This window comes from Alligator mississippiensis, chromosome 10, assembly GCF_030867095.1.
Source record: "Alligator mississippiensis isolate rAllMis1 chromosome 10, rAllMis1, whole genome shotgun sequence".
Taxonomy (NCBI): Eukaryota; Metazoa; Chordata; order Crocodylia; family Alligatoridae; genus Alligator; species Alligator mississippiensis.
In genome coordinates, this window is record NC_081833.1 from 13,242,833 (window position 1) to 14,396,265 (window position 1,153,433).

General features: G+C 43.6%; 10 protein-coding genes, 1 long non-coding RNA gene and 1 other non-coding gene across 48 annotated transcripts; 5 read left to right on the forward strand and 7 right to left on the reverse strand.

The window, feature by feature from the left end:
- Window positions 1-211: 211 nt before the first annotated feature.
- Window positions 212-193,017, reverse strand: ZDHHC8 (zinc finger DHHC-type palmitoyltransferase 8). 3 transcript variants are annotated; one of them, XR_009455133.1, is made up of 12 exons: window positions 192,771-193,017; window positions 44,727-44,848; window positions 40,453-40,610; window positions 36,585-36,757; window positions 33,209-33,311; window positions 29,976-30,067; window positions 27,213-27,345; window positions 26,348-26,465; window positions 25,393-25,502; window positions 20,303-21,339; window positions 11,357-12,259; window positions 212-10,406 (listed from the first exon to the last, which is right to left on the reverse strand). XR_009455133.1 is itself a non-coding variant. In XM_014598419.3 (11 exons), exons 1-11 carry the CDS (start codon window positions 192,872-192,874, stop codon window positions 12,076-12,078), a joined length of 2,334 nt encoding a protein of 777 aa, XP_014453905.1. In that variant the 5' UTR covers window positions 192,875-193,017; the 3' UTR covers window positions 212-12,075. The 3 variants fall into 3 exon arrangements, 2 of the variants coding, with proteins under 2 accessions (XP_014453905.1, XP_019342166.1); XM_014598419.3 differs by having other exon boundaries at window positions 212-12,259; XM_019486621.2 differs by lacking the exon at window positions 192,771-193,017 and adding an exon at window positions 57,088-57,255 and having other exon boundaries at window positions 212-12,259.
- An 8,773-nt stretch (window positions 193,018-201,790) lies between these two features.
- Window positions 201,791-217,324, reverse strand: RANBP1 (RAN binding protein 1). Its single transcript, XM_006270917.3, has 6 exons — window positions 217,218-217,324; window positions 215,004-215,140; window positions 212,665-212,822; window positions 209,594-209,722; window positions 207,777-207,842; window positions 201,791-205,203 (listed from the first exon to the last, which is right to left on the reverse strand). Exons 1-6 carry the CDS (start codon window positions 217,230-217,232, stop codon window positions 205,079-205,081), a joined length of 630 nt encoding a protein of 209 aa, XP_006270979.1. The 5' UTR covers window positions 217,233-217,324; the 3' UTR covers window positions 201,791-205,078.
- LOC132243651 (small nucleolar RNA SNORA77) lies at window positions 207,502-207,633 on the reverse strand. Its single transcript, XR_009455378.1, has one exon. It is a non-coding gene; the product is annotated as a small nucleolar RNA SNORA77 (small nucleolar RNA).
- A 142-nt stretch (window positions 217,325-217,466) lies between the features above and the next one.
- TRMT2A (tRNA methyltransferase 2 homolog A) lies at window positions 217,467-229,728 on the forward strand. The gene is made up of 12 exons (XM_006270930.4): window positions 217,467-217,808; window positions 217,965-218,508; window positions 220,072-220,180; window positions 220,454-220,635; window positions 221,712-221,826; window positions 222,538-222,653; window positions 222,759-222,870; window positions 224,449-224,571; window positions 225,457-225,532; window positions 226,146-226,262; window positions 226,504-226,600; window positions 226,956-229,728. Exons 1-12 carry the CDS (start codon window positions 217,550-217,552, stop codon window positions 227,170-227,172), a joined length of 2,067 nt encoding a protein of 688 aa, XP_006270992.2. The 5' UTR covers window positions 217,467-217,549; the 3' UTR covers window positions 227,173-229,728.
- On the reverse strand, window positions 229,114-256,406 carry DGCR8 (DGCR8 microprocessor complex subunit). The gene is made up of 14 exons (XM_006270918.4): window positions 256,320-256,406; window positions 250,493-251,500; window positions 249,822-249,984; window positions 249,201-249,343; window positions 247,870-248,152; window positions 246,058-246,255; window positions 242,936-243,037; window positions 242,179-242,277; window positions 240,639-240,721; window positions 238,840-238,940; window positions 238,211-238,317; window positions 237,379-237,506; window positions 236,843-236,956; window positions 229,114-232,892 (listed from the first exon to the last, which is right to left on the reverse strand). Exons 2-14 carry the CDS (start codon window positions 251,213-251,215, stop codon window positions 232,809-232,811), a joined length of 2,328 nt encoding a protein of 775 aa, XP_006270980.1. The 5' UTR covers window positions 251,216-251,500; window positions 256,320-256,406; the 3' UTR covers window positions 229,114-232,808.
- Window positions 256,407-277,325: 20,919 nt separating this feature from the next.
- TANGO2 (transport and golgi organization 2 homolog) lies at window positions 277,326-354,486 on the reverse strand. Of its 2 annotated transcripts, XM_006270919.4 has the most exons (10): window positions 354,411-354,486; window positions 340,033-340,161; window positions 331,960-332,080; window positions 318,963-319,051; window positions 316,571-316,690; window positions 314,184-314,298; window positions 291,516-291,586; window positions 287,254-287,407; window positions 285,061-285,165; window positions 277,326-280,934 (listed from the first exon to the last, which is right to left on the reverse strand). In XM_006270919.4, the coding sequence occupies exons 3-10, from the start codon at window positions 332,013-332,015 to the stop codon at window positions 280,814-280,816; spliced, it is 831 nt and encodes a 276-aa protein (XP_006270981.1). In that variant the 5' UTR covers window positions 332,016-332,080; window positions 340,033-340,161; window positions 354,411-354,486; the 3' UTR covers window positions 277,326-280,813. The 2 variants fall into 2 exon arrangements, with proteins under 2 accessions (XP_006270981.1, XP_059569445.1); XM_059713462.1 differs by lacking the exons at window positions 314,184-314,298; window positions 316,571-316,690; window positions 318,963-319,051.
- An 8,603-nt stretch (window positions 354,487-363,089) lies between these two features.
- Window positions 363,090-810,758, forward strand: ARVCF (ARVCF delta catenin family member). Of its 13 annotated transcripts, none has more exons than XM_059713468.1 (23): window positions 363,090-363,346; window positions 364,139-364,401; window positions 399,935-400,006; window positions 481,911-481,997; window positions 545,487-545,576; window positions 558,732-558,831; window positions 563,098-563,342; window positions 673,054-673,212; window positions 688,834-689,441; window positions 703,451-703,950; window positions 716,956-717,139; window positions 740,620-740,737; window positions 742,442-742,613; window positions 744,927-744,944; window positions 750,017-750,088; window positions 783,953-784,080; window positions 785,528-785,678; window positions 786,930-787,122; window positions 788,355-788,466; window positions 789,394-789,484; window positions 790,716-790,769; window positions 799,305-799,396; window positions 801,671-802,267. In XM_059713468.1, exons 7-23 carry the CDS (start codon window positions 563,127-563,129, stop codon window positions 801,869-801,871), a joined length of 3,069 nt encoding a protein of 1,022 aa, XP_059569451.1. In that variant the 5' UTR covers window positions 363,090-363,346; window positions 364,139-364,401; window positions 399,935-400,006; window positions 481,911-481,997; window positions 545,487-545,576; window positions 558,732-558,831; window positions 563,098-563,126; the 3' UTR covers window positions 801,872-802,267. The 13 variants fall into 13 exon arrangements, with proteins under 13 accessions (XP_059569451.1, XP_019342152.1, XP_059569452.1 ...); XM_019486611.2 differs by lacking the exons at window positions 364,139-364,401; window positions 801,671-802,267 and adding exons at window positions 802,274-802,387; window positions 805,241-810,758 and having other exon boundaries at window positions 363,091-363,346; XM_019486607.2 differs by lacking the exon at window positions 364,139-364,401.
- Window positions 810,759-814,725: 3,967 nt separating this feature from the next.
- Window positions 814,726-854,260, reverse strand: COMT (catechol-O-methyltransferase). 8 transcript variants are annotated; one of them, XM_014598494.2, is made up of 6 exons: window positions 841,468-841,737; window positions 834,542-834,627; window positions 827,433-827,715; window positions 821,946-822,139; window positions 818,941-819,072; window positions 814,726-816,004 (listed from the first exon to the last, which is right to left on the reverse strand). In XM_014598494.2, exons 3-6 carry the CDS (start codon window positions 827,713-827,715, stop codon window positions 815,825-815,827), a joined length of 789 nt encoding a protein of 262 aa, XP_014453980.1. In that variant the 5' UTR covers window positions 834,542-834,627; window positions 841,468-841,737; the 3' UTR covers window positions 814,726-815,824. The 8 variants fall into 8 exon arrangements, with proteins under 8 accessions (XP_014453980.1, XP_019342150.1, XP_059569455.1 ...); XM_019486605.2 differs by lacking the exons at window positions 834,542-834,627; window positions 841,468-841,737 and adding an exon at window positions 854,183-854,260; XM_059713472.1 differs by lacking the exons at window positions 834,542-834,627; window positions 841,468-841,737 and adding an exon at window positions 854,193-854,214.
- Window positions 854,261-854,274: 14 nt separating this feature from the next.
- On the forward strand, window positions 854,275-895,981 carry TXNRD2 (thioredoxin reductase 2). Its single transcript, XM_006270923.4, has 17 exons — window positions 854,275-854,429; window positions 856,702-856,767; window positions 857,342-857,398; window positions 857,950-858,094; window positions 858,432-858,506; window positions 859,587-859,665; window positions 860,776-860,838; window positions 861,480-861,550; window positions 866,651-866,670; window positions 867,101-867,192; window positions 869,762-869,936; window positions 880,590-880,726; window positions 886,514-886,609; window positions 886,890-886,982; window positions 888,523-888,594; window positions 890,385-890,482; window positions 892,599-895,981. The coding sequence occupies exons 1-17, from the start codon at window positions 854,354-854,356 to the stop codon at window positions 892,720-892,722; spliced, it is 1,539 nt and encodes a 512-aa protein (XP_006270985.1). The 5' UTR covers window positions 854,275-854,353; the 3' UTR covers window positions 892,723-895,981.
- A 26,327-nt stretch (window positions 895,982-922,308) lies between these two features.
- Window positions 922,309-980,599, forward strand: GNB1L (G protein subunit beta 1 like). Of its 12 annotated transcripts, none has more exons than XR_009455136.1 (11): window positions 922,312-922,440; window positions 929,059-929,175; window positions 945,781-945,885; window positions 948,507-948,658; window positions 949,882-950,019; window positions 950,280-950,405; window positions 952,297-952,459; window positions 959,046-959,144; window positions 964,209-964,424; window positions 971,362-975,243; window positions 976,735-980,599. XR_009455136.1 is itself a non-coding variant. In XM_019486596.2 (11 exons), the coding sequence occupies exons 5-11, from the start codon at window positions 948,573-948,575 to the stop codon at window positions 971,626-971,628; spliced, it is 1,095 nt and encodes a 364-aa protein (XP_019342141.1). In that variant the 5' UTR covers window positions 922,312-922,440; window positions 929,059-929,175; window positions 932,948-933,146; window positions 945,781-945,885; window positions 948,507-948,572; the 3' UTR covers window positions 971,629-980,599. The 12 variants fall into 12 exon arrangements, 10 of the variants coding, with proteins under 10 accessions (XP_019342148.1, XP_019342141.1, XP_059569449.1 ...); XR_002089979.2 differs by having other exon boundaries at window positions 971,362-972,018; XM_019486596.2 differs by adding an exon at window positions 932,948-933,146 and having other exon boundaries at window positions 971,362-980,599.
- An 11,249-nt stretch (window positions 980,600-991,848) lies between these two features.
- Window positions 991,849-1,001,400, reverse strand: TBX1 (T-box transcription factor 1). Of its 3 annotated transcripts, XM_059713464.1 has the most exons (9): window positions 1,001,314-1,001,400; window positions 999,003-999,122; window positions 997,961-998,375; window positions 996,570-996,671; window positions 995,189-995,360; window positions 994,610-994,742; window positions 994,199-994,266; window positions 994,020-994,120; window positions 991,849-993,932 (listed from the first exon to the last, which is right to left on the reverse strand). In XM_059713464.1, exons 2-9 carry the CDS (start codon window positions 999,034-999,036, stop codon window positions 993,239-993,241), a joined length of 1,719 nt encoding a protein of 572 aa, XP_059569447.1. In that variant the 5' UTR covers window positions 999,037-999,122; window positions 1,001,314-1,001,400; the 3' UTR covers window positions 991,849-993,238. The 3 variants fall into 3 exon arrangements, with proteins under 3 accessions (XP_059569447.1, XP_059569446.1, XP_059569448.1); XM_059713463.1 differs by lacking the exon at window positions 1,001,314-1,001,400 and having other exon boundaries at window positions 999,003-999,210; XM_059713465.1 differs by lacking the exon at window positions 1,001,314-1,001,400 and having other exon boundaries at window positions 993,411-993,932; window positions 994,610-994,765; window positions 999,003-999,210.
- A 7,395-nt stretch (window positions 1,001,401-1,008,795) lies between these two features.
- Window positions 1,008,796-1,016,584, forward strand: LOC109282960 (uncharacterized). Of its 2 annotated transcripts, none has more exons than XR_009455137.1 (2): window positions 1,008,796-1,010,912; window positions 1,014,199-1,016,584. It is a non-coding gene; the product is annotated as an uncharacterized LOC109282960 (long non-coding RNA). The 2 variants fall into 2 exon arrangements; XR_002089978.2 differs by having other exon boundaries at window positions 1,014,793-1,016,584.
- Window positions 1,016,585-1,153,433: the final 136,849 nt, after the last annotated feature.

Here is a 1,153,433-nt window from a genome sequence, read left to right on the forward strand (position 1 = left end):
GCAGGAGCTATCACTTGCTTTTCCGCTTCCCTGACCAGTCTGTATCCAGTTTTCCATGTTGTCTTTGCAAATACATCCACAAAAACTCCACCTGCTTAATAAAGCTCTTTCTCCAACACAGAACACAAAACAAGTGTGTGACTCTGCAACTTCAAGGCCTTTAGATATGTATAGAGGCAGCCCGTATAGATATCTAAAGAATTCATATAGATAAAACATGAGAAAAAATTTATTTTGGAAATTAAATGAAAAGTAAAATACCCATATAGAACAGCATTATAAATTCTGTAAAAAATGAAGGAGAAATACAGTAAATTACCATGGTATATTTTCTTACTTAGGGTTACAAGGTTTGAAAAAATGTAGCCATTCTGTGCTTTAATACAAGTGAAAATAAATATATTTATTTTTCCTTTACAGTTAAATAAACTCATGCAACTTGTATTTACACACACGCTCACACACACACTAACCACTACCCTTTAAAAGCAGGTGTGTTTACATGTCTTAACCATCCCAATGAGTTATTATTTCTAACCCTCCCTACTCCCTTCATATTACATTTAGGACCAACAGGGCTCTGGATGAAAGAACATCTTAGCAAAGGAAATTTTTGTGCACCAATATACAAGTTTATTCCTTCTTTGATATCCTTCATGTGCTATGAATACTGTGTAGCAGATAAATATATATTTATAGGTATTTCTGTACAACATTAACATGGACACAAGAAGACAAGGAGTAATCATTGTTTTGTCATGGCAACATAGCAGCTTATTCTTAGCTCTCCAGAAAAAAATTAAAAGGTTGTATTTCCTCAGCAACCCACACCATGGCCATGTCTATAAAACTCCAAGATCACTGTGCTACGTACCCATAGCCCACTATGATGGGGTGTCCTCTTTTGAAGGCCACTCAATCTACTGCCATTTGAATGTATTTCTGGTCAATGTTTTATTTAAAAAATCTATATACAACTGTCCCAATAAGCAGGCAACGGAGAGCTGAATTACTTAAGGCAGTCATGCATATGCCCTTTTGGAATTAAGAGATCATGTATAGCAGGGAGTCTTGGCAGGGGGCAAACATTATAAGGAAATATGCAAGAGGTCAAGGAAAGATCAAGGCAGAAACTTGTTTCAGATCTGTAGTAAACGTGATATTCAAAGTCAGTATTAAAGACCCAGCTTGCCATATAGAATGTGTATCAGACAGTCACCCTCCAAGTTCCATCAGTAAGCAAGTAAGTTAAAATGATGCTGAAGGCTTGAGAATGAAGTAGGAAAATGCTGAAATCTGCAGATTTGATACCTAGATGCCTGTGAGAAGGATCTGTCTAGATCTGCATCTTGTCCCCACACCATAGGGTCAAAGCAGCTCTCAGGCATTCACAATGCCCTTGTGAGGATTCCCATTTGACACAGAGAACTGAGGCACAGAGAGATTAAATGACTTGTCCAAAGTCAAACAGGAAATCTGAGATAGAGCCAGGAATTGAAGCCTATCCCAGTGCCTGGGCCAGGAGACCTTCCTTTCCCTTGTACATGAAACAAGTGTGTCTGCTTGCTGCAAATTGTGACCCTTAATGCTGGGCAATTGCCAATATGCTGCGTGTGCTAAGTAGGCCTGCTCTATTATCTGAAGAGCATCAGCTTGTGACCAACACCATGGAAGTCATCTGCCTGACTGCATGTGTGATAAGGATGCTCTGAAAAAATTACTCATCGCCATAACCATCTATTTATAAGCCTCAGTTTTCCTGTTTTTAAATCTATAATGTTAGCCATCTTCCATGTTAAGGCCTGATCTGGCAGCCAACAGGACTGGCTGTGCATAGGCTGCAGGTCTGGGCCCTCAGTGCTACTCATGGGATTTACTCAGATGTTGGGGTAGCTGCAGTGGGAGCATTGCCTAAGTAAAGGCTGCATTCATTCATGTCCATGACACATCTCCTCATGCCACATGCCTTTTCCAGAGCTCTAGAGCAACGAAACAAAAACAGAAGGCAGGGCTATTTGGAAAGATTATTGGCAATGTCATAGTCATTTAACACGTAACTTCACATGAGGAAAAGCAGGATAGTGAGGGTGGCATGCTACAAAAAGGGTGATCAGATTACACTGTGGTCCTCTAGCATCTCTTCATCCAGAGTCCCAAAAGCACAGTCATTAATTCAGGTCTGTCTGCTGTCACTCCTGTCCTAGCTGGGGAAAGAGGCTTTTAACACACTACGCAGGGGTGCTTTTCACCCCCATGCACACAGCATCTCTACAGCAGTGCAGTCTGGAGCCTGGTATGGGATTTGACCAGTTGTCAGCTACAGCCCCTTGAAGTACAGGTAAAAGAACAGCTGTGCATTACATTTCTTCCTGATTACCACACAATTAGGCAATGTAAGAAGGATTCTTTCCTCATCCCAGCCCCTGTATAAAGCCCACTGATGTAGGCTTTGGGTGGCAAGGGCAACAGAAGCAGCAGCAGCAATAGAAGTGGGGATATATTTATGAAGATTTTCTACAAAGAAGGTTGTCCCTTTGGTTTTGAAAAATTCTGAAGTTTATCTTGAACAGATCTAGAAGGCAAAAATAACTCTGTTCTAACATTAATTAACTATGACCTGTAGGCATCATGGAAGAAATTCACATTGGTTGAAATTGTGGCTCTATTAAAATTAAAGCTGAAATTCACAGGGCCATGATTTTACCCACTTTATTGCAAACAAAGCACACTAGCTTAATGCACTGGCTTTAATGCATGGTCCTATGTCTCTTTGGAAATACTCTTCTCATGCAGAAGAGTTCCTTCCTTATCACAAAGGTTCAGGGGCTGTGGTTTTGATACTGAAAACCCTAGCCTCAGTCCACACCATCAACCACGTGTGTTCACAAATGTCTCAGTGAATACACCTCTGGGCATACTTTGATCCTAAAAGAGAGAAGATAATTAAAGAGTGATGCATTAGATGGGAACTTGCCCTTTCCCTTATAGGGTACTCAGGCATCTCCTGTTATATGGCAAACTAGGTATATTCTCTCAGTTTTTTTCCCTAAATTATCATTGATATGCATGAGTTTTCCTGGCAGGGGGCAGTCTAGGTAACAGCACTGAAGGCATGCACAGTTGTATTCTAATCTGACGTGGGGAAAACAAGAATACAAGAGCCCATTCTGGTTGGAATGGGAAGAGAATAGGGTTGCCACCTTTGTTAGTTTTTACTGAATTTAAATTTTAGCCAAAACATTCCTAAAGGGCTAAATAGTCAGTTTACACTATTTAGCTTTAAATGCCCTAACTTGAGACCTACTCTAGCCCTGTGGTATCTTCTGATGTTTTCTTAGTGATCTCCTTTGCCTTAACCCTGGCAGGCAGAAAAGCAACTGTAGCATGAACATATGTTTTAGACGAACAGGTGCCACAGAACTGCCAAAGGATTGCACCGAGAATTTTGCTTGCTTCAAAATGTAGAAGGCAATGGGGCAATGCTATTTCAGCTGTACATTGGTATTACCAGTAGCATCTCACTGCCGGGGGGGGAGTGATGAGCAAGACCTTGTGAGCAGCTTCTATGTAAATACAGCTGCCATTAGGTGCACGTTAGAAAATTACAGAAATATTGCCGACTCCTGGGATTTCATGACAAATCTTGCAGTTGTTAATAAACCAGCTCTTGGAGTCATGATTACTATTGTATGATCCTCATGGCTGTAATGGGAAACTGGAAAATATGTCCAAAGTTGACCGAACTGCACCTTGAAGACTCAACGTGTGAAATGCAGGTACAAATAATCCAGTGTTTCTTTTCTTTAACTCTTAGGATTTTTGAACATTTGTGGTTGGCCACACTTCTTTCCCCTTGAAGTTTCCGAGATGCTCCTGAACTATTGAAAACCACAGGAATTGGCCCCTCTGTCATAAAGTACCTTCTGCTATCAGGCTGGACCACAGAATCTCCACTTAATGGTCTATGCTCAAGAAGTCAGGTGCAGCTTAGTTTAATAGGGAATGGATAACAAAAATATCTTAAACTGGTCTGCTCACGCTGCCCAGGCAGCCCATACTGTTCTTTTCAGACCAGATACATACTCCTGGGAGACAATGTGCATACTAGATCTAACACAATAAGGACAGTTAGTGTTACTCCTCTTCGCTCGTGCCCTTTACACAGACAATTAGTGTGCCTCAGGTGTTGGAGGACTCCACCAAAAAGCAAACAAACCAGAGTGTGAAAAAAGGAAATAGGATAGTTACCTAGTATAAGATAGTGTGTATGCAAGAGGGGGAGAAAATGGAGGGGCAAGATAAGAGAGTCCAAGAGTCACTTATCCTCTGTGATACAAGAGCTAACCTCCAAAGCTTTGCAGAAGTTGCCAGGGCTGTTTGGTGACTGGGCAGGAAATTGTTTAGGGTGGTCCTTTTGTCCGTGGGGCAGGATGAATGCTACCAAGGTGAAGGAGACCCGTGGTATCTCCCTGCTGCATACATATACCAGATTTCCTATGATAGCTTTGAGACAATTACGTTTTCTCTTCTCTTAGACTCATGTGAAAATGCAGCCAGCCCTTCCCCACCCCCTCTATCCCATAGAGCAGTGGTTTTCAACTTTTTTAAATTTGTGGACCCCGAAACATTTCAAATGGCGATACATACCCCTTTGAACTATAAGTGTGGATATTCAGTATTCACATACTTTTGATTGATCATAGTCATCTTTCGCAGACCCATTAGACATAATCTGCAGACCCCCAGGGATCCACAAACTACAGGTTAAAAACCACTGCCTTAGAGCACTGGTCTTTGTATATCCAATTCCAGGCCAAATATAGATAGGCACCATTTACTAACAGGGCACATCTACACATGCGAATACTCGGGGGTGGGTTTACTCTAGAGTAATTTAGTCCAGAGTAACCCCACCCCAGGCAAGTCTCTACACTTGTGGAGAAGTGGGAGCAAACTTGCTGCTCACAGCAGCAGTCTTCTCCCGCCCCTGCTGGCCCTGCACCAGTCACCTGCAGCAGCCAGGGGTAGCTCTAGGCTCCCTCGAGTGCTAGCCCAGGGGCTGGCAGGGAGCACAGGACCAGGAGACAGCTGTCTCCTGGTGGGGGCTGGGAGATTGCTCCCATCCCTGTCCCAGGACCTGCCTGTGGCCGGGCAGGCTCCGCTATTGGAGCCCAGGCAGGGACAATGTCCTCCTGCCCCGGCAGCAGAGAACTCCCAGCCCCTGCTCTGCAACTGCTTGCAGTGCAGGGGCTGGGAGATAATTATATCCAGCCCTTGCTCCACAATTATAGAGTAGGGGTTGGGAGTAAGAATCCTCCAGCCCCCGCTCCATGATCACCTCTGTGGGCAGGGTGACATTGTCCCCACCCGGGCTCCAGCAGTGGAGCCCGCCCCAGCAGCTCCTGGGGACAGGGAGCAATCTCCTGCTCCCTGCTGCCTGGGTGCACATTTGCTCCTGGTCAGCCATCTACACATGCTGTACTGCATAGTAATTACTCCCGAGTAAATTTGCTACTTGTATTTATAGGTAGCAAATTTACTCGTGATTAGAGCAAATTACTGCACAGTAAGCATCTGCACATGTAGATGGTGACTGTGCAATACTTCTGCGCAGTAATTTGCTCTAATCTCAAGTAAAGCATTTTACGTAGACGCGCCCACAGTGTACCTGACTACACAGGACTAATTACAGCAAGTCAGACCACTTGGTTCATCAGATCCCTTCTTTTCCCTTCTACTGTGGCTGGGAAGAAGTGATGTGAAGAAGGTGGCAAATGTGTAAGATATAGGGCAATAGAAGCTATAGGAATAAATATACAAAATAAAGAAGGGAAAGGTCTAAAATAACCATACTGATATGTTCCAGGCCTTTGTAATTCTGTTTACTTCTTTCTGAATGGCTCTTAAAGCAGTCCTAAACTGATCTGCTGCTAACTTTTCTTTCACCAGCATAAGAAATCCCCTGGCAGAGGTACTGCCTTCGATCATTCTTTCTTGTGTTTGCCTGTACTTTCACAATCACATTTGATATTTTGCCACTGACACAGCCCCTACTTTTGTTTCTATAAGCAAAGATCAGTTGCATTTAAAATACACCAGAAAAGCAGACCTGTAACTAGCTTTACTAGAATATATATACATATATATATATATATATACATATACACACATATATATACATATACATATATATATCTACACACATATAGATATACATATACACACACACACACACACACATACATACATATGCATATTATATATATTTATAAGGCACTATAAAATGTACCATCAGTTCTTGAGGAATTTTTTTAAATCTGTAGAAGTAGATCATATTTCCCCATACCATTTGAAATGTCTAGCCAAGACATTTTTAAATGTCTCTGTGATACAGGTACACCAGCTGTAAAATAATTCTTTTTTATCAACTCCAGTTATTGTGATAAGATGAACAAAAGTTATTTTGACAGTAATTCTAATACATTTAAGATATAATTGCTCTTCCCTTAAAAGCTATTTTCACCTGCATAAATAGTTCCTAGCTGTGTCTCTCCTTGTTCAAATATTATGTTCCTGAATGTGAAAAGAAACTTGGCCCACAGAATTAAAAAAGAAAGCAGATAAATTAATGGCAACTCAGGTAATTCTCCGTGTCTTATACAGAACATCTTCATAAACCAGGGTGTCTTTAGAGAATGTCGAGCCAAATCATGGATTGGTGTCACTCTTGCAGACTCCATGGCAGTTGGGGGAGCTGTGCTGTTTACACCAGCTGAGCATTTAGTCCTTCTATATATAGGCTAGTCTTTATCATTTAAAGACACTACAAGCATACAAGCATGACAGGCATTTACAAAGAACATTCTTGAATGAATCCTCTCTCAATGTAATTAGTCTACATCATGCATATTCCAGCCTCTGAGCTTCCACAGCAGCTGCTGTTGAGGGTTTGGCAACTGTATAAACTATGAATCAGTATCCCACATCTAACAGGCATAATTTCACACACTAGAAACAGAGATGAGTAGAACTGGTTAGACAGCCTGGCATTTTGATACTTTGAAGATGTACAGATCTAGATGTCACGGGTAGGACACTTTAATAGCAATGCCTGTGCTCTGCAGCAATTACCTTAACACTAATCTTATTTTCTACCCTCTTTAAAGAGCCTTGAAGGAGGTATGTAAGATGCAATTAATTCCTTTTGTGTTTTATCACATGGAGCTTTGCATTTGGATTGACCTTCTTTGTCCCATGCTAGATTACCATATTTTACAGACTTCTACGTTTTGCACATAAGTAGAAGTCAGACCATGAAAGGCGCCAAGAATTTGCAGTACTCATTGCAGACAGCAGCAGCTGAAGAAGCACCATGCCGCTTGGTTTGGTCCATGGACCGGGATGCAATCGGTAGGACATTAACAAGGCCTCAAAAAGAGGGTAGAACATCACGAATCCAGACCATATTGGGACAAGAGTCTGATGCATACACGCCAGGAAAACTGGACACCTTAAAATACCGAAGTGACTCAAGAGTTTAAAAAATATATATGTATTACGAGAGCCACAACAATTATTACAGACAGAGCTCCACAAAGCCTGCACAGATACATTCCAACAATTCAAGATGGCAAAACAGGTGAAATACAGACCATATAAACATGTCAACATAAACTTCCCATACTGTCTATGTGACAACAACAGTGAATGCCCCCCCTTGCCTCACCAAAAGGCTATATAGTTCAAAACAAACCACATTCCAATTTCCACATTATTTAAGCTTTTTAGGAGTACAGCCATCATCCAAGGAGCCTCCCTCTTCCCCCTGCCCCAGATACAATTGTCTTCAGCAAAGTTTGTGTAACCCTTGGTTTGTGTTTTTGAAATAACAACATAAAGAAAAACGTTTGCCACACATCCGATTTTAGCCCCTGAAGCAGAGGTCTGAGCCACTTTTACTGCTGAGGTCAACCAAAATAACTTGATTTTTTTTTTAATTTAAAAGGAAAATGCAAACTTGTGATAGTTGTATGCTTCTTGTTATCAATTCCCTTGATAATGCAAGACTTAGAGATTTCTTTAATACAAATTCTTATAGGGTGATGCATCTCAAATGTTGTTAGCCATCTGCATGAAAATAATCAGTCCCAAGAATTTTTGCTTCTGAGAATATAAAAACTTTGCTCATTCCTAATTTATTTCTGCATCTAGTTTTTGACATACAGGGCCAAATGCCACCTATAAGCCAGAGCAGAATTTGGCCTGGCATTTGAAATTCATTGCTATTACAGCTTTCCTATTAAGTCAACACACAAAGAAATAAAATAGGAAAATATTAAGGCTTCAAGTAAAAACATCTCCTCTCTCACCCACCCATGGAGTAAGGTATATTTAATTTCATATTCATCTATATATTGTACAATTAATTGTATCGACATCTGACTCTTTCAAGACAGACTGTACTAATATGAAACTGAGTATTACATGAAAGTGAACAAACAGTGAAGCGATGCTAATAATCATCTGATATACAATGAAAACTGACGCATAAACTAAATGAAAACCACTGGTGTTTTTTTAAATAACTAATAGGCTTAATATACAACTCATAGCTAAAAATAAAAACCTAATCAAAAGATTTAAGACTTTTGAAATATGTGTTAAGCAAGAAAAAAAAAAGAGCTACTTTACAAAATGTTAAACCTGCACCAGAGTTTTCTGTTAGGACTGAATGGACTGGATCCTTAGCTGCAGGAAATTGGTGTGGGCCGAATCAATGTAAACAAAGCAGCACCAATTTACATCAGCAGAGGATATGGCCCTTAGTGCTAATAAAAATAGAAAAATAGTGGATAAAAGCAGTAATTTCTTGATAATGCAGAGGCTGCCTGAAGGACATTAACTGTGGCAATCTTGTAAAGGTGACAGGGGGCTAGATCCTGCCACTGGAACATGCAAGCCAGCGCTGGAGCTCCTGCGGATTCACCTGGGGGACCAGAGCCTTAGATGGGAACAGGTGCCCTGCAATCCCAGGGTAACTGTTCTGCATAGATTCCTGTTTCCAGGAAGACTGGAATAATTTGCTCTAGCCTCCAGGCCATTTGTGCTACTCTTAGTCTTTATGCAAGCCTCAAAGAAGAATTTTGGTACTATCATTAGCCTATGAATATGCCGGATGAGTTTCAATTCTGCTTTTCACAAAACTTATGTAGAATTTGCATCTGAATCTAATTATCCCATGTATTTATTTTTTCTTCATCTTCCTGCCTGAGATATACCAAAATAACACTGGCTGCAAGGGCTTTAAAAGGTTTATACAGAGAGTGCTATGTTTAGTTTTATTGGACAATCCTTGCCCGTGAGCTTATATAGCAATTTCAAAGGCCCTTTTGCCCTTCAGCTCTTCCATGGACTTTTCTACTTTTCACTGTAATTGTACAAATGTCACAGAGATGCAGATTTTTAATGCTAATGGGTACAATATTAAAGGTTTGCTTGCATAGCTTGCTTTATAACCCTACAGAGTGAAATTTGTCCCAATACAGATTAGCAACACAATGTACGTGCCATTTAGCTCCTACATTGAGGGCTTCAGTGTGAGTAAATATGCCTGTAGAGATATGTAAAGCCTTGTACTAATCCTGTGCGCAGGATTGATTTTCACCACACGTGGAGTGGAGTTACATTCAGATTGGAATCGAAGATTAGTAGAAACTGAAGGTGGAAGGAAGCTCTCAGGTTATCTGGTCCAGCCCCGTGCCAGTGCAAGATTGCAATTTATCAAAAACTTTCAACTGTTTTGACTAGTTCAGTTTTAAAAGTTCCAAGTGGTCATGCTTCCAATACCCTGCCTTGGAAGACTACTCCACAGCCCTTTCCCCTGTTAGTCATTTTTTTTCCCTTTTAACTTAACCCATTTACTACCAGTGATAACCCCATGTTTCACCTTTGGTTTTACATCCATTGAGTTAAAAATACGTAAACATATCAAACCCACTTCCCATAATCATTGCTTAATTAATGACACAGTCTAGCCCTTTTAATCTTCTTGTGAACCTGCCTCTCCAGTTCTGTTTATAGTTGCTGTTCCCATTTGAGCACGATCCAATTTGCCAGCATCTTTTTGGAAATAAAGTGCCTGTAACTAAAGGTGATATTCTAGACACGATTGTACCAAAGATGTTTAGAAGAGCAATTGCTTCTCTGCTCTGTGATGTCCCTGTTGTATGCCATTCAAAAAGTCACCAGGCCTCTTCTGTCGTATTGACTGCAAACCTGTATCTGGCTGTCTGTCCACTATCACAATACTGCTTTTCCAATTCCTCTCTTCAAATGATGCAGAAGCACGATTGATCCCACAATGCTTTCCATCTTCTCCACACGAGGGCTGATTGACCAAGGACAGACTAAGCAGATATTGTGGGAGGTATAAAGATTTATCAAATCAAGAGAGAAGTGTTAAGCAAGGCAAAGCCAACAACAAAATTTCTCAAGGAACAATAAATCTTGATGTTAATGAAAACAATTAGCTACATAGCTATATACATATGTATATGTATTTAGGGATAAACAAATTCTGAATATCAATATCTGGAAATCTTCCCTTTTTAAACATAAACTGCAAAGGAGGCATTATTAACACTCTGAAGGGAGATGAATTTAGATGTCCAGCAGAAACCTTTTACTGGAAAAAACAGCCAAGAAACAAAGATTTCATATGCTATCGGACTGGCTCAGAGGTAAGTAATCATTCCATCTGACTTCAGCTGCAGTCATTCAGGATATTCTTAATTGCATATATGATCTTCCCAGTTAACAGTGCTCCAGATCTCTGTATTACAAATCTCTAAAGGTGGTTAAAAATGGATTTTTTACAAAATTGGTTTACCCAGAACTTGTACACTAGCTTTTCTTTTGGTTCTTAAAATAATGTTGCTTTTAAACCTATTAAGGTAAGCAATGGTTTCTAGGGACAGAAGAAGGCCCCAGATAACTCAGTGGACTTTACTGATACTGAAAAATTCGGTTCAACACTGAGGGCTGGTGGGAACACACTAGTCATTAGGCAGGCAACAAACTTATAACCTCTAAGCATGTGCTTGGCTCCATCACACGCACTGGATATTCAACAGATCACGATAACCTTGCTGCAAGGCTTTATACACTGCACCAGTGCAAGACAATAAACCACATTACTGCCTAAATTCAATAGGCAAAAATGAGGGAGGGAGGCAGTCTCTGGCTATTCAAAATTTAGTTTTCCATTCAAACATTTCTTTCCTTATACACTTGGTTCTCTGAGTACAAGAACCATTAAAAACAGAGAGAACCACAGAGAAGAATAGAAAATCCTTACTTATGTGGCAGTCCTGTTCCACGAGACACAAACACGCGCACACAGGATTTCACACACAGGAAGGCGAATGACTGACAGTGAGAAGCTGTTGTTATCCTTTCTCTCCTCCTGAACCCAAGTCAGAGCAGAGAGACTTGAAAACACTACATAAGGTTTGAGGGCTGCTGCACTCCTGCCCTCTTCCACTGGAGGAGGAGTAATAACGCCGACATTAATGCTTGGAGGACAAATGGCAGTTCTCACACACGCAGACTGTGAAACTTGGGAAGCCTGGCTTCCATGTCCATAGGAAGAAGCAGTCAGGCCTCTAGCTCCAAAGAGACTCTGCTGGCCAGAAAAGTTGGGGGTATGGGTGGGGAAAATATAGTGACCCCATATTAAGTGTACTATATCACAGCACAACTTCTACACAACCGGTTTGTGTGACAGACAAGTGCACGATGGCTTTTTCGTTCTCTTTCATGAAAGAAATAATCTCTCTGGTTATGGTGCTAGGTGGTAGCCAGTTCCCGACCGTCAGTTTGAGAGTGTCTGATGGACTGTACAGTTCTGTTCCCTCCCCGCAGCTGGGTTTTGGCCAAAAAAAAAAAAAAAGAAAAAAAGATGAGGACAAAAATTAAAAGGACACTGGCAGCTGCTGCTCCTTTGCTGTTGTTGTTGAGTCTTCACAGTGCACCTAGCTTCATGGCTGGCTTAGTGGATGGCTCTTTTATTTTATTTTACACTGAAATTTCATAGGTTGTTCCACCAACTCCAGATACCTTCTTAACGTTTGAGTGTCTTGCAGGACTGACTGGGGTCCCTTGGGAACTAGATGTTGAACCCAGTCGACAATCTGCCCTGGAAATTCCTTTTGGCTGTCCATTTATTTTACTGTGAGGTGTCTTCATCTGCATGTCCTCCCTGCATCAAAATACATACAAAGAGATCTAGAGTTAGTGACCAAAGGAATGAAAGTCAGATACCGTTCTTCCGGACAACTAATGTCCTTGTTACCTTATGTCCTGATGTAGTGAGCAGTTAAGCTGACTCCACTGTGGTTAGTGGGCCCGATGTAAAATCCACTGGCATCGTCTCACCTTGGATCACTGGATCAGGCCCAGTGGAATTACTCACATGCCTAAAGTTAAGCACCAGCCAAAGTGCTTGGCTGAACCAGACTTTATTGCTTTTTTGAAAGCTCTCATTCTCCATTGCTGACCTTTGCCCAAACTACGTTTTGATTGTATTAAAAAATAAACACTCAGAGAAATCTCTCAGGGGAAGGCAGCAGCAAAACAGTCTCATTAAAAATACAGGATGCTGTTGTTCAGCCTTAAATGTCATAGTAAAGGTAAAGTATAAGCCTCTAGGCTCGGCTCGTTAGCGACTGAAGAAGCACTTGGAGTGCAAGGCAGAAATCGTAACTTAAAGTTCCTTGACCTGATGCTGTGTTAGCCAGAGCTTGCCTATGCACTTCATTTACTCTCTTATGGCAGGCTGAGGGGGGCTCTGACTTTGATGCAAGGGCTGCAAGGGCTTCAGGGAGCAACAAGTTATAACTAAGAGTCAGCACAGACTGAGGTGCCCCAGCCCTTTTCCACCACTTCTGGAACAGAGTTCCTCCATCAGCTCTACATCCAATATTCCCTTTGCAGGAGGAGGCCCCTCCTGAGCTGGGTTAAATCAATCAGGTTACAATAATGAGTGGTATAGACATGCAGATCACAGAAGCAGCTACGCAGAAGAATCTGGTGCAAAACAATTATGACAAATACAATCTTTATGAAAGAAATAACAGCACTGAAAAAGTTAAACTGTTTAAAGGACAGTGTAAATCCCTCATCCATCATAACCAGTTGCCTGCAGGTGAGACTGTAGTGGAGCATGGAGGGAATTTGCTGAAACAAACAAGGTTACTTTCTGCCCAGAGGCAGATTCTCTTATTTGATTGCTCCAAATGTCTGGCCCATCAATCTTGCAGCGCTACCTTTCAGATCGGGATTGCTTTACGGCAAGAGGAAGGCTTAGTCAATACAGCTGCAGTGTGCCTTTACATTTTAAGGAGAAAGCCAACTCATTTCAATGAGGAATGTCAGTTAAAAGAGTCAACGATATTAAATCATGATACTAAGGTAGTTTTTCCTGCCCCCATTTAGTGGCTAGTCTAGGAGAAGAGAGCCAACTGTCAGCCAGCTGCTTTGACTCGCGCAGAAAAGAGATGCAACTGGTACTAACTAGACTCCACTGGTGGCCTGTGGGTGAGGCTGTCTAACATGATCCTGTTTATACTTACAATCCTCCCTGTAAACCAAAATGGAGAAAGAGATTTGTTGCTTGGCTTTCATGAATGTGTTAATTTACAATATGATTTAAAGCCTGTTGATTCTAATGGGAGTTTCCCTATTGACTTCAGCAAGCACAAGAGCCTTCTTGGACTCTTTAGGTCCTATCTGCTTTGCAAAAATGAGCCATATTCTGAAGGTATTTTTAAAATTTGGAATCTTTAAAACCATTTCCTTTCATGCAACTTACTGTCAAGGTGGATGGAGCACAACCGTTCTAGACTAGGTTACAGCATAGTATTAAAATTTTAAAGGCCTGGCTAGACAAAGCCCTGGCTGGAATGATCTAGTTGGGGATGGTCCTGCTTTGAGCAGGGGGTTGGACTAGATGCAACCTCCTGAGGTCCCTTCCAACCCTCATTTTGTATGATTCTACTACCTCAATATGAAATCACTGGTATGCACTTATAGCGGCAGTAACTTTGTGTCAGGAAAGGTTTTAACAGGCATACTGGCAGACGATCTGCCAGCCCAGGCATTTTGCATTAGTTTAGAACATGGCTCCTTTTCAAAGAATCTGATGTTATAGATAGGATTTATTGCACTCAGCTGGTGAATTTTTGCTTTACCTTGCTGCTATATGTTCCCAAAACAGACTGTCCCCCAAAGGTATTACTCATCTCTCTACTTGCCCAAAGTGTCACTGGGATTTAGGAGCAGAGTTTTATTTAGCAACCAATATGACTGCTCTGCCCTGCAGCTGAAGAAGCAGTTCTAGTATCTCAGGCCAGCTGAACTTCTACTACACATTTAGGCTGCTCCTGCTCCAGAGAACTAAGCCATGCGTAACAGAACCAGCAAGATAGCATGGGGGTAAGCGTCCATGCTGATGAGTTTTGCCCTTCATTGACACTGCAGGCGGGCAGTTCAGTACTAGTCTCATTACCCCCCAGTCCCCATCTCTCAGGCCGCATCTATACATGTACTTTACTGTGAAGTAGATTAATTAGATGCAGAGTAAAGCATCACCGTCTACATATGCAATGGTACTAGGCTGCAGTAAACTAATTAACTAAACTAATGCTGCAGTAAGATAGAGACAGTACTATCTTAAGATAGAGACTTTATGGTGATTAGATGCATGTGTAGACGCTGACTGTGGGCAGCCCAGCCAGCCAGGGCTCAGACCCCTGCCTGCCAGCTAGGCACACAACTTTGCACTTTCTGTACCCTTGTGCCCCAGCCCTGCCACCTGACACTACCACCTGGAGCCTGGGGCTGACCCCGTGTTCCCTGCCAGCCTGGGCCTGCCCTGTTCCAGCTCAAACTCCTGCCGTCCTGGGCACACGTATTGATGCTGCACCTGGGAGTAGTTTACTCCAGCTCAAACTACTCCAGAGTGTATTGCTTTGCATTAATTGCACATGTAGAAGCATTCTCAGGTCCCCACAGCCCTGGCTAGTGAGAGATTTGGGAAGGCACTCGAGAACACTGGGAAATCATGAGAGGAGTCCCATAAAGTTGTTGGATACTCACCTTATTTTTTCTTTATTTTCACAAAGTGGAGACCAGGTAGAGCTCTTGGTCCTCACCTTTTTTCAGAAGCTCCTGAAGGAACACAGTCATGAACTGGCTGCAGCAAGGGTTGCCTTTCTATTTCTGCAGTCTATATCACTCGAGTTTCTGAGAGTCTGCACCACAATTAACTGTAGAGCAGTCAGGTATTTGAGGATGATATTCACTGGACACAGTGCTGTGTTGTGGGCTGGGCCATGAACACAGACAAGTGGAACAGAGTTTTTGGGATGAACAGTCATATTCTCTGGGGTAAACAGAGATTAAGTCCAGAGTCTGATCACGGATTTTCTGTGCTGATGCAGCTAAGGCAAGGGGTCTTGTCTGGCTGAAGTCAGACTTTCCATTCTTTATACCATGGTTTGAGAGTTGGGAACAAGAAAACTGGCTTCAGAAACAAGTTTCTGAGATGACTTAAAGCCCAACTTCCCTGATCTTTCAGTAAAAAGTGAATGAAAAAGACTTCTGTTCAGTAGAGGTCAGCAGTGGAACATAAAACCAGAGGAAATGAAACAGTTAAAGGGAAATAAAGGGAACACGTGTTCAGCTGCACATACTGAATAAGTTTATTATTTCCATGAGAATTTTGTTTCTCTGACCCGAGTTTCCTTGATGCACTTTAGCTCAGGATTTTACAGCTGTCCCCTTTTCCTCCACTGGCCTCTTTTTGTTGGTCTCTCCCTGTGAAACAATGGTGCATTAGAGGGAAGCCAGGTAAAGTAGAACGAGTCAGCTATTCCATTCTTCCTTTCCAGTGCACAACTGGATGCCATTTTTGCACCTCCATAATTCTGGCCCTGCCCTAGGCTTGCTCTAAAGTGGACTGACTTAAACTGATATTCTGGGGGACTTCTCAGTGGCAGAGCACAACAGGAGTGCAGTGCCTACCCTTTGCTCAGTGTCTAGCACAAAGGGGACCTATTGTAATAGTGAGAATCAAGGAAAGGCTCTGCCCAGAGCTGTCACTCCAGCCAGAGAACGTCTTTTCATGATGTGGGGTCTCTCTAGGTCAGCTACATGCTAAGGGGGAAAATAAGCAATGTTTCCAGCAATGTATGGTCCTTATAGTTGGTTGTTACCTTACCCCCTACACCCGTCGCTCCCTAAATTCTGAAGCCATCTACATTCAGTGCATACAATCCCAGCACCAAATTCTGCTTTGACTTATACCATGTTCCCTCTCACTCAAATCCAGTGGATTGCAAACAGCTGAAATCGCCAGCAGACGAGGCCTACATGGTCTAGTTTTTTCTCAGCATGTAGTGCCCGGAGTCTGGAGATCTTTTATGAAATAAGAGAAGGACATTGGGAGAAGGGGATGTCAGTTCTGTCTCCAGTGTTGCTCTCAGAATAACATCGGGTGGAAAGGGACTTACTAGCACAGACCTCCTCCACAAATGGAGCATTTCCCTTTGCAAGGCAGAAGTTTGAAACTTGCTGGTTTAGATGAATGGCTTTAGGCACTATGAAGCCACCTAAGGAAGTGGCTCATTTTCAGAGGTACTGCATTCTGTCAGATTTGTCTAATTTCAAATGGGTATCCAGGCCTTTTAGGGGAATAATACCATTTAAGTAGACTTTCACTTGCTTGAAAATTTCAAATATCTGAGCTGGAACAGATTTACAGACACCATCCTACCCCCTGCCAAGCTGGAAGTGGTAAGATCAACAAGATGACAGTGTTACCAAAAGGCAGACACCCAGAACACGCAAAATGCTTATCATGTTGGCATTGCTCTCCTTACTAACAACAATAACAGGAGCCAACATCTCCGGGGATCAAACTGAGGGCAGTCACGGAAGGGAAAACACACAGTTCTTTTGAATAAAATAAACCCCTTAGTTTAATATATGAGAAGAGAGGAAGACTTTCATGGGTGTCTCACTGAAGTTTGTCTGCTGGCAGAACAGCAAATTATGTTACCAGCTGCAATTCAAGCGTTGGAAAAATGTACACTATTTTTGTGCAGGCCCAATAAAGTCTTCAGTGTTTTAATAGCTTTCCTAATTTGTGAATTAAAACTGAACCGTGATACTTGGAGACTAACTGGAAAGGATGATAAAGTGGACAAAGTGCTGAGAAAACCTCACCTCCCCATTGAACAGCATAAGATCTCTCCAAGGTTTACACAGCTGAAGCAGCTGCAGTCTAGGCTGTGTAACATATTTGCAGGCCTTCAATATCAAGGCACGTATTTTCCCCAAAGAAGAGCGAGAACTACATGGTTCAGAAACCAGTGAGAAAGGATCTTCTACCAACTCCAAACCAAGGCTCTTTGTTCATCCATAGGTTGGGTCTGACAAGAGGAGTATTGGTGCTAGCTTCCCAAATGCTGCCCATCAATCGGTCTCTATCCTCTCCTACTGGGAACCACCTCCATAATGGAATTAATTCAGTCTGCATGTCCATTCAGTTCCTGGTCTATCTGCTGAAACTCTTCAAGAGGTGATGACTGTGGAGGGCTTAATGGTAAGTTTTATATATTTAAACTCCATCTACTTCGCATTTTTTAAATCCCACTTCATGTCCTATTCCTTGCCTTGTATTTCCCCTTTCTGAGAATTTTTTGCCTAACAGATTTACTGGAATGGATGTTTGTAGGAAGCTGATTTCCAAGTGGTGACAGCAAATATTCAAGGAAGCCAGTTTTTAAGTTCTCATGTGCAAATGTTTAAACAGTTAATCATTTAGGGAACAGACAAAAAATTTGACTCGTCTAACCCATCACATCAACACAGGTCTATCAAATACTCAATCCTTCACAGATAAGCCCTAGTTAATAAGAACACTCCAAAAAGTTTAAATTAAAAAAAAAAAATCAAAAGCTGAGCACTTCTGTTTTCTGCAGTTAATGGCACACAGTGGCACACGTATGGAGAAGCGCGCTGTAGCTGGGCACCTTTGATCCCTTAGCCTCCATGTCCAAGTCCCCAGTTAGATGTGGGGCTTTCAAACCAATTCTAAAACAAGGCTCAAATTCATACCTCTGCATCTGCAGCAAGATGCCTTAATTGCTCTGCCACCCTGCCCCTAAAATATTAAACCCTTTCAAATAGCTACGACTGAAGAAGCTACAGTCTATTCAGTACTATGCTAAAATCCACAAGAATTTTAATCCACGTATGAATTATTTGTTGCAAATGGTTATTAGTCCTAGAAAGGAAGAGCCAATGGAAATGGATCCATGTCAAACCTAAAGTGGAGAAGGGTAAGAAAATCAACACTTTAAGCAGTACCTCATGGCAGCAACGTAGAACAATCCAAAAATTGCTGCCCATGCAAGTCAGCTTTTGCAAATTGTTTTAGCTAACTGGCCGACCTGATTTGACTGATAATCGCAATGACTATAGAAGTGTAATATTACAGCCTAACCAACTCGAGCGCTTTTGCAAGCAATGCACTTGGGGAGACGAATGAAATTAAAGTAAATCATTTTTTTAAATAAAAAAGAATGGTTTTGGGAATGAGACACTTTCTTCGTTTACTGTTACCACAAATAATTTATGGGACGTAGTAAAATAACACATTTGTAACCTATCATGTGTCATAATACAAGTACGTTTTCACATTGCACTCTTCTCCTTCCCTATGAAAGACCTCAGCTAGCCACTGACAGGTTCCAAGTGGCCACCACTCTCGGTCATTGTACATTACCCTGCATCCAGCACAATCACACTACAAGCCTTACTTATACCAAGTAACACCTGAGGCTAGCCCTAGCCCTAGGTTAGAAAGTGGGGGCACATTCTGCCAGTCTCCCCAACACGGGTGACACTGGCAGAATAAGTCCCCAAACCTGTGCATGATTCATTCATTCTATTAAGCACTAGCTAGAGCCTAACTCCACCAGGACTTCACAACTTTGGTTGATTGATTTAAGGCAGGGCCAAACATGACCCGCATTTGGCCCGTGGGGCTCCCTACAGGTTGGGAAATTTGGCAGCGGGGGAACAGAGGCTACCCTCCGCCACTGCCAAATTCCCAGTCAGATTAGTCCCGGGCCACAACCCCTTCTCCCAGCACAGCGGGGTTTGGGCAGGCCATGCTCTCTTCCCCCTGCCCAGCTGAATCAAGGCTGGGCCACACTCCCTTACTCCTATGCAGCCAGGTTGGGGCTGGGCCATGCCCCTTCCACCTACAGGGCTGGCCTGGGGCTGGCCCATGCCCCCTTTCCTCCACCCAGCTGTATCAGGGCCAGGCCACACCACCTTATCCCATATGGCTGGATGAGGCTGCGCCACACACCCTTCCCCCTGTGAGGTTGGATCAGGTCAGTCTGCACCCAGACCCCCAGCACCGGATCAGGGCCATCAGCCACATCTGGCCTGCGGGCATCCTGGGCACTGCTCATCTGGGCCACCAAGGAAAAAGGTTGAGCACCACTGATTTAAGGTGTATGTATACTATGGGGAAAGAGTGCTCAGTCAAGCCCTGAGGAAATAAGCCCCCATCCACCTGCTTCCAAGAAATGATGCAGTGATGTGCTTGGAGGGTTTCCAGCATGCTCCAGAGCAGAGGCTTTGTGTGCCCCAAAGCACACTCAGTGCCTCATTTCTGGGGTTAAAATCCATGATCTGGGAGTGGTCGATTGGGGCTTTTTTTCAGAGCTGTGACTGTGTAGAGACTCACCCTTAACACCTTTCACATGGTAAAATTTAATTTCACTACCACTGAAGGGGGAAATCCACATCTTGTACCAAGCCAAAATCATGCATATAAAACTGTAAAGGGAAATTTAACTTCACTACCACTGAAGGGGGAAATCCACATCTTGTACCAAGCCAAAATCACGCATATAAAACTGTAAAGGGAATGCTCTACCATAATTGAAACACATTGCAAAAAAGAGGCAAATCCATACCACAGCATTTCATCATGTTAAAACTCCTTGGTCCAACTTATAGCCTAGGAAACGACAAACGAACACGTGTTTGATGATAATTAGGTTGTTATAAGACTCGGGACTTAAGAGCCACTCACACATAAATCATAATCCTTGTTATTCTCAAGCAAATAAGCAGACTGGGTTCTGCCAGTTAATAACTACTCTTGTACTCAACTGCAAGCAGGATCCTGTTGCTTAGAAGCCATTAAAGCAATCCATACCTTTGTGCTCCTACCGACTGCACCTCTGTAATTTCCACAGTGTTAACAAATGAGACGGCCTTCGGACCTCCATAAGAGGGCGATCTAGGCATCCCCGTAGGAGATGATGGGACCTGGTGGCCTGGTGACTTGTAGGAGCCATTGCTCACCCTGCCCTGTAGGGCCTGATGAGACTGGACATTGTTATTAGCTAAATCAGCTTGAAGGGAAGTTGTGGAAGTCCTTGGTGCCCTTGTCATTGCACTCGAAAGTGAAGACACCGAGGACTGCAGTAAAGGGTTCCTTGTGCTAAAACTGGTAGCAGATATCAGATTGTCTCTAGATCCATATCTCATTGCCATGCTGCGAGGGTCTTCAGACAGCATGCTGACTTGCTGAAGACTATAAGAGCTAGGGGTGTCATAGACACCAGAGTCTGCAAACACTGAATCTGGGTGCGAGTGGAGGAGCTTCTCCCTTTCTTCCATTTCTTTCCTCTCCTGGATGGAGGCCATGATGGTTTTCGAGAGGTTGTCATAGCGTACTGGAGAGGGGTCCCGCTGATGTGAAGCTGGGCTCCCAAGCACTGGGCTGAAGCTCTGTGGTGGCTGGCGCTGTAGCTCACTCCCCCGGAGATGGCACATTTTGGCTGACAGATATGGTGAATGGTACCCAACGGAGCCAACTGCAGAATGGGTGACGCATTTCCTTCCCGAGGGGGACATAGGATTTAGCAAGCTGTCATAAGAAAGGCTTCCATTTCTGTTGGACAGGGAATTGGGGGAAAAGATGCTTTTGTACGGAGTAGAAGCAGCCCCTTCTGAATTTATTGGGTGAAGGGGCACTTTATCTGTTCCTCTTCTGCTGGCAGACTTCAGGCTCAGGGATCGTGAATTGATGGCAAAGGAGTCTATCTGAATTGGTGAGGACTGATAAGTCTTGTGCAGGGAGCTCTTCCTGTAGTTAGGGATGTCCAGGTTGGGCTCTGATTGGTAATCAAGGCTCCTGCCATCCTCTTCTATCATAACACCTTGACTATGCCCCTCCTGCATGGTGATCTAAAAGAGAGAGGTAAAAGTGAGAAAGGAAAGGACATACTATATGCAGGGTGGTTTGTGTAGAATAAGAGTGCAGCAAGAACAGAGCTGGAAGTCAGGTTCTCTCAGCCCAGGTATGATGCAGAAACATTACAAGGGCTTGAAAGAGTCCCTTAACCTCTGTGCCTCAGAGTCCTCACCTTCAGCATGGGAATTATGTCAGAGATGAGGAGGATTAATATCTATTGGTTAAGTGTTGGTTGAGTAATATTGATTAAAGTAAATATGCTGAGACATGAGCACTGAATGACCTTTGAAAACAGAGATGACAGGACCCTCCAAATTGTACCCTTGTCAAGGTAGGCCAGATTCTGACCTGACAATAATAACCTTGGAAAACGTTGTCCCTGCAGCTTAGAGATAACGTTTTCCAAGACAAGCTTCTGATTTTTGGGCCCTCCATCCGTGGGTGCTTAGCCAGACCCACCTCAGGGTTACTTTCAGTGGTGCTGAACCTAGTTAGATTCGTGTCAACTTCAACTGGAATTCGTGTCTACTTCAACTAAATTCGTGTCAACTTCAACTTCAACCGCTCAATAGTTCTGACATTCAACTCAAAGCTTGGATTTTGAGCACCTGAATACAAAAGCTGCTTAAGTCAAAAGTAACTTTGGAAGATCTGAAGGTTATGGTCTTGATGCAGCAGTTGAGAAGTCTCTCTTTATTCACTACATGTTTTGAGTAGAATAAAATTCTACTCAAGAAATGTGAACCATATACTGTTTGTATATGCACCAAAACCAGGAAGAAGACCCCTTAATTGTACATGATCACTGTAAAGTGTATGAAAGATGAATTATAATTCTGCTCAGTCTTTAGTTAAAAGCTATTCCCTCCTAAGAAACTGATTTTTGCTTGTCCCATGAGACAGGTTTCACTGTAACTTAAAACGTGATCCCATGAATGCGTAATTGGAATAGCAATCAGGGCCATTTGCCTTTTTTCATTTTTTTAAGGAATGAGAAAAATATGAAAAAGCATAAATGACTACCTCTTTTTTTTGTTAATTTTTACCTCAAAGTTGCATCTTTGAACCGGAAGATAGAAAAATGTGTACAGGACCTCACTACCTTCAGCTGTGTGGAAACAGAGTTGCTTGTTTCAGGAAAAAAGGAATGATGGACTCAACGAGGAAGAATTGATGTAGTGCCTTGGCATACGCCTCTTCCCTGCAACATGTTCTGCTGTTTTCTTGCTGGTTGTTTTCACTGATTGGGAATGGTGCTAGATGGACAGGCTGAAAAATGGGGATTGCACAGGCAGAAGCAGCACCTCTGCACTTTATGTCTGAAGGGAGACAGCTGTCCCTCCCAACTAGGTGGGTATGGCTTGATAGCCATCTGCAGGCCTCTGAGCCTGCCAGTGGGTGCCCATTGTGTACCAGTTTTTATGATGTACACATTCGTTTTCTACCAAGTTACCCCAGATCATGCACCTCATTTAATAGAGATTGTTCAGCCTAAAATAAATTGTCATGCTAGGGTGGGATCAGTACCAGAAACATAGAGGTTAGAGTCTCTGTACTTCATTACCAATCCCTGGAACCTATAAGGTCTTTGGTGTGATTAGAGTGTCTCATGCTACACATCCTGAATGAATATAAGTTCGCCTTCGGAGGTTATGTTACATGCTGCACCAAGACCTGGATTACTGCCTGTGTTGCACTGTGCTGCTTGCACAGCTCAACACTGCAGGTAAGTGCTTGCTGACACCTGTAAATATGGTGTTTTGAAATGGCTAGCAAGTCATATGTCAGGTAATAAAGTGAAGATGATGAGATTTTTGGGTACAACCAGCCCTGTGCAGTATGCACGTACTGAAAAGCTCCCTTTCACAAGGCAATCTCTTCATCATTCAGTGGACAGATCCAGAAAGCAAGATTTATCAGTAATTACTGCAGCACAACCAAAACCTTCAGTTCTTAGCACTACTAAAGAATCACTGAGATGGAATTCCTGCTGTTGAGTGAGCAGGCACCACTTGCTTTTGCAACGTTAAAAGGACACTATTAAATTTTTCTCCATCATTTAACATATGCCTCTTTCCTCAATCTCCAACACTGATGTCTAAAATATGCTTTAATCTGCCTCTTGTTTCATATCTCGTGTACTATATTTTCCTTTTATTTTATTTTTTTAATTACTGCTGGCCCCTGGTTGCAGGATGATCTTGGAGGAGTTGCTGAAATTAATTGTAGGAAAACAGCACTGGGCTATTTGTTTCAGGAGAAATTTCTTTCCGTATATAAAAGGTATACATGGACTTTGCCATGGGCAATTTTTTAGTCCATTTTCCAGGAGAGTATGTCCTTTTAACTGTGTTGACATTATATATGTATAATGGAAAGAGATGGTGTAAACTGTGTTTAAAAAAAACCTTGAATCATAGAATCATAGAAAATTAGGGTCAGAAGGGACCTCAGGAAGTCATCGAGTCTAACCCCGTGCTCAAAATAGGACCATCCCCAACTAGATCATCCCAGCCAAGGCTTTGTCTAGCTGGGTCTTAAAAACCTCCAAGGATGGAGAATCCAAAACCTTCCTGACTAACCTGTTCCAGTACTTTATTACTCCCCTCATGAGAAAGTTTTTCCTAATATCTAACCTAATCTTCCCTTGCTGCAACTTGAGACCTTTTCTCCTTGCTTTGTCATCTCCCACCACTGAGAACAGTCCAGCTCCGTCCTCTTTAAAACCACCCTTCAAGTAGTTGAAGGCTGCTATTAAATCCCCCCTCAATCTTCTTTTCTCCAGACTAAACGAGCCCAGTTCCCTCAGCCTCTTGTCATAAGTAGGGACCTACCAAAATCGCAGTGGAAGTGCGCTGCACAGCTTTAATCTTGCTCATTCCCCCCCCCCCCCCCCCCATGCTGCTGATTGGCTGGGAGGCAAAAACCGCCTTTCTTATGACCTACTCATATGCCCCCCAGCCCCCTAACCATTTTTGTTGCCCTCTGCTGGCCTCTTTCCAGTTTGTCCACATCCTTTCTGTAGTGGGAGGTCCAATGCACTCCAGATGTGGCCTCACCAGTGCCAAATAGAGGGGAATAATCACTTCCCTCAATCTGCTGGCAATGCTTCTTCTAATGCAGCTTACACGCTGGTAGCCTGCTTCACAACAAGGGCACACTGTTGGTTCATATTCAGCTTATTGTCCACTGTAACCCCCAGGTCCTTTTCTGCAGAGCTGTCCCCAGCCTGAACCAGTGCATAGGATTGTTCCATCCTACGTGCACTTGTCCTTGAACCTCATGAAATTCCTTTTGGTCCAATCCTCCAATTTGTCTAGGTCTCTCTGAATCCTAGCTCTACCCTCTAGTCTATCTACTACTCTCCCCAGCTTGGTGTCATCTGCAAACTTGCTGAGGGTGCGCTCCATCCCATCTTCCAGATCACTGATATACTGAACACAACTGGCCCCAGCACTAACCCCTGGGGCACCAGCTGTCAACTAGACATCGAACCATCATAACCAAAAGTACTTGGAATAAAGGTTAGAGCAGTTTGAATTTATGCTCATATTCATTTCAACAATGAGACAATCCCCCTTGGAAATCCAAGTTCTTCCTGCTCAGTAAGCTTATATGTTAAGAAATCACTAGAGCTTGTTATTCATCAGCCTAAAGGGTCTGGTCTTGAGAAGTGCTAAGTACATATAACTTCCACTGAAGCACACAGGTTTGGGATCCATGTTAGCTGAAGTCAATGGGAATGAACAGTTCTCAGCTTCTCAGGATCAGGCCTCAAATTTAGTAAAGCAACAGGGCACATTTGTCAATAGGGCATCTTTTATCAATCCTGACAGTTACAGGAATATGGAAAAAGTAGATATGATTTCATGCCAGCTGCACTGTATATTCAGCCTGGGAAGTGCCATTCTGTCTAACTGCTAAATACCAGTATTTACTTCCAGATTGTAACATGCACAACAGTCTTGAGGTAAATTTATCATCATGTTGAAGTTGCCTAGTGCAAGTTGGGAACAAGTTTTTCTGGGCTTGTGCGGCATGCTCACCTGCTCAGCTGCAGCGTGGTAGTGGACTTTGGGATTGTTGCTGAACGCTGGTCGATACTTATACATGGCAGGAGTGGGGGGGCTGATCATTTTGGGTGAAAGACCACCCTCTGAAAAAACAAATGCCAACAGAGTGTATATTAACAGTGTGATGAGATTGGGGCATTCACCATTATTGGTATGCTACTCCATAAACATACATGGCACTTTTCAGATTTGGCCCAGTCCTGCAAAGAGATAAAAACCTTGCATGTATGTGCTCCTATGTGGAGTTCCACACGGCAGTAACTGTGCATTTCACTGTCTCTCTTTGCAGGACTGGATCCCTCTATTCCCTGGTCCAGAGCGCTTACAGTGTAAATAAAACAAGGGAAACACAAGATACCATAGCTGTACCCAGGCAACATTTTCTTCAATTGATATAGTAAGTTCACTGAAAATGGCCTTTCACAGACCAACATGGTTTGCAAATTAGGCTGAATCCTGCAAAAAGCTTTAGCTGAAAAAGGTGCAAGAGAAATTTTGAAAATGCTGAAACATTTAATTGAAACACTTTTGAAATTAGATGTCTCACTGCCCAAGCTCCATGGCCTCATTTGGAGGCGCTTCCAAACCACCCGTGCACACATTTCTGGCTCCTCTTGCCTCTTCCATGAAACAACCAGTGCTAAAACAACAGAAAGGGCTGCCATCCGAATATGGGAGACAGCAGGACCCAAACCTAAGACTCTGACCAGTGCACAACCCATGCAGGCAGGCCGAGCTGGTGCCTTGTCCTTGCTCTTTGAATCTCCTTCTCTGGGCTGGGGCAGAAGCACAAACTAAGATTTGAGAGCTACCTCCAGAATTCAAGGAACAGAGCCCATGACACTTGTGGAAGAATGGTGAACACCTATTTGGTAGACTAAAATATTTTCATTCCATCAAAAATAAAGTTTTGAACAGGTCACTGTACCTTCACTGGTCCCCAGTTGCCCTTTTAATTCTGAGTACTTGCTTGGATCTCCTTTGGGTGGCAGAGGTGGCTGCACATCCATGGTTTTATCCTCCAGACCCTCCAGGCTAATTTTAGACTGCAAATAACCATGGCATGAAAGAGCAATGTTAATGGCATTAAAGAGTGAGGGCTTACTAATGCAAGGGCATGTTATACCACATGTTAACTCAGCAGCTAATAGTCATTTAAAAACAAGAAGACTAAACCAGGAGTTTGCTAGAATAAGGCTGAAGAATAACTGCTAATGGCTATGACATTTAGCACCATAAATCCCACAATATCTAACAAAAGTGAAGACATCTTCATTATACACCAGATGAGACTGAGGCATGTAGAATGACATGCTGCTCTGTCACTGTCAATGGCACAGCTATGAAAGGTTCTCAGCTCTTCTGGTTCCCAGCCCAGTATGCTGACTACTGACTGCATGTTTGAACCTTAAGGCCTGTCTTTAGCAAATCTGGTGCAAGGATTTCTGACATCAGCACAGTGCAGATTGGATAAAAATAATCCGAAGACCAAGAAGTTAAAAGGACCCCTGCCAGAATTCACCCAACTTATCACAAAGGAAAAACATCTCCTTCTAAAAACACAACTGCTCTCCTGTTAGAGAATTACAAAAAGTAAACTTTCAGTGTCAACAGCCACTTGATATTATTGTTCCTGGTTTAATTTCAAAATTCAGTGTCTTGGGAGAGGACCTGTCTTCATGTTCTTCCAGAGGTGTATTTTCTCTGTGTTTCCAATGACCAGAGTTATTTTCAGCTGTAGGAAAGAATTTCAAGTCCTACTGCTAAACAGAGGGTACTGAGGGCTGTTTTACCTTGCTGCGGTTAAGATTGGCTTGGATCCCATTATCACTTATCTTCACTGTGATCTGTCGCTCGCATAGATCTGGTCTGAGGAAAGGAGGTTTCACACTCACAGCCTGCTTTTTCTTTGGCTCAGCAATGTACCTGATCAATCAATTCAATATCAATCATTTTTTTTAAAAAAGCATAGCATGCAGACAAGAAAATCTCATATGTGCAGTACAATTTAAGAGATTTGATAAAGTCTGTGCGAGGAAAAGATTTCTCTCAGTGGATGCCTGCACAGGTTATTTTAAAGCAGCAATACAATGGTTGGAGTGGATCTCAGGAGATAAATGGGAGAGGTAGCAATAAAGAAGCCCAGAAGTTTTGCACTGATCTTCAATACTCAAATGTAATTTGGGTGAGGAGCAGGAAGAAGACAGCAGACTGCCACCTCTCAATAAAGCATGGATTTCTGTAGAAGTATAGGTGACACAAGAAGATACGTGCAAGCCAAACTGGAGTTGGTGTCTCTGCAGTTAGAAGACATACAAACCTCTGGGGAGGCAGCAGTGGGTGTGGGAAAGTTAGATCCTTTCTAGGGAGGCTAACATCAGAACACACATTTCAGGAATGACATTGCCCCGCTGGACTTCACCTTACTTTCTACTTTCCTCAGCAACACTAGGACTTATTGTTAAAGTAGAATTTCTGGGAATTAGGTAAGAAGTGATGGGTTTGTTTCACTGCTGGGGGAGGGAGCAACTGTATTTTAATAGTGATGCTTGACCCTTCTGTATTTTCCATAGTGAAGTGAGTCACTATATTTAGTGGTTCCCATGTTAAAGGTCCTTATTCTGACAACAAAGAAAAGAAAAGAAAAGAAAAAGTTCATCAGCTGTGTATTACACTTCATGTAACTGAGGGCATCCCATCTGCTATTTCAACCACTACACCTGGGAGTTCCTATATACCAAAAATAACACAAGTTGTTCAGCTAGATAGTATGGTCTCAAAAATTGCACTAATGTGCCTTGTCAAATAGCCCTACAGGAGACTTCCACATTCCCAGATGAGAAGAGAAAGGAAGTGTGTTCTCCAGATTGTTAGATGTGCCCAATCTCTCAGAAAGCCCATTTACAAAATGCTTACAAAAATTGCCAGATCAAGCAAGAACTACTTAGCAAACCCCTTGCCATTATTATGGCTAATGAAAAGCTAACGATATTTTACACTCATCAAGAAAGCACTGATCCCCAGTTGAGCAAATTAACAGACTTTTGCAAAGCTGCACTTACAAGGATAACATATGTAGGGGAGACAAAGCTTACACATAGATGGAGGAAAACAAAGCAACACATTTAACGGAGACACCACCAGCATATGATCCAAGGGGGCATGAAAGCAAAATACCCATGGAAACTTCCTCTGATTTGGCTAGTGGACAGGACATTTCAGCAGTGGTGGTTTCTGGAGTGACTCCCATAAGTTTTTCAGGAAGAATATATCTGACAGTTTTGTGGGTCTTGGTAAAACCCTCAGAGTGTAAATTCTAAATTCTGTAAACTCTGAAAGGCCATCTGAGTATGGCAGTGGCTGTTAAAAAAAGATGACACTCCTCAGTACTTTATCTGGACAAGAAGACTACAAAAGAAAATTAAGAGTCCAGCATAGACACCAATCAGATTTTAACACTCTGCCAATTCAAATCCTGGTGAGTGCAGGCAATTGAGGCTTCAGTCCTCTCAGTTAACACCTTCGCAACACTCTCCTAAGATTTGCTTGCTGTCTAATCAGCAAAAAACACATGCTGCAAACAAAAGCATGTGTAGGTTGGGATAGCTCAGCATCTTGAAAAGCCCATATTCATCCCACTCATAGCATCATTAAAAGGATGTGTGTGCTGGACAACTCAGCACCTTTATAGAAAAGTGTGGCTGGAAGGGACCTCAGGAGGTCATCTAGTCCAGACCCCTGCTCAAGGCAGGATCAATCTCTGACTAAGCCATCCCAGTCAGTATCTGTCTAAAAACTTCCAAGGATGGAGATTCTACGCCTTCCGGGCAGCCTCTTCTGGAATCATCATTTTTTAACTCAGTCTATTCCAATACTTAACCACCCTAATCCTCAGAAAGGTCTTAAAATGTTCCTTGCTGCAATTTAAGACTGCTGCTTTTGGCTCGTCTCTGAAGCCACAGAGAATAATCTACCCCATCCTCTTTATAACCACCCTTCAGGTATTTGAATATGGTTATTTGTGAGGAAGAGCGAGCAACATAGAGAGTGAGCTGTGTTAGGAAGGTTATGGCCAACATGGATCTACCCAGTTACTGAATTTCACTGGATAAAACAACCTGAAGAATGAACATTAAGAATCAACATTATAGAAGGGCGGGACCGGTTATCAACCCATGAGGATCCTTCTGAACAAGGATGGATTGGCTGAAAAAATTAAAAAAAATCAAGAAGCTGCCAGTATCATTTAGCCTGTTTGTCACAAACATGCGTCTAGAGAATGAAAAAAGTGAATTACATTAAAGAAGAAACTGGCCAGATTGGCTAGAGCTGTCAAAGTAAAGGTGGCTCTCTGCAAGCTTCCCTAGAGCTCTGCCAATGCATCATGATGTGGCCTCCATGTCTCTCGGGCAGCTTTCAGGAATGAGGGATGCCAGACTCTGGATAGCCCAGAAGGCTAAATTGAATCCCTTTGGAACTCAGGTCTGATTTACATGCAGTATTTTTTGCCTCTGATCCCCCTTACCCAAACCCTACCTTAGACTGTTCCTCCTTACCTGGGAGCCAGAGGACTGCAGAGCACATGTTCCACATTTCCACAGCATCCTCGAGTGAAAGGGTTCACACCCCCACGGAACTTACCCGTCACCTGGAAAAACATTCAGTGCAGCGCTCGAGACCGGACGTACAAGAGGCACCAGCCAAACCTTAGCACTCCATGGGTGGGTGGGCCTGTCTTGGCTGTTCTGCACTTCTGCTGTCCTTGCACATCCTTTTCACTAAGTGCTTCGCCCTCCTTTTAACTGACCCATCCATGCATGACTTTCTACATCCACGTCTCCCTATAATTTTCCCATTGCACTTTCACTAACAGGAACTAATGCCACACTCACCAAAAGGGAGGGCAAACCCAGAAAAGCAGGGATGTGCAACTGCACCGTGACCATTGGCTCTCACGTGGAGAGCCCCACAAGGATCGGTTTTCTCTGCTCTAGCAATCTACGTGCAGCCATTAGGTGAGCTGGTTAAATGCGGACTCGGTTGCCACCAACAGGCAGATAACACAGCTCTACCTTTCCTTTACTAAATGTGACCATAACACTACCACCAAGGTTTAATAGCTGGTAGGGTCGGAAGGGACCTGAGATCATCTAGTCCGACCCCTTGCCGTGGCAGGAAAGAGTACTGGGGTCAAACGACCCCAGCCAGATGTTCGTTCAGCCTCCTTTTAAAGACCCCCAGGGTAGGAGCCAGCACCACTTCTTCTGGAAGTTGGTTCCAGGTCCTAGCCGCCCTGACAATGAAATAGCGCCTCCTAATGTCTAGCCTGAAACTACCCTCCGCTAGCTTGTGTCCATTGTTTCTTGTAACTCCCGGGATTGCTCGGGGGAAACAGGGACTCTCCCATTGCCTGCTGGTCCCCCTTGACTAGTTTATAGACAGCCACTAGATCCCCTCTCAGCCTTCTCTTCTGGAGGCTGAACAGGTTCAGGTCTTGTAGCCTCTCTTCATAGGGCCTGCCCTGCTGCCCCCTGATCATGTGGGTAGCCCTCCTTTGGACCCTCTCCATATTGGCCACATCCCTCCTGAAGTGCGGCACCCAGAACCGGACTCAGTACTCCAGCTGCGGCCTGACCAGTGTCGCATAAAGGGAGAGGATCACCTCCTTGGACCTGCTTGAGATGCATCTGTGGATGGACGACAAGGTATGGTTGGCCTTCTTGACCGCATCCCCACACTGTCGGCCCATGTTCATTGTAGCATCAATGATGACTCCAAGATCCTTTTCTGTCTCAACACTGGCAAGAAGGGAGTTCCCCAGCCAGTAGGTGTGCTGCTGGTTCTTCCTCCCCAGGTGCGCTACCCTGCACTTGTCAGTGTTGAATCCCATCCTGTTCTCTTCGGTCCACCCCTGTAACCTGTCTAGATCTGCTTGCAGCCTGTTCTGTCCTACTAGCGTACCCACTTCCCCCCACATCTTAGTGTCATCTGTGAACTTGAACAGGGTGCTTTCTACCCCCTCCTCTCCAAGGTGTTTGGAGAAGATTAAAGTAGAGATGAAGAACAGCTGGTAGACACTGAAACCAAACAAAACAGAGGAGATTCTGGCAGGTGGAGGAAAGTATTTTGAAGAGTCTACAGCCACAGGGTGTATTTTTTGATCAAAGGCACATATCCACCATGTCAGGTGATAGTTCAGGAGTGGTTCTGGATTGCTCACTGATTTTAAGCTCTCACCTAGCAGCATCTAGGGTAGTACTTGCCTCTCTGGTTGGCTAGGTGACCCCATCTCATCTTAGTGGGTGAAGACCTGGTCTGAGGCTATCACTTCCTGTCTGCACAATAGCAATGCACCGGCATAAAATCATCAGCCCTTTCGTTCAACTAGTACCGAATGGTTCAGTGTGATCCTAAGCAACAAGGCCTACTGTGAGCACATCAAACCTATCCTCTGCTATCAAACCTACCCTATATACTCATGTTCTATAGAAAAGAATCAAATTCATGGTCTTAGCCCTCATATGCATCATTACCAGGGCTCAGGATTGCTAAAAGATCACCTTAAGCTCTAGAATAAGGGTTGTGGCCAACGGCTCTACTCTTCAGGCACAATGGGACTGTCTATCCGATGGGGAAACCTCATCTGTGTAGAAAACGGCTTTCTTGACAACTGGTTTGATAGTGTAGACTCACAAAGGAGTTAAAGAGTATCACACTCTTCCCCATCTTTTGTTCCAAGGTGTGAGGTACAATTCTTCATCCTGGGTTCTCAAACACAGAGAATCCCCCAAACCAAATCTGGGACTACACACACTATTCTCCACACGGGGAGAGGAGGAGAAAGAGAACAGAGCACCTGTGCTAGACGCTAGTCACATCACTCAGCATACACTTGGAAGGCGGTAAGATATTGCAGTGATATTGGGATCACAACCTACACAGAGCTGGAGCTGCTCCCTCAGCTTCCTCCCCTGGAAAAGTATGGATGTGAAGAGTGTCCGTGGGCATGAGAGGAGAAGTCATTTGCAGAGCAACAAGGGGCAGATATGTGGGCACAGAGATGTTGTGGGGCAGAGGGAAATGTGAGTGGGACACAGAGTTGACTAGAGCAAGTTGCAGAGACGTGGTGCTGAGGTAGGGCAGCATTAACTAAATGGCATTTTGGGGAGGTGCTCTGCAGACCGGGCAGTGTACTATACACATTGGTTTAATTTTACAGAAATTAAAGTTCCACAGGCCTTTTGAGACAAGATGCTGGCAAGCATGTGATATGGAGAAGCAAAACAAGATAGGAGCGATGTGTGAGTGTGTGATAATGAGCTAGCTCATAACTGCTCATTGTCATGAACACTGTGGGTTGGCAGGAGGGCTCAAAAATCAGAAGGCAGAACAAAACCACGAGTTACGTTTTTTGGTTTTTTTTTAAATCTTATGATTCATTTGAGTTCAACTCATCATTTTTTAACTTTTGGGGTTGGCAGGGTGCCCCACTGAACTTTTATTTTGAAAGCTCCAGTGGGATTTCAGTGGTGCCTAGGCTTGTGCTGGTCCTCTACATAGGGACAGTTTTGCCCAAAATGAGTGAAGAAGAGATCTGAGAATAAAAGCCAACCAACTTCTGTAGAACTTCTGCAAAGCTTCATTTTGAGTGCTACTGTTAATGTTGCTTTACCCATGCTGACTTGCCCTTCTTTAAATGATGCATTTTCCCTTTTCCTCCCCAAGGACATGGTTCCTTTTCAACTCTTGCATCTCAGCCAGGTTTATGGAGGCAGAACTGTTTTCCTACCTGTTCGTTGGTTGTGCGCCCTCGGGCCACTAGGACGATGTGGAAACCTGTGAGACCAATGACTGGAATAAAGAACAGTCCAGCAACACACATGACAGCCATACTGCATCACAGAGTTAAGGAAATTGTAGCCAGTGAAGGGAAAAAGCAGGGGTGGGGAATGGAAGAATGGAAGAGAAAAAGATAACTTCTTGAACTGGAAACTTGGGGTAATCCTCACCCTTATCTAGTGTTTTTTCCTCACACATTCAAGTATATTGTGGAATTAAGAACTAGACATTTTGTAAAAGTTATTTCCCACTGGCGGTGCTGTTAGCGTCTCATTTGATGCGAGCCCTAATTCTGCCTGGTCTTTAGTGGCCAACGACATATTAAACAGTTGGAAACAAAGTACTCACACCTCTTTTACCACCATGTTTGTTGCATTTCTTCCTTTCTCTGGTTTCTAGTATATTCTCTAGTGCAAACGGCCCATTCCTTTGCAGTCACCTGGGAATGGCGGTCCCCAGAGCACCAAGGTGGAGGCATAGCAATGATCTCTGTTGCCTCTCTCTCCATGCAGTTCTCTCACTTTAAATTGCAGTCCAGACCTTACAGCATGTGTGTGGCACTGTGGAAAATATGCACGGCCAGGCAATTATGACTGCTTATTGGCTCGGGCCAAATTCATGCAAGGTCCAAGCTGGTGTAAATACATAGGTATCACCAAAGCGGCAAATTTATACCAGGTACGAATATAGCCTGTGGTGTATATTCATGAAACCGCAGGTGCTCAGATTATATTCCTCTCCACTGGGGAAGTGGCCCCCTCACTTAGCATTTTGAGATGCAGAGATTCATCTTGAAGTCCTTTTAGCAAGTCTAAATATTATGTCTTAGCCTTTACTTTACTAAGAAACCACTGGTGAGTGTTTTTAATATAATAAAACCATTTCCAAGCATGCTGTTAAAATCCCTGCATTGTGCAATATGCTGTCGACTGACTCAGCCAGTACAGAAAATTCTTCTGGAAACCTTGGCAAAATTCCTAGTTCAAGCTACTGGGTCAAAAGGAGCAAACAGGCATTGACAAGGAGTGTCTGGATTCCTAGACATGCAGAGCCAGAACACTAGGCTCTGGCAGGCCATGGAAAATTACCATGTCAGCCAGGTCAGTCAGCTCCACCTCCCAAATTACTGTGGCAGAAAACTCATAGGCTATTGTAGAAAAAGCACCCTTGGTATACTGGCCAGCATGCCTCTGTCTATGGGCCTGATCTTAAAGAGTTCTGAAAACACATAGCTTCCACTGACTGAAATGATCAGGTTATATTATCTCAGCCCAATAACTGGCTCCCTAAAATAGTCAGAGAAAGTAGGCACATCTACACGAGCCGCCCATTGCACAGTTGTTACTGTGCTGTCATTTAGTACTTGCTTATGCAAATTGTGGGGCCGAGCAGAGCACAGAGAGAGCTGACTGAGGCAAGTTGCAGAGACGTGGTGCAGAGGTAGGGCAGCATTGTGACTGTGCAGTAACTGCAGAACCGTTGCCGCACGGTTTTTGCCCAACACTACAGCGCAGTAGCAATGAACTAATACTACTGTGCAACTGCTCATTACTACTGTGCAGTATTGTCACCGCACGGTTACAGCCCAGAAATGCTACTGCACAGTAGCAATGAACTACAGCGCAGTCGCTTGTTGCTACTGCGCTATAGCATGACACTACTGCATAGTAGCAATGAGCTAATGCTACTGCTCGTTAGCTTATTACTACTGTGCAGTATTGTCATTGCACAGTTACAGCTCAGCAATGAAGCTACTGCGCCATACCGTCTTGTGTAGATACACCCAGTGCAAAACAAGCAGCTTAGACTCCCTGTTTTGAGTTGTGACCTTTTTATAAAGACTGCCTTGCACTTATAGTCAGTCAGAGTTGCTGGTAATCAACATTTCTAAAGATCTGATTTCACATGTGGTTAGAGAATACTGTGAATATTCTTCTGTCCTTTTCTGTCTTTCATTCATAATAATGTTATGTTGATAAGCCCTTTGTGGTAGGTCTGCACCACACCAGCATCCCTCCCCCATGTAACCCTGTTCCTTCCCTTCAACTCATAGAATGTAAAATAATTGATTGAATATTGATAACCTTCACTCTAGTGGAATGACCCTCCTCACAGAAAGACTGCCTAGATCCCACTTCCAATCCTAACCAACAGCCTGGACCAAACTGAAACACTGGGCCTGATTCCAAACCCATTAAAAGTTGATGGAAATATTTCTATCGACTTGAATGAACTTTGGATCTGGCCATTTACTTTTTGCCTTTAAAGATATTCCCATGGTCACTTACTCCGTGGAGGTAATGTGCATGTCTACGCATGTGTGTTTACAGTCTGGTTTCTGTAATTTGTCTGCGCCTGTGCCAAGGCCAGGCAGCTGGGAGCTGCACCCTTGCTGCCTCCACTTGACCCAGGCTCACTCTTCCCAGGCACAGCACAGGCACAGCTTCCAGCTGGTAGGAAGCTGTGCTGAAGCCAGGCAGGGGGGAGCTGCATCCACATTGCTGCTGCTGCATCCTCCAACTTCCTGCTCCCAGCTGCAGCACAACTCCCCACCACTGAGAAGCTGTGTCCATGCCACAGCCAGGGAGCAGAGGGACTAGAGGAAACAGCAGTGGTGCGGGATCTGTGCAGCCTGGCCTCAGGGCCCTTTATAAAAACTTATGTAGTACATAGGAATCATAGATTTCATAGACATTAGGGCTGGAAGGGACCTCGGAAGATCATCAAGTCCAGCCCCCTGCCCCAGGGGCAGGAAGTCAGCTAGGGTCAAAGGATCCCAGCAAGATAAGCATCCAACCGTATCTTAAAAGTGTTCAGAGTAGGTGATTGCACCACCTTTGGAAGCAGTCTGTTCCAAGCCTTGGGGACTCGGACAGTAAAGAGTTTTTCCTTATGTCCAGCCTGAAACGGTCTTGGAGGAGTTTAAGACCATTGGACCTTGTAAGCTACCACCCCAATGCAAGCAGCTCTGTGCATAACGCTCTGTAGCAACTCTTTTAAACACAGTAATATTACTCAACAGTATAGGCCAAGAAGAGTGGACCCCTATCCAACTATAAGTAAAGGAATTTCAGTGGGGGAGGGAGAATGCTACTCTCTGGTATGGTAGCACTGGATAACAGAGATACCTCCAAAATGGCAATCAGCCCTTTGAGTAACTGATGTTTTCACAGGTCAGGCAAACAGAGCGGGGAAGCTAGGCAGGTAGTTACAACAGAAGAATGGTAAGAATTGGAGATCTCAGTTCCTAAAAGGCAGGTGTGCAGATCCCTTTTCATAGTTTCCATAAAGCACCTTGACATCTTACAGTTCAAACAGAAGGATACGTAATGGTGGTGTGAGCTGCCCCCAGCTTTTCCACATGGTGTAAAACAAAGATCAACCCAAAAGTGAACACTCCAACCATGTGCGTGCTTAAGGACAGCAAGAAGAGAAAAAAATATCGGTAGTTCCTCCGTCCTATGCAATTGTTCACCCATGGGCAGTGATGATCAAAATCCTTGTAAAGAGAGAGAGAGGGGGAATAATATCCGAGTAAAAAACAAAACAAAACAGTGACTTAGAGATAAAAGTCTGAACCATAGTGCCGGAGCTATCCAAAACTTGTGAACTTCAAGTCAGATCACGTCAGGGTTGGAACTTCTTAACGTGCGCTGGTGTGCACATGTACTCTTGGCATACCCCCGTTTTGATGGGTTGTCCCAAGGACTCCACTCAGGTAGGCCACAATATATGGAGAAGAGAATTTACTTTCCTCTCTGGCACTGACAATGTTGCATTCTATAATTATAAACCATAAGTCGTCATAGTAAGATCACCATACGCCGTAATGTCTCAAGCCTGTACTACCCCTGCCAGCTGCAAAATCCTTTCCATTGTTTTGCATAAAAAGACAAAATGCATCCAGAGTTTTTTTAATGCAAGTTAATAGTCTCTTGAAAAAGTATCGTTGCCACATGGTTTTTGCCCAATGCTTCTGCGTGGTAGCAATGAGCTGATGCTACTGCCTGGTAGCTCGTTACCACTGTGCAGTATTGTCACCGCATGGTTACCGCCTGGCAATGCTACAGTTACTGCCCAGCTGCCAAAGACCAGTCAAAGAAGAGAAGCAAATCTGTAGGAAGCTCTGGATGACTTCACAATGCAAGTTCCCAATCTTAAATGCCCAATTTTTCCTGATCAATAGCTCAAGTGTGCCACCAAGTTGGACCCTCTTAAGGAGAGAAGTATAATGAGTATGAGTTGTACACCCATTTACAGCTCCTTTACACTGGGTTTTTATGGCACTAACTCCAGTGAGTCCAATGGGGTTGTGCCCCAACAGGGCAAGTCAGAGCACAGTTGGGCCTGCAGTGAGCAAATCTGTTCTGTTTTGCCTGTTTTGCAGCTGGGGTCATACACTCTTTACGCCTGTCAGTCGTGCCTTGGCTTTGCTGTGCAATGATACTGTATTTAAATCGATACTTTCTCCTGAAGACAAAGTGGTGTTTTTTCATTAAGTTGTAATTTTGCAGAAAGTACATTGTACAGGAGAGAAGAATGTTTTAGAGCTCTCTTAAAGCACAGCAGAAAAAAAAAAGGACAGGCAATTTAGCCAAGATTGTTCAGGCCCAGCATTTATAATTCAGAGCTGGTTATGTGCATCCCAAAATATCTGGAAATAAAGACCAATTTAAACCTCAGCTTCACGAACAAAAAGTCATGCTTATTTTTTTGCTGTCACAGATTCATTTGCAGATCCAGCTGGCCACATAAGATTTTACATGTCAATTGTTTTGCTTCATAAGTGACATGATGAAAAGGAGCATCTCTCTAAAAACCTGGACACTGCACATCTCTGAATCAGAATCAGTCCAAATTCTTTCAAAAGGGAACTCAAAAGATTTCTATCGAGGTCATAAACTTTTATTGCAAGTTACAACCTAAAAGTGAATTAAAAGAACCAAATTACTCTCTCTTCCTAAATGGGTCACATAATAGAAATACCAATAGACTCTTCACCATAACCCTCTCTAGGCACTGCTGGACTGCGCAGGCTCTTTGAGAAGTAAGCATCACAAGAATCAATATGCAACATAGCCTGAAACTGCAATTTATTGATTTGGGAGTCATTAATGCTTCTGTTTATACTTCTCTGTACACAACCATGTCTTAATTACACAGCAAGAGGCTTCCTGCCAGCCAACCAGAACGGCAACAAGACCATCACTAAAGCTCCTTAGGATGGAGGCAGAGGAGTCCTGCTTTCTCAATGGCTTTTGAGGCCAAGGCCATTTGCTTTGCAAGGGGAAGTTAATCTAGGATTCTCTCCCATTTGTCTCTCTCTCTTCCGAAAGAAGCTACAAAATTCATGCCACTGTAGACCTTAGAGCTGCGTGAAACTTTAAGTGTTTACACTAGTTTCAGGCAATCTGTGGCTACACTACGCCTATGGAAGATAAAATTTTTGCACAGAAATGTGGAAGAAAAAGGGATTTGACATTGAAGTTAAACATATAGCCTCACCTTGAAATACTTTGGTATTATACATTGTGAAACTTCACATTTTAATTCAAAATGATGAGCTTGTTGTCTAGTTTTCAAGTGAAAAATCTAGTTTTATCCAGCAGTCTACAGAGATCCAACAAGATAGATGTCATAGCTGCTGATATCTTTTCAATGACTCCAACTTCCTTCATTCCACATCCCCCCAGCTTCAGTGCCCTTCTGATGCTCACCATGATGGAGCACGAAAAGCTTGTCCCATCGTCTATTAATGGTTATTAGGCGCAGCCCAGCTATAAGTTAAAAGACTGCTCTGCTGGAAGTATAAAATGACTATGTAGACTAAGCCAGAATTGCCTTTCCTCACATGAACTGCTCTGCTGCTTTTATTGTGACTGTTCCTCTGATGTCCCTGAGGCAGGGAGGATTTGGCCCAATGTAAAGTACAGCGCATTTGGACTGACGAGAATATTCACTCAGTGAGCTTAGCCCGTTGCTGATTAAACATTCCCATAATTTTAACTGCAGGGGTGAATACATTTTTAAAGGTATTAAAGATTTAATCATTCTGTTAAAAAAAAGACTTTAGAGTAGAAATGAACCTTAAGCAGTGGAATGTGTAGCTTAGTGATAAAAATCTCCTGTGGTAATAAAAAAACCACCACGGAAACAGTCCTCTGTATTTATGAGCTTGGGAGATGTTTATGGCCCAATATCACACTCCACTACTTTGGGGTTATTGTTTAAATATCCTGTGTGCTCCATCAAAGTCCTCAGATTTATCAACATATGTCAAAGCCTCATAATTTAGAGGAATTAGAAGCATGAATGAGGTCATGGCCAGGGGACTCATAACTGTAGTTCAGAAGCAGGCAGGCAGTATTTTAATGGATTTGAGACACAAGAGTTTGGATTTCAGCCTTTCTAAAAATTAACTTGCTGCTAAATGTATTCTGATTTACAAGGAGAGGGAAAAAATGTTCCTTCTACTATTCAGGGCTGTATATTTAATTTGGAACAAATTGGTTCTCATGAAGGTGGGACTGATAAAAGTCGAAGGATCAGGAATGGTGGAGTTGGCTTCCCTCACTTCTTTGAACTTTGCCGCTCCACCACCACCTTTCCTGATACCATTTCCAGCTTCACATGTCTTCAGCACACCCAAGGCAGAGGTGCTCAGCCTTACCAAACTGCACTGAGTACGCTTTGAGAAATGTTACCCGTGATAAGGCTGATGATACCAAACTCCAGAGCCGACCCTAGAGGGGTGCAGGGCCCAGGGCAAATCAGCCTGTGCGGGGCCCCCTTAACACTGTGCGGGGCTGTGGTACCCCCGCAAGTGCGGGGGTCGGGGGGAGGTCTCCATGCTTCTTCTGCCGTGGGGGGCTGAGCCGCCAGCTCCAGGCGGGCCCCGCAGGACGGGCTGCAGCCACTCTGTCCAGCTCCGCGGGGCCTGGGATGGTTGCCCCAATTTGCCGCACCCTAGGGACATCTCTGCCAAACTGTTTCACTGGAGACTAATAAATCAGCATAGCTCCACTGGTGTCAATGGAGCTACAGCTGTTTACACCCTCTAAAAATCTGGCCCTTTGACACTTAAGTTTTCAGAAAAGGAAGCCTGGGGACATACCCCAGTTGAATCACTCAGCTGTTCAGAGCTCCACCATCCAAGCTCAAGCCAACAGACCAAGTAATCAAGGAGATTGTTACCTCAACACAGTTGTCGCAGACGCTGCAATGGGAGCAGCGTGGTGGGCGGTAGAAGTGGCAAGTGGCACACCATTTCATCCGTACTTGGATTCCTTTAATCTCCACGTTCTTGTAGAGCGGAGCTCGGAAATCATCGTCTTTATCCTCATCTTCATCTGCTGCTCAGTGCAAAAATAGAAGAAAATACCAAGAGTGCAGGTTACTGATAAAAGCTGGAAGATCCAATCCCATCAGTGTTAAATATACGGATTCAAATGGATGTTTTCAAATGCTTGTAAGAGACATAACGAGTTAGAGGATGGAAGCTCTGCCTGAAAAGCCTTCCCTGGTTGGAAAAGGATTAAGTGCTCTGGGCTTTAGTATCTGAGAGATTTGTCCAAAAGGCACTTTGCTCCTGGGAAGGATGAAACAACTGCCCTGTTATCTTCAAAGTAGGAACAGAGACCTGTAAATCATTTCAAGTACTTTGCTGTCTGAGGTGTGCTCTGTCCATTAGTAGACAAAATCAACTCTGTCCTCCACCAGCTTGGGCAATAAGCATTACGATGAAGGATGTTATGGGAAGATTGAATTAACTTAAAGACATTAAACCACACAAGATATCCCTGAATAACTGTATGCTGATTCAGGGCCGTGCCAGAAACCTGCTCCATTGAGGTAGCCCGAGATACCACTTAGATCCATGAAACCTTCCATGCGGAAACACTCACTGGTGCAATGGATAAACATTAGCAACAGTCCTGGGCAAATGCTCTTTCATTGTAAAATAGTCTGAATTTTCTTGCTTTAGCAAAATTGCATGACTGGAATGATTGCAGCCCCCCTGAAACAGCATGATCTAGTGATTCAAGCATCTTGCCTAGAGCTCCAGATCCTGGAATCACACTGAAACACGGAAATCTGAGTTTTTTTTATTTGTTTTGTCAAATGAAAAGTGTCTGACCCTCATGATTGTGCAGAAAAGCTTCCAAGTCTGATCCCCATAGGTTCAAAGCCTAGATAGCAAATAAACTCCACATTTATTGATTTTAATCTGGCTTTAAAAGTTTTTAGCTGTTGGACCTGACGGTTCTGGGGAGGAAGTTTTGCAGGGGACCCTGTGCCCACCACTACAGAGTCTAAAGTGATGTCCGTTCTGCTCTCTAAGGTGAGCCAACACATGAGGACTCTCCTTACTTTTCCCTTTGTTATCAGGCTGCTTCTTCCACACATCTGAACTACCCCATTGCTTTTGCCACCCTTGGCTTCCCTCCTCCCTTGTCTGAAGGGCAACTCTTCTGGCACCAGATCCTTTTGAGGTCCACATGAGTACACAGTACAGTGAGATAAGGCAAAAGGCCTTAAACCAGGAGAATGGGACAGAAGAATGGCAAGCTGGAGGAAGCTCCCCCCTTCCTGTTTTGCCCTTGGCTCCCTTATATGAAGGAAGCTGGCAAGGGTGAGAGGTGCCGAGAGTGTTTCCCACTTAAAAGTTTCCATTCAGTCTGTCTGTGCTTTTTTTAAATTGCAAAACAACAGAGATGAAAATAAAAAGACTGTGAATAAGTGGAAGTCGGTGCAGAGTAAGCTGGCGTGCAAACTGACAGCACACTGGCTGCTAGGGCCTTGTGCGAACACTCCTAGCGCAGGCTAAGAGCCAAGGCCTCGCTCACCTTTATGCACTTAAGTGGCGCTTAGGTTGCTGTGTAAGTGCAATTATTGGCACTTCTGCAGAAGTTAGATTCTGTTTCTGCTTGCACAGCTGCACTGGCCTCTGGAACACGCTCCAAATGCTGCACTCTGGCTTCAGAGATTCCCTCTCCCCCACCCTCGGCTTAGTTTCTGGCCATTAAACAGGTCTCTAGGCCATCGGGGAAACAGAATCTGCAGACGTAGCATTTACACATGCATTTAAGGGCCACTTAGGCCCATGTAGGTGAAACAGGGTTTGGCCCCAAGCGTGTGGTGGCTGCCTCCTCTTTGAGTAAAGCACCTTGCACAAAAGGTGCCTCTTATCCACCCAGGGAATTAAGGCAAAATGGTTAGTCTATTGTCACTTCACCCCTAAGTTTGCATGCACTGACTTCCATGTGCTGATGAGCCAAAGGTTCTCCCTAATGGAAGAAGAAAAGGGTGAAAGCAGTGTCAGAGACAGATGCAAACACAGGGGTCTTCTTCCCCACCAGAGCAGCTAGACAACATCCAGGAGACTCTGGTTGCCCCTGAGCACTAACAGGGCCTTGTGGCACCACCCAGCAACACCTCAATCCTAGTGCATGTGGCTAGTGCCACCTCCCAGGACAGCTGGAGGCAGGTCTGAGGAGCTTTCTCAGTTAGATCCCTCAGCCATCCTCAAGGCACTCCAGGATGCATAAGCAAACAGATGGCTTCAGGTGCCTTCATGCTTGGCCCACGCTATCCCTATCTACACCAAGAAGGAACTGGGGCAGGACCTGTGTCCCACTGGTTCTGCCATATCCCCTATATACTCCTTGTGGGTAGTCAGCAGTGATCAGCACCAATGCAGAGGAAAGGAAGCAGAGTTCATCTTAGCTCAAGCTGTTGCCTTCCTGCATCTTCCCACACCATGTCTACACCCTTTGCTTTTTTAGTTGGCCAGCATGCGTTTGCCCATGTAATCAAGGGGCAGGTGACCTAAGCTAGGACTGTATCCTCCAGGAAATCTGGTACAATATGGGCACTGTTGCAAGCTTCTTGCTTCCTCTAACAAAATGCCCTGAGAGTTGGTACAGAGCACCAGCACCAGGTGTTCTCCAATTCATGGTTGCTGTGAAAGTTAGGAATGCACAGCAAGCCTAAGCCCAAGTGAAGCAGCCCCCTCTATATGTAAAAAGGATAAAATAATGATTGGGTGTCCTAGGAAAAGACCCCAGGATTTCAAAGCACCTTGACAGAAAACTGATTATGCTGCATACTGCGCTGCATGTTGAACTCAGTCCTCCCACTGATTTCAAATGGGAACAGGATTAGACTTGTAGACTTGCATTTTCAGAAGTGCTTCCCAGTTGGCTCACTCTGAACTGACCCCACTGAAGCCAAAGGCCGAGTGCTTTTGAAAAAAAAAAAAAAATCACACAGCATGGCTCAAAAACTGGTGTAACCTTTGTCCTCCCTGCTAAGATAAGCAAGTGATGAGAGTCAGGAGCCTGGGATTTTATTTCTGGTCACCCTGCAGCCAGTCCAGCTAAGGTATTTAGGCACTTCAAGATGCAGAAAGAGCTTCATGAGATTTTCTGAAGAGCACAGGTGCCTAACTCATTAATTTAAATGGTTGATTTTGAAAATCATACTAGATGCTTGTGTGCATCTTTATATACTTAAATACCCATGACAATTTGGCCCCATGAAACCTTGGGCAAACTATTTAATTTCTAAGTGCTTTAGCGTTCCCTAAACATGTAGTAATATATATCTAAATGGGGTGTTGTTATGCTTAATCAATATTTGCAAAAGGTCCAAGATTCACAGTTGAAAGGAACTATAGAAATATAGTAGGCTCATCACTATGTTGTTCAGCTCAGACAAACGAGCCATGCAAAGAAAACGCTGAATGCTGTTTGGCCAGAGCAGGGATCAGCTGGTCCAGCGAACTTCCCCACAACAGGCTCTGCTGCACAGTAGGTGCACATGAGTAATGAAGAAGGGACACGGTGAGGTGGCGATTTCCTCATTTTGATGGTTCAAAACAGTCACAATCACTGTTCCCTGTATATAACAGACAGTGTTTATCCAATTAAATCAGCTGTGCCCCAATGTTAAATTAAACAGGCATCTATTTTTAAATGTAAGCTAAAGAAGTCTCTATTCTAACATAGGCAGCCCCCATCATTATCTCTAGTGTTCAGCATTAATGCATTTGACCTAAGCTTCGCTGGAATGAATATCTGCTTTAATGCCGCTGCTTTAGAAAGCTCAGGCTTCCACTACACAGTGCTCAGCCGCCAATTGTGAAGGCAGTGACTTAAATCCAATGTGCCAGTGTGACACAAGGGCTGCCAATCACAATCGCATCAGCCAGACTATTTTCTCAATGAGAGCTATGTTATCCAATGCCATGCCCCAGACTGCAAGTTTAAACAAGTACAAGGAGAAAAAAAACCCTTCCCATAACAGAAACTGATGGTGCCTATTCGCAGCTTAGCTTCAGCCCCACATTTACAGCCAGCTGAACACCAAAGACTGCAGAGGGCAGGAAGCAAAGAGCACATGTAGCTTTTGAACCCCCCACCTGCTTGCTTTAGCTTGTTTTTTCCCCCCCCGCCATCCCCTATTACCTCGTGGAAAAACTCCAGGGTCCATGAAAGTTGCCATGCTGAAGTTTGCGAGTACAAACAAGAACACGAGCCCATTGTACACGGGAATGGCTGGGGAGATGGCTCTTGTTAACCACGGGCACCTGCAGAGAGAAAGTCACAGATGAGGGTTCTTTAGGATGTAACAAGTGGCATCTTCCTGTACACAATGTGCAAGAAGACAAACGGTCTTGCCAACCCCCACGGGCCATAGAAAGGTTGAATTTGCTATTCAACAGTTGAAACAAAGATCATTGCTTATTAAAGTGTGCTTCATCTGCCCTCTGTAAAACAGCATTGTTCTGTAAGATAGAAAGGAGACCATTGTTTATGTGGCTCACAGGGCTCTTGTGCTATGCAATGATCCCGTTGTCTTTTTTTACGGCCTGGCATTTCACTTTTTTGTGTAAACGCTGCACCCTGCCATGACATGCCTGTTATCCCCGGGATGGACAGTTACAAGGGTGTAAAGCAGGGGTGGGCAAAATGCGGCCCGCGGGCCACATGTGGCCCACCAGGCCATTCTCTCCAGCCTGCGGGGTCCCTAAAAAATTAAAAAAAAATAAAAATAATAATAATAAAAAATATATATATATATCCCGGGGATATATAATGTCTTGCAGCCCTCGATAGCTTGCCAAACTCAGCAAGTGGCCCTCCACCCGAAATAACTGCCTGCCTCTGGTGTAAAGCCAGGTGACTTCCTGCCTTCAAGTCAGAGTTACTCCAGATCTTCACTGGTGTAAATCAGAGCCTGATTTTTAAACCATCAACCTCTGCAGCCCACGCAGACAGACACACATCATTTCCACCAGGCTTCATCCTCAGGCTCTCCTGTGAGAGCCTGCTGGTCTAAAATACCACTCAAGGTCACCACTGCAAAACCTCTTCCCATTAGGGAAGAAAAGGGTAAAAAGTTTCAGTCGTAAGTAGTGAGGTCAGGAAAATACAAGCAAAATACTTAAAATACTTTCCATAGCATCTATCCTGTAAACTGCTTTCCACAACATTTAAAAGGTGTGTCGCATTTCTGTCAGGCACTTGCACAGCTGGGGTATGAGGTAAAGGACAAGAGACAGGAGATCTGCAAAGCAGTGGAGAACCAAAGAGTTTCTTCCAGGACGCCTTCAAAAGAGACTGGCCTTGCGCTAAAGGGATGGGGGGGGGGGCACCAGGGCAGAACAGACTGCTTCCATAAAACTGAGATGACACTACAGGTAACTTTCCATTTTCAAGGCATGTGTTTATTCTTCCTACCACTTATTGCCTCTTAGAAACAGAACTCCAAAGCTGTACCATGTTCGATTGTATTGTGTGTACAGGCCTTTGTCCTTATTAGCTTGCTAGAAGGAAAAGCACACACTTTGGCTTTCTATACAGGAATAGAAAATTATAAAACAAAGAATTCTTCCCAAAAAGCATGAGTCCTCACAACTGACAGTGTACCTACAGTCCTGACAACCAGGCATTCCCCCAGCCCTGCTGTGGGCACAGCAGCTTAATAAATGCCTTCCTGCCATTAGTACCAATCAAACAGCTGCCTATATCCAAGGTTATATTTTTCCTATGTTATATCTATATTTGAGCCACATTGTCTGTAAGGCTGAGCTCTATCAAAATAGTAATAACCATAACCTAACCAGTCTTTCCCCAATCTAATTCAAACCATTCTGTGCAAGATGTGTCATTTATTTTAAATAGCTGAGAATGGTACTGTTGACCTTGGAGAATGAACACTGACCAGGCCGTCGTGCAGAATGACAGAGCCATTTTCACACTCGGTTCACTAGGGAATGGGGCAGTGCTCAGAGAAATTTTTACACTCCCCTTCCCTCTGCACCCACTAGAACAGAACCAGGCTCGCCCCATTTTATTCTATAGACTGTCTTTAAAATAGGCTGCTACCAACTAAGCTGCAAGGCTAGGGACAGACATTACACATAAACTGGTTTAAGTGATCAGAAACTGGTTTAAACCTGTAACACAACAGAAGCTCAGTACACATAAACTAGCTGCAAAATGGCTGAAACTGGTTTAAGATAAACCTAGTTGAATGTAGTATCAGACTTAAGAGATGTGAGTCAAGCCAGTTTATGAAACTTCTGTCCCAGACCCCTTCCTTGTTCAAGTTAAATCAGTCCCTCAGCATCCCAGCATGCTTTCCAGCCCAGGGCTTGGCTGAGCTGTCTGCTCCGGCAGAGAAGGGTTGAGGGGGAGGAAAGGGGAGGCAGGGACTGACCCCCAGTGTTTCCTTTAATCTGCGCGGTGTGCGCAACCATGCAGGTGCACTCATGCTGTGTTGCAAGGTGCACCTGAGCACCTGCGCACACTGTGCAACTTAGGGGGAACACTGCTGACCTCCTCCCCCCCTCCCCGGCAAACCCCAGCTGGGGCCAGGGGCAGAGGATGGGGCTTAAACCCACTTTTGCCCGAGTATAAAGTTGCCCTGCCCTGCTAAACTTACTGAAAGTTACTGCTGGCTGTGACTGTAGATTACAAATCCCAGAGGCACCAGGAAGCAGAAAGAGGAAGTGATGAGCAACCCTGCAGAGTCCGGTTTCTATGATTCTGGACTGCAAATCCCAGGGAACTTGGTGGCATCAAGGGGGAAGGGAGGTTTAACCCTCCTCCCTGGCCCCAGCCCCCAGCTGGGGTTTGCCTTGGTGGGGGCAGTTCCTGCCTCCCCCCCACAACCCTTCTCTGCTGGAGACAGCACAGCCCAGCTCAGGGCTGAAAAGCATGCTGTGATGCTGGAAGACTGTGATTTAACTTAAACCAGCAAGGGGTCTTGGACAGACATTGCATAAACTGGTTTGACCCAAATCAGTGAAGTCTGATACTACATTCAACCAGGTTTATCTCAAACTGGTTTCAGCCATTTTGAAACTGGTTTATGTGTACTGAACTTACATTCTGTTACAGGTTTAAACCAGTTTCTGATAACTTAAACTGGTTTATCTGTAACTTCTGTCCCTAGCCTTAGACAGTTTGCAACCCCCAGTGATCTGCAGACCACGGGTTGAAAGCAACTGCTCTAGTTCAATTATCCAAATATATAACTGGGTTTTCTTATTTATTCTCCACACCTTTTACTTTGAAGATATCTTCTCTTCAGTACATGCATTTCCAAGAGTAGTAGCACTAGGGTATGGGCCAAACCTAAATAAAATTCCCTTAAAAATGTTAGCAATTCAGGTAAATGGAATTTGGATTCAAGCCATACCCATCTTTATTTTGCAAAGCTAACATTTCAATGGAAGGCCTTAAAAAAACATCACCATGTCTGCTATCATTGAGGTTAGCTATATATTTTTTAAAGCACTTTACCAATATTAGATATTCTTCACAGTATCCCCAAATATTAACCCCAATTTAGAGACAGAAAAACTTGTATAAAGTAGCAATCTAGCTGTCCGAGGAAGCCAAGGAAGTGTCTCTCATTCCAAAATACTTCTGAAGCTTCCCAAGTATGTAGTATGTTTCTCCTGTGCCGCTTACCACCCTCTAAAACTTTCCCCATGGTTTGTAAAATGTATTATTATGCCCTGATTAACTCAGGTTGCTGCTGCAATGCCTTTGTGGTTTTCCTGCCCAATGGGAATGTCAAAAATGTCTGTCTGCAAGAGCTTTCAGCCATGCAGTATGCAGCATCACCTTCTGGAGCAGCTGGGTAGCATGGCAGAGCACTGCCTCAGTCCAACCCAAGGTGCTCCTAAGTGGTATAGATGTTTTCATGTGTTTTCATATGTATTGACTGACACACAACTGCTGTGCAGCAAGCCCCAACGAGAGACCACAATATGACCCCATACCATCCATGTTCACGCACTGTACACAATGGAATTATGTAAAGATGTGGCTAACACCAATGTTGTGAGATTAAAGACGTTATAGAGAACCAAGGGCAGCATCTAATCCTTTGGTGGAATTACAGTAAAGATTTGTTTTTGCAGAAAAAATGAAAGCCAAGCATTTCCAATGTGGATTTATAGCCAGACATAGAAATAAGGTTCAATGTGACACCTTTGTTTCCTGAACTCGAGTCAGTTTTCTACTAGAGTGAGCTCTGCCTCCTTATGTTCACAGAAGCACCTAAAAACAACTGCCTCTGGAAAAATGTTACATGATGAGAGGCAATGCCAAATGTGTTATGATTTGACTTGGTTTCTGTATAAAGTACCTGGATATGCCTCACTTGATCTGGCTATAATTTGTAAGAGTCCCAGCTCCTCACATCATGATAAAAAAAGAAAATTAAAGTCCACTGTGTTGGTTTCACTTTTATGGAAACGAAGGGCATCACAAGCCCCCTATTCCAAGTTCAACTTAAAATAGCTAACCAAAAAAGAAATCCTGAAGACTAATATTGTCTCAAGACTGGGGGTGCAAGCTCTACTAGAGGCAGAAACTAGCCAGGATGAGAATCCTTAGTTTACTGTAAAAATTAGAGCCAGCCCACACCACAAACACATATTGTAGATAATTATGGATCTCAAATTTTTCTCAGCTAAGCACACAATTACACAGGCAGCATTTTCTGTATAATTATACATCTTTGGCATAGAGCAATTCTGCACATAACCCTGTGCAGAATAATTCCGGATGATAGATTTAATCTCATTTATCCTATTTGCTTTCAAAAGTCTGTCACAATAAGATGGAAAGTTAAAAAGATTAAGAAATGGCATCACAAGTTGTGCGATATGTCAGATGAGCTTAAGCATCATTAAACAAGATCCTTTTCAAAATTCAAAAACAGATAATCCTGTTTGTTTTCTGCTTTGAAGTAGGATTTGTCTGTGTATAATCATTGTAGTTCACCAGTTAAGGAACTGAAAAGGTTGGGGTGGTGGGTTGTTTAATTTAAAATCCTCTGTACAGCAGCGTGTTGTTGCATCCTGGCCAGAGGCTCAAAAGGCCACGGTTTTCAGGCTCTGCCACTGACCTGTTGGGTCATCTTGGGTCACCTCTGTGTTTCCATTTCATCATCTGTAAAAGGGGTCTAGTGATACTGACCTCTTCCATAAAGAGCTTTAAAATCTAAAGACAAAAAAAAGCACTATACAAGACCTAGGGAGTATCATCGTGACAATCCTAGTGGTCCCTATGATTGCATCCGTGATCCTATGATGATCAGGGAAAGAAAATTAAAGGGTGAACATCCAAGATGGTGGATTTAATATAGACAATGGATTTGTAACACATTTCAACCTGCCTGACATCTGACACACCAGGTAGCTTGCCTTTAGCTGACCACCTGCAGTCCTTCACACTTTCCCTCCCTTCTCCCCTTCTCCTCCTATCTCTACCAAAATTGTCTTGTGTCCTATGTCTTCCAAACTTCCACTCATTTGCCTCTTCACAGACTTCTTGTTTACTTCAGCTTCTTTTCTACCTTGGAGAACTCGTAACAGCAGCAGAGTCTCCCAATGCCTGAAGAAGGGCATTTGTGTCCGAAAACTTGCAAAGAACTTTTTTCCAACTATGTAGTTGGTCTAACAAAAGATATCACATCTGCCCAAAGAACCTTTCCTGATGAACATCAAAGAAGCATTTTTAAACAGTGTAATCTAGTGTGATGGCTTCATAGCTCCACGTGGGAATCCTGGTCATCCTATGGAAGAGAGGGTAAATGTCTGTATTCCAGAGGCTGGGGACTCTGCAAGTGAGTAGCTTGAACTGAAACAAAAGGTACTAAGCAAAGGCCTGAGCCACAGATCTGGGAACCAAACCCAGCTTTACCATGAAAACTCTGTGGAAGAAATGCCAAACCCCAAATCATGTCAGAGCTAACTACTTTCAGATAAGCTCTCTCACTGTACAATAGTCAGGCAGACATGATCAGTAGAGTCAACAGTCCCTGGTGTGCCAGTGTGTGATTTATCTGGCACACCGAGGAAGAGGTTGTTTTACAGTGCACCTCGTGGGAAATGAGCATGTTCAGGTCTGCAGTCAAACTGGCTCAAAGTCCCGGTCGCTTGGATGCACAGACAGTGTTTAGAACCATTTTAAAGCTGCGAGTAATAACCCTGATGTTTCTGCAGGAACCAGAGTAAGGCTGTTCTGACACGAGATGCTTCTGCTGCTTTGTAGGACAGATCGAAGGAACAAGGAGAAAACAAGGGGACCCCAAAGAGTCAATAAGCATCCCGAATTTGAGCTGCTTGTTCGAACAGGGAAGTTCTGAAGTTTGCATATATACTGAAGAAGTACAGCTGTGCCTAATTCTGATATGAGATTAGCACAAAACCTTCCTCCCTGACTTAAACAGATAGCTGATGTGCACTGAAACCATTTATTTCTGTGCCCAACACAGGCACTGGCTTACAGCTCAGAGAAAGAAAGCATCTTTTAATTCAAATCAACTTCCCCCACTATTAGGGTAGTACCATCGTAATATGAAATAATTGGCTCAGTGCTGTTGTTCAGCTATGCAGTCATATGCAGTTCAGGAAAGAAGAGCCTAATTAAATAATAAGATGGGCCAGCAAGCAGACATAATCTGCCTACACATTACTGATGTAAACTTCATTAACAACCTTCATATTAGCTTGGTCTTAAACTGCACCAGCCTGTCGTTGTTCGATATATTCGAAGCCGTCATAGCCTCTTCATTAAACACAAGTACCTATTTGGGTAACGCATTCCATCGAAAATCTGTCTAGGTTAGGGACAACAAAACGTTACTGAACCCGAGCAGTGATTTGACAATCTTAATGTTACCCTAATGCCTTGTAACCACAACTAAGATTATGACTTTATTATCACAGGCGCTGAACAAGTAATCCCCATCTGGAAGATCTTAGAGTCTAAGACAAGACAAAGAATGGGAGGAGAAATAAGGACAAAGTGAGATGTAGGAGCTTGCCTGAATGAGCCAGAGGAGACAAGAATGGGCCCACTCTACCTCAGTTTACTCATTGGTAAGAACAGAAAAATGCAGTAGCTACCCCAGGCTAAGTACGGACATTCAAAAAGCCCAAGCTGTTTTATTCTAAGTGCCCAAGTCAGGTCGAGAGTGAACAGAACAGAGGTTTCCCTCTTGCCACCACTGACAGCCAGATGCTGGCAGGGGGGGCAGGGCTGGGGGCTGGTAAGCCAGGCCAGGCCAGGCCAGGCCAGGCATTGGGGGGAAGTGGGGAGCATAGGCCTCTGCCATGTGGCCCTCTCCAACTGTGCTGGCTTGGGTCTAGGGCAGCTGTCACTGGGGCAGGATATGGTGGAGGAGCAGGACAGGGGCTGCACCCAAGACATCAGTGACCCAAGACCAACCTTCCCTGGCCTGTCCCAGCCCAGAGGGCAGATCTGCCACATGCTGCTGAGGGCAGGGCATTGCAGGTATCTGAGCCCAGCTGCAGCCACATGTACTCCAGAGACATGCCAGGCAGAGCCCAGCACCAGGCAACTCCTGGGTCAGCAGAGGCACTGGGACAATCCAGACTGGAACAGGTATGGCTGCGAATCACAGCAAGCTGTGGGCATGCTGGGCAGGGGCTGTTACCAATCCACACCTCCAGGAGTAGAGGCAAAGCAAATGGACCTGGCTTTAAGGATGCCAAGGGACTTCATGCAAATAGGTGCTCTGCTGCTGCCCACCTCATAGCGCTGCCTGGGCAGCTGACTCTGCCTTGCTCTACCCTGCTCTGCCACTTGCCTAGTGAGGTGCCCCAATGCCAGGCCAGGGATGGTCCCTGCAGCGCAGGGGCTCTGGGTTCAGCACATTCCTCTCTGGGATCCCTATCCCAGCCGTGGCTTCCCTACCTGCCCCTCAGCACAGTCCTGCTGGCCCTGGACAGGGATGTGGGGCACAGGCCAGGGTTGGGGCCTTGAAAGGCAGAAACTGCCTCAGGGAGGTCCTCTGCCCCCAAGCTGCTGCCCTCTGTACTGGTGGCCCATGGAGTGGGTGAGCTCAGAGATGGCTGGGCGAGTGGAAGGGCAGCGCAGGATCTGCTGCCAGGTGATACCACGAGGCAGGTAGCAGCAAAATACTGTCCACATGGAGCGGCTCGGTGCAACTTGGAGACAGGTCCCATTGCTTTGCCCCCATCCATGGAGGTGTGTGTCGGTGACAGCCCCAGTCCTGCATGCCCACAGCCTGCTGCACCTCCCAGCCACATCTGCCTCTGTCCCCGGGACCTCTGCTGACCCAGGAGCTGCCTGGTGCCAGGTTCTACATGGCATGTCTCAGGGGCACCGGTGTGGCTGCAGCTGGGCTCGAACATCCCCCGTGCCCTCCCTCAGCAGCATGCAGCAGATCTGCCCACCAGGCCAGGCTGGGTCAGGAGGGTGGTCTCTGTTGACTGGTGCCTTGGCATCACCGGTGTCTTCGGTACAGCCCCTGTCCTGTCCCACCCACTCCCCTCACCCCCATGCAGACAGCTGTCCCAGGCCCAAGCCAGCACAGCTAGGGGCACCGAATGGTAAGGGCTGTCCCCTCTGCCCTGCCACCGTGACAGCAGAGCACAGCAGCCGAGCACGGACTGAGGCTACCACGCTGCCCCGTGAGGGGGTGCTAGAGGAGGGTCTGCAAAGCAGGCTAGGATTTCAGTGGACTGCAACATAACTTGCATCAGGAGGGGTCTGTACAGAAGTTTGTTAGACCGGTTTAGACTAAACTGATTAAGTCTGACACCACATCAATCCAGAACTATCTTAGACTGGCATCCGCCATTTTTAAACCAATCTATGTGCCCCACATTTCTGTATGGTTATGTGTTTAGACCAGTTTCTGATCACTTATACCAGTTTACATGTAATGTCTGTACCTGGTCCCAGTGTTGTACCAAGACTCTAAGGTAAATTAACTGCAAATATTGATAGATAGAAAGGGACAGAAATGCAGAGTGTAACAAATACTGTTGTTGCATAAAACCTGGGATGGGGAGAAGCCAGAAGGAAAGTAGAAATGAGAGAAATTTGCCATTTCAGTATTAAAACTGATGAAGGATAAATGGTGCATGGAAAGGCTGAACATGGCAATCTGAGGTCATCACAGAAGCGTCCACCCTGTGCTGCCATGTGTTTGGCATCACAAGAGTTTAACACCCCCCCCCCCCCCCCCAACAAAGTTAGCTTCATCAGCCTCTTCCTAATGAAATATAACCGAATGCTAGAGCCAGAGGTTCAAATTCATCTCTAGCTTAACTATGTTTAATTATTCAAAGGAAATGTGCTGGGTTGAAATTCACTGAGGTTTAACAAGAGCTGATGGGATTTCAGTGAACTTTCCATTACACTCTGGACTCATTCCAAAGGCTAGTGGTTCACGTCTGGTATAGCACAGATCAGAGGAGCCGAATCAATTAAAAAGTCAGCCTGAGATATAATGGCCCTTGGTGGAAAGTTTTATCTGGGCTATACATCACCACCACCAAGTAAAAAATGCTCAACAGCTTCTCATGCAGCCGCTTGACAGCTTCTAGAGCATATGTCCTTCCCTTTTTTAAATAGTTAACTTCAGTTTTTCTGTGGAAAGCAGCTATTCTCATACATACCACTGTATTTAAAGCAAGGGAATAACTATTCCTGGTTAGATTACAAATAAGCAATCTGAAGTGGAACCATCACAGACACAGAGTGCTCTGTAAAAAGCATAGAAAGCAGGAAAAGTCCTGTCCTTCTGTTACTATTTCCTTGTCAGTTTGCAATTTGTCTTGCTCCAATCTGACAAGAAATAAAACAAGACTGTATCTTCTATGCAGCAGCGCAGAATCATGGCCATTCTACATGGAGGCTTAAAGATAGCAGAAAGCACCTAATGGAGCCATATTAAAGCACGAGGAGAAAATCTTGCCTGGTGCAAGCTAGTGAACACCATGGTCTGTAATCTCTATGGGGTGGTGACTTTGCTTTGTTTGTAAAATATGTAGCACAAAATTGCTGCCATTAGAAGAATATTCTGTAAAAGTCTGTTTTGCTTTATTTCCTTTTCATATGTGAAGCTTTTCCCTTTCACCTAGTGCTGAAGATATACAGGCTACTCTGATGTGTACTGGACAGTGCATCTTGCCTAGTGAAACATCTTGTCACACTGCAACCTACTGCCTTTTGGGAAGGGTGATTTCCCTTGTTACAGAGGCTTTCTGCAAAAAGAATGAAATCCACGCTTAAATTGCCTCTTCCAAGAATGTTATGATTAAATTCTTGCAAGAGGGGATCATCCTAGTTCCTGTTAGGTAGATGTTTCTGGATTTCACATGGTATGTATAAGCACACAATTAATGCAACAGAAATGCTAAAGCAGTAACTCAAAACTATTGCTCCTTTCTTCCTTTTTGAAAATATTTCCATCTTCAGTCCTTTAGAAAGATCTACAAGGTCACCTGAACTTAAATCCCAAATCAAACCACCCTGGAAGAAAAAAGGTCAGAGGCTTTCAGAATCTCCCCAATTCTAATGCTTGAACCTTTTCGTTCTTAGTCCCCGTGTTGTTATCTGAATTGCAGTAGCACCTAAAGGCCCCAACTGATACCAGAGCTCCATTGTACGTGGCAGTGTTTCTTCCGAGTAAGGGACAGGCCCTCCACCAGACAGCTCATAGGCGAGATATACAAAGGAAGTATTATGAGAGCCTTGTGTGCGCCACAGCACAAAAGGACCAAATGTTAATGTATTCTATTCTCATCCTCCCACCCCTGCTAAAAATCACACACACGCAGCAGTGACTAATTTCATATTCAGGGATTGGTTTTAACAATGGGGTTTTTTCAGTGTGCTTTCCAGGTCAGTCCGCAGCTTCCACTACAAGGTCCAAGATGCCCAGTTCAGAACTTCCTTTCCCACATGGGTGCCAGAGAAGGGAAAGCCTGTCACTGCTAACGTCAGTGGCTCTTCTCCTCCTAGTTGCATGATACTTCATTGTTTCACTGTTCTTCAGGCAGATGAACAGGCCTCCTCCCCATCCCACATGCCAGTCTGCTTCCCCCACTCCCCGAGTGCAAGCTGGGCTAACGCTGTAACGCCCTGATTCATCACTCTCAGGCTACCTAGAATCATACCGGGAGTACACAAAGTAAGCCTTCTGGGAAGGCCCCAGCTACTTCTTGGAGGAAAATCTTGAGAAGAGGAAGAAGGTCCTAGCAGTAAAGGAAAACATGGAGTGCCTGGCATATATCACAGCCAAACAACTACGTTTCATAGTGAAACAGTATTATTATTATTTTTTGTACAGACACAGAACTGTACTCCATGGCTCTGCAAAGAGCTGTCAGTCAAGGCTCTCCACAAACCCTGGCCAGCCTGTTTTCACTGCTGTCTTTTAGAAGGTCACTTCACAATTCAGAAGGCCCCACAATATTTTTAAATAAATAGCCCCTGAGATTCTGGTGCAGCAACTTCCTGCAGCAAGAAGTGAATCCTGCAACAAATTCCAGGGCCACAATGTCCCTGGGCCTCTAACTATCACCAGTGACAGATATATAACAAAGTATAGGAGAGACTCAGGCAATGTTACACTAGAAAACTAACCCAGGAACTCGCACACAGTTCTCAAGTTCTAGTCCACACACCCATCCTCCCTCTTTTTTTAAATACCATGCTCAGCTTCCTGTGCTCAAAATCCCCTGAGAAGCCAGTCAGCCAACATGGCCAATTCAACTGCTCTGCTATGCAGTCACACACCTGGCCTACCTGAGTTTGTTCTGTAACATCTAAAGAAAACAGCAGGGAAGATGCTTCCAACCACTGCACCAGGTGTTAGTCAAGAGGCACAAATGCATAAGCCAGTGTAAAAAGGATTGTTTGCACAGAGGAGGAAAAATTAAGCCAGGTTCCTTCCTGAGTTTCAGAGAGGGGAACATTCAAGAGAGAAGTAACCAGGTGCACATGCCACTGAACACCAGAATCAAAAGTTGCTGGATAACACTGCAAGTATCTGTAGTAAGAGAAACAACAGGAGCTGTCCGCAGTAAATCCCGACGTATAGCAAGGCAGGCCCAGATTTCTATTTGTTTTACCTGTCCTAGCATGATGCTCCCAGATTTAATCCTTCCACGCTTCTCCGAGGGAAATGCCTTGATTTCCCTCCTCTTCCAGCTCTTCTGTCTCAACCCTCTACCCCTTCATCTGCTATAAACTTGTGCAGATTCTAAAGTCAAGGCAAGCGAGAGCTGGCTAGTGACAGACTCTAAATAAGAGGCGTTCCAAGCAAATGTATGGCTCTTTATCAGTATTTCACTACAAGATCGGAAGTCTAGACGATAGGCTCTGCTCTACAAACCCTGCAGAGTAGCTATGTATTAGAGGCGCTCACACAAATGGACAGCAGGAGGTAAGTGAGACCTCCTTTTGTGCCACAGTCATTTTAAAATCACCTGGATAGAAAGAGAGTAAACAGCTTCCTTACCATATACCTTAAGGCTGAGTGCAGTCAAAAAGCCTGAGGCTGAATTGATTCAATCTTTGCAGGTTAGTTTAAGCTTCAAAGTCTGAACCAATAAGCAAATGAACAGACATTCACTTCTGATTCAGGGAATGCAGACACATGCCTGCAGCACACAGACCAGAAGTCCAGAATGCTAAACCACAGCTCTTTGGCACAGCCAACATGGACTGTATGTTCATTTCCTCTCCCTGCTGCCCTTGAGATCTCTGGGATTTGTAGTACAGAATCACACCAGCAGGACTCTGTGGGGTTGCTCACCACTTCCTCTTCCTGCTTCCAGGTGCTTCTGGGATTTGTAGTCCACAGTCACAGCCAGCACTAAGTGGGCAGGGAAGTTTAACCCCCCCTCCCTGGCCCCAGACCCAGCAAGGGTTTGCTGGCTGGGCAGAGCCAGCCCTACCCAGGGCTGCAGGGCCAGCCCTGCTTTCTGGTGCAGACAGCCCAGTCCAGGGCTGCAAAATGCTGGGGGACTCTGATTTAAATTAAACCAGGAAGAGGTCTGGGACAGAAGTTTCACAAACTGGTCTGACCCAAATCAGTTAAGTCTGATACTACGTTCAACCAGGTTTATCTTAAACTGGTTTCAGCCATTTTCAAACTGGTTTATGTGCACTGAACTTCTGTTCTGTTACAGGTTTAAACCAGTTTCTGGTCACTTAACCTGGTTTATGTATAACTTCTGTCCCTAGCCTTACAGTTCAGTCTATGGCTGGCCACCAGCACCCCACAATACTACAGCTGTTGGGCCTCCTGGAATAACTTTAATTGGTTACGTTTCCAAAACTCACACTATAAGGAGCTGGCCACATGGAAAAAATGGAAAAGACATCCACTCAAAAGCCATGCACACTGACCATTCACAGCACAGCTAAGGTCTTTGTACCTGTGACTTTATTATCCTCCCAGACAGACTTCCTAGTTGCACCAGCTGCTACCAACAAGCGCAAAGGTCACAGTAATCAAAATCCAGCTGCCTGGAAAGGTGTTTAGAGAGTTAATATAATCTGAATTTTAACTCTGGTATTTGAGTTTCAGAGATATTTAAAATCAGCAGCTCAACAATGAGCAAAGCTACACCACCACAATCAGTGTGCCGGAGTGACTGGACAGATTTAGATTCCAGGCTCCCAAGGAAGACAGGAAGGCACGGAGTTACTTTAAAAGCATATTCATATGCCATATTGTGACAGTGTCAGACCTTATAAAAGAATGCTAATTCTATCCCATTGTTAGATAAGGTGCCACCACATCATCTCACCAGTGAAACGGATTAATTCCCACTCATCCAGGTGGTCAGCCAGCCATGAAAGACAGCACTGCATGCTGGATAATGTGCAACAGACTATGATACAAAAAACCACCTGAAAAACAAAGCTTAACTCTACAGGGACACTCACCTCATGATGAAATATGTTTTGCATGCTGTGATTTCTAACTGATCAAACAAAATGGGATTTTGCTCTTGACGCACCTGGTGCATGCAAGTTAGAGAGGCTTTATCTACCAATGTTCATATAGTTACTTTTTTACTGTTCTTATGTGCGGTACCCTTAAATGTTTATGAGGCTTGAGGAATTTCTCTGGAACATGTGTGACCCTTTTAAATATCGGCAGTGCAACAGCAGCCATTTCAATATTTTTCTCTTTTATGACACAAATCTATCATGACTGCACTTAGTGCTAAGATGAGTGTTTAATGGGAGACATTGTTACAAGGCCAAACGTCTTAAGCAGAATACTTTACCCGCAGGAGAGTAGGAAAAGAGTGAACAAAGCTAGACCGACCAACTCTTTGAACATGTGGACATTTATGAAACCAGCAGACACACAGAATTACATGGCATCTACTGCCCTGCAGGTGTCAATGATCAAAATACTTTTGGTGCCCCGAAGCTTTCCCTTAAAATTAAATGAATAAGACTTTACAAGCAGAAAAGCTGTTACTTGCATATAAAGCTTCCTTTTTCCCAGTTTAAAACATTTCAACCAGCTTCAGTGAGACAGTTTAGGAGCCAGCCTTGACCCTGGACACTATTTCCAGCATGCCTTGTGAAAAGGAAACTAGCTAACAGAACACCTTCCTCACACTTAGAAAAGAACAAGAACAAAAATGTGAAGAACCTGGTTTGTGCCCTGCTTTGAGCCAATTTTGGAGCTAAACACTAATTTACAAAGCCTCATTTCTGGGTGTGGAGGAAAAGGGGAAACCTGATAGTCCTCAGGATCTCAAAACCATAAGAACAATTGGGCAGAACAAGACTAGCTTCTAAGGAGAGCACAGATTTGTCTTTCTCCTCCTGCTGGCTTACTTAGTGACAATACAGAGTCAGCAGGGGAAATTTGCACATGTTCAAAAGATAAATCGAGCTCTAGGATCATGGCTAGTCTTGTGCTGTTTTAATTTCTAGAGCCTGGGTGCAGAGCAAAGCTCTGATTGTGTGTAGTATCTGGGAGTTGGACCCAGACCAAGGACCTGTCCTACCTTCTTCCAGATGGACACATCCTTTTCTTCTCCTGTCCTTTTTCTGTGCCAGGCCAATTCCTAAGGCAGCAGTAGGTAATGGAGAGTTTAGAGAAGGAACTGTGATTTTGGAAGGGTAATTCTATTCATGAAGGCAGAAACTGGGCCAAAAAACGGGGAGAGAAATAAGGGGGGGGGCAGTGTCAGGGACACTTTTGGGATGAAAGGGGAGAAACAGGAAATATGTTTACCTGAGTCAAAATATGTTTATCTACCTAAGCCATTTCTTGGCTTATAAAGAGGAATGGAGGCTTCTGCTGGTGTGTATGCCCTTACTGTCAATGCTGGATCATCTAGACTAACATCCTGTAACATCACTCTTTCACTAATGTAACTGCTCATTCTAGCTGAGCTAAAGGGGATAGCATAGGAAAGGTTTCCATCCTTCTTCTAAGAGAAATCCCAGAGAGCCTGTGGCTATCTTCTCACCTCCCCTGAGGCTTCTCTTATCCAATGCTCCATCTCATAACTCATCCTTGTAAATGTATGAAGCCACTGGGGAAAGAGAAATGGTTCAGGATGCAAAGCCATGAGAAGCATGGGGTCTGTGCTTTCCTACCGCATGGCTGAGATAGGAGGGTTTTTTTGAGAGCAAACTGGTTGAAACCTTATTCAGGTGAACTTGAGAGGATGCTAGTTACTGGTTGAAGAGTCTGGCAGATGGCAAGGCAAGGCAAGGCAAGTGTCTGATCTCATCTTGAAAGGGTTTGATAATGCTTTATTAAAAATGTTCACAATGCAAGGGGATCCCTGGCTCACAAGGGGTTCTGGAGACCAAGTGATTTCAGTGACCGTACATCTCCTCATTTGCTATGTCCACAACACAGGAACAACTTCTTGACTGGCTGAAATGTAGCCATCTACATCAATGAGGAATCAGACCCATTATGTTCTCAGAATATCCCTTAACCATATTTGAGGATAATTTATTTTAAGAACTATTGAGCTCTAATGACTCAAATTCATTATACAGTAGTAGTATGCTAGAAATAGAGTTTGTCATTAAAGCTGTGTGAAGAGAGGTATTAATAGGTAGAGAAGTGTTAGGAGAAAGGGGAAGGAAAAGGTGATATTTGGTTAAAAGATGCTGTATATACAAGCTACAGTGGAGAGAAATTCAATTCAGTAGAAGCCAACCCCCATTTAAGGCCAAGAGAAAAGAAATTAAACATCAAAGCAGTGGCTACTGGACAAAGATGCATGGCTTTCCAGTTCAGAGAGAAACGAGAACTTCTGAAACGCACAAAATTAGTTCAATATTAATTGTGTGTAAACAGGATCACAATGCATTAACTGGGTCTTCAGTATCATAAAGTGGTTTCAAAATTGAGGAGTAGGGGGAGAATAGAGAAGAGACTGGTACCACCAAACACAGCTGCTTGTTGTAACATTGTGGCAGTTGTATATGGAAAAAGAGACTGAAACAAAGCAGGAAAAGTCTTGGGAGACTGTGACAGCACTTAATTTTTCCTTTGACTTGAATGAGCTTTCCAAGAACTTTATGTCTAAATGAGAACAGAGATTCTTGCAGATTCATTGGAAGTTGCCTTTTAGATCTGGAAACAATACCTGTTCTCAACTCAATTTAACCGCTTCAGTGCTGCTATCTGAGATCTGATATCTGCATGGTAATGGGCCTGTGTGGGAAAATGAGACGGATCCTAACCCGAGCAGCAGTCCTTACAGCTCCTTTCCAAATATCTGAGGCATAATTTAGTAGCTGGCTCAGTTAGTTAGCATTATTTAACTATCCCAACCCCATTCCTCGCCAATCCTGTCAATGACGTGGGGTATTCCAGTTGCTAGGGAAGTTAAGTCTATTTGAAAAATGTATAAGAGGAAAGAGTTAAAATGTAATGTTTTAAGAGTCTGAGCTTAAATAATTTAAACGTAACTTTTTGGACAAGAGGAAAAGATTCCCGCCCCCCCCTCAAAAAAAGATCTAAGTCTATTCAAGGGGAAAAGTGTAAGCTATTGCAGAAAAAGTAGTAAATTATACCAGAACTAACCCATTACATAATAATGGTCAGTTTTGGTTACCTGTTCTGAAAGAGAAAAAAAAAAATACTACTGGGTTTTTGGTTGTAGCCGTGTTGGTCTAAGGACATAGGCAGGCAAGGTTCTTTGAGTAGATATGATATCTTTTATTAGACCAACAAAATACTACAACACTTTCAAGAGGCTTCCCTAGAAAATTAAACAGAAAAAAAATCAGGGAAGTTTAGCAAAGAAATGACTGAAGCAATGTGTTAAAGGTGCACTTGTAATATTAAATTGAGAAAGAGACCAGGAAAACATGACATCCATTCATTTTATAAATACAAAAACCTTTATTTAAATCCTATAATTAATCTCACTGTGGAATTTGCTGCTAGGAAGAGCTATGGAGGTTGAGATTCTGGCAGGTTTCAGAGAAGAATGAGATGTTTAGTGACCTGATTCTCACTTACCTTAAAACACCTTTCCACAATGTGCAAACAGCTCTCCATTTGCAAAAGGGAGTCAAGCCCTTATGGCTAAGGACAGACATTACACATAAACTGATTTACATGATCAGAAACTGGCTGAAACCTGTAACAGAACAGATGTTCAGTGCACATAAACCAGCTTGAAAATGGCCGAAACCAGTTTGAGATAAACCTGGTTGAATGTAGTGTCACACTTAACTGATTTGGCTCAAACCAAATGCAATGTCTGTCCCAGACCCCTTGCTAGTTTAAGATAAACCACCCCCCCAACATCCAAGCATGTTCTCTGGGCTGAGCTGTGCTCTCTGCTCCACAGCAGGGCTGGCCCCTCCTCTCTATTCCCTGGCTGAAACTCCAGCAGAGACTGTAGATACACCAGGGTGTACCTAACCTTCCCCTGCCCTACCCACCCTCACTCCTCAGTACTTAAGCAGGAATCCCCACCTCCCTCCTACCTCCTACAACACAGACCTCAGACCCCTAATGCTGCAAGGTGTCTCAGTGTGAGTCTCTCTTCAATTTCACTGGGACAGGCAGATAGAACAGCGACTGCTTAGGGCTATTTGGAGCTACTCAACAGGTCAGCTGGTAAGAAGAGTTTGAACTAATGGAGAGAGGCTATTGTTTTGCTGATGAGGTAATAATCACTGTTATCAGCTCCCTGCTGGCTTGCTTTCCTGTCAGTTTGCTGCAGACAGTATAAAGGAGTAGGAAGGGAGATTGAAAAGCTCCATATCATCAACAGATGCATGCACTGCACACCTTGCCTTGCCTCAGAGTGCTAGCAGGGGTCTGGTAACACTCCCACCCCTTGAGCAGCCAGCAGAGAAAAGCCTGGGACCTACAAGCAAACATCATTAATGAGAGAGTCCTGCCCATGCCTCCCTCAGCTCAGTGTTGTGCAAGGGAAGGGAGAGCTGCTCTAGAGACATGTGTCTGAATTTCTTCAGGCCAGAGAGAATGTCTGTCCAGTTACAAACTGGTTCAGCCTAGTCAGGTTAGACTAACCTGCAAAGACTGAATCAATTCAGGCTCAGGTTTTTTGAATGTCTGCCCCTAGCCTATATGAACAGCCACTATCATACTGGTCAGGATAAAAAAGAGATGAACCCTCATGCATCAAGGTGTAAAACAACTGCTAAGTGCTGAGGATTTGGGGGTAGAAAATTCTCCTGAATTTTGGTTATTTCATAGTTACCCATTATGAGGCTTCTTGCACCTGGTATTGGCCACTGTCCGAGGCTCATTATCTGATAAGAGGAACTATTGCTCCAATCTAGTTGGGCCATTGTTATTCAGTACTGGAATAGCTAAGGAGTTGGAGTAGCTATAAATATGTGGCCAGGGCAGGATTTCATGGTTGTTACAGGAACATAAGATTAGATGGGACTTTCTGGGTGACCAAGTCCAGATTCCTGCTATCCACAGACACCTAGGTCATAGAGTATCTTTCATAAACCAATTAGGCCCCATCATAAGATAGTTCTTTGTTTTGTCCCACTGCTCCTATTGGGACGATGCTCTTAAGCTGTACAACACGGCATGTGGAATTTCAGTGCCATCAGGGCTAGAAACCAGGCCCATCTGCTCCAAATGGCCTCAATCAGTGGAGTAAAAGGAAAAATTCCCTTTAGCTGGTAGGACAGAAGGACCAAGAGAAATAGGTAAGTAATCCTTATGCCTTCCAGCGGAGGGCTGCGTGACACAGAAGCTGGCAAGTGACAGCAGAACAGCACATCTCCTTGCCTTGATGTAAGCAGCCAGAAAACCAAGCGACAGCCAGAATGTTCCCCCCAAAATGTTAATATGTTTGCATTAGCGTTGTAAAATGAAGCAAAAACCATATCAAATGTTAGCTGTTTCTTGTTACCCTCGTTTTTCTCCTCTAATGTTATCTTCTGCCGCTGCTTCCCTGCACCCTTCCTGTGGAGCGCTGGGGAAGAGAGATGCAGTAAGAGCAGCACTCCTCTGTTTAGTATGCAAAGTGCGCTTCTCCCCGGGGAGCTTGTCTCCCTTACTGCCCTCCTGAGACGAAGCTATTAATTTTCCCTTTTTTTTTTTTAGCCTCCCAGAAAAATCTCCAAATGATTCTTGGTCTCTGCTCTGTTTTGTCACCATTTCCTGTCACCCAGTTACCAAGTTAACTCATTCAGCTGTCACATACATCTCCTTTTACTGCAGAACAATCCAGTGCTACTGTTGCTATAGGCTCAGCTCTGCCACAAACTGAAGGTGTTCTTGATTGTCTCCACGCAAGTTAGCAGCCTCTGGCTGACTTGTGACAAAATGTCTGAGGCTCAGAAGAAGAGATGTACAGCAGATTTATAGCCATTTGTGACACAACCTAAGCTTAAGGGCGCTTTCTAACAAATGCCCGAATGAGGCATCCAGGTGGAGGTTGGGACTCACAGTAGGTTCTCACATTGTTATAACAACTTCTGCCTCCTGGCCTAGATTATTTCCATTTTTAACTACAACAGCCAAACTTTGAGCCTTAAGCCTTCCATGTCTGCTCATGCAATAGGGAGAGGACAAGGTTCCAGTGCCGCCTTCTCCTGCAAGTGAAATCTTACCACTTTCTTTCAGGAAATTAAACCCTTGTTTAAAAGCAAAAGCACCTTCATCTGCAATGAGGGGAGAAGGGTGATAAAAGCACTCAAAACAGCAATGGATATTTTAATAGTAAAAATGATTATCATTTGTACTGACCCATGTTGCAATACCTTTGCACAATCAAAGTAAAATGGGAATTTTCTTGTGTTTCAATTTTGTTACACTTGTGAATACTCTGAGAGATAATATAATCCTAATTAAAATGACAGAGAATGGGATTCCACATGGCATATGTGACAATCCCACTTTGCAGCGTGACAATGTGGGGATTTTGGTGACAGATGTAAATGCAAGAGTGATAATAGAGAAAAGTGTAATTGTTTTATCTGTATATAATTTATACTCCTCCTACTCTATCATCTTGAAAAATATGTCAGGTGGAATAGATTATTTATATACTACAGTAAACCATAGTGTAGGGTTTCAATTGAATTAAACACCAGGATGTCCCAATATTCAGTGTAGGCCTGTGGGTTTTTTTGAAGGCAGCTAATGAGTTGTCAGGAGACCTACAATTTTGATCATAATCACAGCAGTGCTACAAGCCTCCTTGCTCTGCTTTCAGTGTTGTCATAATCTTAGATCTGATAGAAACAAGCAGATCTGTAATTTGGGATGGATTAGCAAATGCTGGTAGAACCCCAAACCAAAACGGGAGGTTTATCATCTCTAGTTCAGAAACACAAAGTTATGCAAATAGCATAACTGGCTAATTGACGCCAATTCATCATGTGGTGTTTTACAGCTGAGCCCAGGAGTTGAACCTACAGATTTTGCTTCTTATGACTGAAATTAAAATCTAAAGGTTTTCAGGAACAGTGCAACTTTACACGAACTGCCACAATGGAATAGAATCGATTACATCACTGGGTTTCCAAATCAAACAATCATCTCTGTTGCCTGGAAAATCTTATGCTGCTTGCAAATCTTCTTTGGACTGCATTTGAATTTTTTATAATTCTGAGATCACTGATCTTTCCCCATACTTATCTTCAGGTGAAACCTGGTGTCTACAGTGATGCTTAGGGACAGATGAGCAGGTGCAATGTAGATGGGATTTAGCTATGTGATGCCCCTAATGTTAACCGCTGGAAATGTACCCCTCAGATATAACACAGTTTGCACGAGTGAAGCTGTGCTCCTCTCCTCTGACTTGAACAAAAGAATAGAGTGTCTTATTTGCTCTACTGTGTTTCCTTAGCTGTTTATAATCTGTTATATAGCATAAACCGCTCCAGGTCTTTCCACCCTCATACATCAATGTCAATGATTTGCAGGGCTGTTGGGAAGTATAGGCACAAGGCTATAGTCTCCATTCACAATATGTAGAGAGGGAGGAACCTATTACTTTCTCCTTCAGTGTCTAGCTTGGAAATTCCCTGTTGGGAGGAGGATATTCAGGGAGAATAGCAGCACACTACTCAGCTTTGGAGAGGAGTCAAATGGGAAACTAACACATTTCCTGAAAAAGAAACCACAAAAAGCCACATTTTGCGTAAGGAACGTAATTAAATTAAGTTTCCAAAGCAAAAGAAAAAAGGTATTAAATTAACATTCGCTCCAATACAGACATCTGAAAGATAACTGCTTCTAAATGCTTACTTCAAATAAAAAAGCAGTTTGTGTGGTCAGTTGAGAAAGTGTAGGTTAGTAATTAAAGCAAGACGTAGGCAGGATGCCTCCATTATACTCCCAGCTTGGCTTTTTATCCTCTGACCTTCAGCTAGTTGTTTACTCTCTTTCTGCATCCCATGTGTAAAAGAAACTGCTTGCTTCTTTTATTTTTTTTTAAATAGTCTTTAGATAAATTAAATTGTAAATGCAAATAATACTCTTCACTGATCAACCAAACTGCAAGAATTAATAGCATAATTGGACAGCAAGACCCAGTGCTTTCAGAGGTTAAATAGAAATTAAGTTGCTCTTAAATAAGGTTGGAGAAAGAAAAGCAAATACTTTTTCTATTTGTGTTAACTGGAACATTAGCACTCAGCAAAATTCAACTTTCTGCTGTATTTTAAGTAATTCAGCAGACATAACACGATTAGAATGCCTTTATTTCCTTGAATCTTTTAAATCTTGGTTTGTATTTCTCAAGGGTTTCTGTGAATGTCTTGACAAATGGTTACGGACAAGCCTTAATCTTTGATTTTCTTAAATAATGGCATTGTATTGAGTTAACAACACGTACAGCTGACACATAGAGATGGGAGGGTTTAGTCTTGCTGAGTGTACTCAGTCTGGTTAGTAACAGATACCAGGAAAGTATTACATGGTCTCAAACTTTAAAATAATTAAATTCTTCACATTATGTTCTTGCAAATCTAGACCAACTTGCAAATACATTTACTGAGACACTTGCCATTTTTGTACAACTACTGTTTCAAAGCAGGGAAGCCATCACACTGAGTGCATTTACATGTGCAATTAATGTGCAGAAATGAACTCTGGCACACTTCATACCGGAGCCAACAGCTCCCAGGCACAGCGTCTGTATGTGTGCCCAGGACCGCAGCACTTTGAGCCAGAGCAGTCCCTGGGCTGGCAGAGGGTCTGGGGGGTCAGCCCTGGACTCCAGGTGGCCGTGTTGGAGGGCTGGCTGGGGCATGAGGGTGCTCAAGCGTGGTGCTAAGTGGCAGGCAGCCCACACACTTTAGCACCCTCGTGCCCTAGCCAGCCCCTATCACAATCTGCACGTGCATGTGATCACGTGTAACTGCTTCACTGTAAGATAATATTGTCCCCGACAGTACTACCTTATGGCAAAACTTAATTTACTGTGCCCTGATAGCGGCGTGTAAACTGTGACACTTTACTGTGGAGCTAATTAGTCTACAGTAAAGTGCACGTGTAGATGGACCCACTGAGTAAGGAATTAAACCATGCCCAAAGAATTTTAAGAACTACGGGTATTTTAAAAAAATGGTGTAAACAGACTGCTCCTGCCAAGGAGTGTAAAACACTTTTATGAACTTGCCTTCTTTCTTCCAGCCAGAAACACCAGGCCCAAAACTTCTTATCACTGCAAGTGTCACTGATAAACCAACAGACTGTCTGGAATTTGTATAGTTAAATTATTTTAATAAAGCTGCTTCCTTATTTCAAGACAAGCTGGGTGTTCACTTTTGGCAGAAAACTTTCTTGGCAGGGGTGGAGAGGAGCAGTCAAAGAGAAACAAACCTGCTTTCCACCACGGTTCTCTATTATATCATTTGTAAGACCTGGTTCATAGTGCTTCCCATGGAATGAAACAAATTAATGACCTGTTTAAAATAAGCAGTAAAAACTTTTATTGCTTATTTAGAACTGCACAGCCTGTGTTAAGGATAAGGATACATTAACACATTCATTTTAGTTCAAGCATCAAGAAAGAGTGTGGTGACTCACTGCTGTATCAGTCCTTTATTTTCCACCCTGCAGTACTATCTACCACATTGTTTGTAGCCAAGAGCAGTGTGTACAGTATTTGGTTATTATCTGTACTAAAGGCTAGTATCTGGCTAACCCTTCTGACATTACATTTAACCTTCCAAACATAATGCTCTAAAAACATGCATATCTTTATGTTCATGTGCAACTGTATTTACATAAATAAATCCATTGATTTCAATAGATACATGGCATAAATGTGCCTCAAACACGATTAGGTGATGGGCAGAGCCATACAGGCTTGATGATACACTGAAGGATGGGGTTTATAATCTCTAGTTTAGTGGCACATGTTTTATCCAGCCAGAGAACTATTTTTAAAAATCTGTTGTGTATAATTTATCAGTGTCATGATAGTTCCTCATAACTGTATTCCTTGCTTGTGAACAATATTGCATGAACATACTTCTTTGTTCTGGATGTTGTGTTATTTGAGACTGAGATCAGTGGAGCTATGTTGGAAAACATGGCCTTTTGTCAAGAATTGGTCTGTAAACATAGAGTAAAGCAGGGATAGGCAATGTTTTTTGGTAGGAGTGCCGAAACCCCCCACAATGCCTACCTTGGAAGGTGCTGGAGTGCTGGCATGCCAGAAAAACAAACTGAGGGCAGGGGGTACATGGCAGGATGCCCTCTGTGTGCCCCTTGCCCCTGACCCCCAGCCCCGCAGCCTGGGCTCTGTGGCTGGCAGCAGCTACCCAGAGCCGGGGCTGGCTGCAGCTGGGAGGCTGCAAACAGCTGCGCTGGGCTCTGGAGCCGTGGCATCAGCTCTGGCCTGTGCACCCGCATGTCAGGAGTGGGGCCTGAGGCAGCACAACTCCGGTCTCTGCCATGCTCCTGGCACAGAGCTGGTGAATGGGCTCCAGAGCCCAGCGCAGCTGTTTGCAGCCAGCCTGGCTCTGGGCAGCAAGCAGCGGGCAGGCTGCAAAGAGCTGCGCCAGGCTCCACATCTCTGGCATCAGCTCCATGCTGGCAGCAACTGCACAGGCACCTCGGGGCATGCCGGGGGTTGCCAACCCCTGGAGTAAAGAGTATGGGATAGTGGGGGAGAAACAGAAATTCTGATTCTTTCTTTTTTTCTACAATTACTTTTGTTATGGCATTTCCTGGGTTTTCAGGGGCTGTCTAGATGAAAAGTCTTTTTCTTCCATATTACTTGGACATTTTAGTACGTAATAAAGGCCACGTTTAAATATGTTTTTATGTCATAGTTCTTTACATATTCAATGAAAAGCAGACACACTTTCCAGTTATAATGTGCACTATCTTCCCTTTGATATTTTAGTTTCTGAAGTGTCAGTCATATATAACTGCTGTCTCGAATTACTTCCACATAGTGCTATACAACTTTAACCTCTTAGGGTCACTAACAAGTGGAGGCTAGATCCTGTTGTTCATCCTGAAGTACTTGATTCCTCAAACAGTCCCACAGATGTCAGCAGAACTACTCGAGCATTCTGCTGTAAATGAGTAAGGGAATATAATCCAGCACTGAATAGTGAGATCTACTGTATTAGAAAAATGTCACTAGCGTAACTAAATCTTACTGTTCTAAGTAGATCAGCGTTAGAGCCTGTTGTATAGGCACAAACTGATCTAAGCCTACTTGATAGCAGTTTAGCTCAACTTTAGAACTGCCCCAGGTTCTCTAATATTTTTCTGATATTCTAGTTTTTTTCTAATAGCAACATATAGACTAGGAATTAGGACAGGAGGCTGAGCACCAGGATTCCCAGGTTTTCCTTTTGAATCTGCTATGGTCTGACTTAGGCAAGCATCACTGTCCTGATGAGAAAACCTGTTTCAGACAACTGTACAAGGTTTGCAAATTGCTTTGCTTCTCAGAAGACGAGCTATTTAAATGGAAAACATTGCATTTCCTTTTAATAATATCCATTAGGCACCTCTGCCCCCAATAACACAACAATCTCAGGTATGATAATAACATGATGCAGCTGAAGGAGTTTAAAGAAGCTCCACCCCATAGGTTTTCAAATATTTGTGTGTTTCCTACTTGAGTGTGTCTGTGCCAATGCCACAATCCATACTGGCCTCCTGAAGTGTTTGGACCAGCTGCTGCAACCCTATTGTATACGGACTATTTCCTATTCACACACATATTCTGTGTTTTTGGTTGTAGCTGTGTCGGTCTAAGAACATAAGCAGGCAAGGTTCACACCTAACAGATCCAGACCAGGGGCGGGCAGTTACTTCAGGTGGAGGGCCGCTTTCTGAGTTTCGGCAAGCCATTGAGGGCCGCATGACAGGCAGCCCAGGGCATATTAATACTAATTTTATAAATTTTTTAGGGGCCCCACGGGCCAGATAGAATGGCTTGGTGGGCTACATCTGGCCCACGGGCTGCATTTTGCCCACCCCTGATCCAGACCATGCCAGGGCAAGAAATGCAAAACTTGCTAACACATCTCCACCACTCCAACAATTACTACACCCCACAACAGAGCCATCACCATTTCTGGATCTTACAGCTGCATCTCCAGAAATGTTATATATCTCATTCAGTGCACCAAATGCCCTGGTAGAAAACATGTAGGAGAAACCAAACAACAACTGTGCACCAAAATGAATGCACATCGAAAATCTATCAAAGACAAGAATACCCAATTGCCTGTGGGGGCACATTTCGCACAAGACAACCACTCCCTCTCCAATCTCTCAGTTCAAATCTTCAAAGGGAATTTACAAAACACCTTTCATAGACAAGCCTATGAACTTCACTTCATAAATCTACTGGATAAAAAACATCATGGACTCAATATAGACATTGGATTTATGACACCTGCCTGATATCTGACTCACCAGGCACCTGCCAGACCCGACCTCTTATATTTTTCTTTCCCCACCCCCTTCTCCCTTCCTCTACCCTACTTTTCAGCCTTTTGTCTTCCTAATTTCCTATTTCCTTTTTCACAGACAGACTCTTTTATACTTTGAATTACTACCACTGTAGAGTCCCCCTTACTCACCTTTGTCTTTTTCCCCCCTCCCTTCCCTGCTCTACCTTTTGTTTTCCTAATTTTTACCTATTTACATCCTCACTGACATCCTGTGACACTTTTAGCTTCTCTCATTCCTTGGAGTCTCAGAACAGCAGAGACTTCCTATGCCTGAAGAAGGATGATTGTGCCCAAAAGCTTGCTAAGAAATTTTCTCCAGCTACTCAGTTGGTCTAATAAAAGATATCACATCTACTCAAAGAACTTGCCTGAACCATAAATGCATGTTTCAAACAGACACTTGTACACTCTGGAGTTCAATCTGAATATAAAACACATGGACAGACATGGAACTCAGCTCACTGGAAAGGCAGCTCGTAATAGATGATCCTAATTCCAAGAGAAACAAAAAGCAGATGAACTTGATATTCCTGTTTTATAACCAAAGATATTACAGGCAAGGGTCCCATGTGTCTGGTGGAAGCAACAGTACAGGGAGCCCTGGGTGCAGGTTCTCTTCCCATGAAAAACACCACTGTATTTTAGAACATTCTCCTGACAAATGACCAGAGTAACTGGCCTACCTGAGTGTAGACTTCATTGACTGCTATTTATTTGTTTCATGAAAGCTTAGCTAAGTTAGGTAAAAAACAGATCAAACCATTGTTAGGAATGGGAGTAGCATCTGCATATAAGTAGCAAATGTCAAAAATAAGGGGCAAGATAATCCACTGTTTTATACAAAACAAGACTTAAAAGTTGTCAAGTGGTGGCTTTCTTCTCCAATTTCAGCCAGGTGTACAGAACCCAACAAAACTGCAAGCCAGTGGAAAAATGAGCCTGACAGCTACCAGTCCTCAGGGTTTATGCTATGTGCTGAGTACCAGTTGGACACAGAAAGGAATCCCTCCTGTCAACTGTATAGCAGAACAATAAATGCAAAACTCTAAAACACTTGGTTCAGAGATGAGATCTTTTATTAGACCAACTAAGAAATTGCAAGAAAAAAATCTTTCTTTGCAGAATGAGAGGCATTCAGCCTTGTATATATCTTCTACACATCCAAGGGGCATCGAGAGCTTGATCTAGCTAAATCATTGGTCTGTTGTAGTCTATTGAATTCTGTTAGGGGGTAAAGTAAATATTTCAAGTAGGATTTGGCTAGTTTAGAGGCCTGGTGAGAGATAGGTGGGTTTACACACTTTCTGGATGATCAATCAGAAGTTTGCTATAGATAGACTATTTGCTGTTGGTACAGGACATAGGAACTGAAAGTGAATCTTCTCCAGATGACAGTATTCTATATCGTTCAGCGTCTCCAGCTATACCTCGTCTCAGCACAGTTGTTCATTACGTATGCTGTATCAGGAATTTTACTCCTTCCTCAGACACTTTCTTTCCTCTCCAGCTTTCTCATAACCCTCTATGACTATCCAACTTGTGGCCCACAGGCCACATGTGGCCCACAAAGAGTTAAATTGTGGCCCCTGGGCTCCTGCCTAGCTACTACTGCCTCCATCAGTCCTACTGCAACAGCAGCTGGAGTCTCCAGACTCCTCTTTCTCTCCTCTGGCTTCTGTATTTCTGCGCCTGTCCAGGGGTGGAGTGGCACAGCACAGCACAGCACAGCGCAGGGAGCTTAGGGTGAGGCAGGTGCACATTGCAGTGGAAGGATGAGTCCACACAGGGTTGTCATAGCATTGCAGTGGGGGAGCATCTATGTGACATGCGGCCCAGGGATCCATGCAGCCTGCAAGGTGTGTGGCTCCCCTTATAAGTTGGACAGGCCTGCTGTATGACATTGGGTGTCACTATACATCCAGAACACTTCTTATGTTTGCTATACTTGCAAACTGTTGAATGAGAGATGTTATTTGCCTCTGTCTATCAGAAATGCAAAGAAGCCCCTGAATGGGCCTAAGTGGTAGTGGAGAAAAAGAGAGTGCAGTACTAGAGCAGTCTTGGGAGGACAGATTCTAGCCAGACGGTGGAGCAGATGCATGGAGTATGTACCAATGCCAAATTAAAATGAAAAACAGAATTGTTACTATCTACTCAATCTCTTATTTTTACGTCCTCCTCCCCTTGGTCTGTGGAAAGGGAATTAAAAAATTCCTTTCAGCCAACGCTACAGCCTAAGCCAATGCCCAAGGCAAAAAAAAAAGCCCTCTGGACAATAAGGCATTCTGTTCAGTGCTGTTGTCGTCACAAAACATGAAGTTTCCAAAACTTCCTCTTTGCAAATAACCTGCAGTTACAAAGTTCCAGCCATACTTTTATTTACATATGCAGGTGACCCTACTTTGTTAGTCCCCCATATCCAGGACTCAGCCCTTTATTTTGCAGTATTAGGAAAAAAGAGAAATTTAGCTGCTGAAAGATCAACATTGTTAAAAAAACAATCAAGCCACTTATTTAAGTAGTGCCACATGGAAGTAAGAGTCCTATTATGGGCAATGTCAACGTTAGCACCTCACAGGTACAGACAGCAAGCTCAAGTCCAGACTGCAATCTGAAACGCTTGCTTGCTTTCTAGGGAAGCCAGCCTGACACGTTGGCACTAACCTGTCTTCTACAGTACACAATCCTTCATGAGGGATGATAGTCCCGTTAGCTTTTAACAACTTGTTTGTACGGTAGGTAAATTGGCATGACCTTACTTTCTAATAATTATGGAAGGCTATTAAAATAAAGCCATAGCTCAAAATGGTATATATTGATCTATGCCATTAAGTGGAAGACATCACTGATGTCAGTTCAGCAAGCTAAGTATACAAGCCTGTCTCTGAATGGAAGAAATACCAAACTGAAACGACATTAGTATTCCTCACTGAACAGCAGGACTCTGTCATTCGTCTTTAGCAGCAGACTGTCCTAAGTATAACATATCTTAGACTCTGTGGGGGAATGTCAAGAACAAGGTTATTCCCATTTAAGGTTTAAAATGAATGTCAACTCATCAGAGCAGAGGCTTCTGGGATATCACCCAACTGGTTTTACTACTCAGTACAAAGTCTTTCAATGGGCAGGCTTGTGAAGTCATCATAATCTGTTCATGGAAGACCAGCCTCATTGAGCAGAGCCTTATCCGTTTGTTGTACATATACAAACTCTGCTAACCTTTCCTTTCTTCTTCTCAGAGAGGTCCCCTGAGTGAAGATTAATTGGCACTTTATTGGCAGACACTGCAGAGGGGGCATGGAGACTGGATTAGCCTCTTGCCTCCATGGAGACTGGCCTCTCTCCTAGCCAGATGGATGCACGTTGGCAAGGCAAGGTAGGGAAGTTTTCATACCCAGTGGCCATGTCTACATGAGACGCTGACTGCGCAGTAGCCCCATACAACTGCGCAGTAGTATTGCATGGCAATAACCGTGATGCAACACTGCTATGCAGTAGTATTAGGCTACTGCGCGTTAGCATCATGAAAAAGATGTTTGTCGGCGCTACTACACAGTAACTCGGCTTACTACACAGTCATTTAGTACTTGTTTATACAAGTACTAACTGACTACGTAGTAATGACATCGCAGTCAACATCTTGTGTAGATGCAGCCAGTGCTGCATAGCCTGTAGGGACAGGACTTCCCTCCTAGAACCGTCACTTTGCAAAGATAGTAAAATCAAATTTTTAATAGTGCAAATGAGAACCTCATCTGGTCATCCTGATGCATTCAGATAAATACAAAGCTTTAAAGCTACCTGCCTCTACTGCTTCACTCTGTTTTTAGAAATGGCTATAGAGCCACTCCAGAATAAAGCAAATAAATCTTAACCTGAGCCATAAAGATGATGGAAGTGTTGGATAGCCAAGCCCTCTTTGTGCACTGCTGACATCATGACACTGGTTTACTTCAACAAAACCCACAAAATACGGTTGACTGCAAAACCTTGTATTATTTTCAAGTAGCTAATTCTGCCAAGAAATGCAGAAAAAATAACATCTGCTAGATAAATTTAATTTCCAACCAAGCCCCATCTTGCTAATACTTATTACCAGACATAGTAATTGCTGCCACTGTGAAAGATGTAGTTTAACTTTGTGTCATTGCTCCTGCTACTCAACAAATCCTACAGTGGCTGATTTAGGTAAGTGTCTATATTCTGGAGCACACTTAGGGATGTAGTTGAGTGCTATCCTGAACCAGGACATAGGCCTGGCACTATGGTTCAGCCTGATGAAGCCCATTTGTGTAATGCATATTCCAGACAACTCCCAATCCTGCAACAAGCTCAGTGTGGGATGCTTGACGTGGCATCTGGAGCCCCACTCCAGTCAGACAGGACTCTGTCTCTAAGTTTAAACCCCTGGCATATAACATGCTATTCACATCACTACAGAGTTGAAGTCTCTATATAGGAAGTACATAAGCCCTGCTAGTGCACTTGTACCAAGGTGCATACTCCTTTTGCCTTCAGCACGCACATGGCAAATCCTTTCTTTGCACATTCATTGACAAGTCTATTTTCCTTGCCTGGTTTCCTGGGAGTCTGTATTGGCTGTGTGTCAAACCAAGTGTTCATTTTGCCATCTACATAGCCAGAGGGCTTAAATGATGCCAGCCAACTCGTGTTCAACTCGCATTACTGTTTTATAACATGTCATGCTTAGTGATATTGAAAGGAAAAGCCAATAAAAGGAAAAATAATCTTGTGATTAAACAATGCACTTTTGGTTGTCGGCTGCTGAAACTGGCACCATGCCCCTCTCTGTTATGGCAGAACAGAACCAGTCTGCTGACTTTACCAACCAAAGGATTTTAAGAAATAAGAGTCTCTTGCTATGAATGATCAAAGAGTGGTCTGGAAAGAAAAAGAGCGGCCTAGTTATTCATCAGTTCAAGCTTATTCGATCATGGAAGGACACTGACGCTGTCTATTTCAGACCCAGAGATGGACAGAATACAGTTTGGTTTTTTTGCAGGGCAAACAGCTTGCAGATACATTTAAGTATACGCTATTATTTATAGTGAATGAAATTTTTCCTCCTGTCTGAGAACCATCCAAAGTGTTCTTGAATTTAAAATTACTTGCAAGATATTTCAACAGCCAATTTTGAGATGGCAGATCACTTGCAGACTGAAAATGAGAAGGCCTGCTCAGCACTTGCAGCCTCAAAAAAAGGTGAACACATCATTTAAAGCTTTGTTCTGGCTCTCTGCCAAAGGATGAATTTTTTTTCCATTGTCAGTATGTGCTATGGGTGTTGCACTGGTTAGGGCAAGCAAAGGGGACCTGTTACAGCTCCCTGAGCTCAGGTAACTAACCACCAGGGTGAATTTTAAATGTTATGATTACAAAATTTGCTATTCCCTTCTGGTGAGTGTTAGGTCTTAAAATCGAACTCACAGGAGTGTTTCCTTTAGGTAAATTCAAGTGCTCAAATGTTTGTAGGAACCCAAAACTGAAAGGATAGTAAATGCAAACAGCAAATTCACTTTCAAATAAATGCTCTGTTTGCCCTTACCATCCACCCAGCTGTAATGCATGTCTGCCAGGTACCCCAAGGACCTGAAATAGAAACATTAAGTCCTACATCATTTCTAATGAAATCACTTATCTTGCCAGATCTGCTCCCTCTTTCCACCTAGGCAATGCAGCCTGTTTGAGGAGAAGGCTGAAGGTGTATAACTAATGACTCTTCTACCTTGTTCCCCACCACTAATGGGGTAGAAAGGGGGAATGGGACACGCAAGATAAGTGATTTAATTAGAAATGATGTAGGACTTCACTGGCTCTATTTCAGGTCCTTGGGGTACCGGGCAGACCTGCATTACAGCTGGGTGGATGGTAGGGGCAAACACGTCCTTTGTTTGTCACAAATTTCCTCTTAGCTGACTACAGAACCTGATCACCTTACATGCATAATATTTTCAGGTAGCCCAAGAGTGCCTCACAAGCACCCTTCCTGTGCCAAAGAGCTATCATCTAAGTCCTGCTGCATGTCGGTCTCATCTGAACAGCACCACCACCAAAAGGAATGTCAACAAGTATTTTGAAATGCTATATTCTCATCAGTGACTAAAATCCTCTTAATGCCTGACTTCAATAGATCTACTAATGATAGGTAGTAAGCACTTTTATATGCCGTGGTGTTTGCAGAATCAGACCATGGCACTGTGATGAAATACACCTTTCAAAATGGCTTTCTAAGAAATAGTTCTTCCTGGCAATATTACCAGGCTGTCTCCACACGAATCCAGCAGCATAGTTATTTCTGACTAGAAAATTCTAACAATAGCACCATTGCCCAGAACAAGCGATATTTAAATAGGAGCATCTCTGTTTTCACTTAAACTTGTGTTAAATTAATGGCCATTGCAAAAACCTGATTAGCAGGTTATAGTGATCTAAATCTTATCTTTCGGTCATAAGGGAGCTTTTTATTGAAGGTGAACACTAAAATTGTTTTTAAGATCCACATCTTAAAATATAAGCATATATTGCACTGGTGCTATGGCACACCTACATACTAGGCCTGTGCGACTCACCAGGTCATGCCGGGCAGGGGTGATCCCTGTTGCCCCCCACTGCCCCATGCTGCAAAGGGGGCTCTGCATGAGCCCCCTTAGCCCCCCACCCCATCCCAGCCCGCCCTGCCTGCCCCAGCTCCAGCCCTTTAAGGAAAGAAAAAACCGAGAAAAACCCCCAGACTCACCAGTTCCTGCTGGCGGGGGGCGATCCCCGCTGCCCTGTACTGCATGGTGGGCTCTGCACGAGACCACAGAAGCCCTGAGGCTGCCGCGGGAGCTGGTGAGTCCCAGGGCTTCTCTTGGGTTTTTTTCTTAAAGGGCCAGAGCTGGGGTGGGCAGGGCATCCATGGGGGGGGGGGAGGGGGGTTGGAAGAGCAAGGGTGGGGTGGGGGGTTCATGGCAGAACTCCCCATGCACCGTGGGGTAGTGGGGGGCAGCGGGGATTGCCCCCCCGCCCAGCAGCCATGGTGGGGGGGCTGTGGGAGCGGGTGGGTGTTGCGGGAGCAGGAAGGGACTGGGGGCTGGCTGGGGTTCTCCCCATGGTCCCTTCCCCTGTCCTCCGCCACCTACGTACCAGCTCCAAGTCTGGCTCCAGCTCCCTGCTGCAGCTGGTGGAGACTGTCCGAATCACCGAAGCGCTCCGAATCTTTTCCGAAGATTCGGAGAGCTTTGAATCGATTCAGACCTTTTTATTGGTCCTCTGATTCGATTCAGATTTGGAGATTCAGCCACTGAATCGGGTCAAATTTCCTCTGAATTCAGCCAGCAGCCAAAGCTTCGCACAGCCCTACTACATACAAAACTGGCTTCCATAAATGAATCATAGCATTTAAAGAGAATCCTACCTGGACGTCTGTACTTGTTTCCTCTACTGCATAAACTGTACCCGTTGTCTAGCTCACCAGGTAGTCACTGGCATGTGCTGATACAAAGGTCATGACTGTTACTGGATGCTGTGCATCTGTAGGTGATTGATAACCCTACTGTCCATGTTACGGTCAGATCATTAAGCATATTGAGGTGCCTCAAGAGCCTATAATTTGTTTAAAGGTGCCAAATTCTCTGTGCCCAGGCACTCCAGACAGACCTCCCATCATGACTAGTCACACCTCACATGGCCCAGTCACTCTGCTAATTTCCTTCCCTGTATTTAAAAATCCACAGGTTTCCATTCACTTTTCAGCTCAATCTCTCCTTTACACCAGGTATTGGAAACACTAGGTGTGTAAATATACTAGGAGGCTTGTTTTCTTTTTATCCATATAGCAAATTAACACCAATTAGATGGAAAGGTAATTGTCAGGTTCCTTTTCTGAGGAAATTCTTTCTTACTGTATTGGATGAATGTGTGCAAGCTATTTTTGCTACAACTGACAAGTGCCACATGTATATGCTTGTATGGGACAGCAGATTGGGTTTAAATTAATCCCAGAAAAGCCTGCTTTCTTAAATTAGTCCATTTGCCTGAAAAAATCAAACTATGAGAGTAGCTTTAAACATATTGCACAGTTTGAATTCTAAAAAAAAAAAAGGGTAGTTAATTGTCATACAGATCACAGGAATTAACTACCTTTTTTTTTGGGTACCCTAATGACTGCTCCCAATAGCTATGGAGCTTCTGATGTCCTCCAGTAGTGTTTGCAAGATCACCACAGACCCTTAATAGTGTGCACGGTTCATTTGTTGCCATGGGACAATTTATGTTTGTAACCATTCTGCCCAGAAGTGTTTCCATTACGAGGCCCAGAGCCTATCCCAAAGACATAGGTAAGACATCCCTTCATGTCATCCATACTGCTTCTGCCTTAGTGACTTAATGGGTGCACCTACATGTTCATTAATGCACTTTTGCTAGTGCACATTAAATTTAGTACCTTTTTTAGTGCAGTAGCCTAATTTTCCTGTGCATTAGCGTATTAGCACAGTTTTTGCCATGATGCTGTAATGTGCAGTAAAATAGGCTACTGCACATTAAAGCACACGTGTAGATAGATGCACCCAATCTGTATAACATATGTCATTTCCGGCAGCAAATTAGAGAGGACTGGAGAATCTCACATCAGAGAGGGCTAGGTACAAAGATTATAGGGTGGACAAAGGGATATTATTATTAACAACAATTACAAAGGGGCGGAGGAGTGTTTTGTGTTTCCTTAGTTAAGAGCATTTCTATTAGAAAAATCTTGTCCTTGGAGTTAATAAACCTGGCTATCAAAACTCGCTCTAGGCTAATTTTTGGCCTAGAGAGAAATGTAGTCTCTTTATACAAATGAAATTCCCAGTTACAGAAATAAATAAAGGGTAGATCCCCTGAAGCTTCAAAAAGGACGTTTAAAAATCAGCACCACAAAGGAAAATGCAAGCTTATTTTTGTGTCAGATGCTTGTTTTCTTGTAATTCAATAGCAGCCATGGGTTTTGTTAACACTACTTTGCAAATACTCCACAGCATAGACTGGTTGCTTTTTGATATTTATGAAACATTCAAGTGGTGAACTGACTGCACATGCTCTGTAACTTGTTTTTCAAGCCATTTGCCATATGCATCTGTATTAACAATGCAACAGCAGCTCCACAATGGAACAAATACCTCATAAATATGGATTTACACAAATGACTAAAATAACTCCTGTAATGAGGGCAGTTGAGAAGTATAGGCTCACAATAAGGCAGCATTTAAGGCAGACCTCAATTTTTGACCAAACATACGGTGCATGACTCAACTTGCTCAACCCCCTTATAAATCTGCAATATCACTTTAAACAAGTCAGCAGAGGATAAAATAAATGGAAGAAGATTAAAATGAATGCAAAGTTCACATAAATAAACTGAATATTTTATTGTTGCATTACATCGTCAAACTATATAAACAATTGTAAGGACATTCTGTGGTTATGCTAAGCCCTTGTGACAACTATGACCTTTACTGTGGCAGCAAAATGCCAAAAATCCCCTTAGATTTAGCAATATTTTGTGACATAACAGTCCTGCAGTTATTTCCACAAGCTATTAGACTAAAAGCTGAATTGATTGTAGTCAAAAGGGCTGTGCCAAGACAATGCAGCCTGTTTGAGGAGAAGGTTGAAGGTGTGTAACTAATGACTGATAAATGCCCAACACTTCTACCTTGTTCCCCACCACTACCACCTCCATATGTGTTACCAGTAAAAAATGACTGAAACAGAAACACAAGAGTGTATTCCAGCAGGGGTGCAAAAATTCACACCCAGCTATGTCCAATCGCCCTAGAAAGTAAACACATACTCTTAACGGGAAATATTAGTGATCCTGGAAGGTGCCAGATTGTTTAGCCCAGCACCATGGTTCCTCTTTCACAATCAGGATAGCAGCTGAGATGGACACACCGGAGCATCCTGCATTCAGGCCAACCAAAGCCAAGGAAGAATAGTGGTTAGGGGTGTAGGGGGATAACAAGTTACTGGAATTACAAAATATACAACTATGCAGAATCAGGCCATGGCTTCTATTAATGTCAAGCTAAAAGACTAGGCCAAAAGAGCAGTGAGGATGGTGGCAGGAATGATGCTGGCAAAAATCTCAGACATGCCTGGCTGGAGATGAATGTAAGGGATATGGATAGCTCACAAGTAAGCAATGGAGAGGGTGTGACAAAGTTTAATGACAGAGCATGAAGGAAAGTGAAGATGACTGAAAACATGGGAGAGAAATAGGACATGCAGGAAGAAGCAGCAACGGATGGAAGAAACACTGACCTCTGGTTCTAACAGTGACAGATGAACAACATGTCTGTACATATAAAGCAGTCAACTGCTTACATGTGGTATACGAGAGAAGGAAAGTGTCAAGGACAGGGAAAAGGGAAAGAGGAAGACAAGAGCTATGGAGGCAGTATAAAATGTTGCTAGTGGAGGTCTAGCATAGTGATGGGCTTATTTAAGGTTTAACGGGCTCTTTCCTGCCCATGGCAGGGGGTTGGACTCAATGACCTACGGAGGTCCCTTCCAACCCTAACATCTATGAAGCGATGAAAGGGAATACTGTTTATGTACAGGAGGGGTGCTTTAAAGATTTCCCTACCTCCAGAGGACTTTGTTCCCACAGGTTACTTTTGAACCATCCATGCCAGGAAAGACTTAGCCCTGCCTCAAAAATGCCACTGAAGCTTGGCAGTGGAATTAATTAGGTTGCTATCTATGGAGGGGCTTGGCATCACACACCAGTGGTTTCTAGAATGTAAAATGCTTCTTGGAAACGCCCCAAAACCAGAATTGGCATTGAGCCAAAAGCTAGCAAGCACCATGATCTGCAGCCCAGGCAGCTTCCTTACAATGACTCACCAATATTTCAGTAACTCGGGCCAGAGGGGTAGCTCAATTTCTCAGCAGTTCATGCAATCCGTGGCCCTTGCTGGTCATTCCTGGCAGAGGAGTCAATGGTTATGGTTAATGGTAAATTGTGATGTGGGTTTGTCCACTACAAACTGGGCTGGCTTCAAACAGTTGCCAGTTATAATGCTTGATCACTGCTGACCTCTGGTTCCATCAGTGACAGATGAACAACATGTCTGTACATAGAAAGCAGCCAACTGCTTACATGCAACATTGGAGATATTAAGACAGGAGAAACCAAGTTTCTCCTTGGCAAGCTGAAGGAGCAGATGCACTAACCCAGCACTGAAGGGAGCCAGTTCAGACAGACACAAGAGTCCATGAACATTTAAAATAGTTTCTTTGGGGGAGGGGAATTGCTCATTTTCATTAGTACAATGCCAAGACTTCCTGTCATGATCAAAATCACTTTCTGATCAGTAGCTGGACTTCCTGGCCTGGAGACTATACAAGACTACTCTTGTAAAACAGAATAAGAAGGCAAGTTTACCCAAGAGATTGCCAGAACTCAAACTCAATTGGCCTGAGCTATACCAGAAGCAACCAGCATGCAGAAATGACTCCTGCAACAAATGTAGATAATTTGTTTTGCCCTTCTATGATAATCACAAAAAACATATTATCAATTCTACCTACACCTGAGGTCTCTTGTTCCCATCTTGCTTTCAAAGGCTGGATGAAAAAGTTGCTTCACAAAATGGTCTTGTTGCACTCTACCAAGTCAGGCTTCCAAGCCAGCATGAATGCAGCCTCTGTTCACAAGGAGCTTACTGAAGGATTAGGGCCCCACTGTAGACAGCAGGCTAAATACTAATGCATGTGACTCATACTCCAACACTTAAAATGTGTCAGCTATGCATATGTATCATAGCAGTTATGCTAGAAAAAGGAGAGATAGGACTTTTACCCCAGGGAACATTTGGCTTTAGTCCATGGCAGGGCACTGTTGGTGCCTGCCACTTTAAGGGCTGAACCAAGCAGCCAGCAGGTGCTTGATTGTGATGACCATTTTAGATAGCCACAGATAGCGCCCCCTGGCATCAGGGTAAGAATAGGCAACCTCCTGCCTAATTAACAACATAACTGCATATCATCAAGGCATGGCAGGTGAGGAGGTGGGTGGCTGACCCAGAAACAGGTGGGCAGGCCAGTGGTAGACCGGCCCCAAGACTGCCCCCTGTTACACAGTCATGTGTCCAACACACAAACTAAAGAGTGAGTTCCATAAATTAATCTGCTGCTCACTGCTACTTCCCTTTAAACCTGAGATACTGCATCTCAGTGGACTTTACTTTGAGTGGAAACTTTTATATTCATTAGATGAACCTGAAGTTGATCCTTTTCCCTACTGTAAAGTAACAAAACTGATAACCTGTTTAATTCCACAAGTATGGGAGTTGGTGGATTTTGTGTCTAATGCATTATCGCACATCCCTTATTGTCAAAGGAGGAAAATATGATTTAAATGGAAGATCTAGTGCCAGATTTGTCAAACAATTACAGGCTTTTCTTGCCTGTCTGACTTAAAAGGATTGACAGATTAAATTTAAGACTTATCCAAACCACTACAATTTCCTCTACACACCATTTGCCTAAAGCAAAAGGACAAAGATGAGATCCAGATTTATGGTTCATAACACAAAAATATATAAATCTTGCAACTTAAAGTTAAGTGTTGAGTTTGAGATTTGTAGCTTCTGGTCCTTTAATACCGTATTTTCACGCATGCATCCCGTGAGTTATGCATGATTTTATAAAAAAAAAAAAAAAAAGGAAGGGTGCGGGCAATGCAAGGGTGCGGGCTATGCAGATGACTGCAAGCCAAGCGGCGCCTCCCTGCTGGGTCCAGGCAGGCTGGGCTGTGCTGGAGGCGGCAGTACAGGCAGGCTGGGGAGGGGGCCGCAGTGGGGCCTCGCCCTCCATCTCCTTCTTGCCCGGGGGTGCTGCTGCTGCCTGCCAGGGCATGTAGTGGGCACCCAGCAGCGCCTCTGGGGCCCAGCAGGGAGGCGCCGCTTGGCTTGGAGGCCTCGCCCTCCGTCTCCTCCTTGCCCAGGGGTGCCTCCTTGCCCAGGGGTGCGGGGAAATACAAGGGGGTGCGGGGAAGACATAGGTGCAAGCTATACATGGACTATTTTTTGAGAACGCAATTTTCCGCGGGTTATACATGGGTGCGGGTTACACCTGTGTGCGGGGTATATGCGCAAAAATACGGTAATTCATTACAGTGTACTGGGGTGGAAGCCACATTTACAGTTTCCTCACTTCAGAAATACTTTTCCTTCCAGCTTCTGCTAGCACCCTCAGCAAACAAGCACGTAGTTTAACTTACACAGCTGCTAACTTAACTGTGGAGTGTGACCTAGATTGGCTTCCATTCCTTCCATGTCCTGTCTGCAGTGGTCTCATCTACACTAGGGCTATGTTCAGAAATTACTCATAAACCAGCATAAATGATCAGAAACTGGTCTATAACAAAACAGAAGTTCAGTGCACATGGACTGACTTTAAAAATGGTGGAACCTGGTCTAAGATGGACCTAGATGGATATAGTATATCAGATTTAATCAGGTTTTTAGGTTAGCCTGGTCTAGCAAACTTCTGTTCCAGATCCCCTCTGGGTTCAAGTTAGGTCACAATCCCTTGGTATCCCAAGTGCCACTGTGGTTATCTCACTAATCCCCACCTTGCAAGGCAGATAGGCAGCTGGGGAAGAAGGCAGGAGAATAGAGTCCCTATCTTTCCCCCCCATCCCAACTGGAGTCTGCCCAGCTGGGGGTCCCCTGCGGTAAGGGCTTTTCCCTCTTTCCCTGCCCGCAACTGCCCCCTTCTCCCAGCTGCCCCTGCCCAGCTACCTTGCTTGGCTGGCCAGCAGGGTCAATCTCTACAGCCCCAACCCCCAAGTGCTGCTGCCAATCAGCAGTTGGGGGGCATGCAAGGGGGAGAATGGAGGCCCCTGCCCTGGCTCTGCCCCCTTCTCCCGTCTGGCCCCCCCAACTAAGAGGCAGCGGTTTGCAGGGGACAGGGCTGTGGAGACTAGCCCTCCTGGCTGGTTGAGTGAGGCAGCTGGGTAGGGGCAGCAGGGGGGAAGCCCCTGCCATGCAGTGCCCTCAGCTCATGGGGGGGGGGGTTGGGGGCTCTACTCCCATCCTTACTGCCCTCTGCTGAGAGGCAGCAGCTTTTGGTAGAGTGGGGCTGTGGAGACCAGCCCCACTGGGCAACAGCAGGGGCTTGGGGGGGTATGTGCCTGACAGTCGATTGGGGATGGCCACTGCTCAGCTGCCCTCTGCAATCTCCAGCACACTGGGAGGTGTGTGGGAGTGCCCCCCCATCTTCTGACTTCAGTCAATGCAGGCATCTGCCTGCCTCCCCCCTGTACCGAAGGGTGAACATATGTTCTGTTCACTCCTGATCCAATCTATGCAGCTTGGAGAAACCTGTGTAGATTGGAAGTATTCTGCCTTGGGCTCTTTGAATGTCTGTACATAACCCAGAACAGTGGTTTTCAGCCTGTGGTCCATGGACCCCCTGTGGGTCTGCAGACTATGTCCCAGGGGTCCACAAAAGATGACTATAATCAATCAACAGTATGTAAATACTGACACTTACAATTCAAAGAGGTTCACACCTCCATTCAAAATTGTTTTTAGGGGTTTGCAAATGACAAAAAGGTTGAAACCACTGGCTTAGATAGCTACACTACATGCCAACAGTGGCTTTCCCTACATCTTCAGGCCCCAAAAAGCACCCAGTTGCTGGCATTGTGACAATGAAGTGGAGCACTGTCTCAATCCTGCAACTGTGCAGTGCTAACGGTGAGTCAGCAACTAAGCTGTTTAACAGCAGCTGAGGAGAGGATCAGAGAGGGACACTTACATCATGTTTATGGGACCAGAGTGTGAAATAGTGGGTCTGAACATCTGCTGAACTGGTCTGATCCACTGCATGCCAGCTAAGTGTAATTCAGAACCTAAGACAGGTTTTTATTTTCAAAAAAGGGGTTGATGACATCGTGCCCAAAATGGTTGCAGTTAAAATGGCTTGCTTTAATCATCTGCTACAAACTGGTGTGTCTACAAATACATTTATGCTAGTTTAAATTTACGGCATGTAAATTACTGTGCAGTAAGCGAAAACAGACCGGCGTCCACACATGTAGGCATTAAAGCACATTAACGCTGTGTGTGGACTGATTTGGGACTAAAGTTAATCCCAAATCAGTCCACACACAGAGTGTTAATTTGCAATAAGATGTCTACACGTGCATTACTACTTAGTAACTAATTGGGTGTAAACTTCATACCAGTGTAATGCAGGTATCAAATTAATGCTCAAGTCAGCATAAATCACCATATTTACCATATTTACTGTGCAGTCTAGGTGTGCATGTGTAGACATGGACCTGTATTGCATAGTAATTTTAGTTACTGCTCAGTAAATATGCAGGTGGTAGATGCACCCTCTCTGTCATTCTATCAGACTGGTAGCACTTCATGTTAAAGTTGCTTGACACTTCTCAGTATAAAACCTATTCTTTTCAATTGCTTCTAACTTTGCCAAACTTCAAGGCTAAGTACAGACAGTCAAAAAGCCTGAGGTTCATTCTCAGCAGCTTCGTCTAAGGTGCAGAGACTGAATTGAAACAAGTGAACAGCCGTTCAGGAAATGCAGCCACATGCCTGTAGTAGCTCAGGCCAGAAGCCAGGGGGCACTAGAGCACAGCTCTCTGGCACATCTGGTATGGGCTGCATGCTTCTTGCTGCCCCTGAGGTCTCTAGGATTTGTAGTCCAAAATCACAACAGCAGGACTCTGCAGGTTTGCTCATCACTGTTTTCCTGCTTTCAGGTGCCACTGGGACTTGTAGTTTACAGTTGCAGCCAGCAGTAAGTTTGAGCAGGGGAAGGGGTGTTTAACGCCCCCTCCCTGGCCCCAGACCCTAGCTGGGGTTTGCCTGGGGGAGGGGGGTAGCACCCCCACCTTGCAGACTGGGTTGCATCCCCAGCCAGGCTTGTCCCTGCCCATTCCCTTGTCAGCCAGCTCTCACTGCTCCAGCTAGGGAGCAGAGGGGCAGGGCCAGCCCTGCTCTGTGGAGCAGACAGCACAGCCCAGCCCAGGCCTGCAAAACATGCTGGGGGACTCTGATTTTCCTTGAACTAGGGAGGGGTCTGAGACAGAAGTTTCATAACCTGGTTTGATCCAAATTAGTTAAATCTGATACTATAGTCAACCAGGCTAAACCAATTTCATCCATTTTTAAACTAGTTTGTGCGCACTGAGCTTCTGTTCTGTTACAGGTTTAAGCCAGTTTCTGATCACTTAAACCAGTTTATGTCTACCTTTTGTTCCTAGCCGTACTGTTTGGACTGAGGTTCTTCTTGTGTAGCGACAACCGTGTGCAGATGAACAGATTTATTTATTTTGAAAACTTCAACCAGTATAGTTCAGCCATTTCTAAGAATAAGGCTAGGGGCAACTTTTTTTGGTCCATGTTCTGGTAACATTTATTTGAGAAGTTAACCCTGCCATTCTTGGGAAACTGGACTTGAAATCAGCCTGGGTGTGGCTCATGTGTCACAGATCTACCTGTTGCTAAACCCTGTAAAAATCTGCCCTAGCAAACATTTGAAATGGTTTGCACGTGTGCAGAAGCTTGCTAGATCATTTCAAGTTTAGCCAGTAAGGGAGAAGGAAAAGTAGCTATTGGGGGAAGGCAAATAGTATCACAAAGAAAAACGTGGAAAATTTGATGGAATGAAAAATCAAAGCCATTTGAGGACCTAATGAAAGCCAGAAACAGAAGCCAGTCAAACCAAAACATGCCCTTCAAGTTAAACTCTCCTGCCCTGAATACAAATGGGGGCAGCTGAGGTGCTGTGTATGATCCTATAATGCCTCTCTGCAGCATAGAAAGTTAGGGTTGGAAGGGACCTCAGGAGGTCATCTAGTCCAACCCCCTGCTCAAAGCAGGATCATCCACAATTAGATCATCCCAGCCAAGGCTTTGTCTAGCCATGTCTTATAAACCTGGAGATTCCAACATCTCTTTGGGTAAGCTGTTCCAGTGCTCTACTACTCTCCTAGTGAGAGTATTTCCTAATATCTAATCTTAACTGTGTTTGCTGCACTAAAGGCCTTGTATATGGGTGAAGTGTTTGGAGCACTGCTGGGCTCGAGCACTTGGTCAGATCCTGCAGGGTTGGGTTTTCAGCAGGTCTGTGCCATGACGGCTTCTGCCCCAGCCCTGTGCCAGGACTTGCCCTTGAGAGCAGAGAACTGTCTCCAGTATAGGCGACCCTTGCCACTTGTGGGGGATACGTTCTCGTATCCACAAATAAGGCACTGTGTTCATGGGGGGGGGAGGGGGGCATGGCTGCTCTGGCAACTGCAGGAGTGTGGTTGCGGGAGCCCAGCGGCAACAACTGTAGAGCTCCCAAGGAGCTTCTTTAAGTGTATTTAAGAAGCAGATTCAGCATTTGCGAATAATTGAAACTGCAAATGCTGATCCTGTGAATAGTGAGGGTTTCCTGTAGTACAAATGGAGGCTGTCTTCTTGTTGGCAGAGTTCCTACCACATGGGGAATGATGCAGTCTCCCTCCTCACCCTCATGTGAAATGCTGCAACCATGCCTTGCTTACAAAGCAGCTTCCTTCTGATCCTTTTGCCACTACGTTTCTGGTATGTATGAAGCCTCCTTGCTGTGTCCATCTAAAGCCAGGCTCCTGCTTTTATCCAACTCTGCCAGGCTTAGAGACCTTTAAAAGTTATGCCCCCCCCCTTTTTTTTTTTTTGGTTGAGATCCTTTCCCAGAACGTAAGCACTTCATTTCTCAATCAAGTGCTCTCTGTCTGTCTTAGCAGTAATACAGACATAAGGGGAAAGCAGGGGCTACTGAAGTTTACTGACCTGCCAAGTGGATCAGGGAGTCTTGAGGAGGGTGAGGAAGGTACTGGATTGAGCATCTGATAGGGGAGACAGCTTCCAGAAAGATGGAAACGGGATGGGGCCCCCAGTAGTAGCACCAGGGTTTTTGGGTATAGCTTGCAAGATACAGAATTCAGAAATCCAGGGTCTCCAGATGGTACTCCACACCATTCTCATCAATAATTTTTTCAGCTTAAATGGTTAATCAATGTCAAGATGCAAGAGAAACCCTGTGTCGAACCAAGACCAGATGGCAAAGTGTTTCTCCATAAGCAACAAGGACTAATAAAGACTTCCAGAACCATATCAATTCAATCAGCATTCATGGAAAAGGCACGTGGAAACTGGAAGTGCTGAGCAAATGAAGTCAGATTGGCACTGAGAATTCACTATCTGGTTGGATGCGAAGAAAGTTTGCAGATAAACTTTATACATAGATTTCCTATTTTAATTTTTTGTTCAACATTGAGCATAACCATGTGCTCAAATTATAATTCTAGTATTCATTTTAGTAAGTCAAAGGTAAAATAAAGTTGGGGCCATAGTCTGGGTGATGGAGACAAAGAATTAGCTAAAAGAGTAAGAGTCTGTGCTTGGTGATTTAGATGATATCTTTTTGGATGGCAAGATGTATCACTGCAGAAAACCAGGATAAAACAAAATCCAAGTCTTCTGAAATCCACTTTATTTCATAGACATATGGATGAGTGAATTAGTATGCTGCAATAAAGTTCTTCATAGCTGGAAAAGGCTTACAAGGGAAACTGCCATCAGATCTATTTGAAACATGGACGGAAAGGAGTTTTAGGAAGAGGCTTTTGGTTTATTTAAGAAACTACTGAATGTGGAACCTGAAGAAGCTAAGAGGTGCACTTATGCCTTCTGGATCTAAAATCTACAGTCCTGAAAGATGAGAGGAACACTGTAATGTCTCGGAGTAGACTTGAATTTGAGATGTCAATATATTAAGTTAATTTGCAAAAATAATTACTTAACTAATTGACATTCCTTTAGGCTTCTGAGGTTCGCAAATCCATGTGTCTATCTTCAAAGCATGTCTGAGGCGGAAGGGAGGTAGAAAAAATCTACGGCTCAGATATTACATGCTAGGACTGTGCAAGGCTTCGGTCACTGATTCGATTCAGCGGAGATTTGGCCTGCTTCGGCAGCTGAATCTCTGAATTGAATTAGAAGACCCGTTAATCTCTCCGAATCGAATTGGAAGCCTCCAATTCAATTCGGAGAGATTCGATGATTCGGACATTGACACAGAACTTTATATGGTTTTTTTTCTACGTGCCTCAAGGTACTAGGCAACTCGTGAATGCTGAGTTGCTGGGGTGGATGGAGAGTCTCACGGGAGTGCAGGGGCATCCCCAGCGTGCTTGGCGGCGAACCCAGAAGTAGACCAGAAGCGCTTCTGGTCCACTTCCGGGTCCACTGCAAAGCATGTGGGGGACCCCCCCTCCCACCCCTGGCTCGGCAATTGGTGCCTCCTGGGTCTAGGGGTGCCCCCAAGGTCCCTCCACAGCAGATCACTGAGCCGGGGGGGTGTGCCTGTGGGATGCTCTATCTGCCCCACCGCTGCAGCGTTCATGAGCTGCACCTGGTACCTTGAGGTGTGTGTATATATAGAAAAAACATATAAAGCTGTGTCTATGGCCAAATTGCTGACTCTCTGAATCAGAATCAAATCTTCAGATTTCACTGAATCTAATCGGGACAGTGATGCGCATCAATGAATCAAATCACTGTCCCCTGAATAAGGCCAAATCCGAATCGAATACGGCCCGCTTCGCACACCCCTATTACATACCGATGTCAGAACCCCATGCCAAACGTAAGTGCTCAGTACAGATGGCCAGAAACTCCAAGGCTGAATTGATTCAATCTTCGCAGGTTAATCTAAGCTGCATAGATTGAACTGATAAGCAAGCGAACAGACATTCACTCTTGATTCTGGAAATGCAGTCACATGCCTGCAGTGGCTCAGACCAGATGCTGGGGGGTGCTACAGCATGCCTCCCTGCTAGGTTGGAGCAGATATCTTGAGCTAAGGCTAGCTCACCCACCCTGCAAGGAGGGGAGGGGGGAGTTGTGGGGGAGGTGCAAAGCATCCTGGGATGCTGGGGGACTGAGAATTAACTTGAATTAAGGGGATCTGGGACAGAAGTTCAATAAAACAATTCAACTTAAATCAGTTAAGTCTGATACTACATCCATCCAGGTTTATCTTAAACTAGTTTCAGCCATTTTGAAAGTGGTTTATGTGCACTGAACTTATGTTGTGTTACAGATTTTAATTGGTTTCCGATCACTTATGCTGACTTATGTGTAATGGCTATCCCTAGCCAAGGTACTTAGCTGCTGCTAGGGCTAAACTAGCCACAGCAGATTGAAGAATTTTTTTTTCCCCAGGGGGGACTTGATCCGTGTTCACTCCTGATAGTGGGCACACAAAAGGGGAAACGTCTAATGGTAACATCCAGTTATGTTGTATCTTTTTCCAGAATCTCCAGATTGGAGGATTTTATGTAGAATGGATTGCTAATTGATTCCTTCCACACAAACCTTGCATTTCTAGATGAAATATGTTCCTCCAGCGAAATTTTGCTTGCACTGGAGGGACGACCAAGATTTGCGGTACACTCCTGAGTTGTTCCTGCTGGCAGTGTTGTACGCTATTTTCTGTCTTTTGCATCAGCTGCTTTTGGGGGACAGCTTAGTTTGAAGTATAACTACAGAATGTGTTGTTTTGCTGTGGTGTACAGTTTACTTTTTACACAGTATGTCAAATTCAACAACAATGCACCCAAGCCACAAACTGGTATCATAAATATGCTAATTCTAGTGAACTGAGATGGCTACATATCAAAAGCCACAACAAGGAAGCAACACACTGTAAAATCAACTTACGCTTATTTGTATTTCAGCCGTGCTTTCTAATGTCATCTATGCGGTATTTGACTGAGTGGCTTGCTTTTTAAATCTTATAATAAGGAGCAGCAAACAATTCTGACAGGGTGTCTTGTTCCTACTGACACTTCTAGATTCTACCACTATGACACTGGGCCAAGTTCATTTCGGGCATAAATACTGACTTCAGTGAAGCTACATCAAGAGCTTATTTTAAAGCTTTGCCAAGAAACTGTTTATGGATGTCTGAAGATGTATCCTGTCTCTCCTACTGATAAGTTGCTGATGTTGTTTTAGATATTTAAGCAAAAATGCCATGCTTCATCTGCAGCAGTAATATGATTTTTTTTCGCAGTAGTAAAAATATTAACCAAGAAAACCTGTTAAGAGGTTCTAGAGGATTGGTCAGACTTCTGCTAAATGTCTGTAACTACAACTAAATCCCTATCTGACCTTACCAAGAAATTCCAATTGATTACTGAAAGCTAGGGGTGTGTAAAGTGGGCCCTATTTGATTCCGATTCAGCCCAAATTGGGAACAGTGATTCATTAGTTGGTTTGGATCACTGTCCCTGATTTGATTCAGCTGAATTCAAAACTGAAGACTTGATGCTGCTTTGGAAAATTGGCTATTTTTTTGCCATAGACACAGCTTTCAATGTTTTTTCTACATACCTTGAGGTACCAGGTGATGCTCGTGAATGCTGTGATGCTGGGGCAGATGAAGCATCCCACAGGAGTGCAAGAGTACTTCCAGAGTACTTCTGATCCACTTCCAGGTCTGCTGGGGAGTGTGTCAGGGGGCCCCCACATGCCCCCCGGCTCAGCAATCGGCTGTGGGGGGACCCCATTGCGTGTTTCCCCAGCGGACCCAGAAGTCAACTGGAAGTGCTTCTAGTCCACTTCTGGGTCTGCTGCTGAGCGTGCTGGGGAGCCCCCCTCTGCTTTTATGGGATACTTCATGCGCCCCAGCATTGTAGCACTCGTGATCCCCTGCTACCTAGAGGTATATAGAAAAAACATTTAAAGCTGTGTCCATGTCCAAATCTCTGAATCTCTCCAAATCGATTCAGAGGGTTTGGCTTCGATTTGGAGAGATTAAAGGGTCTCCTGATTCGATTTGGAGATTCAGCCACCAAATTGGGCCGAATCTCCACCGAATCGAACTGGGGACCGAAGATTTGCATAGTCCTACTGAAAGCCTTGGAGAACTCTAACTTTGCAGCCAATAAAAATGGCTTCCTTGGGGTAATATTTAATAGCATCTGTCCTAAAATATTTATTTAACTTGGTACTTGTGAAAGAAGTTGGTTTTTACCACCTTGGAAGACAAAGACTTCTATATTAGCAACATGGGAGATTAAAGAGAAACAGTGCATAACTTCTTACACTGATCTGCCAATGTGCTTTTGGCCTTTTAGGAGAATGAACAATCTCTCTTAAATTATGAGTTTAGCTCTGGGGATCAGTCAAAGGGTTGAAAAATACTTGTACTGACAGTACATTAAAATGTTTAAGTATACCTCTGTATGTCAGTATGATAGTAATGTGAAAACTGCAAGTAAGTTGTTTTGTTTTTGTTCCCCCCCCATGTTTAAATCTATCAAATTTGTACCAAAGCTGGGATTTTTTTTACTACATAAATTCTCCCCTGCAACTATCACGTACATATTTTTGAGTGGGCTTTATCTTTGGTGATCCTACAATGGAGGCTGAAATAAAGGTTTTACAGTTTAATTCCTATGATTGCTTATAGCAAACTAGATATTAGTGGAAGGTTATTTTATTGGTCAGTGTTTGTTCTTTTTTGCTGTTTTTGGGGGGGGGCGGTTTGGGAGGGGGGAGATTCAGATGAGAGAGCTGCCCCAAACAGCTTATTTTTTGCTATCACAGCCAAAAAACACGTGTACAAATTTTCTTCTAGAGGTCCTGTGAGGACTCCAGTACTAGGGCCTTCTTGGTAAGAATGAAGGGACCAGGAAGGCACTGCCACAACGTAAGTGTGCACATCCCAGATCTGTCTAGTCCCAGTTCTAGATTGTTTCCCTTAACACTGATACTTACAGATGGGGAAGGAAGGGATTAGAGGATCATATTGGCTTCTAAACCATGTATTAGTATGCCCCTCTAGTGAGTAACAGCCCATTAGCACAGCTTGCTAGATTTACCCTTTTATTTCCCACAATGAAAGTCTGCACTTTAGCACCAAAAAGCCAGGTGCAACCCTTTCTGACTATATGGGGCTCTCTGCAGAAGTTCTTTACTCATCACCTTAAAAGTGTAAGGGACTAGATCTAATCGTCTACTATAGTCATAAAAAATTCTATAAATAACATTCCTTTTCTGAAGTTAAAACTTTTTGAGTCCCACTTCCCACCCTACTAGTAAGCCCTTGAAGAAAGTGAGATCAGAAAGTCCAAGTCTGTTCTTGTTTGCATTGTTTTCCCTCCCACACAGCAAACATCCATCTATTCTTGAAAAAAATACTGTTGTATTTCCTCAAATGAAATATGATGCCTGTGCCTCTTCAATTCTTCTCATTTATGGAAAAAAGAAGGAAGTTTCCCAGTGTGAGAACTGAAGCTTAAACAGAAGGTAGAGAATGTGGTCTGTTCACAACTAATGATTGCTCCAGGCTTTCAGTGTTAGAAACCAAGCTGCATAGCACTGTCCAGGATAACTGCATGGACCAGTTCACTGTGTTAGTAGGTCCTGCACAAGTACATTACTTCAGTCTGTGGAAAGCTCATTCTTCTGCTCCAGTTTTGGTAATTTTAAGTGGCATGTTTCCAGCCAGTCAACAAGGAAATTGGACCTTAGGCAAAAATGGAGACACTAATTGTTGGAAACAGTAACATCAGCCTTTTGTCTGATCCAGGACTAAATGGAAATGAAACCAAGCTTTCAGAAGAGGAAAGACACCAAGAAGAAACATCACCAAATGGCTGGGTAGGACATGGGAGCTATCAGGGCACACATGTAAGAAACACACAGGACAATCAGAAAATTCTCGGTTTAATGTTTCCAATTCCCAATGTTTCTGTGCACTTTAACCCAGGTTGGGAAGGCACATGGGGCACAGTGTATTCCTGTGGTCCCTTTATGGATTAGAAACAGCCCTTTTCCCTATCAGCCTCATGGCCCTTTGACACTTATGACCATGAATGTTCTGCATTACCTTACTGTAATGCAGAACATAGGCCAGGTAGACTTGCACATGTAGGGATCCTCTTCCAATACTGGTCTCTCCTTTTCATTGTATTGAAGAATCACTCCTTCACAGTTACTTGCTATACCCTGCACAGTTCCCCTATACAAACTGGGTAGGTTGATGGGGCAGGTTGCTCTGTTCCTTGAGAACTTCTTTTTTAAAAGTCACTATATCCTCCGGCTGTCGTCTTCCTCGTCAGGAAAGTGCTCAGCTAGCCATGATGCTGGGGGCTGCCAGGACTAAGAATAGCAGGGGGATGTCCATGGTCTTCAAGGGGTCTACAAGATGTAGGGTAGCAGCACTGGGATACAGCTGGGTGCCCAGACCAGAGGGACAGCAGTGACTTCCAATCATGATTATGCAACCGCCAGTTTTTTTTCCTCCTGCCTCCCTCCCAAGTTGGCACCTAGTGTGATTGCCCCATTAACCCTGCCCTATTTATAGCCTTGATAGGGAGGCCAGACCCCTCACCTAGGATAATGCAGGGGCAAGTGAGTGAGGCAACCTTCAAATAAATTCCCTCGCAAGGAGTCCACTCTAAATTTTACCGCAGGCAGGGCAGATCTGAGCCACAGCATTTGCTACGTGCTACAGTCTAATCTACATCACTCCTCAGCCCCCCGGGGTAAAGTATGTAAAGGCTGAGCTGAGGCAGCTGTTACCACGCTAAGGAGGGGAACAAGTACGTGTCTCCAGCTGGGCTCATCTCCATTTGTTCCAGAGCATTGTTCCTCGGTATTGTTACATTTAGAGAGGTCTCCGAGTCACAACCATAGAAGACTGTGCCTGTTTGCATCTCTTTTTTGCCAAGAGGCACTAAACAATACTTCAGACTCTGCTCAGTATGCCAGCTTGTTCTGCTAAAGATCAATGAAGAAACTGGGTTTATCTGAGGAAACGGACAAGATCTTTGATTGCCGTGTGGACAGCCAGAGTCCAGCAGACACAAACACCTAGTGTAAGGATAACACCCATTAGCTGTTAAAGGTTTGAAGAACAAGAACTCAAATCTGTTCCCAATTCAGCCAACAGAAGCAGGACCAAATCTTTAGTATAGAGTCTCTAAGACTAAACACATTTAAACGAAGACAGCTGGCAACAGAACTACTGGTAACTCATCTTAACGTCCCATTTAACCACTAGATTGCTTTAGTAATCCATGACTAATCTGAAGACTAGAATGCCCCTGCCAAAACCCCACGTGGCCAGGCAGAATTCATAGAAGAAGCCAATAACCTAAGAGAGCAGGCCAACATGAACGCAAAAGCAGATTCCAGCAGATTTACTTGCTGGCCTTGCTCACCCTATTTAATTATAGATGCAGACTGACAGCATTTGCCTGACTGAACTACAGTTGTCTCTCTGACTGGCTGCCTGACTGTTCAGCATGCTGCTGTTAACCAAGCTGCCAATGCAAATTTAAGATCAACTTCCTGCTTCATCCCTTTTTCAGCTTTGTATCTGTAATCTAGAGAGATTCTCCCTTCATGTTGAGAAGGTATAATGGATTTGAGGGTTTGCTGTGTTTGGTTGGGTTTTTTTTTTTGTGAGATTCAGTTTTCAGATGAGCTGCAACAAGTCTTCAAATAGTCCCATTCTTGCTAACATCATTTTTTGGGTCTAGGATTTTGTTTAAAAAGAGGTACGGAAGATATGACAGCCCTGAATGTGTGTCGGGCCATGTTAGCACTTCCACACAGAAGGAAGCAAGAAAAGTTGGCAAAAAATCAAGGCACTGCAGGAAAAAAAAAAAATCAGGTACTTCTACCTTCCTGAAGACACTATAAACAATATAGCTGGAAGTCCAATGTTTCCCTCTTTCATGCTACCCTCTATGGAGACGGACAAAACCTGAAGCATATTTTTATTTTGTAAAACCTTAACTGCATCTTGGTTTTGTAGATAGGGGGCATGGAGGCAGCTGGCTCCATGTGCCCCATCCCACTCTTGTGCCGGTCCGCAACGTAAAAAAGGTTGGGAACCACTGCGCTAGACCAGTGACCCTCAAGAGGCAGTTCTACAGTTTCTAAATCACTAGTTGCATGTGTGGCTACTGAATCAGGCCCTCCACACTAGAACTGTACTGTGCTAATGGCCAAATCTTTTTTAAATACTGACTGTGCTAGCTATTCAGCATCCACCCCTGAGTAGATATACCAGGTAGCTATATTAAGCAGGCCTTCATCTAACCCACACCGTTAAGGTGTCCCTTCTTTCTCATCTGAATTTGCATGCACATTTTCAACAATGAGGGTAATTAGCCAACAATTTAGTTGGAGACACAGTGAGTTTCCAAGCCATTGAACTCTTTAAATCAAGAACTGGCTGCCTTTTAAAGGTATACAGTAGCTCAACCAGACATTATGGGCTTGAGGATGCCCATGTTGTGTAGTAAGCCACATTAGAAAATCATATTGTTTTCTTCTAATATTAGTCTGTGAATGTTGCTAATTTTCAGGATTCCATATCAATAGCCAAGCAGGAGCTGGTCCAAGAGCCTGAAGCACGCTGAGTAGTCCCGGTTGAGAAATTTGCTGGGAGTTTTCCATGCAAATAAAACTATGCAGTTGTGTTTTGACAGGGTCTAACTGTTGTGCTTTATTCGTGCTCAATATTTAATGTGTTTATTTTTCAGCATTAGCAAAATATTATGAAGTTTCCAAAAAGCAATTTTTCAGAATTTTCTTCCTGCAGTAAACTGTGAAATTTGACTTTTCAGTGTGAATCAATCTGAAAACAAATTTTGAAATACGAAGTTTCCCAGGGAACAGATATCCCACTTTCCAACTGACTCTTAATATTATGGAGGCTACAATGACAATACAAGCAGCATTATACTGTACCAGCCACTAGCCCATGTGAACTGTTTCTTTTCTCCCTTCCTTTACGTACTCCTTTTAAGCTGTTAGGAAACCTCTTGTGCAGAAGATTCTTATAGCCGCATAAATTTTAAGCCAGACAGGAAATAAGACAACATAGTCTCAGCCAGCATCACTCAAAAAGCCCCTCTGTTCACTCATGTAGGAACCCTTTCAAAAGGAAATATTGCCAAGTGATTTTATTGCTTACAAAATTAGTTGCAACCAGAGCATAGAAAAAAAAAAAAACCCCAAATGCACTTCTGTGAATGCTGTGAACTGCAGTTTCTCTACTAGTAGGGTTGCAATCTCGTGAAGCCTTTAAGTGCCCCAGGATTCACTGATCCCTTCTCTGAACTTCTGAACTGCATTTCTATTGGCTATTTAGGGCGAGGCAACTAAATGATACTTTTTGCTTGCACACAAGTCCAATATCTTCTTATGTTATTTAGAGCTTCATACTTGGTGATTTTTTTTTCTTTAGGCCCCAGTTCCTGGAATTATAATTACAGGAAAATCTCCATTTGTTATATGAGACTAAAATTTGTAGCACTTGTGATTTGCTGAATATTTGAGACCGGCAATATTGCAAGTTTCAGCATCCCAAACGCAAAGAGGAGCGCATACCTCTGTCATTGTGTCACTAATTTAAACATGATGCTCACTCAGTCTTGTGTCCTTCGTTCGGCAGGGGTGGAGGTTCACAAACAGTGCTCCCAGCTCAGATAACAAGGAGAAGAGCCATTGAAATCCCAGAACATGACTAACACCTGAGTCTCTCTTGTAGCTGGAAGTCCCAGGTTTCCCTTTTTCATGCTACCCTCTCTGGAGATGGACAAAACCCGAAGCATATTTTTATTTTGTAGAACTAACTGCATCTTGGTTTTGTAGATAGAGTATCCAAGCCAGGGGCAGGGATATCCAGTTCCTGTTCTCACAGCCCTCAGAGTCTGTGGGGAGTGGAAAGTATTCAGACAAAGGTTTGGTTGTAGCTCCTTTCTATACAAGCCCAAGCTTGTCTTCACTCTTGTCCATTTTACCCATTATTCCAAGGTTTATAATCCTTGGATAGTGTTGCTAATCACAGTGTGTAAAGAATAAACCACTCTCTGCAATTGCATCTACATTTGAAACTCTGCATCTACATTTGAAGTTCAGTACTTTATGAATAAGCACAGCTGAGCCCCTAAGAGTATCCAGCTGCCAGGAGATTACAGCCACACAAAGCCTTTTGAAGCAAGACTTTTGGGAGCTAAGTCTTTCCTCCAGGAATCCAAAGAACGCCTCTGAGATGGCAGTTATACCTGAGATGGCTTAAAAGGGAACACTGCTATGGAGCAACAAGACTTGGTTTTTTCCTTTGAGTATTTGGTGTATCATGGCCTGGAATGTATCCAGACAATGTAAAAAAAAAATCCAGAAATAAAACTAGAGAGAATGCAAGCAGCCCAGTAAATGGATAAAGAACCCCTCCATATTTTTTAAAAGAAAGTGCTGAAGAGCCTACAGCTTTGCATTGGCTCCAGCTTCTAGCCAGATCACTGCTGCAGTGACTCGCACTTCAACAGGAAAAATAGTCCAGGCTGAACATCCAGCAAGTGAGAAGGTTAAGCTTACTGCAATGGGGAAGGAAGGAAAACCCATTATTAGTACCTCGAAAGGAAACACATTTCAATAAGGGCCCTTTTGTCTTTATAAAAGGGAAATCAAACGTGAACACACATTCTCTTGTCTATGCAGTTGTGCTTATGTATGCTTCTTGCTTGGAAAAATCTTTAGTTTCTGGAAGAACTAGGCAGAGGAAGCAAAATTCTTAATCTTTAAGCAAAAAAACATGCCAGATACCAAAGGCAACTCAGATCTATCCTGGAAGAGGTTTAACTTAATACTTACTACTTTTGACTAATCAAGAATAGTTAAGAACTGAAGATGTACAGGTGATCAGGAGGGACAAACTAATTTTTAGAATTTTTACTTTGTTATGAATGCTTAAACATCAGCACCACTTATGTTTCATAGATGTTAGGGTCGGAAGTGACCTCAGTAGGTCATTGAGTCCGTCCCCCTGCCCTGGGCAGGAAAGAGCGCTGGTGTCAGACGACCCCAGCTAGGTGCTTGTCCAGTCTCCTCTTGAAGACCCCCAAGGATGGGACGAGTACCACCTCCCTTGGAAGTCCATTCCAGATTCTGGCAACCCTTACTGTGAAGAAGTTGTTATTTCTAATGTCCAACCTAAATCTGCTCTCCATCAATCTGTGGCCATTGTTCCTAGTTACTCCAGGGGGTGCCCTAGTAAATAGAGCATCTCTTATTCCCTGCTGCCCTCCCCTGATGAATTTATAGGCAGCCACAAGATCACCTCTCAGCCTTGTCATGAAGGTGAAGGGAACTTGGTCTCTCCCCGTAGGGCCTTGCCTGCGGGCCTCTGACCATACGAGTGGCCTCCTCCGAACCTTCAAAATTCTCCGCATCCCTCTTTAAGTGCAGTGCCCAAAACTGGGTGCAGTACTCTAGCTACAGCCGGACCAGTGTCACAGAGGGGAAGCATCACTTCCCTGGACATGTTTGTCATGCATCTGCTAACGCATGATGAAGTGCGGTTAGCTTTGTTGATGACTTAGTCACATTGACGACTCATGTTTATCTTGGAGTCAACTATGACTCCAAGATCCCTTTCCGCTGCTGAGAAGGTCCTCCCCCGGCCTGAAAGTGTGGTTCTTTTTGCCCAGGTGCAGCACTTTGCATTTGTCTTTTTTTTTTTTTTAACTGGATCCCATTTCATTCTGCTCATTTTTCCAACTTGTCCAGATCCACCTGGATCTGTTTCCTACCCTCTGGTGTGTTAACTTTGCCCCATAATTTGGTATCATCTGCGAACTTGGACAGGGTGTGCTCTACGTCCTTGTCCAAGCCATTGATGAAAACACTGAATTACACCGGTCCAAAGACTCAGCCTTGTGGGACCCCACTGCCCACATCTTTCCACGTCGATATTGACCCATCCACCACCACTCTCTGGGTGCGACCTATAAGCCAATTTGCCACCCATCTGACTGTGTAATCATCTACATCACAGCCTGCCAGTTTATTTACAAGAACAGAATGAGATCCTGTATCAAAGGCCTTCTTAAAGTCTAGGTAGATTGCATCTACCTCAACTCCCGTGTCTATGTATTTTATGACCTGGTCATAAAAAGAAACAAGATTAGTCAGGCATGATCTACCTGCAATGAACCCGTGCTGATTTCCTTTCAGCATTATTTCCCCTGCTGGGCTCCCACAAATGTGATCCTTACTGATTTTTTTTCCCCAGAGTTTTCCCAAGGATAGAGGTGAGGCTAACTGGCCTATAGTCTCCTGGATCCTCCATCCTCCCCTTCTTGTAAATAGGGACCACACTGGCCCTTTTCCAGTCCTCTGGGACCTGACCGGAACACCATGAATGCTCGAACAGCCATGCCAGTGGCTCTGCTTTGACACTGGCCAATTCCTTCAGCACCCTCGGATAAAGTTCATCCGGGCCCGCTGATTTGAACACATCCAGCCCCTCCAAGTGCCTCTTCACTAAGTCTGCACTAACAGTTGGTGGGCTGGTGTCCCTCCTCTGTCTATCTGTGATCCAATGGGAGATTGTGCTTAGCAACCTGGACAACTCTTTGACAGCCCCTCTAATTTGAGTGATACCAAATTTGCCTTACCATCTAACGACCTAGAACTATAGAAGAGAAAAAAATAAAAATTTCTCCATGATCAGACTTATAATATCATGATCAGATTTAAAATAGTCATGCATTATTTTTTTAAGTTTTATAAACCGTATCAAAGAAATCACTCTTCAGACAGGCTTTCATAGTACTGCATGAATACAATGTAGCCAAAGGAGATAAATTCATTTCAGTGTTTTGAGAATAAAACCCAGAGCAATCCCCTTTAGTATTTTGTGGTCTTTATCCCATCAGTAGGATCACTGAGAATTTTTTTTGGAGAGTATTTACTTGACCTCTGCATTAGTTACTTTCTCCCATCATGCTGACAAATGTAATTTGTGTGCAAACTATGGCTGAGGTCTGGTCTAAGCCATCTATGCAATGATTAGACTAAATCAGTTTAGAAATTGATTGTTAAATTGGAACAACCCCCCTGTGTAGGCACTTCTTTTGGATTAAGAGTGACTTTTATTGATCGAGGGCAAATCAGTGAAAAAATCAAACCCAACAGCTTTGATCAGTTTAAGTGGACCCGTGACCAGGCTCGTAAACTGCACACTGGAAAAAGCGAGATAGAGCTGCTTACAGCTGAGTCAATATTTTTTCTTTTCAAAGACAACTAACTGACAGCTTGTGGCTCAGTGCACTCTAGGGGATATAAAGACTGAGGACCATGTGGTAGAGGACAGTCTGGGTTGGGAAGCCTAAGGATAAAAAGGGGTTAGGTCCTGGTGAGGAAAGGTGTTCCGAGCAGGAAGCTGAACTAAAGGTGACAAGGTTTCAGCTAGTGACTAAGGAAGAATAAAACACCTCAGTACAGTGCACAGACACTGTGGATGCCAGACTTTAAGGAAAAATGGTCCAAGATTTTCTATGTGCTGTGAGAGGCGCTAGGTCTGGTGAGGCTGCCTTCAGGTTTTATAATGTCCTGGGCTGCAGGAAAGTGGGATTAGGTCACCTTACCTCCAGGTCCTTTGCTGAGAGGGTTATTGTCTCCTGGCAGCTGTAGTGACAGTGACTGTATTTGGAGAGAATCACAAGATCAGTACAGAAAGGACAATAGGACTCTAACAGCCTAGGCTAAGGGACCATGTGAGCAGCCTGGGAGACCAACCTGAAAGGAAGATTTCCTTATGATGTGGCTACTGAAACTGATACCAACAACTAGAATCCACTGAAGCGTATCCATCGAAGAGCGTGGCACCAATTTAACTTAAGCCTGGCCTATACACACTCTTGCACCTGTTTATTCCTTTTGATACAACCATACTAATACAAGGCACCAGTACACGGGTAAAGAAGCTGGAAAATCTAAACAAACAAAGCCGCTCTAGAAATAACCTAATTTTTCCCACTTGTGCATGCCTGTAAACACCCAGACCTCCTAGGCTAAATAACTAGGTATCTTATAATCATGTTCCTTTCTTCTCGTGTCCTTGTGACAAGGAATTTAGAAGAATTCACAGATTCACTGGAATCTGATACGGCTGCGCTGTGAGCGCTTCTGTTATGGCCTTAAACTTGTGACTTTAGCACCTGTGCCACCCCAGCCCTCATAAGCATGTTAGAGCAGTACAGGATTTGCAGCATCTTAGTTAATTTTTAACTAAGGCTCAACTATAGAAGTGTCCATCTTGGTCAATTGATTCAATATGAGAACCGGGTCCAAGCTGTGAGATTCTGAGGTTAGTTGGGACTACTTCAAAGTGCAAAGAGTTTGGAAACCAGTATTCATGGTTAGATCCATCTCTTTTACAAGTTGCATATTTTCCTTACATGTCCAAATCTAGCTTATTCCTTAAGCCACGCATACACTATTTTCTTGCCATTTTTGCAACTAACAACTGAACTTCCAGGCCTTCAAACATTTCTACAATATGGGACACTGTATTTATTCAATCTAGTCCAATATTTCAGCACCATTAACACCAAGAACTGTCCACTTCTAGCTTTGTCCTGTGACTGTTAGTCTAATTCTTTTGGACACTGTTCCACACACCTTTCACTGACTTCCTGCCTTCAAGAAACACAAACTCATTAAAACTTACCAGAGACATTAGTGTAAATCGCAACTCCAGCAAGAAGTAGTTAATAGCGTGACTAGAGAAAAACAGCAAGTGAAGACTAGTTATCTGTCTTTAATGAGACTGATTGGTTTCTTTCATAGTTTTAAGTGCCACTAAAAAGCTATCTGCTGGTATTATTTCTACTTTTCCTCCCTTCGCCATTAAATCTTCTCTTTGAGAATTTTCCAGTTGTAATGATTCAGAGCCAATCTACACTCTGTCTTGAATCCAGGTTTCTTCAGCTTCCCAGTGGGGTTCTCTGATAAACAGTGTCAAGCCACAAACCAAGAGGGTTTCTTCTACAGCCAGATGCTCCCTAGAAAATAATAGTGCAGCCTCACAACCCATTGGTTAGCATATTCTCCACAGATGGTCTGTGGGTATGAATGCACTGCAACGCAGAGCTGTGATCACAGCTCATGTAGACATCCTCAAACTAGCTTTAAAATAACCAGCTGGGATTGCTAACTGCTACATTATGTGGTTCAGGTTTGAAATAGCAATCCATTGGAGTATCCTTCTGCTGGTTTGAATCCTGTTGACCACAGATTCTAGCATGGGCCCTGCAAGCCCAGCCAGGCCCCGGGTAAGTACTTGGCAGCTGTAGCCTGTGCCACTTCGGCTACACTATCATCACCAGTACTCAAACAGCTAGCTCAGAAATGTCTGAGACCACAGCTCTGGATAGCAATACAGACATTCTTTATGTAATAGCACCGCACCCTAGACTCAACCTGAAGAGAGTGCATTTTGTTCCAGCCACTGTGCACTCCACCTGAAATGCGCAACGGCGTCTATTCACAATGCACATGACTCATTTAGGAGTCGAGATGAGGCTTCGAAATCTGAAATTCTCTATTTATAGGCAGGGCGTAGGACAAAAATATTAGACACACGTGAATATTAAGTTACTATTTTAAAATCCAGTCACTGCATTAATAAAATACATCAAGATACAATTTTAACAGGTCTCCAAACTCAATCTGATAGTACATTAAAATATGTCTACAGTGCCATCCCTCCACCTGTACTGAACATATTGTTAATGCTGTTATAGTAACAGTGCCTGGCTATATTTGCCAAAAAAATGTTTTAGAAACCAGCTCTGTTTCTAAATCTGTTTCCTGCTCCTGATTAGCACTCGGCAGCATTTGCAGCCTGGATTTGCTGCCTTAAAAGAGTTTCCTCCATTTGGGAGCACCTTCCTCAGCACATCACATAAGAGAAATAGCTACCTGTTACCATATCCTAGTTCTCCTTAGTCTGACAAAACTATGAACATCAGACAGATCTTCTCAGTCCCTAGTACACAAAAACCACAGTATTGGATTTTTCTCTCTGGGGAACACATGGCAGCAAAATGCTGAAGCTGACTGCTTGCTTCCTGGTTCACAAAGCATAGCACAACTCATTCAAGATTTTTTATGGTCTTTGTATACATGGTATACATGATTGTATACACAATAACTGCTGAGTCCATCATGTCTAGACTTGCCACAGAACAATTAATGCTTTGTTAGCCTTGCATTCTCTCTGTGCCTTCATCATTACTCAGAGTTTCAGCTGGGACTCAGAGCTTCCACTGAATTATCTTCCTGTCCTTCCCTAAATTTCTTGCTTTCCAGGAGACCTTTCTGATATGATACATTAAGAATGTAAAATATTGTAAGTGTCTATAGGGGATGATCCTACATTTTAGATGCTTGATTCAAACATACAAGGAAAGCAATAATCTAAAGGGTGCCTCAGTAAGGTACTGATGGATGCTACACGTTCATTGCCTATGTTTACCTTAGGCCCACTGGTACATAGCTGGTGTGACTTACGGGTTTTAGAGGGGTAGTTAGGCATGTTGATCTGCACCTTATAGACTAACTCATAATGGATCTTTTAGGGCATTGCCCAACACCTTCATCACAGTTGCTTTTGCTCTGTTGCGATTATGTATCAAGAAATGGCCCATCAGAATATAGATGACTAGTGCCTCCTAAAATTCTGATTTAAGACCACCTGGCACTCCAAAGGGAGGGGAAAGAGTTCACAGATCTCCAGGGTCCGTGCAGATGTTCAGGGAGGTTAGGGGATGTTTGAGTGAGTTAAAAATGGCCACCTGGTCCAACTTAGTTTGCCCAGGTGCAGCCCTTACACTTAGATCCCTAGCTAGGTCCAGCTAAAGTGCGAACTGTACAGATGTTCAGGTAGGCTGGATCAGCCTAGAAATGGCTGACCCAATCTAGGTTAACCATACCTCAGAGGTAGTCTAAGGGTGCAGACAGAAATGACCATTTTCATCTGATCTGGCTCCAGAAAGCAATCTTACAGCCATGACCAAATGGAAGTGTGGCTGCAGACTGCTTTAAAAAGGCCCGGTCCCACAAAAATCTCATTGAATGAACGTTTAGATGAACATGCTTCAAACTGGAACGTATTTTACAGCTTGTTTCTGCAGAGCTCCCAGCCTGTTGCTGTTTCCACAACACATCTCTGAATGGAGATACAGACTAAGCAGTATGTTAGAAGCAACAAGAGTTTTGTTGGGCTTGGTGGGCAATTAAGGCAATATTGGTTTGCAGTCTGTAGTTTATTAGTCATAAAACCAAAGTGTTAGCCATAAGTCTCTGAGGCTGACGTTTCTTGTCTACTGTTTTCCACCCAGACACAACACTCTCAGGAAGTAATTTTCTCTACAAAGCATCAAGATGCAAAACAGATTTCTTTAACATGCCCCTATTTCAAGCCATTTGCTTTAGACCACCTGAAGCTTTTAGCATTAGACCTCTATCTCCTGTCCTTGTCTTGGACTCTTTTCATTTAGGAGTAAGTGTATATAATAAGGTATTTCCTCTCAGCAACCAGCCAGGTAATGATTTGCCAACGTATTTCTCAGTTTCATTCCATCTAAAAAGTTTATTTTGTACTTCAAATATCCTGTTCATAGGCTTAATCCAAGATGATTGGGAAGATATTAGGTCAATGCAACCTCCTATATCATCTGTCAACTTCAGCAATTCTGAATGATTCAAATCTATACAGAGAAGGCAACAGTTTATTAGTATAGTCTTAAGAAAAATGAACTGAAGATATGGCTCGGATAGAATTTGTGCCACAATGCATAAAGCCTGCTTCAGAAGAGAGCTTAACAAAAGATATTTGTGAGATATTGAAATAAAGTGGGGCTGAATACTTAACATTTTAAAAAATGCAAGGGCTGTGACAAGCTGAGTAGAGGCACAGTCTGAACAAAACCTTTTTAGAGCAGGCTGAAGTAAGCCCACATGTCACCAACTAACGGCTTTCATGACATGTTTGAACTGAGGTTTGATTGTAACATGCAGACAAGGGTACTTTGCCAGAAAGCTGGAACACTGAAATACTCAAAAGCTTGGTGCCTTGATGCTGCAAGTGGGGATGGCAAGTTCATGAAAACCCTCAGTCCCATAAACATAAAAGAGGCTAAGAAGGAGAAGCAACAGCCTATAAAGCTGCCCATTGTCAAGATACACCACTGCCCTTTTGAAAGCAAGAAGTCTCAGCACAGCACTTAGTGTCCCTTGGTGGAGAGAGCTTATTTTGCTCTATTTTTGCTCAAAAGTTTAGTGAAAAAGGAATAGTTGTCTTATTCAATAATTCCCCACCAACTATGTTTATATTTGCCTATATATACCTATGTATGCCTATCATTCCTCTGCTATGCATCCATTACTACAAATGTTCCCTTTTCACTTGCACCTTCCTACCAAGAAACCCCCCCCAACAATGTGAACTAATTTCCCAAAATGCTTGCAATGAATACAGCTGAACCTGGAGGCACCCACTTAGGCACGACTTCATTTCATTACTGCTTGGTTTATAATCCCCCACTCTGTGAACAGCTTGATTTGGATGACAGCAAGGGATGAGGAATTAGTGAAATGGAAACCTGAGGAAAATGTGACTAATCCTGCTTGACAAGAGTAGGCCAAGGGTCATTTTGGTCTGTCTGGTTCTGGATGGATTTAAAGCTCAGCTTGTGACTGCATCTATCCCACAGCAGTGTCCTATATGTGCACACACTGAATACACATGCTGCCCACATCAAGTCATTTACAATCTTGGTGCCATTCAGCATCCCTCGAGGAGGTTGTTAGCAGTTCATTATGTTACAAAATCCATATGGAAGAAGAGATTCCTGAACGGGCCACCTCACGTCATGGCAAACAGTGCCTTCGAACAAGTGTTGTGGAGGAAAATTATTCACTGCTTGGGGAGTGGGTTTGAAGTTCTGCATTTTTAAATAAAAAACAATTTGTAGCTAGATTTTTAAGTCTCATCAGCTCCTGACATGGAACATGAACAGCATCTTGATAATTTTCTATCCAGGTTAAGTTATCAATACGAACAGATTATCAAAGACTTTTTAGACACAGCCCTGAAAATGTGTAAGGGTGGGATCAACAGGATGCATCTCCTAACTGTTCTTTGACCATACGAGGAGAGCAGACAGCTCTTGGACAAGGGCACGCTTTTCACAGAGGAAGAAACATGAGCGAGTGAGTGTCCATATGCTATAGAGGGTCTCATACTCATAGGCAGGGATCCTGGTTTTCTCTGATGATAAAATCCAAAATTCTCTCATTAAAACCCCCCAAATCCATGTTTTTCTACAGTTAAAATGAAATGCCACTATATATATGTATCAGTTCAACAGAACACACTGTTTTATTGATATATAATGCAATTTGGAAGCCTACCAGTGCCTCAATCATTATAATAAAATACATTCTAAATACCTATATATTTTGGCATTTGATTTTGATTTTTTAACATGAAAAACCAGAACTCCCCCTGCCCCCTTCACTCAACAGGATGCAGGTCCAGTTGCAGCTTCTCCCCCCAGGCTGCTTTGTGGTGCTGAGCAGCCCTGATATGCCAGTGCCCTGCCCCTGCCTATGCTGTTGCCCCTCACTCCCAAACCACAGCCCCTCAATGCTCCCCCCCCAGCTCTGCTTCTGCCCCTCACTTCTGACCCACAGCCCCCTAGCCCTGCCAGTGCCCCTTACACCTAACCCACAGTCCTCCACACCCCAGCCCTGCTGAAGCCCCTCAGTCCCGACCCACTGCTCCACACCCCCAGGCTCAGCCCCCTCCCCCCAGTGTGTGTGTGTGACAGGGTGTGAGGCAGGGGGTGTATGGGCATAGGTGACATATTAGGAGGGGATTGGGGGGCATGTGCCCCCCCAGATTTCTACACCCATATGTGGCTGCAGTCTGGCCAGACCAGCACCAGGCAGGAGCTGTAGTAGTAGACAGTCTTCCTGCTTCTTCCCAAGATCCAGAATGGCACAGGAGCCACCTCCACAGCCCAGCAGGTGGGACCCAGCATGCAAGGGAGCACTGAACCACCATGGCGAGGCAACGCCTGGCCACCCAGCAGCAGCAGGGGGACACAGCTCCATGCTGCCACTGCCAAGAGCCCCATCACAGCCAGGCCAAGGCGAGGCGCTGTGGTGGGGGCAGAGTTGTCCCTCCCAGCTGCTGCTGAGTGGGCAGGGGGTGCCTCACCTTGGTGGCCAGGGTGCTATGGCACTCCTGGCAGCAGTACTGACTGTCCCTACCCTACTCTGCCCTCCTGCACCAGGTCCTGCCCACTGGGCCACAGAGGCAGCTATGGCCCAGTGCTGGTCAGCCACACTGCAGCCCCAAGGCCTGCAGTGGGTGCAGAAATCTGGGAGGTATGTGTTCCCCCATATTCCCCGCACAAATTGCCTATGCCCCCCCACTGACTTATCTCCAGGGAGCTGCAGGAGCTGTTCTCCACCATGCTGCCTGGCTCTACTACCTGCCATGTGCATGTGTGCATGGGCACCTACCTGCACATGACACCCCCTGCCTCTGATCACCCTCCTCCTGCTCCCAAGCCAGCTTGCAAGGGGAAACCTGCAGTTTCCCAGGTTTTTCTCCTTAAAGGAGAAAATCTGCATTTTTTCCATGGGAAGCAGAAAACCTAGATCCCTGTTAATAAGGACATAGACATTCAAATTCCCCATCCCCTTGTTCACCCATTCCACTGCAGTCAGCTTCTGTTGTGTAGCTACCTCTTTCCAAATGCTGGCTATGCCTCTTTACAAAGCCTACCAACAAGATCAAAATGAATTTGACCTGTTGAAAATATTCAAAAGCAAGTAATTAAAAGCTCGGTGTTAGGCATCTGGGACCCAGGTAGTGCACTAGGGAATACTGAATATTACCTGGCTCCCAGTTATTGTGACCTGTCCCATTTGTAAATAAAATAAATAGTAGGCTGTAGTTTTTGGCTTCCCTCTGCCTCTAGGAACATTGGTTTCTCCAGGGAGCAGTGCATTATCAATAGGGCCTTTAAATTAAGAGGGTTTGTGCTGTGGTTGCTCGGAGTTTAGCATCCTTAAGTAATTGCTTCTTTTTTCTCTGCTAAGCCAAGTTGCATTCTGTCCATTGCAGGGCTTCTAGGTTCTTTCCCTCTTCAAAACTGGATGCCAGATCCTTGATGAGGACATCCAGGAATTTGTTGAATATACACTTAAGTCACATTTTACAGTTGAACAGCTATTAAATGTATATTGGTAACATTTTCAGGCTCTCAATGTCAGAGAGAAATCTTTTAGAATGGACAACTGAATAGTTCAGTGCTGAAGACCTCATACATTCGACTGCAGAACTGTATTTTTACCTTTAATTCTCACCTCTGCTGTTGTCAGCTAGTATACGACTTGCTGGTAGCATGGATTTAACCACTATCTGGTAGCTGATCTTGCTACATGAGACATATTACAGCTAAGACTAGCCAGGAGTCTCGATCTTTAAGTTGCAGCCTGAAAAGATGGAGTCTAAAAGTAGCTGAGGCAGGTTGTCAGAGCTGAAGTTATTCCTTAGGCTAGTTACTTGCACAGGTTATATTTTCATTTGCAATTTCCTGAGTGAACTGCCAAGCATCGTATATGAACCACAGCTCTCAGCAGGCTGGTACTATTAATTTATCAAACCATTGTGAGCTGCTATATCAAGAAGCAGGTTTGCTTATTGCTGGTTTTGTTTTTCAGATGTACAGATGATCAGGAGTAGATTAGCAACATACCAGTTTTAAACTCCAGTGTCTCATGGGACCACAATTTTCTTCGGTCAGATAAAAAAAGTCAGTTTAATTCTGAATAGTGTTTTTTTTTTTTTTTTTATATATATATATATATATATATATATATATATATATATATATATATATATATATATATATATATATATATATAAACACTGCAATCTTCCTGACAGAGTTTCTGGAAAGATACCGAGCATATGGGCTTCCAAACTAATGGAAGAGAACACTAAAGGATGGTGCTCTTATTTGTGATAATGTATTTCGTGTGGCTCATATAAAAGGACACAATTTTTCAACAGGACCCAGGCTAGCCTCTGAAACTGCACTGGCAATTAGCACACCTGCCAATGGCTTGCAGGTGTAAGTAATGGCCTAGACATGCACCTTCCAGATCTGTAGGAGCAATCAAATAGGTAGATGATGGCACCTGCAAGTGATTGCACTTGCAAAGTTCCAGGTGCAAACAATTAAGGATGCAATATTAGAAGCAGTTTCTTAAAAGGGTGTAAAGGAGCTTGATGTTTAAGTTATTCCAGCTCCTTGTAGACCATGGCCGTTTATTTTTATTCTGTCTTTGGGGATTACAATTGAATTACTTTGCTATATATTATCCCCAGCCCAAACATACAAGTTCACATTGACTACTCCTCTGCACAGGAAATAAACCAAACTACAAGAGTTCTAGTGACATTAAGGGGAAAAAAAACCCAAAATGTGCCAGCTCTGAATGTTGTTCTCTCACATCCCCTCCCCAACTTCATGCTGAGTAACTTCAATGTCAGTGTTATTGTATTTCAGCTAGACTCTGCCAAAGCCAACTTAAAAACCGAGCAGCAGAGATTAGAAATGAAGTGGCTCAAAACTACAGTTAAGCAAAACCTTTATGTATTTATCATAAAAGAATAGGCTTCGTAGTCCATCAGGATATTACTTGGAAAACAATCTGCTACTGTGATAAGTGTCCTTAAGCTTTTGCGGGCACAGGTCTGTACAAAAATGGGATTAACTCAAAACCTCCTTATCAGCAAAAATGCATATGGCCCATTTTATGGATTCTGCTTTACAGGGTTAAGTTTAAGCTATCCAGCACGCTACTGGAGAAAAGTCAGGGTCTTTTAACTGCACTTATGATCTTCAGAGTGTAATTCTTCCCTTGAGCAAGTCTGCTATTTCATTGTTAATAATGAAGTCTTAAAGGAAAAGTCAAACAGAACAAACAAAAAAAAAAGCAAAACTAGAGTTATTTTTGTACATAGCATTTCTTGCTGACATCCAGGATGTTAAATGAGAAAGATTTACCATCCTCCTGCCCCAAATAATCTTGGAAGTCATATCCTCTATGCAAGAGTTATAGAGGCTTTTTCCCTTGAAATGGAGATTTGACCCATTACAATTTATAGATATTCACTGTTAACACTCCCAAACTTCGTTTAGCTCCATCCTTCTCTTGGAGTAATACCAGGTACACAAGACAATACCCCATGCATGTGCGCATATTTCTGTAGAGGCCTGCAATGAAAAAAATCCTGTTCCCCTAGGATACATGGCTCTTCTATACCTTTCTATTAGATCAGGAGTTTTCAACCTTTTTTAGCAAGTGTACTCCTCCTGTTGGTGGCAGCTGGATGCGGAGGGGGCCCCCCACCACCCTAAATCCGGTCAGCCAGGCAGCACCTGTGTGGCCCGCAGAGGGGTGCTGCTGCCCTTGGTCCCCTGACCCTGCTCCTGGGAGGTTGGTGGTGCAGGGTGGTGGTGGCAGCCACCACATGGGAGTGCCCCCGCCCCACATCCATCCGCAGAGAGGTGCCTAGTCATTGGCTATTGGCCAAGGGCGGCGGCCTGGCAGTCAATCAGGAGAGCAAGCTGGGGTGGGGGGAGTGCCGTGCGGGGCCGATGGTGCCTGGTGTGCCTCTCCCCTGGATAAGAGATGATGTGTAGGAACACGCTGGGGGAGACACCGCCGTGCCCTGGGGCACGCTTCGTCCCTGCCCACCTGTGCATACCCGCTATGACCTTTCCAATTACCCCTGGGGGTATGTGTACCCCCAGTTGACAGTCTCTGTATTAGATCACCTTTCCTAAAATACAGATCATAGAAGAGCCAGGAGCACCCCAGGAGGGTGTTTAGAACATCAACTACTAAATGATACACATGGACTTTATTCATGTACAAGCTAACTAATTTAGTTAAACCACTGCAGACACTTGTGGTAAAAGTAAAGAGCAGGCTATTTCAGCTTCACTTAAGCCTTAGGGTATTCCAAGACATCTACAATGCTATTTATCGAAAAGGAAAACAAAGCAATTTGACTGTAATTAATTTTGCTTCTCCTCCCAAACTCCTGAGAACTAATGGTACTAACAAAAACCGTCCCTTCCCCAGAATATTCTGGCCTGAAATGTTGCTGCAACTATCCTGGTTGAAGAGCCAAACCGAAGGTGCCATAAATCAAACTGAAAACATCGGAAGAACTGCATGCTACCCTCCCACCTGAAAGTTTCACCTAGTCTAGGAGGTCGAGTATTTGCTACGCATAGGTTAAAATAAACTAGTCTGTAATAAAGAGATCTTTCTGGAAACTTTTATAAAAATCTCTCTCTGCTGAGGAAAGAGGTCCTAGCAGGAGCCAGAATTATAAAGCAAAATATAAACAATGAGATCAAGTACAAACATTGGCTTTCATGGAGAGAAGAGGTTGACCTCTGCCCAGCACTCAGGAGATGCGTTTTGCAGGACTTGCTGATGCCTAGCTGCAAGTCAACATTCAGGGAGATACTGTTCTGCTCACACAGCATGTATGTGGTATCATTTCCCCATTTAGAAGTTGTTATTAAGGGCAGACCCATACAAAGGATTTTGTTTCATCAGCTCCTACTACCTGTTAACTAGTGTAATTATAGGGTTTTGAAGGTAACTGGGACTCAAAGGATCTTCATTTATTTCTGGCTCTGTCAGATTTCATGGGATTCTAATTCCTTGATCTTCTGCCTCAGTTTCCTTCCTACTTCCCAAGTCTATGAGATCAGGATAACACTTGCATGCATCAAGAAGCTGTGTTGAGATGTTTTACCCTGGGGTGGGAACCACAGAGTTTCAGTTCCTATAAATCAGCCTAGGTCCACTGCACTTCTTTACAGTAGTTGCTTCTCTTGCCCACTTGTGTGCCATTGTGTTGGTGACCACAAGATGACAGAGTTCAGGATCCCAAGGAAAGGAAGAAGAGAGAGCAGCAGAGACTTCAGGAAAGAAGACTTGGCATACAAGTACCTTCCCTGACTCACTCAGAGAACTCATGGGCAGGATGCCCTGGGAAGCCAGTCTCAGGGGGAAGGGAGTCCAGGAGAGCTGGCTGTACTTCAAAAGGAGCCTTACTGAGAGTGCAGGAACAAACCATCTTGATGCACAGGAAGACTAGGAAGAGTGGCAGAAGATCACCTTGGCTTAGCAGGGAACTCTTCAGTAAACTATACCACAAAAAGGAAGCTTATAAGAAGTGGAAACTTGGACAAACAACTAGGGAGGAGTATAAGAGTATTGCTCAGGCATGCAGAGATGAGTCAGGAAGGCCAAAGTGCAACTGGAGTTGCAGCTAGCAAGGGACGTGAAAGGGAACAAGAAGGGTTTCTACAAGTATGTCAGAAACAAGAAAAAGATCAGGGACAGTGCAGGTCCCTTACTGAATGGGGGAGACAACTTGGTGATGGAGGATGCAGAAAAGGCTGAAGTATTTAATGTCTTTTTCACCTCTGTCTTTACAAGCAAGGTCAGCTCCAAGACTATTGCACCTGGCAGCACAGTTTGGCAAGGAGGTGTGCAGCCAACAGTGGTGAAAGAACAAGTTAGGGACTATTTAGAAAAGTTGGACATATATAAGTCCGTGGGGTTGGATCGGATGCACCTGAGGATGCTGAGGGAGTTGGCTAATGTGATTGCAGAGATGCTGGCCATCATCTTTGAAAACTCATGGCAATTGGGAGAGGTTCCAGGTGATTCGAAAAAGGCAAACAGCGTCCATACTTAAGAAAGGGGAAAAGGAGGATCCAGGGAACTACAGACCAGTCAGCCTCACCTCAGTTCCTGGAAAAATCATGGAGAAGATCCTCAAGCAGTCTATTTCTAAGCACTTGGTGGAGAAGAAGGTGATCAGGAACAGTCAGCATGGATTCACCAAGGGCAAGTCATGCCTGACCAATCTGATTGCCTTCTATGATGAGATGACTGGCTCTGTGGATATGGGGAGACCAGTGGATGTGGTATACCTTGATTTTAGCAAAACACAAAGCTTTTGAGTCAGAGGTGATCTCTTTTATTAGACCAGCTAAGAAGTAGCAAAAAAAATTCTTTTCCTTGCCAGCTTTTGGGCACATATACCCTTCCTCAGGCTGAGGAGAAGTCAAAGATTGTAAAAAGCCCTCCTAGGTAGAAAATAAATTCCATTTTGCACAGAGGCTGGAAGTGTATTACCCTGGGTATGTGAGAGTCCTTTTGTGAGAGTGTTTCTCTGTGATGTGCAGATTAGGTTGTCTTCCTCCCTGGAGGTGTCCAATATCAGAGGCAGCCACAGACATGAAAAAAAAATTCTTCCTTCTTGTTTATCAATGAAGTTTACTTTTTCCAAATGGTTAAAATACTATATCTTCCATGTTTCATTGCTCTATTTCACAGAGCAACACCTACCTCACTACAGAAGGGATGTGGACAAATTGGAGAGAGTCCAGCGGTTGGCAATGAAAATGGTTCAGGGGCTGGAGGACATGACTTATGAGGACAGGCTGAGGGAACTGGGTTGATTTAGTCAGGAGAAGAGAAGACTTAGAGGGGATTTAAATAGCAGCCTTCAACTACCTGAAGGGGGGCTCCAAAGAGGATGGAGCTGCACTGTTCTTAGTGGTGGCAGATGACAGAATAAGGAGCAATGATCTCAAGTTGCAGCAAGGAAAGTTTAGGTTAGATATTAGGAAGAATCTTCTCACTAGGAAGGTAGTAAAACACTGGAACAGGTTACCCAGAGAGATTGTGGACTCTTCCTCCTCGGAGGTTTTTAAGACCTGGCCAGACAAAGCCTTGACTGGGATGATCTAGCTGGGGATGGTCATGCATTGAGCAGGGCGTTGCACTAGATGACCTCCTGAGGTCCCTCCCAACCCTAAGTTTCTAATTCTATGAATGCTATGTGCTGGCAACACAACCAGGGCAGAGAGGAACTATGCTTGCATTGGACTCTAAGCTCTGAAGGTAGAAAACATGTCATCCAAGAAGACAATAAACCAGCTCTGCAAGAAGGCAAACGTACTCCAGATTTTCATGTCATAAGCAAACAATGCTGCAAACAGTGTATAGAGAAGAACTTCTCTAGCTACTAATATACCAGTGCTAAGAGAATAGGTAACAACCAAGAGGAACTGGAATTTCTCATCGAGGAGAAACAATCAAAAATATAGTTGGATCCCCACAGGATGATTTGATTGATTGGAATGTTAAAATCAGTCATTATAACTTGCTCGGGTATTGGGGGAGTGCCTACATTAAAGTCACTGTTACTTGTTCTACAGATACTGATAACCAAGAACCACAGGATCTTGAATGCTAGTGTGCTAGCAAAGCCCAGGTGGACAGGTGGGCATCTGGTCCAGATGACTGTATACAAAACAGGAACAAGATGCATCACTGCTTAAGCATTAGTCTAAAATGTGGGCAATGCTAGATAGACATGTTGGAGGTCTCATACATCAACATTTATGGTTTGTAAAAATGATAAAGAGCAACTGTCGTCTAACACAAAAGGTAATGCACCCCACGTGAAATAGTTTGGTTTTGAACTGCATCAGAATGGTAAAAAGATGGATTAATTACTAGACTGGAATTAAGGACCAGTGATCATGACCTGATCACATTCAAAGTGGGTAAAGAGGACAATTCCATCCCATATATATTAAATATTTTATACCTACAGGGATTTTCTCAGTGATTCAGGAGGACTCATTTCCCAAAGATGAGGAAAATTATAAGCATGAGAACTACATTTTCAAAGAAAAAGTCTAGACAAAAAATGATAGAAGGATGGGATTTTAAGAATAGTTTTAGATGGCCAAAAAACAGGCTTCTTTATCAAAAAGAGGACAACTTTGTGTAAAAGTCCGTCCTGGTTCAGTGGTAAGGTGAAAATAAAGATATAATGAACTGAAAAGGGGAAATGGATAGCAATCAATATAAAATGTAAGTTATAAAATGCAGAGAGATAAGGGAAGCTAAAGACAGCATTAAAATTATGGCTGCCATAGCTAAAGGCAACAAGAAGTTGGGGGTTTTTTTTGTTTTTTTTTTTTTAACATGGGTTAGAAGCAAAATAAAATTATTGGATGGTAGAAGCCCATTAATGGTAAAATTGTCATTAATGACAAAGAAAAAGACAGCAGTGTTTGATAAATATTTTTGTTGTATATTTGGCAAGAATCTAGATGACATATTTGTATCTCATGGAAATGATGAACTATTTTACAGACTACTAATATTCAACGAGGATAATAAACAACATCCATTAGGAACAAAAACATTTACATCATCCCTGAATTATCTGGACCCAAGGATTCCAAAACAGCTAGTGAAGAAATATCCATTCAGCTAGTTTTTGGCAAATTTTGCAACATCAGGGAAATTTCAGACTGGTAATGTTGTGTTAAACTGTATGGAAAGCAAGCAAGACATCCTGAGTAACTATGGGTTATAGTAACTACATGCTGTCATCCACACTGGGCAAATTAATAGGAAAAAATGAATATGGGATTTTATTAAAGGGCAAGAAGATAATTAATGCCATCCAACACAATTCTTTGGAAAACAGGTATTCAAGGAAATTTGATTTAATTTTTTGACAAGATTATAAGTTTGGTTGATAAAACTGACTGCAGAGATGTAATATTCTTTTTTTTTTTTTTTTAAAGAATTAATGTAGTATTGCATTCCTTATGACTAAAAAGTTGGCATGTGTCAATACAGAACACGTTACATGAATTCAAAACTGGCTGAATGCCAGACCTCAAAGTAGCTCTCAACGGGGAACTCTCACTGAATGGGGCTGTTTCCACTGAGGCTGCACAGTGATCAGAGCTAGCCAGATGCTTTCAGTGATTTCAAAGTAAATCTAAAAGTTATAGCTGATAAAATTTGCAGGTGATACAAAGATGGGTGAGACAAAAATGATGAGGACTGGGCATAATACAAAGCAATCTAGATGCTGATAAATTGAGGTTTATTCTAAATAATGTACTTTAACAGATCCAAATGCAGTCATACATCAAGCAACCTGGAATGCAGGCAATACATAGATTATGGGAGACTACTGGAAAACAAAGATTTTGAAAAGGATACAAGAGTTATAGCAGAAAAGCTACTCAATATGCCATGCTATGGCAAAAACTGTGAATTCAATCCTTGGATTTAATAAAATAGGGCAATAATGAGTGGGATGGTGATTTTACCTCTATGTACAGAATTGGAGAGAAGAATATTGAAGTATGGTGTCCACCTCTTCTGTCCATTTTCAAAAGCTTCAAAATTGTAGACGTTGCAAAAAAATGAACCACAAAATGGTTGTAGTGTAGAGAAAAATACTTCTGAGGGGCTTAAAGAGCTCAGTGCATTCAGCTAACTGAAAGATTAACATGAGAGTAGATTAGCATACAAGTAACTTCACTGGGAGACAAGACCAGTTACTAAAGAGCTCTTTATCTACTGGAGAAAGGCATAATGGGAAATCAGGTGAATAATACCGGTTAGAAAAAAAGCACAAATTTAAGAGTGGGGGTGGTTACTCTTTGAAATACAGCTATCTACAGAAGAAATGGAAAAAATTTTCCTCGAATTAAGGCTGAAGACCCTTCTGGAAAATTATTTTCTGTCAAATAGTTATTGGGTTCGATACAGAGGCAAGCAAGTATAATTGAATGGTCTATATTACATGAGCTATTGGTCCTTCTGATCTAACATTTATTATTCTATGAATTTAGTGAGCCCAGTCATGCAAATACTTCCACAAGTATATTCGGTGGCATGCTGGTCCACTGAAATCAATGAGAGCATAGAGGACTAAGCCATGTTTTTAGATGCTCAGGGAATAGTGACCTCAGTAAGTATTTAGTGCAGTTAGACTTAGGAAAAGCTAAGTTTGTCTGACTTAATAATGTCCCTCCCGTCCATGTTCTGAAGCTTTTCCAGCCTTTTTTTTTTTTTTTTTTTTTTAATATTATTGAACCAGCCCTGAAATGTGGTCCTTGGTCTCTCCTGACACTATCAAAAACAGGATGAAAGCTAGTTCCTCTTGTACAGGAAAGATTACTACTTATTTAATATGTTCCACCACTCATTTCAGTGTAGGGTATGATGTAGGTTCACTTATAGAATTAAGTGACCTTGTGTGTTGCAAAAAGCAACCAGATTTAACAGGCATTTTGGAAAACTTCATGCTCCGCATCTTCTTAATGAGCTTCCTAGTTTACTTACGTTGTGCTTAAAATTAAGTATTAAAATAATTAAAAATCCTATTTTATGCATAATAAAAACAAGAATAGAACCAAGAGTGATGAAAAAAAATGAAAATACTCCTCTTAAACAAAATGACCTGTAGTCATTCACAAATGGGACACATCCCTTGTGATATTTAACAAAGGGGTCACTTCAAATTTTGGCACTGGTGTGGGTGGGAGGGCGCTTACCTTCTTGCATAGGCTGCGTCTGATAGTGCCAGGAGTGACGGTGGCACAGGCTCCCTGGAGGGCTGCCATTCAGGCACCCCCTCTGAACTGGTGGCCCAGTTACACCCTTCAAGTTACATTACTGGCATTTGACCCAATGGCTTGGTATTTTGATTACCAACCTCAAATTTACTGTTTAGGAACCGACACAAGTATTTTAAGAATGATTTAATCTGTCTCACATCACCGCAATAAGAACAGCTGCAAAAGACATACATGTCATTCACAAGCTTTCAAATCCCATGTCAAGAAGAGAAAATTGTATACCCCTTCTAAGAGGCCTTGTGTGCTCCCAAAGAGGCTGGAATGGCTGAATTTAAAATCCAAATCAACCAAGATAGAAAACATGCCAAGAAGAAACTGAGGTTTCACCGAGAGATTATTCTACCCATAGCCGATTATCTAGTGCAGAGAGGACTATATGCTGGAATGTCTTCCTTTTTCCTCTGTAATCCAAAGATGATCAGCGATTTGGATGATGGGGTGAAAAGCAACCTGTTTAAATTTGCTGATGATACCAAAATTTGGGGTGAGGTGGGCACGCTAGTAGGGAGGGAAAGACTGCAACAAGACCTGGACAGGTTGCAGGGGTGGGCTAACAAAAACAGGATGCATTTCAATACGGACAAGTGCAGGATGCTGTACTTGGGCAGTAGTAACCAGCAGCACACTTATAAGATGGGAAACTCCCTTCTTGAGAGCACGGAGGCAGAAAGGGATCTTGGAGTCATCATTGACTCCAAGATGAACATGGGCTGACACTGCAAGGTCACGGGCGGCAGGGCCAACCGGACCCTATCGTGCATCCACAGGTGCATCTCAAGTAGGGCCAAGGAGGTGATCCTCCCCTTCTACACGACACTGGTCAGGCCACAGCTGGAGTACTGTGTCCAGTTCTGGGCACCCCACTTCAAGAGGGATGTAGACAACATTGAGAGGGTCCAGAGGAGGACCACCCGCATGATCCGGGGACAGCAGGGCAGACCCTACAACGAGAGGCTACAGGACCTGAACCTGTTCAGCCTTCACAAGAGAAGGCTGAGAGGGGACCTGGTGACCATCTATAAACTCTCTAGGGGGGACCAGAAGGGTTTGGGGGAGACCTTGTTTCCCCTAGCGCCCCCCGGGATAACAAGGAATAACGGCCACAAGTTGTTGGAGAGTAGGTTTAGATTAGACATCCGTAGGAACTACTTCACAGTCAGGGCGGCTAGGATCTGGAGCCAACTTCCAAGGGAAGTGGTGCTGGCTCCTACCCTGGGGGTCTTTAAGAAGAGGCTTGATGCCTACCTGGCTGGGATCATTTGAACCCAGTTTTCCTCCTGCTCAGGCAGGGGGTCGGACTTGAAGATCTACAAGGTCCCTTCCGACCCTACTTCTATGGATTTGTTATCTGGTTAAAAAAAATAAAAATAAAGAGAAATTAAAGTTTCTACTTATTTTAAGTATTGTTACTTCTAAAACTTTAATGCCAATTGCTCCATAGTTATAATGTCTTGCTCTGTAAATAAGAAGAGGGGAGACCAGCTAGCCAACCAGCTGCTTAGAACCGTCTCACATGAACCATATTCTTCGTGCAAACACTGCTGCATACAGGAAACTATTCAGAGCGATCTGCCCTTGATAAAGAAAAACAGAGCAGGCAAGCAGTCCCAGGGAACAAATTAATTTTGATATTGTAGGTATGGAAATACCTAAAAACTTTTTTGGTTATTGCCCTACTTTCAAAGACTCTCTTAAACACAGACTCTTTTGTCACATGAAATCTAGCAAGTCGGGATCCCTTTAGGGATGACATATGAATCGCCTATAGTCTTATACACTTACTGTGTACATGGTACATTTTAGTCCTGATCTAGCCCTATTCATATTTAACTGAAAAACTTGACCTAAAGCATCACAGATTGAAGAAACTTCTGAAGCTATTTTAAGACAGTCTATTTTGCAAAGTCTGAGAATAAAGCAAGGGTCTTATTTCAGGATTGTTCACCTTCAACCCCATTTGCCAGTATAGTTCCCAGTTCTCTTTCAAAATACAACTGTGGTTGATTAGTATCTCATTTCCATAGCTCTCTTTGATATATGAGCACAATGAAGGAAGAGAACATTTGCCAAAGCCAACTGCCCAAACAAGCAAAAGTGTAAATGCTGTGTAGCAGATAAAAACAATGTGAAATCAACCATCAAGCCTTTACTTAAGAGGGAGACTGTGTATGTTTTGCTTAGAAACTGCAATTTTCCTGCCTGGCACGTACTTAATGCTCTACTGGTCTGACTATGCTGGATTCAGTACCACATCTTTCATCATCCTCTGTTCCAGGGAGAGACAGGTGGGAGAGAAATAAGCCATGAAAAAAAACAAAACAAAACAAAACAAAAAAAATCTTAGCACGTCACTTACAGGAGGTTTCATGACCCGTAAGAGACAAAGTTAATAAGTCTGTTCTGTCATGTGGAATAAAATCCTTCCAATGATTTTGCTTTGAATGTTGAACTCTGGGGGCGCATCCAGGCAAGCACACACATGTAGTTTGTGGTAGGGCTATGCGAAGCTTCGGTCCTTGATTTGATTCAGAGGAGATTCGGCTTGATTCAGTAGCCGAATCTCCAAATCCGAATCGAATCAGAGGACCATTTAATCTCTCCAAATCGATTCAGAGAAATTCAGAAAGATTCAGAGATTCGGACACAGAGATAGCTTTAAATGTTTTTTCTACATACTTCTAGGTAGCAGGGACTCATGATCGCTGTGATGTTGGGGTGCATGGAGCATCCCACAGGAGTGCCAGGGGTCCCCAGCATGGTTGACAGCAGACCCAGAAGTGGACCAGAAGCACTTCCAGTCCACCTCCAGGTCTTCAGGGGAGTGTGCTAGGGGGGGCCCCCTGTAGCCCCCTGACTTGGCGACTGATGCCTCCTGGGTCTGGGGGGGGGGCACCTGGGGTCCCCCTGTGGCTGATCTCTGAGCAGGGGGGATGCGCCCCCCCCCGCAGACCCGGAATTGGACCAGAAGTACTTCCGGTCCACTTCTGGGTTTGCCACCAAGCACATGGAGGGCCCCCCTATGTGCTCCTGTGGGACTCTTCATGCACCCCAGCACTGCAGCAATCACGAACTGTGCCTGCTACCTCAAGGTACGTAGAAAACACTCTTAAAGCTGTGTCTGAATCAGCATCGAATCTTCAGATTCGGCCAAATTGAATCAGGGACAGTGATCCGAATCAAATCATTGTCCCCGATTTGGGCCGAATACAAATCCAAATTGTATAGTGCCCGTTTCGCACACCCCTAGTTTGTGGCACTGCAGACCCATCTGCAGCACCACAAACTGCACATAATTAGCGGTATGGTGGGGGTTTTTTTTGACACTGGGAGATCCCGGTGTCAAAAAAAAAAAAAACAACCAAAAAAAACGAAAAAAAAAGAAAAAAAAGCACCATATCAGGAAAAAGCAGGGTGGTGCATGTGGCAGCAGCATGCACTGCCCAAAACCAGAGCCTGGCTGGCAAGAGTCATCCTCTGGGTGCTGGTCAGACTCTATGCACCCAGATCACTGCCACTGGAGTCCCAGGAGGCCCCCAGGGCCCCAAGAAAGGGTGCTGGGGCCAGCCCATGTGCTGGCCCCAGCCTCCCCTAACCTACCTGGGGCAACCTGCAATGTGCCAGAACACAAGGACATGGCACTGCATTTCTTCAACACCAAAGAAGAACAACCCAGGTGTTGTAACTACATTGCAGATTAAATCTGATACAGACTTTTTCCATTTATTTCCCCATTGTTCCAAAATGAGGTGGTTTTTTTTTCCCCCCCCCCATAAAGCCACCCACATTGTTTTGGAACAATGGGGAAATAAATGGAAAAAGACCAAAACCTCAGCTATCTGTATAAAAGAGAACTACAAGAGCCTTATTTTCTAACCTAAAGAAAATTATAAAAGGGATCTTGAATGCTAGAGAGGACCCTTTCTGCATGTGTGCTGGGAAGGCCCTAAATATTTTGAAGGAAAATAAACAGACTTTTCAAAAATAAGTAAAGTGATTTACAAAGCAGTGAATGTGAAATACCTTGACTTTAGCAAGGCTTCTGATACCATCTCCCATAACATTCTCATTAACATGCTAGGAAAGTTCAGTGTACTGAAAGTACCGTAAGGCAGATACGTAATTAGTTGGATCATCATGCTCAACCAGTAGTCACTGTATTATTCAGTTGCAGAATACTGTGCCCCTGTACGGGCTTGTTCATCGCACTGTAGCATGCAGTTAGATGTCCACTAGTTTGCTGTGCATCTTGGGTCAGGCACATTGCACCCACTCCAGTCCCGCAGTTACCAGTCCTCAGTAACATTGCTCCCACTTTTGGTCTCCGCTGCACAAATGCTGAAGAAAACTTACTAGCCGAACTCCATGATAATCCTATGCTCCCAGTACACTGGGACATATTCCACCCACCAATAGCTTGGCTCCCCTCAAGACACCCAATATGGTCCATGCTTTCAAAATCATAGAAAATTAGGGTTGGAAGTTATCATGAGATTCCTTTTGGCCCAATCCTCCAATTTGTCTAGGTCACTCTGAATCCTAGCCCTACTATGCCCCCCAGCTTGGTGTCATCTGCAAACTTGCTGAGGATGCACTCTATGCTGTCTGTAACAGGAGGGATGTCAGGGTTGCCATGCTCTCCCCTGCCGCCTCCTTTACCGTGCCAAGCGGCTGTCTTGCACCCTCCGATTCTTGCCCACCACGTCTTTGATTTTATATATTTTATAGGGAGGCTACCTCCTGTCCTCTTGGTCACGGTTCTCTTGTCATGAGTGTCCCGTGCACCCAAGCCTTATGGGCTACGCGTGGCTCCTACCACCCCAATACCACGCCCCAAGCCTCGCAGACATAATGGACGTTGTTCTGTCCCTCTCTCCGTCTTCACGCCCTCTATAGCACTCGGGCTCTCTGCAGTCCCGTCTCTCTCTCTTTCCGTGCCCTTCTCTCGAGTCTATGCCGCCCTGTCTCTCGGGGCCTTCTCAGTATGCCGCCCTGTCTCTCGGGCTCACCACAAGGCTGCCCCCTTCTCTGGGGCTCACCACGCCCGCACTGGGGCTGCTCAACAACGCCCCCTTCTCTGGGGCTTCTCAACTGCCCCTCTCTGGGGCTGGGGTCTATGTACCCTGTATGCAGTGCCCTCTCTGACACTGGGGTCCCCACACTATTGTGAGCCCCCTATGAGGCCTCCTCCATCCCCTAATAGCCTCTCCCAAACCACCGGTGATAAACAAACAGTAACATAAACACAAGCCCCCGGGCTACAACGCAAACATAAGCCTCCAGACAAATCACGCTCAGGCCTACCAGGGATCTCTATCCCACCATGGTGACCAACGCTGCTCTGGCATCCTGGCTCGGCTTCTCTTTTCTTTCTGGCAGGGAGCTCCTTCTGCCTTGGCTGCTGGTAGGGAACTGCCACCTGGCCTCCTGCCTGTGGTTTATATAGGAGCCAGGCCCTGCCCCTTCCTGTCAGCTGGCTAGGCAGGTGCGGATCATTAGCGCCCTCTAGTTACCTCAGCGACCGGCACCTGAGGAGTCTTCCTGGCTCTCTCAGTAGCAGGCACCTTAGTGCCCTGCTACATTGTCTTCCAGGTCATTGATGAAGATATTGAACAAAACCGGCCCCAGGGCTGATCCCTGGGGCAGTCCGCTTGATACCGACAGCCAACCAGACCAAATCCTCTGACTTTTCCTTCCTTACTTGATGGCATGAAGAATGGTCAGTGGATTTAACTGGCCACACCATTATTGGGCACTTCTCAGTCGTTTTCAGACTAGACAGGGTCACTGTGCCTCAAACCTATCCAATGGAGCCTTTGCAATGACAACAAATGCCCTTGTGGACAAGTTCAAACCATGTCCCACACTGTTGACTCGTATCCATTTACAATGCTACCTGATGGCCTTCAAGCTCTTCACAGTGGTGATCACCTTAAGGTGGCTGAAACAACATGATGAAACCACACACATTAATAAATAGTGGTCATCAATGGCTCAATGTCTAGTTGGGAAGAGGTATCAAATGACATTCCCTGGGGTCTGTCCTGGGTCTGGTATTGTTCAACATCAGACAAGAAGTTGACTTAAATAAAAAATGTCAAGTTATTATAACAAGTGTTTATTAATGTCTATAAGGAAACGGGCAATATGCAAGTCTGAAGAAAGCACAGTGTCCAAGGTCAACCAGTTTTGGCCTTATCCTTTTTGTTTTTATCATGATTAAATCCCTGCTGCGCCAGTTTTTACAACCAAATGGCAGCTGCTGGACACATGAACTGACACTGGTGTTTAGTGATACTAGATATAGTTTTAAAAGACAGTTATCCAGTGCAAAGCCTTATATCCAGCCAAAAGGTTTGATTTTGGCTTAAAGCATTTTAAAGTTTCTTCAGGTTATGAGTACAGGCTCTGGAGGTCAAACATTTTGACATACCATAATTGGTCTGTTCTTTTTTTTCCAAAAACAATTTGCTGATCTGCAGAGTTACATGTAAAATGTATTTATGCAAAACACCCACAGCTTACAGTCCATTACTTTCTCCAGTGGGAAAGTAACATGGAACTGTAGCAGCTCTAGTCAAGATCCAGGATGCATCTCTCTTCAAGTGCAAAATAGAGCATCTCTAAGAAAACATATAGACTTGTGTAGGCTGTGACATTCCCTCACACTCCCTGCTCAGAAAGGCTGCTATGACAAACAGCCATGTGAACAGAAAGTCACTTATTCTAAAATTATTCTAAAAGTAAAATTCTAAAACTGAAGAAACGTGCTTCTTCTTTAACTTTGTCTTAATGGAAGAGGCAGCTACACAAGCTGCAACTGTATAACCAAACTGGTATTAGCCCCAACTATGTACTGTAAAGTCCGTCTAACCTGGATTGCCAGATATTATTAGCAGCTTGCCTCCATTACTCTTTCTGCATGCTAAATAAATGCATAGTGTTCTAAATGGTTCCCTTCTTGAAGGAAACTGTGCAAGGATATTAAAATTGATGTCTGTTGTAAGACTTTAATCTTTGCTGGTTTATCACTTTGGCAGATGCTATTTTCGTTCTCTTCACGGAGCTGGAAGGCACCAATGGAATATCTGATTAAGCCTGCACGGTCTTGAAATATAGCGTGGCTGGTGGTTAAAATCACAGGGCCTTGTTCTGGGGCTCACAGTGCAGAAGCCTGTTAGTGTTCTAGTTGTACAGAAGCATCAGAGACAATGGCAATTAACATCCATGGTGATGCACTAACAGAAATAGCAGTTCCAATCATTTGTTTAGACTATTCCTTAATCAGTGGTTAATCTTTTAATCCTTTTTTTTTCTTTTTTTGCAAAGAAGCATCCTGGGAGAGAAGTGACCACTGGAATATATCAGACATCTAAACTGTGCTCCAGCTTGCACTCAACTGACTTTGAGAGTGCAAGAAGGGAAATGAAGACAACATTTGGCTCCTTAAGTTAATGTATGTATGTATTTAACTGCAATGTGTGTGTGTGTCTTGTGATACTGAGATGTTTGGCACCCCCCAAGCAATTCTTTCCTACAGGGGGTGGGACTTCTAGTATCTACCCCCACACAGATACTGAACATGCAGTCACCTCTTTCCATTGGCCTTTGAAGTCTTTAAGTTAGGGACAGATTCAAAATGTGCCCAGAAGTTAGTATTATGCTAATTTTCACCAGTCTCACAAATGTGGTTCTTTGTTTTTTCTTCCATGGGGGAACAAGAACCAGTGGCCTAGAACAGCTTAGCATATTGGCCAAAGAAGTGACTCTAGATCAAAAAGGTTTGTCTACTGTTCTGCACTCAGACCACTCAGTTAAAATACATGCTCAATTTTACCTGATGGTACTGAGGTTGTAAGCCAAACACCAGCAGGTGTCAGGAATATACATGACAGTCCATGTAGGAAAGGGCAGCAGCTATATCCCCTTGATCTAGGCTACGTATATATGACTTTCTGGGCAGCAGCAAAGTTGATAAGCATAAACTGAGGCATTCACACCATATGAGCATCATTTTTGATAAAGCACTAGGCGGTGGTTCTAAGGCAGAATAATATTTAATAAGCTAGAAATGAGAGGAGAGGGACTCCATTATTAAGGATTTGTTCAGCTTCTTCCCCGCCCTCAAATCTCTACCTCAAGCATCAACACCAACTGTATTTTAAAACTCACATCAGCTGTTATGCAAAGAATTCAGGCTCTGCAGTCTCCTACCAGCATCCCTATAAATAGAATCCATTTAAAACATAATCCTCAATTTCAACCCCACCAAATCTGTCATGTGTTGAACTTCAAAAGCCAATATTATACACACTGTCCATGACAAAGATCCTCACTTCGTATTTAGTGACTGACAGATGCAAAAGCAGGTCTAGATTGCAAAGCAATAGTTTCATTAGTAAACTGAGCATTCCAGAAATTTAGGAGCGAGGTTTCAGTTTGGCCAGTTGTAAGTTAAGTGATCTCACAGGGGCTTATGTTACTGTCGGGGCCCTCAGAGTATGTCACTTTGTAGAGCAAGAGTGCTCCCAGCTTGAAAACAAACCCCTAATGCTAGTGTGTCATCTTTGGAATTAACATGTATATATATATATATATATATATATATATATATATATATATATATATATATATGTGTACTGACATGTTTTCAAACTTGTCAGCTCCCATCTGGAGAAGCACTCACTCACTGATCTCCACATTCAGGTTTTAAAAGAATGCTTTTCACAGTTTCATAAATGGAGTGGAAAGTATTAACAAGCACAATTCTGGGACACCCAGACTGGAACTGGGACACATTAAAAAGGCTGGTGATTAAGATTAAAAAGATGGTGACTGCAGTGGCATACAGTTCAGATACAGGTTTGTATTCAAGTTGAAATCAGGAGTGGGGCTTGGCCTCCAGCAGCATGGAACCAAAATCTTGTCATTTTTCTGCCCACAACTGAAGAAGTCTCGTGTGATCAATCTCATTAGTCCGTGTGAAACACATTTGACATTTCATATAGCATTTCCATAAGCTTCTTATAACTGACATCAGTTCAGTTCCTCTCCCAGAGTTGTATAACGTAGGAATAACTCACTGAATTACAGTGGTGTTCTGGTCTCAGTTTAACAGTTCTCGTTTTGCACGTGTCCAGTTCATGTAGCAAGGCTAGAAGCATTCCATTATACATCACCAGATGCCTTCACGGCTCTTTCATGAACATCACGGCTCTTCTCGGCTCTTTCGTGAACACTGAACCATGATTTTTCATCCCCTGATGCTACTGGGCAACCTATTTGTAATAGTTGTTCAAGAGAATGAAATTCTGGCTGTGGGATGCACTGTCATCCACCCCTCAGAGTCAGGGCTCTCCCCTCCTACTTTCCAGATATCACACTTCTTTTTAATTTTCTGCCCTTCTAGGATATTTGCTGGTAATACAGTACACATTTGTGTAACATGCTCTTTTTACCCTTATGTCAAGAATGGGTATTATTCCACATGAGCAAAGCTAAAAAAAAAAATAAAGTTTAGTAAGTTAGACAGGAACTGGGGAAAACAGTGAATATTGGCCAGTATTCAAAACATCTTGCCATTTCCTACTATTCTTGCCATCAGGGTTTCCCAGCTACTTGGAGGGGAACAGCTGGAATGAGATAATGAAGCACCAAAGACAAAGCCTCTTGTTCAGGATCTTCAAGGGAAGATCCAGAACTAGTTGCAGCGGATAAACCAACTCCAACAAGAACATAGCCTCAATGATGACAGCATCAAATAGAAGCACACTGGTCCTATATCTGGAGGACCTGATTGGCTGGGGCGGGGGGGCCTCCAGTAGTTAGACCTCCTAGGATTTGATCACAAATAACAGTTGATTTGCCCATCTCCAGCACAATCGTCCCCATTGTATTAGCTGCCAATAGTCAAACCCATGGTACTTGATTACTGAAGAATTTGTTCTTTAGGGCTAGGTACACACATGCAAAAAGCCTGAGGTGAAATCCATCTAAGTTATGTGGTTTTCTGTACGCGGTGTAGTTTAGATCGGTAGCAAACAGAACACACATTCGCCCTTTGGTGGGGAAGGAGGGCAAATCTTAAACTAGGTTCTGCCATTTTTAAACCAGTCTCTGTGTGCCAAATTTCTGTTCTGTTCTGAGTATAGACTGGTTTCCAATCACTTAAACCGGTAAAAGTGTAATGGTTGCACCTGGCCCAAAAGTCACTGGCCAATTTCATGCTCAAAACCAGCATTTCGTACCCTGTGGTGCAAGATGTGAGTAAAGAAAAGGCAGCACATTGAGCTGCACTTGACCTACCCCATCAGGTACCTCCTTTGTGGGAAACAAATTCAAAATGACCAAAAGGAAGAAATCAATTTGTATGCCTTGTGGTGGCCTATCTAGTTCCAGCAGCATTCGAGTCCTACTAGAAATTTGGAGGGTCTAAAAAAATGTCAAAGGTCACACAGTAAAGTAAAATCATGAGTCAGGCTATTTTCACAGCTGTGGCAGAAACTCAAAGGCAAGAGCTTAGCAGGAAGACCATTCTGTCCCTTCCCTGTGGATACAACATGCACTCAGTGATGAAAATCTTACAGCACTGTTAAAGAGCTAGACTTGAAACCAGGAGGAGAGAGAGACTGAGGCTAAAAACCAGTTTAATGAGGCTCTGATTGGTCCAGGATATGACTTCTATCAAAACACACAGGGCACAGTCATCTACACACAATACTTAAATGACAGTTGAATTAGCCACAGTTGTTCTGAGGCAAAGTATTAATTTGGATAATTCACAAGTACTTAGCATGGGACAATGGGCTAGTCTAGCTGTAAGTTCTGGGGTTTACTGCAAGGTAAGATGCTCCAATTCAAATCAAGGTATGCTTTTAGCCTGAAAAGGTCATCTGAAACCAAGACTGGAAGAAGAGGTGGCTGGGATACACATATCCCTCTGCTGAGTCTCACTGTCTTGGTTCAATTCCAACTGTGCGCTGTTTCTTCCCAGTCTTGGAAGTAGGCGTGCTCCAAAGCACAAGTGCTAAGGATTTCACAGGGGAGGTACACCCTTCTCAGCTTTATCACGCACTGAAACCATCACAGCGTGGCAGCTAAAAATGACAAGAGGAGTTTGCAGTACTGAAATGTCTCAGAGCTGCCTGTTACCTGAAGTCAAGTGTACTGAAGATGGTCATGACTCTCATTTCTGCAGCACGTGCTGTCTTTTATGTTTAAAAAGCTGCATGCCAGCAAAGTGCACTTACTGCTCTGTATATTATTTAACACTGTTTCTATTCTTGCTGCAAAAGAGGGACTTTTGCTTTGTGTATACTCTGCATTTGGTGCCTAGCTGAGTAAGAGCAATCATGTGATCAAAGCCTTGAAATCAGTCATTCCAAGAGCAATACACCCTCTGCCCACTACTTTCTCTAGCCCAAGCCCCTTCTCTTGTGCCACTTCTCCTAGCTGGCTTTTCATGCTCTCTCCTACACTTTCAGCAGCCTCCCAGTTAGTATACCCAAGCTCCCTCACTTGCTTCCTTCAAACACCCTTCTAAAAACCCAACTGTTACTCATGGTGTACCAGTGGTAACATGCTCATGCCCCTGTTCACTGCACTGTACCCTCCTGTGCCTTTTGACTCTTAAGTTCTTCAGGGCAGGGATCTTGTATTTGATTAGCATATTTTATCTGTTGTAAAGTGCAATATAAATAATAATGATGGTAAAAAGGGGTCATTGTCAAGATGAGCCCCCAAAAAGGTTACTTTAGCTTTAAAACATTTTTTAGAATCAAATGTAATATTTTAGGGTCACATTTGCTGTTCACCCTCTCTACAGCAAACTGCACCAAAATAACGTTTAAACGCAGCTCCTCAGGTTCATAGGGCACACAAAATATCTCTGGTTGTTGCCATGCAGGAATCAGGCTAGCTGATCATTAATGGTCCTTCCAGGCTCAAACATCCAGAAAAGAGTCCTCAAGGGCAATAGAATGTGGGTCATGGATCATAATAAATACTAAGTTAGTTGAATTTATTAGCTGTTTAATATTCATTCTTTGTGTATAAAAGAGACTGGTATTTTCAAAAGCCAATTTTCCATATTGTAAGCCACAAAATGTGTGCCCTAAAAATCTTGAACAGACCCTTTTGACTTTTTCACTTATGTCAGACATGACACCTGTGTTCTAGCATTAAAAACCCTTCTTGCTCTAAGAAAATGATAAAATGTAACTTGAGTCTAATGGCCATTTATACATATACCTTTTCATGCTGAGACGCACCGGGGGAGCAGACTGAATTAATCAAGTCTGCTCCGCACACAAGCTGACGCACCCGGCACTGCGTCACATACATTTGTGTAAATGGTGAAATGTGCATCAACACTGGGAAAATGGTGGCAGTGCGCTCTTAAACTAAAACACCTTTGATGTGTTTTAGTTCAAAAGCACACCGTCGCCTTTTTCTCAGTGCTGATGCACATTTTGCCACTTATACAAATGCGTGCGATGCAGTGCCGGGCGCTCTCAAAAGCACCCGGTGCTGTCTCGCATGCACATCTAAAAATGCCCAATGTAAGATCATGCTTAAACTGACAAAACATTTCAGTTTAAATGGAACATGGGTCATTTTTAGGTGCAAGTGCTAAATGGAATCCAATAAAGTACTACATTGCATTATTTACACAATTATATGTCTTAGAAAGGAAGGAAGAAAAGATTATTGAGGGGAAAAATACACCAGTGGAATCTATTCATCGTGCACTTCCAATGAAATGCACCACTTCATTTGAAATAGGGGATGAACTGCATTGCCACCACCCATATAGAATTCCTCTGCTTTTCAGCTTACTTCTGAGCCCAGGAAGTCCAAGTCCAGAGAGAGTGAAGTGGTAGTATTTATGCTAACAAGGAAATCTCAGTCTAGATAAAGCTAATCCAAACCTGACAGGGTTGACTTTTATCTTTGGTTCAAAAGATACTGTCAAGAGAAAATGTTTTATACGTGGGATGTACTTCATGTCTTATAAAAGAGGATTTGAGGTACATTGCTCCTGCAAGTCTGTACAAGGGGGTTTCTTTTCTTTCTTAAGGCGATAGTCTTGGACTCCAGGCACCTAAGTTAAATTATGAAGCACTAGTCTTCTCTTGAAATGCCCCGCTAAGGTCTAAACTAGGAGCTCTGTTGCTAGCCAAAGTATTTTGAGTATTTGCAACACCTGGTGCCAGCCCTAGTAAATCATATGCTTATTTCATGTATCAGTATTTCTTGGGATCTACTAAGTGGCTCAGCCCTAGCAAGCCTAGCAAGCAGTTTTAACATTTTTCCAAACCTGTCTCCAATTTATGGAAGAGGGAGCATGCTATTGAGTACAATGTCTGTCCTGCAAATTTTGCCCACTTGACTTGTTGCCAACTCCCTTTCCAGGCCTTTTTGGTCAAAGGCTGATTCTGCCTTTCAATTTTGGGCTTTAAGAGGTATAAAAATAGAAAGTAGCATTCAAGTGATGTTGTACCCATGATTGTCCAGGAAATATGCCAGAGGCAAGATCTTTTGTGGGTATTATCTTTTAATGGACCAAACTCCAGGGTTTAGGATATCACAGTACCCTTCCTTAGGTCTTGAGGGTAGGTGAGATCTGAGGAAGGATACTGTGATACCCAAAAGCCTATTCCAACCATGCAGTTGGTCCAATAAAATATATCACTCACAAAAAACTCTTGCCTCTCTAAAAACAGAAGAATGTTTCAGGACATCAGTAGTAAGTTACCAGAAGCTTTTTACTTTGAAAGTGACATGCTTGGTAACGGCTAATTTTACATTAAGCATAACCTACTTTATTAATAGCAAGATTCCATCATGATTTAAGAACTTTGGCTTTCAGCTAGGAAGCAGAGAGATGACTATTTTAAGAATCTCAATTCCAAAGACGCACTGAATTTCTAAACCTCTGAAAATGGTAAGTTTCTCTTCTTGCCAGTGTAAGAAAAAAATCAAGAAAGATACTGCAGCTTCTATTAGAGGGGCCAAGAACAACAAGTCTGTTACCCACTAATGGGTACATTAAGAGTCTAGGATAAGCTTCATTACCCAGTCTGGACAATTCTCATGTTATAATTTGATCTTCATAACCAAATTTGGTCCTTACTGAAATGCGCTTCTCTTTCGGAATCTATGTTAAGGGAGGGTCTGCCGAGTACATGAACAATAGTGACAATATTTTATTCTGGCATTCAGCAATTTAGGCTGCAAATTTTGTACCCCCTGGGCATGTTTCTTGGGAGGAGAGAAGGTAGAGGACAAAATCTAAACCACCATATATTTGTTCAGGGAAATATTTGGGCTAGGGACAGACATTACACATACACTGGTTTAAGTGATCAGAAGCTGGTTTAAACCTTCAACAGAACAGATGTTCAGTGAACATAAACCAGCCTGAAAATGGCTGAGAGCAGTATGAGTTAAAACTGGTTAAATGTAGTATCAGACTTAACTGATTTGGCTCAAACCAGTTTATGCAATGTCTGTCCCAGACCCCTTGCTTGTTTAAGATAAACCAGACTCCCCCAGTATCCCAGTAAAGAAGCAGGGAGGGAGACTGAAAAGCTTTGTATCATCAAGAGATAAATCCACTGCACCCCCCTCCCCCCTTGCCCTGAAGCGCTAGCAGGGGGTTGTGGTCTGGCAACACTCCTGCCCCTTGAGCTGCCATCGGGGAAAAGCCTGGGATGGTGCAGGCAGACCTCCCTAATCAGAGCATCCTGTTGGGGCCTGGCTACGCCCCCTCTCAACTCAGTTCTGTGCAAGGGAAGGGAGGGCTGCTCTAGCACCCCCCAGCTTCTAGCTTGAACCACTGCAGGCATGTGTCTGAATTTCCTCAGTCCAAAGAGAATGTCTGTCCAGTTACAAACCAGTTCAGCCTAGTGAGGTTAGGCTAACCTGCAAAGATTGAATCAATTCAGACTCAGGCTTTTTGAATGTCTGTCCCTACCCTTGGAGTTAGGGGAGAGTTGTGTGCTTAAGAAGCCAGGCAGATTTCAGATGACTAGGTATTTCCTACAAAACCATGCAACATTATTTTAAGAATGGCAAGTTTAAGAAAACAAAATCTGCCTTCACAGGAGGTAGTACACATTTTGAAAACATTGGGCTCTTCGGGTGCTTGTACATGTAACTATGTTACCGAGTGCACATGATGAAAATTTCCCTTTGTATGGCTTAATGGCATCGCACTTTACACGTACGCAAGTTTTGCGGGTTTTAAATGAGTTTCCATCATCACAAACTAAACCGCTGCCTGATGCAGTTGACTTTGCAACATTGCAACTTGGAATATTGCAGCCATTAATCTGTCAGCTCACCCCCTGACTGCAGAAGCGGTGGGTAGGCTCAGCCAAACAAGAGGATCGGACCCCTCACCACTTCTGCCTTCAGCAGGCACCCAAGGTCACCAGGACACTTGGGACCACCCAGGAACAGGCTGGCTTGCCCCTGGGGCAACACAGGGAGGCAGCAAGAGGGCAGCTGGGCATGCTGGCGACTGGAGAAGGTAGCGGGGATGGTGCACAGGGTGCTGGAAGCTCAGGAAGGCTCAAAGAAGAATTGGATCAGGTGCCTCCGAGCTGGGGAAGCACCTAGCCCACTAGCAGCCCACTTGGCTGGCCCTGGGAGGTGCCACCACCACCACTGAGGGAAGGACTGGTGGCCCCTGAAGCTCAGGGGCCACTCAGCCCACCGGCAGCTCCCCCTGGCTATGGGAAAGGTAGGCAGACTCTGCTGATAAAAAAAATAAAAAAGGATCAGGCCCTTCACCGCTTCTGGCTTCAGCAGGCACCTGTGGCCACCAGGGCAATAACATGCATACAGTGATGGAAAAATAAAACCTACCTTTTCCATTAAAAACTCACTGTTTCAATTTAGGGGACCACAGAATGCAACCCTGAAGGACTAAACTCCCGTGGCACGTACAGGCGCCCTTCAGCACTAAGTTACCTGATTTGTTCAGGCATATCACCCGAATTAGAGTATTCAGTTAAGCCTCTGATGAGTGCTCCATGTCAAAAAAGCAAGTATACGCACGTATTTTGTGGTTTTAGAGACAGAGGAGATGAAGTCTTTAGGAATGAAGCAATCCAATACATATTCTCACTGGAGAAACAGATGACTCTTCCACTTCCAAATTTTAGCAAATTAGTAGCAATTTCAGCGGAGACTATGTTTTAGTCTCGACTCTTGTAGTCTTCACAAGAGCGAAGCATGCTCCTGGGAAAGGAATGTAAGAGGTTTTCTTACTGGAACTGAAAGTCTGCTGGAGATTCTGAACAGATAATATTTATTTAGCCCTTTTCTAGTTATCCAGTCTTCAGACAACAAGAAAAGTCAAACAGTAATATACTGATTACTGAATAATACTGTGTATGTGGCCCTCTTCATACGAGGGAATTTTGGCCTTTAAGGACAGCCAGTTCTAACTAAAGATTTATTTTGGTCATGACAGATAAAGAAGATAATTTACATCTTTAGACTTATAGTCCCTGGCTGAAGTTAAGACTGAAACAATTACTTACTTAGCCTGAATAACCTCAGACGCTTTTATACTTTGGATTCCAGGAAACGCATGCAGAAAATGAAGTCAGAGCTTTTGGTCTCATACTGCAGTTGCAAAGCCATGGGGCTGGGGTGGCATGGGTGCCACGGCACATAGTTGATAGCTCAGAGGTTGCAAGTTTGAGGCATGGCACGACCTGTCAGATTCCAATGAATCTGTGAATTTTGCTAAATGCCTTGTCACAAAGTCACAAGAAAGAAAGCAAGGCCACTGCTGAAAGGCCCTGCACTCTAATGGCATGCATCCTCTGTCAGTTGTTTCCAGCTACCACACAGTTCTGAAAATGCTACTCTTTTGTAAAGAGCAGAGAGACTAAAGGTTAATACTCTCTCCAGAAGTTAAAGGAGAAAAATAAAATATGGAGTTTTTAACTGCTTTCAAGTGGTTGATAAACAAACTGGATAATAGCTTGGTACCCAAGAATCAGAATAACTAAGGTAAAAATGCTTATATTGTCTAGTGAGCACTGAATCCATTGAGAAACAACCAGCTATACCACAAAGACAGCAAATGGCAAAAGGCACTGTTCTGGGAAGGGATTGCCGTGGTACGCAATCTGTTCCAGGAAGTCTATAACTAACTACAACAGGAAAAGGTTCAACACACTTCCAGCATTACAACCAACACTAATATGACAAGTCCTGTCACTGAAATAACATGGCAAGATAGCTTTAGTGAATATACTAGCTATACTAGATATATCTGGAGATGGAATTTAACTTGCAAAGTAAACTTAGAAGTTAGCAATATACTTTCAGGCTGCAACATAGCCTAAGGGAATATATTTTAAGTACCTGATGCTACCAAAACTATTACCTTATGTAAAAGACTGTTCATAGGACAGGGTCCTCGCATCCTTCAGGTTATGTATTGATTATGCAATGGTTGCTTACATTGACCATACACTTGGATTTCTTTAAATACATACATGGTTTCCAAAGAACTAGATCAGAACAGCCAGACTCACCACAGACCTTCACACCAGTACACTTCACCTGCTCTTCTATATATCTGTCACCACACAAAACACAATGTAAACTACATTTATACTCTCTTAAATATGCTCCAAAGCACAGTCCAGCTCTTTTGCCAGTAATTTTCAAGCAGCATTACGAGTCACATTTTTCCCTTGTTATTCTTCAGACATACAGCAGCATAGAGTGCAACATTTTGCAAGAAGTCAGCAGAAAAGATGTTCCTAGACCAGCGGTTCTCAAACTTTTTAGGTACAGGGGACCCCTCAGAAAATGCTACCTCTTAGTTTCACTTGATTTTTTACTATAAAAACATAAAAAGAACAATTTTTCTGTTGCAAAGAACTCAGAAAGACCACAACAGAGCAGAGGGTTTTCAATGCTATGGATTCTTACTTTAAATCTTTGGGTTTATAGCTTGTGAATCCTATGTGCATTCCTAACTTTGTGCATAACCAATATTGTGTGGTACCTTGTGGTACTCTTGAAAGGAACTTAAGGCACCCTGGCTAAGAGTCACTGTCCTAGTACATGCGTTTCTTCTGACCAGAAGAGACAATCATATTAAGGTATTTGACAATGCTAGTCCATAATTCATCTGCCAAGGTATGTTTTAAACTTTGTACATCATAATTTCATTTCCCTTCTCTACAGTCCAACCCCTTTGTCTGCCTCATTTCCTAGCTAAAGTCATGGTCCATATAAGATCTGAGTTCTCTGTTAAGCTCTGAAGCTAGAGCCTCAATAAATTACAAGAATGACAATTTATCTGAAACTGCATAAGTCCAGTGAGCTGCTGCTACTATTTTGTGCCCTCCTCTGGCATTTATTCAGTTCCTAATTTAATTTATTCAGTTCCTAGTATCTTGATATTCAGGAGCCCAGACTTCAAAACAGGTGAGCACGTGCGTAACCTTTCGTGCATGCTTAAATTCCACTGACATCAATAGGGTTTCAATATAAGCCAGAGAACTCACTCCAGATCCCAATGAGCAAGGAGCCCAAGGGCTGTAGAAGCTGTACACCACAACACGGCCCTTTCTTGTGGTGGAAGGAGAAGCTGCCATCATTCAGCAGCAATCTGGGGTGCTAACTACATAACAGCCACGAGACTGAAGAATCCTGCCTCATCTTCTACACCTAAAAATAAAGGTTTCATTCAAACGGTGGGTGTTGAGGCCTTACAGCAAAACATTCTGATACAGCAGTAAAAGTGTTTGAGCCATAACCCACTTTGCACCTGGTTTCTCCGATTCCATTTCCACTTTTAATTGTCTAGGAATCAGTCTCAAAAAATACTATTTTAGCTATTGCTGGTAAAAATACTTTGATTAAGTTACAGAGTGTAAAATTAATTTCCCAAAAGGCCTGCCGTCCCTCATAACTTTGTTTAGTTTAATTCATTGTACTGCACAAGCACCTAAGAGTCTCCATCATTAACTAGGATCCTGTTAAGCTGGGCATTGTATGAACAAATACAAAATTGTAGTTTCTAGGGAATCACTGCAGACAACGTGAATCACAGCCAAGAAAGTTTGTCTGAAAAACTTCATTGCTTACTGGTAAGGAGAAACCAAGAGCTCAAGATGCTGCCATACAGGTATCTGGGGGGGTTTTAACACTAGCAGAATAAGTCTCAAAGCTCAGGTGTCTTCCCTCACTGGAATGAAAGCAAAAAAGAAAACCCTGCATATTGAAATGTGTTAAAGCCAGCTAGTGAGAGCAGGAGAAGAGGAGGTAGAGCTTTTTGCACAGCACACACAATGCAATTCATCTTGGTTTGCTTTACTGCCAAGATTTTATCATGACTCTGAGTTTGGGTTTTGTTTCCCCTTTCAAAGATAAGTGCCTGGACAGATGGACATGTGGCACATGTTTTGTTGCCAGAGAATAAATACTTAATATATTGTGCCCATCATCTGGTAATATAAATGGCTTCAAAGGCAGATCAGTATTTGGTCAAAGTGGAAGAGAGATCCACAGGTAGAGATGGGTTATGGATTTGTTAAGGGTCACAAAGTCTGCAATGAAACTTCCACCTTCCGGTTCTATGCTTTAACCAGCAGATAATGTCTGGTCCTAACAGAATATGGAAAGATAAATGCTTTTCCTTTTTGTCACTTGAGATCCATCCAGTCTCCCACAGAGATGTCTGTATGCTTTCTTTAACTCCCATCCCTAGAGGGTATTTTCCCTAAAGGAAATATTAATATGAAATGACCCTTGTATCTGCCAGATTTACAGCCTTTACTTAGCTTGCCTGAATTTGATGCTGAAAGCTGTTTTTATGCCAAGCCTCTTCAGTCTCAGCTTGCGGCACAAGATTCTGCAGTGCGTTATCAGTACAAAAATGCCTGCCCTAATTTAAATTGCCCCACCTATTTATTTTGCAGGTAATCTCATGTCTTAAAATTGCTCTTCTTCCAAGCATTCATAGAAGGTGCAAGAATAGCCTGAGTGACAAGTTTCTTTATCCCCAGTCGACCCCATTCTCTTACCATCAGTACCCGTCCAATCCGTATCTGCAGTTACCCCTAAAGAGATCTTTTTTACCTTTATTTGGATGATGGGGAAGGGGAAAGCACAAGGCAGGAGCCATAGCCATAGGGATGAGGGAACCTGACAGATGCCTTGAGAAGCTGTGCTTAAAAAAAATAAAACTGGACGCCCAAGGTCACCGAGGTTACACCGTGTCAACTGTGCTTCAGATCAGTTGGTTTCACCCTGCGCCACTGGGTAATCTCCCAGTGACTGCAAGGTCCAAGCCAGGCCTCTTACCCTGCAGACTCTCCACTGCTAGAAGACAAGTACTGTCTTTCTAAATTTAGGACGATTCTACAGCTTTTTCTGCCAGAAGCTGAAAAGATGTCGCTTCTTTGTCTGTGGGCAAGAGAAGGCCTATAGGTTAATGGAAATATTAGTATAGGAAGCCCAGGGCTTGTAGCATACTGACGAGCCCTGACTCAGACACTTTGTCACATAGATCTTCTAAATGAAAAAAAGACATAAGTCTTTAGGAAGGACACCAACCAAGAACAGAGTCAACGAGATGGCTCTATTCACATACCTAACAGAAGCTGGGAGGTTACAAACGGACAGGAAGTCTGGTTGGGAAAGGAAGATGCTGAGTTTCTTCAACAGAACATTTGCAGTGAGTTCAGGTTTCCTCACCATTGAGAGGCAGCTGGTCAATTAAATATAATAGTGCACGGTTTCCTTAGACCGACATGGCTACAACCAAAAACCTAGTTTCCTGAACTGATTTTCTACAGTGATGGTCCCTGAAAGCAACTGAACTCGGCGCTTTAAAAATCTGCCTGTTGCCCTTGGAATAGCTGCTGCAAGTGAGGGGTTTGCAAGCAGAATAAGTAGACAGTAGCGCTGTGCGAAGCTTCAGTCCCCGATTTGATTCGGTGGAGATGCAGCCCGATTCAGTGGCTGAATCTCCAAATCCGAATCGAATCAGAGGACCCTTTAATCTCTCCGAATCGATTCGCAGAGATTTGGAAAGATTCGGCGATTCGGACATAGACACAGCTTTAAATGTTTTTTCTACATACCTCTAGGTACCAGGCAGCTCGTGAGCGCTGCGATGCTGGGGTGCACGGAGTGCCTCGCAGAAGCGCGGGGGGCTCCCCAGCGTGCTCGGCAGCAGAGCCAGAAGTGGACCAGAAGCATTTCCTGTTCACTTCCATGTCTGCCAGGGAGTGCATGGGGGGGCCTCCCATACCCTCCCCCCCAACTCAGTGACTGGTGCTTCCTGGGTCTGGGGGGGCATCCGGGGTCCCCCTGCAGCTAATCATTGAGCTGGGAAGGCATGCAGCCGAGCACGTGGGCCCCCCCCGCATTCCTGTGGGATGCTCCAACCATCCCACCATCACAGTGATCACAAGCTGCACCTGGTTCCCCGAGGTATGTAGAAAAAAACCATTCAAAGCTGTGTCTATAGCCAAGTCGCTGATTCTCCGAATCAGAATTGAATCTTCAGATTTGGATTCAGCCAAATCGAATCAGGGACAGTGATCCGAATCAATGAATTGAATCACTGTCCCTGATTTGAACTGAATTCAAATCCAAATTGAATATGGCCCGTTTTGCACACCCCTAGAAGATAGTATTAACTTAGCTGCATAGCACTGTGGCTTAGTTGGAGCACTGCCAGGTCCAAGAGAGCAGAGTTTAGAGAAGGCACCAGGAAGTCAGTCTGGAGGTACAACACCTTGCTGCTGCATCTTGAAGCAGTTATTTTAATAAAGAGCCAATTTAGTTTTACAGGTCTTATAACCCAGCACACAGTACAATGAACAAAAGCCGCTACAGAACTGTCAGATTACAATTTGCAGCTGGCACCGAGCAGCAATACTAGGTGGGTATTGTAACGTTTGAGATGAATTACACATAGGCGTGGCAGGATTTAATTTTTATTGACAAACATCGATTTTCACATGTCACTCACAGACCGATGGAAAAATATTTCTGCCCATAATCATCAAAATTAATAGAAAGGGGGTGTAAAAAAAAAATTGAGATGGGGTTAAGGAAATCTGGGGAAGGCGAATCCAGTGCCACCGGCTGCTTACTCTGCCCAGGTCCCAGCTGGGGATCAAGCACCATAGTCCCAGAGAGTCTGGTCAGAGCTCACCAGGAGTTTTGCCCCTGCCCCGATCGTGCAGGGGCCGGGCCAAGCAGAAGCTCTGGGAACAGAGGGAGAGGCAGCAGCCGCCCAGCCCAGGTTGAGAAACAGCTCCCTGTTCCCTGCAGCCCCTTAGGGGCTGAGCCCCACCTTGTGGGCACCAGCAGAGTGGTGAGCACAGATCCACACAGGGGACTATATTTTGGTGCACGTCCCTCCCACAATGCACCGCACAAAACTGACGGTGGGCTTCCAACACACCAATCACATAAGAGTGAATTTACCTTGCATATAATGAATTTTTGGTTATCACATAAGACTGAATTCACACGTACAGAACCCACATAAAGCGAGGGAAACCTGTACTATGAATAACTTTTAAGCTCAAGCTGCTGAGTATAACTACTTGTGTTCCCAATACAGATTTCTCCCCTTGTTCTTATTCATAGATTCATAGATGTTAGGGTCGGAAGGGACCTCAATAGATCATCGAGTCCGACCCCCTGCATAAGCAGGAAAGAGTGCTGGGTCTAGATGACCCCAGCTAGATGCTCATCTAACCTCCTCTTGAAGACCCCAGGGTAGGGGAGAGCACCACCTCCCTTGGGAGCCCGTTCCAGACCTTGGCCACTCTAATTGTGAAGAAGTTCTTCCTAATGTCCAGTCTAAATCTGCTCTCTGCTAGCTTGTGGCCATTATTTCTTGTAACCCCCGGGGGCGCCTTGGTGAATAAATCCTCACCAATTCCCTTCTGTGCCCCCGTGATGAACTTATAGGCAGCCACAAGGTCGCCTCTCAACCTTCTCTTGCGGAGGCTGAAAAGGTCCAGTTTCTCTAGTCTCTCCTCGTAGGGCTTGGTCTGCAGGCCCTTGACCATACGAGTTGCCCTTCTCTGGACCCTCTCCAGGTTATCCGCATCCTTCTTGAAGTGCGGTGCCCAGAATTGCATGCAGTACTCCAACTGCGGTCTGACCAGCGCCCTATAGAGGGGAAGTATCACCTCCCTGGACCTATTCGTCATGCATCTGCTGATGCACGATAAAGTGCCATTGGCTTTTCTGATGGCTTCATCACACTGCCGGCTCATGTTCATCTTGGAGTCCACTAGGACTCCAAGATCCCTTTCCACCTCTGTGCCACCCAGCAGGTCATTCCCTAGGCTGTAGGTGTGCTGGACATTTTTCCTCCCTAGGTGCAGCACTTTGCATTTCTCCTTGTTGAACTGCATCCTGTTGTTTTCTGCCCACTTGTCCAACCTATCCAGGTCTGCCTGCAGCTGTTCCCTGCCCTCCGGCGTGTCCACTTCTCCCCATAGCTTTGTGTCATCTGCAAACTTGGACAGAGTACATTTCACTCCCTCGTCCAAGTCGCTGATGAAGACATTAAAGAGTATCGGTCCAAGGACCGAACCCTGCGGGACCCCACTGCCCACACCCTTCCAGGTCGAGACCGACCCATCTACCACGACTCTTTGGGTGCGACCCTCTAGCCAATTCGCCACCCACCGGACTGTGCAGTCATCCACATCACAGCCTCTTAACTTGTTCACCAGTATGGGGTGGGATACCGTATCGAAGGCCTTCCTGAAGTCTAAGTATACGACATCCACCCCTCCTCCTGTGTCCAGGCGTTTCGTAACCTGGTCATAGAAAGAGACTAGGTTGGTCAGGCACGATCTGCCCGCCACAAACCCGTGCTGGTTTCCCCTCAGCATAATTTGCCCTGCCGGGCTCTCACAGATGTGAGCCTTGATAATTTTTTCAAAGACTTTACCAAGGATGGAGGTGAGACTGGCTGGCCTATAGTTGCCTGGGTCCTCCTTCCTCCCCTTTTTGAAAATGGGGACCACATTAGCCCTTTTCCAGTCCTCCAGGACTTGGCCCGTGCGCCACGAGCGTTCGAATATTCCTGCCAGTGGCTCTGCAATGATGTCGGCCAGTGCCTTCAGCACCCTCGGATGGAGCTCATCCAGGCCTGCCGACTTAAAGGCATCCAGTTCTTCCAAGTGACTCTGCACCACCTCAGGATCTACGCATGGCAGTCTGGCGCCTTGCTGCTGCCTCTCTACAACCCCAGTGAGAGACTTGTCGTGCCCCTTGCTTAGGAACACTGAGGCAAAGAACTCGTTGAGGAGTTCAGTCTTGTCCCCCCTGTCTGTCACCAATTGTTTCTGCCCATTTAGCAGCGGTCCTATTCCTCCCTGGGCCTTCCTTTTACTCCCAATATATCTAAAAAACAATTTCTTGTTGTCTTTTACTTGGGTTGCCATCCTCAGCTCCATGGTAGCTTTGGCCCGCCTAACTGCCTCCCTAAAAGCACGAGCAGAGGAGGTATATTCATCTTTAGTGATCTCACCCTGTTTCCACTTTTTATGTGCTCCTACATATATTCAAATTAATTGTTATGTTGGGACCTTGTCAGAGGCAAGGATTTTTGTGGGTGATAGCTTTCGTTACAGCTGAACGCAGCTGAAGATGACCTGAAGAAGAATGTGTTGCATTCAAAAACTTGTCTAAGTCTATATCAACCATGCAGTTAGTCCAATAAAAGCTATCACCCACAGAAATCCATGCCCCTCACATTTCCTGAGCTATCATGGTTACAAAACCCCTCCAACACTACCACAATATATTGGGACGTTATTGCTTTTATGCTTTTCCCACTCACATATAAACACTTTCCTCTTTGATTTTCTTTCAGAGAGGATTTCTCAGTCCGCGTGGTGTGAGTGGACGGCACAGTCCGCGTCACCCCATCTCTTCAGGATGCAAGAGAAACAGCAGCCTTGCCTTGCCCTGCCTAACATTTCCAAATCCTGCCAGCAAACAGACTCAGCAGCCTTCCCTACCAGCTCGCTGGTTCTTACTTGCTGACAAACAAAATCCTGTTGTCTGTAACCAATATGATTTGGGTTTTGGGACCCAGCCCTCCCGCCAAACACATCTCTCAGTCCATAGGGCTGTCTTTAATTTTTCTTTAAAGCTGTTCCTCTTTGTGTTCTGATGGTCTCTGATCTTTGTGGGTAATTGGATGTGACCAGTTCTTTGTACTGTATTTTTACTGTGCTGAGGACAATGGGTTTCTGAGCTATGATTGTGGCTCCAAAGTACTAGGGGGGGATACAAGTAATTAGGACATGTATTCCAAATAGCTGACTTTAATACAGCTGAATCCTGATCCCATTAAAACCATCTGAACTTTGAATGACATTCCCATCATTTTAAGGAAAGACACCCAAAGAGAGACTTCATTAAATGTTTTAGCTTGAATGGCATCAATACAAGAAGCTTTGTACAGCTTATGGCTAGGAACCTACTTCAATTGCAATGAGAAAAAGGTTTTGCTGCATGCAGCCCACTTGCAGTGCACAGAGCTGATTTTGTGGGTATTTTAAAGCAGCCCTGCCCTTTGGCACTGAGTGCCTGAGAGCTCGTGGCAGGCCAAGGAGAGACAACGGGGCAGCTGCCAACTTGCCTCCTGTCTTTCGTGCTGCCACGCCAGCTAATGCCTTCTCCTCCTGGCAGTGAGGACTGCTGGCTCCCACTGGGGAGTCAACATTTTATTTTTATTTAGGTTTTTGTTGTTGATCTGGATTTCACCGACAATCCCAGATTTTGTGGTTTCCGCAAAATCCACGAAACCACAAAACTCCTACTTATGTCCCATTGAAACTAATGAGCCTAGCAGTCTTCTTTACAACCAAGAGTGTCAACAGTCACATGGACAGGCAGAAGAACTGTTAATTTCTTGGTGATACTGGGGAATATGGACTTGAGCCTCACCGGGAGGCATTTCAGGTGGACTTGTATTGATGTAGCAAGCCAGTGAAAATTTTGGACAGCTGTGAATTTTGTGATCCCTTTATATGTGGCACTTTGTGATATTTTCTTTCTTTTCCCCTTCTTCTCCTTGCCTTCCACCACACTATCACCTAAACAATGAATGCATCACAATGTCTAATTTGCATTCACTCTTCTCAACAGGTCTCTCAGGAGTTAGTGCAGTAATTCAAAAGTAGCAACATTTGGAGCTGTAAATCAGTATGAACAATCAATAGTTAATGGAACATTTTGCCTTCCAGGTCATTTCACAAACATCAGTACTCATCACAGTTTATGTCCAAAGCCTGGCAGATGAGGCATCTAAAGGTCTTGAATCTACCTATACTAGCTCTAACTCTTCAGTGCACTTTGAAAGAATCACATACATAAAATAGCTTAGTCACAAGGCTACACTAATATGTGGAGTAGAACTAGCAAAACTTACTGCAATTTTGCATATTCTTGGTCATATCAAGAAAGCCTGAAAAATATGCACTCTAAAACGTGTACCCATTTACTGTGTGTTTGGAAAAATCTGCATTTTACAAGAGTAGATGAGTAAACTGCATGTTTAAGTTCCCGATTGTGCAAGCAAATTCAGGGCTTTGGGTCTGCAAATGAATGCATTGTCAGTTCTGCAACTGTGCTTTTTGGTGACATTTTAAAAATTGTCACCCTCTGCCCTCCGCCATGTCAAAGCAAATGCTTATAGAGGCAGAGCCAGATATTACAAAATCTTTCACATGAAATTTAGGAAAATGTGTTTTAGAAAGTTTAACAATTACTCTATGTATTTTGAACAAACCATTTATAGTTTATGCGCTACAGGCTACAACACTGTTCTCCTTCCTACTTGCTGGTAGTTGGGGGGAAAAACAAGCTTGCACCACATAGGGTGGGACTGTTATAAAAATAAATACTTGAAGACTATAAGAGAATCCAGATGGGAGGCTGCTCAAAAGAACTGGCAAAAGTTTAAGTTCTGCCTTTGAATGTCTTTGGCCTCATTATCTGTTGTTAACAATCAGGGCCTGATCCAAAGACCACTGAAATCACTGGAAAAGCTACACAGTTCAACAAGAAGCTCCACAAGTTAGGGGAAGCTGTGCTCCCAGTGGTGTACCATGGGTCTCCGGAGAACTGGGGGCCAATACTTGCATTTGTGTGTCCCCCTGTCCACGGCAGATCGCTGGCGGGGGGAAGGCGCCCCAGTAGCCAATTGGAACTGGAAGCGCCTCCGGGGGACCGAGTACACCCTGGAGGGCCCAGCTGACCGGTGTCCCCCACCCAGAGGCATGCCCCCCACCCCCCCCACCTTGTTGGTACGCCACTGCGTGCTCCTTTTGTATATTATCTCTCTTATGCCAGAATTCATTCACCTGAAAAGTTAACAACTGAAGCAAGCTATTGACGTGTTCACCTGTCTCCAAGATGCAAGTTGAACACGTGACAGAGCATTTCTTACATTTTGCCTTAAGTATTATATATATTGGTTCCTTTTATAACGCAAAGTAAAATCTTATTTAAAAATCTTAAGAAAAGAAACAAATTGTAAAATGATATGTATACATTTTTTTTACTTGCCCTGTGCGACAATTGGAGCACAAACAAAGTGATAAGTTTGACAAGGGTCTCCTACTTTTATAAGTATTGTTATTTTTATTTGCTCATAATATTTTACAACAAAGGTCTGCAAGAATAATCTTGAAAAATGGCCTCCCTGTAATGAATATATTCACTGGATTTACAGTCCTATTAAAGTATGGCCTTTTTCCAGTATTACATTCTTTATACTAGACCATCAAAATAATGGCATATTATTTTAAATCATGCATGCCAAGGAAAAAGGAGCAATTTTTTTCACGCACAAAGTAGAGTGCCAATAGCTAGACACAAAACAAAACAAAATAAAACATACTAGGCTACTTGTGAACTTCCATGAGAATGTAGGACAAAAGCCTGTTGTGGAATGGTTGGCTTTGACGTATAGAGAATCACAGAAAATGAGGGTTGGAAGGGACCTCAGGAGGTCATCTAGTCCAACCCCCTGCTCAAAGCAGGACCAGTCCCAACTAGATCATCCCAGCCAAAGTTCTGTCTAGCCGGTAGGGCTGTGTGAAACAGCATCATTTTATTTTGACTTCCGTTTCACCATTTCGAAGGGACAGTGCTTCATTTTGTCATTTTGTTCCGAAGCACTGTTCCGTTTCATTTCGTCAAAGCTGTTTTGACGTGTTTCGATGTTTTGCCCATAGGCTGTAACAGAGAATCATGAAAATACCTAAAATTTTGTCATTTCTTGCCCGATTCAGATGAAAATTGCAGAGCTGGTAGCCCCTTCTGAGGGCATAAAGCCTGCCAAGTTTCAAGGAGATAGGTGCATAGGTCTCTGGGAAACTGCATCTCAAACTGTTCAAAGCAAAACTTGTGGTACTTGCCGGGAGTGGCAACCTCCTGTCATCCAGCGTGCAGATCTGGGGACCTGCACCCCTGGGAGGGCTGTGGGGCTGTGTCGGATCCTCCCAGGGGTGCAGGCCCCCAGATTCTCTTGACCTGGTGGAAGTGATCCACCCCTGCTAGGGTATAAGTGTACCACACTGCTAACTATACCTACATACACCTACCAATGCAACCCAGTATGCCATTAGCTTTCTTGGCAACAAGGGCACACTGCTGGCTCATAGGCACACTGCTGGCTTATATATTCTTACTGTTTATTAGGACAATAGCATCAGAGCTCTTATTCTTCTACCACTTTACCAGTAAGGAGTTAGGGTGAGCTCCTTACTGAAGCAAAGGGCCCAAGTTCCCATTGCTCTATGCAAGTGCTTACTCACTTCACAGAGGTATAACACTAAACTCTCCACACAATTATACTTGTGCAAAGTATGTGCAAGCACAAAAGAGATAAAATACTAATACCAATGTAAGAAATTCTAACTGTGGCAGATTAAGATTTATTGGGGCCCTGGGCAAACAGAAAATTGGAGGCCCTCCACCAGGCAAGGACAGGTTCCCTCTGTGCCTGCCAGGGGCTGCAGCTGGGCCTGCCCAGCCTGCTCGGCACGTCCGAGGCAAGCCAAGGGGTGCAAATGCCACTAGGGTGAAGGTGGCACTGGCACCAGCCCAGCCCCTCTGCCCAATGGGTGTCGCACAGCCAGGCTTGTGGTCCCCCAGTGCCATGGGCCAGGCTGGGTCCAGCTTGGGGAAGGGGGCACAAACTCCAACCCCGGCTGACCGCCCACCCTTCTGCCAGCCCAGGTGGGGCAGGACAGGGGTGTCCCATCCTGTTCCAGCAGTGCTGGTGCTGGCAGCTTCCTGCAGACAGCAGGGAGAGGGAATAGGAGTAGGGCTGCCCACGATGCCTCCTGGCAGCAGACGACCCTGGGAAGCCGCTGCCACCTGAGGAAGCCCTGTGCCTGCCCCTGGCCCTGGCTTGGCCAGAGGGGAGGAGGCGCAAACGCTGCCCACCCTGGATGCCTGTGGTCAGGATACCTGCCTGGGCTGTACTGCCCCAGGTGTCCCAGGGGGTCCCCAATTGGCAAGGGCCCCTCGGTCTGGGCCACGTGGGCCTGTGCATTAATCTGCCCTTGCTAAGGTATAAGTGTACCACACTGCTAACTCCACCAGTGCTCTCCTATGTGAGGGTAAGAGCATACTCCTGCTACTAATTAATGTCGTTATTTCTTTCATTCAAGTCACAGGGTCAGCATTAGCTAGGAGAATCTGCTTACTTTGATATAGAAGGCTTGTTCTACAATTAGCAAGCTGCTGATAGGTGGGTTTCCATCAAACCCTTTATTAGAAACATGTTTGGAAGGAGGGAAGGGAGATTGGCTGGGACATTGCTTTTGCTTCAGCCTCTAAACTGGTGGTTTTCAAACTTTTTAGGCTCAAGGCACTCTTACTAGACTCATAACATCCCTTGGATAATTCCAGGTCTTAGCTTTCACTCATTTTTTGACTGTGGAAAAACAACAGAACAAATCTTCTGTTGCAAAGAAATCAGAAAGACTACAAAAAGGTCAGAAAGGAATCTAGAGTATCAGAAACAATCTGAAACCTCTGGGTTTACCTGTGAATCATGTGAAGGTGCTTGCACACATAACAGTGCTAATATTGTGTGGCACCCTGTGACACCCTTAAAATGATCTCACAACATACCAGGGTGCCCTGAAACCCTGGTTGAGAATCACTATTCCAAGCAAATCTTTCAATGACTAAATTCAGGCATTTCTTCAGCTATCTGTCTGGGCAAACAGGTTAATAAAAAATGGGTCTCCATTTGCCTGCCCTGCTAAGGAGCCCGCTCACAAGTGAAAGGCAAGAAGTAGATGAGCCCCTATCTGCACACACTCATGCCTACAATAGCCTAAAAAGTTTGTTCTGCAGAGCAGAGACATTGAAGGATGTGGAAAGACAAGGCTATCAGAATAAAACCTGATAACAGATGTTCCTTGGGCTCTGCAATATTCCAGTTTAGCTACAGTAGAACAGCCACTTTTAAATAAAGAGAGAAGTGTTCACAAATTTTATGGCCACACCTGTGCATAGATTGATTAAAACCCATTTCCTGACTTACTATATGCAAGCACAGTAACACTACTGATTATTTTTATGGCTCTCAAGGGATATACTTACACTGATTAACAAATCAGGAGTAATGGAATACTTTTAAAGAATTCAGTCTCAAAACTTGAAATAAACCTAAATGCTGGAAGTTAAGCATGTCTACAATCTACAGTTATATGACATTAAAACATAAAGTGAAGAGACATTTGCCAAGAATTAGTTTCATCATCAATCTGCCTCAGGCAAGGCATACATTTCCCTAAGAGGATCTACAGTGTGGAAAAAAAGAGGCAGTCAGCCAAAGTATTACATAGCACCCATCAAGTATCAGATTTCAGATTTACACTAGCATCTTTTGTCTAATTAAGAATAGTCATTCAAGTCCCTGCAGTCCCTCCAGATTCTTAGAAAGTAAAGCCTTATGAACAGAATACTGAACAGGATCTAATGAATAAAACACCACCCCGACCCTTTTCTCATCTCTGGCACAGCGAGCTTTGCAAACCTGAACAACTGTGCCTCCGTTTCTTCAAGGGTATAAATGGAGATGGACTCATCCTCCTTTCTTAGTAAAATAGTAACTACTTAGAGATCAATGGAAGAGATCTACTGAAGACCTAAGTTTTACTAAGAACATGACTGTGATCCCAACATGGGAGCCTTAGTAGATTTGGGCCAAAAATCTAGGCTAATTATGTATGGTACAATTGTTTTAAAATTAGCCACTGGCTAGTTATTTCAGTGCACTCAAACCAGATACATGCACTGAGCCAGGAGTCTTTTTTTCTTGAAGACAATTATTAGATGTCGTATTTTTCCATATGCATCCCACTATGAAAAATGACTTTGATCATACCTAGTCACAAGAAAAGTCAAATGCTTTGAAGATAAAGCAAATCAAGCTTGCACAGCTGCTTGGCTTGGCTTCTGTACTCCATTTTATAGCTAAGGAATGAATAAATGGCACTGATTGCTAGGACTGTTATCAGTAATGTCACTGTTAATGTGCTCTTTCCATACAAGTGTCATGGGGACACAGTAGGATGGACATGATAAATGGCGGGAGCTCCAGAAATTACATTTTGGATATTATCAACTGAAATAGTTTTAGCTGCAGCAACAGGAGTACGGGAAGACCAGAAGAGTGTTGCAATGAGACCCACTTGCTGTTCACTAGATAGGAGTCAGGCTGTCAGCTACTCTTTACATGAGACTAAACTACAACAGTACCAAAGATATTGAAGAATTTATTCACAGAATTCACATGGTATCCCTGTAAATAATATCATTCAATTCCCTTCTTCTCTATACATATCTAAGAGAGTGAGTCTCAATCAGGATGCAAGGCCACCCTGGGTGCCAAAAGATCCTTTGAAGAGTGTTGCAGGACCTGTGAGAAGATAAAGCAAGGTGTAAGGAGATAAACAGATAAGGGCAGGCTTAGGCTTATCCCTGCCTGGGCGCAGCCTCAAACCTCATTGTCCCACCCCTCTGCAAGAAGGTAAGCACTGTAATAAATACATTAGTTTTTGAATTGGGGTACTGCTCAATTCACAAAGGTTATGGAGGGTACCTTGCATCTAAAAAGATTGAGAACTACTGATCTAGGAAAAATGGGAACATCCAGTTTAAAAAGCACATTTCTTTCCTAGATCTTAAACTAGCATGTAAAATCTAAATGGCAATTTGGCCAAGTTCTTATTTCCTATCCCAAGCTTCAACCTCAGTGAAGGCCAGAGATCTGGAAAACACTTCCAGCAGCAGGATTCAGTACATTATAGAACAGTTTCAAAAGAAAGGTGACGGAGTTCCTGTCACTGAGTCATTTTAAACTTGTTGGGACAATTTACTGACATCTCTGCTAAAAGAAAACCTCCCATGGGAGCAGCAGGATGGATGTCCTTTTTTCTGTGGAACTTCCAAGATTTATTATTTTTAAAAATTTGATCTGAGCCAGACTTGAACTGGATTTCTAAACCTTTTCCAGTTTATGGGAAAATAAAATGCTTTCAGCCGGATGGTATTAGCTAATTTCCCTGATTATAATCAAGGGAAATCATTTCAATTGTAGAACTGGCCTTGCAATAAAATGCTTTACATGATATCTTAATATGGTCCATCCCTTAGACTGTTCTGAAGGCGCCTGTCCTTCTAACACAACTATTTGAAACAGTTTCCCATTCCGCTGTCTCCACCAAGCTTGGCTACACTTTCAAGCATCTTAGCTGGAAGCTTGATTGTTCATCACCTGCACTTCTGGTATTTTGCAGAGTATAATTGTATTTCACTACTGCTTCCAGTTGAGCTGGAAGTTTCAGCTTGCAGCAGGCCAGAAAGTTCAGTGAAGCCCCCCTGGCTGGAAGAGCGCAGCAACTGCGGTCACCCTGCTGCAGGGACCCTTTGGTCCCCCTGCAGCTGAAAGCCTGGGTGCATCCTTGGGGCTGGGAGCCCCATAACCTGATCCAGGCTCCCAACTAGGGAGCTTATTTTTTGCCAGTGCAGAGGGAGCCTGGAATCAGGCTCCCACTGCACCGGCAATAAGGCATGATGGGATTTAACAGGTAAGCCACACAATCACGCTTCCTGCCATGCATGTGTGGCATGACAAAAGACGTGATTGTGTAGATCGTCCATTAGATCCCATCGTGATTTTACCAGCATGTGAATAGGGGCCTTATTAGAATGAGTTAGATGAGACTACACACCATGAAAACAGGGAAACTAAACTTTTTCATGCCAAGAATCTGCCAACAGAAAAGAAGAAAGGAATGTGAACCTTAATACTACATTAATTTTTTAATAAGCTAGTGCTAAGCATTAGAATTGCTTTAAAAAGTGGGTGGTCTGTTAGTAAATGGTTAGGGGAAGTAATATTGGTCTCTGTCGTGTGTGTGTGTGTAAAACATTTTAAATTTTAAGTTACTATTTGTTACCTCTTTCTCTAGAAAAGTAGCATTTCCTTTAAGAGAACCACTTTTTATTATAGTTATAAAACACCCCAGGGTGGGGTGAATAACTGTCAAATTATCACTACACCTACAGTGAAGGAAGTCCCTGTACCCTAGCACAGCATGTGTGTGGTCATATTAATCAGCACTGCTGATGCTGGCAATTAAAACCACTGCCATTTTTATAGGGCTGCATCCTGAAACAGCTTATTATGTGTCTAAACCACAATATACTCAAGGAGCAAAGGGAGAGAAAATGCAAGTGTGTCATTATATCCAAACATGTAAAATGTAAAAATAAGAGAGGATTGCTAAGAAGCAACTTGTTCTACTCTCCCCCTCCCTTCTGCCCCCGATATGCCAAATAATTCTCACTCTGGTAAGATTACCACAACACGTGCTGCTAGTGCTCATGGCATGATTCGCTGAAATATCAGTGCATACAACAGCTGAGTGATGGAATTAACTTATTATGTTAAGCTTGTTTTGGGTCTTGTAGAATAGCAGCCTCAATATCTATCATACCTAGACTTCTCATTTCAATAGATAGGAGTAATTTTGTTCACCACATTGAGCTTGACAACTCTGGAAGTACAGTTCTTATAAAACCACAGTCCTGGTGTTTTCCAGGAACTCTTATAGAGTATTCATTCAAGAAGGAAGGGGGTGTGGGTGGGGAGTTACTACAGTTGCATTTTTTTTTCTCTGTCTTTGCCTAGAAATTCCATTTTTTGGAGGACAGATTCTTGAGGGGAAAGAAATGTAGGCAAAAATAAAACATTGCACATATTCAGTGCTTTTTATTCACTCTCAAAAGTCCTTTACAAAAAAGGGAAAATGGAACCACTACCTAAATTATTTTTCTTAAAATTAAAGAAATAAAAAATAGTGGTTTATGGTAACAGGCATGATTGCTTCTGTACTACTACGACAGGGGTGGGCAAAACGTGGCCCGCCAGGCCATTCTATCCGGCCCACGGGGCCCCTAAAAAATTTAGAAAATGAATATTTATTTGTCCCTGGCTGCCTGTCATATGGCCCTCGATGGCTTGTCAAAACTCAGTAACCGGCCCCCTGCCCAAAATAATTGCCCACCTCTGTACTATGTTAGCAATGTTGTTATATTTTTCTTTAAGCATTTTTAACTTGTTAAATGTCTGGATAGTAAATTGACTTTCAAGACCCAATACCTTACCTGTTTAAAGTTGCACAGAGCAGGGCAACTGCTTCCCTTACATCTCTACCCCAGAGAGAGTGGTTGATTTTGGTTGACGACCAGCTATGTTTGCAAGAAAGAAATCCTAGCAACTGAAAGGGAAACTGCTAGGTTTGTAACTATTTCAAAAGAATGAAAATAGGTTGAGGAAGGAGTGATTCTTCCAAGTGATGACAGAAATCTGTTATGGGCTAAAATGTTAAAACCTAGTTTAAAAGCTGCCCAAGAATTTAAAGAAAATGGAGATTTGCACAAACTTCAGCACTTGTCTGTCCGTCTTTGTTCGCACTGCATGCACACTTCTTGGAATCCAAGGTACCCAGTCAGGTTAATTAAGTTAAGGGGTATTATCAGAAAGCTGTATGGTACTGTCCAATGCCAGATGAGTTGCATACTGTTATTGCTTGAGATGTTGAAGGGGATGGTTCAAGTCCTAGCTCAAGGTGTGACAAGAATAACAAGCAAGGCTTGGAATTCCATAATTCTGTCTTTTGAAAGAGCCAATATGCTCCTTTAATTGATCTTATTTTCAATTTATGGGAAATGAAAAACTTTGTGGAAAACAGTTGCATTTTTTTAACCCTCAATACTTGCATCACAGGCAGCTATTCTGAATACTGGTTTGAAACCAACATCAAAGCAAACACTATTCCTTTGAGTTTCCCAGTTTTTAGAAACCTCCCAGTTTCTCAAAAAGCAATTCCTCACCTCCTCCCCAAACCAGCAAGAGAAAAATAAAAAGCTCTCTTCAAAAAAGGTTGAGTGGTAACAAACTCAGGACGACTAATAGCATATAGAATATAAAGCCTGAAGGTAATATTTGCTTTTTCAAGGGGGAATGGGGGGAGGAAGAGTTCTTGTACCAGGTATATGGGCAAGCCCTCAGTACATACTCATAATTACTTAACTCCAGCACAAAGCACAAGGCTTTAAATAAATAAATAAATAAATAAATAAAAATCAATCACACACAGCACACCAAGCCAACCACAGGGCCGAGTCATAACTACGCAATTAAAACACAATTTAAAAAGAAAAACAATTGGCACAGAAAGCTAGTCCTGTGCCTGTGAAGTGTACAGGCTTGTTAAACAGCATTTGCACCTGTATGTACAATTTAGTTACCCATTTGCAGGCCTATGGAGAGCTTGCCCCTTCTTGAAGGGGATATTGCAAAGAGTGGCCCGTTATTTCTGGCAGTGCCTGTGAAATCCCCATGGGGTGGCTTGCCCTGGTTGGCTAGTGCACGGGCAGCCTGCTTTTGGGAGCAGGGCAGTGTAGGGTGGCCACTGACCTATCCCCAAAATACAGGACATCCATTTGGCCAGGTGAGGGGAACCACTGCCCACCCCCTCGGCCAAGCAGTGATGAGGGGTGGGGCCACTGCCTCCTCAGCCAATGAGCAGCAAAGGGTGGGACCACTGGGCCCCTTGGCCAATCAGCAGCAAGGAATGAGGCCCCAACAAAAAGGCCACCACCCTCCCTGGTTGGCTCAGATCCCTGCTCTTCCTGGCTGTGTACTACCCTACCTCTAGGCATAGCCAATTAAATTGTGAGGACAAATGATTGACATGATTGACCAAAGAACTGAAAAGCAGGACTTGCTGTCCACTCCTCATTTAGAAATGGACAGGGGACAAAGGGTTTAAAAACAGGACTGTCCAGTATAAAGCAGGACCAATGGCCACCCTAGGGCAGCATCCTTCCCCCCGTGCTGACTCAGCAAGCTGGGTCTCAGGAGAGGGCAGCCCTCCTAAACAAGCTAGCTGGAACTTGGGTGCCCCCCCTCATTTATGAGCTCTCCAACTTCCCAGGCCAGTGCCAAGGAATAAGGGGACCCTACTACCCCAGCTGGGAAGTTGGAGAAGTGCAGGTTCAAACCACCTTCAAGCGAGAAGGTGGTCTCCCACATCCTAGGCACATGCCCTCACCACTCAGCAACTGAAGCTGAAATGTGGGAGGAGGCCCCCTTCTTTCCCCTAGATTTGTGCCTAAGTACATGCGGACATAAATGGATACCTGCCTGGCCAGTGTGTAGCTTACCATGTATGCATGCTTGCATGTCCAGATGGAAGGAATAAGAAACACAGATTGTGCATAAGTGGCTGTTGTGCCACTCTTGCAGCTAGAAGTCTGCCATTTAGGTGCAGCAAGTGAAATAGGTATACAGGTTGTGGACATGTTGGTTTACAGGCAAAGGGAATCAGAACTCTTCCTTCTGCAAGCCTTACAAGGAGAGGCCGGGGGACACGGGACTCTTCAGCCTGGAGAAGAGAAGGCTCGGGGGGGAGGGGGTGCTTGGTGATGTTGGGATCAGAGCAGCCAGCCGGCAGCTGCTTTCTGAATCCCACCGGAGCAGTAAACCTTTCGCCTCAACAGGCGGGTGATTAATGGATGGGGTGAAATTAACCAGGCACAGACGCGTGTTGGTTACAGGAGATTGTTTACTTACGTCGCCCAGATAGTGACATGCGACGCAGGCTGAGCCTTTGTTCCGTTACCATTGCATCGATTACAGTCAAGCGTATAGGTTCGGGTTACAGCCAAATGAGGAACGTGGCGCCGGAGCGAGCTATCGTGCCTGCAGGGCTTTAATACGTCAAGATTTATGATGACGGGGAGTCGTTGACAGCTGATCAGACCGCCAAGTCACTCTGATGATGGGCTCAGGTTTCTCCTCAGAGATTCCCCAGAGTTCTCCGCCTGAGGCGGATGTTGCTAAACTATTTAAAGACAGAGGTGTCTGACGGGGGGTGTCCAATGATGGGCTGCTATGTGGAATCTTTAATTTTCTGGCAAGCAGCAGTTCTTTGTGCTCTCAGGTTGCTATCAGGTTACAAGGTAGTGGGTCAGGTTTCCTGTCCGTTACGTGAGAGGGGCCTAGCTCGTTTCTTGACCAATTGCAGGGATTTATGGCAGGGTTATCCCCTTTTACTCTGACCAATCATAAATCATGCTTAAGTTCCGTTTCTTGGTTGTGATGTGGGCATAAATTTAAGTCTCTGGCAAGGATTTCTTTTAACCCTTAGTTGATCAGATTATTGTGTGCGAAATGAGGATGGTATCTCTTGCTAGTGGCATGGGCACTGATTAATTGAGTTGTGACAGGTGACAGCCTATAAGTATAGAAGGGGGCATGCACCAGGATCTGGGAGAACAGTTGTTCACCAGGGCTCCCCAAGGGATAACTAGGTCTAACGCCCACAAACTTTTGGAAGGTCAATTTAGATTAGATACAAGAAAAAACTTCTTTACAGTCCGAGTGTCCGGGGTCTGGAACAGACTCCCTCCCCCCGAGGTGGTGCAAGCACCTACTCCGGACTCATTCAAAAAGCGACTGGATGCACATTTTGCTGGGATCACTTGACCCCCAACAGACTTCCTGCCTACGGCAGGCGGGGCCGGACTCAATGATCTTGTGAGATCCCTTCCAGCCCCTAATGTCTATGAAATCTTGGTAGAGGTGATCTCTTTTATTAAACCAGCTAGATATTTGCAAAAAAAATCTTTATTTGCAAGCTTTTGAACACAGATGCCATCCTCCAGGCATAGCAGAGTGCAAAGATTCTAAAATTTGTCTTAGGTGGAAATGAAAATTCATATTTTCAAGTGAAATAGAAACCTATCCAAGCTCTTCATCTCCACTGCTTCCATAACATACATGAAGTCAAAGCCCTATGTAAAAGTGGAGAGCGGCAGGGATCATAGTTCCAGTCTACCACTCAAGGAGACTGTCTTTATTGAGTGAAAAATGTAATATAAATATACAGTATTAAGTAGGGACACACAAGTTTATTTGCCCAGGGTCCACTAAAGGGTTAAAATCGAGCCCCGCTTACATGCCATCACTGCCAGTAGGTTTCCAGGAAAAAATAGGCTGTGATCAGATGGGTAACTTGCCCATCCACATCCACACAAGCTCTCTTGTCCATAAGTGAAAAGATAATGGTCTTTTATTTTATCCCCAAGGTAGTTCTATTCATATGTTGGCAGCCACTTCCAGTGCTTTGACCTTTACTTTCTTTCCTCTTCTGCAGGGACAGAAGCAACCATTTGCTGGTTTGTCCTGCAGACCTGCAGAAGCAGCTGCAAGTGTGTCAAGGCCAGCACTCTGCAACCTACTACCTATTCAAATTGCATGCAGGCACACTGAAAAGACTCCACCATTAGATATCATCTCTCCAGATGAAAAAGGGGCCAGCAAGAACAGAAATTAGGTCAGTGTGAACAATACCACTGCTTCAGACCTAGAGAGCAGCATGAGGTTCATTTCACCTGGATGACCAAGGAGGACACACAAACTGAACTGAAGCTTCACTTATAAACTAGAGTCCTAGATTACAGCTTCATGAAGCCAGAATTTATCCTTAGTATGCATTTTAAGCATCTAAAATAAACTTGTTCTGAGTCATCTCCCTGCAATCCTACCCTCACTTTCAGCAGGTGTCACTAGGAGAACAGCCATCTGGCTGTATGCATCAGAAAACCAGAGGCTCTCCAAATAACTTCACTTTTGTAGGAAGAGAGTTTAGAGAGGTAATATGGAAAATAAGTGGCAGACTATATGGCCAGACACTCTCAACATCATATAACCATGGTTCAGATTTTTGCTATACAAAAAGTGGGATGTCCAGAGTTTACAGCCTAAAGAAACAGCTGACGTATCTGTTATCAGGCTCACCTTGCGTGGGACTTGAGAGAACTCCAAATGTATTGACTGTGCAAACAAGGTTCTTTGGGTGAATCTGATATCTTTTATTAGACCACTGTTAACAGCTGGTTGAGATTACGGCTGTGCAAAGCTTTGGGTGGCGATTCAGTTCGGAGGAGATTTGGCCCGATTTGGTGGCCGAATCTCCAAATCCGAATGGGATCAGGGAACCAATTAAACCGTCCGAATCGATTCAAAGCTCTGTGAATCGTCGGAAAGGATTCGGAGAGCTTTGATGATTCAGGCAGTCCCCGGTGGCTGCAGCAGGGAGCTGCAGCTGACTCCAAGCTGGTAAGCAGGGGCGGGAAAGGGGACCATGGGGGGAACCCTGCCAGTCCTCCTGACTCCCCCGATCTCCTAGCCCCCCCCCATGGCTGCCCCCACCCGCCCCAGCTCAGTACTTTAAAGAAAAACCCTGCAGCTCACTGGGTGCTGACGGGTGTGGTGGGGAGCAATCCCTGCTGCCCCCCCACTGCCCCATGCTGCATTGGGGAGTTCTGCCATGAGCCCCCCAGCCCCCCACAGGTGCCCTGCCTGGGCCAGCTCCGGCCCTTTAAGAAAAAAGCCAAGAAAAGCCCCAGGACTCACCACTCCTGCAGCGGCCTCAGAGATTCGGGGGCTCGTGCAGAGCCCCCCATGCGGGGCGGGACACTGGGAGGCAGCAGGGATTGCCCCCCCACTGGCAGGAGTTGCGAGTCCAGGGGGAGGCTAGGGTTGTTTTTTTTTTCCTTAAAGGGCAGGAGCTGGCCTGGGCACAGCTCACGCAGAGCTGCCCCCCCACACAGCGTGGGCCAGCAGGGATCACCCCCCACCCAGCAGCACCCACTGAGTCAGGGCTTTTTGTTCCCAAAGAGCCAAGAGCTGGGGTGGGCAGGACAGCCATTGCCGGGCTGGGAGAGGGGCAGGGGATGGGCCTGGCTGATTCGGAGATTCGGCAGCAGCCTAATCTCCAAATCAGATTCAGTCAAATCAAATCAGGACAGTGATTCGAATCACTGAATTGAATCACTGTCCCCCAAATTGGCCAAGTTCAAATCTGAAGCAAATACTAGCCACTTCACACAGCCCTAGTTGAGATAGTCTCCCGATTATCAAGGGTTTCCTAAATCTGACTGAGGTCCAGTTTCCCATCCCTTGTTATAGTTTAATATTGCTCACAAAAGTGAGGAAGTTTGTCCACATTGGAACACTGAGGCAAAATTTAATTTCCCAGGTTTTTCAGTGGGGGCTCAAGCCAAGATAATCAATTTGTGTAAAACCCCTGAAAGGACCTTAGCCCCTTGTTACTGCCATCCTGTGTCCAGCAGGAAGCATTCCAGTTGCTTAACTTCAAGAGACTAGACAAAAAAAAAAAAAAATCAGAGTTCTTCAGTAAGTTATACCTGCAAAGCACAAATAGCCTATGCTCCAAAATGAGCCATATGCACAAAGCACTTACTAATACATTAGTCAGTTCTTCTTGTAGAAGATAACTGCACTCAGATCTGGCTTTAAAAACCAAGATATTCCTGGCAATAACCCATTTGATATACTAAATAGCATTTCCGTGGCCATACAGTATTGCTACATACCATTTTCCTTCTCTATATTGCCAATAAGAACACCTGAACACTTGTAAAATTACCTTAAAACTTTCAGTCAAAGTACCTTAAAAGTTCCACCGACTTTCAGGAGGACTGAAAAGCCAGATGCACAACTTTTTCCTTCTTGCCAGTGAGGGAGGGGAAGCGGAGCAGGGAGACCAGCATATTGCATTAAATGGTAACAGTCCTGATCGTTGACAAAAGGATAAAGACTTGCATTAACTTTTATTGTTTCTATTTTCCAGGCAGCTTTACTATTAAGGAAACACATTTTTCACCATTTTCCAATACTTTGAAGATCTCTTTCCTGTTCACGTGACAAATGATAGCTTGTTTACTAGGCACAGGGCAAAACTGTTTTGTCATGTTGTCAACAGGCAGGAGTTAAGGTAACCAAAGGAAAGAAAACTGGAGAACATCACTGTGAAGTTCTTCTGAACAGACACAAACATTTGGAATTAAAATTCTCCATCCTCTAGTTCAGTGCCCCAATGATGCAAACTACCTCATCATCAAACTGTCACTTAACCAAGATAAGCCTTCTGGACTGCGAATTTAAGCTGAGGTATTCTAGTTGGTGTCTCAGTACTAACCATGCTATTTCCATTTCATATGTTCACAGCTAGAATTAGACTGTTATAGAAATCTGGATATTTTTAATCCATTCCCAAAATAATAATCAGCTTAACTTAATAGGTTAAGCTACCTTGTGGCAGGAAGGTAATCTGTTGCCGCTAGGTAAACTTGTCCCCAACACACTGATAAAGCAGAAAGGAACTTCTACCGCTATTGGATTCCTAAAAACAGGTTGAACTGTAGCATATTTCTATGCTACAGAAATGCTACAGGTGGTTTGAACCTAGCTGCACATTGTACTCTCAAACCACTAGGATATCTCACCACTTTCATACATCTGTGTTTGTTATACCAAGTTGGGACCTGGCTGGATGGTGAGCTAATATGTTGGCAAGAATTCAAAACTGACCTGGAATCACTGTTTCAGAGCTAGGGACATGGAACTGAACCTGTTTTACATGAAGCCATTGAGTTTAAACCCAAATGACTTTTTTTAGTAACATTAATAATACAGTCCAAGTGCTGCTAATTATATCACGATGCATCTGACTGCTGTAAGTCTAAATGAGTCAGTAACTGGCACTATTATACCATATGCTTAAAAACAGAATTGCTTCTCAAATCCTTAGCTTAAGCAGTATGCAGTAGCTGCCTTCCTGGGGCATTAGTGGTTAATTCAAACCAGTGATGAGATAAACCTATTTAGAGAGCATCTGCTTTTTCTAGCCAGTCAAGTACAGTGAAATGTTACAGTAGAGTCTATGTTAGCTTATTAAAAGTGGAGTATGTTGTGAATGTTTTTAATTGGAGCATTGCATTGTACTGAAATATTGTCATTATAAAATGGTTCAACTTTATTTTTAGAGGACCCTGCAAGAGATGAGAAACTAATCTTTAATGCTTAATCACCATTATTATTAGTTTATTATGCATGTAGACAGCAAGAAAGTTTGTTTTTACTCTTTAAAAATATCATTAAAAGATACCCAGAAAGGCAGGTCCATTCTCCACTGGTTTGCTGAAGGATCTCCTGGAGTTATTGATTTTGTATTCATAAGTACGAGGTGTATTTAACAGATGCCCCCCGTCTCTCACTCTTCTCCTCTCTCTCTCTCCTGGTGTAGACTAGACAAGCTGTCGTCTGAGCGTGTTATTTGGCTGAAGTAAGTCTGAGGCAGACACCTTGTGCATCAGCTTTTCTGCCTCTACTGTACATTAGATCATTGTAAATCCAATCTGAGAGAGGAGGTTTTCCTATTTAACCTCCATTTTCCAATAGGTCGCAAACACTAACTGGCTGTTCAGACCTCAAGGTGACCAAATACCTTCCCTGCTATATTGCTCACTCCTCTTTTGGTATCACAATTTCAATGAGCTTCTACCCATGTTACAGCTCCTAACCCCAATTTGGTAATCTATCAGTGAGACAAGCTCAGGCTCTCATGAAAGCTTTCATCATCACATCAAGTTAACTTATCCACATCTACCTCCCTGCTTTTCAGTGTTTGGATCAGTGCATTCTGGAAGTCCTGCCAGCACTTGATAGTCTGCCTTCTCCACAGACATGAGAAGGAGATGTACACACAGTTCAGTACCAACAGCATGAAAAGCAATGCAAAGCTGCGTGGAAAGGAGCACCGTCAATACATTATGCTTAGGGGTTTTCATCACTGGGAAAATCCTAGATTGTCTAGCCAATTACAAGACAACCAGGGATTGCTTCCACCTCTGGCAAGAGCATTAGTTGCAGTTAATAACAAGAGTTTTAACAATGTTAATGTACAGGACTGAGACAGTTCACACTAGTCACACAAAAAAGTAGCAAGTAATACTTTATTGACTGTTGTAGTGGGGAGCAGAGCACTACTATGAACATCAGAGTAGAGAAGACTTTTTTTGTCTGAATTCAAAAAGGCAGAGGGAGCATGGAAACTAATTTTTTTAACCTTTACACATCACCACTGCCACAAGTCCACTGTTTTTCCAAACTTTTGGAGGAGCTGTCCAATTCTCCTCCATCTTCTTTCTAGCTAGATGCCCATCTGTGGTTCCTGCCAAAACATTGCTCCTTGCAGCAAAATAAGGCTGCTTTTAAGCAGTGAGAAACCCTTGTCTGGGAGAAAAGCATCTGAGAAGGGTTTGTTCACCAAGAAAGTTCCACTACACCTCCAAAACCTTCCCACCCTTTGCTGGTCTAGAGGCATGCCTTTCTGGAGCTACACAACTAGCAAATGTTTCCAGTGATGCAGGACAAACCTTCCAAAACAAGACTGCATTATGCAAGAAGCAAGATTTATTAGGAAATCCTTTTTTGTGTGGTTATTTTATGTTGGTACTTCCTTTCCGTAAAGCCCAGTTTGTGATCTCACCACTTGACTTGCTTTGGAATGAAGTTTAAGGTACTGGAAACCTAAGGTATGAACTCAAAATCAATTAGTCAATGCAGTTATACCAATCCAACTCCCTCTGTGAGGATACTCATACCCCTGTACACAAAAGTAGCTTTCTTGGTTTACCTTTAGTTTCTGTCCCTAAGAAAAGGGTTTAAGATATGGGTTTGTCTACATGTAGAGATCTTCTGGATAGCTGTTTAGCTGAATAATAAAGACAAGGTTATCAGTTATCATTGACTTCTCTGCCTGGAAACAAGTTTGAGAAGCTGCAATTTAAATATTTAAGTTCCAGAGTGCTAAATTCTCTACCTGCTCTTGCTCCTTTCACTGGCTATGAGGCATCTGCTCATTACAGGCTGGTGCTTAAAGAAGAAAGTAGAGTCCTAAGTGTCATTAAAAAAAAAACCCTACCTCAGGAAGTGGCAGCCTTGATGTTCTGGAACAAAAGTAACATAAACCATGATACCAGACAGCGCTCACTCTTCAAAACGCATGATTCAAATAGATGGCTTGCTAAAAAGACTTAAATTTTCATGAACTTAAAAAAAAAAAAAAAAAGGACGTTGCTCCTTCTTTACCCATTGCATTACCCTGTGTCAAGTGCAATCAGAATATTGCTCGTCAGCAAGGGCAACTTTTTCAGACTACTAAATGTATTTCACCCTTTTGTTCCCCCGGCAGTTCACTGAATGCAGTCCTCTCCTTTAGTAAATCCTCTTCCTCCCCATGCAGAAACAGATACTCTCAAGTACATCTGCTCCAAAGCTTGGAAATCCTTGAGCCAAGCCCAGCATTCAACAGTTACAAAAAAAACGCAGTCCTTCCCCAACGTTAACCAAAATGCCTGGATTTTTTAAATGGCAAGCAAGGCACCAGAATAAACGCCACTGGTGTTTTGAGGTTGAGAGCTACACATTCAGCCTGTACTGTGGTTAGGGAACATTTAAATCAGGGGTGTCCAGCCTTTTTGAATGTGGGGCCGGATCACAAACTTTTTAATCACCGAGTGGGCCGGCGAGCCATATTCAAAGACATCACAGGAAGTGGTATCACATCAGGAAGTCATGTCACGTGGCCTTTGACACCAATGAAGTTGCAGGAAGTGACAATGAAATGGGTCTGGAAACGTGGTTTAAAATCCAAAATAAAAACAATAAAAACAGTACCTGACTTGGACCCCCATGAGGCAGCAGGCATTCTGCCACCAGTCAAACAAGACCTTGGGAAGAAATTTCCAACAGCTTCTTGCCAATGGGAGGAGGTAGAAGTTAAAGAGAAAACCTCTTCCCCTTTTCTTTTTGTCCATGTGTTAACTGACAAGGCACAGAACAGAGCCGGAGAACCTCGCTGTACTTCCAGGACCAGCCCTCTGTTCACAGAGGTTAGGACAGCGAGGGAGCGGAGCAGACCGCCTAGGGAAGTTGTGGACTCTCCATCATCGGAGGTGTTCAAAGAGATGTTGGACAGCACTGGTCGGGCATGATCTAGGCCAGCGTTTCTCAAAACATGGGTCGCAATCCAAAAGTAGGTCTCAAGAATATATGAAAGGGTCACGAGCAAACTTTAAAAATGGGTTCTCCTTTAAAGGAGAAAAACATATAAGTGTGGCTTTTCTCTTGTGGGCTGGCAGACTTCCAGCCTGCAAGGGGCTACTTGGGGGGCCCCCCATGCCCCCCACACTGGGGCACTGGGGTCTGGAGGTAGGAGCAGTGAGGGACACTGGGTCGGGACTGACCGTGTTTACAAATGGGTCCTGGTACAAGAAAGGTTGAGAACCACTGATCTAGACCGGGGTGGGCAATTATTTGAGGCAGAGCAGAGCAACACGGGGCACAGCCCTTGCCCTCCTCCCTCCCCTGTGAAAGGCAGGGACCACCCCACACACACACACACAGGTGCTGGGAGCTCACAGTCACCGGCCCAGACCCGGGTGAGGAGACATCTTCCCGCCCCGACCCCAGCCCCACCTGCAGCGCCCTGGCTGGGCAGGAGGCGGCAGAGGCAGACAATGAGGTCGAGCCCGGCCACTGCGCCACCTCCGCGGGTCCGCATCACTGGAGCCGGGACCAGGCGGCACTTCGGGGCACAGCGAGCGCAGGCTCCACCCAAGCCCGGGGCCGCCCCACACGGCGTAGCCAATGCCGACAGCCCAGCAGGAGGAGGCACCTGCCTGCTCCGCCCCGCCAGCGACCCAGGGCCAGGGGGCCAAGCCGGGCTGCCTCTCACCTGCGGGTGGGGAACGGCAAGTCGCTCGGGCCGGAAAGCGGTGGCTTCCCCACGTGGTGCTGGGGACAGGAGGCGGCGGGATGGGTCTGCACTCTTCCCACATGCACCGCATCGGCAATGTCAAGCTGACGCGCAGCGTGTGGGAACCTTGTCCCTTCCCCAGCTCTTCAGCAGCCATTAGGAAGATGCTGAGGGGTTGGGGGAGGGACAAGGGGCATTTCCCGTCACAGCACTGCGGGCCACAGAAAATGCCTTGGCGGGCCGCATGTTGGACAAGCCCGATTTAGATGGTGAGAGACACCGTACCACAAGTGCGGGCCTGCAGACACGAGACCCACGATGGGAGAATTCCAGGATACCACGTTCGACCTCAGAGGAGGTTTCGGTAAGATGCTACATTTTGCCAGATGGTGTGGCTATCGAAACAAGTGCTGATGGAGGTTATGCTCTGCACTTTACTAACGCCGCCAGTTTAAACTGACATTTTCACAGCCATCAGAAGAGAGAGATTATTAAGGCACCTTCACAAATTACAAAATAGCAGCATGTCATTCGCAACTGAAAAATTTTAGGAATTAAGAAAAAGAAAAATCAAAACAAGTCATCACCGCTGCCATCACGTTCAAAACTTCCCTTGAACAGTGCTTATTAGGTTTCGGTTACCAAAAATAGCTTCCTTTCAAATACTGAACTGTGTAACAAGCCAGACCTTGCAGAAGAGTAGAGGTAAGGAATTTTAGATGACTTGCCATAAGCATTGACTAATACAATAAAAACACAGCCGTAAGATCAGTGTTTAAGGCTTACCCTGATCAAGAAGGCAATGAAAATAATGCGTCAGGAACCCAACCAGATCAGTTTTATAGCTCTCACTTTCAGTGCTCTTTGCCCATGAAAATAGCTACACAACTCCCGTTGACCTAAAGCAATGAGGCAAGTCCGTGTTTGCTTGTTTGTATCCTCCTAGACAAATGCCAAAGTTCATTGACCATTCCCTAAAACCCTCCTGGAAGTAATCCAGTCTGCTCACATGCAGGAAGGGGAAAGGGAAGCCCTGGTCTATCCTTGTTTTAGGGCTGTATGTGGAAACAAGAAGAACAAGTCTACTTTATAACAATCATGGTCTCTTCAAACCTCTTTCCTAATTGCAAGAGAATCTAGTTTGTCAGAGCCTCTTTTTCCTATACAGATGGCCCTTACTGCTATATAAACCTACTGTCAAATGATAAATAATTTACAAGTGTAACACCTTTCCATTTGAGAGACACTAAGCCTAAAACAAAACAAAAAAAATGACTGTTCTTGAATGTTCCTCAGTACTATGAACTCCATCTAAGTGGCTGTTTGGGCAGCAATCACTCTCTACATTTGTGTCTAGAAGGAAGCAGTAGTTTGCATGTGCTGAGAGGTGAGCTCAGAAGAGCAATTCACAAAATCTGGCTTCCACACGGGTTATAGCCCCAAACCCTGATTTTACAAGCTGGCCTGCATAGATGGATGCTGATGCTCAGGGGTCTGCCTGACTGAAACTATTCTAAAGAGTGAGCATTTACCTGTGAAGTCACTAGTTCAGTAATACAAGTATTGTGTATTTGCAAAGGTGCAGAGTTATATTTGCTGTCATCATTTTAACTTTGCATGTCCTTACTTTGCTATATTTAAGATGCCTATTATCATCATTTAATAACGTTAAGAACTGTGCAATGAATACACAAAGGGGTGGTCTAATATGTGAGGCATTAAAGGAAGCAGCGGTTTACAAACTTGACACTTGTAGATATTAAATGCAAAAGGAAAAAAAAAATCCACCCAGCACAGCCTGCCAGGTTTAGATAATCCTGAAAGTGCTCACAGGATTCATAATGATGATTTACAAACACTTGTATTTCCTTCCACAGTCTTTGCCAATCATCCACTAAAGTTACCAACTGCCTTGCTCAGAATTTTTTTTTTTTTTTTTTTTTTTAAGTGAGCTAAGGTAGTTTGTTTTAAAACAAATTTAATTTGTTTAACTGTATCATTGTTCAGGAAGTGTGGGGGAGGGGAGATTGAGAGGGGAAAAAAGCAAAACCTGGAATTCATTTTCAAGGCTGTTTACAGCACGTTAAAAGCTTTTTGACATGCCACTTACCGTGCAAGGAACTCCTTCAGAAAGAAGCAATGCATGTTGTTGACAGTAAATGAACAAAAAGTAAACTCAGAAATATTGCTGTACTTAAACAGCAGCAGGTTCCTATGGTAATCTGGGGATGCATCGTATGTTGTAGTAACATTTTAGATGATCATTTTCTGTCCCTGGCGCTGCTAAGACACTTTGTCAGTGTTAATTAAAAAAAAGAAATCAAATCAACCCTGTAAATTGGACAGACTTGTGATCTACAAATGGTCTCGTTAGACAACTTTAATTTGTGCAGCTGGGACTGGTCCAACTCCCAGTGCAGTCCATGCAGAGCTCTCATTGACAATGAATGATAGGTGCAGGATAAGGCTCTTGATGGGGAGGTGGAAGATAAGCATGGCAAAGGTAAGGAGGCTGAACCCGTGTCTAACATACAGACAGTCCTGCTTGTCACTTATGCTTAAGACTGCCCGAATCTTCCTCCTAAGTCTTTAGGACAAAGATACATTCACCATGTGGGGTTAAAAAGACTTGAGTTTAAAATGCACAACTTACTGGCTGCAATTGGAAAAGGGTTGGAGTGGGGATTTAGTATGGATTTGGGTTAAAGCCGCTGTGACATCACTGGAGAGAAAGGAAGATAGCCCTATTACTCCCATGGTAACCGTGGTGTATATAGCTTCAAAATTGTTTAAAACTTTAATACACAAGAAACGCAACAGTAAACTAGAAACAGAAAATGAAGCTAAGAATCTGTCTACCGGCACATTCCAATTTCAGACTTGCTGTAGTCTGTAAGAGGAGAAATGCACACAGTGCTTTTTCTTAGAGATGTGATGTTTTGCTTCTTGCTGGTTTTTCCTCATTCGGAAAGAGGTCATAGTGATTTCAATAACGATTGCTTTGTGTGTGTGGGGAAAAATGCAACAATACAACATGTAGAAACACCTGGGCTGATCCATGTCCTACTCCTAGGAGGAACTGTTTCCAGAATGCAGGATAAGCTACAGTGAACTAGATAACCTGGAGTCCATTTTTGAAGGGATCTTCCAGTTGAATGAAACCTAAGTAAGAAGAGAAGCAGCTAATCTGCATGCAGAACATTAAGAATAGACAGCTTAAAAATTCACTACAGACCCATCGACTTGCTAGCTCCTGCTTTCTAAAGATGGATTTCTTCAAGGTTACTATGCTGGAGAGCAACAACTGGCAGGTCAAATTACTTTGTGCATGTGTCAGTCTTGACATATCTTACCCATAACAGCCTTCAAGGTGTCAGAGGTGAAGGCAAGCAAATGGCAGCCAAGAAGGGATGGTAAAGTGCAAAAGTAGATATATTCATCAAGTCAGGGTGAGCATCAGCTTCCTTTGAAGTTTATCAAGACAGATTTGATTCATATTGGAGAAAACACTGACCTTGTACAGATTTAAGACTGTATATTAGGTTTCCTGATCTCTAGGGAGAGAGCAATTTGAGATACCTGACTTCCAGAGGGTGGAGCTCAGTGTATTTTGAAAAGTCAGAAGGCTTAAGATAGGAAGTGTTCCTTGGGAGAACATTGGGGTCCAAACTTTGCATCCAGAGGAACATGCACCCTCGTCCCTTAAATCAGAACCAGGGCCTATTGCAGTAAAACAAAATTACAGGACTGAACTCTTTATGAAGTTCTTGCAATCATATGCAATGCTTTTTTAATTGCTCCTCATTGCTAATCTCTGCTAGCCCCTAATTACTGGCCTTGCACAGCATTTCATCAGTTGAGACACCTGTCTTGAAACAGGAATGCTGAGCACTTCAATACAGTGAAAAATCCTCTGGCTTCATTAGAGCTTCTTCCAGACTAAATGCTCCAGCATCTTTGCACAAGTTGTGTAACTTCTTGTCTATGATGCATGGTGAAGAATAAATAAGCATTTCAGCATCTCCAGATGCAACAGACTTGCTCATTTTTACAGACAAGTCCTGAGTGGGACTTTCTTAACAATTTACAATCTAATAAACAAAGCTTGAAGTTGCTTCTATAGCAGCAGTGACATACCTAGACTCCTGGCAGCCCCAGACAAGCTTTTAGTATTGGCCCCTTTGCCAGAGATGATGATTTTTTGTTGCAAGTCTTTATCACATCTGTCATATCGATGTCTTTAAATAGTTCATTATCAGCTGAGAATATTAACAGTCCCGTATATGCGCAATATTAAACATTTTTTTGCATTTTAATTTTTTTTTCCATTTTCAGGCCCCCTTTCTGGCCAGGCCCTGGGCAGCCACCCAGTTTGCCCATGCCAGTGTCTGGATCTGCACAGCAGGCATAGCTAGCTATCTGCACGGTTCCATTTGCAGACTCAAGACCTTGCACATACCAGAGAGGTTGAGGGCAAGAATATATGGGAGAGAGGTAAAACCACCATGAAAGATCATGGGAATTTTATGGGGCTGTACTTTACTTCTAACTTATCTCAATCATATTGTAGGATATATTGGATGAGGAAAGGGAGACATAGGAGCACACTTTCAGCTGCTGAAGCATAATATTGTCATGGTAGGATGGATGAGAACGCCAATCCTTTCCCCTGACTTCAATGATAATCTGGGGAAATTTACCTACCTATGAATGTACAGCTTAAGAATTTGATTCATCGTGGCCAACTCTGTGCGTCTTTGTCCAACTGAAAACTTCATTTTGAATGTAGAGCTTATCTGTCTTCTCCTTTGTCTTCTACCTCCATGTTGTGCAAAATTTCAAAGGGCTGAACCATAGGCAGAAGCAGAAGTAAAGGCTGTGAAACCATAATGATTATTCACATAATAGCACTCTTGGATAAAGAGTGCCCAAAGCAAGCCAGCATGAACTACAGGAGGAAGTAACTAAGAAACAAATTACCTGGTTAGGGTATCTTTTCACCTGACACAGCTGATATAGGGTTCATTTGACAAAGCGGACTGAAGGCCAATTTTTAAAAGGATCCAAAACAGCTATTGAGAGGCTCTGGATGTAGATGGAGAAACATTATGTTCCAAACAAGAAACCCTGGGTAGGATGGTAGCAGAAAGGAAAATCCTGGATTCCTTAGAAGATTCTGACCAAGGCGTAAAGAACGTTGAAAACCAGAACGGAAACTGATGTGTTACGATTTTGTCTAGGTCCAGATATGTCCCATCTCCTGCCCAAGATCATGAGCCACTGGCTTCTGCAACCCTTACATGCTTGTTTCCTCCTTTCATGTGTACCAGAGGAGATGAACTGTGAAGAAGCTCCTTACAAGGTTGGATGCTCTGGGACAGTACGCTTAACTTCCCTTGGAGGTTGGAGTGTCAGCACTGGCCAGGTCCATAGGGCAGCGGGGTTGTTCGGTCCACTTTCTCTAGCATGCTAGCAGAAAAAGAGCTTATGCCCAGGAACTGTCAGCAAGGCCAAAGAGCCTCATTAGACCAAGGGAAGGTTATGAGCACATGGAGCCAGCACATGGCTCCCAAGTAGCAGCCTTGTTAGCAGACAGCAGCAGGAGCTCTACAGGAGTGTGACAAATCCAGATTCCTGCAACGTGGTGCCTTCTAGCGAAGACAAAAAGATAGTAAAGTGATTGAACAGTATCTGGTTAAGATAAAACACTTGAGAAAATAAGAAACACAGATAATTATAAATCAAACACAACAGCCTTGAGAAAGAATAATTAATTTTTTAGTTCTTCATCCACAGATATCATGTTTAGGTCTGCCCCACTAGCCGTGTAACACAGTGAAAGAAATAGGATTTTGCATGCAAGATCAGCTAATGCAGAGTGATATATAAATTAATGTTTAAAGACAACAGTGTTATAACATTAAACATTAAAAGGTAGTTGGTGAAACTTTAATGTGGGCATCTCTCCATTCATATATTCACGCAGACTTGCGTGTTAAAGAACAGCATGTCTGTGCTCTATCTGAAAGGTGTACTAAAAGCTCCTTTGCTCAGTCTCTAGTATAGAGTATATGGATGAGAGAGAGACATACACAGACAAAGACAGATTTTGGAATTAAAAAAACCCAAACTCTCAGAGGAGCTTCTTAGTTAGAAAGAACTATGGCCCAGCGGTTAGTTGGAGTACTAGACTAGGACAGGAAAGGTCTAGGTTCAACCTCTTGCTCTGTCCTGAGCTGACTGAATGCACAAGTCAATCAGTGTTTGTGCTCAAGTTCCTCACTGTAAGATGAGGATAGTACTTTGCAAGGGCATTGAGAAGTGCTCTGGTAGTATGATGGTGGGTCTATAGAAATGCCACAGACAGAGCTTTACAAAAGGTTTGGAAGCAGCCCACATCTTGTGCCTCAACTTATTATTACCATGGTAGAAGACAGTCACAGAAAGAATAAAACTTTGGGGGGGGGAACTTAACTCTAACAGGAAGGTTGGATTAAGTAACTTGCTTGAGGTAAAAGAATAAGGCACTGGAGCCTGGATGCTGTGATATACTGCTTAGGACCTTGTCAGAGAGACCCTTTATGGAAACAGATATGGTCATCAAGGCTAACTTTGCATTATTTCATCCAATTAAATTTCCAGAGAGTTTTGACTAAGTGCCAGTCATCACTGAAGCCACCCAAGGCAGAATTCTCACTCACTTTTCATACCCAAATGCCAGTTTTCTAGTCCCAAACTGGCATTTTTGAGCATATGCTGTAGGCTACGCACCAACCTGGTAGGTACAAGGCTACATACATGCGACATGGAAGCTGCCTGAAAGGCAGGAGGGTCCAGGGTTCTACCTTGGACCCTTAGCTCCCCATGAAGCAGAAACTTCTCCACTGATACGCATCCTCTTGAATGTGGATCAGGGCTAAAATGCAGGAAGATCCACCTCCTTTTTCAGGTACACTTCCCCACTGTACAGCTAAACAGAATCACTTGTGCTTAAGGGTAGCTGGAAACCTGCCATTTAGGCAAATCAAGAGCAATAGAATTCTGCCCTTAGTGTCAAGGACAGCGGTAGTATAAATGACTGCCTGCTGGAAACTGGATTGTGACCACCATAAAATTTCACAGCTAATGAATCATCTACTTCTAATTTAGACTGATGAACTAGAGAACCCACACTTTCAAGGGAATTTAAAAAAAAATTGCTTACAGTAAAAGACATCAATATCCAAACTAGTTATCTTAACTGAGCACATAAGCTGCATATCTTGACACAATGAAGTATAACTCCTGGAACAGATTTGCCCAAACCAACTTTTCTGATTTAAAAAAGCCAGCTCTTATAAAGTAACAGCAAAATCCCCATAACTGGGATGTCCCATTAGATGACTTGCTGTCCTGATTAAGTAACCACCCTGTGTTACACCCTGGTTCTCTAACAAGTACTATATAGCCAAACCCCCTTGGCTCCTGCTGCAGCAGATGAGGGTGCTTTAAATAATAATAAATCATTATTACTGCTATAACTTGTTGCAGCTGGGTGTCATTTCATTGCTGTTAAAACCTTGCATGAGTATCCAAGTGGAGTGCTTTTGGTCAGACTGGTGGAGGATTTTCCTCTCTGCCTATTCTATGCCCACCTCACACAAGCTCAGGAAAGGAGGTGGAGTGGGAGGGCAGGGAAATCAAGTCTGATGCCGAACAAGATGAGAGCTGCCCACTTCTACTTGCATTCCTCGCAACAAATGAAGCCCTCTCTTGCAGAAGCAGAGCTCTGCCAACTCTCTTCTACTTAATGTCTCACATTTGATACATCTCTTAAGCACGTAGCTCTGGAATGAGGGTTTATCTGGAGAGCCCACATTTTCATTTATAAACTTTCTAAGCCTCGTGGTTGCAAAGAGAAGTTTGGAAGTGTGACCTGAGGGTACCTTAGAGAATGAAAAGCTAGAAAGTAAAAAAAACTTCAAAGTTTATTTGTAAAACACTCAGATTTGGTAAAAATATTGTCACCCCCATCTCCTATTGAGAACAAAAGATCTGCTCTGGTGTCACACTGGCCACTGGGGGCAGAAGAGAAGTCAACTTCCCAAGGGGAAATAGCCTGTATGGAACTTTTTTTTTGGTTAGTTCTGCAGGTAGCTTCTTTTGCATGACCCAAGGGATAGAGACTCCCCACCCCTATTAGGACAATCCAAATTTACAGCTGCAGTCCAATTGGTTAGTGCTCTTCTACATGTCACTACTTGCCTCTGATAATCTAAATACTGGAAGATCATATTTTGGCAAAATGCTGAGGTGGTTAGGACACAGCAGGATGCTGCTCATGGCACTCTATGGTTAACCACTGACAAAGTGAATAGATCATAAAAAAGTTAGGGTACCAGTTTTAGACAAAAAGAAAAACATGCAAAGGGAATGACTCTTCCTATAATTAAAATAATTCCAAATAACTTTTAAACTGAATTGGGGGGGGGGGGGGGGGGGGGGGCAGGACAAAACTGCTCACCTCTTACCTGACAGGCATGGGGGAAGAAGGGGAGGGAATTAACAGACTGTTTGATGCTTCTCTACGGTAATGTCAAAGTTTAACTCCTAGTCTTAAGGTTGTACTTCAAAGCTAAGTATATACAGTCAAAAAGCCAGAGGCTGAATCGATTCAGTCTCTGCAGGTTATTCTTAAACTGCAGAGATTTAACTGAGAAGCAAGTGAATACACATCCACTTTTGATTCAGGAACTGCAGGCACATGCCTGCAGTGACTCAGGCCAGAAGCTGGGGGCACTACAGCACGCCTCCTAGGCTGCCAGCCACTGCCAAAGGGAAGGGACTGAACTTATCCCAAACAGTACCTCCAGCCTTGAACTTAAAACACTGTGGTCATCAGAAAAAAAGTTTCATTGCTGTGGGGGGTTCTTCAACTCCCTCAAGCCAGCTACATACAAAGTCAGTGTTTCTAATATTCCTGGCTTCACAGGATCTAACTTGCTCCATAATTCATTATCCCTCACACATCACATTAAAGGAAGAATCTTTTCTTATCACCCTGGGTTAACAGGTTGAGGCCAGGGAGTTACTTTAAACCTACCATGGCTCTCATGAGACTCCAGCCTGGGGCTGCCTGGGCACGGACAGTGCCTGCCAAGCTGCTGCCCCCCCCTCGAAAAATCACAGTGGCATTGAATTCATAAAAGCTTGAACAAGAATAGTCCTCTCTCAAGTTAGCATGTATTTTGTAATTTGCACACAACAAAGAACAAGATCAACCAAAAATCTTCACTTAAGCTAAGATACAGCCCAGTAAAACACAGTGTGAGCACACACAGCTTAATCTAACTTAAAATGGAACGTAATAAACCAAAAAGACAAGAGAAAGTCTTGCATAAGTCTTATGTAATCCTGAGAGCAAAGAGTCTCATAGATTTCATAGACATTAGGGCTGGAAGGGACCTTGGAAGATCATCAAGTCCAGGCCCCTGCACCAGGGGCAGGAAGTCAGCTGAGGTCATAGGATCCCAGCAAGAAAAACATCCAGGTTTCTCTTGAAGGCATTCAAAGTGGGTGCTTGAACCACCTCCGGCGGCCAGCCATTCCAGACCTTGGGGGCTCGCACAGTAAAGAAGTTCTTCCTTATGCCCAGCCTGAAACGGTTTTGCAGGAGTTTATAACCGTTCGACCTCGTCATCCCTTGGGATGCTCTGGTGAACAAACGTTCCCCCAGGCCCTGGTGAGCACCCCTTATAAACTTATAGGTGGCCATCAGGTCACCCCTGAGCCTGTGCTTTTCCAGGTTGAAAAGTCCCATGGCTCTCAGCCTCTTGTCATAAGGTCTGTTTTTCTGACCTCTGATCATGTGAGTGGCTCTCCTCTGGACTCTCTCAAGCCTCTCCACATCCTTCTTGAATGGCAGAGCCCAAAACTGGATGCAGTACTCCAGCTGTGGCCTCACCAAGGCTGAGTACAACGGGAGAATGACATCCCAGGATTTGCTTGAGAAGCATCTATGAATGCAAGCCAGCGTTTTGCTGGCTTTACTGGCTGCAGCATCACGCTGAAGGCTCATGTTCATCTTGTGGTCAATCCTGACCCCCAAGTCGCTCTCGTCCATAGTGTTAGTCAGCGTAGCACTGCCGAGCCCATAGACATGCTGCAGGTTTTTCTTCCCAAGGTGGAGAACCTTGCATTTTTGGTGTTAAACACCATCAGGTTCTCGTCCACCCATTTACTGAGCCTGTCAAAGTCAGCCTGGATTACTCCCCTGTCCTCGGGTGTGGGTGCTTTACCCCAAAGTTTGGTATCACTGGCGAACTTGGCCAGTCCGCTTCTGACTCCAATGTCCACATCCACAAGAGGTTGAACAAAATAGGTTCAAGGACAGAGCTTTGGGGGACCCCACTGGTCACAGGGCACCATGACGATTGACTTCCATCAACCACCACCCTCTGGGTCCGACCACGGAGCCAGTTCCCCAGCCACTGGATAGTAGTGGACCCAAGGCCACAGTTGGCCAGTTTTGCCAAAAGGTGATCATGGGATACCAGATCAAAGGCTTTTTTAAAGTTGAGATATATGACATCAATCTCTTCCCCCTTGTCCAGGTGATAGGTCACCTGGTCGTAAAAGGAAATGAGATTGGTCAAGCATGACCTACCCACAACAAACTTGTGCTGGCTATCCCTCAGGGTGTTGCCATCAGCCAGTCCGTTGAGGATGTCCTCCTTGATGATTTTTTCTAAGACCTTCCCCAGGATAGAGGTCAGGCCAATGGGCCTGTAGTTTGCCAGATCCGCTTTCCTCCTTTTCTTGAAGATAGGCACCACATTGGCCTTCTTCCAACCTTCGGGCACTTCACCAGAGCGCCAGGAGCTCTCGAAGATCTGTGCCAGGGGCTGAGCTATGATGCTTGCCAGCTCCTTGAGTACCCTGGGGTGTAAAGTGTCAGGGCCGGCTGACTTGAAGGTATCCAGCCTCTCAAGCTGTTTCTTCACAAGGTCAGCATTGATGGAGAGCAAGGAACCACCCTCGCTTAGGCGTCCTTGTCCCGTAACGGGCAGGGGCATCCCATGGGACTTGTGAAAGACTGACGCAAAGTACTCATTTAGCAAGTTGGCTTTTTCCTGGGCATTGGTTGTCAGTTCTCCCTTTTGGTCTCTTTGTAGCCAGTTATTCAGAAAGTCCTTCTTGGGGAATCAGCAGGTGCTAGAGTGGCAATCCCACAGGCCCCATCTCTACTTGGGTTTTTACAGGTGCACTTACATCCACTTCTCTCCCTTGGGTACCCTGATATTAGCATGCTTGTCACTTATAGCATCTTTGACAGGACTCTCATGCATTCAGTCTCTTTTATCCCTACGAAGGTATTCCACTCTCCCACCTTGTACAGGCTCTGCTTTATAAGGTAAATGTAGTTCTCTACTTTCTGGGACCCTCTCCTATTCCCTTAGCTCCGTCTCCAAGTCCTACAGTGATGATTGTGCCAGGTCTTTGTCAACGCCTCCCCCCTCTCAATCTGTCCCTGCAAGGCTTGACCCTGCACTCAAAGGTGGCAGGGGATGGGTCCCTCCAGCCCTGGTTCCCCAGCCTCTTCCCCCTCCCCCATGGCCTGGGGGAGCCAAGGGGAGTTACACCCCTTCCCCCTCCCCTTAACTGCTTGCCTGCCTCAGTCTCTACCAGAGGTGGGAGGGAGTGGAGTCTGCTGGTCTCCTGCCAGCCCCCCCCCATCTACTGTCAGTCCCTCTCAGGCTGTTCTCCCCAACTCCCACTACCCTGATCCTTGCCCCTCACCCCGAGCCTTGCCTCTCACCCCCTCCGTTCCAGCGTTGAGCAGGAACCTGGCAGAGGCTGCCACCCCCACCCAGGCAGACCCAGCTATGGTCCTCAGCCGGGTTTCCCATCCCCACACCATTGTCAGCCAGCCCTCACTGCTCCAGCTAGGGAACAGAGGGATGGGGCCAGCCCTGCTCTCTGCAGCAGACAGCACAGCCCAGCCCAAGGCTGCAAAGCATGCTGGGATGCTGGGGGACTGAGTTACCTTGAATCAGGAAGGGGAGGGGTCTGGGACAGAAGTTTCATAAACTGGTTTAACCTAAATCAGTTAAGTGATGCTACATGTTCAGCCAGGTTTTTCTTAAACCAGTTCAGCTGTTTTGAAACTGGTTTATGCGCACTGGGCTTCTGTTCTGTTACAAGTTTAAACCAGTTTCTGATCACTTAAATCTGTTTATGTGCAACTTCTGTCCCTAGTCCAAGTGTTTTGATTTGCAAATTACAGAGACCATTACCCTAAAAGACACGAAATGCCAATTTATGAACCACATTTTAAATCAACTGGTTTCTGGCCAAGGACATATACTGGTATTGAAGCAGTTTCAAGTTAGTTTCGTCAGGCTGCATTTTACCAAATAACTTGTTAACATGAGAATGCATTGCTTTAGGTATATAATCCTTGTGGTCCTTTTGGAGTATAACCATTTACAACAGACAAAATAAGAGAATTGTGCAGTTATTCCAAGCAGTACCTCCAGCCTCTAACTTGAAACTCTTGAAAAAAAATGTTTCATTGCTCTGGGAAATCTTCAACTCCTTCAAGCCAGCTACATAAAGTCGGTGTTTCTAATATTGCTGGCTTCATGAGATCTACCTTGCTCTATAATTTGTTATTCTTCATACACCACATTAAAAGGCAAAATATTTTCTTATTATCAGACACTCAACCATATTAAAATAATAGCAAAATAGTAGATATACCACTTGCATAGAAAACATCTGTTTTCACCTAGATGCACAGGACTCTGCATCTAAAACTGTTGGGAGGCTTTCTTCCTTTCTCCTCCTGCCTCTGGATAGGATCCAGGCAATGAGCAACTCCAGCACACCAGAGTAAAGCCCAGCTACGGAATAATGGTTTAATATCTGATAACAACAAATTCAGTATTTATGACTTTGCTATTGGCAAAAGGGTAGCCACACTAATGCAGAAATCTGGGTTAAAACAAGCTTTGTTTGATAATAGCTGCAACAAAAAGAAAAGAAGAAACAGAGCTCCCAGTTATATCCATACAAGAGGGATACGTGGGTGTGTATAAGTTATAGGTAAGGTCAAGCTATAAACAAATGCTCACCCCCCATAAACAGCGATAAACTATGACTTTAAAAATAAAAGCACAGGCCAGTTTGGCAGTAAGTGTTGCCATAGTCTATTAGCAATTATAGGACAGCAATCTGTGATTAATGAAATATACCATCTGGATCTAAAAACTGCAAACAGGGATTTATGTAATGTGCACAATGCTGAAATCTAGTTATCTTGAGTTCATTACCACCACCAAAGTCTGGAGGCACCCAAAATGCCTTTCCCATTGGCAAAGTAGGTTTGCTTTCAACTACATCTAAGCCGTCTTCAACATGTCTGAGGATCTATTAAGTGGTCAATTAGGCCACATGAAACAACAAGGTTTCTGTGGGAGAGGTAGAGCATGCATCTTGTCATTCCTCAGTTCAGTTCTGTGAAGCAGCTAAATTCACTCCAGGGGATTTTTCTTAGTGTAACGTGAATTACCTATGCTTGAGACTGACCCAAGGCTAGGCAATTAATTACAGTTTTACCTGGCATTGCTTGGAGGGAGAAATATAGGACAGACCTAGGAGCTGCATCACTCCTTTTCATTCCCTACTCTTGTTCGCTTTAACTGAATAAGCACTTCAAGCTTTCAGATGATCAACTAATTGTAGCTCCATAATAATGCTGCCAAATTAGAAGTGCCCTTCTCCCTGGCCTCGGGCTAGGCACACATCTATCAGCTCAGAGCAAAGAACAATAAATCCCAGCTCACCTCCACAATTTTGGCATTGGTTTCACTGGTGTAACATACCATTCCGATTTTTTGGCTTCTAAATTAGTTATATAGTTTAGTCATATATGCAATTCATGTTCTGCTGGTAGTTACTCTGGTCACAAAAGGAAGTAACCATCTAATACATGTCCCACAATTGTAGGGAGAAGGGTAGACTAGATGACCACAGAAGTCTGAAATGGCTGCAATTTCAGACCAACTTGTGTTTTGAATGGTGGCATCCCTAGAGGATAATATTATCCAGAGACCAAGTGAAATGGTATGCAGGGTGTTAGAAGCAATCTCTCTAAAATTGTTCAGATTTATAAAGGATGCATATACAGTATAGTTTTCAAAACATGGACAGCAGTTAAACTAACATTCTGTAAAGGATGTTAAGCAAATAAAACTGCTTTAGGATAGCCAAGCATAGATCAGATGAAGCCCAGTTTCTAATTCAGGCAGGATTTTTTTTGCTCCTTTTTTAATGCTCTGTCTGTATGTCCCAAATCCTTGAACTCTATGTTAGGGGAGGAGGGGAAAACCTGACTACCAATATCAACTGTCCATATGGATCATCCACAGATGCAGCCAGTGTGCAAGAGTAACTTTCATGAGATTAGTTGTTTTGACTTTTCAAGCTAGATCCATGATTAGCATTCAAATACCACAGTGAAAGTTGCATTAAAAATAGCTAGAGATGCGTTTATTTTACACACACACACTCTTAGTCCATATCTCCTAATGGTAAAGAGGAGAAAAATAAATTGCTCCAAAAATAAAAGGAAGTGATTGCTGAAACTATCAAAGATGGAAAGACATGCATTTTAAGGTTTCCCTAGTTTAAACCTCTGCATCCTAATTCCTCAGTCTGATTCCTGCTGTCTCTTTACAAAGTCATACCATTTATGGCAGTTTTTCCACCTATAAAATGGGTATAAATTTTACTTACAGAACTTTGGAGTTCAGCAATTGAACTTTGTCATCTATTACCCTTAGTAGAGTCTTTAAGAACTGAAACGTGCTGCAAAGTTTGTTCAACTGTGCTTAGATCTGTTACCCTCAGAGGCATAACCGGTAAGATTTGAGTGCTAGTTGCAAACCCCAGCAGAGTTAGAGTTATGGGAGATACCGCTGCTGTCGGACCAGTGCTGGCAGCACCTAGGGGAGTAATGCCCTTTACAGCTCTCCTCATGGCCCAGCGCTGCTAAATCCCATCACTACTGAACTAAATCCCAGGTGAATTTGGCAGCACCTAGCCTTGAGCTGACCCCAACTCCCAACCCTCCCCCCCCCCCCACATGCAACTAAACTCCCGTCACTAGCACCTCCTTTAACTCAGCACCTGGGGTTCATGCCCCAGTCGCCTACCACTAGTTACACTACAGAAGCCCCCGCATTTTATCCACTTCCCTCTCCCCGCCACGGAAAGGAATATTTATATATATATATATATATATATATATATATATATATATATATATATATTCTTCCATGCGAATGCATTCCAGTAGCTTCTCAAAAGAAAAGCAAAGTACACAGAACTTGTTAGTGCCTCACATGAGATAAGGGGACAACATCTGTCATTATTAGCTAAGATAATGCCAAGTTACATTCTAATATAAATCACCTTTCAGACTCTAGGTAGATAGATTTTACTGCAGAGGTTGACAGCCTTTGTATCTTATTAGCCAGTACTTGTCATGAGTCACTTTGCAGAAATTGTAAACCCAAAATAAAACCGCCACACTACTTTCCTGTCCTGAGAGACACTTCTCTAGAATGATAAAAATAAACACGTTTTCACAGCAACTGGCAGTGTGAAAACTGACACCTTGACTATTTTCATCTGGATGGCCTTGGCCAGAATCAGTCCATTTATCTTTCCAACTGAAAATGAAGAGGAAAAGCCTGCCATAGAGTGAAATTTTTCAGAAAATATAAACAAGACAGAGAGCTGTTCAAAATCTATTTGCAGCGGCGCGCGGTTGTCTTCAGCACCATCTCATATAGGCAGGCACTTTCAGTAGCTCAGTTCTAGAGCTGCAGTACTCCTCTCAACTCAGCTGCACATTGAACATTTTCATTTGGCATTTTTCAAAACCAGACTTTTCTTCCCAACAGAACTGCACCATTTTATAACCATCACCCTATTTTTCGGTAGTTAAATCCATGCAACTGCATTAGATACTTTTAAGCTTTTACTGTTACCAGCAATTTTAAAGAGGCAAGCTAAACTGATATACCTGCCTTTAAACCAATATAGGCTGTACCGTTAAAGGTGTGACTTTATGCAACCTTGATTTCACTTGATGCGACTATGTTCAAAATAAATATGTAGTGCAGGTTTGAGGCTACTTTCATGACAGCTGGCCAGCAACTTTGGCAGGACTGGTTTTAATCAGAAAATGCATTTGTTCAAACCTCAAATCATTACCAAATGATTTAAAATGCATTGTGCATGGTCCATATAACCCAAGGATAAGATACACTAATCTATCCTCCTATATCAGGGGTGGGCAAAATGCGGCCCAGGGGCCGGATGCGGCCCACCAGGCCATTCTATCCAGCCCATGGAGCCCCCCAAAATTAAGAAAATGAATATTTATCTGTCCCTGGCTGCCTGTCATGTGGCCCTTGATGGCTTGCCAAAACTCAGTAAGCGGCCCTCCATCCAAAATAATTGCCCACCCCGTCCTATATCCAAGGCCCAGATTGAGAGTTTTACAGCCCCAGCTAGAGACCAACTCTTGAGCTCACAGTGTATAGCAGTGCACTTGCAGCTCTAGATACCCCTTGGTTCCAGTTTTGGGTGGGACTAAAGGGCACACAAGGATTAAAGCACAATAAGGATCTATACTTCCCACCCCAAAAGGGATAAGAAGTTTAATGCTTAACATTTAAATAGTCTAGTCAGAAGTGTTACTTTAGATGCGGACACATGACATTTATCACAGAGTAAATTCATTTTACTCCATACCAGAAGTGGAGAGGACATGATGCACAGCCTTGCACCACTGTAAATCACTCCACTGACAAAGTTACCCCTCAGAAGGCAAACAAAACCCCCTACAAACCTAACGGTATGCAACTGTGCTCACTTCTCCACTCAATTTCATCCTGGGGCACACTTCTGCTCAGTGCAAACCCTCACCATGCAATAGCTGCCAGGCATAGTAACACTACCTGTACAGAGTAGCCAGCAGTTCTTTATAATAGACTAAATTTACACCAAAATAAAATTTAAGGTAAATTACTATTGCAATTGTCATGTGTCCGTATACTTTGTTTCAAGGTATGATAACTAGGGCAGAAATCAGAGATGAGGCCTTCCAAAGGGAAGCCATGTCATCAAGGCAAAATAAAAGGATACAATCAACATAATTGTTTTGAAACCAAAAACAGGTGAAACACATTTTTACACAGTCCTGGAATTTCAAGAGAAATCTTAAGTATAGACAGTCGAAAAGCCCCAGGGCTGAATCGATGCCATCTTCACAGGTTAGTCTAAGCTGTATAGATTGAACTGATAAGCAAGTGAACAGACATTTACTTTTGATTCTGGAAATGCAGCCACATGTCTGCAGTGGCCCAGGTCAGAAGCCAGGGGACGCTAGAGCACATCCCTGCTCCACTGGATCAGATAGCTTGGGCCAAGGCTAGCCTGCCCACCTGGCAAGGGGGAGGAGGGGTTGCAGAGAGGTGCAAAACATCCTGGGATGCTGGGGGACTGTGAGTTCGCTTGAATCTTGAGGGGATCTGGGACAGAAGTTCAATAAACCAATTTAACCTAAACCAGTTAAATCTGATACTACATTCATCACGGTTTATCTTGAACCAGTTTCAGCCATTTTGAAAGTGGTTTATCTGCACTGAACTTCTGTTGTGTTACAAATTTGAACCAGTTTCTGATCACTTACGCTGGTGTACGTGTAATTTCTGTCCCTAGCCAAAAGTAACTGGTTTAAGATAGTATGTTAGGCTTTGCTACACATGTACACAACATCCCTTCTCCTTCCTGCATCCTTGCTGCCTCTTCACTTTCAGCTTTACCATTTCTCTCTCATACACAAACAACTCTACTTGCTATTTAATAGCAACAGCTCCGAGTCTGGAGAACAGCGGGTGCACGAACAATTCCAGAGAAGTGCGCAAGATGAGAGGTGCCACTGACCAAGAACCGCGAGACCTCAGAACAAAGCACTATCAGGCACAGAGTAAATTGAATCAATTTCTCTCTTCTTTAATCTCTCTTATTTCAAGTAACCTGAAATGTGGCAAGGATGCTTGCTACCGCATTTTCCTACAGAATTTATCTTCACATTTGCAGTCTCTATTTAGTATTAACCTAACAACTTTGGCAGTATTAACTTTGATAGCATCCCCTCCAAGCAATTCAAAAGCTACTGATATTTTCCAGCTAAGACGTCACTGCAGACAAAGTACATTTATCTGAGGATGGCCAGATGGATACTAAGAAAGCACACAAGGATTAAAGCACATAAAAGTTATTTCTACACAGGGGAAGAATCTTGCCTTTTTGATAACAGGTACAATTAGAGAGCCGTCACTGTAGGGGACGCCACCCACCCGACTTTCACCACCAAATTTTCAAGACGTAAACCTTCTGATTAAGACAATGCTATTAGATTTTTTTTCTTTGTGGGGAGGGTGGGGAAAACATGGCAGGAGGGGGAACAAGGTGGAAGCAAAACCACTATTTAAACAGGAGGGAAGGGAGCATAAAGAGAGACCCTCCCTTCCCAAACGTCTTTGTTTAACGCTAGGAACAGTGATCAGAGGATAGGATTTTCCCTCATTATTTTGCTAGCTACTTTCACTGTGGCATCTCATCTCCCCCAGCATTTAAAGTCAGGGGAGCTATTACTACAGAGCCAAGAACAAGATCTTAAAATCAAAAGCTCCATAATACTGCACTAGGCTGTGCTTACCAGAGGTCTCTCTTCACATATACAAAAAAAGTTTCAACGTTTTAGCATCCCATTGCTAACGAAGCCAGTTCAAGTCAGCATGCTATTATTTAAATTACTTATCAAGATATATGCTGGGCCTCTCCTTGTCCAGTTAGAAAGCCAGAATTTAACTGCTTCATCTATAGGTGGACTACTATGCTTTAGCCTGTGATTAACAGCATTTTTAATAGACTTAGCCTAAACATGGATGCTACCCTAAAGACAGTAAATTAAACATGGAGCTTTTAAAGCTAATTCAATCAATATCCCTGGTGCTCTAAAAAGTACACGCTTAACAACATGCTGCTGAGACCAAGTGCTGAGAAGCTTTACTGGTCACAAAATAGCAAAATTTGAAGATTCAAGGCTGGTGGTTGATCTGGCTTGTAGCAACAGCAGCTCTTCACAAGAAAGAGCCAACTATTTAGAACAGGGACCCTTAGAGCTCATCTCAGCTGCGTTGTCATTCTGAGTTTTGTCATAGAAATAGCTTAGTTAAGGGTCACTTTAGACTTGAGCTAGCTATCTGGGCAGGGGGCAGGAAATGGAGCTCAAGCACCACTCATTCACGCTATGTATAAATTGGGGATGTAGTTACAACAACTCCCCTGCTAATCCAATCTCTATTTGTGCGCACTTCAGTGTCGTTGCACAAGTACTAGCATGCTAACTTGAGCCGATACCTGCTGCAATGAAGGCAGGTCCATCTGCCTCATCAGCAAAACCAATTTCTTAAGGAACACCAAAATGGCCCCAAAATATGCCAAACTTTTTTTGAGCCACCTCGAAGAATTCCTCAAGGACTGCACCATCAAACCTATACCCAAGATATATTGATGACATCTTCATCATTTGGACTGAAAATCTGCAATCTGATTCAGTTCCATCAGAAATTCAACAATCATCACCCCTCCATCAGACTCTTGAATACACCAACATCTCCTTTTTAGACATGATGATCACTATCCAGAATAGTAAAATACAGACCATAATATACAAGAAACCCACGGACCAACATACATATCTGCACAGAACCAGCAGTCACCCTAAACACACCAAGAAAGCTGTAATATACAGCCTTCAGATACCACCTTGCACTGAAGAGAAAACTCGTGACCGTCACCTCTCAAATCTCAAAAGGGTCTTCACTCAACAAAGACACTCCTCCAGAGAAATAGATCGCACTTTTGAAAGAGCCAGCTGGATACCACGTGAAGAATTGCTGCAGAAGGAAACTGTACAGAAGGAAACCCCCCATGAATCGCACACCACTGGTTATGGCATATTACCCCTCCCTGGAACAACTGCAACTCATACTAGAAGACAACCCAATTCTTAAAGGGATCTTCCCAGAACCACCCATCCTAGCCCTCAAACAAGCACTGAACCTCGCTAACCTCATCACCAGAAGCAAACTTTCTATGGCCCAAAACACACCAAATGGATCCAGCCCATGCCATGACAAGAAAGGTAAAACCTGCCAACACATCTCCACCACCCCCACTATTACCACACCCCACAACACAGCCATCAGCACTCCTGGCTCGTACAGCTGCACCTCCAGAAATGTTATACATCTCATCCAATGCACCAAATGCCCTGATGGAAAATATGTAGGAGAGACCAAACAACAACTGCGCACCAGAAATCTATCGAAGACAGGAATACCCAACGACCTGTGGGGGCACATTTCTCACAATAAAACCACTCTCTCTCCAATCTCTCAGTTCTAATCCTCAAAGGGAATTTACAAAAGAGCCTAGGAACTTTACTTCATCAGCCTACTGGATACAAGAAATCACGGACTAAACACAGACATTGGATTTATGACACATTATAACCTGCCTACCATCCGACTCCCAGGTACCTCTCCACTACTTACCAGCAACATTCATTCCCTTTCCGCCGCTCCTCCAACCTCTCTCTCACCCACTGACTCCTCAATACATCTTCACCAAGTGGCTTTCTTGCATGCAGACCAGCCTCTGCCCTCTTCACTATTCATTCCATCCAGGAAGAGGACAGACCAACTGCAGATGCTTCCTCAGCCTGACAAAGGGTATTTGTACCCAAAAGCTTGCAAAGAAGAATTTTTCCAACTATTTGAGTTGGTCTAATAAAAGATATCAGATTTACCCAAAGAACCTTGTCACACATACCCAAAGAAATTCTGGCAATAGTATTTATTTGGCCGTTGTTCACAGAGCGCTATCTATACATATGACAAGACACAAACACTTGAGAGAACTTCAATCCCAAGAAGTTCTCAAAGTGGAAAGGCAAGACAGCTCAGCAGTAGTTACTATTCCAAATGTTAGGAGCCTGCCTTTTCTTGGAGAGAAATTAAGTTATCTAAAAAAAGGGAGGGAATTGGTTCATGATCCACCAACATCAAATATGCCAGTGAAAGGGGAGAAATAACAGGGAACTGCTGGAGAGGACCAATTTTATTTTTAGATTTGTAAAAAATGCAACCTTTATTGTCTCAAGATATTTACAAAATAAAACCGATCACACCTTTTTGGTTTTTTAGACAAAGTGGATAAAAGTAGACAGCACTTTTATAAGAAGCTTCCACCCCTACCACACTAATCTGGGACTTTTCAGCACCGAAAAACCGCACACAAGCCATTTTCACCAGAGGCAAGAGAGAATATCCATTAACCCCTTTGGCTCTCTCTAGCAAGCTACGTGTCAAGGCCAAGCCATGAGAGAGAGTCATATGTGGAGCCAGAATTCATACAATCCAGCATTCTCTGATGATAAATAGTCAGAGGGAGTAAACTATTTTGTTTTTGTCAAGCAAAACTTTTTGGAAGATCAGTTCAGAAGCATGTAGGTCCCTCTCCATCAATTTTGCCATGGCAAGATAGGAACTGAATATTTACAGAATATTACACGTGCTTAAATGTTTGACAAAGTTTACTGCTACATTATTGTGATGGTGGTTCGACTCTAACAGACCAGCAGATGATAGAAGTAGGTTTCCTTAGAGACTAATGTTCTTGATCTTATTGATCAAGCCCCTCTATCCCCAAGGCCGCTACACAGCTGTAGCTTTCCAAGGTAAAGTTAATAAAGAAATAAAAATAAACCAGTTTTTAATCATATACCTAATCTGAAATTGTAATCCATTAATCATTTTAGGTAGATAAAAATATTCAAACAGCATGTTTCCTCCTGAAGTTTTAAAGGAAGCCAAATTACTGAAATGGTAGGATCGGAGTTTGTTGACATGCTAAACAAGCTTTGTATAATAATTGAAATCTCTTCTGCTGGTGCAGTTTATTTCATTTCAGTTTCTCAACTTTGAGCTAAGATAGTTGAATAAACTAAATTGGAAAAAAATTCCAGGGGGGAAAAGAGCGCATTTCCTCTTCCAATCTACAAATAAAAATGAGGTGTGAAAGGACGAGATCCATTAGCTCTGAAATCAAGTTCATTATGACCAGGAACAATCAACTACACATGAAAAATTTTAATATATCTGCTTGAAATGCCAGACGTGTTTCAATTAGAGATGCTGAATGTGCAAGGAAAAATAAAAGGTACTTATTTAAACTGAAGAAAGTTACAATGCCATTTTTGTGCATTTAATTGAATCCTAATTTCCATCCAAATACAGCTGGACACAGATCATGAGAAAAAAAAAATCAATTCAGTAATTAAATGGATTATTCAACTTTTTAATGGAATATAAAAAGGACCCTGTGTGCTGAAGGGTTGGCTTGCATATGCTAAACTGCATAATTGCTTAAATAACCAAAGGAGATACTGGATCCTCCTGTTAGCAAAATAATACCAAGACTATTGGTACAATTTTGAATCTACCTCTTTAGATAAAGAACTAATGCAAGAACAGATTAAAATGAAAGTTGCTTACATCAAAGTTTCCTGCCTGCTGAGATAAACAAACCCGTCAGCAAACTCTGCTTTCCAAAATCCCCTCCCCACCAACTCTCAGTCACTTTTTCTGTCTTCTTTTCATTCCTACCATGACCTCCTATTCCTTGGCACACCTATGTAGTCCTCAAGCCTAATTCCTGTAGGTTGATGATGTTAAGAGTTCCCCAGCACCACCACCTATATTTTAATTGCAACTCCCAAATGTCCATGGAATCTACTTACAACTGCATCCCAGTTACCTCCTTTGAATAGGAAACAACTTTGCTGTTTATTAAATGAATTCTCTTTCCCTGAAGAAAACGAGCGGCACACTTTATTTACCTAATTTAAGTAGTAGTATGCTCAAGTTTTATTGTATAAAATATTGCTGTGTCCCATGTCCTAATAACCACCATTTCTTCAATGTCTTCCCGGACATGCCTTAGAAGTGCTGGCTCTCAGCGTATTACCAGGAACAGAATATTGGCGATACCAGTTTTTTAGAATCGGAAATGTGATGAATACTATTCAGTGCAAGCTCCTCATACTCCCTGTATTAAGATGCACCTCACACTTTCAGCAAGTTGTGTTACTTGCAGTTGTGGAAGGTGTAGCTACCAGACAAAAGTCATTAAGTTCAAATTGCCCAATGCTAGAAACTGTTGTAAATGGCATAATTTACAATAAAAACCAGATAAGAAAACCATTCTATTGGCTACATCATCATAATTCACTGAATACGTTTGTGCGTAGAATATAGTTTAGTTGTTTAACATGGCTGTGCAACAGAGTTACTGGAACAAATCTGGTTCTGTTGATGAATACTCTTAGACTTGCATCCTCGATCAGTCTGTGGTCAGCTGCAAAACACCCCAACATTCATGAAAAATAATTAAGCTATATTCTCGAGAGCTAGAGAGGTGTTTTTGTTTTGTTTTGTTTTTTTAAATGATGGATAGAGTATGAAATTACTTATAAAACATTAGACCCCTTTTGGCAGGTTTCTGTTTATTTTAGTAAAACTACATATCAAAGAATTAAAGGAATACAGCAGCATTCCCAGGTAACAACCTTGATTACTAAATAATTTAACTCTCCAGCAGCGCTAAAAGGGGTTAAAAACCCCCACTAGTTCACAAATGATTAGCTGAAGAAAAAAAAAAATCCATAATGGAATCTGCCTGAATTAAAGCACAAAAGTACTACTGATGAACAGTACCATGAAATAAAGCTATTGCCAACATCCACATTGGTAGCAATTAAAGACCATTTGAAATCTAAACAATCTGTCATTTAGGAAAATTGTGGGGTGGGCAGGGGAGGAGGATAGGAGGAGGGGTTAAAAATAAAAGCAAATTACTACAAAGAATTACACTGGCCTTCATGTAAAAAAATTAATAAATAAATAAATAAAAAATCAAGAGTTCATCTAGTGGAACACATTCACTCATGACATGCCCTGAACCTGTGAGCGCTTACAGCCGTGAGTAATCCTTATTTGCATATACTGCGTTTTTCACGGAAGGTATTCAACAAGTGTTTGGAGGGCCCAGAGGAAAGCTGGGCCCTCCAGCCATTTTATTAAATATAAAATGATTTGATGTATAATAGATGGCATAGAATATGCTAATGTTCTGCATTTGACCAGTGTTCACTGTTCAGTTCTTAATGTTAAATGACTCAAGACCTGAGTATTAGTTTCCTCTGACTAGGGTAGTATACAATAATATTTCATATCTGGCATAAGCCACTAACTGAAGCTTACGTAGTGTGAATACCTACCTGAAGATCTGAAAGTTACAAATAAGAAAAAGAGATGAACATTTGAGGGAAGTGATTTAGAGCCAGTTCCTTAGCTGATGTTACTCAAAGTTCCACTGAAGTCAATGGAGCGATGCCAGCGTACACCTATGGAAGAACTACTCCATAAAAGCAACAACTTCAGCATGTAGCAATGTTACAAAAACTAACACAACACACTGCTTGAAAAAAAATCTTTTAAAAATAAAAATAGAAACATCGGCAAAAAGTAATTCATTAAAACTATCCTCATTTATCCAAGCCACTTGCTTGATTCCAAGGTAAATGTTAAAAGTGAGCTGAAGACAAAAATCAGCGATTAACACAAATCTGTCCGTACCCGAGTAATTGTTGTTCAGCAATGAGAAACCCGATGTCCTGTCCATTCAACCCGCTTGCTACTTTCGCTATCTTGGACTGGATGGAAAAGAATATGAAAGACGCATTTGAAGTATTTTCCAAACTGACAACTAGGCTGTTACAATTAAAGAGAGGTCGCTACTAACATGGCTCAAGTAACCAGGAGTTAATTTTAGGTGTGTAAAACCCAAATTAAAGCATTTCTATTCACTTTTTTTAAAGGGGGAAAAAAAAAAAGACGATTTTATTCTCCCATAGTAACAGATAAATAAAGATAAAAGATACTTCCTCTTAGCATGGACAATGAAGCAAAAAAAGTTAAATAAATATAGCATGTTTGACCAAAAAGTCTTCCTCCATCACTCAAAGTTCGTAGCATTGGATCTAAAGTCTAATGAAAGCAAAACTCTCAGACCAGTAGGGAGAGACTCCCTATGCCTGACGAAGGGTGACTGCACCTGAAAGCTTGCTAAGAACAACTTTTTTCCAACTACTCAGTTGGTTTAATAAAAGATATCACCTCTACCCAAAGAACCTTGCCTGCCTATGTCCTTAGATCAACACGGCTACAACTGAACACCCAGCACACTTAAAAAGTAATATTCATATTCCTGTATATACTTGTTTCTCATCACAGGGAAACAGGAGATGAGAGCATTATTTAAAAAGTTGTTTGGGTTTTTTTAATGTTCCCTGATTTTCACAGGACTGACAACAAGCTTTCCCATCCTAGACCCTCAAACCCAGCAAACTGATGTCAGAGACTGGAGTTAAGGAAGTTCAAAGAACTACAACAGACTTCTTCAGACAAGTCACATAAAGTTTAAATCTCAAATATATGAATCAAGTGTAACACGAGCCAACTTTTTGTCTCGTGTCAGTCTGTGCAAACCATCTATAAGCAGATGCCCAAGTGAAGAGTATTAAAAGTACCAGTATTAGAGACTGTATGCAATGTAAACATATATATAGGAGGTGTATATGCACTGTAAAGTGTATGTATAAATACATATATGTGTGTGTAAATACACACACCCTTTACATATATACTGTATAGTATACACATACATAGAGGAAGTTAAAGTAGGAAACCTGGCAACTTTTAATGAAAACCATTTATGAGACCAAATTCAAGCCAGATGCATTTACCAACAGCAGAAGTTCTTCCAAAAAAAAAAATTTAAAAGGCTGAAAGCTAGATAATACGCCAACATCTAAACCTTGTTCCACAATCCTACATGAAGATTACTCCAAAAGGCTACATGGCCTGATATTAAGCCTCATGCCAATCCAAGCAAGACACAAGTACAGACTCCCACTGCTGTCAGCAGCAGAATATTTAACTTTCCTGGGCTCCGTTTAAAGATTCAGCCATGGCAAGAAGAAAAACCAACCAGTAGACAGACAGGTCTCAAAATACAAGGCATTGTGAATACTACGACCCAGGTACCGGAGTATTCAGAGAACATTTTAAAAGACAAAAATCTCGCGTACACTTTTGAACACAGCAACTCAACCCCAGCACAGGTCACCCCTCTCCTGCAACACGCAGAGCCAGGTCCCCGCAACCAGCTTCCCAGGCGTGCAGCGAGCTGTCTAGGTAACTTGAGAGAGGAAACAAAGCTGGAAGCACGACCCCTCTCCCATGCTACCGGAGCTGCACGCCGCTATCTTCAGAGCATCATTTTGCATCGAATGGGGAAGGGGGAAAAGGGGGAGCACAGTTTGCCCCCCACCAAGCAAACTTCATCTTCGCTCCTGCAGCTCAGAAGAGCAGCTCTATCAAGAGAGGCACAAATCACCACCCCGCGCAGGGCCAGGGGGGCTGCCTTCCCCTTCATCCCATGCACAAGGCAGAACCCCACAAAAAAAGCCCCAATTCTCCCCCTAAACCAGCCGAGACTTGGGGGTAAAACAGGGATGCGGCAGGGCAGGGCTGCCTGATGCACACACTCCGGCGGAGGGGGCTGCTTTGCCGTGAAATGGTGGCTCCCACAATGGGAAGCGCTTGTGCAGAGCCCAGCCGGGGGGGAGGCAGGCAGGCAGGCAAGGAGCCGGACCAGCAGCGCCGGGCCTGCAGCCGCCCGGCCTCCCCCAGGCCCCGCGCCCCGCGCCGTACTTACGTGAAAACAAAAAATAAAGTAGTCGAGCCCACTAACAAGGCAGCTGCGGTGGAGACGGGGATGTATTTGGTAGGTTTAAACCTCTTTCCAGTGCTGCTGGGCATCCTGTGGCTTACACATCCCTGGGTAGGCGCGGCGCGGTGCGGTGCGAGAGGCGCGGCGCGGCGCGGCGGGGAGGGGACGCGGCGCCGCCACTGCAGAGGCGCGGCGGGGAGCGGAGCGGAGCGGAGCGGGGACGCGGCGCAGGGGAGCGGGAGAGGGATGGAGAACAGCTGACCTCCCGCACAGGAAATCCCACCCACACGGCCCGGCCCACTCGGCTGATGTCAACGAGCCCCTTAAGGTAGCGCCGGCGCTTGTTTCGCCCTCTCCCCCCACTGCATGAAAGCTCAGCCCCCCCCGTGCAAGCGCAGGGCGCGGGAAGCCCCCGCTCCCGCCGCGCGGCGCTCCGCCTGGGCCGGGGGTCGCGGCTCCGCGCGGGACCCCGGCGCCGCCTCCCCGCGAGTGCGGCTCGCTCTTCAGCCCGCGGGGCGGGAGGAGGTGTTGAAACAGCGGCTGGGGGCTCCCACACTGGTGGATTTGAACGAAGCCCAGGGTGCGGGAGCGGCGATGCTGGAGGGCTCCCACACTTTTGGTACAGTGTTTCTAGTAGGGCTGTTTCCTCCCGTCCGCTCACGGGACAGGAAGATGGGATTTAAGGTGCCAACACAAACAGTTTGCCCATCGGCTTTTTTTTTTCTCCCCCCAAAGCACCTTACCGACCAGAGAAAGCTGTGCTGGGAGTCGTACTGGGAAGGGGATGGAGGGGGTGGGAGAGAGACCTCCATGGGCTAAAGCAGGGGTGGGCAAAATGCAGCCCACGGGCCGGATGCGGCCCACCAGGCCATTTTATTCAGGCACTTAAGTATTAAATTTTCTAAATTTTTTTATCTGCCCCTGGCTGCCCGTCATGCGGCTTGCCAAAACTCAGGGCAGGGTGGGCAGCCGCTTACTAAAGCCATTTTTAATTTTAGAAGTTTAAACCCCCCCCCAAAACAAACCCCAACAGTTGAATTCTTGCCCCATTCCCAATAATCAGTTTGTGAAAGGGGCACCAGTGCAAACCACTTGTGTAGGCAAGAAAATTAATACCAAACCAAGCAAGTGAAACTAGCCCTAGAAAGTAAAAGGTCCAAGGCCTTGGTGGAGGGAGAAGTCACTCCAATCATTAAACTGAATAAAAACACTACTAACCTGGATGTTCGCTCCTTTGAGAGATTATTGCAAGGGTCACATTGCAGGGAAAATGTCAAGTGCTGGCAATATTTGCTTATTGTCAGGCTTTCTTTCTTTCTCCAGTTCCCAGAGACAAGTTACACAAGATGCTTGACTTCAATTAATTATGAATTTCTTGATTAGCTTCTGACCCTCAGAAAAACACGGGAGCAAGAGCTTGAGTCCGGAGGGCACAGAAAGAACGAACACGAGAACAGGATGGCAAGTCCTGCTTGTTATTTCTGAATGCTTATGTAACCGCACTGCACGCTCACTTTTGGTGTAGAACTCCTGGAAGAAATTAGGAGCCTCAATTCAAGCCTAAATTTTCCCCTCCTTCAGGTAAGATTCCTTGTGAGAAAAACTTGGAAGCTGCGAATATCATTTGAAACTCAGAGTGGCCTGGGCTGTTGGGCTATTTAAGCTCCAATATGTGGTAGCCACCAGGTAGGACACAAGCAGTTCGTGGGGGTGGTGGTGCTCTCTAATCCCAGACAGCATCAGACTGCCTCAGTCCCGTGTCATAGACCTCGTGCGGGGACCCAGTGACATTTCCCTCATGCCATAGGGCAGGTTGGGGAAGGAGGGAGCTACACTTCTCAAAATGGGTGGGAAAGCTCTTACCGTGGCAGCAGCAGGAGCGGGTATCCAGTGGGCTGGGTGCCCAGCATCAAATTCAGCAGGTGACAGACGACGGGTTTATGTCGAGTGTCCTGTTTGAAGGTGATGCCTCGCTGGAGTCAGGGTTGTGGGCTGGAGGCCAGGCTAAGCCAACACCATAGGATGGAGGACAGGGTAAGGTGCAGGGGCTCCCAATGGATGCAGCGGGATTTTACCCGACACCTTATAACTTTTTAGTCCCTGTACCCCTCCTTCCCCAACACCTCTCCTGACCTCTCTTACCTTTCAAGTGTTCATTCAGAGGCAGGCCCAGTCTCTTGCTGCTCTTCCTGCTCCTCACAACTTGCTCAGGAGCTCCTCCCTCCTGCCCTCAGAGGTGGTGACACAATGGAGCCCCCCTAGCTCCTCAGAGAGGACTGGTGGGGACTGGAGGCAGCTCAGAGCTCTCCTCCTCCAGGACAGTTCACTCCATCTCAGCAAGGGGCAGAGGAAAAAGACAAGCAAACATGGTCAGCACAGCACCAACAGAGCGCCAAGCATGACCAAGGGCACGTCTGTGCTTGAAACTCATGTCCCCACGACGGCGTGTCATGAACATGCATTAGCACTGCCCTGTTATGCAGTGGCTCAGGAGCCTTTGCTCTGCATTATTTCAGCCATGAAGCATCACAGCCTGGGAACAGATATGTCCTTGGACCAGTTGGGCCCATGTTTGTCCTGGAAGAGGAGAGCCCCAGGGTTGGCTCGTACACACATTGCTCTTCCAGTCGGGGTTTACTGCAGCAATTCTCAAGCAGGGTCCTGGTGCACCATGGGGTGCCACCATATCTTTTGAAAGGTGCTTTGAGATGAGCAGACAAATGCAGGGTTAAGCTTGTCCCTGCCTGGACAATCCCCCCATCCCCACTGCAAGAAAGTAAAAACTGTAAGCCATAAATTATTTTTTGAAGTTATGTGCAAAGCTACATGCTTTTGTGTGGGAGTCTGGAAATTAGGCTGGGAATCTGCAAGTTAGGGAGGAATCCCTTGAGTCCAAAAAGGTAGAGAACAACTAGTTTAGTGAGTAGCTGAAAGCACTGCTGCTTTTCTTTCAATGGAGTCAATGATGCAATCTCAGGATTACTCTTCAGAAGCACTTTGCAATATCCTGGGACAAACAGTTAGTGCTTCTTAACCCATGAACCTTTTTAGTTTTTTTTCCTGCAAAAACAGACATGGATACCTGAAAGATCACAGTGCCCAGGATAAAATGGTTTATCCAAGGACAAATGTGATATCTGAATGTGTTGCAAAATAAACAGAAGTCTTAGGCCTCCATAATATGCTGCAGCTACTCAGGCACAGCCAAGGGTGCACTTGTGCTCCCTACTTCCAAGCCACTTGGGAACAGTGCATGCACTTTTGTATGAGGTTTTAATCCAGACTTCCACACAAAAGAACGTAGCTTTGCACTTTGCAAAATACACTTACTGTGGGGTGTGGGGATTTTAATATTGAGCAGGAAAAACTGCAGACAATCTCTGACATTACACTAGGCCTTTCTCCCACAAGAAAGTAAAGGCTATTTTTAGATAAGAGGCAAACCAGGAAAATATGGTTTGTCACCATATGCCAGGGGGGTGCTCAGAGCTAACGAGTACCAAGAGCTGCAGTGCCATGCCAGGTCTGCGGAGTTAGAGTACTCTTTGGTTTACATTCCTGGTTTTGACGCTTGCAAAACCATGCACAACACACTGCATAATAGATCATTCTGCACCACTAGGATGGAAGGCAAATTACTCAAGTCCTTTAGAAAAACTTGTATAACATGAACTGGGCTGGATAAGAACTGAGGGCATTAAACAGGAAACCAAATCAATGATTGTGTTTCTACTTTTCTGTGTCTGCCACAAACATTGAAGTACCTTTCTTTAAGGCAGTCATATTGTGTTGCTGCTACCTTAGCTGGAAGGATGGGTGGAAAGTTGGGAGGTGGCCAGAGAGCATGACCCACCCAGAAAACCTTTAGTGGTTGTAGGTTTATGGCCCTAGAAGGATAAAAGTATTTACACTTTCCTCTACAGCCATCACTTTGAGCAAGTCTGGAAATCTTGAAATCTGGAATCACAAATAGCTGGTCCTGGCCTTTAAACCACAAGTTAAAAAAAGACGGGCTGATGTAGGTAGCCAGCAAAGCAGTATGGGAAACTAGGGGATGACTTTATAGGTGCGCAACAATTGCCTCATGGTGAAAACACAACCATACCCATTTGGTCACAGGTAGACTTGGCCTACATCTCAGGACTGCTTCCAACCCACTTCCAAAACGGTTTTAATAGTTCATTAAAGGACACCAGATGTTTCACTACAAAATCAGTCATGACACAAGTCTCAACTGCAAACTCACAGTAACAGCAACAAACAAAAAAGCTATCCCAGTTTTAAATCTTCTGCATTTATGCTAGTCAAAAGTAAGCACACATTTTGCAGTATTTTTAGTCTCTCACATGCAAGTATCCTCTCCTTAATGAATGTTTAGTGTACCACTAACTACGGAGAGAACTAATCAAGACTTCTGCCCAAGAACTGGTCTACACTGACATTAGTCATACTCAAAAATACTAGCCAACACACCTCTCTCGGGAAAGTCACACCATTACCAGATTCGCTAAATCCCCCAAGGGTAGAACAGTTATTTAGCAAGGAGTAGTGCTTTTGCTGGTATTTGTTAGTCAAGGAACTGGAACAAGGTGTAAGATGATATTTTCAAGGTTTTTTTAATGTTAAGGAAAGACCTGAGTCAGTGGCCAGATCTGAATATGCCAGAGTAGGCTAAAAAGTCTTGATAATTACATCTAAAACTCATTAGTGATGATTTTAGGAAGTCTGATGAATAGTTGCAAGTGTTAGTAAATCATAACTACCCAGGACTCCTAAAGCAAGCCATGCTGTTCTGGCTTCTGCACCACTAAATTATTGCCGACCCTAAAATGATTTCCTTTATATATTTTAAGTATACTGGCTACTGGTTTGACAGACTACCTGGCTTCATGGCACAAGACTGGTGATTAGAAGATGGATCTGAATTAGTCACTATTCTGAATACTTCAGATTTCTGTCCAGCTAAATAATTTTAAATTTTTAACATTCAAAATTTCATATCCATCCTAGTTCCACAACCAGTAACTAATGCTGCTTTCAACTGATTAAGTTGCAAAAGACTGCACAGCTCTTCCTCTATTTTAAATCCAAACAAGCTTTGATTTACCTTACATCAGTAATAGACAAACTAGATATGAATAAACCACCCTAAAACTAAAATAATGTCAAGCTGTAAGGGCCAGCATTAGTTGAATTAAACCTGGGCATATTTGAATGTAAACTAGGTCTCAGCATCCTGAGTAACACTGCCTTGAGACCATGATTTAGCTAATCAAAAATAAATGAATTAAACATCTTAAGCAGCTTAGATGTTTAGCTTGCCAGGAACATACTTGATTTCCCAGTAATCTCAAGAGCAGGACCCCAGAGACCTTTCGCTCAGGAGCTTGGCCCCAACTGCAAACAGGATACAACTGCTTAAATGTGAAGCAGGATTCAGAAGGATTCACCTGCTATCACCACCTGAAATGAGGAAGATTTCCCTTGAGCAAGCTTCTCCAAGATCTTTTTTAATCATTTGGCTAAATTAATGTTCCCCAAAACAGGAAAAAAAAAATGTAAATACCATGTGGGTCTCTTTACAAGGACTGACACAATCTATTACGGCAGTTTTTAAATACTATCCATCCTATTTATAGCTAGACTTGTGTGGTCAGATGGGTTTAATTCAAAACACTGTATGCCTTTCAGCATCAAATTAATTAGGCAGAGGGAAACTTTTAAACCAGGAGTCTACAACTCATCCTGCCTCTGGGCCAGGTTTCTAGGTCATGTTCCTGAATTCCCAGCCCCTTTACTAGCCTTGCAGGTGACATACAGCTTCAGCCCAGACCATAAGTCTGACACTCTTGCTTTAAGCAACATGCTTGCTGCATTAGGGCAGCCTGCAGAATAAGACTAGTGCGAGTGTCCTGCCCGTTGGAATAGAGCACTGCTACCCTCAGTCTCTATTTCACCTCTATTACTTGTAATTCAGCAATTCTTAGGGTAAAATTTGGGACTCTCAATATATTAACCAGCCACTAACTTTCAGACCTCTCAACTCTTTTAATGTTATCATTATCAAGTTAGTCCAAAAGCTTTGATACCATCTAGAGATAGTGATTGTTTTAGACTATCCAGTACTCTTCCTGTTTCATCACTTCTTCCTCAAAGATATCAGTGGACAAGCCCAAATGAAAAGTTCTAGACTATCTCCAGTTTCCACCTGGAGAGGCAATACCAGTAAAAAGGCAGTACCCATCTTCCAGGCAACTGCTGCAGTCTGAAATGAAGCAAGTTTGAAAATAAATAGTTGAGTAAGGAAAACATTTGAGCTCTACATTGCTTTTTACCTACTATTATCCAAACCCTACTTTAAAACTCACGCTCTGTAGTATGAAACTTGCCCTGGGGTGGAACAGACAGTATGGACCCTAATGACGCTGGATGACTCAGCCCTTTCTCCTTCCCCTCACCCAGAAATGGGGGAGGGAAGCCATGCCCCCCCACTCCTCAGTCTCCTGGCTATGGGAGAACCAATTAGATGTGGGGTGAGGGCTTAGCTCTTTGAGGGGAGCACATCCTACCTCTGGCCCAGGGGCCTGAATCACATCTCCTGGGGCCCTTGGAGCTGGCAGCATTGCATTATGGAGGCTGGGTTCACACCCACTGAGAGCAGGTGGTGGTGGGGGGGTGTTAGCTTAGGGCCAGTACCAGCCCTAGGACAGTAGAGTTTGAGGGTGGAAAGTTCGTCAAGGATGGAAGGGCTGAGAGCTGTGCATCCTGGGATGGTGGCTTACTACAAATTGGCCACTGGTAGACCAGCTCAGAGAAGCCTTGCCTGAAGTGGTGTAACTTTTAAGATTCCTAGAGGGTACTTGGCACAGCTTAAATACCCTTTAATGTGTGGATGCTCCTATTTTAAGGGTTTATGATAACCTGTAACACCACCCTCAGATCGCGTTCTTCCAAACACTGAATCATTTTCTGTTTTGGAAATGACTAGGGAATTTCAGATCTGTTGGAAACAGTACTTTGCTCTCCCCATACAGAAAATAGTTTGGCAATGGGTTGGCACACAAAGGAAGGGTTGATTCAAAAGCTGCTGGTCAAGTCACAAGACTCTTCTATCATATCAGCAACCACTATTCACATAGCAGAATGGACTGGTTGAAATAAACAGAATTTAAGATTAGATTTTTAAACAAGTAGTTATTTTAAAAGAACGCACGGACCCTGGAGAATCTGAAGAGCAACTCTCAACACAGGTTAAGTGACAAAAAGACAGGGTTTTGGTTTTTTTGATGGAGGAGACGGAAACCTTTTAAAATCCAGGACTCCATGCAATGCATTAATTGAGTTGCTGCCTTTTCATAAGGCTCTAGCCTATTCAATTCAGAGGAAATTCAACCAGATTCGTTGGCCAAATTTCTGAATCCGAATAGAATCAGGAGACCCATTAATCTCTCTATGGCTGAATTCGACAATTCAGCCATAGACACAACTTTACATGGACCAGGCGCGGCTCGTGAATGCTGAGATGGTGGGGTGAATCAAGTGTTCCACCGGGGTGGGGGGGAAGTACTTCTGGTCCACTTCCAGGTCCACTGCAGAGTACATGGGGGACATCCCCCCCTGCAACTGCTGCCTCCTGGGTCGTGCGGGGCGGGGGGGGGGAGCACCTGTGGTCCCCCCATGGACAATCACCAAGCTGGGGTGGGGGGGTGGGGGGTGTGTGTGTGTGTGTGTCCCCATTGCCTAGTATGTCCGGGCTCCTGTGGGACGCTTTATCTGCCCCAGCATCTCAGCATTTCTCTAGTACCTCAAGGTACATGGGGGGGGGGGGGGGGGGGGGAAATCATGTAAGGCTGTGTCTATGGCCAAATCAGAATCAAAATCGGGACAGTGATCCAAATCAGTGAATCAAGTCACTGTCCCCTGAATCGGGCTGAATCCGAATCACATACTGCCCGCTTCGCGCACCCCTACTCTACACACAGCCGGCTGTATCTACCATTGATAAAATAAACATCTTCTAAACATGGAACATTTAACAAATATGACCCTCTGGTACAAGAAATCCTGTCTATGAATGTAACCTGCAGAATCAAACAGAAGTTTACAACAGGCACCTATTTTTAAGCAAACAGATTTTAAACCATATGCACAAAAGAATTTCTGGCTTCAATAACCCACACAGTGGGTTGAGTAAGGTCTAAACTGGATGCAGGGTTATCATTAGAACTTAATTCACAGGGGCTGTGCCGAATTTTGCGGTCCAAGTGCAGCACTGATCACCATCTTCACAGTGGAGCTTGGTACCCCTCACCTGATTGGCTATGGGGCCCTAGAAGTGCCCCCCTCCCCACCCCCCAGCCAGGTGTGCCCCCACCCACTGCTGCACACTCTCTCCCCCCCCCCCCAACTGCTGCACACTCTCCCCCCCCCCCCCCCGCTTCAGGATGCCAGGGCTTCCCACCTGTTTTCAGCTCCCTCTCCCATGCTCTTGTGGAGGACCTACCAAATTTGCAGTTTCTGCAAAAATCATGAATTAGGTAGGTCCCTAGTTATCACTAACCCTGTATCTTAACTCTGTTCATTTCCCCAGTCAATCCCTGGCTCCAAAGAATGCTCTACTGATTTGCCTCATCTGCAAATGCAAGCACAAGCAGCTACATATTTCAAATATGACAGCACACTGTTGCTTCTAATGTATATTTAGAATTCAGTATTTAAGAATAATTTTGCTACAGTAAGGCACCATTACAAAGCTTTGACACTTTGGCTATGTTGACATATAAACTATCACTACAAGAGTCACTTGTGTTAAATACACTGAATATGGAGAAAGGCCTCCATCTCTCTCCAATTATGTGATGCCCAACTATTTCCTCATTATTTAGTCCACAAGCAAGCTGTAAATTAGGAAAGCTTAAAGTACCTCATAACACACAAAACTAAGTCTTATCCGTTCCTTCATTAGGAAATGAAAGCGTACGTAGAAGCTACTGAATTTACATCAATTGAACTTTAAAGAATTAGTTTATTGTTATTTTTGTTTCCATACCTGCAGTTCCTTAACCGGAAATCTGGTGTAACATTCATCCAGATAACTACAGTTAGCAGTGAGTTATTACTGCAGCATACCTGGCTGGCATATCAGAATTAACAATTATGCAAACAAATAATTTTATACTCTATGTAGACCTTAAGGCATTTCTAAACCAATTAAAATCAGAATACTGATTTATGCAAGTATCAATACTGCTTTTAAAAACATTCTGTGAATCTATCAAAACTGTAGTTTTGAGATGCTTAGGCCTAGTATATATTACAGACATCTTAATGAGTTACATCAAGAACCATCCCTTTCATCAAGGGACTGTTGCCTTTAACAGACCTGCAGAATATTCTGAGACTTGAATATAAAGGAAAAAAAAAGTTCCACCAGTAAAACTGGTGCCTTTTTAACAAACAAGACAGACACAGCAAAAGGAACAGCATTCACATAACTTTAAGCATCATTTATACACAATTAATTCAACACATACCTCATGAATGCATCAGGAACACATATAACCCTAAATGAAACCTCAGACTGCTACCTGTGCTGTCAGAGGACACATAAGAGGAAAAGAACTAAGAGAAACCAAACCCACACTTGAGTATTTCTTAGTAGCACGTCTCAAGTTTGACACAGAAAGCATACACTCTTCCTAAGTAAAAAAAAACCTGAATGACACAAGGAGCAGTTTATTGTGTTAATATACAGTTTTTAAAATACTTTTTTTTCTCCAAATATAGGGAAGCAATCTATATAGAATCTTTCCAAGTCAAAACATTGATTGGCAAAGCTTCAGTTTAGTTATAGACCAAGACAACTTCACTAGACTGCTTTTCTACATAAATTCTACTCAGAAATCAAGAAAGTGACAAGGAAATTAATAAGCCATGAGCACCAGGCAAAAGACTGGAGGCCAAATGCATCCCTAAGTCAGTCAATAACTATACTAGAGATGAAAATGACCCATTTAAACATGGATCACTATCTGAATAGAAAGACAAATATCAGGAAACAGTTACAATAAGCACACATGTAAAAGTTAAAAAGAAGCAATTCAATTGGAGTTAGTTGTCAATATCTAAATACCTTGATCCAAGTATTAATCCAAATACAATTTGCAGATTTTTCTTCTATGTCAGTCAACCTGAATTGCAAAACTGGAACAGCCCATCTTAATTTTCTCCTTTTTTCTACTTATTTTTCTACAGTAGGCAAAGGACACAAGCCTACTGCATTTACATTACCAACACAACAGTGAGCTTAAAAACAAACAAACAAAACCCCCAAATCATTTAATCAAAGTTTAAAGTTAAATTTATTTTGAAATTAGATACTTAAACTCCAGCCCCTGCTTGCCCAATTTAAAACACACTGCTTAACATTATCAATTTAGATCTACAGTGTTCTTCATGGATACAGTTTTGGCATTTACATTTAGATGGCAGGAAATTAAATATCTGAAAACAGCCTATAGACAATGCTATTTTAAAGAACGTGGAAATTCCAAGCATACCATTGACATCTTGAGGAGACAGTTGGAACATTCAGTTTACAATTTGTAAGTGTCCTAGGGAACAAAGCATTTGATCCTTCCCTTCTCAATTATGTCTGTGGACTAAAAAGGACAACTCCTGCACCAGATAATACGTGTGAAAAAGTCTGAAAAATCTAGTGAAGCAACTGGGAAAGAAAGTGAACTCTAACTACATCTAAGAGGTATTTACTATAAAGCAAAGCACCTTGTTTGTAGTTCCAGCTTAAAGAATAATTTACCAGAACCTAAAATCAGTGCTAGCATGAACAGAAGATAAGCGCTTAACCTCAGGGGTGTCAAACATGTGGCTAACAGGGCTCCTGGAAGGGCCAGGAGAATTGGGAGGGGGTGGATCCAGATCTGGCCCAGGGGGTCAAATAAATCTGATACCCCTGCTTTACAGTATAGTAGGTCCTTAAGAATATGAATGTATAAGTTAAGAAATCTAGGCAAAGAAAATCAGAAGGCTTTTCAGACCTCTTTGCCAAGATCAATTAATTACATTGTTGGATATTCTGTCACCACACTTCAAGTTGAAAAGTAAAATTCATCTAAACTTTGTACTTAGCTCCACTTCAAGGATAGGACACAATGTCAGCACAAAGAAAAGTTTAAGATACTGACTCAAATAGTATTCAAAGAGAATTTCTTTGATAGTAATGGCTGAGGTGCCCACTGCAGCTTATTTTCTAATTCTCAAGCAGGAAGTGAACACTGGATTCACTGCTATAAATGCTTCTAAGGGAGGAACTTTCACTAAAATACTTATTACCATTTTGGGGAGTGCCACAGAATCATGTCAAATGTGAACCACCATTAAGTTTCAGCTTGCATGTTTAATTTTTTTTTTTTTTTTTAATTTGCATTAGGACTTCCTCACTTTAAGGAAAACAGCTTTTACCAGGCATTTTATAATTCCACAACCCTTGGAATTTGTTAATGTGAGAGAAGTTCTGAATAGCTAAGAGATTAGTGTGAAATTCAGGAAGTGATAGCTGAAGTATATGATAACAAATAGGGCATATTCTAGCGAACTGCTAGAAAGATTTAGATTTATCCCTATCAATGTTAATATAAAAACTTGAGTGAAGAGACAGTACACCAACTTACAGTAGACTGGTAAAGGAAGAAAGGAAGAAGAACTTGCACTTTTAATACATAAAAAACTTCTGAAAGCCATTAGGCCTTTAAGATTAGTTTCCTAGTAATCTTTCATAAGGATAAGACGGGAAAGAAGAGAAGGAAGTCTGGTATAAGCAATTTGCTTAAGCTTGTTAGCAGTCATCATCCAAATACCATACAAGAACACCTATGTAATTTTAATCTTTTCAGTTGGTAAAATTCACTTAATCTAATTACATCATTTATGAAGATACAAGTTTCAAAACGTAACACCCAGTGTAAGAGTTGTAGTCATAAGCCTTTGAAGCGTATAGAAAACTCAGTTCTGTCCTTTAATGCTGTTTTCAAGTTTGTTTTATTAACTCTTTTGGATGACTATAAATAAGTGTTTCCACTATGGAAAAGAAAGTTAGCACAGTACATTTTCATGACTGGGAAATGGATTTTCTCAAAGCATCTTCAAAAGGGCAAAAGCTTAGAAAAAAAACAACTTGAATGTCAGAATTCAGTTCTTTATAAAGTCCCTTGTAAAAATAAAAATAAAAAAAATAAAGAAAAAGAAAGGGAAAAAACCGCAAGGCCCAAGATGATTTATTGCTTTTCTTCAGTTTTTTCCTTGGTCTCTTTCTTCTCAGCTGCTTTGCTCTCTTCCTTTACAGAAAGCTCTTCTAATTTCGCAGCAACTTTTTCAGCACTATTGTCTTTGTCTGTGCCTGCTAAAAGATTGTTTGAAGAACCATTAAAATACAAGCAAAGGTAGGACTTTGTTAACAGGGAAAATACAAAAGAAATACATATGCAGAAGAACAGTGTGCTAGCCTGTTTTTACATTGGAAGAGTTGTAATTGACTTTCAAAACAAGGATGCTGCATTTTGTAAACTCATTGAATTGTCCACCAGAGTTGACTGTGCCATCTTGCTAATTCCTCTTGTCCAAAATGGGCAGGTATCTTCCCTCTAATCTAAGTCAATACGTGACCTTTCAGCTATGCTAAGGGCTGTATGAATAGGAGGTGGGGGTACCAACCTGCAAACTATCAGGAGCAGCATGCCACATTAAAGGAGACTGGTTTTAAGGATGTTTACTGCTTGCACCTAGCTGCTGCCAAATTGTTGCTAGTGTCCTGGGCTTTGTAGGCCAGATAAAGGGGGGGAAATCCTTTGGCAGGTATAAGTCGCTGTTCCCCGTGCTACAGGATTGCTACTGATAAGGTGTAACCTCTGGATTTGGACATACTAATTTTACAGAACTTCAAGCACCTTAGGTAGCCTTACCAGTGTCAAGTACAACTTTCTACAACCTCATATCCCTTTCCACACCAACATCTTCGTCAAAAAGGAGCAAAACAGCCCCAAAAAACCCCAAACTAAAACAAATTTAGAAAGACAATACTAGGAATGAGTATCTAAACCAGAAGAGGCCCCCACACATTTCCTGAGCTGTTTGAACTGGAAACTGTTAAACAAATCTACACTGTATGAAACTGGAGAGGTTTGTTTAGCAAGCTTTTCTCTACTACTGTGAATTCTCTACTTCAGAAGTCATAGTGGCAACCCATTAAATGAAAAAGTAAAGCAACCAATTAACAAAGCAAACAAAGTTTAAAAAAAAAATCTTCCAAAGGATAGTTACTTGTGGGTGGAGGTACACCAATACATCAGTTGCCTACTGGACTGGTACCGATCAGAGGGAAATTTACATTATCAGCTACCGTTTTTTTTTGGCCATTGTAGCCAATTATGCTTACTGATAAATTTTGCCTTCTGGCCAGTGCCCTGGACATATGGGTTCCCTGTCCCCCCCGAGGCCAGGGGACCTAGATGCCTGCAGTATTCTAGCCTGTCCCAGCATTCTAGCCTGCAAGAGGTCCTGCTTGGAGCTGCTAGAAGCGAGACGCAGAGGGCGCCGTGTGTATGTGCGCTGTGGCATGCATGCACACGGCCAGGAATACAGCTGGGCAATGTGGAGAGCAGCTCCCTGCAGGTAAGTCTATGTAGGGGAAGGGGCATATGGGGGGTGGGGGGGAAGACTGAGGCCCCCACGGTGAGGGAGGGAGTGGGGCAGGGGATGCTGCCCAGTCAAGGCAGTGCATGGAACTTGGGACCAGGAGCAGGATAAAGCCACAGGCAGCTCAACCAGGGGGTTTTGGGGAGCAGCAGCTCCATGCTACTGTGCGCATCCCAAGGCAGGCATGTGCCCCCCAGATTTGTGCGCACAGTAGATGTGAGCCACCTGCTGTGGGCTCATGGCTCTCCACTGTTGCCTCTCTGTCAGGAGCCTCATGTTGACCACACGCCCCCTGCCCAGCCAGCAGCACTGGGGGCAGCTAGTTGTGCCTCCCACTGCTGGGCATGCAGCTGGTGCGGGGTTCCCAGGGCAAAGGCAGCAGGGCAGAGCACCCCGAGCCTGCAGCAAATTAACTTTAGTTCAAGTGCTGCCAATATCATTTCAAGCTTGGGGCAGTTTTAAGCAGAGCAGAGCTGAGCTGGACAAGGGCAGATGTGGGCTGCCTGCCACAGACTCAGGGCTCTCCTTTCCACTGTCTTTGTGCTCGGAGCCCTGTGTCAGCTGCGCAACCCTACCCGACCAGCAGCAGTGTGGGTAGGGAGCCGTGTCCCCCGCTGCCAGGTGGGCAGGGGGTGCGTGGCTGGTGTGTGGCTCCCAGGACAAAGGCACCAGAGTAGAGAGCCCCGAGCCTGCAGCAGGCAGCCCACATCTGCCCTGTGCACAAATCGGGGGGGGCACGCCCCCCCCGGAGAGGCACACAGCAGCCGAGAGCTGCCGCTCACTACCCCATGGACGAGTCAACTGTGGCATCATCCTGCTCCCTGCCCTGCCAATTTAACCGAAGTAAATCAGTTATCGGATTGGCACTGGCCGATACAGTTGGTTAATTGGTTATCGGTATCAGAAAATCTTTATCAGTGCACCCCTACTTGTGGGACATAGCAAGTCAGGACTGGTAAAGCATTTGTGGAAACCACAAACACACCATTCCATGACAGCTGTCCTAAAAACTGTATCAAGAGCAATTGCAACAGTCTTCTACAGGAAAAGAAGCGTTTTCAACACCCTGAACCGTTACTCTAGCAGACTGAAAAAGCACCTGGACTGAAGATTGCAGTCAGGCACAGAGTGAGTCTGCCAAAAACAGCAACAACAACACCCCCCCTCCACCCGGACACACACTAAAGCCTTGGGATAGGGGACTCAGCTAAGTTTAGATAAATTTAATTACTAACTTACATAGTAAGTATCTAAATTTCAAAGAAATATTAAACATCTTACCCTTCTTTGCCCTCTTATCTACTTCATTCCTGCATTCTTCAAATTTTGCCTTGAATTTCTGTGCGTCTGTACAAAGGAAATAAGAAATGCTTTATTTAGCTTGAGCTCCCTGCAAAATCTGAGTTCCCAAATACCATTTGATTTAAAATAAAGTCTAGTGCAAGTTTTGATATTTATTAAGTGCATATTTTTTGAACAACAGCAAATTAAATCAACTGAGGTTGAAAGCAGTGTTAAGTATTTAGGATTCTAGTCTCTCTCATTTATTTAAATACAGTGTCTAAAGAAAGAAAAAAAATTGCACTTGAGCGGTTTCTCAAGAATACTCACATTTTCAACTTCTGCCACTAATCAATGTTAAGCAATGTCCTATGAATTTGTTCCAAGTTGGGGCCTATGGTCCGAGTGCATCACACTTAGATTTTTCTCCGCCAAATTCAGTTAAGAAAGACCAGCAAATTTGCACTACAAATGCCTACACCACATATGAGAAGACTTTAGGCTGGGTTTTCAATCTTAAAAATTCTGATAAGCACAACATTTTTTTTTTTTTTAAAAGTGCCAGTCGCTACACAGGGCAAATGCAGCCAGCTTTAATTTTTCCAGGTAAGGCACAATTTATTTCCAAACTAACGTATTTCAGTATAAATGAAGTAAGTATATTTTTTCACAGTTCTATCTAGAAGAGTGGCGGTCATTATTACTTTACTTACTATTATCCCTCCAACTCAATCTGAGAAAAAGAAAACCAAAACAAAAATCAAGTCACTGCCAAATAGAGCTACAAAGATAGCTTGATATACTAAGTTACCTTGACTGACCACTTGAGGTCACTGTTGCCCCACTGGAAAAGACAGCACTTCCATAACCAGATATAAAATCATTTTAGAAACTCTTTGGAATGTGTGCCCTATCCACAAGTTTTTGGAAGAACTTCCTCTAAAGAGAATGCATTAGGCCAAAAGGAAACCCACCCACAGTGACATCACTCAGCCAGACTAGAAATTAAACTCTATATTTATGAGCTCTTAGAGAAAGAGTTCTATCACCAGTCAGCTTTGCCTGCAACAGTGGTTCTCAACCTTTTTAGGCCAAAGGCACCCCTCAGAAAATGTCTGCTTTTAGTTTTCACTCATTTTTTAACGATTAAAGAAAAAAACAAACAAACAACCAATATGGTCATTTTTCAACTGCAAAAATTCAGAAAGAGCACAACAGGTCACAACATTTTTTTTTTTTTTTTTAACACTATGGATTATTTGAAATTGCTTGGTTTATCTTGTGAATCATATTTGCATACCTAACAGTACTAACATTGTGTGGTACCCCACAGCAATCCCAAAAGGATCTCAAGGCACCCCAAGGTGTCACGGCACTGGTTGAGAATCACTGGCTTAGAAAGTTTCACAAACAAGCTGTTCACATTTATAATATATAGGTAGTAGAGATTTGATACAATTAAAACAAAAAGTGAGTATCATTTGGTACCTCTTTAGAGCAGCAGACAACCATACGCAATTCTAAGGGAAATGGGCCCGAATGGAAGACAACTTGTAATGCCAACATTCAAATCTCAATGAAAAAGGAATTATTTGAGGCAGGATAAATCCATTGATGAATATCTTTCAGGGATGTTCTGCATTAATGTTATTCTAGAACACCACAAGCCTCACTGGAAACAGAACATCAGTACACTTATCAAAAAATGCCTTTAGATACTAAATGCTGCATTGGCTATTACAGATGTCTAACAGCTACTGTTTCCCTATGTATTAAGAACATTGCTAACAGTTAACTACTTGCACCATGCCACTCACTTTCTGCATTTAAAAATCGGATTGCCAGGAGTTCAGGTTTAGGGCTTTCATCTGCAAAGTCAGCATGTGTATTCCAAACCCATGCCCTGTCACTTCCAGCATTAGGCTTCAACTCCATTAAAGGTGTAACTAGAAAAAAGAAAAAGACTGTTATGTACATGGAGAACTACTCTGAAATATTTTCCTCAGTAGCTTCACAAGTGAGCCAAATAAATTAACTCTTATAATATCCATTTACTTAGGCCTACTCTCATAGGGATTAGGGCAACAAGTTAGCTAACATGAATTTAAAATGTGACCACCACATACTGTCTGCCCAACGTCCCAGACCAGTTCTAATATTATAAAAGCCTAAGTCTGCCTGTCTGTCCGTAACGCTTTATACGCACTCTGATTAGCTGACAGAAACGGTCAGAGTACTCCAAACGTGGGGGAGCGTCGCCATGATTCCAAAGCTGCGAGCGGACAGAGGGTGGGGGAGTCGAGGCCAGCACCACTGGCCTCGGCTTCCCTGCCTCACTCCTTGCAAGAGGCAGAACAACGGCAATATGGGGCGTTAGGTGGTGGTACTCCATCCCAGCCCCTCTCCCTGTCATTCTTGATGGGCAATTGGCTAGTTTAACATAAAGCCAATAATTACAAGACTGCCAAGAACCCACTCTTCAAATACAAAAACAGTCAGTTTCTGTTCAGTTCTACTTTAGACTGCACTTACCATATTCAAAGACCAATAGCCAAAATGTATTTACTTTGATGCTTCAGAAAAAACACACCTAGAAGCACCCAAATAAGATAGCAAAGTGTTCTCCTTTCTCATGCTGGCAGTCTTGCATATTACAGCCCTTTCAGTTTCTACAGGTATAATAACTGCAAGGAAAAGTCAGCTAAACAATTCTGTCCCTCACAGCATCTTAAATCTGTTGCATTACCTTGCAGTGAAAGTTCTCAAGTTTACTATGAAGAGCACATTTCCTATTTTGAATTCCTTCACTACCCTTTGTTTAGCATTTCCTGCAACAACTGTACTAAATTAGGTATTTGTGCTGGTCAGACATGAGTTTGATGCAAAAGTTACTAAATGGAATTGTATGCTGTCTTTTATAGGTAGTTGGATTAAATTAACGGTACCTCCTAATTTTGATCTACAAGACTGGGTCACCTTGTTTCATATCTTAAAACGTTTCCTCGTACAGGTACCTCACCTATCGTTCCAGTGGTTTGGTTTTTTTTTTGCTTTATCTCTGGACCTCTTGCTTAGTTTATACAATATATATGTGGCTCACAAGCAAACTACAGTTGATTTATTTTAGAACACCAGAATGCTATTAGCACAGTAGTACCAGTATATAGTATTCCAAGACTGATAACTGAAGAGTTTTTGAGGGTACTTTGAGAGAATGGACAAATTTTCCTCATTCATTTACACACTTCCCCCCCCCCCCAAAAGGTTGGCTGTCAGAAGTAAATTAATCTTATAAGGACTAACTACTCAGCAGAGCCTTTTTTTCCACTCCCCTTTTTAATATTTAATGTGTTACTTCTTTCCCCTAATATTTTATGCAATTATATAGGTTTGCATTTATCCATACCATTTTTCAAACAAATCATAGACAAGTTAGCAATGGGCTTTCTATATTACTTTTTCATTTTAAATCTGCATCAAGCTGCATTTGGATGGAGGCTGGCAGTGAATTAATATATAGTAACAGCCTTTTGAAAATTAAAAAGGTACCTTAAATATGATCCGTGTGTTGGACAGAGATTAAGTTTTATCATAACATTTGATAAAATGCATTTGAGACTGATTAAACAAAGTATTCCCTATAGCTTGAATTGGACCACATGTTTCTAATCACCACATTCCTCAATTTTTTTATATTTTTGGGGGGGAGGGAGAGAGGGAGGGAAGGAAGGACCAGAAGAGGAGAATCTAAAGCTCATCCTTATTTTTATTCCTATATTGTTTCTCTCTCAAGCTTTCTTGCTTTTAAAAGTGCCAAATTATTTTTGAATATATAGTCAAATAAACTAAAATTAAAAAAAAAAAACAGACTTTCTGCACCTGCAGACATAGCTAATGCTGTCAGTCCAGTGGGTGGAGCTTAAACAACTGCTTCTAGCAGTTTGCTGGTTTGAATTCCTACAAAGCTTTGGCAGCTGGTATGTACTGCTTTATCAGATCATATCAAATGTAGACCCCAATTTCATACGGATTTCAAATTTTAGTTCTTTAAATAAAGCCCATTTACTAAACTTTGTTTTTTTTAAACTTACACTTCAATTTGATCATTAAAATGTATGAAGTCGGTTTGAAAATGGTAAAAATTACCATGCCAACTACTTTCTTGTGGTATGACCTACAAAGTGCTCCATGGAAGCTTCCTGCATGCTACTACCCTACAGTAAAATAAAAGCTAACCTGGTGTACTCAGCCAGTCACAGATTAGCTTAATTTTTCCATGGAATAAAAAGCTACTGTGTTGTACCTACCATGGTACACCCTCATAGAAAGATGCTAGTGTACCAGGCTTTTTTAATACTGTACCACATACACACTAAACTTTAAAACCCACTCTATGGGATGAACTTTCAAAATACTGCCACACACAAATTCGAAAGACATCTCCTTTTATTCAAGTTTTCTATGCTGGATCCAACCAAAGTGTTATAAACTGCCTTAGCCTCTTTTTTTTTTTTTTTTTAAACACCCCAAGTTTGTGATTTTAACTATCAGAACTTTCAAACTCCATACTGCTACATCTGACAGAAACTGCCCGCAAATCTCAAGGCTTCATTACATAGTCAAAAATTTTCAGATTATTTACCATATTGTAAATAAGTTAACTGCAGTATTATGAGGTTGTTCCCAACTACTAAATTTAGTGTCAAAATTTACCAAAACACTGACTTAATCACTGCTAAAAAGCCATTGGGTTGTTCTTCTAACCCTATTTATGAAAGCTTGAGGATAAACAAAATATGTATGAATTCTACAAAGTTGACAGTGATATTGCACATGAAGGGAAAAAGGCAAATGGAAGCTATTATGGGACATGGCATAACAAACATACTGTAATGATTTGCACAGATTTTTAGGGTTTTGTCTCTTCTCATGAGGAGGCGAATTGTTCCTTTCTCCTTGTGTTTCAGGAGCTTTACATCACCAGTTCCTCGTTCTTTCCACTCTGGAAGGTCATTTTCTGATGCGAATCGAAACAACTTTGCTCGCCTTAAGAAAGAAAGAAATGAGATCTGAGTTTGCAAGCAAGAAATCGTTAATTTAGATACCACAACAGATAAAGGATGCTGCTCTGTCCAACATAGCAGTTTGATTCATAGTTTCATAGTTGTTAGGGGGCAGGAAGGGACCTTACAGATCATCCATAGGACTTGAGATGCACAGAAAATGAACTACATCTTCACTGAAACATTTATTCTATGAAAACTTTCCAGACTGCATGCAAGTTAAAGTACAAAATAAGGGTTTGCATATGCAGCATGTCATCAGTGTTGATTTTTAATTTCAAAACAGAACCATATACTAACCATTAAAAACTTCAGCAGCCTACAACATGGGCAACGAAAGCACGTCTGCCTAAAAGCCTAAATAAGTGCATATCAGCACTAAATATTTTATCTTTTGCCATCAAAAGCTAATCCTTGTGCTTTTAAGATATCTAACATGTAACAGCAATAACTTTCCTAGAATTCAAGTTCTTCTGTATACTTGGAATACAATTAGTATATTGAAGTTACAACCAGCAACGCTTGTGTATTCAGTAAAGCAAGCACTGAAGCTCTTAAATCTACAGGACTTAAAGGCGAGCTACCCACTATCTCTCTAGGTTTGTTATTTTCTCAACAGGTATCCCATATACTATCAATAATTAGCTTATGAAAGATATTTTCCAGCATGAGAAAAATTTAAAAGCAGAGGTATTCAATCTTAGAATTCTTTCGTTTGAACCTTACTACTTGATTCCCTCAGTTTGCAAGATGGCCTCCCATAATGATTACAGGATCAATTTTCTAATTGGAAAGAAAAATCAGACTTGCTTACAAATATTAAAAAAAAAAAAAAAAAAAAAAGTACTGCTTTTTTATCTAGAAAGAGATTCCAAAATTTAGAGTATATCCTTTTTAAGATTACTGCTCATCTTAAAATTGGTGATTTTATTTAGAGAACTTCCTTTCTATATCAAACGATCTTCCTTCCAATGCTGAAAAACAGAAAAATGAGATAAAGTTTAAAAGCAAATGTATTTTTTGTGCATCAGAATAAGCTTTGTTACCCACCTGAGAAATAAAGGGTTATTTAACAATTGTGCTCATCTTTGCCATGCTCTAGGAGTCATGTCTAGCCATGCAACCAAGAACACTTAAGCAACATTTTGCTGTAAGTGGGATCTAGACAAGTCTTTTGATCCTAATGTTTTATCACGGAAGGGAGGTGACACTATTTTAACACCCTCAATTTGTTGTTCTCCCTCAAAAATCTCTATCTGTAGTTACATGCGTCACTGAACTGATGGTCCTCTGGCAGAGGGGCGAAAAATGTATGGCTCATGGGGCAAATCCACCTTTAGATCCGCCCCAGAGCTTGTCATTTCAGCTGCCAGAGCTATGCTGATGCAAGCCAGCACCCAGGGGATAAATGCTACCATCACTTCCTCCCAATTACTTGCTAGCAAATTTCTGGGTTTTGGTCACTGTTGGCCACTAAAATTAGCAGTAGTTGGCAAGAGGAAAAGGGCGGGGGTGGTGTTTAAAGCTGGGTACTGGCTGTGGCAACATAGGGGCTTCTGTAGCCATGGTGAGAAAGAAACCCTGTGGCCCAGATCTGGAGGTGGGGTGTTCACTCTAACAATGGCCCAAACCCTGGCTGTTGGCAGGGAATATGGCTCATTTGAGTTTGACACCCCTACTCTAGAGGGGAGAAACTCAAACGGCAGCTTGTTAAACAGTCTTATCCTTTTGGACAGCCTCAACTAGACATTGTTTGAATTTCCAGACAGGTGCTCAGGGAACAGCCCAACAACTTTCATTATCCTGCAAAGTAGCAAGTAACTGAAGTTATTGTAACCTCCTTTTTTGCAGTCTCTCTCATATTTTTGCACAATTCAAGTTAAAGGGTTTATTTTCCAAACTAAGCTTTCACTAATACCTAATTAGTGCTGGCAACCATGATTTCAATCACATTACACAAAGTCCCAATCTCGGCACTCCCATCATTCCCGGATAAACTGGCATTAATCACATGCGTAGCTATTTACCTGATCTCATACTATATATTACCCTAGATTACTGCTGCCCTCTGCATAGTGGCTTTTAACAAGCTAGCTTTATCGATTTGCTTAAAAAATATTCAGCAGCAACAAGTGACAAGCACATACAGTAACATATTACTTACATCTTAAACAGCTCTTCCTCATCCTCCTCAAGAGTCTTGATCTCTTGCTCAGGAAGAGAAACTATAGGCTCAAACTGAGGATCATGGTTGGAATCATCTGCATTTTCAGTTGAGGTGTCATGCTCCTCATGTGTATCCTGGTGAAAAAAATGTTCAGTTACAACAGTGCGATTTTGAGAACAAAACTATAAAATGTCAGCAAAAGTATAAGAGCAACTGCTATGCTTTGAGTATTTTATAGACTGACAAAGCCTAACTATTACACCATGAGTCTCAGTTCTGTCAATTAAAATTTTATTTGGCTTTTAAGGTAGGCAACATTAACATTTTCTCTTACAGAAAGTATTGCCTCCATTCCTAAGGGAAGGTAATGCAACTGTCTTAAAATTTTTATCCACACTTGATTCCTCATTCATTTCAACGGCAGGCACAGGAAAAGAAGAATAGGAATTTTAAAAAATGTAAACTATGTTGATATATCACGTAACTGCTGCTTCTGTACAGGCAAAAGCAACTCTTCGTGGCAAAGATCTACAGAGTAGGAGAAAGACTGCAGATTATTTAATTTTTTAAATAACTTATTTTCTATTTTTTATTTTGACATAAAAGATATTGCTTAGTTTTCCATGCACTCCATGTGACCAATCTTTACTAATCTTTTTCGTGATCCGCAGTTTCCATACTACTTCTCCCTATGATCTTGCAAATGGCATAAACGTGTAATTATTTTGTTTGTAAAAAAAATAAGGTGCCTGATTTACCATCTACAGAAAAAAAAAAACAATTAGGATGTGCTTGACTGTTACTAACCTCTGTTTTGAAACATCAAATATAATGAGTGCAGTATAGAACCTGGCATTAGCAAAACTGCCCAAGGCCATGAAAACCTGCTTCCCCATATTTAGTTTTGCATCACATGTTTCAGGTTGAAGTACTAACCTTCCTACTAAAGGTTGGATGAAGATATTGAAAACAAAGGCTTGAGGAACATTCATTACACACATTGCTATGGATGATAAGAAACAAAAACAAACTTTAAATGCTGCGGTTAGAGCCCAGGATCATCCGTGTTATAATTATTCAGGATCCAAGACAATTTAGGGGACATACTCATACATGTTTTTCATTGAAGTTTTTGATTTTCATTGAAGTCTGATTTTCAGACACTGTTAATGGTTTCAGTACTGAAAATTTGCATTAATATTCTGTACTTTAAGCAAGATGTGATGGTCACTTACGAAGAGAGTAAAAACTAGCGTTACAGAACACACATAATTCAGGGAAAACCCCCCGATTTTTAGCCATGCAACAAGGTTGGGTTCGGATGTGCAGGACTTGTACCAAATGCTTTTGAACTTATACACCTTTATGTCTGAAACGTAATACGGTGCCTTAGCATTAATAAGGGAAAAAAAAAAAAAAGACATGTTGGGTGCATCAACACGATCCTCGCCTGGGAGGCCAAATCTCCCGACTTTTCAAGTCACAGCCGACTGAACACCCAGAAAGGATGAACGTTTTTGAGCAGGGTCTAAACACACCAGAAGACAGCAAAAGAGTTTTAATGTGACCACCATTTGCTTTAGGATAGTCAGGACAGACTGCAACACGCCTACATTTAAAAAAAAAACAAACAACAAATAAATCAGGATTTCGGCATGACTTCTTAAATCTAGCAGTGTGAAGCAACTCCCAAATCCGCAGGTAGGATTAGTTTCTCTTGCTGAATATCAGGACTCGTGGTAGAGGCCATTTCTTGCATTATTAGACCCGCTGGATGTTTGCATCCTAACTTGATTTTGGCAAAACAGTAAAATAAACGGCTTTAATAAAAGACAAGACGACACCCACACGGCAGCTCCGATTAATTTTAAGTGAAAAAAGGAGCTTTTTTTTTTTTTCTTTAAGCGCCTCCCGGTGCTGGCGGGGCGGCGGGGGCTCTCCCGGCTCCGGCGCCCGCGGCCTGCTCGCCCCGCGCCCATCGCACGCGCGGAGCCGCCGCCGAGCAGCGGGCAGGCGACCCAGGGGAGGCCCGCAGGGCGCAGACACGAGGCCAGGCCCGCGTGGCCTGGAGGCCTCCGCTCCGGGCCCCAAAATGGGGGCTGCCTCGTCGGGCCTCCGGGACAGGCGCCGTCTCGCTGGGCCCGACTAGGCCCCGGCCAGCCCGCGGGTGCTGCCACCCCAACCCCGGCCTCAAACCCGGCCCGCACTCACCTTGGTGTCGGCCATGGGGCTGGCGCTGCTGCCGGCCGCGCTGCGCTCCGCTTCCTGCCGCGCTCGCGCTGCCCCGCCCCCGCCGCCGCCTCTACCTCATTCCCGCCGCCGCGAGGCCTTGTGGGAGCGCCCCTCCCCCCCGAGTGCGGCGCCGCGTGGCCGCCGCCCGCTTAACCCCTTCGTGCCGCGCCGCCTCCAGCCGCCCCCTCCTCTCCTCTCTTCTCCCCTCCCCCCCCCCCCCGCCGGCCCGTTCGGGGGCTGCGTGCGCCCCCTCCCCTCGGCCTCGCGTGTCTCCCGTCAGCCCTTGCGGCCACCGCGCGGCTCTCTCCAAAATGGCGGCCGCGCGGAGGGGGAGGGGGATTGTTCAACTAATCGCCACAGGATTCCCCCGGGCTGATGCGGCCGCGCCGGGGTCGAGATTCCGGGACGCGCGGGGGGTTAAAAAAAAAAAAAAAGTTTCCCCCACGCATTTTAACGGCCTTGCAGTGACGTTACCGCCCTTGCCCCGCCCCCCGCCCCCCCGCTTCGCGCGCGTGGCCCCGCCCACCCTGCGCCGGAGTGGCGGCGGGGGGGCGCTAGGCTGGGTGGGAGGTGAGTCTCCCTTGGGAAGGGCCGCGGGGAGGGGGAGGAGGGGACTGCGCCTGCGCGAGGTGTCCAGGGGTGGGCTGCTGCAGGGCCTGTGCACTGGGTTGGACACGTGGTCTGTGCTGTTGGGGGGGGTCTCTAACTGCCCCTTGCTGCCCGCAGGAGGGATGGAGGAGGAGGAGGGCGGCCCCGCTGCTGCCCCGGGGGCCGAGGGTCCCGCGGGGGACATGTACGGCTACATCAAGGAGGACCTGTTCACCTCGGAGATCTACAAGGTGGAGATCCAGAACCTGCCCAAGTACATCGGCTTCAACGACGTGAAGAAGTTCCTGGCCAAGTACGGGCTGGCCCCGCACAAGATCAAGCTGTTCGGCAAGCAGACCTTCGCCTTCGTCACCTTCAAGAGCGAGGAGGAGCGGGACCAGGCCCTGCGCGTCCTCCACGGGACCCTGTGGAAAAACCGCCCCTTGAGCGTGAGGCTGGCCAAGCCCAAAGCCGACCCCATAGCCAAGAAGAGGAAAAAGGAGGGCGAGGAGACGGACCAGGACCAGGCCAAGCGCCGGGCCGTGGCCAGCGACGACGGGGAGGAAGAGCCCCTGGGCAAGCGGATCGCGGATGTGGTGACCCCTCTGTGGAAACTGCCCTACGAGGAACAGCTGGTAAAGAAGAAACAAGAGTGTGAACAAGTGCTGCAGAAACTAACCAAGTAATTTCTCTCCCCCCCCATGTGTTACATTTATGGCGCAGTTTACGGGTTAATCGCGCAGTTCGGTTCAACCGGCTGCCTGCCCAAAGTAACTGCCCTGCCCTCAAAAGTTCCCTCCATGCAGCTGTATCGAGTTAGAGCTGGAAAATGTGCGCTGACTTTGTAGCTGGTTTCTCTTCACCCTCGATTTGCGTGTGTAGCAACTGTATTTAACTTTTAAAAAAACGTGACTGTGGGTGCATTACGAAGAGCCCCTCTGGATGTTCGGGTAAAGGCCTGATAGAGTCTGATGTTCAGTCTACATCGTGGCTTTACTTGAACGTCTAGAGGGGCCCTTTGTGATGCACTCCTAGTTCAATTTTCTTTACAGAGTTAAACACAACTTCATGTTAGCGTGGCTAAAATCCAGCTCGCTGCTTTTCTCCCTTCGTAGATATAACGCAGGGGTGTCAAACACATGGCCTGCGGAGCCGTACCATTCGTCCCACAGCAGTGCCTGCCACATGCAGCGTGTACTGGCTCCTGCCCCAGGCACTGCATGCTGTGCGCGGAGCTTGTCTGGCTTGAGCTGCACACAGCATGGGGCCAGTCTGGGGAGTGTGCTGCATGTGGTGTCCGCACCAGACCAGCCCTGCATGCTGGATCCTGAGCTGGTTTGGATTGGGTCTGTAGGCAGATATCCATGCTGGATCCAGCACACAGACGGTGTGGGTGCCACATGCAGTATTCACCACAGGCCAGTGCTATGTGTAACGTGTGCCCCAGATTGGCCCCACAGGCTGTGTGTGGCATGTGCCCTGGACTGGCCCCACGCATCTCATACCACAGTGGCATATGCTGCATACTATGCATGAGGCTGGAAGCAGTGCATGTGCTGTATGTGGTGCTTGTACAGGCCCAGCCCCGTGGGATGGATCTGGCATATGGGGCCAGTTTGTGGGCCTGATCCTGCCCCATACCCCTTATCTGGTGCATGGGGCTAGATGAGTTTGACACCCCTGGTGGTAATGGTTTAAGTTTCTTTTTTTAATATGAAAGAGCCTTTTTCTCTGTCATAGTAAATAAAATCCTCCAATCCTAGCTTCTGACAATCATGTTAGTCTCGAATTTGATATTCATAGTTCTGGATCAGCTAGCTTCAAAACATTCTGCCAAATAAAATATGTTGTTTTAAGGTCAGTTATTCCACTAAGCACTAAGGTGAGTCCTGAAAAGTTGGAATTACCAGCCTCTCGGAGAACTGAAAAATGAACTGTGGCAGGTGTAAAACTAATTATGTAATTTTGATTGCCTTCTGGCTTCTAATGCGCTCATTCTGTCATTTTTGTCTTACTTGGGCATTAAAATATTAGACCAGTGTAGGATAATATATAAAAGTAGAATGTTGGTTTTATTGATACTTTAATTCATTTACATGGCTGTCCCTGTAAGTAAAGCATGTGGCCGTCTTAGTTTTAGGCAGTCAAAAAAAAAAGCCAGGGGAGGGTGACATTTTAAATGTCTCTGTTGAAATGCCTGTACTCTGTACATCTCTCAAACTTTTGCCCTTTCTGTTTTGTGCAGGGAAATAGGAAACAACAACAAAGCACTGTTACCTTGGCTGTTTGTGCAGAAGCAGAAGTATAATAAAATCTGTTGCCCAGTAGAGGGAGTAAAAGCATCACCATTACAGGTAGTTAAATTTTAATTTGGGGCTTGAATAGGTTATACGTAGTACACTCTGCAAGTCACCTAGTGTTTTTGCCCTTCAGGGAAGGGGCACGTTACCACAGTAGAAAAAAATCTGGAACTTGATAAATACATATCTTAACTTCATGAATAGCCATTTGACAAATTAATAAATTCATTACATTAGCACTGTAAATTAATATTGGTTGAAATGAGATGTTTCTAGGCAGGAACAGTTAATAGTTTGTTTGTTTTTTTCCCCCATGTTTAAACTTAGACTGAGTACCGCAACAAATGTGAATTTTTGGTCGGCGTAGGTGTAAACCAAGAAGACAAAACTGTGGGCTGTCGCCTTGGCAAATACAAGGGTGGAACTTGTGCTGTAGTGGAACCATTTGACACTATTCACATTCCTGCTCTTGCCAAAAAGGTAGTGAAAGCCTTTCAAGACTACATAAGGTGAGATGTAGGTTAGACTTAAGGGTTGCTGTTAAAGGCTTTTGCTGTCTTAAATATTTTTAGGATTAAAAGTTTACCAGTACTTTTCTGCAGCATCTCCTCAGTACATGGTTGATTTGGACACGGCTCCTTTCATTTACTTTAGCAAGCTTCTTTAGTGTATTAATTGTAAGTGAAAAACGGAGCTTTTTTTTTTTTTTTCTTTAAGCGCCTTGCGGGGCGGCGGGGGCTCTCCCGGCTCCGGCGCCTGCGGCCTGCTCACCCCGCACCCATCGCACAGTGCCGTATGCAGTGGCTGTATGCAGAGCAAAGTATGGTTCTTGTCCTTTGATATTTACACTCAAGGCCAAATAGATGATACAAAGCAAATGCACAAAATGCCAGATGGCAAGGAATTAAATGGTTCAGTATCACGATAATAGAGGCTCTTTTTCCCCAATCTCCCCTCCCCTTTTTCTCATCCTTACTGTTGAAAATATGTGAAGAAATCTGTTCTAAAGAGGAGTTTGAATCATGAAGGTTGGTGACTTTGTTTTAACAGAAAGTGGGAGACTTCTTCATGCGTAAGAGTGGACTTGGGGGGAGTAGGAGGGGGGAATCACAAAGATGAAAGGTGGGATGGTTCTGAGTAAAGAACAGTTAAGCTCAGGAAGCAGGAAAAGTGAGATGATTTAAGATGTGGGCAGAACCCTAAAGATGAAAATGGCTCACTCATCAAGCCCCTGCTTCCTATGTGGAAACCAGTAAAGGGTTTATTAAGGACAGTGGCATTATTTGATCCTTGTGAAAAAGGATGGAGTGAAAGGGAGTATGGTACAAATCATGACAACTAGAAAAGGCAGCTGTTGCATTCGCCGAGATGTGTTCTATGCACTTATCTGAGTACTAGCCCAAAAGGATGTGTTTTGCAAATGCTGTATTATCCCTCTTTACAAGTCAGCCAAGACTTTCAGCTTTTTAAATGAACTGTTACTTTTCTCCTACCTCATATGGTAGACTCAGGCAGTTTAGCTGGATTATAAAGTATTATGTAGGGAACATTTCTGTTCAGTAATTGAGATTTTTTTAAATTGCAGGTCAACCCATTACTCAGTTTACAGCCCAGAAACCTATGAAGGTCACTGGAAGCAGCTCACAGTCCGTACCAGCAGGGATGGCCATATCATGGCAATAGCTTATTTCAATCCTCAGGTACTGAAGATGGCGTAGACATAAGCAGGGGGGTGGAGACCCTTAAATCTCACACTCTTTAAGGAGTTATTTGATTTCCTTAAGCATAGCTCTCTCATAAGACCACTACACTCCTATTTCATCTGACCAAGGACCACTATTAGTGGATTATCACCATTCTACCTCTGTTCCAATCCTGTTGTTCCCTTCAGCACATTTGTGGGTGCTTGAATTTGCCCCACAGAGCAGCTTGTAGGATTGTGGCCAGTGAATGCAGTCATGCTGCAGAGGCCCTTGGGAAAGATGCTGGAGAGGACTGCTCTAGATAACTGAATTTACGATGGAACAGCATGTTGAATAATCTATTCACTTGTCTTTGACTAGAAGGACAACGCATGGAGAGTGTACAGAGAGGGCTGCTTGTACTTGCAGAGATGCTGGAGTGAGGAGGTCCCTCACGTTTGTCACAGTCATAGCTTGCAGCCATGATACAGCTTTAGTTTCACAAAAGCTACATTTCAGCATTCCTTACTAAAGGCATACAATGATTGAAATGATGGCAGAGAATTTTTTGCTCCTAGACACTATTTCCCTACTTAAGTTGATTTGGCGCAGGCTTCTGAATACCCAGCCAAATGAATAAAGCTTAACAGGATACCTATTAAATCTGGATGCTGGAAAACAGTCAAGTATATGAAATAGTCGCATTTTCTTTTCATTTGGATTTTCTAGAAATTAAATAAAGAAGAGCTTGCTGAGTTGAAAGCATCTCTGGCAAAGTACTTTACAGAAGGGACCGGAAAGGACAGTGGGGTAACCTCTCTGTACTTTGTGGAGGAGGGTCAGAGGTAAGCCTTGTACCTGGAAAGGAAAGTTTAAGTGTTCTTTCTCCTGTAGTTAGACTCCTGTGGAAATAATGCTTCACCTAACATATTTTGCCTTTTTTCTTTCAGAAAATCTCCCAATCGTGAAGACTTGCCCTTAGATCACGTGGCTGGTGATAAGTACATATATGAAGAACTTCTTGGTCTAAAGTTTAGAATTTCTCCCCATGCATTTTTCCAAGTAATGTTGTCATCGAGTTGTATTTAAACTAAGTTGTAATTAGTGCAATAAGTACTAGTTCTTAACTGACTAGTTTGCTAAGAAACTGAAATGTCTAGTGTTATAGAAAATATACTTTTTTATAAAAAAGAAGAGGGTGCAGAACTATACAGAGATCTATTTTCTTTAATTACATACCTCTGATAACTAAATATTTTTAGCACGTGAATGACACTTTTATACTATAAACTTTCAGATTCAGCACTTGATCTAAACTAGTGAAAATATTTGAAAGCTCTTTGGTCAAGTTAGTATATGAAATTTACAGCTCAATAATGGCAATCAGGCCTTGTATGGAAGAGGAAGGTATAGCTTCCACCTCGGAAGTGTATTATGAATGTGGCATTTACAGTAGAAAGTATTTTTTCCTGGAATAATCAGTGTCACCATCATTCTACATAATCAAACACCACAGTATGAAGTGCTGAAAACTGTACTTTAATTACTGTACTGTCCACATATTAAAAACAAGAAATAGTACTGTGTAATGATTTAAAATCTCAAGTGCTAATTAACAAGCAATTCCCAGTTGTCTTGCCAACAAGCAAAACCCAACTGTGGCTGCTGGTTTCATTAATACAAAGCTTTTTGAAGAGTCTTACTTTCTGTTGTATTCCAAAAATAGCACTTTCCTCCAAACGCATACTTAGCTTTAGCAAGTAAACTGTTAAGTCTCTGAAAACAAACCAATAACATGAAAAATCCCTAAGTTTTTGGTTGAGGGGGGAAATTAAATGCAAAAGCTACAGTGTGCGCTCTTTACCTCAGTTTGCAGGTAACTTCTTTTTAGAGTTGAGCTATCACATGTACATTGTAGGGAATAATAGCCTGGCCTTTCTAATCTTCACTTTAGATCTTGGGCCACTACGTTTTTATTTCTTCATGTAGAGAATTTCCTAGGCTTGGAGATACTGGCCTGGAAAACTTGCTTCCTTATTCTGTATCTTCATACCTATAATATGTAGGTATAGGAAAGCCATCATTATCAGTTTTAGAGGGACAGGGTGATGCTAAATTGATTTTTTTTTACTGTGTTGATGTTATTTCATGAGTATGTCCTCCTGTTTCCGTATCTTTGTTATTCATTTCCTTTCCCTCAGTAGAAATTTTCACTTAGTAAAACATGTTTTCCCTTCCTTGCCTGCAGTTTAACTGTTACCTTGGGCATTTGCTCTGAATATTTAATTGAATCAAAAAAAATGTTACATGCCTTTAGTGGTGCATTACAGTTAGAATTGACATTCTTACAGTATACCAAGAGGTAGGCAGATTGCTTTGAATTTGGTCAGAACTCCCCTGGAACCCCTGAATATGCCCTCATCTGTTGAGCCAGTCCAACATTAAGCTGTTAAAGAGAAAGATTGATTTACTGTCTTCTGTCAGTAAAACGCTTTTTTAAACTACATGAAAAGCTGGTTTATGTTAATTATTTCATAGATGGGGAAGAACATTTTCATAAAAGGGATTAATGTTCCTTTCAGCCTGTACCTCTACTGTTTGAGAGGACGGGGAACCATGTGATGTGTTGGAACTCCACAGGTAAATACCCAGGCTGCAGAGGTTCTATATACAGCCATTAGAGACTGGGCTCAGCTGACCCAAGATAGCACTGTACTTGACATCTGCTGTGGAACAGGAACCATTGGACTTTCATTGGCAAAGGTGAGCCATTTCTGTGCGCTGCTGAATTAGTAGCAAGCCATTCATTGCAAACAATACTTGAATCAACAGTTACTGCACTTACCTATTGCTACTGCTTTTGAAAGTTGATTTAACTGAGGATATATAGCCAAGCTGCCTGAATGAAAATTTCCCTACGTATCCTGGCTGCATGTCTTTTGTTAAGTCTGAAGAAGTCCAATATAACTTACTTTCACTTGACTTCACAGCAGTTAAAATGAATCTTTCTTTGCTCATACATCTGTCAAAAGCAGAAGTGCAGTCGCATACTAAAAAGTGACTGTAAAAGGGGATCGCCTCAGTGAACAGACCTGGTCCCTGTATATAGTTAAAGGCAGATCCATTTTAGTGATTCATCAGTTCTTAGCCAATTAAAACACTGTGAAAATTCCAAAACCATTAAAATCTGTGGAAAACCAGGAAAGGCCATAACATTGCACCATGTGCTCAAGGGCCTGTTTTAGGCATGGGAATCTTTTTATTATTTAACGCTGTACAAGTTAAGAAACAACTCAGCTGGACTAAAACAGTGTTCACAGGATTAGCAATTAAAGAAGCAGGAGGGAGGGAATATCTGTAAGAGTAAATTAAACATGCTTGATTTACAGCTATAGAGATATCTGGGGAGGCAAAGAGGCTAGAAGGGAGTCTTTTCATCTCTTAACTATTCAACAGCCTCAAGGTATCATATCTCTCCGCCCTCTTTTCTGAACATCTGCAATGAACTGTTTTTTCTTTGATCAGGTAGGAAGTAGTGATGGCATGAAGGGTCTTTACTCTTTGCTTCTCTTCTGGTCTAGTGCCTGTTATGTCACCATATCTAAACTGGGCCCTGCTAGACCTAACCTGCTACCTTTGCTTCTGCAGAAAGTAAAGAAAGTGATTGGAATTGAGCTCTGTCAAGAAGCTGTGGAGGATGCCAAAGTGAATGCCCAGATTAATGGTTGGTAAAGCTAAATGCTGGGATGCCTGTTTCTAAGAACAGCTTTTGAGAGTTAGGCAAGTTAAATAGAAGTCTGGTGCTTAACTGAAAATCTCAGGTTAAAGTGATTGCTTGAACGCTGCTGACATCATTCTTGTGTGTATACCCCCCCAGAGAAATCCATGAAAACTGATCCACATCTCTCTTGCAATTTTAAAAGATACTATATTTGAATTCAGTTTGTTCAAGAAATTATATATAGTTCACTTAAAACACAGACCAAATTTCCTGTTGATAAATAATCACTCGGTATGAATTTCTTACTTCACAGCAGGGCCTAACACTACATACCAGACAGTATTAAAAACTAAAGAGGTACAAATCCCTGGTAACAAAGAACTTTGTTTCTTGATAACAATACTAAGTTACTGTTAGGATGATGCTTTCCAAATTTAGTATCTGTGTTCAAAATATTGGTGTTAAATGATCTGCATGAGCTATGTTTTTCAGTAAAGCTAAAGCTCAGATACAAAAACACTTGTCCCTAGCAACTAACAACTTATAGGTATTAATTGCTTTTTTTTATTAAAGTATTTTACTTGCTGGTTAACTTTTCATGTATTACCTTCCTCAGAACTGAGTAATGTTGAATTTCACTGTGGAAAGGCTGAAGACATTGTTCCTTCTTTAATTAACTTACTGGCTTCACAAAACCTGATTACAGTTGTGGATCCACCACGAGCTGGGCTACGTAAGTTTTGTTTACTTGGGTTTTGGCTTGTATTTAGTGAAATGGATTTAAGGGCAGAATTAAAATAGAAAGAAAACATCAGTTGATGGCTTTAAACATTACTCATTGCAGATTTTTACTACAATAGGACATTTGCTGCATGTTGGAATTTTAACTTGGAATTTTTCTGTATATCCACCGATATGGGTTAAAACTGGCAAGTGGAACTCACTCTCGCTGTGTCTCATTTTGGTCGTGTTAGATTCCAAGGTGATTCTTGCAATCCGGAGGGCTGAACACCTGAAGAAACTCATTTATGTATCCTGCAATCCTAGAGCTGCCATGAATAACTTTGTGGAGTAAGTTTTTTGAATTGATCAGGTACAATCTGGAAGGGGTCAGGGGCAGGCAACCAAAAACCACACTTCCCAAAGAAAAACAAAGCTAACTTATCTTCCATAAAACAAAAATTAAGCATATTTACCATGGGATACACTATTGGTAGTTTTTCCTGCTGGGGGAGGACCCACATTTGGTTGAGTTGTGGCAATCTTAATTTCTAATTCTGGGAGAGCCCTTTCCTTCTATAGTGCAATTAGTACGAGTGGTGAAAAGAATATCATCATCTTATGGGGAAGGGCTCTTGCTAGAAATATGGGTATCAGTGATTGAAGGAATTTTAATGTCTCCTCTCTCTCTCCCCCTGCCCCCAAGCCTTTGTCGAGCTCCCTCCAATCGTGTCAAAGGAAGCCCTTTCCGGCCCATTAAAGCAATGGCAGTAGACCTGTTTCCTCAGACTATGCATTGTGAACTGCTGATATTTTTTGAAAGAGTAGAATATTCAAATGGAAATTCTGCTGAACCTACTCCAGACTCAGCTCTCGTCAAAAACACAGGGGATGATTCTATGCAAAAGGACACCACTGAATAAACTGATGAGGAGAAACTACAAACTCTGCCTTCAGCTTAATGTTGTAGACAGTGTCTGCCTACATATATGTTATTCACAAAGACGGACAACTAACTTGACCTGTTGCTATCTGCATAAGTAACACTTCTCAGAAAAAGTGAAAGAATGCTGCTATTTAAAACACCTGCACTAGCCCTATAGGAATTAATTTTTCTGTACAGCATACCAGTCACCTAGCTTCCAAATAGATGAATGTTTAGATTGAATGCATCTTTAATTCAACAAATGAAGATGAATTTGATCTTCATAAGATACTAAAAAACCCTAGTTTTTGAGGAAATTAAGCTTATTACATAAATCATCTTTTTCTCTACCCCTCAGCCCCCCACTAATGAGAAAGTTGGCTTTGAGACAGTGGGACAGCCTGCAGGAGTGGAAGAAACTATCATGACTTCACCCTTAAAAGCATGCTGAAATATACAGTAGTAGGATTTTTAATTCTTAAGTTCTGTCCAATTTAATAATGAGGCCTTCTAATACATGGACACTTGCCAGAAACTCAGATTGAGTGAATGTTTTATTTTTCTAAAGCCACAGGAATGTTATAAGCTTGAAAATGTTATGGCCAGGGTAAGAGTGAACATCTATTAGCAATAAGCTAATTCTGTTAAACAAGACATGTTTTGGCTCATGGACTAACTTCAAATAAACTGCTCTAAATGTTAAAAAAACTTGCCCAGCTGTTTTACGATTACTAGCATCAGCAGTTGAACTGTAAGCTACCCATTGGCCCATGATACTTTAAGATTTGTTGGGGTGGGAGAGGATGGTGTTTGATTTAAATAAGGAAGCCAAATCTTCATCTGGGAAAGACCTGCCCTGCTCAATGAGAGAATTTTTGATGTCTCATGCTCTAATGCTAGGTAACTTAATTCATAACTTAGTTCTCTACTCTGAATAATTATTACAAAAGTTCATTATGGAATCCATTGCTTGTCCCTTTCCATTTAAGGAATACTATCTGTGATTAGTTACCAAGTATTACTTCATTTTCAAGTATGTTAAAGAGAAGGAATCAAATAAGAACTATGGAAGGGACTCCTGTGTAGGAGGGTACAATATTACTACTAACTGCAATTCATGCACTGACTCAGCCATCAAAGTTAGGGGGATGGGACTGAAAACAAAAGACTTTTGTCATGGCCATTTGTGATGCAGTCACCTTTAGCTTAGAGCACAATGGAAGGGTGCACTGTTCACTCATTGCCTTGTATGCAAAATGTCTGCTTTATGCAGGCTCTAAACCTTTTGCTCCACTGTCCAGTGACATCCAAAGACTTCAGGACTTATATACTTAATTCTTTCAACTCTGATTCAAAGCTATGAATCAGTCCTCTTCCAGAACAGGTACTTTACCAGACACATTGTTGCAGTGCTAGGAAACAGGTAGTGCCTCCCACCCATGAGCCAGTGGTTAGAGCACTGAGCTCTGCTTAATTTAGAACATGAACCTGATCACCTCTCATCTTCCATATACATTCCCTACCCCCTGCCCTGCAGCAGGTTCTGAAACATCTCACTCTCTCCTTAAAGCTGTTCCAATAATGCCCAGCAGTAGATATTTAGATACCTTTGTGGACTGGTGGATGCTAAATTGGGGGTTTGGATTTTTAGAGTTTTGGCTTCAGTACATCATTTTCTGTATGGATTAAAGAAGGCTTTTATAGGAAGAGGAATGCTTTCAGGGGACAATATGGACCTTGATTTGTTCTAGGATTTCAGTTCAGTTTATCATGTGAAAGTCTGTCAGGTGAAATGTTACATTGGCTAGTAGCTGGTAAAGTGTACAGATGGTTCTACTTTCATGGCAAAAAAAAAGTTAAGAGTATGGGACAGCTATAGTAGCAAGTGCCCATCCCATCCATTTCCTTGCAGCACCACACTATTAATCACACATCAGCATTTTTATAATATCAAACTTTATTGCTCAAAACTAATTGTCTGAAAAATACACATGTAGTACTCAAAAGACCAAACACATAGGCTTATATGATTGTGCAGAAAAAAAGCAAGCAGAGGCTCAGTGAAAATGAGGCTTTATAGTTGTACCAATTTAGCACTGGCATCAAGCAACTGCACTCAATACAATTCATACAGCAACCATTGTTATCTACTTGGGCATATAAAAATGCATTTATTTGCTTTTCCCTTCTCAAATACACATCAAAATACTGTAACTGATCACCTTTTATTTGGTTAAGAATGGCATGGCTTTTTGCACTTTCTTTCACGTTTATAATTTTTCCCACAGGAAGTCAGGAGATAGAAGGCTATTATTTTTCTGAACCTTAACCCCAGAACCAAAATATAGTCTAGAGTGGTTGTAGGCTGTAAATTAAGCTTTTAAATACTTAGATGTTATAAAGTATTCACTGTGTCTGTGTAAAGCCTGACATAGGGAAGCAGGAATTTACCCCAAACAGTACGCTTATGCATAATATTTGAGCTGTTTCAAGCGTCTGGGTATCTGATTATTTCATTGGTTTTGTTTAATAAATATTTAATAAAAAAGCTGAATGACTGGTGTTGTGTTTAAATAGGTAGCATCCAACTAGTTTGTTACAAGTCACAGTAATTTTCCATCTGTACCATAGAGATGTGAATGCACACTAATTTAACCCTTTAAGTAAATACACCACACTTCTTTCAAGAAGCACATAATATGCAAAGCAAAAACTGTCCAGTTCCCACAGGATGGAACAGTTCTGTAATTAATACACTCCATCCACATAAAAACACCCATCTTTCCTGGGGCAAGGGAGGGATAAAGAACAAAGACCAGTGACAAAAGCAGCACTTAGTTTTATGCATTCATACAATCAAGATCTAAACCTTTACAGCTGGTCACCTAGAAAACACACAAGAGATACAAGACGAATTTAAGATACATCTTGAATCACACCTTAAGTGTTCATGCAGAAGCTGAAGTTAATGCAATGATCTATCCTCTATCACAGCAGCTCGTGCTTATGTGCAAATGCAAGACTTACACTCCAAACAATAGTAAACATTAAAAACACAAGAATACTTCACAATGACAATAAAACAGCAGTTGTTTGTTCCAGCAGTTATTGCGCTTTATTTTCTGGACATCTCTCCAGTTAAAGGCTGCAGCAAGGTGTAATACCATCCTTTTTTAGAATGCATATTATGTACTAGGCTTTGGTTCACAATGAAATATCTGGCTGTTTTATTTAAGGGCAATGGTCACTTTCTTGCAATTCAGATAGTGGTGAACTGAGGTAATACAGAAATCCTCTTAGCAATAAAAGCAAAATTTGTAAGTGAGGCATCTATGGATACTCTGCAGGTGGCCTGCAAAACACTGACATTCTGCTTTTGGAAAAAATAAAAAGGTCCACAGGGGTGATGCGTCTTTTACAGTGTCATCCAAAGACTATTTTTTTCTGCTAGAAATACATAGACTGAATTAAAACCTACATAACACTGTAATACATTTAGGCATAGAAGATAAGCCCTGTCTTTGTGAAAGTCAGAAGCAAGCAGCAACTACTGCTTGTAAGTACTGCACCAATGTTACATACCTTTCAGAAGATTGAGATTTATTAAAGCTATGCTAAAACAAAATAAGCAGAGGCAGGTTTTTTTTTTGTTTTTTTGATAGGCCACTTAAAATAACGGTTTAGGTACAGTCATCCACCTACCCGTATCCTTTGCTGAAAACAGGATTACAATTTGCAGAACTCAAAAGCTGAATAATAAGCACGTTAGGTGACTTCATATTTGCAGAGACCTCTGAGCATACAACTTGAAATGTAAATATAGAAACAGATCAGACTGATCCTAAGTAGAATTACAAAACAGGAAAAAGGGGGAAAAAACATCCAACAAAGAACAGAATGTTAGCTTAGGATAAAAAAAAACTAAAGTCTCCCAATTTGCAAAACAGCAGGGATAATATTAAAAGGTGGTTTGAAAATACTGATGCCAAAACTTAAAATCCTGGAGGCACAACCATCTATTATACTGGAGCACACTGTGGTCAAATTTCACTAACAACTGTCCAGATAAGTCCCAGAGCTGCAACTTTAAGGATGAAGAACTGAAGCTTCTTCCTGCCAATAATTTGGGGATTGTAAAATACAGTAGTAGAAATACCAAGTCTTGGTTAAGTCACTGGACCCCTGCTATGAACTTGGTTTCTTGATTTTAAGCAAAAGTTTTCCTTCTAGTTTGAGAGATTTACTGACTTAGCCAATGAAGAATGAACTCCACATGAAGGGGAACAGCAGTGCTTCCATGACAGACAAAAGTATTTCTGTGTTTAACTAATGTATAAAATCCTCAGCAGATATGAGTACTGCCAGTTTTCTAAGATTGTATTTCATAAACATTTGCATATCCATGTACTGATTAAGATGGAAAAAAGAACAACTTAAGAGGTCTTTATTCTACTCCTTTATTCTATGCTGTATCCCATATCTACAGTCTAAGTTTCATTGCAAAAGTTATTCAAATACTAAAAATAATTAAAAAAAACAAAACAAGGAAGTAAAACACCTAGTTACAAACGTATTTAAGTGTAAAATTGCTGCAGTCAGTTATTTTAAGATTCTCAAAGGCCAGGCCACAAATGCAAAGCCATTTGAAAATTCTTTAAATTCGTAATTCAAGTTATCTAAGACAACTAAAAAGAAATATGGTGCAGCCTGACTCCAAAAACAAATGAAAGATTACTTAATAGCAGGGGGCGGGGTAAAGCATCTTTAAACAATGCACTGGCAAAATATTTTCAGATGACCTATCTTCAGTTACATTTATCTTTCAAGCTCCAAAACCAGCACTTGAAGTGGCAAAGTTACTTGCAGTTTTTATTTTAATCAAATAAAGAAGGCCATATATTTTCCCTTCCTATTAGTTTGTAAACAAACATAGCTTCTTTTCCTTTAAAAAAAAATCCCAGCAATTTGGGATATCCAACTTGTTGCTCTTAACACTGCCAGGTACACTTGTTCTTTTCAAGTAAAAACAAAAAAAAATCCCCCCAAGAAGTCTGCATACTGTGATCTCAAAAAAGCTAGCCTGGCAGGACACAAAATAAGAAAAACATTACTGGCCTAATCCTATGGCATTAGGAACATTGCTCATTTCTTTTCTTATATCTGTCACCAAAGTGTCATATCAGTGCATATTATTATGTGCTGAAATGCAACAAAACTTTTCACAAAAATAGTTTTAGGCATGTTCATACAAGAGGGTGTATATATATTTATATATTATATCAGCTTCAACCTGTACATAGATATTCTGAATTTGATCCTTAAAACACATCCATTCCAGACAACATGGATAACTTTCAAGGAAAAAGTGCTTGCTTAAAATTTATCCTGTGTGAACATGCCTTGTCTTCTGTGCATTTGCCCAAGTAGAGATCTTTATGATCAATCATTTAAACATACATATCCTGGAGGTAAAAAAAAGTAATATTGCCCTGACGATGCAAAAGAACAATGCATAACTGAAGCAGCTTGGATTTTAAAGTTATCTTGCATTCTGCAGCAAAACAGATTCTTAAATATTTTTTGAAAATTAGTTTCTCCACTTGTGTTATTGCTCCCCAATTGTAAGTTTTCTGGTCACACATCAACAGTACACAGAGGTTCACTACCAGGCTGAGCTGATTCTACTATTGTCATCTTAGGTTTCTTTCTAGTTTCCTCCTTTAAAAAAAGAAAATGGAACACAAGATTAAAATATGGTTTTAAGAAGCCTGAAGGATCTACAACAAGCTTAGCTTGCTCCAAGAGACTAATTGGTTCTAGTGCCAAAACTTAAATTTAGGAAACTGATAATGTTCATTCAGTACGTAACTGGAGTAAGAATCTCAGTAAGGAAACATTTGACTTTTGAGTGTCCAGCCTTTACATAAACCCTCTAGGAAAGATTCAGGTCAGTTGCTTTAACAAAATCAGTGTTCTGGTGCTAAAGTTAAAATATAGAGCCCCAAGGCCCGCCACCCCAAGGACCCTGCCCCGCTGGAGCTTTGCAACAGGTAGGAACCTCTTGCAGCCCCAGCAGAGCCTGCTGAGTTGCCAGCTCCCACAGGCAACACAGATGATATACTGTAGCTACCGCCCCCCCACCCCTGATCTCCCCAAGACCAAACGCAAAAAAGTGTTTGTTGTGGGAGACTCCATCCTGGAGGGGGACTGTGGGGGTATCTGCCGCCCCGACCCCTCAGCCCGGGAAGTCTGCTGCTTCCTGGAAGCCAGAATCCAAGACATTGCGGAGAAAATCCCTAAACTCCTCCAGCCCACCAACCACTACCCTATGCTCCTCATCCATGTGGGCACCAATGACACGGCTCAAAGCGCTCCCAGCTGGGTCATGAAGCACTACAGGGATTTGGGTGCAGGGCTTAAGGGTCTGGGAACGCAGGTGGTGTTTTCTTTGATCCTCCCGGTCTCGGGCTATGGGCTGAAGAGGATCCAGGTAGTGAACCAAAGACTGTGGTGCTGGTGTCATCGGGAAGGCTCTGGCTTCCATGACCACAGTCCGCTCTCTGGAGAGAGAGGCAGCAAGCTGCTGGGAAGGGACAGCCTCCACCTCTCTCCACTGGGGAGGAGGCTCTTCTCAGCCAGACTGGCTGACCTGCTCCGCTGGGCTTTAAACTAAGCCTGCCGGGGGATGGGGGGGGACTACTGCCACTGCTGGCCCACTGAGCAACCCTTGCAAAGCCAGCAGACCAACGTACTTAAGGGATCCCACCCCAGACCCAGCCCTGGAGCAAAATGTAGGCAAGGCAAGGGCCCCCAAGGGGACACTTGCATGCCTATACACAAATGCCAGGAGCTTGGGGAATAAACAGGAGGAACTTGTCCTCCTGCTTAACACAAATAACTATAATGTCATAGGGATAACGGAGACCTGGTGGGACTCCACCCATGACTTGTCCACTCAATCCCTCCTGTACAGGGTATAGCTGTTTATACCTGTGGTCCAAAGGGGCGGGGGTGTAGCTCTTTCTGTCAAGGAAAGCTACACATCCCTGCAAGCCGACATTGGCATTCACGGCAGACCACTTGAGACCCTCTGGGTTAAAATCCATGGGGAACATGGCACTGGGGACACTACGGTGGGAGTCTACTACAGACCCCCTACCCACGGTCAAGGCCTTGACCAGGAGTTCAGGGAATTGGCTGAGGCCACACACTCCTGCTGTATGGTTGCCACAGGAGACTAACTACCCAGACATCTTGTGGGAGAAGCGCTCGGCCAAATCCGAGCGGTTGCAAAGCTCTCGTGTGTGGATGACCTCTATCTGATGCAGGAAGTCTACGAGCCGACAAGCAGTAAAGCGCCGCTGGACCCGGTACTGGCAACCGGGGACGACCTAATCAGTGACCTAACAATCAAAGGGAAGCTAGGTGACAGTGACCATGAGCTGATCACCTTCACCATCTGCCATAAAGCTGGCAAGTCAGTCAGCAATACAGAAGTCCTCGACTTCAAGAAAGCTGGCCTTGATAAGCTAAAGAGGCTTGTCAGAGAGGCCCTAAAGGGCCACAACCCAAAGTGGGGTTCAGGACAAGTGGTTGCTCCTCAAGGGAGCATCCTGGATGCTCAAGCAAAGTCTATCCCATCTCAGAGGAAAGGCAGCAAAAGGGCACAGCAGCCCCCTTGGCTCTCCAGGGAACTGGCGGACCTCCTGCGTCTTAAGAGAAAGACCTACAAAGGGTGGAGGACTGGAACCACCACCAAGGAGGGATACTCTGCTCTGGTCCAGACCTGCAGAGAGCAAACCAGGAAAGCCAAGGCTGCGACTGAACTCCAGCTAGCTACAAATATCAAGGACAATAAAAAAAGTCCTTTTTTAGATATGTGGGCAGCTGGAGGAAAAGCAAGGGCAACATTGGATCCCTGCTAAACCAGATGGGACAACTGACAACCGACACCCAGGAAAAAGCGAACTTGCTAAATGGGTACTTTGCATCGGTCTTTCACCAGTCCCACGAGATGCCCCTGCCCACTATGGGTCAGGGTGGCCCAGGTGAGGAAGATTCCTTGCCCTCCATCAAACCTGACACCTTGACAGGCTGGATACTTTCAAGTCAGCCAGCCCTGATGGGTTATACCCCAGGGTACTCAAGGAGCTGGCAAGCATCGTAGCTCAGCCCCTGGCACGGATCTTTGAGAGCTCCTGGTGCTCTAGTGAAGTGCCCAAAGATTGGAAGAAGGCCAATATCGTGCCTATCTTCAAGCAAGGGAGGAAAGTGGATCTGGCAAACTACAGGCCCATCACCCTGACCTCTATCCCGGGGAAGGTCTTGGAAAAGATTATCAAAGAACCCATCCTTAACAGACTAGCTGACGGCAATATCCTGAGGGATGCACAGCATGGGTTTGTTGCGGGTAGGTCTTGCCTGACCAATCTCATTTCCTTTTATGACCAGGTGACCCATCACCTGGACAAGGGGGAAGAGATTGATGTCATATATCTTGACTTGGAAAAAAGCCTTTGATCTGGTATCCCATGATCACCTCTTGGCTAAACTGACTAACTGCGGCCTTGACATCACCAAAATCTGCTGACTGGGGAATTGGCTCCTCAGTAGGACCCAGAGGGTGGTGGTTGATGGAAGCCAATTGTTTTGGTACGCAGTCACCAGTGAGGTCCCTCAAGGCTCTGTCCTAGTGCCTATATTATTTAACATCTTCAATGATGTGGACATTGGTATCAGAAGCGGACTGGCCAAGTTTGCCAATGACACCAAACTCTGGGGTAAAGCATCCACACCTGAGAACAGGAGGGCGATCCAGGTGGATCTGAACAGACTCATGAAATGGGTGGACAAGAACCTGATGGTGTTTAACACCAAAAAATGCAAGTTTCCTCACCTTGGGAGGAAAAACCTGCAACATGCTTATAGGCTCAGCAGTGCTACGCTGGTTAGCACTACAGATGAAAGGGACTTTGGGGTCATGATTGACCACAAGATGAACATGAGCCTTCAATGTGATGCTGCAGTTAGCAAAGCGAGGAAAATGCTGGCTTGCATCCATAGATGCTTCTCCAGCAAATCCTGGGACGTCATTTCTCCCCTTGTACTCGGTCTTGGTGAGGCCGCAGCTGGAGTACTGCGTCCAGTTTTGGGCTCCACAATTAAAAAAGGATGTGGAGAAGCTTGAGAGGGTGCAGAGGAGAGCCATGCGCATGATCAGAGGTCAGGAAAACAGACCTTATGATAATAGGCTGAGAGCTATGGGACTCTTCAGCCTGGAAAAGCGCAGGCTCAGGGTAATCTGGTAGCCACCTATAAGTTTATCAGGGGTGCTCATCAGGATCTGGGAGAACGTCTGTTCACCAGAGCGCCCCAAGGGATGACAAGATCAAACGGCCACAAACTCCGCCATGACCGATTCAGGCTGGACATAAGAAAGAACTTCTTCACTGTCCAAGGTTTGGAATAGACTGCTGCCAGAGGCAGTTCAAGCACCTACTTTGAACGCCTTCAGGACATTTGGATGCTTATCTTATTGGGATCCTATGATCCCTGCTGACTTCCTGCCCCAGGGGCAGGGGGCTGGACTCAATGATCCTCCAGGGTCCCTTCCAGCCCAGATGTCTATGAAATCTATATTCATAAAAAATTACGCAGCATATACGCACCCTTTCTTGTGCCAATTTTTTCATTTCTTCCTGTAACTTGTTCAGGATGTGTAGATTTGGCTTGTTCTTTTTGGCATACTGCTGAAGTTCTATCACACTCTTATCAGAAGTCTCCTGTTCAAACAAGACCACAGGGAATATCAGAAAGGTAACCAAAAATTGCTCTCATATTTCATACACCATCACTGGTTACATTTCTTTAAAGAAAAAGTAACATGCAACTATTTCATCTGTGTATTAACTATTATAATTAGCCTGCAACAAATACACTTGAGAAAAAAAATTCTCCTCCAAAAAGGAAAGCACTGTTTTAGGTTCTGGAAATAGCAGGTAACAACATGGACTCTGAAAACAGCATGTCCCTTAAACATCAGTACGCACAATGATTAACACGGGAGAGTTAAATAGACAGCTAACAGCCACACCAAGGCTGGAACGCTCTGAATTTAATCAAGAGATGAGGGAAATGGTGCGGTATTTAAATGCAACTCCTCAGATGGCAAAATGCAAAATAAGTTACAAAACTGTTTTCTCACCTGTTTAACCATCTTGCTGCTTTCTCTGCCATACATACGCAACAAAGAGCCCCAGTTCTTCACATGTGGGTGCAGCAGCTGTAGGATTTTCTGAGAAGCTAGCTGTTTCCCTACTCTCTTATTCTTACCTGTATAGGCAAAACACCAAAACATACTTTTTACAGATGAAATATGTAAAGAATCAATTAATATAACCACTAAGACTGGTATAAGAAAGTTCAGCTACTTGAAGTTAAATACAAGTACAGGTAGTCCTCGACTTACAACGTTTTGAGTTACAACGTTTATAAATTGAAACCCTGTTTCAAACAAATCCGCTGCATCACTTGTCTCCCTGGAGAACATCTGTCCAAACTTCTTTGGACACTTTCTTTAAGAAAGCAGACAAGACCCCAGAAAAACCTGCAGCCAAGACTCCTGAGAAGACTCCAGCCAAGAACCCTTCAAGAAGTCCAGCAAAGTCACCTCAAAGAAGTCCTTCCAAATCAATACAATTGCTATTTATATTATAAATATATTAATGTAGCTATATTACTCATCTATAGTTGATACAGTACAAAATTCTGGGGTATTTCTGGTGGAAATAGGGTATTGGACCTTGGTTCAGGAACAAATCCCCCATTTATAACATTGTTTCTTACGAGAAAATTGGTTCCGAGTCACAACATTTCGACTTAAGACACAGTTTTCAGGAACCAACTGTGTCATAAGTCCGAGGACTGCCTGTACTTGCACACTAGACAGGTGCAATAAAGGGATTGGGGAAACAAGGAAGAAGGGAAAAAGGGAGAGTTAAGTAAGTACAGGAGTTCAAACTAAGTACAGTACTTACACCAGCCTCGTACTGTGTGCTTGCCACACGTCATGACGTATTCACTCTTCTGATTTTTACCAGGAATCACTTCAAACTTTATGGATGTGTCACCCATTCCATGGTTTCTTAAGCACAAGCAAACTCAATATGGTGAGGCTCAGTCAATAAGTTACAAGTAAAAGACTAAATTGAACCAATTAAGGCAAGGTCAACATTACTAAAACATCATTCAATTTAACTGGAATTTAGTATAATTAAATGAACTAACTGGGATAGACTTAGGTTTTTTGGACTAGTAACCCGATTGCACCAACCTGTCCAAATCAACATGACCTTCCTCCCCATCTTCAAGTGAAGTGAGAACTAGATCCTACCCTTACAACAGTGGGCACAACAATTCCCAACATGAAATGGAGTCAGGACACTGCAGTATATATAACACATGTGGACCTCAGGAGATCATCTGTCCTTGGGGCTACATTTAACAGGTAAACTGCTGATGCCAAAAATAGGAGTCGATGGAGGTTGGCTTGGAGGCAGCCTTGTACCCTACCTGATCACTAACACACCAAAACAGTTGCAGAACTTGCCTCTAAATTAGCTTTTTCTTAAAAAAAAAAAAAAAATCACTACGATGATTGCCTTACCTTTTAAGGCACTCATGGAGAATCTGATATGGAGACAAGAGTCCAGCTTTACTGGTCAGTTCATATACCCGTGAGTCCTCAATACTGATATGGTTAAAATACTACAAAAGAATTGAGAAGTGTTCTTCAGCTGCCGATCAAAATAGCACAAGACTGAATATATACTAATGCATATGATTCCCTCCTGTATTTTCATTAAATGAATTAAGTTTTAAAATTTCTCAGCACAAAGCATTTGGTATACATGATGGTATTAGGAATCCTCATTTTTTACACTATTGTGCTGTCTTTTAGCAAGCAAAGAGCTGTAGATAATTTCTTTACATGATTCAAACACAGAACAAGGTAAGTTCACTCATTTCTGTACCACAAAGATGGGGCTTCAGATAGGCCTTATTCTGTTAGGTTCTTCATTCTCACACCAGAAGAGGGCAGTTCCCTTTGTTTTATTTAGTGGAAGTTATTAAACAAATACAGTTGCCTTATATAACAAAACAGGAATCTGTGCCTATCTTTGGGCTTTCTCCCATAATAAGCAGTTTCCCGTGCTAGTTCTTCAAAATGTAGAGCCATCCATTTCTCAATCTCTCTCTCTAGGGAGCTCTACAGGTTTAGATTTTCAGCGTGAAATCAAAACGTCCAAAACTGGCTGCTGATTTAACTTCCGGTCTTGGTTTACAATCTGTTGGAGTAAAGGTTCTACAAGAGAGGCTAACAGTAAATAATAAAAATACTATGGCAGTTTTTCATGGCTCAGTTTAGACTACTTGCATGCCAATTTGGATTTCTTTTCTCAAATCAAAGCAGTCACTGATAGTACAGGTTAAAGACAAGTACTTGACACTTCATTCTGAAAAGAAGAGGGACTCTCCCCTCCATAATTATGACAGTGCTTTGTAATGGCAAAAGGAAAAAAAAAAAATCCAGAACATAAGCCTGTTTTGAGCCTAAGAAAAGCAGCTTTCCTGGACAAGAACTGGGGTTTATGTAATTGTAGAATTTAAAAACTTTTCATGGCAACAGAAATGACCAGTCAAATATTAAATGAATGTACATAAATTGAGTATAGTCTCTCAAACCCAACAAACAAATAACTCCAGTGTCTCTACTACCACGCAGCTTTGCTGGACATCATCAAGTGAAATTAACTATATTCAGAATTTCATGTCTTCTATTCAGAAGCTTGTGAACAACAGTAAAATTGCCTGGATTCGTGCCCAGCTTCAACTGTCAACTCAGGATCAGGGGCAGAGGCAAGCAGTAAAAGTTATTCATGGTGAAACAAAGACTTCTCAGAACAGATTAGGGCGGGGGAAAATGTAGTGAACACATGCCTCCTTTTGTAGCAACTGGGAGACTTTGGAGGAAAGGAAAATTTGTGTCTTCTTTTCACCAACTGAAGCAGGTGCTGGTGAATTTGAAAGTGTATTAGCTTCTGGCTAGCAGGCATCTAAAACAAAAATCTTTCTGTCCCACCAAACAGGTGCCACGGACAGTAACACAACAGAAATCCCAGCAAGCAATAGCTACATGAGAACTGGTCAAGGACCTAGAATTCTCTCCAGGATACTGAAGTTACTAAGGCCCCACCTTCATTCCTGTCACTTTTAGCCTGTATGTGGCTGTATATAATGTTTCAAGCCTTCCTTTAAAACTTTTAAAGTGTTTCATCTGAACAGCAGAATGGTTATAATAGTTGTGTAGTGAGTGTTTACTAGCCCTTCCCATTTTGGGAAAGTATAATGCTTTTTAAAACTGGGACTTCTGATATCAGCACCTGGGTTCAGATCAATTCATACCTCAAGTTCTTCACTGTCTTTGGGCTTCTCCTCAGAGGTCTGTTTAACAAAGTCAGGAATGAGGATTTCCAGTGTAGCTCGGGCTGTGGGAAGGCGATTTAATTTTAAAAAAAAGTTACACACATAGCATGCAGTGATTTTACAATGTTTATGACAGGCAAGCTTCATGTTTTTCTAAGAATATGATTCTCAAACAGTGCACTACTAGGTGAATTGCTTTCCACAGCAAAAATAGACGCAGTCTTTGAACAGTGAACGTTATTTAGGAAGTGATGCATTTAAGCTTGCTCAAATAAGTCAACCCTTAAAGGACATTAATACCCAGGGAGCAACCACTTCTCAAAAAGACCTATAAAGGAAAGACTAGATACAACTTTTCCCATGGCTAAAGTCCCATTTTCAAAAGTGATACAAGCCCTGGGGAGCCTTAACCTTTTGAGTTCAAGTGTAGACCTAGTCTAACCATTGCTTAAGGATTTGCTAATTTTATAATAGGAAGGATGGAAAGAAGGAAGGAGACCGATGCGAATCCTTCCTACAAAAACATGCTTTACTAGAAGCAGCAGCATGTTAATGCACCCTGGCTCTACAGTGTTTGCACAGATTGGGCGCTTCAGCAGGACTCTTTGACACTTAGCTGATTTAAGTCAACTTGAGATATTACAGGGATCAGCCACCCCCAGCATAAGTGCCACAGCATGGCATGTGAGGCCATTTTCTTTGGCACACCACAGCTGGCCTGAGCTCTGGGCAGCTGCCACTGGCTACAGAGCCCACACTGCTTTCAGCAAGAGGCTGGGAGACTGCAAGCCTTGCTGGAAGCTGCCAGGGCTTAGCAGCAGGCAGCACCTGCCCAGAGCCTGGGCTGGCTGCAGACAGGAGGCTGCAAACAGCTGCACAGGGCTCCTCAGCCCCAGCACTGGCTCTGTGGCTGCCATGGCTGTGCACAGGCCCCTAGGCACACGGCCAGGAAAGGGCCTGAAGCAGCATATCCCCCCTGACCATCTGCCCAGAGGCGCACATACAGCCACTGCCAGCAATAAGGAATGGGCCCCTTGCAGCTCTCCTGCCTCTGGCACACCAAGTCAAGACATGGGAGGAGTCTGGGATATTTTTGGCACTCTAGGCAAAATACACTGCTGACCCCTGAGCTATTACATTACATTATAGCCAATTATCCTTATAAAATTACATGGAAAATATAGAAAAAGATATTGTATTTGACTGAACCTTCTCGTCTAGAAAAGGCATTACATAACAGGTTATTAAAGATGAAATGGGTGACGCTTTTGTTACTGTCTGAAGTTTCCCTGCTGCTTCATTTGCTTACGATGAAGTTTTATTGTAAATAATTGAAGTATTTCCCAGAAATTACTGCTACCTGCTTCCACCAAAAAAAGTACACAAATCTGATTTACTCAATTTAAATGTAAATCATACTCATTGCTGCTAATAAGTTATTTTGCTGTCTCCAAACCAGAGACAAAAGGAGGCAAGCACAGATCTTCAACAGCTGGTATTCAGCAAGTATGTACATTACCAGCTTTATTCTTGGCAAGTTTTTTGCTGCTTGCAGTTCCTGCCCCGTAAGTCACGCCATCAATAATCACTGAGGCTCCAAAAGGCTCACTTGGGTTCTCTTAAAATGGGGGGGGAAAGAGAGAAGCTTTTTTCAAAACTCTAAACGTTTAAATATACAAAACCACACATTAAAATATTCATCAAGAATTTAAGAAAAAATGGCCCATGCTTGGAGATGCATTTTCTTCATTTCAGCTTCAAGAGATCTAGAAACTGTTTTCCTTTAATAAAACTAGTGTTCACTCATTTACATGCAGCCATTTACAGTTTTCATCAGCAGGAACATCCCACGTATCAAATCACCATCATTCTATCTCCTTGCCACTGTCACAGGACTATGTTGAGAACATCTTTTTGGAATCTGTCAGCATTCAGGCTTCTATCCCAGCTCATGTTTTGGCATCACCTATGCTGAGTTTTAACACAACAGCTTAATGTATCAAACCGGGATTTCTGAACAAGTCATAAAGCAAGGCATGCAATATAATCCCATTTTTAGTTAAATCACATCATCAAATATTTGTAGTCCATACCAAAATACAAATGCAAGTAATAAGATTATCACAGTGGGGTGAGAACAGGGAAGGCCTTGATTTCAACAGATGTGACACAGCCAACTAAATGCTTTGTTTGTGTGCATGCCACACTGCTTAAAAGATGAGTTCTCCCCCATAATGCATAAGAGCACGCTAACATCATAACTCATGCAGACTTACCACATTCAAAGAAGTTGTAAACAGGGCGAACCTTTAGGACTCGTTGCATATATTCATGCAGTATACAAACTTCAGACTTTCCATTAGGATTAATGACAAACTCTGTGAAAGATATTAAAAGTCAATCCTATACCTTTCATTTAAAAAAAGAAAGAAAAAAAAAGTCCAAGAAGTGCAAGCTACAGAATAAAAATCATGAATCACATTTTCACACTTATCAAATAAATGCTGCTTACCCATCAGACATGGAACACTATAATACCAGGGTCCATTTTTTCAAAGCTATTACACCAACGTGAAGCAGCAAAATAAAAGGCAAGTATGATCTTAGGATACATCAGGTGAGATACTTCCAGCAGAGAAATCAGTATTACTGCCATAGTACCAGGGCCTGGGGAGACCTCATCTAGAATTCAGTAGAAGTTTCCGGTCACCCATGTTCAAGATAAAAGAACTGAAACCAAAAGTGTGCAAAGAAGGTATACTATCAGGATGATCAGAAGAATGGAAAGCTGATTTTGTAAGAGGAACCAAAAATGATCTTGAGGTGTTTATCCCTAATGTGGCCAACCTGTGACAAGCATGTGGTAGGTGGCACAGAAAGCCTCCATGCATTGCACGTGGTAGATTAGGAAGTGGACAGGCAACACGGTAGCAGATGGGGAAGGAAGCAGAGCAGCAGAAGGGGGAAGGGGGGGGGGGGAAAAAAAAGTCAGTGGCACTTTGGGAGGGTGAGAAGCTATTTCTGGCATGCCTGCCAAAAGGGTTAGCCCCTTACTGGTTTAGCCTAACAAAATAAAAAACTGAAAAGGGGAAACAATCACTGTTAATATATTAGGGGCACAACACAAACAGAAGAGGCATTGTCCATTAGCTTAAATAAAAGCACAAGAACAGGTGCTTATAAACCGGCTACAAATATATTTAGTCCAAAAGTTAGATGGAAGCTCCCAACTGTGACGGCAATCAAGTTCTAAAATAGTCATGCAACTGGAGATATGGAACAGAAAAATGGAGCTCAATAATTTTGACAGATTATATGACATGGTCCCTACAACAACTTTAACATGGTACAGGTAATCATTTTTCCTCCCACCGTAGGGAAATGTACACTCCCCATGCACAGAGAGGGCAGGAAGCAGACAACAAATCGCTTCAGCACCTCAAAGAAAATGAACCTCCCTCCCGCAAAACAAAAAATCCTTTCACCCCAGACATGCTACACCCTAGCACTCCTCCCTGTTCCATGCTCCATGTTATACCTGGCACAGATTTCAAAGGGGGAGAAAAAGAACAAGCCATATTTCAGAGAAACTTGCCTCAAGATCTGCCAGGCCCAAGAGAAGGGCTGTGATTCTGTTCGTGAGAACGTAGCAAAGTATTTCTTCACACAGGAGAAGAACTCAATTTGCCAAGTACTGAAGTCAGAGAACATACTGTAATACCCCTGAACTTTTTCCCCCAATCAAAATCAAACAAACAAACAAAAAAATCTTTGGGGTATTTTTTTTAGTCTAGCCAAAATAGGATGCAAAGGAGCCATTTCATTTTTACCCACTGAAGCAAATAGGTTGGTTAATGTTATCAACATGAAAGTAATGTTTTTGTTTCAACTATTCAAAGCCAGAAAAAGGTTCTAATATTTTATTAAAAGTTGATTACAAAAAAAAAAAAAAAAAAAAAAAAATATTGTATGTCCTTGATCTGAACTTTTCAAAATCAAAACACTTGTTTTTTATCTAGCAAAGTGCCATGTGGAAGAGAGAGAGTTTCAAGATGCATTTTTGGAACTATAAATTTCTTCTGATGAACAAAGATTATTAAAATATGGCATTAACTGAATATAAACAGGTCAGAAGTCAAATTCAAAGCCTTTGGGCTTTACATGTGCTGGGGGGAAGGAGTATTAAAAATCGAGTCTGCTCCTACATGCTGCAATTGCAGCATGTCAGAGTAGACATCCTGCACATCTACAGGTACCCTTACAGCAAAAAAGATGGATATCGTAAGAAGGAATTCCAAATACCCACCCTTAAGGAAATCCGGTTTAACTCTTCATAGAAGAAGGAGTCATGTGTAGGAAAAAAGAACTTGAAGTAACCCTTTTGCACCAGACCTCCAATTAATTTCCACAGTAACATAAGAAAAACTTAAGTACCTAAGCCCACAGCAAATCAGCATAAATGCTATAATGTCCCATACTACAATCTGTCTGAAGTTGCTGGAGATTTTGCATGCATGATGATGATGATAATTTTTAGTTTGGCAAACCCCTGGTTTCTCACATCAAAGGAATTAAATATTCTTTTATGCTGTTAGAAATGTACATACTCGCATGAACAAGATCAACTGAACTGTTCTTTAGAATTTTCTATGCAGTAAAACAAACTGAAATTTGCAAAATAAATATTAAACCCAATATTATGAGGCCTCTCAACCTGGAATTGTGGAAAAAAATTGGCTGCTTGCAGACATTAAAAAAACCCCTGGCGTTTTACTTTAAAAACTCAGCACGCTCCCATGCTGAGCCCAGCACATGACCAGAAGAGGCTGTATAATGTCTGTATAGATAGGAAGTTTTTAGTGGGACATTTTATCTAATAGCCGATTGCATCAACTATTGGATAAAAGCACCAAAAAGCCCTGCTGAAGTGCCCAGTCTATACAAACTGCTGTGGAGCTGGGTCAAACTAATGTGTGGCTACTTCTTGTAAAGCCCTCCCCCCCACATCGTCTGCACGCAGCCATTAACTACAGCAAAAAAGATGGAGATCAGAAGGAAGAATTTCAAATACCCACCCTTAAGGAAATCCAATTAAAAAATCCCTGCCATGAACCAATTCAGTATAGAGCTTACAAGACAGACATTTAATCTTCACCTTGTAAGCAGAACATGTTCTTCATTACACTTTTTCATAAACGCCCATTTTAAACTCTTTTTCTGATTACCATGTAAACATGAAGTGAACAAGTAGAACCAAGCGCATAAAAACCCAAGATTTCCTACAATCAGATTGATAAAGCCTATATAGAAATCTACTTGCTACAACTTCTCACTGGCAAGTTTAAAACTACAAACAGGTCCTTTATATGTTTGTCATGTTTGAGTAGATGAAACTAACCTTTCTTTGTAGGTGCATCTTGCACAGACAAGGTAATGAGCTTCTGATTAGCTGGCAAAATAGGACGCTCAGACTCTGCCTGCTTCCGCTTCATTTCACGATTGAACTGCCTTCTCTCAGCCCAGGTTCTAAATTTTTTAACTGTAACTTGTTCAAAATCAAAACGCTTTTCAAGGTACTGTCTAAAATCCTCAAGGTCTAGGAAAAAAAAATGTTCAAATAAGGTTGTTAGTGATGCAAGAGTTACCCAAGGCCTTGCAATGGCATAACAAAACAAGCAGTATATAATTCATATACTCACTCGTTCCTTTCATTAGAAGAACAACAATTCATTTTTCAAAAAAGGACAATCCTCCCCCCCATACTGTAATACCCATTTTGTTCATTTCCCCCACTTAATGCAGTTCTGTTAGTTCCCACAGAAAAGAAGAGGTGGAAATGGAGCAACTGCATAGAGTTTAAGATGCTAATAACCTTTAAAGTATTAAAGGGTTAAGGCAAAAGAAAAAGTTAAGGCCTAGTCTTTCCTACATGAAATAGTTGCAGATGTAATGAGTGGGAAACGAGTTCACATCCCTGCCAGATTTAATAAGAGAGTAAGAGAAAATTGCTGGCAGAGCATATCCCTACGAGTTTTATGAAATGTACTTCCCCCAGAAATATACTACTGTCCTAACATGGTCTGCAAGATCCTAGATTTCTTTTTTAGCTTTCTGTCTTTTGAGGGAAAAATAGACTGCCCAAAAGGTAGTAAGGACTAATCATCATAAGAAGCATTATGGTAAACTTCATAAATCAGTCAAATCTTTAGACACACAGTCTTATATTTTAACATATATATACCTGAAGATAAAGATAGGTTATAAATTTAAAGCAAATACCAGCCATTGAACTATGCCAATATGTTGAGAGCATGGCTAGCTATTCCATGCAAGTCATTAAGTGATGGACTCATGAAGCTTGACTGGAAGCCTGGTAGGGAGGACAGGCTGCTCTACACAGTTTATGGACCAAAACTGTTCACGGGTACTGGTATACTTTAAAAAACAAAACAGAACAGTCAAAAGCACTACAACAAACCCTAGCATAAATACAGCAATACTGGTATAAGTTTATATTCCCTCTGCCTGACTGAAATGTGTGTAAATAAGCTATACTAGTTTAACCAATCTAAGCCTGGTTTAAGTGACCAGGTTTGTAATAGTTTAATCAGTACAAAAACTGTGCGTAGACAAGCCTTCAAAAATACAGACAGGAAAATATATGCTTTACAAAAAGGTAAGCCAAGAGATTTTTTTTTTTTAAACTGACTGTGTACTTTAAGTTTCCTTCAATCAGTTCTTAAAAGCATAAAAACCAAGAAAAAGTTTACAGTGAGGCCTCTGGCTTCTTTACTTTTCATTCCATCCAGGAAGAGCACATACCAACTGCTGAAACTTCCTTAGCCTGACGAAGGGTTTTTGAACCCGAAAGCTTGCTTAATAACTATTCTCCAACTATTTGGGTTGGTCTAATAAAAGATATTAAATTCACCCAAGGAACCTTGTCTGCCTACAGTGCTATATACACACACTCAATAATTCTCATTTTATAGACAGCAAAAAATTGCTTATTGGCCCTTGGAATCCTCAAAAAAAATACCCCACAACTTTTACCTGCTTTTCACCTGAAAATCAAAACTGCTTTTCCAAAAAAAACTGGGCGTGTATCTGACCATTTTGAAGCTAAGCAAGTTCTACTCTTTATTCTGCGTCAGTTCCTCAAGGTGAAGCAGTGAATCAACCAGTCAAAAGTACTGCATTCTGCACTTACCTACAGATTCATCTTTACACACTTCAACTTTGGCCTTGACCTGTCCTAAGGCTCCTTGTGCTGCATCTCCACTTGATGGGTCTCTGTCATCTAAAGACCCAGAATCAGCAGCAGTGGAGTCTGGTTCTTCTGCTTGACAGTCCAGTTCTGAAGTTTTGTCCACATGCTTTATAGGTGATACTTCTCCATTTGGGGTTATGTCATTGTTTTGTTCCCTTTCCTCATTTTCCTTCATTTTTTTGTAATGCAAACAGGGAATGCTACTCAAGGGAGGATCATGTTTCTATAAGTATAATAATCAGAATTTTAAAGGTTGGGTGCCACAGAATTGCAACAGAAAGATACAGTCAGTTTCAAGGTGAGCTATGAATAGTTTTAATATTGTTTTACACCCCACCCCTTTCTTCTTTTCCCCCAGACAGCTCTGAAAGCCTTATTTATTTTTAAGCTCCTCTCACTCCCACCCTCCAAAGCATGAGAAATATACAGTAATAAAAGTAGGAGGCAGGAAAAATAACAAAAACAATACCTATGAAATTCTGTCAAATGTATTTTTTGCCTTTTTCCCCCCCAGTTACAGCAGTCTTTTTCCATTCAGGGTCTTACAGCGCGCCCCATTACTATGATTATCCAAACCCCTTATCATTAACATTAGTCAAAGCTGGACCTTTTGAAAACCTAACAAGATCCCTTTCAATGAAAGCCCTGATTTTGGAGAGGGACTACTAAGAGTTTAGACTGAGAAATCAAGATTTTATTAAATAAAAATACCTATTTATAAAAACCACTCATGTAATTTAGTGAAACCCCTTTGTTCAGATGTAAGGAAGCAGTGTTAAGGCAAATACAGATTCTGTGCCCTCCCATTGTAACCCATGCATCTTCCGCTGTAGATCATGGGTAGCATTATATTTAAGTTTTGAAAATCCAGCCCTTAAACCCTAAGTATGATTTAACCCTCTTACAAGAATAAACTCAATAATCAGTTAGACTGAACTCTGCAGCACTAAAAAGACAAATTCTACAGCTTTATGCTAGAACAATGAAACTGCAAAGTAAGATTGACTAATTCCAACTTTAGTAAGGTAGGAGAGCAACACCCTAGGGTTAAGCCACCACATTTGAAATAAGCTTATTAGAAACAGCAAGAAGGAAGTTAGTTGGTTATATAAAACTTTGAAGAGCAAAGAGTCTTAACTACAAGATTTGAGAACAAAATTACCTTGAATATAATTCTAGGACTATTTTGACTATTTAAAAAAATATTCATTTCTAATAATCTTAAATAACTGAATAATATTAAAATTATAATAAATAATTCAGATCTCTACCCGTATGCTTCCTGTTCCCAAGAAATAAGGTCTGGACCAGGTAACAACTCTGGATTCTCTGTGCAGATATACAGGAATGCCCGAGTTATGGAATGTCATGATCCATCCATCAGGCAATGGCTCTGTTGGAGGGCGGCCTCGACCTTTAAAAGAGGAAAGGCACATACTTACATAGACACTTCCCCATTCTTGAATACAATCAGATTTTTTAATTAATTTCTGATTGCATCTAGGAAGATTCCTCCACTTAGAAACTGCAAACCATTGTATAACAAGACTAAGAACCTTTACAAGCAATTTTGCTTTACACAGAGTATTCCATTTATTTTACACTTAAATTAAACTTTGAGAGAAAGGTACACAGCCAAATTCAGTGATTTGTGCTGAACTATGGGTCCAAGTGACATTAATATAAACTTTAGCTTAATCTCGTCTTACTTTAAAAGCCAAACAGACTGCTGTTTTTGATTTTCAAGCAAGGTCTAAAAACTGGCTATAGGATGGAATTGTAATAATTGTTATTATTGTAAAATGTACGTGCATTTTTTCATTGACTTACCCAGAACTCCCTCCCGCCCCCCACAATAAAAAGGTATAAATATTTAAGTGAAAGTAATTTACTTTTAAGTACGGTTTTTATTTTGGTCATCATTGGCTGCACACTTGTCTCTCCATCAGACTGGTGGTCACTTTCACCTCCATATTTCTCATTTTCTACTCTCCTCTTTTTGGGTGCTTGAAGACCCTCTTCCAGCAGAGCATCCACATCGTTATCAAAATCATCCTAAAAGAGACATGGTCAGATACCATGCTCCTATAGGTACTACCCACCCCCACCTTCCCCTGTCAAAGAAAAGGGTAACATTTGGGTATATGCACATCCACTCATAGACAAACTAGAGACAAACACTTCCAGTAAGGAAACTGAAAAATAAGAAGGTAAGTTTCCTACACAGTCACTGGATTAGTAACTGCTGTTTTCATGACAGACTGAAAGAAATCTACATATACCAGCAGTCCTTTACAGGTCTATTATGATTGCACATCATATATCTGGCCCCCACAAAGCAATTTCTGATGTCTTCTTTACAGGATTCAAAATGTTTAATCTTCAAAATAACTTGAGTTATGCTCACAAGATATCATGTGTAATGGACAAATGTCAATGGTTTTATCTTAGGGATTTTTGTATTTGTGTCTTCAACAGTGCATATTTTTAAGACAGGCGGTGTTGGGAAGAATCTCTGCACACGTTTTTCTAACCATTTGAAAAAAAAAAAATATTTACATACCTCATAGGAGTAATTCATCGTTTCTTCATCCACTTTATCTCTCTGAACGATTGCTTTAGATGTGAACCCTCCTCCTTCTTCATCTATTTCCATCAAATTGTCAGTAAAATCTTCTAAGTCATCCAGAACTGCATATTCCACTCTCTTTTCCTGATCAATATCATTTTCATCATCTTTCTTGTCATCATTTTCACCCCCTACCCCTGCTGTTTTACCATTACTACCACCAAAAGGACAAGCATGCACATCCCCATTGACATTATTAACACTAAAATCTGTATCTGCTTTATAATCTTGCTCAGCTCCAGTGTACAGAACTTTCCTGTCTTTGCTTCTGCAGCTTTCTGTAAAGCTAACGCTAATTTTTACATCTTTAAGTAACTTAAGATCAGGGGTGAACTTCCGACCTGAAGGTGCATGACGAGCAGTTCTTGGGCTTTGGTCACTATTGCTAGGGTCTATTAGAAGACGACTTTTGTAGCAGGCAGATCCCTTTGTGAGAAGCTGTGTTCTGCAGATACTGTGCGCGTCCCCAGCAGGGGTATCTGACTGTCCATCACCACCAGAGCCAACGTCCATTACCTCTGCGTCACTGGACGTTTGCAGGGGAGGTGGTGGAGGCTGTTCATTAGGCGGCAAAGGTGGGGGACAAGTCTGGTTCTCCACATTCATTTCTCTTGCAGGTTCTTTAGGGAGGGGAGGCGCATTTTCATATTTCTCCATATTTAAAACTGTCAAACTACTGCTTTAAAAAACAAGACTTTAAATAAATGTATATAATCTCTATTCCTGACATGCACAAGTCCATCGAGACAAGCTTATGTTCTATTCAATATGCAACACTGATGATTCAGTTAAGCTGACTACATTGTTCTTTTCATTAATGTAGACAGCTTTCAGAATCACTGTCTCAATTATTGGAAATCACAATGCATTCAGCTTAAATAGCTGAAGACTAAGTAGACAGCATCTTCACTGGACAAGAAGGTCTCCTTTTCTTCTTTCAACCTACAAAAAGAAAAAGGTATTTGTCACAGAAAAGCCCAGAAAGCCAAGTGTCCCATCCATCAGAGGTAACAAAGTATTTTCAAGGTTTTGCTGGAAAGGACACATTTCTGTGTGAAGCCCCAACCAACTGTAATATTCTTACCAGCATGGAGAGAGATTTTTTCTACCATAGCAGAAGTATCTTTTTATTTTGAATTATGCCCAAATACAGTGACTTTCACTAATGCTTTGGGCATCAGCTTAACTCCAGTAACACCACTTGGCAACTACTGGTATGTGCTCATTGTTTTTAAAAAGAGAGACAAAAACAGGTTGGTTAGTTGTTTTAAATCTCCTAACCCAAACAAAGGATAAACACCACTCTGTTTTCATGTTCTGCATTAGGTTGCAGTGTAAAAGCAGGTCTTAAAAGGTACATTAGATCAGCGGTTCTCAGCCTTTTTCCTACTGGATCCCATTTGCAAAGGATCATGACCTGTCCCAACTCTGCCTAGCACTCCCCCTCCCCCCCCCCCCCCCCCCGCCCCCAACCCTGCTGGTGCATGACCTACAGTCCCCAGTTCCCTTCTGCCCCCACCCCAGGCCATGCTGGTGTCCCGCACTCCCGACCCACCACCCCTGTACCCCCAGCCCTGCCAGTGCCCCTCATTCCTGACCTGTACTCCCTACCCCCCCCCCACACACACACACTTCCCACCTCTGGCAGAGAGGCCCCCAGTTGCCCCTGTCCTGAAGCCGGTGCGCAGTGGCTGCAGCAGCTCTAGCTCATGTCAGTGGCAGAGAAGCGAGCTGAAGGGAGGAGGGGAGACCTGTGGCAGCCTGTGGGCTGGAGCTGCAGAGCTAGGCAAGCAGCTTGGTCACAACCTGTTCTGTCCGCCCCCTGAGCATGGTCTCCCAGCTGCCCCATCCCTGCGAGCACCCAGCCCAGCCTCGCAGCTCTCCCCCGCCCCCTTCCTCCAGCCACTCTGCCCTGCCACAGTCTTGGTGCTTTCCTGGGGTCAGTATTTCTCAACCTGTGGCTCGCAACCCTCCGAAATCTTCTTGCAATCCACTTTTGGATTGGGACTCATGGGTTGAGAAACACTGCACTAGATTATTCTCTTCAGAATTAAATTCATTATAATCTTCTGGTGGGCAGACTAACAGCATGAATTTATTTGTCAGGTAACAGTAGCAAAAAAATTACGAACTACTAGAAAGTCAAAAGAAGTTATTTCTGAAAGGGGGCAAGGGAGGCAGGAAAAGAGAAGAATGGGTGAGGGGTGGGAAATGCTAGCAATGTGTGACATTATACCATTAGCACAAGTCTCTTGAATTTCTTACATATGGCAGACAAAATCTATATCTAGTGTTAAACTGAAGTCTTGCAATCATTATTATTATTTTGAATAGCATCCACAAATTGAAGTATTACCAGCACTTTGGGCTGGCACACACATTCAATCTACTCTATGTAACGTTACAACTGTTACATCAAGTACACCTGCTATTATTTTGCTTTCTGTACAATTCTGATTGTTTTTAACATTTTAATTGGCTATGCAGGACCATGAGCACCCAGCAAACAGAAGAGGACACTCTTTCTTACCTGGTGATTTTGGTCTCTCCAAGTCCCTCTGTGCCACCCCAAACTGAGTGCAAGTCCTCCTACCAGTTGGGAATAAAGCAGTGTTACTCTGCTTAAAGAGGGAGTTGGCTGGATGAATTTGCTCCACTCAAAAAGTTTCCAGGCAGTAGAGAAATTCTACCCATTTCAGAAGAATAAACTTAGTTCCTAAAGCCATCCCTCAACATTTGGAGAAAAGAGGGCAAGATGTCTGGGCTGTCATAAGGAGACTTAGAGAAACCAATCAAAATTTTCTAACATGCCTTGTATGAACTTCAACAGCAGTACCCACAAACAGATAGTTAAAACAGTCAACATTTACAACACATCAATCCTATCCATCCCTCTGATGATAGATGAAAAAAATTGTAAGACATGTAGGAAACAAACCTTGTGTAACTTTTCAGCTAAGCCACAAATATGACTTAATTAATGGAAATTGAAATTTACAGTGTCAGAATGAAGCCCTATGAGACACACAAAGCAAAAAAATCTCTATTACCTGTTCTAAAATAATTCCATCTTCTCTGGATGGGAATCTATTTTGCTTCTGGAGAGAGGAACAACTGTTGCTTGGCCCCTCAAGGAGCTTCTAAGTGTTCACCCATCCCATCACAAAAAAGACACTAAGACGTTTATCACATTAGGTGATCCAGCCCCCTATTTTTTCAATATGCCCAACAAAAAGCTTGTACATGACAAGAAGCCCTACACATTTGAAGTTCTGTGGAATACAGCTTTTCTGAAAACCCCTTTCTTATCCAATAAGGGCCAGAACAAAAAACAGACTGAATCAGTGGCACCCAACCTTTTTGCCAAGAGATAAATTCTTGCAGAGAAAAACGAAGTTTGTGTCCGTCACCCTCTAGATTCCACAGAGATCCCTGACTGGTAACCTTACTTCTTTCCCCAACAGGACCATACTAACCAAATCTACATAAAGGTGATTGAAGTTCAGTGGAAAACACTATGGAACTGTTGTCAGATGGAAGCAAAGCACATTTTGACACCTGGATTAATAAACAGAAGCTATTTTGAATGAAATGGAAAGAATATGAGTGTGTAGCTAGGTGTTCTGTCGATCACCAAGATGCAGAATTCTGCTGAATGAACTGAATGAGACTGCCAGACCTCCCTCTGGAAGGGCAGCATTCAGGAAAAGGAATTCACTCTTGCTACAGGAAAACATGATAGAACATTAGTTAGAAATACAGCAAGGGCTTCACAATACACAAGGCTTTTAACTTAAGTTCACCTTTTTTTGGAGCACATCCTCTGAAGAAGAGAGATTCAGGTCACCGTATAAAGGCAAAATAAATTATTTGTCACCCAAATAAGCTATGGGTGACACCATGTAGGGGTCCTATCAAAAGCAACACTCTGGATGATCTCTACCAAGAGAATAATTGGGGGTAAGAGGAGAGAAAAATGTCTTATCCTGAAAACAGTTAGTCAGAGAAGGTAAAACAGAAACTGGAGGACAGGGCCGTCTCTTCTGAAGACTGTATAAAGAAACAGAAACCCCCAAATCAGACCCCTAATGTGCAGATTTACCTGAGCCCTGAAGAGAATCCCTTCACAAAGGAGTAGGTAAACAGCAATTGCACAACCAAATTCAACAGATGAATGACACAGCTACAAATATCCACCAGGCTACAACGAAACTAGTTGTGTGCACAAGCAAGTTTTAAATTCATAAAAAGGCATTACTGTGAAGAATAATTCCTTTCCAGGTCTGCCTCAGTCTTCATCAGTATCTGCACCACAACAACGAAATAACCACAGTAGGCATTTACGGCAGGACCTGCACTTTCTGGTCCATTTAGTCCTTATGGTGTGAAACCCGGTCAACTGAAATAATCTAACAAACAAACAGCACCTGCTGACATTTTGAAGCTACCAGAGTCCAGGAGAACCGTATCAGTTTTCCTTCAGAGCTACTGACATTTTAGCCTTCAGAAAATAAGTTCCTTGTTTGAAACTGCTCTAAATATACAAGCAGCTAAAAACAATTTCAACCCTGTCTTGTAACTATTCAGATTAGGACTCTACCAGACCTTTATCCCTTGCTTCAGAAAGCTACCTTTTAAAAATAAATTTCAGACCTCTTTACAGTTGATCTTTAAGGGGGAAAAAAACAACAACCCCGCAGTACAAATCCTACAGACCACATGCCTTCCACGACACATTCCTTGTTCTCCGCTATCTTCACGTCCTCCCTATCAGGCATGTCTACCTGAAGACACCGCCCTACAGAGAGACCTACCCGAAGCAATTACCAAGGGGAGGATGACAAAAAACACGCAACGCGAAGTTGCTGGGACGTCTCTAAAAACTAAGAAACCTGACCACAAAGAACGCGAGTCGGAGCCAAAAGACCGCACGGCCCCATCTTGTGCTCGTGGGAAGAGAGCGAAATAAAACTTTTTAAAAATTAAAGCCTGTACTCCATCTTGTGGGTCTAATAAAAGATATCATCTCTGCTACGAGCCCCGAATGCCTTTTCCTCCAGACCGAGACGGCTACAACCAGGATACCTGCACGCTCCAGACTTGCCTTTTTGAGAGGAATAGATGAGAACAGAAAATATGCTGGAAAAAATCGTTTAAAAACGTCTAGGTCTGTAGCCGGTTACACATGTCTAGGGGTCAGAGGCTGAACCAGAGCGGACCCCCGGCCGCCCCTTTGGGAGGGGACGATCCCGTCCCGGTCTCCGCCACAGGGCAGTAGGACCCAGGCCCGCTGCTCGCACTGGCAAAAAGGGGCCACAGAGCACGTTGGCCGGACATGTCTGTGACGTCATCACACTGCGACAGAAGCCGGGCGGCAAAGGCCGTTATTGGACCACGTACGAGACTCGGTCGCTCTCCAGCGGGGACGGAGGGCTCCGGGGGTGGCAGGGGGAAGGAAAGAGCGGGGACAGCCAGGGGCAACACGACTGCGGGTGGATCCGGTGAAAAATCCCGTTAGCCCCACGGCTGGGGGGAGGGGGGGGAGGGGCGGCAGGGAAGTCCTCTCCATGCAGTGAAACGGGAGTAGTTTCCGGAGGGGAGAGGGCGGATCTGGAGGGGCCTGCGCGACCACAGCCCGAAGGGAAGCGGGAGCCGGGCCCGGGCGAGGAGGGGACGGCAGGGCGGAGCACACGGGCCCACACCCCGCGGTGTCCCAGGGGATGTCTCGGGCAGGCCGCTCGCTCGCGCTCGGCACACCCACCTGGGCCATCCCCGGGCTGAGGGGCAGGGAGCGCAGCCGCCGCCGCCGCTGGCTCCTCACGGGAACCGCCTCCCCCAGGCCGCCGCCGCTGCCGCCGCCATCTTTAAACGCCTGCTCCGAGCGGCTCCTGCTGCCGCGGGCGGGGCTCGCCGCACGCGGAGCCAATGGCGGCGCCGCTCGCGCCTGTCAGTCGCCTCCCGCCTCGCGCGCGATGGGCCCATTCGTGGGCAAAGCCAGCCAATAGGGCGCCGGGCGGGATACGCCCTGAGGGAATGGGCCAATGGCAGAAGGGCGGAGGCGGGACGTCCTCATAGTCCTCCGGGGCGGCGCCCGCCAAGGCTTGCTGCTGCCTGTAGGGGCGGCCCCTGAGCTGCCCTCAGCCCGGGGGCCCTGCCTGGGGCAGTGAGCAGGGCCTGGCCAGGTGGGGCTGGGCCCCTGCACCTCTCCCGCCTCCAGCTTTGTAGGGAGGAAGTTCTGGTTCAGAGGCATCACAGTGGATACCCGTTTTCCCCCAAAATGTACTCCATCCTTCTTGAACCAGGGCTTCCCCCACGCCTGACCACAGCAAGACCCACCCCGGCATGACGTGGCGCAAATAAGAACAGCTTTGTGTTCATTTTAAACTTTCTCCCTGCTCATTTCATTCGGATGACCCCCTACTCCTCTTGTGCAAGACAATGGTGAAGGCCTAGGGACTCTCTCTTCACTGCCGGGTACTCTGTAAAACCGCAGCGTGCCCCCTCAAAAGTGTCATATAAAGTAACTGTTATCGCGCACCACGGACAGGATGTCTGCGTACCACTGGCAGTGCTCGTACCACAGCTTGGGAACTGCTGCCCTAGAGCGTAAGAAGTGCCACACCGAGCCAAAACAGCAGTTCATCCAGCCCGCTATCCCATCCATGGCAGTGGCAAAGGTAGATAGTAGAGGAAGACTATTGAATTGGATACATCTACAGTGATCTGTCCCTTGGCTATTATCCTCCACGGGATCCATCATTATTAGCGATTCCAGAGGGAACATCAACTCTACGGAGCAACAGCTTTGAATACATTTATCATCTTTTTGAAGCTGGTTGTGCTACCTGCCTCTACCTCCTCTTTGTGGCAAGGTTAACTACACTGTCACAGGAAGTGGTAGAGGCAACATTAACTACTCCTTCCACAAGTTAACTACACATTGCTTAAAAAAGAACTTTTTCTTGCTAGTTTTAAACCTGTGTCCTTCTAATTTCAGGAGGTGGCCCCTAGTTCTACTGTTCTGGGACTTTGTTTCCCATTGCTCCGCGGATCCTCTCGTATTGATGCTAAGCTGCGTTTACCAGTCTGTAGGATCCTCAGAGACCTGGAGCTTCTAGTACACATTTCATTCATCCATTATGTGTACCTTTACAAATTGACTTAATCTGCGTGCATAGCCGACATCCATTAATGCATGTTTAGTGTGTTGTTTTTTTAACCCTCCTCCACTACTTCAGCTCATTTCATCCATGGCTTTTGTCACATATTAGTAAATTAGATTATAAACTCTTTAGGCCAGGAGCTGTCTTTCAGACCTGTATTTGTCAGTCATCTGACACTTGAACCTGAACTTGACTGTGGCTTTTAGGCAATATTACATAAAAAAGTTGCCTCACACATTTGTTTTATGCAAATAATAATTAGATGCTAAATGAACACCGTTATGCTCCTTTCTTTATTATCGTTTTTAAATTGGGTACTGCATGTTTCTTCTCTCATTTGTTTGTATTCATTCTATCACCTTATAATAACTTTACCTTGAGACACTAAAAGCAGAGCTGCCATTTTTTTGATTTGTCACCACATCATAGTGATCTTACATCAGTTCCAGGATTAAACTTAATGTGATAACTGCATTCAGAGGTAATCACCCTGATGCAATCTGATGATGTGATGACAGTCCCATAAACAATTTTACAACCTGTGAACATCTCTCAAGCAACTCTCTCTCTCTCTCAGGATAGGTGTAAGGTTCCTAAAGATACTATTATGAATACTAAATTGTAACCCTCAATTAATCCTTCCTGTATTAAATTTTAAATTCCTGAATTTCTCTCTCTCGAGTGATATCTGGCATAGGCGGTGGGTAATTGGAGGAAGTTACTTATATGAAAATGTGAATGGGGGCTGAGATTTGGCAAAAGGTTTGCTTTTAAGGGTGACATGCAGGGAAGCAGGAGTGGGTGGGGTGGCATTTTCTATTTTTGGGGTGCCATTTAGGAAATTTACTGTTGTTTGTCATTTAGCGTAAACTGCTCTGAGCCTTTCTGGATAGAATAGAATATACATTAACAACAAAAGCAATAATCTAATGGTGTAGCAGTTATATAGACAAAAATATCCTGCTGCTACATTACGTTGTAATATTAATGTAATTACATGATGCAACATCTTTATATCGTGTCAAAACATTACCACATTGCAATGAACACATACACATAATGGCATTTTATGTAATGCACCAAAATTATTTCATGGTATTATGTATTTACCAAAGTATCGATGTCAGGATGAAATCAAGACATTAATGGAAATAGCCAAAGGAAGGCTTTCAGGGAAAGCTATGATTTGCTTTCTTTTCAAAGCCCATGATTAAGATGTGATGTTGCAACCCAGTATGCACTGAATCATGACTCGGATACCACAGCTTCCCACCAAAACTTGGGCATGCCCTGAAAACTTTTCTTCTCTCTTTTTTTTTTTGTGTTAAATGCTGACTTGGCTGTTTACAAGTTAAAAACAAAAAGAAAGAAACAAAAAGCACAATATTTTTTGAGAACTCACTTGACTCCCTGTGCAATTGTTATTGTGGAGTTCCCTGGTAGATGTGACACCCTGTTATTGGCATCCTTTTGAAGAGCAAAACAAACCTGAAAAAGGCAAAAAGTTTCATTGCACAGAACTCTCTTCTATACCTGGCTCTTGGGTGCATTTGATGCGACAGCGAAGTTACTAAAATTTGGTATAGTTTCAGGCTATCTTTTAAAACCAAAGCCAATTTTCAAAGCTGTTTATTCAGCACACTGTTTTTTTGCACACAAATGTGTTATCTTAGCATGGTTCTGATTCATAAGGGATAAGTATTATGAATATTACCAAATGCCCTGAAAAAAAGTATATTTAGAGACCTCCATTTTAAGAACTGGTTTCTGTTTCTGAGAGCCATATTTTGACTTTCAGCCTTTCAAACACACACAGTTGCGTTCTTTTGCACTACAAAACTTTGCACTACAACATTGTATAAGGATTATGATGTGTGTAATACATTTTAAGCTTAATAACCTTTTGAAAGAAATGAGTTCCTCATTATAGAGAGAGATCTGAATGGAATATACTTGCAGGCCAAGTGCCTTACCCAAGGTCATACATCAAGTCTGTGTCAGAACCAGGAAAAGTACTAAGGATTTCTGAGCCCAAACCTGTTCTCTAAACACTAGATTAATCATAGCCTTTTCAAAACAAATGATCAAACCTACCCAAGAAAGGAGGGAACATGAAACAGGATCCTTTATTACATTTGGCTTTTAAATGTGGCTAGTTCATTCTGTAGTTGCTTTTTCTATCTTTCTTATTTTCCAAGTCTATGTTATTGAATTTCTTGAGCTTTCAGCCTGACTAGATTAATGAAGGAAAACTAATAGTCTTCTATATTCAGATACAAAAGGCACAACATCTATCATGTCCTGGCATGGAGCTAAGTGTTACAAAGTCATAAACAAGCATTCAATACTCGCTGAGTTTACAGAACAAACCAGGCTGTGTACCATAATACAAGGAAGACAATCTTTACAATATAGCCTTCATAGTACACTCAAAATGGCACAGGAGGAATAAATTAATTTACTTTCAACAATGCTTGTTCTCACTCTCTGCATTAAATGCATACATCCTAAAGAGGAATTAAAAGGTTCCTTTCTCCTTCCTACCTGCCTTGCCTATAAAGGCAGTAACTACTATCAAAATACAAGGATGTTTGGCAGCAGCAACTTGACTTGGTCCATAAGGCAAACTCACAAAATGTACATCTGTCCATGTGGGGAGTGAGAAGCCTCCTAACACAACTTTTCTCTTGTCACTGATCCATTGGGTTTATTTGAGCGTTGTTATAAACTAAAATATTGGGAGGGGGAAAAAACCCAGAACATGAATTATCAAAATCCAGCACTGAGGAAACAAACTATTGGAAGCTAAACTACGATTACGCTTTTTGCCTCAGATACAAACTTTGGGCGACTTAACAAATCAAACTACAACTAAAAAGCTAAAATACAAGATCTGTTCATATTCATCTTATTTTCATGTAGAGAGGACTATCTCCTGTTGTGACTTCTGTAAGTATTCACAGAAGCCATCACATTTCCTAAGCAGTTCCAACAGAAGAGAGAAAAATATGTAGGACCGAGGCTGAGACTAGCCATTTACCTGCAAGAAGACTACTTGCTGCAACTCTGCAAGGCAACATTAACATAAATAAAATATCAGACATTATAGTATTTATCTTGACTCATCGTAAAGAGATCTGATCCACTCAAACTTACCACCTTAAATCTAAACCAGGTCAGAAATAACTGAAGAGTACAGCCATCTGATGATCGTGTGATAATAACCTAATTGAAGTGTGAATACACCTTTCTTTCAGCTCCCAGTGAAAAAGGATCTGCTTAAATATTACCATCATCACTGCTGTAACTGACAGCCTCAGAAGAGAGGTCTAGAATTAAGTGGGCTGTGCAAAGTGAACGACTGTTCTTACCTCTTCAGGGTAGCTGCTTAGATCCTACTACTTAACAGAGTGTGTGCGTCATTGGTTCAGAATTGAGGGCCCCATGATAAACCACTCTACCTCAGCAGTGAAACTAAAAGGAGGGCAAGCAGAGCACCAGACCCAAGCAATGGGCTGGGGGTTTTTTTGTTTGTTTTTTTTTGGGGGGGGGGGGGGGTTGGAAAGGGGGTGGAGGAGCTGGGGCACAAAAACAACAGTTGTGGCTGCCCTGTGAACTGCAGCTGCTCAAGGCACAACACTGTCCATCCCATCTACTCTGCTCTATGGCTTGGGGATTAGAAGATGTAGTTCTCCAGCACTGTTAATTTGTTACCTGTCAGGAATAGAAAATCCACAGGAAAATTTTAAAATGTTCATCTCTGACATAACAAAAAAATCCCCTTAAAAATAAAGCCTTCATCACCACAGCCTTGATCCTCCCAACTTCTCAGCTCAGGCACAGGGGATTCCACCTGAATACAGTGGTTGACAGGATTAGGGCCAAAGGATATAGCAAGAATTTTAATAAGCTATTAGCAATTAGAGCCTAATACCACAGGCTCCTCATATGCAAGATATAAGAAGGGTGAATAGAAGCAATCGCTCTTCCTCCCTCAATAAATCCCTAGAAGCCTAGCCTGCAAAGAAAACAATAAATACAAGTTACAAGTTTTCTAAAGAGTTAGCAAGACTGCATTTAATCAAGTATGAGAATTCGGTGGAGCCAGTGCCTTTATCAGCTCTACAGCTATGCGCTGTCAGAATGCAACAGCGTCATACCAGACGATGAAACCTGCCTCAACAGCCGATTTTGCTCAGTCAAGACCACATTATTTTCCCCTCTGGGTAAAAGTCTTGTCCTACTAAATGATAATCCACTTCCTGAAGTAACCAGATCCAATCAATCAATCCATTTGACTTCTTAACTTTTCAAAGTCGTGTAATATACTGACTTGAAGCTAACCACAGCTATAAAATAGGCTTAGCATATAGCATGCATAAGTGGCAAACATTTTACAGGGGTTTAGGTTGTAGCCGTGTTGGTCTAAGGACATAGGCAGACAAGGTTCCTTGGGTGAATTTGATATCTTTTATTAGACCAACCCAAATAGTTTTTTGGGTTTTTTGTTTTTTGGGTTTTTTTTTACTTTTTACAGCACTTTTTCTGTCAAGTTAAAAAAAAAAGCCTCAGCAAAATCACCTTTTGTATATACATTTAGTTCCATTAAAGCCCACAGAGTTGCTCCTGGAAAGGAACTGCCCTCCCCAAAAAATCTCCAACCCCCTCCCCCCCTCCCCACACACACACACACCCCCTACCCTTAAACTGTGTTACTGAAGTGCTGGAGAAGTCATGTTGTATATAAATTGTTGTATTTGGTGATATTACTGAAACAAAGGGTTTTTAAAAATTTAAGTTTTACTCTTCACATTGTTTGAAATGTATGGTGTTTGCATCCTATTGAGTTTGGAGACAAGGAGAGAGAGAAGGCCAGTTCCACACTCGTTTCTATTCAGATTCTCATGCACTGGCCCAAAAGGGCAATCTTTGAACTGCAAAAAAAGCAGGGAACCATTACCTCCAGAACCAGTATCAGAACATGCTGGAGGGGGCATGTCAGGGATAGGTGTGGGAGGGGATGGAGAACTCTGTATTCAAGGCGTCTTGGTATTTACCTCAGTAAAGTAAGGATGCTGTATCTGTGACTTCTCAATCATAGAAGATGACGCTTAGATGCAATTAAAAAATTATAATCCACAAACTATAAATTATACTTCACTTTTTGAAAAAGTCATTAAGAGTACCAGTAACTGCTGTACATTTGGCTAACTTATACTAGGTTGTATTTATATAGGAAAGTGATTAACCATTGCTTTGAGGACCCAAAATTCCTTGAAACAAGAACCCGTCCATTGACTTCAGTGGGCTTTTGAGATTTTTATTTGGAGCCTGATCAAGATAATTTTCACCAGGGAGCTTCGTGGACATAATACTCAGATTGTGAGTGCAGTTTCATGTTGGACCTTATCTTAACACAGTACATAAATCAACAATGCTAGCTTTCAAGGAGCAGAGAACAAGAAGGATTATGATGCTGGTCAACTTGAAAAGAAATTCGGTCCTACAGTGCTAAATTGGAAAATTTAAATTCCTATCTTTATTCTATGGAGCAGTCTTGCTTTTCAGACAAGCAGATCTCAGACATATATAGACAGCATGCATAAATCTTGAGTAAGAGAGGGAGGACTTATGTGAACTGAAATGCTCTGAAATGAGTCCTGTCTAATCTTTCTGCCAAAAGATTTGGAGGAAGTAGGGGACCTTCAGGCAAGAATGTTAAAGGGCCCTGGCAAAAATATATTTATTGTAGGCTTGTCTTTCAGTGCAGGCATTAGGGACAAACTGTATACACAGTCAGAAGTGCCAACCATAGCTTTGGAGGCATCTGCTGAAATGAGCTGTACTTAATATTTTAGTTAGAACTGGAAAATGTAAAAATAGAACTAGTTACCCAAGATAAAATCCTAGCCTCACTATCTAGGCCAGGACATCACCCCCTGGGTTCTAATTTGTTTGTAAGGAGACATTTACCAGAGAAATGTACATCCCCAATAGTGAAACAAAGAGCATAAGCATCACGCATGGAGAAATGGACACCATATCATTATGTTGTGAGCAAGAAGGCCTCAGAAGTCAAAAGCATTTTGGAAGAAGCAATAGAAGGCAAACTTCCTTTTAGGTCCTGAGATATTGGTTTGTGATTTAAGGCCCAAAATACAAGTGAGAAAAAATAAACAACTTAAAACATGTAGCTGCTTTCTCCATCTGACCTCTACACATAACCATGTCTGCCAATTTGAAAAGTCCATACCCCCATGGAAAAAATGTTAAGTTGACTCCAGGGGCATGTTCAGGTCAGTCTTCTAATGTCAGAGTTGCATGGCTGTTACAAAAGATACAAAGCAGAGCTATCCTTTGGCTCTGGGTACAAGAAAATCACTAATGCTACACTTGGCACCCAGTCAGATTTGAATTTTAGGACTACTTATGCCAGGGGCAATTATTTCAGGCGGAAGACCACTTGCTGAGTTTTGGCAAGCCATCGAGGGCCACATGATAGGCAGCCGGGGTCGGATAAATATTATTTTTCTAAATTTTTTCGGGGTCCTGCAGGCTGGATGGAATGGTCTGGCAGGCCACTTTTTGCCCACCCCTGACTTATGCTGTGTGTCCATGCTGCTCAGAAACTCTGAAGCCCTAGCAGATGATCATCTAACTTTTACAATTTCATTGGGAAATATCTTACCTATAACATGATTAAATACAATGCTTTAAAATATTTCAGTTAATTGAATGAAAAAAGAACAAAATCAAGCAAACAAAATCTACACATCATTCTTTATAGAGAAAGACGAACTGAATGACTGGGTAGTTCAAAAGACGATTAAAACTAGGGTTGGCAAGCCAGTCAATTGACCAGTCAAATATTGTCAGCTGAGCAGTCAATTGACTGCATTTTGTTTTTTACTGGTCAAAGATTATAATTATTTTACAAAACAAACAAAAACGCCCAAAACCTAATTTTTTTGTAGTTTTTTTGACAGAAATGTTTCTCTAAATTGTTTTTGACATTTCTTAATGGAAAATTTGTGCCTTTTCTTTGTATTATTTGGACCCATTGGCAATTTTTGACCAATATTTGACTGGTCAAATATCCAACCCTAATGAAAACAGCTGTACTCAAGTACAGTGTGCCTCAAATTAATATTAATTTACAAATTTTTGGGCAGGGGGAACATCTGGGTAGAAGAATGTTCTGGCAGCGAAAGCACTGGTATGTAGGGCTGTGCAAAATGGCTATGTTTCATTTTGGTTTTGGATTCGGCCATTTTGGAGGACAGTGATTCATTTTGGTGTTTCGGATCATTGTTCCATTTTGATCTGGCGGAACCTGTTTCAGAGTTTCAATGCTGTTTTGGAGATTCAGATCAGCCAGGAGAGGTGGGCACAGCCGGGCAGCTGCAGGTTCTTCTGCGGCTCCTCCGGCTGTGCCTGCCTCTGCCCCGGGAGGGGAGCTGCAAGAGAAGCCCCCATGGCTGCCCTGCCTGGCTCCACCCCAGCCTCCCAACACTTTAAAAGGAGGGCTGTGCAACATCCAAAATATTTTCAAAACATTTCAGGTGGTTTTGTTTCATTTCGGAGATGTATTGGAACCTTCAGTTTCGTGTCGGATGCTGAAATACCTCCGAAACAAAACATCTGCTGAAATTTTGTACAGCCCTACTGGTATGCAATTTGGAAGATCTGAATTCCTGGCTCAGTACATACTTCTTGTGTGACTACCTTGAGTCAGTCACTTATAAAGAAAAAATACCACAGTGAATTTATAGAAAATAGACCTTTGTCCAAGTTGATAGTTAAGAGAATGCGAGTTTGATAAATGTATTAATAAAGCTTCTCTAAAGTAGTTGGTAAGGTATAATACTGTGACTAAGAAATTAGAATCCTATAAATTTCAGCATGGGACAAATGCAACTAGCCAACTGATAGGTCTCAGAACATAATTATAAATTGGGAATTACCAACAAGAAGGTACATTTCTAGTGGGCTCCAGAAGAGATTAGCTCAATTCTACTTAGTACTGTTACTGCTGACCTAGAAGAGCATCATATTGTTACTGATAAAATAATAATTTGTTTACTACTCTCCCAGTCTCTCTCAGTCTCCCCCTCTCGACACGCACGCACGCTGGGAGAGTAGTAAACAAATCACAGATACAGAAGTCTGACAAAAATCGGCAAGCTGAAACAAGATGCATTTCAGTATGGCCAAAATGCAAGGTCATACATCTAAGAATGGAGATGAGAGATTATACAGTACAGTGGGGACTAAATTAAGCAATTCCAAGACGAATCCAGAGTCCTGGAGGTGTCCTGGTGACTAACCAGTTGAACACGAGCTCCCAGTGTCATGCTGTATCCAAAGGCTAATGCAAACCCTATGTCAAGTAAGAGACAAAGTCATAATACTCATGTATTTACAGGTGGTGCAACAGTTATTGGTATTCTCTGTCTACATTTCAAAAAGGATGCTGATAAATTACGGAGGATTCAACGAAGAGCCATGAGAATGATTGGATGACTGAAAAACAAAGTGAGAGATTAAAAATAGCTCAATCTATTTTGCTTATCAAAGAGAAGATTAAGAGATGGCTTGATCAGTCCATAAGCATATATGCAGACAGCTGGGATAGAAGACTGACAAGAAAAACCAAAATCAATAGCTGACAGTTTAAAGTAGACAACAACCAGATTCAAAATAGCACAGTAATTTTGTAAGCGATTAGCTATTAGAACAACTCACCACAGGCTGTGGAAGATTCTCCATCACTAGAATCTTTACAATAAAGGCGTAGATATTTTTCTAAAAGATAAGCTGTAGCTTAGCCACAGCTACTGGAACTGCAGTAGCATTTATTCAGGGAAGTCCTATGCCCCATGCTATGCAGAAAGTTGGTCTAAATTTTCATAGAGTTCCTTTGATGGCAGTGTAAACAGTCAGAATGCCCAACAGCTATTGGTTTGTATTTGCTTCCTACTGGTGCCCCTAACAAAACTTCCCTCAGTTGTTCAGATCTATTCCAATCCTTAAGGCTGCCAGTTCTTAAATCAGCGTAGAATCTGGGCTAGAAATAAATCACCTGCAAGCAGTAGTCCCTGCAAATTCAGGCTGAACCTATGGTGGTGCTGTTGTATAGCAGCTGAGGCTACCCTTGCTTGTACTTGATTTATAGAAAAATAGACTTCTTCTAGTGCTAGAATCCTGTACCTCTTCTAGACACCAAGTTCACTTGTGGGAATAAGAGAGAATTTAAACTATTTCCACATGGGAAAGAATACCAGTCTTAATAATACTTTGCTTTATATAGGTCCTTTCATCTGAAAAGATCAAAGCACTTTTCAAAAGGTGGATTAACATTATCTCTGTTTTTGCAGATGGATAAAATTCAAGCACAAGGGACAACGAAACTTCCTAGCTGGTCTCTGGGCTGCTTCATTTTCTAACATCACTGACCTCAAGTGTAAAAGGCAGACCTAATAATTAAAAACTAATTCCTTCTCACGGGTGAAAGCTGTAATCTTCCTTCCATTAACTACACACTGTTATGTTATCCAAGTTCAAGGACAGATCTACATTATAAACTTTTATGAGCATCGACATGTCAGTCAGGGTGTGGCGAGATGTGATGCGACTGACAGTCATGCTGGCTAAAGCCCAAGGACAGATGCAGTCCTACGAGCAAAACTCTAAAATAGCCAGTACAGCAGAATTGGAATAAGTTATACCAGCCAAAATTGAGTTGGGGGTGGGGGGGGGCGTGGAGGGGTACAGAATTGCTACTGGAGTGCTTTGCTAGCTTAGTGTACTGGTACAGATGATGGATGCTCACAGTCTTGAAAAAAATTCTCTCCATCACTACTAGAGGTTGAGCACTTCTTGTCCCACTGAAATACTTGATTCATGTTGCAGCAGGGGGCAGATCCAGAGGGTGCCATGGTGTGGTCATGCCCCACTTGGGCTGTGTGCTGTACACGGTGAGCTCTCAGAGCTCTCCAGCACACCAGTGGAGCTCCTGCTGGAGTCTCTGCTATCAAGCAGCTCCAGAGCCTGCTGCTGTTCTCTAATCCCTCCTCCACAAATTCAGCGGCAAGGGAAAGGAGGAGAGAGTACAAGGGGTGGCAACATCCAGCTCCTGCAGGAAAGTAGGGGCTGAGTATTGGTTCTGAGCCACTCCTCCCTCTCCCCTAAATTCAGCAGCAGGGGAGAGGACAGGAGAAGAGCAAACAGCAACAGGCTCTGGAGCTGCTTGAGAGCAGGGACTTTGAAGCAGCCAGGGTGTGGATGCCAGTGAGCTCATCACTGGTATCCACAATCACAATAAGGGACTATAGTCAAAACCCCTCATCGCCATCATCCTGGATCCACCCATTCATGGTAGGTATCCATTATGTATTCTTCCAACTCAAGTATTATGGGCCAAGTCTTGGTACACTTAAATGCTTGTAGATGCCAAGCTCTACAAGCATTTAAGGGACTATAATGCTTGTAGATGCCAAGCTCTACAAGCATTTAAGCTCTACAAGCATTTAAGGGACTATAGTCAAAACCCCTCATCGCCGTCATCCTGGATCCACCCATGCACGGTAGGTATCCATTATGTATTCTTTCAACTCAAGTATTATGGGCCAAGTCTTGGTACACTTAAATGCTTGTAGATGCCAAGCTCTCAGAAGCACACAGATATTCCTGGTCAGGCCCAAACTAGATTTATACAGAGACCAAGATTACTTCCCTTTCTAGTGGATATTGCTGTTCTTTCTCTTCTGTTACTACAAAGGGCAGGACGAAAATCCAGCTTAGTCAAGACCTGTACATCTTCATGAGGTCCTAAGCTCTGTTCTGTGTAGCAAAGGGTCAGTTTAGTTGCAACTTCAGCTTTGTGTGATGGGGTCTACTTCTGAGGATAGCAGGGATGAGGGAGACTTTCATGACAAGTGCAGAACTCAATTCAAAGAAACAAGATTTTGTCCAATGGGTAGGATGGAGTCTGTTGAGGTAGAAAAAAAAATCACTAGAGGAGGTAGGTTGGAATCTCTCACCATAGCAACTAGAAAGCTAATACTACAATGGTACTTGGATATTAAGAAGCTATTTACACTTAATGGAAACTTTTGGAAAAAAAGCTTTGTAGAAACAAAATGTCAGCACTCTTTGCTTAAACAAGGTGCATGAGCCCCACATGCAATCACAACCATCCGATCTACATGTTTAATCTCCCACTTGTCCTTGCCAATGCAGAATTTGTATGAACTAGAACTCCTAAAGATTATTGTGTAGAATGTGGCCTTTGAGACCCAGCTTCCCTATGCATTTGACCCCATTTTTGGGCCACATCCAATCCCTTTTGACGTTAATAGGATTTTTTGCTATCTGTATGAGAATTGGGATCAGATTTCTTTGCTACTAATCGTTTTGATTTTTTTTTTTTTGCATGGTAACAACATTAAACTGTTGTAAGAATTAACTTGGCTCCCAATTGCTTGCTCCATTTCTGAAATTTTCCTCCTCAGGATCCTGAAAATTACATTTAAAGCAATTAAGTTTAGTATTGTAAGTGCATAAATGGAAATTCATTCTTTTTTTCCACAGAGGGGAAGAGAGAATGGATACAGAGGGCCTGCATTGGAATTGGTGTGGCTCCACTGCAAACAGCAGAAGGGTGTTGACAGAAATCAAGGGTCCTGCATCAATGTGTGTATAACTTCAAAAGCTACGTATTTTTCAAGAACACCAATCTTGAGTGTTGCTCCAGCATTACTGCTGCTCTAGGAAGTTGCCAGCAAGATCTCCCATAAAACATGTAGCAAAAGGAAGCACAGCAATGACAAAACTCGTAACTGCAGGCTACAAAACCTAATGAAAGTAGTCAAGACACCACAGTTAAATGCCTAGATCTGAGCAGAATGGAAGCCTCATTAGGTATCTGAAGTATGAAGATAGAAAGAGGAGGACGACACTAAGTTGTAGAGAAAACAGGATGGTAATTGTCAAGTCCCTCCTTTGTCCCCTCCTTAAAATATAATCCTTACATCTGGCATTATTGTACCTACAGAACCTCAGTTCACAAAAATAAAAGCAGAAGGATGTGCTTTAAAAAGGATACTGGCAAATTCAATTATAGAATCATAGAAAGTTAGGGCTGGAAGGGACCTCGGGAGGTCATCTAGTCCAATCCCCTGCTCAAAGCAGGACCAGCCCCAACTATATCATCCCAGCCAAGGCTGTCTAGCTGGGTTTTGAAAACCTCCAAGGATGGAGTTTCCATCACTTCTCTGGATAACCTGTTCCAGTGTTTTCCTACCTTCCTGGTGAGAAAATTCCTCCTAATATCTAACCTGAACTTCCCTTGCTGCAACTTGAGACCATTGCTCCTTGTTCTGTCATCTGCTACCACTGAGAACAGTCCAGCTCCATCCTCTTTTGAACCCCCATTTAGGTAGCTGAAGGCTGCTATTAAGTCCCCTTTCTGTCTCCTCTCCTCTAGACTAAATAAGCCCAGTTCCCTTAGTCTTTCCTCATAAATCACATCCCCCAGCCCCACTACTTTTTTGTCACTCTCCACTGGACTCTCTCCAATTTACCCACATCCTTTCTGTAGTGGGGTACCTAAAACTGAACACAGTACTCCAGATGTGGCCTCACCAGGGCTCAATAGAGGGGAATAATCACTTCTTTTGATCTACTGGCAACACACCTACCAATACAGCGCACCTACCAATACATGCCGTTAGCCTTCTTGGCAACAAGGGCACACTGCTGGCTTATATTCAGCTTACTGTCCACTGTAACCCCCAGGTCCCTTTTTGCAGAGCTGCTGCTCAGCCAGTCAGCCCCCAGCCTGTACTAGTGCATGGGATTGCTCCCTCTTAAGTGCAGGACTTTGCACTTGTCCTTGTTGAAAACTCATGAGATTCCTTTTGGCCCAATCCTCCAATTTGTCTAGGTCACTCTGAATCCTAGCCCTACCCTCCAGTGTATCTACTTCTCCCCCCAGCTTGGTGTCATCTGCAAACTTGCTGAGGGTGCGCTCCATGCCATCTTCCAGGTTGCTGATGAAGGCATTGAGCAAAACCACCCCCCAGACCGACCGCTGGAGCACTTCATTTGATAATCATCGAGCCATTGATTACTACTCTCTGAGCCCGATGCCACAGCCAGTTTTCTATCCACCATACTGTCCATTCATCCAGCCCCTACTTGTAGAATTCCCATCCTGACTAAACGGTGCTAAAGAACCATTTTTAGAGGAGCCAAAATGTTTTTATATCAATAGGGGGAAAACAAGGGAAAAAGCTCAGAACATAGCATAGTTTTATCATTTCTCCTGCATCTCTGAGGTACCGACTGATGCTAGAAAGTCATCTGAAGGAGACAGAAATAAAGGGTTCCAAAAGGAAGAGACTGCGTTTCTGAAGGTGCTCTATAATGAAACCTAAAACAATAGAATAACTTTCCAAATCATTCCCAGAAGCATGTCAGGTATTCTGAGATAGTGGTGGTCTGCACCTTGAGAGGAGATGATAACACTTTTTCTGAATCAGTCTTTGAAAGGATGGCAATTTTTTCCTGAATGTTGGGCATTCAAATGGCAAATGCCAGGCACAGGGTGACAGGATGAACTTGGCTTTCCCCTTGAGTTTCTTATCCTGGGCAACAGTTTCATAGATTTCATAGACATTTGGGCTGGAAGGAACCCCAGAGGATCAAGTCCAGCCCCCTGCCCCAGGGGCAGGAAGTCAGCAGGGGTCATTGTATCCCAGCAAGATAAGCATCCAAATGCGTCTTGAAGGCATCCAAAGTGGGTGCTTGAACCGCCTCCGGCAGCAGTCTATTCCAAACCTTGGGGGCTCGGACAGAGAAGAAGTTCTTCCTTATGTTCAGCCTGAATCGGTCAGTGGAGTTTGTGACCGTTTGATCTTGTCATCCCTTGGGGGACTCTGGTAAACAGACGTTCCCCCAGATCCTGATGAGCACCCCTGATAAACTTATAGGTAGCCACCAGATCACCCCTGAGCATGCACTTTTCCAAGCTGAATAGTTCCATGGCTCTCAGCCTCTCATCATACGGTCTGTTTTCCTGACCTCTGATCATGCGCATGGCTCTCCTCTGCACCCTCTCAAGCTTCTCCACATCCTTTTTGAATTGTGGAGCCCAAAAGTGGATGCAGTACTCCAGCTGCGGCCTCACCAAGTTTCAGTTATTTTATGTTCATTATAGCACTGCATCACCAAACATGTCACTATTGGTACAGGTGGTACCAGAGATTCCCCAGCCCATCATCTAATTTATCTTAAATGAACAAGTGGAAGACCATTGTGGTTTCCTCTCCTGAACAGAAGCAATCAATTCATCTTTTATAATCTGATCAAGTTGCTGGCTCAGGGTTGGCTCCTGGCCTATAAAGGCTAACATGTCAGGTGAGATATCAATTAAAGCATTTCAGACAAGCTTCTCAGATTCAACCCTATCGAGGAGAGCATTTAAGAACCCACACACACCTCTTTAAGTACAGGTATACAGTCCCATTGATTTAACTGAAAGCTAACAGGATTTGGGTATGTACTTGAAGTTATACATGTGTTTACATGCATTTAAGCAAGTGTGCACTTGAATAGTGTGTTTTATACATGTACTTAAGTGCTTTCCTGAATTAAGATAAATATAAAGACTCCACAGTTGGTCCTTTGAAATACAGTAGTAAATACGCTATATTGCATACACTTAACAGTGAGTTTCACAGTGCAACTATTTTGGTGCAGCTAAGTGTGAAAATAAGCAACCAGAAGCACAGTTCAAATCACATACCTGTCTAGTCATTTTAATTTTAGTAGATTTAGTCTTATGTTTGCTAAGGGTGAATTTAACATGAAGCTTGAAGTCTAGCAGACTTCAAGGAACAGTTCTTCCCATAGATTTTATAATGTTTTAATCACAAAAGGAGATCCTCCTATTGGGACCCCAGGGCCCTGCATCAATAAAAAGAGCTAAAAGCTAAATAATAATTAATAAAACAGGGGAGTTTAGTTCGATGTTCTGTAAATAGAGAGACACAAGGCTACATGGAAGTCACAGAACAAATAAGCAAACAAAAAAAAGCATTACAGAAACAGTTACTGAGATCAAAAAGATATTGGTCACTATTTTTTAATCAGGGTACATATTGGAAATGGGGATTATGTGCTGAGAACAAAGGAAGTGGAGGATTTTAGTAGCAGCATTTTGGTTAGAGAAGGTAGGTGAAGAAGATCAGAGTTGAGATTTATTTTTAAAAGGAGTTAAGGTGAGTTACGCACCTTTGACTTCTAATGACTTTCAAATTTCAGGGGGAGAAAGGGGTGGTGTCAAAAAATAGTCTGTCATTTTGCCTGACCAACCTATTCCTATTTACTGTGGGGGGCAGTGGGGAAGGGAGGGGAGAGGAAAAAAAAAGAGATCCTTTGATGTACAAGTCTTACCTCTTGCTGTGTTCCTAGCATTGTGCCAAAGCATTCACGTTCTCTTCATGCATTGCACAATTCTTACCTCACTGTAAGGATCTTTTTGACATACTAGTTAGGAGTTCCAATTTTTATTGCAAGTATAAGTTGTAGTATTATGGCTCTTCCAGCCTAGATTAAAAACTATTTTGAGTCCTCAGGTCATTTCTGGCGGATGACAAGAACAGTCTTGTACATATGTTGCAAACATATACTGCTAGACAAATCAGGCTATGCTCAGATTCTCTTTGCTTACACAATACAATGAAGAAAGCACTTAAGTGCTAACAAACGTCCTGGCTCTTCACCAGACATCTTTGAGTCACTTTTTATCTTTTGTGCTTGTAATTTGGCTAGTGTATCTTTCTACTTGAGCTTCTGCAGAGTCTTCAAAGCATCTTTCAACTTGGTGGTTTTATTACATTTTTTCCCTTGTCAAAATCAGCTACATTCACCCTGCCGCCTCAGTCCTTAAACTACTAATTTTTGGTCGCATGATCATAATCTTTTCCATTTATCATGGCAGTACAAGGGTGTCAAAACCTTCACGTTAACCGGTATGAAGCTTGCTTTTTTCTTATTTTATATGATCTATTTTCTTCAATAGGTTCTAATTCTTGCCCTTTGATCTTGTGCTTTAAAAAGGGAGGAAGATATTTTAATACTTTAATCTGATCCTGCAGTTTTGATCACTTTAAGTTCTTCTCCAGGCAGGATGTTTCAAACAGATAGTATCTCCTTGTATAACTATGCTCAACTTTATCTCTTCACTCTCCTTGTCAAGCTTAAATATCATAGCTTGAGTAGCATAGATGGGTTGTGTGGTTCTTACAATTTGTTCTGCTGCTTCCTCTTCAGTTGATTAGAATACAGATTCTATTTTCAACAAGTCAAGAGCCTTTCATAGGTCCTCAAAAGCCATCAGCAAGATGCCTCTGTGGAAAATGAATCATATGAAGAATTATCCAATGTTCTATTATGCGAGTCTGAATGATGTGGAACTAATTCCTACTAGTTAATATTCTGTATAAATAGGGATGTTTGTTAAGCCAGAGGGGCAAGTTTTGTTGTCTGAATTCTTTGGCTAGAATTCAAGTTTAAAGATGCCTTTTTCTTTCCTATTTACAATCTAGATGTTTCAAGGACACTCATTTTGAGAAGACCTTGGTAAATATTGTTTATGTTTCCTCATAATGAGAGCTTAAGTCCATTTAGTACCTTGTCTTAGTATTCAGCCCGATGTGTTTAATTTGCAATAACAAATAGTTTAGAAAAACAATAGATGTGTTATACTCTACAGTCTACAGTAGAGACTGGCTAAAGTCTATATTGTTGCACCTTAAAAATTGATATTAAAATATAATTAAGTCTTCATTATAAATTTCCTTGGATACTGAAAATTAAAGAATACTGCCAGGTATGTAACACTGACTCAGTTCTAGGACACATTCAAGAGCAGCTGAAACTGCTCACATCCAAGAGGTAGAGGCTTGTCTTCAGCCTGTTTTTTAAACTTGTGTATTACTGCTTTTTCCTTCATGGTATCCTTCATGAACCCTTAATAGGGGTGCCAAGATCTTGGCATCCTCTTTTACTGCAGGACTTCAGATTCCAGCAAGCTTCCTCCCATATTAGTCCTCTGCAGGCTGAGGAGATGCAAACACACACAACCTGAGGAGCAAAACAAAGGACTGAGCAAGTCTACTTTGCAAAAGACTTTACTCAAACTTCTTTCATGGTAGCCTATGCTGAGATTGCAGGAACAGTGGACCTTGCCAAATCATTTCCCTCCATGTCTGGGGATGCAGGAGAGGTGGCAGCAGTGATCAGGGCAGCCATGGTAGCAGCTAATAAGTCTCCCTCAAGCACTCAAAAGTTATTGGAAGGGTCTCAACATTGGGTAAATACACTCTTGCATGCTAATCACAGGTCTGCCTTGGAATTCAGCATCTCTTAAAAACATACCATCATGCCAAGCAAGTATGGGACAATTTTGCCTTAACTGATGGTCTTCTTAAGGTCATTATCCACTAGTCTAGAAGAACGCTGAAAAGAATTACGACAAACTGCTGGATAGCTCCCCTCCATCCTAGAGGCAGGAGTATTCATATTTGTTATTTTTGGTCACCAGCTCCTACCCATTTAAGACCCTGCTTGATACATTCAAGTAAGTTTTCCTCCTGTGCCTTAGTTTCCTCTTCTCTACAATTATAATAAATGATACTGATCCCTCCTTTGCAAAATGCCTTTAAATCTCTCTATGTAAAGAGCTAGATAAAAGCTAGCAGTTTTTCCTCAAGCGTAGTCTCTCTCTTAGGTCCATAATTGAAGTCAGTGGAATTCAACTGATGTAAGAGATCAGAGAATCGGGTCTCAAGTCTGGACTATCATGCAAAGCCAGGTGTTGCATCTTGCCACCAATAGCAAGTTATCCTGCTTGAGTGATCAATGACAAGTTCACAGGTAGGACAGGAAGTTTCAGTACTCTGCATTTAGGATTCCATGAGGACAGAACCAGGAAAATTAAAGCCTCAAAAATGATCATGTAGACTAGTGGTACTCAACCTATCTGCCCCACAGGGTTGGTGCATGCAGTCCACAAGTGTAAGCAGGCATGCCCTCAATGTGCTGGATGTGACTACAGCACAACTCTGCACATTGCATCAATCTAGTACATGGAGCCATATCATCCAGACTGGGGCTCCCCACAGATCTGGTGATAGGGGAATGGGGCAGTATCAAGTGCCATGGGTGTCAGAGCAATAAACCCTGCTACTGCTCCCCTTTTCACTAAATTTCCAGATTCAGGGGAACCTATGGGCTAGATCAGGGGTTTTCAACCTTTTTTGGTCAGGGTACCCCTAGCAGCCAGTCGCGAAGTAGGGATTCCTCCAGTGGCCAGTCAACGAGTGTGGGGGAGGCGGGGATGTGGAAATGGAAGTGTCAGCAGCTTCTCCGTGCCACTGCTGCATACCCCCTGGGGCCTTCCAAAGTAACCCCAGGTTGAAAACCCCTGGGCTAGATAACAGCTCTGAAGGCTGAGAAACACTGATGCAGCCCATTGCAGCTGGCAAACACGGACCTATTTTGCAAGTCAGTTGTTCAGCCTAGATTACTTGGATCTCAGGCAAACTACCACGACTAAGAGGCACTTGATTAATATGCTCAGCACTGTGGCAAAATATTCAGTAGGCCTCTACACAGGCAGTGGGGATTCTCCACCTGTGCCCTAGTATTCCCGGTGGGAATGACGACTGCTACATGAAAATAAAAGTCTTGTATGCCAAAGCAGTCCTGAGAATCTAAGTGAAAATTATGGTGGAACTGATCCTAAGCATAATAGACATTCAGCTGGTCAAGTCCAGTTTCAAAAACCTCTCGTTCATACACAACTTTGGGGTTTTTGGAAGTTCTGTCACTTCAACTGCATAGAAGCACTCTTATACCACAAGTGTCAACAAAGGGAGTTATAGCAGGAAAATTATACTGGTATTACTAGGACAGTGAATTTCTTCCTGTGCTGACAAGTTGTATTGCAGGACATTTTACAAGAGTATTCAGTGTCAGCCTAACACTGCTCCAATTGACTTCAATACATTCAGTGCATGTGCTTACACTATCATTTTGCCCTCAGGTTAATTGACTGCCAATTAACTCGAGGTAGTTAATACATTTGTCAAACTAGCCTGAAGACTTCCCAGTTTGTAGTTTACCCTAGGCTGATTCCTAGATTAGCCTGGAACTACAATTTAGTGCCCAGGTGAACTTTTAAAAGCACATTTAATTACTCAAGGTAAAAGACTAGGTAACAGCAAGCTGTATTAGAAAAGGGGCAGGAAATCAAGCATCCTGGATATGCCTTGCTTAAAGACTCTTCCCCTCTTCATCCACCGAGGGAGAGGACTAGGTGGACCTGTGCTCTGATCAGCTATGGCATTTCTTATGTTCTTAAGCAGAGTGCAGTCAGGCCAACCCTGAATGGTTTTGAAAATGCCATCCTGAAAACAAAACAAGAATAATTTATTCGAAACAGTATTTTTCCTATACCTGGTGTTGCAGTTGTAGTCTTCCTAAGCAGTATTTTACCCTCCTCCTTTATGCAAACAGGCATAAACCACACACAATTTAAAGTGGAAAATATTTGGTCACCAAATTGAATTTATTCTGCCTCTGAATACAGATATGCAAATGACAATATATAAAATAAGTTTACAAAGCAAGAAAAATGGAATCAAGAAGTTATAAATAGTATTTTAAAATTCCTTGTTACCATTTCAGTGATAAAACAACTGATTAGGTAGAAGAAAAAGCTGCTGTAACTTTGACTTTAAAACTTACTCTATGTAAATTAAGGTACATAAAATGTTGTCGGATAACTGATTTATAGGTTTAATTCACAGTTTTCTCTTATTTTAAAATACCTTATAAAAATAAAATGCTTTCCCTGACAATTTTGTCTTTGATACTTAGCTACAGTTGACTATTTCCAGTGCATTCAATGAGACCAAAATGAACACTTAGCAGTGAACACCAGCTTATACAATCCATTATACCTGAACATCTCTGTATACAAGCTCCATTGCCAATATCAGCACAACTCAGAATAGTAAACCCCATCTTGTCCCCACTAAAGCCAACAGCAAAAATCCAATGGGCTTCAAAAGTAAAGTAGGGTTCACACTTCAGCTCTTCTGATGCGCTGATCAGAGGAACATTAGGCGTTTTCTTTAGAATTCAATTATATATAAATTGAATGTGTAATTTAATATAATTTTGGTTTTACCTTTCAGAAACTAGAAGTACAATACTTTCCACAAATACAAAACCAAAGAAATCAAGATTTCATGTAAGCTCAGGAAACAGTATTAGGGCCTCATGTGTTCACACCCCAGTTGACAAAGATTAAATCTGTTTTCCCTTCAAGACAGGGCTAATCCCTTCCCCAGTTCAAAAAGCTGCTGTGAAGGCTTGAGTTTGGAAACCATTTTGAGGATGAAAAGCAGTGAAAGTGATTTTTCTTTCTATTAAGAAACAAAAAAGTAGGTTGAGTTTTGGCCATACGTACCTCGGCAATATAATTTAAAAACATTTAAATAAGAGGGTGAATATGAATTGGAGTCCGACAGGTTTAGTAATAATAGAAATTCATTTGTTTTGAAAGCATACTTGGAGCATCAAAATTAAAAACAGTTGCTTAGTACATTGCATTGAGAAACTCTTGGAAGTTTAAGGCTCAGCCAAACATTTCCAGCACTAAATCAGGATCTTTGACACTTGGAAATGCCGGCTGGCCTGATTATCAAATGTGTTCCATTAGCAAATGTTTTTAGTGGTAGTGTTAAGTTATATAAAATGTCTCACATTGCTTATTGACTATTTTATTTGCTTATGTGGAAATATATCCGATTTTTATGTTATATATGTATACATATACCCCCTCCCCACCTCCAATAAAGTTAAAATCACTGGTATTAACAGCCAGGTAAAGATATGGGAAACTCCACCTACAGCATGCAAAAAGAGCATCTGGGAGTCTCCTACAGTGAAACTAAGTGCACTATCAATATGTCATGACACAGAAAGGTGCAGCTCCAATTGAGACGGTTATACGAACAGTCTTGTGCTTAAGGTTTGTCAGAAAATGCACTTAAACATGTGTCATACACAGTGTGGTCCTAAAACATCAAAGCACTTAAGCACATACTTAACTAAGCATGTGAGTAGTCCTGTTAGCCAGAAATACTTAAAGGCAAATATAAAAGGAAATAAATTAGCATGAATACTATTTTGGTACCTCCCAAGAATGGGGGTCCTCCTAGGAATGGCCTTTCACTGTTCTAACTCTAGCAACTCAGACCTTTAGGGCAAAATCTATGCTAAGAGGCTTTGATTTCCTATAAGCACTTGTGTGTGATGTTTAGGCCTAGAATACAGGAAACAATCGTTTCTTGTGGGTCAGAGGAAATGCTGCTACTTTGCAATTATGACTGTGATAATCAGAAAATTGTAGAAAAAATTATTTAATATGATTGGGAGTGGGGGGATGTGGGAAGACAAGGGTGATTGTGGGGCAGAGACATGGGTATATTATTAATTTAAGATCTGGCATTTGGAATAGGCTACAGTATGACCAAAACAGCAGCAAAAATAAATAATGTAGGATTTTAAAAATACCTTGATATTAGCAAAAGTCTCTCCTTCACCCACCTCTGGAATAGACTAACTGAAAGAAAACATGCATTTAAATAGCTTTATAGTTCACAGCTGTAAGGAACACAGGGAGTGTACTACAATACCTGATTTTTTTCTTTTCGGCAATAGAAAACTGCAATATAACCATAGAACAAGTGTTCTGTTTTACTGTGAGATCAGCAGCCGCACCCAAAAATAAGGCTAAAGCCATGTGCTTACAAAAAAAGTGTAAGTATATGTAAACTTCATATTCCTCTTTGCCAGCAAATGTATATCCTACTATTCAACTCCCTGCTGGGAAATAAAACAAGGGGACAAAAGATAGATGGTCAGACTGCAGGAACACAAGGTGCCACAAGAGAGAGCACAAGAACCCCTCACTCAGAGACAGAGCACATCATGCTCCGTGATGTTTTAGTTGCTCCTGAACAAAATAGCTAAATAGCACAGACCCAAACTCCAACTTCACGGCCCCCCCAAATAAGCATCAGATGCAACAAAAAAAGAGTACAGAATAAATCACTGTACTGTTGAAGGAAATGAAGAACAAAGCCCTTCTTCCCCTAGGCAGAGCACCACACCTCCGTTATGTGAGAAAGTTCATATGTTACTAGAACATATAATGCTGCAAACAACGCACACACTCACTGATACGCATACTCCAAGCTCAGGAAAACCCTAATGGCCTGTTGAAGGGACACCGATAGGTTTTGTAAAAACCTTGACTATATAGGAATTTTAAAGTCAACAGGAACAACACTTCCCCTTTTATAAATTCTTCTGCAGATTTTTTTTTTTTTTGGAATCAGATGAACACATTTCCAGGCACCGTTTCCAGCCATCCCCCTACACAGTTGTGCCAGTGCCCAGCGGGATGAGAAAAATCAACTACACAAGTTAGCTGACTTTCTCCATCTAAGCTGAGTGAAGTGCCTACAGTGCAAACAAGTTCAATTAGCAAAACTGCAAAACAAGTTAGATCTTGAAAACTGACTTTAATCATCTTGGACCTGATCTTCCAAGGTGATGCATACCATCAGTTTGGCCTTAAATCAAAGGCACACAAGTACTTCCCAGGACCAGGCAGAACAGATACCAACAGTGGTACTTTTCAATATGATTTTAGCCTGGCAATGTCCCTTTTAAGCTTAAAGTTAAAATAAAGAACTGCATAATAACAAATACATTCTTAATTCAGCTACAGTTTAGCATTAAAAAGTTGCCCCTTTTCCTGCCCCTTTTGGTTTTGTGCAAAAAGTTTTGAGTGGTTGCTAGGGTGTGCTACTGGTTTAAATAAACTTATGCTTTTTTTTTTTTTTTTGCTGTCTCTGGATTCTGGGGGCTGGTACAAAGCCTTTATTGGAGTTCAATGGCTTGTTCTCTTGTTTCTTTTATCAGGATCCATTCAAATGGAAAGTTGTTAGGTCTGCAGTTTGAATTGATAGGTGCTCGTTTTCCATTGGCTGATATCTGCATCAAGCATGGTGCGCTCTGTGAAAGTAACTTGTCCTTCTGCATCAACGAGGATGACTGTATTAGTCCTGAAATAAAAAAAGCGAGGGGAGAAAAAAAAAAAAGCCTTTGCTGTTGTTTAACCATTTACACAAATATTTCTTGGGTTTGTAATCTGGTCCATCAGGTTTCCTTTTGATCATGTCAACATCACAGAAATAGGTCAGAGATGAAAATTCAGATTGTAACGAGGAGGACTAATTCAGTTTTTCTTCCCCTTTCAATCCACTGAACCAAGCTCTGTAGTGTTTTGCTTCATTGCTGCACTTATTAACTCAACCAACATACAGGACTGCAGGCTGATGGATAAGGTGTATAATAAATAGAGAAGACTAATTACAAGCTTTTTAATTACCGAGAGTATTCAAGTCAGTTCTAAACCAAAAATAATTTTTACCTGGCAGCATTTTGTTGGCACACACATCATCAGATGCACATAGCCTTGATGTTTGTTTATACTTGCTTACCCCTTCCCTTTGATCTCAAATGCCTATACAAGCCTCTTCTGAGAATACCACTAATCAGTACCCAAGGACATTGGGTAAGGTCATAAAAACAACCTGTTTCCCACTTTAGGAACAATACTTCTCTGAACAATTCCTGTACCTGGAGATGAAACCCTTCTTCCAAAAGTTTTACACCAGTATAACTTCACTGGCTTCAGTCTAAAAAAACCGGTAGAGCATGTGAAAACCTGAGAAGAGTTTGCTCTGGCCTTGATTCTCCATCCTAATTGTACAGGCATAAAATCACAGGGGTGCCCAGGGACATAGGCATACTTGTCAATTGTCTCATATTTCACACCTAAATTAATCCTGTTTTTACACAAGTTAGCAATTGAATCTCCCAATTCAACTGGGGGAAGAGGCAGTCAGTGCTTTGGTTCCTTGTTTAGCTTTACCATTGGTTCTGTGACCATAGCCAGGTTCATTCATTGCTTGCTGTTAATGGTTTTAAAAGGGTACAGTGCCTTTATGTTTCATGACCTGTTTAAAAGGGGGCTTGGAGACTGTTGGATGAAGAGGGCCATGCTGTACAAAGCACAAAACAATATATTAAGAACAAAATGGAAAGCATAGCCATAAAAATAGTTGGACTAGTTCCACAGACACACTGTTAATGTTTCCTAAACTTCCCTCTGTCTCATTCTGAGCAAATAATTCTACAGATTTCTCCATTTGCCCTCCTTCAATCTCTTCCAGTCCCAGCGACCTCAAAATACATTGTGTTAGCAGCTCTTTTTCGTCAGGTCAATGGCAATTTCAGCAGAGGTACTTTTCATCAGTAGATCTCAAGATCCTTTTACAGAGGGGAAACTGAGGGACAGAAGGGGGAAGCATTTTGCCTGTGGCTGCCCAGCAGACTAATTCAGAGCCAGGAAAAGAATCCTGGTCTTCTAAGTCTCTGTCCAATTTGTAATTTGCTTAAGATGAGTTGTCAACTGTAAACCAGCTCCAAGTATCAGAGGGCAATGAGACTAACCAGAATGGATTTGGGGAAACAAAGTGACTGATGTACTGGGAATAAGTCAAAACTATTTCAAGATACTTCAGGACAATCTAGTGTTGTTTCTTCTTTCTGCAAAACAGGCAGAATTTAACCAGCAATACATAAAAACAGAAGATCTCTCTCTACATGCCACTTTAGGACTTGAGTGTCCCATAAAAGGAAGACAGGCAAAAGGCTGCATTTGCAATACATTTTGCACATATTTTATTCTACATCAAACCAGTGGCCTGCATTTTGCAATGGCTTTTCAGCCAGACCCCAATGCTATTTAGAGGTTATGAAGTTAGTCTTTAAAAAGCCCTCGCTGAAATGGGTGCAGGCTATTCTGGAGATACCCTTTTGCTCATCAATCCACTAAGACACCTAAACCATGGGAACATTATGGCTCACCAATCCAGAGATTGAACTGTCAACTGCCAGGCATTTTCAGTGGCAGCCTCTTAAACTGAGAAATTCCACACCACCAAGAATCAGGTTGACCCATAATCTCTCCACCCCCTCTTACTAACAGTGACAGAAGTGTCTACTGCAGTCTTACTAGATAGAAGGTGAGGATAGTGCATTAAAGAAAGCAGGACAAATGAGCTGAAGATGGAGATGAGGGTGTTTTTGAACAGGATTAATGGGTTTTTAATGCACAATTATGTCACCCAGATATTATGGTGATATGCCTATAATAAATCCCTAATATACCTAGCCACAAAGACTTCCCTCTCTCTCTCAGAAAGAACTCTATTATTCCAGTGGCTTAGACAGAGCCAGTAAGAAAGTGGTGGAAAAGCAAAGAAAAAAAAGAGAAGAAAAATAGTTTTCAATTTTCTATTGAACTGATTTATCTGCTGTGCCAGAAATGGAAGCCAGTTGGTATGACTTACAAAACTTTCCACGGAAAGCTCCTATAAAACTGAAGATGGCATATCAAGAGATCTGTTGCTTTGCAGCAAGCAATGCTGAAGCGAAAAGCTCAAGGGAATGGCTACACGGAAAACTTGACTACGACCAGTCACCTTTACTTCTACAAATGACTCCATGTTTTAAGTGCTTGGGCAGAGCGCAATTGAATAGCCCTAGATCTGTTTTTTCCCAATGTCTTTGGCCGTGTCTAGGTAGTTTCCCTCTGAACTCCAGGACTCCTCCCAACAAAATAAAAAACTTCCTATTTGCTCCCATTCTGGCAGAAAGACTGGCAGTTAGGTAGAAAAAAAAAAACAACACTTGGGAGCACCCCCAAAAGACCTCAATGTTATCTGCTTTCCCTCTTGCTTCCAAGATGTCGGGCCTGAATGTAACGCTGGGGTGTCCACTCAGGGCCTCTCAGAGCCTTCTTTGAGGCATCTGAATTGGTAGAGCTTGTCTGGTCAGCGATGGTCAGGAGGGAAACCATATAGCCAAGCCATTAGCAGAGAGGCAGCCTGGCAACAAGGCAAACTAAAGGTTGAGACAGATACAATGGCAGGAAAAATGGCAAAAAGGAAAGTGGGACAACAAAACATAACAAGATGGAACTTCAAACAGAAAAAAGGATGAGGGGCTGAGGATGAGGGGACACTCGTGGGGGCTTCAAAGAAAAAAAGTAGCTCCTTTTCCCGACTCTCTTTAAAATGTACGCAGGACAGGCAAAATATTCTTGCTCCTTCTTTATGGAAAACCAGTGCCTGAATTGGTAACCTTCAATATTCAGTGGTTTTCTCTGAAGAGGGGTAACTGAATGATGAAAGAGGACTTGAGGGGCTCGGAAGTACATAGGCATCATCTGTTTGTATTTATATGAAACTGCAGCGGTAAGTTTGTGTGTATGGGAGTGATGCCATCTGCAATTCTTCTAGACCAGGGAGGCTCAACCTTTTTCCTCAGGGGACTGGATAGGGAGTGCCTGGTCCATCTGCAGGCTGGATCCAGCTGCTGGTCCAATCCTGTACCCGGGATGGGCATGGCAGGGCTTCACCTGGCCATGCAGGATGTGGGAAGCCAGGAGCAGCCTGACCCCAACCCAACCTCATGGAGCAGGGGCTTGGGGGAGGAAGGGACCATAGCCCAGTGCCAATCTGGACATGCTGGGGGAAGGGGGTGTGGCCCAGCACTGACCTGCCACAGGGCTTGGGATTTGAGAATTTGGCAGCAAGGGAGGGTATCTGTATTACTTGCCACCTTTCCCCCATCACCACATTTCCCAACCTGTGGGGAGCCTTGCAGCCTGGATGCCATGTCTTCACGGGCTGCATTTGGCCAGCATGCCAGAGGTTGAGCAACCCTGTTCTAGACTACTGAACTGTGTTTTGCACAGTACTCCAAGCCTAATATACACAAAACACCATCTTGAGCTTACAGGAAAAGATTGGATAGCTTCAAACAAACAAACAAAAAATAAAACAGCTAATGTTATTAATAAGTGGTATGGCAAATCTTGAGTTAGGTACCAAAGGGTCAATGTCAAGCAAAAGCCACATCAGAAAACTGAGGAATAACAAAAATGATAATATAGGAAGATACTTTACTCAATTACATCTGATAAATATTTATACTTGACGTTTATAGGCAGTAAAGGAATGTGTTCCATGGTCCTGAATGTTAAGGTTTATGGCAGCGTTTGACTTCAGATATGGCTCAATACAGTAATATCGTTTTATTTTGCCTTATTTATTTCACCTTGTTCCATAGCCTGGGCCACGAACACACACAGCTGCATACTTGTTCAGTATAGGCCGTATGTAGTCCTTTCCTTGGTCCTCAATTGCAGGGTCTGGTAACTGACTGAAAAACAAACTGCATTTGTACTCACCCAGCATTACTAAAAACAGTTTCTCCAACACCGACTACCCATAATCAACCCATAGCTTGGAAATAACAATAAAACCAAGATTGTCAATGTGTTTATATAGAAACTGGAAAGCAAAGAACTGGAGATTAACATAGCTTGTGAGCTCTTTCACAGAGAGAATTTCTTGATGTCTTGAACTTTGTTTCATCAGCTTTCAACCTTTAAAAATATATTCCATATCTTGACAGTCCTCTCCCCATCATTACTATTCCTTTCTTTCTACACTCCTACTTTCTCCAGAAATCTATAATAAAACTTAAGGTCAAACAACTTGGAGGTGCATCACACAAACCAATATTATGCAGTTAGATAATAGGGGCCGTCTCTTGCCTCTTGAAGATGGCAGGCAGGTCTTACTGCAAGGATCTCGGGGGAGATTAGAAATGTCTACAGAAATACCCTCAATCAGATTTAACAAAAATGGAATTTGCAGAGGACTTCAGAGGACACAGCAAGACAAGCCTGGGTCCAACCATGAAACAACAAATACAACTCCATCGTAAAGTTTGGAAATGTTTAGAAAGAGGACCTAGGTGTAAACATTACGTTCTATGAACAGTAATTAATAATGCCTTTGGTGGGGTGTTGAGCAGTGTCTACGGTCAGATTGAACCTGTAGAAGAACTGGAAAGACATGCATGTCTCTTTCCTCCTGTCCATACCATTAGCACATTCCCTCAAATGTGAAGGAAAAATGTAGCTTGGCATTTCAATATTTCAGCATCCTAATCTGGAGAAGTTCAAATACAGCTCCCTGCACCCTATCATTTCATGTGGCGCACTGCTTTCTCCCACAGCTCAGGTTTCTGCCTTCCCCAGTGAACCAACTTGTGGCAGCTTCTATTAAAGAGAGAAATGCAAGTTCAACAACCGTTTGCCACATGAGAAACACGAGTGAAGAGGGTAGAAAGAAAAAGGACATGGATTAATTCAGCCCTGCCTCTCTAGCATCTTTTCCAGATGCACTGTGAGGTGATACTGTTTGACCTCCGCAGTAAAAAAGCTGCTTAACTGAGGTCACCCTCAGACTAGGCAGGAGAGAAGGGAAGAATACAAACTCAGGGTACTTACCTGAGCAGGAAAGGAGTTTCTAGGGTACCACCATTCACGGCACAAACAGGGGAAGTGGTGGTAAAGGGGGCTTGCTGTAGAAATTAAATTGCATCCAATATACCTTCACAATGCCTATACAATTAATGTATGTGAAACATCTTCATTATCATAGGCTGCTCTGGAAATTCTCAGCCATAGATTTATAATTTTGAACCTTAATGCTGCCTTAATAAATATCCATCTTACAACCAGAGACACTTAGATAATGAGGTTATTCTGATGAACAGAAACCTTGGGCGCACGTGTATTTTAAGTGTGGGTCTGGTGCAACTCACTGCTAAACAATGCACTATAGCAATTCCTTGAAGCATCCCAGTGTTTTTGATTTGTAGTACTGAATGCATGGCAAAATGGAGCTTAAAATATCTAAACAGATGCACTAATTAAAACTCATAGTTCATGTTTTCTAAAGCCCTTGTCTTAACCCAGGAGATTTATTTTGACTTAAGTTTGAAATACCACACACACACACACACACACACACACACACACACACACACACTAACATTTTGCATTTACTGGGTTTAAAATGACAAAGATTGGGGAACTTTGTGTCTATGTTTAAAAAACTGTTCCTGCTTAGTTGGTGGTCTGTATCAGCAAGTGTTACAGTCCTCTTATGCAGGAAGCAACAGAGCTGCATACAAACGCTCCTATGATACAACAGGCCAAATCCAGGCCACACAAGGGGCTGCTCAACACAAGAAAGTTATTGTGCAGTAAGGTAGGTGTGAATTTAGAGCATACTAACTGCTTGGCATTAAGTCCCAAAATGGACACACTTAATGTGCACTAAGCACACTAACTTTTCCACACAGTTAAGTCCTTATTGTACACATAAAAAAAACCTATGCGAGCTTTAAAATATCTGCACAGCATTGCTTGTAAACTGTAAGCAGTGTTCTTACGGCTCTTGGTTATTCATCACTTTAATGAGCTCCTTCACCAGGTCTTCTTTGGTAAGGTCCTGACTTTGCTTGATCACGTCTGTGAAAAGCTGCTTGCCATACTGAAGCTTTTTCCATGGAGTATCCAAGAGAGAATTACTCAGTCCGTAGACTCCTACATATTGAAACAAAAAATAAAATCTGGGGCAGGCAAAAGAGTGTTTGTAGTAAGTATTTCCACAGAGGGCAGAAAGTTTACATATAAGCATCATAGCTAAAAAACAAAAAAAAGCTACCACCATCTCATTCTTCATGGGTTGAAGGGGGATATAAATTAAGTCTTGTTGGCAAAATTCATCACGGACTTTATGTCATCTTGCTGGAATGATTTGCTTTCAACCATCCTCGACCCTTATTTTACCTCAAATACACTAATGGGCATTAACGGATGTGGTAAAAGAAAGTAGAGAATTGCAATAAAAAGTCAGTTAATATAAAGCCCGATTTCCAGAAGCTTAGCTCGTAATAAAACACCTAACCATTTCTCACTGTTTTGGGTCATAAAAATTTTAGTCTGACAGTTTTATTGGGCGTGGGAGGCGGGAGTGGGGGAGGGAGGAGAAATCTAGGCATCATTGTATTATGGGTACTAAATAGAAACTGAATGGTAGGTTTTTGCCACTGCTATTAATGAAGTATAGTCTGAGATGTAAAATCAAATGCAATAATCAAGAAGAGACTTTTCAGGAACAAAAACACTATAATAGAAATATTAGTACATTGTATAACCTAAATATGAAACAATCCTTATAATTGTGACACAGCAGATACTGTACAAAAAAATAAAACCACCAATGCCTCCAGCTTTAAATACCATAGAATAAATGGAACGTGGAATCACGATGAGGTTATGTGATAACAATTTAAAAAAAAAAAAGGAAAAAAAAAAAAGGTTCATGCATTCACAGAACCATTCTTGTGAATCCTTTTAGCTGCATTTAATCTGTATGCCTGCTAGCATATTTCCAGAAGAATAGGACCTTAGTTATAAAGGATTTGCTGGTGATTTACAGTTGTCAGATACAGATTCCACCACTTTTAATCTCATTCAAATGATTCCCCAGCTAATCTTTTTATCATTAGGTATGCTATAAAACGTATGCCCCGCTACTAGGGAGGAGATTGGAGCCCTCCTAAAGCACGTTAAGCTATGCTTATGTATTCCACTGTGTTAACATTAAGTGGTTTTATTTGCTTCTTCGTTTTATTCTAATCCACATTTGCAGCAATTACTGTAAACCGCTGGTCTGGTAATTTATAAAAAAAAGTATCCTTAGAATTACTTAGTGCATTTTGCAATCCAGTCTTTTCCAGTTTATCCCTTTTAATCATATCATTTATTTCTCTCTCAGATATGAGTCGTGAATACAACTGCAAAGCAACACTCAGTGGTGACAGCAGGGAGGTCTCTTCTCACTGGTGCCCTACATTTCTTGGCAACTGGCCAAGAGAATAAGCATTCACTGCACAATGTGAAGATACTCCAAAATTTAGCTCTCCCTTAGGAGGCTGCATCTATAGAGAACAAACTCTGTTGATGTATGGAGATCAGGGATGGCTCTGCTAGATTCTGCAGATATCCAGTTTTCATAATGCTTTTTCTTTTTATTCCACTGCAGCAGAAAAAGTCACTAGTCTTTGAGGACAGCATTAATATAAAAGTCACTATAAAACATATCTTCCTACGTTCTGTAAATGTCTGCGTGTCTCACATTTTGAATATTCCTTATAAAAAGAAATAAAGAAGTTTTTTAACCTAGGCCAATACCCTGGTTGCTTTCTTCCCACTCATTAAACTCTTTTACCTGTTAACAGCTGCCACCATGACAGCCATGTGTTCATTTAAAGCAGGAATGGGCAAAATGCAGCCCATGGGCTGGATCTGGCCTGTGGAGGGTCTTTTCTTGGCTGGCAGTGGGTCCTTTGGTCCTGCCTGGCCCAGGTGCTGCCCGGCTCATGGTGTATTGCACTGCCTCCTGGGCATTCAGCAGAGCTGACATGACTCTGCAGCTGGATTGCCTTTCTAGGGTGACAGCAGCTCCTTCTGGCTACCACTGGCCCCAGCCCCATGGTACTGGTGGGGACCTGTGCACACAGCCTCGACCCCGGCCTGCTCTGGACTCGGCCCAGCAGAGCAGACCAGTTGGAACTCGTGTGCCCAGCTCCAACCCGGCCCATCCTGCGCCTGCTCTGGACCGCCCATCCACGCTGGGCAGCAGCAGCAGGGCAGAAGGTGCTGTTCTGTGCAGGGCAAAAGTGACCCTTCCCCCTCACTACTGCCAGGGGCTTCTTGCTGCAGCCACCCAGAGCCCATGCCGCCTTGCAGCTCCTCTGCACTGCCACTGCTGCCTGGAAGTGGCAGCGACAGTGGTAGAGGACCAGCAAGGCAGCCTGGGTGCCAGCTGCGAGAATGGCCAGCAGCGGCAAGGGTGGGGGGTGCTTTTCCCTCGGGCCCACCAGCAGTTTCTGCCCGGCCGCTGCCACTGCTCAGCATGGGTGGGAGAGTCCAGAGTGGGCGCAGGGCAGGCTGGCTGTGCGTGTGGGTCCCTACCAGTACTACAGGGCTGGGGCCAGCGGCGGTGGCAGCCAGGAGTCACTGCTGCTGCCTAGAAAGGCGGGGCAGGCCGGGGCTGCTAGTGGTGGCACGTGGGCTCCAGGCTGTTGGAGGATGGGGGGAAAGTGCTGACTGGCCCGTGGCAGCTCCCCAGAACTGCCTATGTGGCCCATGGGTACATATAATTGCCCGCCCCGATTTAAAGAACATGTCAGACACTAGATTAGAGGGGAAACAGGCATATCAATCACTGGAGACTATGCATTCACCTCCAAAATGTGTTATATAGCCACTGTTTCAGGACTAAAAAAAAATGAAATTACAGGAGACCCTCACCATTCGCAGGGATACATTCTGGAAATCCCCAGAAATGGCAAAATCCACGAACACTGAACTGTGTTCATGAACGTCGTCTGTGTTCATGAATGGTGCATACCCCCAGCGGCAGGGGTGGGACACAGCTGCGCTAGCGGCAGCAGCAAGCGCGGAGCTCCTGCAGACGCCACCGGCGCTGTAACCAAGTGACGTCACGCTACATAGGGAATATTCGGCGCACTGCGAATATTTGAAACCACGAATGCCAAACTCACGAATAGCAAGGGTTTCCTGTCTAGGTTTTGTATCACAGCTATACCGCTGTTACACCAGCCATATACAGGAGCTGCATTACTGCTTTCTTACTACTACCACCACCAATTCTATTACTACCACTGCTGCATTTGCTGTTCCTGAAAGCAACAGCTTGACAGGGCAAATAGGCACTAAGCAAGCTCCTTCCGAATTTTTCCCTGCAACGTTTCCAATAATCCAGTTCTGGGCTTGTTCCAAGAGTATGCCAAACACTATTATATTGGATTAATTGGAAGCCATGTAGTGCGAAAGGTACAGATATAAACAGGTGGCCTTCAAGTTTGTATGTACAAATTTTCATTTAAAATGCTTAGGAACTACCAGCCTCATGCTTCTCGGCATTCATTTTAGCATTTTAAATATTATTTTAGTCTTTTTAACCACAAACATTATGAAAAGCAAAATATAAAGCCACCTACAGAACTCAGACCAACTGTGGCACAAAACATAGTTCAAATAAACAGTGGTTTTATTTGCTACAGAACGGTCTTAATGACATCAACTTGGGGAGAGCATAGAATGAATGTGAGAATTTGCAAATGTCTTGAAATTACTGCACCAGCATGAGAAATGTTCAAAAGAGCTCCACATTTGCATAACTTACTCCTAGAAGCAAATTTCTCTTAATGACTTCAAATGATCCCAATGGGAGTTTTACCATTATGTCAGTGTCAGCCAAGTTAGGCCAAGTATTTTTCTGAACATGCCACTGCTGGTCTTGCAATCACATCTCTATGGGTTGGGTCTAGTATCCCAAGGGGACTGCCCTGGGGATCCAGCTGTAGGGAGCCAGTGGCAGGACTGGGTGATTGCAAAAACCTCCTTAGGAAGTACTACATCATTGAGGGAATTGCCTCATATGGATTTAAAAACAATTTTAAAGCAAGAAGGTCTCAGAGCAATTCCAACTATTCAAACACCTAACCAGGAGTAATCTCCTGCAATTTTCCCTCTTCATAAATAAACATTTAGAGCACAGATACGTTTTGTGTTTCTCTATAAAGCAATATTATTTACAACCTTAAGAATATAAGCCTACCCGGATTCAGGAAGATAGGTTCTGGTTCTCCTTTGTTGCCGTAGTAGCAAATTACATCTCCCTTGGTGGTACTAAAAAAAAAAGAAAAAAGAAAGAAAAAAAAAGTTTCTCTTTGCAAAATGGCAACTTGCATCTTTGATTAAGTTCTAATTTCATGCAATCTTCTACAAAGCAAGACATTTTCTCCATTATTATTATTATTAATACAATTTGGCTCCATAGTCCTGAGATCAGCTGATGAGTTACACTGCCCTCCTTCCCTTCAGACTCCCATGCAAAGTACTCACACCAATCTCACAATTAAGTGTCATCCTAAAGGAATACTAATACAAGTACAAGCCTACTGCACAGAAAGCTTTGCAGCTTGGCTCAGGAGAAGTTTGAGTGCTCCAAATAAGTAGAGATTCAATTACGTGATAAGTGTTGCATTTTATTTCTTCCCCATCCATCTTCAAAAGAACAATCCATGGAGGTAAATAACACCATTTCTCTGTTGTTTCATTTAAATCTCTACTGTGCTCTGGAAAGCAGGTCATTGTCAGGCGTTTTACTTGACAAAGTCATTTTTAGATCCACTCAGAAAGACAATGGCAAGTACTTTAAAAAAAAAAAAAAAAAAGAAAAAGAAACATATACATCTTCAGATCACTTTCAATGAACTGTAGTTACCGGCTGAAAGCGCTATGTATTTCTAACACCACTAGAGGAACAGCTTAGCAAAAGGACCTTGGAACAGCATCCAGACAAGAAGTCTTGTTTAAGGGCAGCCCCACAACGCAGCCAACGATAACCCTTTCAGTCGGCAGAGCGGAGATCAGCAAATTTGCATGGAGTTCAGCTCACTGACTGAACAAAATTGAATTTTTAAATAATGTTGTAAGTGGTGGCAGCCTGTCAAATTCAAGTCAAGTATTAAGGAGGATGGGGGAAAATAAATCAGGCAAGTCAACAGTTCAAGACTTGTACCTCTTGTGGGAGGGGGAAGGGAAAATAAAAATTATAAAAAAAAAAATCATGAATTGCCATTAGATGGCTCACTCTCAACATCCTTCAATCCCGTCTGCTGACACAAAGGCAATTCCTCACCTTGCTGTCAGTTTATTGGCCTGGACACAGCTATGAGATCATATCATGCTGTATTCACTCCAGTGATTTACTTATTATTTACAACGGAAACAGGCATTGCTCTAGTCACCAACAAATAAATTACAAGTGTAGCAGAGGTTTTAATTTATTATATACAAGCCTCAAAGTCTAGCTAAGGAGACAGGTTCTTTTTTTGGACAAAAACCTGTAGTAAAATTGAATGTTGCATGAATAACAACACAGAAGGCAAACCATCTCCAGTCACTCATTTTTCTAGCAGGTAAAAGATTTTTTTTTTTTTTTTAAAGTGATGCGATGCAAACAAGAATCAGTTGGACAAAGCCTCGTTAACAAAACGTGATGTGCTGGAAGTAAAGTTGCTTGTGCATAAATTAACACCTGATACATGAATTCTAACAACAAAGGAATGGTTCTTTTATTCAGCTATTTATAATTCTTAAGCAGCTACAGTGCACAATATATAAAATTTCTTTCCCAAGATCATCAAAATGAAAAACAAAACAAAACACAATGTTCTACATAATTATACAAGGAAGAAAATATCAGGGGATGGAGACAAAAAGCAAAACCAAAAATCAGCTCTTTGATCCTACTAATGCCTTTTCTATTTTAGGTATCCAGTTAGCACGTGCACCAAGAAGGGGGCAGTTATCACTGACCCAACTTAAGTTCTGTTGGCGAAAGGACTCCTGATATTTCAGTTGTTAATCTAGCTAATGTTAGCGCTAAAATACCATCTGGACTTTTCCCATCCTTTGTCCTATTCTTAGATGTTTTATAAATATTTACTTTCAACACAACTCTACTGCAGATAGAGAAGGCTGACAGTTCAACTCCAATCCAGACTAATAAGAAGAGCTGATATCATCTCATGGCAGCTTGGCCATCGCCCCAGTTCTCAACAGACACGTTTCTGCATCAGAAGCATGACTACTAGCTTCAATGCTAGAAGCCTTGGCAGAAGCCTCCCTTACCTTATGAAAATGCTTTTACCACAAGGACTGCCCTATGCTCTATTAATCTCTATTTTTTCATGGAGCTGTACTACTTGCAGTGTATGCTAGATTAAAAAAATTTAAGTTCTTGTATTTCTTCTTCAAAATGTAAAAGCTTCATGCTTTAACCATTTCCCTATTTGATTTTATTTGTGTTTAAATAAGTGAGGCTGTTTTAACCATGCAGTTTTTACATACAGAGCCGCTGGTTTGGTGGGAGCAAGGTGAAATCAGACTCCTTCTACGCTTTTACTGTTTCTAGAACATATAAATAACATTCATTTTCTTGACAGGCAATAGTTATGGGTTACTACTTCCATCTTCATAACAGTCGTCTAGAACCGAACTCTGGCAAGTTTTAATTAAATTGAGGTGAAAACACTGTGTCCAAATGCGTTGGCATGACACTGTCCAACACTACTGGGGCCTCTGGATATTGCTGTAATAAGTTAATAAATAAAAAAGTTAGGAAGCCCTCAAGTTACGTTTGCTTCATTTTTACAAACGGCTTCAATACCAACCTTTGAGACATCTATACTGTTAAGCAATTTCAGTGGCATTCAAGAGATGTGATTCAACCGATTCCACTACTGTGCTCCTGGTGTTAATACAAAAATAACTACCAAGGTTTCAGGAAAGCCATTGGCCGGTCTGGAATACATGACACTGAAAAGTCAGCATCCAAAGACAACCAAGAAAGCGCAGTTCAGATAAATAGGGAATGCTTTACAAGGAAAAGCTTTAAGGCTGAACATGTTCAGCCTAAGAGGCCTGCAAGAGAATTTGAGTTATGTTTTTCCAACACCTGAACTGAAGTGGATCCCATAAGGAACCAGGCAGAAATCAGTTCACAGCAGGGGAAGTGAACTAGAACAAGTACAAGCTAGCTATCAAAAAAGGCTTTTTACACCCCCAAAACACCTTAAGTAACCTATATGGCACCCTGCCAGAGGTGCACAGGATGGATTATAGGCAGCTGTGATTCTTGCTACCTTTCTCTTTCTAGAATTAACTATTATACAACATAGAAGCAATGCTGTTCCATGCAGCTAGCATGCCTGAAAGACTTCACAGAAGAAAAAGAGTCAGTCACTTACATGTGTGGGCACCGACATTCACTACCACCTTTTATATGCCATTTGTGATCCTTCCCCCAATTAGTCTTGGCCCCTTCTTCTCTTACAATCTATCCCACCCTCCACCCAAACTTTGACTACTTTCCCAAGTCTTCTGGGAAACTTTATGGCTTTGTCCGCTGCCACGTGTACTGGCAACAGCACTCAGTTACCGTTTCTCCAAGCCTCATCCTCATTATCCCTTAAGAAACCTACAATCTTCAGTAGTCATGATTTTCTGTTCAGCACATTTTTTCATACATACCCATCTTACACAAGTAATGACAAGTATCTTGGGTCACAGGGTAAAATATTTGGTCACTGCTGCATTATTTTCTTAATAATCATCACTCAGCTAAGTCTGAAGTTGAATCTCAAGGGAAACAATTATTTGCACTTAAGTTTATGTTTTTAACCCAACAAAGCCAATGTTTTACAAATACTTGAGCACCCTTCTTCCCTATTTATAAACAAAGGAAATGGAGGCACCATTAATTCATGTAACTTGCCCAAGCAATTCTGGTAGCAGAGTTGGGACTAGAATCAAAAGCACCCAACTCCCAGTTCAGAATTTTAACCAAATACGTTCAATAAAAATTTAGAATGATTGTGTTCACAGATGCCTTGGAAACAGACACGCTCTTCCCTATCCCACATGAAGAATACCGAGCACAGAACCGAGGTCCTTTCCAGCCCTGATGTCTGTGAAACCTATGAGTAGAGGAGATGCATCCAAAACCAGACTGCCGTTAATTCAGGTTTTAATTAGCAGGAGAAAGCATTTTAAGTTTCATCTCTGGGATTTGCAACAGTCTCTCCTCTGATCAACCCAAATCCAAATTTGCTAATTCTCTTTAGAGCTGCACCAGTATATAGGGTCTATATTGCAACAGTACCGATAAAAGGGAAATGACATTATTGGCTATCAGCTTTTTTTTGGCTGATGTGGCCAAAAATGTCACCAATAAATGCCATGTGCGTGCGTGCAGCCACAGCATGCAGAGGGTCAGGAATGCAGCCCAGCAGACTGGAGAGCAGAGTGTGACTGGTAAGTCTTGGGGGGGAGGAAGGGGAGTGAAGGGGCAGATAGAGGTCCCACAGTGAGGGAGAGGAGCAGGGGCAGGCACTACCCAGCCAGGGTGGGGCAGGGTGGAGCCATAGGCAGCTCATCTGAGGAGTGCAGGGGGTGAGGGGGCAGCTCCCGCTGCTGCGTGCACCCCTGGGGGAGGCATATGCCCCCCGGATTTGTGCGCAGGGCAAGGGCAGGCTCCTCACTGCAGGCTTGGGAGCTATACTGGCCTCTTCCCAGCAGGGGGGGCTGGGCCGGGGCTACGCGTGGGGTGGCAGGGTTACAGGAGAGGGCACTGTAACTCACCCTGTAGCTCCCCTCCCAGTGCCATCCTGGCCCAGCCCCCCCACTCCAGAAAGAGGCCAGCACAGCCCCTGGCTCTAAGCCACAGCCCGCCTTCACCCTGTGCACAAATCTGGGTGGCACATGCCCCCATGACTCCTCCTGAGGGGTGCATGCAGCAGCAGGAGCCATCCCCCCCCCACCCAACCCCTGCATGAGCCACCTGTGGGGCTCCATCCTGTGCCCTGGCTGGGTGGCACCTGCCTCAGCCCCCTTCCTTCCCTCACCATGAGGGCTTTTATCTGCCCCCCCATGCTCCTTCCCTCCCCCACAGGCTTACCAGCTGGTTGCTGCTCTCCAAGCTGCCAGGCTGCATATCAGCAACTAGATGGGTATCAGTTGATATGGCTAGTTAATAATCAGCCATCAGTATCAGCCAAAGAAAAAAAAAAATCTTTAATTGGTGCACCCCAAATTCTCATATTGTGTTATGAAAACTTACTCACTCACTCCCAACAAGGATCCTTTGGCAATAATCACAAATGATGGGGGAGTTGCGCTTTGGGAAAGAGTTAATGTTCTGAATATTGATGTTTTTTAAATTAATATTTAAAAAATATGCCCAGACCTTGAAATTGGAGTGCTTCAAAAAGAAAAAAAGATGACAGCTTCATTTGATCCACAGCCCAAGATCTAGTTCAAGACTCCTCCTGTCTCACCTTCCTCCTTCCCCAGTATTTTTTCCTCTCTCTGACAATGCACTAAGACAAACAAGATCTGCCCCATCTCAATACATCAAGGTATGGCAGCAAGTTTAGTAAATATGTTCACATCCCTCAGTAAAGAAACCACACATTTCAAAAAAGGTCACAGTTTTCCTTTTCATCACTTGGAAGGCATGCATTAGGAATACTCAATCTGTAACAAAAGGGACTGAGTAAGAATAGATGGAAAAATGAGAGAGGAGAAAAATAAATAAAAAAAGTGTTCCACCAATTCACAATTTGAACGTTCAGGTTTTTTGTCCTGTCCCTCCCTTTTAACACAAGATATATCTTAGGAATTTAAACCTATTTATGGAATTTGGCGGATGTCTAACAGTTTTTCTTCTTTAGAGACAGTAGACAGAGTTGAGGAAACTTGTAAACTACCATAGAATCAACTTCTGCATGTATATGTATTTAGAAAAAAAATGTAATATTTCTTAGAAAAAAAGGGGCAACGTGGCATTTTTTTTTTTTTTAAGGTAGAGAAAACTGTTGTTAACTAGAGCTGGAAGAAGAATTCAGAATGAACAACTTATCATTCTCATCCATTTCCTACCTGACAACATTTTAATACTTGTTAATTTGAAGCTATAAAAGATGACAATTTTTGGTCTGCAATTTGCTTATGAGGAGTTAATGCAAGCACGCAAGATTCAAGCTATTTTGCCTGGACATATGAATGAAACAATCTCTATTTCCTGGTTGGAGGCACATAATTATTAGAATCTAGTTAACAGGGAAAACAAATCTGTAAAGATCACAAATACTCATTTACTTTGCTATTTCAGCAAACAACTTCTGCCCATTCATTTGATTACAGAAATAGTTACATAACGGGGAAACAAAGGAGACAAGAATAGAGGAGCAGACATATACATAGACACAGGAAACGACCATGTTCTCTTTAAGGCAATGAACAACAAGAAACTTTTACTCCCTTTTCTTGCTACTAGCACCTTAAGTCATTGCATGGCTAAGCCAGATGGATTCTGACAGATTCTCTAGGCATTCAGCTGAGTGCTATAGGCTTTCAGGTTTTTTCTGTTAGTTTTAGTTTGAAAAACAAACAAAGAAACTTAAAACCATCTGAGAGCCCGTAGCACTCATTCAATTTCTAGAATTCAGTGTTGAGACTTGGCTATTGTTTTATGGCTTCTTTGAAAGCCTGATTCACTGATTATATGGTTACACAAGTGAAACAGCATATTGGAATTGTCAGGAATTACGGGCATTACCAACACCACAGAAAATGAGAAGAATTTATTACATCAAGCAGTCTGTACTTAAAAGGAACTCTGACTTTAGTGACTAGCGTATTTGACTATTTCAAATCTTACCTGGCAGAAGGCATAGTTTCATAGTTGGTCGAGTCAGAAGGGACCTAAGCAGATCATCAAGTCTGACCCCCTGCCATGGCAGGAAAGGATGCTGGAGTCAAATGACCCTGGCTAGGTGGTTGTCTAGCCTCCTTTTGAAGACCCCCAGGGTAGGAGCGAGCACCACTTCCCTTGGAAGTTGGTTCCAGATCCTAGATGCCCTGACAGTGAAGTAGCGCCTCCTGATGTCTAGCCTGAATCTACTCTCAGTCAGCTTACGGCTGTTATTCCTTGTTACCCCTGGTAGTGCTCGGGGGAACAGGGACTCTCCCATTGCCTGCTGGTCCCCCTTGGCAAGTTTATAGACAGCCACCAGATCCCCCCTCAGCCTTCTCTTGTGGAGGCTGAACAGGTTCAGGTCCCGTAGCCTCTCCTCATAGGGCCTGCCCTGCTGCCCCCTGATCATGCGGGTGGCCCTCCTCTGGACCCTCTCCATGTTATCCACATTCCTCCTGAAGTGCGGTGCCCAGTACTGGACGCAGTACTCCAACTGCGGCCTGACCTATGTCGCATAGAGGGGGAGGATCACCTCCTTGGACCTGCTCGAGATGCATCTGTGGATGCATGACAAGGTGCGGTTGGCCCTACTGACCGCGTCCTCACATTGGCGGCCCACGTTCATCTTGGAATCAATGACGACTCCAAGATCCTTTTCTGCCTCTACACTGATGAGAAGGGAGTTCCCCACCTGTAGGTATGCTGCTGGTTCTTCCCTCCCAGGTGCAACACCTTGTACTTGTCTGTATTGAAACCCATCCTATTCTCATCTGCCCACCTCTGTAACCTGTCCAGGTCTAGTTGTAGCCTGTCCTTATCTTCTAGCGTGCTCACTTCTCCCCACATCTTAGCATCATCTGCAATTTTGAACAAGGTGCTTTTCACCCCCTTGTCCAAGTCGCCACTGAAGATATTGAATGGTGCAGGCCCAAGGACCCCACTGCCCACATCTCTCCAGGTCGAAAATGACCCATCCAACACCACTCTCTGGGTGTGGCCCTCCAGCCAATTTGTGACCTATCTGACTGTGTAGGCACCAACACCAGTCATCTAATTTTTTAATGAGAGACAGTGTCAAAGGCCTTCTTAGAGCCCAAAAAGACTATGTCCACTGCGACACCTGCATACAAGGCTTTTGTGACCTGGTCATAAAAGGCAACCAGGTTGGTCTGACAGGACCTGCCTCTAATGAATCCATGTTGACTGCCCCCAAGCATAATCTCGCCTGCTGGCCCCTTGCAGATGTGCTCCTGGATAAAATTTTCTCAAGGAGCTTCCCCAGGACCAAGGTAAGATTAACAGGCCTATAGTTTCCTGGGTCCTCTTTCCTCCCTTTTTTGAAAATGGGGGCCACACTGGCCCTTTTCCAGTCCTCTGGCACCTCACCAGAGCACCACGAGTGCTTGTAAAGCTGTGCCAGGGGTCCTGCAATGACCTCTGCCAATTCCCTAAACACTCTGGGGTCGAGATCGTCAGGACCTGCTGATTTGAACACGTCTAGTCCCTCCAGAAGTTCCCTGACCGGGGGGGGGGGGGGGGGGGGGGGGGAAGGGAGGGAGGATGTCCCTGCTCAGGAAAATGTAAGAAAAACGTAAGAAAAGAATCTGTTAAAGAGATTAGCTTTGTTGTCTGGTGCTACCACCAGATAACCAAGCACGTCCTGCAGAGGCCCCACATTACTTGGTACCTTCTTTTTACCCCCTATGTATTTAAAAAAGGACTTCTTGTTATCTTTGATCTGGGTTACTAGTCCCAGTTCCATCTCTGTAGGGGGGCTGTTAGGAAGGCTAAGGCAATCTCGACCCAAGGAGGTATAATCCTCCTTGGTGATGGCCCCTCCCTTCCATTGGGTATATGCCTCCTTTTTGGCTTTGAGACGTTCGTGGATGCTTTTGGTAAGCCATGGGGGTGGCTTTTGAGCACTTTTGCCCCCTTTGATCCGTATGGGGATGGTCACCCTTCGGGCTTGGAGACTGTCTTCTTAAGGAACGACCACTCTTCTTGGACTCCCAACTTCCCTCCCCTCCGGGACCTCAGTGCCTCCCTGACTAGTCTCCTTACCTCATTGAAATCCACCCTCCTGAAGTCCAGGGCTGCTGCCTTGCTGCAGGCTTTTGACACCCTGAGCTGGATGGTAAATTCCAGTAGGCAATGATCGCTATCGCCCAGGTGGTAGAGCACCCGCAACAGAGGTGGTGGTGGCCATTCAGCACCAGGTGCACTTGGACCTTCACAAAACCCTATGCAATTTCCAGCCTAGATTCCAGAACTTCGTCTTGAGGAGAAACTCTGCTGCTGCTCAAGATATTACATCCCTGCTAAGTTAGCTTTGATTAGGATCAGATGACCATTTTAGTCCATCTAAACCTCCCACCAACTTTTGATATAGTTGACCATAGTCACTGAAAGACTAGTTTAAGGAATATTGTGATGGGTTTGGATCTGCCCTGTAACTATACCTACAGCACTGACTCCTACTGGTAGCAATTAGGGAAAGTGTTTTTTATGGCATCCTATGGAACTTGCTCATTGCCCATATCACACGTGTCAACCCCATCCTGCTCTGTGAGCCAGATCCAAATGTGGTGGCAGCAGAAGTTAAAGCAGCTGTTGCTTACCCCCTGCTGCTGACATGTGCTGCCAGTGGGGCTCTGTGCCCAGACTTTTGGTGGTAGGCCCCATCCCCACTTGCCTTCTTCTCAAATCCCTGGCTCCTATGGGAGTCCCTACAGGTCAGCTGAGAGCGATCCATGAGCTGGATTCAGCTTGCAAGTCACATGCTTGGCACTTCTGGCCTAGGTTATTCAATCCACATATTAAAATCTTCTCTGGAAAATCCTGAGAACCAGATACGGTTTCTTACGAAATGTTGATATATAAACACTTCTTCTAGAGATACAGTATGTTTATTCACCTCTTGAGGAAATTCTTGGATAGTATTCCCAGGCCTCAAGCCTGAGGAAACAAACTTAATGCTTAGAAATTATAAGACTTCAGAGTCTTGCTTACTGAGGGGAATAAATGGATGCATTGGGTTCAGTTTCACGGTGTTGCTATCAATCACACTCTTCCTACAAAAATGTCAGACATCTGCTGAGCACTTTTAACCCAGTTGTGGAATATGCAAAGACTATACCCATATTTCTTTCAACTATAATATCTACCCTTATGACCATGGGGCCTGACTGCTCTAATAAGGTTCCCAGCAGTACTTCCTCATGATCTGGATCTCATTCAGGCTGCTGCAGCACATTTGCACATAGTGTCAAGTAACCGATCCTATTCCACCCACCTGAGGTTCTTTATACTAAGTTCCTGTAAGGGCAGAACATCGACTAGCTTAACACTGACCTTAGCAATGCAAGACCTGCCCATACTGTATTTTTGTGTTATGTTTATACTAATGGTACAACGATCTCCAACAACTACAACAAAGGACTGACGAGCTGAAGAGCAGGGATGGGCAAACTATGACCCATGGGCCACGTCCAGCCCACGAAGGGACTCTGTCTGGCCCATGGTGGGTCCCTTGGTCCCACCTGGCCCAGGTGCCATCTATCCTGTGGCACATCCTGCCACTCTCTGGGCATGCAGTGGGGCTGGGGCAGCTCTGCAGCTGGACTGCCCTTCTAGGCAGCCCAGGTGGTGTCATCTCTTTCCACAATAGTAGCGGGGACCTGCACGCACAGCCCCAACCGCAGCCCGCCCCACACCTGCTCCGGACCACCTGCCCATGCTGAGCAGCAGCAACAGCTATGGTAGGCAGGCAGAAGCTGCTGCTCAGTGTGGGGGAAAAGCCGCTCCTCACCCTCACCATTGCCAGGCCCTTCCTGCTGCAGCCGCCCAGAGCCTGTAACAACAACTGTACAAAGTAAGGGCAGGGCAGCCCAGGCACGGGCTCTGGGCAGCTGCAAGAAGCACCTGGCAGCAACAAGGAGGGGCTCCTTTTCCCCTGGGCCAAGCAGCAGTTTCTGCCCAGCCACCGCTGCTGCTGCTGTTCAGCATGGGCAGGCAAGTCCAAAACAGGTACAGGGTGGGTCAGGGCTGGGTGTGCAGGTTCCAGCCAGTCCGCTCCACCAGCCCAAGTCTGGAGAGGGCGTGGGGCAGGCCAGGGTTGAGGCTGTGCATGTGGGTCCCTGCCAGTACCATGGGGCTGGGGCCAGCAGTGGTGGCATCCAGAAGGAGCCACCACTGCCACCACCTGGGCTGCCTAGAAAGGTGGGGCAGGCCAGGTGTTGTTGGCAGTGGTGCACAGGCTCCGTGCTGTTGTGGAGGGGCAGGGGGGAAGAAGGGAAAGGGAAGGGGTGCTGACTGGCCTGCAACAGCTCCCCAGAACTGCCTATATGGCTGGTGGGCAAAAATAATTGCCCACCCCTGCTGAAGAGGCTACTCTTGCTTTCTTGGCTCCAGCCACGTGGCATTGGTCAATGTTACAAAAATCTGCAGACACAGAAAAGGATCCTGTGGCTCCTACCTAGGTGTTGCATCTCCCCTATGCAATGGTTTAGGGGGAAAAAAATGCAAACAAAGCAAGCACCAGAATGTATCCTTTTAGTTTAGGTCTCAGGTTTCTAAAGGTTTTATGGAAACCTCTGTTATGCTTGAGCTACTGGAGGTGGGGAGAGGTGGAAAAGAAATGCAACTAAAACCTACCAGACACTCTTACAGCTAGTTAAATATGGACAGAAAAGGCATCCAGGACAGAGATGGTGCAGCAAGTTTCCACTCGACAGAAGAGAAAACTATTCTAGATCTTAGAAAACATGCCAATTACTGTCCAAACCTCCATAGTATTCTGATCATGACTGCTTTTTCCAGCAATTTTTTTCCCCTTGCAGTGGCCTATTTTATCATTAAGGCAGATCTACCACCTGGAACCTGTCTTTTTTCATTTCTGAGTTTTCCCACCGTGAACTGCTTAGGTGGGCATGTGCTACTTTTGTCAGCGTGTGAAAAACAAAGCAGAAGCATTATGGGATGTTTTAATTTTAGGGAGGAGAAAAGAGAATTCCTGAATTCTGCATTTACAGCCCACCAACAGGGCCTATAACAGGCAATTAGAGATTCAATTATTTCAAAATATAGATGGCACAACCTGCATTAAATCTTAGGGCTGAAGAGTTTGAGGAACTTACCATTTACAGACATCATTTGGTAGCCAAGAAAATGAGAAGAAGAAATTTACTCTGAGCTACTCATTTTGCTTCTATGGGTGAAACACCCTTACATTTGACAGATGCAGCAATGAAACAAATGAATTTGATTATGCACATCCCACTTTGCATGGTGATACGCTTTGCTCCAGCTATTTATTTATACAAAACTGTAGCTATACCAACCATTCCTCAGAAACAAGTTCTGGGCATAGCAGCAGAACTAAAAAAACCAAACCAAGAAAAACAAAAAACCAAACCCACACGTGCACATCAAGCTGGAGGGACTGTAGTGCTCTCCTCTGAAACACAAAATCAATAAAATGCGGTGCTCAATAAAAAGGCAGAATCATTTGGATTATTTTACAACTCTTTGGAGATCTTTTTTAGTGGCTAGTGTATTGTTTTATACACTGTAAATATTTCATGGGCTAAGAGAATAAGAAAATTCGTTAGTAAAGATCACAGAAAGCATTACATTTTTTTAATGTACCAACAGCTTCAGTGGCTTTCATCAATGTATGAATACTCTATCTTTTTAGACTGCCAACCTTGGGGAAAAATAACAAAAAACCCCAAAAACTGTACTAGAGGGGCTTCCAAGAGACATCAGATGGTCCCATATTCCTGAAAGTCTCTAAGGGTACAAGCCCCCCCACATTTTAATTAGCAGGTAGGAGGGATTCAGAAGCCCACACTTACAGCTGTAAGTTACGCCTTACCATAAATGAGACCTCATGCCGAATAAGAAGTTACTACCAACTTCCTTTATTGATAGCCTTTAGTGTGAAAGGAATATTAACATCCACCATCTGTTTTGAGATTCTTGCAACCAGGTAATGCAGCAGTAAGATTCCCTAGAGTTTAACAAAAAAGATGAGGAGTACATACAAACCACAGGGTCACTAATTCAGGACATCTGTATCTTATTGTTTCTACATTCCACATTTTCCCAGACGTGCATTTTCTATTACACATACCTCAACCATAAAGCTGCTGCTGCCTTACAAGGGGAATTGTTTTGTCAAATAAAAATAGGGAAAGAGATTGAAATCTTTCAAGAGAGTTCTTAAATGGGGATGCTTCAAAAATTAAGCTCAATGTGCCAATCAGCTACTCCTTCTAATGTGCTAATCAGCTACCCCTTATATTTCTACTGTTTACAGCTACTTGGTGCTGAAGCCCAGTGGTGGAAGTCAGTATGAAACATCCCTGCTAACTTGATCACAGCAATATCCCCCCAGTCCTGGGCTAGCCTCCTGCAGGGCAGGAAGCCTCAAAGAGCTTTCATTTTCTCCTCCAGCTCTACACAGATACCAGTTTTGCTGGGGAAGCGATAAAGGTGAAATTATTGAAGTGATGGACAATAAACACAGGCCAGTACTTGCATTTCTTAAAATCCAGCTGTAATTGACAGCAGCAAGAAAAGAAAAATCAAGGTCTGCATAAAGATGTACTTTTAGAAGCCCTCCCTCCTTAAAATATAAGCAATAGTAAATATTCTGTGCAGCAAATCTTAGTGATACATGGCTTCATAGCAGCAATATGCTATTCAAAATTTATCATTCAGAATTAGTTCCCGACAAAGATGTAATCTAAGCAGAGATGTCCTTCGCACCTGCCATGCCTCTGCATTTTAAGACAATGCCTTGTTACAGTCAATAGTAATTTAACAGAAAGCAAAAGGTAATGACGCAATAAAGCACAAGAGGGTGTGGTTACCAGGAGATAATCATACCCCTGAGGCACCCTAAACTCTAATCCTGTAACACTGTGAATATTTTGCCAATAACCACAAAGCCTGGATTGTTTCACCGTTAATGTAAAATGTGTGTACATTTATTTTTTGTGCAATGAAAAAGATGAAGTTGGCAGTTTAAAACTGCTGAACAGCAGTTTCAGCTGAGCTGAAATGCAGATTAATCTACTTTTCCAGAATGCTCACGAGGTGATCAGAATACCCCCTTTTTGTTCAAAATCTCTTTAACAAATATTTTTCACACAGTACCCTAGGCACACCATACAGAAGACAGCTGACAATATTCTCAGCTATTTCTCAGAGCACAAAGCTGGCAATAGTTTTGCTGGCAAATATTTCTACCATGTCACTGTAGTGTTGCTCAATTTTTTAATTCTTTTTTTTTTTGTTTGTTTGTTTTTGTTTTTTTTAAGGAGCTGGTGGTCGTGGGAGGAAAGGGGGGGGGGAAGGGGGAAGAAACAGTGCTTCCATGTCTCATTTCAGAACATTTTCCCCCGACAGTAGTATGTGGGATGATCCATATATCACAAGATTCCCACTGGGCTGGGCACCGAAGCATTATCACAGAGCATTTAATGAAGGTGGCACTGCAGGGCCAGGCACAGGTATAGTCAGTCCCCTGTGCTCATGATTAAGCCATAGGGTGAGGCAGATTTGCCATAGTTAAGGTGGCACAGGAGGAGTAGTGCACATAGAAAGATGTTTAAATAAGCTGATGAAGAGCCAAGTATGATATCTGCCCCTGCTATATAACCAGCCCATACCAGCAATTTGACCCCATCCTACTTTCAAAACTCTCCAAGACTCTTCCACTCCAAACACCCTCAACCATACTCCGTAAACAGCTAGTAAAAATCCCATCCCTGTAGCCAGTGATCCTGCTCTGCACATTCAGATAGGTAATTCCAGGTTTCTAAACTCAGGTCACACTGTCCAAGATACTTTAAGGAATCCATAGCTTCTCTAGTAAATAGATGTACAAGTTACTTCCATTCTGTTGCCATTATCACTGCATCATAGTATAGTAATGGTGGCATGTGATGAAGTGACTAGACTTCAATGTAAATAGTATTTTTCAGCTATTTGCTGTTTCAGCAGCTGCAATGTTTCAACTGCAGTCCAGTCCCGCCTGTTACCAACTCAGGGTCAAAACCTACCTATTATTAAGCAAATGGGGGCACCAGGACAGCATGCCTACTTTTCATGTTTCCTATAGAGATACAACATTACTGTAACAGGAAACATTTATTCAAGAACTTTTTTTCCTGGCCTAACTTAATACTTGGTCGGTACCAGAAGATGAAACTTGTCCTCTTTGTGGAAAAAATGATTCTACAAGGACTTGGGTACGGACTAACTTTATAGTTTCCAGATATGGCATTTCTCAAATTCTCTAAGCAGGAAGCCAGAAAACAGGGTTCACACCTTCGGTTTGCCATCCAGAGCCATCTGTGTTGCACTCTTTGCCTTACAGAATGCCAGTGAAATGGTGACCTACCAGCCCAACGTTAATTTGGAGCTATCAATAGAACCACAGCCTAGGGAGAAAGATATAATAGGTTTTCTGAAGAAGGTAGTAAGGACTTGCACTGATGGTTGGCAACTCAGAGCTGGGCTTAACCCCAGTTTCCAGGTTTGCAAAATAAGTAATCACCCATTTTTGTAAAGAATGGATCCACAGATGAAAGCCACTATAAAAAGCGCTAATAAGTTGCTCTCTCACCTTCTCTATTTTCCCCTATTTCCCCATCTTCCATTCACAGCCACTGTAATTGGTACATTTACTGTACATAAAGCAACTGTGCCGAGGACAGAAATATTCTCCCCAACAGCTACAAGAAGGGCTTCATAGCCTTGTTGTGAAAGACATCTTCTTATTTCCACAAACAATTGTTGCTAAGCAGGGAAGCAGACCTGCAGTGAGCCTTGAATTTAGACACTTCCTGACAGAGGCCATCAATTCAGACTTAAATTATCTTGTTTCCCTTTCATCAGACTAGTTTGAGATAAAAACTGAAAAAAGCTTTGAATAGCCAAAGCTGCCTTCTGGGTAGACAAGATTACAGCCATTCAGGCTCCAAAAGACCCTATTTGATGTATACCATACCCTACTGGGCTACATGTGCTTTTTTCATAGGGAGAGCATCCTCCAAGTCAGTAGGTAATGATTCTTAAAATGCCACTCCTGAACAGCACGGAGAACCAGATGGAGAGGTGGAATACGAAGGAAAAAAACAAAAAAGTTACAGGGATTTTTCTTTTTCAGCTTGCCACACTGTCATTAAACTCAATAATGCTAAAAGGCACCAACACCTGCATGACATGGAACAATTGGATTACATGAGAAACATCAAAATAACTGGGGTTTTTATTAAATAGCCAAGCACATGGCTACAGAAGCTGACAAGTAATCTAGACTTTACAATACTCCTGGTGGTCTTTCAAGTCTTTCCCCTCATGCTGGTGTACCCAAGTCATCCAAACAGGCTGGTGGGATGCCAAAGCAAAGATCACATTCTCTTCCCCTTTCCCAAAACAGAAATCCATTCAAGCCATCAGAAAGTTGTAGAGCATCCTATAAACACATTTCCTATGGGTAGGTGTGTCACATGCTTGGATAGTTCCCTCTCACATTTCCTTTCTTTCCTGCACCTTTCACTAACAACGGCAGATAGAGAACTGGAAGTGCAAATGAAGCAAACTGCTATTTGTTACAGTGCAGAAAAAGCAGTACAGAAATAAATCTCTCTCTTAACTAGCTATTTTGCTGGGCTATATTACATCAACAGCAGTGATGATAACCATGTTTATCATTTACACACACACACCAGAACCCAGATTCTTCCGAAGGTTAGGTTCCTTACTTGCCTGTGAAGATGAGGACTTCTATGGAACTCCAGCTGTTTGCTGTGGCTTTTATGTCAAAAGGGCACTGCTTTCTCAATCAGCTACAACCACTGGTGAGCTCCAGCTGACCGGAGAAGTGGCATCCTTTGAAGTAAAAGTCGCAGCAAAGATGAGCAGCTTTTTCTTAATTCAGCTACCTGCTGCAAATTGTACAGAAAATCCAGGTTCTATTATTGTACATACATTCTCATACCTAACAGAAAATTGGTCTTCACCATTAGCGTGCTAACAATCTTATTTCAGTGTGCCCCAGGCTGAAGCAGTCTCATGAGAGATATCCGTCAGCACGTACAACTATTAGAGTGATAGACCCGTCCTCAAGCAATACTCCATATGGAGCAGAACATCTCAAAAAACAAATGGCTCTAACAAGCAGACTTTGTGCAATTCTTTGCATTTATCCTTCATGCTACCATTAGTTGAATAATTTCATTCCAGAATAGCCTAATGCAATTATGTTAACTGAGAAACACTCCCTGAAGTAAAATGTATCCAAGTTGGAGCAAACTAACTGTTGGTTATTTATGGCTTGCCAGGTCAACCATCTCATCTTTGTTTTGTTTAACAAACGGAAGTATTTGAGCTATCCCGTCTGATATCATTTGTCTGAGATAGTCTGGTCACATTCTTGGAGGTACTGAATGCTTTCAGGAACAATGAGTAGTGAGATCTGTGGTTCTTTAGTATGTATACAAAGAAAAAAAAAGAAAAGAAAAAAAGGTTTACCGCTTCTTTGCCTTTTGATTAGATGTTCTAGCAAGTCAGTCTCACAAAATGGGACCATGACAGTTGGCTAAAACAGTACCTGTTACTTGGTTGGTCAGGTCCATTCCCTCCTCTCCCCACAATGTATCACAGTGAAGCACAGGCAAGTAGTTTTTGTGGAAGGGCTGGAAAATTGTGATGAGTATTAAAAGACTCCAGGTTGCCTGTGGCTCCCGGATTTTTAACTCCTCTGAGGTTAATTTCTTTTTTGCATTTGCATTTTTTGCTAGTAAGCTTCCTCAGGAGAAAAGTATGTGCAACAGCTTTCTATGTGGGTGGAGGCAGAAGTTCTCACTTTCTCTACTTCACTGGAAGATAACAACACTGTTTTCCTTTTTCTTCTGTTTAAATATTATGGGCTGGCTGAACTCCCACAGCTTGCCTAAACTACCAAGCGCACCATTTTTGCAATGCAAGTGTCCCTGATTCTGCCAGCAATAGCTAAAATCCACTCTCACCATTAAGGCCTCCTTATCCTAATTGCCAGGTGGCAATGTGTGCAAACAGGCTTACAGGCTCTCTCTCATTTTATCTGTGCCTTGTTTTTATACTCTGGTCTGTGGTTCCAAGCATAACCAGGTAGAGAAGATTTTCCTCAAACTTTTCTTCTATATCTTTTGATGTAAAACAAGCACAAACCTAAAAGTTACTAAAACATCTAAGGAAGTCCTGCACATGCAGCTTCTTTTAGGGGCAGGTTTTTTTTATATAGGAAAAACTTTCCACACTTCATTCAAAGTTAGAAGAGAGGAGAGAAAAAATGTCTAAAAGATAGAACAAAGGGAAGCTTCAGAGTCTGTTCTCAAACAGCATGTAAAGTGGTGGCATGTTTAGCGCATAGCTGCACTAATAAATATAGTATAAAGTACCAAACCTTACAGTATTCTAGAAAGTTTTTAAATAAGAAGTTTGAGAGAAAATAAAAAGTCTGTTTGTACATCAGGTTTCTCTTTCACCTTGAGTAGTCCTCACTTCTGGAAGTGTCATTCAAAAAGTGCCAACTGCAACCTAGTACCTAGGGTTTCTCATGTCCATTCAGTATTCTTGGTGTAAGCTAGCAACAGATCTGATGAAGCCAGCTATTCTAGTGAAAGTTAGCCAAATGGCCACGAGCTAGGGGCAAGATGGAAAAAGTAATATATCTTTTAAATATATTAGAGTTAAATTAAGCAATAATAAAGGGTGGGGAAGCTCCACTGTGGGATAATTAACTTCACAAGGCAAAGAATATCAGTGATGAGAGATGAACAGTATTACAAGTGTCAAACCTGGTTGCTGTGTTAGCCTTTTGGGATCACATTCTTTGTACTGGCCCAGTCTCAGCTCTGCCAAAAATGACCAATTCCAGCGTTATTAAGCAATGAACAAACAACATTTGCCTTTACTGTTGATCTGCAGGTCCCCAACTGGCAGATTAGCCAAGTCCTTTTCTATAAAGTCCATTTATAAACCAATCAATTCAACTGAATGCAATGTTCATTTGGGAGTGAAAAGTCACTCTTGCCAAAATAGACTCATAGTGAAAGATAAGTCCCCCAGGTTTTGGCCAATTAGAACATTTAAAACCACCGCTTAGTTATTTTTTGTGCAAAACTGAAGATATCAGCAAACCATCAAAAGAGGCGACTTCTCCCATTCCAACTGAGATAGGGAACTTCCTGGTCCATGATCTACCCCCTGGAGACAGGGAGTAGGAAGAACTGCATGCCCAATTACTCCCCAGACCCAACTCGCTCTTGGGTACTCATTTGACAGCTGAAGTACTCACTTCTTCTTAATTCTGTTGCAGTTCTTAGAGACAAATTATTTATCCCTGAACAGGAGCAGCAAGTGCTGAAAGATGCTATTAGTATCTTCACAGCTGGAGTGTGCCTGCCTTTATAAAACATGTTTTCCCTTTTAGACTTCATCTATAAAAAAAAAAATCCATTTCCCCTCCCTGCCTCCACACAGCAATTTCTGAAATGAAAATAAATAACATGGCAAAAAGCTATGTTGTCGCATACCAAGATGATCCTAAAGGATTAGGAATAAAAAGCCGTCATCTAAAAATATGAGGGTAAAAGTGACTGATGAATAGGAAACACCAGAGTTCAGTCTAGAAGAGGAGAGGGTGATAAATGTAGCAGTGTCAAATTAGATAAGAGAGGATTCTAGACATCTATTGTCTTTAATGAAGGTAATTCCATCACCCAGTTCAGCAACTGCACATCATTTTCCAGAAGTGTACATAAAATGATTGGGAAAGGAATAGTCTGGCCTGCTGACGGTACAGTGTTTGAGGAATACAGCTAGAAGGCTTGGGGACGAGTTAAGACCGTGGTGCATTCCTGGTGGTAAATAGCTTGCACTTAAGTAGAGGACAAGGCATGTAACATTAGACACCTTAACCTTAGATTTCCTTTGTTTAACAATAAACCTGTTGCATTCACACACAATGTATCAGTTAAGGTTGCCTATTCAGGTAGCACCAAAAACCTCCCCCCAAAAAACAAACTTCAGTTAAGGTTCAGCACTTCAGACCCTATTTTCAGTGGCTTATAATTTGACGAAACAAACCACTCAGACTGTAGTTTCCACACTAGGTGTCTGCCTTATACTAATTTGGGGAATTTTCCAGTAAAAACTATTCAGTCATTTCCAAGAGGGAAACTATGAAACCTGGGCAAAATCTACAAAGGAAGTCAGTTTGTTAGTGAAACAGCTACAATGTCTCCAGGCTTTGGAGCATAGGTTGACCATGGTCTCTGATAGGTTTTCTGCTATCCATGTCAACTTGTCCAAGTGTGGCTCACTGATAAGCCTCCAAATGTCTGCACATTCTGTGTAGAGATTTGCAAGACTTTGGCAAGTAAATTCACCAAAGATTCCATTTGCAATGAGCAGGTATCAGTCCCTACGGCCAACCTGACTTCATGCATACCATCCTCCATAAAGCAATAAGTATGCTGTTAAGTGTTCCCCTTGCTGCTACCCAGGTAGCACAGGGAAGAGGAACAACAGACTAACAAGAGTGCAGAAGAGTGCAGAAGCATGAGGTCCGAAGCTAAGTGGCATTGACAGAAACAGAGGGAGCCAAAGAAAAGCTGGGGAACAGGGATCACTAGAACACATTCCCCTAGCTACATTGGAATTGCGCTCAAGTTCTTAAGCTGCCACATTCTTCACTAATACCTGGTCCCCAGAGGATAACAGCCTCCTACTACTACTAGTTACTCAATGGCAGACATCTGTACAGTGCACGTAATGGTACAAATGACCCAAGTTGGGGATCATCATTGTTTATCTTTTCTTACAGCACTTAAAAAGGAAAAATAAAGCCTGTGCATCCTTAAACCGACTTCCTCAAATCTGCATATTATGATTCAGACAATTTACATCCTTGCATTTTTTTATTTTATTTTTTTTTTTTTTTACTTATGGGACTCCTGCTTCGTTCAGTGCACGGAAAGTTATTTCTTTTAGCTTTCCACATTCATCATGGTTCCATACTGACATACATTCCAAGAAACTTCTAAAAGAACATCACTTTCTAGGACAAAGAATTGCCATTTTATAACTATTATCCCCAAAAGGCAGAATTCGTCCAGCTTCTCTTACCAGAGCTCTACAAGGAAAGAGACTCTTTAATTCGTATAAAAATATTAAAACAGCCCACCAAAAGAAACAAGCAGGGGACTTAAATGGTTGTTTCACAATAAACCAGTTACTGTTGTTTCATTTCCCATTCTTAAAGTTTTGTTGCAAACTTGCTCCGTGTCTTATTTTTTTCATTTATTTTTAATTCTGTTTTATAAAGCTGAACACACCATCACCCTGGCTCTCTATTGGGGTATTAACTTTGCCCTTCCTCGCTGTTATACACTATGTTAATCACTCTGAAATAGTTCAGTCTTGTAAGTTCTGAACAACCATCCGAGATGGTATGTGAACCATACGCCAGTTCAGATTCTCCTTTGATCATTGGCAGTTCTCACTGGATTCCTGTGATGTGTTATTTCACATCTTCAGGTTAGTTACCATTCAAGAGACATTCCAGTATCATTATCATCCTAATCTGTTCCATTCTCATTCCCCACTTATCTGAGTTCTCCCTATTCACCTGACCCAGTGACCAATGTGAATAGCTTTCAACTATTTCTTTCAATTAGCAAGTAATAATTCCAGTTACATCTCTTCTTTTAGCTGCAGCCTTAACCACTTCCCCATTTATTTCTGCTCTTTCATCTCACTCCAACTTTATTCTGTATCTCTAGCAGTTCTAGGATCCTGCATCCTATCTTCTGGCTCTTAATTCCCAAAAGCTCTTCCTTGAAAGGCTGTAGTAGCTTTAGCCATTTAATCAGTCATGTCTTCAGATACTCCGTGTCAAATCATTGCCTCTCAGTTTGTTTTTCTCCTAGTCATTTCATTTAATTGATACTGCCTGCTTCCATCAAATATACTTTGCTGAGCTGATCAAGTTTCCAGGGTTTGAGCAGTGTTCTGTAACACTCCAGTACCTGTGTCTTACTGATTTCTTTCTGGCTTCTTTTCTTATTTCACTTCTAAAACAAACAAACAAACCATCTTAGCCCTGCTCTCTCTCAACTAAGTTGCTGGGTTTCACTTAACACATCTTGATGTTATGCTCCATTAGCTACCTAACGGTGTGACTACTGTTTATAAACAGTGGTGTTTGTAGTATCAGGACAATTTTTTATATTTGTGATTTTTTAGACAGGCAGACAGGCAGACAGGCAGACAGGCAGACAGGCAGACAGGCAGACAGGCAGACAGGCAGACAGGCAGACAGGCAGACAGGCAGACAGGCAGACAGGCAGACAGGCAGACAGGCAGACAGGCAGACAGGCAGACAGGCAGACAGGCAGACAGGCAGACATCTTGCAATGCAGTGCTTTACTTGCATTAAAAACTGGCAAGCCAAATCCAGAATCAACATGGTTACAGATCAGAACTCAGAAAGTGAAGACATTATTGCAAAATAAGCGTGCGAAGTTTAGCTTCTGAAAGGGCATGTAACCAGGGTTTCCTTCCTCCCCCAAACAAAACCACAAAAATCTCTAGAAAAACTGCTGAATACAGTTTATTAAAAAAACCCTCCCAAAACAAAACAACAAAATTTCTGAAAGGTTCTGCAACAAGTAGTGGCCAGGAAATAACAAAGCTCTCATACTTCTGAAAGACAAAAGGGAGTAATACTCAAAGAGCTGAATGCCAATGCCAGTTGTCAAAAAGAATAAAGAGAGCTCTAGTTTTTGCTTGCAAGAAGCCTCTGCACCATGACAATTTAGTGCTAACAATTATACACACTTCAGCACTCTATTTTGTTTCTCCCACTTTTACCTTTTGAGCTGTAAAGTTTTATAGACTTACTTCAGATCGGCTGCTATTAAATTAAAGCCATTGTAAAGGTGTCCTTCCAACGCAACTTTTCTCAAATAAGAGAAGCTGTCCAGATCTGAAGTCAAGAAGTTTGTTACGAGTGCACCTAAAAGGGGTGGGAGAAGAGGAGGGGAGAAGAGGGAGAGTTAGAGTGACTTGTATGTGGCATTCACTAGCCTAGCAGGCTCAGCCAGAGAAGCACAAGATTTAGTATTCCAGTTACTAAAGGAAGAGGAACATGTGAGAATTAAAGTTTTGCACAGTGCTCAGATGAGCCAAGAGATTTATAACATTCTCCTCTGAGGAATAAGAGCTTCCAGTTCTAACTCAACTGTACTAGACTCAAGTTTGCTGATCCTTCTATATTAGATGATTTCTAGGGCTGTGCGAAGCTTCGGCCCCTGATTCAATTTGGCGGAGATGCGGCTCAATTCAGTGGCCAAATCTCTGAAATCGGAATCGAATCAGAGGATGCTTTAATCTCCAAATCAAATTGGCACCCTCTGAATTGATTCAGAGAGATTTGGCAATTTGGACATGGACAAAGCTTTGAATGTTTTTTTCTACTTACCTCTAGGTAGCAGGTGGCTCAGGAGTGCTGCGATGCTGGGGTGGATGGAGTGTCCCAGAGGAGTGCAGGGGGGTCCCCAGGGTGCATGGCAGCAGACCCGGAAGTGGACCAGAAGCACTTGCGGTCCACTTCCAGGTCTGCCAGGGAGCATGCAATAGGGCTCTCCTGCACCCCCCTGGCTCTGCTACTGGTGCCTCCTGGGTCTGGGGGGGCGCCCACAGTCCCCACCCCATAACCAAATCACCAAGCCATAGAGGGTGTGGGCCCCCCCGCGCGCGCTCCCTGGTGGACCGGAAGTAGATTCATAGATGTTAGGGCTGGAAGGGACCTCAATAGATCATCGAGTCCGATCCCCTGCATAGGCAGGAAAGTGTGCTGGGTTCAGACGATCCCAGCCAGATGCCTATCTAACCTCCTCTTGAATCTCTCCAGGGTAGGGGAGAGCACCACCTCCCTTGGAAGCCCATTCTAGATTTTGGCCACTAACTGCAAAGAAGTTCTTCCTCATGTACTTCCGGTCCACTTCTGGGTTTGCTGCTGAGCATACGGGGGTCCCCCCATGCTCCTGTGGGACACTCCATCTGCCCCAGCATTGCAGCATTCACAAGCCATGACTGATATCACGAGGTATGTAGAAAAAACATTTAAAGCTGTGTCTGAATCACTGATTCGCTGAATCGGCATCGAATCTTCAGATTCTGATTTGGTCAAATCGAATCAGGGACAGTGATACGAATCAACAAATCAAATCACTGTCCCTGATTCGGGCCAAATCCAAATTGAACGGGGCCCGTTTCGCACACCCCTAATGATTTCTTCCTCATGTTCCTTTCTAACTCTGGAATGGTATACAAACACAGCTTACCTGATCCATTTATCATGTTGTTTCCCTGCTGCAGAGCTTCATGAGAAAGGGTTTACAAACTGACCTATTTTTTTCCCCTTAAAAATTATGTTAATTCTCTTTTAGGAGATTTTTTTCTTCCTTTTGCCTTTGCATTTTATGTTCTGAACAATTTAAGCCAGAAGGGACCATAGTGATCCTCTAGTCTGACCTCCTGTATAACATATGCCATAGGACTTCCCTGAATTAAATTTTTGAACCAGAGTATATAATTCAGCACGGCAGGGGGAATCCAATTTTGACTTCAAAAAAATGCTAGTGATGGAGAAACATGGTGCTAGCGTTTAATTATCTTCATCTTTCAAAATGTATGCTTTATTTCAACTCAGAATTTGTCTACCATTGTCATAACTTTGCCATTAAAGAGTTTATCATCAAAATTACCCACAGAAGTAGTTACAGACCAATCAAGTCACCCCTTGATAAGATAAACAGATTGAACTCCTGCAGTTTTTTTTATTTACTTATTTGATTTATATACCACTCTCCTCAAACAAGGCTCAAGGTGGCTGTCACACTAAAATGGTTTTGTGAACCCTCTCTGAATTTTGCAACATCCAATTTTCAACCAGAACTGGATGCAGTGTTCCAGGAGTGGTTGTGCCAATGACCATAAGTAATGTAGCCTCTCCTCCTTAATCCTACTTAAGATTTCCTACACCACAAAAGGAATCTTATGGGAAAATTTAAGAACCAAGTCACAAGCAGTTTAAAGGTGGATTGTGCTATGGATAGAGGACTCTTAAAAAACGACAGAATAGGGAGTACAGAAAAATCACATACTATACTGTTGCTTTAGAAAAGGAGGTGAAGAACAACAGCCCACTTTATAGGACTGGGGCAGGTCTCTCCATGCTTTATCCACTTATACGTTTTCTTTCTTTTCCCATTCCCAAGCCATACCTCTTGCCTTTGCATTTTTATCAATCTTTGGCTGCATGTAGTTTGTCAGCGCGGCCATCTTGCCTTTCTTACTGATTCCTAACCATGTCCCACCTTCTTTCCCTTCCTCCATATCCAGACCTAAAGGAATAAGCAGAAATAAGACAGACTCAGTACTTGGCTGTAGCTTCATTGACTTTTCAGAAGACTTTACATTCATATTACAACTTCTTAACTTCAATCTTGAGTCTCGATAGGGCTGGATTAATGCCTGGAGAATCAAGCTGCCTTTTTTTTTTTTTTTAAAGGAAAAAAGAAACTGGAAAAAAAAGAATAAAGAACCAAATGAAAAAGTGTTTGAAATTCTGCTATTTTTAGCATTCAGCAGATGAATGACAGCTGGAAGGAAGGAAGGAATATGAGTAAAGTAAAATCTAGATCAGAATTTAAGGTTATACTACATGGTAAAAGAAATCTCTCATATAGAATATTTGTTAATTTATATTCAGGATGCCAAGGAAAGATTAGCTGTTGTGGACGTCACAACAGTGATGTCCACAACAGATCTGTGATCACAACCGATTAGGTTTCTGGACATCACAATAACTGGAACAGTTTTAAAAGGATGCAATTATTTAAATAGAATATTGATTCTGGTGATTTCAACAGAATTATTACATTAAAATTATCACCAAAATAGGAAAAAGTTGCCTTTCTTACGGTTTAAAGAAAAAACACTCACCAACAAGTTGCGCTGAACTCCTTTTCTCTTAAATTAAATTAAAACCCTTGGTTTTCCATAAATTTGATTAAGGGTATTCATTTTGTAATGAACGCTATACTTCTGCATCTTCATATCATGAGTTTGTTTCACCTGAAACAACAGTCTCTGGCCTTTGTCAGAAACTAACTCATTTTCAAGTATCACTAAACAATCTGTTTTTCTGCGATGAGATCTTCACATAAGACCTTATCATTCCCACTACCCAACTTTTAAGAATAAAGAAAAAGAGCCAAGGTACCACAGCACCTAACAGCAACACAAAAAACAAGCATCAGGGTAAGCATCAAGAATGATAAATCAGTGTCAAATCACATGACCAACAAAAATAAATTCTTAAATGAAAGTAGTAATAAAGATGAAACAACGTATATGTCACCACCAACCTTATTAGCTTAACATACGTACAAATGGGACCTGCACAGATAATTCTGAATTGAGACTGTGCCATTGTGTGTCAAACGAAACTAAAACAAACATGCAAACAGACTAAAAACAAATGACATCGGACGTAGATTTTGATGCCTCGGCTGCAGGCCAGCATTCAGTTCAAATTCACATTTCAAAGCTTTTGGGTTGTTATTCTATTGTTATTTATTTGCATCTCTAACAAGGGAAGCAGCATCCAGAATGTCTGGCACGAATTTGGAATATGAGCCAGAATTTCAGAAAAGGAAAAGGCTGCAGTGCAGTAGGAGTAATTTATCCTCACAGGCTTCCCTGCCAATGACAACACCACGCAGCATCAATGAAGAGTCTTTTCAGAGTCAGAATTTTGTATTTAAACAATGCTCTATTTGTGCCTCACTATTTCTGAGAAAAATACTATAACTGATTATACTTAAATTCAGCTCTACAGATAAAGATAGATTCTCTATAAAAGAGAAACTAGACAACTGGGTAACTTTACAGCCTTCTTAGTGACAGCAGGCAGAAAGCTAATAAACCAGGATGCTATGGAATAGCTTTGGTTATTAGTCAATATATTGCAAACTGATAAGAAAATGAGATATGTATGGCAAAAAAAAATCATTTTCTTGAGTCTTATTTAAGTTAACCTATTTTAAGGGTCACCTCTATGAAGTATGTTATAACATATTAATCTTCACAGTTATTAAATATCCTGAATATTTCTATTATGATGGACAATGCAACACATTTGTATCATGCCACTTGAGCCAAAGTGTTAGAGAATATGATGAAAGAAAAAATAAAGAACAGTTCAAGACTTTTTGCAGTCACCTAATTGAAATAATACTCAAAATAGACTATGTATAAATGTATCCTTGAACTGTCACTGTAAATTTACATTTTGTTGTTATGGAATATTCCACGAGTTTCACTTTAGTTTGAATGATTCCCTTTCATATTAGGGTTTACAAGTGAAAAAAAAAAAATCAATAAATCTATCCACAGATTACATAATATCCATAAAAACAGCAATACAACTTAGATCTAGCCTTCTCTTATAAACCCATTACCACATTTTCAACCACTGTACAAAGGGTCTGAAAAACCCACCCTCCAGAGGATTTGTATGTTTTTGAAGATGTTGTTACTGTTACAGATATGCAACTAGACCCATGTGGGGAAAAATATTCCAGTCAATTTTCATTAAAAATAATTACATACCGCTAAGGATCTCATTGCTGCTATCCCAAAAATCTGCTGATTTGGACGGCCTGTGGTAAAACTCATCTCTATTAGCAGCTAGGATAAGCCTGCAGGACAAGAAAAAGAAAAGACTACCTGAATTTCAGTCTTAAATGGTGTAAACATCAGGTATGCATGATTTGAAGAGCACGTATTTTGTTGTTGTTTGGTTTGTTGTTTTTAAACTAAACCATTTTTGCAGGTGGAAAAGCCAACCAATCCCTACTAAGTTATCTTATTTTCAGGCCGGTTTGGACATACAGCTCCTCCAACAGTGAAGTAAGAATTTGTTTAGAACTCTGCAAACAAAGTTATATGCAGTCAGCACCATGACCAAAACCAGAAATAAAAAAAAAAAATCCAGCTGTCTCATTCTTGTAAGTGAAATTACATTTGCACATGAATTTTAATGTATATTCCACAAGAAAAGGTATAAGTGCTAGCAGATAGGAAATTTATTCCTTATATACACACTAAGAGTTCACAGGTGCAGAAAATTCTATACAGCTGGAGATAGCCCACAGGGAAACACATCTGAAAATAAAGGACTCCTACTAAAGGCACCTCCCTCTCACCACAAGACTCCTTTCTCAAGAAGAGTTTGATCTCTTCAACCTTGGAAACAAATTCTGATATGGAGAACTAAGAGCACATATACCTTGGACACTTAACACAGCAGCACTAATGCACAGAGAAGATCACGTAGCACCTTAACATGAGTCTGATGCAAACTTCCTTTGAATCAAAAGTTTTATCATGGTCAATCTTCTGATCAGCCAGATCATAAGCAGGAAGCATGCAAATTGGACCTTTTGTTTGATATGGTTATCTTAGTAACACTACTGCTGCACTCAAGATCAAAATACACGCAAGAAGTGGGGTGAATTCTGTACAGCAAGTGTCAGCAGCAGTCCTAGCAGGGCTGGGGGAGCAGAATAACCTAGCTCAGGTGAGGAGACAGGCATTGGGACCCAGCTGCTGCTATTGCTTCTCCCTGCAGTTCAGCTTGTGTAAATCAAAGCCCCCCTAACAGAGTCCATGCCACCAGACTGCAGTATGGCATGGGCAGAGCTCCCCTTCTACCAGAGCTCTGTGCAGCTGCCTACCTGCTGGTGAAGGAAAAGCCCCTACTACCAAATGCTGCCAAAGCCATGGCTCCATGAATCAGATCCAAAGGCTCCGTGGGTTGTAGGTTGCCAACCCCTGCAGCAAGGCATTCAGGTCACTCTAACCAGAACGCTACAGACCGTTTTACGTTTAGCATATGGCACAGGGGTGTGGAATGGGGAAGGACACTGACCAAATGACAGTTTCAGTAATTTAAGGGAAACCCTGGACATGCTGTTGGAGAGAATTGCTGTAGATGTACATAATCATCTTGTCGTTGTAGAATATGGTCTAACAGAGATCAGTCACTACAGCAAACACTCTTACAGTCCCTGTGTAGGAGTCACCACCACCAATAACAAAATTATATTACCTGTATGTGAGAGTGGCAAGGAGATGCTGGAAACTACACAGAAACACTGTCGGGGGGGGGGTCAGTGGCACAAATTAAAAGTTGCCCCACCCAAATTCTGATGTTTCCTAACTTTTGAGCAGTTGATTTTGCAGCCCGAATGTTTTTTTAACACAGTTTGTGTGCGATGTGTTTCATATCAAATACATGTAAATATACAATAAAGCAAAAACCACCCCACTATTGTCCAAGTTTGTTTAGCTTTAGGTATCCAGAGGGGAGTAAGGAGTCGGTCATTCTGCCTCTGAGGCTCATCCCCACTGTATTAACTCTGAGCATCCAGATCATTTGGCTGAGTCTTACTTTAGTGAAAGGAAGACTCTTTCATACACAAAAGGAAAGAGGAAGTAACAGGAAAAAAAAACATAGCTTTCTTTCATGCCAACCATGAGTTTTTTTGGGAGTGGGGGGTTGGGTAAGAATCTGAGCTCCACAGGAAGAGTGGAGGGAAACATTTGAATCCTTACTGAGACTTGGCCACTGCAGCAGACAAACTGCAGGAATCTCTGGAGGCTCCATAATCAAAACCTAGTAGGGGGTTAAGAAATACAATATGTAATTGAAAGACATTGTCAGATGAAATTCCCTGTTTATATTTAGTAATAAGCACTTCTCACTCTACAAGCTCCGAGATTGCTGTGCTGCATTTTGCTAAATGGGTTGCAGCTCACAACAAATCATCTAAACCTAAATTAGCCAGGTTTAGAAAGTCAAACAAATATATTAAACGGTGCTGGTCATTAATAGGAAGCAGAAAAGATATAAAGCTCTAAACTAGGGCAGCCCCTGGCCTGCTAGCACCCTGCCTGTGCAGCCCCAGGGGGTGCCGCTGCTGCAGAGGAAAGGACTGGGGTCCCCTGCAGCATGGGGGCTGCTTGGCCCACTGGCAGCTCACGTGGGCAGGCTCTGCCAGAAAAAAAAGTGGCGAGGGGCCCAGCCTGATATCCCCCCCCATCCCGTGGAGCCTGCCCATCTCTCCCATGGCCAAGGGGTGAGCTGCCGGCAGGGAGTCCTGGTCCTTCCCTTTGCGGCAGTGCCAACCCCCCAGGGCCACCTGGGTGGGTGGCTAATGGGCAGGTGCTGCCCCAGCTCGGAGGCAGCACCCAGCCTGATCCAACTGTTGCCCAAGCCATAGCTAAGGCAGCACTCCCCCACTAACTACCCACCTGGGCAGCCCCAAGGGGCACCACCACCATGGAGGGAAGGACCAGAGCGTCCCACAGCTCAGGGGTCACTCGGCCCCTGGCCAGAGGACGTCAGGGCAGGCTATGCAAAAAGAAAAGAAAGAAAAAAGAAACAAACAAACAAAAAAAGTGTTGGAGCCCCTCACCATAACAGCAATGGAAGCCCCTAAATTGAAAAGGTGGGTTTTTAATAGTACAATTAGAAACCCACCATTTCAGTTTAGGGGACTAAACTTCCAACACGTGTACAAGTGCCCACGAATCATATTCCGACTAAACTGTGATGCTGCTACACCTCTGCATCAAGAATCAGAGCATTAGACTATCCAACTCTTTCAAATATGGACAAACAATATCAGAGTTAATGCAGTGATTCTTAACCACAGGGCCACAGGGGTGCCTCGACATCCTTTCAGAGTGCCATGGGGTGCCAAACAATGTTAGCACAGTTAGTTGTGCAAACATAATTCACAAGATGACCCAGAGATTTAAAATTGGATTTCTTAATGTTAAAACCATTTTGACCTCTTGTGGGTTTTGCAAGTTCTTTGCAGCAGCAGAATTTTCTATAGTTAAAAAAAGAGTGAAAACTAAGAGCTGGCATTTACCAATGGGTGCCTGGAGTCTGAAAAGGTTGAGAATCACTGAATTAATGCTTATGGAAACTTAACCAGTCATTTTCAGGTATCCTGAAGTGTTTCTCTGTTTCATGTCCTGCACCCCCATCAAAAGATACTCAAGCTTTTACTTTGTCAAAGAAAAGGAGGAAAGGGGAGGAATAGCCAACAAGTTTAGTGTGAAAAGTTAAACAAGAAACAGCAAACTGATAAAGATATAAGAAGGTTAAACTCTGAGGCAAATTGTTTTAAAATCAATTAATGTAATATTTGTTCATTAGAGCCATTTCAGTGCTGCACAAGAGTCCATTATCCTGAAAGCAATTAATTCTCTAGAATAGATACAATGACTAATAATGTTTCTACATCATTGATCTAAACTAGCTTTACGGTCAGTGTTATAGCTTTAAATAGCAATTACTACTTGTTTTGCTAATAACATTAGTCCATTTCTTTTAGACCTGTGAAATAAAAAAAAATAAAAAAATTCCTGGCTCTCTTTCCTTCCCTTTTCACCCCCTGTGCCCCAAAACAGAATATATTTCCTTGGGCCTTGGTGAAAAACATAGGTTTCCCATGATGAAAAGTGAATAGACTTTAGTTCAAGTCTTGTTTACTTTGCTCAATTTAGCACTTGGTTGGTCCACTGAGCAAAACCATAAGCACTTTGCAGTATCATGAGGCAGAGACACGAAGGTACAGAGGGCAATGCACACATTTCAGTTAAAGCATGTTGGATTCCCTTCATAAACTGAGTCAATATTTAATTTAAAGATTCATTCTAGTTTTAAAATGATTTCAGCACTTGCACTTCTAAAAGCAGTCTGAAAATAAAGTTTTCTGAAAGCCCAGGACAGATTTAAAAATCCCCCACTCATCTTGTAGTGGAGTATGTAAAGGCATAGCAAGCAATTCATGACCTTGAGTAGATGGCATTACAAAAAAGATAGATACGTAAGGCCACTTCAGAGTATGAGGTACTTAATTTGGGGTATTAAGAGTACGCTCTGCTCAGAAAAGTGGATATCCAGTTTCAGAAGAGTAGTGTATGCCAACAAAAGTGCAAATATTACAGGTATCCAGGTTGTAGCAGTATTGGTCTAGACAAAAAAGCAATCAAGGCTCATGGACAGAGGCGATATATTTTATTAGACTAACCATAGAAATATGAACTTCCATTTCCATCCAGGATAACATTCACAATCTTTTCTCTGATGCTTGATGAAGGGTGCTTGTACCCGAAAGCTTGCAATTAATGACATTTTTTTTCAAAATGTTTGTTGGAGTATTACAGGTGGAACATTCAAAATTGCTCCTAACTGGGCTCAATTAGAAAATTAATGTCAGGATTGTTTCCTTCATGTCTTGTGACACTGTACAATCTTTTCATTGTCTCTGGTGCGAAAAGTTTAATGCACCTGTAATTACTATCACTGTAGAACTGTTTATTAGTGCCTCACTTTTACATACAGTAAATGAAATTAATTGCCTACTTAGAAGGGAAACTAAAACAATTTTGATTGTAAATTTTATATAAAATAAGATCTTTTAGACAGAATCAGATCAAAGGAGGTGATGCTCCCCCTCTATGCGGCACTGGTCAGGCCACAGTTGGAGTACTGTGTCCAGTTTTGGGCGCTGCACTTCAAGAGGGATGCGGGGAATCTCGAGAGGGTCCAAAGGAGGGCCATTCACATGATTAGTGGCCTTCATGACAGACCCTACGGGGGAAGGTTGAGAGAGATGAATCTCTTCAGCCTTCACAAAAGACAGCTGAGGGGAGATCTTGCGGCCGCCTATAAATTTATTAGGACAGGTCAACGGGGAATAGGGTGAAAAGCTGTTTATTAAGGCGCCCCAGGAAGTGACTAGGAATAACGGGTGTAAACTAATTGAGAGTGGATTTAGGTTAGATATTAGGAAGAAACTTTTCACAGTAAGGGTGGCCAGGATCTGGAATGGGCTTCCTAGAGAGGTGCTGCTATCACCTAGCTTGGAGGTCTTCAGGAGGAGGCTAGACAGTCACCTGGCTGGGGTCATCTGACCTTGGTCCTCTTTCCTGCCAGGGTCAGGGGTCGGACACGATGATCTATTGTGGTCCCTTCTGACTCTACAATCTATGAATCAGTCCATGTAATATCTTCCTTCCTTCTTTTTGGATAGGACTCTTTGTTATGCAACTGCACAACAACCAGGGTGGATAAAAATCAATTATTTCTTTAAAATAAAAATATCAGATTTTTATTTCAATCATATTTATTTTTTATTTTTTTAAGATTAAAAAAACACAACTTATACATAGTTTTAATTTAAGATATAGTAAAGCTCAAAGACATCAATCATGGAATAGGGATTATAACTTCTAATTATATACTATTTGAGACAATGTATTCATGTAACCTTTTTAGAAGAGTTTTATAAATAGGTCACAACAGGGCATGGACTATATTAGAGGCCCAATCTTATGCAGTTCCCAGAGGCTCCTCTATAGATTACTAAAGACTAAGGAAAACCATTTTACTCAATGGGACTCAGTACTCAGTCTAGAAGATCCCATTAAACATCTCTGTGATGCTTAGTTTCAGTTCTCAAATGTTGGAACTGTCTCTCCAGAGATAACATCCTTGTTAACAGCAGTATATGGAGATGAGAGATAACAGACCTGATTACCTACCATCAGCCCTATTGTCTCTCTGCAAGTTTGTGTACAGAGTCAAACCCTTACCTCACTCTAAATTGTCAAGTTTTAAGAAGTTAAATGAATAGAGGATTATTGGGGGTGGAGTAGATCTGGGCAAGGAAGAGTCTGGAGATAAATCCAAGGATGCAGGGGCAGTAAAAAAAACAAACAAACAAACAAAAAAAACCCCAAAAAACAAAAACAAGAGAAACATTTTGAGCAGAATATTCCAGTACTCTTGAGGGATAAGTTTCTGAGTATAGCCCAGGGGTAGGCAACCCCTGGCACGGATGCCAGAGTGTGACACTCAAAGACTTTTGCTTGGCACATGTGCCTCTGGGTGGATGGCAGGGAAGGGACCGGGGCCACATGGCCACAACAAGGATCAGGACCTTTGTGGCTCCCCTGCCATCTGCTCCTGGCATGCCAACATCTTACAAGTTGAAGTTGTAGGTGTCTTTGGCACTCTGCCCAAAAACGTTGCCAACCCCTGGTATAGCCTCTCCATTGATTTGAGATCTAATGAGGGAATGGTATGTTAGAAAGAAAAACCTATCATGGCAGCAAGCTTGCCAGGCTGTAAGAGAGAGTAGTAGTCAAAGATGAAAAGAAATCTAGAAGAAAGTGAAGAAAGCCCCAAGCTAACAACATATGGCCGCAGCACTCATTTGATGTCCTCCTAATACAGCATGGCAAAAATATCCCCAAATATCCATAATTAATTTAGTGAATTAGAGCTAGTTCACCTCCCAATGACTTCACAAGTATCTGCTTCAATTAGCTTTGGCAAATAAAACAACAAATCATAATTCAGTTTTCTGATGTAGCTATAAAATTAATCTGAAGAAATGTCAAAATAAATCACCGCTTTAAAATGTATAGCCTGTACCTTCTAAAAATGAAACCTACATCATCTATCTCCGAGTTGTGAATCATATATATTAAGATTGTATCAAGCAACAAGAGTGCACTTTTTGTAGAAAACAATGATGGTCAAGGCTTCCTGACTAGTGATTTAAATCAAATCCACCCTGACAGCAATATTCTTGTATATTAACCTTTGTTTTTAAAATAAAATATTTGCATCTACATCAGACTGGCAGCAAATACAGAAGAGTCATAAACAATCCTTTCTTAGTTTCCTACCATTCATGATGTTTTGTATGCATAGAACAGGTATCACACTACCCAAGAAGCTCCTTTATTCTGCTGTCACAAATCAATATTCTGCTACTGCACCTGAATATCCTCCAGGCTAACCATTTCTAAGCTTCTGTATAAACTTTTGACATTTTTCTCTACCATATGAAATGTATTCGTTTTATTTACACATGCATGCACGTTTACAATGACAGCTTACCTGCCATCTTGTTGCCTACTTTATCAGTACCTTCATAGTATTGTTCACCATCACCCCCAATTTGATTATTCTTTAAATCAAATCAGACTATATCATATTTTCTGCCAGCTGTATCATTTACAATTTCATGAAACTGAAGTGCCATCTTCTCAGTACCTGAAGACTTCCCTAACCAATTTCCTACAATCTCACTATCCTCTCTACTGTCACCACCTCCTACTAGCTTTGCATTAATCAGATTTGTACTGTAGAGACCAAGTTCAAAATGATTTAGAACATGTTCATTTCCAGTAGGACCTCACCTCTTAGATCTGCATAAAGATGTACTGATCTTAACTGTTATCAAGCTTTAGAACCTTTTGGGCCAAATCTTGATCGATCCTGTCAACAGTCAACAACTACAATGGTTTTAAATCTGGATCATAAGTTGCCAGTCCATCTGTGTGTTAAGAATCCTACACAAAGATTAAAATGGAAATAAGCTAAGGATATCAATGCTGCAGCAATGTCCTTAACTTGGGTGTGAGTCTTAATTATTTGCCAGGTGCTTCAAAATCTCCAGATGAAGAGTGCAAAGCATGTGCTTTCTTCTTTGGATGCCAAAAAGTTACAAAATTCTCTCTCAACGTTCATGTAGTACAATTTCTGCTCTTTTAGATGTTTCTACTCTTTAATCTGCAGGCTCTCAAATGACTGACTATTTCTGTCATCTTGCTCAGAGAAACTGAATCTTACAGAAGTGTATTGTAGAATGTATTCATACATAAATATGTATAGAAAACACATTTTAAAAAAAAAAAAAGCTAGAAGACTTGGAAACCAAATGTTAAATTTAATTTCCTAGAGCTTCAACTAGTTCTTTCATTCAGAAATTTGAAACTTAGATGTGGCTTGTTTACACGAGATGCATACATGAATTCAAAATATTTGCCCAAAATCTTCTCAAAATAATAGGGAGCCTCCAAGTTTAATATAAAGCCATTATAGAATATTGCTATGATTAAAACATCTTCATTTTGCCTTTTATGAAACTGTAATCATGCGGGGGGCGGAGGAGGGAAGCCTTTTAAAATGACCCCAATTACCAAATAAATTATACAAAACCTAAAAATAGATCAATATTTCAAGTGTGTTAAGATTTATGTACCATTTTAATGTTGAAGCAAAGAGCTGAAAACATGAGAAATCATTCCATTAAAGTAATTTCCCGTGATAATTCAGTTCCATAAAAAGACTATGCGATTATGGCTTTGAAGCTTGAAACCTGTATTTATGATAAGTCATGCATAGTATACTTAAGCAAGATGTGATGCCAGCACACCACTTTTGACAACAGCTGTCTGGGCTATAGTAAAGCATTCACTACAGTGCTTTGCACAATTTTACGGAAATGTAGCTCATGTATAAAAGACTGAAGACAAAGATGAAAGACATAAGGGTAAACCAAACTGCTGATAGGGCCCGATAGGGCAGGGGTCCTGTACTGCATTAACAGTAGCGCAACATGGGGTGGACAAGCAGGGCACATGTTCTGGGTACCACTGAAGGGGAGGGGCACCAAAAGGACCAAGAGGGGCAACACCTCACCTTGGTGTTGCTGTTTGTCATATTCTGTCTGCACTTCCTGGCTACAGGAAGCAGCTGATGGAGGCAATGTGTATAAGAGTGCAAGGCATTCTGGGAATCAATTTCCAGGGGGGTGGGGAAGAGACAGAAATGACTGCCCCACGACCGTTTTTCCGTTCTAGGCCTTTGGGTGTTGCAAAGATCAACATTAGGCTTTCTATTTAAGTTAGTGCCCATTACAGCTGTCAGATTAATTGCCCTAGCAACTGAAGAATTTTACATACTAGTAAAACAGCAATAATACAACAGCAAAACACGAAAACCGTTTTGTATGCATATTAATAGTGGGGACAATAAGATGTAGCCCACATCAAAGTCTGACCCTGGCTTGCTCATGTTACCTTATTTTGCAACTTCAACTTAACTTGTATTGCCTTGAGGGAAATGAAAAAACAATGCTATTTATACCGATTGAAAGGCACTTGGAGACAGGAAACTTGGAAAAATGAAGTCCTCCATTAATACACAAGGGTAGGCAATGCCACCGTAGCATCCTCCCACAAACTTGACCTGGAAGGTTGCCACCTCTGGGACAATGAAGGCAATTCAGTTTACTGGCCCACATGGCCCACTGTTTTGTGTAGAGATTTGCATCTACTGCCTACACAAAAAATAGACAAAAATCCAAGGTGCCCTGGGGCTGGCTAATGGCTAAGAATGTAATGCTGTTATACATCGAGAATGAACCACACCTACAAATCTCATCTTTCCAAAACTCAAAAAAGTTGTGACTCAAATTTTCTGCACACCCCCCTGTTGGCTTTGCAGTAAGTTACGACTGTTCATACCATAAATACAAGAGAAAGATGTTCTGACATAACAAGGAAGTACTATAAAAAACACATTATAACTTCATTCAGAAGACAGGAGAAGACAAATTGTTTGTCTGCAAGACGACAAAATTGGCAAAGAGAATTTCAGTTGAAGTTTAAGAATGTGTTACAGTAAAGAGCTCAAAACAAAATTAAGCTACTGGATTTATTGAACACCGTCTGTCACTTTAACTTACGAAAATTAAACATGTAGCTCCTACAAGAGTGCTATGGAGGCACACTAGACTAGTAACTAGGGTAACATAGAGGTAATCAGGAGATTTAGGTACCATTTCCAACTGTGGCACGCCCAGATTAGGACCTTGAGGCAAAAGAGGCCTAGGTGAAGTGACTTGCTTAGTTGAAATGACAACCTGGATTTCCTTTATAAAGCTGAGAGCTATGGTTAGAGGAGTTCAACGCAAGAACTGAGGACCTTTATGAATCAGCCCTACGCAGTTCAATTTTCATACGGTTAAGACAAAGCATGTCAAACTGATCACAATTATGTCTTTAGTCTTTCTCTAGCTAAAGAAAAAGAGTGAAAGGATTGACTTTTACATAAAATATAATTAAGAGTCAAGAATGTTTATATTTTGAGCCTAAAATTGACTATGTTGATATGAAACTTTGAACTTATTAAAAATCTCTTACATGAAGCACTATGATCTTGCTGATGTCACTAAAACAGAGGGGTTAATCAATGGCAGTTTTACCTGAAGTGCCGAGCAATGTGAAAAGGAGAAGTTCAAACAGAATTCGACAAAAGGCCAGGATTTGGGCCAAAATGGATCAAAAGTTCTTTCCTATTTTTGACACTAATAGCAGGCTATTTTCTGCCAGCAATCAATAGTTCCAAATTTGGTGCATCTTTTTCATAGCAAGCACACTACAAGAAATATTACTTTAAATATCAGTTGTGACAGAAAGTTCACTTGGCAAACAACATTCCAAATCAGCATGAATACAACCAAGGCCTAAAGGAGTCCTCTAGAGGCACCACTGCATTGAAAAAAAATCAGCCTTCTGTTGGCAACGCGGGTAAATGGCACATACCAAATGCCTAGAAATATTAATTCAATACCAGTCACATCATAACACTCCCAAGAGTCCTTTTCCTTCTACAAATACAGATGTAGTCAAGATACAGATCTGGCACTAGATGGTTTAATCATCATTCTAGTTCTTAATTCATTTGTGACAACCAAAAAAAAGCAGGGCAAAAAAATTAACAGGTGGTAAAATAATTTGCCTGCTATATTAAACTGACTGACAATTATTCAATCAATATGGGTGCTTGTGCTTCCAAAAATGTGACAGTTAGCTTTAAATGGAACCAATATAGTATGCATCAATAAAAAAAAATTGTAGTGATACAGTGCTAATAATTAAGAACACAAACTTGTGTGTAGGTGGAAGTCTAAAATGTTGTTCCCCCATTTTATTTCTTAAGTCTGTTGGGGGGGGGGGGGGGGGAGATTCTTTAAAATACTGCTCCAAGATGAATATTTGTGATTAAAGGATTGCAGTGAGACAAGATATTAGGAATTGCTCATACACGTGTGACAGAGTAAAAGGGCTCTCAATTTTTCAGTCCCTCAGAAGAGGATTCTGCATGAAAAAAAAACCTTCTCAGCTCTAGAATAAGCTCCCTTTTCTGAACAGGACCAATCTACCAATATTGGCTGTGAACTCTTCTGAGAAATGCCTGATACTTGAGAAAATCTGAATTCTTTTGATTTATACAGGACCTTCATACAAAAGCAATCTGTGCTTTGTACTGTGGAGTGAGGTTGTCAACAAGGAGCAAGGTGCATGCTGAAAGTCAAGGGGGTTTGTATTCCTGAATACCGTAGGTCAGCGATTCTCAGTCAGGGTGCCATGAAATCCTTTCAAGGGTATCGCACAATGTTCCTGCTGTTGGGTTTGAACAGGATTCATGAGCTGCACCCAGATTTCAAATAGGAATCCATAATGTTCACATTGGGAACGGCTGGGGTCTTTCTTGATTCTTTGCAACAACTTATAAGATGGGAAACTCCCTTCTTGAGAGCAGGGAGGCAGAAAGGGATCTTGGAGTCATCGTTGACTCCAAGATGAACATGGGCTGACAATGCGAGGTCATGGTCAGCAGGGCTAACCGGACCCTATCGTGCATCCACAGGTGCATCTCAAGTAGGGCCAACGAGGTGATCCTCCCCCTCCACGCAACACTGGTCAGGCCACAGCTGGAGTACTGTGTCCAGTTCTGCACACCCCACTTCAAGAGGGATGTGGACAACATTGAGAGGGTACAGAGGAGGGCCACCCACATGATCCGGGGACAGTAGGGCAGACCCTACAATGAGTATGTAAGTTCTGCCTATAGTTCATCACGGGGGCACAGAAGGGAATTGGTGAGGTTTTATTCACCAAGGCGCCCCCGGGGGTTACAAGAAATAATGGCCACAAGCTAGCAGAGAGCAGATTTAGACTGGACATTAGGAAGAACTTCTTCACAGTTCGAGTGGCCAAGGTCTGGAACGGGCTCCCAAGGGAGGTGGTGCTCTCCCCTACCCTGGGGGTCTTCAAGAGGAGGTTGGATATGCATCTAGCTGGGGTCATCTAGACCCAGCACTCTTTCCTGCCTATGCAGGGGGTCGGACTCGATGATCTATTGAGGTCCCTTCCAACCCTAACATCTATGAATCTATAAATCTATGAATCTATTTAGGAATGCTGCATGGAGGGTTGATAAGTTAGAGATATTGTGTTTTATGTCAGGTTGAAGTCAACTAGTTGTCAAGGAGCACACTACTTTTTAATTTAATCTCTGTTCTTGCACTTTCGGCTAGACTGCCAACAGATTGGACCCTTCTTAGTTTTACAGATACGTAACCGAAGCAAGCGTTTAAGTGACACACCCAAGAGCCTATGGCAAATAAGAGCCAGAAAACAAAATCCAGGAATGTCAAGTCCTAGCCTCCTACTCTAACCAATGCACAGTAACAGTTTTTCATTTAAGAATTACATACCACTATAAAGTAAAGTAAAATAACATATCAATGGCATTACAATACCATGCTTTTCAAGCACTCAGCCTTGTTTCTGAGGCTAGGTTTCACTAGTTAGTGTTAAGTCAAAAGTATTATGAAATTAGGTTATAAAAGGTACTTTGGCTTTAATCAGAACTATTTACCTGTACGCATTTTTCGAAACTGGCCGAGGGTCAAACTTAAATAAAAGGATGCACATGGAGAACTGCTGGCAAAGTCTTGCTTCCTCCAAAAAGGCTCAGCGCAAGGTCATGCTGCTACAGCCTGTGAACAAAATATAGTACAGTACAATAAAGGGGCTTCATTACACTGCAATTTTCAGAAGCATAACCTTATAATCATTCTGGTCTTTAAAGACCCTGCTGTTCTCATTAATAGTGTTCCATATTGAAATCAACAGGGCTGCAGAGATCTATTTGTCTTAATCAATGATTTGTCTGCAAAAGTCTTTGTTATTCTTGATGCTTCATGTATTGCTGAAGAAAGAATTTAATTTTGAGTTTTGGGAAAAGAATGAACTAATGACAAGATTACTGACAGGTCTGAGCAGCAACAACAGGTATACTGGAACTCTCCCAACAATGCAAGGAAGATAAACACTTTATCAACATTTTCTGCTCATTACCAATATAACACAATGGTGATATGTTTTGTTCTGCACCAATACCTCTGCAAAGAGATTCCTGTCAAGATTTAAGAAAGACAACTTAACCAAGCACATCCAGGAATGCAGCAGCTGGGAAAAGCCTAATCACAAAATTTCTTGGAGATAGAAGAAAATAACCTATCACTAAATACACTTTTCAACCAAGTTGAGGGAAGATAGGAAAATATATAATACCGGGGGGGGGGGGGGGGGGGGGGGGGAGCGGGGGGGAAGAATACTGCTCGGAACAGAGTGTACTTTTCTGATGAAGGCTGTCTCTGCCCTTTGCAGCATATTTAAAATTGTGGCCACGTTCAAATGGCATGAAAAATGTTCTTTCCAGATTGGAACCTTACAAGGGGCTTTCAAATATTTTCTGCATTGCCCCATCGAGAACTTGCCTGGTAATAAAATTGCAACATGACCCTACTTTTCTTGCTCCAGACAAAACAAATATTAGAACATTACTAACTACGCAAGCTTAAGCACACTGCACTGCTAGAGAGATCCATGCGTGAAAGTTGTCATAGCACGCAGGCAGGGTTGGGGACAATCAATACCCAAATCCTAGAATCACTCAGTAATTAAACTCCTTTTGCTCTAGTGAGTAATTACTGAAGTGAACTGTACAAAAATATAAAAATGCAAGTATTTTATAAATCATGTAATGCATTAAAAGAACTAAGAAAGTCTTGTTATTTCCTGATACAGATACTAATTGTAATTCTAGGTCTCATTTTACAGAGCCTCTCTGAACCCTCCCATGATAATCCCACATTTTAATTTCAACAGAAGGAAGACATTTTCCACGACATTTCACACTATTTCACTTTTACTACCGAAAGCAGAGCTACAAGTGCAGCATTTATACAGATTTTAAATTAGCAGCCTGCCAGTAGCTGTTGGCTTCTGTCAAGTCATGGCTCAGCATTGCAACAAGCCTGCTGTCACTGTCATTGTCATGGCACAACAAATTCAGTCTTACTATCACCAATATTCTACCAAGGGACTCCTCTGTTGCAGCAGCTGAAAAAATCTGAAACTGAACCAGCAAACCAGGCAGGACAGCCAGGGAAAAAGAGATTGGAGGGGAGGGAAATAGTTTTTTTAATCTCTGTTCCTATACAAAAAGAAATTCTTTCAAGCAATGACTTGATAAAGTGTTAGTTTTCAAGGGTCTGCTGGAGCTGGACCCCTGAAATATTCCTCTGCTTAACAGACTAATACCATAAACTAATGTCACAGAAGAAAGAATTCAAGTTGTGCAGTTTATGTTCAACCCCCCCCTGCCCCCACCCTCCAAAAAAGAAACCAAGTCTATGCAAGGTGGGTAATAAATGGATAAATAATAATAAAAAATATATATATATCTTTCCTTTACAGTGGAAGATGTGACATAAGACAACTCATTTCAAGATCTGGCTGTTTAAAGGAATGACACTAAAGGATTTTCTGAAAAAAGGGGAAGGGCTGGAAAGCAATACAGTCCTTTTCAGGTTCCCAGTGCTGGACCACATTGGACCTAGGTAATCCTCAGCTTCCCTTGGCACTTGTGGGAAAAGACTAATCTGTAAGGAAGTAGGCAACTGCTGTCCTAGGAGCTATAAAAAGGTAGGGGCTACAGTGCTGACTGCCCATAACACCCAGTGTTGTGGATACTCTGGTTTGCAGTTTATTTCCCAATGGACACAATAGTTGAGGTATAACACCAATTGTATAAAAGTTTCTAAACCAAATAGCTTTTATATTTCTTGTGCTAGCTACAGATCTAGACAATACCTATGGTCCAGTCTCCAACTCAACTTCCTCATCAACCAGATGTTCAGCAGGACTCAGGCCCTCCAGGAGCTCTCCAGTCATGGCTTCTCTCCTGCAAAGTGTTGTAGGCTTGATTTTCCAGACAGTTTTCTTGGACTGTGACTGGTCCCAGCATCAAAAAAACCCCCACACATTTCTTTCAGCAGCTTCTTCCTTTGCCTCTCTCCCTTGCCCCAAGCCTTTGCCTCTAAACCCCTGCTACCTCACTTGTCCCTTTGCATGTTGTCTTTGGGGAATCCCCCCCCTATGCCCAGAACTTGGTCAAAACAGGTTTTCTTCCAGCTCTGGTAGCCTCCTCAGCATACCCATTTTTCTGCCAAGTACACTGCCATTATAAAGTTAATCACATCTTGTGAATGCTCTGCTCTATTGTTTCTTCTATAACCTAATCATAGCCCAAGGATGACTTATTATGGTGGAAACCAACCTTCTGCAGGTTGGCCACCTGCTAATTATTACATGTCAAAACATTCAATGATATGGCAAGTTAATAAGATTAATCAGAATATCTAAATTGCATACATCATATGTACATATGCTAAAAGTCAGGTTCTCTTTAGAACAGCAGCTTCTTCAATTTAAGAAAAAAAAGCTGGCAATCAAATAATATTGATTACAGACTGACAATATCCAATACTAACCAGTTCATTACATTATTGACAAACATCTAGGTTAACTACTGCCCTCTATCAGATGGAATCAGGAACTATATATTACAAAGTCAGCTTTTTAGCCAAAGAAAATTCTTCATCTGTTGTCAGTAGTTGTCACAACATCTTCTCTCACAATGTAGCATGGCACTGATTAAAGCTAGCGGAAAGAGATGATTCTGACTGATGGAAATTGGGATCAGGCCCTCAAGTACAAGCTACTAAGCAAGGTACCAATTAGACTGCAAGCTCTTTGAAACAAGGGTAATGTACCTGCTTATTGGCACAGCACCTAGCATGAGCGCTCAATCAGAACCGGGGCAGATGTAAACTATTTTAAGACACAAAGAAGATGCCTTTACCTCCTTCCTAAGCTGCGCAAGTACCTGAACTCTCAAATCTTTACAAACTCACAAAAATCACATAAGGCACACACTGAGATGAAACAGAACTTTCAGTACGGAAGAAATCTTTTGGTGGAAGTCATTACTGACTGAAGATTCAGTTTAAGAAGGAAAACATCTTGCAACTAGCTAAGTATTGCTATTGGGTCACTATAAAAGTCATTGCCATAAAACGGATTTACTTTAGCCAATGGCTTGTTACTGGGTCTTTTCCTTCAAGTATGCTTCTCACACACAACTCCATAATTTAACTGAATTGGAACCAAGTCCTTGACGATACCTTGATTGAAAATAGAATTTAAAATAAAGACAATGAATGACAACTGACCAGCATTATATTTGTGCTGGGCAAAGAGTCATCCTGCCCACTTTAAATTCCAAGAGGGATTGCTGTGTGGGCAGAGAGATTTATGTGATTGCATTCAGTTGGTTTAAAAATCACTTTTTCCAACTTGGTTCCTCAAGGACACACAATAAACTGCAGACTAGCTTCATAAGTCCTGTTGTGAAGGCACCAGAAGTTAGTAGTTTGCTTTCTTCCAAATATCCCACACACCCCCACTTTTGTTTTTTACACTCTAAAAAAGGAAAGAAATAGATTTCTGGCAAGAAGAATCTTGTGTTCACAGGCAACTTAACTGGAGGGCTAGGCACCAAGCAAGTGTTTCAAAACTTTTCTTCCTTTCCTGTCTTATGTTAAGAAAACAGGAATAATAACCAAATCAATCAAATCAGTACCTGAGAACCCGTCTAATAATTAAATTAAAAACCATAATAAAAACATTTTCATGGGAAACATGTTAGAAAAAATTTAGACCACCTTAGCAATGATCAGCTAAGTTACAAAGAGCATTGCATGTTGTATATGGCAAGAATTGTGTTCTGCTTTCATACAATAGCCAATACTCTTAGGTCCAAAGCTTATTTTCAGGCAAAAAAAGCCAAATAGCAGGCTTCAGCATGTTCAAAATTAATTCAGTTCAATTCTCTAGTTCAAGCATTACTATCTTGCTTGTACTTTTCTAAAAATCCCACCCTTTTCACCATGCACACACTATTACGGCAAAAAGAGATTAACTTTACATCACTAAAACAGAAAGCCACCTTATCGACACATAAGCTATTGATTCATCAGGGATACTGTTGATGGATCCAAAGAAAGAGTCTTATAAAGTCAAGAGGAAGAAATATAGGATTGATCCCAAAGGTTGCTCTGAAAGGGATACAAGCAAGTTTTGTTCTTCCAGTCCTCATGCTGCCTTTAAACTGTTCCAAAGCTTTGTTTCGAGTGTATTCCTTCTGCTCTTTCAGCAAGATGTCCTGCCTGCTTTGTATTCATTTAGTCTAAAAAATATATACATTTACTCATCATAAAAGACCCTAGCCATGAATGCTATAAAGGCATGAAAATAGCAGAAGCTTGCAAAGCTTATAAAAATGGGAGCTAAACTGGATTGAGTATTCTCCTGCCCAATTCTTTTGGGCTACTGTGATGCTGTACAAATGAGCTAGAAATTTACTTGTAGTTACTTGTGGCTTTGTTTAAAAGTTGATGCCATTTTAACAAAAAATAAGCTAAGAAGTTGTTCAATGAGCACTGTTCAATGAGCATAATTCTTCAATGAGCAAGCAATGCATCTTTATTACCAAAAAAGGTGTCATATAGAGGCACTATCCTTCAAACACCAAGGAGAAAAAGGAAAGTGTTGATGGGTTAACTCAGAGGCCAAGCCATATCTTATATTATAGTGGAGACCAGAGTTTGGACAAACTCCATTCAGAGAGTATCATGATAATTAAAGGTACACTGATGTGTCGGTCCATATCATATCAGCTCTGATAAAAGGAAAATTGACATTATTGGCAATCGGCTTTTTTTGGTGGATGTGGCTGATAGTGTCACCGATAAATACCATGTGCATGTGCAGCCACAGCTTGCACGTGGCCAGGAATGCAGCTCGGCAGCTTGGAGAGCAGCATTTGCCTGGTAAGTCTGTTGGGGGAGGGGTAGAGGGGCAGATCAAGGCCCCCACGGTGATAGAGGGAGTGGAGCAAGGGCTGCTTAGCTGGAGTGGGGTGCGGGATGGAGCTGCAGGCAGCTCGTCCTGGGGGTTTGGGGGGAGGGTGCAGGTCCCTGCTGCTGCGCACAGCCCAGGGGGGGGAGAATGGGAGCATGTGCTTCCCAGATTTGTGTGCGAGGCAAGGGCAGTTGCCCCCTGCAGGCCGGGCCCAGGGGCTGAGCCAACCTCTTCCTGGTGGGGTGGGAGCTGCACTCAGAGCAGGGGCTACGGTGAATTTTGCAGTGGCTATAGCCCACCCCATACCACCCCTCCCAGCATCACTACCAACACCTGCCCTGGGCACAGCCCCAGCCCTGCCCCTGCCAGGAAGAGGCCAGTGCAGCCCCCCAGTCCTGAGCCCACCCTTGCCCGATGCACAAATCCAGGGAGCACATGGCCCCCCCACCCCCCTTCTCTCCCCCCTGCCCCTTCCTCCCCCACAGACTTATCGGCCAGACACTGCTCTCCAAGCTGCCAGGCTGCATATTGGCAGTTGGATCAGTATCAGCTGATATGGCTCATTAATAAAATCAGCCATTGGTATTGGCCAAAAAAAATCTTTATTGGTGCACCCCTAATGATAGGTTAATACTTCTTTTTAATGTTTGTTGGAACTGAACAAAGAGAAGGGCATCTACCTACATCAGAATATACCAGCCAATTTCAAGAAAAATATTAAAGACTCAGAAGGAAGTACCTTCCAATCCTCAGCTGTAGATGCAGGCAAATCAGAGCAAGAGAAAATTGGTGGAGACTTTTAGAAGAGTAGGGAAGCCCACTCCAGGAAGACAAAGGGATATAAACACCCACTTTTAAAACAGGCAGCTGTCAGGCTTCTCTCAACCCTTATGGAAATAACTATCACAGTTTTTGCTGGGTATCCTGCCAGCAAATTAATTGGATTACTCAGTCAAAACCTGTTGACAGGTAATTGCTCGTAACCACTCAAGAGTATTTTTATAGAGATTTCAGTCTCTCCATTAGCCAATTTACAAAGTTTATTTTGAACAGTCAATCCAGTCACACACCAAAAAGGAAAAAAAAAAAATATATATTGCAGCTGTTCGTGCCAAGCCACTGCCCAGCACAGACTCAAATAAAAACTGTTGGCATAAAACATATCTTGAGCTTTAAATAGAAATGAGAGAGTAGGCTTTTTTCCCCTGAAGTTTTTATATTGCATTTTGTAGATTTTTTTAAAGGGATATTACAAATGCTTTTCAACTCTCCATTTTAATACTGTTCTAAGTTGCAAACAGCTTTCATATTTATTTTGCACTTCTGTTTTGGCATAACTCTCATTCTACCCACTATTTCTAACAGCGCTTGAAAACTGACATGGTTCTCCATTTACGTGAAGCTTTTGTACACTGTTACATCAGCTACCAAAACAGAAGTTAGTTAACACTTGCTCCACCTGCTACCTCTGAAACAGAGTACTGGTTTTGTAGGTCCTACAATATAGTTAGTATTTTTTTTGCAGCTCGCATAGTTTTTGCATTAAACACATGAAGACTTAAAGCTGACAGTAATTTTAAAGCTACAGCAATTGAAACTTAGCTCTTCTCTGGAGCACTGTTAAAAACTGCTTCTTTAAAAACAGTTCAGCGCATAAGGCCAATGAAGAGTTTTAGTGCCTTCTTTGATTAAATCAAATACTGTATTTACTACATTGTGCTGTGTAATTTTGTAAGAGGGTAGATTTATAGAAGTTAATGTTAAACATGTAAAAAGACTTGAGGATTTGGATATTTCCCTGCAATATTTGGAACTTTAATATTGCACTAGTGACCTAAAGACAAGTGGAATAAGAATATAATGTGTAATTTTTAATAGGTCAAGCCAAAAAAGCAAGCAGTAACTAATATAGTGAGACTTAATCTAGTATTTTAAATCTAATTTAATAGTGGGTGTATTAAGTTACAAACTAAATATACCCACATTAACCCTTATTGAGAATCTGGCCTATAATTTAAGATGTAAGGGACACTGAAAAGTGTAAGAACTATTACAGTTTGCTGTATTGAACTGGACATCCTATCTTGGGAAACCAACAGAGACGTTACAGTACTGATCTCATTCTATTTTACAGCAACATTAAAAGGTAGGTCTTACCTTTGCAGTGATGCAACCTACACTCCCAAGACAATATTAGTACAAACAACATACTAAAGGTTGAAAGTGCTAATCCAAACTATCCACTCTTATTAGTTACTGTAAATTCAATTTAATAAGGAATTAATATTTCAGGGAGATAAGCTGGAGGTAAAGACAATGCTTAGGATATCCAAGAAACTTCTTAAACAGTCACTGGACTGATTGAGCTTAGTAGGAAAAGTTCCAACTGTTATCCAAACACTACCAATTGTGTAGTTAACAGCTACTTAAAAAAAGACAATTTAGATTAATTTAAAAAAAAATGTTTCAGTTATTGAGAGAGAAGTAAATCAACATATTATTGCAACACCCAATATTACAACATACAGATTTTTATGAACCAAGTAGGTGGAGTGAGGAAAAAAGTGAGGAGGAGACAGAAAAACAAGAGATTCTAGGGACAAATTAAAAAAAAAAAGAAACCAGACAAGCTGAACCATCAAGGTATGATGGCATCGCAAACAATTTATACTTCACTTACCAACTTGACTCAGACCATGAAGGTTACTTGAGGAAAACAAAAGCTAATGTGCGACTCCAAGGAGAGTGGAAGTTGTACTCAGCATGGAGAAAGTCAGGCTCTGGAAAACAGGAACTATCTGTGCTGTGCCTAAATAAATAAACAAATAAATAAATCAAACAACTGTACTGAACTGGGGAAGGGAGGGAAGAAGGAGAAAGGCAGACTCTTGACTAAGTGGAACAAACAGGAAGTGGGAAAAAGGTCTGAGCTCTGATATTACAAAAAACAAGGCTGGAAAAGGATCTTGTTCTCACCCTAGCTTTAAAGAACACAGGGCTCACTGCTAAATGCCCGACAGTTGCAGCTTTCCACAAACACTGTGAAGGTTAAAGAGAGGCCAGCATTGGTAACACTAACTGACATTGATGGAAGTATTCGCTTGTTAAAGCTACTTTGTAGGCAAGAGATGGTAGATTTGAGCCATTTAACAGTTTAACTCACAATTTTAGTAAATGTTTTTAAAAGATGTTCTGTTAAATATCAAAAAGGTAGGAGAGAGAAACTATTAAATTTATTAAAAACAAATTGAACTACCTCAAAAAATATTTTTCTCAAATTAAACATACCACCTTCCTAAAAAAAAAGAAAAGAAAATATTAAAAAAAAAAAAATTAAATGTCTTCACATAATACACCTTCCAGGGGTCCCTAGGATGCACATGCATTTCCAGATGTCCAGTCAGTCAGTAACACCGAAGTATTGCTACAGGTCAGTCACCGTCTCAGCTGAACACTGGTTGCAAAAACAGCAAGCTGGCTATTACGAACAGAACTAAAAGATAATTCACATGGAGAGTTATCCATTTAGGCAACTGGGGTAAGACAGTGGATGCAACTGCACCATATTCTTGTGTGAGCTACTATACATTTCACTGCATCATTTTCAAGAATTCATGGTTTAAAAACATGCATTTCCGCATGGGGACTCTGAGGGTGTTTATACACATGCTCCAGGAGGCAGAAGGCAGGGAGGAAGGTGCTTGAATTAGCACAGCTTCAAGAGCCATGTTAAAAAATGGTGGCAGGGTGCTTTGAACTAAAGTGCCTTCCTGCCATTTTTCAGCACAGGGACACTGATGCACATGACGCTGGAATCTGCTGGGGCACAGTAATTACCATGCTCCAGCAGACTTGATTAATCGAGTCTGCTCCAATGTGCTTTAAGTTACAGAGCATTAGAGCAACCTCCCTGCACATGTATAGGAGCCCTGGGGAGCTAACAAACTACTTTCCAGGTATCTTGTGGATGGAAATGGGAGAGCAGATTTCTAGAGAAAAAAACAGTACGGGCAGTTTTCCTGATCCCTCTATAGTGTAACAGTATCTTTTGAGTATTGTCACATTGAGCTGTCTGATGACTTCATGTATGAGGTTTTTTTTTTTTACTTAAAATGTTTTCTTCATTTTACTGTTGTCAAGAACAACAGGCTAGCCGCATACAGAATAGGAAACCCTGGAGACAGGAAAGTGTGCGTTTTTGGCTCTTCTGCTGAACACACAAAGAGAAGTCAGTCCCGACTTTTCTCCATGTTATCTTGCCTCCATGTGCACCAGGTCAGACAGAGTCTGCACACTTTCCACCATTCAGTTAATTATATCACACCCCATGCAGGGGACACATTCTTCATCTGCCTGTAGAGAAGTTACTCCCTAAATAATTTAAACAAGGCCTTCCTTAGGTATATTTATATAGATTACTTTTTTGCTCACTTGGGCCTAGCAAAAAAACCCCTGCTGTTTTAGGTGAGCCAGACCTCCTTTAGCATTCCAGGATAGTGGCAGGCTGCATGGTTCTGGATTTATCTGCTATGTATATGCCATGGCACCCAGGGATCTTCACAGGTTCCTCACAAACTACCTCTCCCCCACACACTGCTTTAGCGGCAAACCCAGCCATTCTCCAACAGCATCTCACAAGATCATTTTCACATGTTCTCCCCTCTGAATAGAACTTTGTTACATCAGTCTTCAGGAACAAGACAACTGCCAGGGCTTCCAAGGAGGGAATGCCCTCATTAGTGTTACTTTACTATATTTCATTTGGAAACACTTCATTTAAATTTTCTCCTGAAAATAAAATTCACCACTAATCCCTAAAGTTATTATTAATGAAGCTCACTGTAGCAGCAGCTGCAGAGACATAAAAGAACGAAATATAAATCAACAAGTGATGGCTACATTAGGTCTGACATTTCCAACACTTCACTTTTCTCACATCACTGCTTCTCATTACTGTGCTTTTTCCCACGTTTTATTTATTCTATGTGATTAAGTCTGTATGGATTTGTTAAAACACAGGCAAACATTTCTGTCATAATGACCAAAATCTATTTGCTCTTAGATCTGTCATTTGTTTGCCAGCAAAAATATCAAACATTGGCTTAGCTGACTATGAATAGAGAATAACATTAAGAAACTTATGTCAGGGTAGGAAGAAAAATGCTATTTTGATTGCTAGTATGACACTATGATGGAACACACAGACAGCACCAGAACATAAAGCAAAGCCTTCAGATTTGGAGCAATGAAAGAGCCATGAGTTAAAGGGATATGTTATGGAAATTGACAGACAGCACAAATTTAGCTGAATTTTAAGATGACTTTTTAAAATTGTACTCCTTCCAAACTGGAGGCAATGGACAGAAAAACCAATCAGTTCCTCCAGATGTGGACTCAAACATTAATAACCCCTTTCCTCTCAACCATTTGAAGTCTTAAATTTCTTAATAGCTGCAGGATCTTCAAGACATCACATACAGTCATGCCCAGTGTGTTCTTCTCCACATTTCATACTAACTTACTTAACAGGTGCAGAACTGGCAGATTTGGTACAAGCAACATTAGTTCCCTGATGCCTGGCATGGAATGTGTGACCCAGAACTGGAAGGTAGCCTAATACACTAAATACTGTACTGAACTCAATAGAGAAAAATGCCCAAAAAACCTGAATGATCTTTACATAGGCCAGACACTAACTTTGGATCATGACAAACTCAAACTAAGGTTGAACTGATCATTTGGAGATGAAAGCTCAGTCTCCCAGCATCATCTGTTTTGCCCCTGCAAGGCAATGAAGCAGACAACCAAGAAAAAGTACAAAAAGTTTTCAAGACCTCAGAGATAAATATTTAATCATATTTCTTGCATTTATTTAGGAAGTTACATAGGCAATATAAAAGTTGCTTCAGGATCTACTTTTGGCGCCAAATCCAGAATTCTAGCTTACAAAGAATTTAGCTCCCTTGAGTTTTCTGATGCACTGATCCTGTAGAGTATAAAACTTCAACAGATACTTAGGCTTGAATTCCTGGGAAATCAAGTATGCAGATGTACCAAAAACATTCATTCAGTTTTATAGTGAAGCAATACTCTGAGAAGTAATGACCTCAACTGTCCAGTAATAATTTATTTGCTTAAAATAATTTCAAATATCAATTACACAATCTAGATCACAAGTTTTATTTTTAAACTTTTTATCAACTTTGAAGTAAAAAAATAAGCAGTCAATATTCAACTTTTAATACAGGGCTACAGAGCTGCAAGATGTATGGTTACGAGTCTTGGAAAACAACTAAGGAATGTGGGTTTGGGTTTGTTGTTTTTTTTTTTTAAATCAGGCAAATCATGTTAAAAAAAAAGAAAGAAAGAGTTCTACATGGTAGGAAATGTAGAATTTGAGGTATTCCAGGATGGATAACAATGTTGGGAAGGAATGACTTCCAGTCCAGCATATAGCTATACCAAGATGCATGAGTTGCAAGATTAAGAGCTCATATGTCAGTTCAGTTCGAGTATTATTATAGCTCTCATCTTCAAGCTCGGATTGACTAGATACCTACTTCAAATATATTTCAGTGATGTTTACAGGGAGATTTTATAGTGCTGTGCCTAAGATGCTGACATTATCGGTAGGGATCTCTATAAAATTGCACAGGAAGTGCCTACCTTCTTTTAATGTTTTTTATTTCACCACTTGCCCCCCCCCGCCCCAATGGCAGAGCGGCCCTGCCAGTTGGGCCGTTTGCTGCCAATCAATGGGGAAATGAAAACCAGTTTTAAAATACGCTACGGTTTTTGCCTCCCCGCTGCTAATTGGTAGAGGGGCCCCAGTAGCCCTGCCGCTTGCTGCTGACCAGTGGGGAGCAACATACTGCCAGTAGTAGAAGCCTACTTCCTATCTCCACCCCAAAATGAAGGAAAACATGACACTTAATGAAGCAAGGGGTGGAGGAACAAGTTCATCCTGCAAGGGACAGGGAAGGGGTTAGTAGAAAAACACTGAGCCAAAGAAAGAGTAACTTGCAGTCTTCAGAGCCAGAGCATTTCTCTTGTACCACCAATCACCACACTTATTGCTTTACGTATGAATGAGTAGTGAAGAGACACATTAAAAAGGTGAGAGATCTTTCAGGCTTTTCAGTAGAGTACTGGGGAAGTGGAGGGACTAATTTTACTATCTTCATAAACACCATTTAAGTCACCAAGACCAATCTGATAGAAAAAACCCTCTCCTAACATAATAGATTTTCATTTTGCCATCTAACTCATGCCCAACCAATGCACAAACACCTTGTAATTAGACATTTTGCTTCAAAATGCACAGCTGATTCTGTAAGTGACACTACCGTAACTGGCACTCCTGGGCAAATCATTAGTCTGTGCTACTGTCCTCAGCCTGACAGTAGTTTGCTGCTCTGTTAATTATAATGATCTGTTAAAATGCCATATGGGTTATCTGCAGGTGCAGAGTGTATGCACAGGGACACTCAAAAGGTAAATGTACAATATATGGGCATATTCATTTTTCATCAGGTTACAGCATTATTTGGTTGATTAGAAACAATCGACTCAGGAATTTGGTGCAAAATATTTTTACTCCAAAGAACTCTCAACAGAAGCATTTTAACGTGGTCAGTGGCTTCACACTTTTTCTGTGTTTGTAAACTAAGTATCATAAATAACATCTGCCAGATACTCTCAACTGATCCAGAACTGTTCTTTATTCTGTACTAAAAGACAGCTAAAAAATCATCAGTCACTAGATTCCGATAGTTTTATGTGCAGTGGGAATAACAAACAGCCCACAGTTGAAAACCATTTTACTGGTTCATTTGAATTCGTTAGAGAAACTGGCCACCACGTTACTCAAATGGTTTAAGAACTCAATTGCATATCTTTTCTTTCTGTGCCATTTTTGATAGAATGAGACTGCAGTTGAAACTTAACTCTGCAAAAATGTGCTGTGATTCACCAGTCTAAAAATCAAAGAATATATGCATTTAATTTTAGACTAGAGAAGCCCTTCACACAGCTGTGTTATGTTTATGAAACGTTTCACTAATTCCCCTTTATATTCCTCTCATGTAGCACTTATTCCTTTTGTGCCATCACATTAATTGCTATCTGACAGCAGTTTCAATGGCAGTTGGCTCAAGCCCAGTGGTTTGCACAGAGATGAATTGGACAAGAAGGAAGATCTGAGCTGGTGTATTAAAAAATAAATAACAGTGTTTGAAGACACACAGACATATGATGGTACCACACTTACAGACCAGAAAAAAAATGAAAGCCACTTCTAGAGCCTCTGAAAGGATATCCAAGAGTGCCAAGTTCAGCTAGGCACACTAAACATTCAAATTCATTTTGGGCACAGAGATTTTAGTGCAAATTTACCTCTGTGTGTGTGTGTGTGTGTGTGTGTGTGTGTGTGTGTGTACACATATATATATGCACACACCCACCCACACACCTTAAAATGTTACTCACCCTTGGTAGTTTTAATGGCTTTAGCACCTTCCTAAAGAAGTGGAACGATGAAAAAAAGATCAACTTTGGCAAGTCAGTTCTTTGACCTCTTCTGGCAGTATTCTCAGCTTTCATCCCTATTCTACATATCCGTTGGGTGAGCATTTTTAAACTGCTCCCCCCTGCCTCCTCCTAATAATAGAACAAGGCAGAAAATGCCATTGAAAAGTTTCAAGATTTAAATGAACTTTTTCACTTATAGAAAGATGAAAATAAGAGGAAGGCAGTACTGGCCTTAAATTTTAGTTAAACAGAGGACTTGTCTTATCTCCCTCACCCCCTCCAAGTACAGTTGTTGAGGTATAAGGTTTTAAAGCACTGCTACTTTAAATCAAGTGCATTAAAGCAAAATATGCTATTACCACATTAGGCTATAAGCACCTATCATGCAGGTAAAAGCTGCAGGTTATATAGTTTGCAAATGAAGCCAAAACATTGTTTTATTTCAGAAGAGCAACCCACATGATTCTTTGCCAAGAAAAAAAAAATACATGGGAAAAAAAAAAAAGACTTTTAGACATTACTTTTGGTTATTCAAATATTCAGTTGGGTTGCACAATCCAGCCTTGAGCGAAGCCTTCACGCTGCTTTCCAAGTAGAATAAAAGATGTACAGAGCAAACGGCATAATGGAGGACAGAAGTGGTGGGATAGAGTAGGATTCAGGCAAACGCTGGCTGCCTCCATTCTTTTTCTCTCAAGTTTCCCAGTACTACCATGTTGGTGAAAGCAGCAGTAGGCATTCCAACACAGATGAGCAGATAGCACAGCTGAGATTAAAGGAATATGATTAAGGAGGTTCTTTAATTTTATTCTAACCACCGGAGAATGTGACATATTTTTAGATAATGTTTAGGTAACGTGTCAAATAGTTAGACACCAATTAATTGCTGTAAATAACACATTTTGCCAGTTAATGTGCAAATGGGTCTGAAACTCACTAGACAGAATGAGGTTTTCTTTTTAGGATATTCAGGTTATGTAAAAGGGAAATATTGCTGTGACAGGAGAAAGCCAGATTTTTCTTTCAGCATTTTCAAAAGATGTCAAATACTGCATACAACATGCCTGTCTGACTGCCAAGTGGCCAGGGACCATGAACTCTATGGGCTGCATACAGCACAGGCCACACCAGGGTAAGCCTTGGACTCATGGGCCATACACTGCGTGGATATCCCCACCGCTGTACTGCATGCCGGCAAGGACATCCTCCCATCTGCCACTGCTGCACTATGCAACTATGCAGGTACCTCCACCCCCTGCACTGTGCCTGTGCAATCCCAGACTTGCCACCCGCTTGGCACTGCCCCAGCCCTTTGGGCAGGGGCAAGAAGTGGCAGCCAGAGGAGGGAGGGGAAGCCCAGAGCCTCCAGCTGTTATTGCAGGAACAGGGAGAGCAGCAACTGAGTAGGGGGCTACAACTTGAACCAAAGCCACCAGTTGGACAGACCCAATAAAAAATTCTTTTAGCCATTGTTCCACTCTCTGTCACTTCAGATTTCACCTATGACCCCTCCTTCAACCCCTTTTATGATAACTGGCCTTACTAAAATACCCACAGAATCCAGAATTAGTAGCATTAGCCTGCCATAAAAGTTGAACTATAGAGCAGTTTATTGATCAGTCCAACAACTCATACAATCATGGAATGAGTGTTTGAAGTGGAAACTTAGTGCTTGCCCCTGCCCCCCAAATTGTATTTGGAAATTTCTGAGACAGTCTCTTACATCATCAGAAATTAAAAGGTATTCTGTATAATCCATTTAAACAACCGCAATTAAGAGTCTTCTTTTTCTGTTATACCCTTATATAGCAGACAGAAGAGAAACTGCTCTTTGGTTTTACTCTGCATAACAGCATTTATTTTTTTGAAAAAGTGCTCCTCAGCCCCTCTAATCAGTGAGTTAGTTACCCCATGAACTAGGTCACTAGCATACAACATGACAGAGAATTTATCCTTTTAAAGTACAAGAAGCTTAAGCATCCAAGTCTGGATCCTGATCTGGAATTCCCTCAAAGATGGGAAGTGTTCACAGCTTACTTAGGCACACCCTCAAATAATTTTGTGAGATACAACTGTTAAGCAATTGCAACTACATTTTTAATTAGAACAAAGATAGAGAGCTGGGTTATTTGGCGCCCCATTTGCAAGAAATCAGAAGTTTGTTCTAGAAGAGTTATTTTGAGCAGCAGTGCTTATCCTGGAAGTTACTCACTTACATAATTCAACCACACAGTGGGGACGAAAAAAAGTCACATCAGCAGCCTCCGATAAGTATTGTTCAATAGTGGATCAGCTGTAAATGCTTATCTTTTGGCAGTTTTACTTGTACAAAGGAAGCCAGCCCTCCACTGAAAAACAAGGAGACTGACCCAGTGAATGCAGAAATACCCTGAAAGTACTCTGGGGAATAAGGTTGTGTGTAGGTCAATAGTTTGATGAGGTAAGAGCTTTACACTGATATTGGGAGTCTATAAATCTATCCCTCTGTGGTAAATCAAACCTACTTGGACTAGTCCACTGCACAAACCCCAGCAGGTAGAGACAAAATAACCCCCTAATCTACAGGCAGGGCATTTAAACTGGCAGCCAATTATTGAGCAAAAACACTTTTCTCCCTTCATTTCTATGGAGCACTGCAAATCATCTTCTCTTATCCTTGTACTTCTGAAGAAACATTCCTCCTTTGCCAAGGATTGTGCTATTTTCAACTTGCATAACTCATTTGTTTTCTTCTTTCCTGAACAACAGGAATCGGCTAAAGAACCCTGTTTTTAACAATAGTTTGTGGGAGATAAATCTCAGGGGAATCTAAATGTTAGAGGAAACTATGACTATTACAGTACTGGAAAAACCTGAACACACACTCAAGCAAATTCAGTCACACAGCCCAGCCAGCTTCACTTCCATAACCCAGATCACCGGCAAAATTAATCTATGCAAGGAAATGCAATGAATGTAGGGGAGTATACAATGTTACCTCAAGCAGCTATTTAGTGGTTAGAACAAAGAGCCAGGAGTCTATAACCAAGCTTGATAACTAGATACAGCCTTTAATTGTTCTGCACTACAGGTTCTTTTTCTGTAAACAAGAAACACCACTGATAAAGATCCACAATTTCTGAAGAAATCTGAGATCCTCAAAGTGCACAAATTATGCTTTATTCCAAAAATCAAGATGACATTTGGAATAAAGCATTTAAAATCACAAGGGTGTGCTCTCTGAAGCCCTTCGCATCAGTAGTATCTTTTGGACATGCAGTTCAAGATGTTCATAAAACATTCATGAACTATGAACTCTGCAATTCTTAGCCCAGACAGACCCCTTAAGACACCCTCCCTCACTAGTTCAGGCCACACACACAGTTATTTTATTGTCCTTGGTAACAACAGGGACAATGTGTCTTTATGCCTTATGTAGCTTCCAGTATAACATAGCAGACCTGCAACAACAGCATTTCTGCTCTGTAATGGCCTGGTAAAAAGTACTAGAAAATAGGGCTGTGTGAAATTTCGCCAGCTGTTTCATTTCGACGCTGTTTTGACTCATTTCAAGGTCAAAACAGCAAAATCAAAGCGAAACAAAGGGCATCGAAATAGCCTCAAAACAAAATGAGGCTAGTCAAAATGTTTCGACCATAGAACTGGGGATGGGACGTCAACCCAGCTGGGGTGAGTTTCCCCAGCCTGATCATGGGGCTGAGTTTCTTTCTCCAGCCTGATGGTTGGGTGAAATATCAAAACAGCTTCAAAACAGCCTCACTGTTTTGCAGTGAGGCTGTTTTGACTTGAAATGAAATTCAGTACAAAACACTTCTGTCCAGACCTCGAAACTGAAGTCGGAACGAACAGTGCCGTTTCGCACAGCCCTACAAGAAAATGTTTTCACACCACAACAATATAGTGATTATGATCTTCATATTAATGAGATTTTATTACTCTGTGGACAAAATTACCATAACATGATTGGATTTTTCTAAAGCTACTAATGTAACTGAAAGCAATGATCCAATAGCTCTATTGTGATTCCTAAACCTGTGTGCTTTTGTAGGTTCTTCCCCCCACCCCTTGATATCCTTTATCCTTGAAACTCCTATAAAAATTATCAATTGTCTGAAAAATCAGTTTTACCATAACCAGCTTGTGCCCTTCAAAGGTGAGTGGATTGTCACTTAAGAAACTTTTGGGGAAAATGCAAGTCTTACCATGTTGACTTTTTGCTCTTCTAGAGAAAGGATTCTTTGCATTATTGAATTAAGCCACTTGTATATACAACAGATCTTATTACAAATTGCAACTATCTTCCTATAAATAGACCTAGTTTTAAAAGCAAAATGTTTTTAGGCTCAATTAATAGAAAGACAACTGAGTTTCAAATCTACAACTACTAAGCAAAGATTATAAATTATGATAAACACTCAAAACACATTGAATTTCACAATGGTTATTTTTTTTCATTGACAGCCCAAGTGCATTAGTAACCATTACCTTTATGCATACCTCCTATCAGCTGTCATCAGCTTAAATAGCAAAAATAGGACTAAAAACATGAAATGAGGTGACCAGTGTTGCCAACTCTTAGTCTCATAATATTAAATAACTTTCTTAGTTACCCAAGAAATCCTTAATTATCAAAGAAATTAGCATTTTACATGGGAATGAGAGAACTGAATTTCTTATTTAGAAAGATTTCTTCCCCTTATGGATGCAGAGAAACTTGGTAACATGATTCAAGTATATCCTAATGGCTCAAAAGACAAAACAAATTAGAGAGAAAACTTGTTATTGGCATAAAAACATGGCATTCTGGAGGACTTGAATCCTGATTATTTGAAGCTGGCATTGCTAGAGACTTTTAAATATGACTGATCAAAATAATGATCTGTGGAAAGTAAAATGGCTGCATTTCACCATTAATTATAAAAAAAACCCCAAACCATTACTCTCCTCAAATACTGCTTTTTATGTAGAGCTGCAATGCTGGATGAAAGGTTTGGTCTCAAAAAGGCAGCACTCTAGTTATTGAAGACTCTTTCCCCCTACTAGCTCATGACAGTTTAAGTGTACTGTAATCATTTTCTCCTCCAGATTTTCCATTTAATCTGAACTTTCTGAAAGCATTAGGTCCTACAGAGCTATTTTCTGGGGACCTATTTTATCACATCATTCTCAAAGCTACAAATGGAATATAATTCATATAGCAAAAAACAGCTGTTTTTTCTGACCATATATGTAGCAAAACAAATCTTAGAGAGAGGGGTGATTAGTCATGTTAGCCTGAGGTTAGGCAGAAGGCAGGGAAGGATGGTACCTAAGGATGTTTATACAACCAGGGGAGAGGTTGCTTTAGAGTGGAAGCGCCTCCAGTGTCACATGTATTAGCATCCCCATGCTGAAAAATGGCAGCAGGGGCACTTTACCTAAACCTTGTCAAACAAGCTTTAGTTAAAGAGCCCCCACCACCATTTTTCAGCATGGGGATGCCGATACACATGATGCTGGAGTACGGTAATTATCATGCTCCAGCATACTGGATTAAATTGTCTTCTCCACCGCACTGTAGTTATAGTGCATCAGAGCAGCTTCGCTGCACATGTATAAGCACCCTGATAAATTAACTGGTTCAGAAAGGCATAAACTTTCACAAGCAACACCTTTCATAACATCTGAAGAAGTAGCCTGTCACCGATTTAAGATTATTCCTCACAAAACAAATCTTGCAGTTATGCTAGATTTCCCAGGTAAGAGCAATAATATTGCAACTGAATTTCCAAAGTTACATTTTGCAAGTGTCACTAAAATTGCATAGCCAGACTTAATGTGAAGCTTGCAGTTATATTCATTACTGCTTTTACTGTATGCTAATGTATACTGAAGTTCTTATTTGCTGAAATATCCTTGCTCACATTTATAACTGAAATGTGAATTTGTTCATATTAGCAGGGACATACCTTGTGATCATTAAAGAAATTAGTCTAATCACTGGAGTTAAAGAAACACTCAACTTCAATTATTTTTTCTTCAGGATTTTATGATAGACCATCATACATTATTAAACTACTTAATTACACCTTGGACAAATATTTGTCTGGGCTGGAATGATTCCTACTGAGCAGGGGTTTACACCAGATGAGCCAAGGTCCCTTGTAGACTAATTTTCCATTACTGGGTATACTGCTTATTAATTTAAAAAAAATAAATCATATTTGTTCTCCTGGTCTTCTGTTGGTATATATCAGCATCCTTTGTTCTTGTCCTCTAAAAGGCAACTAAACATGTGTAACTTCCTCTTCTCCATGCACAACATGAAATTACGCTCTCTAGCTTCAACAATGCTGCTGCTGTTGCTGGTAAACATCCTCTTCCAGAGTCTGGGAAAGGGCACGCATCATTTGCGAGACAGAAACTAACTAAACAAAGTGCTGCCAAATACACCAGATAAACTGAAGAGAAAAATATTCATTCCTTAACTTCCTTCATGTATAATAGTGAGATACAGCTTGCAACTGCAGTAGACACAAAGCTGTAATAAGACTCTGTATGGTTGGATACTTGTAGATATGGAGTCACCATTCGATCTAAAAACGTTACTAGGATACAAGTTAAGGGACGCTTAGGAACTGTTGTTAGAAGAACTACAGACCCAAAAGATACTTGTGAACCTTGGCGAAGAAACGCTGATGCCTCTTAAGGAAATTAACTTTTAAGAACTGTAACCTGATGGCCTTCAACACCAAAAAGTGCAAGGTACTCCACCTTGGGAAGAAAAACCTGCAGCATGCTTATAGGCTCGGCAGTGCTACACTTGCTAGCACCACAGCCGAAAGGGACTTGGCTCATATTCAACTTGTGGTCAATCATGACCCCCACCAACGTGATGTTGCAGCTGGCAAAGCAAGCAAAATTCTGGCTTGCATCCATAGAGGCTTCTCTAGCAAATCCCAGGATGTCATCCTCCTGCTGTACTCAGCCTTGGTGAGGCCACAGCTGGAGTACCGCATCCAATTCTGGGCTCCATAATTTTAAAAGGATGTGGAGAAGCTTGAGAGAGTCCAGAGGTGAGCCGCCACGCGCGTGGTCAGAGGGCAGGAAAGCAGACCTTACGATGAGAGGCTGAGAGCCATGGGACTCTTCAGCCGGGAAAAGTGCAAGCTCAGGGGGGACCTGGTGGCTTTCTATAAGTATGTAAGGGGTACTCACCAGGATCTGGGGGAACATCTGTTCACCAGAGTGCCTCAAGGGATGACAAGATCAAACAGGCACAAATTCCTCCAAGACAGTTTCGGGCTGGACATAAGGAAGAGCTTCTTTACTGTTCGAGCCCCCAAGGCCTGAAACGGACTGCCACCAGCGGTGGTGCAAGCACCTAATTCTGGACTCTTTTAAGAAACATTTGGACGTTTATCTTGCTGGGATCCTTTGACCCTAGCTGGCTTCCTGCCCCTGGGGCAGGGTGCTGGACTCGACGATCTTCCGAGGTCCCTTCCAGTCCTAATGTCTATGAAATCTATGACCACCAATGGATAGCGAACGGTCTTAAGGATATCCGTTAGGACTCAGAACATGCCAAGAGGTATTATCACGCCATCCCTCACTTCAAACCCCACAATCATCACCGTATACAACAAACAAACAACACAAACAGCTGAAATGCCTACAGGAGGGCAACACAGAGAGATACCTCTACGATTTGTACTTCTTTTGACAGGTTATTTTTCCTATAACAACCTACAGAAGCACATTGCTGCGCCCAAGTGCAGGAGGGCTGGACTCAATGATCTTGTGAGGTCCCTCACATCTAGGGTGGCCAGCACAGAGGACAGTCCGGTTGTCCTCTGTTTCTCTTGAATATCGCCTTTATGTCCTCTATTTTTTCATTGCGGCCTGCTCCTCTTGAAGAGAAACAAAGAGGACACAAAGGCGTCAGGTTTGGCATCGACAGGCAGAGCAGCAGAAAACTGGGCTGTCCTCTGTGACGGCCACTGTACTCGCACCTACGAATCTGTCTCGCACCCTCGTGTCCATCACGGCTGCCATTTGCCGGGTGGACCGGGTCAGGCCGCAGGTCCCATCTTGCCCAGGTGTCCCATCACATGGGGGCAAAGAGATGCGAAAAGGGGGCTTCTTTTCCTCCGCTCCTCTCCCCCTGGCAGTTTTCAGGTGCGATGCTCCGCGCTCCCCAGCGACAGGTGCCCCTTTCCTCCATCTCCGTCCCCGGGGATCTGCTGAACCAGCAGCTGCCGCCGGCCACGAGCCCCAGGCCCCAGGCGGGCACATGCAAGGCGTGGTGCGAGAAGTGACGCCCCGCGGGCTCCGCTTCCCCTCGCGCCCTGCGCCGACCCCTGCGCCTGGGGACACGGCGACCCCCCGCACGCCTCCCTCCTCGCCTGAGCCCGCATCGCCCCTCGCAGGGGCGCCCCCACCCCGCGCGCCCTTCGCCGGGGCTGCCTCCCCGGGGGGGTGTCGCTCCCTCCTCAAATTTCCCACCCCCCGCACCGCTTGCCGGGCGGGCGGTGCCGGCGCCACACTCACCAGCCGCCGCCGGCTCCACGGCCACTTCCGGGAGCGCTGCGCATTCAAAACAACAACCCCCCCCATTGGCTCCCCCGGGCCGCGCCTTCCTCGCGTTGCTATTGGACAAGTAGGCGCGGCCTCGGATTGGCCCCCTGCCGCGTCACTCCGAGAGGGTTGCCATGGGCGTTCCGAGCGGAGGCTCCGCCCCTCACCGATGCGCGGTTCTGTGGCCCCGCCCCGACCCCCCACATGGCTGCTGTCTTCGGCTTCCCCGTCAGGCCTGCTGGGTCTTGGCCCCGTTCCCTGCAGGCTGCTGGGCCAGTCAGCCCAAGAGGCTGGGGGTGGGCTCACACCTCCCCACCCACTGTGGGGGCTCCAGGGTCAGGGGGGAGAGGCATCCCAAGAGGCTGAGGATAAGCCCACACCTCCCCACCCACTGTGGGGGCTCCAGGGGCAGGGGGGAGAGGCATCCCAAGAGGCTGAGGATAAGCCCACACCTCCCCACCCACTGTGGGGGCTCCAGGGGCAGGGGAGAGAGGCATCCCAAGAGGCTGAGGATAAGCCCACACCTCCCCACCCACTGTGGGGGCTCCAGGGGCAGGGGGGAGAGGCATCCCAAGAGGCTGAGGATAAGCCCACACCTCCCCACCCACTGTGGGGGCTCCAGGGGCAGGGGGGAGAGGCATCCCAAGAGGCTGAGGATAAGCCCACACCTCCCCACCCACTGTGGGGGCTCCAGGGGCAGGGGGGAGAGGCATCCCAAGAGGCTGAGGATAAGCCCACACCTCCCCACCCACTGTGGGGGCTCCAGGGGCAGGGGGGAGAGGCATCCCAAGAGGCTGAGGATAGGCTCACACCTCCCCACCCACTGTGGGGGCTCCAGGGGCAGGGGGGAGAGGCATCCCAAGAGGCTGAGGATAGGCTCACACCTCCCCACCCACTGTGGGGGCTCCAGGGGCAGGGGGGAGAGGCATCCCAAGAGGCTGAGGATAGGCTCACACCTCCCCACCCACTGTGGGGGCTCCAGGGGCAGGGGGGATGGGCATCCCAAGAGGCTGAGGATAGGCTCACACCTCCCCACCCACTGTGGGGGCTCCAGGGGCAGGGGGGATGGGCATCCCAAGAGGCTGAGGATAAGCCCACATCTCCCCACCCACTGTGGGGGCTCCAGGGGCAGGGGGAGTGTCTGGCACATGCACCATTCTGGGGCTGCAGATGCTTCTTCCTCGTGCAGGCTTCACCTCCCAGCCGGACCCGACAAGGGTTAATCTGGCGCAGGAGGAGGGAGGTTTCAGGTCTAATAAGCATCAGGTTGGATGCACTCGGGGCCTGATTTTCCATTCCATTACCCCCCCTTCACGCGACGGTGCTGTCCAGACTTGGTCACAAAGGAATTGCTCCCAGCACGAAGGCTGGTTGGTGCAAAGAGCTCTTCCCAGCCCACACACACACATACGCCACTGTGCAGGGAACGTGGTTGCAGGGGCTTATGCTCCAGTTTAGTTTCAGCTACCAGAAAGGTCCTGTGGGCACGGATGTAAGCTAAAGGAGCCTTCAGCTTGCTGTGACTTCAGGGCAGACCAGCTTGCCCAAGAACAGAGAGGGACGCAGACATGACAAGGCCTCCTTTGCCCCGACTCAAGCACAGCGTTGGCCAGTACGGATAATTGAGCTTGCGAACAGTCTACCTGGAACTCCAGATCTGAATCTGGACAGGGTCAACTCAGCCCTTTGCCCTTCCCAGCCTGAAATATCGACTCAAGCAATTTACTGCACGTGGCTTTCAAAGATCTTGAAGTCTTATGTTCTGCCTGCTTTTCATGGGTGGCAGCAGCCAGCTTCAATGGAGCCTCAGCTGTAAATTAAAGCTGCCCTTTAATAGAAAGGTAGAAACCCTGACTGCCTTCTCCAGGGGCTAACCTCAGTATCTGTGAGGATAAATCAAGCTCAGTATGTACAAGGTATGAAAACAGATCTATTATATGAAACGCTATGAAAGAAAAATTGCTTCTAGCATAGTATGAGTAGGCACTGGGACCTATGTGATAACTGATCTGGAACTGGGAAACCTGAGGTCTAGTTCTCACTTCACCACTAGTCCACTCAGTAACCTCAGGCCACTTACCTGCTCCATGACTCAGTTTCCTCATTTGTAAAATGGGGATAATGATATTAACCTTCTTAGGAAAGCTTTTGAGGTCTGCTGATGAAAAGTGGTGTATTTAAGAGCAAGGTATCATAATTGTTTGTTGTTGTATTACATTTGAAGCAAGATGATAGACTGCTCATGTTGATGTTTTGCCGATGTACACAGTAAAACATCGGCCTGCACACATGTAAATAAAAGGCACATTTCAGTTTTGAGTTTCCACAACATTACTTAAAACAGTTCTTCTAACTTCAGTATAAGGTAAGTTAGACAAGTCTATGACATGATTCTGCAGCTGATTTGTTTAATGCATTAATAGTTCTTTTCAGGAGGGGAGGTAAGAGCAGCCTGTGCCTCAAGGGAAGTACTCAGCACCTTGCAGCTTTAAGAACTACTGTTTAGAAACAGCTATTGTATTCCTTTGGGGTTTATAACACATTTTTGGGAGATCTAGCATATCATTTTGACATTAAACAGAAGTCTATCAGGAAGAAATGTATTAGGAAATGCTTTAGAGTGGTTGATTAGAGTACAGTGAAATGTGTCATAAGCTATCACTCAAGAGACCAGCCACAGTGGTTGTTTACCAGAGTTGGATTTGCAATAAAGGTGGAATAGAATATACAGATGTATGTTAAGGTGGTCCTGTACAACGGGATTGCTTACTAAGGATGGGACTTTTAAAGGATTTAAATGTATTTTGAAACAACTGTGTTCCTTGGAAACTTGAGAGTTTAACTTTATGATATGTTGCTTATGTTTTTTCTGTTACAGGCAGTCCTTGGGTTTACAACACAATTGGTTCATTGTGAAAACTGTGTCTTAAGTCGAAACGTTGTAACTCGGAACCAATTTTCTTATAAGTAAAAATGTTATAAATGGGGGACTGGTTCCTGAACCAAGGCCTGATACCCTGTTTTCACCAGAAATACCCCAGAATTTTGTACTTGATCAATTATAGATGAGTAATATAGCTACATTAATAAATTTATATTGTAAATAGCAATCATATTGATTTGGAAGGACTTCTTTGAGGTGACTTTGCTGGACTTTTTGAAGGGCTCTTGGCTGGAGTCTTCTCAGGAGTCTTGGCTGCTTTCTTAAAGATAGTGTCCAAGGAAGTTTGGACAGATGTTCTCCAGGGAGATGAGCGATGCAGCGAACTTGTTCGCTGGCATGGCATTGCATCGGATCAAGCGTTGTAAGTCGAAACTGGAGTTGTAAAGTTGAAATAGGGTGTCAATTTATGAACATTGTAACTTGAAATGTTGTAAGTCGAAAACTGCCGGTATCATTTGAATGTGGAACCCCCTTAAAAAGAGATAGGGTTCTGTAAGGTGCTAATGTGGTCCTTTAGTTATGAATCTAGGTCTTTCTTCCTGGAAGTATTTGACCAAATGAGAAATGCTTCTTTTTTTGGTATCCATAAAAAAATCTCAGATGTTAAGGCTCTGCATATCTTCAGCAGGAGATACAGCCTCTGGAGGGGGAATGGGAAACTCTGTGAGCTTGAGAACATTATTGGCTTTCACTGAAAAGCCATAGTTTGCTTGTTAGATCTTCTATACATCTGAAGAATCAGATTAATTCTACTGTGACACTTTTAAGACTTCGTTGTTTAGGAGGCTCAAAAGCAGACCACTAAACAATATTTTGGGAGATCTAGATCTAGATATTGTGGACTATTTAACACCTCCCTTCTGTTTTCTTTGCCTATAGTGTTCTCTGTTCACCCTCAAAGGTCTGTTTTTTATGGATCTGCAGATAACTTCCATTACTGGTCCACTCCCATAGGGACAGTGACCCTATGCTTGTTTTGAACACATTTGATAAACGGAGTAGTGATAGTGAGTAGAAACTTTACAAGAAAAGAGAAAAATAATAGCAAAATAAAAAAGGAAACTTAGCAGTTTGTGAAAAGCTTGAAGATATGACCTGAGAGGACTTTAAAGTCTAAAAAATCCGAAGAGAAATAAACATGAGATTAAAACAAAACAACAACAAAAAGATACTTTTATGCTGATTTTTTTTTTAATTTGACTAAATAATTGAATGCTTGCATCCTATGGAACTGCCAGGGTACAAATAAAAGGGGTTAACCACTGTTTTATTCACCATGTAGCTGTTAATGGGAAGACATCAATGACCAAAACTGTTTCTATGGGTCAGTTCTTCATCTAGCACTGTTCAGTAACTTTATCAGTGATTTGGTTCATGATATAAAATCTTTACTGACACATTTTGCAATGGTTGGTGGGAGAATTAGTTATTTTAATCTTTGGATGGAAAAAGGGGGCCTTGAGAGAAGTGATCTTGTTTCTATACACAGCAATGTCTTGTGCTCAGTTACAGTGTCCACATTTGGAGAAAAATGTGGAAATACTGCAGATAGTTCAAAAGAGGGTCTGGAAAACAAGCCAGATTTGATCTTCTTTGGCTTAGTGAAGAGAAGGTTGATCAAGTTACTGTGGGGTAGGAGAGGTTCAGACTTATTAACAGTGGAATAACAAAATCCAGTAGCTAGACATTTAAATGAGGTAAATTTAACTTTGAAGGAAGTTACAGTTTCCTAATGGTTGGCGGAAATTATCCATTGAAATAACTTGCCAGGAGAGATACTGCACTCACATTTTGAATCATTAACATGAGGCTATGGTGGCCTCCATTGACCTGCCTTCTGGGTAAAGGCATAATTTCTTTCACTGTAGAACACAAAGCCAGCTTGGATTTGTTGCTTACATAGTAACAAACACCAGTTATTTGCATATGGGTGAGGTTCACCAACTGCTTAAGTGCATAGCATTTTTCAGCCCCACAGTCTACTCTGTAACGTATTATTCTCCCCTTACCAGCACGTCCATTATAACTGCAACTGCCTGCTTTGTAACTAACTCTGCAGAAAAGGACCTGGGGGTTACAGGGGACAATAAGCTCAATACGAACCAACAGTGTGCCCTTGTTGCCAAGAAGGCTAACGACAAACTGGACTGCATGAGTAGGAGTGTTGCCAGCAAATCGAGGGACATGATTATTCCCCTCTATTCAGCAGTGGTGAGGCCACATCTGGAGTACTGTGTCCTGTTTTGGTGCTCCCATTACAGAAAGGCTGTAGACAAATTGGAGAGAGCCCAGCAGAGGACAATGACAATAGTGAGGGGGCTGGGAAATATGATTTATGAGGGAAGGCTGAGGGAACTGGGCTTATTTAGTCTGGAGAAGAGAAGATTGAGAGGGGATTTAATAGCAGTCTTCAACTACCTGAAGGGGTTCCAAACATAGGCACGGACTTTTATTTTTGCTGGAGGGGCGTCTAAAATGATGCCACCCTTGGTGGCATGGTTGGAGCAGAGCCAAACAGAGCCCATGGGGGTGGGGCAGATGTGGACTGCCTACTGACACAACTCTACACCACTGCCCCTGCTGCTGCTGGGCAGGCAGAGGGTGTTTTGCCATGGAGGTAAGGCTCATGCGGGGCTTTCAGGGGGAGGACAGCAGGGTGAGGATCCCCAAGGCCACAGTGGGCAACCCACATCCACCCCCACCCCACACACAAATCTGAGGGGCTCGTGCCTCCCTGTATGCCCCTCCCCGGGAATGCATGACCCTCCCTGCCCCCACTGACTTACCTGCAGGCAGCTGGGGGCGCTGCTCTCCATTGCTTCCTGGGGCTGTATTCCTGGCCATGTCCATGTGTGTGTGCACACACATACATGTGGCACCTCCTGCATCCTGCTCCCTGCAGCCCTTTGCAGGCTGAAACTCTGCCAGCCTGCAATGGGAAACCTACTATTTCCTGCACTTTTCCACAATGAACAGAAAACCCAGATCCCTGCATGATACTAGGAAACTGGGACAAATGCTGTCCCAGAGTCATGCAGCCTGGGACTGGGACTTGGTGTTCCCTTTTTGGGACTGTCTTGACCAATTAGGGATGGGTGGTCAACCTATCTTTTTCCTAAGAAGGGCCAGGATCCTCAGGCCCCCACATACTCAGCACCTATGGTTCCAAAGAGAATAGAGCTAGGCTGTTCTCAGTGGTGGCAGATGACAGAACAAGGAGCAATGGGCTCAAGTTGCAGCAAAGGAAGTTTAGGTTTGATATTAGAAAAAACTTTCTCACTAGCAGGGTAGTAAAACACTGGAACAGGTCACCCAGAGAGGTGGTGGAAGCTCCATCCTTAGAGGTCTGTAAGACCTGGCTGGACAAAGCCCTGGCTGGGATGATCTGGCTGGGGCTGGTCCTGCTTTGGGCAGGAGGTTGGACTAGAATCACTAGGTGACCTTCTGAGGTCCCCTCCAACCCTAATTTTCTATGATTGTATGATAGTCCTGTTTCATTTGCTGAGCCAGAAAGCGGGAAGGGAAAGCAGTTGTCAGATAGCTACTACTAGAGCCATGAAAATGACAGGGATTTCCCATATTTATTAAGGCTTCTAATAGCACCAACATTGAGTACTAGAAGCCTTGAACATGACAAGAGGTTTGGGGGCTACTAACAGCTTAGTCCTGACAGGGCTGCAACCAAGGCTGGTTAAATACATAGTCCTGTTTGTGCTCTGGTATTAGCAGCCCCAGAATGACTGTTAGAAACCTTGGAAATGATGTAAGCTAGTCAGTTTGGGGACTCTCAGTGCCATATCACTGAAACATGACTGATCATTGGTGACATTAAGTTTGGATAAATGCATACTCAAGTTCATTGTCTTTTTTACTGCTGAAGTTTTGTACCTACACAGAGTATTTTTCTATGGCATTAGTAACTGCTTGGATGTGATGATCCATGATTCTCCCTTTCTCCATAAACCAAGGGGAGAACAGAAAGTTCTCCATTGCTTTCATCATGTTCTTAAGTTCTCTCTGTGTGAAGGCAGTGACTTTAATCCAGTCTCATGTCTCAGGCCTTCAGGATATCAGATATAATCTGAGATTGTTTTGCCCTTCCTTGGAGATTGGCCACAGTTGGGTATGGGACACTAGATTGGGTGGCTCGGTGGTGGCTGGTATATCTTGGGCATCAAACCAAGCTCCAGGTTTGAGGCTGAAATGGAATTTTCCTCCAAGTCAGACTGGTGGGGACCTTGGCGGGGGTTTTTTTCCTTCTGTGTCATGGATCATCTGTTATGATCCTCTGGCCAAATCTCATCTGATAGATGCCCGGCCGCTCCAGGGTTATTAGGCTTTGGTTGCACATTGCTCCCTCCCGCTCTGCACCTGTGCCACAGAATAAGATAGGCTCCTGTGAACTGAGATGCTTTAAACTCACTGAAGTCTTTAGACTCCATATCTCAGTATCTGGGTAAAATCGAGTGCTCTCTGAGCCCAGAATAAATAACCTAATGGTCTCCGCTGCCCTACAACATTGGCGACGCTGAATTTGTGGACTGCATTAGCTCCACGTAACAACCCTGCCGTGCCCGCCTAAGTTCCTCCCACCCAGCCAGTGACCAGTCCCGTGGCTTTTGCACGCTCGAATAATCCTCTGAAATCAATGCAGATTTGGCACATTCTGACTGTGAGATTGGGTCTTTGGCCAGTTGCGCTCGTTGGCTACAAGCTCTGGCTCTCAGGGTGCCCTGTTTCCCTTTGCAGTTTGCCTTCTGTGCAGTTTGGAAGCGGCACCCTCTCTAGAGAAAGATCTTTTGATTCCGCTCCAGCCATCAGGGGGGCTATAGCCTTGAAGCAAATGAAAGACATCCCAAGTCATCTGGTCCAGGCTCGAGGCGGGCCAGAGACCATCTCTGTCTCTGTCCGGGGGAGGGAGGGGGGGAAAATGCTGTTTTGACAGACACGTTTGATGCCCAGTGCTGAGCTGCGCTGGCAGGCAGTGAGCAGAGCGCGCCAATCAGGCTGTGGTTGCTTGTTTTAGCCTAGCCGAGACGGCCAATGGGGAGGACGAGGGCTGGGAGCACTGCGTCGTTTTGTGTGCGGGCTGCGGGCGGGCAGCTGCGAGCCGCGGGCCGGGCGCGGGGGGAGCCCGCCTGCCTCCCCATCCCCCACAAACTTTTCCTGGGGAGGGAGGATTAACCCCCCACCCCCTCCTCCTCAAAGAGCTGGGCGGACGAATAGCAATGCAATGAGCGCGTCTCCAGGGCCGGGCGGACCTTTACACCGGGGCTTTAAAAAATATAAGCCCTAAAGGGCACCGTGCTGCAAACACACTGGTCTTGAACCCCCTCCTGGATTTGCATGGGGTGTGGGAGGGTGTCTGGGAGACGGAGGAGCACATAGAGAATAGCAAGTTTATCTGTTCAAAAAAAGGAGAAACCCCCAAGTGTGTGTGTGTGTGTGGTTTTTTTCCTAAAAAAAGAAAAGCAACTGTGGGGGGGAGGTAAATATTAAAAAAAAAAAAAAAAAAGAGGTTAAAAAAGCCTCCTGCCAGTGGGGATGGAGATGTTTTCCCGGCTGCCCTTTGTCAATCGAGAGGGAGGCATCGGGAGGTGGGAGGGAGAGCGCCGTCTCGTGCGCTGCCTGCCGGGGAAGGGGCGACGCGGCGCGGCGCGGGGCCGGGCGGGCTGCCGGGCGCTCCCGGGAGAGGAGCGCGGGGGATGGACGCGGGCTCGCTGCGGGAGCCGGGGGCCGCGGCGATCTCCGAGGGGGTTCGTGCTCCTGGAAAATGAGCCGGGCGAAGGAGACACGAGGGGCTGCCGCGCTGCCGATGAGCCGCTGAGTATTTTACTGAAGAGTTGTTGTTTTTTTTTTTTTGTTGTGTGTGTGTTGTTTTTTTTTGCACACCCGCCTCCTTGCGCTCCCGGGAAGGCAGCAGAGGCGAGGGGGGGATAAGCTGAGGACAGAGAAGGAGGCGGCGGTGAGTAGATGCTGGGGCCGGGGGATGGATGAGCTCCGCGCCTGCTTTTGCATCCGGATGGCAGCCGCATGCCTTTGTGTGCCGGGCGCGGGCGCGGGCGCGGGCGCTGCCTCGCCGGGCGCATCCTGCGGGGCCGGGGCTGGCTCTGCCCGCGGGGGGAAGGCATAGCTCAGGTGGCTCGTGGCGTGCCGGAGAGATGAGCCGCTGCCTTTGTAGCAAGCGAAACTCTCCTTTGGATCTGAAACGCTGAGAGCATCCGATGCCTTCACAAGCCTCAAATCCAAGGGCGGATTTTTTTTTGTCCGCTTCCCTTTGCCTGTGTCCCTGCAGTGCTGCTTTGCATGGTTGAAAGCGAATGTTTGCCAAACTTGAGCAACTCTTGCTATATGTTCAGATCAGGCGAGGTCCCATCTCATGGTGTCTTGTGTAGGCGCTTGCCGGAGGGGATGTCTGTCCTCTCAAACATGTTTCCATTTCTGCAAGGTGCTCCCATGCTGTGGCTGGGGTCAAAACTCCAATTTTTGTTTTTAGTATGTTTAAAAATATGATGGTGATTTTTGCTCAGATCCCATTCCACCCCTATTTATTATTTTAAACATTGCCTGCATGGCTAGACCTGTGTTTATAAGGAAATATTTTTCCTTATATAGCAAGGGGGGTTTATTTTTGTCATAAAAATCCTGATCCCCAGTGACAAAATATTGACACTGGCTGATTGTATCTTCCTTTGGATGAAATGCTGCAGTCTGCCTTAAGTACATTGCTTATTAAAGCTTTTCTAAATTTAAACAGATATCCTTTGTACCAAACTGTAAAGATTGTGTTGTGCAGCTTTGAAGCCTGACATTTGAGGGTCTCTAAAAATGTTACAAGAGACTGGAATAATCGGGGGACAAAAGGCAGTTTCATATTAAGTCTGCTTTGGAGCAAATTCTGATGTGTTCTGCAAAACTAGCACAACCTATGTATGTTGTCCAAAAAACCTGAAAGGCTGGATAGTTTCTACAGACAAAAAACCTGACAACAACAACAAAAGAAACAAGTTGTGAGCTATGGTATGTACCCATTAATGTAAGATATTTAGATGGATGGTTGTTACATTTATTTTAAGCAACAGCTCTATAAATGCTTGTACAAAATATTTAAATTATATGCCCCATTAGGCAAATAGGTTTATCTTTCCCTTGCCTGGCTAGAGGAATGTATTTGGTGGGCAAGGTTTAGAGGAACAATACAGTTTGACTGCATAGTTTCACTGCATGGTTTATCCCCATGTTTTGTCCAGTGATGCTTAGGATCTGTTCTGCCTGACGTTGGCTGTTATCCGTACAAAGTTGCCTTTTGCTGATTTGATTTTGTTATCCTGCGATTGCTCTCAGTAAAAATAACTGTAATCCACTGTGTTTAACCATAGGTTTGATCTGATACTTAGAGGTAACTGATGACAAATGATTCCCTCGAGGCTGTAGTTTTAATCTTTTCATTCCACATTTCTGCAAGAGATTTTTGTTTCATTAGACCAATAAAAAACCAATAAAAGCTAGCAAAATGCAGAATTGTTTGCAGTATATATGGTTATGGCAGTGCATGGGCACAGGACTGTAATTCTTCCTTTTACTTGTACTGTATTTTATATAGGCTGTAGTTACCATATACTGATATTTTATCTTGAAGTTCTTGTATTTGCATATTTCAGTTACATAACACCAAGCTTCTGTATCTGGTTTTAGTTGCTGCAATACACACTATTTCTGCAGTGCTTTTGTGTTTGCACCTGAAGTTTACATCTGAAACAATGCTGTCAGAAAGCCTGCTAGAACTCTTGTTGTACCAGATTTACAATTTGTTGTTCTTCATATTTTATTGTGTGGGTATAAATCATTGACACAAACCTTGTAAACAAATGTCTTTATGGCTAAGCATGAGACTACATTTAGCTTATTCCCTTCCATGTGTGACAGCATCTCTTACAGTCTGAATACATTCCATTAGTAATAACTACCAACATCATCTCGAAAGCAGAAGCTCTGACCAAATACTGCATGCGTGCTCCTTTCTACTACATACAGGGACAAGAGCCAAAATCTGTTACACCAGTGTAATTTGGTGAATAGTTCATTAGATTAAGTGAAATTACTCTAGGTTTACACCTCTCTAACTGAAAGGACTGTGATGCCTAGTTTTTATTCTAGTTCAGATCGCGTTACTCTTTGGAAGAACTAGGGACCAAAGAACATTTATTTCCTGAACAGAAAACATTTAGGACTTAAATTCACTAGACAAACATATTTTCTTCAAAAAGGGTATAGAATCATTACTATAACATTAAAAACTAGAACAAGGAGACCTGGTCATGTACTGCAGGTCAGTTCTAAATGGGGTCCACACCTTTTGTAGCAATAAGCAAAGCTAGGTGTCTCTGCTACCATGGGAAGAAGTAGGACTTGTCTTGCTTATGACATATTTCCAGCCTGACTTTCCTCCTCCATTTGGAACAAACAACCATAAATGTGACAAATGTGGTACATGCTCTTCGTTTTGGTTAGCCTTTTCTCTTTCCCACGCAACCAACCCCCCCCCCCCCCCCCCAAAAAAAAAAAAAACAAAAAAAAAAAACGAACCAGAAAGACTAACTCTTCCATTAGCGTAGACTGATGTTTTGGGACTTGAACTCTGTGGGCTAACTCAGAATACACCTGTTTCACAGATCCACATCTCCTAGCATACTGTATGTAAATGTATCTCATTCTATTTATATGCCTATTTCTGTGCAATGTTCTAGGAGCATAGTAAGATTTAATAAAATCCAGTCTTTTAAAAGGCTCAGAGCCAGCCCTCCAGCAATTACTTATTTAAGAAGTAGCATTCTGGTGTTCATACATAGCTAATCATTTAATATTAAGTAAACTGCCTCTATTATTCTTCATTATCTTATAAAAATGCTACCTCAGACGAAACATCAGACCAACTTGCAGATGCTTCCTTAGCTTGACAAAGGGTATTTGCACCCGAAAGGTTGCAAAGAAGAATTTTTCCAACTATTTGAGTTGGTCTAATAAAAGATATTAGATTTACCCAAAGAACTTTGTCCCCCATATCCTTAGACCAACTCGGCTACAACCTACACCCCTAACATCAGCCAAAATATCTTTCGTATAGCCTGAGTTACATTAATTGACTGCCATGGTGCTTCACTGAAGTTAGCGGCTTTGAATCACCAATATCCACGTTTCTTCCAGCACGTTCTTGAGTTCTTAAGCAAGAATGTATAGGGAGCCATGCATTAAAAATGAATGTGTGCCCCTAAAATATTTTAATCTGCTCTAAAGGACATTTAAATTCAGTCAATTTCTACTCCTACTAAAAAGTGATTGAATACTTCCTCTGCTAAGAGCTGTCATTATTAGGAGTGTATCACTGTTGAAACTGAGAATGTCCCTGTGGAAAACAGTAAGTTTAACTACTGAATATACTATCATACCGCTAAAAATTACTTACCAGCATATCCATAGGAACTCATTATTTTAGGCTTTTGAAGTATACCCGGAAGAATATCATGTATTCTGTTTCTCTAAATTGATTCCCTCATGTTTGGCTACAGAATTGTGTGCTCTGTCACCCAAGCACCAGCCCTCTAAAACTAATGGGAATATCAGCTTTTCTAGCTTAAGCAAGGTAAAATTTGGTTTTTCAGGATCTGGGAATTTACAACTCCAGTTCTAGTCAATAGGTGCTGCCAGATTACCAACATGTCTAACAATCCTGCCTTTAGAGGTGTTGTGTTGGGAATCGAGAATCGTTGCACTTTTGAAGACCTGCACTTAAGTGTTGATGTTTTTAGAAGTCTAAGCTTATGCATAGGCTAGAAAATAATAAGAGTTGCTACAGTAAGGAAAGAAAGTATGATTCCAAATCGGTGTGATGCAGTATCTCTTTATCTCTTTCCCAGGGATCTACTCATCTGATTTTACAGATGTATTACTTACGTGAGTAATATAATCCTGGATTAATCAGCTGATTTTGATTACAGTGAGACCAGTTGAGTAAGGATTTAAAGGATCAGACCCTGATATTTTTTGTGATTTTTACAAAACGAAGCTAGTTTTTCAGGTCACAGACTCAAATATGATATTCATCAATAACAAAAATGTAATTGCCATCTGATAGCTGTTTGGTGGCCCAATACACTGAGAAGCTGGTCTTAGACTCTTTGTGCTCAATGAATTCTCACCTTGCAGTAGTTTTAGAGATGAAAGGCTGCACCGACCTGAAGAATAAGTGATTTCATCAAAAAGATGGTTCCTTCATTTTAGACGCTGGATCAGGTTGGCAGTTTGCAGTAGTGCTGTTCTTGGTGCCTTGGTTCTATGGTTACAAGATTTCAGTCCCTTGTATTGTAAAAGCACCACTATTTACGCATTCCAGTTCACATAAAATAGAGGAAAACTGCCATTGTGTGTGAGACATAATACTTTAAAAGCATGGAAATGTGTAAAATGACACTATTGCTACAGCCCACGAAAACCAGGGGATAAACCCTATCTCTGAAGGCAGTGGGAAGGATTTGAAGGCACTGAAGTAAAACTTAAATTGGCTAATGCATGATGCTGCTTTAAGAAAAATGACTTCGAAACAAAAAATGTTGTCCCTCCCCTAACAAGAAAATTTGTAATATTTAGCAGCAATAACACTTTATTGTGTACAGATTTCACTGTAATCAGTAATCCGCAAGAATAATATTAAAAGGCCTCATCAGTGATGACTGTCTTTGGGTTTAAGTGACTGATTTGTGTTTGGTGTCTGCAACAGAAAACTACTTAATCCTGTTGCCTGTGAAACATACCTAGTGGCAGCTACAAGGTATTAAGATTCGTTAGGGACACCTGGGGAAGACTGTGTCTTTCTACTTCCACTCTCCATGTTATAGTGTACTGGAAGAACCATTCTCTGTTGCTAGAATATGGGCAGTATGGTGTTTTTCTCCACGTTTGTTCTAATTAAGGTTTTCCTGCCTCTTTGGGTACATGCACCTTATTTCAGAAACTACTACAGTATTTCCATGAGCTACAATGTGGAAATATGCCAATGCATCACTGATCTATTAGCTTATGATTTGTAGGTCAGGGGGAAATTGAGATTTTGCTGTCTAAGCAGTATCATCTCTTTGCTGCTTCAGTGCTTACATGACATCTCAAGTTGGCTAAAGATTAAAAGCACATTGTCAAGGTATCTTTCACAATTTAATTTTTTTAAATTTATTTTATTTATGAACTTATTGCTGTCATAAGCCTTTGGAAATTTGAAATCTGGTGCTTTCTAGGCAGATTTTTTGTCCTCCAGAACAGTGGCTTACTATGTGGCTGCTTATGGATTATTTAAGAGTACTGAAGCAGTTAGTTTATTCAGAAAGCTGATAATAAAGGTTAATAGATTGGACATTGGAAATGGATGGGGAAAGGGGAGAGCAAGTAGATTGCTGATCAGTTTGCCACCAGCCAATTTTGACATTTCTTATGATGATAAAAACCATGCATGTTATTTTTTCTTCCCCTTAAAATTGTACGCATAATAGTCTTTAAGAGCATACAAGTAGGCAGTCCCTTCCTCACCATGTTCTGTCACCTTTTGTAAGTAGACTTTGTTTTCAGTTGCATGCATTTTGAGATGCTTAATCAAGTGTTCTCCTATAGATCTGTAGAGCTACACAGTTCCCATTGATTTCATTTCAGCTCCACATAGAGGTGGAGTCTTTGGGGGCAGCTTCCTTGGCAGAATCAGGGTCCTTGTTCTACATCTTGCACCTTTGTTGTTCAAAAATGGATTTTTCTTTAACTTAGTTCTGATGAAAAAGACAATGTAGTCCCTGCCACCAGAAGTTAACAGTCAAAGGACAAGCAATATCAGATGGAGTAAGTATAAATTAAGAAGTGAATTTGTAAACTTCATAAATTCCTTGAGCTTGCTCCTTTCGGTTGCATACCCATCCGAGGCAAAAGTTAAGTGAGGAACTAGATTGTGGTTTGAGAAGAGGCCTGAAGGAAGCACAGGAAGGTTCCAGGCATCAGAATCCAAGATCTGCATGTAACCTGAGTGCCTGGATTTGCGCTTTCTGATCTAAGCCACGGTTGCCAACTCTTGGCATGCCACAAATGGCACAGACAACCTGTGTGTGTAGCACCTGGTGCTCAGGCAGGGAGCAGGGGACAGAGACAGATAGGGTAGGGAGCAGAAAGCAGAACAACAGATCAGGTAGGGGAAAGGGATTAGAGTGGCACTCAAGGAAGGTGTGGGGCTTATCTTGTGATACCCCTACCAAAAAGGTTGGCTTCCACTGATATAATTAAATCCTTATGGCTACCCTAAAGTGACATAGGTTTGAAGCATAATGATAAGAACTTGGGTGATCATGTGTTTCATTCAGTGTTTTGTAAAGTGTCATTGTAGTGTGCTTGTCTGCATTAAAAAGTATGTTTCTGGACCTCCTAATAAAATGCCCCCCTGCTAGTTTGCCAGTGTCAGGTCCCTGAACGTTACTTAGAATAAAATCGTTAAAATATTTAGGACTTTTGTCTTTAAAAAATGAATTAGAAGCATTTAAAATCTTGACAATGCTTTTAAAAAATGTAGAGACTTCCCAATTGGATCCATTTTAAGTTGTCTAATTGGTAGCATGTTACCTTCTGGGAGTACTGTAAGATCAGAAATATATATATTAAATCAGTTGAGAGCGTTTAGCTGAGTCTAGATATTTTTTTGTAAACTAGATGAGGGATTACTTTAGCAAAAACAGCCCTAGTTTCATTGTGGGTAATGGCTACTGTATAGCTGTTTTTTAGGTTCTGGAAATTAATTTGAGTTGATGTCCTCATTCAAATATAAACAAAACTGCTTTGCTTTCAGTAAAGAGCAGTCATGAAAATTGCACTTTGTAGGGAAAATGCAACATTCTTTTATCACTAGAATAATGACTTTGCTTAATTTATTTAAATTTGTTACAGTGTTAAACAAGTTAGTGAAACTGCAGCCAGTGTTGGCAGGAATTTAACTGGCTGCCCTTCAGTTGTTATAGCACAGGGGCAGGCAATTATTTCGGGTGGAGGGCCACTTACCCAATTTTGGAAACCTGTCAAGGGCCCCATGGGTAGCCCCGCCCCTTGACAGGTGCCCCGGACCTTGACAGGTGCCCTGCCCCTTGGTCAACATCTTGGGACCAATGTCCCAGGGCCAGCACCGGTGGGGCCCAGAGCAGGGCACAGGCTGGCAGGGGTCTGTGGAGTTGGGCTGCGCTGCACCAGCAGGGAGAGGGGGGAGCTGGCCCGGCTCCATAGAGCCCTTGCTGGCTGGGACCCTGTATCCCTGCCGCCCTGCTCTGGGCCCTGCTGGCACTGGCCCTGGGACACTGGTGTGAACCCTGTGCTCCCTGCCCACTCACTCCCAGTGACCCCAGCCCCATGGTACAGGAGGGGGGCAGTGCACAGCCCCGACCACCTGCTCGCCAGCAGGGAAGGAGCTGGTGCAGAGCATGGGGAAATGTGGCCCCTCCCCCACCCCGTGACTGGCGCTCCCTGCTGCAGATGTTTAGAGCCTGTGCAGGGGTGTTCTGAGCAGGCACAGGCAGCCCCATGCGGGCTGCGAGCAGCTGCAGTGTGGGGCGCCAGGCACGGGGCGGGTGAGAGGCTGCTTTTCCCTGTGCTCAGCACCAGTTTGTAACTAGCCCCCGCAGCCAGCCAGGGCCCTGCGCTGGCTCCGTGGCGCGAGCTCTGGGTGGGCAGCAGCAGCAAACACTGCCTGGTGCAACAAGCGGGGGGGACCGCAGCTGCTGCTGCTGCCATGGCGTAGCCCTGATGGGCGAGCCCGGAGCTAGTGCAGGGCGCTGGTTGGTTGCAGGGGCTGGTTACAAGTTGGTGCTGAGTGCTGGTGAAAACAGCCCCTTGCCTGCCCCGTGCTCGGTGCCCTGCACTGCAGCCTCTCGCAGCCCACATGGGGCTGCCTGTGCCTGCTCAGGACAGCCCTGTGCAGGCTTCAAGTGGCTGCAGCAGGTAGCGCCAGTCATGGGGCGGGCAAGGGGCCGTATTTCCCTGCTCTCTGCACCAGCTTCTTCCCTGGCCTCCCCCTCCCTTACCTGAGCTTCCTTCTCCAGGCTGGTCCCAGGCCAGAAGCCCCTGCTGGGGCTTCCACTTGGGGGGCCAGGGCCGGGCGGGCCCTGCTCTTGCAGGAGCCCGCCAGGCTTCCCCTTGGTCCTACTGCCCCTGGTTCCTGTCATCTTTGAACTAAGCCTGACCTGCTCCACCAGACTTTAAACTAAGCCCGCCAGGGGACGGGGCGACTACTGCCACTGTTGGCCCTCTGAGCAACCCTTGCAAAGCCAGCAGGCCAAGGCACTTAAGGGAGCCTACACCTGCCCCAGCCCTAGAGCAAGCTGTGGGCAACGCAAGGGCCCCCAAGGGGACACTTACATGCCTGTACACCAGTGCCAGGAGCTTGGGGAATAAACAGGAGGAACTTGTCCTCCTGCTCAACAAAAATAATTATGATGTCATAGGGATAACAGAGACCTGGTGGGACTCCACTCATGACTGGGCCATGGGTCTAGACGGCTATACCCTGTACAGGAGGGATCGAGTGGACAAAAGGGACGGGGGTGTAGCTCTCTGTCAAGGAGAGCTAATCATTCCTACAAGCTGACGTTGGCACCCAGGGTGGACGACTAGAGACCCTCTGGGTTAAAATCCACGAGGAACACGGCATAGGAGATACAATGGTGGGAGTCTACTACAGACCTCCCTCCTAGAATCAAGAGATTGACCAGGAGTTCGCCAGGGAATTGGCTGAGGCTGCATGTTCCCAATCTATGGTTGTCATGGAGGACTTCAACTACCTGGACACCTCGTGGGAAGAGCGCTCGGCCAAATCTGAACGGTCACAAAGCTTCCTCACGTGCATGGATGAGCTCTATCTGACTCAAGAAGTCTACGGGCCAACAAGAGGCAAAACTCTGCTTGACCTGGTACTGGCAACTGGAGATCTAATCAGCTACCTAATGATTGAAGGGAAGGTGGGTAACAGTGACCACGAGCTGATCACCTTCACTACGCACCGAAAAGCTGTCAAGTCATTCAGCAGTACAGACTTCAGGAGGGCTGACTTTGACAAGCTCAGGAAACTTGTTGGTGAGGCCCTAATGGACCACAACCCCAAACGGAGGGGAGTCCAGGAAGAGTGGTTGCTCCTCAAGGGAGCAATCCTAGATGCACAAGCTAAGGCTATTCCATCTCAGAGGAAAGGCAGCAAGAGGGCACAGCAGCCCCCTTGGCTCTCCAGGGAACTAGTGGTCCTCCTGTGTCTAAAAAGACAGACCTACAAAGGATGGAGGATGGGATCCACCTCCAAGAAGGAATATTTCACACTGGTCTAGACCTGCAGGGAGCGAACCAGGAAAGCCAAGGCTGCGATGGAACTCCAACTGGCTACAAGTATCAAGGACAATAAAAGTCCTTTTTTAGATATGTGGGGAGCCGGAGGAAAAGCAAGGGCAACATTGGACCCCAACTAAACCAAAAGGGAGAACTGACGACCGACACCCAGGAAAAAGCCAACTTGCTAAATGGGTACTTTATATCAGTCTTTCACAAGTCCCATGGGATGCCCCTGCCCATTACGGGACAGGGACGCCTAAGTGAGGGTGGTTCCTTGCCCTCCATTGAAGCTGACCTCGTGAAGGAACACCTTGACAGGCTGAATACCTTCAAGTCAGCTGGCCCTGACGGGTTACACCCTAGGGTACTCAAGGAGCTGGGAAGCATCATAGCTCAGCCCCTGGCACGGATCTTTGAGAGCTCCTGGCTCTCTGGTGAAGTGTCCGAAGATTGAAAGAAGGCCAAAGTGATGCCTATCTACAAGAAAGGGAGGAAATTGGATCCAGCAAACTACAGGCCCATCAGCCTGACCTCTATCTTGGGGAAGGTCTTAGAAAAAATCATCAAGGAGGACATCCTCAATGCGCTAGTTGATGGCAACACCCTGAGGGATAGCCAGCACGGGTTTGTTGCGGGTAGGTCTTGCTTGACTAATCTCATTTCCTTCTATGACCAGGTGACCTATCACCTGGATAAGGGAGAAGAGATTGATGTCATATATCTCAACTTTAAAAAAGCCTTCGATCCAGTATCCCATGTCACCTTTTGGCAAAACTGGCCAACTGCAGCCTTGGGTGCACCACGATCTGCTGGCTGGGGAACTGGCTCTGTGGTCGGACCCAGAGGGTGGTGGTTGATGGAAGTCAGTTGTAATGGTGCCATGTGACCAGTGGGGTCCCTCAAGGCTCTGTCCTTGAACCTGTTTTGTTCAACCTCTTCGTTAATGATGTGGACATTGGAGTCAGAAGTGGACTGGCCAAGTTCACCCATGATACCAAACTTTGGGGTAAAGCATCCGCACCTGAGGACAGGGCGGTAATCCAGGCTGACTTTGACAGGCTCAGTAAATGGGCGGATGAGAACCTGATGGTGTTTAACACCGAAAAATGCAAGGTTCTCCACCTTGGGAAGAAAAACCTGCAGCATGTCTATAGGCTCGGCAGTGCTACGCTGACTAGCACTACGGACGAGAGGGACTTGGGGGACAGGATTGACCACAAGATGAACATGAGCCTTCAGTATGATGCTGCAGCCAGTAAAGTGAGCAAAATGCTGGCTTGCATCCATAGATGCTTCTCAAGCAAATCCCAGGATGTCATTCTCCCCTTGTACTCGGCCTTGGTGAGGCCACAGCTGGAGTACTGTGTCCAGTTTTGGGCCCCACAATTCAAAAAGGATGTGGAGAAGCTTGAGAGAGTGCAGAGGAGAGCCACGCGTATGATCAGAGGTCAGGAAACAGACCTTATGACGAGAACCTGGGAGCTATGGGACTCTTCAGCCTGGAAAAGCACAGGCTCAGGGGTGACCTGATGGCCACCTATAAGTTTATAAGGGGTGTTCACCAGGATCTGGGGGAACATTTGTTCACCAGAGCGCCCCAAGGCATAACAAGGTCGAACGGTTATAAACTGCAAAACCGTTTCAGGCTGGACATAAGGAAGAACTTCTTTACTGTGCGAGCCCCCAAGGTCTGGAATGGCCGGCCGCCGGAGGTGGTTCAAGCACCTACTTTGAATGCCTTCAAGAGAAACCTGGACGTTTTTCTTCCTGGGATCCTATGACCCCAGCTGACTTCCTGCCCCTGGGGCAGGGGGCTGGACTTGATGATCTTCCGAGGTCCCTTCCAGCCCTAATGTCTATAAAATCTATGACAGATAAATTTTAATTAAAAAATTTTTTTAGGGGCTCTGCAAGCCGGATAGAATGGCCTTGAGGGCTGGATGCGGCCCGCGTGCCGTATTTTGCCCACCCCTCTTATAGCAGGATAATTTCTGCATATGACTTGGAAGCATATTAATGAACTTCCTCCATAGCCCCCTCTAGTGACAATGAACCACGTTGCACAGTGATAAAATATCACCTTTATTTTTGACAATCAAGTCCTCAAACATTGAATTATTTGACTTCTAGACAGCAATAGTAATTCTCATCCAGATTCTAGCTGGAATACTCCTATGGGTACCATTGGAAGGTAATTTGCTTACTTGTTATGCAGTTAAATATGCACAACAGAATCATGTTTGCTCATTTTTGTAGTGTTTTTAAAATTTTTAAAAATTAAAAACTTGTTTTAGTAGAAAAAGTTGCAAAGATTCCCAGAATACCCAAAACTGATGGCAGCTTCACTCCATACATGGCATATCTTAGGAAGGAGACACTGATGCTAAAGTATGATGTCTAATGTAAAGTCCACCTACAAGCTTAATTATATTAAAAGGTTTTACTGAACATTCGTTCAGTTATTCTGTGTATCGCACTTTCAGTGTTTCACTTTTGTTGATGGTCAGTTAAATGCTTCTGACATGCACTAGCATGACAATATCACTCATGTCCCTACACGGGGAAATTCAGATACATGTTACTTTAAGAGTACCTTATTTACTTGATTAGAAGATGAGGTGTTCCTCTCTCATTTAACATAGGGGGAAAAGCCCCTCCTTTTACAATCCAACACGAGGTGGAGGTGTGGGGTGCGGGGGAGGAATGGGAGGCAGCTCCTGCTGCTCTGGCCCCAACCTGGGGTTGGAGCTGGAGCCAGAGCCAGATCCATAGCTGCTGCCTTCCTCTGCCTTATTATTTCACTTAAATGAGTATGTAGGTGTACACACTTCCAATTTAGAAATAAACCCTATTAAAAGGAAGCACTTCTATTAAATGCTAGTCTCAACAGTCTTCTCAAAACTTTAAGGAAGATTTATTAATGCCAATTTATAAAACAGTTATAGTCCAAGATTAAACTTATTCTGTGCTAGTTTTGCAAGTATGTCAATAATACACACAGAAATGTCCCTAAGGTATTAAAAACATAATTTTACTGTATTCAAGGGCCATAAATTTAAGAGCTTCCAGTAAGTTTAAGGTGTAATTTCTTCCCCTGGTTGAATAAATATCATATTTGACTTTATTTTATCAATGAAATGTCAAGTGAAGTATCAAACATGAATCCTGACTTAAACTGGCAGTGTTTTGCTTCCTTGCACCACAGGCTGGGTCATGCCATGCTGGTATAACTCCTTCACATATTTTTAGTCTAGTTCTTCTTTAATTCAGTGTGACAATACAAGTAGTGAGTTATTGACGGCAGCTAAAGTGAGACCATTATGGCTGTAATCAATAACACACCTGCACAGAATAACAACTACTACCAGGAACATATTTTGTATTGATTTAGAACTCCATGCCTTCTTCGGGTCCCCCACTCCAGTACTTCCAAGATTTAAATAACAACATCTCAGCTTTAGAGAAGAGATTACGGAGTTAAATACTAAGAAATGATGACATATCAAGATGTAGATTACACAATTAAGATTTCACTGCAAACTGAACTAGTACTTGCTAAATTCCTTTGGGCTCTGATTCAGGACCCAGGTGGCTCTTAACCTTAGCCTGCAAGATAATGCAAGTGCAAAGCCATGTTCCCAGTCCAGGGGCCATACTTACACAAAGGATGTTATGACAAGTTGCTTTAAATGTGAAGTGATAATGGAAACCACTGAGTGGCCTATTAAAACTCTGGTAATATTTCCTGATTGCCACAAGTAACAGCTCTGACCTTAAACTAAAATTTAATCCCCCTTAATTGCATTGTGGTATCTTCCTTTTTCTTCTGAGTTTCTCACTAGAGTAACTACATTACACTAGTAGTGTTAGAATGATGTTGTAGTCATGATGGTCCAGGAATTAAATGAGAGGCAAGGATTTTTGGGTGGTATCATTTATTGGATCAACTGCATAGTTAGGATCAAGTTCGACAAGGTTTCAAATGCAAAATATAATCTGAAGAAGAATCATTTGCATTTGAAAACTTGTCTAACGTTATCCCAACTATGCAGTTGGGTCAATAAAAGATATCACCCCAAAATATCTTTGCCTGTCTGAGGAAGTTTTCATAAGAGGACACCATTTAAAAAGAGTTACAATTTTTTATCTTTCTTTTTCATGCTTAAGATTGATGGAATTCAGCAGGAGGTACAATTTATATTCAGGCTGCTAGGAGCTGCAATATTCCTTAATACAAGTAAGGAATGCCTTGTCCTCCTACACCAGTTATTCTATTGGTCAGCTGAGTAGCCAAATATATGCAATAGCGATTTACCGTACAGGTGTGTTAAACAGAATAAAACCACCTAATGGGCTTTAAGAATGATAAGAAAACTTTAATGCTACACTCTGGATAATCTCAGCCTATGAAGGGTTTCCTCAGCTGGAAATCCAATTGTCCATATGGATTTCTGTTATACTTTGCAGATTCTGCATTTAGAACTGATTTGAGATAGACTTCAGATTGAAAATTTAAACCTATATTTTATTCTGCTAGTAGTCTACTTAATAGATTAGTGGCCTAGACTTAAAATTGTTCTACTTGTAATGCTAATACAGCCTTCATAACAGAAGCAACAACCGTTTTCTGTAAGGGATTTCCAGTTAGCTTCCAGATATTTGTTACTTGTCTTCTATTCAGCAGTATACATCAAAGCTCTAGTTAATTGAGGGTTCAACTAAGTCAACTGTGTTTTAAGATGTTTTATTGATAAGCATCTTTTCAAGACTACTTAACCAACTAGATCTGACTGGACTTTTAGAAAAACTCAAGTTTTCTCCTACTCTTCTTGTCAGCTCTGTCCTCTCACCCTAGTGAGCTGATGTTAGGATGACAATCGCCAAGCAAGACAGATAAGAATCCAGAACACTGGAGTAGCGTTTTACTAAGGATGGAGACATCCATGAAGTCTTAAGAGTTTGAATACAAGTGATGAAAATAACATGTAGCTGATATCATTGCTCCTGTTTGTTTTTAAAAAGTTTTACTATTAATAACAACGTACATGCAAAATCATTGCAGAAAACAAAAAGCATAATCTATATGTCCATTTGCTGCTTTAACCTGGACAGTACGTATCAAAAGTATCCTATTTTCTAGGTGATGTTTCCTGACTAGGCTGAAAATATTTATTTACCATCTTACAATGGGAGAAGTCCTGGTGTCTTCTCTAGACATCTGTATCCATTCCTGCTGAGAGTCACTGATGAGACGGCTAGAGCTGGCCTTAGGGAAAATGGCAACCTGGGTGAACTTGTATTTTGGCACCCTCCCATCACCCCCAAGTCAGCAGTCTTGCTGCAGATAGAGGCAGGCAGGCAGGGGCACAAGATGCAGTCCGGTGGGGAGGCGAGGTAGCATGGTGTGCCACACAGGTGGGTGGGCAGGCACTGCTGCTGCCTGCATGTGCCTGCCCCGGCTCCTCAGGAGCAGTGGCTGGAGTTGGGGGCTGGACTGGACTGGACAGTGCTCCTCCTGTCTGGGGCAGGGCAGGGGGAGAGCACTGCTGTGTGCATGGGCTTCTCACAGGTATGTGTGCATATGTGTGTGGCACCCCCCTGGCCACAGCACCCTGGGCAGTTGCCCACCCCTAAGGCCAGCTCTGGAGACTGCAATCTGTTCAGGCATTTCTTTAGCTGTTGTACCTTCTGACTAATAAACAGCTCCAGTCTGGGATAGTAACACGTTTTGCAGCCTGGCTTGTTCAGACATTATTTGAAGGCAGATCAGTGGTGAATGAACTGAACATAAAAAGAGCACATAAGGACTGCTCGGTGATTTACAGAGAAAACAGTCTATTGGCTGAGACCTTCAAAGAGTTCTTAGGAGCTTAGGACCAAATTGTCAAAGAACGTTAGGCATCCGTTGAAATCAAAATTAAAATACTACCCCATAAAGCTTTCCCACTACAATCAATGGCAGTGTAGTGCCTAAAACACTTTGAGCCTTAGACACTGACTCCCAGTGACTCGTTTCCTTTCAGCTTGCCTGAAAGTTTTGACATTAGTAGACAAGCCTCAGAATGGTGTTGTTTGTTAAAATGTTTTGGGAGTGAAGGTATTTTAATAGAATTAAATTCTTAAAGATATTCAAAATCCATTTGCAGATTAACTTTATAAACATGTGCCAGCGTCCTCAGGCAATCAGGCTGAGAGGAACATTCAGCATGCTAGTAGCTTGGATCCACTCTGGGGTTTTGGGCATACATGATGTTGGTGTTGTGATGTTATCACTGGAAGCTCATGGGAATTTGAAGCTAACATACATCTCCGGGATCAGCAGAATACTCTCATGTATATTAGCTTAGAACTGCCTCTGCAGTTTTGCAAAGCAAAAAATTAATCCTCTTCTTAGCCAGATTATTTTGGGGCACTCAGCAAATTTCCAAATCTACATAAAATCCATTTGAAGTTTTCTTATAAATGTGAAGAACTTCAAAATGGAACGCTTTCATTTATACTAATGGATGCTGCCTATCTAAATCCAGTTTCTAGCTGTGGCTGCACTAGTTATACAATATGGAACATACCTATCTGCGTAGGGCTACCCAGTGGGCTAGTTTGCCCACAATTAAACAGATGAGTACACACACGAGAATATTCCAAAATGCTCATTTAGCAAATTCTTATGATTTTCTTTCTTGTAGAAGGGTTGTGTGGCTAGTAACTGTAGCATTACCAAATGGCATTGTGAACGTCAAGCACTGTTCTGCAAGAACGTTCACCTCATCTTGTTACTCTGACCCTGTGTACTCAATTTTTTCCTGAATTATGTCTGTTTTTCATGCCTTACCCAAGAGATTTCCTTCTCATCCTTTTGGATGAACTTAAAGCTGATAAAAGCCAGCGCTGTGCCTGGAGTAGCGCACAGACAATGACATTTTATCTGGGCAGAGTTTGAAAGTTTCACACATTAAAATGGTTGCATGATTGGTTCTGGCACAATCTGGTTCAGAAGAACAGGAATCCTGCGATGAAGGAGAAATGTCTTCACTTCTGTACCCATTCCCCCTCTCTCCCTTTGTCCCTTTATAAACTCTTGGGACAGACTCTGAAGATGCACAGTGGGGCGGTGACAAAATGTCACCGTGGCATACACCGTGGCATGTATTTATAGTTGCAACAGTTTCTGAGTCAACTGCATCTCTGAACCCCTCATGGCCACCTCAAGCCATCACTTTTTGGGGGTGGGATCTTGTTTCCATTGTCTTCAAGCTAAGGCTGAAGACTCCTGCAGTTCACTGTGCTCACCTCACCAGTTCTGGTTTGCATTTACCAGGTGTATTTCTTTTCTCCCAGGCAATAATGGGGTTTTTCAATGACTAGCCAGCTCTTATAAAGCGAAGCACCATCAGTTCAGAACAAAATATATTTCAGAGAAAACATTTAAAAACAGTAAGCAGAGTATATGCAGGGATGTTTTACCACGGAAACCCTGGCAGGTTGGTCAGGGTCTCGTGTTTGTCAGTTCTTGAATGGGAAAGTATTATACCCTCACCGGAGATAGCTGTAGTTTTTTACAGCTTCAAGGTCTTTGTTGTTTTAGTCCCTTCGATCCAGGTCAAACTAGTCTGAGCTTTCTTCTGATACCTGTGAAACTTCAAAAGGTGTATCACCTGCATTGTTTCAGTATTGGGGGATTTACAGTTGTTGATCCCCAAGTGCATTTAGTTTTGCAAGAGGCATCCTTTAGATAACTTGCTGAGCCAGAAAAACAATCCATCAACAAATCCATAAAGTTAAGACAGTAGTCACTAAGGATTTTGTAGCATCTGTTGCAGCTTTTCCTTTCCAAAAGGATGTAGCAAGGATACCTAGCAGGTATCCTGTAGGACTTCACCTGCTTTGTTTCAGGACAGAACAGCTGTTATTACATCTCATTTTCAAACTGTGCTTGTTTCTCCACTAAATGTCTCATAATAACTAAGCAAAGTATACTGTCTGTAATATGGTCTTATGCTATTTGACAAATATCCCCGTGTATCTACCTACTCTGGTTAGAACTTCCTGAGTAGATATGAAAGGAAAGCTCATAGTATAGCCCAGTTTACCCCTTTCACCTCCAAATCTTTGGGTCAGCACTTGGGACAGGACCTTCCATTTCCTTACTTTCAACCAGCTGCTAGGCAGAGGGGACAGTGCCTTGGTTTCTCTAGTGTCTGTGGCTTGAAGATTCCCTCCCATGGGCTACTATAGGAAAGAGCATCCTGGTCAGAAAGAGGGATCAAGACAGGTCTGGCTTTCTGCAATACTGGTCTTAACCAAACAATGCTTTTTTCTGCTGAGGGATACTAAATCTCTGGCAAGGGAGAGTCATCATCCCTCCCTCAAATGCAAAATCCTACTCTACGAGCTTAGGGATGCATGTAGCAGCACCCCATTTTCCCTAGAGAGGGCATGTAGGAGACTGAATCTGGGCCCACTGTGTTGCCCCATGTGCTGAGAAGACATAAGGGACATTGCCTACCACCTTGCTCATGGCCATTCACATTATCACATTAGTAAGTTGCTTGTAAACTGCAAGGAGAATGTGTTCCTCTTGTACTTTTGTAATCTTTGAGGCTGCTGTTTTTCATTTTACATAGGTTTCTCCTATCCCTGGACAGGCATTATGTGGTTGGCAGTATCCTTTTGCTTCCTGAGTTTGTCTACTCTGGGATAAATTATGATTCACTGCATTTCTCAGCTTTGCTTCAGATTCTCCCCTTATGCCTGGGATCTCAGTCATGGTGATATTCAGCTCTGCCTCCATGTACCTGATAAAAGCAAGGATTGACTTAATGGCCCTGGCAGCCATGGGGCTGGAAATCTCTGTCACCCCCTTCTGATACCTGGATCTGTCTGTAGATGCTGGGAAGACAAGCTGAGTTTAGCACCCCCCTTCCCTTCCTTTTCTCTGCAGGTACTTCATTTTCATGGATGCTGAGCCTCCAGCTACATTCCTGGTTTTGGATCTGTGCCCTTTTAGAAAGAAAGGATGCATTTTGTCTCAATATTTTTGCTTCAATGATTGTATCAAAGAAGTATTTTCTTACACTCCCTCCACCAGCATTCTTGGTCTTTGCTGTACCAGTACAGAAACCTGAGCTGCATGTTGTGTAACCGTTTTCACAACCTTGATCCAAATTGTACACCCCCTCAGCATTTAATATGGTTTCATTACACGGGGTTTCCCCAGAGTTCAGGCAGTTCTGGTGTCATTCCACCTCTTAAATATCTCTCAGTTTTTGCCTTCCAAAATCTCCCCCCTCTGATAGTTAGAAAACTTTTGATAATTTCCAACCAAATCTATTTGTATTCATATCCATTTATTCTTGTGTTAACACTGCCCTTATGTAGTAGTAGTTCTTTTTCCTCTCTGATGTAGTTATAGAGAAAGATCACTTCCCTTTGTTTTATGAGGATAAGTGGGTGAAACACTTTTAGTCTTTTCTCACAAGATGACTCTCCATTTCCCAGATCATCCTAGTAGACCTTCTCTGCTGCCTGTTTCTTGAACATGGACCAGTATATTACAGTGTATTCCAGGTGAGGGTTTGCAAGCACCTGGTGCAGTGATGTTATTACTATCTGTCTTTACTGGAAGTAGACACCTGATGCATTGCATTTTACTTTTTCATAGACACATTGTACTGGTGGCTCACATTCAGCCTGTGGCCTATTGCTATACCCAAGTCTTTTTCTCTTCCTCTGTTGTTTGTAGCCAGTGACAGCCCAGCTCACAGCAGAAAGAAAACCTTACTACTCCCTACATAGGTGGTTCTCAGCCTTTTAGACTCAAGCCACCCCTCTTTACCATAAAGCACCCCTCAGAATGTGTCAGCTCATAGTTTTCACTTCTTTTTTTTCCTACAGAAAAAATAATAGAGCGTTTCTCCTGCTGCAAAGAACTCAGAAAAACCACAACAGGTAAGAGAGGCAAGGATTTTTGTGGGTAATATCTTTTATTGGACCAGCTGCATGGTTAGAATGGACTTAAAAAAACTTTCAAATGCAGTGCTTGAAGACCTGCAAAAGAATGCACTGCATTTGAAAGCTTGTCTAAATCTATCCCAACCATACAGGTGGTCCAATAAATGACAGTATGCACAAGAATCTTCCATATTTGCTGGAGCTTCACAGCTACATCACTCCAATACCAGCACAGCAGGTCAAAATGTCTTTGGCATTATGGATTCCTATTTGAAATTTCTGTATTTATCTTGTGGATCATGTAGGTGTTTGCACACCTGATGGTGTTAACATTGTGTGGCATCCTGCAGCACTCTTAAAAGTTTCTCACAACATCCCAGTTGGTTGAACATCACTGGTCTAGGTACATGAAAGTACTCATTGTACTTGGTACTACTAAACGTCACCCCTTTTCTGTTGTTATAGTTCTGAAGATCACCCAGTTTTTTTCAGCTTGATATACTAATCTTCCTCTCTCCTGCTAATGCTGTCCAACTTTGCATCATCAGCAAATTCTATCAGCATATTCCATTTTTTTGTGCCAAGGTCATTAATGAAAATATTTAATAAAATCAGTCCCAAGATAGATCCTTGAGGAACTCCACTGGTAACCTTCCTTCAACCTAAGAGCTTTCCTTGCAGCACAAAACAAAAGGAAAATGTTGTTATCTCCCTTCTTAGCTGTTCCTAGCCCACCTTAAAATTCTTACACTAATCCCCATCTGTTCCAGCTTAGCTAAATAATTTCCCATGTGGTACTACAGCAGATGTTTTACAGAAGTCCAGATTAGAACTACTCTATTTTCTTTGCCTAAGAAGATCATTTAACTTATCAAAGAAAGATACTGGGTTAGTCTGAGACGATCTAACTTTGGTAACTCCTTATTGCATTTTATCTCATTTTTTAACTGGCTGCTCTCCATATAAAAGTTCTGTTAAAGGAACCAAGCAAGAAGGGTTAGCTATGGCCTAGAAAATTAGAATCCTAATAAACACTCAAAAAATATTGTCAGGTTTAGAGCCACAAAAAGGTATCTCTTTCTTTCCAAGGCTGCTAACATCCCTATTTTTGCCAACTCTCTGATAAGAAGAGATTAAAGGGAGCACTAAGCTGTTTCAGGACCCTGCGTTTAGAAAAGAGGAAGAGGTTTAGGTGAGCAAAAAGGCTGCCGAGGGAGCATGAGCAAATTTAACAGGTTGGTAAAGGAAGAAAGGAGAGAGGTGCAGGGAGGTGAGGAGGAGCATGCAGCTATGACTGTTTCTTCTAGCAAGAGATGGGCATTAAGCTTGGCTAAGTGAATCTTATAGAAGTTGGCAAGGAAAGATGAAGGCATTAATACGACCCAGGTGTATTGACCCTTAATTGTTTTCTGCTCTTTGCTCTATGTACTATGCTTATGTAGGAATGAATAAGAAGTGCTTTGTTTTGAAGATGAGTATCTTCAGTCAGCACGCTGGTTACTGGGTCCTGGAACGAGAGAACTTGCAGGTGCTAAATGCGATTGGCTCTGTTATAGTAACATTCTCGGGGAAATGGGGCCTGCAGCTCTGAGATTCAGTCTGAGTGGTCCTACGCTGTTTGAAGTGTAGGATGCCAAACCTACCAATTAAGGGGTATACTCAAGAGAGCCTAAAAGATGTTTAAGGCCCAGTTTGCCCTGGCACCATGACAGAGGCCAGAAGTAATAAGGGTTCCAGAGTAAACAGTGCAGAGGTGTTCAAGTCCAAGGGGAAAGCAGCTGGTCTTTGCAGCTGACTAAGAAAGCTCATAAAGTAGAAATTGATTTTGGAAGCAGTAAGCCAAGGTTACACTTTAGGATTTTGAAACGGCTTCCAAAAACATTGTTATAAGTGTCTCTCAACTTGAGCTTGGAACTATTGAATCAGAAATAGCACAAACTTTAGATATAGGATCTGTAAGAAATATCTTAAAGTTGGAAGAGTTTCTGCAGTCAATTTTCTTATAGAAATAGAAAGTGCAGAGGACTGTGGTCTTGCTTCTCATGCATTTACTTAGTCTTGAAAAGATCAGAATATCATGTGGCATCTGTGGAGTCGATTCATATTAAGATTTTTCTACAGTCTCTCTGTTAGTCTCATGGGCATATGCAGATGCACCTATGACACAGCTGATATGATTATACTTTGCTTACCTGTATATGTATGTGTGCACGTGCAGTGCCCTCTACTTGTCTTTAATATGCTTTAAGCATCTGAAATGTTGAACAACCTTATCCTACCAATGGTGAAAAAAAGATCACGAGGCCGTTACAAATGCTCACACTTGACTTCTAAGGCATCCTCGAAGGAACAAGGAAGGTTTCTCAGGTCAGCTATTTCAGACCTGAAAAACTAAAGTTTAATCAAATCTACTCAACAGGTTGCTAACACCAACACAGATTTTGACTCTTCTAGTTGCACGAACTTGTGTGAATAGAATTTACTTAAGAAGAGTCTAGCATGAGAATGGCCATAATTAAATGAACAAAAAAACCTGGAACAGGGAGGCTCTTTCTTTAGAGAAAAGAATTGATTGTTTTTACTGCCTGTAGTATTAGCACAGAATATAAAATATATACACCAGGTTGGAGGGTTTTAATGTGAGAAAATTAAATGTAACCAGGAGTTTTCCTCTGGTGAAATATAAAACTTAAGAGGAGGAATTATGCAAGAATAAAACAGCTCCATCATTTTAATATTAATGATTTAGAGCCCCTTTCTCCTAACTAACCCCCTAATTTACCACAGTACAACTTCACTGAACATGGTTGAGTTACTGATATATTCGAGAGGAGATTCCTGCAGAGAGTTCACTTCTCCTTGAGAGAGATTTGTTATTTCATTACTTGTTAGCATTGTCCATTCTTGGAACAAATGTCACCCAAGAGTTTTCTAATCAAGGGAAAAAAATGTATTTAAGCACTCTTGTCATATCAGATTAAATCAAGTGACTGATTTCTAATAAGTCAAAATATTAGGTTTTTGGGTGTTTTCTTCCTTCGGTTTTATACTGTAATTGTTAATTTAATTTGTTTGTGGAAGGAACTTTAGTTTTCATGAGAAACTGTTTAAAATACCTTTTGAGATTATGGAATAAAAGAAGCGTGATGGTCATGGAGCACGTCAAGAACAAGACTAAGTTTGAGGGGTGAACATAACAATAGAAGACATATGGACTTGTTCCATTTATTGCTTGAATATCCTTTGGGATAGTCACTGCATGCTGAAGGCATCCAGCACTATGCTGGATCCTTAGGCACTGCCGTATGGTTTCTAGTTCACTGCAAACATATTCAATACATTTTCCTGGTGATGTATCTCACTCTCAGGTCAGAGTACTTTGATTTAATGAGTTCCTGGTAACCTAGGATACTACAGTTGGCAACTTTGACAAATATGCTGCTGGTGAGCAGCTGATGGGCACGTCCACAAACAAATTAAATTAACAATTACAGTATAAAACCGAAGGAAGAAAACACCCCAAAACCTAATATTTTGACAACTTCAACTTCCTTGTAAGTTTTATATTTCACCAGAGGAAAACTCCTGGTTTTGGTGCGTCTCATAGCATCCCCCATGCAACCAAATTTAAAGCAACCCTCCCATGGCTTAATGTCTTGGAGCCCATTTTCCCACTTGAAATATATTGGAATAGTTGTGGTATCTGTACAAGCGTGGAGGGAGAGCCCTGCAGATCAGACTAAATGCAGGTTACACTTTTTTTAACAATTAACTCATACCAATTGAAATTATTTAACACTCAAACTAGAAATTAGCATTTAGCAAAATGTAGGGTTCGTAAAGGTTTCTTTAAAGATAGTGGCTCCTGCTGTCATTTTATAGAGCTGGTTACAAAGAACAGTGAATATAATCATTTAAAGAGTTTTGGTCCACCAGTAGATACATGTTTCTTCTGTAATCTTTGTTTGTCTCTACTTAAAATTCTGCACTTTGTGAGTAATATTTTCAATTGCTTTTCTACATTACTATGTTAGTAACAGCAGCAGGAACCCATAGTTAGCTCAGCTGGAACATCTTGGCCCCTGGAGTTCTTTTTATTAGATTCAGAGTAAGAAATAACTGCCTACTTGTCTTTGTGGTATTTTGATTCCCTTCCCATCCTTCTTCCTTTTTTTGCTCAGTGTTATTTTGTAGGCTAAACTTAAAACAGTTGTTGGGAATGACAAATCCAAGTTGATTGTAACGGATATTGTCTGTTGTTGGCATGTGAACAAGTAGGAAGATGAGAAAAATGAAGTTGAATGCTTTGGACAAGCTGAAAGAAGTCACTAAAGTAATTTTTAATTTTCCTGTGTTTTAGGGTGCATAAAACAAAATAAAAATTTCTTCCCTTTGCTTATGCACATTTTTTCCCAAATGCCCCAGGAGTTTCAGTGATGCTACATTTCAGTGTGCTCATCAACTCCTGTTGATGTATTGAACATCATCACCTCCCTTTCTCCACCATGATCTTATTGGTGGTAGCAGGATGGCTTTCCAGTCCACCACTGCATCACATCACATAAGGTGTGACCCATGTATAAAAATGGGAATGATGATACTTTTAATACCCTGTATCTATGGAGAGATGCTACATACGGAGCAAATTTTTAACATCTTGCATGGACAGGGTTCTTCTGATCATCCAATCTGTGGCAGTAAAGTTAGAAACCTCTGGAACCAAGACATCAGTTTCAGCATCAATTGAAGGTCGTGCCCTTGTCAAGCAGTATTGGTTCAACATAATCTTCCAGCCAGAATTATCTGCATCATGCCTTGAGGTGTTCTTTAAGAGACCTTCACCCTTCAGGATGTTGAGACCAGCTAATATGGTGGCTCTTTTGAATATTTATAAGATAATTATTAAGCTTGTTCTCATTGTAATTGTTCAGAGAATATACTCATTACTTTTCAATAAATGCTGTGCTAGAAGTTTGTTAGAACTCATGATAGACTACTAGATTAAGTGCTCTTTTCCATCATTTTTTCTTTCATTAATAGTGTTAAGCCATGTTACTTATTTGGCAAGTTAAAATTACATCTCCACTTTTATTGCTGCTGTAGTTGCAGTTTTGGCTTGGTTCCTGAGAAATCCATATCCTTTGGGACCTGGAGTTTGGCAGACTAAACTTTTCTAACAAGGTTATAAATGAAGATTGGAAGGCTTGTTTCCCTGCATTGCTGTTTGACTTAGTATTATATAACAGAACTGAACAAAAGGGCTCCAGAACCACGCCTGACACTTTAACCCCAGAGGCTTTGATAGTGATAAAAGGTGAGAGGCAAGCTTTAACAGCAAAAGTTTGTGTGTAATTCATTTACTACTTTTCCTTTTGTAAAGCAGAATCACGCTAGTCTGTCTTGACTGTATTCTCATGATATTCTTGGACCAAATCCTGAATAATCTTAGAAAATTAGGGTTGGAAGGGACCTCAGGAAGTCATCTAGTCCAACCCCCTGCTCAAAGCAGGACCAGTCCCAACTCTGTTATCCTAGCCAATGCTTTGTCTAGCTGGGTCTCAAAAACCTCCAAGGATGGAGATTTGACAACCTCCCTAGGTAACCTGTTCCGGTGTTTTATTACCCTTCTAGTGAGAGAGATTTTTCCTAATATCTAACCTAAACTTCCCTTACTGTAACTTGAGACCATCACTTCTTGTTTTGTCATGTACCACCACTGGGAACAGTCCAGCTCCATCCTCTCTGGAAACCCCCTTCAAGTAGTTGAAAGCTGCTATTAAATCACCTCTCAGTCTTCTCCTCTCCATACTAAATAAGCCCAGTACCCTCAGCCTCTCCTCATAAGTCATGTGCCCCAGCCCCTGAACCATTTTCATTGCCCTCCACTGGCCTCTCTCCGATTTGTCCACATTCAAGTGCATCTTCACAAGACACTAACTGCGCAGTAGCTAGTAACACTGCACTGTCGTGTGCCAAGCAAAATCTGTGCTAATATGCTACTGCGCAGTAGTATTAGCCTACTGCCCAGTTAGCATCACTAAAAAGCTGTGCTCCGGTGCTACTGTGCAGTAGTGCCAGTTACTGCACAATGATTTAGTACTTGGTTATGCAGGTACTAAACTTAATGCCCAGGTGCCCCAGGGCCAGGACCCACAGCCCCCTGCCTCCCCCTCACCCCCCCAGCAGTGCCCAAGTCCCGGCTGCCACCCTTGGGAGGCAGTGGCTGCTGTGGCTGGCGCAGAGTGCAGAGCCTGGCTCCCTCCCTGCCCCTTCCTCTCCCCTGTGGGCAACACTGCTTGAGTGGAGCCCATGGTGGGTAGAGGAGAGCAGTCAGGTTGCCCATTACAGGCTTGGAGCTCTCTGCCCTGCTGCCCTCCCCCCAGGGGCTCTGCAGCCAAGTGGGCAGGACCCAGCATGGGAGGGAGGGAGTGCTGCACTGCTCCGCCATGGCTGCCAATCTGAGGTGCCCCCTGCTCACCTGGCAGCAGCGTGGGCACAAGTCCACGCTGCTGATGCTGCCATTCCTCACCTTGGTGGTCATGGTGGTACGGCACTCCCTCCCGCAATAGGTTCCAGCCGCTGGGCTGCAGAGGCAGCTGCTGCTCAGAGCTGGTCTGGCCTGGCTGCAGCCCCGCAGACCGTTGTGGATGCAGAAATCTCAGGAGGCACATTTATCATGACCCCATCCACTGAGCAAGTCGAAATCTGCTTTTCTGAAGCCCAGGGGCCTTACTCTGCTCTTCTCCTTCCTTCCTTCCTTTCCTCAGGATCCTGAACTCCAATCATCTCATGAGCACTGCTGCCCAAGTTGCCATTTACTATACTACATTCGCCACCAATTCTTCCCTGTTTGTGAGCAGCAGGTCAAGAAGATCATGGCCCCTAGTTGGCCTCTCCAACACTTGCACCAGGAAGTTGTCTCCAACACTCTCCAAAAACTCCCTGCACTGCCTCTGCACTGCTATATTGCCCTCCCAGTAGATGTCAAGAGGACTGAAGTCCCCCATGTTATTGGGAAATTTAATAATGGGTACTGAATTTCCCATGTTATTGGGAAATTTCCACTAGCTGTCTGAAGAAAGCCTCATTCACCTCACCCTCCTGGTCTGGTGGTCTATAGCACACATCCACCATGACATCACCCTTGTTGCTCTCCCCTCTGACCATAACCCAGAGACTTTCGACAGATTTTTTACAGTAGTTGAACATTGGGACTTTATTCTCGTAATGTTTTTGGGCCAAATCCTGAATAATGATTAGTCTTTACTCAGGTGTAAATTACCAGGTATTCGAAAGAGATTTTGTTTGAGCTAAGTCTTTGGAATCTGATCCCTTATCTTTAGAGCAAAGAAGGAAATATTCAGTCATGCTTTATAAACTTTTAAAATGGAAACTTAGTATAGACTGTTGACAAATGATTACACATTTGTAAATTATAAGCAACCCTGTAATAGTTGTAATAAGAGTTTAGATAACCCTGTTTAAAAGTACTCTGTTAAAAGCAGAACTTCAACATAATCTATAACAATTGATTAATTATTTATTAGCCCCTATGAAAACTATAAATGCAGTCTTAATCTAAAGGCTGATCAACTATTTAGTTTGCAAAAATCCACTTTGACTTTTCCTGGTGTGGTGTTTTGTCTAGTTTGTATTATTTCTAGTTTATGGTTAGTGTAAGAGGAAACTGGTCCTGGTCCCTGTTCCAAGTGATGAACATTGGCAGGGTCAGGGAACCCATTTACCCCACGAGGGCTGATGGGATTGTGCGACTTGCAGAGTGGCCAGAGAAGGGGTCCATGGGTGGTCCATGGAGAGAGCAAAATCCTGGCCCCACATAGTCATATGCAGAGAGAGCAGGCCCTCATTGGTCCCCAGGAGTTCTGGCAGACTGGAAGAAAGGAGTCGGCACACGTGGCAGGCTCCGAGCACCATTCATGCTGCATGGAGATGCGGGGTTGGGACTTCTTAGCCGTAGCTCAGGGACACAGTGGTGTTGCCTGGTAAGCTGGGGGGGACAGGATTGGACCAATGAAAGAGACTGGGCAAGTGAAGAGGAACTCAACTGGTGGAAGACAAAGGGAGGCTCCCAGGGAGGTAATGCATTAAGTGTGAGCGATTCCTGTCAGCTAAGGAATTGATGGAATGAGTTTGCAAATTTGGAGCCTCATTTATTGAATAGAATAAAGGAGGAAATTATATGAGTTTACATAATATCCTGGGACCAAGGAATTCAGGGATAGCCAACTGATCTTCTATGAATTAAGGGAGACTGTTGAATTCATTGATAAGTAATTGATTTTCTATGCATTAAGGGAAGCTATTGAATTAATTGATAATTACATGATCCTCTATGAATCCAGGGGGACTGTTTAATTAATTGATAATTAATCTATCTCCTATGGCAGGATGGAACAAAGCAGCTGGTTGTAGGCCTTCCTGCCTAACCCAGGAACTAATTGAGTTATACAAGGCAAGGCTTACTGAACTAACTGTGGTCAGCCCTGAAAAGAGAATTAGCCGGGACGTGCCCTGTTGCGAACTTGGCAGAAGGGACCGCTAAGTCCCTGGAGAGGTGGGGGGCTAGATAGCTCACCAGATGGCACAGTCATGCTTATCTGCAGAGCCCAGTGGCTCTGCAAGCGAATGGTAGAGCTAATGAATTAAGGCACTCTTCTTTCCAGGTATAGCAAGGAAGACCCATAAAAAGGGTGGATATATAATTAAGTGTTATATGGAACATGGGAACTTGCTTCTTGGGCGGTGGACCCCGGGATGGTTATTATCTGAAGGGGAAAGGAGTCCAGGCTGCAGATCTTGACCCTGGCCAGGCATGGTAAGGAGCAGGTTGTAGGGTTGGGAGGACTGCCCTCTGCCAGATGAATCTTTGGTCCTCTCCTAACATTCATCCTTCCTCTAATTTTAAACAACAAGGTGTGGCAAGTGAGAAGAAGGGAGAAGGTGGAGACTGAGACCCCATAGACACAGAAAAGAGAGGTGATCCCTGCCGCACCCTCCTACAGTTAGACTGAACCCATGCACTGTATTTTACTTGCTGTACTGCAGCAGGTAAGCTGTGTGTGTGTTTCATACGTGAAGAAAGAAGTCAAAGCCATGTTAGAATTGGAACATAAGTGATATACTTGTATGCACTAAATCAGACCTCTTGTGCATTGGATTCAGTATCTTGTCTCCTTAAAAGGCAGATGTGGGATAATCTGCCCTCCATGTGGGTCACTTCCTAACCCATAACAATTAGAGAGTGGATCAGTATATTAACATTAAATCTGGATATCCGGGTTCCACAAAAGCATTCAGTTTTTCTTTGAATCTTGCTACATTCTTGGCCTCAGAGACGTTCTGTGACAAGGAGTTCCATGGTTTCAAACCATGTGTGAAAAAAATATTCCCTTTTTCCACTTTCAACTTGTCATCTTTCACTCTCAGTGAATGTGCCCTTGCTCCTCTTACATGACAGGAAAAGCTGTTAATCAACCTATATACCATTAATTATTTTATATTCTTTAATCATGTTCTCGCTTACTCATCTTGTTTCTAAGACAAATTCTGCTATCGTCTTCTGATAGATTTTTCATGCCCTTATAGAAATAGTTATCAGACTGCCAGTGAGAGAAGTGAGGTAAGCTTGTGTCTTATTGAGGAAACCTTTTTGTTGAAAATTAAACATGGGATCCAGTCTTTTTGGGCCACCATCTATTCCTATCTGCATAGGGGAAAATTTCTAAGCCATTTGCCCCCTCAGATTAAATTTCCATATTTTTTTTCAATACAACCCATGCTTGAATAAGATATACACCTTGTTTTTGAAAGGCAGAATGAAGGAAAAAGATCTTTCCTTGAATATAGTGGTACGTAGCAGTGACTACTGTATTTTGTTACATGTAGCACAACCCTAAATATATGTTTGCTCCCTATTTTTAGAAGGCTGCTAGAATGAAAACAAAACCTTACTTTGGAGTACAGGTAGGTGATTGAGGTCTGAGGTCTCTGCTACTGAGTGCCATACACCGGGACTGGGGGCTGTGTCCTGGCCTGATCTTGGCCACTGGTGCTGAGGCTGCGTGGCAGGCCCCGACCCAGTCTTGCATGCTGGTGCTGAGGCTGCAGGGCAGGGCCTGATCCTGTTCACTGGCACTGGAGCTGCATGCTGAACCCAGGGTCCCATGCTGGCTATGCAGTCACCTGTCAGGTCTGACTCAGTAAATGGCCCTAGTGTCAGCATGCAGTCTCAGGCTTGGTCCAACGTGTCTGTCCCGGCATGTGGCTCTGGAGCCAGTGTGCAGGGTCAGTCCTGGCATGCTGCACCTGGGGCCATGTGATGGGTTGGGCATGGCGCTCCAGCCAAGGACCCTATGCATTGGCTTGATCTGGAGCACATTTAGGGAGAGGGGTTCCCCATGGGTCTGAAAAGTTGGTGGTAGGAGCAGGGTCCAGGAAAGAGTGATAGCAGCGTTAATTGCCAGAGCTCCCAGAGCCACAGGTGGTTTTGATGAAAAGGATTTGGATCATATGTAAGAACATATGGTAACTCAGTAGCAGCTTCTGCAGCTTGAGGCTCTGCCAGGGAAAAGAGTGTCCACAGTCAACAGATAGGGAGCCTCTCATGCTCATTGTGCTGTCCCCTGTGCAGCTGTACTTTTTGCTTTCCTCCTTGCCTCTCCAATGAGGCAGAAACTACTCTTATTGTATTTCCTTGCTTATAATGATCTCCCTGATTTTCCATCAGCTGAATTTTGGAAAAAGCTGTTTGTTGGTTGCAAGCAAATAAAATCTTTCTCCTTTCTGACTTACCTGTATGCTGCAATTCTCTACTCAGTTCTAGACATAGACAGACATTGATCCAGGTCACCTTGTTTCTGCCAGAGGGCAAGTGTCTTCTGGTCTGTATGGCTTCACAAGAAAGTATTGTGCTGTCAGTCATTTGAAACTGAAGCCTGAAGTTTTTCTGATTGGTAAAGATCATTTGATAGCTACCCACGTTGGTATGAAAATACATTCACTTCCTCAACTTCTTTGAATAGATTAAATACTGCAAATACCATATGTGCTAGCAAAAAATAGAAGATGATTTAGCTGCAAGGAAGCAGATTCAGTAATTTGAGGAGACAACATTATCAAAAGCTTGTTTTTCTTTGCAGTGGAGATTTTCCCCCAAACTAGCTCACCATTCCCAGTCATGACACACACCAGCACAACAAGTGGTGAAACCTTAATGCGTTAACAAGTTGAGAGTCCTTTCCAACTTACAATAAAGATATCTAAGCATCTGGGGGAATTATTGAATACTAAATTCCACAGTCATGAGCTTCCTTATGTCTTTCCCTGTTCAATCTTTCTGGAATTGACTGTCTGGCATGAAAAAGGCCCCAGGTTGCCAAGAATCTCAGCTTTGCTCTAATTAAAAAAAAATTGTAGCCCTTATAGTTGTAAAGAAAATCTTGAAAACATGAACTCTTCAGGGAGGGAGTTGCAAGACACCTGACTCTTGAAAATGCCCAGCACAGGTAATGGTCTCATCTTCAGCAGGAGTTTGGCTTATACAAAGACCACAGTATTAGGATGTACCATAAAATGTTAGAATGTAAAACTTACGATGGTAGTGTTAGGGTGACGTTGTAGCCATGATGGTTCAGAAATTATGCAAGACATAAGGATTTCTTATGGTGATATATTTTATTGGATCAACTGTGTTAGAGTTAGGGTTAGGGCTAGCATTTGGGTTAGAGTAGCTTTTGAATGCAAGACATTCTTCATTGGGTCCCCTCATGAAGAATGTCTTGCATTTGAAAGTTTGTCTAACTGTAGCCTAACTATGCAGTTGGTTCAGTAAAAGATACCAAAAAATCCTTGCTTCTCAATGTAAGACTTAGACATTTGATTCCATTCTGGTTTTTTTTCACTGGGTGTGAGCAGGCATTTGCTGCACATGGTCTAGGTCTGCACGCAGTCTGGTGGGTCTGGTAGCGGGGAGGGTCAGAGGCTGAAAATAACTTTGGGTGTGGGGGAGCACGGGGAGAAGGTTTGGGACAGCCCTGGGTCTAGGGTGAGTGGCTGTGCTTTCCCAATCCCGAGGCTGTGCTGCTAAGGAGTACAGGTGTTTGGGAGATCAGGTTAGCCCTTTTGTAGATCAGGTTAACTTGACCTCCATCTAAGTTAGTGCACCTCCTTAGGTGAATTAATTTAGATCATCACTAGTTTTTGGCCAGATTAAACCACCTGAACACCTGCACAATTGGGTATTTGATCGACCTAACTCTGGTTAGGTCAGTCGAATGTAACACCTGCACACTTTGTGTTGGAAGCATGAATCAAGATGGTTTGCCAGTCACACTTTATCCTTCCTTTCTTGGTCACATTCTTCATAGTAATATTTCTATAGGATGTACTATGTCAATTATTATTTTTTATTAAGAATTTTGTAAAGAGCTTCTTGGAAGTGGAGCTTGAAATATGGCTCTTATTTTGCGTTTATCCATATTTTTTTAAACTTCAGGAGGTTCTCCCTGAAGGATTTTCCTAGCTACAATATTGCCTAAGTCTTTGGTTTTTAATACTGTGTCTTATTGGCATCGCTGTTTGTTTTTCCTTTGGCTAAAAGAACTAAAGTGTGCCTGGCTCATTTCTGGAAAATTAGTTAACAAGGAACAAGCTTTCTAAAGCAAAGCCAGAATTCTGCTTCTGACTTCCAGATTGAATTGCTCAGCAGGTAGAGTCTGAATTGCTAATAGAAATGAGACTATGGGGGAAGATTCTTGCCTAAGGTTGGTTTTGTACAGATTCAACACAGATTCTTCTGATTCTACTAACTCCCTTCAGTGCTGCTTCTGGAACACAGTGACCCTGTTAAACCACTTTCATTTTGTGACAAACAATTTCCACGTATGTGCTTAACTTGCTAGCATGGGTTTTTGTTTATGATGGGATTTTCTTTGCTCACCTTTTGCTAACCTGACGTGGTACTTATAGGCATTTTATTTATCAGAGCTGTAGATAAAGCATCCTGTTTGCTAATTAAAGCAAATAAACCTGCATCAAATGGCTTCCTGCAGTTATTAGGAATTGCCATATTAACATATGATGTTGCCCTGTACTTATAAATTGCCAAACCAGACAGAATTTTCTAGGGAGGGTAAAGACGCATGCTGGGAACACTTGAGTTTTGTACAGTAGCCAAATGCTTCTGGCCTACAAAAATAAGGGGAAAACATTGCGTTATTCCTATATTATAATTTAGTTGCGAAGCAAAACCAGGAGCAAACTCTGTTTTATGCTATGCAAAGAGCCCTGTTTATTGTTGCTGCTCCTTTTAAAACGAGCTGTGTATTAATAGTTTTGGGAGGAGGAGGGTGGCATCCAAGTTAGGGGATACTTCCTTTATCAGTTTAGTTTCTTTTACCTCAGTATCTTTGCTATTGATTTCGGTGGGTTCAGGCATATGTCTCATATCATCTGAATAGCTGTCTATTAGGGGTGTGCAAAGCAGGCCCTATTCTAATCGGATTCAGCCTGAATTGGGGACAGTGATTCAATTTTTGATTGGGATCACTGTCCCTGATTTGATTCGACTAAATCCGAATCTGAAGACTTGATGCTGATTTGGAGAATCAGCAATTCGGATATAAAAGCTTTAACAGCTTTTTCTATGTACCTTGAGGTAGCAGGCGTGGCTCACGAACGCTGTGATACTGGGGTGCATGTAGCGTCCCACAAGAGTGCAGGGGGGCCTCCATGTGCTGGGCGGCAAACCCAGAAGTGGACTGAAAGTCCACTTCCGGGTCTGCCAGGGAGCACACTGCCCCCCCCACCCCGATGTCTCCCTGGATTGGTGATCAGCCTCAGGGGAACCCCAGGTGCCCCCCCAGACCCAGGAGGCAAAAGTCACTGAGCCAGGGGGTCGTGCCCCCGTGCACTCTCTGGCAGACGTGGAAGTGGAGCAGAGGTGCTTCTGGTCCACTTCTGGGTATGCTGCCGAGCGTGCTGGGGAGCCCCCCATGCTTCTGTGGGACACTCCATATGCCCCAGCATCACTGCACTCCCCTGCCTGCTACCTAGCCACCTGCTACCTAGAGGTATGTAGAAAAAACATTTAAAGCTGCCTCTATGTCTGAATATCCAAATCTCTCTGAATTGATTCAGAGGGTTTTGATTCGATTCGGAGAGATTAAAGGGTCCTTTGATTCAATTTGGATTCAGTGATTCGGCCACCAAATCGGGCCAAATTTCTTTCAAATTGAATCAGAGACTGAAGGTTTGTACAGCCCTACTGTCTATGCAAACCGACAGCACAGACAGAAGTGACAATTTTCACCTGATCTGGCCCCTGAAAGAGCTCTACAGCCATGACCAAACACACTTTAAAAGGGCCAGGTCCCACAACAGTCTGAATCTCCATTACGTAAGGGTTCAGATGAAGATGCTCCAAAGCAGAGGACCTTCATTAATTTGTGTCTGCGTGTGCCAGGAGCAGGGCTGGGCAGCCCTGCTCCTGGGGCTGTTTTCAGAATGGGAGGGGGAGGGAAAGGGAGTGGAGGGATATCATTCTGGGGGTTGCCCAACCAGCACTGGAGGGTGGGGCAGGTGGATTGGAGCCCCCCCAAGGCAGGGAGGGGGCTCCAATCTGTCTGCCTCACCCTCTAGCACCAACTGAAAAACTTCAGACTAAACTCCCTCCATACCCATAACCCCTTCCCATTCTGAAGACAGAGCCATGGCTCAATGCAGGGAGGTATGGGTCTAATTGCAGCTGAATCCCACAACCCTTGGGACCCAGCGGTGAATGTCTGTTGGGTCCGGGGGATTGCTGTAACTCATAGCACTTCCTTTGAAGCACTGTGAGCTACAGCAGGGAGCTGAACTCTTGTCTGCACCTTGAGAAAAATTAGCCACATGGTCAGGATTCTTGTATCAGTTGCAGAAGTTGCTGCTGCAGAGATGAATGAGGATAAGTCTAGTGTAACTGAGATAAGAATCTAATCTTCCCCTATTCCCCTTCCCTTAACTCAAGGGTTTTCAACCATTTTGGATCAGTGTACCCCCAGCAGCCAGACGCAGAGTGGGGGGAGAGTTGGTGCACGGCTGAATGTGGAGTGGTGGCAGCTGCTATCTGCAAGCCTCCTCCACACCCCACCATGTCCAGCTGGGTAGGCAGTACCTGTGCAGCAGCACGGGATGGTGCGTGGCAGTGCTCCACCCGTGCCCGCCCGCGTGTACCCCCTAGGGCCTTCTCAAGTATCTTCAGGGGTACACGTACCCCTGGTTGACAACCCCTGCCTTAACAAATGTAAATCTTTGCCTAGGTTTTTAGGAACCTCTTGCTGTCTTTAGCTGCCCCTCTCTGTCAGTGTATCAGAGGAGGTGTGTTTCTTTGATGCTATAGATCTATGTGCTTTGAGGGTCAGGAAGAAAATGTTCCTAATTAGTCTAAGTTAGCAGAGGTGTGATCAATTTTTCACTCCCATCACAGCATCATGAAGACACAGGTAAAATGGGAGTGAAACCTAAAAATCACTATTAACAATATGTAGGAATATTTAGTCACTGCAGCTTTTGGTGGTGTCTAGTGAGAGTAAATGACCAAAGGGCTAGCTCCTAGAAGGAACAGACACCTAGGATTTTCAGATTGACCTTGTCCCTGTGGGAGAAGGGGTTAGCTGTATCTTTGCAGACCAAGGACTTCTATGGTACTATGTATTCCTCGTGGTGGAGGAGGATTCGAAAGACTGCCACCGAAAGGCTGAGGAGAGGCTAACTTGAGTTGTGACCAGTATAGCAGGAGCCCTGTTCCCACACTCTGGGCTCACTACAGTGCTAGGTACACTAAATTAATAAAGGCCTGGCCTGCAGCTTAAATCCATCCCCATGTCTGTCTTCATTCACCCTTGTGTCCTGATCAATAATTAACATTGATTAAGATTTCTGTGGCAGTAACATCCAGGCACACTGCTTTCTTTTTTTATTAAAAAAATTATGCTACAGTTCAAGGATTAAAAATTATCTTTTCAGATCAATATTTAATAATGTCCAAATAAAATCCATCCCCTTTTCTCACTATGCCAGATTAACTTGCTACCTCCAAGCACTAAGTCAAATGATGATACAAGTTTCAGATTGGAGAACAGTCACAGAAACAGATATTTCTAGTTTTGAAGCGTGGCCTGGGAGGTGACTAATACCAAACCAGTCAGAATAACTTGAGATATATGGTCTTTGAATTAAAAAAAAAAAAAAACAACAGAAAAATATGATCAGCTGACCAAGAATGAGCCAAATTTAGTTGCTTGGCCAATAATTCTGTTTGTTTGATTTTATGCAAGGGCAATTAGCAATATTGTTTCACTTATTTTGAAACAAGAACTGCAAAAGTTTTAATTAATAGATTAGAGAAGTTGTAACATTTCTTAGCTTCTGTAAGTGAGTCTGGTTCCTGAGGAAAGACAGTTTTGTAGCTAAAGCCATCACACTGGACTTCACTGTGAACTCATTTATGCTGGTTCTAAAATAGCAGGAGAGAACAGAGCACCTTCATTAAAATGCTGTGTTAAATTTATGTATGTGATTCATAAAGAAAAGCTGCATGATGTGGGTTGACATGTTTCTTAATATTCTGGTGGTTTTAATCATATATGAGGTTAATTTAATGTACTTACTGAGCACTATTTTTTTTCTCATTGCACATTCTCCACTTCAGAAAGACTAATTTATGTCTTCCTCTATAGTGAGTTACCCTTAATAGGTTGATATTAACTAATACAATTAAACAAACTATTCCTTCCACTTTAGATTTTGGCAAATCTGAATAGAAAGGCTGCATGCCACTTCATAGGATTAATGTCAAAGTCATATATTTTTATGGACAAATTTAATCACTTGGTGAAAACAGTACTATTTTAGTACATGTTATAGGGCACTTGACTTTGTAGTCAAGAGGTCTCAGTGGAGGTCTAGCCTCTGACGTGCCTAGGAGCATCTGTGAAATTAGACATGTCTACTGTGACCTTGTTTTATCAACTAACTCTGAACACTCATGAAAATTGCCTTTATAGTTTGCTCCAAAGTGGGACAACACTGCAATGTTTTAAAGTTCTTTATGCTCAAAAGTTGTGTACTGAATCGTCCTCTTGCTCTGGTCTGTAGGTTATTAGTCAGATCACTGGCACAGTTTCTTGTACAATGTTCTTTTTATCTCTTCTTTGTTTTTCAGGGATGTCCACCTGCCTGTTGAGTTTGTTTTTGTGAACAGGGGAAGAAGATTATCGAGTTGGCTGGAAGAGTGGTAGGTGTTGTCAGAGTTTTCATCAGACACAAGAATATTTTTCTCATATTAACACTGAGTCTTACGGCCATAGGATCTAGAATGCAAAACTCTTGCTTCCCTCCCCCTTGAACTTTGCTCTTCCAGACTGTATCACAAATGTCATTCTTTGCTTCACAAAAAAGTAGTGAAAGACCAAATTCTTTTCTGGAAATAATCATTTGTGGCCTTTCTGTGAACAGTAGGATCACTAAATTGAGTGTGCTTGTAAACGTAACATATGCAAGAGTAAATTGGCTTGCTTGTCATAGCGAAATAGTATGCAAAAACAAATGTCTAGCTAATTAGTGCTGAGTAATTAACAGTATTGTAATGTAACAGTAATAATATCCTTCAAAACGTCATAAATGGGTCATTTCAAAATGTTTTTCTGCTGGTATCCCACTTTAAGAAAAGAGGTGAATTGGTTTCTTGACACTTCATTAAGGCTATAATCTTAACAGCTGTCATCAGTTCCAATGCTCTCTCTAATTGTACAGGTGGTGTGCAAGGTTGTCTCTCAGGGTTCGACCCACTAAAAGGGATTTAGCACCACTACCCAGTTGGAGATATCTAGATATCTCTAGCTCAAGTGCAAAAGGTTTGTGGAGGATTTTTTTTAAGTCAAAGGATCAAGATCTAATAAAATTTTTGAAAGAATGTTATTTACTTAATAATCGTGTTTGTCTAAAGCACATGCATGCCATGCAGATATCAACTTGATGATGAAGTAGCTTTTATGGCATTCTGCAGTACTTGACCTATGTGATACTTTATCTGTTGTTCAGTGAAGGGCTCTTACTAGAATGGAGTAGGCAGCATAGCTGAAGACCAAGCATTTCTCTTTATAAATTACCTAAATTCTGGTGACTAGATGGGCTGCTCCAGGGAGAGCTAGCCAGATGGAGATTTGCTAACCTAAGGAAAAACCATATACAACAGCCCTGTAAATAAAGTAGATACATACTGGGATAATTCAGAACATTAGTTTTAGGAATGGTAAAGGTGAAAGACAGATATAAACTTATAAATTGTGTAGTGGGTCATGCAAATCTAGGAGTTTTTAAGTGGTTCAGTTTTCTGTTTCTGAAATATTCCCTTGCTAGCATCTTTAGAAAAAAATCAGATTATTGGATAAAGTGGGACAAATGACTCTTAAACTGAGATGAAAGAAACATGATGAGATGGGATGAGAAGTTATCCCTTCTTAGCATGGTAGCTAATGTATAGGTGATCTTGCCCTGTAAATCTTAGCCCTAGATGAGTTTGCTAGTATATCTACCCATGGAAAAGCTTCTTGAAAAGGGAAAGAGGTGTTCTTTAAAGACTAGTAATTGTAAGATCATTACAGAAGTTATTTTTTTTTATAGAGTTCATGACTAAGACTGATTTGCTTGTTTCAGGAGCTAGGTATGTGCTTTCTCTTTTTAAAGAACATGTCACCTTTAATCAAGAGAGCTATATGTTTTCTGAATGATGGTGCTTTCAGCTTATTGCATGTCAACTCTGGGAGTATGTCAGCTAGTCGCTCTGCAAGTGTAATTTGTTGGCTTAGACTGTTCACTTCTAAAATAATTTTAGGTTAGTTTTGATTGGTTATTGGTGGGTGGGTCATAGTTTTAAAACTGTATTGCATTTTCCATAAACCTTTGAGATTCTGCTGGAATATCTCAAATTCAGAACTTTGCTGGTCCCTCTCTGAGACCCACTGAGGTCAGTGATAGAATTGCTGTGGCTTTCATTGGAATTGGCCACTTAAATTCAATGTTGTGTTCAGGGCAAGCCTGTCCTATCCTGTGAAAACTGGCTGCAGGGGGCCTGCAGCCAAGGGGCCCCCTGAACCCCCACCCCCTTCCTGCTGCCGCCACCAGCTTCACCTTTGGCCACTTCCTACCTCCCCACCCCCTCCCTGCAGCTGCCACTGACTTCTTTTGCCACTTGCCAACCCCTACCCCCCTCCACTGATGCCGGCTTCTTTACGCCAGGGGGCCCCAAAACTCTACCTTGCAGGGGACCCCAAAAATTGTGGGCCAGCCCCGGTCACGTTACTCATTTCAAGAACTTTCATAATGTTCTACTATAGCTAGAGCAACATAAAAAGCTGTGTAGCTGTATTTAAATTGGTATGAAGGAAGAGGTCTCGTTTCAGAAATGCTGCATGTAGTAGGAGGAAGGATATCTTAGCTGCTTTTAACATGCCAGCTTGGTAGTTTTCCTTTAGTCCATTTATCTTTCATAAGCAGTTCCTCTAATGAAACTTTCCCTCATACAAATGGCAGGTGCTGCACACCAATTGGCATCAGATCCATACTGAATATGGTAGCTAAATTTTGCAGCCCTAAATGTTAACAGTGCCCTCCTTGTGAGAGAGTTTCAAAGGTGCTTTCCAAACCTCAGTTCTATGCTAAAATTAAAAGCAATTGTTTGATTTTTATCTATGGGTCTTGTGTTTCCTAGAACTGTATTTACTTAAACTTTTCAGTCTTTTGGAACTAATAGTGCATATACAGCAGTTGTGTGTGTTATAACCTCACTCTTATATCAATGTCCATTTTTGAATGGTGTGCATTCTTTGACAGGTAAGAATATGTTAACTATGTAGTAAGAATTTCTGCTAAATGTTTTTTAAGGAAGAAAGGTGCCATTATGAGTAACATTTTTTAAAAGTCTCTTGTCGGTGTGTCCTGGAATGATGTTCGGAAGAATAAAAGTAGCTGCGTTCTCTGCTGTTTAAAAATATTTAGATCATCAGGATTAGGGACTGCAGTTGTGTGATATAAATGATAATTTTTATATGACCTGCATACTCAATACCCGATGATTCTGGTAAGCAGCTTCAGGGCTCATTCTACTATTGTAAAAAGTTCATGATATACAAATTTCACCCAAATGTGATTTCCAGTGTTTTGCAGATTGCCTGACTAAATCTTTTGGTTCATGTGCTTTTCATGATATGGTTGTCCCCATAACCCAGTGGGCGCATCAACATATGATGCTACATCTCTGTAGCAACATGATACAGTGACGTAGCGTCTGCAGGCAAAAATCACAATGCCGCCACTATATCTCTGTAGCAACGCGCTTCCTCAGTATAGCGCGTTGCTACAGTGATGTAGCAGCTAAAAATAACTGTGTGCCGCCAGCCTGGTGCAGGATGGGCTGTAATAAATCAGTGTTTCTCAGCCTGTGGTACGTGTACCCCTGGGGGTACATGAGACACGGGCAGGGGGTACGCGGGTGCCGTGTTTTGAGTTTGGCCTGCCCTCTCGCCCGGTGGGTTGGATGTGTCTTTGCCTGTTCGGGCCAGAAGTTTCGGCCGCCACCTCGCCCGCTGCGTCTGGGCCACCAGGGCTTTCACTCCCCAGTGTCAGTGTGCTGCGGGACAGGGGGGGAGGTCCCATGCAGGCTGCTTTGCCCTGGGCTGTGGTCTATGAGGAAGAAGTGGGGCTTGGCTCACGGCGGCAAAACCGGAGGTGCCATGGTGGGACTTCCAGTTTCGCTTTTGCCACGTTGATTGGCGGGGGGTACGTAAGCTACCAAAGGTTGAGAACCACTGTAATAAATGACAGCGCAGTAACAATGGCACAGTAGGGGCACGTGTAGATGTGCCCAGTGTGTACTTTTGTCTTGCCCTTCATTAACTAATGACCATTTATTTTGGGTTTCATCATTGCTAGCTTTTTTGGTTTTTGCAAGCTTGAACCTGGAAGTTTACTTTCTGTAATTAATAGATTCCTTAAGATTATTCAACTTCTAACTGATTTGCTTCATGCTTAGAACTGATTAGATCCATTTTTAAAAATTCTCCTTAACTGTAAGGCTGTTATATTAAAAAAAAAAAAAAAAAGCCCCAAGCATGTCACATTGGGTTATATAGCATCTTGCATTTTGCATGTGTGATTCATGAAGATTGCTTGCAAGTCTAACATTTGCACTATATCTGAGCCAAGTAATTTTTAAACGGCACTCTTTTCCCTTGAGTCTATACACCCACCATTTGTATAAATGAATTACTGCGGCTGATGTACAGCTCCCAGAACCTATTTTATACAGTTCAGTAGAGCTAGTTTAGCTGATATTGAAATGTATTTAGGCAGAATTTAGTGTTTTTTGGCTGTTATGGTATGCCATTACCTGCAGTCCAGATCTCATGATTTCCTCTCTGTGAATTGTGTCTGGGATGGTCCCCTCACCAAGATTATCTTGTTGTAGCTATATGAGTTTTCAGAGCTTCCCGATGAGATCAAATTCTGCCTTCAATATGGTTGAATGGGTGAAAATGAGGACCCTGTGTCTCTTGGGTATATCACACATGGGTCTCATTTGGATAAATGTATTCATGATGGTCTTATCTGGTGTTTTTTTTTGTGTGTGTAGAAGGGTGAGGCTGCTTTTTTTGAAAGCCCAGAGACTTGTCTAAATTTTGTTGCATTTTATTCAAGTTAATGCTAAAGAGACCTTTAAATGACTTGAGAAAAAATGAAGTTCATGTGAAATTTGTCAAGACAAAGTCAGCAGCATGTCATGCAAACAAAGGAGATACCAGAAGCAGAAAGTTTGCATTATGTAAAGCGATCAGATATACCTGGAAAATATAATGTGAGAGGGGAGGCAAAACCCCCCCCCCAACATGGCCCAGGACCCCTCCCGATGAGCCCTGATACTTACCGCAGGGAAGGAGACGAGCGACAGCTGCGGGAAAATGCTGACGCAGGCTTGGCAGTTCTGGAGCTGCCTGAGTCTGTGAATCGGTGAGCCTCGGGAGCAGGGCTTTGGAGAAGCGCAGGCTGCTCAAAGAGCAGCTGGGAAAGGAATCAGCTGGGCGGAGGGAGAGCCACAGCATGCCGACCAGGAGACACAGGCGGCAGAGCCAGGCGGCGGTGGCCCCAAGCACGGGGAGGGAAGCCCAAGTGTCAGCCGGGGAAGCCCGGCTGCAGAAGCAAGGAGTCCCGGCTCTGGGAGCCAAGGATCACTGGAGAGCCTCTGCATAGACAAGCAGTTCTCCATTACAAGTCCGGGCAAAACCACAGCCACATCAGAGAACTCGGGTACTGCGGCGGGGAGGGGCAACGAGTGACAGCTAAACCCCGTGGGCAGCCTGGTGAAGAGGGAGGAGCAGGCGGCGGCTGCATCGGAGCCCTATGGGGAATTGGCAAGTACCACCAGATGGTGGGACCAGGGGTGATTAGCTCCTAGTCAGTGGGGCCCTGGGAAAACACACGGAGAGACATGGATTCCTCTCTCATCCCAGGGGACAGAGGTGTCCTGGGAGTCAGAATCCCAGGTGCCTGTCGGCAGATGCCGAATACCCTTTTCAGTTGAGAATTATCATAAGTTACCATTACCCTGGGCCGGGGCAGGTTTAGTTGCCCAAAAGTTGATCCGGAGACCAAGGATCAACTCAGGAGAGATTGACGGCCAGAGGGACCTGACCCAGGTCAAGGTGTGTAACGTGGATGAGAAGAGATAACCCCAAAGGAAGACTGCAGGGAGCAGTGTGTTCCCAGGTCGTGGATGTGGTAAGGGTGGGGTAAAGGGGAGGTTTGGAGCCCCACAAAGAATGACCAGGGTCAAGACCCCTTTTCGGACCACCGACAGGAAACTGCCTCCCCAACAATCAACATCAAAGATGTGGCAGGCAAGTAGGAGCAGTGCTCGAAACCATCCAGGTGGCCCCAAGGTGCGGTCTCACCCTGACGTTGCTAGGGAGCAAGGCACTGACCAGAAAAGGACCGAAGCCTTACAACACCTACCAGCAACATATACTGTGACACTTTGAGGATTTTATCTGTAGATAACTTAGACCTTCCTTTTGCTATTATAAATTCTGTATGTCTCTATCAAACTACAACCTCCATTTTGTTTTCTCTGTGCTCTTTCAATTACAAAAACTGTTTTGAGCTTTTACTTCACCTGAGTGGTCAGCTGAAATATACCTGGGGTGTCGGGAGAAAGTCTAGGACTTTAGAGGGATAATAATGGAAGGCCAGTAGTCTTTGATGGCCTTTCATTCAAATAGAGTCACTCTTGGTTAAAGAGCTAGTTAAATCAACTTGGCTGAATTTACCAAATGCAGTGGAAACCAAAGAACGGATGGGGGACTGGTGAGCACCCTAGATGGTCACAAGACAAAAGGAAAATAAGATGAAGTATTTGTACAGTCCTTTGGCAAACAGAGACTGTGAGAGTCAGAAGCAGGGAGGGTTAGAACTAGGCACTGGGCACACGGGATCTTAGGGTGCCTGCACATGTACTCCAGGGTAGGGGATGGGGGCGTTTTAATTAGGGCAGCTCTTGGGAGCCACTGTACTTAAAACTCCCGCAGTGTTTCATGTATTTAGTGTCCTGCATTTCACAATGGAGGCAGGGGCGCTTTGATTAAAGCTTGTTCTAATTAGAACATGTCGGAGCACATGTAAAAAGTGCCCTTAGTTCTCAGCGGCTGTGCTAGAAATCTGCACTCTCACATGTTAGTAGCTCCCTGGAGCCTGAGCCTGTGTCTGGACTCTGTTCAGACTCAGGAAAGCTTAAAAGCACACAGATCCTGCATGTAGCACCCAAGCATGTGTCCTGTATGTAAGAAGTGCTGTAGGTGGTTCTATGGCCTGTGCTCTGCAAGGGGTCACACTGCATGACAGTGATAGTTAGTTGATTAACTCAGCAGAAATTGATTGCATCTTGCAGAAGACATATGAGAAACTTAAGGGTCAAAACTGTGTGCACATTTTTAGAGGCGTAACTGGGCACTTGTAGCTGTGCTGCTGCTGGCATTACGGCTGTGCAGCTGCTGCTCTTTTGTACTCTTAACACCCACCCTCCTAGGTTCATTGCCCAGGGTTGGTGCCCCCAATGCCCTGCCTTCATTATCATACTGCAAATTTGGGTCAAATTGAACCTTTTTTTTTTCCATTTTGGCATCTGAACCAAAAGATCAATTTTATCCCACCCTCCTTCTGATAGTCCCCAGTTTAAGTAGCAAGACGCAGTTTAAGTAGCAAGATGGAGAGGGTTTGTGAACAGGTCTGGGAAAACATGAACAGCCTCTGTGTATGGTTTTTTTTCATAAATAGATTTACAGCAAGACTATTATCTGTCTCCATGGCTTCTTAAAAGGCATGACACCAAACAACTACCAGATTAGAGGAACTGTGATATGGTTTGACATTTAAACTGGCAGGCTGTGATGTAGATGATTACACGGTCAGGTGGGTGGCAAATTGGCTTAGGGGGTCACACCCAGAGGATGGTGGTGGACAGGTTGATATCGACCTGGAAAGATGTGGGCAGTGGAGTCCCGCAAGACTCTGTCCTTGGACTGGTGCTATTCAAGGACTTCATCAGTGACTTGGACAAGGGCATGGAGAGCACCCTGTCCAAGTTCACAGATGATACCAAATTATGGGACAAAGTTAACACACCAGAGGGTAGGGAACAGATCCAGGTTGGAAAAGTCTGTACAGTTTGGAAAAATGGGCAGAACGAAATAGGATACAGTTCAACAAAGACAAGTGCAAAGTGATGTACCTGGGCAAAAAGACCCACCAACATATGTACAGGCTTGGGGATGATCTCAGCAGCACAGCAGTGGAAAGTTGACTCCAACATGAACATGAGTCATCTATGTGACGAAGCGATCACCAAGGCTAACCACACTTCATCATGCATTAGCAGATGCATGACAAACAGGTCTAGGAAGGTGATGCTTCCCCTCTATGTGGCACTGGTCAGACCGCAGTTGGAGTACTGCATCCAGTTTTGGGTGCCACACTTCAAGAGGGATGCGGAGAATCTTGAGAGGGTTCAGAGGAGGCCACTCATATGGTTAGTGGCCTGCAGGCAAGGCCCTATGAAGAGAGACTAAGCGACCTGGATCTCGTCAGCCTTTGCAAGAGAAGGCTGAGAGGTGATCTTGTGGCTGCCTATAAATTCAGCAGGGGAGGGCAGCAGGGAATAGGAGATGCTCTATCTACTAGGGCACCCCCTGGAGTAACTAGGAACTAAGGCCAAAAATTGATGGAGAGCAGATTTAGGTTGGACATTAGAAAGAACTTCTTCACAGTAAGGGTTGCGAGAATCTGGAATGGGCTTCCAAGAGAGGTGGTGCTCTCCCCTACCCTGGGGGTCTCCAATAGGAGACTGGACAAGCACCTAGCTGGGGTCGTCTGACCCCAGCGCACTTTCCTGCCCAGAACAGGGGGTTGGACTCAGCGAGCTACTTAGGTCCCTTCTGACCCTAACATTTATGAATCTATGATTTGTAGATCTGTAGATCTATATGATATGTATGAAAGGCAATAAACTACTAGCAGAAGATATAATGAAAACTAGTTTATACTCCAACCTGATTAGACCATAAACTAGCATTGAGTTCAGACTTTCCTAAAATATTAATGAGGAATGTTAGGAAGATTTTTTTTATTTATAGGTATTTAATTTATATATTTAGGTAAATGGTGCCTTTCACCTATAGGTAGTAATACAACTTGAGAATATAGGAATTGGTCAAAAATAAAATGTTACTGACATTTTCAGATAACCTTCACTTTAAAAGCATGCTCTTTGCTACCAGGATAGCTTGTTATTGCCTTATGTGCCTTCAGATCTGCCTTCTGTGGTACTTCGTTGCTTGATTTGAAATGTTTCAGTATTCAGAACTGCATATGCAAGTCTGGACTTAAAGACTGACATCTCTAGATGTGCAAATGTATTTTAAGGTGACCTACATTGTGCCTTCAAGTGCCTTCACTTTCAGCATGGAAACATGCTAATGCCCACCTATCAAAAATGGATGTAGGGCTCACAGAGTCTATGCACAAATTCATCTTCAAAACTTGCATGCAATTTCCATTCCTTACCAAGTTTAAAATGTAAACTCACATAGGAAAAGGATCACCACTTTATCAGTAGTGAAAAAGGTTCATATAACTCTATAAGAGTCTTCATAGTATTTTACAACTCAAATGGACAGGAGTAAGAAAGTAACATAATACAGCTGGCATGCCAGCAAGCCAAAATGACTTTCAGCACTCTTTTGAGTGGCTCTCCTCTTTTCTAAGGATCAGTGCTTTCTAGGAAGTGATTGGTGAGGGCATAAATTCACATCTATCATGATCAGAGCGATAAGTGAATTCATTACTCATTTTTAATGAAAGAGTTACTTATTCTTTGTAAAATCATTGATAAGTTTATGTAAATTAAGACAGCTCACAACACAAACATTACTAAGAATAATACTTTATACATCTGTCATCTTCTATATGAAGCTTTCACTGTACTGTACAAATATTAATGATTAGGGATGGTACCATCTCTGGAAGAGAGGTTGTTATTTTCCCCATTTTCCAGGCAGGGAAACTAAATTGTATGGATAAATGACTTATTCAGGCTCACAAAGGGAGTCTGGGAGGAGGCAGAGAATGAAACCTAGACTTCCTGACCTTCAGCTCTCTCCTTTAAGTATGATTCTGTTTTTCCATCACATATGCAGAAAGGGTGGTTATTTTATTTATGAAGTCTGCTAAATTTTTACTCTTACATTCTGAGTTTTTTTTCAAAAAATACTTTGGCTTTCAGATCTGACTTCTGAAGAGAACTTTTAGAATAAATATTTAAAGAGTACCTTGTGAATTTATTTCCTAAGTCAAACCTGTCAAAAAGCCAGCCAAGTTTAAGACTATATTGCCATTTAAAATTTCATGCAACAGTCTCAGTAAAAATTGCAAGCCAGTATTTTTACATATTTGAATATGCTCATATAGATAGAGAAATATAAGTCACATCTACAGATGGAGCTGCCCAGGCAGATCCTAGAACTGATGCTGAATGCCCCTTTATGGATACAAATCGGGACATTAAGGGTGCCTACAGATGTTTAGGGGCTGCATTATTAACTCATGGCACTTTACACTGTACAAGGCGCTCTGTGAGTAAGAGCTTCTCCCTCATCCCCTGAGCCAACAGATGTTTGCCTGTTGGGTTGAGGGGGGTTGGAGGGGTGGGCCAGGATCAAGCCTTCCTGCACCAGCCCTGGTGGCCCCAGCTGCGCCTCCTCCCCCTGACCCAACAGGCGATAGGGGGGAGACTCTTACTTATGAAGTGCCTTGTATAAAGTGCCATGAGTTAATAGTGCAGCCCCTAACCATCCTCGCTACCTCCAGCTCAGGCCAGGCAAAGCCTCGCAATAGTCTTGGCAGCATCTCTGGCAATACTGCAGTGACGTTATTCTACTGAAAATACAGGTGATGAATAACATGTTCAGCCCTAATTTCTTTCTGCCTACAATGAATAGAGGGGCGAGAAAGTAAAGTAAAGGAAGAGTATTCCTTGTATTTAGTTCCATGATTAATAAACCCAGCAAATCGGTATCCCAGGAATCAGTGTTCCTAACCTGGTTGGGACTGGAATTAATAGGAACCACATGAAAATTTTCAGTAGGAATTTCTTCTAGTTTGAATTTAATTTAATTAATATCTGAAATGATCCAATAAAAAAACTTATGGCTTTGTTTATTAGAAATTAATCTATCTGATACCACTTTTAGATCTGACTGTAGAGTAATAGTGAAGTTACTGTAGAGTAACTTTAACACCTAGCTTTAATGTTTAAAAGAGACTTCCACATGGACAGCTAAATTGTTCTGCTCTGCTGGATGCTATATGGCAGGGAGTCTGGAGATGCATTTTCTGAGTAGGAGCTCCTGGAAGCGCCATGCTTCACTTGTACAGTGTTTCTAAGGAGCAAAAAAGAATATGACCACTGTGTGGTCCTGGTGTTAAGTACATAATTTAACTGTTTCTTTTCTTTTCCCTCTTTCAGCTATCTAATGCAAGGTAGACTGGAACAATCAGTGCAATTTTGACAACCTTCAGGCACATGTGAAGGGATATTTCCTTTTTTCTTCCCAGATATGTGGGTTTTCCAGAAAATTTTGAATTGGAAATTTTTCCAGTGCCCTAAATAGAGCATGATCTGATTTAGCATGTTTATTTGACTTATAGTTAGTAAACAACACTAAAAAAGTACCCCCCATGTTAATTGTATGTCCCAATAGCCACAAACAAGTATTTGAACTGAAATATTTGACTAGGAAAAAAAATTAATACAGCACACTTAATGTGGTTTAAATGTTATATTCAAACAAATTCAAAGCTTTATGTGGAAAGCAATTATTTTTATTGGAATACTTGTAAAAATGTAAAGACAATACACAATAGCACGTACTTCCCTTACATTGGTTGTTTAAATTTAAGAAAAAAACTGAAGGCACTAAAAACTGTTGACACATTAATTTTAGGACACCCAAAGAACTGTGCATGATATGCTGTGGTTGTCCATTCATCTCCTTCAACAGTTTAACTCTCTTCCACTGAGGTCATTGCGGCACCTCCAGTTTCACTGTCACTATCTGTAGAATCACTTGCACTACTTATTAGTTCCATTTCAGGATCAGATTGAGGCAAATCTGATTCAGAACTACTCAAACCACCTTCTTTTTCACTAAAGGATGGTTTTACCAATGAGTCTATGGGCAAGGGCAACTTATCATCACACTGCATCTTCTTCACTAATTGTACTTTTGACTGAGTCTCTGGAAGCAAAAGATTTTTTGAAACAGAAACAAGCTTAGCAGTGCATTCGTTTATTAGTTTATTCCTCTTCTTTGTCCTGATTGAGCTGAAAGCCTTCCAGTTCCATTCACAAGAGGCTGCTGTTGGTGGAGTGCTTAGGATCCTTAGAGCCATCCTGGACAACAGTCGGGTGTTACAGTGTCCCTTCCACCATGTAAGAGAAGACGTCTTCTCTGCTGCTCGCCAAATGATGTCTTTGCTCCAAATGTTGTCTTTTGCAAGGTACTCGGTAATGTCTGTCATCACAGATATTGACATCCATTCATTGCTACTAATGGATTTTATGAAACAATGAATTTTTAGAAGTTTTCCATTTGGAAAACTTTCTGTGGCAAATTTCTGCCCCACATCTCTGGTGTTTCCCCACATTGGCTGTATGCTAAGACAAAGTTTGATTTCATTTGCCCTCTCTGTATTTGGGGAAATCTTAAATTATCAGGGTTGAAATGATCATCAGGTTGTTCGCTTTTCTAAGAGTTTTAAGAAATTAATTTTGGGCTACCTTTGACAAAATGTTCTTGCTTTCTTTAAAATGGTGCTTTCTTTTCTACAAGATGGTTATAAACAAGAGCATTTTTAGGTACATCAGTTGCAAAGGTTTGTATGTGTCAAAAATGTGATTTCAGCTTTTGGTTTCCAATGACTTCCTTCAGGGATAAACCTCTTTACATATCTCTACCAGTTCATCGGAGTCATCAGGCTTAACTATTCCAGCTTTGATTTTACTGAGCAGAAATCTTTACTCTTAATATGTGACTCAGGCTCTCCAGAGAGGGATTGGCATCCAACCTGTCCTTCTTGGACCAGTTATAGATCATAGGTGATTCTTTCTGCTAACAAGGGACTTCTTGGTGCCTTTTTCTCATCATGAAAGCTTCCATAGGTCTCTCATAAGAAAAGCAAAACAGCAGCATCAATAAAGCCCTCATTTATTACCATGTTATGGAAGCAGAATGGTTTCCTTTCTTGGTGCAGTGCATAGACATGTAATATTAGATATTCTACAAACTCACAGTCTAGCCTTTTCATTGAGGATCCCTTTCTTTCTTTTGAACTGGAACCCTGTCACATTTCTTCAACATTCAGAGCCCCACGGTTTTTACAGGACTAACAATTAGCTAACAATTTATCCAGCTCCCTCCCCCCCCCATACAAGTCAAACAGAGTCCAGTATAACATGTAACACCCATTGTATCCTTAAGAGCCCAGGAAAATATGTGGGTTTGCATTTAGTCTCAAAAAGTTAAAGTGTCTCCTCAGAATTTATCATGATCAGCCTAATCTATTTTCTGACATCTTAGCCTAATGAAAAGTGGCCTTTTGGTACAAAGCAAAAATATTGTCATTCTTAATATTTTTTAGGAGGAACCCTTAATGACCACAGTCTTCACAATGAGAAGTTTTTTTTTTATCTGATCTTAAATCTTATTTGTTTGGAATGAACTGAGCTGGATTTTAATGTCTGCTTAAAATGGAGATTTCATTCTTTAATGGCAATACATCTTGAGGGAGCTGGAAATAATCTATAAACAGTCAGTTTGCTAAAGTATATGGCATCTTCTCACTTAGAATGCTTTTAACGTTTGCATGTCCAACTATGAGGCTTTTATCAGAACAGAGAGGTAGGCTATTTCCAACATCAGTTAATATATTAATTTTTTTAAGCAGTATATTTTTCACAAAGCTAGTTCTGTAGACATTTTTTCAAAATATTCATCTACTTATCTGTACTGTATCTGTCTTTTCTTTTGAAATACAACACTTGCCAAAAGAGGTGGCTAACATATATTTCATTAATAAACAGCAGTGTTCCTCTTATTGTAGGTGTCTTTGGAGGCGTAGGAGGGAAGAAAACCATTTTGTATGTAAATTTCCATACACAAACTCTTGCTAACTGGGTCCTATCACAAAACGAATAAACAGAAGCTTGAAAACATTCCTATCTCATCTGCCATCATAATGGAAATTGGAGGAAAAAGCAATGCAATATAAAAGCACTAATCGCAAAACACTTTATAAAAGGAGCCTATTGTAGAAGTACTTATCAGAACTCCTTTTGCATGTTTAATAAATAATTTTGCATTTGGATACATGGATCGCTTTCATCTGTAGTTCTCCTTAAAACGTAAATAGCTCATTTAGCTATTTGTGACTTAGGTGTCAGCACTGTCTGGAATATATTTTGACCAAGAATTATGAATCTAAAGCCTTCAAAACAGGATCAGACAATAGCTTGAAGCGTGCAGAGCGGTGGACCATGGGAGAATCCCCAAGTGAGCAAAAGAACCCAGGACATAGAGATGACATAACATGACATAGAGATGATATATATGGATCCAAGAGCTCTATTTATTAGGTCTGTGCAAAGTGGCTAGTATTCACTGCAGATTTGGGGGACAATGATTCAATTCAGTGATTCGAATCACTGTCCCGAATCAATTTAGCTGAATCTGATTCAGAGATTCGGCTGCTGCTGAATCAGCTGAATCTCTGAATCGCACAGGCCCTGTCCCCTGCCTGCTCTCACAGCCTCAGCAGTGGCTGCCCCGCCTGCCCCAACTCCAGGCTCTTTGGAAAAAAAAAAAGAAGCCCCATCTCACTGGGTGCTGCCAGGTTGGGGGATGATCCCCACTGCCCCCCTGCTGCCCCACACTGTTTGGAGGGATCTGTCATGAGCCCCCGGACTCCCCCCCAACTGTCCCAGCCCTCCCCCCCATGGCTGCCCTTGCCCACCCCAGCTCCCGGCCCTTTAAGAAAAATTAAAAAACTCCGGAATTGCTGGCTTCTGCCGGGGGGGGGGGCGATCCCGCTGCCCCCCCCCCGCTGTCCCGTGCTGCATGGGGAGCTCTGCATGAGCCCCCAGAAGCCCCGAGGCCACTGCAGGAGCTGGTGAGCCTGGGGTTTTCGTTTTCTTTTTTCCTTAAAAGGCTGGAGCTGGGGTGGGTGGGCAGGGCAGCCGTGCGGGGGCTGGGGGAGTGGTCAGGGGGCTTGTGACAGAGCCCCCCCACATGGTATGGGGCAGTGGGGGTATCAGGGATCGCCCCCCACCCTGCCCGGCAGTAGCTGGTGAGTAAGGCCTTTTTTTTAAAGGGCTGGGAGCTGGGGCAGGCAGGGTAGCCATGGGGGTTGGGGCTGGGAAAGCGGGCAGGGGTTAGGGGGGCTGGGGAAGCAGGCAAGGGATGGGGCCTGGTAGGGATCCCCGCCATGGTCCCCTCTGCCTTCCTCCAGTCACCCTTCCCGCATCCCCTATTTACCAGCATGGAGTCCAGGTCCAGCTCCCTGCTGCAGCAGTCGGGGACTTCCCGAATCATCAAAGCTCTCCGAATCTTTTTGATTTGGACTTTTTAACTGGTCCCCTGATTTGATTCAGATTTGGAGATCTGGCCACTGAACTGGGCCGAATCTCCTCTGAATCGAATCAGCACCTGAAGCTTTGCACAGCCCTACTATTTATAGCAATTTGTGTTGTTTGTTACAATTGTTTTCTCTTGAAAAGGCCCTCTTACAACTGTGGTGCTGACTTCATTGTTCTCTCTCTTACAAAATCACTTCTGGAATAGCTGACTTCATGTAAATGATGATTCTGCCATACACACTGCAGGCCAGTAAGGGAGGCCCCTCTTCATAGCCCACACTGCCTTCAGGTGAATATTGACTGAAAAATACTGACTTGAGTGAGAGCTGTGCCTGATTAAGACCTTCAGTATTTTTCTGTGTGCGCTCAGGAGTTTAAGCTTATTCCACATAGTTTTGGGAAGCTGCCATGTACATTGGTACCACTCAGTTATTAATTTTCTAAAAATACATTATTCATCAGTTTGAATAGCAGTGGGGATCCAGATGAGGAAGTATACAACCTCATCATAAGCAAGCTTTCTATAATAATCTCTCTGTGCCAGAGAGACTGTGGGACAAATTCCACTTTGTTACACTGTTTTAAATCAGAAGAATTCCACTACTTGCTGGAGTTATTCCAGAGTCAAACCAATGTAAATATAACCATGTTCTTGTCCTGTAAGTGTCTTTTCCTGCCAACAGGTGGAAATGCATGTACAGCAGCTTCATTGGTTTATTTCTGTCTTGCTGGTTGGATTAATTTCCCTCTAATAATTGAATCTGTTGATTTATGAAAGTGCTCCTTAACATTTGTAGCATGCTGGGGCTTTCTCCACCAAAACTACAAATGGCTAGCTGCTCTGGGGCCTGTTGATATACCATTACTTCTGTGAAGTGGTATGTCATGGAAATACTTGCTTGGCCACATAGCTAAATCTAACTAAGGAGAGGTTTTAGTCTTCATGTAGCATTTTAGTAATATCTTCTAGCAATATCTTTAGGGGGAGAAATATCCATCTTCCAAAGCAAGAAGGGGTTAATAATCTGAGTATTAAAAAAGGATGAAATGGCCTTTCCTTGTAACACCTGCCAGCCATAATGAACCTTAAGGGAATAAAAAAGGTGGAGGAGGGAGTCTCTGGTGCTTGGGTTGAAAAGTCCCATGATAGGAACCTGAGGAGCGAACAAGCCTGGGGAAAATGCTGTTGTACCATTATTATCATAGGGAGCTGGAATTCCACAAAGCGAGTAGATTGCATTTTAGAAAAGATGCACAAAGAAAGTTCCTTTCTGGAAGTGAATGCCACATTCAGGCCAGCCTTCCTGTTCCCTCCCTGACTGTGGAAGCAGATGTCAGGTTAGGATTTGTCTGTATATGAAAGCTAATCTAGAACAAGCAGGGTGGGAATGTGAAACGAATGAACTTTCTGATTAACTCCAGGTGTGGGTGCTCTTTTTCTGAAATAGGTAGGACTGCCTTATTCCATATTAGTTTAATCCTTTTCTAAACAAAAATGTACACCTGCAGCATTAGGAACAAAGCATGGAGTTGAGCAGGCAAAGGAGATGAATGGTATAGTGAAAGAAGCATGTAAGGCGGGGCGAGCAATTATTTTGAGCGGAGGGCTGCTTACCCAGTTTTCGCAGGCTGTCAAGGGCTGCATGGGTAGCCTCACCCCTTGGCAGGTGCCCCACCCCTTGACAGGTGCCCTGCCCCCTGGTCACCATCTTGGGACCAACATCCCAATGTCTTGGGACCAATGTCCCAGGGCCAGCACCGGTGGGGCCCAAAACGGGGCGCAGGCTGGCAGGGGTCCATGAAGTTGGGCTGGGCTGCACCAGCAGGGAGGGGGGAGCTGGCCCAGCTCCATAGTGCCCATGCCAGCTGGGACCCTGTGCTCCTGCCACCCTGCTCTGGGCCCCGCCGGCACTGGCCCCGGGACACCGGTGCGGGCCCTGTGCTCCTACTGGCTCTCTGCCTGCTCACACCCAGTGCCCCCCAGCCCCGTGGTACAAGCGGGGGGCAGCACACAGCTCCGATCCCCTGCTCACCAGCAGGGAAGAAGCTGGTGCTGAGTGTGGGGAAAAGCGGCTCCTCAACTGCCCCATGGCTGGTGCCCCACATTGCTCGCAGCCCGCGCAGGGCTGTCCAGAGCAGGCACAGGCAGCCCCAGGCAGGCTGTGAGTGGCTGCAGTGCGGGGCGCTAACTATGGGTCAGGCAAGGGGACGCTTTTCCCCATGCTCAGCACCACCTTGTAACCAGCCCTACTGCCAGCCTGGCAGTGGGGCCGGGTTAGAAGGTGGTCCTGAGTGCGGGGGCGGGGGGAAAAAGCAGCCCCTCCTCGCCCTATGCCCAGCATCCTGCACTGCAGCTGCTCGCAGCCTGCCTGGGGCTGCCTGTGCCTGCTCCAGACAGCCCTGCATGGGCTATGAACGCCTGCAGTGCGGGGTGCCGGCTATGGGGCGGGTGAGAGGCTGCTTTTCTCCGTGCAGGGAAGGAGCCCAGGGAAAAGCTGAGTGCAGGAGGGAATTGGCCCCTCCCCTGCCCCATGCCTGGTGCCCCATACTGCAGGTGCTTGCAGCCTACACAGGGCTGTCCAGAGCAGGCACAGGCAGCCCCATGCAGGCTGCGAGCAGCTGCAGCACAGGGCACTGGGTGTGGGGCGGGGAGGGGCCGCTTCCCCCCCAGCACTCCTTCCTTCGTATTTTGCCCATCCTGATGTAAAGGCTCATCTGCACAGGGAAATGATTGCAGAGTAGGCTAGAGTGAGAATTTATAGTGTGCTTGCTAGTCTGCACCAACTCTGTGTTGGACACTCTGCAAAGAGTAAGAGCAAAGCACCATACTCCACTTTCACTGCTCCCTTTCACTTACTCTTTGCAAAGGACATCTACATAGGGAGTTAGTGTGGAGTAGGTAGGGTGCTGTACATTCTCATCCTAGCTTACTCTGCATGTAATTTTTTTGTATGGCCAAGGCCAAAGTGTACATATAACACTTCTATGAAAAAGGCATGTCCCACAGTTCCTGCTAGTTACAGCACAATAGTGAAAGCTGTTTGAACAGACTGTTTTATTACACACACACTGAAATTGGCATTCTGAATACTGGCCCTCCTTCAGGGAATATATATATATTATATATATTAAATCAACAGCAGGGGAAAGAACAGGCCAACATAGTTTAATATTATTAAAAACAACTTGTATAACACTGTACATTTGCTCTTCTGTTCAAACAGAATGAAACAAGTTCTTTACCTTCAACGTGCTTATAGTCTAAGGTCCTAGTTATTCAATTAGTCCCACATGGGCAGACTCAAAACTCTGTGAAGATCTGGGTCTTTATTGCTCAATTGACACTGGAGTGGAGAATAATCACTAAACAAAAGTAGCAAGAGCTTTCTGCTGCGCCCAACCTAGGTAAAAAAAAACACGAGGATTTCCTTAAGTTAATTACAGGAAAACCTGAGAAGGGTTAATGTCTGTCTAGCAACCTTTTTAGTCTTAGTAAATTGGTAGCCAGGGTAGCATTAAACCAGCTTGTCATTAATTCTTATTCCCTTCACTGCAAGTTGACTCTATTATCAGTAATTTAGAAGAAATGATGAGCTTTGAAGCTATAGGTAAGAATTCCACAGTATAATATTATTGTAGAATTTAACTTTTATTGACCCTCACATACTGAGTTACCTGTTTGCAGAAAATAGACATCATTATCAGATTCCCTCTGCTAATATCTTGATGATATGGTTGTAGCAGATTGACTTTCTTGCAGCTGCAGAAAATGCATGGGTTAGTAATAGTTTTAAGTTGTTTATTTTATAGAAGCATAGGTAGTCCAGACTCTCTGGAAGGAAAATAACATCTAAATACATGTATTTATAATGTAATATGACGACTTGTGGTTTAAATTTGCAAATCACCCTAAAAGTGTCTATTATTAACTGTGTCTTTCCTTCACTGTTTTCTATTTTGAAAGTTTCTTTCTTAATCAGGTAACTGTTGCTTAGTAGTATATCTACCTTTGGTATGATCAGCCTCAGTGGAGGTGGTACAGTCATGCGAGGGCTGATCCTGGCCTGTAATAGTGAAGATATCAAATTCCTTAATTTTCTTAATGGTGAAGCCAAAGAATAACAAAGTCCAGTCTGTGCTGCAGGCCAAGTCTTGCCCCTTCACTCTGTTTAATCACAATGGAACCCCTGATTTGTGATTTCTATCTTTTGGGGGGGTTTATCACTGGAAAAACCACTTGGACTAGTTACCAACTTACTAGAGCAGTGGTTCTCAACCTTTTTAGACTTAAGGGATCACTTGGAAAATGCCAGCTCTTAGTTTTCACTGTTTTTTTTGGCTTCAGAAAAATAATAGAGCAGTTTCTCTCTTGCAAAGAATTCAGAAAGACCACAACTATGCATTTCTATGTGAAATTTCTAGGTTTATCTTGTGCCATAGCATTCTGGTTGAGAATCACTGTACATGAGAGTGATCTGAAATATAAAGTCAGATTTGGGTCTGAACAGATGCAAAATTTGAGCATTTGGGTCTATCTATATTAATTGTGGTATGATGGGATTGTTAGAATTTCAGGCCCTGGAGGGAGATGTGAAGTTACTTGCATTTGCACTTGGCAGGCTACCAAGTGGAATACCTTCTCCCTCACACAGGGGTATAAAAGTGGGGTGGTTCTCTAAGGAAGAGACCATGAAGAGAGTACCAGGAGCCTGTCTGAGAAGCTCTTTAAAGTGTCCAAGTATAGATTTCTTTCGTGTTCCATTGAATTATATTTTTATTTCTTTTGTTTTGTATTGTTGTTTTATATTTAAATCAAAGTCAGTTCTAGAAAAGGGACTCAGATCTCTCTCTCTATATCTATATATCTGTTATCCAGTAGTGTTTTTATTTGGAGGAGGGCAGAAGCAGTGGGTGGAGTAGTGTGAGAACTTGGCATCTCAACAGAAGACAAGGAAAAATTAAGAGGTGCACCAATAAAGATTTTTTGGGTTGATACTGATGGCCAATTATAGAGCCATATCAGCCAATATCAATCCGGTTGCTGATATGCAGTCCAGCAGCTTGGAGAGCAGCATCTGACTGGGATGAATGTGGGGGGGGGTGGAAGGGATGGGGGGGAGGGAAAAGGTGTGGGAGGGGCAGATCAAGGCTCCTGCAGTGGGGGAGGCAGTGGGGCTGGGGCAGGGACAGGTGCTGCACAGTCGGGGTGGGACGGAGCAGTGAGTGGTTCATCTGGGGCTCATGGGGAGGGGGGCAGCTTCCAATGCTTTGCACACCCCCAGGGGAGGCATGGGGGGCGTGTGCCCTCCGGATCTGTGCATGGGGCGAGGGCAGGCTGCTGCTGTGGACTGGAGCTGGGGGTGGTGTCAGGCTCTTCCCGGCAGGGGGTTTGGGCTGGAGCTCTGCTCAAGGTGGGCAGCAGCAGCACTGGGAGGGTGGGTTATGCAGGGGGGCTACATCCACCTCAAAATTCACTGTAACCCTCCCAAACCCTTCCTCCTAGTGCTGCTGCCACCACCCTCCCCCACCAGGAAGAGCCTGGCGCCACCTCCAGCCCCAGCCCACAGTGGCAGCCCGCCCTCACCCCATGCACAGATCTGGGGTGTACACACCCCTTGTGCCTTCCCTTGGGGGTGTGCACAGGGGCAGAAGCTGCCCACCCCTGCGCCCCCTGGATGACCTGCTCAGGGCTCTGTCCCACACCCTGCACCAGCTGGAGTGGGTAGTGTCTGCCCCTGCTCCTGCCCCACTCCCTCTCACCATTGGGGCCTTGATCTGAGCCCCCTACACCTCTTCCCTCCTGTACCCTGTCCCCCCAACAGACTTACCAGCCGGATACTGCTTGCTAAACTGCCAAGCTGAACTCCTGGCTGCATGTGTGCTGCAGCTGTGCACATGCACATGGCATTTATCAGAGACATTATCAGCCACATCAGCCAAAAAAGCTGATTGCCAATAATGTCAATTTTCCTTTTATCAATGCCAGTGTGATATGGACCAATATATCAGTGCACCTCTAGGCAAAATGCTTCAGCTTTTTGTCTTAAAATTATTTCTGTCTTACAACACACATCCAAGATACAGGAAAGTCAGGTTGGAAGGGGCCTCACTAAGTCATCTACTCCAGCCCTCTGATCAAGGCAGGACTGTTACTAACTAAACCATCCCAGCCAAGTGTCTGTCCAACCTGGTTCTGAAAATTTCCAGGGATGGAGATTTCACATTTTCTCTGGCTATCTTGTTCCAATGCTTGACCATCCTCACAGTCAGAATGTTTCTCCTAATCTCCAACCTAAATTTCCCCTGTTGCAGCTTGAGGTCATTGCTCCTGGTTCTGTTCCCTGAAGTCATGGAGAAAAGCCCATCTGAATCCTCTCTGAATTGCCCCTCAGGTATTTGAAGACTGTAATCAAATACCTCCAGTCTTTTATTTTGCAGATTAAATAACCCGTATTCTTTCAGCCTTTCCTCATAAGTGTTGCTTCCCAGGTCCCTAATAATTTTTGTTGCTCTGTGCTGGACTCTTTCCAATATGTCTATATTCTCCTTGAAGTGGGGGCACCCAAAACTGAACACAGACCAGGTGAGGTCTCACCAATACTGAATAGAGAAAAAGAATTATTTTCCTCGAACTGTAAATGACACCTGTTAGGACTGTGCAAAGCTTCGGGTGGTGATTCAATTTAAAGGAGATTCAGCCCAATTTGGTGGCCAAATCTCCAAATCCGAATCAAATCAGGAGACCAATTTAAAGGCCCGAATCGATTCAAAGCTCTGCAAATCTTCAGAAAAGATTTGGAGAGCTTTGATTTGGACAGTCCCTGATGGCTGCAGCAGGGGACTGCAGCCGGACTAGGAGCTGGTAAGTACTAGGGGCGGTGGAGGGGGGCTGGGGGAGGGGACCATGGGGGCTCCCTGCCAGCCTCCAACCCCCCCTGCTCCCCTGGCCCCAGCTGCCCTGCCCACCCCAGCTCCTGGTTCTTTAAAGAAAAGCCCTGACTCACCGGGTGCTGCTGGGTGGGGAGGCAATCCCCACTTCTGCCCACTGCCCCACGTTGCATGGGGGGGCTCTGCCATGAGTCCTCTAACCCCCCCCAGCTCCCCCCATGACTGCCCTGCCTGCCGCAGCTCTGGCCTTTTAAGAAAAAAATTAAACGAGAAAAGCCCCGGGACTCACCAGCTCCTGCAGCAGCCTTGGGGCTTCGGGGTGCTTGTGCTGAGCCCCCACATGCAGTGGGACAACGGAGGGCAGCAGGGATCGCCCCCCCCCCACCTGCAGGAACGGTGGGGGGGGTGTTCCATTTTTCTTTTAAAAGGGCCGGAGCTGTGGCAGACGGGGCAGCCATGGGGTGGCTGGGGGAACAGGGAGGGGTTGGGGGGCTTGTGCAGAAGCCCCATGCAGCATGGGGCAGTGGGGGGCAGGGGGAATCACCCCCCTGCCTGGCTGCACCCACTTAGTTGTGGCTTTTTTTTTTTTTTCAAAGTGCCGGGAGCTGGGGCAGGCAGGGCAGCCATTGATTGGCTGGCTGGGAGAGCGGGTGGGGATGGGCCTGGGTGATTCAGAGATTCAGCAGGAGCCAAATCACCAAATCAGATTCTGCCAAATCGATTCAGGGCAGTGATTTTAACCACCAAATCGAATCACTGTCCCCTGAAACGGCCAAATCCGAGTCCGAAGCAAACACTAGCCGCTTTGCACAGGCCTAACACCTGTTAATACAGTTATGGTTGGCCACTTTGCAACAAGAGCACGCTCAGTGTTGGGTTATGTTCAGCTTATGGTCCACTGTAACCCCTCAGGTCCTCCTCTGCAGTACTGCAGCCTAGCCAGCCATTTCCCAGGCTGAATTTATGCATGCAATTATTTTGTCCCAAGTGCAGGACTTTGCACTTGTCCTTGTTGAATTCATCTGTTTGATTGCAGGCCATTTTTTCCAGTCTGTCAAGGTCATTCTGGATCCTAGTCCTACCCTTCAGGGTGTCTGCAGCTCTACCCCACCTGGTGTCATGGAAAATTTGCTGTGTGCACACTGGATCCCATCATCCACATCATTAATGAAGATATTAAATAATACCAGACCCAGAACAAACCCTTGGGAAACCCCAGTAGGTACCTGTTCCCAGCTACTTGTTGAGCACAGTGATCTAAGCAGTTCACCTTACTGAACTTTAATCTAGTCTCTATTTCCTTAGCTTATGAATAAGAATATTGTGGGAGACACTATCAAAAGTCTTGCTAAAGCCAAGGTATAGCTGCACATCCATGGAAATCTGAGAGGCTCACCTCATATACTTTACATTTTTTTTTCTCCTTTGTAAACAATTTATATATATTTTTTGTCATTTAAGAATTATTTTGGTGTGCATTTCTAATTGAGAAATGCAAAAGGGCTTCTTTTTTCATTATGCTGTGTTTAAAAGAAAAGGAAAAAAATAGTCATCTTTCTACCTTTTCTGAGGAAATTAATTTAAAGAGAATACTGTAGCAACAGTTTGCCTTGCTTTTTCTGGATAATCATGTGCACAGATTAAACCTTGAATATAAATCCCAAATCTAATCAATTTTTTGTTATGTAAACACTTGCCTAATTTCTGTTTATAATGCACATCATTGGCAGTTAGGAGAAAATTGCACTTGAAACCAGTGGCCATGGTTTTTCATTATTTCTCGAACAAAGTTATTTTGATGTAATGAATTTAAAATCCATCTTGATCAGAAGCATCTGATAAAATGTGATAAAAGCTGTAATCATACTGCATTAAATCCTGTGAATAAAATAGGTGTTTAATGTGATTCATCTGAAGCTGCAAGTATAAAATGAAGTAGGTCCACTAATGTCCAAAGCTAATTAGAAAGGTGGGAATATAAGTAACAAGAGGCTGGTATTTTCTTTTGTCATGGTGCATCTTAGAATGATTTCTGAGCTTGTTTAGAGGTAGATTTTGCCAGAAGGCATAAATGCAGGATTGTTTGTTTGTCAATTTATAATAGCAATGGGATTTTATTAGCACTGCTATTCATTTGTGTTGTGGGAGGAGGAGTAAAATAGATTCCCATTGACTTGAAATGTCACTGTCAATTCTAGCTGCTGGATGTCTCTGTAGTTTCTTGTCTGAATCTGGGAAAAGAAAAATGGGGCTGTGGGTCAGCCCTCTAATCCCTAACTAATGCCCTTTGGAGGTGTTTATGTATAGGTGTTTTTTAAATATTATCTTCCATTTCCTTCTCTCAACCTTAAGCTGCTCATATTTCCGTGCTTCTCTGCCTTCGTTCCTTTTCATGCTGAGTTTTCACTCCATCTCAGTTGTACAGGCCTCTGTCATTGCTGAATTTCTATAAAGTCCTTTCTCTGTCCCCGCTGGTCTGTGATGATGCTAAAATGATCTTCCTTTTTTACCATTAAACCTACGTGACCAGCTACTTCTCTACTTTGTTCCTTTATAGTTTTTTGTTTCTACATATTTCAGATTCCTGTTCTTTTTCATGTTCACAGAGTTGCACAACTGATATACCTCCATATCAGACTTCTTTTCCCCTTACCTTCCCCGCTACATGTTTCACCATTTTGTCTGTTCTTTTTACGGCTTTCTTCCCACTTGCAGGTTTCTGTATCTTTCTCGTAACACCAAGGTCTCCTTCAATACCTGCACCAAACTACCTTGCTTTTAGTTGTTTCCACTCCTTCCCCAAAATTTGCTTCCTGCTGCCAGGGACTTTTATTTTTCCTCTGTTTTATGGCCACCTACTTAAAATATCTAAAAATACTTAAAATATCTGCTTCTGCAAACTACATCATCTGACATCATCTTTACTCTAGCTGGAACCCGTACTTCCATGACTTCTGGTTCTCTTTGTTTTGTAGATTAGTCTAATTTATGGTGTTAAATTGGGCCTATGGGAGAATATGTGTTCTGTTAAGGTAGTGTTAAGCCCTTCCTTTCCTGACTGCAGTCTTGAGTCATCAGGGAACAAGCAAGACATAGGCCTATTTCTTAATACCCCAGAGATGCTAATTTTATGCCGTCTTTGTTCTGAATTAAGCAAAAGGACTCCTGTTCAACCCCCTTTAACAAACCTGTCATCATCTGGCCCTTAGATCAAAATCCCTTTCAGGGCAGGATTTCTATTCTTGCTCTTGTAAAGCTCTATAGATGCCTATGGCACTAAATATTAAAAACTACTGTCACTGTTCCTCACAGTGGCAGGCTATCTTGGTTATGGAATTTTCTGTTCGTGCTCAAAAGCAGCCTTCAAAATGTGGCTGTCAGGCAGCTCGATACAATGAAATGTTAAAAAACAAATCAAAACCCCCTATTATTAATCTTACCCTTATAAATATAGTAGCAACTGAAAAATCACTTTGGCCTCTTGTGTCTTTTCTCTCTCCTCTCACTTGTGAAGATAAAAGTATTATCCCTCTGTCAGTCATTTTTATGTACGTTATATAATTTTCTATGTTATTTTTTAGAAAGACCTTTGATTTCAAAATGCTGGCATTTTGTTCTGCAGCAAATGCTTTTTTTCCACTTTTGTTTCTAAAGCTGAGGATAAAGATTTAATTTTCATCTCCCACTGACACACGTGGGAAATTAATTTTATTACCTGGGGAGGATTCCCTTCTTGGAGCCTGATGTGCTGAAAATATGTATTAAGCATCTATGATTGCCACAGGTAGTAAGAACCTGTAGTAAAGCTCTTGTGAAAGATGGCAACGTATCTCTCGACACCCTACTGGGGCTCTGTTTTACCTTGATGCAGAGGAAAGAGTGTTGCATGCTGTCCTAGAAGTAAATGTTAATATGATGTATGTGATATCTGGGTATAAGAGGGTTGTATTTGTGCTAAGGGCGCACCCATTAGTACAAACCATCATAAACAGGTAAAGATATGTATATGTGTAGGCTCCTTTTAATACGTCACTGTTTTGTGATCAGTAAAGGCCTAGTGTAACTTTGCATGTTTTAAATATGGCTGAAGTTGAACTGTTGCTTTACAAAATATTTCCACTTGTCTCCGAAGTTCTAATTATGGCATTCATCCCATTTGGATATAATTGATGCACTTTGCATTTTATTCCGTTCATAGGATTTAAGCAAAGATTTCATCCTAATTATTGCTTTTCTGCTTGGTGGATCTTGCTACCTTGGATTCCCCCACTTCTTTGAATATCAGTCACCAGGGTCAATCGTGATGGAGTCAGTGTCACCATTGACACTATGTTGTACGCTTAGGACATTGGTACTGTATTGTATGCAATGCTTATGAACTAAGAAACTGGGAAGTGAGTGTTTGGAAGGCCGATTCTACCCAGTCTACCTGGTACTGTCTACCTGGAATTCTAGGTACTGTCATAACCACAATTTTTAGTTCTCCGTGTTGCACTAATTTTAATCCTGCTGCTGATAAGTTAAGCGCCCATTGTTAAGACACTTCATGTCTTTCGGAAACCAAATGGCAGTCTGTCAAGGTGAGAAAAATACTTCTCACATCTATTTCATATGGCTGTTGTAAAACTAATTTCTTGTCATGTGTTTTGAGATCCTGAGATATAGGTTGCTATATGAATGGTTCCCATTCTCTTCTGGAGATACCTTGACTGATACCTCATAGGATTACACTTGCATTTTTCCTAGCCCCATGCCACTGGGGCTCAGTTGTATAAATCAGGTCATGGTTCATACCTGGGCCAAGAAGTATACAACTTGAAAGAAATGCATCCTGGAGTCTTAAGTCAAGCAAACTTAATTGTAATAAAAAAGTGTAGCAAAATATCTGGCCATATTCACTTCATTAAGCTGAAAAGACTTCAAAATCTTGAACTATGAAATTATTATTTCTATAGGGCTGCTTGTCTTAGCAGCTAAGCAAGCCTGGCTTCCTACTGAAACGACCCCAGGTGAATCTCTCAGCTGAAGGCAGGTGTTGGAACGTGGCCCTTTCTCCAGTTATTGTGAACTCAGGGAAGCATTTCCAGATGGGAAACTAGGAAACTTCCTTAGGAAACCCTTCTTTGAATTCATCCTGAATTCACCATGCTACTGTCTAGTTCTCCAGGCTCTGCTTCTAGAGACATGTCCAAGGAAGGATTGCTAGGGACTGTTTTGTTTAACAGGGAATGTTATTTGTAAAGCTGATGGCACAGCTGGTTCCTATACATGGCAGAGGTATAATTTTCATGTATAGCCATTAATAAGAATTTTATGTTCCAGGGCTATCTGTTGGTGCTTGAGCCTGCCTCCATGCAGCTCTTCCATCATTCTCTGATCTCCTCTCAGAAATAAGTTAAAATACATTTTGGGGGGTAACTTGGCACATAGTAGCCTTCTCTTCTGCTGCTTTTCATGTTACTTGTAGGGCTGAGAATATGCCTTTGATGCTATGAGCCAGCCCTCTTGTGCTCTCTGTTGTGCTTTGCAGTGACATGCTCATTGCACACAGTGAAGAGAACAATGAGCAAATCAAAGGCAACGCAGCAGAGGATGGACCTGGAGGCATCTGTGAAACAATATCGGCTCTCTCTGCACTAGTTACCATGGGGAGGAGGTAGCAGGGCACCAGGTTCCTTAAAAGATGTTTAATTTTTTTTCTTTCTGAATCAGTTCATTTGCTGGAGGGGAGCAGGGTCCTGCAATATATATTTCCCTAGGAATTCTTACCAACTGCAGCCTTTCTCCTGAGCCATTTTGGTGATGCTAGAAACTAAATTAGCAGCATTTGCTCAAGAGCCAGGTCCTTGACTGATCTGTAGAGGATGAATTAAAAGAACGATTGCTAATGGGATTCTGTTCTTTCCTGCGTGGCTGTGTCAGTTTATACCTGAAGGGGGTATTTGTGAGTGTGTGGGGGGAAGTGAGGGGAAGGAGGCTGTTGCTCCATAACAAGCTTCAAATACTTAAATGCATGATCAAGTTATCATATCAGTGGGCATCTTAGACACCTGGTCACGGTGCCTACCCAGTTGTAACCATTTAGTTGTCTGATATAGCATTGAAAGAGATTTAATTGAACGACAGGGCAGTTTGTTCTTGTGTTTCCTCAGCAGCTCTTTCCTACAGCTTAAACATATGCTTATTTTACTAAAAGCACGCTTCCTTTTATTATTTTTATATAGCACTATCTCTGTGCTTTTGGGGAAGATCACTTACATATAACAACACCTGTGTACCGTAGTGACTTGCAGACTCCAATAGGAATGAGGTTGGGAAGCCATTTGTGCTGAAACAGCTACTTTCTTCACCACCTTGCTGTAACTTTGATCATTACCCAACACTGCAGTAGTTCTTTAGCCGCCTACCAGTTCTCCCACAGCTGGCACAGCACTGCCCACCGCGGGGTGGAAGCAATACTCCAAGATCCTGCAAAGCTGCTTTGTAGTCTTTTAACACCACATGTTGCCTCATCTAGCAGAGCCACCCAGGAAGAGCTCCAACCCTAGCCCTTGCCTTTCCCCTTAATGACAGCCCTACTTAATGCCTGAAACCATCCACTTTGTTTCTGTGACCCACAATCCTCTCAGGACTAGTGAAAGACTGCAAGTTTGGATGTGCTGCAGCTAGAAACCACACCAGTTTGAGGTAAAAGAATAGTTCATTGATAGTCTAGGAAAAAATAGTATTGAGTTCTGTACCTATTTCCTGTGCTCCACCAGCAATTTCCAACACCTTCCAGTCTGCCTCTGAAATGTATTTGCTCAGTTCTTCACAATTAGTCCTTAGATGCTGATTCCTGAAGCAAAATGTGGTATGCAGTGTAATCCTGGACACCAGGTACCCTGAGGATAACAGAGCTATAATACTGTTCCTGGCACCAACAACAGCTCATTATGTGGCATTAGGATATTTGTTCAATCTCTCTGCAGCTCTGGTCCTCCACCTGTACAACGGGGATAGGGACCACTTTTTAAGAAGTTTGAGAATCTGGAATAAAAGTCTGTGGGCTGGTTTTATAACTTATCTGAGAGTAGGGTGGCCACCAAATAGGACAGTCCAGTTGTCCTCTGTCCTCTATTGATACAAAACCAGACGCCTTTATTTTTCTCTTGAAGAGGACATAAAGGCATCCGGTTTTGTATCAATAGAGGACAGAGTAGCAGAAAACCGGGCTGTCCTTTATGATGGCGACCCTATCTGAGAGTAGGGTGGCCACCAAATAGGACAGTCCAGTTGTCCTCTGTCCTCTATTGATACAAAACCAGACGCCTTTATTTTTCTCTTGAAGAGGACATAAAGGCATCCGGTTTTGTATCAATAGAGGACAGAGTAGCAGAAAACCGGGCTGTCCTTTATGATGGCGACCCTATCTGAGAGTAGCTGGTTGTGAGAAACTGAGAGAGACTGCAGCATGGAAAAGTTTAAGAACTAAGTGCCAAATTTTTGCCCTCTCATTTAAACATCAAGCCTGCCTTGTATAATAAAGGCCATTTATAAATTGCACCTCTATTAAACATTCATATAATACTATTAACGTGCACAGCATTTTACAACTTATAAAACAGAAAACAAAATCAGTGAAGGGATTCAGTAGCGTAGTGAGGGGATAACATGGTGGGAGAGGATTATTTTAATTGTGTTCTTGTCATAAATTGGAAAGTCTAGAGAAAGAGATGCTGGCAAAGAGGTGACAATAAGAAAAGTGACAGAATTGTAGAGAAGGAGAGTATAATTTTTACTGAATTGCAGAGCCACATTTTTTGCAGCATTTCTTTGTCAGCTAACAAGTAGAGTTAGAATTTTTTTGCTTTCTCTCATATTTTCTTGAATATTTTTAGCTTTTCTACCAGCTCTAATTGCAGCGCTAATGTCAACCATATCAAGTTTTCCCAGCAAAAACCTCTTAAATCGCAGTTGTTTATCCCCAAGCATTTTGAAGTACCAGCCAAGGAGATCTTACAGGAAGGTTATGGGGAGAGAGATCAAAAAACCCAAAGCCTGAGTATCATAATCTCTGATCCTGGTATAGAGTGGAATAATGAAGTTAGAAATATATGAAGCTTCACTTGGTAGGCATTGGTAACAAGTCTATTCAAAGCTAAAAATCTATACAAACTACTATTTATTTCAATTGTACTGGCCATGCAAATATTTTGCATCGGAAGGCAGTGAACATATCTTGATTCCAAACAGGTAAGTCAAATAAAGGTCACTTGACTGTAATTATTCTTTGTAGTACTGACACAAGATACACCGAGTGTGCAGGTGTGTTTTACAACCACACTCTAGCTCAGCGTAACATGAATCAAAATGAGACTAGAATGGATCCTTGTCGGATCAATGACTGGAATCAGCTTCCCACTTAGTCTTTATTCTCTTATAATGTTGTGGTTAGTCTTTATGCATTGAGTTTAAATCTGGCAGATGGAGTCTTTAAAATTATGTGGCTGGACTTTGAAATTTATGTCTTTGATGTATTCTATATGTCCTACATCTGTAAGGATTACTGCCAAAAAGAAGTGAAAAGGAAATTAAAGGGACACTCAAGAAAATCATTGAGAGAATCTCCTCAAATCTCCTCAATTCTCCTCAATTGTACAACCTAGCAGAGGTTGTAGAAAATATAACCTATCTGTGTTCATTTTTTTTTTTTTTTTGTGGAAATGGCCTTTAGGCTTCCTATGGTACCTTCAGGGAATATTTTCTTCAATATCTTGAACATGCAGCTTTTCCCAGCAGCAGAAAAGCTCTAGTACTTTTTTTTTTGTCTCATGGGAGGTACAAAGAAAGGAGATGTAATATTGTAGCTCCTTTGCCTTACCATGTACCTGACTTCACTCACTGACATATGTTCTTGAGGTCCTGCAGATGCATTTATATTTTAAATTTTATTTTGCTCCTGTTAGTGGACACTCCTTAGCTGGGTATGTTATAAAATGTCCTTGGTTGTTTGCTAGGCAGCACTTTTACCTTAGGTTGTGTGCAGGCTTCTGTTTCCAAATTAAGGGGAATTGCGAGGACTCGCTGCACATAACCCACTGGTCCTACATTTTTAGCCTCTCCTTCTTGGGGTGGATAGGGAGTCTACAATGGAGAAAATTATTTCTCTACTGGTCAGAGGCTGTTACGCAGCTGCTTCAAGTTGTGTCTTGAGAGTTGTCTAATGTTTGTGTTTCTTCACCAGGATGGTGTGCAATGGCAGTTCTGCTTTCTGTGCCTCCAGTCTGCACAATTAGCTCTTGTAGCACACATTTGGTCCTCTATTTATGAAATCTCCTTACAAATGCTCTTAAAAGACAAAAAAAATAATCGGTCATGTTTTATGTTGCCAAATTGCAGGTTCCTGCTGTGTCCCGCTCCTTCCCAGTTCTGAGTACTACAGAGGTCTGGATTCCTTCTTTTTGGTAAAAAGTCATTTTTAAACTGAAATATGTGAGTCCAGTGCAGGATCTTTGCCCTTACCCATCACAGGACTTTAAAAATGGTCAAAACTTCCAAATGCCCAGCATTTCTGGCAGCTCTTGTTCCTGACCCTAGGTGGGAGTGAAGGATTCAGCAGAAAACTTCTATCCTTGCCTCTCCCATACCCAGCGCTTCCTTTTCCTGAGGTGCTGGCCGGCAGGGTCTCTGCTGAGAGCTGCTTCTTTTCTGCGCAGAAGGGGCAGCAAGTGTGGAAGCTCTTTCCACTCGTCTCTGCTGGCTGCTGCTTCCTGTCCCTCGAGGCAAAGAAACGTTTAAAGGAGCAAGCCGTGTTGTATTAGAAAACATAGTGCTCTCCTGCATCTTCCAAAAATATTTTATGGTCTTGTTGTTTCCCAGAGTAATGGATGGAAAGCTGATTCTTTTACAAGGCCCAAATAAGGATTGATGGGCCTTGCCTTGATATGATCGTTACTGTCTTTATCTAACAACATGAAAGCTCAGTGGTAGATAATAGAGTTTGCACTTCATTTTACCACTTCTGAATTTTGCCCTTAATGTCAGACTTAATGCGCAGGTGATACGGGTAACTCGGTTTTAAGTAATGCGTTAACTGTAAGCAAGTATTTAGGCTTTAATTTAATCTGTGGCTGTTTGGTATTTCCAGTTTATATTAAGTACAGTGTGGTTACAAAATAAGGATGAAATTCTGCCTTCGAAAGTAGATATTCAACTCCCAAGGCTTTTGGTGTGCCTCAAGGCAATTTTGGCTTTAAGGCAGCAGAAAACAAGAAAATGAGACTAGAGAGTAGGATTTTGCTTAAAACATTTTATGGATTGGTTTTCTCTGTCTGTCTGTCTGTGAAAAACGGTGCAGAGCTGGAAACAGAATTGTGGGGGTACATACGCAGAGGGCCCGATCCTACAAGCATGCTTTCGTGTAATTTTTTCTTACTAGAAAAGTCCCACTGAATACAGTGAAATTACTCGTATGAATAAAGAACAGGCTTGTAAACTATAATCTGTTCAGGTCACTTGTCACTCACAAATGATTCAATGAAGTAATCATCTCTGAAAGAGCTTGTCTATTGATATAGCTAGCTACCCTCACAGGCAATGGAAAGTGCTTCTCTGGGTTGTATGCTTGATTCTTGTGACTAGAAAGTAAATCCCCATAAGCAATCAAACACATGCTAACTCTATTTTCAGTGTACTATAACCAGTAAGAGAGGTCAAATGTTATATGGTTTAGCTGTGCCTTTGACCTAGAGCTCTTATGGGAGACAAGTGTCCATTATAAAAAACTGAAATTTTACTTTATCATTTTGAAAATGAATCCATGCAACAGATTAATGACAGAATTGCATTTTATCACCCTAGATTACCAAGGTAGGCACTGAACCACAGAGGGTTAAATAACTTGTTACATAAGAAACTGGTATTAGAGCTGAGATTGGAGTTCATGAGCTGCTGGTTCTTAATCCACAGATCCCATCTTTCTTAAACAGATGAAGCATATTATATTAAAAACTACTTCCAGGACCTGCCACACCTACTCAGTCCCTCCTTCCCCAAAAATCAGACTTGCTTTCTTTACAACTTCCTTTAAGTAGTCTTGTTTAGATAAGACTGGCCTTCCTCACCAGTGAATGTCCACTGTGTTCCTACTGACTGGGCAAATTGGAGAAAACATCCTTTGCATATATTTTGAGGGCTTCCTTCCCCTCTCAACACGGCAAATTACTGACATTTGGGAGGACTTAGTACAAATCTTTGTGCTCCCAGGTCCTGAACATTCCCTCAGTGAATTTCCTCCATCCTGACCTGTTTTACAAGGATAATGGAGGGGGATTCACATGCCAAGGTATGGAAAACAGGATCTGGTGTATGGCCCAGGAGAATGCCCTAGTTAAGCCTAAGGCATCATCACTGTTAAAAAATGGAAACTATTATAACTCGAGTGATTAGTGTTGCAACATTTTCATTCCATCCAGGAAGAGCACACACCAACTGCTGAACTTCCTTAGCCTGACGAAGGGTTTTGAACCCAAAAGCTTGCTTAATAACTATTCTCCAACCATTTGGGTTGGTCTAATAAAAGATATCAAATTCACCCAAGGAACCTTGTCTGCCTAGTGTTGCAACATGCACAGATGCTGAAATGGGTTTGCACTGAAGTCACTTGTGTCAATGGTATAATTGCAGCTATACAGATTAGGGTAAGAAGCTAAAAATCAGCCTTAGAGGAGGGCTTCTGGGTGACAATTTTTGTCGCAATGGGAGATGAAGAATCAAGGATCTTCACACTGAGGACCCAAGCCAGTGGTATTATTTATCCTGATCCTTCAAAGTACTGGGCAGCATATAAGGGGAGAGGAAATTCTAACCTTGCATAATTCAGTTGACTGAAGACATTGCATTTAAACTTCACTTCTGACCTCAAAAATATTAATCTTTGGGCAGAAATAACACAGATGGAGTTTCAGCTCCTCAAAAAATGGGTTCAGAAACTTGGACTGATAATAAGGCCCAGGAGCCAAACACTGATGCAAATACAGAATTATTCCATGGTTTATGGAGTTTGCGGGCTCTCCAGTATAACCAAAGAGAATTTGACTCTTTGGGTGGAATGCCTTTCTTGGCCTAAACTATGCCATTACTGTCATACTATAATATGGGCTATGCTTTCACTTTGCTAGTTTTTGCTATCTGATAAGCCTGAGGGGTACAGACATGTTTGGAATGTCTGCTCGTGGTGATTGCAAACCTCCCAGGGCCTTGGCTGGCCAGCATTCGCAAGAAAAAACCCCACTCTGTCCTGAATAGTTTTTCTTTCCTGAATACTTTTTACACCATGGCAAAAGGTAATATTTTCAGGAGTGGGAGCTGTTTGTTTCTCTCCTTCTCTCTCACTGTCTGGTAAAATACCTTAAGTACAGAAATGTACAAACCTACCAATTCTCTAGACCATTCATTCATACAAGGATGTGCCTATTTGTATGTTCCTAAGATTCAGTGGCTTTGTGTTCCTTTGTTTAGAAGAATACTAAGTGTATTAATTTCACTAAATTAAATGGAAGGTATATCCTTGAGGGAGAGGCTGACCCAATGATCTTGGTGATCTTTTAGTAACTATTTAGTATAAGCCTTTGTTCTTCCAGTTACCATGCCTGGGTATACAAATTTGAACATAGCAATCTCTGTTTTGTTTTAGTATTGTGTCCCAACACCAGATGTGCAAGATGGTGAAAATAACTTCAGCACAAGTGTTAGGGCAGGTGTCATGAGAGTGCTGTCATATATATTCTTGAAAGTTCTTTTTTTTAGCTGATCTTTGGAAGAAATGCCAGGTGGGGAAATAGCTTTTGTTATGCAAGACTGAGTAGAGGAAGCCATGCAGGTAGCAAAAGAGTTGGCTTTCTGCCTTGCTCATCTGTTAGAATCGATGTTTGAGGCAAAATGAATCCACTGTATCCAAGCATAAGCTTTGGGCTGAGATCCCTCAAAGTTGAGATTACCTATGAGTTTGCGGCCACCTCTGTTCCAGGACTCTGTGGATAAAACTGGAACTCTAAAATACATGTACCACTCTGTTTCCAATATTTCCTCAACTGGAAAGCCGAATTGCAAGGCTGTGACATATGCCACCACTTGCCAGAATGGCAACAGTTATACTTAACTTCAATTCGTCTATCATAAGAATTAGGTAGGTGAATTGTATTGTACTGCCAAATCCCATTCATGGTGATGAGCTACAGCAGCACCCTGGAGGTCCTGCTACTCCATTAAAATGAGTTAATCCAGATTTATGTTGATGTATTTGAGACCAGAATCTGGGGAAGCCTTTATTTACTTTATTCAGGCAAGGTGTGCTTATTCTCTGCCCCCTCACCTTGCACGGTCATGCACGAGTGAAAAGTAGGTATGAAACGTTGCCCTCGGGACTTAGCCTTTTACAGCGACTTTCAACAGGTTGCACAGGGTGCAAGGTACTATACTGGAGAGCCAGGGAAGATCTGACCTTTCTTCACAACATAAGTCTTGTAGAATCTGCAGGTTTTTTACAAGAGGGAATATGGATCTTTTTTATGTTCAGGTAGCACTTATCAAGACCATGGACCAAGGGGCTATTCCTATCAGAGACCTATAAATAATGAGGTCCCATGGCTTGTGGCCATTATGGTTTCTTTTTTAACTTCTCCCTAGAGTTTCCAGCTATGTACTCTCCCCTTTCTCTTGCAGTATCAGCAGTCTGCATGCCTTTTTTAACTTAATAAATTAATGGAGCAGAGAGTCTATTAGTTTCTAACAGACGTAAGTAATAGAATAGCTCATTTTGGCTCTTTTATTTGGCTCTTGGCAAACTTCTTACTATTAGGAAGGGAAGGAGGGTTGTAAAGACTTCTAAATACTTACCCTCTCTTTATCTAGGAGTGTAGAGCTGTGTCTTCTGGGTTTTCTGTAAGTCCATTCTTTTTTCATTTAAATGCATGGCAGCACTGAGGTCATTTGATATGTTCCCATCATCTCTTCCTGGGATGAAATTAGCTTCGTCAGAACATTAAATGGGACTTTTGTGGTTGCCACGCTGGAAGAGAGGGTTGCTACAGGTGTCTTTCAAGCTTATGACCTGAAGAAATGGTCATAATGCCTACATCCTATTTGTGCAAAGGCCACTTGATGTACATAAACACAGAATCCAGGGCACTGCAGTTTACTAGCTTTGCTAGTATTTATCCTCATGCAGCCCTGACTGAAGCTTAGGCAGCTCATCTTAGGGCTTAAATAGCACACAGAGCACTGCCATGACTCTCCATACCTAGGTGAATTTCGCTGCAAGCACTAAATCTTGCTCCCATTGAAATCAACAGTAAAAAAATCCAATTAACTTCAATAGGATCAGGGTTTTGCCTTTAGATATCAAGCAGGTAATGTTGCATCCTAGCTAGATTAAAGAAAACCTATTTACCCAGTATATGAAGGAGGGCATTGGGAGGCAAAAACTATTTAATTGACTATCTGCCTGCCTAAGCATTGCAAATTCTTCATGTCCCTTGCATTTGAACACCCTGGCATTACAGCTTCAGGGAGCTATAGGGTGGAAGTAGGAACAAACAAAGCCAGTGCATAGTCAGAGACCCTTCACGTGGACAGTCCATGTGTCTCTAGTGGTTTCCCTGCAAAACATATCATCTGGATTTTGCACCAGTAGCTTCTTCTGCAGTCAAACCCTGTGCCCTGAATAAAGTTAGAGCGTCTTGGAGTCTTCTTCTCCTTCTCTTCATGTTGTCAGTCTAACTCCAAATTCAAAAGTTTGGAAGAAAACCCCCATTTCTGTGGGGGAAAGTTTTCATTCAGCTTTGGTTGTGACTATGGTGAAAAGTTTTAATTGAAAATTTTTTTGGTAGAATTTTTTTCATTGGTCCACATTTTTCATTTTACATGGCTGCTGGATGGGGAACAAAATTAATTCTGAAAACAGAAAATCCTTGGATAAGAAATCCTGCCATGGTGCCTGTCTGGACACATAATTTGGGCACCTCATACCCCACCTTCTCTGGTAATATACCACAGTGATACAGTGCAAACTGCATTTTAAGAGATGCATTTTGACAGGGAACCCAGGAGTGCAGGGACCACAAGACACTCAAACTGTAAGTCCCTTGAGACACCATGGCAGCATTTTTTTTAAAGTAAAATGTTTCCATTTTTTGCCAAAACCATGCAAGCCAGTGTCTGACTACTTCTAGTAACAATCCCTGAATTCTTTAGGCATTTACATTTGTCAGTGGTACACAAATTAAGTCACATACTGAGATGCAGATGTTTTTTCCTCTGACCTTCTTTCTAATTTGTCTGGGAAAAGCGACGTATAACTTTTAAAAGCCAACTCTCTGAACTTTTTTAATTAAAGTAAAAGACTTGAGTATGAACTTTGCGTGATGCTATGGTATATCTGCTTATGCACTCAGCCTAAATAATTATAGATGTAATGGTTGCATAGTGAACTAATGATGAATAAGCTTTTAGTGGCAGAAGTTTTTCAGCTTGAGATTTGATAGCTGGAGCATTTCAAATAGCATCATACTTGGTCTGCAGCTGTCAGATTGAATGCTGTTTTCTAAAAGATGACTTTAAAAGTACATCCACATTATGAAGTTTGTTTTAATGGAATTGCTTTGTACTTAACATTCAGTTCCACTCTGAAAAGTGACTAAGCAAAAATGGCATGTGTCAGTCCTAATCAAAACACAGAACTTGCACTGATTTATTTAAAGCGTGATGTTGCACCAGTTTTGTGACTTGGTGTGTTAAGACCATAGCAGTTTGAATGTGTCTCGTCTTTGTTCAGTTTGTCCTGATTAACGTGTTTAAAATGTGGCAAGCTAAACTGATGCAAGACACACTTAGGGCGCAGACAGGTGTGGTTTCCTGTTGTAACTCGGAACATTTTGCAGGAACGTTCGGAGTTACAGTAATTTCCCAGACTAAAAAGAAATTCGCTGTTGGTTCCAGGGGGAGGGGAAGCTACCTGCTGGCTGTGAGTCTGCAGCCAGTTTCCCTTAGCAGTGGCTTCTGCACCCTCCCAGCCAGTGCTGTTTTCAGAATGGTATGGGGGAAAGGGAGCAGAGGAAACTCATTCTAGGGCAGAGGTAGGCAAAATGGCAGATCCAGCCAACAGCCATACTACATTTCCCAGCACCCCCTGCCCACATGGCTTGGGCTGGTCTCCATGGAGACCCCAGCCACAGCTGTGCTGTGATAGTGCGAGGCTGGGGTTGCCATGAAGACTGGCCCCAGCCATGCTGGCAGGTCACATGGCAGGGCAGAGCAGGGGGCTGCTCCGGAGCTCCTGGGATCTTGCAGCAGGGGCAGCTTAGTCAGGGCCATGGCAGAGCTGCGATCTTCAGCCTGCACACTCCAGGCAGGGGTGCACAGGCAACGGAGCGCAACTTTTCCCCGGCTTCTTGCAGCAGTGACAGCGTGGTCCCAATCAGGGCAGAGCCACAATTTGCTGCCTGTGCACCTCTGCCCGGAGCATGCAAGCTACACATCACGGCTCTGCACTGGCCCTGACCAAGCTGCCCTCGCCACAAGATCCCAGTGGCTTCAGAGCAGTTCCTTGCCTTGCCATGCACCTTGCTAGCGCAGCTGGGGCCAGTCTCCATGGCAGCCCCAGCCTTCTGCTATCACAATGCAGCTGCAGCTGGGGTTTTCATGGAGACTGACCCCAGCCATGCAGACAGGGGCTGCTGGGAAGTGGAGTCCACTACCAGCCCAATCTGGCCCACAGGCTGGACTTTGCCCGCCCCTGTTCTAGGGGTTCCCCAGCTGGTGCTGATGGATGGGGTGAGTGTATTGGAGACCTGCGCCTTGGAGGGTGGGAGGGGCTCCAATATCAACCCTAGCCTCCAGCAGGGGCTAGAGAAACCCCAGACCAAATTCCCTCTACTCCCTTTCTGCACTCCCGTTCTGAAAACAGCTCAAGGCTGGGAGGCAGTACAGACAGAAGTTACAGAAGACACTATGTTTTGAAACATCTTCGTCTGACCCCTCATACAATGAGGGTTCAGATATTTGCCCAATCGACCATTTTTTAAGCAGTCTGCACTGTGCACTTGTGTCTGGTCATAGCTATAGACTGATTTCTGTGGCCAAAAGATCAGGCAAAAATTGTAACTTCTGTCTGTGCCTTTTTAAGCTTCTGTAGTGTTCACATATGCATAGGCACAAATGTACACACATGTGTACACATGATCACATAGTCGCATCACCTTAGCAAAAGTGCTGCTGCATCACACTTTTAATTAAATTGGTGCAGCATATATGTATTGTAGTCCTCGCTGATCTGCTCGCTGAGCATTTTTTTCCACAGCTTTGTACGTTTTTGTAGCTGTTTGCACCTGTTTTAGGAGGGAATAAAAATGCTATGATTTTGTTCTAATGTATTTAAGCTCACGTAGCTATAAATGGCTACAAAAGATGCAAAGCTATGGAGAATTAGGTCCCTTGTGTGTACTCAGAGTAACATCTGCATACTTTTATTATTAAAGTAAGTTTTTACAGCTTTTTCAATGCCCACTAGCCCTTCAGAGGCCAGGGCGGTAGGAATATAAGCTTGATTTCTCTTCTGTGTTAGAAGCAGAACTTTTACCCAAGCGCAAACCTTTGACAGTGAAAGTAATTAACTACTGGAACAGATAATCAGGAATTTGGTGGATTTTCCCTTACTTGTAGTAAAGGTTTAGGTGCTTTTGCAAATGGTTGGCTATAATACAGCTGGACTGAATACAGAGATTCCCATGTCCCGTTTTTATGAAGGATATCAGACTAAATGATCATACTCATTCCTAGCTTTGAAATCTGAAAAGGTGCAGAGGTACTATTCTGCTCCTGACAAACAAGATGACTGGCCTGTGCAAGCATAAGTGGGAGAAGATTTGAACCAGAAAAATTGGTTACTGATGATAATACATGAAATAATTTGAATCAACTGAGTCAAAGTGGAGTTAATAGGGCTCGCTGCCAGAAAATCCTATCTTTGGACTTCAGAAATTTGAGGGAAGGCACATGAAAATTCATGGTAGTGTTAGAGTGATGTTATAGCCATAATGGGCAAATTTTGTGAGGCAAGGATTTTTTTGAGTGATATCGTTTATTAGACTAGCTGGATAGTTGGGATTGAGTTATAACAAATTTTTAAATGCAAGACAGTAGGGCTGTGCTGATTCGATTTGGAGGAGATTCAGCCCTATTTGGCGGCCAAATCTCCAAATCTAAACAAATCAGTAGACCAGTTAAAAGGTCCAAATTGATTTGAAGCTGTCTAAATCAATTTGGAAAAAATTCAGAGAGCTTCAGAGATTTGGGCAGTCCCCGCTCACTGCTGCAGGGAGCTGGACCCGGACTCTGTGCTGGTAAGTAGGGGGTGGGTGAGGTGGGGCTGGAAGAGGGGGGAGGTGACCATGGGGGAACCCCTTCCAGGCCCCATTCACTGCCTGCTCCCCCAGCCCCCCTGACCCCCCCCCCCCCATCCATGGCTGCCCTGCCTGGCCCAGCTCCTGGCTCTTTAGAAAAAAAAAAAAGCTCTGGAATCACTGGCTGCTGCAGCATCCACCGGGGCTTCTGGGGGCTTGTGGCAGAGCTCCTCATGAAGTGCAGGGCAGTGGGGGGAAGTGGGGTTTGCCTCCCTGCCCCGCTGCCTGGCAGCAGCCGGTGAGTGGGGGCTTTTTTTTAAAGAGCTGGGTGCAGGCAGGGCAGCCATTGATGGGGCTGGGAGAGCGGGCAGGGGATGGGGTCAATTAGGAGACTCAGGACCAGTCGAATCTCTGAATCAGATTTGGCTGAATTGATTCAGGACAGTGGCTTGAATCTCTGAATCAAATCACTGTCCCCCGAATCGGCCGAATCTGAATCCGAAGCGAATACTAGCCGCTTCGCCCAGGCCTACAAGACAGTCTCTCTTAGTCACTTTTCAGAGTAGAAACCCGTTGTAATGCAAGGTGTCACTTAAATTAGTATTTAAGAGTGGTCTCTGCTTGAAGCTGTGTTATAAACTTGATATAGAGTGGACCTGATGCTTTTTCACTGGATTGCCAAGTACCATCAGTGCTTCCTTCCTTTACATGCTGTTGGGAAAATTGATCCCTAAAAACAAATACTTGTTTTCCAAGTAGTTAAACTTAAGAATGCTTATCTAAGATCTGATCTGTCAGCCCTGAATCATGAGTTCAGTCCCAGTGAGGACTGCAGAACTAGTCTCTAAAGCAGCTGAAGAGCATATGCTGCAGTGCAGGCATCCACAACTACAATGCGCTGTAATGGAGAATCATCGCTCCTCCAGGGAATGCGTATTGAAGTCAATGGGAGGTCTGCACAGAAGACGTCCAGGATTGGGCCTGTAGCTTGGAGGAGTGTCTTGTTCAGCTGGCTGGAAAGTAAATGAATTGAGATGCAGTCAGAAATTGAAGATTTGCTAGAATGTTACTTTCTATACTTCTTTAAGGAAGCACATAAGTATTTTAATCCTAAAATCCATGGAATGGATGCATTACACATGTCACTTCTGTATACATAGATTTGTTTTGCTCTTGAACTGGCAAATTAGACTTGTCTTGGGCCAAAGCCAAATAATATATGAGGCAATTTCATGCCTTGTGAATTATAGAAGAGAATGTTTAGTACGTAAAGCTTGTCTTCAGCTTGTTGGCTCCCCTCCCATTTCTCTTAATCCCTTTGGGAATCTTAGTCTGAACCATCTTCCAGAGCCTGAACAATTTCTAAAAGCTGGGATATTGCTTCACTGGAATGGAAGGAATTTTAAATATGATCCCCTTCCCCTCTGACCAGAATCTCTTTTCATTAATTCTAGATAGTAGCAAAATATGCTTTGATCTTAACTTAATGGTTAACCCTGTTATGAAACCACTTTCTGAACTTGACCACTAAGGACAACTCAAGACAATTATATTTAAAATATTTTTTTCTGGGCCTTTGTGATACTTTTTGGTAGAAACTAAGGTCTGTTACTAAAGTGAATTAAGATCCATTGCTAAAGTGAATTTTCCTCCTTCATTTATTCAGGTGAGGATGCCAGCTTTACAATTTTTTTTTAGCAGAACACACAAACTCAGTTTTAAGGGAGAGGGAGGGACAAAGATTTGGATGTAACTGTTTGGAAAATTTAGGGTATTTGCATGGTGGTCAGGATTTGTGAAATTGGAGCTACTGTATTAACATTGGGCCTATTTGGACAACTGCAATAGAATGGTGAACAACCACACGAGTTGGGACCAGCCTGTGTCACTATGACAACATCGGTAACATCCTAAAACATGACTGACAGTGTATCACCGTGTAGGAAAAAGGCATTGCACTTTAAAATACTTTGTTAATGAGGTTACTTTAAAGTGAGCTGAAGTTTGTTGATTTTAATTGGATGATGATAGGAGTGGAGATGTAGATGATGACTGTTTTTTGCTTTGTCATTAGCCAACCACATATCACATGACAATGCTCAGTTGATTGGATGTGTGGTTGATTGGGCGGAGATTGCTCGGCATTCTACTGTAATCATTAGAACTACAATGTGGCTATTTAGCTTTCATAGACATACTTAAAAAAAAACACTTGGCATTTTACTGCAGTAGCATTTTTGGATTGGTATCTTTATTCCTGTTGTTTCAGGACTTCAATACTATCTGTAAGGTGAAATTCGAAATTGGTGAAAATGTATAAGTGCAAAGCTGAACTCCAAGTCATACATCTGTAAAGCACTTTAGAGCCTTTCAGGATGCTAATATATATGTACAGCAGATATATCATTACATTTTTAGGCACTTCCTTGCACAATCTTTAAATAGGGAGAAATTGCTAAACGTAACAAGTTTCATTGTCACTTATGGCTTCTAAAAGAGCAAAATATTTTACATTTACTTTTCATGATGTTTGATCACCTCATTTAACTTAAGTAAAAAAAATCCTTTTTTTCTACTGCGTAGTCCCAGTGAAATCAGCAGATCTTGCATGAGATAAGATGGACCAGGTGCATCACAAAAGCACGTGGGGCGTGCTTCAGAAGTGCCATGCATTCTATTAAAATGTTGAACATATAAACATATCCAGTGTTTATATTGCTTTCCCTTCCCCCATGCAGGATGTTAGCAGGAAGATTTTGACTTTGTTATTGATACTATACTGCACACTATACTGTTATTGATATTGTAGTGAAGCATTATATTGTGCTTAATAATAATTCAGTTTTATTACAGAATGAGTCTTTCTCCATGGCAACCTAAATCCCATGTTACAAACATGGGCCCACTTGTAGCTCATTGTGTTGCCTGAGAATGTCAGTGGCTGGTCTGCATGAGACGCTGACTGTGCAGTAGCTCATTACTACTGCACAGTAGCTTGTTACTACTGTGCAGCAGTGTTGCATAGCACAAATCATTAGGGTTGTGTGAAGCTTCGGGTGGTGATTTGATTCGGAGGAGATTCGGCCCGATTCGGTGGCCAAATCTCTGAATCCGAATCAAATCAGGGGACCAATTTAAAGGTCCAAATCGATTCAAAGCTCTCCAAATCTTTGGCAAAGAATTCATGGTGTGTAACCTGTACAAACTAAGCCCAGAGGAAAACTACTCAAGATGCAGAAGTTAAATCAGCTTAATTTGCCACTATATAACATACCAAAAGGCAGAATTAGTGTTGCAACATAAAGAAAGCAGGCAGCTGAAGTAGAGTTACAAAACTCAGTGCCATTTTTTAAGTGACATGAAACCAGCATTGTTTTATTTAAAGGCCTTGGGTGTTGGGAATAATATTTCACTGGTATTTATATTGGTCTTGTTCTGCTGTTTGGATTTTTTGGTTCAGAAGTAATATGAGCTGCTGAAGGTGGACCAAACAAAATGTAGGATGCATTTTTTGGCCTTTTAGTTCACTTGAGCAATGGCACAAAGAAGGACTTCATGCTAATGAATCACAATATGCTGGTGCTTGAAATGCAGGGAAACGTATTTGATCTCTCTTTTTTTTTTTTGGTTATGAATTTCTCAGTCTGGCTCTGTAGATCCAGATATTGTTTTTACTTGTCATTACACAGTTCTCACCCATGCACCACATGAAACTAGATACAAGTTAGAAACCTGATCAGGAAAGACATTTTTACAATGGTAAATAAGCTCTTTCTTTGGAATTAGCAAGGCATCATGTTAGGATTCCCTGTCACAAGAGGACCCCAAAGAAAAAAATGTTGGGTAGGATAAGCAGCTGAAGGCAAATAGGCTCATCTGCTCTTCAGTATATGGTGGGATATTGGATCAATATTTACGGTCAGGACAAACCACAATCTAAATGGGATGCCACCATGCTCTCGCCTTTGGGTGGGAATGGCAGGCAACGTCATACAGTGCTTTGCATCAATTGTTTCATTTCTGACTGGTGATTGCTTTCCCAGGCTGCACTGTAATGAGCTTATCTTCCATAGTGATGGCACATGGCTGGGAGGGGGGCAGGGGAGGGGAGGGAAGAGGCAGGAATGTGAAGAAAGCAAAGGAGGTTATTCGAAACCCCTTGTGTGGAAAAAAGAGGCTCAAGGGTGACTTGCTTTCACCCTCTTTGCACAGGGACTCAGGGCTCGCAGATATTGTAGCTTAGCTTTGCATGCCAGTGTCCCTGAACAACCACGCAGAAGCAAGCAGCACTCCACAAATGTGAGGAATGTTATCTGCCAAGATTAAAATGTGGATTTGCCTTGGTTCAATCAGATTACTTTGTTTTTATCACAATGATTTAGATGTTGAGTATCGAGAATAGCGTGGGGAAGACAGACGATAATTACCACAAGGTTTTGTATGCACTGAGTGCTCACAGAAGAGCTATTTTTAAGCAAAGTACTAAGTGATACACTACATGATTAATAATCCAATATCTTATTTGGCAGTACTTGATAGTAGTAGTGGCAACTGTTCATAAGCCATATAATGTACAGTTGGTTTTGTTTAAAATTCAGTAGCAGTGGCACTTTAAAAACCAAAATGGAGCATTTCTAGTCCTTTCCTCTTACTTACTAGGAAAAAATATTCAGCTTGTTAAATATCTTTGCGTAAAAGAAAACTGATATGAATATAGCACAGTTTTTAGACTTTTCATTTGTTTTCAGTGAGGGATTCTTCAGAGATGCGCTTTGCCATAGCTGAATGAGAGAGGTAAATATTAACTGGGAAGCTACTTTAGTCCTCATTTTCCTCATCTAGAAAATAAGGTTAATTCCTCAGAAGTATTAGAGTACTAAATATTTAATGCCTATAAAAGTGCTTCCAGATTGGAGATTACAACTGCCCAAGATAGGAATCTTGTCTTTATATGTGTATTGAACACAGAAAGTCTCTGAACTTGATTGCGTACTATGGCTATACCCCCAATGCAATCCTTGCCTGGAATGCAGTATGGAAACATAAGTTTTTGAAATAAGACGGGGATGGTTTTACAAAAATTTGGGGAAACTCCAGAGGAAGTTGATGCCAGGAAACCTACAAAAATTAAAAAATAGCAATGTTTGAAGTCCTTGTACCTTCACCTAGAGTTAGTGTTTGTCAGCTGCGTTGGCAGCTCTGAGCATTGTATCACCTCAATGAGCCCCTGTTGGACAGAAGCAGGTTCTGGACTGTTATGCTGGTATTTATGGGAAAAATAAAACCCCCTGAAAAAGCACAAAGCTGAGGCTTTTGCCAGCTAAGCAGCACTAGTGTAAGCTGTGTTTCTTTAGTTCATTCTGGAAAGTGTAGGGAAGCCTGAGTAAGATCCTAGTTTGCATTGTTCCTGGTACTCTGCTCTAGCTGTACAGTGAAAGGCAATAACTAGCCTGATTTTTTTTTTTTTTTTTTAAGGATGCCTACCCGGGAGGTCAGGCGCTTAGATTTCTATGTCTGCTCCTGGGAATGCTTTTTTAAATGAAGGGAACAGGGTCAGCAGGAAGGATTGATAGTGAGACGGCCAGGTTCAGTTCCCCTCAGACCCAGGAAGAAGTTGACCCTGGGCCTATGCTTTAACCCCTGAACGTTCATATAAAAGAACTCTTCTTCTTCCACCTTTTCTGTAAAAACGAGCCCTGATGACAAGGGTCTGAGATGGATGTTTCAAGTGAAGGAGGGTGATTTTGGCAATAGAAACAAAAAAAAAATTAAATTTGGTTTTACTCGGTGAACCAAAAAAATCCAATTATTTGTACAGCCCAAGCTAGGGCATAATGTGAAATGGCATGAAGGCTGCAGATAAAACCATGTAGAGAAATTAGATAGGATTCTGGGCTAGCACACACTTCCTTGCCAGGAGTGCACTGGGACCTCTACTGATCACAAGGTCCGTATGAAAGCCCAGTAACCTGGGTTGCAGCATATATTCACTATCAAAGGGGAGAGTGATCTCTACTGACCTCCCATATCTCTCACTCCATGCTTTTTGGAGGTTCATTTAAGTACTGAGTGGGGCTGCTACAGTTTGGATTGTGAGATCTGATTAGGTCACAGAAGTAGCTGCAGGGTGTATGTACATTAAGTAGAACATCATGACGGAAGTACTGTTTCTTTATTTGAAAATAGCTCATTTGGGAGCAAGAAACTTTAAAGTAGCTCGCTGTATATATTCCAATGAATGGAACTATTAAGTCTCATCTTGGGTTGACTTTGACACAATGCTGCAGGGTTTTTAATTTTTTAACTCTGATCCTTGTATGCTGTCCCTGAAAACAAATATTATGAATGGATGGTTGAGCCTAAAACAGCATATATTCTGCATGCTTTCCAGTTGCATCAAGCAGTCCATGCCTTAAAGGAATATTTAAGCCAAGTGGAGAATGGAGCAACAATTAATTGGCAACAATACACAGCTCTTAAGTCCTCTGCTGTAGCATTCATAGCTGCAGAGATACTGTTAGTGTATTTCTGTGGTTTAATTCAATAGATGCAGCAGTTCAGCAAGATGATGATGAGTGGTTATCTTCATATCCCAGTCTGTCTGGAACATGGAATCATCTTTATTGCTTTTACTGGGTTACTCCAGGCCAGTGCATTTTGTGCTAGCTTTAGTTGCCATTTAATACTTGTGGCTCCAAGGTATTTATATTAGACAGACTCCTATTTAGAGCTAGGTTCAATTGGATAGCTGAAATGGCATGTAAGATTCATTTTGGCTGCAACTTCATAGCTTTATTTCCATTCATACCCTTCTCTAGCTCAGTTCTATATTCACTTCTCCTCTTCTCCTCTGCTTATACTGCTTAATTCTATACAACATTGGTTCCCAGCCACGGGGCGAGACCCAAATTAGGGTTGTGGGGGGTCCTCAGTAGGGTCGCAAAGGGCCCGCATACACATGCGCGTGGCCTGGGAGCAGGGGTGGGTGTGTGGAGTGGGGCCGCGCAAAGAAAAAAAAAATTGGTTTTACTCGGTGAACCAAAAAAATCCAATTATTTGTACAGCCCAAGCTAGGGCATAATGTGAAATGGCATGAAGGGTGCAGATAAAACCACAAAGGGGTTTTAATTGCATAAAGGGGGCAACAGTGGCTCCCCCGCCCCCAGGCCGCCACTGCCACTGCACTTGCTCCCAGCAGCCCCTGCATCATTGGGTCGGGAGGTCCTTTTGGTGGCCAATTTAGGGTCGCAGCAAAAAAAAGGTTAGATTCATAGATTCATAGACATTAGGGACTGGAAGAGACCTCGCAAGATCGAGTCCAACCCCCATGCCATAGGCAGTCAGTCAGCTGGGATCAGGTGATCCCAGAAAAAAAATAATCCAGATATTTTTGGATCTGGTTCGTAAGTGGTTAGGAACCACTGCTCTGCAACCTACCATCTCCTATCTCCTGGGAACTAAGGTCTGTGCAGCCATGGACAGCTCCATGGAGGTGAAGATTACTAGACTCATCTTTTACCTAGCTCTTCAGGCTGTCTGGTTGCAGGAGTGTTGTCATTCTTCTGTAAACAGTCTGTTCCATCCTTCCTACAGTAATAGTGACCTTGATATGTGTGCTATCGCCACCTGATGACAATGCTGTCAGCTACTTCCTAAATATAATTACAAGGAAGGGGGAAGCACAAGACTTCAGCTAGGGGATTGCTAAATGTGGCAGAGAGAATCAGCTTTTTGTCTTGATTCACAGCTGTACCACAGTGGCTCTGCTTCCTGTCCCATTACCACGTGTCCTTTTCTGCATTGCTCTGACTTAAGTGTTGCTGTATAGGAAAATAACATTCCTCTTACTCCAGAAGAAACAGTGTTAATCCTTTGAAAGGAGTCTGTCTCTACAGCCACCTTTATTTCTTAGGTTCTTTAGAATTTGGGGTATGACTTCAGAAAACGGAGACCGTTCAAAGGAGAATGAGATCTGTTCTGTAGAAACTTCCAACCTACAGAATTTAATGGAGATGTTAGCCAAGTTATATAATTTCATACATTTATTTAAAAAAATAAAAGGGATCTTATTATCTATTAAATTCTAAAGGAATTTTCCATGAGGGTTTTTATTTTCTCTCTCTCCTCCCTCCCTCTTCTTTAGTTATTCTGTCAGAAGTTGGGAAGAGATAACATTCCCAGCGTGGAGGAGATCAGAATCAAAAGCACTGGTAGTGGTCTTCAGTCTGCCTTGCGCTTTATTTACATGAAAAAGGCTGGATTATTGACACTGTATCATAGTTATGGTAGGTGCCTGGATCTTGTTGCCATGGTTACAGCTTGGTAATCGGAAAGACTTGGGCTGGTATCAAACTTATGCTAATTGACAGTTTCTTAGGAAGAATAATCCTTAAATTTCAGGCAGAAAACAATCATTTTTGATCTAAAACTTGGGCTTCTGCTTTGTGTAATGTTCTTTTTTTACCAGGCTACCTGAGCAGATTGCCTTTTTTTTTGGTGAGATCAAGTTATGTTTACTTGCCTTGAAGGTTTTTGTCAGTCAGTCAATCTCATCTTCCCTTGCTTTCACTCTGAACTTGGTGAAAGCTGTGTAAATTTGGTGCTGTTGTATCTTTTCAGAGTGATCAAATTTTCTTCTTCATGTCCAAAGATCAAAGTTTTACAGGCGACAACCTGTGTTGTTCAAAGAGTACAATCTAGATTAAACACAGAGGAAGGCTTGACTTTCTTACTCTTAGGTTGCTAGTCTCCTTTTTAATGTGCTTTAGGATGAAGTTAAATCGGTACATATTTTTACTTTTGACTCAATCTAAACTTTTGTGACTTTATTTAAATGTCTTGGGGCTTAACTTTGCTTTCTAGTACCAGGGAAAGCTTGACTATCAGTGTAGTTGCATTGCTGTAACTGGGAGGAGAATAAAGTCCTTGGTATTGGCTGCTTATTACACACAGCACATCCTTTGTGAATACGACACTAGGGGCTCCTATACACATGCAGGGAGGCTGCTTTGGTGCATTGTAACTTCAGCGCATTGGAGCAGACTTGATTAATCGAGTCTGCTGGAGCGTGGAAATTACTGCGTTCCAGCAGACTCCAGCATTACGTGTATCAGTGTCCCCGCACTGAAAAATGGCGGCAGCGCACTTTAAAGCTTTAGTTCACAGTGTCCCGCCAACATTTTCAGCAGCAGGACTCTGATACAGGTGATGCTCTGGGTGCTTTTAATTAGCGTGGCTCTTGAAGCTCTGCTGATTAAAGCGCCTCTGCCTCCTGCAACACATCTATAAAAGCCCAACGATATCAAAGCAGGAATGATAGGGTTATTGGTAACATATATGTCAGTGTAAACTACAGCTACATATTCAATGATTGGAGATGAAATAAATCCTTATTTGCTTGAAGATTACAACTGCCATTTCAGCCATGCAGACCTCTAGTACAGACCCAGTTTTCCTTGATTTCATAGGTAACTATATCTCCTACAGATTGCATTTAAATCATGTCTACATAGGAGGTTTGACTTCAGCATTAGCTTCAATCCTAGTACTGATGTGGCCTTGCTGAGCCCAGCTAGTTGTGGACATTTATAATGCTAGTGTACTATAATATTCATAGAAACCCTTCTTATTTCAGAGGTATAGCTCTCTGTCCGGTTTCGTGCCCTGGGCAGTGGCAGCTCATGGTGCAGGGTCAGTGACTGGAAGTTTGTTGTTGTGGAGGGAATGGCATCTCCTTTTTTTTTTTTGCTGTTGACACGTGTCAAATAGCCATTAGAAAGCCAATTCTTTGTGGCAAAAATGGAGGTGAGCATGTTAACCCTTTCTGACCTTCCTGCCTCAGCACCCTATTTCTGCTGACTACTGCCCCGTACCATGCAGTGCTTTTACACAGGCGCTGCCAACCATGCCACTGCTGCTCTGCCCTCCCTGCTGCTAGAGCTGGTACATGGAAGGGGCATGGTGCAGGGAGGAGTGAAGGGCGCAGCATCATACCTTGACTCCTGGTGGCCCCAGGCAAACTTTTAGTATTTGGGCCCCACTTTGCCAGAGATGATGATAATAATGATTATTTTCACCATTTTTGGGTGGTCACCCAGTTTGCCCATGCCTGTGTCCAGTCCTGAAAGGGCAAAATGGGGCAGGAGAATGAGGTGGTCCCCCTCGGCTCCATTTTGGCACCCCCTCCCCCCTTTAGGCAGTGCCCAGGGCTCATGCACTGTTCACCCACTCTTTGCTTTGCTACTGGTTATTTTTATCACTTAATAGACAAAGGAGTGAAGAACAGCTCTTAGGTTCACTCCCTTGTAATGTTCACTTAATGCTACATATTTAGAATCTCAAATTGAGTGCTGTGGACGATGGGTCTATTTTAATACTCAGTGGTTACCCAATTAAAATATAAAACCTCAGGCACTTCCAAATCACCAGAGTGATCAGGAGAACTTCCATTATCAGACAAACCTTGATTTGTGTCTCAGTGAAGAAGCAGTGCAGGGAAAATTATTGGTGCTAACACACTAAATGGCTTTGATGAAACTGGTTTAGGAGTACTTAAATATGGTCCTTGGGCTGGTGCTAACTGAGCAATGTGCAGAAGTAGAAACTGTATCTTCTAGGGCTATGTCGCGAGGAGCAAAATCAGTGTTTTTCAATTGTGTTGGTAGCAGTTTCATACATATTAGTTCATATCTGAATGGGGCTTTTCAAGCAAGCTAAGCAACTGTTTCATAGTTTCATAGTAGGTAGGGTCGGAAGGGACCCGAGCAGATCATCAAGTCCGACCCCCTGCCGTGGCAGGAAAAAGTACTGGGGTCAAACGACTCCAGCAAGGTGTTCGTCTAACCTCCTCTTAAAGACCTCCAGGGTAGGAGCCAGCACCACTTTGCTTGGAAGTTGGTTCCAGATCCTAGCCGCCCTGACTGTGAAGTGGTGCCTCCTGATGTCTAGTCTGACTGTGATTGACCTGATATGATTGGAAGGCACCTTTTTGGGGCAATAGGATGGTGCCCTAGACCGCGTTCTTGCTGGATCTCAAAACCTGTCTCAGAACATCCTTGGCTGTCAGGCTACTAAGTAGCTTTGGGATACACCTCAGAGGAGGCAGATTGCCAAAAGAATTCATAAACAGGCACCGTTTTAAATTAGAGCGTAGTGATAGCTAGGAAATGTAACTTGCTGAAAGCAGAGGCAATGTGAGTGAATAGGATTAAATACCAGGAGATTGTTCTGTTCTTGGCCCAATGGCTGACTTGCTGTGCCTTGTACAGCTCATTTGACCTCTCGGTGTACTCTAGTTCTCTCATCTGCTTAAAAAAACCCTGAGATCGGAGTGTGTGGGTGTGTGGGGGGAGTAATATTTTGTCACTATGTGGTAGGAAACTGTGTGTGTAGGTTTTCTGTAAAATGCTGAAGATCTTCAGCTATAGGGCTCCATAGATGCACTATATATATTTTACTATCATTCCTTATTGTAACATCATGTTTATTTTGTATAAAGTGTTCAGGTGGTTCTTCTGCCTAGATTCAAACTATAGCTAATGTTTTCCCCAAACCCAAAATCAATTACATTCTCAACAATCTGCCCTAAAATTTAACTTTGCTTTGGCTGCGTTTGTGTACCTTGCTTCCTTCCTGCTGTGAAAAAAGGGCTGCATTTTGAAGGTGGATGGAATGAATGAATGCCCTTTTATATTCAGTAGCATGTATATCAATTGTAAACTGCTTTGTAGCTTAGCAGTAAGACATGACATATAAATGTAATCTCATACTTTTTTTTACCATATGTGGTTTAAAGTGTAACCCAGGATGATGGTTGGTGAGGCATTTTTTTCTGATTTCTCACTAAGGTCTTCAAGTCATGTAGGACAGTGCTGTAGGGTTGGTGAGGCATTCCCAACACATCCCTGCCCCAAAGGCTTGTTTTTAGAGTCAAATCGAAGAGTATAGCTGAAATCACTGTGAGGCATTATTAAAAATTGCCTCATAATGTATAATAACCTTTCCTTAACTAGCCTGGCCAATAGGGAAGAGAACAATTAGTTGGCATGCTGTGTAATAAAATCTGTATGCAGTTTGAACAAACACAGCTTTGATTCAGCCACTGCAGTACTGGGGAAAATGTTAATGTTTATGGCCAGTGCAAATTTAAAATGAACATTTGATCATTGTTTTACTTATTTTATTCCCAGCCAACTAAAAATTCTGATCCCTTTGCAAGACTTGCCACATTTCCAGCTTTGCCATAGTATTTTGATATATTCTGGTGGTTGTTTTTTTCTCTCTTCCCCCATATCTGCATAAAAATGCAATGTGTAAGCCCTGAAGGGACCATGCTAGAAACACTATATTTCCTGGTGGGGGTTTTCCACATCCCTTATTTCTGGGATATTAAAATTACAATTAAACTGTAACTTCTCTGAGAACTCTATAGCTATAAAAGTACTCTGTCTTAATTAATCCTGTGAGCACATGCATCCTTCCTTCTTCCTTGTTTGCTTCCAAACAGTTCAGTATGACCAGTTACTGATATAGAAATATGCTGTCAAGGAAGCTTTGACTTTTTTCTTCAATTGCTAATGTAGGGTTACTAGTTGTTATATTGGTTTGAAATGTCATTAATCAACAGGGCATTGAATCAAATAGGGCCTTTCCAGGAGTATTTTTCTATTATTCAAAATCTACCCTTAAACTCTAAGGTTGTTGGAGATGAGCTAAAGTTACAAGGTTAGCAACTGAACTTCTCCAAAGTTCACAGAAATTTGTATGTAGAGTTTTGATTCAGGCCCAGCTCCCAGAATAAATCTGGCAGTCACATCACATAAAAGCTTAATGGGTTCATTCTTATTTCTGCATTGAACTGCCGGTATTTTCTGTCTTTATTTTGTGAGTCTGATTTCTGCAGATCTTCAGTAGAAAGCACTTGTATTCTTTGGGATAGTAATAAGAATCTGAAGATGTATCGGATGTGGAACACATAGGCTGTGTACACACATTCAAACAACCAGGGAGAACTCTCTTGGGTTTGTTCTCCTGATAGAAGAACTTACTTGAAGACACATCAACACACATTCAAGTGCTCGGCTTCCTGAGGAGCAGAGAGCTTGCAGTGCTGATGCGGCACAGTCAAGGGCTCCTGTGCACACATCTCAGCATGCTCTGCAGACTCCCTCAGTCTGCCTAGCAACAGTGCATGGTGGGGACAAGGGTAGGAGCAAAGCACTCTGGGATTCTAGAGGACTGCGCTGTGGCTCCTCTGATTCAGGCTTGATCCTATAGCGGGGTGAGCAAAATAAGGCTTTTGGATGAGATCCAGTCCCCCAGTTGATTAATTTTTAATCCAGCCCATGGGTGGCACAGGTAGCAGCTCTGGCTCCAGTCTCTGCTGGGAGACGTTGGGCAGAAGCAGCCCCACCTGCCTGCCTGGCACTGTGCAGCAGCCTGGCAGATGGAGTCTGGCCCACCCAGGGCCTGTGGGGTCTGTCTCCATCTCCCAGGTGCTCTGGGGGATGCTGGGCAGAAGCAGCTCTGTCTGCCCTGGGCAAGCTGCACCCAGGCCCTGGCAGCTCTGGCTTCAGCCACCACACAGTGCTGGGCAGGTGGGCAGGGCTGCTTTCACCCAGCAGCTGCCAGGGTCTGAGCACGACTTGTCCAGCCCCTGCTCATAGGGGATGGAGCCTGGCTGCAGTCCTCTGTGCTGTCCTGCCCTGTCCTGTCCCACCATTAGGGCTCCTGGGAGCTGTGGGTTTGGGGGAAAGTGTGTGTGTGTGTGTGTGTGTGTGTGCGCGCGCGCGCGCGCACGGGTGCGTGCCAGGAGCCCTGATGTTGGGGCAAGACTGCTTGAAGGCCTGCAGCCAAGTTCATACTCTGCTCTCCTAGCTGTGGATGTGGCGTGCAGGTACTGGCTCCGGGCTCTGGGTGGGAGGGTGGTCAGGGGAGGAGAGGGGTGGTTTGGGGAGTGTGTAAATGCTTGCGTGCATGTATGTGCATGGCCCTCAACAGCTCACCAAAACTAATTAAGTGGCCCTCCAGCCCAAATAATTACCCACCCCTGCCCTATAGGTTGTTCTTCATTTCTGCAAGGTGTTGAGTGCCTCAGTTATCACGGACTATAATAAGACCTGATGGTGCTCAGCAACTTGTGATCCTCAATGGTCTGGATGAGAGAGTGACATGCATATAAAAATGTCAGAACAATGGTATCTGTAACATTAAGAAACAATAAGCTTCTGTCAATAAGGTTACGACCAGAAATGTAAAGGTACTTGGTATCTAATTTTGTTTGGAGACTTAGATTCGGCTTATTAACATGGCACCATTTGCATTAATGTAAGGAACCTTTGCTGTTTCATTCAAGTGGTGAAATCTGTCAGATTGTAGTCAATGTTTTTTCCCCCCTCAGTGTTTTTTCCCCCCTTCAACAGACATTTTATATTTCAGAGCAAATCTCTTCGCTCTCTTTTCTTTAAAACAAGCCTTGTAGAAATGAAGTTGTCCTTAAGAATAGAGGCATGTACTTCTAACGGGCTTTTAAATTGTGTGAGAGCTCCATCTTTATTATCTAGATTTACGGAGTTCTCCCTATAGTGACCTGCTTTAAAAATTGGCTTGTGTGTCTGGCTGATGATTTTCTAACCTTGTTATGAAGGTCACACTGTCAGTTGGCACAGGGGGCCTGCTGCGGTACTTAAGTTATGGCCTAGGTATTTATTATATTATATGATTTTGATGCATGACTGTATGATCATCCAGTAAGCTACAGCATAATTCACGAGATTCAATTTTATAGTACCTATGCTGTTACCAAAGCCGGTATTACGGTCCTGGCATTATGTACTATGACTTTCCCTCCAAAACAGCTTGTCCTAATCTTGAAATATTGCCAAAGTATTCCCTTATCCCCACTCTGTTGTTAGTCTGAACTTGGCCTTAAATTGACATCAAAGTTTAGTTTTCAGGAGCATGGTATCAAGGCTGAGGAGGTATTGGGTACTACATCTGTAATAAACCCAGACTGTGTGTGCTGATGGGTGTGGAATTACCTAGTGTCTGTTGTGTTATCAAAACCCAGGGTAATTTGTCAGAGAGAAACAAATTACCCTGGGTTTTAATAATACAACAGATGCTAGGTAATTTGTGCTAATAAGTAAGACTCATTGAGAGTTTGAAAGTGAACTAACAGCATAAAATAATCAACAAGACAGAATCACAAAATGTGCTTTAATCCCTTTATTTTGAGAATGTCGTTTAGTTTTAATTATGTATGATTCTTCTGCTATGCTAGGATGTTCCATAAAAGTAATGAAGTCTTAGGAATATGAGACCTCTCTGCAGCAGAGCTATTAAATCTTTGCTGAGAAGTGGGGCGAGACTGCCAGGCTACTTGCAAGAATTATTGGGTTTTATATATTAAATGAGCACCAGCAAGACTCTGTCTATTGTAGCCTGGTCTATTCTTGTTCTGTGTGTGTTCTTCAGATTAAAGATCAATTCTGCTCTTGTTTTGCACAAAACTGCTATTAACATTAGTGAGAGTTAAAGTATGAGCAAACGTTAAGAGGAAAGCATGAACTGAAGGGACAGGAAAACTAGATTCCTTTACAACAGCCATAGTCAAAATGAAAGGGCCAGCTTCTGCCCTAGGAGATGTCTGAGTCTCTGCCCTGTCTGAGAATTTCACATGCATTTGTCTCAACATTTTCTTATGTTGATGTACTGAGCTTTAAGTACAACTCTTCCACATTTGACCTTGGTTAGAGTATAGGTCAGTAGTCTTCAAGTCCTTCAAAAATGCTTCCTACATACTTAAGATCCATCTTGGTCCATCTTGGTCTGAAGCTGTAGAACTTAGTAACTACTGGTTTTTCAAGTGTCCCAAGTCATTATGGGGGAACTGATTGGGACTCCCATATTTAATTTGGCTTGGGCCTGTTGTGGTCTTTGCTGAGAAGTGCTAACACAGAGGAGGGCAAAATACAGCCTACCTCTCGGATCCGGCCTGCCAAATAATTCTATCCAGCCTGCTCCTCTGAAGGAGAATTGTATCCAGCCTGTAGCTGCCCTTGCTTTCGGTGCCTCTCGCTCTTCTCCCTCCCCTGTGTTGTCACCGGCTGTAGCAGCAGTAGCCACTCGCCTCCCTGGCCTGCCCTGTCCCACACCGCTGGCCCCCAGTGTAAGCTCCAAGGCCAGGGGCAGTGAGCTCCTGGCCAGACTTATGTCCAACAAGGCTGTCTCCACATAGTGTTGACCCTGTGGCCATTTTCAGATCAGACAGCTTAAGCCCCCTAGTTGAAGCTCAGGTAAGGTTCTCTCCGCTGCAGGGCAGGGGTGCAGGGGAAGAGGGCCAGGAGCCACTGGTTATCTGGGCTCGGTCAGGCTGAAGCCTGGTAGGGGTGTGGGCACTGCTAATGCAGTGCTGTGCTGTGTTCCCATATGCTGCTTTGGGCTGCAGCATGTAGGCACAGCTGGAGTGGCTGGTGTGGCTCCTGCCTGACCCTGAGTCCCCAGCATGTGGCCAAGTCAGGCAGGAGCTGAGCCAGCTGTGCCCATGTGGCCCGAAACAGTACATGGCAACAGAGTGTGGCATCAGCCCGGCCCAGCAATGTGCCAGGGACTTGAAGTGGGAGAGGGGGTGCAGGGAGAAGTGGGTCAGGAGCTGCAGGTTATCTGGGTCCATCCAAGCTGGTGCCATGCTGTGTTCTCCTAACCCATGGGTGGGAAATTATTTGGGCCAGAGAACCACTTAGGGAGTTTTGGAGAGCTGCTGGGGGGTAGGAGGGGAGTGGAACTGTGCTGACTTGGCCCACAGCAGTTTACTAAAACTCCCTAAGTGGCCTTCCGGTGCAAATAATTGCCCACCCCTGCTCTAATACCTTCCCTCTTTCTAGCAGGTCTTTGAAATTTATGAGGGATGCAGCTCCAGAGCAGGAGGTGCACCTTGCTATATGTAATTTTGTTCAGGTTTTGTTTCGTTACAAACTCCTGAATGATATCTCTCTCCTCCCAATGTCTCTCTTGCAATGCCAAAATAATTGACTGTGAATAAGGAGCTGAGTCCTGGCAGCAGCAGCCAGTGCACAAGAGGTTGCAGCAAGTCAAGGATTCCCATCCTTGATGGCTCCCCTTTTAATTCTGCTTATGCTCTCAGCAGCGCTCCCTTTGTCTCTAGTGAGGGAGGAGAGGAGCCTTCACCTCTCAGGGAGAAGGGGAGGATACTAAATAGAGCTGCCCCACTTTTAGCACTTAGGAAACGGTACTAATGCCCCTCCCCAGATCTTGGCAAGCTTCCTACTACCATCAGCCAGTGTAATTAGTTTTCTAGCTCAGGTTGTACAGAACCAAACCTTGATGACTCATGATGATAGAGCTGTCATTACAGCTATGTATAGTTTGTTTTTAACTTTTTCCTTTAAAAGCAAACAATTATACACAACTTAAAATTCCACATTATAAAGTTCTTTTAACATAGATTTTAATTTGTAAAGTCAGGCACCTGAAAGTTCAAGAAATGCATAAGCAGTCATAAATCTGACAGTTTTAAGAATGCTACCTTGTCTGTTTGAGTCTTTAACTGTATGACTACATAGTAATTTTTCCTTTTTTGACCGCCGCCTTATTCAGCATGCATGCTGGGGAGACCAACAGATAGAATTAGAGGTGAATGATGACAGTAATTTTGGCAGTCTCTGGCTTTAGAATACATAACTTTGCAATTTAAACAACTTGGTGTAAAGAGCTTTCTTTTTTTTGCCTGTAATCTAAAACATTAAATTTTGCAAAACTTTCTCACCTGTGAATTTGGGATTTTATGAACATATGCTCAGTTGTAATCTATATAGATCACAATCAAATACAGAACCATTAGGTTCATTGATGTTTAATACTAATCTTCTGTTACCAAGAAATAATGTTTTGTTTTTCTAATCTGAAATTTTACATCTTTTTGCCCTCACTTATACCAGTGTCTTTTCTTCAAGTAAAAGATCTTTCCTGGCTCTGTCTTCAAGGGCATTCAGAGATCATTTTTCGTAAGAATTTGCTTTGAACAATCAGCGTTCTTTTAGATGCTGTAGGATTAAAAGATATCTGTGTGATATTCCATGCACTATATATTTAGGAATTAGTTTAAATTATGCATAGGGAAACTGAGAAGCAGAGCAAGGTAAGGGTGAGGGCATGGTTTTTAAAGACTAATACAGTGGTAATCTGAGTGTTTTAAAAGCAAGGTATTCTTTTAAAAAAGGGTGTGATCTCAGGAAATAAGTGGAATAGCACATGAGCTTTTCAACTGTCAGCTGTGTGATTGTGCATGAAAAACTGTGCATAGTAACCATGGCTTATTGTAATTGCATATTCAATTATCTGAACTGTGTGTGTAATGGACATACATTACTGGTCATTTGTTTGGGGACATACCTGATCAGCTCTTGACTGTGAGAATGGTGATTTTAACTAACATACATCATTGCACTGCAGCCACTGAGAATGAGGCTCCAAATTCATTGTGGTCTAACATTTGAATTACCTACTTAGTGGATTGTTTGGAGATAACTGATTTATATACACTTACCTTCTGGTCGCGTGGGCGCACACACATGCACACACACACACGCACACAACAAATACAGAAAGTACTTTTACTCTTTTAAACCTGTATATTTGAGGTTGCAGTAGATTAAATTTAATGTATAGTCTACTTTAGGATGATAAAACTATATTATGCTTGAAGTGTAGAAGCAGGTAAGAAGCAGAGGTTGTTCAGAAACTGGTTGCAAATTCTGTGTGTCTTTTTTTAATACAAGTAAGCCTGGCATCTATTTAAGATGTAATCTGTTGTCTACTACTATTACTGGATCAGATCCAGCCCCAGAATGCCTGTGTAATCCCATATACTATACACCATGTGTCATGTGTGTTTAAATTATCTAATTAAATGATGCTACTTGTTGTCTCAGGGTACAAATTAAGTTCTTAGTCTAGTCATAATTTATGCATTATGTATAAGACGTGAGGCTACAAAAAAGCACTTGGATTGCTTTTGTCTTACTGGGGTTTTAGAATTCTCATAAAGTTTCACAAGCAGCGAATGGAGAAAGTTCGATCATCCAAACCCTGTGCCACAGGGTGTGTGTTAAATTGCATTATTAAGACTGCAGCTGAAAGGCTAATACAATGGAGCTCACTTGAAGGTATATTACTGTGTTTTGCTAAGCAACACTGCCAGACAGTTATTTGTTGTTTCCTATAAAAATTTAATTCAAGTTTATTAAATTCCTTTCATTGTTTCAGAAGCTCTTTGGAGCAGAATGGTCCACAAAGCTTGAGGCTGAAAGTATCTCGGCTTGGCTAAGGGACCTGTATTTTTGCTTAGCTGGACTAAGTTCTTAATTATGTTTAGCCAGGCATAAATATGCAGCTGGAATTAATTAAAACTTTGAACTTGTTACTGGTGGCCTGTAAGAGTAGTGTGGTGGGGCTTTTGAACTGCTGATCCTCTGACTGGAAACCAGCAGAGACCTAGTGGTGATGATCTGAAGCTAGATGAAGAATTGTATTGGAGCCTCACTGGTTTCCATTAGTTATATGCTGTAAAGGCCACTTTGCTTTGCTTGCAGCATAATGGATAATGTTTGTAAACTGGGCTTACCATATTTTCACCCAGCATTGGGGCAGTTGTGCCTCCATTAGTTCACCAGTAGTACCCCCTCTCTCAGATGATTAATTACTAGGACAGGCATTAAACTATGCAGAGGACAATAGATACAGTTACACAAGAGCTGCTTGCTTTTGATAAAGAGGAGGGGGATTTGATTGTACAAATTAGTTAACATTCAGTCAGAGGACTAGACCTATGTTAGGGTTTAAGATAATAGCATGGAAGAGGTTCATGTTGAAGAGAAGTGAAGGGTGTGATTATGTTTTATACCAGGGGTGGGCAATTGTTGGGGCTGGAGGGCCGCTTAACAAGTTTTGGTGAGCTGCTGTGGGCCGTACATGCATACATGCAGGCACATGCTCCCTGGCCCTCCCCACCCCTCCCGGAGCTTGGAGCCAAATCCATAGCTGGGACAGCAGAGAATGGAGGTGGCTGCAGGCTCCATGCTGTCCTGTCCCATCATCAGGGCTCCTGGCATGTGCATTTACACACCGCCCCCAACTTCTCAGCTCCCAGGAGCCCTGATGGTGGGACAAGACAGAACAGTGTGGAGGCCTGCAGCCAGACTCCATCCCCTGTGGGCAGGCTGGACGAGTCATGCTCAGACCCTGGTGGCTGCCAGGTGGAAGCAGCCATGACCACCCTACCAACACTGCATAACGGCTGGAGCTGCCAGGGCCCGAGCGCGATTCACTTAGGACCTGCCACACGGTGCCAGGCAGGTAGGGCTTGCTTCTGCCCAGCATCCCCCACAGTGCATGGGAGATGGAGGCTGGCCCCACAGGCTCTGGGTGTGCCAGACTCCATCTCCCAGGCCATTGTGCAGTGCTGGGTAGGTGGATGGGCAGCTTCTGTCCAGCATCTCCCACAGCACCAGCAGATGCTGGAGCCAGAGCTGCTGCCTACGCCACCTGCAGGCTAGATAAAATCAATTGGTTGGCTGGATTTGGCCCACGGGCCATTTTTGCCCACCCCTATATTATACTGACGTTAAATTTGGCTTACTTTGTCGATTGCATCAACTCTTGAAAAGAGTCTGGATTGTTCTTTCATGTAAAGTAGGGATGTCAAAGATGCAGCATGCAGGCCGGATCTGGCTCATGGAGCCCTGTCATCTTGCTCTCAGTGTTGCCCATGGCTTGACCTACATGCTGCATGACCCCATGTTTATCACGTTGAGCATGGGGATGATCTGGGACCTGCACTGCAAGTGATGCTAGTGTAGGGCCAGTTCAGGACAGGCACTGCATCTGGCATGTAGGGCTGGTCTCTGAAGCCCAGTCTGGCCCACGGGCCCAGCCCTGCACCATTCACTTGGCCCATGGACTGGCTTCACACTACTCATCCAGCCTGCAGGGCCAGGTGAGTTTGATACCCTGACCTAAAGCACACAGAATTAAGGAATTACAGTGGCTAATGTATTACTTGTATTTATTGGAAATCTGTTAAGTACAGGAAGAAACTTAAAACAGGGTTGCAGTTCCCTCTTTTGGGAAATACAGAGGGCAAGTTGCCATCATGTTTAACTGACTTTTGGGGTCCTTGCTCAAAGAACATTTGCCAAACCTTACGCACTTGCTTTCAGCTGAGTATCTTTAGTAAGGGTTAAGCATACAGTTAAGTGGTCTGTTGAACTAGGGCCAGTGTACCTCATGTCGCAGTCCAAAAGTTAAATTAACACACTGCCATTACTCTTTCTGTCTGATACACACGTATAATTAGAAAAATATTTTGAAAGTATGAACAACAAAGATGTTTATGCTTTAAAACAAACAGGTTGTTGCTTCTGTTCAGTGTAGTTAGAAAAGAAACATTAATTTCTTTATCAGTTACATTAAATTTTATAGAGTAAGTAACATGAACCAAAACAATTGCGCTTTCACTAAAATATGACAATGTGGTTTGCTGATGTGTGGTTAAAAATAGTTACAGGTTTTTAGAGTACATGTATTTTTATAATGTAGAAGGTTATAGAGGTTCAAAAAGGAGCAAAATCTGATATCCTGAATCAAATCTGTTGTATTGTGTTTATTCAGTTTTGCTTTACAACGAGAAACAGAATTTTATCCACTGAATTAAGAACTAACTGAAAGCAAGTTCAATCAAAATTAGTGTCTTTAAAGCAAAACCTATAGATACTGGATATTCTGTCACTGAGAGAGAGAGAGAAGTGTGCCCTATTGCTTCTTCCAATGATACGTAAAGAATTTGGGGTTCATCAAAAACTCTGCAAGCTGTCATTCTTTGCTGTACTGCACTATAGCTATAAATAGTTACTTGTTTGATATGCATCCGGAATAGGAAGAGAACAAAATAGTATTGCTAGAACAAAAATGTTTAGTATGTTTACCATTTTGGTTTGACGGCTGACAGCCAACATAAAGTGGAATCGTTAAACAATGCTGAGGAAGAACAATGCATATCAGTGATGTACCGACATTATTTAGTTTTTGATTTGTACTGAGGGAGCAAGTATCTAGTTGTAAGCAAGTGTGATAAGGAGCTCCAAACTACTGCATAATAGTCTTTTTACTTATCTACATCTTCTGATCCTGGAAAAGTAAATTCAGCATTTCTAACCTGAGAACATGTGGAGCAATCTGATAGCAAAACCCAATACTTTTAACACTGGAAGTTGCATGGACTTGTGGGTGGTCAGCCGCACAATAATAGTGAGGCTATTTGTCTTGTCCATCATGCTCTGGCATGGTGAGTAAATTTAGTTTACATTATAAGTCATTCAAACTGATAACCACTAAGTGGAGATTGCAAATCAGCTCCTTGTACAGAGCAAACTACCTAGTCTCTTCCCATTTTGTTTTGTTTTGTTTTTTAATAGCATTGACTCTAGCCAGTTACCAAAAGAGCATCTGTTTGGACATTTGAATTACAGACCTTGTTCTAAAAGTTTGCCCACATGTTGAGAACAGTAATTTAGGGGAGTCAGATCTCAGGAAACAGCGATAACTTCACAGACTGGGTATCTGAATGGAGTAACCATAAGTGTCCCCACTCCTTAAGCAAACATTAGGTTTTCAAGCTATGAAAAAAGCACAGAGTTCATCATACTCTTGCTCAAAGGACAACATTAATCAAAGTGTTTGTACCACCATTTACAGGGTTGTGCTTTAATGTAGCTGCTGAGCCATGAAAGGGCACTCTCCTGACAGAGTAGAATGGATAGTTCGAGCTTTAGGGAGTGGCTTCGAAGGCTTTAAACAGCTTTGTCTTGATCCACAGCTTTACACTCAAGGCATTGCAAAGATTTGCATACAGTCGATTTGCAAAACCTGGAACCGCAGATAGGAAATCTTTCCACCCTTAACCAGAAACCAGAGGAAGTTGCTTGCCTTTTTCTGTGCTGGTAACAGGGTTAGTTTCTAATTGAAGCACTCCTGGAATGAAGTTCTGAATTCTTCTAAACCTTGACTATTAGAATTAAAAAGAACATATCCTCAACCAGTTGTTCCAAGGAAGTTCCTTTGTGGCATCTTGCTGTTGCCTTGCAATTAATATTATGTCCAGGAAGCAATACAAAATTGTCTGTTTGAGAGGGAGCTAACCTCAAATATCTTCCTGCACCTGACTTGGAGAAAATGATCGCTAGCTGAAAGGTGGCTGGTGCCAGGGAGTCCCTAGTAGACTTGTATTCTTTGTCCATCTGGCAGTTAGAATCAGGGTTTTCTCTCCTTTTAGAATTCACTACCAGCATTTCAGAATAGGATATGTAAGCACAAAGCCAGTAGTGCTCTTTCAAATGATGAATCTCAATTATTCTTTTGTCCCTTATTCTGATGCCGAGTTAGGCTAAAATATGATCGCATTTTGGCGGAATCATTTGGACTTCTTATGACGCCTTCATCTCTTTTCTGTTTTCCCCTCAGCTTACAACAAACCATGGCCCAAGACATCATCCAGAAACTAGTGCATTGTTTCTGGATGATGAAGGATTCTGCATTCCTTACTAGGCATGCCTCTCTCTTCTTTCATGTGGCAGCAGTGCTATAGATTTTCCTGACCTCTGATGCTTAGAGAATCTGGACCAGATTTTTGCTCAGTAATTCCACGGATGCTGTTTACAGGCATGATTGAAAACAGATCTGGGAACTTCCTTTTCCTCTTGTGAAGTACTATATACATATGCACAAACAAATATTTAAGTGTTTATGTAAAGAGTCGATCTTTTAGACAATGAGTCACTCCCTTGTCAGGTCTGCTAGGACAGCATTTCTTAGGTAACAGTAACAATCCATAAGTACTTTGGAAAACAAGCGCTCTCTTACCAGGGTGTTATATGCATGCCCTTTTTGCACTTTTTACTTTTTTATTGAATGATGAAGTGGAGTGAGCATAGTACCATGAACGGCTTAATTGAACTCAATGGTACCAATCACATGCGTAAGCGCTAGTAGGAAGTGTTAGTGCCCTCAGACTGAGAGATCCTTGACATGGGTTCCATGGATTTATCCACTCCATGGGGTTTTGCACTCAGCTGTGGCACTAGACATTAAGTAATAGTATTAAATCCTGCCCGAGGAGAGGTTTTTACTCAAGCCATCTATGTGTATTACTCCCTCAATCTTCATGGTAATATCATTGGAACATAAAAGTGATGAATCCCATGAATATTAAAATATCAGCTTTTTATATGACAGGTACTATGGCTTATGTACATACATATGGTGCCTTCAGAATCTGAAAGAGACATTTTTAGATGAAAAAAATGTGGCTGGTATCTACCTCTTGACAGATTAAGGCTATTTAAAATGGATGAATTTTCATCTCATGATTTCTTTAGGAAGATTTAACTCTTGATTCCCCTTAACACACTGGAGAAAGTTTTAATCTTCTCTAAGCCTTGGTATGAGCCTCTCATGTAACTACTTGAAATATTTAACACAAGGTCCTGTTTACAAAATGGTTAAAGAAATATTTAAAGTTTTCCAGAGTTAGCAAAATAAGTTGACTGTTGTGCTGAAGATAAAATACTTTGATTTCAGTGATAAGTAGGATTTGTTCCTGTGGACTATATATTTTAGATGAACAGTACATGATTAGGAAAAATAGGGTTTCAGCAAAAAGGCATTTTTAGTACATTTAACAGCTGTTTGTTTAGAAAACAGATTGTGTTTCAACACTTATAATATAATTGGTAAGTATAACATATTTACTCAGAAAATAGCCCACAGAGATGTGTGATTTCATGCATTCCCTTGACGATCTGCTTTTAAATGATGCATTGAAAACTTTTATTAATAGGCAGAATTGCTTTTATCCTGACTATCTAGTTATGAGGGAGAATGCAATAATCATTTGAGAAGGTGAAACTTGGAGCCAGGACAAGTTGGTTTTATTTTAGACTACCGTAGCATTTTAGGCTCTGCCAGGTACCTGTGCCTCTTAACCTCTGTGTGCGTCACAATTTGCAAACCTGAGACATATGCTCACCTTTAAAAGGTAGTGGGAACCTGTGCAGTATGGCACACAGACACTGTGCACCAGCGTCATTGTTCTACCTATGCCTGACTGTATACAGGTAAGAAGTGTTGCTGAAGTTCCCTAGTTGCCTTTCTTCACAGAGTGACCTAAACTGCTCCCTTAAGGCTTGGCTGACCAAATACACTTTTAGGAAAATCCTACTGTTTTAAAAGGTTCTAGGAATGTGATTAAAAAAGAAAAAAGGATTATAAGGATATACTCCTCCAGCCTGCCTTGATAAGAATAATTTAGTTCAAAGTATATGGAATCTTTACATCTGGGAGAACAGCAGCCTTTCCCTACAGTTGCAAGTGCATGAAATAAAATGCAGTAACGGTAGATGCTGTAAAGGTAGGTGCCCCCAAGGACTCGGTGTTACTGTCTCTGCTACTGCTTACATGAAACCTGTAAATGTACCAATGAAGCTGTTGCAAGGACATCCTGAGAGGCTGTTCTCAAGCATACTGTAGACCATGGTCTCCCTGTAAACAGTTTTGAAGACACGAGTCTCCCCATTCCATGCGGTACCTCATTGATTATGCAGTCCTGGGATCTGTTTTAGCAGAATAACAAAGTTCTTAGCTCTGGGATATTTTTCTTCCTCATGTACCATTCTTTGAATTTTCTCCAAGTATTTGCTTGGCAGAAAACGCTGAGGAATATGCATTTGTAAGAATGTAGAGATGGAAAGTACCCTGCTGCACCTACCCTAAGGTAGGATTGTCTACTCCTAATCAGAATATCATTGCAGAGCTTCACACATTCCCATTTATGGAAATCTTTTGTTCTAATATAGGTGCTCCTTACTTTTTTCTTCCTTCTCTTTCAACAAATTCTTTGTGTTTTCTCACGTTCTTTACATAATTGAGGTATAAATTAGAGAGGTTAAGACCAGGAGAGTCTAAAGAAACCAACTCCCAATCAGCTGAATAAAATTCACTGTTCACTATCCAATAGGGAATACGTCCTGTCTCACCTTACCTGTTTCTCCATTGAATTCTAGGCAGCACATTATGTATAGTGCCAGTGGCACAGGGTGATCCAGGTTCCTCAGTGAGCAATGTATTTGTGGAGTTTTAGGCTTAAAATGTAGCAGAGTCCCAAACACCCACTGATTTTTGCAGGAGGCCGAGCCAGTTATTCTTTTGGTTCACGCGTGTAAATCTGAAGTAGCTTCATTAGTTTCAGCTGACTTGCAGATTTAATATCCATGTAAGTGGCAGCAGAACTTGGTTGCCTATTCCTGCTACTAACTCGGTGGTCTCTTTGATTAACTTGACAACGCTATTGCGACAGAGAAACTGATCTGCAAAGTCAGCATTTAAGGTCTGACCAGGCACTACACTTCATTTTCTAGGAAACAGTCAGAGTTCATGGTAAGTAACTTAATTGAAACTAAAAGCTCAGTCCTCCTCCAAGAAGGCTGCAGAATTGCAGCAATGTGGATGCTGATCTTGAAATCCTCCTCCAAGCCAGTTCAAATAGGAAAGCACCTATAATCTATGCATGGGAGACAAGAACATTTGGCTCACTGCAGGTTTTCATAGATTCATAGATGCTAGGGTTGGAAGGGACCTCAACAGATCATCAAGTCTGACCCCTTGCCTGGGCAGGAAAGAGTGCTGGGGTCAAATGACCCCAGCCAGATGCCTATCTAACCTCTGAAAGATCTTTAAGGTAGGACAGAGCACCACCTCCCTTGGAAGCCCATTCCAAGTTTTGGCCACCCTTGTGGTGAAGTTTTTCCTGATATCTAGCCTGCTCTCTGTCAGTTTGTGACCATTGTTCCTTACTACACCAAGAGGTGCCCTGGTAAACAGAGCATCTCCGATCCCTTGCTGCGTCCCCCTTTGCCCACTTTTCCAACCTGTCCAGGTCTGCCTGCAATCGTTCCCTACCCTCTGGTGTGTTCACTTCATCCCACAATTTAGTATCATCCGCAAACTTGGACAGAGTACGCTTCATGCCCACATTCAAGTCACTGATGAAGATATTGAAGAGTACAGGTCCAAGGACCAAGCCCTGCAGGACTCCACTACCCACATCCTTCCGGGTCGATACTGACCCGTCTACTACCAATTTCTGGGTGCGACCCCCAAGCCAATTTGCCCCCCACTGGACCATGTAAACATCCAAGTCACAGCCTCTTAATTGCTGTATTGTTAAACAGAGGAATGAATTAGATAGTAGTCAAGCTAAATCAGAAATAGCATTTTACTCTAGAGTAAAAGAGTTTCTACAGTGCTGGGTCTTAAACAAAAACAGGTATTTTGGAATAACTATTCTTGAATAGCTATTTTATTGAATATTCAACTATAGATGAGCCCTGTATCTAGAATGTATAAATATAAGTAAGTGTTCACATATCTAGTTGCATACTATATTTAGTATTCAGTTGCTTTGTAATTAACATGTAAATGATTTGCCAGTGCCTGGTACAGGACTTACCAGGGAAATAAGACAGAGTCAAATTAAGTCCTCACCTGCTGCTATGACGAGGGTTATATCAGATTTGATGCGAGCAAGAGTAACTTTTGCTGTTCATTGATACAGAATTTAATTGCATAAAATATATGTGCTGTAGTAGTGCTATCTTGGACATTTTGGTAGCTATTCTTCAATATTTGCTGCCTAGCTGGAGGGGGAAAAATCCTTGTGACATTTTTCTTTCAGCAATATATTTTAGATGGAATGTTTTACACTGCTAGACACTCTGTTAGCAGGGAGAAAGTCAGAGAACTGAGATATTACTGTAATAATGGCAAGGTCAGTAATAAGATTTATAGTGCAGCACAATAAAAAGGAGTTAGCCTTACAGTGATTAACATCATATGGATCTATTTTTAACATCAGCACACATGACAATTTGTCTTTAACAGGCTGTGAAATATATTTGTAAAGATTGCAGAATTATAGGGCCTGGTTATCTGTAAAATCTGTGGAGAGAAGGGGGCAAATTAAACTGATAAATAATACCAAATGTTGCAGAAAATAGCCTCTTTTTTTTAATTGTGAAGTCTAGATGCTGTGCATGAAAAACACCTAAGAAATTAAGCTGATCATATGCTGGGGTTTCTCTGCATTGTGTATTTAGAAAGACATGTCTTAATATTGTCCCCACATTTGTGAAATGTGCTGTGTTAAGCCTCCATCAATATGGAGTCTGTCATTCTTGGACAGCTGTGAATTAATTGTTATGCTTTTTGGTTAAAAGCTATGGCAAGAATGCCAAACTTGCAGAAGAAGCCAGACTTTGGCTCAGGGACTAGAGATTTTTATCAAAAACACAATAATAGAGAGGAAAATAACATATTCATCATATTGGGTTGCCAAGGCAGTATCTTTCCCTGATCCTCACAATCCTGAAAACCAAACTATTAATTAGATCAGTGCCCTTCTAAATGCAGACCCATTGGTCTTGTTTTAAAGGTTCATATTTCTTCCTTAAATGGGATTGATTTGTAATTAGCTTGTTCCAGATTCTTTGGTATGCTAATCAGTATTTCAAGACTTTTAAGTTAGTCTCTCCGTTCTCATAAAGCTGGGCACAGAGAAATTAGTTCATATTATACCTAACTCTTCCTGTTGCTGTCAGTGATAGTGTGAGCTAGGATGTGACACACAAGTACCATGATATCGGCACCGGTATAATGTGGTGGGTGTATGGCTATTCTAGATTTAGCTGTAGTTGTGTTATGAATCTGTGCCAGCTACAGTGATTCTAGAGTCCTCTTTCACCAGGGCTTGCAGGCTTTGCAGGATGAGACACCTCTTTCTGAGCTGTTGACCCCTAGTTCATTGGCATATTTTTTTCTTTTCAATGTTTAGTTTTTGGCTGTTTTCTGTTAAAGAACTACTTCTTCCCACTGCCTAGTTCAGGATGGTCTTGGAGAAGGAATGTGATTAGAGTCTTCCTTATTTATACTGGAAAAAATGTCTCTTTGCTAGAGCACAGCTTAGGGATTTATGGGACACTGGGAATTAATAACAACATCATATTTTGAATTCCTGTAGTTGGATATGTTCCCTTGAAAATGGGGCACAGATAGGAAGGAGTCCCAACACCCCTACAAAGCAAGAATATATTTTTTATGAGGGATTCGGGAATATTGAACCATCACTCAAGGTTTGCATTATCCTTATTTTTACAGCATTCATCACAGTATATTTGGCATCATGTAATATATTAAATTATGAGCACTAATTTTGGTTTTCAACTTCCATCAGGGAGAAACCCTTTGTTGTATACGTGATTCTGAGTTAGGAAAAATATTAGGAATATTAGCTAGGTGTTTTGGATAATACCAGACTAGACTATCACTGAGGTTCATTGTGCCTGAGATGGGGCAGAGAATGAAGGAAATGTACTGAATCAAGATTTATTTTTTTGAGATACATGGACATTCATTTTGTTTTTGAGAAGTTGTTTACGGTAAAATTTTAAAGGCTAAATCATGGCTTACTTAAAATCAATTGGAATTTTGCCCATTTCTTTAAAGAGATTAGCCCTTCTCCCCCTTCCCACATCACAAATTCAGATGAAATCTCTTTCAGTACAGTTCTAGGTCTTGGAACCATTTAGTGTAATGGTTCAGAGATTTCTCATTTTATGTTTGGATTAAGCAATCCCACTAATACTTTATCTGTTCATAAAGCTGTGCACAAATCTTTAATTTGGTGAGCATGTTGGCAATGCAACTGTTATGTCCCCATTTTTAGCGCCTTCCTTCAGATGGTTTGCTGCTGCCCGAGATCAAGGAACTGTGTAGTATAGAAAATTGGCATCATGCATAAACGTGGCATAGACTGATAAATGGTAGTCAGGGAACTTATTTTGTTCTTGCTGTGTTCTGATATGAAAAAGCTTTTACTAGAAGGGAAGTCAAACTGGGAACTTATGGGAGGAAGAAGAGATGACACAGCCAGATCAGCAAGCTTTCGGGGTCATTCTCAATTTCCAAGTTTGTGACAGGTTTAAAGTATTTTGATATAATTTTTCTTCCTTAGACTGTCTCTTTTAGACATATAATTACATGATGCACTTCAATGTGGGGTAGGGGGAGGTTGATTCAAGTCCCACTGAGGTGCATGTTCTGATTAGATGTACAAAACCCTGGTTGTCTTTGATTACACATTGATAGCTTTGTGAATAAATGCTGGAAAGTAAGAAAGAGCAAAATTCTCAAATGCAAAACTGGATTCATCGTTTACTCTGGTACTCACTGGCCTAGACCAGTAGGGCTGTGCAAAATTTTGGCAGCCGTTCTGTTTTGGAGATATTTTGGCTTGTTTTGGCGCCCGAAACACCTAATCCAAGATGAAATGGAAGGTAACAAAACGAAATAATTCGAAACATTTTGGATGTTTCAGAATGCTATGGAGGCGCCCCCCGGGAATAGAACTGGCACAGCCCCTCAGCCCTCCTTTTCAAGTGCCGGGAGGCTGGGCCTGGGCAAGGGATGGGGCCAGGCAGGGCAGCCATGGGGGCTTCACCTGTGGCTCCCCACACCAGGGCAGAGGGAGGCACAGCCAGAGGAGCTGCAGGAGAAGCCCCCAAGGTTGCCCTGCCTGGCCCCAGCCTCCCGGCACTTAAAAAAAAAAAAAAAAAAAAAAAGCCCTGCACTTACTGGCTCTGGCAGTGGTGACTGGGGCCTCTGGGCACTCATGGCAAAGCTCCCCTATGTAGTGGGGGGCAGTGGGAATCCCCCCTGCCTGGCACCCACACAGCAGCTGCCCCATGGCGGAGGTACAGCACAGCTCGGCAGGATACTGTGCACTATCTGGAAGCTGGGGCCGCTGGCACTGAGCAATGCTGGGCTCTGGCTGACAGGTGGAGCCACCCCAGCTCCCAGACAGTGCACAGCACTCTTCTGAGCCATGCTGCACCCGTGTGATGTGACAGCTGCCACGTGGGTGCCAACCGGGGGTGGGTGATCCCCACTTCCCCATGCTGCACGGGGAGGCTCTGCCACGAGCTCTCAGAGGCCCTGATCCCCCGCTGCTGCAGCTGGTGAGTGTGGGGCTTTTTTTTTTAAAGTGCTGGGAGGCTGGGGCCAGGTGGGGGATGGGGCTGGACATAGCAGCTATGAGGGCTTCTCCTGTAGCTTTCCTACCAGGGCAGAGGCAGGCACAGCTGGAGGAGCCACGGGAGAACCTGCAGCTGCCCAGCTGTGCCTGCCTCTCCCCGGCCAATCTGAATCTCCGAAACAGCGTTGAAACTCCGAAACAGATTTGGCCGAATCAAAACAGAACAGTGATCTGAAACACCGAAATTAATCACTGTCCCCTGAAATGGCCAAATCTGAAACGAAAACGAAACATAGCCGTTTCGCACAGCCCTATAGACCAGTGGTTAGCAACCTCTGGCCAACCTGTGAAGGTTTGATCTAGCTTGCAGTAACATTTAGCGGCGGGTATTTATTGGTGACTCTCAGCATCATCTAGCGTAATGGTGGGTCAGTCCAGCAGGCAGCAGTAATTCAGCAGTGGAGGCAGTCAGCATTTGGCAGGACATGGTAGCTTGGGGACTGCAAGGGAAGCCGTGGCAGCTGGGTCACAAGCAGCAGCCTGCCTTAGGGATGAGTTGTGTTGCTTCAGCCTGGTGTTGATAAAAGGTTGCCAACCCCGGCTTTAGGCCATTGTGATTTTGTAATAAATTGCAGCTCAAGTTAAAATAATTTCCCATGGAACATGAAGAGAAATTGTAATGTCACCAAAGGATTTTTGAACTGTAGCATTTTTCAAAGATAGCAGCTCTTCACAGAAGACACCCCCTCAAGCAGCTATAATAATAATAGGCCTAGATTTGAGATATTGTTTTTTGCTTGACCAGGTAGCTTATCAGATCTGAGGCTGGACCCGCAGATAGTTTTGTACTTTACAGGAGACAAAACTGACAGGATTACTAGTTTTTTCCCATTTCTGACGATTTCCCCCCAGCTGGACCCGTGTGGTATCAGGCTGTTTGAGTTGGAACTGTGGAAATACTAGTGCCTCTTCCCTTAAAAAATAAAATTCAATTAAAAAGATGGAATCGAAATTGCAAAAATCAACTTGCAAATGCCTTGCTATGTTTCTCATTTTTAACTTGGGGAAAAACAGTAATTTTCCCAAACAGCAGGTCACTGAATTTTAATGCATTTCTAAAGAGGAAGGAGCCTCAGAAGTTGCCTGAGGTACAGTTTAGATTCTGACTGGGAAATAAGTTTTCATTCTCTCTGCTGCAGATGCAGTTAAATTTGTTATACAGGATCTGCAGTGGTGAGCACTGGAAGCTTAATGTATGGGGCTGTCCAAAAGCAAATCCCTGTTTAAGGTTTCAGCATTGCAAAAGACTCTGCAGGCGGCCATTCTTAAATCTCTGCTAAACAGAGAAGAGAATCTGAAAACATTTATTTCCTCAATATCTTTGTGACATCTTTTTTTTTTTTTTTTGTCACATGCCTCCCTTTCAACCTTGACATTATTTTTGTGCAAACCAGGAAACAAACATCAAACTTAAAATGAATATTACTTATTTCCTGGGTTGTGCATTAGTGTCGTTTAAAAATGTTACTGTGCTTCTGAAAATAGGTGCTTTTGCGATTTGCTTTAAACGTGTTCTGTGCTGGCCAGGATGACTTCAGTTCCAAAAACAAAACAAAAAAATTAAAAAAGGTTAGTTTATTTCTTAAATAGGTGTTGCGAGTTTTCATTTAGAAGTGATAGCATTTCCTACTTGGTTTTCTTCCTGCCCATACTTTTCTCCTGCAGTTTTAAATTGAAGGTAGCACCCCTTATTTTAAATTACTGCTCTTTGTGGCTTGCTTGTAAAGGTGTAACTACTAAATGAGTTTCCCCTTAAAACTGTGTGATACTTTTATGGTTATAAATGAAAGCTAGTGTCTTCTAATGGAAGAGCTGTGGTGCTTATTTAAAGGCAGAGACAGGTATTTAACTCTTTTAATTAATTTGATTTGAAAGTTACTTTACATGGCAATGTGAGCCTGATGTAAGCTTCAGCCGGCTGCAGTCTATTCTGTCTGGAGCAGCTCACAGTTCTGCTTTCTAAAATGGAGGTTAAGCTTACAACTCTGCAGCCATACTCGCATCCTTTTACCAAGGGAAGCACAGTAGGGTGCTGCCAGGCTTTTCACCACTTGAAATGTCAGGATAGTAGAATTGGATTAGGGTAGAGAAAAGAATGGTGATTCCCCTAGACAAAGCCTCGCCTGTGTGTTAAACTGTTTGTGGAGCAAGGCCAAATGGAGCCTCTTTCAGGTAACTGAATTTCTATTGCAAGAAACGTGAGTGATGGACAGTGAAAGGCCTGCTAATGGGAGAAACAGTCAAATCTCCAAAAGCTCTTTGTCCCAAACCTATGAAGAGTGGTTTCTCTAACTTTGCCTGGGAGACAGCTGTACTAGGTAAGCCCAAACCTATTGACTTTAATGAGAGTTCTTCAAGGACCTGGTCCCCTCTGTGCCAAAATCAGGCTTTTAATTGGCTTCTGCTGTTTTATAACTCAGAGATACACAATGTGAACTTTACTGATACCTTCAGTCCAGATTAATTACAAGATTAATTTAGAATGAACTGGGATGTTAGAGAGACCTTCGCCTAATTTATGGTTATCGTTAACAAGCGTTATTTCTTGCTGCGGGTTTGTACTATAGCATGTGAAATTGCTTCTAAATAGCTGACTGATCTAACTGGAACAGGGTAGTTAAACTACTTAGGATATGTATCTAGCAGATCTTTTCCTCATGCTACTGTCTTCTGATATTATAAAGTGCTCTCCTGAGCTGTGCAAATGATTCCAAGTACAGTAAACTTGCAGGTGAGTGGTTCTTGGAATTGGCTGAACAGTAAATGAATGCACTTTATGTTGCCCAAAAGAGACTGGCAGGGGAGCCCTTGGACATATGGTACAAAGTATTGGCAAAGCAGAGGAGACTTGGAGTGCAGCAATAATGTAGGAATAGCTCCCTTCTTTCCTAGTTAGCATAAAATAGGTTTGAATTTTTCTTGGGTTCTCTTTCAGAGTGCAGTGAGGTGTTCTGGCTTGGTGAATGGCACGCATAGAAAGGTCCGTTGTGGCTTCCAGTGAGGAGCACAGCAAAAAGAATCGTTCTGGCTCAGGAGATCTCAAACTTTGTCATAGTGAGCCTCACTTGGCTATGAAAAAAATGACTATGCCTCCCCGTAGTCTGCTAAAACAAAACAACAAACTGAAAATCATAGGCCTATATGCCGCACAAAATGAATAAAAGAAGTTGATGGGATTTGATCAATAAAGATTAGTCTGAGTTTCAAAAGTATTAATTTTAAGTTCAAGGGCAGTATAAATGAAAGCAGTTAAATTAAAATGTCACTTATGTTTTAGGAAACATGATACCAAACAAGGATAGGTTAATTCAGTATAAAATCCATCAGTCCTGCTTTAGCAATGGGAGGGATGAGTTTGTTTCCTCCCTGCACAAAGGAGTGGAATTTGGGGTTGCAATGTAGAAAGGACGAGACGCAAGTCATCTTCGACAGAAAGCTGGGACCTACACCTTGTTTTAGTTGCAGTTCATGCCGAGAAGTCTGACTCACGTAGGTAGTGGAAGAAAATGGAATTAGTGCTTTAAGAGTCCGGTGTGCTCACTGAGGCAAGTCAGATCCCACCGATAACCAAAAGGCTGTGTCTGGCATTTGTGAAAATTTTATGCTGCAGTTTGTGGTCGCTTGACAGGTCGATAAGACTCTCTTCTGTGGGGATCTGCTTCAAGGTGAATGAGTTCCTGATCCCGTGCTTACATTTGGTTTTGCCCACTTCAGGAAAGTATTCACAAAACTGCTCCTGCAGACCCCCAGAGTGCTTTACAGTTATGTCCTGCATACTGTCAACTGACAGATCACCGCACGGTTGCATGTCCTCCAGTGTCGAAAACATGCAAACAGATCCCTGCTGCACCCATGAAGACCACAGTTCCCGTCGGTTAATGAATGCTGCTATCCGATCAATAGCAACGAGCACATTTGCATCTCGTCCCTGCGGTGACACATTGAGACAATACAGTTGTTCAAATATGTCTGCCAGATATGACAACAAAGATACCCAACGAATAACACTGAAATACTGTAGAAGTGGGGAGTTACTACCGGCAAGAAAAATACAGACTTTGTTGCATAGTTCACATAGTCTTGTCAGTACCTTGCCCCTGGACAGCCAACAGACTTCTCTGTGTAGCAACAACGGTGTGAAGTTTGCCTTCATCTCTTCACATAAAATGCCAAAAACTCTAGAACTAACCAAGTGCAACTTTATAAAATGTACAGTTTTTACTGTAACTGAAAGAGCATTGCTAAAGACCTCTGGCATCTTCCTAGCAGCCAATGCCTGTCTGTGGATCATGCAGTGATTCCAGGTTGCTGCGGGGGCCGCTTCTTGTACTGTTGTCACGAGCCTGCTATGCCGTCCTATCATAGATTGTGCTCCATCACTGCAAATGCCAAAACAACGTCCCCAGTCAAGGCCTGTGCCTTGGGCAAAAGTATTTAACAGTCTAAAAAGCTCTTCACTGATTGCTTGTGTGGGGAAAGGACAGCAAAACAGGAATTTCTCTTTTAAATCTGTTGCAGTAGCAAAGTGAATATACTGTACACCAGTAGCTATACATTTGATATATCAGTAGAGTCATCCATCTGAAAGGAATAATATGGGCTCTGACGAACACTCGCTAAGAGCTGCTCTTTTACATCAGTGGCTATCTCCGCAATACAGTGTGAGACTGTCATTCGAAAGCGGGATCATATCTAGCTGTGATGCTGCGTTCTGTCCTGTCATCACCGAGCATATATCCTTTGCAGCTGGAAGTAGTTTCTTACCTATGTTGTGAGCCTTACCTGCTTTGGCATGCACAAAGCCACATGGTAAAAAGCCTCCATAGCCTTCATGTGAACAGTGCTGTACACTTCAACAACTTTTTTTGTCCTATTTCATAGTTGTTAGGGGCTGGAAGGAAATGTACAGATCATCAGGTCCAGCCCCCCCTGCACTTGAGCAGGAAAGACTGCTCGGGTCAGATGACCCCAGCAAGATGCACATTGAGCCTCCTCTGAAAAAAGTCTATGGGTTTGGATACTAAGGTAGGGTGTCTTGCTTCAAGACACCGGCATAGCTGTCGTTTGCCAGTGCTTTGGCACATACAACATATTGAGGCCTTGGTGCATCACTGGACCTGCTCCACGTAAAACCAAGCTTTAAATAAACTTCGTCATATTTTCAGCCTTTGTGTTTTCTGCTGCCGTGCTCTTTTTGGCTTGGGTTGTACAGTTTTTTCTCTTTGTTGCAAAACGATCCATTTCTCATTTAAGCTGTTTCTCACTAAGCGCGCTGCCGAGGTTTAGAAGTTTACTTATGAAAAACGATGCAACGTATGTCCGATGTGTCACAGTTGCTAAGCAACATTAGTACATTAATTAGTACAGTTTTGTGTTATTTTATTTTTAGTTATTTAAGAATATAATACATTTAAAATATATAACTTTTTTTTCCAACTCATCCAACCTCTTCTCAAAAAAAAAAACCTCTCGCAACTCATGCCTTCCTTGTCATGATGCCGTGCCTCTCTAGGGAGGCCTGCCTCATAGTCTGAGATCCACTGGTCGAGTCCAAACAAACTTGCCAGGCTGCTCCCATCACAGTGGTGGATTGGTTTTTTGAGTGTGCAGGGAAAACTTAATCTCTTTAGAAATGTGTATCAAGCTATGTTGAAGTAATCAGAGTGACTGAAGCAGTTTTAGCTGGTTTATCCGCTAACTGTAACTCCATGTTAAAGAACTGCCATCTAAGTGCAAAAGCTTGCCCATGATTAAATGTTTGTGTAAGTGTATTGGGCGGGGGGGAGGAGGGGGCAGAGGAGGAGGAGAGGAAAGAATTCCACAATCCAGGAGCATTTTTTTTTAAGTACAAATTCTGAAAAACACAGCTTGATTAGTCATACATTTTTAGTGGTGTTAACTTTACAGGGATCTAACTGCTCCTAACGGCCATGGGAATTGCAGAGCTAAATTCCTATGGAGCATGCTGAAAATGTAATACCGGAGATGCTAGTTCTGGACTCTTGTCAGGCGCGTGAGTAGAATGAACAGAACATTAAATAGCAAGAAGCAGTCCGTTCAGAACAATGCTACATTGGTTTTGGCTGTACCTTTAAAATTGGTGGCATGTTACATGTTTTAAAATGACTAGACAATTGCTCTTATTCGTGCCAAAGATATCAAAGATATTTTGCTTTGAGCCCAAACCCATGTATACCCTAGACTGGAGTAGATTCTCTGGTGTCTTTCCTGTCAGTTGGTTAAAACCTGATTAACAAAAAAGAGAGATTTACAGGAAATTAGATATATTTAACCAATATGTCATACGCATGCACTTGGCAGATGACAAAAGCAAAAAATTATTGTGTTTACCAGAGCAGGTAGGGCTTAATGTGCATTCTGTGCTCATTTAATGAATTTGCATAAGTAGCATCTTTAATCTTGGGATCTCAAAGTTTTTACAAATATGGGTAAATATTATTATCCCTATAATATCGGTACAGATAGGGTCCCACAGAGTCTGTATGCTCCCCATCCACAAGCAAGAAGGAAACAGAACAGGAAGGAAATCCTTGGCAATGAGGAACTGCTTATGCACTTTTTGAATAAAGTTGTTTCTCCAGAATTTATCAAAAATCGGGAAAACACTACTGTTAATTCTTGTAGAATCCCATTTTTGGCAGATTCTGGGCTGGACTTGGCTTATACTGAACTTCCTTGAATTTCAATCTGTTTAAACTTGACCAGTAAAAAGGCAGCCTACAAATAAACCACTGCCTTCCAATATTGCTTGTGAATATGCTAGGCTTCATAATGCAAAATTAGAGGCTGTACCATCAGCTGCTAGCAGCTGAATTGTAACGCAAGAGAGAAAAAAGAAAGGTATCATTTATCTTTAAGGTTACTGTGCAAGTATTATGGAATTTTATGCATGTTCCTGTCTAGTCTGGAGTTTTCTGAAGCATGCTGATAACTATTAAGATAAGAGAAATAATTAAACCTAAAAGAAGGTAAGATGGACACTTTTTCTTGGTTGTTGTTGTTTTGTTATTTTTTTTGTCCTTGGTGGCTATTACTGTCCCTAAAATATACTGGGCTCGATTAACTCCTGAGCCCTCGGTAGTGGAAAATCAGCTTAAAGCCAGCCAGTGACAGAAAGCAACCTCAGGCCCCTTCTGTGCAGCAGAGCAGCCGGTGCGGTCAGAAAGCAGGCACAGTCCATTGCCTAGGATGGTGATTGTCAATCAGAGTGCCATGGCTGCGGGTGCCACACAGTTTTTGCACTGTTAGGTGTGCAAACATGATTCACAAGATAAACCCAGGAATTTCAAATAGGAATTCACAGTGTCAAATACGTTCTGACCTGTTGTGGTCTTTCTGAATTCTTTGCAACAGAAGATTTACCTTAGTATTTTTCTGTAGTTAAACAAGTGGAAGAAAGCTGAGAGCTGGCATTTTCTGAGGGGTGCCTCAAGTGCAGCAAAGGGTGCCTTGAGTCTAAAAATGTTGAAGATCACTGGCTTATGAAGTCAGGACACATACTGATGTAGTGAGCATCTTTGTGTTGGTTCTCCTGGGAAGCTTCAGGCACAGACTAAAGCAGCCTTTTGTGGTACAGGACAGAGATGGGACTCTTTGACCTTCCACTGAGGGATGAAAAGCACCTTTGTGGGTTCAGCAATCTCTGTGTCTGGTCACATCACTGCACTGCACACGTTTTAGAAGTCATTCAGCGTGTGCTAGGAATAATGTTTGTTATGTAAACACATTTACATGGACTATAATTTGCATCCTAATATGTGCAGTATACACACAGTAGAAATATACACTATAATGTATACTTTAATCAAAGTGGCATGGAATAATCATTTAGACGTGCAGCTTTTGCAGCATGACTTGACTCAATATCCAGAAGCCAAAGCCCCCATTTGTGAAAATGAGCCTACAAGACTGGACACAAAGGCATGAACACGTAGCATATTGTTTTGATGAACAGAAAATTACCTTCTGAAGTAATATGAACTTGGGATGTCTTTTTATTCTTTGTGTAATGAGGGGAAAATGGTTCATTTTTGCTTTTTAACAGATGCTGCCTTTGAATTGTAACAAGAAGAGGGAAAAACACAGATAATGATTTTCAGTGAAGTCTAATTCGTTAAAAGGCACAATTAAACTTACAGATAAATGATTTAGCTTTTTAAAACTGTGAGAGTAAAAGAATTAAACCCCATTCATATCCACTGTCTGTAGGGTAGCTTTCTGGCTTCCTTAAGAGAAAGCACTGTATGTGCCAAAGAATTCAGTTTTATGATTGTACACTCTCTCTTAAACTATACATCTGCAATGACAGCTACTTTGCATCCATTTTGGGATAGGTTATCTTATTTGAACCAGTGGGAGAAATTTCTTCAACTGAGAAGTTAAGCATGTTGCTATAGCTACTGAGCTTGTGGCTCCAGTAGGATTTTTTTTCCCGGCACCAATTTCCCAGCATAATTGTTAAATAAGGTTGTTATTGCCTGTAACATTCTGGAGATGAAGCTGCTTGGAGGTGTATTTTTCTTCCTGCTAATACAAAAGCACACGCACATGTTTTTCGGTGTGAATACATAGACATTGACTCCAGAGGGTGGATGTGCAACAAACAGACTTTGTAAATAAGTATCTATATTAAAGACCCACCAAGACACTACCTGTTCCACATTGAGGGTAAAACTCTGTTCTAACATTCAGCATAGTAAATCATAATAAATAAAGGTATAATGTGGTACCTATGTGTTTGTTGAAACTCTGGAACATTACCTGTTCTTTCATGTGTAAGTTTGTGTACTACAACTAAAACAGATGCAATAGTAAGACTGCTACCAAACATATGCATAAAATATACAATACATATTTAAAGTGTCACTGTGCACATGGTGAAAACTATGTTCCTAGTCTCAGCGTTTTAAATTTAAAAGGCTGCTTCTCATTCTTAGCGATGCCTGCAGCAATTTTCAAATTTTCTTGAGCCTTCGTCTGCTGATTGTGGTGCTGCCTCCAGTAGTATCCAAACTGTGTTAGCAAGTCCTTACTCCTTAAATGACTGTCCTAACGTGAAACCTAGTTATGAAACCTTGTGTGTAATGTTAAGTTTACTGGAAGATTCTTTTCTCTGTGTGTGTGCATGTGCATACATGCATGCACACTTACCCATTTCAAGTTTGTATGCACAAATGCAGCATATGTCATTATAGCTTATTGATTAGTGCATAAAAGTGATAATGGTGTACAGAATTGTATTTAGATGTCATTGACATCATTGTCTTAAATGCTCTGTGCGAGCATAGTTGTAACTGAGTCCATGATTGGGAGGCTATGCTCTGTAAGGCAGTTTGGCATGTGTAAATTTAACACAATCATGGTGGAGTTTATAATTAGGAATATAAGCTTTAGAACAAAGCTTTGTGGCAAGGGTGAGGGTAGGGTAGTAGATACCCTTTGTTAACAGATTTGTCAGTCTACTGTAATCTGGGGAAACACTATAGCTGGGAAGGTACCATCACTGGAAAGCCAAGATTCGTGGGCCATACTTACTAAAGTGTTTAAGTGCCTAAAACTGCAGATATGCACATTGGGGGATTGACAAAAGCATTTAAGTGGGTTAGGTGTATAATTCTCATCGACTCAATAGGAATTAGACACCTAATCTTCTTAGGCGTCTTTTGTAAATCAGGGTAGGTGCCTAAACACCTTAGTAAATCTAGCCCTTTCTCAAAGGCTGCTTATGTCTCTGGTAGTCCAATAATGACTCACTCAGCTATATATTTTTCTGTTACTTACTAAACCTGAGTGTCTGGAACACTGGCAGTACACTGCTATTGTGCCACTCGGGAAGGTGTAAATTTATTCTTAACATAGGTTTTATTCAGGTCAGATTAGTATGCTAGTTAGGCTGCAATAGCTGATTTTGTTATTAATGGATTTCTTCAGGAGTTCAGAACTGAAATAAAAATAATACCACGATTGTAGAATCCCGGGTATAGTCAAGAATTGTTGGGGAGATAACAGACAAACAATATGTTAACTAGTTATTAAAGAACAAAAATACTGTGGGGTAATACCAGAAATTCCTTTAAGTATTGTGACAAAAGTCAAGAGAGAGATGCAAGTTGATCATTACATATTTAGAGTAATGCTGGGCCAAAGGTTGAAGATAAATCTGTGCTTCAGAAAAAAGGCACCGTAAGGGTTGCTGAAGCATGCAAACCCCTTTCCCCTTTGACAGTCCATGCTTACCTAAGTTCTGAGTGTCAAGACTCAGCCATCTCTGCAGCGGTACAGGACAGGTCTCGTAGTTCCACTTCCGTATCTGCAAAGTGTTGAGATAGTCCCAATATATCAGTTGCTGGATTGCATCAATGCCCTGTGTTTTAATGTGCTCCTAATTTTGCTTTTTTAGGGAACTCCCACCAATCCTGTGTGCAGATATATGGACCCACGAGTAGTAAACTGTTAGGAAACTATCATCAGAGAAACAGCAGTTGTGGTAGGTATTGATCATTGTTCTTTCATCTTTCTGCAAAGATTAGTCTTAAGGTATACAGGGCATAGCTACACAAGATGCCCGCTGCACAGTTGTTACTGCACAGTAGTGTCTGTCCCAGCATGTTTGCCTAGTTACGCTTACTGTGCAGTAGCTCATTACAACTGCACAGTAGTGTCGCATCATGGTTTATGCCGGGCAGTGCTACTGCGCAGTAGTAATGAACTACTGTGCAGTAAGCATCTCATCTAGATGCACCCACAATATATTTCTTTGGCATGCATCCTTTTGCATGAACATGATGTAACCTTTCTGTTCAAAACAAACTGATATCCACAATCTTGAGGATGAACAAATGAATTTATTTAGAGGCCTGGTAGGAAGCTAAAAACTCAATAAGCAATTTTTTTCTGGTAAACAGACCTTCTCGTAGAACATGAGCAATTTGATTTGAAATCAGTAATCCTACAAATTTTAAAAGGATTTGTAGCCTAACTTGGTTTGTCAGATTACCAGACTACCAGATTACCAGTTTGTTCACTGTTGCAGACAGCCTTCTTCACATATGTTTGTAAGTAAGTAATGCCTGCATTGTACATAAGTGTTTGCATTTGCTTTAACTTGGGTTATACAAACCACTTCCTATCTCAAAAAGCATTTCAATTTAGGTTAATACTAGAGGGCATTCAGTTATAATAATTTTGATTCATTTTTCTCCAGTGCCTTTAAAGAATGATTCAGACATTGCCATTAATGGTAAAATCACTTAAGATGATTATCAAGTGCTGGTAATTTACTGAGGGGTTGTGATCTTTGACATGGGAATTCATGGATTGAAAAAAATATCTAAGTGTAATAATAGACATAGAAATTGTTTTAACTAATAGGGTTTCATCAGGATATAAAACAGATAAATATATTAACGTCATGCTTTGTTAGCTCCAGCCACTACCTCACCCGTTTTCCTATCTTTTCAGTATCATAGAATCTGTAACAAATGTTGAGCACTTCTGACTCATGAATTTCCTACAGTATTTCATGGTGAACAGATGTGATGTGGGGAGATGGCAGTTTCTAATAGGCAAATTTGTCTAAAATGTTGAGTCAATTGCTGTTCTTGATCATTTCAATTTGTAAACAACCCGCAGCAGTCAGTCTTAAACAGCTGAAGTATAGCCACTAGGGCTGTGAGAAACCGTTCCGCTTCAGCTTCAGTTTCAACATTTCGACAGAACAGTGTTTCGTTTTGAGTTTAGTTTAGTTTCAAAAGCACTGTTCAGTTTTGCTGTTTTGATGCTGTTTCGAAGTTTCGCCCATAGGCATAATGGGGAAGCACAAAACTGGAGCAGCCTCCTGTGATCACAGACAGATCGGGGGCCCTCACACCCAGAGGAGTCCGGCAGAGCCCCGCAGCCCTTCCAGGGGTGCAGACAGGATGCTGCTGCTACCACCTGGGATCAGCAATGGGAGCTGAGCCCAGTGGAGAGAGGCAGAGCGCAGCCTCAATGGTGCACTCCACTTCCCCCCACCGGGCTCAGTTCCAGCGGCTTGCAGGTAGTGGAGGCAGGGGCGTGCAGCACTGGGGCTGTGCACCACCTGCCTCCACTGGGCTCACTGCCCAGTGGCTTGCAGCCCAGTGGAGGGAGGCAGCGCACAGCACTGGGGCTTCGTTCTGCCTCCCTCCACTGGGCTCAGTGCTCAGCGGCTCGCAGCCCCGTGGAACTCAGCCTGGTGGCAGGAGGTGGAGCACAGCGCTGGCTCTGCCCACCTCCCACCACTGGGCTTCACACTGTGGGGCTAGTGGAGCTGATTGGAGCTCAGCTCAGCAGCGGGAGGCGGGCAGAACCGGTGCTGCGCTCTGATTGGCTCCGCCAGCCCCATAGAGCACAGCTGGTGGCGGGAGGCAGGGAGAGCCAGGGCTGCCCTCCCCCCGGGCTGAGTCACAGGGTGCTGCGGAGCTGCTCAGAGCACAGCCCTGGCTCTCCCCTGCCTCCTAGCACCTGGCTGCTGCTTCGAAACTTGAAACGTTTCATTGGCCTCATTTCGTTTCAAGGCTGTTTCGAAGCCCTTCATTTCATTTCGATTTCACTGTTTTGAGCTTGAAACGAGTCAAAACAGTGTCAAAAAGAAACAGCTGGCGAAGCTTCTCACAGCCCGAATAGCCACTTCTGGCTGACATGCGAGTAGCTTCACATCTCTGCTGCACAGCAGCTTAAGGCAGAAAGTGAGGATACCTTTTCTAATTGAAAATACAAGGGGTATAACATGCTGGCTTAATGTACTGTGTGATGTCCCCGGTGGCTGGTCTGCATAGTGAGTAAGAGACTGCTACTAATTCCAGCTAAAGGAACTACTACTTTAGCTCAAGCAATTTGGAGTCTGTACTTTGATGCTGAAGATCAAACATTCAGTGCCCACTAACAACTAATGGTTTATACACTGGAAATGTATAACTGAGATGGACTGTTTAGATGGTATCTTAATATACGATATACTTTAATATATTGATATCTTAATATTATATATTATCTTAATATATTAATATATCGTATATAATTTGTTAATCTTAATATATCTTCCCTTGAAATCATAGGATTACTAGCTATTAATGAGCCAGCATCTCAAGCTGCTAGCTTTTGATTTGCCTTGCATTAGTGAGGGAGCCAAGAAGCTAATTTGCAGAAGTTAACTTTTCTTTGGTATTAGGCCAATCTCAGCTTCTCAACAGTATTATACAGGATAAGAGATGTTTTGCTTTGATATGGCTTATATAAACTATTTAGATTTTTTAAAGGGGTGCTTATTGTGAGCTCAGGGGAGTTCATATATTGAAAATAATGATTCCTAAAAACAATTAAAATAATACATTGATAGCAGATAGCTTCTCAAAACCCAGTTCAGGTTACACAAGGAACTAGTAAGGCTTACATAACATCTTGAAGTTAGGATACTGACATGGAGGGGAGAAGTACGAGTTTTTCGCTTAAGATCCCTTCTACAAGAACTGCCCTGGCAGCATTCTCTTTCCAAGCAAAGATACTCCTTTTCAGTTGTCATCCTGAACACATATGTAGCAGTTCAGCATGGGAAGAGAGAGACTGTCAATGGAAGGAAAGTCTCAAACCTCAATTTCACCTTGGTATCTATAAGCGGGCAATGCAGATCCCAAAGCATAAGAGAGTTGTGATCACTGTGGAATAAGAAAGAACCCGTGTTCTTCCAAAGCCTAGGCTACTTTTATCTGTTTATTTTGGGATCCTTTGGAATGAGAGTTGCTGTATAAACACAAGATAATCATTGCTGGGTGTATTTGTCTTATTTTACCAATAATGGAACGTTCAGACATTTTCCCCTTCCCATCCTTGGCCCTGATCCTGCAGAAGGCTGTCAGCCTGCTCAACTCCCATGTTGATTCCCCTAAAATTGTGTTTTTGCATGGTTGCAGGACTGGGACTCTGTCTTGTTCTGGTTATCAGCAAGCTTGTCTTTATCCTGTATTTCCAATAGAGCTTGAAATTAACAGTATACTGTATGATCCACCCAAACAAGCATGGAACTTGAAATTAATATGGCTTTTATTTGTTGCCTGTCTTGTGTACAGTGATGATCAAAGATTGTTGCAGCTCAGCTCTGGATACATAAGCTACTTAGTTTATTATTGCAGGGCCAGTAGAGGGAAGGAAGGAGTCTAATACTTTGGTTTTGTCTATGTTCTTTAGCTTTTATTTGTTGTTAATTTTCAGAACAAAAGCAGATTGTAGCATTTATGTGAGGCATCTGTTTTAAATTAGGTCTTTGTTTTGGGGGGTGGGATTAAGAAGTCCAAAATACTAATTGAAATTCACAAATCAAAACTTTTAGTTGTAATCCATTCGTGTCACCCCCACACACGTCACGGCAGGGATGAAACCTGCACTTTTCAATATCAGCAGAGTGTAGTATTTACACTAGTGTGGTGCAAGAAGTAATCTTTTGTCTTCCATGAAGCCAGTCACCAGCAGGAGACACAGCCTAGAACAGGGGTGCCAGAGATGCACCTATGGGCTGAATTTGTGTATCAGAGTACTCGCTTAAAAATGGCGATGGGGACAGTTGAACTAAAGCTTGTTGAGCAAGTTTTAGTTCAAATGGCCCTGCTACCATTTTTAAGCATGGGGACGCTTATACACAAGACATGGTGGTGCTTTAATTGGAGCAGTTCTTGAAGTTGCTATAATTAAAGTGCCAACCTCCCCACCCCTGGAGCACATGCAAAAGTGGCACTACATGTACCACACAGGGCTGGTTTGGGGTGCATGCTGCAAGTGGTGCCCTGCCAGATCAGCCCTGTGCACTAGCTCTGAGGCCAGTCCAGATCGGGTCCATGGACTGGCCCCACATACAGAAGCCTGCATTCAGGGCCAATCTGCTATGGGTACCTCATGCAGTGTGTGTCCTGGGCACACAGTGTGCAAGGCTGGTTTGGGGTGTGCACTGTATGAGGTGGTCACGCTGGACTGGCCTTGTGTATGCACTGGTTCCAGTGCCTGGGGCCAGTTTGTGGACCTGATCCAATCTGCAGACTGACCCAGTGTCCCCAAGTGTTTGACACCCCTGCCCTATAGCAGTGTTACTCAGTGTAATAGTAATTCTGCATTTTGTCCTCTCATCCCACTTTTATCATTTAAAGGATGAAAAACTTAGCCCACATGGTCTCTAGAAGAGTAGGTTCTGCTCTGAGAAGAAGAGTTTCACTCGTGTTCTCTTCAGTGATGGGGGAATATGCTTGCTGGACTTGCAAGGGACCATTAATTGGAAGTATGTGGAGTTTCAAGTGGTGACTTTCTAAGATGGAGATATAAAGCAAAGGGGAAATATGGGTGGATCCTTCTGTCTGTGACAAATATAGAGGATATGCTACGAAGAAAGTAATCCTTAGAAACATATCAGATTTATTCTGCAGTTTTGGCCATAGATCTTTCTCTTCAAGCTCTCTTCTTTGCTATCGATTGCAGAGCCCTTATTGATGTGTGCAACTACTGTTAATGTTACTGTTTTAGATAAAAACATGTATTCTTAAGGTCACCCACAGAAATGAGTGATTATTGAGGAAAAAATCCAAGCTGTATGGAGCCACTGTTCTGAGGGTAGAACCTATTTAAAAAGTTAGTAGTTTACTGTTTAGATTAATCTGGTTGAAACTGGGCGATGATGAAATCTGATGCTTTACCCAGACATGGTAGAGTTGAATTGATCCTTATTGATTCTTCTTTTTTGCCCCCTGCCTCCAGTTTGAAGCCTCGTTACAGTGAAAGCTGATCTGTGGTGAAGAAAAGGATGGCAGGACAGGGGTTAGGATTCATACAGCAAAGATGTGATTGCTTCTATGCCTCTCTGAAATAGCTGCCCATCTTCAACTGTAACTCTGAGCCACACAGACAAATCAAAACTATTCAAGCTCTATGTGAGATTTTTTTCTCGTAATCAAAAGACTGTATTGTTACTGCAAAGCCATTCATTAGCCCCAGGGGAGGCTGGAGAGTGCAATCCCTCCCTCAGTAGCAGGTCCGTGCAGGAATGGTTTTGGTGGGATATGAGGGGTAATGATACCATCTGGTTGAGGGAAGTGGGTGTAGGGGAGTTGTGTGGCACTAGATCCCAGCTCGAGTGCATTTCAGGGGTGTGGAAAAGAGAACCAGGAAGGATAAAAGTCAGTGCCTCTCCCCCTAAGCCCCCAACTCAGCTGTTGCAGTGAGAACTGTAGGCAGCTTATACCATATATCTCCTTTTCATTACAGTACCTCCTGGCAGTTACCTGTGAGGATTTTACCAGGCTGTCTTCTCCTTGCTCCCACGTGTCATTAATGGCTTATAATAGAGCATCCTTTATAGGCACTGCAGGCTTAGCTATAATTTAAATCACAATGCCAATGTGCATAATTGCCTGCATTCTTTCATTGCCATTTGCACACTCTGTGTGTGTCCTTGCCTTTCCTCCTTGTGACAAGCCCTATGATTCTACACTCTTGAAGGCGCACAGTTGTAAATGCTTGATCACGTCTACTTCAGTTTACAAATACAGCACATTCTGATGATGAATTGCCATCTCATGGAAGGTTTGGGATTACTGGTTGCAGCTGTGCCTTCAGGTTGTTCAGCTCTCCTGGGGTGTGTCTAACGGGCTTTACCAGTCTTGTTCTAGAGCTGTTTGGGCGAGAGCATTTCAACTTGGTGTTGGGCTTTGTTCTAGAGCTGGTTTCTTCTCTGATTCTGGCTGTCTTGGGGGCTGTTGGAGATTTTCTTCAACTAACAGGAACTACTTCGTGTTCAAAATACAGTCTGATTTTTATATATAAACTGTAGAAAGAGAAATAAATTAATCAAATAAAAAGGAACCATAGGCATAACACACAGTTCTGCAAATGTTAAGGCAGGTTACCTAAGCAGCAGTAGTAGTAGTAATAGCAATATTTGTATTGTATTGTGCTGGGAGCCCAGTCAAGAGTTACAGCTATATTAGGTTAGGCACCATGCAGGCAAGGAACAAGAGAGTTATTCCCTGTATGGCTTCTAGGGTAGATGTCAGACACCTACTGTCTGTATTGCGGTGCCTGTGAATGTGAACAGTTTAAATGGGGAAAAACGTAGGGCCTAGCTTTGTGTCTAAAGGCCATGAGAGAACACAGTCATGTCTCTATACGATGAATTCAGGAATACACGATGACATGCAGTGGGGTAACTCCCCCCATCTCTTACTATGGGTTGGGCCCACAGATTTGCCAGGCAGCAGTGGCATATACTGGCTGTGAAGCTTTAATTATAAACCCACAGGGCAGGTATTTGTCGATGGTATCTATACTTCCTGCCAAAATCATTAAAGAAGGAGACCTATTTTGTTTTCTTCTTCCATATCCTCTGCTAAAATCACCCTAAAGAACAAATGATTTTATTTTACACAGAACTGAGTTAATAGTAATATTTAATTCATGTTCAGATCCTTCAACCTCTAAACTTCCTTGTTTCATTACAATACTTCTTAACCAGACTTAATGAGAACCTCAGTTCACATGATTACCTCTTTGGAGATGTCACAGTATATCCCAGCTGCAGAGGAAGTTCTGCACAGCATTAATTATGCACTAAAAACATAATGAAGGCACTTGACAATTTTTCCCAGTTCAATGTCATATTGTTTCACTGGATTTTGTTTTCATTATTTCTTCTGATTGAAAAACCACGATATAACTGTTTCCAGGATTTTCTTGAGGTGGAGGGTAGTTTCCTTTTGCCACGCATAAGGGCTAAAAGGCATCTTCTGCTTATTAACCCTGAGATAAGGTTTTGATCAAGTTGTATTTAAATGGCCATAACTGAATGTGACTAATTAGATCATTTGCAATTATTTCCTATGTTTACTTATCTCTTAACTTGAAAACAATCTATTCAGTGTCTTTTTATGTAACCATTGATTATATTATTATCATCCCAGGTCTGGTTTATAGTACAAATATCTCTCAACATTGTTAGGCTAAATCAGTTGTATGTTATGTTCCAGCTCCGGCACGCAGGCAAAGCTTTAGCATTGTTAAGAGAAGTTAGCTTTGCAGTTCTTTCACTTTAAGAATCTCAACAAACCATACAAACATGCGTTAAGACACAGGTTTTTAAAGGGACTTTTGTGCAATTAAAATAAGTGGGAACTTGGTGCCTAAATGCCTTTTAAAATATGAGCCTCAATCTCCCAATCTCTTTGTGAAGTAGGTACAAACGAGAAGAGTGGGATACAGAAACAAACCATGAGGTCATAAATGGGGGCAGTGTCAGGGCCACCACTGGGACTCATGTCTTTTGATACCAACCTCATTCTACCTCTTTCATGATTCAGAGGAATTTAGCTGTAGATAGGTATAATCATAATTTCTACAGAGGATGAAGTACTTACAGAAAGGAGAGTGGAATTAAACTTTCTAGTCCATTTATCAAATTCGTTGTCAGGACAGATGGATCAATCATAAATAATAAGCAAAGGAAATTGGTCTCTATCAAGCACATTTCAACAAATAGGAGAATAGTAGGATGTTTCCAAGTGGGGACTTGCTTACAATTCTCGTCTTAAAGGTTCAGGTCACCAGTTGAACATCACAGGTAAGTTTTCAACTAGCAATAATCATGCCTCGGTTGAACCTCATGGGCTACGATACAAATAAATGCAGTCCATGAAAGGAACCAGAAAACTGCTGGGTTCACCCTGTGGAGTTCTTGGAGAGGCACAGCCTTTTATGAGAGGAATTTAGTTGTAAAGTTGCAAAGGAGCATGTTGCCTCTGTAATATAAGTCTAGTGAATAAAGGAGGCACACACCTCTGTAGGGTAAGACTCATCTTGCAAAGATGGATATCTACCTATCTTGGTTTGGGTCCCCTTCGTAGTTAAAACTCCTGTACCTGCATGGATTATCAGCCTTGAAGGGGGAATCCAAAGGAAAACATATAGGCTGAATTAATATCATGTCTGAGATTTTAATGCATAAATCTGTGATCTGAGTTGGTGGTATTATCTGAGCCACCTTCATAACTCCATGACACTCCTTCAGGGCAGTGTTCCTGTGGCGTGGCTTCTGCAATGCTTTCAGGGTGGGTTAAATGGCACACAAAAAATAAAACTTCCCCTCCCCTGTACGCCCAAGTTGCATTCTTCCCTTCATTCATTTCTCTCCTGTCACAAAAGTAGAGGAGAGAGTTTAGTTCACAGAAACTCAGGAACAGAGGACTGGACTTGATGATCTTACAGGTCCCTTCCGGTCCGTCTTCCTATGATTCTGTGATTCTAACTGGCTCTTGTGAGCTGAACTGTAATAAGTTGTGTATTTCTATTGTCATTGTCAAAATACTGTGAAAGTGCATACTGTCCTTCCAGATTTGTAAGCAGATTTTGTGTCAAGCTAAATTAAAAGCAATGATCTATCACTTAAAAGGCTGTCAAATAAAAAAAAAACTTCAGGCAGAAGGAATCTACTCTAAGTCTCATAAACTTGCTGCTGTAATCAGATGAGTCGCCCTGGAATGAACAACGACAGTCTATGCAAGACCAGGCTTGGAATTAACCATGTTGAAGGGAGTTTTATCTCATTTTCCTTTCTTATAAATCTCTCCTGAAAATAAAGCCTTCAGATAAATGGCATTTAAAACAAAAGGGGAAAAAGCTTTCTTCTGTCCCCTGAACTCATTTGCTCACCTCATTTGCCTGGATGAACCCAGGAGGAGCAAAGAGATTACCACGTTAGTGCCAGCTCCAAGCAAAAGTACATAGGGGTGTTTGTAGCTGTGTAGCCAAGCGTGCGTCCTGGTTCTCTCAAACACAGGCATAGCAGTTATGCACATACCTCAAAACCTACCTATCAACAGTAATTCTTGCTGCCCAGGTAGGCAGGGGGTCAGAGTGGCACCAAGGCAGCTCAGTCAGCCCTTGAGAGTACTTGTCCTGTTCCTCTGCTGTGAATATTCATTCCAGCTGATTTATTAGAGGTGTTGTCCTTTGTGAGGGATCACTAGGGCGTAAAGGGCATGGCTGGTTTGCAGATGGAGAGAGAGAGAAAGAATGTAAATAGATGAAAGGAATAAAGTAAAGAAACTAAGTTCCAAACTTTTAGTCTATAATCACGTGAGCAGTCGCACTGAAGTCTACATACAAAATCCTCTGAAGAGGCAAACTGTTGCAACTTCCACTGGCTTCTGTTAGAAGTGCAGGTGCTCACTATCTGTCAGGTTCTGGCCTCATAAAAATTCGTAAGAGAATAAGGACAGTAAAATTGGGTCCTTACTATGAATTGTTATCCACAAATTTTGTCCCTGGAGTAAGCTTGTCTTTGGAAACCACAGGATGTCTCATGTTCTGGCAACAACTAGGTCATCCTTTTAAGGCTGGGTGTATGTAGGTGGTTTGAAGTTGTGTTTAGACACTATTGAGTCAAGTTACAGCTACTCCAAGCTACAGTTCTCTTTCAAATTTTACAGAGCCGTCCAACATAATTGTACGCCCGATGAGTTCTGTTCACGCACACAGGAAAACCAACCGGAGTCCCTTGTAACTAGAACAGAGGCAACAAACAAAACCCAGCAGAAATGCTTTCTGTGGACAGCAGACAGAATTAACTTAAAAGCAGAGAGCATTAACTTAATTGTGTTCAGCCCCTGAACACAGCAGTTACTGATGCCATAGTTATTCCAGGCCTGATTATCAATGGCTTTGCACCTTGCTGTTACTTTCACCAGTGCAAAATGGGTATAAAAACCTACACTTCTGATAGGTTTTGCAGTCACTCTATGACTGTCGGCTCAGAAGATTCACTCAGCATCTGTAATGGCTAAGGTTGGTCCGAAGTGTTAATGTTGCATAAAAGCTGGATAAAGACTAATTAAGCCTCCCTAAAGTGATGCTTTAAATGAACAGTGACCAATATGTAGTATCCAGAAATGACTGTTGAAAACTACTGAAAATTTTGTCCCGACTTTAGATAACATGTCTTAGGAGAATTTGAAGTAACCGGTGCTACAATAGATCTGTTGTGGAATCTCCTTCATTGGATGTTTTTAAGAAGAGGCTGGATATGCATCTTTCTGAGGTGGCTGAATAGTGAATACCGCATTTGTGCAGGGGTCTGGGCTAGCTGAGCCTTGAGGTCCCCTGTAACACTCATTTTATAGAAAACTGACATTTCAGTCTCTTTGATAGGTAAATAATGCATGCTTCTCTTGGAGGTGGAGGATTTGAAATCTGAGAAGGGAGAACCAACCTACTATGAAAATAACGGGGAAGATTAATGCCAAAAATCATGCTTAATGTCACTAGCTGAAGTATAAGGCAGTGAATTTGAGAACAGATTTCTATTCGGTCACCATTCTAGCACAAATTGATGTTTGGGAGAACACATTTTGCACAGCTTTTCTTGTGTAAGAGAAACATATAGATACCTTATACTGTGTACTTGAGCTATGATTGATCACGTGTTTGCTTTATATGTGCATGCTAGAATAGCATGATACATGAAATTAAATCCTAATTTAATTTCAGTAATTTACATGTGGGCCTCTGCTTGAGACCATCATTCTGGTCTTACTTTAATCCTCATGTACAAAAGAGCTTAAAGAAGAAAATGTCTACAATTTGGAGGATTGCTATCTTCATAAACACTGTTTTATGAAGACCACCTGCCCGTATGGGCATTTGCAGCTACTGTAAAAATTCAACTGCTATCCTTTGATCAGAACATTAAAATATTTAATGGAAGGTATATTATTTTATTCTGTAGGACATGCATAATTATTGGATTTGAAGTTCATTAGCTGGCCATTCTTTCTGAAAGATATTACAAGTTTGTAGGTATATAATAGATATATTGTGTGTATGCACGTGCGTGTAGATGCACGTGTATATATTAGGCCTGTGCAAAGTGGCTAGTATTTGCTTCAGATTTGGCCGATTTGAATCACTGTCCTGAATCGATTCAACCAAATCTGATTTGGAGATTTGGCTGCTGCTGAATCAGCAGAATTTCTGAATCACGCAGGCCCCATCCCCTGCCCGCTCTCCCAGCCCCCCTGCCCCAGCTCCCGGCACTTTATAAAAAAAAGCCCCCACTCACTGGGTACTGCCCGGAGGGTGGGGGGTGATACATCCTGCCCCCTACTGCCCCATGCTGTGTGGGGGGGCTCTTCCATCAGCCCCCAGAAGCCCCAAGGCCACTTCAGCAACCAGTGAGTTTGGGGGAGCTTGGGGGGTTTTTTTTAAGGGCCGGGAGCTGGGAGGGGTGGGGCATCCATGGAGGGGGGCTGGGAGAGCAGGCAGGGGTTGGAGAGCTTGTGGCAGAGGCCCCCACACAGTGGGGGGCAGCGGGGATTGCTGCTGCCCCCCTCCCACCTGACAGCACCCAGTGGGTAGGGGCTTTTTTTTTAAAGCACCAGGAGCTGGGCCAGGTGGGGCAGCCATGGGGGACTGGGGGAGTGGGTGTGGGTCAGGGGGGCACTGGGGGGGGGGCAGGCAGGGGATGGGGCAGGCAGGGGATGACAGGGGTCCCCCCGTGGTCCCCTCCCCCCCTCCTCCAGCTTCCCCTCCCCTACCCCGTACTTACTAGCACAGAGTTGGGTCCAGCTCCCTGCTGCAGCCAGTGGGGACTGCCTGAATCGCCAAAGCTCTCCCCAATCTTTTCCGAATCAATTCGAACAGCTTTGAATTGATTTGGACCTTTTAATTGGTCCCCTGATTTGACTGGGATTCGGAGATTTGGCTGCCAAGTCGGGCCGAATCTCCTCCAGATTGAATCAGCACCTGAAGCTTGGCATAGCCCTAGTATATATGTATGTGCATGATTTTATTTATATACATATATGGGTGTGTGTATGTGTGTGTGTGTGTGTGTGTGTATATATATGTATATATATGCATGTATATATATATATGTATATGATATCAGAGCTTTTGTTCATATTGCCAAATGAAAGATATGACTGTATTTATAGGTAGATATATAGGGTGTGTGTATTTGTACATAAGCAGACCTAGAACCAGCATCTATACACATGCTCGGGGGTGGGGGACGACACACATTTTAATTAGAGCGGGTCTCATGAGCTTTAGCTAAAGTGCCTGTGCTGCCATTTTGAAACACAGGAATGCTGAATACACGTGATGGGGAGGCTCTGGAGTACTCTAATTGGAATGCATTGGAGCAGGTGTCCCACATGTGTACAGGCACCTAAGGAACCAAATTCAGCTAATACTTATGCTTGTGTAATTTCATAATGACTTCCCTGTAGTCCAAACTTGTTTGCAGTTAACACTAGTCTTGCACATGGAAAAGATGATAGTTAGCCTTGAAGTGCTTATTGTATTCTTTTGGAAGTTTACTCCATAATCTTAAAGTATGAACAGTTTACAGCAAATTAAAAGGGGTGAGGATTGCCACATGTCATTTGCTTCCTAGTAGTAACTGCTTGTGGGCACAAACTTACTCTGTGGAAAGAGAAAGCTAAACTGGTAAGCGACCATGGTTTTAGCTTTCACTTACCACAGGGTAGATATGTGTCTGCATTGTCAGGGGTGTGGGCAGTTGGGTTTGACACTAGGGGTCACAGCGCAGGGAATCAGGAGCAGGCAAGGTTGGTAAAGCGAGGATCCAGACTAGAGCCAGGAGCATCTGGGCCAAGGTCTATCAGGGACTGTGATTTGGTGGTCATCTTGGGTAAAACCACAGACTAAGAGGGGGTGGAAATCAGGAACAGGAGGCAGGTCTGGAGCAAGCAGCTATAGCTGTATGGGTCTGAAACATGGGAGATCACCTAGCAATGTCACAAACCCAGAGCTGGCTGTCAGAGGCAGGGATCTAGAAGCACAAGGGTTCAAGGGCTGTCTAGAGGCACAAGAGGTCCCGGTTGGTGTCTGGAACCAGGACCGTGTGGGTAGGAGCCTGTATGAAGTCAGGAAGCAGAACTTGCAGCATAGAAAACAAGGAACAAGCAAGCTAGAACAGGAAATCAGATGCCCAGAGCTAGACAGGGAAGCGTCTGACTTTAGCCTGCTGGGTGTTGGAACAGCTGCTGCTTAAAAGCAGGCAGCCATGCCTAGCAGGCAGCTTGGGGCCAGGTGTGGGTAGATTACTGGTAACCAGGCCAACTCGGGTAACTAGAGTCATATACTTGGCTAGCCTGGTGCCCTGGCCCTAGCATGCAGGCAGTTACAGCAGAGCAGCTGATGTGAGGTAAAGCCCTTACCCTTTTAGCTCATTGTAGTTTGCTCATTTTGTCTATACTCTTGGAGAGGTCTCTGAGGAAGCATGGCTTTCTGTACAAGTGAGGCTTGCCCTTGTGGTATACTGTCCTGCTATACTAAAAGAAGACTTTTCAACTGTGTTGCTCATCTTGGAGCTTAAACCCCACTTTTAGGTACCTCGGGCCAAGACTATATAGTACCTTGAAGATAAGGGCAGAACCCATACTTTTGGTGAGGTATAATTTGGGTAGGAAGCAAAGTGAACATTGGTTTGGCTTGTGTGGATGGAGAGATGTGCCTGGGTGTTTTGTACCAACTGAAATTTCTTGAGAGATGACCGCTTCATGAAAAAGGTAGATTGTATTGCTTTAGTCCAGGTGAGATGCATTTATCAATGGGGCTGGGTCATCATCTAGTCTGATGGGTCTTGGTCTCTGACAGCTGAAAAAGGCATTTGTGTTATTGGTGGACTCTGCTGTGGGAGTGTGGTGTTCCTGGGTTATACAGTGATGCTGACCCAGATTTACTTCACCAGGTGTGGGTGTGTGTCTGCAACCAGAGGAGACTTTGTGTTGGGTGAAAATGTCAAGAATTTCCTCTGCTAACTAAAACAACCTTATAGTGCCTGGGATCATGAGCTGATCTTAGCCAAGCACTTGGGCTAGTTTAGTGACATAACTATTTGTTTGTTGGTTAGGACAGGGTTAACGTCTACAGTGTCCTTATTGTGGCCTGTATTTTGCAGAATGAAAGATGGGGTCTTGGACATAGCAATAAGAAACTGAGCATTTGTGACTCCCTAGAATACTTCAGGGATCAATTAGAGTTGGCTTTTTGCAGATGATCTAAACTGATCATGTTTGGCTCTCAAGTAGAAGAACTATGTCACAGTCATGGAGAGAGTGATATTGGGTGACTTCATTTAATTGTTTAGCTTAACATACCACAAAGTAACTTGATTTTGGGAACATGATAGACACTCTCTCTCTAAATATCAAACCACTTTTAGCTGTTCAAGTTGGTCAACAGAAATTACTAATCACTTTTCAAAATCTTGCTCAAAAAAAACAGTGCAATAGATCTATTTTCATATCTGTGTGATTGAGTCTTAAGAAATTCATAAGTAGCACCCATAGATGTGCTACCCATACAGGAAGACTTCAGTAGCCAAATATTAGAAGTGGGGGAGTTTGAGGAGCAAGATTTGATTTTCAGCAGAGTTGACTGAGAACTTATTTTAGCAGTCAGCCTGGAGCTTCAGCATCCTCTAAATCTCTAGGATTTAAGCCTCCACTGACCAATAAACACCCGTCATCAAAAATAACTGAGTCAACATAAATTGTTAACCATCTGCAGTACTCTAATCTCTGCCTTTGCCTGGCCTTTGCCTCCAGGGTTTTAACCAATATCATGGCTCGGGTAATAGCATTTCTGATGGAAGGAATAGTAATCAGTTTGTATCTTCAGGGCTAGCCTTCTCTGTCTACTTCACTCAGCAAGGGGTATAGCAAAAGCTTTTTTTTTAAAATATAGGCATGTCAAAAGTATAATGGAGCTCATTCTGGATTCAAGCATTTTCTCTTGCTGTCTGGATCAGAAGGTAATCATGGTATCTGATGAAATGCCACTCCTTGGTTGTCTGACTTTTAAGGTCAGTTTATTCTGGATCAGAACTGGAGTCCAAAGCAGCTTTATCTTCAGTCTCTCAGTTTTTCATCTCATCAGTCATGCTTAGCGCACCTGTTTACAAGTTAGAAATCCTATAATTTAAACTGGTATAAGTGTTAGTCTAAATGTATACGTTTTGCTTACCGCTGCGGGATGGCATTTCATATATAAAAGTAAATTCTTCACCCTTCAAGCATAGTTATATTAAGAACAAATGTTAATTTACATCTTGAATATAACGGTAGCCTTCTTGAGTTCCCAGTTTTGGTTTTGCTGGCTACGGCATGAATACTGCACTAATAACAAAGGCAAGTGAAAAGCTTAAAGCTGTCCATGTTAAGGTCTTTGACACCAAAAGATTCCAAATCCCTCTCTACACCCTCTGTAGAGCCGCCCCGCAGCCTTTGCAGAGAGGGAGGCAGCTAGGAGTGTAACTTGTAGTCAAGACTTGAAATCAGGGAGAATAACTCATCTTTGGAGGAAGGATTGTCTCCCTGCTTACAGCAAAGGCAGGAGGAAACACAGACAGCATTCAGCCAAAGAGAGCATCACTTGGAATATTTTTCTTGGAATTCTTGGTTCTCTTGGAATACTTTTTTTTTTGGGTTTCACTGAAATACAGTTACTAAAACGTCCCCCTGAGCTGTCTAGAGGCTCTAGTCAAAACCCCTACATAACATCATGTAGCTAAAGGGTGAAGACATTGTACACTTTGTGTTTTTTGTTTATTTCATATGAGACTGAATTTCAAGGTAGAGAAAAGCCACATCTTTTCTGTGGGGCAAGGACCAGTTTTTGTTATTGTCCATGTCCAACATCCCATTTTTTACCCCCTAAAGCAGTGGCTCTCAAACTTTTTTTTCATGGACCTCTTGAAAATTGTGAGGGTCTCGGCAGATTGCTTAATCTCCGTTGTCAGAAAAAATAAAGCAAGTGCAGGGCCAAGTACAGATATTCTTGATTGGTCCACAACCTTTCTGCAGACCACCTGAATGGAGCTTGCAGACCAGTGGTGGTCTGTGGACCACAGTTTGAGAACCTCTGCCCTAGAAGTTTCCCTGTCCTGGTGTTATGACATAAATTATACAAGTAAATGGATTCTGCCAGCGGACAAAGACAGTACGTATTGAAAGTTGTGACTTCATTGTTACATTTATATTGTGATCCCCAGCAATCCTATGCACAGGCATGCCCCTCTTTTTTACCTAAGCAAAGAATAAGGACAGCTAGTAGCACTGAGAATACTTTAGGTTGGCTGGCTGGGCCGTAGTGTTATCTTCATACGGACCCCTGAAGGGACAGGACAGATAACCCATCTACTTCCTCTATATCAGTTGCACAAGATGAGAACATGGGAAGTCTGTATAGCTAGCATCAGGAATTTGCACATTGCTTTTGCTGTGTAATCAATCTCCCAGACTCAACAGGAGGCAGGCTACAGACCTAGCAGGAAAGGGGGCTTTAGCAAAGATGCGGGGTGATTATCTCTTAATAAATGTGTTCTTGTGTAGCTTCAGTTTCATGATTCACTCTTCCTAATACAAAGAATGAAAAGCAAGAGGGGAATTGGTTGTGTAAGAGCTAAGCAAATATGAATAAATCTAGAGAGGGATACAGAACGCAGAGAGAGCTCTTGGAGAACTCTTTTGGGTTGAGCCTGATATCTGACATTTTGACTGTCATGTTCCTGGCTGAAAAATGTGTCAGCCTTTTCAGTCTGTGGTAGTGAACTTGTTAGTGTTGCTGCACCTGAAGCGGTGCAGGGCACTTTGCAGAACAGATTCAAAATGAAAAAATAAAGAATCCCTGCCTCATCGTGGTCACAGTCAGGAATGAGTCAATTAAGAGGTTTAAGGGAACAGCAAAGGGAGGCAGGAGGAGCGAGGACAGTGAAAATAAATCTTAATTAAAAAAAATGAAATCGAACTATATTTCCAGATATTTGTGGTAAAAATGTGAAGAATCTCATGATGGGCACATTGCCTGACTCGTCTGCAGATTATTTATATTTACTGACAGTGCCTAGAGGCACTAATCGAGGACCTGAGCCCCAGAGTTCTTGGGACTGTTCAAATGAGTAAAATAAAACCCATCTTTCCTCCAGAGGATTTGGTTTTGGAAAATCTAGATGCAAAGATTATTCCTCTGTGTAAGCATACCTAAACTGGAAAATCAGCACCTGTCATATATCATACACAGTACAAAATCAAAATCTTTCTGTTCTGCTGTCTTCTGTGTCAATTTGGAGGTGTGACAGGAGACAGCAGAACTTAGCCCAAAAGGTTAAAATACAGAGCATGTTTGTTTTCTTCACTTTCTTTTTTGGAAAGGACTGTTCTCTCATTTATTTGTATTTATCAAGCATGCACTGCAGGCAGTCTTGAATGCATACTCTATGTTGACTGTCTGACCCAGGGTGAGAGGCATGGCTTTATGACTGTTTCTTCCCTTTTCTCACATTGTCATTATTCAGTGGGAGGGGTATGGGGTAGGGGGTGCAGGTTGTGATAGCAGCAGGTTTTGCTGCGGGATTTTGCCCATGCAGTTTTTCTGTGAGTAATTCCTCTTTACATTCTGTTCTCAAATCCCACGGGGTGCCAGCTCAGCAGTGCTTTGACTCCTGAATACAGAAACCATCAGGTATGGTGGGGACAGAATATTTTAAACTGAGTGTAAGAAGCTTGGTACAGTTTGTAATACCTGGTGCTATATATGGTACAATAGAAAAAAAACGAGGGTCACTTATATGTGGAGCAATAATTAAGACATGCCGGGAACATGCTACTTCTAGCTTTGGTACCAGTTGAGGGGCACAGTTTTGGAAATCAGAGAAAAGAGAGATCTCCTGGATGGGTAGCTTGGCTAGTCAAACAGGCAGGTCCAATACAAAACACAAATGTTATGTGAGGATGTGCAATGAGTGACTCGTCTTAGCAACAGGAGATTGTGAGTTTGAGAGCTGGGATTAATGGCTGTTTGCTGTGCCGTGTCAATTATTATGCTAAGTGTTCTTCCTTTAGATGCAGATGTTGATTGTGATATGATTAGACTGTACATTATGTTCAAAGCGTTTTGGAACAAAGTGTGACAATCAGATATAATTTGGTGGTAGAAACCTTGTGGGCTTCTACTGAATTTAGCTGGGAGGGTAAATAGGAAATAGGAAAAAAGGGGAACAAAGATATAGTGGTAGAAAGGGAGCTTGAATCCCTTTCAATTAATCCTGTGCTGGGAAGTAAGTATGCGTGGACGTCTGCATATGGGAACAGAGAAGATAAACTGTTTCTGGATCCCATTTCTAGGTTGCAAAGTGTTGCAAGTGCTGCAGTGCTTCACCTTGAGGTGATGGGATGAAGGGAAGTTATTTGCATTACTGAGCACTCCCTTTCCTCCTTGGTCAGGGAGCAGTACTGCAATATTCATAGAGCTGGACCTAGCCCTGCCCAGCTCTCAGTCAAGAGGTACCTGCCACAATAAGAGACTTCCACTCTGAACAGGTGGGAATGTAACATGGAAAATAACAAGGAACAAATTCTTAAGGCACCTGTTTCCTTTTCCTTTGTGGCCCCTTGACATGCATAACCTCTCTGCACATTGCAAAGTGGAAATCCCCAACTAGTTTATTAGTGATATATCTGCTACTCCATAACACCCTTCTCAGCTCTCCAATGATGATTAAGAAAAATGCTAAGTTTCTGGTGATAAAAAATTCTGTTTTCTGGTTATGCTTCATTTCTTTGCATACATAATTTTCTCTGAATCTTAAAATATCCTTGTTGTGCTCGTCTTGATGGCTTCTTGTTGCTTTATTTGTGCCTGAATTGATTGTGCAGGCTTTCATTCCCTTCCCTTTTAAATAAAGGTCTGTGGGTTTTCTAATAAAGCCAGTTGTTCCATGCAAAGCTGAGCTCATCAGTAGGTTTTTAATATTGTAAATGGAGTAGCCCTGTAGTAGGAGTGGCAAAACAGTAGTGTAATACAGTTTGCCGGTATGACTAATCAGTTAGATAAAGAATTCAGACTGCAGAATAGCAGAGGCTTCATGCCTGATTGATGATAACAGCAGCCAAATGACTTATTGCCCTGACTGTTAGCATCCTCCACACTGTTAGAAAGGAGATTTCCTGCACTGTACAATAGATTTGTCCTAGTGAGCACAATACTAGGCTCTTGTAGTGCATGATATTGAAAACAAAAGGAAAGGAGGTCAAATTGGATGGTTCCCTGAATTTATTCACTAATGCAGTGAGTAGGGGGTGTGAACTAAAGCTTGTTTGTCTTCTTTCTGCACACTCCCTCTCCACAAGAAGTGGATTTACTCTGAACATATCACCCTATAAAAAAATTTGTCTCATCCGTAACGACCTGCACCACGGAGGGATTTCTTTTGAAAAGTCTCCCAGAGTATAGGTGGGACTCATTTCTATCAGATGAGACAGTTATTCTAGTTGTTTCAGAGTCTGTAGTATTGGTAGCATGCAAAAACATAGCTTTGAATGAGTGAAATAAAATCTCTTATACTGCAATCCCTAATAGTGAGAGGAAAACAGATCAATTTATTTTGTATAAATTTAACTTAGTTTGTTTTGTCTTATGGTTTAAGTTGTAAACCATGGGATTCTTGTGTTTGATAATTTGATCCTACTGTACATAACATGTAGAAAAGCATGAAGCATAGTTACACTGTGGTGGAAAGGAAGGACAGGTTGAAAGGAAGAAGATTGTAACCTCTGGGTGTTTTCTGCTGTGAATGAAATGATGGAGATTTATTTTCTTGCAGAATGCAAAATCCTACTCTGAATCTGATGGGTAATTCCACTTCTTGTTCTTCAGGGAAGTAAGAAGGCAGGGTATTTTAGAAGATTTCTAGCATGTAGGCATTCAGGCTGCGCGGAGCTTCAGTCCCTGATTCGATTCGGTGGAGATTCAGCCTGATTTGGTAGCCAAATCTCCGAATCTGAATCGAATCAGAGGACCCTTTAATCTCTCCGAATTGAATTGGAACCCTCTGATTTGGAGAAGTACTTCCAGTCCACTTCTGGGCTCGCTGCCGAACATGTGGGGGGCCCCCCTGCGCTCCTGTAGGACGCTCCATCCGCCTCAGCATCGCAGCACTCACGAGCTGCACTGGTACCTTGAGGTTTGTAGAAAAAACATTTAAAGCTGAGTCTATATCTGAATCACCGATTCTCTGAATCAGCATCGAATCTTCAGATTCGGATTCAGCCGAATCAGATCTGGAACAGTGATCCGAATCAATGAATTAAATCACTGTCCCTGATTTGGGCCAAATCCAAATCGAATAAGGCCCGCTTCACACATGTGAACTGTGAACTTGTGTGCCTTAGTCTAAGGGAGGATGATTTTTGTTCAAAGGTGTATTACTGAGGTTTTGGATAAAGATGTCATCAACTATGTCAACCTGAAAAAACCCGCAAAAACCAAGAATTGTGAGAAGTTGTCAGAAGCATCGTATTTCTCCTCTCCACTATTACTGCCTAATATGATACACAACAAAATGTTCAACTGCCAATTCCAGCAGCAGAACAAAAATAATGCATTAATTTATTTCCATGGACTCTTTCTTTGCACTAATCACAGTATGCAGAGAATCTGTTGCAAGCAGATTATCAAAAGGAAATGGTGGCCAACACTGGGCACGTCATCAATGAAACAATCAGGACCAATAGCTGAAAGTATAAGAGAGAAAACTGATCCCATTGTACTGATCTCCCACAACTGCTGCTTTCCAATAGGATCATGAACTATCATCCAGCACAGGGCTGCTCCGAACTGCAGGTGACAGAGTTTTCACACTGTTCCACAAGTTATGCAATACCGCAGACATTATGCCCACAAGAAACAACTGCACCAAACCAACCTCATTCAGAACCAAATGCACGCTTGATCTTGTTGACCCAGCAGATGCACCCCCATATTGCAGAGACACATAAAGACACCTGTAAATCAATCCCAGTATTTCTCCTTCAGGCTGGGAAGAAAAGAAAGTGTGATCATTGTGGTTATTTCTAAATCTCTGAGGGGCTCTCAGATGCATGGTGGAGAATGTAATGCAACATCCTCAAGATTGTTGCACCAATGGAGCTGTGTATTTTCTCCATTTATGTGTCTGGCCCATTATTGCCAATATACCTTCCAAACAGAAGCCAGAAATGGCATCCATTGATTGGATGTTGGCCCAGGTGTTCATGGACCATTCACTCGGGTGCTTGAACTGGCACGGACTGAATTCCCAGAGTTTGCCAGAACCACTTCTTGAATCACAATGTGCACGTTTACTGGTTATACTCAGAGGGTTTCCAAATTAAAACAACTTGGGATTCTTTCCCAGCCACAAGCTGGCCTTAATGATTGGCAGAGACTCCCTGGCCCTAATAGCCCAAGAGAGAGGAACTAAGTTACTATAATAGGGCTGGCTTTGAATTCCTCTAACCTGGATGGACCCACATTTTATCACCATTTTAACTAAGGAGGTACTCAGATGGGTCTGGAGTCCCCTTTAACTTTGGAGAATCTTAGGCATGGTTGCAAATGTCTTAGTTCAGTCCTAGGTTTTCACACACAACTCCTAGAAAGGCAGGTTAGGGGTCCATCCAGAATGTGTTCGGAAGCAAGCAGGAAGGTTTGTTTTCTTGATTCTTCCCTTCCTTGGTTATTGGATGAGCAAACTGGGGTGTCATTGTAGTGACTCTGGTTTTTGCATTAGTAACTCAGAGGGCAGTCTTGGCCCAGAAGCCATATAACAGTGCTATCAGCATTAAAGTCTAGCCATGATCCTTTTACTACAAACAACGGTGATATAAAGTTAAATGTTCAACATTCAATATTAAGTTGTTCAAAGCGGAAAATGCTGTTTCTACAAAAGGCATTGGGGCTAAGGTAAAAGCTTTTAAATTTCCCAGTACAAAGAGGCTAGAGGGTCTCCAGTAAATGATTTTAGCTTTTTGATCTATCACTTATTCACCATTCGTTTTCCCACAGTTATGGTTCCATTATCCCTGATAACAAAGAAATTTCTGTGTAAAAGGGAACTTTACCTTTTGCAATTGGCCTTCTCCTCTTGCCCATGTTGTTCAATGATTGCATAATCCAAGGTACTGAAATATTAGGGAAATATTGAATTATCAGAATTTAGTTATTAGACCCTGTTTTTTGGGAACTGTCTCGTACCAAATGGCTGAAATCCAGAGACCTGGGGAGTAGATGGTAGGTAACCTTTTTGATCTATAGACAGCCAGTCGCACTGCAGTGTGCTGAATCTATAATGCATAAGTGACCATCAAATTCAATTTTCCTTCTCATCTAAATGGCACGGTGAATTTGGTGTCCACTTCTATTGGGGAAAGTCATGCACAGTGTATTAACCCACTACAGTGTCTAATGACTATTTTGGTACAGCCATATAAAATACAAATCAAAATGTTGTGTGTAATTACACAAGACTGCATCTTTTAAATTGTTATATATGTATTCTGTGTGTATGTGAACTGCTTCAAGATGCAGTGTCTTCAGATATTTTACGCTATTAGCTTTTTTTGTTATGAAATGCATCTACAGAAGCTGCTTGAAAGCCTCAGGTGAACCTGCCTTATGCTGTACCTCCTGAACAGATGCCAGAGATGGTGAATCCAGTTATAAAGATGTTACAAATTTGGCACAAGTCAGGATGTTGTATGTTCAGGGTTCTAGACTAATAGTAGTCACTCTCTGGAGATATTCCTATTTGACACACACATGAAAGAAACCTGGATTTGAACTGTGGCTTGGGGCCAGGGGATACGTTAGATACATGATCATTATGAAGATGGAATTTTGTGCCATTTTGCCCAATGGAAACAATTATACAGCCTGCTTCCTGTTCATTTTTTTAAATCTTTTTTTGAAGGTTAGTCATGTCCTACAGACGGTCTGGAGTGTTAAGTGAGCTTAACCCAAGCCTTCTGTGATTGACTCTTCTGGGGTTATGGATCAAAACAATTGATATTGATCTTGTTTAAAGTTCAAATGTATCAGAGCTCCTGGATCTGATGAAGCGTTTTGGCTGCAAAGCTCTGCACAAACTGAAGTCAAATGAAGCAAGAAACCAGGAGACCTGAAAATACTGTATCACCAGCACTGTACCTAGACTCCTGGTGGCCCCGGGCAAACTTTTAGTATCGGGCCTCCTTTTGCCAGAGATCATGATAATAATAATAATTATTTTCACCATTTTCAGGCCTCCTTTTTGTCTGGGCCCTGGCTAGCTGCCCGGTTCGCCCATACCTGTGTCCGGCCCTGTGTATCACAATAACAAGTCTGTGAACTTTGGCTACTTGGTGAAATGACTTGGAGGGGTTGTAAAGATGATAAAAGTTTAATGTGGTAAATATGATCTTTAAAATAAAGCTGGAGACCAGAGATTTCCTCAAGATCACAGAGTTCAGAAGTACAAAGAAAATAAGTACTAATCTGGAATAATTGGTAAGGAGATAAGTAATAAATGTGTTGGTGGGAAACAGGAACAGCTCAGTTAATTTTGTTTTGTACCAGTACCTCCAACATATTAGGTAGGCCCAGTTCAACCATGTAGCAAGTATGTGTTCTTGCCCAAATCAGTCTACAAGAGAGGATACATTTGTCATTTCTGTTAGTATTGGAATTCAAGAGTATTTACACTCTTGTATAAAGACACCTGGCATTTATGAAATATCTCCTTAAGAAACTCCAGAAATAATTTGGGAACAATAGAAGTATGAGGAACAATAATGGAAAATTTTGAGATGGTGAGAAGCAAGTATTCAAACTGAAGCTTATGCAGATATACAGTTGCTGTAAATGGACTCAGGAGCATAACTTTCAAGTCTTGTGGGGGCTGTTCAACCAAGAGAGAAATGAAACCTTTTTCGTTGTATCTACAAAATAAGCACATGTGATGTTTTGCCTGTTTCTTTTGTGACTTTCACTTCTGGGGTTCTTTAAAAACTCCCTGGGTTTGTGTTAGAGAAGAATCCTGCATGTCTAGAAGTAAGTCATTAGACGAGAAACAGTTTCCTTCTCCACCCACAAATCCTATCCCACAGGTCAGAAAAGTTTTTGGGCAGAGTGCCAAAAACGCATGCAACCTCACTTGTTGGCGTGCTGGGGTGGATGGTGGGGAAGCCGCAAGGGCCCTGATCCTTGTTGTCATAGTGCAGACCTGGCCCTTGCCCTGCTGTCTGCTCCAAGACACGCATGCCAAGCAAAATGCCTTTGTGTGCCATGCTCTGGCACCCATGTCGGCAGTTGCCTATCCCTGTCCTATCCCTTCACTCAACTTGCTTATAAATTTCCAGGTGCTAAGAATTTACATCAGCATTTGCAATGTTTAATCCTGGAGTACCAAAAATCTGCCCCTCACCTGGATTTTTTGGTTGCCTTCTATTCTCTGGAGGTTCATCCACCATCCTCAGTCCAGCACTTCACAGACCAATTTGGTGTCCAACTAAGGAGATTGACCTCTAGTTTGTGTATCCATTTTTAACACTTGGCTAGAAGTGTTGTATGCAGCTTGTTGACATGACTTATGTTGTCACCGGAGGTAACATGGACTTTCCTCTGTATCCATTTTCCCTTACTTTGAAATGTAAGTTGAAAGACCCTTTGTTACACCCTGTCTTTTACTCAAAATTCAGACTGATCAGTTTTTTAATTGGTCACATAGGCCACATGTTTGACTTGTTAGGCAGAGCCCCGTTAGCATTATGCTTCTGATGCAAAATGTTAACGCATTCAAAATTCCCATTCCATGAACATCTTGTTGGTAACATTTCCTTATTGTTGGGAGTTCTGTGAAAGTTCCTGTCAGTAAATCTGTTTGAATTTTTAAAGGGAGAACATGAAAACCACTGAGATGTATTCATTTTTTAAAATAAGCATTCGCAGAAAATATTTTGAGAGATTCGCTGTAAGCTGCTCGAATTGTAGAGGTAACATGGGTTCTTCTTGCCCTGTGTATGTGACTCTTATTGCAGGTAATTATGAAACAGTTCCACTAAGGTTTTCTGGGCAGCTCAGTAGAACTACTTCAAGACATTAATCAATAAATCTGTGAAGTGTTTAATATTAAACAGTAACTTCTCCATCCTAACCTGCTTTTACTATTCTGTCTGCTCACACACTATCACGAAAATTGTAGAGCAAGACAGCCGTTCAGGTCTGCAGGAGCCCTGTGGCTGCATGCAGAATTAGGTAATAGGAAAGTTTTGCCTTTCTTCTTTAGCAGGAGGAGGCACACAAGCCCGATGGGACAATTCCAATATTGAATTAAAAACAAAGGCAGTCTTCTAACTCTTTACATCTTTTCTCTCTTGCTCCTCCAATGGAAGTCTTGATAGGCTTGCAAACCAGCAAAATAGCCGGTGATGGATTTTTCCATTGCCCTAGCATTTGGCTTGAGGGTACAAGCTCCTTGATGCTTTTTTTTTTTTTAAACTCTCACATGTTGCTTGATAATTACAACTGAGTATTTTCTTGTCTGAGAAATTAATATTTTCACTTAACCTTTCCCCTTCCGGCTCTGTAAGGCCACACTTCTGTCAGGCTATTTGGGGTACTTATGTTTGGTCATCTTATTAGAATTCTAGCTACAGCTCACCATGTGTTAGTCCATGATAGAAAATATTTAATAAAGAAAATTGATTATCGCTAATGTATGAATTATTAGCAGCACTAAGGTCAGCCATTTTTCTTTATCCCGACACCTATGAGCCATGTTTCAGGGCTCTATGTTACAATGTTACAAGGGTTTGCCAGTAGAGGGCACCTTTTATCCAGTGTGGGTGATCTGCCGCCCTCCCCTTCCCCACGCCTTGTATTTCTCTCCAGCTCTACTGCTACGAAAACCTGATTCATTAGAGCAAACGAAGGCCTGGAATTTCCTAGTCCGTTCCTGAGCTTAATGACATGCTCTCAAGAGCTGACGCTCCCAGTGGCCACCTATCAGTCAACTTAAACAATTAGCAGCAGCAGGCACCACAAAATGAAACTTTTAAGATTAACTGCAAGACTGTTTACTTTTTATATACCTCTGCATTAATTTGGTACTTTGCAAGTTGAGCTTCATTTGTGTTGTGTGTGGAGTTAATGGCTTGACAGGTACACTGGTATTAGTAAGTAATTCTTAATTACATGTTGCATTGAATTGCAGAAGGGGGAGATAATCTCTCTGTGATGATGTTGTGCACAACACAGCAAGCCTACCAAATCATAAAGGATAAAATAATAATCTGCACAGTCATACGTTTTGAAGTCATAGAGGTAGGTAACAGGATTTAAACACAGTTTATTCACCTATTAGAGGAACCTGAATACAGGCAGAGAATTCACTAAAACAGCCCACTGGCACGTCAATTAAATTAATCCAATAAATTATTCAAGTTTTATTTTGACTCTAGTTTTTTGGCTTTATTCATCAGTAGACATTTCCAATGATTAAATAATACTTGGTATTTGACATCTTCAAAGCAGTAGTGAATGTTTCTTCCCAAGAGCTTGTATTAAATATCCCAGTCATTCTAGTTTTAGGGACAGAGGGAAAGACAGGTTTTAGGCCTGCCAGCCTGTAATTCTTATGTTCCTGTCTTCTCCCAGTCCTGAGACCATTGCATCACAGTACTTTCTAGGGAACATCTTTTAGTATGTGTAATTATTTATCACAGGAAATGGTGCTTTCATAAACATGCTTTTATGTTGGACAATTTTATTTTAAAATAAATAAATGCTGTCTGATGCTGTCAAAAGCTGCCTCAAACTTCTCTGCATAAGCCTAAACTTCCTGCTTGGTGCAGCTAACAGCATGGTGTTAAAAAGAAGCTTCAGACAAGATCTACATAGTTAAAGTTGCTGTGTTGGCATGTTAGCATGAGGGTGCTACATAAATCTAAAGAACCACGTACGGGTGCATGAAAAACCAAGTGTTCTTTATTACAGGAACTATGCAGCAAACTAATACTGTATTCATGTGTCTTACAAGCTTTATAAAAGTGAGCCCCAAATGAATAATTTGCAGTGCATGGCAAAATATAGGTCTCTGCCTGGATGTCTAAGCATTTAAGGGTCCATCTGCAAATAGCAAGGTCATTTCTCAATATGTGAGGCATTCAGAAATATTTCACTGCGTGTTTCTACTTTGATTGGCCCCAACTACAAATGGTGTCCTGTACTATGATAGCATAGAGTGCTTTGCATTCTGCAGCTCAGTAGGCTAGACTTGTCCTGGGTGTAAGTAACAGATTTCAGTGCAGTTATGCTGGAGCTGAATTTGTTCCAAGACTTAAAGGTTTTTCATTTCAGTGGGTGTTTCTAGCCACATCCACAAACTTGGGGCCACTGGTAGCAGCACTTCTCTGATCACTTCTGACTGATGGGGCTGTTTGCACCAGAAAGGATTTTTAGATTGTGTACATTTTTTTCTCATGATTTGACAACATGTATTAACTTGTGAAACTCATTTTTAAAGGCTTTTTTTGTTGGAAGAGCTTTTGGACAAGTTTTGGGCATCAAGTGCCTTTCTTCAGGTGAGATCTGAGGGAAGGCACTTGATGTCTGAAAGTTTGTCCAACAGCTTTCCCAGATATACAGTTGGTCCAATGAAGATATCCCAGAAAACCCTGATCTCTCGTACGCTACACTTCCTAGACTGCTGTAGCTACAGTGACACTTATCACAACATGGAATATATAATTTTTAAAATAAATGCAGATAGAACTTGTTCCTTTCCCTGTAACTTTCCACTACAAAGGTGAGTATTTTTCCCTGGATAATGAGAATGTTAGCTAGTACTTGTGCTAGGTAATATATTTACTACCATATTAAAAATTTTTTTCCGAAGTGTCAAAACAAGAGTGGAAAAATATAGAAATTCAAGGGTTGCATGTAACGCATAAAATGGCGTAATTTCATACGAGATGCAGAGAGGCAAATGGACTAAAATTTACTATTGCTAGGTTTCAGGTATCAATTTTGTAGCCGTGCTACTAAATATTTTGTACTATTGCTAGGTTAGCTTTGTTCATATGATTATTGGAAAGGAAGATAGTTTAGCAGAATGACCTCTCTTGAAAGTGTGGTTTTATTTGGACCAGAGGCATCATACAATTGGTATCTTCATACTGAATAGATAAGCGTTTCACAGTTTAAAACTATAGTAAGTGGAGGAACTGCTTCTCAAATTACTCCTGGGTAGCATTTATTACTGTTGATGATCACAAGCTAGAGGGGACACAGCATGACATTCTGATCTGAAGTTGAGTTTTCATGGCTGGAAGAGAGCATCATTTTAGTTTTAAAATGGACAAGTTTCATCTTGAGTCATTTAGTAGGCCTGTGCAAAGCAGCTAGTATTTGCTTCAGATTCAGATTTAGCCGATTCAGGGGACAGTGATTTGATTTGTTGATTCAAATTACAGTCATGAATGGATTTGGCTGATTCCACCAAATCTCCGAATCAAACAGGCCCATCATTGGCAATGCGTAGGGGGTGCATATGCACCCCTGAGCTTGGCAGCACACTGCCTGCAAAAAACGTTGCTGACACTGCTGGCAGCACCTGCAGGTGGTTGCCGCTCGCTGTCGATGCTGCCAGCGCTTCTGCAGGAGGTCCCTGATCACTGCTGGCCACCACTGACACTGCTGGCAACGTCTGCGGGTGATTGCCAACTGCCGCTCAGTGCTCACTCACCCTCCCACCGCCAACACCATTGTGGCCACCTCTGTGGGAGCTCACTGCTTGTTGCCGCCATGCTCCCACTGCCAACAGTGCTGGTGGCGCCTGCGGGAGCTCACAGTGCCCCCCCCACCCAGCCTCCAGGCTGCACACAGCATTCATGGGCCTTATCCCTCACCCGCTCTCCCAGCCCTGTCAATGGCTGTCCTGCCCTTAAAAAAAACAAACAAAAAACCTAAAAAACTCTGCTCCTGCTGGGGGGGGGAGAGGGAATTTCTGCTGCCCCCCACTGCCCTGTGCTGCATGGGGGTGCTCTGCCATGAGCCTCCCGAGGCCCCGATGGCTGCTGCAGCAGCTGGTGAGTGTGGGGCTTTTTTTTTTTTTTAAAGCACCAGAATTGACAGGGCTGGGAGAGTGGGCAGGGGTCAGGGGATGCTCAGGGGGGGCTGGGGGAGCAGGCAGGGCATGGGACTTAGCAGGGGTCCCCCCCATGGCCCCCTCCTCTTTGAGCCCCCCTCTCCTGCCCACTACTTACTAGCACAGAGCCCAGGTCCAGCTCCCTGCAGCAGTGAGCGGGGACTGCCTGAATTGCCAAATCTCCAAATCTTTCTCTGAATCTTTTCTGAATCGATTCAGAGGCTTTGAATCTATTCGGACCTTTTTATTGGTCTCCCGATTCGATTTGAATTTGGAGATTCAGCCGTAGAATCAGGCTGAATTTCCTCTGAACCGTTTCTGCACCCAAAGCTTTGCACAGCCCTATCATGTAGCCTTGCCTATGTTTGGAAAAAAGTGAGCTAATGGAGTTGCATCAGTTGATCTGACCTCATTTTAATCTCATTCCTCTCATCACCACCATCATCATTTAACATCGTTTGAGTTGCATTTTGGCATAATCAGTTGTAGATGAGGCTGTTGTACAGACAGTGACAGCATAGGCTATTTAAGATAACAATGAGGTGGTCAGCCTTAATGGTAGGTGGGGTTTACAGCTGAGCTAAACAGGCTCAGTTAAACAGTCTCTATTGAAAATAAACACTGTTTTCCAAGCCTAAATGAAGTCTAATACAAGGAACCTCAATGCCATTTCTGGACTCCCTTTTGCCAGAAGAGAGTTACATTTGCTGTTCCATCTTGGACTGGAAATTGCATCCCCATCATATAGAGCAGAATGTGCTTTTTAGTTTGATCCATTTTCATTTCCTCCACAGGATTCTATAATTGAAGGAGAAGTGGCAACCATTTTTCTTCCCTGTCAGTTACTTTAAAGTACATCTGGAAAACAACTCTGTAGTTGTTTACCATCGCCAGTGATTTCATCAGACCTTTGCCTGCACAGTGGACATTATTAAAAGTCCATTTTTATCAAAAGTTATAACACATTGGTTTGAAATACCACATCTTTTTCTGCTATAAATACTGTGGTGTATATGAGTGATAGCTGTTGATTTAACTGCAATCATTATCCATGTTATGTACAATGACTGAATTAATTGTGTAATTCAACATAATATGCTATTTTTCACTAACCATGTATTCACTACATAGCAGTAAATTGCCTTACTGCTTTAGTATTCTTTCCAAATAGTACTGAGATTGCGATCTCACTGTTACCCAATTAAATAGTTTCATTTTAAAGCAAGAAAATATATGCTACTCTTTTGGATATAGTATTTTATCTAGTTATGCTCTTGTGTTCCCTTGCGCCAATAAACAAGACATGTGTAGCTTACTTTCTCTCCTAGCTCCCCAGATTTACTATGTATGGTTTCTACAGCCTGATTTGTTTATAGATAGGGAAAAAAATCTAATTTTAGAACAGAATCAGATTATATGGTTTTATTCATTTCTGTGCTATGAGAATTGTACAAGTTAGCATATAAATTAGAAAGGATATTGTATATGTTAGGGGCAAAATAGCCAAATTGCAAGTTGTTCAGGAAGCAGGGCACCTTGAGTCTCATACGATCCTGAAAATGTAAATGACTTGCATCACACTGAAAACATGACTTTAGTAACACTATGCACATTAACCAATGTGCGGTAGCTTCCATGTTTATCTGACACACAGTACTTTTTCCAACACAATTTCTGACCCTTTTGTTCATATTCACTTCATTTTTCAAGCAGTATGTGCACCAGAATTGGTCACTACTTCATTGTCTCTGTACTCTGACCCATAGGGAAATGAAGTGTGATTAACTAAAACTGAAGGGATCAAATTTTCCAAGAAGTCTGTGAAAGTGATAACAAAATCTGTATGCTTACACACCTTTTGTTTGCGTAAGAAACCATGACTGCATGGAAATTGGCACATATCACTCTTCATGAGTTTGAATCTTAATACAAATTCTGCAGGTGCCTTTTAGGTTGTTCTTTTGATATTTTTAACAGAGTCCCCAAAGGAAACTATCCCTCATTTCACATAGACAGGTGTATCAATTCACATAAGGACTGTAGCAAACCAGGAACAGAACGCAGCTCCTCTGATTGAGTCTTCCACCAGCTACATCACCCTCCTCTTGCTCATATGCAAAAGATTCCTAAAGCAAGGACGAAGGATATACCTTTTTTATTCTAAAAATTAGCAATCGGCCCTTTCTTTGGGAAGCAACATGGCACAGAATAGGAACATGGAATTGAATATCAGAGACTTGTTTTAATCTCAGCTTTGATACATACGTATCTCAAGACCTGTTGTTTAATTTGTCCGACTTGGCTTGCAGTTGTAAAATGGGGGTAATATCTTTTTCACACTTGTAATGTGCATTGAGACTTTTGGATGGGAAAAGCTCTATAAATGCAAATGTTTTATTATAATGTTGTTAGTCCTTATGTGTTAAGTTCTCCCTGATGAATGGAATAGTAAGATTCCTATTGCTCCATATATATTCATTGTGTTTCTTGTTTACTACTGTGACAAGGAGGCCAGTTCAGGGCTGGGTCTCGACTTTGGCCTGTCCATTTGTCTAGGACAGTCTGCCCTGTCTTTCCTGCCACAACTTGATGTATTAAACCTTATGTTAAAATGTGGGAGGCTGCCCATTTAATGCCCCAATGCCTAGGGCATTATACATGGCTCCAACCTTCCCTATGCCATGTTCCATGCCTCACAGATGGCATCCAAAGTGCTTAACCTCTGACCCACACTCAGCCTCAAAATGTCTGAGGACTTACCGGGGTCTACATCTGACCCAAAAACTTGGCCTCACAACATCTGAGGACTTACTGGGGTCCCATGGCCTCAGGGGTCTGTAGACTTACCTTGGCCATACTGTCCCCCCCTGGGGCTTCATCTTGTGCCCTTATATTAGGGTCTTCCACTTATGCCCTCACATTAGGGCCTCCTATTTATATTAACACTCTTGTGGGGGCCAGCCTGTGCACAGCCCTTGAGGTCACCCCTACAATCCTACTCTGCATGCGCGCCCCATGCAGCCCTTCAGGCCCGCCTCAGCAGACCCTACTCTGCACCTCTCATGCACAGCCCTTCAGGCCACCACCATGAACCCTACTCTGTGCAGGCCTCTACACGTACTTCTGACTGCTCTCGCTGAGGCCACTCTTCTGCCCCCTCTCACTGGGGCCACCAGGGTCTTACACCCCACGGGGCTCAGGTGCCTCTCCCTAGGTGTGCCTGGCCCCCATGTCTGTCCCTACAACTGGGTTACCCACCAGGTTGTGGGGGCTGGGGATATAAGGCTCCCCATACTTGCCTTTTCCTAGGGAGGCACTGGTATGGCATTAGGGACCACCCCCAACAGGCAGCCCCATCACACTATCCCCACACTATCCAGCAGGGTGTAGTTTTACATTATGCCCCAGGACTAGGAGCCTTCTGCCATCTCCATAGCTCCTGCCTTTACCGCCAAGATGTTATGCGCAGCAGCTCCAGCCGGGCAATGTACTACCTACAGTTGCAGCCAGCAAACTGCTGGCTCCCCTGCTCAGGCCTGTTTTATTGCCAGCAGCTGAGCCCTCTTCCTCAACCAGGCAGCCCCCTGCGAGCCATGTGACTCCTGATTGGGGACTGCAGCCACCTGCAGGCTATTCTGCTGCTAGTTCTAAGCTCTTAAAGTGGCAGGCACCACAGGTGCTCTGCCACAACTACGTCAGACAATGTTTTCAATCTTCTTGAGCATTTTAAACTTGATTTTTAGCACCCACCTTTCTGACAGAAACCTGTGCAGGTTGCAGGGAGGGAGGGGAAGGACTATGACCTAGAATTCAGTGTGTTAATGATCCTTCTGGGTTGTCAATTTAAATATTAGCAAATATGTCAGTTAAACTTTACAAGATATTTTTTACTTTTGGTCTAGATGCAGGGTGACTGATACTAGATTTCACAAGTGGTTGACTACTTTCTTTATCTTATCCTTGTATTTCATGCCTTTAATTAAAGTAAAGCTAGAATTTGTAAGTGCTGTTTACCTCCGTGTCACAATTTCCCTTACAACATCACTTTATCTACTCACCTGATGCTTTATTATTTTGACTGGGGGGGTGGACATCGCCCTTTGACATAGGTGAATGTATATTACCACTAGTTCTATTATGTTCTCATCTCAGTCTTTCACAAGCATGTACTCAACTATGAAAAGTGATGGTTTAAAAAGAAATCCTGGAGTCCTGTGTTTTAATAACATGGATGCGCAAACATGTGCACACACGCAAAGCTTTTAACAGCCAGCCCCTAAAGTCAGGCTGTGGCAGTCAGGCTGAGGTCTTTCCTTATGCATTTCCCCAGTAATATATGTATTATGTAGGCCTAATTTTTTCCACCTTAATACGTGTACAGCAGTGTCACTTTAATTATTTAAAAAAAATGTAAGTGATTTGATCTCACCAGACTCTGCTGGACGCAACTGCGTGCAGTTACGATACTGATGGTTGCACTAAAGAAAGAAACTATTGTGATGAGACCTAAGGAAGATGATGGTGAAGACCAGCCCATGGGAGGTTGAAATGGAGGAGGCGGCAGGGGATGGAGACTCAGCTGCTTATCACCACTCTGAGTACTTCAGCACTTTCCAACATGCAAGCTGGAGAGTACACATGGCAAATACACATTGTGCCATATCTTAAGGCACATTTTATCAGAAGATCTAACAGAAATTGCAGCAGTATTAACTGCTAAACAATTTTTAAAATATATATAAAAACATGTTACTTCTGTAATTGATCCGTGTACTTCTGTCATGGAGTTAGTGGAGGGGGGAAGGGGGAATGTAGGGGAAATAGTAACCTAGTCAAGTCACAGCTAACAGAGCAAGAGACATTCTTATTTTCTATATTGTGCTCATACATTTAGAAGGAGGAAGGTTGGTCCAGCTGGGATAGTCTAGGACAGTGGTATTCAATCTTCGGCTCTGTATGCCATATGAGTGGCATGGGACCAGTCCATGGGCTGGATCAGGCCCTGTGTGCCAGGATTAGGCCCTGCACAGCCTCAGCTGGCCCTGCATACTGGGACTGGGCCCTGTGCAGCCCTGGATGCCCAAACCTGTGGGGAGCCCATGGACCGGATGATATGCTGCCAGGGGCCAGATCTGGGCTGGGGGTTGAGTACCCATGGTCTGGGATGATTCCCTTTTGATCTTGGATAAATCACTTGGGTCCTAATCCTCCAGGATCAGTGGGATTTAGATGCCAAATACCTTTGAAAATCCGGGCCTTACTGTCTCTGTGATTCACATCTCCATCTGTAAAATAAGGATAATGGCACTCCTTGCCTTGTAGGTTATGAGGGTAATTAAAGCAAACATTGTGAAGTACTCAGAATTGGGGGGTGTTGCAGGACAAAAAAAGTACCAGAAATAGATAATCATGTTTCCTTCATCAGCTGGGAGGGAAAACTAATCATGACCCAGCAAATGGTTGTTGGGCAAACAGCTGCCAATTGCTTCACCTGCCAAAGGTTTAGGGACATTTTGTTAATTACTTTTTAAGCAATCTCCACATAGACACTTAATTGCAAAGGAATGTGCCAAGACTGAACAAGCCTTGCTAATGTTTAAAGTTCTCACACTGAAGTTATAATGTAGTGTCCCAGGGATACCTGGTAGTGGGAAGATTAAGCAAAAAAAAAAAGTGAGTTTGTTCTGGAATCAAAGTATATACCATAACCTAGTATTTTTGCTAGATTAGAAACTTTCAGATGAATAACACTTATTTTCTTCAGAAAAATTCATATATTAAATCCATTTAAAATCTTAGCACAGCACTGTGTCAAGCAATAAGGCCATTACTGTGATTCTGTTCAGTTTAATTTATGCAAACCTGACAGTTTCAATAAATTGCCTGAATAAAACTTACATTCTCAGCAAGCAAGTTGGTAGTTTTAATTTTAACTGTTTGAATGACTGTAGGTTTCTATGACAGTTAAGTGGGGTTCATTTGCTCAAAAATGGGATCATTTGTGATTGACATGCGAACCCTTCTCTCTGAACCTTTTGCCTCAAAGGCTCAGTGAAAAATCAGTTAATGTTTAAAAAAACCTAGCTGCTTTGCATTAAAGGAGTGTAGGCTTGTGACACCAACCAACTAAGGGACTAGACTTCATAGTCAAAGATCAAAACTCTAATTCCTCAATGCAACAGAACACAGTGGAGTAATATTAAGGTAGGATCCATTGTGGTCTTTGTATTAGACCTGTGATGTTTTACCTTATTAATTTAAGCCATAATTCTTTTGGTAATCTCTTTTAATGAACACTGAAGGCCAAACCATGTAGTTCTTAGATAGACAAATTTCCGGTTGGCTTCAGAAGGAGCTCTGTCTAGCAGAGAGCTGCCGAGAGGATTATAAGGCTCGGTTCCCAATCTCAGTGATATTACAATTATGAGGTGATGCATGTCCCTGCTCTTAGGCAATCTGCCGTGTATAGGCACAGAAAATAAATAGAGTAGAAACACTGATGTACACAAGGTTTTGACCACTGATTTTTTGGAAACAGTTACCCAAACTGTGTTAAATGGTCACTTGCTCCAGTTCATAAAGCCAGGTGGTATAAACAGGAGGGGGATTCTGGTAGCGTGTTTTCAACGGGGAGTTTTTTTGATTGGCTTCCTTCATTTTTTCTGAGAGCCGGCTGACCACCAGGCAAGTTGCAAAGCTGAGAAAGAGGAAGAGAAGACACTGGTTTATTTTACTCCCCTGGTAGATATCGGCATTGTGCAGACTGCCGGTATATTGCAGCACTCCAGAATTCTCTGTGTCCGCTCGGTTGGGACAATTACAACTGTTTTTTGACAGACAAGTAAATTATCATTGGGGTTTTTATTACTGCCAGTCATTGTGGGAAAAGTGCTGGCATAGATTTTGCACCTGGAGAAGTAAAGTTCCATGGCCATTTTACAAGGCTCTTATGTTGTTGCCACATTATGCTCACAGACTCAATTTTATTTTGAAAATTTGAAATATGTAAATGCACAGAGACCCAGTGACACCATTGCAACTGGAAATCAAAATCAACATATCTCACTGACTTGCAAGCTATTTATGTGAAGTTATTGTCTCCATTTTAAGCAATCTCTTTTTTTCATTTGCCATCCAGTCCAGCATTTCTGGCTTCATCATCTCTTCACTGCAAATCACTTGTGATATCACAAAAGACAGAAACATGAGTGAATCAGGCGGGAGGAGTAAGGTGCCGAGAGAGGAGAAGACTTGCATTTGAACATTAATAGCTTGCTATGGCCTTGTAACAATGAAGTTGGTAGCAAGATTATAAACCTGCATGCAAAGCTGCACAAACATACCATGAAACTATGCCTGACTATTTGCAGTTGCATAGATGTTTGTACTCACAAGTGTTTGTTCAGTTAGAAGAACAAATGTGTATCCATCTACCCTCACTTAAATCTGAAAGTTATAAATATTTAAAGATGCAAATCATATCTGTTCAGTGGAGTTATTGCTTTTTATATTTTTGACAGTTAGACCTATTCATCAGTTTTTATCACCCTAGCTGCTTGTTAAAGGGACTCTGTCAGAGCTGGCAGGACTAAGATTAGATCTGCCAGTTTAGTTTCTGGTTCGCAGGCATGAGCGTCCCACTGCTTTCCATTTTGCTTGCTCCATTCTTGTGAATGAAGAGTGGGTTTGAAATGTAATCGGTAGTGTTCTTAGACAGCAAGAGTTTTTAAGTCTCAACATCCCTTACCTCTGAGATCAGAGCAGACAGCTCCGAGGTACACCATAAGCCCACAATCCCCTGCTTCTGTTCATTAGCCCTACTCCTCTGTTCTTTTTATTTTATTTTATTAGAGGACCTAAAGTGAAGAGACTGCAAAGAAGCACCAAATATGAGCCCTCCAGATAGGCAAAATGTCCTTAAAACCAATGAACGTGTATTTTAAAAGGACCATTAATGTGCATCTGTTTAGACTGGCTCTAGCTTCACACAAGCTAATCCTGCTAGGAGCATGAACTAATCCAGCCAGCATGAATCATTCAAGGAACCACAGTGATGATGGTGGTGTAAATGCTTTTGGATGCTCTAGATTGGGGTAGGCAACGTTTTTTGGCTGGAGTGCCAAAAAACACCACAATGCCTGCCGGAGTGCTGGCATGCAAGAAAAACAAAATGAGGGCAAGGGGTACATGGCAGGATGCCCTGCTTGTGTCCTTTGCCCCCCAGCCCTGCTGCCCCTTGCCCCCCACCCAAAGCCCCTGCCCCCCCAGCCTGGGCTCTGTGGCTGCCAGCAGCTACCCTGGCTCTGGGTAGCTGCTGGAGCCCAGGCTGCTCCCAGCCGGGCTTGCAGTATCCCAGCTGCCTGCTGGGAGCAGCCAGAGCCAAGGCCGGCTGCAGCCGGGAGGCTCCAAACAGCTGTGCCGGCCTCCGGCATCAGCTCTGTTCCAGTGCATGTGCCCACGCATCGGAGCGGGTGGTGGGGGAAGCCCTGAGGCAGCGCAGCCCCGGTCTCTCCCCCGCTCCCAGCACAGAGGTCATAGCAGGCTTCCGGAGCCAACGCAGCTGTTTGCAGCCAGCCTGGGCTCTGGGAAGCTACAGCAAGCAGGAGGCAGGCTGCAAACAGCTGTGCCGGCCTCCACAGCTCTGGCATCAGCTCCATTCTGGCAGCGACTGCACGGGCACCTCGGGGCGGGCTGTGCTGCCCTGCTGTGGGAGCTGCTGCCAGCTGGGAGCCCAGGTTGCTCCCGCCAGGCAGCTGGGACACTGCAAGCCCTGCTGGGAGCAGCCTGGGCTCCGTTGCTGGCAGCAGCTACCCAGAGCCATGGCTGACCATGACGTGCTGAGCAAAATGGCGTCATGTGCCATGCTTGGCACACGTCCCAGGGGTTGCTGACCCCTGCTCTAGATAGACAGCTGGCAAGGGCGTATCTTGTGATCACTGCCAGCTCAGTGTACACACATACAAAAATGTAGACTGTTCTTGATCAGAGGTCCTCCCCTGGTATTACCCATTGATGGCTCCTGTTATAGGTAGAGGATGGACAGACTTTGGAGTTTAGCAGGAGCCATGATTAGGGTTGAAAATCTGTGCCTCAGTCTCATCTTGCATTGCCTTGATTCCAGTGGAGTGATGCACTCTCACAATGGTGAATTTAGTTCTCTCTTGATGCACATACTTTTATAAACACTGGAACGGTATGATGTTAAAATGGAGTTAAAAAAATGTGTGCTGCAGAATGGATCTGGTCTGTTGCCTTGGCAAGAAAATGGAGTTTAGACCACATTCACTTCTGTCTGAACCCAGTAGTGTAACTAAAGAAAGGCAACTGAGACACCAGCTTGGGTTATCAACCTGAAGGGAGGGTTGAAAAAAGTTGCCACCTCCTGAATTGCAGAACTGCTTAGTTACACCACTGTGTGAACCTACAGCATGTTGAATATCAGACTAGTTTATCCATAGGCAGGTTTTTGATGTATCTGCACTAATAAAGCTTCCTTATATATAGGTTTTGAATGTTGATATTGCCACGGTGCTTGTCTGCCTCCCTCCCCCCCTCCAACTCTTCCATGTATAACAATTTCTTCCAGGTGATGGCGTTTCAGTTTTGAGACAACCTACATACCTACCCACACACCATTAAGTTTTCTTAAGTGATCTCTGATTTTTTGAGAGGCCATTTGGAGACACCTCTGTGACCTGATCTTTTCAGAAACATTGAACACCTTCATCTCTAGCTGAAATCAACAGTAGCCACAAGGACTTCGTTTCTCTGCAAATCAGATTTATGTTATCTAAGCTCACATACCCCAAAACAGATCATAGAATCATAGAAAGTGAGGGCTGGAAGGGACCTCAGGAGGTCACATCTAGTCCAACCCCCTGCTCAAAGAAGGACCATCCCCAACTAGATCACCCCGGCCAAAGTTTTGTCTAGCCGGGTCTTGAAAACCTCCAAGGACGGAGATTCCACTGCCTCTCTCGGTAACCTGTTCCAGTGTTTTACTGCCCTTCTAGTCAGAAATTTTTTTCCTAATATCTAACGTAAACTTCCCTTTTTGCAACCATAGTTCCTTGTTCTGTCATCTGCCACCACTGAGAAGTCTAGCTCCATCCTCTTTTGAACCCCCAATCAGATAGTTGAAGGCTACAATTAAATCCCCTTTCAGTCTTCTCTTCTCTAGACTAAATAAACCCAGTTCCCTCAGTCTTTCCTCAAGTCATGTGCCCCTGTCCCCTCACCATTTTTGTCACTCTCTACTGAACTCTCTCCAATTTTTCCACATCCTTTCAGTAGTGGGGGGGCCCAAACCTGAACACAGTACTCCAGATGTGGCCTCACCAGTGCTGAATGGAGGGGAATAATCACTTCCTTTGATCTACTCACAACACACCTACCACTGCAGCCCAGTATGCCATTAGCCTTCTTTGCAACAAGGGCACACTGATAGCTCATATTCAGCTTATTGTCCACTGTAAGCCCCAGGTCCTTTTCTGCCGAGTAGCTGCCCAGACAGTCAGCCCCCAGCCTGTACTAGTGCATGGGATTGTTCTGTCCTAAGTGCAGGACTTTCCACTTGTCCTTGGTGAACCTCATGAGATTCCTTTTGGCCCAATCCTCCAATTTGTCTAGGTCACTTTGAATCCTAGCCCGACCCTCGGCATATCTACTTCTCCCCCCAGCTTGGTGTCATCTTCAAACTTGCTGAGGATGCACTCTATGCCATCTTCCATGTCCTTGATGAAGACATTAAAGAAAACTGGCACCAGGACCAACCCCTGGGGCACTCCAGTTGATATTGGCTGCCAAGTAGACATTGAGCCATTGATTACTACTCCCTAAGCCCAATGCTTCAGCCAGTTTTCTATCCACCTTACAGTATGTTCATCCAGCCCATACTTCCTTACCTTGCCTGCGAGAATGTTGTGGAAGACCATATCAAAAGCCTTGCTAAAATCAAGGTATACCATATCCACCGGTCTCCCCACATCCACAGAGCCAGACACCTCATCATAGAAGGCAATCAGGTTGGTCAGGCATGACCTGGTGAATCCATGCTGACTTCCTAATCACCTTTTTTTTCTCCAAGTGCTTAGAAATAGATTCCTTGAGGATCCGCTCCATGATTTTACCAGCAACTGATGTGAGGCTGACCAGTCTGTAGTTCCCCGGAACCTCCTTTTTCCCTTTCTCAAATATGGGCACTATATTTGCCCTTTTCCAGCCACCTGGGACCTCTCCTGATTGCCATGAGTCTTCAAAGATGATGGCCAATGGATCTGCAATCACATCAGCCAACTCCCTCAGCACCCTCAGCTGCATCCCATCTGGCCCCATGGACTTGTTCACATCCAGCTTTTCTAAGTAGTCCCTAACCTGTTCTTTCACCACTGAGGGCTGCTCACCTCCTCCCCAAACTGTGCTTCCCAGTGCAGTAGTCTGGGAGCTGACCTTGCCTGTGAAGATAGAGGCAAAAAAGACACTGAGCACTTCTGTCTTTTCCGCATCCTCTTTCACAAGATTTCCTCCCCCATTCAGTAAGGGACCCACACTTTCCCTGATCCTCCTCTTGCTACCGACATACTTGTAGATACCCTTCTTGTTACCCTTCACATCCCTTGCTGCATGAAACTCCAATTGCAGCTTGGCCTGCCTGACTTCATCCCTGCATGCCTGTACAATGCTCTTATATTCTGCTTTAATTATTTGTTCAAGTTTCCACTTCTTATAAGCTTCCTTTTTGTGATTTAGTTTTCTGAAGAGTTCCCAGCTAAGCCAAGCTGGTGTTCTGCCGTACTTGTTAGTCTTCCTGCTCATTGGGATGGTTTGTTTCAGTGCCCTCAGTAAGGTTTCTTTAAAGTACACCTGTCCTGGTCTCCACTCCCCCTCAGACTGGCTTTCCAGGGGGTCCTGCCCACGAGTTTTCTGAGCAAGTCAAAGTCTGCTTTTCTGAAATCCAGAGTCCTTACTCTGCTGCTCTCCATCCTTCCTTTCCTCTGGATCCTGAACTCAATCATTGCAATCATTTAGTTCCCTAATGTGAAACCATCCATACTAATGCGTTAGTGCTCCTGGATACCATAGCACCTCCTACTCTTGCCAAGAATGCCAAGGGAATGTTTCAGAAAAAGACAGGGACAGAGGAAGGAAGGATAATGACTAATCCATATGCCTTCCTAGACCATAGGCTAAATCCTGTCCACTTTACTTTAGCAAATAGTTACATTTAAGTTTCTATTTCACATAACTAAAGCAAAATGGCTTTTTGTTTTGATGTCACCAGTTAGTGAAAATTGTACAGAATTTTAGGAAGCTGAGGATGTTAAATGCTAAAACAGTTCCCAGATAGTGCTGAACACTTCAAGCAGTCACATAGCATTTCAAATATGGCCATCAGGCCATAGCAGCCATTAAAAGGGGCATGTGCAATATTAACACTGTCTTTACTCCTCCTTCCCAAATGCCTTTACCTTTCCCAGCTCTTATTGATATGACAGAAATGTTCCTAATAATAATGGCTGAGATTTTTCAAAAGTGAGCAATTTGAATGTCCAATTCATATTAAAATTAAGAGTTTAGTTTCCAAGTCCCCCAGATAGCTTTGAAAATTTCAGTTACACTGTTATAGCCACAAAGGGGTTAGGTTTTTCAAAGGTTTGTTTCCTTTTTGGATTTGTCTCATGCTCCTCTTTTTTCATATCAAAGTGGTATATGATGGCATCATCTGCATCTTTTCAGATCCCTTCACTTTACTTGTTCCCCTAGTCGGGTATTTTCTTTCCATCTAAGTTCTCCAGTGTAGCTGTGTGAAGTACGAAAATTATGACCTTAGAAGATGTCTGAATTCCATAACTATTTCATCCCTCATTTATACTCTCTCTAGGCAAGGTCTTGGAGCAGCCACATGACCCAAATGCAGTGAAAAGGATAAATACAGCGATTCAGACATTTATTGACACTATCTCTGCATTAGTTCCAAATCTATATTGGCTGATTTGCAATTGGCATTGCTGCTTCTGTTTGCGGAGAGAAAATGTGGATCCCTTAGGCTCATTTCTTTGCCAGTTTTGCTGCATTTTTCCCACTTGCATGATGAATTTGGTATCAGCACATTTCATATGCTAGGATATCTTGGCATGTGCTGCACTTTTCAGACTAGCACCTGGGTATTTAGTTGGATTTTGAGTTGGTCTTTCAAAGAACTCTTTGATCTCTTGTTCCGCCTCTCATATTAACATAATGCAGTGTTAGGGACAGTATAAGATCAGTCTATCGTTGAACTGGATACAGCCAGTTTCCTATATAACTGCTAATTTTCCTATGATCTGTGACTTGATAGTTAAAGGAAAATTGGCAAGTATTGTAATAAATCAGATTTCTCACTCTTTGTTGAATCCTCTCAGAACCTCGGGCATTTTCTTTCTTGATTAGATTCCCCCCCCCCCCCCCCCAAAAAAAAAAACCCCTTAAAAAAACCCTTGAAAATAACAAGATTAATGGTTGTCAGCACAGCTGTAGAAATACCATTTAATTTATTCTGCCTTTGCTGGCCTAAAAGATGTATGAAAAACCTTGTAAGGATGTTTAAACAATTTTCATTTGTCCAACAACAGAGGTAAAATCCATTTTTATAGCTATGTGCTCTAGTGGTTAAGGGCACCGGCCTGGGAATTGAGAGATTTTGGTTTTATTCTAACTCCGATTGTTTACACACTTTCACATATTCTAGGAAAAATGTCCTAAGCTTGTTCTCCTTGCAGAAAAACTTACCTGGTGATGCCTGAACAGACTTTCAAATGCTGAGCCCCTGAGGAGCAGGGAGCTTGCAGTGCTAATGCTGCAAATCCAGGGTGACCCTGTGTACACACCTCATCATGCTCAGCAGACTCCCTCAGTCTGCCAGGAGACAGATTGCTCTGAGTAGACTGTTTCCCTGCAGAACAATGTGGGATTGTGAAGGGGAACGTTCTCTCCCTGTTTGGCTTGAGCAGCTGAGTCTAGTGAACTACATGGGTCCCCCAGGAGGTGGGAGGGAACAGGAGCAAAGCATACTGGGATACTGGTGGACTGTGCTGTGGCTTCTCAGAAGAGAATATGTACAGATATTTAACTCTGGTTTCTGGGTTATATTTCTCCTGGAGTGGCCATTTCTATTCTGGGAAAAAATCCTGAACATCTATACACTCATGTTTTCTCCTGGGAGAGCAGCAACTCTCCCAGGAGAAACTGAATGTCTGTACATGGCCTCACTCAGGCCTGATCCTATAGGTTGCTCAGCATCCTTGCAAGGTGTCCGTATGTGGCCTCTGCCATTGTGTTACTTTGTGAACTTAAGCCAAACTTTGAACTTCATGCTTGTGCCCATCTAAAAGGATGTGACAAATTTGACAAGGTCCTACAGGCAGAATAATAATGAGCTATTATTTTCTTCTGTGCAGTTATTGAATATTGGATATGTGTCATTTACTGGTAGTTGCCAAATGGTATGGAGATGTTTATGTATTACAGAATAATTCAATGGCACCCAGCCTTTTTGCCCTGTGGCCTGGATGCGCAGTGCCCAGTTAATCCAAGGGCTAGATCTGACTGGTGGTCCCAATCTGTCACCTAGGACAGGCACAGCAGGGGTCCCATCTACCCACACGCAGAGGAGCAGGGAAGCAGCCTGGCCCTGATCCAGTTGCATGGTGGAAGGTGGCTTGGCCCAGCCCTTACCTGGGCCCACAGCAGGGTAGGGGGCATGTCCTGGTTCCATTTCTGGCTGTGCTGGTGAAGGGGGCATGGTTCAGCTCTGATCCTGATGTGCAGAGGAAGGGAGCATGGCCTAGCCCCAGTCCAGCTGTACAGTGGAAGGGGACTTGGCCTGGCCCAACTCTGCCCCATGGAGGGAGAGGAAGGAGGCATGGCCTGGCCCCGATCTGGCTCTGTAAGGGGGGAGGGGGTATAGCTTGGTCCTGATCTGACTGTGTGGGGGTGTGTGGCCTGGCCCCAATTTGGCCATGTGGGTAGAAGGGATGCAGTCTCACTGCATGTGGCATGGGAATTTGGCAGTAGGGGAGTGGCACCATTTGCTACCACTGTTCCCTCGCTGCTAAATTTCCCTACCCATGGGGAGCCCTGCAGCTTGGATGCAAAGGTTTCATTAGGGCTGCAGGTTGGAGGTTGAGCACCCCTGGAATAACTGGTTTAGAGGAGAGAACTTTGGCAGATGTCTCTGTGTAAGACTTGTTTCAAGGCATATGGATTCCTACTGGCATTTGCACGTGGTACAGATAGTAGTATTGTTTGACTTTTTAAAATAATGGTTAGAAATTTTATTTTGGTATGTAAAATAAACACTAAATCCAACAGATGGGTATAATTTTATAGTTATTGAACTCTTTGACTTGAGACTCTGTTAGAAAACAGGCTTGTTCACTTTTTTCAGCCTGTACCATTTTTTACAAGTTTAATACCAGATTTTAGATTATTCCATTTAATGTCTCGTTACAAATATCGCATACTTCTCGAAGGCAATATCACCTGATTCATTTTAATAACTGTTGCTATCATGAACAAAGTCACACCAAATATATTAATGTGATAGCTTACTATTAAACAGCCCACACAGTTGCCCAGCAGTTTGATCATGTTAAAAATGAAGCATATTGCTTACACATGCTGTTGACTTGGAAGACAAATGTGCTTAGTGTATTCTCTTTCAGTAAGCTATCTTTTGCTCTGTGTGTGATTTTTGGTTTGTTAGTAAAAGTTACAAGGCTCTGGTATACAGCAACCATAAATGATTGATTTCTTCCTTTCGTATGTAGGCATCCAGCTATCTCTTTTACATTCATGGGCCTTAGAGGTTGGATGCTATTTATAGCTCCTTTCTCTGGCAATTGTTTTTCAGCATGGAGCACTATAGCATTTCACCTTTAATTTTCACCTTTCTCCATGGGAGCATTTGTATTAGTGATCTTAATCTGTGCTAATGGTATGCAGCTCTGCACGTATGAGTGAAATCTGTGATGGAAATGCCACTTTTGCTGCTTTTTGGGTACATTTCAGATCTTCTTTCAGTTCAGTGTAGCTAAATGTGTTGTTCTAGGTTTCTTTTAAGCAAGCAGCTATGGAAAAATTCTTTCTGTGATTCAATAATATCTGCATCATTTTCTGTTAATTAAATGGACCCATCATAACTTCTCTTAGTCCCTTGGATGACAACATTCGCATTTTGGTAGCTTTTATCTGTTCAGAATTCAGTGGCAGCATATATTTTAGTAAGATGCCTTGGAAATACTTCTGGGGAATTTGAACAGGAGACTTGAAATGAGCCACCTCACAGTCAATGATGCATTTGTTTTACTTCATAATCATTTGTCTGTAGCTCATGCACATGTCAGCTAATTGGACTAGCTGGGACTCATTTTTATAAAGTCCCTCGTGATAAATGCAGCCCTCCTCCATGGAAATGCTCATACTGGTTTTGACCATTCCCCCCATTTCATTCTGCTCTGAAACAGAGACCAGTTGGCCTTTGAGAAAATGCCTTGATAAGAGCTTTCCAACTGGCTCAAGTTAAGCTTCTTGTTTTCTTCCTTTTCTCAAAAATGTTGCTTGACATAGATAACTATAAATTGGCAACAACACTGCCAGTTGTATTTGATCAGTTTTCATTGAAAAGGGGGAAAAGCACAGCCTTGTCCTTGTGGTTAAGTCTGAGGTTTGGGACTTGGGAGATTTGGGTTCTACTTAGACACTCTGCCTCATTTCGCATCTTGCTAGTTGTCAGCTGCATTCACTTCTCTTGTCTGTTTGAACAGAACAGGAAGGGGAGGAACTATTTCTTATTATGTTTTTATAGTATACAGCACTCGAAAGCTTCAAAGTTTACTGGAGCTTTTAGATGTCATTGTAATATTAATTAATGCTATTAATGGTATTTGAGATTACATTGTAGATGATAATTATTCATATTTACTATTAATGTTTGAAACAAAGTACAGTGCCTGAGGTAAGACTTTCTAAATTCAACTTGAAAAATGATGTGAAGCATCAGGTGGGTTTTTTTCAGGATAATTTATGGGAGCCCTTTTTTCCTTTTGGCCGCTTAGAACACGCCTAAAACAAGCTTGACTTTTTAAAATACATATTTTAGGTAAGAAATGATCTAGCTAAACAAGATATCTGGTAGCTGCCTTTTGTTCAGAGTTGAGACCTTGCCAGCTTAATTGCTAATCCATTAGATGTTAGCCACTGGCAGGCAGTACAGCATAATTAACATTCTAGAAGGATGTCAGATAAACACAGAAGCATCTGACAATGTTGACCGTAGAGTGCTTCTGGTTATTGTAATTATAATGAAACTGTTACCATACTGTGTGATTTTATTGTAGCTAATCTCTGTTGTAAGAATACAGTAAGGAATTAGTTTGGAATAGCAGTTTTCGTTTTGCTAAATGAACATTATTGACAAAGATTCCTTTTTTTTTGAGTTTACTTCTGAAAAATTGAGATTGCTCTGAGACTTCTGTGTTTATAGATATAGCAAACGCCACTTTCTGTTGCATGATTTATCAAGTAAAAACTATTAAAAGCAATTTTGTGAGGATCTTTGACAGAAATGTATATACACTTCCCTTTGTATTTGGGGAATCTTGTTATTCTTCATTAAAGCCCTTTCAAATACATGCAGAAAAGTTAGGTTTCATAATTTTTTGGTTCCTTTTAGCTGGAAATCAAAGTAAGTATAATGGTGGATTGGACTGGTAGCTGCAAGAAACTTAGATACAAGCCTTGGGCTAAATTTTATGTCAGTCACTGGAATTTTTCCTCCTATAGTCAGTCTTGCACTTGGCACTCTCTTTAAAATTAAGAAAAAAAATTTGCTGCTTCCCCTTTAATTCCCCATTTTGTTCCTTTGCATTTTTTCTCCTTATTCCACTTGTACTTTCTGTTATTCTTCACATTTTTTCATGGTACTGCTAGGTTGTGTGGACAGTAACTGTGAGTTCGAGAGCTGGGCTCTGAAGCTACTTCCTTCTCCCAGAGTTCCCGTAGGTTTCTGGGTTGGATGAAGAGCTGAATAGAGGTGGAGATAAAAGCCTTCATCAGAAAATCAACTGACCTTTCAGAAGAGTAGGCTTTTCCTGTTTCAGAATGAGTGTATGATGCAGGGATGATCTAAAACGTGTGCAATTTCCATAGGGAATTCTTAAAACAATGTTTTTAAAGTGGAGTTTGTGTCCTTTAGCAGAAACTTTCAAAATTAAGTTTGATCATATAAAATCACTAAGTCATATGTGCAGGTAGGCCATGTATCTCTCCTCAAGATGAAATTATATCACTAGTGCTAGTTACTGAAATTAAATATTTTATTTAACAAATGGTTGGATTTGTGGCAGAGCACTCTAAATCAGATGCTGCCTTCAGGTCTTGTGCTTATTTTTGATGTACAATGCAATCATGATTCTTATTCTGCAACTTGAGTTTATTGCCTTAGTGGTAGACCTACAATGAGATCTGATCCAGCCCCTTTTAAGTGGTAAAGTTCTGTTGAAAAGGACAAAGAAAAATGTAAGCTGTTAAAAAGAAAAAAATTAAACGTTTATACTCAGGTCTCACTAGTGATAAATTAATCTTATTGATTGACTAACTGGTCATGACAAAATCTTTATTGAATGTGACATTATTTAGCAAGTGCATTTGAAACAGGAATGATTTTCACTGCTGCTTATTCTTGGCGAGTATAATTTTTTAATTTGTTTGGAAGTTGTTCCATATTAAAACCACCACATGATGATTCTATTCATAATAAAATATTGGCACATGAGTAGTGCAATTCAGATCAAAAGAAACTGGAGTGGGTGTACTTATGTAAGCATAGTCATAATAGCTCTCTGAATAGTCCTAAAGCTGTTTCTTCATTAGAGTCCTTTAGGCAGCCCTTGATGCCTTCCCTACTTCTGTCTTTGTGGATTGGTTTCCATCAACTATCCAAGAGCCTCTTCTATTTGTCTCTTTTATTTGTATTGTGAGGCCCCGAATTCTGCGCTCTTACTAGAAGTACTGAGCCTTATTACGGGGCTCTCAAAGAGAAGGGGTAGTGTACATGTGTCACCATTTGCAAGAAAAGCCCAGGCTTATTGGAATAAGAAGGCAAAGAGTGAGTTGTTGTTTGCTGGAGGAAGGGGAAGCTAGAGATGGAATTCCCTGGAGATCACGGAGGGAAGGGGAATTTGGTAGGTCTCAATATTTTTCCAAATAGAACTGCAAGTTTTAAGAGGTTAGTTGAGTGTATTCTCCATGCCCTATTTGCTTCAGAGCAGTGCTTCATAAGAATTTGTAGGCCACAGTAGGAGCTGAGTTTGGGATGGGCACAGGTAAAACCTGAAGGTCCTTGAAGGTTCCAAAATCCTTCAAGAAAGAAGTGTTCTTTTCTATGGGATGTATGTAGTGGCACTGACAGATGTGCAGCTCCCTGGTCTAACTCATAGCACTTCATGGAAAGTGCCATGAGTTAGACGAACCCTCCTGACCCAACAGACATTCACTGTTGGGTTGGGATGGTGGGTGATCAAGCTCCATTTTGGATCTGATCCAGCTGAGGAGCTGTGTGTCTGCAGGTTCTCTCCCCTAGGCCTGCCCCCTCTCCCCTCCTCTTCCCCAGCTCTGGTGCTGTCTGGACGATGGGGGAGGGGCTAAACATGATATTTAGAGATTTGCTTTTAGGAGTCATCTTGTAGGAAAAGTAGATATGCATTAGAACAATGGTCTAGGGGAATGGCAAAGGTTAATTGGTTTTAAAAAAGCTTGTCTGTGACAAAGTTTCCTTCAAGGCCCACTGTGTCTGAAGCCAGCAGACCCATAGGCTGGGAAATTGAAGACATGTACCATACTGTTTTATAACATGAGATAAGGTAGCATTAGGTCACAGTGCCCAACTGCAGAACCCTTGGGATTTCTGATTTTGGTGGACAGACCAAGTTAGGAGACCAGTAAATGACCAAATTAAGATGTGTGCATGTGATGGGTTTGTTGGAACAAAGGAATATGCTGACAGGACAGGACATGGACAGTATGATGACCACAGGGAAACCAATCAGTGATGCCCAGGAATGAAGAGTCATTAGGGGAGAGAAAAAATAAAAAAGGAGGGATTTAGAGCAGCAAAGGGTCCCTGATGGGGGAACCTGAGGCCGCCATGGACAGGGGGCACACCACCAGCCCATCTCACCACTCCATTGGTGCAGGGGTGGGCCTCAGCCTTCGACCTCCAGGCTGCTGACATCTGACATTTAAGAGAAAACCTTTGGGTGAAGCTCCCATACTGGCCAGATGTACCTTCCCTCTGTGATAGCCCTAGGACTGGTAGATATAGAATCAGGGCAGGTTATTTTCTTTGCTTAGCCTACATTATTCTTATCTGCTATCACTGTATATCAGTAAAATTGAATGGAGAAGTCGTGGTCAGTCTGAAAGTTTGGGTCCTCCTGGAACAAGGTATCTGGGTCATAAATGTAGTGCCAACAAGGGAGAAGGGATGAGAGGGAGCTCTGGACTAGGGTTTGCCCAGCCTGTGCTGGAGTTGGGGCAAGTGGATTGGAGCCTTCCTGAGATGGGGGGCTTCAATCCACCCAACCCCACTCCAGTGCAGGCCGGGCAAACTCCAGTCTGGAGCTCCCTCTCCTCCCTTCTGTTCCCCCCCCAATCATCCAGACAGCACCGGGAATGGGGCTGAACTGCATCACCCCAGTCACCTGATCAGACACAAGTTAATGAAGGCACTCTGCTTTGGAGCACCTTTATCTGAACACTCATATAATGAGGGTTAATTTGTTGAACTATTGGGGACTTTTAAAGCTCTCTGCAGCTGTACACTTCTGTAAGGGCACAGCTGTAGAGGGCTTTCAAGGGGCCTATCATGTGACAAGTCTAACTACTGTATGCACTCTGTGTTACCAACTTTGAGGCGTATTTTGTATTCTAGAAGCCCGGGATTCTACAGTAATGTGATTTTGTAAGCCTCTCAGTATTCATGTAGGGAAAAACTACATTTTTAGACTTCATTCTGGAGAACTCAAGCTCAGAAACTCAAAGTTCACAATCAAATAAAGGGAACCCAAAATTTACTTAAAATAAAAATCCTGTGTTTTTAGCCAGTCTTGGCACATTCCAGGGTGACATCCCCTGGACAAGGCCTGTTGACTTTAGGAATGGGTAGGAATTCAGAATGTTGCCTATACAGACATAGAAGCTCTCTTTGCACAACTCTGGGTAATGAGAAACAGGACTACATACAGAAGACACTGATAGTCAGTAGGGGCCTTAAGTGTTGTTTATCTGATTTTACTAAGCAACAATAGTAGGCCCAGTCTTGCACTACTTAACTCTCACTCTCAACTCAGACAAAACACTTACTCTCAATACAAGAAGCATTTATTTCTCCCTCAGAGAATATGACAAATCACTGCCACCCTCATTATGAACTTCATTGTTATTAGGACATACTGGCAGCAAAGCTGAGTCTGAAATGTTCCTTTTTTAATTTTCAAGGTTAACTTTGATTGTAAATTTTCTGTAAGCATCACTTTTTCTTCCTGTTTAAAATTAATATATTTGTCCTGTCCCTCTACTACATGCATAGGGCAGAAGTCTGGTTATACTAGGAAGAATTATTATCTTTGATTTGGATGTATTTAATGTACTGGGCACCAAAATTGGGTAATTCATCACCTAAATTAAATGAAACGCTGTATTAGCATATAATGTAATAAAATTTCTTTAAAAAATTTGCATAAAAGGTGATCAAGTGTTACATTTTAGTTTAATTGGGTCTGATGAACCTTTATGTATATTAGGTTGTAAAATTTAAATTACATTTTTTATAAAAGATATTGAACCCCAGTTTCATTGCCAAATAAATTCCTAGGGTAGCAAAATTGTTGGCAAAGAAGTTTGTCTTTATATAAAATTAGTTGAACCTGGTTATTAAAATATTACTGTGTTCTGTGTGCATTATGCATGAAATACCTATTTGTTTTTCAGTTCCTAGATGTCTGCTGTTTGTAATCAGAAACATTACAAAGGTAATAATCTGAATCTTCAGCAGAATCTTCACAGAAGGATTATTGTATATTAGCCTTAAACAGTTTGAAATGTATAATTCATGGCTGCTTATACAGTGGACTTTACAAATCTTCTGGTTGTGTACAGTTGCTAATCTATATGGCATGCAGGAAAACAAATCTTAGAAATGGTGCCTTTTAGGTATGTGACTATCCAGAAATTGTCAATTTCAGTTTAGCTTTCCTGTTTGATGTGCAGAAGCAAATCCACTGTTTTAAGTATGTTTTGATCTTGTATTAAAAGCACAGAAATGTCTTGGCTTCTCATAAATATTAATTTACAAATGCATGAAAATCGTTCATAATTTCTTCAGCTCCTAGGATTAGTTTAAAGTTAACTTGCTTGTGTTGTGGTAACTTAAAATGAAACGTAGCTCTGCATTGGCTGTTTTAGTTGTATGTTTTAAATGTTCTTTCAACATAGTAATATCCTAAACCCAAAATTGCCATTTTAACAAATTATTGCAGGAATATACAGTAGAAAATAGAAACAGTTTTCCAATGTTAATCCAGACTGTGTTTCCTTAATAAATGATTTACATCATTGCCATCTTGTAATGATTTTGGTGACATTTTATAGACCACTGTACATTTTAAATCCTGACATTTAAAAAAGCCACAGCTCTTGTTTATGGCATATATGTGCTCTGAAGTGCTTTGTTCTCTTCTTATGCAATATTTATATACATTTTACTGGCAGTAGATGCTTTCACTCCTAGCATCTATTTCACAAGGCCCGTGTATCTAACCAGCAAACACTTTTAGCTGGTGAATGAACCGTTAGTAGGGTTTCCTGTAAAATTCTAGGCATTTTGCCACTGCTTTCTCTCTAATCTTTGCCGAGGTTTGTATCAGTTGATTTAATTGATGATGCTTTTCTTTCTGTTAACGCACCAATTTACATTATAATTAACAGTAATAGAAATTTATAAGGGGGTCAACATTCATGAATAGAACTGAATAGGTGTTTTTTTTAATTTAATTTTTAATTATAATTTAAACTTAAATATTATACCATCAAACAGCTTGGGTTCTACTTCTGTTTGGATGGGAGATGTTATACAAATATACAGGGTAGTGCTATTTATAACTTGGATTATGTGGTCCATACTTTATATCTCTTGTGACAGGTTTTTTGTGTCCTGCACATTTACATGGAGAGGTCTTACTTACTACCATTTGTATGCTGAAAAGTAGCCTATGACAGGAGACGTGTATGCTCAAGGCTCTGACACATGTGCAGCTCCCTGGTCTAACTTATGGCACTTCACAGAAAGGGCCATGAGTTAAACCACCCCTCCTGATCCAACAGACATTCGCTGTTGGGTTGGGAGCATGGGGGATTCAGCTCTGTTTTGGAGCTGATGCAGCTGAGGAGATGTGTCTCTGCAGCTTCTCTCCCCTAGCCCTGCCCCCTCCCTCCTAGCTCCAGTGCTGTCTTCATGATGGGAGCGGGGAGAATGGAAGAGAGGGGTCTCAGGCTGGTGTTTGCCAAGCTTGTGTTGGAGTAGGGGCAGGTGAATTGGAGCCCCCCCCAAGCTGAGGGGCTCTAATCCACCCAACCTCCCTCTAGTGCAGGCTAGGCAAAGCCTAGCCTGAGCTCCCTCCCCTCCCTTCTTCCCACTCCCATTTCTCAGACAGCACTGGGGGTGGCGCTGAACTGCATCAGCCAAACCACCCGCTCAGACACAAGTTAATGAAGGCACTTTACTTCGGAGCACCTTCATCTGAACCCTCATATAATGATGGTTAATTTGTCATGCTGTTGGGGACTTTTAAAGTGCTCTGCAGCCATGCACTTCTGTTAGGACATGGCTGTAGAGCCCTTTCAGGGGGCTGATCGTACAACAAATATAACTTCTGTCTGTGCCCTTAGTGTGCTGCATTATGGGATATCCTATGTTTGTTCTTCCTTGTTTTATTGATAGATTTATTAATATTGTCATCCAGAAGGGCCTGGATCTGTGCAAGTATTCTGCAAACAAGGGGCAAAGGAGAAAAAAAAGAAGATAGAGCTCAGAAAAAAACAGATCCTTTCAGTTCAGTTCCTTGCCTCTTTGTTAAGAAAAACAAGTCACAAAAAACATAAGATGCTGCACAAAGAGCACCATTCAGCACTATGTACAGTTGTAATGCCTTAGCTGAGTTAAACCAGTGACAAAGCCCCAGGCCTAGAGGATTTATTGCTTGAGGGAAGGAGCTGGTTACGATCAATACAAATAGAACAAAAACGAATTGAACTTGGAGACAAGTGGCAACAATTATTTTCTCACCGTCTTGGCGCTGGTGTAACTCCTTTGGCTTCACTGAAGTTGCTTCTCCTGCTCCTTACTGCTATAAGTGAGGAGAATTGGCCCATTGGTATTGATTCTGGATTGTGGGTGTAAAGAAGGAGGGTTGTAGCTTCAGTTCTCTGGGTGATTCCAGGGTAACATAAAATACATCAGCCAAATTCCCCATTATCTTCCATGCCAGAACTGCACAATTGCAGGCAGAAGCTTGTTGGAGTGACAGAAGGTGAACCTTACAGTCATGTTCTCATTGTGTTTTTGCAGCAGCTGCTCACTGCAATATTGTGATTCTTGCTGGGGAAAACATTGAGATGTGGGTTAATCACACCCCTTTTAGGTATTTGTATGCCCCTTTTGGACTCTGGCTCAGATCCAGAATTGCAGCTACTTATGTGCACAGAGGAAGAATCAGCTCAAAAGTGTAGAACAGGTGCATTTTTCACTAGTGATGCAGTAGACGCTGTAAATTGGCTTACTGCCAAGTAGAGGAGACCAGAATCCACTGAAATCACTGAATGTGTACAGGCATATCCCAAGGCTGTATCTGGCCCACCACGGTCAGACTCCATGATGCTAAAAAAGAAAAAAGTTCATTTTCAGAAGTTTTTAATATGGGGGAACAGGGAGAAGACTTAACATAATAGACTGGAAGGCTGCCCCCGGTACCTGGGATGTTATACAATAGAAGGGAAGTGGACATGAGCAAAGCAAGTAGTCCTGGCAGAAGACAAATACAGCAGGACATAGCTTTACTTGCTGCCATACAGGTGGTATAAAAATGCTGACTTTCCACTATTACTTGTGTTCATGAAAGTGCAATGTCAGAATTTGGCCCTGAACTTTTTCTGTTCTAGTGTTTTCCTTGATTCTTTGCCTTGTTAGGTTGGAGTAAATCCTTTGTTATCTAAGTTATAATGATTCAGCAGAGGCTAAATGTTAGAGAATAAGAGGAAGAGAAGGAGTAACTAGGAGTTATGGTGTCTGTTGATGGTGACAAGACTGTCTTTGCTGATGGATATTTTATTTGCTCATGCTTTTTGCAGTGCAAGGCATTTTGATATTCTGACCATTCCTTTCATCTGAAAATATTTATTCACATTAGTTGTTAGAATTAGATGGTTTAATTGTCTAATTTCTTTCTTTTAATACTGTAGGTGTTTGTGATTGAGAGAATGTAAAAAGCCCAAGAATCTGTAACAGTGTGACTGGGGTAATTAGTTACAAGTGAGAGAGAACAAGCAATTAGGAAAGCCATTACAGGTTTTTCTCCACCTTTCTCATCTGAGAGCTGTAAGAGATTTGATTAAAATCTGCGATAAAAGTATATCACTGAAATGGAGCAGCATTTTTATAATGAAGTACAGATTGTGTTTTATTAAATGTCATGTGCTCCAAGCTGGTGCCTTTCTCTCTTTTTCTGCTGCACAGGTCATGTCATCTAAATGGACAGCAGCCAGGAGTTGAAAAAGGGACTTCTAGCTGCAGTAATGAGCTTCAACAAGCTCTGGGCTGGCAGTGACTTTGGGCTTGATTTCTCACCTCACGTCTTCCAGTATAAATCACAGATGACTCCCTTAAAGTCAGCGACACTACATCAGTGTAAATGTGATGAGATCGTGTGCACTGTAGAACCAATAGGCTATGTTCTCAGTGTAGGTGGCAAGTCTGGAAATATCTTTCCCTTGGGAAGGAAGATGGGGTAGCCACCAGGATACAAGGACGGAGGACCCCAAAAGATGCCCAGGTGTTGCTTGAGGTTTAGCGGTTGCACTGATTGATCTCTTTTCATCCAGAGGAGGAATGTATAGTGTACTTTCATCCTTTGTGGGTGAAGACGACTGCATCCAGCGGGGGGTAGGAGAGGGAAGAAGAGAAAAAAGAAATGGGAAAGAAAAAGGGAAGGAGAAAGGAGAAAAAAGGGAAAGGGAAGAGAACGTAGGTCCCTGGAGGCCAGGCCACGTGAGTATGTAGGTGACTTATAAGTCTGATCTTTGCTTTGAACAATCGGCTGCAGCAGGGGCAAGAGAGTGATGAGAACTGGATAGGGAGGTTTTCGTTTTCCTGACCGTGTGTTTCTTCCTTGCTTTTGCCGTGCGTTGCTGTTCAAAGGCCAGTGCTCGCTCCATTCTGGGTGTGGGACCTCCTGGATGGACGGTCGTGAGCGATTTGCTCCCTTGACTCTGGGTCGATGCTAAAACTCCTAGGGACACCTTTAGGGTGTTTTTGGTGCACTGCGAAAGCATACTCCGTTTGACAGTTCGCCATAGAAGACTTTCTTTGGCCGGCAAATGTCAGGCCTTTTTGAAAGGTGGCTAGCCCACCTTAGCTGTGCTTGGTTCAGCAGGGTGTGAATACTAGGGAGAGCTGATCTTCTGAGCACCTCGGTGTCCAGAATCATGCCCTGCCATTTGATCTTTAGTATCTTTCGCAGGCAGCACAGGCGGAAGTGGTTTAGATTCTTGGCATGGTAAATGGTCCAGGTTTCGCAGGCCTAAAGGAGGGTCGGAAGGAGGATGGCGATGTAAACCTTCATTTTTGTTGACATTCTGATGCCTCCGCGGTCCCAGACTGACTTATGGAGTCTGCCAAAGGCCACGCTAGCTTTCGCTGATCTCGCATTGACTTTGTCATCAATGTGGACAGCACGGGAGAGTGTGCTGCCTAGATAGGCAAACACGTTGACCATTGACAGTTGTTGGCCTTTAACTGAGATGTGTGGTTCCTGGGGTGTTGTGCCAGATGCAGATTGAAACATCACTTCAGTCTTCTTCGTGTTGATAGCAGGTCCGAAGCTGTCGCAGGCTGATGAGAGTGGGTCCGTGGATTGTTGCATGTCGGCCTGTGAGCCTGTGTATAACGCACAGTCATCAGCAAAGAGGAAGTCGCGAAGCGTGGCAGAGTACCACACATGTATTAGCAGTATATCCTTCCCCAGACTTTCTGTGCTCCTGTGTCTAATATCTGACCTGTGGAAGAATGTACTCTATGTGTATGCTTTGTTTGGAGAAACGGATGGCTTCAGGGGTAAAGAGGGCAACTGAGCTTTTCAGCTTACAGCTAGCCTCTTCTCCCCCATAAGCCATTTCATGCTTCTTTCTCTTCCTCATCTGGGGCCTGGTCTTCTTTCTATTAAGGTCAGTGGAAAGACTCTATGGCAGGCGTCTTGGACTACTACTGTTGGTTAGGTTGGTATGTTCATAAGCTCCAAGTGAATTTGGTCCCCTTATGCTTAGCTTTTCTCTCACCTTAGAAGAGACCTGGATGGAGTTAAGGGGGGGGGGGGGGGGGGTCTCATCTTTGACTTTACCTAGGTGCCAATATCCAGTTGCCCAGATGGGTAGCACATGCCATCCCAGGGGACAGGCATGGGTGCAGCAGGGCATTACTTTATTATTTGCCTTACTGGGGGCATAACATTGCTGATTTTTTTCACTAATTTTTATACTCACAATGTGCAATATCAACATTTGGCCCTAATTTTTTTTCTCCTCCAGTATTTTCCTTGCTTTCTTGCCATGTTAGATTAGAATGAATATTTTTCTCACTAAGTTGTTATTCAACAGAGGCCACACACTGTAAAGTAGTAGTAAGAGGAGGAACTAAGTGATGGTGAATAGAACAGAAAGTAGCATAAGTGAGATTGAAAGCTAATTAGGGTTCTCTCAAAACTGATTCCAACATCAGACTGCTCAATCTCACCGCAAGTGGAAATTATACAGAAACTTTTGAGAGAGGATTCTAGCAAAGAAGACAGTCTGATTGCTGGACATCTTATGCAGTCAGGGAGCTAAGATCATTTATTTTGTGAGTTACCAATGTATATCCATTAGATTTTACTTTCAGATTTTTAGAAAAGTCTTCTTTGCTACTTATGTTTGGTAAATCACCCAAAGCTGGGATGAGGAACAAGGAGGCAGCCAGTAGTGTGGCAGTATCTACTTTGGATATAATTACTATTGCTGCTACTGGTGCTACATTAGTTATTGCTGCACTAATATGATAATTATTGCTACTTTGGATATAATGCTGTCAGGAGACACGTAGAGTATAAGTAGTTCAGCAGTAAAGGATATCTGAATAGGTATTGGCTTTTTCTATAAAACGTTCCTTTACTAGACCTAATTATCACATCTATTGACCTACCTTTATGCTTAAAAAAATAAAACTTAACGATGACTTGCATGTAAAATATAAAATGTCCTTTCTTTTAGTATTGACACATTGCAGACTATGAGGATATGATAGTCGCTAGTTTTTTTTCTTCCTGAAGTACCACAATAACCTCAGTTGTGAGGGTACAGATACCTTGCCATGTATTTGTCTTCACAAAACCTCTGAGAGAGAGAGCAGTGGTATTATCCCCATTTTATAGATAGGGAATGAATGGAGGCACAGAGAGACCCGATGACCCAAAGACCCTCAGGGAATCTGTGATGGATCAGGGACTTAAGCCAAAGTCTCCCAAATCATAGGCTGGTGCCCCAACCACTAGATATATGGTCTCTAGGCCATGGTTCATGGATAACCTTTTGCTCATAAGCAGGGATCCTGGCTTTCTCTGCTCAAAAATCACACATTGTCTAACAAAATCTCTGATTAAAGAACCCCAAATCGATGTTTTTCCATGATTAAAATATGCCCAGTGTGTGTGTGTGCGTGGGGTATGGGACCATGGCCAGGGCCCACAGTCGCCTGCTGTCCCCCTCCTCCCCCCCAGCAGCATTACATCCCCGGCTGCCACCCATAGGAGGCAGCAGCTGCTGTGGCTGGAGCAGAGTGCAGAACCTGCCCCCCGCCCCGTGGGTGGCATGGCCGGAGCAGAGCCCCTTTGGGGAGGGGAGAATGCATGCTGCCCACTGTGGGTTCAGGGCTCCCCTCCTGCTGCCTTCCCCACCAGGCAGGCTTGGAGCTGCAGCCCCAAGCCCCATGCTAGCCTCACCACCATGACGAGGTGCCCCCTTCTTGCCTAGCAGTGGCAGTGTGGAGTTGTGTCCCCTGCTGCTGCCAGGTGGACAGAGGGCACCTCACCATGGTGGTGTGGCCATCATGGGGCTCCTGGTGGCAGCACTAAGCCTGCCTGCCATGCTCCATCCTCCTGCCCTGGGTCCTGCCTGATGGGCTGCAGAGGCCATGAGGGGAGGGCAGCAGGGCAGGGAGCCCCGAGCTTGCAGGCAGGCTGTGAATGGGGAGTGAGGGGCACCAACAGGGCTCTGGGTCAGGAATGAGGGGCACCAGGCATATGGGCACTGTGATTTTCTCCTTTAAAGGAGAAAATCCACATTTTTCTCCTTAAAAGAGGAAAATCCACATTTTTCTCCTTAAAAGGAGAATGTCTGCGGTTTTTTGTGGCGAGCAGAAAACCGGGACGGATCCTTGCTGATAAGACACCCCAGCACTGTTTGCAGCCACAGGAAAATAAAAAGCTTAAACTGAGGGTGACAAGGAGAGTTGTATATTAAGTTGCTTGCAACACTTTGCTGATCCATGGGGTAACAAATAATTTCCAGGACTCATACACTAGTCTGTTTTGGCCTTGAATACTTTAAATAGAAGTGTGTGTCCAGGGAAAGGATAAACAACTTAGGTACTCAGCTGTCTGGGCTGCTATTGTTGACATTTAAGATAAACTATGACTTCTTGTTCAAAAAATTAGGGGTACCCCTATAGTGAACTAGATAAGGTGCTCGGCTATTCAAGGGAGGTTGCCATTTTCTTGAAAAGAAGCAAGAGATAAGAGAAATTAGCACACAAAGAAACTCATCCTGAATCACAAGCCATAGGGAAATCTTAGATACTTTGTAGTTAATCAAAGATAACTGTAGTTGTTTGAGCTTTACTTTGGGTTTTAAGGCACAATTGTGTCAAGTTGCAGCAAGGGAAATTTAGGTTAGATATTAGGAAAAACTTTCTCGCTAGTAGACTATGAAAACATTGTAACAGGCGATTCAGAGAGGTTGTGGACTCTTCATTTCTGGAGGTTTTCAAGACCTGGTTAGACAAAGCCTTGGCTGGGATGATCTAGCTGGGGATGGTCCTGCTTTGAGCAACGTGTTGGACTAGATGTGACCTCCTGAGGTCCCTTCCAACCCTCATTTTCTTTGATTCTATGATTATTATTATTGATAAGTACAGTAACAAAATCAAATACAGTTTCACTAATTCTAGAAGGTGAAAGATTTATGCGATCTAATTCTAAAAAAAAGGAGCAATTCCTGTTTTGTTACTTAGTGGAACTGGGATGGGATGGGAAGGAAAGATTTGTTCCCTGAATTAGCCCCCAACAAGGAGCTAGAAATGCACCAAAAAAGGCCTGTTGATTCTGATGAGATCTGCTGAAAAAGGATCACCCCCAATCATTTTGGCAGCACTCCGTGTTCAGTCTGGGAAGGTGTCAAATGCCTCCAGGACAGAGGAAATATGTTCTGAGACCTCAAGTCCACAAAAGGTTGTGTGTGCCTCCAAGACAAGGGAAGGAGTGGAAGAAAAGGGCAACAGTACTTTGTACCCACTGGCAATTGCTCTTGACCAGTCAAGAAGTGTCATGGTGCTCCATTGCCAAAGAAGGGAACTGTTTGGAGAAGAGAAGACTGAGAGGGGATTTAATAGCAACCTTCAACTACCTGAAGGGGGGCTCCAAAGAGGATGGATTTGGACAGTTTTCAGTGGTGGCAGATGACAGAACAAGGAGCAATGGTCTCAAGCTGCAGCAAGGGAAGTTTAGTGAAACAAGTGAAAACTTTCTCCCCAGAGAGGTTGTGGAATCTCCATCTTCGGAGGTTTGTAAGACCTGGCTGGACAAAACCTTGGCTGGGATGAGCTAGTTGGGGATGGTCCTACTTTGAGCAGGGGGTTGGACTAGATGACCTCCAGAGGTCCCTTCCAACCCTAATTTTCTATGATTGTATGATAGCTTTTTTATCTAATTGCCCTGCACATTGCAGGTGGGGTGTGAAGATAGAAAGGGATCCACTGGTGAAGCTATGTTACAAGTACAAGTGGGCATGTGATCTGTTGCTGGAAGCAGGCCATAGAATGGGAGGGACGTAGAACGTGGTCTGGGGGAGTTGTCTGGTCTGGGTATATTGGGCTAATATATCAGGGAGGGACACTGTAGATCCCACATGCATGCTCACTCCTGGGGGCCTGGCATAGGTTGTGTGTGCGTGCAAAATTCCTGGCACTATTTGGCTGCAAGGTATATACTAGGGGTGTGAGAAACTTTGGTCCCTGATTCGGTTTGGTGGAAATTCAGCCCGATTCGGTGGCTGAATCTACAAATCTGAATCAAATCAGAGGACCCTTTAATCTCTCTGAATCAAATCGGAACCCTCCGAATCGATTTGGAGAGATTTGGAAAGATTCGGCGATTCGGAGATAGACGCAGCTTTAAATGCTTTTTCTACATACCTCTAGGTAACAGGCAGCTCATGAATGCTGCGATGCTGGGGTGCACGGAGCCTTCCACAGAAGTGCAGGGGGCTCCCCAGCGCACTCGGCAGCAGACCCAGAAGTGAACTCTGGTCAACTTCTGGGTCCGCCGGGGAGTGCACAGGGCCCTCCCCTCACCCCCCGGCACTCCCGAGCTCGGCGACTGGTGCCTCTTGGGTCTGGGGGGGACCTGGGGTCCCTCTGTGACCAATTGCTGAGCCAGAGGCGCTCGGGGGGGGGGCCCAGTGCACTCCCTGGTGGACCTGGAAGTGAACCAGGAGTACTTCCGATCCACTTGTGGGTTCGCTGCCGAGCACGCAGGGGACCCCCATGCACTCCTGTGGGATGCTTCATGTGCCCCAGCATTGCAGCGTTCACAAGCTGAGCCTGGTACCTCGAGATATGTAGAAAAAACATTTAAAGCTGTGTCTATGTCTGAATCATTGATTCTCTGAATCAGCATCAGATCTTCAGATTCGGATTTGGCCGAATCGAATCGGGGACAGTGATCTGAATCAACAGATCGAATCACTGACCCTGATTCAGGCCGAATTCGAATTGAATAGGGCCTGTTTTGCACACCCATAGTATATACCCTTAAGTTCGAACAAAAGGTGAAAGTTTGAAAATTGTCTTAAGTCAACATTCAAAGACCAATGCTTTTTCAATTGATTTCCAAAGAGACTGAGATTCTTCCGATCATAATTTCTCTTATTTCCTGGCTGATAGCAGAAAAAAATCAGTTAATATTAATAAATGAAGACATCCACTGCTGTATGTACGTTGGAATTTTAAGAATAATTACACTGTATTTAGACCTGACTAGTTGTAAAGTGTATGGACCTGTGTTATGCAGGAATCAGACTAGGTGGTTCTAATGTTCCCTCTGGCCTTTAAACCTATGGAGAAATGGAAAATTAAGTCTATTTTTGTTAAATATTCCAAAGTTTCAAACTTATTGCAACAAACCTATTCTATTTTGGTGCAATATTATCTTTTTTGTTTTTTCATCCACCTGATCTGTTTTTTAAGTCTTTTATTTAGAAGAATCCTATATTTGGGTTAGGAACCCCAAAATTGTTATGGCAGGAGCTCATGTCTTTTTCCTGTTTTTTCTTTTCAAATTGTTATCAGTATTTTATGAAAAATGACATTTCTATAATTCTGACAGATTTTGTTGAGGAAAATTCTATTTTTAACAAATGTATTTGTATTTTCTGCTCAGTTATAATTTCTTTTTAATATTTATTTTAGCATGATTTGGGAAGGAACCCATTTTTGTCCTACTTTTCCGCATCTTGCTCAGTGCTGCCAGGACTATGGGCACTACTGCTACATAACTAGTTAATACACAGTGTTTGGTAGGAAAATGCTGACATTTTTCCAGATATCTTCTGATATCCCTATTGAGCTGCTGATATTCACTACTTGTTTTTTAAAAGGGGCATCTTTTTTCAATGTGGGAAGCACTCTGGGACGGGGGGCGGAAACTTGAGTTACAGAACTCACAGGATTTGCTGCAAATTTACTTTGTTGGGGGTGGATTTATTTTCCAACTGTTGTATGAGGAAATCAGCATGTCCACTTCACCAACCAGCCCTGGGTCTTGGGGATGGTCAAGAAGAAAGCAACGTTTGCATGGGAGCTGCTGGTCTCTGTTCTGACACCTGGCTTCAGTAGATCCTTGACACTTCTATAAGAGCCAAGGTGCCAAAGCTCCCAAGCAATAGATGTTCCTGAAGTTTTCAGCTGTTTCTAAGTAGTCAAAGGGGTAACAGCCTAACTTAAACAGATTGACTGTGCATCATCTTACCCTGTGCTGATACATGGGAGTGTGGGTAGTGCTGGGAGAATATTCAAACGATTCAAAATATTCAGAAAGCACTAGCTACTGCCCCGAATGTGCTGCTTCCACTGAGTTTATACTCTGTGGCAATTCTGATGGATTGGATTTCCTTGGACTGTAGGGTCATGTTGGAGCAGACTGTTGAGACAGTGTTTCCTGCTAGGCCAACAGATTCACATCTGTTAAAAGCAGCGGAGAGAAATCTAGGGAACCTGAATTTCATTCTTCATGTAAATGATCTTATTCATTTCTCTCTGGCACAGAAAAACAAATGTCTCTCTTTTTCTGACAGATATAGTTATTGTCAAGCCAAGGACCTGGGCCCCAGATCAAGGGACAGCTTCTATTTTAAAACAACTACAAGAAGAGGACAGCATTAAAGGTATTGTACTTCTGCAGTTGATTGCATATTCTGTTCCTCTCATGTCATTTGCTGCTTTGACACTATGTAAGGATCTTAAATCATTAAGCCTTTTTTATTTTTAATCCCTCCTTGCTCTCCCTTAAAATTAATTAGTTCCCACTCTGCTGAAGGCCCTCAAATGGTGCCTTGTGCAGTGCTGTAAAAGTGGGTGGAAGAAGAGGAAGGGAGGAGGTAATTGAGACGGAAATCCATTCTCTAAAGAGCAAGTGGAGAAGACTGTCATTTCAGTTTTGGCACAAGAAATCTGTGGTAACTGAGCCCCAGGTGACAGTGAAGTTCAAGTCCCAGGTGGGAATATTTCCTTCTCTCAGCTTATTGGAAAACAGATTACTCCAACTTTTCCCTGTTTGATTCCTCTCCGGAAGTCTCCATCTCTCTTCATTTCTAGTTTCTCACCTTCATCTCTTCTGAAGCTTCTTCATTTTACCCTGCTGGGCCTGGACACGTGTCCTCTGCTTGTGTGACTTTCTTCTGCAGCAAGGCCTGCAGAGTATGAGTCTCTTAGTCAAGTGGCCTGTTCCTGCCCTTTTCTCAGACTACACTGCGATTGGGAGGTGTGACAGTAGCTTGTGCAAACACACCCCATGGTAGCCAGCTTGGGTACTAGGGAAGCTGCAGGAACCTGGGCTTCAGTAGAGGCTCTTTACTGGACTTGTACCTGGCAGCAAAAATGTAGGTAGTGCTGAAAATGCAAAGCAGCGCTGCCAATGCTTTTGGTACCTGAGCTAGCAAAAGCAAAAGGTACATTCACTCGTGATGCAGTCATATCTTTGTTTGCAGTATAGACATGCCCTCAAAGTTGTGTCCTCCTTGTCTACTGTATGCCTAACCCACCCCAAGTGAATTTAGCTAAATTTTGGGACATGGAGCCCCACACTGAGGCTGAGTTGATCCTAAGATGATTGCTCAGAAAAAAAGAGTCCTATTTAATTAGTATGAGCACTGAAACACTTAGAAATGAGATGAAAAGATGCATTGGAGTAGGAGTGCTAGCATTCCCAGCTGCTGTAATTTCATCCCAGCAGCTTCCTGCGTCACTTTAATCTGGGTGCTTGTTGCTGAATAATGGAATTTTTGAAGCACAACAGTGCATCAAATATTAAAGTACTTTCTGTTGTTTGCTTTTTTGAAATATTACTCTGTTCTGCGCACCACTTTCCTTGTCTCAGTCCAAGTGGATTAAAACCTTAGCCAAGCACTCTTCTAAAAACAACTTGACAGTTAAATAGTTCTCTTGGTTCCCTGTATTAACATGTTTTATATCATGTTACTCATTTTTAGTCCTTTCCCTCTCATCTGAGTATTTTTTTTGTGAAACATTGGGTGCAGCATCTACATGTCACTGTACAGCAACGTTGCTATGGTGCTGTGCTTAATACTTCCTTTTGGAAGTACTAAAGCATGGCACAGGACAGGGTATTACTGTGCCATGTGCAAGGATAAGTTTTGCAGCTATGTCACCATAGTGGTGCTCTCTGCTGGGGAAGCGTGCCGCTAAGGCAACATAGCTGGCAATCACATCTAGACCCACATGATTACTACGTTGCCATAGGGTGACATGTAGATGCATCTATTGTGTCTGATTTAGGTGTCGAATCTGATGGGAACCCATATAAAAGTTTTCAAGTCCTCTATGGGAAGGCTCCTTAACTGAGTTTATTTTGCACAGAATGGTTGGATTCTGTTTGCCACTTCTCTCTATTACTTACGTAAACTTAATAAAAACGAGTTAAAAGATTTGTTTATTATACCTGAAACTGTTCCTGTTTAAACAGCCCAGGTTTCTGGTGTAATAATGGATGGAATTTATTATTAAACATTTGAAGTGGCTAGACAGTGAAAGCAAACGTGAAATGTTCTTTTTCCAACTCCTCAGCATAAGTTTTGACAGAGTAGTTATTAAAAGGGGATAACTAAACCCAAAGCCAGTTTGTTAGAGCAGACCTGAGGTAGTCATCCAGAAGCTAAACATTTCTGCTTCCAAACAGCTGCAGTTAGACACTAGTGAAAAATGTTCAACTGAAAGGAAAGCAGCCCTCAGCTAAGCAGCTTTGGCCGTGTAAGGCATGGAAAGTTAGTCAAAGGACACACAAGCTGTGACAGAAATAGGGGTAGCTGTGGAAAGCAGGGACAGTGTTTCACTTCTTTAGGCTGGAAGGGAATAATTGGCATCTCCAAAACTGTTGTAAGAAAGAGATAAGGTCCAAATCCAGTCTTGCTCGCCAAGTTTGTAAGTCTGAGCTGTGACCTGATCAGGTCCTGAACTCTGCATTTCAGGTAAGGCAGTTTAAGTCAATCCCCACCAGCCTTCCTGTAAATGTGGTGCTTTACAGCAGGTAGCGCGTGTCTGTCCTTGCTCTCGGGGAGTGGAAGTGAGTATAGACGCCTCTACAAGCCTCTGACCACAAATGGCAGTAACTCTCCCCAGCACAGCGAGTGCATCCCTTGGGTTTCAGTTGAAAGGTCCTGTCAAAAGGAGAATCCACTGCTGTGCTCAGTAGTCCTTCTCCTGTCCTCCCCTGGGGATACCAGTGGGGCAGTTCTCTGTAAGTATTGCAGGGCTGATCCTCAGCACTAGAAGCAATGAACCTAGCAGCAGCAGTGGTCCCTGGTGCCAGTGTACAAATCAAAGGAAGAATAGCGGAGGGTCCAGGATGTGTAGGGTAGAGCACTTGCAAGGGGGTCAGCAATCTTCTGGATTGGCCAAGTGGTAGTTTCCAGCCCTGGTCTTCACTCTGCTGTCGGGGATTGCAGGCTCACACAACGCGGATGTCTTCAAGACAGCTGGCTAAAGCGAGCCCTTTTAAACATTAAGTCCTTCACTCTATCCCTTGCAGTGCAGGATTACATGCACCCTATCCCATACATGACTGAAAATGCCCTTATTTGTGGGTGCATTGTAATCTGCATGTTACGAGGACAGCAGCAAGCATTGATTGTTAAGTTTGTGTAGAGACATCCTTTAAACATTTCAGTCGTTTTGAGTGGGGTTCTGTTATTCTTGTGGGTCAAGGAAAGCAAACCATAATTACAAGTGAGGTGTTAGCAGAAGTTTTCTGGTAACAGGCATACCCTCACCATTCACCTTCAACTTTCTCACTGAGCTGAGGGACATATTTCATGTTCTGCCTGATTTTCCAACTTTATCAATCAGTTCCAGCGTGATCTGCCTTGGGGTCTGGCTGAGCTCTAAGCATGCATTTCTTTGCCTAAAATAAATTCAGCCTTTCTTCATCCCAGCCCTTCTCTTTCCCTTTACACTTCACCCCCTCTTATTTTTGCTGCATGACTGCCAGCAAAAGCAACTGCAGAAAGAGTCCTGTTAAGTCCCTTCAGTTCTGGCCTGCAGGCATGCTCTGTGCTTCTGAAATATTGGGAGAATTTAGCTCTAAATAACCTCTGTGTATATGCAAATGGCAATTTTCAGAGGCTCTTAAGAGATTTGCACAGGGTTTTACAGCCAGCAAAAAAAGACACCCTTGACATTTGGCAAGAAGTCATCCTGCTGTTATGCCCCTGTCCTAAAACCAGGGAGGCACTAGAGTTTCTTAGACTAACACATTTGTCAGGAGCTGTTTAGCATGGGTAAAACAATTTATTCTTTCTTAATCTGGATCTAAGAAACTCTGAACTATTTTAGCTGAAATTAAAAAAAAAAGAAAAAGAAAAAGAAAATAATTCAGCCCGAGAGAGAGAGAGCAAGCATGGAAAACTTTGGCCTAAATGCTTAAAGCTCAGCAGAATTAGAGACAACTGGAGAAGGGTTTTTTAACAAAGATGCCTGGCAAGCTTAACTATGCAGGTTGCTCCTTGTGCAGCCTGTAATAAAAACTGTTCCTGGTTAACTGTATTTAGCACTAGAGGCTGAAGTATCTCTCTTCCACTCAAATCCCAGTTGCACTCTGCATTAGTGGAAACATGTTGAAGTAAGAGGCATTTTATTTGCGCCCAGACTGATCAATGGGGTCACTGTAGCTTCTTGATTTACCCAGTTGTATGAACAAGGCATAATGTTATTCTCTGAAGGCCAGATTTAGCCGTCAATGCAACTCCATTGAAGCCAATATACTAGTGCGAGAGAGCAGGACGTGGCTCTGTTTGGAAGACTGCTTTACAAGCGCTAAGATATTTGCCACTGTGAGTGGTGAAGTTAATTGGCAGAGTTCGTGACACTGGTTCTGCCTCTCAGACAGGCCGCTAGGTTCTGGAGCAGGATGCTGCTGCAGTCTGCAACAAAGACTGTTCTCTTGGCAGTGTTACACACGTTTATGTGCCAGAATCCATCATATGGAATGATGGGTCTCTATGAGACCGTCATTAAAAAGTATCTGTTTTTCCTTCCTTTTATAAGTTTATGCATGCACAGACTGATTATCTGAGACGTCTAGTGGGCTGAATACATTTGCTTCCTGGAGATACTATTTATTAGTCCTCAATGGTATATTTGCCTTGTAAAACTAAAAACCTGCAGTGAGTTTCTCCCAGGAACACTGGATTGCGTTTATGGGGCCAAGAGCAGAGCTGGAGTAAACGGATTCCATGGACTGACCGGCATGGACCCCCCTTTCCCATTCCCAACTCTGAATTTGCCCTTAAGAAAACAAGTAATACACTGCTCTAAATATGTATTTTCACTGTAGTGTCTTGGGCTCTTAAAACTGATTAGCTTGATAAAAAAAACAGGTGCTTTAGAATGGGAGAAGTGAAGGTAATGGGTCTTATTCTGATCCCACCTTCTTTCTATGCCAGTGTAAATCCGACTTCAGTGACACTAGTTGGGGTATAAAAACTTGGCCCTATTTTTCCTTGTTAGCGAGACTGAAATAAGGGAGAGTAACGCTCCAGTTAGTAAGCAGTTGATAAAATGGGTTTGATTTAATAGCTTCAGGAATCACACATGACTATTGAGCTTTTTCCTGTCTGAGGTATTATTTATGCATGTTTTCCGATCCTTGATGAGGCCATAAAGGGCCCACATGTCCCACTGGGTGCAAGAGGGAGACGGTTGAACAAGATACCTTTCAGAGGAAGAGGAGAAAGAATCTTTCCCCCTTTAAGCCATAAATAAACCACTAAGGAGAGGCTTGTTCTGAACTCTGCAGGACAATGATTTTCCTGGCAGTACAAATGTGTTTAGTGGAAGAAAACACTATAGCAGATATTAATGATTTGATTCAGATATGTAAAAAAATAAAATCTATTTCCTTTGATGCATTATTTTGTATTACTCCCATAAGTGTTAATGGGAGTTGCCCTCATAAATCCACTCAGAAAAGAGCCCTGGAAATAACAAAATATTTGTTGCTATGCTGTTTTATTGGAGCTAGACTTTCTTCCCCTGTAATCTACAGATCTCATTTAGCTGCATGCAGCCCTGCACTTCTGAAACATAAAAGGAAGGAAATCTCTCAATAGCTTGAAATCAAATTATCTGTCTGCGTTAATCTACATGTAAAACAACTGACCCAACCCACTTCCCTTGAATCCAAATAGTTTTACTGAAAAACAAAGCTGGTTTGCTGTTTGGGATATAAGAATTGAGTAGCCGTGTGATTTTTGTCTGCACAGTACTATTTATAGCACCAATTAACTTCTCATCACTGGGATAAGTCGTTTGACACATCTGTTGCTGAGCTGAGGCAAACTGCTCTGTAGGGTCACAATTTGATTTCTTCCTTTTTCCTCAAATTGAGCAGTGAAATAGCCAATTTCTAAGGAATATCTACTGTATTTACTTGAATGCAAGACAAGGTTTTTTCCCCATTCAGTGGGGAAGGGTTAGGGTTAGGGTTAGGGTTAGGTAAGCCCCTTGCCTTAGAGTACAAGGCAGACTAGGGGGCAGGCAGCTGCTGTGGCTTTAGCCCCGAGCCCAGGTCAGGGTTAAACGTCAGAGCTGCAGCAGCTGCATGTCCTTCACCTCTGCCTGCGCCAGTAGCCTCTGCCCCTTGCCCCCCCTCCCAATTTACTGTCCGTCACGGCTCTGGCTCCAGCTCTGACTCCGGCTCCAGCTCCGTTCCCTCCCGGGCATGAAACGCATGGCCAGGCACCGGCAGTGGTGGCAGGTCTGATCCCAGTTCTCCATGCTTGGGAGGCAATGGAGACAGAGCTGCACCTGGTGGCAAGCGAGATGGGGGGGCGCAGGTGTGGGGGCAAAGGTTGTAGATCAGGGATGAGCAGTTATTTTGGCTGGAGGGCCACTTAATCAGTTTTGGTGTCTTCTTGAGGGCCACATCTCTCTCTTTCTCTCTCCCCCCTGCCTCCCCGGAGGTGTAACATGCTCCAGTTTTTTTTCTCTCCCTCCCTGGAGGTAGCATGCCCTGATCCTCTCCCTCTCTCTCCCTCCCCAGGGCTGTAGCATGCCCCAATCCTCTATCTCTTTCCCTCCCTCCTTTCCCCCCATCCCCTCCCTGGAACTGTAGCACGCCCCAGTCCTAATCCCTACCTGGACGACCTGCTGGCCCCATCTGTAGTTCACATCACCACCCACCCGACATGGCGGAAGCAGCCCTGAGTGGGTACCAACATCAGCTGTGGATATGCCTGCCAGGTTCTGGGTGGGGTTTGGGGCATCCACCTGGGTCCGCAGCTGATACCAGCACATCAGCAGTGGGCAGAAGCAGTCTCACTCACCCACCCTGTGCGGTGGAAGCCAGCCAGCCTGCCTGCCTGGCACCACGTGGCAGCCAGAGGCACCCGCCACCCACAGGTTGGATCCCACGAGTTGGTGGCTACCCACCCGTAGGTCGGATACATTCAGTTAGTGGACCTGATCTGGCCCACAGGCCATATTTTTCCTACCTCTGTTGTAGATGCTTTGGGGGCAGGCTGTAGGGGGGACAAGTGGGGGGTAGGCAAGGGGACTGCCTGCCTCCTACCACATACCCCTCTACCCTGCTGCTTTCCCTGCTGCAGTAGTGTGGGGGAGGGACACATTTAAGATGACCCTCCAAAAATTATATTCTGTACATGGAAAATAATAACAAATTTATAAATTTGCCATATATAGAATCTACTTATTGGGGGTCATCTTAAATTCAAAGTCACCCAGGATTTGAGTAAATATGGTATTTCTTTAAATACTCTGGCTAATATACCTGTTCATTTCAGAGTTTGTAAAACATGAAGCAGGCTGTGCTGGCCTAGGTAAAGTAAGTGAATAGTGCCCTGCTTCCTTCTGCGCGCCTTCTTTTAACTGCTCCATCACAGTTGCATCTTCTACAGAAGGCTGAGTGTGAATCAGCTCTAGGCTTTTCCAGGTCTGCTGTTAACACTGCTTCATTGCAAAGCAAATATCCTCTACCCAGGACTGCTGAGATTTGCTCCCTGCTCAGCCGTGGTTAGAATAGTAGCCTCTTGCTTATAGGGAGACTCAGACCATGATGACAATGATAATGTTTCTTTTTGGAATTGTAGCTCCTTCCACCCAAGCCAAAACTTTTTGTGGCCCAAAACAAACGGGTGGTACCAGTTTGAGATAATCATCTAAAACAATCTTATAAATATTTAAATGTGAAACATCCTTTAATATTATCATGCCTTGCTCAATTTATAAAAGAGTTGTTTGGCCGCAAGCATGCCAATATTGATGAATCCCTGCTGCCAAAAATACTTTGGGAGAACTGGAAAGTGCACTGGAGACTATAATGCTTTTTCTCTTTGGAGTAGCCCTCAATCTAGAAATAAACCTATTGATCTTGGTGAGATTGCTTGGAGGAATAAACCTGTCAAGTAATGAGTATTTCCATTGATGGTATGATCAGATCACATTCCATCAGAGTATAATCCTTTGTTGAGAGCATTTGTTAACATATCCAAACTCATTTTCCAGAGTTAATATTCCTTGCATTGCTTTTGTTTTATAACACTGTTTGAAGGAAAACATTTATATTATACTGGTATTTTCTACCAGAAAAAAACTTTCATAGATAGTGAGGAAGTGGCTGTCTGTTTATAGAAAATGGCTGAATCCCATCTATTGATGTCAATAAGAGCAAGATTGGGGTCACAGGAAGTAATGAGGGCTATGTAAACCTAGCTTCTGATAAAAAGCAAGTGAGAGAAGACTTGGAAAACTGAATATACATGAATCAGCAGGGGCTATAAAGTGGAATCCATTTTTAAGCAGAGCTCCTTATTGATTTAAGTGGGGCAGTCTGTTTAAAAATCAATGACATGTAACAGCCCAAGGGTGGAATGACATGAATTCCAGCATGTTGAAGGAACTGGTCTATGAACTTGCCAAGCCACAGGAAATCAAGTTTCAGAGCACTGAATGAAAGGGACCAGAAGACTGAAAAACAAGCAGATGTGCTGCCTGTGTCCCTAGAGGGGAAGCAAAGAGCAATCATATCAGTTGCATTTTTACAGTTTAAGTTCCAATAGCAAGTATATCATCCCCTCATAATTTTAATTTTAGAATGCAATATTTTAATTGAATGCAATTTTAATTTTAGAATGCAACCCCCCCCCTACATTTTTCAAGTAGCTAGGAAATAAAGAATGTTTAAATAATAATCACATGTTTATTTAAAAATAAAATCTAGGAAGAATTAATTACAAGTTTAGTGGACCTGGGCAATGCAGATTTAAAGCAGTGTTTCTCAACCAGGGCTCCATCGAGATCCTTTCCAGCGTGCTGCGGGATACCATGCAAAGTTAGCACGGTTAGGTGTGCAAACATGGTTCACAAGATAAACCTAGAGATTTCAAATAGGAATCTATAGTGTGAAATATATTCTGACCTGTTGTGATCTTTCAGAGTTATTTGCAACAGAAGAATGGCTCTAGTAATTTTCTGTAGTAAAAAAAAAAAAGAGTGAAAACTAAACTTGCATTTCTGAGGAGTACCTCGAGTCTTTCTATGGGTGCCTTGAGCCTAAGATGGTTGAGAACCGTTGATTTAAAATAAGCTGAACATGCTGTGTTTCTCAGCACCCTACTTTAAAAATGATTTAAATTAGATTAGAGGTAAATATTGTCATGTGGACTGCAAATAGTTAGAACAGCAAATACCAAGCTGTAGGGAAAGTATTAATTGATGACTGCCAGGATTTGTTAGGTGTCTTTGTATTTAACATCTTAAATAATGGGAGGAAGAAAGAAGTAATCAAAGCAAATCTCAGCTGGTGCTAAACGGGAAGGCGTTGCAAATATCAGTGACAAAAAAATAATTTTAAAACCCCCAACAGGATTAGAAAAGCTAGAATAAAATGCAGTGAAATTCTTGTTAGCAAAATGCACTAAGCCCTTGTTATAGAGGAGTAGTGTTGTGATGTGGTTCCCAGGTTAATCTAAGTGGGTGTGTCTACATGAGACGCTTTACTGTGCAGTAATATACTACGCAGTAAAATGTCACTGTCTGCACCTGTGAACCATTTACTGCACAGTAAATTAGTCTACTGTGCAGTTAGCTACTACCTGGAAATACCGGTAGCAAACTAACTGCACAGTAGATGCTGCTCAGTAGCACATGTGTAGATGCTAACTGGTTAGCAAAATGTACTAAGCAGAAACGAAACAGCTCCCAGCCAGCCCTGGGCTGCTTGGGGAAATCTCCACCCAGCCCAGAGCTGGCTGGGAGCTGCCACAGAAGCAGAACAGCTTCCAGCCAGCCCCTGGCTGAATGGAGAAGTCCCGCTGGGCATGGGGCTCGTTCTCCATGTGCAGGAGGCCAGGAGGGCTCTGCAGCAGCAGCTGTCTCCTGGGCCCCTGCACATCAGGACCCCTCCCGATGTGTACGGGGCAAGAAGACAGCTGCCACTGCAGGTGGCAGAGCTCTCCTGGCCCCGTGTGAATGTGGATCAGTCCCATGCTCCCTGCCAGCCCCCGAGCTAGCGCCCCAGGGGAACCTGGACCTCCCCCTGGCTGCTGCAGGGGGCCAGAGCAGAGTAGGAGCAGTTCTGTACTGGGCTGCTCCTGTTGGGAGCAGATTTGCTCTGAACAGGGAGCATGCAAAGCCTTTATAGCACTAATAGCATGTATAGATGTGACCAGTGTAGACTTAGGTCTAAGCTTTACCAGGTTAATTGTTTCACCTGGCATGGTTTGTTTCTTTTTTAAAACTAAAACTGTTATGCCAGAGAAACTTTGGTGTGGATGCAGTCATAAGCCATGGACATATGTTACATTTGTATTCAGAGAAAAGCCTTTCTTCCAGCACCAAAAGAGAGCTTTGTAGGTGTTCAAGAGATTTCTTGTGGAAGAGAACTGGCTCTTCTTCAAGAAGTTAAATCAGATACCTATGAAGAAGATTTACTTCCCAGTATCCCAAGGATGTCTGATATCCCACAGTCCTCTGGCTCTACCTTCCATCCTCCAAAGGAGAAAGGGAGAGGGATCACTCCTGATAGCCTCCCCAGGGGCAAGCTGTCAGGGAGCCCTGTGAGGACCCTGCCTGAAAAATTACACCTGCTCTCACCAGTCAGCTGCTTGGAGGGAGGGGAGACAGTCTTCCCTGGCAAAATGTGATGCTCTCCAGGCAGGGGACTGGAGCGTATAGGCGCTCCAGCTCCCAGGCTGTTTTTCTACTGGTAAGAATTTCAGATAAATTCTTACCAGTAGGGATGAGTGTCTGTATGTGACATGGTGTATGGGTGTCTTAAATTGGTATAGCATATTTCCCTTCCCATGCCAGAGTAAACTGCATAGTCTTTTGCTTTAACTACACTGCCAGTGTAGTTGAAGTTGTTCATCTGCGGTGTGCTGCTACAGTGTGCTGGGAAATATCTTATGAAAGAAAACTTACAATGAAAATATGTACAAAACACCTAATGTTGAGGTCTATTGAAGTAGTGAATAAGGTCCCAGGGGGACCAGCAGATTAACCAGCACTAATGCCACTTAAAATGTGAAGAAGCAGCGAGAGGCAAGGGTTGTTGTGGGTGATCCCTTTTTTTGACCACCTGCGTGGTAGGAATAGACTTAGACAAGCTTTTGAATGCAATGCAATTCATGGAATTGCAGTTCACGTTATATATAGGACAATCCGGTATCTGCAGGTATTGCATTAAAGCAGTGTGTGCACTACTGCAGTGGATTTTTTGTTTTTATACCAGTATGAAGTGCAGTTTTACCAGCCGATCTGCATCAACTCTAGGAGTGCTTTGTCTATATATTCCTACCAAAGTGCAGCGTTTCTAGTGTAGACCTGACCTAAGTGATGTACAGTAATGTTCTTAATTTCTGTATTGTTATAATTCATCAAAGGAGAGATTTTTTAGTGCCTCTTTCATCCAGGGATCTCAAAGTACATTGCAAATAGAAATTCTTACTCTCTGAAGGTGTCACTAAATTAAATACGATTGTATTAGGACAAACAGATAAGTAGGTGGTGTGAGTAGGCATAGGCATGCAGGTGGCAGACCTGGGAAAAAAACCCACACAAATGCGGGTCCTCAGCTCTCTGCTCTAATGACTAGACAGGCTAGAATGCTGTTAAACATTCATATATGTGCCACGCCACTTTGGTTTATCCAGCCAGAGCAGATTTTCGTGAGTTAATACAATGTGCTTTCACTGCCTTTAATTGAGAGGTTTATTAGGGAGATGATGCATTTGAACTGACTGGGAAAGTGGTTATGTCTCAGACCTGATTATTAGATTGCTGCTGATTGAATTAATGAAAGTTCCTTTGAGCCTTCTGCTTCTTGAAATCTTGAATATTTTGTATTGAATTTTTTTTTCCTGTAAGCAATGAGGTGCAAGCTTTATTGACTTACACATGTAATACAAGGCTGAAATATCCGAAGTTCCTTCCCAAAGAGTCTTCCTGTTAGCATTTCCTCTGCCCTTGTTCCCTCCTTGGTTGAAGTCTTGTTTCACAGACTGCTTCTGTCTGCAGTAACAAAAAAATCCCCAACCAGCTTTTTTGTTTCTTTTGACACCCACACAGTGTCAGTCCATGCCTAGAAGAGAGCTATTTTGCAGTAGCTTTCTTTGTGAATTTCTCATTGCTATTCATTGGTTAGGATTGTCGCTTAAGGGTCAAATTAGAGCTCGGTCAACCAGAGCGGCGACAGCGAGCAAAGCCAGCCTGAAGCTGGCTTCCCCTCCAAGTTCTGAAAAGCCATTTATTTGGAGTTTGTTACATATGTTACGTATTTGTTTTGCAAAGGGTTGCTCTTTTCATTTGCAGAAAATTCATTTAGTTCCTCAGCCATTTGCTCTTAGGGTTTGCTTACCTCTCGCTGCCTCCTTTCCTTCATCTTTGGCCACATCCTAGCACAATGATGCCGTTTTTCGTAAAATATTGATCATAGCGTTGTATTTCCATTGTTTTAAAGAAAGCTACCTGTTGGAACGAGACGGATTTTCTGTTCCTGTTTTCACTGGGAAATATACTGTAGTAAATGTATGTAGTAAATGTAGTAAATGTTGACCCAGAGAAATTTTGGCTATAAAAGGGCCCATGGGAACTGCATGTAGGTTGTAACTCCCACCCATCTACCTTTATTCAAGTTCCCCACAGAACATTGGATGGACAATGTGAACCTGGTTGTAGGTTATAGCACAGTTAACATCTTTTCAGATTTGGGTACTATTACTGGTTATTTTGCTGAGGCCGTTTCTGGGTTATGGTGTCAAACTCTAGATGCCTAGTATGGCACTTAAATAAATGGCCTGGTTTTTATTCTCTAGAGTTGCTGAGTATCCAAATTCCTGCTGAATTTATCCTTCAGTTCAGGTGTGCAACAGCTCCGAAAATGAGGGTGCTTAATTTAGCTGTTGAAATATGAATTTGAGTGCCTAACATGAGGCATCCAGATTGTAAACACTTTGCCCATAATGTTCAGTTTTGTACCTTTCTGAGTCTTCCTCGTGATTCGCAGTTTTCAGTCCACATAGACCATTCGCAGCAAACCTCTCCAAAAACAAGTAAGTCTATCTGTTGACAACATGTTGACCTAGCTGAAGCTGCTTTAATGCCCTTAGGATTTGATTCTCTGAATGTGGTTGCTATTTTGGGGGGGTTGCAGAAAATAGGCATTTTTTTAAACTTTAACAGGGATACAGTATGGAAAAGGGAATATAGGAAATGACCATGTCTAGAAAGAGGTTCTTGAAGCACTTATGCCACAATAACTAACTTTTTTTTCTCCTTCCTCTCTGTTGTAGCTGGTTCTGCTTGAGGTTGCTGCCCCACACTCCACAGTTGTCTAGTCTTAGTGGGTGATGTCACAGCATCTTTAACATTCAGGCCCTAATAATCTACTTGGTGTGTATTGCTCGCTTTTCTCTGCATGCTAATATTGCATGGGAAATAGCCTTCATTCTTGTATATGTGGCATCTTCTAATGAAAATGTAATTACTATGTGCGGCGGTCCAGCTCCATGGACTGTGAACTAATAGATTTTTAAACTCCTGTTTTCTATTATGTTTCTTTTGGTGCTTTCTCCTTTTCAGAAGCCCATGGCTGCTGTACCTACACCCATGCACATACATGCATTTTTATGGTCTGCCTTGTCTTCCTTCTCTTATTTGCACAAATGCAGAAGGATTCTTGTTACTACCCACATCATTATCTCCTGTTTATAGGGCACAATCTAGCATGAAAACAGGTTGGGCCAAGACTGCAAAGGGGCTGGTGTGCATAGTACTTTTATATGGGTGCTTGAGTGAGGCAAGCAATGTGTGCTGGGTTCACCAGCAGTTGTCACGTGCTACAAGAAGCACCTTTTCCCCAGAAAAGGAACAGCCCTTGTGCTGGACCTTACTCTGTTAACTAAATGTAGCCTACTCAAGTAGCTCCTACTGCTCACTGGCCAGATAAGTAGTTGAAAATCCTAAATCTGCCTTCACTGGAACATTCAGTCTGCAATTTCCAACACGTGACTAAATGAAGGATTCGCATACCTAAATCCCATCAAATTTCAGTTGGAGTTTGGTGCCTTACATCCTCAGGCCCCTAGAAAACCCCAGGTAATACTTTTACTCTACCAGTGCTTGAGATTCAGAGGTCAGGTGGGAATTAGGACTTCTTTCACATTATTGAGCGCCTTGTATGTTTTACTCTACTATCTGGAAGCCCGCTGCACAAATCCTGAATGAGGATTAGTTCTTAGCCCTGGTACTTTGAGTCTTTGTACTCACAGCAACAAAAGTTGTATGCAATTTACCTTACAGTAATATCCAACACATGAGCTAGATGTAAGTAGTCCCTTGGCTTTTTTCCTGGCCTCTTTGCATAGAGGTGATGTTTATTCCTAGTGAGCACATAACTCACTTTACTTCTCCTGATACTTTGGTTCTAAATATCAGCAGTTAAAAAAAAGATAAATCCTCTTACTGCAGGTCTATATCCCAGTTCCAACATAACACAAGACGAGGCAGGACAAAGTAGATTTGCCTTTGTCAGCATAGCCTTTGACACTTTTTAGGCAAGCATTTGCCATGTTTCGAGTAAGTGCCTAGAATAGGAGTCTTAGGAATAATCTTTACCTGGCTGGTATAATTTTAATATTTTCATTTATTTTAGGGTATTCAACACACTTTAATTTATTTACAAACGATAGCAAATTACAAGTGGCAGACTGAATAACTAACTTCATGAGTCAGTACTTCTTTTTTTTTCCTAGTCTAGACTGCTGGTAATGTAAATGGTTGAAACACTGGGTAAATAATTGGAAATGCAATCAACAGCAAGCAAGTATTTATCTGCTAATAAATCATTTGAAATGCATAAGTCTGTCTTTGTCCAACCTTTCTTAAAAGGCAGTTAGTGGTCCTGCTGCTGTTTCTGCATAGCAATCAGGATTTTTATGGTCACTAATTGTACATCTGAAAATTTATACAGTTTATTTTCTGCCTGTGTTTCTCTTTGCACAGAGAAAAGAAACAAGATATTTATGGTCATAAGGAGAGACACATTTTATTTCCTGCATGGAAGTCTCTACAATTCTCTAGAGATTCATACCAGTTATAGAATCTAATATTTTTGGGTACTCTTGGTTGCATACCTTCAACAGCTGTCTATACTTGTTCAGGAATTTTCTGAAGGTGGGGGGATTGTTGTCATGTGTTCAGAAAATGTCTTGAAAGGTATATGTTAGCTCAGTTATAACTTTTCCTTTGCTATTAATGCCACTGCTGCTTCAGAGTCAACAGTGGATGGGAACAAGGGGTAACCCCTCTGTTTTTCAGACCTTACTTGTCAGACAGTCCTCTTTAGAAAGAGAACCCGCACTCCCTGTTATATCTGTGCTAAGAGGGGAAAGTAGCCTTTTGTATTTGTTTAAAGTATGTTGCACCCCATTTTGGTTTCCTTCCTTTCACATCCTATACTGGGGTCTATTCTTTTCTGAATCTTCAGCCTCTGAATCTGCAGAAGTCTTTAATTTGCAAGAGACCCAGTCTCAGGATGGCTTGCCGTAATTCCTGTTGGAGGCTGTTGCAGAAAACAGGAATAGCTTGGTAGTGTTAGTTTTCTAAAGAAATTCAGCTTCAACAGTTGAATTGAGGGACCAAGAGTAGCACTTGGACAGAGCGCTTAATTTGATTTCAGCAACTCTCCTTTTCTCCTGTTGAAATCACATATGGCAGTTGTTCTGCTTGTACCCTGTGCACTACCGTACAGTCTGTGAAGCACTTTTAGGTGGTCTGCATCTGCAGAACTGTTTACAGGAGTGAGGTGTCTGCCAGTTTTCCAACTGTGTTTTTTTTTTCCCCCCTGGAGGCAACGACCTAAGTGAAGTCCTAGACAGTTAAGATTTCTGAAGACTCTCTTGATCCGTTAAATTAATAAAAGAAGTGCCTCTCTTCTCCCTCTGCAGCACATCTCTGCACCCAGCTTCGTGTCAGTCTTTGTCAGGTGTTCATTTGCTGTAGAATTCAGCCGCAATGAAATTTGTGGATTAATTTACAATTGGAGAAGGACCAAATAGAGAGAGGGAACCAACATATACTGTAAGAGACGCTGATTAGAGCAGTGAGAGCTTCAGACAATGAGGGGAGGTTCGGTTCTACCAAAGTGTCACAACTGAGAAAAGGAAATAACAGTACAATTCCTGCAGTATTTCTGCTTCTAGTTATTACATATCTGCTCTATTGCCATCAACAGCTCTCCTTAGGAATTAGGAATCATCTGTAAAACCACAAAAGTACATGATGGTGCCTTTTTGTAGATGGGTAGCAAAAAGGATTGATAGCAGCAGATAAGTATAGCTCCAGAATTGCAAGTGAATAGGATGAAAGACCTTTGAAATGATGCATTAAGACTTCTCATTCATTAACAACAGTTACCCCTCAAAAGATAGGAAACTTTCTTGAATTATGGAGAAAAGAGAGAATATTGTCACCTGAGCAGTCAGGTAATGGGCATTTTAAGTAGTTTATTCCTCCAGTTTAGTTTCAGTAAAGGAATTCAGTTGAAACCACCAGGCATCTTTGCATTATATTGTTCATAATTCTTTTATCAAAATATTTTGACTTCACATTCACCTGATATGTTTTCAAGGCCAGTGGGGAGCTGAGCTTCACACATCATGCACGTATGCTGATAGGGCTTAAAATGGAACGCTACAGAATCCTTACTTAAAAAGGGCATAGTCAGTGCAGACAGATCTCAAAAGAAACTCACTTGGTTTGCTGTGTATTATTCCAGCGCAAATGGAGACAAGCAGTCCTGTATTTTTCCCATGAAAGGTGTCTTTTTTACATTACTAGCAAGCAGCTGCATGACTGACTGCTGTGTATAAAAATTCTCATTGGCTACCATGCATACAAATACCCTTGTAATGAAACCTAAGAGAATGCACTGAAATCATGGTTCAAACACCTCTACCTGTAATTGCGCTGTCTGCATTTGACAGCATGTTCTGTATTATAATTTGCCTCCCCTTCATCATTATTGCATGAAAAATAATTTCAAACTTGACTTGCTAAACTTCTTAGGGCCTTTCTACTTTTCTTAAAAAGGATCCTTCAAAATATTTACCCAGTTAGTCAAGTTACTAGGATAAATAGTTTCAAAAGCCACAAGCAATAAGGTTGTTGTCCAGCAGAATGAAGCTTTGCTGTGTGAAAACATTAACTTTTATCACCTGTAATGTCAAAGGCAGAGATGAATAAAGGTGGAAGGAATGTTCTCTTCCAGCAGGGGGGAAAAAAAGGAAAAATAATATCCTCTCTAAATTCTTCTGAAAAGTATGTTTTTATTTGCACAGTGAAATTAGCTTTGCAAGAGGCATGAAAATCTCATCGGGCAGATGCTACCTTTTTTTTTTAAATATCAAAGGAATTAAAAATAAATTCTATCCCAGGTGAACATGTGGAGTTTTTTAAACAGGGAAGTCACGGATTAGTTACTTCTCATTTAAAATCAAATCAGTGGTTGGAAATTAAATCTTTTCAAAGACCAGTTGGAGTTTGCTGCTTAACATGAATGCTATATAATAGAGTAATTAATATGTGAATTTTTATTCTTAACCTCTGACCTATGCCCTATCGCCCCTTTACCTAACCCTTTCCATTTGCCCTGGTCAGTTAACAGGCAGGAACATTTGAAAACAGTCATGGATGACTATGATATCAGGTCTGCTGCCAGCATTTTGGCATCTGTTAAAGAGCAAGAGGCTCGTTTCGAGCGGCTCACCCGCGCACTTGAAGAAGAACGGCGCAATGTCTCCTTGCAGCTTGAACGTGCTAATCAGCCCTCAGACCGAATGAGCATGTGCAACATTGGCAATGGTCAGCCACTGGCAACTGCGTGGCAGCAACTTGTCCTGCAGGTAACAGCCTGCTTATCTTAACCTGTCACTAAAATTCATGCATCCCAGAATTTTCCCATTTCAGACAGCCAAGAGCATCTCCCCACTTCTCATCAGCATTTCATTCCATAGCATGTATCTTGTCGGGAAACAGAAGGACGGTGACCCCAGCATGTTTCGCTGATTGAGTGATGTAGCACAGATTTCAGTACCTTATTTAAAATGTTTTTTTTTCTCATTTCCTTTTACTTCTTGGGATACAGTACTTTGGGCAAATGATAGGTCTTTGATAATTAAGCCCCACATTAATCTGTAAAGCTACAGCACTTCCTACATTTGTTTATACTATCACTGTGGTTTAAAACACGGGGCAAAATCACTATGTCCTTACTGAGCCCAGCTTCCACTTGAGGTCAACTGGAGTTTGACTGCATAGGAGTGGTATGAAAAATCGGGACTGCAGGCCCATTGCCTGCATAAGGAGATCTTTAGGGTTTGACTCATGTTTACCCAGTTGAGGAATTCTACATTATTGCTGCATACTTTGAACTTGTGTGGGTTTTTATGATTTCCAGATGTAGCGTTGCCTTGTTCATGCTCCTTAACTATCTAAATGTGTAAAGTGATAAGGTGCTTGCTTTTCAAATGTATTCTTTAAACCAGCAAATTACTCCAAAGCCTGAGGTAAGTAATGCAGTAGCAACAGTTGCATTTTGAAGGATCTGTTCCATGATGAGACACATGTTTTTTGGTTCACAGATATACTATTATGGATTTTAGAGGTTGCCTCCAGACCATACCAGTTTCCTGCATTGATCCATGTGTAGGCAGAGCTTATATTATGTAAAAAATACTTTATACCAGTTTCTTCTTAATGGGCAGTATTTCATGGAAGTTGCCCAAGTCAGACTTCTCTTTGGGTCTTACAAATTCTCTGGGTAAACTTGAGGGAGGTTTCTGGTGGGAAATACGAAAAGCAACTTCCATATTACTCTGTGAAGCCTCAATGTGATCATCTTTGCCATCGGTGTTTGAAACTGGGAACTTCAGCAGGAAAGAACTTGTGCTGAAGGAGTAATATAGGTAGCTGGTAGCAGTTGTGGGTTGTTTTCCAGTGGTTTACCTAGTAGAGGGGGGTGCGGTGCCACATACATTTTTTAAGCAAAGGATAAACACACCTTCCCTTTTTTTTTCTCAGCAACTATGTGACAGTTGCCAGATTAATAACTCTCAAATGAAATTATTCATAGATCAGGTAAAGTATGAGCTCTTCTACAGTGCTGTGGCTCGAGGCCTAATCAACTCCTATTAACATCAATAGAAGGACTGAAGTTATCAGGTCCTCAATTCCCCTTCTGGCGGAGCCATGGCTGAAAGTGGATACTGGAGTTCAGTATTTATGTGCTCTCAGTCCGTGAGTCGTTGAGGTACTAGACAAGAAATGTTTCTGTTTGCAAACTACTGGTGTTCATATTTTTGAGCTAGTTTGCCATTGCAATAAATCTGTTAAGGAGCTAAAAATGCTGGGTTAGTAACTTACGTAGTAATACATTTGGGTGTTTCTCACATAGACTATATTGTGAGTCTATGCAAGACACAAGCAGCTTTCACATGTATATCATGCCTTTCATTAGGGATCACCAAAGAGGAGTATACCTCCTCTGCTCGCGCTTGTAGGGAGGCAGTTAGACGGGCCAAAGCTACCATGGAGCTGAGGACGGCATCCCAAGTAAAGGACAACAAGAAATTGTTTTTTAGATATATAGGGAGTAAAAGGAAGGCCCAGGGAGGAATAGGACCCCTGCTAAATGGGCAGAAACAATTGGTGATGGACAAGGGGGACAAGGCTGAACTCCTCAACGAGTTCTTTGCCTCAGTGTTCCTAAGTGAGGGGCAAGAAAAGTCTCTCACTGGGGTTGTAGAGAGGCAGCAGCAAGGCGCCAGACTACCATGTGTAGACCCTGAGATGGTGCAGAGTCACTTGGAAGAACTGGATGCCTTTAAGTCGGCAGGCCCGGATGAGCTCCATCCGAGGGTGCTGAAGGCGCTGGCCGACATCATTGCAGAGCCACTGGCAGGAATATTTGAATGCTCGTGGCGCACGGGCAAAGTCCTGGAGGACTGGAAAAGGGCCAGTGTGGTCCCCATCTTCAAGAAGGGGAGGAAGGAGGACCCAGGCAACTATAGGCCAGTCAGTCTCACCTCCATCCTTGGCAAAATCTTTGAAAAAATTATCAAGGCTCACATTTGCGAGAGCCCGGCAGGGCAAATTATGCTGAGGGGAAACCAGCACGGGTTCGTAGCAGGCAGATCGTGCCTGACCAATCTAGTCTCTTTCTATGACCAGGTTACGAAACGCCTGGACACAGGAGGAGGGGTGGATGTCGTATACTTAGACTTCAGGAAGGCCTTCGATACGGTATCCCACCCCATACTGGTGAACAAGTTAAGAGGCTGTGACTCGGATGACTACACAGTCCGGTGGGTGGCAAATTGGCTGGAGGGTCGCACCCAGAGAGTGGTGGTAGATGGGTCGGTCTCGACCTGGAAGGGTGTGGGCAGTGGTGTCCGGCAGGGCTCGGTCCTTGGACCGATACTCTTTAATGTCTTCATCAGCGACTTGGACGAGGGAGTGAAATGTACTCTGTCCAAGTTTGCAGATGACACAAAGCTATGGGGAGAAGTGGACACGCCGGAGGGCAGGGAACAGCTGCAAGCAGACCTGGATAGGCTGGACAAGTGGGCAGAAAACAACAGGATGCAGTTCAACAAGGAGAAATGCAAAGTGCTGCACCTAGGTAGGAAAAATGTCCAGCACACCTACTGCCTAGGGAATGACCTGCTGGGTGGCACGGAAGTGGAAAGGGACCTTGGAGTCCTAGCGGACTCCAAGATGAACGTGAGTCAGCAGCGTGACAAAGCCATCAGAAAAGCCAATGGCACTTTATCGTGCATCAGCAGATGCATGACGAACAGATCCAAGGAGGTGATACTTCCCCTCTATCGGGCGCTGGTCAGACCGCAGTTGGAGTACTGCGTGCAATTCTGGGCGCCACACTTCAAGAGGGATGCAGATAACCTGGAGAGGGTCCAGAGAAGGGCCACTCGTATGGTTAAGGGCCTGCAGACCAAGCCCTATGAGGAGAGACTAGAGAAACTGGACCTTTTCAGCCTCCGCAAGAGAAGGTTGAGAGGCGACTTTGTGGCTGCCTAAAAGTTCATCACTGGGGCACAGAAGGGAATTGGTGAGTATTTATTCACCAAGGCACGCCCGGGGGTTACAAGAAATAATGGCCACAAGGTAGCAGAGAGCAGATTTAGACTAGACATTAGGAAGAACTTCTTCACAGTTCGAGTGGCCAAGGTCTGGAACGGGCTCCCAAGGGAGGTGGTGCTCTCCCCTACCCTGGGGGTCTTCAAGAGGAGGTTAGATAAGCATCTAGCTGGGGTCATCTAGACCCAGCACTCTTTCCTGCCTATGCAGGGGGTCGGACTCGATGATCTATTGAGGTCCCTTCTGACCCTAACATCTGTGAATCTATTAGGAAGGACACACAAAGCAAATTAGGGCTTTGTGGCACGTTCATTTCAGGTGTCTCTTGGAGCTCTTAACCCCTTGATTGCCTAAAGGGTGCGTAAAATTATTTTTAAGCACCCTTTAGACAGCTTAAAGTTATACCACTCTGGGACAGGTTTATCTGTGATATATGTTACTTAGTGTGTGTTACACCAATGTGTGGCCACTCTAGGCTACATGTTAGTATAACCCTGCACCTGACCTCCCTGTGCTGGTTCGGATTGGAGCTGCTGTCGTCTTCCCTGCCCCCCCGGATTGGACTTTCATCCCTTACTGCCTCCCTTTCCCCACCAGCCCAGACTGAGCCTGCTGTCCCCCACCAGCCTGTATTGGCCTGCTGCCCCTCTGGTCCCCCCGATCAGGCCTGTCATTCGCCACCCCCCAAGCACCCCAGATCCCTGCTCCCCCCCTCCCCCCTACCTCTCAGCAGCTGTGGCTCAGTGCTGGCAGCAGCTGGGCAGGCAGGTTCCCTTTCCCTGTCTGCTCCTCTGGCAGCCACAAGTAAGCTGGGAGACATGATGGCATGGGTGAGCCATGGGGTCCAGGGGGGCAGGGAGCTCTGGGGGTTGGAGGGAACGATAAGGGAGGAGCCCTGAAGGTCGGGGGAACCTGGGGGGATGGAGTGGGGGGGTGGCAGGGGGAGCCTGGAATAGGAGAGGAGAGGGTGGGAGTCATCAAGGCCCCTGCTGTCCTGCACGGATGACTGCTCCAAACTGGAGATAACATTAACACTGACCAATGTTTGTGAGCTTAAAGTGTCATGTGTAACAAAACCCTCTCAAGATATACATTACAGTATGTAGGGATCACTTGTTTATCACTGAAATGCAACCATTTTCTGCGGATTATTCCATATGACGTAACGTACCTCTGTAGGTAATATAACACAACTATCCAATTAGTAGCTTTTCCATTTGAGGCTACAAAGAGAATTATATATAGAATCTAATTATCTTAGCTGGAATTTGGGCAAGAGACCAAGGTTAACGCTTTTGCTCTTATAGCAAGTGCCATATGATCTTTAATGACCCTTGTGACCAGAGCTTCAGTTTTACATCTTGTCTGAATGTCAAGAGTAGAATTTCGCAAAGTGACTTGTCAGTGATGTGTGCGCAGCCCTGGCTTTTCTGTATGCTCACAGCAGACTCACTCTTGGCTTTTCCTTGTAATACCCCATTCCCAAGCTTCTTACAGATGTCACTCTGAGCTTAATATTCTTTTTTTAACCCCCCCAAAAATGTTTTTAAGGGGGAAAAGAGGACAGAGGCAACGTGCCAGAAGTGTAATAGTTTCCTGAAGCCCTCAAAAGACAAAATCAAGGTCTTATGCAAATATTGTTTCTAATTCATTCTGGATTCTTTGCCAGCTGCTCTCTTTTTTATTTTTATGCCAACATTAAGCTCCTTCCTTAACTCAACAGTATCTTCTCGTTCTGGCTGCTAGCAGCACAGCTAGCCACTTCCCTCAAATGGAAAAATAATCTTATTTCATCCTGTCTGTTCAGTGTGAATTCAGAATGTGCAAACAGCACACGAGAATTGTGTTCCAGTTGTCTGTCTTTGCTGTGTGTGCTTTCAGGCATTATTTAGCAATGAATCATGGGATATTCTCTCTCGGCCACCACCAGGAAATGTCAGATCAGCTAATGATATCAGGGATGTGATCCAATTTCAAAAAGGATTTTTACCCAGACGTAGATACTTAGATGGAGAAAACATGAGGGGTGGTGGTTTTTCTGAAAGCCTTTTAAACATGTTTTGATGTCTAGAGAAAGCATCTTTCCACCTCCTCCACTCTCAGTAACACATTTAAATGTTTATTCTAATGCAAACAGGAAATGTCTAGGATAATGCCCAAAGCCTCTGCGTCTAGAGGACTGAAATCCAAGACTCATAGATTCATAGATTCATAGATGTTAGGGTCGGAAGGGACCTCAGTAGATCATCGAGTCCGACCCCCTGCATAAGCAGGTAAGAGTGCTGGGTCTAGATGACCCCAGCTAGATGCTCATCTAACCTCCTCTTGAAGACCCCCAGGGTAGGGGAGAGCACCACCTCCCTTGGGAGCCCGTTCCAGACCTTGGCCACTTGAACTGTGAAGAAGTTCTTCCTAATGTCCAATCTAAATCTGCTCTCTGCTAGCTTGTGGCCATTATTTCTTGTAACCCCCAGGGGCGCCTTGGTGAATAAATACTCACCAATTCCCTTCTGTGCTCCCGTGATGAACTTATAGGCAGCCACAAGGTCGCCTCTCAACCTTCTCTTGCGGAGGCTGAAAAGGTCCAGTTTCTCTAGTCTCTCCTCGTAGGGCTTGGTCTGCAGGCCCTTGACCATAGGAGTTGCCCTTTTCTGGACCCTCTCCAGATTATCCGCATCCTTCTTGAAGTGCGGCGTCTAGAATTGCACGCAGTACTCCAACTGCGGTCTGACCAGCGCCCGATAGAGGGGAAGTATCACCTCCCTGGACCTATTCATCATGCATCTGCTGATGCACGATAAAGTGCCATTGGCTTTTCTGATGGCTTCGTCACACTGCCGGCTCATGTTCATCTTGGAGTCCACTAGGACTCCAAGATCCCTTTCCACCTCTGTGCCACCCAGCAGGTCATTCCCTAGGCTGTAGGTGTGCTGGACATTTTTCCTCCCTAGGTGCAGCACTTTGCATTTCTCCTTGTTGAACTGCATCCTGCTGTTTTCTGCCCACTTGTCCAGCCTATCCAGGTCTGCTTGCAGCTGTTCCCTGCCCTCCGGCGTGTCCACTTCTCCCCATAGCTTTGTGTCATCTGCAAACCTGGACAGAGTACATTTGACTCCCTCATCCACGTCGCTGATGAAGACATTAAAGAGTATCGGTCCAAGGACCGAGACCTGCGGGACCCCACTGCCCACACCCTTCCAGGTCGAGACCGACCCATCCACCACGACTCTCTGGGTGCGACCCTCTAGCCAATTCGCCACCCACCGGACTGTGTAGTCATCCACATCACAGCCTCTTAGCTTGTTCACCAGTATGGGGTGGGATACCGTATCGAAGGCCTTCCTGAAGTCTAAGTATACGACATCCACCCCTCCTCCTGTGTCCAGGCGTTTCGTAACCTGGTCATAGAAAGAGACTAGGTTGGTCAGGCACGATCTGCCCGCCACAGACCCATGCTGGTTTCCCCTCAGCATAATTTGCCCTGCCGGGCTCTCACAAATGTGAGCCTTGATAATTTTTTCAAAGATTTTGCCAAGGATGGAGGTGAGACTGACTGGCCTATAGTTGCCCGGGTCCTCCTTCCTCCTCTTTTTGAAAATGGGGACCACATAAGCCCTTTTCCAGTCCTCTGGGACTTGGCCCATGCGCCACGAGCGTTTGAATATTCCCGCCAGTGGCTCTGCAATGATGTCGGCCAGTGCCTTCAGCACCCTCGGATGGAGCCCATCCGGGCCTGCCGACTTAAAGGCATCCAGTTCTTCCAAGTGACTCTGCACCACCTCAGGATCTACGCATGGCAGTCTGGCGCCTTGCTGCTGCCTCTCTACAACCCCAGTGAGAGACTTGTCATGCCCCTCACTTAGGAACACTGAGGCAAAGAACTCGTTGAGGAGTTCAGCCTTGTCCCCCCTGTCTGTCACCAATTGTTTCTGCCCATTTAGCAGAGGTCCTATTCCTCCCTGGGCCTTCCTTTTACTCCCAATATATCTATAAAACAATTTCTTGTTGTCTTTTACTTGGGTTGCCATCCTCAGCTCCATGGTAGCTTTGGCCCGCCTAACTGCCTCCCTACAAGCACGAGCAGAGGAGGTATATTCATCTTTAGTGATCTCACCCTGTTTCCACTTTTTATGTGCTCCCCTTTTGGCCCTTAGGCTGCCCTGGATTTCTCTGGTCAGCCATGGAAGCCTCCTGGCCCCTTTCCCTCTTTTGCCTCGCTCGGGGATCGTCATGCTTTGTGCCCGAAGGATCGTTTCCTTTAGGCACAGCCACCCTTCTTGGGCTCCCATCCCTTCAAAACTCCTCCTCTGCAGTGCGTCCTTGACTAATCACCTGAGTTCATTGAGATCAGCTTTCCTAAAGTCTAGCACTTTCACCCTACTAGTTACCTTACCCACTCGCCGTCTTATGCTGAATTCTTTTATTAGGTGATCACTGTCTCCCAAATGGCTACCGATCTGGAGGTCCCCTATCATATCATCCCCTGTTGCCAATACCAGATCCAGTATGGCATTCCCCCTAGTGGGACCATGCACCTCCTGTGTCAGGTGGAGGTCCTGTATACAGGTTAGACTCATACCATCGAGAGGAAGATCTGCTTAAAAATTGCTACACTTTGAAACCCTGAAGCTTGCCAAGTACAGGCAACCCCTGCTTAACGCTCTTAATTGGTTCCTGAGAAAATGAGTGTTAAGCGGAATAGCGTGAAGCAAAATCATTTTTTTTTGATGAATCAAGATGGCAACACAAACCAACTGGTGCTAAATTGTGCAACGAGGCTGCGCGCCACCGATGTGCTCTGGCACTAGTGTACACTCCCTGCTGCCGGCTGTACGTTGCCTGTGAGTGTTATAACGAAACTCGCTGAGTGCTAGGTGGAATTGGGTATCAATGGAAAATGAGCGTTATAGCGAAATAGCGCTAAGCAAAACAGCGGTAAGCAGGGATTGCCTGTATTAGTTAACTCCCTTTGACTTTAGTGTGAGTTTGGCCTGATAAAAACAAGTGGTGCCGTGCTTACATAGTCCGTTACTGTAAATAGCAAGCTTGCCAAAAGCTCCGGTGTGTGCAGAGGCTATGTACTCCACCTTTACTGAGCTAGCTGTCTACATGGAAGTTTACTTCCATGTAGACAGCTAGCTCAGGCCAGTGCAGTTTCTGGAGAACAGAGATAATGTGTACCAGGTGGTTAATGAGGTTGAGCAAATGGTTAAATCCATTTAGTTCAGTGTGTAGCTTCCAAATGGTCTCCAGAGGTGTCTGAGGAGAGTGCATTGAAGTTATCCAAGTCTGTAAAGGGGGAGATTACATTGCTGAGGTCTGGTTCCAAAATAAATGCTCCAAATCCCGACATAAATACAATTTGAAAACAAGCCTGGGTAGGCCACCAAAAGGGTGATGGTTGTCAAGAGAAGTCGCACAAGAGTATCACATGACATGGAGCCACTTGGACCCAAAGTGGATGTGTAGTTAAAAGCAGGGGGATGGAAACCTTTCCTGGCTTACAACATTTTAAAAATATAAAGATTAAATATTTTGTAGCCTAACAGCTTTCATTCTGTTGGTGGAAATCCTAATGGGAGGATCTGGGCATCTCACAATGCCAAATTTACCTCTATCCCACAATGCATTGGCTTGAAAGATGCTGGAAGGGGTAGTGGGATGCCTTCCTAAGGTGTGTTTCACATCTGTCAGGCACAGCTGCTTATGGTGGGGATGTGTGGAGCTGGCAGAAGCATGGTGATGTGTATAGCATTTGGTGGCTTGGAAATGGTGGTTGGTGTATGCTGACAACCTGTCAATAGATCTTTCTAGCATAGACAGGACCTTTGTTGTTTGATGTCCCCAGCTGTTGGACTGCCAGCAGTGTAGATGGCCTTGGCCATTTTATCATTTCACCAGCGCAGATATAGTACAATAAGCTTTGAAATATGTCACTTCTGAAGCCTATGAATAATGTTTTTCCCCCACAAATGTTAAAGGCTCCATCAGTAATGGGGTTTCTTTTTTCTGTAAGCTTGATAAACTGTGATACCCGTCACGTGTGAGAGATCTTGTTTAATCTGCCCAGTTTTATTTCACTTTGTTCCAAATCAAACTTCTACTTAATTCCTACTGATGCGAAGAAATAAGGTGGGGGATGGGGGGAAGATATGAAAATGCACATGAGTAGGATCTGGGCTGCAGTACCCTGAACTACAATGTTATCGTTGGCTCACCAGCCGTTCATAACACAGCATTTTTTAATTATTAAAGAATATTTTTTTTATTAAAACATCTCACACATGTGAGACTTATTAAAAATAAAGGGGCAGATCCTTAGCTGGTTTAAGTTGGCATCTTTCCATGGACTTCATTGGAGCTATGTCAATCAACTCGCATCAGATGGAGTTCTGACCAAAAATGTTCACATTCAAACACATCTGCCTCTGTCAGTACACATAGACAACTTTTTTCATGCTGATGTTGGAGAATTAAAATATGGTATGCTATTAATTTGACTAGCCTACCACCTTAGTAAAAAAAAATGCAACGATACTTTAATCTGCAAAACATTTGCAGCATTTTTTGAGAATTTCAGTCTTCCCCTTCCCTTGAAAAGTCAGCAGGTATTATTGCTATTTTACAGGATATACGATAGAAAGAAAGCAGCTGTGTGACACGAAGGGGTTGCACAGAATTAAATATATTCCAGATCTTTAACTCCTGGTCCTGTGCCTTACCTACAAGACTTCCTCTCTGGCATTTAAAATTGTGGTAGTTAAAAGGAAGTATAACAATACACAACACTTTTTATAGTTATCTCTTGGATAAAAAGGTTTGCTGTATTTCATATGTTTGACCTTTATTGCCTGTTTTTTCAATTTTTATTTGGTGACTTCTCTGGCTGAACTAGAACTTAAGTGTTTTTTTAACAGTTGTCTACAGAGACACTACCAGACAGCTTAAATCAAAATAGAGTTTTGTATGTGTGCACATGCATGTGTGCTCTCTCTCTCTCTCTCACATGCACGCACACACACACACACACACACACATATACCCCTTCACTAAAACTGATATTAAAAGGAATTTCTCGTTGATTGTTAACTCTGTATCAGTATTTTGCATTCTTGTTCTGTTAACAGACTGTGTTGTTGAAGGGAGCTTTTTGGATCTCCACTTTGCTTAATAGGGTATTTTACATAATGAATGAGATGGTTGGAAGGAACCTGGTGGGGTCATCTAGTCTAACCCTGGTACAAATGCAAGATTCACTATTCCTAAACCAGCTTGTTCTACATTGTCCTAATATTCATACTGTTAGGAAGCTTTTCCTCATATCTGTTCCATGTAAATAGTCGTTCCTATGTGGAAAGAAAACTGGGTTTGGTATTATCCTTACACCACAGAATTGGCCAGGGGGGTATCCAGAGGGGTATAGTTTTACCCCACCTTAGCTGTGCTGTACCTGCGCAGTGAGATCATCATCAGGAGCTGCTGCTTTGGCATAGCTCCAGGACCCCAGGCACGAACTAGGGCTGTGCAAAATGACACCGTTCTGTTTCGACTTGTGTTTCGACATTTCGACAGAATACCGTTTTGTTTCAATTCGTCAAAACAGTTTCGCTGTTTCGATGCTGTTTCAACGTTTCACCCATAGGCTATAATGGGGAAGCTTGAAACAGCTTATAACTTTTGTCATTTCTGGCCTGATTTGGATGAAACTTGAATGGTAGCCCTTTCTGAGGGCACAAAGCCTGCCAGGTTTCAAGGAGATAGGTGCAGAGGTTTGGGGGGAACTGCACCTCAAGCTGCAGACAAGCAAAACTCGTGACATGGGTGACACTGTGTGTGTTAAAGCGCAGCAGGGTGAAAGCTGCAGGCATGCTAGCCCCTGCTGAGGTCACAAAGCCTGCCAGATGTCAAGGAGATGGGTGCAGGGGGAGTCTGGGTCCTGGGGCCCTGCACCTCCGGCTGCTAACAGGCAAAACTTGTGACATGGGTGGGTGACACCATGTGTGTGTTAAGGTTCGCTCTCACTCAACTGACACCAAGGCAGAAAGCAGGGCAGTTCAAATAAAGCTGCCATTTATGCAGTTTTTCCATCCCTCCCCCAGAGCACTGGGATTGGAAGGGACCTTAGGTAAGGATGCCAGTCACTGGCCAGCTACACAGTCAATAATGAGAGCACTCCTTCCTCTCATTTCCCCCTCCTTCTCATTACTTTAGCTTCTGTTTCTCTGCAGGCAAGCCCAGCTTGAGCTTTGAAACTCGAAACATTTCAAAAATCTCAAAACATTTCAACTTGCCTCGTTTTGTTTTGAGGCTGTTTTGAAGCTCTCTGTTTTGTTTCAATTTTGCTGTTTCAAGCTTGAAATGAGTCAAAATAGCATTGAAACGAAACTGCTGGCGAAATTTCACACAGCCCAAGTGAATGCCATTACTGCTTGCCCTCTTTTTCCCTGGCCAGTGCTCATTCCTCCTGCATCAGTCCAGGGAATTAGCATAATCTGTTACAAGGCCTTTGAAATGATTTATGTCCTTTCTGTGTGTAACCCAGGAACACCTAAGGGTGTGCCCGTCCTCAATTGGAAGGGATAGATGAGGCAGGCGACAGTGCTGTGAGAGGGACACCAGTGATTTGAGCACGGGTCCCTCTTTCCTCTATAGAGTCAACTCCACGCCAGTGTTCTTAACGATTTACAGTTTATTGGATTATATTTCTTATTCTGTATATACGTAGGTAAATATTCTAATAGGTAACAAAAGAAATCTTTCAGTGTTCTTAACGATTTACAGTTTATTGGATTATATTTCTTATTCTGTATATACGTAGGTAAATATTCTAATAGGTAACAAAAGAAATCTTTCCAAAAATATTCTTAGCAATATCTTTTCACAACACCAAAGGTATACAGATAAATATTTACAATACAATAAGCCAAAAACCCATTATACCAAACTAACCCAATTCCATAACATTTTGTACAACATATTCATAATTATGATAATTATAAAAAATATGAGGTGCAGTTTTAAGGTGTGTTTACCCCTGGATCCCAGCTAGCAAGGAGCACTTCCCCTTCTATGAGTCTTGGGAGGGAAACTTCCATCTGGGGCTTCCCTCGGGGGGCGGTTGCCTTATTTCAGGAATGCCTCCGCTGTGGGACCCGATTCCGCCACCAGCTTACAGCTTTCTTTGAGGAGCTGTCGACCGGGCCTCAGAGCCCTTCGCTCAATCAGAGGCCCCACCAGTGTTGTCTGCATCACTCCAAAACCTCCCCTTCTGGCCCTGTGCCCCGCTTTGGGCACCAAGGGTTCTTCCAGCTCTCGTGGAGGGGAACCTAGCCACCACTGGCTGGGTTTACCTAGCCTTATGCCTAGGCCTCCCCTTTCCCGGGCTGTGCTCTAGGCTCTGGGGCTCTTTTAGTTCTTTGGCTAGGCCACACTGCGGGGCTCCAGCTTATGCCAGGGCTAACCTGAGCAGCCTCAAGCTGCTCCCATGGTAGGTTCTCCATGTGCTGGACTGCACACCGCATGGGGCCTGAGCAGCCTCGAGCTGCTCCCAGGGCTGGCTCTCCATGTGCCAGTCTGTACACTGCTCTGTCCAGCCCTCTGCTGAGGATGTAGACTTGAGCTGCCTCAATGCGGCTCCCGGAGCCTGAGCGCTGTGCTCAGCCTGCACACCGCTGGGGCAAAGAAGGGATCCTGCGGAGGTGCTTCCCTCTCCAGTGTTCCTCGCCATCTCTGCCAAGTGTGCTGAGCATACTGGGCTTTTATCTACACCAGAGGCCCCGCCCCTGAAGTCTGCCAGACCTGCAAAGCGCAGTCTTCGATCAGGTGCAGGGGCTCCTCCCCCTCCCCCCCCCCGAGCAGGGGCAGGGCAAGCCCCTCCCAGCTGTTACCTGATTGGTAGAAATGTTCCACCAATCCAAAGTGTCCTTCGCCAAGCCGGGCTTGCTGGGCAAAAGTGGCGAGCCCACCACAGATGGTTTAAGGGTTGTTAGTCCTACAATTCCACAGTTATAAAGATTTCATCCTCTGAAACTGCTGTGGTTGAGACCACATGGCGTGAACAACTACAGCTTCCTCTGTTGACATTTTTAGAGGTAGAAGTGTGTGTGTGTGTGTGTGTGTGTGGGCGCATATACACGTGTGCCTTACTGCTAATTAGCTCTGCAGTAAAGTGTCACCGTCTACATGTGCACTGGTATTAGGCTGCAGCAAACTAATTAACTCTGCCATGAGATAGTACTATCTTATGGCGGGGTCAATTACTGCGCTGAAACGCACATGTAGACAGTGACCGGACAGGGGCCAGACTTCTGCCTGCTGCCTAGCCACACAGCTCCACAGGGTCAGTACCCTCATGGCCCAGCCAGCCCCAACACTGCCACCCAGAACTCAGAGCCAAAACCCCGTACCTCCTCCCAGCCCAAGACTGCTCCATCCAAGCTCAAATTACTGTTGTCCGAGGCACACATGTAGACACTGTGCCTGGGAGCAGTTTACTCCAGCTGAAAGTGCTCCAGAGTTGACTGGTTTGCCTTAATTTCACATGAAATTAAGGCACACCCTGTGCGTGTGCAGGTGGGTGTAGTGAGGAGCAGGGGCAATGAGCTACATTGTCAACATAGTGTTCTTGGTTTCATGGTTTCACAGTGTGAATCTTGCTGTGTTGGGAAATTAATCCTTGTGTGCCATTTGAACAGTATTGCTCTAAATTAGCCATATGGGGTGATGTAACATTTCCAAATGTAATTATAGCTGTTTTTTATTCTTGCATTTAGCTATGTAGGGCCTGATCACACAGCAAAGGGTGAGGTGTATGTCTGTCTTGTACAACCAGCACCTCTGAATGGCCATGAGAATATGGTTGCTCTTATTGCATGTCTGTGCAATGGGGGGCAAGATTAAGTGTCCTGTTTGTACCTTTTGTTATGCAATGCTTAGTAATTTTTCTCTCTTAGAAGTGACTAATTGAATGGAGGATTTCTCTGCAGCAGGGCTTGTGGTTATCCCATTTATAAAGGATTATTAAAGAGTCACTGAGGTCTAGGATATTTTAATACTAATTTAACTTTTATTTCAGGGTATCAATTTTTTGCTCTTTTTTTTTAAATTCTGAAATGGTTAAACCATTATAGCCTGTAGTGTGGATGCAGTTACATTGGTCTGAAGGGCCATTATGCTCGTATAACTATGTCTACATTGGGCATTTGTAATGCTCTGGTTATACTGGTTTCATAGTGGTATAATACAAAAATGCTGGGTAGACCAGATTGTTATTAAACTAAACAAGTTTAATGTCCTACCTTCCCATGCTGCCTCCCACTCCTTCTCCCTCCCCCTGCAAATTCCCAAGCACAACTGGCTGCTTTGTCTCTAGAATCAGGCCCTATTGCCATTTTAATTAGACTTGCCGTGTATCACGTTTAGCCAACCCAGGAGTCAGCTTGATTTCAAACTGCTGAATCTTGCCTTCCTATGCCTTAAAACAGGTGGTAACATTTTTTATTATTTTCTTCAGCATAGGCATGCTCTTAAATTGAGCCTTACATAAAATCAGTAAATGGTTTAAATGTTTGCTCTGCTTTCCTTCAAACTTAACCAAGACATTAGGGAGAAGTAGGAGTTGACATGAAGGTGAGGGAGGAATTAAGAGCCTTGAGAGAGATCCCAAACTGGTTCTGTTTGTGAAGACAACTTGAAAGAACCGCTTGAAATGTCATTAATCAACCAAGTTAACAATAACACCCAATTCATTCTTTTTCTACTGTGCAGACGTGCTTCTAGCTGCTCAAGCAAAACCACCCTCTGGAAAGAAAGCTACAGAACATTTTGTGTTTAAGATTCTGATCACTTGTTTCTCTGGAGCATATGGTTTGGTTTGCCAGTGGAAACAGCAGACCAGTTAAAAATTAACAGTGGATTCCTCCCTACCCCCCGCCGCTCCCTTTTTTTGATAAGGAGGTTTGCTGTATGATGTATTGTTCTGAGTTGCATATTAATTCTGAGCTATCTTTGGTTCCTGCCAAAAGTGACACTCCTTTTTTGTGAAGTGAGGTTCAGGTTCAAGTGAAAGATAAACTGAAAAGTACAGCAGAGCACACAGCAGGAATGCAAAAATACAGGGCAAAATCAATGCAGATGTTTGTTGAGAAAGTGCCACCAAGTCCAGCTTTTAACTTGTATCCTGGGATTTATATTACCAATTCCCCTGTGTGTGACTGTGTCCTTTCTAAGAGGAGAGGGGAGACATCTGATTCCAGCTCTACTCTCAAGCTGGTGTAAGGGGAGGATAGTTCAGTTGCAATTAATGAAGTTTTACCTGCGCAAAATCAATGACAGCAGAATCAGGCCTATTTGTGTTGGTGTCCCATACAATATAGAGCGTTCTTGATAGATTTGGGCAACTAATGGATGTATTTTTTGTATTTACTTCTAAATTACAGCGATTAATCAGTTTCTTTGATCAACTTACTGAAATGTATCCAAGATTCTCTGCCAAAAACTGAAAATATTGGGTTTTAGAATTTGATAGTAGTTTAGGGATCATCTCTAGTGTCTTGATATTACAGTGACAGGTTTATTAGAAATGCATATATATATATATATACATATATATAATTACAGCTAGCACACTTGTGTTAAAATACTATACTGAGGCTTTTCTTGAGTACACAGGTCTCTTGCTTCTCTTATTCTTCTTTCCATTCCTCTACTCCAGCTCTTCTGCAGGGGCAAAAGGTTCCCTTTTTGCCTGGTGTGTCATTTTATTTAATTAGCTACAGTCTATGGTGCCCTTTGGTTGTAGAGTCTATTTTTTCTTGTGAGTAATGTTTGTGCCCACATTAGTAGATTGACAGCACCTTCCTTGCAGGTAAGCTCAGCGCAGGCAAGAACCCAGTTGCTTTTCAAGTAGTCTATGCTGTCACAGTTCTGTTTCTCAGCTTCAGTGCCATAACCCCCCACCTTAGAATGGGTTAAGGGGGATTTAATCCATGCCGATTGTATCATTGCAGATATTGAGCAGACTGTTAAAGATGCTAGAATTTTTCCAGTTTGGATTTAGTTTTATTAAGAATTTGCCTGAGACCCTCAATATGTAGGGCCCAGTCATAGCAGTGTAATGAACAGGAGTCCCGTTGACTTTCTGGGAAAGACCCAAATCAGATTTTGATCCGCTCCTGCATGGGTATACAAGACACTCCTGTTCTGTGCTTTGTTGCTGGGACTGGCCAAAATTCCAACAGGAATCGTAGCATCTTCTTACTCCTATGGCAGAAAAGATGGTAAGTATCTGGAGCGAGGTGAGAACAGCGTAGGGCCAAAGTCAGTGCCCCACGCATGCTGCTGTGTAGTACTTGGAAGGCCCTGAAAGGAGTGTTGGCTGAGTGAGCTGCTGTTCCTCCTAGGGGCTTTAGAGGTTACATGGTTACGTGGGTGTTAGGCAGAATATAGCCCCACACGATTAGCCGGCAGGTTTCAGGAAAGACCTCAGATGATCAAAGTGCATATCCAAAAAGCCAGTAGGAATATTATTAATTGATTTCAGTAGTGACTGGGTTTAAAGTGGATCTATGGATATAGGGTTTAAAGTGCCTTCTGTCAGGGACTTAACCTTGTGTGAGCACTCCTAACTTCTGCTGTGCCAGCATGTAGCAGACTCAAGCCAAGATCTTGTGCGTTACCTGCAGAGAACTGCTTCTGATGAGAGTGCTAGCACAGCCTACACTGAATCTAGTTGCTCCAAGCTACCTAATTTTAATATCCTTATGGAGGAATTCTATCAAACCAAAAAAGTTAGAGAGCCAATGCCTGAAAAATTGGCCTTTGTTTTAGAGACGGATACGAATCATTTTAATTCCTATAACATAATTTAATTCTGTAAGGACACACGCTACGTAGTGTTTTCAGAGCACATTCTAAATATGGGTGGTGGTATTTTAGCTACGTAGGCTCTGCAGATAGTTGAAAATATTTGTATGTTAGCGTGAAGACTCTTGTTGCTGTGGAATACCTTGCTGTTCTTTCCATAGCTAGCAGCACCTGACTGTCATGTGTGACTACATCTCTCAAGTATGTATTGTATAACATTATACAGTAGCTGCAAAATTCCAAAGTGCCATCTAATGTTTGTTAGCAGGATGGCAGCTTCTTACACTGACAATTATAACGGGGCAAACCCATGAGTGTATTCTCCTCACACTATTCACGGATATCTTTGGTTGCTTAATTTGACTTCACTGTTGCAAATTCTCAATTTTTAAAGTGAATCTTTGTTGAAGGAGGTTTGGAAACCAAATAGAGGTGAGCAGTTTTCTTAATTTTGTTCCAAAGACCTTTGGGAGTGAGCCTGTTTTTTAGTCAAAACTGTTTAAACTTTTCTAAAATGGAAATCCTCCCATTTGGTACAGTTTTGCAGTTTGGAAGCTCAGAACTGAATACTGAATTTGCTTTCTGAATGAACAGAGAAAGGAGATTGAAACTGAAGTTTAGGATTACAGCTGATGCTGTTGAATTACTGACTCTTTCTGATTGAAGGAATTCATCTAAGTTGGTAAACTCCCATTTCTTTGACTGCAAACAGAATGGACCAGCATAGCCATCAGCAGGCTCCTTTGGCTGAGAGCCAGCTGTAATTATGGCCTTCATTTTAAAATAAATGTCACAGTTTATTTGTGGTATAAGAGGCATCTTCCCTTTCAAACTACGAAATTGTAGGGATGAACAAAATGGTCTTAACTACAGCTGTGGTGATGGGGAATGTTACAGGATACATTTTAGGAAGCAAACTTATGGTGAAGATGTCTCGTTAGCCACAGACATATGGCTGTGGGTTTTTTTAGGACCCTGTAGTTATAGTTAATAACTGTACTTTCCTTGCTTCCAAACTTGAAGGTGGATTTCTGTAAGTTCTTCTCTTCTTTTGGCAACCTTATTTCATGTGTGAGCATCTAGGCTAGGGACAGAAGTTACTCTAAACTGGTATAAGTGAGTTGGAAACCGGTTCAAATCTGTAACACAACAGAAGGTCAATGCACATAACCACTTTCAAAATGGCTGAAACTGGTTTAAAATAAACCTGGAAGGATGTAGTATCAGACTTAAATGATTCAAGTTAAATTGATTTATTGAACTTCTGCCCCAGATCCCTTCCAGATTCAAGTTAACTCCCAGTCCCCCAGCCTTCCAGGATGCTTTGCACCTCCCTCACAAATCCCCCTTTGCAGAGTGGGCAGGCTAGCCTTGGCCCATGCTTTCTGCTCCAGCTGAGCAGGGAGGCATGCTCCAGTACCCCCAGCTTCTGGCCTGCCCCACTACAGGCATATGTGTTTCTGGAATCAAAAGTGAATGTCTGTTTACTTGCTTAATGGTTCAGTCTATGCAGCTTAGACGAACCTGCAAAGATTGAATCAATTCAGCCTCAGGCTTTTTGACTGTCTGTACTTAGCTCTAAAGCACAATAATTTTGCCTGGGCCTAAAAGCTTAGCATACAAGAAGACCTATGGCCTTCATACAAGAAACCTTGACCATTATTTATAAAAAAAATGTAAGATAGTTTCAAGAACTGTTTGGGGGGGGAGAATGTTTTTAAATAAAATGAAAAAGAAACACTACTAGATTAGGAAGCACTAACTCTCCTAATGGCCTTTGGCATTTTGAAAATGAAAGAAACAAACCAGCCACCGTCTTCCAATGAACCTTTGAATTCTGACAAATTAAAGATGTCCTACGAGACATAGCACGTAGATAGTGCCCTACACAAATTAACCCCAATAATTTGCTCCCAAAATAGCATGCAAGGAAATCATTTAGAAGCTCATTTCCTTGACTGGAATTTAGTGGGCAATTTAAATAGAAATATTAGCATGCACGTCTATCTCTGAACATTACAGAATATAATGCACAAAACCTATCCCACATAATGAAAAAGGAGTTTTCTTCCTTTATGTAGTATCCAATTACTGCTCAGAAAAATATCAACATAGTACTTGTCACAAAAATCAATTGAGAATACAGAAAGAGCTTTAGCCAGTTTTTAATGGCAAGCCACATGCTTGGCCTTTGGCCTGGAAGGGAGGGTATAAACTTATAACCACTTGCTCAAAAGATACTGAATAATGTACAGATTGCAATTCTCTGCAAATTATTTGGAAAAGTATAAAAAAATGTAAAAAAGTCAAAATGACCAGTTCTGGGTATTTTTCTTATACACCTGTCTCTTTGTTTATTTCCTTTTCTTCGTGACTGCAGCATGACAGTTGAGGTGACATTCCCAACCTTAACCTAGACTTGCTTTACTCTTATCATTTTGTCTTGTTACTCTATTATTTTGTTTGCTTAAGAAAAAGGGTTGTGTCTTGTGATCTGCCTGCTGAATTGCATGATGATGTAGCACTCTCCCCATCTATGTGAAGCCGCTAGGAAGGAACGTGGGTCAACATACATTCAGCTATCAGCAATGTGCAATGACTTGTACCTTCATATGTCCTTGAACTCTAATGCTGTCATAGCTGTTACCCAGCTCTCCTAATGTCATGTTAAAAATTTAGTAGAGTTAATGGAAGGTAGAAGCAGACAAGACAGGAACTGTGTCAGTCAGCAGAGGGATCACAACTGAGTTTCCGGTTGTCATAATGTTTCTTTCTTTTGGACTGGACTAAACGGTCCAGGAGGCCACTCCCTGTCCAGTGTTCTTCTTCCATATTTTACAATATTTGACAGTCTCTGCTCTCTCCTATGCCTGATGAAGGCTGAGTGCGCCTGAACTTGCAAATAAATAAAATAATTTGTTTGCAAATATCTAGTTAGTCTCATAAAAGATATCACCTCTTCCACGAGTTTTGATTCCTTTTCCATATTGGCACTTTCGTCTTCAGTCTTGTGGTCCTTCTGGCCCTCTTCTTAACATTGGATTCACAAATAGCAGTGACAGCTAAAAACAATATCCACCTATTGCGGGCTGGGAGGTTGCAACTGTTCTTGACTAAAGCTGATGTAGACTTGATTCTCACTTATTTCTGACCTCTTTGCTTGACTATCGCAATGCCCTGTAGGTGGGCATGAATGTGACAGGAGGCTCCAAACCAGGGTGAAGAGCATATCAAAAATATCTTAATGGCTTTATCCCACTACAACACTACATACTCCTTGGAACAGAAGCTTGTATTCTGAAACAGCTTGTGTCATTCTTAAAGCACATTTGGAAATGTGTATTAAATAGAATAAAGGGAAGGTGTTTATCCACAACACTGAAGTAATACAAATAGCCTGACTAGTAGTCAGTACTACGATGGGTAATCACAATGCTTCTGACTATATGGAAAACAGGTTTTCTGATCCTCTGTGGGAGCTCTTGCTCTGCTGGGTTTATGGAAGCTACATGTCACTGAAGCCATATGTTATGTCTCCAGGCAGGGTTGTAAACCATTTCATTTTTACTGCCCTCCTGAGCAGATCAATCCGTAGAGCTGTAGTGGTGATGGGGAATGATTTTTTTTCAGGAGCAGTGCAATGAAATAAAAGAAGAAAACTTGGGCCAAACACTAGAAAAAATATTCTGCTTGTGCGAGCTGGGGTTGTGATGAAACAAGTCTGGAAAAAGAACTAAATAAATGTTACTATGCTCTATGAGAAAATCCAGTATGGGTTTCTAGGGGATTGAACTTGTATCTCCTATTTCTTTACCTCTAATTTCTAGAAGAGAACCCCCCCACAACTTGTCATTCTGGCTGTTGTACAGTTGGAAGAAATGTATCACATTAAATAAAAAAATAACATGAGGCGAAATGTAGGAAGGATCAGTGTGAACAACAATGAAACAGATGAATGAATGAAACAGATGAACTAGAGTCAATACTTGCATGGCAAAGGAAGGGCAGCCAGCTGCCAAAATCTGAAGTTCAGCAAATTCTATAAGGACCTAATCCTTCAAACACTTATTCACTCAGGTTGTTCCATTGTTTTCAGCATCAGACTCAAGACTGACAATCCCCCAAGCATTCAAAAATCCTGAGTCAGGCCTCCAAAACATCACAGATGGCTTAAAATTCATAGGACCTGAAATATAGTTTGCACAGGAGGAATTCACAGGAAGATGCATTCCTCTTTTTGCCTTGCCATGACCTTTGAGAATGTTATCGAAGCCCATCACCAGCTGCCTGTCATCTAGACCTGCTCCACATTAGATGAACTGTGAACAGTTTTTTGCCTATTGGAGAAAATCCTTCAGGCAGATATAAAACCCTGTATAGTTTAGTATCTCCCAGTGCTGTCAACCAGAGGGGCCTGGAGCAGTTAAAAGTGAAGTTAACGTAGTTCTGTTTAGTTCTCTGTCTTCTCAAATACAAAGTGGAAAGCAAATGTTTCATGGGGCTGATGTCCAGCTGGACTCCTCACACTGTTTGATCCCAGTAGGGTAACGTGAAATTAAACTTAAATAGACCTCCTTCCTGTTCTTACATATTACTAGAGGAGATGACGTCTCATTTTTTGTGAAAATTGACAGCAATTATCCTGTTAGTAATACTGACACTGGAAGAATTTTCGAGAAAGGCAAGTGAGCCTGAGTTAGGTGGGGAACTGTGGGATACAAGGAGCAAGCTCACTGCATGAAAACATCTGCTCTGAAAATGAAAGAATATTTAACTGTGACCTTATTTCCTGACTCTGTTTGGTAGCTGGCTGTAGACTGCTCTCAACTATCCCTATTTTCCAGGGACAGTCTCTAATTTGGGTCTTGGTGTCCCAGCAGCACAGCTAGCTGTCAGTCCCTAATTACCAGTGTTCAGCCACTGGCTCTTGGCTCTTTATTTACTGCTTTGGTTTGCTGCAGGAAGCTAGCATGAAAGAGAAGAAAAAATATCCTCAACCCATTGGCTAGTCATTGAGAGCAATGTCAGTTATTTAGTACTGGAGGCAGGGCTTAGTTGGCTGACTCTCAAATCCTGCTGACTGCGTCTATCTGAAAGGCAGTGTTTCAGTGTTAAGAGTGCCAGTGAAATGTCCTCTCCTACCCCTGTTTTGGGTCAGCCCGTGAATGGTGGTCACCTAGTTAAGGTGGGTTTCTGAGAAGGGGCCTCCTCAGGAGAATTAATGTATAATATACCTTAAGAATATATACGGTGCATTGATATGCATCTCTGCTGCAGTTTTTGCAAAATGCAAAAAGGGAGGGTTGAGGGGGTCAGAGCTTAGATTTAGCATGGAGAGCACTTTTTCTTTACAATAACTGAGCTGAGCAGCTAAGCAGATGAGGTGTTTGTTAGAAGGTAGGTATGAAAGTTAGAGCACCTCCAGCTTCTTTACATTAAAATGGATATCAAAATTAATGAAATATCCAGGTGTGAAGTCTGCATTATTCATGTTTTATTAAGAAAACTAGAGCCCAATTCGAGCAAGTGCATTTGTGTGTATTATGGGAGTGCCTGATAAAGTGTTTGCAGTGTGCATGCGCAGGTTAAATAGTTTTAAAAAATGTGGCCAATATGATTTGGAAATGTAAATCCTGATTCTTCTGTGCTGGTGATCTAAAAGAGGAGGTGATTATCATCAAACGTGAATGTTCTTTCTTTTCTGCTAGTGCATGCCACCTGGCTGGTTTTTATCCATTGTCCAAAGCAAGCTAGATGCAAAAAGTAAACAGGCAGGAGGATTTTCCTCTTGGAGTTTAAAAACATAGTATGGCTTACTAGTATTCCAGCAGCTCCTCAGGTTAAAGAATGATACTTGTAAGGAATGTCTGCTCAAGTGAATGTTACTGGAAATCTTGTTGACTTAATGGTCAACTTTCTACCTGGGCACTTGCCTGCAAGTGACAGGTAATAGGCTGTTGTAACTAACATGAAAAAGAGTCAAGTGTAGTTTACCTTGCATGTGTGACCCCAGATAGTGTTTAACCTGGGCCAGGGGTTCTCTTAGGGGGGTCACTTATTTTCCCGTTTTTGACATGGGTCTTTTCCACTAAAGAAGGGGGGAACTTTAACTATGGAAATCTGGGGAGTGGTAGAACACCCCAGGACATTGGCCCATGAGATCTAAAAGCAGGTGCAGCACCTGAAAACTACCTCCAGCAAGAGAAACTGACCAGATTGCCAAGTAACTGACTAGATTTCCAAGTAACTGACTAGATTGCCAAGTTGGCAGGGTCTCCTTAAGGTAAGAGGGCTCCTATTCCCCCCTTTGGGAAGCTAGCAGCAGGCAGGATCTCAGCAGCAAGGAGGAAGATCCTTTAGCTGAAACCTTGTGCTATGGTGTTTTGCACGGGCTCCAGCCTGTGTCTCCCTCGCAGGCTGCTGCTGCTGCTCCTGCTCACTGGGTGTGGCTACTGCCTGCCTTGCTGGAGCTTCCAGCTGTGACTGTCTGTCAGCTTCCGCCCCCAAAGGGGACTGAGTTTGCGGACACTGGGAGCTGGGGTGAGAGCAGCGGCACCAAGAGACCAGGGTGGCTTTTAGCGGGGCAGTGGGAGAGGAAATAAGCCATGTGAAGAAGCCCCTCCTTTACTACCACCAGCAGTTTTTCCTCTGAGCTGCTTTGATTGTGATTTTTCTTCCCTGGATTGGTTCTTCCCTAGATCGACTCTGCAGAGAGGCGCTCAAACTGCAGTTGATCAGATTACAAAGAGAGAAAGAGAGAGAGATTCATTGAGGGTAGAGGCTTGGGAGGGCAAGGGAACCGGGCTGTCAAAGCTAGAGATCTGGGTCCACGAAGAACCTGCCGTAAGCTGGAGTTTGCCCAGTAGGGACTGTAAAACTGGCACCTTGCATAAATGCCTGCAGAACTCAAACAGGTTAGTGCAGAACTTACGTGGCTCCCACCCTTCTCCCCTGTGCCTGTTATAGATCTGCTTTTATTTATGCATGTCTGTGTTCGGTAGCTCTGCTGTTGTCTGTCTGGGGGAGAGCGACCAAGGTGATTTTTATCAAGAGGGCTGGGAGAGAAATCCAAGCTTCTCTTCTAGCAGACTGTTTGAGAGAGCTTTTGCTTTTGTCTCCCTTGTATTAACTGCTGAGACCCTCAAGAAAAGCAAACTATTGTTTCCTTTGACCTTCCAGACCTACTCAATAAATCCAGGGAACTCTTTGACAGTGAACAGCTAGAAATAGTCTCTTTTTTTTTTTTTTAAAAAAAAGCTTGCCATTGTGTTATTGTTACATGTTCGTTCTCCATACAGCATTCTGTTGCTTTCCCTTTTACTTTGCTGTTTAATATACAGGGGAAATGTCTAAAATGAAACCTTAAAGTTGATTGAAACAAACCTCTTATCAATAATGTCAAACACTGGGCTGGTGTTAGGACTCTGTGGAAAAACTGAAATATTCCTCCTTACCTTGGAGTGTCATTGGGAATTGTAGGGCAAAGCTTTTGCAGGCTAGGCATGAATAAATAGAGATCATATAGACTTCTGTAATTTATGGGTGCTTTTCTTGTTTACCTTCTTCAAGGCATCTTATAAGCCAGCAAGATAACTTGTAAATTCAGGTAGCTGCAGAGGGAGTGGAGAGCTGCTTCACAAACTTGTATAAGTTTCTAAAACCTTAGTTTTAGTGCATCCTAATGCTTTCTGTGTTGGGACAATGGGAATAAAATATGCTGATGACGCTCCTATACATTAATGTGGGGTAGCCTAGCCTATTGGTGATGATTCAGCCTGCTTTGAATATATTAGGTTGACTTGTCATGCACCTTAGTGACAGAGGGTTGAACGGATTTCTCCAAACACCCCTGGTATCAATGCTTTTTTGAGAAAAGTCACGTTCTTGCCTGGGCTTTGTGAGAATCCCTGCATGATTACCACTATACTCCTGTATGTGCAGGTAGTCCTTGTAGCCATTGACCTTTCTAGTAGAGATGGCAAAGATTCCTATAATTTTTAGGTACATGTTTGGCTATATTGCTTGTGTTTTGCACCACCTGTGGACGTCTCAGGGAGGAAACACTAGTTTCTTTTTTACCTGTTCATAATCTCTGCCCTCAAACTATTGTGGCTGTCAAATTACATGTAGTTGGTTGTTGACGTACACAAAGTTATCAACAGAAACCTGTCTCCTTTGATATTTTTCCACTGAGAGAAAAAACCTGGAGGTAACGAATTGAATGCTAACTATCAAAAAGGCACATGTGATATGATCAGACCTGAGTGTCTGGATAAGAGGAAGAGCATGGAAGGGAATAGAAGATTACCCTTAACTGCTCTGGAGTTGTACGTGGCAGTTAGTTTCTCCATGTAAATCCATTTTCAATTTCAGAACACGGTTGTATTGTGGCTTTAATTTCAAGTCGGCCTATTAGGGAGCAGGATCAGACAAAATTTCTGCCCAGTGAAACATGGATGCTGGATTCACGGGAGTCATTTTGCAGTGTAATTCTTCAAGTTGCTCCGGTGGTTGTACATTAGAAAGCTCATTATATAAAGAGTGGTGGTTCTTACACTGTGTGCTGTCGATCTAATTTATTGTGAATGTGGAAATGTAGGAAGTAAGGTTTTTTTTGTTTGTTTTTTATAATAATCCCGCTTGCTTAAATCTAGGCCAAGTGGCTCATAGTTAGATGTGCATTCTGTGAACAAAATATAGGCAACAAGTCTGAGATAGACCAGAGAGCAATCTAAAATAATAGAGAAGGGGTGAAGTGAAGTGAAAAGAACAGAGAAGCCTTTTATATGTAAAACATGTATTCAGTCATACGGGACATTCTTACAACAGTTACTATAATGAAGAGAGGGCTGTGAAGGGGCACTGGTTGTAAAGTTGGTTCTGATCTCTACACAGCAGTGTTACGGCTAACATACACCAGAGCAGCTTGGATCAGCATTGCATTCTTTGCCTCAAGTGAACTAATGGATTTTGATTTATTCTAAAATTATACTGTTACACCTTGTTTGCATTTCTACTAGCTGAAAATTAATTCTAAGCTCTCAGACAAATATTTGCCCAGTAATACCACTGACACTTTAACAACACAAAACATCTGAAACCCTGCCAAATATTCATGGATTTTAAATCGTCATTAAAGGAACCAGCAGTAACCTTCAGCCATCCTCTCAGGTTTTTATTAAGAGTTGTCAGCTGGTTCCAAAATTTGGGCAGCAACAGCGTTATCCTGATGTTTGGGATAGTAGTAGTATGCACTGGAGAATCTCATTTCAGCCCTGAACATACAAAGTAGACATCCACAGCGTATTGGTAACATGGCATGATTTCAGTACCAGTTCTTAGTTATTAGGGACTTTTTCTACAGACATATCTTGTCACATTTTGTCAGTCAGAACTCCAATTTAAGTCTTGATCAATTTGCAGTTTCAAACAGCTCTCTAATGGGCTAAATGCAAATACCAAGTCTGAACAAAGGAAAGCTTTTGGATCTAGATTGAATATTCTCGAAAGCGTGGGAACATTCAGATGATGAAACCAAACCCATGTACTACAGCAGTGTGAACTTCAGTCCAGATCTGAGATTTGGGCATAGAGTTTTGCGTCTAACCTGTCACTGATTTCAAACAGTGGCTCACGTTTTGTCTTTAAGCCGGTGTCAATATCTACAGTTTGATTACAATTTCTGTCATCTGAGGACTCCATTTTTTGCTACTAGAAGGTGTGGAGGAAGAGGCGGGAGGATTGATTTGGATTCTATTATGACTTCTGCCACCGTACTGCTCAGGTGTGGATCCCGCATCATCGATCTCGATTCATGTACTTTCTGTGGATACTTCTACCTCAGACGTCACTCCTATTGAGACTCTTCTCCTGGACGCTTGCAGGTCTGAAGTCTTCCAGCAGAGCATGGCGTGTCACTGGGGAATTGACACTAACCCGAAAACGCTTACTGGGACCAGGCCTTTGTTAGACTTTTCCCTCAAATTTCCAAATGTTCCTTTTCTGTTGACATAGAAGGACGGTGGTTGCAGTGCGAGACTGTGTAGACAGGCTGTCCTACAGTTTGACCACAGCGTACTCTTACATGTGATCTGGGCAGAACCAAATAATAAAGTGGTTAAAATGCTGGTGGCCTGTCTGCATACTACCATATCTTGGGCACCATTGATGGTGGGAAACTTGAAGAAAATGTTGCTAGAAAAAAAAAAATTATAAACCAAATGTAAACATTGTTGCACCTAAACTGGTTTCCATTATGATTTAGCTAGTGCGGGCAAAACCAAAGCAGCTGGATTTCTGACACAGGTCCTTTCTTAGGTTGACATACATCTCTCTGTACTTGCTGAACCCGTTGTGTTTTTTAGGACTGAACATGTAGCCTTAAATGTACCTTCCCAGGGTAGATTGTTTTTGGGCGCTACCTTCCTGAGCTGCTCAGGAAAAAAACCTCACCAACGTCCATGAGTTTTAACCTGCAAATGGCCTATGTATCCTAGTGAAAAGCGGATCTGTTGCTAGCAGCTTATGTTGCCCTTACACTGTGTTATCGTGTCTGAAGAAAGGGCTAGGCATGCTGCAACAAGTTGCTATAAAACCCTTTTTAGGGTAGAGAGGGGCTTATGCACCCTTATTGGGTCCTGGTCCATGATTAGGGCTCCTAGATGCTCCTAGGTGCCATGGTAATACAGCACGAATGGTGTACAAAGGAAGAGATGCTGTCTAAACGACATGGTTGTCTGAGAAGGGTCTTCTGTTAAGTGTGTTGTCATGGGATACCAATATTTATAACACCCAATCCCCATACCTATATGTGTGTGTTAATCATGCTTCCTAACAGCAGGAAGACATGCCAAGTAAAGCATTCCAGCCTGGTTATTACACTTCTTGGGGGTGTGTGTCATTTAACCACCTGTCGCAAGGGGCGTAAGGTGAACCATTTCACACCGCACAGATAGTTCTGTTTTTATTTAAGTTCCTCTCCGGTTACCAGAAATAAAATTAAGTGCAAAAGGTGATGTGTACATTGAGAACAGACATCTAAATTATCGTGGGAATCAGTTAGCAGTATCAGTATAAACAATTGTAGACAGGGGGTCAGCATTGAAAAACATGAGCTCTCAAACATGTTAGATGGTTTCACTTCTAGTTAAGGAGTTTGGATCTGATGCTGCTTCTGCTGAAGCCAAATGGGAGTTATGATATTAACTTCAGCAGGAATAGGATTGGGCTTGTTAGGTGAAAATAGTTATGGCATGTGTGAAATGTCTTCACACTTAAGTGTTAAATAATTCCTGTTACAGCAAATGAGGCATTTCTCTGAGCACTGGGGTTTTAACAGGAGTTCTCAGTATCCTTTTATGGCTTCCTACATTTTTTCTTAGACACGCTAGTTTAATTTTTTTCCTTGATAACATTTGCAAAATTCTGGGACTATGTTCAAGGCAAGTTATTTCAACAGACCTGCCACTTTATTTGAAGCATGTAGTAAAACTATCGGAAGCATCTCATAATGACATGATAAATTTATATTGCTGCCTTTGTCCTAAATATTCTGTAAGTACTTAAAATAGAGGATGCGGCAGTGGAAGAGAACCTCCCTTTACATTCTTAATATTTAACACCTTACTCTTCCTAAAAGAAACCACCCTGAAATTGTGCATATCGCCTTTAACTTCAAGTAGTTTTTAATAGTTTTATGATGATCTGCCTTCTGACGTCAGATATCCAAGAAATCTTCAACTGCGCTCCACAACAATTTATTTTGGCCTTTGCGCAGACTTTTGCAAAACTTAGAGGGCAAATTTAAAGTTGCCCGTGGGAGGGAACCAGTGGATAATTGACATGTTGCTCTGTCAGGAACTTGCTCTGTCCTCCCAAGTGTTAATATGTTGCACATTTTTACTTTTTAAAGGAGGAATTTATTCCCACTAGGTCAGATTGGAAAAGCTCCAGTGGATCTTGCTTCCTCACAGCACTATGGAGGCACAGTGAGGCAGTAGTAGGAATGGTAAATCTACCATTATGAGATTTTTCCTCATGGCTAATCTCATGCCTTTACCCTTTTCATCGTGGCTTTTCTCCTTGGTATTTGAGAAATATATTGAATAACCCAAAGAGTATTTGGATTCAGGAATTGCAGCCTGCCTGCTCAGGCTAAATCGCTTGGTTCTACTTCTCATTTTAGTTAGTAACCCTTTCACAGTTGTGGCAACTGTGATATCCTGAAATGTTGGAGGTATGCCTGCAGGCTTGAGAAATCACCACAAGGCCTGATGTCAAGCAACGGTGCTACAGCCTGTTTTTTAAATGGCAGAGGAATGCACTGTGGGCATTAACTTGGGGAATTTATATAGACTTAACGAAGATCCAAATCAAGTGGCTGGATTTAAGTGGAGTTATTCTGAATTGATGCTGCTGCGAGAGAGACCAGATCTGCCCTACCGTCTAGGCTTCTGTTTGAAAGCAGGGTTGTAATTCTCTGGGGATCTGATATGAGATAGGGCATCTGACTGTGTTTATGAGCAGCAAAACCCTGAGACACGAACAGAATTCCTGTGCATGCTCAGGATTGTTCTGGTATTCAAAATGTAAACCTTTTACAAATCATTTTAGCATATTTTGCATCTTCAGCCATTTAAGTTTCCCTTGATGATATAATTGTCAAGGGAATGCACCTCTGTCAGCATAAAGGCCTTGGTGCTTTCAGCCACAGCAGTATAAAGGCCCTTGCTGGTTTGTTTTCTGAGACACTTGACAAAGAAATAAACCAGAAAGTACAGGGAAATGTTATACAAAGATTAGAGCTTTACAAACTTGAATGAAATGGGGTTTTGCAGCTAAGGAGCTTAATAAGGACTATTGACAGTATGTAAATTTTAAGTAGCTCTAGAGAGAAGCATGAAAGGGAAGCTGGTATGTAAAAACTATCTACTGTACTTCTCACTATATTGAGTTACATCTGCTATATGTACTGATTTAAACAATAAGGTAAACCAAATCATCTTTCAATGTAGATGGAAGGGCATATAGAGTTGTTTATACTCCGGTTGTACAGGTGGCTTAATTAAAAAAAAAATTAATCTCTTTATGAGCCTTTACATCCTACTTTCAGGAATTATAGTGGTGCTCTTTATGAGTGAGAACTTCACCTGAGTAACTTGAGTCACGTATAGTTGCTTAACCTGGGCAATGCTATAGTTCTGCGATAGCTAGTGAAACTTCTCACGTGCTCAAAGCTGAACACGCTTGCCAACTGGTCATGCAGTTACACTGTTTCTTACATTTTCTTGCTAATGCTAGAAACTGGTACACAGTGTTACTCGCCTATTGCTCTACATCAGGGTGCTCAACCCCTGGTGCACAAGCCAGATCTGACCCACAGAGCCATAGCATCTGGTCCGCAGAGTCCCCACAGGTTGGGAAATTTGGCAGTGGGGGAACAGTGGCAATTAATACTGCCACCTCTCCCCTGCTGCCAAATTCTCAAGCCCCTCCCCCGGTGGGACTGGATACGCCCCCTTCCCTAGCATGGCCAGATCCATGTCAGATGAGGCCTACTGGCTGAATCCAGCCTGCAGATGGACCTGGCATTGCCCATCCCATGGGGCAAACAGGTAGGGCACCACTGCTCTATATCAGTGATTCTCAACCAGGCTGCTGCAGCACCCTGAGATGCTTTCAAGGGTGCTGCTGGGTACCACACAATGTTAGGTGTGCCAACACGATTCACAAGGTAAACCCAGATATTTCAAATAGGAATCCATAGTATTAAAAACATCTTGACTTGTTTTGGTCTTTCTGAGCTCTTTGCAACAGAAGAATTGCTATATTATTTTCTGTAGTCAAAAAATTTAAGAGCTGGCATTTCCCGAGGGGTGCCTTGGGACTAAAAAGGTTGAAAACCACTACTCGGTATACTTTAAATTAGAAACAATATGCTATCTTCATAATTGACTCCGGCAGATGCTGTGTGTTATTGCCCTAAATTTCAGTTGTGCTCAATGGCTCTTAAAAACTGCCAATAGGCTTTGGGACAAAAATCACGCCCACCTGAGCCATTTTGGTGATCTTCTCCCCATTTCTAAATATTTTAAGAAGTCAGAGTTTTACAGACTATACATGGTATTTTAATACTGTATTCCTTTGACTATAAGATGACCCCAAATATAAGACATCCCCCCAATAATTAGATTCTATATATGGAAAATGTATACATTTGTTATAATTTTCTAAGAGTTGAGTCTAATTATGAGAGGGTTGTCTTGAATTCATTCCCTCCCACTGCTATGGCAAGGCAAGTGGTGGGAAGGGGGAGCTGTTCAGGTGGTCCCCTTGCCCTCTGCCCTCTCAACTTCTTCCCCCTGAAGACTACCTGCCCCCTGTACTGCTAGACAGTTCAGGCTTTGTTCCCACCCAGAACACGGCAGGAAAGGAAGAGCTGCACATGACAGTAAAGAAGAGGGGGTGGGAGGGACAGAGAGGAGGGCAGCAGAGGGGGGCAGAAGACTGCTGTTGGTCTGACTCTGGCCCTGACCCAGACTCAGGACTACAGTCATAACCACAGCAGTTGCATGTTTCCCTTCCCTTCCCCTCTTTGTTAACTTGAAATGCAGGGGACCAAAAAGCAGTTCCATTGCAATAAACATATTCGTAGTGACTTACATATTTAAAAACCACTATGGGGAAGATCCTCCAGAATTGATGCATTTTCATTTGTTACAAACTGCTGCAAGTTTCAGCACAGGTACTCAATGCACATAATTTTGAGCAGCACCTTTGTACCTCTATATATATATATATATATACACACATCAAAAACTATGCACGATATCAGTACAGAGCCAAAAGGCTCATAACTTAGTATGTATATAGTTAATTGGGCTGGGCCCCAGCAAAGTCAACAACATTTCAAGCCAAGGTGATCCCACAGCTCAGCGCTGCTCAGTATGTGTGTGTGTACTGCAGATAACCCCTGCAAAGGAGCCATGTGCTAATTAGCCACCATTCATGGTTGGAATTGGGTGTTCTTGTCACATGTCCTGGGACCCTTCAAAAATGTATATGCAGATGAAGCACAGGGCTGTCTGGTCCATCTCTACCCCCTACAGGGCAGGGCCACTCTAATAGTATTAACATGCAACAAGCTGAGAGAGGGGGCAACAGTGTCTCAGTTACATAGAAGCTGCATGTTTGCCAGACATTTAAGGGTAGTGAAGAAACAGGAATCATTGGAAATTGGAAAGAAAGGCACGGCTCAGCTATGGGAGTGAAGAGGAGTGCTGGCCTGGTATTGCAGTACCTTCAGGCCGGTAGAGGACACAACTGCACCCATCCCCTTTTTTTTTAACACACGTTCCCATCAGTGTGTTTGCCCAATGTGGGCCATGTGTTTTATGAGCATGCTCGGTGTGGGCTGCATTCAATCAATTTTGCAGTTGGTTTCCATGACTGAGCACATGCTGCTTCTAGCGGCAGTTTAATGATAGAAAATGCGGCTTGCTGGTATGCAAGCATAAGACGACGGGCTTTTTCCCCATGCTGATGGGGGGGAGAGGGGTGTACCTCATCTTATAGTTGAGTAAATATGGTAGATCAAGAACAAATACTTCTTTTCACTTCTTAAAGGTTTAAATGTAGCCAAAAGAAAGTAGTTTGTGTGGGTTTTTGTGTGCAAGTAAGACATGGCAATGTTGCTTACTAATGATAGAATTTTACTCTGGTGTCCATTAATTAATTCAGGTTATCAGATGGCATTAAAGTTCATAGCTTTCAGAGAATCTGGCTCTAAAATTTTTCTCCATCCCCACATATTTTGCACTTATTTTTTAATATCTAACAATGCTAGTAAATTATATTTCACTGTTTCTCTTTAATGAAAGGGAACTTTTTTTTGGTATTTTATAATTTTAAAAAATCCTGCACAGTTTCATCAGTTCTTTTTAATGTTGATTGGTTTGTGGATTATCATGGCTTAGCTCTTTCCATGGAGCTGATGATAGTGTTTTGCAATTACTGGCATATAGCCAAAAAATTCTTTACCCAGTAGTTGCTTATCACCTTTTTCTTTTATTGCTGCCAGTTCTTATAAAATGCAGCCATAAATCAGTGTTCGAGAAGAAAGGGCTTTCATATCTCACAAGCGCTGCATGATTGCTGAACACTCATGGAAGAGAGATGATTGGACTTCATGGGTGAGATATTCCCCTCTATCGGGTGCTTCAGTTTCTTATTTGCTGCTATTCACCTTTCTGTGTTTATGAAAAGAATGTGAACCGTGGATGAAAGCACCCCTGAAATGATAGCTCTAATATGCTGTACCTAATCAGCAGAAAAAAATGTATCTTCCTCCCCTCACTGGCACTTGTAATGGCAGTATTTAAAATGTTTCTTCCCAAACTTATCAGTGTAGTCAACATCACTGCAAGCCAGGGCGTTATACTTTTAAGCCATGTGTAGACGAAACGAGGGGCACGTGCACACGACACTTTAAATGGGCTAAATGCTTTTGCACTGCTTTAATGGTGTTGGTGTTCGCATGCCTTAGCGGTGTATTGCCAATTAATTCCAGGTACTGTAGGAAATTGGGTGGCATAATGCGCCTTAGATGACTTGGGGCGCAGCCTTCAGCTATGGAGCGAAGCACCAGGCTCCGTTCAGCTCCACGGCTGTGCAGGAAGCCCTGCAGGCAGCCTGGCAGCAGCCCGGGAGAGCAGGCTCTGCTCAAGAAAAGCGGTGAGCCTGATTTTCCACCCCCCCAAAGCCTGCCTGAGCTGTGCGGGGGCCCAGTGCTTCTCTCCGTGGCTGCACCAGCCCCCTCCCACAGCCCAGGGACCACTTCGCCCACTGGCAGCTCACCCTCCCCTCCCCGCCGCCAGAGAGTCAGGTAAATCAATGGGGTGTGTGCATGACATGGGGGTTTAATCAGCCTTAAATTGAAGCGGTGTTTTTAAAACCCCCTGTTTCGTCTACACATGCCCTTAAACCCCAAGTCGCTTTGTGGTAGCTTCAGATAGATGGCTTGTGTGCTGCACAAATGAAGGAGCCAGAGTATAGTCCTTCTCTTGTCGCTTCCACTCCAGCCCAATAGCATATGCATATATGTTGCCAATTTTTGACACAAATAATTTGTATGGTGGGTGGTTTCTAGTGTGCGCGCCGGGTCTGACCCCGGGTCGCTTTCGTCGCTCTGCACGCGGGCTGTGGCCAGCAGCCTGGGCAGGCCGGGTCGGAGAGGGCGGGCGCCGAGCTAGAATTAGGCACAGACACGTAACGGTTGATTTTAAGATTATTTTACTTACACCGAGATGGTCGTGGTGTAGGCTGAGAACTTGCTTGAGTTGCGGTTACAACAGAAAACACGAACACACGTGGAGGTTGCAAGGCTCCACGCAGACAGAACACGAACAATCACGTGAAGCTTGCTAGGCTCCACGCAGACAAACTCCGGATGTCCAGGACAAGCGCGCATTAAACTCGTCGTTACGTCTTATAGTAGGCTCCGTTCGAAGACGGGAAGAGGTGGGCAGTGGATCAGGCCGCCAAACCCCTCTGAGCGACACGCAGGGTTTCTATTACCCTGCCGCGCACACCCAGAGTCCCCACGAGATGGATGCGGAGTCCTCTTCAGCTTGGGCGGAAACTGCTCAAGCCTCTTATACGGCTAGCAGGCCAATCGCTAGCCGCCACGTGTGAATAATTTAGAACTAGCCAATTGCGGGGCACGAATTTGCATACGACGAGCGGGAAATCTTTGCACCGTGCATTTCTGTGCTGCAAATGAAATGCACCCTGCAAAGATCGCTGCAAAGTGGCGGGAACACTTCCCTGCATGCGGATTCTCTGCGCAGCAGAACTCCTCCGTGCAGTGAAGTTGCAAACCCACGGGGATAATTCTTAGTGCCGAAGCGCACACAAAAAAATCAGACCTTTGGGTCATGACATCTAGTAGTGAATAACACAATATTGACTCGTGAATTAAGCACATTAGGAGTTTCCTGGATGCAGGTTAGGAATGAACTCTCGTGCCCAATTGTTTCGTGTTAGATGCGTTTCTTTTTTTTCTAGTGCTGACAGGTAACTTAGTAGATTGGCATCTGTACGAGCCAATCATGTTAGTTGGGTTCCACAGCGGTGGGGCTTTATTTCGAACTTGAGTTGAATTTCTGTTTGGGGATGATGGTTCAAGCATCTGCAGCTGTACAATAAATCATTCTTTTCTCTGAGCAAGTTGGAAAGAAAATAGATTGAGTGGGGGTTGGGAGATTTTTGTTTTTTAATCCTAAAGCGTACATTAGCATATGTAAATATGGTAAAATACATATAAATATATGCATCAAAAGGAACATGATAAACATTTCATATTTGTCCCTAGCAATTTCATTTTATCTGGGTCATTTCTTCTTCTTTTTCCACCAAATGCTGCTGTATTTCCTGGGGTTAGAACACATTGTGATCCAGGCGACACATTTATCTTGTATTTTATGATGTGATCTTATCACAGCCCATTTCTCTGCTGTCTCCTGTTCAACCTTTCATCCACCAGTGACAGTCCTGACACAAGCTAGTGGCACGGTAATACTAGGACTGTGTATTACTGCATGCATACCGCTGGCAGTTTTAAGGGTGGTACTTGATTTCTCAGGTACAATATTCTTTTTAATAGGATATTTCTGGAGGGAAGAGGCATTTGTAATTACATTGAAAGGGCCAGCCATCGATCATTTTAGCCCTAGGAAATAAAAGGGGGCTTCTTGAATGACAAATAATAAATATAAAGAAAACAAGAGATGACATTTTAAGCTCTCCTCTCTTTACTAAAGCAGTAGAAGGAAGTGCAAGGCAATGCTAATTCTGTTTGTTAAACATATTTATAGTTACAGTGGCCATAGTTTAGTGGGATTTTTTTAATGTTTTTCATTAACTTAACATGAACATTAGGGGGAGAGAGGGAATTGTATATTAGTCTCTGGCTGAAGTCGTTATGGTAATTTTAATACGAAGGACCCGAAATAACACATAGTGCTGTTTGGGGTTTTTTTGGCCATTGCTCTACGAGCCAGAGTTTTCAGAAGAGCATCTCTCTTATATAGCCAGCTAAATAAGAGCTGGGTTTTCAAAAGTTTTATTGTGTCCAAATGTGATGCTTAATCAGATTTTCAAGTATTTTTTTCCAAAATCTGGCTACTTATTTTTTGTGCACAAGTAAGGACTGGGAAAATCTGGGTCCTTTGTGCTTTAAATTGGTTATTAGACACTTTTTACTTGTGATTTTTTTTCTCCTCCTTGATTGGAGAAGCCTTAGCATAGCAGTTGTGACTTTTTTGCTTTAATTGTGTGAGATCAGACTCTTTTTATTTTTCCTTATTTCACAAAGCTGACATTTTTTAAACTCCAGTTATAAATAATGTCAGCACAAAGTTTAATGCCCAAATAAAATGTAATCCCCCTGCTTTGCTGTCTATACCAACAGGCAGAGCAAATATTGTATGACCCCCCCAGAGTTTGGCTGCACTCCAAGGACTTTCCAGAAAAAAGAAACATTGATAAAATCAACATCTGCTATGTACAACGAGATAGCTGAAAAAGACTTTGGTCCACAGAGGTTCAAATGCCATGTGTGTATAATAAATATTCTGTACTTAAATGTGTGGGTGCATTTCTAAAATTACTGCTCTTTCAGTTTTATTGTGTCCAAAGAAACTTGGCTGATGTATTGTGCACTATGTGGATACTGTTTTGGCAGCTGGTATTGCAAAACTATTTCCTAAAGATTCTTGGGTTCTTCCCCCCCCCTTCCTGTTTTTAAGACAGACTATTTAAGGGGGGGGGGGGGTTTATTCCTCCCTGAGATCTTTGAAATCCAAGGTGTTCTTTATTTAAACACAAGTGAGTCTAAAATTGGGTTTATCATGGGTGGAAACTGAAGACAATTACGCTGTGAACTTCCTTTTATTTTAAAGATAGTGAGACATGAAAGAGTGACATTCAAAAACAACGTCTTAGTGTTTCTAGTTCCTCAGTGGCTTCCAAGGTTCATTTTCTTGGACTAACAAGGAGAAACAAGATCTTTTTCCCCTCCTCTTAACTTTGTACTTCATGCTCTGATAACCAAAAATCAAGTTTATTTTGTAGTTCATGCAGTGCATTCGAGGCAGCGGTATGTTTTTTGGAACCACTCTTGTTGGAAGTTTGTTGGTTTGAGGTAGGATACAAATGAGCCTGCTGTTTTATATGTACAGGACTGGGGGTAGTGAAGATTTGCAGTTCTGGTGCCATTGTGCTATTTTCATGCTCGCATAACTCCATGTATACCACAGGACATGCTCCTGCCAAAGCGAGGTCAGAATCTAGGCCTTTGGATTTTGCAGATGCAAACCTTGTTATAACCTGCCTTTGAATTTAGTGAAGGATTGAAACAGTTGTGACTAGTGGTGATAAAGTTGTTGGAAAAGTAAGGCGTTAAGTATATAAATGGAAGATTGCAGTGCTGAAATCTCAATTTGGGCTTGTGGTCTCTTGAGAGAAAATGCCATTCAGCACCACTGCACAGAGTTATTTCATTCTTAATTTTAATTGACATATCCCAGAATGCAGCCTTCCCTTATGAATCCTTGGAGTACAAATAGACAAGTAGGCATGTGTGACTCAGGATAGATATAGAGAGTGATATATATATATATATATATATATAGATATAGATATATAGAAACACACACATGCGCGTGCGCACACACGCACCCCTGCCCACTCTGTTTTAGATTCTAGTCATAGTTAATTTCCTTTGGACTTCAGAGTCCTTTCTAACTACCTTACAAGCACGTAGACTTATTTAAGGAAAGACTCATTCAGATTTCATAGGAAGTTGATTACCTCTTGGGATTTCAGCCGGCTTCCATCTAAATTAATGGAAGCTCTTTATTCTGCTCTGGATGTTGACTTGAAACTGGTGCTAGAATGTTACGTGGAATTGTTAGCCCCATGCCCTAGTGACAGGTGCGTCACATATAGAAAGCTTAATAATAGAAAATGTAAGTGTATATTTCGAGTTGCACAAGTGGCACCCAAGCATCACCTTTTTTTTAACAGCCTGTTCTGCAATAACATTAATTTTTCATTCCTCTTCAGGACTTGAATCGAATTGTAGTTTATAAATAAATCAGGACAGCGCTAGCAGAGCTTGGCAGTTCTAGTGCAGGTGAGGTTGGAGTGGTACAGGCATTTGTATTTCCATTTGGAGTCCTTTCTGTTAAGTGTTTATCATTCTAGTATTCCATCATCCAAAGGAACAAAATTGTTCTTTACCAGGATTATCTCAGTCACTTCTTCAGCCTTATGATTGCATTTTTGTTCCAGGTCTCTGTGCCCGGTGAGCGCTAAACTATAATAGGACATTAGGCTCTGTGTTCTCTCTCACATATTTGCAGGTACACATGCGGTGGAAGCCTTTTACTTTTTTGTTGTTTAAAAAAGCTTGTGCTTGTTTTTTATTAACCCTGTTAATAGGTGAATATACTCGTGTACATACAGATCTCAATACTGAAGAACTTGAATGTTTTGTTTTAGTTCCAACCTCGATACCCAGGCATATTTATAATGCATTGAATCAGGATTCCAGATCTGAACACTTTGGACACTTTGGGAAGTTCAGAGCTAGATTTAATTGATTCAGGCCTACATCTAGTTAGATTTTAAAAACATAAAACTGTTCCAGTGCTGTAGCTGCTCAAAATTATTCCCTGCCTGCCTTAGTATAGTATTTTTTCTAAAATCCGAATGCTAGCATCCAGGGCTCTGGAAAATGAACTCTCAAATGGTGCATGAAGCTTAAAGCTCATGACACAGAAGTCTTTTATACCAATTGTAATGTCATCTTTGGTATTTTTGTTTAGACATTTTTCACTAGTGTGTGAGTGGCTGGCAAAGAGAGATTCTTAGGACTAAAGACAATAATTGGAGTCTTCCCAGGGTTGTAACATCCTCAGATAAATTGTCTTCAGCCACCCACCATTTCCGGAAAGATAGATCAATGGTTAAATGGTTACACTAAATAGGACATGACAGCTAGAGGTCGTGACATGAGAAGTCCAAGTAGAAGTAAGTGATTATTTTTTGTCCCTGGGAATAAATGAGATGCGTATCTGTGTTTTAAAACTGAAGTAAGTGGTTTTAAATTGCTCATCATGATATTGTGGTTTGGTAGAAGAAGATTGATCAGGAAAACAAGTAGAGTAGCATGCTCTTCCTGCAGCTGCCCATCTTGTAGAGCATGTGCTTCAGAGAGTTAGTCCTTGTGTGCATTCCCTAATTAGTTGTCTCATGACAAGAGGAGCAACTCTTCTTCAGAAAGAAGCACGACATCCCCAATGGTAACAGAACAGGAACTAAGAGCGTGGACTAGGATCAGAAAGAGTTTCTGAATAAGGAATACACAAGACAAAGGCCTCAGCTTTTATTAATACAACTGTTAGGTGAGCTGTAATGTTCAAAATCCCAAACCATTAAATGCAATGTTCCAAGTGATAGTTTTAAAGTTGATCAGTAATGTCATTGTGAACATGGTCCATCGACTAAACTTCCTGTTGACTGTCTATGAAAGGGTTGGCTCTCTAGAAGCAGGCAGTACTTCCTTAAACCTTTTAATCAGAGCCGATGACAAAACTTACATGATAGTCATGCTGATGGACATGTTCCTGGAAGGCATCACCCACCATGGAAGTTCCCCACCGGTGTCTTCTGAGTAAGCAGACAAAGCTGACGTGGGCAGGCTCCACTGTATGCTGTGGAACTTGCTATTCCCTGAATGCAGCCTCTTTATGCCTAACCTTGAGGCACCTAAATACTCCTCCCCTTCTCTTGCTTGGATAGCTTATTAAAAGGAAAGATCACTGCTGGCCCTGTTTCTACTGGGAATTGTTGTTTTGAGGTTGGTGAGATGAAGGAAAGCAGCATCTTTAGCTTTGTCCTTGGTTTGTAAACCCTTGTCTCTAGGTTGGGTAATGTGCTGGAGCGATGTATCATAGGTACAAAGAGTACATGAAATCTGTGACCAGACCTTCTCATCCCGGTTTTGATCTTGTCAGATAATCGGCTTTAGCTGTTTGAATTTTCAGACGGCACGTTTAAACTTGTTTTTGTTGTATTTTAATCTGTTTATATCAGTGCTCATCGAATGCCTGGGCAGGGGTGGTGGTGTTATCAATTATTAAAGTTCAGGCTTGTTTGTTTTGCCCAGCTTCAAAGGAGAACCCTGACTACTTACCTTCTCAATTGGAGGTAGGTGTCGCACGTTTTGTTTTCAGTGTCTGGTTTTCATGCATTTCCATCTTACCCAGGCTACATGTTTCTTCCAGAAGCTTGGTGGCCTCACAAGCTGTGTACGCTGCCTAAATAGTGACACAATTTAATTTGGTCTGTTTTTAATGTAAATATACTGACTGTTACAGGTATACCTTTGAGGTCACGTGCCATAAGATTAGGGGACGTATTTTTGAGCGGAGTGTTTTGTTTTTCTTTCCTCTACACAAGGTTCGGATCCGCTGAAGGGCTGGGAAAGAACCGTGTTTATTGCATTGCAGTTCATTGTTCAGTCTTACAATATTGTATTGTCAGTGGTCAACACGACGTGCTTAAATATTTTATGAGGTCAGCGTTCCTTGCAAGCTAACTCTGCTGCTTGCTGTGCTGGTCCTGCACTGCCACACGCTCTCATTAGTAACTCAAACAGGCTTGAAATTTGTCATTTTCAGAAGATCTTGGGTTTCAGACGCATTCGATTCTCAATGTACTTTTTTTGTGAGGCTCAAGCGACAGCCACCTTGGCCTGTAATAAGAGACCCCTTTTCAGCTTCTGGTGTGGTGCAGCAATAGTGAAGGTGGAGATGGCTGCAGAGCCTGCTTTCCCTAAACCACCGTTCCAGAAGTGAGAAAGAAATGTCACAGGATCAGTACCGTGGCAAGGAAGTTTGGTGCCTGGGGCAAGCCCAGAGCAGCAGCCTGCCCTCGCCCTATGCACCCCCCTATGCTTGCCCGGGTTTGCACAGAGCAGCGGGAGCCGTCATCCCCCCCACAAACAAGCCACTCGCGGCTCCATCCTGCACTCCTCCCCGGCTGGGCAGTGCCTGTTGGCACCCCTTTGCTTCGGCACCCGGGGCGGTCACCCCGCTTACTCCCCACTTGCTACAGTACTGCACAGGATCCTCTCCCTAGAAAGCAAATCACCTATCTACCAGTCGCATGTGTTGCTTTAAGTTTTCTTCTGCTTTGGAGGCTGATTCTGTGAGATACAGCTCCCCTGCAGCAGTCACCAGAGTTCAGCCTGCGGCACCGCCCAGGATCAGGTTCCTAAATGAAGTCTCTGTTATTCCTGAAGGATGAAGCAGCTCCAAGAAAAATAAGGAACCACTTGAAACAGCCCTTTCCTGAGGCTGGGTGGAGAAAGGTCTGTTAACTTCCTCTTTACCCCTGCAAATTACCGTCCTTTTTTTGAATGTGTTTGCACTTTCTGCTTTTGGGCAGGATTCCTGGAGCACTCCTTTGGTATGTCTAGTCTGACCTGAAACAGGAGGCTCCAGACATTTTAGCAGGCAGCCTAGCACCCAACTTGTGGCCCTGGAGTTCCCAGGAGTTTGCCCATTCACCACTATTGGAGCCAGACTGGCCTGCTGCTTTTCAGAAGTAAACACTTGGGCAGTGACTGAGCTTCTCAACTGCTGCTGCTTATCTCTGAATGGCATTTATTTGTACTGGTGCATTTGCAGCACTGAGTTTCACTCTTATGTGGACCGATTGAGTGGTTATTATCTCAGTATTGTTACCCTGGAGAAAATGGGTGCAGCATTCAGTTCAGGTTTGAACCCTGGACTTTGAAGAGTCAAAACCACTGCCTTCCAAACTCATATTTAATTTTTTCCTAGACGGATTCAGTCCAGTGGATTTCAGGGTTGTACAGAGAAAGAGACCCTCTGGTTACAACCTAATAAAAGGCTGTTTAATTTAGACAAGATGTACATAGCTTCTTGTAAAATGCATGTCAGGAAGATTTGATAGTCTGAGGACTCAGGAGAAAGCATTCTAGCCTTACAGATGTGCTAAATAATCACGCTTTTGCTGTATTTATCAGTATATGAAAACAATCTTGGTATTAGAGATAGTGAATCTATGCAGGCCTGTTTCTCCTGTTTTGGAGGGGAAAATGATTTTCTGTCTTAAAAGAAACCACAAATAGTCATCACTCTTCTGCTCTGTCTTAGCAAAACTCCTTGAGGTCATTGTAATTCCATCAGTTGGTGGGATATTCAAAAGACCATGGAGTTAGGCACTGAATCCCAATAGAAATTAAGAGGGTTTGGGTGTGCACCTCCTTAGGTGCTTTTGAAAAACCTAGTTTGTATTTCAGCACAGCTTTCCAGCGCTGGCACTCACCTTCTCTGGTACTTGGGCACACTGCAGCATCGTTCCCTGGAGGCTCGCCATCCCTTCAGCTGTACGGGCGGGAATGCCTTTTGAGCAGCAATCGCAGCCTGGGTTGTTGCAGGACTATGCATACTGTATATAGTTTATGGTGGCGATTGAGAGAGCCAGCTGTGTTGTGCACTGTCTGGCATTGACTTCTGACAGGGGAGGCTTCAGCAGTGGTAGCACGATTGCTTTAGCTCTCCGGGCTTAATGGCAGAATATGCTGATGTTTTGAAGAGCTGTTTATATTTTGGCTGTTGACATGGAGGGCCACCTGTAACCAGCAGCCAGAATTTAGCACTTGTAGAAGTATATCCGCTCCTGTAGAGAGCCTTGGAAACAAGGGAAGTAGGTACCACTGGCTATTCCTCCCTACTTGTGTCTCTCTTCATGCGCTGTGAAATACCCTGCGCATCATATAGATCAGGGGTTGGGAAAGTTTGCATGCCGCAGGGTGGAACACCTCATCCGTGGCCCAGTTTGGTCTGGGTGGCTTTGGTGGGCATATCAGTGGCAGGACGACTTTCGTAGTGCCCCCGCTGGAGCCATACGACTTGGAACTGCGAGTGCTGCCACTGTTTCTCCCAGCTCCCCAGCTGCAGTGCAAGCACAGCTTAGCTTCCAGCCAGAGAGGAACTGCACTGGGGCCTGGCATCTGGAAGCTGCTTCCATGCAGCTGCTGCTGCTGGTTCCCTTCCCTTTACCCAGCCTGATCCTGGCTCAGCTCCTCTCCAGCTGGAAGCTGTGCTTGCACTGCAGCCATGGGGAGACGGAAGGAAGGACCAGAAGGCAGAGGCAGAGGCATGGGCACAGCTTCCAGATCCCCAGCCCTAGTGCTGCTCCCCTACAGCTGAGAGCTGTGCTCACACTGCAGCCTCAGGGGAGGAGGGTGGGAGGACAAAGAGAAGTGGCAGCAGCATGGGTGCTGCTTCTAAGTCCCCTGCTCTAGGAGAGCTTCTTGCTGCTCATCCCTAATGTGAGCAGTTGTAAGCAGAGCCCTGCTGCTCCACAGGCCAGATCCGGCTCATGGGCTGTATGGCGCTGAGCCCTGCTATAGAATGTGGCTTACCTAAATGCGTTGCCAGGCATGTATAGATGTGGTCAGTGTAGGATTTCTCTCTTCAAGTTCCCTAGCTTTTGGGGTTAGCTGACAATGGGTGCATCTACATGTGGTATTAATGCACTTTAAGCTTACTGCACAGTAAAATAAGGTGCAATAAGCTTTCACTGGGAGTGCATCTAGATGTGTACCCACCGTCAGCAAATTTGCTTCCAATGGGAGCAGTTCCGTGCAGGGCTACTTCTGTCCTGTTCTGGCCCTCTACAGCAGCCAGCCTCCCCCAGATGCCAGCCCTGGGCTGGCAGGGGACATTAGGGTCAAGCCTGGTCTCCAGGGGGTGTGGAGAGCTGTCCTGCCTCTGGGGCAGTTGCCTACCAGCCCTGCGCATTGACTACCAGATCAGGGCATGGGGTTGGGAAGCAAGCAGCTGCCTTTGGCAGGGGATAATTTCCTAGCACCATGCCTTGATCTGCTGGGCTGGGAAGCAGGCAGCTGCGGAGGGATGGGACAGTTTCCCTGCTTTCTGCTGCCTGGGCTGATCGGGAGCAATTTGCGTGTATTACTGCGCAGTAGCTATGGTACAGTAAATCTGCTACCTGTATCTACAGGTAGTGGCCAGTTGTGCAGTAGATTATTTTACTGCATAGTAAATGCTGCACACTTGTAGATAGTGATGGTTTACTGTGCAGTAGATTAGTCTACTGCTCAGTAAAGCATCTTGTGTAGATATACCCAATGAGCACCACTGGCAGTCTCTAATCAGAAGAGACTGGAGTAGTAGGGTCACATCTGATCAAATTGAATTGCTGTGGCAGGGTCAAATAGGAAATATTGTCTGGTTTGCCCTAGTGTTGTGCAATTTCTTCCTCAAGCTAGTGATATTGGTCTCCTTGTGGTATGAAATTCCAGCCACTTTTTCAAAAACCCATAGTAGCTGGAATGTACAGAATCAAGAATTTTGATGTCCAGTGGATTGGATTCGTCTCCGTGGTTGGCAGTAACAGCCAGGGGCTGGATTAGTGTAAAGTACATTAGGGCATAACACATGTCTAAATGAGGGGCTGTTTCTTATAAGGTGACTGTGGATGTCAGCCTGATGGCATTACAAGAAGCCATGTCAACGTTGTGGAGAAATGTGTTTAAAATGAAGGGATTAGTCGTTGAAGGCAATGGTACCAAAAGTAACCATGCACAGAGATGTAAAGCACAGTTGACACTGAGCTGGCATAAAAATTACCTAGCTTTGCAAATGCAGGTCCTGATCCTTCCATGGGATTGGCATTAGCCTAGGTTTCTGCATGCATGGATCTGATTGGGAGGATTGGGACTTTTACGAGTGTACACTCAAGCTCACGAGGTTGAAACAAGACAGGTTGCATTTGTGCAAAGTGGACTTATAATGATATTTGATGAAAGGAAGAGAACAGGGTCTGTTTGAAGAGCTGTTTTTTAAGGCCGTCCATCCCCTCTTCAAAAAAGGGAGGAAGCAGGACCCAGGAAACTACAGGCCCGTTGGTCAGTCCTGGGGAAGCTCTTTGAGAAAATTATCCCGGAGCACATCTTCGAGGGACCAGCAGGGGAGATCATGCTTAGGGGCAACCAACATGGCTTCATTCGAGGCAGGTCCTATCAGACCAACCTGGTGGCCTTCTATGACCAGGTCACAAAATCCTTAGACGCAGGTGTTGCAGTGGACGTAGTCTTTCTGGACTTTAGGAAGGCCTTCGACACTGTCTCATCCCATTCTCATTAAAAAACTAGGAAACTGTGGCATCGATGCCTACACTGTCAGATGGGTCGCAAATTGGCTGGAGGGCCGCACCCAGAGAGTGGTGGTGGATCTTCATTAGTGACTTGGACAAGGGGGTGAAAAGCACCTTGTTCAAATTCGTGGATGACACTAAGATGTGGGGAGAAGTGGGCATGCTGGAGGAGAGGGACAGGCTGTAACTAGATCTAGACAGGTTACAGGGGTGGGCGGATGAGAATAGGATGGGATTCAATACAGACAAGTACAAGGTGTTGCACCTGGGGAGGAAGAACCAGCAGCATACCTACAGCCTGGGGAACTCCCTTCTCGTCAGTGCAGAGGCAGAAAAGGATCTCGGAGTCATTATTCATTCCAAAATGAACATGGGCCGACAGTGTGGGGATGCGGTCAGGAAGGTCAACCGTACCTTGTCGTGAATCCACAGATGCATCTCAAGGATACACAGATGCAAGTCCAAGGAGGTGATCCTCCCCCTCTACGCGACACTGGTCAGGCCGCAGTTGAAGTACTGTGTCCAGTTCTGGGCGCCACACTTCAGGAGGGATGTGGACAACATGGAGAGGGTCCAGAGGAGGGCCACCCGCATGATCAGGGCAGGGCAGGCCCTACGAGGAGAGGCTACAGGACCTGAACCTGTTCAGCCTCCACAAGAGAAGGCTGAGAGGGGACCTGGTGACTGTCTACAAACTGGCCAAGGGGGACCAGCAGGTTCCCCCGAGCACTACTGGCAGTAACGAGCAATAACGGCCGTAAGTTGACTGAGAGTAGGTTCAGGCTAGACATCAGGAGGCGCTACTTCACAGTCAGGGCGGCTAGGATCTGGAACCAGCTTCCAAGGGAAGTGGTGCTCGCTCCTACCCTGGGGGTCTTCAAAAAGAGGCTAGACAATCACCTAGCCGGGGTCACTTGACCCCAGCATCCTTTCCTGCCCATGGCAGGGGGTCGGACTTGATGATCTGCTCAGGTTCTTTCTGACCCTACCTACTATGAAACTATGAAGGAGATATAGGAGTGTGGGTACCGTGATCCATTGTATGTACACATGTGTACATGCACTGGCTTTTAAAATTCATTGTTGAAAGTGTTGCTGCTCACTTGGCACAGTGAAAATGCACTTCAGAAATGAGGTCTCTTGTCAACACTATCAAATTTATTGTGACTGAGCTAAGGTAGAAATATGCTAGATAAACTAGATACAGTGCTCTGCAATGAGGAAGGAAATGAATATAACCTTGAGATTATCTAAGGGACAACCTTATTATTAAGGCTTTAGAGGAATATAACTGTTGGACCAGAGCTTTCGGACGATATATTTTTTTTTACCTTTGCTTAAAAGCACATAGAGAGGATATATCAGAAAGAGAAGGGATATATTTACCTGGGAAACTTCATAGCTTTAAACTTGGAGCAAACAGGCTCAGGTGAATATTAAGTTTATTAACAATTGGAACGTACTACCATGTATATGGCTAAGTGCAGACATTCAGTGGCATTAGAGGGAGGCTAAATCAGATCAAAATGGCTGCCCAATATCAGGTAAGTCAGAATGGGGGGGACTAGGAGGGGGGTTGGGGGCTCCAGCAGGCTGGAGGGGATTGAGGGTCCGCTGGGGGATGGAGGACAGGCATGACCCGCAGGTGGGGTAGGGGGCAGGCACAACCCATGGGTGGGTAGGGAGCCAGCATGAGCCATGGGTGGGTGAGGTCCTTGCAGCAAACCTACACCTCCATCCCTCCTGCTGCTCCCTGCACCAGCACTTACTGAGCTCCAGCAATGGGAAACGCTGATAAAAGCAGCTGTACCTGGAGTGGCTTTTGGGATGGGGGTTGAGAGGGTTGGCTGGTAGGGGGGAAAGGGGCAGCGGAGCAATAAAAGAAGGGGCAGCGGAGCAAAAAATAGCCCAGTGCAGGAGTGGGGTGGTGAAAAGAGCAACCCCAGGGCTGAGGCCAGTGGCTGGCTTTTCCCAGCCCCGGGGCTGCGCAGGGGAAGTGGACCATTTCCACGCGCTGGCTTGACCTAAGTCGAATGATTCTGATACTGCATAGATCCAGGTTGATCCAAATCGGGATCTGCAGTTCTTAAACTGGCTTGTGTGCGTGGGACTTCTGTCCAGTTACAGGTTTAGCCGGATTGCCGGTCACTGAGACCAGGTCTGTAAATGTAAGGTCGGCACCGGGATGAGCTAAGTTTAAATCAGGCAGCTATTTTGACCCTACTTTCACCTCCCCAAATACTTGTACTTAGCCCAAGTGTTCAATGTAGCTAAGAATCGCATCTCCTAGTTCACAAAGTTAGGCTTCTAAGTACCGATCTAAATTTACCTCAAATGTGTTTTGTGCGAGAGTGTGGGTGTACCATCCCACTGGGACTTCCCTTCTTTCAAATCACAGTTCGTTATTTTTGGGGGAAACTGTGTTGTGAAATTAGTAGGCATCCAGTCACTGGACTGTATTAAAGTGTCCTTTTTATCTGCCTTTGCCCATCTTGAGGGAAAACGGAAAATTCCCGTCTTTGTTCTTACTGATTGTCTTGTGCCGCTGTGAGAAAATAACACTAGCTGGAGTCTCGTTTAAGTCCTGAATATAGATGATAGTTATTCTTGCGTTCATAGTTGTTTGCAGGTATGAATGCTAAAATCCTTGGTTTTCTTAGCTGGTGCCTATCAGGTGGGAAGAGTACAGCGAGAGAAATTCATATGTATACTTATGCTTCATACTTATAAAAAGAAAGCTTATTCTCCACAATTTCAGTGGCAAAGATATTTTTCCCAGCATATTTTCGGATGCTATTTTTAGGTGATGGCCATTGGCCTGAAACCTTGAGAAATGTTGCTCTGAACAAGCCAAAAAAAATCAGCAAAATCTTAGGCGTAACCTAGAAAATCTGGAGTTTATTCCCAAATTTAGATGGTTGAAAAACTATCCAGGTTGTGTTACAAATTATGAGCTGCTGTAGAAGGCTGCTTATTTGTTTTATGTTATTTGAAGCAAAACAGAGATTGATTTTTATTTATCTTTCCAAGTCTGTCTTCTCCCCCCTATGAGATAAAAGCCTCCCTGTGGTTCTGCCTTTCAGACATAAGCTGAAGTTGATACAATCACATCTTTCTCAGTCCCTGGCTTGACTCGTCCATTATTGACTCTTGGTCATTTTTACATCTAGGTAACGCTTTCCTCTTTGAAAACTGGGCCAAGAATGTCTGATGTAAATTGTGTACTAAGTGCTGCCTGTGGAGCATATAAGATAGGAAAATCTCTGAGGGCCCTGCCACACATCCAAATGAAATCTGGATAAAAACCAGCTATAGAGTTGATACATGTTTTCAAGCACTAACTTTGTAGCTGCTTGGCTCTTGTATAGCTAGACAGTAATTTTTATAGTATGATAATTACTTTGCATGTTTGGCTGGTCTAAAGTTATTGCATGATTAACCAGTTAATTGTGATAATTACTTTGCGCTTGTGGCCAACCTTACTTTGCATGTGTGGCCGGTGTAAATTTATTGCATGATTAAGCATAAATATGACAGATCATGTGTAAATATGTGTAACATTATGTAAATTTGTGTCAATGTACAATTATGTATTGTGTAAATTTTTTACATAATATATATAACATGTAGCAGGGGCTTGAGATACCAGTTCAGCAAAGCACTTAAAATATGCTTAAGCTCCAGTGATTGGGGCCTGAATACAGGTGGCTTCTTCCTAGGGATAGAAAACGCTTTCTTTATATATGGGATGATTTATTAACTGTTTAGATAAACATACACAGTGCTAGGTTTTGCAGTGTGCCTTGTTAATATGGCTGGAAAAGATCTTAAGATTAATTTTGGTTTTTGTATTTCTCAAGCCTCTCCGCTTCACTTAGTATTAAAAGGTGTCTTCAGTTACATACAGCTTAGCTTTTACCAAATTGTCCTGCTCAAACCTACCTAACCCCACGTGTGATCTCTCCCCACATCATCCTTTCTATGAGACTTCTTTGTAACGTATTTATATTTAACAAATCATTATTGTTTGTGATGTGTATTATTGAGGTGTGTAAGAGTCTTTGTCATTGACCCATTGTGATAAGGACTGTACAAACACAATCAAAGCATATGTCCTCTGTTGTCCATCATTGTTCTTAAATGAGTCTCTCTTCTTTTTCCAACAGATGTACATATTTAGCTTTTGAAAGCTTAGATCAGGGGTTGTCAACCAGAGGTTCCCACAGCCGGTCATGTGTGTGGCTCTGTGGGCTGCTGGTATGCGGCGTGCGACTGGCTGTGTGTGAGGCCCATCAGCAGCCCATGGAGCCACCAGCCGTGGGGAAGCGGAGCGTGGCAGCGGTGGTGGTGGGTGGCGGCAGTGGCAGCCGCGTGGAAACCTCCCTCCCCCATTCTGTGTCTGGCCACTGCCACCAGAAGGGGTACATTTCTTAAAAAAAGGTTGAAAACCCCTGGCTTAGATCAAAAATAAAAATTAAATTATAGGCCAAATTGGTCAAACTTGAACGCGTTGAGTTGGGTGCCAAAATTCATATTCGGTAACTTGAATAAATATCTGAATCTCTCAAAGATGCTGGGTATGCGTATTCTGTTTTGCACCAGAAGATTTATAAGGCAAACCTTTCTATATCCCTTGACTGGTGATCCTAACTCATACATTTCCTAGCTAGGGCTTTACTAAATATTTTGCCATGTAAACCCCAGACGTATGGGAAATAGTAAACTTGTGTTTCTTTTGTGGGTGTAGGAGGAAGTTTGAGTGAGCAGCTCAAAGAAAACAATTGTAAGGCGCATCCACTTTCAGGTTTTAATAGCTGACATAGTTCGCTGTTTGTGGTCTTTTCAACCAGACTATTTACAATTTCCACATGACTAGGCTTTTGTTTTTGCTTAGGGAAATTTAATTTGACTTAATTGATTGTGAAATGGTGGTTACATTTTTATTCTATGGTTCTCTTGATCCATTTATAAGTTACAAATAAACTTTGCAGATTCTCGAGCTGATAATAGTTTGCTTTAGCCAGTCTGCTCTGAGGATCCTAAAAGGATATTTTGTTTCCTCTGTAGTTAGGAAGGCTGTCAGTTCTGCGCACACAAGATATGTAAAAGGTGTGTGTGAAGAGCGGAAAGAGGGAAGGAAAAATCCATTGCTGAATTGGGAAAATGCAGGTGGTATATTTTCTGGTTATGATTTTATTAGCATGTGAAATAGCTTTCTACTCCAACAGAGTAAGAAATAGATGCTTTGAACACCAGCCTTTTGGACTTCCTAGGAACAGGTGCAAATGAGTGAAAATGAAATACGGTGTACATCTTTCCTGTATTCTGCCTCCTTTATCTAGACTGGCAAATAAAATGAGACTATATGCTTGATAAGGTTCCTGCTTGGCTCTTTATCAGCCAGTTTAACCATTAAGAGTGACTTTTTGTCTTTCATGAGTGAGGAAATCTTGGATGTCACCATTGTCCCAGAGGCTAATGGGAACAGTTTTTGCTTCAACTTAGAAAGGAAAGTGTGTACATCTTTCAGGGCTCTTTTAAGTGTCTTTTTAAATTAAAATGGAATGTTTTATGTAGGGAGTGATGCAGATCATTTTAGCTCTAGTTTTACCAGTGTTAAAGAAAACTAGGGTACAGAACTGCTGAAGTCTTACAGAGCTAATCCAGAAAATTCAGGCTAAGAAGTCCTACTTTTGTGTTCTGTGACACTGTGAATTAAAGGGAGATTAATCTTGATTTTTCAGCCCCAAAATAGCTTTTTTTAACCCACAAAAATAATGACAAAGCATGTTTTGAAGCTAAATTCCATTTTATGTCCCTTCAGCAACTTTTTAAAAGAATAAACATGCTCAATGAAAATATATCGTTGTCATATCATAAGACATTTTCATTTCTATCAGGCAGTAGTAGCTGCTACAGAGTTCTGAAGAAGATAATGGTGGTGCTTATGTCAAGCAAAAAATTGCTAAATGCTGGTTTCTTGATGAGTCCTTCATGGTCTTGAGTATCTGTCATGTCAAGGCCATTTTGCCCCTTAAGAGACTCTATTTCATGGACCATCAACCCAGTAGGGTTTAATGGATTGCCTTTGGGATATCTGGCTCTATCAGGTCAGTGTTGATGCTTTTGTTGTGAGGTCACTGGGAGTTCAGGATGGAAACCTTTAATTTTGTACAAATGATACAGATCCATCAATCTTCATTCATTAAATAAAATGTTTCACTTCCACTATCCAAAGCTGAAATTGGATCAGAATTGCCATGGATGCATAGAACTCAGATTTTTGGCTTGCTTGTTATCCTTCTAATGTTCATATTTCTTACATTTAGATGTTCCCATGGAAAAAGTAGGGCTGATATGATAATGGAGAGCTCATACGATAATGGAGTTAAACTCATATGATAATGGAGCTATAATAATGTCAAAATTATGGAGTCCTGTAATGACAGAAAGAATGCAAGGGTCAGTGCTTTTTGTACCGTAATGGATGCTACATTTATGTATCATTTCATGCTTAGTAATAAGCTGGTACTGTTTGAGTATACTTTCATTTCCAAAGTAGTATTGTATGTGAATCTTTGTCCCAATAGTGGCGCAAACATATTGGAGCAATGACTCTGATAAGGCGTAACTCCTGGATATACAACATTTTTATACTTGCATGACCCACCTTTACACTGTAGTAAAGGAAAGGACACATGGGCTAAGTACAGATATTCAGGGGCATTAGGTGGACGTTAAATTGGTTCAAAATGACTGCCTAGTATCCAGTAAGTAGGAATGTGGGGGCTTGCAGGGGGTTTGGGGATCCAGCAGGCTAGAGTGGATCGGAGGCCTGCCAAGGAATGGGGGGGAAGTGTGACCTAGAAGGAGCGCAGGGGGCAGGTGAGACCCACCGGTGGGTTGAGGCAGGGCAGGCAAGACCCACTGGTGGGCAGGGGACAGGTGTAATCCATGGGGTTTGCTGGAGTCTAGGGGTGTCTGATGGGATCAGGGGGGTTTATGGGGTCTGTGGGGGAGCTTGGTGGGATCAGGGGCTACTTTTAACTCCCTGACCTTGCTGGGAAACCTACACCCCCATCCCTCCTGCCCCTCCTCCCCGGGGGAGGGGGGGGAGGGCATGAAAAGAGTAGCCCCACGGCTGGAACCAGTGGCTGGGTTTTCCCAGCCCCACAGCCGTGCAAGGAAAGTGTACAGAAGTTCCACGCTCCAGTTTGACATATATTGAAGAAGTTTGATACTACACTGATCCAGGTTTATCTTAAGCCAGGTTCTGCAGTTTTAGACCGGTTTGCGTGCATGGAAGTTCTGTACAGTTACGAGTTTTGGCTGATTGCCAGTCACTGAGCCTGGGTCTGGAAGTGTAAGGTCAGCACTGGGATGAGCTAAATTTAAATCAGACAGCCATTTTGGACCCGGTTTAACCTCCTCAATGTGTGTGTACTTAGCTAACCATGATGTATAGCTCCAGACTCATGTAATTTATTAAAACTGGTGTAGTGTTACCCTGGGAAAGATCTGGGGTAAATCTACAGTGCTCTAAGTTACATGGGGCCATTAGTCTGCTCAAGGAAAACAGGTTACAGGCAACCGCCACAACGCTCTTAATTGGTTCCGGAAAAACAAAGCGCTAACCAAAACAGCATTAAATGAAACCTAGTTCCCCATAGGAGTTAATGTAAATAAATATAATTGGTTCCTCACAACACAGCAGGGCTCCGGCTGGCACGTGGGAAGCAGTGGGGCCACCTGCCCACCACCACCTGCACCCTGCTCTGCGCAGTGGGAGCACCCTTCAGGGTACCCGACACTGGAACTATCTGCCGCAGCTGGATTGCTGCAGGCTCAGGATGGTTTTCATGCCCTGCGGGCGAGTGTGTGACCTGAACGGGCCATGGGCTGCAGCCCGGGGGCAGGGGCAGCTCCGCAGGCTCGGCCCCACTGCAGCCTAGAGCGGGGGACAACCCGCATGGGTCCTGCCATCCCGGGCCTTGTGCTGCTGCCACCCCTCCAGCCTGGGCCTCACGCTCATGCCCCCTGCCCACCTGCCCCTTCTTTCTGCCACCGCCACTCCTCCCCACTTGCTTGCTGGCCGTGGGCTCCTGCCTCCCCACCCTGAGCCCTGCTGGCCCTGGCCCTGGGCACTGGTGTGCAAAACAGATACATGCTATACCAGCATAAAAATGTTGTCCCACAGAGCTGGGAAAGAAGGTTTGACATACACACATATAGATATATCTTACCATTTTCACATACTTTTTTCCTGCTTCTGACTCTGTAAATCACAGTATTGAATGCTGAGATTATTACAGAGCTGTCCTGGTTTGTTGGGAGCCTCGGACCAAGCAGCGGTGATGGATGCAGACAGAAAGCACTGAGTGAACTCACTTAGTGGCCCATGTTCTCATTCATTCCCTTTGACTGCCAGAGTCAGGAACATTGCAAGAGATGGTGCTTTTGTGCTTTTGTGGCTGTGTGGGGAAGGGTCTTGAAAATCTAGACGACTTAAGACAAGGCTTGCTGTCCCCACAAATTGGGGAACTAAATTTGATTTGCAGGGCACACAGTAACATTGCAATGTCATTTTGTTACATAAAGACAGCACCGTTCATATGCTACAACTGTTTCAAAGCTCCAGCCCTGCCAGTTGGTGAACGGAGAGCTGGAGGAGTGTTTTTGGGAGGTAGTGGCTCTACGATAATTGGAGGACAAACATCATTTGGTAGTTCAACACTGTGGTTGAGCACTCGCCAGCTTTTAATTGTGGTATGCAGATCCTGCTGATGTTTCCAGAGGCATTTGGAATGGCAACAAATTATTTCGCCAAGTGTAGGAGGATCATTGTTGGGAAATGCTCCCTGTGAAATTTCTAGCATTTAAAGGGACAGAAAGAGTTCTGTATTTTTTTTATACGTGACCAAAGCTGTTCAAGTGCAGAAATGTTTCCGCTTGTTCCTGGAACTGATGGTCGCTTTCTGTTCCAGTGGGTCTGAATAATTCCAACTTCACGTTTCTCATCCGACACGAAGAGCATGTAGTGCGCATGTTGATGTAACGGTAAGGTACCTTAATTGCACTGCACTGCAGTTCTTAGAGTATGGTTACTGGCATTGTTGCCATTCACATTAATGTCTTTATTTTTCTTCTTTCTCCTGTGTCTGGAATATCTACAAAGTGCTGAGATCCTTCTGTGACATGGGGCTTTTTAGTTTATTTTTTCTGAAGGAGGAGTCTGAAAGTGAAGCTCCTGCACTGTGGGTTTTGTGTCCGTTTTTACTAAGGTGCCTTCCCTTGTTTTTTTATTAGATTTAAAACACTTGTTTAAAAAAAAAACAACCCAACAAAACCCAAAACATATTTGAGCAATTCTTAAGCAGAACAAAGACCTGGTGCCAGTTCTGCAGAGCTGGGAGTCTTACCCAGCAGGAATGTCTACCCCTGTTACTGATGAAGCCATCCAGTAGCATGTTCTTCTCAGCACCAGGTCTGGTGATGAACTGCACTGGGAGGAAAAGAGGGCAACACGTAGCAGCTACAGCAGAAGAGGTGTCACTTGCTGGCCTGAAAAGCAGTCCTAACTCTTGATTCTCCATGCGGGGGAAACATTTCAGACCTTCATGTGAAAATTCTCAGAACCTGCGAGTACAAAATGCACATGCTTGCTTTTTTGTGTTTTTTTTTTCTGCTTGTATGAGTGGCCGGAAAGTAGAAAGGGAAAACTATGCCTGGCCTTTTGCTTTCGAAATACATTGTTTTGTCCCTCTGTCAAGTTAGGTATGGGTTTTCTGCTTTTTCAGCTTCTATCCTCTGTTCAGTCTAAGGCAGTGGTTCTCAATCCTTTTTTTTTTTTTTTTTTTTTTTTAGACTCAAGGCCCCCCTCAAAAAATGCCAGCTCTTAGCTTTCACCCATTGTTTAACATCAGAAAAATACTACAAGCAATTCTTCTGTTGCAAAGAACTCAGGAAGACCACAACACGGCAGAATAGTGTTGATGCTCTGGATTCCTATTTGAATTGAGCCTCTGGGTGTGTCCCAATGAGCACACACATGTGTTTCCCTGGGGACAAAAAGCAGTGGCACGTAGTTGTGCCGCTGCTACTTGTTCCTGGGGAACTATCCTGCACGTGCACTCTGGCTCCTGGCAGATTGCCTCGATGGGGTAGGGAAGGCTGGGGCCAGCACCTGGGCAGCCTTACCTGGGCCCTGGGGGCCTCCCAGGGCTGCAGCGGCATTGATCTGGGTGCACCGAGCCTGGCTAGCAGCCAGAGTACAGCTCTGGCTGGCTAGGCTCCAGTTGCAGGAGTGCACGCTGCAGCCACGTGCACCGCCCCGTTTTGTTTTTTTTTAATCATGTTTTTTAGATACTAGGATTTCGTGGTATCTAATTTTGGCTCTGTGCTGGAAATATTTGGTGAGGAGAACCTTTTCACGTGTGCTGTATGCATTTTTCAGTGCCTCAAAAGCCTTTGAGGCACCACAAAGCTCACATTCTTGCTTGTGGGGACGTGGCCTCTGGGTTTATCCTGTGAATCACATGTAGGCATGTGCATATCTAACAGTGTTAATATTGAGTGATACCACACAACACTCTTGAGAGGATCTTGTGGCTTCACAAGGTACCGTGGCATTCTTCAGTTGAGAATTGCTGCTCTAAGTGGAATTTGCTTTGGCAGGAAGCTTTTCAGAAACCGGACTACCATGAAGGCTTCCCCTTGCTCTCCGTGAAACTGCTGTGTGGGTTATTCTTTCCTTCATTACAATGGATAGAGGGCACTATAGTCGGAGTTAAATCCTTCCTCCCCATGGAGGGAGCAAGTGAATAAGAGTCCAGCTTGGGCCAGTCAAATGTCTGTGCATGGGTGGCAGACTGACCAAAGCCTGTTCTCTCTGGGCTTAAATGCAAATAGGCAGGGTGCCCAGCAGCCCAGCTGTGGGACTGAAGGTGGCTTCAACTGCTTCCATATTATCGTTGCTTCAGCAATGATAGCAATACTTCCATCAGTCGCCTTACAGTGTTTGCGGCATGGTACAAGATGTGGCAGATGAAAAGTTGCTTGTGAGCATTGTCCAAAGAATGCAGGTGATGAAGACTTGTGGAAGAAGCCAGCATACTGAAGTGTGACCTACCTACCACTGGCAAGTCAAAATGTTTCGGGGAACCTGTAGACAACATGCACAGAAATACATTAAGTGCATGTAGAGTTTGCACCCTTCTACATAAATTTCCCGATCCTATTGCTGCCCCCACCCCGCTTTGGATTCTGCACACCTTGTCTATCATAGTTCACAAGTCTTCCATGATCCCCTAATGATGTCTTCCTTTGTCCCTCAGTTACCTGCTTAATTTTCCACTTCCCCCCCAATCAATTCATACTCTTGAATTCGTCATGCACAGGCTAGGCTTGGCCACCTTGCTTAGCAACTGCTACTGCAACTACCATTCTTGTCCCTTTCTTGGGCTCCGTTTTTAACTTCTTCTGCCTCTCCTATTGAAGGTAGACCTTGATTATTGAGGCTGGAGATGGCATATACAACCTGCATGCGTCTTTTTGTATGAGTAGGGCACCTTTTGCTGTGGTGCTTGTTTATTTTTCTAATACAAACTGAAGTTTAGAAGATGAGATTGTGCCGATTGCCTGTTCTTGCAACATTATTGTAAAATAGTTTATTGAAGATGCTATCAAAGTGCTGTCCCAACAGTGCTGATGAGTCTTTTGGCTCGAAACCTCTAACTGAATTTGAGAGAGAAATATATATATAGTGAAGATAAAGTTAACAATCCAGATGGATATAATGTTTTGTTTTCTTCCAGAACGGACACACAGGCATATCCCCTTTGGACCAGTAGTGGGAACAAGGCACAATCTCTAATGAAAGATCTTGATCCAGGAAATAACCTCCCTCAGGGGAAATGGCAAACTTTGTATCCAACTGGATTGTTCCATCTTCAAGATCATAACTGCAGATGTATTTCTCTCCTGCATGTGCATAGCTTATGTGCATGCCTCAGCAATTCAGGACGTCGTGGTAGAGAGGAATCTTCTGCAAAGCAGTGACTATCGTACTGTTACAGTACTCAGCACTGTGGTACACCAGTCTCTAAGTTAATACTCTGAGTGTAATGACTCCGAGGCAAGCAGAGAAGGCACTCAATTGGCTAGGTCCTACAGGCACTAGTTGTGGTGGGTCCTGAAATGACTTGGAATTGCGGCTAAATGAAAGGAGTTTTCTTCTGGCGTTAGCAGAGACCAAAAATACCAGAGGCCAAAACACTTGCATTTTAGAGTAAAACAACAGCAGTTCCTACTTTTCCCTTGGGAAGGCTTTGCTGTACTCCCCTACCAGTTTCCTTTGTATTTGGCTTCCCTGACGTTCCCAGTTTTATCATGAGTAAGGTTATTTCCTGGATCAAGGTCTTTCATTAGAGTCGGTGCCTTGTTCCCACTACTGGGCAGGAGAAGGGGATGTGCCTGTGTGTCCTTCCTGGAGGAAAACAAGTCAGTAATGAGGGAGCTGCTGAAAATAGTAGTTTCCTGCATAGCCAGGTCATCACAGTCTGAACTGAGATCAGAATCCTCCTCAGGCACTTTTCATCAAGGGAACAGATGCTTAAAATTTTAAGATGTCCTGTTATGAAAGAGTGGCAATAATCAGCTGATTTCACTAAGTCTGAATTTTTAACATGATTCGTTGTCTTTTGGGGACTATCTCAGAGCCATGCAAAGGAGTTCTGTCTTAAAAACAGCCTTATTTTAGAAACAGAGGTTTATTTAAATGCAATCTTTTTCTTTTTTTCTTTTAAGCCTGTAAGTCTGCCAGCTCAGCTGTAAATTTACAGATAAATATATTTCAAGCTCACGCTGCCTCTCTCCAAATATCCTGTAAAAAGGTGCGTGCGGGTTTAGGCCGCCTTCCATGCCTGTGTTTCTCCTTGTCATATTTGCACCACTTCCTGTCAATTTCATGCTTAGCTATGGTATGAAACAGACCAGACGGGGAGAGGCAGATTGAATGTAAAAGTTGATTTATTATCTTTTAAGGATACTGAAAAATGCCTATCAAGTGCACTCTGCTGGTTGCAAACTTTAGAGCATTATTTACATGACGAGCCCCTTTTTTCAGCCCTAGCATTGTGTCTGATGTGTCTCATGAGTAACTACAAGATTTCTAAAAAATGTGTTCTCACCTATAGTCTTCCGTGAAGTTTCCATGAATATTTTTCTCCCAGAGAAGCGTGTCATGATTAATTCAAAGATACGGTCTCAATATTGTGTTTTGGGCCTTCATAATAAACTTCATTGATTGTTTGAAATTGATTAGTTAGGGTGCTGTTCATGGATAATGGCATGTCAGCTTAATGCATATTCTAATGCTCTTGGCTAGGGTTGAATGGAAGTTACTCAACTGAGAATTTCCCAGTGACACAAGAGCCTCAAAGTTGGCATTGTGAAGTGTGTGTGTTAGACTGAAAAGGCTTTACTGGAATACAACAAAAAGACAACGTTTTTGGCAAAAAAATGAGCTTTAATTGTTTTACACATAGGTGACTCAGAAGCTTGGAAAACGTATTACCTAAGGACTATTAGGGCATCCTTTCTGAATCACTGTGGTGAATAATTTATTCTTACCCTGTACAAATATTCAGTCCAATAAGCACAAAAAAGACCTCGAATGCATTTTTATGCTTGCCTAGAGATTCCACAGCTATCATTGATGCAATGGTGATGACACACAGATTTTCTAGAATGGGCAAACAGCATCCACACATAGGATGCGCACTCCCCCAACGGTGAAATTTTAATGAGCGAAATAACAAGGAGCAGGCAACTGTGGAGATGGGAAGAAGACTAGAAAAAAACCCTTGTCCATTGCACCATCCAGAACAACATGTAGGAAATGGTATAAGCAAACAAATGGATTGGGCAAGCCAAAATGACAGCTGGTGCAGAATGTTTTGTTGCAGGATTCAAGTCAACAGCAAGAGAAGGGAGCATGTCATGAAGAGATGAAACAGGAGTTAAATGCAATGCTCATCCACCACTGTTTCCCTATCTGATCTGAGGGGGGAGGGCTGTGAATCAAGAACCGGACTCATTAGCAGTCCGTGTGCGCACGAAATCTCTTAAGTCAGTCATCATCATCACAGACAACTGATGACCCTTTGCATAAATATCTCTACTTCTCGCAAGGCTTTATTTCACAGTTTGACCTAATTGTCTTATAGGAAGGACATTTCAGATGCAGCATATTTAGTAAAATGTGTGACCTGGTGGAGGTTTACTGATTTGTGGCACGGTACTCTTCTTCACTAGTTATTGATACTTAGGCTAAAGTCATTTATTTGCAGCTTCCATTTAAACAAAGTAAAATTGAGATACTGATGGAGGAAAGTATTGTTCAAGCCTCATAGACGACTGGATGTTAATATACTTGGCAAAAATACGATTGCCACCATGTCGGCTGGGTTGCTAGTTTGGAAATGGCAGTATTGTTTATTCAAAATTTATATTAAATCATTAAATAGTCAAACACTGTATAAACGTACGTTGATGTGACAAAAGAGTATCTGTGTGTGTTATATAGCTCTAATGCTTCTGATGTGGATGTCTCTTAAGATATGTATGAAATGATTGCACATCTTCCTTTGTAGGGCTAGCAGACTTTTTTCTAAAAGAGAGCAAGAGAGCTGTATTATTGTCCCTGACTTTATTATTTTTGCCAACATTGTTTAAAATGTTGTGTTTTCTTTTGTATCCTTCTGTGGTCAGAATGTTTGTTCCCTTCATTATGGCCTTTCCATTTCCTGCCTTTTGCTAGGCACTATACACTACTTGTAGGACTTGCCTTCAAAGTAAATACCCTTGCTAAATAAAGATGTAAGATCATGATTCCCAGAAAGATTGGAGGGTTTTGAAAAGGAAGATGAATCAGTTTGAGTTTCATTGACTAATCAGTTGTATATCTAAAACTCCCTCCTTTTTCCTTCTGTCTTGTACATTTCCACATGCCTTCATACTGATGTAAAGACTAGTTGCTACTGGACAGAGTTCTCTGCAGATCTGAGTCACTAGTGTTGGTTTCCTGCTCAGCCTGACCTTGCCTGAAAACCCCAGCCCCTGATGCTTTTGCAAAGCAGTCCTGTGCATCAAACATCCAAACCAGCCACACAAAGGGAAATGAGAAAGATCTCCCCTTATCTTTTTAGGCCATGCTGGAAGATGCTACTTTGCACCACAGCATTCTTCCAAAGGTCCAGAGTGGAAGAGAAATCAAATTACAGCCCATTCTTCAAGTTGGACTACTAATTTAGCCCTCCGTATTGGACAGCTTGGTTGATCCTAGAGTAGAACCAAGAGTGGAGTTACGCCATCTTGGGAGACTGTACTTCTGTTTATAATCCTTGTATAGCACTTGGTTGCTACAGTAGGTGCTTTAGATGTGATTTCCAACAGCCTATGACACTTACGGGTGTCAAATACCATATTTATCTAGTTAAAATTAATAGTGTTGTTCTCTCTGTCAAGTCACTTGGTATGGGGTAGATGACTATACAGAGTGATAGGCAATAGAGAATTGTAAAATCCCTATAAGTATTTAGGGATTTTCTTTTTGGTTCATGTTTGCTATATACATAGGCCCTTTCTTGTGTTCTCCTCGAGTTTTCATTAACTAAGGATGCTGCATTTAATTTTATCACTGGACCTGGAGGTTGGTGGATGTACATGAAGCCTGCTAACTTTCAGAGGATGAACATTTTTTGGCTGCATCTTTGCATTTCACAAAAAAGTTTATGGGCGCAGGGCTTCTGTTTCTTTGCAGGCATACATAACTCTAGTTTTAGAGCGTCATTATATGGTTTATAGAAGAACATGCTGTTCTGATCAAGAATAGGATTTTTTCGGCTTTAGCGTGTTGTTGCCAGATCCTTTCCATTCAGATGATGTTAAATTTTTTTATGGTTTAATTTGGTTAATTTCCCATTCTCTTGACATGCTGATTTATCCCTGTGTTTTCCTGAGACCTGCTCACAATCCGCTGGCTGGGGAATTGGCTCTGTGGTTGGACTCAGAGGGTAGTGGTTGACAGAAGTCAATCATCGTGGTGCCCTGTGACCAGTGGGGTCCCTCAAGGCTCTGTCCTTGGACCTATATTGTTCAACATCTTCATTAATGATGTGGACATTGGAGTCAGAAGCGGACTGGCCAAGTTCGCTGATGATACCAAACAGTGGGGTAAAGCATCCACACCTGAGGACAGGAGGGCGACCCGGGCTGACCTTGACAGGCTCAGGAAATGGGCAGATGAGAACCTGATAGTGTTTAACACCAAAAAATGCCAGGTTCTCCACCTTGGGAGGAAAAACCTGCAGCATCCTTATAGGCTCAGCAGTGCTATGCTGGCTAGCACTACAGATGAAAGGGACGTGGGGGTCATGATTGATCACAAGATGAACATGAGCCTTCAGTGTGATGCTGCAGCTGGTAAAGCGAGCAAAATGCTGGCTTGCATCCATAGATGCTTCTCCAGCAAATCCCGGGACGTCATTCTCCCCTTGTACTTGGTCTTGGTGAGGCCGCAGCTGGAGTACTGCGTCCAGTTTTGGGCTGCACAATTCAAAAAGGATGTGGAGAAGCTTGAGAGGGTGCAGAGGAGAGCCACGTGCATGATCAGAGGTCAGGAAAATGGACCTTATGACAACAGGCTGAGAGCTATGGGACTCCTTAGCCTGGAGAAGTGCAGGCTAAGGGACGATCTGATGGCCACCTATAAGCTTATCAGGGGTGTTCACCAGGATCTGGGGGAACGATTGTTCACCAGAGCGCCCCAAGGGATGATGAGATCGAACAGTTATAAACTCCTGCAAAACCGTTTCAGGCTAGACATAAGGAAGAATTTCTTCACTGTCCGAGCACCCAAGGTCTGGAATAGCCTGCCATTGGAGGTGGTTCAAGCACCTACATTGAACGCCTTCAAGAGAAATTTGGATGTTTATCTTGCTATAATTCCAGCTGACTTCCTGCCCCTGGGGCAGGGGGCTGGACTCGATGATCTTCCGAGGTCCCTTCCAGCCCTAATGTCTATGAAAAAAACTATGAAATTGTTTAGAATAGGCATAAATGATAGCAGGCTTCCCTGCTGTTGGCTGAAAATCTGCAAGCAAGCTTCTTTTCTTTGCATAGACACACTGTCTTTACTAGGCCAGTAGGAGCTTGTGAACCTGTTCACTTGCTTCTTCATGACCAAGTACCTTCCACAGCCAAATTCTGAAAACTAGACACTGATCACAGCAGCATCATGCAATTGCATTGTGAATGCAGATGGCATGCTGAGCTGTGCAGCAAAGCAAAGATAAAGCTGAGTGCTGGAAGGAGTATTAGTACTGAGATGGAAGCTGAGGGTTTTATGGGGAACATTGTTTTCATTAACCTGATAACTTGAGGTGGGTTGTGCACACCAGTATGTTTGCCAGCCCTCCAGGATTGCTCTGGAGTCTCCAGGAGACTGCTGAAAGTCACCCGGGAGATAAATGATAGGGCATTCATCAAATTAAACGTTAAATGTTGCATCCGATTTATACAGTAGTCCAGTGGGCTTTTAAAATGTAATAGTAATGTGCCTTTGCCTTCTTGATGTAAAGTAATTAAATGTCATTGTGTCATGTAATGAAACCTCCTGAAATAGATTCAAACAGTTGGCAACCCTACATACCAGGGTACTAAAAATGCAGTTTCAAGACTTGGCTTTAGTTCAGCTTCTGACCATAGGCTAAGGATGTTGTGGAGGAGATGTAGTTAAACTCCAAAGGTTTGCATTGGCAAAGCTCTTGGTTACAAACTGTTTCCTGATGGTCCTGCATTAATGATGGATAGTGAGAGGAATGTCCATTAGGCCTGTGCGAAGCAGCTAGTACTTGCTTCAGATTCGGCCGTTTTGGGGGACAGTGATTCAATTCGGTGATTCAAATCTCTGCCCTGAATCAGTTTGCCCTTTAAGGAAAAAAAACCCCCAAATCCCTGGGCTTACTGGTTCCTGCCTGGTAGGGGGTGATCCCCTCTGCCACCTGCTTCTCCGCTCCACATGGGGGGCTCCGCATGAGCCCCCTGAAGCCCTGAGGCCACTGCAGGAGCTAGTGAGTCCAGGGGTTTTTTTCATTTTGTTTTTTCTGAAAGGGCCAGAGCTGAGGTAGGTGGGACAGCCATGGGGGGGGGAGGGGGGGCAGCGGGGATCACGCCCGGCAGCACCCGATGAGTGGAGCTTTTTTTTAAAGTACTGGGAACTGGGGCGGGTGGGGCAGCCATGGGGGGGGGGCTGGGGGAGCAGGCAGGGGATAGGGCCTGGCAGGGGTCCCCCCATGGTCCCCTCCCCCCTCCTCCTGCCCCACCTCCTCCGCCCCCTACTTACCAGCTCCGAGTCTGGCTCCAGCTCCCTGCTGCAGCCACTGGAGACTGCCCGAATCATCGAAGCTCTCCAAATCTTTTCCAAATTGATTCAGAGAGCTTCAAGCCTTTTTATTGGTCCCCTGATTCAATTCAGATTTGGAGATTCGGCCACCAAATTGGGCCGAATCTCCTCCGAATCGAATCACCACTCAAAGCTTCGCACAGCCCTAATGTCCACCATATTGTGTGCAAGAGGATGGGTGACTTAAAGGGGAGGAAAACTTCCTGCAATGATTTATGGGTCTCTCCAAAGTGAGAGACCCATGCCATGAAAGACAGAGGTCCCTTTTGATATTGGAGGTAAAAGACTGCTACCATTGAAGCAATTTAAAAGAAATAGAGGGTTTTATTTCCCTCTGTTTCACCATCCTCTATGCTGAAATGCATGCTCTTTTCTCTTGGTCTTGCCTGTGTTCTGGTTTCATGTGGCAACTGTGCAAAGGTTTTTAAAAAGGAAAAGTCTGTGTCAATTCCGCTTTTTAAACATAAATAGACAGGTCCTGTTTCTGTTAGCTTTTTGAACTTAAACATATTTTGCTCTATTTTTGTTACCCCCCCAGAGGTGGTCCAAGTATGTTAGAAACAACAGAGCCAACTAACTACAACTCGGTGAATAATTCAACTGTTGCTTGAAGTAATAGCAGAAAGGGGATGACCCATTTAATAAATCAACCAGAGCAAAAAGCTCCATGATTTGTGAAAGTGTTGTTCTGCCCTGTCTTTGAACCAGCTGAATTTCACCTTTCAAATATATTTTCCCTTCTCTTTTGGATTTTTCTTGCTCTCCTGGAGTTGTCATCTTGGAAACATCTGTGAGTATCCTCTCAACAGGTTTTCATACAGTTGGTTCTTCTCCAGACATATGCAGCCCCTTTTGAAGGACACCAGGATAGATGGCTGCGGCAGGGCGGGCAGTAGTACTTCCAGTTAGAAGTTGGGAAATGTGTTCCTTCTTCCATGGTGTGCTCTTTCTTGCTGAGCAGTGCTCAGGTCATCGTCTCAAAGGTGAGCTTTCCTCAGGGTGTGTTTCAAGTTATTTATGCTAACTGTAACCCAATCCCCAAACACTTTGGGAGGGTCACTAATGCGTGAAGAGACAACCTTCCTTTTCAAAGAACTGCCATCATGATGTCCTTGACTTCTCCAACTTTTCCCAGCAAAGAAATCTGATCGTGCTGGGAGCAGGCACCAGGCTTGCTGTATTCAGCATACTGCTCTGTTTCCTTTTAGTCTGAAACAATGAATTATTCTTTCTTTGGCAGCCTCTTCTCAGTAGCAGTAGGAACCGACTTGGACTTTCCATGATGGGGCTCCCAGTTCATACCATCTAAATGGCCCAGGTGTCTGGGGGCTGAGCAGCTGCCCTTTGAAAAAGCAGCCTGTTTCTGGTATAGCAAGTGGATCATTAGTTATTTTTGTAAATTTATTTCAAATGTATGACAGATGGGTGAGCAGAGGTACTGTCTTAGCACTGGCAAATGGAGGTTAATTCTAGCACACTTTCTCCCTTCCCTTGCACAGGTGATTAGGGAAAGAAGAGGAGGCAAGGTTTGGAGATGGTAGGTGAGTCAGGTCGCCCAGCAAGCAGCTTTTTTGGGACGCATAGGGCCGGAAGACTTTACCTCCAGTTACTCCAGGGTGGAGGTGTCATGCAGAGTGGGGTTTAGTCTGGGGTTTTTTTCTCATGTAGTATTCATTGTTGTGTTGCTGTCTAAAGCTCATGGGGAAATCACCTGGAGGAAGCACCATCTGTTCTATTTTTTGAATGGTTCAATTGCTCGGTATTCTCCCTTTGCCCTGTTTAGAGCTCTGTGTTCCCAAAACTAGCTTAATTGGCCAAGGAGTGAGAAGCCTGTGCCGAAGTGCAGTGTGATTCATATTTCTACATGCATGATATCAAAGTAGAATAACTGGAGTGTGAAGGGTGATAGCAGCTTAACACATTGCTCTTCCCCTGTCACCCTGAAGTTTTCACAAAAGCACTTTGCAGCCATATGTATTGAATGTGCCGAGGCTCAGTGATAAGGCTTGGAGACTTTAGGCAACACTAGTTATTTGCATCCTCTGTCTGAAGCCAGAGTATCACGGGCACATTTCATGTGTGCAGTGTATTTAATATGCGTACTGGAACACTAACTACTTCTGATGCATAGTTGATAGGGAGCTGCTTGTTTGCATGGCATTTTGCATCTCTTAGCTAAACAAAGATCTGAATGCAAAATACTGTGTTTGGGGACATTTATGCAGACAGATAATTCTCCTGGGAGAGAGGTGGCAGGGGGAAGCTTTGAGTCCACAAGCTCTTGACTAGATTAGATTTCTCTCGTGTAGTGTTTTCATCCATAACCTATGCTATTCCTTATTTAATTTGCTTGCAATAATGTGACAGGAACCTTCCATCTGTAAATTGCCATGCAATCTCATATCCTACTTTAGAGTTTTGTAGTCTGAAAACAACCTAGCTACCACTATATACCTGGCCAGTGATCACTGCACTTTTTTGCTGTTGAGGTACAGTGTATCATGACTTGTGGCATTAAAGTGAGGTGTATATAATAAACTGGCTTTTCACTTCTGACTCAATTGAAAGCCCAGCCTGGTGTTCACTTTGTGAGGCATGCCATGTGCCTAAACTGTGCTCTCATACTGATGGTATATTTTTTCTTCCTGAATTTCAGTTTATATTCTCTTGCACATACGGCTCTGAAACGGTTTGAAGTAAGAATTGATGTGACCAGTAAGGGTTACTGAATTGTGTTTAGGTTTGGTTATGAAAAGCCTCATGCTTCAGTGAAACCGTAATTTATTCCTAAACAGAGAATTATCCATATAATCGGTTATAGATGAAACTACTGTATATCAATAAGTGTTTTTTGGACCTGAGTCCACAACCCAGTTATAATGAATTCATTTCTCCTGACTACATTGGCCAAAAAGTTGATGTCAGTAGTTTTAGTCAGAGATATTTACTGTATCGCAATAATCACAATTATCGTAATAACCTATATATATATATATATATATATATATTCAGCAGTGTTATGGTTATCAGGTAAAAACAGGCAAATGCATAGAGGCTCTTTGTGACTAAGACTTTGAATACTTGGCACTTTCCAGGATCAAGCCTATGAAGTGTCTAGCGTAGGAACGTAGTGCACAGGGTAGTTTCTTTTTCAGCATGTTTGCACTCCTTAAGAGTCTGGGCCCAAGTCCTTAATTAGGAGCTAGAGTGCAAGGAAATGCCACGTTCTATAATTTCAAGGACCTTTGGCAGATTTTTGTAATCCACTTTGTGTTATTTCTTGTAAATGACTGGCTTAATGGCTCTCCCTTCTAGCTGTGGAACAAAAAGCTCCTTACTAGAGCACAAGTTTTTCCATTCTCACAGAACCACTAAAGATGGTATTTAAAAAACACGACTCATGTTCTGCTCTCATTGACACTAACTGAAATACACTGAAATCAGCTGACTGATTTCAGCATTCTGCCAGGGCAACCCACTAGTTTGTGGCATATCATCTGTATTTTCTGCCTTTCCTCCCTTGCTTGGACCCTGAGCTTGTTTGCTCAAGAGCAGAATATTGCCAGCCCTCAGAGCTCAAACATCATGAGTCAGGCTCGAAAGAATGATAGTGGCCTAAATATCAAAATAATTAAAAAAATGGTTATTGAACATCCAAGATCTCTTTGTCTTCTAATTTTTGAGCTGCTAGAGGTTTTTTTCTCCCACAGATTATTCTGTATAGCTCTGTGTGCGTATTAAAGCTAAATACGATGGGACTGGTGATAAAGCTGCAGATGGTAGTGACTTTGAGGGTCTATCACTAGCCCACTATTGTGACTACGGTGTAGTTTAGACACATTCAAGCTAACTCTAACTTAGCCAGTTCTGGCACAGGAGCAGCCTAGGCGTAGTGACATGGAACTCAGTATGGGTAACCACTAGAGTAGGAGTGGACAAGCTGTAGCACTCATGCCACAAGTGTCATGGACAGCCTGGGTGTGTGACATATGGCAGATCGAGGAGGGAGCAGGGAACACTGCAACAGATAAGGTCTGGAGCAGAGAACAGAGCAACAGATCAGGAACAGGAAGGGGACTGGAGCCACACTTGGGGGGGATGTGGGCCTTACCTTGTGGCACACCTGCCAAAATAGTTGGCCACACTGCACTAGAATATAATTACCCTGTTTCTTGGGCTGGTTTTGCTGGCCACACTTAACTTCATGCTGCTATAGTAAACTGTTCCTAGTCTCTAAACTCCCTTTAAACTAGCTTACTAGATGCTATCTGTGCTAGGTACTTTGGAGCTAGTTCGAGCATGTCCACAGTACAGTGCAGCCACAGCAGTGCAGACAGCTCAGAAGGACCAGGTTCATCTTAGTGTAGACATAGAGTGAATTTTTTCTTTTCATTTCCTCCCAATATCTTCCCCACTGCATTATGTGAAGATAGACACATAGACCCCTTCCATTGCTGTTTTCCAGCTGATGTACAAAGTCACATAGCAAAGGGTACAGGGCAGTCACAATAGACCACAAAATATTACTACCCATAGAGAGGTGCAAGCCTTGCTTAAATTTTGAGCTTTTTGTTGTCTTAGAAACTGCCTCTGTGACCCAGGTGGCTAAATGGAAGAGGCTTTAAAAATGCATTTCCCTGAGAGATGTCTGAGTTTTTAAAAGACCTATTGAGAATAAGCCTGCCTCTTCTGACTGACTAGCTTAATCTTATTTTCCCATTTACCATACCAATAGCAAGATGTATTATCAAATCTGTGACCAGGCCAAGTCAATAAACTCTAAAGACATCCTAAATTATTTTGTGTCTGCCTTGCACATATTTATGAGGTTACTGAAGGGCTTCCTTAATGCAGCCTTGGATGAGCGGGGGAAGTTAAACCATTCACTTTTCTCATGATATTGGTATACTTTGGTCTGAGTTTACAAAATATTTTGAAAAAGGGCTCTCACAAATCTCCAGCAGCATTAGCCTAAAGTATCTTCTTCTGCATGAAACACTTATGAAAGAGGAAAAGCTATTCAGAAGAAACCCCCAGGGGAAAAAACCAAACTTGCAGAAACCCTGATATGTTGGTCTCCCAGGTGCTCCAAAGCAGTGTGTCCAGTGAAGATGGTTAACCAGCTGCAACAGATGTCCTCAAATCTATGACAGTCTCCTGGATTTTGGCTTATTCCAAGCAAAAACAGTCACCTTTTTACTTTTTTCCTGTTCTGCCTTAGCGATGGAGCTTACTTTATCCCTTGAAGCAGGGTCAAGGGCATTCAGTGGGAGGATGCTAGAGATGATGATGAATATGGAAAGCTGCTTGGTTGCGGCATGTGTTGTAGAGCAGCTGCCCATACCTCTGTTTGCAGCCTGTCCATCTTCACTCCTACGATTATTAAAGCTCCAGCCATGCATTGGTCATGCAGCTTGAAGGAGAAATGTTCCCTGTTCTCTTCCTGTCCTCCTTTCACTGGCCTCTGCAGCTGGTTTGCCTGGTTTGATCTCTAACTACAGAGCATAGGGGATGAAATGTTCCATTATTATAAGCAGGGATCTACTTAATTTGCTGTTTCAACAAAAATCCATGAAATCAACAAAAAAAGCAATAAAAATAAAAAGCTGGCCCCCCATGGGAGCCACCGGTCCTCGCTGCTGGGAGGGGAAGGTGCTGGCTGGTGGGGCAGCATGAAGGACAACACACAAGATAGTGGCTGTCCCCTCATCCCTTCCCCCTCCACCAATCAGTGCCAAGGGACTGGGTTGTGCAATGGGCAGCCAGCATCAAGATGGCAAGTGCTCCATCATTCCTCCTCCCCCTATTGGGGCCTCTCCACCGATCAGTGCAGAGGGGTGGGGCAGCACAAGGAGTAGCTATCAAGATGCTGGCTGCCCCCTTGTCCCTCCTATGCACCGAGTCTCTCCACCAATCAGTGCCAGGGGGCAGGTCCTCTTTGCTAATCGGTGCCAAGGAGCAGGGCTGTTTTAAAATGCTGGCAAAATTGGCTCTGTGTGCCATGGGCGGGACACAAAAATCCCTTTGTCTCACCACAACTTAGGTAGGTCCCTAATTATAAGTCATTTGGGAACCTGGCCAACAGTATCCGGCTTTTATTGGGACGTGACCTGAGTTAGACTCACTGATGTAGAAGACAGTGAGCAAATGGAGAAAATGCTCTCTATTAAACTCCAGATGCAATGAAAAAATACTGGGTTTAGTAAAACTGGAGCAGTCCAAGCCTGAGCTTAGCTATCGTGAATTAGTAGGCAGATGAGCACTGCTTATTTGTATCATCATAACCTGCTAAATAAATAACGCCTTGTTTATTTTGAAAGCCTCTCCTATTGAGCGACCAAATGGCTCTACGCCGTAGACAACTGGTGCTAGCCTATTAGTCTGTCGGAGTGACGGGGATTAGTCTATATTGTGTCTGGCTTCCACACAGTGCCATAAACGAGGAGAAAGCCCTGTACTGCCGGGTAATTTTCCGTTGGGTTTCTCTGTGTAACCCCGACTTGCCCTTCAAAATCGAAACCGTTTCAGTTCAGTTTTTTGCTGTTCTTGAAGCGACGTGGTGCTTGTAACAGAGACTGATGATAAAATTGTTGAGCCAAAAACCATTTGGCCGTGCGCCTTCTAGCCTTTCAGCAGAAACTGTTACACAAGCTTGGCTCACCAGCGCACCAGATGGCAAGGCCAGCGCTCTGGCGGGCGGTGTAGTAGCCAGGAGTGATCCCTCGCAGTGAACAAATCGGAGTCTATTGATGAGCTGATAAAGATATCTTCAGCTCGGATTCAGAGAAAATAAGACGTGTTCCAGAAGGTCCAGATAGATGGAGGCAAGAGCAGTAGACACATGGAGGATTTCAGATGACTAAAAAGGAATGAAAAAATGTGCAGTGTGAGGTCTGCAGTCAGAACTTGCATAAAAACAAGGGAGTCTACAGGAGATAGGGTAGAAAATAGCAGCGCTGTATGTTCAGACTGAACTTCGAAGTGGGCGGCATGTTCGTTTGTCTGGGCAAATTCTGTACCCATTACGAGAGACCGGCTTTTCTCTCTCCTTTTGATGACGAAAAATAGAAGGAATAGAGGTTTGACCCATGGGAGCTTGTGGTGTTGGCTCCTGTTTGGGGACCTGAAGAAAGCTTTTGTGTCTATGGAGAAAAGCATTCTCCACGCAGACATTAATGACCTACTAGAAAAAAAAATCTATATTAAAAACACACTTAGTTCACAGTGAATTATTACGTGAACTGTAGGATGTCAGTCTCATGGAACTAGGTTTTCTCACCACATATAAATGAGAAATTTGGGGACGGGAAAGTTTCTCAAATAGTGAAGCTCCGCTGTTGGGAGGGACTAATTAATGATGCTTTCTGTGCTCATTGGACAAATTGCATTACTGAGAATAATATTGCTGTGCTGAACTAGACTACTTTTCATACTTTGGTCTCCCATTATTGTCATGTATTGATAAAATGAGGCCTGTCCTGGAGAATTTGAGAAAGAGATGGCTATCGTGACTTTCCTGCCATTCAAGTCAGCCCAATGTTTTGTGGCATGGCCGACACTGAATGAAAGAGGTGGAGTAGATTTTACAATAATGATCCCTGATTCCTGTAATATTTTTCCAGTGTAGATCTCAAAGTATTTTGTAATGGAGAGAAATATTGTCATGTCCATTTTATGCAACCCTGTCTCTTAGAATGAGCATCCTGCGTGGTGGGATGAAAAGTCGCAGGTGCAGCCAGAATAGCTCTGGTAAACGGTGTGTTGTTGGAATAGCAGGTGAGTACTTTGCCCTGCATGTTAGACTGAAAGGAAAGCAATAAAAACTTCAGCACAACCCTGGTGAATTGTATGGGATGATTCTAATTCTGCTGTGAAAAGGGTGGAAAGAACTGCTCATGCAAACGTACCGGTCAAAGAGCTGGCTTTTCAGAGGCACTCAATGGGAGGCTGAACACTGAAGCACAAGCACTGAATGAGACGAATGCTGGGTATCAAGGTAGGATGGGCACTAAAGAAGCAGACAGAATGCTTTTGAAAATATTTCTGGAGATTAGAAACGTGTTGCTGCTGAAATAGCAGCTTATGTAGAGAATTTAAGAATCAAATGAATATCGAGGACACTGGGTGCTTGCCGGGAAAGGAATGCTTAGGAAAAGCTCCAGGGAAAAAGCCTGAGCTGTAGATAAATAAACACGAGAGAGTGGAGAGAACAGAACAAGATGAAAGCCTGGGTGACCCCACCCAGATTAGCCATGATGAATGCACTAGCCGCTGTTTACCGACCTTGGGATTCTCTATTTTCATCCCTGTGCAGAAGGAATGATGTTGGGCATTAATGGGAGTTCTGCATATAAACCTCCACAATCTAATTCTTCAGATTTGCGGCCAAAAATCTTTACACTTTAACAAAGCATAAACTGATGTGCAACATCTGTGTACGGCATTGCTAAAATTCCTCAGAAATGAATTCCAGCAGCAACTAGTTCTAACTTTCAACCTCCCTTTTCTGAGATGCTTCACAAAAGTTGCTGCCCAGGAAGAAGTCACTTGATCAAAGACTACTCTTTTAGGCTTCAAAAATTAAGCTATGTGGCAAGGAGTCAGGGGCACCACTGGATTCTGTTCCTGGTTGTCAGGGATGGACCAACTTGGTGTTTGTCTAGGCTAGTAAAAACCTGAGATTAGCTATGTTTGATCTAACCTCTTTTCTTAGTTAGATACACTCTGTGAGAGAATTTACCAATTTGCCCCTCAATGTCTCCATCTGTGAAATGGAGAGATAATATCTTCTCAGTAGAAGTGCTGTACTTGTCAGTGTTTGAACTTGGATGTCTTAAGAAAGCCAAGATGTCTCTATAACTATAAAAATGTTGTGATTGTTGAAAGGGACGCTGAATTCTCAGTTGCACAGTCGAAATGAAAAGAGGGCCCTTGTTTGGTCTGGGACATCTCCTGCAGTATCTGTGGGTTGTTGTTCTCTCTCCTCCTTGCCAGGGTCATTGCTGTCAATATTCTCCAGATGTGAATCCTTATGCCGTGTCTAAATATGGTTTTCACGGCATGGTGTTAATAGCTCTTCTGTTGGCTCTCAGCAGGGTTCCACCCTGGTGTTTTCACCTCCTCCTTTCTCCAGTAGTGCTATCCTCCCACTCCTCCTTTTTTTTGTTTTTCCTCACCTCTCGTCTAATGCTACACGTTATTGGGGATATGGTGTATTGCCCACCCGCGTTCCATCTCCAGGAGAGAATAATCAAGAGAAAGGGACCACAGGGCAAATTACAGTAGGCGGTTGATAGGAGACACCGAGGGCTTGAGAATTGAGGCTGGGGAAAGGCCCAGAGCAGCCTTGGCAATGCACTTCCAGCCTGGAGGGTACTGGACTCATTTTGGTGGGCTGTGCCCAGCCCCATTCTCAGGACCAGCTGCTGTTGTGGGTTGCAGTGGCAGCATTGCCCGAGAGACGTGAGCACAGCGAGGCACACAGGGCTGGGTCCACACTGTGCAACCTCTTTGCAACCCCCCTGCCGGGAGCTGAAGGCTGCTATTAAATCCCCTTTCAGTCTTCTCTTCTCCAGACTAAATAAGCCCAAGTCCCTCAGCCCCTCCTTGCAAGTCATGCCCCCAAACCATTTTCGTTTTACACTTTACGTGTAAAGACACAGAGACTTCTTGTCTAACCTTCCCTTTTTTGGAGCCACAAGCTGACCAGGACTCAGCCCACATGTGGGTGGCATACGTTCATCAGTTATGTTGTTCCCTTATTTTGGCAAGCATCAATAATTTTAGTGAAGTTCAAGAAAAATGTTATGAAAGACTCTCTCTTCCCTTTATGTCTGCCAGCACACAGAAGGGTAAGAATAAGGCTTCCTCTTCGAAATGTGGTGTGTGATGGATTCATTGCTTGGGGCATTTTAGTACTTCAGTCTGGGTAGTAAATAGGCACATGGAGCCAGCATGGGCATAATCCAATCAAAACTCCATTTTTTTTTTGCCTGATTGTGTTGGCCTGAGCAAGTCAAATGTTACCCAATTTTCTGACCCAATTCTGTTTTATGCCTCCAGGACAAGCTCTGTTGTATGCTTCTATCTTTTCAAATATTTGGATTTGAATGTGTTTATGTGACTTCTTGAACCACGGCTGAGACTTGTGGGCATCCTGGAATTATTTTGATTCTTCTTTTCTGAGGGGCGTGAGGCGGGAGTGGCAAGGGTGGGGGGCAGAGAGTTTAGAAGTTCAGGAAAGCGTTGTAAAAGCTTCCACTTGGACTTGTTGTTGTTTAACATGTTTTGTAGGGTTTTTTTCCTGGCTAAAACAACGGGTTAGGCTTCTTTTCTCTTTCACTGGTATAAATTGCTTTCAGTAGTGTTGTTCTTGATTAACAGGGATCCCGGTTTTCCCTGATAAAAGATCACAAATTCTTTGATAAAAACGCCAAAATCAGTGATTAAAATGAAATCTCCCCCTGCCCCCCCAGTCCTGCTGGTGCCTCTCACTCCCTCGCCCCCCAAACCCCTATCCCCCAGCCCTGCCAGAGAGGGCCTTCAGCTGCCAGGGCTACGGGACCAGGGACCCAGGTTCCCGGCCCCCAGCAGGAGGCAGTGGCAGCTGCAGCAGAGCAGACCCGGCTCCCCCCCGTGCTGCCTGCCTGCTGCAGGCTCGGACAGGGAGGGGCTGGCTCGCATTGTGGCGCACACTCCTGTTGCAGGGGGGACACGTGCCCCCCCAGATCTGTGTGCAGGGTGGAGGTGGATGCACGCTGCATGCTCGGGCTCCCCTCCCTGCTGCCCTCCCCTGGGGCCTCAGGAGCCTGGCAGGCAGGACCAGGTGCTGCAGGGAACAGTGGGGGCCAGGCAGGAAAGCTGCTTGCCACTGCAAGCTCTGCAACGCCCTGGCAAGGCATCCCCTGTGTGTGCGGCAGCAGTGAGGGGCACAATCCCGTGCTGCTTGCCCTGTATGCACAGGGGACACCTCGCCAGGGCAGTGTGGAGCTCACACTGGCAGACAGCTTTCCTGCATGGCCCCGCTTTGCCCTGCAGCTCTGGGTTGCACCCACTGGGCTGCGGAGACCCCAGGGGAGGGCAGCAGGGTGGGATCCCAAGCCTGCAGTGGGCAGCCCACCCCCACCCCTGCATTGCACACAGATCTTGGGGCACAGGTCCCCCCCTACCCCCTGAGAGTGTGCATAGCGGCGGGGAGCCAGCTCCACCCTCCTCTGCCCCCCAGGCGAGCTGTCCACAGCCCCGTCCTGCTCCCTGCCGGGGCCCTGAGGCTGTGCATTGCAGCCCCAGTCCCCAAGCCCCATGCACCTCCTGGCTGGGCAGCAGCCCCAGCCCTGCCCAACTCCCTCCCTCCCTCCCTCCCTAGGGGGGCCTCAATCCCCACCCCTCCCCACTTACCTGTGGGAGCTACTCTCCAGGCAGCCTGGCGATCATGTACATGTATGTGCACATGGCATCCCCTGCCTGACCACCCTCTTCCCGCTCCCTCCCGGCCTCTTGCAGGCTGGAACTGTGCCAGCCTGCAGAGGGCTCTTTACAAACTGCAACATTTGCGGGTTTCTCCATTGAAAGGAGAAATCTGCATTTTACTCCGTCTTTCCATGGGAAACGGAAAACCCAGATCCTTGCTGATTAATACCAGTATCAGTAAAAGTCAAAGGAGGCCTCATTCAGAAATTGAATTATCAGCTGTATGTTGAAATGCATAGCTTTTTTCTTTTTTGTGCAGATGATGTCGACCGGCCCAGGTCTGTGTCTGCATTTGTATGCTGGGGGGTGAGGATGCTTACCCCCGTGGGTGAAGTGCTTTGTAAAGGGTTACCTTGTCAACGTGAGCAATCATCCCCGTCAGTAATGTTTAGTCTACGGCCTGCCGCCCAACCCAGTGCCATTTTGCCCTTAATCCTTCAATAAATGCTAGGATCTCAATACAGCCCTGAAGTGAATGCAGCTTCACTGGAGCCAATGGAGTTATGCCAGAGATTAATTTTCCCCTCAGGACTAGGTCTGAGTTATCAGTCAAATTGGCTCTAACATCCTAAACACACAATAACTGCTTCATTACACATTCAAACAGACAATATGGAATTGTGTGCATGTGAGGGAGAGCTCTTTTTATAACACAGCTGCTTTAAATAATGTGCCAGACCAACAATTGGAATACACAATTTATAGACCAACATGAGTGGCTTTTGTTTAAATATTTTACATTGGAGTTTGCTGCATGTACATTCTCCATGGGAGTCCTAACAATATTTTGCTGCGTTCTTATGTTCTCTCTCCTTCACCCTTCTCGCTGCTGTCATGTCTCTCAGCAGCATATTGTTGTGTATAAAATCCAGGTACCTTGCTCAGCTGTGTTGTCAGCAGCTAGTGCTTAGTAACTTCCCTTCACCTTGTCTGTAAATCCTGATGTTAACATCCCGGGTGCATGTTGGAGGTAACGATCTGCAGCATCTCAGGTGTTCGAAGCGTAGAGAGTAAATTGTTTGGCAGTTCCACATAGTAAAAGTAGAGGTTTAAATAAACTTCATTGCTTTTTAATGCTTTAGTTCATTACTGGCTTAAGCAGCTTTTATTTCTTAGGTGTAAGGAAGAGAGTTGCATGTCTTTCTATGGAGTTATTGGTATTAGTCGCTGTGCACTTTAGGTGAAGACTGCGTTGGTAGGTGTTCAGTGGTTTTCAGCGCACCGATGATCCCATCATTTCAAAGTACTCTGGAGGGAATGATGTTGTTCAGCAACTCTTCTGCTTTATAAACAGCTTATTCTGATGGCACTGAGGCCCCCACCCCACTGCTCGCACAACGGGAAGTTCCAGGTGAACAAGGCTCCTTAGCAAGAACTCACACGTAGACTGGAGTGGGGGGGGAGCGTGTTTTAGTTTTTTTTACCAGATGAAGTAGAGTTGCTATTGGGATCATCAGCCAGATAGCATGCTTACATTCCCTTTTTGTATTAGACTGCTGTGTTTTATTCTTATCTGAGGCTCCAGCTGTTTCATTGTGACTGCAGATTAGGCTGCTCCACCATAGTTGCATGAACAGTACTTGAGCTGCTAATGCAGCACCTCAGTCCGGTACATGTGCTAACTTCAATTACAATCTCCAAGAAAGGTGAAGGTGCCCTAATTTGAGCATTTAATAATATGTTAGAGTTATACAGCAAATCTGTAGCTATCTTCCCAGTTTGTAAAAATGCAAAACTGCAGTGAAGCGTAGAAAGGTGAAATGAGTTTCATCTTTGTCTTGGGTAATTGTGAGTGCCATGTTCTTCATTGGGGGAGGGAAGTCTAATTGCAGTTCTATCACAAGTTATATTATTCTCATTCCCCATTGGAGCTTCAGCTTTTCTTAGTTGCCACAGAAACCCTCATTCTCAGAGCAACCGTAATCACTGAAAATGTTTTCTTTCGTTCTTCGTATGGCGTGAAGCACTGGCGGAGTCAGTGGCAGAATCCTCTCAAGTTCGGTCCAATGCCTACTCCTTCTGTGCTGGCTGCTCCCTTTTCTCCCGCTCGCTCGTTGTTGCCTTGAGGTAGAACGCGTGCTATGAGGATGGTCAGGTCATAAGCATATATTACGGTGACAGTAAAAGAACAGCTCATGTAAGCAGCCAAGAAGATCGCTAGCATTAATAAAAAATTAGACTGGAAAAAAAAGGGGGATGACCTCCGTGATGGTGAGCTCTGCCAGACTGTGCAATGGCTGCATTAGAGAAATGCTCAGTTGCTTGATTCATTTTAATTGAAACGAATAAAGCACTGGATGATGCTATGGAGGGACGACACTGTGACAGCAGGAGATATATTATATTAGATAACCAAGACAAGTCTGTCCAGTGTCTCTACCTTTGTGATGTGGGCCTGTGCTGGATGAGCTCATTAGCTCTTTATTTTTACTGAATGGGATAAGTAGAGAAATAATTAACAAAGTTGACAGTTTGATTGTCATTTCAGGGTGTTAGAGATTATTGAGATGAATGGGGAAGTTCATGCCATCATTAGTCAGGTAAAAATTCACGTTGGCAAAGTTCAGAATTGTTTTTATATGAACAGCACCTCAATATAGAAAATACGCTCCACTCCCTGCTGCAGACCACAAAGAACACATTTTCAGAGGCACTGTGTGGGGGTTCAGTGCCCAACTCCTACACATAGTTTTGAAAATATGCTCCCTCTTTGTATTTTAAGCCTGGAGAACCAGTGCGGCAAAGAGTTAACCATTGACATTTTACTGGTTGCTTTACATGGCAAACTCTTTTGGCATGTAATAAGGAGACTGAGCATTAAGAATGTGTGCGGACCAGGTCGGCAATGCAGACACGTTCTGACCTACTGTTTGTGGCCCAGCAAAACCAGTTGCTATTGACTAGTGGTTTACTTCTGTAAGGTGCTAACCATCTTGCTTTTCATGGACTTCATCCAATACTCCAGTGACGATTTATAGGGGTTTGGAGTACTCAAAATTGTGCAGATGGGCTCTTAATTAGCTACAAGTTCAAAGTCATATCTCCACCTCCTTATTTTTATAATTATTTAGATATATATCTTGCTGTATCCAGAAGGTCTTAGAGCAGCTTAAATAAATGACAAACAACAACAGTAAACGCCCCAAATGATGCCCCAGAAGCAGAAAACTCCACACCACACCCCCATCCACTCTTGCTTCATCGCCTGTCACCCTTATGAGCAAATCCTCTGGCACATCTCAGCCCCCATTCACATTTAGATATCTTTGTTCTTTCTCAGCCTGGGATGATATTAGGCTAACTGAGAATAGTCAGCCTAATGTACATAGGAACCACTCTTATTGCCATGCTTTTCTTTATCTTTCACATACTTTTGGTGGGGGTATATTTAATGGTTTGTCTGAACCTCAGTAGCTACTGACCTTGCTTCTGTAGGATTTTATCTCTGAAATAAAAGAGAGTTATATAATGGTAGAACAGCTTGTTTTCCAAGAAGGCAAGGGGGTTCGGGCGATAGGAGAAGCCAAATGAATTTGGAATAACTCAAAACACATATAGCAGTGGTGATACCTCTTTTTATAAAAACAAGTCTTATAAAGTCAGTTGTGACACTCACCGCATAAACCAGTCCTGGGGCCAGATGCATGTGCTCTGTTGAAGTATTCAAAAAGAAATAGATGAAAAGAGAAGCAGTCACATAAAGTTGAGCCTGAGAAAAGTGTTAATAGAGTCCATAGCTGTAAATTGTTTTCACACACTACTAAATCGGAAGCAAAGGAACATGCCTTGATTAATCTGTCGTTTGTGCTACGTGTACATGCTCACCTGGCCTTTCTTAATTAAAATCATTATCTTCACTCCAACCGTTTGGCATTCTGGATTCCCTCATCATATGATTATTTTTGCAAAAACTGTTACCTCCTGCTGCTCCCAGAACAGCTAGGAAATCCAGATGCTAATTGGATGATGAGCAGGGGTTGATTGTTTGTCCCCATAGAGCGTTCCACCAGGAAACAATTTTCAAACAGGAGAGGGAACATTTAAACACATCTAAAATGCTGCTTCTTAATTCTCCCCCCCCCACTCCTCTTCACTTGATTCTGGCATCTGCAGCATTAACTGTAAAAATTCAAGTCAAACCACAATTTATGTGGGGCTGAATGTTGTCTCCTGCACCAGTGAACTTCCACTGAAACACTTTAGACTAAACCTAGGTTTTGTCACGGTGCATTTCGCATAAAGAGTAAAGCCTTGTCCACACGGGAGAGACTGATCAGCGTCTCTCTTCTGGAATAACTATTCCACTGTCTCATTTTAATATAATCTGACCACTGATTTTTATTTCATAGTTTCTTCTAACATATTCTGTTTCTAAGGAGGTGTAACTATTCCAAAATAAAGTTGCTTTTTTATTTCAGAGTAGAGGATCCACATAGAGAGTTATTCCCAAATAGCCAGGATGGTCTGTTTTCCCACATAACCAACCCTGAAGTGTAAATGGTAGGGCAATTTACATAAATAAGAAGTTCATCAGACAAGCTGTGATATGAGAGGAAAAGGTCAGGTAGGGACATTTCTTAAGGATTTTGAGATTTCACATATCCTGAAGGAAGCAGCTGGACAAATGGTATGAGTAGTTGGTTTAAAGTCTTAGAAGACCTTTAGATGAAGTTCTTTTTACCTATCTTTTAATGTACCTATGTGACATTTTTCTTTTATAAGTGCCCAGGGATGGATAAATGCAGTAAATCTATATCCAGTGTCTTAGCATTGCTGACTCTGCAGTCTGTGGGTTTATAGATAAATGAAAAAGTAAGTGTTACTTTTTCCATATTGCCAGTTCCCAGTGCATAGCTCCCTGCCCCCATCCTCAAATACACTCATTTTATCAGTCCAAAATGGTTTAGCTTGTTGTGGACTCCTTGAGTAACTCCCACTAAAATAACTTCACAGTAAGGACTGAATGATGCTGAATTGGTTCTCATTGAAGTAAGTGTTCAGACAGTCCTGTTGTTAAACATAGCTTTTGATTTGGGTGATTTTAGAGAGCATTTACCAGTCATGTAAGTAACCGAGTGTATTTTGATCATTCATGAGGGACACCCTTCCAGGGACTGTGTTCTTTGCATCTGCCTCCTCAGTCATCCATTAACATGGATAACCTCTTTCACTGTACAGACTTCAGAGCTGTTTATATGATAACTACATGATAATATCTCAGTGAATTGTACAAAGTAATAGTTAATATATTTTTATTCAGTCTGCTTTATGTAATTTTGGTTATGGAGAGAGTTGGCAAGGTGTTTTTATTGTATAATGGCTATGTTGTGAGTCAGAAAAGGCTAGAAGACTCCTTTGTGTGATATAATCTGGCCTGTGTTACGTATACTTGAAATGTTCTTAAAAAGAGAAAAAAACATTTTTTTTTCCATTTGAACTTTTGAGTTTCCAGGTATGGTGTTGAATTTGGAAAATCCTGCAAGATTTGCCCTGTCCTTGAAAGCATCTCCACCTGGACTTTACCCCTTTTTTCTTGTTTCTTCCATTAGGAAACAGGGAGAGAAGTCTCAACAGTTCTTTGTGTTTGATTTTCTCAGAGATTGATTACTCATGGCTTCTGGGTGGAGGCCAATGGATTCTCAACCATGTGTCTGTCAACATACAGGTGTGAAGCAAACCAAAGCTCAGTGAAATCAATCAAAAAACTCCCATTGACTTCAGTAAAGTTTGGATGAAGCCCATTAGGCTTGCTGTAGAAAATAACAGGTACTACATGAATGGCTGAAACAAATCTATAAAGGCTTACTAAACCACCTGTTGAAATGACATTATAGACACTATGGCTGCCGATACACATGCGGGGGGAGGGCGGGGGATGGGACAGGGGACAGATGTTTTAATCAAAGTGGTTTCTGGAGAGCTGCTCTAACTATCACAGCTCACTGTCATGTGTATTAAGCCCCCATGAGTTTAAAAACGGCCACAGGATGCTTTATCTAAACCTCATTTGATGAAGTTTAGATAACACGCCCCACTGGCCATTTTTAAATGTGTGGGGGCTTATACATGTGATGGTGAGGCCGCACTGGAGCTTTCTAATTAGGTGGAGCAGACTCAATTAATTAGAATGCAAACCAGCACATGTATAGCCAGCCTGTGGTTATTGCATCACACTCCATCAAACCCTTTGTGTAGTCTTCAACTATGAACAACATACCTAAAAGTCCGGTATTTATCAGTTGGTTCCTGAATCTTTTTAGCTGGTGTGTGAAAGACATATTTCCTCTTGAACGACACGTCAGAGGATTTAATCATTGAATGGAGCAGACGTTCTGACCTGAAGAGCAGCAGTGCACAGCGTCGAGAGGTGTTCTGGCCTTCAGAAAGATAAAGTGGCGGCCCGGTTCCTTATGGCATGCTGCAAATCTTTCAGAAAATTTCATTCCACAAAACAGAAAACTTGCTATCTTTTTATTTGCTGCATTACTGGTAACTTCGCATTGGTAACTTCTAACGTCTCACTTGACATATGTCCATCATAAAAAGAAAACATGTTTGTCAGACAGGTAGCACAAATCTGACCATCTCTAATTTGTAGCCCACACGATGAGCAAATGATTTTTTTTCCTGAAGCTAGCTTGAATCCCTGTTTACTGTATTATTATTTTTTTTAATGAGCTTAACACATGAGAGGGAGTAGCAAAGGACTTTGATTAGACATGTGAATTAAATATCTTCCCCAGCTTCTTTGACTTCTTGCAGAAATGACCCCACTGCTGCTTTCTTATCAGGAAGCCTAGTTTGGGACACATTACCTAGCCTCCCAGATTAATAAATAGATTTATTTTTGGAGCACTTTAACCTCCTTGCCAGCAGAAGGAAACTCATTGGACAATGACGATCTGCAGTGCTACAGCTATGCTCCTTTAGTTTGTTTCATTCTGCCCAAGTCTTAAATGAGGTTATTTCTAATGCCTCTCACATGTTTTTTCTTCCCCTGTAATCCTGTGCAAATGTCGGTTAGCAGCTAATTGCCATTTCAGCTTGCATTGTGCTGTAGCTTGATGAGCATCAACAGCCACGGAGAGTCGTTTGCAGTGGATGGAGCAACACAACGATTTGGAACCCATAAGCAATGATTGCTGAGAAGACTCCTAAGTTTTGCAGGAGCCATGAGACCTGTCCAGCTCAGCCCATACTCTAACCTTGAATCAACAGAGGGCCAAAATATGCCCAAACTGGACTCCTGGAGCAGGGCGGCCTAGAAGCACCTTTGTCCAAAGGGTAGAACAATTAGGTCTTTGCCACCTGGAGAGTTATATAACCAGTGACAGCAGAGTGGGGTATTGGAACATGCCCCGAGTGGGTATGTTGCTCAGCCTTTACTTCCAATCTCCTGAGCTTGGTTTGCAAATCGCAGTAGGTGTGTCTACACGTTCACTAATGCGCTTTTGCTTCTGTGCTTTAAATTTAGTACCTGTAATGTGAGGTATTAAATAAATGCACATTAGACTGCCCTAATGCACAGTAGTGAAAGTGCACACTTTTCTAGTGATGCTTAATGCACAGTAGCCAAATTTTACTGTGCATTAGCGCATTAGCACAGTTTTTGATGTGACACTCTAATGTGCAGTAAAATAGGTTACTGAGCATTAAAGTGCATGTGTAGATGCACCCAGTGTGAGGTAATTTAATCATATTATGTCCTCAGCACTTTTCCTTCTTCTCTCTTGGAGTTCTTAAGGATTGTATTTTCAATTGTCTGTGAAGATCGTTGACTTGCGCAAAACCCAAAGAGAAACCCACTCACCTTATTTTTTACCTGACACTATTTTACCAATACATCCATCTTTTAGCTGTTGATATTACCAAGCAGCTAATAGAGACCAGTTTTTAATGACTCTATGTTGTTGAAAAGTTACATTGGTTTTCTAAAGACCTCTGTTGTTCTGGCTTAGTCTGATTAGCTATCTGTCTTATCTATCATATATATACCTTGAAGTTAACTATCTGTGTAAGATGCTGTAGCTATCTTTATGATCCTCCTGGTTATGTCAATACAATTATCTATCTAAGCAATGCTCAAACATCTGTTCCGTGGGCCTGGGCAGCTTGTTTCAGCAGCATGCTATTAGAGTGGCAATATGACAGTGAAACCTTGGAATGCAATATGCTTATTTAACTAGCATAAAATTTCTATTCTAGAGATATTGACCTTTAAAATATCTGAAAAGAGGATGGAGAGGCTAGCTTTGTCTGGCTTATAGGTAGTGCTGAGCTATATATTGTAGTTTGAGGTCATCACTGGGTGTGGTAATTATAGTTGGTGATTTTCAAGTGTCTGGGTTGGGGAATGCTGGAGTTGGTTAGCTGGGCTAAATTAGCATCTAAGGCTTTTAAGCTACCAAAGATCTTGCCACCACAGGGTGGTCAGTAACTAGCTGATCATGACATGCTTTTAGCTGTGCACATTGAAGAAGGATTTCAAACAGAAGTGTTTGAGCAGAGCTTAAATACCCTAGAGAATGCTTGGGTGAGCTTATCCACTTACCTGTGCTAGGATGGTGTTTACAAAAGGGCGGTTGTAGGATTGCCCCCTGCACTCTCTGCTCCTACAGGCTTTGCTGACCTAGATTGGACAATGAACAAAAACTGCTGCATCAGTAGATGAAAGAAGTCACGGAGCCTGGCAGCTGACATTATTAATATGTGAGAGGAATAAAGGACTCTCTAAAGGATACCAATAGCATTGGAAAATGATGTCACTGTATATACTTGTGCCAGGTTGACTGTCAGAATCCAAAAATACTCCTCCCACACTGCATGCTGATGAAAAGGAGTGGGAGTGAGAGGATGCGTTGGATTTAAAGTGTAATTGGTTAGCAGTAGGAGAAGCTACTACAAATAGAACGTTTAACAGGAGTTTAAAGGTAAGTATTTGGAAGAAAGCTATCATTCAGTATAAATCCATGAGTCGTGGAAAGGAATGGATCCAAGTCGGTCTCTTCTGCCTTCCTAAAAACATCTTCTGTTGCCAATATAAAAATAACTTGTGCTCTTATTTCAGGTACAGCCTATATCATTCTGCTTGGATTTCTTTTGTGATGTTTTAATTTTCCTTTGAAATATCATAGAAATATTTTCCCCCTTGCAAAGTTTTTGAGTCGAACTTAGTGTCATTACAAACCTCCTAATGCAACACCATGATCAGTAAACCCACAGCTTCCAGAGCATGGCATTGGGAAAGCCAATAAGTCATTACATTGATTAGCACACTACATTTTCTCTGTGGGAAGAGTGCATGGTCATGCCTTCCATGTGGCCCAAGGTTGTATATGTATGTATATATGTACTGTAAATACATTTCTTAAATTACTACTTATACTTTTCTATCTTGATACTTTTAGGAGCTTTTCCTCTAGGACTCAGCTCACTGTTTATTGCATACAGCTGGGATTGTCATCTATGCATTTTGTCTATTAAAAAAAAAAAAAAGGAAATCTGTTCCACAACAGGATGGCATCATGTCAACCAGCCTTGTTGTTGGTATCAGACAGCTGTGTTTGCATTTACACTTGATACTGCATTGATCCTTGCCATTGTAGGTTGGATAAAAAGTAGACACCCCAGGGTTATAAAGCTGAATTACAAATTTCCATTTCATTTGTTATTGCACAACAAGAAAAAGTACGTTGATCTGTCATCAAAATTATATGGCTCTGATAAAAAGAGAAAAACTAACTAACACTTGTGTTGGAGTACAGGAGTTAACAGTAAAGATCCTAAATGGTTCCCTGCTTCTTCTATATAATAAATTACCATATTTACTCAAATACAAGATGATGTTCCTTTCACAATTAGCATAGGGGGAAAAAAATCTTTTCTTATAGCCACATAGAAGGATATCTAACTAAATACATTGTCTATCATTAAGCTGCTGCCGAAAGCAGCATGTGCTCAGCAACAGAAACCAGCTATGAAGTTGATTAAATTTAGCCAGCGCTGAATATGACTATAAAATACATGGCCCATATTGCGCAAATGTGCTAATGGGAACCTAACACAAGGATAGAGGTTCATCCCATTTGAATAAGGCACATGGTCGTGCCCATTAATTGCCATCCCCTCATTTCTGATAATGAGCAGGGATCCTGATTTTCTCTGTTTTTAAAAATCACACATTCTCTGATAAAAACACAAATTCTCTGATTAAAAAACCCAGAAACTGCATTTTTTCTGTGATTAAAGTGAAACACACACACACACACACACACACACACACAGAGAGAGAGAGATCAGTTGAACACAGTGTTTTATTGATATATTATACCAGGTTGTATAATTGTATGATATACAATTTTAAACCAGTTTGGAAGCCTACCAGTGCCTCATTCACTATAATAAATAAATTATAAATACCTTTACATATTGGTTTTGATATGGGGGTTTTTTATTATGGAAAATCCAAGCTTCCCCTGCCCCTTTTGCCTACCAGGGCATGGATCCAGCTGTGGTTGTCATTGTCATTGTCATCATCACCCCCCCACCCCTCCCCCTACCCCTGCTTTCTGGGGCTAAGTAGCCCTGATATACTGTTTAAGCATACTGGGTTGCATTGGTAGGAGTGTTGCCAGCGGGTCAAGGGAAGTGATTCTTCCCCTCTATTTAGCACTGGTAAGGCCACCTTTGCAGTACTGTGTTCAGTTTTGGGCCTCCCGCTACAGAAAGGATGTGTAAAACACTGGAACAGGTTACCCAGAGAGGTTGTAGGATCTCCATCCTTGGAGGTTTTCAAAACCCGGTTAGATAAAGCTTTGGCTGGGATAATCTAGTTGGGGATGGTCTTGCTTTGAGCAGGGGGTTGGACTAGATGACCTCCTGAGGTCCCCTCCAACCTTAATTTTCTGTGATATGCTGGTGCTCTGCTCATGCCATTGCCCCTCACTTACAAGCCACAGCCCCCCAGCCCTGCTGGTGCCCCTCACTTCCCACTCCTAGCCCCCCAGCTCTGCTAGTGCTCCTCGCTCCCCAACCACAGCTCCCTGGCCCTGCTGGTGCCCCTCACTCCCTACCCACAGCCCTGCCAGAGGGGCCCCCAGCTGCCAGGGCTATGGGGCCAGGGACCTGGGTCTGCAGTCCCCTGTCCTCCCCCCAGCAGTGTCTGAGGCCTGGCTGCTGTCCATGGGAGGTGGCAGCTGCTGTGGCAGAGCAGAGCATGGAGCTTGTTACCCATTTTCTGTGGGCAGCACAGCCAGTGCGGAGCCTGAGGGATCGGGGGGCAGGGGCGGGCTTCCCACTGTAGGCTCAGGGCTCCCTGCCCTGCTGTCCATCTCCTGGGACCTCCACAGCCCAGTGGGCGAGACCTGGTGTGGCAGGGTAGAGCAGGACCCGGCAGGGAAGCTTGGTGCTGCCACCAGGAGCCCCATGCCACCATGGCAAAGCATCCCCTGCCTGCCCAGCAGCATTGAGGAGCACGTCTCCATGCTGCCACCCTCACTGCTGCCAGATGGGCAGGAGATACTTCGCCAGAGTGGCATGGGCCTCATGGCAGTGACACCTAGCTTCCCCACCCCACTCTGCTCTGCCACACTGGGCTGTGGAGGCCCTGGGGGGAGGGCAGCAGGGCAGGGATCCTGAGTCCACCTCCTCCCCATGCATAAATCTGGGGGTACGTGCCCCCCTGCCTGCCCCAGGAGTGCGTGAAGCAGCAGGGAGGCAGCCCCCCTGCTGCCCCCGGGCTGAGCTGCCCATGGTCCCGTCCTGCTCCTTGCCCAGGTCCTGCAGCCATGCTTTCTGCCCCTGGGCCCCAAGCCCCACACAGCATTTCAGCCAGATCACAGCCCCAGTTCCAGCCCTGCCTAACTCCATCCCTCCCTCCTTCCTTTCCTCCCTCCCTCCCTATGGGGGCCTCAATCCCCACCCCTTAATTTAACTGTGGGAGCTGCTCTCCAGGCTGCCTAGCTGCCATGTGCGTGTGTACAAGCGCACATTCTCATAGTGCCCCCTGCCCGATCGCGCTCCACCTGCTCCCCCAGCCCCTTGCAGGCTGGCACTCGGTCAGCCTGTAAGGGGAAACCCACTGTTTTCCACGGTTTTCTCGCTTTAAAGGAGGTAATCTGGGTTTTTCTCCTGAAAATGAGAAAATCTGTTTTTTCTGTGGCAAATAGAAAACCCAGATCCCTGATAATGAGCCATGATATTGTATACATTTTTACTTCTTTTTCCCTCCCACAGCTAAGCTGTGCCTTTCTTTCCCATTTCTAACTATTCCTGTTTATTCCCAGCCTTAAATGCCTGGCAAACATCACAATATGGGGCCCTAAACAGTTCACCCAGAATCCCTCTGTCGGCCCCTCTCTCAGCCAGGCGCGTATGATTCATGTGGCCCTGTGCTCCAGGAAGTGAAGCCAGCCAGGTTGCCCTGCACCTTGTCTGCATATGCATTTTTGGAGCATCCCAGGACCTGTGACAAGAACACCTGATTCCAATTGTGAATGGGGGCTAATTAGCACACAGCTCATTGGGGGGGGGGGGGGGGGGGGGGTCTGCAGTACACACACACTCCAAGCAGTGCTGAGCTGTGAGGTCACCATGGTTTGAAATGGTGTTGACAATGATGGGGCCCGGCCCAATGAACTGTATCATAAATCACAAGCCTTTGGCTTTTAACGAATATCATGCATAATTTGTAATACAAATAAGTAGGTGCCAAAACGTGTATTTATGGAGTACTTCTGCTAAAACTTGCAGCAGTTTCAAAAAAAGTATGGGCACTAAATGAAAGTTGCTACAGTTATATTTATTTCAAGGTTATCGTTTTCAAACTTGCTCCTCATTTCCATGTACTCAGGGAGAGCAAGGTCTGAAAGTAAGGGGAAGGGACTGTTGGAAGACAAAAGTTGGGGAGAAGCAGAGAGTAAAGGAGCTACCCGAGCCCTCAGATTTATTTTCCCTGCTGTAGCAGTGAGAGGGATAAAAATTCGATGCAAACCTCCAATAATTATATTCGGTACCTGGAAAATTATAACAAATTCATAAATTTTCTATATATAGAATCTAATTATTGGGGGAGTTGTTTTATAATTAGGGTCATCTTCTATTCTAGTAAATATGGTAGTTCTGTAGTTCTATGCTAAAGATTTTTGGTAATCATGAGATGCAAATGACTTACAAAAGCTATTTTGACTGGTCGTTTGAATTGGCTCAGGTGCCACTGAGTGCTTTAAGAAAGAGAAGAAATAATCACAAAAGTTTGTTATGGCCTTAGTGCTGATAGGAGGTTAATGTTCTCCAAGTAATTTTTTCGGTACTTTGTTTTGAGTGTTTATTAAACTGTAACATTCCCCTAACCTAATGATGTGACCCTGCACTGATATTTGCTTATTTCTTGGTGAGTACAAAGACAAATCTAATATTAGAATGCAAATAGCTTCTGTTAGAGTATCACTATAATAAGCAAGAAAATAGATGTTTTCTTCTGTCTGAAAAGGGACCCTTCACAATGACTAATATACTGAATGCCTGACCCTTCAGTCCAAGTGCTGGCAAAACTCCCACTCAATAAAATAAAACTTTTGGGACCTTAAAAAATAAGCAGGTGCAAGTTAGCTACTTCAGTGGTTTTTAACAATCCAAGGTAGGCTCTAGTCCTTGTCTCACCTGAAGATGATTGGAAGCTTCACTGATTACAGGATCAAACCAGGAATCTTTCAGTTAGCATACATGGGTTCTCAAGTTCTGCTTATGAATTACATTACTTTTCTTTAGATACAATTTGTCTGTATCTTGTGATGTGCTTCTTATACATGTGCATGTAGAGAACAGAAAAGAGGTCTTCATTAACTTTGTATATTCCCTGGCACTGCTCATCTGGAAATACATCTGGTGAGCAACTCCCTTTATTTAAAAAAAAAATGCCTTTAGAAGAATGCGCAGCATTGTACTTGAAAATAAACCTTTTTCAGCAATTGTGTGCTCACAGAATAGAAGCTTTTAAAAATGAAGACGACAAACCTTCCACAGGATGAAAATGGAAATACCCATTTGGACTTTATTGAAAATAATTAAATGACTCTTTAGTATCTGTGCATTGCATGTACTCATATGGTCAGCTGCTCTCAGGGGATTTTCAGAAAGCCATTAATCCTTGTGTCCTACTGACCTCTTCCCTACACACAGAACTTGCTGGGACTCCAGCCTTTTCTGTATTTGAGACTAGCTTGCAAACTGAAATGGATTTCTGGGAATATGTTGCTTATAACAGTTTCCTTGATAGTTTGCCCCCTCCCCCCAAAATCAGCCTATTAGTATGAAATCAACCATTTATTTAGACTTTTCATGTTCTGAAATACAAATGGTTACATGGGTGACATGATATTTATTATTCCTGCTCCTTGACTGAGTGACTGAGACTCTGCAAAGGGATCATGAATATTTTTATTCATGCAGCATTCATGTGATTTGGTGATAGGAACAGCTATTCCTCCCCCACAAACAAAAAATCCTGTTGCTAAAAATCTTAAATAGGTATAAATGAGTTGGCATGAATGCCATTAAATCAGTGATTTCAGAATTGGTGATCTCGAGTGTTTGAAAACGCTTCGTTCAGTTGCTTCTAGTGCTGTACATACACCTACATGCATATATGCACACACACACATGCGCCAGCACCCGTCTTCCCCTCTGCTGTTGCTTTTCAATACAGTTCCCTACTTTCCACTAGTAGAATACATATACCTTTACAAGCATCTTCAATAGTCAATATATTTACACTATCAAAATGTCACCTATCTTTTTTCAGGCACATACATACCTTTTCTGTGTTGTGTTTGTAGCCTATCTCCTTAGCAGTGAAAATTATTAGTCCCTGATGATTGCAACTGAAATGATACATGAAGTCAGCAAAAATCTTTTCACCCAGTGAACAGGCAGGGCAGGTTTATAAGCCAGCAAACTGCAGTGCGTTGCAAAATATTATGGATCCAAAAGCACATTGAATTATGTCTACAAGCTTTAAAAAGCCAGGATTAAGATTGGCTGTAACTTCTACCTGCTAAGGTTACAGAGTGGGTTATCTAGCATTCTCCAGTTGCAAAGCACTGTTCTAAAAGCATCCTGAGTTAACATAGTGTGTTTTTATATCATCTGAATTGAATGGTCTGCCTACCCTTAGGTTTTCCTTTAATTTTGCAAATGAAGCTCAACAGTGCATAAAGTTCTCGCTCTTGGCACATAAATGCTTTGCCAGTTGTCTGCAAACTAATTTGCGTGATCAGCAACTTTAAATCAACTTCTTCTGAATAAGGTAATCTGATTTCTGCTTGTAGGTAGTGGATACATGCTGGTAAACTCTAAATACTTGTGGATGCACTCATTGACATAGTTGCCAGCAATCCCTCAATCTGAGGATGATCTCAACCATGGCTCACAGATGGGTGTTGAGGTGACTTAAAAATCCAATCCTTGAGCCACAGATCCGTCCACAGAAGTTGCAGGTCTTTCTACAGGGAAGAGTAGGCTGTAGGTTGGAATCTCTCCTTTTCCTTTCTCTGCTCTCTCTTCCCTACTTCAAGGGTATGACACTTTACCTTGAAGCAGACTACAGCTTGGTTGGGGTTACGGCACCATTGGAGTCGGTTAGCAGTCAGCTTCTCCTAGTTCTTAAAGTTGGCATCCGTTTTCTTGAGTTATGCCTTCAATATGTCTTGGTCACGTTTCCTCTGGTTGCCATGAGAATTCAAGCCACAACTAAGCTGTGAGCAGAGCACTTGTTTTGGGAGTTGAGAGTTGAGCATCCATACGCAATGTCTGGTCCAGCAAAGTTGGTGCTTGAGGATCACTGGCTCAATGCTGGTAACATCGGTATCAGCAAAGATGCTGGCATTTTCCCATTTGATGTGGAGGATTTTTTGGAGACGTTGTTGGTGATACCTCTCCTTGCTTTTGAGATGACAGCAGTAGGTCACCCACATTTCATATCTGTGGAGGAGAGTGGGGATGCTGATTGTATTGTAGACCCAGATGTTGGGGTCTTTCTGGAGATTGTAATCAATAAAATATGCTGAAGCAATTTCCTAATGACGGTGCTTGCCCACTATCGTGTGTGCTGGATCTCCTCTCCGAGATGTGGCTACCAAGGTAAGGGACACGCTCAACTATCTCCAGAGTCTTTCCCTCGATGGTAAGTTGAGCAGGCATGGGGGATTACATTCATGGCCGGGTGCAGGCTGATAGAATCACTTTAGTCTTCTTACTGTTGAAACAGAGGCCCAAAGTTTGGCAGGTTTCTGTGAAGAGATTCGGCATGGTGGAGGGAAACTCCAGATGTTCAGTAAGAGGAGGGTTGTTGGAGAGGGTGAGGTCTTTTCTCACCGAAATGGTTGTAGTTACAGCACATGTGTTTAGCATAGAAGTCCTTTGCACAAAAATTCCTTTTAAAGGCTTTATGGTTGAGCCGAATTCATTTTAGAAGGATCCCTAATTTTGATCTCTTTATTATACTGAAATGTATTGGACAGATTGTCTTCAGTTGTCTTTGGATTTGAATTTTGATTTGTAAAGACACCAGAAATTTATTCTCTAATTGATTCAGTCCTCCCACCCAAGCAGATTTAGCTGAGCGTCTTTCCTGTTTACGAGTAAAATACAAAGATCAAGAGAGATTTGCAAAGCCAAGGCTGTGACTTAATGCGTCTTGTTTCTCAGCTGGCAGTCTCTTCCATGAGTTTATTACCAGAACAGTCCCACAAATGTGCGTGCGTTATTATTGAACACGTTCCTGATCTGTCTGCTGAAACTGGGATCTCTTGGTGACTTTTTGAGAATATCAGGGTTTTTTTTTCTTATTTCAAGAAAACGATGCTTTTTGAAAGGGTTTTTTTTTGGGTGTGTTTGCCAGTCAAAATTTCTGTTTTTCATGTAACACGATAACTTTGGAATGCTGCATCTGTTCAGTGCCACAATTTGGGGAGTGTTTTGGACATGGATGCGTGCCAGCACATTCAGTTAGTGCAAACAGAACACCACTAAAGCTTGGTTCGCTAGAAAATTGTGGGGCTTGAGGCTGTCAACATAGCACTCCCCTTTCCATCCTCTGCTGCTGGCTACACAAAACAGAGGAAGCAGCTTAACTTGCTCCATTGGGATATCACTTGTAGCTTGGACTGTACCAGAAGTAAGACCGTGCTTGTGCTCACCTGCCTCTGCAACCAATTCTGGGGGCAGACAGTCTCTACAACTGCAAATGCACCAGTGTGTGCCCACATCTAGCAGCTCCTCATGGCTCCACCCAGCCACTGTGCTCCCAGTACCCAAAGTGAACTCAGGGGCCGCGTCCAGATGAGTGTGGACATTTGTTTCCGCCCATGTCCCACAAGTGATACCGTGCCACTGCTCCTTGTCCCCAGGGAGCGCTCGTGCCACGTGTGCTCTGGCACACAGCAGGTTACACCAGGTGGGGTAGGGGAGGCCGGGACCAGCAACTGTGCTGATCCCAGTAGCTTTAACTGGGATACTAGGGGCTTTAGGGAGCTGCAGCCGTGATGCTTCTGCAGCTGGGAGCCTGGCTGGCAGCCGGAGCATGCCTCCAGCCAGCCAGGTTCCAGTTTGGGGCAGCGCACATTGCCACCATGTGTGCTGCCCCGCTTATTTTTAGGGTGGGGGGTTTTTGACACCAGGGTCAACCCTACCCCACTCCCCTCCACTGCAAGGTATCAGCATGGGGAATGCCTGCATGTGTAGCGTGTGATGCTGCAGACAGGTCACAGATGCTGCAGGGCCACATACTGCACATCGATGCTCATCTGGACGTGACCAGGGAAGGTGCTTGTGGCTGAATGGACTAAGGGTGCCTTTCTTTAGGTGCTAACTCACAGAGCACATGCTGACTTACTCTTATTCTTGTGTTATCGTGCATTTGTTTGTCCCTTAGACTGCATTAAGTTAAAAGGGTTTGTGCTCAGGCTTCCTGTGCTCAATCCCTTCTTTGTCTGGGAGTGCCCATACATTGGTAACACTTGGTGACTAACTGCTGACAAAAAGAAATAATAATAAAATAGTAATAATTATATATATGCACACACACAGATACAGTACCTGTGGAATGGACTTTTTATTGCTTGGAGACCCTTAAAAACACCCCTATGAATCCTGTTGTGAATGGAGAAAAACTACTGTTTGGCAGAAAGTTTATAAAGAAAATTAAGGTTATGTTGACAAGATCAGATCAAAGATTTAAGGACCTTCTTATGTCCACCTTTTTCCCCCTAACTTCTGCATTCTTCCCCACTGGTTTTCAGCTGGGGTCTGTCCTGTATTTGAACCTTCCTATCCACAGGTTTCATCTTCTCCCTTCTGCTTTTCATTCTTTCATTCTGTCCTAGCTCTACCTCTCCCCTTTGCCCACCACCCACCAGGTATATATGTATCCCTCTACACTTCTCACTTCTCCCCTGTTATCTCCCAGTCTCATTTGCCTAGTTGGACCTCCTTCCTTCATCCCACCCCTCCCTGCCCCCTTCATATATTTTTCTCTTCCCTGCTCATTTCCAATCTGTTGATGATTACTCTTTTGTCTGGATTAGTAGGCTAGACAGCAGAATTTTATGGCTGCTGTGCTTTGATTACATTTCCCATATTAAAAACCCCCAAAAAACCCCAACACAAAACAAAACAAAAACAAACCCTGGTGGTTATAGGAAATGGCATAAAGCAGTAGCATTATTACTGATGCCAGCTCATGAGCTCAGTGTAGGAAGGTTAGTGAATTAGTGAAAACAAAACCACATGGCAGACATTCAAGCTGGTTTTGTTCTTCCTCTGTTCAGACATCCTAAGGCCAGCTGGTTTATTTAACAGGAAGGGAGTGGGGAGTTGCGTTAGGAGCACTGACCAGCTATTCTTCCCAGAATACCAACGCAGCTCGGCTTTGTCTCCTGGCTGTTTAGGTCAAGCAGAATGGCTCTAGGTCTCTTCTGTAAGTAAGAATGGGGGAAGACCCATGTCAATGCCTTCAGGAAAACCAAGGGACTGATGTAAACCCTCCCTGGATTGCCAGATTTGTGAAACTCCTGTTGCTGTTTTGGATTTTTGATCACCGTGATGGATGGTGGGACTTCCCATTTGTAAAGGAAGGGAAAGTCCTCCAGAAATAAATATGAGATAAATCTTCTGTCTTGTGCCTTGTTTAATGGAGTCTTTAATCTTAACGTTTTCAGATTTAAACTTAAATCTTTAATCTTAATGTATTTGCTTGTCTTGCACCATAGCAAGGAAATCTTCAGGTAGATGTGAATGTCTGTCCTCATTTCACCCTAGTGGTGCTCTGTCAAACAGTTTTTAAAGATCTTTCCATTTGTTAGGAATAGCATTAAAAATGATGATTTAGTTCAAGATCAATGGAGTTGAATCCCTGGTTCAGCAACATTTTTACAGGAGCTATTTTTACGTACCCACTAGGGATTCCACAGATGTATCAAAAGGCACCGTTCCATTTTGAGAACAGAGCCAGTCTGAAAGCTGAAAGCCTAATGAAAACGAACCCTGTCTGTATATATTCCCGTGTAAATTATCTGGGTAGTGCTCATGGAATTAACCATGGAAAGTATATTAATGTGTAGGGCAGCTGAGCAGCATACTCCACAGCTGGGTTCCATTGCTTATTGCTAAATTCTTGCTGATTTGATCATTTTAGCCATTCTGTTAAAAAAAGATATATTTATTCTTCATTCGTTTGTGAAAAAACCATCACATCACTTTCATTTGAATTCTTACCATCAGCTACTATTTGCATGACCTTGGCATCAGCACAGATCCTCATGGTACAGTACAGGACTAAAAATACTGAGAAAAGTTTGCCCCTATCCTGTTGGAGCAAGGGACACTGGTGGTATGTTGAGAGGCTGGTGGAGGTGGTCTTGTGCATTCAGTTTTTCTCTAGGAAAGATGTGAAGGGAAAGAAAAGGAAGGCACTTGGTAGCTAGATGCCATATGTTCTCCTGGAGCACTTCCTTGTTTGTTATAAAAATAGACTATATTGCAAAAGTGCTGGCAGAGTTCCTCCATAATGAGGAGAGTCTGCCAGAGCAAAGTGGTAGGTACCAAAATGAGGTAGCTAGAGGCTGGCCTCTGCCAGGGCACGTGCAGCAGACTAATGCACACAAAATTGGAGGGTACTGGCCTAGGCAGGGGATTGGTCCAGTGGTTGGAAGATATACTAAATCTCCGTATTCCTTCTGCTTCCTGAAGTATATTTTTTAGCATAAATGTTCAAAGAAGTTTTCCTACGCTGAGGATGAAACAGTGAGCAGTTAGCCTTACAGCTTGCCTTGTTAGCTGAAGGGAAAAGTATGCCAACTGTGGCAGCTAAGCTGACTCTGTCCTTTAGAGTGAGTTTGGAGATGCATTTTGTTTGTCAATAGAGACCCTATTTTACTCTCATCCTGGAGATCTCTTGCTATTATTGCTACTGTGTAATTAATTTGGAAATGGCTTAATGTAAGACCCAAAATACCTTTTTTGGAAAGGAGGTAACATATCATTCTGGGGACTTTCTATCTTCATAATATTTAAATCTGACTGGAAGGTGCCAAACAAACCTTTTGTACTACAGAAATAATAATAAGATATTATGTAAATGATTGAGTATTCGGCAGGTGCAACTGGATTTTGATTAAAGTGGTTGAATTGTAAAGAAAGAGCTGAGCCTATACAGTGAACAGACATAGAAAGATATTTGTTTTTCAAGAGCACACAAAGCATTTAGACAGAGTAAGGTAAACCAAAGATAGGAATTGCAGTTAGCTAAAAGATTGAGACACATTTGTTGAAGCTTCCTGTCCTGGTGAAGACTGTTTTGTGCTAGTGATGCTGCTGAGTGCAGCCACTTTAGCAAAAAGCTCTCCTCTCTCTCAGTGAGTGATTTGCACCCACTTGTAGGGGCAGCCTGGGTGCAGAGGACTGTTTAGTCCTGGCTGGTGAGCAATTTTGAATTCTGCTCTTGATTCTGCCAGTGAATCACTGCACTTCACTTTGTTGGCATCATTTCTCCACTCTGTAAAATGGGGACAGTAGTGCTTACCTGTGTTGGCAAACATTTTTTAGATCGTCAGCTGAAAATCATGCCCTTTTTGTAAATGTTCTGAAAAGATTTGGTGGGGGGAGATGGGAATTATTCATGACTCCTTAAAGGATATGCTCATAATTTATTAGGCTAGACAGGGCAATTGTACATATCTGGTCTGACCTCCAATATAGCACAAGCATTCTTGGCGCTACAGATTTAATCACTTCCACATCACTGTCACTTGTAGCTACCTATGAACTAATTATTTCTGTGATCAATTTATATGCCAAATTCATGTACAGCACTTTTTTTTTTGTGGTCAAAACCATTTATTAATTTTAGAATTCCAAGAACATTATAGTCCTGGCATCATAAGACCTGCAGCATATATCACTGGAATTAGTCTCCAGTGATTATGAAGCTTTTTTCTTTTCACTTCTCAGTATAGATAGGAACTATGTATGCAGCAAGGAACCTATTCCCAAATTTGATTTGATGGTGTGTAGCGGGTGCTTACTAGTATGCCATCTCTTTTTGCTTTATCCATTAGGTTAGGATACTGGTCTGGAGGCATTCAAGATTATTTGCTTCTGTCTTATCAAAGCTTTGCAAACTGGCAGTGCCCATTTTTAACAAAGTGCCAGTCACTCTTACCTTTTCACTACTTAAGCCCTCCTTAGATGGGTTGTAACAATTGAATTTTAACCTTTCAGATCTGCAGATCTTCCCACTGTTTCAGTAATACCAATAAGGTAGAGCGTATACTTGTAAGACAGGTGTATCTAGTTCTTCTGGTTTATTCCCTGGGCCCGTAGGCTTGCGGTCAAGGCAGTCAAAGAACTTCTTCTGTTTGTGTGCTGTCCTCATTTATGTTCTCATCCTCCTGCTTTAGTTGTAAATGAGTGCCCCTTTGTTCTCCCTTTCTTCTCTCCCTCTTACTTTCAGTATGAGTTTAGGGCGCAGTCTTGTAGCCCTGTTCAGGCAAATTGTCCATCCATCTTTCCTGTGTGTGCAAAGACTGCTTGCAGGAGTATGGGCAACAAGATCAACTCTGTTCTGTATACTTCGAGGTGGAGGACAGTAAACGGGATAAACTAACTACAAAGAAAGAAAATGAAAATTCTTAGTGAACTCCCTTGGGCTGCTAAAATAGCATGGGAACTGCCACTGCACTTGGTAAAATTGTCTCGCTCCTGGAATGTTTTCCATTTGGAAGATTTACAGCGAATGGAAAGGCCCTTGGCTTGCTAACTTGTTTGTGTCTCTTGGCATTCAAATGGACCTGTAGTCATCCAAAGACCTCCTGTGAAGTTACTTTCCTGCTGTCACATTTTTACTCTCTGGGGTTACATAACATTAAGAGCCAGACTTGTGTTAAGAAACCATTCACACATTCCCTGCTATGTTCTGCTTAGAAAATGGCTTGCTTCAGAGGGAGGAGCAAAGCAGAATGTAATTTAACACGGATAATCTCTCAGGGAGTTATTTGGACTGAAGTTGTTCTGGCTTCTCGATGCCAAGCAAACCTGCTTTGGTACTCTAATAGCAGGGGATGTTGGCACGTTGCTTCCTTATGGGATGGGTGATGAGATTTATTGTCAATCACTTGGTACTCTCTGGAATAAGAAATTATTTATTTAAGAAATGCCATGCTTGGAATGTCGGTTTGCGAATGCCTCAGTGATCCATTTGTTCCTGCTGTCCCCTTTGGATTTGTGAGACGGCTTGTCTTTGTTGTTGCTGGGCTTGATCCGGTTAGTTATATAAGCCAAGTGCTACCCATAGGCAGATGTATCACGTGCATAGGGAGGTGAGTTAAATTCAAGGCTCTGGTTTGATGTAGTCACCAAACAGAGAGAAAAAGTGCTCAGGTATTGGTAATAATGCAATTCTGCACCCTCCTGAGTTAGTTCTTCCTCAGCTTTAGGGAGGCATTTTGCTCCCACCCCTTAGAGGGTGGGACATCTGGTCCCAAGATGGTGACCAGGGGGCAAGGCACCCGTCAAGGGGTGGGGGTACCTTTACGGCCCTCAACAGCTCACTAAAACTCGTTAAGCAGACTTCCAGCCAAAATAATTGCCCACCCCTGCCTTGCACTAATGCATTTTACACAACGTGTGCATGGATGTGTGTTTTAGCTTAAAACTGACCAAACAGGTTGTCCCTCTCTGACTCTCAGGTACTGGGATTGGATGTGGTAAGTTAGCGGAGGCCACCCTGTTTAGCAGACCTGCTACAAATTAGCCCCACACACTCCCCAAATGTCACTTGGCTCCACTTCTGCTGCTCTGCTTTCTGCTCCCAGCCCTATGCTCCCTGCCTGATCTGCTGTTCTGCTTTCCTCTTCCATCCCTGTGTTCCCTTCCCAATTTACTACTTGGCTTTCTGCTGCCTGTTGCCTTCCCAATATGCCGTGTGCCAGATGCAGAGGCAGCTTGTGCCACTTGTGGCATCCGCACCGCAGGTTGGCTATCCCCTGTGTTAAATGATTGTGTTCTCTAGTGACCGTCCCTTTGAATGAATTAGAGTAACTTCTGACAAGCTTAAAAAGTTTTCTTTTAAGGGAAGGAACTGGCTTCTGTGTATATGTTAAATTTGTGTATGCGGTATACATTAATGCATGCCTCATCTTTATCTCTGATCAAAACCTGCAGAGCTCAGGGAGAACTGTATCTTAAAATCCCGGCAAGGAAAGGAATATGCAAATGAGTCATCCTTACTACAACTCCTTTTGCCAGCATTACATTAGAAGCAGATGGAAGAGAAGGAAAAAAGCATGATGGAAGATTGTAATCTGTGGCACAACCTTTGCCACAGAAATTAACTCCCTCACTTGAGCTTCTGCTGGTTTATTGAAAGACCCTAGGAAGAAAGCCAGTAGCAATCATGGTCTGTGTTAAACTCTTTCTGCAATTAGTATGAGTCGGGTTAGATATTAGAACACCTGGCTCCATGTTGTGTTCATCTACTGATTTGTAGGGGCATTTATAGATGTGCTCAGAGAGGTGGGGGAGTGTGGGGCGAGGGGTGCTTTAATTAAGAGCCGCTCTAATTAAAGCACCTGGAGTGTCATGTGTATCAGCATCCCCACGCTGAAAACTGGCGGCGGAGGCACTTTATCTAAAACTCGTAGAACCAGCTTTAGTTAAAGCACCCCCCACTGCCATTTTTCAGTGCGGGGACGCTGATACACGGGACACTGGAGTCTGCTGGAGTGTGATAATCGCCATGCTCCAGCAGACTCAATTAATCAAGTCTGCTCTGACTTATTGTAATTCCAATGCATTGGGGCAGCCTCTCTGCATGTGTATAGGCACCCTAGGAGATCTCGTGTAGCTAGCAAACTACAGATCTGTAGTGGTGCAAATCAGAGTGATCGGTCTGTGTTCAGTCACAGAAAGTAGCAGTATTTTCCTCTTCATTAAATCTGAGCCTGTGGTGAGCAGATTTTCTGCAAATCCTAGCCGTGGAGCTTCCGCTACAAAAAAGTATGGTTTCCTCATTGCGCAGGCTGCTTCATTTCTGATAGCGGGGTGATATTAGTAGAGAGTCCTGTATCTGTTTGCCTAAGCAGAGCTGGCAGGCCTTAAAGGAGAAAGAATGGCCTTGTGGCTAAGGCACTTCATGATGAGCCAGGACCAGGATACCAGAAAGCAGGATGGTGAACTGGGAGCTGGACATCAGGAACTAGGGTGCAATCTCTGGCTCTACTACAGCCATCTTGGAAGTTGCCCGAGCGCAGCATGCCTTCGTTGCCCCACTTGTAAAAGATAATACTTACCTCCCTTCTTGCCCCTTTGACTTGTTAAACTAAACTCATTAAGGTCTGAACAAACCCTTTACGTCTTCCATCCAAGGAGCTCCTAGGAAGGCCGAGTGATGTTCTTCATAGAAATTATTTAACTTCGTGAAGGTTTTGTTAAAGACACATCACATGTTCTGAGTCGGTCAGCGCCTCGCTCATACTGTCTGAAGCTTGTAACTAGTGAAAAGATCTAGTAAGCAGTGAAGTGATCCAATGAGTATTATGTCAGTAGAGCAGGACATCACAAAGGGAAAGGCTCCTTTCATACAGTTAGCTTCTTTCCACTGCAATCAAGGTCCAGTGTAAATATAGTGCCTCTGTTTCGGAGGAGCCTTCAAGGGTTTTGAAGCATAAATCTACCTTCCTGTTGGTGGCTTCACCTTGTTCACAATGCAGCTCCCACGTCTATAACCTGAATGTTCATCAAAACTGACTGGGATTATTTAGGTTTGCAAATTGGTCCAGGAAAGGCTGCCTGCTGCCCTTTCCCAGTTTAAAAGCTACTGGTAATTACTGTGTTGTGAAGGTCACCCAGCACCTACCATTCATCACGGTTATTGAGCATTACCTTTAATGCAGTGGGGTGATTAACATATATAATATTACATATAGTCTCTGCTTTGAAGTTGGCTGGGATTTAATGCTTCAGCACATTCAGTTAGCACCCAATCGATCTGAAAAAATTCCTTGCCGTAGCAAGACAAGGCAATAAAGAACCCTGAGAGACATCTTTCTTGTCAAAATGACAAATTGCCTTTTCTGATTCAAAGAGCCAGCTTGTATGGCAGAGCTGCGTGCCTGCTGGAGAGAGAGGGGGAAGAGCATGGGAAAAATACCCTGTTTGGCTCTTCCCTGATAATCTTCCTGTTGCTTTGGGTTCAGGGGCTTTGTTTTCCTTACTCTGAAAACAATTTGCACCAGGTTAGGAAGGATGCAGTGCCTCTGGGATCCCGTCCCCTGCCTTCTGCATTTTCATTCTTAAAACTCTGTTTACCGTTTTCTACGGTTTTCTAGTTTTGTGTGGAAAAGTTCAGCAGGTCAGCTTCCCCTTTAGCTTCATCCATCATTCCAGTCAATTAGAAATAGTTGAGGGCCAATTGCCTGGTCTTCCATTAACTGAGACACTTCAGATTGGTAAAATAGCATAAAAGCCCTCTTTGTCGCCTGTTGGGCAGGCACAGTAGATTTCCATGTTGATGGGCAGTTGCTGCGTGGCTGCACAGAGCCCTAGTGTATCTAGCTGCACTTCAGGAATAAATATTACTACTGCTTCCCTCGTATTTGTATTTTTTCTTTCTTTCCCTGAAAGGTGTGATGCCTTTAGACTGTGGACTGCTGTGCCCTGTTGCAGAGTTCTTCTTTGTGGCTGAAAATGCTTTCCACAATGACTGTATTAAATGTAATTTTTTTTCAGTTGCTGAAAAGTCCCTTTTTAACCTTGGTTTTTAAAGCCCCTTGGCATCATTTCTGACTCACCTGCCGAGTGTGTGTGTGTGGTTTTTTTTTTCCTGAAGGGCAAGGTAAGCGTGTAACTGTTCAGGGAACAGTGACTGCATTGTGGAGTACAGCTGAGTCTGTTCCAGCATCCCATGCCAGGCCAGGACAGCTTGTTTTTGATTAGTTGGGGATGTTTTCCTTATGTGCAGACTCGAGCAGCTTTAGGGCACAGCTTCTGTGAGAGCTTTTAACAGACTGGCTTAAATACAGGCTTGTCTGCGTTTGCTATTTGTTGCAGATTGACTTGCGCTGTTTTGCACTGATGTGACTTGTACCACAAATAGTTTCTCGCTGCGGATCATGCAGTGCTGTAACTCAGTTTATTAAACTGAGTTGGAAAGCAGGGAGGACTACCTGCAGCACGTCAGTATAGATGCAAATCCATCCTGAAGCAGCTGTTGTGCCTCTTCCACGTTCTTCTCCTGGTGGCATGTACCAATGAGTGGTCTTTGTGATGCCAGCATGGAGGAGGTTCTCGTACCTGGGGCTGAGCAGTCATGCTCCATGCTGTATTCAGTCTGCAGTGGCTGGAGTTCAGATGAACCTGTACAAACACTTGTGTCCCCAGAAATGCACAGATATACAAATGGCCAGGTAAACAGATGGAAAAGAAGGGCACCAGTGCAGCTGCCTCAGAGAAAGGAGCTCTTGGTGGGTCACAAGGGTGTGCAGGTCAGTAAAAGACCTCTGGTAGAGCTTGCAGCATCTTCAGGCAAATATGAGCACCGGCGCTGTGTCGCAACTACATGCTCCTTGCAACCTTTTACCCCTGTACCTCCACATTCTGGGAAGTCCCATCCCTGCCAATAACTCCACAGGCAATCATTATACCACTTAATGCCATTTGAAAGGGGGCATCTGCATGCCACTTGATTGTTGGCAACTATCTAAACTATCTGCTCCAATCCTGCAGTGACGAAGCAAGCCTTCATAAGAACCCTGTTTTGGAAGTAAGATGCCTAGTTTAACTTCAGTTTACCATGGGATAGGAGCAGGTAGATTAAATGGTTGTAGCAGACTGAGTTGAACTGTTGTACATTTCCCCTTTCCCCTTTAAAATGGTATAAAATTGCTCATCAGTCCACACCACCGAAGACAGAGCTCCTTGATAGACAGCCCAAGCCACAGGAAAGCTCAGAAAGCAGTAGCAGTGGGGAGTCCCTTTCACTCCCTTACCCAGAAAGTCAGACGTTTCTACTGCAGTTCAATACCCAAAAGTCCAGAAAGCATTTCAGTTCTTTTTTCATGGGGCACATTTGATCATTGGATTTTTGTACTCACCATATTTAACTTTGTGCATTGTTAGTAATTTTTAAATGATCGAAATACTCAACATTTTGAAACTGTTGTTCCAGATTTCGAGTTTTATATACATCATTAACACATCTAACTTCATTATTGCAAGATCCCTGCTTACTCCAGCAAAATGCATGCGTGTGCCAGGTTTCTGAATCAAACCTTATACACAAGTATGTACAGTGTTCATGAGTGGCCCCTACACTGAAACAGGGAGCACAAGATACACCTGACTGTGTGTCCCTGAATAGTTACAGCATTTCATGGAGTCCCTAACCTTGTCCCTAGCTCTTCAAAATGTTCAGCAAATCTGTTCACCTCCTCCTTCTACCCATCAAGCCTAATGTCTATGAAATCTATGAAGTCTAGTTCCCTTGTTTCACAAAACACAGCAGGCAGCTATTGTAAAGGGCAGATACTTCTCAATACCCATATTCTCCACCTACTTCTTAGTCTTCCAAATGTACATTCTACAGATATTTTGCATCTACTCATGATGTAGTTTACTTATCAAGGTGTCCATTAATGGGCTTTAAAAGTTAGGGAAGCAGAGCTGGCTGTGTCAGAATGACTATGGCTCAGGCTCTCACTTGATGTGGGCACCAAGTTATTTGTTTGCACGATTAAAATCACTGTGGCCACTTAAAGGATATAACTTAGGTTGATTAGTCTTGGGCTCCCCTTGTGCTAAATATTGTGAGACGTAGGACGAGTTCCTTCCCCATTGAACTTGCAGTCGAGGGCTTTATCTCCATGTGGAGCTGTCTGCGTGTGAACATATTTACCCTAGAATAAGAAAGTCTATGCATGAGGTCATTCAGGAGGAGCTGTTGAGCTCTAAATATCCAACCTGAATCCAAGTTATTTTTCTAATATATGGGAGTGTCATAGAATCATAGAAGTCGGGTCGGAAGGGACCTTGCAGATCTTCAGGTCCGACCCCCTGCCTGGGCAGGAAGAAAACTGGGCTCAAATAACCCCAGCCAGGTAGACATCAAGCCACTTCTTAAAGACCCCCAGGGTAGGAGCCAGCACCACTTCCCTTGGAAGCTGGTTCCAGATCCTAGCCGCCCTGACTGTGAAGTAGTTCCTACGGATGTCAGTTATCACAGTTCACTGGCACCGAAACCTGTTTGTGAAATCAAATGGTTTGATTCACCAGCAACTTGGTGCCAATAACCAGGTACATATTAAATGAACTCTGATATACAGCATATATATATATACACACTTCATTGATTGTTTCAGTTTTATCCTGTTCGGTAAAACGGTCTCTTCCATTGGTCACCACGGCTCTCCGTGACAGCTGGATGGTTCGGCAAATTGTTGGTCAGATAAATGACCCACGGTTATCAAACTCACCCATCCTTGCAGGCTGGATCTGGACCGCAGGGCTCCTTATGGCCCAAATCCGGATGTGGTGGTGGCAGGGCAAGCAGTGGTGGTGCAGGGGTTAATGCAGCCATGGCTTGTGCACTGCTGCTGACACATGCCCAGTGAGGCTCTGGACCCCTGATTTTGGTGGTGGGCCCTGCCTCTGCTTGCTCCAGCCCCTTTGGGAGCCCTGTGAGCTGGACACTGTGGCTCCATGGGCCAGAAATACTTTTGATACCTCTTCTTTACTGTATAGACAGAGTTTTGAACCTGCACAAGCTATTTGTGCCTAACACCAGACATGTAAGTTGACCCATTAAAATAAATTGTTGCTGGGATCAGGCTTTCAGCAGGTAACCCATCCAGGAGAGATAAAATATTCTTGTTTAATTCAATTTGAAATATTGTCTGAGATCGTTAACTATGCCCAGATATGTAGTACATTTCACAGTAAACCATTCATTTTGCCTTTGTCTATACTACATTTTTGTGGACAAAGATGCCCCACTGATGTAGATACAGCCTTTGTACTTTACTAAAGCCTTTAAACCTGATACCTGATGGTAACCTGAAGTAAGCAGCAACCTGGATAGTCTCTACTGCGGTCCACTAAACAAAAGATGCCTTGGGAAGAGTGATTATTAGAAGAAAGTTTCTGAAGAGGGCTTGTTTTCCTGGGAGGTGGCAATCTCCTATAATTTTATATTATTTGCTGACTCTTTAAATTGTTTTATAGGCAGAGAATAATGAACAACTCTGTTTACTGGTTTGAGGTGATGTAGGAGGTGTGATCCTCTTGGAGAAGGTTATTCTTTTATTTAAAAAGATATAAAATAGCTGCTTTGATGGAAATACAACCCTAGGAATGGAAATCGTGATGATTGTTGAGGTTGCAATATTTTAATGCAAAGAAGGCCTTAGGAGATATGTGCCTCAAATGGAAAATAACTCTATTTTTAACCAAAGAGAGAGAGAGAAAGAATTACTATTATTTAATGGTTCTTGCTTGTTTTAGTGGGTTTTTAGACATTTCATCTGCACTAAACTTTTACAGGCTGGGAATAAATAGATTGTGTTTTTTCTTTTAATAACTTGTTTTTAAAGGATGCTAGAGATTTAAGTACAGATAAACAGAGATGTAATTCATCCCGTACTCTGACAAAAGGCAAGGGGAAAAGCCTTGAGTTTTGATGCACTTTGCAGTGACTGGATTGCAATCTCTTTTTTGAATACCATGGTATTGTCTTCCGATTTTCTGTGACAGTAAAAGATTCAGTGGTTTGTATGTTATGCTCAGTGATTGCTCTGAGTAACTCCTTGCAATATGTTGATTTACTGGAAGGGAAATCCTGCTTCAGTCTCATTGTAAGCAGTGTTATGTTTTCCTGGATGGATCATCGCTCTGTAAATGGATAAATTAGAAGTAGCCGCCCCTGTAGATCAAAGGAGATAATGAACAACTCTGGTTGGACCTTTCAGAATCCCAGCCTGCTTTTTGACTGCCGGATCCATGAGAAAACTCCTTCAGAGCTAGTCCTTAATTGCTTCTAGCAATCCCCTTAGAGCCGCTGGCTCTCAGTTGGGACTCTCCTCTTTTAACAACATGGATTCACGGGGAAGACTGTGTGCTTTTTGTCTCCTTAGTCCCAGTTTATGACACTCAGGAGGTCCAGACTAAAGTGATAACAAGCACGGCTGCTCTGTGGAGGGGGTTGGGGTATACAATGTAAATTTGCCTTGCTAGTGCCCAAGGAAAATAGGCAAAGGACTGCAGAGTGTATCCAGACTGCTGTCTCGTTCCTTCACAACCCAGAGTATAGAGCTGGCACGCAGACGGTCTGTCGAGGAAGCAGTGCTTATGTCATTCAAAGCTGTTGAGACTAGTATATACCAAAATGTCTGGCCAGTCAATTTGTATCAAGATATTAAATAATTAAGCTTAACTGGTAAAATATTTGGAATCTTTTCTTTGGCCAAAACAGTGTTTAGCAAGAGAGTGTCCTTCCTTGCTGATGTCTATGAAGTGTTTGAAATTGGTAACGTGTCCCAATTTCTGTGTTAACTGAGACTTGAAATCCAGGATAACTGACCCAGTGTTTTTTCCATACTATTGTTACTATATCAAAAACTTGAATTAAGAACATAAAATGACGGTTTCAGAGATTAAAGACCAAGCTCCTGGAAAACAACTCAGGGGGCAGGAGTTTGGATGCCATTTTATTCCCTTCACTTATAGCATCCCCAGATAGTTCATACCACGGGAGGGAAGATCCAGGCAGACACAGCCTCAGTAGCTGCCTGTACTGGGAAATCTGCCTTAAATTCAGCAGGCTTTTAATCTTTTGAAGCTCAGGACACTCTTTCCCTACTGATAGCATTGTCCTTTAGGAATGCAAATCTCTACCAAATCTCCCTGGATCGTCATTTTAGCAGCAGCCACAGGATAAAAACAAGCTCTGGGGTTCATTTAAAGTCAGCATGCACTAGTTTGCAGTTTGCTCGTGTTTAAGTGCCAGACTTTCAAGATTTGCTTTGCCCACAGGCAGACTGAATACAATGGAAGACTTGATTTAATTTTTTTCCTGAGGTAGAAAACGTTGCAGAAACACGCAGAACCAAACATTCCTTGCCATCTTCCCCTCTCCCCAGGTTTATCATCACAAAGCAGGGCTTGCCTCACAAGAACTTAGGGAAGGATAAGCAACGAAGTAATCCTGGAGCTGCAAAATGTACCCAGAAGTGAGAAAGAAGGGGGAATAGGGCTGGCACTTTGGGGTGAGAAACAAGCCCCCAAGTCCCATCTTTAAGATGTGTTGAGGTTAGTGGCAGATTTACCACGACACAAACCGTGCGGTGGCACGGGGCCCCAAAACGCAGGACAAATTTGACAAATGACTGAACTTAATAAGCACTGCAAGTCGCGAAGCGGTCCAGGCTTTCTGCATCCTGCAAACTTCTTCTGCGACCTGTGCTGTAAACGTGGTTTTTTGAAGTAGTCTAGCAAAGAATTTGCTTCGCCCTTTTTTTGCCGTCTCGAATGCTCTTTTTCTTGGCTGGGGCCCGAGGGGGGGAGGCCGCACTAACGCTAAATCTGCCACTGGTTGTGGTTGCTTGTGAATAGCAGGAAGGTTTACAGGGAAGGGATCACAAGGGACCGAGTTGATGGAGGATATCATGTCGCTGTATTTTTATGCATAGCATATACTCTTCCGATTGTTGTGAAGAGTTTTTGGGGGGAAGGGGATGGGGAAATGGCTTTTCTGTAAAGAGCTGGAGTTAAGTCATATGATGGTTTTTCTGTGAAATATGTAAATATCGATCCATTTGTCCTAGGACTTAATTCCCAGTTAATTTGCGGATCTAGCACAATCTAACTTTTAAGCTCTTAATATACTCATAAGATTCAGTAGTCACTGGCCCCAATGATTAGACAGATGGCAGCTTGTAAACTGAAACAGGTCTTTCCTCTTGGTTTTATTGAACCTTGCTCAGGCAGACAAATTTGCCATCTTACATATGCTGTGGTTTCAGAGGGGAAAAACGGCATTGCGCCTACCTACACCTATGTATTTGGTACAGCATGTTTGTTCTTCTACGGTTATCCATGCTCCAATATGATCAAGATGGCTGCTTCAGGCTCACGTCCTCGCAGCTGAACTATGTTGCAAGTGGCTTAATATTAACATCTACCTGAATAGAAAAACTCTTTGCAAGTTAAAATGTAAGCCTGAATTGCAAGGAACAGGTATTCTTTATAACGTCACAATATAGCTGTAAATAAATACAACATCTTGAACAAGGGCACCTTAGCCAGCTCGTTTCAAAGGAGGTTACCGATCATGTGAGGATTAAATGAAATATATTTTCCCTGTGGAGTTGAACAAGAGAATTCAAAGCCCTGCTCCTTTTCAGCAGCATAAAGACATTTGAAAGTATTTTCTCCTTTAGAGCTCAATAGCAGGCATGTCGCTGCCTAGGATGCAGTCTACCATATCATGGGGATGAAATGTAATTTCCTAAATAAAATGTTACAAAAACAATATGCTGTGGTTTCCTGGTGATGAGACTACTTACAGGTGCAGGATATTTAAGTCTCAACATAATTAGACTCAGCACCTGCGTAGCAACAGATTTATTCCCTATCATTTTGTTTGTCTGTGAAGTGAAAAGACATACCGTCTTGCTCACAATAATTTCTTAGGAGGATCAGTGAGCAGTGCATTCTGTTCCTATTTTTCAAACATTTCTTTTTTGAAATAATTATACAGGAAGGTCAAAGATACTATGTCTAGTAGGACTTGACTTAGGAAATATAGGCTCTAATTTTGCACTGAGTCTTGAGTGGGTTGGACCCCTATGCATTCATGAAGTCCAGTGGCTTTTGGGGGCAAAAGAATAGCCGGCAGTTATACCATACTGTATTGCCTTCAAAGTGTTTTGCAAAAGTATCATTTCTCAGTATTGTAAATCGGTTCCTTATTGGCCACATACTGTGCAACTTCTGAATTTCATTCACCTAGTGGGGAACCTTTTCTGATTTCTGCTGCCGTGTGAGGAACAAAATTGCATGAGGAAAATAAAAAAGAAAACAGTAATTTCTGCTTGTGAGAAGCAGAAGAATTATCTTCAGACAGTGGCCCCAAGGGAGCCATCCTTTGATCTAGAGGAGATTTTTGATTCTGTTCAGCACTTCACTGCGCTTTGTGTATATATACAAAACTTTTAATTGATTTTGTAACTAGTTAGGCCTTTACAGAATTTTGCAGGGAGAGTTGAGAAGGGGAGTGAATTCCCACTAGTGCCACCAGCAGTTCGGCTGTTAGTTTTGGCTAGTCGTAGATCCATAATTATCGTTTTGGCTGCGGACGATGTGTGTCAATTATAGTTCTGTGTAACTAGCAGGCCTTGATAGATCATTTATGGCCTTGTTACGCTCTGCTACTGAGGTGTGAAAAGTGTTTTATCAGTTGGAAGTGAGTTTTTAATAACAAATAAGATGAACTGCTTTGAAACCCAGTGGTGGTGTTTGCTCTGATCATGGTGCATGTTTTTTTCTGGGCAGATATTGCCCCTCTCCCGCTGGATAAAGCATAGAAGGGAAAGTGCAAATCAAGCTTAAATATGAAGAAAGGGTCCATTGGAAATTCAGGCTCCTTGATGGCAGCTTCAGATGTTCTTTGCTTGCAGAGGTTTAGTCTGGCCAGCATGATCTCACATTGTCGATAACCTCTCTCCCCTTCTGAATCTGTATGCCCATCCAGTTGCATACACTAGAACACAAAACAAAAGTGCAAATGCATCTCTGCTAAGTCGTGCTCAGATACGTGACAAACGTATTTCATATTTACTCCTTAGGAGCAAAGCCCCAGCAACCAGACCTCAATAGCAATGATGCAAGAGCCTCAAGAGATGGTGGAGGAGACTGTAACGGTGGAGGAAGATCCAGGCACTCCCACTTCCCATGTGTCTATTGTGACTTCTGAAGATGGAACCACAAGGAGGACTGAGACCAAGGTGAGAATTTCTGGGACATTAGAAGTGTTGTTTTGCAGGTAAATTTGCCATGCTTTTAACCACTGAGGGAAATGGCAGAATCTCAGCCTAGTCATGGGAATGATAAAATAGCAGCACATAAAATAGATTAGTAGAATGACAGTCATACCAGCCTGCATATCTCAGCCTGGCTACAATCCATAGCAGTGCTGGGGGGTCCTAGTGCTTTGTTCTTCAGATAAAAGGCTTCCAGTTTTATCTCTTGAATAACTGCTCCTACTGCACATGATTGTCTGTGCATATTCACAAACTGCGGTCAGTACCAGGCAGGTAGCCTATCAGATTCCTTATGAATCCAGATGCTACTTCTGTCCATCTTCTCCTATAGCTGCTGTTCTTCTATTACTTCCCTTGCTGCATTTTGCCTCAAGTTGATTTGTAATCTCTGCAGGGCAAGTGTTGTGTGTTCAGGGATGCCTGACATGCTTTGGAATGCTATTAGCATAGTAATGTATCCAAAGAGCTGGACCTTGGGAGTTACGCTGGCATCTTTATTAGGCTTTGGTCCTGTGCAAGGTCAAGGTTGTTTCCATTTTTAAAAGTTTTAAACAGCATTGGGTAAAAACAAAATGGTTCAGCTGTTTTCCACATTAGGCTAGACATGAGCTACTGAAGAAAAGTCAAATATAAGTCACTGTATGGACAGGGGTATGCTTACCACCACTCCAGAATTATAGAGCCTTACAATACCAATTTAGTACATCAGGTCTTCAGGCTGGTATAAAGGGGCATGACTCAGAAGTCCCTGTGACTAACTAAATGAGGGCTGCAGCAGAAGCAATGCCAACAGAAGATCAACATTGAAGGATTCAGGGACCCAAGTGAGTGAGACCTCTTCCACCAGTGCCTTAACAAAAGACTGGTGAATTCCAATCAGCAACAATGGGATAATGTCAGCAGCGTGAGTGGTGCCCTCAAGGCCTCTGTTATCGGCGCCTTTGAAGAGACACTTGGATTTTCCACCAGGAAACATCAAGACTGTTTTGATGAGAACAACTGGGAGATCCAAGACTTGATTGATCACAAGTGCAAGGCCTTTTGTGCTTGGCAAAATGACATCAACTTCAAGCAAAAGAAACTGAATCTCCAGCGAGCCAAGACAGAGGTCCAAAGGAGGTCCCATGCTATGAATAATAAATGGTAGAAAGACAAGGTTAAGGAGACTCAACATATCACTGACATCCATGAAATGTGTGGTTTCTTCAGTGCCACCAAAGCCATCCATGGTTCAAGCACTGAGGGACCAACCCCTTTGAGATGTAAGGATGGAGGAGACCTGATCAAGGAAAGAGGAGTCATCAGTGCCTGTTGGAAGGAGCATTTTGAAGACCTTCTCATCAAGATTCTGTTGTTGATGAGAGTGTTCTCAAGTCCATCCCGCAACACCCAGTCAGAGATGATCTCAGAATCCCTCCAACCTTTGTAAGGTGAGCAAAGCCATCAAGCAGATGAAGAATGACCAGGCATCTGGACAGGATGGAATATCCCAACAGAAATCTTCAAGCAGGAGGGAGAGGAGCTCACATCACAGCTTCACACCCTCATCTTAAGGATCTGGAATGATGAGAAAATCCCAGATGACCTCAGGGACACAATGATTGTGACAGTCTTCAAGAACGGAGACAAGTCCAACTGGAAACTAGAGAGGGATCGGCTTGCTATGCACCACAGAAAGATCACTTTGAGAACCCTCCTGAACAGTCTCCTTCCCCATGTTGAAGAGCTCCTCCTGGAATCTCAGTGTGTGTTTAGGGCATCAAGAGGCACAACTGATATGATCTTCAGAGCTTGCCAGCTGCAAGAGAAATGCTGGGGACAAGATAAGCCTCTCTGAGTGGCCTTTTTTAACATCATGAAAACTTAAGACTCTGTCAGCTAAGAAATGTTGTGGAGGATCCTTCTGAAGTATGCATGTCCATCAAAATTTGTCACTATTCTCTGCCTGCTTCATGACGGTATGTGAGAAATGGTTCTCAGTAATGGATCCATCACAGATCCCTTTGAGGTTAAGACAGAAGTTAAACAAGGCTGCATCATCATTCCAACACTCTTCTCAATATTTCTTGCTGTGATGCTACATCTGACCACCAGCGAGCTTCCAGCCAGAGTTGAGCTAAACTACTGAATGGATGGTAAGTTGTTCAACCTCAACTGACTGTGAGCCAAAACCAAGACCACCTTGACCTCAATCACTGAGCTCCAGCATGCTGACGATGGAGCATGCTGAGTGTACACTCACTCGGAAACACTTTCAGGCAATTGTCAACGTCTTTACTGAGGCACACAAGAAAATGGGACTGACACTTAACATTCAGAAGACTAAAGTTCTCCACCAACAAGCTCCTAATGAACAATCCCCAGCTTCATTAATCCAGATTCATGGTGAGACTCTGGAGAACATTGAGTATTTTTTGTACCTTGGAAACCATTTCTTGCAGAAGGCTGACATCAACAAAGAAATCCAACGTTGCCTCAAATGTGCAAGTGCAGCCTTTGGATGCTTGAAAAAATGAATGTTTGAAGATCATGAGATCAGATCTAAAGCCAACCTCATGGTTTATCAAGCAGTCATGATCCCCACCTTGATGTATGGAGCTGAGACATGGACAATGTACAGGAGACATCTAAAGTTGCACCATCAATGCTGCCTGTGGAAGATCCTCCTAATCCGGTGGGAAGACAGATGCATCAACTTTAGTGTCCTTATGTAAGCAAAAACCACAAGTATTGAGGTGATGATCATCTGATATCAATTTTGTTTGGCTGCCAATGTCATCCAGATGTCCAACTCCAGACTCCCAAAGCAATTTTTATTCCCCCAGCTCAGCCAAGGTGTATGTTCAAGAGGAGTGCAGAGAGAATGCTTCAGGGCCATCCTCAAGGCCAACAATGCAACATTAATGTCAATTTATGGGAGACTATCACCAAGGACCAGCCCAAATGGAGAGAGTCTGCTGCAGGGATCTCCGTACTTTGAAACCTTATGACAACCAAGTGGGAGCTGCAGAAACAGTGTGTCGTGGACCAAATCAAGAATCCAGAGCCACCCACCCCACACGAAAACACGTGTCCAAGCTGCAGTAGAGCCTGTTGAATCTGGATAAGCTTCATCAGTCATCTTTGGCCACACAGATAAGACAATCATGGAAGACATCCATCCTTGACCATGAGGGATTGCCGAAGAAGAAGAATTCAGTGCATCCCTCCAATCAAGTACTGCTATCAGGGTTTCTCTGGAGTACCAGGAACTGCTGTTCTTCCCCTGTGGATTAAAACAGTGAATCTAGTCCTGCTCTTAAGTGTGCACTGGCTTTCTTTCATCCCTTTTTTAACGGGAAAGAGTTTTATGGAGTAGGACTGGGGATGTCCTCAGAAACACGGATGTTAAATCTATTTTATGTTATATTTAATGCATGGATTTAATAAAAGTGGCATTAAAAATTGACATGGTCCCCATTTTATATCTATATTTCTATCTACATGTATGTACACTCTGTCCCAGCCAGCACCTCGTTCTCTTCCTCTGCAACTTCCCTGAAACTTTATGCAAAATGTGCTTTAGTCTATTTTAACTCTCACCCCATTCCTCAAATAAAAAAGGCATCTGAGACTTTTGCTTCTACTCTGCTCTGGCTTAGCTTGAGTTTTACTTTTTACACAACATAGTCCACACCTGTCCTCTTCACATTTTCCATACATTTCCTCTCCAAGCCCTTGGGCAAATCAATAGTCTTCAGTTCCAATTAGTTTCCTTTCCTTTCCGATGTAGGTCTCCAGTCAGAAGCTGTGGTACTCTTCTTGCTCAGCCAGACACTTCAGGTTGTGTCTGCACTATGCTTTTTTTACCTCGAGTGAGCTCAAGGTCGTTAACACGGTGCGAAGGCCAGTGGTTGTTTCATGCTGTAAGCAATTGGTCTTTCCACAAGGCTGAGTCACCTTTCATGGAAGAAGATTTGGAACTGACCCTTCTCCCTTCCTTCACAGCCGAACCCCCAGGAGAGCCACCTCACCTGACTTTTCCCACTGCCACCAGCACCCCAGTGCAGCAGCAGCAGCACATCCTCTGACAGGATGAGACATGCAAGCCTCTGCTCCTCCATTAGCCAAAGGTATTGGAGGAGCTTCCCAGAGGCCACCTTCCTCCAGCGAGATGTCTTTCCAGAGGCAGCAACTTGGGAGGGTAGGGGAGGAAGAAGAGGCGAGTGGCATGACTGACGAATCCACATGTTTTTGAGTCTGTTTGGAACATGCTTTTGAACTCCACAGAACGAGAGGGCATTTTTGTATTACTCTATTTTAGGTCTCCTTTTAAAATCACTTCAGTTATTATGCCTTTGAGATTCCTCAGCTGGAACTGAAGCCTTGTATCTGATGTAAATGTGCATGCTTCTGCACAATGCTGCTCCTTTGTGTTTTTCTGTGTACCTGTTGTTTCAGAGCTAGAATTTGCTGCAGTCTTTTCCAAGTATAATTAAATAGCCTCAACTCGCAGGCATTGAAATATGTCGCTGCATATTTTCTTTTTTTCTTCTCTTTGAAACCTCCTTTAGCAGGGAGCCAGGAAGAAGGGATAGTAGAACTGAGCAATTGCCTTCTTTTGGATAGAGAAAACCTTCCTTCATGCAGAATTTTGCAATGAGGTCTCTGTGAGTAATTCCTCCCCAAACTATTGTTCTGTTGTTCAGTCTACGTACCTTGCTGCTTCAATCCCTACACAACAGTCACAACACAAAGAGTAGATCAGATATACTCCACCTCAACTTTACTATCTCTTCTGGAAGCCAAACATCCAGCATGTTAAACCAGTGAAGGTCACCTTGGGAAGAAAACTACCATATTTAGTTTGTAGCCTAGGAACTTTGCAGCAGATTAAAGGGAGCCTGTTTTTAAGTGGTTGAAGAGCACTCAATAAAACAAGCCAGATGATTTCTGTGTTTTTAAATATGCCTCTTTCTCGACCTCTGTCTTTATCTGCATTGAACTGATAAGAGCTTTCCAAAAGAGATGTTGATCATTTTTCTGTATTTGCATAGATCTGCGTGCATACAGTTTAGAACTTGTGTGGCCATTTGGTTTTTATGCTTTTAGAAAAATAGCCTTCTACTGAAAACTTGAATGATTTGCCTTATGCTCTCATGGTCACCAGGGGCCTGATTCTGCAAAGTGCTGACTACCTGCTACTCCTAATTTCAGTGGTGGTTGAAAGTGCTTGTGATTTCAGCCCTAGATTCCAGAGAGGCCATTTAGCCCCACAGTGCAGCTATTCACTTAGTCAGGGAGTTTCAAATGGGGCTTGAGGGAAGGTAGGCACTGGAGTCCAAATTAATTTTAATGGGAGCTTGAGCACCTCACTCTCTTTGGTCCCTTTGAAAATATCAACCATTAAGTTTAAATTGGAAGGGGGAAACTCAAGCATTCATTTTGAAAACCTACAGGGCCAGTTCTTAAATGGCATTTAATAGAGAGGTAATGGCTTGAACCCATTTGGCCTGATAATTTTACAGTGTATAGTTCAAAAATAAGCACTCAGAAATGTCAAAATGCTTTTATCCTTGAGCGTCCCTTCTTACCTGTTTCTGTTTTATGGCACAATTCAACAAAATCCATAGTCCTGTCAGTTAATATAAAATATTTAATTCACCTGAGTTATTTAAAAAATAAAAAAAACGGGAATACAAAAATTACAGCACCGCTTAATCAGATAGCTTCATTTGTAAAAAGGCAAACCACTTAACAGCCTGATATGATCTTTCCCAGTATAAATGTTTGTGCTTTGTATGCTTTGAGGAACACATGTATACAACGTATGCATCTGTCTAATCAGTTCCCATTCTCTGTAAAAAATAATGATTGGATTTCTTTTTAGTGTGTTTTTGTGTTTTGTTCCTCCTGTATATTGATAGCTAGAATTTAAAAAAAAAAAAAGAGGGAAAAGGAAATTACATTGAATTTTTAAAATGTGATTGATTCTATCAGGTTTTATAGACAGACGTGTTCCCGGAAGGGAACAAGAGCTGACCTTGTGATAGATGCTGGATAGGAATCATAGTATAAATATAAAAACATCAACACTTTGTCGCTGTTTTGGTTGACAAGCATGACATTTTAATCATTTTACAAATTTTTTAAATAGAGTAAAAGTAAAAATACTTTTAAATACAGCATTAGATTGGAGATAAAATGTATGTAGGTACTTAAATCAAAAGAGAATTAGGCCCTTTCCAGACACTTAGGTTGCTAAGTGCCTAATCACTGGTGCAAGAGTTAGGTGCTTTCAAAAAATTTTGTCTGTGATGTAATGTAAATCTAACCTAGATTAAATCTGGAATTATCACCAAATATTTCCAAGGGATCAAAATGGTCGGCATACCATAGAGACTGCCCCCTTTTTTCTGATGTACAGTAGGATTGTGATATGGAAATGTTGATGTTGTGTAGAGTTTATCTAAAAGAACAGTTTTAGATTGGGCAAAGAGCATCCCTTTCTGTGTACTTGTACACAATGAGTCCCTGATTTGGCCATGATTGTGACACAAATCCCTAGATTTTTGGTAATAGGAGTTGATGATGATAAACATCTCATATTCCCAGTTGGGTGACCTATAACAGGCCCAGTGCTGTGGCAGTTGCGGTCATGAACAATGTGTGCTCTCCTGTTTTCTCCCATTCCTCTTTTTTTTTTTTTTTTTTTGCAGATTTGGGGTGTCTGTTAGGGTGGTGCAAAGCTTTGGTCCCTGATTCGATTCAGCGGAGATTCGGCCTGATTCAGTGGCTGAATCTTGAATCCGAATCAAATCAGGAGACCCTTTAATCTCTCTGAATCGAATCGGAGCCCTCCGAATCGATTCAGAAAGATTTGGAGATTAGAGATAGACACAGATTTAAATGGCTTTTCTACATACCTCAAGGTACCAGGTGGCTCGTGAACGCTGTGATGCTGGGGTGGATGGAGTGTCCCATGGGAGCATGGGGGGATCCCCAGCGTGCTTGGCAGCAGACCAGAAGCACTTCCAGTCCACTTCTGGGTCTGTTGGGGAGCACACGGGGGGGCCCCCTGTGCTCCCCCAGCTTGGTGACTGGTGCTTCCTGGGTCTGGGGGGGCACCTGGGGTTCCCCTGTGGCCGATCGCTGGGGGGGAGGGGGCAGTGTGCTCCCCGGCAGTCCCAGAAGTGGGCTGGAACTACTTTCAGTCCACTCTGGATTCACTGCCGAACATGTGGAGGACCCCCCTGTGCTCCTGAGGGATGCTCCATCCACCCTAGCACCGCAGTGTTCACGAGCCACACCTGGTACCTTGAGGTATGTAGAAAAAACATTTAAAGTGGTGTCTATGGCCGAATCATTGTTTCTTCAAATCAACATCGAATCTTCAGATTTGGATTTGGCCAAATTGAATCAGGGACAGTGATCCCAATCAAGGAGTCAAATCACTGTCCCCAATTTGGGCCGAATCTGAATCCAAATTGAATACGGCCCGTTTTGCACATCCCTAATGTCTGTATTTCTTAAGGGAATGGAGAATGTAACTTCATCTGACTCTGGTACTGATTGTATAGTGACGGGATGCTGTATGCCTTGTTAAATAGTTAACACCTTCCATCTCATCCTGAGTTGTTCTGCAGTAGGTGGTACAGTAATTTATAAGTGTATCATTTTTTATGTATATTTGAGGCCCATTGTAGAGAGCCTTATTAACATAAATAGTCTTATTCCATTAAGTCATGCTCATCACTAGCTCATTCCAAAGACATGGCATCTTTTTGAGTAAAAGTCATGGTATATTGTAGTCCCCATTTGGGACAGCTTCTAGGCATTTTATTACAAGTTATTGGTGTCAGGGGAACAACAAAAATGCATGTTAAGAGCGGAGGTTGCTATGTTATCAGCTCCTCAACTCTGTCTTTGTCCTTTAGGAAATATGAATAAACCATTCCATTGAATTAGATTTCCTGAAGTGGAGGTTTCTTTTTCTTGCTCGGAAACCTGATAAATGGAACTTCCTTTGTGTGCTAATCGTTTCTCAAAGCTTCCTTTTATGGTGCAGTTGGTGACAGAGGTTGTAAAAACCATCACAAGGCACATCTACCTCTCAGTAGGTAGATACATTAGTGAAAACTCCTTTTATCCCTTTTCAGGACATTGCTCCTATAAAGAGAATCACTTCAGTTTCATCATTGTTATTTGATATTTGTTAGGCTAAGATAAATGTTTACCCTAGCACATGAATGGGATGCTCTTTGTGGTTGATTAAAAGGGTCTTTTTGGATGTCCCAATTCTTTTGGATTTTGATGTGGGCAGCACAATTTTTGGGAAATACTAGATTAAAGTTTTGCAAACAACAATTATGCTTAACCAGGGTTTTTCAAGACTGTTGCCATCAGGGTTCTGGTATGGTTTCCATGACTAGCAGAGGCACCGATCACTTTTCTTGTAAAGGTTGTAAAATTTCTCAAGACTATGCGTCTTGTGCTGCATATCTGTGAAAAAAAGAGTGAAGTGAGCTGAGTTCTAGCTTGCAGTTCTGGTGGGGAACACTTTGGATGGCTCAGTGTGAGTGTGTGCTGTTGTAAATAATTTATGTGAATAGTTTTATAAACAGGATACCTATTTGCCTTTTTCACCCCAGGCAAATGGCAGTCTAGGCCTGACAGAAGGCTGCAAAGCCTGCTTTCTGTTTGGTTCCCCATGACTTCACGTTTCATTTTATTGAGTGAGTGTTGTCTCCAGATCAATACTATCGTTTTGTAATTTCAGTTGCAAGTATGTGGTTGATTGTGCCTCAGGCAAAAGAGGGAGGCTATTGAGAAAAAGGGTAGTCCCAGGAAGGACAGGGCAGAGAAGGAAAGGGTAGTCCTAGGGAAGATGGAGAGAGAGAGAAAGGCGTAGTCCCAGGGAGGACAGAGTGAAGTCCAATGAAGGACATGGGAAGTGCAGTGGCACAATACAAGACTGCTTGGAGCTGAGCTGTTTGCTGTGCTGTTTGAGAGGTCAGGGCTCTGGCTCCCCCCTCTTCCAAGAAGAGAACACCCTTCCTCTCCAGAACTGACCAAAAAGGAGATCTTCGAGCGGTGCTACAGATCATTGGGGAACACAAGGACAAAAAAAGAGCCAGGGTCTTGAGCTCTTGAGGCATGCCCCTTGAGGAGGGCTGGCTTCAAGGGGTCCCGAAGAAGGGGGACAAAATAAGGGTTCTTCTTGGGGAGTCCTGAGGTAGAGCTTCCCCTCAGAAGCAGCACGATCCTTGACACTCTCCAAGGACAAAAGCATAATTTGTAATTTTGTACAAATGCTACTATCCGTGATCAGAATGTCACTGTGGACACTATACAAGTACGGCACAGAATTGGGCCCAGTCTCAAGTCAGATCTCTAGCTCGGTGGTTCTCAGTAGGCCTGTGCGAAGCGGCTAGTATTCACTTTGGATTCGGCTAATTCAGGGGACAGTGATTTGATTTGGTGATTCGATTCGGCTGAATCTCTGAATCAGCCAGGAACATCCCCCGCCCCTCTCCCAGCCCGGCAGTGGCTGCCCCGCCTGCCCCAGCTCCCGAATCTTTGGAAAAAAAAAAGCCCTGACTCACTGGGTGCTGCTGGGCGGGGGGCGATCCCTGCTGCCCCCCACTTCCCCACGCTGCCTGGGGGGCTCTGCATGATCCCCACTGCCCCCCGCTGCCCTGTGCCATGTGCAGGGCTCTGCACGAGCCCCCGAAGCCCCAAGGCTGCACCAGGAGCGGTGAGCCCTGGGGCTTCTCTCGTTTGTTTGTTTTTCTTAAAGGGCCAGAGCTGGCCCAGGTGGGGCACCCATGAGGGGCTGGGGGAGCGAGGTGGGGGTCGGGCGGATTGTGGCAGAGCCCCCCCATGCAGGGGGGGGCAGCAGGGATCGCCCCCTGCCCGGCAGCACCCAGTGAGCACTGGGGCTTTTTTTTAAAGTATTGGGACCTGGGGTGGGGGCAGCCATGGGGGAGCTAGGGGAGTGAGCAGAGGTCAGGGGGGATTGAGGAGGCTGGGGGAGCGGGGGGGCTGGCAGGGGTCCCCACATGGCCCCCTCCCCCAGCCCCCTTCTCCACCCCTAGTACTTACCAGCTCCAGTAGGGCTGCAGCTCCCTGCTGCAGCCACCGGGGACTGCCTGAATCATCAAAGCTCTCCGAAACTTTGCCGAAGATTCGGAGAGTTTTGAACTGATTCGGACCTTTAAATTGGTCCCCTGATTTGATTTGCATTCGGAGATTTGGCCACCAAATCGTGCTGAATCTCCTCCGAATTGAATCACCACCCATAGCTTTGCACAGCCCTAGTTTTCAGCTTTTTTAGCGTTCGTGCACCCCTCCAGGGCTTCTTTGGATTTGGTGACACTCCCAGTTGAGAGCCACTGCTGTAGTGCCACAGCTTACCCTCAGTGCTTCTCAACCAGGGCCTTGTCTCATGCTTCTGCCTTTATTGGGGTTATCCAATAAACCTAACAGAGGCAGGAGTTAGAGGCATAACTAGTAAGTTGTGTGCCCTGGGCTGAACTCCCTTGTGTAGGGTTGCCAACTCTGACTGAAGCTATTCTGGGAGATTTTTTTTTCCAACGTGATGTAATGTCATTAATTATACTGTTCAACCTGTTCACAATATCAATCTCCAGAATTGCTTGCAATAGTCACCGGGAGATCAATGCCGATTCCAGCAGACTCCCAGCCAGCCTGGGAGACTTGGCAGTCCTACCCCTGTGCCCTTGAGGGCGGGCACTCTACTCCTCCATCCAGCTTGCACAAAGGGGTGTTACGGCCCAGCTGGACCCCTCCAGCTGAGCAGTATAAAGGGCTGCGGCTGGAGTGTGGAGACTTGCCACAGCCCTTCCTGGTCTGTCCCTCGTGCTTCTCCCAGAAACAGGGGTGTGGGATGATCTCACCTGCCTAGCATGCTTCTGTTTCTGGAATTGAGCCTGTGAGGTCAGAGCAAGAAAGATTGCAGGGAAAGCTGCTTTCTGCTTTGTCTCTACAGGAGGGGAATGGAGCAGTACTACCTAACTCCAGTGGCACCTGTACTGTGGCACCCTGGAAGGGAATCCTAGCACCTTGCTGTTGGTGCTACCTGAACACAAACAATAAGTAATAAATAACAAATTTCCAAGGAAATGATTTTTTTGAAAACATACTACTTTTAAATGAATCAGTAACGTATAAATATTTTGGATCTTATTTTTGGTGGTGCTTTGTAAGCAATTTTTCTTGTAGAGCGAAAGCTGTTTTAGTTTCTCCTGGAGGGGAAGGAAAAGAAACCTTGTGGTACTGACAAATGAAATTTTCAGCAGGTGTGAATGGTGGTTATCTTAGCTCTCTGCAAAGCCTTCCCTTACTGTTTTGCACCAAGGACCAGTCCTTTCGCAGATCAATGTTTGTTCTCATCTTTCATGTTGTAGACACAGTGCACACATGGGTGTATTGGCTGCCTGACATTGTGCCTGATGGTGGTAATTTTAGAAACAAATTAGTTGTGACAGAGAGTATGCATGTGGCAATAAGACTTGAGAACTGAAACTGAGAATTGGATTTAATGCCGTCTGACTTCTATTGACTAGGGCAGAGGATAAAATCTTTGTGAGTATTTGTTAGGGAATTCTGGCCCACCAGTCAGCATGTGTGATACGTTGAATTGTCTATTTACAATCCCATGTTGTGTTATAGAGAGAGCTCTTATAGTGTGGTGGGTGTCCGACAATCCCATGCATCATGGGATCACCAGTAGAGGCCAGGAATGAATTCTCGCCCCCCATGAATGCTGCTAGATCCTTGGATGGGTTTTGAACTTCCTCTGAAGCACTTGGACGTTGGCCACAGCTGTGGCTGGCAGTTTTTCACTGGAGCGTGCTGATGCTTCTACCAGTACTTAGAAAACCCAGAGATTCCTGCTTAAAAGGCTTTACTCTTTTGCTCGGGTTCATGCTCCTTTGCCATGTCTGGGGTGAAGAAAGAATGTTTCCCCTAGGCCAGTTTGGCATGGACCGTATGGGGTTTTGCATTCCTCTGTAGCATGTGGCATGGTCTTTTTCCAAGATTCTTCTAAGCATTTATTTAAAAATGACTTCTCTGCAGTTGTTGTAGCAGGATGCTTGCCCTCTTTTTCCCTGCTTTTACCTTCGGAGAGCTCTCAGTTTTAGGTATTGTGCCTTGCAGGTATGTGTAAGGGTTTGAAGCAGAGATTTTTGCAGAGATTTCTTGTGGAAAAGATTTCCTGAAAATGCAAGGTGCTGGATTAAACAGCCTGGGATACCTGATTTGGTCCTATGCTCCTATGTAGTGTTCACAAGTTCTCATGGCAGCTAAAAAGCGGATCACCCTTTTGCCTCTGCCGTCTTTCTCTGTTCTGAATTCAGCTTCATAAAGCCACTTAACCCCCTCTCATTACATCCTGTTCCTGGATTCTAGTTCCAAGGTTCAGGAACATCGGAAAACTGAAAGCTTGTGTTGACATTGCTGTGGAAGTCGGTACGTACTCCAAGCCTGAGTAGTTCTGTTTTCCAGCTTGTTGAGGTCATTTCTAAAAGCATTTCTTTGAATACAGGCTTTGTGTTGGGTGGCATTGAATGGTAGTGCCTCCTTCCATACCCACATACTAACAGCCACATAAATGATCTAAAGTGCTTTTTTAATCCATAATCTATTTTTCTGTAATAGCTCCTTTAATTGGTGTTGATACATAAAAGAGTGCTGAATGTTTTGTGAGAGCGCAATGAAACAGGGAAACAGCCACACTGTTAATTCTGCAAAACAAGAATTTTCTTTTTGATCTGGTTCCCTTTCTTTTAGTTTGCTGAAACCATAAAAACAGCCCAAGCTGTGGGGAAGATACTAATTAGTCAGAAAAACCCTCTGGATGAAGAGGAAATTTCCCTCAGCTCTGGCTCAAATGACTAAAAGATTGTGTTGATACCTGGCTATGCTTCACTCCATTCACGATGCTGCTTAATTAATCTGTTGGTGGGGAGCCATTTGTGCGGGTTTTCAGATTTTCAGGACTTCATTATTTCATTAGGCTGAAGTATCATTTGCTTGCAGATGTCTCTGGGAAAAGAAATGCTATTTGGGTGAAATATTCCTAGTCATGCTTTCTATGTCAAAACGTACGGCTAGGAGACGTGGCTGAAGCTATGTCAAAAAACTTGTTCTCGTTATTTTGTTTTAGCAACGGACTTGCCTAATCAGAAGCTACAGTCCAAATCCCTGTTTGGACTTCTGAGTCCAGAAACAGAAGTGGTAGCTATCTTTTGCTCGATGTACAGACAATACTGCAGTTTAGGTTAAGAAAAGTGTCAGCTCCTTGCACTTTTTCTTTAAAGTCTCCATGACTCACAGTGCTTGTGTAAAAATACCTGTAATGATTCTGTTCTTTTCCAGTGGCTACTCCAATCTAGTGTATTGATTCTCCCTCCCACTCTAATGTTTCTGATGGGGCCAAAATGAACATGATGTTATTTAACGCAGCATGGGTAACAGAATCTGTGTTGATAGCATGTGCTGTTTATTATTGGTAATGCAGTTCTAGCAGGAGTCTCGCACTTTTCCCAGTTTCTTTTGAGAGTTTAAAAAAAAAGGTTTGTTAGAGAGAAACTTCCATGATTCAGGCCTTAAGACAATTTTTATCAGCATTGAGAATAAAACATTCCCAAGGAAAAGCTATAACTGCTAGGGCTGCGCGAAGCTTCGGGTGGTGATTCGATTCGGAGGAGATTTGGCCCGATTTGGTGGCCGAATCTTCAAGTCTGAATCAGATCAGGGGACCACTTAAACTGTCCGAATCGATTCAAAGCTCTGTGAGTCTTCGGAAAAGATTCGGAGAGCTTTGGTGATTCGGGCAGTCCCTGGTGGTTGCGGCAGGGAGCTGCAGCTGACTCCAAGCTGGTAAGTAGGGGGCAGGGGAAAGGAGGCTGGGGCAGGGGGAAGGGACCATGGGGGGACCCCTGCCAGCCCCCCGACCCCCTCCCCGCTCCCCCAGCCCCACCCCATGGCTGCCCCTCCATCCCACCCCAGCTCAGTACTTTAAAGAAAAGCCCTAGTGCTCACCGGGTGCTGCTGGGTGGGGGGGGGGCCCACCCCACTGCCCCAGACCCCCCACAAGTGCCCCGCCAGACCCAGCTCCGGCCCTTTAAGAAAAAAAACCTGAGAAAAGCCCTGGGACTCACCGCTCCTGCAGCGGCCTCGGGGCTTCAGGGGATTGTGCAGAGCCCCCACATGGTGTGGGGCAGTGGGGGGCAGCAGAGATGTCCCCCCTCCCCTCCCCTCCCCCACTGGCAGGAGCAGTGAGCCGGGGGGGGGGGGGGGCTCATTTTTTTTTTCTTAAAGGGCCAGAGCTGGCCCGGGTGGGTCACCCGTGGTGGGGCCAGGACAGTGGGGGAGGGGTTGGGGGGGCAGCAGGGATCACCCCCTGCCCGACAGCACCCGCTGAGTTGAGGCTTTTTTTTCCCAAAGAGCCAGGAGCTGGGGCAGGCAGGGCAGCCATTGCCGGGGTGGGAGAGCAGGCTGAGGATGGGTCTGGCCTGGCTGATTCGGAGATTCAGCCGAATCGAATCGGAACAATGATTTGAATCACTGAATCGAATCGCTGTCCCCACTGTCCCCCAAATCAGCCGGATACAAATCCGAAACGAATACTAGCCACTTCACACAGGCCTAATAACTGCCTAGTAGAAGGTTTCTTGTACCTCTTCTCAAGCAGCTTTTACTGGCCACCATTGGTGAAATATCCTGAACTAGGGGGTTTGCTGCACATTCACCTCTTGGTCCTTATATGACCAAGAGGTGAATGTGCAGCAATTCTTATATGACAAAGGAAGCACTTCTTGGAAGTGATGCACCTTTTGAGATGGGAATCCTTTGCCTTTGTCCTTTTAGCCAGGTGTCACAAATAGGACTTGCTCTTCTCTTTAGAAGTTGAAGGTTGGGATGATGCTTGTCCATCTCCTCTGCTTCAGACTCCTGGCTAAAAGGGCACAGGCAAAAAATTCCGGAACAGAATTTAATGCCATTAGGGTTGTAATAAAACATGATTTATAAGAAGACAAAATTATATAAAAATAAATGTCATGCATAAATATACTTTCCAAAGGGCTGCCTGAAATTTTGTGGAGCCTCATATAAATAGGTATGGTTTGTGGTAGTTAGTGATAGTTGTGGTCTGTGGTAGCTCATCTAGATAGGTACAGCCTTACCTCTGCACTTAAGGTTTTCATTATTACTGATGTCCCCAAAATCTTACATGGGTTGCCATGAGAGCAACAGGAAGCCACCAATGTTCTTTTGGGTATACTTATAACTTATTACCCCTAAGTGAGTGGAAGAATGGGATAGAATTTTTACAACTTTTTTCTTTTTAGTCTTTGATTCTTCTGTTAAAATGGAACGATTTGTGCTTTTATGAACTCTTAGCCAGTTTAGTGTCTTGAGCCTCTGTTGTTGTTCTTCAAGAATATTTTCTAGTGCCTTTTCTAGACTAGTTTAGATCTCACCATTGGAAGTTTCCCTCTAAGTCCCCATAGAACTTAAGCACCACCACCAGTCAGGAGGAAAATATTAATATCTATTTTGATTTCTTCTTTCCAGGTCACAAAAATGGTCAAGACTGTCACCACTAGAACAGTGCGCCAGGTTCCACTGGGGCCTGATGGCCTGCCTACCATGGATGGCTCATCTCCCATGGGTAGCTACACAGATTCAATAGACAGGAGGTATATGAAGAATGGGGAGCGGTACATCACGCCCCAGGCTTCATCCACGTTAACCAGATCTTATAATAGCTACAATGATTCTTACCCTGATGGCCATGATGGGCAATACCGCCCTTATGTTGGCCATGATGGTTATGGAGAGCTGCCTGATAATTATGGCAGTTTATCCCGTGGTGTCAACTACCGTCCTCGCTATGCCTACGTTCCAGGAAACAGTTACCGACCAGAGGATGGGAGTTTCACTTTGCCAAGTAGGCGGGATAACTACGGTCCCGTGGCCCAACCCCAAGTGCCAACAGGCAGCAATGTTGACTTGAATCGCTCTCAGCCAGAACGTTTCCAGCCAGAGCCTTATGGACTGGAGGATGATAACCGCAGCCTCGGGGTTGATGACGAAGGGTATGAACTGGATCCAGATTATTCCACAGTGAACAGAAGGACAGCTGCAGGGGTGCCTGAGAGAGGGAGGCCTCACAAAGGAAGGTAAACTCCCTGCTGATGAATGTGTGTAATGCAATTTTTTTTCCTCCTAATTAAACTTAGAAGGTTAAAATGTAATGGTTTGGGTCAGCCTTTGGAATGAGTTAGCAGGAAAAGCAGCTACAATTGCAATCAGCATGGTCCTTTTCTGTAAGGGAACAACCATTTGGAATCATAAGAAATCAAAATAACCTAACAGAAGCAAAAAACCCAAGATTTCTAACTTGGGATTGCAGTCTTTTCAGAATGTGGGTGTGAGGCCGGGCTTTCCCAAAGGAACTCCCTGAGTGTTGCCTCTTCTCACCCACTCTCGTACTGCCCTTCCCCTGACCGTGGAGGGACAGGGAGTCCAAATGGACTCCTTTGAACAATTTCTTGGACACGGGAGAGCCCTCATTGCCACAGACCACCTCCATCCCATCACAGCCACCCAGTTCTTTGTGAACACTGTGCACTCGTTGTCTGGAAGACTTCTTGTGCGAAATGCAGGGCACCTTAGCACACCTCTTCCTAAACTGACTCGCGTAAAAGGCCGCATTGAATTTTTATTTTTAAAGGGAAAGTCTGTGATTGTGTTGTGTTTGCCTCCCAAACCCCATCCCATACTAACAAGGGGAAAAAAGAACTTGCGATGTGTGAAAATTTTGACAGGGCCCGAATGTTTGTCTGCGAAACAGGAATGCTAAAGCTAACAACTGCTCAGTTACAGTCCTAACCTGCCAGTGGGCTCGAGGGACATCTTGTTAAAGGAACGCTCTGGTGCGGTGCGCAGCATGGCTTGCTCCCGCTTGAATCCAAGTGCTTGATAAAAGGACTCAGCATCTGACCAGAAAATGTCAACCATCTGTAAGATCAGGTCATCCTTTAGTACTGTCAAATCACGGAAAGGGAAGCAGAGAGCACCTGTATTACACTTAACACAACTAGGGAGACGAGTTGCAAATGACTTCTGCCAAGCCACCTGCCTGGGAGATGTTCTGCTGTGTGTCACAGCCCCAGTTTTTAGGTGTCTGGGACCTGATGTTCTACATGTTGGGTTTGTAGCAGTGGCCTCTTGCTTTTGTGCGAAAAATCAAGTTTGAGGGCAAGGGATTTTGGAGAGGCAAGTCACTCGTTATCTTATTAAACACTGAGCATTCCTGCAGAGTATTTTTGGCTATAAACTAGACTCATTTTTCATGTGCTTCTCCTCCACCCCTTGTCCAGGTTAGTCTAGTCTGAAGACAAGCCTGCTCTCTGTTTTTTGGTATGGGCTTAATTTCCACTATTTCATATTTAAAATAGTGAATTATGAATACAGCACCCTCTGTCTATTTCCACAGCTTCTGAAGGCCCTTTTAATGATACATTAAAGCAGCAACTTGGCAGCAACACAGAAAAATGGGGAGAGACGCCAGATCTGCACAGGAGCTTCTGGAAATTCCCTGTGATCCAAGCCTGCCGTCTCAGGCTAGCCCTTGCTCTCACTCTTGCATACACTGGGGACTGAAATGAACACTAATCTGGCAGCTGTTGGGTACTGAAATATTGATTGATTTACCAAACTTGAGTGGCTCCTCTTTCTCTCTCTCCCACCAGGCAAACTTTTATTGTACAACCATAGTTAAAAGCTGTCAGGCAAGAGCAGTCTTTAATTTTTTGTTACTATTTTGAATGTTTCATGTAGGATAAATAAGCATATATACTCATTGAACCTATCAATTTGCATTTTTAATGGATTTGAAACATCCCTTTGATTTATTGTTCCATGGCAGTCTTGATAGGAGCAATTTACAGTTTTTGTTTTGCATTTCTTTTGTTGTTTTTTCATATTTAATATGATCAAGGGATTTTGACAAGTAATTAATCTGAGCATAGCAGTAAAGTTTAGCTTGTACAAACATGAGGGGAGTGAATGAGGCCCACTTCATAAAATGGTTGCTCTCAACTATTTCAAACCGCTCCAAGAAATATTTAAACAATTATGTGAACCTACTTTTCAGACAAGCAACTGATCTATAAGAAGCTAATGACAACACATAGTGCTTTGTGTTTAATGAGAGCAATTATTGCTTGGTTACAGCTTTTTATTTCTCTCTCTAGTTTTTTTATTTTAAAACTAAAGTTATTACCCCATGGAGAGCAATAAATTAATAGCACTTGAAAATGAAATCCTCAGAGCGTAAAACAGCCCTGGCAGTAGCAGTAGAAGCTGCTCCACCTAGTTCAACCAGTGTACCTCAAATATGAACTGGTGGGATCTTTTACATTTGAACATTGAGATGGAAGTTTATTTTATGTGTCCCATTCAATCCTTAGTTTGGTTTTTTGAGGTGTCTACCTGAAGGTGTCAACCTTGCCACGGTAGCAATTGTGATAGTTACATGCTTGCTAGAAATCGGAGCAAGCTTCTTTTCATACAGGCTGCTGAATAGCCATCATATAGTTAACCTGTTCCCAGTGCATGGAGCCCTGCGGCTAGGTTGGGATGATCTAGTTGGGGATGGTCCTGCTTTGAGCAGGGCGGTTGGACTAGACCTCCTGAGATCCCTTCCAACCCTAACTTTGTATGACTTTCTATGATTCTATGGTAGGCGGCAGCCAGGGGTCTGCCCCCCTGCTGCCTGGCCTGGCTGGGTGCAATGTATGTCTAAGTCAGCATTTACACGTGTGTTTAGGTGCAGTCATTTTCACCGCTATAAGATAGTACTGACCCTGACTATCCTATCCTATGGTAATGTTAATTAGCTTTCTGCGGTCTAATAGTGTCACACACATGTGCTGTGCTTTATACCACAGCAAATTACTCTACTGTGCAGTTAAGCACACTTGTAGATGCACCCAATATGTCCTAATAGGATGTTTGAAAGCAGCTTATGGGATGCTGCATCAAACCAGAGTTGCTTCAGGTCCATCATCATGTGGAGTTGGATATGAGCTGGACTTTTCTTTGGATATTTATCCAGATCATAGCAAAAGTCTAAGCGTGAGACTTTTTTTTTTAAATGCAGTTCATTTCTCAGCCCTCACTATGTTAGGCTGATACTAGAAATTAAAATAATATAAAATTCTGATCCACTGTTGATGCCAGAGTTATTGGATTCAATTTTAGTTCTATCCCACAAGACCTGTAGTGAGTTCTCACTCTTTGCCTGTGATGGAATAATCTGTCTCTACATGTAGGGGACAAACTAGTCAGGTGGGTGACATCTGTACCCTTCCCAGCTGAGGGAGTGAGTTAAAACAGCTTCTTCTTCGCCTATCTGATGCGACAGACAATTATCTATTGTATTCCCACTCTTCTCATCACCAGCCTAATTTTAAACCAGTTACATTTGAATATAAATTGAGAATTAAAAATGCCTCTTTGGAAAATTCTTCAAATACAGATAAGCATTAAAAAGCAAATGTTCCATCTGTTTTCACTTCAGTGCATGTAGCTGTGCTTGTTTTGTAAAGTCAACCCATCATTCCTGTCATCTGTACTGAGAAGGAGGCCCCTCATTCAGTCCCTAAAATTCAGAATTCTGCAAACTTTATCAGCAATTACATTATTTCTCCAACACTGAAGGTTAAAATGATAAAACTTATTCTGCATTCACTTGGAAGTTGTCGTAGGGATCTGCGCCTATAAGAGGCCATCATGTTAGGAACCAGTTGGTACACTGTTTACTAATCAGTCAGAGCCAAGGAGATTGACAGATCTGCTTCATTCAGTCCATAATGATACCAGTAAAACACAAACCTATTCAGTACCGCAGTGAAAATTTCCAAAACCTGGCATCTAGTTCCATGAGCAGTTCTCCATGCACGATAACTATCACTTATCCCTAGTTGAAACCCCTTTGAATATGCCCACCTGCATCTAAATTGCGTATGAAGACAAACAAAATCACCAACGTATGTTAAATTCAAGAACGATAAATTTTCAATTTGCAATTCTTATACTAATGTATTGAGTTAAGGCCTTATTTGTAAAGGGATGTTGTGATGGGTCACAGATTCATTGGTTTTAAGGCCTGAAAAGATCATTAGGTCATCTAGTCTGACCATTATGTTTTGCCAAGCTATTACCACTAGAGAAAGTGTTTTCAAGCCATTGCTCCATGTAAATTTTATCTTGCCTTCATTATGTAAGGTAAAATAAGAATATACATATAACTGTACATATTACAATTATGTAGGTATACAACTAAGTTGTAATACTTAGTTGAATGACTTCTTTTACTCTAGAACAAAAAAGCTTAACTTGTTAGCCTCATTGTGTGGGTAGTTCGTTTCTCACTTTATCAGATTTTAATTTCATAACAGTGTCTCTGTAAAAGTTTTCAAGGCTGCGAGAAGATTTATCCATGCAGGCCAGCTGATTTAAATAAGAAACTAAATATAAGAATTATGTGAGAATGTAGTTAACATGGAAAAGCTGTCCTGCTTAGGACAAAAGTGTACGTACTGAACAGGTCTATATGGGAAAGAGCTGAATGAAGAATTCTGTGAGGCTGCTAGTTTCAAATTGTCTCATCTTATGGCTTTTCCTCAGCAAAGCAATTTTGTTAGCTCTGATGGCACAGGTGAGTGAAGACAGATGCAGGGACGTGTTTCAAACAGCAGGCACCAACTTGAGTAAGGTAAGGTACCAGGTAGTTTTCAAGTAGATCTAACACAGGGCTGTGGTTTCACAATCCAGAGGAATTTCTCCTCAGCCTTGCCAAGATTCAGTGCAGTCCTTAAGTCAGGGGTGGGCAAAATGTGGCCCAGGGGCTGGATGTGGCCCGCCAAGCCATTCTGTCTGGCCTGTGGGGCCCCTAAAAAATTGAGAAAATTAATATTTATCTGCCCTGGGCTGCCTGTCATGCGGCCCTCAATGGCTTGCCAAAACTCAGTAAACGGCCCTCTGCCCAAAATAATTGCCTGTCCCTGCCTTAAGTCCTCCTGTTTCTGCCCCGTGTGGAGGACAGGAGGTGCCAAAAAGCACGACATTCTTGGTCTGCTTAATCTCTGGGAGTTTGTCCTGTGGCTTTTTACAAATGCTAGACAAAAGCCACAAGTTGCAACAAACCAAATATTCCTATAAAATGCTGCATGTTAAATGGCTCAGTCCTATGCATATTAACCTATCCTGTGTCTATGTGATGCTTCCAGGAAGGCCCAAAAGCTCACTAGCTCTCTGCCAATCTTGTCTGCCACTGGGAAGATCCATTTTAACCCCTGAAACAGGCAGTTGGTCAGACCCATAGCATCCTACACGCCAAGCTCCTATAGTTATGAATACAGGGAAGGAGGCTGGGGCAGTCATGGAGAGCTACACATGTGGACCAGTTTAAATTATTGATGGAGGGCCTGGTGGTTGCCATCTGGCCCCTGGAGGAGAGGGATCTTTTCCAAGGGGTCCTATTCATTCATCAGCATGCCGCCTCCTGCCTATACTGTGGGCTGTTCTACACCCACAGCACAACGAGTAGGGACCTATTCAATTTGCGATTTTGCAGAAACCGCAAAATCAGCGCTGCTACCAAATGCAGCTATTGTCTGCAAAATAATAACCCCCCCCAAAAACCTAAAAATAAAATGCTGGCTTCCCAGTAGAAGCCGGCAGTCCTCAAGGCCACTGCAGCCCGGCCTTGCAGCCCACTGGACAGAAGGAGCCACCAGCATGAAGGGGAGCAGCCAAGATGATGGCCACCTCTTCTCTTACTGTTGATTGGTTGAGAAAGCTGCCTGTTGTGAGGCTCCTGCCTTCTCTGCCAATCAGCAGTGAGGGGTGGGGCTGCACAACAGACAGCCCTCTTGGCCAATCATTGGCAAGGGGCAGGGCCACACAATGGACAACTCTCTTGGCCAATTAGCAGCAATCGGGTCAAGCCACCCCTGGCCAATCAGAGGCATGGGGGTTCTCACCATTATAAGCTCGTGAAAATGGTGGCTGGCCCCATGATTGACCCGTGAAATCGGCCACCTGCCTCCTCGATTTCGGTAGGTCCCTAGCTGTGAGGTCTCCCACCTGGTAGAAGACCGGAGAGGTAATATTCTTTTTAGTGGCTCCACATTTGTGTGCTCCCAGGAGTTCCTGTGCTCTCTGTGCAGATGCCAGATGACCTATTCTAGTCATCCGTAAACTTTCTTCATTCTTAAGGAGAAGCATCAGTGATCTTTTAAGCTTCTTTGTCAAATCCCACTGAATCTCTCTAATCACAGTGGCTTTTTCTTCTCCTGACTTGCCTCGATTTCATTCGTGTGTTGAATCTGGGCAGGTGTGGTTAAATGCACCTCAAGGCCCATGTCAGCACGTCTGAATTTTCACAGATTTACTCCTAGCCCTGCGTGGCAATCTTCCAGATGATGTTCCTGATGAGTGAAGGGGATTTTGCCACCGTTCTGGATGGGTTAACTGGGCACTGGATAAAACGAGACTCCCTCTTTCATTCATCTGGGGTGCTTTGGGCCAAAATTTGCGTGTGCTTATTAACAGCGTGCACTGCATATTAACAGTTTCTTAGAAAATGCTTTAAAGTAAGAGTTAATCTTGTTTGAAGGCAAATGCCTTTATGTGCTCGAGGGATGGCAGCAGACTTGTAATCCTGTTTGTTTCACTGCAATAATGGTCCCATTGAAGGAGGCTGTGGTTGGTAGAAACAGAGCCTGAGCAAAGTCTGAAAAGCCTGAGCAAGAATCAGACCTAATAAAAAGTATCCAGAATAAGTAGTACCAGTTGCCTGCCAAAATCTAACACAGTTTGGGCTTTTGTATTTTTGTTGTCAGGATTTTTTTTTCTAGCTTAAGGATAGTCAGGCAGCTTCTTTGGCAGCAGAGCCCTGTGGCACTGCTTGACTTGACTGGTCAAGAGCAATTACCAGTGGGTACAAAGTACTGTTGCCCTTTTCTTCCACTCCTTCCCTTGTCTCGGAGGCACGCGCAACCTTTTGTGGACTTGAGGTCTCAGAACACGCTTCCTCTGTCCTGGAGGCATTTGACACCTTCCCAGACTGAACACGGAGTGCTGCCAAAATGATTGGGGGTGATCCTTTTTCAGCAGATCTGATCAGAATCCATAGGCCTTTTTGGTGCATTTCTAGCTCCTTGTTGGGGGCTAATTCAGGGAACAAATCTTTCCTTCCCATCCCAGTTCCACTAAGTAACAAAACAGGAATCACTCCTTTTTCTAATTAGTGAAACTGCATTTGATTTTGCTATTGCACTTATCAATAATAATAATCATAGAGTCATAGAAATTTAGGGTTGGAAGGGACCTAAGGAAGTCATCTAATCCAAGCCCCTGCTCGGAGCAGCACCATCCCCATCTAGATCATCCCAGCGAAGGCTTTGTTTAGTCGGGTCCTAAAAGTCTCCAAGGATAGAGAGTCCACAACCTCCCTGGGTAACTGGTTCTAGTGTTTTACTATCCTTCTATTGAGAAAGCTTTTACTTATTTCTGTCTAACCTAAACTTCCCTTGCTGCAGCTTGAGCCCATTGCTCCTTGTTCTGACATCTGCCACCACTGAGAAAAGTCCAGTTCCATCCTCTGTGGAACCACCCTTTAGGTAGTTGAAGGCTGCTATTAAATCCCCTTTTAGTCTTCTCTTCTCCAGACTAAATAAGCCCAGTTCCCTCAGCCTGTCCTCATAAGCAGGGATCCAGGTTTTGCATTTGCCATGGAAAAACAAAGATTTTCCCCTTTAAAGGAGGGAAACATGGGAAACCACAGGTTTCCCTTTTCAGGCTGGCAGAGTTCCAGCCTGCAAGGGACTGCTTGGGGCTGGGGGAAGAAGGAGAAGAGTGATTACAGGCAGGAGGAGCCATGTGCATGTGTGTGTGCACATGTACACGGCAGCCAGGCATCATAGTGGAAAGCAGCTCCTGCAGCTCCCTACAGGTAAGTCTATGGGGGGCGGGCATAGGGAAGGCATGGGGGTGGACACAGGTAATGCAGAGGGGCATAGACAATGAGGCAGGGGACATAGGCAATGCATCTGAGGGGATGGGGGGAACATTCCCCCCCTGATTTGTGTGTCCACAGGTCTGCAGCATAGCTAAATCGGCACAGGCAGGAACCTCCTCTGTGGCCCAGTGGGTGGGACCCAGCATGGGAGCGCGGAGCAAGACAGCAAGACTCATTGCCGCGTGAGGGGAGCGGCAGTGGTGGCAGCTGGCAAGGGGGTTCTGGTGGTGGTGGCGGTGGCAATGAGTCTCGCTGCCCCGCTCCACCTTCCCACGCTGGCTCCTGCCTGCTGGGCTATGGAGGCAGCTCCTGCCTGTGCCAGTGCAGTCAGACTGCAGCTCTGTTCCCTGCTGTGGGCACACAAATCTGGGGCACAAATCACCGCCACCAATGTGTCACCTATAGCATTGGCTATGGTCAGGCACCCCCCTGTGCCCCACACCCTACACCCTGCCCCACACACTGCGAGGCTGGGGGCAGGGGGCAGTGGTTCAGGAGTGAAGGGGCACTAGTGGGGACAGGGGGCTGTGGATTGGGAGTGAGGGGCACTGGCAGGGTCCCGTGTGCTTTGGGTTGGGATTGAGGGACACTGGTGGGGATGGGGTACTGCAGATCAGGAGTGAGGGGCACTGGCAGGGCCAGGGGGCTGTGGATCAGGAGTTAGAGGTACCAGTAAGGACGGGGCTGTGGCTTAGGAGTGAAGGGCACTGACATATCAAGGCTACTCAGCACCACAAAACAGCAGGGGGGACAGCTGCAGCTGTACCTGCATCCTGGTGAGTAAAGGGGGCAGGGGGAGCTCTGATTTTTCCATGACAAAACCCCCCCAGAATCAATGCCAAAATGTATAGGTATTTAAGATTTATCTTATTGTAATGATTGAAGCACTAGTAGGCTTCCAAATTGCTTTAAAATTATAAATATACCAATAAAACATTGTGTTCAACTGAGAGATAGATAGATAGATAGATAGATAGATAGATAGATAGATAGATATAGTAGCATTTCATTTTAATTGTGGAAGAATGCAGATTTTGGAAGGTTTTAATCAGAGGATTTTGTTTTTTATTAGAGATTTTTTTTTATTTTTTAACAGAAAAATCTAGGATCCCTGCTTAGAAGTCACGTACCCCTTCCCCCTCACTATTTCTGTTGCCCTCCATTGGACTCTCTCCAATTTTTCCACATCCTTTCTGTAGCAGGCGGCCCAAAACTGAGCACAGTATTCCAGATGTGGCCCCTCACTAGTGCCAAATAGAGGGGAAGAATTGCTTCTCTTGGCCTACTAGCAATGCTCCTACTAAGGCAGCCCAGTATGCTGTTAGCCTTCTTCACAAGGGCACACTGTTGACTCATATCCAGCTTATCCAGCTTATATCCACTGTAACCCCCAGGTCTTTTTCCGCAGAGCTGCTGCTTAACCAGTGGGTCCCAAGCCTGTACCAGCGCATGGGATTGTTCCATCCTAAGTGCAGGACTTTGCACTTGTCTTTATTAAACCTCATGAGGTTTGTTTTGGTTCGGTCCTCCAATGTGTCGAGGTGACTCTGAATCCTAACTCTGTCCATCAGCTCATAGTAATATCGAAAGGTAATTCTTTAGAACCGGGAACATTTGTACCCGGTAGTTTGCCATCCATGCAATCACTGAATACAGGGAGCTGTCAAATATAGGATGCGCCATTCAGCTGTTTGCTCTGGTGTTTAGTTCAAAGGGTGATGCTTCCCCAATCAGCTGGAGCTCATCACCTTTCTGCCTAGCTGATCAGATAAATGGCACCTTTTGAAACCAAAGCCCCACCCAAGAGCTAGAGCACTGTAGTGGTCTCGCGTAGCTGTTTGCTGCAGCTCTGTATCCTCAGCTAACTCAAAAGCCTTCCTTTTTGCAGGGTGGTGAGGAGTGTAACCCTGCAAAGTACCCGAGTTCTACTGGAGTAATAACAGAATTTAGCATTTCTAGCATGTGATAGACTAGTGCATAGTGCTTTCTTTTGATTCGGCAACATTACAATTTGAGGCCCAAATCTTGAAAATCTGATCCTTATAGGTGGTCTGATCAAGGGGGCTCTGGGCTGGAGGGAACCATTCGTTGTGTGATCAAATATGAAGTGAAGATTGGTTTCAGAATGCAAAGAAACCTCATTCCTAGACAACAATAATCTTCTTGGATTGCATAATTGGGGAGAAGAGAGAGAAAAACTTAATTTTGCAGGTTTAATTGACGTGATAGACATTTACCTTGCAGACAGCAGATATGACTGAGCCTTGCCGAATTGCAAGTTACCTTGCCAAGCAAATGACAGGAGGTTTGTAGAAGGCAATTATTAAAATTCATCTCCATCACTCTACTGCTTTCTTAGGCTCACAGTAAGGACACAGCATTGGCAGGGAGCTTGAGGCAAGGAACTATTATGTTTCCATTGTAAGGCCTTAGTGCAGATTAAACTGAGTTTTGAGTGTTTGTCAAAACAAAATCCTGCTCACTGCATTTGTATTTTGGTATTTGCTTTACAACTTTTGCCTTATATTTAAATGAAATAATTTTAACGTTATTACTTTCTCCTTGCTATGAAGATTGAAAATGGCTTTGTTATATAACGGAAAACGTAATGGCTGTCCAGACATTGCAAATTGCACCCTGAGGAAAGTAATGAATTATACATACATAAATAACTGCATCAATAAAAGGATTTCTGCAGTTTCTTTTTGAGTTTTGGATACCTGCCCATTTATAACCTTTCATTCCATTTACAGTTTAGATCAGCAATTAAAGTTACTGAAAGTTGCAAGAGATGCTTTTAACATAAAAATTTTAATTGTACCACTCTGCATCCAGACCTTGTCCCCAGTCACTTCCTCCCAAGCGTACCAGTTTAATTAGCTGTCCCTTAGGATTGCTAAATATTAACAGTCTATAGTTCCTTCTGCAAAACATCAGGAATATAAAATCTAAGTAGTAAGGCCCCTTCTACTGCAATTAAAATTGCTTGCTTGACTGAGAGAGCCACCATACCAAAGCAGTAGCTAATCTGTCCAGAAAAATGGCAGTAGGCAAAAAGCTACCAATGTTACTTTCTGAGAAAAAGAAAAGACAAACATACAGGTTTCCCGTGCCAACTGCGGGAGTTAGGTGCTGGAAAGTTCCCGTGGCTGGCAAAACCGTGGTTGGTAAAACTAAAGGCTTATGGGAAAAATGGGGTTAGGGACTTGAATACTGTACAGTATAGTGTATAAAAATCATTTTTACCTACCTTTAATACACGGAGCGGTCAGCCGGGTGTAGGTGTACCCCTAGAGGGACTTGTACAGGTTATAGGGGTAGGTGCCAGCGGGCAGGGATGGAGTGGGCCCAGGGCACAGCGGCAGCATCTCCCCCACTGCGTTTGCCACTTACCTGGGGGAGGGAGAGAGGGGAGGGAAAGAAAGGAGAGAGGAGGGGAGGGGTGCGCCGGCCGGCCCCGCACAGCATACCATGTCGCTGGGGCAATGTGGGGCAAGCAGCAGTGGGCAGGAGATCCCTGCTCCCTGCTGCACCGGGTCGTGGGGGAGGGAAGCAGGGCAGCAAGGAACAGCGGTGAGCGGGCCTGCCGCTGCAGGTAGGGCAGCTCCCCGCCACCATGTGCGCCGCTCCTCCGGCAAGGCTGGGAGCCACCCCTGGCTGAGGGAGCAGGGGCTGTGGTTGGCGGGGTGGGGGAGGCACAAGCAAGGACAGGGGTTTGTGGGCTGATGCACCATCACAAAAAGCCATGGTTACTCAAAACTGTATACCATGGTAGCCAAAATGGTATACAGAATATTAATTGTGGATACTCAGAACCATGGTTGGCGAAACCGTGGTTGGCTAGGGAAACCTGTACTTGCAATTGCACGAATTATTATCTTCAGATAATTTAAAGCGGCACCTCACACAATGTGTGAGAACGGCGGTGTTGTCTTGAATTCTGCGTGCCTTTCCTCAATTGTAACCTTAATTCCTCTTGATATTCATTCCATCTGTCAGCTTTACTGAGCAATGAAAAAAGTAATACAATTAACTTCCAAGAAGTTACTTTATTTTACCAGACATTAAAAAGGCTGTTAATTTAAAGGGAGGAAGAAAGGGGAGGGGGTGGGAGGGAAGGGAAAGGTAAATGCCCTAGTTCTGTGGAAGGCTTCAAACAACTAGGTTGCTTAAAATACAAGTTGAAATCCTAGACAGGCTGGCATAGCTGCCTTCTGAGGAAAATGAACTTAATTCACTGTATGCAGCACTGGTGTAACAAGCAGTTTCTGTGCCCTAGGCAGGAGCAGCAGCGACTACCATTCTTATACCCCTTCAAAGTTGGCACCCAGGGTGGGTGCCCTGGCCGCCAACTCCTAGTCACACTGCTGGTAGTAGCTCTTATGGGTGCATCCTTAAAAGGGGAGGCCCTACTCCTGAAAATGCAAATACACACACTCTTTGTGTCCTAGACTTCCTGTGAGCTAGTGTGCTTTACTTGTGTGCATGGTGATGGAGAAAGTGGATCCCTGGGAGAGGTGATGGAGAAAGTGGATCCCTGGGAGAGTGTCTGAAATGTCCTGCTTTCCCCACCATTGTCTATGGCTTGAGCAGTGGGTGGGTTTTACATATTGTCTCGCTGTTGACTGCATGTCTCTCGTGCTGTAATAAACTACATAAAGTCTGTTAAAAATGGAGTCTGTAGGATGTCAGATGTCAAGTCGCACCTCAGAGCAAGTCATTTTGAGCCAAAGCAGCAGCTGTATCCTTCTCTGTCAGTAGCAAATCCTGAATCTGAAACTGTCTTTCCTACAAGTATCCAGGCAAAGCTTCATATCTTGGCAGGCAGTTGTGTAGAGTGATGATTTATAGAAGTAGGAGACTGGAATTGCAGCGGCCGTCACTAAAAAGTCAGCACTTCTCCATCACCACCACCCATGATGTTCGGGGGTGCTTACGTAGTGTGGAATGCACTTTTTGAGGAAGTCTGTGAATAAATTTTAACTAATGTGTTATACATCTCTCTGTCCTTTTTGTGAGCAGGAATACTACTGTTTAATAACAGATGCGGTTGACCTTATTGCATAGATTTTATACAGTTAATAACAGCTGGGGGATATGGAAACCCCTCTAACTTAATGGACAAAACGACTGCTGGAGGAGGCCTTTCTTCTAGTGGTTTTTAGACTCAAGGCATCCTCATTGGAGTCAAGGCACCCTCTATAACTTTTGTGAATCGAGCAACACCCCATTTCAAAAATTAACTTATTTATTATGGTGGTTGTGTCCTGGCAGAGGGACTGGACAGTGGGGGCAGGGGAATGACCAGTCAGGGCCTGCTTATCTCCTCAGACATCAGAGGATCTAGTGGTGCCCTGGGTGTATTGGCACCCTGGTTGAGAATCACTGTTCTAGAGTTTCCTGGGAGGTAAAGAGAAGCCGGGGGTAGTGAAGTGATTTGCTTGAAGTCACTTTGTCGATTTGTGGCCGACCTGGGAACAGAACCTAGGCATCCTCCCCATCCAGTGCTTTAACCTTGGACTGTTCTGCAAGTGGTGTATTATTTGTCTGAGCTCAATTCAAAACTTGCCTTTTCCATCTTCTCTCAATAGCTCAAGAGGGCCTATCTGGGCCTCTGTGCTGTGATTTGGAAATATATTGAACCTGCCTTTAAAGTGCATGCAGCATGATGTTGGAGTTAAAGTTGCAGCATAGAGTGACTTTCTGACCAGACCTTGGATGCTGTTAATTAGATTTCTAGCCTGTTGCAGAAGGAGTGTCATTAATGAAACTCAGTGTTTCCTACTAATTGCAGTCCCGTTCTATCATAATTGCTTTGCTAAGTGACCTAAATGAAAGCAATGTGTTTGATGACTTGCGATTCTTGTCATTATTTTACTGCTAACCAAACCAATACCGTTCTACGTTCTCATCACTACTGAGAGTTTAATGCTGCCTAATTTAATATGACCAGAAGTAGACTATTGGAAAGTGTTAATATATTACCACTAATACATATATAATAATAAGATGCTTGATCGTTGCTCAAACATTAATCTTGGCTTAGATGCAGTGACTGTTAAGCCTGCTGTATTTTTTCACCATTGTTTTTTGCAGGGGCTATGAGGATCCTATTGAGACAGAGATGGTTGACGAGAGAATCCCCTACCTTCACGGTGGCTATGCAGCACCATTAGCACAGCCAGAGAGAGGGAGCATGGCTAGCATTGACCGCCTGGGCAAACGCTCCCCCTCCATTGACAGCATCCGCAAAGACCCCAGGTGGCGAGACCCTGACCTCCCTGAAGTGATTGCAATGCTCAGTCACCCCATCGATCCAGTCAAATCCAATGCAGCAGCGTACCTGCAGCACTTGTGCTATGAGAATGATAAAATCAAGAAGGATGTGAGGCATCTCAAAGGGATCCCTATTTTGGTGGGCCTGCTAGATCACCCAAAGCCAGAAGTCCATCGCAAAGCTTGTGGGGCACTGAGAAACATCTCCTATGGGAAGGATAATGAGAACAAGGTGGCTATAAAGAACTGTGACGGGATCCCGGCCTTGATCAGATTATTGCGAAAAACAAATGACATGGAAGTCAGAGAGCTCATTACAGGTCAGTGTCTCTTATTTGTCCCATCCATGTGATTCTTTTTCAGGCCTAGCTTATATCAGTGTCAGGAGGAGGAGATTTGAAGGCTTCAAGTTTGGATTTAATTTACAAACCACTGACTGCAGGCATTGTTTCAAACCCTGTACCCCAGGCTCACCGGAGTCTAAGTTTATGGATGGTTTGGATGCTCATGCTGTTCAGAAGAAACCAAGATGTTACATACATTTAGCACTTATGGGTCTCCTGGACGTTCATAGAGACTAAACTAAGCTACTCACTGAACACATCTAGTGCAGGTGGGGAGGAAGGGAAGTGTTGGCTCTGGATTTAGGACCCAGAGACCTTGTTTTTGAAGGGCAGTCACCCTCAAACTGACCACAACCTTTCCATTTGATAATAGGCAAATTTATTCATACACAGTGATAACAGAAAAGAAGCAATACGAACAATCAAGCAATTTTATATATCTGCCAAATCAAGCAATTCTATATATCTCCCTCCCCGTCCCTGTTCCCTGGACCCTTCCTGGGGAACAGGGATGGGGAAGGAGGGAGAGAGGGAGGGACGGGACGAGACAAAGGGACGTGGGCAGGACGGGGAGGGCCCCTTTGTTGCTCTTAAGTCTCTCCTTTTGTATTCTCCTTCCCTCCTGATGACTCTTCATCTGTGGCTATCTCTGGTTGGTTGTCTCTCTGTGGTCACACGTCCATGTAGCCTTTTGGGCCTTCTCCTAATTTGGTCTGTTCCCCCAAAACTGGGACTCAGGCCCCCCTGCTCCGAGGCCTTGTTAGCTGGTGCCACTTTTATCTCGTGTTATGGGCAGTATGGTACATACCCCCTTGGTTCCCAGGCTGTATGTCCTTGTTGTGTTGGATAACCTGTCTGCCGTGAAGGCTGTGAGCTCGTGTTATGGCATGCCCCGCTCAGTTCTTAGGCTGTGTCCATCCGTTGGCCTTGTTGTGTTTAAACAGCTGATCTGCTTCCAGGGCTATGAGAAACTCTGTGTGTGTGAGACCCAGGCTTCTTAGAAATCAAGCTACCCCTACTTCCCTTCTTAAACCCTTCTAATGAATATATCTATACATATAAGCCAATTCCCAAAAAGCAAACCTTTAAATGCCATTTCTAAGCCAACAGGAAGGAGAAAAAAAAAGCTGAGGTTGTGCAACTATGAATGCAGTCTTAACACTACTGCTAAAAGCTAGAGGATAGTTCAGGTTTATGGGTACAGGGACTAGTGTTGGGACAGTCTGGGTAGAAGGATGTTTATTATAGTGTCAGGAAAAAGAGGCATTACCGTAAAAGCAAATTCAGTTTTGCGCATACCTTGCAGTGATTTTTCACTTGTAACTCATTGTTCAGTTTGTTTGAGCTAAGCCTTGACTGGACTTCAAAATTAGTATGAAAGCACATGGCTAAGTTCACCTGTTGAGTTACGTATGTGGAGGAGGATAGAAATGTGTGGTGACTTTTTTTTTCATGGAGGAGAAATGGGTTGTTTTTCGGCCTCCCGCCTCTCAAAAGCAGCAGCATAGGTTACCCTTCTCACTTGAGAGGAAGGTGAAGGGGCATTTGGTTGGAGGCCAAATATAGAGTATTTCATTCCAAAAGTGCAATTTTTCAGATGTTTCTGAACAAGTGAAAGTGGACCCATGACTGAAACTGTTGTGCTACATTATCAGTCCTGGAAGCTGGCAAGCAAACTCTATCATACATTTGGATTAATCTATTGGAAGTAAATACTGTAATGCTATAATCGCCTGAAAACTCCTGGTGACATGACAGCTCTCTGGGCTCCTCATCCTCTGAAATGAATACTGGTATTTGGAGACTTGCCCTTCTCTCAACTGTTGATATTTATTCACCAAACTGGACCTAAATATGCAACCCAGAAACTAGCTTTATTTTCTCAAGCCTTCTCCACAGAGCTGAGAAAAGAGAGCTTTCTGCTTTGTCAGAGATCCTTTAATTATCATGCATTGGTTTTGCTTTGCTTATTGTCTGCACTTTGTCTTTTGACATCAGAACTCTTTAGGCAGTATTTGTATTCAGGTTATTACAGAATATAATTCAACCCGATGGTTGACTCTTACTTTTTCTTCAGTTTTTTTTCCCAAGTGAAATGCATTTGTTTATCTGCCGGTTTAGTTTATTCAAAACTCATTTCCAGAGTGCTGCCAAGCAATACTTTTATTTCTTTAAATTCAGAAAAAGAAAAGCTAGCCTATAATTTTCTCTGAAGGAATATTATTATAACGTTAAGTGGTAATCAGTCATCTCCAAGATGGCAAAAACAAACTAGCGCTTTCCCCCTTTCGTTGTGAATGGCGTTTGCTTTGAATCCCTCCTGATGAATTAATTTTACAGTTTAAGTATGTTCCATTTGATTCTACCTGGGCATCAAAATTATTAATTTTGCTCTGCTTCCCTTTGTAAGCATTTCCTACTTGCTATTTTAAGATCCTCGTTCTTTGGAGAATCCCCCAGGAATGTTGAAGGCATTAACCTAAGCAGATGTTCAGCAACAGATGATGCTCTTTTAATCTCCACCTAACCAGGGGTATAGAGGGCTATAGAAGAGACCAGTATTCCAACAATGTTTCTGAGACGGAGGCTGAGAGAATTGCAGCTGGTGTCCAAAGGCTCAGCTGAGAAAATGAACTGCCCATTGAAACTAGATTCCAAAGGACAAGTGCTGTTAGAAACAAGAGTCGAGTCCATACAACGAGAGGACCGTTCAGCTAGCACTGTTGCAAGTATTAAACACAATGGTTACAGGTCTTGTGCTATTCTTATGATAGGAGGTTGACTTCCTATCAGGGTCTGACAGTACATCAAAGCATTCCACGAATCCTTTTTATTCTGTCTGGAATGAAATGTTTAGTAACTTTTGAAGCCGTAGAAATTATTATATAGGTTCAGATGAAAGTTAAGAAAAATACATTTTTTGTAAGCGTTACATATTCTCCAGACCAGGGGTCGGTAATGCTTTTGGGCAGAGTGCCAAAAACACCTACAACCTCAATTTGTAAGATGTTAGCATGCCATGGGCGGGCAGTGCGGGAGCCACTAGGGGCCTGATCCTTGTTGTGGCAGTGCAGCCCCAGCCCTTTCCCTGCTGTCTGCCCTGAGGCATGCGTGCTAAGCAAAATGCCTTTGCATGCCACACTCTGGCACCTATACTGTGAGTTGCCTACCCCTGCTCTAGACTGGTTTTCTTGCAGTACAGATGATTGCTGTTCACAAGATGCAATGATAGCCACCCATCAGCTGGTCAGTCAGTATACAGGTTTCCCTTGCTTTATGCTGTACATGCGTTCCTGGAAAATGGAGCAAAACTCAAATTTGCATAAAGAGAACCCACTTTACAATGTAACAAATAGGGATGCGTTCCTCAACCTCGACTGTATTGACCCCCAGACCCATTTCTACCACTTTTACAAGACAGTTTTGGTACTCACCAACAGCAGACAGTACACACAAGCACAGGGTGGTGGTGAATGTTAGCATAATAGGGATGGCAACTACAGAAACACGTGTCACAGACGAGTAAGGAGCACAGATCCACACAGGAGACTATAGTTTGGTGTGCATCACTCCCACAATGCACTGCACAAAGTAGCTGACTGCAGGCTTCCACCACACCAATTGCATAAGAAATTAATTTCCTCCCATATAACAAATTTTTGGTATAAAAAGCGTCATCATCATATAAGAGCAAATTCTCACATACAGAACCCACATAAAGTGAGGGAAACCTGTATTATAAAATAGTGCTCAGATTTCAAAGGGGCATGAGTTATGCTTCCAAATTCAATAGCAGTTTTGGCACCCAAATCCCTTTAATTTCTTTTTTTAAAAGTCCAGCTAGAATGGTACATCAGTATACTTTGCAAGATAACAGCGCACAGGGAATACCGGGTAAACGCAAGTGACATTTAGAAGTCTACAAGCAGACTTGATTATTTTGATTGTAAAGCTGCCTAGGTGACTAGTACTGTCCTCAACCATCATCTTGTCAGATTAAATTGCAGCTCTTTTACCAGAAGTTCTCGGTATAGCTAAAAGTGGCAGTATAGCAAGATGCCCTTCAGGATCTGTTAGGCATTTAAACCAGTGCCTGCAGAACCCCAGAGACAGATTTGTGCTATGTCATGTATCCCATTTCCCCCTCCCTCTACCACCTACATCCCCAAAGTTGAGCTAATGGAAAACATGTACATACTGCATTGCACAAACTTCAGCTTCTTAGGGCTTTCATGGGCTCATGAGTGGAGCTGCCATGAACAATTCTGGTCTGTGGAGCTCTTCCTTGAATCTGTCTGGACTCGTCCTCTTGGGACTATGTAGAACTCCAGATTCAATGGATCCTTTCCCGACTTCAAAAATGGAGCAGAATGAGAACTGACCTGATAAGGAAAGAAATCTTTTCCAATTGGAACAGCAGCAGAGGTTTTTATCTTAAACGATAAGGTTTGGTGTGGAACAAATGTTCCCATCAGATATGCAAGACACAAAGTCTATTACATTCTTTTGACAAGCAATCAGAAGTTAGAAGCTTTAATGAATTTTTCATTCTTTGTGTGCTCATTGAAATGTAATTTTGTTGTTTAATGACACCCGCACAATATTTTAAGTGGTGCAGAACATGATTCTTCTGACGCTCTGTATTGGCAAATTGGTTTTAATTGAAAAATGATTGACCTTTAAAAATGTTCTAAAGAGAAAATCTTTTGATCTTAGATTTTTTTACAGTGCAGACTTGCAGTGTGAAGCAGCCAGTCCAAATCCATTTCTTTTGAGCATTAATATATGGTCAGGAGTCTGGCAGCACATCGGAATTTCTTTTAATGTGCACTGCCTCCTCGTGGAAGTCCACTAATATGATCAATGTATTGTCTAATTACAGAGGCACTTACTTACTCCTTCCATTTTCCAGTGGGAAGCCTGTCAAAAGAATATATATCACCTTTCATGATACACTGTGTAACCTAGTAATTCATCTTGAGGTCTCAAGCTTGACCTCTTTTTAGCTTGGGATGCACAACACTCATCATCACAGCTTATAAACAATTTGAGCAAGACTGCGTGTGTCTTACGTGTCAGACAGATGCCTACAGGATCAAGTTACACCAAAAGTCCTTTGCAAATGCATGCTTTTTTTTTTAAAGATGATAAATGATTCAGTGTGGAGCATAGATGAAAGAGCAAACAGCTTTTTGGTTTGTTTTAATTTAATAGTAACACTGGATTCTGCAACTTGGCACAGCAGGAAAAAAAAGATTATTTGGATTTCAAAAGACACCTGCAAGTCAGTGGTGTGACAATTCTTTTAAAACCCGTCCATCCTAGAAAGCTCCTAGGACGCAGAGTCCCACAGCAAATCAGAAATATGACTTAATTGCTTTTAGTAAAGTGAGGGTTTACAATAGTATTTATAACCTCTGCTGTTTCTCTTGCAATTTACTGCAATCCACATAATTCTGAAATAAAAGCTTGTTGCTACTGCCAGTGCTTGATGTGCTAGATGGAGGGAGAATATTTTATAGCCTGAAACCCACATGTATATTCTAGCTAGCTCTTATCAAAGGAAAATTGGCTTAACATCATCTTCTGCAAGGCAATGGAGTATCCTCTTTTTTAATCTTAAAATAGATGCAATCCACTGATCAGTGTTCAAAGGAAATTCTTTTAGTGAAAGCACCTAGAAAATGTTGATAAATAAATGTGTCTTGCTGTTACTGTTAATGAATTGATTTGTCTGTTGAGTAATTTTGATGAATTGATAAATTAGGGTTTTTAAGCTAATAATGCTTTTGGTTCATTTGATAGGATATTATGCTAATACATGCAGTGAATGATTTTTAAGGGCAGAGGTAATGTTACCGTGGCTTTAATCTTTAACTCGAGTTTCCTCTCATGTCTGGTATACATTAAAAATATAATTTTTTTTTAATGAACTTAAATTTTAAAGATCAAAATGTTAAGGCTGCCACCAAGAAACTTTCTTCTATGAGCTTTGTCCCCTGAGACTAGAGAGAGGTCACTGTTTTCTGTATGCCTTTTGGTGGGTTTTTTCCCCACCCAATATGATTCTAGGTGTTTTCCCTCACCATCAGGTGTCTCATTGAGGGAGAAATTGCTCCAACTATCACAGTTTATCCTTGGCTAGTGTTTGTATGTCCCATGTTTAATTCCAAGTTATTTTCTCATTGAGAACTGTTTATCTGAGGGATTTGCTCAGTTCGTCATGCAGTCATCCATGGAAATCTTTCTATTTTAACTCATTATTTTTATAAGAACATTTTATAGAGCTATCCTGATTTTTTTAAAGGAGGGGAGGAGAGAACATCCTTTGCGCCTTTCTCTTTTTGTTTCACTGATTTCTTCTCTGAACAATGAAAAAAGGATGGCAGGAGAGGGAGACACTGGAAACTTTGCTAACTGTTTCCTGTCCTAGAATTTGAAGGGAGAAAGGGTTTTTTTTAACTTTAAAGTTATTTTCTTGTTGCTGTCCTGCAGCCACTGCAAGAGCAGCTGTTTGGCAGCCCAAGAGGGCCCATGTTTCTAAATAGTTTTCAATAGTTACATAGTTTACATCCAGTGCTGCTTTAGAAAAGGCAGATACCTGTGCACAGGAGTACCTTGACTCAAGCAAGTGGTCCTCTCATTGTCTTAAATAAGACTACAGTGTGAGTGCGGTTATTCATTGACTACAGCAATGATCCTCAGCCCAGGCACCACAAGATCCTTTTAAGGGTGTCATGCACTGTTAGCACTGTTAGATGTGCAAACACCTATGCTCGATTTGCACGATAAACCCAGAAGTCTCAAAACATTCTCACCTGTTTTGGGCTTTGAGTTCTTTCCAAGAGTACAAGAATAGCTGTAGTACTTTTCCATAATCAAAAAATAAGTCAAAGCTATGAGGTGGCATTTTCCAAGGGATGCTTTGAGTTTAAAAGGTTGAGAGCCACTGGACTACAGATTTGGGCCTTATTTTTGGTGCTGTTCAAGTTCTGTCATCCAGGTCTGAGTCTATTGAATCCAGGTTGGATTTAACCTCTTCTGAAACAGTTACCAGTAATTGAAAACACAACAGTAGGAACTTGGAGATGAGAATGTTTGTGTATAGACCCAGGACAAAAGCATTAACATATATATATATACAGGTGTCTTAAAGATTTTAGATCATTACAAAATTCAAGGTGGCGGGAGAATTTTGCACAATCCTTTCCTTTAGGTCCATTACTTTTCCTGCAGTCTTAAATAAGGTTAAACTTTTGGGCAGTTTTCTTCTATGTTGAATTTTATTGATCAATTTACAAACTTATTTTGCTTCAGATTTAAGATTAAGGACCTTTCCATTTATTTTTTGAGACTTTAAAAATATTTCTCCAACTTATTCTTCTCTGTCCTGTATAGCTGAACTTGTTTACTTAGAGACACGTAGCTGTTCTGTTTGTTAGGAGAAATGAAGAAGCAGAACCATATTTCTTAGTAAAATTGAGAAGCTATGTATTTACAAACATTGAGACCATTCAGTCATGAAAGGACTAAGTTTTTAATATTTTGTTCAGAAATTTTGTCCTGCCATGCTCTTGTACTGCCCCTGACCAACTATGATTGATTAAAGGCTGATTCTTTTTTTTATCTCCATATGCTTTTCTCTTATGATGTTTTACCAGCTCAAATTAATAGGAATATAGAATCTATAGAAATTGTCCTATTGCATTTTGGTATTCTCTTTCTGATTGCAAATGTTTCAGAGAAAGATGAAAAAAAATAACCTGTCCAGAGGAATGGCTTTATTTTTAACTCCCATCTGCAGAAAGTTGACTTTGGTCTTGAATCACCAGCAAGTGTCTCTTTCATGAGTTTTTATTCTGTCTTGGAGTAGATGACTTTGTTTTCTAAATGGATGATATGAGGCATTTAAGGATATAGTTAAATCTAAGCACCTAGTAGGCCCACTGAAGACAGTGGGACTGTTCACATGCTCGAGAGTGTCTCCGAATTGTGATTAATGAAAGGGTAGTTTAAGTCAAAGTTCTGATAACAAGTGTAGTTCGGTTTTACATGTGTGTCTACACATGTTTTTACATGCACCTAAATTTAATGCATATTAAGGCGATTTAGGTGCATGTCTACACATGCATGCACTAAGGCACATTAATGCAGTGTGCAGACCAATTTGGGACTAAAGTCAGCCCCAAGTCAGTTGACATACACAGCATTAATGCGCCTTAGCATGTCTACATGTGAGTTAAGGTGTTTTAGCTATTCATGCCTAAATTTGATACCTCCTTTTGCAAGTATCAAATTTAGGTATAAATAAGTTAAAATAGCCATTTTCAAGGAGCATTAAGGGCGCGCATGCCCTTAATGAGCCTTAAAAATGGCTAATGCACCTTAAATCGCTACGTGTAGATGCACCCATATTATCTGATTTTAAGTATTTTGTTTTAGCTGTTAGGTAGTTGGCTGTGCTTTCTATCACAGTATATCTTCTTGAGTAGGAAGACTAAGAACTATTAATCTATGAAACATTGGAGTGCTTTCTTTTCTTGGAGCACAGTTGAGCCATTTAGAGCATTGTTTTTCTGTATCTCTTTATTTTTAAAATCCCATTTGTGTAGTAGATTCTTTAGTGCAAAGGGTGAGTTGATTTAATTTGTAAATGGATAACAATGAAAGCTACTTTACATTTGTCATTTATGGTCTCCTGTTAACATGTTGAAAAGCCAGAACAAATAACTTTTATTAAAAGCTCACATAATTTGTAGAATGACATTTATGTGTGGTGAGTGAAGAAGGCCAAACAAATAATATTTATGTAGCTATTTAGAAAGATACTAGTAAAGAAGGATGAGTGGTAACATCTGGTGTTGTCTGCTACTGGATTTGTTTAATAATTAACAAGTTTGTTTAAATCTTACCGGATGCCTGGATTTTGTAAATGCCACTTTGAATAGGAGGTGTCATAAAGTGTCAGGCCCTTGAGGCTCTATTAGTCATCAGTCTCCTAGGTTATTTTTTAAGTGCCACTTACTACTAGTAGGGGAGATAAAATTCCCTTTCTGACCTAGTACCTAACATGACCCTATATGGATGATATTAAAATAGGACACTTGGTACTCGACACTTCTTGCTGGTTTAGGTAGAAGTATTAACGTAACTTCCAGCCCACTTAAAGGAAGATTTAGTATTTCAGGTTTTTTCCTGTTTGTTTACATCAGTGTTGCCAACTCGTTCAGGCCACATGGGCCCATCTTGGTCACCCCTGGATTAGATACAAACTTGTAAACTTGTTCTAAGTATACAAAGTCCTACTTTCACATGCATCAGTTTCCCACAGTTGCAAACCCATTGACTCCAGTTAAATTATCACTCATTAGCATCAGTATAATTGAGCAGAATTGCATCCAGTAAGTTAATTAATATCTTTTAGATTTTTTTAACTACCAGTATTCATTTGGTCAGAAATTGTTTGGGATGCTGAAATCCGCAGTTTATATGACCTTGGAACTTAACAAGTGACTGAAACAAAAGCCACTTTTTACCATTTATTGTCCTCTTTATTTTTTATTAAACGTCCTCTGTTCAAAGGCACATTACAAGTTAAATCGTTCCATGTGGTTCAGTGCGCCTACTCATATACACTGATACTTATTAAGGTTACCTGCTACTTAGTAGGCCCGTGCAAAGCGGCTAGCATTTGCTTCGGATTTGGATTCGGCCGATTCAGGGGACAGTGATTCGATTCACTGATTCGAATCACTGTTCCAAATCGATTCACCCAAATCTGATCGGAGATTCAGCTGCTGCTGAATTGGCTGAATCTGATTCGGAGATTTGGTAGCTGCTGAATCAGCTGAATCTCTGAATCACACAGGTCCCATCCCTCGCCCGCTCTCAATGGCTGCCCTGCCTGTCCCAGCTCCTGGCACTTTGGAAAAAAAAAGCCCCAACTCCCTGGTTCCTGCCCAGCTGGGGGGCGATCCTCACTGCCCCCCACTGCCCCGCACTGTGTGGGGGGCTCTCACGAGCCCCCAGAAGCCACTGAGGAGCCAGTGAGCTCGGGGGGGAGGGGTTATTTTTGGTTTTCTTCGTAAAGACCCGGAGTTTGGGAAGGCAGGGCAGCCATGGGGGGAGGCTGCGAGAGCGGGGTTTGGTTGGGGGGGCTCATGGCAGAGACCTTCATGCAGTGTGGGGCAGTGGGGGGCAGCAGAGATCGCCCCCCTCAGCCCTACCGGGCAGCAGCTAGTAAGGGCTTTTTTTTTTTAAAGCACCGGGAGTTGGGGGCGTGCAGGGCAGCCATGGGGGGGGGGGCTGGGGGAGCAGGTGGGGGCCAGAGGGCTGGAAGAGCAGGCAGGGGATGGGGGCTGGCCAGGGTCCCCTCCCCCCTCCTGTAACCCCCCCCTTTCCTGCCCCTACTTAACAGCTCCGAGTCCAGCTCCAACTCGCTGCTGCAGTGGACAGGGACTGCCCAAATCACTAAAGCTCTCTGAATTTTTTCCAAATTGGTTTGAAGAGCTTCAAATCAATTCAGACCTTTTAATTGGTCCCCTGATTTGATATGAATTTGGAGATTTGGCCACCGTATTGGGCCGAATTTCCTCTGAATTGAACCAGCACCCGAAGCTTTGCACAGCCCTACTATTAAGGAAAGATTTCAGTGTCTTTAGGGAAAACTTTCATTTTTTTTCCTGTCGTCAGTACCTCCAGAAATCTCTGTTTTCATGAAAACCACATATTTATTTTCCTTCTCAAATCCTCTTATTGCTAGAATCATAAAAAATTAGGGTTGGAAGGGACCTCAGGAGGTCAACTAGTCCAACCCCCTGCTCAAAGCAGGACCATCCCCAACTAGATTATCCCAACCAATGCTTTGTCTTAAAAACCTCCAAGAATGGAGAGTCCACCACCTCTCTGGGTAACCTGCTCCAGTGTTTTACTGCCCTCCTAGTGAGAAAATTCTTCCTAATATCCAGTCGAACTTCCCTTGCTGCAACTTGAGACCATTACTCCTTGACATCTGCCACCACTGGGAACAGTCCAGCTCCATCCTCTTTGGAATCACCCTTCAGGTAGCAGGGATTTAATTGAGGTATTAAATCCCCCCTCAATCTTCTCTTCTCCAAACTAAATAAACCCAGTTCTCTCAGCCTCTCCTCATAAGTCATGTGCCTCAGCCTCTAATAATTTTTTGTGGCTGTCTGCTGGACTATCTCTGATTTGTCTACATACTCTGTGTACAGGGAGGTGGGAGGGAGGGAGGGCAGAACTGGACACAGTACTCCACGTGTGGCCTCATCAGTGCTGGATAGAGGGAAAGAATCACTTCCCTCTATCTACTGGCAACACTTCTACCAATGCAGCCCAGTATGCTGTTAGCCCTCTTGGCAACAAGGGCACGCTGCTGGCTCATATTCAGCTTGTCTATGGTAACCTCCAGGTCCTTTTCTGCAGAGCTGTTGCTTAGCCAGTCGGTCCCCAGCCTATACTAGTGCATGGGATTTTTCCGTCCTAAGTGCAGGACTTTGCATTTTTCCTTATTGAACCTCATGAGATTTCTTTTGTTCCAGTCCTCCAATTTATCTAGTTTTCAAGTGTCAGGAGGTAAGACTAATACAGATCTCACCTATGACGTGAAGGTCCCATTTCAGCTCCGATTCAGTTTTGGAAAACTGAGATTGGGAAGGATATTTGTTCTTCTGCATTAGCTTGCATTGCCACTTCTGGAATATGGAAATGTTAGCAAAAACCTTCCCATTAGAGTTAAACCATGTCCTTGAGGGGTATGATTCTGTTAGAAACATGTAGAGAACAGGATTAGGTTTATTGTCCTTTCTAGTATTGGCTGAATTTATGAAGGCTGATATTAATATAAATGTACTTCACCCTGTGATTTCAGTTTTAAATGTACAGTTCAGTTTTCACTTAGAGCTTTTTATAAATGATATACAATTAATGGCATGGTGTTATACAGTTAAATCAGAGCAAATGATAGCTCTGGCTGAACTTTATATAAACATATTGGAGAGGGAAGTCCAAATTACTGCCTATTTTTAAATAAATAAATCCGGGCAAACTGGTATACTGTTCTAAAAATGCTTATACTGGTGTAGCTTATTTATTTATTTTATTTATTTATCTGATTTATATGCTACCCTTTTTCTTACACACATGAATGCCAGCATAACCCTATAAGTAAAGAAAACCCCACTTCCATCTATGTCAGATTTGATGTTGCATAGCTGTAAACACATTACATATAGACCCAGGTCACAGACAGTTTGAATTGTTTAGTTTTAAAGCTGTTTGAGGCTTCTGCTTAGGTAGGCTGCTTCTTGAATTTTCTGTTGCTGTGGATTTATAATTGAGGTGAGGTAATAAGACAAAGGTAGTTCTGGGTGCTCGGCCTCAGCTTGCAACCCTGCCCTCAATTCATGTCTCGGCCTGTGACAAAGTGATCATATAAAAGTAATGTGGGATGCAGAAAGTAGTGGGCGATATTTCAGCTGGGCAGAGGACCAACACCTGGACTGTATTCTCGAAATGGAGGCCTTACACGGTGCATTAAGGCTTTTGTCAGCTTGCAGCAGTAGAGTGCATGTTTTCTTCAGGCATAAGTAGATTTGCAAATGTAATGATATCTACATTTTGTGCAGAGCAAATCCTGTCATTTTCCATCTATACACACATGCTCTGGGTAAGCAGTTAATGAACACACATCATATTCCTCAGGCATATTACCGGGGCCAGTGATTTCAGCCACCCAACCTGTCTGAAATATGACTCTTGGGAAAGGTTTCTGTGTTGATAACTGCTGAATGTTTCCTACTCCCTGTGGTTCTGCTGAATTCTAAGAAACTTCATCGGGCAAATAAGTTTCCTCTTGTTTTATTGTTTTATCATTTAATCTTCAGGGAATGCTATTCTGCATGAACAGTACAAATAAATATCCTGTTTTCATTAGACTAATAACCACTGTTCCTTCTGAAGGCACGCTGTGGAACTTGTCATCCTATGAGCCCCTAAAGATGGTGATCATTAACCATGGTCTTCAGACATTGACAAACGAGGTGATTATCCCCCATTCTGGATGGGAGAGTGAGCCAAATGAGGACTCCAAGCCTCGGGATGCTGAGTGGACAACAGTCTTCAAGAACACATCCGGCTGCTTACGGTGAGATGATAGCATAGATTATGTGTCGGTTGTTCACTGAATCTTAACATAATTTAAAACTGCAGGGTTTTGTTGTTATTCTTTTTTTTAATACGGGCTTTGAAATCAGGGGTCCTGCAGAGGTGAATTTAAGTGCCCAGTTTGAAAGGCCTGAATTTTGCTACAGATACTCTGATATTGAAGTCTTGGTAAATCCTGACAGTCCAGTAGCATACATGAGCAGTTGCTCGTTCATTCAAGATGGAGCATATATCTCTATAGGTTTAACTTTTCCCCCACTGGAGAGGGTGCTTGGTAGAAGGATGACTGCCAGGTTACATCCCAAATAGGAAACTCCCATTGCAAACACCATCATAAGTGGTAGGACACCAAGTGTCATCCTTCAAGCATACTAAAATCCTTCAAGTGTTTTTCATAGCTTGATGAGTCCTTCCCTCAGCTGCCCATCTGAATTTTTAGTTTAAGGCCAGGTTTTCTAAATAAATTACCTTTTTGAGGCTCTTTCTGTACAAATGGAGTATTTTTTGCCCAGCTGGTAGGGGATAAATTGTATGGATTTAGGGTAAATCTGGGACACTAATCCAGATTTAGCCACATACCCCTCAGCTGAAAATATTAACAGGCATTCATTTCAAGCTCTTTTGAATGAGGAACTGTGGGGTTGTGAGTTATGAATCTGTCAAACAGAAGATGCACATTTAATATAGTGATAGTTTAGGCACAGTTTGCCTGCTGAGCATTTAAGAATGTAGTTCCAGTGTTGCTAGCAAAGATAAAACTTGGTTAGAGGTGGTATTTGTATGTCCAGGATCAAAGACAGTGGGGCATAACTTTTAGGGTGCTTTAGGTGAGAGACCCCTCAGCGGAGCTTATGAGACTTAAGACACCCAGTCTGTACACAGTGGCCAAGTTCATTTTACTATGTTTTTCCTTGAGGTTTTGGTAAATAGCCCAGAAAAGATTAAGCAGTATAAATACACTGTTAAATTCTGCAGTTTTATCATGAGATCTAATAGTTTGTACAAAACTAATAAAGATTCTGCATTGCACCTTCTGGTGCACTGAAGTGCACTTCTGTCAGATTTTCACTGATTAATATATCTTCAGAAAGTTGGTTCATTTCCGTTGGTTGGGCTTGTGGTCTCTAAATTGTGCTAACTATTCCCCTGAGTAACTTTATGTATGCAGAAAGTAATGAAAAGTGTTCTGAAAGGGCCCATTACTGATATTATTTGCTGTCCCACTGGAGATGAAAGTCCTTTGAGTAGGATCCAGACATCATCATTTTTCGTTACTAGCGCCTCACTTTCTAATGGTTCTGTGAGAGGAAATTAGTCATGGTGAAGATAAAAGGATTATCTGAATGAATATTAGAATCTCTAATAAATGCAGGCAATAAATTGATCATTAATAGATTAACCTAATCCACGTCATAAATTTTTCATTAGCATCTGTAATGGTGTGATCTACTTGAACTTCTACATTCACAGTGAAATTTGAAGTTTTTTCTTAATTAAAGTACTATTCTTGGTGGAGAAAAAAAATGTTGTGTGGAGGACTCTCTTTTTTCAGCATCAAGAATGCAGATCAGTAGAGCCGCTTTAGTATGGAGAACTGCTAGTTAGAGTTCTCCCTGACCTTTTGGATAACTGAAGTTCTGCTTTAAGGAACTACTTGAAATTCATTTTGACAGTAGTCGATAATAAACATATGTGGTGCCTAAAGCTACAGAAGAGGGCAAAAATATATTGCAGTCCTTTTCTATTACTGTTGTATGGGGGTGGTATCTTTTCTGTCTGAAAAAAACCTCACTTTTTTTAGGTAGGAAAGTTGCTTTGTGATTCAGAGCAAGTGGTGGTCAAGGTGAGTGGGGCAGGGGGCATGGAAAGTCTGCAAGACTTGCAGGAGTAGTTTGGCAATCTTATTTGTTAAATCTGGTTTGGGATGAATAACACTTGTGTGGACAGGAAATTGTTGTGATACTATTTTACCATTTTTATCTGAGGATTAGAGAGAGCCAAAGGGCTCTGCTACAGAGGGCAGAGTATTGGGAATAGAGAGATGTGGGCAGTATTCCAAGCTATGATGGTTCCCCCTTTTGTACAGAGTGGGTAATGATACCTATTTTTGTAAGGCATGCTGAAAGAAAGCTATATAAGAATTAATTATTGTGATTACTGTTGTTGCAAATCAGTGGGCATCTCAAACAAAATTCTCTGCAACTCATCATTAAATGCAAAACCAAGATAAGATGGCTACAACCAGCTGAGAATAACATGTGCCATTTTAGCTGGCTGAGGCTGCAGCCATCTGTTTGACTGAAGTCCCCATGTGAAAACCCTTTTTCCTGCTCCTCTTTTGTTGCTCCAGTCATTGGTCCTGGAAATTCATTTTTTAATGAATGGAGTTAATTACAAACTACAGATCGCTTACCATTTGGAAAAATACATGATCCAGTATTTGTTTTAGAGGTTATTCCCTTCTGTTCCTTGCCAAACCTTCCTTCTCGTCTTCAGAAGTGACTCTAACAGGGATGCAGCATTGTTTTCTGAAAGGATTGGAGATATAAGAAACCACTTGACTCTTAGTTTCTTAGAAGTGAATACAGTTCCGTGCATCTCAGCAGTGCTCATGCACTGCCTGGTTATTACACATGCAGAGTTGCTTTCATTCCAGCAGCTTTTTTAAGCAATGTTAATTAAACTTATCAATACGGGCAGCAGATTCCTTTAAAACTCTTTGCTTCATATTGGGAATTGATGCTAAGTTAGTTCCTGCTTTTTCAGGAGTATTTTCTGATCTTTGTTTTGCACCCAATGTGGAGGGCCCAGAAGGTGGGCAGGGCAGGAACACTGGCTGCATATCAGTGCTTAGGGTTAGTATATCAGCTGAAACATCAGCGGTATCACTTTGAGGTCTGCACCAGAGCTGTTTTTTCTTCATTTAGGCCTCACAGCACATTGTACCTACTACTTTAACACTTGAGGTGACCGCTCCCTCCCCCCCCCCCAAAACAACAACCCAAACTAAAACAAAACAAAAACCTAACAAGATAAGCTGCCTTGTGTCTTAGCACAAGACCCGATTTCTAGCTTCTTACTCACCAAGCTCACAAGAATGCTTGAATTAAACTTGATGATGTTAGCCCCAGTGGCTTGATGGGATTGTAGTTAACAGTCCATTCCATGCCCACTAAATCTAAACTGGGGTTTTATAAAAGCCCTGTATGATGGCACTAAGCACCACAGGGTGTGCTAGCCTGAGAACTAAAGACCAGAGAGAATCACAAATTTCTCCATCAGCCTCAATAAAAACTCATTACACACATCCTTTCTTCTTTGCCAGAAGTCAGCTCATGCACAATCAGTAGAAGGAACAGCACCTCTAGAGAATACAAAGCATCTTAAAATGTCAAGTAGGGCCAGAAAGTAATAGGGCATTTGTATCGACTGCAGAGACCTGTGTTTTGTTTGTTTGGGTTGAGTGTTGGGGGTTTTTTGTTGTTTTTTGGGGGGGAGGGCGGGAGGAACAGCAGCTTTTATAATCCTGAGCAAAATCTTGCCCTGGGTCAAGTTAATATTTCTTGTGTCTCGATATTAGACTGAAAATAGGAACAGCAGTTTCCGGATGGCACTTCCATTCCAGCCACTCTGTTCGATATCCAACCTGCCAAGAACTAGGTCTTCCAGACTGGTGAGGTGGAAATGCTAGATACCATACTTGATGTAAGACTTGGCAGCAAGGCAGTTGCAAGACAGTAGCCTGGTAACTAGGATCATTACATGTTTCAGCTTGCAGTCTGCCTTACCAAGAAACTACATCAAAGAGTTAGGAATTGGTGGAGAATGGTCCTGATTGTCTCAAGAAAAAAATAAGCAATGATGAGGCCGCTTTTCTGGCCCAGCTTCACTTACGTGGTCAGGTACAATACTAGGTTCCCGAGATAGGAATTTCCATTTTGCTGCTTAGAATAGTTATGAGCATTATGATACTATTCAGAAAGTCAAGGTAGCTCTCTGTCCCAAGGACCATGTTGAACTTATACCCAAGGATAGGTATATTGAAAATCTGGGAATGAAGGACATAGAGGTTGTAGCCATGTTATTCTAAAGGCAAAAACAGTCAGAGCTGTTGTGGTAGAGGCGATATCTTGTATTAGACCAACTAGATAGTTGCAAAAAAAAATTCTTTATTTGCAAGCTTTTGGGCTCATGCGCCTTTCCTCAGGCAAAGGAGAATGCAAAGATTGTAAAATTCCTTCCAGGTAGAAATAAAACTTCATATTGCACAGGAGAACTTAACAAGAAAAAAGCAAAATTCAACATCCTGCTTGCCATCAGACACCTCTGAGGTCAATAGACTGCTCCAAGTTTTATCCAAGCTTAATTTGCATAAAATTAACTCTTTCCACCCAGAAGAATTTATGCCATTTTCCAGCTCTCCTGAGCAATATGAAGTTTCATTTCTACCTGGGAGAAATTTCACAATCTTTGCATTCTCCTTTGCCTAAGGGCATGTGAGCCCAAAAGCTTACAAATAAAGAAATTTTTTTTGCAACTATCTAGTTGGTCTAATACAAGATATCACTTCTTCCACAAGAGTTCTAACTGGGAATGAAGGATGCATCAAATGCTTTTACAGGAGAGATTTCATTGGGGTCTCCATCTTGGCAGGTTTTACATCAATTTGAGGAAAATTGGATATTAGGTTGGGCCAGACTTTGAGAGATTATTTCCATTCTGTCATGGTACATTTGCAAAACCGAAGATTATCCTATGAATCATGTGAGCTAAGTCCTAATGATCTGAGCAATGCTATCTGTAGAGGTGATTCAGTTATAGGACAGATCTGTATTATTAAGTGTAGCTTGACTTAATGTCGTCAGTCTTCTTAGATAATCTGGTTGCGTTATCAGCTGTAGAACACCTGAATGTGATAACTAGTGTCATCATCTGAGCTTCTTCAACCTGGGTTTTTTCACGTGTCAAAATATAACCCCACTGTCCTCTTCTGTTCTTTCCCGGGGGGGGGGGGGGGGGGGGCAGGAATAAACCATATAGAGTTTTCTTCACAAAAATTGTGGTCAAACGGATCAGATATATGGTGTCAGAAGAGTAGGACTGGGAAGGACAAAAGGAAAGACAGACAGTTGCCAATAGAATCAGTAATGGAGATGGTCATTTAATTTCAGTTGGTACAAATTTTGATGTCTTCGCACTCAGTTTTATTCTTTTAGGCGTATAGAAGTGAAGAGGTCTCTTGATTGCAGATTTGTTGTTTTTCAAAATCCCTGCTAGGATTTCCAATCCAGAAGCATTTTCCTTTTAAACTGTACTTTCTTGTAGTTTAAATAATGCAGTGGCTTGACACAACTTAACAAGGCCATTTAGCAACCCTTCCTGCAACTTTGAATAGGACATTAAGGCTCATTAGTAAGAGAGTACACTTAATGGGATCATTCTGTGAGAGCAGTGGTTAGCCTGCACACACTAAGTTCATGCCAGGGACCTTGAATGTGTCTCCATGTTTGTCCTGAATTATTTCTCTTTCAATTCCTCTGATAATTCACTTCTTTTTGCTCTTCAAGAGTGGAAACATTAGACCTTTGGGTCAGAGAGCACTTGTAATCAGGTGTTCTTTTCATTTCCTCCTGCAGTTATTCATCATGACTCTCAGTTTTTAACTACCTGAAAAATTAAATTAATCCTCTGCTTAATTACTGTTCCCCTGGTTAAATTACCTTTCATTCTCACTTGTACCTTACATCGGAGGGAACAGAGAGTGCACAGTTTAGTTCTTAAATCGCTGACTTTGTAGCACGGATTCTGTGCTAAACTGACCCGCTGTCAACAAATGTTAAGTGAATTAATTTGCATAGTAAACAGATGCAAAGTTCTACTTTTTCCAGGTTGCCATCTGCAGTTGCAGCTTTTCCTATCAATTCTCCAACTACACAGAGAATCATAGTTGCAAATAGCCCCGGGGTTCAAAGAGCCAGCTTTGGATGTACAAATACATAAATAAGTATACTAGAATTGGTTGATTTACACAAAAACACAAATTCTTTACAAATGAGCTGGAACAGAATTACTATTCCCTCTGGCTGTCCAGCGTGATATTCTGATACGAGGAAGCATTGTTGTCTAGTGATGAGAGTGATAACATGAGGTTTGGGTGACATGGTTTGAACTCCCAGTTCTGCAGTAGATTTGGACAAGCCACTTCAGGGCCAGATCCAGAAGGATACTTAAGTACTGCTGTAACTTGTGTATAACCTCTGTACTTCAGTTCCCATCTAAGAAATGGGAATAATGGCACTGACTTGCTTCCCAGGGGTGTTGTACAGATATATGCATGAAAGACTATAAAGTACTCAGATAATATGTTAATGGAGCGGCAGTATTACCTCAGATAGATAGACATTAATATCTCTGTCAGCTGGCATCAAAATGTACAGTAAATAAGCAAGTAGTCTAAGTCTGAGTACTTGATTGAAATAGTAGAAAAAAGAATGACATGACAGTGAATGAGATGCACAGTGAGTCAGTGAAGGTTGGCATAAGTTTGTGGGCCTGCCTGTGTGCAAATAATATGCTCTCCTCCTAGTATACTATTTCAGGTAGTGCTGTGAACACAAGAGGCTTAATAAATCACTAGTATTTAGGACAGGGGTGGGGATTTATTTCTGGTGGAGGGCCGCTTGCTGAATGTTGGCAAGCTGTCAACGGTCGCATCAGTAGCCCCGCCCCTTGACAGGTGCCCCGCCCCAGGACACCATCTTGTGACCGGAAGTCCCACCCCCTAACCCTCGACCTTTGCCACACAAAGTCCCTTCCCTTGTCCCCAGAAGTACTCCTTTCAGCAAGGGGTTTTGCTATCTCAGAACCAGAAAAATACCAAATTATATTCTAAAAATCAAATATCTACAACATTCATTAATTTGATTTCAAAAAATATTTTTTTCCTGATTTGCATGTGTTTGTGTAGTGTGCATAGAGGTGATTGCACGTAGCTTAAAATGAAGTCTGACTCATGTATATTGTGGCGGGGTGGGGGGCATGGGTGGTGGGTATAGGTTTGTGGAGGTCTGTGGGTATGTGGGGTGTGGGGGAGGGTGTGCATGTGGGGGTAGGGGTGTGAGTGTGGGATGAGGGAGCATGTGGGGGGTGTGGATATGTGGGGTATGGGTGGGTATGGGGTTTGTGGGGGGATGTGTGGGGGAAGGGTGGCTGGGGTGTGTCAGGGGCTGGGTGTGGGGGTCTGTGTATATGGCAGTGTGAGGGGAGATGTGGGTGCATGTGTATGGTGAGGTGTGCATGTGGGACTTGCCCTATGAACACACACACACATGCACTTGCACGCATGCTCTCTCTCCCTTCCTCCCTCACTTCACACACACAGACACACAGATACACTCTGTCCCTCCCTCACTGTACCCACACGTGTGCATGCATGCACACATACACAAATATACACTGTTTCTTCCTCCCTCATTGCACACACACCCCCCACCCATCCACACACACCCTCCCGCTCCTGGCCTCAGGGTACCAGCATGGGCCTGTGCTCCCATGGTCCAGTGATGCAGCTGGGGGCCACGTGGTGCTGGAGCAGCTGTGCAGGGAAGCAGTGAAAGCTGTGGCAGGCAAAGGCTTCAGGGGGAGGTGGGGGGGGCAGGGGCTGGAGGGGTCTTGGGGTGGGTGGGGGCAGGGCTGCCTTGGCCTTGCTACTGAGTCCTGCTGGCTTCCCCTGGGTCCTACTTTGCCTGCCATCTTTGGTAGGCAGCCAGGAGTAGATAAATACAAATTTTCTGAATTTTTTAGGGACCCCATAGGCCAAATAAAATGGCCTGGTGGGCCGGATTCAGCCTGTGGTCCATATTTTGCCTGCCCCTGATTTAGGAAGGGCAAGACATAAATCTAATCTAGGAAGGATTTACCTGTCTTCCTGAAAAAGCCAGAAATTGTTGTAGGATATAGACTGCCACACAGATATAATTCATTACATTTTGGACAGGTTGTGTGCACAGCACTGACAATAATGAATATGTTCTATGAGCCCTATTCCATCGCCTTAACTTGCTCTTATAATCATTTTCTCAGTGCAGTAAATATATCAATCTACAAAGCTCTACGATAAGCTCTGAATTGCCATGGAGGGTTCAGCAGACATGAAGCCAGGTGTATTTTCAGCATGTATCTGCCAAGAAGTTGAGTCCAGAAGTGATTAGGCAGCAAACAAGTCATGATGGTGCCAACGAGTGAGAATTCATTTTCTTCCCATTACAGTCCGCCAGAAGACAGTCCTGCTCAACTGGTAGTGATGGAAAACTAATGGGGATTGTCTTAGCTAAACAGTGAAGCTTGCCCTAAATGAGTAGTTTTGCATAATAGTATTGCCCCATAGTGTCCAGCTTGAGGTAACAGTGTGGTAAATGGTTAACATGTCAGCTATTTTGGCGTATTGTTCTGATGCTTTGAATTCTGCCTTATAACTTGGCTTCTGCGAACTTGTAAGGGTGGTCTTTCTCTAGGTGTTAGGTCTAGACTGTCTACCCACATTCATTATTCTATGATCTTTGTTTCCAGGGCAAAGGAAGAGGGCTGGAGTCTTCCAGGGTCACCTCCTTTCTCTGGCATCGTCCCGGTGCCTCACAGCGCTGGTCTTTCCAGTCAAAGAAAATTGGGTCCTGCTGTCCGGAGTCTGGCAGCATTGCCAGGGCACTGGCAGCTAAGGGCCTTAGATGACACAAGAGCTGCCTCTTGCCAGGGGCTGCCATGCTGTGCTCCCATTTCCTGCCTCTGAGGGAACCCAGTTACCCAGATGGCCCCATTCTGTTACCTTTTCAGGAGCTGCATGCCTATGCAAGCTCAATTCAAGGAAGAAGGGAAAAAATAGCTATGTCAAAATGAGCCAGTTATGTCCTCCTTGCCTATTAATAATGATTAATGTATAGCTTTTCTCCCAAGAAAAGTGACTGGGAATTAGAGCTTTCAAAATGAATTACTCTCAAGCTTTATCTGCTTTCAATCCTGCAGGCATGATAATAGTACATGATAACAGTAGCATTATATTTCCCCTATCCGCCCTCCCACCCACATGAGGCAGCCTTGATCTCAGACTGACAGAAGTGGGAAGGCAACTAAGCGTAAATCTTAAGATCTGAGAGAGCTGGTTGTGCAAGCTCCTTCTAAACAGCTTGTCTGGGGAAGGGAAGGGAGTGGGAGGTGAGGCCCTGGGGAGATGACTGCAGTGCCTCAGGATGGTGTCAGGGGACATTGTTTTGCATGGCAGGACAAGCTTTCTTTAAGTGACAATAAATTTATAATTAAGCTTAAGTAGTGTAAGTTTTATGCAGAACACTCTCATCGCATAAGGGCTTCCCACATGGACTGCATTGCAGTTACGGTGGTTTTACTAGTCCTCTAATAGGATCCTCTGATCAAGCCCTTGGGATGGTTTCTCCCTCTATTATCCCATTCATGTGCTCTGCTTTAGATAGTGTATCTCTGAGCTGGAATCCTTTTACCTGAGGAAGACGGCACAGGGCTTCTTTCAAAACAGATCACTGCCCTTTGTTCGCAGTTCACCCAGAAGAGTTGCAGCAAAGTGGCGCAGGATCGCTCTGGCCCGTTCTTCATTGTGGCTGCACTCTCTTCACATGTGACTTCACTTGTGGCCATGGGGCTGTGGGCTAGTTGCATGCCCTTGTGTTCTAGTTGCTACAGCAGAAAATGGAGTTTAAATTTTATACAGGCTTTGCTGAGATACAGGTACATTTGAGTGGGACCTCCCTCAGGGACCTAATTGTAAAATGCCTCTGGAATATTAAAATAATGGAGTTCCAAAGACAGCTTTCTCTTTGGGGATAACAAACAATAAGCAATGCAAAAGAGGGTGAGGTTTGTCTGCAGAGTGCAGGTTCAAAGAACTCGGCTCCTAAAAAAACACAATACAGAGGAGTAAGGCAAGGCGGTTTCTTAATTAGCTTACTGATACTGTGCAGGATCACAGCATATGGCTGTCCTGGGGCTTATATGATGAGCAGAGCATTTAATTCGTGCTAGTAAAGAGCTTTTAGGGTTCCTCCTGACAGTTTCTGATGTTTAGCTTGTATTATAAATAAATTATGCATAGATTTTAGCAGCAGAGACATAGCCTAGTTACATACAGCCCTAATGCTTTACAGCCAATCCTAAAGTACAAGTTTAAGTTTCACACTTGCTTGTTGCCTTCTGTCATTCCCTTGGAATAAATATGGGTCCTTTACCTCTTGGCTCTCAATGAAAGGAACTTAGAAAATGTCTGTCATGAAAAGTTAGATTGAAATAAACCTTGCTACAGCTACTGTGAAAGGCATTTAGAACAGGGCTAATGGAGATACTGGTCAGAGACTCCTTTGGTACATATGTGCATCACAGATCCTTTATTGGATAAGCAGTCGTCGTATTTTTGTATGAAGCAATTCATGGAGAGTCTTTTCACATGGCACCAGACACGTGATAGAGTGGGCCAAGCCTCTTAGCCTGGTCTCAGAGCAGAAAACGGAATAATAATGGTGAAGCTAAGCAAGCCGACAGGCATTCTGGTTTTCTCTTGCAGTGTTTCTGAACAGTTCTGTGTGCAGGAGAGGGAAGTGAGGGTCCCACAAATAGGCCATGTTCAAGGTGACCAGCAGCTATTTTGCTGGAAAGGCAGTACATGGGTTTCGACGTGCTAAGGACCCCAAATAGCAAAGGGCAGACCTCCACAGCTGCCACTGATTGTTGTTAAACCATGAAGCTGGCTGCAGTGTCCTGGGTTATCATGAATTGCTTCTTAAATCAAAAACCTCTGACTTGGTAGTGAGGTATGTAACAATGAGGTTTATCGATCACCTCTACACTACGTCGGTGTCTCTAGAGCACCGGCCAAACTCCCAAAGTCTTGTTCCATCACTTGGTTCTTGTGTAGCCCTTTGCCTGTGCTAGAAGATTAAAAGAAAAAGGATCCTCATTTTGAATAGGTAAAAGGGTCTCTATTGTGTGGGGCAGCTACTGCTGCTGTGTTACTTTCTCCTGGGCCTGTTCAATCCTTACGTGCCAAAATGCAGCTTAAGCGGAGCTGAAATATCTGTTTCTTCTTCACTCCTACCCATGCCCATTATCCTTTCTCCTCCCCATGATCTTTCTGGACCCTAGTAAACCTCTCCAGTGTCAGAGACCTGCTCATAGTCCCACCACTGGGTCTTGGCTTCCTCCCAGTTTCCTTACCATCACTTTTGCTCCATTTCAGCTGCCTGGTCCAGTCTTACTAACTGTCAGCCCCCAAGTGCTGTGACACTGTTGAGGAGTGGACAAAATCTGGCCCATGGTGGACTCCATTTCCCAGCAGCTGTGCAGCTTCTTCTGGTTGCCGGACCCAGCCCTGCTGCTCGGGTACCGCCAACCCATCTGTTCTGTACCTGCCACTGGGGACGGGTCTTACACGGGCAAGGTGCATGGCTGAGTGGCTGGGATGAGGCCGCAGCGGGGAGCAAGATGGGTGGGCAGGGCCAGGGAGACCCCAGGATCTTGGGGCAGTGATGGTGTGGGGCAGAGCTGCATTCTGCTCCCCGCATGCCCCTGCAATGAGCACGGGTTTTGCGGGCAGGGGCATGCAGGCAGCAGATCATGGCCCCAGCTCCATGCTGTCACCATCCCAAGATCCTGGCCCTGGCCCCAGCTCCAGAGCAACCCCGGGATTGTGGCCCCAGGCTGTCATGGCCCCATGTAGTCACGGTCCTGTGATCCCAGGGAGACCAGCTAGAAGCTGCATGGGTAGGAGCTGCTGGGAAATGGAGTTTGGATGTGGACCAGAGCTGCCATCCTGCCCACCCCTGCTCTGTTGTATGCTGTAGGGTTGACTCTATTCCACTCACCCTTCCTGGGACCCTTCTCTCTTTAGCATCACAAGCTGTTTCTCACTTTCTCTTGCTTATTAGGATGCCTATTATCTGAATTTATAAGTCAAGCTGCTTGTATTCAGTGAGGAGTGAAATTCATTGTATCATGTGGAATTCTCATACCCCTGCCTGAAATGGAAAGGGTTAGTTTTTAAAACGTTATGTGCTGAAGGTGGTATTGCTATTTGGGACATTTAGCACATAAAATACACTAAGAAATTCAGTGCATTTACCACCTCTTATTTACAGGTCTCCCTTGGCAGACATCCAAAACAAAACTTTTTAATAGGAAAGGGCTGTAGACTAACGTTGAATCTCAGAGCAAGCGAGTGAGGCAGGCAAAATGTTTAGATCAGACTTGCCAGGACGTGATATTGTAGCTTCCCAGCTGAGGCATACAACTAACCCACTTCCACTGTGGAAAAAAGGAAGCTAATGGCACTTTTCTTGCCTGTCAAGCCAATAGAGTTCTGCAAAGCTATTTTGAAGGAAAATGATTCAGGGAGCACCTGAAAACCAATAACCTAAACTATGTGGCTATTGGGAAAACATGTGCCCTGTCTCTATAATGAGTCCAATAGTTTCTGCTCCTGTCCAGGCCTCCCAAAGAACCATTCAATAAACAGGTAAGTCATACACCATATAAAAATCAAAGTATCACATTCAGGAACATCAAAAAAAAAAAGGTCAGTATAACTTTTTCACAAAACTTATTCGTTACTCACAGAGGTCCAAGGGGCTCTGAAAATATCTGAGTACTGAGCTAGGATGGTATGAGCTGTGTTGTTCCCTGCCATCCATGTCCCATGTTGCTTTTCATTGCTGCAGTAGAACAGCGTTGTTGCTTTGTATCAAGGTGGCCTTGGAAATTGTAGTTTCAGTTAAAAAAGGAATCTTGATCTCGTCGTCCTTGTATTCTCCTACGTTCTTGTTTATCTACCCTAAGAAATGCTTCTTCCCTGTGAGCTTTCAGGTGGTTGGGGGAGTGGCTGGAATTGAGGGAGAGAGGTTGCCACTCTTTTAAATATCATTGATTTTGCATCGAAGAAATGCAAATTAAGTGCCATGCATTTAATCACTTTAAAAGCTTTTCTCTTGAGGGCAATTTTCACAGAGACGGCTCACCTATCGCAGAGGTGATGAATGCCAGCCCCGTTACTGCAGGCGTAAATGTTACATTGAGACTTACATACCATTTAGAGACCTATTTGATTGTAATTATATCTTTATCTAAAGTAAGAATGGATTTCTCACATCTTCCCCGCTACTTTCCCAAGACTTTAATACCAGCCCACCAAATTCCAAGTATGATGGTTTCTATGCTGGTAGGTATTTACTTTTATTTAACATTTACTCAGTGCTCCTCCGTTTTGTTTTCCCAGGGAAAGCAGATATTTAAACAGCAACATAAATCCTCTTTCATTAGTTCTGCCTACAGACGGGCGTGCAAGACTTTTGAGACTTTGGGAGAAAATCCAGGTCATTTTCTCCTTCAGCTGAAAGGTTGTGGATGTTGAATTTTGGTCTACAAGTATATAATACAGTTTTTGTGCTTTTCTGTTTATTTGAAATCAGCCACAGGATGGGTCTTTTGCCTATCCACTGCACTTAGGCTATTGTGGAAGGTGATTTTAAATTTGACTGCTAGCAGAATCATTCATTTGGATACAGTCTGGGATATATTTATCCTAAGAATATCTTTATTTGTTAAGCTTTGCATTGGTATTTATGTATCCCAAGGATGCGATCTCTGTTTTTAAAATGTGATGTTTATTGAACTTCTTCATTATTTATACTGCTCTGGCTCTCTTTTGGGGAGATATTAAAAAGCAGGAGTCAACAGAGCGAGATTGCTCCTTGGGTAGAAAACAAGAGAGGGGAGCTATTGAGAGCAAACCCGGTTTTCAGTACCTCTGTGCAGAGCAGCAAAGATCAAAACTCATCTGTGATGACAGTACCAATGAAATTAATAGATTTGTATGGCCAGATGGGACCGTTAAATCATTAGCCCGGGCTCCCGTGAAACACAAGCCACACAGTTCCATCCAGTTACCTCTCCTTTACAGGTACAGGGGCAGAGATCTTGCTACAGCGCCAAAGGATTGCACTGTACTCAGAGTATTGTACTGACTTCAAGCCTCACTTGAGACTCATCCAAATGACCCAACTGTAAATGCATACCTGGTTATTCAGGCTAGGAAGTCCAAGGTGGCTAGATGTGGTGACAGCCACATCACTGCATTGGTGTGCCAGGTTAGATACAGACAGTCAAAAAGGCTGAGGCTGAATCGATTCAGTCTTTGCAGGTTAGTTTAAACTGTGCAGATTGAACCGATTAGCAAATGAACAGACATTCACTTTTGGTTCAGGAAATGCAGCCATGTGCCTGCAATGGCTCAAGCTAGAAGCCAGGGCTGCTAGAGCACACCTGCCAGCCACTGCCAAAGGGGAGGGAAGAGAGAAAGCCCTCCAAGGCTCTCACCCCTCCCTGCTGGAGCAGAGGGGTCATGGCCAGGCACCAGCTAGGGGCTAGCACATGGGAGGGTGGGGGTTTAAATCCCTTCCCTGGCCCACAGGTCCAGGTCTAGGCCACAGGACTCCAACCTGGATTTGCCTGGGTGGGGGGTAGTGCCTATCAGCCTTCTGCCCCCTCCCCTCCTCCCCCCTCCCACAGTCCCCTGCTCAAAGGAGCTGGGGCAGCTGCTGCCAGACTGAGGAGGGGGGTGGGGAAAAAGGTAGTGGCTAGGGTTACCATATTTCCAGTATCAAAAAAGATGACACCTGTGGAGGGGAGGGGGGAGGGGTATGTGATTGTGGGAGGGCAGTGATATGCCCCCTGCCTCTGCCCTTACTTCTAAGCCACAGCCTCCCCAGCCCTGCCAGTGCCTCTCACTCCTGACCTGAAGCCCCAGTCCTGCCGGTGCCCCTCACTCCTGACCCCCTACCCTCCCAGCCCTGCTGCCCACACGGTTTCCGCATGCACACGTATGCACACAATCACACACACACACATTCTCTCTCTCTCTCTCTCACCTGAGAGCAGCTTGTCTGGATCTGCGGGCAGAGCACATGACTTCTGACAGCCAATCACCTTCCCCACTGCTCCCAGCCCCAAGCAGCCAAGCTTCTAGTGCCCGGGAAAGCAGAGGCAAAGCAAAAACCTGGACATTTGCTTGTATTTAAAAAACCTGCTCAGACAAGAGGATAGGGGGTCAAAAAAGAGGACATGTCCGGGAAAACCCCGGACGTATGGTAACCTTAGTTGAATTAATAAAATCTTGAACAAGAATAGTCCTTTCTGTGAAGCAAGCCTGTATTGAACACAACACTTTGCAACATCAAGCACACGACAAAACAACCAAAACCTTTGCCTAAACTAAGATACAGCCCAGTAAAACACAGTGAGAGCACATACAATTTAATCTAACTTAAAATAGAATGTAATAACATAATCCTGAGAGCGGAGCGCCTCCTTACAGCCCTCCGCTCTCAGGTAGCACTACTTCACAGTCAGGGCGGCTAGGATCTGGAACCAACATCCAAGGTAAGTGGTGCTCGTTCTTAACCTGGGGGGCTTCAAAAGGAGGCTAGACAATCACCTAGCCAGGGTCATTTGACCCCAGCATCCTTTCCTGCCCAGGGCAGGGGGTCGCATTTGATGATCTACTTAGGTCCCTTCCGACCCGACCAACTATGAAACTCTATGAAACTTCTGTTCTGTTACAGGTTGAATCCAGTTTCTGATCTGATCACTTAAACTGCTTTATGTGTAACTTCTGTCCCTAGCCCCATTGGCTACAGACCTGACATGCTTGAACCATGCTAGCTTAATGGCCACTAAACACAGGTGGCCCTTGGTCCCTTTATTTTGACCCCTGCATTGATTCCAGGAAGATTTTTCTCCAGATTCTAATTACTTGAATTTCCACCAATGCAACATGTCCCCCCAAAATATATTTTCACATTTTTTTAGAGTCACTTTTCACATTGGTGAAGAGTTGCTGCATTAATGGTGCTCAAATCAGAAGCCTGCTCTTGACAGGCTGAGATGCTAGCAACAGAGGAAGGGTGCAGTCAGTCAGACTGGGAGCAGCAGTTAGTCACACTGACATGTAAAAAGAGCTTGAGGCTCTCCACCCCCACCCCTTCCTTTTTCCCTCTGTCCATCCTTTTGGACCATCAGCCAGATTTTCTTGCATGTATAACAGGCTTTTGCCTGTGGATGCTTGAAAGGTCATACAGGGCTCTGAGTCCTGTGTTTTCCAGATTGATAAACAAAAAAAAACTTCTCAGATTTTATTTCTTAGAACATGCAAAGTGCTGCTGCAGGCCAGTCATTGAGACGTGTGTTGATTCCACATACCAGGAGCCAGATCCTCAGTTGCTCAACTTCAGCTTAGCTTCATGAAAGACAACAGAGCTTACTTTGTGTCCCAGCCAAGGTTCTGACCCCATATACTATTCTGTTTCCTATCTTGTATACCTTGAACACAGAGTTTTCTTTCTCTTCCGATTAGATGTTTTCAGGTGTTTGCATATGAGAGGTAGAAGCGATCACTATCTGGTACAAATCTGGTCTCTGTATGGAGCATCCAGATCTGTTGCATGCATTGCTGAAAGTTTCTGGACCCATGACCACCCAGCCCATGCTCTTTCTGTGGAGCATGGAACTGCCTGAGCATTCTGCAAATTCTCTTTTACATCTGCTGGACTTTTTGTGGTATATTCATTATTTTTTATCACTCACCGCTAAGAAGCAAGTTTTTTAAACTTCATTTTCTTCGGCTTTCCTTTTGAGTGCAGTCAGGCTTCATGCAGACGGTTTTGTGCCACCCAAGCATTCCTCTCTGAAACAGCTGTTCCTAGCTACTTTTTTTTAAAGTCCTTTTGTACTGCCAGGGCAGCTAAGAGACCAGATAGCAAAGGGCAATATCTACACTCCCAAGTTTTTGCTAGTTCTTCTATGATGCTTTTGGTGCGCAGACCCTGGTGGAGCCAGGGTGCGAGTTAAACCTTCTGGCAGGCTTGGAATAAAATGCTGTCTTGAGCCTGCAACTCTGTCATTCCTCGTTGTGTAAACCACAGTCTGCTGGAGCCCAGGGACCCAGGAATGCCTGGCATATTCCCCAACAGCGGGTACCTACCAAAGAAGCCAGACCTGCCTGAGATGCCTGTAGGAATTGTGATACCGATTGTCCAGCAGGGAAGATGGGATGGGGGTTGACTCCTTTATAGAAACCATGTATTTTATGAATGACATTAACACTCAGCATTTGATGAATTGATAAACTGTTCGTCTTATTCTTTTTGGTTCATTACACACTCATGTACAATTGTGATTTACAGTGGAATTTGCTCTCAATGCACTCATGCCTCAATTTTCAGGACATTTTTCCCCTTTAGCTTAAGGTGTTGCAAGGATTTCCAATATTGGCAAGCTAAGTTTTTCTTCATTGACGTATTTTGTAGTGTTTTTTCCTGTTTGTCATCTTATTGGCATGTTTACATATCAATGCATGTTAATCATGAAATGCATAAAGCAGAAGAAAAGCAGAAACCAAGATCCTTTCACGTTGCTGAGAACAACGTGCACAAAACAAGCATTATATGTGTAGTAGTGTAAATGAGCCATTTACAATTCTGTTCTGAGTGGATTATGGAGGGGATAAGGGAGGGAAGGAGTTGTTTGGAATAATGTGATCATTTTTTCATTAATAGTCTGTCAGTTTTCCTTAAGTCTAGAAATGAAGAGCTTTGGAAAATATAATGAGGGAATAAGAGATATGACATGCAGCTTCCAGTGGGCCTTTCTCAGTGCATTTCTGCCACCCTCAAGCTTAATAAGTAATGTTCCACTTCAATAAATGTACTCGAAGGTGGAGCTTCTGTCTGCAAGGTGCCATAGAGAATCTGAATCCTAATTTCAGTTTCATAAAGATTTGGCTTTAGAATTTACTCTTGGGCCTTTGCTCTGAAAGGATTAGTATAGGTGGAGGAAGAAGTGTGCTGCAGGATTGTCTTTCGAGGTGCACCTGTGGAATCAGATCCTTGCTCTTCACTTCGCCTGCGCCACTTTGGCAGAGACTAGTTGAGCTGATGTGTTTTGATTGGGGGAAAAGATTTTCTTATCACTCCATTTAACTTGCAATCTAATTTGGATGTGTTAATATGCTATTACGACATGCAGCGTACAGTGAAATGTATATTTATATTTTGAGAGGTCTCTGAGAAAATGTTTTCTTTTAGTTGTCCAATTAACATATCAACCTGTCCATAGAGATAGGGAAAAAGCTATGATTGATTTGTTAATTATGCTGAATTAGATTGTCAGTCCTTATACTTTGCAAAGAAGAAAAATTGGCTGCGTGTTTCAAGTGGAAAAGGGCAATGATTTCATAACTTGTACTTTTGCAATTTAACATCTTGCAATTTAGGATTGTGAGCTTCAAAGACCCTGAAGCTGAGAAGCCTGACTTTCTTCCTGCTGTTGTTAGTAACTATCTATGTTTAGAAATCCCTCTCTATGTTAATGTCTCTAAAGAATACACCTTAACATTTTCCATTTTGTTCCCTTTAATTTTAGTGGAAGCAAAGGGGAGAAAATCACTTGCAGTGCTTGAAAGATGAATATTATTTATTTGAAAGGTTGTGCTCTCGATCCATGTCTGCAGGAGCTGACACTCTAAGGGCTTATTTTGTCTACTCTGGAGCTAGCCTAGATCAAGTGAGAGCAGCCAGCCTGAAGGGGAAATCCTGCCATACAAAGCTACTCTTTACAAACTATCTTGAGGCATTTTAGGAAAACTTTTCTGCCAGCTGTGGGCACTAATAGTGGAAGTGATGTTTGCCGAGCCACCATACACCATTTTCTCTTGCCTGTGCTGTATTAGAGTCATAGAATTATAGAAAATTAGGGTTGGAAAGGACCTCAGGAGGTCATCTAGTCCAGCATTTCTCAAACTGTGGGTTGTGACTCACAAGTGGGTTGCAAAAATATATGAAAGAGTTGCGAACAAATGAATCAATACACTTTAAAAATTGATTTGCCTTTAAAGGAGAAAACATGGGAAACTGTGGCTTTTTCCTTGCAGGCTGGCAGAGTTCCAGCCTGCGAGGGGCTGCTTGTAGGCCTGTGCAAAGTGGTTAGTATTCACTTCAGATTCAGCCAATTTGGGGGACAGTGATTTGATTCAGTGATTTGAATCACTGTCCTGAATCGATTTGGTCGAATCTGATTCAGAGATTCAGCAACCACCAAATTGGTCGAATCTCCGAATCAAACAGGCCCCATCCTCCGCCCCATGAGTGACTGGTGCCCCCTGAATCTGGGGGGGCACCCGCAGAAGATGCCGACCCTGTCAGGGGGGTACCAGCCTTACCGACAGAATCAGTGTTGGCCGTCAGCGGGGCACTGGCCCCGTCAGGGGGGGCACGTGCACCCCTGTGCACCCCCTACCAGTCCCCTATGCTCTGCCTACTCTGCCAGCCCTGTCAATGGTTGCTGTGCCCCGGCCCCAGCCTCAGCTCAATCCTCTTTTGAACTCCCCTTCAGGTAGTTGAAGGCTGCCATTAAATACCCTCTGTCTTCTCTTCTCTAGACTAAATCAGCCCAGTTCCCTCAGCCTCTCCTCATAAGCCACGTCCCCCAGCCCCCTCACCATTTTCATTACCCTTTGCTGGGCTCTCTCCAATGTGTCCACATCCTTTCTGTAGCAGGGGGCCCAAACCTGAACACAGTACTCCAGATGTGGCCTCACCAGGGCTCAATAGAGTAGAATAATCACTTCCCTGGATCTACTCACAAAACACCTACCAGTGCAGCCCAGTATGCCATTAGCCTTCTTGGCAACAAGGGCGCACTGTTGGCTCATATTCAGTGTATTGTCCACTGTAACCCCCAGGTCCTTTTCTGTAGAGCTGCTGCCCAGCCAGTCAGCCCCCAGCCTGTACTGGTGCATGGGATTGTTCTCTCCTAAGTGCAGGACTTTCCACTTGTCCTTGGTGAACCTCATGGGATTTCTTTTGGCCCAATCCTCCCAATTTTTCTGGGTTACTCTGACTCCTAGCCCTACCCTCCAGCATATCTACTATGCCTCTCACTTGGTGTCATCTGCAATCTTGCTGAGGGTGCACTCTGTACCATCTTCCAGGTCATTGTTGAAGATATTGAACAAAACCAGCCCCAGGACCAACCCCTGGGGCACTTTAGTTGATACCAGCTTCCAAGTAGACATCTAGCCATTGATTACTACCCTCTGAGCCTGATGCTCCAGCCAGTTTTCTATCCACCTTATAGTCCATTCATCCAGCCCATACTTCCTTACCTTGCCTGCGAGAATATTGTGGGAGACCGTATCAAAAGCCTTGCAAAAGTCAAGTTATACCACATCCGCTCGACTCCCCACATCGACAAAGCCAATCATTGCATCAGTCAGGTTAGTCAGGCTTGACTTTCCCATGGTGGACTCATGCTGACTGTTCCTTATCACCTTCTTCTCCTCCAACTGCTTAGAAATGGATACATTGAAGATCTGCTCCATGATTTTTCGAGGGACTGAGATGAATCTAACCAGTGTGTAGTTGTCTGAATCCTCCTTTTTTGCTTTCTTTAGGAGCACTATATCTGCCCTTTTTCAATCATCCAGGACCTCTCCCAATTGCCATGAGTTTTCAAAGATGATGTCCGTGGCTCTGCAGTCACATCAGCCACATTACTGTGTTCTAGTGGGAAGCTAAGGATCTGACTCTGCACAGGAGTAGACCTTGCAAAGTCCTGCCATTAAAACAACTGTCATTTCAGACACAGAAGCTATGTGCAGGTACAGGATGTAGGATGGAGCGGACTTTTGGCAGTGACTCATTGGCTTGAGAAGCCCATGACATACTTTCTTGAGAAGACCATATAAACCAGATAGAAGAAATGGGATGTGTTATGCAGACTTGCAGAGCTGAGTTGCATCCATGTACAGACCACTAGTTCAGGCCTAGGACCACAAACCCATTTTTCTATAAAATGTGACTTCTAGAGACAAAGGCTTTTCAAGTGAAGAAAGAGCTTCTTTGAATTTATCCCTGCCCATCTGTATTTAGACATCTGCTGGGCTCTGCACAATATATACGAGAAAGGGGAGTACTCTGAAAGATGACTGTTCTCCTTCACGGGTACTCTCTTTAAGTAGCCAGAATGTGCTTCCTCTGGGCCTGGGAGAATTAAAGTAGTAGGAACATCTGCATCCCTATGTATTGGAAGAGAACAAAATTGAGAAAGGTGCTGGTCTGAACAGATTACTGCTCTTTATCATTGTACCTGTAGGAGAACCTCACACATGCATTGGTAACATGATGCTGCAATAAATATCTGTGTTGTGCACTTCCTCCCTATTGCTGTCGAGGTACTTGCACAAACAAGGGGATTGATCAGAATGAAAGTTTAGTCAACCACTAAACACCGTAGTCTGCAGCAGCGAGCAATACAAGCAATCTGGCTGCCTTACCTAGGAGTGTTAGGCCCCATGGGGGTAGCGTGTACAAGGGATGCGGTAGCATGCCAGATAGATGAGGAACGCATGTGGTCAGGCTACCTACTACTCTGCTGTGCCGGTACAGGAGTTAGTGTACATGAAGTAAACTTGAGTGGAGAGAGGGCAGAATAGCTGTGGATCTCAGAAGTGAATGCTGGCCTACATCTCTAAGATGCAGCATTTAGTGACAGCTCTAATGACACACTTTGTGGTGTCTGCTTTGTGTTAGGTTGCTTACAAACTTCCTGAGCGTCTCTTGAGCTCTCTAGGGCACAGATGGGCTTGGTAATTAGGGTCCTGGATGAACTGCCCGTAGTGTAGCAAGGATATTGGGTTTTTACCAGACTGGAAGTTCTCCCAGAACCAATAAGCAGTCAGATGAAGCCCTCCCTCAGGCAGTTGGGATGATGTGTTATTATGAGCTTGTTGATTTGCAGTCCTGGAAATCGTAAGTATTGCTGACATAAAAATATCATTATACAAGCAGTTTGGGGTCCACCTCAGGTCAGCAAACTGGGAGTATGGGTTCTTTGTGGATGCCATCGGATTGAATTGGTATAATGGAACCACGGGCTATGTAGTGCATAGGGCAGTGGGGTCTGAACATCAGCATGGATATCTGTACTGGGTAATAATAATACCTAGTCATGATACAGGGGACAAGAGAGAAGGATGACAATTTTGGGAAGGCATTGGGAGATGCCTAGCACTTGGGTAGATGTTTGTGCGCTATATCTTCAACACTGGTTTCTGTTGGAGCAACTGAATGCAAGTGAAAGCAAAAACATCATCTTCATAGAGATACTGGTGAAATAAAATTCAGTTCTGTGTGTTGTTCCCCTACTTTTTGTTGTCTCATGAAATTAAAAACATGGATATATATGATGAGGCTTGCTCACTTATTTTGTAATACCCAGGGATTCATTGGGAATGTACTGCCAGTCTTTGGTGTGGAAATAACTAACTCTTCAGACCGCCTGATGTTTTCCATTGCAACCGATGAAGAATTGTTCTTGTCAGAACCAGATGTGGTGGGGATTAGTTATTACTTTAGGACCTGTTCATGCTTGCATTTAAATCAATACAAATCCTAAGAAAAACCTCCACAAATGATCTGTATTTAAGATAATAAATTTCACAGAATAAAATATATTTTCAAAATGTAGGGTCTGCTGGGGTGGCCCTGGTATAGATATTAACTGGAACAAGTGTCATGAATGCAGCTTATGAGTAGAGTTGGGTGGGATATGATTTCCCATTCCACAAGTGTTTTTGATATTTCATAAATTTTCTTGCTCTACCTTAGGATGAGCATTTCAAAGTAAAATATTGGACAGAAAAATAAATTTATTCACAAATACGTAATAGCCAGTCATGGTTAGGGCACTCTTTTGGGTGTATAGTACACCTGGGTCTAAACGTCTGCTCCAGTAAATATTTAATCAGTACGCAGTGGGACAGCTCCAACAGAAGAGGTTAAGAGAGATCCTTCCCAGACAAGCCGTTATTCTGGTGGTGAGAGCACCCTGGGAATGTGGGAAGCCCTTGTCCAGCTTTCTCAGTTGTTGGCTCTGATATACTAGGAGTTTCTTTTTTCTCTCTGCTTTTCACCATAAATACACCATTGTTAAAAATGCAACATCCATTTCCACAAAAAGGCTCTAGTTTTAATTAGTTTGCACTTTCATACAAAACGCTGTTTCTCTGGAAAACTGTCAACCTGCTCTGTACCGTTAAGTTGGGCTGTATCAGAAGTCCAGAGAAGTGAGCAATGACTCTTTCTTTTAATTATCTAATACAGTTTTCATTCAGAGTTTATGAATTGCAGGTGTGTGGTCCATGCCTGAGGCACTGGACATAGATGAGGTCCAGGTTTGTAGAACTTCTCCCTGCTTGATCGCCTTTTGTGTTGCCAAAAACCCGCCACAGTTAATCCAGCACCATGGTTAACCTTTGTAAAAGAAAGCGGTGTAGATGTGATCTGTATGGTAAAGGTTTCCATGCTAAATGTTTCTATTGTGTTTGTTCTTTGTTAGGAATGTAAGTTCAGATGGAGCAGAAGCTCGCAGAAGACTGAGGGAATGTGATGGCTTGGTGGATGCTCTCCTTCATGCTCTACAGTCTGCAGTAGGCAAGAAGGATACAGATAACAAGGTGATTCTTGTGTATTCTGATTTGGATGAGTGTGCTTCTTAAGATGCAAGTGCTGACCTCACTGCACACTGAGGGCATTTTGCTCTTAGCATATAAGTATGAACTGAGATAGTTCAAACCCACCTGGCCTTCCCACCCTTGTTCTGGATCTTGGGGATCTTCACAAGTCACCTCCAAACATGGTGGCAGGACAGGGGGTGGTGGCCACTGTGGGGGTTCACGCAGCTGTTATTTGTCCCCTGCTGCTGACGTTCATCCTTAACCTGGCTTCATGCCCTGTGTCTTGGTGGTGCACGCATGCCACTGCTCTTCTTGACTTCCAGACCCCTCTGGGAGCCCCAGGGACCAGAAGACATGACTTTGCAGGCTGATCTGACCCACAGGCTGTACAGTTGATATCCCTGGTCTAAAGAGATGCTGAAAGGGTACCTCATTTTGTAAGCTGGGTGCCTACTGTGGTACCATTTTATTGCTTGTCTTTCTGACATGGGAACTATGCAAGGGGAAAGAGCAAATGGAAAGACAGCTGAAATGGGAGCTGAAATGGCAATTATTTTTAATCCTCCTCCTTCTCCTCCTCAGTTGATTTCTATTTATACCCAGAGTCCTCAATTATAAGTGTTGATCCTGTTGTGTTGTAATCTATACAAAATACAGCCAAGGAGATAGGCCCTGCCTGAGAGAACTTAGTCTTTTTTGAGTTTGTACTGTACATGCTGTACTGAGATCAAAACCTGTCCACAAGCAGACACACATCAATCCCAGTGAAGCCAGTTGGAGTCCTGTTTGCTCTCAAAGGGCTATTTGGTTTTACCACTTCCTACAACATGTCAGCATATTGTGACTTGTGAATAAGGAGCCCTTATGCCTTCATCATCTACACAAGAGATTGCAGAATGCAATCGAATTTTAATACGAAGCTTTGTTAGTTTTATGCTGTGGTTTAGCCTTACATAAATGCACATATGTACGCACCTGCACATGCTAGCTTAGTGCTACACACACACACATACATAAACATCTATATCTATATCTATATCTATAAATTAATGAGTCCCAGCCTGTGTGAGACCTACACAAGAGAATCAACCCCAGAAGCTTTGTCACTTAATCAGATCCTTCCTTTTACACAGACCGTTTTGTAAGTGGATTTTGAAACCACCTGATGGTTTCCATTGCAACCTATGGAGAATTGTTCTTGTTAGAACCTGACGTGTTAAGGATTAGCTGTTACTATGGGACGTGCTTGCGCTCACATTGAAATCAATGCAAGTCCTAAGTTTGTGCCAGAGGTACTGCAGTTAAACGGGTCTTGTGAGGGGGCGGGTGTGGGGGGAGAGGAGGTGAAGTCTGCATTTTAAAAATGCGTGTTTATGATGGTGTGATAGCTGCCCACTGTATTTTTACATTGAGTTTGATCTTTAAGGGAACCTGTTTTAAGCATGGTGAGTTGGTATCTTTGATCACAGAGCCTACCTCTTGCATAGGCACTTATTTATGAAGTGTATTAAATAAAAAAAAGTTTTAATAAGAGAGAACTGAAATTAAGGTTTGTTTGATCAAGTCCTCTTTGAACCCTACATCTTGTCTCAGGGGGCTTTACTATTTTTTGATTTATAATTTCCCCCCATGTGACATAAGGTTGCAAATAGACAGGTGTTTCTTTCTTCCTTTGTTTTTTTAAATTTAAGTTTCTTGTTACAGTCTGTAGAGAACTGTGTGTGCATCATGAGGAACCTTTCATATCACGTCCACAAAGAGGTCCCAGGAGCTGACAAGTACCAAGAGCAAGATGCAAATCAGCCCATGAGCACAGGAGGCTCTCAGAAGAAGAAGAAGGATGACGCAGGCTGTTTTGGTGGGAAGAAAGCTAAAGGTGTGTTTCAGAGAGGTCTCTGAAATTTGGAGTGGTTTTTGGAGTAGTACTGCTGTATTGTGGTCTCTAGTCCTGCTGCTGCCAGCACACTTGTGTAACTTCATTTACACCAGCAGTTTCCTTGGGTACAATGAGGCTATCCATGTGCAGAGTGGCAGCATTACATGTTTGTGGACTTGGGGCATATGTTTATTCCTAGATATCGGGGTCTGCTCCCCTCTTGATACATGCACTTAACTTCCATTTAGCATTAAAGTGGGGTTATGTACTTTGGAGTAAGAACAGGCCCATTGACACCCATGGCTGGGTAAAGGTTGATGCGTTCTGCCTCTCATTCAGGGGGTGCTGTTCGTTCATTCATCAAACCCCCTGCTAAATTGCACATTAGTTCCATCCATCTTGCTCCAAAGCATTTGCTGCTGTATGCAGAAGCAAGAGAGACGCATGCTAATTTCTATGCATAGTTGTCCTTTCTCTGCCTGTTTCACATCTTCTAACGATCACATTTTAAAAAAAGAAAAACAACTCCCCCCCCCCCCAAATAAGAAGACAAAAAAATCTTGATGCTGTCACTCTTGCATTCATTTAAATTGCAAATGTGATTCTAGTAGCTTTTAATTGTCAATCACTTCAGACCTGTTCTCTCCCTTTTGGGTATGAATGTCACAAATACATTGCTTCTCGAGAGGGGATGAATAGTGTCTCAGTAAGCCCCTTTTTATCTTCCTTTTCAATACTTCAACTTATATGTGTTACTTGGTACTTGAGAGAAATTCAACTTCCCAACCAAATTAGGAGGCAACGTGCTCATTTCTCATTACTTGGGCACTTAATTCCTTGTTTCTTTATATTTATGTCAGTCCTTAATATAGATGCCCACATACTGACTGGTTTTGGTACTGAAGTGCAGATTACTAGTCAGCCTTGGAATGCCTCTAATTTAAGCGCATAAATTTGAAGGCCCAATCTGGGCCCTAACAACTGATCCTAAATTTAAAAATTGGTCTTTGCCCCTGTACTAAATTTCAGTATCCCATTTCTGAATCAGCATACAATATGTAGAAGTTACTGTAATGTGAATTTGCTTTCGTGGTAACTACAGTCTCTTTTCAAGCCGACTGAATCTTTTATTTACATTGAAAAATAGTTTTTTAGCAAGTGGAAAAAAAAAAAACCTTTGAAAAGGCAGAAAATCTTACCTGCCTGGCCAGGACTGTCTACCAAAAAGGTAAAGCAATTTTCCCTTGGAAATAATATATACTGATGTGGGCTGTCCATTCTCATCACTGGGTGCAGGTTACCTTGTCACTTAAGAGCAACACAGTTTGTGTCAACGTGTGAAAAAATATTCCCTGGGGCAAGCAGGACCGCACACCATTGCGGAGGTCCAAGGAGGAGTGCTCACAAATGGCTGTTCCACTTGTTTGTCAGAAGTCGTCCACTTCCCATTGGGCCCAGCTCCAATGTCACTGGGTCTACGGTTTCTGCATTGTCAGCCCAAACTTCTGGGGACATTTGTGTTTGTGGGCAAACAGGTGTCAAAACTGTGAGATGCTGAGGACAAACTCCTGTTGACTTCAGTGAGAAAGGCAAATACACGGTGACCTCCCAGTTGTTGGCCCTATGTGTCCAGCAGAAAAAAACAATTATTTTTCCTAAGGGTGTTTTAACACTTTTTCCTTGTTGCTCTTGACTGTAAAAAGTCATGCTGTTCTTTTGGGTAGGATTGAGTGGTAGCTGTGCTGAGCTCCCAGCCAGTGGTATACAGATCAGAAGGGTTGAGAAGGACAGGCAAGTTTAGCATTAAAAAAAATTAAAATTCATTAGTAAGTCTGCTTTTAAAATCATAAATAGAAAATTCCCTTTTTTACTGCGTAGCTTCTCTGAAATTTCCTTAGTTTTTTAGGTCTAGCACTTGAAAATAGATCATTTCAGTTTCTTTTTCTCGCTTGCTCTCTCGCCCCCCTTTTTTTAATCTTTACAGTTTTTTCTTGCTTATTTTATTTCATGGTCATTGATCATAGCATTTCAGACACCCCTGCAAAGGGCTAGTCGGCCTCCTTTCCCCCCACTCCCTTCAGCATCTTTTCAAATGACTAACAGGAGAAAAGGAACCTGCAGGGAAAGAATATTCTTTCAGCGGGAACAAAAGGGAGAAGAGGGAAGTGTTTTTATCAGTGAAAGTTATTGCATTTCTGTAATTCTGAGGTTTGAATCGGTTCTGTGAAATTCTGCTTCTTTGTGATTGTTCCTTTGTATTTTCTTCCTCCCTGTAAATTTTTGTTTTTTCTTTGCTGCTTTTCTGGTAATTAGAGGAGTGGTTCAATCAAGGTGAGTCTTTCCAGTACTTTTTTTTCTAACATTGTCATAATCTCCTTCATTCACCTTTTACATAAAAGGGCAAGAGCTGGCACAGAAACCTTGTTCACCCCACCCCGCAGTGCACCTCAGCTACGTGCTGCTCTGCTGCTCATTGCTGTTGCTCCCACCTGGAGGCCTAGTTTGATTCAGGGAATTCTTCCAGTTTTGCTGGCGTGGTTTGGGAGGTGCTGATCTCAGTAAAGAAAAAAGGGCCATGGTTGCCAGGGGTGCAGACCCACCAAGTGAAGGAGACTGTACTAGGGACCTTTGCCAAAAATTCACATGGGGTTACATAAGGCCAGGGTTGCCTCACTGGGCCTAATAGAGGGCAATAGGGTATGTCTATACGGGAGAATTAAATTGTGATTGTAAAAGGTGCTACCTATGTTTGGCTAAACCAGCTCGATTTAGTTAACAGTAGCTGTGAAGACAAGGTGACGTGAAGTTCGGTGTGCTAGCAAGCCGAATACAAATTCTGTAGGGAGAGTAGGGACCATGGGTGTTAGTACCTGGTGAAGTCCATGCTACCTTATCTTTACTGCTGATGGGATGGAGGATAACTAGATTAATATTGCATGTGCTACAGTCGCACTTTCCTTTTGCTGTGCGGAGATATCCATAGTCTAATGGTTTGAGAATTGGGCTGAGAGCCAGAAACCATTATGTCCTAATCCCAGCTCCTCACCCTCTCCATTGGACGTCCTAGGCAAGTCACTTAATTTACAGAAGCAAAATGAGGATAGCATTTACCCTCCTTACCTGGTAGCTTTGAGGATTAGTTAGGTTGCATAGTGCCCTGAAGATGAAAAGTTGTATTATCTTTGATGCCATTGATGGGAGTGGATGGGTTCCAGCTGATGGCCTCTGAGAGTCGCTGCAGGTGTGATGACAGATGGCCATTAAAACAAAAAGCCAAGCAGCGCTGGCCCAGCAGCAGCGCTCGTCCCTGCCAGCAGAGAGATCCTGGACTCCAGTTCCCCGTTCCACCCGCCCGTGTGGCACGGGAGCGTTGCCCCCGCAGAGCGCAGCCCCTGGGAGAGCCTAGCGCCTCGTGTTGCTTAACTGAGATCTTTTTGAGCTGAAGAATTAGCAGCACGGTACTGACTGCCTCTAAATGGCCTTCTTCCTTTCCAGTTCTGTCATCCAGAAAAAGGATGGCTGGGATTTAGCCCTTGAGGAGAGAAAGATGCAAAATGGAAAGGGGAAATGAGGTATCCTTTCGGCTTGTGCAATAAAGCAGGGGGCTGTGAAATATTAGTCGTATTTAATACTGAAATCTTTCCCAGGCTTTTGACCCGGTAAGAATGACAGTAAATGAGCCCAGGGACAGTATATTTGATCTTTTCTTGTGCGGCAGAAGAAGGGGCTAAAGAAGCTTTAATTTAACAGTTACCAAGATTGTAAATCATTTATTACACAAGCAAGTGTCCTGTCAGGCTGCTTTCCCACACCAGAGCGCTGTGCCAGCTCCTACAGCCAGGCCCCATAAAGCAGACCTATCAGCAGCCATGCTCAAAACTGTCTGTCTTTTGGCAAAGTTCTGCGTTGGGCTTCTGATCTGACAATATCTTCTTTCCTCTAGTGGATATCCGGGAGGGGAAGCGCGTGGGAGGAGGAAAAAAATCCATAAGCACAAAACTGTTGCTTTAAAACTTTTTGCTGTCCTCTGCCAGCGGGATCGTTAACTATCCCTTGCCACTGTGACTGTCACTGCAGGCTTGACTGGATTTGTGAGAGGCTTAGGGCTGCCCGGTGTAGAACTGGGACTGATCTCATCCCGTTGTAAATTAGATGAGCATCAGCTGGGAGCTAGACTCATGTCACCCTTTGTTTCTAATGAAATAGTGACTGGGTATCAAAATGGGTAAAGTGAGTCACATTGCTTTAAGGTGTTGTGGCTGCTGTTGGAAGGCGACTGAAAGCAACACAACTCCGAATGTAACAGTGGACCTCCACACCCCCATATGCACTCCTCCTCCTAAATCGTCCCTTAAATCTCAGGCTTCTGCCTCTTAATCAACTCCTTCCTAATAGGAAAAGAGAGCCCCAGATATTTAGATGCCTCCTGGCATGACCCAAGGGTCCCCAGTCCTGGGTCTGGCTTGGCCAAGGGAGAGAAATGATTTCCGGAGCTGACTTGACTCCAGTGGGCTGCCCGCCACCCGCTGCAGGATGGCATGGGAAGTGAAGCTGTGACCTAGAGGCACACCAGGGAGGGGCATCAGAGGGGAAAGCCTGAAACTTAAATCTTGCCTGGAAATCAAATGGCCATTGGAAAAGATCACAGAGTGCAGGTGAAAGGTACTGCCCGTGTGACATGCTGCTTAATAAACAGGCAAAAGCATTCTGCATTTCTTGTATTAAAGGTTTTGCAGCCTCCCTTACTCCCTTCGTGTCACATGCGGCATGATATCAGTGCTTTCAAAGGTCACGCACAAACGCGTTGTACTTGAAGTGAATAAACAATTCAACTGCTGATGCACGAGAAGCAATGGCATGCAGCTCCGTCTCTCACTGCGCTGGCTCAGCTCTGCTGGCCCAGCCGGACTAACACTGCCAAACTTTAAGCCAACAGGGCTTTCAACAGGGAGCAGATCTGTTGAGGAAGGTGCCATTTTGACAGTACCATTTCACACCAGAGCTGCCCTGAGCCTGGAACTGCCTGGTGACAAACGCACAGGTTTTTGGCCTGCGGAAAAATGATGCCCCGGCCCAAGTCGTGGAGATCAGATGGAGGCAAGTTCCTCTGCCTGCCTTAAGATCTCATCTTTTCCAGATGGTCATTTTACTCCTGCTTTCACAGCTCCTCTTTCCCTCTGTCATGGGAATTTTTTTCTCTGCTCTAAGCAGTGACAGGGCTTTGCAGCCAAACAGCCCAGCTCAGCTGTCATCATGAAAAGTAGCTTCCTTGCACAATGCCTGACATTTTGTCTTCCTCTGCTTGTCCCTAGCTCCCCAAGCAACAGATTACGGGGTTTTTTCCAGATCCCAAGAATTAGTGGTGGCCCAAAGCCCGCGCTCTTATTCCCATCCCTCATTTTAGGAAAGATATCTTTCAAGAGGAATGGAATAAAATGTGCCTGTGTGACCTTTTGGCAGATTAGAAAACAGGCTTTTCCATATGTTGCAACAAAGGAGGCACTTCAAGCTTGATGAAGCTTTAGTTGTATGTTTTTAGTGCCTTCGAACAAAAGGGGCTAGCCGCGTGCCATGGTGGAGGGCCACATGCGAGATGGGGCACGTTGGATTTGGGCTGCAGTTGTCATTCTCTAAGGGTCTAATACAGCTGCCTTGGGGTAAACGGAAAAGTTCGCTCACTGGGAGTTGGATCGGGACCTAAATGAAGCTGCTACTTTATTCTGGACAAACTTGTATAGGCAAATGTGTGATGCTTCTTGCATTTCAGACCCAGAGGCCTTTCCCATTTCATGACCTGGTCCTACACCAAAGCCTGGCTGTTCACTACATTACATTTTCAAGTGCTTTGCCCTGTATGTTACTAAATGTCCCAAGTGATGGAGCTTCCAGCCTTTCAGGTGGAAGATTGTTCCACAGCCCCATAGACGTACTGTCAAGAAGCTTCCTTCTAACTTATTATTAATTATATGGTGCTGAATCCTTTCCTGTTGTTCCTAATTACACCCTTTGTACCATCTTAAATGATTTCTTTCCAGTCCTGTCGATAACATATTTTGAAAAGTAATTAGCCTGTCCTCACCTTTACTTAAAAGCTTACCACAGCTAAACTGCATATAAGGTGCACTATTTTTTCAAAAGATAGCTGTCCTCTCTCTCTTTCTTTAATATGTGCCTTCAGTTAGTCAATGCTGTCCTGAAGGCCTGGACAGATGAAACAGCTATGATAATGAACAGTGGAGTGAAGGGGAAGCCTTACTGTGGTTCAGCTGAATCCACTGTAAGTGTTTCATCAGTTTGATTTATCCCATGGTAAGTAGAAATGGAACTGCAGTAATTCACCACTTGTTTCAGTCAGTGGTAGACCTCTGCAGTTGAGCTTTACTTTCTGCAAGATAGGAGCAGACAGACGTAACAGTTACAATGGATCAGCTCTCACTGGTTTCCACCATGCTATAAGTCTTCATCTGTTCACACCCTGGACTCCAAACAATATCCAAAAACGGTTGACCCCAAGCAAATTTGTTTCCTCTGTCCTTTTTAGCAAGGGGGAGGGAGAGGGAATGTCTGAAAATTAGACCTTCCTTCTCCTTTGCTATTTTTCAGACCCTTGAATTCAAAGCCTACCTTTCTGTTGCAAGCAAGCACTCAGCATGGGTTTTGCTTTACCTTCTTTTTTTTTTAATTAAACTTCCTTTAGATTAAAGCTAATGTAATGGTTTGAAACTGTCCATATTCTTCACCAAAGCATTAGAAAATACAGTCATTTTCCTTAGTTTCTTATAAGCAGACAAAATTACACTTTATTGATTGAAGGGCAAATTAAGGTTAAGTTATTTGCTGTCCTCTGTGCAATATATTAAATCCAGGCCTTCCTGCCTGACTGTTGCCTTGAAGACAGCCAGTGAAAAGGGAGCCCATTGTCCTCTGTTCTGCACTGTAATTTGTGCCTCATACATGCTTCAATCTAAAGCTGTTTGCTGGTAAAACCGCTAGTCAAGATGCATTTTCTGCTGAAAACCAAACAAGCTTCATGCAGCTGAAAGCCATTTTAGGCAAGACATTTTATTTCAAAGGGCACAGTGCCGTGGACTTGCAAATGAGGAAAATCACTTGGCATTGAAGTTGACTAGCCTGAATCTTAGAGGTGCAGAGCACACCCACAGCCTGTTAAACTGATCGGGAAGCAGAAATGCTCAGCCCCATTGCAGATTAACCTAGATGTGGAGGTTTGTCCCTAAATCATTTAGGCAGATTGCAAGTTGGATATATGCAAATAAAGGGGATAGCTGGTCATTTAGAGCCTGAGTCTGTTACTTTCTTTAGCACTGTAGAAGCACATGACAGTGATTGATTTATCAGTGCACTAACATGCTTTACCATTCATTCTCCTATTTTATGTGCAGGAAAGAAGAATGGAGATTTGGACAGAAACTTTGATACACTTGATTTGCCCAAACGGTCTGAAACGGCTAAAGGTAACGTGCAGATTTGTGCATATGCTTTTGAAAATAACTAAGTGGGGAGATAGGGATTCTGAAAGAGACTGCAAAATGAGCTACGCCCTGTACAACTGCCTTCATTTCATGTTCGGCTAATCATAATAATAGATGAACGTCAGTGTGCTGCTTGTCTTCCAATGTGCAGTCCCCAGGGGATGATCCTATTGATTAAGCTGGCCAGAGGAGATAATGGAAGCCCGTCAGACACAGTTTTGGATTGAAGTGTTTCTGTCACAGAGAAAAAAAAAATGGATCAGCTCGTAAAGCATAATTTGTAGATTCCCCATGCTAGAAACTCCCAGAGGGCTTTGTGTAAAGCAGGAGGTGAGGAATTTTTTTGTTCTGTTCTTTCTGTTTCTATGCGAGATCTTCTGCCCTTTCCTTACAACTGCCTACCTCTGGAAGTGCTGAGGTTCCTCGCTGTGTGCATGTAAGGTTGTTTGGGGAGGGTGGGTTAGATTTGCATCTTCCACTGCTAGTCAACTGTCTCCTGAATACAGTAATTTCTCTGGCTGCAGTCAGCAGGGCCTGTGACTTTCCACAACTTCTATAGGCCTGGAGGTCCTCAGAGTTATTCTTTTGTACTGTGTATTTCAACTCTTGGCAGAAGTGAAATATCTTCAGAAACAACGTACACTTTCCACCTGCTGTGAATAGTGCTGTTTCAGCAGCAGCGTAGGCTGTGATTTGGGGAGCTCCTCAGATTTTTGCTGCAGCATACAATCCTGTGCAAGCCTCAAGCTTTTCTTTAAAGTAAAAGTTGGTGTTTTGGTAGGAAAGCTCCAGCCATTTCCATGGAAACTGATTTAATGCCATCCTGATATCCCATCCTAACAGGAAACTTTCTTCTGTAGACACCCTTCACCTTAATGAGCTGTGATTGCCACAAGCTAGTTGGGTCTAAATGAAAACACAAATATACTCCAACAGTTTTCTCTCATTTCCTTTCAAAACGTAAGGCAGTGAAATGAAAAAAAGTCACTTATATATCATACACCAGGTAGCCCAGTGGCTAGCTTCTTAGCCAAAATCCTTCCCAGCTCTACCACAGGTCTGTTAAGTGACTTTAGGCAAGATTATTCATTTCTCTGTGCCTCCCTTTCCTTAGCTGTAAATTAAGGATCCATTCCCAGGCACTGATGGCCTTTGCAAAGTGTCTTGCAGTGTGCTGATGAAGACTACTAGCTGATTGTGATATTGCCAATGATGGTGTCCTATTTAGTGGCACTCTCAAAACAATCGACTTGTAAATTCATGGGCAGTGAGGCCGAGTTATTTGATTATGAACTATACCCACTCTACAGACAGGTTTGCTGCACATGCAGCTTACTAGTCTTGTGACTGAGCACCTGTTTTGATCTTGTGATGCCAATCATACATGATTCATGAAGACATCTTCTAAAAGCCTCCCTGGCCTTCATGATTCAGAGCTGGGCCACTGCCTGGTTGCAAAGTAACGAGGCCTTTTAAGGAAACAAAATTTAGGCTTGATCTTAAAAAATGAGCCTTGTACTTTTCTTTCTTTGACAACTGGTCTCGGGTAACTACTTGTTAGAGGATTGAGAAATCCCAAGTAAAAAAAGGAAAGGAAAACAAACTTAGCATGTATGGTAGGAGGCAGTCTTTAGACCTTTAATTTCCTTCTAAATGTGGTTGAGATGTGGATGCCAAACATGAGAAACAGATACAAAAGCTCTCCACAGAGAAAGAGATCTTGCATAACCATTTTACTTTTTTAAATAAGCTTCGGTAGGACTTTGCTGACACAAAAGTTTTGTGACTTCGCCTGGTCTCGCCTACGCAGCTCGTTACCTTATTGGATTATAATTGCTGAAATCACATGCTGTTTGAGAGGCTTCCTTTGAAAATTTTCAAGAACCCAGATTTAATGTAAATGGATGGGTGTTAGTCTGACAATAACATCACATGCTAGATTAGGTCAAAAGATTAATCCTATCAGCATTTTGATAGATGAATGATGCATTTTTGGGAAAGAAGGGGCATGAAAAACCATTTACTGGTGCATTTTAGGGGAAAAACAATTAACTTTTATGATTTTTGTTTGTTTGTTTTCTACAAGACGTTTCCTGCCCAGCAGCTAGTTAACATGATAGTTCCTGGGTACTAAAGGTTCTTACAAGCGTGCTGCTATTTTGAATTGTTCAACAAGATAAGCAAAAGAAAATTGCAGTTTCAAAACAGTTAAGAGCTTGGGTCAGACCTATGCCATCAGAACTTAATTGGCTCTGATGAGATCAGCTCTCAGCTGAGGCAGAACCTCGTTTCAAGGATTGGAAAATCATGCAAGTTTTAATGATCAAATGCAGTTGGTTTGAGTGACACAATGAAGTGCTATTTCAAAAATCAACAATTATAGATTAATCTCTTTCATGTATTATTAAAGCCATATTAAAGCGAGTTTTCAGCTGGAATCTTTATGCAAGCAAATGAAACTACAGTAGCTAATAAGAATTGTTCATGCAGAGCGCCAAATGAACATTGCGGTAGTTAACAGAACATTGGGAGGCAGTGTTATTAGGTTTTCTGTAATCTTAAAGTCAAACTTCCTTGGTGTTAATCTGTAAATTTAAGAATGAGGTCTGAGAACTGCTGGCCACAGTTCCCATATAAACTTCTCTCATATGTGATGATCGTTGAGTTCAGTTGATCCAAAGTTGATGATGGCTTGAAGAAGTTACTAACTAGGAAAGGAGTAGTTCTATTTCTCAGTACCTCTTGAAAGCTAAATTGTTGTCCACAGGACTTTAATCACAAAAGTTTGTACCTAATGAACAGCTGGACATGTTTAAATGGAAACAATGATATAGCTTAGCACCTTTATTCAGCCTTGGGTCAAGATAACCTATAAACAAGTTACTGTCTTGAAAAGAGCAAAGGAAGTTCTGGGTTATTGCCTGGTAATATGCTAGTACATTCTGCCCCAGGACACCTCATTTCATTGCTGTATGGAAGGGAGCTAGTGATTTAACACAGCCTTTTAAGGAAATTATCCAGAGGTTTGAAAATGGTGAGCTACTTTTCTCCAATAGCCGTCAGTTTTAAATGCAGATTAGGCTGGCCTGTATAGATAGTCTGAACAGCCTTGAAATAATTTCTGAGTCTTTAACACCTTTCCCTGCCAAGGTTTCTGGCTAGGAACCCCTTCCAAATTAAGACTGCTTATCTGTGGATAAATTGGTTAACATGGTGTGGGAGCTGTGCACATGTTTTCATAAGCTATCCCACCTAATAGAAATATAATCCCCTGGAAGCATCCAGTATGTTCTGCTTAGAGGGCAGAAGAGGGCTGTTTATGTGTGTCTTCCCTTGCAAAAGGATGTAGTCCATCTTTCTGGTTGGTGGGGCATGGGCATGAGGTTTTTGATAGCTGGAAACAATGAGAGCTGGCTTGAGTGCTATGGGACTAATGGGAAAACAGGAGTGTTAAGCAGGGTCAGATCTGGAGTAAAATGCCCATCTCTACTAGAGTGCAAGAAGAATACCATTGCTGAAATCCCCAATCAGGACCAAGTAAGTTGGTGAAAATAGTAGGTTCTGTAATGCATCTCTTTTGCAGTGAACTGATTTCTCCTGTGCAAAAAAAGGGGAAGTAAGCATTGCGTGCAGCACAGTGGGTTTGTCTGCACAAGATGCTTTACTGCTCAGTAGGTTTACTGTAGACATACTCCCAGTGAAGGCTTACTGTGCAGTATTTTACTGTGCACTAAGCCTTTATAGCATTAATAGCATATATAGATGTGTCCAGTGTCTTTGTTTCAGAGTCTTTATTTCTGAGTAGGAGATGAGAAGCGAGACCAGCATTCATGAGGGGAAAATCAGGATTAAATCTGTTCAGTGAAGGTTATAACTGAAGTGAGAATCAGAGTTCAAATAGCAGATGGGCAAGATAACTTATGCTTTTCAAGAAGCTTATTGATATGCCTAAGTCCTCTAAATATGGTTTAAAGGTTGTGACATTTACGGATCCTACAGCGGTTAAGGTATTAGACTGTCCGTCTTTGTTCATCAGTGCTTGGCTAGGGAGCAGAGGGGGAGGCGTTCTTTGCGATAGTTAAGTGTTTCTGACTTGCTTTTATATGTAGTCAGACCTGGTTGGTCCTACTTAAACTGGAAAACTAAAATGTATTTGGATTAAACAAGCCCTCAGCTTCTACTGCATGGTTGTATAGTGGCAGGCATAAAATCAGTCTCAGATCCTCAAGACAGACCCAGGTTTGGGTTTTGATTCAATCTGTGATGCATTTGGACAAAAGGACTTTGATTCAAGTTATTTCTACATGATACATGAGTGAACTTGTCCTGTTGGTAGGCCCTTTTAAATGTGTCCATAACATTATTATTATTAAGGCTCAAGGGTCACACTCAAAGAGTGGTGGTGGATGGGTCGGTGTCAACCTGGAAAGATGTGGGCAGTGGAGTCCCTCAGGGCTCAGTTCTGGGGCCGGTGCTGTTCAACATCTTCATCAGTGATCTGGATGAGGGGGTGGAAAGCACCCTGTCCAGATTCTCAGATGACAACAATATGGGGTGAAGCCAACACCCTGGAGAGGAAGAACCAGATCCAGGCCGACCTAGACTGGCTGGGGAAGTGGGCAGAGAGCAACAGGATGCAATTTAATAAGGACAAGTGCAAGGTGCTGAATCTAGGGAGGAAGAACTGCCATCATACCTACAGGTTGGGGGGCGACCTTCTCAGCTCCACTGAGGCAGGAAGAGATCTTGGAGTCACTGTTGACTCCAGGATGAACATGACGTCAATGTGATGAAGCAATCAGCAGAACCAATTGCATCTCGTCGTGCATCCACAGGTGCTTCACAAACAGGTCCAGGGAAGTGATTCTCCCTCCCTGTGAGGCACTGGTCAGACCGCAGCTGGAGTACTGTGTCCAGTTCTGGGTGCTGCAGTTCAAGCAGGATGCGGACAACCTGGACAGGGTTGAAAGAAGAGCCACTTGTCTGATTGGAGACCTGCAGGGAAGGCCCTACAAAGAAAGGCCAAGGGACCTTAACCTCTTCAGCCTCTCCAAGAGAAGGCTGAGAGGGGACCTTGTGGCAGCGTACAAATTCATAAGGGGAGAGCAACATGAAGTAGGCAACGATCTGTTTACCAGGGCACCCCAGGAACTACAGTCATAAGCTACTGGCGAGTAGGTTTAGACTGGACATTAGAAAACAGTTCTTCATGGTCAGGGTTGCCAGGTTCTGGAATGGACTTCCAAGGGAGGTGGTGCTCGTCCCATCCTTGGGGGTCTTCAGGGGGAGACTGGACAGGCACCTGGCTGGGATCACATGACCAGACAGGTTCGGTGACCCTTGTCTTGCCTGCCAGGGGCAGGGGGCTGGACTAGATGGCCCCCTGAGGTCCCTTCCAACCCTAGAATCTATGAATCTATAAGTTGTCTCTGAACTTTGATTTATTTTGTGCTTAATTGCTCTTACTACCTACATCAGCCAAGAGCAGCGTTCAGCAACCATTAGATCCAGCCTGCAGAGCTGTGGTTTTTGTGGTGTTCACCAACTTCACCTGTGGTGCAGCCAGATGGCTAAGCGGAAGGGACTTTCCCAGGGAGAAGCAGTAGCAGCGGCAGTGGCAGCAGCTGGGTCCCAGTGCTGGTCCACTTTGGACCCAAGCTAGGTCATGCTGGCCTGCCACTGGGAAACATTGCCAACTCCTGGCCTTGAAATCAGGACAAAAGTAAGATCTGATGCTAAAATTGTTTAGGGATAAAAAGATTTTGTGCTACTGGGCAACAAGCAGTTTATAAAAATGCCACAGGCTAGTTTGAATTTGTACAAGTGTGTTTACCCTGGCCAACAAGTTTTTGGGTATTGCTGAGCAAACCAATGAACTTGTTAGAGGTGATGTTTCTCTCCATTTTCTCACAGTGCGCCGTTGCTTTCCATCTAGTCTGATTCAAGCAATAGATTTTTTTTTTTTTAATTCCAGAAGGTGAGCGTTCAAATGCACTAATAAATCTTTTGTGTTGCTGCCCTTAAGCTACTGAAATTAGACTTTCTGGCAGCGTTGAGGTAATGATTTCAAGTTAGTAGATTACAAACATGTAGCCTATTTCTCTTTGACTGAAGGTGATACTCTGCATGTGTCGTGGCAGAGGAACTTTAAGCAATTTATTTAAGAAACTTTGGAAGCAGCATGCCTGTGTCCAGTGGTTTGTAAGATTAGCTGCTATTGTAGCATTTACTGCCACTTTAATTTGCTTTCTTTAAATCTTAACACATTGATTTAGGTGTTCCTATGCCCTTTCCGGCTCCTTTCAATCATTACTTTTGACAGAAATGTTGTGAATAAGTGAGTAGGACTGATTGATTAATAGTACCATCCACACCCCTCCTCCTGCTGCCAGGGGAAATTGTAAGGAGAGTTCTTCTTAGTCCCTCAGCGTAAAAATATGTAGCATGTTATTGTATTAACATCTTCTAAGTATTTGGTTCACGATGCTAAGCATTCCCATCAGAATTATTAAGTATCTCATATTTCTGTTGCTTTACCAAGTACAATATTCCTTTTAGTCCCCTGTGTTGTTCATATTTTACAAAAGCAGTGAAAGATTTTTCATTTGTTTTCCAGTACTTTGAGTTAAAGAAACTTTATTACCTTAGATAGGAGAATCCCCTTGGGGGCTTTCACTCGGTAAACTTTTTCCAGCCTAATACATTTAAATTCTCACTTCTCCTCATCTGTCAGGAATTTAGAAATGTGGGCACCAGTTGGCTGCTACTTTGTCAAGCATGCCAGTTGAACCATTGGTCGTAACTTAGGAGTTGGCTGACTATTCTGAAATGCCTTGGTTTGACTTTTTCATCTCCTTTTGGCATTCTCACATTGGTTCACTTGTTTGCTTACCACTGGCTTAAAATGTGACAGTGGGTTACTTCTTGGCTTCCTTTAACTTGGGATACAATGTGCTACTCAGATAAAAGCTTTGATTATTTTGCACTAAAGAAGTTTTGAAAGTAATTATATATGACGTGACTCATAAGCATATATGATGGAGAGTACTCGAAGGTGTCTGGAGAACCATAGGCTGGTTAGGGGTTGCCTAGTTCAATGAGCTGCATTCAGAACAAGCAATAATGCAGCTGATTTAAAATTCATTTAATTCAATGGGATTTATATCTGAACCTGTGTTGATTTGAATACAATGTCTGCATTATCAGTTAGGCATGACCACCTGTGCTCAATCTGTTGTCAGGTACTTAGTGTAATGGAGGACGAGAAGCCAAGGTTTGTTCATGCTTAGGGTAGGCAACACTTTATTTTAATCACATTTTGCTATTTTTTAAATATATATTTGCTTCCTCAAAATCCCACTTCTGTATAATTCCACTGCCTGAACCATAGTTAAATTTTGTATGTAGACTGATAATGAAGGAACTGGGAAAAATGCAGAGTTTGACACTTAACTAAAATATTTTCCACTCTAGAGGGCCAAGCCAGTTGTTCCCAAATAGTTCTTGCAGGTCTGGTGTGCTACTCCTCTCCGTCCAGTGCCTAGTGCATGGATCACTTCCATTCCCAGGATCTTCGGGAGCCCACTGGGAAGGGATGGGATACAGCTTCCCTTCAGATCTTGGGACCCTTCTCTGAATATGGCATGAAGAAAGCAAAGCCTTGCTCCAGTTCTGGCTAAAGCAGATACAAATACAGCTGTTCCCACTGAGGGAGTATGTCTTAAATAACTTCTGCTTGTCCTCAGCATCTGGCTCTCTCAGGGAGCCAGAACTTAAACTTTGTGACCTGCAAGACTTGCCACCGAGAACCCAGCTCAAAATCTGAAAACGCCTCACAAAACTTGATTGTAACCCACATTAAAACAGTGTGGTGCTTTTCTCCCTTTGTTGGCAAAGGTTTCCTACATCTTTTATGTAATCCCAGCAGCAGGAGAAGGAAGAGGAGTGAACAGGCACTCTGCTGTTCTGGGTTACTCAGGCTACGAAATGTTGAGTCACCTCGATACCAAATTGTTACTGAATAAAGTGTCCTAAAAACCGAGTTGCATAAGATTGTTCTAATTGCACAAACCCTCTGTGAACTGGAAACCAGGTAAATTGGGATGCATAGCAGTGCCTTGCATGTCCATTAATTTGGTTAGCTAGAGGTGTGATCATATCTATAGCATGCTGAGAAGACCGTTCTTCTTTTCTGGCTTTGTATCCCAGGTCATCTAGTTACAAAAATAATTCTGGATTACACCTGAATTTGAATGTTTTGAAAGGCCTTGTTGAGAAACTTTTGAGTAAGTGTTGGCAAAAGGGCAGAGAAAGAGAAAGTCAATGCAAAAAGCTGCCTGTGTGTGGATGGCGGAGGTGCTGATGGCTGAGATGCTTAATAGAAATCCATTGGAACAAGTTAATAGTGTATCCCAGATGACTGTACGCAGCACTATTGCCTCCTGTTCTGTTCATGGTGTATTCTAACTTGCTGGTGCTAAAATAATTAGTACTATAGTGATTTTTGTTAGGCTAATTGATGGGATTACCTTCCTGGCTGTCTGGATGGTGTTACTTGAGGTGGCAAATGCCATCCTTTGTCACGTTCATTATTCTAAATGCTTTACTGCTCTCTGGTACTTTGCCAATCTCCAGCCACCGATTTCTGTGCTAGATTTCTGACTGCCCCTTCATCATAAGGAGTTGTTGGACTTTGTCATTAAAGCCATGTTACCGGTTGCTAAATCACAGTCTTGTCTTGCAGCGAGCTCCCAGATGTTGCATAAAATAAATCATTAGCACAGCTCTTCAAAGAGCTGCTCCTTGCTTGTTGTTTTTATTCAGGTAGCACGCATTGAACAGCTTGGCGTTTGAAGTGTCGTCCCTGGGATGACCTCCATTTTCCTCGTAGATCAGCTCGGTAGCATGAGGTTAAAAGCAGAAGCAGCAACCTGTTTTAAACATATATTTCACTAGCTGAAAGCAGCTGGTTTCCCAAGTGGCTTGTTTCACTGTAAGGGCAAGGAAGCAGGGGGCTGAGTGCTTGCATGTGGGCTATGGGGCTGGAAGAGGCAGCAAGGGGAGTCTTCTGGCTGGCAGGAGCACAAGCGGTTTTGAGAGGCGATCAAGGCTGTTGCTGCAGCAGCAGTGCTGTAGGAATCCTTTTTTCCTTCTGTGGTTGGATGTACCCCGTGTGAAGGGTCATGGCTCCCGGATCCCCATGCAAAGAGCTCCCTCGGGGTTTCAGCCCCGCTCAACTCAGCAAGAAAGCGCGCTGTCCTGGCATCTGTGTTTGGATAACCTCGTGCCCGACTGTCTCTGTTCTTTAGCAGGGAAACCGCAGAGGGTTACCAGCCTCTTGCCTGGAGCCTCTCTTCTCGGCCCTCCTTGCCCTTACAAAGTGATTTTTTTTTCCTAAATACAATTTTCTGACTTCAGCCTCCCCAGCCCACAGCCCTTTTCTTCCCTTTACCACAAGGTGGTGTCTGGTCCCAGGTTTACTTCTAAGCAAACCCAGGACATTCAGCACAACAGAAACTGCACATCTCTATAGCGTTCGGTCTCCCCCTCCCCAGCTCTCTCCCTCAGCTCAGCTGTTTACAAGCTCTTGGACAAAGAAGAGGGGGTATGACCCTAGGGCCCAATCCTGTGAGGTGCTGAGCATGGGGCTGCACATGAAGGCAGTGGAGGCCAAGAGCCTAACACGAGACAAGAAAACCCAGAGCAGCCCTTGGATGCCAGCAGAAAACTCAGAGAAAAGTAAAACCCAGTTGACACTTCCAATTAACACAGCTCTTGAGAAGCCCGGGCACGTGGCTCATGTGGCTGCATTACAAAAAAGGCAGCTTGAGCAGACATTTAATAACAACCAAATAGTAGATGAGTCCATTCCAATTTGCTGAAGATGGTGTAGCTGCCCCGCCTGGCAGAGGAGCTCACCGGCCTCTGACAGTCGCTCCGAGCACCTATCTTCATGTTTTAGACAGTGCGCCTATGTTTGGGGTGAGCACCTTGTTCTTTCATCCTTACTGAAACTGGCAGTACCTGCAGCAGGTGACAGGCTTATGGTTCAGACTGAGGTGCACAGCAGCATAGGCGATGTGTAGAGGGGATGGGGGGGCATGTGCCCCCCCGAGATTGGCTGCTGCCAAAGCCGCTGCTGGCTTCTGTGGGTGGTCACTGCCTGCACCCGGACCCCCGCCTCACCGCCGACTGCCGACGGTCCCTGCTTGCTGCCATGGTGCTCCCCCAGTTGCAGGAGGCACCAGTCGTTCATGCCCAGCAGGCCCCTGAGAAGGAATACCAGGGTTGCTTCACTGTTGTCCTCGAAGTCCTGTCCTTGAGAGATGCACTGTAAATATCTCTGGGGACATTTAGTCTTAGAACGTGATCAAGATTAAGGAATATCTCCATTCAAGAATTATAAGTTTAACCCTTTGGGAAGGAAGCTGTGAAGGCGGTCACCTGTATGTGGAATAACATTGATGGGTTTGCAAAGCCTGAGCCATGCAGCAGTCTTCCATTCACAGAAAGGGAATTGCAGAGTTGGGTCTGTAACAACCTACAGAGAGTGGACTTGTAACCAGGAGCAAGCAGATGGAAACTCTTGGATTCGATTCTAGCTCAGTGTTGGAGCAGCACTTGGCAGATAAGTAAGGGTCATAGTTACCTGTGGTATTGCACTGCATTGAGAGAAGGTGCTTTTCTTTTAAATGGGGACACAGATGAGCCTTTAGAAAAAGAAATGGGAGTTTAAAATGGTATTCAGGCAATGTGGAAAATTAGGGGTTCCCTCTCTACCTTCATCCTCCAGAACTGTGTCCCGTCGATGGGTGGAATACTCCTCATACTGTGTCGCTGAATAGATAATAGCTTCATGGAGGAGGCTGAAAATATTGCTTAGTCCTGCAGTGGCAATGTAAGATTGAATTTGAGGTTTGGGTTTTACCAGAATCTGAGCGAGAACCAGGTGCTAATAGGAAGATTTTAGTTTTCAAATGCCTCTGAATCCTGGAGAGAGGCATATGACCAGGGCAGACAAGGTCTATTCTAGTTGCTAGTTCCCTTTCTTTTGCTTTCAGAAGGAGGTTACTTTGAGATGGGGTTTTCAGTGGTCCCTAGGGAATTTAAATAGCCAGTCCCCATCTTCTGCATCCAACTACACCCTCTGATGTATAGCAACAGATGCATCCTGTTTGTGTGTATCTTTCTAACTGTAGCTTGGACACAGCCCTGCAATGGAGATTACAGGTTGCGTTCCATTGTACTCTGTGCAGAGTATTTCCAGGAATGAATTTGGCCCATTTCTTGAACTGATTCTTAAAATCTCTTTGCTGTGAGAATTTTGACTGTTTTATTTTTTCTTAAAAAGAAAAAAAACCCTAAAGAAGCAACAAAGGGGAAAAAAGGATCTAAATATAATTTCTTTTTTCTTGCTACAGAGAAGCATCTTACCACAGGAAAATAGCTTGGCTGGAGTTCATTTTCTAATGGTTGTGGAATATCCAGAAATTTAAACAAGCCAGTATCATGGAGCACAGCAGGGTATCCCAAACAGCAAGCTGTCCAACATGAGAGGTCATGTCTGTGGACTTTCACCTCATTCAGAAAGAGCTCTTATGTCATCAGCCTTTAGCCCCTAAATCACAGGAAATAGGTCATGAACAGGATTTCAGTGTCAGTGGTTGGCCCTTCAACAAAACAATGTTTATAACTTAAACATGACTGTCTTTCCTATAACAGGGGAGTCTCTTAGTTCAAGAGAGCTGAAGTGACAGGTACGTTCCTGTATGAAAGAAAAAGCTAGTTCAGGGCAGTGGAGTACTAAGATGTTACTCCAGTGTTTCTTCCTTTTCCATTTTTCACGAGTGCCTGAGGTTCTCCTGAGGATTTTCTCTAGTGCTTCTTTGACCTATGAGAGTATCATGTTTTATTCCCAAGGTGCTACGTTCTTTTTGGCCATCACTTGGTGCATGGATAAATAGGGACATACCAGCAGGATTAACTGGGTACACCGTTGTATACTAGGGATCCATGCTGTTTCTTGGCTGTTAGTTTTTTCTTCACTACTTTTGATTATTTTCACACATCCTTTTATACTTAGATGTACATAGGTTATTCGTTGACATGCAGGGAAGTCAAGTATCTTCACAGCCTCAGCATCTAGAGAAAGCAGAGACACATATGGTGTTTAATGCTTTATTCACATCTGCAGCTTACTCAGTGTCTGAGCATCAGTGGGTATAAGTGTTTACGTAATTAAAATGAGTGGACATATGTATGAAAGGGGGTGGAGGAATCTGAATACGTTCAAACACCATTCTAAAGGGTTTTGAGTTCAAACACATCTCCTTGATGCCTTTCTGAATTCTGCCATTGGTTCTTTGTATCCACCAATGTAATTCCATCCTAAAAACTGAAATGAACTTGTGCTGCATCAAATTCCCAGTATCGAAGGGGTCAGAAGATACTTCCCTGAAAGAAGGTTTAGTGATCTACTGTTACCGAGCAATAATAACAGTGATCTACTGTTACCGAGCAATAATCCCGTTAAAACTCTCACAGCAATTCTTCACTTTTGAAATACCGCTTTCATTTACTCTGGAAAATCATAAGACACTAATAAGAGACTCGCTTTCAAAGAAAAGGGTGATACTTCCCTGTAATACTAGTTTCTTGATTATACCAGTAATGGTGAACATACATCCTCAATCAACTTAGCCTTCTCATATATTTTTAAATGGTAAGACTTCTTTAGTGGAAAAGGAGTTTACAGTCAGAGATTAGATATTCCTTCTGCCTCCTCACATCCTATGACCTGTGGCTCTCTTGAGGCTATAAAATAACTTATTTTACTTTTCTCGTCAGTTCCCAACTCCCTGATGCCTGAGGCTGACACCCTAGAATATAGATCTATTATAATAACTAGCAGTACCTCCAAAAAGCAAGAATCCCAGGTGGTAAATTTCCCTTTCCAGCATGATGTGAATTTTCTGGCCAAGTTATAAATGCATGGAAAATGAGATTTATAATGCACATGCTTAGAACATCTTAAACTAAAACAATGCATACACACTTCCATAATAAAACAGCCTATGAAAAACCAGACAGCAGGTGCACTCCACTGCAGCACAGAGTAATTATGGTAGCTATGAGAAAGGCAGAGTCGCAGAGAGGGGATTCAACCTGGAGAGGGGCGAGAAGCAAGGAACTCTTGATATCAAATCCCAGATCTGCTACTGCCTTGCTGAGTGGCCTTGGGCAAGGCAATCAAACTTGGAGGCTGGGTGTGTGCCGAGCTTCTCCTTAATGATGTTTGTTGCTGCTGTGCTGCCATGCTAGCATTTTTGCCACTGTGCTGTGTGCCCTTGTTCAGAGCAATGGTAGATGATCCAATAGGAAAAACAGCAGCAGTCACTAGTGCATTTATAGTGGGCACTGTAATGGTGAGAAATTGTAATAAAAAGCTCAGTATACACACACAACCATAGAAGATGCTTTGGCAAGCATGGATGATGCTTGTTTGCTGTGGTGGAGTGATGGGAGGATGAACTGAGTATTTATGGAACACAGTGTATTCTGAAAATAAAAATGCTGTATAATGCTTAGTATTTTTTACTCTGCTGGCATTTCAAAGGATTTGTTCTATATTTTTATAGGTAGATACAGCCATATTATTGATGATGTCCTGTTGTATATTTTTTACTTCTGTGTATAAAATATATATACATGTGGAAATCTATAAGCAAGTTAGGTCTTTAGAAGATTTACTGTCCAGGTAGAGCGTTTAATTTAGTTACAGCAGTATGTATTGCGTAGCAATTCCAAGAAAGTTGTCAGGATTTTAAAACTGGAACCAGTGATGTGTATATATGCATTTCCATTTCACTTGAGATGAGTTACTTGGCTACCATATCTGATGATAAAATAGATAGTACTGAAAAGTGACAGCTGTCAGGTTGCCACTGCAGCTCCTTCTGTTTTTTCCTCTCCTCCCAACCCACCCTGTTATTCCTCTGTAGCTAAGAATGGTTGATGGGTTTTTTTCCCCCTCTTGCTTGGTTTGTGTGTATGTTTTTGCATGTCTCATTTAGCACTTCTATTCTACAAGCAATTATCATAGTTACTCTAAAATAGAATGACTGTTATTATGGAGCCTAGCTCATTATACAGATGCTGTTGTAGAATTGTTTATAAAATGAGAATGTGCCAAGCAAGTCTGCCAGGAATGAAAACAGAGGAGTTGCAGGGAGGTGCATTTTCCACATCACTGCAGCTGCCTCAATCTTGGGACTTAGTCACAGCAGTGAAAACCTCTGCCCATCCATCCAAGACTGTTGGATTATGTAGGATTCCTGCCATGCCATTTCTTCACAGTTTCAATTAAGCACAACAACAAAAGCTCTGCAGAAGACTATTCCATTTACCATAAGTATGAAGGGGAAAAAAATTAAAAGGCAGTGGAGCTGATGCTTCTAAGAAAGGCAAATATCAAGAAGTTGCCCTTGTTGCCTTGCCCACATGATCACAAAGAGCAGGGAATAAGTGCTGGGCTGCTGTCAGTGTGCAGAGATGAAACTGACACATCCAAGTCAATTACAGAAACCTTGTTGCACAAAAATTAGGGTTGTCTCTGGTGTCCGTCAAAAATACTGCAGCCGAATTCTGCTGACAAAGCTACTTGTCAAGTTCAGAGAATGGCAGAAAGTTTCGGAACAGCTGAGGCAGAAGAAATGGCACAGTGCAGCCTTGGATCCTCTGCCAGACTTTCAGAGCTACCGTGCACACAAGCAAGAGACTCTGCTACAATGCTGGGTGGGATGCTGAAATTAGATCTCTGGTGACTGTCCAGATGGGAATTGAACATCTTGGAGGGCATTTTCAAAAGGGCATAACACACTCAGGTTCTTTTGAAAATGGGACTGAAGACTCCTGAATGATTAAGCCTTTCTTAAATGTTACCCCCTGACATTTCTCTGTTGAGAGCCATCCTGAGCAGTGTGCTGTTAGCATGCTAATGCAGGTCCCAATAGCCATTCTTTTACCTAAAGCATGACTATGGAAGGAGCAAGATTCTGCTCGCTAAAGACAGTGTGGTTCAGTGGCTAGGACATGAATGAGGAGACCAAATACCTAGGTTCTCTTTCCAGAAAAACCAGTGGTGCCGTGAATTTGCCATGTGGGTTTTCCAGAGGCAAAATTTTTTTTCAAAAGATTATCACCAATCAAGCCTTTATGCTGGCAAGTAACTAATCCCAGGAGGACACAGAGAAATTGGAGAGGGAGCAGGTCTGCTTCATATGTTATACAAAGTGAATGGCTTGATTCAGCAATAAAAAATAAACTTTTGCTATGTTTTACCCCAGTTAGCTCTGCAGAGTGAGGGGGACAAGCCAGGTTCCCTTCTGGTTCCTCAGCAGTCAGATAAAGTTCTGACTGTCTGGCCAAACTCTGGGGATTAGCTGAAGTCAGAATTTCACCAAATGTTTATTAGTGGAGTGGTAATGAGCAAAACCCCACTTGACTTCTTAGATCTCAGGTTAACTTTCAGGGGACTGCAGCTAATTAAAATGAAGGAAGTCTTTTTACTTGTAAGATGAACGCATTTACTCTGGAACCAACACAGCAGAATCTGGAATCCTTGCAGTGCCATTTTCATCACTTTTCAGGAGCAGGCTTGAAACTGTGGTAGTGGAAAGGACAGGAACAACAAAAGCCCCAGTCTGAGGAAGTGTACAAGAGAAGGACCTGTACAATCATCCAGACAAAGGAGGAACAGTGCATACATGGAGGTCTTAGCACTAATTCTCTTACAAACAATCATTGCCATTTTTATCAAGGATTAATGGTAAATTTTAATGTTAATTTGAAAATTGAAATATAAACTACCCTTCATATTCTGCTGCTCAGGAATCAAACTTCAAATGCACAAGCTTGTTTGCAAGAGCATATGTACCAGGATAGAAAGAAATAATGGACTTTTTTCCCCTGCATTACTAATACCTATCACATTTATCCACACAGTCACTACTGTCCCTATTATCTGACTCATTGCTTTGTAAAGTGCTTTGCGATGCCTGAGTGTGAAAGGTGTAATATAAAACCAAATTCAGTTCCAGAACGAAGTGCTCCAGACAGGCTGAAAAAGCTTTCTTTTTCCCATGGTCCATTATGACAATAGAATGATATAACTTAATGTGCCATGCCTCTCTAAATGTATATTAAAGAAAAATGACCTTGGACTTTGAGAAACAGAAATTTCATATAATAAAACAGACATTTAAAGCGATCTGTCAACTCAGAGGGGGAAAAAAAATAGTGTGAATCCACTATTGGTTGCTCTGGAGACAAAGAAGAGGTGAGCACATGTCTGTGTAGTTAGAGACATCGAACATGAATGCTGGGCATTACACACTGGGAAGGCAAACATGTTCACTTAAGGCCTGGAGCCATTATTGGAGGAATGCTTGTTCTGTGTCCTGGTCCCAGGAGCAGCTGGCAAGCTGCAATATGTGAAGTGCCCCTTGCCCAGGAAGGCTGGCCCATTGCTTATGCTTGCCCAGAATAGGGAAGATGCAAGCAACATTGTTCCCCTCTGCCGGGATTGGCCACATTTTGCAGTTTTTTATGACCTCAAAGAAAGCATGTATTGCATTTGCAAAGAAGAGTTTATACAAAGCCAATTTCTCAAATGTTACCAATGGACCAACTTGAGTGGAAGCATCTAAGACACATTAACAGTCCCTGCCCTGATCTGTTAAGTCTAAATAGGCAAGATAGAAACAAGGCAGGAGGAGAATCAGGCACAGACATGAAGGCTAGGTACAGACATTCCAGAAGCTCAAGGTGGAATCGATTTACGTTACGTGGTTTTCTGTACGCAGCGTAGTTTAGATTGGTAATAAATGGGATGCACATGTGCCCCGGAGGGGAGAAGGGAAAAATCTTAGTTCAAGTTCCACCTTTTTTAAACCAGTCTGTACCTAACTTCTGTTCTGTCATGGGTATAGACCAATGTAAAGTCTGTAAAGAACTGCAAAATGTGGCCAATCCTGGCTGAAGTGACATGCCTGCGCTATTGCAGCAAGCCAGTGGCAGAGATGAGACAAGAACTGGAGGCACTGGTGTGGGTATCAGGAAGCCTCTCTGCTAGATCATGCTGACAAGACCTGAAAGCAACCCTCCCGTTTGAGACGCCTTCGTTTCTTGAGGACTGTGCTGCATCCTAATGCAGTGTCAGAAAGAATAGTTAATCAGAGACATTCTGCTTTGAGGTGTCTAAAATAGCCTTGAAATCATAATCATCAAAGATCTGCGATCATGAGCGAGCAGATAATTACATCATGTCCTGCTGAGCCTAGAAAATGAGGGGGGAAAGCCTTTCCAAAGATTTCCTTGCAACAAATATGAAAGGACGAGAACATAAAAAGATCTGGAGACAGGGTTTGCTTTTGAGGATTTTTAAACACTTAGGAGTGCAGATTTCTTAGCAAGTCCAGGGTTATCACTCCCTCTCTTGCAGGTGCTTTTGAGCATCCCAATACAGCAGCACTACTTGCAGGACATGAAAATGCAGGCAACAGATGCTTCTGAGCAGCGATGAGTGCCAAGGCTGACAGGGGTGTTTTATGCAGTGTATGTGCTGGGATTTCTCCAGGAGAGAACATAAGGGTGTGAAGAGCACAAGACTTAATCCTGTGCATTCCATTAGAAGCTGTCTGCTTCAGGAAGAGAAAGCTTCCCTATGGGTTATTGCTGAAATGTGAAATTTAATTGGCTCAAAAGGCAAAGAATAACTCCCAGATTTGGGTTTAGCATAAAAAACTCTCTCACAAACAGGCTACTCCATTGGAAAAAGAACTGAAGGAGAAATCTTAAGGCATGTACCCACATGGCCAGGCACCACCCTCTCTAGAGCTTTGGTTGAGTACAAGACTCCCTCCTTGCCCGTCTGAAATCCAGTGATTTAGCTTTGCAAATCCAGATGTTGGCCAGTCAGGAGAGCTGATGAAGAGTTGATGAAGAGGCTTCCTAGCCCTGTGGGTATTTATGAATATTAATAAAATTGATATAGTTCCTAACATGATCCTAAGTCTTGAAGTAATGATTGGTGCCCCATTGGGACAGTCACTTCCCCTGAAGAATGCATGCAGCTGATGAGACCTGTCGCATTATTTCTCTCAGCATTGGCTTTATAGAGACAAACAGCTTCTAGAGGAAATGATCAACTTTGACCTACAACCTGAGCAGTGTAACTCTAAAGCCAAAAATAGTTTTCATTCCAAAAGCTATCTATAACTGCATAATTTTATCAGAGGGTTTTAAAACAAAAAATCCTGAATAAAAAACGAAACATCCTGTCTTTCTCCATGTGCCATTCAGAAAGATTGAACCCCTGTTACCTTTATGGAACTGGGTTGAAGCGAAGGGGGGGATTAAGCACCTGTCAGTATTCCCGAAGTTGCACTGTGTGAGCGCTCACTTTTTCCCTTTCAGTTGCTTCTTTGCTCTGGAATCTCTTGCCATGACTTTGTTGGTTCGTTGTGAATGTAGGTCCTGCCAGCAGAAAGACTGGCCTCCTTACCATCCAGAATTGGCCCTTGGACACTTCACAGCTTTCCTACATTTGTGACTAATGTCTGCTTCTTCCCTGCATCTGAACTGAGGAGCTCATCCATGCACCCGATTTGGGCCCCGATCCTACTTTGATTATCTGACTACTAGGCAGGAACCCATTTTTGTGCGTGTGTCTATAGGTTTTTAGCATTAGGCAACCCCTTCCCCTGGACTGAATTGTTTCTTCCCATGTTTTTGTGGGCTGTGAGCTAGCATTATTTCTGAGCAATACCTTCATAGACAAAGCTGCTTGTGTCGGTCGGTCTGACCTACTCCGCTCAGGCGTTTGACCTGTGTCCAACAGCAGGCTGTGGTTTTCTGTTTGGGGCATTTTGCACAAGCCGTTCCCCTCCTTGAAATAATTTTTTCCCGTCATGTTTTACAAAATAAAATTTGTGGCAGCGCTGGGAGCTTTGGAATCCCCCCTCGAGAGACTGAGCTTGGAGGGAGCAGAGCACAGGTTTCGTAGACACTAGGGCTGGAAGCAGTGCCGGATTTAGGCTTAAACTACAGTTTATGGCCTCACAATATGAGGGGTCTATAAATAAGAAAAAAAAAACCTGGACATTTTCATTCTAATCTGACAAAAATATCCATATACATGGCTCCACTGTTATTATTCATATTGAGTTCATAAATTTGTGCAGAAATAACAATAATTCATCTTAAAATTTCATGAAAATCATTTTGGTGGATTTCGTGCATTATTTTTATTGTATTATTTTAAGGCCTCATAAGATGGACATAGGGCCTTTTAAAATGGACATAGATTAGGATCTCAGCATGTCATAATCTGGCACTGGCTGGAAGGGACCTTGCGAGATCATCGGGTCCAGCCCCCTGCCCAAGGGGCAGGAAGTCAGCTGGGGTCAGATCACCCCAGCAAGATAAGCATCCAAGCATTTCTTAAAGGTATCCAGAGTAGGTGCTTGCATCACTTCTGGGGGCAGTCTGTTCCAGACTCTGGAGATTTGGACGGTAAAGAAGTTTTCCCTTATGTCCAGTCTAAAATGGTCTTCCAGCAGTTTGTGACCATTAGACCTTGTTTTCTCTTGGGGCGATCTGGTGAACAGATGTTCTCCCAGTTTCTGATGCACACCCCTTACATAATTATAGGCTGCCACCAAGTGCCCCCTGAGCCTGTGCTTCTCTAGGCTGAAGAGCCCCATGCTTTACAGCCTGTCTTCATAAGGCCTGTTTTCTTGACCTCTGATCATGCGCGTGGCTCTCCTCTAAACTCTCTCAAGCTTCTCCGCATCCTTTCTAAAGTGCAGAGCCCAGAATTGGATGCAGTATGCCAGCTGTGGCCTCACCAAGGCTGAATAAAGCAGGAGGATGACTTCTTGCATCTTGTTTGAGATGCACCAGTAGATGCAAGCCAGAGTTTTGTTTGCTTTGCCAGCTGTGGGATCGCATTAGTGGCTTACGTTCAACTTGTGGTCTGTCATGACCACAAGCAGGCTCAGGAGCGATCTGATGGCCACCTATAAGTTTATTAGGGGTGATCACCAGGATCTGGGGGAATGATTGTTCACCAGAGCACCCCAAGGGATGACAAGGTCAAACGGTTATAAACTCCCACAAGACCGTTTCAGGCTGGACATAAGGAAGAAATTCTTCACTGTCCGAGCCCCCAAGGTCTGGAATAGCCTGCCACCAGAGGTGGTTCAAGCACCTACATTGAATGCCTTCAAGAGAAATTTGGGTGCTTATCTTGCTGGGATCCTATGACCCCAGCTGACTTCCTGCCCCTCGGGCAAGGGGCTGGACTTGATGATCTTCCGAGGTTCCTTCAAGCCCTAATGTCTATGAAGTCTAGGAAATGACCCCCAAGAGCAGATCCTTTCTTCTTAGGAGACAGAACTGGGACGAAAGAGGAGAAGGAAAAAGGAGACAAGCACGGGAGGAAAAAGCATCCTGAATCTGATGCAGCAAGAGAGGGGAAGCAGGGAGGGCACTGAATGGATTTGGCTGGAGCCAGCAGCAGGGAGAAGCAAGCTAACTTCAGCAGTGTTGGTGTTGTATACGGGAAGCAGGGACACTGAGGAGGGCACCATTACATTAATCAAGGTGTGGGCAAGTGTTCGGAGGTGTTACCATAATGATTATATGTATTTATCACTGTAATGCCTAGAGGTTTTCCAAGCATGACAGGGGAATCCCATTGAGACAGGCCCTTCCCCCAAGAAATTAGTTGGACAACAGTATGTCTACACTGCAGTCAAAGGTGCAGTTGAGCACAGGTTCAGTGCCAGTTGCAACACCTGCCTTGCAGCCAGGGTGACTGTTTGAGTGGCTACCCTCTGCCGAGCCCTGTGCTGCTGCAGCTGTACTTTCCTGAATACCTTGGGTTGCTAGCGTTGGTGTAGGTCTGTCTGCCTGAGTTGCAGTCACTCCTCCCAAGTGCAGCGCAAACATGCCCTAAAAAATCACAGCCGGTGAAAGCAAGAAGACACCCAGGCAAAGTGACTCAAACAAGTCACGCAGCAGGTCAGTGGCACTGGGGTCCTGACTTCTAGCCTGACGTTCTGTCCGCTGAACCCCACAATCCCCCAGCCTCCAGAGCACAGATTGTGTTGCTACCCAGGTAACTTAACTCTAAACTCCATTGAGCTTCCTTTCTCATGTAACCCTTCGTATGTACGTCCAATATACTGACGTTGTGCTTTCCTCAGGGTGCTGTGAGGATGGCTTGTAATCAGTGGGGGTTAGGTTCCTAAATACCTTGGAAAATCTGGCCTGACATGTTCATTCTTCTCAGGGAGCTTGAAGATAGCCTCATATTCTCACTGCCTTTGCTCTCACCTAGCAGCAACTTGACATTGAAAATATTATTTTTCTTCCTGGTTATTTGGGAGATGTTTGAATTGTCTGACAGCAGCACAGTGAATGTAATTGAGAGGGATTTAGAGGCACTGGGCTTTCTTCAGGGACATGTGACAGCTTTCATGACGTGGAGAGAAGAATTGAAATACACTTTTGCCTTTGGAAGTTGTGGTAGGAACTAATTAGCTATTTCAAACAGCAAACAGGATTGGAGGGTTCATTTGGATCTGCATTCATTAAATACTGTGCAAATTAGGAGCCTCCCTAAACTGCAACTGCTTATTAAGCACTTTTGAATACCATTGCGTAGATGGGGGTGTTAGTGCTAATGGGGACGAGGACTAAAATGCTTTGTGATGCTTTTGTCATTAGATCCTCTTTCCTATAAAAGGCTGCAATACTGTGCCAGCAATAAGCCCAGGAACAGTTTCTGATCTCAGGCTGAACAAGGGAGCATCAGTAGCCTTGAGTTAGCGTAGGCCAGAGGTGTCCAAGATACAGGCCACAGACCGGATCTGGCCTGCGGGGTGCTGAAGTGCTGAGTGTAGGAGACTGACTGGCACGCTGTGTGTGGCATGCGGAGCCCATTTGGCACAGGCTGCACATAGCCAGTATGGGGGCTGGAGCTGGCACATGCTGCATGCAGTGCACAGGGCTGGTCTAGGGCATGTGCTTGTGCTGTATGTGGTGCCTGTAGTAGACCAGCCTTACACACTAGATCCAGGGTCAGTCCAGACTGGACCCATAGGCCAGCCCCACAGGCTGGAGCCAGCATGCAGGGATGGTCCTGTGCAGATGCCATGTGCCCTGGGGCTGGCATGAGGGGGCTGGATTCGGCACTCACTGCACAAAGCACACAGGGCTGGTCTGAGACAAGCCCTGTATGTGGCACCTGCATCAGACCAGTTCTGTGTGCTGGATCTAGATTGGGCCCCAAAACCAGCCCTGTGTGCCAGAGTCAGGGTGCAGGGCTGGTCCGGTGCATGCTCCAGACTGGCCCTGTGTCCTATGTGTAGTGCATGCCCCAGACTGGCCCCACACGCTGCATGTGGGGCCAGGGCCAGCGCATGTTGCATGTAGTGCATGCACACTGCAAGCAGCACATGGAGCTGATCCAGGGCCTGTACCAGCCCAGCCCTACAGGCTGGATTCAGCAGACCAGTCATGTGTGGGGCAGGATGAATTGGGCACCCCGGTAGGCTAAGGCTTGGATGGTGTCACTTCCCCTCAGTACAGAACGTGACAACCTTTACTACAGAAGGTCCAGGTTGTTTCTGAAGCATCCTCAGTGCAGCCTGTATTAAATGCTTCCTTTGTAGATGGCAGTGTGAGTGTAGGGAGACTCCTCTGAGGTCACTGGCACCTCTCTGCATTTATTCTACTGCAAATAAGAAAAATCTCCCGTAGGTGAGCAGAGGAGTACAGAGCCCTCTTCACTCTTGTTGCCCAACGTTGAATTCAATTTTTCTTTTTAATGAGAGAAGAACTGGACTCCCTGAGGTCCGAGTAACACACGGAGAAGTTTCTGAAACCTAAATGTTGGTTGTGAGCATGGTGTGATGCGTAGATTTTCAAGGATTTGCTTTGTTTTCTTAAGGCTGCTTTTCCCTTGGCACTGAAGATAAAACTCAAGCTACCAGGCGGTGAGGGGGAGAACCTGACAGGTGCCAGCCCTAGCAGAAATACTGTCTGTCTGACTTCATCTGTTGAAGCTCGGAGGCAGATACCCATCACTCTGGAGTCTGAGCACAAGGAGGTGGAAAGCCTGTGCTCAGCAGGGCAGCATTTGAAGTAGGATGAGCAGAATCCCAGTCACCTAGCTGGCAGCACACATCCCCCAATCCCCAAGTGGTGCTTTATTTTTGACAAGTTTGGACCAAACAACATACTGTAAAAACATGTCATGATGAAGAGCCCGTGAGTCTGTTGTAAAGGATGTCTCTAGAGGCCCCATGGGGTGCAGGTAGCAGCACCATTTAGAGCTTTGATTCAAGGGATGTAGCTAGAGATTCCCCCTTTTCTTTCTCCCCCAACCCATGGCCACTCAGGGGTGCAGAAGGAGGCTATGGCTCCTCACCATCATCAGCCTCTCTGATCTCCCCTGGGCTGCCAAAATTGCCAACAGGTCCCTTTTCCTTTTTATGACTGAAAGCCAGATTTTGCAGCCTCCCACCTGCATGGGCATGTAAGAATGGGAAATGGCTCCCTATACTTTCTCTTTCCTCTTGCAGACAACAGCCCTAAGTGTGACCCGCTCTGTTTAGTTCCTCTTCTCCGGTCCTGTTTCCTCGATGTGTCCCTGCTACAGTCTCTCCCGCTCCCTTCCCCTACATGTTTATAAACTTAGTTTAAAAAATCCTAGTGAACAGATAAAGCCGTCTAATTTGTAAACAGCCGAGAACAACATTGAAACCTTTTTTATCAAAATGAATTTACTTAAGTGACATCTGTAGCAAACGACATCTGTAGCAAACGATTATATTTCCTCTCGGCCAATATTTCTCTGCCGATGGGACTACGGAGCTGAAACGGAGAGGAAGCTAAAAGCTTATTAACCTCTCAGACTCACAGCAGCTGATTTGCATCTGGAAATGCAGAGCTGAGGGGGGAAAAATCCACGTTGGCAGTGGTTTGAGGCTAAGAAAATGTGAGGTTTGGAATACCCAACCCTAGTTAAACATGCAAAAAGTAGTTGAGGAAACAAAATGATGGGTCCAGGCAGTGTGAAGTGAAGGAAAAGAGTCCCTTAATGATACCTTCTCAAGCTGTTGATTTGCACTGCTGACTTGAGCTCTGAAATGCTAGTACTACAAAGCCCTATGACTTACTGATGAGATACTAAAAGCAACATATTGTAGTTTATTCTTGGAAATAATTGTGGTATGTTTTTATGTTCCTTCAGGCAACAGCTTACAGTCTGTCCATTCTCCCTCCGTTTCCAAGAAATGAATTTTGCACAGCAGACTCGCAGACCTTGTTGACAGTTAAAGTGGACAATTAGGCACCTCCATTAGTGAAGGCAGTGAACACAGACCCTTAGACAACCGTTCTGTGCAGCGGCATCAAAGAGCTGGGATAGTCAGAAGAGCAATGGTGCTTCTGCTCAAATCGGTGTGGGCCCTCAGGTGCATATGGTGGGATCTGTGAGGAAAATAAGTTTTTACTCCATTTGGTTTTTTAGTTTAAGAAAAAAGGCTGCCGTGACATTAGACACGCACAGCAACAGGCACATAGCCAAGGGCATGACCAACCCTAAGCACACACATGTGCAATTGCAAACTGATGTCAAATGGACACAGTGTCAACAACTGACAGCAAAGAATTAATTCCTCACTCCAAACCCCTTCTGACGTGCCCTTTTCTCCTCTTTCCCACCTTCCTTTGGAAAGCCTGACCAAGCAGAGAGGACTTGCTATGTATCCTAAAAGTCAAGGAACTAGGGGTGTGTTAAACTGGGAGGGCTGGAAGAAACTCCAGACCACAAGACCATAAGAATCAGGGTGATGGTTTTCAAGTCCACTTCTATCAAAGATAGGTTTCTTCAGCACAGTGTGATCACTGCGTTTTTCTGTGTGGCTGATAAGGAGCCTTCTTTGATGTCTGCACTATTGATTTGAGTTAGCATGGAGTTCCCCGCTGCTCGTGGCTTGTACTCACCAGCTAACATGGCTCCTCACCGTTTCCAACTTCTGTGCTTGTGGAAGTGTCCTGAAGTCCAGGCAGAAGACAGGCGAGTCACTGCTTTTGCTTCTGGCCTGGTCTCTACGGTTCCTGGAACTGCTCTCGCAGGTTGGATAGGGGGCGGGGGTGATAAAAAGTTGCTGTGTGCTATACTGCATGCAAAGAGATCTCTCTGGGGATCTGAGGGCTGCTGGGCCCTTCCAGGAGAAAAGAAGAGTCATTCAGGTGCAGTTATGGACCCCAGCAGAGATGGGAGCAGACACATCAGAAACGCCCTTAGTTAGCAGGGCCAATGGCAGCTGATAAAAGAGCAGGTGTGGCCACTTGACCAAAAGGGAGAGACCATCATCTGCCTGTCAGGCTTGAGGCTTAAAAGGGTTAGAAAATTGAGGATGACCTACTTCATAGTGGTGTGAGAACCAGAAAACTCACTGAAGTCCAGACATGGCAACTTGAGTACAGGCCAGAGAAAGCACCACTTGCTTGGTTACCTGGCTCTTCTGGGAAGGCCTCCCTTTGCTGCATTTTGTCAGCTGCTAGGTTCATGGGTCCAAGCTGAAAGCTCCAGGTAGAAGCTCCCCAAGAGCTGCAAATCAGATTTTGCTTTTGTATGTCCCTGCCACCCTGGTCTATGCTTAGCAAGCCATGCTTGGTCCTTACCCTCAGGGGAAAAAAAGAACAATTCTTCGCACCAAGAGAAATGCCTTGTTTTCTCTGTGTAAAGATAATTCTGGTTCACAGGGCTTCCTACCTGGAGACCTTTTGACTCATCAGGGTGAATGGTTGTACACAGTGAAGTACTGCAGTCAGTTCAGCTCTGGGAGAGGAGCTGGAGTCTCTTCTGGCTTCTGGACCATCAGAAGAATTTTTGACTAAGCTCAAGTCTTTTTGTTCATGATGAGGCAGGAGCTGGAAAAACCCCAGCTACATTTGGAAATTGCAGTGATTTTGTTGTAGCCCTAAATCTTTTGTGGGAGGTGTGAAATCTTTACTAACAAACAGATCATATTTGAGATGCAATCGCAAACCCCAGGGTGTCCATTTTTTTCAAGTTTGTTTTCAGATAGTAACATCTCTTCCAAATAGTTTGTGCAGTCTTTCCTCTTCCTCTCTCCCTTAAAATGAAACATACTCTGCTACCAGTGAAAAGTAAATAAAAATCACTTTGGAGCTGGGATGTTGGCAAGAAAGAAGGCAACTGGTGTTTGATGTACTGTACTTAAAGAAACCAAGGTCAGATATGAATCTTCAGGGACTGTTACAGGAAAAAAGCTATTTACATGAGACATGCATTTTAGTCGTTCCGCCAGAGGCCTCTGAGTTAACTCTGGATCTAGAGCAGGTTAAGGTGATGGAAGTGACAGTTGGATTTTACATTTTCATTTAAAGGTGACCTGCAGATGCTAAATACATTGGGTTTCATCAACATGCTTCCTAACCAGTTAAAGGGCACCTATGACAATTTTCCCTTCCCCACACCTATCCCATTGGTGGGGTATTTCCTGCTTTCTGCTTACCAGGTCCAGGGAGACATCAGAGCGCTCTTCTGAACCACCAGGTTGGGGAGCAGCGAGTACGTCACCAACAGTCAAGGCCTGCTCCCTCCCTCCCAGTGCTAGGGGATTTGCAAGTCCCCTAGCACTTCCCAGTCCCAATTAGTGGATGGGGCAGGGGAAGAGGGGACTGGTGCAGTGACCCTTCTTCCCTCCTCCCATAGCCAAAGGGTTTGCCGATTATGTTGAGCACCCTGTCCTGAGGGGGCCATCAGCAAGTATTGCTAAAATAAATACTGCTTGCATTTTGCTTTGCTAGGTCACTTGCAAACAGGGAGCGGTGCTAGTATAACAAGTCTGCTCATGGAAAATGGGGAAATGCCACATCTCACACATGGTCAACTTGTTGAGTTGCCTTGCACAGCTCTTTATCTAAATAATTTATACTCTGTATATTTTATTTATTGGGATAAAACTAACCTGGGCATTCTTCTACTGACCCCCGGTGACAGCCATGGAAATATAAAGCATCCTAGGAGAGAGAAAGGTCCCTTGATCTCTCATGCATCCTTTTTATGTCACTCTCCCACCCTCTCTCGTTTCCTTCCCTTGGTGCCTCTCTGTCGTCTTTATATTCAGAGCGACTCATTGTGCTGTCTCGGCATTCCGCTCTCTTGAGTAACTCTGGGAACTTATTGCTGTCGATTCTTTATGTGTCCCATCACGTGATTTGTTCCACCGCTTGTTTGCTACCAGCTTTCACATATGGAGGGAGGGATGAAAGTTTGCCAGTTTGCTTAGTTTTAGAATTTGTGTGCAACTTACTGAAGTATTCAGTAAGGTTGCGCACTTAGGTCTTCGTTTTCTGAGTAGAAAAATTCCTATTCGACTATTCCCTCATTATTTTGAATCTTGTGTATTACTACACATTGATTCGGCTGTTCTTTTCTGCACATTGATTTGGCTGTTCTTTTCTGCACTCTTCAGAGGCTAGGCTCTCCTCTTTTGAGCGGGGGGAGGCGGAGGGCTCATGCTTTGTAATGAATGTAGTGCTCTTGATGAAATCTATCCACAACCCTCTCTAGTAAGAATATCTATCCATCCTGATTTATACTGCACCTTGAAGCGAAGGCTATAGGGATTATTCAGAACCTTCTTTTTCTCATTTCTCCTTCCTATTGCTGCAGCAATTTGCTATCTAGGAAGCATCTCTTCTCCCTTCCCTCTGCAATTTGACACTTGGCATTCTACAGTTATCAGCACTGGGCTGCATTCTCCATCATTCAAAGCACTTGACTATTGGATCTGACTGCATTTGTGCTCCCTTTAAATGCTTCAGTTTGAAGAAGCTTGCACATTTATCTTGACATTAAGATTGCTTTGTGCACCATTTCCTGAAGCACAGCATGCAGAATGGCCCTGATGTTAGTTTTGTAAAGAAAAAACACTGATCATGTTTTGTGTCCTTTAAAAAAAAGAAATCCCTTACAGGAGGTTTTTCTTGGGGGCTATAAAGCAAGGTATTGTGTTGAACTGCTGGAACATTTTGTTGCTCACATCTTCTGAAAGTGCCCCAGTTTCTATTGAAAATAATCATGAGCTCTGGTTTACAACTGTTTAACTTGCATACAATGAACTACACAGTTTGTAATGAAGTTACCAGCCCATTGCTGAATTAGGGCAGAAGTCCAAGATCTGCCGAGTTCCTCTTTCGTACAGAATCACGATGTTGGTTTCCATTACTGACATGTTTCTTTGCCTTTGGCACATGGTTTCGTAGTTGCTCAGAGAACTGCTTGCTTACTCTCCAAGATGTACTTTTATATGACCTTGCAGAGGAACGGGAGCCCCAGTTCAGGATTGTTCTTGCACCATCTGGTGGTTGCAGTCCTGTTTAGCACCATTTGAAGTGGCCGATGTAGAGATACCTGAAAAAATGGATAACTATCGCAGAAATGGATCACTATCAAGCTACATTTGAGTAATCTCCAAAGATTGATGGGTTCATTTTATAGCTTTGCCACGGTCCTGTATAATAGCTTTTTATGAATTCTGCCACTTTTCCTTTGAAATGGTGATTTGGATGAGTTTTTGCAAGGATAGATAATACCAGCAAATCTTTTTCTGTTCCCGTAGCAATTCGTATGGGTGCGTTCTGTCAGCTCAGCACAGCATATGAGCGCGTCATTTCCTGTGCCTTGTAGGGGGGAATAAAGCCCTGAATAATGGTGGGGAGGTTGAGATGAGTTTGGTAACTTTCTTCTGAGGATAATCATCTTAACTTGGGGATGCCCTATCAAGCCAGGAAATAAATCTAGTACCATCGTTTGAATTATTGCCAGAATGTGGCTAAATACAGACACAATGCGGACAGTAGTCACAGATTTTAAGAAATCAGTTTTATAAAAAAGTTGACTTGGTATCCCAACCAGAATTCAATCCCTACACTTGGTGTCTTTTGCCCTTCTGGTTTCTTCTTCCTTCCCTCCAGCCAGCAGAATGGGTTCAAAGCCCTGCGGAGCCTATGGCTGCCTATAGACATGCTCATTCATGTCCGAATTAGACCGCTCCAGTATTGCCTCACTTCACAGGTATTAAACCCCCGCACATTTCAAAACGGCCGGGGGAGCGCTTTGTCTAACCCTCGTTGAATGAGCTTTAGATAAAGCATCCCACGGCCATTTTGAAACACGTGGGAGCTTAATACACATGATGGTAAGATGTTTTAATTAGAGCAGCTGTCCGGGAACTGCTTTAATTAAAGTGCCCGCACCCCCGAGCACATGTATAAGCAACTTATGTGCCTCACAGCTGTGAATGAAGGAAGCTGCTTTGTGGTGCCCAGTAGTGATCTCTCCCAAGAGGGGACTAGTGGCTCAGAGAGCAGTACAGTAGGCCGGTAGAGATAGTTTTAGACTGTGACTCACGATTCAGTCCAAACTGATGGCTTTCTCGTGGCCGTGCATGGCAGGAAAATTCCTGTCGGTGGTCTTTGCCCACTGCACAGACATCAACACAATTAGGGCTCTTCAGAGAGACTGAGGAATGAATAGCCATATCCCAGGGACTGAATCCCTCTGTCCCCTCCAGGTGGTCCCTCCAAAGCACGGCTGAAGTGTGTTGATGAAGTAGTTTTGTAACGCTTTTTGCCTTCTCTCGAGGCTGCTTCTGTTCTGTGGATAAGCAGAGGGCCATCAATGTGACACCTCTCAGTTAGTGCCAGGGTCGCACAAACTTGCCCCCTTGGGCCATGAAGAAACAGCCCTGACAGGCAACAGAGAAGCCCATCTGCCCCCCCTCAGTCCACAAATTCTTAAAGATGGGGCTGGTATAAGCGATGCGCAAGACTAGAGAATAAAAACGTTTCCAAGCGGGAAAGGTATCAAATTCCCTCGTGCTAGTTGCCTGGGGTGCCCTTCTAGACAATGCGAATGTCTCCAAATCTCGATGGCTCCGTCACCTCCTGCATCTCCTTCCTGCTTAAAAGACAAGACCCAACAGACAACCCGTGTACCTTATTTTCTACAATGGAAGAAGCCTATAGATAACTTCAATCCATAGCATCAAGGGGAAAAAAGGTATAAATTCAGATTCAGTGCTAAACTTGTTCACAGGGAAAAGTCTCACGTACCTCCATGAGACTTCAGTCTGGCCTTAAGTGTTTGCTCAATCTGTGCAGCCATTTCGACAGCCTTTTAAGACACAAAAGGAAAGCAGTTGACATTTTTCTCTTGTTGACTCATTACCAGTCGTTGACGACCCTCTTTCTTTTTAATTCCATTTAAAAAAAACGGATAAAAGCAATTAGCCATATATTACACAAAAGTAGCAGTACCTGGAAAAATAATTAAGATGATCTTGAAATTAAGGAAATAGGTTTAGAAGAGAAGCAGGTGCTTAATGGAGGGGAGACCAGCTGTGCTTCCTAGGAATGTGCTTTAAAGTACTTCAGGAAAAAATGTCTGAGGCCTCTACACAACCCTGTAAGGAAATTGTAATAATGCACACAAAATCCATGCTATAAATAGCAGAGCTGGATTCATTAGGACAGAAGGCAGATGGAGAACAGAGAAAAATTATTTGTGTTTTTTTTTTAAGGGAATATAACGCTTATGAAAAGTGTCAGGTTGTCATCGATGAGGAAAAACCCTCAGGTACAGCAGGACCATTATCACCATGAGGGTCTGTTCTCTACTAATGAGCATCAACTCATGAGGGGCATTCGTTATAAGCCTGTTTAGCAAAGCATGCCCTGAGCCTTCTGGGCTAGATAGCAAGACTGATGTTGGAGGGCTTTAAAACGGGCAGGAAGGGAGCCGAGGCTCAGCAATATTTTGGGGGTGGGGAAGAGGAGCAGGAGGGTGCCATTCTCCAAATTGGCTGTTTAAGAGATTGCACCCAGAAGTAGAATTGTGCCAGTAACTACAATAGGCAATGCTGATAATAGTATTTAGCAGAAAAAAAAGGGGTGAAACATTTCTGAAACACTCTTACAGTAATGCTGGAAACATGGGAAACAACTAGGAAAAATAAGAGGCTGTCATGCATGAAGAGAAGTAATGACAGAGACATGGTGAGAGGCACGTGACTGGAATGCCAGGATCTACCGGCAGGGTCTGTCTGCAGTAGGTAAGTGGGGGAGGGAGAAAATGGAGGGGATATGATTACTGCGTATTAATAATACAGTATGGGTAGGAGCAATGAAGTGTAGAGATGAGGACGGTAGAAATGTCAGGTAAAGGATACAAAAATTGATTGTGAGGATAAATTATAGGCTGTGTAACTAGGGAGTAGGGAGAGTTGTTCTCAAGGATGTCAGAATTATGATAGGACGATCTAAAGCAATGCTCATAAGTGGACATTGACTGAAGAATTGCCAGCTATTTGGCCGCAGGCAATTATGAGCTCATATATGGGCCCGCATCCCTCGTACAGTAATGTTTTCTCTGTATAGAATCGTCGGAGAATTGGGCTAGAAGGGCTCTCCGGACGTCATCTAGTCCAGCCCTCCTCTCAAGGCAGGACTGTCCCTGTCTAAAATAGCCGAGATAAATGTTTATCTAACCTCTGCGTAAAACTTGCAATGACAAAGCTTCCGCAGCCTCTAAGTAACCCCTCCCAGTGCTTATAACCTTGCCGTTATCCTTCTGGCTTGTCAGATTTTATCTTTTTTAAATTAAAACTTTGTTAAAAAAGAAGTTATGGGGAAACGTGATTCGGTAGTCGCAGCTTTTGCACTTCTAAGGAAGATTGCACCAAACACCAGGGAAGCTTTGCAGCATTCTCACAAGCTGAGAATTGCACCTTTTATACTGGGGGAAACTGAGGCTCGAAGTGGTTATATATGGTTTCATGAATCGTTGGGCCTTGTTGCACATTACACTGAGGGTCGCATAAATGTTAATCAGCTTAGTGTTAGCCTACGGTCACACCTTCAACTTGAGCAGCACATCTGTGGGGATGGCCACACCTTAATGGAACAGGAGCTGGGTTATGTGGACTGAGGGATAATCCTGCCCCAGAGTGGCATAACTTTGAGCTGCATAACAAGTGCTTTAAACAACTTAGAGGTGTTAACATGTGGACAATCCAGGAGCTCCAGAAGCCACCCAAAATTAACGTGTAACAAGGCCTGTTGTACGTTAGCCAAGAGAAGGCACCATACATCCGGACTGTCTCTCTAGCCATTAGACCTTACCTGTGCATAAGGATTTAAATTAACAGTGAGCTAGTTAAAACTTGCTATGCAACGTATAAAGAAAAGAAAAGGGGAGAATTTTTACAGCGCGATAGTTGAAAGTCCAAAGACCAACAATACCAATAGAATTTGAAAATGCAACAAAGGCTGTTTTAAAAGCTTTGTGACTGGAAGGAAGAATAGCAAAAGACTTGATTTACAAAAAAAGCAACTCTCTCTCGGAAGTGGAAAAGAGCGGTGACTGGGGGGGAAACTGCTGTAAGGAAAGCACGGGCAAAATAAGGGAGCCCAAAGAGCAAATGAAAATATTATTGTCTAGAGGAATCCAAGGTGAGAAGAAAGAGGTCTATGAATCCATCGAGATACTAAGAGAAAACACAAAGCTGTTGGTGAGAACAGAGAGCAGTAGAAAGAGTCCAAAATGTCTCATATTTTAAATAGCCATTTTTGGCCCGGCATTCACTGAGGACAATATCACTTGGTACTGGAAGCAAGGAACTGATTACAGGCAGGAGAGATGCTAATTGAGATCACATGCCTGTCCACAGACTGCCACATAAACAACCAGTGGTTTCAGAACCGGTCCCAAAGAAAGAGCAGGGGCATCATCCAACTGAATTAGCATGACAAACGCCCTGCAAAACGAGCAACTGCTGTCTCACTGTGCAGCACCTAGCACAGTGGGATCCTGGACCTCCTAGACACTGTGGTTACAGCAATAACAAATGAGGATAATCCTCTGGATAAAAACACCAAGAACGCAGTGGTTAGTAAGAGTAACTTACCCAGTATAACAAAGGGGAATATATGGCAGAGCTTATAGAATCTAAACCATCCGGCTCCAGTCACGTATCTGTGGCTACAGAATGGGTGCCTTGCCTTTGGGAATTATTCTTTAATGTATATTATATCCTTCACTGTTTCTAGGTGCAATACAGTGTCTATCTGTCTTTGCATAGTGTCTGAACCTTAGCTAAAATGGTGGCATTCTCCACTTTCCTACCCATTCATTCTTCTTTTTGACTTTGCACGCCATATTTTTTCAGCAGGCAGGAGTCAGAAGGGGAAGTTCAATGTAACCGTGCTACACAGTCTCACATTGGCACTGTTAACAGTGCCTGCCAAAGCTACTTCAATTGATCTGAATGCAAAAAGCAGCACCAGTTGAATTTGCTCCCCATTTAGCCATGCAGATATGACTGTCAACAAGCCTGACCTCGTGCCACACACCTGTGCACACACATGCTTAGCATGTTAGTTAAATGCACAGAGTAAATCTCTGAGTCTGTAGCAATGAGGTGGATTCTCTTTCCTGAAAATCAGCAAAGCAAGTTTGTGCTCAGGGTATCTCAGAACAGCAGAGCTGGAGAGTTCATAGGTCCTGCTACTGATTTCCAGTGTGTGTCACTTCCAGCAGGCAAGACCAGAGTGGACTAGGTGCAACCACAAGCCTTGTGCTGCTCCTGCAGCACAAACTTCTCTCACATACTCCAGAAGTGAAGAGGTACCAAATACCAATTTATGTGTTGACTCCTCAATGTTCTCTCCTTGCAGGCTTTGAATTGCTCTACCAGCCAGACGTGGTACGACTGTACCTCTCTATCCTCACTGAAAGCCAGAATTTCAACACTTTGGAAGCTGCAGCAGGGGCTTTGCAGAACCTCAGTGCTGGAAACTGGACAGTGAGTACAATACATTCCCCACGTACACGTTTTTCAACCCCCCTGAATTGAACCCTCTAGGTGTGATATAACCTGGCAGCTTACACTCTGTTCTCCGTTACTTTTCATTTGTGATTCCTTTTTTTTTTTTGTATTGGTTTGGACAGAGTGTAAAATATTTAGCTTCCAGAGAAGGTTTCAGCACTACTTAGGGTGGTTTTCTTTTTAATAAAATAAATTGCAGTTTCATGCATATCTTTGTTAAAGTATTCATCAGAGACATGATCCTACAGCCTGCCAGGTAGGGCTAAAGCACAACCCATCACTCCCCAGACCAGACAAAAACTCTCCACTTGTGGTACCTGACATAAAACAGTCAAGTGTCTCAGTGTCTTAGGTGCATAAATCCTGTTACACTTCACCCAAGCAGTTTTGAAAATTCGACCTTCTGCCTCTACCTGTAAACAGGGAGGAATGAATTGCAAACAACCAGACCTCCTGAACCTGGCCTCTGAAAGAAGAGCTCCGTCCCAGAGAAATTCACCACACAACACTGGAGATGAGACACATGCTGTGACAAAAGAGGAGTAAAATTGTCTAATCCTGTTTGTTCCCCAGCTGTTCTGACATTTTCCCTCTTTCATACTGTTAGAGAAGGTAGCTGCATGGTACTTATGCTTAGAATTTGCAGATAGTATTTGCAAATATTAGAGTGTTTGTGAATGTTGCCATCCTACAAAATTGTCATGAGAATTTACCAGTTCAGGCACAAAATTGAATCTCCCTCCCTTTATTGAGACGATTTACGATAATGGGAAAAATGAATGCTATTTTACTTGCCGGTTTTAAAAATATATAATGGATTTGCCCAGTTGAAAGCACCTTATGACTGAAGCGTTGGCACTGAGATGAAAGGGGATACAGATGTCAACAGGAGCAAGTTCACTTTTTCGTCAACTTTTCATTCTGGGGTTTCTTAATAAGAGCTTCTCTTAGAGACAGCTCAGCTTGGTCTGATCCCAGGATGGCATGTTGTCCCAGTTCATCAGCTTTTCAAATCACAGAGGGGAGTTGCATCCCAAAATTGCTTCTAGATCCTTCTTCCCAACAACATCCGTGATAATCTGTCTGCTCTCAGTAATGAATACTTGATCAACCAGAGCAGCAGAGTCTGTGAATCAGCAAGATAGTGCTTCCTAACACTCATCTCAAGGTGGAATCACATTTTAATGTATAATTACAAATGGAATTATGTATTAAAAATTGCAGATAATATTCAAGCTGATAAGCCAAGGCAGCTAGGTATGATGCAAGCCATATAGGCTATAGAAATTGGTGGTTCATCCTAGGTGTGGGGTTTTCAGCTTGAACAGCCTTTCAACTGAAAGAAATACCAGCTGGGAGGAAATAGGCCTGTATATTCACAACCCCATGTATTGTTTTTCTTTTTGTGTGCGTTCATGATCAGTGGTCTACATACATCCGTGCAACAGTACGAAAGGAGAGGGGCTTACCAGTCCTCGTGGAGCTTCTCCAGTCTGACTCGGACAAGGTTGTGAGGGCGGTGTCGATTGCACTGAGGAATCTCTCCATGGACCGTCGCAACAAGGATCTCATAGGTACCTGTCAAACATCTCTTGCAGGGCCACAACCCAGGAGACGCACACGGACTTGAGAAATAATTCAGACTCGTGTTGAATATTTGAGGCTGTAGTTTATTTTACATACAGCCCCCATAAGGATAAGAGGCCAACATATGCACTGAGTGAAGAATCACCATCTACAAATTTAATTTCAGTCCATCTAATTTTTGTTCTTGCAGATGACATGGCTTAATGGGAATGAAACTTTACTTTGTAGCAGATACTGGAATACATTACAGAAGTAACACTGACTTTTGGATTTGTTACTCTTTTCTCCTTTGTTCTGTCAGTGAACTGTTTCATGTCTCCCCATTATGGGATTCTCTGTGCTTCTGTGCCGGCCCCTATACCCAGAGGCCAGGCATCCATGCTCTCTCCATTCAAAACCTCTTCCTTAAAACTTAGTTGCTCTGTGACACTTGCCAGCAATAATCCAGCTTGGCTAAAATGCACCCATGTCTTCATTAAATTGAAATCACAAAGGCTCAGTTCCACATTAAACTTTTCCTCTGAGCCTTCTGGTGTGTTTCCAGCAATTTGTATGATTGGTTTCAGCTGTAACCTTGTTGGGCAAGGAAATGTTCCTGCGGCATGCAGAGCTGAAAACACAGCTGATGCCTCATAAATAACAATCTTCAATTCCTACCTTAAATGCACCCAGATTTCTTACCTCTAAACTAGTTGTGGTTTATGTTGCTACCAAATGGTGCAAACATGCACCAGGGAATCATAAACCCAAGACTGAGGTTTCTTGTCGATGCTGTATAGAGTGAAGGCTGAATGTACTCTGGAGGGAAGGTTGTTACCTTTTTCAGGGGAAGGTTAATAGATGCATGGCTGCACCTCTCACCCCAGCAGGCCTGTTACAAGGCTAAGTTGAATAAATGGTATGTGTGCACATTAGCATTAACATTCGGTATTAGCAGCAGTTGCTGAATGCTTTTAGCCTCAGGCACAGCAAGGCATGATATATGTTGGCCATGAAGTTCTCAGCAAAGGTTGGAAACTTTTTTTCCCTGTTATCTTTAGCATCCATTGTGCTGCATGACATTGCTTTGGCTATTAATTCTCAAGCACTTTGTCATAATTAATGATAAATACACTATTAACTTACAGTCTTAGGATCCAAGAAACTGATGCTGAAAGCTCTTTGGACTGTGCAAAGGATGCAGACTGGGATGCAGTGTTTATTGCGTCTGCCTAATGATGTCTCCTCCCCTTATCTAGGTAGTTATGCCATGGGTGAGCTGGTAAGAAATTTGCCTAGTAGGCAGCAGAGATCTGCTAAAAACCTGGAAGAGGATACAGTGGTTGCAGTCTTGAATACCATCCATGAAATCATTACTGACAGTTCAGAAAATGCAAGGTCCCTGATCCAGACCCAGGGCATTCAGAAGCTAGTAACAATCAGCAAATCAAGGTAGGTTCCAACTGAAAACAATATACAGAAAACCCACTGTGAACAGCGACGTTTTGCTTTGTGATGGTGTCCAACCATCTTGACCTTTCAGCTCTGTAACCAGAGTCCTAAAAATGTTTAATAAAAACAAATCCTACAGCAGTGCCTGTAACAGGTTTACTGGACCCCAGAGATAAGCTCAATAGAATATAATGTTCTCTCATTGTAGGATGCAATCTCTCTTGGCCTGGTGTGTCTTAGCATTGCGTCTGCATTTATCAGACATCATTTGCAGTGAAACCATGACCTTTATTTGCAGAGTGGGAGACCTTCATCCAGTGGTAATATTCCATTTCTGGAATGCAAGTGATAAAACTTTATTACTTTTAAATAAAATGTTTCATGAGGGTAGTAATCATTCTGCCTAATAGCTTGGAGGTGATAATTTAAAGTAACACTTTTGCATCATGGTACTTTGTCAAAAAAACTCTTGATAGCTTTGAGAAGAGCTGCCTCCTTTATTTCCAGGAAGCAGAAATGAGTGTATATATAAATGATTTTATCAGACTTTTGAGAACATACCTGAAGGTTACTTTATTCTTCTGCATTGTTTTTTGCAAGTAAGAATCAGCCAGCACCTTGGCACTGTATTGCTTTATGTAGCAGTCTGGTACTTACTTGTAAAGAATAAATGAAAAATGTTTTTCAGGTAAGAATTAGTTAGGTTTATTCTTTCATCCATGTTGCTCTTAAGCATATGGTTTAAACCACGTGTTGACTCAACTGAGTTTGTTACGGAGCACATGTACAACTGGGCCAAAGATGTTGAAGATGACTCTAAGACACTGAGAGATTGTTTTCCAGAGATGCTTCACACTTGCTTGCTGTTAGGGCTTGGGTGCTCAACTTTTCTGTCTTGACCTAAATAAAGGCTTAATACAAAAAGTGGAATTCACCAAGCAGAAGATCTGTGTACTATGTCTGCATGCTAATGCAAAGGAAAATCTCACGTCTGCATAATTCACAACTTCTTTTGTTCATGCCGGTGGCTTTTTATATGAACAGATGTGTTTTCATATATGCACTAGATGGACCCTTATTAGACAAGTTTGACCCCAAAATATATTCTTTGAGCAGCTATCTTAATTCTTTATGGGAAATGATAGGTCTGCTGGAATGTTTAGGATTTTAGCTTACAGGGTCAGTTTGTGAACTTCTAATCTTTGAGGGTTTAATTTTGTCTCGTAAATCAGCCAGTCCCCCCGGGAGACAAAGGCAGCATCTCATGTTCTTCAGATGGTCTGGAGCTACAAAGAACTACGAAGCGTTCTTCAGAAAGATGGGTGGAACAAATCCCATTTCCAGGTAAAGATGCAGAGTCCTAGAGTCCAAGTCAGTGTTCAGAGAAAGCTCCGTGAGATATGTTATCTTTCCCTCAGTGTGCAGGCCTAACTCCTTACTATGTCGGGGGCAGAGTTTGACAGAGAAGTTTCTGGTTTTAGGTGATAATTGTTTTTTTAATGAGGTCATAAATATACTTATTGTTGCATGCCTAAAATTAACGGCATCTGTCCTTCATGCTTTGGGACCTTGCAACGTTAGACGTAACCCTCTACAAGCATACATTGCATTGTTGATCACTGGTTACCAGGCATACACTTCATATGGCAGCTGCCTGTTCTGTTTATGAAGATGCCTCTGGTTTCTTTGTCTGAAAAGCAATGGCTGTCACTTTGCACCTGCAAATGCAGCTACTTGCTTGCCCAGTTAAATGACAAGGAAAGGAGAAGCCATCAGTAGCACTGTAGTGGAATGGACAATACTCAGAAGCTAAACTTGTTCTCAGTGGTGGCAGATGACAGAACAAGGAGCGATGGCCACAAGTTGCAGCAAGAGAAGTTTAGGTTGGATATTAGGAAAAACTTTCTTACTAGGAGGGTGGTGAAGCACTGGAACGGGTTACCAGAGAGGTGGTGGAATCCCCATCCTTGGAGGTTTTTAAGACCTGGCTAGACAAACCTGGCTGGAATTATCTAGTTGGGGCTGATCCTGCTTTGAGGAGGGGGTTGGACTAGATGACCTCCTGAGGTACCTTCCAACCCTAATTTTCTATGATTCTAATCCTTAATTGGGTTGTGATTGAAGATCCATGAATCAGCAGCAGATGGAACAGGAACGGGGTTCCAGAACATGATTCTGAAGCGGTGTTTTGCTTGGTTGTTAATTGGATCTGTCAATCGCTCTGTTTGCAGCAACCACAGCAGCGTCTTACTCTGGTGGTTTGTCTTTTAGACTGTTTCTGCAACACCAAAGGGATCCAAAGGTACTTCTGGCAAGTCTGGCTATGATGACAGCACTCTGCCATTAGTGGATAAAAGCCAAGGTCAGTGCTGGTCTTTCGTATGAGTTGTAATGATTCTCCCTCCCCAGGCTGTTTTGCTATTCTGTAATAGTAGTGTTGTGGGGCTGGGATCAAAATAACAATTTGTTTGTTTCTATGGTGCCTTTCATCCAAAGATCCCAAAGCTATCAACTTTATAAACTACATAGACATGGAATCTGTCATGAAATACCTGATAGCTGTGTAGTTCAGGATAAAAAGCTCAGTTGCAAACTTATAGGGAGATTTAAAGTAGGCGTGATGTCAGACTTTCTGACTTTGAGGGTAGTTAAGCATTGGAACAGGCTGCCTAAAGAAGTTGTGAAATCTCCATCCTTGGAAACTTTTAAAAGCAGGTTATGCAGACACTTGGCCGGGATGGTTTAATCAGGGATGATCCTGCCTTGAGCAGGAGGCTGGACTAGATGATCTTATGAGGTCCCTTCCAGCCCTACTCCCCTGTGATCCTACCCAATTGGAATTTAGCCCAGGAGACTAACAACCTTGCACTTGTGATATAAATGTGGTATGTTTAATAAGCACAAGTCATTAGATCTTGTACATCTCCTGCTGAAGAAATCACCTTCACCGCTCCAGTGCAGTTGAAACGCTGGTTCAGTACTGAGTTTGAAAAAAAGTCTTCACTGAGTCACCAGCACTGTATCCTCTGTCACTTGAGTTGTCCTTGGAGGGCTCTTATCCAAGTACTGGCTCAGACTCATCTGTGCGTAGGTGGTCAGATCTGACAGAACCACTCCCAAGGTGTTCTGGCTGCAGGCCGTGGTCAGTTCTGTGTTCACCTCCTTTGTCTTGTATTGTTCATCATGTTGGAGATAGGAACCAATATGAAAATTATCCTCTCAAAACCCTGTATGTCCTCCTGATTGCTCCTCTCTCTGGGCAGAGGAGAGAATCTCATTCCATTTTGGCCAGATATAAAAATAAACTACAGAAAACTTATCCCAGTCCAGAGCAGACACGATGCTGCTGGAATAGGGGAATGTCCCAGTATGTGTCACGGCACCGTAGCACAAGGCATGTGAGCTTGAGTGCTCCTTGCAGCAGAACCTTCCTTCCTGAATGATCAGAATTTAAATGTTGTTTCATTATAGCCTCTTGCATTCAGTAAGTTATGGGCTCCCCTCTTTCCTCTGGCCCTGTGATTAATCCAAGCCTGCTCTGCATTCCTCCCAGCAAGCACAGTACAAATAGTTTTGATGCTTCTGTTTTGTAGATAACGAGAAGGCTGGAAGTCGTGATATGATACCTATGGATGAACTTGGTCCAGGTAAATGCAGTCATGGATCGACCCTCTGTCTGCTTCAATAGAGCATACTGTCACTCATGAGAAAGTTCAGCTCTTTCTCTGGAAGATATTCTTTCAAGTGGATAAAGCTGACATTTAAAAGCAGAACGTTTCCTTCCAAAAGATCAATCGTCTGTTTTTCTTAAACATGAGTGTATTGTGCACGCACAGGTTTCTCCACTACTTGAGCCAGAGAATGCAAATACACTGGTATTTCCAGCTCTTTCACATCTTGGCAAAGCCAGGAATAAAACCCAATCCCCCTGACTTCCAGCCCCATTTCCTTATATGCTAGCCCAACACAATTTTCTGTACAAGCACTACAGCCTTGTATAGAATGTCACCAATTGCATCCTGTAGTGAGACATCCAAAAGTCCTGAGATTTACAGAATGTATTTTTTCTTAAAAGCGGGACACTAATTTGCTGACTTTAAATCCATGTGAATATCACACTTTGACTGATAATGAAACATCAACGTTAACTCCACCTGCAAGAAATGAGAAGAAAGGAATAGTTTATTTTTAAGTTTCTTTACTTTTCCTTTCTAGTTTCACTCTTTCCCCAGTGCTGACAGTGAGTTTGTCACTTCGCAGCTTGGATTGGGTCCTTCAAAGGACAAGAAAAGAAAGATTTTTTTTTCTTTAAGTAGGACGATAGTAAAATTCCCCCCAGAGGGACGGGACGGGTGCCAGACTACAGCTTAATAACGAGTGGCCACAGTCTTCAAAGAACTTGAGATGTTTCCTCCTGCCCCAGTGGGAATTTTGCCTGGGTGTAGTATTACACATTTAGCCCTGTATGAATGCACATTAAAAATTAGGAGAACAAATAAACCCTGTTCCTCCTGGCATGTTAAAAAAAACCTAGCCCATGAGGAAGCAATGACTTCTCATCTTTATGCTTCAGCTCTGCTGAATATAAAGGGCATCTTTCAAGAGCCAAACAAAGCAGCTTAATTTTCCCCCCTACAAGGAAGGTACAGGAGCAGGTTTCTTTCAGCAGACTTCTCCAGGGTCTCTTGTGGATTTGAAACCTGCAAAGACCAAAGGAGACCGAGATGCTGCAGACCAAACATAACCCGTTCAATCCATCTCAGTAATGCAGGCATCCATGTATAACATGCATTTATAACTGGACAGCCAATTGCTTTGCTTGTAGCACCCAGTGCTGTAGAGAGGGATTTTACCAGTACTTTGAAACCCTCCACCCTGATACTGGTAAACACACCAGGAACTCCCACACCAGTATCTGAAGTGACAGATTTCTTTTAAACCTCATGAATTATACAACCCTTGCATGCAAGCATATGAAGTTGTAAGGGTGAAGAGGTAGATAAATTTAAACCAGATGGGTGGTTCAGGCATTGCACTATTTTTCAGATGTGGAACAGCAGCAGGAGAAACTCATGTTATTTAGGAAAGAAGCAAAGCTGAATCTGTGAGACATGATCTCTCCCCAGATGATGATAGACTTCCTGGCATGGATGTCAGAACGATTTGATTCAGGTACTAAGGCTCTGGTGGAGAGGAAGAATAATTAAAAGCCTCAGGTGCTTCCTTGTCATCATGAATTTGAAAGAAAGCAGGGATTTAAACCCTGTGACTCCTGACCTTCCCCTGGAACAAGAATAGTTATAGGTTTTTCTGTTCACATACATACCTGAGGCAAGAGTCCTCAAGATGAAGGCTGCAGTGCTTGTATGGAAAGCTGTGTTGGGCTAGCATATAAGGAAATGGGGCTGGAAGTCAGGAGGACTGGGTTTTATTCCTGGCTCTGCCATTGAATTACTGTTAACCAATCTGTACCTCCATTTCCTAGCTGTATACTAGGACTAACACGTACCTGTTCCTTTGCAGTGCTTTGAGATTGATAAGTGAAAGACTCTGCCAGTAAAAGAAGGATCTGCTTCAATTTATCCAGCTGCAAATCTTTGTACTGACACATCTGTGCATTTGATGTCTTACTAGCTGTGATTGTACCTGCAAAAATGGCAATATGATTGAGCCCCTGCTGAAAAGCAAGCTTGTCCACAACATTAGAATAACAGAAAGATATCACCTTTCATGTCCTCTGCTGACAACATCTCAGCTGGCATGAACAAACTGTCCGTATGTACTTATTTAAGGGAAGACAGAAATGTTTGTCTTCACCATGGAAGAAAATAATATCAAAGAACATCACACAACAGGATAGCTATGTACTAACTAGTCTAGCAGTGAGAAACCCAGATCTGTAGCCACAGGATTGTAATAAACTGTTCAGAGAAAAATATTAATCACAGCTTAGTGTATTTTAGGGGTTATTGGAATGGCGGAGGGCGAACTGGAAGTTGGTGGGCAGTGTCAGAAGTGTTTCTTGCCTGTCAGGTTCTGTTTTCAAATCTTTGCGCTACCAATAGAAAACTAGGGCATTTATACATGTGCTCCGGGAATGGGGGGAAGGCACTTTAACTAGATTAGCTCCAAGAGCCGATCTAATTAAAGCACCCAGAGCATCTTGTGTATCAGCGCCCCCACGCTGAAAAATGACAGCGGGGTCACTTTAACTAAAGCTTGTCGAATGAGCTTTAGTTAGAGCACCCCGCCACTAGTTTTCAGTGCGGGGCCATCAATACATGAGACACTGGAGTCAGCTGGAGCACGGTAATCACCACACTCCAGCAGACTTAATGAATTGAGTCTGGTCCGCCGTGCTGTAATTACAATGCATCGGAACAGCCTCACTGCTCGTGTATAGGCGGCCCTAGGGTCTCAGGTACAGGCTTTCCAGATTTCTGCTCTTGGATATTTTTAAATCAGCAAAGGCCAACAGCTCAGGCATTCTTATATCTCCCCGTGACTACCCTGAAAAGGTCAACTGACAGGGAGCGCGCTAACAGGTTTGGTCTGCTGCACTCCATGAAAATGGCATAACAAGTGACTGTTGGACTCGCCTTTCCTCAGGCTCTTCCAGCCAAAGTCCTAATAGTTTATACATTCCTAAGGGCTTTTCTACAGGGGGACCTGTTCAAGAAAAGCCATTTTGATTAACTCTATCCTCTAATTCTCCTTCTACCATGGCAGACATCGGGAGTGTTTCAGAGCCATCGTGTATTCTTCTCCAGAGTTTTCTCCATTAAACCCAGCTCCATGATACCCTGCTGTATCATGTCTGTGTATGCCACGCTTATTCATCTAATTGGTCTCTGGGTCAGCCTGATCTTGGTTGTGTTTGTCATCTGCTGTGTCTTCACCATGATCTTTTCAGTTGTAGCCAATCCTGAAATGTGATTTCTCCTTTCAAATTCATTTGTCTTAAAATTGTTCCACTTTACACCTATCGTCTTTCAGAGACCTCTCCCCTGTGCTACCTGTGGGCTATTGATATCTCTTTCATGTAATGATGCTGCTTTGAGTCCATAAATAATACTATTAATAGATGAGCTTGTTAAATTTGCCCTTTGATACTAAATATAACGCTTTGATCAGTACGTAATTTCATCGGCTAATGCTCATCTCTTTTTTAACTTTATCATTTGATAGAACCATCCTGATCAAGTTTTCCAAGTATCCAGCTTATTCTACAGCTTCACTATTGCTGCCTTCCCACACTTTATCTATTGTGTTTTTTTCAAGATGCAACTGCTTTGTCACCTTGGCATTTAATGTAAGGCCAAGTTGAATGTATTAGTTTTGCAAGGTAGGGAAGAGCATCATTATTCATTCAGACATGTCTGCCAGTTGTGCAATGTCATCTGCACAAGCTAAAGGGCTTACCTCTAGATCATCGGATGTCTCCCTCCAACTATTGTGTTCTTAATACCCTGTTTCAGAACATGATGAATATTACCAGTGCTTCTAGAACCCCCTACCTTACACCAAACTTTAACTCAAACCTGTTACTTAATTTTCCATCAACTTTTACTGCATTGTCAGAATCCTTGTATATAACTTTTAGAAATGCCATTACCCTAGCTGAATGTCATATCATTTTGCTACCTTCCATAATGCTTCCCTTCAAGCTGATTCAAATGCCTCTGTCACGTCAGTGGAAAAAAACCCCCAAACATCTTTAAATCTCCTTTCTTATTTTTTTCATTAATCACCGGAGCTTAGATCTCTGATCCATACAGTGTCAGGCTGGTTTGAAGCCAGCATTGTTCCTTATTCACTACTTCCCACAAAAATGGCTTAATCTATTGACAGTTAACATTATCATGATTTTTCTCCATACTTGAAGTAAGTTTGTATCTCTAATTATTCTGATTGGTAAGATTTCCTTTTCTGAAAGTTAATACCACTGGTGTCTGTGACTGGTCATGTGGTATTTCCCATATGCCCCATACCCTCTTGTATATTTTTTTCTGATGTCTTGTTGGCCCTTTTCCTGACAACTTTTAACAACTCATCCCCTGTGTAGTCTATACCTGCAGCTCTCCTCTTTTTAATTTCTTCCCTGCTCTTTCCATTTTTTTCTTCTGATTTTAAGTCAGTGCTGATATCAATCTACCCTGCAAGCTCCCCTGACATATTGCATGTTAAAAATGCTTGAATCAGGAGGGCACCTTGGGTTTAATGCACAGTCAAAATACCGTGTTTTCGCACATATAACTCACATCTTTGCCCTCCAAAACCAGCTGGAGAAAATAGGGATGTGCATTATATCTGAAGAAAAGGGCTCCCCATAGGTCCAGAAATTTTCAAGGGGGAGCAGTGGCTGTATTAATTAATGTGGCTCTGGAACACTGCTACCCCTCCCTTCCTTTTGGGACCTTCCAAAAATAGGGTGTGCATCTATTTGGGGGATGTGTTATATGCAAGAAAATACGGTACTCCTTACAGGTTTCCCCCACTCCTTCAGTATTTGTTGTCAGTTTACCTGTAGCCTTTTTTTCCTGCTTGTATTTTTGGCCACAGCATGTTTCCAGACAACTTCACTTTTGGTGTATTGTCTTCATAAGTTGCTTTCTTGATGCATTCTTTAATTGACCTTCCAAAGCTTTTGCTTATCCCATCTTCATAATTTCTTTATGGCTATGCTTAATGCCTCTAATTCATCCACTTTGCCCGCAGTGTTGACTTGTTCACAGTCTTCCTGTTATGCTCTTGTTTCATTGATTTCATCAGATATCAATCCAGGCCTGTCAAGCCCAACAAATGGAAATGGTCACTGATTTCAGGTAACAGCTGAACATATTACATGTATTGTGAATTGGAGTGTTAGGACTCTGTTTGCTCCAGGCCAGACTCAGCTGTTAGCCAAGGAGTCAAGGAAATTGCACATTGCTGTCCATGTACGCCGTGCACAAGAAAGGTGATAGTTGGAAATTATACTTTTTTTTTTTTTTTTTTTTTTACTCTGAAGCATAAGGATGGGATTGCTATAGTAAGCACACAGTTTACCTCGGTGAGACAGTGTCTGGGCAGGTTGTCACAGCAAGATTTACTACTGCCTACAGGAAGTCTTGTATAACTGTGACCATCAATAAATGGGGAAAGAAGGACAAGCTTTATCCTCAGTTAGATGGCATTATAGACAAGGTTCTGGGTTATAGTGTCATTTTGACAATGAGAAAGCTGATTGCAAAGTTCGGATGTGAATGTGGAAGCCAAATGAGTAATATTGGCCCACGTGCAGAGCCTGGTTCTCTCACAAGGGCATGTCCAGTTTTACATAGATTTCACCAGGGGGTCTAGGCAGGAACCAGGTTGGCTGCGCTGTCATCCATTAAAAGTAGAGTCAATGTTGACTGCTAAAGGCTATAAACGTATTGCGTGTGGATGTGATAATGACCTGCTTCAAGGAAAGAATTTATGTCCAAGAAAAAGATGAGAGCAATTGGTGTACAAGCTGAATTTGATAAGGGAAGTGGGGACATGCAAGGTGATAGTGGAGGGCCTCTCAGGTGCTTAATATGTGGAGGTAAAGCAATCTCACTACAGACAGGGTGAGAAGCATTCAAGAAAGCTATATGTGTCATGAGGGAAGAAGTAATAAGGTGCAAAGAAATAAAGCAAGCTGGATTAGCAGTGAAACAAGAAGACTCGTGTATTCCGAAGTGGATTGAATTAGTCTGGAATAAAATGCTTTTATTCTGAAATAAGAGGGCCCACCTAGGGCGTGACTCAGGAATAGTTACTGGGTTTTAAGTTTACATCCTGCCTTAATCTGAATTCCCTTGCTTGCAAAAACAAGCCCTAAGACACACTTCAGGTTCCTTCTCAGGAATTAAGTTGGATTTTTAGAATTAAACGGGAAACAGGGAGAGATCCAGATTTGCAAATTCCATCATATTGCCTTCTGCCCAGTAAGGTCTTACTTTGCTGGTACAGCCTCCTGCAAAATATTTATTTTATTTTAGTGACTCAAGCCACAAACTTCCTAGCCCAGTCTGCCCTTGCTTAATACCAGCCCAGCAGAGTGTAAGGTAACTAGCAGCACACAATCCAATAACACCGACGTGTGTGGCACCGTTAGCAGGCAGACCACATCGTGCTGAGGGTGACGGTAGGAGTTGCAAAATGCCTCCTGGCTTAGATATGAAAACCAAGTTCTTGGGGTTTTTTATCACTCAAGATTCCTGGAACTTTGCTCAATGTTAGGTTTGCTGAGTTGGTGAGTAAGCAGTGGTTAAGGCTATTTAAAATGAACACTGTGTCTCCAGTTGCTTGCGGTGATATTCTTTGCCTCCTGATCTGTGCTGCTATGAAGCGTTAAAGAGTTGGCGCGCAGCTCTTCAATGCTGGTTGCATTTCAGGGCCAGGCATAAGCTTCCCTTTCTGTGTTAGTTTGTTTCTAAAGTGCTTTGGGATCATTCCTGGCGAAAGGCAATACACAAATCTGCATGTACTATTTTATGCAAATGTAAATTAAATGAGTCATTTTTAAAAGGAAATGGATGTTGCTTAGTTGACATTGGGATTTGACTTTTTGCCGGGCAGCCTGCTTTTATCATCATTTAACTGCGTAGCTGTTCATGCCTTTGAGTCCCAAAGGAATGATAAAGTCTTAATGTCAGCATATGATTTACCAGCAAGTATATTTGAGTGTAATTTGGAAGTGAAAGATGTATTGTACACGCCATCAGAAATGTTGACTGGGTGGAGAGTCTGTGTCTGCAATTTATTTTTTGGTCTTACTGGGACAGTCAGGAATGTTAGATATCTTCATTGTCAACAAATAGCTGGGAGTAGAGAAGCTAAGCTGTATATAGCAGTAGGTCTCAAGCTACGACTATATCCATAACCGTGATGCACAATTTCAGTCATTTTCATCAGCGTCATTACGGATTCTCTCCTTGATGTTATATTCTCTTCATAACTATATGGACCACCTCAAAAGCCTTTTGCCAGGCCCAGGCGTGTTTTGATCTACTGTGCCAAATATGAAGACTTAGGTTGTCTTGTGAACTTACTGGATTGCACCCTTCCCACCCTTTTTGAAGGCCACCGCTGTGCAGAACATACATGGTACAGGTCACTCGGTTTGTCTCGCTTTTCATGCTGTTTGCTTAGAATGGCTCATTTTCTATATTGCCACAAAAAGAAAGCTTTACTGACTGATCCATCTTTAGAGAACTTCTTGTATAGAGGCAAGAAGCTGAGAGACGAGATCTTCTGGCGCTTTCTGTAAAAAATCTTTTTTTGTGGAGTTCAGAGAAGATGGTTTGACAGGAAGTAAAACCAATAATGATACCTTAATTACCTGGAGAGAGACAAAAGCTTTACTATAGCCCATAAATATGACTGCTGCTTGATCCAGATTACAATGCTGTCAAAGTTGGAAGGAAGATCTATTTGTCACTGATAACAACAGAAACTTGATGCATCAGGAAAACAAATTAATATTTGCAACCCCTGATGATTATTTGGTGTCAGGCAGGTTCTGAAATAATTAAAATGTTTCTTTGGAAAGCCCTCCCCAACCCTCTTTCTGTCTTAAATACTGAATTCATCTTGCTGCTCAATTGCCAAGGAGAAAAATCACCAGAAGGCGCCACTTTGTAATGAGAGGCAAGCCCAGCACCGCAGGGTTTGCTTCCAGATCCGCAGCTCTACCAGCCCCTTTTCTTCACAGCTCCAAAGGGGACTTTTTCTAAATTATTGTCATGTCTTGCTTGTAGTCAAGTTCAGAAAGAGTGGGAACGTGTTTCACACCCCCCAGCGTATGAACACAGCCAATTAATCAAGTCACCAAGCTAAAAACATAAGATTTTTCTCTGGATTTGGAACTTGTTAGCTACAGGGTGTGAAATAGCTTGTTCCTTTCCTTGGGCAGGCTACTACTGAACTGCAGCAGACCAGAATGAAAACAGTGCTTCTTGTTAATGCAGGACCAGTCCTTGATATTGATGTGCTATTAGAAAATGGAGTTATTTTTTTCAGGGAAGCTGGTACAAATAAAGTTTCAGGGCCACAGCCCACATTGAATACCCCCCCCCTCCAATGTTTTGGTTTTGATGACTTGTGTTTCTGATCTGCAAAGTTTATTGCTGTTGGGATTGCTGTTGTCTGACTGCCATGTCATTCCTCCCCAGATGGCTACTCTACCATCGACCACCGGGACAAAGAGCGCAAGTACAAGACCAGTGATAATGTTGGGGACGCATCAGAGAAAGAACCTTTAAAAGTAAGCTGCCAGCTTATTCCCAAAGCCAGCTGGTGCCACAAGCTAGGAGGCCCAGCATATGCTGCAAAGAAAATGCATGTTACAAGTGCTCAGCAAGGGGCTGTAAAGGATTTTATAAGATGTAAAAGCTCCATTTCCTAACCCATCACCAACCAGCTTTCAATGAAAAACAACTGTTCCTTTCCCATAAGGAAGCAACTGCAGATGTTGATTTTATAGACAAATATGTGCTCAAATGGTTTATGCAGTTTTGAAACAGAATTATTTGCGTTATCACTTTCAGTTCCTGCATCTAGTCACAGTCCCCAGCCCTAACACATACAGCGACGCAGGAGACTTTGTTCTGAGAATAGTGACTTCAAGCAGTTACACGCCTTTATGCTTTTCATGGCAAGAAGCAAATGAAAGCTTGCATGTCTATGGAAAACCTGTGACGTACAGTATATATTTTCCCATTGTTTAGTCCATAGTCATCCAGTAGATATGGACCAAGGACATGTGTGCACACACATACATCCATGTGTGCTTCTTTTCATCAAATTTTCAACACTCCTCCTTCCAGCCTGTTTCTGATTGAAAAACCATATCTGATGGATCTCCCCCTTCTCTTTCCATCGTAGGCATTAGGTTGGGCACAGCAAGCTGTGTACAAGTCTGGTTTGATTTGTTCCATGCAATTTTTCTTGTATTCATGGATAGTTTTAGCTAAGTTTTGATAAGCAGCTGCTTTGTGCTCCCAATAGTACAATGGCTCATTGCTTTTTCCCTCCCTCAAAAAGAAAAAAACAACCTCTCATGCACTCTCTCCTGGGTCTGTCATCACTAGGAAAAACCAGACACGATGAAATGAGTTTGTGACAAGGATCCTTGTTGTTGGCTTTCAGTAAGTTGACACTGGTACCCTCAATGCTGGTGAGCCTGGAGCATCTACAGGGAAACCTCAAAGTGTTTTGTGACAGCACTGAAAATTCAAATGATTTGTGTTCAGTGGCCAGGCACTTGAAAAGGAAAGGCTCTTTGCAATTAGTGAGATGCAGAGTAATGGCACATAGAAATAAGACTTAGAAAGAAATCCTATTGAGGCAATAGGACATTCTTCTGCCCATGGCCTGTCTGTATTAGAGTCTGAGCACAAATAGTCGGGATTAAACAATTCCCAGCAACCCCTGCCTTTTTCCCAGGTTGTTCAAAATGGATGACGGCTGCAATCCGTAGGCTTTTTTTTAACACTGCTTATTCCTGCTTTTCAGTTTCAAGGCTCTATTAAGGCTCTTGTCAGAAGCTTCTCATTTGGCAACCTCATTAATATAATCCATTCTTGTGTGATAACCCCACAGTGCCAAATCCGACTTCCTTACTGTTTCATTAGCGGGCCCAGAGCGAATCAGAGTCTTGAGTCATACGGCTGCAGTGTGACGGAGGAAAAACACTGACTTCTTTACCTGGGGTGTGCGCCAAGCCTCCACTCTTATTTCAACGTGACCTTCCATTATCTGGTACTGCAAATGGGTGAAGATTATGGCTGTGGATGGATTAGGAGACCTTGGCGACCCTTAAAGCTGGACCACAAGAGAACAGCCATTGTTGTTTGAAGCTAGCTCTGTGTACGATTCGTTTTCTAACCCTGCCCCCGTGGTACCATGTATAATGGAATTTGACAGTAATCACCTTTTGGTCTGCCCCTGTAAAATGCTAATTATATTAATGCTTTTACAGGCCATAGTACAGATGGAGGGGAAACAATCTCTGGTTGCTCTCACCTTTCCCCGTGAATGTGGTCAGTGCTCCTTTGTGTTGTTTTTCACCTCTGTACTTCCCGATGACCTGCACAGCCCTGATCAGACTGGGAGACTTTTAGCTTAAGTGCTGAGGAGCAATTCATTTCATATAATTTAAGGCTTATATTTCTAAAGTGCTTGGTTAGCTCTGACTGTCACTAATGGGAGTTGGGCTTTTAATCGTGACTTTGCACTTTGGAAATATCATGCAACTAACCCAAATCACCCCAGTCATGTTTGGAGGTGTTGAGAGGTGGCCATGCCTGACCCTGACATAATGGCATACGCCTCTCTGAATCTACCCATCCGCTGTGGCCAAGGCTCCCTAAAGGAGGTGGCTGCAGGGAGTAGGGGGCTCTTTGCTCAGAGCTAACAGAAAACACTTCTCTCTGAAGAAAGTTGGCAGGTGGGTAATTACTAATTACCCACCTGCCACTTAGGCTAGCCAGGAGGGGAGAGAATTAACAGATGGTTATCACTTCTTCATCCTACACAGAGGCAGCCAAACTCAGCCCGCAGAGTTGTGCAGTGCAGCCCAGGGCTGCCGTCGTGTCTCTCAAAGAGTGAAGTGCAACCCGCAGAGACGAGCGATTCCAATAAGCCGTGCTCCGTCGTGATCAGAAAGCCCTGTCTTCTCCTCCGGCTATGCCTCCGCCCTACTGAAGAGGGAGGACAGGCCAAATTCAGTCTTTTCTAGCCCCCTGAGGAGCTGCCCTGAGGCTTCTGGCATGTTGTCAAAGCAGCCCTTGGTGTTGGGCAAAGTGTAGGCAGGCAGTGTCCTGTCAGATGTGCGTGCCGATTTCTAGCTTGTGAACCATCCAGGAACCGTGGCTCTGAGCTGCAAGACTGGCTAAGACGTGTGAAAAATGATGGCAATGAAGTGTGACACGTGGCTGTCCTGGAGCTAGCGAATGCTTCTGTCAGTGCCTGTGGAGCAGCACGCCTTGGCCGAATTTGTTTCTTTCTCTGTCCACTAATTCTTCCTCGCGATCTTTTGAGCTGACTGATTGATTGGTTGGTTGGTTTGTTTGTTTGTTTGTTTGATTGATTGATTAATCCGCTCTGTTTTGCCTTTAACTCCTCACCCTGTTTGCTGCAGAATGACACAAATAGGAAAAACATTAACAGGAGTAACAGGGCTTCGGTGAATCTGGTGGATGCCCGTGACATTAAACCCCAGCCTGTTGACTCCTGGGTCTAATTTGCATGCATGGTAGGTCCTTTTAATGGTAATTGGTGCTAGTGATTAACTTGTCTCATTGTGCATGATCTGAATTGCTATGGAATCTCTCCAAGGCTAACGGCTAACTAGTTCCTTTTAGGCAAACGAAAATGCATTAGAATAAGGGTGGTGTTTGTTTCACAGCGTGCTTATAATGAAACACAATAAAATGCTGCCATTTGATTAAATAATAACCTGTCAAATAACCAGACAGCGAATTAATATCCTGAACGATGGGCTGTCATCTGAAATGTGAAGGATCTGTGCTATTAGGCCATGGGAATGAAGCTGAATAGCATTTTCCTGGATGATCTAAAACGTCTCCAACTGTTTCTCCTCCATTCCCCGCGTGCGTACCCCTCCACCCTCCCCCAGTGAATCATCATGAGCTTTTAGCCTGAGACCCAAGGCAAAGCACATCCTGACTATTTCTGGCTCTCCCCTGAGGCTCCTGGGAATTGCATGGCCCTGCCTGTGTGCAGGCAGGCCGGTGGCTGTGCACGCAGTAATTCCTCCAAGGGGAGGACCTCATTCACTCAACTAAAAGTAGAGCCACACTTCCCACCTCCAGCTCCTCCTCTTCCTCCGCAGCTCAAGAAAGCTGTTTTGTCCCCTTGTTTGTCTTCTTCCTGTGTCAACTTCCTTGAAAACATGCCCACCTTTCTCCCTTGTGCTGCTGCTAATGCCTCCTGCTGCTGTGCTGGACCCAGTCTGTCACCCGTCAGATGTAGCGTTGTATGTAGAGCTGCAGAGAGTGCTGCTGGCTGTGCTGAAAGAAGGATCTTTAAGGACTGTGATGGATATACCATGTGCTTCTCCTATCAAATGCTGGAGAGCCCAGCCCGTTAAGGCCTGATTTCCAGACATGCTGAGCACCTGCTTTCCCAGGTCCAGCATTGCAGACATTATTCCACCTGGAAATTATATTCATCAGCAGGGAGGAAACCCCAGTCCAGAGAAAGAGGCATTAGGAGGCGGATTAAGATTATTGGGGCCCCAGGCAAAAACAAAATTGTGGGCCCCCTTTAGAGAAGCACTGACAGATCCAAAGTTGCATATCGGATTGGCACCAATAAAAGGAAAGTTAACATTATTGGCTATTGGCTATTTTTGGCAGCTGTAGCCAATTAATGTCACCAATAAATGCCATGTGCATGCAGCCAGAACTACGGCAGGGCGCTTGGAGAGCAGCATCTAGCCGGTAAATCTGTGGGGGGAAATAGAGGCCCCCACGGTGAGGAAGCGAGGGAGTGGGGCAGGGGCAGGTGTTGCCCAGCCAGGGTGGTGCATGGGACCCCAGGGCTGGAAGTGGGATGGAAGAGGGCAGGTTGGGAGGGAGGTTGGCTTCCCACTGCTGTGCACATCCCTGGGGGAGCATGTGACCCCACAGATATGTGGGCAGGGGGAGGGTGGGCTGCCTGCTATGGGCTCAGGGCCAGGGGCTGCGCTGGCCTCTTCCTGGTGGGAGGGCTGAGCTTAGAGTGGACTCACCTGTACAGGGCAGGTGCTGGGAGGGGTGGCTATGCGGGGGCTACAGGGAATTTTGGGGTGGCAATACCCCCCCCCCCCAGCTGCCCTAGCACCGCTCTTGCTAGCGGCACTTCTCTACAGGGGGATTGGGGAGCTATAGCCACCCAAAATTCCCCATAGCTCCCCCATAGCTACCCCTCCCAGCACCACCATCGTGTACCCCGAACCCAGCCCTGGTCCAGCCCCCCTGCCAGGAAGAGCCTGGCAGAGCCCCTGACCCTGAGCCCACAGCGGGTAGCCCGCCTTCATCCCACGCACAAATCCAGGGGGGCACGTGCCCCTCATGCCTCCCCAAGGGGTGCGCACAGTAGCAGGGAGCTCCAGCATAGCTGATAGAGCAACTCGGTAACACCAATAACCCCCAGTGACAATGTGCGCCTCTGCATGTCACAGCTTCCTGGTGACTCTTTTAGCAGGGAGCTTTGGAGTCTGGAGCTTTGAAGCCTCAAATTTAGGCTCACGTTGTTCCTCTTCTGAGACCTGAAACGGGTGGGGAAAGGCAATCTCTGACTTGCCGTTAAATGGGCATCAGGGAACCGAATGCTGCAGCATCCTCCAAAGCCGCTCCCAGCCCTTTGCCTCTGCTACACCGGTCCTGAGGAGTGACACCGTTCCTGTGGGCCAGCCTTGCCCATGCTAGAAGGAGCTGCACTGTGACCATCGCGGTTCCTCACTTGACTTGAGCCCAGCTCCCTCAAGGTGAAAGGCCAGAGCATAAAACCACTCCACCTCCTTGGGTCCTCCGAGGCCAGCAGTTTTGGATGGTGGCACTTCCCCACATGGCACATTAGGCATCCTCCGGCCTTACGCAAAAGAAGTTCCCGTTGCAAAGGTGAAAATCGCCCCTGCATAGGGAAGACACACGGCTCCTGGTGTTTGTGCATCTTGTGCGCTGCACTGAAAATCCACCCCACCTCGCTGCTGAGTGAGTGAAGCTCAGGGAGCACTAGTGTTGCTGTTGAATATTCAGTATTTCTGTCGCAGTAGTCCTCCAGCCAGGCTGTCTTGCGGGGCTTCATGTTGTACTAGGAAATCACAATCTCTTGCTCCAAATGCCTGAGATTTAAGCCCTTGACCAGGCCTAGTAGTTCCATGTGTTCCCGCAAAGGAGAGAAGGTATTGGTGTGGGGGGTGGCTGTTTTTAATTAAATGTTCCTTTTTTCCCCAGTGCCTCCCCATTAAGGATCTCTGGCATTGGATGGGCCTTTGTAGCTTCCAAGCCTTGTGTTGCCTTTGTTCATACTCCTGTGCTGGAGCTTGCAGACACGGGTGTATTAAATTCACCTATTAATCAGCTCTGCCTTTATTTTGCAGGGCTAGAGTCCAACAACCTTTTTTTTTTAATCGAGGGGAAAAATATTTGAACCAACACAGAGGATCTCATATATCACCACTGCCATTCAGATTCAGAGGGCGCTGCACCATTGAACACTCTGCAGATTCTAGGAGGGTGTGGGGAGAAAACGCAGCCGACTGCCATCAGCCAACCCTGGAGCACCATGCCTTACAGCAAGACAATTTGCTCTTTTAAAACTCAGTTATATTCCCATCAGACATAGCCGCCCCCTGCCCCCACCTCCCGCCCCCTCGAAGACGACAGACAAATAATCCAAGCTTACGTCTAACTGGTTAGGTTCTCAGATGACTCTTGATGGTGGTGCTGAGCATGAGAAGAGAAGGTCACGCGATGGGGAAAAGGATGACTTTGCAAGTGAAAGAGGAACTGCAGAATATCTGAAATCTCTCTTAGGTGTAGCCGTGAAGACAATAGCACTTTTCTTTTGGGGTTTTTTGTTTTTGAACTGTGAATTTAAATTTTTAAAAATTTTATTTAGGGGTTTTTGACTAATATTGAGGTCGTGTTCTGTTTTTTTGTTTTTTCCACAAGAAGTACAGGAATGTGGAGTTGGGTTTGTTGGATTTTAATGAAAGAGAAAAATAAAACAGAAACTATTAAATGCTGGTTGAATGAACTGGAGAGAAAATGATGCAAGCTGTATAATCTGCTATTAGACTAAGCGATATCACACTGTGCTATATTGTCATTATTATCTGGTGTACAATACTTCTGCCTTTTGAACTCTGCAATGGCTCTGTTTTTACTTCCACATATGTAAACAGTTCATTGAAGTTTTCACTGTCCCTAATTCAGAAAACTATGCTAAGAAATGGAGCTGGCTGACTGTTTATCTTTTCTGTTCCTGATGTTCACAGTAAGGAGTTTTTATTTTTAAGTGTATCAATGTTGGGTTAACGGTGATTGAATCCTTAATATCATTTCTTTGCCATAGCTGGAAACACTTGGGAGAGAAACGGAAGCTTGTTTCCTCATTTAGGGAGGTGAAATGGGAACACGCTGGAAGCTTTAGATGGTTTCTTCCTTTATATTTTAATAACAGACATGATTGCTATGGGGTCCATGTTTGGTTTTGGCTGTAGATCTTGAAGAGTACTACAAAGGGAACTGTATTTTTTCCCAGAAAAAATCATCACCATCATGGTTTTGTACTATTTGTTTCATTTTGAGGTTGTGCTCATGTCGGTCAGGGTGACACTCAACTGGCTGCAGAGAGTCTGCTTCAAGGCAGCTAGTAGGCCGGTGGGCTGTCTGCATTGGGGAGACTGTTCACCCGACAAGGACTCATTTTGCATGTTCGGTATCTGGTGATGCAGTGTGCTAAATGCAAATCTTTGGCCTCCTTGGGTTGCTGATCCAGGGAGGGTGACAGAGGACAACGGGAATCTACTCTCTCTTTCAAGTAGTGGTGGGCGCTTTCTGCTTCGTTTGTTGAGTTCCTGTTGTTGGTCGGTTGCTACGTTTACTCTGACAAGCTCCTAAAGCCAGTGTGACTGGAAAGCACATTTTTGAATCAAGCAAACTTAATTTGGGGTTTTCAGTGCCTGCTGTTTCCTTTGTAATTTAAAAATGAAAAAAGAATAAAAAAACAAAACAAACCAAAAAAAAAAAAAGAACAACCCCCCCCCAGACATAAAACCCTAAAAATATTACTGTAATAGTAAGCGTCTAAATTTTTTGTAAAAAAAAAAAAATTTAAAAAACGAAAAAAAAGCAAGCGTCAAGAGCTTTGTATCTTCTTGAGTATAATAAAATTTGACATGAATACATATATATAAATAAATAAATATATATAAATATATATATATTGTTGTGCAGAGGATAGGTTGCCAAAACCATGTAAAGTAGTTTGCAGGAGAAAGAAGCATTTCTGTTGATTCAGGGAAAGACCGATGCCAGAAGCTGTCAGCAGTTAAAATGACCCGTACGTGAATTTTTCCCCCGACTCCCCATCGTCAACCTACGTATGGGAGGGTGACTCCTGGGTCCTGAGGGCAGCGAAGTTGCTGGGAGCAAAGTCAGATTGCAGTGACTGGTTACTTTTACCTTCATGAGAGTCATGTTGGGCCAAAGATGCTTAGCAGGTCTGGGGAAGCAAAGTGAGAGTCATCTGTAACTCTTTGGATTGGAACTGGGGACTCATTTTTCCACACCGAGGCATAAAGTGTGGCGAGTGAAACCAGATACCTAGTTTTACTGTATATTCTAACAATGGTGCTCTTTTCATACTTGTCCTGCCGATAAGCGGAGACTCTTTTAACACGGCTGTTAGGCAGAAGAGTTTTCTACACTTTTGTTTATGTACTTGGTGTATTGTTTTTGTATATCAAAGGATTTTTTTAAACACTTTCTCCAGCAGTTAGCAACAGAACCTGCTTTGTAGCTTATTAGCGCTGCGTAAGGGAGGGTCGACAGAGGGGCCCTGCGATCTGCAAGTCCCAGGTTGCTTCTATCACGGTATTTACCAAAGGAGTCTGAGCAGGAGATCATTGAAAAGCATAAGCTGACTCTTTTAAGCTTTTCTGATAAGACTTTACAGCATCTAATCGTACCGTAATCCAAGAGCCAGCAAGAGGGGAGCAGAGAATATGGCATGAGAGCCACGGCTGCAGGGACTGGGCCAGGGGAGGGACCCAGAGGCCATTAAACTCGCATGAACTCCTACCCAGACCAAGTCCCAAAGTGAAACAGCCACACGCTACGGGGACATTCAGCCTCGAGATCAGAAGCCAAGTTGGGCAGCTGGCCTTTTCTCTCAATGATGGGCCAAATGAAAACCACTGCGGGGCCTTTGAGAAGCAGAGTTAGCCCCCAAAAGGTCCTTTCTGTTGCCATCAGACCCACCCCCGTAGATGAGAAGAGATGAGACCAGCTTCTGAGAACCATTAGCACAGGTTGCTCTTTCCTTTTGTCTCCTGTTTGTTTCCAAAGTCACTGCCACGGCTGCCCAAAGGGGAAACGTCAGCTGGGAGTGGCAGGACTGCTCACGGGCGTCACGTGGCTTGTCCACGCTTGGCATAGCAAAGCTTCACTCGGGACATGCAGCAATAACAAGAACTGACCGGTGTAAATTGCATTTTTGTCCCCAAGCCGTTCCTTAGACAACTGAGTGCGGAGGCAGGTCCTAGGGCTGAATCGCATGCACTCCCACCAGCCAGAGGCCGAGTCAGAGGGACTCTTGTTCTGCCCTGTCATCACCTTGGACCAGGGCCGCACAGAACAGGCAATGCCCATTGCAGCGACTGGCTCACCAGGCCAGGTCGCAGGGACATTTACTCACAGAAATGTACTGGGGCAGGCTAGATTTTTGGCAGCTGTGGCTGGCCAGTAAGTCCCTACAGTACTGGCCCTGTCAGAACGTGTGTCCTTATGACTCTCGCTGTTCCCCGCCAAGTATGGACGGGCCACACTTGAGAAGTGATGGGATGCGGATGAAAACAGCAGTTGATGTTTTAGTTGGGTTTGCATGGAAAGGAGGGTATGTGATTACATAGCAGCATGTGCAAGAAACAGGCCTGACGTCAAGCAAATCTAGTGTCCCCGGTGTAGGTATTTGGTTCCTCCGGGGCTCGTGATGGAGTGCGCAGCCTCTCGCTGCCTTCCCACCCATTCCAGCCTCCGGCAGCGTGGCCCGTGGAGGGCATCGGGCCAGAGAGAGGTGTGAGGGGTTGAAAAGGCACCACAGGTTACAGCGGGGAGTGTGTATGGAGCAGCAAGCAGAATACTGGATGCAGGTTTCTTGCTGAGCAAAAGCAGGAGGGAGCCCTTCTGCCCAAGCAAAGGCTGTGATAATGTGGGGTATGTCCTGAGTCTCCAAGGTGGGGAGGGGACAAGAGACCACAGAGTTGGTCACCGAGCACTGCTGGAGCTGCCATGGCCTGGGGTTGTAGTTTTGCCCGCTGCATGTTTGAGCAGTGGCTGTAGGGAGCCAAAAGGTTGCTGCACTCACAGGCTCCTGTCCCCGGGTCTGGCTGCCTGTGCTCAGTGCAGGATCCAGGAGGGGTGGGCAAAGGCAAGGCTCTGAGCTGTTTTTCTGGTGTGCTGTTCCTGAAGCGGCTAGCCATGTGTGAGTCCAGCCCTGGCTGCCAGGATTTGGATCATTTCCAGGACTGCTGTTGCTGACACTGGCTGGAACAGTCCCTTGGGGCAACTTTTCCAGCTGTAGGTTCATGGAGCACATTGTGTTGCAGACACACCACTTGCTTGCCCCAGCTCTGCTTCGTCTACCCAGGGATACTGCTTCCAGCATGTGGCATAGACCTAGCTGCGCTGTCTTTCGGCTACCCATGGATCCCCCCAATGCTTCTCAAAGCAACTGTGTGTCTCCTTAGCGCTGTTGAAGCAACATGAAAGGGCCTGGTTTGGCGCCAGGACAGGGAGACGCATGAAAGCCGTGGTGTGCACGTTTGCTTCCACCAATGTAGTCAGCTCCTGCCAGTGCTGATGAGAAAGGTGAAGTGTGGCATGCAAAGTACTTTTTCATCCTGCTGCAACTCCTGGAGCTTTAGGACGAAGTTAGCCCCTTTCATTAGTTACTTGCAGCTTATTGTGTGGTTTTGGCTCAGCTACCAATGAAAGATGAGCGCATTATAAAACCCTAGATAGAGTAGGCAAAGCTTCCAGGGCCAGTGGATGTACTAATGAGAGCTGGTTCTAATACCTTCTGTCTGTAAAACTGCTCATGTCCTCACTCTTTCTGTGAAAACCATAACGTGCCAATATCTTGAGCCCATACTTTTTTGTGCATTGGGGGTTGGGTCTCTCTCACATACTCCTGACGGTGTTTATATATGTATAGTTTCTGGCAAAGTCTCTTCACTTCGATGCTCCTAAAATCTGGTGTTTCCCTACCTTTCACAGAGGTTGTCTCTGATTACCGGTACAGTAACTAATCTAGTGTATTTAAGGGAAGGTATTATGAACCTTTTTTTTTTCTATCTTAAATTTTCCATTGGGGTAGGATGTTCAGAAGTGCGATCTCACGGTGATGAGGAGGAAGGAGCATCGACTGCAAAGCCTGCCATCCTGGCAGAGGATATCATCGTTAAAAACAACAACAAAACTAGACTAAGAAGCTTACTGGTAATTAGTAGCTAATGTGTTTGTAACTATCATGTGCCTTAAAATTTTCATGGTAGGAAAATGAAAAAAATAATTAAAAAAAACCAACAAAAAACAAATCACCAATGTGTTTTCTGTAATACTACTCAACATTATCTCTGTAGTTTAGACTGGTGGGTTTTTGCATTGTATTTACACTGTACTATAAACTGAAACGTAGAATGGTTTGATTTTAAGAGTTAAGAAGGGAAAAAAAAGGTGGATTATGCTTTTCATAGAACAAAAGTTACCATGACAGAATGTATTATTATAGGAACTTTCTGTAACACAGACAAGTAGACTGCTTGTTAGCAACCAGGTGTGTAGGATAACTAACAATTTGGTGTGTTTTCAATAAATCATGCCTGGAAAGAATACATGTGCCACTGGTTATTTTTGTTTATTACATCAGATGTCCTAAATATTCCCCAGCCTTGTAACAGCATCTACCCCAGACGGGGTTCTTGAAACCTAGCTCAATCCAGCATTGAGTGAGTTAGGAAAAGGCCTGTGGCAGTGAAGACAATTGCAGTACATGCTTTAATGTGCTACAGCTACAAACCGGGAGGCAGAGGCCACCTGCTGCAGCAGAAAAGCATGTAATGGCTTGAGTGTAGCTCACGGTTTCATGCAGATACAAGGCTGTTTCTATGGGAAGGAAGGTCTGTTTGAAGGACTGCACATTTGAACTGGCAAGGATTTAACTTCCTGATGGCTTTCCCATTCGTGAGATAATGGACCTTTCCCAGCTTATGCTGACTCAACCTTTATACTTCACATGTCTGTAAAATGCATGTGAATGTGTATGAATGTGTGCACAGTGTTTATTTACTTATTTACACACACACACTCATGCGCACACACAGATAACTGAGGTCTCATAAATTTGCTGGAGCGAGACACAAGCTTTTGGTGAAAGCTTCATTTACCCTTTTGCTTTGCTGCTGCGTTGGAGGCTGATCTAGCCCAGATGTTGAAAAGATAAATTGGATGCTACAGATTATGGCCAACCACTGACAATCCAGAGCAACACCCTTGGGGGCTGACTCTCCCCAACAAGTTCATCAGTGTTGATACGATCAACAGGCAGACTGATGTGCCATTGCACTTGCTGACCTTCACTACTCAAGCAAAACAAGAGTCCAGCAAAAATCTGTCAGAGTAATAGCGCGCAGCAGGGTTCTGGCAATGAGTGGAGATGGAGTTGTCTCCAGGAGTTAAACACTAAATATTACTACTTGTCAGAGACCAGACATCTAATGCGTGTTCAAACTTCATTGTACATTGCGCATGTTACTGTCTTGAGGGTCCAAAAGCCTTTAGCTGTGGATGTTTGCTAATAGCAGCAGTGGGGAATTTATTTTCAAATGTCTAGATCACAGATGTCCAGAAGGCATCCCCGAAAATTATGTAAAATCACCAACTGTTCTTGTCTACGCAGAAGGAAGCATCTGGTTCTGCGAGTCATGTGGTGAGGGGCAGGATTCAGTTCAGACTGACTCTTCAGAGGTAGCTCTAGCTTTCCACTGCAGTGATTAATCTGAGATTTGTTTGTTCTCTGGATGCATTAATGCAGCAATAAATAGTAGGTACGGCAGGTAAGACATTGAGCCCAGACAAACATGTTGTTTCTACAGGTGACCTTTTATGGCTGTCAGAGTAATTTCATTTCCAGCTCATCACAGCTGGGGAAAATTTGAAGAGCCGAGGCCCAGAGGTGAAAGGTTAACTTGGGAACAATGAGCATGAAATATCACAGCCCTCATCCGTTTCATATCTCAACAGAAACTTGAGTGAAGAGCTCATCGTTGCAGCAGTGGTCGCCAGCATTTCTGGCTCCTTGCGGTAAAAGCCTTGCTCGTAGTTAACATGCAGTGTTGGCAAATCGAGGTTGTGGTACAGGTTGACCAGGAAATGAAAAGTCAGAGGGACACAAGCAAGGTTAACATTTCCAAGTGTATCTTAGCTGCAGACTGTGTCTGTGGTGGGAACTTAGCCTTGTTCTTCTGCATTGCACATATAACTGGGACCAGGGAGACCCTGCCAGTGTCACTCACTTGGCTGAGGGCATGGGCACATGAACAAGTTACTATGAGTTAAACTAAGCTAAGCAGTTATCATGCATCCCTGGCTGGGGTATTTGGGGGAGCCAGGCCAGGCTTGCTAGGTGAGGGGGCTCCTTTCCACTGCACCCTGCACCCCCAGCTCCTTCCCCCACCTGGTAGCTCCATGCTGCTCCTTCCCTCCTTCCCCTTCCCTTCCTCTGTCACTGACAGCCCTGCAAAACATGAAAAATTAACTCTGGAGGGAGCACAAGTTCCCTAAGACGCTCTGGTTTAGAGTGCCTTCATCTAATACCTCATTTGACCAGGGCTAATGTTTTGTGCAATCGGTTATTTTAAAAGCACCCTGCAGCCGTGCACGTGTGTGATGTCACATCTGCAGAGCGCTTTCAGGGGTCTAATCGCACAGAAAATGTAACTTATGTAAGCACCCACTGAGAAGCCCCTGCCCTGCGAGGACAAGTGGCAGCCCTACAACCTTGACTGACCCCAAAATCCAGACTGTTCTTTATTCTGAAAAGCAGCTCTCAGCACTAGCCAAGCAGGGTTCCCCATTTGTTTCTTCATGATTGTAGCTCATAGTTGTTCAGTTGGCTTTGTCTTCCTAATTGCTGGTCAACACAAATGCCTTTTCATCCTTTTTCATATGTGAAAAATGGTGTATCATAAGCATGGAGGAGATTAGGCAGTCAAGAGGAGACTAGACAGTCACCGTGCTGGGGTTACCTGACCCCCATTTGTCTTTCCTGCTTGGTGCATGGGGCTGGACCCAATGATCTTCCGAGGTCCCTTCGGCCTTACAAACTGTGAATCTACAAATGACGCAGGGCGATATTTTCCATTGCGTTCAGAATTTACAGAATAATCTAATGATTCACAAACAGAAGTTAACTACAGTCCCCCTTCTTCCATGTTGGACTGCTAGTGCTAACAAGACAAAAAAGTCCAATTTTTTGGCACTAAAGGAAGAATCTTTGGTTCTGACGGTACACACTGCTCCCATGGTAGTTTTCCCAGTTGTACTGCCATGCAAAGTGAAGGAGTTCAACTTGTGATATGTCCAGACCAGGCTAGTAGGAGCTTGTCTGCACTTCTCTCTCTCTCCCCCACCCCCTGTCTGCTTTTTTAAATTCTCATTGCATAGCAACTCATTTTAGATCCAAGTGTGTAAAGTTCTGTTGGCTAAGACATGGGAACACTTTTCCCTAGTTCTTTCTAGGTGGGTAGAGAAAAGGGCTGTGTCTTTTGACCTGAACGTGATCTCCCAGTATTTTGTTCGGCTTCAGACCTCTTGCATGCAACACTAGCTCAACAGGGAAGTTCTGAGCAGAAGGGGCACGTGGCCCTGGACATGGGTTTGATGTCATTGGTGACATCAAACCCATTTAAGCCATGACAGCCACCTGCTATGGCTTAAATCTAATCACAGGCAAGTAGGCTGAAAACAGAAGAGGACTGCCACAGTTACAACCTATAAGACACACAGAAAAATATTTTGTGTCCCTATGAGCATTCCCGAGCCCCTCCGTGCACCCTGGCCAGTTGCCCAAGGATGTAGATGGGCTTGTAAATGTTCTCTTCTTTGCAAATATTTGCAGACTGTTTAAAATCAGCTTTACAAACAATTTATATTTGAAAGACTGTGGGCTGATGATAGTGCGTTGTTCCCATGATGACTCACTGCATGTGTAGCTATGCACGTTGCTAGAAGTCCTTTATGCTAATCTCAGAGTGTGAGGTGGAAGCTCAGAAAAGGATTGCACATGCACGCATGCACGGTTACAGCACTGAACAGTTGCTCTGGGTGCTGAGGTTTTTCATCTTCTCCTATGTAGTATGTGTGGTTGGAGGCAATCTGGACTGTGGGCCTGCAGCTTGAGAAGCCATGGGCTTTTCTGAGCCATAATAACTAGCTACTCCCATGGTTTTACTTCATGATGGGTCTTTGCAAGCAAGCTTATTGGGTTAGTATGGTTTGCTCTGTTCACCTTCAGTCTGACCTCCCAACCTGTTCCACAGGGCTTTACTGAGCTGTTTGTCACTGAGCTGGAGGTATAACTCTCCAGAATCAACAATGCCTCAGTGCAGTAGCCCGCAAAAGGAGATCGCCAAAGATATGCTTGTCCAATGCCAGAATAGGAAAGGGGGTGGCATGTCTCCAGAGTGCTGACACTAGGGTTCATTTCTGCCACTGAACCATGGATCAAAGTGCCTGAAGCTGGCCAGAGTCCATGTGAAGAAAAATGGTGCCTCATGCTCCTGCTCAGTAACGGCACAAGTCATTTTCCTCCTTATTTTTATTTACAAAAGCGAACATTGCATCATTCTACCACATCAAGGGGCACTCTGAGACGTGCCATTGAATTAGTGCACCATTCAGGAGAGAAAAGTTACTTGGAGTGCAGCCTCGTACCTTGATGACGCTAACACTGGGTACTGACAGCACTTTACTATAGCATTAATATTACCCAGGATATACAGAAAGGCACAGACTGTTGTGTCCCATTAGAGAGCACCTTCTGGTTACCCAGCACTTGACCCAGGGGAAGAAACAGGCCCTGCCCCCAAGGAGGTGAGTTCTCGTAGGTACTACGCAAAGGATTGGAAAATGGTGTTTGAACAAGGTCTTGGCAGTTTACATATTTTGAGCACTTTGTTAGAAGAAGAAGTTCCCTGTCTTTTGCGAATGTATCCTTTGGCCCATCTAGCTCTTATAGCCTTCCCCTCCTTGCTACCTACAGCGTTGTCCACTGTCCGGTTGGGTTTCACCACCCACAGCGGTCTTTTCTCCCTCCCAATGCCAGCCCCTGCTGGCAGGCAGTCCCCGTCTGCCTTTCCTCCAGCACAGGCCACAGTGTCGTTTTACCAGTAGCCACCCTTGAATATCTGTGTTGATTCTTCCCAGCAGCGCCTTGCCAGTAATTCAGCAAAATCAATGCTGCTGAAGTACTCCTTCCCTGCCAACGGGGTGTTTCTTTCTCAACAGCGATTAGTCTGTTTGGCTGTGGGACACAAGCTCGCAGCAGCTGCTGTGATTTTTCTGTTTCACTCTTGGCTCTTAGGGGGTTGAACTCAAAATAAAAAGATTATTTTTGCTGTTTGGCAACACAGAGATTAATTTAAGGGAAGTTTTATCTGGGGTGGGGGAGGCCACGTGAAAAGATAAAAGCAGCCTTCTCCATCTCATCTCCGGCTAGTTACCTTGTCTATACTCCCACTCTAAATCTTGGTCCCCCTCCTCTAAACTCCCTTTGTTAGCATTTGCTTTAATTACAGGCCTTGAAATACAGAAAGCTAAACTTGAAGCACGAACACAGTTAACCTGTGCAGTTGCATTTACAATTTTTGAAACAGCACTTGGGTACCAAGGGCTTCATTTTATCCCAGAAACACGGCCTTCTCCATGGCATCTTTGACCTTCATGTACTCCAGGTGAGACGGGTAGTTGGTACACTCGAAATGACTGTTATTGCGGATGTAGTTAATGAACTCAGGAGCCCCAGGACAGACTACATTGTCAGCCAGGATAACCGTGCCCTTCCTCAGCAAGCCACATTCCTAGAAAGAAGACAGACTTGTTCTAAGTGATTTTCTTTGCTGTAGAAGGGGCTAAGATATTTTTTAGAACATGTGCAATATGCTTTCATGAGAGACATTTCATCCTCAAATATGCTCCTAAAGTAACAGGTTCTAATATAAGCTTGACAGGGGAGGGAGGGGCTGCTCTTCAAAAAAGATCTGAAAAGCCTGATCTTTCTTCTAACATGATCAACAGTAAAAGTCTTAATGGTGCTCATGGGAGCCTGACATCATTAGGGTTCACATTCAACAGCCTGTTGCAATGACCAAGGGCCTGGCATGGTTTAAGGCTATGTCTCTGGGGGGAGTTCAGAAGACAGCACTGTGCTGGGTAACATTTGGAGGGTTTTCCTCCCATGTCTCGGCATGAATGCATGTAAAAGGCATTTTAGCATAAGCATGTTAAAAGCCCCCACACATGTTCGTGAAGCCTTCTGGTGTGGACAGCCTCAGTCAGGCACCAAGACTACTGTGAGAAAAAGTGCACTGAAGACTGAGAGCTCCTCTGCTTGCTGACCCTCGGCCCAGCTGCCCTGTTGTTTTCTTGGGTGGCAGGGCCCCAAAGGGACAGGCCAGCAAGCTCCAAGGAGTCCTGGGGCACTATTATCATCATGAAGCACACAGTGACATTCAGAAGCAGTTCTCCAACTGTATTTACTTGTACTTGTATCTTTCCTTAACAAATTAACAGAAATCGCCTCCCTGAGCTTACCAGCAATAAAAGCCCCAGCAGCATTTCCTGGCTACAGTGACAAGAAGCAGCTGCTGGACACTCTTTAGGGTGCTCCTTAACAGCTTCAGGACACTATAGATGATATGGGTCCCTACGAGGTCATCTGTATTAAGCAGACTGGATAGACTAGAAGCTGCTAGCTCACCATGCTGGGCCCTTAATGTTGCATGAGGCAGAGCAGAAGCGATGGGTCTGCACTATGTGTCCCCTGGTCTGTAATTCTCACTAAGTGGATTAGAAACCTGGGAGTGGACACGGCATTTCTCCAGCTGTATTTCCCCGCCCCGAGCTGCTGTATCATCACAACGCCACTGAAATCTGGTGCATGCTCCCTGTGTCAAGGACCTTTATCCAGCACTGTGGGAAAGGGGGAACAGCATGGGCCATCTGAAATGCTCATTAGAAATGCCATAGAAACATGTTCTTTCTGCCTGGGGGAAACCTCGTGGGTATTTACTTCAGCGATCTCAGCTAAAATCCCCTAGCACTGGTGCACTGAATTCATATGTTAGAATAAGCAAAACAGTGCTGTGGTTTGCAACCAGAAACTGCTGAGGAGGATGGAGCTAAATGACTCAAAGCTTTGCTTTGGCTGTTTTCTGAAGGCTCGGTGCTGAAAAAGGACATTCTAGCCCTCCAAATACCAGGGAGCTTGGAAGCAGTTTTACAGCAAGCTTAAAAGGGAAGATATGTGCTGAGGAAAGACATTTCAGAGGAAAGGAAAACAGTTACTGTCTTCCAGTTACTGAAAGGAAAATTCAGTAGTGAGTTTCTTTAAAAAAAAAAACCCTCTCCCAAGCAAACCCTTCCCTATTTAAACAGCTGTCTCGAGAAGGAGAGGGGCAACATGAGAAATGATGGGAGTTTACCAGACAGCCGTGGTTGTATTCTAGCGGGCACTGAAGCTGATGCTCTTTGACCAAGGGGGGATGTGGGTACTGTGAGGCTCAGTGAAGTAGTGACTGATCTGAAAGTAAGAGCATGTCCCATAAAACAGAGCGGGTAGATATTTGTGGAGAATGTAACTGCAACTGAAGCTGGCATTTCCTTCTAATTAGCTATTTGGTAATCACCAGCTCTCTAGGTTTAATGGCACTCCTGATGCTCTCTGGGATAATATCTGCTTATGTGCCGTTTTATAAATATAGACGCTGTGATTAATTGCTGGGTTATTTGGAATTACCCCCAAGATCCTTAACAGTTCTAGTTTGTCATTACCGGTTGGTCAAACAACCCACAATTTGCTGTTGCTACTGTTGCCACCTAGCTTTGTAATGAAGTCGCAGTAACTGTTCTCTTTTACTGTGTCTGAAAGTTTATCTAACATATCTCCCAACTACACCGTGGGTCCTATAAAAGATATTAGCAAACCAATCTTGCTTATTGCATATCCCATCATGGCAACAACAGAACTGTGACACTATCACCTTCTTTTCTGGCTGACACTCCTCACCCCAAGTTGTGGATGGAAAATAATCTGAACTGCAATGAGTGCCCAGGATGGTTTAGTTCTGCATGGCACTAAGGGCTGCTCCATAGCCAAAGGGTGACAAGAAGACCCACGTGATGTGTCGAAAATGGGACAAAGGGCATTACGAGGAGAGAATCCCATCAAGAGGTGCTGGTGGCAGCACATCCCTGTGAAAGCCAGGGGAGTTTCCCATCAGGATATCAGAAGAGGGTCCAAATTTTGAAGTTAGAGTTTGGCATCTGAACTTCTCCACTTTTCAAGACATCTGGGGTCAAGTGCTCTAAGTTAGTCTGGTTCAGAGAGGCTTAAGCAAAGAAGTTCAGATCCAGACCTGGACTTCATCTTTGATGGGCAGTTCTGGTTGGGATTTCTCTTTCATGTCTGTCATAGAGGAAACCAAGGCTCTGAGGCTGCAGATAGTAGAGCAACCCCTGGAAGATACTGTGTATCCTCAGCTCCCAGTGACACCAGCATGGACGGAAGTTGAGGGCCTTATGCACCACTGTGAATCTGGGGCTCTGCTTCCTTTTGTCACATCTCCAGGTACTTGCTACAAAACCTAGTGAGGTGTGATATTCCCCCTTTATAGGAAATAGGCACTTGGCAAATATTATGGGGGAGTGGGGGGCAAATATTATGGGGGGGTACGGATTTTGTAAAAATCTAGACATTTGCTACTTGACTGTTAAGATTGAAGTTGGCTCAACTCACTTGCAACAGGATAGTATCTGGTGCGTATCTTTCTTTCCAATGGTCGAGAAAGACAAAATCCAGTGTATCCACTTCATGCTTTTTCTTCAGCTGTGGGATAATTTCCTCTGAAGGGCCTTCTAGAATTTTGACCTGAAAAGGAAATTCATCTCTGGTTAATCTGTGAACCTTTTTGTTATCTTTCTCTCTTACGCACAATGCCCCTAGCTCTTCTTAAGTTGTGGTCAGACTTCAGTGATTGTGTTAATAGCCCTTGTGTATAAATTCAGCTGAACTGCACTGGCTGGGTTTGGGCCACATGGGCTTTTTTGATAAATTGACTCAATTATTTTTTTTTCAAAATGTTTTTTCTCTCTGTGCAATTATAGGAACTCTGTGACCTTGGCTCTGTTGGGTAATGTGGCTCTCTGCTATCCACAGGGGAATCCACAGATGAAAAGTGTTTGACTTAGCTTGGAATTTCAGTCACATCTCAGTCAAGCCTTCCAGCCCAAAGGAAACAGGTTGTACAGAGGGGAGGTTAAAAAGACTGAGATTGTTTAGGCTGGTACACAGTGTGAGGTAAAATAACACTCTGTTCTAATTCACAGTCAGCAGAGAGTACAAGCAGGGTAGGGGCCATCGCATCCTGATTAGAGGTTTATTGGCACAAGCTGAACGACACTGAAGCACCTGTATCTGTTAAGCAGGTACCATATGGTGCGAATAAAAAAAAAGTCAAAGAAGTCTGACTGTTGGTTTATGAATCATAACTGATCAGTAGATTCACTCAGAGCTGGAAAATGCAACTTTATGCAGAGCTGTTATTTCAACCTTTGTTCAAGAAAAGGACTGAACAGTGTTTGGAGTTGATTGGGAAGGACACTTAAGTTGCTGCCTTTGACACTGCAGCAGCATGAAGGATACAGTCCAGATCCTTCATCAGTGAAACCTCAGTATTGATTTGGAGCTTTTAGTTTATATCAGGGAATCAATGTTTTAGCTTAGACTATTGTGATAATACAGTGACATTTTCAGCAGTGTTGTTTGAGGTCACTAGTTAATGACCGATCACGGATCAGAAAATTGTGATTGGATGCCAAAAACCCAAGCTATTCTCAGTGTGATTGTTGCTATTTATTACTTGCATTATTGTAGCCCCTAGGGGCACTACTCATGCACAGGCTCCACTGTCCTAGGTGCCAGACTCGCACACAACAAAAAGATGTTCCTGGTCCCGTGGAGCTGACAATCTAAGAAGACAAGAATGAATGCAGACAGGCAGAAAGGTAACCATGCAATGAGGAAACCTCAAGGTAATATCAGTTGGACATTTGATGTGGCACCATGTGGGAAGCTGCTAGCCTGATGGGGCAGGAGGGGCAAGGAACTGGCTAATGGGGAGACCACAACAGATCTTAGAGAAACCGAACTGTCAATTTTGCCAGAATTCTTCAAGAATTGATCTGGGATCTTATTTAATATATATCATTAATGACCTTGGCACAAAAAGTGAGGTACTTGGGGCTAACAACAAGAATTTCTGCTGCTAGACAGGGGCTCATTAGGGGAAAACAAAAGAGGAGGAAACTGATGCATTTGTTAATCACAAAAAAGTCTATGACCTGTCAATGCGGTTGCAAAAAAAGCAAATGCAATTTTAGGATGGATAAAGTAAGGTGTTTTCTGTGCAAGTAGGGAAGTATTAATGCTGTTGTACAAGGTACTGGTGACACCTCATTTGGAAGACTGTGGTCCTGCACACTTGAGAAAGATGGATTTAAACCAGAATGGCCATAAAAAAGGGCTTTGGGGATGATCAGGGTCATGGAGAGGGCATTAAAAAGAGATCATGACTTGTTCAACAATTGCTAAATGAAGGATGAGAAGGGAGACTATTGCTTTTTGGATCAGTGGTTCTCAACCTTTAAGACTTGAGGCATGCCTCAGAAAATGTAAGATCTTAGTTTTGATTTGTTTTTTGACTACAGAAAAATAGCAGAGAAATTCCTCTGATGCAAAGAAGTCAGAGAGACCACAGCAGGTCAGAATAGGTGTAATACTACGGATTCCTCTGTGAAACCTCTGGGTTTATCTTGCGAATCATGCTTGAACACCTAAGAGTGCTAACCTTGTGAGCACCCTTGAAAGGGTCTCCAGGTATCCTGGTTAAGAATTACTACTCTAGATACATATCAGGGAAATAAATCCTGAGAGAGAGAGGAGAACTGCTTACGCTGAAGGACATTGCTGGCACAAGAACAAATGGGATTAGCTGGCCATGAGTGGAGGCAGGCTGGAGATTTACAAGACAGTTTCTAGTCATCAGAAAAGCCAAGTTCTGGAGCAACATTCGAATTGGAGCAGGAGAGGTGAAAACCTAATTAGTTTTAAGGCTAAGCTTGATGAGATAATGAGAAGGATGATATGACACAGTTATGTGTGATAGTAGGGGACTCGAATCAGTGAGGCAGGAAGCCCTTTCCAGTTCCATGCTCCTATGGCCCATCTCCAGGTCATCTGCCTACAGCAATAACTAATTATTAGGGAATGGGCCAAACTCGCAAGATGTTTTCAAACTTCAGGTTCAGGCCACTGGTTCTGCACATGTCCCTTTCAAGCCTTGCTCTGGCCCAAGTGTCAGACTAGTTCATGTCACCTGCACTTCCAAATTCCAATTCTAGCTCTGATTTTTGGACACACATCAGTTTTGTGACCCCAGCTTAGGACTGAACAGCAGCTGACTGGAGCATCTGTACTAAACAATGATTTGTCTTCAATATTTTGCATGTGAAAAGGAGCAATGATCTGACCCAGTGCCCATTAGACACTCTTCAGCTTAATACATTGATCATAGAGTTGAGCCTTGTTGTCAATCTCTGTTCACTGCTGAAACAGCCAAGGGTGTTGCAATAGCTATGTTTATCTCAGCATAAAGGCTATAATTTAAATACCTCCCTACCATTTTTTCTGTCATAATGTCCATTTAGCCCTTTTTTCAACAGCCACAGACAAATCAGAGGTACCTTCTCTTGTACTCCAGCAAACTCAATTATCTGCTTGGCAATGGCAGCAAACTCAGGGTTGAACTCAATGGTAAGCAGGCGGGCGCTGGGCTTCAACAGCCGAGCCATCCTCACAGCTGAATAACCACAGTATGTTCCCAGCTCCAATGAGGTTGAGGGCTTGGCCTCCTCCAGTATCTTATCTAGAATCAAACCTGAGTAGAAGGGAAACAGGTGAGCTTCTGACAAATTAAACAGCATCAAGTGTAGGCAGGAAGTTACCAGAAAAACACTTACAAGTTCATTTATGAAGTTACCAGGGGGTTCAAAATGTGTGGGCGTTGATGTCAAGGTTTATCTAGGGATCCTTTTGTAAAGTGGCTCCTACATAAATCATTGTTGATCTGGAAAGGTCCTGAAGTCTTGGTAAGAACCCAATTAAGCACATCAAGTGAAAAATGCTGCAGACTGCACCAGCGGCATGTGAGGACTCAACGTGGTCTCATGAACACTTTCACAACTTCTTTTACACATGGGGGTGACTGCAGGGAACATTGTGATCTGACCTCCCGTGTGGTGACAATTTCAATGTCCCCATGTTTTGATATGAAAAATGATTGCTGACCTATGTTTCAGATTTTAAACCTTCCAAATAGGAAGTAGGTTCTTTGTGCCCAAAGAAAATGATTCTGATGGGCCTAGTTCAACAGAACAGCATAATCATGGGTGAAAATGCAGCATCTTCAAAGATCACTTGCTTGTTGTAAAACCTATCCATACATGAGGAATGCACAATTTGAGAATGTTGTGAGTTCAAATCTTTTTGCAGACAGGGCACGTGCAGTGTAAAACTTTCAGCTAAAGAAATAGTTATTATGAATGAAAGATCTAGCTAGCTGTCAAAGGCTCCATATACATGACCTATAACGGTTAGGAATATAAAAGGAAAACTGAAGGCATTTAATCTTTAATTGGCTGCTGTGTCATGTCCCTGATGTATGCATCTACCCCATATAAGCACACACCTCATCCTGGGCTACTGTCATTTGTAACCGAGAAGAGCTTGTTTAGTCAACAAATAAATCAGTTAACTTCCCTCCACTAAATTAAATAAAGAAGCAAGAGGGAACAGTAGCATTTTGCCTGGGTGGTTGCACATCACAGCAAGGACCGCTGCCATTCTGATCTCCCTGCATTACACTCGCTTCTGCAGTGCCTTTCCATGTGACCACCATCCAGAACTCCCAGGGACACTACTTTCTTGTCTGAAGCGAGTGCAAGAACTCTGCAACTCTGTAAGTGTGTCAAGTGCCCAGCCAGAAAGGGCCTGAGCCAGGCACCCCTCTACGTAAGTCTGCCAAAAAGCCCTTTGGGGATTTAGTCAAAGCCAGTTGCAAAGCCTAAGGGTTCAGAGTGATCTGATTCTGGTCATTTTCTCATCGCAAGCCAAGTGTGAACTGCCTTCAAAGAGTCAGCTTCTGCCCCAAGTGTTTTACTGGTGTGAAGAGAACGGACTGGCACTGCAGCATCCAGCCACTTTCACTGCATCATAAACTCCCTGTTCAAGGAACCTTCAGACAGTTTCCATTTGGTATTCTCAAGTGCTATGGGAAGGCTGCAGAAGACAAACGCATAAGAAAGCAAATCTGCAGTGTTTCAACCTGCAAAGCAACATAGCAGTCTATGGAAGTGAACAATAGAGAGGGGGCTTGAAAGGTGCCAAAAGAAGAACAATGGGGAGACAGCAGATAGGCAAAACCAGTGAGAAAATAGAGCAAAGAACAAGAGACAGAGAATACAGATCAGAGAGGAGAGCATGGGGAAGAGAGCCAGGGAGAATGCACAATAGGACTCACCCAAAGATGGCAAAGATGCAAGAAGATACAAGAGAGATTTTAAGGGCTGATCCAAGTGAAATATGCCTTTGACTCCAACAATATTGCAAAAGTGAAGCTGCCTGATTTGTTAAGTAATGTCTTAATTGCTATATTCCATCCACTTTCATATATGGTGATGGAAAGTCTCCTAGGGTACAATCGACTGGCCTACTAGCCCTAATTAGAAGTATAATTTAGCTTTCACTTCTCACTGTGCGTTATTAGCACATTTCTAAACAGGTGCTGCAACTGTACTTTTCTTGCATTATTGATCAGTGACTTCCATGGTAATAATTGGTGTTCTCCCTTCTGTCAATGTTGTTCAAATACCATTGTGTTTGAACACTTACTGTTGCCTGTAATGGTACAACTCACAGCCCTGTATTATCTATGCAACAGGCTCTAAGCAGTCTCTTCTTGCAGCTTTGTTTTCATGATTATTCATGGCATTATTTGTTTCATTAGGGTATATGTAGCATGGTACAGTGTTCTGATTTAGTGTAGAGCAGGGATGTCTTCCTATACACTGACTATAGTATTTACTTAGATATTTTTCTGATTTCAGAATCTGAGTGTCAGATCAACTAATTTTTCTCCAATAACGGAAACAAAAAAATGAAGCAAGACAGAGAACTTTGGCATTTTGCCTGGTTGGTTGCACATCAGCCAGTTCCTACAAAAACAGGCCTAACTTACTGTAGAAGTACCTGCTGGCACATGCCAGAGCGCAGGGCATGTCAACATTTCTACTAGAAATTCCTGTTCACTGTTCTGGTGAATAGCTGTATGAAATCTCAAAAAAATAAAAAAATAAAAAAAAAAAGCAGCAATGCCAGCACAAATGCTGATGATCCAGTAGGTATCACTGTACTTTTTTGGAAGGTCTGAAATTCTTGTTCTAGCTCCATAAGATTAAATCTGTTGTTTGAAATGAGATACAAGATGGAAGTTCTGACCACATGGTGTCAAGATCCTATTTAACACATGCTAAGTTTCTCCCACCTTCAACCCCAGTCTCCTAGCCAACTTTTTATTTTGAATATTCAGTAATTGCTTTGCACCTAGGTGCTATTTAAAGACACAGATGTGACTGCTCTTTACTGAGGAGCGACGTGACTTTGGCATTCTTTCAGGTTTTGAAAGCAGCTAAATAACGTAAGACAATGTCATTATACAATTCCATAAATAATGGGCCAAGTCACGAGGTCCTTAACTCTCACTCCAGCAAACTTTTACTCAGTGCAAAGGACATCTCATTTGAACAAAAGATTTTGAATACCTGGCCCAAATTACCAGGGTCAGAACTCTAACAATTTGTTTTTAGCTATTGGGTGCTACCATTTTTACCCTAAATGCACTGCTCGTATAACCCCAGAATGTTTCCATGAACTGGATATAAAACAAAGGTTTTCTTTGCCCACTGTGAAAATTCAGTTGCTTGGTTATAGTTAACCACACAGACAGGGACATAAGTTACACAAACCCATTTAAGTGATCAGAAACTGGTTTAAATCTGTAATGGAACAGAAGTTCAGTGCACATAAACCAGTTTCAAAATGGCTGACATTGGTTTACGATAAACCTGGTTGAATGTAGTATCAGACTTCATTGATCTGGGTCAAACTAGTTTATGAAACTTCTGTCCCAGACCCCTTCCTGGTTCAAGTTAAATCACAGTCCTCCAACATCCCAGCATGCTTTTCAGCCCTAGGCTGGGCTGTGCCGTCTGCTCCAGAGAGCAAAGGTAAATGTCTGTTCACTTATTTTTCAATTTAATCTGTGCAGTTTAGACTAACCTACAGGCTTGGGACAGACATTACACATAAACCAGTTTAAGTGATCAGAAACTGGTTTAAACCTGCAACAGAACAGAAGTTCAGTGCACATAAACCAGTTTCAAAATGGGTGAAACAAGTTTGAGATAAACCTGGCTGAATGTAGTATCAGACTTAACTGATTTGGGTCAAACTGGTTTATGCAATGTCTGTCCCAGACCCCTCCCTGGTTTGAGTTAAATGAGACTCTCACAGCATCCCGTCATGCACTCTGGGCTGGACGGGGGTCTCTGCTCCAGAGAGCTGGGCTGGCCCCTCCCCTCTGTTCCCTGGCTGCAGCTCTGGCAGAGACTTGTAGGCACAGCAGGGTCTGCATGGCTTACTCCTGCTCTCCCCTTCCCCCATCACCACTCCTTGCTGAAGCAGGGATTCCCTCCCTCCCCTCTCCCTTAAACAGATACCTCTCATTTTGCTTCTCCTTGATGGCTATGGTCTGCGGCGTGGGAAACAGGACAAAGGAAGACGGGACTCTGTTGGCTTAGGGCTTTTTGGAGCTAATCAAGAGGAAGCTGGTAACCTCCCTCCTTTCCTTCCTTGAAAACAGCTGTTTAAGAAGAGCATGAACTAATGGAAAGAGGCTGTTGTTTTCTTAATGGACTGATAAACACTGAGTTATGGGGTACTAAACACTGCGTTATATCAACTCCCTGCTGGGCTGCTTGTGGGGGGGAAACACCTCCCTAATCAAAGAATCCTGCTGGGGTCTGGCCATGCCCTGCTCAGCTGAGCACTGTGGATGGGAAGGAGGGCTACTCTAGCACACCCTGGCTTCTAGTCTGAGCCACTGCAGGTATGTGCCTGCATTTCTTCAGTTCAGAGGGGATGTCTGTACAGTTACAAACCAATTTAGGCTAGCCAAGTTAGACTAACCTACAAATATTGAATTAATTCAGGCTCAGGCTTTTTGAATGTCTGTCCCTAGCCACAAAGACTGAATTGATTCAGTCTTGGGCTTTTTAACTGTCTGTACTTAGCCACAGTCTTTGCACAGCCTCCAAAAGTGAGAGGTCATGTTCTCAGAGAGACGCTCAGCCCTGGAATTTACAGGAAGCATATATTAAAATTCTGCCACTACAGTGGTGTAAATAGATTGTTTCACTGCTTTGCATCTAAATGCATGCAATGAATGTGTGTCTGGCAGGGCATGGATTGTCTCTTTAGTTTCTTGTAAGAGCCAGATTAGCTAAGAGAAGTTTGATTTACTTCTGGATTGGTGCTAATATTTAATTCTCCCATTCATTTTTGGACTGTTTCTCATGTGTTTTACATGTATATGATTTCTCCTCCCTTAACAATACATTGCCTGTAACTAAAATATGTGTATGCAAAAATCATATTATTTTAAGGGTGTGTGCTTTTCTTCCAGTGCAGGGTCTTGGAGAGCTTTACAAACATCAGTGAATTATGCCTTGCCTGGCAGACAAATTCCATACTATCCACTCAGACAGGTAAAGTGGTAACTTTTCTAAGGCTACACAAAGAAAGCTTGAAGATTCAGGAATACAACTGAAAAGACTCTTCTTCTTCTCAGCTCCCTGCTCTAACCACTCTATGCCCTTATTTAACAGTTTGCACAGCACAACAAAAATCAAATCTCGTCCCTACAACTCCATAGTGCAATGCGCTAACTCCTCCCAAAGAGATCAGTGTAATTGTTATATAAATATTTTTCTGACTATGTGGTTGCTGCGTTTCTCATATAACAGCAGGGGCCAAAGGACTGGAATAATACATCTTGTATTATCCTCATCTCAAACTCATAGTGGCCTTGAAAAGCTTATTGCTGCTATGATTACCTTTTTCATCCCCCACATTCATGGCCCACTCTTTCTGGGCGCAGTACTTATCGATGGTGTCCACCACGCTCTGGGGGTCCCCTCTGACAGCGTTCTGCAGCACAAAGTTTAAAATCCTCTGTTCTTTGCTCTGATCCATGATGAAATTGGTTATTTTCTCCAGGATGATTTCATTCCAGATAAGGGCTGCGATGCCGTTGTTTCTAATGAGCAGTACAAGGAGCAGCAAAATGAGAAGCAGGCTGATGACAGTGAACAAAAGGACAGGCGAGCTCTCCAGCATCTGCAACAAGAGAGACAAAATTGGCTTCTTGTTAAGGTGGCCCAGAAAAAGACCATTCACTGTGTAAGCATTAGGCTCAGAAACATTGTGGCCACTGCCCTGAATAGGAAGGTATGGAGATTAATTATTGTGCTGTATAGTAGAGGGGGAAATACCTTTGTTTTATACAGAGATGGACATTTCTTTGGAAACTTCCTTTAGAAGCAAATTTCAGAAGCAATCAACAAGTGTCTGTCTTAATGTCCTGCTTCCTTCCCCCAACAGCCACTTCGCTGCAACTTCCAATGCACAGTTGCTTAGAGACTGGGTCCATGCTCAAAGGGCCTTTACAAAGCTCTCCTATACATGGAAAAGTATGTAAGATCCTAAAGACGTGGATGTAGGGGGTAATTTGGGCAATGTGGAAGGGGTGCAGAATAATAGGTAAGCAACAAAATATTAAATTTTTCACCCTTTGATTCTGAGCACAGGTCAGCGGAGATCAGACATAATTAGGCAAAATCCCATGTGAAAGGTAGGTGCAGGTTGCAAGCAGTGACATCACAGGAAACACCACATAGCCCTTCTGCAGAGCGCTCCAGCAAAGGGCTCACGTGGCTTGGAGACTGAGTTACCCTCTCTCATCCAGAGCTTGCAATGTGGGTGCTTGATGGGGAGTGGGGCAAGAAAACTGCGGCCCCACTCAGTGTCCCTGCTGATACAGCCTCAGGGATCTGAGCTCCCAGTGCAGTGCTTCTCAGAAACGCAGCAATAGCCTTCACTTGTGTCAGCGCCCTTAATGATTTCTTTTAAACCACTGATTTCTGCCTCTCTTATGCCAGTTATAAAGCTGCTAAGCTGAATCCCTCTACCAGTAGAGAGGAATCCAGGCACAGGAAATTCAGGAGATGTAACAAAAGGGTGCATTGTATTTTGCTGACTGGCTCGTTGCTGCAGCCAGCTAGAATCCTCTAATGAGGCTGTGCCTATTGTTTCCCCTGAAACTTGTTTTCTCTGCTGATGGCGGTTGTGTGTCCGCAGTCCGGGGGGGTGACTTCAGGGCATTAGAACATGAACCTCACCAGATGGGATTCACGTCATCCTGCTCAGCTCATACCCTAAATCCCTTCAAAGCCACTTACTTAGCACCATGCAGGAAGATGCATTTATTATTGTAATGAGTGATTCCATGGCTTGTATTTTGTGACGCATAGAAGTTTCAACCCGGACTGTGCCTTTAAAGAACTGATTTAGTCTTTCTGCAAGTGCACAGATGATTTGCATGCGGCTTTGGGTACACTGCTCTCATACAGCTAAGACAATGAGCATCGCTTCTGATGATCCCCCCCCCGGCCTTGTCTCCTCTTCTCTCCCGCTCTGGCATTTTCCTCTGGTAAGGGCCGACAAGGGGTGGGGAGGGAGAGGGGCTGGAATGTGGCCGGATTAGCACAAGGCTGAGTGAATGCTTGAGTCGCTTTTATTTGCAATCAAACATGGGTCTTAGGAATTTGGAGGCTATTTCCCCTCCCCTGTGCGTCTCTTGTTATTTATGAGTTAACTCTTTCTACCCAACAAACTCCCTTCAAATAGTCTAGTCCTGCAAGATGCTGCATCTCCCCAATTCCCACTTCCATGAAGTTTGACATCACTCAACATCTTGTAAAACTACTGGACACACAAGTTTGGGAAGGACACATGACTCAACCTCAAAGGCCTCTGGGTCCCGCCATCAAACTCTTTCCTATCAAAGACCAACAGTACTGCTTGTGCTTGCCACTCCATCACAGTCGCACCCGCTCCTCTGTGCCTCTTCGGTGGGGTCTGCACCAAGATCCTTCTCTGTGAAAAACCCACCCCTTTGCTTTAAACTTTGGATCACCAAATACAGCTCGTTTGGAGGTCAGATGATGGTTAGGTTGCCATGGGGATATGCTCAACTCACAGTACAGTTATTGTTTGTTCCCTCCTCCACTTATCTTAGCGGCTCAGAGAGGGCGATTTGTTCAGAGCACTTTCAGTCTGTTTCTTTGGCCCTCGATTAGTTGGCCGGGTTGATGTTTATCTTCTACACTTCCTTTGCAGAGAACTGCCCTGAACTGCCTCTTTTTAGTTTCTCAGCTCCGTCATTTTTCAAAGGAAAATCCTGTTTCTTGGCTTTTGCATGTCCAAGGTAGCAAGAAGCTCCTCTCACCCATCAGCAAGATCACAGGGTTGGCACGGCTACCCTGTTCCCTCCCACAGTAGTCATCCTATGGACCGCTGTAGCAAGTTTCCCACTTTCTTTGTGGAAAAGACTCAGCTCTTCAGGGCTGGTGTTCCCAATCCTTCGAAATGCAGAAGTCTCAATCTTCCCAAAAGTGGGGCTTGGCTTGGCCTCTGAGGTTGACAAAATCCTCTTTCCAGTGGACCTCCCTACTTATTCGAATGCCATTGGCGGACCAGCACTATGAACATGTTGGAGATGTGTTAACAATTCTTGAATGTATGTGGGTATGCAGCTTCTTCCCAAGAAACCAGACAGCCTGCTAATTACCACTGAGTGCTTAACCTTTCCTGTTACTAGTGAAGATGGTCCCCGTCTGCCTGGATAGCAGTGGCATTTTGGATGGCATCCTGCCTGCATTCAGACATGTCTTAAACTGGAGAGGGCATTTGTTGGGGTCTGAATTGTGTGCCATTGCTGGAGAGGTTTTTTTTTTTAAATTATTATTACACTGGATCTTTCAGCATCCTCCAATAAGATATTACTGTGGGCTACTGCATTGGCAACTAAGGGATGTTGCTGATATACCTGGGACCACCTTTAATGGTCCTTGCCATGCTTGCAAATTAGGATGATGCACAACAGTTCAGGGGTAAGTTAGTTTGCATCACTTGAAGGGACAGCTCGTCTTTGTTGCAAAGTGCTATCCCGTGGAGAAGTCCTTTTTGTAAATATAAGGTGAAACAGCAGCTCCCTGCTGATGATGCATGACTATTGCATAACTTATTGCTCCTGAATCCTATTGCTTGGCCCTGAAGCAATTGCCAACAGATTTCACATCAGAAAAAAAAAGGGAAAAATAAGACTTATTTGGAAGTGGAAAGGAAAAGTAAGAACTTTAGTGTCCCTCTCGCTGCTTGTTCAACGTGCGGCTTCCCACGGAAAGAGCCTGATGCTAAGTAGTGTTGTTCAGAGTGTGGTTTCCCTGTGCAGTTAACCTTAATTTCACAAAACCTGGCAAAACACACCACACCGTTGAGACCTTTCAGGTGGGTCTTCCAGCAGTGTTTCTCCACAAAACTACTGCTTAATGGATGATATCATGTTACAGTCCACATACTATCGCCACACCTTTTACCTGTCAAGTGACAGATTTATTTGAGATTAGCTCTGCTGTTTGGGAGCTATTGTTTAATGTTTAAACACAGAGGCTCGGTCTGGGTGTGCTTTCACTTTGATCCTGATGTGGATGGTTATTTCTGTTTGGATATCAACAACCTCCATGACTTGGCTTGACTGGTGACCGTGGCTTTGAGCTGGTGGGTTGTGCGATACGAAACCCCTCTGGGAGCTCTCATCCCCCCCCCAGCCCCCAAGAGAACATTTTTGTTTCAAAGGTCGGTGTTTCGCTTTGACCTCTACTGGCCCGCTGTTGCTGTGGTGATGCATAATATCAATTTTAAAATCTCAGATATGAAAATAAACCTTGCCTGACAAAAGACAGAGTTTGGGGGGAAAAAAATCTCTAAACTACAAAAAGTCCCAACCTCAAATCCCCTCCAGCTACCCCAGAAACTATGTGACTAGACATACAGCTGCCACCCCATTTGCCCTGAAGGTTAATGTAGGCCAGCTCTTCTGAACCAGTTGGGAAAGCAACTTCCCTTTTCTCAAGGAATGAGCAGCTTTCTGTTCTGCTTCCACATTCAGCTATGAACCCATGTTGTTGGAAACTAAAATTTAAACTAGATTTTCCTGCATTACCATAATGGCACTAGGGTAAAGGAGCTATTTTTAATCTTAGTCATTTTTTATGTCTTGATCAACAGAGATTTGAGCAACAGGAACATTTTAAACAAGCAGGGTGGGTTTGATTTAAATCAAATTGATTTAAATCGCTGTTCAGGAAGCCTCAATTTAATTGTTATCTTCTACAAAAAGTGCATTCTTGTTGTTTGATATCCTTTATGCATGTGCTTCTGAAACTTTGCGCCTTTAGAGAGAGGTAAGGGCTTGACTGTGTGTACACAAACTTGCAGAGAGACGGTAGGGCTGATGATAGGTAATCAGGTCTGTTATCTCTCATCTCCATATACTGCTGTTAACAAGGATGTTATCTCTGGAGACAACAAACTCTCCCTATGCCTGAAGAAGGGTGTTTTTGCTGGAAAGCTTACAAAGAACAATTTTTCCAACTATTTAGTTGATCCAATAAAAGATATCTAGCTACCCAAAGAATAGTGTCTATGATTTCAGGAGACACAAATCCATAGTTTGAGAACTGAAACAAAGCATTACAGAGATGCTTAGTGGGATCTTCTGGACTGAGCACTAAGTCCCATTGGGTCAAGTGGTTTTCTTTAATTTTGCTAATCCATAAAAAGCCCCTGAGAATCCCATAAGATTGGGCCCCTAATATAGTCCATTGCCTGTTGTGACCTATTTATAAAACTTCTAAAAAAGTTACATGAATATATTGTCTCAAATAGCATATAATTAGAAGTTATAATGCGTATTCATGATGAAATTATTTGAGCTTTAACATATCTTAAATAAAAACTATCTTTATATGTTTCATGTTTTACAAAAGCAAAAAATCTGATTTAAATAAAAAATCCAATTTTTAAAAAATCATTGTTTTTTATCCACCCTATAAACTAGTAATTCAAATTGCTTATCTTTTGGGGATGGGTTGTAGAGCCCCTCCTCAGAAAAACTCTCAATCAAGTAATTAGTTTTGACTACCCATATGATTTAAATCCTGAAGGGTATTAAAGGCTCAGTCCCATGTGGTGTTTCAGTGGATACCTGCATCTAAATCCCAGAGCTGAGGGTTAAAACAGTAAAGGCTGTTTTAACAGCTACATCTGTCTGTTTCCAGATTGCTAGCTAGGGCCTCCAAAGAATATGCTCTTTTTATCCTTTCCTTGGCTTAGCACACTTGCTATTTGCAATATGGGTTATTTTTCTAAGGAGAGTTTATTTAAAAAAAAATACTTGGTGTCTTTAATGTTATCTAATACCCAAGCATCTTAGCAATATCATGTTGTTATTAAGAGTTCTTTTGAGAGACTATTATCCCGAAACATGCTTTCAAGAGGAGGTGGATTTAATAAGAAGCAAGTCACTGTTCTCTAGCTTCACATTTTCAGTAAAAAGAAAACTGTTTTATTTTTTTCCACCCTAGTCTCTTCTCTACTCAGAAAACAGGTAATGCATCTGCTTCAAAAATGTGGAAGAAAAAAGGTTTGCAGAACAGATCAGCCATAAAAGCATCTTATTGTCAATATTTCACTGTGTAGATATTAAGTGTGTACCTAAATGGGAGGAAGAGGGAGGGGAAAGGGAGCATGTACCAAAAATTGAACTCTGGTTTTAAATACCATATGAAAATTAAAAAATGTAATTCAACCAACATTACTGCATTAGTGCACAACAAGGTACTTATTCCTGGGTTCATTACAGCAGCTTTAGAAATTCAACTAGAATGCCACACTTAATGTGGATTCACAGACTATATTAAATACACAGCAGAATATAAATCAAACATGGGTAAGCCTCCCATAAGTGAATAACACAAGACAGTTTTAAATTAAGACTTGTACTGACATAGGTTCAAAGGCCCCAGTCTACATCAAAACCTCTATGGGTTAGAAACACATTTGAAAATATGGTCCCTGCCTTAAAGAGTTGAGAGTGGATTTAGGTTAGATATTAGGAAGAAATTTTTCACAGTAAGGGTGGCCAGGATCTGGAATGGACTTCCAAGAGAGGTGCTGCTATCACCTAGCTTGGAGGTCTTCAAGAGGAGGCTAGACAGTCACCTGGCTGGGGTCATCTGACCTCAGTCCTCTTTCCTGCCAGGGGCAGGGGGTCGGATACGATGATCCATTGTGGTCCCTTCCGACTCTTCAATCTATGAATCTATCTATGAATGTAAAAGCTAAACAGAGAATCGAAGTAATAAGCAAACAGTAAAATATTGGCAAAAGGATTAAAAAAAATAAAAAGTAAAAACAAAAAAATAAACAAAAAGCTCCCAAACAGCTCTAGTGGGAAAATGTGTAAAATAATGAATAAATGTAAATCATCAAAAAGATCTTCACAGAAACCATCTATTAAAATGTCATGTCCTAACTTGTTGAAGCACTGATAACCCTTTTTATATATCTTATAGATGTAGGACCTTGCTTTTTTAGATGGGACTATACAAATAACTAGTGCTTTTACTCATATATGATAGCTTTCTAGTCATATACCCTATTTGGTGCATCCTCAGTTTCCATGTCCAGTTTAAATAAATCTGATGGTACAAACATGTCTTTGGTGTCTCATCAAGTTTTGCAGTGTAGTACATTTTGCTCCCAAATAAGCAAGAGTTTAGAAGAGTCTAGGAAATGCTTATAATGTGGGTGAAATTGGAAAGGTATTTTCTAAAAGTCTCTTTACAGAGTTTGCTCAGTATATAAAAGCTGAACTATCTCTATCTCTGGGTTGGGCTTTTGAAAGAGCAGTTAGGTTTAGCTCATCTTTATCCCATCTCCCCAGGCTTAACTACACCTGGACTTCTTCTCTCAAAACTATTCAACCCACACCTGAGATCCTCTCTCATGCACACAGGTGAGTTAGTAGAAAACATTTAACCTTTCTGTGATGGATCAACTCTTTCTTGCCACACCGGTTACTTCAGGCAAAATTTTCCAATCTGTTACGCCATGACATTTGACAATCTGGCAATAGAAGAAGCAGGTGTTGAGACAAGAGAGAACGCGAAACTAAAACCAAGTAGCAATAGAGCTGATGAACTTTCTCTTTATTATGATCCTGTAGTCCTGTGGCACTTCACAGACTTGAGCAATGGAGTCTAAACTAAAAAAAAAAAAAGTAAACTTCACTCAGTGAAGTTTAGCCACTGCTAGTGTAAAAGAGGGAATATATTTAATACTGCTCATCAGCACTACATAATACTTTAGCACAGGAAATGAATGCTCTGATTTGAGAATAATAAAAGTGTAGGTAGGGAAGTGGCAATGTGTTAGTTCAGTGTTTGTTAAGCAGATACAGGTGAATGCAAACACTGAATCATCAGTGACACTTTTTGTGGCGCTTGGGCGGCTCTTAAGCATCTAACCCAGTCAACAAGGGTGCTGCAGCAGCCAGGTGTGCAAACATTATTCACAAGATAAGCCCCGATATTTCAAACAGAAATCCATAGTTTTAAAAAATGTTAAGCGTTGTGGTCTTTCTGCAACAGAAGAATTGCTCTATTGTTCTGTAGTCAAAAATCAAGTGCAAATGAAGAGCTGTCATTTACCAAGGGTTGCCTTGAGTCTAGCAAGGGGTACCTTGAGACTAAAAAAAGGATGAGAACCACTGATTAAACCCCATTCTGTTTGTCAGAACTAATGATCAAATCATGACTTTCAAATACAACTCGAATTTCATCTGTACCTTTATTGGGCTGTTAACCAATCGAAATCCAATAAAACAATTATATTTTTAAAGGGAGAGTCATTTTCTGTTTGGGTTTTAACTAGCCAGATTTTTAAAGAAAAGTAACTGGCAAAAAGAAGGGGGGGGAGGGAGGGAGGGAGGGCAAGGCATCTACTAAAAGACCACCTGAGATGCGCTTTTCTTAAAACAATGCAAAAAAGCCCTGTATATGTTTAAACAGGGAGATAGTGGCATGTAAAGTTAAAACAATCAGAACAAACTATCATAACTATCGGTCTTATTCCTGTACAGCGGACTCCTCTATTATTTTAACAGAGTGAAGCATTTTGTTACTAATCTAATTTACCAGTCACTTACAGATATTTCTCCAGTCAGACTAGTGAACGCGGTTTAAACCTGTCTTGTACCTAGAGTTCCCTGGGGTTCAAAACTAATTGATTTTACCAATGGGGCTCATCCATTTTAAGGTAATTCCCAGTGAGGAGACTCATTTTTTTTTAATCTGTCACCATTTCAGTGCTTCATAATAAATGTATACACTCCCCATATTCGTATCATAGGACAGTCTGGAGGGATTTGATACGAAGTGATGAATGCTAGTAATAATCTGTTTTTTTTCTATTCACATGGAAAAGTGTCCATTTGCTAACAAAGTGAAATGCTTGAAGGAGGTAAGTCAACAAGCTGTTTAAAAACATTATCTGGCGGCTAAAAAGGAGTGTGTGTCTTAGTTGCTTTGGTATAAGAAAGTCTGGATTTAATGATGCTTAAAAATGAGACATTAAGAAATGGAATGATTTAAATCCATATTAAAATGATTACTTGATTATTAGAAAGTCTAATTTCTATAATTAACATTAATTTCTCAATTAATGCCCATAAACATAAATCCAAACAAGCTAAGCAAATCAAATGATAATATATCTTGTTTATCAGTATATCCAAGATTCAATCTCACAGCTTTGCTCCCTAGTTGTGTAACCATAGTCTGAAAATAATCACAAAATTTGCAGTAACATATAACAGCATGGTGTATACTGGAATATCTATTTTCTGTCACAAGGATGAGAAAATTTTGCAGCTTTGTGTCAAGGCATCTAGTTTTTATCTTCCCCTTAGCAACAGATGTCCTATATGACCTTGGGAAAGTGACCTAACCTCTATGCCTCAATGATCCTTCCAGTAAATGATAATTAATATTACTTTTTGTAATTAGTGGGATGTTATTGAATTAAATTAATTTCTGTCTGAAAGGCATACCAATATGTTTGGATGCATGGCACTTGACAAGGACAAACTGTTCTTATCTATATTTACTAAAGACATCCATTTGAGGATACACAGATACCAAACAGCAAGTGACATTAATATTCTTGACATTATGAATAACTGGTGAAAATGTGGGAACAAACAGTACTTTAAACACTTTCCTTAATCGATTTTGTCCCACTGATAAATCATCCCTGTGTGGAAAGATGATATTACATCTAATTCTGCTATCATTTTTCATGCATTTAATATAACTGCCAAGTGCCTGGTTGGTTGTTCGGAGTTTATTATGAGTCTCTAAGCAGCCAGTCAGTACTGTACTGTTTTGATACAAGAGGGTTTATAATCCAATCTAGCTTTTATTAGCTCACATAACCTGGTGAATGGGGAGTGCTTGGTAAATTTATACCATTCACCCTTCCTTTACAAAAGAATCTCTCCATTGGCCTGATGGTATTGATGGTAATAGAAGCTGACTACAATAGAAGAGTGCCTGGGGACAACGGGGTCTGAACTCATTTCAAAAACATGGTGGCTAGTAGCCAGTGTCCACAGAGCAAAATGTAATAATAAGCAATTATGGAACATTCTTCTTCAGAGGCCATTCAAATTAACTATTTAACTCTAATATCACTTGTGGGAGGTAGATTTTAGCTCCATTTCTCAGATGGTAAAACTGAGGTTCAAGAGGTTAATATCCAAGTTTTGCAAAGCTTGAGCCCAAACTGCATTAGAACACCTGACACGCTTGTGAAAAATCAAGATTTGCATGTGTTTGCAAGCCTGTTTTGTATGCCTACACTAATTATGTATGCGTTTAGGTATGTGCAAAGCTGCTTGCATGATTTTGCATATACTTGTAAAATCTGTGTTACTATGCCAGAGACCAGGGGAATCTGTGTCAAAACCATGATTAGAATTTTAATTTCTGAGTTTCCCACACTGTGCGTAATTAAGACCATCTCTCTTACTATAGCATTCAGACGATGCTTTCTCAATCTTTCCATGAAAGAAGGCTAGCAGACTGACTTGACAAAAAGGTTTTCATTAACCTCTGCCAAGCATTAGGTGTGACTGTAGCAACTGCAAATTTATAGGTGTGCTTTAAAAGGGGGGGAATATTTAACTGAATATTTAAAAAATATTTAAAAATATGGAGCATATTTTTTCTCCTTCATTTTCTGACAAATGCAGAAATACAACTAAAATTGAAATGAGGTTTACGTTCCTTCATGTGCAGAAATCAACATACAGCCAAATGGAAATAAACTGTGCATCAAAGGAAACCTTGCCTGGCCCTATCTGCTATTGTACAGTACAATGTAATTTCATATTCCATCACCATCTTGAAATCAAGCTAGATTCACTTTTACCTTCTTTTTCCATCGAGAATTCTTCACACTAAATGTAAATCTTCTCTCTCCCTCTACACTTCAGTATTATAATTCAGCTTCATTACCATGGCTACAGAAATGTCAAACTTCCATAAGCGCAAACTTCTGCTGATTTTATTTTTGTTCTAGTCCTTTTGCCTTTTATTTTTGTCTTTCCAGATTGAAATAATACAAATATAGGCTTCTTCTCATTGGATGACAGGGGAAGAACAAAAAGAAGTGCCTATTGTGTATCGGGAACTCCCATCAATTAGCCTTTATAGGGGTGTTTAACTGCATTGCCCTGGAGAGATTCCAATTAGGATAATGACATTCTGACCATTTCAAACTCCCTCTGTTTTTTCTATTGGCTAAACAGCATCCTTCTGCACTGACTATCCTAGAAATGGGATGGAGTGATCATGTGTTATTTAAAATGGATTCCACTTTTCAGTGGTGGAGAAAGTGATCCCCATAGAAAGGAGGCCTCTCCTCAGTCTGCCAACCTGTTCCATGATCCCATTGCAGGATTAGAACTATAATTTGGGAAGAAATCTATGGGGTCCTATACACATGCAGGGAGCCAGTTCTGACTTGCTGGAAATCCAGTGTGTTGGATCAGACTCAATTAATCAAGTCTAATGGAGCACAGGAATTAATGTGCTCCAGCAAATGCTAGCATCACATGTATCAGCATGTCTGTGCTGAAAAATGCTGGCAGGGTGCTTTGAACTAAAGCTTGGTTGATGAGCTTTAGATCAAAGCACACCTCTGCCATTCTTCGGTATGGGGGACATTGATACACCTGATGCTTCGGTGCTTTTAATTCGTGCAGCTCACTAATTAAAGTGCCTCCTGGAGCACATATAAAAATGCCCTACTATTCTGTAGCTAATAGGTCCATGGGAAAAACATTTTCTAGAGAAACTTATTTCTATTTCCTACTTATTCACTCTTTTCCACAGTTGTTTTGAACCATCCATAGGCCCAGTCTCTGCTGGGCAATACTAGTCCAGCCCCCCATGCATGCCTTCACCCGCCTTTGTGAGCTGAGCAGGAAACAGTTTGCTTGACTTCAAGATTCTTCTCATTCCATTTGGACGTGTTTGTGAAAAACCTGATCGCTGCATCTCGCCCAGCCCCAAAATACCCATTTGTGTGTGCTCGGGCTGCTGTCCTGGGGTGTGGTGTCCCACCTGCAAGTCCCTGCTTTACCACATTCAGACCACGCTTAAACCTCAATCTTCCAGGCGCTAGGAGGGTTCCCTAACCACTAGGCTGTTGGCTATGCTGGGGTTGAGGGATCTCTCTCAGTCTCTCCTGTCAGAGCTCTTTTGCTTTGTATAAATAAATATTCATTAGGCCAGAGAGATAAAGTAGCCTCTGGGTGTGTCTACATGTCCTGTTAAGGCAGTTTAAGCTTACTGCACAGTAAAATAAAGTGCAGTAAGCTCCCCCCCCGAGCACATCTACATGTGCGCCCATCTGGAGCAAATTTGTTCCCAATGCGAGCAGTTCACTGTAGTGCTATTCCTGCCCTGCTCTGCCCCCTACGGCACCCAGGACCAGCTCCAGGCTCCCCTGGGGGCAGCTCCAGGCTGGAAGGAGGCACTGGGGTCAGGCCTGGGCTTTATAGGGTAGGAGAAGCTGTCCCACTTCCAGGGCAGCTGCCTCTCAGCCCTGCACCCCGATCGGCTGGGGCGGGGGGCTGGGAAACTGTCCCCTGCCCTAGGCAGCTGCTTCCTTCCCAGCCCTGTGCCTGCTGGTCATTAGGGTGGCTAGAGCCCTCAGTTGGGAAAAGGGAGTGTAGTGTGACTGAAGCAGAGCAGGGATTTGAAATGATTCCAGGGGAGTGTCCTAACCCCTTGGTTATTCTTGGGTGGAGAGTCAACTCTTGCTTCAGCTAGACCAGTGGTCTCCAACCTTTTTAAGGAGATCATCTTTGGCATTTAGAAGTAACCCACGATCTATCGTGTGCCACCACCAGCCCAGCAGGTAAGTCTGTGGGGAGGGAAGTGGAGGCAAATTCAGGCACAAGGAGAAAAAATTATTTAGGGGTGCACCTCCCCAGCAGGTAAGTACCACCCGGCCGGGGCCCCACTCAACTTACCCTTGCTCCTGCCTCTGCGGCACTATCCCTCACTGCGGGGGCCTTGATCTAGCTCCTGCCCTTTCCCTCCCCCATGGGCTGACCTGCTGGGCTGGGGTGCGTGCATGCATGCACACGGGCACTCAGCCCCCACCCCAACCTCGGATCGACTCCAAGAGGCTCTGAGGTCTACAGATGGATCAAGATCCACTGGTTGGCGATCACTGAGCTAGACATTTTACACCTGAGGAATCTTTTCTGAAGAAAGTTTTGGGATTTTTTTTCCCCTGTAACTGATGTGGTCCCACTAAACAAAGATCATTTTTGATGAATTGGCATGTTCTGTCCAAAAGGAAGTTTTGTAAGAAAATTCCCAGCCAGCTCTAATTCCACAGATACTGCTGGAAGATTAGCAAACAGCAGTAGACAGTAGGCAGTAACAAATACTGCTAGAGCAGTGCTAAACAAGTAAAACTAGAACTGCAGCATCAGGCTGATGAAGAAAAATGAAATAAAAAATATAGAACGGTTCACACGTGCAGCTTGTAGCATTTGTGCCAAATATGACAGCACATTTTTGGGGATGCAAACTGAATTCACGCACCAGATGATTTTTCTGTTGTATGTTGTAAACAATACAACATTGAGCTAATGCATGAGAGCCCAAAACTGGAGCTTAGCAGCCTATTATTGTGATCTCTAGCCGAGCCGGTGCAGAAAAGAAACCACAAATATAGAAACCTTGAATTGGAGTTTTAAAGCTTGTTTTAGATTTCATGCGGTGAGATGTTGCTGGTAACACCGCCAAGGAAGTATAGGGTTGTTTTTTAAATGTGCCTTTAAGGGGCTGAGGCACCAGGGAGATATCCCATAAGCAGCAACAGTGCCGGCTGCCAAAGTACTGGCTCGCTGCTCTCCCTGTTCAGAGGGAAGATGGGGACTTTGTACTGTAGCTCCCTACTCCGAATGGAAACAAGCAGAAAAGATGACAACAGGGGCACATTTACTAAACTCCCCCTCACAATCATAAATATAATTGCACATAACCTTGACTCGTGCTCGGCTTTTCCTTGAAAAGTAATTTGAATGAGTACTCAATTCTACCATAGCTAGCCATAAATTACATGTTCAACTTTGGGCTATTGTATCTCGCTTTCTTCACCTGTCTGGGTTTACAGCATGCTACAAATGCATTACACATAAATATGTCCTTTTCTTCTTCTATGAAGGCTGTAGCTGCCCACGGACTAGCTTCACGACAGTGAGGGCCAGTCAAAAACAAGGCAAAAACTGCTTTTTTCTGCCCGGTACCATCTGAAAGAGTGGCTTACCCTATGATAACAAAGCATGTCAGATCCGAGACATAGGAAAATATAAATATGTACCTTTCTGAATATAGCAGAAGCTGTTCCCTCTGATCTTTTCCTGTGCTGCTCTGATGTAGATTTTATAGAATAAGAGTCCAGGAGCCTGCAGTCGTCTCAGTCACATTTGATCACATCACGGGAATAGCTTATGGGTTCTCTTACACAGATTCTAAAAGGAGCAGTATCCTTTTCCCCAACTTTTCATTACACAGATTACAGCAGCCATTTCTTAAAGGTGCTCAGCCCTAGAGTGACCTCAGAGGACACTATTTATCTTGGCTCTATCCTCTGGTGACACTGTTCTTGTTAATTGGCTGCTGCACAGTGAATGCTGCCAAAGTCAGGTATGAGCCAAATTCATCCTCAGTTTAAAGCCATTGTACTCAATGGAGTGACACCAGGGTTGAATTTGGCCCAAAGGAATTAATTCTCTTTTTCAGTCCAGGCTTATCACACCGTAGTCAATGCACAAATGGTAGCGACAAGAACCTTGAATGTCGATATACTGTAGTGCTGCCAGAGACCTCTTATTTAATCCAATTGCTTAAGAGTATGAACTAGACAAGGAATAGAAAGTGATCCATGCATTATAACAGGGAGCAGCAGGCTGAAATAACATAGCTCAGTCTGAAGTAGGTCACCACTTCTACTCCAACACAGCCACCACTGCTACCTTCACAGGCTGGATAAATCTGACCCACTTGCCCATCACCTACCCATGCATTACAGAGTATTAAATACTACATTTATAGGTTGAACTTTGAAAACTATTCTGCAGATTGAGTTTCTCCAGGTGTGATATTACACCAGGGTATCAAGTCTCTTCCCTTTATGGCAGGACAGTTGAATAGCAACTCACCTAAAAAGCAGGAGAAAGGAATGAAAAGCCATTTCTGATACAGCTGGGATCTGACTGAATTGCCTCCCCCTCTTTATTGTCTCTGGGAATCTTAGCACGTCTGGAAGGCAGCACATTTTCTATAGAGCTGTCCCAGGAGCTGATCTAAAGAGGGACTGCACAGATGAAAGCTCTTGCACCAATGTTGATCAGATGACATGGAGGAGGTAACAAGTGACTTGTGATGATAGAGAACAGACCAGGGAATGCAGTTCTTTGTCATACACTGGTGCTAATATGCAAGGGATGGAAAAAGAAAGTTATTTTGAAGTGGGTTATTAATGAATACAGAATTTGGGGAGGCCACAACTACAAGTGACATAAGGTTCTCTGCCTCTTTAAACAAAAAAAAGGAAATAAGACTCTGGTGGGTAGCAGATTACATAATGGTATGTTATGTTGCTATGACTAACTTTCAAATACCCCTTGCTCATACAACAGAGCATCAGCTCAAGGAATCTCCTATAATCCAAATATTAGACTGATGAAAAAGCTGTGATGTCCTGCTGTTTGACTTGAAGTAATTGCTTGATTGCATCAGAAAGTAAAAATTGTTTACAGCAGCAATACATCTAAATGAAAGCTGGCTTAAGATCTTTCTGGAGGCATGATGGTCAGTGCCTGAAGGAGGATCAGCTGTGCCACTGCAGTTAATCATGACTGAGAACATATGTCAGTGCCTGTTTACTGTGAGAAAAGCTTATACAGGCATGTTGAATACTGTCTCCTTTCATGTTAGGGACTGCCACAACAGCAAAATGCCCTCCTACACACACTGTAAATTGTTTAATTAACCCAGTAGAGTAAAGGGTGCTCTTGCCGCCCATGCAAATCTTTGATACTTATTTTCATCCTTTTGAATTTAAAAAATTTTCTTTAGTTTTGGGAAATGATTATACTTTTAGATCTGTTCTACGTAATATTTTTGTATTGATGTATACTTAGGGGTACATTTTACCAGTAGTTATATTGATATAGTATCTAGCATGGATGCATGAAGCTAGACTGATATATAAAGCTGACCTATCCTTCTAGAGCAAAATTCACTTTTTTCCCAGAAACCTACAGAAAAATCTTTATATCACTGTAACTGTCTCTCAATAAGGAGGTTGGGGATAACCTTAAAGAGGTACAACTTCTGAGTTTAGATTTGGACTTGGAAAATGAGTTAGGCAGTTAACAGTGAACACAACAGATTAAAGCCTGATTTTTAAAGCCTAAACAAAGCAAATACGGAGAGAAATGACAACCAGACACCTACAGCTCAAGTGAAGCACTTCCCTCCTCCTTTTGAGCCTTCTACTTTCAGAATATTAGGTGATTTTGTTCTGTATATGTGTTTGCTATTTTCCAAACTCAAATTAATTTCCTTTACTGAGAAAGATGTGATAAAGAATTTTGAAAAAAACCATAGCTCATATACAAACTAGGACACTGTGTGGATGATATCTGATGGGAAGAGTTAACAGACAAGAAAGGTGCCCAGCAATATTGCACTCTAAAGTTTAACAGAACAAGAGAAGCAACAGTAGTGTAACTCAAGGGCCAGAGGGGGAGGAAGGAAGGGCAAATGGGATAGCCACCCCAGGCTCTGTCTTTGTGAAAGGACACAAAAATAGCTGCAACCACAGTGGCAGCTGAACATGCCACTGCAATTGGCACCGTAGCAGCTGGCACCACCCTGGGCACTGCGCAGCTGCCCAGTTACACCTCTGAGAAGCAGCACAGACTAGTTAGTGAGGCTGTTCAGTGCTTGCCGTGCCAACCAGAGCCCGAATCACAGAGAAGTACGGCTGGACGAGACCTCTGGAAAGTCTCATCCAACCCTCTGCCGGAGGCAGGAACATCCCCATCCAAACCATCCCACACAAATCCTTACCTAGCCCATTCCTAAAACTACGCACTCACTAGGGTGACCACCCATGCCTAACTGGGTGGAACAGCCCTGAAATGTAAAGAACAAGTCCCTGTCCCGGGCTGAATGACTCCGGGACAGCATTTGTACCAGATTCCCCACGGTACAGTGATCTGGGTTTTCTGAAAACCAAAGGTTTCCCCTTGCAGGTTGGCACAGTTCCAGTCTGCAAGGGGCCGCTTGGGGCTGGAGAGAGTGGGATGCAGAGGGTGCCATGTGCATGTGTGCATGCACACACAGACCTGCAGGCAAGTCTGATGGCAGGGAGGGGGACAGATGGAGACCCCCATGGTGAAGGAAGGAGTGGGGCAGGGTTGGTGGCATTGCCCAGCCAGGGCACTGCATGGGGCCCAGGGGAGGAATGTGTGGCTGCAGGGTCTGGCTGGGGAGCAGGATGGAGCCTGCTCCCCGCTGCTGCGCACATTCCCAGGGAGGGAGCCATGGGGGAACTTCCCCCCCCCCAGATTTGTGTGTGGGGCGCGAGAAGATGTGGGCTTGGCATTTCCTGCCATGATGTCTTGGCCCTGCAAGCCCCATGTCAGCTACGCAGCCATGGCAAGGCGACCCCTGCCCACCTGGCAGTAGTGATGGCTGTGACGTGGAATTGTTCCCCCTGCTCCTGCTGGGTGGGCAGGGGGCACCTTGCCATGATGCTGCGGCCAGCGTGGGGCTCCTTGGGGAGGGCAGCGGGGTGGAGAGCCCCGAGCCTGGAGCAGGCAGCCCGCGTCCCCTCCTGCCTCCCATGGGCTCTGCTCTGCTCAGCTCTGCTTCAGGGAGAGGGTTGCAGAGGGGAGAGGTGGGCATATGTCCCGCCTTCCAATTTGGAAAAGGTGGCCACCCTACAATCAACTCTCATGCACAACTACAAGGCATAGCATCATAACCTACCCAAGGTAAAGCAGGGGGCTGTTAGTGTCCTGCTGCTACAAGGGTTTTTTTAAATATGCTCTAGAGATCCAAGAAAGAGGACCGCACTCTCTGCTACAGAGAAAGGCAAACACCCCCCCCCCCCCCCCATAGTCCATACCAATCTGATCCCATGGGTAAAATTCCTTACTGACCCCAAATGTAGCAATCAGTCTGATCCTGAGCAGAGGGGCAAGACCTTCTGGCCAGAAACCTCCCAGTTTTAGTCCTAGCAGGAGCACTGGCAAAGAGCGCTGGCAAACCCCAGTCAAAATCTCCGGCCTTAACTGCAGCCAACACCCAGTGCTTTTGAAGAAGGTGAAAAAACACCCCTAGCGTGTAGCAACCGAAGGAAGAAAAAAAATTCCTTCCCAGCCCCATGCAGCAACTAGTAAAGCTCAGAAGTTTGGGAAATACCCATATACCCATAGCATAGGCATAGCTATGCCTAAATCATCCCTGCCCAATCCTCCTCTTAAATACCTCCAGTGACGGAGACTCTGCAACTTCCTAGGCCATCTATTCCACTGCCTTACTTCTAACAGTGAAGTTTTTTCTTGATAACCAGTCTAAACCGACTTTGCTAAAACTTTAAGCCACTGGTTCTTGTCCTGCTCTATACAGCAAGTGAAAAGGTATACTCCCTCATCTTTATGGCATCCCTACAGATATTTGAAGACTGCTAGCATGTTCCTTCTTAATTGCCTTTTCCACCATCTGAACATATCTATTTCCTTCTCTCCTCACATTACTTGCTTTCCAAGAGCAGAGACATACTTACCATGTGAGTCTGAAGTGCTATGCTATATACCCCTGCTTTAGTTAGTCTACAAGGTGCAAATCTACCCTGCCTTTTGTCTTCCAAGCCCTTTATCATTTTTTGTCATCCACCTCTGAACCCCTTCTAACTTCTCCACATCATTTTTAAAATGTGGAGTCCAAAACTGCATGCAATACTCCAGATGAGGCCTAATCAGTGTCAAGTAAAGAGGCACTATCACTTCCTGTGCTTTATATCTAATGCTCCTGTTGATGCAGCCCAGAATTGAATTTGTCTTTTGTGCAGCATCTAAAATGTTATTTTTTAGAGTGAAAATCCTCTTGCTTTCAAGACTTGCTGGCTTCTTGTGAAAAAGATTGGATGAAGACAATTTAAGATCATCACATTTCTCTACCCCCCCCCTTTCTTATGCAACTTGACTCATTTGCATAAAATGAAGTTGGTTTTTTTTTGCTTTAGATTTCATTTTCTCCTGCTGTTTCTTCCTCACTTGAAATCAATTAGCTATTGAGGAGGTGCCACAAACAAAAAAATTAAAATTCAGTTCAGGAAGGAATAAAGAGAATAAGATGCTGATCTTCTAAACAACAGAAAGAGCCTATTTCCAGCAAAAGTTTTTGTTATTAAATTAAGGAACCTGAAGTATTGAAAAAAATATAAAATATGCTGGAAAGTTTCTAAATAGAACTCCTTTAATTTTCACTGTCAGCAACTATTTCAAAGTAGAAGAAAACTATTTTTAAAGAAAATTATGATGTGTTTTGATGAGGTATTTTAAACAATATAGTGTCACTGACTTTCCTTTGAAATTAATACAAATAAGAGTGAAATTACATTATGACTTAGCTTAGTTTTGGAAATGCAATTTAGTTCCTTTCAGATGCATCTTCATATTTTACATATATGACCCCAAATTTTCAATGTGGGAATTTCCCCAGATTTTAACAAAACAGTGGGGCCTATGGAGTCTTTACATCATGGTCTTTGAATATCAATCACTGTCTCTGATATTTTTATACAACGATTCTGAATTTTAACCACTTAGACATACTAAGCTCTCACAAACATTGACGTACTGCACCATTCTTTCAACCTGCAAGCTTCAACTAAAGATATTTTTCCATGCCAATGTCACAGCAGGACAACTATAAAAACTGCATATAATTTACAATTTCTGTAAACCACAAAGCAAAAGAACCAGAACTCAAGGATTCTTAATCCACAACTGAAATTCCTCGTGCAGACAACCACAAGCCATTTTGACTGTTTTTTCCATACCTGTGTCTCTATGTGGAGTGAGTAGATATCCTTTATGTAACAGGAAACCTCTCAGACTAGGGTGCTTCCCGTACGCTTATCTGGTTTGCAGCACTGTACCTAGACTCTTGGTGGCCCTGGGTGAACTTTTAGTATCGGGCCCCCCTTCACCAGAGGTAACGATAATAATAATAATTATTTTCACCATTTTTGGGCCCCTTTCCATCCAGGCCCCAGGAGGCCACCCAGTTTGCCCAAGCCTGTGTCCAGCCCTAGCCCTGCTGGTTTGACTATGATCCATGTCGTCTACTGATGGCTAAAGAGCCAGTCACTTCAATCCTGCTGTCGCCAGCCCGTCACACTGCCGCTCTGACTTTCTGCTCCCTCTCCGACTATCACACCCACACAGACAATCCCGTTCCTTTCACTTACGCAATTCCTGCACCTTTCATGCAATTCTCAGGGGATTCCCTTTCTCCTGCACCTCCACAGAGTAGATCAGGCTCCACAATGGAGGTCAACACAGAAAAAGGACATGTATGGGACCACAAATGAGGCTGAAAACAATTGTGACATCTTTCCTCTCTGTGGAGGAATGTTTAGCTCAACCCACAAACCGGTTTCACCTCTCTGCGTAGGCTGTAGAGTAAGACAGGACTTCTATAATTCGCCTCCCACGCCTGCCAAACAATGATAATGGGATGAGTTTAAAGGACAGACACTACCTTCCTCACACCCCAGAAGTATTGGATTCCTCCTCTTTTCTTTGCAGCAAGTGGAGATAGGAAATGCTATGTAAGTATAAGGGGAACAGAGCCAAAAAAAAATTGGAAAGACAAAACAGTTTGTGTTAACGATCAAACTGTTGCAAACTAATTATATGCAGGATGTCTCAAACTGACTCCCTGTGTGACAACTGTAACTGTTTCACTCGCACACAACAAAATCCTTCATGACAAAGAGGCAGCAACTTAAAAATTGTCTTTAAGATTAATCCAAAAATAAGAGAGCCTGCCTCTTGGCAGCATTGTTTTTGGCTCAGAAAACACAGAGATTTTAAGTACGCGTGTCAGATACGTGTTGAGTTTATTTAAAAAAAAATCATAGCCACATTACATTGTCAGGCCCCTTTGTGTTATCAAACTGTATTATTTACAATATGTTGAAAAAACATCTTCCTTGCAAATACATGTAGTGACAACTAAAATTGAAAATGAAGGCCAAAATTTAAAAAAAAAAAATGTCTGGCTACAACTGGCAAAACCCAGAACAGATACAGCTGAATCCAATAGCTTGTCTTTTAAGAAGTTTTTTGCAGCTCAGATTTCTAAAAGAAAGTCTTCTTTCATAACAAGCAGACAGCTCCAAGGGACAGCGAATGTGAAGTCAGTGCAACCTGTCGGCACAAGACATTTCTGAGCGTGGCTCGGCAAGGGTTTTCAAAAGGTGGTTAGCCATGTTAGTCTGATGTCAGGAAGAAGGCAGGGCAGGGTGGTATCTTAGGGTGTCGTTACACATGCTGCCCTTCTTCATTAGATAGTAGTGTTTTTTTCTAATACTTGTTAAACTTTCATAAAAATCATGTGGATGTCTAATCAGCCCGCTGGTAAGTGAAAAAATGTACATATCCGAACTGCAGTAGTCTGCTGATCCTGAATAGGCCTCACCAGCCATCTTAGGACACACAAATACAATAATCATGGAAGACAATCACCCTCAACTGTCAGGGATTGCCGAAGTAAAAAAAAAAAGAGAGCGAGAGAGAGAGAGAAAGCTGACGTTCAATCTTAAACAGGTAGCCCAACCAGTAGCTCAAAAGCTTTCGATACCAATAATTACACTACCTAGTGTCCAGTGTCCACTGGTTTCTGAATCAGGAGATTAAGGTAACTGCAGCAACACCTCCTCTCTGCTACTAATGCAGATCCTTTCCACCTCGGCCTCGCATGTGGATCTGGGATAGACTGTACTGATTATTCTTGTGGATGTTTTTTGGTCAGAGACAGAATCCGCCCTTTGATCTTGTGTTACGAAACACAGCAGTGGCGTTTGGATCCTGTTTATGCTTGTGGAAACCAGAAAGAACAGGAAGAAAGTTGCTAAGCGGGCCTCAAGCTTTCCCCTCAGGTAAGGGCCATGTCCCAGCTCCCACCTGTGGCATCCCAGCGGACTACATTGCTTCATCATTTGGACTCAAAACCTGCAATCTCTGATTGAGTTCCATCAGAAATTCAGCAATCACCATCCCTCCATCTGACTATCTCTTGAATACTCCAGCACCAACATCTCCTTTTTTGACACAATGATCAGTATCCAGAATGATAAAATACAGACCCCGTTACACAAGAAACCCACCAACCAACATACATATCACACAGAAGCTGTTATGGAGACAGGCTCAGGAGCTCCAGCAGCAACGTCTAAAAAGAAGAGTTTAATTGACCAGTTCTTCAGCATTGAATTTGACCAGTTCTTCAGTGTGAATCACCCTAAACACAACAAAAAAAGCTGTGATATGCAGCCAAGCCCTCAGATACCACCAAACTTGCACTGAAGAGAACACCCGGGATCACCACCTCACCAATCTTAAAAAGGCTTTCACCCAACAAGGGGTTTAGGTTGTAGCCGTGTTGGTCTAAGGACATAGGCAGACAAGGTTCCTTGGGTGAATTTGATCTCTTTTATTAGACCAACCCAAATGGTTGGAGAATAGTTATTAAGCAAGCTTTTGGGTTCAAAAACCCTTCGTCAGGCTAAGAAAGCTTCAGCAGCACACACCATCCAGGAAGAGCACACACCAACTGCTGAAGTTTCCTTAGCCTGATGAAGGGTTTTTGAACCCAAAAGCTTGCTTAATAACTATTCTCCAACCATTTGGGTTGGTCTAATAAAAATATCAAATTCACCCAAGGAACCTTGTCTGCCTTCACCCAACAAGGACACTCCTCCAGAGAGGTAGATCGCATGTTTGAAAGAGCCACCCGGATACCACATGAAGAATTGCTGCAGTACAGAAGAAACCCCCCCACAAATCGCACACCACTGGTTATGACGTATCACCCCTCCCTCGGACCCCTATGGCAAATCCTCAAACAACTGCAACCCATACTAGAAAGAGACCCTATTCTTAAAGAGATCTTCCCAGAGCTACCCATCCTAGCCTTCAAACAAGCACCAAACCTCGCTAACCTCATCACCAGCAGCAAACTTCCTCAAGCCCAGAACACACCAAAAGGATCCAGACCGTGTCATGACAAGAAATGCAAAACCTGCCAACACATCTCCACCACCCCCACTATTACCACACCCCACAACACAGCCATCAGCATCCCTGGATCTTACAGCTGCACCTCCAGAAATGTAATATACCTCATCCAATGCACCAAATGCCCTGATGGAAAATATCTAGGAGAGACCAAACAACAACTGCGCACCAGAATGAATGCACACCGGAAATCCATCAAAGACAGGAATACCCAATACCGGTGGGGGCACATTTCTCACAACAAAACCACTCTCTCTCCAATCTCTGAGTCCTGATCCTCAAAGGAAACTTTCAGAACACTTCCCAGAGATGAGCCTAGGAGCTCCACTTCATCAGCCTCCTGGATACTAAAAATCATGGACTAAACCTAGACATTGGATTTATGACATTATAACCTGCCTGACATCTGACTCCCCAGGTATCTCTCCACTATTCATCTCCTTTCTCTCCCCCCACCCGGCCTGTCTCTCACCCATTGACTCCTCAACCTACATCTTCACTGACTGCCTGTCTTGCCTGCAGACCAGCCCAGCCCCTGGCTTCTTTACTTGTCATTCCATCCAGGAAGAGCACACAACAACTGCAGAAACTTCCTCAGCCTGACAAAAGGTTTTTAAACCCAAAAGCTTGCTTACATTTTTTTTTCCAACTATTTACGTTGGTCTAATAAAAGATATCAGATTCATCCAAAGAACCTTGTCTGCTTCCACATGCATTCACCAGATTTCTGTAGGTTGTCTCTTGAGAGACTGGCAGCATTTCAACATCTTGCAGTATGCCAGTGGCACATACTTCTCTCTGGATAATCCTGTTTCCCTAGCTGCTTCACAGCTGGGGGAGGAAAGCACGTCCTAGATGAGCAATAGCCAGCTCAGAACCAACTGAGATAAAGAGAGGTCATGCTGATACAAGTGGGAAATGTTAAAGAGCGAACAGGAGTTATAACAAGGTGTTGTGCAGACACCGGGCTGCTCATTCTGAAACTTCGAAGAGCAATGATCACCACAATGGCCAGCTGGCAAACTACACCTTCCCTCTAAGGTGAGGGATCCTGCTTCTCAACACGTCTCATCATTAAGCCACGTTATTTGACGTGCTGTTACATGCTGTTATGCCACTTTCCACATTTCCAAGCCTGCCAGCAGGCAAGATCTCCTCTGCCAGTCTCAACCACCCCTGGAGCTTACACTGACAGGCATGACAGTGAATTTCTGACAAACTGAGGATCAGCACATGCTCTTTTTAAGATTCCCACTATGTGCCCTTATTAAAACATTTCGCCAGCACTGAAAAACCATAACTGTGCAGTACCATTTTGGCTTGTAAAACAACAATTAAGATAAACTCACACAGGAAAAGTAGCTCCATCTTTCTGGTAGACTGGCCGTGACCTTGGGCTTTGGGCATATCACCTATTTGCTGAAAAGATGGACACAGCAGGAATATAAGACGGCTCAGTTCAAGTCCATTTAACTTTTCATTCATGTTCGTTACCCTGCCACCCTGCCTACGGACCATAAATGATTAGTTTTGGAATGCCCCCAAGCTTTTGCATCTAGAAATGCTCTGTTCAGGATTGCTTCAGGGATGTATTTGGTAGCTGTGTTGGTAAAAAAAAAGAGCAAAAATCTAGAACTCTTGGTTCAGAGATGATACCTTTCATTAGACCAACAGGTGGTCTAATAAAAGGTACCATCTCTGAACCAAGAGTTCTAGATTTTGGCATTTCTGTTCAGATGCTGTCTTTTTAATTCATTTTTCTTTTAAATTATATTTCTCTAAGTGTGCTATTGCTGAAGCAGGCAAGGATATTTATTGTGACTTACAAACTATTGCTATAGGAAGTAATGAGACAATGTTACAAAACCGGGCTTAATAGTAGGGTTGCCACATGATTTCTCAATCATTTCTCCAAGTGTTTCCAGTTTTCAATTCAGGGTATTCAAACCAGTTATTAATAGTGAGCAAAAAAGGTTCATCCACAACTGAACATTTCTATCCACATCTGGTGGTGTCCTCAGACCCTCACAACTTCCTTTCCCTCTTTTTAATTCCCCTCTGTCCCTCTTCATTCTCCAACCCAAGAACTCCTCGGTGCTGCATGGGGCTGATCACATCTCAAGCCTGAGATGGCTCAGGCCCAGCAGGATGGATGCTGTCCCCTTTTGAACTAATCAGTGATGCTCAGGGCAACCAAAGGAGACACGATGACTAAGGACACATGCGCCCATGCTCTCACTCTCTGAGATTGCTCTCACAGGAGCAAAGGCTAGAGCTGGAGGTCCCAGACTCAGATCCATCTACCTTGGTTGAGTATACATAACTTCTGAATTATTATAGTGTCTTTGTTGCCACGTAGCCTCTGGTTGCACCACTGAACTGGCCGATAGCTAGAGTTTTTGAATGAACAAAATGGGGTTTTTTGTTGCCTTTGGCATTATTTGGACTCATGACTGCTTTGTTTTTCTGTAGTCTTTCACCAGGGGAGGTCAAAAGACTTTGCAAATATTAATTAAATCTCATTATACCTTTGTGAGAGAAATCGGTGCTGTTTTTCCTCATTTCAGGCTGGACATAAGGAAGAACTTCTTTACTGTCCGAGCCCTAAAGGCCTGGAACAGACTGCCGCCAGACGTGGTGCAAGCACCTACTCCGCACTCCTTTACGAGACATTTGAACATTTATCTTGCTGGGATCTTTTGACCCCAGCTGACTTCCTGCCCCTTTGGGCAGGGGGCTGGACTCGATGATCTTCCGAGGTCCCTTCCAGCCCTAATGAAATCTGTTTTCAGGTAGGTAACATGAGGCACAGACAAATGAAGTGTCATCCAAGTTTGCACAGGAGAAAGCAGCAAGGTCAGATGAGATCCTGTTCACGCCCCTGGTAGATCGCTGCTGCTCAGAAGGGTAAATTGCTGCGTGGGGATGTGCACACCTGCAGCGAGCCTGCTTCCAGCTCTCTTGTGCAGCTAGCTCAGGTGTGTCCCCATTACGCTGCCGTGAGTTGGAGCAGAAGTACCTTTAGGGCAAACTCCCGCCCTCAGCTCAGTGCAAATTCACATAGCTGGTGCTGTGCTCTCTGGGCCAAGGAGCGCGACTCAGGAGAGGAAGCGGGGTTGAGCATTTCCTCGGCCTCCCTCAAGCTCGTGGTGGCCATGAGTTACTGCCTCGGGAAAATCCCGACAGCACCAAAGGGACTGTTTTGCAAGAGAAAAAGCCGCCGCCGCCTCACCGCGAGCGTGCGACACGGGACAGCTGCGAGGGGAGCGTCTGGGGACCCCGAGCGAAGCCCCATTTTATGGCATGGGGGGGCCGCAAGCTAGTTTCCAGGGGGAAGCTCCCAATGCAACATGTAAATGAACCCCCTTCCCCCCCAGGAAACTTTGATGGGTGCTGCAGGGAGGAAACTATTAGGTGCTGCAGGGAGGAGAGGGGTGGGATGGGCCTAGGAGATGCCCTTGCCCAATGCGCCAGGCTGCAGCAGCTCCCCTACCCAAGCCTGAGAAGGGCTGTAAGCCACTGGGCAGCCTCTGCTCCCTCACAGTCTCCGTAAAGCACTCGTCCCTGCAGGGCTCGTGTACCCATTTTAAAGGTGAGCAACTGAGGCCCAGGCAGACCCAGCTGCACTCACGCGGGCAGCCGGGAATCGAACCCGCAGCTCCTCACCCCTCCCGCCCCTCCCACGTGACCCCGCGGTCCCCGCCCCCTGACCTAGTGCGACCTGTGCGCGCAGCCGCCGCCACCTCCTCCCGGCCTGGAGGGGAGGGTTTGGAAGTGGTGCCTCACAGCTGCCTCCTCGGAGTGCATTCCCGCTCAGGCACTGCGCAAGGCAGCCCGGGGAGCTGGGGTCCTCGGCCCGGCGGAGCCCCTGTGCCGTACAACATGGCGGCGCTCTGGCGGGGGCGGAAGCGGCTCCTGCAGGTGGCCGGGCTCCGCCGTACGGCGCGGGCCCTGTCAGGTACGGGGTGCCTCGCACCCGCCTGCTCCGGGGCTCCTGCGGGGCAAGCTTGTCCCTGTGCCTGTGCTTGGCGCTCGGACCTGCTGCCCGGTCATGTTTGCAGTGAGGAGGGAAGATCTCGGTGGCTTGCCATAGTTCAGTGCGTGGGCTGGCTCTGAACATGCTGCGCTGGGCTCTTGTACCCATTTCTCAGGCGAGCAACTGAGGCTCAGACAGACCTGGGTTGACTCCCCCTCCGCTTGCCCGTCGAAATGCGCGTGGAAAGATGGCTCTGCTCTTATCGCCTCTTCCGTGGCAGAGCCAGTTTCACCGAGCCCCTCGGGGTGAATTTGGGAAGGTCCCCAAGAAACGCCCCGCGTAGGGCTTTGCTCACCTGATAGCGGCCGATGTGTTCAGGAGGGCTTTGGCCCTCTGGTGTCCTTGGGGGAGAAACAAAACAGACCAAAAACCAACCCAAAGCCGTCCGGTGCTGCTTTAAGCCGTTCGGGGCGTTTCGTAGATTAAGAGGCCGGAGGGGAAGTTGTTGGGTCCGGCCCCTGCACCAAGCAGGGCAGATAAGCGGGGGTCGGGTGACCCCAGCGAGGTGACCGTCCAGGCCCCTCTTGAAGATTTCGAGGGTAGGCGATCGCACCATCGTGGGGGGGAGTTTATTCCACAGTCTGGACACCCAGACTAGGAAGAAATCTGTATTTGGGGTCGTCCCCGTGCTTCCTTGTGCACCTGCCTAAGGAACACAGCAGAGGCCACAATAAGACTCTGTAGCATAATTAACGCCTTCTGAAGCATGGCCGCTATGTGGCAGGGCGAGATCCACGTGTCCGTGTAAGCCCTCATTTACCATCGGGCGAGATCCACGTGTCCGCGTAAACCCTAAGTCTACCTGCCTACCAAGAAAACTCTCAGGACTGAGATGTGTAATAGGACGAGAGCCTGGGAGCAGGTTTCGTGTGTTCTTCATGTTGCTGTCGATGCTTGTGGAGTTGAGTGTGGACTGATGGCAGTCGCTGCTTTGAAAGATGAGACTCTGGGGAAATCTGTTGGCGACTATCATAGTTTCATGGTTGGTGTGGTCGGAAGGGACCTAAGCAGATCGCCAAGTCCGACCCCCTGCCATGGGCAGGAAAGGATGCTGGGGTCAAACAACCCCGGCTAGGTGATTATCCAGCCTCCTCTTGAAGATCCTCAGGGTAGGAGCGAGCACCACTTCCCTTGGAAGTTGGTTCCAGATCATAGCTGCCCTGACAGTGAAGTAGCGCCTCCTGATGTCTAGCCTGAATCTACTCTCAGTCAGCTTATGGCCGTTATTCCTTGTTACTCTCAGTAGTGCTCGGGGGAACAGGGACTCTCCCACTGCCTGCTGGTCTCCCTTGGCCAGTTTAGACAGCCACCAGATCCCCTCTCAGCCCTCTCTTGTGGAGGCTGAACAGGTTCAGGTCCTGTAGCCTCTCCTCGTAGGGCCTGCCCTGCTGCCCCCTGATCATGCAAGTGGCCCTCCTCTGGACCCTCTCAGTGCTGTCCACATCCCTCCTGAAGTGCGGCGCCCAGAACTGGACACAGTACTCCAACTGTGGCCTGACCAGTGTCACATAGAGGGGGAGGATCGCCTCCTTGGCCCTGCTCATGATGCATCTGTGGGTGCAGTAGAAATCTGTTGTTTCTGCCTTTGTGAATTTATCTAATTTTAAACCTGTTTTGTGAACATACGGGAGGACATGAAGTAAACTGCTCCCTTTGCTTGCTTCCAACCAAAAAATTAATATTTTTAATTGAAAAGTGCCCCCTGTATCTTTGCAACAATGTTGGTCAACCAAAGGCTTAGGCAGGGCCATTTTCACTGAAAAATATATCTCTGGAAATTGTAATAAAAGAACTATGATGCTTCTGTCGATAAAATATACCTGTTTTTGTTAAGCTCTGAGATTTATCCTGAGATGGGGCATTCTCAGTGTAAAGTCTACCTTTTTTCAGGCTTTATCTTCCTTGCTTATTGCCTGTAATTCATTCCTGAAAACAGGCTTCGTTTGGCTTGTTTCGCTTGATAGTTTTCATACACTAGCATGTTTTTGGTCTGGTGGTCAGTATATTGTCAGCACTGGTGGCTGTGTGGCAGTGTTTCTGCCTACCATGTGGGAGATTCAAGTCCTGGCTAACTATAGGATATTATCCTATAGAACACAGTAGTGTAGTCAAACAAGCAAACAAAAAGTCATCACTTAATGTACCTCTTCCATTCTTCTTGTTTCTTCTCCTTTGATCCGTGTTCCTTTCCTAGGCAAGAACGAGTATGATCTCCTGGTGATTGGTGGTGGTTCTGGCGGTCTTGCCTGTGCAAAAGAAGGTTGGTATCTGTAAAGAGATACTTAATTTTACAGAATTTAATATCTTTAATTTTAAAGGATAAGCTTAGTGATCTCAGTATTACCTCTGCTGGCTTCCTTCAGGGTGTAGGTAATGAAGTGTACTAATGAACTTCACTTCCCACAGGTAAATCATTAATTCATTTCCTAAAAACCTGCTCACAGATGGGAGAAAAAAAGTGGGCACATTCACTTCCCTCCCTCTCCCCCACCCTCGCCTTATCCTTCTTTATTTTCTTGCTTCAAGGTTATCTGAGATTTTAAACTACAACAGCAGTGAAGTAAGAATTTATGCCATACACTTCAGCAGATATCTTTTTCTTTAATTTTGATTATGCCCTTTGGTTGTTTACACACTAAAGCAAAGGTTATTGAGATTAAAAAAACAAACCAAACAACCTCTGGAAGTATCAGGGAATACCCTTCTTGATAACTATATTTGAGATGGACAGCCTGGTATTTTTCCCCAGTGCTACAGCACCAGCTGATAATTATTGTCATGTGTTTCTCCCTTCCCTAAAAATTCCTCATCCTGTGTGCATTTTTGTTTTGCAGCTGCCCAGTTTGGAAAGAAGGTGGCTGTTTTAGACTACGTGGAGCCTTCTCCTAAAGGTATGAACATCAGACAAGCTTGGGGTTTTTTTTATTGCAGTAGTATTTTTAAAAAATTCTGTATCCAAACAAACTAGTGCTATACCTTCTCAGAAATGGTGTTTAACATTATTGACACACTCTTAACAGTCGGAGCTTTGCCCATAAATGTTGATAACCTTTGACTTGAGGAAAAGCAGACTTTGGACCTCAGAGTATAAAAATATTGATGGGCTCAGTTAATATGTAATCATGTAGCTTGTGTTTGTTTTATGTATAAATCATGTAGCACTTGAAATTGTATGATAGATTAAAAGCTGGAAATGCTAACATTTGAATGTGTGATTGTATGTAATTGGTATTACTATACTCTAGCTCCTGTGTACATTGAGGAAAATGTAAGACTTGAGATATTTTCACTTTTGCTCTTTCAGAAGAAAAGTGGATAACGTGGGCAGAGTTAGAAATGGGTCTACTGCAGATTGTTAAAGTAGAAGTGATGTGTGGGATTTGAACTCATGTAATTAGTTCTGGAAATCTGCTACATTTTGGGTTTTTTGGTATATTTCTAGGAACGTCATGGGGACTTGGTGGAACTTGTGTCAATGTTGGCTGTATTCCCAAAAAGCTTATGCATCAAGCAGCACTTCTTGGGAGTGCTCTTAAGGATGCCCGGCACTATGGCTGGAATATATCCCAACCCATTCACCATGACTGGTAAAAAAATACTCTACATATCCATTTTGTGTTCTGTCACTGTGTGGAACAAAAGTACCAGTGTTGTCCCATTGATCTTCACTTTGCAATGAACTGAAGAACAAGAGAGCTGAATTTCATGCAGGCAGATCTTAGGCTCTTCTTTAGAAAAGTCAGACCTCCTAGTCTAACTGGGGATATACTGTGTGTGTGGCTTTGATTTGGTACTTTATTTTATAACATAAGTGATATTGGAACACTCTTAGCTTCCATCAGTAACCTATGTATGAGTCCTGGATTGGTGATTTCAGAATCGATAATATGATGATTTAATGCTTGATGTGTTGTTTCTTAATAGGTCTACAATGGCTCAAGCTGTTCAAAATTATGTCAAATCTTTGAACTGGGGACACAGAGTGCAACTACAAGACAAGTAAATAAACCTCTAAACATAGCCTTTTTTCATGTAATCAGGCAACTTTTCTACCTTTTTTTGTAGCTCTGTTAATTTATCTTTGGGGTCACTAGCAGAATTTAGTATCTTTGTAAAAACTGAAACTCCTCTTCCTAAGATAGTTGAGACCAAAGTTAACATTAAATAAGTGAAAATGTGTTCTGCTTTTCCCTTTCTTTGCAAAGGTGGCTGAGAGTGGCAACTAGACAAAAGCTGTACTGCAGAGCAGCTGCGTCTCAGAATAAATTTTGAAGTGCCACGGTGCTTAAATTAGGACTGTATTGGGAAATCCTTCTGCTGAGGCGATAACTCAGTGTAGCATTGATAATATTTGGAAGGCATGTTGCAGTAACTTTGTTATTTAAGGGGATGTGGGAGTGAGTAACCAGAGAATCCTTTGTCTGCTTTCGCATTAGTATTAGATAGATTTTATCTAGGGTTGCTTTAAGAGAATTTCAGATTTGTCCACCCACTGGTGAGCCTGTAAACAATATAGAATGATGTACTAGAAAAGCTGAGTGCCTGGTTAATGTGATTTTCAGTGCAGAAGAAGCAGACAGCAACTTTTCAGTCCTCAAGCTTTTTTCATGATTAGCTAGATCCTGGCAATATTTCCCATATAGTGAAGTGAAGTTAATAGGTAATTTAGGAGGTGCCTAACCATCAACATAGGAATCACAAAATTAATTTTCTGTGCAAGTCCTCAAGCATGCCTTAGTATGAAATCATTATATTAGAATTATATTGTACCTGTTATCTGAGGAGGTCGAAGTTTAACAAGCATTAAACTTTGTAGCACTATTTGAGTTCAGTATTATCCTTGCTCTGTAAATGAGTGACTGCGATGCAAAAATTAAGTGAATTGCCCAAGGTCACATAATAGGTCAGTGATGAAGCCAAAAATAAACCTGTGGCATGCATGTTGTTCCCTTTTGCTTGGTCGTTTTGCTCCAATTACTGTCTCTTTTTATGCTGGTTGCGGTGTTCTTAAAATAAAAATTTCCCAATTGGATGTAATCTCCCTTTTATGTTTGTTCGCTGTGTAATTTTTTTTAACAGAAAAGTGAAGTATTTCAACCTCAAAGGCAGTTTTGCAGATGCGCACACAATCCGTGGTTTAACCAAAGCAGGAAAAGAGGTGAGTTGCTTGGCTGGTTACTATAGCACATGGTTTGATGCAAGGAACTCTAGGCCCACATCTGTCATGAGTTACAAATCCACTGACAGCTAGATTTTATTTAACAAATGTTGCTCCATCAATCAGCCAGAAACCTTCTTGGGCAGGAAGATTAATAACACTTCTCAGTTTTAACACACAGTCCATTCAATGTTCTCAAAGGACTCAAGCATTTACTATATGGACTCTCAAGCATCATAACTCTAGCTTCCCACCTTTGAATTATCCTTACGTTGTAGATGAGAACCAAACTACAAAACGTCGCCAAAGTGTTTGAGCCAAAGTGCGCACTGTTAGGCTCCAGGTCAGTGGCAGATGTAGAAAGAGGACCCAGACCTTCTCAACCCAGTGTGCTCTAGCTATTAGATGGACTCTTGTTAGGTTCCTTCCATTTGCAATACTGGAAAAAAATAGCTATTTATCTTTCTTTTTGTAATACAAATGTGTGCACAAGAAACAAGCGTTCTAAATACATTGCAGTTTGCCTTTAAGTTCCTGAGAGAGAGAGGCTGATGGCCACTTCTGCCCCATTAGAAGACCATCTCAAATTAAATAAGTGCATTGCGATTATCCAAAATGCCTAGTGCTTTTTTTGTGTCCATCTCTAGACACTTTCAGGGAGCCTTTTCTGAAAACCAGGCCTCATTTGAAATGCCTTGATTTTTGGCACCCAAACATTGCTAGTCAGCTTTTGAAAGTCTTGTTTGTCTGTACTTATATTTCTAGAGCTAAATTAAGTTAATAATATTGATTCTGTACAGTGCCATTGGTACACAGCTACTGCATCCAAACTGAACCTTCAAGGTACTGGCAAGGTAAAGGCAAGGTACTGAGGCAAGTGTAGGGGAATTATCTATGTGCATTTGGGTTAACAAATGTTGCAGATATCTAAATATTGCTGGTTAGAGCACGAGCCATATTATACAAAGAGTCAATGTTAATTCTAGCTTTCTCTGTAATCACTCATTCATACATAATTAAAAGTTATGATAAACCAGCAGAATAAACCAGTATATTCATTAAAATAACTTTGTTGATTGTTTGACTTAGACTTTATATCTTTGTTTGTAGATGACTCTTACTGCAGAAAACATTGTTATTGCCACTGGATTGAGGCCAAAATATCCTAAAGATGTAAGTTATATCCCTCTTGTGATGTCTACAAAAGCTTTACTGTCTGTGTTATAGTGTACACCGATTGGTGGACTTCATGAAGCAAGGCATGGTAATCTTCTGTGGCTAGGAGAGTGAAAAATTGTCTTTAATGTAACATGTAAGTACTCCAGGATCCCCCCCCCCCCCCCCCACTCAAGTAGAAAATAAAGGAATTTAGTTTCAGACTGAGTAGCATAAATGCCATTCAGACACTAAACTTGAAAAGCTTTGCCCAAGATCTCATTGCACCTTGTGTTGTGGGGATAACTCAAGATTAGGGTCTTGTCCTTCCTAAACGGGATGATAACTTGGTGCTTTATCTTCCTGGAATGTTTGTGAATTATTCAACATTTGGTAGGTTAGTATTTGATTTTTGTCAGCCATTGGACAAATTGTCAAATATAATAAAGGTTTGTTTGTTTTTTAAATGTCCGCTGCAACCTTGTGGTGAAGCTTTAAAGTGTCCAACTGGCATTCCTTTTATTTTGTAGAAAATCAGAACTGTACTAGTGGAAAAATAGTCCCTTACATTTAAGATCAGGTTTTCTTTAACATATAAATTCATTTTCAGGCTGTTGTATGATGTTCATAATACAGTACATCTATATTTTCTTCATAAGGTTGCAGGTGCCCTGCAGTATGGGATTACAAGTGATGATCTATTCTGGTTGAAAAAGTCTCCTGGAAAAACGTAAGCTGCCAAACTAACCCTATATCAGAGTCCTGCTGTTTGCTGCATTCCCTTAAGAAATTACTTCTATTACATTCTAGTTTTCTCTCTTCTCTGTTTCTCCTCTTTGATGTATTTTTTGCTATACACATGATCATTGCTATACCTAATTTTGTAATACAGTCTTGTTTTATTTCTCTGCCTACTGCAGATATATCTTGGGGGTGGGAAAGGAGTGGGGGAGGACTTCTATGCCTAAATCGATGTTCAACATAAAGTAATTACAACTAGAAGCCACAAGAGGGCAGCAAGCGCTTAGAGTTTAATCACTACTCTGCTGTGAGTCTTGTGTGTATATTTATAATAAGATTTGAACTTGGAGAAACTAGTCCAGGTTTAGCTGGTTGGGGATTTTTTTTATGTTAAATGGCACCACTATTTGATAACAAGTCAAGAAATGGGGAATGGCTCAAGTTGCTATGGGGACCATTCTCTTCATTTATTCTTTCTGTTTCTTTCAAGCAAGAAATAATAATAATTTGGTGAAGCAACTAAAGTTTTTTTAATATAACAACCTGTTGCTCATAGTGGACATCTCATAGCAATGTTTGAGTGAAGTAAGTAGTGGAAGAAGATTCTGCTCTATTAAAATGTAAGCCCTTTGGGGGAGGAACTGTATTTGGTGTTCAGTTTGTATAACACCAAACACTGTGGCATCCTGTGGAGTAGCCGCAGCTCTAAGGAAGTGTCACAATACAATGAACAGAAATATAAAGTGCGATTGATCACCAGCACTCTAGCCAATTGCCAATGATTTTACTTCAAATTTCTCCCAGGACAGGCAAACCAGTTACTGCTAGAAAAAGGTACTTGTAGCCAACCTAAAATTGGTATTTCGAAACAAAATAGAGCTGCCAATCGAAGTTGTGGCTTCTTTGAACATAGAAAATGTGTGCTCATTTAAACATCAAATAGATAAACAGGTCTCCTTAGTACATTTTGAAAGGAAACTAAATCTGTAGTTGTTTGCAATATATCAGTCACCTCTTGAATTTTGAGAGCATGATTTATGTTAGGAAATTGGTTTTTTGTTGTGTTTTTTTTTTTTTAAAAGCTAAAAGATGTTTCTATGAAAATGTGGCTTTTGTCCAGTCGCTGTTAATGCAAGTCGTAACAGTGTAATGTGGGAGTCTAGTGTTTATATGTTGCATTCCTAAGCTTTAGTCAAAATAAGCCTTGAGGGGCTACAGTAGCATTTCTGTACTTTATCAGCCTGTGTTGCAGCTGATGAAGGAGGGAGCCGTTCACATTCAGGAGGGTTTGTTTCTGTTGGGTTTGTTTCCCTTGTAAATATTGCCAAGGTTCAGTTTAACACCTTTTGTTATTGTACTGATCTGGGCTCTGCTTAGTCTGATATTTTTGCTAAACGTGCCTATCTCATGTATAAACTGCACACCTAGAGAAGTACAGAATTGATGGTCAGCAATTGTTTCAATAAGGGAGGCTTAAAACAAAAGCAAAAACCCTATTACTAACCCAGGTGTCATTAAAAGTCCCTTGTTATTTAAACACACTAAAATCCTTCACTTCCATAGTAAGAATTGGCAATACTGCCTTCCAGTATATTTCAGAACAGAGGTGTTTCCTTCTGAGTGAGATTTGATAGGTGTCAAGGGTGTGTCCTGGTTTCTAATCCTGTTTTGTTGATACTGAAAGTGCCTAGAAACCTTTTGGTGTGGAAGAAGGCTAGTAAGTCAGATTAACTGCTCATGTTATATCTGGGCATTGACTCAAGGTTTACTCTTCAACTAATGTAGGAGGGGAGGAAACATTTACCTGCATTTGTATAAATCCTTATTCTTCTCCCTGTGAATACCCTGAAGATGTTTCTTTACAGACACTGTGGTGTTCAGCATTTGCCAATAACCGAAGGGTATGTTGGCTTGCTGTCAGAGGAGGGAAGCATTTTCTATTCAGAGATCCGCGTCCAAGCATTGGGAAAATTTACCTTGGGGATGGTATGCTTTAATTAGTGGGAGGTGATACCAGGTATATGCTCTCTTGTGGGTTTAGCATCAGCTCAATAGCACTACAAAAAATATGTCTGCCAGGACCCTGAATGTGTGAAAAGTGTGTCCTTGTTGCAAAAAAAAATAAATAAATCCTGCAGTGTCACATGCGAGTCACAGCAAGTGATTTTTTCCATTTCATTCAGCTCTGGTGAGGTCCCAGCTAGAGTACTGAGTGTAGTTTGGAGTGCCTTACTTCTACAAATACATAGAAAAGTTTGAAAAAGTCCAGAGAAGAGCAACAAACATGTTTTCTAGACTTCAGATCATGACATGTTAAGTATTTAGAAGTTTCCATTATTAGAAGTTTATATGCGAAAATTAGACAACTACTTTATTTGAACATTTGTCTATTCTGTCTCGAGCAAGAAGTTGACTAGATGACCTCCTGAGGTCCCTTCCAACCCTATCCTATGAATTTTTCACCATTAGTTAATTAAAGGAGCAATAGTATTGTTTAAATAGTTATTTCTAAATTTGTACAAGTATCATATTGATTGAATTGCCGGGGGGGAGGGGTGTGCGTGTGCGCACATGCGCGTAACAGAGTGTCAAATTTTAATCCTGAGCTCTAAAAAAGGATATAGTTAAATAGCCAGTGGTCTGAATGAAGACATGATTATCCAAGTCCTTAGGTATTCTTGCTTTATCTTATTATATAGACAGTTTTCACACATAAGAATACTGTTGCCTAAATAAGATGGCAAAAGCATAGATCAATGTAAATCAAAATGACAGCAATGAAAAAGCCAAATTATCCTATAACATTTGTGGGACTGTGATCCTGTTGGCATAAGATTAAGAAGAATTTATGAGATTAACTTCTCATTGTTACATTTTGTCAGTTTTCGAAGTTGATTAACTGTCCTTAAAAATTAAAATCCTGTCTCCAGTAATCAAACTACCTATAGATCATTTTAGTTAAATTCTTAAGCTCAGCAATACTAATATTTTATCTAAGGGTTTATATCCTGTCTACAGTCTGAATGCAAGTGTTAAGGACATTTTAAACATTTCCCCCTCCCTCCCCCACAAACCCAAACTTAATTTATTTCTGCTTGTTCTGCAGTTTTAGCCTTTGTTCTTGAATAATGGCCTGAATTTTAAATTCCAGATTGTGTAACTAATGCAGGTTTTCAAAGGAGATTAGAATGTCAATCATTTTCTTATAGACAGTTTAAACAACTTGTTGCTAGGATTATTCATACTTGATAATGGGGTGCGGAAATGCCCAATGCTGTACCACATGGGTGACCAAAGAAAGTGTAATGCTCTTCAAGTCCCTGCCCTAAGTATCTACCATTTTTTTAAGTTAGCCAAGTCTTGGTCTGATCCCCTGAGCCCACCTATTATAAAAGCTAAGTAATACTTTATGTTAACTGGACAGTTGCAAGCTCTAACTGTCTTCACAAGATTTATCAGTGTAGCTTCAGATAATAACTCCAGGCACATTCCTGTCACCCAGCTCTCATGATGGAGCTGAATGGTTGTTTTCCACGTGGCACCCCTCTGCATTATTCTGAGAGAAGCCACTTTTTGAAATGGAATTACGTTATTAGTACCTGTAGGGATTAACATTGTCATTAGAATTATCCATTCTAGCATCACCTTAACTCTTCTGAAGAACTCAAGAGGTATTTTTGCTGGGCCACCCACATCTTGGTTTTCTCTGTCTAGGGCTTGTCTTTTATTGTATAATATTTGCCTGATATTTGGCAGGTGGCTAATAGCAGTAGTATTAGTAGTATTTGAGAAGATTTAAATTGCTTGGTCTCTCTTAAAAAGTTTAGGTGTGCTTGAATTCATATTGTTTTGCTACTGGCCTGGTAGCAGAGGGGTTTAATTCAGAGCTGTTTGTTCTCCCCAAATCGTTTTAAAACAGCACTTTCATAACTTAAGGATGGTGAAATACTGCAAAGGGCATAGTATGCTTGTCAAACAGGTTTTTTTCAGTCTGTGTTCACCATGTAGCCTAAAATACTTGGCTGGGCTTTCTTCCCCCTTAAAATAGTGGAATCTACCTGCCTGCTATTGTAAAATCTCAGTTTTAGGTATCAGATGCCACCCACTGGATGTTCACAGGGGAGAGGGGAAATGGACACAACCTCAGTCCTTTTAAATCCCAGACAAGATTAGGGTTCCTGTGAGCGAGGTCCTTTATAAGCACTGCAAAGAACAGTCTCTGCCTAGAAAAGCCTCAAAGCCTCTACTTTTCTTGCGGTCTCACTTTGTGACTGTTTATCAGTAGCGCGGTAGCACCCAGCGGCCCGACAAAGGATCAGGAATCCATGGTATTAGGTGCTGTACAAATACGTTGTGACAGTCTCTACCTCAGAAGCTCACAACTAATCAAACCTGGAAGCATGTCTTGGAACCTAATCAAGGATGTATTTACCTGATACAGTTGGGTTTAAATTTGCAAACTTAGCAATGATTTTAGTCATTCCTTTTAACCCTGAATTACTCTTGGCCTTAGTCTATACGGTGGGACTGCTGCATGTTTAATTAACTGGTGTAGACACAGCTGTATTGGCAGAGGTTTTGCTGACCCCAGAATTATACCAACTCCCCCAAGAGACAGAAGCTTTGCCTACATAAACCTTCTTCAGCCATCCATGCTGCGTCCGTACCAGGAGTTTTGCCAGCAACGCAACATCAGCTATGGAGAGTGATCTTTCCACACCCCTAACACAAAGTAGGTCCACAGGCAGAACATTGTAACGTAGACAAGCCCTTACGTTTGGGTCAGGAAGGTGTGTGTGTGGCTGGGGATATGGATTCTGTCTTTCAGACTATTTGGCTGTCTCTTTTATTAATGCGTTTTTATTAATAAAATAAGTTCAAACGAAACCTGAAACCAAGTAAGGTATCGTCTTTATATCAGAAATTGCAAGCTGCATTCTTTCTCTCCCTATCTAAAAATATCAGCTGCACTGCGCAACCCTGTAATCGCACCCATGTAATCGCACAACACTCCAAAAAATCATTTGTCAGTTGCATGAAAAAATGCACAAACTCAATCCATTGCTTTATTCTTTCCTTTGCTTAACAGGTTGGTGGTTGGAGCCAGCTGTATCCTTTGTAAAAGCTGTAATAATTTATGGTTACAAGTGACAGTTGTCTTTTTCTGTGAAAGCTCAATTTTCTAAATTCTACTGTTCTTGCACTGTTTACTTGCATTAGTGGTTAAGGTACTTCAATACCATTTTGAGCTGTAGTCTCCCAAGAATTCGAGAGGTGCATTGAGCAGTATCATCACAAGAATACAGATCAGGTCATGATATGTTATAAGGGCCTTAAGAACATCCTTGTGAGGAAGTAAATGTTCCCTGTAATACAAACGTTCTGGTTGTGCAGAGGGAGAGCCGAAGCAAGCTAAAAATGTTGCCAGTGATACCTTACTGATAAGAGCAATCTAATGCTAGGTTTGAAAATATCTTTATTTTAGTTGTGTTTAGCAGAAATTATGTAACCTATGGTCCTTTAATTGGTACGTCACCAGATGTTTCTCTTGAGTGTGCTGGTTTTCTCACAGGCATTGGGCTGGATACCACAGTCATGGTAAGAAGTATCCCACTCCGAGGATTTGATCAGGTAAGTGTTTTTCAGATTATTTCAAAATGAAATAAGGCACAAAATTCCAACAGTGGATCTTTAACCATTGGAACACTACCCTGGCAGCTGTGGATTCCCATCTCTTGGTGTCTTCAGATCATAGCTGGGTGCTTTTCTGGTGGATATGCTTTAGACTAACATAAGTTATTAGGCTCAGTACATGGGTAATCAGATGAAAGAGAGTTGCCTGGAAGATATAGAAAATCAAGCTACATGAACTGATGATCCCTTCTAACCTTAAATTATATGAATCATCAGTGATAGCTGTTTCCTTGCCAAATTTTCATTTTCCTGTCCTATCTCTGTTTGATTCCAAAGCTGATTTAAAACTAAAAGTTTCAGCATTTTTTTTAAATAAAAAGTTAAGGTTTGGGGTTTTTTTTTTACTTCTGTAATGGATGAATTATATTTGTTTAAACTTTAGAAGAAGTTCCTTCTTGGACAGATAACAAAACTGGAAAATTTCACCCTGAAGAGTGAAGCTATTGGAAAGTTAATCATTTGAAAACAAGGGGCTTGGAATGGAAATCAGTACACCATACTATTTATAGCAGTCATTCCCATTATAATGATACTGTAGATATGCATAATATTGGCATGTTAAAGATGATTTGGGTTTTTAACAAGCATGGACAGATGTTTTTTAAATAATGTTTTGCAGACTACTTTGCGGAGCAGCTGGAGTAAATCAGTTCAAAATATGGCTCTATCTCAATAACTTTCATATCTTGAGGCACAAGGTATTAGCTAGTACAGAGAAGGATGTATCTTTGGACCTTTCTTATCTTTATATGAAAAGCTCTACACTGAAGATCTGTGAGATCTTAGTGACCAGGGTATTCATGGAGACAGTCCTTTCCTCATGGAAGTATGCCTTATGTGGATGGAAATAATAAATGGGATCAAGTTCAGGGAGAAGTGGAGACAAAGTAGGCATTGTCACATAGCTACATTGAACTTGGTCAGTGGAGCATGGACTTTTGCTTTATTGGAATTATTCTGAATTGGAAATAAAATGCTAGGTATAAGCCCAGAATGAGCACTTAGTTCTGTGTGGGTGATTTAGTGAAAATATCCTCTCTAAGTTATAAATACATCCTTTGATAAACTGCAACTTGCCTTATTACAATGAAGAGCCATGACATCTTTGAATAAGCCTGTCAGTGGGATAGTTTACTACTTGACAGCAGTGTGGCGTTAATTCAGATACATTTATCAAAGATGTCTATTGAAGAGGCAGCATTTCCTTCTACAGTAAACCTCTTAATGATTCACCTTGATTGCAGACATGTTACAGGTTCAGTGGCACTGGAAAGCTGTACTCTAATTGGGTGAGAACAAGGTTTCCAAGTCTCAACTGATTACCAGGAAAACATGAAATTCTGATGATATTGGTTGTATGTATTGGGTGATCTGGATGTTATATTAATAAGTAGCCAGTTATTAAAAACAAAACAGGCAAACACTCCCTTTTTACTTTATGCTTTCAAAAGTCACCTTACTCTACGCATGATTCCTGAGATCAGTATCATTCCCTTGTAGACGATGAAACTAGACAGAGAGGTTAAGTGACTCTCCTAAAGCTATGCAGTAGACACTTGCACTTGCACTAGACATTTTGGGTTTGATGGAAACTTTGATTCATGTCAGGTGCTGGAGACCTGTTCACGTCTTTGCAGAACATTCTGGATACATTTTAAGTGTCAGTTTGGTTATTTACAGTAGCTGGTTGTAAATGGCAACTCACTAGTACATGCATGCCCTTCATGCTGTGGATCAGAAAGTTGGAACCAATATAATTCAGCCTATTTGTGTTCTCAACTACAAATTGTATCCAGGTTAAGATAAAGAGTCCATTTCTTAAATTACATTGGAGTTTGGGAACATGTGTAAGACTAATACTGGTATTGGTATTTAAATACTTATCAGTAATGATTGCAATATTTCCCACCTAGCTGGTAAACTCTGGAGCCACAGGGCATGGAGGATCAAACAATTATATTATTTTAAAGGGAAGGCTATATTTATTGGATTCTACTGAATCTGCTGTAGCAGTTTTGTCATTGTACACCTATTTCATGGTAAATGATACTTAATTAGGCAGCTCACCCCTCTGTTAGCTTTGGTTTAGCTTCAGTTACTGCTGGATAGGAGCACACAGATGAACCAGTTACCATGGGTCATCTATTTTGCCTGCAAATGTCCTCCCCTCCCCTTTAAAATGGTATGATTTTTATCCAAGAATTCTTAGTATCTTAGTACTTCAGTCTTTCTTTGCAATTTGATTGCTAATATACAAGTGATATATTCCCTTGGAACAGCAGGCAAAAAAGAGGAAAAGATCCCAAGAGGACATGTGTTTAGATCATATGATCAGATTTTTCTTTACAAGACCACATCGGTTTGTGAAATAAAATCCATATGAAGCTTTGGATCTCTCTATTGGGTTTTTATGAACATAACAGAATTATGGATTTTTGAAGATTCAAACATGCCTTGTTCTTAAATATAATATCATTTAAGTTTTTTTTTTTTTTTCATTTCATAGCAAATGTCCTCCTTAGTAGCTGATTACATGGAATCCCATGGTACAAGATTCTTAAAGAAATGCATCCCAACTAAAGTTGAAGAATTGGACAGTGGCAAACTTCAAGTGTCCTGGAAAAATGCTGATGTGGGCAAAGAAGAAACAGATTCTTTTGACACAGTGATATGGGCAGTAGGTAAATTAGATCATTTTATTTTCTGTTTGTAAAATGCAGTGTTACTGTCCTTTGTGTTGTGTGAAGATGAACAACCTGCACCTTTCATGATTTAAGTGCCTGACTATTAATTCTCACTCTTACGCTTTACTTGATCAGATACAACCTAAAATTTCACTTTTCTCTTGTTCTTCAAGAGAAGTGCCATTTGCTTTAGGTACCTGTTTACTCTGCTTTCTCATTTTCTGTCCAATACATTATCGCTGCTGCAGTGCTCATCATCTAAGGAGGTGATAGAGAAAACATTGTTCTCTGAGAACCCAAATGTCTTATGTGGAATCTGGTAGCTAAAGGTGCTTGTGGATCTTAGCCTTCTATGAAAGAAGATTTAACTACCACAGTCTTACTTCCATTTCACTATAGGGTGAGAGTGTGTACACAGGCAGTTACTGCAGGGTAGCTGCTACTCCCTTTTACCCTGCAGTAAATTGTGCTTCCGTCCATGCAAATTCTCCCAGTGGAGAGTTCAACTAGCTGTCCTTCACATTCATCACTTAGCTTGTTTGAGGGTGTAAGATGCCTGATACTGCTTTCTGCACAGAAGCACTTTGTGGTCTCTCAGCCCCGAGACTACCTACTGGAAATTTAATCAAGAATTAAATGAAGCATCTTTTCCACCTCTACTAGGATAAATATTACTTTTTTTCTGGGCCTAAACTATTGAGTAACGTCGGTACTACAAGGTTTCCAGCACACGGAATGGGAAAAAATTCTTTTTATGTTACTTCCCTCATCTGTACAACCACCCCTGTTGTCAGTTTGTCTTCACTTGCTGCATCGCTTTATTTAGATTTTTGGCTCATCAGAACAGAGATGTATGATCTTCTGTTTTAGTAAGGGCTTTGCCAATATATGGCTGTATATAAATAAAAAATGGCTAAAGCCAGGAATGAACAGCTGACTAACATAGGACGTTTTGCAGACCAGAGCACTGTGTTTAATTCCTTACCCTCTTTTTTTCTTAGATATTGTGTCATAAAGATAAGTTTTCTATGGGAGTAAAAATGAGGAATAGAGATTAAGTGACTTGCTGAAGGTCATCAAGTACATCAGTGGCAAGAATGGAAATAGGAACTGGGTCTCCTGATTTGCTGTACTTTGTGCTGCTGAGGAGACCAAAGCTGTGACACCCATGTGGTTCTTTCTCCTGGGTTAAATCAACATTTTAGATCCTTTTAGATCCCTGGAACAGAAGGCAAAAAAAATGGTTTATTCCATATATATCATGGCCAGTTTTTTGTTCAGTTTACAATTTTACACTCCTTCCAGGAGTCTAATGGGTTCCTTTAACATTCCTAGAAAACTGCACACAATAAGTAATTCCTGTTGCGTGATACTCATCAAAGGTGCCGGTATTTGCCAAGACCAAAAAGGTTGTGCCATTTGACAGTTGTGACAAGCCTAAAACCTTCAGGAAAATATTCAAGAAATGAGATCATTCCATTTTTCAAAACCATGTGTTTCCCAAATACCTTATCTGATTTCCTCACTTTACTGGAAAGTCCTCCCTTGAGTATGGTCACACCTGTGAAATTCCAGGTGGATTTACTTATTTTTAGCACTGTTAAAAATTCAGATGATATAAGAAATCTTGCTTTAACTCTAACTATAATTTTAGAGCTGACTATTCTATTACTGCAAGTCATTTGCAGTGTAAATGTAATTCACATCTTGGGTTCAAAGCAAGACTTAAGTGTTAAACAGTAGTCACATGTGAGAGATTTAGAATAACTATGCTGTATATTCTGGAAACTGAAAACTAGTCATTTTTCCCCCCTTAGTGTTCATGTTTGCAATCTGCCTTTTAAGGATTAAACACATTAACAGTTAAAGCTGGTTAACTGGTGTGTAGTCGGTATGATTCATTGTTTTTCTATGTATCAACACACCCACACCAGGTGTCTCAGATAATAGACTGGGAAACTTAGTGGTGCTGAGGATTTCCTGTCTGCAGATGTGCCAATTACAATGCTGATTGAAAAAAGTCAGCTTGTAGAGTTAGCTAGAACTCAGTTGCTAGAGTTAACTAGTTGTATCCTGAATTTAGAGTAAACATTTGGTTATTTAATTTTTGCTGACACCTCGTAGCAAAATACTAGGACTTTATGAATAATATTAAAACATAGAATATATAAAATGTGATGGATGGAACAGAGTCCTATTTTGCTACATAAATTCAAGATATCTATTTCTTACGGGGAATTTTAATACCTTTATTCATGCAGTTTATCTGCTTGGCTAAAATTCTTATATAATAAAGGGCTTAGTCCGTCTGTCTGGCTGTAATGTTCTTGGAGCGCTCTGATTGGTTAGTGAAACAACCAATCAGAGTGCGGAATGCCGCCATGATGGAGGGGACGGCACTGGCCTTGCCCTCACCCCCCCTCGCTCCATCCCTGCTGTCGTGGTGGTGCTCCGCTGCCTCCGAGGAGCAGGGCCGGGGAGGGTGGGGGGTGAGGCCAGTGGCGCTGGAAGTGGCGACGCGGGGTGCTGATGGAGGGGACAGCGGGGCAAGCTCCCTCCCTCCCCCTGCTCCTGGGAGAAGGTGGCAGTGATGCAGGGTGGTGCTCTGTCCCCACCTGCCCCTTCCTCCCCCCCCCCAAATCATTCTTGACAGGCAATTTGCTAGTATATATATCATTTGCCAATTTGTCAAATAGGATTTCCTGTTTGATATCTAGAAATTGTAGTTGACGATAATTGTATTTGCTTCCTGTTCTAAAATGCCGGGTGTCCTGTATGCTGCTAAACGGTTTTAAAGGCATGGGGGGGAGATTGTATTTGGGACTTTTTAACTACTCAGGTCAGGGTTGTGATACCAAAATAAGTAATGGCTCCCTCAAAAAAAAAGTCTGTCACCTGTATTGCTGACTTCCTGTGCAAATCCTTCCTCCACCGCAGTAACCGTCACCATAGCACAAATTCAGTCCTATATTCTTCCCATACCTGTGTTCCTCACCAGGATTCCCTCTGCCCAGCACCTCCTGGAGTCTTGGGTGAGGCACTTCGGCAGCAGTGGTGGGGGGTGATTTTCCTTTCAGCCTCTAGCTGTGGGGTGTCTGGTCACATAGGTAGTAGGTCCTGGTTTGCATAGGGCTGCAGTAGATTCCTTGGATTTCTTCAGTGTATGAAGACTCTTCAGTGAGGGATTGGGTCTCCTCGGTCTGGTGGAGGTCTAGGGGTTTTTCTTGGGTAGTGTTAAGGGAAGAGGAAGTAGGGTTCTGCATTCTCTCCCAGTATTGGCCCTTCAAACTCTGCCAGGGAGGTTCTGGTGGAGGGAGGAGCAGTAACTGCAAGACCTTTACTCAGTGCAACAGCACTGTCTCCAATTCCTCTTGGATCTCTACTGCAGAAGCCATTGGGGAGCAGAAGCAATGACATCCCAGCATGTTCCAGGCAGCACTGGCAACATTTGCAAGAGAGAAGGTGACCAGTGCTTGGCTGTGCATGGTCTCAGCCTTAGAGGGGCCTGTCAGCTTGAATGAGCAGGGTTCCCTGGTATTTTTGTAGCTGCAAAACAGGATTTTGCTGTCTTTTATTTTGTTTTTTCCCTCCATACTTCCTCTGCTCCCCCCAGAAATTCCTGTCCACCTTGCATGTATCATTATGCACAGGGCTCGGATATGAGGGAGGGTCAGTGAGGTACTTCTTGGGAATTCACCCTACATTAGCTATCTTATTTCATATGATAGAGGAGGGAAGTGTGCAATTAAAATATAGATAGATTGATCAATCTTCTCTCTAAACTTCTTCTGTTGAAGCGATGCCCAGTGGCTTGTTCCTACAAATCATGATGATCACCCAGAATCAGTTTATGGTTTCATAAGAGAAAGTGCTAAAAGTTTTTTCTTTTGTTTGGTGTTATTTTTGTAAAAAAAAAAAGAAGAAAAATTGGATTCTTTCCTCACATCCAAACTCCTGTTTTCTTACCCAAGAGGCTTGCATAAATTGTTTCCTTGTGGCTTAGGTAGAACTTGTTCCCTAGTGTTTTAATTACCTCTTTCAAGTCTCTTGCAAACAAAAAATTAAATGGTATAAAGTTTACATTTGGACTTTGTGATAAGATGAAATGGGCTTCATATGACAACAGTCTGATTGAGTAGGGGGGTGGTGCCTAATACACTGTTGATGGGAACATGAGAAGCATAAAACAGTGGAAGATGTCATGTTTAGTCTCTCAAAAAAAATAAGTCTCCTAGATGTGGGCCATTGAACCACCTTTTTTCAAGCCTCTGTGTTTGCTGCTGAGTTTGTACCTACACTGTGCTGGCGTATAGGGCCATGCCCTTGAAATAAAGTCACCTTTGCTATAAAAAAGAACTATACCTGAAGCTCTTTATGAAACTGAAAAGTATCAGGTGGTGCATGCTATAAGCTATCAAGCACTCTGCCTTGCATTTCAGACCATGGGCATAAAATGGTCTTTTTCCTAGCCTGTATGACTGAAGAAAGATCATTGGCATTTGGTATTAAGAAAGGTACACTTATTTTTTTCCATGCTTTTAAGTGTTTTTTTGTGCTACTTTTCTCCAAACCTTACAATTACATCAATTTGGATTAACCACAAAAAAAAAAAAAAAAAAAAAATGGCATAGAAATTTTGCTTCAGCGCTTTGCTTTGATAAGTCCCATATGGTGAAGCATTGCCCTGATCTTCTGTGGCTGTAACCTTGCCAGGTCCCTGTGGGAAGGGGATGGGTTTAGGAATTCTCTTCAGGGACAAAACTTGCCATCGGATTCTTAACCTTTGAACTGTTCAGTGGAAATAATGTGCCTTGGTTAATCTCAGAAAGCTCTCATCATTAAGGCACTGTGGTTTGCTAATAGCCTGGGTCTTTTGTTCTGAATTCCCACTATACTTTACATCTCTTCCTTGTTAATTTTAATTTATAAATATCTTAGTAGGACATGATTTCAGCATTCTCCTGCTAAAAGTTATCACTTCCATCAGGTGTTAGTCACAGACAGCCCATTTTACTGACAGGCACCAGACTGTTTTACACAGAACTGCTCTTAATATGCCTGTTGTGAGAGGGGCTTGGATGCTGCATTTTGCTTCTGATCTTTGTTTACTGTTTAAGTATGATGGCTCTGACGCTTGATACATGCTATGTATGGTAGCTACTACAGTCCTTATTTACAGTACTTGCTAGGACATGTGATGGAGCATACTTCTGATGTGTGTGAAAACATTGTGGAACTAAAATAGCTAAGACACGGTGCAAGTTGATGAACGCTCCCTGCAGGAAGCCTCCAGCTACAAGACAGCGCAAAACATTGTTTAGTAGGAAATGGTCCAAGATGATTTCACAGTATCACTAAATTGAATGTTGTAAGTGTTTCTAGCCCTTTGCCTTCTGATTGACTTTAAAAGCTTAAAATGCACGTAAACCAATCATGTGGACTGAAACATACTTGATCTTTTTTCCCCCCATTATTCCCCTCTTTAAAGATCACAGATTACCTATCCTATGGTATGGTATCCTATGGTATGGTACCTATCCTATGGACTGTATGTCCAACAGAACTAAGGTGATACGTCCTTTGACTTCTAGTTTCTTGGAGATACCAAGTCACTTCACAACTGTAATAGTCAGGCCAAGGCATCACAGATGACACTAGGACACCCAGCTCACAAGCAGTTGCTGTGTTAGCTCCTTTGTTGAATAGTTGATATGACTTCCCCGCAAGGAGAGGGAGTTCAACACCTTGGCAAACAGTATGATTTGGGAAGCTCAGTAAGGGGCTAGTCACAGCTCTAGCACTGACTTCATACTGTGGCTTTTGCTAAGTTGCTTAGGTACCTAAATCCAGAGGTGCTGAGAGCCCAATGGGTGACATTTTCAGAAGCACCTTTGTGCAAGTGCTTCTAATCCAGGGATGGGCAAAATACGGCCCACAGGCTGGATCCAGTTGACCAACAGATTTGATTTGACCCACAAGTAGACAGCCACCAACTAACTGGATCTGTCCTGTGGGCGGCTGGTGGCTCCAGCCACTGCATGGTACCAGGCAGCTGGTCGGCACTGCTTCCACCCAGCAGCATCAGGCATCAGCTGTGGACCCAGGCAGGGCTTCTGCTACAGCAGGCAGATGGTGGCCTCAGCTGTGGATGCTGCCAATAGGTTCAGGAGCCTGGATGCAGAACCTGCCAGTGGTATCCACAGCTGGCACTGCTGCCCTCCTGGCATGGTGGAAGCTCCTGCCCAGAGCCCTGACATGGAACCAGCTGGTGGTGTCAGCTGTGGACCCAGGCAGGAGCCGCTGCCACACTGGGCAGGTGGCAGCGTCATCTGTGACGTGACTGACAGGATCTGCATTGGGGGTCTGGAACCTGCTGGCTGTGCCCACAGCTGATGACACTGCCCAACATCGCAGCAGCTCCTACTTGGGTCCATAGGTGACACCACTGGCAGGTTCCAGGTTGGGGCTCTGGGAGGGAGCTTCCACCATGCCAGGAGGGTGGTGCCATCAGCTGTGGATGTCACTGGCAGGTTCTGTATCAGGGCTCCTGAACCTGCCAGCAGCGTCTGCAGCTGACTCCGCTGCCCTCCTGCTGCAGCACACTCGAGCTCCAGTGGGTTCTGGGAGGAGGGAGAGAAGAGAAGAGACTGAGAGTGAGCGAGAGAAGAGGACAGTGATAGACACGGATGTGGCCCTTGACAGGTCCCCAAAACACATTAAGTGGCCCTCCAGCCAAAATAATTGCCCACCCCTGTTTTAATCAAACTCCTAAACTGCTTAGGAACATCTGAACATCCTACCCCATAATCGGTATTTTCCTTTTTTTTTTCCCTTCACTGAGAGGCAGTTGTCCCCATCTGACCTTCATTAACCAGTATTAGTTAGCTGTCTACAGCAAAACATTGTAGTAGCAGTGGGGTTTGAAGGAGGAATGCATAGTGGCCTCCTAGATTGGTTCAGAGAAGTTGTCTCCTGCCTAAGCAACAGTGGAAGAAAGTGCAGAGACTGGGGAAAACAGGGGATCCAGACCCGCTGAGTAAAGGGGATGAGGGGCAATGCAGTAAAAAAGCAGAATAGATGAGTAGCAAGGGACATATCTGGGAGCAAGTAAACTTCACTTATACTTTTATCCTCAAGGAAAACCTTGTTTTATCAGGAGCAGGTGGCTGTGGGTTTTCCTACGTATTTGTTCTGTTTACATGGCTGTGCCCATTACTGTGCCTTCTGAATCGGTATGTCACATGTGGTGCCTATCAGCAAATTGGTCGCAGCCCAGTGCTACTTGGCTCCGATTCACTGTGGGGGCAGCTGGCTCCAAGAGCTGTACAATGGGCAACCTCACATAGGTCAGAGTCGCATCCACGTTTGACCAACCCGATGGTGGCCTGAGGGGGCTTACGTGCATTTCCCAGCCTGTGGGCAGCCTCACCAGCTCGGCTGGCTGGCATCATCTTCAAGAAACCGCTCGGCCGAGGCTTGTCAAAATTGGGGCAAAGGACTTTGGGAAGCCCCAGGGGAATAGAAACTGCCTGTGAGGTTATAGGTATATAGATATAGGTTTTCACCACTTCGGTTGTTTTATTTCTGATTAGAAGTGACAGCGTGGCGTTCGTTCATGTTTACTGCAGAGTGGGTGGTATGGTAGTGCACAAGAACCAGCAAGCAGGAGTCGGTATCTTTTTCCAGGTGGGTAGGATAGTGTCGTGCAGTGGTGATGAGTAGGGGTCTACTGAAAACAAGTCAGCTGCCAGCTGATTTTGCGGGCAGACTGCAGAGCTGGCAGCCACGTTTGCAGGCCAAGCACAGCTGGCCCCCCTACACCTCTGGCTGAGGGGCCCTGGTACTCCCTCCCTTTGCTGCTGATTGGCTGCAAGAGCTGTCTGTCATGTGGCCCCACCCCTCATCATCAATTGGTGGAAGGGCAGAGCCATATGATAGACAGTCCTTGCAGCCAATGAGGGGCAATGGCAGCAGTTTTTTTGCCATGTTGGCAGCCCTCCTCCTTGGGGCACAGTGGCCACAAGGATTGCTGGTTCCGCAGACGAGGCCAGCATTTTATTTTTGGTAAGTTTTGGGGGGGGGTTGGTTTTTTTTGTTTTTTCCAGGGAGCCTACCAAAAGCATGCAGCCCGCACTTTTTTGTGGAGCCTGCCCAAAACCGTGGTTTTTGTGAAATTGCTATTTCAATAGGTCCCTAATCACTGATAAGTGTTAAAGTCAGTCATGTGCCTTAAGTCTCATTGTTCTTCAAAGTTCAAGGTGGCGGTCTTCTTCCATGCTTGAAAAGCATGTATTCGATTTTGTGAAAGAGCCTCTATCTTTGCTTCAGGTGGTGGGGTTTGATGTGTAGGCTGAAGTTACTTCTTCCTTGGAGGAAGCTGTGAACAGATACTTTCCTACAATTATAGTTGAAAAAAACAGTTAACTTAAGAGCAGTTTATCAGAAACACTTAACCCTGCTACCCTGCCTTGCAAAAAAAAAATGTTAGCAACGGACTTGATATTGCAGATGCATAAATGTGGGGACCTGTCAGAATTTGCTAAATTTGTCATTTCAAATTAATTGAGTCACTTGGACTGCATGTTGGAGAAGTCATTAACTAATAAATCTGATCTGAAGCAAGATGAATAAATATATTTTGAGTTTGTGAATATGAGCAAATAAAACTTCAGCTTCTCTCCTAAGTAATGTTTAGGCAGTGAAGCTGGAGGTGGGTAAGAGTTGCACATTGACCAGCAAAGTGTATTTTATGTAATTCTTTAGCTATTAATACTGAGCTATGCACATGTTAACAGAGATTGGAATTGAAAGGTTAAATGTTACCCTGCAGATTTGATAAACTCAGCTGTTGTTTTTGTCACAGCTCTTTAAACTAATCTATTGACAGGGTAGGGTTTTTTTTTCCCAATGCCCTGCCATTGCGTGCTAAGTTTTCTCTTGGCTCTGCCTGGGCAGGAAAAAGGGGAAACTAGAAAACCCCATTAGCTGTCCATTTGCAGAATATCCAGGCTTTACTCTCAATACACAAAGAAATACAACGGTAGGAAGTTGTTTCACATCCGAGCCAAGATAAGGTCCTAGAGGTTTATTATTTTTGTTGCCTGATAGCATCAGGACTGGGGAGCAGGGGGCAGAGAAGGAACAGCAGATCAACATCCCATGGGGACAACAGAAGGGAAGACAGACAGATAGCCAAGTGCCGACAGCTTCAGTCAGTACTCCCAGAGGAAGTGTTGGTTTCACCAGATGAAATTAATACACAGAAGTCTTTACAGAGGCATTCAGATGTGACATTGTTTGGGGGGCCTGGCTATATGGCAGATGTATAAAGCAGTGAATCATATGTTTACATATAATTAGATCTGCAGTGACAAGCCAGGTTTTCCTTTTGTTTAATAATTTCCTACATTAACATCAAAGGCTTTGCTTTTTTCATAATCAAAACACGTTTCCCTTTTTATTTTGCTTTGCTATAGCTCTGCATTAACATCAAACAGAAAACCACGGTCCCACGCAAGGGGAATATGCTCCCATTCCCTTCCTCTAGAGCCTCCAAAAATGGATGCAGCTATAATAGCATAAGGAAGTTTCCCTCGTTTGTATTGCGTGTGCTGATCTCCTGTGTGAACTGGTTTGTCCTTGTAAATTTTGCTAGTGCTTGATAATGTGATTCTGCTCATTGCTTTTCAATTAATTTATTATTTATAGTACGGTAGCACTTTGGAACTCCAGTCGGGAATCGGGGCCTGTTATTCCAGACACCATGCAGACTGCCCAATAAAATGTTATCAGGCTTTTCCTAGAGAGCTTTCTGTGGTCTTTTGTAACTGAGGTTATCGTTTCTATGCCTTTTCTTTAATTGGTTGCATAATTTAAAGAGACATCATCCACTTATATTTATTCCCCAGTAAAAACTGTGTAAAAAGCAGCTTTTATAAAACCTAGGGGTGAAGGAAACTACTACACTTTAAAAAAAATATATCCAATCAAGAGTTGTTTTAAAATGCACCCGTTCCCATCACAATCCTAGGAACTTGAAAGTGAGATTGACTTTACTGACTTTTGTTGTTGTTGTCTATGTTGAGTGAATTATGTGAAGTATACAAAGAGCATCGAGTTGCAAGAAATGAGGATTTTTATTAATTGTGTATCAGTTTTACTATTTTGCGGTTACTAATGAATAAAAACAAAAATCTGTACAATTTATGACTTTTAAGTCGGCACTCTGACTCTTTAAGGTAGTATTTAAGCTGACTTTACTGTAAAAGTGATTCAGTTATATACAAAGGTATGCACTGATGTTACATTTGTTAACTAGTTAATAATACGCTATAAACAATCTTCTGGTTTCTACATGCTGTAGAACTGGGTGGCGGCTGACAGGTTGTATTACAGATAACTTTCTTCACAATTGTTTAAGCAAAGGCACTAGTAATGAAGCTAATGTTTTATTTTCACAAAAAGAGACTCATATCAGCAATTTCCATTTACAACTTTGCCACTGTCGAGTACATTTTTTGTTTTCTTTTGGTTGGGCTATTGAATTGCACAGAGTTCTTGGAAACCTTTGCTGGAAAGTGACTGTTTTGTAGATTTAAAGCTGCCAAAGTCTTCAAATATTTTTAACTTAAACTTCTTTGTTTCCTTAAGGTCGAGTTCCTGACACTAGAACTCTTAATTTGGAGACAGTTGGAGTGAAAATGAATTCTGAAACTGGAAAGATCATTGTTGATGCCAGCGAAGCTACTTCTGTTCCTCACATTTATGCAGTTGGAGACATAACAGAGGTATGATGTCTACATAAACTATTTTACAATAACAGGAAGCCTAACTTTGTTCCTGACTAAAAAAAACTTGCATCTCTGATGGCATCGTGTTTTAGGCAACCCCCATGCCCAAAAGCATGGGTGCCAGAGTGTGGCACTTGAAGGCATTTTGCTTGGCATGCATGCCTCAGGGCGGATGGCAGGGAAGGGGCCAGGGTTGTGCTGCCTCAGCAAGGATCGGGCACCTAGTGGCTCCTCTACCATCCGCCCCAGGCACGCCAACATCTTACAAGTTGAGGTCGACGGTGTTTTCGGCACTCTGCCCAAAAACATTGCTGACCTCTGCTTTAGTGTATGTAACTGTGTTTAGGCCTTTTCTATTTTGTAAGCTGCAGTGTTTATGCCAGTCACCTGAACCAGTAATTTTCTTGAGATAGATCTTATGAAGTATTTCAGTATCAGAAATTATGGTGGATGATTATCAGGGAAATTCAGGTCAAAGGCTGCTAATAATATCTTTATCACTTTAATTATTTTTCTCATTTTATTTGTATTTGCTCAAATAAATGACTTTGTTACCCCTGAATGCTGAGTTAAAATATATGTAACTAGCTGAACTGACAGTAATCCTCTAAAATGATGTGGAATGATAGCGAAAAATTCTGTGAATATTTGTTGCTAGAGTTTTGTTGGTTGATTGTGCTTAATAAGACAAACTACACAGTGCTTCCTGTTCCCTGCTATGAAACGCTTCTGACAAAAGTACTTGCATCTTTGAACTTGGAATTTGGTTGCTCCAAACACTTGTGCTCACAACTGTGTCATTGCTGCTGTTCTGCACATGATCACCTCAAATCAACTTAGCTGCTTGGCAATTCATGGCAAGACAGTGTAAGAGGTATTAACAGACTTGAAGCTCATTCAGTTATTAATTTGAACAGAACAAGTAGTTGTAGATTCTTGCAGTGTTGACCCATTAACAGTTATCTTCAAAATATTTGGTAGCACCATTTTCTTGCGCTGTCAGAATGTCCTCTAAGGTACAAGGTGAAAGTTTTCAGTCAAATTGAGATTATCCAATATTAGCAAGGTATTTTGAAGTGGTGTTTTCATGAAATACCGATCATTACTCCCACATTCCAAATTGTGCGATTATGGCACAATAGTGATGCTCATCAGTTACTCAGTCCATGTTTGTTTCCAAAGTGCATTTTATTAAAAATTGAGGCAGGCAATATATGGAATAATGGTCCTAGTCTTGCAAAGTATAAAATTCTTACAGCCATCACTAAAATTAGTAACCATTGAGTGCAGTGGTTCTTTTCTGTATTGGTTTTGATATATGAAAGAGGTTTTTTTAAAAGGCGGTAGGTAGAAATACAATTATGACATCTAGAGGATGCCTATAGTTTAAGTCAAGAGTTTAGTGACTCATGACTCTGCCACATGGAAACTAGCCAGTTCCTCTAACTCTTCCAGGAGGTGTGACAGGTTATGTAATGTCCTTGGATAAGCCCTCTGCATTCCTGACTGGACTCTGAAACAGCCAGAGACACTTATGTCTCATAAATCTACCTGTCCACCCTTGACCCCTTCCCCTCCATCTTGGCATGTGTCCCTTCCTATCCATCTTTGATGTCTCCTTGAGGATGACCCTCTGCTTCCTTTTTTAAACTGTCACAACTAAACTACTACTCTTTCCTCCTAAATCCTTTCCCCTTTATTCATCACTGTTGACAGCCTTGCTGTCCTTCTCCACCACACAGATTCATAATACTTTGATTTCTCCCTTTCTTCAATTGTCACGTACACATGCTCTCTCTGTGACATTTCTAGAAATCTTCTCTTTCCTCTCTGTATCCCAGTGCCTTTGTCCAATCACTGGTTCCTGCCATGGTTGGGTCATCTACCTTCCTAATCTCTCCTCTCCCTCTCATTTATTTGAGATTCACCAGTAAGCATCCAGGTCTCTGGGACCCTGACGATGCTTGCTTCTGTTGCTGGGTCTACTGCTAACCTGCAGTGTTCCCTATGAAGAGACACTTTGCCTCATATGCCTTCCTTTTTCCTCCTACCCTTTTTTATCTATGTTTCACTTAATTTACCCTTCTGGCTGGATGCTTCTCCCCTTTCTCCAACCTTCATCTTGCTGATGAAAAATATTGGGACTTCAGAAGCTTCATATGTGTAACACTGACTCACATTGTCTTTAAATGCTAAATGTCCTATCTCAGTTTCCTGCTTTTATCTATCCTAATGCTGTTTGTTAGATTTAGATTGGATTATTGGGACTCCTGGATAAAAGTGTATCCAGTACACAGAGAGGCTGAACTCTATTTAATTAGAGCTGTGTAGATATGATGGGTTAAGTTCATGTGTAAGTACAGGAGACCCTTATCATTCGCGGGGGATACGTTCCGGAGGTCCCCACGAATAGCAAAATCCACAAATACTGACAGGGCTCCTCGCTAGACCTCACAGCCGCCCCCTGCTTCCACCCCCCCCCCCCAATTGTTCGCTGGGCTCCCCCACAGTGCCTAGGGACTAACCTCTTCCTCCTGCCGCGCTGCACACACTTCGAGCACCACCACAGCTGCCTCTGGGGAAGATTGTTGAGTCTCGGTGGCTCCCAATAACACGAGACATAATGGGGTAATATATTCATAGAATTGAAACCCATAAGGAATCTCCATTTAGTCTGACTTCCTGCATGGTACTGACTATGGAATTCTACAACAGAAATGTTGAATTTTTTATTTCAGTGCTTAACTATGAAAAAAATAGAATTCATTCACATAGTAGAAAATGGGCAATGCTGTCATCTTAGGGAACTGTCAGTGAAGCAAAACGGGTGTAGTTGCATTTCTTTAGCATGTCTGAAATTCCTGCGTACTCTGAAATCATCAGTTCCACATACCAGCAGTGTCCACATGGCATTCAAGTGTGTATTGGTTGAAAATCTTTGAACTATATAATTTTGGTGGGAGGAAGGAGGGCCTGTTTGGATGAGACTTTTTCAAAAGGGGACTGAGGAACCCACCAAGATCCTGCTTGTTGTGTGCGAATATCATTGTTTTTACAAGTAGAGTTTGCCCAAGGTCCCTGATCTGCTTTTTTCCTCCCTCTGTTCTTGTATAATGTTCTACCTATTGTTTTTTATTCTTTCCCTGGCTGTTCTCCCAACCCAGTAATTATCAGTCCCTCATTCCCAAAGCCTACACTGCATAGATACAAACTTGTTGCCATCTACTAAAAGCTAAACTACAGTATTCATTTGGACATCGTGGAAAGTCGATCCACAAACAAAACCCCACTTGCCTATTCATCAAGAACAGTTTCGCTTGGTGCTAATATGGAACTGTGCGCAAGGTAGCCTTGCTGTTTCCTTGTTTGGAGAATTAGACCCTAATTCATTTGAACTGCTCACTTGAATAAACTTTTCAGGGATCCATCTGTTGCTCTTGAGAAGCTTTCTTAGCCCTGAGTAAATGTTTTTTTTGACTGATGTGAATTCCTCATTTGGGGGGGGGGTGTTCATTATCAGTAATCATCATTAGGAAAATCAGTCTGGCAAATTTATGCAATAATTTTGTCAGGCTGATATATGTATTAACTGTGTTTGTTAAAATCCTTTCTCCAGTATCATGCTTGCTGAAGAACCATGGTAAGTGCTATAAAAGAAGGTGCTCTTATAAGGAGGGCTAGTATACATTCAAGTCACTTGACATCTGTCTTCTTTCAAAGGGTGTTATAACAAAGATCTGTAATGGGGGTGGAATGTACAGTATGTTGCTTTAATAGAGGGTTCTGAATAGAAATTAGACCAAAAAAGAGGTCGTGTTAGAACAAATATACAATACATCAAAGCTTTTTAAATTCTCCTAGGAGACATCTAGTTTGAATGTATAATACGTTGAAGGATTCTTATGAACAATTCGTAGCAATAACAGTGTAGCTCTACACATGATTGCAAAGTGAATTCCCACTCCAAATATTTACCAGGGAAGGTCTTAAAGGCATTGCATTATGAGAAGTTGTGCTTTATCTGCATGGATGTTTTAGTAATTAGCTGAGTTTTATGGAATGCATAGCAGTGCTTTCACAATTTTATCTTTCGTTCCAATCTTCTATTCATTTCTGGAATGCCAAAACAACATCTGTATTTCCTGCTACAGAAGTGATTGGCAGCCATGTTTCAGGCAAATGTGTGCAAGAAAAAACAAATGGCAAATTTCATCTGGTAAATGACATTTACAGGCTTGAAAGTCAAAATACTAGGCTTGAAAAACCATGACTTGATGGTTCTTGGAGAGAAAAGTGTAGGTTTGCAGTTTCATGATTTGTTGTGGGTTGTGCAGAAAAATAGGTTAATCTCCGCTGATGAGTAGAATACACAATACTTATGTATCAGGTAGGTGCAAGGGCTTATAATGCCATATTTCTTGGCTTTGTCTTTTGGCAGTTGGTTCAATGAGCATTAACGGAAACTGGAAAAAAACTTGCAGTTCAGTTGATATTGCAGGGACACAGAAATGGTTCATGGCTACTGATGCATACCAGATCTACTTACTAGGGCTGCATGAAGCTTTGGTCCCTGACTCAGTTCAGCAGAGGTTCGGCCTTATTCACTGGCTGAATCTCCGAATCGAATCAGGAGACCCTTTAATCTCTCTGAATCAAATTGGACAGACTCAGAGATTCAGACACAGACACAGCTTTAAATGTTTCTTTTACATACCTCAAGGTAGCAGGTGGCTCGTGAATGCTGCAATGCTGGGGTGGATGGAGCATCCCACAGGAGCATGGGGGGGGGGTCCCCAGTGTGCTCAGCACCCGACTCGAAAGTAGACCAGAAGCACTTCTAGGTTCACTGCCAAGCACTTGGAAGGGCCCCCCCTGCATGCCTGTGGGACACTCCATCTGCCCCAGCATCGCAGCGTTCACGAACCACCGGGTACCTTGAGGTATGTAGAAAAAACATTTAAGGCTGTGTCTATGGGCGAATCGTTGATTCTCCAAATCTGTGTCGAATCTTCAGATTCAGCCAAATCGAATTGGGGACTGTGATCCAAATCAATTAATCAAATCACTGCCCTCTATTTCAGGCTGAATCTGAATCGAATACAGCCCATTTTGCACACCCCTGCTACTTACCCATGTTCAGCAATTTCAAAACCTGGGAGGGAGGAAGCAGTCAGTCTCATTAGGTGAGCAGATCTTTTAGAGTAATACATATAACCTTAAAAAGTTTGTGTGGGTCAAGCAGGGAATCTTGCTGTTGGTATTTGAAGCCAGTTTTTAAGGTTGTCAGTTGCCAGGGATGCCGGGTGAGTTGAATTGTAGAAGTTTTGGAGCAGCCACCTAACAGGGCTGTGTGGGAATCTGAGAATCCTTGACTAAAATGGCAGCCAGATCATCCAGCATTTCAGAGTTATTTTTATAAATGTTGCTTTGTCCACCAGAACCCTTCCAGCTACTGCTGCTTCGATCCCTCCACAAGTTCTTGATTTCTTCACCTTCCCAGACAACTTGTTCCTTGTGCCTGTTCCTTCTTTGGCCCCTTGACCTTGCCTCAGATGGTCTTGGAGCTTGTCTTGGTTAGAGTTCAAGGGGTTTTTTTGTTAGAACTTCCTACCCAGTCTCATGCCCATCTTCATATCCTAGCCAGGCTTGCTCACTACTGCGCTTGGACCTCTGAGTGCTTAGTTGAAATCCCCAAGTTTCTGTCTCTCTCTACCAAATACCTCTTGGAAGATCCTGATCTATATTTGCTTTCCAGCTGAAGCATACTTTGTGATCTCTTCTCAGGGGCGCCCAGAGCTAACACCTACCGCAATAGCTGCAGGAAAACTGCTGGCTCGGCGTCTCTTCAGCCAATCTTCAGAACTGATGGATTATGACAGTGTGAGTTACTTTTTCCTTCAATATTTGCTTATAATGCTTAAAAACAAATCCTGCCACACCTGTAAATCAGTAGGATTCACTTTTTTAATATGGGGACCAAGCTTTCCAGGATGGATTGGTGAAAACGATACTGTGCATTTGTGCAGTATAATTAGAGTCCTTTTTGCTGTTGCCAAAATTTTCCTTAGAGCTACTTGGATGGTGGAAGCCTTTGGGCCATGCCATGCCTTTGTCATCTAATTCAATGGAAGCATTTCATGGGTTTTTTTGGGCCATGCAGGTACCCACTACGGTTTTCACTCCTTTGGAATATGGCTGTGTAGGACTGTCAGAAGAAAAGGCAGTGGGACGTTATGGAGAAGATAACACTGAGGTACAAAAAAGATTTTTAATTGGATGGAAGGAGCCTAAGCATTACTGTGGAGATGGCAACTTTCACCTCTGTAAGCTGTGATAATTGGTAAAACTGATTAGTAGGACCATTCGTTGAGTGCTTGAAAAGATGGAATGGCAATCAAAATGATGAGCTCCGTGAAGCTGAGTACTTGAAAAGATGGAATGTGTTTATTTCAGAGAGGGCCAAGACTTTTAAAAGCAGGGGTGCCATGGGTAGCTTGGGAAATTTTCACTTGGTTCCTGGGTTTTTTTAAGCACTAGTTGCTATTTTTAATGGTACAGCCATCAATAAGTAACTGTGATATCCAGTTGGGTCTTCCAAATTAACTGACCCAGACCTTTATTTACCTTTCTGATGCCTCTGAAAAATACTCAGATAAACAGGTGATGCTATAGCTGATTGACTTGGCTGGTCCCTGATCCGCTGTACTTATGTCTTTCAGATTGAAGAATACAGTCACATGCAGACAGACTTTGGGTAGTTGTGCTTTGATGCACCACTGCTTGAGGGTGGGGATGGAATTGGGGGCGAGGGAAGAATCCAAATTAATTGCCTCTGTTTGACTATAGCTCTGTTATAACAAATCAAATCTTCACCGAGCCATTTTTGTAAAGAAGTGCTAGAGTATTGTTATTTAGCCTTCATAGAAAGCTGTCTAGATTTTACTTCATAGAATATGCAATAATGCAAAATGCAGTAATTAACAGCTTTCTCATTTACGTCCACTCAGTTCCTTTTCCCCATGTCTTGTGTTGCTGTTTTATGTTGTTTTTTGTCTCTCTAATCTGAAATTCAGTGTATGCTTTAAAATTGACATCAGACTTTCTAGTGTTTGATAGTAATGCATTGATTTCTAGGTTCTAGCACCAACTGGAACAATATAGATTGTCACAAAACAATTGTTCTTGTCTGGCTCATGAAAGCAGTGTATTTGTATAGTGCATTTGATTGATTGAGACCTATCTATAGGTGAGCCTGAGGTACTGACACTTACTGGCAAATAAGAAAGAGTTGGATTGATAGGCTTAAATTGAAACCTGAGGCAAAATCAACAGTGAAAAGGTAACATTGTTTCCTAAGCAGTCTGCAGAAATTAGCCTTAGGTTTAGCTCTGCAGTTCATGATTATAGATATGGAGAACTTGTCATTCTTCGTATTTTCTACAAACTGTTATTTACCTTTATGGCCAAAAGACCTCTGAAGGACACGTGTGTGTGCGTGCATGTGTGCGCACAGAAATGATCATTCAGAACACCAGAGCTGAGTAGTGAGATTTTTTTTAAAACAAGCTTATCCTGTGAGAAGAATTCATTTCACTCTCTTAATCGTGTTTTCCATGTATTCATTTTTCCCCTGTAACTATATATCTGGCACGCTTGAAAAAAAAGAACGCAGTTATAAATCCATCTCAATTTTTCTTTTACAGCACTAGTGTTTAGAAATGGTAATCAAGATGATGCTATATAGCTGGTCTTCATATAACCATATATCCAAAAACTAATTTTTCCCCCATCAGGTGTACCATGCGTATTATAAACCGTTGGAGTTTACTGTGGCTGAGAGAGATGCAACTCAGTGTTATATAAAAGTAAGTGTTCTGAACATTTAGCTTTTATTGAAACAAAAGAAAACAAGGCTCTAATGTGATTTAAGGAGGAGCATTTGAAAGATTGCCAAAAAAAAATCTCCCAAGACTGATGGGATCTTTTCCCAATTGACAGACTTCTTTTTTTGCTAACCATTGATTCACAAGTTCAGTGCTCCTCCCATTGTGCTTTACATCTTCAAAGCACTTTACAAATGTTGAATTAGCAGTGCTGGCTGCTGCAACTCCCCCTGCTAGATGGCGTCTGGGGACTGCTGCTACCTCGTTAAGGAATTGTTGAGAATTCTATTTGAATCAGAATATTTAAGACGTAAGACATTGTGCATCCCCACAGAAGGCTGTTACTCGTCATCAGCCAAAATGTAACGTTTGAATTGTTTGTTGGAGGAAGTACTTTTTTTTTTTTTTTAATGAAAGAAATCAGTTTACAAAATGAGATTAGTGGTTCCACAGCTGCTATGTAGAAACAGAGGCTTCTTGGTTTTAGACCAGAGCTTCAGACCTGATATGTATTTACTTTTTTAACAGTTAATTTGATTATGAGAGAATTTTCTGCCCCACTTTACTGTATCAAGGAGCTTGACTAAGATAAAGGATGGCATCAGTGGAATATTTTATGTGTTTTATAGTGGGGGGCTAACTTTTTTCCTTGCAATGAGATGAATGTTGTGATCAAACTGGTCCATCTCAAAGTATCATGCTCCTAGCTTACCATGCATAGAATATCCCAGGCATTTATAACTCTAGGGATTTTCATCTATGCTCTTTGTCAAATGCAGCTGCTTAAACAGTTAAGCAGATTCCCATTTTATGTTTGTCCTCCAGCAAAGAATTGAAGTGCCATTGCTTCTCATTTAAACATTGCCAGTATCTGAGAACAAGAAACCAGTAATGTGTCTGCTGAGTCATTTAGCATATAGTGTTCTAAACTTGCTCTCAAAACAATTGAATGAATGTTAAACTTGTTATATCTGAACCTCCGAGGAGTTGTTTTGATAATCTCTCCATTGTTTAGAAGTCTCTTATCACTTATACGACCCCAATGATGAGTGAATCCCGAGTTCTCATGCAGTCTTAAATAAAATCTGCTTGATCTGCATAGCAAAATCTTTTGGTCTGGTAGAGATTCAGTAGACAGTAGATACTAGTCTGAGAAAAATGGGAGGCTGACCTGTATAAAACACTTCAAAATATGGTTCTGTAACACAGGTGAGTGTTCAGTGAGTTGGGAGCCCTTAGAGTCTCAGTTTCCTGCAGCAGATTTACCACTCTTGGCTTCCTCTTGGACACGATTGTTTTTAAGACACATTGTTTCTATGGTACTTTGCCAAATGTGGTTGCCGTCAGGGTTCATTGAATTAATTATGGAATGTCCTTTGGCCATCAGTGCCCATTCTGAGCCAGAATGATATTATCCTGAGGTAGGTATTGGACCTCACACAGCATTTATTGGATATTATCCAAGTAACCAACCAAACCACATTTAATTTTGTTCAAATTATTCTTCAATGACTCCATGAACTCTATAGGATACAGATAAGCCCAAATATTAGAATGGGGTGGCCTTAAAGCATTGATTCAGAAGTGGGTTTAAGGACATGCTTATATCTTTCAAATGTCAGTTGGATTAAACATGTGCTCAAGTTCTTTTTTCAGTAAGAATGGCTTGTAGAATTGGGAACTTGGGGTACTCTAATTCCATTTTACCCAGCCTTTTGGCCTATCTTTAGATTTTTCTAAGAAAAGATCTCTTTGCGGTGAATTGTTTTCAGATGGTGTGCTTGCGAGAAAAAGAGCAACGACTTCTTGGCCTACATTTTATTGGACCAAATGCTGGTGAAGTTATTCAAGGATTTGCTCTTGGAATCAAGTAAGTACAAAAGAATGTCTCTAGCTTCGAAAGCTTGTGTTTTAGGTTACTGTAAGATCATAAATGATAGCTGCTTAATTTTGGCAACACTATAAAGAATCTGTGTTTTTATATTACTTTTATGTAGCATTACACATTTTCACTAAAAATAGTGCCATTCTTCATTAATATATACTGGATGTAGTTACAGAAATACTGAATATACTTAAGGCACAATGGAGACAAAATAATATTGCAGGACCAGATAAACTAAAAAGTCAATTTGTGCATCCATCTGCTAACTATGGTTTCTTCAAAAGGAGGATTCTCTCACTGGGGAGGAAGTTGTCCTATAAACCTGCCCAAGCAATTTTTTTTTAAGTCCATTGTTACGTTTTGCACAAAAGGCCTCCATTATACCTGTTCAAGACTCCTTTTTTCTGCTTTGTCAATGTGCCACCTTCAAGGGCCCGATTCAAGTGTAACCTAAAATGAGACTAACGACAACTCAACTAACTGGAGAGAACAACCTAGAATGAATTCTTATACTTCGGGGTATAAGCTGACCACTAATTGAGAAGGCAAGGAAGACAATTTTGTAGGGCAGGAATCGGAGAACAAGTTACTTCATCATTTTCCATCACGCACTTTCCAAAGCACTTAATACCAGTGTAACATCCAGGATATGAGACTAAGTAAACTAGTGCCTGATCTAGACTAGGAGGGTTTTTTTCATTGAAGCAGAGACAGTTTTCGCCTTCCAGCTGAGTGTACTGCTTTCTCCTTGGTCCTAGCCCCTGCTGCTCCTTTGGAGTAAGGGATCAGAACTGTTCCAGGGTTGTCTCTGATAGCACAGAGCATTACCTCTAGGTTTCTGATGTACTATAAAGATCATTCTCATATGTCCCTTTGTGACTGATTTGCTTCTTCATAAATGTTGATGTGTATATTTAAATTATTATAGAGCTTCACTCCACATTAATTTATAAGGAAAGCACACTCCATGGCTTGAGAAACATTTTTGTGAAGATAATATTAATTTGCTGTCCTCAATGCCATTACCATATCATTGTGGAGTTTGTAGGCTTTTATTGGCGAGTGACTAGAAAAGCAGAAAAGTTTGGGAAGGGAGGACCACAAACATCATGTAAGGGATATCTCAGAAATCACTGATTGCAGTCCACACCAAGTGCACATATTTCCAGCATGTGTTCATTGTCCATTAATTGCCAGTGGTACAGATTCTAGAATTGCTGTTTTTAGGATATCATTGTTTTGAAGTTTTATCCAAAATAACCATTGCAAAGGAAGTACATGAAACTGGAGCTTTTTTTTCTGCTTTGCCTGAGGGGAGTCAAAATGCTAGCTACCACAAGAGGTTTTCAGAAGGTCAAACCCTGGTATTGGTATGTTATTATATTTCACAAATTTTTGCAATGTAGAATACACCCACGGTAGGTATGAACTGCTGTTCCCTATTGTCGAATATTAGCTCTTATCTTAATCCTTCTTTAAAAGGATGATTTTGTTTTCCACGTTCTACACTCTGTTAACACAATGCAACCTGCCATGATTCCCCTCTATGGAGATTTCTGGATGTGTGAGACACTAAAAGAAATTTCACTTGTGACCTTTGACAAATCACTTAATTTCTCTGTGTCTTAACTTTTCATCTATCAAAATGAAGATGATAATTGTTCCCTTACCTAAAAGTATTATGGGGGTAAGTTCTTCACTACTTACCATATAACTACCTTGAAAGAAACGGTTTCGTTTTTGTTGAGATGAGAAAAGCTGTTGTTGGAACAGTACATTTAAACCAGGGGCAGGCAATTATTTTGATCAGAGGGCTGCTTACTGAGTTTTGGCAAGCCATCGAGAGCCGCATGACAGGCAGCCAGGAAATATTAATTTTCCAATTTTTTTAGGGGCCCCGCGGGCCAGATAGAATGGCCTGGCAGGCCACATCTGGCCCGTGGGCCGCATCTTGCCCGCCCCTGCTAAACACAGCTCCTCCATTGGCTCTTACTGCATGAAAACAGGGAGAAATAACTCCAGCCTAGCACTCGAAGCGGCAGTCTGGATACTTGTTGCAGACATTGTGTGACTTCACTTTTCGTATGATCATTTTTTATAGATGTGGTGCTACATATTCACAGATGATGAAGACAGTTGGCATCCACCCTACCAGTGCTGAGGAGGTAACCAAGTTACATATCACAAAGCGCTCTGGCTTGGATGCCACAGTCACAGGCTGCTGAGGTTAAGCACCATCCCTGGAGAGAAGGAAAAGGAGCACACACGAGAACTGACAAGGAAAAAGGGCATCCTGAGCAGAAACAGCTTTGACAGCTGCTGCCATTTCAGGCTTCACTCCTTTAGTTTGGCAGCAAGGAAGAAACTTTAGTCTTGCAGCCAGACTGAACCTCTCTGAAGAACTGCCCAGACAACAATCAATGCACTGCTTCCAAAAATCCTATTTCCCTGAAGCATATCATTTCTGAAGTGCCTGGATCCTGCTGGAGGTTTAAAAAAAAAAAGGGGGGGGGGGGGAAATCGTATTTTATGTAAAAATGTATCTTTGTGTTCATCATTCAGCATCTGAGGCCAGTTTGAACAGATGTCACTTGGTTTATACCACTAACCACTGGCAAATTACTTCCCCCTTGTGGGCATGTCGAACCCTCAGATAAGTGGACTGTCAAATTGAAGCGGCTTGCGGTGTGCTGCAAAGAATGCCAGGAGCCCGTCTGACAAGATGTGGGACTTTGACAGCCAGAGTCCGCCCCAGAGAACACCTTACTGCTGAGGTTCATCTGTGGGGAGTAGTAGTAGTTCATCAGACTGCCCAAGGCTCTTGGGTCCTTTCAGTTTTTATTAGGTAACAGCCACCACTTCCTCAGTCGCATCTAGCAGAGTGACTTGGAACCAGTGCTGATCACAAGAGTTCCTAGTCAACACACCCTGATGGAAAGCACACCCTAATATGTCTAGCAGCCATCATTGTTTCATGGAAACATACTGGGTATAGGAATTGGTAGCAGAGGAGAATATGAAGTGGCCATTTCAGCTGTCATGCTGTCAGACAAATTTAATGTCGGCAAAGGCAGAGTGTCCCAGAGGAGTCTGGCAGATTTTATTTAACAGTTTGGAGACTTTGCCGATTAAGCTTTTCCAGAAAGAAGCTGGTTTTGGTGGTTACGTTCCTGCATAGTTTTTAAATTGTTAATTAATTTCAGATCAAACTGAATTGAAACATCACACGCATTATTGATCCCCTGCCAAACACTAAGCAACGTTGAAACATTGGAATCAAACCTAGAAACACATGAAGTTGTACTGGCTGTTCAGTAAGCTCTAGTCTTTCAGCAATAATTAGAGATCTGGTTTATATGATACGTTTTTTAATAGATTTGCATTGATAAACCAAAGCCCACTTAAGCTCTGACAAAATTAACTTGGGAGGAGAGGGAATGGAATTGGATTAGGTTAAAAACAAAACCAGAGAAAAGGTGCGCCTGTTCAGAGCTCACTTTGAAGATGCCTATCTGCAAGCTGTTCTTTGAGGATACTGGCCAAACTTCCTGAAAGTAAGAAAACATTCATCTACTGTGAGCTGCTGCTTATCTTTGTGTTGGCCAGAAGGGGGAGATGCTGGCTAAGCTGTGGCAATTGAAAGAGAGAGAAATTAAATAGCAAGGCTTCTTTTGCAGGAGGCTGTTCAACAGGCAAATAAAACCCTTGGAATTGCATTCCAAGTTGCAATTTGTTGCTCGTATTTTGATAAGCACAATCAGTTATTTACTTAGTATCCTTTAAAATAGAATAGAGCATGTTGGGAAGGGAGGCGTAAGCTACTATTCTCTGGAAGGAAAGACCAAATAAAAACGAGCCTTACTCTCTATTTAGAGCAGTAGTTTTGCAAGTCAGTTTTGACAGTTCTGCATAATTCCTAAGGACTGTTTGCTACTTCGCTATACCTTTGGCATTTTGTCTTATGCTTGGAGAAAAGTCAACTTGGTTGACTACTTCACAGCAGGCTATACTATAAACCAACAGTAGATCTGTTTCAAGTTTTAAATATTTCTTATCATCAGAATTGTCCCTGTCTCAAAAGCTATTGGAAAATAGCTTCTGGAGTTTGATCAGACAGTATCAAACAAATTTAACAGTACTTATCAACACGCTTTCAAAGTGGTATTAAAATATATTATTTTCAAAGAGCTGACTGCATTTAAAAACAACACAGTCTTAGCTGCATTGTTTCCAAAGTTTTCTCCTGCTTCTGCTCTATAAAAGGAGTGAGTCCAGGAGTGATCCTGTTTGATTGAATACAGCATGTGGCATTTCTCATCATACCTGTTGATTTATTTGATTCTGCCCTGAGATAAAGTCTTCAGGCTTTCGGTGCAGAAGGAATGTTTTGCAAACGGAAATCTGTTTGGAATACTGCCTATTTGTTACTGTTCCCTTCAGGAAAAAAAATTGTTATGCAAGTGTCATGTTCACACATGCGGAGTCAAAAACTCTGTCGTTCCTTCAGTATACGAGGGTGTTTTGCAGAAATATAATCGTGTACCTGAAGTGCATGCACCACTGGTTATTTTTAAGGAAGAAAAAAAGACCACATAGCAAACCCATTCTTTCCATGTACTTGAACTGTTGAGTATTTTATTCTGCATATGTCTTGCACTACGACAGCAGCCCTCTGCTGATTAGAAGGGATATGTGTCTTGAAGATTTTTCTAGTGAATCCCCCCGTAGCACCAGCATTGCTCCCTTTAACCATGTGGCAGGTTGCTGTTCTACTCAGTTTTACCCGTACTCGTGACTGGATGTATTACATGCCAATGGAAGTGGGTCCAGAGGGAAGATGAGTTAACTTCACTTCTGTCACAAGACTTGGGATGGAAACAGTAGCTTGCTGCACTACAACCAGCAAAGAGAGTTGGTGGGAAACTCTCCAATGTCTTGTGTGGGGTGTGAAATTTTTCCATATCATCACTGTCTAAAGTAACCTTTTAATGGGGTACTTTTTGTTTTTAGAATCACGATACGGAGTCCTTGAAAATTGATCTTGCCTCTTGAATTGCATCCTGGCTCTGGGCCTCTACTTAGTGCAAGGCATTGTTGCCCATTGAAATAAATCTTGATGTACCTTCGTGCCCACATAGCATTGATGTCAGAATGAAGAGTGAGGTAGAATAACTTAAATGAGCACGATTGCTCTTATTTTCCTGATGGACTCCTTGTGTGCGCTCTGGGGATGGCCTTTTGTAAGAAAATGAGCCTGACTAATGCCAATTGAAAGTGTTATGTATGCTGCCACGTATGGATGATGTGAGCTGCAAGTAAGTTTAAATACAGTTGGGCAACTTTTCAGGATGCCAGCTAATGACGGCTTGTTTGTCAAGCCACACAGTGGGGTAAACAAGTCTGATGAATTCTGGCTGCCTATTAAATAGATCTGATCCTATTATTTATTGTTACATTTAAGATTAATAAAGAATGATTTTTCTAGACTGTGTCAGAATGCCTTTGTTTAATTTCTTTTAAATTTCTGGTCTGTGCTTATTGCAACTTTCTCCTCCACATCTCAATAAAAGTGGGACCATTTCTGGTGACGGAAACCAAAAATTTAAAATCAAAGTAAATGCCTTGAACCTGGAGTCATAGGTGGCTCTTCTAGGTAAAAACTACCTAGGGAGTCTGTTCTTGAGCTGGCACCGAGAAGCATATTGTCATGACTGTATATGGAAACTCCTACACAATGACCCTATGTTTTGAATTTCTTGGGAGGTTTCACTATAGTCTGTGGCTTTGAGAGAACTAGTAGCTCCCTCCCTTGTATTTGAATTCAAGCAGTGATTAAAAAGCAAACGTGGGCATCATTCTTGAACTTTTCCCCTCATAGTTTCACAAACTACTTTAATCCAGATTAAATGACAATTACAGAATAATAGAACATGCCTGTCTAGGCCAGGCTTTATATGACTTGGTAATTCACTATTCTGCATAATGTGAATTTAGATATGTAGCACTGTCTTAAAAAAATACACCCAAAGGACTTGTTTATGCTTAATTTTGCCATTTTAACTGTTTGTATGGTCTTAAAAGGGCAACCCTTTCTGTATGGATGTAATTAAAGCAGGATGAAAGTGCTTATATCAGTATAGCTTATTCCAGTTTGGAAACCAAAATAAGACATTCTAGTAGAAATACTTCTGTACTCCTATGCTAAGGTTTTTACTGGAATATCTATGCTGACAAAAAACACACCTCCAACCAACCTAGTTCCATCAGAAATACTTAAGTTTAGACTAACTGCTAGGATTTTCCATGGCCTGAAAGCCTCTTCAACCATCCATCTCTGTTCAGCAAAGCCCCAAAGCCAGTGTCTATAGTTTGCCATGACTCTAAATCCCAGTGAAATCAAAATGCTGAAATGTTTTTCCTTCCATTAACATCGATGATTTTAAGCATTTTAATAGGAATGAGTGCTAGTATATGTCTAAAGGTCTTGCAAAAAAAAAAGCAACTTAGACTTCAGTTATTATTCAAAATATGAAGGACACAATAGACATTGAATATTAATCATTAAATATGCACATATAGTCTTATTTTAAACAATAGTGTTTCCAAATAAGACACCTCTCTCCAAGCTGAATGTATGACTTGTAAAATGCATCCTGGCATTGCTTGTTCTGTGCTTTGTATTAAGAAAAAAAAATGTATTTAGTTTTGCTTGTGAGGTTGGTTAATTATTTATTTATTTTTCTTTTCTAAAGCTCTTCAGACAGAAGGGTACAACATCTACCGACACAGAGGTTCTAGCACCAAACTTTTAAAATTATGCTGGAGGTTAAAAAGCCAACGCAATGCTTTCTATTAAAGCACTATGCAAAAGATTTGGCATAATTACTTAAATTGGTTACAAAAGAATTAAGCATTGCTATCCACAAAATGTCAGGGAGCTAATTATATTTCCATTGTGGCACTCAAAGTCAATATTGTCAGCTATTCTTAGTTCTAATCCTCTACATTGAAGTTTGATGGGCCAGGTGAAATATTTCCCTCAGCACCTCATGGCAGCTCTTGTCAGTCATCCTGCCATGAGAAACGCACGTTACAAAGGTCCTGGCGGTGCTGTGGTATTATGCATCTGATTGAACAGCATTTAATCTAATGCACACCTTAAGAAAACATTGTTCTGCCTACCGGAGCTGTATAGACATGGATGAGACCCTACTTGTTGGGGAAAGCAAAGGAAAATTATCTCTTCTTTAATGGGTATAATGAAACCCTTAAGACATGTCAGCATGAAGGCAGTATAGTGAACTCCACTGCCTCTGGAGGAGGCCACACTTAGGACGGTCAACTGATTTAAAAGCTGAGTGCAGAATCCTATGCTGGTAAGTAAATGACTGCAAATGCCTCCCTCTTTGTTCAGTGCGCGGTTGCAAGGCTACAGCAGGCGTGCCAGCATTTATTTCAAGTAGTCCCTTTGTTTTTGCTAACTTCCCTAGCTATAAAGTTAAGATGACAAATTGGGCTCTTTAGGTACCTACTGAATTCCTGACTCTTCCACAGACTCGACTTTGTGACCTTGGGCCTGTCATTTAGGTCTATATCCATAGGAAAGACTTGGATGTCCTGGTCTAATCTTTAGCTTCCCTGCCTCCTAATCCAGAAGGTACATAAAGCGACAACACTGAAGTTCGTTAGACATCTGAAGTTTGGTTTCTGGGCATATCCAGAGCACTTCTGTCTGACAGTGCTGAGTAGCTGGGCCCCTTTTTTAATTAAAAAAAAAAAAAAAAAAGTTACATAACATAAGCTGGGCCCCTATGTCACTCCTAAGGCCTGTCAGGATTCACAGCCTAAGCATTTCTCCACTTCTCACCTGATGGGCTCAAGAGCATACATGTTCCTGGAGCAGGTCAACCTCTGCACAAAACAGCAGTTGCTGCTGCCATGTCCTCAATATTTCCTATTAGCTGAGTTAATGTTGCAAACTGGCTTTTGCAGACCCGATTCTGAGCCATCTAACTCTCCCCATGCTCTGCATAGGGAGCCCGTGTACCTAACAAAGAGAGCTGGGGAGGCCAGGAGACAGCAAGTTGTGTGCCAAGCATGACAGTTTAAGTCACTTGGATCTGTGCCTCAATCTCTGTATTTCCTCTTTGGAAAGTGGGGATAATACTTCCCGCCCCATCCTTTGCTCTGTCTACATGCAGTGTGAAACCTTTGGAGAAAGGACTACTTTATGTATATCTTGCACCTTGCTGCTAATCTTATCTGGGACTTTCTCAGTGTTAGTATAAAAAGTATAATCAAGTCACGGGCCAGTACATGTTGGTGTTTTAGTGTGCTTTTTTTTAATTAAAGAAATGTCTGGTGTTTATGTACAATACGGACCGAACTCGAGGCAGTGTTGTGTAGTGGACAGAGTAAAGGATTAAGGGTCAGGACTCTAGTTTCCTGGACAAGGCTCTGGCATCAACTCAGCTTGTAGCAGTGGGCAAGCCCCTTGCAGGTATATTGTCTGTTTCTTATGATACCAGGATAGCTACCACACCGTGAACTGAGTCTCAAACAAGAGGCCCAGCATGAGTAAAAACTGGACAAACTGATCTATAAACTATCCATTATAGTTGAATCCCTCCCAACAACCGTAGATTTTTGTAAAAATCTAATGACAAGAAGTCTCCCTTCTGTCATACTACTTCTGCACAAGGACAGAGTAAAGACACCTGATGAAGTTTTCAGGTTTAGAGCCTAGATTTAAAATCTCCCTTAAAAAAATGGGGGGGGTTGTTCTTATTTTTTTAAAGAATCCCCTAGATGCTGCTTAGCAATCATGGAAAATCCTTTTGGGTTTGCTAATCCATCTCTCTTCCACACCAGCATTATTTCCTACAGTCCATTTCTAAGTGTGGCATCGAAGTACTCTGTGCCATTATTTTGTTTCCTATAGACAAGCTCTTGCACATCCAACATCTGCTGGTCCTACAGTGGAAAATTAATGTCATCCCTGAGAGGCTGGAATATAAAGTAATGAGGCAGGTTTCCAGAACTTGATTGCGTCAGTCAGAAAGTTACTGTCTGAGGAGAAAAGTGGATACTCCCTGGGGGAAGAGTGAAATGGAGACCAGTCTTGTTTGAACAAGGTGCTGTGCATTGTTAGCTGCATAGAGGTATTGGGAGCTTGCAGCCTGTCAGAACCAGCATCTCCGAGGGGAAAACCTGTTTCAGGCAAAGGTCTCTTCAAAATTCCCTGCAAGGGAAATCCAGGTTCTCTAATATACTAATACTAAAAATCAAGGCACTGCGTTGTTTGACATTGTATCCACCAGTAAAAATCTCTCCATTAAAGGTGAAGGGATGGAAACGTCTCGATATCCTCCCATTTCCTTTATGGTGTAATGCAGACTGGAAACGTTTTATTGCTACCTATTTTTCGTTGTTGTTTGTTTCTTTGTTTTTCCACCTTAGCAGCAATGGGAGGTTCGAAACTTGTCTTTTGTGTTTGGGTTGTGGGAGCAGAGAAGTGAAGTACAAGAGGTTTTTGCTCTCAGTCGACGTGGCAAGTTTCTGAAATATTTTACTGGGAGAACTTTCTTCCTGAGAGTTTGGTAGGGGGTTGAGTTAAATTATGTTAAGACAAGACCAACCAAAACTACAAAATTAAAAAAACCAGGCCTATGGATCTTTTCCCCCATTCAGTGCTTGGGTCTTTGTCATGGGCTGTATAACTCCCATGGTTCTCCAAACCTCCAATCAAAGCCAGGAAATAAAGACTTCATGCTTCTGATGTGCAGGTTTTGGAAATTGCAACCATACTGAGCAGAGGGGGGTATACAGCTTTCAAAATTATTAAGCTTTAAAAAAATACATCTAAACATAGAAAAATGAAGGCTACTATTTTCCCACCTTTGCAGGCCACCTGTAAGAGACAAAGTCTGAATGTATTAACCACTGTGTTCTGCTGCAAACTCTTGACTGAAAATTGGTTACTTTACTTTGGTTTCTTATTAAAATGTGAATGGATCTCAATTGGGTACAGTCTGCTTCCATTCAAGATGGTAGCAACATAATATACTTTCCCAGCTGTTTTCAACTATTTTATATTGATTTGGAGTCTTTATTAAGAATGCACAAACATCTAGGTTACTTGGTTTAAATAATTTTGTTTAGGGACAAATGATTGGAACTGGACATTTTTAATCATTCTTGATAACACTAGATTGTCTCTGTCTCTTTCAAAGACAAAGAAGGAAGTGCATTAATTTGCAACTTCATGTGAAGGCAAGTTGTGCAAACAGCTGAAAACATCAGGAAATTCAGGCTTTTTCCTCAGAGAAATGTAGCAGGCTTATGTTCTGTTGGCAGGAGTCTTCTAAATAATCCGGAAGATATTGTTCTTAAATGCAGCAGTTTGGAAATCAAGCCATTTCTGTTTTTTAAATCACTGTTCAGTTTGGCTAGCCTAGATGCATTATTTTGGTAATGTATAAATCAGCAATTATTAGCCATATCACAGGAAGCAATTTAAGAGCATAGTATAATTTGAAGACATGAGAAATGGCTATTATTCAGGTTGCCAAAGCACATCTCTTTATTAAGTAGTCAATTTACACCAGGCTTAATCTAATTAGATCCTGAAGACCTTTTGATTTTTGCCTCCACAATCTTCCCGTCTGGTTCATTTCATATGCATTAAAATGACGAAGGGTTTTCTGGGAAGTTTGAACTGTGCTTTTTTTTTTACTCGTTAGTCTTGTGCACATTAAGTCGGTCCAGGTTGATCCTAAGTGTTTGGTCAAGAGTTTGGGTCCTACCTTAAGACTAGATTGTACTCCAGTCATTCTTTTGATTTGCCTTCTCAGAAGGATCAGCTTTTTACTGATCTCTTTCTTCTCTTACGTAGTTCTTTCCCCTGTCCGTGGCCAGCACCTTGAAGGGTATTCACTCAGTTTGCATTCAGTTAATTTGTCCCTCTTGATGTAAGTGTCACTCACCTGAGTTCCTCCTGTGAGTGGAAGGATCCTGTGCATCCCTCGCAGAGCACTTCATGGGCCTCTGCTTCCACCCTCCCTTATTTTTATAGCTGCATCCTGCCATTTTAAGCTCTAGACAGGACTCCCCTCAAAGTCTAGCAGTGCCACAACACTGGGGGCAAGGGGGAAGCAACTCCCATCATTGCCAATAGTCTGGAAACCACTCCCATCATTTCCTCCCTGCTCAGTTTGCTTAAGCCATTTGCTTGAAATGAGTGAGATTTCATGTTGAGCCTTTCTGCTTTTTAATGTACAATGGTGATCATGATCACAAAGCAAGGAAAAACATATTCACCATTTTATGCCCAAATTTTGCAGCCAGCTGATTGCCTCAGGTGTAGTATTGTACAAATCCGATACAATGCACACAGAGGGCATCCAGAGGTGATGTAGTTCAAAGTTTGAAAAGGGGCACCACAGTCAGTTTGGTGAGCTAGTCCAGCCTCATCGATGTAATAGAAATCCGTATCTGCTCTGTCTTGTCCTGATTTGGTTTAGGGAAGAACAAAGATGTCTAGGGAGATCAAAGCCAGCTGGTCTAATGGTGGAATTTGTAATAATTACTTCTGTATTAAGGGGTGAATTTAGCTACTCTTATATCCAGGCATCTTGGATGTTAAATGAGGCTTGCTCCAGTTGAATTGCTGTTCTCCAAGTGGGATGTCTAGACTTTAATCTTGGACATGGTGGGTATAAGAGATCTTTGTGTCTAGGCAGCTGTGGGTTATTTTTTATTTTAGTCCATAGTTTAGTTAAGGTATTCTTTCTTCTTAACGGAGGAGGATGTTTGTTACTATAACTGATCGGTCAGTTATAATGAAAGTTCCTCACAATTTTAACTACTAACCTGTGGCAACGTGGAACATCAGCTCAATCTCTCTTGCACACATCTCCTAGGCCCCTTCCCTTATCCCCTGGCATCTTCTCCACTCTTGCATTTTCATGATTAGAGAGTAACAAACTCAGAAACCAGCATCTAGCTCCCATGGGCTTCATCAGGGCTGCACATGTGAAGCATCAATGCATCTATTGCTCTGGTTTGTTGACTAGCTTTTTGATGGGGAAGTGCTGCTAATACTTTTCAGTTTACAAGTGCGTGAACGTTTCCTCCCAGTCATAGACTTGAACACCTAATAGGAAAGGGGAGTTCACTTGAGTTTGCGTTATTGATCCAGGCTCTCTCCTAGTTCAGCACTTCACTGAAGTGTAGCCAAGAACAACAAGATAAGAGTGGATATAAACGACAAGGGAGTTTCTCAGTCCAAGAGCTTGATACAACATTAGCCCAGCTGAAGAGAAAAGAAGCTGATACTTGAGTCTTTTGAGCTGCAAAGGGCCTGCTCATTCCTTGAAGGGGAAGCACATGAATGGCCCAGTTGTCATCGGGTTTTATTTTTCCTCCAGCTTTGACTAATGGTGCATTTCCCCTGACCTCCCACGGGCCGTCCGTGGCTGACTTGCTTTGTCACTCTTCACGTCTGGTCACTGCTTTTACTGTCCACCCCGTTCCCATGGCAGGAACGCAGTGTCCTCCAAAAAAATACACAGGCATAAACCGTCTGTCAGTCTCCCCACTCCTCTTTCAAATGGCCACTTCCCCCGTTGTGTGGCCTTGCAAGTTGAAAGCAGCAAAAACAGTCTGCCTCCCCCCACATGCCTGGAGTACATGCCAAGTCTCCTTGCTTGATAAGGGAGCTCCCTCCATTATTCTGCCTGTGAAAATACTAATGGGCATCTGCCTGCTGATAACAAACCCTCCCTTTTATTGTGTTCGGGGGATGATAAGTTGTCTGGATCAACAAGGAATTGTCCCATTGGTTTCTTTGAAGCCAAAGTTATTAGGGTCACATTAGGTGTCACACAAAAAATAAATCATTCCCTTAACAAATAGATTTGCTTTCTGGGGTAACCCTGCATTAAATGCAAGACAGCCAAAATAAAGACTGTAGGGTAAGAGGGATAAGGCTGACAGGGAAGGCTAATGTGGGAGAGCAGGAGGGAAAATGAAAATGAAGAGGCAGTGGCATCCTGCCTGCTAGTGACAACTGCAGGTTGCAATGTATTTTGAGACTGGATCACAAACTCTAGGAGTTGCCTTAGAACTAGGAAGTTGTTTGGCTTTTGCTCCAGAATCCAGTTCATTCTCTTGGAAAATTAGGGAGAACAGGAGACTTGGCTTCTCCCACCGTGAAAAATTTGGAGTGCTAGGGGCATGTCTGAGATTGCGATTTATGTTCCCAAGGGAGACACCGAGTAAGGGGACTTGCTAGTGCCTTGGGCTGTACACTTAGAAGATTCTGGTTATTCCAGAGGCATAGAGTCCAGTGGCCCTTGCTTCATTACATCAGGTCAAGTTCTGGCCTAGATGGACTTGTAAACCAGTTTGCTAGGAGTTAGTAATACTTCAGATGGCTGGAAATGAAGTTTGGGATCTGGAACATTTCCTGTCCGTAATGCAATGGCTCATTTTGATCACTTTTGTTTTTACAATGACAATAACTAATTTGAATTTGTTCTTTAGGTCCAGATTTAGAGCTTTAGTTCTTTAGATCCAGATCTTCAGCAGGTGGCTGGTTAACACAGAGGCACCAGCCACCAGACAAAGATCTGGGTCTAAAGAACAAATTCAAATTAGTTTTAACTGTTACAACCTTCATTGTCATTGTGAGAATGAGAATGATCGAATACTCATAAAATAAAGTGGAAGCAAGAGAAATCCTCCTCACCTGGGCAGTTTCACAGGTGCCACAGTATACGCCCTGCAAGGTTTCTATAAGCCCAGATGTCCACACAGTTCCCTGTAGCTCGGGTCAGCTTTGCTTCCATGTGTCTGATGGGTTTATTTGACCATTATTCTTCTCAGTCCCCCACTGGGCAGCACCACTTATTCTGGTTACAAGTGCTAGGAAAGCAGAAGACTGTATCTATTCAGATAGTGGGTATGTCCATACTGCAGCCAGTGCAGTGACAGCAGCTTGCGGGGACACACCTATGTTAGTTTTAAATTAATACTGGTATCACTAGCAGCAGAAAGATCTCAGACCAGGCTACAAGATCCATTTAAGCAGCTGACCATATACTCTAGAAGAGAAGTGGCATCAGCCTGCTCTGTTTTAAAGCTAGTGTAGGTGTATCCCCACAAGCTGCAGGTACTAAAGGTCAGATAAGCCCATGAGATGCATGGAAGCAAAGTTGACCCTAGCTACTGGGAACTGTACACTGGGAACTATGGACATCTGGCCTTTTAGAGGTCTTGTAGGAAGTATACTGTGGCATCTCTGAAACTGTCCCAGTGAGGAGGATTTATCTTGCTTCCACTTCATTTCCACTTCACCTGTGCCTAAAATGCAAAAATGAGGGTGTGCTGGATTTGCTCATAACTGCTACAAAGCTCATTTCGCTTCCTGGAAATGCTGGACACTGCCCATTTTCTCAAGCTACCTCCCACTTAGTTGCACAAAAATACAGTGGCAGAAGATATTAACTCTCCATTTCATCTAATGGTTCTTACTGCCTTGGCTAAGGCAGGTACCAAGGCATTGAGCCATGACCCCCACAGCCTGTGGTATACTCTGTTGCAGCAGGAACCACATTTTTAAAGGGCCCTTTCTCTTCTCTGACTAAAGCTAATTAGCAATTGCATCTTTTTTCTCTACTCTGACCACAGCCACAAAAGAGCATGGCCTTCAGAACTGATCACCTACCTCTGTTCTACTGCATGGGATTTTTGGCCAGCTCAACTTCATAATGGTTGCTTCTGCCTGCCCCTAATTCAGCAGCAATACTTAAACTTAGGCAAAATAGTTCTCTGAAAAGGAGGATGCTGGATGACATGAAAATCATTTCCTTTTACATGGCTAGGGCATGGTGGTTGTGCAAATTTTTTGTTTAAATCTTGCCACTTTTATTTGTTCTGCTTCCATGCTCTGATTTCTTTATATGAGTCACTGCACTCATGAATGAATAATGCATCTAAATGATGTTATAAGAACTTGAAAAAACATGTTTTATGGCACTGCTGTGCATCACTCACATCTCCAAATAAATTTCCTTTGTAGCAAATGTACTGTTATGGATGATCCAGTGGGTCATTGTATTAGGTTTTCAGTTATAATGACCAGGTTAGGGCCCATGTGGGAATCAGTCTTGTGACCTCAGCCTTGTTTGTAGTGGGCATGTGTTCATATAAAGAATATCATTTCTTTTCCTCCTCATCATCATCTGTAGGTAAAGAACCATTTCACAATCTGGCAGTCTCTGCCCAGGAGATGCCTTGGGCCAGGGTGTTGTGGATGTAGACTGAATGACATTGCTAGAGTTTATATGAGGAAGTCAGATGCTGCCCACATGCTGTGCTTGGCATGGTTGGGGGTGTTTTGCATTGATGTATAACCCCCAATGTAGACATATTGCATCAAGGCAGGACATGCATTGGCACAGCTTCTCTTGGGGGTGCAGCTACCTCCTAATGTAGACAAGCCCTAGGACTGGCTCTCAGCTGCATTAATGGTCCCCATATTTGTGTGTATGAACCTACACACTATTTGGATGCTCACTGAGCTTCATTGGCCAGGATTATTTTTTAAATTTGGGACTATCTTTATACGCTCCTGATCTAATTAACAGAGGGATTCTGCAGGGTCAGAGACCAACTGTATGTAACAGCTGGATCCATTCTGCCCAGAAAATCGGCATGATTTTTGGACAGCTATAGATAGCTTGATCATCCAAATGATTTTAAAGTAAATGTTAAGATTAAACAAAAAGCTTGAAAGGGATATTTATCTCTCCAGGGAGTTATTGCATCTGCAGTGTGTGGGGGTAGCCACTGCTGGAGAAGGTGATGGAGACAGGAGTAGAAGGACCACTGGACCAGTCTAGTATGGGAATTCTTAAGTAGTAATGGGGGAAGGAAAAAACTGCCCAGAGCCGCCATTTCTAGAAGCACCACCTCCTCTTGGTGGCAGTGAGCCAGGAGGCAGGCAGCCCAGCCGCAGCCCACTGGGGAGGAAGAAGCAAATCACTTTCAAACGGGCACCTTGAAACCTCATCTGCATTTTGCTCCGCTTCTGCTGCACTGCAGTGCGATTACTGGCAGGGCCCTGCTTGCTCTGAAGTAGCTTGAGTTGACATGTCTGTTTTCCATTTAGCACTTGGAGGATGCCCAGGCCCAACTTGGCACTCTGTGTTAGCTGGGCATGAGCAGTACAGATGTGAAAACCACAAGCCCGATTAATAGGAGCCTAGAGTAAAAACTCAAATAAGTTTATAAATAAAACCAGACTAGTGGATTATTTGTTTCCATATTAGTCTATAATAGACCCTACTCAATATGTTTGTTTTATTTGGTTTGGTGACCGACATAGCTATTTATGTTTCCAATAAAAATTTAAATGAGAATAAAAAAATACCAAATAACCTTAAATTATTTGTGCAAAAGATGATTGCAACTGCCTCAAGCGTGTAATTCCTTACATGAAACGTTAGCCCTCTTTGAACAGAGATGTAACGAACTCCTCACCCTTTGGTTACCATCCCATCTCCACCCCAAATGCTGGATGTATAATGGAATTCCAGATAAAGCGCGAGCCTCAAAGAAAAAGCTGATGGGGAGGGACGGTCTGGGGGATACAAGGCGCTAGGCTGGGACTCTGGGGACCCAAAATAATTCCTGTCTCCACCGCAGACTGCCTATATGACCCTAAGCAAGTCACTTCATCAGCTTCATGGCTCAGATCCCCATCTGCGAAAGGAGAGCAATCCTCCTTCTCTTTCTGAAGGGATACAATCCAGCAGTGGTAGCACAGAGAGTGTTGTATTCTTCCCCAAGTTTAGCGAGAAACTAAATGACTCGAGACACTGCTGTACGTGAGAGCGCCACCACGCTGGTCGGCACAGAATATATTGTATATGAAGTATTGTATATGAAGGATATGAAGTAAAACTATAAATCAGTTGCCAGCAGCAGATTCAACAATAAAAGCTTCAACCATATAGTAAGCACATTCAAATAGCTCATGATGAGGAAGCCCACCTTGGTACCAAAATAGTTCCCGTTCAAGACATTTAGCTATTTATTTTCATTCCTAGAAAAATGTCTGATGCCCTTGTTTCACTTGTTGCCCTGCCTTTCTTTTCCAGGTTCCTGAACAGCAGCCATCAGCTTCTGCTCAAAGAAGAGGACTCCAAAATGACCAGCTGGGTCACCAACTGGGTCTATTGTCTACGTTAGGAGGTAGTTGCACCCCAAGAGAAGTTGTCCCAATGCATGTCCTGCCTCACATTAATGCAATATGTCTACGTTGGGGAGTTTACATCAGTGCAAACATCCTCAACATCTCTTGGACTCTGGCTCCTTGTTCAAGGTGAGGCTGGCTGCAATCAGGTCCATTGAAGCAGAGATTTGCTACGGCCCTTGGGCTCCCAGAAGGTTGCCAGTGTGGTCTGTGGCTGAGCAGGTTATTTTATTTTGTGCTGCTCAGCAATGGAGAAAAGGTCTTTTGTAGATTGAAAATCACCCCCCTCTGCATAAAGCCTGACTACTACTTAGGTACCTTTAAAGGTTTAAATGAGACCTTGCATGGATTCTGTATAAAGGGTGAGTAAATCTGGCCAGCTAGTTAGGTGCATGCAGTGGCCTTTTGTATTGGATTACCTCTCAAAGGAAAGAAAACCCCTCTCAAATGCCTGAAGAGTTCTCTTCTTCTCATACAGAAAAATAATAGAGGAAATCATCCCATAGCCTTTGTTAGGACGTCAATGCCAGAGGAAAGACACCAGCATTTATTCCATTCAAATGTCCAGTTTTTCTTTCCAATTGTTTCTCTGGGTTCCTTTATATTTTTTTCCCCTTCAGCTGTTTGAGCAATGAACTGTGCTTATGAAACAAGTTAAACATCTCTTCAGCTTCACAATGGCCCTGACATCTCATTGTTTGAAAGGCAATAGGGTCGCTCAAAGTAAACTCTTCCGCACTAGATAATGTTTTTCCACATGGAAATGTTAGAAGGCCAACGTGTGCTGCCAGGCTAGTGAGGCCAGAAGATGCCTTCACAATCCCCAGGTGCATCTGTGTTTGTTTTTTAATGTTACATCACACGCAGCATAATTAATGTGATGTCCAAGGCTTCTCTTTATTTTTAAATATAGTCAGCATGCCCAGTGTATTACTCAATCTCCTGCAGGAAAAATATGAAGGGATAAAGCCAATGCCAGTGTGCATTAACCCCTTTGGTTCCCCCAAGAGGGGAATAAATAGGATATTATCTGCTTGATGCATAAATTTGAATTAGCGTTCCCTTGCAGAGTAAGGAAGAACTATTCCCTCCACTGCATAATTTTGGAGTAGAATTTATGGCTTGTGTCATATGGTAGGTCAGCCTGGATGGTCAGTGTGGACTCTTCTACCCTTACATTCTCTGGCACACTTCATCAAAGGGCAGGAAGTATAAAAAAAATGCACCCTATACCCTGCAGGACTGCCAAGGAGACTTGCACGGCATTTGGCAGATAGACACAATGTTAAGTATATGCGAGACGGCACTGCACTGGGTGCTGACTGAGTATCCAATGGGCCGTAGCAAAGCGCACAACCGAGTCAAAGGAAAATGGAAAAATATTTCATAAAATTAATCTTTGCATCCTTTTTCTCCTGTGATAGATTGCCCTGTATTCACTGCAGCCCAGACCTTGGCCCGTGTGTAAATATGTCAGCGCACCAATGAAACGGAACGTTGTCATGAAAAAACAGCCGTCTGTTCCTCCATAAAATGTGGAGCTGGAGCCGAGACATTCACTGTAAATAAAGGTTACGGCAAAGCAGTGCCACTGTGTTTGTCTTTAGGCATCAGAGGCTGCTTGTCTAGGTCCTTTCTCAACTACTGCACACACGTTCCAGAGAGCGACACATGGAAATGTTCTGTGATATTATAGCATCTCTGCAGCCACTGCCAACTCCGGGTTTCATCTGTGTGACACCTTCTGATTACCCAGAAGGCCGGACGGGCGGCACAGGGAGGATTCTGAACCTTTTACTCCTAAACCCCAGCACTCCTCTTCTGCAGCATTAGCCTGATGTGACCTAAGCAAGTAGTTCTCATTCGGTTCAGTAGAGGGCACTGATGCACAAAAATGCCAGTCTGTCTGTCCCAACACCAAGGGCCTGATGTGATGTCTTTACCAGATGGAATAATTGCTTTCCTTTGGGTGGTGGCATAGAAAAACTGAAGCTGTTTGTTATTCTGCAGTGATGGACTGAGAGCAGGCAACCGAGCGCTTGAGCCAGTGATAGAACAGTGACTTTCTAGCCATGCCTGTCTACCTTGTTTTGGCAGGTTGTTGAATTGTACTGTAAGAGCAAACTGGCTTCTGTTTTGGGGAGTTTTTTTAAATGAAGCTTGTGCCTAAGCAAAACAGTCCTCCAGGATTTTGGCTGGCAAGGACACTTGCCATTTGGCATACTTTTAAACAGCTACATCAGCCAGCAGGCACTGTCTGGGCATGTGGAGCCTCCTACAAAATGGAGTTACATTGCACAGACACGGAGACAACCTGCTGTGGGGCTTAAATTAGTCCTCCTACCCACCACATTGCAGTAGTGGTGTCCCTCCAGGCAGTGGCTGAGTTATAGACTCAGTCTTCACAGTACTAATCATTTCCCTTATCAGTATTTAGTGCCTTACCATTTCACTATAAAAATTACCACTTGTTTCTAGTGGACTTGTTCCATATGATTCAAATCTACTCTTCCTCTGTTTTAATTTAATTTTATATTTCTGCTTTCTGGATTTCCCACTCTTCCTTTTCCATGGTTCTAGGATATGGTCATTCAAAGGTCCTAATATAGAGAATATTAAAAATATAGGTCATGTTGAAAGCAATTGTTTTGGGTTAATTAGAGAGTGCTTCTATATGCAACCTAATTTCTTTATACTCAAATGCTAATCTTGGCAAGGACTACATATGGAAAATAACAACCCTCATAAGACCTCACCTGGTACCAGCCAGATATGTTATAGGTTTGGCAGAAGTAACTCATATAGAGATATACTATAAATCAGAACTGAAATTATTTATAGCCAAGAATGATACATTGCCTCCGTATACTCTTGAGATGACTCAAAAATGACTCAAAACGTATCATTTTGAGACAAGAGCTCTAAATGACCTATTTATGAGAAAACTTGTCTCTACAGAAGAAGACTAGTCAGCTCAACAAGAGAATGCAAATCAAACAGGCCTGCTTTCCAAAAGATTTATGCTGGATTCTTGTAGGTCATTATCTGATCTATAGATCTCATGATAGACAAAAGAGCTGATTTGCAGAGCTGCTAAACACTACTATTCCCACTAAAGTCAATGGAAGCTCTGAGTACTTAACCACCACTAAAAATGAGCCCCACAGGACCTAAAAATGGCAAGTACTTTTTACCCAGCTGGGATGGAGTGCTGTGCTGATGAAAGATCATAGTACAGCCTGTTCTAATCTGTCTTTTCACCTGCTCTAATAGCTACAACATGCTGCAAATGGAAAACTGGCAGAATACTGTTGCTAATACACGAACTTAACTCACTTCCCTAATAATTACATTATCCTGGCCCCCAGTCCTGGCTTGAGACTACAGCTCAGTTTCACTGAAGAGACAAAATATGAATTGAGAACTGTTGCCTTCATCAAGGTGAGAATTATTTGGTAACTAGGGAATTCCTGTTCTCTTCCCAGTGTTGGGAGGGAGGAGAATTGGATCTCCCTTTACAAACAGACATATTCTTGAAGAAATGGTTTATCCGTGTGCCTTGCATTTTGGATCGAGTTTCTCTTCACCGGCTGCTGCAGAGAGCTGATATTTTATCTCCATTTTTGTTCCTATAAATCATTATTTCTTAATATTGCCGAATTGTAGATGTGGGTAGAGTACGGCTGACTTGCTGCTTGGTAGCAATGTTCCCCTCACAATTTAAAGGACAATTTTTTGTAATGGTTCTTCAGCATTTCAGTGGGTGCACTTGGATTGAAACTTCTGGTTTTCTTCCCTGAAGGCAGCATCCAAATCTGAGATGGGACAGGGCTCAGCCCCTGCTAACAAGGAGGAAATTACTTGTATCCCACCCTTGGCTTCCTGATCTTCACTAGTGGAAGAGGCCCTGTTTCTCCCTGCACCGCATTCCTGGATGCTCGTGAGTGCCTCTGGTTTTACATTTGCAGAGCAGAAGTTGGTCGGATCAGCTCTTTGCTTCTCAGAAGGGATCTTAGTGCTAGCTCCAGCTAACACCCAAAGCGAGCACCATGGCTCACCCTCAGAAGGCATGACATCAAACTCGTTGGATTTTGTTAGAAACCGATTTAGAATGTGGCGCTGTTATTATCTGACTTCGGCTGAAACAAAAGCCAAATGTTGATGAATGTCTTATCCTAAAAGTAAACAGTTTGATTTTCTTTCTTTGCGAGTCAGGGACCCTCTGGGGCTTTATCTGATTTTGGCAATCTCGTGCATATTTTGAAGCCTGAAGCATGTTTTTAATTGTTACATCACAAGACTTGCCAAATAACGTTGAATGCTCCTTTAAAACTCTCTCGATTTTTATGGAACTTCTCAACGACTTGACTAATACAATAATTGCTGGAACTAGGTTGTATTGCCTGGTGGCAAATGGAATTTTTTCATAATGATGCTGTCTGTCATTAGCAGCAGCATTTGTTCTTTCCTTCTATGTAAGTAGAGCCAAAAATCTAAGGTATCTTCTTTTTTTTTTTTTTTTTTTTTTTTTTTTTTACAACCGACAGCAATAGGTAAAATAATCAATTATATCTAAAGATGGCTGGATAGACTATTATTTATCATCTTCAAAATAAAAAAGTCTTTTACTGGGCCATTAATAATTTTGTAATTTGAAAAAGAAAATAAAAGTACAGGCTTAAATTCTGTTCTTAGATGTTGCTAATATTTTCATATAATGTTTGCTGATTTTTTTCCTTCTTTTTTAATAAGTGTTTACTGAAGACTTCCAACAACAAAATAGTACTGTGCTCATTAGGAGAAACTTGAATAGGTTGCAATTATGGTTGGATGTTCTTACCTTTTTATTTTTTCCCTTCTAACTAAGCCAGAAAAAATAACTTGCAGTCTCTCCAAATTAGTCGACTACAATAGTAATTCCAGATTATGCTGGTTTTTGGATTTGATTAAAATTTTCTTTACTATTTTTTTAGATGGCTGAAAGTTACTGAGACTGTGATTCTACCAGGGAAGAAATGCTGTATAGTGATTGCTATCCAGGTTTGGATCTCAGGAGTCCTGGTTTCTATACCCAACTCTGCTACCATCTTTTTGTAAAACCTTGGGCAGATAATTTGGTCTTTCTCTGCCTTGGTTTCTCGTTCAACCAGGACTGAGATACCTACCTCCCGTGACTGATCTGGAACTTGTAAAAGCACTTTGAGACACTTGAATAAAAGGCACTATAGAAAAGAAACATATTATGAGCCCATCACCCCTCTTACACTCTGTCTGAAAGCCTTACAGTGAGGTTTTTAGAAGGGTGGGAGTTTTCACGTTACATGATCCATATCACAAATGGGGCCATTATAATAGAATGAAAACTCTTCCTCACTCAACCACTGAAAATGTGCTAGCAACAACTGCTTGATTTCAGCCAGAGTGGGGAGAGGGCCAAAGGATTTGTAGCTATTGAAGAAGAACCGAGCAGAAGAACATCACCCCAAAAGGACATGCTGATTTTTTGCTTTAGCACTGCTCTGTTATCTCTATTGTGGCCCTGTTCAGAGTCATTATTTGGGACCAGGGTTTCATTTTGCTGGGCACTGTGCAAACACATCTGGAATATGCACTTCACATTAATGCATGGTGTTTGTGCTAATTTTTGAGAACTGCTGCTAACATGGTCAAACTTCCTGTGTCTGAAAAGTTCTGGAAATGATGGAACTGCTTGACACGGGCTCATCTCTGTCCCTTCTCAGCAGGGAGGATTCTCAGAGCAGCCTCATGAAAGCTTTTCTCTGCTGAGGCATCTCTTCTGAAATCTCGGATTTAGAGCATAGCAGTGATGCATTTTTAATATCATTATACCTTGGCTACACATTTAAAACAAGAACTAACTGGATCTGTGATGGCAGACAGGGGCGGGTACCGGCTGCAGTGGGGCTTGTGGCAGACCTGATGGCTGGATTGAGACCACCGTTTGTGAAGGAGAGAGGATCTGAAGTTGGTTCAGCCAAAAATAAATAAATCTGAGGTACGTGAACGTTCACAGCATTCCCAGAGAGTCACATTGCACAACTTAATGGTGTCTGCTCTCTTCACCTGTGCAGATTTTATGTGACTGTTAACTCTGGCATTAAATAAAAATGAGACCTTGCTATAATGACAGCAACAGCCTGTGGTGAAGAAAATAAGCTGCTACTTTGATACAGATCCTATTTTAAGGAGGATACAGTAGACAGGGGAGGGCTTTCCCCCCATGTGTTAGGTGAAACTGACACTTCCCAGTTCACAGGCGCTGGATTTGACCTCCGAGTTTTCAGCATTGCACCAAATGGCTTTATTATTAAGATTGTTGTAGCTATTTTAAAGATCATTGTACCTATTTTTTACCATCTCAAACTCTTGATTTTACCACTTTCCTTTGAATAGAGAAAGGATGGGAACAAATCCCATGAATTGGTTGGTGGGGTGTAAATGAGCCAGCTGTTACAAGTGAGGTATCTGCTTTCTAATTACTTCTGTTGGAATTCAAGGGGGAAAAACAGTGGCTACAGTTAATTAATAAGGCAGGACTCACATAAACTCCAGCTGTGAGCACAGGACCAGTCTTTAAAGGATAAACTCAGGAGGTGGGCCTGGGATCTTGGTTTTGTTACACTAAACTATCTCATGCTGCTGGGTAGTGTGTGTGTCCACTTAAGCCTTTAGCTGGCTTTCTTTGAATCACACACATTCATTGCCACCTGCACACCTCACCTTAAGGGAAAAATCTATGACAAAATGAAGGGTTGCTAAAGCTACATTGTAGATATAGGACAAAGCCACCACACTCAGACTGCACATTTGAATTCCATAGATCTTGGGGCTGTTTATATTCAGGTTTTTGTTCAGACTTTAATAAGAAAAAATGTGCTATTTGCAATTCACTGCAGATAAGAGTTTGGACTGCTGTCTTCTTCTCTCCTTAGTCCACTGGCATTCATATTTGGAATTCTATCTGGATCCATCCCTAATTTTTATGAATAAGCATCCTATCAGTTTTTCTTTGAGTGCTGCTGGGAGAAGGGCCCTAGCCTGCACTCATTGAGAATGACAGAGCATTATTTGCAGGGAATCTCCCAGAGGAATAACACCTGGTTCTTTCATTCTTTCATACCATTCTAATATTTAACCAGACCTCTTCCCCACTGCTACAGAAAGCAAATGGGTGTGTGACCTTTCTAGTCTGAGCATCAGACTTGTATAACTCCTTTGTCATTCTGAAACCAAAGACCTGATTCTTTTTTTACTTAAGATAGGGTATAGCATTAGTGCAGTGATTTTTTTTTTTAGTTACATCAGTGTCAGGTGAAGAAGGAGCAGGCCCTCAGTTGCTCAAATGGTAATGTCACTGTGCTGGCTTGATACCTCTGAATTCATGTGGTTGGGTTTTGCTTCTCTCTGGAGCAGAATAATTCTTTATTTTTGCTTTAGACTTTTTGCATTTCCCTTTTCACTTTCCCCTTTATTGTGAATCATTACTAACCTCCAGGTGCTGTTTTTTTTTTCTTGCTCTGGGGATGAGGAGCACCTCTGTGTTCTGAGTTTTTATTGTTCTAAAGGACAGCAAGGAAAATGCCCAAAGATGTTTTGGGCCTCACTCTTCAAAGGTACTCTGGCATCTAAATCCCATTGAAACACCATTTTAGGGTCTGAGGTCAAACCCCTACCAACTTCAACCAAGTTGGATGTAGCAGTACCCAACACAGGACCTTCCCATGCAAAAAAGAAACTATTTGAAATGTTACAGCATGTTCCCAACAGAGAACAGCAGGGCCCGCCTTCTAGAGCTGTACAAACAGCAACTCTTTGTCTCCTCCGTTTTTTTAGACTTAAATGTACAGGCAGTCATCGACTTACAATGTTTCAAGTTACAACGTTTTGTCTTACAATGTTTATCAATTGACACCCTGTTTCAACTTTCTGATGTCAGTTTTGACTTCACAATGCTTGATCTGATGCAATGCCACAACAGCGAACAAGTTCGCTGCATCGCCCATGTCCCTGGAGACCATCTGTCCAAACTTCCTTGGCAACTTTCTTTAAGAAAGCAGAAAGACTCCAGAAAACCCTGCAGCCAGGACTCCTGAGAAGACTCCAGCCAAGAACCCTTCAAAAAGTCCAACCAAGAGCCCTTCAAAAAGTCCAGCAAAGTCTCCTCAAAGAAGTCCTTCCAAATCAATGTGATTACTATTTACAATATAAATGCATTAATGTAGCTATTTAGGTTGTAGCCGTACTGGTCTAAGGATATAGGCAGACAAGGTTCCTTGGGTGAATTTGATATCTTTTATTAGACCAACCCAAATGGTTGGATGAATCATTCCATCCAGGAAGAGCACGCAGCAACTGCTGCAGCGTCCTTAGCCTGACGAAGGGTTTTTGAACCCGAAAGCTTGCTTAATAACTATTCTCCAACCATTTGGGTTGGTCTAATAAAAGATATCAAATTCACCCAAGGAACCTTGTCTGCCTTAATGTAGCTATATTATTCATCTATAATTGATTTACAAAATTCTGGGTTATTTTTGGTGAAAATAGGGTATTGGGCCTTGGTTCAGGAACCAATCTCCATTTATAACATTGTTTCCTATGGGAAAAACAGTTCCAAGTTGCAACGTTTCGACTTAAGAGGCAGTTTTCAGGAACCGATCATGTCATAAGTCTGAGCCTGTATTGAAACCAACCTTTAAAATGACAAAGTGCTAATTCAGAGCTACTAGCCCTCATTGTTTTATCTGAGTGAGAGTAGGGCTGAGAAGTGTTGTGGTTTTGTAACATAAAGACACCAGTGGAAATAGCTGCATATTTGCCACAATTGTTATTCATGCTCATATAGCCATTTAATTTACAGATGAAGTTGTTGGGTGTTTTGTTTTTCAAGAGCAAATCAGTCATGTGTGAAACAGAACTCCCACTCAGCCTCCCTTGGCTTTTAATACTTTCATTATACATATGTTCATTATTTTATGATTATGTCCTTGGTCAGGCAGATGATAACATTTTTCTCTGTCCTTCCTTTCATAAACTACTGAGGAGGGGAAGAATCCCTCCTTATCTCAAAACCTACATCTAAAGGTTAAACCATATGCAACTCTGATGCCATCGTAACATTTTAATAAGCATGGCAGCATAGCTACATAAGTCTTTCCAATTAACCTCCAACACAGATCATTAGAGAATCTATCATCTTTAGAAACTGGGAAGACATATAGTCAAATCACATAATTTATGTTTAAAGAAGCTTGCTATAGGAGCACAAAAATAGGTAACAGGTAAATGTACATTAGGAGAAGTTACTAATTACTACTGTAACTTTGGAGACAGTTATTTTTTTCCATAATAGAAAAATGAGCCATTTAAAAGTAGATCAGTATGTATACCCCAGACCCATTTTACTGAAGTGGCATTATTTGTATACCTATTCAAAGTATTCAAGTGAGTGCCTAACTTTAGGCCCTTACTTCCATCTCTCTGAATCCATGTGCTTAAACATTTTACTGAATTGGTATCCTAGCTAGTTAAAATAAAATAATATTCCTCATCCTCTGAGAAGTCTTTCTCCCTCTTTAATTCCCTTCCTAAGAACCTTTACATCAAATAACCAAAAAATTGCCTGTCCCTTGCCTGTTCATTTCTATTTTGATTGCAATGAAAAGCTGTGCTGCTTCAGATGAAGCTTTTGAGATCATGTGAATGGAAGAATCACTATTTTTACTACATCTCTGCTTAGAAAAACATACGTTAAACGTAGACTTCTCTTTGGAGGCTGACTAACTCACAGATAGGTGAAGAGCCTGTCATCTTTGCTTTAAATTGGGTAATGATTAAAAGTGGTTACCCTCTAAGGACAGAAAATTGATTTTAGTGACTCAGCACAATGCCTGATAGTAAAATAGGGTCAAGATCATAAAAACAATGGTGCATGACTGCCAAACCTTCCAATCTTGTGTTTCAATTATGAATGCACCATAAGCCAGGGCAGTGCTCTCTGCCTGAGTCTTCATGCAGTCTGAAGCAATAGCTCTGAGATAATATGAGCTACTCTTATTCATCTAAATTAATCCTACTCATCTCAGTGGTAGCACCTAAAACACTGGAGCCCTACACTACAAAGTAGAGTCCGTGAGGAGAAATATTCCCATTGCCACCTGTGTTAGTGCATAAACTGCTTAAAATCCTCCTTGTCGACGAAGCCAGAGAATCTTAGTTCGTTAAGCCTAATGCTTAGACTACTAACCTATCTCCTTCAATTAATCCATTGTCATCAAAGAAGCATATGCCCGATTTCTGAGCCAGGCATGGTGATGTTTTAATAATAAATATAAATCTATTTGCTTGTCTCTTTATGAACTAGCACATGTTGTCAGTGCTGCGCATACCTCAGACAAAGAGTAGAATTTATGTGGACAATAAAACAATAGAGCTTCAGTGATATCAGCTGTTTGACAATCTTTAATATACATTTGCTATAAAACAGGCAGCAATTACCAAAATGTGATACCCAAATAAAAATCCTTGATCCATTTGCACGATAGATCTTCAATTTACTCACATTTATGCTACAGACGCACATAAAAATGATATCCATGCTTAAAATCACTTAGAAGCACATTCTGAAAGACCCCACAGTTGCAAGTGATACTGCAGTACTTAGCTAATGCTCATGTTTCTACAGCTTTGCCTTCATGATTCTTCCAGTGGTTCCTTTATGTTTTCTGGTATTCTGCCAAACACCTGTGAATCAGTGTGCAACAAATATTCGTGCTGTTTAATTTAGCTTTGCACAGAAAGGCTATATTAGGCTGATGTAGATCTAATCCCAAACCTCTAAAGAGGTTTAAGGCACTCTAGTTTCACCTAATCCCGAAACCTAAACCAGAATCCTTGAAAACCTCCAGAATGCCACAGGACTGGGCAAATAAAGGTTTTCTACTATTAAATTATTAAAAGGACACAGTGTGTCTTTTGGATTTGAGACCTGAAGCTTTATCTAAGGAGCTTGGCACTGTTCACAATAAAAAGAGTGTTTATTTTGAAGATAATAGGTTGAATGGCTTATTTGACTAGATGCCTGATGGCTAAAAAGAAAAAAGAACTGAAGCAATATCCCCCCCCGTGAAGATTAAAACATATATATGAACAATGACAAAGTAAAATTATATGGACACCAAGGCTAAATTGTAAAAGAGAAGGGTATCCAGGTGCCTGTTTTTAGGATAATTGAAATAAAGGCCCTCCAATAGGAAGTGACAGAATTGATCTCAATGTAGGACTGGTGCCTTATTAAGTTCTTCATAATAAATATTTAATACTAAAAATATGACAGGTGTGATAATATATAGTTTTTTGCTGTTCAAAAATTCAAATCCAACCATCCTGGGGGGCCCCTTGATGATGAATAGCATGTGAAAACTTGTTGTGTAATGGAACTCTAAATTACAGATTGCATTCAACTGTAATAAATTTGTGCTCACATTAACTCATGGTTAATTAATGGGATTCTTCTATTCCTTAGCTCTTGTAACCACTTTATCTTCCATGTAGCTCGTTATCTTTGTACTCTTAAAAGAGGGTGTTTCATTTTCAAGGAGACTGCAGGGAGTATTCACTGCATCATATTCTAATAAACATTTTATTTCTGAGCAAATTAAAAAGTTAAAGATACGATGAACATGTGGCTTTAAAATACCCAGAATTTTATAGCAGCAGGCTGCAATTTTAAGTCTCTTAATTCAGGTCACTTCAGGGAAAAATGGAAAAAAGTAATTCAAATCCATTTGTGCAGGGTACAATACTGAGGATATTGTCTGTGCTTTAGAAATTATTAATAAGGAAAAGTACAGAATTACATCACCAGTGTAAGTGAGTTTTTATAACCATTTACTGGTAATCCTGTTCAGGGAGAGGGTGATGTAGTACTTGGACCAAGGAATCAAGATTCCTGGGCCTGATACCAGGGTGATGTGTACAATATAAGTACCCAAATGGAACAGAAAAAATGACCATCTTTATAATTTTTTACCATGTAAAATTGGACCAGTCACTTAGATATCTTTGCCTTTGTTTGACCCTCTAAAATGGGATAGAATATCACTTATCTGCCAGCACAGCCGTGTTCTGATTTATCTTTGAAAAGCCGCCTGGGATCCTTGGATAAAAACGGCATAGAAATACAAAGCATTATTTTAAGAAACACAGTATAAAGGCAGCTCCTCAGTGGAACCTTATTGGAACTGTAACAATTTATGCCAGCTGAGAATCTACCCCTCAAACACTACAAAAATGAGGTGGTATTTTTATCTCTAGAACCTGGCAACATAAACAAATTAATCCTTGTTTTGTCGCACCCTTTTTTCCTCCCAAGTGCATCTCGTGTGAATGGAAAGAAACACTGCAAGTTATAAGAGGGGGGTCTGTACTGCCTGCTTGAGCAAAGGTGCCCTTTGCCAGCTGCTAGTTTCTATAGGAAATGCTGTTCTTCACTCCAAGTGCGGCTGCTGTTCAGTGGTGCTGCAGTTTTGCACTGCAGTGTTTGGCAATGAAAGTCACTTTAAAAAGATAGAGGTTTATTTAATGATACTACTTCATTTGGATGGAAGCAACACTGAAGAGAACTCTGCTTTGCAGTTGTTGCCATGAATGGATGGAGAAAAGGTTTCTACAGATTTAAAATGTACAGCTAAATATTACTCTCAGGATTGCTGATGTATATTTTCTTTTCAGCTGGCCCATACTAAGGGTGAGATTTATTTTGTTAAAAAAGCCATTTTCATATTGTCCTACACCGTTTACCAGAACTCAGTTTTTGTATATAAAAGATCAATGTTAATGAAAGTCTAATATAATATCCAATTTACCAGGAGTGTTTGTTTAGCTTTGCATCTTTTCAAGTCCCTTCCTTTGGTTATTCTTTTTTAAACAGTTTTTCAGAGTGCAAGTCTGTTTCGGTGGGCATATTCTTCTGCTTGGCAGTTTCCCTTATATGGAGCTATATAGTACTTTGAATGATATGTATTACAGGCTTTCTGTGGTGCTTATCACTGTAATGTATAAGTGCTCATAATAACCTCTGAAGTTAAGCTGCGTAACATAGACACCACCTCACTCACATGGAAAGGATGCGGCTAATTCTGAGTTCCAAGTCCTGCTTGTAATCCCTGAGCCCCTCTGCCTCTGCGTAACATGATTGTTTTAACATTTCCACGGATGTCACTTTAGTCTCAATATTAATGACTAATACGAACAAATAACAGCAGTGTTCAATATTATTCTCGTACAATTCCTGACCAAGCCACACGTTTAGAAAACCACTGTGACTATGGCAGTGCCTGGGTTTAACATACATGCATCATTCACTCTATTAACATTGGAATCCACTGCACCAAATTGTAAATGCTGGTTCCTGTTTTGTTCCCATACAATAATGTGCAGATTTTCAAAGGGGATTTTGGTCATCCAGCTGGAGATCCCAAATTGGGGAGGGGGGGATGACACAGGGGACGCCAACTTTGCCTGTTGGGGGTGGGGTGGGTCAACTCTGAGCACCCAGGTTCCTTGAGTCTCAGGGCAGGCACCCTACCCATCACTGGTGTGTCTTCAGAAAACTGTGGTGAGCGTGGGGTGGTGCGAAGCGTGAGGAGAGGGTGCACCCAGCCTCCCTGCTCTCGGGCTCCTGTATTGTAGTGAGGCTGAAGTTGGCTCCTTTTTCCAAACTAATCTTTACACGATTCAAGGTTGCTAGTAATGAATTAGACAGGCTACAGTTAGGATTTCATCCAAAATGTGTATTTACTAATAAAAATGTTAAATATTATGTGTCACATAAACAGGTAAAGATTAGCTTGGGGTAAAGGAACCAGGAACCGGGCAGCCTTGTGCAGCAGTTTGGTTCCCGATTCCCAGTTTCTTTTTCCAAGCAAATTCCTACACAATTCAAAGTTGTTAGCAATGAATTGCACAGGCTACGGAGTTAGGATTTCATCAGAAATGTGCATTTGCTAATAAAAGGATTAAAATAATACGGTGCGCCAAGTGACTAGATAAGGACTAGCTTGGCAAAAGGGGAACTGGCATGCCAGAGTCAGTGCCCTGGCGGGGCCACGCGTGCATCTGGACCGACTCCCGGATTTGGAATTGGTTTTGGCTAATTTGTCTCGGCATACAGAAAATTAAAAAAAACCCAAAATCCCTACGCAATTCAAAGCTGTCAGCAATGAACTGCAGAAGCTACAGAGTTAGGGTTTCGTTCACAATGTGCATTTGCTAATGAAAAAAGTTAAAGGGTGTCCCGAGTCAAACGGACGGATAAAGAGGAGCTTGGAAAAAGGAACCGAGAGGCCGGTTTACAACGCGGGAGCCGCCGGCGCGGGGCCGTGGCTGCGCCGGGACCGACCCGCGCGCTCCCGCCGCGCGGGAACCTGCTCTGCCCGGCTCTGTTCTAACGGCGCATGCGCACGCCCCCGGGCCGTGACGTCACGCATGCTGTCACCGCCCACGTGACTGGCTCCTGGCGGCCGTGACGCGATCGCGGTGCTCGGTGCTCCTCTAGCACGGTCTTGGCCTGTCAGGAGCAGCCAGTAGAGTGCCGAGCGGCCGATCCGCTTCCCGACCAGCATCCTCGCTCCGCCGGCAGGTGACCCCCCCGCCCCGGACACCGGTGAGGCGAGGAGTGGCAGAGCCCCGCCCCCGCGGGCGGCTGCTGCAGCCGCTGTTACCATGGGAACCCCGTTGCGGGGGGGAGGGGTCCGCGCAGCGGCGGGCGGAGCCGTTAGAGCCGCCGGGGAGCGGGGAGGGGGCTGAGGCCGGTCCTGGCCGCGCCGGACTCGGCTCCTGATCCCTCTGCCGGCCGCCGCCTCCGCCGGGAGCCGTCGTGCGGGGGCGGCTCGGCCACGTTGTCCCGGGAAACGTGGGGGCTTTGCTTGTGCCTGTGCAAATGGCTCGTGTTGTCCTTCTGCCAACGTAAGAAAGAGTGAGAGAGAGAGAAGAAGGAGAAAAAGAAAGAGAAAGAGGAGAAAAAGAGAAAGGAGAGAAAGAAGGAGAAAGAGAAAGGAGAAAAAGAAAGAGAAAGAGGAGAGAAAAGAGAAAAAGAAAGAGAAAGAGAGGAGAAAAAGGGAAAGGAGAAAGAGAAAGAAAGAGAAAAGAGAAAGGAGAAAAGAGAAAGAGGAGAGAAAGAGAAAGGAGAAAAAGAAAGAGAAAGGAGAAAAAAGAGAAAGAAAGGAGGGAAAGAGAGAGGAGGAAAAAAGAGAATAAGGAGGCAAAGAGGAGAAAAAAACGAGAAAGAAAGGAAGGAGAGAAAGGGAAAGGAGAAAAAGAAAGTAAGAGAGGAGAGAGAGAAAAAGAGACTTTTGACTTTTTTATGAAGGTTTATTAAGGGGAAAAGGGGGTAACAACCCAACACCGTAATAAAACACTGCCTGTGCAGGGACCCAGGTGTAACAGACAGCCTGGGGCTGTGGCCTGCAAGCTCTGCCCTCACAGTCTAAAAAAACAAAAGCAGCTAGTCCAACAACAGTCTGCTCAGACCCCCGGCGGTACCCGGGGAAAGGGCAAGGAGTACCACAACACGAGGAGTAAACGGATGCCTCGACGCTGCAGAGCGCCCCCTGAATGGCCCAGCGTGCCTGGAAGGCGGGTCCTGTCGGCTGAGGACCACATGTTCAAAGTCCAGTGTCGGGTGCGCCCGGACCAAGAACTGAAAGAGTCTCAGGGCATCATCAGAGCTGGCTCTAGTGAGGCGGTTCCTGCGGATGGCCATCTTAGCCCGACCAAGCTGCCTGATATGGGAGAGAAAACAGATAGGTGGTTTCTGAGAGAGAAACAGAAAAGAAGAGAGAGAGAAAAAGAAAGAAAAGGAGAGAAAGGAGGAGAGAAAGAAATCGTAAGAAAGAAAAAAAGACTTGTTTGACTTTCTATAAACATTTATTAAGGGGCAAAAGAGGGTAGCAATCCCACAACAAAAAACAAAAGACAGCCTACGCAGGGCCCCAGGCTGTGGCCCACAGGGCCTGCCCTCACAGTCTAAAAACAAAAGCAGCTAGTACAACATCAGCCTGTTCAGACCCCTGTCGTACCCAGGGAAGGGGTGAGCAGTATCACAGCGTGAGAAATAAATGGCTGCTCTCAACGCTGCAGAGCACCCCCTGAATGGCCCCGCACGCCCGGCGTGTGGGTCCTGTCTGCTAGAGGACCGACCGCATGTTCAAATTCCAGTGTCAGGAGTGCCTGGACCAAGAACTGAAAAAGTTGCAGGGCGTCATCCAAAACAGCCCCAGTGAGCTGGTTCCTGCAGCTCTTGAGGATGGCCATCTTGGCCTGACCAAGCAAAAAGTTGGCCAGGCCTCTGCCGACCAGTATGGGAAAGAAATAGGTAGCCTCCAAGTGGTCCATGTCTAGTGCCTCAAACAAGGTGCTGAGGGCAGCAAAGAGCAGCAGCACCTGGGGACGCCTGCAGAAGGTGTGGAATAAATCCTCTTCTACCTCCGCTGGGCAAAAGGGACAGGCTGCTGATGCAGCCAGGTCCATGTGGCAGACTTGAGTGCTGGTGGCTGGTACTGAAAGTTGCCAGTCCATTTGGTAATGGGTAGCTTATAAAGCACGCACCACCCAGGGCAAGCTGGTGTGAGCACCGGTGCCACTGATTGTTGCCGCCATGTTGTGTTGGGGTGAGTGGCAAGGATGCAAGCGTGGCTGACAGAAACCACCCAAGAGAGAAAAAGAAAGAAAGAGAGAGGGAGAGAGAAGAAGACTGATGGACAGAGAGGGAAACAGAGAAAGAGAGAGTGGGCGCACCCACATGATTGCCTTGTGTGCAAGAAACTTGAAGCGTAAAACAAATGAGCATCCACACTCTGCAACTCTATTGACTAGTGACTCTGCCTGTTCATGTCCTTTCACAGCAGTTGAAGTGAACATTAGCCCACGAAAACTTGTGCTCTCTCTCTATATCTTATTTAGTTAGTCTATAAAGGTGCACCCCTACCTGCCTTCTGACTGGTTGTGGACTAACACGGCTAACTGCCTGTCTCTGCCTCATAGCCTGAAACCAGCAAGCACACAGAGTCAGTGGGATACCGCCCTGTGTTGTCTTGCATCTTCAGATAACATTTCATTTTTGACATGCTTCTTGTGGAGCAGCCTGCTGTGTGAGCGTTGTGTTTTTTAGTGCTGCCTCTTCCTGACTTGCCCATCATTCACTCCCTTGGCCCCATCCCAGTCTTGGTGACTTTTTCCATCAGGCATTTGGAGAAAGAGTACAACTGAAAGCTTTTTGGTTAGTCATTTCCGCTGTATGCATAAGTCCACCTTCTTTTTGTCCACTCAGAGCAAATTAAGTATGCGGGACTGAGTTATTTGGAATGGCAGAGGGCATTTTTGTAAAATTTTTAATTGCAATTGTGCAGTTGCAGCTGTTGAAAGTAGGGTTTTGGGTCCTTTATTTATTGTCTCTTAATTATGCTCGGTGTCATAAAATTATCCCAGGATTATAAAGTCTAGTTGGATTCTTTCTGGCTTGTATGTCCTCATAAAGATTCTGCAATCAGAAGGATTCTGCAATCAGAATTAATTCTGTTGATGCATACCAGCTTCTAATTCTACATATGTGTTATCTCTGCAATGCTAACAAGAGTGAAAATCTTGTAAAAATTAGCAGCTTGGAATCTTAATATCCTTGGGAAGCTAATGTATTGAGCAAGTGTTTGGTGCCTTGCATGTTTATAGCTGCATTTAAAGATATGGTAGACTACCTTTTGCAACCCAACCCTTAACTAGTATTCCTCACATGTTCTTAAACTTCCAGCAGTTTGTAGGCTGTAGGCTGCGTTTGCATATTTTAATTAGAGTGATAATTCTGCACATACTAACAACACACTGTTTCATTGGAATAGTTAAGAAGCACAGTATTAGACGTTACTTTCATGGAAAATTGACTAGAATAGTTACTATTCTGCAATAATTCTGTAATTATTACAGAAATAAATACTAGTCTGTAAATAAATATTCTGTAAATAAATACTATTCTGCAATAATTCGTAGTAGTATAGCTCTAGTGAAACAGTAGCTCTGTCAATCACTTTCCGCCATAGTTAGGGCCTTAGAGAAATATTTAATTATGATAAATCAAAGTTTGAAGTTTACCCTTTAGAATAGCTTCCTTTGAGTTGTTTTGCTGTAAAACATCCTCAGATTTGAATACATGCATTTATAATGTACACAATATATTTAAGGAATAAGATATAGCATAAGTTAAATGACACTCTGGTCCAGAAAATGCATGTAGGTGTGTTATCTGTTTTGGATTTTTTTTCTTCTTTTTTAAGGTTTACGTTTGACACATTCAAATGTATTTGGTTATACAAACAAAGGGTTTCAAATTAGCAATGACTCAAAAACTACTGTAACCACTGAGCTCTTTCAAAATTATTGGTCTCTGTGGAGCTGTAAACGTGAGCACAAAGCAATAAGAATGAAATAAATCCATGAAAAAACGCTTAGTTTTTGTCCCAGCTGAGGCTTGAGAAAAGCTTCTTTTTGAGTTTAGATTTGGTACATGAGTGCGTGACAAGAAGTGGACTCCCAAGCTTTCGTTGTGTACTGCACAGTTAGTTTTTCCTCTGGATAAACAGTGTGTTATTCACAGCTCTAGTAGAAAAGCCGTATTATGAAGCATTGTATTACATTATACTTACTGTAGCTTTACTCATAATTTCATATTTTAGCTGTGTAGTAATTTATATGTGATTTACACTAAAGCATTTTGTGTAAGGTGATTCTTTCATGTAATTAGAGTTTTGAAATCTGTCAAAGTAGTAGGTATACCATTTGGAGGAAATATGACCTATTCCACAGTAGTTGCTAGACCACTGAAGCTGTAAAATGTGGATATTTTGGTCCTATTTACATTGCAAATCCTCCTGCATGAGGGCACTGACCCACTTAACAGACCCTCTCTGTACTTTTTAGTAATTGTGTTCGCAAACTGTGCCAAAGTTTTGCGAAAGTCCAGGCTGCAGTGTGGTTGAGAAATGTACTTAAAACATATTTCAGACTTCTTATTGCAGTATGTTGGGAATAACCTGTTGGGGATAATCTGTTTTGTAAATGAATCGCCCAGCATAAAATTCGGTGTGTGGATAGGACAGCCAATAAGCCCTAAATAAAATTATAACACCACAGTGTAAGTTAGAAGAGAAGTTTGGAAGTGGGGAAGAAAAAAGTCTTAGTCATCAAACTCTTTCTCATGATTTATTTTTAAGGGTCAGAGGGGAGTTTTTACAGTCAGAGAATAAGATACACAGGAAAACCTCCCCTGCTGAGGTTTATCCCAATCCCGTGACCCCGGTGTATAAAGCCCAAGCTTTCCAGATATTCTCTTCTTACTCTTTCTTGCTTAGCTGCTCTTTTCCTTTTTTGAGCACCTGAATAAGGAGAGAGAAAGCTCGGCTTCAATTAACCAAGAAGATATGCACACCAGTATTTTGCAGTTTTTGAGTTACTTTACCAGGTCCCAGTGGGAGCCAATGATGTTGGATACTGCAGTGAGTGGGAAGGATTTCAAGTTAAAAATATAGCAGATAGGAATTCTAGGGAAGACTTTGCAGGCTCAGACGTCTGGAACAGCTGTTGATTCCCCACTGAAAAGAAAAGGCTGTGCAACAAGATTTGGGAAGGTAGGAAGTGTGACCAGAGTATTAAATAAAAAGGCCATATGATACGAATGGGGTCCAAAACTCAACTTTTTGTTTATAATAAAGAAAATCCTGGTTGCCGGAAAAAAATGAACTTGTTCCACCACTTTCTTTACTTTTCCTCAGGAGAAAACACGGAATATAACCCAGGTAATAAATCTGTTTTATAGCTCACATGAGACAGGGTGGAGCCACTCCCATTCTTTTCTTCCCAGAAATTGAAATGCACATGAGCTAACACGGGAGATTCTGGGATTTTTGTCCAACAGATGCACAGCTGGATTCTGCTTTCATTATTTCTCTAAGCCTAATAATTTCTCATTTGATTAGCTGGTGGCTGACAAAGCTATCACTTTTGTAAGTTCCATACGATAGGTGTGATGTAGAAAAGATATTGTATATAGCACATACAACTGGTTCAGTTGGTCACAAATTTCTACCTCTACTTCAAAAACAGGTTTCATTATCACAAATAGAGTTTGAATGATAGAAAAGGGATGATTGGAGAGCTGGGGACTGAGGAATTATACGAACAGATCAGTCCTGTGAATATTATGTTTTATTCCAGCTCACTCAGGAGCATGAATCTTTACAGATAATAAAAAGGCATGTTCCTATCTTAAAGTATTTAAAATTTCATGGCCCAGTACTGCTACCTGAAATAATGAGCTTATTTGTGGAATAAAGTACTACTCTATATGAGCAGAGGAGGGAAAATGGAATTGTAAATTAAAGCAGCAAGGATTAGTGGTAAAGGAAGGAAGACATAGGAAAAAGACAAGTGTTTTGTCACTTGAGGCATACTGGTTGCATATGTATATTTTTAACTTACTAAAATGGGGAGATAGTATCAAAGTAAAAGCAAAGAGAAGGCCAATGCTGATAGATTGTCCCAAACAACTAAGTTGTGAAGGAGGATTTGTAGGAGATGAATGCAGTTGTATGCTATATGGGGTCAGTGAGGGTTCATCAGTTTTAAGTGCACCATGGGGAAAAAAAGAAGCATGGAGCTACGTTTGGGGAAAGAAAACCAGTGTAAGCAATAAATGAGCTAAATTGGCTGAGTAGGGCCAAGTGGGAGAATAGGAGACATCTAGAAGAGATTTAGGCGTGGGCAAGGACTGCATAGGGCTTTGAAGGTAAAGATAAGGCATCTGAAATTAAAATTAGAAAGAGAGAGATCCAACACAAGGCTGCCTCTGCCTGGAGCTTATTCTATATTTTATTTTCTAAAAATAAATGAAATATACACATAAAAGAATTATATTTTTCTTTTACATATTGCATGTGATCAGGCAGTGCCAGATGACATAGTTGTGTCTGCCCTTATTTGCCATCCAGGTGCACAGGTGTTAGAATTGGTCCTCACTATTGTCCAGTGTGTAGCCATGATGACTTTATTTGAATATGAGCTGGGATGTAGGATGCTGTAGCTCAGTTCCAAATTGTCAGCTGTATTTATTACAAGTGCTCAGTATTATATGTGCTTTTAATTATTGTTGCAAATTTAAACACAAGTTGGCACATCTTTGTGTCCTCCCTTTCTTTCTGAACATTGCTGGACACCATCTCTGTTTCTTCTCAATCAGGGTTTTGAAGAAGATGCAGAACGCAAATTAAATGGAAACCCCTATAAGAAACTTGAAAGAATAAAGTAACTTGCTGCAACAGAGGCCTTAGAAAAAGTGATTTCTACACAAGTCAAGGTCAGCTTTACAGTCTGTTTTGGTGGTACATGGATGGGGAGGGAGTGGCTGTGTAATTATCATGGTATGGCAGAATATGCACATTCTGTTTTTTGCCCTGCAGTTCTCTGAATAATGGCTGATTAATTCCATTCCTGCAACTAGAAGATTGTAACTTAGTTAAACACTATAAATCCAGATATGCTCTGTGCAGGGAACGTGGCATAAACAGGCAAAAGTGCTGTTAGTTTTCCTTGAGACTGCTCCTGTGGTGATCTCTGCTAAGATTTATAATATTTTGCATGGGGACTTGGTGTTGCTGTGGATGGCTGTATTTGTCTATGTACATTAAGGCTGTGCCAATTCGATTTGGAGGAGATTCGGCCCGATTGGGCAGCTGAATCTGAATCGAATCAGGAGACCAATAAAAAGGTTCGAATCGATTCGAAGCTCTCCGAATCAATTCAGAAAAGATTCAGAGAGCTTCAGAGACTTGGGCAATCCCTGCTTGCTGCCGCAGGGAGGTGGACCCAGCCTCGATGCTGATAAGTAGGGGGTGGGGGAGGGGACCATGGGGGGGACCCCTGCCAGGCCCCATCCCCTGCCTGCTTCCCCAGCCCCCCTGAGCACCCCCAACCCCTTCCTGCTCTCCCAGCCCCACCTATGGTTGTCCCGCCTGGCCCCAGCTCTTAAAAAAAATAATAAAGCCCCCATTTATTGACTGCTGCCAGGCAGTGGGGGAGACAATCCCCCTTGCCCTGCGCTGTATTGTGGGCTCTGCCATAAGCCCCCTGCCTGCTCTCCTAGCCCTCCCATGGCTGCCCTACCTGCCCCAGCTCCCGGTTCTTTAAAAAAAAACCCAAAAGCAAAAGCCCTGCTGCACTCACTGGCTGCTGCAGTGGCCTCGGGACTTCTGGGGACTCGTGGCAGAGCCCCCCACGCAGCATGGGGCAGCGGGGATCGCCCTCCCCCCCCACTTGGCAGAAACTGGTGAGTGGGCCCTTTTTTTTTTTAAAAGAGCCGGGAGCTGGGGCATTGACGTGTCTGAGAGAGCAGGCGGGGGATGGGTCCTGTCCAATTTGGAGATACGGCTGATTCGGCAGCTGCCGAATTGATTTGGGACAGTGATTTGAATCACTGTCCCCTGAATTGGCTGAATCCGAAGCAAACAGTAGCCGCTTTACGCAGGCCTAATATACATATATGTAGTAGCTTGGGCTCTGCAGTGTTTAGACTACCCAGAATGGAACTTTTGCAAAGGACCCATACAATTGTTTCTATAGAGGAGGTGAGACTTCAGAGTAGCCAGATCCCTGCCTCATTGCTGTCTGGCATACATCCATGTGCCTTGCCACCTAGAGTTGAGCTCATTACTCCGAGAAATTTGCAGTTCTTTAAGCCTGGCTTGCTCTGCCTCCTTGAACTTCAGTTGTCCTTTAATTTAGTCATTTACACAGTAAACTCTCCCACCTGTCTATAACAGTTTCACCCTATTGAACTAGAAGAGTAAAGCTGGGGGTAGCTGGGAGCCTGTGAGACATTCAGTGCTTGTTTCTTTCCCACTTGTTTTTCTCATTGCCTGTGCCCCCCCCCCTTCAACAATTGAGGGTGTGGATTTCTTCCTTCTGTGTTTATGTAAGAAAAGCTTTTCATAGTCAGTCATTCCTGTTGGCATCTGTGCTTCCTTGATTGCAGTTGAACACATCATTTTCCCCCACTCCTTCCGTACAAGTGGAGCTAATGCAAGATCTTCATTTTTGTAATTGGTAGTAATTGGCATGAACCAAAAAAATGGTCACCATCATTCCAGCTTGCAAACATGCTGTTTGACTTCCTGGATTGTGTTTGCTAGTTTCCAGTACCTGGAAACAAAGTGACTAATTAAACACACACAGTTTACAGGATGCTCAGAAGGTCCACAGACCAACCCTAAATTTGCTTAGCTGGCATTGTTGCTTGAAAGAGTAAAAGATTTATCAGAGGTGTGGGAGAATGCAGGGTGCGTTGTAGATACCAAAGATAGCACATTGACTTGATGCCCTTCTGTTGGGGAGCTTCTGCTCATTGTGGCTTTTCACCATCCCCTAACCTGTTCTGTGGCTGGGGACCACAGTTACACTTCTTTTAGTTGATAAAGCACTTGTCTTTTTTCCCCTGACATCCCTTTTTTAAAACCTTTTTCCAAAGGAAGTGTTGTGTGTAGCTGTGGGAGGTATTTAGGAATAGAAGTTTGCTTTGTCCAGTAAAGAAATGCAAGGTTTTGAGGTAATTTCAACATTAATATACTAAGTCCCATCTCTCAATATAATGTGTGCAGGCCAACCCTGGTGCCTGTGCAGAGCCCACTTATGAGATGAAGTTTCATTTAAAGTAATTGCAGTGGTTCATTGCTTCAGGAGTTTTAATACCTCTGTGCCTTGCTAGTTCCCCAAGTGACAAGCCGTAATCCATAAAGCAGCTCATGGTCCTGACTGTCATGTCCTCTTTTCCAACCACCAGATCACACTGCCTTCTCCCATCCCCCAGATGTGCATGCTAGAGACACGGATGGTCTTATGGTCTGACCAGGGGACTGGGCACTAGAATTCCCTGTTTCTAATCCCATTTCTCACACAGCTGGTTGTGAGGCCCTAGAGAGTCGTTTAATTTCTCCAGTACTGTTTCCTCATCCGTAGCTGTTCCATCACTATGTTTTTGAAACTGATGCTGAATGGTTGGGGGTTTATACCTCATACATGTTGAGAGACTGCATGCCTGCAAAATGTAGTTATTTTTTTAAAAAAGTCTTCTGTTCTTAAAACTGTTGGGAAAATCTCTGGTTTTAGACCTTCACAATCATAACTTGAAGTGTGACGTAAGCTCCACCTACCTGAAGTATGTATTTTGAATGGCATTTTCTGTTCCATGCCAGTGTTAGCCTTGGACTAGATCAGAGACACCCAACCTTCCAGTCCTGCAGGCTGGATGAATGGCACAGGTCAGTCTGCAGACTGGAATCCACGTGGGGTCAGTGTGTGGGGATGGTCCACAGGATGTGATCTGGCACACCAGCCCAACTCTGTGTGCCCAGATACAGCCATGTACTGGCCTGAACCTGTGCCTGGATTTGACTGCACTGTGGTATGATCTGGATCCAGCTGCGTGCTCATATGATCTGGTGCACAGGACTATATTATCTGGCTCTTGGGGCTCCTCTCAGGTCTGGAAATTTGGTAGCAGAGGAGCAGCGATTAACAATGCCACCAAATTTCCAGACCCTTGGGGGGCCTTCAGGCCAAATGACATGTCTCTGTTGAACACCCCTGGATTTGATTGTTTCTTGCTTTCGCCAGGGCCCAGTCAGGTAATAAACATGTCTTAATATGGCTATTTTAGATTTCTGTGGCCATAAAATGATGGGGGGAAAGGGGGAGAAAGAAGAGATTGACGTAGGCTTAATGTGTAATGCTTCCCCCATCACCTTCCTAAGCAAGTAGATACGATATTGTTTCCTTCCACGTTTTAGCCTGTGGGGATAGCGAGGAGTCAGTTGTAGCCTAACTGGGCTGAGATGCCTTGCTGTCCTGCAGAACAGGATAGGAGGAGGGGCAGAATTGACTTTGACTCATCATTTCTACCAGGAGCTCCTCCTGGGGTGGTGCAGCTACATGCCACCCCAGCCTGGGACTGAGCCTGAAGGCTCAATCTAGCTTGTTGCAAATGTTTGAGAGAATCGTATTTTCTGGTAATTACTTGAGCATGATTCAGTGTTTTTCCTTATGTCTGGTCTTGTTGATAATTTTCCTGCTCTTAGATCTTCCAGATAGTTGGGGGGCACACACCTTTGGGAATCAACAGGAATGTCGCTGCTGAATTCAGGAACCCTGAAGTGGGGCCCTGAGACGTGCAAGTACCATTGGATCTGCTTCTGAGATGTACTGACGTCTTTGAAACCTGAGTTCATGGAGCATTGTGAATGCCCAGCAGCAGTCAGAACCAGGGCCCTGATACAAGTAAGACTATGAACATTCCTGGGGATTCCCTAAAAACAGGGCTGTTAGAGAATCCGGGAGCTTAATTCCAGAAAAAAGTGCTGTGTAAACTGAATCAAAATTGTTCAGTGCTGAATGGGTGTGGGAGGAATAGCTGAGGTTCTAGTAGGTCATTAGTGCTATTTATTTGAGGCTGGTAATAATATTGAGCAGACATATCCCATACAAAGCTCTCATGGGTTTTAAAAATACAGCAGAACTAGCAAAATAGCTAAAGTTTAGCCAATGAAATGCGGCCAGGCTTTATGAAGATTACCTTGGTGGTTTCTTTTAAATATAAACTGCACCCTTAAAATCTACAAAGTACCCAATTTACTTAAAAGGAGTTATTTTACCAAACCATAAAAGTACCAAGAATTGAAGCAATAACTTTTTAGGAAATCTAAATATACAGGATTTTATGAGAAAACTTTGTTTTCCAGATTTAAAAGCGTGTGATTCATATTTAATACTGGGTAGACCAAATTCATATTTCTATACAGGTTTAGAGTGGGCCATGTGCTTCATACAATTGATTGACTTCTCTGCTTTATCACAACACTGACATTTTTTTTAAATTCAGAGTACAGTGCTCTCTCATCTTGTACACCTATTTTTGAAATGTACCTCACATTACAGATGCAAAAATACACAGGGGCTCAGAATTCACTTCAATCAATAAAAGTTTAGAAGAACATTCTGCAACTATAAACAAAGGCAGACCTCATCCCTGAAGAATTTATTGCAATAGCAGCTATAATACACTTGGCACAGAATTCTTCCTTGAACCCAGCACTTGTAGACTTTGCAAGAGCAACATATTGAAGACCTTGCAGGTCAAATTGTAATACAGTTTTAAACAAAATATATTATTTTAAAAATCTCATATGTTCTGAAAGCCTCTAAAAATAGCTTCCATGTTAATATTTCAGGTCTGAGCCCTATTCTGCAAAGGTGCGGTAACATTTGAGTTCAGTAGGACTGCTCACAGGAGTAAAATTACTCATATGTAGGTGTGGTTGATAGGGTCCTTCCAAGAAATTTGGTTTTACCACTGAAAAAAGTGCAAAAGTACATTTCCTTAAAGGGTCCTCACAAACAACATTGGTGAGTAAATACAATTTTGGAACTAGTGCAAAGGTGGTTCACCAGCAGTTTTTAAATTTTGGCCCTGTTTCTTTCTCAGTTGGGTTCCTGAGCCCATTTCTTAAGTGCTGGGACCCCATTTGGGGTTGTGGTCCCCTCTTAGGGAATTGCTGTTCTAGGTAAAAATGATGAGCTCAGTCTTGTAATCCTATCTGGGGAGTGGAAGGATGGGGAGAGAGCAGAGAGCAGGAGGCATGGCCCTGTACCCTAGTGATTTGCTTTTTCTGCAAGACCCATGCATGCCATGCCACTAAGAAAATGGTAGCAGGGTGATTTTTTTCCCCTTTCCTTCCTCAGGTTTGTGCCTCTTGTTTTTTTTCTTCAGCCTATACTGTGCAGCCCTCTTTATATAATAATTTCCTTTTTTTTCCTTTTTTTTTTTTTTTTTTTTTACCAAAGCATTGAGTTATATGTTTATACTTGACTATGGATGTGAGACAATTGTGAAAAATACCACTGCTACTCTCAGGTCTTTGGATAACGAAAGTTACATTAAAGTAGGGCAGGATCTTGAAGTGCAGTTAACCCTGGCTTGAGTGATGGACAGTTGGCACATTGAACTGTAGAGGGATTCTGGTGCAAGGCACGAAAGCAAACCCTTACTCTTCTGAAAGTGCCATGGGTTCTTTAGCATTGATGCAGAACAGATAGGACCTGTAAAAGTCTCCTGTGAAAGATACATGCACACTAGATGGAAGCAGTCTGTTTAACTTGGAAAGAAAAAGAACTGAGTCAATTCTGCTGGGATTTTAACTAGTAGTTCCAGGAAGTCTAGGTATTCCAGAGTCTGATATTTAAACGACTATACCATTTTTCCAGCCTGTGGATGATACAATCATACTTAGTTTACTTAAGTTATTATGTTCAGTATTTACACTTGTCTCGCTGGTTTGTCCTACAATTTAGTCCTAGAATACTGAGAGCAAAGAACAATGAAGGGCTGAATAAATGTCTTCAGTAATGAAATCACATTTCCTTGCCAAGATGCTTCTGATTATAATTTTTTTCCTAACAACACAACAAGTATTTTTGGAGGTGAGAAGGGTATGCTGCTTTACACTGGTACTATCAAATTTCCCTTTACAGAGCTCTAATGGTTAGTTCAGAATGCTCTTAGAAGAATAATTGTGGTAATACTGATTTCTAACTGGTGTTTAATTTTTTTCAGAAATATTTATACACACATCAGTATGAGCTAATACCTGTCTTTTCTTAATTATAATTCAAGTGACATTTGCTTGCAAAATCATATTTGTTGGAATATTAGCTGTGGGTGTGTGGCTGTAAGGCTGAGTTTGTTACAGAGGGGAAATACATCCAGCCTATAAGTTGATCTGTGCACCAAGTAGCTCCTGTGATGGAGGTGGTAGAAATGGTGCAGGGGATTTGAATTGGATCAGTTCCTTCATCCTCTTGGAGGATGCCTCTGTGCCAGTTTCAGATAAATCTGTTGAGAGAGGACTGTAATAAGTGGATTGAGAAGAGAAGCCATGGGATAAATAGTGACAGATCCAGCAGCGCAGAGCCCTCACAGAGATGCTGCCACTCTTCCACTCCAGGTGTGTGCCATGGAGGAGCTGTGGGATCCTGGCAGATTCCATCCCTTCTCTCTCTCACTTTTGTGCTCCTGCATGAATTTGGATCTCTTTGGTGGGGATGAGGGTGGACCTGCATGCTAAATGAAACTGGGTGGCTACTTCCCCCCAAATAATGACTTTCTTAGCACAAAAGGCTTTGTGTTGGATTTAAGAATGACCTGCAAAGAAGGGAAAAAAAGCTTATTTCCTTCAATGATAGTAATATAAATGAGACACAAAAAAAATCTTTCACAATGTTTTGACTGCTCATACTTTACTTCAGAAGCATTAGGATTGTGCTGTCTTGTGATCCCTGTTTTTGTTGCTGGGCTGTTTCTGCATTGGAGTTTTTAATTGCCTGTCTTACTTGCACCCTGGCAGCTTACATCAATACACCATGTCTAAGCTGAGGGGTTGAGCTAGTGCAGCTACCATGACAAGGGGGACTTGTTTACACTGGATAGTTTGGTGGTTGTGGGTGATGTGGAGTGTGATCACAAGCCTGATCTCAAACTGAAGGAGTGTTGAATGCTAAAAACCCAGACACCCTTTTCTTTCAAGTGTTTTGGTTAAATAGAGTTTTAAATTGCCCGATTAAAAACTGAACCTCTCAACCAAGTTTGTCTCCTGCCATCTGGAATGTCCTACACCTGTCTGCTCTTCAGTCAGCTGTAGTCTTGTGTTTTAATACAGAGGAAAATTTAGCAAAGCTAAACCTCTCTATACTTAGCCCCCCTCCCCCCTCCAAAAGAGGCAAAACCGATTTTTATTGCAGTCTCCTTTTTACAGTGAAAACATCTCTTTGTATCAAATCCTAGAGACATCTGATGGTTTCTGCTTTAAAATATTGGATCTTCATTTTTTTTACAGCCCTGGTGGCAATGGTTTCCTTGTTACTCGTTAGCTCGAAGGAAGACAAAAATATCTCCTAATGTATAAAATAGAGATGTGTGCCTTATATCACAGTAGTTTGGAGAACAATGCAAAGGTCAATTGTATTGCTTGCTCACTTGTCACATGATGTGGGTGTGTATATGAATGCATCCCTGGAATTCCACTGTGGGATCTGCATCTTTGAAGCTGATGCTAAAATTACTGCCTAGGCTCTTCCAAAGGCGGATACTGATAGAAGATTCAATGAAATCGAAGGTCGCCAGTCTGGTAGGTGTTGAAAGATACCTGGCTATGATACTATTTCTGATTTAATAATGGGAATGGGAGGCTAGCCCTTTGTAATAATTAGGACTAATTACTGAGGAGGTGTTGACAGATGGGCTAAGAGGAAACAAACTGCCTTTATCCAGTGGCTTAGAGTCAGATTACGAGTCTTGTGTTATCTGTTTCTCAGAAACTAGAAGCTTCAGTCATTCACTAAGTCTTCAAAGGGGAAAGGGATCCTAACAATATACAGGATTTGGGATGAGGCTATGAAATAAGTCTTTGACTCAAAATGGCTAAATTAATCCCTTTTCCGTAAATTATCATAGTATTTAAGTTTGAGTTACAGATTGAGAATCTGATTATGGTACTGAAAATGAAGTCAAACCAATATTGATGACTGTCTTGTTGTTGTTGTTCATGGATTAGTCAATACATAAATCCTTTCTCTATTCATTATAGTGGTCTGAACACTATTTCCTTAACAAGCCTTTCCTGATGTCCACTTGGAATGGGGAAGAGAGGGCAAATTACGTAGGAAGCTCTCCCGTTCAGGGTATGAAGATTGCTAGCATGTAGACACAGCTTCTGTGAATGATCAGAAAAAGAAATCATGCTTACAATAACAATCAGGTTCAATGACCTAGATCTTTATGCATGAATACAGACAAGACCATGGAAAATTTTGCAAAATTTGACAGATTTGACGTGTAGTGTTCTGTTCTTTTTGGAATTACTTTTTAACATAAAATTAAAAAAAATAATTCTTCCCTCAAGTCTTCTTTCTCACGTGGCCTACATCCTATAATTTATGGAGTCTTTGACTCCAGAATGTGGCTATAGTTGTTTGTCTGATCTGTGCCTGCTTGGGAAAGGGTTTAGTAAAGGCATCTGGGGGTTAATAATTTGTCACTGGAATCAGTGTTTGGAGTGACCAACTTCAGACATGATTTAAAACTCTAGCAACCTCCTGTTCTCAAATAATCTGGTTGTTTTTTTTAAGCGCATCCCATTCACTTGGTCTACCTTGGTCTTTTTTTTTTTTTTTTTTTAAGCATTGGATAAATATGGTTCCCTTGGATAGGTTTATAAAGAGAGGCAGCTTTCAATTATTTATTTACTTTTTAACAATGGAGGCATTTTAATTACTGTTTAAATATTTATAACAGTTTTATTGTGCTGTAAAATCTGTTATACTTTGATCTAGATTTTCTGGTTTGAGATAATGATACTGGTAAAAGTTTTCCTAATGAATTTGGTCAGAACATGACATAATCTGATTATTTGATGAAAGATTGACACTTCAATTCCTGCCAGCCTAAAAGTGCAGGACAATAGGGGGCTGTTCAGAGCGCATTCAAAGGCTGGGAGTTCAAGTTCAGGTATTGCAGGATGCTTCAAGATTCAGAATTGAGTTGGTGTAACTATTTTGCATTTCACTGCATTTTTTCCTGTCATCTGTGGTTCCTACTGGATGAGAGGAATGAAGCTTGAAATATACCATTTTAGACATGTTAAGTCCTCTACAGTAACTTTCGTTTTTTTTCCATTTGCTAATCAGCATTTGGATGCTTCTCCTCACACGTCAAGGAGCTACCAGTTAAAAAGTGGCAGACATAGTGATCGGAACTGGGAAATGTAGAACCAAGATTATTGACAAGTTACAAATCTGCAAATGTTAGTTTTTATGTCCCTCACGTTTTTTACCATTTACCTGTTTGTTTTTAACATCCGGTATTGTTATCTAAGAGTGTGAAATGAATATATTTAACAACTGCTTGCTTACATGCTCATGCAAAATGGATCTACAATTATGTGATCAGTTTGACATGAAAGACCAATTGTGGGTTTGTATCTAAAACCTAAGATTAGCCTAATCAGTTAAAACAAACATTTGTTATATTTGATAGCCAAATAATATTTACCCTGTAAATGTCATTCCTTTTTGCACCGGAATTACAGTCATTCTTGTTAGATTTCTTGGACTAATTTGCCATCTGATAACTTGGCTTGTCCAAATAACATCTGCTTATATTCTGTCTGATGGGAATTGCAATGGACAAAAAGGAGGTGCTGTTACCAATTAATCTTGAATTTTACAAATTCAAAAAACTGCTTTATAAGCTGCTGCTTCAAGTCCTAACTTTGATGTGGCTGATACACATGACACGTGGCCCTTCTTTCTCTCTCTCTCTCTCTCTCTCTCATTTTTCTAAAAAAAAAATAAAAAAATGAATGATATTTTTTGAACGAGTCAGAATTTGAAAGGTCCTTATTAAAGCACAGTTTTTACAGATACCAGCAGGAGTTTTGCTTGAATGAGAACTGTGGCTTCTGGTTTAATGAAGTTCTGCAGATTAAAATAATGCTGTGCACATTTATTTTTCAAGGTTAAGGAACTTGGCGTTCTTAGAAAAAATCTAACTTGAATCCGTCGCCCATAGGAAGAGGCTATTGGAGCATGCGTGCTGAAAAGGGCTCTTCCAGTGACTCGGTCACCTCACACAAGTTGGTTTCTCTGTCTGTAAAGTGCTTAATGAGATCTGTCTCTCAGCAGTTCAGTGATTTACTTGTAAAGAATTCTGAAGAGGAAAGTGAAAAAAGAATTTAAATGAATAAAGAATTTAAAGAATAAATACTACTGTACTTACTGAGTTAATGCAGTAATCTTGTTTTGGGGTTTTGTTTTTTTTGTTTGTGTGTGTGTTTGGGGGTTTTTTTGTGCTTTTTGTTAAGGGTCTGGTCCTGTAATTCCTTTCCCATGTGAATAGCTGCACTGATTTCAGTCAATCTGTGAGTGCAAGTAAGGATTGGGTCAAAGATACAGGAGAGGAAAATGAACTGCGTGTACTAGGAGGAACTCCTGCAGCTGATTTACAATGACTGTTTTATTTATTTAAGTGGATATTTTTAAAGTTCTTTAAAAAAAAAATCTACAAAATTAATATTAAAGAACAGAAACCAAGTGAAACACAGGAAATTTTAGTAATCTCATAAATGTTGCCCATATTGTGGCAAGGCTGTTAGGATTTCTGTCATGATTTAATGGTGAAAATACTTTTTCCCCTCTTTCTTTCCCAATCATTTTTATTTGGTGACCACAGTGTGTGGTTTTTTTCTTCTTGTTGTTTTAAGGAGCAAAAAATTAAGGAAGAAAGATGAAAGAAAATATTTTGGTAGCCTTTGTCAGAAAGCTCAACTTACATACAGAAATAACTGTTTGCTGCTCTGAGGAGTATTTTGGATAAAAGGTTTGTGGCCTGTGTTGTATATACTGTAGCAGAGAAAATAGCATCCATGCAGTAACATATTCAGGAGATTTAAAGATATAGGAAATAGCTTATTGCTTCTCTGTGCGTTTAAAAAGGATCATTTCTCAGTTCTTCCTGTGGCAAAAAAAAAATGCACGGGCTCCTGACCTGGGGTGCTGCCTTTGAAGAGACAGCAAGTGCTAGGAATTTCAGGACAGCTCATGCTGCAGAAAACATAAGGTCTACTCCCAGTAAAGGAGCAGTTGGGTTGATGGATTTATTAGTAGATAATTTTCTCTCTAAAGGAGTCAAGATGGTATCGCAAATGGCATTTAATTTAATATGTAATCCTTTATTTGTGTACATTGCTACTTTGGCTTAGTTTACTTGCAGATACTTCTCCAAAAATAATGATTTATAAAGGAAGGTGTGAGAGGGAGTTCCCTCCCCCCCCCAGTTGAAACTTAATATAACTTGATCCACAATAGAAAGGTTGCTTCAGGTAAAGCTGGCAGAAGGCATTAAAATGAGTGTAATGTTATATAATTACTATGTGAATAAGTATGAGAATGGTTTTTGGACTCTTCCCTTATCAAATACTATGGGCCGACGGTCCTGGGGTGAAGCTTGAAGTCAGAAGAGCTAATCCTGTTTACCCAACCTGAGAACTTTGCTCTGTATGTCAGTAGTTGATCAATTAGTTGTTTTATGCTATAGTTTAGACTTGTAGCTTCGTTTCCTACAAGTTACTGTTTTTATTGTGCAATATCGTATTACGTATGTGAATTTTTATTGGATTCCATCAACTCTTTATGTTCCACGTTGTGAAGGGGGAAAAAAGTAAAGAAGACAAAAACTTATCCGGTGTGTATAGTGTTTCACGTTCCTATGCCCTGTGGGAGGAAAAGAAAAGTAATAGAACAGACGAATAAATAAACGGGGTGTTGAAACTGGCATTGCAGAGTTGGCTGTTGCACAACAGACCTGCAATCAATTCATTGTCTTTATTGGTTGGGTGCCAGAACAATAGGATAATATTATACAAGAGCAGATTAATTAAAGAGTAATTAGAAGGGAATAAATAAAATAATCATAAAAGTTTGTCATGGGAAAAATATGTCTCTTGAATTAATTAGTTTTCAAATGAAGTGTAGATGTTAATTGCTCAGAATTACGGAATCCTTAATTGCAGGCTCATAATTTTGGCTCAAATAATTTTGGTTGCTGTAACAACTTGATACATTTCTTCGCTCCCATTTTTCTTGTTTTTTATAATTTGCTCCTAAATGAAATTATTTCAGGAAATGCATGCTAAAATGTCTTGAAGGATTTAATAAAACTTATGTTGTCTGAGGACATTATTAGCAATTAGAAGCAAGAGATTTGTGCTTGATGCTGCACTAGGCAGCACCCCTAATTAAGGAGGTTGGGCAGACAGAGCTGTGTGGCTGACAGATTGCTATGCACGGCTGAACGCGAAGGCTGCTCAAAACAACCTTTTGATGGTCCCCGGCTTATCGATTTTCTGCTAGATTGCAATATTTATCAAGTGTGCAAAAATGCATATCTGAGCCTGAATGCTGTGATGTACAGAGACACTTGTGTGAAGACCTTTTTTCATTTATATTGTGCATTTCACATTCTTTAATTTTTCAAGGAGATTTGGCATTTGTGGTCCTATATCTTTTTTCATTAGCCATATGGAGAGTCTGTCTTGGGGCTGAACTACTGTGTGCTTTGCATTGGCTTTCTTTTTCCTTAAAATAAGGCTTTCTTTAGCTCTATCATTGCACTTTACTGAGCAATTAATAGCTTCATAAAGCAAAACAGATGGGTTTCTTTTCCCTTAATCTGGAAAATGAACCTGTTTGTGAAACACTAAAATTTCATCAGTTTCAGCTGTGTTTTCATGCTGTATTTTAGTCTCATGTATTAAAAGCAAGTGCAATGACATACGATACAAGGGCTCTCTGATGTTTTGGGCCCCCATTTTTGGCATAAATGTAGTCATGATATTTGGCTGTCTCAGAAATGTTTACTTCAGTGATATTTGCAATGCCCAAAATGTTTAACTATATTAAGAAAGGTCAACCAGCTGATAGCTGAAGGCGAATATGTCAGAATGAAAGACTGAAAAAAAGTTATCAGTGTGACACTTTGGGAGTATTAGAATGATTAATGTTTATGTTCATTTATAGCTTTTACATATTGATTAATAGCTTTTTGTTTCAGTGACTAAAATGCATAAATGACAATGAAATCCATATGCTAACTTGGTATCTTAAAAATAATTACAATCATTCTTAGTTTTGTTCCCATGTTGAATCTATGTTTTGAAAGTAATTAAAGTGAAATTTTTAAAATGGCAGATGGAAATATTTGAACATGATCCTCAAGGTACCAGTTCAGATTCCAAGTATTCCTGAAAGTTGCATGCTCAGATTTTGTATGTATTTTCCTTGTGGAATTAATTCCTCAAATTCATAAGTATATTGTGGTTTGATCTCTCTGTTAGACAGTGGCTAGGGGAAAGGAGATCCTAAAATTGGCATAGCCATTATCTAACTGGAAATGACTAAGAAAATCCCACAGTATTACTACCATGAACCACTTTTTTTCTGCTTTCACAAGATTTCTTGGCATACCACCAGTGGTCAATAAGCAATCCAGTACGCTTTTTAACTATTAGCTGATACTGTGAAAATACAGAAACATTCATTTTTCCAGCATATGTGGCAGGAGAGAGGTGAAGTTTAGAATAGAGTCTGGGAGAAGCTGATCTAACCTTCCACTGAAGTCAATGGGAGATGGAAATACTCAGCTTCTCCCAAGATTTGAGTTTTACAGAGTTTTCTCATGAGTAGGCACTCTTACTGCTGTTGACAATATTTAAAGTTCTCAATCTGTTTTTTTAAAAAGGGTAAAAAAGAAAAGAGAAAGAAAATGGGTATATTCTCATTTGCAGTGTAGGATGCATGGCAGCAGGTTTATGGTATCACTTAATACGTTATGGTGTATCACGGTCAGATAAATAATTAATCCTGTTTGTCATTGTTGCATCTCCTTTCAGAAGCAACAGCATTATTTCAGTTTGAAGGTCTCTTGGTTATATTTTTGTTCAAATTCCAAATCCCACAACTGCATGCTTCCAAACTATTGCCATGATTTTATTTTCTGTTTAGGTTTTCACATGAATCCTTCGAGGTTCATCACTGTGCTTAATTTCTGCTTTGATACTGATATCTGAAGTAGATAAAGAATAAATATGCAAAGTCACTAACCAGTGCTGAATGTGCATATTTCCAAAAGATAGGAATCTTTCCATTGCACATTTTATGGGTCAGGTCATTCTATTTGCAATCTAGCTGTATTTTCTTAATTAGCTCTGAGGCAACATGCACTAAAACATCATATCGGTGGATATTATATATACTAATAAAGATATCAAGTGGAGCTATAAAAAGTTTAATTGCTACATGCCTGGACTGTAGTTGACTGAAAGTTGAATGTCATATTTTGTTGGGCTTTGACTGTTGCAAACATTTGTGTGGAGCTCCTAAACTAAAGCAAGTGTGCTGATGTGCCAGTTGCTGTGCTGGCTTCCCTCTCAACCCCTTTTCTCTCCGTGTATCTCAGTTCTGACTTAGAACATACCGTACTGTTTCTGTCTTGCATTTGACTTGAGCTTAGAGTGACAGTTTTGCTGATTTATCAGTGATCATTTCACTTGTGCCCTGATTCTGGATTTGAGCCCCAGTCTCTTCAGCTGGGGAGCGGAAAAAAGGTCTTTTATATTTTTAGCTTAATCACTGCCTTTCTGGACTTCTTCCTCTTGCTGTCTTCCTTACACTAGTGTGCTGAGTAAAGGTTATGGGATTTGCAGTGTCAAACCCAAAGACTGAGATGAAAAATAAAATATTTGAAGGAATGCATGGTTTGTTTTTTTTTTCAAACAATTTCCCTGCCTTTAGAGCACATCTTTTTAGTATGCATTAAGCTACAAAGGCTCTTCCTTGCATTTAAATAATCTTAAATTCCAGTTCAGTTGACTTGTGCAGACACATCTGAAAGCTGCTTTTTGGTTATATATAGCAGCATTTTGGATGAAATGTGTACCTGTAATCCTGAATGCTGTTAACATGTAATGTGTGCTAGGAGAAACTCATAACCAACAGCACTTGACCCACCCATTGTTATTTGAGGTCTTTGTGTGTCTTGTAGGGTTGGACTGTTGTCACTATGATGGTCCAGGACATGTATGAGAGGTGAGGATATCTTTTATTGGACCAAATGTGTAGTTGGGAAAGCTTTCGGGTTTCAAGTCCCCTTGTTCAGCTTCTGTCCTGAGGAAGTGCACTCGGTGCCTGAAACTTGTCCAACAGCTCTCCCAACTATACAGCTAATCTAATAAAAGAGGTCACAAAAATCCTCATCTGTTGTATTTTAGCAGTTCAGCTGATGGCCACTTGGTCCTTCCTTATCCACTGGGTCTTTCCTTATCCAAGGTGGCTACTTCCAGGAACACCCAGGCAGCCAACAAGGTAGGGGTCAGGGGAGTTTGGAAGATTTCAATGGGTTACGTGCAGCTATTGGGATACTATTATTTCTTGGACAAAAGTGGGAAGGAGGGGTAAAGGCCCTACTGTGAGAGCCCAGCTGTCAGCTGTTACTTGTGGGCAGAAAATGGACAGATTTGGCCCTGGAAGCCTTTCAGACGCTTTTACTGCAGGGTCTGCTCTACCATATTTTAAAACTGGAAGTGGTACTGGGGGAGTGGAGTCAGTGATGTATGTTTTATTTGGAGTTTCATAAAAGAGTTCCTTTCCATCAATTTTCTTGGACCTTATATTTGAATACAGGTGCTGCATTGCTCTGTCTGCAATTAACTAGCCATATGCCATACAACATGGTGTCTTAAAAATCATTTGTAAAAGAACAAAGTTACCTTTTGACCCAACACGTGGTAAAGACAGGAGTGCAAAAAGCCCCAAAGAGGGGCTTTTTATGTGAGAAAAAGGGAGAAGCAGCTTGAGAATGGGAAAGAAAAAAAGCTTATTCATATCTTTACTAACTAATTCTTTAATCTTGCTTTCCTCTGGGAGGATGGCACCTGGGAGACTAGGAATTTCCAAAGAATAGCAGGGATTTCATATATTTGATCACGACCACACCTGGATATGCTGAATATTTTGCAGTAATAATTATGTCTGCACACCTGCTGGTTTGAGTCCCATATCAGTTTGCCAGACATGCCTAGAGAGATTTATTTCTGGCGTACCTGAAAAATCTCTCTTTACCACCAAGTTTCTGCTATTCTGAATGAATGAAAAAAAGAAAAGGAGTTTTTTGAGCCTTAGCTCAGGCTGTCTGTATCTCAGACTAAATCATGGGGAGGGTTTGTGTGTATGTGAGGGGTGGGGAACAGGGATGGGGTGTTTGGACGATATTTTAATAGCAATTTGTTTTTGCTTCTATGTGTGATAGAAATACAAGTGACAGGAGTGGGAACAGGAGAGTTGCTGAATTCTGCTGGAATTTTTCCTGTGGGAATCTGTTAATGTTTTTAATTCTCTGAGAGATTTTTCTAAGGTAATCTTTGTGACATTTACATTTTTAAATGACTATTATTAATTGAAAGCTTAACTTTTTTTTTTTTATATACGAAATGCTGAAGTGATGGATCCAGAGGAGTTTCAAATTGTTTAAGAAAAAGTCCCTCTCATGGCATCTCAAACAAAGTGGGGTTTTATAAAGATTATTAATAGTGAATTGTTCTTTAAAATTATGTAACCAAAGGAGATTAAACATCTCTATGCTTGGCAGCAACCTCTTTTGCAGGACAAAGCCCTTTATAATAAAACAGATATGAGGGCCACAGACATTTGCTTATTAGGGCACCAGGCTGGGCATATGGGTTTTTCCAGCCAGCCTACTATTGCCAGTGGATAGAAATGCAAATGACCCAACAGGAGGATCTGTAGTTGCATCTTGTCAAAAATACTGTATAGGTGTCCATAGCATTTTGGAGCCCATTTTGACCCCCCAAAGTAGAACAGTGCTATCAATTCAGGAAGAGCTAGAAAAATAAAAGAGGAACAACATAGTAATGACCAAGCCAAATGTGCAGCAGCAAGGTGTTGCACCTCACAAGGCTCATCTCATACAAACCAGTAGTGCCATAAGCAAAACTTTTCTATTGTCCTGCTTTATAAGTCAATGGTCATACCAGAGTGTCTCAGACAAGCAGGCAGTCCAGGGCAGAGGATTCTTTTAGGCATTTTGAAAGTAAATGTCTTTCTGTGGTCTCACTTTGCTAGATGGAAACCTTTTCCAGATTTTGGTGCCAGACCAAAAATCCTAAGTAAATTCATGCAGTTTTGCATGAACAGGCTTGCTGCAGATTTACTCAGCATCAGAATAGGTTGCCCTGGCATTCCAGAGTTGTCAAATAAGTGTTGCGCTAATTCGATAACTCATTGGAGATGCATAGACTCCTAAGAGACGTTGGAATATTTCACTACTGGGCTTGAAACTGAGCACAGTAACAAAATTTAGGATTTAGATAGCAATTTTCCTTGGCAAAACATTTTGTAAACCTCAGTAATTTTTGTGTAAGAGAGGGCCTCTGTACTGTTATCTCTGTTTGTAAAATGGTGATACTAGAGTATGAGGAAAGGCTCACTGCCGTGTTTTCAGAAGAATTTTAGGTGACTGAAGATACAGATGGACCCCAGTGGGATTTTTGAAAATGCTGAGGTGCATGACTACTGTTGATTTAATACCTTTTTATCTGCTTAAATTGCTCTCGCACAACCAGCAGTTAGAAAACTTTGAATTGTGAAATTGCCACATCTCACCAAAAGTCACCTTTGCTGGCTTGCCAACAGCAGTTAATAAGAGAAAATCACCTGGTGTCATCAGCAGAACACAGTGTGAGGCTGTTGATGCAAGGCATGGCATAGTAAACTCGGTTTCCAGATAGGTACATGTCATTAGCAAAGAAACAGTTTCCGGAGAGCTAAAACTTGCTTTATTCACTTATGTATGTCTACAAGTATTTTTCTTTATCCAGACAGAAGGCTTTTCTAAAGCATTGTCCTTGTAAAGACATGCATTAGGAGCGTCTGTTTCATGCCAACTAAAAACTCCCCACATCCATGCACACGCTTACTGTCTGTCAGCAGAAACTTCTGTGTTGGTAATTAGAAAAATGCTATTAAATCTACCTCATAATCCTAGATAGCCTCTGGGTTGACTCAATTCCATTTTGTCTCCCTCCCTCAGAACCATACCTCTGAATCAGTCCTCCCTGTGACATGCTCTGCATTAGCTACACTGAATATTGAGAAGGCTCCAAAGTTGAATTGTCATTAGAGAGTGATTAGAACGGTATTAGGTACAGGCCTGGAGTCCAGATAAAGTGACCTTCAGTGACAAAGTGCTTATTGTAACAGCGAGCCTCATAATAAGGATGAAGTGTGTTACAGGCAGGCACCACAAGGCTGGATCTCACCATGGGGCACAACCTAGTATAAGTGTATAATCAACTGAAAATTTTCTCCAGGCTTGTCCTGAGTCCTGACCAGCAGACCAACATTGCAGAACAGATGAGTCAGGGCATTACAACGTGGAGGTGATGCACTGAGCTTATTAATTTTCATAGCTAATCACACAGTACTATAGAGGCAGAGTAATGTTGGATTGTAAAAGGTTGTTTCATTGCAACCCTAAAACATAGTGAGGGTGTGTACACATTCATTAATGTGCTGTACTTACTGCACATTTGGTTTAATACTTCCTTAATGAAGTACTAACTGAATGCGCAAGTAACTACATTTACTGTGCAGTAGCGCCGGTGCATGGTTTTTCGTGACACTTACTGCGCAGTAGCCAAATAACACTGCACAGCAGGTTATTAGTATGATTTTTGATCGACACGCTACTATGCAGTGTTATTAGGCCACCGCACAGTAAACATCTTGTGTAGACGCGCCCAGTGTCGCTTCATTAGGAATTATAGATACCATGGTACTAGGACTGTGTAAAAACCCAAGGTAGAACTGAATCTCAGCTCATGTAGGTTGCTGTAATCACTGAGTCTTGTCAAATAAACAAAAAATTAGAATCTGACAGGTATACAAGATGAATGTCTACTGAAAAATGGAAATGATTTAATTTCCTATGTAACTTTTAGTACCTCTGTGTTGCAGTTCTTTCTGATTCCTTTACTGTGATCCAGCTAACTTAGAAAATGCTTCTTTGGGCTGCTGTAACACATGACTAAACAGCTTGTTGAAAGAAAAATGATGACAGCTTTCATGAGTTCCCCTGGCTTTTCAGTCTGCTCACTTTTTGAATGCAGGTAATAAAGTCATGGCTGTTGCCACTGATTTCGCAGAAAAGCAGTGAAAGCCTTTTAAAAAAGGCTTACTACAGTGCTGTTTTCCAGGTAATTTTACACAGAGTTTATAATTAAAAAAAAAAAAAAAAAATTATGATCCCTCAGCAGTGTTCTGGAGGCTCATCTATAGCAAATTCCAACATAGTTTTCCTACCATCTACAGAGGTGCTTTTTTTTTTTTTTAATGTTTGGGAGTCTTTACACAGTGAACAGGCCTCATAGAGCCCTCATTCAAACAAAACATTTCAGAATGTGCCTATCTGGATCACATGAGCAGCCCTTTTCCAAGTCAGTATGATGAGTTGTGCATGAAGTTATGCACATATGTATGTGGCTCACTCAGTCGTGGCCTGTGACCGTCAATTTGAAAAATGGGGGTACTCTGTTTTTCACAGTCGGTTAGTCTGTGAAAGACTTTTGATTTCTACTGATACGGGGCCATATTTGAATAAGACCTAGAAGTGGAAAGATCTCTATCCCTTTATCCTTCCTTTAAAGAATAGAGTTGCCTGCAAATACAGTATTGAACATAGTTGTCATAATTTTTTTATATAACCATTTTTGAACAAAAGTTGGAGCACTTTTGCATAATGAGACTCTCATGCCAAAATTATTATAGTTCTGATCTCATCTGAAATCCTTGTCAGCAGATAAATTCCTGTGTCACACATGTCTCTGAATGGTGGTGTGTAGAGTGCAGAGGTAGAAAGATCTGTTTTAGGAGGAAGGGGAAAGAATAGCCAGGGGCTATTAAATCACTTGTGCCACTAAATTCCTGTGTATCCAGTTTCTTCATTTTAAAGCTCACCCTTGTCAGTTCGCTTTGCAACATGGAGAGTAATGAATACATTTTTATATATATATATATATATATATACACACACACACACACACACCAATCTATAATGAGATCATGTGCTGTAGTTATGCGTTTGCCATAGTTTGTAGGGGTGCATTACAACAAGAAGTGCATTTGATGGATTCTTGTTTGGTAAGAACCAGAGGAAACATTTTACATTGTACCAAAGCCTCCAAATAATGTGAGTTCTAAGGGGAGAGTGTAAATTCTAAGAAAAGCAGATGTCTGAACTGGAGGGTTCATAATGTGCTTCTTGACATACTAGGATTAAGAAAATCTTTTGCTTCATTGTTTTTTCTGGGTTTGGGTCTTTTTTTTTTTAAAGTTATTTCTGGATGATTGCTGCTATGGCTCTTCCGCCTCCTGATCCAGAGTTTGTATTGCGAGGAACTGCAGCTCCAGTCCACACTCTACACTTTTCCTGCAGAGGCCAAGAACCTGAGTTTCCTATTCTCTTCTCTGGGTGAGTAGAAGCCATCTAGCAAATCTTCTGTCAGAAGCTGTTGCAGAGTTGGGCGTCCTACAAACATTGTCTTTGAAGAGACCACGTTATTTAAGTAAATTGTATCTAAGAAAAACAAGAACAAAATGCCCCACTAGTAAATGGTCCTTGCAGTGTCTGCACACACCTACTTCCAAGACAGAAAAGGCAGCAGAGAAGCAAAATTTCATTCTGGACTTTAGATGGTTGTCATAGAAAACACTATCTGTTTCTTCTGTCAGGTCTGCCAATGGTCTGGTCCAGATCTGGAACCTGAAAACACATAGGGTGGACAAGACAATGGATGGTCATGGAGGAAAATCTGTATACTGGGTGGAGACGATACATGGCAGAGATGGGCTCCTCAGGTTAGTGGAGTAGTTGCACAGGAGGGAAGCTTGTGGTATTTGCATTAATATTATACTAAGGGGTTGCTTATTTTTCACATTAATGAAAGTCTTCTCTCCAAGTACACAAAGTTGGACACAATTTGAAATACACAAGTAAACTAAAGAATCAAATAAAAGTTCACAAGATGTAAAGTAATATAATTGAGTTCTTGAACAAGCAGTTCTTTTCTGTAACTAAAGCATCATGATTCAGTGTCCATGATGTGTTTTGGTTTCATAGTTTCATAGTAGCTAGGGTCAGGAGGGACCTGAACAGATCATCTAGCCTGACCCCCTGCCACAGGCAGGAATGAATGCTGGGTTCACAAGACCCCAGACAGGTGATCATCCAACCTCCTCTTGAATTTCCCAAGGTAGGGGTGAGGACCACCTCCCTGGGAAGTTGGTTCCAGATTTTGGCCACCCTAACTGTAAAATATTGCCTTCTGATCTCTAGGCTAAACCTATTCTCCATCAGCTTATGACTATTGTTAAATGGTATATGAATGATAGTGAGGTGACGTGGGGCCTTTGTGTTTATATAAAAAAAAAAAAAAGTGAATTTGGATCCAAGTTGACAAACATTCCACAACTGTTTTACCAAAAGAGTGCTAAAAATATGAACTGCCTTGCAAGGAAGAACTGTTGAAACCAAAGTTATGAGTGATTTCAGGAGGTAGAAAAAGATTGGAGAACACAGAGAAAGAGTAGGAATGGTGGGTTGGGATCCACTAAAAATGAACCAACATTTTGTGTTATATATGTTTATTTTGTTGCAAAACACATTATGTTCTCATTCAGCGAGGGCGGTTTGAAAGGAACTGTGTACTTTGGATTAGACGGGTGATCAAGCTTTCTCCAGAGCAGATGCCAAAGCGTCTGTGCGACTTCGAGGTGTTCTAACATGTTTATCATGAGAAGACATCTCTTGTAATGAACTGTCAGACTCATTAGCATTTTTATTTGTTGTCTGCTTATGTATAATTAATGCCCCCCTGAAAATTAGAGTTCAGCTAAAATTGTTTGTATAATTAGGCTGTTTTCCCTCTTTCCCTTTTTCTGCTGCATATTTATAACATTTTCACTCATAGTGTCCAGTGTGTATTTTTTTTTTATATATTTCTGCATTTAAATGTTAGCTAGAATGTGCCGTTTTCCCCACCACCTCTTCTGTCATCTTTCTGGTATTATAAATGTTTTAGACATTTGCTGTCACAGACTATGGAGAAGTTGACCATTGTTGTCCAGATGGCTTCTTGAATGTTGTAGTCCTGCAGCCAACAGATGTATACATGACTTTGCTTGGCTTACTCTTTCTGTCAAGTGAAATAAATAACAATTAAATACAGTTAATAAAAATATAATGCATGGATGAGGATTACTTGGGGCTCTTTATGAGGTGACAGTTCAAAGGAAGGTAATGAAATGTATTAATTCAGTCCAAGGCAAAAGTATTGTCCTGTGTCAGTTTATGGACTGGAAGAACAACCACAACTACTCCACTAGTACAGCTGGACTGTTGGGTTTTTGGGGTTTTTTTTAACCATTCTAGTTAACCCTCCAAAGGTAAACAGTGAAGTATAGCCTTGCTTTTACCTCCTTGTATTTGTGACCTCTATCACATTGAACTTGTATGGGTGGGGGGGGGGATTTCCTCTTTCTTCTACATGGTCTTATTGCTATTTGTCTGGTTTGTGTGATGATACACCTGGTGTTTCTTGGAGAAAACTGTTTTAGGTGGGTCATTTTTTGTATGTTTTTTCTTCTAACACTTGTCTCTGATACCAAATTGTTACATTTTAAATGTTCGTTTTTATTTCAAAACACTTGCGTGCAAGTGAATGTATACATTTTTTTTTGATGGTAAAAGCCAGGGTCGTGATCAGAAGATCTGCCTCTGGGATTTGGCAGAAGGAAGGAACGTGGTGACAGATTCCATTTCTGTGGATAGTGTGGGATTCTGCAGATGCTCGCTGCTGAAGGTGGCGCAGGACCGTTGGCTAATAGCCATGCCAGCAAATGACCCAGATGAGGTAGGGAGTGTATTTCTCTCTGTTGCACAGAGAGGAGGTACATCTAACCTGCTTTGTTTCTTCAGTTAGACATTCTGAATGGACAAAAATCTCAAATAATCTGTTTGAGGAGAATCCGTGTCCAATATTCTGTTTGAGGAGGGACAAAAGGAGCCTATTGTGGCTTCTAATTAGACCTGCCAGGGATATGATTGAACCATAAATCATGGTCTGATAACAAACCTTTCTCTCCTAGGTTTTGTCTGAGATACAAGCTGCTTACAGATGTTCTAAAAAAAACACCAAACCAAAAAACTGCGCTATACTGAAAGAAGCAACGTGTTACTTCAACCTGGCTTTGCTGCGTTTGTATAGATTGGGCACTTCAGCAGGGCTTTCTTGCACTTTTACCTGAAGCTGATTCAATCAGCTATTTGATAAAAGCACCACTTACGCACCCAATTTATACAGACATTGGCTGAGCCAGGTCAAACTAACGTGCTGCCTCTTTTGCACATGTGCTGGGCTGGTCTCAGTATGGAAGCACACCACGTTTAAAGTAAAGCGCGTTTGGGGGGGGGTGCATTTTTTTAACGTCTGCAAGCAGCCTTAAATATTTGCTGCCAATGATAACCCTATGTGTGTATGTGACTTTTAAATCCCTTCTGCTAGGCCACCTACCTGAGTACTGGGAAGGGGGAACTAGAGCTTGACTAGTTAGCTAGTGGATGAAAAGTCAGATGGAGGCATTTCCATCTGAAATGTAGAGCAGTATTTTATTGGGACATTTGGATGGCTCAGGTGATTGGTATTGTGGTACACAGCTTTTGACTCCAGGTTGATGGTGTACATGAATGAGACTTATATTGAAATGTTAGTGGAAGTTTGGCCTGTAGGATCTGATTTATGTTCTCAGTCCAGTTCCTAGTGGAGGCATCTTGGCCTTTCAAACACATTACCACAATTGCCATTATTTAACAGCTTTCTTAGAAGTTTCCACAGTGGGGTGGAAGATGGATCTCCCATCCAAAGAAACAGTCCTTTCCAAACAGGGGTAAAGAACATTTCACAGAAGTTTGCACTGACACTGCTTCTGATCTACTTGTCCTGGACTTGAGTACTTTCAATAGGACCCTTATATCCATTAAATTCACTAATAGATTAAATACAGCATTAAATCCACTTGGAACTCTTTTTTAAATAACCTTACTACAGTAGTACAACTTTGAGTAGATTTTGTAGAAATCTCTTAAATTTCTGTTTTGTTTGACATGCAAGTGATATCTTCTGTTTGCGGATAATCAGCAAATACTAAAAAACATTCATTCAAATGCATGGTATCATGGCAGAAAACAATGAACAAAGGGACAACACTTCAATAATTATTCATCACTAGGTGAAAAGCACACCATGTAGCTAATCACACATTCTTTTTCGGCATCCAAAGGCACTAGATTTTCTGGGTTTCAAGGTAAATATATATGTGTAAATGGTGTCCAGATAGTAAGAAAATAAAGACTTTTATTATTTTAAAGTTAAGCCCATACTTATGTATTTTCTTGGATCAAGGTCAGAATGCTTAGCATTTTGCAGGATAGAGCCCAAAAACAGTAAGGCAGGCTGTTTTGAGGTCACCCCATACTTTGTTCCGATTGTTCAAAGTATTGCGGCCATTCTATGGCACAATAATATTTAACATCCTCTTAAACCTGATGGGAACATTCTTCTGGGAGGATTATAGACAGCACTTCATTAATGAAGAATGAAATTATTTTGTAATCCAAAGACAGGAAAAAATTCCCATTTCTTCCTACAATTCATTTCTTTGTTTTATTTTCATTTATATTCATGGGCCCTACAAACTGATGATGATTTGCTGTCTCCCAAGGTTAAAAAAGTTCCATTCTGTGTATGAACCTCTACATTAGAACTGTGTCAGGATTCCATAAATTCACATAAGCTCCTATAATATATAGTACCTCCAAATAGGCAGCACTGTGTGAGACACAGTACATTTGCGGCTTATGATTAAAATTAAGACTTAATAAGTGTTTATGCTTGGCTGATGCCCAAAAAGAGTAATTTTGTCTTAAAGCAGGTTCAGTCCATAAATAATGAGATCTGAACAGGCATTTATTTGTTCATGATTGCATTTAAATCACCAATTATGAGTTACACGCACTTCTCTTGCCAATTTGCCAGAAACATGTTAAAAGCTTTATTAATGTGAAAAAGAAAAAGGGTGTGTTTCCTTGTGGCCAGCTTCAGCCACCCAGGAACACTATTAACCTCAGGCAAAGGCAAATCTTTCTCCTATTAAGCAAAACCAATATAAACACAGAACTTCAAGTTTTAAGTTACAGTTGTCAAAATATATGAAATAGTATTTATTTCTAAGGCTTGGTTGCCACTAATGCAGACTCCTTCTTTGGAACTGTCAATCCGCTAAAGGCAGATCGTGCTTCATTGCTTTCTGCAGAAAGCTCTTCTCGTCTTCTTGTTGCTCTTTGTCCTTGGCAAGCACAACTGCAGCCCCACCGCCAGCTCTTCCCTTCTGAGTCATGCCACGGTGGAAGCTAACTTTAAAAAGATGCAGAAATGCATTTAACACAATAGCACTTCTAACTTACAATTTCAGTCTCCTGAAATGTTGAGGTGCAGTGGTAAAAAGGTGTGCTAGGTAAGTATGATTCAGTTTGTTGTTATTTCTAGTGCAGTTATTGATAGGTCTCAATGTACAATGAGGTCTCTAGGAAAAGGAGAATTTTTAGTTCTAGTGTGACTATTATGAAACAAATTTCCTATCTTGGTAATGGCTCCTTGCTCTGCTTCAGACCCTTCAAGTCTGGAGACTAATCTCCTCTTCCAGTACTGACTGGCCTTGAATTTTCTTTTATGTTCTCAGTAGGGCATTTTGTGTTCCACAAGCCTGGAGCACAGTTGGCTTTTGGTAAACTCCCTGACAGCCTCAAGAATTGGGGATGATGTCTTGGCAGGCTCTGAAGCAAATGTATGAAATTGGAAGGAGACCACAGCTGCTCTGGCTTTGATTTGGGAAAGAAACCCCAATAAGACCAATATTTCCTCTCAAGTGCATATGTATACCTCACACTGACTGGAGTTGGAGTTGTGGGCTCACATCTGAGACCAGAATTGAGCTCATCACATTCTGATATACACCAGAATGAGCCAGCCTGGCAATTGCTGGGGTTGCCAAGCCTTTACTTTCCATTTACTCTAGAAAGGAAAGATTGTAGGCCAGGGCTTATTTCAATAAAATGGAAAATACCCTCATTCTGTTAGCATATGTTTGTGAACAGGAGATATGGATAAATGTCTCCAACTAACAAATATTCGATACCTAGGAACCCACGTGTGTCTGCACAAATGGACACAGGCAGTTCTGCCCATGTGCTGTGATCATGGGGCATTACAGAACTGACAGTTTGACAGACTTGAGCCTCGGCCCCTGTTGAGACTGCTCTGCTGTGTTCATACAGTGCAAAACAGCCAAGAAGCTACCCTAATAAGGCTAGCAAGGATCTTCTCTGTCGTGAGAAAATGTAGTCAGGTATATTGGCTTTATACCATCCATTTCCTTCCACATCCCATCCACGTAGGGCACATTGTCAGTTTACATAGAAAAAGGCAGCTATGAGCAGAGCCAGATGCTGTGCACTGCCCTAGGCCAGCACAGCTGGCTGCCACAGTGGATATAATGTAGAGCAGTTTAAAGGCTACTCCAAAGTTAACTTGGGGTCTTTTCCAGATGCTGATAGACCTGGGCTGGGGGCAGCAGAAAGATCCCCTGTAAAGTCACCTTCCTCTCCTCTCAGCTTTGCTGAGCTCAGTGCTCCTGGGGACACATCCAAGCCTGAAAGCTCATGAACTGACCAGAATGTTGCACATGGATGTAATTAGTATTTATGAGGTCTAGAACAACTGTTATATAGAGCTAATTAACTCAGTGCCATTACAATCTGGGAACTGAGGTTTCTAAGGTAAATATTTTGGATTAAGCATTTAACACACATGTCTCTAGAGAAAGATCTGACAAAAAAATGAAGACCTGCTCTTCGGCATTTGGAGTTGTTGGGGTTTGTATCTTCTCACATTTCTTCTACTCAGTGAAGTGCTGCTCCTGCTTTCTACTTTTGTGATATCATAAAAAAAACACAGTGGCTTATCAAATATGCTGAAAAAAGGTTGTCAGCTTTCTTCTGCTTAAATTCACAACTGTTCATGGATTTGCTCTGGGTACCTTGTGTGTGAAATACGGATTGTTTGTTTTGCAGTTCCTCACTGAGAAGTGTATGCTTGGCCGGAGTGTCCCGAATTAGCTCTTTGAACGCAGATTAATTTTTTTTTTAACAGTTGAAATAGTATCCAATTTTTAAATCCCTTGAATTACTAACCCAAACCATACAAATCACAATAGTGTGTGAGAACTGTACGGCCCTGAATCCTGTTTTCAAGGTACAGATTGAGCAGCTGGGCTAAGGGGAGAAAAACTCCCAACTTGGAGCAGCAGCAGCATCTTCTGACCATGTTCTCAGGGCTGCAGTTACCTTTATAGCACTCGTGCATCTCGTGGACACTGGCTGGTGATTCCAGGCAGAGACTGAACTATTGCCCCAACACACCTTCCAGCCTACACCTATAGTTCAGCTTCCTGATGATGATTACAGCAAGTCCTTTTGTCCATACTGCTGAAGAAATGCATTCATTCTGTCTCTGACAGCACAAGGAGGAGGCCCAAGCTTTGACCCATAATTAACTTGCCACCTTAGGAAGAATGAGACCTATAACTCATTACCATCCATGCAGGCAGTGGTGGAGGCTGCTGAGTAGACAGCAAGCAGGTGTTTAACATAGTGGTCTTTGACCCTGTTCAAAGTAGGGTCAGCTAGTATAGTAGTAAAACTGCCAATGTGCTGCCAGTGCTATGGTTTTTCCTAGTGGAGAATTATAGGGTTTGTATTTTTGGTAGTGTAGGGTCAGCCAGTGAGTAAATAGCTATGTGAATTCAGTATGATTTATATACCCAACACAACCATTGTGTAGCCAAAATGTATGACAGGGGTGGGCAATTATTTTGGGCGGAGGGCCGCTTACCCAGTCTTGGCAGGCTCTCGAGGGCCGCATGGGTATCCCTGCCCCCTGACAGGTGCCCCACCCTGGTCCTGCTGGCTCCCCGCTCACTCACTCCCAGTGCCCCCCAGCCCTGCAGTACAGGCAGGGGGCAGTGCACAGCCCCAACCTCCTGCTCCCCGGCAGGGGAAAAGCGGCCCCTCGCAGCCACCTGTAGCCCATGCGGGGCTGTCTGAAGCAGGCACAGGCATCCCCATGCAGGCTGTAAGCGGCTACAGCGTGGGGCGCTGGCCACAGTGCGAGCGAGGGGCTGCTTTTCCCCGTGCTCAGCACCAGCTTGAAACCTGGTCCTGCTGCCAGCTTGCGCCCTGTGCCGGCTCCGGACTCACCTGCTGGGGCTGTGCGTGGTGCAGCCCTCCCCCCACTTGCTACTCCAGGCAGTGTTTGCTGCTGCTGCCTGCCCGGAGCTCGCGTGCAGGGCAGCCCAGAGGCAACAGTGGCAAACACTGCCCGGTGCGGCAAGTGGGGGTGGGGACGCAGCTGCTATTGCTGCGCACACTCCGACAAGTGAGCCTAGAGCCAGCAGCCCCTCCCCTGCCCCATGGCTGGCACTCCGCGCTGCAGCCCCTCACAGCCCGCGGGGCTGTCCAGAGCAGACACAGGCAGCCCCTCAGCGGGCTGTGAGCGACTGCAGCGCAGGGCGCCAGGCACGGAGTGGAGGAGGGGCCACTTCCCCCCCCCTCCCCTCCCCTCCCCTCCCCCGGTGCTCAGCTTTTCCTGGAGCCACTTTTCCCTGGGCACCTTCCCCCTTATCTGTGGTTCGTGGTCTCAGGCCAGAAGTCCCAGCTGGGCCTTCTGGCTGCGGGGGTGGGGCTGCGCGGGACCTGCTGTTGTGGGAGCCCGCTGGGCTTCCCCTGGGTCCTACTGCCCTTGGTTCCTGTCATTTTTGACAGGAGCCAAGGGCAATTAAATATTAATTTTCTAATTTTTTTAGGGGCCCCACGGGCCGGATAGAATGGCCTCGTGGGCCGGATGTGTTCTGCAGGCTGTATTTTGCCCACCCCAACGTGAGAGTTGGGATAATACAAGTCTCCCTATGTAAATGTAGCAGGCATGCTCTACAACAGAAATGGAGGAAGAAGCCAAAAGAAGAGGAAAAACGTTTAAAGTAACCTGCAGGTGCCACTTGTCTGGAGAGGGTTTTAAAAGCTGGAGGAAACACTGGCGAGTATGAGAGGACAACGCATCGTATCCCAACAACCTGGCGTCATTCTCTTACAAAGCAGTGTATCTATGTAGATAACTGTGAATTCTCATACTGCAGTTCCCCAAGCCATTTTGAGCCTGTTTTGATTTAACCCTTCTTTTTGAGTTTCCCATAGACAATGTAATATAAAGAAAATAAATGCAAGGAGAGTTTTCATTAGCTTTAATCGCCTTAAGAGACTCGTGCATGTTTTTACAGCAAAATTGTGACCTGGAGCCTGACCAAATAAACTTGTTTTCCTAATGTCAGGTTCAGGTTTTGGAGCTTCCATCCAAGACATCAGTCTGTACCTTGAAGCCAGAGGCAGGTGCCAAACTGGGCATGCCCATGTGTCTGAAGCTATGGCAGGTAAGGCAACCAGGCTTACTAATTGTGAAATGTTTCCCCTGTGATTCATTCATATAAAGCATATGAATCTTTCTTCACTCAGATTCTGATTTATTGTCAAACCAATCAAGTAATTATACTATTAAAAGGTGGGAGGAGGGGGAGAGATTTGTGAACGTCCTTAATGTAACTTCTGGCTTTCCAAGCTTTAATGGAAGATACATGATCTGCAAATACTTACTGAAAGCTTTGTAACCTTAGGATAGATACTTTTTTTTTTTGCATCAGTCAAGAAGAAATGAGTGATGTATAGAAGCCAATCTTTTGATACATATAAAAGGTGCTGAGAAATGAGTAAAGTATTAAAAATAGTAATTTTAAAGGCAGGTTGTGCTCATTTTCTCCAACCCCACCAGCTGGAGAGCAGGTTATTGAACATTTTCATTCTAGACATGTAGCATGGGTGAAGTGTCTAAGACTTGTGTCTGCTTTGAACAAGAAAGGAGAATATAGTTTTTCCAAAAAAGGTGTTAATGACTTCTGAGGTGGAGACTGTAAATGAATAATTGAGAAACATAGAGTTTAAATTATTTCCCCTATATCTTACAAACAGTCAATGGCAGTGAGAGAGAGAGAACTTTGTGGTCTAACCATTTAGACTACGTTGCTTGCTGTTTGTTAGTGCCACATTATTGTAGATGATTTATAATTTAAAAAAATACTTAAAACCTGATTCTAGCATTGATTCACACTCAAAATTCCTATTGACTTGTGAGGCAACTCCTTGTGAAGCGGTTGTGGGTTTGGGGCAAGCGTCTTGGGGGCCCAGTCTTGCTCGCTCCACAGACAAAGGAGTTTTGCTATTGACTTCAACCAAAATAGGATGGGCCTCTAGACTGAACTCCATAGTAGACTTAAAGATGTATATAACATCAGAAAAATAAAAATAGAATAATTGTACTTTAACTGAGCCAATTATGTTTTTAAGAAGGGTAATAAATGTTGAGTTCTCGATGGGAATGAATGGGGGTTTCTGTGTTCAAAAAATTAAATAGCATGAAGGTAGCCAAGAAAATATGCATAGTATTTAGCATTTACTGGCTTTATAAACTATTTTCTACAACTTGTCCTTTCTAATACATATTAATATCACTGTTTCCCTAGACACAGATACAAAATCTTAATTGTAGGTAGTTTTAGTTGTGCTGCTGATCTAGGTCAGAGAATTGTTGATTCAGCATGACCTATGATCATTATTATGATTATATGATAATAGTCGTTATTATTTATTATTCCACTATTATGTAAATTAGATGTATTCATATAAAGTAGGAGGGGAAAAAGTAAAGCTAAATGTTGGTTTTGAGAAATAACATCTTTTCCCGATGACTGCTGCTTGTCATTGATCTTCTTTGATCTTCTGTTTCTCTCTTACATGAATTGGATTGCATTGTAGCTAGAGTGTGTTCTCTATTATAGAAAAATTCTAAAATGTCTTAATGTATAAATGCTTTCAAGGAAGGATGATTTTGTGTATACAAAAGCACAGGCCTAGGAATAGGAAGATAGAGGTGAACACCTTTCCGAGCACTTGCACACACTCAGTGACTTCAGGAATTCACATTTCACAACAGATTCTGTAGCATAGTGTGGATAATCCTTCTTTACTTCAGATTTCTCTTAGGGTTAATGGATTAATGTTTGTAAAGCAGTTTTGAATCCTTTAGTGCAGAAGCGCAAATTAATGTATCTAACAGTTAAACGGTATTTTCCTTTCGTTTTTGCATTCATTTGGAAATGGCCTGGTGGTTTCCTCATTGTGAGTATCTGCATTAAAACCGCAGACTAAATGAACACCATCGCCTGTATCACTGTGTCCTTCTGTGTGCTTATTTCAAACCGATCTGTGTATGAAATGATATCCTTCACTGGCAGCAGCTTCAGTTAGAAATGTAGCTGTAGAGTGGGAGGAAATTGAGGGTTAGATTAAGCTTGTGGCTTGAGCTGCGTTGGCTTCTCCTGAGCAATTAAAAAGCTGGCATCAGCCTATTCTGTTGTTTTGGGAGTAAAGCAAAATTATATATATAAAAAAAATCATATTTTGCTAATTCTCTTGGTAAAAGAAGCAGTTCATATGATTGGGTATAGTATCTTCACCTCCCATGATGGATCATATTTGTAAACATATATGGTATGTATGTATGTATGTACAGACATACCTGATTGTCCCTCCAGGCTCCCACTGTCCTGCCATTACTATTTGGGTTGGGTAGGATTTGCAGACATAGGATAGTTGTCTCTTCAGATTTTTTTTCCCCAGTTCCTGGGAAAGGCACTGTGTTGTGTAATGTCTGCAAACAATTTGACAGGAATAATGCATGTAGAAACTGGAAATGCAGAGTTATTACTTTATATAAACTATAGCAATTAGTCTTCCAGAGTTGACAGCAAATCACGTTTTCTTCCTTCCTTGACAGTTATCCAGTGCAACAACAACAAAATGTTCTGCTTAGGAGAAACAATGATTTATTTAAAAAATTCCCCCTGAAACCAGAACATGAGTAGTGAAAGATTTGAGGTTTGGGATTTTTTTGTGGGTTTTTTTTTTTTAATGAGGTCCATTATTAGTGATTGAAGCAAATAAGCTAGTGTGATCCCAACTGCTTTGCAAGGTAGAGATCAAATCTAGTTGGTTTAAATAAACATATGCTATAGCTTTGCACGTACATCTGTAAATATGTCTGCATAATATGTATAAACATCCTGTGATTTGTGTTATCCTGAAAAAAATAGTTCCTTTCCTCCATGGAAAGCATTGCATGTCTTTTGTTTAAACAAAGCCAGTTTGGGCCCTTGTCTGCAAATTATTGTTATTTTCAAAAGAAATCTTTGGGCCACATTGTCAAAACATTCTTGGCTTCCAGTAGTTTTGATTATTTTTAACAGAGACTGATGGGAGATAAACACCTATGAAATGCTGACCACTAAGAAGACGACGAAGGACCTGAGCTAGCCCAAAGATAATTAGTTTTCTTGGCTAGTGGAATATACCCCAGGGACACTGCCATAATGAAATCACGCCCCAGCAATAGAGCTGTACAAATAATTGATTTCTTACTCAAAGAAATTGCCCTAAGGTTTTTGTAAAAACATTTCATTTGACCCCAAATTTAGTTTCATTTTTCAGATTTTCTTAAATATTTTCTTAAATTTAGGCTAATTCTGAGGATGAAAGTGTCTTTCTCAAACTAAAGAGTGAAACTTTTAATTCTGAGAATGTTCAGATGAAACATCCTGACTTCTTCTTAGTGCCTTTCAACTCTTCTTATTCAACCAAAATCCATCAGATGCCACTGACATGAATTTGCATATGTTATTGCTGAAACTCGAGCTACATTATTTTGACAATAAAATATTCAGCTGACAAATTCCCTAACTTCAGTAGGCATAGCTGTTCACCATACAAATGCCTCATAGCAGAAAATGAGCCTTGCTTTTAAAAAAGAAAGAGGATCCTGTGGATTAAGGAATGAGACATATCCAGACTTTATTGGGGATCGAGTCCAATGGGGATGATCACGCACACAGGAACTTGGGCAGTGCTTGTCCATAACGAGTTGCTGGAGACCTCTATTTTTTAGCATTAAGAGGTTACTCTATCCAGCCACATGGTTTGTGAAGCTTGTTCCCTTACTTCTGAATTCTCCTTGAACTAAATTCTGGAAGTTTAGCACTTAAACTGCCAGCATTCACGAAGGTCCACTTTCATTCTCTTCCATTATTGAGTGGAGCTCTTGTCAGGCTACCCATTTTTTATTAGTTGATCTCCTCCTAAAATGTGTTTTAACTAGTGTGTGAGGCATCTGGAAAATGTAATGATGAGATTTTGATGAGTAGAGATTTGTATCATATTAATGATACTTTGGCTAGTTAAGAGAAACTCTATGTGAAGTTAAGATACTAGTAATAATTTATCCTTTAAAAACTTGCTAGATTTTTATTTTATAGGAGAACTCCAAGCCCAGGAAAATTATAGTGGTAGCAGGTATGTTTTAAAAGAATAAAATATGTTTGCATGTGTGTTGCCAAGTGAAGACATCCCTATATATGCTGATGTCAAATCCTGGGTCTCTTTTAATGACTTTTTCTCTTTTAAAGATGTAGCTGGTGTTAACAGATGCTTGTTTTTCAGTTGCTTTTCATTAGGGATTTGCATCCTCACTCACATGACCAGTTACCACTTAAGGGATCATTAGTCTTTTGGCTAGTGCCATGATGAATATTTTCCTTAAGTGTGACATGTAATCCAGTAACGTTCCCTTCCTTGAGTTATTTCAGAGGCTTAAATAAATTAGGTGTCTGCCCGGGGTGCCATGCCCTTTGGCCTATGACATCATTAATCAAAATATCTCTCAATTGGTTACAGTGGGATTCAGACGCCACTGTTAACTCTTTGCTAACAAATGGAGAGAGATTTTTGGGCCTGAAATGACACAGTGTACGTGCAGAAATTTTTGTCATGCAGGGATTTTGGCAACAAAAAACAAGTAGAACCTCATTAGCATAATAGAGGGGCAAAAATAATCCAAGAGTTTATGTGTAATTGGAAAACAGCATGAAAGTGTTGTGAGAAGGTAAAGCATGTGGCTTGGTACAATATTGGACATGTCCATTGGGTGTTATATCAGAAATGATTCTGAAAATTTGGTTCTAATAGTGTGGAGGTAAGGAGCCCAAGTCAAAAATGTAAGGTTCTGAAATCTTCAGGATAATGAGTTTGAGTCAAATAATTTTGAGGGAAGTTTTTGTTATGCAAATAAGTACTTTTCAGTTGCTGAGCATTTGAGAAATGATTTGGCAGTAATGATTCTGGATAAATACCCAGAATAAATGCCCAAAAGGGCAGTACCAGAGGCTGCCTTTAGTGTTAGCATTCTGAGCTTTGTGCTTGCAACTATTCATTCTCTAGGTCACTTTTTCATTACTTTTTCCTGGTACTTGGCCTAAAGTCTGATTTGGAAATAGGAAGAACCAACAATGATTCTTATTTCATGTTTTTCCCCTCCTCTCCCTGTTTCTGAACAGCCTGGCTTTGGGGCATGTCCTTTCCTTATGGCTGGCTATGAGGATGGATCCGTGATCCTATGGAATTTATCAATGGGAAAAATGTTGAGTCGGCTTGCTTGCCACCAGGAGCCAGTGATGAGCCTTGACTTTGACTCGGAGAAGGCCAAGGGGGTCTCGGGTTCATCTGAGAAGGTGCTTAGCGTCTGGAGCCTCGATGAACAGCAGAACTTAAAGGTCAGGATTGTTGGCCCCTTAGTGTCATTTATCCCGCTTTGCACTAACAGTTTGATAGACTAAAAAAATATTTAGTCGTGAAGAGGAGCTGTTGCAGATCTCCAGCTAATTAATCACAGACTGGTTAGAATGCAAGGGGCTGGCTGTGCTAGATGGCTAGTCAGAGAAAGGTGATGTGGTTTTTCTTAAACCTGTCACGTGTTTCTGGTTTTTACCAAGGCTGTAAGAGGCACATAAGGCTAGCATTCTTTGAGCCATCACTTTTGTACCTTAATATATCATTGCCCTCTTGTAAAATGTGCAGGACACCCCAAATTTTATAAATGAAGTGGTTTTACTATAAAATAAAGGTTTGTTTTCTGAAGGGCTCTGCTGGAAAGGATAGAGCTTTCCTTTGACATTAGGGAAAACAGATGTGACTTGGAAATGCTTTACAAATAAAAGATACTAGGTGACTCTCTGGGTTAGGTGCCTTTGAAAATTTCAACCTCAGATCTCAAAACAAGTTTCTAATATATCAGTTTATATGCTGTTCTCAATACTTCAATGGGATGGTTGCTTGATTAGCCCATTCCTAAAAATCCATTAAGAACTGCAGACCTCAGCAGTATCAGAAGGAGAGGATCCATCACAACTACATAGGGGATCATGATAAAGGCAAAAATGAATTCAGGTACAATTCACCTCCCCTTCGTAGAGGCAAGCATAGGCCTTACTCTAGATCCCAGTTCAGACTTCCTTATGAGAGGTTGCTGGGTTTGGTGTCCTCTGCCATTGCTTTCTGTGGCACCACCCCAGGAACCCAGCCTCCTACAGCCCCATATGCTGTGGTTCTCAACCTTTGTGTAGCAGGGCCCATTTGTCGACGTTGATGGCCAGTCCCAACCCAGTAAATAGTTTAAGTAGAAAACAGCCCTGTGGCCCTGCTAGGGCCTTTCACTCCCTACCCACTGCCCCCCACCCCCAGGCTCCAGCCCCTCCACTTCCCCTGTGTGGGGCAAGGGAGGGCACGTGCTCTCCAGATTTGTGCGCTCACAGTGGGCAAAGGGCTGCAGCCTGGCCAGACTGGCATGGGCAAAAGCTTCCTCTACAGTCCAGTGGGAGGGACCTGGCATGGGAGGTCCAGCAAGGCTGCAGCCCCATGCTTGCTGTGGGTTCATAAATCTGGGGGGGGGGGGCACATGGCCCCCCCACCTCCCCAACATGTTGCCTATTCCACCCTCCCCACTAAATTTACCTGCAGGGAGCTGTGGGAGCTGCTCTCCACGCTGCCTGGCTGCCACATGAATGTGTGCGCTCACACATGCTCAATGTGCCCCCTGCCTTATTGCCCTCCCCCAAGCCCCAGTCAGCCCTTTGTAGGCTGGAACTCTGCCAGCCTGCAAGAGGAAACCCACAGTTTCCCGCATTTTTCTCCTTTAAAGAAGAATCCATTTTTAAAGTCCGTTTGTGACCCTTTCACATATTCTTGCAACCGGCTTTTGGGTTGCAACCCACAGGTTGATAAACACTTCCCTGATGAATGGTTCTCTGGCTTCTTCAGAGTTCCTTCCTGGCATCTTCACCAAGGTCCTGAAAAAAACCCACCTCTAGTCAGCAAGCCTCAACTCCCTTTTCTAATGGTCTCTTACCACTGCTGGCACTTGTAGAATCATTCCTGGGTGGCTCCTAGCAAATGAACAGGCTTTTACAGAGTCCTTGGAAGTTAAATTTGATGTGCAACCATGGGTTTTGGTAAGGGCTGCCCACTGTGGGCTTGGGCTTCCCACCCTGCTGCCCTCCCTCCAGGGTCTCTACGGCCCAGTGGGCGGTACCCGGCACGGCAGGGCAGAGCAGGACTAGGTGGGGATGCTCCTTGCTGCTGCAAGCCTTGTGTCACCCTGGTGAAGTGGTCCCTGCCTGCCCAGCAGCAGTGGGGGTGGTGGCGTGGGGTTGTGCCCCTTCCTGTTGCTGGGTGGGCAGGGAGCACCCCGTCAGGGTGGCATGGGTCTCGCAGTGGCAGCAACATGCTTCCCTTCCACGGCGTGTCCCACCCGCTGGGCTGCGGAGGCCCTGGGCAGAGGGCAGCAGGGTGGGGAGCCTGAGTTTGCAGCAAGCAGCCCATACCTGCCCCATGCACAGATCTGGGGGGCATGTGCTCCCCATATCTGCCCCCAGGAGTCTGCACAGCAGCAGGGAGCCCCTGCCCCCCCCGGATGAGCTGCCTGCAGCCCTGTCCCACTCCTTGCTGGGACCTTGTGACTGCACATTCCAGCCCTGGGCTCCAAGCCTCATGCACTGCCTGGCTGGGCAGCAGCCTCAGCCCTGCCCAACTACCTCCCTCCCTGTGGGGGCCTCAATCCCCCCTTCCCCCACCAGACTTACCTGCAGGAGCTGCTCTCCCGGCTGCCTGGCATGGCGTCCCCTGCCCGACCACCCTCCTCCCAGCCCCTAGCAGGCTGGAACTCTGCCAGCCCGCAGAGAGCTCTTCGCAAACATGGAATATCCATGCATTTCTCTGTTAAAATGAGAACTCTGCGTTTTTCTCAGTTAAAAGGGAAAACCTGCATTTTTTCCGTGGGAAACGGAAAACCTGGATCCCTGTTCATAACATATAGCTGAGAATGTATTGTGAGAAACAATATCTTACTTGTCAGGCTAGTGTCAAGGAAAAAAAATCCCAAAGTAGGAGACAGTACCAAAAGTATCATGATAGCAAACCCCAGAGACGTTCATTTCAGAGTATTCAGGTATTATTTTCATGCAAGATACAGTCCCAAATGTTGTGTACCTAGTAGAGGCATGGTCGATTACTGAGCTGACAGTGGTTTTCCTTAAATGAAGTGCTGCTTAAGTACAAAGTATTATAATATGTAAATAATCATTTTTATTTGGTGCATAGTGTGAATCCACAAATAAAACTAGAATAAATAAAACACATCTCTCACACAAGCACTAGAAATAGTCAAGAAGGCAGATTAAGTTTTTTCCACTGTTGCATTAATAATACAAACCAGATGGGGACTTTTCTTGACATTCCAGGTACCTGAGGTAATAGTAGCATTTGGAAAGCCACTCAGTGGCACACTTTTTACTATAAAATGTCTTAATAACTAAACTTGGTACAGGGGTATCTGCCTTCAGAGAAATGATGATGCAGCGATGGTGCCGCAGAGCTGTTTTGTGTGGCAGCGTTCCAGTGTGCTGATGAATAGATGATGAGGGTGACTACTTACTTTATCCACAAAAGGAAGCTTAGTGCATTGTCCCATACGAGTAAATTGCTGAAGTTATTGCTATCAGTAAATGACTGGATGGGTTATGAGCTTTGGAGGAAGTAGTATAATTGAGGGATAATGTTTGTGGCAGAGGAACATGGAAGGTAAACAGCTTCTGCAGGTGATTAAACAGCGATGTAGAGTTGAGGCATTCAGAAATTGTAGAAGCTCTGCGGTGCATAAATGCTACCACAGACCTTCAACTCGTTAGACAAGGAGAAAAAGGAAGACTTGATAAACCACAATGTAAACAAGCACATTTGTTTTTCTTGCCCGCAGAGGCTCTAAAAGTAACCTGCTGCTGCTGCCGCCTTGGCTCTTTCTTTCACAGCAAGGATGGCCTTTGAGATGATAAATGTTTACTGGTTGGATTTTCAAGAATATTGCCTGGGACACCTTAGTGAAAAAGGGGCTGTTGGACTGTCCACGTGCCTTGGCACAGGCCCATGTGGGAGTGCCTTCATCTCTGACTGGCCAAAACATAACATCCAGATCTCCGCTCTTTTGTCCTGTTTCCTTTCTGAATCATGAAGTTATTTTTTTCTAGTTAGGAAAGACTTTGCTGACTGTAGTTGTTGCCTCTACAATACTACGGGAAACTAACCACCTCCCCCCGCCCCCCAAGACTACAGTATCCTCTGGTTACAAATACCCTGAGTGTGTGTTCAGGACGTTGCGGGAGGTTCCCTTTCCCCCACTCTCCCCCTGTCTGGATGGATGTTGCAGTTATCCACTGTCATTCCCTCTCTGTCAAGCTGTGACTTGCTGCAGACGGACAATTCCACCTACTCCTTGCTTTCAGTCTCTCCTGCATGGGTTTTGCCCACATATGCTGACAATTGTTATAAGGTTATGTCTTCTAGCTCATAACCTCCACTACAGAGGCCATGTCTACTTTAGACATTCTTGCCAGCATACCTATGCCTGTCCAGCACGGATTTGCCAGCAAAACCCACTGCCCTTGACACAAGCTGGCAAAACTGGATGTTTGCTGATATAGCCTCCTTTTATTCATGGATGCTGGAATACACTGTACTAGCAAAAATACAGCATTGCTGTTATAAACTGAACCTTCACTGGGAGTAGCAGAGTGCACCTACTGTTGGTGAGGTGTTGAGGATGAGGTGTTTGTCTGACTTTAATTTGTACTTCCATTTTTCCTCCTGTATCTGTCCTAGTTGAATTTTAGGCACATTAGAGCCAATACTCTTATTCTTCAGTCTTTGTTTAGAAACAACCCCATTTCCCAGCTTACTTGGTATGAAGGATGAAGAAAGCATGTGCCAGATTTGAATTAATGCTTCTTTTTGAGGATTCCAGTTAATATTTATAACCTTTTTGATCAGTGATTCTTAACCAGGGTGTTGAGAGATTCTTTTAAGGGTATTGTAGAGTACCACACAATATTTGCACTGCTAGGTGTGTTTATGTTCATTTATGAAGTAAACCCAGAGATTTAGGATTCAGAGAGACCTAGACAAATTGGAGGATTGGGCCCAAAGAAATCTCATGAGGTTCAACAAGGACACGTGCAAAGTCCTGCACTTAGAACAGAACAATCCCATGCACCCATATGGGCTGGGGGCTGATCGGCTGGGCAGCAGCTCTGCAGAAAAGGACCTGGGGTCGCAGTGGACAATAAACTGAATATGAGCCAGCAGTGTGCCCTTGTTGCCAAGAAGGCTAACAGCATACTGGGCTGCATTGGTAGAAGTGTTGCCAGCAGGTCAAGGGAGGTGATTATTCCCTTCTATTCAGCACTGGTACGACCACATATGGAGTACTGTGTCCAGTTTTCGGCCCCCACTACCAAATGGATGTGGACAAGTTGGAGAGAGTCCAGTGGAAGCCAGCGGAAATGGTGAGGAGGCTGGGGGACACAACTTAGGAGGAGAGGATGAGTGAACTGGGCTTATTTAGTCTAGAGAAGAAAAGACTGAGGGGGGATTTAATAGCAGTGTGCAACTACCTGAACTGGGGCTCAAAAGAGGATGGAGCTGGACTGTTTTCAGTGGTGACAGATGACAGGACAAGGGGCAATGGTCTCAAGTTGCAGCAAGGGAAGTTTAGGTTAGATATTAGGAAAACCATTCTCACAAGGAGGGCAGTAGAGCACTGGGACAGGTTGCCATAGTAGTTGTGGACTCTTCATCCTTAGAGATTTTTATGACCTGGCTGGACAAAGCCTTGTGTGGGATGATCTATTTGGGAATGGTCCTGCTTTGAGCAGGGGGTTGGACTAGATCAGTGTTTCTCAGCCAGTGGGATGTGTCCCATTGGTGGGGCTCGAAAGTCGTGTAACTGGGACTTCAACTCATTGCCCGATTGAAAAAATCAGTTGTTTGCACTTCAGATAGATGCATCACCGGATATCGAGCAATGCAGTTTTATGGGGTTTTGGTTTTATCATGGTGGGACCAGGGTTTTTTGACAAAATGGTTGGTGGGATGTAAGGTGCAAAAGGTTGAGAACAGCTGAACTAGATGACCTCCTGAGGGCCTCCAACACTAATTTTCTATGATTCTATGAAATATATTGCTCTTACACCACAATGTATATACATTTTAGAGTTGGACTGTTGACTAAATAATTGCACTGTCTGAAGTAAGTGATAAGAGTAGCAGTTAGTTTGGTGTTCTGGTTAAATCTGAAGAGCTCCCAGCACTCATTGTAATTGAAAGGCTCTTTTTCTTTCTAAGTGTTTGATTCTGCAGGGTGCCCAGGGTCAAACTGTGCTAACAATCCTTGAATCAACCTATGCACGTTGCAGGTTGTGCTCCAAGAGTTGTTTAACAGTAATAAGGAGCTCCTGAGCTTAAAATCAGTCATCCATTCATCATCTACTCCTCTCTGGGTGCATCTTCACAAGACGTTATGTCGCCATAGCAACAAGCTACAGCGACATAGTGTCAGCGGGCACAAACCGTGAAGCCAATGCTACTGCACAGTAGCAACAAGCTACTGCGCAGGAGGGTTGGAAATGACCTATGCATTGCCAGAAGTGCGCAGTAACAGCGGTTCATGCGCAGTCATTTAGCAAGTACTAAATGACTGCACAGTAACAACTGCACAGTCGGGCGCATGTGTAGCACGAACAAAGGATTTCCAGAACAAGTGCTGGAAATACAAATATGCTAATACTGTGAACCAGTTCCTGGAAGCACTCCTTTCCAAAGGCTTTGCACAGAATGGCATCACAGCTGACTGTGTTTTTTGAGGGAAGCTTCCTCGGTAGGAATGAGCAGCAACGTAGTTTAATGCTAGGCCAAAACTCCTGCATGGGAATCTTGCTGAAGTTTGAAAATGAATGGCCGTGGCTCTGAACTGGCAGTTCAAGCTAAGTTTCAGGAATAGCTGAGTGGAAGAGTCTGGTTTTCACACATAATAATCCATTTTTCAATCACAGCAAAATGTAAACTGTATTTAACACACCTAATAAATGTACCAGATGCTTTCTTAGAGACCGTGCTGAGGTGGAATCTTGTCACCTACTGGTCGAAAAGGTCATTTCCATCTGCCTACCGTTATCCAACTCTGTCCCATAACTATTACCACACAGGGTAAAAAGCTAGTAGTCAGATTGACACCTGCATGTGTTTGTCACCTCTTAAATCCCAAAGGGTTTGTTTTCATAAGCACATTTTAAATAACTTAGTCTGTTCTGTGACTTTGCCCCTTAGGTTCACAAAACACATGAACTCATCAATTCTGGGATCTCTGATGTTACCATCCGTCAGGACAGGAAGATACTGGCAACGGCAGGGTGGGATTATCGCATCAGGATCTTTGGCTGGAAGAAAGTGAAACCACTGGCAGTGCTGGACTACCATACTGCAACCGTCCACTGTGTGGCCTTCTCAGATCACAGCAGGCCTAGTGAAAGACTTCTGGCAGCTGGCTCCAACGACCAGCGCATTAGTATCTGGTCACTGTACAATCGAACATGAGAGGTGCTTGCTTATCCTGTGGACTGAAAAAAACAGATTAAAACAGTTCCTGGAATATGATGAAAAACTGGAGCTAAAATCTGCTGGGGGTGGGGGGTACGCATGGAGTTCAAGGTGCCAGAAGGTGAATTCTTCTACCGCTTGTTTGCTATGGAAAATTAAATTGGAGAGGAGAGTTAATGTCAAAAAGGGAAAAAAGGATCACCCTGTAGTTTTGACATGGGAATCGTGGCAGTCTAGGGCTCTGCTATGGGCCATGCCACGGAGCTCTGCTGGTACGTTCTTTGTCAGCTGCCCCATCCGTACAATGGATACTGCACCTATCTTGCAGGAATGCTGTGGGGCTAGAATGGATCCATTTATACATCTTATGTGCATCTAGGAGTCTCAGTAAGTACAAGGTGTCGTTGTTTCCTGTGAATTTACACCCATTAAACCATCCCCAGTGCTTATTGTCAGGTACTTACTCTTCCTCATAGCTGAAGGACTATTTGATTTGTTCACACTTTTGTCGGTTTCTAACTTAACTCCACAGGCAAGAATGTGACTAGGGACGGCCTTTGGCATTTATGAATTTCATTAGATCTTGTGTCACCTCAAGCCTTGTGGTTAATCATGAGAAACAAGGAGAAATCTTTCCCGGCACGGCAGCATTGTAAAACTATGTAAAGCCTTTTTCAGAAGCAGAGCTAAATCCTTACCCTGGACTGACTAGTGGGAGGACTTGAACGGAGCAATCTAATTAGCGCCTTTCTCCTCAGAGACCACTTCCAGTAGCAGTAACAGGAATTGCGTGGAGAAATCCTTAGGCCCTGCCCTGAAATGGTATCCTTCGACTTGTTGGCTCCATAGTCATGGAAGCTGAAATCCATTCCCAAAGCTGGTTGGTTCTGTTTGAGTCTTGGGATTTTTTAAAAAATGTACTTGATATGAAATGGTCTGTGCCCGATCTAGAGCTCTTACCCACAGAAGTACCTGTGCCACCCTTATGTGTGGTCTGAAAGCAGCTAGCAACATTACTTGATTTAAAGAGTAATTTAGCCAAGATAGGTGAAGTTTAGAATCCCCTGTCCAGTTCTGAGGATGATTTATTAGAAACGTGTGTCCCTGCCCATGCGTGAGATGGACATCCAAGAACGGGACAGAAACGTATTGAATAGCAACATCCAAAAGACTTGAGAGCAACATGTCAAGAGTCCATCTTGTATAATACTGGTGTACAAACAAAACACGAGACCTCAGCTCAGTACCCCTTCTTCAGCTGCATGGGTGATATTGGTAAGTTTTCCTTAAGACCCACCTCCTATTATAGGACAGAACCATGGTCCAACAAGGCTTTTACTTAGGAAACGTGCCCTTTCACAGTGTTTGAAGCCTTGTCTCCCACTGAAATGCATTTCTGTAGTTCTTCCTACGTAGAAAATTGTATGGAAGTTTCCTTGGCATGCGAGAGTTGGTTGAGGCACAGTCCACAGGGATCCTGTGCTAGTCATGGAAAGTTGCATTTGCTCATTACTTCTATAGGGTATATATCTAGGACGCATATTCATCCCAGGATTTATGTATCTTCTTCCTTCTGAGCAGAAGAGAGGAGTGGGCTGTGAGTCATCTCCACAGCATAATCTTCCATAGAGCAACAGTTGTTGGAATACCAAAAAACTCTCCCCCCACTCCCCGAAAAGACAGGTGTGGATTTAGGATGGAAGGGAAACCAGTGCGGCTTACTCTGTTGGCAAAAGATGGAGGTGCATCCTGTCCAGTCTCAAATAAACCCTAATATTAATACAATGCAATTGCTGCTGGATTTGCATATGAGACTCCTGTCCTGCTCCTCTTGATCACTGGCAAAACTCCCCTGGACTTCAGTTACATGGGATCAACCTAAGAGCTTATCCTTCATCAGAGGGGGAGTTTTTTGACTGTGCTTGGTGTCTTTCTTACACAATTAACTATGAAACTAACCATTCATCTTTAAAGAAACATGCCTATTGATTAGGGTGTTGACTTCGGAAAGAGAGAAACTGAGTCCGAGCCCTGCTCTACTGAACATTTCACTTTTTATAAAAAGTATTCAGAAGATCAGGGACAGAAATCCAGGCCTCCCTTTCTCAATTGTGTGTCCTACTCACCAGGCAGGGGAGGAGGGTCATTCTCTATCTCGCTGTGAGCATTATATCATTCCATACAAAGTGGAACAGCTTCAACAGGAGAGATGAAGGATGTCCCCTGCTACAATACATCCTTTTGTCATAGCAAGGGCACTTTTCTGGGGTGGAAGTAGAGATTCAGGTCTTCTCAGGCAAAGGAATAAATTGAATCCAGGTCTGCCTCATCTCCCACGCTCAGAGAGAGAGAGAACGATTCTCCTCCCCTGCTTGGTGGCTAGGTGATAGGAGATCAAAAGAGAGAGGGTCAGTGCCAGCATTTACTAAGGTGGCTCCCTGCTCGCTGCTCTGATTGCTTTGAACCTCCTCCTGCCGAACTCTCCCCATGCTTTGCATAAGGAAGCAAGGCTCCTGGCTCAGCTTCGCTCTGAGGGCCAGAAATCTAAAAGTGAGGCCTGAAACACGCAGTGCTTTTGCTACACACTTTCCACTACATGTGCCTGGAGTGTCTTAAATGAAAACTACTGGGATTTACATCCACACCGAGATACAAATTCCCTTGGTTCAAAAAGCACTTGCTCATGAAGTCACTGCACTGACAGCCTCCTTACTGCAGAAAGGCTTAGTTCACAGAGCACACTGGGCTTCTCACTGAATCTGAGCTTCCTGGCACTGTCTCCTGGTCTCTTTCTGTCTGGCCTTAAAGGGAGCCTTTGTGGTCACAGTTCACCATCTATAATAACTAAGGAGATGTTCACAGTGCTCTTAAGGTATCCTAATATTTATAAACAGATCTCGTAAGCCCAACAGACATTTGCCTTTGTGTTCAGAGTACCACTGTGGGCTGCGAGCAGGGGTTCACATTTTTTTTGACCGGGTAGTTATTTGAAAAAAAACCTCAATGCAAACTCCTTCACCACATGTATTAGCATCCCTGCGTGAAAAATGGCAGTGGGGGTGCTTTAAGTGCCCCTGCTGCCATTTTTCAGCACAGGAACCATTGATACGTGTGATGTTCCAGGTGCTTTAATTAGAGTGGCTCTTGGAGCCGCTCTAATTAAAGCGCTCCCCTTATTCCCGGAGCATGTATATAAATGCCCTTTAGTTTGATTTAGACATGCATCTAAACTGAAGAGTTTGGATCTGGATCACAGCTTAGCTAGAATCTATGTAGGTTGCTTGCTTCAGGATCAAGACATGAATTTTAGGCTGAACTTTCCCAATGCAAAAGACTGAGTATTGCTGTGGGCCCCTCTCTGTTACCACGGGACTATGACATACCTTTGCCTGATCACGTTTAGGCAACTAGAGAGCAAAATAATTCCAGAAAAACAGTAATGGCTTTTAATCAACAATATACATGTGTTTATCTCATTGAGGATTTCAGCTGACTCATTTGCTCTCTCAGAGCGAAGAACCACCTTAAGCTGGTAAAGTCAGACCTGGAATCTCACCTGTTGGAGAGGAACAGGGCGAGCCTGTACCTGGCCTAAAGGATTCAGGAATGAAGGTGATGACAGATAAATTATTGCAGAAAAGGCTTCCTCCCAAGAAGCTGTGTCTGGCACTGCAAAGGGGGATAATGCAACCGACATTCATGAACTAATTGAAATAAATCCTGAACACTAGCATTTGTACAGCAATTACATGGAATATTTATCACCACGGGAATGAATGCTGATCTCTGACCTTCACGCACTTCCTGAAAACAAGTCCGTTAGTTCCAAGTGCTTTCCCTTATCTGCAGGTGGTGAGGAGGGTGTCCCAGGCCTAGGTAGAGATGTGCAAGACAAGGTGGGGGAGAAGGGAGGGGAAATGAGCTGGTAGCGAGCTAGAAAAGCAATTGGCGGAGGGCCTGCGCAGAGAAAGCAGTGAAACGGCCTCCTACAGTCTGAAACGGAATCAGATCCTCTCTAGCAGGAATATCAGCCGTGGGGCCGAGAATTCAGGGGTGGGGTGAGCGGTGGCAGGGAGCCACTACCCAATTCTGGGGTACAGAGCCCCACTAGAGACACATTTCAGCTGTGGCAGCGTGAGGCAAGTGATGGCTGCATTAACCCCTGTGGCTGCCTGACACTGCTGTCCTCATCCTGCTGCTGGGAGCGAGTCCAAATCTGGCTTGCAAGGAGCCCCATGGTCCAGATCTTGTGGGGGTACCACATGAGTTGCTACCCCTGACCTATGGCATCATTACATCTGCAGCTCTCTGGGAATTGTTGCAGAGGTTGGTTGGGTTTTTTTAGATGTGTAAAGTAGAAAAGGACCATCCTGGCTTCTGTTTTTCATCTAAATTACATCTACTGGAGAAGCTCACAAATTCATTAACCTTTTCATTGACTCAGTGCCCACGTGCAGCACTGACTAGGGCAGCTGCCACATTAATGAGGTGAACAGGACACAAGGAAGGCTGAGCCCTGAGTCACTGCATTTCCTTTGCTAGCAGCATCGCTACAGTGTGAAAAAGTGAGTCCCTTCTGCTTGGATTAATAGGACATGAAATGTTACAAGTGGTTATGTCAGGCAAAAGGCATTGTATGTTCAGGCTGTACAGGGAGTTCTGGAGATGAACTAATAAGAAATGCAGGGCTCTTCAGTTGTTCACACAGTGTTTGCAAATTCCAGTCTGGGTCCCAGAGCTGGAGGCATTTTTCCAGCTGATCATTTTCATTTCCCACAGCACATGGCAGCATCAATTTGGCCTTTGGGAGCAATTAAATAGCTGTACAGAGCCACAGAAGAGAAGATGACACGAACTTTCCCTCTCCTTCCCCCCTCCCCAGTGTGTTTCTCTCCTTCCATTATTTATAAGTGTCAGGCTAAACTTATCCTTGCTAGAACGTCCTTGAAGTCAGTGGTGGTGCACCAGGGATGGGTTTGGCCTGTCTCTAAATATGTTAGCTCCTGAACTGTTCTGTGGCATATCAATCACAGAAAGCTGCTGCTGGCATCTGGGTGAATGCTGAAGGAAAACAAATGACTAAATGCTCCTACTTTTTTGCAGCATCTTCTAGCTGAGGATCTCAAGACACCAAGTAACTTCACGAAGACTTGGACTGCCATGTGAGATCCTGTAAGGGTAGGATAAGAGTAGCTTTTTGATCACCAGCAAACTGAAGCGTGCAGGAGCTGAGCGACTTCATAAATGCCTCACAGCAAATCATCAGCAAAGCTCTTGTTCCCTGCTCTAACCGTGAGATCACACCTCTTCTGTAAGGCAAAGCCGGAAGACAGAAAATCATTACTATGGCTGATCAGACCAAGTTGCCACGATGGTGTTTGTATTTCATTTGCTCCAAAAGTGTTTGCATAATGTTATCACATAATGGGATTAGTTGGGCTGAAGCATTTGCTTCCTGGAGGGGGAGAGGTTGATGCTGTTGCAGTTTAGTTGCATTCACCCCTCCTGCTTAAAAAAAAAATCTCGGAGCCATTGGACCCAAAGAAGTGACCCCTATATATTTAATACATGTCTGAGGAGCTTGGTGCTAACCATTTAGCTGCTATTGGGTTCTTTTCCCTCAATACCATCCATCATGGAACCTTTGGCACTTTAATGTATTATTAAACCACATAGCTGGGATTTTCGCAACATAATCTCTGAATTGTGAATGCTTTGCCCATGTGATTAATAGTGTGAAATATATCTGTGCATGTGTTACCAGTGTTATGATGTGTAATGCTTTAGTCTGATTTTGCTCAGAGGAATCGATGTGCAGATTAGTATTAGAGATCAACATGCATATGGGGGGGTGATATAAAAAGCCTAAAAATGGGCACAGTTCCCAAAATAAACTAATTTTACAATGTCCAAGGAGGTACCAGATTCTGAATGCACTTCTGATGGAAAGAGGAAGAGTGGGGCGATAAAGATGACCAGCAAAAGGGTTTGTTTTGGAAGACAGTAATGCATCTGTCCCTGTACACTTACAAACTAAAGCTCTTCATTGTCATAGCCACAGGCTTGCTTTATTTTAAGTTAAGTTTTGAAACATATGAGGATATGACATGAATAGTAATCTGGGTAAAGACTTTTAGAAACCATATGAATATACTGGATCCTGTCATCATGCTAAATCTCTGCTGGCCTAAGAAACTTCCATAATTGCTGCAGTGTTGGAAGCAATGGCCATTTTGAATTTCTCAGCAGTGCTAGAGGCAGAATTCAGACATCCCTGCCCCTAAACGCACAGGCCAAGCTACTTGCCCTAAAAAAGAGTCTCAATGACATATTGAAGCTATAACACATACTTGAGAAGTTCTGGCTCCTCCCAAGAGAAAACAGTGGTAATAGGCCTCTATCCAGTCTATTGCACTGATAAGCACTGTCAGTCAGTCAGTAATTAGCAATGATGTGCTTTTGTGTTTACAATCAGGAACACACTTAGACGTTCAAAATTAGCAGCATCTTTTTCTCTTAACAGCAGATGGACACTGTAGGACAGTCTGTTCTGGTAGAGCATTGACAACTATTTGTGGCCAGCCTCAGCAGCTGCACAGATTAGCCCGACAAGCAGAAGTAACCCATGGGACTGTGAGTTCAGCGTATTGTATGCTGAAAAGTTCAAATCAGGCTCAGTCCTCTGCTCCATGCTGCTTTTTCTCATGCATGCATAGGAATGATCCCCAGTCATTTGTGGCAGCATCTGCTGTAGGGCTCTGCTGGCATTGGTAGGAGGTGAGATTAAGGTGCTGGTTTTACATGACAATACTGAACTTGCTAGGGGATGTGTACATGGCCTCCCTCAAGAGTAAGCACAAGGAGCGCAATTCCTGGTGTGCAGTCCCAGCTGGATTCCCATCTAAACTGTTTTTAACATACTGCCTCTTGTGAGCATTGCCTCTTCAGATTGTGTTTTATCTTGGCTTTTTATGGCGTGCCAAGTCTTTTCCATGGCATGCTATGGCATCAAGTTGAATAGAGACACAACGTCTTTAAAGTTATCCCTTGAGCCCATCTGCTTGGAAGCAGCTCCCGACAAGCAGGAAAGGGAATTGAATCAAAGCTTTGTCATGTTGGCTGAAATAAGAGCTGCGTGAGGCTGGGCTGGAAAAACCAGGCTGCAGGAAAGGCTTCCCCCAGGCCACGTGCTAGAGGCTTACATGGGAGCAGACCGGGTGGGTGTGTCCTGGCTCTTCCTGACCCCATCAAATGCAACAGGATTTGCTCGCTTGGTTTAACTACCAGCACTGCTGGGGTGTGGGGGGGGGGAGAGGGGCAAGGAATGCTGCTACAGCTCTGACCAGTAGCGGGGCAATAAGCACGGGACAAGCCAGCGCAAGGCAAGAAGATTTTTCTATTATCACCCAGGTTTAGCATCGCAGCTAAGCCCATGTAAAGCTCAATAGTGTAAGCCCCCTTGTACAGGCCTTTCCATTGATTGAGCATGGGGCTTGTCCTAGCTTACCTGGAGATGGCTGTTCACAGCCAAGCAGGCCGAGGCTGTCAAGGCAGATGGGAATGTTCATTTTGCAGGTGGCTAGAATAAAGCAGAAGGCTCAAATCCGCTCTCCTGCCAGGCAAGCTGCAGTCCTGCATCACAGCTGCCTCTGCTGAGATGAGGTTTTAGTGATGAGCAGCCCCCACACATCCCTCAGCTGGCTGCCACCCAAAGTAGAAGGGCTGCAGTGCAGTGTTGGGTAGGGACCCAAAACAAGAGCCCTAAACCCCCGAGGAAGCACCCAGACCCATTATTCACACGGCAGCTGCAAACTGGCAGGGGAGCCATGCCATGCACAGAAACTAATCCATCCCTGAGTCCCACACAGTCCTGCAAGGGGCTGAGCCTGCTGGCCCCAGTTAACAGCAAGTCCATCCTGTACATTAAGCACCTGCTGCTGCTGCTGTTGCATTGGGGCCAGCCTTAGCTCAGCCAGGCCTGAATCATTGTCACAGCAAGGGCAACCAAATATGGGTGGAGGGTGGGTAGCACTGAACTCAAATGAGCAGCAGACCCACAGGCTGATGTGGTCTGGAAGGCAGGCTGGCTGGTGGAGTTGTATCTCATGGGTGTGATGTGAAGCTTAACATGCGACTTTAAGATGTACTGAATGCAAATCATTAGGCAAGTTCAAGTGCTTTCCAACCCACAGCATCCAAGGCTGACAGTGCTTCACATACAAATCACTCTTCCACATGCCTGGAAAAACTGTAGACAGGACCCTGGCAGACTGAGTTCCCCCAAATGGCAATTTTCTCGGTTGTGGCCTCTCACTTCTTTAGTAGTTTAAATTGCTACAGTTAGTGTCAGTAGGCATGAGTGATGTATTGTAATTATTTTATTGTGGCTGCTCTTTAGAAGGTTTTTTTTTTTTTTGTAATCTGGAAACATATCTAACTTCCCACATGGAAAGAAATAATTTATCATACTTTACACAGAGGTATTTGGCTAACTCTCTTGCACATCTATGCAAAGCATATTATACACACAAGACTAAATTTGATAAAAAGGATATAAATTGTGATATACGAAGTATATTACACAACTGTGTGTGCCTAATTTATAAACTCTAGCATCTTTGGCACATTTAAAATGGGTCATTTCTATTATTTTAGGAGGAGGAATATGGATTTTAGGCATAGATAATTATACGTAGAGCTGTGGAAGAGGCTATCACACGTGCATTAATTTCAAAGGTGTTGTGTCTGTAGCTTGTGTATTCCCTTGTTGCAAAAACATTTTAAAAACTGGTTTCTTTACATCAGTTATATGTGCGTTCCATTAGAATAAAGGAGCTGTTCTCAGTATACTGATTTATTTTATTGCATGTCATGATTAGTTAGTAAGGTAACTTGGTGGTCAGTTCAATAATGTGGCTAATACAGTTGGTGTATGGCTCTTCAATAAAGACTGATGGATTTAAACACATGCTAAATTCACAGCTATGCTCGTTATTGAAAGGCAGAAGGCAGCATAGATTTACCCCTTACAGATGAACTAAATCAGAGATGTATAGTAGAAGCTTTCATAAGCAGCAGGCTTACTTCAGCAGATGCTGTGTTACTGAAAGGCCGTGGACACATTTGCTTTTACCCTATCAAGTCACACTTGCAGCTCAGAGCAATCATATGAAATGCAAAAGTTGATGCTGGGTATAGTTTAGTGGCCGATGGGCTCTGATATGGCTTGTAGTGTTGTCTGAACACTTTAAGATAAAAAATAATTGTTTGTTTTTCCTGGCATCCTACAGAGGACAACAGTGCATTTCCTTATGTAGGCATGTTTTAAGGATCACATCTGTCCGGGCTACATACTACTTTTTAGAGCATGTAATTTTGCAAATTCAAGAGAAAGCACCCAGCAAAGGCTGTTTCTTGTTCCAAAACTGCATGAGCCTCTGTGAATGCGACCCTTGACTAGCGCAATGCACACTTTGCTCTCTAGAGGGCACTTGCTCTTTAGCTGCAGCTACCAGAACTGGACTGGCTCACTCCCTTGAGATTAAGTTTATAGCCAGGGCTCTGCATGGAGGCTTGCGTAGACCACTGTTCTTTCAACCCAAATTCTCGAGACAAAAGAACACGCTATTCAAATCGCCTTGAGCTGTATAGACAGTTGTATGTAATAAAAAGGAAGGCACATGCAGCACCCAAGCTTGCAACAGCTCATCAAGCAAACCCCAGTATGAAACCTCCAGAAGGGGAGGGAAGAGCTGCAGGAACCCCCTTATGCTGATTTTTCACTTGCTTCACGGCTTCTAGCATAATCATGATGTGAGAAGAGCCTAGTGGCTTCCTCAGTGAACTGACCTCCCTGACGCTCACCTTGTACGTGGGCAAAGACAGGGTCAAGTCATGGCTTACCCGCCCACCAAGCTTTTGAACTGTTTGTTGCTGACCGGCTGGGTCCTCATGAAGGCCCTTGGCCCTAACTACTGAGGCACATCTGGCAGCTGGGATCCATGTAAAAGAACTAAAATGTCTGAACTTATTCCCCAGCCATTTCATTGGAGCTGATTAGTCTGGCAGAAAGTCAGACTGAATAGACTTGAGTCCCACTGGCTTCTCAGTTGGCCCCAGAAAAAGTGGGCGGGGGGGGGGGGCAGTCAGTATTACACTTTGGCAACATGCAATCAGTAGCTGAGCCTCACAACTCACTGGGCTTGGTTATGGTCCCAAAAGCTTGTCCTTCCCTCCGCCTTTTACACGGAGACTCAGCAGAGCAGGTCACAGGGCTGGGAGTGAGGGAGCTAATAGTGCCCTTTGCAATCCCCCATCATCAGGCTGCCCTATAAAGAAAAGCAGCCTCAAGGCTGCTGTAGCTCAGGCTGGTTTTCCCTAGCCCACCAACCCAGCAGCCTGGAATAGACAAGGGAAGGAGAGGTCGTGGCCTTACCCTCCAGGTACGGATGTAGCAATGGTGTAGTATGAGAGGGCGCAGTCCCCAAAGGTCTACGGTGATGGGCATTTCATGCCCTCTGCTGCCCCCGTCTCATGCATGAACACTTGGATGGCGTGCTGCCATGGTACAGCAATCCATGCTGCAGCCTGCTTCTCTGAGCCAGCACCAGCTTTGGGTTGGGACCACACAAGAAGATGAGAAGGGATTGGGATGCGGGGGGTGGTGTGAAAGGCAGGGCTAGGGACCCAGATGAACTGGAACTGGCATCTTTCCCAGCCCAGATCCATAGTCATTTGTGCAAGGCAGACCTGCCTCCCCCCCTGCCCCCTGCCCCCTGCCAAAGCCCACCTGTCCCTGCGGTAGTAATGGCAATCCCAGTCCCAGAACGGGGACAGAGCCGCTGGGCAAGGAGGGTGGCTCTGCATCCTGCGCAGCTCATTGTGTGAGTGCCACTTCCCTGGCTTGAGCTCCAGTCCAGCTGCTCCTCAGGTCATTTATAGCTGTTCACAGCACGGTCTGGGCTGGGGGAGCTATTCGTGAATGCCAAGGCTGCAACATTCCCACCAGGGAGGCACTGGGCTTCCTGACAGAGGATGCAACGTGCTGGAGGTAAAGGGAAGCCCCAGCCAGAGCCAAGAATAGCTCGTGGGGACATACTGCCGTCTACCAAGCAAGCATGCGGGGGTGGGGGCTGGGAAGCAGGAAGGAGCTCTGTGTGCCAAAGCATTAAACTAGCTGCTGCTGTCTGAGACCAAGGGCCACTTCAGGCAAGTGAGACTCAAGAAGAGAAAAGCATGACACATGCAGCAGTGGAAGCAAAACCCTGTCACCCCTGATTGATAAGGAGCATTTGGTGTTTAATGACCTGTAAAAGAAGCAATCAAATCCCACTGGCTAGGAACATACAGCAGGAGAACAAGGGCAACAGCCCCAGTGTGTTGTGTCTGGTGACTAGTTGCATGAAGAGTCATGAAGAAGGGCAGAGAGCACAGCCATGGGGGAGGACGTGGGCAGCCTTGTGGCTGGCGAGCAGAGATTGGCCTCTGGTCCATAACATGAGTCCAGCCACCAGGCTGTGGACCTAAAAGCTTCTGGGGTTCTCATGTGCCAGCCTTGAGGTGCGTCCTTGCCAGGCTGCTCCACACAGCCCACCCAACACAAGAAATGGGCAGGGGTTGGGGAGCGCAAAGTAACCACTGATCTTTCCTGTTGCCTAATGAACCATGCCCTTTCCTGATGGTTGGGCACTGTCAGTTGGCATCCACTCAGTGGCCTACAGCCTCCTCAGCAAGAAAGCAGCTTGCTGATGGCCCTGACCGTGCATTTACCCCTGCCCCCTGCAATAAGAAAGGAGGCACTTTCTGAGGCACTGAGAAAGGTTCCTGCCTGCCCTGGTCTATTTGTAGTGCCTTCCAGGTGGGACGCTGGCCAGGCTTGAAGGGCACAGTTGCAGAAATCCAGAGCCTGAGCCAGGCGGCAGCCTAGTGGTTGGTGGGGGAGGCTTCCCGAGGGCTGGGATTCTTGAACCCGACTTGCTGCTCACTGGGCACTGGGCAAAACCCCGGGCTGTTAGAGCAGCACCTGCTCGGGTTGCCCATTTCCTGAATGGGGGCTGCTCCCTCCCCTCTGGTGCTCGCTCAGCATGTGGGTGTGCTAATACCCCAGGCCTGTGAACCAGACACAGTGAAAGCAAGAGCAAGAGAGAGACAACTATTGCTTTGGCCATTACCAGGTCCCTGGCTTAAAAAAAGAAAAGGAAAAGGTGGGGTGGAATGTGAAGGACTCAGCCAGCCGCAGACCAGAACTTGTGACTGTTTTTGGGGCCATCCCAAAACCCTGCACCACGGGACAAGACGCGTGCTGAGACACCCTGTCCTGGGCCAGACCAGCACTCGCTGCAGGGTGAGGTGGGAGGGAGAGAACTGTTGCTCCGTCCCGCCGCTGTTTGTGCTGCACACGTGTTGCCTTTGAGTCCCCTCCATGCCCTTTGCTAAGACCTGGGCTCAAGGCTGGACTCTCTAACACCGCTTTAGTTCAGCGTTAAATCAGCCGTTCTCAACTAGGGGACCATGACACCCTGAGGTGCCATGAGATCCCTTTAGGGGCACTGTGCAGTATCAGCACGGTTAGGTGTGTGAACACATACATATGATTCACAAGATAGACCCAAAATTTCAAATGGGAATTCAGCATGTCGGAAAGGCCAACTTGCTGTGGGTTTCCTGAGTTCTTTGCACCAGATTTGCCCCCTGCTCAAAAACGAGTGAAAGCTGCAGCTGGCACTTTCCAAAGATTTCCACTTGATTTTAATGAGGGGGTGGGCCTTGAGTCTAAAAGGCTTGAGATCCACATTCAAAAAAACATGGAGGACAGGGGGGCAAAAAACCTCAGAACCAACAAGACTCACATCACAGCGTGCCAGGCCTGCCCGTTCCCCTCCGCTGGCTGCAGGACCACCCTGTCTTGCTGTGCCTGGCCACTCAGGGTGCCAGCCCAAAGAGCAGTGTAACCAGCTGCAGTGCCCAGCTTGGTTCAAAGCCAGGGCCTGTGGCCTTGAGTTGCTGTCAAGGGCTTGTGTGGGATATGGGCTTAAGGCCTCTCTGCTTTGGCCTGTCTTCAAGTCCATCTTTCTGAGGCCCATGAGGTGGCCCCTGCCTACAACCAGCCCTTGGCCAGCTTTATTACTAAAAAAGGTCCAAGAGCCTCCAGCACGCTGGGATGAGGAACTCAAGAGTTGTAAGGAGACAGCCCCGGCCAGTGCCAGTGCTCCCCCTCACCTCTGAACCCTTGACTCTTCCTGTCTGGGTGGCAAAGGGGCAAAGCTTGAAGGGGAAAGCTTGTCAGGAGCCTACTGCTTTGCAGGCACGTTGCGGAGGTGCAGACCGCAAAGCTGGATCTCCCATGGACTGCTACTTGGGTGCTAGCACAAGCCATGCTCATAGGCAAAGCCTTTCTCTCCGCAAAGAACAGAAGTGGGGGTGAGCAAATGACCAAACAAGCCCCCAGGCCACAGGAGAAAAGACAAGCTGATCCCCACCTTGAAGCCTAGGGTCCTGGCAGTGCAAAGGCAAACCTTGGAGGCTAGCCTGCTCATCCTGCACCCTTCAGCATAGCTGCCTGCCTGGACAGTGCACTGGCCCTGGTTCAAGAGAGACCTCAGAGCAGGCTGAGCTTGGAGCCTGCTTCCAGGCTTCATGTGCCTGGCACAGGTTGGAGAACAGAGCTTGGTATTTTAGGGCTTCAGTGTGGGCCATGGATACGACTCCCTCAGGCTGACAACGATCACCCTGGGTCCCCCATGGCTGGGTGAGTGCCTCAAGGGAAAGCGAGCGTGGTCACACAGGAGGTGGAGAACAAAGAACCACCGCGAGGGTGGTTGCATGGAGGAAGGCCACAGGGGACAGGACAGGGAGAAATGGCTTTAAATTGCAGCAGCAAAGAACATTTGGGTTGGAGACCTGGAAGACCAGACTCCCACTGAGGCTTGGTTGAGCATGGGGACGGGTTGCCCAGAGAAGCTCTGGAATCTCCATACACGGATTTTTTTTCCCCAGAGCAGGTTTGACAGACCCTGCCTGGGACAGTCTGGTCAGAAACACTCCTGTCTTGGGCAGAGGGCGAGCATGCAAGTTGCTGTCTTAGGTGAGCATGTAACATTTTTCCAGACCTGCTATTTAAGTCTATGAACCACGCTGGGGAATTCAAACCCAGAACGCCTACCCCTCTGGCCCACATACTACCCACCAGGCTAACAGCTAGACCTGGGGACTTAGCCCTCTTCTTGGAGCTGTGTCACTAGGCACCCTGGGTGGCAATACTCCTTGGGTCTAGAGGAACGACTGCCCAGAGTGCCTCCCCTGGAGCACAGGGCTGTGGCCTCTCATCCATGGCCTCTGCTTCTGTTCCCAACTGTGCTGTTGGCCTTTCACGCTGTTGGAATGAGAAGGCGCAACCAAACTGCAATGTGTGGGATGGCAGCCAGAGCAGCTTCGCAGGTCTTGGAAGGGCTCTGAGATGCAAAAGGCATCAAAAAAGGAGCCCTGCATTTGCAGGCAGCTGCTGATAGTGGGGCTCAGGCTTGCCCCGCTCCATTCTCCAAAGCACAACAGAACCACCGGGCCCCGCACTCCCCGGGACTCTGCTCCAGTCTCTGAAACACCAGGCACCAGGACAGCGGGTCATTGGCTTGACCTTCCAGTTAAAGACCTGGGAGACTCCAGAATGCCAGGACTGGCTCTCCACAGAGAGCTCCAGGCTACTAACGAGCGCAAGGGCAAGTCTTCTCCTTATGGATCCTTGAAGCATTGCTAAACCCTATTTTACTAATACTTGGCTCAAAGCTGAACTCCCTTGAGCAACATACCCATGAGATACAGAAGTGAACCTTGCACTCCTGAGTGCAAAGCCTTTGCCCCAAAGTATCAACTGCAAGGGCTCTCAACAGACCACCGCAGCCATCAGCTACCAACTTGAGAACAAGCCACAATTCTTCCTTCTGACGCCTTGAATACTGCCTACTTAGCAGCACCATGGCAAAGCTTCCCATGGAGGCTTGGAGAACCAGAAGCACCGGACTATCATAAACAACCTTGTTTGTCAAGCCCGTACTTAGCACTATAGGTTTGAATCTTTTCTTTCCTTTTTATGGGAACTGGTCTAACCGTCTGGGTGGAGTGGCCATGTATTAGTCACAAAACAGTCAGAAAAAGATGGGCAGTTTTGCCTGGCTTGATGGTGGACATGTTCTGCAAAGAACAGGTGACAAGCAGTGATTTTTACTTTAATGACTGGATCCATTTTTGATAGCCAAAACTGAACACGCTAGTGACTTTTTTGGAAAGGGAAGTAGTTCATCATGTTAGTCTGAAGTTGGTCAGAAGGAAGCGTAGATATGCACCTTTACAGACTAACCGAGATTCTACATAGACAGATAGAGTGAGCATGTGGACTGAAGCTTACTTCATTAGATGCTATGATATCTTCTGTGCAAACATCAATAGATTCCTGAATCTGAACACAGATAAACCAAATGAAGTAAGATTTTTGAAATCAACTCTTATTTGTACAGGAGATCTGCCATTTACTGGGTCAGATCATAGGTCCATCTTTCCCAGTCCTGTGTCACACAGCAGCACAGAGCAGCTGCTGAAAGGGAGGGTGAACTGATTATGACCAGGGATTTTTTCCCCCGTTCCTGTCTCACTTGCAGCCTCCAGCATTTAAGGTCTAGGAGGTTTTGCTTTAGAGGCTGTGCCCTTAATTCCCGTGCTCAATAGCTACTGATGCCCCTTTCCTCCACGAATCTGTCCAATCCCTTTTTGAATCTGGCTAAACTGTCAGCTTCCACAACATCTGGTGGCAACGAGTTCCATGCCTTAATGACACATGATGTGAAAAAAGAGCTTCCTTTTGCTAGTTTTAAACTTACTATCGACTAGTTTCATTTTGTGACCCCCAAGTTCTAATCATGAAAGTTCATCTAATCCTCCTTCTGAAAATGAGCTTCTTGCACAAAAAGGTGCTAATTTGTCTGATAGGTCTGGAAGAAGAGACCAAGACAATGTTGTAAGTGGTTAGGCAGCTCCATCAGTAGTTTTGACAGTGTCTTGAAGGAACAGCAACTTGAGGCAATCACAGTTATTCAGGAAATACAGAAGAACTGACTGAAGAAGAAAGTGAGCATGGATACACTCAAAGGTGAGTCATCAGTGACAGCATTTGCCTTTTGCTTGTGGATGCCAAGTCTGCGTAGAAAAATAGCAACGATTTTCCTTTTGGTGGTAAAGGAAGAACATTAGCCATTTTCTTTTCTTGCCATATTTCAAATAGTGAACACATAGAGATCAGCTTCTTTTTCAGCTGATCCTGTTTCTTGTTTTGACAAGTTAACTGGAGATCTTGCTAAAGCCCAGGCTGGTGTTCGGGAATGGAAGAACATGAATAATTTCCTAGAGAAACATGAGAAATTGTCAGATCCTGTATTCATCCAGCCTATGTGGAGAAGCTAAGAACTGAGACTGAAGGGAAACGGTATGGCTGATAAAGAAACCAGTCAAACAAAGTCTTGGATATAACACTGGCAAGCAGTTGCGATTTGATCAGTGTGCATAGAAGAGAAGACATGCCCCTCCGCGGTTTAACAGAGAGGTTCTAGTCACCCCACGAGAGAACTTTTTTGTTTTAATTCATGGGGTTTCCCTGGAAATATAACATTCGTGGGGAGAAAAGAACATCTCCGACCAATGACCTGGAAGGAAATTAATGCTCATTACTTGAGCAAGAATACCCAACATGAAATTACTCAAAATTCGTGGGAGGGCCGAGAAAGAATTTCTGCCCTGAAATCTAAGCATTATTCTCTTAAGCTTTATTGAGGTCAAGACAGTAGTAAACAAGAGCAGGTAGCAAGGAGTGTTCAATTTGTACTGTTGGAAGCAGCAAGGGAGAGGAGGAAGCGGTGTGACAATGACAGACTTCTGAACATGGCAGAGCCTAACGCTGCTGGAATGACAGAAGCGCTCCTTGAGCAGTCAAAAGAAAAGGGGCTCACATTTGGTGGCTTGAGAGGTCAAGATGACCACAATAGGACAAATATGAAAGGTGAGCACAGTGGATTTACAAAGGAATTCCAGACTTTACCAAGGGAGCGGTTTGTTTTCCCATGCAAAACAGCCCTTCAGTCCTCAACTCAATGATATTGCGATTTGTTACCTTGAAGCTGTGGTATTTTCTGACGTGGTTTGAAGTGCTTATATACCTTTTTATGCAAGCTGGCCCCAAGACTGGGACACAGTGAGCCAATATGTGAACAGTCTGTTTCCAAAACCTCAAACAGACACAAGACAGAAGAGCTGAAGTGGTGTGAGCTGTGTATTTCAGTAGCAAGTTTCAGGAGTCTCTCATGCTTTAGTTTCAATTGCGAAAGGTTCGAAGCCTTAGGAGCCACCAGCAAAACAGTGCCTAATTGCTGGATCCCAGAAACCTGCAATGCAGAATTCTTGTGCAAGGTGGAATCGATTACGTGATGTACTTTCTGGAGTCAATATTGTAGGTAAAATGTCTCTGAAGCAGGTATCAAACACACTGTGCACCAGCGAACAGCCTCAGAGCAGTTCCTTGTGAACTACCACTCTGATAAAAGAGTTCCCAGTGTCCTGACGAATGCTTAGGAGCTGGCTGATGAGCTGGAAGTCAAACCAGTTTCTCCTGAGAAACAGATTATGAATCAGAGAGAACAATCGGGTCTGAGGCCAGAGATGAACCATTAACTCATCCAGAAAAAGAGCTGTGGAGTCCATCCTCTCCATCTTGCATGGAATATTGCCTTACAGTCACAAGAAGACAGATCTTTACACGTTGAGGAGTGAGGTGAGCTATGCATTATCTCTGTATTTCTCCAAATCATGGAAAATACCCCACAAAGAAGTACAACAGCAATACCCTGTTTGCAGCAAAGCATTCAAGGAGGGACAGTGTGGCTAAAAGACAGCTGTGACATAAATGTCCTTAGTCTTCCCAAGACTTTCTAACTCCTGGCAGACAGCTGAAAAGCCACATCGGGGCTCCTCGACAAATACATGCTTTTTCTTCTAGTTTCCAGACATACCCGTCATATGCATGGTTCAGCCTTCCCTGCATCTATTGCAAGCGGAGAACTGGGTATTCCAAACTGAAGCTTATAAAGACATTATTTGTCATCTCCAATGGCTCAGGTGGTAGATCTAATTTCAAATGAAATCAATAAATAAGATGTTATCAAAGCAAGAAAAGTGAAAAGGGGGTGAGGGTGAGCAACCAGTCCCAAACTTTTGGGACCAAAGCTCTGTGAAGGACCAGTCAGATGTTTGACTTTTAAGATCTTGACTGTTCCAGGCTTGCAACATCCTTGTCAATAAACAAATCGGAGAAATCTAATCCTCTTCCTATTTTATTGGTGAAGCCAGGAAGCTTTAAGGGAGAGAAGCAGAAAATAATCCCACCCCTTAGTCTATTTGCTGAGGGAGGGGGAAGGCAAAAGCCAGCAGAGACTGTGATGTTTTCATCATCGTGTTCCTTTTGTTTGACAGAATTCAAATTAGTCAACGAGGAAACAGCACTCCTAGGAATCCAGGCTGCCCTGAGCACTTGGCCTGAGTTATCAGGCAGGTGGTGTGGAGGCCAAACTCTTCACCAGTGGGCACCTAACACTAGGAATCTGATTCTATGTTTAGCTGATGATATAAATGACCTGATTTTCTGAGCTACCAACTAGCCAGCAGAGCAAATCAGTAACTCTCATTTGCTCCCCTGCCCCATTTCAGAGAGGTAAGTGGTGCCTGAGCCTTCTGTCTTGGTAGTTTAATGCTAACTTAGCAGATGTAGTCATCTAGACTACTACTGACAAGCTGAAAGGTAAGCATGTGCTTAAATATCTTGCTGATTCATCTTGAACACTGTGAACAGTTCTGGTCTCTGTATCTCTGCAAGATGAAGCAGAATAACAAATGTACAGAGAAGGGCAACCAAAATGATCAGGGATATGGAGCAGTTGCTATACCAGGAGAGACTGAACAGGCTATGACTCCAGTTTGGAAAAGAGAAGACTGAAGGAGGATATGATAGAGGTCTATAAAATTATGAAGCGTGTGGACCTGGTGAACAGGGAAGTGTTGTTCACCAAGTCCCAGAATACTAGAAGTAGGGAGCAAATTAGTAGGAGACAGATTTAAAACTAACAAGAGAAAGCACTTTAGACAATGCATAGTTAATGAATGGCATTCATTGCCACAGGAGGTGGCAGATGCAGATAGCACAGTCAGGTTCAAAAAGGGACTAAACACATTCCCAAATGATAAATCTGTTAATAGCTGCAGATCAAAAGAGTTGGACACTTGCTTTGGTATCTCTACACCAATAATGGTAGATGCCACTGAGGGTCACGAATAGTGGGTGGATCATTCTGCATGTATCCTATTCAATGCTTTCCCTCTAAAGCATCCACCCCTGCCACTGTCAGAGACAGGACACTGGGCTAGATGGACCTAGTGTGGCACCCAGTGTGTTCTCTCATTTGTGACCTAAAGCCAGGGGTGCAAAAGTTGTGGAAACAGCATCTTATTTAGCCATTCCTAAACCTGCATTCTCCATTCCCTCCCTTTCAGGCAGGCAATTAGCTGTGGTCCATAGGTTAGAAAAGTGGAGGTGATAGTTTAGTGATCTAAATTTCAGGCTTAGCTCTTTCCTAGAGCCAGAGGCTGAAGTCCTGACAAGGGTCTCTCTTTTCTTCAGAGACAGAAATTAAATCCCACGAAGTTAAATCAAGGGCCTGTTTGTTCTGTATGGACGTTATAGATACCGTGATACATTCTGCAAGGGCAGAGATTAATCTAGGTCTCCCTTGCCAAAAATGTCTTTTCCTTCACCACCCTGTGCAGCAAAAAAGTGTTAGGGACTGATTAGCCGCCAGCCTCCATCCCACAGCTGGCTGTTTCCTGCTGTAGCTTGTGTACATTTAGGGAAGAAAAGCAACAGTGTAAACAAAGACCAAAAAAGATCTGGTTGTACTGGAAAGATGGGGAGACCCTGATCTGGCAAATCATTCCAGGTGGGTGGATCTCTACAGCTCAGGTCGGCCTCACTGGCTTCAGGATGAGGACTGAAAAAGGACAAGGCTCTGTTCATTCATATGGAATGACTTAAAAAGACCCCAGCCTAGTACTTGACCCTTTTCAAGTCCTCACCTAAAGCAGAGGGGCTGCTTCTTGGCTTCAGCACAAACAAACTGATCGCACACACCGTTTCAAAAACAAAAAAAGAGAAAACCATTTATAAATGTCACTGTCCAATGTCTTTTCAATTTACCTCTAGTAAGATTATCTACACATATCTACAAATATCTACAAGTATCTACACTGTTTGCAGATATGACTCTTTGGTTGTCTTGCCCCACCCCCCTATACTGCAACTATCAAGAAAAGAAACAGGATGTATAGTCTCTGACAGAAAGAAAAAAAAATAAATATAACAACAACTTCATTAAACATTTGACCAAAAGCTTTGGCACTAATCAATGTACAGGTAACAACTCATACTGAAAAGTCTGAGCTAACAGCGGCACGGGAACAGAACATGTCAGAGAACAGTTTCCCGCTGGCTAAAAAAGAAGCACAAGGCTATTTTACATCAACCTTTTGGAGAACAGCAATTATGTTTCAGTCAGACACTAAAAAACAAAAAATTCACAATTCACTGCAAATGTCAAATAAAATATGCATTTCTTTCACAAGTCTTTACCGTGAATCCAACTGTTCGTAACAGAAAATACAATGACAGAAAATATTCACCTTTGTCTGCATCCCTTCTTGCTCCTTCCAAGAAGCTTTGGAGGCAGACAGCTGATTGTCAAAGGCTGGCTTAAGGGTCCTGGCGATAGTAACACTTGCCACCTGAACAGTCAGGAATATGGGTTGTTTGGGGGTTTTTAATGCAATATTGTTGAGTCTGCAATGGAGGTGCGTAGCCGTGGCTGTCAGAGGGCTTGTATGACAAGAGGTGGGTTGTTTTTCATACAACGGTGCACAGCGGGGGAAGAAGTATCATCAGATAACCCTGTCACCAATTCACTATAAAAGCCTTCTCTAGAATACAGGACCTTCGGGAGAGCACCAAGCAAAGACCATGGCCTGGATACTGGCAAGGTAGGTGGAGGCACTGTGAGGAACGGGTCATCTTTTCCCCTGGAAGGGAAAAACCAGAGGGGAAAACCCTAAAAGGTACAGACTGGAGGCACCAGGAGAGGTGCAGCAGGCAGGCAACTGCACCCTGGGCGCTGCCTGCTACGAAGGGCCAGCCCCAGAGGCACGGAGTGGGGGGCGCGGGGCCCCGGCAGAGCCAGAACCAAGGCGCCAGGGGCTCACCCCAAGCCTGTCTGGGACGAGGTGGCCGCAGCTTTGGCTTTCCAGGAGCTGCAGCAGTGTCCGGCGACTAGTGCCGCCCTGGCCCTGGGCGAGGCCGGCCGGGATGCCAGCCGCTGCGGGCAGGGGAAGGAGCAGGGGAGTGGGAGCTGCGAGGGCGCTGCCTGCGACCGTGACCACGGACCCCCCGGGCCGCGGGGCAGAGGCGGCTCCTCAGGGCGGCCCGCGGGAGGCGGCCTGGACACACACACACTCTCACATCATATGGCTTCATTCATAAAATCAAAGTGCAGCGGCCAATCACGGCGCGTCTGCCCCACGTGGAGCCGGCGCACGTCACTCCCGCGTGTCTAGTCGCTGCGGTGAAGCACCGCCGGCCGCGTTCGAGGGCCCCCCCCGGCCTCGCGATTGGGCGTCGCGCCTGTCTGTCGAGCCGAGCCGGCCTATCAGCTCGTTCCTTGGGGGGGGCGGGGAGAGAGGGAGGCGGACCCCGCGTGACGTCAGAGGGTTCCAGGCGGGGGTTCCCGCCGGCGGCCACGTGCGCGGTTACCGCGGGCCGTAGTCGTAGTTGGCGGGCGCGGCGGGCGCGTACACGTTGGCGGCGGCCGGGCCCACGTGGTGGTGGTGGTGGTGGTGGTGGTAGCCGTGGCCGCGCAGGCCGGGCAGCGGGTAGGGTGCGGCGCGGCTCTTGGCGCCCAGGTAGTGGTCGTAGGCGGCGGCCGTCGGGTACTTGTAGGGCGGGTGATGCAGCGGCTCCGAGGCGGCCGGCTCCAGCCGCAGTTCGTGGTGCGGGGGGCTGGGCCGGCCGCCCGCCGCGCTGCCCAGCGGCACCAGCCCGCCGGCGCCGGGCACGGGCAGCGCCGGGCTCAGCACGCGGGACAGCAGCTGCTGGTGCGCCGCGTCGGCGTGCAGGGGCGTCCCGCCGCCCGCGTCCCGCTCGTACTCCCGGCGGCTCTCGGCGGCGGCGTCTGCGGGCACGGGGCTGCGTTAGCGCCTGTCCCTCCCGGCCCGGCCCCGGCCCCGGCCCCTGCCCGCCAGCCCGCCCCTGCGCTCACCTTTCTCGGTGCCGTTGTGGTGCGCGGGGGACGACACCGGGTTCCTGGAGCGGGCGAAGGCGCTCATGAGCGGCAGGGCGCCCGGCCGGTGGTTCCTGGGCCTGGAAGGGGAGGGCAAGGGTGGGCGCGGGGCGGGCAGGGGGTGGGGGGCTGCCCCGCTCCCGGCCCGCCGCACTTACCAGTCCTCGGGGTCGCAATCGCGGAAGCCCTTGGCGAAGGGGTTGCTGGCGATCTTGAGCTGCGTGATCTGCGGGGAGGAGCGGGGGGCGTGAGGGGCACGTCGGGGCGCCCCGGGATGCCCGCCTCGGCCGCGGGGAGGAGCCGGGCCGTTCCCCGCCCGGAAGCGGCTGCCGGAGCCTGCGAACCAGCCCCGCGGGGCAGCCCCGGCCGCGGAGGTCAGGGCGGAGCGGGCGCAGCTGTGCCGAGCCGTCAGGCGGTGCCAGGCGAGGCCCTTAAAGGCGCAGCTCCGGGGCTCGGGCGCTGTTTCCCGGGGGGAGGGGCAGCAGCCGGCCGGGGCGGGAGTGACTCGAGCGGGGGCGCCCCGGGGTCCCAGCCAGCCCGGCCCGTGCGCGGGGCCGCGCGGGACTCACGCGGTGGTTCTGGTAGGCGGTGACGGCCGTGAAGCGCGTCTCCTCGAAGACGAAGGTCTTGAAGTTCTCCTCCGCGTACTTCTCGCTGTCCTTGCGCGGGTCCACGTAGACCACGTGGAAGCGGGGCTGGTATCTGTGCATGGAGTTCAAAATGATCTGAATGATAAAAGGAGCAAGGAATCAGCACTCAGCCGGGCTCCGCTCCGCTCTGCTCCGCCGCGCGGGGCTGGGCGCCCGGGACTCCCGGGCTGGGCGGATACCCCACCCGTGTCTGACGGCCGGCTGCCTGCATCAGGGCACGGGGGAGCCCTTGAAAGCCGCCCCGCGCAGCTCATGCCCAGCCCTGCCCTGTGGCACCGGGAAGCCCTGCCGGGACCCACCCGGGGCTGCAGGAGCCTTTGGCCCGGCCCTGCGCTTCCTGCCCGGACCCCCGATCCGGCCCCAGCGCAGCCCCCGAGCACCTGCAGGGGCCGCGGCCCGGGCGCGGGTCCGATCAGGGGCAGTGTGGTTCGGAGGCAGCCGGCTGCCCCCGTCCCTCTGCCGGCGCCTGCCCCGCCCGCTCCCCCCCGCCGCACTTACGTGCCCGTTGTCGTCCAGCAGGTTGTTGGTCAGCTTGAGCTTGTCGAAGGAGACGATCTGCTTCATCCACTGGGCGCCCTTGGCGGGGGAGTCGGGGTGGTAGTGCACCCTGCCCGGCGTGGCGGGGTCCGCCTTGCCCGCCACCAGCCACGAGGAGCTGTGGAAGGCGTATCTACGGGACGGCAGCGCGTCAGGCGCGGGCCGCGGCTTCCCACGGAGCAGCGGCGACACCTGGGCCACGGCCGCGACCCTCCTGCCGGGCCCTTCCCCACCAAGTGCCGCGGGGCAGCGGCGGGCTCACTGCAGCCAGGCTGGAGAAAGCCCGTTCCCCCCGACCCGGGCAGCTCCTAGCTGGGCCAGGGATGCGTTGTGGCGGGATCCCGGGCCGGGTTTAGGCTTCCATTTAACCCGAATTAAACCCGCGGCCGGGGTTTGGGAGGGCTCTAGCCCGCAGCCGGCTTGGCTGAGCAGCAGCCGGGAGCAGAGGAACAAGCGCCAGGCCGAGAGCAGACAGCCCGGCTCTCTAGTGCCAGGGCCCCGGGTCCGCTGGCTCGGCCGGGGGGTACGAGGCTCCCGGCCTGTGAGCCAAGGCTCTTGCCAGCGACCTGCTCGGGCTAGAGAGCCCGGCCGACAACGGGGAGGCACGGCTCGGCCGCGGACACGGGCGGCCCGACCTTCCCGGCGCCTCCGCGTCCCAGCCCCGCAGGCGCAGGGAGGCGCACAGCGCTGGGCCCGCGGGCGCTGGCTGGGCCGGGCAGCGCCCCTCTCCCTTGCCAAGCCCCAAAACAGCCGCGCCGCGGGGGCGTCTCAACACGGATCCGAGACAGCGATCGCCCCTCCGCGCCCGGGCCGCGACGGCGGGCAGCGCTTCCATCGCCGGTCCGGGCCGCGCCGCGTTTGCAGCGAACGGACACGCGGCGCCCGGTCCCGCCGGCAGCACGAGGGGCCTGGCGCTTGCCCCGGGCAGACGGGACCCGCGGGCCGGCGGCTTCGCCTCGCTTCGTTCGGGCCCGCGGCCCCGGGCCGGGGCCAGGAGCGGGGCTGCCCGGGACCGATCCTCCCCTGACCTTTCGTTGCCGGCACCGGGACAGGTTTCCCCGTCCCTCGGCGGGCCCCGCCGCGCCCCGCACCCGCGGGCGGCCCAGCCAGGCTCGGAGAAGGCCCCGTGGCCTTGCGGGGAGCGGCTCCCCGGGCTCCCGGCCGCTCCACCGCCCTGTGCCCGTTTGCTGCAAACCTAGAGCGGCCCCGATTTGCTCCTGAAAGGGAGGACGCCCCCCGCGCCCGTTGCCACACGCCGCAGCTCGCCTCCCCGCGCTCCCCGGTCAGGGTCCCTGCGGGCTGTGCTCCCCTCTCTGCCCGCGGTGCCAGCCCTGCAGCTCACCGGTAGCGCTTGTCATCCACGGGCACGAAGTCCATGAGCAGCATGTAGTCGGCCATGGGGTCCATGCCGAAGATCTTCACTTGGAAGGTGGGGAACATGCGCCTGGGGGAGAAGGAGCCGTGAGTCCCGGCGGCCGCCTGCGTGCGCTCCCCCGGGCAACCCCGCTCGGGTCTCCAGAGCCAAAGTTTGCCCCTGGAGGTCGCCCGGAGCGGAGATCCCCGGCTCCTGCCCTGTTCCGTGTGGCTGCGACTCAACCGCAGCGAGTGAAAGGGCCAGAAGCCGGGGCGGCGGGCAGGGCAGGGCAGGGCACTGCACGGCACGGGGAGCCGGGCGTTGCTTCAGGACGACCCGCCTCAGCTCGCCGTTTCTATCGCTTCGCGGGGCCGGCGAGAGCCCGGGGCGCGAAGCAAACGAAACGACCAAAGCCCCCGGGAAAAATTCCCCAACAACCAAACAAAGCAGCCGGGGCTCCGGGCATCTTGCTCTGCCCTGCGATCGCTGCCTCTTGCGTCCCGGCCCGAGCGCAGGCCGAGCTGGGGCAGCGACTGCGGCAGGGCCCCGGCGGCCGTGTTAGAGGGGAGACCCCGGGGGCTCCGAGCCCTCCCGCGCGGCAACCGCCCCGAGGTTTTCCCTAATCCAGCCCGGGGGGAAGCCGAGAGGCGGCATTTTCCGAGCGGGCCGCAGATGAAGCCCCGCGCTCAACGCTTCGCTTCTTGCCCCCGGCTTGGGCCCGGCCCGGCCAGGCCTGGCGGGGAGGCAGGAGACGCGGGGAGCAGACGGGGCTGGAGCGACCTCACCAAGGGAGAGGGTTGATATTGCCCCGCTCGTGCAGGAGACCGAGCGATCCAGAGGGACCGACTGATCGGCCGATGGCTCTGCCCGCCGCACGCCCGAGCTCCCGGCCTCTCTCTCGGCCTCTCCCCGCTGCGTTTGCTTCCCTTAACGAAGCTCTAACGAGCGAGGCCGCCCCGCACAACCCCGCTCCAAAGAGAAACGAGAAGGGGCAGGAGGGGGGAAGCCGAGCCGGGAAAGGCGGTCGGGAACAGGCCCCTGCCGCTCCCCGCCTCCCCCGGGCCCTTCACGCCATTTCAGCGCCGCAGGCAGCCCGGGCCAGACAGCCGCCTTCCCGCCCCGAGCGAGCCGAGCCCGGCCAGGCCGCTTCCCCCTTCCCCGGGGAAAGGCGGCGGAGACGGATCCGGCCTGGAGGCGCCCGGGCACCGCGCCCGCCCGGCTGCCTGCCACAGCTCCCCGGCCCCGGGCGGCCTGCGTGCGCCCCCGAAACCGTGACCTCGGGCCCGGGCCGCTTCCCCTGGGCAGCAGCCGCTGCACTAGTTTCGGGTCGAGGCAGCAAGGAAAGGAGCCGCTCGTTCGAGCCGCCCGCGGGCACTGACCTGCCGGCCTTGGTGACGATCATCTCGGTGCCCAGCTGGTTGAACTCGTCCCACAGCGCCTTCATCTCCAGCTGCACGCTCACGTTGGCCACCTTGGGGTTCTTCTTGACGGGCGCCTTGCCCGCGGCCGACGAGCAGCCGGACGAGGCCGCGCCGCCGGGGCCGCTCTCGGGCGGGTCGGGGCCGGGGCCGGGGCCGGGCCCGGGCCCGGGAGGCGGCGGGTTGGAGGCGGCCGGGCCGGGCCCGGGCCCGAAGGAGTAGGCGTGCTGGTGCGGGTGCGGGAGCGGGTGCGGGTGCTGCGCCGAGCAGGGCTCGTAGTGCGGCGGCTCATGCTGCCCGTACGGGTCACCCGGGGAGGGCGAGAGGTGGTAGCCGCCGGCCGCGCTCAGGCTGCTCAGGCTGTTGGCCGTGAACGCTGCAACATCGCACAAGTGCGAGAGCTGCGTGAGCCAGGGGCTGGAGGCGGCCGAGAGCATTCCCGAGGCGGGCCCGCGGCCCCCTCCCGCCGCCGGCGCTGCCCCGGCCCCGCAGCCGCCCGCGCCGCCAGACCGGTTCTGCTGCGTTGGGGCAGGGAGCGGCAGGCAGCGCCTTCCCTTGCCCGCGGCTGCGGCCCGCGGGGCTCGACTGACGCGCGGCGCCTCGCGGCACCGGGCTGCGCTCCCGGCGGGGCGGGGGGAGGCAGCGCCCACGGCCCCTCGCTCCCACCCCCGCCCCGCCCGCACCGGGGGGGCCCGGCCCCGCACCGGCGGCTGCGGGGCGCTGCAAGCGGCCACGTGGAGCCCGAGGGCCGGGGCCGGGGCTGCCTGCCCGGGGGGGGACTGGGCCAGGCCCCTCTGCCCTTCGCACAGACCTACCAGCCCCGTCTCCCCCAGCCGCGAGCCGCCCCGCCCCGCCCCGCCCGCGCAGGCCTCTGCCCTCCGCAGCCGGGCTTCCCCGGCCGGGGCTGCTCCCTTCCCCGCCGCCCGTCCCGCTCCCGCTCTCGGCTGCAGCGGGGCCACCTCCCGGCGGGGCCGGGTCCCCCCGCGCCGCGGGCCGCACTCACCTTCCATGTCCCTGGTGACGGTGCTGAAATGCATCCTCCGCGGCGCGGCGCCGGGGCTGAGCGGCTTGGCGGGGCCGGCGCCCGGCTCCTCCAGCGCCTCGCTCCCCGCGTGCGCGGCGGCTGCAATGAGAGCGGCGATACTGAACGCGTTGGCCTTGGGGGACAGCGGGCTGCTCTCGTCCATAGGGGAGCGCGGCCGGGCCGGGCCGTGCCGGGCTCCCCGCTCCCGCAGCAGCCGGGCCGGGCCGGGGCGGGGCGCGGGCAGCGCCGCTGGGCTGGAGGAAGGAGCCGGGGGAAGGCTGCAGGCGGGGGCTGGTCCCACGCGGCTCCCCGCGGCGCGCAGGGAAGCGGCTCCCTTAAAGGCGCCCGGCCCCGCTCAGCCCCGGGGGAGCCGGCTGAGCGCGAGCGGCGGCGGCGGCCGAGGCAGCGCAGCTACTGCCAGAGCCCGGCCCGGGCTGCAGCAGCTCCCGCCTCCCGGGCACCGCTGGGGGGGGGGGGGGGGGATTTAAATAGCCCCTTGTCAATCACAATGCCAAGGCCGGGGGAGAAGGGGGGCGCGTCACGCTGCGGATGTCCGGGACAGCCGGGGGGGGCGGGGGGGGGCAGGCTGGGGCCTTCTGGCTGCCACGAGCAGGGGCCGCTTGTCCCGGCGCCCGCTCCATTGGAAACAGGCCGGGACCCGTTTGTACACGCGCAGCTCGAGCCGCAATTACGGTACCCGGGGCCCGAGTCTAGCCCGGGACAGCCCCGAGTGGGGCTTCTCCGAGCCCGCTCCAGCCGGGCAGCCGCGTCCTCGCAGCCCAGGCCTCCCCTTGCGGGGGGGGAGCCCTGAAGGCCTCGCAGCTGTCGGTCTCGCTGGGCGCGGGGCTGGCCAGGAGCCCGGCGCGGGGACGCGACGCCCCGGCCCTTGTCCCTTGTCCCCTCGGGGCACCGCCGGGACAGGGGCGCGCAGCAGGGCCGCCGGGGGCAGCTTCTCCGCCCCGGGTCCGAGGCAGGCGGCGCCCGCTCCGCTCGACGGGGCAGGGAAGGGGCTGGGATGGAGGTGACGGGGAGCAGTGCCCCTGCGATCCACGCCTGAGACCCGCCGCTCGCTCCGCGCCCGCTGCTCCGGGCTTGCGGGGTTGGGGGGGGGGGGGGGGCGCTGGGTGGCAGCGGAGAAGGCAACGCGCCCCGGGGGGATCAAGAGGTGCCAGGACCCTCAGAGCGCAGGACGCCCCTTCCTCCGCCTGCCCCGGCCGCAGGCCCCAGCGCGGGCCAAGAAGAGACGCGCGGCCTGGGGTGAGGCAGCTCGGCGGGCCGTGCCCCGCGCTAGCACGGGCTGCTCCGGCCGCTGCCCCCGGACCGAGCCGGAAGGACAGAGGGGCAGCCCGCGCCCCGGGCCCAGCTCTCGCTGCGGTACCCCCGGAGCGCGGGTCGGACCCGCACGTGGGCCCCGGAGCCCTGGCGCGAGTCAGCCGGGCGGTCTGCTCTCGGCCAGGCTCCCCGAGCGCCCGGCACGACGCCGATCCCCACGACCGGCTGCGGGGATCGGGCCCGGGGCGGGCACACGCTAGTCCCGGCATGGAGCAGCGTTGGTTCCAGGCGGCCCCGGGCCCCGCACGTCCCAGCGGTGCAAGGAGCGGAGCGGCAGCCTCACAGCCCCGCGAGGACGACCGGTGCCGCTGGGCCGGGATCTGCGTCTCTGCCCTTGACCCCGCACCGAGGGCAGGACCCTCCGCTGGCCCGCGAACATCGGCCGCCCTTAACACGGCTGGGGGCTGCTCCTCCGCTCCGCGGGGATTTCCCCGCCCCGGTACCCGGGGGCAGATCCGCCTGGGCCCCGGGTCCGCTCCCGCCCAGACCGGCCCAGGCGAAGGGGAAGTGGCTGCAGCCGAGGGTCCCGCGGAGCTGTACCGGGGGATGTGCCGCTCCTGGGCCTGGCCCCGCACTCGGAGCCCCTCGCACCCCGCCTGGAGCTGCCCGATGCCGTCGGGTTCGAGTCCCGCACGGGCCATCGCAGCCGCAGTCGCGAGCAGCGTGCCCCTGACCCCCGGCTGCTTCCCCGGGCCGCCCCCACCTCCCCGCATCCGGGCCCGAAGCTGCCCCTGCCGAGATGCGGAGAGGAGCCAGGCCGGGGGCGCGGGATGCGCTGACGAATGGGACTGAGCCCCTGCGCAGCTTCTCCTCCGCAGACGGACAGAGACCCAGCCCGGGGGGGGGGCAGCCGTCATTCAGTGCCTCCCAGGCCGGGCCCCCCATGCCCTGCCGTGCCCAGCGCACAAGGGGTTAACACCCTCCACCCCCGCGCAGCTCCCGCCGGCGCGGTACTCACTGCCGCTCCCGCCGCCGCCGCCGCCTCGCACTGATCGCGGCGCCCGGCCCGGGCCCTTTTATTGCCGGTCCCCGGCTCGGCGCACGGGCCCGGGGCTCCGCCGCCCCCCGCCGCCCCGCACCGGCTCCTCCCGGGCAGTCCCGGCTGCGGCCCCCCCCCCGGGCACTGCGTGCGGGACAGCGGGGCCCGGCCTGCCCAGCCCCCGCCCCGCCCTGTCCGCACCTGGGGGCTCAGCGTGGGGCGGGGACCCCGCAGCCCTTCCCCCCTGGCCCCGGGCGGCCGCCACCGCCCCCCTCCCCGCCCGACGTGCAGGCCGCGGGGCGCCCCCTCGGGGCACGGCTCTGGCCGCCCGCCCGCTCGTCCGCGCCGGGCCCGGGGGGGCACACGGGGCGCAGCGGGGCGAGGCCGCCTGGAGCGCGGGGAGCACGCGGCGCTTTCCCATTTCGGGGCATGCGGCCGGGGCTGCGGGCGCCGGGGCGGGGGCTCCTGCCTCGGGCTCCCGCAGCGGGAGGAGTCAGGCAGCGGCGCCCAATGGCAGGGCCTTGCCCGGGCAGGCGGGGTGCGGCCCCGGGACCCCCGCCCGGCAGCGCCGGTGCCTCCCGCCTCTGGCCGCGCCCAGGTGTCCGCACAGCGCCTTGCGGGGGGGAGGGGGGGTCCGCACCCCCTCTCTCCCCTCGCTGGGGACTCACCGCTCAAGGGAGCGGGGCCGCGGCTCGGGGCCGGCCGGAGCAGGGGCGATCACAGCATCCCCGGAGCGCTGCACGTCCCGCTCCCGCTTGCAAGACAGGAGGACACGGGCGCTGCGGGGAGCCTGGCCCAGGCCGCCCCTTTGCGCCGGCTGCATTTGTGGCCCCGCAGCGGAGACTGGGCCAGCCGCAGGCCTCTGCCCGCTCTGCGGCTGCTCCCATGGGGGTGACTGCAGCCCTGGGCCTCGGGGTGCCCCGGCCGCGGCCGCGTCCCCAGCCCCGAGTGCCGCCGCAGCGCCCGCGGCCTCTTGCTGCGCCCACAACGAGGCGTGCAGCCGGCCCGCCCCAGGATGGCCCCGATCCGATGCGCCCCACAGGCCTGCGGGAAGGCCCAGGGGGAGGCAGCAGAGGCAAAGACCCGGCTTGTCGCTGCCCCGCCGGGTGCGTGTCTGCCGGGCCCAGCTGCTGCGCTGGAAGCCCCAGTCTGGCCGCACGCAGACGGCGCTGCCCGCCGCCGCCCCGCGCCGTTCGCTGCCACAAAGTCGTTGCAAATAGACCAGGTGGCTTGTGTGGCCGCGGGGCCGCCGCCGCGGGCGCACGTGGGCTACTCCGTTACCCACGGGCGCCGTGCGGGGAGTAGCTTGCACCACACTCTCCCGTGCGGGGAGCCGATCCCGGAGCCTTCCCTGGCCTAGCTGTCCCTGCCCGGGCAGACCCAGGTCTCGCAGCCCGGGCCACTCTGGCCTTCTCCTTACACGGGCCGGGATCCTCGCGGCGGCTGCTCGTGGGCGCCCGGCCCCGGCCGCAGCCGCTAGCTGCGGGGCCCGTCCCCCCGCATCGACCCCTGCCCGCCCCGGCTGGCACCGAGCGGCCTCCCCCAGCCGCGGGGCCCACGGGACCTGGGCGGCGGCCACGCAGGTGCGCGGCCCAGTGCGGCCGGGCAGCACGTGCGTGTCCCCTCGGCCGGACGCTGCGGCCCCAGCGTGTCTGCCCTCCAGGACCATGCACCGGGCCTCGGGCTTCGGGAGAGCAACCCCGCGGCGCTCACGCCTCCGAGACACGCGCCTGGCGCTCGGGGCAGGCGGGGGCTGGAGCCCAGTGTCCTAATGGGACCCCCCTCCTCCGCTAGCGGAGAGTGACCGGGCACCCGGGCGACGCCGGGGGAGGGAAGGGAAAGCTCCGCGTGGGTCTGAAGCCGAGGGGAGGGCGGCTCCGGGCCGGCCCCGCGTGTGCTCCCGCGACAGGCAGCGTGCGCTGCTGGCTGATAGGGGCAGCGCGGGAGGCGGGGGGCTGGGGGGGCTTCCTCGCACCCCTGCGGCGGGAGAGCACAGCCCGCAGCGTTTCGGGCCCCGATCCCGGCCTGCTCCTGCCCGCGCCTCTTGGCCTGGCCGGCGCCCCACACGGGTGCGGGCTGAATCCCCAGCGATCCCTGATCAAGCAGCGCAGCGCGGTCTGGCGCGGAGTGAGGCCGCGGGCGCTGGGGGAGGCGCGGGCCTGTGCCCGGGCGGGCGGAGCGGGAGCGCGAGCAGCCGGAGCCCGAGCCACGGTGGAAACGCACACGCACGGATCCGGCGCGTGCCAGGGCCAAACGGGCGCGGGGTTGTGTAATCATGCGTGGGACCGCGCCCGAGGCAGCAGCCGCGCGGGAGTCCGCTCCTGAAGGGCACGCGGCATATACAGGGCTGTGCAAGCGTCTGCCCCTGCGTGCCACTACCGGATATACGGAGACGTGTGTACCTAGTTTTGGATTCATCTAACGCGTACATACATATATGCATACACACACACACACATATATATGTGTGCATCTGTGTGTGTGTGTACGGCAAATATCTGTATGTGTATCTAAGTACATATCTATACCTATATACATATATAGATACACATATATATACACACATGTTTATAAATATATACACACAGATATATATATATACACAGACACACACATATATATTATATACTCACACACACATACTTAGATATTTGCCGTACACACACACAGACGCACACATATATTTCCATACCCCCACACACCATACTCATATTGTATTCTATTGTATTATTATACTATACTATTAAATTATCTTATAATAGTGTATAATGTAGTATATCAATATATATAGTATAGAATAATAGTTTCAAGATAATATAGCATATCAATATAAACGAATATAAACTATAATATAACATAATTATATTATATTTTAATGCTTACATAACTATATAATTATGTTATATTATAGTTTATATTCGTTTATATTGATATGCTATATTATCTTGAAACTGTATTATTCTATACTATATATTAATACTTTATATTATATATTTATAATTCCAAAAATAAATTACATGACATTACATTATACATTCGTTTATATTGGTATATTGATATACTATATTATATTGATACTGTATTACATGGATACACTATATTATACTGATAGACATCGATATTCTGTACTGTAATGCCCATGTAACGTAAGAATATGCGCCAGTGATTCTCAGCTTCGGACCTGCAAGATATTCTGTCCCCTTGGGCTGCCGCGAGGTCATTTGAAGGATGCCGCCGGGTGTCACAACATTAAGGCTATTAAGTGAGCAAACATCTACCCCGGGCTTCACAAGATAAACCCAGGAGACATTTCAAATCTTGAATCCGCAGCGTCAAAACCCTTCTGCCCTGCTCTGGGCTTGCGGAGTTGTCTGCAACAAAAACATCTCTAATATTTTTCTGTCGTTAAACAACGAGGGATTGCTGCGAGCTGGCACTTCCCGAGCCGCGCCTCGAGTCTGAAAAAGGCTAAGAACCACTGACAATCACACGCGCGATATCTACTATTATATATACAATTATATATGCTATTTATGTGTGTGTATAGGTGTGTATAGGCAGACAAGTTTCTTTGGGTGAATCTGGTATCTTTTTTTTTAGACCAACTTAAATAGTTGGAAAAAAAATTCTTAGCAAGCTTTCGGGTTTAAAGACCCTTCGTCAGGCTGAGGAAGCATATATGTGTGTATATGTATATGAATATACATTTATATATATATGTATGTGTGTGTGTGTGTGTGTGTGTGTGTGTATGAATATATAGAGAGATAGATAGATATAGATATATAAGCATATGATAAGGTTATTTGGGTAAATGTGATATCTTTTATTAGACCAACTAAATAATTGGGAAAATTGTTCTTTTGTAAACTTGCGGGCACGAACACCCTTCTTCAGCCATAGGGAGTGTGTGCTGTGGTTTGTGTTCTCCTGGCTGGAATAGAAGTCCCCATACATATAGTATATTATGCGTGTGTGTGTGTGTGTGTGTGTGTATGTGTGTGTGTGTATGTATGCGTATAATAGATATACATAATGTACATGGATATATGACGTATGTAGTGTGCATATGTATAGATATACTGTATAAACGCACGTATAAATACACACATAACACAACGGTTTTGTATGCGTGCGCGCACCCAAGGTCATTTCTCTGTGTATCATTCATTGTACTTGGGTGGTTCCTCCCTGGGCGGTTCACACGCACTCACGCACGCGGACTATCTAGCTGTGTTGCAGATGTGCACGCCCGTGTGTACACACGTACATGTACCCGGGCACATGCTGTGACAGCTGCCCCGGCTCGCCGCGGTCCCGGAGCCCCGCGTTAGTTGCCGGCCGCCTCCGCCGGGCTCGGGACCGAGTCCTCCCCGGAGCCGGGCTGCGCACGGGCAGCTCGGAGCCAGGCCGCTTCCTCCAGCGGGGCTGCCGGGGCGCGCCACCCCGAGCCCCAAGCTCGGGCACGGGACAATAAAGGCTCGAGGTCCCGGTCCGGGGTCTCGGCCGCCTTCAGGCTTCCTTGTAAAGCGGCGCCCCCGGGGGCCCGCTCCCCTCGGCTCCCACGCGACTTGGCCTCCGCCCCGGCTTCTCCCGCCCTCCCGCTGCCTGTCCGCGGCGGGGCGAGGGCAGGTGGGAGCGCTCCCGATGCCGGCGGCGGAGCGGGGCGGGCAGCAGAGGGATGGGCACGGGGCAGGGCACGGGCCCCGGCCGGGCTTCTCCTCCCCTGCAACCCGTGGAGAAGGGGACGGAGCCCGGAGCCGCCGCGCCCGCAGCGCAGCCCGGTGCAAAGCAGCTCCAGCGCCCAAGCCCGGCCGGCCCCGCCGGCTTCCCGAGCGCGGGTCCGGGGAAGCCGGCGCGCCCGGCGGGGCTGACACGGCGGCGGGTCCGGGTTCCGCGCCGGGGCTCGCGGGGCACGGACTCGATCCCGCCGCGGCCCGGGCGCCGCCAGAGCCGGCCGGCATCTCACGCGCAGGCGGGATGGGAGCGAGGCATCGGGGCCCCGAGCCGCCACGGGGGCGGGCTGCAGCCAGCCGGGACGGGCCACGGGCTGCGCGGCAAGCGGGGGTTGCTGGAGGCACCGGGGACCGATTACCCCGCGTCGGTGCCGGGCTGAAACGTTCCTGCCGGGGAAACAACAGTGGGAACAGAACAGCCACAGCGAGGGTCGGAGCAGCAGCAGGAGCAGGGGTAAGAGTTGGGGCAGCAGCAGGAGCAGGAGGGGGATCATCAGAATAATTACAACAACGACAACAAGGACAACAGTACTGCCGTGGGTGGTGGCGACAACGATAACGATAACATGCTACTAATGACGACGACGACGGTGATGACAATAAAAATAATAATAGCAGTATTGCTACTACTGACGATAATAATGACAATAGCAGTATTGCTACTACTGATGATAATAATGACGACGATGATGATGATGACAATAATGATAATACCACTACTAACAATGATGACGAGGACGACAATGATTATAATAATACCAATAACAACAACAATAAGAATAATAACCATATCACTACTGATGATAATAAAGATTAAGATGATAATAATGATACTGCTACTAAAAACGACTATGATAATGATAATTAAACTAAAGACGATGATAATCGAACTAAAGATGATAACACTACTACTTCTAATGACGAAGACCACGACGATAATCGCAATAATACAAATAAAGCTGCGACTACAACGACTACTAACAATAATGTCATTGTTACTAATAAGCACATAAGAGCTGCCATGGATCATGTACATGGATTAGAGCATGGGTCCCTCTTGCCCAGTCTCCCGTGTCACACGGGCAGAGAGCAGCTGCTGAATGGGAGAGTGAATTGGAGTTGAGCAGGGTTGTTTTTTTTCCAAAATAATAAAAACAGCAACAGCGATAAAAAATAATACTAACAATAATGCTACCAATAATATTAAGACAGCAGCGACAATGACAATAGTTGCTGCTATTTCAATAACGACACCAATCACGATTCATTGTCGTCATTGTTCTCGGCTGTAACGATTGCACTCCTTATGAACGAGGTACAATTTATTCTGGGTGATTCTAGGATTACCGCGTTGCCCTCGTACCTGCCCAGACACACGATTCACACACGAGTCACACGAGGCTCTATCGATACATCACTGCCACGCACCAGCGCTGATCGCCGCTCTGCCATTAACCATCGTCCCCGCCACCCCCGGGCGCTGTCACGGTCACTGTCCGTCATCCATCACCATCTCCACCGCGACGGCTCTCGCTATAGTCGTGGTGACTGCCCTTGCTGCTGCTGCCGTTTGAACCCAGGAAGCAGCAAGCCGGGGAAAAAGGACGGACCCTGCCACCCCGTGCCCAGGCGCTCCCCGCCTCCGGGCTGCCCAGACCCCGGGGCCGCAACCTGACGGGCTGGCTCCGCTTAGCCCTTTCCCCCTCCTCCGCCCCGGCTGCGGGGCAGCAGGTGAGCGTCCCGCAGCCCCGGCTCGGAGGCAGCTGCCCGCTGAGCGCGTGTCCCCGCCCGGGCAGCCACGGATCCGCTCCCCAGGCCGCTTCGCCCCGTCGGTGCCGGCCGCGCAGGGACACGCGCAGCCGGCAGTGAGCACGGGCCGGGGCTGGAAGGGGCGCACCGCACCGCACCGCACCTCTCCCGCCGGCTTTCTGCACGCACTGCCCCGCGGCGGACGCGGGCTCCAGCCGTGCCCCGGCACTGATCGCTCCGCCGTGCGGCCAGGGCCTGACCCCCCCGCGCGGAGCTGTCCCGGGCGGGCAGAGGAGACGCGCTGTCGGTACTAAATCGCCCAAAGCAGCCTCAATATTTACCTGCCGGCCCCGGCCCGGCCGCCACTGACAGATCGCTGGGGCTCGCCGGCTTTTCCAGCCCCGCGGGCAGCGCAGCGCAGCGCAGGCCGGAGCGGAGGCAGCCCGACGGCGGACGCGGCTCCCCCCACGTGGCGCCGGCAGCCCCGGGCTGGGACGGGCCCAGGGCCCTGCCCGCACCCCCTCCCAGCCCCCAGGGGAGAGAAGGCTCCTGGCAGGTACTTCGCGGCCGGCCGATCCCGGTCAGGCGGGGTGGGGGGAGCTGCGTCTGTCTCCGTCTGTTCCCTCTGCCCCGCAGGCTACGGGGGCGAGGGGAGCAGCCCCCTCCCCGCCCGCAGCTGTCCCTGCTCCGGCGCTGGCTGCTGTCCACAGAGGGCGGGTCAAGGGCAGGACAGGCCGGGGGCAGAGATCGCCCGGCAGCTAATCAGAGCCCCCCCCTCCGGGCACCCGGCAGCGGCTCGGCCCGGCCCGGCCCCACTGCGGCCAGCGGAGCCAGGCCTGGGACACGGGGCCCAGCCGGCCGGGGCAGCGGAGGAGCGAGCCCGATCCTCCCGCCGGGCTGGCAGGAGCCGCCCGCCCCCCGACAGCCCCGCACGGCCGCCGGGCTCGATCGCGCTCCAGGCCGGCGGGCCCGCTTCGGCCCCTCTGCCCTGGGCCGCATTCAGCACCCGGGGAGAGGGGAAGAGGGTCGGGCTGGGCGGAGGCAAGCGCAGCTGCTCCCCGGGGGATTCGGGGCAAGTCCCTTCCCCTCCCCGCGGTGTCCTCACGAGGATGGGACCATCCTTCCCTCCCCTCCCAAAGACTGCGAGGCAGCCCGGAGACCTGGAGGAGCCACGTGAAGGGTGATCACTAAGGCACCACCCAAGGGGTCAAACTGCACCAGGCTGGGATGGGACAGGGCTCACTGCTAGGAGAAGAGATGGCTGTGGAAAATGAGGACCAAAGACTAAATGAATCACGCTCCTTTCGTCTCTTGGCAGCTGCGCTCAGTGGTAGTTGCCCCGTTCTCTCCACCTGAGGTGGTGAAGGGTGACCATGCAGGATTTGTCCTTGGGCTGCTACATTGTGCTGAGAAGCCCACCTGGCTGATGACAATGGCCCGTGGGAGGAGTCCCCTAGTCAGTGGAGTCATGTGTGGAATTAGTGCAAACCAGCAGAGCTCAGTGACAATGACAGAAGTCTATGTGGATCCCACCAGCATAGTCCCCATGAGGGGACTGATGGGTATATCGCATCTGAAACCCTACAGACTGGACCCCGCTGCCAGAATGAATTGATTTCTCAGTCAACATCAACTGCATCTTTGCCACAGACATCTCATACATATTCGAGATGCAGGGGACACTCTATGCTTTGCAGGTAGATCCAAACTAAACAGCAACCTTGATTCCTTACCAGGGATCTACGTTGTTTTTTGTTTAGCGGCTGCCGGAGTTGGGGAAGCAAATCGTGTTATTTTGGGAGACCGAGTCAATGGCAGATCACGGTGTTAACCACCTTGCTGCACTTAGGACTAATTTCACTGACAGCAGTAAAACACTAGTAGGCATTCAGATGAGATAACACTCAAATCTGAAAACAGTAAACAGATTTGTTGGCTTTGCATAGCTCCCTGGGTGCATATATGCCTGTATGTCTTTGTATGAGGTGCATGTTCACAATGAGTCTGGAGGGGAAGGTAGGTGATAAGCCCAGCACAAGAGCTGCTGAAAGTAGTACAGGTCTGTCTTCTAGCAAGGATCTGATCTAATGTGATCCACTCTTCCCTCTAATATTCTTAAGTGTCTCAGAGAAAGGAGGACAGCAACAGATATTGCCAGTGTATTGTGAGGATTATAAAGGGCTTTGGAAGAAAGGCATTACACAACTAAGGAAAGAAAGGTTGGAAGGGACATTGAGAGGTCACCTTGTGTCCCAAGCCAGACTCCACTAGACCTAAACTGTTCCTGTCCTGTGGTTGTCTTATCTGCTCTTAATCTTCTATGATGGAGATTGCACCAGGACCTGAGAAAATCCATTCCAGCGCTTAACTATTCTGTTAGGGAGTTTTTCCTACTGACTAACCTAAATCTCCCTGGCTGCAGTTTAAGTTGATTGCTACTTATCCTATCCTCAGTGCACACCAAGAAGAGTTTATAACCTTCCTTTTGGCAGTAACCTTTCACATACTTCAAGACTGTTTGCATGTTGGCCCTCAAACTTCTTTTCTCTAGACTAAACAAACCCAATCCTTTCCATCTTTCCTCACGGGTCATACGCTCTAGACCTCTGAGTATTTCCACCCCCCAGCCCCCCTTCCTCTGGATTCTTTCCAATTGGTCCATATCTTTCTTGCAGTGTGGTGCCCAAAACTGGGCACAGTACTCCAGCTGGGGCTCCCCTGAGTGGAGGGATTACTTCAGGTCTTACATGCAACACTCCTGCTGGTGTATCGCAGTATGATGATGTTTGCCTTTTTTGCCACAGTATGGATGGCATTGTTGATCTATGTCTAATTTATGTTCCATTCTGACTATCCAGATCCTTTGCTTCAGGACAGCTGCCTCGCCAGTCATTCCACACCTTGTGTTTGTGCAGTTGATTATTCATGCCTCAGTGTGGGACTTTGCACTTGTCCATACTGAACTGAATCTTCTTTATTTCAGCCCATTGTTCTGAAGTGTCAGGATCAGTTTGAATTCCGGTCCTGCCCTCTGCAGTGCCTGCATTTTGACTGAAGTTCCTAATTCTTGTAAAATTTCTTCTTGAGATTCAGGTAATTGAAAAGCTCATGATTTTTTCATGAAAAGCTGGGCTCTCACTGCCTTTTTTTTATCTTGCCGTTGCACCGGAACAGTTTATGCTTATGCCCTAAAGAATATTTATTTAAGGAACTGCCATGTCTGCCAAGATCCTTCCTCTAAGAGCTAAGTTATAATCCTAGGAAAGGGGAAATGGTGTATGAAGATGAAGTGGAGGGGCAAGAGAAGGAAGAAAGCTGGGAGCTGTAAGTGCGGAGGAAGACTCTATGCATGCATGTCATAGTAAAGAGAAAGCAAAGATATAATAGTAGAGGAAGTGTCAATTGAAGCCTCCAGCAAACTGAAAGGATTAAAGGTGAGTTTGAAAGGAAGAGAACAGTGTATTGGCTTAGTGGGTTCCTTCAGCATAAGGGTATGAGAGGAGACAAAGACAAAAAGAGCTGAGTGAACAGTGGGAAGTTGTCCTCCATCCTCCCATCCCATGGAAAATTGGAGGTCAGAGGGAGGTGGAACCAGGGCATGGAAAATTGGAAACCCGGAGGACAGGAATAACTCAAGAGTTTTGTACTGTCATATCTGGGCTCTTCTACCCCCATCACTGTAGGCTGGGAGGATGTTCCATAGATGCATTAAACGAAAAAATGCCTAGAAAATGTAGTGAAGATCTCCCTAAGCTAGGATAGACATGGTACCTAACAGGCTAAGCCTGAGAGGTGCTCAGCACCTGTGGCCAACAAGAGTTGTAGGAGCTTAAAGAATGATCTAAATAATAGTGGCTAGGTGCCACTGCCCAAGGTGTGAGAGCAGCCTGGTCATGGGACCATGCGCCTCATGATGTTCAGGGACCTGGGGAGTCTGGCAAGAAAGGAATAGCAAATAGGTAAAGTGGTGATTGGCTTAAAAAAGAGCCAGGTTGATGCAGGGAGGAATTACAGTAGTGACCCACATGGCAATAAACAGCTGCTTGGTAGGTACATAATCAAAGAAAACTCCAAGATTTCTGGTCTTTGCAGCAAAGCAAACATGCAAGTTGAGGAGCAAAAAGTGTGGAGTAAAGAGGACGTTTACCCAGAGGGAGGCATCATCTGGTAGCTACAGCAAGGATGTGGAATCCACACTGGGATTTCTATTTTTGTTTCTACCAAGCCTGTGTGACCTTTTTTTTCCTTCCTATCTACCTACCGTTTACTCTCTCCCTCTCTCATATGACACCCCCATTCCCCTGGTATCTGGGCACCTCTCAATCATTTAAAAATAGAATATCAACCTTGCCCTTTTGCATTTTCTATCTGTAGGAGAAATGGCTGGATTATTTTGTGGGGGTGTGAGTGTGTGTGAGGGAGAGGTTGCAGGTGTGTGAAGCCAGACTATTCACACATTACTCATTGCTGACATGGGCATAATATTACTTACTGATGATCTCAAAAGGAAGAGGCAAGTTTTAATTATATATATATTTTTTTTTCTGACTACTCACTTCTTTCATATGTATGTGTGTGTGTGTGTGTGTGTGTGTGTATAACTATATCTATATAACTATATATATATATTGGTTTTGTTTGTGACTTTGTTGTGACAGGTCAAAATAGTGTCCCATGAGTATATATATATATATATATATATATATATATGTATATACACCCACACACATATATATGTATGTGTACACATACACACACACACATATGCTTGTGTGGGTGTATATACATACATGCATATGTATAAGCATGGAGCATTGTTTTGACTTGTCACAACAGTCACAAACAAAACCAATATATCAATTTATATATACAGGTAAGCACAAATGAATGTAAAAAACATCTCTGTGTACATATATATATATGTACGTCACACAAAGCAGGGTGAGTGGTATTGGTTACAGAAAGGGTGCTGTGAATTTTGCCTGGGAAGAAATGCAGGATCTTCTGTTGGAGTCGAGTCATAAGTAACTGCAGCGTGTAGAGAATCTCTTTTTCTCCTGAACATTTCTTCCCAGCAATCTGTATACATCATGGCAGTCTTTAATTATTACTAAATATATATATATATATTTAGTAATATATATAGTCTTTATATATATAGTGTAATATATATATATTATATAGTGTAATATATATATATATTATATATATGTATATAAATATATAATAATATATATAATAATATTATTTATACACACACACACACACAAATACAGACAAATGTGGTTTCTTGAGTTCTTATAATGTATCAATTTCTCTCTTGGCTGTAAAGCATTTCACATATCCAGTGAAGACTGCATTGTAAATTTATAAAATAAATGAATTAAGCTGAATGTCTACAACAAAAAGCCTACAAATGCAAGGAGCACAACGTTTGGATGGAGAAATTAATGCCTTCAGAAATCACTCCAGCATTTTTGAAAATACACATAGTGACTTTACCAGGGAAAATAAACCCTTTACACTCACAGAGGATCACAGTCCAGTGATTGTTTACTTTCTTTAGCCAGCTGGCATGGGTTTGAAGGCTCGGGATATTCTGTCTGGGCAGTTCCTTTTCCGTAGAACACACAGCAAGCAGCAGCAACCCATGGGGACAAGCCGGGGAAGTGAGACAGACACAGTGGGAGAGCACAAGTAGCAGCATGCTGCCTACCATAGCAGCAGAGCTGCAGTTAAAGTGCCAGCATTTCAAGTGTGCTGAGAACAACAGCGGTAGGCTCGTCCTCTGATTTGTTCACAGTGTATGGACAGATCTTGTTTTGCTCTGGGTCAAGAGGTTCTAGACCTTCAACCACCACCCAAAGTGTAAGGAACTACTGACTGGTGCTGCTCAGAATAATTACATGGTTTCCTCTGCAGGGAAACAATGATTATTTCATTATTTCTTCCGACTGATCAAGGCTCAGAAGCACTGGGGCTAATTTTCAGGCTAAAAACAAATTCTTATCAACCTAATGGCTGTTTAGGGATTATATCAAAGCAGGGTGTAGATGTGTGAATTTTACATGAAGCAGGTTTGCTGTATAACTGCTATACAACAACTGGGCATATTATCTCCTTCTCACAAAAGGGTATTCCTGGCTTTTTTTGTATAGCTGGAACTAGACAGTCTACAAAAGTGTTTAATTAAAGTCTAAAGTCTTTATCTGCCTTGGGCTTTATAATGAAGTGGGTTCTGGTTGCTATTAGGTACGTGGCCAAGTAGTTAAACAGCAGGGGGGAGTTCTGACTTCACTGAGGTCAATGGGAATTTTGATACTGAGGCCAGTATTTCACTCATGGACTTTTGCATTCTTGTATATCCATGTCTTTGCAGGTGCCAAGGTGAAAAGTGAGCATCCCAGGACTCAGAATACTGCTCACTTCCGATCATCATTAGCTAGGGCTGTTTCACTCTGTGTTCCCAGACCCTTCTGACAGATTTTGATCTGTACGATTTAAGGAGTCAAATCCTGCCCCTCAGGGGCTCTGGAAAACAGAACTTTCTCATCTCACAGTACTTGTCTTGGTGTAATTGCTCAGATGTTTTGCTACCACAGCTATAGTGCATGAGCCAAAGGCCTCTGCACGCTCCCTGTTCAGGTGGTAGGCTTGTAGATGCATGTAGTGGCAGGTCCAGGGGCCACACCAGTATGCTTCAAATCCCTTCCTTCTGGGCTAGGACGGCTTAGGCCAGGTTCTCAGCCCTGCAGCAGAAAAGTGGAACTTTGCTGTACAGAATATTCACTAGCTTGCTGTATTTGAACCCATGGGGCAAGTGGGCCAGAGGCAGGGGTAGAACGGTCTCTGCATCTCCAGCAATTACAGTGGAAACATCAGAGTTTGCTTAGCAGGGGGGAAGCTGGCAGCTGCTCTGCCCCATCACACACTGAGTCATGTTTAATATGTGTCTACTCCCATGCCACTGCAGAAACCCTCTGAGCAACAAAGCACTCATCCTAGAGTCAAGAACTCATCATGGAGGAACAATGATAGACATGAAGATGAGAACCCCATCTACCCATCCCACGCCTGCTCCAGCTGTGTACATGAATGAAAAAATCCAATGTTGTTCATTTTGAATGAAAAATGTTAGTCTAATCCATTCAAACTCACCTGATCAATGTGCCAAGAATGCCCTGCTTCCAAAAACACATTCCCCATAGGGAGATAGCAAAAAGATAATTTAAAGGTATACATTAGAACTTGCTAAATTCACCAAGAATTTACCCCAGGATCTTATGCCTAAATCCTAGCCCAGCTGAACTGAATAGAAAAACTCCCGGTTTTTCCAGTGGGATCGTGTCTGTCTCTCAGTCCATAAATAACACCAATTAAATTAGAAACTGCTTATAAGTTTGCTATTCTTTTCCTTGCCAGGTCCACTCACTTTTTCCTCTACAGAAGTAACACAAGGACAGATTAAAGAAAATAAATTTCCTCTTTCATCAAATAAATTCCTTCTGGAGCAAACAAAGCTGTGAGCTCTTAACTGATGTCCCATCATGATCTAGCAGTTTGCTCTGGCTGGAAGAGACTGCTTTGGAAAGCCCTAGCCCATTTCCTGTTGTACACACTGCAGAGTGTATCCTCATCTCAATCCTGGAAATGCTTTGATGGGTATTATTAGGCACGGGAAGCATTTGGAACTCTCCCCTTCCGTAGGCTCTGACCAAATTGTTACGGGATGAAAGAGGGGCAAATTGAAAGGGTCTGTGCATACTGCAACAGGCTTTTGCTTTGAGGACCCCATGTTGCGCCTGCTGCATGCATTTAGGGAACATATAAAACAGCCTGCCCAGCTTCTTCGCTAATACATGGAGCTTATGGGCTTTTGGAAGAGTGGGGAGGAGGTTTCCATCTTTTCAGTCTCAGGAGAGTAGGCTGTCATGAGAGCGTAGTTTCCGGAGCCCCTTCTTTCTTTTCTTCATGGTTGTTGCTGTGACTTGGTCTATGTCACATGCTGGATGTTGGCTCATGGTTTCTCCCATATAGAGATGGGACGGCTGCACATGTAAAGTGAAACTTGCTGTTCCTCATAATAGTTCTATTCGGCTGTGGGGGTAGGGGGGGGCGGGCATGCTTTGATACTAGGAGGAAAATTAAAACATGGCACAATGTGGTTTTCATTGGCCACTCACAGCATTTTTCCCTTTTAACTGAGAAGGAGTCTGAGAGGCTGCCTCCTATAGATATTACCTCTTTAAAAAGAGAGGTTCAGGTTCCTGGCATTTGAATGTTAATCAGCAATTTAATCTCCAAAGATCTACAAATAACAGACATGAAGTAACTGATCCTCTCAACAAAGGTGTTGAACTATTGGGGTCTGTGCTCTCATGCCTGTTTTCTCAATGAGGAATCTAGGGCTGAAAGGCTGAGCAGGTTACTGAATTAGGATCAGGGGATTCTGGTTCCCCATTCTAAGTAGTAGGTGATACCTGTCTCCTCTAAACCCCTATTTTCTCTGTCAAACTGCAGTAGGTTCTTCACTGGATGGCCCAAATAGTTTTTAAAATGGATGCAGTTTCACCTGGGTAAAATCAATGCCACTGAGAGATGAATTAGGGTTCACATCTGTCGAAAGTGCAACACAGTCATTTCCAAACCACAGCGCAAGCTTCATAGCAGAAGGCTGCATGGGATGGCAAAGAAGAGAGTGGCCTGATTGGCTGAAGGCAACATGATGATTGTAGAGTATGGAATAAAATCTTCTAAAATTATTGTTCAGCTGCTTTGGGTTAACTGATTAAAACTGGGCGGTGACAGAGACAGAGATTACACATTCTCTTGCTGTGTCTTGACTGAACATTATGCCTGTATCACCCACATCCACTTCCTTGCATGTCAAATGTCTGAGAAACAAAACCCGCACCAAGAAAGGTATTCCTACTTTTCATCATTTAAGAAATATTAAAACACTGGCCCCTAACTTGTTACACCAGCTCTAGTACTAGAGCTGACAAGGGCTGATTGTTACAGCCCCAAGCCTGTGGAAATAGGAAGATCTGGTTCAGGGAAGCAGAAGTTAGCCTGGCTACCACGTCCTTGGAAGCAGGGAGTGCCTATGACTCCTTAAATACAACACATATGTGCTGGATAAAATGAATGGCACGATAATAGGAATAAATCTTAATAGATACTTGGGTGATAACAGACACCACAAAGGAGAGTTATCTAAATGAAAACCATAAGGCAACTTCTGTGCCAGGCCCTAATGGAGATTCCTTGAAAGGACAATCAGATCTTATACCTGAAAATGGAAAAGCGTAAGGGGGAGGAAGCATGATAAAAATCCCTCCTCCCCTGCTGCTCCAAAGGCTCCACGTGCTGAGAGTGAAGTTCACTCACCCCGCAGGGAATCAGAAGCCCCTGTGCATTGTTGAACTTCTGCTTCAGCATTTTACAGGATGGGGTGATGGGACAGAGTAGCCCTGGAGGGTGGCCTCTGCATACCTTCTGCATGTGCCTTAAACAGTGTTGGGTGGATGTGGACACTGAAACCATTACATAGATCCACTGGCTCAAACCCCTGCTTGACAGGTTCAAGGAATACAACACAAAGGGCACATCTACACGAGACATTTACTGCAGAGCTGCCTCATTAGCTCCACAGTAAAGTCTCAGTGTCTACACATGCAGCCTTATTAGGCTGCAGTAAACTAAGTAACTGCTGTAGGTTAGTACTTGTAAACACAAGTACTATCCTAGGGCAGTGTTCTTTAGTGCACAGCAATGCACATGTAGATGATGACATGGCTGACTGGGGCACAAGGGTGCCTCAGGGTGGGGGCTGCCTGGTGGTTAGCCCCATACTGGAGCATCCTGGTGCCCCAACCAGCCCCTCCGCAGCACATTGAGCTGGGTTGGAGCAGCACTGGGCTGGTAGGCTGACCCCTACCACCCCCCACCCCGTGGCAGCTGGTGCTGCTCCAACCCAGCTTGACATGCTGTGGTCCCAGGCACATGTGTAAACATGGTGCCCAGCAGCCATAAAATCCAGTGTGATATGTGCCAAAGTTTATTCCGTCACATTAATTTCATGTGCAAATGCACCCACAGGTGCCTGTCCCTGCTTAGTCCTGGTTTGAAGTCCACAGAAGACAACAGCGATCCATTGACTTCAGTGGGCTTTGGGTCAAGTCTGAAGATTGTATGTTCTCTGGGCTGAGAACGTCTCCAACTACATGTGTGCAAATGAAGCCCCAATCTTGGTTATTAAATAATAACAGATTCTGGTTTCTTTGTTTTTGTATACACAAGGACAAATTTCATCCAGAAAGAATAGCCAAGAGGCAAAGCCATGGCCTAGTGGATTTTCTAACACTGCCCCAGACCATGAAGGGAGCACAAAATTGGTTTCTTGCAGTGATGAGAACTACAGATTTAACATCAGACTTCATGGTATGGGAGAGAACAAACAAACAGGTAGCTCTTCCGACAGCTTCTTGGCAGGGGATAACATAAGGCAGATTAGATAGTTTTAAATAAAGCTGCATCTTCTCTCATGATTTTGGGAATGCCTGCAGCATAGGAGGAGGTTCTGCTTATCCACTGCACCATACCCTGTCACAACAGCTCCCTCCTATTCAAGACCTTCTTCACTTTGGCTCCTATCTCCTTTGAAGTATATTGTAAACCTCTCCCTTCAGCGTGGTTAATGGAAAGTGTTGGGTGGCTCCAAGAGATCTATGTGACTAGAACAACAATCAGGCTGGGAACCCCTAGGATTATTTACGAGTGGTTCTTTATATGCTGTGTTGCCTTCCAGATTTTGTATGTACATGGTGTTCCTCGATTTGGTTTAAATAAATGTTCCCAACCTATAGGGCTGCTGTTCTGATTTAAGTTTCAGTTCTGAGTATGAAGGCGGCACCAGGAGAGAAGGGAAGAATACATGGAGTGCTGATAATTGACTTGTTGGTTGCCACAGTAGGCACAGGAAACTGCAGTCACCTAATCCAGAACACATTCAACAACTGGAGATGAAAGAGTGGAAAATTTAAAAGACAGCTGAGGAAGAGGCTTAGCATCAATAAACCCCACTCCATACGCCAGCATTAGAGTCACAGTAACAAAACCTAGGGATCAGTAAGTAGAGGTGCTGTTAGAGCAATGGAAACAAGGGCAAGTGGGGAAAGAAGGTGAGACCTTATTTGTTTAATGCCTCAAATAGTCCATGAATTATGCTTTTAGCATTATTTTAATGTAATTTTAGATCTGCAGCCTTTGCCTGTTGTAGGTATCTCTGCATGGTTAAAATGCAGTGAACCCATTTCCCAAGGCTGCTTATTTAACTCAGAAACCAGGTAAATGAGCCAGGTTCTGATCTTGGCTTCAGAATGGTAAATCTAGAGTCCTACCACAGTCAACTGAAGCAAACAAAATCTGGCTCCTGATTGCACCCCCCTGAAAGCATGGGAAATGTTTAGTCCCAGAGTTTTGTCTTGGTCTCCTATATTGCTAGAAGAAAGATCCTGCTCTCAGATCAGTTTTTTTTCCCCCCAGTGGCGTTCTTTTGAATGGGTGCTGCTGTAGTAACCTAACTGGCATCTGAAACTGTCCCACAACATAATGACAACATTGTGGTCCAGAGGAGGCATCAGATCAGGGGAGCTGGTTCTAGCTAATCAAAATCAACCAAAATGTTTCTGAGACCAAACAGCAACTTTATATCAACCCAGACCAGGGGCTATGAAATAGTTGTCTATTTTTTTAAAACCGCCTATACTGAAATGGAATTTAATAGGGATCTCCTAAACTCCTGGAAAGCAAGTTGAGGATGATAAAGGATTACTCTGTATTGTATAACACTTGCAGTTTTTCAGACATGAGTTCATTAAAACTAGCGTGGGAGCTAGTGTCATTCTTTAACAGATTTTATTAATGGGGAAACTGAGGCACAGAGCGGTGACATGACTTGGCCAATGTCACATCAATATCAGAGACAGGAATTTATCCCTAAGTGTCCTGATTCTCAGTCCCCTGTTCTACTAGCGAGGTGATCCCCAGGTGTTTTGGGGGAGTTCTTATGATTAGAGTGTAAAAAGCCTCACAATTTCCCTTCCAGTGTGGCTGGAGATTATAATCTGGAAAAGTTTGAGAGCTGTGGCTCTAGGTAACACTGTCTTGCTATGAAGTAGTCCCAGAAGCTTGGTAATGCATGTCATGAGACTGTAGGGTAGTTTCCCAATAGAACTGAGTCCTTGCACTGAGCAAACAACTCTTCTTAATGGCTTTGAAGGCCACCTACCTACTCAAAATTACCCCCCATGTATAAACCAAACAATCTTGACCCTTATATGAGCTTTAACCACAAAAAGCTCACCTTTTAGACTCTTCATTAGGTTTTATGATGTGCTTCCATATTTAAATGGACATGACTCACTCCAGGGTTTCTGCTGTTCATCTGGAAAAAAAAAAGATGAAACCCAGATGTTAAATAGGAGTTATTCACAGAAAAGCTGACAAGGCTCTCATGGCTCTATCCAGCTCAGGTAAGCTTTAGACATGGATTCTGAACTTAACTGTGATTTCAAAATACCAGAAAGCTGCTACTCCTAGAGATGGGTGATGAGATCCCACCCTAATTACTTGCATCTTCTCCCCAGTTGCTGTACTTATGAAACGTTCCTTCTCCCTCTATGACTAAGCTTTTGAGGAGCTGACTAAGAACAAAAATGATTTCTAATTTTTATCCTTGCTCTTTTTCACCGAACAGGCTCTTTGCTGAGAATTTGCTCTCAATGGGTCGAGGTAGTGAGGTAACAGACAGGGCAGCACTCAGAAATGCTCTGGATCTCACAAAAGTTTTCAAGACGTTCTTGATGTTTTGCAAAATGTGGAGAAGTGATGGAACTTTTTATCCATTAAGCATTTCTTTGCTGTGGAAACTTTCCCTTTGTCTATACACTGTCCCACAAAAGACCACGGACTCCACAATGGTTTTAGATGGAGGTGAGTTCCAGCGCCTTTGGAGCTCCAAACCATTATAAATTGTTGGCTATGGCATCTCTTGTTATTAATAACTAATCCATGACCAGACCTGGGTACATACAGAGCACTCTCTGCTGACATAAGGGCCACAGGTCCATTGATTCCACCAGAGCAGTGGGCTTGAACATTTTTTCATTTGTGGACCCCTAAACAAATTTCAAATGGATGTGCAGACCCCCTTGAATTGTAAGTGCAGGTATTCACATACTTTTGATTGATCATAGTCATCTTTTGTGGACCCCTTAGGCATAGTCTGTGGACCCTGAGGGTCAATGGACCACAAGTTGAAAACCACTGTGCTAGAGCCAAGCCAACTTCCACTAGTGGAGGATCTAGCAATTGAATTAATCAAGAAATAATTATGCCCACAATGCCCGGGCATGCTGTAGCCCCACAGTATCACATGTCTATACTGGACGTGGAGCATTCATGTTCTTGCTGGACATGGAAGTCCCTGAGACCACTTTGTTACCTGATTCAGTGTTATGGGGGGTGTCTTTGTATTAGCCCTGGGTGCGCTCCTGAGGCCATGTATACTGCTTTCCTTGTCGACCCCCGCCCCCCACTCCAGCCCCTTTCCTATTTAGGCTCTTCAAACACACAGCCCTCTCTCTCTCCTCGCAGCAGGAACGTCAATTTTCTGTCAAGAGTCTTCTGACCAAGCTTGGCAGCTGTCATCACTCCACTGTTTATTTGTTCAACAGGAATGAGGGGAGGGGATGGGGCAGTGGAAAGGGGCAGCTCCATTTTGGGTGAATTATCCCCTCATCAACAAAACCCCAGGAGGAAGGCAGACCTGGGCTTCCATGGGATAAAGAGCATGCATCCCCTGGGAAGGCTGGGGAAGCTGCATCCAGCAGTCCTGGTTGCTAGAAAAGCAGCAAATGACCATCCAGTGGTCATGCCAGGCTGATAAAAGGAGCCTTGTGCTGTTCAGATGGTGCCAAAAATGATGCTAAATCAGAAATACAGTTTTGCTAGAACAGCAAAAGACAGTCCCTGTTGTAAAGCGGGGGGAGGAGGGGGGCACAAAGGCTACAGACTTTCAGTTGGCTTCAGCTGCTTTTGCATCTAGAAAAAAACCTGAGTCTCTTCAGAGAAAAGTTACGGCAATAAATGTGTCACTTCAGGAAACTTTTATAGACATTAATCAATGTAAAATTTGATTTTACTAAAATTTCAGTATCATGGGGCTCGCTTACAAATCAACCTGAATTGTGAGCTCTTTGCAGCAAAGGGCACCTTTTGGTTGTGTGTTTGTATAGCACTTAACGTAATGCCACTAGCTGCTTCCTGGCTCTTTTCCTCTGTAGACCTCAAAGTGCTTTTGCAAAGCTCACTGTCATTATGGGTCCCTGATCCATGGCTGGGCTCTGAAGCAATTTTGCAATATGTGATTAGATACGTATACATGGTGGTGTGTTTTCAAGTTTGTTGGGCTGACGCCTCTGCAATGACACAGGGACTGATATCAGTGAAGGTAAAGATACCCCAAGTGTTGCAGAGGTGAATTAAATATTGTGTATATTAGGGAGGTTTCAATGAGAGTTATTGGGAACATACACTGATGACAAGCACCCCTGTGAAATCTGCAGTAACTCCACTGAGGACAACAGACTATTCTAATAAGCCTTTAGAACCGCAATGGTTCTGCAACGTGCCCAGGGTGTCAGGTACTCGGTACAGCTCAGAAGAGATTCTTTCCAACAAGGATTGCAAAACATTTTGCAAATGTAATGGAGGCAAATCCTGCAGCACAGAGTCAGACAGCTCCCCTGGCGCCTGAACCTACCACTGATTTCAATGCCTGCAGTATCAGGTATGTACATTTTAATGAGGATTTTACCTGAGCATGATTTCAGTGAGGGCAGCCAGACTGGATTGATTAAATCAATGTTGTTTTAGTGACCCTGGATGGTAGATTATACAAGCACAGTGTCTTCCTTTTCAACCTTCATCTGTCTAATGAGTACAAAGACATTTTCAAAGCATCCCAACTTGGCCTGCATGGAAAATAAGAAAAATGCAACAATACCTTACACTCACTGATCTCCAATTACTTCACAGGTATAATTTAAGCACCACAATATACATGTCAAATGATTATCATTGTGCCCATGTAACAGATGGACAGACTGAGTTACTGAGTGTTGCAATGGCTCTGTAAAATCAAGGGAATCAGTATGAGGATTAAACCCCTGCTCCGCCTCACAAAGCTTTAGGCAATGCACAAAGAACTGACAAGAACAAATACAGGCCAAGCTGGAAGCTGTTGTAAAATGTTTCTTATGTGAAAGTGGTTTCTTTGGTCTGCTTTTTATTTGCATCTAATGGCTTGAAATAAGATTGTGTGAGCAATGATGGGGTTGAAAGATATCCAAGACTGCTCTAGCCACATGCAGAAGATGGTATTTTTGATCAAACCAGGGGGAGGAAAATCATCATTCTGCCTTATTCATAAACTCTTCAAAATTAATAGCTTTTTTTTTTTTGCCTAAAGTTTAAATGATTTTTCTGAAGGTAGAAGGTCATTTTTGTCGTATGAAAACCATCTCTCTGTTTTAGTTAGAGGACACGATTCCATTGGCATCTTCTCTACGCATTTAAATCACAAAGCTTTCATTGTGTAGATACAAGGCCTAGCGAAGCACTCCCCTGTGCCGTAGCAGCGAAAGTTCGAAAAAGCCTTCTTTAATTCTTACATGTATTGGAGTGAGGGGTGTTTGCTTTGGAGCTTTGTTTAGTCCGTAGGATTGTGCCAGCAATTCCAGCTGAAGGGCACCATGCCAGCGCAGTGAAGCAGAATGAAGGCAGAGAGGGCACAAAGAGCACCCGTATTCTCCCAATGGAAATTACTTTTACTCTAGATTAATGGAAAACACCTGAAAGTGCAGGAACAGCAGGTAAGTCTCCATAGAAGAAGGTGGCTTGAGAGCCTCCTTAGTAACAGGCAGAACACAAAACGGCAACTGCCTCTGCTGACAGTAAAACATAAAGGTGTGATCTGGGCAAAACAACATCCTAACAGTTATGGAGCTGCATCTACCAGACAGACCTATTCTGCCCATCTTCTTCCAGGCAAACATGGTTCTTTAAATCACCTCTTCTCCTTTGTTTCGTAAGTGGAAAAGCACCGGATACGTTTCAGGTTTGCAAACTGAAATGGCCTCTGTACACTGAAGCCATTTTACTTCATCACTGTTGAATCCAAGAGAAAGGAAAGGCCTGGTTGTAGCTAGCTTGCAACAGTCCCCCTTATATTCCTCACTCCTTCCTTTCCTATTGCTTTCTAAAAGGATTCTCTCTTCTCACCCCCATAGAGCCTGTGCAGACATCATCACCTTGCCCACTGCCTCTTCTGATTGGCTTATCTGCAAATAACTTGCATTCCAGTCTCAAAGAACCGATGACATGGGCTGGGGGCCTAGCGATCTCCCAAATTAATTAAGGCTTTTTCCTCCCGAAGCCAACCTCCTTCACTTTGTATTTTCTTCAGCCATCTGAAAATATTGTTCTTCTACGAGGAAGCGCCCTCAACCTGTTCCGGTCCACCCCCCACAACTGCCGCTTGGCTTCGCCTCAAGGGCTAACCAGGCCCTTTCCTTGCATCTATTTAAGAACAGCAGGCCACACATGTTCAAACATGCACTAGTGTAGGGAGGGCCCCCCAGCCAATGTTGCCTGGCACAGCTCCATGCAGTTTTAGCTCTGATTCTGTCTAAATAGGGGTGTGCTCCGGTCCAAACAGTAGCCCTTAAATACCCCCCAGTCTTCACAGGACATGATATCTGGGAATTGCAGTTGATGTCTATGACTTGGACCCATCTGTCATTTTCAGTGAAACTCTTATTTCTCTTCCCCTGTGCTACTGGTGGCCCATGGCTCTGTGTAGGAGGATGTGTTGGGTATTTCCCGGTTGCAGCAAGGACATACACAGGAGTTGCTTCTGCTGCTCAAGCAGCACATAAATAAAGAGTGTGAGCCTGTATGTAAGGGAGTGAGTGTATGTGGACTTCCCTGCTCATGCCTGCCAATCCATCAGGTCTCCATCCTTTCTCTCCCTTCCTCAGTAGACCACTGGGCCAATATCCCTACTCTGGAACTGACCGATATGACAGTGATCAGGTTCCCCTGAACATTATGTTGTTCAATGGCACTGCAAGGAATCTTGCTGGATTAGTTAGCTGCTGACTGCAGCTGCAATTAATGGCATCATTACTTCTACCACTGGCATGAAGTGCTGGTTTGAAGGACATCATGACTTCTGTTTGGGAAGTACAGCATGGCTGGATGGGTGACTGGAAAGATGGTGGCACTTGAGACAACCTCTGAATAGTATTTGATGAGAACAATGGCCAGCTGTGAAGCTTAGTCCTCTCTAAACATTGTCAGAGAAGCATATTTCATGGGCCTTGCTCCTTGTAAGAAGGCAAACAGAACAGGACCAAAGTATTTGTATTCAGCATTGTGATCAGTACTGGACACAAATCAAGAGACATAAATAGTGCAGTTCATGAGTCTTAAGTTTGGAACTGAGATGAAGCATGAGGGTTTGATTAATTAATAAAAAATGACACGATGACGACACATTGTGCATTGCAAGACAGAGAAACCCACAAGTGAAACGGCTCTTGGCATCAGTTTTGAGCTGAGTGAGTTGAGCTAATAGGTGATTTTCAGGTCACCCACTAAACCAAAGAAAAGAAAGAAAGGTTTCAGGTTGACGAAAATAGCAGTTTTTTTATTGTTGCCAAATTAAAAACTGAAAACATTTTGTTTTGGGTCGGATAAAATGTTTTGATCTCAAATTAAAAAAACACTTTTTGTTTTTGGGTGTCTTTTACCCTTTTAGGAAAAAAAAAACATATTTTGAAAAGAAACATTGTTTTGAAATGAAAAGTCAGAACGTTTCACTGAAAATGTCCAAGAATTTCCTTTTCATTTTCCATTTTCTGTGGTCAGCATGATTTGCTAAATTTGACCCAAAAATTGTGAATAGTTTTGGTGAACCCAAATGGCATTTTTGGTAAATTAACTAGCTATAAGGAAACCTTCCCTCAGCTGTCCAGAACACGTCCTTGTCGATTTGTGTTTGTCTTTAGTCTTTTGAAGGGTGAGAGCCCAACAGCCAACACGTTTGTCTCCAGTGGAGGCAGTTTATACATATGGGGTCTCACTCCCCACAGAGTTATGCTAGTTTTACAACTATGCAGCTCCACTGACTGTTAGCAACTGGGGCTAAGCTGTCAAGAATCAGTCCTGTGAAGTGTATTTCAATTCCCAAATCCCCAAGCATTTGACAAAGTTTAATGAATTAAACATCAACCACCTGAGGAAGAGTTGTCTTATCCATGCTTTTGTGAAGGGAAACTGAGGCAGAGAGCTGTTAAGTGACCTGCCCAGTGTCAGACAGCAAGACCACAGCTTAAGGTCCAAACTCTCCATCCTTTCTGTGACCCATGCAGCCGTTCTGACTTTCTCAGCCCAGCACAAGCTGTGGCAATGAGTGCCTTGTACTGTCTTGCTCTGACAAAGAGAACCAAACGTGATATGAAGGGACCACCATTAGCAAGGCTGGGGGATAATTCAGCCTTTGTAGTCCAGGTCACTCCATATTGGGCCTCTCTCCTACGAATAACAGAGCTGCCTGTTGGCACCCGCGGTGGTGGGGCTCTTCCAAACTGCTGTGCGAACATCGACCAGCAATTCTTCACCTCACTCTCAAGCAGGGAAATGAGTGCTTTCCTCATTTCAGTGACAGGGACGCAAAGCCTGGGGGGCTATCTCACTCAGATGTAAACAGGGAGTCATGCTACTGATGCAGCACAAGTCAGCGATGAAGATGGTACTCCTAGCCCTGTGCTCAAGCCACGCTCGTTACACTCATTTTACAAGCCCAGTCCACACTGCACATCCACTGAATGCCCAAGTGGCAGAAGCTGCCCTACTTTACCACCTGCACATGTTTTCTGATCAGCTTCTACCCATCATATAACAACTAGCCATTTCCTGCAAGTGGTAGTCTGATGATCTGCACAACAATTGCAGCTGCTTACCCCAAGACTGACTATAGCTCAGAGTCTTGACCTTGCCTCTCTAGGGCTTTCGTAGTGCACCAGGAGGGTGGTGCAGGTATCTGCAAGTAGCTCTGCTCTGCCTCTGGAACCAGTGACCTCCAGTGAGGGGCCACCATGCACGGGGCTGGACTTGGGACATGTGCATGTGTATGCATGTCTGGGGGGGATAATCTACTTCTTCACCTCATTCTACCTTGGTGTGGTTGATGTCAATTAGATGTGCATCCAACGTCCCAAATTCCACATCCTTTCTCCAAGAATAATATTTGCCATGTTCTCCACTGAGCTGTAACTGGTGCCAGCATTTCTACTGAGTCAGCTCCCTTCCCGCCCTTGCCCCAAGGAACTCTGTGAATGAGGAGATCTGGCAGACAAGTGTCACAGCCTTCAACTGCACTGTCCCTCCTCCCTTGCTGTACGTGTTGGAAGTTTTGCTCTCATGAATGCAGCTACACTGGCAACATCTGCTTTTTGCTTATGGCACAAGGGAACAAAACCAAGGAAAAGGTGTTTTCCAAACCAGGGCAAAGATGACTTGGCTGGTGTCTTCGCTTCCCATGGGAAACTCTTTGCCCAGCTTTGCTATTGAGGGGGAACATAATAACTGGAAGAGCTGGAGCCTCCACTTCACTGCTTCTTCCTCTCTGTTTTTTTCTTCTGGGTGGTCCTGGGCAGTCTCCTCGTTTCCTCCCTCCCCCCCTTCTCACCAGCACTATTTCCCAGCCACTCTCGGTTTTGCTGTGGGGTATGGTGCTGACTGTAGCTCCATCCAGAGGCTGTCAATGCCATTCTAACTTTCAGGCAGAGGGAGTCAGCTGAGAGCAACACCCAGCACGTCTGGCTGGCCTGGCCTTAGTATTGGACCTCTTATTGTCCACTTGGCAGGGCAAATCAACTCCAGAGCTCATGTAATGCAATGTCACAAACAACCAACATGACCAAGCCCCCTAAGTCAAGACAACTCAACTGCTTTCTCCATACCACACCGTCTCCCCTACGCACAGCACAAACATGCCTGTACTCTATCACATGCAGGAAGAGAGGGAAAGTTGAATGTCATTGTCCATGCAGCTACAAAAGAAGCTGTAAAATAAAGCCAGCACTAACAGGGCTCAACTGTAATAATGTCTTAAAGACCTCAAAGTACCTAACGAGCATGATTTGAACCTCACCCTTAGGAAATGATTATTTTCCACCTTTTACTAACAGAGGAGCAGAGACACCGAGGGGTTGGATGATCTGCCCACAGTTGCGCAGAGTCACTGGTCACCGCGCAGACCACTGACAACGTAGGAATCAAAGGCAAGTTGTTCTTCTCAGGGCCTGTTCTCCATAGCCCTTGCAGTCAATGGGAAGTGCCTTACTGATTTCCGTGGGCTTCAGCTCAAACCCTTAGGCAAGTCACGTGGGAAAGGAATACTACATGCTATGCTCACCAACCATATTAATCACAACACAACATCAATGTACATGACCTTTTTCATATGTAAAACTGTCCAAATTCTTCAGCAGTCTTTCTCTCATAAGCAATATTTAGCCATGTAAACAGTCCCATTGACATTATTGGCTCTTATTAAATAAGACAGTTTGCTTAAACAAGGAATCTAGGCTGTGACTGCGTTGGTGTAAGCAGAAGCAGATAAAATCTTTGGGTAGAGGCAATATCTTTTATTAGACCAACTAAATAGTTGCATAACAACTTTTTTGCAACTATTTAATTCATCTACTAAAAGTTATCACCCCTACCCAAAGATTTTGTTTGCTTGAACAAGGCAGTTGTAGTCTAGGCTGCCTGGCTATGCCTTTCTATTGACGGAAATTGCCTCCTCGGTAGCTGTGTTTACTCAATGTCTGTTCCTTTTTTACAAAACTCACTAGAGAAATTTATTCAATTCATTCATCCAATTCATTTAATACAAGCGAGTAAAAGTTGTGGCTGAATGAATCAATTCTGATTTCCTTACTCTGGCTGGGAGCTCCCATGATTACTATCAATACTAATATTGTTAATGGCCTGATCTAGGACCCAACCTCCACTGTGCCAAGTGCTGGAAAATACAGACCAGAAAGCTAGGGCCCTGCCTTATCACGGCTGACCTCCCCATTCCAGCTTTCATTCAGGAGGACTAAAATGACGTAACACCAAAAGAATAAGGCAGAATGCAAGCAGGAGTGAGTGCAGCCCAGCTCCATAATGGAGCAGTCTAGGGACACCGTTTTTCCTGATGCCAGCACAAACTTACGCGCAAGCCCGCAAATCCTGGCAAGAGCTTCCTTCTGGGAAGGAATAATGTTGCAAGCGGCCCCTCTCCAGCAGCTGGCAAAGGGAGGGACAGCCCTAACAGCAGAAGCAATCACGTAAACATGAAAGGGCGGGTGTTCTTCCAAACTGCGCGGCGCTGGACTGCTGCAAACAGATGAGGCTGAAACTTCACCCTAAGCGTATGTAAGGACATTAAGCTGTTGGAACTAAAGGATAATTTGAAAAGTATTTTTCTTAATACTGGCATTAGGTTTCCTCAGCTTTACGGTTGGTAAAGAGAAAAAGAATGTCCTTACTCAGGGAAAGTCAGTGAAAACTGAGACTTGGCAGCATTAACTTGCGTGGACTCAGTACTTTGGATTCCTCTTTTGTCCTCGGTGGCCATGACTGAGCCTGGGATGATACAAAACAACCATTTTGTCCTCTCCAGGGGACTCAGGGGTTGCTGCCCTTCGAGTGAAGGCCCTGGCAAAGGATCTGGGAACTCTGGGGTGGTCAGCCCATTTGGCTCTCAATCCTCCTTCCACATAGGATTTGCACTGGTTTGACTTAAATCAGCTTGACCAGGAGTTTGCAAACTCCTATTGCAGTGCCTATACATGGACTTAAGGCTCTGCTTTGAAATACCTGGCTCAATACCCTTGTTTTGGGGGTAGATGCATCTTATTGATCTCCTTGGACAAAATGAAACATAGCTGAGTGAAGTCTCTCACCTGTTCAGTGATGGGAAAAAAGCCAGGATTTCACTGCATTTCCTGCCTTCAGGAAGTGATTTGTGCTTGGGGCTACTTCAGGAGCAATAGTGCCAATGGGAATAAAAGTCAATACAATTTGTCTTCCCCAGCAAATTTCATCAGTGCCTCCAGCCAAAGATCTCAACTCTGACCCAGAAGGACTGGATCTGCTTAGAGATCAGGCATTCTGTACCGCCATTTAACACTTGGCCTCCACAGGACAGAGGTGGCCAAATTGACTGGGAGGATACAGTGAGCAGTGTTTCTATGAGGCAGGATCCTCTTTGTAGAGGTCACGTTCTGAAATTTCCAAACTCATTTCACCACATGCCTCAAGCTAAGACATGGCTGCAGAAAGTAAGAACCTGAAAACCCACTAAACCAACATAAGTCAACTTTTTTTTGGCAGGCATGCCACAAGACGTGCCATTGCCACTCTAATCCCCTTCCCCTGCCTGATCTGTTGCTCTGCTTTCTGCTCCCTTCCTTATCTGCCACTTTGTTCTCTGTTCCCTCCCCGATCTGCTGTGTACCACGCCCAGAGGCTGCCCATGCTGTGGATTGGCCACTCCTGCACTAAACCATCCATGCCTTTAGTTGGCTTTATATCCACAGGATAGGTATTTGAGAGGGTTATATATGGATTTTGAACAATGTCTCATAAATCCAGTACATACCAGCTTAGATCACAGTATATACATGATAAACTGTGGATCCCAGTCTGGGCTACTACTAGTAGAAATGCCTGGTAATGCTGAGTATTCAATGTTTCAACAAACATTTTAGCTTGAAGCTGCATTAATGAAATAATCCATCCAAAGATCAACTTCTGAGACTATGCAGTGGTTGGAGCCTTTGGGTTTAATGAAGTAAACATTTTGTAACAAAATATTCGAGTAACACAATATTCAGATTCATCATGTTTCTGATAACACTGACTAGATTAGCGATGCACAGTACATGGCCCTGTGGCACAGGCTCAGTCTGCAGGACAGATGTGATGTGCAGAGCCACTTCATCTAGCTCCCAGGGCTCCCCATGGGTCAAGAAATTTGATGGCAAGATAAGCCATGACAGCACTAATTCCTCAGATTGTGTCTTGGTCACCCCTGAACTAGAGCAAGCCAGGTGATTTAATGAGCTCTCTTGCTGGTTCAGAATTAGCTAGTTAAACCTTGAGAGAGGGGATGATGTTTAAGGTGATATCTTCATCAGGACCTGATGAAGATCAAAAGCTTGTCTAACTCTGTTCCAACCATGAAGTTGGTCCAATAAAAGATATCACTCTAAAGAATCCTAGCTTCTTGTATCATTCCTGGGCCATCATGGCTATACCACCATTGTGATCAGACCTTCACATTTTTCTGCTCAGTTTTCAGTGCTGTCCTAACACACCTGGCTTGCCGTGCTTTTGACTAGAACAGGTACTGTGGCACTAGGCATTGTGAATGTATAGTGAATCCAGGGTGGAAAAAAAAGTAGTTTAGACTGCTAGTGGACTTGGGCTCAGGTCCACTGATTTCAAGGAAACATTCTTCATTTTCACCAACAGAAAATTGGTCTCTACAAAATTTAAAATAAAAAGGATAAAAGTTCTGCATCTATGTCGAGGTGAGTGAGATCCTTCAGGCTGCAATACAAGTTTGCTTTGTGCTTTCTTTCCAGTCTTTTCAGTTCTGCTCTTCAGTCTTGGTCTCAGAAAATTAAGACGAGTTACATCTCTTTTAAATATCAGTCTTCTTTCAAGATGCATCCAGACAAAGAATTTTTAGGTTCCTGATTGCAAAGAAGAGCCCTTAGCTGGTGCTGAACTCATCAGCAGGATAGCTGTATCTTTCTCTTATACAGCATTGATGAATTAGATGTTCAAGGGGACTTTCATGGTGTGAGCATGACTGAATGTAGCCTGGAGCAGAACTGCAGCTAGTGTTAAGTGATAAGAGCTCAACACGGACAAGTGAGAGTTTGGAGTTATGCCAGTCTGCACCAGCTACAGAAGTGGAGTTGTCCTGATTTACACTAACTGAGGATTTGGCCCCATGGTTATTACTTTAGTCTTCCATACTATTGCTTTGCCCAAAAGGAATAAGAGGAAGACAGTGTTTGCATCTCCTTTCTGAGGCGCAAGCTAAACATCTCATAGTTTACGGATGGAAAGTTACTACATGATGTCTGCCTTGGGCCTCCCTGGGACAGCAGGCTCACTGTACCCAGCAGCAGCAACCTCGGACACATCAGGCATGCTACACCAACCACTCCAGAAGCAGAACAGTCACCTCCCCCCTGTGCTGGGGGCAGGCTAACGGGCACAGGTGACCTGCCCCCAGAGCTAGACATGGCTTTTTTTTCCTATCCTGGCAGCTCTTTCATATCCCTCTGAAGGTCCCTGTACTCACAGGGGCTTCTACTTCCTCCCTTCCTTGGGGCTGGGCAAGCGGGTGGAGAAGCCAGGCAGCCTGCTGGACCCAGAGATCCTGAGTGCAGGAAACTGATAAGTTGCCCGTTCGGAGAGCATTGCTCAGCCCCTGACCAATAGCAGGAGGGATCAGAAGAGCTAATGGCCCTCATAGAGGAATTCCTGTCCTCTTGCGAAATGAACGTTTGAATGGAGGCAGGAAAATTGGCTGCAATATGGCTTTTTGTGATCGCAGAGAAATTGCAAAAGGAAGGAAAATAAAGAAAGGTTCCGTTTTCCTTTCTCCCCCCTTCCATGCGATGCTGGAAATGCTCAGGAAGGGCCCAGCCATCCGGAACAATGCAAAAAAAAGGCAATACCATTTTCCCTGGTGAACCTGGCCAGGTCCCAAGCAGGGGTTCAGAAAGCAGCAGGACTCAGCCATGCCCTGTTGAGTAGGCCTGTGCAAAGCAGCTAGTATTCACTTTGGAATCGGACTCGGCCAATTCGGGGGACAGTGATTCGATTTGGTGATCTGAATCACTGTCCCAAATCAATTCGGCTGAATCTGATTCAGAGATTCAGCTGCTGCTGTTGACTCTCTGAATCTCCAAATCACCCAGGCCCATCCTCTGCCCACTCTCCCTGCCCTGGCAATGGCTGCCCCACCTGCCCCAGCTCCTGGCTCTTTGAAAAAAAAAAACCCCGAACTCACTGGGTGCTGCTGGGTGGGGGGCAATCCCCACTGCCCCCCACTGCCCCATGCCATGTGGGGGGCTCTGCATGAGCCCCCTGACATCCCTCCCACTGTCCCAGCCCCTGCCACGGCTGCCCCACCCATCCCAGCTCCAGCCCTTTAAGAAAAAAACCTCAAAAACCCCGACTCACTGGTTCCTGCCTGGCAGGGGGGCAATCCCCACTGCCCCCTGCTGCCCTGCACTGCGCTGGGAGCTCTACATGAGCCCCTCGAAGCACCAAGGCCACTGCAAGAGCTGGTGAGTCCCGGGGTTTTTTTCTTTTTTTCTTTTTCTTGAAGGGCCGGACCTGGGGCAGACAGGGCAGCCATGTGGGGGCTGGGGAAGTGGGGGGTTGGGGGGCTCATGCAGAGCTCCCCCATGCAGCGTGGGGCAGTGGAGGGCAGTGGGGATCGCTCTCGTTCTGGCAGCACTCACTGAGTGTGGCTTTTTTTTAAAGAGCTGGGAGCTGGGCCAGGTAAGGCAGCCATGGGGGGGGAGAAGGGGGCGCTGGGGGAGTGGGTGGAGGTCTGGGGGCCAGGAGGAGCAGGCAGGGGATGGGAGCTGGCAGGGGTCCCCCCCGCCATGGTCCCCTTCCCCCTCCCTCTCCCCCAGCCTCCCCTGCCCCGCCCCCTACTTACCAGCTCTGAGTCCAGCTGCAGCGGGCAGGGACTGCCTGAATTATCAAAGCTCTCTGAATCTTTTCTGAAGATTCAGAGAACTTTGAATTGATTCAGACCTTTTTATTGGTACCCTGATTCAATTCGGATCTGGAGATTCAGCCACCAAATCGGGCTGACTCTCCTCCGAATCGGATTGGCACCTGAAGTTTTGCACAGCCCTGCTTCTGAGGAGTTTCATTCTCTTCTCTTTTGGTTCAATGTGCTTATCTTTGCACTGTGCCACAGCATCCTTCCGCTTCACTTGCCTATATATCTAGCTGCAAACAAGCTTCCTGCTTATCTGAAGGATCACTCTTCTCTGCTGCCCAGGCCTTTTCTACACCGGGGATTTTCAGCTGCTGAGGTAGCTGCAAAGCCCTTACTGAGGGCAGACAAGCTCTGATCATCTGCAATGCGTACAGGAGGTATTAAGCTCCTTTTAGGCTAGGGACAGACATTACACATAATCCAGGTTAAGTGATCAGAAACTGGTTTAAACCTGTAACAGAACAGATGTTCAGTGCACATAAACCTGCATGAAAATGGCTGAAACTGGTTTAAGATAAACCTGGTTGAATGTAGTATCAGACTTAACTGATTTGGGTCAAACCAGTTTATGCAATGTCTGTCCCAGACCCCTTGCTAGTTTAAGTTAAATCAGACTCCCCCAACATCCCAGCATGCTCTCTGGGCTGGACGGGCTCTCTGCTCCACAGCAGGGCTGGCCCCTCCCCTCTGGTCCTTGGCTGCAGCTCTGGAAGAGACTTGCAGGCACAGTAGCATCTCCCTGGCTTCCTCCTGCTCTCTCCCTCCCCTCACCACTCCCTGCTAAGCAAGGATCCCCCATCCCCTCTGCCTTACACAGACACCTCAGCATTAGCTAGCAGACCACATGCTGGCTACCGTCCATGCTGTGGCAGACAGCAATGCTGGCTTGGGGCTTTTTGGAGCTAATCAACAGCTCAGCTGGTAATGTCCCTCTGTTCCTTCTTTGTTTAAGGAGAGCTTGAACTAATGAGAGAGGCTGTTTGTTTTCTGATGCAGTGATAAATGTTGATAACAGAGCTGATAAATGCTCAAGGAGGTGGGGGGGACCCCTCTCTAATCCTGCTGGGGCCTAGCCATGACCCCCTCAGCTCAGCACTATGCAAGGGAAGGCTCTTCTAGCACCCCCTCGGCTTCTAGCCTAAGCCACTGCAGGCACGTGCCTGCATCTCAGGGATGTCTGTGCAGCTACAAAGTGATTTAGCCTAGCCAGGTTAGATTAACCTGCAAAGATTGAATCAATTCAGGCTCAGGCTTTTTGAATGTCTGCCCCTATCCCTAGAAACTAGCAGAACTACTTCTAACCCTCTCTAGTGCACAGCAAACCTAACTGTAGTATTTGCCTAAGCAGTTATTTTCCCCCCTTCACAAAGGCTCTCTGGTTTAAGTAGACTTCCAGGAACAACACAACTGAAGCCACTTGGAATATACTTTATGCTGTTGTATTAGGGACTGCCTTTACAGACTGAGCTGCACTAAAAGAGGGTAAGTCTCAGGCAGAGCTATTTGCCCTACCTAGTGTGCAGTGTAGACATACCCAGAGAGTGTGGAGAGGGCAGTGAGTCTATTCCTGTTATACAAAGCCAGTTAGAACTGGGAAGAAACTAAAGCCCATCTCTTGTAGGCACCATAGACAGGGTGTAGTCACTGAGGATGCTGCACACCATGCACATCCTCCTTCCCAGGGGAAAGCTCTGGTTGAAGGCAGTGGGAGTTCTACCTCTGCTCAGCAGTAGTGAAACTTCAGAAATGGGCTTTGGCATCGGGATGTGCAGTTTTAATCATTTTCATTTTGCAGTGACTGACAGGAGCATCTCTCTTTCATTGCCTGGGTCACCACAGTAGTTTCTCCAAGAAACCACCCTAGTTTGCACTGCAAATTGTGCACACATATTGCAAAGATCTTAGACACTGATATCTGCTGACTGTCTATTTATAGGGGTGAATGAAGAGTGAGACTGCACAGGTCACCTGTGGAAAGGAAAAAATGCAACTGAAAGGGGAAGGATACATGCAAGTCACTAAAACAAGCACAGATGCTTGCTGTGTGATCACAGGTGACCAGAATGGCCCCACCTGGCTCTAAAATCTCTAAATCTGTAAAGAAACCCATTTTCACCCTGACTCAGTTGCATCTTCTTCCTTCTCTCTCACTCAGTCCTTTTTTGGAGACAGAACTTCTGCAGAAATGGAGACCTCAGCAGCATGGCATTGGTGAGCTCTGTTAAACTGAACAGAAAGGATCTGGACCTCCAGTAGCTGTCATTGTACTGGTTGCTTACTCAGTGCTGCATTGGGATAGGAGCCTCTGGACTGGATAAACTGAGAAAGCATAAAGAGATTACTTCTGTACTTGTGCTAAGACCCTGTGAGACTTTAGGTGCACTCAGGGTTGCTCTGGGTTCCTATGACATATGAAGAGAGCATGGTGTGGCATGACAGGCATGGAGGATTGGCTTGCCTCATTCTTCTTGGTACCAACATATCTCTAGATCAGGTCTGACTTGATCATGAAATGCCAGATATACCACCTTGTTTTTTGATCCTCTCTGAGATCTCCCAATCAACATGCATGGGGCAAATGGATAACTAGCAGAGGGCCTCTGAGCAACACATCTGTGGTGCACAAAGAAGCATGAATAGTCCAGTCAATAGAATAGCTGCCTTTGGATCAGTCTTGCTGCATACATAGGAACTGGATATTTTCTGCCCAGAAATATTCTGCATAGCATGCTTATGGCACAATGCTCTGCAAATACTTTTGCTAACCTGTTCACTGCTACTCCCACAACTACAGCATCTCTGAAATACTTCGAACAGAATCCCACATGTCTCACATCACTACAATGCATAGATGGAGCACAGACATGGGCAAAAGGCATGTGTTCAACATTCAGTAACAAATCATTGCTTGCAGTACGTGGTCAGCACCAGATCTGAGCACCTACAATCACTGGCATTCCAGCAATACTGCTGGGAAATAGATGAGGTATATCCTTGCATCTAGGTCAGCTTCCAACTTCAGTCAGTTTACTAATGTAAATCCCTCTGGCAGTTTCAATCAAATATGGGAAAGGTATTTGTTCCATTCTGTCCTAAGCCAGTGCTAGTACTGCTGTGCCCTGGTGAACTGTTGCTACCTTTCACCCCAGATGTGCCAGCCTTTCTATGACAAAGCAGTCCCCATGCATATATGGTTGTATGGTACCTAGCATCCTTTATGGGGAACAGTGCTTTCCCCCACAACCCTCCAAAATATTAATATTAGCCAAAGTTCCTAACTCTAGGTTCCAAAAGTTAGGCTCCCAGGCTAGCTACAGACAGTCAAAAAGCCCAAGGTTGAATTGATTCAGTCTTTGCAGTTTAGTCTAAGATGCAGAGATTAAATTGAAAGAAAAGTGAACAGACATTTATTTGCCTTTCATTCAGGGAATGCAGTGCCGTGCCTGCAGTGGCTCAGGCCAGAAGCCAGGGGGCACAAGAGCACAGCTATTTGGCTATGCATTTACTTCTTCTTCCTGCTGCCCCCAAGGTCTCTGGGATTTGCAATCCAGACTTACAACAACAGGACTCTGCAGGGTTGTTCATCACTTCTTCTTCCTGCTTCCAGGTGCCTCTGGGATTTGTAGTCTACAGTTACAGCCAGCAGTAATTTTGAGTGGGAGAAGGAGTGTTTAACCTCCCCTGCCCCAAATCCCAGCCAGCATTTGCCTGGAGTGCAGTTCCTCCCCCTCTTGCAGACTGGTTTGGATCCCCAGCCAGGCTTGCCCCCTTCACCCCCTTGTCAGCCAGCCCTCACTGCTCCAGTGAGGGAGCAGGGGGCATGGCCAACTCTGCTCTCTGGAGCAAACAGCACAACCCATGGAGGGCTGGAAAATGCTGGGATGCTGGAGGACTCTGATTTAACTTGAACCAGGAAGGGGTCTAGGACAGAAGTTTCATAAACCAGTTTGTCCAAAATCAGTTAAGTGATACTACATTCAACCAGGTTTATCTTAAACCAGTTTGAGCCATTTTGAAACTGGTTTATGTGCACTGAGCTTCTGTCCTGTTACAGGTTTAAACCAGTTTCTGATCACTTAAACCACTTTATGTGTAACTTCTGTCCCTAGCTCCCAAATAGACATGGCCCTGCTGCTGTCCTCAAAGTTCCTGTTAAAAAAGTTTCTAATGAATTTTCCAGCCTAAGTTTTGCTTTTCTCATCTCATTGCTGGTAGAAAGAAAGGCTTGGTGGTAAGGGCCTGGGCCTGGGACTCAGGAGATCAGCATGCAATGCCATCCTGTCCCATGCAAAAAACAGGGAGTTGCCCAGGATGGCAGAGCTAGAGGGGGGTGGAGCTCCAGGAGCTCGCGATTAGCTAATGGCAATTTCTGATTGGTCAATACAGTTATCTATCAAAAGCTGGGGCAGGGGGCTGTGAAATTGATTTTGGCCCAGCTGGTGACATAGCTTGGGCCAGCCCCGCCTGCATGCACTTGGCTCTGCTATAGACTTTCTGCTCGAATAAGCAAGACAATCTCTCTGGGCCTCAGTGCCCCATCTCTAACCCGGGTTATATCTTTCCCTTTTCTCATGGTTTATTTAGCACAAAAGAATTTTGGGGTGGGGACTTCCTCATTACATAATGCGTAGAACAGGGAGGTCCTGATCTCAGCTGGGAAAGTTAAGTGATTTGCCCAAGCTCCTTGTCAATGCCAAATGTTTGCATATCAGAAGTCAGATCCTCAAACATTATGAAGAGGGCTTCAAAATCATGAAATTAAAGAAAAAAGTCCTAGTGCTTTTGGGGTGCTGTTTATTTGCTTTGGGGCATTTAGGAGACAGCCCAGTTACACCTTCAACCTTGGAGAGGGCTCCACAGGAGTTAAGAGTGAATTAAAGAACATAAAACCTGAGAGTCTCACCTACTCACAGGATTCTAGGAGTTGGGCCCCATAGAAAAAACACCTGCTACTGCAAGAGTTGGCCATGCTGATCCCCTGGGTCACTGAGCAGCCCTAATCACAATACTATCCTTTTTTTGACACATGTAAAAACCGCTCATGTCCAGAGAAATGGAAAAACAGCATCTGTTCCCCTACCTGTGCACCCTTTTAAAAAATGAGTGGTGTGTAACTATGAAATGCTACCACTGGTACAAATGAGTGGAGAGGTCTTTATGCAGTAGGATTTTACAGCCACTGTGTGCTGATATAAAGCACCATATACAACCATGGAGGCTCAGAGCCAGAAGGCGTCCAAGGGCAGAATTGCTTCCCTGTATTCTTACAGGACTTTGCCTCTCACAACAGGCCTATTTGCAAATGTTATGCTTCCCCAAATAGATGTTTTCTGGGAATCTCACTCACTCACTGGAGGATAGTCTGGTTGGCATTTGATGACCAGAGCTATTTGCAAGCTCCTATTGTTTCCCAGAGGTGGCTATTAATAGTGACACAATAATAATATCTGATATTTGTATAACACCTTCCAGGCCAAGGAAACACACATCAATTTATAACACAGTAAATCAGCCCCCATCAGCACCATGAAATCATTTAAGGACAGGAACCCAAGATGAATGCTGCATCCAGTCAAACTGGCTTTGCTCTGCACATACTAGAAGCCTCGGGCATAGATGGGGATTAACTGCTGGGGAGGGAGGAAAACAGTCTGACTGCAGGCTCCATCATGGCCACAGCAGGAGGTGATGGAGGATGAACTGGGACTGTCCAACCTCAACTGGTCACCTGAGAGCAAGGACTGTTCAAAGGACACAGGCTAAAATGAGTAAGACAGAAGTGGGACTATCACATCTGTGTGATATTAAGAGCATAAGAAGTGCCGAACTGTGTCAGACCGCAGGTCCATCTGTCCTATAAACCTGTATCTCACAGTGAGAGAGCAGATGCTAAGCAGAAGAGTATATGTGCAGGGGCTGTCCAGACTGAGCTGTTCCCTGCCCCGCTTCCCTTACAGCTTCCAGCATTCAGAGGGCTAGGAAGTCCTAGCTTGCAGGCTACACCCCTAACCCTCATGTTTAATACCCACTGATGGACCGAGCCTGCATGAATAAGTCCAATCCTTTTTTGAACCTGGGTAAACCATCAGCCTCTACAGCACCTTGTGGCAATGAGTTCCACAAGATCATTATGCATGGAGTGAAAAATAATTTCCTTTTGTTTTAAACTTGCTTCCTGGTAATTTCACCGTGTCCCCTCTTACTAATATTGAGAGAGACAGTAAATAATAGATCCTTATTTATTTCTCCACATCATTCATTATTTTATAGACCTCTATCACATCCCCCAATAGCTAGCCTTCCTCTGAGTAGTGTTTCATTTGAATATCTCCATTTTCTGGGACTTTGGTGTTTTGCTCACCAGGAGACAACCACATAGGATCCTTTGTTTTAGAGACAATCTTTATTTTGCAGAATTTGAAGAGTAAATAATAAACCTTTGCACTTTTACATATCTCCCATACTTTTTAATTCTTGGTTCTGCAATGATTTGCACGCTTGCTTAACTTCACACATCCCGCATGGTCCCAAAGGGACTGTAAAGTTCAGCATGTGCACCACTGTTTGTAGAATCAGGGCCTCTATATTAAGCACTTAAGCATATGATTGTATGCTTTGCTGACTTGGTGCCTCACCAAATTATTTCAGATCTTAGAATTAATGTATTTGGATGCTAGGATAATGGACAAAATACAAAAAAGATGCATAAATGAATTGCTCTCTATATTGGTGTTTTTATATTGCTAAAATTGTCTTTTTTAAAAAGGATTTCTGTTTCCAGGAGCTAAAATAAAACCATGTCTCCATTCACATATGCCACTACACAGCCACTGGATGGTAACGACCTTTGGTCACTTCTGAGCTGGGCTGGATTTGAAATGTGAATGAGAGACCAAGAGGTGAAAGCCTCCATATCCCATTACAAATCCCTGAGGACATGGCCCCCCGCCTTGATAGGTCCTAGTGCTTTCGATTTTATTTATTGCTATTTGTCTGTGATTTTAGACACTGCCACTGTTTGCATTACTGTCTAAGCAGCTTAAAAATAACACTTTGCTCCATGCCTGTTTGGTATCTTTTAAAATCAGGAGACACTGTTTTTGTGGGTTTGGGAAGGGGTATGCAGAACATTCCTCTTTTTTATTTATAGGCTGGTTCTCCATGTTGTTAATGACCACAGGCGGCAATGGGTTCACCTCTCTGAATGGCACTTATCAATTACAAGCAGAAAGTACTCCTTTACAGCACAAAATTATATTATATAAGGCCAAAATTTGTTAACAATTACAAGCTGCTAATGATCAGATGCTATTGTGATGAAGGTCATGTAAGCTGTTGGACAAATTAGAGAAACAGATGCATTGTAACATGACTAAAATTGAGATGAGTTATGTGTTTAGGGCAGAGAGATGTACTCCTACAAAAATAATAATTTTTTTTTAAATAGTCATTAGTTATAGAGTGATGGGATTATTTATATTTTGTGTAATATTGCATATGGGAATATTTACAACCCAGATGATAATCCATTTCTTCTTTGATTATTAATACTTGAAGGCACGAAAAGCATTTTACTTGCCCTATTCACCCTGACCTTGTCTCTTTACGTGATTATAAATGATCTAACTTTGCTCAAAAAGGTGCTTTGGGTGACTTTTGTTGTCCCTTGTCTAGCAGAGATCTCTAACCAGTTAGGTTTTTGCCGTTTTGTCACAAATTAAGCCTATGAGTATGCAATATTCCTTATTTCTTTTTATAGGGACCGCCCCCCTAACTATTTGTATTTGTGTGCTAGGAAATATCAGGCAACCCAGTCTGCAGAGAGTGCAAAAAAACTCTTTAAAGCATATTGTATGCACAATCTAGGAAAGATGGCTTTGGGACAGATCGTACTGGCCCCATGGAGGTAGCTCTGATGCATGCTGGATCTGTCCTTGAAGCACACAAGAAGTTTCCAATAGCTGAACACCAGGGTTTGCGAGATGTTTTATACAAGAAGTTTTAGCACCCCTGTGTGGCATGGCTCTGCTATGTGTGAGCTGAGCAGCAGCACACAGAAAATCTACCCGAAGCCTCAGGGACTTAGCAGCATAATGCATCTGTTGATGGAAATGTGAGTCAGGCTGTAGTGAAGTTGAGCCCAAGTAATTTCCCCATTAACAGCTCAGCCACCACCAAAAAGCTACAAACCCTTATCAATATTGCAGATGTAAATTGCAGGCTCTTTGAAGAGGATTTTATTTTTAGGACATGCCTCAGCCTTTTGTAGCACGGTAGGCTGTTGTAGTGTACACAGATCATGGATGTGATAAAGTAACTCGTTTTACCTTGGCTGATGGTAAAGCCAGATCGTTAGAGCAGGAGCAGTGCTAATTACATTACTGCTCTTAATGCTGTCCACTCCTAGCTGGCCTAAATCAACAAAGCTATATTAAAGCCTACACTGATCTACAGCATCTTAGAGCCTGACCCTCTGCTTCTGATCTGGGTAAATTTTCTGAAGGGCCTCAGTGATTTAGGAGCCTTCATATTTCAGAAGTGAATTAGGCCCTTAGGAGCCTAAATCCCATTGACTTTCACCAAGTGTTCTAGATGTCTAAGGGTCTGAGTTATAAAGGCATTTTGGCACCTAAAGACGCAGATAGACAACTCCTGGGATTTACAAAAGCACCTAAGGAGATTAAGTAATTAGTTTAGTATGTAATGCCATTACTTTTATAGGCTTAGCCTGCTGAGTCGCTTTTACAAATTCCAATAGACCTACCTACCTCCTTGGGCACAAAAGTACCTAGGTAAAGCTGGCTCCCAGGCACTGTATAAAATAATTATATCTCTTTAAAGTGGGGGAAACTTACCTCTTGGGAGCATGTATGTTCACTGTAATGGTGTCATCTGCCCATTCCTATCTCACAATAAATTATATTAAAATGTGATGATTTAATTCTGAATGAAATAGGTAGTAAATCACAAGGGTTTAGCTTTCACTTCCTGTGCAACAGAGCAGGCAGCCAGAACAATTATTAGACTCAGCTGAACCACAGGCAATTCTCCTACCTTTCCAACTGGTAAACGTATTTCATCTGTCCACACACTCAGAGTCTTTTGAATGTATTATTCCAGCTCTCATTGAAAGCTAGTGAAATTTAAGCTCCTAAGTTCCTAAGTCACTTCTAAACATCCTATGCTTTTGTTAGCAAAAGATTCCCTTTCCCCAATAGGGTCTTTCACCTGCACAGACTTCTATATGAATGTTTTGTCATAATCCCACCATAAGATGCCTTTCAAAATTCTTGTCCTTGATAGAAAACATTTGCAAAAGGCACAAAATGTCGAGCAGATCCAAGCACTCGCTGCTGCACAGGTTAAGAATATACTTAAAACAGTTCATGAAGGACAAAAAATAGAAATATGGAAAGTAAATTAAGTGAAACATTTAATGCAGTATAATGGAAATATGAAACCATTCAAAACAATAGATCTCACTAGTAGCTATTCACGCGCTAATTTAATCCAATAAACTATATTGCCTAATGGAGCCTTTCCAGTATTACAACTGATATTTTGAATAGGATTAACCTTAGACTTCAGAGTGAGTAAACATAACCTTTGCAGCAACTACTGAATTATTCAGCCTCACTACGTTATTGGAGCCTGGATTTTCTATTTTCCATTTGCTTTCTTTAGCATTGGCATATTGTGGTCAACCTGAAATTATAAGCTTTGTGAGTGCACAATGTAAACTTTCAGGTTTCACTGCAATGCAAGTTAGGCAAATATAAATAACAATTATGCTGTTTATGAGCCTAAAATTTAGATTGGCGTAAAGTTAAAATTACATTTCTGTCCCGCGTTTGTTTTTGTTCCTTATGTCAGGAGTAGAGTCCAAAATATCCAAGCCTACATAATGGCTTTGGGAATATCACATTTTAAGCCAAGTTGCAGGACACTATAATCATTTCAGACTTCTTGAAAACACGCAAAAAATACATTGGCTAGATAGAGGCAGTTTAAAATATAAAATAACTTTAAAACAATCAGTGCATTTCTTCCAAGGAAAATATGCTTTTCTGGCATTTTTATTGGGGTTTCTGTGCTTTCTGCTCTTAATGCCTGCTTTTATTGATTTCCCCATTGTTCAACCCTCAGAAAAGTCACAGAGTTGAGGTTCCCAAAGTCCAGTACATGCCCCAGCTTGTTGTATCATAATGGGCAATCAGGGCTGCAGATAACGAGAGGCATGAATATATATTTAATGTTAAACCCAGCAATATTGAATCCATCATGATAAAGCCAACAGATGCAGAGAGAGATCAGCAAAAAGGCCAGGTCATCCAGAAGAGTACACCATGCTTCAAATACATCATTATTGTTCCAGTTATAAGTAGACTCTACATATAAGTCAACCTCACATTTTCAGATACAGTTTTAGGGGAAAAAACAGCATTTTCCCTCCAGATATAAGTCAATAACCATGATAAGGACCTGGAACTGCTATTGTCATAACTAAACCTCACAGGAGAATCAAACCAAGGAAAGGCCCCAAAGGGTTAAATGCACTAAAGACAGTAAAATGCACAGAAAAAAATTCTGTGAAGATTTTATCCTCTATTGACCAATGGATAAATAATTAAAACATTTCAACACCTTTTTGTCTACATTTTGAATTTACTATAACATTATATTATATTATATTATATTATATTATATTATATTATATTATATTATATTATATTATAGTATGTGTGTGTTTATGTATTTATTTTTGCAAAAAAATGCATCTACTTTTTTCAATGAGTGTTGCAGGAATGTCATTTGCCCTACTGACTTTGGTGGAAGTTACTCAAGGCTGAATCTGCCCTTTCCTACATATACTTATTTGTGTGTCTTTATAGATGTTTTATCCACTGGGAGCTGACTTGGAGCTTATGCTTATGCTCTTTGGCTAAAATGCTTATATCTCTTTGCAAGGACAAGTAATTGCATATTGCCAGTTGAGTTGGTTGATAGATTTCCATCCTGACGGACAAACAAGGCTGTGTCTTTATAACTTACTTTTAACTCCTTCTTTCTACGCCACATGGCAGTGGCAACCTTTGCTCAAAATGGGTTGGACTGGACTACATCATCAATGGTGTTACTGCTTTGGCCAAAATAGGTGCTGCAGAGAAAGGCAAGGAAGCTCCTCTCCAGCAGAGACTGAACAAATTTTATTGGGAGTTCAGTTCAGGGGAACAGAAATCAAATTCAGGGTTTTTTTGCATGGCATCCCAGAGCTGTAATAACTGTGTAGTGAAGAACACAGCAAGAACCTTATCTAGAAAAGTCTGCAGATTGGACCTGCTTTTGCTTCTTCTTCCGTCTGGTGTGTTTGATCATTAGCATCACATTGCCTATTTTCTGGCAGTTCAACTCTTGCACACAGATGGGCAGATGTTCACAAAAGACTTTCAAAAGCAGGAGCAATGTCTCTGCAGGCCTCTCTTGCACTGCTTTGACTGGGAAGCCTTAGCAGAAACACCAGGCTGCACTGAAGTCACTAGAAGTTTTATTAGTGACTCCAGCAGGCCAACAAAGTTAACGAAGGCAGTCCCAGAGGTGGGTCGAAAGCTAATTTGTAAAGATGCCCGTAGAGAGACTCCAGCCCTCAAAATGGACCAGAGCCCTCATTCCAGTCTGAAACTGGCCTATGAATATACCATTACTTTTACTGATCGAGGGGGAATCTTTCAAAAGGCACAGGGGGAAGGAAGTTCAACAGCCCCCACTTTATCGGCTTTCCCAGTCACTTGAAGTCAATGGGAGTTCAGCCTTTGCTTAAGTGTTCTGCAGAATTAGCGGCACTGTCTTAGTTTTCTGTCTATTTGTATTTCATGGCCTGTTCTTGGAAAGCGGAGAGTGGGCTGTACGGGTTGCAGTTGTAACCGAGGGCAGAATTTCACTTTGCAGGTTTGGCAGAGTTCCATTTATTTACAGGATCTGTATGTATTTTTCTGTAAAACTAGAAGGAATCTGATCTCAAACATGTTCCCAGTGCATAATGAAAGGGTCCTGTTGTGTCTTTCTGCTCAGACAAACATAGTAAACGGAGACCTTGCTAGGTAACTTGTTGGCTAAATTCTACTTCCTCTCCTTACGCTGAGTTGTACCTGGCTCCACAAGCCACTCCAGTAAAATAATGACAGCAGCAGGACTGTCTGTTTCTTGGGGTTATGGGGGGAAGAGTCCAGTGAATGCTGCCCAGTGTCAAGTCATAATGCGCTTTACCCCCAGGCCACATCTATTTTTTTTCAAGAGCTGCACAGGGATTTTTTAGACAATTGAAGTGATGAGTTCAAATCCCAAGCAACTTTTAAAAGTGTCCATGTGGCTATCAAAGACAAAGCTCTGTCCGATCAGAACACATTTCAGTACTGCCCAAGTCTCAAATCCTCTTTGGTTTCCTATCAAAATTTTGGATAGAAAAAATGCAAAATGGTGAAATAACAGATTTTAAGTCCTCATGTACACAAAAACTTACTGGCCTTCCCCCTGTACTGAATAATCAGAGCTGTCTGTGTGGCATATCTATACAACGGACCCTTCATCTCAAAAGCTCAGACCGCTTGAAGAGTGCTCAGGCCTATTTACATCACATAGCCTCTTTCTTATTTTTCCATCCTTTTCTATAATGCACTAATCCTCCCCTCTCAGTTTCCCGCCCCAGACCCCCAAGTCTTTAACAGACACACATGCACTTTTATCTGCGGGTGGAACCTCTTTCTTTAGACCAATGCTCTGTTTACCACATCTGGTTGAGGACCTACCAGAAACAACTGCTCCTCTCTAAAGTCCTATCATGTTATGGGCTTTTTCAACCTGGTATGAAAGAGAGTGGATGGAAACAAACTCTTTCATTCCAGCCTGGCCCATCAACTCCCTGGGTGGTAGCTTGCAACAAATTGCATGTACGCTCAAGTGCCATGACAAACACACCTATGACCTCATGGCATTGTTCCTTCCATTTCCCAGGTAACGAGAGCCTTTGAAGCAAAGGCCCGTTGAGGAGGAGGGAGGAAACAGATGACCTCTATGCTGTATCACCTCAAGCCAAGCTCTCATCACATCTCAAAAGCTAAGCAGGTTCAGGCCGGAGCAGTATTTTGATCTGGGATGCAGGTGCTACAGAAATTAATGGAGAGGTTCAAAAATGGTACGCTTCCCAAGTACACTGTCAGTGCGTGGTAGGGTGTTACCGCTTGGACAAGGGGTTGCAGAGAAGAAGGGTCAATTTCTAGTTTCGATGCATGGCTAAGAATAAGGAGACGTAGATTTTGTTCTCTCCTCCCCTCCCTGGAAACTCACTGGATTTTCAGTTTGCCAGTGCCTCCGTTTCCTTATGGGCAAAAAGGGGATCCTAGTCATTTACTGCTGGGGTGTCATGCAACCTAACCTAAGTCACGAATGTGCATCAAGCATCTTGATGCTTCTGGGGGGGGGCATGTGGTATGTTACTGCCAAAGAGGATGAACAGTAATGATAAATGCCCTTGGAACTTTAAATATTAGTATTGTTGCAACTAGAAGAAGAGGGCCCAGGCTTGAGGCCAAAATGTTGGCATCAAATATGAATTCAGTTCTACCTGCCTAAACTGTCTTAAGAATTTCATCTGCATGAGGTTTTATCCTTCCTCTGTGAACCTGCTGTGATGCACTGAGGCATACTAACAAACAGGTGCAGGCCTCTACCTCAGAGAGGCTGCCCATCAGCAGCAAGTGACTCTCTGCATATCCTTTATAAAATGCTCAAGTTTCTCAGTCACAAAAATGGCATCACAACATAAACACTTACTGCTCATGACTGATGACAGCTGGGGACCGCATCCATGGAGACTGTGGGTTGAAAGAGCAGCATCAAAAGCATTTATAGGGTCTGACTCTTATTTAGGGCTTGATGCTGCAAGGCACTGAAGTCCATGAATAGTCTCAATGAAGCCAGTGGGACTATTTAAGTGCATAAATTTAACCATGTCCCCCAGGGCTTTGCTGTATTCATGCCCAACAGCTCAGCACATTGTAGGATTGAGCCTTCACTGGCCACCGTCAATTTTCCATCCTAGTTTAACTAAGAAATTTTTTTATGGCTGGGTCTCCAGACCCACCACAGTGTGCGGTGGACAATAGGGAAGGCATGGTGACAGTATGGCCTCCGTGGTTGAGAGCCAGAGTGACCATACCTGCAGCACAGGTGCCACAAGTGACATGGGCAGCCTTTGTATCTGGCATGTGGCAGACTGGGGAAGGGACAGGCAGCACAGCAGCAGATAGGGCGGGAAAGAGAAAGCAGAGCAGATCAGGCAGGGGACACAGGGCAGGAAGCGAAAAGCAGAGCACGAGATTGGGCAGAGAAAAGGGATCAAAGAGAATCAAAGGGGATTGGTCAGATAAAGGGGATCAGGGACGTGGGTGGGGCTAATTTGGGGCATGCCGGCCAAAAAGTTTGGGCCCCACTAGTCTAGAGTAGCTGCAACCTCCAGTATGTTCTCGAAGCATGATACACCCTTGGACTATCCATTATTGCAAGTAAGACCAAACAAAAGCGTTTACAATGGGTTAAACAGACACTCACAAGCTCCCAAACAGATTTAAAACCTGGATTCGGCTCTGTTCCCCAACTCCAAGCCTTATTAAGTTCCTGTGTCCTTCACTATGTCTTTGAACAGAATGAAAGCATACACACAGCTTTCCAGGGGCTTGAACTTCCACTGGAAATCCAAGGCCTAGTTTAATAATGGAGCTTGTTAAATAAACAAGTCGATACCCAAGGACCCAAAGGCTGTGATGATAGAGGAGATTCAACATTCTCTCCCCACTTCTGAGCCAAACTGTCAATAGACATAAGTCTGGAAGATATTTTCCTTTATTTTTTTCTTTTTAATGCAAAAAATGCCTTTCTCCAGAGACCGCACTGTGCGCTGCTTCCCCAGCACAGTTCCTTAGCAATCCAAATGGAGCTCAAGTGAGCAGGAAGGGCCCATTTCCCCAAAACTCAACAAAATCCTGTTGCTGCCATAGAAAGGGAGTGTGCAGTGAAGGACAGCCCCGGTGGGGCTGATGGGAAGGAGAGGTTCTCTCTCAAAGGACCATCAATACCTTTTGAACAGGCTTCATAATGGTTGGCTCTGTCTTCAGGACTGCTTCTCTTGGACTAAGAACAGCACTTGTTCCCTACTAAGAACAAGAATTCTGATTGAAGAAAACAGGGTTTGGCCTGTGTAATAGATGCAGAAGGACAACAGGGTTTTGGTCCAAATGTTTTGATTCAGATTTTCCTGGCTTGTATACCTGAAGAGAGAAATCATGGTATCAGAGCAGGGTGGGAGCATCTCTTCTGTGGGGGCAGTCTGCGCTCCCATTTTTGCACGCTCAACTGACTTGTCAGAACAGATTTGAGCACTTGTGCTCCTACCTGTTTTCACCTGCAGAGCAGGGCCTAGGTCTCAGCCTGTCTGGCAATGCCTCTCATTAAGCTCACGCTGGCATTCAGAACACAGCATCCACTTGGGTGTGAAGGTCTGTATCGATGGTCATTTATCACTCATCAATGGCAGGGAGTCATCCCACCTTCACAGTATCTTCCCTTTTATTACGCTCATATTTGTTTTGCTAAGGAAATACGGGACATGCCAACATCAGTTACATGCTCCTGTGAACTGAGCTCATTTCCATAACCCTTTATGCTACCAAATACATATGCTATCCATCTTATTTTGCATAGAGTCCAAAAATATGCCAGGCACATAGAACGCAAAACAAGGTGGAGCGGAGGGAGGGATTACTGGAACATGACTTGCAGGGACTCCTGCATTAACCCCGTCATACTTCCCAAGTGGTGTAGAGAGGCTGCAGATGCTAAGCCAGCCCATGCACTGTAAAGGACAGCACTGCAGTGGCTTAGCTCGCCCACAGGCTCGCCCACAAGCTTGTCTGAGTCCCCAGCACAAAGCATCTTCACCTGTGCTTTGCTGGGGGAAATAGTGAATTTCAGCCCAGCAGACAAAGCCAGTTGTACCTACAAATTGCTCCTTGAATTCAAACGGCATTCAGATAGATTCCCATGGCTCCCTCTGAGCAGTTATGGTCAAGCAATGGTCCCGCTGTCGTGGAAAGATGCTGGGGCGATGAATGCCAAGTCCCCCAAATGTTGTTTTGCAAGGGAAGAAAGATTTGTATTAACCTCAGATACAGAGGAAGCCCCTGAAGCAGTGAGGTATTAGGGTAGTGCATGCATTATTTTACTGCCATGCTAATGAATCTTGGACTAGAATTTTTCTGTGGAAAATGTTGACTTCAGCATAGGAAAGTTCCACTGTGTTTAAAATGTGAAGTCTCAGAATAGCTTCAGCTTTCCAAAAACAATTTGATGACATTTAATGATGGTCTCCTTTGCCTGCCACAGGGCCGAAACTGCAGGCGAGTGACAGTCTCTGACGATGCAGAGATAAACCCTAAGCCACAGGTGCACCCTGCGTCCTTGGAGAGAGAGAATCCCCGCCAGACGTAAAGTGTTTTAGGAGCTTGTACTAAACCGTTCGCCAGCTACACTCAAGCTTTCCTTCCCTGATCTCACTTTTCAAAGTGAAAGCAGTAAACTCCATCACATTTTACAGATGAGGAAACTGAGGCATAGAAAAGTGATCTGACTTACCCAAACGCACTGAAGGAGGCAGGCACAGAATCAAAGTCTCCTGGCCCTTAGCGCAGCATCCTGCCCTCTAGGCAACACGGCTTTCCCTCATGTTTGTCAAAGATAAGGAGAACCATCTGCTTCTTGGGCTGACACCTATTTGGACAAGTTTCAGTCTGGAGTAGATTTTTTTTTTTTATAGCTGTGATAAATATAACTCCTCAGGAAAAAGATATCATGTATTCAAAGAAGGAGAAGTCCTGACGCAACCATCACTCACTGGCTCAGGAGGAATGACACCACCCTAATAAAATTCAGCTGGTTGACAAAAAAATGAAGAGGCAAAAAACCAGTCAATCCAAGCTCTTCGCAAACCTGCTTGACTGGGACCGCTCTCTGTTTCTTTATTCTTGATTGCTAACAGGCTAGATTGTGATGCTGCATTTTCAGTGCTACGGGTATTTATTTTACACTCTGGCTCTAAGTCTGAGCTGCCCAGTGTAAAAACAATCAGAAGGATGAAGTGTAAATTCTCCCTGCTGATTTATTTACTGTTGTGTTTTTACAGCACCACATGGCTCTGAGTTTGCACTAGGCCCATTCAACCAAAACCCATGTCATACACTTCTAGAGAAATGAATGACTTTATAAATTCTCTACAATAATAATCCCCCCGTACAGGAATGCGTGCAGAGAACACCCAGACAGGGCTGGAATGTTTTAAGAATATAATATTGTGCTTTTTTGGTCAGGGAAACACATTTCTCTCAGGGATATGTGGTATGGCCTAGGCTCCAGGCCTGTCTGCCTACCACCTGTAATGAGCCCTCTGGGAGAGTTTAGTTCAGGCCACCCAAACTGTATGCTGGGCAAAGAGACATCAACTCAAGGATGTTAACAGCCTTAATGAAGCCCGGCCCAATAGAGACTCGAAACATCCATGTTGAAAAAAAAAATAGGAAAGAAAAGTCTTTGATAGGAAAAACATCTGATCTGGGCTCTCTAATCTTTTGCTTTGTTAGTTAAAGCATCTTGGAAGGGCTGAATATCTTAGGAACAGGGAAGCCATTCTGTCCCTCAGAATATACCAATTAGACAAGCCATAAACGGTTTCAAGGAAAGGGCCTCACTTTAAAAGAAAGCGTTACTCTAAATGGATGGTTTCAGTTGCTTCTGTTTGCCGTGTTATTTTTTTTAACCAGCTGTGGCGTTGAACTATGATACACTCTCTGGTGAGAAACACGGCTCCTGCCTGGATCCTGTTGACAGAATATCTGCAAACGCAATGGAGCCGGCGGGCACGGAGAAAGCAGAGGGAGGCAGGAAAATGGATGGAACAAAAGGACAGGGGCTGCCAGAAGAAGTATGATTTTAAATAAAGGAGGAACTCAAATATTTAAGTGATGCATGCTTACATATAAAAGCAGGGATGTCATAGTTGGTGTCTTGTGGCTGTACAGACCAGGCGCTAGCAGTTAGGAGCGTGGCTGAGCAGTGGACTGGGCATCAGGCTCCCAGATTTTCCTTCTACCTTTCGCTGTGTGACTGAGATCAACTCAGTATTTAGACTTCTGAATTAAAGTGGCCTAATCTTTACCTTGCTGAGCAGGTTCGGGGTCTAGTGGGATTTTCAGAAGATGCCTACATATCTTTAAAAACCTGGTTCCAAAATACTTGTGTCCCTTTTGAAATGGTTCTTATGCTCTTAGATGCTTTTGAAAATGTAACCTGATTTTCTTCAAAACTAAGGTTTGAAGAAACTATGCTGGGGTGCTGATTTTTCAGTGCAGAACTTTAATACACCTGGGGCATGACGTGCAAAGCACTGAGCACCCACAGCTCCGAGCGAGGTTAAGGAGAGCTAAGGATTTCAGTCCTTCAGAAACTCAGACTCACCATCTGGCTGTCCAAGTGGCCACCCAAAAAGCAGAAAGCACCCAGAAAAATATGAGACTGTGATAACTGAGTAAGCATCAGAACCACAGCAGAATATAGAAGTCCTTCATACCGGAGTAGCACCTCTGGTCCCAGCCTAGATTAGAGACTCTTTGTGCTAGGTGAAATGCAGACACATGCTACCAGGCACACGAAACACACGATTCCAGCTTAGACAACAAGATAGTCAAAGAATGGGACAGGAAACAAGCACAGCAAGATGAAGCAACTTGCCCAAGTCTGCCCATAGAAAGTCAGTGGCAGAGCTGGAGATAGTGTCCAGGTCCCAATGCCACACGCTTTCCCCTAGATCAGGGGTCAGAGTGCCAAAAACACCTGCAACTTCAACTTGTAAGATGTTGTTGTGTCAAGGGCAGATGGCGGGGGAGCCATGAGGGGCCTGATCCTTGTTGTGGCTGTGTAGCCCCAGCCCCTTCCTGCCATGCACACAGAGGCATGCATGCCAAGCAAAATGCCTTCAAGTGCCACACTGTGGCATCCGCGCCAGGGGTTGCCTACCCCTGCCCTAGATCAATGGTTTTCAACCTTTTTTTCATTTGCAGACCCCTAAAAAATGTTGAAAGGGGGTATGCACTCTTTTGAATTGTAAGTGTGGGTATTTACATACATTTGAATGATCATAGTAATCTTTTGCAGACCCCTTAGACATAGTCTGTGGGCCTCCAGGGGTCCACATACCATAGATTGAAAACCAGTGCCCTGGATCATGCTTCCCTTGTATGAATGCTCAGCTTCCCCCGCTGATTTTAGGCAACATTTAGAATGAGGAAATAGCTAGGAACACAGGACAGATCACATCGGGATCAGATTATTAGAGACCAGTGGCTTTGGTCTCCCAATGGCCATCTCTGACGCTGTGTGTTGTGCTCAGCTGTGTGTCCTTGACTGAGAGCTGAGATCACAAAAGAGTGGCTAAGTGATGACTGGCATGTGCACAGCGCTGAGTGGGGAGGCTGGGCTCCACCAGGCCAGCCACATGGTCTGGCTGTAACATCTTCATTTCATTCTGTAACCATTATGGTAAATAAATGCTGCTGCTGATGTAGGCATGTAGCTGTCATCAAGCCTTCTGGCTTTAATGCTCCATTTCTTCAAAGCCACCACTTGATCCTGTGGCTTCATTTATCTTGCCAGGCATCTTGCTGCTGATTCTGCCTGTAGGGCCGGAGCACCAGAGTTGGGGGATGTCATGGAGAGAAGAGCAGTACTCATGAAGTACGAGCAGTACTTGGGAAATATGTCAAATATTTGATGCACTACGTGACTAATGCAGTCATGCGCTAATGCAGCCCCCCTCCACCTCATAGCAGTTAATAGCAGGCCTCTCCTCTCCTTTCCAATGGCTAACTCTCAGCCCTTGAACCTGTCAGATTACATGTTTGAAGGGGGAAGGGACAGAATTTAGCAGGTGACCAGGCAAAGAGCTAAGTAGTCAGCAGTGTCCAGGGGCAGCCAGAACGTGACCATCAGCTCAACTGAAACCAGAGCTGCCTGTTGCTTTTCAAAACTCAAGAGAAGCAGCAGTGAGCCCCTAGGCAGCAATATTCAACCTGAAAACACCAGGGCTTGGCACCGGCAGAGACGTGGGGCAGCACTTAGAAGTGGCTCAGCCCTGTTAGGGAGCCAAAAGCTGCATCCATTAGCAAATAGCTTGCAAGCGCTTTCCTGAAAGCTCAGCCACCTTGGGCAGGGCTGCTGACATCCTGGCCATTAGGGTCGTATCAAAATAGTACCCAGCAGATCAACAAAGGGCTCTTGCTCCCATCCCAGCCTTGATGCTTCAGGCTGGAAGCCCACATGATGCTAGTACTCATAGCCAAGGTATAATGGTTACCCCCATGGTGACTGTCACAGCTGTTCCAAATGACAAGCTCTCTCATCTCCATACATCTGCTTCACCCAAGCTCAGGAAGGGAACCATTTCAGTATGTTCTTGGCTCTATTACACTCCTGGATATATTTCATGTCAGACCTTTCTTTCTCTAGAGGTAGATTTTTCTTTGGACCTTGGGGATGTTACAACAGCTGTTTGTAAACACTACCCATCCAAAATTAGCAGGGGGGTGGTCAGGAGAACCATTTATCAACATTTGCCCTCTGGAACATCTTAAAAATGTTGCAGATGCATTGGCACTTTTGTTGCAGATGTAAAGAGTCAGCTGAACAGACCAACAACCGTCAGATAGTCTCCTAGCAAATAGATCACTGTGTCAACAGACAAATGGGAATTCCTGAGAACATCCATTCAGCCATGTATCTCATACCAAAATAGAAGGCTTTTAGACATCATAGCAATTGTGCTTTGCCTCAAAACCTCCCCAAAACCTAAGCCAGGTCCCATCAACCCTGATGCTTATGAACATTTTCCAGGGGGAAGAGGTTGTAATGGCAGAGAGATGCTCCAACCCCCCGTAGGAGGAGTCGGTGACTGTACCAGGTCAGAAACATTCAAAAACCAGCCAGGGTATCCTGGTGATAGTGGGAGCTGCTGGACTGGGTGCTCTTTGGAAAGTCTTGGCAGCCCCCTCCAATGACTCCGGTCTGCTGACATTAGGAGTGAACGTGCCTTCCCTAGCAAGAGTTGTGAGGAATGGTGCCATCAGCATCTCCACCTGTTCCTCTCAGGTTGAATCCTGCATGGGATTAAAAGGGCTCTGCTGGCAGAGGGAGGAGTAGACAGTGCTGTGAGCATATAACATCTGGAACCCCTCTGCTTCCATCAACTCCCAGGGTTAGAAAGGAGAAGCGACTTCCTGGGTTAAGCCCTGAATGGCAAAGGGGAATATAGCCTGCCTTTACTAGCACTAGTGCTCAGAGCACATCACCTGCAGCTGGAAGAGTAAATCCATGGATGCTCTGTTCCTGGGGATTTTTGTGGTTCTGGGAGACAGTTTGCATGCTGCTATGTGTGTAAGCCTGGTGTGCGCAAGCACTGCTTGAGCTGACTGAATAGTGAGTCATGGACAAAAACCATTGTAAGCCATAGCTAAAAAACAGCCACTACGGTATATACACTGGACTTTAAACATTAGCTACACTTTGGGTGAGAAGCTCCACATTGCAGGTCCCTTTACTATTTCTGACAGGTTACACATCTCTTTGCACACGCAACATTTCTCCAAAGCCAGCAAATGCAATTGTCCCTCATGAGCAACAGTGCATTATGGAAAGACTGCTGTTCAGCATCGTGACCTGTGGCTGAAATTATTACAAATCTGTGGAAAGAGCCAGTTTTAAAATCAGGGGAGTCCTGGGGTTTTGCCTTGATTGCTTGCTCTTAAAACAGAAAGCCAAGACAAAGTAATCCTGGTGATAGCGAGAGCTGCTTTGGAAAGTGCCCTTTGGAAAGTCTGGGCAGCCCACTGCGAAACATGATTTTTGGAGACCACAGAGCAAAATTAGAAATGTGTGGGAACTGCAGCCCCGGGTCCAAGTGCTCCTGACCTTGAGGGACAGCCAAATTTAGATCGAAACCTTGTGGTATCCCTCACAATACTGGTTTCTACAATAAAATATAGCTCCTTCCTCATAAAAATGGCTACTAAGTATTTCCCTATTTGTCCTGTGGTTTTCAGGCAGAAGGTTCTAAAAAAATGTGGTTGCTAGCCCTGAATTAAAAGGAGAATTGTGAGAGGCTCTTATGTCACAAAGAACCATCTACCATTATTTCAGTGGAGGCTTATTGGTTTTCAGGTTTATTTGTATGATGGGAGCTATGATCTATAAAGCCCCAACTGGCTTGGAAGCCACCTTGGAGCCCAGTGCTCACCCTTCCCTGCACTAATGCAGGCATGGTCGGCAGAGGCGTGTGAGCTGGTGCCCCCGTTGGCATAAAAAAGCTTTGCCCTAAGAGTGCCTGGAAGGGTCCGTATTGACCTGGATTTGTTAACCTTTAGAGTCTGCCCTAAGGCCTGGCTTTTCTCTCTGACCTTTGGGAGACAATGTGAAGCTGGGGTGGGGATTTGATTGGTGGGGTTTATTGTCTCTTTATTCAATTTATGGTGCCCTGGCCTGGGCTAGCGGTTGCTAATTGCTAGAATCCGGTTTATTTTGAGTTATGTTCTTGAAAGTTTGCCATGGGTGCCCGGAGCTGGGTGTCCTCCTGAGTAGCCTGCTACAAATTTGAATCAGGCAGTAAGTAGTAGTTTTTCAAGAGACTTAAATTTATTCAATGAATCTTTCTCCTCTGTGGACTGACCCAGACGTCTGACTTCTCCCTTTGTTGCAGGTTGTGGAATGCGTCCTGTGATCCTTCCCGTCCTCTGACTGACTGGCACAGCGTGTTGGCACAGCCTGGTCATTTCTACATGTCTCAGACTGTTTTTCGGGGCTTGATTGATTGGCACTGTGCATCAGCAGAATCCAGAATTTTTCTTTCCATCTTTTGCTGGCAATTGTTCAGCCAGCGTTGGGAAGGACCTTATTTTCGTTCTCCTTGGGCTAATGCTTTCCCTTGGCATTGAAAACACTGACGATGGTGCTGACACTGGCAGCCAATCCAGAATATTTTTTCCATCCCCAATGAGAAGGTGAGTTATGATTCACTGTGCTCAGCTCAGTGCCAAATTATTCTTCTTGTACACGTGTGAAACATGTTAAAGCATTTTCTAGGTGCTTTCTGGGTGTGCAGTTTGTTTTCATTCTCTTCCTGTGATATTTGAGGTAGCCCAGGTCAAATCACGGGAAAGCAGATCACATAATCTCTGAAGATCTCACACATGCATGTAATAGTGAGAAAGTGAGCTGGGGCTTAATGTCTTTGCAGGTGAATGTGTTCTTTAGGCCAAGCTGCCAATAAACCTTTATAGTGGGCACCCATAGGGCTATGTGCCTTTTGCACTCCTCCCACACAAAGGGACAGAGAGCCAGGCCCTCAGATGGTATAAATCATAGCTCCATCAAAGTGAAAGGTGTTAGCCCTTGTGTGCCAGCTGAGAAGCCCAATGGCTGCTCTGAGGTAGAGGATGAAGCCCTGAGGGCATGAGTTAGACCAACATCTGTACAGGCACTGCTAGAGGCTGCCACACTCTCGCCTACAGGAACAGACCTATAGACAATTTAGGCATATGCTATAGAATAGCTCAGCAGGCAGGGAAAGATAAAAGGTGGAACCATGAGCTTTTCTTGGGGAATGGTCTGGTCAAGTGAAAAATGTAGCACGAGCCAAAAGCCAAGGCCTCTTTAGTTTGACTTGTCATCCATGATGCCTTAGACTGGCATAAAGACAAACAGCACCTTTCCAGCCTTTCATACCAACCCTTCGGCAGCAACCAGCCCATTCAGAGATCCAAAGCCCAGGCTCATTCCCTTACATCACTTGCTGCTTCTCAAACAGTCTCACTGTTGCTGCCTGTGCCCTCTAGACCTATTGAGGCAAAGTAAAACATGTTTTACAAGGCAATTTTGCAGCGGGGGGCAGAATTTTGTAATTTTATAGAGCTTGTAAACTGCACTTGTAAAGTCCTTTACAGCCTGCAGCTTGAGCATTTCAGCCTAATGACATTCTTCGACATGACTGGCCATCTAGAACAAAGGCACGTTAGACTACGTTCACCTTGGTACAACTTTGTTAACCTTAGTGGACTGATACAAGGGATGATTTTGCCCAAACTCCCTTTAATTTTACTATTTTCTTTATATTATTAGTATGCCTTGTCTTTCCTACACACCTCTAAATACATTTAGATCATATTATACCTGCCTGCTGATGTGACTGCCAACATGTGAGATTCAGAGCTTGTGGAACCAAAGAGCCCAGGCTAAGGTATAGGCTGTGCAACTGTGTGGGCTCCTGCTGACTTAGGCCTTTGGGAAATGAACTCATGGCTTGGGGTACTGGTGTGGTTTGGTTGGATCCCAGGCACTTCCATGTGATTGCTCACCAGCTTGCAGGACTGCAGGAGCTGAACATACCTGTCAAAGCAGCCTCAACAAAGGACTAAATCAGCTGCCTATTGCAAAGTGCCAGGGAGGAAAGTGATTGGAGGCAAATGATAACAAAAATGAGCGTTCTCAAAGCAGTTCTCCTAACGCCTGCTCCCCCTATGGAACCAAGCCCTTTACCTGCCGACTTGCGCTCTTCAAGATAATTATTACATGAGTGGCCAGAATGATTGATGGATACATTCATTAAACACAAACTATACACTTTGCTCTCAAAGCCTCAATAATCCAGCCAGGCTGCTCCTGAATAGGGCGTGCTCCACTCGGCACATTTTTAGCAAACGCTTTCAAAACAAAAACATGGGTGAAGCGCTGGGGTCCGGACTCAACAGGGGATCTCCATGCACTTCAAGGGCCTGTTGACAATGCAGGTGCTCTGGCCAGAGCCAGCTGTGCACACAAGAATTCCAAGCAGAGAGTATTAAATCATGACAGCTGCATCTGACTCTGAAATAACCACCAAGCATGAAGAGATTATGATGGATTTTCCCTGTATTATGAAACTGATTTTACCTCATATACTAGTAGAAAATATCTGCCTCTCAAAGGACTTGAGATCCTTTAGCAGCACCAGCCTCATGCTTACATGTGCTGATCCGGGCTCCGCAGTCACTGCAGAATTCATGCTAGCTGGGTGTTTTCTTAGTGCACCGGCTTATCACCAGCATGCAGCCTGGAAATAAATAAATGGCCAAAAAGAGGGTCTTTTTGGCCTGGAAGCAAATAGGATGGCTTCAGAAGCCAAACCAGTTTTTTTCTACTCCCATCTTTGTTTTAAAAGAAGTGCAGTTTTCACATTTGTCTGGTTTCATTTAAGGTTTTCCAATGGTACTGGCCCAGCTCCCTAATGGAGATGCTACTTTATATTGGCCAAAAAAACCAAAAAAGAATTGTGTTTCCAGTACAGTTAAGCCACTTCCCTGGACAACAACCATGACCAACAAGAATGGAAGTCCCTTAGATGAGGTGGGGAGTTGGGGAGGTGTCACTAGTGAGCAATCACATGGAAGTGCCTGGGATCCAGCCAAACCACACCAGTACACCACTTCCTCGGACAACACACACTACCAACACACACTTCCCCTCTATGCAGCACTGGTCAGGCCACAGCTGGAGTACTGCATTCAGTTTTGGGCGCTGCACTTCAAGAGGGATGTGGAAAACCTTGAGAGGGTCCAGAGGAGGGCCACTCAGATGGTTAGGGGCCTACAGGTAAAGTCCAATGAGGAGAGATTGAAGGACCTGCAAGAGAAGGCTGAGAGAGGATCTAGTGGCCCTCTACAAATTCGTCATGGGGGGACAGCAAGGAATAGGAAATGCTCTGTTTACCAGGGCACCCCTTGGAGTTACTAGAAACAACAGTAACAAACTGAGAGAGAGCAGATTTAGATTAGACATCAGGAAGAACTTCTTTATGGTTAGGGTTGCCAGAATCTGGAACGGGCTCCCAAGGGAGGTGGTGCTCTCCCCTACCCTGGGGGTCTTCAAGAGGAGACTGGACAAGCACCTAGCTGGGGTCACCTGACCCCAGCGCTCTTTCCTGCCCAGGGCAGGGGGTCGGACTTGATGATCTACTAAGGTCCCTTCCAATCCTAACATCTATGAAATCTATGAAGAAAGACACCTTTGCTGCTAAAAGGCTAAGATGCAGTGGGGAGGTGTTGCTGGTAAAGGTATGGCATTATTTTGTTTCATGCAAATGACAGGGTTATGTCAACCCAACAGCTTTTTAATGTAGATGGGCTAAGCCTGCTGGCTTTTGACAGACAGAATTGGCCTAAAGTATGCTGTCAACCCATTGCAAACAGTTTATGTAAATAGAATAGTTATAGTAAGTAGGTGTTATTTAAAAATGATCAGCTTTTTTGGAAGCTTTCATGCTTCAGGGGATTATTCACTTTGAACAAATGCAGGAATTTTCCCTGAAACACGCTTCTCCTTTAACTCCCGTTCTATTGCCTTTGTTCAATTATCCTTGGGAGCACCTGGTGCTGGCCAGTCTCAGCACCAGGGCACTGGATGGGATGGACCAGAGTTCTGACCCAGGCCAGCAAAACTCTTTCCTGATATGGAAATGTCCCCAAAAGACATGCACTTGCACACTGTAAAAGCAGCCTGACATGGGAAGCATGACTCTAAGAAACTTCTCTACATCGAAAATAATCTGTAGAAGTACAAGTGTGCCTGGCACTGCTTCATCTGCACCTCACTCTGGAATAGCTCCATAGCTTAGTGCCCCCAAAACTGGGCTGCCTGAGGACCTGGTGGAAAGGCAACATGGCCCACAACAGGAAACATCACTGAGTGAACAGTGACAAAGTGCATTCAGTTTTAAGGCAAAAAGATGAAGAACGCTGAATCCATGAGTCTAGAAGCCACAGTCCTCAGTGAATTACCTCCATGGATTCAGGTACCTTCTTAGCTGGAGATTGGAGAACATGAGACATCAGGAATCTGAAAGTCCAACCCAACTCCAGTGATGCAACAAAAGCAAAGAATCATGGGCAAAAGGGGCCTCTCACCTCTCTTCTTTTTCAGGGTTACAGCACAGCCTGCATTTGACATGCTGGCATGAATTCAATGACTATGACACCTGAGAAATGATGAGTCCAATCACAGGCTTTTTGCCTGCCTTTAGCACCCCCTTGCCAATGTGAAGGGTCCATGTTTTAAGAGAGCTGACCTCAGAAGCTGATATGTGTTCTGAAGTTTCATATGGGTAAAGTGGGTATGCGCAGAGGGGTAAAGTTTGGTAAGCAGAGCCAAGAGTAAGGAAACGTAAATGGATGTAATTTGCACCTTCTGCCAGCACCCCGCATATATGTAACTCCTAACATGACTCTCCCTGGATACTAAAGATAATTGAACTGGTCTCAAACCAGAGTAGATCACTCTGGCAGAAGCTCTGTATTACAGGAATAAAGACTGCTTAGGGAAGTTGTGGACTCTCCACCACTGGAGGTGTTCAAGAAGTGGTTGGACAGCTACTGGTCGGGGATGATCTAGGCGTAAGTATGCCTATTTTCTACCATGGGTATTTCCTATGCTTCTGGGCTTTTCTGGTTGCTCCTGTACTGCTCCCCCCCTCCCTTTTTTCCCCCCTGCTATATGTGTCAGGGTGTTTTTAAGCCTCCCTAGAGGTACTGGGTGTTGGCTACAAGTAAAGCTGGGGTCCCAACTGCAGTGTGCCAATTCTCCTGCTCAGAGGAAAACCAGAGATACCTGGCTAGAGGGTCTTGCCCCTCGGCTCACAGTCAGACTGATCCCCATATTTGGGGTCAGGAAGAATTTTACCCCATGGTCAGATTGGTATGGACTGTGGGGGGTTTTGCCTTCCTTTGTAGGGGGAGTATGGCCCACTACCTGGGACCTCTTGAGTGTATATTGACAACATTTTATAGAAGCGGGACACTGGCTGCCATGGTTTCCCTGCTTTACCTGTGACAGGTTAGGGTGTTAGGTCTATGTTGTAACAGGGCTGAGGTAGTCTTATGTAGAGTTTAGATAATAGTTGTATGGGATGATTTAGATAGGGATGATCCTGCCTTAGGCAGGGGGTTGGGCTAGATGACTTCTGGAAGTCCCTTCCAACCCTACTTCTCTATGACTCTATGACACATCAACATTTGGGTATGGCTTCAGGCTAGTTACACTGGTGTGGCTACCCCACTAAAATTATCCCCAGTTCAGACAGGGCCTGGGGCATCTCCACCACACCTTTCCCATCACCTGTGGATTTGGCCTGCAGTCATTCATTCAGTAAGATTCAAATACATAAGTGGTAATTAATAACGTAAGAGATCAGTCCTATATGCCTAAGCAATATTAATGACATAATTACCGTGCTACATTATTCAGCACATATTTGTGGGTCTCTTAGAAAAACTGTTTTAAGAAAATAGTTTATTTCAATTTTTTTCTAATGTCTGTAGTAGGTTTTTTACTAGAATTTCTATAGCTATTAAAATGTCAAAGTGGCTAGCTCAAGGACAGTGTTACCAGGAAAAGACTGTTTGTCTGGGTGTGCATTGTTCTGAGTACCTAAAGAAGGGTAACTTTATGCCTGAAAGCTTGTCCAACAGTTCTCCCAACAATAGTTGGCCCAGTAAAAGATATCACAGAAAATCCTTGCCTGTGTGTACCTGGAAATACATGACTTCCAGCTGAAAAGGGAAATGTCTCCATTTCTGAAGGCAACCACAAGCTTTGGGGTTTTTTTGCGGGAGATTGACAGAATTCCTCTCATTCACATGTAAAATGGGTCCATATTGAACTGTCACACACAAAAGATATCATGAAGAAGTGCTAATGGCTGGTCAAGGTATCTCCCCCTCCACAACACAGCAGGACTTGGAAGCTCTGGTGGACCTGCAAGCCTTTCCTTTCCCAGTATTTCGGACAAGGCCCAAATCAAAACGCAACAAAACTTATGACAATGTGACATGAGTTTGCAACTTTGCCAGTGGTGAGTTTCTTGAACAGAGCTGCTGGGAACTGGCAACAAAGGTTTTGTTGGTGTGGGGGCTGAGGGCAGTCTAAGGCTATGGCCAGTAGCCCGGACCATCAGGTGGGTATTTTCCACGATAGAGTTAGGCACGGAAGCGTATTGGTTGTATAAAGAAAGCTTTACTTACACTGCTGATGGTCACAGTGCAGGAAGAAAACTTGCTTGAATTACAGTTGCACACAAATACATAGGGGTGAGATCTCTCTTCGAACCGAACCGAGATGAGTCGTCGGTGTACGACTCCACGAGTGTTCAACACGGGGGTACGTCAATATTTCCACGATGATGGGGAGTGGTTAGAGGCTGATCAGGCCCCTAAGTTCTCCTCCAAGACACACGCGGAGTTTGCTAGGCTCCACAGCACGCTTAGAGTTCCCCACGAGATGGTTGTGGAGTCCTCCAACTTGGGCGGAAACTGCTCTAACCTTTTATACAGCTAGCAAACCAATCGCCAGCCGCCAAGTAGGAATAATTTAGAATTGACCGATAGTGGGACACAAATTTGCATACGTGTGGTGGGAACTTTTTTTGCACTTTTTTTCTCTCTGAAGCTGAGAAATCCACCGTGCAAAGAAAGCTCCATGTGGCGGGAAAATTCCAGTGTGCCGAGGCACTAAAAATCATTGGGTTATGACAGTTGGCAGTTGCTAACTCCCAACTTTTTAGCAAAGGCTTTCTCTCGGACAAGTAACACACTTTTGTGTCTTTATTCTCTTGGGACCCAGTTTTCACCATTGAAGTTAATGGCAGTTTGGCCCTTTGAATCAATGCTGATAGATACAGGTGCTAAGCTAACACTCTTTTAATTTCCATTCCAAATCTCTCTCCATGGACATGTGCTTTTCACTTCCCACTGACCTCAGTAGGAGCTTCAATGCAAATCTCAGGACCGAATGTGGTGCGTAGTCCTGGTTAACTGGAGTTTGTCATAGACTTTTACCAGCATAGGATCAGGCCCATTGTTTTTGATGGAAGCAGGATCAGGCTCATTACCTATGAGGTCGTTTCAACAGTTCCAGGATGCTGACATACGCTACTCCAAAGGCTGCACTTCATATTCAAGAGGAGGAAGGAAGATGGGAGGGAAGCCAGGGAGAAATGCATCAGTTTTGTTTGATGTCTGCTTTCTCCCTGTAGTGTTCACATTTTTTATCTTCCTCACCATAATGTTTGCTGGGCATTTAGTGCATTGTTTGGGAGATGGCAGCACGGAGTCACTTTAGAATAGCTTTTTGAATCATGTTCTCCAAATGCAGCCAAATACAACATGCTGGGGGCAGGCTCTGAGTGGGTGCACACTGTCATAATCCCATCAAAGGGCACAGACGATTTACATACCAGGTGAGCATTTGCCCTGCAGAGTAGTAACCAGGCACAGGGGCCTTTGCAACTAGTTACTAGCTCAGTGCACTATATCACCCTCTTCTTCACTTCTGACTGTTCTTGATGCTGAAGGAAAAGCAGGGGATGTTTTAGGCAAGAAAAGACTCACTATTTGCTCTAATTCAACTAATGGGGAAAAAATGAACCAACCTGCTTTATTGAAAGGATAAATAAGTGATTGTAAATCTGTGTTAAAAGTTAGAGATGGTAACAAGCCAAGCTACCAGATATGAGTAGCCCTGGGCTCTGAAGCATTTGAAACCTGAATCATGATCTGAACTGCGCAGCTCAAACCTTTTGTTAAGGGGACTTGCTGCTTGACATACATCTTGTTCTTTAATAAGGTATCTGGGTCTTAGCACCTACCTACTGAAATATGAAGGAGAAAGACACATGCACGCGTGCACACACATGAGCCAGATTGAGGGTTGTCATCTGGCTTTGTTGCTGGGGCTACTCTACCTTGTTGTCCTCCTAGCATTGCCTCCTAAACCCCTCTAGTGGGTGTGGAGGACAAGGGCTCTATGAGTACTCCACACCTCCTGTGCACTTGGCTTTCCAGGACTCTCTGTGAGGTACAGACAAGTGGGTTTCCCTTCTGCAAGCCTCCCAAAGTGTGCAGCCACCCTTGTGAGCCTCTATGATGCCTGTGAAAGGGAGAAAAGCTGAGGGGAGCTGATGGCACTCACCACCCTGCCTCATCAGGCCCTATAAAGTGGTGCTTATGGCAAGCATGGTTGGGGGGCGGGGGGGTCCAATATGAAGATGTGCAGAATAGTTTTTAGAGCAGGAGGCCTGATAGTGTCCAAAAGCTCGTAGAGCATGGGCAATACATCTGTGGTGTTGATTCACTCCTGGAATGAATACCAGTTGTCAGTCAAAGAGTCTGGGGAAATCCGCACTGGAAAGCAGGATGCATCAAAGGTTTTCAGGATCACACCACTGTATTATTTAGTCACTGGGGTTATGGGAAATAGACTAAGCTATCCAGGAAATGACAATAGGACCCATCCTGTTATCATGCTATATGATCGCCCTTCAGGAAATGACATAAGTACCCTCGTGACTCTTTATTTTATTTTTCACTATTGTGGAGCATCTTTTTTTGTTTTGTTGGAGGCTGGAGACCAATCAGAAAGTGCTCTGGTCCCTCACATCCTGCCAGGCAAGGTCTGCCTCTCTCCCTCAGAGAGTTGTTAAAAGGATGTTCCTCTTCTCCAATGTTTTTTCTAGCAGCACCTCTGATGCTGCCTCTGTCAGGAAATAAATCTATTTGGGAAGTGGCAGGAAGACAGGTTTTTATCATGCTGTCCAGGCTGAATGCACACAACAAGGTTGGCATGACACAATGCTGCCTCACTCTGTATAAGCAGTCACATTTTCCTTGCTGTTTTGCTTCCAAATCAATCCCAGGTCCCTAAATCAAACTCTCTGGGCCCCTCTCTGCTTGGAAACCCATGCCTGCTAAGGAGGAAGCTCAGGGGGTCTTATGTACAACTCTCTACCTTTCAAAACCTTTGTCTACCCATCCCTCTGACTTAGAGCCCTTCAGAGCTTCTCTCCTACAAGAATACCTAGCACATCCTAGGCACAACTATAAGCCAGTAACCTTCCAAACATCATGCCCACACCAGTTTTGATTCAACAGGGACACCAGTCACTCTGTGCCACTGACCTACTGGATGACCTGGGGCAAGTTGTTTGCACATCTGTTGGCTTGCTCTGCTGTGACAGTGAATTATTTAGGTAAAGGGCAATCTGGTGCAAACACATCAATATAGTGCCTAGCCCGAAAGAGCCTTGATTTTGGTGGGCGTCTCTGCACTACCACAAAAACAATGGCAGACAGGGACTCTTTTGCCTGCAAACTTTCTTGCTCCTCCCTTGCCGTGACTGGTGAGAGCACAAAGCAGAACCATTGAAGAGAGATTTTCTGATTTATGGTGTGACTGTGGTGGAGTGTTTCTAGCTCAGTTAACAGATGTTTTGTTAATTCCAAATTTCTCCCATAATCTGTATATTTTTGTCCCAGCTCGGGCACGGTCTGCAGTGTATGATAGAGTGCTCGCTCATCAATCATATGCAAGTGGAAGCGTAAACTGGTTTTATTAGTTCTCAGAGCACCAGGTCACATAAATTAACTGGATCATGTGTTTAACGTGTCCCAAGCAACTTCTCCTGCCTTGCAGCGTAACACAACAGTCCTCATAGGAATGATGTCTTTTGCTCAATCTGCATATGAACAGGCCAGGGAGTGAATTTGGGATGAATTTGGCCCACAGTGCTCCACCTCACCTACCGTTGCAATTTGTGAGGGAGGTAAATGTAATATTTGGAGAGGCATTTTGTTTCCAGGTGCAGAACGGGGAGGCTTTGGTGTAATTCATGACAGAGGCAAAGGAAGGACCATACTGATTGGTTTCATAGATTCATAGAAGTTAGGGGCTGGAAGGGGTAGGTTGCGGGCTAAAATCTGCAGGCCTGACTCTAGTCTCGGTCATGTCAGTGTGACTCAGGAGTGCCCCTATTCACAAGATCATCAGATCCAGCCCCCCTGCTCTAAGGCAGGAAAGACCGCAGACATCAGATGACCCCTGCGAGGTATGCATCCAGTCATCTTTTGAAGATCTCCAGGGAAGGTGATGGTACCACCTCTGGGGAAGTCTGTTCCAGATTCTGGACACACAAACCATAAAGAAGTTTTTCCCTATGTTTAATCTGAAACAACCTTCTATCAGTTTATGACCATTATTCTTAGTCTTCCCCTCGGGTGCCTTGGTGAACAGATGTTCTCCTAGCCCCTGGTGTTCACCCCTTATATACTTAAAGGCTGCCAGCAAGTCCCCTGTAAGTCTTCTCTTTTCCAGGCTGAAGAGTCCCATGTCTTTCAGCCTCTCCTTGTATGGTCTGTTCTCCAGACCTCTAATCATTTGCGTGGTCCTCCTTTGGACTCTTTCTAGCTTCTCTACATCCTTCTTGAAGTGCAGCACTAGAACTGGATGCAGTACTCCAGCTGTGGCCTCACCACTGCTGAATAGAGTGGGAGGATCACCCTTAGTCTTGCTTGTGATGCATCGGTTTATGCATGCCAGATTGTTGTTAATTTTGCTGGCTATAGCACCACGTTGGTGGCTCACATTCATTTTGTGGTCAATCATGACCCCCAGGTCTCCTTCAGTTGTGGTACTGGCTAGTGTAGCACCACCAAATCTGTACGTATGTTGTGAAAGACAAAATCCTTTTAAAGATTATCATGGGTATTATAGTAGCACCTAGAACTTCAATAAAGTCTGAGGCCCCATAGTGCTAAGCAGAGACAGTTCCTGCCGCAAAAGCCTAGTATTTAAAGAGAAGAGAGAGACAAAGACAGGGAGGGAGGCAGCATTATTAGCTGCAGGTTGAAGAATGGCAAAAGTAAGGCCCAGAGAGACTGAAGGTCTTGTCTAGTGGAAGCATGCTATGCAGATGGGAACAAAACCCACTTTGCTGTGCGCCAGCCCAGAGCCTTAGTCACAAGACCAGGTGATGCTTCGCCCAATTATTTTAATGCTCAAAGTATAATCCTGTTATTCTGCACTTCAGTTGCTCAGGGTAAAGCTGTTCTACGAAAGAAAAAAAAAAAAAAGACAACTCTACTCTCCTCAGACAGCTCCACTGAAATTTTCTTTTCCATATTGGGAGGATAACCACTAGGCATTTTTGAAGAAAACAGTGTAACCAATTCATTAGCTGACCCTCCCGCCCCACATTTGCATAGAATGCTTTGCGCTGTAACGCGAGACTAATGATGGTGATTACAAACACATGACGAAGGGGGGTGAAGGTGGTGAAAACCATTGTAATTGCACATGGGGCAATGTGCTGAATGACATGCTGTGGTTACAGTTACACGGCTCTGTTCAACTCACAGAGCTCCCATGTGCTGCCAGAATGCCACAGCCACGCCAAGGCTATGTGCAGGTCTGCTGCTCCGAAGGAGTCAGCCCCATAGTAAGCAATTGTTTTTGAGTGGTGACAAAAAGCATCTTTTCATCTTGACATCCTAACCAATGCAAGCTTTGTAGATGACTCGGGCCTCCCATTCAGCTGAGCTTTGCTCATCTCCAGGCGCAGTTGGGGCTGTAATGATGGCTACATCACCTTTGCATTTTGGAGGGGCCAGTACAGTTCCTGATGCAAACTGGAGGAACCTCTGCATTAGTTTAAGGTATGCAAGTGCTAAGCCCCTGACTGGTGTGCATTGTACTCTGCACACATGACATTTCCCAACCCGATATGTCCCTTATGCCCCTGGGTCAGGCTGTGTAGAGCAAAGGGAACTGCTTGCTCTCTGCCCAAGTCACCTAACTGTCCTTTTAGGTCCATCTGAGTAGTGCAAAAGGGGAAGCTGAGCTGAGGGCAAGAGTTCAAGCCCATGCATACATCTACCTAAGGCTGCTCTGTAGGTGTATGTTCAGATGTCTGCACAGAGGGAGTCCACCCAGGGGTGTGTGCAATAAGCTGTTTGATAGTTATGTAAATCCCGGAGCTAGAGTGTTGTTCTTGGCAGCCCATTCCACAAGCTGGTGCATGAACTACTTTTTCTTTGAAGTTAGCAAACAATTTACTATAAGCCAGTGCATCCCATCTTGTATCTTGGACTCACTTGGGTTGAGGTGAGGGGAGCTGCATGGAAGTATGAAGTAACCTGCCTCTTATTTCATGGAACTGCCAGATCTAACCTGCCGCTGATGCTGATGCTCCTGATGTGGATGCCAATAAGACCTTAAGAATTACAAAAAACTAGAACTCTTGGTTCCAAAATGATACCTTTTATTAGACCAAATGGGAAATTGCAAGAAAAATGTCCTTTTCTGCAAGCTTTCAGAATCCCAAAAGCTTGTAGAAAAGGACATTTTTCTTGTGATTTCCCAGTTGGTCTAATAAAAGGTATCGTTTTGGAACCAAGAGTTCTAGTTTTTTGTATGTCTTTTTGTCTCAGACAACACGGCTACCAAGTACACCCCTGAATAAGACCTTAATGACTTCAAAGTCTCCCTCTGTTGAGAAGCTGTTGCTGTGCTTTTCTGATTATCCCCTCCTTCATTTGTCCATTTATCTTCTATTTGCACCTGTACCTTACATTTTCCCTACATTTTTCCCACGTCCTGTTTCATTGTACCAATCACACAATTTTCCTTTATACAAACTTCAAAAGTCCTTGTTGGGGGTGTTGAAATCATAGTTGTCCTGTAATTCAGTCCATGGTGCCTCAAAGCTTTCTCAGGTTGTCAGAGTGCAGATTAAAAGACAAACGGGGTGGGGGGGATCTCTCTCTTCAAGAAAGTAGATAGGTCCCAAGAGGAAGAGGACAGTCTCACTGCACCTTTGCTTGATATTTGTGTGACTTGACTTACTCCCACTCTTGTTGTGCTCCCAGCAATCTCTACAGCTTTTGTTTCCAGCCAGCTCCCAAATTTCCCTTCTCTTGATACAATGGTGCTGTTGCAAATGTTGCCTAATATGGGACCCCCCTGCAGCTGCTCTGGTTTTTGTTGGCTGAGCTTCCCCATCCCAGGGTGACATCATGGACTAGCAAAGATGCGTTCCTCCATCTGCACAGGCTTTTGAAAACCCAAAGACACACAGACTGCTGTCAACATGGGTTTTTTGCATGTGTTTGTATTCACATGTGGGAACACGGACACTGCCATCTGGTCGTGGGCTAAAATCTGCACGCTTGACTCTGGTCTCAGTCATGTCATTGTGAGCCAGGAGTGTCCCTATTCATATCAAGGGAGTGGCACCAGCACAGAACTGGCATTAGGGAAGGGTCATCTAATTTCTTTTGTGCTCTATCTTGTTTGGGGTTCTTTGGTCCAGAGCATCTTATCCCTGGCTCTGACCAGCTGTCCTTGCCCCAGTTTCTTTAGATTTAAAATGGGACAGTAGGGTACAGAGAGGTTTCAGCTGTGCATGTTTGCTGCAAAGTATTTATTCCAGTGAGCCCTTACTCAAACGTCCCCAAGTCAGACACCCCGTAGTGCTGGTCTCTGACAAAAGGTCAGAGGCTGTGCTGAAACCCTGAAATTAGTTGCTGGTGGTCTCTTCATTCAGGATGTCGGAGTATGAGCCTGTAATGGTTTTCAGTGTTGTGAATGTTTCCCTCATCTGCTTTTCCACACACCCTGGTGACTGCCTTTGTGTTAGTATCTGGCATATAGGGCCACAAGAAGTGGTTTGCTTCTGCGCTCCTCTCACCCCCAGTGTTTAAATCAGTGAGCAAAGGGTGCCAGCTATTGAACCTGGCAAGTGTGCACTCTTCCACAGTTAGCTATCAATGCATCTATGCAAGGGAGCTGCTTGTGAAGGTCAAGTCTCCAAGACTCAAACGTAGCTCTTTGGTTAACTCTCCTAACTGGTGAAAATGAAGCTCCTTGTATGACCCATAGGTCAGGCATGGGCACTCATCTCACTTAGGTGCTGCTCCCAAACAGACTAAAGATAATCCATGTTCCTGCTTACAGTCCAGATACCAATGCCATCATGTCCACTAATCTTATTTCTGAAGCCTTTAATCAATCCAAATTCAACGTCCAATGAAGCCATCAGCTTTCTATAAGACAGATACCCATGTATCAAGATGGAGAATACAGGTGAAAAAGAGGCCACTGGTGGAATAGTTCTGTTAACGTAATACATTTTTTTGTGGTTATGGATTATGTGTTTAACAGATTTCTACTCTATTGTCATATAATTCCCTTCAGTAAAGAGCCTTATTCTAGCCAAGTAGGCTACATATTTCCTTGTTTTTTTAAGAGTAAACCATCTGTGCATCAGGGAAAGTTTTATGGTCTATTAAGGAGCACTTGTAGGTGCAAAATATCAACATTCCTGTTAAATTAAATTAATTACCCATTGGGAACAACGACTTCAGTTTGCCTGATTTCACTGAAATTCCCAGGTCTGCCTTCCAATTCCCTTCCAAAGTGGGAATTTCATCTGATTAATCAAGGCTAAAGGTATTTCCGCTCAGTATTCAAAACACAACTACTCCCCTTTGTTCGGGTCATGGTGCTATTCAATCACTCACTGCCATGGAGGAATGGGCTTGGCTGGGGGACAGAGACAACGTGCATGCTTCCTTTGACTCAGAGTCTACCTTCCTTTCATTTATAGCCATTGCAGCATCTCTCATTAGTCAAAGTCCAAGAGCAAAGCCTCCTCTGCATTAGGATAAAATGAGATGTTCATAGCGGACAGTTAAATTTGCCAAGAGAAGGGGATCTTCCTGATTATTTTGCAGACTCATCTTTCCTACCGGAAGTGTCAGTGCCTAGTTCCTACTTCATTTCCTCTGAGGATGATATATGGCTCTACCCACACTTCCTTCATTTACAAATGACATCATTAGGGACACGACAGATAGGTCTGCCACCATATCTTTTTTCTGTTACTGAGATCCCAATTTCCATCCCCCATAGCCTGAGAGATGCTCTGGAGAAAGAGAAAAGGAATTGTCATGGGAGGCAGAACAGCTGAAAGCACAAGCTTGAAGCCTCGGTAGTTTCTGAAACCCTAGCATGCTCCCTAAATGGAAGAAAGGAAGATTCACATCATAACAGATCCTGCAGTTCATCTGCCGAGGACTTGCCCCAAGCTGCCTCTGCCCCACTGCCAGCTGATCTGCACACTCTAGCAAGGAAGGGGCTTCTGGAGAAGAAGTGCAACTCCCAACTATAACTCCAGGCCATGCACGTAATTCATAGATTCATAGATGTTAGGGTCGGAAGGGACCTCAATAGATCATCGAGTCCGACACCCTGCATATGCAGGAAAGAGTGCTGGGTCTAGATGACCCCAGCCAGATGCCTATCTAACCTCCTCTTGAAGACCCCCAGGGTAGGGGAGAGCACCACCTCCCTTGGGAGCCCATTCCAGACCTTGGCCACTCGAACTGTGAAGTTCTTCCTAATGTTCAATCTAAATCTGCTCTCTGCTAGCTTGTGGCCATTATTTCTTGTAACCCCCAGGGGCGCCTTGGTGGGTAAAGCCTCACCAATTCCCTTCTGTGCCCCCGTGATGAACTTATAGGCAGCCACAAGGTCACCTCTCAACCTTCTCTTGCGGAGGCTGAAGAGGTCCAGGTTCACTAGTCTCTCCTCATAGGGCTTGGCCTGCAAGCCCTTAACCATACAAGTGGCCCTTCTCTGGACCCTCTCCAGGTTATCCACATCCCTCTTGAAGTGCGGCACCCAGAATTGCACGCAGTACTCCAACTGCGGTCTGACCAGCGCCCAATAGAGGGGAAGTATCACCTCCTTCATTCTGTTCGTCATGCATCTACTGATGCATGATAAGGTGCCATTGGCTTTGCTGATGGCTTCGTCACACTGCCGACTCACGTTCATCTTGGAGTCCACTAGGACTCCAAGATCCCTTTCCACTTCCGTGTCACCCAGCAGGTCATTCCCTAGGCTGTAGGTGTGCTGGACATTTTTCCTACCTAGGTGTAGCACTTTGCATTTCTCCTTGTTAAATTTCATTGTTGTTTTCTGCCCACTTGTCCAACCTGTCCAGGTCTGCTTGCAGCTGTTCCCTGCCCTCCGGTGTGTCCACATCTCCCCATAGCTTTGTGTCATCTGCAAACTTGGACAGAGTACACTTCACTCCCTCGTCCAAGTCGCTGATGAAGACATTGAAGAGCATCGGTCCAAGGACCGAGCCCTGCGGGACCCCACTGCCCACACCCTTCCAGGTCGATACCGACCCATCCACTACGACTCTCTGGGTGCGACCCTCTAGCCAATTTGCCACCCACCGGACCGTGCAGTCATCCAAGTCACAGCCTCTTAACTTGTTCACCAGTATGAGGTGGGATACCGTATCGAAGGCCTTCCTGAAGTCTAAGTATACAATATCAACTCCTACTCCTGTGTCCAGGCATTTCGTAACCTGGTCATAAAAAGAGACTACATTAGTCAGGCACGATCTGCCTGCCACGAACCTGTGCTGGTTTCCCCTCAGCATAATTTGTCCTGCCGGGCTCTCGCAAATGTGAGCCTTGATAATTTTTTCAAAGACTTTGCCTAGGATGGAGGTGAGACTGACTGGCCTACAGTTGCCTGGGTCCTCCTTCCTCCCCGTCTTGAAAATGGGGACCACATTGGCCCTTTTCCAGTCCTCCGGGACTTGGCCCGTGCGCCACGAGCATTCAAATATTCCTGCCAGTGGCTGTGCAATGATGTCGGCCAGTGCCTTCAGCACCCTCGGATGGAGCTCGTCCGGGCCTGCCGACTTAAACGCATCCAGTTCCTCCAAGTGACTCTGCACCATCTCAGGTCTACGCTTGGTAGTCTGGCTCCTTGCTGCTGCCTCTCTACAACCCCAGTGAGAGACTTGTCGTGCCCCTCACTTAGGAAAACTGAGCCAAAAAACTCATTGAGGAGTTCAGCCTTGTCCCCCCTGCCCATCACCAATTGCTTCTGCCCATTTAGTAGAGGTCCTATTCCACTCTGGGCCTTCCTTTTACTCCCTATATATCTAAAAAACAATTTTTTGTTGTCCTTAACTTGGGATGCCATCCTCAGCTCCATGGTAGCTTTGACCTGTCTAACTGCCTCCCTACAAGCACATCTCCCTCTGTGCCCGAAGGTTCATTTCCTTAAGGCACAGCCAAGGAATCTGCTGCCAAGGATCATCCCGGGCCTGTGGAGGTGAGAAAAGCATGTATTCCTTAGTGCAATTACACAGACAAACCTCTGAGCTAACTGTGATGATACAGAGAAGTCTTCAGAGGAAACAATTTCCTTTTAGACAGAACATCCCCACAGTTCAGTAGCAAAAGCAGCAGCAGGTGCCAAAGGTGCCTTTGGAAGGAAAGAAACAAAAGCAGAAGAAAGAGCTATATACTCCAGATGTCTTGAAGCTCTTTTGGAAACCTGCATGAATCCATGAGACTCTTAGAACTGCTGGGGCAGAACTGCTAAACAAAAACTAATGAGACCCTAGGAGAGCAGAAGCCATGGACTTTGTCAGCAGTTTGTTAATGCTAAAAGTCAGCAGTTAGGTGCCCAACTGCTGCTTGCACAGGGTGAGTAATTTTGAAGTCCAGCGAGTTTTGACAGCTCTGTTACTCAAGAAACCTCAAATAACCACATAATACAGCAGGTTGAATCACACAATTTGGAGGGATTAAGAGATTAAGTGTTATTAGAATCAGGAAGACATTCCAAAAAGCTAGACAGCAGAAGTGGGAAATTATTTAATTTATCAGGCCGCGCTTCTCCATCACCTCTCCTTCTACACACAGCGTTCTCTGGACATAATAGACACATGTGCATCCTAGCATATTAGTTATAATCACAGAACATCTTTTGACTATTCCAATGTACTTCTGGTCACAGGAACATATCAGATATCTGATTGTCTGCCTTCCATCCTATGCGCAATATTCGAAGAGTATCAGCTCTTTAGTGGTTGGATTAAAATTCAATACAACTAACAGAACCCAGGTCACATGAAACTCTACTTAATGTGATGGAGATTGAAATGTTGGATGTTTTCTGTAAAGAGTCTGACTGGGATCGTTTGCTAGCAGGCATAAGCAAGAGCTGTAAGAAGCTGCTATGAAGACAGACTTCAAATTCCTGTAAGAGCATTTGGCAAGTCATAACCCTGATGATGGCTCACGGGATCACAAAGTTAGAGATGGAAAAGGCCTAAACATTTGATAGTGCAGACCTACTCCTTATAATTGCTGTGGTGTCCAGTTCAACTTTAAATGGCTCAAGCAAGGGCATTCACCCCCGGTTCCCTTAGAAGATGATCTTGCAGCCCTGGCAGCTGGCTTTGCTTTAGGTTTAGTTTATTATTTAGCCTGAGTATTTTTCTGGTGTTAGTTTAAGTTTCTAGCTAAGTTTATAAATTGAGCTGAGTTAGCCCAACTAGAAGAATTCCCTGCTGGGAAAGTCACATCGGGGAGTAAACTGTGTGTGTTGGCTCAAGATACTCAAGAACATGGCTCCTTTAAAACTCTTCTACAGTTCTATTCAAGCAGAGGGAGGAGTTGCCTTCTCTCTTTTTTGTCCATGTGACATATTCTGAAGGATCCCTGAAATATTAAAATAAACAGAATGCTTGACTTGCAGAACCTGTCTGCTAAGCCAGGAATCACATTTCTTACTGCAGTTTCAAACCGTCATCCAGAGACTTGTAAAACATTGACAAAACCCCCTCTGCCCCCAGAGCTTTCAATAAAAACAGCAGCCCTGCACTCACAACACCCCATCCCAGAAAGAACAAATATTTTAGGACACGCTCCCTTGTTATTCCCCTTGCTTTTACCTCTGCAACAAGGCGGCATTTTGAGCACATTTCCATGTTTAAAAATGGTTTTTGATATGGTTGAGTTTAAGGACAAGAAGGCTCCTGTGCATCAGATACGGGGAGAGATGGATTTATCGATACATTAAAAGAAATGTTGTTAAAAAAATATCTGGTTCATTTTCTACTACCATCTCTTGCTACCAGTATTTTCAGTAAATGGTAGATCACTACCAGAGCAGAAACAGGCATCTTTGGGGGCAAGTAAGCCATCACACAACAAAGAGAAAATTCTCTTAAAATAAGACCACTCTGAAGCAATCGATTATTACTAATTGGGGTGCATTAATCCCTCCCGTATTGCCAATGGAGCTCAGAGTGCTGTAGTCCTGGGTGCCAACCACAGGCCTAGTAAGAGGCATTGCTTCCCACCAAGAGCTCATGGTCTAAAGCAGTGATGTACAATCAGGGTGCTGCAGCCCCTTGGAGTGCCTTGAGATCCTTTCAAGGGTGCCTTGGGGTGCTATGCAATGTTAGCCCTGCTAAGTGTGCAAACAAGATAAACCCAGAGATTTCAAATAAGAATCCATAGTGTTAAAAGTATTCTGACCTGTTGTGGGCTTTTTGAGTTCTTTGCAACAGAGAAATTGCTCTATTATTTTCATGTAGTAAAAACAAGAGAAAACTAAGAGCTGGCATTTTCTGAGGGGTGTCTAAAAGGTTGAGAACCACCAGTTTAAAAAGACAAGGCAGGCAAAGGGGAAATGGAAATGCATCACTGAGGCACAGAGAGATCTGGGGATTTATCCAGTGACACAGATGTCGGTGGCAGAGGCAGGAATGAAGCCAAGGACTAAAGATCTTGTGATTATTTTTAATGCAGTGTATTAATCACAAGATCTTTAGTCCTTAGCTTCTGCACCTAGTGAGGTCAAGACTAAAATCCAACATGCTTCAATGGCAGCGGGATCTGTCCTGTGCGAAAATGACCACTCTCCAGCTTGGATTTCCCCATCAGTCTTACTACTAATGAATTTATCAGAAGAAATGTAATAAATGAACAAATTGAAAATAACATTCACTGCTAAGGGGATGGGCTTTTTAACCCAGCTAAAAAATAACAAGCTTTTCTTTACTCTTATGAATTGTATGTTCCTGGGGGCTGAGTAACAGATGGATGCTCTCAGACAGCAGGTCTGGCAGTAGTCTGGAAATGATGTGCTGATACAGTCTTCAAGTGGAAGTAAATTATAACAGTATATGATTTTCAGGGGATGAAATTTTATCAAAATGGAAATAAAATGACCTGCCCCTTTCATCCAGCTTCAAATCCTCCATCTTTTGAAAGGAATAACCACTTGTCTTTTTATTAGTATCCATGGATGCATTATGTATGTATGTTCATTATATACAGAATTCACTTAGAAAGAAATGGAGCCAGACATAAAACAATCCAGCCAGATCACTAGCAGGTTGCTCCTGCTCATCAAGCCAAATGAACAATTTTATGATAAGATCAGTTCCACTTCACTTTCACAGCCCCGCCAGCAGATATGGGTGATGGCAGCCATGCTCTAGAGCCAACATTTTCAAAAAGTGGCTGCTACTTTTGAGTATCCACCAGCTTCGTATGACTCAAGACACAAGGCCTTAGAGGGGCACATCTACATCTTGAAGTCCAATAACTGAAGGAATGTCAAATCAGTAGCCCCTTTTAAAAATGTGTCTGAAGAAAAATTCATAGTCTAGAACAAGAAAACGGTCCCTTACATCTAAGACCCAATTTCCCTTGTGTTGTTCTTCTCTCCTAGCATGTTTTAAAGACCTAGGAAACAACTTGTGATAAAATGTTATCATATAAGGGGTCTGTTGTGTCTGCAGTCATCTTCACATTTTATGCTTTAGCCTTTGACATCTTAGTTTCCCAGTATCTTTGCCAAAACAACATCTTGCTGTGCAACCAGAGCCCTAAGCCCCACAAGTATATAAAATGCAACAAAATACATGGATTGAGACCTAACCGTTAAGAGTCACATTGGAAAAAAATTACTGTGAGCTGGTGAATGGGGCTAGTTTTGTCTCCCTGTTTCTTGTACATCTTTATCCCACAAAATAAAATTTTGAAACAAAAATAGTTCAGAAACTCAGGCTCTGGTTGAAACAGTTCCGACTCTGGGCTCTATCAATATAACACAGAATAAGAAAAGCCATATTTCAAGGAAAAAAATGGGAAAGAAAGGTCTCCCATTTCTTTAAGTTCACTGGGGAATGAAGCCTAACGTGGTAGCTGAGATACTGTAGGAGCACAGAGTCATTGTGGCTGCTCTTACATGCGCTACAGAGGATTTGGAGAGGAGAGAAGATAGCTGTTCTCTTCCCAGTTAGCTGTATAGTGGGGATAGCCAGAATGGTGCTGAATGTGTTCCTGGAGCCCAAGGGAAAGACACCTCTCTGGAAAAGCTCATGACTCCAAGCTGAGCACAGATACTTGCTTGCTGTGACTGGAGAGCAGTGTGGTAGCTACTGGGTTCTTTACCCACTCCTTCTACTCAGCACTGACACAGGATTGCAATCACCAGCTCCCCTCCCCTCCTACCCTGAGGACTACCGAATAGGAGCTAAAAGATGCCTGGTTTGGCAAGAGGAAGCTCTTGGTGTAGTAAGGGAGACAACACTCTGGGGAGGGCTCTCTGGTATTTCTATGGGATGTGTATTGGGTAACACAACACTGACACAGAGAGGAGCAAGGAAGTGGAAAACATCTTTCAGCATGGCAGGTGATGTGATCTTGCTTTGATCTGGAGTGGACACTATCAAAGGGCTGCTACCAGGCAGTGCTGAGCCTGCCCTTCTCATGCAGTACCTTGTAGGACCAGACAATAAAGGCAGAGCCTCAAAACCCTCTATTCTCAGAAGGTGCCAGATAACCCTCCTGGTGGGGCAAGGGGACAGATGGGAGCAACACAAATGGCACCCGGAGTCCCTTTGGAGAGATGAAAGTCAGGAGAGCCCGCAGGCACTTTCGAGCAACCTCATCCTTCCTAAGGCTTCAGAAAGGAGGGTGAGGTGACCTGAGCAACGCAAGACAAAGCCCACAGCCACCACTGAGATGAGCCCTGCAGATCCTAGCCGAATCCTACTTGACAGGCGCCTCTGCAGCACCTGGAAGCGTTTCCGTTTTCTCCTTCCCCACTGACACATGCGCTTGTGTTCGTCTCACAAGTCTTAACAAGAGACCTCATTTTCTTTTGTATAGCAGGAGTGTCTCTAGCCAGGTTTTCCTGAAGCTTGTCTGGCTCAACTTCAAATCTCATTGAGCTCAAACACAAAGACTCTCAATGCAATGCCTAGAGAGGCCGCTGAGACTTGGGGCCAAATTCTGATCTGGTGTAAAAGGCTATGACCCTGATGAAGTAAACAGCTAAGTTCCCATTGACCTCAACAAGGCCAGGATTTTCCTCCAGGTCCTTGCCTTGTGGTATGGCTCCATTGACTTTAGTAGAGCAACATTGATTCACACCAGCTAAGAGATTGGACCTCTAGTGGCTTCCGTCCACTTGTGCCTATTGGCATTAGATGCTTAATTATATGCAGCAGGCATGAGGACCAATTTTAATTGGTTTAACTCTAGTTGGAAGACACCAGGAATAAATTTGGCCCTGGGATTGTGTGCTAAGCACCTGATCTACAATATTTTATAGCTCAAGGTCAAATGGCAAATGAGAAAAAAAAAACAGTTCAGCCCAGTAAATAGGGGGTGTATGACCATTTATTACTATGACCATCGAAAACCAGTAGCTATCTTAGATAAACAGGACACAAGTCGAGTAAGTTTGCTCCCTTACCACTGGTAGCCTTCAGTTAAGAAAATAGGATGCTATTTTATAAGTAAACAAAGGTGCAGTTTAAATGAGGACATGAAACTGGAGTGTGTGAACTATCCAGAGCCAACAGGGATGGACAGGCAGACACAGAGAAAAGCAGCATTTCCTGATGTATTAGTATCTGACCTCACGAGGTACCGAGGACATCCTCTGTTGTGGTAAGTGCTCTCTGGTCCCATTGGAGTAGAAGATGAACTAGAGGGCAAGGGAGGCAACCAAGGCTGGGAGAACTGGGAGGGGCTCAGGGGTGCTAAACTAAGCAGTGATGAGTTGAGATGTTCATATGAACTATCAGAGTCTCTTGGGCTGCCACCATGGGCAGGAAATCTCACAGCAGAGACCTCCTGGTGTGACTTTTAGTGCTCTGGGTTTTGGGCATGTCCTGCCCAGATGCAAGAAAAACGAAGTATTGGTGGGAAGAATTCCTGCATTTGGGGAACACCAGAAAACTTCTGTTAAAAGTGTTATTTAGTAACTTATTTGATTTCTAGGTCAAAGTTTCCTGACTTTTCTTACTGTATCACAACCAACTTGTTTGCCCATCCCTATTGGAAGTATACACTAGGGGCACTAGGACACTTCGGGAGCGAGGTATTTCTTCATTTGTGTATAATCGTCTCCATATTCATCACTGAGGTGCCAGTAAGAAACTGTCTTTGTGATTTGTGGAATGAGGACACCCAAACTTTAGGAGAGTTCAGCTCAGGATCTACATTTGCAGAGCATCAGAGCAGTCCAGTGGGGAGGTGACAGAGACATGGGCTCCTCAGTAAGGCAGGGCAAAGGCAAAAATCTGCTGATCAAATACTAACAATAAAATAAAAATGCACTGGGAAGCTGCTGTTTGCTGGGCATCTGGATATAACTACAGCTCCAGGAAGATCTCCAGCCTACAGAGCCCAGGAGGTTTCATGTGAAGCACTATCAGCTCTTGCCTTACAGAAAAGTGCAGCTGATTGAGGGCGAGAACTTGCAAATCATGGCAAAGCACCAGCTGGCTTCCTGTGCCAACCACGATACTCATCGTACTCTGCCATCCCCATCCTCTAGCTGGGTGGCTAGTGATTTTTAGGAGTGAGGCACAAGTTGCCACGCACAAGCGCTAGCTGACATTTTTCAGGGAGTTCTCCCTGCACGCCCACCATCTTTCACCCCCTCTCCCTAGCACCTCTCTGCATCAGCGTACATGGCACCGGAAAGGCCTGTGGGGGGAGCCTGTAATTTGTCCTCACCCAGTCTATCCCCCAGTGGTATGCAGCAACATGCTTGGTGTGAGAAATTTGTTCTTGGCACCTGGCCAGAGCCCAAACAGACAAAGAAATAATGTTTACCCCCAGGCCCTTTCTGACAAACAATAAAAAAGCAATAGAGTCAAGATAGATTACGCTGCAGCTAAAATATTACCTCTTCCTGCCAATTCTTGTAAAAGTAGGCAAAGCTGCTGAGCTAAAACTGCTGTTAAAACACCCAAGGAAAATAATCATTTAGACAACATCTTTCTTTTTAGCCACTGACATTAATATTCTTGTTAAAAGCTTTATTGTGACAGTCGGTTTTGTGGGGAGAAACAAGCAGTTTGCTTTGCCTGAATGTACAGTTGCACAAAGGACTTCAAGAATTCAGCCAGGAATGAATTGTTCACTGTCAGGCAGTCAGAGCTACTTGCAAGCAGCAGAGGAGCCCGAATACGCTGCAGGTGGGTGTGGAAATCTGGGTCAGATTTCCTGCTGCTGTTTTTTTCAAAAGTACACGCAGGCACGAGCACACACGTACACACCCTGCCCTGAAGGGACCGAGGGCTCTCGTTCTAGTGGAAGGCAGCCTAGATCTGATGAGCAAACTCATTTCACCTTAGTCACTGCCTGAATTCCTTGGTGCAACTGCGGGGAATTTGAGTGCAGCAGGATAAAAAATAGCAATGGCAATTTGTGAATGTTTTTGTCACTGCAAATGTTTCCACTCCTTGGAGAATGTGCTTTATTGCTTACTGGTATTTGCAGAAGCACTGATTGCACATGCAAATGTTGGAAAACATTAAGAATATTATGGTATTGAAGTAGCACAGATGATTATCAGTAACTTTTCATTAGTAAATTCATGATTAGTTATTACCCTTTGACATGTTACAAACATTGAATTATGGAATTAAAAAACTACCATGTGGCTTGGGTGACCAATTGGCATACTAATAGCAAGCAATCCATAAGTTGTGATTTGTTTGGGTAAGCTACTCAGTAAATATACACCAATAACAAACGTAAGATCTGGATAAAGACATGCAAAAAAATTAAACTTTCAACAGAAGGTGTGATTCTGTCTGAGACCTTATATGTTCAGGATACTTTGGCAAAGTGAAGGTAGGGTATTATCTCATCACAATTCTGCATTTATACTGGTGTTAGTGTTTTACAACTGTTGTACACACATGTAAGTCATGAAGTAAGCCACAAGGCAATGAAGAATCAGGCCTACTATTTGCAATGGTGCATCTCATCAGTTTTAACTTTGACTCAAGCTTTTAACCTACTGATCTTTCTTTTGTCTATGTCTACAGCACTTCCCTTCACACACATGCAACAAATGCAAGATTACTGTAGCATTTGTAGTAAAGATGCATACTTTCTTGCTGTCTGCACATACAAGAAAATAGGGGCAAGGAACTCCAGGCCTCTACCAGCTGATGGCATGAGTCTCACTACTGGGGATTTCAGAGATGGAAAAGTGTGTGCTTCTCACATGATGAAAATCTGCCATAGCTACAGACAACTTTCTTTCTGAAAACTGGACACTGTCCAGTTGGAAAAACAACGTGCAGCTGAGAAGACTTTAGAGTAGCTCCTACCGACTTGGCCAGTGTAAGTCTTCCCCTTATGTCATTTGGAAGAGCTGTTCTCTGGACTATATAGATCTAATCTGAAAATTGACTTTCCATGTTGCACTGGCAATTTTGTGAGAACAAGCACGCGTGTGTGCAATTGATACCATTTACCTCTGTACTGATGTGATCGCACCCACAAATCAGATAGACTGAAAGTAAAAGACTTTTCATTTGGGAGTGAAATCCTGAAACTACTAGGAATTACCTATATACCAGGAACCACATACGGTGCTTGTGTCTTACTGCAACTGTGTAGGAGTACTAGGTGTCCATGTGTAGATGGACCTGTTTGATCGTGGAGGTCCGTGTAAGAGAGAGAACACCCAGGGGTTGCCTTTCCAGAGTTAAGAGTTTATTTAAGCCCTGATTTAGCAAAGTACTTAAACATGCATTTAAATCTATACCTATTCAAGTATAGATCCATGTAATAACTCAATAATTGCAATAACTGGAATGTAAGCATATCAAATTCATTCAATACAGCTGAAATGTTAAGATGGACCGGGGTGTTAACCACTCCTAACTCCAGTCAAACAGGGAAAGTAAATACAGCAATTAAAAATAAACCTTCCAGTGTATAACAAGGAGAAAAATGGGGAAATTGATAGCAATGGATGAGTTTGCACTTAAGAAATACAGACAGTTGATAAGAAAAGCTAAAGGTAATAATGAAAAAGTGACAATACTTTCAAACAATTAAAAGTAGGTAGCATAATTAATAATTATTTAATTAAGAACATAATTAAGCATTGTTTATCAATATGCTTTTATGGAAAAGAGCTTCTGTCAAACTGTATTTTTCTGATGGAAATACAAGTTTATTAATAAAGACATGTTGACATACGTGTTTGTAGTCCTCTTTATAATATTTGACTTAATCCTTCATGAAATCCTGATAAAGACTAGCACTAAACAAAATCTACGTAGAATTTATTAAACTGACTAAAAACGAATTAACAGAAAGAACACAAAGTAACTGTAACTGGCAATTCATCCTTCAATGAGGATGTTTCTTATGAAGTCTCACATGTATCTGTTCTTGGGCAAATGTACTGAGTATCTTTATCAACGATGGACGTAAATATAAACGTCATTGCTGGTAACAATCTGCCGATGACACGAACCTCAGTGGCATGATACTGACAGTGACATGTCTGACCTGGATCTCTTGCTGAAGCGGGCTTATTTTAACGTATTTTAATACTGCCAAATGCAAGGTCATATGCTGGGAGTAAAAAATGTGCCTCACCCAGGATGGGTTACTTCCCTGGAATGCAATGACATTGAAACAAAGTTGTAGTCACCGTCAATGGCCAGCTGACGACAGGGCCAGACCTGTAGCTCAGAAAGCAAACCCCATGCTTGGCTGCATACGAAGGGAATTGATTAGATATTGGGTATGTCTGCATAGATATTTTGTGTCAGCCCTACAACCAGCCCAAGGCTCACATGCAAGCCTTCCCGGGCAAGATCTTACTTTGGAGCCTGCACCAAAGCTGTCCACACTGAACATGTCTGCATGGTGCAGTAAAGCAGTGGTTCCCAACCTTTTTTATACTGCAAACTCACTCAAAGAGTTTTGCCTGCCCAGGTATAAAAACAATCTAATTTACATATTTACATTTAATTTTTACATGGGGTGGAGGGTTGCGAGGATACAGGTTAGTGAGAGGATTGCTTGCTTGAAGATTATCTCTGGGCTTGTAACAAAAGCATTTCCCCCTCCCCCTCAGTGGAGATGATGGTGGCTCTGCGATTATTTCCGTGACTGCGGCAGGGGGGAGGGAGCTGCCTGCCCAAAGCCTTTTTGCGCTGTTTCTTAACAAAGGCGGCTAAAAAGCACGCTTTTTGGTTAGTCAACCCACTCGCCTAGCCAATCAGCATGGCGTGGGCATGGCCTGGGCACAGGACTGTTGTTAGCCGTGGTTAAAGCTCATGCCATGACCCGGCAGCCAGCCCTTCACGACCTGGTACCAGGGCATGGCCCAGTGGTTGGGAACCTCTGCGGTAAAGCACTGAGCAGAGACGTCCGACCTTGCTCCCACTTGAGCATTGCCTTGTTTGTATGCTGCTGAGTTGAGACCGATGATCAGCCTACTTGAAATAAAACCAAATTCTGAAAACTCCAAATCCTTTGTGACAGAGACTAGGAACAGACATTGCATTTGCCCCTGGACAAGTTGTGCCCATGTTTGTCCCAGAACAGAAATGTCCCAGAACTGGCGTGTGCACATAACACCCTTATACAGTAATTAGAGTTTAATGAACATCTGAATGCACTACTGCTCTTTTTCACTGGCTCAATGATGCAATCCCAGGATAACTTTAGATGTACTTAGTGATGTCCCAAGATAAACTGTTCACACTTCTTATCCTGTGAACCTTCCTGAGACATGAACATAGATGTCTGAAGGACTGAACTTTGTCCCAGGATGAAATGGTTTGCCCCAGGACAAATAAGATGTCTGTTTGTAGCCAAATAGAGTGCCTGCCCTCTGAGCAAAGCTAAGTCATGCTGGTATCTCCCAACCCTAAAAAAAAAAAAAAAAAATGTCTGAATCCTAAACCTGGGGTGACATGAAGCTGAATGCTAACTGGCAGTTGATTCACTTTTGCTTTAGGCAAATTACACACTGTTTTTGCGGGGACACAATTACTTGTCCAGTGCTGATGTCATGAACAGTTTCACCTTGAACCCAGAACGGCCTGTGTGGTCTAGCAGTGGTTAAAGCAAGCAAAAGGCTGAGCCAGGAGCATCCTAGGCTTAATCCTACTTAAACCACTGCCTAACATTTTGAACTTGAGCAAGTCACTTGACCTCCTGGTGCCTTACTCAGCCCAGCTGCAAAATTGTATAGAAAGCAAGACCTTGCTGAAAACCAGATGTTGTATCTGAGCTGGGCTTTGCTGCTTAAATACACACTTCCAAAAAAACAACTTAGTGAAACACCTGCTGGGGAATGCAGGAAAGAGGGTGGACAGAGGCTGGTGTGTATCCTGTAAATTCACATGCCGCCATGCAGAGTGCTAGAGTGTAGGGGCCCCCTGCTCCCTGATGTCTGAGCTGTCCCCATGGGGATGAGAGCAGGATCTCCGGCAGCAAATTTCCAGTGTTTTTGCCCAGCCAGTAACAGTAGTATCTCCAGGGCTTTCCCAGTTTTGTGCAAAGGGCTGAGGCCTTTGCTGATTTACAGCCTGTGCGATCCCATTGACCTCAAGTGGAAGGCAGTGCACAGGCAGGTGCGGTGGGGACAATCTTATGATTTGGCCCCGAGCAAGTGCTGCTGTTGGAAAGCCCCGTGTTTAATTTCGTGTTTGTTCTCGCGCTCGTTTTTCTTGTTTGGTGAACGGCGCGTGTCAATATTTAGTCATTGCTGTGGAAACGGCAAAAAAAGAAAGGAGGAAAGAATAGGAGAAAACATTATTTTAAGGCTTAACCCAGTTGGCTGTACTGGCACATTTAACTCCCTTCTGTGATTTTATTTTGCTGGAGTCTGGCTCCTTGACACTGAAGGAAAACAGGAATTGAAAAAGGGAAGTGGCACCAACATGTTTACATGAAACCATGGGCAAGAACAAGAGCCAGAACTTCTGGGAACCGGTCAGTGGCTCTTTGTATTCATGTACGACTCCTGAGAAGAGCAACCCGGCGCTACTGCTTCCACAGGGCTGCTGTTTTTATGACTAACTCCCTTCCTTGGTTGGTGAGGTAGCTTCGCTGCTCCTCTTTGGAGCTCAGAGAAGCTCCTTTTCTTCTCTGGCTCAGACCAAGATGCCCTAGACCCCATATACAGAATTTTCCTCCCAGCCTAGAAGAGCTGGGCTCTCACCATCAATGTGACTTGTCCACTATCCAGAAGAAGCATGAGTAGGGTGATAACCAGAGACTCCTTTCTTCTCAAATGCTCTTGGCAACCTAGAGGAAGGCTTAGGGTGAACAACCCTAAGCATAGCGCACTAGACCAAACCTGCAAACACATCAGGCCTGGATTCTTCTCTGATTTATTACATTATCAGCCCACTCAATCCTGCTTGTATGTCTGTGTAAAGCAGAAAAGGCTTATGCCTTAAAGAAAAAAAATTATGAAAGGTTGGGCTACTGAAGAAAGGACCAGATTCTTTTGATTTAAACAGGTTTTCCCTAGAGTAACTGTAAGGGGGTTGTCCCTAAAACTCTTTGTTTAACTGTGGGATATTCCATTTATATCATGTGGTTTGAAGTGGCAACTTCATCAAGTGAAGTGGCATTGACTATTTTTGTCTAATAAATATTAAAAACCTCTCTAATATTTATAAACAGGCCTCACATTTAAAGCACTGCCAATCATTTCCATTTGTTGCACATTGGAAGCAGAATAAAATGGGGAAATGCTATTTTTTTAAAGGGAATGTCCCATATGCTTTTACATTTATATGAGTTATATTGAATTCGAAAAAGCAAAATGCACTGAGCTTGCCCTTCAAGGAACATGACTTCCTGTGTGTCAGAATATTAGACAGCCAATCCGCTCTCTCTTCAAGGTGTATATCTGGTTCTGATTTGGAGAAAGGCCATTTATAACCACAGTGACAGTCTACCACTGCCAGTTGCATTAACAAGCACAAGGAGCCAATGTACACTGAATAATGATGTGTGGATGTGCATGCATAGACGTCTCATGGAATCCAATTTTGAAGGCCTGACACATGTGAATAGGCCCCCTGAAAGCAATGAGACAGCTCCTGTCCCAAGTAAGGATTGAAGGGTTACCCCCATATCATGAAGCACACTAGTTCATTAGAAGGAGATCAGTTGCCAAAAACTGTATTTCCCTGATGAAAGTCTAAAGAGAGACGAGGCTGCAGCACTACCCGCCCCAGGCACTGGCAATGGTAAGGATGTATCACTTGACTTCCTGATTGCAAAACAAAAATGATGTCATGTTGGCACCGCAAATTTGCTACCAGCTGACCTCTTCCACGGCCTGTAGCTGGGAGAAATGTTTGATTTCTGCCAGAGACATCCTGGCTACCACATCCTGAGCCAGCCAACCCCAGGGCACATTCAGACTAGAAGTGTGATTCTGATCTGTCAGTTAGTGTAGAATAATCCTGATGGAAGAGCTATATAGTTGATATAAAGCAAAATGAAATGCACTATCCGTACCTGGAACCAAGGTGTGCGTGTGTGTGGGTGGGTCATTTGAATAAACCATGGGCGGGCAAAATGCGGCCTGTGGGCCAGATGCGGCCCACCAAGCCAGTCTATCCAGCCTGTGGGGCCCCTAAAAAATTTAGAAAATTAATATTAATCTGCCCCGGGCTTCCTGTCATGTGGCCCTCGATGGCTTGCCAAAACCCAGTAAGTGGCTCTCCTCCCAAAATAGTTGCCTGCCCCTGGAATAGACTATAAGGTGCTAATCTACCCTGCCTTCTACTTGACTTCATACTAACACAGCTTACTACATTTCCTTGAGCCAATGCCAGCATTTGGATGGTCATATTACCATTTAGTTACACTAAAGGCCACCATAAGCAATGGATGGCCTACTAAGAGGTTCATATCAGGTTCCCTGAGGAGGGAGAGGAGGATCCAGGTAGTGAACCAAAGACTACAGCGCTGGTGTCATCGGGAAGGCTTTGGCTTCCGTAACCACAGTCCGCTCTTTGGTGAGAGAGGCAGTGAGCTGCTGGGAAGGGACGGCCTCCACCTCTCTCCGCTGGGGAGGAGGCTCTTCTCAGCCAGACTGGCTGACCTGCTCTGCTGGGCTTTAAACTAAGCCCGCTGGGGGCTGGGGGGAAAACCACCACTGCTGGCCCGCTGAGCAATCCTTGCAAAGCCAGCAGGCCAAAGCACTTAAGGGAACCCACCCCTGCCCCAGCCCTGGAGCAAGCTGTGGGCAAGACAAGGGCCCCCAAAGGGACTCTTACCTGCCTGTACACAAATGCCAGGAGCTTGGGGAATAAACAGGAGGAACTTGTCCTCCTGCTTAACGCAAATAACTATGATGTCATGGGGATAATGGAGACCTGATGGGACTCCACCCATGACTGGGCCACAGGTATAGATGGCTATACCCTGTACAGGAGGGATCAAGTGGACAAAAGGGGTGGGGGTGTAGCTTTCTATGTCAAGGAAAGCTATGCATCCCTGCAAGCTGACATTGGTGCCCAGGGTGGACGTCTGGAGACCCTCTGGGTTAAAATCCATGGGGAACACAGCACAGGGGACACAATGGTGGGAGTCTACTACAGATCCCCTACTCAGAGTCAAGACCTTGACCAGGAGTTCCCAGGCCAAATCTGAGTGGTCGCAAAGCTTTCTCTTGTGCATGGATGACCTCTATCTAACGCAAGAAGTTGACAGGCCGACGAGAGGTAAAGCGCTGCTCAACCTGGTTCTGGCAACGGGGGATAATCTAATCAGCGACCTAATGATCGAAGGGAAGCTGGGTGACAGCGACCACGAGCTGATCACCTTCAACATCCACCGTAAAGCTGGTCTTAGAAAAGATTATCAAAGAGGCCATTCTTAACAGACTGGCCGATGGCAACATCCTGAGGGATAGCTAGCATGGGTTTGTTGCAGGTAGGTCTTGCTTGACCAATCTCATTTCCTTCTACAACCAGGTGACCTATCACCTGGACAAGGGAGAAGAGATTGAAGTCATATATCTTGACTTTAAAAAAGCCTTCGATCTGGTATCCCATGATCACCTCTTGGCAAAACTGGCCAATTGTGGCCTCTGGTCCACCATGATCCCCTGGCTGGGGAATAGGCTCCATGGTAGGACCCAGAGGGTGGTGGTTGACCGAAATCAATCGTCTTGGTGCACTGTGACCAGTGGGGTCTCCCAGGGCTCTGCCCTTGGGCCTATACTATTTAACATCTTCATTAATGATGTGGACATTGGAGTCAGAAGCGGACTGGCTAAGTTCACCAATGACAGCAAATTTTGGGGTAAAGCATCCACACCTGAGGACAGGAAGGCAATCCTGGCTGACCTGGACAGGCTCGGTAAGTGGGCGGACAAGAACCTGATGGTGTTTAACACCGAAAAATGCAAGGTTCTCCACCTTGGGAGGAAAAACCTGCCACATCCTTATAGGATCGGCAGTGCTATGCTCGCTAGCACTACAGATGAAAGAGACTTGGGGGTCATGATTGACCACAAGGTGAACATGAGCCTGCAGTGTGATGCTGCGGCTAGTAAAGCAAGCAAACGCTGGCTTGCATCCATAGATGCTTCTCAAGCAAATCCCAGGACATCATTCTCCCCTTGTACTCGGCCTTGGTGAGGCCACAGCTGGAGTACTGTGTCCAGTTTTGGGCTCCACAATTCAAAAAGGATGTGGAGAAGCTTGAGAGAGTCTAAAGAGCCATGCGAATGATCAGAGGTCAGGAAAGCAGACCTTATGAAGAGAGGCTGAGAGCCATGGGACTCTTCAGCCTGGAAAAGCACAGGTTCAGGGGCGATCTGAAGGCTGCCTATAAGTTTATCAGGGGTGACCACCAGGATCTGGGGGAATGTCTGTTCACCAGAGTGCCCCGAGGGGTGACAAAGTTTAACAGTCACAAACTCCTCCATGGCCGTTTCAGGGTGGACATAAGGAAAAACTTCTTTACTGTCCGAGCCCCCAGGGTTTGGAATAGACTGCTGCCGGAGGTGGTTCAAGCACCTACATTGAACGCCTTCAAGAGACATCTGGATGCTTATTTTGCTGGGATCCTATGATCCCTGCTGACTTCCTGCCCATGGGGCAGGGCGCTGGACTCGATCTTCCGAGGTCCCTTCCAGCCCTAATGTTTATGAAATCTATGAAATCTATATTAGAAAACAAGGATTTCCCATGATCATTGCCCTTTGGAAAACATTTTTTTCTTTACTTTGAGGCAGTCATGGGCTGCCATGAACCTAAATTTGAGGTCCAATTTTTCCAAGTTCAGAGTCAGGGTCATCAAGACTAGACTTTTGGTTCTGGCTCATTGTCTAGGCACTTATATATATATTAAAAACACACACAAAGTTATCTGTCAGTGTGTACATCTGCGTGCGTGTGTGTGTGTGTGTGTGTGTGTGTGTGTGAATGTGCATGTGTGTATTAGTTGCTTGTCACTACATCAGCTGCTCCTTTTGGCTCTTTGTTAGGAATTCAGAAACCATAGAAATTTACCTTTGAGGGTGTACTGAATTTCTATACAAACCAATGGCATCTACGCTTTGGAAGAGTGTCTAACTTGTGCTGTGGTTGCAGTATGAATGTTCAGTACACACAGTCCCTTATGAATCACAGGAAGTATGTAGGTTTATGAGATTATCAGCCCATTATTAAAGTTTCAGAAAAATATAGAGTAGTTTCCGCTTTATCTGTTTACTCTGTGGCTGATAAAATATTAACATTTTTCAACCTCCAGCTAATAATCCCTGTCCCCTTCGTCTCAGACAATATGGCGTGTGTTTAGCTGATCACCCCAAATGGAGCTGTTTCTCTTGGCTACTGTCATGCAGGAAGTTGGTGAAAATAAAGTTGTTTGCACAGGATCTGAGCATTTTGAGGGGGAAAAAAAGAAAAGAAAATGTGATGCTGAGGAAAACACTGGGCAAGTAGTAAAAGTGCTTTGCATGTGCACAGCTGTTTCCGGGCCATTTCTGTTTTATTGCAAGGGCACTTGGTTTACAGGAAATTCCAGCTCACACACAATGCCAGTCTCTCCAGAAGCCAGGCTTCTGAGCAGCCTGCATGGATGTCCTTTGTGCAATCTGCAGCAGTTGGTGGCTTCATCACTTATACCACCACATGCTGCAGGGACTGCGTTTTGATTCCTGCCAACATGATTTCAGCAAGTGGCAGAAATAGCAACTCGGTTTGTTTGCTTATTGGGATGTTATTTCTCATGGTCAGCTTTGAGGTGACCTGTCCAAATTAGAGATGGCCCCTCATCTTACTTGGATTAGAAATTCTTTGGGACAAGGATAGTCTTTTTGTTTGTGCCATTCACTCCCTAGTCTGTAATTGTGCATACAACAGTTCTGTCCTAAGTGCCAGACTTTGTACTTTTCCTTGCTAAATCTCATCTGATTGAGAGACCATTTCTTCAGCCTATTCGGGTCATTCTGGATCCTAGCCCTGTCTTCCGGGGTATCTGCAACTCCACCCAATTTGGTGTTGTCTGCAAATTTGCTAAGGAAGCACTCGGTCCCATCATCCAAATCACAAATGAAAGTATTAAACAGTACTAGACCTAGGACAGACCCATGGGGAACCCCACTTGATATCCCAACTAGACATTGAGTCACGGAGGACTACTTGTTGAGCACAATGACCTAAGTAGGTTTTTTTTATCCATGTTAGATTACCTCCATCGAGTCTGTATTTTCATGGCCTGTTAATGAGAATGTCTTTCCATGAAATTAATTTTACCAGGATCAGCCTCAGCTCAGCAACTAGCTGTTGCACTTGTTCAAGCTTTAGATATAAACAAGGAAGCCTCATTTCCATCAGTTAAACTTGCCCTGGCTCTAAGCAGAAGGAAACTAAACTGATACAAATCATTGCTTTCCTTATTCACATTTGGGGTTTACACCAGTGCAGCCAAGCTGGCTGCTGGCTGTCAATGGCTGAATCCCAAAGGAACCACCTGGGGCGGTATACATTTCTAGGAGTTTTCTTGACTGCTGTTGCAAGTTGTATAAATAGAAGTAATAAGAAATGGGTGGATACTGCGCTAGGCACCAACACCTATTAGTTTCAATGTTGCTTGAAAGGTATTTATTATTGCACTGAAACCTTAACATGCTTGAAGCCTTGGCACATCTCACTCTAGGGAAACCGCAAGGCAGACGCATCCCTATTCACTTCTCATCCAGAGGTGCTTTGAGGGAGACAAGTGTGAACAGGGTTAGCAGGCAACTTGTTCTGCTGAGCTGGCAAACAGCCTTGTCAAAGCAGATGCAAGGGAACAAGATGATAAATGGACTTTGGAGAGCAACCCAAACATGTACATACAAATTAGTATTTAACATACAGTTGCTATTTGCAAATTATTCATTTGTGACTTCGCTTCTGAATGAAAGCAACAGTGTTAGCTGAGCAAACAGCAGCAGCAGGAGCGTACCTATACCCTCATACAGAGCTGAGCCCAAAGCTAGCTGTGTGCACACATACACATTCATGGACACATACTCATGCATACAAGCACCTTTCCAAGCAGTGCACCTAGATACACAGGGTCTGATTCTCTTCTCCTCATGCCCTAGGGTAAAATGGAAGTTATTCCACTGAAGCCAGAGGACTTGCACCAGTTACTTGTAACTGTATGAAAAGCTGAGTCTGCTGCTCCCAGTGTCACCATATGGACACTGGTGTGAGCAAGAGGGGGGTGCCTGTATATAATCCATGTAGAGAACCTGATCCAAACTTGAGGTGAGAAATCTTTGGCAGACAACAGAAAGGCACCTTGGTGTTTAGCTAGCTCCTTTTTGCTGAGGACAAGCTAGGTGGCAATTGTGGGTTTCTAAGAAAAAAAATTATAAACAGCAACATATTCTTGCAAATAATTTCACCCAGAAAGGAACAAGCAAAGGTGTTCCAAACACCTGAGCATCCTGAACAAATGAATGGTGCAACCGCCTTTACCCAGCAGGGCTTTCCCCTGAAGAATGTTCCAACCATTTCCAAAATAAAACAACAACAAAACCACTTTCATCGTTGGCCACTTAGTTACTACGTTGAACTACTGGAAGTCATACCCAACTGATGGGCTTGGTGGTTGCACCCAGAGAGTGGTGGTGGACGAGTTGTTTTCGACCTGGAGGGAAGTGGGCAGTGAGGTTCCCCAGGGCTCGGTCCTCGGGCCCACGCTGTTTGACATCTTTATCAACAACTTGGAGGTGGGTGTGGAAAGCACACTGTCCAAATTCGCTGATGACACAAAGATGTGGGGAGAAGTGGGCACACTGGAGGGGAGGGACAAAATCCAACTAGATCTAGACAGGTTACAGAGGTGGGCGGATAAGAATAGAAAGGAAATGCAAGGTGCTGCATCTAGGGAGAAGGAACCAGCAACACTCCTATAGGCTGAGGAACACCCTTCTCAATAATACAGTGGCGGAGAGGGATCTTGGAGTCATTGTTGACTCCAGGATGGACATGAGCCGCCAATGCAAGGAACCGGTCAGTAAGGCATCACAGATGCATCACAATCAGGTCCAGGGAGGTGATCCTTCCCCTCTATGCAGTGCTGGTCAGGCCACAGTTGGAGTAATGCATCCAGTTCTGGGCGCAGCACTTCAACAGGGATATGGCTAACCTTGAGAGGTCCAGAGGAGAGCCACTCACCTGGTCAGGGGCATCAGGCCAGGCCCTATGAAGATAGACTAAGGGGCCTGAATCTATTCAGCCTCCACAAGAGAAGACTGAGAGGGCATCTGGTGGCTGTCTATAAACTCCCCAGGGGGGACCAGAGGAAAATAGGTGAGGCTCTGTTCCCCTGAGCACCACCTGGGATAACAAGGAATAATGGCCACAAATTGATTGAGAGCAGGTCCAGGCTTGATATCAGGAGGCATTACTTTACGGTTAGGGCTGCCAGGATCTGGAATGGGCTCCCAAGGGAGGTGGTGCTCTCCCCTACCTTGGGGTCTTCAAGAGGAGGTTGGATAGATATCTGGCTGGGGTATTATGATCCCAGCACTCGTTCCTGCCCAGGGCAGGGGGTCAAACTTGATGATCTGTTCAGGTCCCTTCCAACCCTAGAAACTATGAAACTATGGATTTTACAATGCCCTGCTTATGAGGGCACCAGACAGAGGAGAAGAATGGTTGTGCCCTACGAAACGATTGACAAAGTTAGCAGCCTGGTTTCTTCAGGGTCCAATCATGATACAATATTTTCCTGTGCATGGATGCCAGAGAAGCACCTTATGGCTGTGGGAATGAATGCTAAGCTTCAATGGATGCTTTACTATATATGTGTGTAGCCACCCCATAGCTATTACTGAGGGCGTCTACCATACCAAGCCTTATCACTACATTATGGGGGTAAATGGATATGCTCCACGGCTCTCCCCTCTCTTAGGGATCTTAAGCATATGGAACGGTATTGCAGAGGCCCACCAGTCTCCCCTGTGTGTGGCCAATATGTCCAGTTCCCCATCCCCCACCTGATTCATTTTTGGTCCAGGGTCCTACGGGGCTTGGAGTTCTCAGGAACTGAGTGTAAATCACTGGAATCCACCCAGAACTGTTGGCTTTTCTCAGCCAAAAAGGAGGGAAAAGCTTTTCTTTTCAATAGAGTGTTCCTTCTTGGGTGGGAGAAGACACTGGGGAGCCAAGCAGCTGCTGCTACAGTACATGATTTAGGCTGATAACAAGCAGCAGCAAGAAGGAAAGGCTACAATTTGTTCTGTCTCCTCTAAAAACAATTATCTAGAGAAACATTGAGACTAGCAATACTGGAGACCACAGAAAGAGGACTGCTGGAGGCCTGTCCACTTGCAGCTGCTCACTCCTGGACTTCTTGGTTTGCCAGGGAGGTGTGAGAGCATCTGCTTGGGAGCTGGTTTCTTCCCTTAAGGGTTTATCTGACATAAGAAAGCCGTATTTAATTTAAGGTGTGAATATCCACCAGTTTGGTCAAATCTGTGCAAGCCCCTATATGAACACATTTAAGTTTGGGAGTGATGTATTTCAGTTCAGCTCAAATCACAGGTTTAACACTAATCTGTTTTAAAGGGAAATTAAAGCATTCACACAGCATTGGTTTAAAAATCAATTTAACTGAATCCAAGGTAGCTTTCCCCTGTGGACACTACAGAGACATAGAATGACTTGCACAAGGTCACACAGCCAGGCAAAAACCCAGGTGTCCAGGACCCCAGCCACAGTCCAATTTACCAGGATATGCTGGCCTCCCACCAAGAATGCTAATGATTTGACTCAGTAAGACCTATGTTAGGAACATAGGTCTGTAAAGAGTCACCTGCCCTTGACTTCAGTCCCTTGCTATCACAAGCCATCATGCCATATAAACCTATCACTGTATCAATCTCCTTAAAAAATAACTAATTTGCTCCCACAACTCCTAATGAAAGCTTGTTCCAAAGGAGCTCCAAACTTTAGAAACTTCCTTGTTCCCTTCCCTGGGAAGAGCAGGGGTTCCTCCAACGAATGCAAAACCATTCCACAAGTCAGGAGAATGATCTACTTCAAGGAAAGCAAACCCTGATGTGTGAACAACCAAGCAGTATCTAATCTGTGAGCTCTCCAAAGCCAAGGAAGGTCTCTTTATTTGTGTTTGGATGGCACAAAGGACACAAAGGGTATGTCTACACAAGATGTGTTAATGCGCACAATTTAATGCCCAGTATGGGCTCATGTTTACAGATGCATGCCCTTAATGCACATTAAAAATGGCAAAATTCGGCTAATCACACCTAAATTTGATACCTGTAAGTGCAGGTATCAAATTTTGGCACAAATAGCTAAATCGCATTAATGCACATGTAGATGCGACCCAACACTAACTTTAGTGCCAGGTCGGCCCAGCTACTAGAGGCATATGTCAGGGCTGCTGGGACTTGGCACTAACTTTAGTGCCAAGTTCCTGCACGTGTAGACACCTGCCAAAAATTGTTTAATGCGCATTAAATTTAGTTGCACTGAAATGCATGTGTAGACATGATCAAAATACTAAAACCCCAATTCCTATTGGGTTGTTGAGGCAACACTATAGGAGAGATGTGGGTTAATAAGACCTTGGGAGGAAACTTGGTGATTTATTAAATACAACTGGGTTCAGAACTGTTTGGGAAATTAATATTCCCCAAGAAAAGTGAATTCTTTTTCATTTTTCTGTCAAAAGTTTCCTTTGAACTGCTTGCACTGACAACCTAAAAACTCATTTCTTTTTCAGTTTTTCAATTTTTCCAGTATTTTTTCCCCACAAAATCCCTAAACATGTAGGGGAAAATGAATACTTCCCCTGGAAATTTCTATTCATTCAGAGAAAAAAAAGGAGTTGTCCAGTTAAACAAACTTCTCAGCTCTAAATTTGTGATCCACTCTCCTCAGGGTTCTCCCCGTCTCTTTACACACTTTGTGATTCAGGAAGGTCACAGGATCATGCTGTCTCCTGCAAGCTCAGTCAAACACCACGAGTGTGCACTAGACGTGGCTGAGTGGATCACCCTGTCTGCTGGCAGCAGCCTGGGGCATGCTGATAATGCTGGCTTTGCTCAGGCTGTCCACATGCTGTTTCTAATAAAACCTGATCTCATTCCTTTTGACGTAGACGACAGGAACCGCTCCTGGTTTAAGTCACCCTGCCGGGGAGCATACTGTAGAACCAGCTTACGATAACACTGAGGAACCAGAGAAATGGAATCAGGAAGCAATAAATCAACTGTGCTGAGTTATGACACTGGTGACAAAGGAGTGGTTTCTCCTTCAGCCAATCCTGAAGAAGGCACTAATTCTACAGTAACTAATGTGTATAGTGGGGCCTTGGATGGTAGTCACACAGCTATGGGCATTTACTGTTCCTGGACACATTTTAGAAACAGCCAATTCTCCTGGGCTTGTGCTATTAAACAGGTTAATACATGAAAGAAAGAAGAAATGGAGTAATAGGCCCCAACCAAATCCCAATATTTTGGACAGACGTGTAGGAGAAGCCAGTCCCTCCCCTAAGAGTTTACAGTCTAAACTGGCAAGACAGAGGGTAGGAGGGGAAACAGAGGCACCGAGAGGTGAAGGGACTTGCCCAAAGCCACGCAGCAGTTCAGTGGCAGAACCAGAACTACAGCCAGGTCACAGTCCAGTGCTCTGGTCACTGGGTCTTGTTGCCCTCTTCTCAAGAAGGCAAAAGATTTGCCTCTATCAAAGTACTGGCTCTTTTAGGGCTGCACTGCCTTAAGGGCTAAACCTTAGCAAGGTTATCTGAGCAGCTGGTGACTTGAGCACTCTGATGGGAAAGGACCGGAGGAGAGGCCTGTGTGTGGAAGGGGTTTCTCAGAAATGCCCAAGGGAGCTGCTCCAGGACTGCTCCGCGTGCTTAGTTGTCTCTTCCAGCTCCTCCTACATAGTTCTACCTCTGAGGCCTTTCGGCTTGCTGCAGTTTCTTGAAGGCAGATTCAGCTTCAAAGTGACAGCAGCTTTGGAAGTATAATCTTCTGAAATGCAGTATTTCCTGGTTTCAAATTAGAGCATGGCTAGCTGACGGGATTTTGGAGAGCTCTATGATAAACGTCTTTAATCAGTACCTTGTACCAGAGTTTCTATATTGGTTAATCAGATTTTATTCTACTCAGCAAAGCAAGGTGGCTTGAAACCTGTAAGATCACAGGGTGAAGATTATTTCTATTATTCTTACTGCTTTGTATTACTGTAGTGCTCAGGAGATCCACTCAGGAACCAGGACTGCCTTTCCTTTCCATGCTAGGTGCTGCATAAACCCAGAACAAAGGTAAAATGCTTTCATTTAATTAATACTAGTCTCTTTCTCTACAGCGACATGTCCAAAAATTTCAAAGTGTTTTTAAATGCTTATTGTAGGTGTAATTATTAATTAAACCTTCACCACACTTCTGAGGCAAGAATTGTTATAACCATTTCCGAAGGAATTGTTAGCAATCTACTGGCAAAGAATAGGACCCAGGATTCCAGCTCACCATCATATTTTCTAAGCACTACATTACTCTCTCTCCACAGCCAGCTGAAATCAATGCTCATTCAATGGTGTGTGGTATCTTTGATTCATCTGTACCAATTGACGTTGAGTCAGAACACAGGAGTAAAGAGTGTATCTGGACAGAAAAATGCTAATATGAGCAAGAGGCCAATATGCTAGTTTGTCAACATTTTAAAATGATCTAGGCATAGATATTTAAGGAACAAAATCTGGTAAGCATACAGAGTGATCCTTTCCACACTACAAAGCTGGAAGGTCTATGCCAACATAATATCTCTGGTGACCCTACCTTGTCCCCAGCAGAGGCCTCCAGGATGGAAAGAACATGGTTCCCATTTAGAGGAAAGGCTCGTGTAATACACTGTTTGTCTAGCATTGTTGAACTCCAAAGCAAACAGCTAAACATGCATTCCCAAACCCCAGCTTGTAAAAATGTTAAGTCACCTGGTTTGCAAGAGGCTCCTCTTTGGTATTTGCTCAGACAGAAGGTAAAGGCACACCAGAGAAGCAAACAACCCAGGAGGAAGAAGTGACACAAAGCAATGAAAATTAAGATCCCATTTAGCTCAGGAAGATGGAGCCTTGGTAGGATCCCCTGCATGGAGAGTTATTTGTTCTTGAGAAATGCTGCCATTTAGTAACAACTAAAATTAAATCCTCCCTCACCAAAGAAGTCAGGCATTTTATAGGTCTTGGAGGGTGAAAGCTTTGCATCTCTGAGGAGGTCTACTCCCTCTCCTTACCCCTTCCATTGACTGAAATACACGGTTAAAGAGTTATATTGCCATTTGACATAGTCCTCCTTGTTCTGTGGACAAAGCATGGATTTCAGTCTCCAGGTATTGTCAGCCTGATCTTTTGCAGCAGTGCAAGATCTGCTGAGCCCAATTCTGCACTGCCCTGGACCTTGGCTTGCCATTGATCCCTGTGTAAAAGGAGTATGAAATGCTGTTTTTCTGATCCAGCAACATTTTACACTCGCTTTACACTGGTGCAAGCAGGAGCACAAAAGCATGGGAAAGGGAAGGGCCAAGCACCATGTTGTGAAAATGGTGGCTTGTAACACTGTCATTATTCCTGGTGAACAGGGGCGAGACTTGCGGTCACATAAACACTCATCCTATTTTTGATGTGAGTTAAAACTGACTCCCTTTTCTACAAGGACCAGCCCTTGGACAAAAAGATTCATAGTAAGTGGCCCCATGCTCCCACTAAAATCAGCAGGGCTACATGTGCAGTGATCCACCAGTATTCAAGCTAAGTAATGGCAGGAGAATATGGTCCACATGACCTGGTTGGAGACTTTGCAGTCTGTGATATTTTATCAACTGTTCACTTAGACTGTGCTGTTGCAATTCTGGTGCTGTGCTTGGCCAGCTAAGTCACAGAGCAATATTTCTGCCTTCCGATGGAAAACAAATATTTTTAACAGGGGAATAATAAAGTTGAGGAAGGAACTGTGCACTGTCTAGTATAATATAATAGATATTTGGGGTAACATTAGTAAAATATGCAGGACTCTCAGACATTTTCAGGAGACCTTGATAATTAGATATGTAAAACTGTGACCTTTGGATCACAGCAAATCACGATTAGCAGTTCTGTTCCTTCAAAATACCGCTTTCCCCCGCTTACTCAGCTGTGTTCCTGCCTGACATAAAAACTTCGTCAGAGGTAAACAGGCCACTGTTGTGAGACCATTGGTGGATGTACGGTCATCCAGCAGCGACATGGACAGAGACCGTATAGTCAAAAGATGGAGGCTCATCTTGGTTCAAAGTAGCTTTCATTAAATCAGGCATTTTGGCTGTGCCAGCCGTCTACCCAATGGGCCAAGAATCCTCAAAGAAGCTTTAGTCTAATTTCAGCAGATAGTGCAAGAGACATTATCTACTTTACATGGCTTCTTGCTTGCTCAGGGGAATGGAGATATGTTTTGTCCAGGAGCGTGTCCATGGGTATTGCTGCAGAATTTTGAACAATTTCCATCATAATTCAAGTTTTCATGGAAACAGCATTTTAAAGGCTTGCTCAAAACCTGGCAGTAGTAGGTATGAAGCCTGTGCTCTAGTTTGATGTGGGATGGGGTCAGCAAGCAGGAGGTGAGCCTCCCATCATTGACAGCAGTGTCGCCCCATTGACTTCAGTGGTGTACATGGGAGGCAAATTGGACTCATCTGCTTTGCCTTTCTCTCTGTACCATAACAGAGGTTCCTCCATCTTCGGCAGGCAGGTTGTAGATTCTTTCCCCGACACCCCCCTTCTCCTCTTCAACAGGAGAGAGAAAGAGAGAGTGTGATAAATTGAAGGCTGTGAGGACTGCTCATTTGATACCACAAGCCAAACTTGGAGGTGACGTAAATCATGGCGTGAGTTACACGTTGGGTGCAAGTTGGCCAGAAAACAGATGGAGATGGCAAAGCAGTACAACGTGAACAAACTGGACATAAGCGCTGCATATGCAGCTTCCCCGGCTTGATATTTTATGGGAGCTCTAAGGAGGGTGAAGTGAAAGTTAAAGGCAGAGGTGGGGACAGAGGGTTGCCATTTATTACACTCTCTTCTCTATTGCTTTCCTTGTACCACGGTACTCCTGCTCCCTGGGCATATGAATTATACTTGCATTTTACATCCACAAAATACCCAACTACTGGTCCTGTTGATAATTCGCCACTTGAGCTTCTGTTTCCTCACTAACTTATACCCCATGGGTAATTTCTACCCCTGCCATGCTTAAATTTGCTCTGCTGCCTGCCAGACAGGAGGAACAGGGTGGAAGTGCGAGTAGACTGAGAGAAATAGCAAACTTCCCCTGAATTCCATAAATATTGTAGCTACCAAGTTTAAGACACAATGGCTAAGTACTGACAGTCAAAAAGCCCAAGGCTGAATCAATTCAATCTTCACAGGTTAGTTTAAGCTGCATAGATTGAACACTCACTTCTGGGTGTTTATAGATGTGCTCTGGGAAGGGGGGGGGGCACTTTAATTAGTGCGGTTCTGAGAACCATGCTAATTAAAAGTGCCCAGAGAGTCACATATATCAGCGTTCCTGCGCTGAACAATGGCAGTGGGGCACTTTGAGCTAAAGTTCATTGAACGAACTTTAGTTCAAAGCACCCCACCGCCATTGTTCAGCGCAGGGACGCTGATACACGTGATGCTGGGGTCTGCTGGAGCACAGTAATTACCATGGTCCAGCAGACTCAATTAATCAAGTCTTCAGAGATGCATGCCCTGAAGAGAAAGGTAAAATTGAGGGGGAAACATTTTCAGCATAAATTTGGTTGAATTTTACTCAGCTTTCATCACAGTTGATACTGCAGTAACGCTGAAGATTAATCGAGTCTGCTCCAACACACTGCAATGACAGCATGGCACAGCAGCCCCCCTGCATGTGTATAGGAGCCCTTTGAATCCGGAAATGCAGTCACATGCTTGCAGTGGCCCAGGCCAGAAGCTGGGGAGAGCTAGAGCAGGCCTTTCTGCATCGCTGGACCAGACAGCTTGGGCCAAGGCTAGCCACTCACCCTGCAAGAGGGGGTTTGCAGGGGAGATGCAAAACATCCTGGGATGCAGGGGATTGAGCTAGCCTGAATTTTGAGGGGATCTGGGACAGAAGTTCAATAAAGCGATTCAACCTAAATCAGTTAAGTTGGATACTACCATCCATCCAGGTTTATCTTAAATTGGTTTCAGCCATTTTGAAAGTGGGTTGTGTGTATTGACCTTCTGTTGTGTTACAGAATTGAATTGGTTTCTGATCACTTATACTGGTTTATGTGTAATTTCTGTCCCTAGCCAAGGAGCTCAGTTGGGTAAACATTTCCATGGCACTGTGTAAATGTTAGGCTGACCCAGAGGGTCATTCTTTTGGGTGCAAGTGTGAAGCCACTCCAGAGAGGTCTGTGGGATAACACAGGCATATGTGAGGCCAGAGCCAGGCTTCTCTGGCTCGTGTTGCTTTGACACTGGTGTAACTTCATTGGCATCAGGGCATTTACCCTCTTGTGTAACAGCTGAATCCAGCACAGCAGTCATTTCAGGACGTGCCGCAGCTCTTCTGAGCTGGTGTCTGGCAGGGAGTTAAACACCTTCTCATACTCCCAGTACCAAGTGCTTTCTTAAACCTATTTGGCCTATTTACATTAATTTTGAACTGTACCACACTTTATAAATAGCTCCCTTTGGGACAGGCCTGTTCCTCCTCCCCTATCCAGGCAGCAGATTAATTTTGTTAAGGTCTCGGTTATAATCCATAATGTAATGCTTTGCACATGAAAGCTGACTCAATTGATTCTGGAGCCCGTTTATAAATACTTTTAAAAGCAAGTGCGTGGCCAAGCAGAGAAGCAGAAGAGGCGTCTCTATTTCTCAGGAACTGCTGGCTCCTATCCACAGGATTTTCACAGGATTTAGGCAGGGGGAAAAGGGAAAAAAAAAAGCAATGTAACACTTTTATCTCATTAAAGTTCTGTTTTTATGTGAGCCATGGAACAATTTACTCTGCATGGGAAGGGCTCACAAGGCTCTTGACTTCGTGCGAAGGGGAAAGCGGGCTTGTGAAGGAATCCAGCGAGGATTGAGGGTGGAGACATGGGATAATAAAATATGACACCTGGCCCTGGATTTACAAAAAGTATAAACAAAAGCTAAACTACCCAAACTTACAGTACGTTAAAGGGAGATTGGAAATATCAGCCCTAATACAACATGCAGCTGCAGCCATGGGCCAGGGTGTGATTTATGACCACAAACACTGATGATTAGTAGCGAAGTTGGAAGAGTCTTTGCCAAGAGAGTGCCAACTCTCCACCAAAAGGAGCCATCTCATGCAGCTTCCCAATCATCACTTGTACAGGAGTGGGAGCACGGCCGGCAGCGCGGGCAACCCCTGCAGAGAGACGCAAGAGCCTCTGCTGCTTTGCATACAACTGACAGCAGGCAGGCAGGCAGGGCTGGGGATTTCACCTGCAGAATGCAAGCATAGGAATGAGGAGAGAGACACAGCTCAAGGGCACCTGTACCCTTCCTCAGATCCTGGGAGAGGCAGAAAGGGGTAGCAGTGCCCCCTCCATCCCACCTGCACAGCGCACTGCACAGCTGCCATCAAGCCCTCATCGCATTTTAGAAGAGCCTGTCTGCACCCTGGGGAATCTCCATCTGCCTCCCTTAGGCAGCTCAAAAGTCACTTCATACCACTCCAGCCATGCAAAGGCACATGATGTGCCCTTCAGTCACTAAGCCTTATGAAAAGGAGATAGCTCTGCAATGCTTACTCACACCGCTACAGGCAGTAGGGTCCATTCAGCCCTGGGCTGCAGCCTTGCAGTGCACTGGCTGCAAATGAAGGAAAGGGCAGAAGCAAAGCCAAAGCAGCATTTAGGATGGCTTTCTCTTACTAACTAGATGAAAGGGCCTTTCACACAAGGTGGGGGCCTGTGGAGTCACAGGAGCTCCTCCTGCTTGAACCCAGCTATAACAAACACAGTCCAGGTCCCCCTCTCCACTGCCGCCTGCCAGCCCACGAGCAGGCTGCTGTCCACAGGTCCTGTCAGTCTCCTCAAAGCTCCCTGTCAACAGGTCAGTCAGTCACTCCCAGCCTTCAGCGCCTTGACACCTTGGCTCATGCTGTGCATTCTCACACCCACTCCGCTGGAAATGGCTCCCAGCAAAATATTTGAACAGCGTCTTCTCCAAACACCAAAAGATTAATATGAGGCACGTGTTCCAGTGCAAAGATAGCCCTCCTGGAGCCAGGACACCGAGAAGGGGCACTCAGAATCTGCCCTTTGGATAGCTGGGCTTCTCGTTTTTGCAGGCAGCTGTGCCCATCGTGACCCTGGGCACGCAACCTTGTCCCGAACACGCCAGCTTCAGCCTGTCAGCACCACAGAGTGTCTCTGCGTCATTGATAGAAAAACCACCGTTGGAGGAAGCGGTGCTAAATAGTGACATGTCATGGCAGAGCCTAGAGACGGTAATCCCATTGTGATCTGTGCTGTCCGAGCACAGAAAGACAGTCCCTTCCCTGAGCAGCCGATAGCCCAGCTAAAAGATGTGAGGACAGGGTGAAGAGCACATGATAAGGACCAGTTACTTAAGCAGTCCCCAGGCCTGCCGTATTGGTTTCCCCTCAGCCAAGAGGACACAGTGCCATAAGAGGACACAGTGATCTTCTCGTGATCGGTAACTGTGATCTCTATAGATAGGTCAGCTCTATGTCAGGCTGGGGGTGCTCACTCACTGGGTGAAGAGGCTCGAACTCCATGTTCACTTATGATTTGGGGGCCAAGGCATACATTTGGGGTTCAGGCATGCTGGTCCCATCCTCATGGACTCCCCCCACACTGATGTCAGCTTTTATGTCACCGAGCTTTAATGTCTTCAGGCCCTTATTGACAAAATCACCATCACTTGGTGAGGGAATCTGTTCATGTTTAGACCACTGCTACTTCTGGCCTCATCCTCTTCCTTTCCCATTCTTCTCCCCACATCTCTCTCTCTCTCTCTCTTTGTCTGTCTTTGCTTCTCCCCTCTGCTTTGCTTTGCACTTCCATCCCTGCAGCGGCTGCCTCTTCCCCACTCCTGGTCCGTTTACACCAGAATATTGACACTGATGACCTCGCTGGCATTTCAAGTAGATGCTCCAATGAGATAAGTAACGAGTAGGAAATCTCATACGTCTCAAAGGTTGTTTGAGATCTCCAGACTCAGGCTGACATCAATGCTGGGTTATATTCCACTCGACCTTGGAAGTTTCTTTTTATAACCATTCATGTTAGAAATTTACCTTTTTAAAAATAAAATGAAAGCTGAAATTTTGGAGAATTTGCATATCATCTGGGCCACATTAAATGCATCACATGGGATGGATCTGGCTTGTGGGTTATGTGATTGGCACCCCGGTCTCACAGTTGATAGGAGATGAAAGGATTGTCTCTGAATATGGCACATATGGGGGCTCTCTGCCTTGCTACTCTGTACGGTTCCTTCTTAAGAACAGCTCTGCCTCTCTCTCTGTGCTGTGGTGTGCACATCAAGTTTTGTCTAGCCCCGCTGCAGGCTCCTCTCTTTCTTTCTTCTCTTTCCCCCCTTCTTTCTGTCTTTCCAAGAGGGCTGATGTTGGAGCAAAGAGCATATTTAATTAACTCATCATCAATGAAGCACGGTTTTTTAACTGTGAACTTCTGGATCTGTGAACCTCTGGAGCTATTCAGGCACATGTTTTCCAGCTAGAGTTGGGCCTTCATTTGAACCCCATGCTGGAAAAGAAGCCCTTTGAGATCATTTTATTATTAGTGTTATTATCCACATTGATTTCTTTTTTCTTCTTTGGCATGAACTGAAGCCACTCCAGAAAGTGCTGATTTATTCCAGTGTTTGGGCCAAATGAATCACTGGTGCAAATCTGTGGTTGTTAATAGGCCTGGACCCAGTGTGTTGGCCTGCCACTGAGAAGTAGGAATTTTTTTCCCCTCTAAAGGTAAAAGCAGGTCCCTCTTTGACTGAAGTTTCTACACATCCCTAGAGAAGTATTATTACTGTGCTCCCATAAAGGAAATCCTCAGGCTCCATAAGCATCTGCCTGTATGGGAAGCCAGAAGCAGAGCTGCTGCTGTTTAGCACCTGGTATATGTGTGGCTGGGTGGGTATAGTGTGTGTGTGTGTGTGTGTGTGTTTTATTGCTTTGCTACTAGTCCAAGTGCTACTGTGGGATCAATCTGTTCTCATTCCTCTGGAGAGTTAGACACTGGAATGAGTGTGCTATAAGAAAGACAGCACACCGTTCCAGTTAGAGTCACTAACAGCTGAAGCTAAGACTAAGGTTTCACATTAGATTTTATGACTTCTCCCATTTGTAAGGGAATCTGGTTTAAATGCTATTCAGGCTCAGCTGGCTAGAGATGGTGGGGCAGCTCGTGCGCTCAGTGCTGTGAGAGTGGCTGCTGCTGATGATAGCTCCTGAATCACCTTATCCACCAGCTTTCTTAGCTAATTAAGCCAGCACGTTCTTCCATGAGATTGTTGCTTGTTGGCATCTATAGAGTATTACCGGCCCTTGTGTTCCAGCTGAGTTTCTGTAGTGCAAATAAGCATTATAAAGTCAAAACATAGTGACCATTTCAAACCTCATGGATACCATTCCTGCCCCACTCCACCCTGCAACCAGTTAACAAGTTCACAGTCATGAAAGCAAGGATCTGAGATCAAGCTTATGCTTTCTATTTTTAAAAAGGTGTTAGATGTGGGTCAAAAAGATCCTTCACAATGAGGGTGTCCTTCAGCCTAGCTTGAAATGGCCTTGAGAAATAAAGGGTTACCCCTTCTTCCAGCTGCACCATCTAGAATATGTTCTCATCACTGACCATGTCAGCGCTTACCTAGGTATGAAGTGCAGTGGGCCCGGACCTCCTCAGGGTGGACACAAGACCTCCTCCCAACCCGGAGGGTAGTGAGAAGAGGTGGTGACAGAAGGAGGCACTCTCCATTCAAGTCAGTACTGAACCATAGCTCCAGCATGGAACTAGGGCCACTTTGCTTCAGAAGATGCCAGAGGCTGAATGTAAAACTAAAGACATAACCTTTTCTGTCCTTTACAGATCTCAAGCCACTTGTCATCATATGCTCTATCTCTGGGCTATGCCATGCCCTCCCACTGGTGGGCACCTATCCCTAGAGAGCCAGCCAAGTTTCACTGAGGGTGAATCCCCTCTGTAATGTCAATACAACATTGCACTTCACTTCTTTACCCATGCTCTTGGGTACACCTTGTGTGAACCCAGATGACAACCTCTACGTCAGAGGTGGCTGGTGGACTTGGTGGCTATTTATAAGTCCATGAACCCAGCACAAACAGATTGCAGACTTCAGTGCCCTGCTGCAATTTACCTCATAAACATGGCAGGGCAAGGGATAGGGTACTGCCTCCCTCAGTTTTGTGTGAGAAGGACACTTAAGGAACAGCTTGGCCTCCACAAGGGCCACTCCGATGAAAGCTGCCGAGGGGATGCACATGTCCTGGTCTATTTGTCCACAACTGCCCTCCCTGCTCCTTCTCCCTCTCCCCCCAAATCCACGATCCATTTTGCGGGCTGGGTAGGATGCCAATGGCATTCCTAAGAGATATCAAGGTTGCAGTTGTACTATGCCTGCCATCACAGCCTTCACTCAGGCAGGGGGGAGCCATCCATATTGAGGGCACTGCAGACAGAAGCAGTCATGCACCCCAGCTGAATTTGGCCCATATTTTGTAAACAGCAACAAAATTTACACTTTGGTCATTCCCAAAAAGGCCAGTTACTGTACTCTTTCCTGGGTGACTCATGACACCATCTCATCTACTAGCTCACTGTTGGCTGGAGAACCCGGGGAAGGAAGGGACTTCATTCCAAGGACCTTCTTCTTCCACTGAAATGGCAACACAAGCTGCAGATCATTTGCTCCATTCCCTTAATTTTCAAGGAAAACTACACTGTCCATGTCATTAAGAACTCATCTACCGATGCCTGCTAGCCGCTGCCCATGACAGCATCCAAAGCATCAAGAGCACTTATGGAGCAGAGGCATGTGGGGAAAGAGAGCAGAAGCCTCTTATTTATGCCCTGTTAACCCTAGGATGGAAGGACTTTGGATTCATCTATTTCCGCTTTTCAGAGGGTTAGTGTTAAGCTAAAAGCTGTCTCCAGAAATTTAGTAGCTCTTCTATTCTCTTTTCCCCACCTCACAGTCACAAAAAATAGCCTAGATCTTTCCAACATGTAAGTCTGAGACATTTGTACTAGTCTCCTCTGAAAAACTATTTCTGCCTTATGCGAGTCTCTTGACAGAACCTGTGCCTATGTATGTGCCTGGATAGAGACGCTCAGAAAAATCAGCAAACCAGTTGCCTAAGTCCTTCATTTCACAAATACAATGTGAAATGAGTCTCCTGGTAGCTAAGGGCTGTAGAGGTTAAACACTTAGTTACAGTACATAAAGTTTTTATTCACCCACACATACCAAAAAAACAAGATACACATTCTGGGAAGTTCGGGGCAGGGCCCTGGCTAGAATGCACCCAGGCATGAAGATTTTGAGTTAAAGGTGATATTTTGTCCTTTTCCCACTCTCTCCACAAGGATAGGGCAATGCATGGAGCACAGAATTGCACAGCCAGATGTCTGCAGAACCAGGCACAGCTCTGAATTCCTTCAGACACTGTCAACAGGTTTTTTTTTCCCTGCCATTTCATTTTCTTGGTAGTTTAAAAAGATATTATTGCCAAATAAGATTTAAAAATGAAACGCATCCCGTGGTTCATGACAGCTACAGGCAAAGGAGTGTTTATTAACAAATTATTCATTCAGCTCATTTGTATTTGCTGTTGTTGTTTGCCCATTAATTATCAGAGAGCAGAGGATAGTTTTTTTAATTCACTCACTCTTTGAAAATCGTACTTCTGTACATTTTTACAGATAAGCCCACAGATAGCCTGAAACGATGACTTGGAAATCAATTGGCTTCTCTTCTTCATTAAGTGGAGTTAATGTTACGCTCATTTGATTACAGAGTTAACCCATTCAGCCCCTTTAGGCAGAAATATCCAGCTACAGTGTTTCTCTCAAGCCACCTCCTATTCTCCGAGTCCACACTGCTGTCAAGCCTCCATTTTCTTTCTTGACTATTTCTCTAATTATGCTAGCACAAAACTCTGCACTACATTCAAAATGGAAAAGATGAGGACACGGTAAAATAAATTACATTTTAAAACTGATATCATAAGATGTTACTGTTCTGATTATGTTACTCTTTTGCACTTTCCTATTAAAAACCTTCCTTATTTTAAACTTTGAATTAAGATACTACAGGATTTACAAATTGTAGCATTAGTGCTGCAGAATTCAAGGAACTGGCAGTAAAATTTAGGGTCTCTTTGCTATACAGCATGAGCCCTGAGGAATATCCTGGTGAAGTCTTTACAATAGAAATAAATACTAGTAAGCACTACTGCTGTGAGATTTGTCTCCTTTCTTGTCATCAGAAAGGGATGGAATACACACTAGCTTTGTAAGTTCATTAATCATCTTCATAATGTCAAGCTGTGTCTTAGTACTTAGCTTGGAGCATCTGAATGAAAGCAGTATTAGCCATTGCTGAGGTAATGCGATTCAAGGGGATTCTTATCTATGGGCCTAACCAGGAAGGTGGGGTAATGATGAGGTCTAGAGGAGCACAGAGAATGATAAATTTGACACCTGAGCTGCTGGATCTTCTATGTATAGACCCTGTTTGTTATACTTCCCATTTGAAAAAGGTTTTTACAACAGCGTTAGCTAAAATCGACTTGATGTCAAAACCTAACCAGACCTTTTCACTGAATATCAAATTAACTTGAACCAAACCTCTGGGAAGATTAAAAAAAGCCAGTTCATTCCCACCTCCGCGCACTCCTTTTATTTCTAGGACCTTTCAAGCTTCTGACACCAGAAACAGAAATAGTGGATGCAGCAAGAAAGATTGATCCTGCTGTATTTCTGGTTCAACTAGGAGTAAGCAGTAATAGAAGCTTAATGAGATCGGCAACCCAGTTTGAAGGCCCAAGCGGGATAGAACGACTCAGACTCAGATAAATTAGGGGTTTACCCAGCAACTTCGAGTCTTTCCGCGTTCAGTAAGTAGTAGTCTATGACTGACTGATGCACAATTAGGATAGAGGAGACTGACATGGCTCAGTACTGGCACATAGCAAAATCAGCATCGTCTGGTTAAACAATAAAATGTGTCAACTGCTGTTCAGAAGTTACGAGAAGACCAGAAAAGGTCATAAGCCCAAACCTTGGAAGCAGTGATGAAATATATGTGAAATGCAGCACATTTGAAAACCTGTGGCAGTTGGGAGGTTGTCATGGAGACACATGCTCAGAAGATAAAGTGGCTTAAAGTTTGAAAGTTCACTGAAACCGTATAATGAATTGTTTTGGTCGGAGTCTTTGGGGCGTATGTGTGAGTGCGCGTGTGTTCTTTTTCTGCTCGAGCTGGATGTGCTGCTCTACGGCGTGACCTCGGCTCTGATGTGAAAATATACTTTTTCATTAGTTTCAAAGGGAAAAAGAAACAATTTTTCTTGAAAATGGACTACAGAACTTGTAATAACGTCAGTATGTACAGACCACCTCACAAGGTCAACGAACTAGGGCAAACCGTGGCTTTGAATCATCCCTCCACTGTGAACTAGCAGTGGGGCCTGTCTGAAGCGGTTGAGATACGGACCGTTGCAGCTTCTCGTCTAAACTGCTTTGCGTCTGCAAATCTGGGATGGAAATTCCTTGGGGAACAGATGGTGCCCTGAGATTTCCAGTATCTCCTAATTTCCCTCTGTTCAGGATGAAACAGCTTCCTGGGACATCTGTTTCCAGCCTCAACAAAATGAAAAACAATTAGGGTAAGAAAGGAAGAAAACTGAATTTTCCCAAACTTGAAAAGAGTTCTCCAGAGGAAGTAGGATGAGGTCTGATTGCTGGGCTGGATCAGGAAAGCTGCTCAAGACATAGGGAAGAGTGGTAGGAACAAACAAATGGGGACAGCCCTTTTTCATTCCTCCTTTCCATTATCAACAGCTTTAACAACTACACTAGGCTAAGATAAGATGTTGGCAATCACAGCAGGAGCATTGGGAGGTTAAATACTTTTAAATAGAGTTGAAATTTCTTTGAGGAAGGGTGTCATGAGCATTATAAATTGAAATTATTATTACTGCTGGGAGACATTCTGCATTTGAGAATTTAAATGTGGAAAAGCACCCAAGGGTGCAGAGAGCAGCTGGAAGTTGCTCTCCATGGGCGCATCCAGATGAGTGTGGATGTTTGGTTCCCTGGGGACAAGTAGCGGTGTCACACCTTGCACTGCAGTTACCTGTCCCCAGGAAATGCCCGTGCCACACGTGCTTTGGTGTGAGGCAAGTTACTCCAGGGGCGGTAGGGAAGGCTACGGCCAGCACTAGGCTGGCCCCAGCAGCCTTACCTGGGGACCTCCCAGGGCTGCAGCAGTGGCAATACTGCCGCATGGAGCCTGGCCAGCAGCTGCAGCATGGCTCTGGACAGCCTGGCTCCGCTTTTGAGCAGCGCGAAGAACATCTAAATGTGCGGTATGTGGCACTGCAGATGTGTTTGCAATGCCACATACTGTATGGCCATGCTCATCTGGATGTGGCCCATTAGTCTAAAAGTTGGGCTTGAGAATCCCATGAGGATTTCACTACATCAGTTCCTGAGATGGACCCAGGAAATACAGAGGAACAAAGCGAATATGAAAAGAGAGGTAGAAGGATAAAGTCAAACTCACAAAGGTCCACACAGTTTAAGCCATGGGAAAGACTGCCACAGAAATCTGAATAGTCTGAAAAATTTGTCAAAAGAACCGCACCCTGATAATAAGGTCTCATTTCTGCCAATCTCTTGGTTAGGAAAATGGAGGGAATCTCAGCCAAGGGCCTAAGAAAGAATGATTTAACTGCTTAGATCATAAAACGGTAAGAGGGTGTTACAAAATGATCTCACCATGTCCTGCAGGCACTCCCTACTACTATGCATTTAACCACATCTGGCCATTTCTAGAAATGCTGGCTTTCCCATCCCCAGCCCACAAACCATAGGGAATGTTTTCATAGTAATATTGAAGGAGTCTGGCACCTTGCTCTTGTCTGTAAGGCCCATGCTTACTTGTTCCAGAAGCAAAAGGTGAGAAATGCTTTATGTGAGTGGAGAATATGCAAACCCAATCCTTGTGCTAAGGCACCTAATCCAATTAAGAATGTAACTGTAGAATCACATTCATTCTCACCCATCTCATCAAGGAGAGGTGCGCCTCCTGATTACGGTCCGTGTGTACTGTGCAAGGAGGTGGCACTGATCGGTGGCCACACACTATATATATATATATATATATATATATATATATACACACACACACACACACACACACACACACACACACATAGTACACTGCCTGGTCTGTTCTGCAAATAGCTTTAAGGAAGTGAAGAATTACAAGACAGGAAACAGCCACTTCGCCCAATGAGTCTGGCCCCTTTAGTTTAAGTTTATCTCAACCCCACCCTCTGGCTTTTTCTCTTTATCTGTAAATCTCCTCTCTTCCTATGAAAATGGCAAGCTACCTCTTAAACCCATTCCAAGTATTTGCTGAAGTGATCCAACTTGGCAACTGTTCTGTAGCATTTGGGCTAATTGGAGTCCCATAATGCTGCTCGAGTCTCCTGTTTATTTTTCACATTGTCTGCTGTCATATTGCACTGGTCAGGGATCTTGTCAGGCAAACACATTTTGGACCACCTGAAACCACCCATGGAAAGCCCATGGTGCTACCATAAGTTTTGGTGGAGATTCAATATCTGAAAAACTTCCCTTTGACTCATTACTGAGCTGAGGCCTCAGCCAGGATTGGGGTTATTGTGCTGCTAAATATGCTCATCTCATCCAAGTGGCATGTGAATGTGGAGTATGGACCGTGTGTGGTCATTCAAGGTACTAAAGCATCCTACCACTTGCTGCCATTCCAGCTTTGGCTGTTACATTCTCACTGCGAGTAAATCTGATTTATGGTGGATATCATCTTCTCTTCCTTTTATTAAACTACTTTTGCTGATACTACCCAAGTATGACCCTGCCGCTGGGTTCAGTATGGTCATAGGTGATGCAATGTAACTACGACTATCAATATAGCAATTAACCTTAATGCACAGAGTGAGTGCATTCAGGACCAGTTGTGGTGCATCTTTGCATGACACAGGAGACCCACATTGTCTATAAAGTACCATGGTAGGCTGTAGGGACTGTGCCATTATTTTATTCTCCACAGGTTCTTGAGCCACTCTGAAAACAACTAACCACATTCTGCTTTGCCATCTCTTCAGATGTACTTCTTTTCCAATGAGGATGAGCACTTCTATTTTAACCTTTTCAGGTAAGGTATATTTGCAGCCTATGACATCACCCTTTGCACCTGAGCTTCACACCCTCAAACAAGGCAAAAGAATTGAAATCAGCTGAAAGATAGGAGTACTCAAAATGAGTACTTTAGTACTGAAGATATTTTCAGATACCATGAGCATAAAGACAATATTTTGTTAAATGCTGAAATGCAGACAAATTCACTCAGTCTGATTCAAATCATACAGCCACAAACATTTGAAACTACCAGACCGATGGATTCGAATCTGACATTGCAGCATGTGACAACTCTATTAGCTTTTGCTGGCTAATCTTCCCTGACCCACACATATCTTTGGCAACTGAGACTGAAAGGTCCATGAGGTGATCCTTTTACTCCAACCGACTGACTGCATCCTGTACTGTTTCTGTGGTGATAGGTCTTGTTTTGTGTGCTATGCTCTTTAATATCTCATTTGCATATACTCCCCATCCTGCTACCAGGATTACTGTGCCCAACCTCATCCTGTTTATTTCTTCCAATCTACAGTGAAAGTCATATTAGACTTAAAAGGGAAGCTTTCATATTCTCCAAGAGCCTGCCTGCCTCCTTTTACATCAGCAGCCTAATGTGCTTCTGCTCTTAGTACTAAAAGGCCAGGAACAAAATGATCGGTTAGAAACTGAATGTCGTGAGAAGTAATGTTATGTGGTGTTGTCATTCTGTGAAATATTCACAGGAAAACCAAGCAAGAGGCTGCTTATGAAAATGCCTCTGGAAAATGTCTCTTGGATCCAGAGGGCAGTAAATCTTCACCCATGCCTAGATACCATCTTTCATGCACTGCCCTTGCTGATACCGAGACTACTTTTACTTTTTTTCTGCAAAGCCATCTAATTGTCAACATTCACTGGTACAGAAAGACCAATACACACCCTGCACTGCATTGCTTGGATGCTTTGTGTGACCTGCAGCTACTTTTAAAGAAAAGCTGGCCCTAATCTGAATGTATACACACAAATAAGAAAGGCTCTGTAGAAGCCCAAGGCACTACTTAGCTAACAGTCTTAAAAGTTCCCCTCTACTGAACATGCTGACACAAGCATGCATACCCTCATCACGCTACCCTCGCCACTCTCTCATTAAATTACAGACTCCCTGTTGCATGGCCTTATATAGCTGCCCAGCTATCCCAGAATGCTTAGCTGCTCCCCCCCCCCCAAATTGCTTGCTCTTCCCCACACTCAACCAATCATGAGTCTCCTATACACACTCACTCACACAGGTGCAAAAAGTTAAGGAAAGCAGACAAGAGAGACATCCCTGGAGACCTCTGGGAAAGGCTGAATTATAACATGCTTGCTTCTGGCTCCTCAACTCCAGTTTTCTGGACCTGTTCCCCTGGATTAGAGTAGATCTGAGACATAGGAATGTATTAACTCTAGACTCAAATTTGAACTCTGCATATGGAGATTTTATAACTGAAATCCAAAATCAAGACATTTATGGAAGCAGGATGAGTTTTCTAAAGAGGGAGAAATGAAGGACACTGGTTCCTGTTCTCTTCTCTCCCTCTCTCCTCCCTCCATGACTTCCAAATATTTTGGGCACATTTGAAAATTTCAGGCCTGGATGCAAATACTTGATCATGGCTTTAGATCAATACTAGTTGATTATTGAGTGGCAAAGGGAGATCATCTTCACAGTAGTAGTGCTGGAAAAACAGATGAATACACTGTGGGCCTGAAAGCCAGGAAATGATTTTTCTTTTCTTTCTTTCTCTTACAGGGGAGGGGAGAGTCTGTCATTGCATAATGCCCAGAGAAAGTGCAAATGGGGAGTGAGGTGGCTCACTGGAGCATGGAGCACAGTGCTGCAGGCTGCCATGATAAAGAGCATAATGGTACCCATAAATTCTAGCTGTGTCACTCTTTACAGGTGGGAAGTTGTCATGAAATAAATCACTGAACAAAGAGCAGGGCGGAGTTCCCCCAAAAGTTATGTCACGGGGTGGGGAGAAGGGGGAGGCAGGGCTTTGCAGCAAGTAAAGGCCAGAAGAACACCCGAAGATGTGGCCCTGTTTTGACATCCAGATGTTTTTAGACACACCAAACCCATGCATACCAAACACAGAGCTGCTCACTCTTGCCAGACAGGCACTGCATTAGGAAAGGATATGGGCATTGTTTAGCCTCATTTATTTCTTAGCAACCCAAATCTCCCTGTATGTTCCCATCTTTGGGGCTTATGCAGGGATCCCCACAGAGTGACATTCTGCCACCATGAATGATTAAGGAATCTGGATCTTTAAAAATTGCTGGCTCCCATTTCTATGCCTAAAGACAGCTCTACAGAGAAAGATAAGCCAATGAGCCCTAGGGACTTTAATTCATGATCCCTTTTTATGGAGCCCAGAAGTAGGGCTATCAAAGGGAAGTCTGGGCACTCCAGGGGATGCATGTGCTTTGCAGGGTTTCACACAAGTTCTTTTTTTTCCACATTTCACCCAGATTTAATGCATTGCTAACTCCAGCTAATTACTAAAGAAATAAAACTGCAGTGAACACGGGAAAGAGTGCAGCCTGCACACAAGGTCAAGGTAAAACCCAGTTCAAAACTAGGTTCCTCATAGCCTTTAACTTGATCTTCCAAGTAGTATGAAAGCTTCTTTCTGACTTATTTTCACTAAGCTTTTATGTCTTGTTCCTTAATGTGAGTTAAGAACATACCTTTTATCCTAATAAGAACAAGGGTGATTAGGATTTACAGCCCTTGAATTTTACTGTAATGTGTAGGCCCAATACGACACAAGACCCACATAACTTGCCCCAAACCACTAGACTTCAGTTTGGTTTCATCCCAGAATCAGCCATGGGCTCTACTTTACATACTACAGGCAGCCTCCGTTTAATGCTGTTTTGCTTAGCGCTATTTTGCTATAACGCTCATTTTAAATTGATGCCTGATTTCACTTGTGCTCAGCAAGTTTCATTATAACACTTGCAGTTGCCATCTTGGGTCATCAAATACTTTCAGTTTTGCTTAACGTTCATTTTGCCTAATGCTCGGTTTTTCAGGAACCAATTAAGAGCACCATACTTGTCTGGCATGCTCAAAGCGTCCTGCTTTAGGTTCCACCCCCTTAAAATGCTGTATGGTAGCCACAAACTTCATTGTGGGACAAACCTGAGTGTACCTGTTCAATTTTGTCCCTTCCTGGCTAACTGGCCAACCCACCACACACACAGTGGATAAGTTTCACCCCTTCTCATTGTTCTGCACCTTCCTGGGGGAAGAAATAGGATTCAAACCCATGGGGCAGGAGAAAACAGTCCTAAAACTTGGAATGCCCCAGCAGCCCTACTTGACCTTAGAGTTTCAGGCTTAGTGAAATGATAATGCAACCAACAAAGCCAGCAGATGAAATTCAGCTACCCCAGCAGGAACTGGGAACAAATAAATGGACTAACTGAAATATCCCTTCCCACTGATCTCTCTCTAAATCAACAGCATGGTATTTACAATAGTGCATAATAATATTGAATCAAGATTTGCATGGAAGGGTCATTGCTATTCCATATAACAAGATAACATCCCAATAACTTTTTCTTAAAGACACAAAAACATTAAAACCATTTACTTTAATGATAAAAATAAACCTAGTAAAATCCCTTTGTCCTGTCTTTTCGATCAGATAAACCATAACTACCAACTGTTACAGGGAGGATTAACTTTGGCTTGACATTTTTTTTTAAATGTAGCAGGAGGAAAGCCCTCAGGCCAAAACATTTGCAGGCCGGGTTTTAGCATACATTGAGCTAATAGTTTCTCTGAAGAAAATGTTTAGCGCTAGCAGGTGCGTATCAGTTTTCGTTACTTCAAGTGTCTGCTAGCAAAGTTTTCATAGACAGGGTTATAAGTAAACTATGTCTACTGGCTTGAGCTGGGAATTTGGGGCCTGAACGCCACGGTTCTCTTTCTGGGAAGTAATTGGAGCAGGGTTGTCCTAAAGATTGTGTAGGTTGTTGGTACAGTGCAGACTGGGGGCCTCTATGCATTGAATAATTTAATCAATTGGTTATCGCAAGGATCATGTATGAGTGGGCATGTGGACAGCAGTGTTATAGTGATGCTGTAGCTGTGATTGTCCAGGAATTAAGCAAAGGGCAAGGGTTTTGGGGGGTGATATCTTTTATTGGACCAGCTGTATAGTTGGGATGAAGTTAGACAAGCTTTGAATGCAAGACATTCTTTTTCAGGTCTGAGGAAGAAAGCAAGGATTTCACAAGGCTGCCCGCTGTTCTTAACATCTCTATGCTTGCTTCCTTCCTCAGGCCTGGAGAAGGCTGCCTTGCATTCAAAAACTTATCTAAACTAAGCAGTTGGGCATGTGGATGAATTCAGCATTTCATAGAATTGCTTGTGTGAAAGTTGATGTGTTTCTGCGTGCTCACACTGTTTCTCCCTTTATTTGCCCTGTGAGGAGGCACCAGTCACACATACTTTCTTTCAACACTGGCTGACGTGCTTCAGGGGCCTTTTAAACTGGGAACCCCATGCTGTGAGATGGCAATGCACTGAAGGCTACCTTGTGTCGGTACTACAAAACTACAGTGGGTTTGCTGCCTATCAGGCCTACTGTATCCAAGCATTTAGGAAAAGATGAGATACACTATTTATTCTTCTGGTTTTGAAATGTCCATACATATCTGATTTAGTTAGTCTATAAGGTGCAAATCCACCCTGGGCACATCTACATGGTCATTAACACATAGTAATTACGGAACATTAAGTTTAGTACCTGTAATTACAGGTACTAAACTTAATACAGGTACTAAATGCACCATAATTGAGACTACTGCACATTAGCACAAATGGTCTTTTTGTGACATTAATGTGCACTAGACTAAATCTACTGGGCATTATTGCATTAGCATGGATTTTGCCCGCTGTACTAACGTGCAGTAGAATTAGTCGACTGCGCTCAAAGTATCTTGTGTAGACATGCCTTGTCTCCTTCTTATTGTCATTTATTGTCAGTGAAGGATCTAGAGACTCCAGCTTGGAACAGGGACCTATTATGTCAGGCACGGTATAAACACAAGAAGAAAGACCACCCCTGCCCTTCAGCAAAAAAGACCAAAAGGAAGCAAAAGATAGACCCAGAGTGGGAAACCGAGCTGCCCAAGGTTTCCTAGCAGGTCAGTGGCAGAACCAGCAGTAGCACGCATGTGTCCCAACTCCCACTTGACTGCCAGTCATGCTTCAGGCTCCCTTTTAGCGGCTCCCACACTTGTGGCTCTTAGAAAGAGTGGAATGAGTTCAGCAAGCTACTCACTGGCTGCAAATATAACAGGAGAAAACTCAGCATTTGCTTTCCCTCTTATCAGAAACTTTAGACCACAAGAGATAAGGTTATTAGCAGTAACATAGGCCTGGTGCTCCAGGCCGATGGCAGGAGAGATAGGCTGCTTATCTTATCAGCCCCTTTCTAATGGCTCCCCCGGTGTCTGTATAATATTCTGATAATATTATAAACAGAACAGATAACATTTTATCTTTTGTGGATTATTTGTTTCAGCTTTTTTTTGCTGACCCTTTGTTTGACAGGTTGTTTTCCACCACATCTAGAAAGTGGATTTGTCCCCTTATTTTTGTTGGTTTTTTTGTTTTGCTTTTTAAATCCACAGTGCCCTGTTGTCTTCCTTGCATTTCCCCTACTTCCCCCACCCCTTCTCTAGACTCCTTCTGAACTCCACTGCACCCACCTTTGTGATTTAAAAGTTCTTCGGATACCCGAAAAATCTGCATTTGCACGTGTTCAGAAATGCCCCAGTCTGGACAGGGCTGAGCAGGTTGATATCTCACGCATACCTAAATCTAATTAGGCTCCATAAACTAGATCTTCTTCTGCCTAAATCCCAGCAGGGCCTTGACCAAGTACATGTTCCCAGAGCACAACTAGCATACTCCCAGGGGATCAAGCTCCCTACAACATGGAGCAGTGAGTGCCACTTTCTTTTTAAAAGGTGGGGATGATAGTATAAAACACAATAGAGTGGTCAGTGTTAACCCGAAAAGTGGAAGACTCAGATTTACTTCCTTCCTTTGCTTCAAAAGGTTCAAAGCACATCCGTCACCTCCTCTGAGAATGCCTTAGCACCATGCTACAGGCTGTTCCAATGGGAAAACTCCCCACTTCCACTTTCAAAGCTGCATCACAGGGCAGTAAAGAATTAAAGATTCACTGGGCCAGAGGAAGTCAAAATGACCCGGTAACCTGAAAGTTAGAAGGGAACTGAACCACAGGTCCTTAGAGATTTGCTTCTGGACCTGCCCAAAACTTCCCTAATCTGAGTAGCTGACACATCTCTTTCCCAAGCCAAACTGGAATCCAGGAGTTATGTGTGTCTTTGCCCTGTCCACTAGATCACTCTTTCTGTGGGCTTGGAACAAATAGCCTTCCCCAGAGTTCACCCAGTCCCTTTAAAGTCCACTATTTCCATGACACGGTCCTTTAACAGTGTCCATCCGCCCCTACATTTTTGAGTGGTACTGTTTGTTCCAAGCTGTTCCAACCTGTTGCACTAGAATATAGTCCCTCTAAGATACGGTAACTTATCTAATATGGACCCCTACACACAGAGACATACATACACACAATAATCATGTACACCACATGCACTCTATACACAATTTCAGACATTAATTAGAGGCTCATTTTTAAAAGATTACAATAAAAAAGCCACCTCTCAGTACCAGAGCTCTCAGAAGGCCCTAGCAAAGGATGCATACAATCAACTTGGCTTTGTTGTGTAGTGGTTCATGACAGCCCTTTTCAGATGCAGCGCAGATAGAAAGATGGCCAAATTAAATGGTATAAAGAAAAAGAAAACCCCATCAGAGCCATCTATATGCTGCTTATCGTGCAGTGCAAGTCAGGCTGAAAATCTGGGTTGTTACCATGCAGATTATACCTAATTTCATACATATGATTTTGAAAGAGATCACTTTACAGGGCCTTTACACAGGGATTACATGCAATCCTCACTGAGGGGTGATCTCAAAAGTTTACTCTCAGTTTGATAGATTGACCTTGTCTGGCAGTTTGGGGATGATAAAAGCAGAGATCACACTAGGTCCCTCAGTACAGAAAGGTCAAGCGTTGTTCCTAGAAACATGGGAGCTGGTAGCTGACAGCCTGCGGCTATGGCAGATATTTTAATATCCAAATACCCAGCTATGGGGAGCAGCAATATTTTGCAACATAACTGAAAAATTTGGGTGCAGCTGTGCTGTCTGCCTGCACAAGTCTCAGATGGACTGTTTCCAAGAGTGGCCCTTCCAGGAATAACATGACAGCCATATTGATGCTGTTTGGCTGGCCTGCGAGGACAAGCTTATTCCTCTTGCCTCAGCTGCCTGCTGTAGAAATTCATCTTTTTCTTCTATTACTCCCATGGGAGGTATTAGTGACTTTGAGTCTCTCTGTGATAATGGGTTGGCATAGACTCCTACAACTGTGTAAACCAGAGATGGAGAGCAGATACTGAAAGAGAGAAACCTCTTTGCCAGTGAAGGTTGGTTCTGTCTAAGGTTATATCTTACTAGCACTGTTTCCCATAGCACACGATTCTGTGAGCTATTTCCACAACAATCCAGATATTACATAGTGCGCTGGATGAGTCTCACTCACATGATTTATTGTTCAGGGCCAGAAAAACACAAATCAAGATCATTTTTGTTCTGAGGTATGAAGATTTTTTTAAAGTTTCTAGCCTGGAAATGAATTTGGTAAGCTCCAGTTACTTACAAGAGGGCCATGGAGTTAGGGGCCATGTATTGTTCAGAAGAGTTTGCTGGCTACTTATGCCTCACTTGCCAAATTTTGTTCTGCTTCCTTTTTTTCATTCCAGCAAGCCCACAATGACCTCAAAATTCCTATGTTGTTGACTGATGTGGCTTCTCCAGAAAGACTGAGTGGTTTGTGAATCTGCAATACTAGAAGTTTTTGGCCACAGTTCATATGAAGGTCTCATTTATAAATGATTTACTAAAGGAATGTAAATGATTGGTAGATGCTGAGAAGGTTCTGTATTTAAGCATCATATGCTATAAATGGTTATGAACTCTATACATGGGTAGCATGTTGATTAATGGCTATAAGCTCATCAGAAGAAAGTGTTATAGCTGGTTATTGACTGACTGGGCATTTATTAAAATGTCTATCAGTAATTTCTTAACTCTTCATGGACTATTTTTAAGTAAAGCCTTAACATAAAGTGTAACAAATGTATTTCCAATATTAATGATGCATTACCATTCTAGTGTTTCTTTCCTGGAGTCTCCTTAAAACCACTAGAGAATTTAAGAACAAGCAACAGCCCCTCTTACCATTCAAACTACAACCATGAAGCAAATTACTCTAACTCACACAAAAATGAGAAGATAATCAATGGGTCACAGTCCCTCACACATACCAACAACATATTCCTGAGTAACAGAATTCTCCCTAGGTGAAAATGTTAAAAGCCTCAAAATCATGCTCTTCTCCAGGTGCCATATGCCTTCCTAAAACAAAGCTAAGAGATCCAGCTTAATTAAACAAGGAGTTACTGCCAACCCTACACCCAAAAATCAAGGTGAACTGAAAATCTTGGTTCAGAAATGGCTCAATCACCTTTAAAAATAGAACTGACTCACTTACACACTTTCTGTTTTCAACAAGAGCAGGTGGGCTCAGAAGACTGACCCAGGACTTGCTGGTTCCAGTATCATTGTCTTTTGTTGCCTTGGGTTTAGCTTCACTGGGGTTCATGTTCCTCTATGGTAAAACGGAGGCAATAGTATTTATTTACCTTGGTCACTGTGGAATATCACAAAGTTAATTAACCCAAATCAAATGTCTACCCATCCAGGAGAACTAGGAAGCCCTTCCTGTTGGCCTGCAGAATGAAGCATTTGGAGAACTAAGAGGACTAGCACTAGGTGTTGGGAAAGGAAGTGGCTACATGAAAGGATGTCTTTTAATAGGTGGACAGGAGAATGGAACCAATGGAGAGCCACCAGAGCAGCTCACCTTGGTAAAGTGCTTTGAAATAGCATGCCCCTGCCTTATACATGCTAGGTGTTGCTGTTGTGTGGGAACACTTATGCACCATGAGCAAGGCTGTTGTGGTGGTGTCTCAGACCCATGTGAATGATTCTGAATCAGCTGCAAGTTTATGTAGAAGGTTTATACGAGTGGCACATAAAGCATGGCATATCATGGAGCCACAAAGCAAACTGAAGGGTGGTAAGTAGATAAATAGTTTAAAAACTTGGATTGAGCTGTATCCCCTACACAGCCTCAAGCCTCTGACATTGCCCGTCTCTTCCGTAAAATGGCACCTGGAGCCAGGTTCTTCTCTCAAATGAGTGTGAATGAGGAGTAATTCCACTAAAGTAAATGCAGTTGCATCAGTACGAGCTTGGAATAGTGAGAGGAGACTGAAGCCTGGGATTGCAATGTGGTCACTGCGCAAGCATGTAGTAACTGGGTCTCCTGACACAGTTGTCAGTCTAGTGTAGACAGGCCCTAATTGGTCTGATCTTATTACTTTTTTCAAAAAGCTTTGAACTTTATACAGGATCCCTTGGGCCAGAGGGAGCTGCAGTTTCTACATATAGAATTAGCACAATGGTAAGTAATCCTGGCTGGCCTGACGCAGCCTCTCCCCAGTTGAATTTTATTACCGAACGGGCCAATGGTGATGGCTCTGTGATGAATGACTTACAGGTGCAATCAGCTGATGTGAATGGATGGGGATGATACACATACGCTGCAGTTTTGCCAGAGCATAATGTATTCTGCAGTAGGCAAAGGATAAAGCTTGAGAAACATTTGTTTTAAGTCTTAAAATATCAAATTCCTCATAACTACGGGCTTCCTAAAACTGGCCCTGGTAATTGTGAGTACTGAGCCATGAATAATTTCATGCTAGAAGGTGAATTAATTTTAACCACCCCGTAGGCCTTCTGAAAGCACATTACCAGTGAGGACAAGTTTATGGTCTTAGCCAGGACAACTGGTGCAATAATATGAAATGAAAACCAAGATACAATTTCACTGTCCTGGCTCAAGCTGGCATTCTGTACAAGCGGATCTTACAGAAAGTTCCCTTTGCAGTCTGGGACCGTGATGATTGCTCTCAAGGTGTAAAGGAGATTTATGGACCCTTTCCAGGGTTTTTTGTTGTCAGGGAAAGGGGAGTGCAGGGGTTTCAGTATTACCGACTCTGTGATGGTTTACACTTAAAAGCTTGAATCCTACTTTTACCAACAAGCAACAGAATCCTCTGGCCAAATTGATATTAAAGTCTTTTTTTTTTTTTTTAATTAAAAGCAGTTACCCCAGGGTCAATTTGATCCCTGGCTTTTATGGTCTTGGTGCAATTTATCTGGAGCACTGGCTCCCAGACTTCTGATATCTGGGGCACACTTTTTTTCTGGATTAAAATTGGCAGCATTCTTCACCCTTACACCCAAAATGGTGTGTGCATATATAACTATATATGTAAGGCGTACACTGTTATGCCTAACCTTATGGCCTGGATGGGTTGATCCACAGACCTGATCTGTCCATAGACCTGTTCCCACCATGAGGGGCTGTTGTGACTGGGGCCCAATCTTACCATGTGCTAATTGCCAATGCTTCCCCACTGCCAAATTTATGGACCCATGGGGAGCCCTGCAGATCAGAGCTGATACTGATAAAGTAACATTTTTGGCAGCACACTTCCACTTCCATTGCTCTTATGATACATTAGTGTGCCACAGCACACCCTTTGGGAATCACTGGCTTGGAGAAGCTGGCACAGTTGGCAAGAATCTATTCAGCTGATTTATCACTGTCTAACTTACTTGTGCATTTCTTTTCTCTTGGATTAAGGTGCTAATTCTTGGAGGTTTCACCACTTGTAAACAGAATACATGATGTTTGCCCTGTGACCAGGGAGAAAATCAATAATCCCAAATATCTAGTGTGGCTATGGGATCATAAAGCGTACCTACCATTCGGTTGTGTCAAGATTTACATTGTAAACAATGCTTCCCAAAGGTTTATATAATGAAACTTTGTTAAACATCAGGCAACGTTAAACAACTTTAAAGCTGTGATACAAAAGGAAGGAGAAAATTAGGCCAAACTCCTTCCCTCCCTTTCCTTGATGTCCGTATGTTAATTCTGCGTCCCCCTATAGCACTACTTAACTAAACTGAATATGCTGTTGCCCTAAAATGTGAAATACCTTGTGCTAAGTTTTGCCTCAACCAATATCATAAGCCCAAGAATATCAAGGCATAGAAATCATTAAAGCCAAGGGAAGCGTACAGTAGAATTAGCCCCCAAGGCCCATATTGTCTGAGATGTGAACTCTTTGGGGCATGTTTCTGGCTTTTATACCAGTGTCACTCCACAAAGGTCAGCTGTGAGAGTAGATTTTTCTTGAATTTCAAGTGTTTCCTTCTACCACCCAAGCCAGAAATATTGCAAGTATACCCGTTCCTCTCCTAGTTTTGCTTCGGATCCCAACCAACGTCTGTAATTGCCAAGCCACATCAAAATGGAAAATATGGGTGAAAAAAGTAATTAACAAACATATATTAAGTTATGTTACTGTCTGATACATTTTTTTCCTAGTAAATAAAGTTCAGTGAAAACTCTCCTCCATTTCCCCTGTCACCTTCTTCAGAAAGCTGTAGCAGCAGATGCTTTAAACCCTCTCTTGGAGGAAGGGGAAAAGGTTGGGTTACTGAAAAAACAAGTTTGAAGAGGAGGCATTAGGAGCTGCTTAGGATCTCAGAGCTGCAACACCTTGAACCCATCACCAGCCAGGACCATGATGGATGGGAGAGGATAAAGGGCAGCCTTGTTGACCCATGATGCCTTCCAGTGCCCTCCAAAAATCAAGAAGAAAAGAGATTCTTATCGCTCTGTGAAAGAACAGAGGGGAGAATTTTCATTAAAATGCCAGCCAAATAAAACTAACAAACATGGCCTTTTTCTTTTCAACCTCCATCCCCTTCTGTACAAGTGAGGGACATTTTGATGGCAACTTCCATGTGCGTAAAAGGCAGCTATGACTCAAAGAATTTCTGTCTTTGAACAAACCTTTCCTAAGCAGAGGTCATATCCTTCTGGTTAGACTTTGGGACTGCTAGAGAATCTTCTTGGGGACTTACTAGCAAAAGTCAACAGGCGGTTTGGACATACTTTGGGTAAACTCATTATAATACACTGAATAAAAGTTCTATGGCCCACATCCTCTGCTCATCAAGTAAGGCATGAAAGCCGACAATGAGTCACTAATGAGTCAAAACCAATTAGTGTAGGTAAGTAAGTGCTTCCAGAGTAGCCAGAACTTAATTCCCTTATCCTACAGCAATGTATAAATACAATGGAGACAGTGCTCCTTGCAACAAGTTATTGAGTAGAATTTGCAGATTCATTGGAATCTGACAAGGTCACACCACAAGCACTTCTGCTATGACCTTGAACTTGTGATGACTAGGCTGTCAACTGTGTGCCTTAGTGCCCGTGCCACCCAAACCCCCAGTGAAGGCAGTGTTGTCAAGTCGATAGAGCCTGGAGTTGGACACTTGGGTCCTATTCCTGGCTCTGCCACTGGTCTGCTGGGTAACTCTGGGCAACTCATCAGCTTTTCCATCTCTAAAATAGGGATAATGATCGCTCCTTTGGGAAGCACTGCAGAAATGAATAGCTTACTACAGTACTCAAAATGGCCCTTCCTCTCCATGTACAACTGACCTGAATATCATGGCTGGACAGATTTGCTGGTGGGACTGTCAGTCCTTAACCCATTACTGTGTAATGTGTAATCTTAAGGTGTTTTTAAATTTATGGCAACATAAAAGCAACTGGCACCACAATCACTAGCTAAGGTGCTGGCCTACAAAATGTGGAACAGAACCTGGACTCGCTGCTCTGCACAAACAGGGCTCAGTTAGCTATTTGTCCTTGGGCAGGATGTAGTTATGCATGGCTTTTTAAATCTGTTTGCTCCACATGGTTTGTAAACCCAAGCCCAATGATTATATCTTGTCTTGGGGTCTTGACAAGCTGGATCTATGCTATGCGTGGCACTATCCAGAAATGATAGTCCCCCTGTACTGATGAGCTTACAGAACCTGCAAAACCTACATATCCATAACATGCCTGCCTTTACCATGCTCTTACTCTGGGCCAACACCTCTTTTTCATGCATACTTCCCAGGGGGTTTAGATTCTTTTTGTCTTGTTCTCGTTTCTGTTCCCAGAGTTTTTCTTATTCTTTCTTTGTTAATGCTTCCAATGCATCAGGCTTCATAATTGCATGGGACAGTTTCTGAAATAAGAAAAAATAAGTTGAAAGCTGAAGAAGATGAATTTCTGTGTGTGTGTGTGTGTGTGTGCACGCGCGCACGTCTCCCTGGTTCATGAACACCTGTCACCGTATTATGCAATGTCTCCTGAAGCTCTCCAACTCAAATTCCACCGGTGCAGCAGGTTGTTTCTTAGCCAGACCCCCACCAGTTTGGAAAATAAAAATGCTCTAAAGAACAAATCCCAAAAACAGAAGGCTTCTTGATCCAGCTGCCATTGTACATAGGTCTGATATTTAACACTCCAAAACACAAGGGACTGGCTCTTTGAGACCAAACCCTCATCCCAATATTGTTTTTAAATTGTTAGCATCATGCTAATCCTCCTGGAGCTCTGGAATTTCTTCTTAAAGTAAACTACAACTTCAAAGGCTCCCAAGCAGGAGTAGTTAGGGGTAGATATATTAATTCATAACAATGGAAATCTCCAGAGTATCCTCACTGATCTCTCTGCAGCCATCCTCTGACTTTCATCACCTAATTGCCCCTCACTCACCCAGCCCTGCAGTTAAACTGATGCAGAACTGCCCTTTAAGTCAAACATGCTCCCAAACTGATCTCGCCAGGAAGAGATAATGGAGCAGATGGTGACCAATTCCAACAGGAGGGGACGCTAGAACAATTCACCTAGCTCTACAAGAGAGAAGGCACAAATATTTCTTTACTAAACACACTCAAATCTAGTAACAGGTGCTACCCCTTCTCTATTTCACTCTGTCTCAAAACTGCCTGGGAGTTGACATGCAATTCTTCTGGTCCAGCAAACTCTCACCCATATTTATATAAAAATCTCTTCTTCTTTCTCTCTCTCTCTCTCTCTACACACACACACACACACACGCACACACACACACATTTTTCTCTCCACTCCCTCCTGCCTGATTTCACCTTCAAAGAAAAAATACCAGAGTTAACTTATAAAACAGGGCTGCTATTAAGAAAGGCTGCTGTGTAATCACTCTGGTGAGAGCACTGTACTGTGTTGCCAATATCACAGCCATATTTTTGGCCCCTCTGAATGCCCCTCCTAATACATGTGCAAAAACCATACGCATTTCAAAAGGCAGATCTCCAGCTGCACTGGCACTGTGCCCAACACAGCTGGGTGGGGGGAGCCTACTAAATGTGTCTTTACTTCATCTTTCTACCTCCTAGGACCAGTTTGGGCAATGCTGCTGCACAGAGCAGCTATAGTTGCTCTAATTGGTGCCCAGCCACAGAGGTTCATAGAGAGCTGATCTGGCAGCTGAGGACCACCACAGCAGCCACCTTCCTTTCCCTCAGCCTTGCCACTGACATGCCCGGTGCCAGGGGATCTAATAAGGAGAGTGTCAGGGACCTGATGGTGCCAGAGCTCTTCTCCCAGGGGCTCCTTCAGCGCTAGGTAAATTCCCCGGTACAGCTGGGTGAATAATGGATTTTTCGGTTCATTGGTTGAAACGAAATAATCAGGAAAAAAATCTGGTTCTGGTTAAACCAAAACATAAATACAGCGCAACCTCATTATAATGATCCCCCATGGGACTAAGAGAAAAGTACATTAAAGAGGGTATTTGCTGTAATATGGTAAGTCAAGTTACTGCATCACAATAATGGAAAAATCAATTCCTCCTGTTGAGTTTGTTAAAAACGGGTGTCTGTCTGTTATAAACAGGATTTGTAATAATATGGTTTTGCTATTATTTGATTCCAAAGCATTTTATTTGACCCAAAGCATTTTATTTGACCCAAAATTAAATGCTTTGTTTTATTTTGTTTGCAGTTTCTCTTCCTTTCTTGTTTAACCTTTCTTCTTTATACTTCAGATCTTTTGTTTTAAAAAGAGAAGTAAAAAAGTTTTGTTTTTTTTTAATTGTCAGAGCAAGTGTTTCAACATTTCTGTAACAAAATATTTCATCTGGAGCACACTAAAATGAAATATTTTTGATATTTTGAGAGTTTTCTTCTAATTTTTTTTGGACAAAACACCAATTTGGAATCTAAGTTAAATTCAAAAATGGATTTAACTGTCCCCAAAACACCACTTTTTGTTTAAAAAATATGCCCAACTAATCCCTGCATAGCCACCAACCCTGACTACCAGCTGTTCTGTGCCACTTGAGCAATGTAAAAAGAACCTGAAGTGGGGTCAAAAATCTGGTGTTTCCACCCCAATAGATTGATCTGTTTGGCAGGGTACATGTTCTCTTTAATGGAGCTGCTTTCCACTCAGAAGACCTGTTCTCACTGACAACTTTGTTCCCCTTGATGGAGCCTCTATCTCTGGAGGGACTGTTGGCTGGATTCATCATCCAACTCGGAAGTAGAGGCAATGTTGATCCTACTGCTTTGGGTGGCTGATGGGCACACTGGGTACTAGCCTTTCTGAAAGAGAGAATGCCTGCTGTTGAAAAAGAATTTGGAAAAGTTTCTAACCAAAGTCAAAGATGCCATCAACCATTGCACTTTCTGTTCATTCCATCTTTGGACCAGTACCCAATGTTTCTAAGAGATACCCACTAAAGATTACTAAGACTACCAGGTCTGGCTGGGGCTGTTCTTAGGGATAAAAACAGGCATGTGCAAATTGCATTTCAAAGCAGATAGACTGGATTTCCATGCACAAAACTCTGCATTTCTGACCATCCAGGTGTAGATGTACACACCAGTCAGAGGCATACAGTTCACACACAGAGCCACATCCAGAGCAATAGGCCTCCCACTTTTATTACATTTCATTCATATCATCTCCACTGGGGGGACTTCTTTCATTCATTCCCATGATTTCCAATACATTATTTTTGTGCTGATTACTTTCAGTGTCTTCCCGACTTTGGCCCTATTTAGTCTTGCATCTCTGCTTCTCTGAAATGCTACTGTGGATGCGTTAAAACGCTTTTTCTAGTAATTTCTTTTACAAACATGAAAATTGTTAGAAGAAAGGTGTTTAACACATTATGGTTTTACCAGTGATAGGATGTCTTGCATCACCTCTTGGGTGAATCTCTTTGGTCTCTTTCTTTTACATTACGCTGCTTGAAGTTGCAAAGAATTGCAGTCAAAAAATTATATTGTATAAATAAATTGTTATAATGATGTATTGTTACAGGCAACCAACTTACCTACCTGCCCTGCAGCAAACAGCTCTGGGATAAACTGCCCTTAAGGAAAGTTCCACGCCCTGTATCTGTGGCTGGTTTATGCCCTGAAGGATGAGGGTTCGTATCATATTCAACACTTCTTAAAAAATAATTTATACTTCTAAATGTTACTGTAACCATTAATATCTCCAATCCTTTTTGGAATCCTCTTGGCCTCGACATTACATTATGGCAATAGATTCCATATGGGTCAGGACTAATGGCCTGTACCCTGTCAGGTACTGTGTATACCGATGCAAAGCAGCAGACAGAGGATACTTTTTTTTTTTACTTTTCCTTTAAAAATTGATCTAAACTAAGAGATGAAAGGTTAAACAAGATTTTCAAAAGCAGCTAATCATTTTGGTTGCCTAAAACCTGGTTAGGCTCAGAAATTTGGCCAGTGTAGCTGTTTGGATTAAGGGGATGAAATCAAAATGAATAGTCATGTCTGCAACAGCCCTTAAGGAAGAGCCCTTTTCCTGGTATAACTTGTTTAATTCAGGGAACAAACATAATTGACAATGGCAAAAAGAACTCCTTTTAATATAAACTCATCTCCACTCAAAGGGTTTGCTGATGCTGATATACCAGCAAACACTTTCTATTATAGACAAAGCCCCAGAGTGAGCTGGATATCTTAAGGGGGCTTGATTTTTGAGCACCCAACAGTTAAAGTGCCCCAAGTCACTTGAAGGTACTGTAGTGCTCTAATGATATCAACCCTTGTTTTCTCACACTCAGCTTTTATGCAGGTAAACCTATAATTAGGCCCGTGAAAATTGCATCTAACACTCCTTTTCAGTTGACCTTATCCAGAAACACATAACATATGAGCATAGAATATTATTGGATTTGAGGAGGGGAAAACTGATTTTTTCCCTCTAATTGAATGGGAAGACCCAGAGTTAAATTATATATAGGGTTGAAGACAGGGTATCATCCCTTATTTCTCAGGGGCTGCTAATCTGGTGCCTTACGTGATCATCCAACAAGTGGTACTTTTTTTTTTTCATCTGTCTTCATTCAGAGGTCCTCCCTTAGCCAGTTGGTGACTGTCATCATTGCGCTGGCTGGATCTCCCAGAAACATTCCAACTATTTCTTCCTTTTGAGCCATCCTAGACCCTACGCTTCCTTGGCAAGCATCGCACTGCATTCCTGAGCTTCTTCCCAAGCTGCCAGTTGCCCACTTCTCAGGAATGGGCTCCCTGGAGGGACTTATTTGCTCAAGGATGAGAAGTTTCTCATATCCTGGCAAGTGTCCCACTTGCTATCATCACCTACAAACCATGCTGGCAGGTCAGGGAAGCAAGGGGTTGTTAGAAAACTTCAGTTCTTGTAAAGTTACCAGGTACCTCAACATGATGAGCAGGTGTTTTGAAAAGCCTAAGGTGTATCATAGGACGGTAGCAGGGCTTGTCTGGAGTAACCTTCATAGAAAGCACAGCAAAACACATGGCACAGCCCTGAAAGAGTGCTGAGCAACTCCTGGCAAAGTCAATGAGAAACTTAAGGGTCAGCACCTTTCAGGAGGGACTCAGTACCTTGCAGGATTTAGTGTTTTAAAACTCCTTTATTAGCAGAGCCTTTGTTTATTTAACATACTGGATTTTCAACAGTGATCAGCACTGACGGGGCAAAGGTAAACACGGCCTGATCCTGAGAGGTGCAAAACACTCATGCGCCCTACTGGTATCAGGAGGAGTCTTGCCTGTTCAGCACCTTTCTCTAGGGCAGGCCTAACCTTGACAAGTAACAGCATGGCAAATAGGAAGCCTGTTCTAAGGAATAACTGCTTCTGATTCCTGGGCCCAGCTTGTCACTGCCTGCACCTTGTGTTGTGTGTTGTCACTGCACCAGCACAGTGTAAAGCTCAGCCAATCTGACATGACAGATTTTAAACCTGCTTTTCATATCATCACCTCCCCAGCCCGGAGAAGAATCCTGAGCCGTGCAGTCTTTGCTAAAGAGCGTTCCTCTCGCTCCCGGCAGCACTCTGGGCAGCTGCCCTCCCCGAGGCAGAAGCTGGGCAGGAACTGGCCTGGCCTTTTCTAAAAGGGACCTGCAAGCCCCTTTCCCTCTTCCCCTCACACACAGGAAGGAAAGTTCCCTCCTTCAGCAGTTCTTGCGTGGGCTTTCCTGTGGAAGGCCCTGATCTGAGCCAACATGACCAGGAAGCAAAAATGCAGGAGTGGGCCCCTTTAGCCCTTTTCCAAGCCATATTTTCCAGTGATTAAACTGCAGAGGTAGGTGTAAGTTAAGCATAAGCTGACCGTGTTAGTCTGAAGTCAAGTAGAAGGCAAGGTAGATTTACACCTTATAGACTAGCCAAAGCAGAAATAGCTTTATATATATCTATATCTGCTTTGACTAGTCTATAAGGTGCAAATCTACCTTGCCTTACACACACACACACACACACACACACACACATATATATAAATATATACACATACACACATACATATATACATACATATATGTATAACATTTTAGCAATCGCATATATATATATATATATATGCATATTGACATATAATATAATCTCTATTTTTGTTACTCTATAAGGTGCAAACCTACCCCAAATGCTGCTTAAACCTAAGCTGCCTAGCTGACTGCTAGGTGTTTTGCATGCAGGTGTTGTGCTCATTAAAATCTCTCTGTGATTGTTTATTCTTTTTACATTTCCCATTGCTGTCTCTCACCTCCAAGGTTACACTGGAGCTGTCAGCACCTGAAGGCATTTCTTTACAGTTTCTGGTTGAAGGAAGATGCAATACTGGCTTTCCACTGCTGAAAGGAGAGGAGATTACTGCTTGCACACCCTATAAAGAGTTCAAGGAGCTATTTCACTCTGATCAAAGGACAAATGTTTCTCTCCCCAAGCAAAAGAAAAGTGGCCTGAGATTATCGTGGAGTGACCCCAAGGTCTATCTGTGACAAGTGGGCACAGACATTCCAATAAAAAGGTAAGTTCATGACAAATTTGACAAGTTGCCATCCCAGGTAACTGCACCCAGTGATTTTTCCAGGCTCGTAGTATTTGCTTTCCAGATCCCAACTGGGGAGCATGACAAACTCACTGGAGATCTAAGATGAAGTTGGTCCAATTTTAAAATGTTAAATATTGATCTTCATACAGCTAATTAGTGGCTTCATAAAATACAGTAACAGCATCAGATCCTTCATGTCTAGAACACCTTTTACTTCAAACTTAGCACATGTTGGGCTATACTATGGTATGCTTGTCCCTACAAGTAGCACCAGAGGGAAGCATCTGTGGAGCTGTTGCACCACAGCAGTGATGAAGAGATAGCTAGAATGGCCAAAGGGCATAAAGAGAAGTGCAGTGAACAGTGCCAGTCAGGGATGATCCCGCCTTGAGCAGGGGACTGGACTAGATGATGTTGTGAGTTCCCTGCCAGCCCAACTCTCCTGTGATCTGCAATAGATAAAGTTTTAATTTTCTCTGTGTCAGATTTTGGGCTGGTGCGCAAGGTGAAGGGGCAGGACTTGCTCAGACCCTTTGCTAACCAGCATGTTCCCACGGATCACTGAAGAGCACTTATGCCACTTATTATATGTGAAGTCTCAGTCCTTAAGAGAAGGCAGTCATTAATAGAAAAACAACAATATAAACTAACAAGTGCTACACAGCTTCAGGGTGCAGACAGAAATGCAGCTCTCAGCTGTAATGCAGAACCTTTGCTCAAAGCCTTCTGAGTTGCAACCGTACCCCAGACCAAACAGCGGCTCACTGTTGGTTCAGAGGGGAGGGGAATCTAGCTGCACTTGCAGCCAGGTTCCCATTGCAACGGCCAGGGCTCTCTGCCAGTGCTCCCTGTTTGCAGAATGGAAGAGGGGAAAGGCAGCGGACAGAGCTTTTTCTTGGGGCTCCCCAACTGGTGCTGAAGGGTGGGGGGGGGTGAATTTAAGCCCCCACACTTGGGGGGGAGGGGAGCTCCAATACACCCACCCCACCCTCGGGGGGGGGTATAAAAAACCCCTGGACTGATCCTCCTCTGCTCCCTTTCCCCCCTCCAATTCTGAAAACAGTGACAGGCTGGGGACTCCACAGACACAAGTTACAGAAGATGCTACATTTTGAAATGTCTTTATCTGAAACATCATTCAATGACGGATCAGATTTTCACTAGATTGGTCATTGCTGAAGCTGTCTGCAGCTGTGCACTTGTGTTTGGTCACAGTTATAAACTGCTTTCTGTTGCCAGATCTGGCAAAAATTGTTGCTTCTGTCTCTACTAGTTCCAGCTCTGTCTCCCTTATTCACCAGGTGCCATATATAGGAACTCCAAAGCAGACAAAGATATCTAGTGGTTAATCAAGTGGTGAACTGCAAATAACGCACACCAACCATGATAGCCCCACTTTGCTTAGAGACTCCTACGGACTTTCAGGGCTTTTAATGAGGTTAATTTCTTCTACACACGCCCCCAGGGATGGCTCATGAGCGTGGTATGTCGGAACGCACGTGCTAGTTAGTTGTTGTAGGGCTACTGCCAGTAATTTTCTTAAACTATTGTCCTGGGAACTTCTCCATTAGATGTCTCATTTCAGGTCCTTCACTCCTGTTCTGGTTCACACACAATCTTTAATTATTTCTATCAGAATTTTAAGCAATTAAATGGAAAGATAATGTTAAAAGCAGGCATCTGAGAACAGCTAGCATCTCAGAGATTTGGCAGTCACAGAAACACAACATGCCAGCCTGTCTTCCCACTAAAGAAATCCCTTGGAGCCCATGAGTCAGTGCCAGAACATAGATGCAAGGATACTGGATCTGATACCTTAACGTTTCAAAGGCTAAATATTTCCAGTCTCCATGATGCTAATGAAAAAACCCAGGTGTAAACACAACATGTGCTCATCTCAGGAATACAAACACTCCCGTGGCCTGTCCACCATGAGAGCAAGCTGTGGAGAAGGCCAAAGGGCATGCTGGGGGTAGGGAGGCTGATGCACGGGTCTGCTAGTGAAGAGGAGCTGCTACAAGGCTGCTTTTTGAGATGATGTCAAGAGGTTGTGGGGCCTCAGGGAGGGATTACCCCTCAGCAATCTCCCACTCTGCCTACAGCTTGTCAGGATGTGGTACAAAAATCGTTCTATTTTCCAACCACTGAGAAAAGAGCTAGCAAGGGATGTTGCATTAGACCTGAAGGTCTCTGTCTAGGCAACTGGCTTCACATTCAGACTTCTCTGTCTGAACTAGACCTCCATAATCTGTCCATGTGGGAAGTATCCTGTCCTTTGAACATGCAGGGCTCGGTAACGACAGAGCATGGAGCGTTTGCACTATCTTCCATTAGCTGCATAACTCTTCAGCAAAGTAAGCACAGTGCAATGGTTAAAAGGGATCTGGGAGCAGAGATGTCTGCTGCAGACTCTGCTCCATGTAAATGGCTTAATTTGTGTGCCTTGGCTTCCTCATCTTGAAAATGGAGCAGTGACCTTTACATGACTCAGAGGGGTGCTGCGAGGAACAATTAAGTAGGATTTGTAAAGCTCTTTGAGATGCCAGGAGGAGAGGTGCTCTGGGAATGCAATGCACTGTTAAATACTCAGGTCTGTCCTTGTCAATTCTATTCTGCTCCAAAGAGAAGCCGCTGTTGCAACGACAAGTTTTGACAAGTCAGGGTATGTAGATTTTGATGGAAGATTTCAGTGAAATGTGAAGAAAATGATAATGAAAATCATTGTATGGCATGGGACCTTTGCCTTTCCATACTCAGGCCCAATGAGCACCCTTAATTCCCAATGAAACCAACAGTGCATTACATGCCACACTTTGTGCTACAGCATCAAAAACCTCATTCACAGTTTATTGCTGGACCTAGAACAATTCCAGTAACATGTAGCTGGTGCACTTCAAGCGGGCGCTCTCCAGAGCCTACTGTTCCCCAGACGACAAACTCTTGGTGGGGCGTAGCAGTCCCAAGCGGCTGTATAGTCACAGCCTGGGATGATCAGCACCTCCCACAAAACCTGAAATAGCCACGGCAAGGTTTTCAGCTGGTGAAAATGGATGTAGCTTTATTGAAGGCAAAGCATTTCCACCAGTTGAAAATCTGGCCCCTAAATTCCAGGCTATTTACATTTGCTTTAAAACGTCTGCTGTTTTGTTTTAAACTATAAAATCAGGGAGAGAAGGTTCAACGGTGCTCAGCTCCCATTTTCACAGCTTGGGGACAGCCAGATTTCCAAAAGGCACTGGCAGACAGGACATCATTGTCAGAGATGAGCAGAGGCACTCAACCTTTTGTTGCCAGATGAGTGACATGGGGCCAGCCTGTGGGTCGGAGCAAGTCCTGCATGCCAGGATCAGGCCCTGCGCCACCTCCCTCAGCTGGATCTCAGCTGCTAGCTGGATCAGGGATCTGTGCTGTTGGATCAGGCCCCCACAACGCCTCCTTGGCCCCATGCCACCAGATCAGGCCCTCACACCAAGTCCCTCAGCCCCGCCTGGGGCTCCTCGCTGCCTCCCTCAGCTGCACACTGCCTCCCTGGGACCCGTGTTGCTGCACTGGTGCCCTGAACTGCCTCCAACTGGCCTCCAAGTACACAGAACGGGCCCCAGGCCACCTCCATGTGCTGATCTAGTGCGTTATGCAGCCTGCAGGGTTCCCCACAGGTCCAGAAATTTGGCAGGAGAGGAGCAATAATTGCTGCCGCCACTCCCCTGCTGCCAAGTTTTCAGACCCATAGGGACCCTTGTGGGTTGGATGGCATGGCTCCATGGGCCAGGGGCTGAGCACCCCTGTCCTAGAGCACTGGACTGAAAATTCACAGCTGAGAGCCAGGCCCCAAACATACTGTCCTCTTTGAAAGATCTGGCTATTAATTTTAGGGCCTGACTGGGAGCTGAGCTCTTTATGATGTCTGAGATGGAATGTGTCTGGATTAAAGTCTACTGCAAACTTCCTGTGAACTTTAAAACAGAGGATGACATTTCAATTCTGGTTCTTAATGCCCATGAAACATACCTGATTGAGAGCCCTAGAAGCAAAGCTCTGCTGATAGGTCAAAGACCAGGTCCAGCATAGGCATCATCAGTGAACATCCACAAACAACGCTTCCTCGTTCAGCCATAAAACTCTTTCTGCGGGACTATGTACAATCATCTCCATGAGAATACCCCTGTGCTGAGAATGCTAGGTAAGAGAGCTTTTATGCTGGGGGTCTTTCTGTCTGTAGCAATGGCAAGGAATCAGGGTATCAGGCTGTAAGGTCTATGCCTACATCTCCCTGGGTATGTTTTGTAAAGCTGATTCAGACATACAGGTGGGGCTCAGTACTCCGGTAACAAGCACTGACATGTTCCCAGGTCTGCTCATTCACATGGGGTGGGGGGTACACTTTCAAAAAATGTGCTTCCTGGTTTTGTAGCATCAGCTGATGGGGCCACAAACCAGTGTGGTCCAGTTAAGGCAGGACAGAAATGAGATTTTGCCAGTGTGTTGACTTGAATTAAAGCTTAATGCCTTAATTAAAGCAGGGAGAGCTTAATTAAGGATTTACCCAAAATTTAATACTTTAATGGGACTAAAGACTTTAATTAATCATTGAACTGCAAGGAAAAAAAAATAGAGAGAGCTCTCTCCCTTTCTGACATATCCACACAGAAACAATTATAAAAGAATCTGAAAGGATCAGGTTCTAAAAGTCAAACCACGCTGTATGCAAGGAGGAACGTGTGGTTGTTTGCATGTTTCCACATCACCTGTCTAAAGCTCCACGAAAGAATAGCAGTGTGAGTGTGAACTCACATCTTCCCTGGATGCCTTCCGCTCCACTCAGCTTTTAGGAAAAACCCCTCCGATGTTATTTATAATGCCCTGCTATGCTACAACTGGAGGAATATTACACAGTTTCACCAACTGTAGGGCCGGCTTTTCCAGAGAGCCTAGGACCTGGTACTTTCTGTTCTTATCAAACAGCATGGAGATCTACTTACTCTTTTGCGTTTCTCACACGTGAGGACTATAAAAACCAGACAGATCCATTACACTTTCTGGTTATCTGGTACTAGCAGAACACTGCAATGTTTGGGTCACAAACACCTTAGGGCAATTCATGTCTGTCCGTAACATTTTTCATAAATATATGCCCTCAAATTGATGGATCTTTCAGAGAAATAGCTTCCTGATTTGTTGAAGGGGCAATGGCTTGCATTTTGTCAGCCCTTAATCCAGTACTCCAGGCTTTGTTTGCCTAAAAGACTTGTAATAACCAATAACTTGCAAGATACTTCACCATTTTCCAACCAGTTATAACAGTTCTTTATATTCACGTCATGCAGAATGTTTACCTGAAGATCGCCAAGATCTTTATATAGGTAAGTGGATGTTATTTCCATTTCACACCTGGGGAAACTGAGACACAGCAAAGCTATGGACTAGCTTAAGGTCAATCAGTGACCGTGCACGATTTCTGAAGATCCTGCCCTATAAGGCATCATACAGCTGTGCTCCTCTGAAGGGGATGGGAGCCTGGAAAGAGCCTGACACTTAGAAAATGCTGTCATTCTCTTGGGTGTAACATGATACTGTATACAGCTTGGCAATTTGGTTAGACTGTCATCCCTTCAAACAGAAATCTGTCCAGCCTACGTGGAAAGGACACATATGGTTCCTATAATGAGTCTCTATGTCATTTTTTATACATACATGTGGCCTGTAATATTTGAAAAGGCTTGATTCTTTCTCTCAATTCATATCTGTGACCCTACATGGACTTGCATTGGCTTAACTTACAATGTTTATTAGGCTTGGAAGTAGATGAGATTGGCCCTATACAAGAAGCACATGATGCAAGTTGGGAGGAGCAGTGTATCAAGGCTCTTCTTTGTATTCCTCTACTTGTGCTATGGGCAAGGCACTCTCTTGGCATCAAATACAGCAGCTTTAGCTGCTGCTCTCTTGGGTTACTTTTAATAGCTTCAAGAGGCTGCAATGGCAGTCAGGGATCAGTAGCACACAGGGAGAGGTCAACTGCACCACTTTTCTTCTATCAGTGCCCCCAGCTTTGCTAGAGAAGGCAATGGGGCACAGAAGTCTACACTGGTCTGTGCACTAGCAGCATGATGCAAAGCGGCCACACCGCAGCCAGGGAACTGACCCTTGGGGGTCATGTGCGGCTAGAATTTGCTTTGCATTGGGAATGTCTCACCTGATTTGGAAAGTCCAGGTTCCCTTCCAACTGCACTTCTCAGCACATCAGAGAGCCACGCTGGAGAAAGTCCTTACCACCCATTCATGCGTCATGCCCAAATGATTATTGTGTCTGTCTGCTTGCTAGCCTCAGCAGAGGTGGCCTCAGGAGAAGGGATGGGGTTTTGCATTGTGCATTAGCCATAATTATTCCACTTTGATACTCCCTTGTCTCTGGCCCATGAAATCAAGGCCGTGCTTCAGAGTGGGAGGAGAAAAATGGAAGGGAGAACGCTCCTGTCTTCAGGGATGGAAGCTGGGCCCAGGACTGCCTTAACTGGTTCCACAGAGCTGCTGCTTTCTGAAGCAAGCATGCCAAAACAATGTCATCTCAATACCGCAGGCTAATCTGGGTGAAACCGAGCGTGACAGACTTCATGCATGACAGCCAGGAAGCCACGCATGGGAGGTCAGCACTGGCCGAGCTTGGAGCTTCCCAGCAACCAGCTCAGAGAGAAGGCAGCACACAGGCTGTTTGGAGCCACTTCACTAAGCCCCTGCCCTCCACCTCTCCTGAACCTGTCTGTCTGCTTTGGGAAGGCAGGGGGGGATCCAGCACCTATGCCTGCCAGTCTGACAGCACTTGGCTGCAGTCTCGGGTCCCATCCACAAACCGGGGAGAAAGGCGGCTGCTTTTTTCAAACGTGCTGTCGTTAACAAATGAGGCACGGCCCTTGATTAATTCCACAGGTTTCTTCCATTAGAAGCCACTACATCACTGCTGCGCAAGAGCCTTCCTCCCCTCAGAGCTGACCTTCCTCCCACTGCTTGGCCATTTCCCTTGGCTGTGGAAGTTATTACAGACTGGTTATTTGAAAGACCTGGAAACTAGGGCAGCCGCAGCTTCCTTTCATCTCTAGCTCTGCTGCTCCTCACTCCTTGGCAGTTTGGAAGGATGGTGGAAGTAATTAATGGCTGGAGAGGGGAGGAGGAGGCGCTCCTGGGAGGGGAGTCAGAAATTCCTCTTGACAATGACCACATGTCTGAGGCTTGGCTACCAGCTCACCTGACAGCAATAAGGGCCTAATCGTCATTAGTCACCACCACAGACACGCTCCATGCATTTTCGTGATCTTTTCTTTTTTTTTTTTTCCTTCGACGAGGGCTGAAAATAAAACAGTGTCAGCCATCCTGGCGCTTTCAAACAGCTTCTTTTGTCATCTTGCCTGGAGGAGAGACAGGACTTCATGGCTCAAAGAGCTTGGTCAGCACCCTCGACCGAAAGACAAAAAAAAAAAAGGGGGGGGGGGGATCATCAAGGGGAAAAATGACCTGAGCTACAACTCAGCCTTCCCGTTGCAATAACCGAGGACTTGTACAGCTGGGGAATAAGCAAGAGAATTTCTGCAATGACCGCGCAGTACAGAGGCTTATGCTAGCTGATCCCTCATGAAAGATATTGCCCAGCTAATCGGAAAAGAGGAAAAGACTGATGGGGAAAAGATCCCACCAGAGGAAAAGATGGGCCCAAGCCAAAATGCTTCAGATTTCACTATGGATTCCCCTTGAAGTGAGAGGCGATTTGGCTCCACAAGCTTTGGTTCAGGCTAATCTGGACTTGACGCACTTCATGTACTGGGAAATATCACCATTACTGCTTTCATAAAAACCAACTGAGTCAGGCGGGGCAGGACAGAAGTCACCACTAAATATCGTCAATGCCCATTTTGCTGATGGAAAACCTTAGGCTCAGAGACTGCTAAAGTGTACAAAACTTCTCCCTGGATTGGGATACCTCCATTCTTGGGTATGCAACTTAAAACGCACACCGCCTGCTTTGTTTTGCCCATTAAGTGTTTAGCTCTCACGTGTCCCATTGGCCTGCACAGCACCAGTACAGAGCAAACCCTGAGTCTGTCGAGATGAGAAATATGAAAATTAGGATCTGAAAATAAGAAAATATTCCACTCTCAAGTGTCTCACTTCAAGGTGCACAGCAGATCAGAAGCAGAGCCAGGACTGTCCTCATATCGCCTGACTCCCAGTTCAATGCTTTGTGCATTGGAAACAAGCTGAAGCAAAGCATGCATAGTGTTCAAGAGGCTGATATTCCCACCCCTTCTGCACCTGGACTTTTGGCTTAGGACCATGTGTAATTAAAACAAAATTAACAACTTCCTGGAATTAAGCTCCAAAAAAAAATTAAAAAATTAATGGTCATAAATCTAAAGCCACTTGGAAATGCTGTGTACAAGACCCTCCCCCCTGGGACTGGAACTGAGGAGCCATGTGGAGGCAGGAAACTGATTTGTGGAGGATTCAGACATTGCAACATTGGGTTTCATTCGGATTTAGAATAAAACCAAACAACGTTAAAAATTCCCTGTGAAAGGGAAGTGAGCCAAGCTCAAAGGCAGAGCCACCCGGCAAGATGCACTGAAGTCACAGCCCCTCAAAACTGTAGAGACCCAGATGCTGAGACAGTACTCCTGGAAGCCCACCCTGGAGCCGCAGGCCCTGGGTGCCCTGGGAGCTGAGGCTCTCAAGGAGATGGGCCAGGCTGCTGAGGAGCTGTGAGCAGAGGTGCTGTGGCTACCACGCTGTTAGCTCCCCATCACCTTCCCAAGCAGACTGCCCAGGGGCTTGTGGCATGAGCTGGCAAAAAAGCTGGCTGCCTGGATGCCATCCAAGCCCTGCCCGGGGGGGGCTTTCACACTTTTCCCGATGTTGAACAGCCACTGTGAAATGCTTAGGCTTGGACACGAAAAATGTTTCACCAGAATTTTCCTAGTCGGTTCATCTGAGCAAAGAGCTCAGCTTTGCTTTTAAAATGAGAGCTTCCTTTGATGTGCTCCTTTGAAGTGTCTTCAGGGACTCGTACGGGCTGATGTGCCTTAGCCTGTCTTGTCTTCGCTACTGACATTCCACCAGTATCAAAACACGCCGTAATCATTTTTCCTCCCAACGTCACTATCAGATATGGAAGTGCTGTTTTTTTCCTACTTTGCAACAGGGTAACTGAGGCACATTGAATCGAAGTGTCTGGCCCATAGTCAAACATGGATCCATGGCAGAGAACAGAACCGAATCCAAGTCTCTCAAATAGGGGGCAAGTTTCCTAATCATTCTTCTGGCTAGGGCTACTTAGAATCAGAAGTGTATGTGTTCGGTTTCAGGGATGGTGCGCAACTCAGCAGGACTTGGCTGCACCTTATGCTAGGGTCAGATTTTTACCCCATTGGCCATTTTTTAAGCTGCTTGCAGCTGTGCACTTGTGTCTGGTCACAGCTATAGACTGCTTGCGGTGGCCAGATCAGGCAAAAATTGTCACATCTGTCTGCACCCTATGAGACTTGCAAAGCCTGGCCTACCCTATTTAAGATATCTCATATGTTCTTTATAAGGAATTGGACAGATATCGCCACGATAACATCATGGTTTGTCATCTTACATAAACAATGTCGTTTTGCACTTTTCAGTGCAGTACATGTTTTGGCCAGAAATGAAAAAAGGGGGTTGCTTATTTGTAGAGGAGTTTTCCTACCTGTCCACCTAGACATCAGTCATTATAAGTAATTGTTGTATTTCTAAGCAGGGAGCCAAACATTTCCCTAACTGAGTGGCCATATTGTTTTTAAAGGGAACTGTACTCTCTGCGGAAGGCAGTGACAAGCTTGATTGACATTCAGTTGCCATGCAGAAGTTAAACCAGATGAGCTGTGTCAGCCAGTGGAAGGCAAATGCATGGTAGCTGCTCTGAAAGCCTATCTTTCCCTAGATTTGTCACTGACTGCATTGTTATCTGCAAGGGGGCAGAATGTAATCAGAAACACATTTTTGAGTGAAGGACTGACCTTTGCAGAATCACCAGGAATTTCTGAAGTTGTGCAGCTGTGCAAGTGCCTCGCTATCTCAGCCAGGCGGAGCTGTACCCACTTTTATTTCAGCTCCTCAAGCATGCACACCCTGCTGAGAAGTTAACTGTATCTGACAGGAAAGTTTCTATTTTGAAAGGGAGCTGCTGGGTTTGCAGCCATGTTGGAATGGGGCTACTTCACCAATGCATAGAGTTTAAACCCAGAAGAGGCAACTGCACAATCTACTCTGACCCGTGGTCATTTCATTTCACCCCGTTTACCTCGATGCTGAGCCCAATAGCTTGTGTTCCCAAAAAGCATGAAATCGTGAAGACATGAAGAACGCACCGCTTCCCTTGACAGCGTGTTCCAAAGGTTAGTCACATATCTGTTAAAAATTTGTGTCCGATTTCTAATTTGAATTTATTTGACTTCAGCTTCTAGCTTTTGGCCCTTTTTACATCTTTTTCCCACTAGATTCAAGAGCCATTTTATACCCAGTAATATTTCCCCTTTGGCTTTGCTTACATGATGTAATCAACTCACCCTTCAGTCAATCCCTTTTGCTGTATTCGATTATTGCCAGCCCTTCAAATAGCTTTCATAGCTCTTCTCCCCACACCCTCCAATATCTTTTAAAAATGTGGGCCTTCGTATTGGACATGGTATCTAGTATCAATCCCACCAGTGCTGTGAACAGAAGTAAAATCACCTCCTTACTTTGACTTTATACTTCCCTGTTTGCACATCCAAGCATTGTCCTTCTTCCCACAGCTTCAGACTCAGAGTGCATACTGCATTGCTTGTCCACTATGACACCTAAGTCCTTTTCAGTTACAGCTTTCCAGAATACGAGTCCCCGTTCTGCAGATATCTTTTGAGATGCATTTGGTTTCAGGTGTCCAAGTGGAAGCTGAACTCCTTGTGAAATCTGCCCAACCTGTGGGTGATGAGCCTTTGTGAGAACCTGGCCCCCAGCTCATGCACACTACAGCTGTACAGGATGGCCACAAGCTGATGGCCATGATGGCAGAACCAAACAGTGGTCTTGGAAGCAGTGGTAGCTCTGTTGTTTGATATGAAGAAGAAGGGCTGGGGTGATAAGGAAACATTAGGTGGCTAAGTGCTAGCTGACAACCTATTTATACAGTAGATTCTGGCAGGATATTTTATCAGTATTCATATGGGGCGAGATTCTCCAAGTGCTCAACACCCATTGGCCTGCTGAGCTCCTTGTAAAACTGGCCCCTGCAGCCTAATCCTTCAGGGTGCCAAGCATGTCCAACTCTCTTTGAAAACAAAGGGTGTTGAAAGTGGTCAGCATTGTGTAGACTTGGGTCCTTATTTGTCAGTCAGGATAAAAGTGCCTGCTAGGAATAAACTCTGAACAGGGTTCGAATTACAGTTTGACTCTTGGAGGGGTCTGCAAAAAAAAATTAAATTGGTTCATTGATTAACAAGTCCACCTAAGGGAAGGGGCAATCTGATTAGAGCCCTCCCCCCGGTTATGATTTTCAAATCTTACAGGGGGGCTCTTGTCTCTTATGGGGGGCTCAGCCCCACCCCCCCAAGCTCCCTCTTAATTTGCCCCCTGACTCCAAAGGAGAGCATCTGGAGGGGGCAGCTATGTTCATAAACTAGAGAGTGGTTGTTCTGGCTAGCTGAGGGAAAGGGAAGTTTTTTGCAGCTTCTTTATACAAACCAACAACAAAAACTAGCTTGCCTGGAGTGGGGTCTTAGCTGGCATATATACGTATGCCAGGAAAAAAATGCCCCCGCAAGGTCTTCAGGTGTGTGATGAACATTTGTCGACAATGTGAGAAGGCTTTATAAAAATGCTCAGGGTGTTACAAACTCTTGCAGGGTATTTTAGTAATGCGGGCCCACATTTTCAGAAGTGCTCAACACCCAACAGGCACTTTTTTTAGAAAAAAAAAAAAGACCAGCAGAGTCTGTTGGTTGTAACCAAACCGATCATTTTTCCATGATTTAAGGTTCTGTTCCTGACACCTGACTGCAGTGGGAAAGAGCAGGTGAGGGGAATGCTTCGCTTATCTTCTGGCTTTGCAAGCGGGGACTTGCCTTCCAAATCTCCCAGGTACATAGTTCCTATCCCTGCCTGCCTGGTGTGCCATACGCACAGGATTCAAACCATTTCAAGCTATGAATAGCAACCAAAATGCCTTGGTGAGAAAGCTGTATCTCCAAATGGAGATAACATCTACACAGAGAAGGGCTGAACTTTTCTGATTGTTCTGCCTACTTGTTGTAGTATCTAAGTGCAGTGCTCTCAACTCTCAAAGATGTTTCCTCAAACTGGAATGAAGAGGCTGCCTGACAGCCTCAGCTTTCCTGACAAGAATAAGTTGGTACTCCTTGGCTGCTGGGAAAAGCCTAGAGTGAAACAAATGCCATCTAAAGGTTTACTAACATAAGACCAATAAAAAAGTCCTGTATTTTTTACCTCTTTAACTCCATGTTTTAAGTCTTGTGATTTTTATTCTGAGACGTGATTTTTTTAACACATTTAAGGCTTGCTTGCAATTTTGCAAACAGAAGCAAAGTTTGGGAGCATAAACTGGAGTCCGTATACATAGAATTACTTGTGAGTGAAACTTCAGGCAAATGCCTCTTTCCAAAATGGATCTGTGCAGCTGTATGGTATTGCAATAAACTGGGTTCTTTTTATTCTTTTGCCTGCCCTACCTTTGGCACAAATCCAAATCCTCTCTCTTCCCCACCCACCCATTAGATTTATTCTGCTAAGTATCCTCTCCTCTTGTAGTTTTGGCAAAAAAATAAAATATGCACGAAAGAGAATTATGCCTGCAAGGGTCTCATAAAAAAAATTCCTGTGAACGATAAATCAGAACAAAATACTAATTACCACCAGACAAAGCACCATATTTATGCTTCTCAGATTTTTCTCTTACTTTTCCTGGTCTATCAAGTCTACACAAGAGTGGGAGACAGATTTTCCTAAAAATGTTGATGCGTCAGTAATCTCAAGTGCAGGAACCCAAGCTCAAAACGGTCGATAAGAGGTTTCACTGCAGTATTTATAATGATGCCCCCAAACCTCTCTTGGAGTTACAAATAGTGCCAATCTCTCCGTGAAATAAGATCCCTTTCTGATGGCTACACATATCCCTGCAAGGTCCCTGGCCATATTCTGCTTGCATTTAATAAAGTGTAAGCATCTGTAAAGTGTTTTTCTTCTTAGCGATTGACAAAGGCATGTAAGTGTTATTGCTCCCACTTCACAGGTGGAGAAACCAAAGCACAGAGAAGTGAAATGGCTTGCTCATATTCACTCAGAGAAGAGACTCCTCAGAAATGCATCAATGTGTCATTTAATGCATTCGTCCATGAATTACAGGCTAGTTTGTCTAGTGGTTCAACAAAAAAAGGTGAGGGATAAGAGAGAAGGAAAAATATACAGTAAGGATCCAGTTGGTCTGAATGAGCATGTCCCACAAGCACCATGAAATGCTAAAGTCAAGTTCAGAAGCCTGCATGATTTCCTCTGCTTGACATTAATTTACAGGCTGAGAACTCTTTCAGAGCTGGACTGTAAGAGCCCATAGACCCTCACTAGCTGCCTACAGATGTCTCCCCCTGCAAGTGCACTGGAAGACACAATGTGAGAAGAAAGCAGAGGGAGAAGCTAAGATACTACCAGCCACATCCAGCCCTGCGCCTCCACTGATGTTAAGAGTGGCACAAGAGTATAACTAGGGTACGATCATCCAGCTCTAAGGATAAACTACCCTCGCCTTTGGCCCTGAGCTGACCTCACAGCTTGGACAGATGAATTTCCTCCAGGAAGTGCTTTCTTCAAACCAAAAGAAAAATGTTTACAAACAACCCCTCAAAATAAATGCAAACGAGTCTTTTCCTAACAGGCCACCATAGCTCAGACAACTACGCAGCATGTTCTGGGGCAAGTATTAGTATCTAACACTTTGACAGGAAAGCAGGAGCGCTAGCCTCTTGCATTCTCATGAGGACAGTTAGGTTCATTACCGGGCAATTAATGCCTTTACTTCTCAGCCCAGTTCAGTTGATCCTTTGGGTTCTTTTGAAGAAATATCCCCATAGAGTCACAGAGTAGTAAGGCTGGAAGGGACCTCCAGAAGCCGTCTAGTCCAACCCCCTGTCTGAGGCAGGATCATCCCTATCCAAACCAATGTTTCAGAGAACGATTGGGTTTGCAGTCCTCAATTGTAAAAAGGAAAAACAAAAGTCCATCAGCAAACTTCCTTGTTGCTCCTCACAAGGCTGCTCTGACCACTCTGTCTTAGCCCGAATATGGTTATCACCACAAGTTGAAAGGTTTGTGATAGAAACAGCAAGGTACTGTCGCAATCATAAAAATAAGTGGGGAAAGTAGCTGTTTTTGGACAGCGGGGTGAGCACTGCCACGTACTGGAAAATGGCAGTCCTCTCTGTACATGTGGGATTCTCCGGAAATACCAAGCTCAGTTATCTCTACTGATAAACCAGTCTCTCTGCTTACAGACCATATTTTCTCATTATCCTGCTCAAGCTAAGTTAACAGGACACATTTGTGGAAAAGGACCACCACTCTTCTTGACAGGGAAAGCACATGTGACCGAAGGGCGTCAAGCATATGCAGACGGGAAAAACTGATAGGACTCAACACTCCTGGAAGTGGAATGGTTGCATAAGGAAGGAGATGTATAGTCAGCAGGGCTGTGCAAAGCTTCGGATCATGATTCGGATTTGGAGATGATTCAGATGATTCGGAGGCTGAATCTACTCATCTGAATTGAATCGCTGGAAGCTTTAGGCTTTCCAAATTGATTCAGAGCTTGAGAATCGCTTCAGAAAAGATTTGGAGCCAATTCGGCCATAGAGTATAATGGAGAATCAATGAAATATTGATAACTTTGTTATCTTTTGGCTGATTTAAATGAAACTTGCAGGGCTGGTAGCCCCTGAAGAGAGCATGATTCTTGCCAAGATTCAAGCTGATAGGTGCATGGGTTTCTGGGAAACTGAACCTCAAAGTCCTGAAAGCAAAACACATATCACGTGCGTGTGTTAAGCCACAGTGGGGTGCACATGCAGGGATGGTACCCCCTGGTGAAGCCACAAAGCCTGCCAAGTTTCAAGGAGATAGGTGCAGGGGTTTGGGGAAACTGTGCCCCAAAGTCTTGAAAGCAAAACTTATGTCACATGTATGTGTTAAGCCACAGTGGGGTCAAAACTACAGGGATGGTAGCCCCTGCTGAGGCCACAAAGCCTGCCAAGTTTCAAGAAGATCGGTGCAGGGGTTTGGACGAAGCTGCACCTCAAGCTGCGGACAAGCAAAACTCGTGACATAGGTGACACTGTGGGTGTTAAGGTGCAGCAGGGTGAAAGCTGCAGGGATGGTAGCCCGTGTTGAGGCCACAACACCTGCCAGCTGTCAAAGAGATGGGTGCAGGGCTTCTGGGTCCTGGGGCCCTGCACCCCTAGCTGCTGACAGGCAAAGCTTGTGACATGGGTGCTTGTGCAACTGTGTCTGTCTCCAGGCATGGGGGCGGGGGAGACTACTGCAGGCCTGGCTGCTAAGCTACTGTGTTACCAGTCACCAATCAATCATGATTCACCCAGGGACCAGCTCAATACACAGTAGCTAGCTAATGTAATGAAGTAATGAGCAAGGATTAACACCTACAAAACCACAGACTAAGGAGAGGAAAGAATCAGTACAATCAACTGCCCCAAGACAGACACAGTCAGCTGCACAAGCACCCATCACCAGTTTTGTCTGTCAGCAGCTAGAGGTGCATGGCCCCAAAACCCCCCCTGCACCTATCTCCTTGACAGCTGGCAGGCTTTGTGGCCTCAGCAGGGGCTACCATCCCTGCAGTTTTCACCCCACTGCGCCTTAATACACACAGGGTCATGTCATCTATGTCACGAGTCTTGCCTGTCAGCAGCTTGAGGTGCAGTTTCCCGCAAACCCCTGCACCTATCTCCTTGAAACTTGGCAGGCTTTGTGGCCTCACCAGGGGCTACCATCCCTGCAGTTTTGACTCCACTGTGGCTTAACACACACACGTAACATGAGTTTTGCTTTCAAGAATTTGGGGTGCAGTTTCCCAGAAACTCCTGTTCCTGTCTCCTTGAAACTTGGTAGGCTTCATGCTCTCAGCAGAGGCTACCATCTCTGCAAGTTTCATCCAAATCATACAAAAAACAACAAAGTTATAGATATTTCATTGATTCCCCATTATACCCTATGGCCGGATCTCTAAAGCGGCTCCGAAGCTTTGGAGCTGATTTGGCTAAATCAAAGCGGGAAACTGATTTGGAGCTCCGAATCGAATTGCTGGCATCTGAATCGGCTGGATCTGAAGCCAAATTGAATAGCTACCTATTCGCACAGGCCTAATAGTCGGCTATGTCCAGCTGAAGACAAGTAGAAGACAGGGTAGATTTGCACCTTACAGACAAAGTAGGCTAAATTATTGACGAAGCAGGTTACGTGTATTATTCCCACACACGCATGCACATGCATGCACATCATAAGCTTTCATGGGCTAAAGCTCTCTTGATGCATCATGTGTGGAGGTGAATGGGGTAACAGGGACAGCTCTATCTGACTAGCTGTTCTGCTTGGCTTTGGCTGGCAAAAGCACCCAAAGAAAAATTCTCATGAACCTGACAATATGAAGACTGATGTGTAACATGACAAGCATTTAACTGAACCATTTACTGCATGAGAAAAATACTTGTAATTGTTATTAAAGCCCCTTGGAAAGGGGCGTTCAAACAGTAATTTTTTGATGAATCCTTGGAGTTTCTTAAATGTCAGGATTTATTAGGAGAGTTTAACAATCATTTTGTCTTTATTTCTGCAGCTCAAGATCCTTGATGCCAGGAAGTATAATTTACAGGCATGTGCAATATTGAAAAGATGCCTGCATGTCCTGTGATTTATTTGTGAGGTTTCTAGGAGGATGGGAGAGTCTTACTCAGGATGAAATTCACCCCCTGTGAAGGCCAGCAAAAGGACTTTGTAGCATGAGCGCCTTCCGCACACATGCAGGTTTCATGCTGGATCTGTGCACATGGCTGAATTTCACACTTGGTGCAGTCCAACGTAACTAGCGTGTAGCAATATATTTAGCAAATGATAATTATATAGAGAAACAAGGGACAAGTACATTCCCCAGCCAGAATCCTAGAGTCCATAAGATCTTACTCGGGCAAAATTCCCGCTGATGAGAAGTAAGGAGCGAGGAGCAGAACAAGACCTCTCAAAGGGCATGAGCAGTTACCATGAGGTAAATGGAAGTGGTGACCTACAGTGCGCCAGCTGCTCTGTGGTGACTGCCAACATGCATCCACAGACAATGAAAGCCAACGCCTTTTGTTGAAAGCTAAGTTACTATGGGTCAGCTTTCATTTGACATGGGATAAGAGCATTCACACACTTATCCTGCATAGTTGATGCACTGTAAACCCCCACCCTCCTCCCACCTTATTCCACTGTAAGTCATTCACGTGTCTACACCTGAAATATTAATGGGGTCTTAAATATTAATGGGGTATGGAAAAATATGGGAAACCAACTGGGGCAGATTGGTGTGAAGGCAGGGGTTGAACGAACAAACCAACACACTGTTCAGCTCTTCAAAACCCCGCCCGTGAATTAAGCTCTACTTAAATTTGGAGGTAGAGTTACAGTAGGCATGTGTACACATGCATTAATGCACCATAATAATGGTGCATTGAGTTCAGTACCTGTAATAACAGGTACTAACTTAATGTGCAGTAGAATTAGTCTACTGAACTTCTATTAGTGTCTGTGCCCAGTGTGGGGAAAAGGAGGGAAGACCTGGGGGGTGGACATGGTAGCATTAACAGCACTGTCTCCCACTTGACATCATAAAAGTATGTCAAAAGTAAGATGAAGACCAAAGAAACCACAGCTCCCTTAAGGCATGTAGAAGGCAACAGTTATGGATGATGTAGAAAAGACTGAAGTATTTAATGCCTCTTTTACTCCCGTCTTCACAAACGGGGACAGCTACCAGATGATGAGTGTAGCTGGCAGTGAAGATAGAGAAGGAGTCAAACAGCCTAGAGGAGTGGCAGCACAGGTAGGGATTACTTAGAAAAGCTAGATGTTTTCAAGTCAGCAGGGACATGCGCAATGCACCCTATGGTACTGAAGGAATTGGCTGCAGTAATTTCAGAGCCATTAGCTACCCTCTTTGAGAACTTGTGGAGGTTGGGTGAGGCCCCAGATGACTGGAAAAGGGCAAAGACAGTGCCCACTTTTAAGAAAGGAAAGAAGGAGGATCCAGGGAATTTCAGATCAATTAATCTGATTTTCATACTTGGAAAGATCACAGAGCGGGCCCTCAAGGAGCCTACTGTGAAGCAACTAGAGGAAAACAAGGTGATCAGGAACAGCCAGCATGGATTCAGCAAGAGCAAGTCATGCCTGACCCACCTGATTTCCTTCTCTGATAAGGTGACAGGATCTGTAGATAGGGCAAGAGCAGTGGATGTGATATACCTTGGCTTCAGAAAGGCTTTTGACACTGTCTCCCATGGCATTTCTCACTAACCAGCTAAGGAAATACTGACTAGACAAGAGTACTGTTGGGTGGATGCATAACTGGTTGGATCATCATGCTCAATGAATAGTCATTAATGGTCTACTATCTAGTTAGGAGGAAGTATCAAGTAGAGTTCCCCACCGTCCAATATTGATAAGTATTTTCATTAATTATTTAGATGATGGGATTGAGTGCACACACTCCTGAAGGTAGGGCTGGGATCCAAAATGACCTGGATGCACCAATCAGATGTTTCAAAATATTTCAGGACTCAGGAAAAACATTCATACCATGTGCAACCTAATGACCTTATCCTCACTGGGTCAACCTTTTCATTTTTGTATAGCACTAAAGCAAACCACTAGAAGGACCTTCTGAAGTATATAGAGCTTTTCATTGCTTGTTTCCATTTGCATTTGAGCCTTAAACAAGCACCAGACAGCCTCCAGGTTTTTTTGTCTACTGACCGCAGAGATTGCTATTTTGTAAAGAAGCCTGAAGTAACCCATGCATCAGGATTTGACCTGCTCCAAGAGAATGCACAGGGGTGGCAGTGCAAACAGCCCATTCAACCTGAAAATAATTTGACATTATATGGCAGCACCAAGTGTTTCTACAGGACAGAGAGGCTCATGAGCTGGGATGAGCAAGAGAATCTTTTGTGATCATCTGGGCTGACCTCCCATGAAACACAGACGAAAACCTCACTCAGTAATTTCTGCATCAAGCTTATGCATCATGAAGCTGAATGGGGGAAGCTTGCAGAGCATCTGCCCACACTAAGCCAGTGCTATTAATTTTATTTGCATAACACCTAAAGTCTCCCAAAGAGGAAAAAACAAACAAACATCCTAAATTCCTGGTAGCATGCAACACAATCTTGGAATATACCTGAATTGCAGTGTTTAGGGTTGAGCTTCTACCCATTCTCCACCCTTCCCTGAGACACACAAGGTCATGGGCTATATATAATAATCTCTTCATATTAGCAATTTTAGTTACTGTTTGTACAGCACTTTGAACATGAAAAATGGTACAGCATAGAAATGCTAAGCACTATGTTATTTAGCTACAAAGCTTGCTATAATCCCTCTTTAGGTGATAATAATTAATCATGGTCATTTTATTCAGAAAGCTTCCCACCTCCCAACCCCCACCCAGGCTTCATGGGTGCCACACAAACTCTATTGCAGCATATCTTGACAAGGGAAATCAGCTGAAGTTGCAAAGTTTAGCTCTAACCCTTCCCAAAACTGTGTGCTATTCATGTCTGTGCTTCTAGTTCAGCCCAGCGCGGGGATAATGGTTTCTTAATCTTAAAGCCAGACAGTAAGTGCTTTAACACAGTGACTCTTCTCAGTGTGTGTATGTGCAGTGTCATAGTGCCTTGATTCCTACTGGTGCCTCTAGAAACTACCATGCTATTATAATAGGGCAAAGGGTACAGGATGGAGGGGGCCCTGCTTTGGTTTGGACAAATTGTTATTAAAAGTAACTGAGCACTTACAATATAACTGAATGGGCTAAAATACTAACCTAGCTTTGCAGCCAGTCATTGCATCAATGCTTTAATAGCTTCTTGCCTGTCCACCGGTAGAAATATAGGTCCTGCATAAATTTAGTGCCTACAGACCTAGGTGTATAAGGCCTCAAGAACCTCAACTCAGAGTTGGCCAAAGGAGGCAGACAGTCATCTAAGTACCTCTGAGATATTGAGCTTAACAGACCTAAGACATCCTTAACTGTACAATAAATACAGTGACATCCCAGAGATGTAAAACTACTGTTTCAATAGACACTCATGTAGCCAGACATTGGCAAAGATGCTCATTGTTATGCGAAGCATGCCTTCATCCACCTCCAGAAAATACCAACCAACAGATGCCCATCGATCTGTTTTTCCCAGCATAACCAGACTGACAGGTACAACCACCACTACTACAACCAGCAACTCTAGCCAACCAGTTTTCCAGAACCCGAAAAAGGGAAAAGAGCCAGAAAGACTCTACAAGCCCACAGGGAACCTTGCTATCTTGGGCCATCAGTATTGCAGTGATCAGTACAAGCACAATACCCTGAATACAATACAATTAGATTAGATTTATAAATACTTATGGCTCTATATTAGTTACATGTATTAGAAAGTTATGGTACAATATTCATCACTTACGCACATTTACTACAAGAGGTAGATTCATTTCAGCAAAATTTCCTGACTTTTTATATATTCCAAATGTTACTCCACTCAAAAGAAATAGCAGAATACTGTATTTTTTCAGAGCAGTTGTTTCTCTATGCCCTTTCCTAGGGCATCTCTCCTAGCCTAATCCTACATTCTGAATTTTGTACTCCATTCAGTTATTTCAGAAATGAAAAAGTTTATAAAACACAGAAACAGC

What these genes read in the sequence shown, in the direction of transcription:
- DGCR8 (XM_006270918.4), bottom strand. Translation starts at nt 251,215, where the DNA reads ATGGAGAAATATGAAAATGCGCCTCCCCTCCCTAAAGAACCTGCAAGA. An exon ending in TGGGAACAGGAAGCATACGG is followed by an intron (nt 248,153 to 249,200) that starts GTAGAGATCTGA and finishes TTATACTTATAG; the next exon opens with AAACATGATCCTCCCTTGAG. An exon ending in GCAGCAAGATGGTTAAACAG is followed by an intron (nt 236,957 to 237,378) that starts GTGAGAAAACAG and finishes TTGTTTGAACAG; the next exon opens with GAGACTTCTGATAAGAGTGT.
- RANBP1 (XM_006270917.3), bottom strand. An exon ending in AATCTGTGCAAATCATTACA is followed by an intron (nt 209,723 to 212,664) that starts GTATGTTTGTTA and finishes TCTTTTTTCTAG; the next exon opens with TTACACCTTTAATGGAGTTG. An exon ending in CCGATTTTTAAATGCAGAAA is followed by an intron (nt 207,843 to 209,593) that starts GTGAGTGGCATG and finishes TCCTTTGTACAG; the next exon opens with ACGCACAGAAATTCAAGGCA.
- TRMT2A (XM_006270930.4), top strand. Translation starts at nt 217,550, where the DNA reads ATGGCGGCCGCGCGGAGGGGGAGGGGGATTGTTCAACTAATCGCCACA. An exon ending in GTGCTGCAGAAACTAACCAA is followed by an intron (nt 218,509 to 220,071) that starts GTAATTTCTCTC and finishes TGTTTTGTGCAG; the next exon opens with GGAAATAGGAAACAACAACA. An exon ending in GCCTTTCAAGACTACATAAG is followed by an intron (nt 220,636 to 221,711) that starts GTGAGATGTAGG and finishes TTTAAATTGCAG; the next exon opens with GTCAACCCATTACTCAGTTT.
- GNB1L (XM_019486596.2), top strand. Translation starts at nt 948,573, where the DNA reads ATGACTAAACAGCTTGTTGAAAGAAAAATGATGACAGCTTTCATGAGT. An exon ending in GGCAGAGATGGGCTCCTCAG is followed by an intron (nt 950,406 to 952,296) that starts GTTAGTGGAGTA and finishes TGATGGTAAAAG; the next exon opens with CCAGGGTCGTGATCAGAAGA. An exon ending in CAGCAAATGACCCAGATGAG is followed by an intron (nt 952,460 to 959,045) that starts GTAGGGAGTGTA and finishes TCCTAATGTCAG; the next exon opens with GTTCAGGTTTTGGAGCTTCC.
- TXNRD2 (XM_006270923.4), top strand. Translation starts at nt 854,354, where the DNA reads ATGGCGGCGCTCTGGCGGGGGCGGAAGCGGCTCCTGCAGGTGGCCGGG. An exon ending in TACGGCGCGGGCCCTGTCAG is followed by an intron (nt 854,430 to 856,701) that starts GTACGGGGTGCC and finishes TTCCTTTCCTAG; the next exon opens with GCAAGAACGAGTATGATCTC. An exon ending in CGTGGAGCCTTCTCCTAAAG is followed by an intron (nt 857,399 to 857,949) that starts GTATGAACATCA and finishes GTATATTTCTAG; the next exon opens with GAACGTCATGGGGACTTGGT.
- TANGO2 (XM_006270919.4), bottom strand. Translation starts at nt 332,015, where the DNA reads ATGTGCATCCTTTTATTTAAGTTTGACCCTCGGCCAGTTTCGAAAAAT. An exon ending in GTTTCGAAAAATGCGTACAG is followed by an intron (nt 319,052 to 331,959) that starts GTAAATAGTTCT and finishes CTTGTCCTGCAG; the next exon opens with GCTTATCCTAGCTGCTAATA. An exon ending in TAAAAATGCAAAGGCAAGAG is followed by an intron (nt 314,299 to 316,570) that starts GTATGGCTTGGG and finishes CACCCCTTTTAG; the next exon opens with GTGCACTCGTAACAAACTTC.
- ARVCF (XM_059713468.1), top strand. Translation starts at nt 563,127, where the DNA reads ATGGATGACTATGATATCAGGTCTGCTGCCAGCATTTTGGCATCTGTT. An exon ending in AACACATCCGGCTGCTTACG is followed by an intron (nt 717,140 to 740,619) that starts GTGAGATGATAG and finishes GTTCTTTGTTAG; the next exon opens with GAATGTAAGTTCAGATGGAG. An exon ending in ACGGTCTGAAACGGCTAAAG is followed by an intron (nt 750,089 to 783,952) that starts GTAACGTGCAGA and finishes CTCTCCTTGCAG; the next exon opens with GCTTTGAATTGCTCTACCAG.
- ZDHHC8 (XM_014598419.3), bottom strand. Translation starts at nt 192,874, where the DNA reads ATGCCCAGCAGCACTGGAAAGAGGTTTAAACCTACCAAATACATCCCC. An exon ending in ACCACGCTGCAGCTGAGCAG is followed by an intron (nt 21,340 to 25,392) that starts GTGAGCATGCCG and finishes TCTCTCTTTTAG; the next exon opens with ATCACCATGCAGGAGGGGCA. An exon ending in CAGTCGGTAGGAGCACAAAG is followed by an intron (nt 12,260 to 20,302) that starts GTATGGATTGCT and finishes ATTTTGATGCAG; the next exon opens with GGAGGACATGCAGATGAAGA.
- COMT (XM_019486605.2), bottom strand. Translation starts at nt 827,715, where the DNA reads ATGCTGGAGAGCTCGCCTGTCCTTTTGTTCACTGTCATCAGCCTGCTT. An exon ending in GAATGTGGGGGATGAAAAAG is followed by an intron (nt 822,140 to 827,432) that starts GTAATCATAGCA and finishes CCTTCTACTCAG; the next exon opens with GTTTGATTCTAGATAAGATA. An exon ending in TTGCTGGAGTACAAGAGAAG is followed by an intron (nt 819,073 to 821,945) that starts GTACCTCTGATT and finishes TTTCCTTTTCAG; the next exon opens with GTCAAAATTCTAGAAGGCCC.
- TBX1 (XM_059713463.1), bottom strand. Translation starts at nt 999,186, where the DNA reads ATGGACGAGAGCAGCCCGCTGTCCCCCAAGGCCAACGCGTTCAGTATC. An exon ending in CGTCACCAGGGACATGGAAG is followed by an intron (nt 998,376 to 999,002) that starts GTGAGTGCGGCC and finishes GCGATGTTGCAG; the next exon opens with CGTTCACGGCCAACAGCCTG. An exon ending in CCGCCTACCAGAACCACCGC is followed by an intron (nt 994,267 to 994,609) that starts GTGAGTCCCGCG and finishes TCCTCCCCGCAG; the next exon opens with ATCACGCAGCTCAAGATCGC.